The 1,150,885-nt window shown below is 40.6% G+C and overlaps 34 protein-coding genes, 1 long non-coding RNA gene, 1 other non-coding gene and 4 pseudogenes across 54 annotated transcripts; 22 read left to right on the forward strand and 18 right to left on the reverse strand.

The window, feature by feature from the left end:
• Nucleotides 1-13,925: 13,925 nt before the first annotated feature.
• Nucleotides 13,926-14,861, reverse strand: LOC101523878 (olfactory receptor 8U3-like). The gene has a single exon (XM_004593848.2). The coding sequence runs from the start codon at nucleotides 14,859-14,861 to the stop codon at nucleotides 13,926-13,928; it is 936 nt and encodes a 311-aa protein (XP_004593905.2).
• Nucleotides 14,862-28,474: 13,613 nt separating this feature from the next.
• On the reverse strand, nucleotides 28,475-29,428 carry LOC101524120 (olfactory receptor 10K1-like). The gene has a single exon (XM_012929393.2). The coding sequence runs from the start codon at nucleotides 29,426-29,428 to the stop codon at nucleotides 28,475-28,477; it is 954 nt and encodes a 317-aa protein (XP_012784847.2).
• Nucleotides 29,429-48,500: 19,072 nt separating this feature from the next.
• LOC101534654 (olfactory receptor 5P76) lies at nucleotides 48,501-49,445 on the forward strand. Its single transcript, XM_004593818.3, has one exon. The coding sequence runs from the start codon at nucleotides 48,501-48,503 to the stop codon at nucleotides 49,443-49,445; it is 945 nt and encodes a 314-aa protein (XP_004593875.2).
• Nucleotides 49,446-53,115: 3,670 nt separating this feature from the next.
• On the forward strand, nucleotides 53,116-57,923 carry LOC101524352 (protein FAM98A-like; annotated as a pseudogene).
• An 8,546-nt stretch (nucleotides 57,924-66,469) lies between these two features.
• Nucleotides 66,470-67,408, forward strand: LOC101534897 (olfactory receptor 5P1-like). The gene has a single exon (XM_004593819.4). The coding sequence runs from the start codon at nucleotides 66,476-66,478 to the stop codon at nucleotides 67,406-67,408; it is 933 nt and encodes a 310-aa protein (XP_004593876.2). The 5' UTR covers nucleotides 66,470-66,475.
• A 14,193-nt stretch (nucleotides 67,409-81,601) lies between these two features.
• Nucleotides 81,602-82,546, reverse strand: LOC101535139 (olfactory receptor 5P4). The gene has a single exon (XM_004593820.3). The coding sequence runs from the start codon at nucleotides 82,538-82,540 to the stop codon at nucleotides 81,602-81,604; it is 939 nt and encodes a 312-aa protein (XP_004593877.2). The 5' UTR covers nucleotides 82,541-82,546.
• Nucleotides 82,547-88,566: 6,020 nt separating this feature from the next.
• Nucleotides 88,567-89,505, forward strand: LOC101535393 (olfactory receptor 5P80-like). The gene has a single exon (XM_004593821.2). The coding sequence runs from the start codon at nucleotides 88,567-88,569 to the stop codon at nucleotides 89,503-89,505; it is 939 nt and encodes a 312-aa protein (XP_004593878.2).
• A 2,442-nt stretch (nucleotides 89,506-91,947) lies between these two features.
• Nucleotides 91,948-92,933, reverse strand: LOC105942273 (olfactory receptor 10K1-like). Its single transcript, XM_058662285.1, is given in 2 exon segments — nucleotides 91,948-92,135; nucleotides 92,138-92,933. Coding segments are annotated over 2 exon segments (984 nt in total).
• A 5,919-nt stretch (nucleotides 92,934-98,852) lies between these two features.
• Nucleotides 98,853-99,795, forward strand: LOC131480195 (olfactory receptor 5P6-like; annotated as a pseudogene).
• Nucleotides 99,796-111,353: 11,558 nt separating this feature from the next.
• Nucleotides 111,354-112,292, forward strand: LOC131480197 (olfactory receptor 5P76-like). The gene has a single exon (XM_058663439.1). It carries the CDS (start codon nucleotides 111,360-111,362, stop codon nucleotides 112,290-112,292), a length of 933 nt encoding a protein of 310 aa, XP_058519422.1. The 5' UTR covers nucleotides 111,354-111,359.
• A 14,093-nt stretch (nucleotides 112,293-126,385) lies between these two features.
• LOC131479989 (olfactory receptor 5P6) lies at nucleotides 126,386-127,333 on the forward strand. The gene has a single exon (XM_058662286.1). The coding sequence runs from the start codon at nucleotides 126,386-126,388 to the stop codon at nucleotides 127,331-127,333; it is 948 nt and encodes a 315-aa protein (XP_058518269.1).
• A 7,487-nt stretch (nucleotides 127,334-134,820) lies between these two features.
• LOC131480198 (olfactory receptor 5P6-like) lies at nucleotides 134,821-135,759 on the forward strand. The gene has a single exon (XM_058663440.1). It carries the CDS (start codon nucleotides 134,827-134,829, stop codon nucleotides 135,757-135,759), a length of 933 nt encoding a protein of 310 aa, XP_058519423.1. The 5' UTR covers nucleotides 134,821-134,826.
• Nucleotides 135,760-166,283: 30,524 nt separating this feature from the next.
• LOC131480196 (olfactory receptor 5P1-like) lies at nucleotides 166,284-167,216 on the forward strand. Its single transcript, XM_058663437.1, has one exon. The coding sequence runs from the start codon at nucleotides 166,284-166,286 to the stop codon at nucleotides 167,214-167,216; it is 933 nt and encodes a 310-aa protein (XP_058519420.1).
• An 11,997-nt stretch (nucleotides 167,217-179,213) lies between these two features.
• On the reverse strand, nucleotides 179,214-180,152 carry LOC101533753 (olfactory receptor 5P4-like). The gene has a single exon (XM_004590121.1). The coding sequence runs from the start codon at nucleotides 180,150-180,152 to the stop codon at nucleotides 179,214-179,216; it is 939 nt and encodes a 312-aa protein (XP_004590178.1).
• Nucleotides 180,153-191,446: 11,294 nt separating this feature from the next.
• On the forward strand, nucleotides 191,447-208,823 carry OVCH2 (ovochymase 2). 2 transcript variants are annotated; one of them, XM_004590120.2, is made up of 16 exons: nucleotides 191,447-191,602; nucleotides 193,626-193,735; nucleotides 195,435-195,526; nucleotides 195,783-195,955; nucleotides 196,319-196,414; nucleotides 197,277-197,428; nucleotides 198,479-198,668; nucleotides 199,775-199,798; nucleotides 201,438-201,528; nucleotides 201,647-201,771; nucleotides 202,508-202,648; nucleotides 203,008-203,138; nucleotides 206,091-206,184; nucleotides 206,739-206,870; nucleotides 208,307-208,387; nucleotides 208,622-208,823. In XM_004590120.2, the coding sequence occupies exons 1-16, from the start codon at nucleotides 191,515-191,517 to the stop codon at nucleotides 208,648-208,650; spliced, it is 1,749 nt and encodes a 582-aa protein (XP_004590177.2). In that variant the 5' UTR covers nucleotides 191,447-191,514; the 3' UTR covers nucleotides 208,651-208,823. The 2 variants fall into 2 exon arrangements, with proteins under 2 accessions (XP_004590177.2, XP_058519419.1); XM_058663436.1 differs by lacking the exon at nucleotides 202,508-202,648.
• Nucleotides 208,824-230,269: 21,446 nt separating this feature from the next.
• On the forward strand, nucleotides 230,270-238,663 carry LOC101519944 (NADH-cytochrome b5 reductase 2). 3 transcript variants are annotated; one of them, XM_004590013.3, is made up of 9 exons: nucleotides 230,270-230,496; nucleotides 231,387-231,530; nucleotides 231,763-231,835; nucleotides 234,586-234,692; nucleotides 234,966-235,095; nucleotides 235,646-235,729; nucleotides 236,354-236,439; nucleotides 237,505-237,604; nucleotides 238,234-238,663. In XM_004590013.3, exons 1-9 carry the CDS (start codon nucleotides 230,476-230,478, stop codon nucleotides 238,404-238,406), a joined length of 918 nt encoding a protein of 305 aa, XP_004590070.3. In that variant the 5' UTR covers nucleotides 230,270-230,475; the 3' UTR covers nucleotides 238,407-238,663. The 3 variants fall into 3 exon arrangements, with proteins under 3 accessions (XP_004590070.3, XP_012783790.2, XP_058519421.1); XM_012928336.2 differs by having other exon boundaries at nucleotides 230,271-230,496; nucleotides 237,505-237,600; nucleotides 238,234-238,371; XM_058663438.1 differs by lacking the exon at nucleotides 230,270-230,496 and adding an exon at nucleotides 230,711-230,853.
• A 1,534-nt stretch (nucleotides 238,664-240,197) lies between these two features.
• Nucleotides 240,198-404,200, reverse strand: PPFIBP2 (PPFIA binding protein 2). 9 transcript variants are annotated; one of them, XM_058663441.1, is made up of 28 exons: nucleotides 403,873-404,200; nucleotides 367,207-367,293; nucleotides 338,592-338,806; nucleotides 306,836-306,922; nucleotides 302,573-302,686; nucleotides 292,209-292,340; nucleotides 281,563-281,745; nucleotides 278,592-278,684; nucleotides 273,460-273,571; nucleotides 270,644-270,705; nucleotides 269,498-269,573; nucleotides 268,321-268,424; nucleotides 266,684-266,751; nucleotides 265,185-265,242; nucleotides 264,254-264,295; nucleotides 259,989-260,127; nucleotides 258,844-258,876; nucleotides 258,294-258,435; nucleotides 257,618-257,746; nucleotides 249,814-249,964; nucleotides 249,417-249,528; nucleotides 249,082-249,170; nucleotides 248,605-248,727; nucleotides 247,024-247,149; nucleotides 246,192-246,380; nucleotides 244,474-244,650; nucleotides 242,440-242,505; nucleotides 240,198-241,404 (listed from the first exon to the last, which is right to left on the reverse strand). In XM_058663441.1, exons 2-28 carry the CDS (start codon nucleotides 367,268-367,270, stop codon nucleotides 241,333-241,335), a joined length of 2,958 nt encoding a protein of 985 aa, XP_058519424.1. In that variant the 5' UTR covers nucleotides 367,271-367,293; nucleotides 403,873-404,200; the 3' UTR covers nucleotides 240,198-241,332. The 9 variants fall into 9 exon arrangements, with proteins under 9 accessions (XP_058519424.1, XP_058519426.1, XP_058519430.1 ...); XM_058663443.1 differs by lacking the exon at nucleotides 367,207-367,293 and having other exon boundaries at nucleotides 240,199-241,404; nucleotides 403,873-404,199; XM_058663447.1 differs by lacking the exon at nucleotides 338,592-338,806 and having other exon boundaries at nucleotides 240,200-241,404; nucleotides 403,873-404,199.
• On the forward strand, nucleotides 325,042-332,978 carry LOC131480200 (uncharacterized). Its single transcript, XR_009245326.1, has 3 exons — nucleotides 325,042-325,157; nucleotides 328,933-329,125; nucleotides 332,933-332,978. It is a non-coding gene; the product is annotated as an uncharacterized LOC131480200 (long non-coding RNA).
• A 1,191-nt stretch (nucleotides 404,201-405,391) lies between the features above and the next one.
• On the reverse strand, nucleotides 405,392-438,846 carry OLFML1 (olfactomedin like 1). Of its 3 annotated transcripts, XM_004590119.3 has the most exons (5): nucleotides 438,698-438,846; nucleotides 437,235-437,312; nucleotides 433,419-433,741; nucleotides 430,268-430,556; nucleotides 405,392-408,345 (listed from the first exon to the last, which is right to left on the reverse strand). In XM_004590119.3, exons 3-5 carry the CDS (start codon nucleotides 433,539-433,541, stop codon nucleotides 407,555-407,557), a joined length of 1,203 nt encoding a protein of 400 aa, XP_004590176.2. In that variant the 5' UTR covers nucleotides 433,542-433,741; nucleotides 437,235-437,312; nucleotides 438,698-438,846; the 3' UTR covers nucleotides 405,392-407,554. The 3 variants fall into 3 exon arrangements, with proteins under 3 accessions (XP_004590176.2, XP_058519433.1, XP_058519434.1); XM_058663450.1 differs by lacking the exons at nucleotides 430,268-430,556; nucleotides 437,235-437,312; nucleotides 438,698-438,846 and having other exon boundaries at nucleotides 433,419-434,083; XM_058663451.1 differs by lacking the exons at nucleotides 430,268-430,556; nucleotides 433,419-433,741; nucleotides 437,235-437,312; nucleotides 438,698-438,846 and adding an exon at nucleotides 425,072-425,179.
• A 12,305-nt stretch (nucleotides 438,847-451,151) lies between these two features.
• Nucleotides 451,152-779,131, reverse strand: SYT9 (synaptotagmin 9). 3 transcript variants are annotated; one of them, XM_058663453.1, is made up of 8 exons: nucleotides 778,999-779,131; nucleotides 775,550-775,691; nucleotides 570,397-570,748; nucleotides 555,691-556,237; nucleotides 490,525-490,645; nucleotides 488,355-488,526; nucleotides 486,163-486,292; nucleotides 451,152-451,593 (listed from the first exon to the last, which is right to left on the reverse strand). In XM_058663453.1, the coding sequence occupies exons 2-8, from the start codon at nucleotides 775,689-775,691 to the stop codon at nucleotides 451,585-451,587; spliced, it is 1,473 nt and encodes a 490-aa protein (XP_058519436.1). In that variant the 5' UTR covers nucleotides 778,999-779,131; the 3' UTR covers nucleotides 451,152-451,584. The 3 variants fall into 3 exon arrangements, 2 of the variants coding, with proteins under 2 accessions (XP_058519436.1, XP_058519435.1); XR_009245327.1 differs by lacking the exons at nucleotides 775,550-775,691; nucleotides 778,999-779,131 and adding an exon at nucleotides 624,401-624,748 and having other exon boundaries at nucleotides 486,163-486,287; XM_058663452.1 differs by lacking the exons at nucleotides 775,550-775,691; nucleotides 778,999-779,131 and adding an exon at nucleotides 624,401-624,748.
• LOC101532786 (syntenin-1-like) lies at nucleotides 754,995-755,610 on the reverse strand (annotated as a pseudogene).
• Nucleotides 779,132-788,124: 8,993 nt separating the features above from the next.
• On the reverse strand, nucleotides 788,125-789,535 carry RBMXL2 (RBMX like 2). The gene has a single exon (XM_058663458.1). The coding sequence runs from the start codon at nucleotides 789,427-789,429 to the stop codon at nucleotides 788,248-788,250; it is 1,182 nt and encodes a 393-aa protein (XP_058519441.1). The 5' UTR covers nucleotides 789,430-789,535; the 3' UTR covers nucleotides 788,125-788,247.
• A 6,997-nt stretch (nucleotides 789,536-796,532) lies between these two features.
• On the reverse strand, nucleotides 796,533-851,100 carry NLRP14 (NLR family pyrin domain containing 14). 4 transcript variants are annotated; one of them, XM_058663454.1, is made up of 16 exons: nucleotides 850,592-851,100; nucleotides 848,940-849,025; nucleotides 848,042-848,174; nucleotides 845,410-846,261; nucleotides 841,510-842,361; nucleotides 824,667-825,011; nucleotides 823,814-823,885; nucleotides 820,061-821,654; nucleotides 819,473-819,643; nucleotides 811,532-811,699; nucleotides 806,498-806,668; nucleotides 805,632-805,802; nucleotides 804,608-804,778; nucleotides 800,465-800,635; nucleotides 797,843-798,013; nucleotides 796,533-796,817 (listed from the first exon to the last, which is right to left on the reverse strand). In XM_058663454.1, exons 1-16 carry the CDS (start codon nucleotides 850,968-850,970, stop codon nucleotides 796,661-796,663), a joined length of 5,664 nt encoding a protein of 1,887 aa, XP_058519437.1. In that variant the 5' UTR covers nucleotides 850,971-851,100; the 3' UTR covers nucleotides 796,533-796,660. The 4 variants fall into 4 exon arrangements, with proteins under 4 accessions (XP_058519437.1, XP_058519438.1, XP_058519439.1 ...); XM_058663455.1 differs by lacking the exon at nucleotides 848,940-849,025 and having other exon boundaries at nucleotides 850,592-850,729; XM_058663456.1 differs by lacking the exons at nucleotides 841,510-842,361; nucleotides 845,410-846,261; nucleotides 848,042-848,174; nucleotides 848,940-849,025; nucleotides 850,592-851,100 and adding an exon at nucleotides 833,069-833,349.
• LOC118759624 (U11 spliceosomal RNA) lies at nucleotides 833,862-833,997 on the reverse strand. The gene has a single exon (XR_004996314.1). It is a non-coding gene; the product is annotated as a U11 spliceosomal RNA (small nuclear RNA).
• Nucleotides 851,101-855,554: 4,454 nt separating the features above from the next.
• LOC101532064 (olfactory receptor 2D2) lies at nucleotides 855,555-856,496 on the reverse strand. Its single transcript, XM_004590115.2, has one exon. It carries the CDS (start codon nucleotides 856,494-856,496, stop codon nucleotides 855,555-855,557), a length of 942 nt encoding a protein of 313 aa, XP_004590172.2.
• Nucleotides 856,497-865,387: 8,891 nt separating this feature from the next.
• Nucleotides 865,388-866,327, reverse strand: LOC101531825 (olfactory receptor 2D3). Its single transcript, XM_012928318.2, is given in 2 exon segments — nucleotides 865,388-865,510; nucleotides 865,512-866,327. Coding segments are annotated over 2 exon segments (939 nt in total).
• A 14,084-nt stretch (nucleotides 866,328-880,411) lies between these two features.
• Nucleotides 880,412-881,359, forward strand: LOC101531598 (olfactory receptor 2D2-like). Its single transcript, XM_004590114.2, has one exon. The coding sequence runs from the start codon at nucleotides 880,412-880,414 to the stop codon at nucleotides 881,357-881,359; it is 948 nt and encodes a 315-aa protein (XP_004590171.2).
• Nucleotides 881,360-885,410: 4,051 nt separating this feature from the next.
• LOC101519138 (olfactory receptor 10A4) lies at nucleotides 885,411-886,405 on the reverse strand. Its single transcript, XM_004590009.2, has one exon. The coding sequence runs from the start codon at nucleotides 886,380-886,382 to the stop codon at nucleotides 885,435-885,437; it is 948 nt and encodes a 315-aa protein (XP_004590066.1). The 5' UTR covers nucleotides 886,383-886,405; the 3' UTR covers nucleotides 885,411-885,434.
• Nucleotides 886,406-892,606: 6,201 nt separating this feature from the next.
• LOC101518882 (olfactory receptor 10A2) lies at nucleotides 892,607-893,623 on the reverse strand. The gene has a single exon (XM_004590008.2). The coding sequence runs from the start codon at nucleotides 893,614-893,616 to the stop codon at nucleotides 892,654-892,656; it is 963 nt and encodes a 320-aa protein (XP_004590065.2). The 5' UTR covers nucleotides 893,617-893,623; the 3' UTR covers nucleotides 892,607-892,653.
• A 32,156-nt stretch (nucleotides 893,624-925,779) lies between these two features.
• On the forward strand, nucleotides 925,780-926,760 carry LOC101531363 (olfactory receptor 226). The gene has a single exon (XM_004590113.2). The coding sequence runs from the start codon at nucleotides 925,780-925,782 to the stop codon at nucleotides 926,758-926,760; it is 981 nt and encodes a 326-aa protein (XP_004590170.1).
• Nucleotides 926,761-934,603: 7,843 nt separating this feature from the next.
• Nucleotides 934,604-935,585, forward strand: LOC101531111 (olfactory receptor 6B9-like). The gene has a single exon (XM_012928349.2). The coding sequence runs from the start codon at nucleotides 934,650-934,652 to the stop codon at nucleotides 935,583-935,585; it is 936 nt and encodes a 311-aa protein (XP_012783803.2). The 5' UTR covers nucleotides 934,604-934,649.
• Nucleotides 935,586-942,968: 7,383 nt separating this feature from the next.
• LOC101530867 (olfactory receptor 6B9-like) lies at nucleotides 942,969-943,904 on the forward strand. The gene has a single exon (XM_012928316.2). The coding sequence runs from the start codon at nucleotides 942,969-942,971 to the stop codon at nucleotides 943,902-943,904; it is 936 nt and encodes a 311-aa protein (XP_012783770.2).
• Nucleotides 943,905-958,819: 14,915 nt separating this feature from the next.
• On the forward strand, nucleotides 958,820-959,773 carry LOC101530630 (olfactory receptor 6B9). The gene has a single exon (XM_004590111.2). The coding sequence runs from the start codon at nucleotides 958,820-958,822 to the stop codon at nucleotides 959,771-959,773; it is 954 nt and encodes a 317-aa protein (XP_004590168.2).
• Nucleotides 959,774-970,159: 10,386 nt separating this feature from the next.
• LOC101518642 (olfactory receptor 2D3-like) lies at nucleotides 970,160-971,083 on the forward strand. The gene has a single exon (XM_004590007.2). The coding sequence runs from the start codon at nucleotides 970,160-970,162 to the stop codon at nucleotides 971,081-971,083; it is 924 nt and encodes a 307-aa protein (XP_004590064.2).
• A 9,558-nt stretch (nucleotides 971,084-980,641) lies between these two features.
• On the forward strand, nucleotides 980,642-981,565 carry LOC131480077 (olfactory receptor 2D3-like). The gene has a single exon (XM_058662490.1). It carries the CDS (start codon nucleotides 980,642-980,644, stop codon nucleotides 981,563-981,565), a length of 924 nt encoding a protein of 307 aa, XP_058518473.1.
• Nucleotides 981,566-1,025,333: 43,768 nt separating this feature from the next.
• LOC131480078 (olfactory receptor 2D3-like) lies at nucleotides 1,025,334-1,026,257 on the forward strand. The gene has a single exon (XM_058662491.1). It carries the CDS (start codon nucleotides 1,025,334-1,025,336, stop codon nucleotides 1,026,255-1,026,257), a length of 924 nt encoding a protein of 307 aa, XP_058518474.1.
• Nucleotides 1,026,258-1,029,482: 3,225 nt separating this feature from the next.
• LOC131479990 (olfactory receptor 2AG1-like) lies at nucleotides 1,029,483-1,030,415 on the reverse strand. Its single transcript, XM_058662287.1, has one exon. It carries the CDS (start codon nucleotides 1,030,413-1,030,415, stop codon nucleotides 1,029,483-1,029,485), a length of 933 nt encoding a protein of 310 aa, XP_058518270.1.
• Nucleotides 1,030,416-1,045,452: 15,037 nt separating this feature from the next.
• On the forward strand, nucleotides 1,045,453-1,046,403 carry LOC101518399 (olfactory receptor 2AG2). Its single transcript, XM_004590006.2, has one exon. It carries the CDS (start codon nucleotides 1,045,453-1,045,455, stop codon nucleotides 1,046,401-1,046,403), a length of 951 nt encoding a protein of 316 aa, XP_004590063.2.
• An 8,993-nt stretch (nucleotides 1,046,404-1,055,396) lies between these two features.
• LOC101530129 (olfactory receptor 2D3-like) lies at nucleotides 1,055,397-1,056,336 on the reverse strand (annotated as a pseudogene).
• A 63,685-nt stretch (nucleotides 1,056,337-1,120,021) lies between these two features.
• Nucleotides 1,120,022-1,127,316, forward strand: LOC101517914 (interferon-induced very large GTPase 1-like). The gene has a single exon (XM_004590004.2). It carries the CDS (start codon nucleotides 1,120,022-1,120,024, stop codon nucleotides 1,127,306-1,127,308), a length of 7,287 nt encoding a protein of 2,428 aa, XP_004590061.2. The 3' UTR covers nucleotides 1,127,309-1,127,316.
• The last annotated feature ends 23,569 nt before the right edge of the window (nucleotides 1,127,317-1,150,885 follow it).

The raw sequence follows: 1,150,885 nt of genomic DNA on the forward strand, positions 1-1,150,885 counted from the left end.
TGGACTGTCTGGCATTGCCTGTACCAGCAATGTCAGGATACACTCAAATGGCCGAATGATGGGCTTATGACTGGTTATGAAGGATAATAATGTTGTAATAATATGGGGAAAGTCAGTCAGGGGAGGGAATTTGGGGAGACCATACCCTATGGAATTGTACCATAAAATAAAAAATAAAATTCCAAGTGTATACGCACTATGGCCCCATGATTCTACTTTCAGAATGCTTTACTGCAGAAGCATTCCTTATCTAACTATTTTTACAATGAAAATATTGTATTTGCAATGAAAATATTGTCCTTCACTAAGGATATGATTAAATAAATTGTGTTATTTCTGTGCTATGTCTAACACTTGACACTAGTTATCACCTTCCTTCTTTGTGAGAAAATATTTCTTCACTTCCCCCACCTCCCAGTGACATGGGGGATTGGGGACGGCACCAAATTAGCTGGTTGGTGAGACCAGCAGAAGACCCCGCTCGTCCTTTATTTGTCCCCTGCTCGGGCCCTCTGTGGGAAGTCCTGGAGAGGAAGTTCTTCAGCTCTAGGAACACCTGTGGAGGTTTTTCTGACAATAAATTCAGTTGGGCTTCCCTAGTCAAGCCTTATAGGTAGGTAGATCTAAATGTAAACGAAAAAATCAGATACTTATATAAAATACATGGAGAATATTTCACAAAATTAAAGGCAAATGTAATTTGGAATTTATATATAAATCATACATTTTGGAGTAAGCCATTACCTTGTATGTATATGTGTGCTTATATACATTCTTATTGATCATATCATATCTCAAATAGTTAAGATTACATTTGCATGGCGTATGTACAAAACGCACCAGAGCAGGGCAGGTGCCGCAGTGTGCCAAGTAAAGATGTCACCTGCAATGCTGGCATTCCAGGTGGGTGTTGGTTCGAGTCCCAGCTGCTCTACTTTTGATCTGGGAAAGCAGCTGAAGGTGACCCAACCACTGGGTGCCCACACTCACGTGGGAGACCTGGATGGAGCTCCTGGCTCCTGGTCTCAGCCACAACAAGGGCAACCATCTGGGGCGTGATGGTTGCCAAGTAAATTTCAAATAAATTAAAAAATGCATAAGAGTCTTGCAAGTGTTTCAAATGGGAACAGTAGTGAGAGTAGGAAGGGTTTTTGCTTTTTTTTTTTTTTTACCTCAGTGTGTTAGCATATTTTATCTTTTAATAAAGATATTTACTTAGTTGAAAGTCAGGATTATACTTAGAAAAGGAAAGACACTTCGATATGCTGCTTTACTCCCCCAGATGACTGCAACAGCCCAGGCTGGGCCAGGTGGGAGCCAGGAGCCAGGAACCTCATCTGAGTCTCCCAAGTGAGTTGCAGGGTCCCAAGCACTTAGGTCATCTGCTGATTTCTCCCAGAGCATGATCAGGAAGTTGGATCAGAAATCAAGCAGCTGGAGCTTGAACCAGTGTTCCCAGGGATGGCTGCTTTCAGGTGTCAGCTTTGCTTGCTACTCTAAATTGCCAGACCCAGAGTAATTCAGTTTTCATAATATAGTTATTGCAGTAATTTGAAAAGATAGAATATGGGGTGAGAGAGCTCCCATCTGCTGGCTCATTCCCCAAATGGCCACTATGGTCAGAGCTGGGCTGGCCTGAAGCTGGGAGCCAAGAGCTTCTTGAGTGTTTCCCCAGTGTGTGCAGGGACACAAGGTCCTGAGCCATCCTCTGCTGCCTTCCCAGGCCATCACCAAGGAGCCAGAGCAGAATGCAGCCACCAGGGCTGGAACTGGCACCACAACGGATGCTGATGCTCTCTGAATCTCTCCCTCTCTTTCTCTAACTCTGACTTTCAAGCAGAATAAATAATCTTTTAAAAATAAATATTTTAATTTTTATAATTATAACTAGCAAGGCAAGACCGTTGTTTTACAATATTGAGTGAATAATGCAGATTCCTATGACAATGCACTTAAATTTCATGTATTTTTCTAGAGATAATGTATTTTAGTTTCATGTATTTTCCTTCCTTGATTGACTCTCAGTGCCTACCATATGCTTTACTGCTCAGTCTGTCATTGCGTCTTGAAATTCCAACTTTGTGGGCCCAGTGTGGTAGCCTAGCAGTTAAAGTCCTCGCCTTGCACGCGCCAGGACCCCATATGGGTGTCCACCCGCTTCCCATCCAGCTCCCTGCTTGTGGCCTGGGAAAGCAGTCGAGGATGGACCAAAGCCTTGGAACCCTGTACCCGCGTGGGAGACCTGGAGGAAGTTCCTGGCTCCTGGCTTTGGATGGCTCAGATCCAGCCATTGCGGCTGCTTGGGGAGTGAACCATCAGACGGAAGATCTTCCTCTCTGTCTCTCCTCCTCTCTGTATATCTGACTTTCCAATAAAATAAAATCTTAAAAAAATTTCAACTCTGTCTTTTGTGAGACTTTCTGGAGATTTTTGTGTTAACTGAATCTAGACCAAAGAGTTAGCCCTTAGAATTATTTGTATATGATTTTCCTGTTTTCTAACTATTTTCCTCTTAACAAATTCCTATTTTATGTATTCTATTCTTCTGATTTGAGTTAAATAGATAATTGTTTATATTTCTTATAATAATAAATACGTAAAATAATCATTGTATTAAGAATTGCTTTGGGGGGGCTTTTATCAGAGGTAACCGCTATTTGCAATTTATCTCCACAGCATGGCTTTAATTCTTCCCAGTAGGGGGCAGGAATGAGTTCAGACATGACTTCGCTGACTTTCATTTCCTGGTAAAATTATTTTAAATATTGCTTTTTAAGGAGATTTTCCTAATTGGAATTTTATTTGCCAATCTTATTTAAAGATTTATTTATTTTTACTTGGAACTATAGAGAGAGGGTAATAGGGAGAGAGAGAGAGATTCCATTTACCGGCTCACTCCCCAAACGGCCACCATTGTCAGAGCTGGGCTTGTCTGAAGATGAAAGCCAGAAGCTTCTTCCAGATTTCCCAAATAGGAGCAGAGGCCCAAGGCCTTGGGTCATTCCTTGCTGCCTTCCCAGGACACTAGTTGGAGCTGGCTCAGAAGTGGAGCAGCAGGAGATAGAACTGGCATCCATAGAGGATGCTGGCGGCATAGGCTGAGGATTAACCGGCTTTGCCATCATGCTCGCCCCTATACCCATTTTATGTTTTAGAATAGTGTCTTTCTGCTCAGAAAGATTTTACACTGCCGACCCCATTTATGTATGCTCTGTTTAAATTTTAGTTTCTTCATACTGTACTGATAAATTCTCTGATAAGGCCTATACAATTTTGTCATTTCAGTATGCCTATGCCCAGAGCACCTTAAATTCACTGTGGCTACCACCATTTTGATTACACCCCACTAACCTCATTTCTCACTCAGTTGTGCTGAGTTTTCAGAGGAAATCAGGAGTGGAGGACGGTAATCAGCAGGACCCACAGAGCACTGCACCAGATTCAGAGTGGACAAACGCGGCTTCTCTATTGGCTGGTACAGATCCTGGTAAGACCAGCAAAGACACAATTAACATAAAGGCTGGAAAAACATCTTATATTCTCAAAAGTTCAGAGCACATGTTAATGAGACAATACATAAAAGAAAAATTTCAATGGAGAGATGAAAGTGGAAATTAAATGTCTGGTAGACAGCAGAAGAAAAGGGAAAGCCTTCTAAAAAAATAAACTTTATTTTGCATACAGGAAAACAAGGCAAGTGTATCACATAGGATTGAACTGATAATCCTGGATACAAGTACGTATTCTTACCACGGAAAGGTTTATATAGATACACAGTCGATAGAGTATGTTAACAAAGCTAACATCTAGTTTCAACAATCATCAATTCAGTAACTATGATCACATGTGGACCAAAAAGGTATAGAATCAAACTATTCAAAGCAAAACATTAGCAAATAGAGATAATATTAGAAATCAGATTTGTCTTGGAAGATCTTTGTATTTTTAAATTTTTGACTTGCAAATTTGGCAAATCAAAGGCATAAGTATTTTTGAATAACTTGATTTACTCTTTCAATACTGCTATAAAAATGTCATTCAAATATATAATATTGCTTAAATTTTTTTCTGAGAATTGGCAATGTAACAGACATACAGAGTATTTAATTACAAGAAGTGTGATGTGTGGCACATTATTTGACACTAATTTCAATAAAGCTGGATAGTTTCAAAACAATTTAGATACTCAAAATTGATAACAACATCTTATGATTTATTCTTCAGTCATAATGGAAATGAAATTCCCAGTAATGTATTTTCAATTTACCATGAGTGATAAAAATATAAATAAAAGCTCAAAGTCTAAGGCCAAATATATATTCAGAAGCAAAGTTTGTAACCATAGTTTATGCATTTTGGGTCTTGCTGCATCTAAATCTTTTTCCAATTCTTTGGGAATTCCAGGCTCTGACTTGTAGTGGGAGGAACAGAAGAAAGAAGAAACCAGTTCCTATTCTAGGAGGAGGATTCACTCGGGGCTACTGACAGCAAAATCAAGCAACGAAACAAGACATCTGAGGGAACAATTTCATCTGAAGACAGACACACAATTCCTTGTATACCCTGCTTCATCTCTTCTTTTAGCATTAGGACTCCTCTTAAACTGGGTCATAATTTCAATAGGCCCGCTATGACTAGGCACCTGGCTTCCCCAAATGAGCTAGATCACAAGAAATGAGGCAGACAGCATTGGAAATTGAAGGTTGATTGATGAGAAGGAGAAGTCATGTGATATCCTAGCCTTCAATTCTCATGACAATAATATGATGAAGGTGAGACAGAAGTCAAGAAACGATAGGTAAACAAAGTAGATGGGAAATGAATGCATTGGGAATGCCAGGAGATGGAGTGGGTATAAATGTACTGAATAACTGAGTTATGCTGATTGCACCCACACATCTATAAAAGAATCAATCATTTGTTATCCCATTAGAATAAAAATTGTACACATTACACATAATACTCAATAAATGCTCATTAATAAATTGTATGAAATTAAAGTCACCGCAAGATATTATTTTTCTTCCCTTTACACAGGCAGTTCATTATCACCCTCACATCCACATTTGTAAAATGTCTGTGGGCAAGTCAGTTAGCTCCCAGGTAAAATATTGAAAGAATTTTAATTATAGAGATATATTTAAAGCTTTTTTCTTTTGAACAACATTTTTATTAATACAAAGACAACATATTTCACGCACTTCATAGATACAGTTTTAAGAAGATAATCAGACTTCCCTCCCCCGTTCATTTTATTAAGTTGTTTTGTTAAGACATAATTTTTAATCAGCTCCATAAACACAGGTTTAATTAATCACTAACCATGATATTCAATAAGTAAAAAGTAGAAAGATCACAGTTCTACAGAAATATAAAAATGGCTAAAAATAAGAATCTATCTCAAAGTATTTTCCCTTTGATATTTAAGGGTTCAATAGAGAGAAAGGATCAGGTTTGTATAAATCACGGCAAGGCAAGGCTTATCAACTCAAAGCATCACACACACTGGGCCAAACAGCACCTCGGTGCTTCACTCGGACGGGTGGAGAAACAGAACCATTAACACCTTGACAGGGAATTCTGAGAGAGTGGACAAGAGTAAGAGCTGTGAGGGAATCTTTGCGGGGAAAGGGAGGTAGCAAGAACAGATCTACGAGGATACTGCTGTAGTCACAACATAAGCATGAGGTTAATGAAAAGGAACAATTAGGGAAAAAAAGCCCATTCTTGGAAACTAATAACAGGAAAGAAAACTTCCATACAAATCACACCCACAAATACAAGAATGATTTACAGTTTCAAACAATTTTTCATATAGAAAGCCTTGTTTAGGAACAAATTCATAACACAAGTAAAACTTCTAAGTTTACAGATGGAGAAAAACCTCTAAATACAACTCCTCAAAAGAACAAGTTGTCAGAACAGAATACTGTCTGTTAGATCATCATAGAACAATGCTTCTGCATTTCTAAGGGAAAAAGATTTTCTATCTAAACTTGTATTTTTCCACAGAATGAACCTTAATTTGTCTAAGGACATGCAAGAACTCTGGAGAACTAAATTCTCATTATGTTCAACAGAGTGGCTAGACGTGCTACAGCAAAATGATGAAGAACAACAGGAAAGTAGCTTGCTCAATCAGTGAGTGCAGATACAGTGTGTGGGGAGTTCTGCCGGGATGTAGCACTAAATGGTAGAGGTTTTAGTGTCTTCGCGTACCCATTCTCCAAATCAGGTTTGGGAGGGATCCACAGTCCTTGGCTCCCTGTATACCGGGTGATGTACAGATGGCATCGCGAGTCTGTGCCTCTGCCAACCTTCCCATATCTGCCCACATGTTCTCCTTCTAAATGACACACAGTGTCTGAAGTACAAAGCAACCCGTGGGTTGTTCTGCAAGGATCAAGGCCACGGTATGTGAATGGAGGATGAATCGAACAACAAAAATGAGAATCTGAGCATCTAGAGATGACAAGGATACATTACTCATCCCATCCTCAAGGACCTGCAAGAGCAGTGAGAGTGGCAGTGAAAAAGGCCCATGGAAGAGGGATGGGCCATTTCTTTTCTGTCTGATCTAATTTCCCCTTATGCACTTTTTCTGCGGGATTTTTAGTTTTAGCTGAACGTTGCTTTTACAGCTGATCAAGGGTAACTAAAACTGAGGTCAGAAATGACACACACATCACGCAGGGTTCACAAACGCTAGAAAGACTGGCCTGCCTGGTGATCGCAGGGGGCACAGATGCTGTAACTTTCCTAAACATATCTTCATAATTTTCTCAATAACAGGATTAAGTATTAAATCCCAGGGGAAAGTTCCAAGAACCCATTTTCTCAAGTTATTTAAAACTCAGACTCAAAAATTGCCCCCATTTATACCACAGTGCTGACCTGGGAACGCAACCTTAACAACAGTAAGGATATCCAGGTAAGTGCTTCCAGCTCTTGTGCCTCAGCTGCTTTTGTGAAAGTCAGCCTAAAATTGTAATTCACACTTGCTGTATTTGATGTAAGGAGTGTGTAATGAATATATGACAGTTTAATTCAACTCAACCCCTAGTTAATATTTTAAATCAGCATTTTTATCACGATATGTTTGAATTCTGCACCGCTTTCAAAGGAATCAATACCTTGGAATGCTTTTTAAGAAGACTTTTTTTTTTTTAGAAAATGCTGTAAGGGCTGTTAAAGAAAACGGTTCCTCTTAGTTTACAAGTGTATGGGTTATTTGCTGCTGCTTTCCTAATCAAGCAAAAGTACGTAAACCTACAGAGGCTGTTCTTTTATTTTTTTATGCTTATTCCGGAATTCAAACAATTATTAGGTCCTCACAGATCACATCTCAAAAACTGGTTTCCACTACATAATCGAGAGGTTCAGATGGGATTTAAACTGTCAAAAAAATTGGGTCCACTCTGCTGCTTTTTGAATCATGACAGTAATTTGATCTGTCAATGTAGGAACATAGAGAATATGGAAGTGGGGCTCAGACATCTTGGATGTGAGTTACATAGCAGCCTCTCATGTGGAACCCTGATGTGTGCTCTCTGTGTGTACCTAAAGCAGTAGGAAACCAGCAGGTGTGCTCTGTTCATTTCGTTCCTTGGCATACATATCTCTGTGTCTGGGCACACACTGAACAAAAGCAAAGTGGGTTTCTGGTGCAGGTAGCAGAATGAGTGTGAAAAGCTCTCATGCTGCGGGAATTGCTATGAACAGAAAGATGGCCAGGCCATCCTTCTTGGTGAAAACAGCATGGACAGGGACGACAGGCTACAAGTCCACCACTCTGTGGGAGAGGAGCATTTTGAACCCTAAACCAGGCTTCATTGTTCAGACACACCATGAATCAGTAGGCTTTTGCACCCTATTCGGACCCCTCTCCAATAACATGCCGCCAGGTCACTACATTTCCAATTTAACATTACTTTAATTCCATAGTTAAGATTTTAATTAAAATTGTATTAAATAATATATTTAATATTGATTTGGAGATATAAAATATAATATTTAATATTCCTATAGTATACAGAGAACAATTACGGGGAAATAGAAAAATAGAAATAGAAATAGAAATAGAAAATAGAAAATAGAAAATAGAAATAAAAAATCTGAGAATGACCTCAGATCTTGAAGCAGTGTTTGCTGCTCTGTAAGGAAAGGTAGATGACTAATCCCCAGCCGATCTCTCCTCAGGCATGAATCTATTTGAACTGTGTATAATTCAAAGTATGTCATATAACTTCTCTAAGTTCCACTCTGCTCGCCTGTGTTATCGTTATTTTTACTGGCTTCTGCAGTTGTGATGATGAAGTGAGATATATCCACATGTGCGAACTGCTTAGTATAGTGTCCAGAGAGTCGTGAGAACCCAACGTGCTTTAAGGGCAGGTGTCAGACCCCTCACAGAGGCACAGCTCTTTTGATGATCTCCTGGGGTACTTGGACAGGCTTCCTTGTCCAAGATTTGATAAGCAAACTAAACATGTCAGTGGCAAGCCCAGATAGGAAGGGTGGAGATTTGTATGTTCCAAGGCACCAGCTGTATTCTGAAAATCAGCCAAATAGGAACAGCAGTCAGCTCTTTTGTTTTGAGGCCAGAAGTCAGGGAGACCTTTGAGAAGTGTCATTTAAGTCTGTGTGAAACAAGGGTACTCCTAGAAAGAGGCAAAGAGAGGTGAAGGGAAGGGAACAAGAGAACTTTCGTGTCCCACATTGATGTCCTCTTTATTGTACCAAACTGCTACTAGTAAGAGACTCCTTGGACCTGCAGGAAATCTGTTGGATAGAGTGTGAATACAATTGAACACTGTCAGGAGCATCTGGGACACCCTGTGAATGGTGTCTATGGTCAAGGCTTTTGATTTGGGTGTTTCAAGAGCCATCATCTTTCTGCTAAATCATTCCTCGTTTTGGCTAATGGCCTTCCAGTCTGACAAGTCTGAAGGTCCAGTATTGTCTTACTCTTCCTTGTCTTCCCACTAGCATTGTTCACTCACTGGACTGTGGTAGAATCTCCAACTTAGTTCCATCTCTAGGCCTGGTACTGGGTACTAGCGCAATTATCACAGGGTAGAATCTTGATTCTATTATTTTTTGAAAGGGATTACTTTCTTAGTTTTGTTTATTTCTACCCAGAGACTTCAGTAAAAAGTCACTACAAGAGATACATGTATCTCTATATATTTCACATATGTAAGTAAAAAATGTTATATGCATAATATGAAATCATTTATATATATCTCACAACTGTTGTCATGAAAATAAATAAACCTATATCATTTTAATCTATATATACTACTGAAATAATGTTTTGATTTAATCAACCCTTTATTTACATAATGTTTCTGATTTTATTTTGCTGTTACAGGTCCTGTTATTACAAAAAAAATCACCAAATATACAGATCATTGTGAATTGGTTGGAGTATTTTCATGCAGAAAATTCTTGCAAGAGAACAGGTTGTTGAATTTTAAGGCTTTGGCCAATATCATCAAGTTGCTGTGAGGAAAGTTTAGAGCAACTTACAATCCCCAAAGCAGCCTGTAAATGGGCCTCTTCTTTCCCTACACTGTCATTCTGGTTATTAATATTTTCAAGCATCTTTATCAAGCTGAAAGGTGAAAAAATGTCCTCCTTATTGTATGTTTCCTCAATGACCAGTGAGACTGGGCTCCTTTTTCTCATATTTTAGCTCATCTACATCTCTCATTTTTGTGAGTTGTCTGCTCCTGTACCATGTTTACCCTTTAATGGTTTATCTTCTGATTTGCCTATATTAGTTTTGCCATATAAGCTGAAATACTTTACACCCTAATGGCTATTTATCAACTATTGTAATGCAAATATAAAATTTTGATCTCATCTAATTTTTATGATTTTATTTCTAATTTTTGGCTTTCATTCTTAGCAAAGATCTTATATCAAGAGTAGCAAATATTCACATATTTTATTCAAATGTTTTAAAGATTTCAGGTTACATTAAGACTTGACAGGTCTTGATTTTATTTTGATATCATTTGATTATGCTTATAAAGATGCATAATTATAGCTTGGTGTTTGTTTTCTAGTTATGATAGAATTGATTGATAATTCCTTCCTTTCCACCACTGATTGGAATTCCTAATATTATCGAATACTCTATGCCTATGGATATGACTCCACTGAGGATGTATGAGGATGTTAGAAACAGAAACATCAGGGAGAATCAGCCGCAAAGTAATGATAAAGGAAGTAATAGGAATGGAACGGAAGAAGGCAAGGCAAGATGTTAAACAAATCTGAGATATTATTTTGTTCATTTTCCAGAAGAAAAAACTAATGCTTTGATGTATCCAGCTACTTGATATCATGATTCAGAGTAGGCCTAGGACTCAAGTCAGACTTTGAGAGAGAGAGAGAGAGAGAGAGAGAGAGAGAGAGAGAGAGAGAGAGTTATAGAAACTCCCATCTTGCTGGTTCATTCTCCAAATGCAATGTTCCATGGTCAGGACTCAAGCTGGGTAGCTAAGAACACACTCTGTTTCCCATATAGGTGGAAAGAATCCAAATACTTGAGCCACCATCCCTGCCTCCCAGTGTCTGCACTGGCAGAAAGTCGGGTCAACAGGAGCCAGAGCCTGGAATAGAATACAGGCACTAACTGCTAGGCTACATGCCTGCTCCCAGCCCAGGTCTCCCTTTAGGCCCAGCGTGATTAACTATGCTTGCTTGGTGTGTAGCTGTTTATTACAATATTCATCAAACACTTTTTGAATGTGGACTTGTGGACATTTTTAGTAGTTAGAGACTTAATGAAGTGATCACATAGGGACAAAAAATGAACAATATTTAGGAAAATATGAATAGGAAAGCTTAATAGACAGTGTTTTAACACCAGATTAAGACAGCGTAGAGAACTATACTCAAGACTAAAGTGGATAAGAGTTGTAATTTTGCACCTATATCCATTTTGGGACCCTACTGTCTTTGTGGCAAATATTTGAACAGAAGAAAAGATAGTTCAACATATTTAAAAGGTGTTTCAATTTTTTCATAAAAATCAATACCTTATCAATACAAATTACTTTGATTAGTGTCCTTTCAATTTGCATCTTTATTATAACTGACTTTAAGCTCTGCATCTGAAAGGTTTCTAAGAAAAGCTAGTAGATGAAACTGGAGACAAACAGGATAGAAAACAGGCCGGAAGTAGTTATTTCTAAGAAAGGCAATCAAAACGGAACGAAAAGTTTTTCCAGGAAACCAGAAAGGGACCTAGATGCTCTCCCTACTCTTACCTAAACCTTAAAAATTTGTAGTCACTCGGCATCCCTCACTGGGCGTGAACCACGGCTGGCCTGGGGAGTCTTTGGGGGAAGGGCGACCCTTGTTCTCCTTATCCCATGGCCAAGGTGATCAATGGATAGGTTCTCTGTGTGTAGTGGCAGCAGAGGCTGCACTATGGCCAGGCACCGCTGATAAGGCTAAGGACTTCCCAATGGAAAAGGAAAAAGAGAAAAAACAGTTCAAAACATAGTTGCTCACACTGCCTGATTCTTTGCTTTTCAAGTCTTCAGGAAATTTAGTATAATATGACTTTAAGTTTCCCACAGTTTAGAAATCCTACGCAATCTTCTCATTTTTCTGCTTTGTTTTACAGGAGAATCAAGGACTCATGTTGACCAAAGTGAATAAATTCAGCTGGAAGGCATTATGGAGAGGTTCCATGATATATTTTCTTCAGTTCAGTATGAAAAGAACTGAAGCACTGATGAAAATTTTATGTCAAATATACCTTTGGAAACATGAATATAATTATTTTACTAAAGGTATGCATTAAAACAAAGTATTGGTATTTTTTCCTTTTTAAATGAAAGTATCATAGAAATAGTTTGAGAAAAAAAAGAGATGTGGCTTTTATGGAAAAAAGCAATTTTCCATCTCAGTGTTGGTACCTTCTCATCTTTCTCTTAGTAGCTGTCTCTAAAGCAATGGCTCCTTGCCTGCTAGAGTCCACGAACAGTTTCAGTTACCAGCTCCTTTCCAAGGATTACCCTACCAAAGGCATCTACTTCTTTCTCAATTAGGTTGTTTCCTTTTTATGTCTTCTTGCGTAGCTACAGATGTTAGCTGCATTGAGGAGATACGGAAAAAATCTTCCTTCCATAAAAACCTCCCACACTTCCTTCTTTTTGTTGTTTGCTAATTACAGGGCCATTACTGCGAACCATGACCACCCATCTATTGGATGGAACAAACACAGAAGAGTTCAATTCAGTTCAGCAGACAGTTGTGATGCATCTGTTCTGTGCCTGGAACTGTGTGGTAGGTGCTAGGGTGCAAGTAAAGAAGATAAGGGGCTTAGTGTCAAGGAGCTGGTCCAGTCCCAGGTTCAATTATCCCTCGGGATTACCCCAGCCACTACACTCAGTGCGCTCACACTCATTACCTGTGCAACTCTTGCCTCCCTACCTTGCTTCCCACCTTTTCTTACCCTGTTTCTTTACCCTGCTAGTGTCTTCCTAAACATTGCCATTACTCTAGTCCCAAGGATTTCTAACTCAACTCTCCAGAAAAGCTTTTTGAAAGAAGCAGGTTAAATTGTAAACATTTGATTTGTATCTAAATCACACAATTAAACAAGTTTATTTGGGGAAAGCAGGGACTCTGTTCTTTAAATTAAATTTAAATTTACTCGCGATTATTTTATGACATTTTTCTTAGCCATCTGAAAAATCTAACAGCAATGACCTTTAAGAGTCCCATGCTCTACCAACTGAGCTAGCCGGGCAGTTAGCAATGACCTTTAAAAAACAGTTTGGGCGGGGAATCTAATGGTTTGTAGCATTTGTGTGTCTTAAAAATTATGTGCAAAGAAGTCTTGCTAATGAGGTTTAGAAAAACCAAAGCACTATTCTTGCCAAAATAAAATTAAAGAGATTTTGTTCCCCAGCTATCCCATGAACAGCTAGATTTATATAGATTTATTTCCTAGACACTAGAATAACAGAGCTATAAATGCAGAAATAAAAAAGTAGAAAATATTGTGAAATTACTGTTTTTTTCTAAATCATTCAAAATAATAAGATATTAATTTCATTTCTCAGAAACATGACTAACTTGGCCTAGTTACCTCCAGAAGCTAACTCCCATTTCCTTTCTTTTCTGCCTAATTCTTTCTAAACTCTGAAAGAAGAAATAATCACTGTAGCCGTACTTTGCCGAGACTACACAAATTAAACCCTGTTAAATAACTGACTACTCTACACAGCTCAGAAAGTACCCAAAGCCCTTTATCTCTTCTAATTAACCTTTCATTTCTAAACAAGCTCCAAAGAACTAAAATCAGTTTTATTTACTTACATTCAACCTTGAAACATTTAACTAGGCAACTATTCAACTATACTAGTTACAAAACTATTTTTCAATGTTTACCTAAAGTGTTTTTAGTACATTGAGACTAAGCTTTCTGTGAACTGTGAACACCATCTATAACATTGTGTTGTAAAGAAATACATCCTAAGATTAACAAATGACTTGTTATGGTACATCTGTCTTAAGCTGGAGAATGTTTCTAATAACATATTTTTAGGTGTGGATTTTGTATCCAGCTTCACTAACTGGCAGTTTTACTCGGAATGCTGCTTTTTAGAACATTTAAAAATATTTTATAGCTCATTTAATTATCTAATTGGTAGTGAATTATTGCATTTCCACATATGAAAGGCATAGTTACTGACACTGTAGCTTATAAAGAAATTCTGGTTGGTTCATGATAACTGCTTTTCTCAATATTGCAATGTCAAGCAAGCATCCAAGTACTTTTGACCATTAAAAACTGGAAATGGAGTGACTGCTTCTTGATTGGATAAGGGTCAGTGTGCATTTCAACCTGATTGCTTATCTTGTGGCAGTAGAACTGCACTGTGGTAACTCACTCATTAGGATTCTTTGCCCTCTAATATTTTTTTCAGAGTGTCCTTTACCTCCGTGTTCCTCAGGCTATAGATCAGAGGGTTAAGCATGGGAATTACAAGACTATAAAAGACAGAGGCCACTTTGTTGTATTTCCGTGAATGCCCTGTTTTGGGTTGCTGCAGGTACATGAAAAACAGTGTTCCATAGAAGATGATGACCACAGTGAGGTGGGAGGCACAGGTGGAAAAGGCCTTACACTTGCCCTCGGAAGACTGAATTTTTATAATAGAAAAGAGGATGCAGATATAGGAGAAGAGGACTGTCAGGAGGGACCCAGTGAGATTCACGGCCGAGAAAATCAGAAGCTGTTTCTCTTTGTTGTGGGTATCAGAGCAGGAGAGGGCGAGGAGAGGTGGGTCAGCACAGTAGAAGTGGTGGATGACATTGGAGTCACAGAAAGACAGTTGGAAAGTCAGAACGGTTTGTATCACAGAATTGAGGAAGCCGTAGGTGTAGACCCCGACCACCAACTCTTTGCAGACCCTCTGTGTCATGATGGCTGCATAAATCAGGGGGTTGCAGATAGCCATGTAGCGGTCATAGGCCATCGTAGCCAAGAGGAAGCACTCAGTAGTGGCAAAAGCACTGGAGAAATACAGCTGAGTGAAACAGCCTGCAAAAGAGATGGTTTTTTTCTTCACCAATAAATTATGCAGCATCTTAGGCCCGATGGAAGATGAGTAACAAAGATCAATGAATGCCAGGTGACTGAGGAAATAATACATGGGGGTGTGCAGCCGTGAATTGGCCTTGATGAGCAGGATCATACCGAGGTTTCCCACCAGGGTGATGAGATACATTACCAGGAACACCAAAAAGAGGGGCAGTTGAAGCTCAGGATACTCTGTGAATCCCATGAGGACAAATTCTGTCACTGTGGTACGATTGCTTCTGGTCATTTTGTTCTCTGGAGTCTTGCAGAAGGAAGAAATACGGCTTATTCAATGATGAGATGTTCAGGAACAAAAGTTTCTCACACCACTGCGTTATAATACTACATGACAAAAACAGAGCTTTATAATCACATTAAGTGAAATAAGCCAGTCTCAAAAACAAAAAACAAAACCAAAAAAAATCTTCCACCACCCCACTCAAAAACCCACAAATGTTTGGCAGTCAACGTAGAATATAAAAATATATAGGAATGAAATGGACATCTTGTGATGATTGCCATTTTTAGGCCTGGATTATACAACTGCTATGGAACTGTGATCTTCCAACCTTTTATTTACTGAATATTATGGTTAGTGGTGAATTACACCTGTGGAGTATAGAGAGGATTTAAAACAAAATAGGCTAACTTTAGTCATGGGGCCTTATTCTGCTAAAACAGATGGAGAAATCATGGGCTCTCTTCTTTTTAAAAATCAGAACAACAAAATTTTTCCTAGGATAGAGCTTATTTTCATGCTAACAGTGAAAGTTTTCAGTTCAACTGAACCAGTAATTACTTTTGGGTCCTGCTTGACTCCAGCTGGTATGTGTGATGTTGGAAGGAGAAGGATACTGTCCTCAGAGGGCCTAGTGGAAGAGTTCACAATGCATTTACTCTACAAGGGGCAGTGAGCTGAGTATGATGAAAGCGGCACACAGCACTTTGGGTTCATAATGCCAGTACAGTATTTTTCTCTTTCTGCTTTACAATAAGTTTTATATGGTTTGAAAGAAAATCATTTCCTGTTGAATTCTGATCCTTGTGACATGGTTAGATAAACATTTCTCAATTTAAAATGATTAAAAATATCTTTTTATTCTAGGGCATTACTGGATTCATTTTTACACTGCAAGCTTTGATCCACCTGGAATTTAATTTTAACATATGAAATTTCTGCAAAGGGCTATCCTGGTGTCTTAATGCAACTTACTGGTAAAATCAAGTTTCCTGAAGAGTTTGTTGATTTAAAACTCCAGTCTTATAATACATTCTCTTTTTCTTTCTAATTCTTTGAGAGGCACAGATGGAGAAAGAGACAAAGAACTCCTGTCTACTGGCTTCCTGCCCAAATGCCAGCAATGGCAAAGCATTGCAGCTGAAGTCAGCGGCTGGGAACTCAAACCACGTCTCCCTCTTGGATGTCAAGAACCCAGCGACTAGAGCCATTACTGCCGCTTTTAAGGGTCTGCTGCTGCAAGAAGCTGAAGTTTGGATTTGGAGCTTGGTATTGAATCTAGCTATTTTGAAATGGGATACAGACACTTTAACTGCTGTCTCAATAGTTAGGCTAAACACATGCTTATTGGGTCAATTTCTGATTTCTTTCTTTCTTTCTTTCTTTTTTTTTTTGTTTTTTGGCAATTTCTTCTAGAACCAAGACCAAATATCTAAGTACAACAGTTATATCATTCATAGTAATGTTGGATAGCAAGCTTTCTGATTATTCTAACATAATTTTGGGAGAAATGACATTGTTAACAAAGTATATGCTTCATTTGCTAAAGACTTCCTTAGAGAGTTTTGATGCTTAAGTTTTACAGATATACATGCTGTGCATATCTTTAAAGTATACTCACAATATTTTACTGTTTGGTTATTAGTATAAATGAAACCTATATTTTAAAATTTTTGTGACCTATTCAACCATTATTTACATATGGAATAATTACTGATTTTTGTAAATTAATTTTACTAGCAGATTCTTTACCATAGTTGCCTATGATTTGAAGACAACTTTTTAAAATTGTTTTTCTTGTTTCTTTTTCAAGTGCACGTTTATAAGGTATGTGACTATGTTCCCCATTTTTACATAGTATCTCTCATTTCTTTCTTTTCTCCACTTGTACTGGTTAGAACTTCTAGAACAATGCTTAAATCGACAGCAACAAGGGTGGCAAGTTTTACTTTTCATCTCCTGGAAGGTACTTCAGAAGCACAAAGAGACTCTTAGGATGAAAGCCAGAGAGAAAGGCCTGTGCAAAACTCCTGGCGTTTCAGAAGGTCTAGGTTCCAAAGAGCTGCAAATAGGTAGAGTGATTACAAAGTAGGCCTCCTAGAAGCAGGCCTGCTTTTGGCACTGGCAGAGCCCAGGGCAAGACGAAAGACAGAAGCCCACAGGCATGTCTATTGATGCCTAAATCTTAAGTTTAAATTCAGTAACAACAAATTTTAAAAGACATGCTCAACAACTGTGTCTTTAAAACAACCTGGAAGGCAGAATTCTTGATATTATGCAACGATATTAGGAGAACCTGTCTCCAGTTCCCACACATGGCTGCAAATACATGGCCATGGCAGCTGACAAATAAAATATCTGTTGATATTCCCACTAACAGCCAATTCTTGGCCACTCTAAAATCATCAGTGTGAGACCATCAACACTGTAGTTCACCTTACAAGGTGGAAAAGAGGCTCTTGTAGATTCTGAGTGGAAATTGGGAGTTGCTTGGGCAAGGAATTTTAAGATTGCATTACCTGGAAGATGGTCTAGAAGGGGCTGTGAGTGGGCACATTCTTTTGGCCTGATAGATCCCTTGCCCTCTGGGGGTATGATGCTGTAGGAAAAGTCCCCAAATAGCCCAATACTTTGTGAGGGGTTGAGAGCTTTGAATGCCAGGGAGATGCAGTAACTAATTCAGTACTAAATAAGGAGGATCCAGTAACAGTTAAGCAGTAGAATGACTTGACTAGTACTCAACTTCCAGGGCTTTAACCTGCCAGTATGTGTGTAGATGGACCGAAAGAATGGAGGGACCAGCAAACTTGGCAGCTGGGACATTTTCTACATAACAGAAACAAGGATTTGAATGAGGCAGTGATGACTGGAATAAAGAGAGGAGACAGTCAGAAGAGATATCCACAAAACACAGACTATGTCACTTGGCATTTGATTGGGACGTTTAGTATCCAAGTCTAGGAGATCAAGATAAGAATAGTAATACAAATAGTTTAATTTATAAGTTTACTTTTTGTTCTTCAGGGTGACCCAATACAATTTTAACAATGCACATGTACAAAATTTCTCATCAAAGAACTCAAAAGTAGATAATACAAGGAGGGAATAAATATCACTGCATTTACTTGATTGAATAATGGCTGTGTGGTAGTAGTGATTTTGCTAGAAACACGAAGATTGGGTTCGGAGTGGATTTGGAGGGAGAAGCATTGAGTTCAGTTTGAAGGAATAACAGATGTCATTGTGCAGTCAGGGAAAGTGACTGCCTTGAGTCATTGACATCCATGTGATGGTGATGGTGGAAGAAAGATGAAGGCAAAGGCTTAAGGACTGAAGTTTGGGGAAATCTATCTTTAAAGAGCTAGTGTGAGGAGTCAGCAGGGGAAAATTGGTGACCGATTTTGTCCAGGCTACCTTATGTCAGGAAAAACTAATAAAAATTTTTAAAAGATTTATTTATCTTTATTGCAAAGTCAGATACACAGAGAAGAGGAGAGAGACAGAGAGGAAGATCTTCTCTCCCCAAGCGGTCGAAATAGCTGAAGCTGCACCTATCCTAAGCCAGGAGCCTAGAGCCTCTTTCGGGTCTTCCAGGTGGGTGCAGGGTCCCAAGGCGTTGGGCCATCCTCGACTGCTTTCCCAGGCTACAAGCAGGGAGCTGGATTAGAACCAGTGCCCATATGGGATCCTGGCATGTGCAAGGTGAGGACGCTAGCCTATTGCACCGGGCCCTAAGAAGTTTTTAAATAGGAGGCATTTCTGGCACTCTTGGCTTACGGTAGATGTAATCTTTTTTGTTTGTTTGTTTTGTTTAAAACTCCCTCAACAGTAGTTTAAAATGAAACAAAGCCCAAGAACTCAGTCGTTTGTGCTTAAGTTTATTTCGTAACATTTCTGCTTGCCAAATATTTCTTGTTGAGAATTTTGTGCCATCTAAAGGTAAAAAACAAAAGCAACAACAACAAAAAATAAAAAACAAAACACCATTCTTGTGTAATCATTTCTAGACTTAAGACTTCCCATAACCATGAGGGCAGGAATATTTCCTACTTCAAGCTGAGACCTGCAAAGGATTAGTACCTTTTAGAAGAGCATGCCACTGTGCGGATTCTGGCTGGCTTTAATGACAGAAGATATTTACTATGTTAGCTGTCATTCAAAGGATTTCACCTTTGTCTATAAAGCTTCTGAGAAATGGTTAATGTATTATAATTCAGAAGTTTAAAAAAATTTCTATGCTGTTAGTTAAATATTCCTTCATAATTTATCATTTTGCCTGAATTACAAAGAACTTTCAGTTGAATTCATTTCAACATTTGAGGATTACTAAAAATATAAATGTTTTGTCTTTAAGTTCTTAGAATATAACTAGGGATAAGTGCTGTGGCTCAATAGGCTCCTCATCTGCCTTCAAACACCAGCATCCCATGTGGGCACTGGTTCATGTCCTGGATGCTCCACTTTGATCCTGCTCCCTGCTTACAGCCTGGAAAAGTAGTGGGAGATGGCTCAAGACCTTAGGACCCTGGAAGGTGGAAGACCTGGAAGAAGACCTGGAAGAAGATCCTGGCTCCTGGCTTCAGATCGGCTCAGCTCCGGCCATTGTGGTCACTTAGGCAGTGAACCTGTGGACAGATTTTTCTCTTTGTATCTCCTTCTCTCTGTAAATCTGCTTTTCCAATAAAAATAAATAAATCTTTCAAAAAAGAGAATCTAACTAGACCTGATGAGTTTTTAGAAAAAACAAAACAATAAATCTCTAATAATGCTTAGTTGACTTCTAATTTTTGACCTTAGTGGAAATTATGGTCCCTTAAGAGAAAAATGGATGGTTCCTTTTAAAAAGAAAATGCCAATTAGTGAGATTAAATTACTGTCACACTAAATGACAATAAGAAGCCATTATCTGAATACTTCCAACGTGTCAAAATTTACTCTACTTTAGACATATAATTTCATTTAATACATAATCTGTCTTGAAGGAAACAGACATGGAAATGTTTAGTATTCCATCAAAAATGTAAGTCAGGATAGCAAACCAGGCAGCTTGATGTCAATCCTTGGCCTAAAGTATCTCTTCAGTTTTGGTTTCTCAGTGCTTTTTAAAAATGATTTTATTTGTTTCATTTTATCTTGAAAATTTACATGCCAGAAGAAAATTTCAGGAATATTGACATGAACTCAATGATGATATTTCCTCCTAATCTATTCAGGTGCATTTAACCACATGGGTGCACTCCCAAAATACTTTGTGGAAAATGGAATGAAAAGGTAAGCTTATTTTAGCGCAAAAACCTTTTGAGAAATCTATGCAAGGATTTTTTCATATTATATATTTCCACAAACTCCTAGAAGACCATTCATATATTGTCATGTTTAATCAATTTATTAAAATATTTTATAGTTTTGAGTGTTACTTTGTTCCTTACTATTATTCATTGTGTGGACAATGCAAATGACTTCTTAAACCTTGCAAAGACAGGAGCATGTGAACCACTTTGAGAGTCTAATGAAAACTAGTATCAGTTTCTAGTCATGTTGCTACTATGGTTTGCAAATAGAGTGCTGCACTGATAAAATTCCTAGTCTTGTCAGTGGTGTCTTTACCGGCTATTCATCCCCCTGCAGATGCTGGCACCCCATGTGGGCCCTGGTTCACAATTTAGCTCCCTGTTTATTGCCTGAAAAAGTAGTGGAGCATGGTTCAAGTCCATGTGCCCCTGTACCCATGTTGGGAGATCCAGAGGAGACTACCAGATCTTGGCTTTACATTGGCTCAGGTTTGGCTGTTGTAGTCACTTAGAGTGTGAACCAGCAGATGGAAGATCTTTCTCTCTATCTGTCCTTTTCTCTGTAAATCTGACCTGCCTTTCCAATAAAAATAAATAAATCTTTTTAAAAATTCCTGGTCTTGCAAGTAAAAGTCAATTCCTCCTCCCCAATTCCATCTCTGACAGAGCACATGTTTCCCAAAGTCCTGTCCTTTTCCCAGTCCCAGAACTGAAACTCTACTCTAGGTTGTCTTGTGTTTTTGCTGTGATAGCCTTAGAAGCAAATGTGACTTACCAAGTGCTTATTGCTCAGTTAGTCAGAACTCCCAATGTCCTGAAAACCTCCTCCTAGTGCATTTCCAACCCAGGCTTCTTCATTTCTAACTGGAACGCTTGGCTTCTGTGTTCCACACAAGCCTGTATTTATAATGTCCAAGTTTAATGAGTCTCTTATCTCTTGCTACCACCATTGCCTGAGGGAACAGTTTACACAGTTTCTGTAATATATCTTATATTTGATTTAAATCACTCTTGGGGATTAGAATCTCTGAGTCATCTTGGTAACTCGTGATGACTTATGTTGTAAGGCTTGCTGCCTGTTCTCTGGATGACTCCTAAATCCAGAACATGGCACAGGATGCTAGGGTCACCTATCTTGCCCTTGTCTGCCAGGGTAGCTTTAAACTTGCAGTTTAGGTGAATTTTGGGGGGAAGATCAGGAAAGATAATGCAAAGATTCCATGAATAGGATGTGCACACAGAACATTTTTGCTTGCAAACAAAAGGTGATCTGGGCTAGGATATTTTTTAATATATTTTTATTACGAATTTTGAATTGTGTCGTACAATTTTGTGTAGGCTTGGATTCCTCCCCAAACTCCCACCCCCGTCAGATTTTTCCCATTTTGTTACAATAGTGTAGTCCTTCATAAGGAATTATAATTCTATCAGTCTCTTATTTAAGTGTACCCCGATATTGTTGGTACAGACAATGTCAGACAGTCCAGTATCCCATTGTCTACACATGTCCAACAGTTTCATTGGGAATCCATCCTTCGTTTGGATGCAGGGATGCATGTTCCATTATACCTCCATATCTGTATATGATAGACCCCAGTACTCCATCACTATACATTACCATAAGTGAGAAGCCATGAAACAAGGTCAACAACTGGTATGAGTTAGAACAACCACAACCACCACCACAACAACATCAACAACAAATTACAGCACCATGAAAAAAAAACATGCGCCACTGAGTAACCAACACATGAGTGACAAAAAGGAAACACAGAAGTCTCTTGGGAAAGATGATGCCATCGTATAATTCATGAGCCCATGATGAATTCGACTAGAGAAGAGATTATCTGGAATGAACCAAACTGAAATAAAAAACATCAAAACACATGGGATACAGCCAAAAAGGCAAACAAACAATTAAAAAAACAGTATGGATTGGACTATTGGAGTTACATTTTCCATGTTGGTTTCCTTATATAAGAGAGAATATATGGTATTTATTCTTTTGTGATTGACTCATTTCACTGAGCATAATAGTCTCTAGTTGGAACCACCAGGTTGTAAATAGAATAATTTCATTTGGGCTAGGATATTTGTCACAACAGATAGTGTAAGAGAAATGTAGTCAGTACTTTTCTATTGTTTTGGATTTCCCAAAGAATCAAATTAAGGAATAAAACATAAAACCAGGTCAGATGGCAAATATTCTTAATAGTCCCAAAGGTCTCCTTCCTTTTCTTTGCCTAACTACTCCCAGCCCGTTGAAACTGAGCAGTCAGAACCTCCCAGTTTGATCAGCATCAGATTCTAAAGACATTTAGTTTTTCCTCTTGGCCACCCAGGGGAAAGTTTTATTAGATTATTGCAGTGATTTAGCACAAAGAACAGAATCCTTTATATCAGAATTTAAAGCAATAGTGAAAGGTGAAAGCTTCTCACTGGGCTATGATATTTAGTTCTAGTTTATAGGAAGGACTTGCATTAGCGAAAGGTGCTCCTGTGACTCACACATTTAACTGGGGATTCACTTTGAGAAAAACATTCCATAACTTGTAAGCAACTTGGGAATTTTAGTTGGTTACAGTTGAAGCATTTTATTATAATATACTAATATAACACAGTGAAATATTCTGAATCTTCTTTGGTCAGCTTTTTATTTTTTTATGTGAGATTAAAAATTCCTTGTTTAGACTAATTCATTTGCTTCCAGTTTCAATCTTTGCAAATCAGACTCTATTTGCTTGTAACCCATATCTCCACCATTCCTGGAATCTTTCTGACATCTCACTTGGTCAATGTGCACAGGTTTTCTCAGAGGAATGTGACTGATCTAATCAATTTCAAGCTTGTTGCTGTTTCTTGAATAAAACTGGCCAGACAGTCTTGCCCAGTGGTGAGGTTAGCTGCAGATTGAGATGATATTTACCAAAAAGTAGTTAACAGATTTTAGAAATGTGTTTAAATTACCAAGTTTCCTTAATTTCTCCAAGACTCATATAGTTTCAGGCCCAAGGAGCAAGGCAGAGGTAGATCTTACTACTTTGTAATTGGTGTTTAAATATATATGGAGGGACTGATTGTCCCTCCAACATCACACTACATCTGTGGATACAACTAATGGTGGATTTGGTGGTATTTAGCGGAAAAAAATTTGCATTTATTTGTAACATATACAGACTTTTCTTATCTTTATTTCCTAAAGGATATAGTACAACTACTTATTTGGCATTTCCATTGCATTTGGTATTATAAGCAGCCCAGAGAAGATTCAAAGTATATGAGAGGAAGTGCATAGATTATAAGGGGATCCCACACACTCAAGCACCTGAGGATTGTAGTATACTGGAACCAATCTCCTACAGTTGCTGAGAAAAGGCTGCATGTAAAAGGTAGAGAAGTAATGACTTTCCTTGTTGCTCTAAAGTGCCCATTATTGGGGGATGTGCTACGAGTCAGAGAGGTATCAGCCAGAGTTGCTAGGAAAACAGGGGGAGAGCAGAGATGCTGCTTCACTTAGTGTGCTCTGCAGCTTTGTGCTCATCTCTGGACCTTATTTTCAGTTCAAACACATGAGATGTGAATCCCTGGATTAATCCTCAGACACAATGTGATCTCTAAAACTGACTGAGCTCATGCTGCCTTGTCCCCTGAGGAGTCATTAAACTCTCCACTTGGAGTCAAATAATCCAAACCCAAATACTAGCTTCAAGGTAAACAACTTCCAGATCAAAAGGAATGAGTATATTAGTGAGACTAAAAGTGCATTTGCTGACAACTGCAGGAACACAAACTAACTCTGGTTTCAGACTGGAGCTAGCATGTCAGTAAGATTGCATAATCATGACAATAAAATGAGGAACAGTCGTAGCAGGCATAGTAGGCAGGAGTAGCATCTCAAATTAATTTTAGTTTTTTGATTGGAAGTGAAAACTCTGGAGATACACCTTAAGATTGTAATCCAGGCTCTTCCACTTTTTACTATATAACATCTGGCAGGCTACCTCTCTAGGCTTCTATTTCCTCATGTGTCAAGTGAGGATAATAACAATATTTCACAACGGGTTACTGAAAATAGTTTATTAGCTAAAACACTAAAATATTACTTCTGGTATTACTGTTTTCATACTAATGGTGTCTGGTACATTGAGTATGTGCTACATGCTAGACATTATTTCAAGCTCCTTACATATATCATCTGACTTCATCGCCAACACTTATGTTCATTATACAGATGAGAAATTTGAGTATTTCCAGTAACTTGAAAAAGGTCAAAAAGGGATAAGCAGGCAGATGAACTGAGATTTGAAATGGGCAGTCTAAGCTCAAAGCGAAGATCATTCTTCTCGATGCATCTCTGTCTCATGCCAAAGATGAAATGCTTTTAAAATGTCATTTACACTATATCCAGTTATCCTGTAATGTTTAAACATTGAACAACCTAACTCCTTATATAATGGTGCTATCGAAAGGAATAAGGGGCATCCAAATAAAAACTCAATTATTGATTTAATTCCAGTTAACACTATTGCTACTATTATGCATACACTACTTATATTACTAACAGTGTGTGTATATGAATTGTCAGGAGTCTTCAGTGATAAGTAACTAAAACTTTTTTTTAAACAGAATTAGTCATAAGGCTATGCCCTCAAACTACTGAGGAACTAATCAAGTAAAGACACCACTAGAGGTGGTGCTGGAAACTCAGGGATCCAATCTGCCCTTCACCACCATCATTGCTGCTCACTGGAGACTAAGGGCATTAACACAGCACCTGCTGCCCAGAGCTGCCAGAGACATGCTGCCAGAGACTTACGCCACAGCTCTGAAGGATGTATTTATCTCTTACTGTCCTGAAGAAAGCAATATTCCTTTGATTTACCGTATTGGTTGGGATGAGTAGATCCTGCAGTCTCCACTTGGATCTTTCAATATAATAGCTCTGTTCCATTGTTTTAGTAGCCAGCACATAGTTTTTGATGAAGCCCATTTCAATTACAAATCCAGGTATTCATGGGTCCACAATATGCTGCAATTGTTCCTATAAGCTTCTCTGTTGGACTGCAATCAAGTTCTGGACCTTTGACAAGTAGCATTGCATGGAGTCAGTGTATACTAACCCATGCAATGTCTAGGATTTTACATTTAGCATTGATAATTATCTTTATTTTATTTTATTTTATTTTAAGATGTTCAGTATTTTTAATTTCTATGAAGAATTTTTTTCAAGGACAGATTTCTTTTCATTTCTTTTTTTATTAATTACGTTGCATTATGTGACTCAGTTTCATAGGCTCTGGGATTCCCCAACCCCTCCCTGTGCCCTCCCCCCATGATGAATTCCTCCACCTTGTTGCTGTATTACAGTTCAAATTCAGTCAAGATTCTTTCTTTGCATACATATACCAAGCATAGAGTCCAGCATCTTATTGTCCAGATTCAATGATTTCTTGGGGAGACCATCTCTGGCAGAATATCATCCCAATCAATTAAAAGCCCCAACACAACATCAACAACAATTTACAACATTATGGAATTAATTGACATGGTGTTTAGTGACCAATATGTTAAAAAATGCAAGTTTTAACCACATCCTGTGACTACTTCATTGACATTTCAATTTTAGCTTATATACAGAACCAGCTGCTACACAACTTAAAATGGCTATAGGGTACTATTCAGTTGTCTCGTGTCTATTTTCATTTTAGTATTTAGCTGTTTATTGTGTTGAAGCATAATTTTGCTGAAAGTGGCAGATTTTAGGATAGCCTAAATTGGCTTATAACTCTAACAAGGCATGTCAACAGTTGAGGTGCAGAACAGTTTTACAATGGGTGTGCAGAGAAATCTTCAATATTCTAGGGAGGAGTAACTAATCTTTGTGTCCTACCTAGTAAGGTATATGTGGATCCACACTGACTGCTTCCTGTCTGGTTCTAAGCTTTCCTTATTGTTCTCTGTCTATCTACTCTAATTTTTTTTGGGTGGGGGACTCCGGATGGACCCTGATGGTCATTGCAAGAGAGGGTGGGGATCCAAAGTTGGAACTAAGTAAGGACCAGAGAAAACTCCTCTCCTTCCTAGTCCCAAATGAAGTTTACTGTTCTTCTGTTTTGGCGGACCACTCAGGGATCCTGGCTGTTGTTCCGATGACCTTGGATCCTGCGAGGAAGGATTTGGGCTTCTTCCATCCCATGTGGGAGATCCAAACCAGAGTGGGTGACCTCAGAGTTCTTGGTCTCCGAAGGCACTCCAGTTCTCCTTGGCAGTTGGGATGTAGTCCTCGGTGCTCGTACTGATAGTCCTTGGTGAGGATCTGGGAGTCTTCAGAGTTGGGATACAAGCCTCCTCCTGTCCTTCAGCTCCGCTCTGGGGTACCCCCCACTCTGTGCATAATTATCTTTAAATTGCATGAAATCCACTCAGAGTAGATAAGGAATGAAAATCATATAATATATATGTGATATTATTCAAAGGGTATTCTCTCAAGATATAAAGTCTTTAGTCTAAGGGACTCTGGATTTTGAATCAATCCAGATGCTGGAATTTTGTGAAGACCTTGCCCTATATTTCATGGCAGGTCAGATAAATCTCCTGCTCTTGAACCCCAGACATGTCAAGTATGATATATATATCATACATGTCAAGTATAGCCTTACTGGAATTCCCATGCACATTTCCAAGGATACCATGTTTAAGATGGCTACCTCTGGGTCAGTCTTTCTTTGATACTACACTGTGAATAGACTATCAACCTTGACATGTACTTTCAATATATACATAATCTCTGTCACTTAAAAGTTAACTTTGTCCATTGAAATTAAATCCTATTTAAGAATCAGTATCTCCTACCTACATCTCAAGTCTGCAGAAAATGACTATAGCACTTCTTCTTTTTTTTTTTTAAAGATTTATTTATTTTATTACAAAGTCAGATATAGAGAGGAGGAGAGACAGAGAGAAAGATCTTCTGTCCGATGATTCACTCCCCAAGTCAGCCGCAACGGCCGGTGCTGCGCCGATTCTGAAGCAGGGAACTAGGAACCTCTTCCAGGTCTCCCACGTGGGTACAGGGTCCCAATGCATTGGGCCATCCTCGACTGTTTTCCCAGGCCACAAGCAGGGAACTGGATGGGAAGTGGAGCTGCCGGGATTAGAACCGGCTCCCCTATGGGGTCCTCATGCGTTCAAGGCTAATACTTTAGGCGTTAGGCCACGCTGCCGGGCCCGACTATAGCACTTCTTAAAAGTGGTTATGTTCCTTCACTGGTGAATTTCTCAGCTCTACATAATAACAGATGCTTTGACTCTCCTTGGAGAATGCACACATGCGTAAATATGTGAAATACATCTGATACTTGTAGCTCCACATTCTATATCTATCTTAACTTTTGATGGCCTCATCTGAACACAAGTAGAATTTATCCCTAAATTCTAATTTACACGTTCAGGCAACTTCTCAGTCTAGCATTTTATCAATGAATTAAATAACTAAATTATGTCCATGATTTGTGGCTTCCTGCTATAGATGATTACTTGTGTTCCCCCATATTCACATATCAAACATTTAATTACCATTGTGAGGGTATGATGTAGTGGATTGTTGGGGATGTGATTGTATTGTGAATGTGAAACCCTCCCAAATGGGATTAGAGATATTATAAAAGAGCTCAAAGTGCTGCCATCTTCCTTCTACTTCAGGGGAAACAGAAGTGTATGACATAACTTTTCAGTTCTGCCATATTTTACAGGAAAAAAAGCAATGATTCTCCAAATAGTCTAGAAAGCAAGAAAAAAGAAACTACCAATTCATTCTATGAAGCCAGTGTTACCCTTATACAAAATTCAAAAAGAGATAAACAAAACACTACAGGCCAATTTCTCTGAAGAACATAGATGCAAAAATTCTAAAAAAAATAATACTAGGATGAGTCCATCACCATTTTAAAAAGGTGATCCATAATCAGTAAGCTGCAATTGTTCCAGGAATGTGGGAGTATTTAATTCAGACCAATTAATAAAGATGACACATTGTATCAATAAAAAGAAAATATTATATCAGACAAGAAAAACCATTCATAAAATTCAACTTCCATTCATGATGAATATCCTAGACAAATTAGATAATAGAAGGTTTATCCTTAACATTATGAAGGTTATACATGGACCCTGAATGGCAAGAAACTAGGAAACTAGTTGATATTAAGTAGAAAAAATGGTGAAATAAGGATATCTGTCAGACAACTTAGATAACATTTTGAATGCTTCATACACAAGTTATGATTTTACTAGCTTTATTTATCAAAATCTTAACATTTCTTTCAAAATTTCTCATCTCTTATTTGCCATCTGAAAGATAAACCTACTGCAATTGTCTAGAACTTTCTTTAGAGCGATTCGCATTTCTTGATTCCTTAGACTATAAACGATGGGGTTAAGCAGTGGTGTTAGCACCGTATATGTCACAGCCATCAGCATGTCTTCACGAAATGTGTCACTGCCCTTGGACCTCAGATAGACAAAGCAAGCAAATCCATAGTGTATGGACACCACAATGAGGTGGGAGGAACAAGTTGAAAAGGCCTTATACCTTCCTGTTGTAGACGACATCTTCATAACTATGGATGCTATGAAGACATAGGAAACCATAATTAAAACCAAGCTACCGACCAGTACAAAGGCAGAGAGCACAAAAATAATCATTTCATGATGGAAAGCATAATCACAGGCAAGGTGGACCACAGGTGAGATGTCACAGAAGAAATGCTGGATGATGTAAGAGTCACAAAAAGACAAGTTGAATACAATGGTGATGATGCACAGAGAAATTAGGAACCCAGTAATACAAGAGGCCACTATGAGCTGAAAGCAGATCTGATGGGTCATCAGGATGGGATAGTGCAGTGGGTTGTGGATGGCTGTGTAGCGGTCATAGGACATGGCAGCCAAGATGAAGCAGTTGTTGCCTCCCAAGCCAAAGAAGAACAACATCTGTGTGGCACACTCGGGAAGAGATATGGTCTTGCTGTCTGATAATAAATCTACTAACATGCGGGGGATGATCACCAGGGTGGTACAAGTTTCTGAAAAGGACAGGCCAAAGAGGAGGAAGTACATGGGGGTGTGAAGGTTGGGACTGAGCCTGATGGCCACCATGATGGCCGCATTTGCAGCCAGGATGGTCACATGGGAGAAGAAGATCACCATAAAGAGTAGACTCTGCAGGTGTGGGAAACTGGAAAATCCCCACAGAAGGAATGTGTGCACTGTGGTGTGATTGCCCATTCTCCCAAGGCAGATGGATTTTTTCACACAGGTTTACACGTGCTTAAAGGGCAAGATCCTGAAATGATTGTAAAAAGCTTGTGCACTGGTGTCAGCTGGACAGAGTCTCTGGACACATGTAAAGCAATTCTTCGTGAAAAAGTCTGAGGACTGGGAGAAAATGCACCTGGCAGAAGTCAAGGTCAGGAGTCTGAATGAAGAGAATGACTCTAGTATGACAAATTATGTAAATGCCATAAGATGAATCCTGGACTCTGCCAGAGCTAACTGCAGTTTATTTCTCCTTTTGTCAATATCTGCAATGAACAGAGAACAGATAAAATAAGATTTGTTTTTTTCTCATTTATTTAAAAAAAATCTATTTACTTAAGGGCAGAGTGAGAGACAGACAGAGAAAGAGACAGAGAGAGAGAGGGATATGGAGGTAAGAGGGGGGAGGGAGGCAGAGAGAGAGAGAGAGAGAGAGAGAGAGAGAGAGAGAGACAGATGGAGATGAGATGAAGGGATTTTTCTCACCAGTTGTACACCCACCAAATGGCCACAATGGCCAGGGCTGGACAAGACCAGAGTCAGGAGCATAAATATCCATCTAGATGTTCCAATGGGTTCATGGTCTTAAGCATGGTCTTTGCTGAGCACATCACAGGGACTTGGTTCTGAAGTGAAACAGCTCGGACTTGAATTGGCCAGTGTTTTAGGCGGCAAATTAACCTGGTCTCACCAAATGGATCTGGATCTTTCGTGCTACATTTTTGAAATGCTTTCTGTAATGAGATGGTACCCTGACATTCAGGAATGCTTACTAAATGCTAGCAGAATGAATGAAATATGGAAGTAAATCATTACAATAATGTGAATGAGTACAATAATATTTTACAGCAAGTACTGAAAATTTTCAAAAGGACTGACATTTTTTTCAGTGCTTCTCTCTTTATGTCAGAGCTCTCCAAGGTAGAGTGATGGAAATTGAAGTGGCAGGGAGTAACAGAAAGGCTGGCTGACAATTACTATGTCAGATTCACAAACATTAAAGAAAAAGAAGATGAACAAGATTGTACTGCAGAGATTAATAGCAGAAGAGATGCTGCTTTTAAAATTTATATTTTAGTTTTGGGCATAAAATATAACCATTAGTCCAGGTAAACAGCACTTATCACCGATAATGTGCCTGATCGTATACTGCAATTAAGATAGCAGTATCTTACATAATACTCACACAAGTATGTGGTAGTAACTTCCATTAAGATTTTGCAAAAGATGCAAGCAAGGTACATCATGATTAACTGAAGACAGATCATGAATTCATCCAACATGTGTTGACTGAATAGCCATGATTTGCCAGACAATTCCCTGCATGGGAAACAGACCATTGCACCAGACACACAAGATCTCAGCAGTAGCAGCACATGTCTGATACTTACACAATCGGGAGCTTTGTCTGAGGACTTAAACACAGAAGGACAATATGTAAAATGAGGACTTAAACACAAAAGGACAATATGTAAAATGACTGTATAGATGCATTCCTCATTCTTGTTTGTTCAATACACATACACTAAACAAATAAGAAAAACAAGGAAAGAAAACTTGTCAAAATTCTAGTGCTTACCTAGGGCCTTAACAGATAACTAGAACCTACAAGGGAAAAAAAACTGTTTTCATTTATACACTACTCATTTGCTGTAGTGTTACATCAAATTTTCCCCACATAAGTGGTCTTTTAGTAAGGCACATACACAAATTGCCAAAATTTTGTCTACAGCATCTCTGTCTACAGTCACCACAAGCCTCTTCAAGGAGAGAAGAGAAATCTTCAGGACACAGGATATGTAGAGTTTTATTAGTGATTTTGATGATGAATTTGAATTTTATATGTTCCCATATATGCTGACGATAAGCTCTTTCCTCATATCACTCAATTACAGAAACTATAGTGAAAATGTACAACCTAGCACTATTTCCATTCTCTCAAGCAATTCTGGCAGTCACTTCAGAATAGGATGCCTTTAGCCCTGTGCCAATCTTTCTGCTTGTTTGGTTCAAGCCTTTTCTTCCTTTGAAACCTGGCTTTCGCCTTGAGTTTGTTATCCTATGCTGGGCTTTCAAAGCTTCAACACTTTCCCATGTAGTGTTTGGGGTTTCCTCTCTCCCAGCAAAGGCACTAACAACATTTCTAATTCCCAGCTTATCTCTGCACATAGTTTCTTCAGTCTCTTTGAAAAGCTATAAGAATGCACAGGTACTTGATTATTAGAAGACAAAATGATGTTCATTTTAAAGAGTGAGAAAACCTGAATATTTCTGTCTTCTAACCAGGAAGGAAAGTACACATTTATACTTGCCTTTCCCATTAGAGTTTCCTCTAACTCTGGATCCTCACTCAATCTTCCTACTAATGCAGTCCATGGGAGCCAACCATTATGGGTCAAGTGTTAGGTTTCTGCCTGCTTTTGGGTAGGTCTGGATTACTTTCCAGGCTTCCAGCTTAGGCTCTGGACCCATCCTGGCCATTCCAGGCATTTCAATGTCTGAGGAGTCCTCTTTGAAATTAGAGTCTCTTATAACCTCTATGTCTTCATTCGTTCAGGGTAGAACTCAAAAGCATCAAGACTTTAATTAGAGTCCTGGGGCCAAGGTGGTGATTACCTTGAGACCTTTGCTTTAGGTACTAGAAGCCTTGTGCATTTGGATCTTTGCTTTAACCTGATGTCCACAAAAATGCGTTTAAAATCTTATCAATAGGTTTAACATTATTCATTGGAATAACAATGGAAATGACTGCAATATATTTCTTTTTTTTTTTTTTTTTTAATTATTTATTATTTAACTTCAGTAATTACATTGTATTATGTGACACAGTTACATAGATACTTGGGTTCTCCCCACCCCTCCCCAAACCCTCCCACCATGGTGGATTCCTCCACCTTATTGCATAACCACAGCTCAAGTTCAGCTGAGATTTCCCCATTGCAAGCGTATACCAAACATAGAGTCCAGCATCTTATTGTCCCGTCAAGTTCAACGGTTTCTTAGGTATACCCTCTCTGGTCTGATGACAGAGCCAGCAGAGTATCATCCCAGTCAATTGAAAGCTCCAACATACCATCAGCAAAAATTTACATCATTATGGAATTAATTGACATAGTAATGAGTAACCAATATGTTAAAAGTAAATGCGGGTTCCCAGCCACCTTCTGTGACCACCTCACCTATACTTCAATTTTAGTTTATACACAACATATAACATTCAAAACATAACATGTTATACATAACATCATATCATCTTAAATTAAGGCAAACATGTGGTATTTAACCTTTTGGGATTGGCTCATTTCCCTTAGCATTATGGTTTCCAGTTTGGCCCATTTGGCCACAAAGAACTGCATTTTGTTTTTTTTAATAGCTGAGTAGTATTCCATGGAGTAGATGAACCATAGCTTTCTTATCCAATCCTCTTTTGATGGGCATTTTGGTTGTTTCCATGTTTTTGCAATTACTGATTGTGCTGCTATGAACATAGGAGTACATGTTGGTTTCTCATAGAACAAGTGTTCTGGATATATTCCTAGGAGTGCTATTGCTGGATCATACGGTATGTTGAATTTGAGTTGTTTGAATATTCTCCATACTGATTTCCATAGAGGCTGTACCAGCCTGCAGCCCCACCAGCAGTGGAGTAGGGTTCCCTTTTCCCCGCAACCTCGCCAACAAGTGTCGTTGGTGCTTTTATTCATGTGGGCCAGTCTTACTGGCGTTAGGTGGTACCTCATTGATGTTTTAATTTGGATTTCCCTTATTGCCAGGGAACTTGAGCATTTTTTCATATGTTTATTTGCCATTTGGGTTTGTTCCTTTGTGAAGTGTCTGCCCATTTCCCGTGCCCATTTCTTGAGTGGGTTGTTTGTTTTGACATTTTGGTTGTTTTGTAGCTCTTTGTATATTCTGGATATTAGCCCTCTATCACCTATGTCGTGTGCGAAGATCTTCTCCCATTCTGTGGGTTGCCTTTTTACTTTGTTGATTGTTTCTCTAGCTGTACAGAAGCTTCTTAGTTTGATGAGGTCCCAATTGTTTATTTTGGTCTTGATTTCTACTGCATCTGGAGTCTTTTTTAGGAAGTGAGGGCCTACCCCTAAGTGTTCCAGTGTGTTTCCAACATTTTCTTCCAAAAGTTTGAAGGTTTCTGGATGTAGGTTTAGATCTGTTATCCATTTAGATCTGATCTTAGTGTATGGTGAGAGATGTGGATCTATTTTTTTGTTTCTGCAGGCTATCAACCAGTTGTCCCAGCAGCATTTATTGAACAGACCTTCCCATTTGCCTGGGTTGTCGTTTGTCTTTTTGTCAAAGATTATTTGGCTGTATCTGTGTGGGTTTCCTTCTGGCGTTTCTATTCTGCTCCATTGATCTTCCTCTCTATCTTTGTGCCAGTACCAGGCTGTTTGGATAACCACTGCCCTATAGTATGTCCAGAGGTCCGGAACTGTGATTCCCCCTGCTAACTTTCTGTTCTTCAGGATGGTTCTAGCTATCCGTGGTTTTTTGTGTTTCCAGATGAACCTTTGGATCATTGTTTCCAGTTCCATGAAGAATGTTTTGGGCAATTTGATTGGGATTGCGTTGAATGTATATATTGCTTTTGGCAGTATAGACATTTTAATGATATTGATTTTACCTATCCAGGAGCATGGGATGTTACTCCATCTTTTGAGGTCTTGTTCAATTTCTTTTTTAAGTAGTTTGTAGTTTTCTTCAAATAAGTCTCCTACATTTTTGGTTAGATTTATTCCCAGATACTTCATACTTTTCTCTGTTATTTTGAATGGTATCTTGCTGGTTAAGTCTTTTTCCATCTTGGGGCTGTTCGCATACACTATGGCTGTTGATTTTTGTTCATTAATTTTGTACCCTGCCACTCTACCAAACTCTCGTACAAGTTCTAGCAGTCTCTGTATTGAGTCTCTTGGCTCTTCTACATAAAGAATCATATCATCTGCGTATAGTGAGAGCTTGACTTCTTCGTTTCCCATTTGGATTCCTCTGATTTCTTTTTCTTGTCTTATGGCCTCAGCGAGTACCTCTAGGACTATGTTGAATAGTAGTGGAGAAAGTGGACATCCCTGTCTTGTTCCAGATCTCAGTGGGAAGGGTTCCAGCTTTTCTCCATTCAGTATGATGCTGGCGTTGGGTTTTTCATATATTGCTTTAATTATGTTGTGGATTTTTCCATCTATGCCTACCTTGGTTAGGGTTTTTAGTAGGAAGTGATGTTGGATTTTGTCGAAAGCTTTTTCCGCATCTATTGATACTATCATGTGATTCTTGTTTTTCAGTTTTTGGATGTGGTGTATCACATTTATAGATTTTCGAATGTTGAACCATCCCTGCATTCCAGGGATGAATCCTACTTGATCTGGATGAATGATCTGTCTGATGTGTTTTTGAATTCTGTTGGCTAGGATTTTGTTGAGAATCTTAGCATCAATGTTCATCAAAGAGATAGGTCTGTAGTTTTCCTTCTCTGTTAGTTCTCTGTCTGGTTTTGGGATTAAGGTAATGTTGGCTTCATAGAATGAGTTCGGAAGGGTTGCCTCTTTTTCTATTGTTTTGAAGAGTTTGTAGAGGATTGGGGTCAGTTCTTTTTGGAATGTTTTGTAGAATTCTGGAGTGAAGCCGTCTGGGCCTGGGCTTTTCTTTGTTGGGAGGTCTTTAATCACTGATTCAATCTCTACTTCAGTTATGGGTTTGTTCAGGTCGTTTGTTGCCTCTGGGCTAAGTTTTGGCAGGTGGTAGAAGTCTAAGAACTTTTCCATTTCTTGGTGATCTTCTGATTTGTTGGAGTACAGTGCTTTGTAGTAATTTCTGATTATGGCCTTAATGGATGCGGTGTCTGTTGTTATGTTGCCTTTTTCATCTTTGATGCTGTTAGTTCTTGTCTTCTCTTGTTTTTTCTTTGTCAGTCGGGCCAGTGGAGTGTCTATCTTGTTTATCTTCTCAAAAAACCAGCTTTTTGATTCATTGATTTTGTGTATGGTTTTTTTTATTTCTATCTGGTTGATTTCCTCCCTTGTTTTGATGATTTCTTGTTTCCTATTGTGTGTGGGGCTCTTCTGCTGTTGTTTTTCCAGTTCCTGGAGGTGTGTGTTTAGTTCCTGTATTTGGCGCCTCTCTTGGGCCTTGACATGAGCTCCAATTGCGATGAGTTTACCCCGTAGCACTGCTTTGGCAGTGTCCCACAAATTTTGGAATGTTGTGTCAGAGTTTTCATTGGTTTCCATAAATTTTTTGATCTCATCTTTAATTTCTTCTCTGATCCATTGTTCGTTTAGTAGCATATTGTTCAGCCTCCAAGAGTTTCTGTATTTCCTGGGGCATTTTGAATTGCTGATTTCCAGCTTCATTCCATGGTGGTCTGAGAGGGTACATGGTATGATTCCTATCTTTTTGAAGTTATTTAGGTTTGCTTTGTGTCCTATCATGTGGTCGATCCTGGAGAAGGTGCCATGCACTGCTGAAAAAAATGTATAATCTGTGGCCTTAGGGTAAAAAATTCTATAAATGTCAACCAAGTCCAGTTGTTCTATTGTTTGTATGAGTTCTGTTGTTTCTTTGTTGAGTTTTTGTTTTGTTGATCTGTCTATAGTTGTTAGTGGGGTGTTAAGATCACCCACTATTATTGTGTGCATATCTATGTCTCCCCTTAAGTCCGTGAGTAATTGCTTCACGTAGCTAGGTGCGTTTGAATTTGGTGCATATATGTTCACAATGGTAATTACTTCCTGATGGATCAGTCCCTTCACCAATATATAATGTCCTTCCCTGTCCTTTTTGATGTGTGTCAGATTGAAGTCCACATCATCTGAAATTAAGACAGCTACCCCAGCCTTTTTTTCTCGTCCATTGGCATGAAATATCTGTTTCCAACCTTTCACTTTCAGCTTCTTTGAATCTCTTCTGGTTAGATGTGTCTCTTGTAGGCAACAGATAGTTGGGTGCTGTTTGATAATCCATTCTGTTAATCTATGCCTTTTGATTGGTGAGTTCAGGCCATTTGTGTTGAGAGTTAAAATTGAGAGGTTGTGATTTTGCCCTGCCATACTTGTTTTTGTGGGTGTTGATATCTGTGTTATTGCCCTTCCTTGTGTGGACTTTAGTGGGGAGACCTTCCTGTTTGCCATCTTTGCTTATGATTCACCTCCTTTTTTTCTGGAATTAGTGCATTTCTAAGGAGATTTTGTAGAGCTGGTTTTGTGCTGGCATATTCTTCTAATTTCTCTTTGCTGTGGAAGTATTTGATTTCGTTCTCAAATACGAATGAGATCTTTGCTGGGTACAATAGTCTTGGTTGACAGTTGTTCTGATTCAGGATTTGGAAGATCTTTGTCCATTCTCTTCTTGCTTGTAAGGTCTCTTCAGAGAAGTCAGCAGTGATCCTGATTGGTTTTCCCCGGTATGTGATCTTTTCTCTGCTTCGTACTTGTCTCAGGATTCTTTCTTTGTCTTCGTTGGAGTGGAACTTGAGCACCATATGTCTGGGTGAAGATCGCTTTGGGTCATATCTGCTGGGAGTCCTCTGACCGTCCTGGATTTGAGCTGGATTCATGTTCCAAGTGTTTTGAAAGTTTTCCTGTATAATTTCGTCGAGCACCATTTGCATTCCTGATTCTTTTTCCGCTCCTTCAGGAAGGCCAATAATCCTAATATTTGATTTTCTGAGGTTGTCTTTCATTTCTTGTATGGTCTTATTGGCTTTGTTCAGACTTGTCTCCAGCTGTTTCATGAACTGGGTGTGTTCGTTTTGTGTGTCTTCCGTTTCAGAGATCCTCTCTTCTGCTGTATTTGTTCTGTTGGTTAGGCTCTCAATTTTGTGCTCTAAGTCAAGGATTTTACTTTTCATTTGTTGTATTTCTGAGGCTATGTGGTTCTTGAATTCCTTGAAGTCCTCCCAATTCTTCTCATTGTCTCTGACATATTTTAACATTATTTTTTTGAATTCCTTGTCTGGTAGATCTTCTATGTCTTCATCTCGCATCTCCGAAATAGACATTGGCTTTCGATCCTTTATTGGTAGGGTGTTGGCACTCTCATCTGGATCATTACCTTTTCTGGTATTTCTTCCCATTGTGTTAGTGTTTCTTTTTTGAGAGACCTAGGCACCAGTGTGCTGAGGGGTCTCCAAGCACTATCCTGTAGAGATCGGAGTCTGCAGGCGTGGAGTAGCAGGGTGTGGGAATTTTCAAGGCACTTTTGGTGCGTCTCCAGAACACTGGACCTCAGGGCGCCTCTTCCAGGGCCCAGAGGATTCAAAGCGCACTCTCAGCTCGTCCCCTACAGGTATGCTACCACAGGGCGTGGGGGAGTGAAGGCACTCTCTGTGCGCGCACCCTGTTTACTGGATCACAGGGCTCGGAGCAAGGGACTATAGGGCGTGTTCCAGGTGCTCTCTGGAAATGCCTCCTGCGCAGGTCCGCCCACCCCAGCACTTGCAGGGGACCGACTGCCCCTGCACTAGCAGGGAACTGCCCAGCCCAGAGGCGTGCTTGGGTTCCTGTGGGATAGCACCGCCCAGCTGAGTGCCACACCGCAAAGGCACAGGGGAGTATCCAGTGTGCCTTTTGCCTTTCTCCCAGACACAGTTTTGGCAGTCTCAAGGCACTCGCCCTGTGTCTCTAGAGGCTGGAGCTCAAACCTCAGGTTCTTGCAGTCTGCCTCTTCCTCTGGTGGGAATCCTGGCCGCCAGTGCGTCTCCCGACTGCTGCGTCCTTGGCTGGTCTCCGCGCGGGTCGCGATGGAGCCTGGAGGCTGCGGCTGGTGCAGGTCCCGGGGGTTGGCGACCAGGGTGGGCAGATGCCGGCGGGTCCCGGTGATTCAGGGTCCTGGTGTCCGCAGCGGGGCAGGTCCTGGCGAGTCCTGGTGACCAGGGTGAGCAGATGCCAGCGGGTCCCAATCACCTCCGGTCCTCACGGCCACAGCGTCTTCAGGTCGGTCTTTGGGTGGGTTCGGCGGCTTTCAGCGTCTGCACTCAGAGGTGACTCAGCAGGTCAGGAGCGGAAAGTCGTCTTCCCTGTCCTTTGCTTTGTTTTTCCCTGGTTGCTCTTCCGAGTTGTGTGGATTTTTTTGGCTCCACACTGTCCAGGGAACTTCACGTTCTTCTCCCTGTAGTTCTATGCTGCTCCACTTACGCTTTTGTCGCGTTCTAGCCCTCTCTGTCTGTGAGCTCTCTCACAGTCTTCCTCCTATGTCGGCCATCTTGCGAGTCTCCTGCAATATATTTCTTTAAAGTATTACGTAGGAGTGTAAAGGATTCCCTTGGATGGTTTAGTTCTTCATAATACAATGTATCATTCTGACAGTTTGCTAAGGGTTTTACATTCCTTCTACCCTGTTTGTAGAACTGGGGATTATAGTGTCAGGAGAGCTGTTGCCCAGGGCACGGGGAGGGGTTGGGGGAATCCCAGAGCCTAAGAAACCGTGTCACATAATGCAATGTAATTAATAAAAGGAAAAAAGAAAATATGGTAAAAGAGCATTCTACATAAACTTGGAGAAATGAGTATGTGATATTTATGGAGATTAGATTCATTAGAAACAATAAATATTCCTTCAGATGCAAAAAAAAAAAAAAAAAGAAATGGGCAGGACGAAGAAAACAAATCTGCAGGATGACCACTGTGACAGCTTCCTCATAGGAGAGAATACATTGTACAGAATCTTACTGAAAAAGGAAAATAGCACTTTTATCCAAATGCCCAGTGACTGCACTGACATGCCTGATACACACAAATGGTTCCTTACAGTCCCTCACAGAATCCTGTCAAATTCTTTACCATCTGAACTATCTTCTGCAAAATGAATGATCAAATTCACCTCTATTATTTGCTCTTATAACTTTAATTTTTATGGACAACTGCTCACTATCCTATCTATTGATTAAATTCTGAACTTCAGTATACTATATTATGTTTTGTTTTCAGTCTGAAAAGCCCTTGGGTTGACTTAATCCATCTAAAATCTTGTCTGTATTTCAAAGTTCAGTGCATATGCAATCTCGCCAAAGTCTCTGCTTGCTTAAAATATGACCAAAGCAGAAATTACAGCCATTAACAATTATGATTCTCTATGTATGTAAATATGTATAAGAAAAAACTATATTTCAAAATTAACAAACTATAGAAAAAGAAAAAAGTCTACTAGGGGAAGCATTTATTTAGAAAACTCAGGGTAGTTAGCAGAATATCAATGTTAACATATGTGGTGCAGCAGTCTAGGTAGTTGTATACAATGATAAATTAGGATTTTAAACATTTTTAATTTTTTAATATTGTTAGCCTAGTTGAGAGTGATGCATACCAATGGGAGTCTAGCATGGAGAGGAGGGTCATACTATATTCTCATGTGGGGATTACTCCTTATGGATGCCAATGTCAGGAAGAGTGTTATGAGGTTGTTACTTGAATGGTTCTAATGGTTCTGAGACGACATTGTCTTCAACACATCAGGGTTGAGAAACTTTTTCCAAGATTTATTGGCTGACCAGCTCCAGCTTAATATATTCCAAGGCCCAGAAACATGTTGCAAAACTTGGCCAAGAGAGTTGTTCAACCTGTTCTGTGTTCTAATCCTCTAAAAAGGCAGCTTACATCCTGTGTGGGCCTAGATGAGCTGGCTGTCCAGGCATGCTGTCTGCTGCACAGGCATCACAACTGAGGAGGCCCAGTCCTGTTATATGCACTCTAAGGCTGTGCCAACTATCTTGTGGTTTTCCCTGTGGCTGGAATTTGAGTCCAGTCATCTAGTTGAGAGATGCCCAACAAACCTCACCTGGCTGACCACAGGCTTTATTGTTGTGTGCCCAGCCAGTAAAGAGTCATGGTTCTGTGTATCACTTGCACCAGCCCATGCACATAGTGGTGGATGCAGTTGCCTGGATCTGCACCCAACCTCATCTCTCATATTAACTAATGGGTACTGTGGCCTAGCTCAGGCCAGTCCACCAAAGATCCAGTATTCCTGCACACCAGTGAGTGCTTCAGCCAAATCAAGGTGACCCTCAATAACCAACACCACGCTAACACCATTCCCAGTTCACACATGTACTGGCATGTGTTGTGGCCTTGTCTTGCCTGTCCTATGTGCTATCTGGCTCTCATGCATACGCATGTGTGCTGCAGCCTGGCTTAGTCCACCCTACTCCTAGACCTGGTCCTCACGTGTGCTGATGGGTGCTGCCTTAACCACCCTGGCCTGCCCTGAGTCCTGGATCTTGTACCTGCCAGGGGATGTTGTGGGCCAACATTACTGATCCCTACTCAGTCCTGGTACTTGCCAGTATGTGCTGTGGCCCAGCCAGGCTGGCTCACACCCACCTGGCTCTTGTGCATGCCAGTCTGTGTGGCAGCCTAACACAGGCTGTCCTGCTTCCAGACATGCCTGCCTCTACTCCCAGTTCTCACACTTATCAGTGGAAGCAGTGGCCCAGCAGGGGAGTTCTTGAAGTTTCCCTTTCAGACCCACTCTAAGGAGCTGCAGCCTAGAAGGGGAATTCCCCATTACCCCATCAGTCCTGCTCTCAGTAACAGGTATAGCATGTGTCAGTTGGTATTCACTGACACTCACGGGCAGGTACTGAAGTCTAGAAACCTGTCTGGCCTGCATCCATCTCAGCTTTCACTAGCTGGTGCTAAAGCCTAACCCAGCTGGCCTATCCCAGACCTGGCTCTCATTTTATCCAGCGGGTGTTATAGCCTAGCCAGCATATCTACACAAGTTCTGGCTCTCAGAAGTGCCAGCAGGTGCTGGGGCCTAGCCCAGTATGGCTGTCCCACATCCAACCCACTCACATACAGATGGGTGCTTCAGCTTTGCCTAGCTTGGTCTGCAGCCACATCTGGCTCACACCTTGACCAATGAATGCTGCAGCCTAGTAGAGGTGTCTCCTGTGATTTCCTACCAGTCCTGTTAATCATCCCTGTTCTTGAGTGGGCTGGTGGGTGCTTCAACACAGCCTGGCATGGCCCACTCAGCTTTTGATGGAGGGTGTTGCAACCTGGTCAAGCCAGACACAGCGCACACCCTGACCTGGCTCTCATGTATGGTGGGTACAGTATGTATGGTGCAGTCTTGCCTAGCTGGCCCTCTCACAGCCCCAGCTCTTGTGCTCCCCAAGGACAGCTGTGGACTAGGAGTGGAGTTCCCCATGTTCCCTACCAGGCCCACTTCCAGCCCTGGATCTCATGTGTGCTGGCAGGTGCTGTGACCCTGCTTGGCATGGTCTGCCCTTTTTAGTGGCCTCTGCATATGCTGGTGGTTGCTGTAGCCTGGTCCATCCCAGCCTCCTCTCAGTTTCTGTTCCTGTGAATGTCAGATGAATTGCTTTCTGACAGGTTAGTTGCACTGTTTAGCCAGGAGAGGCTCATTACTACCCCAGGTGTCCATGAAAACCAGCAGGGACTTTATTCTCACAGAAGTGACCCCACAGGTTGCCCACAGAATCTGCCCCCATTCTGTTTTCCCATATTCTGGTGGGTGCTGTGTCCCTGTCTGATGTGTACCACCTCTTGTTGTGACATTCACTGGCAGGGACTGCAGCCTAGTCACCCAAGACATGTCCTCCAGCTTCAGCTTTTTCATGTGCCAGCAGGCAGCAGGTAATGCATGATAACATAGTCTCAAGCACTTGAACTATCTTCTGCTGTTTTCCAGACACATTAGCAGTGAACTCGATCAGAAACAGAGTGGCCGGCACTTAAACACACTCCACTCTGGGGTGCTGGTGTTGCAGGTGCCTGAAGCTAATGCACGCAATGCCAGACTGAACAAATGGAGATTTATGCATCAGGAAAATGCAATGTGAAATCTGTATGTTTTGATCTCTTTTCTGGTTCCTTTACTTTTTAATCAATGATAAAGTAAGTTTTATTAACAATCTCCTCAACTTGACAGCTTACCTGTGATATAACTGTCAGGCAAAAGCATATGTTTTTACAACTTGATGGGTCTAAGCTTACAAAAAATTGCACAGAATAAAAAGAGTAATTGGAAAACTGCTCAACAAATGTATTCATGAGCTAAAATGCATGTAGAGAAAGGAACATGTGAGAAAAGAAGAGACTGATCTATGCTGCAAAAGTGAGTTCTGGAAGGTAAGGCGTTACGATTTCAGGATCAGAAAGTACAGAACTCAAATCCCCCGTTTTCTAAGAATGCCAATGTGCAGGATTTAAACTTCATAGTATCGACTCCTACCTCAGATGGCTCCACTGCTTGCTTAACCCTAAATGAATAAACAAAAACTTGGAGACATAGGGAAAAATTCATACATAACATTCCCTTTTCTGTGGCTTCTTTAGACTTGGGATTGCTACTAAGAAAGTCCTGAAGAAAATTTAAACAGAATGCTGTCACTTTGCTGAATCCAGTCCCTGATTTAATACTTTGAAAATATCTACTGTTTCTCTTAATAAGAGTCTTGATGATGCGTACTATAGAGATACTGCCGAAGAAACCTGTATGTCTCAAAGCCAGTGTTAAGTCATTCTTAGGGTTGAGAAAGAAAAAAATGGGGCATTATCATCACATAAATCACACACAAGAATTTTTGTCTTTCTGGGCTTCCCTTTGGATTTGTCATTATAAACGTTTCTATCATTGATACACTTGCATGCTATTTTCTTTCTTTTTTTTCAATTTTTCTTTTTTTTTGGAAAGTAAGATGTACAAAGAGAAGGAGATAACAGAAAAGATCTTCTGTTTCCTGGGTCACTCCCAAAGTGGCTGCAATGGTAAGTGCTGAGCTGACCTGAAGCCTGGAGTCAGGAACTTCTACTGAGTTTCCCACGCGTGACCAGAGTGCTAAGGCTTTGGGTCATCCTATACTGCTTCCCTAGGCCACAAACAGGGAGCTGGATGTGAACTGGAGCAGTTGGGATATGATTCATGTTAGGTGCATGTGAGGTGAGGATTTAGTATATATGCTATTGTGTTGTATTGTCTTTTGTTCTTTTTAATATTTTCATTTCGAAGACAGAATTTTACAGAGCTAATCTGAAACAAGAAGTCAGGAGATTCTTTCAGGTCTCCCACATGGATGCAGCATCCCAATGCGCCATCCTCTACTGCTTTCCCAGGCCAGATGCTGAGAATTGTAAGTGGAGCAGCTGGGACAGTCACCAGTGTTCATATGGGATGCCAGTGCCACAGGCTGGAGAATTAGCTTGCTGTGTCATTACCTTGGCCCTTGACTTTGTGGTCTGACACACAGAGATCATCCAAATTTTACATTAGGGTTCCAAGAGAAATCAGTTATCCTAGCAGTAGGATCACTATGAAGAAATAACTCACCATCACAATTAAAAGAGAAAGGTCACTTAAGAAGTGTATCTGTAACAAGTGTCTTGACTTAAAAATAGCATTTAAGATAGAATCCAGAATGATAAGTTTTGCTCATCACCAACTGATCCAGAGATTCATGGATCAGATTCTGCAAAACAAATACTATTGCTATATGCCCTGTGCAGATGGTGTTCAAATCTACTACTTTTCCATTCTTTGGAACAGCATTGATGTCACACAGGAAGATAGTATGGTTGCTGGAAGTACAACAAAAAATGCCTTCTGAAATCTGGGTTTCAAGAAAGCCCATTGGTCTCAGGGGTCCAACTCAGTATGTCCCCACCGCTACTAAGGGGATGACACAACAGAGTTCCTCAGGAAGAATCACCAGAGACAGTGTGATCGAGCATGTCTATTTGTTGTAATGCAAACACAATCTTATAGTCCAAGGAAAGGGGAGGGCAGAATGGAATCGCCTGAGAATCATCCCACCGCAACATGGCACTGTAATTGGCAAGAAGACATCTCTATCTCTCTGGACTCTACAATCCTGCTGCAGGTCATAAACATCATGTATGGCTCTAGGTATGCTGCAGGTCATGTAACGATGTATGGCTGTCAGGTAACAGGGGACTGCAGGGACTTCTCAGAGTTTCTTCTCAAAAAAAATCCCAGCACAGTTTGTCCAAGGATAGAGAAGGAAGATGGGGGCACAGCCCACTACTCACTTGTATAAGCAGTGATCAGATCTGGTTGAGGTCTCAGTGTGCCAAGTGCATTGCCAGGGTGGTCCTCAGAGGACCCAGCATTCCATGTCATTATGACTTTCCACCTAGGCTGTGTAGGCAGAGATACAGGGGTGATCTCCCACACATGGGCTTCTATCTGATGTTCACAAAGACACAAGTCTGGGAGGCATGCTCCATAAAGATCTGGCTTAGGAGGAGGTTTTGAATAGTCAAAAGCAAGAATGATGTAATGATGCAAAGGTGTGGGCTACTTAAAGGTCCTGCTTACTTCTCCTTCAAAGTTCATTTCTATTTATTTTTCCATTAATTAAATCAAAGCCTTTTTTCACTGATGTAGTGTGACGCATGAAAGTCAGTATCATCTTGACAGACTTATACTCTGGCTATCAGAAGGTAGTTTTATTCATCAGATGCATATGTACCCAAGATAAATTGGTGAATAGATCATACCTTCTTCCTCTGCACTGGCAGAGGTTGCTTTTTTGTGTTGGGCATAGTAGGCAGGTCAGAGTGTGGGGTGGGGATGCTGCAGGCATTCACTCCATTCATGCAGCCTCTACTGCCAGTTTTCTGGTACTCCTTTCTTTTTTAACAGATTTATATATTTTTACTGGAAAGGCAGATCAGATTTACTGAGAGGAGAGACAGAGAGAAAGATCTTCCATCCACTGGTTCACCTCCCAAAGGCTGCAATGGCCAGGGCTGAGCCGATCCCAAGCCAGGAGGAGCAAGAAGCTTCTTCTGAGTCTCCAACAAGGGTGCAGGGTCCCAAGTGATTCATTCCCTCAAGCTTAGCAATTTTTCCTGAGATCAGTCCTTCACTATACATCACTCATACAAGAGTTTGTAAGACCTTGATGTTGGTGAGCTTATCACAATACAAAGTGAACACACAGAATAAGGATATTGAGAATTAAAAATAAAATAAAGAAGAGTATGAACATCAAGTTCTGAATGCTGGCCAACAGTCCTTCCCCTGGGAGAAACAGTTATAACCTTTAACCACCATGTCCAGTCATAAAATCATATAGACTGAATTCCTTTTTTGTTGGAGTTAAATTTTAATTTATGACTTGAAGGAAAACAAATGAAAATATAACAAGCTAGTTTTTATGTCATATATAATTCAGACATACGATTAGATGAAGTGACAATTTTATGACTGTTCAGATGATAGGAGCCATTCAAACAAATTTCCCTCTGTGCTACAGGCTGAATTTCTACCTGCATGCCCTCAGCACTTGCTGTTGTGATCACGTGATATACTTAACGGCATGTGGTACAGATGTTGATTCAAATTATACTTCAGTAAGTTCACAATGACTAGATTTGTTGCTGTGTATTTTTTAGGAATCCCAAAGCAAGCTTAGAAGCAGCGTTTATCTGTATTATAATTTATTATGTCACCTCTTTATTGATGGTTAAACAGATGTTCTGGACTTTGAATGAAGACCTAGATATATAAAGAATAAATTAGCCACTGGGGATCTGACGGATTCTTGAAAGATTAGTTGTGTGTGAGTGAACTAAATTGCTAAATATCTGCTCCAGAAAATAATGACACTCCATGGTGCTTCTGCCTTCCAAATTGATTCTCTAGTCCTCTGACATTTGTCCTCAAAGGAGAATAAACCTGAAAGATAGCTGTATAACCTCTAGGACTTTGATTTGTCACTGAAACATGAATGAGTTCTCATTCCAAGAGGTAAGGCTTGCCAACACATTCTAAGATGTACTGGTTTTACACTCACTATTTGGTGATAGTTTATGCCTTTGTGTGGTCATTTTTATTCACAGGTCGTTGTTCCCACAATGCAGATGTAATCAAGCAATCAGGTACTAAGCATCTTTGGTTGAATAGATTTGTTTCCACCATCAGTTTTATGGTAGAAACTAACATCTCCAGTGAAGCCACGAGTAAGATAGAAACTCCTTGTCTTTAAACACCATTCAAAGTTGGCACTTGGTGAAGATGCCAGCTTAGAAATGCTCTGGGACATAATTAATATTTAAACATTTATTTTGCAAATTTGGAAAGTAAAGCTTGAACTGTTGCCTAGTGGCTAATGTCCTTGCCTTGCATGTGCCGGGATGCCATAAAGATGCCAGTTCATGTCCTGGTGGCACCGTTTCCCATCCAGCTCCCTGCTTGTTGTGTGGGAGGCAGTTGAGGACCCTGTGCCCACGTGGGAGACCTGGAAGAAGCTCCTGGCTCTTGGTTTCACATGGCCGCTGCTCTGGCTGCTGTGGCCACTTGGAGAGGTAATCTGTAGACGGAAAATCTTTTCCTCTGTCCTTCTCCCTGTATAATAACTGCCTTTCCAATAAAAATAAATCTTAAAAATTTAAAAAGTAAAGACATGATATATTTTCAGAAATGTTTGCTGAGTTATGGGTCTGAATGCCCTACAACCAAGAAAATCATGCATCAGCAAAAGATTGGTACACAAACTTTAATAAACATGGAGATGAACATCAGCTGGCAACCAGCACACTGATGTTTTGTGAATTTAAATGATGTACTTTTCAGCCACATATGTTAGACATGCTCACATACCATTCTGTCCACTTCTAAACAGAAAACAGCATCACAGTGGAAAGTGAATAATTTTGTTTAAATTAACCTCTTTAAACTATGTGCTGAGTATTAATTATGCTTTTTCAGAGTATTTACGCTGCTATTTCTGTCATTTGGTAAAATATTATAATTTAAAATCAGTAGCTTAGTTAATTCATAATCGTAGTCTGACATTTCTATCTAGTTATAATACCAGGAACAGTATTGTTTTTCTCTGAAAAACGTTTGTAGTCAACTGATAGATATGGTTAAACACATAACAACTTAGGTGACTCTTACATACATTAGTTGTCAAAGGGTTAAAATGTTTCTGTCATTCACTCACTTCCAGGTGTACTGAGTTGTCTATGGTTACTAAAGTGTCTATAATCTGAATCTGTTTGCTGAGAGCAATAAAAGTAATATTATTTTCCAGAATATTTAATGTACTACAACATACTTATGCATAATCATATAATGATATGAGAGCATGTTTAATATTTTAAATTGAAAATATTACTTAACCAAGTAGCTTGAGATAGCAATGAATCACTGTGAAAAAGAATGATACATAATTATATACATATATTACATACTAGTCTTATATAGTTGCTTATCATTTAGGCAACATGTAAAATGTTAGCTATTACTGAAGATTTCATTAAAAGATTTTATGAATATGTTTTTTGCTAGTTTCATTTGCCATATGTATATATACATACATAATTCATTTCATTTTCAATACGTATATAAAACACTATCCTTTTTTGCCAACACAAAGTTCTTTTCATTCTATTCTGCAGTTTATATATAAATACATGTTTCAAAAATATACATATTTCTAAAATACATATATATTAGAGACTTTTTTATTTGAAATGCTGAGTTAGAGAGTGATTCAGAAACATAGAGAGATATCTTTCATCCACAGGTTCACTCCATACAAGGCTATAATGACTAGATCTGGGTTAGTCTGAAACCAGGGTTCGGGAGCTTCTTCTACATCTGCCACATGCGTAGCAGGAGCCCAAGCAATTCTGCCATCTTCTGCTGATTTCTCTGGTGCATTTTCAGGTAGCTATTGAAAACCGGCGCTCACACAGGAGGCTGGTACCACAGGCAGTGATACTATACTATGGTATTGGCCCCTGACATACAGTTTTTATTCTCTGGCCTCAGAGCACCTCAAGTGAATGTGTCAAAGCAGTATACTACAGAAAGAAAAGGAAATATTACATGAAGGAATTTTTTTTTCTAGGGTGTCTGGTAAAAATCAAATTTAAACTAGAGATAGAATCATTCTTAAATGGATTGGTGCTTGAATATCTATGTAATGACATGTATGTATTGATGAAAATGAGGGCATCATATTTGTAAATTTAAAATGCACTTTTAAAAAATCACAGATTCATTCTGTTAGTAGCTACACTGTCCCATGGATTTTCTGGTGGATGGGAACCTCACTACAGTGTCAGAGTTCATCCTGCTGGGCTTAACAGACGACCCCATCCTACGAGTCATCCTCTTCATGCTCTTCCTATGCATCTACCTCGTGACCATATCTGGAAATCTCAGCACCATCATTCTTATCAGAATCTCTTCTCAGCTCCATCATCCCATGTACTTCTTTCTGAGCCACTTGGCTTTTGCTGACATGGGCTATTCATCTTCGGTTACACCCAACATGCTTGTGAACTTCCTGGTGGACAGAAACACAATCTCCTATGCTGGATGTGCCGTCCAGCTTGGCTCAGCAGTTTTCTTTGGGACAGCAGAGTGCTTCCTTCTGGCTGCCATGGCATATGATCGATTTGTGGCCATCTGCAACCCACTGATTTATTCAACCAGAATGTCCACACAAGTCTGTGTCCAGCTCTTTGTAGTAGCTTATACAGGTGGGCTTTTTAATGCTTCTAGTTTCACATTTTCTTTCCTTTCTTTACTCTTCTGTGGGCCCAACAAAGTCAACCACTTTTTCTGTGATTTTGCCCCTTTGGTTGAACTCTCCTGTTCTGATGTCAGTGTCCCTGCACTTGTCCCCTCATTTACTGCTGGCTCCATCATTGTGGTCACAGTGTTTGTCATAGCTGTCTCCTACATCTACATCCTCATCACCATCCTGAAGATGCGCTCCACTGAGGGACGTCATAAGGCCTTCTCTACCTGCACCTCCCACCTCACAGCAGTCACTCTGTTCTTTGGGACCATTACCTTCATTTATGTGATGCCCAAGTCCAGCTACTCAACTGACCAGAACAAAGTGGTATCTGTATTCTACATGGTGGTGATCCCCATGTTGAACCCCCTCATTTATAGCCTCAGAAATAATGAGATTAAAGGGGCCTTTAAGAAAGAGATCAGGAGGAAAATATTTTCTTAAAGACCCTTGCAATTTTTGTAGCTTTTGCTATAGTAATGATCCATAAGCATGTTGGATGAAATTGAGTGATTGTAATTGGAATGCATCTATTTCTATATCATTAGTCAGTACTGAAGTTTCCAGTAAATGAAGGAGTTACATTTTTAGAGAAAAAAGTAAATCAGAGACACTTAGTGAGTTATTTTGATAAACTCAAGTTAAATTTATAATTGAGAATATAAATTATTCACAAGAAAAATTTGCTCTTAACACTTTAAAAACTATATTTATATCTTTAAAAGTTGTTTTTTTCTGGGCCTGGCAGCATGGCCCAACAGCTAAAGTCCTCGCCTTGAACGCCCTGGGATCCCATACGGGTGCCGGTTCTAATCCCAGCAGCTCCACTTCCCATGCAGCTCCCTGCTTCTGGCTTGGGAAAGCAGTTGAGGACGGCCCAATGCTTTGGGACCCTGCACCCGCGTGGGAGACCCGGAAGAGGTTCCTGGTTCCCGGCTTCAGATCAGCGCAGCACCAGCCAATGCACTCACTTGGGGAGAAGATCTTCCTCTCTGTCTCTCCTTCTCTCTGTATATCTGTCTTTGTAATAAAATAAATAAATCTTTTTTAAAAAGTTGTTTTTTCATCTATATTTAGGCTACTATCCTTCAATCCTTTGGACTGTGTCCATTTCAACATCTGCTAATTCTGAGAGAACTACTGTTGTGACTGAGTACATGTGAGAAGAAATGAGAAATTTGAGCCAAATAGGAAGCTTATTGAAATCATACTTGTGGAGAGATGATTTTCTCAAGAAGAACATAGTCTATGTTCTTAGTTTTTGCCTCCTGATGGGTTACTGAGCAAACAGGGGTCAGGGAATACTTAAAATCCCCAGACCTTTGTGAAAATCGTTTGGTATCTCTCCCTCTCCCCTTTCCAGAGGCAGCCCCCCTGCAGTCCCTCTCCTGACAGGAGTTTTTCCTTTCCCTCTTCTTTTTATGTTTACTTGGTTACTTTCCAAACCAGACTTCTCTGTCTAAAACAGATTTCCAGGTTTTATTTCTTACACTATGCTGAGGAAAAAAAAACCTATCAAGCTTTTATAGTAACATCAATGTTCAGCATGTTGAAGAAATAGGAAAGTACCAAAGATTTGAGAGGAATAGATCTTGTATGGTTTATATGTGATATAATTGGCTACAGTTCTTAAGGTACTGATACAGCATTGTCTAAAAGATTTAGCATTCATAACCAATGTATACCAACACAGAATTGGAATCTGATCCTCTGTTAAAGAAAGAAGGTTTTGAAATACACATATATCAATATGCTGGTATACAGCTGAACCAGTTAATGTCTAATTTTGAATCTGTTTTGAAAACCTGGAGCATTTCATTAATGGTTTTTGTTAATTGGAAACTCTGTGTCAATTTTCTAGCAACCCCCAGTAAGCCCTTACATGATCCCTGATTCCTTCTCTGTTCGACCGATTCTAGTTGTGAGAAGTTTTTATGTGTTAATTCTTTTGTCAAAAGTTTTTATATCCTTTTAGGTGTCTGACTAATGAAACGTACATCTTGTGTTTTCAAGTTAACCACTTCGGTTACATTATCTTTGCTCAGTTTTTATGGATTGGAAAGAACTGAGGTTTAAAACAGTTAAGGATTTTTTCGGATATGTACTTGCTTTGAAATATTTGAGAGATCACTTCTTTAACTGTCTAACTGGTTAAATCACCCTGACCACAAGGGTAGACATTACTTTGTGATGATGAGGGATCTCATTTGGATGAGATATTTTAAGGCCTCTTGGCATATCTGATAGGTTTAATTCTTCTGGCTTTGGGATTTCCAGATGGGCCTCTGGGAGTCTCAAAGTCAAAGGCTGTATATTCCTTCTGATCAAAGTGGTAACTAATTTGGCTGTTTGAGTGTATGAGAAGCATTGTTAAGATGTGAAATTATGCTAACATTGTTATGTCAATATTAAAGTGCTATTGATATAATTATCCTGGAAACTGTGTGAAAGGTTAAAAAGTCTAATGGTTTTGTTGCATTGTTATCAGTCCTGATGGTCATTTGGATAAAGTGATGGCTCCAAGGACTAAAGGAGACAAATGTAGATTGACATTTTATCTTGGAGAGTTTGTAAATCTGAGATGCCATAGCTACATGAATAGTTAATTGTGATATACTTCCTTTCAGCATGCAAACCCACTCATTATTTTCAAGATATAAAATTGATTTGTTACATTTTGTTGATTTTGATGTGTATCTTTTTCTACTTGAGCTTTTTGTCTATGGCCTGTCAGAATTATACAAAAGTGCAATTCCCAGTAAGACAGTATTGGCCTGGAAGTTTCAGATGAGGACTCATGCTGCAGAATAGAAAAAGCTAGGTTTGGCAATAATTATCAGGTAAAGTTAGTATCAGTACAATTTCTGAATACTTCTTTTGAAAAAGATTTATTTATTCTTTTTAATTGGAAAGTCAGATATACAGAGAGGAGGAGAGACAGAGAGGAAGATCTTTTGACTCACTCCCCAAGTGCCCACAATGGCCTGAGCTGCGCTAATCTCAATCCAGGAGCCTGGATCCCCTGTGGGTCTCACATGCAGGTGCAGAGTCCTAAGGGTTTGTGCCCTCCAAGACTGTTTTCCCAGGCCACAAGAAGGGAGGTGGATGGGAAGTTGGGCTGCCAGGATTAGAACCGGCACCCATATGGGGTCCTGGCAGATGCAAGGCGAGGACTTTAGCTGCTAGGCTACTGTGCTGGGTTCCTGAATACTTTTTATGTATGGGAATAGAAACCTACAAGATGCAACATGAGTATCCAAACTGAGCATTAGGTCATACTGCAGACAAGGAGATTGAGATGTGCGCTCTCCCAATACACTGGTCCGCATCAGAGGACACAATATCTTGATGCTCAGACCTGGGCCATTTATCTCTCAAAGGAGAGCCCTGGCTAGTCCACTAACTGCCTCAGTGGTTATGCTCCCTTGTTAGAAACCTCTTAACACGATGCATTCAGCCTAGAATTAAGTCAGTCAAATTACAGTTAGTGCTACAAGAATATAAAAAATACCACCGCATAAAATTAAATAATTTCTAAGGTAATAAAATTAAATGTATTTAAAAAAAAAAACAACTCAGGATCACAATGCCCAAAAGCTAACCACTGTGTTTTTGCTTTTGTATTCTTGTTTGCTTGTTGCCTTTCCCCACTCCTCCAGGGCTAAAAATAGCCTCCTGTAACTTCTCTACAAAATCTCCAGAAAATGGGAGCTGGCACAATGGCTCAATTGGCTAACCCTCCACCTAAAGTGCCAGCATCCCATGTGCACACTAGTCTGTGTCTCAGCCATCTCCTGCTGATGGCCTGGGAAAGGAACGGAGTATGGCTCAAAGCCCTGGTGCCCTGTACTTATGTGGGAGACCTGGAAGAAAATCCTGGCTTTGAATCAGCTCAGCTCTGGGAAAAAATATTATTAAAAAAAACTTCCAGAAAATGGACCCTAAGAGGCTCAGTCATTGTGGAATGATCCAGGCTGGTGCTCTCTGTACTAAATAAAGGTTACTTCCTTTCCACAAGTGGCTATCATGTCTCTGGTGGTAAATTTCTATAACAGTGTGAGTCTCATTTTCCATTAACATACACTTAATTTTCTTTGAGGTTTCTATTCTAACAATGGTCAATTTCGTCATTGTAATTAATCTTATTGTGAGCACATCTAAAAGGAATGGTAAGATATCAAACATCTCTGAGATATCAAATCGTGTTTATATGATAAAAGGAGGCTTAGTGATCAGGAAGTTTGAGGACACAGGGAAGGAGACATAATAGTCAAATATTATTTTGTCATGACATAATCTCCTAAGACAGTAGAAAGTGTTGTCACATTTTTACTTATGTAAAAATAATCTAATACATAACATAAGTAAAAATTTAAAAACATGATCTGGTGAGGAGTGATATGCCAGACACATACCACAAGATGAAGGGAAATGTGGAGTAACCGGTGCTCACAAAGATCTGTAGCCCTTCTGCCCTTCTCGTTGACTCCAGAGAAAGGATGACACATAAAGATGCACATGAAAAGAGAGACGAGCAAGTCTATACTGGAAATCTTCATTTTATAAGAAAAAAATCACAATAGAAATCACAAATGATAAGAACAATCCAATGTCTAAGAACTTATGTGGAGGTAAAACTGCTTTCTAGGGGAATCCACATCTTTCAGTTAAACTTCAATTGAAATTTCTATCCATTTCAAAGAGAGTATTGTAATAAAAACTCAGGCTATAGAAGGAAATAATTACAAAATGAATAACAAATTAAGGCAATGAGGAAAGATAATAGCCAAGTATTTCTTTTTCTTATGCTGAGTTTCATTGATCTTACTATGAAAAAAAATAAGGAAGATACAAACAATAATTATAATGAAGGTGAAGGGTATAGCAACCAATATTTTAAGACCTTGCATAGGACTATAGAATTAACTATAAACAACTCTGTAAAATTTTTGATAACTGAAATAAACTGAAGAACTACTAGAATAAAATACAAACATAAATTATAAAACATCAAAATTAAACACAATTTTAGAATCATTTAATATTTAAGGAAATTTAATTAGTAGGTATTCCTACAAGGAAAAAAAAGCAAAAAAAAGGCCACACTGAAGCTTTAGCAAATATTAAAGATACTCAAGGACATAATTCTAAGTAATTTACATTTTAAGTAACTGAGTGAGGACTTCGAATGGCCACTTTGTTAACTGAGTGCTGTCTGCTCTCTTCTCCTCTTTTGCTTTCTTCCTTTGATTTGTTGAATTTACATAGCGATATGCATTGATTTTTTTCTCTTTATGTTTTGTGTATATACTAGAGGTATTTTTTCCCTGTGGTAACTAGGAGGCTTACATAAAACACCTTACAGTATTCAATTTAACATAACTTGATTTTGGAATATCACAGAAGCACGGAGTGTGACCTCCCGGAGACTGACATGTTAGAGGAAGAACAGGGTTATGGGGGCCCATTGTTGGATGATGGCCCTCTGTCTCAGGCAGTCTCTGCTGGAGCCAGTTTACATGAGTTAACCCAACTCTTTGTGTGGCTGGTGTCCGAATTACAAGTGCTCTATAAACTAGAGGAAAACATATAGACAACTAGCAGTCCATGTGAAGCTGAAGAATTCCAGCTTACGGTGAGTGGGCACCAGGGGATATGAGCTGCCCATATCTTTCACTGACATCTAGGGATGTGACCAAGTGCCCTCTCATGCAACATTGCCTCTTGTTCACATAGCTCATCTCAGAACTAGAAGCTACCAGAATTCTCTATGTGAATGCTGTTACCCCTCCTCTCGTAAAAAAAAAAAAAAAAAAAAAACTCAAGAAGGAGACAATAGTGGGGTCTTTCAAGAGTGGAAAGGTACATCTATAGTTTTGGGAATGTCCAAACCCCCAGCCAATGTAACTATGTTTCAATTCTTCAGATAGACGGGAAAAAATTAAAGGAAACATTAGCAAAATGTTCCACCCAATCACATGACAACTTAGCAAAAGTTCTACGTAACCACATAGGAAAGCTTTTACTGAAGCAGTCAGTGGGACCACACCACTGGGAAAAAACGGATGCAGTAAATGACGCCACAGCCAGTGAACATGAAGTTTGGAGACAGCTGCTGATCAATAGATGCAGAAAAAGCTTTCGACAAAATCCAACACCACTTCCTACTAAAAACCCTAACCAAGGTAGGCATAGATGGAAAAATCCACAACATAATTAAAGCCATATATGAAAAACCCAACGCCAGCATCATACTGAATGGAGAAAAGCTGGAACCCTTCCCACTGAGATCTGGAACAAGACAGGGATGTCCACTTTCTCCACTACTATTCAACATAGTCCTAGAGGTACTCGCTGAGGCCATAAGACAAGAAAAAGAAATCAGAGGAATCCAAATGGGAAACGAAGAAGTCAAACTCTCACTATATGCAGATGATATGATTCTTTATGTAGAAGAGCCAAGAGACTCAATACAGAGACTGCTAGAACTTGTACGAGAGTTTGGTAGAGTGGCAGGGTACAAAATTAATGAACAAAAATCTACAGCCATAGTGTATGCGAACAGCCCCAAGATGGAAAAAGACTTAACCAGCAAGATACCATTCAAAATAACAGAGAAAAGTATGAAATATCTGGGAATAAATCTAACCAAAAATGTAGGAGACTTATTTGAAGAAAACTACAAACTACTTAAAAAAGAAATTGAACAAGACCTCAAAAGATGGAGTAACATCCCATGCTCCTGGATAGGTAAAATCAATATCATTAAAATGTCTATACTGCCAAAAGCAATATATACATTCAACGCAATCCCAATCAAATTGCCCAAAACATTCTTCATGGAACTGGAAACAATGATCCAAAAGTTCATCTGGAAGCACAAAAAACCACAGATAGCTAGAACCATCCTGAAGAACAGGAAGTTAGCAGGGGGAATCACAGTTCCGGACCTCTGGACATACTATAGGGCAGTGGTTATCCAAACAGCCTGGTACTGGCACAAAGATAGAGAGGAAGATCAATGGAGCAGAATAGAAACACCAGAAGGAAACCCACACAGATACAGCCAAATAATCTTTGACAAAAAGACAAACGACAATCCAGGCAAATGGGAAGGTCTGTTCAATAAATGCTGTTGGGACAACTGGTTAATAGCCTGCAGAAACAAAAAAATAGATCCACATCTCTCACCATATACTAAGATCAGATCTAAATGGATAACAGATCTAAACCTACATCCAGAAACCTTCAAACTTTTGGAAGAAAATGTTGGAAACACACTGGAACACTTAGGGGTAGGCCCTCACTTCCTAAAAAAGACTCCAAATGCAGTAGAAATCGAGACCAAAATAAACAATTGGGACCTCATCAAACTAAGAAGCTTCTGTACAGCTAGAGAAACAATCAACAAAGTAAAAAGGCAACCCACAGAATGGGAGAAGATCTTTGCACACGACATAGGTGATAGAGGGCTGATCTCCAGAATATACAAAGAGCTACAAAAACAACCAAAATGTCAAAACAAACAAGCCACTCAAGAAATGGGCACGGGAAATGGGCAAACACTTCACAAAGGAACAAACCCAAATGGCAAGTAAACATATGAAAAAATGCTCAAGTTCCCTGGCAATAAGGGAAATCCAAATGAAAACATCAATGAGGTACCACCTAACGCCAGTAAGACTGGCCCACATGAATAAAAGCACCAACAACACTTGTTGGCGAGGTTGCGGGGAAAAGGGATCCCTACTCCACTGCTGGTGGGGCTGCAGGCTGGTACAGCCTCTATGGAAATCAGTATGGAGAATATTCAAACAACTCAAATTCAACATACCGTATGATCCAGCAATAGCACTCCTAGGAATATATCCAGAACACTTGTTTTATGAGAAACCAACATGCACTCCTATGTTCATAGCAGCACAATCAGTAATTGCAAAAACATGGAAGCAACCAAAATGCCCATCAACAGAGGATTGGATAAGAAAGCTATGGTTCATCTACTCCATGGAATACTACTCAGCTATTAAAAAAAACAAAATGCAGTTCTTTGTGGCCAAATGGGCCAAACTGGAAACCATAATGCTAAGGGAAATGAGCCAATCACAAAAGGTTAAATACCACATGTTTGCCTTAATTTAAGATGATATGATGTTATGTATAACATGTTATGTTTTGAATGTTATATGTTGTGTATAAACTAAATTGAAGTATAGGTGAGGTGGTCACAGAAGGTGACTGGGAACTCGCATTTACTTTCAACATGTTGGTTACTCATTACTATGTCAATTAATTCCATAATGATGTAAATTTTTGCTGATGGTATGATGGAGCTTTCAATTGACTGGGATAATACTCTGCTAGCTCTGTCTTCAGACCAGAGAGGGTATACCTAAGAAGACGTTGAACTTGACTGGACAATAAGATGCTGGACTCTATGTTTGGTGTATGCTTGCAATGGGGGAATCTCAACTGAACTTGAGCTGTGGTTATGCAACAAGGTGGAGGAATCCACCATGGTGGGAGGATTTGGGGAAGGGTGGGGAGAACCCAAGTACCTATGAAACTGTGTCACATAATACAATGTAATTAATGAAGTTAAATAATAAAAAATAAATAAATAAATAAAAAATAAAGAGGAAAAAAAAAAAACCTTTGGATGTTACCATTTCGTCCTTTGGCTGGTCTCACAGTGCTAAGAATCAGACAGAAAAACTAGACATGGTTTTTCTTATCCCTTGGTCCAGTCTTATCCCTTGAATGTATGATTTCTGTTGCACATATTTTGGCCGCAAGACAAGGTTTGTTCCAGATGTTATAAGGACAAGTTCTATGAAAGAAAAGACTGCCTGTGCCATCAATAAGGTTCTGAAGGACAGAGGAGATGGGTCCAAGGAAATTGAGCTTCCACCCCTTAGATAAACAATTAAGGCCAAAAAGCCATGGACAACATCAAACTAAAAGCTTCTGTGTAGTAAAAGAATCAACAAAGTGAAGAAGCAATCATCAAAATGGGAGAAAATATCAATATCAATAGCCCTTTCAATACTGTTTTTGCTATAATTCACAGGTTTGATATTTTTATTTATATTTTCTTTCATTCAAAAAAGTTTTGTTATTCCTATTAATTTCCTGGTTCATAGGTCACATAATAGCATCGTTTGCTTCAAGAAAGTGTTTGATTTTCTTTTTTATTTCTTCAATGACACATTGATGATTCAGTGGTATGTTATGTAACTTCATGTTGTAAATTTTTTCATTTTTGTCTCTATTGTAGAGTTTTTTACGGCTTTTCATTTAAGGGGATATATAATAACTGTGTAGTAGAGACTATCACATACAGATGTGAATATACAATGAAGTGTGAATCTGTACTTACAAATCAAAGACAAACTCTCAATGAAACTGTTGAATACATCTTGATAATAGCATGCTGAACTTCTGCCATTGTCCATGCCAATAATATAAGTATACATTTAAATAGCAAAATGTTAAAAGTTATGACTGACTGTGAAGAACTATACTACTGTAATGCTTTGGGGAAAATTAGTGAGATTAGGGAGAGTGGAGACTTGTAGAGTGAGAAAGGGAAATCCAACAGCCTATGGAATAACAATAAAAATAAATAAATTCTTTAAAAGTATTTATAAATTAAAAAAAGAGACGATTTCAATTGCATATAAAATTTTACACTTGCTTCTCTTATGCCCACATTTTATGCTACTGATGTCACACTTCACATCTTTCTTTATTATACATTCAATTAGAACTCATCTGTGTTTTCATACTCTTTTTTTTAAGACTTATTTATTTTTATTGGAAAGGTGGATATACAGAGAGGAGGAGAGACAGAGAGGAAGATCTTCCATCTGATGATTTACTCCCCAAGCAGCCGCAATGGCTGGAGCTGTGCCAATCCTAAGCCAGGAGCCAGGAGCTTCCTCCAGATCTCCCACGCAGGTGCAGGGTCTCAAAGCTTTGGTCCATCCTCCACTGCTTTCCCAGGCCACACGCAGGGAGCTGGATGGGAAGTTGGGCTGCTGGGATTAGAACCGGCACCCATATGGGATCCCGGCATGTTCAAGGTAAAGACTTTAACCACTACAGTATCATGCCGGGCCCATACTTCTGTCTTTTAAAAGTCAAGATTTATAAAGCACCATTAATGTACTATCCTGAATTTCACTTTATATTTACCTTTACCCATGCATTTCATTCATTAGTATGTTTTCATGTATTACTTAGTGTGTTTTAATTGTACTCAAAGAACTCCCCTTAGAATTTCTTGTGGATCTGCATCATGATCTGGAGATGTAGAATTCCTCCACGTCAGTGGAATTCTCTGGGCTGGATTACTACCCAGGGCACTGAGTTGCATGTAGTACTGCTGCAGTTTATGTTTAGAGGAGGGAAACTGAGTCACAGAGGTATTTCCTGGCCACAGCTGAGACTAAGGCCTGCAGGTCCACCAGTGGGATCATGGAGGGAACCATTTCATATTGAGTTCTTGAACCTACTCTTGGACTATAATTTTAAGGAACTGGAGGTGACTTTAAAGACCTTCTTAATAATAACATCTAGTTTAGTGGTTTGCTAGCAGAAGCTGAAAAATACTTAGATGGTTTTCCATAGAAGGAATATATTCCCATGTAGGGCATGGAAGAAATACATGGTATAAGAAGTAAAGGAGTTTGGCTCCGAACAGAACTTGAAGGTACACATTAATAGCTGCATATAGCAAAACTAACCATTTTGGAATGCTGCTGTCAACTGCAATATTTTAAAAGAGTCATAGGATGATGGATCTCAATGCTTAAGACATCTAAAGAAAAGTGAGGTATTTGGGCTATGAAATGCGTCAACCATCTATTTACTTGGTGTGATATCTCAAAGGCATACAGATACTCAGATACCTCAGAGGAGCTTCTTAAACTGTTATGCTGAGGGATGGAAAGAAGAGTCCTAAGACACATAAAATGGACAATATAGTATATACAGAATTCCTGAAAGAATTGTCTGCATTTCTTTGTGCAGCAAAATAGTCCCTAAATCAAAATAAAACTCTCCTTCCTTAATCTTCCTTTTATCTACTTCAATGCTATTTTTCACTTTGAATCATAGAATATTGGAATTGGAAGTTATCCTGACATCATCACACTAAGTCTAACCAATCAGGTAAGTTATTTGTTCTGAATATCAGATATGCTTCAGGAATCCCTTCAGTTTCATTTATAAAGGGAAAAAGAATGTTCCTTTTGGGAGGACCAGCCAAGATTAACAAGTCACCTGGTTCAACAAATTATTTCTGCACTAAAACCCAAGGACCTTTTTCTCAAAGGGGAAGAAACAATGCCTTAGGGGATTTTGAATGTTCTGTTAGGGCCTTATTTTCTCCCCATTACACATACAAACACACTTTGCTTGTTCACACAGCATGTAACTCTGTTTCTTGACTGATGGATATATCAGTAACTCATATTGTGGAAAGTTTGGTCCCAAATAACTATACAAGTAAGTACACTTACTTTGTCAGGTTCTCTTTGGAATTTAACATCAATAATTATGCTTCTAAAAGGTGAGTGAAAGGTCCATGGACTTTGTGAAAATGACTCAAATTCTATTTGTTTTAATAAGAAATTCAAAACTGTTTTAATTTTATCTTTTGACACCTTTGAAATTGTGCCTACATAATGGTCATTCTTGGCACATACAGAGCGGATTTCTCAGGAGATGTCAGGCAAATACTGATGGTCGGCAAAAGCCCTTGCAAAACTCAAGTAACAGAATGGAAAACAGCCTGATTCTCAGGTTAGAGGAAGCTCATAGTCTCATATTCTCTTAAACCGTCTTACGACATCATTCAAAATGGCCAATGTGTTGATGTAATGTATATTAACATAGTCAGAGTCCCTAGTCCAGGTGGACAGGCATTAGTAAGCTGTCAAAACAGAGAGCTCAAGAAACAACCCTGGGTGGTCACTGGAGAGGAAGATGAAAACTAGAATGTAGCTGAATGGCATAATGCAGAACTAACAAAGCATCAGATGCTGTACTTTCTGTCTCATTTTGGATTTGTGGTGAAAGCATCCTGCCTGGGGTTGAAAGGAAAATCACATTACTCATAAAAAAAAACAATTAATTTTTAGCAAACCTACTCATACTTGATTTTCACTTTAGTTTTAAAGGTCACATAATGCTGATGTACGACTGTTTCTGGCGACTTTACATATATCATTTGAAAAATCATAACAAATTTACACTATAGGGATAATTTTCCTATTTTATAGGGTGAAAATAGAATCAGTTTATGTGCAGGTTCATACAGAGGACCAATGGAGGGCCAACAGTCTGAATTTTCTGACTTCAGTTTCCATGACAGTGCTTTCAGCACAGGTTGAAGCTTATACAAAGTCACAAGGAAAGCAGGATTGTCTCACAAAACTCCAATCGAATCAGAAGCTGAAGAACGCAAATATTACTTAGTGTTTTGCTTTATTCCCTAAGCCAGGGCATTGAAACATACCTTAAAACAGCCTTGAAACAGGCTGATAGAGAACTATGAGATACTTGAAAAGTGTATTATATCCAGAATGGTCAAAGGAACTATGGATACTGAATTCTGGAAATGGAAGACAGCGGACATGCAATAGCTGTAGTAAGATGGTTCAAGAGGTTTACATAGAATAGATAATGTTTGCTGTTAAAATAATGGTGAAATAATTATTAAGATTAAAAACATTTTTTTCTTTTTATTATTTTTAATTCATTAATTACATTGTATTATGTGACACAGTTTCATAGGTACTTGGGTTCTCCCCACCCTTCCCCAAATCCTCCCACCATGGTGGATTCCTCCACCTTGTTGCATAACCACAGTTCAAGTTCAGTTGAGATTCCCCCATTGCAAGCATATACCAAACATAGAGTCCAGCATTTTACCGTCCAGTCAAGTTCAACGTCTTCTTAGGTATACCCTCTCTGGTCTGAAGACAGAGCCAGCAGAGTATCATCCCGATCAATTAAAAGCTCCAACATACCATCAGCAAAAATTGACATCATTATGGAATTAATTGACAGAGTAACGAGTAATCAATATGTTAAAAGTAAATTAAAAACATTTTAACAGATGCAATTAATGCCAGAGCTGTAAGCTACCTGTCAGTAGAGTAGTTTACATATACTTAATGAAGATCAACTAAAGAAGAGACAGGATACATTCTTAATTATTGGTTCATTATGTCTTATAATTCAATCAAAGAAATCAGTCATACCACTGGAGAAAGAAACTAAATGATACTTATTATAAAAAATCTCTAAAACTTTTAATTAGATATTTTAAAAATATTTTAACACTGAGACTAATCATTTCTGAAAAATATATAAAACTCAAAGTTAGCAATGTAAGTAGAAAATTGATCTCTGAAAATTATAATTAACCTTGGGTAGATATTACAGTCATGCCAGCATGACTCATGAAAAGTATGGAAACTGTAAGGAAGCATATGTAATAAATAGATAAATTAAGAAAAATTATTGATGGTTTATGAAGCTCTATAAAAATATGCTAAGGAGTTTGATGGATATTTCATATAGTATTTCAGCCATGAAGGTTATTCAGAAAATGGGAAACCTTTAACTGATAAAAACAAAAATTTCAATAACAAAAGGCAAAATGATTGCAAGTAAATCCTATCATCATATAACTCAAATTCGATATATTTATAAGTCAAAATGGATTATGATGCATTTAAGTTAGAAATTATAGGAGCCCACTTGTTCAAGAACATAAATATTGTGCCAAAAGATTTTGCAAATCTGTATACCTCCTCTAAAAGAATTTTTATTAAGCTGATATTAATAGAAAGCAATAGTACACATGTGTGAAATTTTCAGGTCATGAAATATTCTAGGTGTTTTATTTTACAGTATTTTGTAGAATGTAAAATAAATTCTATATCTTGATTTTCTGATTTTAATAAGTATAAATTTCTTTTATAATTGTGACTGAATCCCTACTATAGCTGTTGTAAATTCTGTATCTTTGTTAGTTGTTAATTTTGCGTTTTCAAGACTGCTTCAAATGAAGGATTTTGCTTTTGTCCCTTCACAATGGAAAGACATGGAAAAGGCACTTTGTAATCAAAATGCAACTAAAGTTTCAATAGATAAAACAATAGGGAACACTTTGGTTTAGAATTTTTGCAAAAAAATTATCTTGGAGCACAGATCATACTTATTTTGAACTTTTGCCTTCAAGAAAACAACTAACATTGAAATTATTAAAGTTGTCTTATTTTTTCACTTTATCCTGTTGATGCCAGATTGCATTGTGGGGTCATTAGTTCTGATAATAAAAAAGTGGTAAAGAGCTAAATGCTCAAAAGAATAGTGATTAATTAAATTCAGTCCTATTCACTCAGTGCATTATCATGAAGATCTCAAAAATTGTGTTTGTGTGCAAGTAAAACTGACAGAATTCTTATATTGAAATGTAAAGTAAAATATCAATATTATAAATTATAATATATTAAAAGGCATATCAATATATATCCAGAGGAGAAAAGCTTATAGTAAAAATGTACAAAATTTTTAAATTTTATTTATTTGACAGGCAAAAAGCAGAGCAGAGAAGAGACAGAGGGAGGGAGGTAGAATGAGGAAGTGAGTCAGGGAGAAGGGAGGAGGGGAGAGTGAGGGGGAGAGGGGAGAGAACAGGGTAAGGCAGAGACAGGGAAAGAGGATGAGAGTGAAGGAAAAAGGGAGGGAAACGGAGAGTGAGGGGAAGAGAAACAGCGAGGCGGGGAGCAGAGAGAGAATCTTGGATTTGTTGTTCATCTGTGAAATTTCACTAACATTTAAGACTATGTTAGATTAAAGCCAGGAGCCTGGAACTCAGTCTCAGTCTCCCACTTGCGTGGCACTGACCCAGGGACACCATCTGCTTCCTACAGGGATGCACATTAGTACGAAGCAGGCATGAGCAGAGCAGGTAGAGAAAGCCAGACACTCCAATATGGGAAATGTAGGTTTCCCAAGTCATGTCTTAATTGCCCCAAGTCTCTAAGCATTGACTTGTATGACAGCAGCCACATTTGAGGATTTTGTTTCCTTGGAAATTCCAAATGTTTTTAACCAATACACTTAATATAATCTTAACTTAAAAACTATTGAAACATTACTTAACATTACTTCTCAGTACTTTCCATGAATAAAAAGGCTTTCTTTAGCTCTTCTGTGAAACTTTTTTGGGGGGGAAAGGCAATATAAATTTCACATGGGTACCTGTTTGTATCCCAGCTGCTCCACTTCTGATTCAGATGCTAGTTAATGGGCTGGGAAAGCAGAGAATGGCCTAAGGACTTGGGGGCATTACACCCAAATGGGAACCTCAGTTGAAGCTCCTGACTGCTGGCCCAGCTCTGGCTATTGCAGCCATCCGGGGAGTGGCCCAGAGGATGGAAGGACGGAAGATTCATTCTCTCTCTGTGTGTGTCTTTATGTGAGTCTCTCTATCCCTGTCTCTGTAAACTCTGACTTTCAAGTAAGATTAATTCTTAAGAAAAAGGAATGAATGGGGGTTACTGAGACCTATGACAGTGGCAAATGAGAGCCATCCATACAGGAGAAAAGTGGAACAAAGAAAAAACTAGAATTCATGGAGAAGAATTCTATGAAGATTGAATGAGTGCTCGTGGTGGATACAAACATCATGAGAGACTCACAAATCACACACAGGAGGTATACCTGAAAACACACTATTCACTGTGCTAATGAAATGAGATTTTGTCATGAAAGCTTGACAGAATTGGTAGAATTAAGGGAATCATTTTAGGATCTTATCCCTTTTGGTTTAGAAAGAGGTAACTCTGGCATAAGATTGTGACTTAGTCTTGGGCGTTTCCTGACCAGCAGCAGGTGATGGCATTTCTCAACAGCAAGACTCCTGGAGACAGTCTGATCGAGCATGTCCATTTATTGCAACATAAGCACAAACTTAAATACACTAAGAAAGGGGGAAGCCAGAGGGGTGTCTCCCAACAGTCCTCCCACCCATCCAACAATGACACTGTAATTGGCTGTAAGGCATGTCTGTCTATATGGATCTTTCAATCATTTAACAGGTCCCATGCACCATGCATGGCTGGCAGGTATGCCTCAGGTCACGTTCACCACATGTGGCTGAGGGTTACCATGTAGATAAGAAGGACCACACCTGACTTCTCAGAGTTGTTTATCAAGAAGTCCCAGCACAGCTCACCCAAGGACAGAAAAGGGAAATTGGGGTGAGGCCCACTGCTCTAGGCTATGCAGCCAGTGATCAGGCCATGTTGAGGTTGCAGTGTGCCAAGACCATTGTCAGAGTGTTACTCCAGGGACATGATATTCTGCATCATTATGACCTTCCCCATTCCCCATAGGCCAAGTAGGCAGAGATGCTGGGACAATCTCAGACAAATAAATCTCTCTCACACACACACAAAAAGATTTATTTATTTTTAATGAAAAAGCAGATCAGATTTATAGAAAGTAGGAGAGACCGAGAGAAAGATTTTCTGCCTGCTGGTTCACTCTCCAAATGGCTATGACAGCTGGGTTAAGAAGTTCTGAAGGCAGGACCCAGGAGCTTCTTCTGGGTCTCCCACATGGGTGCAGGTTCCCAAAGTTTTGGGCCATCCTCTACTGCTTTCCCAGGCCACAAACAGAGAGCCGGATGGGAAGTGGAGCAGCTGGGACATGAATCAGCACACATTTGGGATCCTGGTGTTTGAAGGTGAGGATTTAGCCACTGAGCTGGGCCTTTTCTCTCTTTTTACCCTTCTTCCTTTTTAAAAAAGATTTATCAGAAATGTTTGAGTTATAAGGGAACAAGAATGAAAGTAGAGTGGTACACAGGCAACTAAACTAAAGAGAAAAAATTATCAAGGGATCTGGGACTGGAAAAGGGGAAATAAAGAGAAAAATTGGGAGCTAATTAGAGACAGATCCATTTGAATTTTATTGGATGGGGTATCTTGAGAAGAAGATAGCTTAGAACTCTCAGGTCAAAACAAGACTGGGAGGATGGCGGTGTCTTTCCTCAGACACAAAATTTAGCTGTTATTATAAGAAGCTGTGAGTTTGGTATGGAGCAGCCTGAATTTGAGTTAATTTTGGGATTTTCAACTGGAGAATCCCAGTAGATATTGAAACCATATGTCCGGACCTAAGGAAAGATTTAGGTGGGGTTAAGTTTAAGATACATTTTATACAGAAAAGAATATAGAAAGTGAGGCTCAATCACATTTGTTTCATGAAAAAGAAAGGGACAAAGCTCCAAACCTTTGGAATATGGGTACTTACAGGTTAGGTAAAGGAAGTGGTCACTATGAAAAGTATGAAAAAAAAAAAAACCCAATGAACCAGGAATGTTGGAATAAAAGCATAAAGCAAATAACTGTTTCAATTTCCTTCAACAGGAACAATTCATAGAGGATATGGAGGTTGGAAACCACAGCACTGTGACAGAATTCATCATTGTGGGACTAACACGGGATCCTACACTCTGTGTCGTCTTGTTTGTGATGTTTCTAGGTGTATATGCTGCCACTTTAGTAGGTAATGTCAGCATAATCACTTTAATAAGAACCTGTTCCCACCTTCACACCCCCATGTACCTCTTCCTCAGCCACCTGGCTTTTGTGGACATCGGACTTTCCACATCAGTCACACCTACAATGCTTGTGGGATTCCTTGGTCATGGAACAGCCCTTCCTGTCGCTGGCTGTGAGGCCCAGCTCTATGCAATGGTAATGTCTGGAACAGCTGAGTGCTTCCTGCTGGCTGCCATGGCCTATGATCGCTACGTGGCCATCTGTTACCCCCTGCTCTACTCCACCCGCATGGCCCATGGAGTCTGTAGCCTTTTAGTGGGAGCTTCCTACCTGGGTGGCTTCGTGAATGCTTCAACATTTATTAGTTCTTTATTGAATATATACTTCTGTGGACCAAATCAGATAGATCACTTTTTTTGTGATTTCTCCCCTTTGCTGAAACTTTCCTGCTCTGATATCACCATCATTGGAAGTCTCCCTTCCATCTCTTCTGGCTCCATCATTGTGGTCACAGTGTCTGTCATAGCTGTCTCCTACACTTACATTCTCATCACCATCTTGAAGATGCGCTCCACTGAGGGACGCCATAAGGCCTTCTCCACCTGCACATCTCATCTCTCTGCAGTCACTCTGTACTATGGAACAATTACCTTCATTTATGTGATGCCCAAATCAAACTACTCAAATGACCAAAACAAGGTGGTGTCTGTGTTCTACACCGTAGTGATCCCCATGTTGAACCCCCTCATTTACAGTCTCAGGAACAAAGACGTAAAGGAGGCCTTGCGAAAAACATTGTCAAAATATGTATCTTAGGATCCGCTCTGAATTTAAGATGAACTATAAGATTTATCCACATCACACTTAGTAGCTACTACATGCTACTGAACTGACTGCTTATATCTTAACCATATTTCTTTGTGCTAAGTCACCTCAATAAATTTTTATTTCAATCAGAATACACCCTAGCAACAGTAATAAAGACACCAATAATTAAAACTACTGTTGAAATCCTAAGCATGCAAATATTTTTCCCTAATTTTATTTAGCAAATAATAAACTGTACTTACTATGTGCCAGACCCCATTCTAAATGCATTACACAATAAACTCATTTTTTCCTCACAACATCCCAAAGAGGTGACCATTATTTATGTCTTAAAAATAAATTATCTCTGGCCCGATGCCGTGGCCTAGCGGCTAAAGTCCTCGCCTTGAAAGCCCCAGGATCCCATATGGGCACCGGTTCTAATCCCGGCAGCTCCACTTCCCATACAGCTCCCTGCTTGTGGCCTGGGAAAGCAGTCGAGGACGGCCCAATGCTTTGGGACACTGCACCCGCGTAGGAGACCTGGAAGAGGTTCCTGGTTCCCGGCTTCGGATCGGCGCGCATCGGCCCGTTGTGGCTCACTTGGGGAGTGAATCATCGGATTGAAGATCTTCCTCTCTGTCTCTCCTCTTCTCTGTATATCTGACTGTAATAAAAATAAATAAATCTTAAAAAAAAATAAATTATCTCAGCATGGAAACATTAGCTACAGTTCCCAGGCATGCAGATGTGGGATCAATCTTTGAATATATGAAGTCTGGTTCTAAAATCACTATGATTACTCCATTTAATTTTTATACTAATTCTATGACATAGCTATTATTAATTCCCCTTCATTAACAGATGAAAAACTTGGGTCTTACAGAGATCAAACACCTTTTCAAGATAGGTATAAAATTTATTCATCTTTCTATGGTCCACATATGCAATCTATACTTCTATAATCTGTCCAATTATGTCAGCAATGCTAATGCTGAAAAGAACTTCAGTAGAGTTCTCTAGTCCAAATTGGTACATTGTATCAATTTTTAAACCAACTTTATGAAAAAAGAGTTTAGGTACTGCAGACTCCAGGACAAAATAAGAATGGAAACACAATTGATTTCCATCTTTAGGAAATCAGGCCAGACACCATGATCACATGATTTTTATTGGAATTTCACCCATATTTAAATGCTTACATTAAACAAACAGTCCTAATTGGCATAGTTTAGTCTTTACTTATGGCTCTAAAAAGAGATTTTAAAAACCTAAGTATTATAATCAATGTGTTAAAAATAATTACGATTCAATGAATCTGGATCTACAAAGAAATCAGAATCTGTTTTTTAAAAGGCATAATTTTGTTAAAGATCATAGTACTTTTTTCTTATGGTAATAATCTATTTTCATATACAAAAACATGAAAGGAAATACTGAGTTTTTTTTAATCTGAAAGAGATTCAGAATTCAATTGTCATCACTTGAGTATAATGAGAGATGTGATGTATGTATATGTTTTAAAAGCTCTACTAAAACAAAAAATATTTAAATATTAAGTAAAACTATTCAGTGTAAGTTTTTTAATAGAAAGTACAAAGTAAGGACTGAAAGATAAAGAGAATAAATTAAAAGATAAAAAATGGTGGATCAAAAGGTACTCTTAATACACAGCACATGGTATTGTAAACCTGGTCCAGTCATTAAAGAAAACAAGGTAGTGATTCCTCAGAAATCTTCAAATAGTTCAACCACATAACCCAACCATCCCACTCCTGAATAAACCTAAATGAAATGAAAACACCAGCATATGTACCCTCATATATATAGCAACTCAATTCAAAATAGTTAAGATATGGAATCAACCAAGATGTTCATCAACTGATGAATCATTAAAGAAAATGTGCTATACAAACATGATGGAATCCTACTCAGCCATAAAAAGGAATCAAATCCTGTCTTTTGCAATAAAATGGATGAAGATGAAAACCATTATGCTTAGTGAAATAAGGCAGACCCAAAAAGACAAATATCATAAGCTTTTTTTCTGATTTGTGGTAATCTATAGTGAAATAAAAAGAATATGAGTGAAATTGACATCACTGGATTTGATTATTGTTTATAGCCCTTGTTTATATTCCTGTGAAAAAGTGGGTCTTTCTACTTTTTACTTGGTGAGATCTTTATATTGTGGAGCATTAAGCCTGTTATCATAAAAAAATCAAAGTGTGTTATTGCAAAAATTAAAAGAAAAAAGGAAGGAAGGAGGCAAGGTGGGAGAGAAATATTATATTCTTAGAACTGTATCAATCAAATATATGAAACCTCTATGTTAACATAAAAGTATAAAAAGGAAAATGTGAAATAATATAATAATATAAATAATATTCATATAACATATAATACATAAATATAAATAACTTTTATATAATATTATAAATTATATAATATTATTATATTACATAATAATATAAAGTACTGTGGGTACTTTATATTTTCAATATGTTCTTTTTCCATAGATTTTACAATAAAGAAACATTAAAATACAGAAATTTTGGCAATACATGCAAGCAGTTGATAAATATTACGTACTCACAACAATGCAGCTGTCCTGAAATCAGGCAGAACAGATGTCTAAATGTTCCCTTTGTATCCTGAGAGAACACAGTCCACTTTCTATTTACAGTCAGCAGAGTTCTAGCCACATAGTAAAACTGTATGATTTTTCCAAGCCCCTTTTCTCCTTTGATCACATATCTTGTATTTAGAGCAATACAAATCCCAGGAGAATGTTCTTTTAATTTTGTTGAATATAGTTCAGTTCACCATAATGATTTTTTTGAGTATTTATTTGGCAGGCATTGTGCTGGCACATAAAACACATAAACCACTGTCTGACTTCTCAATACTTGATGTATTATATAAAACTCACGCATTTGTACAACCATTTTAAAGTGTATAGCAGCCAGTTGTGTATAAACTAAAACTGAAATGTCTGATGGACTAAGCTAGGTATGACCAAGGAGCCTGCCATCAATCACAGGTAAAGGAACCCGCAACAGTCTGGACTGGTCAAGGCAGCAGCACCCAAATGTGCATCCTGAATAGGGTGTGGGGTGGGCCAGGCTGCAACATTCACCAGCTCATACAAGGCCAAATGGAAGGCCAGACTGCGCTGGGCACTGGCCTAAAAACCAATGGCATGTATAAGAACTGGGTCTGGGAGTGGGTCAAGTGGAGGAACTTGGGAAACTCATAGCTCCCGCTGGTGAACATGTGGTCCAGACATGGGGGTCCGACAAGCTGGGCAAAGTCCTCCAACGGCTGGCCAATGTGTGAACTGGTAATGGAATGGGATGTACTGGGTAGCACTGAGCAAACCTTAGCCTACAAGTGAAACTAGAAGCCAGGATGGAGCACAGGTCATGCTGAGCTAGGCTCTTGCACCTACTGGTCTGCGTGAGCCAAGGATGCTAAGCCACAGTGTCTAAGGCAGGGGTCGGGACAGGTGAGGGGCTGAGCCAAGCTGAGTCAGAGCAACCACTGAAATGCATGTGATCTATGGTTTGGAACAGGCCCAGTTGGGGAGCTAAGGGGACACCCTAACTGGGTTGAGGTTCCCACCAAGGGGTGTGTGGGCTGGAATGGGGGCGTGTTCTGATCAGGATACAGTTATAGTCTCCCTTGGCACAAGTGTGGACTGGGACTGGAGGCACCATGCCGGGTCAGACTCCAACACCTCTGCTGTTCTGGAGGACCAGGGTAGATGTGGGATGGACTAGGCTAGGTGTCAACCCCTACTGAGCCATGTGTGAGCTGTATGTGGGTATGGATGAGCCATGGCTGGGCTGAAACATCCAACAACAAGAACCAGAATGGGGTGAAGACCAGCAAGGAAAAGCCACTGTTCCCGCTAGGACAAGAGGTGAATTGAGTAGGGCTGGCTCATGGACTCCCTGGTATGCGCAAAATCTGGCATTGGGAGAGGTTCTGATGGAGGAGCCTGGGCAACTCCTCTGGCAGGACACAGACCTGGCAGGTAAGTGCAAGAAGCACGATAGGAAACAGCCCAGGACAGGCCATGGAAAGTTACCCACTGGCATACATTTGGCATGGGTCGGGGGCAGACCAGGCTGAATCAGTTCACATCATCCACTGGCGAATCTGAGCACCAGAACAGAGTGTGGGTTGAGCCGGGTTTGGTCGTGACAAAAACCAGTACACATTATGGAATGCCAGGGCGTGGTTGCCTGTACTGGATTTGACTGCAGCACCCAACAGCACACGTGAGAATCAGGAAGGGAGAGGGCAGAACTGTCAGGGGGAATATGGGGGGTGGGTTCCCTTGCTGGACAGCTACTCCCACTGGAGAGTGTGTGCTGGGATTGGGGCGGACCAAACTAGGCAGGGTTACAACACCTGTGGGCCTCATGTGGACTAGATCAGGGAAAAGCCAGGCTGGGCTGATTGTTCCTACTGGTGCAATCTACAATTAGAGTGGGTGAGGGTTGATTGGGCTTAGCCACAGCATCAGCTGGCAGAAGCTGGCACTGGGGGCTAATTCTGTCAAGTTAAACCACAGAATCACCTGGAGAGTGCATAATCTGGGAGTGGGAGTGGCCTGGGAGGGAAATAGTGGGCTCCTCCCTATTGGGTTACCACTCCCACAGGAGGGCATGAAAACTAGGACAGGGGCTGGGGTGGCTAGACAGAGAGGCACCCAACAACATCCATGAGGGCTGGATAGTTGAGCTGGTTATATGGAACTAGGCTTTAATACCCATTGACATGTATGAGAGTTGAATGGGATGTGGGACAGTCTGAACTAGTCTGCTACACATACTGGCAAACCAGGGTAGGGGGCGTGCCTGGGGGGGGGGGGTTTGGTGGGTTGCTCTGACTAGGCTGCAGCTCACACTGGTTTATGTGAGGGCCGAGTGTGTGCTGGGTGGAACCTGGCTGGACAGCAACACCCATTGGTTCCAATGGAAGACATGGCTGGAAGCAGAGCCAACCCAGCAATTGCAACCACCAGCTGATTGGGGAGATGGACTGTGCCGGGCCCTGTACTTGCTAGTACATTCAAGAATCTGGTCTGGGAACACCTCAGACAAAGTTTCTTTGGGGATCCCCCAATCGAACTGCTGGACTCAGAACCCTAACCATGAAAAGACAGAGGACAGAACAAGTCAATCAACCACCTCAGCTATATGTTAGCAGTGAAAAACTGGACAAACAGAGACTCTATGAAGGACTATGTCAATCAGTGGATTCTTCAACAACCTCATTGCGCTTGGATTGGAGAGATTGGCAGCGATTCATAACTGGTGAACTGTTAAAACCACTTGAGCAAGTATCTCAGAGCATGCCCCACATCAGGGACCTGGGGTGGGTGGGTAGGAAACTGGTTGGGGCTTCTCCCTTAAAATCCCCCTTTACCTCAGATATATGAAGGAAACAATATAGAAATAATAGTCTTACCCATTTTCCTGTAACCCTTGAACCTTTTTACCCTAATTAACTATGTAAAGATTGTCAAAAATATAATAAAAAATAGAAAAAGTTTTTAAAAAAAGAAATGTCAATGATGTAGTCACAGGATGTGGTTAAGAGCTTGCATTTTCTAACGTACTGGTCACTTAAAATCATGTCAGTTAACTTTATGATGTTGTAAATTGTTGAAGCTGTATAGTGGCCTTGCATAGGAAAGGATGATATTCTGCCAGCTCTACTTTCTGACCAGGGATGGTCTCCAAATGAAACTGTTGAATTTATCTGGACAAAAGATGCTGGACTCTCTGCGTGGTCCATGCCCGCAATGGAGGAATCATGACTGGATAAGAACTGTACTACTGTAATAATATGGAGGAATTCAATATAGGGGACAGGGCTTTTTGGAAGGGTTGGGGGAATCCCAGAGCCTATGAAACTGTGTCATAAAATGAAATAAACAACAACAATAACAAAGCAAAGTAATTAGACACATGTAATATGGTAACTGTAATAAAGAGTAATATTCTTAAGGTGGAACAGGAGTGGCCTTGGCACTTTTCCAAGACAAGATTATAGAATATCAGTTTCTGGAGAATAAAGCACTAAGACTTAGTTCTAGAACTTGATAAAACAAGGTAACAGGATCGAAAAAGTGTTAGATATAAGAGGTTACATTACAGGCATGTGAGAATGAAAGGATAGCATATTTGGGGAATTACAAGTCTGCACATTTATGAATTTTGAAAAATGCTGAGAGATGTTGTTAAACAGAAGCGATTCATTAAGAGAAATAAATTTCATTTTAAGGAGTGTTTTATCCAAAGAACTATCCATACAAACCTTATGCAGGGAAGTAAAATGGTTAGATGTATCCACATCCTTAACAATAAAACGAAGTTTATCTCTAAGGAAAACTGATTCACAGAAAATCCTCCAGGGCACAGAGGATAAATATTTTAACCAGTTTGACAGAAAACAAGGAGAGAACAGCTTTGATGACAATTAGGAGCGAGGTTTGGCAGAAACTGTTAGTTATAAATTGTGGGATATTAGAGAGAAGTAATATTCCACAGTGACTCCTGTGGTTCAAATTTAGGTTTATTTAGGTCAGTAGGTGCTGTTACTGGCAGCAATCACCAGTCTGAAATACCAAGGTGAGTAGGAAAGAAAGACAAAGATATTTGTAAAATCTGTTGTCACTCACATTACACTCACTGCTATCATTAGAGTAGACACTAAGACTCAAAGCCCAGCTCACGGAGGAAAATTCCTTAAATTCACATAGACTATTCAAATGTTCATTCGATCCTACATTTCTTAGTCTCTTGCCCCTTATCATTCTGCTTCATTGTAACAGGCATTCACAAGTAAGAATTTTTTACCTTTGTCTCCAGAGGTCCTGGTCCTGATTCTTATCTTTTGGTGAGCATCACCTATTATCTGCTAAAAATTTTAGGTGTACCCCAACTTCCATGAAATCTTGGATCTTCAGTTAGGTGAACTTTTCAGGCCTAGATATAAAGACCTTGTGAACACATTAGACCCCTATCTTGGAGGTCAAAAAGTTCAAGGATCTCCTGAATTTTAATTCAGGTAATTAATTTTTTGAAGACTTATTTACTTTTATTGGAAAGACAGGACTACAGAGAGAGAGGAGAGACAGAAAGAGAAAAATTCCATCTACTGGTTTACTCCACAAATGGCTGCAATGGCTGGAGTTGGGGCAGTCTGAATACAGCAGTCAGCACTTCCTTCTGCATCTTTCAATGCGGTTTCAGTGACCCAAGGATGTGGACCATACTCCACCGCCTTCCCAGGCCATAAGCAGGGGGCTGAGTCAGAAGTGGAGCAGCTGGAACCCAAACTGGCATCGATGTGGGATATTGGCACCACAGCCCCACAGGAGGCTTAGCATACTACACCACTATACCAGGCCTCAAGTATTGGTATTGATAGTAAATTAACTCAAGCCCAGCACTAGCAACAAGCATTAAGTAGTAAGAATAGTATATCATTTTTGCCACGTTTATTAATAATTCAGGCAGAAAAGAAGTGGGGCGTAAGCCCATGTTATACTTGAGTAGCTTCCTTGTATATTTCCTACTCATTGTAGGTTGAAAGTTTAAAGATACCTTTTTACTTTATACCATCCATAGCTCCTGTAAACATGCTATATAATTTCTTCAAAATTATGAGCGTCATCAGTGACATTTTTACACTATTAAATATAGTAGTAACCTACGACCTAGAAATTTCATTCCCAGATATATTCCCAAGATAAATAAAAACATGTGAAAATTTGTATATGGGGACCAGCATTGTGGCACAAAGGGTGCCACCTGCAGTGTTGGCATCCCATATGGGAGCCACCACTTCAGATCCAGCTTCCTGTTAATGTTTCTGAGTTGGAAACAACATAGGAAGGATCAAATTCTTGGGCCCCTGCCATGTGGAACACCCAAAACAAGCTCCTGATTCCTGTCTTTGGATCAGCTTAGCTCTCTGTCCTTTGTGGCCAACTGGAGAGTCAAGCAGTGGATGACAGATCTTTTCTGCCTCTCCTTTCTGTAGCACCTAAAAATCTTTTTTTTTTCTTTAGAAAAAATCACAGAATAATCACAAAAAATACAAAAGAAATTTAAAATATCCAGAGAAAGATACTATTTCCTTCAAAAAAGAAAAGATCGATAAGTGATCTTTGTAAAGAAATATTATAAGAGAACATTGAAATATTACAATTGTACAAAGATTTTTAACTCATAACCTAGAATTTTATTCCCACCCCAAAAAAGCCAAAAATGAATGTAGAAGAGCAGATATTTGACATAGCAGGTTAAGTAACTGCTTGAGACACACACATCCCAGACTGCCACTTTGAGTTCCAGCTATTCCACTTCTGATCCAGATTCCTGCTAATGTACATGGAAAATAGCAAATGATGCTAAAATGCTTGGGTCCCAGTCACCTATATGGAAGATCCTGGCCCTGGCTTAGGCTAGGGCCAGCCCTTGCTGTTGCAGCAATTTGGAAAGTAAACCAGCAGGTGGAAAGAGCCTCTCTTTCTCTTTCTTTCTCTCTTCTCTTTATCTTTCTTCTCCCCTTCCTTCCTTCCCTCCCTGCCTCCCCATTACCCTGCCTTCCAGAAAACTTTAAAAAGTAAAATCTGACACAACACTAGTAAATTCAGTGATAATTATGTTTCTCCTTTTAATGCAAGTATAATGGTGATGAATCTTTTTTGTCAAACAGACCCTTTTTGTTGTACCTTTACTTTTGAGAGCTATTTTATTTTTGGTAGAATTCTAAGTTACCAGTTAAATAAATCTTCAGGTAGTTCAAGATTCCATTGCTTTCTTACATCTTTTTATTGATTTGAAAAGCCAAATTACAGAGAGGAGATACACACATAGAAACACAGAGACACAGAAAGGCATTTTTTCATATGCTGGCTCACGCCCCTAAAGGTGTCAATGGCCAGGTCTGAGCTAAGTAGAAGCCTGGAACTCCATCCAATCCCCTACATGTGTGACAGGGGTCAAGTACATGGGCCATCTTCTGTTACCTTCCCTGCAACAGCAGGGAGCTGAATTGGAAGTAAAGTGCTGTCAGGACTCATACTTGCACTGGATGGCAAGCTGGTGTCACAGACAATGCTTTAACTCCTGTACTATAATATGGGCCCTGGTTATTACTAATACTTATAATATTATCCTCACTGAATTATACCATCTTAATAATATACATCTCTTTCCTCATTTATGATCATTTTCATGAGCCTCCTAACATGTATTAAGAACCTCATAAAATCCCTGTTTTCAAGAAAATAGTATGTATACATGTATATCTCTATGTAATAAGTAAATTTGGTTAAATAATAAAAACAGTTAATTTCCAAAAAGTAAATATAATTTAAAATGCTAAGATAAATAATGAAAAGGAAAAATAATAGCCTCTTTTTCCAAAAGGAAAATCAATGCAGAATGCAGATGTAAGCATAGTTTTAATGAAAAGAATAATACCGCAAATCAGGATAAATCTGCAGGAAACTTGAGAGATACAACAAACTGGAAGGCAACAATTCTGAGAAACAGTAGCACTGGATTACACAGGTAGGTAGGCCATATTCAGAAAGATGATAATCACTTCTGCCAATAGCCTTAGTTTTAAAAGTGGAAACATTTCACCCCTGTTAGGATGTATATCATTCCAAAATAAAAAAAATTACAAACGTTAGCAATGATGAGAGAAAAATAAAACAGTGCACCTTAGTACACTGTTAGTGGGAGTGTAAACTAGTACAAACATTATGGAAGACAATAAGCAGATTCCCCAGAAATCTGAAAATAGATCTACCATATGACTAACTCATTCCATTCCTGGAAATTAACCCAAAGGAAATGAAATAATCATATGAAAGAGTAATCTGTAGCCAAATATTGATATAAATTCAACTCATCCTCTTATTTTTGTATCATAGTGTCAAATAGCAGTAAAATAAACATGTTAAGATCCTTAATCTACTGCTATGTTTCACTGTAAAATTTACCTTTGTTAAAATTTGCTTCTGTTCAAATTTGTTGAGATCGCACGTAAAAGTATCCTAATATTACTTTGGCTGGTATTTTCTAATTACTGTATAATATTTTGGGAATGCAAATTTTATTTGAATGTCAACTACAGTTAAGCATGTGCCGTTTGTTTTTCTTGCTCAGGTTTTGTAATTTGATGGAATGTTTTTATTATAGTTTAATAAATGTTTGCTTTATTTAAAAAAAATAAAAAATAAATAAAAAAAATAAATTCAACTCATAACAGCTAAGGTATGGAATCAACACATATGCTCAACAACTGATGACTGGATAAAGAAAATGTGGTCTATATGCTGTAAGGAAAGCTACTCAGACATAAAGAAAAATGAAATCCTATCCTCTGCAACAAAATGGATGCAAGTGGAAACCATTACACTTAGTAAAATAAGCTAATCCAAAAAGACAAATATCATGTTTTCCATGATTTGCAGTTACTAATAATATGGAATACAAAAAAAGCATATTTCATATTTTGAGATTTGATTAGTTTATGGCCCTTGTCCATACTCTTGAGTACAAGTGCTTTTTATACTTACTATGTTGAATTCTTTGTTTAGTGGTTATTACATTGAAAGTATGTCATTGTGAAATTAAAAGAAAAAATGAAAAAAAGAATGGAAGAGAAGGAAGGAAGGAGACAGGGAAGATAGGATGGAACTATCATTATGATCTTAAAACTGTATATATAAAATACATAAATTTTTCCCTTTTATAAATAAAGTTAAATAAATGAGAAAAATAAAAGGGAGAGCAAAGAATTTTCTTGCAGAATCCTTTTAGAAGTAATTTTATTGATGTTTACATTTACAAAATTTAAATACATACAGGTTGATGATTTATGACACCTGTTTAACTACCAGCCAATCACCACATGCAATGATTTTATTACCCCTAAGAAGTTACCTTTTACTCCTTTAATTGACAATATTTTGTGAAAGAAAGTATTTCACAGAATCTTAAGAAGTATTTAGGACTCAGAAAGTCACAATGTATTTCAGAAGAGGAAGGGTTCCATAAATTTTATTTAGACTAAGAACCTCTTAATTGCTTTTAACAGGACAAAATCTTAAAAATACTTCTAGAAGCCTGGCACAATGGCCTAGTGGCTAAAGTCCTCCACTTGCATGCACTGGGATCGCATATGGGCATCAGGTCATGTCCTGGCTGCTCCACTTTCCATGCAGCTCTTTGTCTGTGGCCTGGGAAAGCAGTATAGGATGGCCTGAAAACCTTGGGACCCTGCACCCAGAAGAATGCGGCAGATCCAGAAGAATTTCCTGGCTTCAGATCAGCTCAGTTTTGGCCACTGCAGCCACTTTTGGGAGTGAATCACTGGATGGAGGACCTTTCTCTCCAATCTCTCCTTCTCCCTGTAAATCTTTCTTTATGATAATAATAAACAAATCTTTAAAAAAATACTCAGTTCAAATCCCTGCTTTTGAAGTATAATCTGCAATCCATAGTAAATAGACTTGAAAACAAACTTATTAAAGGAGTTATTTATTGTATCCAATATAGGTATTATTATTATCAGTAATCTTGATATACTGATTCTTTTTCTGGAATATGCTTTTCACAATTCTTGATGTTTTTCCCCTCTCTTGGAGAGTCATCGACTAGCGTAACACACATCTGGGTTTTTTCCGTCTTTACTCTTCCCTCCTCTTTGAAGGAGTACTTAGGAGTTTGGAGGAGAAAACTAGTTATACAGCTTTATTAGTTTGCCATGACCACAAACTGGTGGATTAAACAAAAATGGATTATATCTCAGTCCTGGAAACTAGAATTCCAAGATTGGCATTTTGACAGTGTTGTTTCCTTCTGAGGTCTATGGACTTGTTCCACATCTCTCATCTCATTTCTGGAGGTATTTTGGCAGTCCTTGGCACTCGTCAGCATGTTTAATTGTGTTCCACATGTTGTTTTCATCTTTACATGACATTCTTGTGTGCTGTCCAAAATTTCCCCTTTTAATTGGACACCATCCACACTAGAATGAGGAAACACTCTAGTGGTACTTGATTTCAAGAAATCACATCTGCAATTAACCTATTCCAAAAATTGGTAACATTCAATGGTACTGGGAATTAAATTATTTAATAGATTAATTTGGTGGACACAATTTACTCCACCCAAAAGCATCCCAGTCTTCTCCATCCTACTGTTTCTTATAAATAAAACTTCTCTTGATGCCCTTGACTGTCCTTGGGCATACTGTAAACTGTACTGTGAAGGCATAGTATTGCCAATGACAGAAAAGCAAAAAAAAAATGTCATATTCTGGGATTTAGAACATGAAAACATATTTGTCCCCAATTATATACTGAATTTTCCCAGATATTTAATTTCTACAGATATTTTGCTTTTCTGTGTGCCTTCTTTTATTGTTTTCCAGTTGACTGAGAATTTGGGAGAAAAAAATGAATCTTAACATATATCCTACCCAAGAATGCATTTTACATCAGCTATAACCACACCCCATACAAATGTTTGAATTCCTTTGAATTGAAATACGCAGGATGAATCTTTGCCTGGACATATCATAATAAATGAGGGATCATTTAAGGCTGTATTCAAAAGGAACTTAGATGAGAATGAAGTCAGTTTGTGAGGTACCTTCCTTTTACAATAAAGTAAGAAAAAAGATCAAGCATTTACATGGTGTACAGTGAAGGCCATTTCAACTCTGAGAATGAGACTTCACAAAGAGATACATTTATTTCAAAAGAAGACAGAGCAGAGGGACTTCTGGGGAAATCTGACAGATTCGGTTAGAGGACAAATTAGTTCAAGAGTCTTAGGGGAAAGTCTAGTTAAGGTGTCATCTGTCTTTCAAGGAAAATTCTATCTGGAGATAGGAAAATTTCTCAACACACATGTGGTAGCTGCCTTCACCAGAGACAATGAAGCCATCCCAGGTGGCTGTGTAGAGGCAAGGAGGAGGACAGAGCGCTAAGGGTGAATCCTGAGGAAGAGTGATACTTGCGGGGCAAGAGGAAGAGGAGTACCGGAAGTAGTCAATGAGAACCTTGAATTAATTTAGAGGCAACAGCAATAACTATGCTGGATAACTGGTGCCTACACACAGAACAGAGGAAAAGGCAGTTATGATAGAACCCTCCTTGAGAGACATTACAAAAACGTGTAACACATCTTGGCCTGAGCTTTGATTTCCTACTGTTCCAGCCTCCTAACTCAAAGAAATATCTGCTTCCAAAAATCTTACTCTAAGACTTCAGTGTTGAGAACAGGCAGTTAAGACTTATTCAGAATTTCTTCTGTGCGATCTGGGTTGGGAATCTTACTGGCCAAGCAGAAGAATCAGAAATCTGCTTTCATTTAAATAAAATCACAACAGACAGAAGTTTTTCTGAGATACTAACATTGCCATTTCCAAACATTTAATTATCTGTTGATTACTAAAGGTCAGCATCTTTAAAAAAAAAATGACCCAAATTGACATGTCAACATTCCCAGTTATCATAAACCTATTGAAAATTTATTTCCTGAATATTATTTTACCAGAGAATATTTAAAGAAATTTGATTTTTGATCAAAGTATGTCTCTATTTAGCTTTTTATTTGAAATGTAGAAAGAGAGAGAAACCAGATCTTGGTCTTCCACTCACTGGTTTATTCTGCAAATAACAGCAATGGCCGAGGCTGAGTTGAGCTGGAACAAAGAGCTCAATCTAGGTCTAGCATGGGGGTGGGAGGCATCCAAGCACTGCAGGCACCACCTGCTGCTTCCCAAAGTGTATATACATAGAATATGAAGTAACAGCAGAGTTGGAACTGAACCCCAGGACTCTGATGACAGTTGGGAGCATTCCAAGTGCTATCCTAATCACTGAGTCAAATTATCTATTAAGTACTTGCTGAGTAAGGAAAATTAGAAACTATCTTCTGAAGTATTCATATCTTTAAAATTAGTATTTCATTTGAATCTAGCATATCTATGTAAATGAACATGACTTTAAAACACAAGCCAACCTTGGATTTATTATAGCAGCATTTAACAATATATGTGACAAAATTAACAATACATACCATTAGAATATCAAACACATTGTTCCTAAAATCATTGATTTTGCTATTATGGATTTATACCTGACTGAATTCAGGAAAACCACTGTGTTCTAGCTATCAACTTTTTCAATGCTTCTTTTACCTCCTTGTTCCTCAGACTGTAGATGAGAGGATTCAACATGGGAATCACCACCGTGTAAATCACAGATGCCACTTTGACCTGATTGGCTGAGTAGCTTGACTTGGGCATCACATAGACGAACAAGACTGTCCCATAAAACAAAGTGACTGCAGTGAGGTGGGAAGTGCAGGTAGAGAAAGCTTTGTTCCTCCCCTCAGTAGAGCGCATCTTCATAATCGCGTGGAGAATATAGATGTAGGACACAATGATGGTAGACAATGTGCTTATAAGCACTGATGCTGAAGAGATGGCAGGAGATATTTCAGCAATATAAAGGTGACCACAGGAAAGCTTCAAGAGTGGGAAGAGGTCACAGAAAAAATGGTTGATTTTATTTGGACCACAGAAAGACAGGTTCATCAGACAGCCTGTAAATGATGATGCATTCATGCATCCACCGAGGTAGGAAGCCCCCAGTAGGAGGAAACAGACTGTTGAGGACATGTTAGTGGAGTAGAGCAGGGGTGAGCAAATGGCCACATAGCGGTCATAGGCCATGGTGGCCAGCAAGAAGCACTCTGTAGTGCCAAAAGTGACGTCAGAGCCAAGCTGGGCTATACAGCCTATGACAGGGATAGTAGTTTTTTCTTGTAAGAAACCAATGAGCATGATTGGTGTGACGGATGTGGAATACCCAATGTCCACAAAGGCCAAATGGCTGAGGAAAAGATACATTGGCGTGTGAAGCTGTGGACTGCTTTGGATTAACAGGATTATGCTGATATTTCCAACTATTGTGACCACATAAACTAGTAGGAAAACCACAAAGAAGATGGCACATAGTGTAGGATTATCTGTTAATCCTAAAATAATGAATTCTGTCACTGTTGTGTCATTTTCAGTCTCCATCTATCCATTTAACAGTGCCTATTAAAATCAGAATCAGAGAAGATTAAATCGGCAGAAATCACCCCACAATCAACGCATATATGTAAACATAATATCATAATTACGTATTCAAAATTATGGCTTTTCCTTCCTTCTAGAACACTCCATGCACACAAACTTTCTTTTGATAAAGTATTAAAATTGAAGGTTCAGTTACCTTAGGACCCAGATATTATGCTCCTATTTATTGCCATGGAGCAAGTTCAATCCCTATGTGCACAAGAAGTATAAATAGGAGGTTATTTACAACAACATTGTCTATAATAAGATTAAACATAACTGAAACATCCCTAGGAAGGTCAGTTTCTGATTTCTCAATCCCATTCCGAATATGTTGCTTTCCCAAGATTCTCTCAGTAAATGTCGTTTTGATTTAAACAGCTGATTGGAATAAAAAGTAGATACATTACTGACATTATGCATGTACTCTCCTGAATAAAAAAATCACATCCCTAGTGATGATATTAATACCAAACGCTTTACAACCTCTATCTGTAAGTAGATGGCAAATAGAATTTTCAGTTTTAAAAACAAGCAGCCTAGTATTTTGCAAATATCCTAGGATTTATCTTCCATATCACACTTATTGGTACATATGGAATAGTGTGAAGTAATAATAATGCAAACTGGAATTAAATGAGCCACAGAGCAATGGGGTCTTCCATTAGGTAAGATTCAGCTTCACTAGTTATAGCGTGCATCTGTAAGGATATATGAATTGGGAGAGCTGGCACAGGCAGAGAGGCTTAGGAGGTCAGAATGGAAATAGCCAGCTCGGAAAGCCAAGAAATTACATTAAAAAGATTAATGCATATTTCAGAATAATGATCCCTTTCTTCAAAATACACATGATCGTAGACAGGGAGACAATATTACTCACACTCATCCTTTCCCACAGCTCTAAATAACATACTCTTCAGAAATAATAACCTGTTCCTTTAAGATACTTTGAAGAACCATTATCAGCAACTTTGCTCTTTTTCACCATTCTACCAAATCATGTTCACAGTAACATGCGAGTCATGACAATGATATGCCATGGTTTGAATAGTACAAGAGTGCATGTCAGAATTTTCCAAGGTCCAAGACAGAAATTAGTTTAATTTTGTATTTTGAAAGAGAACACATGTATGAAAGGCACAAATGCTTTCAAAGTTAAATGTGGTTGTGGACACTGAGGGCCAAGTGGTATGCAGAAATACCATGAACCTTGCAGCCATGCAAAACCCTGCCTCTCACTGTCTATGGAACCACAGGCAATGCACAAAACCTCTCTAATCTTTCATTTTCTTTCCTCTAAAAAGGAGAGGATGATGATACATACCTCAATTCTTGTATTAATTTATGTGATGTAGATGAAAATACCAAACATTATTTATGTCAAAATACTTTCTCAATTTCTAAAAGCTTTCTCAAAATAATCAATTTATTACTTCTAGCAAATATAGGAGTAGTTTTGTAACCTTTAAAATAAGCACATACTAGTGATATATCTAACCAAACACTGGAGATAGGCACCAAGGAATTGTTACTGCACTGCAAAGACATATTTAAGTGAAGTTTTGGTCATTTGGGATATATCCCCAAATTACTAACTTCACTTGAAAATATAAATTGCTTATTTTGAAAAATTACACTGATGATCCATTGGGACAGAGAAATTACAAGTAAACATCTATTGGGACAGAAGCAGAATGTGCACATGATTATGTAAAAGGTGCATGAATGAAATTTCCCTAAAGAGTCAAAGGCTCCATTTACCATGCAATTGAATTATTTGAAAAAAGAAATTACAACATTTTTCTCTCATTGAAACTGATTTCTAGGTCAAAATGACCTGTGTGGCCAAACAAACTGTAGCATATCTGGAATGCGGCTGTTTGTAGTGGCCCAGTTTTCATGTCACCTGTGTTTAGAGACAGTTTGAGTTTTCTGGCAGAGTTTGTTTGTTATTTATTGTTTACGTTAAAATTTTCAATGCAATAATAATTATGCATTCATGTCATATAGTGTGAAATCTCAGTATATGTGTAAAATGCACACTGATAAGATGAGGGTAATTAGTATCTCCAATACTCCATTCTTTTTGCTTGGGGCCTCTGAGCTTCTCTCTGTGGTTTTTGTCAAAGAAATTTAGTTTCAAATCATGAACCCAATAGTACAACATTAATTTCAACATAAGTGATACATGCACTTTTCATACACTTGAACAAATTAGGAAACAGATTTGCTGTTTCCAACTGCCCTAAAAGGCTGCACTCACTTAGGTTGTGAAAAAGTAAATCTGCAGCTGGGAACGGTACAGATAGGTGGCCATTGATTTCACAAAAGCATTGTAGATTGTATCTGAGAGAATTTAATTCCTCTCACCCTATCTTCCCAACACAACATTTTGTTCAAGCCACTTGATTAATACTCACCATGGTGAAAGATCTTTCTCTTTCACCAGTGCAAAGGTTTAATGTCTATGATTATTTTGGACAAACATTTCATGGTGCAGTATTATAAACACATGAGGTGCTAAAATATACTTACTGAAGCACTAAATTTAATTGAGTAAAAACAAATCTTTTATGAAATAGTCATTGAACTACAGCCAAAAGATATCATAAAGCTTCATATCTCTATCTTTATTCAGCTACAAACATTTTATGATTATGTGTATCATTGCTACTCTTCTGATGGAAATGCAATTCTTAGCTATTGGACTCTTAGGTCTCAGAGATAAATCTGCTCTGCAACTGCAGGTTTTCTTGAAAGTCTGGAGTAATTCATACTGTGCTGTTGAATAGTGTCAGAAAGTATATTCAATACTTACTGAAATATATTTTACTCTTACTGAAATAGATTTTATACTTATACACTTTAAATAATAAATACAAGGAGAAATAACTGTCTAAAGTCTTTCCTATAATCTTACAACTACACAAGGGATGGGTTTCAGCTGCCTACTTCAAGTCTAGTCTTAGAATATTTTACAGAATGTTGGGCATATAATAGGATCAAATGAATGTACACTTTCAAAAAATTATTGTTTTTTATAGTACACAACATACGATCTAATTTACTTGCAAAACTTTTAAGTGTATAATGACCTGGTATCACCAAATTACTAGAGGAAAACATTGGGGAAATGACGCATGACATTGGAATAGGCAAGACTTTTTAAAAAGACCCCCAGTAGCACAGGCAATAAAAGCAAAAATAAACAAATTGGGCTAACTCACGCCAAGAAGCTTCTGCACTGCAAAGAAAATGTTCTACAAAATGAGCATGAATCCAACACCTTGGGAGAAAAATCTGCACTCTACTTATGACATAGGATTAATATCCAGGGTCTATAAAGAACTCAAGAAGCTCAACAACAACAAAGCAGATAATTCAGTTAAGAAATGAACAAAGAACATGAACAGGCCATTTCCCAAGGATGGAATACAAATAGCAAAGACACATGGAAAAATTCTCAAGTTCATTCACTAGCTATCAGAGAAATGCAAATAAAACCTTCAAGGAGATTTTACCTCACCCCAGTTAGAATGGCCATAATCCAAAAATCAGAACATAACAAATGCTGATGAGAATATGGGGTAAAGGTACCTATTCCATTGTCTGTGGGAATGTAACATCTGTTATAATGGCCATCACCCCAAAATCAAAAGACAATAAATGCTGGCAAGGATGCGGGGGTAGGGGAAAGTACCCTAAAACACTATTGGTGGGAACATAAACTAATATAACCATTATGCAGGACAGTAAATGGAGTGTGTGTGTGTGTGTGTGTGTGTGTGTGTGTGTGTGTGTGTGTCCCAGCCATCCCGTCCTGGGAATTTATTCAAACAAAAAGAAATAAGCAAATGAAAGAGTTAATCTGTAATCCTATGTGTACAGCAGTTCAATTCATGATAGCTAATATATGGAATCAACTCAGATGTCCATCAACTGATGACTGGATAAAGAAAACATGATATATGTGTACTATGGAATATTATTCATGAAAGAGTGAAATCCTGGTTTTTTTTTGGGGGGGGGGAAGAGGACAAATGGATACAACTGGAAACCATTATGTTTAATGAAATAAGCCAGTCTTGAAAATAGAAATACCACTGTTTTCCCTAATATGTGGCAGTTAAGATAAAATACAAAAATCGTTGGTCAATGATAGGGTAATTTGGAATACAATTGTTATGGAATTGGAGCCTTCCTACTATGTTTTTTTTTTTTTTTTGAGTCTTCCTTCTTTTTACCTGTTTAAGGTTATGGTTTATAGTGAATGAAGTCTATAAATATAGTGATTTAAAATTATGTCTTAGCAAATCTGATTAAGAATGTGGAGAGCGATAGGGGGCTTGTGTGGAGCAGGGGAGTGATGCAAGTGGTATTGTCTTCTTGTAGCTATACCTATTGAAATGAGTAAAATCTGTTCTCTTTATGGTAACAAAAATCTAAATAAATGATGCAAGAAAAAAACAGAGAAAGGCGGAATGCCTTCATAATTCTAAATATAAACATCTCATAAATTGTATCCAGAGGATTAAGCATAAAAGTGGCACCAACCACTGGTGCCAATGTATAGTAAGCTAAGCCTCTATCTGCAGCGGGGGTGTCCCATATGAACACCAGTTCCTGCCCCAGCTGAATCCAGTTGATTCAGCTCCCTGCCTGTGGCCTGGGAAAGCAGCAGAAAATACCTCAGGTTCTTAGGCCCTTTCACCCTCATGGGAGACCCAGGGAAAATTCCTTGCTCTTGGTTTCAGATGAGCTCAGCTCTGACCCTGGGGCCATTTGGGGAGCAAACCAGTGGATGGAAGATTTCTATGTCTCTCTTTCTCTCTGTAAACCTGCCTTTCAAAAATACTTTAAAAACCTCATTATACACACAAAAGTAAATTTAGAGATGTTATGAGACAATACATATTATTTGAGCATGCATACTCATAGTTTTTTATTGCCCTAATGGATTTTTAGTTACTTTGTAAACAAGTCATGCACTCTAGAGGCTATATCCCAACAGACCATATGTCTCATAAATGCAGCCTTGCCTTACAGTAGTGACAATTCTTTGGCATTTCTTGAGAGTGCTGAAGTTCATACACTTACAGGTAATAATCTTCCTCTCACATTGATCCAAGAATGTTCCTCATGTTTATATTGAAGTTACTTTAAGGTATTAATCATTTATTCCACATGCTATATCAGCTTCTGATATTAACCTGTACATCATCTGATTTAAACAGGATCCTGTCAGGTTTTGTTTTTAAAAGAACAAACAGTTTTTGTTAACTGTCTAAAATGTTACAGATCACCAGTGACAAAGCTAGTGTCTCACCTCAGCCCTATACAGCTCTGAAGCTCATGGAATTTTTGTCTGGCATGTTGGCTCCATAACATAATGACACTTGGTATCCAATCTGATTTTGTGTCATGTATTTATATTTTTCTTTTTAGGTTCAATTTTCAGTGAGTCTGGAGTGCATGCCTATTTATAATGTTCCCTCTTCTGTATCATACAAAGACACAAGGAAGCCAGGACATCTGGAATTCTGACAGCGTAACTGGTGTTTATATTACAGCATGTCATTATTCAGTTACTTCACATAACATTATCTAAGCATGCCTTTTAAGAATTAAAATGTATCAATCTGTTACATCTGAGTACACGGCTGTCAGTGTGTATGTTAAGTGTATCTGACACTGAATTCTTGTAAGAAAAGAAAATTGTTCTCATGATTTATATTTTCTCTCTTCATTATGAAGCACCTCACTAAGAACACAATTCAAACCTGAGTTCCATCAAGGAACATCTAATAGCATGAAGTTCTTACATAAAGTATTGTAGAAAAGTATTTTCCCTTAAATTTGCAAATGAATGTCTGTTTCTGTGATTTTTATTTTATACCTATTATAAAAATAAGTAGGCAAATAATGCTGCCTTATTAGATTTTTAACACCACTCATTTTGCTTTCAGTGAGCCTGATTCTCAGTGTAGATGGGGACTAGAAACTACACAACTTTGAGTGAGTTCATCATTTTGGGGTTAACAGAGGATGCCACAGTTTGTGCAGTTTTATTTATTGTGTTTTTGGGGATCTATGCGGTCACCTTAATGGGCAACGTCAGTATAATGCTGTTAATCCGAAGCAGCCCTCAACTTCATACTCCAATGTACCTTTTCCTCTGCCATCTGGCCTTTGTAGATATTGGGTACTCGTCGTCAGTCACCCCGCTCATGCTGATGGGTTTCCTCAGGAAAGGAACTTCAATCCCAGCTGCTGGCTGTGTGGCCCAGCTCTGCTCTGTGGTGACATTTGGGACAGCTGAATGCTTCCTGCTGGCTGCCATGGCCTATGATCGCTATGTGGCCATCTGCTCACCCCTTCTCTACTCCACACACATGTCCCCGAGCATCTGCATTTTCTTAGTGGGCATGTCCTACCTGGGTGGCTGCGTGAATGCTTGGACATTCACTGGATGCCTGTTGAGTCTGTCCTTTTGTGGGCCAAATAAAGTCAATCACTTTTTCTGTGACTATTCCCCACTTCTGAAACTGTCTTGTTCTCATAGCTTCATTTCTGAAGTACTTCCAGCCATCTCATCTGGCTCCATCATTGTGGTCACGGTGTTTGCCATTGGTCTCTCATATGTCTACATTCTCTTTTCAATCCTAAAGATGCGCTCTTCAGAGTGGAGGCACAAAGCCTTCTCTACCTGCACCTCCCACCTCACAGCAGTCACTCTGTTCTATGGGACCATTACCTTCATTTATGTGATGCCCAAGTCCAGTTACTCAACTGACCAGAACAAGGTAGTGTCTGTGTTCTACACCGTAGTGATCCCCATGTTGAACCCCCTCATCTACAGTCTTAGAAACAAAGAAGTTAAAGAGGCGGTGAGGAAACTGATGGCTCGGACTCACTGGTGGTCTTAAGAAATCTGACTTTTTCCTCTGGAATTGTATCATAAAATAAAAATTTAAAAAGAAATCTGACTTTAGTAATATTAGTAATACATATCACATAAAGTTCTCTCATGAAAACTTAAGGACAATATACTAAGTTTCAGTTAATATCCTAGACTCATAAATTTCAATGTCTTATTAGAATTTTGTTAAGTAATAAACATGTATTCACTAAGGTAGGAACATCTTGCAAAAAATAAACTCACATGGTTTTCATCCATCCTCCACCCACAATTTCTTGCATATTTAAGCAAAAGTCATTTCAGTTAAGTTCTGTGCTCTTTGAATGCAGTTCTTGCAATTGAACAAGTGATGAAGTATTTCAAATTCCCCAAGTGGGAAATAAAGAGTAGTGCTGCTATCCAAGACATATTCAATTGACATGGATGGTCTCTATAAGCTACGGTGATCTAAAGGTTTGAACTAGTGTTGCAGGTGGTTGAAAGCTTCTATCATCCTGTAATCCGAGCCTGACCAACACAATTTGCCTTGCAATGTCTCTGCAGATGAACCTGAGGTAGCATAATTAGAAGACAGAGAAATCCTTTAGCTACAGCTCTTCCCTTTTTTGGAATCTATTCCATCAAATACCTGTAAATGACAGCTTCCTGGGGGCTAAGTAGGATGACTTGGCCCTGGGGCAAAGTTTACTGTTTCTCATAAAGGTTGCTCCAGTTTCAGAATTGTATGCTACACTCTGTGATATTTGTTGAACCACTTTTTCTTATGTATTCCTATTGCCTAATACTGAACATTCTTTGTCTTATGCATAGTCTCATTGGAAGTGTTGTAATAGTCCTACAGATGCACTTTTTGTATCAGATCAATTTTCACTTTTAGAATTTAAGATTATTTGCATTATTATAGATTCCCTCTGTGTTTGTTCACCTTGCCATTTCTACGTGAATATATTTTAAAATAAAAGTATAACACTTTAGGAATCTCACTTTTTAAGTAAAAACTTAAATTCAAGCTCAATCTTAACATGTGTTACATACTATCTATCTATATCTACATCTATAGATAGATAGATTCTTTGCTGGGGTACTTGATCAATTTGTTCTGTCCTCCATCCTCTGTTGTGGTACCAGGCATCCTCTGCAGACTCCAGTGTACTGCCATATCCTCCATGTGCACCTAGATATGCTGTCCACTGCTCCGTCTAAACCACTGAGGAGGCCCAGCTTTGACACATGCATTCCAGGTCAGACCATGGGACCTGCAATTTCTTCATGGTTGGAGTTCTGAGTCCAGTGATTCACTTGAGGGGATTCCCAAAGAAATTTCATCTGAGATGATCCCAGATCTGATTTTTGCATATGCATGCCAATACAGGGTCCGACACATTCTGTCACCCAAATCATCCTACACGCACGCTAGCAGTTGCGATTGTTGGGTCAGTTATCTCCAGCCCTGTCTTCTACTCAAACTAATGGGTGTTGCAGTCCAGCCTGATCCTGCCCACCACACACTCAGTCCTCATGCAAACCAGTAGGAGCTGAAGCCCAGTCGGAGCAACCTGCAATAACCCCCACCAGGCCCAATTCCTGCCTTGTTCCTGTGCTTGTCAGTATGTGCAGCAGGCTGGTCCATGATCTTTTGAAGAATTTTCATATAAGTGTAATAACATTTTAAAATATCTTACAATCACATCAAGTATTTTTGTAGGAAAAGACTAAGATCAGGCTATACAAGCAACAAAATTCTCGGGGCTTCCTAACCAACAGGCTATGAGACCACCGAGGGGTGAGGCTATGATGTTCTTCAGCCCCAGAACCACCAGAGACAAAAATGGTGAAGGATGTCCTTTTACTGGGAAGAACTTACAAGCTTATATACAGTAGAAAAGGCAGAGGTGGAAGGGTGGTCCCGACCTTACTCCCACCTAACAACGACATTGTAACTGGCTAATAGGCATGTCTATCTCTGTGGACCCTCCAATCAAGTCACTGATCATGTTCTGCATGCAGGACTGGAAGCTGTGTCTCAGGCTGCAGGTTGATAGGCCAAGATAAGCTAGCACCTGGGTTGAAAGCTATGTCTTTGGGCAGGTTCATTACATGTGGCTGCTAAACAGGATGAGGGTTACATTTAACTTCTTAGAGTTGTTTATCAGAGAAGTCCTAGCACAGTTCATCCAAGGCCAGAGAAGAGTGACTGGGATGCAGCCCATGGCTGTATGTCCAATGAACAGGCCAGGTTGGAACCTCAGTTATCCAAGGCTACTGTCAGGGAGTTTCCCTGGAGACATAGTGAGCCATGTGCCTAGACCTCCCATATGGGCTAAGCAGGCAGAGATCCAGGAGTGATCTTCCACACAGAATGACACTTTCATTGGTTCTACACTATATAGTAAGTATTATGCATTCATAATAATAATAATTATTTCCAGAAAATTACACTTCTACTTTATCAACCCTTGGCAAAATTTTTTTCAATGTCTTGGCCTCTTTCATTTACCACCCGGGAAGTAAACTTTTGGATACTCTCTAGAACTTTCCTCAGGGCTATCTGCATTTCCTTATTCCTTAGACTGTAAACAATGGGGTTAAGTAGTGATGTTAGCACTGTGTATATCACAGCCATCAGCATGTTTTCAAGAAGGTATCACTGTACTTGGGCTTCAAGTAGACAAAGCAAGCAAATCCATAGTATATAAACACAACTGTGACATGAGAAGAAAAGATTGAGAAGGTTTTATACCTCCCTATTACAGAAGACATTTTCATAATTATGGACACAATGAAGACATAGGAAATTATAATTAAAACCAAGTTACTGGGCAGTACAAAGTCAGAGAGCATAAAAATAATCATTTCATGATGGAAAACATAATCACAAGCAAGGTGGACTACAGGTGAGATGTCACAGAAGAAATGCTGGATGATGTAAGAGTCACAAAAAGTCAAGTTGAATACAATGGTAATGATGCACAGAGAAATTAGGAACCCAATAATACAAGAGGCCACCATGAGCTGAAAGCAGATTTTTCTTATTATAAAGGTGTGACAGTGCAGTTGGTTGTGGATGGTTGTGCAGTGGTCATAGGACATGGCAGCCAAGATGAAGCAGTTGTTGGATGACAAGCCAAAGAAGAACAACATCTGTGTGGCACACTCGGGAAGAGATATGGTCTTGCTGTCTGATAACAAATCCACTAATATGCGGGGGATGATCACCAGGGTGGTACAAGTTTCTGAAAAGGACAGGCCAAAGAGGAGGAAGTGTATGGAGGTATGAAGGTTGGGACTGAGCCTGATGGCCACCATGATGGCCGCATTTGCAGCCAGGATGGTCACATGGGAGAAGAAGATCACCACAAAGAGTAGACTCTGCAGGTGTGGGAAACTGGAAAATCCCCACAGAAGGAATGTGTGCACTGTGGTGTGATTGCCCATTGGAGTCTGCATGGCCACTTTCTACCAATACTGTAGAGGCCACAAGATAACTTCTAAAAGCTCCATATGAACTTCTTTCATTTGGGTTTTAATGCCGGAACTTTGAGCAAGCATAAGTGTACTTATAGATAAGAGTTAAATGTACCTGGTAGAAGTCACAGGTCAGGAGTCCAAGAGATGAGGAGAATGATTCCAATATGAACTTGTGGATGATTCCATAGAGTAAATCCAAATGTTTTCTTGAAGTCTACTCACAGAACTAATCTTTTGTCTTTTCTCCATTCTATATCTGTAAGGAAAAGAAAAAAAAATGAATAAAAACTTCACCTAATATTTTGAGGTTCCACATTTTCAAGTGTCTTATGTAATGTAATGGTATTCTGGCTTATATGAGAGCTCAATGAACTGTTGATTGAAGAAACAAAATAATTTAGTTATTTAACTTATTTGTAATTAATATTTTAAAATTTTGGAGATACTGGTAAAAATTTCCAAAAGACTTTTCACATTTCTTTCAATACAATCCTATCTTCATCAGTGCTCTCTGTGACACAGTAACTCCAAGGATCATATTTTGTGACAATTATTAGGCCAAATAAATGAATTCAGAATGGTATAATCTGTGGGCTTCTATCTTTGATAACAATTGAAGCCTGATCTGTGTTTATACATACAAATATTACTAACTGTTGTTAAAATAATATTTCTTAAGGCATAGCATCAATTCTGAAGTTCTTGAGGGTCTTATCACTGAAGCTTTTTTCTTAATATTTTGGACTAACCTGAAATTGAAGTTGGTTCCTTGATCCAGAATACTACTTTCTTTTTATAATATAAGATAAATTTCTGAGATTTATTTTTAGCTGAATGTTCAAAATAGTTTATAACTGGTAAACTTAGGTGGTTTGCTTTGTAGTACAGACCTTAAGAGAATCAAATTAAGTTCCTTGGATCGATGCTGTTTGCATATTTGTATTTTAATTGTTCATTAAACATAAAATCCATGAGAAAATGATGGCAGAATAATCATTTGCAGAAGTTACATAGACCCCACAGAGTATCCATTTCAATCTTAGTAAATATTACATACGAGGGGAAAACAAAACAAACAGAAGAAAGTATGGCAAATTAAGGGCTGTGAGAGGGAAACATTGGTCAAAAATTCTTAAGGAGGTTTTATGAAATTTAAAAATAATAAAGAAATTACATAGTTAATTGAAGAGTTGCTGTATTCTCTTTGCACTACATTTGTATACAAATAATGCAAGACCAGCATGTATTCAATATACCAGCCAAATGCTACTGTGTTGCAACACTCTCTTATACAATCACAAATGAATATATGTGAAGAATTTCCTCTTGGAACGTACAAAACATGAATGTAGGAGGTCAGCATTCTGGTACAATAGATGGAATGCTAGCATCCTAAATCAGTACTTGTTGAGTCCAGGCTGCTCCACTTTCCATGCAGCTCCTTGCTATGCACCTGGTAAAAATGTTGAAGACAAGCCAAGTGCTTGGGCCTGTGCACACATATGGGAAAGATGGATGGAGTAGCTGGCTCCTTGTTCCACCTAGTCCAACCCCAGCACTGCAGTCATTTAAGAGAGTAAATTAGCAGATGGCATCTCTCTTTCTCTTCTGACTCTGCCTTTCAAATCAATAAATCAATCTTTTTAAAAAAAATCAGAGAAAAATGGAAGGATTTATTCTAAAAATTTGAAAAAAAAAACATGAAAACAAGGTAAGGAGCAGTTATGTGACTATCAGATCATGAACTCAGACATCCTACTTTGACTCACTGCTCATGATGTGCCAGGAATTCTATTCATGGGAAGCATTACGTAGAATCAGACATGGCAACTCTGTGACAAGAGTGGATGTCTAGTACTATTTATTTAGTCAGAGAAATCCTCTCTGATGAGAGGAGGCACTTAAATGTAGAAAAGAATGACTCTGTGCCACCAACAATTAGAAGACAGAATATCACAATTAGAACAAGATCTTAAGTTAGGAAATAAATCTACTTAAGCTATCTTCAGCGAAGATCAATAGGGTTTATCTTTCAATCCAACCCCACAAATTTACCTCTAGAGGAAAACATTTTTCATATTTATTGTTTCAGCTACCAATGCTTTTAAATGACTCTCCAATTCTAGACTCCCTATTTACCAAAAGCACTCTTCATTTTCTTTTAAACATACCTAGCGCAGCATATTTATAGCAAACTATCAACTGTTTGTAAAAACACTTATTGGCACAATTAATAATAAGATCTGCTGAAGTACAAGTGCCCCATGTCGGTTGTCTGCAATTGCTAAGGCTGGGCCAGGCCAAAGTCAGTAGCTAGGAACTCAATCTGCATTTCCCAAAGGTTTGGCAGAAATCCAAATATCTGAGTCATTACCTGCTGTCTCCTAGGGTTTGCTTTAGCAGAAAGCTGGAACTGGGAGCACAGCTGAGATCCCAACCCAGGCACTCTGTCCTAGGACGTGAATGCCCTAAGAGATACCTTAACCAGTAGGCAAAAAAAGCCCTGAGAATTTAAAATAAGCTTAATTGCTTAGTATACAAGATAGAGACTACTGTAAAAACTGTATCCTCCAACTTCCAGCGTAAGCTAAGTGGATGAGGTTTTTTAGTAAGAGTAGTTCAATGGCTATAGAAAAGAATGGAGCCAGGGCTTTGGGTCATTCTCCACTCTTCCCAGGCAATAAGCAGGGAGCAGCTGGATGGGAAGTGAGCTGTCGGACATGAACCAGCACCCATATAGGATCCTGGTCCTTAAAAGGGGAGGATTAGGCAGTTGAGCCACCATGCGGTGCACATGTCCCACCCCAAATTTCCTAATGTATACAATGAAATATCTTACATTTATGACTATAATATACTGAAAATGAACATGTTAAATGACTAAAGTGGAAATTGCCACTTTAAATTTACAGATTAGTATTCCTTAGTCTGAAATAGGAAAATAAACTTAAAAACTAATATTTGTCTGAAATAATTTATTATAATATATTCTTGAAGATTATTCAGAAAAAAGAGTGTCAACAATGTAAAATGGGAAACTGATCACCTGAGAACTGACAGGACCCTTGAAGGTCATGTTTTCGTGAATTTAATTGAACTATTGAACCACTGAATATGTACTCCAGAATATGATAATGATCACTGGTGCCTTAGAATTCACACTTGAATTTCTAGAATCCTCAGAGATTTGTCCCCAAGTGAAAACTATAATAGAACATAGCCAGGCTGTATTATAATAATGACTTCAGAATTCCTTACTCCATGAAGAGAGCAAAGTCTTCTATCAAGAGGTAATATTAGGCCTCTGTGAGTCTATTTTGTTTACTGACTTCATTAATATCTGATTATACCTTTTTCTTTCAAGTTGCATCTGTACTCACTGGCCATAGCTCAAAATCAGGGCAAATGTAATCAGAGTTGGCATATAACTTTGCCTGCATTAACTTAATTTTCTACCATCAAAATTACTGTGAATAGACAAGACAATTCAGTTGACCAAGATTTCTCATATATTTACTCATAAGATAAGCACTATGGCCTTGAGTACTATCTAAAGTAAGCGTTCAGCTGTCATTTAATGTATATATGAGATGTAAAATGATTTTGTTAGTAAATATACACATTGCTAAATGTCTTGTAGAAGACCTAGTTTGTGTATGTGTAGCATCACAGTAACAGATCTTGATTTGAACAAAGACAAGCATATAAAGCAATTAAACTCTGGACACTAATATCAACCTGGTAATTAGCTGAGGGGTCCTGGGGAAACAATGTTTTAAGCTGAAATTGTATTCAACCTTATGTTTACAATAATGTTTCATTCTGCAATACTGAAATCATAAAACACTAATATTTGATATATGTCAAGAAACATTCTTCAACTATGATTAAATTTCAATCAACTGCTTGGTATGTGATTATACTGATATTTTAAATAAAGAAATACTTTCAAAGAAAATTCTAAAAATAAACTGACAACATGCAACTTCATTTATAATCTTAATTTCCTTTCTAATGTCCTGTTGTATTAAGACAATTGCTTTTTCTCTTTTCAAAATGAACAGACTTGGTTGACTGACACACCAAAAACTACATATCTAAACAGGATCCTTGTGATATATCACCACACAGGAAAGATGAAAAACTAAAGCTTCTGTCCCCCATTTTATTTTTTTTAATCTATTTTATTGTATTGTTGTTGACAATCTTTACATAGTTAATTACAGTTAAAGGAAAAAGAAGAAAAAAAAAGAAAAAGGCTCAGGGGGATACGGAAGTGGGTAATGCTATTATGTCCATTTTGTTTCCATCATGTATCTGAGGTAAAGGGGGATATTGAGGGAGAAGCCCCACCCAGTTTCCCGCCCACCCCAAGTCCTGGATGTGGGGCATGCTCTGAGATATGTGCTCAAGTGGTTTTAATAGTTCTCCAGTTATGAATTGCTGCCAGTTTCGCTCGATGAGGTCGTCCACTGATTGATATGGTCCATCATAAAGTCTCCGTTTGCCCCATATTCGCTGCCAACATATAGCTGAGATGAATGATTTTCCTGTTCTGTCTTCTGTCTTTTCTTGGTTAGAGTTCTGAGTCCAGCAGTTCGATTGGGGAGATCTCCAAAGATACTTTGAGGTATTCCCAGATTAGTTTCTTGTATGTTCTAGCAAGCCAGGGCCCGGCACAGTCCATCACCACGATCAGCTGGTAGTTGCAATTGCTGTGTTGGTTCTGTTTTCAGTCCCGAGTTGCACTGGAACCAATGGGTGTTGCAGTCCAGTCTAGTTCGGCCCTTACATCAACCACTGGGAGCTGCAGCCTAGTCGGGGTGACCCACAATAACCCCCATCAGGCCCACCCCCTACCCTGGTTTGTCAGTATGTGTAGCAGAAGACCAGTCTGTCCCCCATCCCATTTGGCTCTTGTACTTGTCAATGGGTATTAAAGCTTAGTTCTATCTAACCAACTCAACCATCCAGCCCTCACCTGTCCCCCATTTTATACATGTACAGCTTAGTTACTGAAGAAATAGGCTGAACTGAGCTTGCTTGACTGTGATTCCTATTCTGATACTACTACTTCCCATGTAACCTCAGGCAAGCTACTTAGTATTTTTAAATTCATTTCCTCATCTTATAAAATGATAATGTTATTTTAGGAAAAGTTAAAATGGAACAACTATTTTATATATTTATAGGGTTTTTTTCCATCTAAGATGCACAAAGTCAGAGATATAGAAAGGAAATGCCCATCTGCAATCTGTTGGTTCCCTTGCTGCAGTAAGTGAAACTCAATCCGGATCTCCCATACGACGACAGGAACCACACTACTTGAGCCATTACTACTGCCCTTCAGGATCTGCACTACAGAGAACCTGGAATTGCAGCTGGAGCTGGGAACTGAATGAAAGCATCTGACATGAGACCCAAACATCCTAATTATCACATAACTACCAGACCGAAATTTTGAACCTATATTATTCTCAATCAGGATCCTAACTGAATAACTATTCAATAAATGTTCATCTCCATTACATACTCTGATATTTGGACATCTTAATTCTTTTTGTTATAGTCACTATTCCTTTCATTTTCATTTCATCAATCTCAAGTGACAGAAATCTATAACTTTAAGGTCACTTAGTTATTTCTTATAAATAGGTATAACAATATATATTTATGCTGTAATGTCCTTTAAATATAGAAAGGCTTATTATACATAAATATGAACATATAGATTCCAGAACTCCAAATTAAAAATGCAACTTCAAGGTTCAAATTTTTGCTTTCACAATCCATTTTTTCCAGGACTCACATATATTTATGTGCTTACAAATCCTTCAGCATTATCTTTTCTTCATAGGTTAATTTTGTCAGCATCCTTATAGTGCCATGGATTCCCGGGTGGATGGGAACCTCACTACAGTGTCAGAGTTCATCCTACTGGGCTTAACAGACGACCCCATCCTACGAGTCATCCTCTTCATGCTCTTCCTATGCATCTACCTCGTGACCATATCTGGAAATCTCAGCACCATCATTCTTATCAGAATCTCTTCTCAGCTCCATCATCCCATGTACTTCTTTCTGAGCCACTTGGCTTTTGCTGACATAGGCTATTCATCTTCTGTTACACCCAACATGCTTGTGAACTTCCTGGTGGACAGAAACACAATCTCCTACGCTGGATGTGCCGTCCAGCTTGGCTCAGCAGTTTTCTTTGGGACAGCAGAGTGCTTCCTTCTGGCTGCCATGGCATGATCGATTTGTGGCCATCTGCAACCCACTGATTTATTCAACCAGAATGTCCACACAAGTCTGTGTCCAGCTAATTACAGTTGTTTATATAGGTGGTTTTCTCAATACCTGGTCTTATACTATATGCTTCTATTCTTTACTCTTCTGTGGACCCAACAAAGTCAACCACTTTTTCTGTGATTTTGCCCCTTTGGTTGAACTCTCCTGTTCTGATGTCAGTGTCCCTGCAGTTGTCCCCTCATTTACTGCTGGCTCCATCATTGTGGTCACAGTGTTTGTCATAGCTGTCTCCTACATCTACATCCTCATCACCATCCTGAAGATGCGCTCCCCTGAGGGACGTCATAAGGCCTTCTCTACCTGCACCTCCCACCTCACAGCAGTCACTCTGTTCTATGGGACCATTACCTTCATTTATGTGATGCCCAAATCCATCTACTCAACTGACCAGAACAAGGTGGTGTCTGTGTTCTACCTAGTGGTGATCCCCATGTTGAACCCCCTCATTTATAGCCTCAGAAATAATGAGATTAAAGGGGCCGTTAAGAAAGAGATCAGGAGAAAAATATTTTCATAATGACTGCTGTTTTTTGTGTGTGAAATTTGTTATAGCTGCATTCCACTGAATATTATAGTAAAATAAGAGTGTCTGTCGTTGAAGAATAAGGGTACTTTAAAACCGTTAAGGCAATTTAATTAAACAATAATTTAGTTGTGCAAAAATAATTTGAAATCCACACATAGTATTTTTATATGAATCTTCCATTAATTGCTTGAAGACCTTCCATTCACACTAATTTAAAAAATTTTCTTTGCTTCCTTTATTTTTTTCTAAAGGAATCAGAGTGGCACAAACTCAACCAACCAGCTTTCTTCTGTATTTCGATTGAGTATGATTTATTCTGAATACACAAAACATGGACAAAACAAAAATCTTGGAAAATGCAATACTTCTTTTTTTTAAAGACTTATTTATGCTTATTGGAAAGGTGGAGATACAGATAGGAAGAGAGCCAGAGAGGAAGATCTTCCATCCAGTGGTTCACTCTCGATGTGGCTGCAACGGCTGGAGCTGAGGCAATCCAAAGCCAGGAACCAGGAGCTTCCTCTGGGTCTCCCACACAGGTGCAGGGTCCCAAAGCTTTGGGCTGTCCTTGACTGCTTTCCCAGGCCACAGGCAGGGAGCTGGATGGAAAGTGGGGCTGCCGCAATTAGAACCAGTGCCCGTATGGGATCCCCGCACGTTCAAGGCAAGGACATATCCGCTATGTTATCACGCCAGGCCTGGCAATAATCCTTAATAAATGCTTTGAATCTCTATATTTGGCTCAAATTTCTTTCCTGTCTCTTAAGAATTTTTCCTCTTGGTTGGTCCTCTTCCAAATTGTTAGACCTATCTATATAGTTTAGCCCCTGCATCAGGACTTTCCCATATGCAGTACTTCTAGCTGAAATACACTTTTTTTCCTTCGACTATGTATCAGCTAGTTATGCTGCAGGCAGGAACTAAGCATTGTCTCCCAATCTCTGGGAAACACTTCCAAAAACTGCAGAACAAAATAAGAAATGCTGTTATTACAGATGTTGTATATTTTCTTTAAAATACTCTTTGTAATTGCAATTATATACTCAGTGTCTATTTCTGCTGTAACACTAGATTTTTCACAGACATTGGTATAACAGCTCCCTATTTCATAGAGTTCCTGCAACACAGTGAACATACATGCACACTCAAATAAATGAATGAAAAATCCGTTTATTAACAAATGGTGTAATGAAACTTTTGTTCTTGCTTGAATCACTGATTTTGCTCTCTTTGAATCCTGAACATGGATGTGTAAAGTGCTTCTTTGTGATGCATCACGCCGCATGTTACAGATAGAATCTGTCACAACTGTGACAGGTCTTAAGAGCCATCAAACTCACCACATCTACACCACTGTGTTGAACTCTGCTATAACCTGATTTTGCAAATAACATTCCAGACTACTTTATTAAAGTACTTGTAATCACACTATTGACCAATTTCTCTGCTGTCTCTCTGCTAGCTGGAGAATCAGATGTAGAAATCTGATGTTTATTATAGCAATAGTAGAGAAATACATATATTAACAACAGTGACTGACAATACCAGATTGTTGACTCCAGTTCAAACTGTGCAATTTGTGATTTATAAGTGTCAAAGTCTCTGAGTAACCTTATGCACTTTTTTGTTTTTTAATTCTTACTTCACACAGGATATAACTGAGACACAAAAAATTAATATAAAAAACTTAGTATTCTGATTTCTTTTAAGGATTCTAATCTCTGGAGGAGCAGAGGCAGGGGCTATTTGAGAACATTTTACTACTAGGGATTTTGACAGCTTTTGCAAAAAACCCTTTCTGTTCAAACAAGAATGGAGACATTCCTATGTGAGAACAGCATCTTAATTTGTATCAGACCAGCTTACTGAAACACACTAGGATTTTAGATACATGTTATATATGTTTGAAGGCAAAGTTGTGTTTTCATTGAGGCTGAAGCAAAAAAGGGATGCAAATTTTGCAAGATGCAAAAGAAAATGTTTGCTTATGCTCTGCAAAGGGCAAGTTAGAACCTCCAGTAAACATTCACATTCACAGACAGAATTTCTAAGGAAATTGTTATTATAATAAACATTAGAAATCTGTGGTGGGGGAAGGAAACCTGTGGAGAGAGAGGAGAAAGCACAGAGCCTTTGGAACTCTATCACAGAGACAAGATGGCACTATAGGATGAGGACAGGTTTAAACCGATAAAGGATCATTAGGCAGGGGAAACACAGAGTGCTGACTCCAGTAAATACAATACAGGCCAACAGCAGAGAGGTACCTGGAGACCCATGGATACGGGAAAGCAACAGGAGCGGTGTTGTAGTGACCAGATACCCTATCAGTGATCAGCAATTTGTGATTGGTAATCAGAGCTCCACTGGTGGCCAGAACTCTACTGGCAGCCAGGTGGGAAGGGGCTCAGGAGGTGAACACAGACATAAAAATGCCCATCCTGCTGATTGTTTGATATGACCAAGAGAAGAGACAGAATAGCAGACCTCAAGTAGTGGTGAAGGAACAAGGTGGATTTTATTGCCCAGACCCCCACAACTGGCATCTAGGATGCCATTTTTTTTTAGAGATTCATTTATTTTCTGTTGGAAAGGCAGATATACAGAGAGGAGGAGAGACAGAGATGAAGATCTTTCATCTAATGGCTCATTTCCCAAGTAGCCACAATGGCTGGAGCCATTTTGAAGTCAGGAGCATGGAGCCTCCTCTGGATCTCCTACGTGAGTGCAGGGTCCCAAGGTTTTGGGCCATTCTCAACTGCTTTCCCAGGTCACAAGCAGGGAGCTGATTGGGAAGCAGGGCTGCTGGGATTAGAATTGGCACCCATACGGGATGCCAGCACATTCAAGGTGAGGACTTTCAGGCCTCAGGAAGCCTTTTTTTTTTTTTTTTTTTGGACTGAGGCAAAGGCTGTGGGACTGGAGGGATAACAGCAAGTTGTGCATTTGTTAAGCTGGGAGCAAACTTACTTCTGGCTTAGTGCATTGCACTGGTCCCACAGAGAAAACAGTACTGACTTGGTAACCATCAGGTTCCACACAAAATAGGTCGAGGTGGCTCTCAGACCTAGCTGTCACCAGATCTGGCAAGACCAACACCCAGTGATTTAGGAGAGGTGGTAATTCCATAATCCCAGGCATTTCTGGAGCTGGGAGTGAGAAAAAAACCTGTGTAGGCAACGTTGTGGCCAAAGCACAGGATCACAGTGGGTGAAAATGGTAAGCCTGAAGATGGGCCTACAGAGCCCATGGTAGAATTAGCAGAAGAGCCTAAGACTTTAACTCGCTGGAAGGAGTGGCACAAGTGACAGCAAACAAAGAACCAGGTACCGGTCACAATAAGTAAAATGAAGGTTGTATATTAGATGCTAAGAATTGTACCATAAATAAATTCAAAAATGCAAAAAAATATAACTCACACCTGTACTCCTGAATAAAGCCAGGCCCCCAATGAAACTTTTAAATACATCTTAACAGCAAAATACCAGACTTCCTACCACTGCTTCTACATGCAATGTCATTACACATATAAAGAGCAGAATGCTGGAGTCAAGACTACAACTAAAGGACTATATTGCTGTGAAACATAGGGGATATGGGGGGGTGGTTGGATGAGGAAGGAAAGGAGTGTAAATGGGGGGAAGCCCTAGATCTACAAAAGTGTAATATGAAAATAATAATATTGAAAAAAGTGAATATCAAAAAAAAAACAAACTTAGAAAAAGGTGGTATTAATAGAACAGAAAAACTTCTGGTTATATCTGCCCAACTTCAAACATTTTCAGATGAAAAAATATAGTACTCTTCTACTGTGCCACACTTCTCTGGGTCATTCAGGGAGCTAGCTAATCACCAGCCCTCTCTGTTCCAATTGTCCTGTCTGGCTTATTGTCAGTGGGGCCCAAACTTTCCAGTGGGAAAGTTGCCCACTGTCATCAGGCAACAAGACTTAATGAGATGGTATGAAGTGAAACTAAACTGGTACTCTCTCCTCTGTGAATGAGGGTTCAGTAGGGAGCAGAATTTGTAATCCCACCTACAACAACAAAGCAGTGTGAATAACTCTCCACTTTTACTCTGGTAGTATCAGTGAAGCGTAACAGTAAGCAGAATTTACTCAGAGCAAAGGAGAGATGCAAAATTCAGTGACCCACTTCAAACTCATCGATATTAACAGGGAAGAGAAAGAGCTGAAGGACCACATCAACCACCTGTAGGTTAGCACTCGCATCTTGGTAAATGGATGAAACCTTAATGTAAACTCCTGTTACAGCTTTGTCAAAGCATGAGCATTGTCTGCTAATTAAAGGGTGGACATGATCCAGAACCTCATAATCTTATCTAAAAATCTCTTACACAATGAAAAATTGCCTGTCATATGAAGAACCAGTTACAATACACGACAACACTACATCAACCGGATATTGATACCTAATATTTACATAGCCATCAAAATGTTTCAACAAGCAATGATTAAATCATTTAAGGAAACTGAATATGAAGCTTTGAAATCAAAAAAGAAGTTGGGCCCAGAGCCGTGGCCTAGTGCCTAAAGTCCTCGCCTTGAACATGCCGGGATCCCATATGGGCACTGGTTCTAATCCTGGCAGCCCCACTTCCCATCCTGCTCCCTGCTTGTGGCCTGGGAAAGCATTTAAGGATGGTCTAATGCCTTGGGACCCTGCACCCATGTGGGAGATCTGGAAGAGGATTATCTGGGCTCCTGGCTTTGGATTGGCACAGCACCGGCTGTTGCGGTCACTTGGGGAGTGAATCATCAGATGGAAGATATTTCTCTCTGTCTCTCCTCCTCTCTGTATATCTGACTTTGTAATAAAAATAAATAAATCTTTTAAAAAAAGAAGTTATAGTAAGGAATCAAGCAGAATTCATTAAACTGATACATACAATCAATGAAATTAAACAGGCACATGAGCTTGCCAGATGGGCTCAATAGTATGTAACAGATGCAAAGGCTGAAATAAAAGAGTAGAAATATTGGGAACTTGATTAAGTGTGTATGGAATATGTCTAATCTGAACAAGGAAGAAAACAGATTGGAAATTACAAATAGAGCTACCTATACCCATGTGACAACAGAAAGTAAGAGTATTCCTATTTTGCTTGTTTGTTTTAGGAGGAAAGAAGAATGAAAGGAAACTACAAATATTTGATGAAACACTGGCTTAAGATTGCTCAACACTGATGATACAGTCACAAATTCAGGATGCTGACCTAAACTCAAATAGCAAAGTATCAACGATATCCATACCAAGACACTTCCTAATTCAACTTTTAAAAAGTAAAGACAGGGTCCAGTAGGATGACCCAGTAGCTAAATCCTCACCTTGCACACACTGCTGGGGGCACCAGTTTGTGTCCCAGCTGCTCCACTTCCCATCCAGCTAGCTGCATGAGGCCTGGATAAGCAGAAGACAATGGTCCAAAGCCTTAGCACCCTGCCTTCTCATGGGAGACCTAGAAGAAGATCCTGGCTCCTGGCTTCAAAATCAGCTCAGCTCTGGCTGTTGTGGCCATTTGGGGAGTGGAAAGGTCCTGGCTCCTGGCTTCAAGATCAGCTCAGCTCTGGCTGTTGTGGCCATTTGGGGAGTGAAACAGTAGATGGAAGATTTTTCTTTCTCTCCTCTCTGTAGATCAGCCCTTACAATAAAAATAAGTAAAACTTAAAAAAAATTAAAGGCGAAACAATTTTAAAATGAGCAAGGGGGAAAGTACTCATCACTTCAAGGGTAAACAAAGTTTGAAAGAATGAATTTCTCACTAGAAATAGTGAAAGCAGAAGCCAATGTCTACCTAAATTCTAAATAATTTTTTTTACAAGTATTCTGGATGAGAAGCATGAATGGTTGATGATAAGCATGTATATAATCAAATGTTTGACAGTCAAGTCGAATGAACCAATTTATCATCCTCCACTCCTGTGTGTGTGTGTGTATATATATATATATATATAATATGCATATATTAACATATATACATGCAGGTGTTAAGAAGGAGTAACATCAACTTTATTGGCACGTTTCTAGTATATGACATACTAGTGTCCCGGCAGTACATTAGATTTATAGTTTACTCATTTTATGAAACTGTAACTTCATAAAATTTGACACATATCCCATTCTCTTACCCTCTGCTCCTAGTAACCACCAGGCTGTCATTTCTAAATATTCAATGCTTTAAAGATTCTACTTGTAAGTGAATTCATGCAATAACTTTCCTCAAATTAATGTCCTCAAATTGTGTCCATGCTGTTACAATAATCTGTCTCTCTTTTTCTTTCCCTCCCTCCCTTACTCCCTCCCTCCTTTCCATGTATGTTTGCCTTTGGCCAACCTTGTCATGAAAAAATGTCTATTCAGGCTCTTTGCTCTTTTAAATATATTTGTTTGTGAGACAGAAACAGAGAGATCCCTTATACTAATTCGCTCTCCAAATGCCTGCAATGACTAGACTAGGTGTGCCAGTGTGGGGACCTAACCCTGATCTCCTGCAGGGACAGCATGAACTCAACTGAGCCAGCACCACCACCCAGGGTAAACAGCAGCAGCAGAGAGGTGGACTCAGGGGCCAGAGCCTATGTCAAAACCAGCCACCCAGAAACGGGATGCTGAAGATCCAACCAACTAAGCCGAGTGCCTGTCTCTGGAAGGTTTTTCCTTCTTCTTTATCTTCTCCTTTTTCTTCGACTGTTGACCTGTGTGTGGTCCTTACATTGGTTCCTTATCAGAAAATTACATACAAATATCTTCCCAAGTCTATATGCTATCTTTCCATTTCAATTGATTTTTTCCTGATTTTATACTCTGCCTAGATCATGTGCAGATTTTCCTAAAAATAGATTTTGAAAAGGAACCTCGCCTTAAAAGGAAACTGGTAGAGGAACTTGAGAAAGAAGACATAAATGGAAATAAAGCATGAAAAGATGCAATTTTAGATAAAATTCTAGTTCTTCAATGGACATTATTCATAAGTCATAATGCTATAAACATTTACCTTCATAACTTATAATTAGAGTTTAAACAAGTTAATGATAATTGGAGAATGTAGTATGAAGGTATGTGTAGAGGAAACTCAAGAAAAAGAATAATTATACAGAATAGACATTCCCCACAGTTAAGCCAATTAAATGTGAGAAGTATTACTTGAAACTTGAAGTTTAAGAGTATAAAGCTAAAATACAATTGCATTTTAAAAAGGGGGGGAGGAATTCACAAACTGTGTTTACTTAGAATGCAGAATTGTACAGAAACTAGGAGCTACCTTTCTATTATGACAAAGTCAGTGCAAAGAATAATTACGTTTATCATATGAAGGGACATACAAGAAAATTCATTAGAACAGTAACTGCTATGAGATGATAAATGGATAGAGTGTATATGGGATTTTAGGATGAACAATCGCAGCATTGACTCTGATGAGTACATGAAAGGAAATCAGGATCCTGACCATTAGACTGGGGCTCAGGACCAGGCTGTAGACTGAATTTAGAGATATGCATGGTGTTGAGGGAGATGTCCACACATTAAGGGACTCCTCGCCATGGATGCACTTAAGCCTTGGTGCCATTAGTTGTGCCTGATGCACATTCTAACATTCAGTCTGTCCTGAATATTAAACTTAAGATGAAATTTCACTAGAAAAGTACAATTATGCAACTAAATTGAACTAAGCCTAGACTAACTCATCTGCAAAACACCAAACATTGCATGTATTAAATGATGGAGTGTGTGTCAGCAGAGTGCCTGGCAAAGTAGAAGCCCTTAATGAAAGTCAGCACTCCCCATAGTAAAACACACCAAGGGAGTATTAAAAGGGTGAGACAGGACCATGTAAATTTAAGATAACCAAGAAAATTAGAATGACTCTTCCAGTAGAAGTTCATTGTTTCTACTACCAGCCATCTTCTCATGTAAATTATTAATGGAAGTAATTATTTCAAGGTATAAGAAACCAAGGCTTACATGGAAATCATTCACATCTGGCGTTACTTTGAAGGATTCTATCTAATCAACTTTAAAAAGATTTAGTTGCAGGACCAGCACAATAGCTCAATTGGATACTCCTCCACCTTGTAGTGCCAGCATCCCAAAGGGTGGCAGTTCATGTCCAGGATACTGCTTCACTTCCACCCAGCTCACTGCTTATGGCCTGGGAAAGCAACGGAGGGTGGTCAAGGGCCTTGGGATTCTGTCCCCATGAGAAAGACCTGGAAGACACTCATGGTTTGTGTTCTGGCCATGTGGCCATTTGGGGAGTGAACCATGAGACAGAAGATCTTTCTGTTTCTTTCTCTCTGTAAATTGTCTTCCCAATAAAATTAAAGAAACCTTACAAAATCTCTATTTAAAAGGCATTTGGTTTGTATATTTTGATACAAAAAGTTACACATATATCTTAAATAACTATACTATTTAAAATACTCAAGGACCTTTGGCATCGAACGACTAAATCCCCAAGAAATTGAACAGCATGTTTTACATTTATTACCATCAAAAATTGGAATAGATGAATCCAGGAGTGCCACTTATGGTTGCAATTTGGCATGCTTTAATTTGAAATATCAAAGTCAACCAAAGAACAATATTTACATTTGAGATAATTTATTATATTATACTCAATAATTATGAAATGAAAATCTACAACATACAAATTAAAAATACATGCTCCCTTGGGGATTGACAGGACCCTTGAAGTTCAGCTGTATTTGTCTGAACTAAACTGCTCATATGCACTGGAGGATGTGAGGATGATCCCTGGTGCTTTAGAATTCACATCTGAATTTCCAGAATCTTCAGAGACTCGTCGTCAAGAGAAAACAACAAAAAAGCATGGCTGCTATATAATACATGACTCTGAATTAATTACTAGCAAAATGAATGAATTCTTAGTTCAGAGGTAAGATTTTGGTATTTGTGAGTTTACTGGTTTCTATTCACCATTTAAGAACATATTTTATTAGTAGTATTGTCTTTATTCTTGAGGAACAGTTTCTTTTAAATTTAGTTCTGAGTTGCTACTTCTTGAAATCTTTACATAGCATTGTGTGTTAAACCTGTGATTTGAAGTAAAAGTATGTCATTGAAAATATTTTTAAAAGAAAAAATCCAAGAGGAGGAAGATGGCTGGGGAGCAATTGCAGGAGAAAAGAGAAGGTGGGAAGAGTCATTACACTCCTAAATCTGCATTGTGGAAAATATGAAATGTATTCACGTCTTTAAAAAAATGATAAACATCTAAAGTTGCACCTGCATTGACAAAGTAGCTGAGAAACACAAATGGTTACCAAATAATTCATGTGAATTGGTTTCCATTTTCAAGTTACTGTTGAATACAGATGTAATGCAGATTAAAAGATTTATCATTTATTCTCACCCATAATTTAAGAACCTCAAATAGATTTTTGCCCAACTAAAAATCAGTATCCAATTATAATAATATGTTCATGGGATTTGAATTGTTTTTATACATTGTTAGTAAATGTTTCTTCTTTTTAAATACTGGTCTGAATCCATTACACCATACTCTCCAAATGATCTGAACAAAGATAAGGAGATAAATGTGAACAAGGCCACATTAGACTCAAATCACTGAGGTAACTGCAGTTTTTTGTTTGTTTATTTTTTGTTAAAACTTTTTATTTGGAAGGCAGAGATACAGAGGAAGATGGAGACAACAAGAGGGAGAGCATCTTAGTTCACTCCCCAAAAGGCTGCTGAAACCAGGAGCCAGGAACATCATCTGAGTTTCTCATGTGTGTGTAAGGGACCCACTCCAGCTTTCTTTCCTAAGAACATGAACAAGGAAATGGATCAGAAGTGGAATAGCCAGGACTTGAACTGGTGCTCTTACAGAATACCAGACCATTGCACATAACTGCTTAACCTGTTATACCACAACAATGGCTGCTGAGTAAACTATGTTGATGGTAATATTATTTCATTTTATACTGTTCCAGTTAGAAAAGACTGCTATGACAAAAAAATTATTTAAACAATGATTCAATTATGCTCTAGATGTACAATTGCAAAAAGATTTTCAAGTGATTCTTTTGTGATTTGAAACATGTTCAAACTATTTTCACAGGAAGTATTAAAAACAGTTACTAACTTTACGATAACCTCATTCATAACTTTAATTTCCAATTCATTTCTGATTCTTATATTTCTCCTTTAAAAGGTGGTCTTGGGGTAGGCACATAGCCTAGCATTTCAAGGTAGCACCCCACACCAGAGTGCCTGGATGACATTTCCTGTCTCCAACTTGCTTCTAATGCACACCCTGTTGGACAGTGGTAATAGCTCAAGCATTTGGGTTCCTATCAACCAGATGGAAGACCTGCATTAAGTCCCAGTGTCCTAGCTTCAGCCCAGACCACTGCATGGATTTCAGAGCAAACTAGTCAACAGAAGCATGCACTTCCCATCTCTCTGCCTCTCAATACAAATTATTGCAATTTTGAACTATGCAACTAGGCATCTCTGTTATGCATTGGGTGTCACAAAACTGAATGGCCTACAGCTATTATCCCCAAATTAAATGTATACAAGGCTATGGCATAATTAGCATGTAATTTCATTGAAATTATGGCTATTAAGGGCAAGGACTGACTGCAGTTCATAGTATAAGTCTACTATTTCCTGTGCAATTTTAGGTAACTTAGTTAATGTTTTAATATTCAAATTCTCTACCTATACAATGGAAATAAAAGCATTAAATATTATATCACAGCCTTTAAAAATGAACTCGCTCTGAAACTTTGAATCTTGTGCCGTAACTTAGAAATCATTTAATAAATGTGAGATATTGCTCAAATCTCCATTTCATAGAATGATTTTACCCGTTTCACATTTAACTCCTTTGTTTCATTCCTTTTGTTATTGTCCTATAGCTCAACATTTTGAAGCTCTAGATTAAAATCCATTTAGAAATATTGTATAAATTTAAATGAAACGGCGTTTGGTGCAGTACTTAGGTGTTCCGTGGGGTACTGTACCCCATTGTATAGTGGTTATGGTGTGAGCTCTGCCTCCTCATCAGGTTCCAGTTTTCTATAATGAGCATGCAGGGAGGCAGTAGGCGATGGCTCAAGGACCTGGCTCCCAGCTCCCCATCAGGGACATCCACACTGAAATCCTGACTCATGGTCTCAATCAGGACCAACCCCAGCTATTACTGGCACCTTAGGAACAAATCACTGCATGAAACATACTGCTGTCTCCTCTCTCATTCAAATAAAAATAAATTAAATCATACATACAGACAAATATACACAGTATTAAAGCCATTTTCTGGTATTTCTAATATCAACAGTTTTTAAAATACAGGAAAGCTCAATACAATAAATAAGAATATATAAACCCTGGCACTCCAGAATAAAAGAAAATACTAATGCAAAATAAATACACGTGATTCATCTGTTTACAATAACTTCCAAGCACATGCTAATAGAAATGAAACCTTGATGTCTCTACATCCATTGATACATTATTTTCACAGGTTGATTTCATCAGCACCTCTACTATCTCAGATTCGTGATGGATGAGAACCTCACTACAGTGTCAGAGTTCATCCTGCTGGGCTTAACAGATGATCCAATCCTACAAGTCATCCTCTTCATGCTCTTCCTATGCATCTACCTGGTGACTGTGTCTGGAAATCTCAGCACCATCATTCTTATCAGAATCTCTTCTCAGCTCCATCAGCCCATGTACTTCTTACTGAGCCACTTGGCTTTTGTTGACATGGGCATTTCATCTTCTGTTACACCCAACATGCTTGTAAACTTCTTGAGGAAGAGAAGCACAATATCTTACCATGGATGTGTCACACAGCTTGGCTCAGGAGCTTTCTTTGGAACATCTGATGCCAGCTTCTTAGCTACCATGGCATATGACCGCTTTGTGGCAATTTGTCACCCACTGCTCTATTCAACCAAAATGTCCACACAAGTTTGTGTCCAGTTACTTGTAATGGCTTATGTAGTTGGGTTTCTGAATGCCTCTACTTTCATATTTTCTTTCTTCTCTTTACTCTTCTGTGGACCCAACAGAGTCAATCACTTTTTCTGTGATTTTGCCCCTTTGGTTGAACTCTCCTGTTCTGATGTCAGTGTCCCAGCAGTTGTCCCCTCATTTACTGCTGGCCCCACCATTATAATTACAGTGTTTGTCATAGCTGTCTCCTACATCTACATCCTCATCACCATCCTGAAGATGCGCTCCCCTGAGGGACGTCGTAAGGCCTTCTCCACATGCACCTCCCACCTCACAGCAGTCACTCTGTTCTATGGGACCATTACCTTCATTTATGTGATGCCCAGGTCCAGCTACTCAACTGACCAGAACAAGGTAGTGTCTGTGTTCTACATGGTGGTGATCCCCATGTTGAATCCCCTCATTTATAGCCTCAGAAATAATGAGATTAAAGGAGCTCTGAAGAGACATCTTGGTAAGAAAGTATTGTCTTAGTGACGGTGGTGGATTCTGTAGATTTTGATGTAATAACATTACATGAATAGAGTTAAAGGAAGTTGAGTGGCTATACTTGGAATAAATGTGTACATATAAAATTACATAAAGTTGAATAAATTGAAGCAGACTTTCAGATATTGAATACTAAACTGTGTACCCACAGTGATATTATTAATAAGCTTAATTTATACTTCAGAGAAGAACGTTTTAAATGGCACATTGAAAATTATGTAAACCTTTTGTTATTTCAAATAAAATTTTCTATCCTATGTTTGCATTTGCATGCTTACAATCTTTATTTTCAACAGCATCTTCTTTTAATCAAGGATAATAGCTATGGTTAGTATGACTGTGCATTCTGAGATGAAATGAAAAGTACAACATAAAATAAATTTGCTAGGGATATATTCCATCAAATGGGGTTCTGGGCATGATGAGTTTTTTTGGATCCTTACCATTTTTTTCTTAAAAAGATTTATTTATGTTCAATGGAATGTCAGATATACAAAGGGGCAGAAACACAGAGAGGAAGAGCTGCCATTCGTTCAGTCACTCCGTAGTAGTTACAGCAGCTGGCGCTTTGCAAATCCAAAGCCAGGCTCACAGAGCCTCTTTGGGGTATCACATGTGGATGCAGATTCCAAGTTCTTTCATCGTCCTTGACTGCTTTCCCTGGCCACAAGCAGGGAACTGGATGGGAAGCAGGGATGTCGGGATATGAACTGGTGCCCATATGAGATCCAGGGTGTGCAAGGCAAGGACTTCAGCCACTTAGCTACTGTACCCGGCCGAAATCCTTAATATGTTTGTGTGTGTGCCTGGACTTTAAATCCAACTGGGAGATAGGGGGATCCTCAGAATAGGATAAGATGTACCTGACTAACCTGGGAATTCCTATATCAGATAGGAATAAAGACGTGATATCCTCTGAAGAAATGATCAAGTTTCCTGACATGGCACAAAACAAGTAGAAGAAATCTCTCGAGTGAATTCTTTGTGGTCAGACTCACCTCTAGCTGAGGAAACTGAGGGATGCAGACAGTGCTGCTGCTGACAATCTTAGCATGTATTGTGCTGTGCAGATAACATACCAACATTCTGACAACCAGAGAATTTGTATTTCCCTATCTCTTTTCTTTACCCAACTTCTCCCCATCCCTGTCCCTGTACTAGGTACTATCATTGGCTCAATTTGTGGATTCACAGCCTGAGCACTATTTATTTCTGTTCCCCACCTACAGTGTAACATTTAGATCAGTCTTGTAAATTCTAAGTTCAACAGTTGGCTATCACTTGTTGGCACCTTCTTTATAACACTCATTTTAAGTTTTCCCTTTTGCATTTTGATTTAAAGGCATCCTTGTGATAATTGACTTTATGTATCAGCTTGAATAGGGTACAATGTTTTGTTGATTGGTTCTGCAAGGGTCCAAATATTATTCTGATGTTGTTTTGTAGATGTGATTAATATGTATGTCAGCAGATATTAACTAAAGCAGATTATCCACCACAATGTGTGGCTTGTCTAATCACCCGAGGACCTTTAAAGACTGGGGTGCTCTTAAAAGTTAGGAGTCTACCTTCAGAGAAGTTTTGGACTTCAGTTTTGCAACATCATCTGTAGCTGGTATTTTTTAAGCTTACCTGCCCCATTACTTTTGGACTTGTCATCCCCCAAAATGCCCAGAACAAGGTCTTTTAAATTTCTCTCAAGCATGCTCTCTTTCTAAAGACATGGACACACACATGCTCATAACCATACACATGAAGGGAGTGTATATATGTGATGTTTATCTGAAGAACCTTGAGTAATGAAACCTAATCAGCTTTCCTTTCCTCATACAATATATCATTACATTCTCCATATACCAATGATAGCCATAAAGCTATAAATATTTGATAATTTTCTACAGATTTTAGAATGAAAGCAACAACTCTTTTTTTAAAGATTTATTTATTTTTATTGTAAAGGCATATTTACAGAGAGATGGAAAGACAGAGAGGAAGATCTTCCATTCACTGCTTCACTCCCCAAATGCTGCGATGGTGATAGCTGAGCCAATCCAAAGCCAGGAGACAAGAGCCAGAGTTTTCTCTGAGTCTCCAACACTGGTGCAGGGTCCCAAGACCTTGGGCCATTTAGTATCATGTTCCCAGGCCATAAGCAAAGAGCTAGATGGGAAGCGGAGCAGCCAGGACACAAACTGGTACCAGGTGCTTCCAAGGCAGGGGATGGGCCAATTTAGCCATTAAGCCAGTTCAAAGCAAAAATTCTTTTTTTTAAAATACATTTTATTATTGTTATTATTATTTTATAATATAGTTTCATATTCCCTTATCCCCTTCCCAGTTCCCTCCCCCCCCTCCAGTTTCTCTATATCATTACTAACATATAGTTATTCACACTCAGTCTTATGTCCTTCATTGTGGGTATAGACAATGGCAGAGTGTCCAGAATCCTATTGTCAAAATATAGTAAACAGTTACATTGTAAATCCATCTTTGTCTGGAAGCAGAAATGCATACCACACTACATCCTCACATCTGGATGTTAGTCTCCATTTCGCAGCTACTGTACATCTCCTTAAATGAAAAGTCATGATTCAAAATCAACAATAGAAAGAAAAGAAGAAATTTACAATGCCATGAAGTTAAATGACATGTTACTAGATATGACAGTCTCCATTACACAACTACTGTACATCCCCTAAAATGAAAAGTCATAATACAAAATCAACAATAAAAAGAAAAATAGAAATTTACAATGCCTGATGTTAAATAACATGTTACTAGATATGGCAGTCTCTATTACACAGCTACTATACATCCCCTTAAATGAAGAGCCACAAAACAAAATCAACATCCGGGAGAAGAAAGAAATTAACATCAAGAAGTTAAATAACATGCTATTAAATGACTAATGTGTAGCTGAAGAAATGAAAATCAAGAACCTTCTTGAAGAAAATGATGCCACTGCATGATCTACGAGTCTACATATAACAGGAATGCCAATTAAGCTCACAGGAGACCTCTCACAGGAAACTCTACAGGCAAGAAGAGAATGGAGTGACATATTCCAGATTCTAAAAGAAAAAAATTGTCGGCCTAGGATAACATACCCAGCAAAACTTTCTTTTGTCTTTGAAAATGAAATAAAATTCTTCCACAGTCAGGAAAAGCTAAAAGAATTTGCCTCTTCCAAACCTGCCCTACAAATGATACTTCAAGAAGTTTTCTTGACAGAAAAGAGGAATAGCACCCACCAAAACCAAAGGCAATCGGGAAGAACATCCCAGTAAAATGACAACAGAAGACTAAATCAGTGAACAAAGCAAAAATTCTTAGAAGTATCCTAAACCTTGCCAAATATGGCCATTTTCTTCACATCTCTCAGTTTTTTCTTCAAAGCACCAAAGTTATAACCAATCAATGGATCTTTGAAAACAGTAAACAGGCACACTCTGATTATCACTTCATCACTGCGGTATTACACTGCATGGTAACACCTCTTATGCTACAGATTCCAAAATAAGTGTTTCTTTTCTCATCCTCCTAGAAACCTTCTTCAAGCTCCAGACCAATTCAGAGATACCTTTATCCCTTTATAATGTTGTAGATATGTTCTTTAAACCCTCAGTGAAACTAAGTTCACATAATCAGTGTTTGTCCCCACCACAATTCTGGAACCTTCATTGTAGATAGGTACAAGAACTTCAAATTTCTCATTTTCACACAGTTCCTACATCATCATGAGTAGAAATGTGCATCTGATATGAATAACAAAATGATGATGACTAGTGAAAACTTTCCCTCCTGCTTGTATCACCATTTACACTGACTTTGGATCCTGACCATTGATCAGGTGCACACCTACCATTTGTTATTTAATATTTTGTCAGGTCATGCTACAAATATAACCAAGGTTTTTAAAAAACCATACATATTTTCACTTCAACTCCATTGGCCCTAAGGAAATTTAAGCATTTTAGAAGAGATATTCATTTACATGAAGACAGTAACATTTCATATATATATTATATATATGTGTGTATATATATATACTATATATATATACACACAGAGAGAGAGAGAGAGCACAGTAGTACTCACAAACTCGTTTCATCTGCTGGTTTATTTCTCAAGTGTCTGCAATAACCAGGTTTGGGCCAGGCCCAAGTCAGGAGGCATAAATCCTGTTGAGGTCTTTTAAAATGGTGCCAGTACTTGGTACTTGGGTCACATTCTGCTGCTTGTGCAGTAAAGGGGAACATTAGCACATCAGCATTAACTGGGACTGGAAGTGCACTTTACAAACCAGCCCTTAGTTATGTAGTTTTGGGGTCACACAAAGTGGCTCAATTGACACTCCACAATGTTATCCTCCATCTCAAAGTATTGTATAAGTATTATATTCTTAGAATATAGTCTATGAACTACATTCAATCTGTTCTGCTTGTAATAATACCACATGAATCTGAGGATTGTTGAGAAATGTTTTTAATGATTCAGATTAGCATAAAGTATAACTGCCTATCTTAAATTGTGTTTTAACTTATCTTTATCTCTGTGCTATGGTAAAGGTTAAGCATTCCCCTGCAGCATCAGCACCCTATTTATGGAGCAGTTCAAGTCCTGGCTATTCCCCCGCTCATCCACCTCCCTACTAATACATCTGGGAAAGGAACGGAAGATGGCCCTACTGCTTGAGCCCTTGCAGAAGACACAGAGGAAAATCTGGGTTCCTGACTTCATCCTAGCAAAGCCCTAGCCTTTGCAGCCACCTGGGGAATGAATCCGTGGATTTTAAACTCCTTTATTAAAAAGTAATTTATTTATTTGATTCACAGATTTATTTTGGTATATTTTAGAGAAAAACACTAGTTTATAATACAAAAACAGAAAGACAACAGAAAAGGTGAGAAAGAGAAAGAAATGAAGAATGTTACAGAGAGAAGGAAAGACAGAGAGATCTTTCATCTACTGGTTCACTATCCAAATAGCCACAATGTGGAAGTCTAGTCCACGCTGATTCCAGGAGCCTGAAAGTTATCCAGCTCTCCCATGCAGGCGTAGAGGCCTAAACACTTAGACCATCCTAGCCTGGAGCTCGAACAGAAGAGGGACCACTGATCCATGAACTGGTACCATATGGGATGTCAGTTTTGCTACAACACAACACTGGCCCCTGTTCCTACCTACTTTATTTAAATATCTGCCATCATGCGCAATCAAATAACTTGCTCCTTTGTGTTCAAAAAATGTGCAACTGCAAGCTAAAGTCAAGGTTAGCAGCAATAGAACAGTAGAAACAATGGTAAAGCTTTAAGTGTGTTATAAACAACTGCTAGTGAGACTCCTGACTGCTTTCTGAGCACTATTCACACTGATTCACAAGAATTTTAAAATTCTGGACCTGGTGCAATAGCCTGCTGGTTAAATCAAAGCTTTGCATGCACCAGGATGCCATACGAAAGTCAGTTTGTGTCCCAGCTGATCCATTTCTCTTCCAGCTCCCTGTTTGTGGCCTGGGAAAGAAGTCGAGGATGGTTCAAAGCCTTAGCACCCTGCACCCATGTGGGAAACCTGGCGATTGTGGGAGAGAACCAGCAAATGGAAGATCTTTCTCTCTGTATCTTTCTCTTTGTATATTTACCTTTCTAATTAAAATCAGTAAATCTTTGAAGAGGGAATTAATTCAATACATTATTAAAATACTCCAATAATGTTTTTCCTCAGCTATTACTTTATAAAGGATGCAACTGAGGCACATGACAGTTACTCTAGAAGCCAAAGTCACTGTATCTGATCATCATTGTGACTTCATTTAAGTCATGTACTTGGTGAAGAGTTGTAGTGAGAACTACCGAAGAATACTTCAAAACCAGGGGATTCAACCATGAAGACTCCCAGACCTTCACCACAAACTATTAATACGAGCAACAAGGACTATACCCCAACTGCCAAGGAGGCCACAGGGAATTGGATGCCCTCGGAGGCTGAGTACTCTGAGGTCACCCACCCCCAACCGGAGCTTCTGCAGGGGATGGAAGAAGTCCAAACACTACCGCGCAGAAACCAACGTCATCGGAAAGACAACCAGAAGCCCTGAGCGGTCAGCAGACACAGAAGAACAATTAATGTCCTTCGGGACCAGGGAGGAGAGCTTTCTCTGGTCCGAGCCTGGCTCCACCTCTGGACCACCGCCCTCCCTCGCAGTGACCATCGGGATCGCTTCGAAAACCCCTCACAGCAAACAATCATACAAACTAAAAAAAAAAAAAAAAAAAAAAAAAAAAAAAAAAAAACCTAAAATAAATAGACAAACAACAGAAAGTAGAACTTGAAATCTGACAGGAAAGAGCTGGCATGGATTGGCTCATGCCTTGCTGGGTGGGACACAAAGATGAGTCACTCCTCACCATGGTGTTGAGGATTTTCCTGCACCCCCCCCCAAAAAAAAATGTTCTGCACATTAAATGTCGACAAATATCTTGTTAGAGTTACAAGCCAGTCTAGATTATCCCAAAATCTGCCAAGATCAACAAAATTATACTTCAACACAACAAATGGCTAAATACTAAAATGAAATAGATATGAGACAGCTGAATGGTACCCTATAGCCTTTTCAAGGTATATAGCAGCCGGTCCGGTCCTGTATATAAACTAAAATTGAGATGTCAATGAGCTAATCATAGGTTGTGGTTAGGACTTGTTTTTTGTTATTTTGTTCTTTTTTTTTTTTTTAACATACTGGTTACTCAAAACTATGTCAATTCCATAATGTTGCAAATTGCTGTTGATGTTATATTGGGACTCTTAATTGACTGTGATGATATTATACCAGCTCTGACTTCGGACCAGAAATGGTCTCCCCAAGAAACTGTTCAACCCATCTGGACAATAAGTAGCTGGACTCCATGCTTAATATATGTTTGCATGGAGGAATCTTGATTGAATTTGAACTGTAATGCTGCATCAAGGTGGAGGAATCCACCAGGGGGGAGGGAAGGGGGAGGGGGAGGGGGATTCCAAAAACCTAAGAAACTGTCACATAATGCTAAATATTAATTTTAAAAAAATCAACAAGGAAAAAAAACAAAAACAAAAACAAAAACCCAGGGGATTTTATCTCTGCTATATTTATTTCTAGTAGACCCTTTCTATTCAATGTATATGGATATCCACATGTGAAACTGGTACTTAAATCTGTCTTCAATGAGTCAGTTCAAGTAAAATAAATAAGCAGCTCGATACTTTTTTTAAAAAAATGTTTGAAAGCATGTCTTTCTAGATCCATAGAGAGGAGGTAACACCACCCATCATAAAACTTCCCTCATACAACTCCTACCCACGGAAATAACCCTGAATGTACACAGCTACCAATGGGATAAACACTTTGAGTGAAGAAAGGAAGGTACACAGTTCTGGGACTTAGGACATGAGGAACAACAGACTACAGGGGACAACATTGTGCTGTGCAGGCTCACAGCTTGGTGGAATCTCCCAAGCTCAGGGCATTGCATGGTCCCACAGGGAAAATAATTATGACTATTGCATTCTATGGGTCAAAATAGGTCTGAGTAGCCCTGAGATTTAATGGCCAACAGGTTCTGGCAGGATCAGCACCAACAACAACGTAGCTAGACAGAACACCTAATATCTCACTAATCTTGGGACCTGCTCCAACCTGAAGTGGAAGAAAGGTTGTACAGGCAATGGTACAGCCTCAGCGTGGTATCACAGGAGGTGGAGACTGGTGAGCCAGGAGCTGGGGCTACGCTGACCATTGGTGGAAATCTAACATAAAATCATGGCCTGGAACTTGCTGGAGGTTTTTGCACCTCTGACTTCAAACAAAGAGCCATGTGTCAATTGCAATAAGTAAAATCAAACTATAGATCTGTGGGTGAAACAGCTTAGAAACCTGTCCCAAGGAGAAGAATCTGATAACCAGAAGTACAACAAATAAGAGCAAGAGAAGAAACAGAGGCACAATCAATACTGTTGAACACTCCCCTGCAAAGGAGCAAAGCCCTTTGCCAAGCTCAGAGTTAACTGAGAAAGACATCAATAAAATGGGGGATACAGAATTCAAAACACTGGTTATAAACCTTCCTGTCAACGAGAAGCATGTAAAGCAGGAGTTCAAGGATCCAACCAATATCTCACACCGGAAATGAATCAAATGAAAGCTGATATATCAGAAAGAAAGAATACAGGGGAGCATATTAAAAGTACAGTGGAGAGTCTCCAAAATAGAATGAAGGAGGCAGAAGAATCTCAAAATTAGAAGATAATTCCCCTTACTAGGAGAAACAAACAAAAAGCTGGAAGCAGAGCTGCGTCAAGCTAAAAAAAAGTATTCAAGAATTGAAGGACACTATTACGAAGGCCAAATAGAAGAGTTATAGGAGTCCCAGAAGGTGCAGAAAGAGAAACTGGGATTAAAGGTGTATTCAATGAAATAATAAGGAAAAATGTCTCTAACCTAGAGAAAGAATTGGGAAACAACATCCAGGAGGGGCACACAACTCCCAACAGGCTTGACCAAAAGCAATCCTCACCACAACACATGGTCATCAAGTATTCTTCAATCAAACATAAGGAAAAGATCCTCCAATGGGCACATGGAAAGAATTAACTGACATATAAAGGAATGCAAATTACACTCACAAGAGAACTCTCACAGGAAACTCTACAGGCCAGAAGAGAATTGGAGCGACACATTCCAGATTCTAAAAGCAAAAAAATTATCAGCCCAGGATAACATATCCAGCAAAGCTTCCTTTGTCTTTGAAAATGAAATAAAATTCTTCCACAGTCAGGAAAAGCTAAAAGAATTTGCCTCTTTCAAACCTGCCCTACCAATGCTACTTAAAGATGTTCTCCTGACAGAGAAAAGGAATAGTGTCCACCAAAACCAAAGGCAAATGGGCAGAACATTCCAGTAAAATGACAACAGAAGACTAAATCAATGAACAACCCATTGCTAAAAGGACATGACCAAATTACCACCCATACATATTAACCTTGAATGTAAATGGCTTAACTGAATCAAATGTCATAGATTAGTAGACTGGATTAAAAAACAAATCCTATCTATCTGTTGCCTACAGGAGACACATTTCACCAACAAAAATCAGTGGAAACTATATCATATGGATTTTGATTTTTTTCATTGTTAGTTTCATCTCTTCAAAAACACTTTCTTCTGATTAAATTCTTTCATGATTCATAGATCATACAGTAGCATCATTTTCTTCAAGAAGGTTCTTAATTTTCTTTTACATTTCTTCAAGAACACATTATTCATTCAGTAGCATGAAATTTAACTTCATGGTGTTGTAAATTTCTAGTTTTCTTCCTACTGTTGATTTTGTATTGTACTTTTCATTTAAGAGGATGGATAGTAACTGTGAAATGGAGACTAACATATACAGATGTGAGGTATCAATGCAGTATGCATCTGCACTTTCAGACTAAAGGTGGACTCCCAATTAAACTGTTTAGTGTATGACAATAGGATGCTGGACTCTCTTCCATTGTCCATGCCCACAAAAATGGACATATGACTCTGTATGAAGAACTATACTTTAGGAATGATATAGAGGAACTCAGTGAGGGTGGAAATTGGGGAGGGGAAATGGGAAATCCCAGGGGCCTATGGAACTGTATCAAAAAATGATAATAATAATAAATATAAATAAAAGATTAGAAATTAAAAAGGAAATAAAGAAAAACAAAAATACATCCTATGATATTCAGTAGAAATCTTATGAAAAATTATCCACAGTACAGTCAGAGATGGAAATCAAAGAACCCAACTATATTGAAGGGAAAGAAATAAGACTGAAAACTCAAGTTCCCAACTACCCATTACAGTTCTTTCAGGAACTGACTCTAAAGTCAATTTTATTTTACATTTTCTAAAATGTTTGTAATGAATATATATCACTTTTATAATGGAGAAACACAATAAAAATCATTGACTGTTGACTGATTATCTTATTATTTTAACTCTACCCATAATTAATTCACATTACAACTAGAAACAACAATAAATCAAAGTGCTAAAGAATGAACCTAATGGACATAGCTTGGTATTCTAGATCTTGCTTCACTGGATTCAATTTACTTCCCAATCCAAACTTTATCTTTCTCTTTCTGTCTCTCTCTATCTATCTATCTGTATCTCCCCCCGCCCCCTTTCCAGTCCAAAAGGCCTGACCTGGTTTACTTTCACCATACCTGGTCTATCCATTGATATTTCCCAGTCTCCCTTTCTTTTTTCATATCAGACTTCTCAGATTTCCTAGGTCAAAAAGCTCAAGTGAAACATCTCATACCTTCCTGAGTGGTCTTAGACAAACTATTTCACTTCTCAGGGTTCCATTTTCCACAGTTCTATTAAATAAAATTAATCATCTCCAAAAAAATAAAGATTTGAATATTTTATTGGAATGGATGATCTATAGAGAGAAGGAGAAACACAGAGAAATATCTTCCAACTATTGGCTCACTCTCCAAGGGACCACAATGACCAGAGTTAGCTAATCTGAAACCAGGAGCCAGGAGCTTCCCCAAAGTGTCTCATGGAGGTACTGGGTCCCAAAAGCTTGAGACATTCTCTGCTGCTTTCCCAGGCTAAAAGCAAGGAGCTGGATGGAAAGTGCAGCAGCTAGGACATGAAATGGCACCCATATGGGATGCCAGCACATATAGCTAGAAATTTGGCCAAGGAACCACTTTGTTGGCCCCCAGATTTCTTTAACAATGAAAAAGACACTCCAATACAAGCCTGACATTCCTAGGAAAAAACACTGAGAAAAGGGTGGTATGAACAGAAGAGGAAACTTTTGACAATACCCATCCAATGTCACACAAATGACAAGGGAAAATGGTAACCACTTCTGCTCCACCTTCAGTGTAGCCAGTCAAGGAGTTGATCATAACTCCACTATTCCTCCCACTATCCTACCTACTGTTAGTGGGGTTCACCACAGAAATGAATCTCCCTGTTGTCTGGAAACAACAAGATATAATGAGATGCTGTTAGATGGGACTAGATTGCTGCTCCCTTCCCTTGGGCACAGAGGACAGCTGAGCTCATGCCTTCATTACAAGAACCTTCCAACCATTCCTTCCCTCTTGTAATGGTGGTAGAATCCACCAGTGAACAACGTTAAGCCAGAAGCAAGGAGACATATACTAGCATGTAGTCAACATGGCAGGGTGGTGGTGAGCCTCTACTTCATCTGGAAAGCAGGAGTTGTTCATCACTCCACTCTGACAGATTGGAGTCAGTACACCCAGTAGGAAGCAGAATATACTCACACCTTTTGCAAGCATCGTGAAGGACAGAAACAGGAGGACTGCCCACTAATAAGAGATGGGAAATGATCCAGAGATTTGTGATATGATCAACAAAATGTTCATAATAAAATGAAAATTTTTTGTTATATTCTGAAATCCAAGAAGATCACAACTCAGATGAGAAAAGACAACAAATACCAATGCACAAATGAGTCAGATGCGGGAAATACGTAATGTGATTTTGAAGCAGTCATCAAATATGCTGCATAAGGAAGCACCACTTTTCTTTTATGAAATTAAGAAAGTGGAACATTAGAGCAAATTAACTAGATTTACAAAAACAATCAGTGGGATTCAGACCAAATTCAAAACTGGATATACTAGCTGGGCTCCAAACTAGCTGCTTTGGATGGATTCCATAGCAGAGGACAGAGACGGGGGAGAGAATGATAGACTGTTGTCAAACAGGACTTGAATGTACAGAATTTACTTGATCTGAATAATTAAAAAAAAAACAGGTTGGAAAAGAGAAAACCTGAACAAACCTGTACAATAAAAACACAGCTAACTAACACAATTTCATTGCTCCATGGGACCAAAAAAATGGGTTAGGCTGAATAGATGGATGAGAATGGGCCTAAATTGAAAAATGTATAGAGTTGTACAAACAACAGTTTAGTGTTTAGTGATCTTTAGTCTGAAATACCTATGTGAACAAAAACTAATATTTGCTTGAAACAATTTATTATAATATATTCTTAATGACTATGCAGTGAAAATGTGTCAACAATGTAAAACAGGAAACTGATCACTTGAGAATTGACAGGACCCTTGAAGGTCGTGTTTTTGTGAACTTAACTGAACCATTGAATGTGTCCTCCAGAATATGATAATGATCACTGGTGCTTTAGAATTCACATTTGAATTTCTAGAATCCTCAGAGATTTGTCCCCAAAGGAAAACTATAATAGAACATAGCCGGGCTGTATTATAATAATGACTTCAGAATTCCTTACTCCATGAAGAGAGCAATCTCTTCTATTAAGAGGTAATATTAGGCCTCTGTGAGTCTATTTTGTTTACTGACTTCATTAATCATCCGATTATACCTTTTTCTTTCAAGTTGTATCTGTATTCACCAGCCATAGATCAGAATCAGGGCAAATATTATCAGAGATTAGTTGGCAAGTGACCTTACCTGCTTTAACTTAATTTTCTACCATAAAAGTTACCGTGAATAAACAGACACAATTCAATTGACCAAGATTTCTCATATGTCTACGCAGAAGAACAGAACGATGGCCTGTACTATCTAAAGTAAGTATTCAGCTGTCATGCTAATATATTCGTAAGATGTGAAATGATTTTGTTAGTAACCTAACTATTGTAATTATCTTCTGGGAGACCTACTTTTTGTATGTGCTTAGCATTACAGTCATAAAGACAAGAATATAAAGCAATTAAACTCTGGATATAAATATCAACCTGGTCATAAACTAAAAGGTCCTGGGGAAACAATGTGTTAGGCTGAAATTGTATTCAGCCTTATGTTTAAAATAATGTTTCATTCCTTAATACTGAAATAATAAAATACTAATATCTGATATATGTCAAGAAAATTTGTCAACTATGAATAAATGCCAGTCACATGTTTGGCATGTGGTTATACTGATATTTTAAATAAAGAAATATTTTCATAGAAAATGCTAAAAATAATCAATTGATAGCAAGCAATTTCATTTATAACCCTAATCCCTTTCTAATGTCTTGTTTTATGACAACTGATACTTCTCTTTTTAAAGTTAGCTGACTTGGTTAGTTAACTACATAACCAAATGGGAACCTTGTAATATTTCACCACACAGAAAAATGAAAGGCCAAACCAGCTATCTCCCATTTGCAAGAACATGCAGCCTCTCTGTAACTATTCCTTATATTTCATGTACAGCACAGTTACTGAATAAATGGGCTGAATTGTGCCTACTTGACTGTGATTCTTCTTCTAATACTACCAATTACTGTGTAATCTTAGATAAGTTACTTAAAGAACAATGTTATTTTAAGAAAAGTCAAAATGGATCATAGCTATATTTATATGTATTATTTTCCATTCATGGGGGGGAAAGAGACAGAAAAAGGGAGTAATCAACTGCAATCTGCTGGTTCCTTGCTGCAGTAAGTGAAACTCAATCCAGATCTCCCATAGGATAATAGGAACCACACTGCTTGAACCTTTACAGCTGCTGCTCAGGGTCTGCACGAGAGAGAACCTGGAATTGCAGCTGGAGCGGGGAACTGAATTCAGGCATTTCAATGAGCAATCCACATATTCTTATCATCACCTTAACGACCAAGCCAAAAACTTGCACCAATATGATTTTCAATCTTATGATTCTAATTTAATAATCATCCAATGCATGTTCATCTCCATTACATACTGATATGTAGACACTCTTTTTTGTTATAGGTACTACTCAGTTTTCATTTTCATACACCTCAAATGTATAAATCTCTAGCTTCAAGCCCACTTAGTTACATCTTAGAAATATTTATCATAATACACATTTCTGCTGTAAACATCCTTAAAAATAAAGGAAGACATGTTACACGTTTGCGAGAATATAAGCTTCTGGACTCCAGAATAAAGGTATAAGTTAAAAGTTCAAATTTTGCTTGAATAACACATTTGCCCATAACTCCCATTATTTATATGTTTAAAAATCCTTCAGCATTATCTTTTCTTCATAGGTTAATTTTGCCAGCATTCTTATAGTTCCATGGATTCCCGGGTGGATGGGAACCTCACTACAGTGTCAGAGTTCATCCTGCTGGGCTTAACAGACGACCCCATCCTACGAGTCATCCTCTTCATGCTCTTCCTATGCATTTACCTCGTGACCATATCTGGAAATCTCAGCACCATCATTCTTATCAGAATCTCTTCTCAGCTCCATCATCCCATGTACTTCTTTCTGAGCCACTTGGCTTTTGCTGACATAGGCTATTCATCTTCTGTTACACCCAACATGCTTGTGAACTTCCTGGTGGACAGAAACACAATCTCCTACGCTGGATGTGCCGTCCAGCTTGGCTCAGTTGTTTTTTTTGGGTCAAGTGAGTGCTTCCTTCTGGCTGCCATGGCATATGATCGATTTGTGGCCATCTGCAACCCACTGATTTATTCAACCAGAATGTCCACACAAGTCTGTGTCCAGCTAATTACAGTTGCTTACATAGGTGGTTTTCTCAACACTTGGTCTTTTACTATATGCTTCTATTCTTTACTCTTCTGTGGACCCAACAAAGTCAACCACTTTTTCTGTGATTTTGCCCCTTTGGTTGAACTCTCCTGTTCTGATGTCAGTGTCCCTGCAGTTGTCCCCTCATTTACTGCTGGCTCCATCATTGTGGTCACAGTGTTTGTCATAGCTGTCTCCTACATCTACATCCTCATCACCATCCTGAAGATGCGCTCCACTGAGGGACGTCATAAGGCCTTCTCTACCTGCACCTCCCACCTCACAGCAGTCACTCTGTTCTATGGGACCATTACCTTCATTTATGTGATGCCCAAATCCAGCTACTCAACTGACCAGAATAAGGTAGTATCTGTGTTCTACATGGTGGTGATCCCCATGTTGAACCCCCTCATTTATAGCCTCAGAAATAATGAGATTAAAGGGGCCTTTAAGAAAGAGATCAGCAGGAAAGTATTTTCTTTGTGATTCCTGCTTTTGTTGTGTGTGTGTGATATTTGATATAATGGCATTGCATGAATATAATACTGAAAGAAAACTGAGTGTGGTTAAAAAACAGAGATAATTTAAAACCTTCATGGCAGAAGAATTAAGAGGTCATTTATCTGTGTAGAAATAATTTGAATCCACACTTAGTATCTCATATGAATTTCCCATGAATTATTTGAATATTCATATGCGTTAATTTAAAATTTTTCTTTGCTTTCATTTTTTAATTTCTAATGAAATCATAGTAACACAAACCCTACCTAAATAGCTTTTTTCTTCCATCTTTTAATCACAATTCTTCGACATAAGCAAATTATTGGAATAAAGACAACAATTCTTAATATACACTTCTATTTCTGAATATGGCCCAGATTTCTTTCCTGACTTTCAATAATTTTTCCTCTTGACTGGTTTTCTTTCAAAACTTAAACCTATTTATAGTTTAGCCCCTGCATCAAGACTGTTTCCTATGCAGTACTTCTAGTTAAAATATACTTCCTTCCTTTAACTACGTAATTGATAGTTCTGCCACAGGTATGAACCTAAGTATTGTCTCCAAACCTCTGGGAAACACAAAAACTGCAGAGCAAAATAAGGATACCATTATATTTTCTGTTACAATTATATACTCAGTGTCTATTTCTGCTACAACACTAGATTTCCCAGACATTGGTATAACAGCTCCCTATTTGCAGATGCCTATTTCATACAGCTCCTGGAACACAGTGAATATACATGCACGTTCAAATACATGTATGAAAAATCCGTTTATTTTTTTATTTTTTTTTTAATTATTTATTATTTAACTTCAGTAATTACATTGTATTATGTGACACAGTTACATAGATACTTGGGTTCTCCCCACCCCTCCCCAAACCCTCCCACCATGGTGGATTCCTCCACCTTGCTGCATAACCACAGCTCAAGTTCAGTTGAGATTTCCCCATTGCAAGCGTATACCAAACATAGAGTCCAGCATCTTATTGTCCCGTCAAGTTCAACGGCTTCTTAGGTATACCCTCTCTGGTCTGAAGACAGAGCCAGCAGAGTATCATCCCAGTCAATTGAAAGCTCCAACATACCATCAGCAAAAATTTACATCATTATGGAATTAATTGACATAGTAATGAGTAACCAATATGTTAAAAGTAAATGCGGGTTCCCAGCCACCTTCTGTGACCACCTCACCTATACTTCAATTTTAGTTTATACACAACATATAACATTCAAAACATAACATGTTATACATAACATCATATCATCTTAAATTAAGGCAAACATGTGGTATTTAACCTTTTGTGATTGGCTCATTTCCCTTAGCATTATGGTTTCCAGTTTGGCCCATTTGGCCACAAAGAACTGCATTTTGTTTTTTTTAATAGCTGAGTAGTATTCCATGGAGTAGATGAACCATAGCTTTCTTATCCAATCCTCTGTTGATGGGCATTTTGGTTGTTTCCATGTTTTTGCAATTACTGATTGTGCTGCTATGAGCATAGGAGTGCTTGTTGGTTTCTCATAAAACAAGTGTTCTGGATATATTCCTAGGAGTGCAATTGCTGGATCATATGGTATGTTGAATTTGAGTTGTTTGAAAAATCCGTTTATTAACAAATGACGTAATGAAACTTTTGTTCTTGCTTGAATCACTGATTTTGCTCTCTTTGAATCCTGAACATGGGTGTGTAAAGTGCTTCTTTGTGATGCATCACGCTGCATGTTACAAATAGAATCTGTCACAACTGTGACAGGTCTTAAGAGCCATCAAACTCACCACATCTACACCACTGTGTTGAACTCTGCTATAACCTGATTTTGCAAATAACATTCCAGTCTACTTTATTAAAGTACTTGTAATCACATAATTGACCAATTTCTCTGCTGTCTCTCTGCTAGCTGGAGAATCAGATGTAGAAATCTGATGTTTATTATAGCAATAGTAGAGAAATACATATATTAACAACGGTGACTGACAATACCAGATTGTTGACTCCAGTTCAAACTGTGCAATTTGTGATTTATAAGTGTCAAAGTCTCTGAGTAACCTTATGCACTTTTTTGTTTTTTAATTCTTACTTCATACAGGATATATCTGGGACACAAAAAAATTAATATAAAAAACTTAGTATTTTGATTTCTTTTAAGGTGCCTACTCTGTGGAGTAGAGGCAGGGGCTATTTGAGAACATTTTACTACTAGGGATTTTGACAGCTTTTGCAGAAAACCCTTTCTGTTCAAACAAGTATGGAGACATTCCTATGTGAGAACAGCATCTTAATTTGTATCAGACCAGCTTACTGAAACACACTAGGATTTTAGATACATGTTATATATGTTTGAAGGCATAGTTGTGTTTCCATCAAGCTGAAGCAAATAGGCCTGAAAAATTTTGAAAGATGCAAAGAAAGAGGACTGCTTGTTGTTTCAGGATTAGAAGAAAAGAGAGCAGTCTGTTGGGTCTCCTGAATGCTTCCTTATACCCTGGAAAGTGCAACACAGAACCTCTGGTATAACCATTCACAATCACAAATATAAAGCTTTCAGAAAACTGTATTATTGTAATAAATACAGGAAATCAGTGGGGGTGGGTAGAACCCGGATTAGAGGCAGGAGAAATCACAGAGCTTTGGCACCTTTTCAGAGGGGCAAGAAGGTAGTACAGGATGAGGACACATTTAAACTGATGAAGAATCATCAGCCAGGTTGAAACAGAAAGTGCAGATGCCAGTAAAAAGCAGAGGACAGGCCAACAGCAGGGAGGCACCTGGAGATCTGTGGACACAGGGAAGCAAGTATCTGAGTATCTATGTTTACTTAGATTGCAAAGTTGTACAGAAAGTAAGAGCTACCTTCCTATACTAACAAAGTCAGTGAAAGGAATAATTATGTTTATTATCATATGGAGGGTATTGTATATACAAGAAAATCCACTAGGACAACTGCAATGTGAGATGATTTGAAGTAGAGTATATAGGAATTTAGGATGAACAATCGCAGCATTGACTCTGATGAGCACATGAAAGGAAATCAGGACCCTGACCATTAGACTGGGCCTCAGAAACAGACTGTAGACTGAATTTAGAGATATGCATGGTGTTGAGGGAGATGTCCACACATTAAGGGACTCCTCGCCATGGATGCACTTAAGCCTTGGTGCCATTAGTTGTGCCTGATGCACATTCTAACATTCAGTCTGTCCTGAATATTAAACTTAAGATGAAATTTCACTAGAAAAGTACAATTATGCAACTAAATTGAACTAAGCCTAGACTAACTCATCTGCAAAATACCAAACATTGCATGAATTTAATGAGAGAATTTGTGGAAAGCACGGTGCTTGGCAAAAACAGAAGCCCTTAATGAAAGTCAGTACTACCAGGAGTAAAACACACACACACACACACACACACACACACAAGGAGTGTTACATGGGTGAGACAGGATTTTGTAAATTTGGATTACCAAGATAATTAGAAAGACTCTCTAAGCAGAAGTTCATTGTATCTACTACCACCTATCTTCTGATATAAGCTAGTAATGGAAGTCATTATTTCAATGTACATAGTAAAAGAGACCAAGTCTTACCTGGAAGTCATTCAAACCTGTCTTTACTTTGAAGGATTCTATCTAATTGACATTAAGAATACTTACTTGATGGACCAGCACAATGGCTCAATTGGATACTCCTCCACCTTGTAGTGCCAGCCTCTCAAGTGGGTGGCAGTTCAAGTCCAGGCTATTGCTTCACCTGCACCCAGCTCACTGCTTTTGGCTTGGGAAAGCAAGGGAGGATGGCTGAGGCCTTGGGATTCTGCACCCATGAAAAAGACCTAGAAATCACTCCTGATTTTGGTTCTGGCCTTTAGACCATTTGGGAAGTGAACCAGCAAATGCAATATTTTTCTGTATTTCTCTCTATAAAACTTTCAAATAAAACTAAACAAACCTTATAAAATCACTATAAAAGGTAATTGGTTTGAATATTTTGATATGAAGAGTATATATATATATATATATATTAAATAAGTGTAGTATTTAAAATACTCAAATTAACATGGCACTGAACCCCTAAATCACCAAGAAATTGAATAGAATGTCCTACATATATTAATATTAAAAATTAGAATAGATAAAGCCATGAGTGCCATTTATGGTTGCATTTAACATCCTTTAAACTGAAATATCAAAGTCAACCAAAGAACAATATTTACATTTGAGATAATTTATTATATTATACTCAATAATTATGAAATGAAAATCTACAACATGCAAATTAAAAATACATACTCCCTTGGGGAGTGACAGGACCCTTGAAGTTCAGCTGTATTTGTCTGAACTAAACTGCTCATATGCACTGGAGGATGTGAGGATGATCCCTGGTGCTTTAGAATTCACATCTGAATTTCCAGAATCTTCAGAGACTCGACTTCAAGAGAAAACAACAAAAAAGCATGGCTGCTATATAATACATGACTCTGAATTAATTACTAGTAAGATGAATGAATTCTTAGTTCAGAGGTAAGATTTTTGTTTTTGAGTTTACCAATTTTTGAGTTTACTGATTTCAATAGAGAATTTAAAGCATGTTTTTATTAGTTTATTGTGTATATTCTTAAGGAACAGGTTTTTCTTTTTTATATAATTTAATTCCTAGCTGCTAGCTGTTGAAATCTTTATGGAACATTGGGGTAATGAGCCAATGGTTGTGAAGTGAAAGTGTATCATTTTAAAAAATGAAGGGGACTGGCGCAATAGCATAGTGTCTAAAGTCCTCGCCTTGAATGCGCCAGGATTCCATATGGGCACCGGTCCTAATCCCAGCGGCCCCACTTCCCATCCAGCTCCCTGCTTGTGGCCTGGGAAAGCAGTCAAGGACAGCCCAAAGCCTTGGGACCCTGCACCCGTATGTAAGACCCTGAAGAAAATCCTGGTTGATGATTTGGATTTTCTCAGCTCCAGCCACTGTGGCTGTTTGCAGGGTGAGCCATCAGAAGGAAGATCTTCCTCTCTATTACTCTTGCTCCCTGCATATCTGCCTTTCCAATAAAAATAAATGAAATTTAAATTTTTTCTTCAAAAAAAAAGGAAATCATAGAGTAGGAAGATGGTTGAGGAACAAGGGCGGGTTGGAAGGGAGGGTGAGAAGTATCACAATGCTCCTAAATCTGCATTGCAGAAGATAAAAAATTTGTTCATTAAAAAGAAAAGACAGATTATCTAAAGTTGCATCTGCATTGATAAAGTAGCTGAACACACGGCAAATACAATTTGATAACTGGTTAGCATTTAATTCGTGTGAATTAGGTTTCCACATTCAAATTACTGTTGATTAGACAAATGTTGTACAGCTTATCAAGATTTCTTATTTATTCATATCCATAAGATCAGTCCTTCAAATGGTCTTTGATATTATTAAAACTCAGTAGTCATTTATAATCACATATTCATGAGATTTGGAATATTTTTGTTATACATTCTTTGTAAATAGTTTTGCAAATAGCCTCTTTCAACAAATGATCTGAATCCTTTATACAATATTCTCCAAATACTCTGGACAAAGATAAGGAGACAAATGCTGAGTCTCAAATCACTGAGGTAACTGCATTTTTTTCTTTGTTTATTTTTTGTTAAAACTTTTTATTTGAAAGGCAGAGATACAGAGGAAGATGGAGACAACAAGAGGGAGAGCATCTTAGTTCACTCCCCAAAAGGCTGCTGAAACCAGGAGCCAGGAGCTTCATCTGAGTTTCTCATGTGTGTGTAAGGGACCCACTTCAGTTTTCTTTGCCAACAACATGAACAAGGAAATGGATCAGAAGTGGAATAGCCAGGACTTGAACTGGTGCTCTTACAGAATACCAGACCATTGCACATAACTGCTTAACCTGTTATACCACAACAATGGCTGCTGAGTAAACTATGTTGATGGTAACATTATTTCATTTTATACTATTCCAGTTAGAAAAGACTGCTATGACAAAAAAATTATTTCAAGTGATTCTTTTGTGATTTGAAACATGTTCAAACTATTTTCACAGGAAGTATTAAAAACAGTTACTAACTTTACGATAACCTCATTCATAACTTTAATTTCCAATTCATTTCTGATTCTTATATTTCTCCTTTAAAAGGTGGTCTTGGGGTAGGCACATAGCCTAGCATTTCAAGGTAGCACCCCACACCAGAGTGCCTGGATGACATTTCCTGTCTCCAACTTGCTTCTAATGCACACCCTGTTGGGCAGTGGTAATAGCTCAAGCATTTGGGTTCCTATCAACCAGTTCCATTAAGTCCCAGTGTCCTAGCTTCAGCCCAGACCACTGCATGGATTTCAGAGCAAACTAGTCAACAGAAGCATGCACTTCCCATCTCTCTGCCTCTCAATACAAATTATTGCAATTTTGAACTATGCAACTAGGCATCTCTGTTATGCACTGGGTGTCACAAAACTGAATGGCCTACAGCTATTATCCCCAAATTAAACGTATACAATACTATGGCATAATTAGCATGTAATTTCATTGAAAGTATAGCTATTAAGGGCAAGGACTGACTGCAGTTCATAGTATAAGCCTACTATTTCCTGTGCAATTTTAGGTAACTTAGTTAATGTTTTAATATTCAAATTCTCTACCTATACAATGGAAATAAAAGCATTAAATATGATATCATAGCCTTTAAAAATGAACTCGCTCTGAAACTTTGAATCTTGTGCCGTAACTTAGAAATCATTTAATAAATGTGAGATATTGCTCAAATCTCCATTTCATAGAATGATTTTACCCGTTTCACATTTAACTCCTTTGTTTCATTCCTTTTGTTATTGTCCTATAGCTCAACATTTTGAAGCTCTAGATTAAAATCCATTTAGAAATATTGTATAAATTTAAATGAAACGGCGTTTGGTGCAGTACTTAGGTGTTCCGTGGGGTACTGTACCCCATTGTAGAGTGGTTATGGTGTGAGCTCTGCCTCCTCATCAGGTTCCAGTTTTCTATAATGAGCATGCAGGGAGGCAGTAGGCGATGGCTCAAGGACCTGGCTCCCAGCTCCCCATCAGGGACATCCACACTGAAATCCTGAATCATGGTCTCAACTAGGACCAACCCCAGCTATTACTGGCACCTTAGGAACAAATCACTGCATGAAACATACTACTGTCTCCTCTCTCATTCAAATAAAAATAAATTAAATCACACAAATATACACAGTATTAAAGCCATTTTCTGGTGTTTCTACTATCAACAGTTTTTAAAATACAGAAAAGCTCAATACAATAAATAAGAATATATAAACCCTGGCACTCCAGAATAAAAGAAAATACTAATGCAAAATAAATACACGTGATTCATCTGTTGACAATAACTTCCAAGCACATACTAATAGAAATGAAACCTTGATGTTTCTACATCCATTGATACATCATTTTCACAGGTTGATTTCATCAGCACCTCTACTATCTCAGATTCGTGATGGATGAGAACCTCACTACAGTGTCAGAGTTCATCCTGCTGGGCTTAACAGATGATCCAATCCTACAAGTCATCCTCTTCATGCTCTTCCTATGCATCTACCTCGTGACCATATCTGGAAATCTCAGCACCATCATTCTTATCAGAATCTCTTCTCAGCTCCATCAGCCCATGTACTTCTTACTGAGCCAACTGGCTTTTGTTGACACGGGCATTTCATCTTCCGTTATACCCAACATGCTTGTGAACTTTTTGAGGAAGAGAAGCACAATATCTTACCATGGATGTGTCACACAGCTTGGCTCAGCTGCTTTCTTTGGAACATCTGATGCCAGCTTCTTAGCTACCATGGCATATGACCGCTTTGTGGCAATTTGTCACCCACTGCTCTATTCAACCAAAATGTCCACACAAGTTTGTGTCCAATTACTTGTAATGGCTTATGTAAGTGGGTTTCTGAATGCTTCTACTTTCACATTTTTTTTCTTTTCTTTACTCTTCTGTGGACCCAACAAAGTCAACCACTTTTTCTGTGATTTTGCCCCTTTGGTTGAACTCTCCTGTTCTGATGTCAGTGTCCCTGCAGTTGTCCCCTCATTTACTGCTGGCTCCATCATTGTGGTCACAGTGTTTGTCATAGCTGTCTCCTACATCTACATCCTCATCACCATCCTGAAGATGCGCTCCACTGAGGGACGTCGTAAGGCCTTCTCCACATGCACCTCCCACCTCACAGCAGTCACTCTGTTCTTTGGGACCTCTACTTTCATTTATGTGATGCCCAAATCCAGCTACTCAACTGACCAGAACAAGGTAGTGTCTGTGTTCTACATGGTGGTGATCCCCATGTTGAATCCCCTCATTTATAGCCTCAGAAATAATGAGATTAAAGGAGCTCTGAAGAGACATCTTGGTAAGAAAGTATCGTCTTAGTGACGGTGGTGGATTCTGTAGATTTTGGTATAATAGCATTACATGAGGAGAATAAAAGGAAGTTGAGTGACTATACTTGGAATAAATATATTCCTATAAAACTACCCAATGTGGAGATTCTCTGTAAGCTCTAGGTGTCTAGTTTTGGATATTGAATATTAACCTGGATTCTTTAATATATTTTACTTATTCTTCAGAAAAATATTGTTTTAAATAGCACACTGAAAATTAGGTCTACCTTTAGTTATTACAAAAGCAGTTTTCTGTGCTATATTTACATTCCTATATTCAAATCTTTATTTTCAACAGCATCTTGTTCTAAGCAAGAAATGATAGTATGAGTATGAAATCTAAGAGGAAATGAGAAGTACAACATAACATAAATTTGCTAAGGATGTTTTCCATTGAGTGGTGTTGTGTGGGAATGATTTGTTTTGGAACGTTACTATCCTTGTGTATCTTCCTGAAGTTGCAGATATGGGGATTCTCAGAAAAGGACAATATGTCCCTGACTAACCTGTTAATTTTTCTATCAGATATAAAGGGGTGGTAACCTCTGAAGAAATGATCAGGTTTCCTGACATGGCACAAAACAAGTAGAAGAAATTTGAGTGACTTCTTTGCAGTCTGACTCACCTCTAGCTGAGAAAATGTTACTTTTGATAATGTTAACATTGCTTCTGCTGTACAGATAACATACTAATTTTCTGATAACTAAAGAATTTGTCTTTCCCTATCTCTTTTCTACATCCAACTTGGTTCTCCCCAACCCTCCCAGACTATTAGGTCCTATGATTGATTCAATGTGTGGATTTATATCCTGAGAGTAATTTATTTCTTTTCTGCTGCTTGGCTCTACAAAGTTCCAAACATTATTCTGATAGTTTTGTAGATGTGATTAATATGTATGTCAGCAGGTATTAACTAAAGCAGATGATCTGTCACAATGTGCTTTTCCTAAGAGCCGTTAATGTTTGAAGTCCTAAAAAAGGAACGACTCTATCTTCAGATTAATTTGGGACTTTAAATTTCAACATCATGTTTTTTTTTTTATTTTCAATTTACCTGCCCCATTATTTTTGAACTTGTCATCCCCCAAAATGCCCTGAACAAGGTCTTAAATTTCTCTCAAGCATGCTCTCTTTCTCAATAGACATAGACACATGAATGCTCTTAACCATACACACGTAGGGAGTATATATATGTGATGTTTATCTGAAGAACCTTGAGTCAATTTTTCCTTTCCTCATACAATATTCCATTTCATTCTCCATACACCAATGATAGCCATAATGTTATAGATATTTGATAATCTACAGATTTTAGAATGAAAGCAACAACTCTTTTTTTTAAAGATTTATTTATTTTTATTGGAAAGGCATATTTACAGAGAGATGGAGAGACAGAGAGGAAGATCTTCCATTCACTGCTTTATTCCCCAAATGCTGCAATGGCGAGAGCTGAGCCAATCCAAAGCCAGGAGATAAGAGCCAGGAGTTTCTCTGAGTCTCCAACACTGGTGCAGGGTCCCAAGGCCTTGGACTACCTACTACTGCAACTATGTTCCCAGGCCATAAGCAAAGAGCTAGATGGGAAGTGGAGCAGCCAGGACACAAACTGGTGCCAGGTGCTTCCAAGGCAGGGGATGGGCCAATTTAGCCATTAAGCTAGGCCAAAACAAAAATTCTTAAAAGTATCTTAAAACTTGCCAAATATAGCCATTTTCTTCACATCTATATTTTTTCTTCAAAGCACCACAATTATAACAAATCAATGGATCTTTGAAAACTGTAAACAGGCACATTCTGATTATCACCTCAAGACTCTGTAGTACTGTGCCGACGTGGTAGCTTAGCAGCTAAAGTTCTAGCCTCACTGCCAGGATTCCATATGGCTGCCAGTTCTAATCCTGGCAGCCCCACTTCCCATCCAGCTTCTTGCTTGTGGACTTGGAAAGCAGTAGAGGATGGCCCAAAGTATTGGGAGCCCGTACCCACATGGAAGACCCAGGAGAGGCTCCAGGCTTCTGGCTTCAGATTGGCTCAGCTCCAGCCATTTCAGCTGTTTGGAGTGTTAATCAGCATATGGGAGATCCTTCTCTGTGTCTCTCCTCTCCGTATATGTGACTTTCAATTTTTTTTACGTCTTTTTTAAAAAGACTGTACAGTAATTACACTGCATGTTAACACCTTGTGTACACTACAGATTCCAAAGTAAGCCACATTCTCTTTTTTGTAAGATTTATTTTATTTTTATTGGAAAAGCAGATATACAGAGAGGAGGAGAGACAGGGAGGAAGATCATCCAAATGATGATTCACTCCCCAAGTGACTGCAACAGCCAGAGCTGCGCCAATCCGAAGCTAGGGGCCAGGAGCTTCTTCCAGGTCTCCTGTGTGGGTGCAGGGTTCTAAAGCTTTGGGCTATCCTAGACTGCTTTCCCAGGCCACAAGCAGGGAGCTGGAATGGAAGTGGAGCTGCTGGGATTAGAACCGGCGCCTATATGGGATCCTGGTGCATTCAAAGCGAGGACTTTAGCTGCTAGGTCACTGTGCTGGGCACCATAGGCACATTCCTTAAACCCTCAGTGAAACAGTGTTCACACATTCAGTGTTTGTCTCCACCACAATTCTGGAACCTTCATTACAGATACGTACAAGAACTTCAAGTTTCTCATTTTCACACAGTTCCTACATCATCATGAGTAGAAATGTACATCTGATATGAATAACAAAATAATGATGACTAATGAAAACTTTCCCTCCTGCTTGTATCAGATTTTGGATCCTGACCACCGATGAACTAGACACTTACCATTTCAGTTATTTAATATTATGTCAGATCATGCTACAAATATCAAATTTTTAACAGATAGATATTTCTACAGTTATAAATATATATATATATATATATATATATATATATATATATATATATATATATATATTTGTAGCATGATCTACCCCATTGGCTCAAAAGAAATTTAAGCATTTTGGAAAATATATATTCATTTATGTGAAAACACATTGACATTTCATATATGGATGTTGTATACACACAGAGAAAGGGAAAAAAAGAGATAGAGAGGGGTAGAGAGAGAGAATGCTAGCACTTACAAACTTTTTTCCTCTGCTTATTTCCCAAGTGGCTACAATAACCAGGTTTGTGCCAGGCCAAAGCCAGGAGTCAGGAACCCTATAGAAATTCTTCAAGCGGGTGGCAGGATCTCTTGTACTTGGGCCACATTCTGCTGCACATTCAGCCAGGAATATTAGCATTAAGTGAAACTTGAAGTGCAACAGCCATTCCCAACCAAGTTTTTGGATATGCGAATTGGGGTCACAAGAAGTGGCTAAATTGTTGCTTTATAATGTCACTCTCCATCACAAAGTTTTTACAACTATTCTTAGAATTCAGTCTATAAACTACATTCAATCTATTCTGTTTGTAATAATATGACATTAATCTGAAGACTGATTAGAAATGTTTTATGATTCAGATTAGCAAATAGTATTCCTGCCCATTTTAAGCTTTTTAAAACTTACACTGGGGTTTGGTGCTGTGGTATATCAGATTAAGCTTCCACCTGCAGCAGCAGCACCCTATTTGGGGAACAGTTCAAGTCCTGGCTATTCCACCTTCAATGCAGCTCCCTACTAACATACTTTGGGAAAGGAGCCAAAGGTGGCCAAAATCGGGGCTCCTGGCTTAAGCCTAGCAAAGCACAGGCTGTTCTAGCCATCTGGGGCGTGAATCAGTGGACAGAAGATCTCTCCCTCTGTCTCTCCTTCTCTGCTTCTAACTCTGCCTTTCAAATAAACAATTCCTCCAATTTTTCTGCCTAATATTAGTGGGGTTCATCAGGGAAGTCTAATGGGACTATTTTGTTGTTCCCTTCCCTTGTGGCTTGGGCACTGAGGACAGCTGAGCTCATGCCTCCATTACAAAAAGAAACTGGTCTAAAACAGCTCTTTATTTCCCTCTTTTAATGGTGAAGCAAAGGCTTTTTATTTCCCTCTTTCGACCAGTGAGCAACGTTAAGCCAGAAGCAAGGAGACATATACTAGCATGTAGTCAACATGGCAGGGTGGTGGTGAGTCTCTACTTCATCTGGAAAGCAGGAGTTGTTCATCACTCCACTCTGACAGATTGGAGTCAGTACACCCAGTAGGAAGCAGAATATACCTCGCGCCTTTTGCAGGCATCGTGAAGGACAGAAATAGGAGGACTGCCCACTAATAAGAGATGGAAAATGATCCAGAGATTTGTGATATGATCAACAAAATGTTCATAATAAAATGAAAATTTTTTGTTATATTCTGAAACCCAAGAAGATCACAACTCAGATGAGAAAAGACAACAAATACCAATGCACAAGTGTGTCAGATGCGGGAAATATGTAATGTGATTTTGAAGCAGCCATCAAATATGCTGCATAAGGAAGCACCACTTTTCTTTTATGAAATTTAGAAAGTGGAACATTAGAGTAAATTAGCTAGATTTACAAAAACTATCAGGGGGATTTGGACTAAACTTCAAAACCGGACAAACTAGCTGGATGGACTTAATAGTGGAGAGCGAGATGGAGGAGAGAATGACAGAGTTTCGTCAAACAGGACTTGAATGTACAGAATTTACTTGATCTGAACAATTTAAAAAAAAGGTTAGGAAAGAGAAAAACTGAACAAAGCTGTACAATAAAAACACAGCTAACTATCACACTTTGATTGTTCCAGGAGAGGATAAAAAGCTGTTATAGGCTGAACATGTACTCAAAGAATTAATGGATGAGAATGGGCCTAAACTGAAAAATGCATAGAGTTGTACAAACAGCAAGCTGAAGCAATCTCACAAATGAAGAACCAAGGAAAATCCACAAGACACGTTTTAATTAAGTCTGTGAGGCTGAGGGAAAAAAAAGTCTTGAATTCAAGAAGGGGCAAAATAATTTGAAAGACAATTTCTCACCTGATATCATGAAACCTATAGGATACAAAACCATTCTTTGCTTTTTCTTTTAGATTTTATAAGATATATACCTTTAAAGTAAAAAACATGATGCTTTGATATAGTTGCATTTTTACCATAATCAAGCAAAACAACATTCATAACTCACCACAGACTGCTATTGTTTGTGGTAGTAGAGGCTAAAATTTATTCTCTTAGCAAACTGCCAGCATTTATCATTACTAAGCATGGTTCTGGCTGTTCATTGATCACTAGACATTCATTTTTCATAAATGTAGTTCTGTATTCATTGTCCTCCACCTTCCATTCTCCTCTCTCCCACCCTAGTCACTACTAATCTCTTCTCTATTTCTACATGTTTGATATTATTAAAAAGCCACATATGAATAAAATCATGTAGTGTTTTTCCCTTTGTATTTTACTTGTCTCATTTTTGGGGAATGTTTAAAATTGTATCCATGTTGATACGAATGGCAGGATCCACCTCGAACACACACATTTTCAGGCTTCATAGTATTCCTTTGCACCTATATACATACAATCATTTCTCCATTTATGTGGCAATCAAACTTCAGCTGTTTCCATTTCCTGGATACTATGAGTAATGCTGAAACGAGCCCAGATAATTTCCATGAGGTAATGATTTCATTTGCTTGAGGCTCTACACAGAAAGAGGATGTTTGCTCATAGTTCTATTGAAGAATATACAAGAAAATGACTCCATTAATAATATTCCCAAGAACAATGTATTACTTAGCTTCAGATTCGTTATTTTTGTCCATTTTATAACATCTACCCACCCAGTTACGAGGTGCTATGCCCTTATGATAATAATATTCATTTCACTGATGATGAGTGATATTCATTAGTGCCTTACAATATGCCTGTTGGTGATTTGCATATCTAATAAATCTAAAATCATAAAATCAAAAAGTAATGAATGTTGGGAAGGATGTACAGAAAAAGATACTCTAGTAGACTACTAGTGGGAATGCAAACTTGTGCAATCATTATTGAAGACAGTATGGAGATTCCCTAGAAAACTAAAAATGTCTCACTTTTGAGCCACTATGCTTCTTCTGAGAATATATCCAGAGAAAATAAAATCAGCACAGGAAACATTCATTTGTACTCCTATGTCTACAGCACCTCAATTCACAATAGCGTACATAAAGATGCAATCCAGATGTCCAAAAACTAGTGACTGGATAAAGAAAATGTGGTATACACATGATGGAATATTAGTCAGCCATAAAAAAGAATGAATCCTGACACTTGCTACAAAATGGCTACAACTAAATATTGTAACACTTAGTGAAATGTCAGATGAAAAATGATACATTTTTTCTGATTTGTGGTAGTCAAAATACACAGAAAATTGTATATAAGTTAAACTGACAGTTTTTATCTGATTGCTGTTTATAGTCCTATCTATATATTTTTTTTGAACAACTGTATTTTTACTTGTTTTACTCTATTTGTGGAGCATTAAGTTTTTGCAGATAAAATAAGAAACTTACCGCAAAAACTTTAAAAATGAAAAAGAAACTAAGGATGGAAAAACAAGAAACATCACCATATTCTTTGAATTGCATTTATTAACTGCATTAAACCTGTTTTTTAAAAAAAATAATAAAACTAAATAAATTATTAGTATAAAATTGGGAGTTAGCTATACCAGATAGGCTGCCAGGTCATACACATGCAAGGGTATGTGCCCCTGCGCACCAGACTAGGGACAGACCAGAAAAGGGGTCATTTTGAGATGTATAAAATGATTACAAAGGACTTCAACAGACCAGGTATCCACATGCAAACAAGAGAGCTGGGATATGGTGGTTCAAATACAAGGACTTAGAGGGGCTTAAAAGGCCAGGGTCATAACACACAAGAACAGGATCAGGAGGCCAGTCTGGTCTCCTTTCCAGGCCACTACACCCAACAATGGGCATAGGAACCAAGGCTAGGGGCAGGGTGGGATAGGCTGCTACACTCGCCAAAACACAGCAGGTTGTGGGGCAAGGCAGTTGATCAGACTTAAGAGGATTTCCTGGGCCAGGCAATTAAAAGTATTAAGAAAATTGTTATGACATGGATGAGAAATTATGCCACGAGGTACAGTTATTAAGCAAAAATTAAACTGAGATGTTAGAAATGAAGTGATGATGCAAAAGAAAGATCATACAAGCTAGAAGACAATTCTTTGGAAATAGATTTTTTTTAAAGTGGAAGAAAATAAACTAAGAAACAATGTTGGATTTATGGTGTACTAACAATCAATCAATGATGTTTAGGGGTTCTTGAAGGAATGAAAAACAGAATGGTTAGAGAACACATTAAATGAAGTACCAGAAAATTTCTGTATTTTGGAGAAAAATGAGGACATTCTAGCACAAGAAGCACATAGGATCCTAAATTGGCACAATCAGAAGAGTTTTAACATGGTACATTACAGTGAAATTTTCAGTAGTATGTATAAAGATGCTAAAATGTACAAGAGAATTGCCAGATTATCTTTAAAAGATTTCCAGTTAGACTGACAGAAGATTTCTAGTCCAAATCCTACATGCTTGTGGAGAATGGGGATAGACAGTGTAAGTCCAAAGACAGAAAAAGCTGTCAATTCAGAATGTAGTACCCAGCAAAGCTGTCATTTATAAATGAAAGTGAAATAAACTTTTCCAAGCATACAAAAATTGGATGAATTTGTTACAACCCACTCAGCCATATGATACTTAATGTTACACACACAGAAACAGGAAAAAAATAACAGTTATCATGAAAGAATGTAGAGGCAGAAACATCCAGTAAGAATACGAAGGAGATCCAAAACAAACAACAGGAATATTTATGATAACGTCAGGACCACGTCATTTACTCATGAACAATAATCCTGACAGTAAATAAAAATTTAAATTCTCCAATTAAAAGACTCATACTGTATACAGAGAACTATAATCAATGCTTATCTAATGCAGAAGCCTATTCTTTTCCAAAAGGAAATCATATTGCTGTGCTAAATTGTTTCCTAAAACATGTATTGTCAATTAGTCTAATTGTGTCTTGAAAGGATTTTACATGGATAGTTTAAAAATGAAAAACAGTACAAAATTGCAAGTTACAAATTAATGTACACAAATAACCAGAGAAAAAATACATTATACTCACATTTTTATACTACTACACATTAATTAGAAAGATTAAAATAAAAACAATGGAAAAAATAAAGTGTAGGCAGTAACAACTGACACTTTCTTAAAGGGTGGGAGAGTTGACATAATCACTTTAGAAAACCACTTAGCAAGCCGGGTGTGGTGACCCAGTGGCTAAATCCTTGCCTTGCATGCTCTGGGATCCCATGTGGGTGCCGGTTCATGTACCTGTTGCTTCATTTCCCATCCAGTTCTCTGCCTGTGGCCTGGGAAAGCAGTAGAGGATGGAACAAAAAAGCCTCTGGACCCTTCACCAGTGTGGCAGACCCAGAAGAGGCTCCTGGCTCCAGGCTTCAAATGAGTTCAGCTCTGGCCACTGGGGCCACTTTGGGAGTGAACCAGTGGATGGAAGATCTTTCAGTATCTCATTCTTTCTCTATATCTGCTTTTCCAATAAAAATGATCTTTTAAAAATGAAGTAAATAGGAGACTCGCAAGATGGCCGACATAGGAGGAAGACTGTGAGAGAGCTCACAGACAGAGAGGGCTAGAACGCGACAAAAGCATAAGTGGAGCAGCATAGAACTACAGGGAGAAGAACGTGAAGTTCCCTGGACAGTGTGGAACCAAAAAATTCCACACAACTCGGAAGAGCAATCAGGGAAAAACAAAACGAAGGGCAGGGAAGACGACTTTCCGCTCCTGACCTACTGAGTCACCTTTGAATGCAGACGCTGAAAGCCGCTGACCGACCAGCACACGCTGTGGCCGTGAGGACCGGCGGTGATCGGGACCTGCTGGCATCTGCTCACCCTGGTCACCAGGACCCGCCAGGACCTGCGCCCGCTGTGGACACCAGGACCCTGAGTCACCGGGACCCGCCGGCATCCGCCCACCCTGGTCGCCAAGCCCCACCGGGAACGCCGCAGCCTCCAGGTTCCACCCGCCTGCACCCGCCGGGACCAGCAACGGACGCAGTAGCCGGGAGACGCACCCGCGGCGAGGGTTCCCACCAGAGGAAGAGGCAGACTGCAAGAACCTGAGGTTTGAGTGAGTTGGGTGGGGACAGTGGTGGGTTGGAGGCTTCGGGAGTTGACCCCCCAGGGGCATGCACAGAGCCTGAACACAATTGGTGCTCGTCTCCCCGCCCCTCCCCGAGACTCCAACGTCTAGAGACACCAGGAGAGTGCCTTGAAACTGCCAAAACTGTGTCTGGGAGAAAGGCAAAAGGCACACTGAATACTGAATACTCCCCCGTGCCTTTGCGGTCTTGCACTCAGCTGGGCGGTGCTATCCCACAGGAACCCAAGCACGCCTCTGGGCTGGGCAGTCCTGTGCTAGCGCTGGGGCGGTCGGTCCCCTGCAAGCGCTGGGATGGGCGGGCCTGTTCAGGAGGCGCTTCCAGAGAGCACCTGGAACACCCCAAGCCCTATAGTCCTGTGCTTGGGAGACGAACCAGGAGAGCACTGCGGACCTGCGTACAGGAGGCATTCCCAGAGAGCACCTGGAACCTCCACGCCCTGCAGTCCCTGGCACTGGGGACACACCGAGAAAGCACCTAGAATCCTCCGAGCCCTGTGATCCCGCGCACAGGGGGCGCGCACAGAGAGTGCCTTCACTCCCCCACACCCTGTGGTAGCATACCTGTAGGGGATGAGCTGAGAGTGCGCTTTGAATCCGCTGGGCCCTGGAAGTGGCGGTCTGAGGTCCAGTGTTCTGGAGACGCACCAAAAGTGCCTTGAAAATTCCCACACCCTGCTACTCCACGCCTGCAGACTCCGATCTCTACAGGATAGTGCTTGGAGACCCCTCAGCACACTGGTGCCTAGGTCTCTCAAAAAAGAAACACTAACACAATGGGAAGAAATACCAGAAAAGGTAATGATCCAGATGAGAGTGCCAACACCCTACCAATAAAGGATCAAAAGCCAATGTCTATTTCGGAGATGCGAGATGAAGACATAGAAGATCTACCAGACAAGGAATTCAAAAAAATAATGTTAAAATATGTCAGAGACAATTAGAAGAACTGGGAGGACTTCAAGGAATTCAAGAACCACATAGCCTCAGAAATACAACAAATGAAAAGTAAAATCCTTGACTTAGAGCACAAAATTGAGAGCCTAACCAACAGAACAAATACAGCAGAAGAGAGGATCTCTGAAACGGAAGACACACAAAACGAACATACCCAGTTCATTAAACAGCTGGAGACAAGTCTGAACAAAGCCAATAAGACCATACAAGAAATGAAAGACAACCTCAGAAAATTAAATATTAGGATTATTGGCCTTCCTGAAGGAACGGAAAAAGACTCAGGAATGCAAATGGTGCTCGACGAAATTATACAGGAAAACTCCCAAAACACTTGGAACATGAACCCAGCCCAAATCCAGGACAGTCAGAGGACTCCCAGCAGATATGACCCAAAGCGATCTTCACCCAGACATATGGTGCTCAAGTTCCACTCCAATGAAGACAAAGAAAGAATCCTGAGACAAGTACGAAGCAGAGAAAAGATCACATACTGGGGAAAACCAATCAGGATCACTGCTGACTTCTCTGAAGAGACTTTACAAGCAAGAAGAGAATGGACAAAGATATTCCAAATCCTGAATCAGAACAACTGTCAACCAAGAATATTGTACCCAGCAAAGATCTCATTCGTATTTGAGAACGAAATCAAATACTTTCACAGCAAAGAGAAATTAGAAGAACATGCCAGCACAAAACCAGCTCTACAAAATCTCCTTAGAAATGCACTAAATCCAGAAAAAAAGGAGGTGAATCATAAGCAAAGATGGCAAACAGGAAGATCTCCCCACTAATGTCCACACAAGGAAGGGCAATTACACAGATATCAACACCCACAAAAACAAGTATGGCAGGGCAAAATCACAACCTCTCAATTTTAACTCTTAACACAAATGGCCTGAACGCACCAATCAAAAGGCATAGATTAACAGAATGGATTATCAAACAGCACCCAACTATCTGTTGCCTACAAGAGACACATCTAACCAGAAGAGATTCGAAGAAGCTGAAAGTGAAAGGTTGGAAACAGATATTTCATGCCAATGGACGAGAAAAAAAGGCCGGGGTAGCTGTCTTAATTTCAGATGATGTGGACTTCAATCTGACACACATCAAAAAGGACAGGGAAGGACATTATATATTGGTGAAGGGACTGATCCATCAGGAAGTAATTACCATTGTGAACATATATGCACCAAATTCAAATGCACCTAGCTACGTGAAGCAATTACTCACGGACTTAAGGGGAGACATAGATATGCACACAATAATAGTGGGTGATCTTAACACCCAACTAGCAACTATAGACAGATCAACAAAAGAAAAACTCAACAAAGAAACAACAGAGCTCATACAAACAATAGAACAACTGGACTTGGTTGACATTTATAGAATTTTTTACCCTAAGACCACAGATTATACATTTTTTCAGCAGTGCATGGCACCTTCTCCAGGATCGACCACATGATAGGACACAAAGCAAACCTAAATAACTTCAAAAAGATAGGAATCACACCATGTACCCTCTCAGACCACCACGGAATGAAGCTGGAAATCAGCAATTCAAAATGCCCCAGGAAATACAGAAACTCTTGGAGGCTGAACAATATGCTATTAAACGAACAATGGGTCAGAGAAGAAATTAAAGATGAGATCAAAAAATTTATGGAAACCAATGAAAACTCTGACACAACATTCCAAAATTTGTGGGACACTGCCAAAGCAGTGCTACGGGGTAAACTCATCGCAATTGGAGCTCATGTCAAGGCCCAAGAGAGGCGCCAAATACAAGAACTAAACACACACCTCCAGGAATTGGAAAAACAACAGCAGAAGAGCCCCACACACAATAGGAAACAAGAAATCATCAAAACAAGGGAGGAAATCAACCAGATAGAAATAAAAAAAAACCATACACAAAATCAATTAATCAAAAAGCTGGTTTTTTGAGAAGATAAACAAGATAGACACCCCACTGGCCCGACTGACAAAGAAAAAACAAGAGAAGGCAAGAATTAACAGCATCAAAGATGAAAAGGGCAACATAACAACAGACACCACATCCATTAAGGCCATAATTAGAAATTACTACAAAGCACTGTACTCCAACAAATCAGAAGATCACCAAGAAATGGAAAAGTTCTTAGACTTCTACCACCTGCCAAAACTTAGCCCAGAGGCAACAAACGACCTGAACAAACCCATAACTGAAGTAGAGATTGAATCAGTGATTAAAGACCTCCCAACAAAGAAAAGCCCAGGCCCAGACGGCTTCACTACAGAATTCTACAAAACATTCCAAAAAGAACTGACCCCAATCCTCTACAAACTCTTCAAAACAATAGAAAAAGAGGCAACCCTTCCAAACTCATTCTATGAAGCCAACATTACCTTAATCCCAAAACCAGACAGAGAACTAACAGAGAAGGAAAACTACAGACCTATCTCTTTGATGAACATTGATGCTAAGATTCTCAACAAAATCCTAGCCAACAGAATTCAAAAACACATCAGACAGATCGTTCATCCAGATCAAGTAGGATTCATCCCTGGAATGCAGGGATGGTTCAACATTCGGAAATCCATAAATGTGATACACTACATCCAAAAACTGAAAAACAAGAATCACATGATAGTATCAATAGAGGCAGAAAAAGCTTTCGACAAAATCCAACACCACTTCCTACTAAAAACCCTAACCGAGGTAGGCATAGATGGAAAAATCCATAACATAATTAAAGCCATATATGAAAAACCCAACGCCAGCATCATACTGAATGGAGAAAAGCTGGAACCCTTCCCACTGAGATCTGGAACAAGACAGGGATGTCCACTTTCTCCACTACTATTCAACATAGTCCTAGAGGTACTCGCGGAGGCCATAAGACAAGAAAAAGAAATCAGAGGAATCCAAATGGGAAACGAAGAAGTCAAACTCTCACTATATGCAGATGATATGATTCTTTATGTAGAAGAGCCAAGAGACTCAATACAGAGACTGCTAGAACTTGTACGAGAGTTTGGTAGAGTGGCAGGGTACAAAATTAATGAACAAAAATCCACAGCCATAGTGTATGCGAACAGCCCCAAGATGGAAAAAGACTTAACCAGCAAGATACCATTCAAAATAACAGAGAAAAGTATGAAATATCTGGGAATAAATCTAACCAAAAATGTAGGAGACTTATTTGAAGAAAACTACAAACTACTTAAAAAAGAAATTGAACAAGACCTCAAAAGATGGAGTAACATCCCATGCTCCTGGATAGGTAAAATCAATATCATTAAAATGTCTATACTGCCAAAAGCAATATATACATTCAACGCAATCCCAATCAAATTGCCCAAAACATTCTTCATGGAACTGGAAACAATGATTCAAAGGTTCATCTGGAAGCACAAAAAACCACAGATAGCTAGAACCATCCTGAAGAACAGGAAGTTAGCAGGGGGAATCACAGTTCCGGACCTCTGGACATACTATAGGGCAGTGGTTATCCAAACAGCCTGGTACTGGCACAAAGATAGAGAGGAAGATCAATGGAGCAGAATAGAAACACCAGAAGGAAACCCACACAGATACAGCCAAATAATCTTTGACAAAAAGACAAACGACAATCCAGGCAAATGGGAAGGTCTGTTCAATAAATGCTGTTGGGACAACTGGTTAATAGCCTGCAGAAACAAAAATTTAGATCCACATCTCTCACCATACACTAAGATCAGATCTAAATGGATAACAGATCTAAACCTACATCCAGAAACCTTCAAACTTTTGGAAGAAAATGTTGGAAACACACTGCAACACTTAGGGGTAGGCCCTCACTTCCTAAAAAAGACTCCAAATGCAGTAGAAATCAAGACCAAAATAGACAATTGGGACCTCATCAAACTAAGAAGCTTCTGTACAGCTAGAGAAACAATCAACAAAGTAAAAAAGCAACCCACAGAATGGGAGAAGATCTTTGCACACGACATAGGTGATAGAGGGCTGATCTCCAGAATATACAAAGAGCTACAAAACAACCAAAATGTCAAAACAAACAAGCCACTCAAGAAATGGGCACGGGAAATGGGCAAACACTTCACAAAGGAACAAACCCAAATGGCAAATAAACATATGAAAAAATGCTCAAGTTCCCTGGCAATAAGGGAAATCCAAATTAAAACATCAATGAGGTACCACCTAACACCAGTAAGACTGGCCCACATGAATAAAAGCACCAACAACACTTGTTGGCGAGGTTGCGGGGAAAAGGGATCCCTACTCCACTGCTGGTGGGGCTGCAGGCTAGTACAGCCTCTATGGAAATCAGTATGGAGAATATTCAAACAACTCAAATTCAACATACCGTATGATCCAGCAATAGCACTCCTAGGAATATATCCAGAACACTTGTTTTATGAGAAACCAACATGCACTCCTATGCTCATAGCAGCACAATCAGTAATTGCAAAAACATGGAAGCAGCCAAAATGCCCATCAACAGAGGATTGGATAAGAAAGCTATGGTACATCTACTCCATGGAATACTACTCAGCTATTAAAAAAAACAAAATGCAGTTCTTTGTGGCCAAATGGGCCAAACTGGAAACCATAATGCTAAGGGAAATGAGCCAATCACAAAAGGTTAAATACCACATGTTTGCCTTAATTTAAGATGATATGATGTTATGTATAACATGTTATGTTTTGAATGTTATATGTTGTGTATAAACTAAAATTGAAGTATAGGTGAGGTGGTCACAGAAGGTGGCTGGGAACTCGCATTTACTTTTAACATATTGGTTACTCATTACTATGTCAATTAATTCCATAATGATGTAAATTTTTGCTGATGGTATGTTGGAGCTTTCAATTGACTGGGATGATACTCTGCTGGCTCTGTCTTCAGACCAGAGAGGGTATACCTAAGAAGCCGTTGAACTTGACTGGACAATAAGATGCTGGACTCTATGTTTGGTATACGCTTGCAATGGGGGAATCTCAACTGAACTTGAGCTGTGGTTATGCAACAAGGTGGAGGAATCCACCATGGTGGGAGGGTTTGGGGAGGGGTGGGAGAACCCAAGTATCTATGTAACTGTGTCACATAATACAATGTAATTAATGAAGTTAAATAATAAATAATTTAAAAAAATGAAGTAAATAAAAATTTTTTAAATATAACAAAGACATTTGGTAGTATGTAGTAAAACTGAATGTTAACATACATTGACAATGCCATCCCTATGTATGTAACTAATAAAGGAAGTATACAAGTTCACAAACCATATTCCACACACTGATAGCAGTATTATTTATTATAGTCTCAAATTGAGATCTATTTAAATCCTTGTCAATAATAAAACATAAAGTAAATTTCGGTATGTTCACACAATGGACAACAATGAAAAAGAGCACCCTACATCTACAAAAATAAATTATATATATCTTAACACAATGGAATATGCAAGATACTAAATACAAAATAATATACTTCTAAGCTATTTCATTTATATAAGATTCAAAGCAAGCAAAATTGTTCTATGCATTTGGAAATCATAAGCATGACTAGGGTAGAATTATTAGTGACTAGAATTGGGGGAAAGAAAAATTCTGGAGTGTTTTACAATATTGTTTCTTGACTTGAGAACTAGTTGCACATATTTGTTTATTTTCTGAAAATACATCATGCTTTATACTTATAATGTAATTTACATGTACATCAACATTCTTCATCCAATTTTTCAAAAAATTTTTATGACATTTACACTGATCAGGATGGGAAGGATCAAGGGTTAGGGAAAAGTGGTGTTATCATTGTTTCTGAATTTTCTATTTCTTCTTCCTGTTTCTGGGGGAAGGGAGGAGATAAGAGGAGAAGCCATACCCAGCCTCCCAACTGTCCCACTACCAGCAGATGGGAATTGACTACCCAATATCAACCCACTAAAATATCTTTTAATACAAAAGAAGGTGCAAAGAAAAGGATATATTTAGTCCCTCCAGCCCATTAATTCAAGTTAACTGTCATTAATAGATTAAATGACAATATATTAAAAATATAGACTGACTCGAATGTATGAAAAAATATTTCCTACAAGAAACATACCTCATCAACAAAGATACAAAGACAGAATGTGAAACAACAAAGATGTTTCTTGCAAATGGAAATAATAAATGAGCAGTAGTCATCCTAATATCAGACAAAACAGTCCAGCAGATCAAAACTGTTATGAGACAAATAGGGAATTATGTGATGATTAAGGAATCAGCTGAACAGGAACATGTGATTATATTATAACTATATGCTTGCGATGCTAGGGCACACAGCTACTTAAAACTAATATTACGGGCCTGGTGCCGTGGCCTAGCGGCTAAAGTTCTCATCTTGAATGCATCAGCATCCCATAGAAGCACCAGTTCTAATCCTGGCAGCCCCGCTTCCCATCCAGCTCCCTGCTTGTGGCGTGGGAAAGTAGACGAGGACGGCCCAATGCCTTGGGAACCTGCACCTGCATGGGAGACCTGGAAGTGCTCCTGGTGCCTGTCTCCAGATTGGCCCAGCACCAGCCGTTGCTGGTCACTTGGGGAGTGAACTATCAGATGGAAGATATTTCTGTCTCTCCTCCTGCTCTCTCTCTATATATATATCTGACTTTGCAATAAAAATAAATAAATATTTTTTAAAAACAAATATTAATGGGCATAAAGGGAGACATTTTCCAATAAAATAATAATAGGACTTCATCAATCTACTTTTATCCACTGACAGGCCAACTAGGTAAAATCAACAAAGAAAAGACAAAATTAATCTACACTACCAACCAAATGGACTTGAGATCTATAGAACATTTCATCCAACATATGCAGAATATATAGTGCATGGAATATTCTCTAGAGTAGACCACATGAGTAGCCATAAAATGCCTTCTATATTTGAACAGTTTCAGAAGAAAGTGTACTGTTTCCATATATTTGTCTTACGCCTAGTCCTACCACACACAGTTTCCTCAACAACTTGCGTTAATGTAGTATATTTGCTGAAAATGATGAGTAAATTTTGGCATATTAATTGAATTTCATACTTTTGTATTAAATTTCATTCTTTATGTTGGGCTTTCTGCAGTTTTGACAAATGCTTAAAGACATGTGTCCAATATAAGACAACTTCATAAAGTTCAAGGAAAAAGTGGCCATTAGCCAGAATTTAAGGCCACATTCTCTAAATTGGAGTATTTGGGTAAAATAATCAATTCTACCTTCTGACTCCAGCCTCTTGCTAATCGGACCATTAGGAGACAGCAGTTTTGGCTCAAGTAATGCAGCTCCTGATTTAAAAAAAAATGGCAGACTTCAATCAAATTTCTGGTTTCAGCCCACGTTGGCCCCAGCTGTTGCTGCCATCTACAGAGTAAATTGGTAGGTGGGTGCCTACCCACTCCTTCTGTGCCTCTCAAACAGCTTTCAAACAAAAAAGTATTTCTGTGCAAAAACAAAAAATCTATGTATACTTGTCTCGTAACATATTTCTATAAACTTTTTGAAGACCCCCACTTATAATACACCATAGTTTCAATATTGCAAAATCTCTTTAACTTAGTCCTCCTTATTTTCTTGTTATCCTGTAGAAATCCTGGTGTTTTTTAAAATATCAATGACATTGACTTTTTCCGGGTATTATACTTGGAATCTACAATGTGTAGCTCTTTAGATGAACTCAAACATAATAGTATGCTTTGTTTGTTTTCATTTCTTTTTTTGTTTTTTTTTAATTACAAAGTCAGATATACTGAGAGGAGGAGAGATAGAGAGGAAGTGGAGCTGCCGGGATTAGAACCAGCAGCCATATGGGATCAAGGCGAGGACCTTAGCCACTAGGCCACGCTGCCCAGCCCTGTTTTCATTTCTTTTTTGTTGAATAATATTTCACTATTGGGGTACTACCATTTGTAAATTCTACTGGATGATATATTGCTTCTAAGCTTTGCGATTAAAAATAAACCAGCTATAAGCAACAACCCAAAAAATTATATGGTCATCTCAACAGATGCAGAGAAAGCAACTGATAAAGTACAACATCTTTTCATGATTAAAAAAAACCTTAAGCAAATTGGTTATAGAAGGAACATAGTTCAACACAATTAAGGCAATACACAAATAACACAGCTAAGCATCAATCTGAATGGGAAAAGCTAGAAGCATTTCTACTAAGATCTACAACCAAACAAGATTGCCCACTCTATTACTATTCAATATAGTTCTGGAAGATTTAGCTAGAGAATTTAACTAGAGAAAGAAACAAAAAGAGGTGCAAATTCAAAAGAAGGAAGTTAAATTGTCCCTGTATGCAAATGACATGATCTCACACATAGGGAAACCTGAAGACTCAATTAAGAAACAATAGGAATTCACATAAGAATCTGGCAATGTAGCAGGTTATAAAATATATAAGAATCAACAACATTCGTATATACAGATAATGCCATGACTAAGAAGGAACTTGTAATACCAGTTCCATTCACAATAGCTACAAAAATTTCAATATGTTGAAATAAAGATGTGAAAGATCTCTAGAGTAACAATTACAAGGAAAGAAGGCAGCATGCAAAAATGGAAAAGATCTCCCACATCTTCAAATTAATAATATAAATGAATGGGTAACCTAAACTCCTGGCTTCAGATTAGCTCAGTTTTGGTTACTGTTGTTATTTGGGGGAGTGAACCAGTAGGTGGAAGATATTTCTCTCGGTCTCTCCTTCTCACTGCAAAATTTGCCTTTCTAAAAAAAACAAATATTTAAAAAAATCACAGTGAAGTACAATCTCATTCCAGTTAGAATGGCTATCAGCAAAAAGATTGAAAACAACAACAAATGGTGAGAATGTGGAGAAAAAGGGAATACAAATGTAGGTATATATAGATAGATAGAGAGAGAGAGAGAGAGAGAGAGAGAGAGAGAGAAAGAGAAAGAGAGAGACACTGACAGGATCCAAACACGGAGTGAAGGTGATGAGCTACAGATGCTGAGTTCCTTGACTGATCCGTGCAGGCTGCATGCATGTGTTGAAATACTGAACTGTGTGTCCCATTCCAACTGCAGACATGTAAATCGGTTCCTAGGTCTTTGTACTGTATACTAGCACAGTGGTGTAATTTGACCAATCTAAGTGTAAAAGCTAAGCCAATTTACCCAGAATACAAGTCTAATCCTGCCCAGTCTTCAGATTGCTCTTCTGACCGACAACTGTTATCACCGGAACCTCCAGTAGGGTTCGTCTATCTGCTAACCTCCACCCCTGACACAGGTGGCCATTATCAGAAAATGCAGAGAAGGCTTCTGCCCGCCCCCACTGGAAGCCTGCCCTCAAACCCTGCTCTCCTCCCAGATGGGAACTGCTAGGCTTCCTTCACATAAAATCCCCTCAATGTCACCTACAGCTCCCAACTCTCAATTAGAGCAAAGACTTATGACGAAAGACAAACCACAAGAATGAAGGGCTCCAAGTCCCAGTCCAGGCATTGAATTGACAGGCCGGTCCTACTCACCATGAGGGGAAGGGGTGTCCCTTCACTTCAGAAGGGGTGCGGTAAACCCACCACTTGATGTAGATACTCCACCTCAGGGCCTAGGCCCCTGGCCTCTGGGGCTCTTTGAAAGTTCTGTGTCTGGAGGAAGGAGGCTCTAGGCAGCGAAAGCAAAAGGAACTCTGAGGGGTCTGCCCCACAGATTGGCTTCTTGTTCCACTTTCCTGTCACACAGGGCTCCGCAGAACCTCCCCTCCCTGCAACCAGCACCAGGTCACCAAGCCCACGAAGGTTTTGATGATTCCTCACCGACAGTAATGGGACAACGGGGAGGACGGACTCCTTCCGGGCTTTAGCACGCATGCGCAAGGGACAGGCCTAGGTCAGAGAAGCGAAAACAATTTCCTCACCAGAAGGAAATTTGCTTGTGTTCCTCTTAACAGTCAGTCACTCCCACCAGGTCGAAGTTTTGGCAGCCTCTAATTTGGAACCGTAATGTTGTCCTTCTGAGAATCCTACGGAAGTTGAACCTTCAGATACTGACTTTTCTAGTGTTGTAGAAAAACCTTGAGACCCACCCAGTAATATCAATAGGTTGTTCCTCGTTTGACTCATTAGTATTCCATCATGTAGATATACCTTGACTTAATTATTACAATATTGTCTTAATCTGTCCCAGCTGCTCTAAGACAGGCAGGTTAAAAAAGTCACTTCTCTTGGGCCCGGCGGCGTGGCCTAGCGGCTAAAGTCCTCACCTTGAATGCACCGGGATCCCATATGGACGCCGGTTCTAGTCCCGGCAGCTCCACTTCCCATCCAGCTCCCTGCTTGTGGCCTGGGAAAGCAGTTGAGGATGGCCCAAAGCCTTGGGACCCTGCATGGGAGACCTGGAGGAGGCTCTGGCTCCTGGCTTCAGATTGGCTCAGCTCTGGCCATTGTGGTCGCTTGGGGAGTGAATCAAGGGATGGAAGATCTTCCTCTCTGTCTCTCCTCCTCTCTGTACATCTGCCTTTCCAATAAAATAAATAAATCTTTTTAAAGATTATATACAAGGAATTCTTACAAATCAATGAGAGAAGACTCAACTTTTTAAAATAGGCAACATATCTGAATAGACACTACATCAGAGACATGCTTGGCAAATAAGTACTTGAACTGATATAACCAGTCATTAAGCAAATATAAGCAAAAAGGAGGTAATGCTACCTACATATTACAATTTCTATTTTTTAAAAAAATTGATAATACCAGGTGTTAGGAGAGACACAGGGAAAAAAGAACTTAAGTACAATATTAATGGGAATGCAACATTGTCCTAACATATTGAAAACCTGGTCTGCTACTTATTATAAATTTTGAACATACACCAATCATAACAACCAGCAATCCCAACACTGTCTTTAATCAAGAGAAGTAAATACATTATCCATCCAATAACCTGTATGCAGATGCTTATAGAATAGTTTACTTAATAATTGTGAAAACCCAGAATGAACCCAGATGTCCATCAAGTAAATAAAAAAATCTTATTGTATCAATAAAATAAATACATGTTGCAGGACAATAACACAAACTAGACTCTTAAATCTATCCTTCACAATACACATGATATCATTCCAAATTGCTATCATAGGAGGAAAAAAGAGAAATAAGACACAAATTCAAGATAATGTGCTGGAAAGTAACTTACAAATCAATCAGCTTCAATATACATTGTTCAATTCAAGAAACATTAGAAAAAAAATATATTACAAGAGTGTAAGAAATAAGAGAGGGACTAGCACTATAACACGGTGCATTAAGCCACTGCTTGCAATGCTAGCATTCCATATGGCACCAGTTAAATTTCCAGCTGCTCCACTTCGGAAGCAGCTTCATGAGGACAGCCCAACTGTTTGAGCCTTTGCACTCATGTGGCAGACCTGGAGTCTTCTGGCTCCTGACTTTGGTCTGGCCCAGTTCCAGCTGTTGTAGCCATAGGAGGAGTTAAACAGAAGATGGAAGATTCTCTATCTCTCTCTCTCTCTCTCTCTCTCTCTCTCTCTCTCTGATGCTTGGCCTTTCACACCAACAAACAAAAACATTTTAAAAATATAAATGTATAATTTAGGTGGCCTTTGTGTTGCAGAAAATAAGACAGTACTTGGGACGTCCACATCCCATGTAAGAGTGTCTTCCAGATCAGCGTCTAAGAGGCAGCTAATGATAATTTGAATGTCTGTGTCTTTGCTACCCTCATGGGAGACCTGGACTGAGCTATGGGTACCTGGTCTCAGCCCGGCCCAGGCACAACTGTTTGCATGCATTTGGAAACCAAAATAACAGACAGATGATTTCTACCTCTCTCTCAAATAAAAATATTTAAAATTATGAAAAGCTTTATACTGAAAAATTGATGAACAATAACAAAATTTTTTCAGAAACACATATTGTTGGAACTGAAAAACACTGCAGTCATACATAAGACTGGAAAGACAAAGTCACCAAGATCATCATCATGATTCCATTGCTGAGTATATACTGCTCTCTTACTAATAATGCACCCAGGTTTGATGATCTATTCCCCCATGTTTCATGACAGGGTCCACTCCCTGCTTCTCCTAACCTCCCTTAAGTTATATGTGCTGCTGAAGTGAACACCTCCTAATCTCGCTTCAAAATTAGCAGTCTGTCCAAGACCATACTCGTGTCATTTATCTCCTTTTCAGAATCCTTCAGTAGAACCCCAAGTTTCCAATCAGTATGTGTGTCCTCTTCATTGTAGAAAGCTCCCTCTCTATATTGAACCAATAACTTGATTCTCTTTGACTACAGGTTTGTTTTTGTTGGTCTTCAACTGATTAGGCTTCACAATCATAAGCTTACTGATATTTGAGTGAGGAACACAACTGGCAACTGGTGAAATGTATGGTATGAACATCATAGAATAGATTCAAAGGTAGAATATAGATGAACAGAAGTTCTTAGGGAAGTAAAACAAATGTGAGATTAAATTGTTAGTTGAGCCATTTAGGTTTTGAAGTGGCTATAAAGAAGAAATTTGTGATGTGGGTACATGGGTCCAAAGTGAGTGAAAATAAATGGGTCAGAGAGGAGGTGTTATGGTTGCAACATCATATATCTCAAGGAATGATGCATTTGGGACTGAGAATGAAATAGAAAAATTTACAAAATGTAATAGGGCAAAAAAAAAAAAAATGTAATAGGGCTCTTCCTAACTCTGATGACTACCACTCATCAGAGGCAACACACTCATAAGAAATTGTGTTCTGTTTGTCTTATATGTTCAAGATACATACAAAATATCCTATACATCTCAGACATGCTATCCTATTTAAACCTTATGACCAGCTTCTGAGATATAAGGTATCAAAGTGACTTTACAGATCATGCAATTAAGTTTCAAAAAACCTGAACAATATTACTGAGATCATCTGCCTCAACTGAATTTAGGAATTGTATTTTTTCCACTTTTTCCAATCATCAATAACCTTTAGAAAGGAGATAAAATCTGAATTGAATCCGTTACAATGTTAATGATGGGTTTGTGTGTAAAATCTCATGGCCTTCAAGCACTGATCATGGGCACCATCCATAAAAAAATCAATAATGTGACTTAGAGTTGAAAAAGGATTGAGCAGAGGCAGCTCTACTGACACATGCAGTTCTGGGGACATGGTAACTTCTGTTTGGATGTTGCAATTCGTACCACTTCTTGATATTTTACGTACTTTTGAATAAGAATGGTGAAGTAAGGAGGCTGATATATTACAAATAAATGTTTTGATGGCTTTGAGTTGACAGACATTCCGAAGTAAGATCAGACAATCCTAGAAGAAGAACAGGAGTAAATGTATGGTGCAAATAGAAAGGAGATTGTCCTAGAGAACATGAAGGTGCATATGGCTTGAAAGAGTACAATAAATCACTCTGAGGCGTCTCTGATTCCTGGGATCTGTCTATAACGATCTATAGGAGTGTTGGAAGAATGTTGTGATAGTCCTTATGACAAATAAACACAGAGTAGGTACTTGGGGTGTGAATTCAGTCAAATATCTAGTATATTTGGCTTATTATCTGCTTCCTCAATTGAGTATGGGAACGTGTGTGCCACACATTTTCTTGAATTGTTCTGTTGAGTGGTGGGAAGAGAGAATTATTGGAATTTAAGGAAGAGACAATCCTGAGTGTACATATTTTTAAAAAAACTTTTTTTGTATTTGTCCTGCAACTAAATGATCATAAACTCAGAAACAAATTTATTCATTTTATTCCTTCATTTAAATATTTTCAACTTGGATCAAAGATTATTTAGATTGGAATCTACCCTTACATCATCATAAAAACTCCAGTGCAGCAGAAAATTGTTTTGAATATTGGATAAGTGTCTGAAAAACCAAAAACCAAAAACACTCTCCATTGTGATCATGAGACAAGGGAACATATACCCTGGCATATTGATGCTCCTTAAGGAAGGGCCAGCCAGGACTATAATTAGTCATCTAAGTCATTTCTGTAAAACCTAAGGACCTTTCTCTCAAAGGAACAAGCAACAACAGCCCTAGGGACTTTGCCACGTTCTATCAGAGGCTGCATTTCTGACTGACGAGAGACATACAAAGGCATCCACCTTTATCCTCACAGCACGTACATAAATGCAATCCTGTTCAAAGATGAACATTCAGGATCTTATGGTGATTATTCAGCCCTTCAACACCCACAAAACTAAGTGGAAAACACATTCTTTTATAAAGTTCCTTTTGGAATGCAGCATCAGTAAATCTGACTCTGAAGGTGAGTGCAAAAATCAAAAATCAATTTTCTAAAATAATTTCAAGATTTCCTTTCTCAATAAGAAATTGAAAGAAAATAACTACTCTGCACCTGAGCTCCTAACTCTCATAGAAAATGTAAGGTTTCCACAAAATGGACAGAGTTTGCCCTTGGTTTGCAGGGAAGGTGTGGACAGTCTGTAGCAGCCAAAGCTGTTACAAAGCTTTGTTAGTGAAAATATGAAAAGATTGGGGCCAGTGTTGTGGTATAGTAGACTAAGCCAATGCCAGCAGCACAGCTGCTCCACTTCTGATCCCTCTCCCTGGTAATGGCTTGGGAAGGCTGCAGGGGATAGCCAGCTCCTTGGCCCTGCACCTACATGGGGGATCCAGAGGAAGCTCCTGGCTCATAGCTTCACTCTGGCCCAGATCTGGCCATTGCAGCAATTTCAGGAGTGGACCAGTCGATAGAGGACATTTCTCTCTCTCTTCTTCCCTCTTTGTAAATAATCTGCCTTTCCAATAAAATAAATCAATCTTATTTTTAGAAAAAAAAATAAAACATGGTAAAGAAAGCAGAAACAGACATGTATGTTGGATAAAACTCACATTTTTATGCCCTCTATTAGTCACTAAAGACCAATGCATTGAAAGAATGAATATTTAAACAGCCAAAATCTCTTATGTGCTTGGAGAAGCAGAAAAGGGATGTCAAAATGCACAAGTCTACAATGGACTGTGGGTGTCTAAAAGACAGGAAAGGAAGGAGGAGAGTCAGGTGACATACGACATACGACAATGGCATAATCCAGAAGCAAGAAGGAATTACATGCTGTGCTTCTTGGTTTATTTTGAATTTTGGTAAAATCCCTTGACACTTATTGAAAGAAAAAGCATACTTCTCATAAAAAATGTATAAATGAAATCATACCAATAAATCATTATGATTCATTGATGTTAGTTACTAAACTCAGAGACATGATTAAACACTTCAGCAAACTTTATACATATTTCTTTTAATATCAAAGTTGAATAATAGAGAAAAATATCCTCATTTTTCTATTGCAAAAAATTGAGAAGTGATATACAGCTTAATATAGGTAGGAATATGGGAATATGGGATTGTCCAATTCAGGTCTCCTTGACTCTGCTGCCACCACAGATATGATGTCAAAAGGAAAGAAATGTTGGCCCATTGAAATCTGCTTGAGTCAGAAGGCAAAACAGACAAACGCTGGACACTTTTTGGCCTTATTCCTCAATCAGAGTGAGTTCAGACCCATTAAAGAGAACTGAGAGGAGGTGAAAAGTATGTCACAAGAGACATGGCTAATGGAACCATGAATGCTTACTTTTAGAAAAGGGGTAGGCAATGGATTCATGACAGCTGTATTACAATGTTTTAACATTTGTATATGGAAAGTAGATGGATTATGCCATTAAATACATAGCATACTAATAGATGAGATTTGAAGGGATTTTATTTATTTTAAAGGCAGGGTGCAAGGGAGAGTGAGAAGCACAAAGAAATTTTCAATCTTCTTGTTCACTACCCAAATGCCCTTAACATCCAGCGCCAGGCCAGGCCAAAACCAGAAACCAGGAACTCTATGTGGAACTCCTGCGTGGAGCCTAAACAGCTGAACACTCATTATAATCCACTGTTTCAGGTATATTATCAGGGAGCTTAATAGGAACTATAGAATGGCCAGGCCTTGAGCCAGGCACTTCAAGATGGGGTGTAGGTACCCCAAGAGGAGGCTTAACTGGCTGTGCCACAAGACCCATACCTAAACACCCGATTTTTAAAACACAATGGAGCTAACACCAAAGGTAGTAAGTTGCCTGCCATTTGTGTAAGTTAAGCATATACAATGAAGATCATTCAAAGAAGAGAGAATATATTTTTAATGAGCTGCAGGGTCCCAACTGGTGGACCATTATGCTTTACAATTCATACAAACAGCTCAATCTCACCATGGGAGAAAATAAATGTCTACCTATTTTGAAGAAATTTAAAACTTTTTGGAACTGGGCCCGGCGGCATGGCCTATCAGCTAAAGTCCTCGCCTTGAAAGCCCCGGGATCCCATATGGGCGCCGGTTCTAATCCCGGCAGCTCCACTTCCCATGCAGCTCCCTGCTTGTGGCCTGGGAAAGCAGTTGAGGACGGCCCAATGCATTGGGACACTGCACCCGTGTGGGAGACCCGGAAGAGGTTCCAGGTTCCCAGCTTCGGATCGGCGCGCATCGGCCCGTTGTGGCTCACTTGGGGAGTGAAATATCGGAGGGAAGATCTTCCTCTCTGTCTCTCCTTTGTGTATATCTGGCTGTAATAAAATGAATAAATCTTTAAAAGAAAAAACTTTTTTGAACTAATTCAGACAAATAAAAGATCTAATTATTGTTATTAATCATTCATGGTAGGCCTGGCGAAGCTGAGGTCACATTAGTGTCCTGGCTGCTCCTCCTCTGAGTCAGCTCCCTACTTATGGCCTAGGAGAACAGTGGAGAATGGCCCAAAGCCTTGGGACCCTGTGCCCACGTTGGAGGAAGTTGCTTAGCAATGTACACTGCAGCCATTTGGGGAGTGAATCAACAGATGGAGGTTCTTTCTGTTTCTCCTTCTCCATTTAAATCTGCCTTTAACAACAACAAAAAAAATTACTTATTGCAAATATACAATACATTAACATAACAAATATATTGTTACTAGAAAATAGTGTTTCCAGGAAAAGTTAGGACAAACAAGACTTGCTAGTAAATCTCTTGTCAGTGCATATGATGTTTGAAAAATAGAAAATTTGCAAAGGAAGAATATAAACAGAAATATTGAAAAAGTGATTAAAGATGGACGCTGGAGTTACCTGATAGCATTCTGAGTTTTATGTGTTTTGATTTTGAAGATGACTCCAAAAAAAAATTTTAATGACAATACTAAGTATAAATAGAAATTTCAAATACATATATCTCAAAACTAAAAGAAATTTTTATCTACATAACAAGAAAACATTAGAGAAAATGCATAAAAAAGAAAACAATCGAATTTATCTAGAAAATTATAGGTACTTAAAGCTAAAAGAAATAATCATTAAAAAAAAACCACGTAGGCCTTGTGTAAAGTTCAATGGCTAAATCCTCATTTTGCATAAGCTGGGATCCCCTATAGGTGCCAATCTGTTCCCAGCTGCTCCAATTCCCATCCAGCTCCCAGCTTGTGGCCTGGAAAAGCAGTAGAGAAAGGCCCAAATTAGCCTCAGATCGGCTCAGCTCTGATTGTTGTGTGTACTTGGGGAGTGAGCCAGAGGACGGAAGTTCTTTCTGTCTCTCCTTTTCTCCATAAATCTGATTTGCCTTTCCAATAAGAATAAAATGTTTTTAAAAAGTGAATATATAAAATTCTGAGGTCTCTAAAATAAATCTAACTTTACATTTTTAAATTTTATCTTTGACAGGAATATTTTAAATTTTTCAAAAAATGCACTTTCTCATTCCAATACATACAATTTCATTTTCTGTTTTTCACCTTATTTGTAGCATGCCCTGAAATTGCTATCTTCCCTTAACAGTAATTAATTCTGCTTTTCAAAGACTGCATTTGAACACAACAGCTTTGACTTTGTCACAGCACAATGGCAGAAAAAGCAGAGGTATGCAACTCTTAAATGGAAATCTGTTCAAGAATTCAGCAGTGATCAGTAGGGAGTACTTAGGGTTAGTATTTTCGCTATTGTAAATCATGGAGATATGTTTACCTTGGAATAAAGAAATATATCTTTAATGCATTAAAAATAAGTAGTGATGAGATTATCTTTTAGAAATCTAACATTTTGAATGCTACTCAGCTAGTGCTTGATCTGATTTGTGGAAAATATTAATCTTTCCTATTTTTTGGAATTCAGTGTGAGCAAAACTAATTTTGGTGATTAGCTACATGCACTTTATTTCAGATACAGACTTTTGCAACTACCAACACAATTATTACGCAGAAAATTGCAAACACCCCAAAACTCCTTTGACCTATCCCTCCAAAGATCCATCTCTGTCCACCTCAAGCTTCTGTAAACCACTCACTTATTCTCCAAAATTATAGTTCTCTTTTCAAGAATATAATATTAACCGAATCACATGGTATGTAATTTTGACTTATTTTTTATCTTATATATAACTTGGAAATTCATCTAAATGATATTTTCTTGATTGTCATTTTTACCAGATAGCATCCTACTGTATTGATTTAGTATGGTTTACTAGCCATTTTCTACAATGTTATAAAAGGCGTATAAAATATATTCAGAATTATATTCAAAGGAGTTGTTCTAAATTTGCACCAATAGGCATGAACCAGAATATTTTCTTTGAATATGTGAGTAACATTTCAGGCAACATACTTAAACAATTCTTTTTCTTTAAGATTTATTTATTTTTATTGGAAATGCAGATATACAGAGAGGAGGAGAGACAGAGAGGAAGATCTTTCATCTGACAGTTGTCTCCCTAAGTGACCACAACGGCCAGTGCTATGCCAATCTGAAGCAGGGAACCAGGAACCTCTTTCGGGTCTCCCATGTGGGTGCAGGGTCCCAAAGCTTTGGGCCATCCTCGACTATTTTCCCAGGCCACAAGCAGGGAGCTAGATGAGAAGTGGAGCTGTCGGGATTAGAACCGGTGCCCATATGGGATCCCCACACGTTCAAGGCGAGGACTTTGGCCACTAGGCCCGGCGCCGGGCCCAACAATTCTTATTTAGATATTAAAAAAGCTATTTCTCTACTCATTTTATTATTACAGCCCTTTCTGTGAACTAATAATATTATCATTATTTCTCTTCTCCATAAGACCTGTTTTCTCTGAACATGCAAATGAAATTTCTGCATCTGGTTCCCCAGAATCTATTAATTATAATATTCATGCACTCAATATATAATATGCTTCTCCTCAGTGTGTTTTACGTCCAGACACTGAGTGTTTGTGATAGAAGATACAGTGCAGCTATTAAGAACAGCATGTAATAATGGAGAGGAGTTAAACATACACAAGCATCTATAAATCCCATAACCCAATATAACAATGGCAATTTAGACACCTGCAAAATTGATGTCTACACACAATGAAGATTACCCGACTCAAACTGAAGAGTCAGAGAGGTCTTTAGGGAGAAATCAATCTAGAAGAATGACTGGGAGACACTTTGGGGAAATGACAGTAGGAAACAGGAGTCATCTAAAGGAACAGAAATGGAGCATTGGCCAGAGATATTCAGATTGAGAATACTCTAAATACTTCAGGAAAGTCAAGGGTAAGAAGTGCATGGGAGCATGTGACAAACATGTCATACACAGGTGATGTAGCAAAAAGAATATATGTATTGTGTCCATGAAATTTGGCTTCACCAAAAAGACTTGAGAAAGCAGTGAAGGCGTTTCAAAAATCCACCTGATATGTTAGCAAGAACTCACTCAAATGAGTTACAAGGGAACAAAAATGAAGGCAAGGAAATGAACAGGTGAATAGAAGAAAGAGGAAAAACTATCCAGACCTTGACTTAAAAAAGGACACTGAGAACGCAAAGAAGACATAAAGACACAATACTGGGAGTTAAACTGTAGGTAAAATCAGCATTATTGTATTAAATGTAGAACAACTAGGGGAAGAAAGCTCAAAGTAACACCATGTGTCAGACATGGAAGACTAGGTGGGTGATGGCGTCATTTCTGACGTAGAGAGGAGCTGTCAAAGAAAAAGCATGAAGCTGATAAGAATGAGCCTGGGTCTGAGGCATTGCTAGACTTTCCAACTGGAAAGTCTTCACTGAGATTGTGATGGAGAAAATCACCTAGAATCATGATTTGGCAACAATTCTTTACATAAAAAGTATCAGATAATGAAAAATATTTAGTTGATATCCCAGAGAATGAACTGGAATTATATGCATTGTATACAAATAGGAATGAACAAAAAAAAAATCATAAACAAAAAGCTAAAACAAACTTCTTATTAACCACCTTTATTTACAGATGGGCAGAAGATGCAGTAACAGCAAATGAGTGTCAATAATTTGCATCTTCCTCAACAAGGACAATTCAAAGATGGGGGTTGGAAACCACAGCACTGTGACAGAATTCATCATTGTAGGACTAACACGGGATCCTACACTCTGTGTTGTCTTGTTTGTGATGTTTCTAGGCATATATGCTGCCACTATAGTAGGTAATGTCAGCATAATCACTTTAATAAGAACCTGTTCCCACCTTCACACCCCCATGTACCTCTTCCTCAGCCACCTGGCTTTTGTGGACATGGGAATTTCCACTACCATCACACCTATAATGCTTGTGGGATTCCTTGGTCATGGAATAGCCCTTCCTGTCGCTGGCTGTGAAGCCCAGCTCTATTCTACAGTGATGTTTGGGACTGTCGAGTGCTTCCTGCTAGCTGCCATGGCCTATGATCGCTACATGGCCATCTGTTACCCCCTGCTCTACTCCACTAACATGTCTTCTGGAGCCTGCAGCCTTTTAGTGGGAGTTTCCTACCTGGGTGGCTTCGTGAATGCTTCAACATTTATTAGTTCTTTATTGAATATATACTTCTGTGGACCAAATCAGATAGATCACTTTTTTTGTGATTTCTCCCCTTTGCTGAAACTTTCCTGCTCTGATATCACCATCATTGGAAGTCTCCCTTCCATCTCTTCTGGCTCCATCATTGTGGTCACAGTGTCTGTCATAGCTGTCTCCTACACTTACATCCTCATCACCATCTTGAAGATGCGCTCCACTGAGGGACGCCATAAGGCCTTCTCCACCTGCACATCTCATCTCTCTGCAGTCACTCTGTACTATGGAACAATTACCTTCATTTATGTGATGCCCAGGTCAAACTACTCAAATGACCAGAACAAGGTGGTTTCTGTGTTCTACACCGTAGTGATCCCCATGTTGAACCCCCTCATTTACAGTCTCAGGAACAAAGACGTAAAGGAGGCCTTCAGAAAACTAGCTGTTAGAACATATTCTTAGGATCCAATGTCCACATATTAAAATACCATGAAATTTTCACTTAACCTGTATAATAGGACTAAACACACACTGCATAACTAATTGCTTAGTAAAATCATATTTTCTTACAGCAAATTCTACTTTGCAATCAATTGAGAAGCATCTTTCTAACAGTAACCATATGAATAGGTATCACTATCATTGAATGCCTGCACCGACCACACTATTTCTTCATTTTTCAAGCTAACAATATTATGTTCCAGACTCCACTCCATGTGTGATATACGCTCTAACTCATTTATACATAAGTTATAATATTAAGTCTTTAACACAACAGCATTATGAGCATCTGCATAGTGAAGAAGCATGCTGGAATTTGCTCAATCTGTCTTTTATGTCTTGCAAATGTGTATGTGTATACATATATATATGTATACACACACACATATATATATTTTTAAAATTCTAACTATGGCAAGTAATGTTTTAACAAAAATCGCATTTCTATAGGTTGAAATATATAAATAGAATTCTGTAAACAAAACAAAAAATAGAAATGTCAGAAAATACACTAAAGGAATTTTTCATTAAAATTAGAAAGGGACAAAAGAGATCTGACTTGAGTTCAGGAACTCCCAACTCATAGCAAATACTAAGACAACTGTTTATGGCACCTGGAAGTCAGTGCCCAACTGTCCTTTACTTAAGTACAATTAAGTGAGAGAACAGAAAATTGGAGATAACACATTTGTACAATAGGAAAATATTTATTATACATTACTAAGTGAAAATCAGGAAAGGCCATAATGCTCTATTTTAGGTGGAAAAATATATAAAATTACTAAATAACAAATATAAACACATTAAATTATTTTAAAATGGGGGTTTTAGGTATTCCTTTTGTTTCACTTATTTTAATAAATTACATAATCAAAAAATTGAAAATCAAGTTTATAATATATGTAAAGGACTTCACACCAAGTAGGCACTCAAAACCATTCAGCGGCCTTGACAAGACACTAAAAATATGTCTCCTCTGTTCTTCAGAACAAATATTAGAAGAATTCAGGTGGTTGGCATTGTGGTACAACGAGTTAAACCACCGCTTTCAATGCCAGCATTCCATGAGCACCTGTCCGAGTCCTAGCTGCTCTACTTCATTGCAGCTCCCTGGGAAGGCAGAGAAGAATGGCCCAAGTGTTGCACCCCTGCATCCCTGTGAGAGGATGTAGAGTTCTGGGCTCGTTGGCTTTGGCTTGGCCCAGTCTCAGATGTTGCAGCCATTTAGAAGCAAACCAGTGGAGCGAAGATCTATTTCGCTCTCTGTCTTTCCCTGTATCTACAACTCTGTATTTCAAACAAATAAATAAATCTTTTTAAAAATAAAGGAAATATGCACAAGCCAAATAACTGTTCTCCTAGGTAATTCTAGCTACTTCAGTTGAATATAATGGTTTGCTGAGCATCTAAGTAGCATGCTTTATACTGATCTAAATAAACCACTGTCTGATCTCTAAATTGTTAAATATCAGATAAAACCTATGTATTTATATTATACTATTTTCAAAATTAATTGGAATTGTTGAGTACTTAATTGTAATGGAGAATAACTGTAGCTACTTCAGTTGAATAGAATAGTTTGCTGAGCATGTAAGAGTCATGCTTTAGGGAGCTGCATTGTAAGGGGAGCAGTCAGGATCCCAACCAAGGCTAAATGAGATGCTGGCAGATCAATGTTCTGAAATCACAACACTGGCCACAGGCCCGTTGACTCTCTAAATGGGTATGTAGGTGTGAGCTCCTTCCTATAACCATCCAAGGGCATCCCAAGAAGGCATTTTCTTTAGAAGAGCTGATAATGCTTCAATTTCTTCCTGCTATCTTAAGGACAGTTTCGCATGATATTGTTTTCTCTCCTGACTTGACTTAGCCATCCATTCCTGGGTCAGTTCAGCCCTGCTGTCTTCTGGTCCTCCAGGGTTCCTGGTGGTAAATCTGATAGTGAATGTAGGGTACATGAACACAGAAGATTGTTTCGTCTCAGCTCTGTAGAGGAGAAAATGTCCCTGATGGGGTCTTGGTAAACAGGACGTGGCATTGCTAGTCTATGACGCCAGAGGAGTTGTGCCATGACTTGAGACTCATCATTCAGAGGTTCAAGAAATGTGTATTTTGAGTGTAGTTAAGAAATCTTCATAAACCTGTAGTTACTGGCCCTGGTCAAACCAGAAATAAAAAGGCTTTTGAAGCCCAAGACAGGTTTTAATTTCTATAATAATAAATTTCAGTTGTGACCATCTGCCTAATTTTAGCTTCCAGGCACAGCCTGGCTGTACTGTGCAGAGCACCTGAATTCCTGGGCTGTAGGGAGGATCAGAGTGAGCCTGGTCTACCCACAGTTGAGTCCTTGTCACCTCAGGGCCACCAGGAGTCTGAGCCTAAGTTCTTTGGTGCTGGTACTATGCATGCCACTCCCCTGCCTGGCCAGGAGCAGCAGGAGGGGCCGGCCGCCCAGTTTCAGCCCAGCCTGGGAGCCAGTGCCCGTGGCCTTCCCATGCACACTCAGTGTCAGGCGCATCCAGGAAGCAGAAGGGCAGGCAGGAGCCCCAGCAGCTGTTTCCAAGGAGCCTGGGGGCTCAGCAGTTGCCTCCGTCCTGAGCCAGGACCAGCAAGGGCTGGGCAGAACTGTCCTGACGATCATTAGGTTCCTGTGGCGAGCCTGCTGGAGGCGCTGGCCCCAGACACCCGGCCTGGCCTCCATAGGACACTTGGGGGACTCCTGCAAGCCAAGAGCAGGGATCCCCTAAGAAGAGCTGCCTGAGAATTCCTTGAGTCTTATTTGGATTCTCATTAATAAAAATCATAACTATGTGTAATAAATAAATCAGTAGGCAGATAAATAAAAACAAATTTTTCATGAACTTCTCCAATTAGAAATATATTTGTCCTTTGTTTTGATTTTCTCTCTAAGTAGAAATGTAATGTATTATTAGTTCTGATTATCTACATTATTCATGTTCTAAAAATCCTAGACATCTGAAAAGTATGCTTGTTTCAGTGGGCATGCTTGCATGTGTATTTCTAAAAAAGGGATTATATAATAATTCCATTCTGTAACTAAAAAAAAACAGTCATGCTTTATATTGATATAAAGTATGATCTCTAAATTGCTAGACATCAGATAAAACCTATGCAATTACATGAAGGTACTTCCACACTTACAATATGTTGTGTGATAAGGAGCTGTATGCCCAAAGAGGGCTATTTTTACATAATTAAGAGTGTAGAATAACAATTTCTGGATAAGAAAACACTAAAGTTTACTCTCATAACATGCCTATATAATGCAAGGTAAGAGCAATGGAAATGGTATTCCAGGTATAAAAAGTTGTAGTAGCAATGATACATAAGAATTAAATAGAAAGATGTCTAAAAATATCAGAGTCCTTCTATATGTCTGAAGTACTGAGTAGGAGGTAAAGATGAGGATTTATAGAGTATCAACTAGAAACAGTTTACAAAGTTTTATGATAAATACTCTATTCAAATATGAATGACTGAAGTGATTTATTCAAGGTAGAAAATTGCTGGGTGCATTTTTAGATCACTGACAACAGAAGCACACCTTTGAGGTTTCCCAGTCAGGAGACAACTGAAAATATCCCAGGAGAAGGTGGATAGTGATACGGCTCAGGAAGACAGAAAATAGGAGAATAACTTTTAAAAAACACATTTACAAAAATGGAAAGAAACTGTTGATTGTTGGACGAGGTTGGGGGGTTAGTTGCAATCTATGTTATGACCTAGCTTTAGGAGACCCAGTTTTTCTCCCACAGATGAAAACAAGACACGAAACCAGTCAAGATTCAAGGGTAGATAAATTCGATTATATCTTCCAATAAGAAAAGTAGCATCCCAGGCATTTCAAATCTACTGCAACCTCTCTGGTAACAATTATTTATATATTTCTGGCATGCTCTCACATAGTTCCATAAAATGTCATGTCATTACAGAATTGGTTACATCATTTTGGAACCCAAAGAAAGACCAGGCAAGATGAGGGTCTTTGGGCAAATGTTAAATACAACCCACACAAAATAAGCAGATAACTCATCTTCCCCTGGCAAGCCTATGCAGAAGAAGACAACACTGACATAGGGGTAGAAAAACTGTGCTAACATTCTCAGTCACAAAAGTCATAAAAGGAATACAAATCACACAGCTACAGTGCTTCATAGCATTCCGAAATCTAAGACTTTAGTTGCCATTTCCTGGTTAGTTTCCTGTTTGCTGTGAACAAGTTTATGGTCTCTTAATCTTGCCTTCTGGTCTTTGTTTCATCCTTTGATTTATCCTTCATTTTCCAAAGTTGCCTATGTTACACCTGAGTAGTTGCCCAGGCCTACTTCCTAACCACAGTAGGTGTCATATTTGCAACATATGCAGAGATGTTCTTCTTGCTTCTAGACTAACATTGAGTTTATAACTTCACCTTTAACATTACAAAAGTTCTCCAGGACCAAATTTAAGTAATTTAGGGTTGGAGAAGAAGATGAAAATCTATTGCAGCCATTTCATTGTTACAAAATATTCCAAAGTAGCATTTTATAACCATAATTTCATTTCAATTAGGCCACTTAAAATGCCTGTATTAACATCCGTGACATATCATCCCTTTTTCCCTGAACACTTAACATACAATTATTCCCCACAAAACACTGCAAAAAATTCGCTGAGAATTAAGTATCAGGAAAAAAAGATGTAATTAATTCACAAATGCAAATCATTTCAAATGTTTGTCAGGTTGTGTGAGAAAATACATGATATACTGGGGTATAACTTGGATTCTTTCATTACTCACATCCAGGAATTTCTGTCACTTCAGGAGTCTGTCCCAATGGCTCCTAGACTTTAGAACAAGACACTGGCTGTGACTTGAAATAAATTTCTTGACTCTTCAAGCCTTCGTTTGTTCCTTAAATGAAAAATGTATATTGTCATTACATCAGTCTCATAGGGTTGTGACAACTGTATAAAGGCAACCATACTTTGGACACATGCCATATCTAGCATTTATCAAATATTTCTAACCATAGTGTTCATACATTTTGTATTACCTATTAAGATTCAATTATCATGGCCTGGCGCAATAGTGTAGTGGTTGAAGTCCTCACCCTGAACACACCGGGATCCCATATGGGTGCCGGTTCTAATCCTGATAGCCTTGCTTACCATCCAGCTCCCTGCTGTGGCCTGGGAAAGCAGTCGAGGACGGTCCAAAGCCTTGGGACCCTCCACCCATGTGGGAGACCCGGAAGAGCTCCTGGCTCCTGGCTTCGGATTGGCTCAGCTCCAGCCACTGCGACCACTTGGGGAGTGAACCATCAGATGGAAGATCTTCCTCTCTGTCTCTCCTCCTCTCTGTATATCTGCCTTTCCAATAAAATTAATAAAATCTTTTTAAAAAGGATTCAATTATCATATGATCCAGAAATTCTATTCTCCTAGAAAAACCATCCTCTCTGTGCTTAAGAAGATATGGGCAAAGATGCTTATAAGAGTATTGAAAGTTTATCAAAGACAAGCCTTGAGTTTGATATTTTTCATGTCCAATTCTGTCGCGCTCCTATCTGCACTTTTGTCCTCAGTCTTATCAAATACAATCTCAATTCACCTGTTCAGGCAAGAGTCATTCTTAAAAAAATTAACTTATTTTATTTGAAAGAAGTAGTTGTAGAGTAGGGGAGTGGAGTGGGGTTGAGTTGAGGGGAGAGAGAAAAAGAGGGAAGGCAGAAAGGAGAAGGGGAGGGAGAGACAAGGAGGGAGGGAGGGAGGGAGGGAGGGAGAGAGAGGGAGAGAGAGGGAGAGACCTTCCAACCTTTTATCTGTTGATTCTATCTGCTGATTCACTCCCCAGATGGCTGCAATGACCAGGGCTGGGCCAGGCTAAAGTCCAGAGCCAGGAGCTTCTTCCACACCTCCCATGTAAGTACAGCAGGCAAGCACTTGGGCCATATTGTGCTGCTTTCCCAGGCACATTAACAGGGAGCTGTTTTAGAAGTGGAGCAGCTTGGACTCAAACTGGTAACTATACAGGATTCTAGCATCACAGGCAGCAGCTTTACCAGCTAAGCCACAACAGTGACCCCCCAGAGTTATTCTTTTTCTTTTTAAGGATTTATTTATTTTCATTGGAAAGGCAGATATACAGATAGGAGGAGAGGCAAAGGAAGATCTTTCATCTGATGATCCACTCCCCAAGAGGCTACAATGGCCGACAGAGTCATTCTTGATAGCTTTTGTTTCACACTCTATGTTTTCTGGGGCAAATGATCACCTCCTATTTAAAATAATATTAATATTCATTCACCCTCTCTTTCTCTCCCCCCACCCCACCTCCACTCTAACTTTCAAATCAATTAAATAAACTTTTTTAAAACGCAAGGGCAATTGGCACAGAAGTTAAGACAGCATTTGGGACTCCTGTATCTAGCATCATATTGCCTTCCTTTGAACCCTGCTTCTGCTCCTGACTCCAGTTTCCTGCAAAATGGGAGGCAGCAAGTGATGGCTGAAACAGTGAGTTCCTGCCAGCGAGGTAGGAGACTAGATTGAGTTCTTGCCACCAGCTTCTGCCTGGTCTAGCCATGGATGCTACAGACATTTGGGGAGTGAAATGATATAAGATTTTTTTCTTCTGCCTTTCAAATAAACAAAATAAATAAAAATTTCAAAATAGGGCCTGGCACCATGGCTCAGTAGCTGAATCTTCACCTTGCATGCGGGATCTGTTATGAGCACTGGTTCATGTCCTGACTGCTCCACTACCCGTCAGACTCCCTGCTAATGGCTTGCGAAAGTAGTAGAGAATAGCCCAAAGGCTTGGGGCCCTGTACCCAGAAGAAGCTCCTGGCTTAAGATCAGCTCAGCTCCAGCCATTGTAGCTACTTGGGGAGTGAACCAGAGGATGAAAGAGCTTTCTCTCTGCCTCTCCTTCTCTTTCTTTATAAATAAATAAATCTTTTAAAAATAAAACATTTGATCTTGAGGGTTTTCCAGTTAATATGTAGAATGGAAATGAACAATTGGAAATGATATATCTTTATCCAACAAGTTGCATATCCAAGAATTTGCATATTTGCAAATATTTCCCAATATTCATATGCAGTCATTCGTGTACACATACACACTCTTTCCTTCCTGAACGGCTCATACAATAAGAAACCAGTTATTACTTTTAGGGATGAAGACTTAATTAGGCATGAACTGAGCAACTGAGAATACAAAAGGTTGAACAACTACTAATAGTAAATTAGGAAATGGATTACTTTTTTAAAAAATGTATTATTTTCAACGATATATTTTTCACTTTTTAAAACTATTATTATTATTTTATCATACAGTTCCACAGGCTCTGGGATTTCCTGTCCAGGAAATAAATTTTAATAATTGTTCAGCATTACAGAAATGCTCCCTTGGCTGTGAGTTACATGATGTAGCAGAGATAAAGATGTTTCATTCAGTCATTCTTCTAATTACTTCTAACCTGAAATAGAGGAATTCTTTTTTTTTTTTTTTTTTTTTTTTTTTTTAAAGATTTATTCATTTTATTACAGCCAGATATACACAGAGGAGGAGAGACAGAGAGGAAGATCTTCCGTCCGATGATTCACTCCCCAAGTGAGCCGCAACGGGCCGATGCGCGCCGATCCGATGCCGGGAACCTGGAACCTCTTCCAGGTCTCCCACGCGGGTGCAGTGTCCCAAAGCATTGGGCCATCCTCAACTGCTTTCCCAGGCCACAAGCAGGGAGCTGGATGGGAAGTGGAGCTGCCGGGATTAGAACCGGCGCCCATATGGGATCCCGGGGCTTTCAAGGCGAGGACTTTAGCCGCTAGACCACGCCGCCGGGCCCGAAATAGAGGAATTCTTTAGAGTGTTTTTTCTTTAAGAATATAAATCTGTAGAGAACTGTACATGCCATAATCAGAACCATGTACACTAACTCAATCCATCATCACATTTTAGTGCTTAAAGGCATAAATCACTGATTTGCATATAAACTATCTCAATAGATGATCATGGCCCCAATTTTACAGAATTGACTTTGAATTCTCATATTCTGACTTTGTCACAGGTACAAAACAGGGATAAGGATTTTATTGTGTAGACATTAACACAAATTAACTTCATATTTCAAAGATTATTAAAAAACAAGTAAAAGTGAGACACAGCACAGATATAGTACATGAAGGTAGAGTGTATATATGTGGGCAGTAGAAAAGCTTCCAACTCTGCCACTTACTTATATAACTTACTTAAGAGCATTACATTAAACTCTTGGATCTTTAGTTCCAGTAGTTGAAAAAGGGAATATGCTGTCTACTTCACAACAGCCTTGATTTAAAGTGTTATAAACATAAACACCAAACCATTTATGTAACATGGAAATGTTTATTCATTTAGAATGTCCTTGACATAAATGGTTCATATTTCAGTATAAATATTTTTCTTTTCAAACAGTATTGTTTTTAAAGTCAGAATTACAGAGAGAGATTATTCATCCATTGGTTCATTCACCAGATAGCCGCAGCAGCCAGCATTAGCTGAGACCAAAACCAGAAGCTTCTTCTTGGTTTGCTACAAGTGTGGCAATGATACAGACGTTTAGGCCACCCTCCATGGCTTTTCCCAGACCATTAGCAGGGAGCTGGAGCAGCAAGGGAGCAGTAAACGGTGTCACAGACGGCAGCTTCACCTGCTACGTGACAATACCAGTCCTAGAAATATTTCTATGTTGGTAAAGTAGGACAAGTATCATCTACTAAGACATACTTCAATAGTACAAGATCTAGGTAATTTTCACTAAGAGGGAAAATTATACCTCACTGAGGTTTGAGCTCATTTGGGAAATATCAATTCATTCCCTTAATATACAATTGGTTTTACTAAATTACACTGACAATTATTTTTTATTTGTTTGTTTGTTTTGATTGGAAAGGAGGCAAACTACTGGAGAGGAGAGACAGAGAGAAAGATATTCATCCACTCTTCATTCCCCAAGTGGCTACAATGGATGGGGCTGAGCTGATTTGAAGCAGGGGCACAGGAGTTTCTTCCAGGTCACCAACACAGATGTATGAGTCCCAAGACTTTGGGCCATCCTACATGCTCTCTCAGGCCATAAACAGGAAGGTGGATGGGAACTGGAGCAGCCAGGACAGGAACCAGCACCCATATGAGATCCTTGCACTGGCAAGAGGAGGATTAGCCAATGGAGCCATTGCACAGGATCCCATTTGTAAATTCTTATGAACTAGAAGTTACATAAACACATAATTGAGCATAGGTATGTGTCTGAAATACTCTTTATATGCTTAGTTCCATCTATTTTTTTTTCTGATTTCAAAAGGGAAGGAATCATTACTTGTGACTCTCATCGTGACTCCCAAAATATAATTTAGTTGATGTGCAGCTTAGATGTAAAGGAACTTTCCAGATTCCATCAGCATGTTACACCTTTACTTGACCAGCACCTAAAATTTTTTAATTTTTATTTATTTTTTTCAAAAAGAATGAAAGAATGCATCATTATCTGGCTCACTCCCAAATTCTAAGAAGGGCTAAGGCTGTGCCAAAGCCAAAGCCAAGAGGACAATATAAGTGACATACTTAAAAAACACCATAGGTTAAAATACCATTGTTGTTTTAAAAAAAAAAACGCATGTACCCACTTTGATCTTTAAAAACACCAAAATGCATGCCTTGCTATATAAAGTCATAGTTTTAATGTTTATTATCTCTGACTAGTTCTTTTTCATGTCTACCTGCTCTTGTATTATCACATCTATTTTTGGTTTATAAATACAAGATTATCTCCAACCTCTTCAAGGATTTTAATTACACATGCTATATATGATTATATTTTCTAACAGATTTACTGTGAAGTGTAAGTTCTATCTGTTCTTTCATGAACTGTTGTTCAAGTGTTCTATCATTTGTAAGCTAATCTTGAGCCTTGATATTCTCTATTTTGCTGCTGATGGCCTCCACTCACATGGAAATATTCCTTATACATTTCGGCTACAGTGGAGAACAGGGAGCAGTTAGGAATCAGAGTTGGGAAAGGTGCTATCATCTGGTCTTCTGCTCTTGACTTCAGGCCCCTAGAGATCTGCTCAGGCTCAGAGAACATAAACCTAATGTTGGTGCTGGGTTATTAGGAGGCGATAGCACAGATGAGCTTGCTAAACATGTCTACTTATTTTCACTGAAGCACCACATTTGGTATTGGGCCAGTTCTTTTCTGATATTCTTCTTACACTGGCAGCCATACACTAATGCTATCACCAGAAGAAGTACCGACAATTCCAGAGCATGGAAAATCATAAGGATACGAATCTTTTCTGTCCTTAAGGTATTTAAAAATCCAAGAGTTTCAAAAGGCGAAAAGTTAAAGAAGTTAAAAGGCAGCAACTAAGAAGCTAGATAGACACTGAGATATTTAGACAGTTTTATACAATTGAGGGTTCAACAGTTGTATTTCAGAGTTTGCCATAAAATTGTTTCTCAGATTTTTGCGTAATATCAAGTGAAGAGTCTGCTACAAAGAAGAACTGGCAAAAAAATTAAGTATTTAACACATACTAAAAACAAATGAATGAAAAAAGTACAATCTGGGGATAGAGGTGACAAAAGATCTAAGAAGACATCACACAAAGTGTGTGTGTGTGTGTACACACAAAGTTACACACACACACACACATATATACACACACATATATATTACATACATACATAGATAAGTTCAATGAAAGTGGCCAAAGAGAGAGTAAGAGAGAAGGAACACAGTACCTGGTTACTGCTACAACTAAATTCTGCAGCATTATCATTTAAAAAAACTGAGGACACATAATTTCATCCAGTAGAGTGCTGAATATCTAGGACTTTATTAACTTGGTTCCTTCCTAAAGTTGTCTTTGCATCCCTTTTTGCAAAGAATTATCCTTTCAGGAACTAACTTACTTGTCATCCATTTTTAATTGGAGTGAATTGGGGTTTATTCCTGCTCCAGGGTACAATTTAGGCTGCTTTTGCAACAGCTAGGAAGCCACAATTTGATTTTTTTAAGTGTGCAAGCATACATTATTACTCAGGAGGTTCTAGAAATAGGGAGACAATTCAGGAGGCTAAAAACTTCCTGGATACAAGGATAAAGCAACTGCAATGGAACAGTGATAGAAGTGGAACAATGAACACTTTCCTGAGATTTACCAAAAGGAAAGATCGTGTGTCTGTCTGGACACTTTTGAGCCTGGAAATAATACTACCTGGCTTGCCTGGAAAGAAAAGCTCCCTGATGACAGTGCCCTATCCTCATCCATCACCATGCCTCAGTAGTTTATCCTACCATTCAGCGGCTTCCCTGCTGAGCCTTCACAGTTCCTTTCTGTGTTACTGTGATTGAGTCTTTTGTGATACAACTATAAAGCGAATTCTTTCAGTCTAGCTTCAATTAGATGGAAATAAATCTAAGACTCCATCATGACTGTTTCCAAGATTATGACAATTCTAGGCTAAAGCAAAAGTCTTCTAAGAGAATGTGACTAGCTCTGTCAACACCATGATCTATTGTGTTATCATTGTGAACATGATGTTTTGCAAGTTGCTAATCTAAAGAAATGTTTAAGGATATGTTACTATTATTTAGTTGGAGAGAAAAACATTCTAATCATAGAGTCACTAAATAATAGAAAGAAAAGAGAAAAAGTAATTCTGTATTTTCCAAGTAACTTAACCCTGAAATAAACATATTTAAGTTGAACTGAGAAGATTTTTTATAAAAATGGTATATGCTGTGATTCTACAAAGTTATGAAGTTGGCATCAATCATCATACTGGCATTGTAAATTTAAGATATTTCACCATATAAAATGCAACTAATGGACAAAATAAACATGGTACATGTGTTATCAAAACACATGTTATCAAAACACAATTTCTGAATTCACATTTTTTTCAAAATGAGGAATGCTGTCTTGCTATCAGTCTTCTCATGGCTTCTTTTACTTCCTTGTTTCTCAGACTGTAGATAAGGGGGTTTAACATGGGGATAACCACTGTGTAGAACACGGACACTACTTTAATATGATCAGGTGAGTGGCTTGACTTTGGTAGAACATAAACAAATGTAACTGTGCCATAAAACAAAGTGACTGCAGTGAGGTGAGAGGTACAGGTAGAGAAAGCCTTGTGTCTTCCCTCCGTAGAGGGCATCTTCAGGATTGAGTGGAGGATGTATAAATAGGAAACAATGATGGTAAACAGTGTGACTACAATGATCGAGCCAGCTGAGATGGCAGGTGATATTTCAGAAACATAAATATGGGTACAAGAAAGCTTCACTAGGGGTGGGAGGTCACAGAAGAAATGGTTAATTTCGTTCGGGCCACAGAATGTCAGGCTCAATAAACAGCTGGTAAATGATGAAGCATTCAGGCCCCCACCCAGATAGGAAGTAACCAACAGCATGAGGCAGACCCTGGGGGACATGTGTGTGGAGTAGAGAAGTGGAGAGCAGATGGCCACATAGCGGTCATAAGCCATGGAAGCCAGCAGGAAGCACTCAGCTGTTCCAAAGGTGACATCAGAGCCAAGCTGGGCTATGCATCCAGTAACAGAGATGACTGTTCTCTCCCTTAGGAAACTCAGAATCATGACAGGTGTGACTGATGTGGAATAGCCAATGTCCACAAAGGCCAAATGGCTGAGGAAGAGGTACATTGGGGTGTGAAGCTGAGGGCTGCTTCGGATTAACATGATGATGCTGGTATTGCCGAATACAGTAACAACATAGATTGCTAGAAAAACCACAAAGAAGATAGAACACAGTGTAGGATCCTCTGTTAACCCCAAAATAATGAATTCTGTCACTCTTGTGTGGTTTCCAGTCTCCATTTATTTTTGAATGGTACCTATTAAAATAAAAACATGTGGATATTAGAATCAATTGAATGATCTGATGAGTAATAACTACACAATCAGCCTATTAATAAAAACAAATGTAGATCTTTTTGTTTAATGTTTACACTTTAACAAACATTTTCACACATGCTACGTTATGTATGACTTGATCATATTAAAATCCACATCTTTAAACCCCAGATATTCACAAATTGACCAATGACTCATATCAGAATATCTTCACACTCATTTTGCATCATTTCATCAACTGGATTATTGAATGAACATTTGTAGCAATAATATTTTGGTGTACCTAATGAGAACCAGGAAGTGAAAGTGATAGATCTAGAGCTAGAGTCTGGCAATATCTAAGCTGCCTCAACTTCATCACAGTGGAGGCCAGACATTTCAGTCCCTTTACTGTTAGGTGACACTATGAGCTCAATCCAGTGGGATGTTAGAGAAAACACATGTTTCTTCAGGACCAAATTAAATTAACCAAAGGCAACTCTTTTCTTCTTCCAGAGTGATGCATTTTACATAGTACAACTATAATAATCTCTCGCATCAGCCTGGGTTTTAAAAGAATGTGGGGAGGAAAGAATATACTGAAAGATGCAGGAAATGAGAAATAAATCTATAATGTGCTATACACTGGATTTCCAAGGCTAACAGAAGCATAATAACACTTAACTTAGTTAAAATAATTACAGAGTATCACTAAATGGAAACCACATGGAAAATTAAATCCTGAGGAGTAGATCCACTATGTGTTGCTATTTTAGCATTAGTAACTGCAGAAACATAACAAAAGAATATGATTCAGGGCCACATCCAACACATACATGCAGTCAAAACTAATGCACAAGAAACTGAACACCATAAATAAGAATTAGCATGGATAATGAATGAACAATTAAGCTCTTAGATTCCAGATGGCAAGACTATCTAAACTAGAACATAAAGCATTTATGTTTGGAGAAATAAAATATATTAAAATAAGAGGAAGGATCAAGATCCTACATTCCAGAAAGTCAATATTATTTTGTAGATGAAAGAGAACTACCAGAAATTTAAAAATCTATTTTCATTTAAAACTCAATGAATTGCTTAAGTAGAAGAATAAAAAGAGTGTAAAATAAAGTAATCCATATTTGGAAATAAGTATGAAGATGCTGAAGCAAACAAAATCAAAATAAACAAACATAAAAGAGACATAAAGATAGAATATTGAAAGAGGATCCATTGTTACATGCTTCATGAGTTGTGGAAGTAAAAACATACAAAGAATGAAGAAAGGGTACTTAGAAAAATACATAATGATAGAGAACTTTTGAGAACAATTTTTTAAAATGAACCCTTATAATCAGCAAGCACAAATGACAGTAAGTAGAGTAAATGAAAAGATGTCCTCCTATAATAACACTGAAAAGTATCAAAGGCAAAGAAAAAAACTAGTCAATAAATGATAAGTACCTATGAAAATATCACAATTAGATTAACAAACTTTCCTTAAGTAGTACTGACAGTGTAGAAAACACTAAAGTAATGATTTCAAAGGCTTGAGGGGAGAAATAAAGGTCTTATAAAAATTATCAAGATAAGCTGATGAAGAAACACAGTGATCCAGATATCTGTCAATGTTTCTTTAATTACCCAGACATTACATGAGGATAACAAACAACAGATTACAAAATTTACTACAAATACACATGACCTTTTCGAGGCTTAATTTCTTACTTTAAACATTAAGAAAACAATTTCTATCTCACATGGTGACTGTCTTAAATAAGATAATGTGGAAACATCTAGCCATGAATTGCAACTAACTAGTAATTCATAAATGAAAATCTACTTCAAATAAGTAATTATCTGTTCCACAACAAAGAATAAATGTTACCTGCTGGTCAAATATTAGTACAGACTAGGGAATCATCTCCGTAGAGCATACATAAGTATGAAGGATTTAGGACCATTTATACCATGTGTACCTCGGCATCAAGTTATGTATAGGTTTTTCAGCATCTTTTTTTTCTTTATCAGCATTTTAATGCAAATCCAGTGGGAGAAAATCCAGTGAGACTGACAAAACTTATGTATTCATACACTTGCACTGACTGAGACACTATAACAAATCCCAGGGGCTTTGGTTATTTTCTTCATTATTATGTACTATTATGATCGTGTAAATATAGTTAGTTGCTAAGTTTTCTTTGGATTAATGCAATTAACATGGACAATGGTGTCATTATTTGTGCCATTTCTGAGAAGTGGCCACAAGCGTTTGGAATTATGACCACTGTACCATCGTTTACGTCTAGTCACAGTGATTTAGGGAGCTGCAAGATCACTATTGTTCTCTGTGTCAAAGTGACTCATATTTTATTTCAGTTTTGGCATTTCCCACTTATCATATAGATGTTTCTTCCCAAATCCTGAACTCTTCATATACAAAGAGGCCATGTTACGGATAGACTTCTTCCTTTCTCAGCTTCAGTGAACTTTTTCCCAGCGCTGTCCTTTGGAAAGCAGAGAATCTCTTCCTTGTTTCTAATTTCTGTGGTTGTTTTTGTTTGTTTGCTTGTTTTTTGCTTTTGCAGTGATGTTCCTACTTGTATTTTTTTGAAATTGCTTTTTTACCTCAGAAATATTTTTAGATAATTTCCTGCCAAGTACATATTAATTTACTTTGTAATAAAGTTCAGAATCATGACTCCAAAGCATTAATTTAGCATATGTTTTTAAATAATACCATTACTGATGTTTCATTATACCAGTATTTATCTTCAATGTACATGAAAATCAAAGCAAAAGACTTAGTACTTCAACAAAGTTTAGCAAACAAATAACAAAAATACTTTAGTGGGGGTAGTGGGGGCTCAGCATGGTAGCCTAGCGGCTAAAGTCCTCACCTTGAAGGTGCCAGGATTAAATATTGGCACCAGTTCAAATCCTTGCGGCCCTGCTTCCATTCCAGCTCCCCGCTTATGGCCTGGGAAAGCAGTCGAGGACGGCCCAGAGCCTCGGGACCCTGCACCCAGGTGGGAGACCAAGAAGAGGCTCCTGACTGCTGGCTTTGGATTGGCTCAGCTCTGGCCATTGCAGCCGCTTGGGGAGTGAACCATCAGATGGAAGATCTTCCTCCCTGTCTTTCCTCCCCTCTGTATATTTGACTTCCCAATGAAATAAAAATAAAAGTATATATATAAATACTTTAGTGGGAATACAGACAAAAGCTTTTTTTTTTCTTTTTTAGTTTTCATTTGAAAGGCAGAACTACAGATTTACAGAGAGAAAGAGAAAAAGATCTTCCATCCACTGGTTCAAATTACCACAACAACTAGAGCTCAGTTGATCCAAAGCCAGGAGGCAGTACCTTCTTTCAGGTCTTCCATGTGGGTACAAGGGCCCAAGGATTTGAGTCACATCTGCTGCTTTCCCATGCTATAAGCAAGGAGTTGGATTGGAAGTGAAGCAGCTAGGACATGAACCAGTGCCCGTGTAGGATGCTGGCAAAATTAGCCTGTTGAGCCACCACACTGGCCCTTTAGCATAACATTGACAAAGGTACAAAACAAAATTTACAAAATTGGATTTGATCTGCTCCTCTGCTTCTCACCCAGCTCCCTGTTGATGTGTCTGGGAGAGCAGCAGCAGCTGGACCAAGTGCTTGAATCTCTGCCACCAACACTGGAGATAAAGACAAAGCTCCTGACTTCTGGCTTTGGCCTGATTTAGCCACAATCATTTTGGCCATTTGGAAAGTGAATCAGGAGATAGATGGAAGATCTATTTCTCTCTGCTTTCCTTCTCTCTGTGTGACTCTGATCTAAAAATGAAGCCGCAAAATTTCTGAATCCTACTATAATACGAAAACAACTTATTGAACCTCACCCCTCAACATACACACCACTTGAACCATGTATTATTTGGGTATGAAAGTCTATGTACATGATTTTCTCCACCTCACAACTTAGCAGACCTGCACCCTTCTCTCTCAGCATCCTGCACCATTGAATTATCTGAGGCTAATATGCTATTTCTGTATATACAATAGCTGTTTATGGAAACTTTCAGAATTTTCCCTACAATCCTTGTTTTTGGAAATTATACTATAGGATCTTTTGAGTACTGTTTTCTGGTCATTCCTATTTGATGCCAAAGACTCTCTCCCTCAAATTCTCTGTCTCTGGTCAGTACTGCAATCTTTTCTTTAATTGTGTCATTCAGTATTACTTCTTTCATTCTCACTTGGAGGACTCCTGACAGGTACATGTGGAAGCTTTGTGATCTGTCATCTTCACTTCTTTTTCATTCTTCTCAGCTCTTACACCTTTCAGGTTGTTTCTGGGGGCAGATTCTGCCACTTTGCTTATGAGTTCATTAACAGAGTCGTCCCTGTGCCCATTCTGATGTCCAACCCCTTTCTTAAAAGTTTATTTCTTTAATTCAACATAAGTTTTTACTGCCCAGTGTTTGTGGTTGGTTTATTTGTGCAACATTTTCTCTTACAGTTCTGAGTACATTAATTATACTTGCTGTACAGAGTTTATTCTGATTACTCTGCACTTCTGCATCTTCGGGAACTGGATCTCCTGCTGGGTACATTTGGTATCTCTCCTATGCTGTTTCGCAAGGATTAACTGTTTCACCTTTGCTCAGCTTTGTACTTCTGATGATCTATTAGTCTTTTCTGAATGCCATAAACATTTACCACAGCCACCTCCAGTGTCCCAGAGAAAGGAACAGGATGTAATGGCAGGCAGAGTGTCCCAGGAGCTGGACGCTCCCAGACTTATGTGCCTCTCAATGTTCCCGGATGTTTTCAACCACCTGGAAGGTTGCCTTGCCTCTAGACCCCAAATTTCCCCCTCATCTGCTCCCCCTGGGAAAACTATTCTTGTCTGGTATAAATTGAAGTGGGAAGGAAAAATGCTTGTTGTTACTGAAATACCCAGAATAATGACACCATTAATTGTTCTGCAGATTTCTTCCACTGACTTTTGTTCTTCCTTCCAAAGTTCTGCCACTCTGGAACTTTCCCAGCTGCTTTTTTTCTGAATGGGTAAGCTGGGCTATGCTTCTTTTTTCTAATTTATATCTTGCTTTTACCTTTCTAAGGATATTCATACTTTCAAGCCACTAAAAATAATCTACATCTTTTTGGCTTTCCAAAACTGCTATGAATCACTTATTTCCTAGTTTTTTATTAACATGAATTTGAAGCAGGAGCAGAAGGCTATGTTCTCAGGATACCAATTTAATCAAGCCCCAGGTGGGAGCCACTAACACCTCCTTCATGAACATTTTGTTTATTCCTATTGCAACAAGAGATGAGGCAGCTTAAATTAAAGGCAAATAAAACAGATTGCCAATTGAATTGCAAGATAATTAAGGTAACCAAGGCCTGCCTTCAGGGAAATAATAATGATGAAAATAATGCTAAAAATTTTTTTTAAAGATTTAAAAAAGAAAGATGCAGCCTGTAACAGTCAGGTAATTGGTAAAGAAGGAGCAATTCCCCCTGCACCCACATGACGATTCTCAGAATAGGAATGGGAAGATTTCAGGAGGAGAAATTTCAGTGAGCTGGTCATGAATTAGAGGAGCAGGGCAATGATGTCAAGATTCACATAAGTCAGAACTCTGGAAAGCTAACATGTCATGCACAGCAATGGAAACAATGAAGGAAAGGCAATTGGAAATGGGGTGTCTGAAGAGACCCTCTGTGTGAGGTTCCATCCTCTGCAGCTTCTTGCTGAGAGGCCTAGATGAAGACTAAACCATGGGGCAACGGCTCAGCTGGAGATGCAGCTGAGGAAGAAAGCCAGAAAAACCATCAATGAATAATGAGAAAATACTCTAACAAACATAAAACAGGGGAATGGGTTGTATCAACTACACAGAAGCTAGTTGAGGACAGGAATTACAAAGTTGTAATCCCTTCTTTAGTGCTAATTTAAAAGCTAGTGACAAGTAAGACCCCTCAGAAAAGAAAAAAAAAAGGTAGACCAAATCTCATTGGGTTCCCAGAGAGAAAAAAGGCACACAAAGAAATGCATAAGGACTTAGTGAATATAATAATGTTCTAGAAAAGATTCAGGATCAGAAATGAAAAAAAAAACATAAATTGAAAACCAGCCCTAACATGAATTATTATGTAATCTTGGGCATGCTCTTAAAGATATTTAATTCTTTTATTCCACATTTGTAAAATATGAAGAGAGGCAGAATAAAACATTATTGAAAATCTAGTAGAATGATATCTTTGAGAAGTGTTTAATCATAGTACTAGAAAAATTAACCTGCTTTGGAAGTTACTGGAGAACAAACTCATCATTCTTCAGAACGATTAATAAAGAAAATGAATCAAGCATTTATCTTAACTTTCCCATTTGAAATATAATGTGGGACTCTTACCTGATGAAAGGAAAATTTTATAAAATAATTTTGACTGGTAAATGCAGTAGAAATAATAAAAATTTCAATATAAAATGTAAACGCATGAAGTAAAGGATCTAGGGCAAAACAACCATGACACAAAAATATGAAGAAGTGAATACTTGATAAATCAGACTGGCAACCTGAAAACTACTAATTTTGAAGTTATAGAAAGAACAATTAGACATTATGTACTTCATGATGTTATACAACAGGAAGTATATAACTCTGGGCCCAGCGTGATCGCTCAGTGGCTAAATCCTCACCTTGTATGTGCTAGGACAGCCTATGGGCACCAGTTTATATCCTGACTGCTCCACTTCCCTTCCAGCTCCCTGCTTATGACCTGGAAAACAGTAAAGGTAGCCCAAAGCCTTGGGTTCCTGCATTCTTGTGGGATACCCAGAAGATGTTCCTGGCTCCTGGCTTCAAATCAGCTCAGCTCTGGCCTTTGTGACCATGTGAGGAATGAACCAGCAAATGGAAGATCATTCCCTCTAACTACCTTTCTCTCAATAAATCTGCATTTCCAATAAAAATAAATAAATATTAAAAATAAAAGTATACAAATTCATTATAACATTTCTTGCCAAAACTGTAACCTGAATTTGATCAAGATTCCATCTACATCTGCTCATCAGCTTTACAGGTTATACCAGCGTGCAGGAATAAATTAAAAAGCTACAGCCCTGCACTTAACAAAATAGAGAATTACAAAAATCTAAAAGATTAAATAAACAGTTCCTTCAACAAAAATAGCTGCACAAATACAAAGAGAAGGAAGCCACAGCTTAAGAGGTATTATGAGATAAAACAACAACTAAATATAACAGGTATCTTGCTCATATTTTAATACAAGTCAGTTAAAAAATTGTGAGTCAATTGGAGAATTCAAATATTGAATATCTGATATTAAATAATCACTAATTTTCATTGAACAACGCTGTTGTGATTATTTTAAAAAGTATTCATCTTGGCTGCACTAGACAAGAATCAGCTCTTTGGTCACCACAAAGTGAGGTTTCTTCAGGCAATCCCCAACTGGACCGCTGGGCTCAAAACCTGGGAAGATCATAGGATTTGTGGTCAGACCTTGGAATGCATGTATTGGGACTGGGACCCTCAACTGCTGATGACTGTGCAATGGATAGCCTGCCCAGGTGCATAAGGGGAACATGACAGCCAACTCATTTGGTCCTCCGGAGGATGTCTGAGTGCCATGCCAGAAGACAGAGCAGAACAGGTTGGACAACTCTCCTGGCCAAACTTTGGCAGCAAGAGTCTGGGTGAGTGGCTGCATTAGGAAGGACTCTTGGAACCTTGGAAAGGGTTTTCTTAACCTTGGAGCATCAAAAACAACAGCATCTCAGAACTGTAAAAACCACTGAAGCAATAGCCTTGAAACATTTTTCTCCACACTGAAGTTTTTAGATGATATTAAATGGTCATCCCTATCCCCGGGTACAGATGTAGTTTGGCAGCTGGGAGCAGCGCCTCCCTCCTTCATCCCTCTTCCCATATAGGATAAAAGGGGAAAAAAATAAAAACTGGAAGCATTTGTCCCACCCACCTGCCCCCCATATACCTTGATCCTCCTCACCCTATTCAGTGAATCACATGGGCCTGCATTCTTGTCATCCATGTAAATAATATCAAAAATAGAATAAAGATTTTTAAAGAGAACATTCATTTTAAAGGATACATTCTAAATTGCTTATAGATGAAATAATGTAATACCTAAGATTTGCTTCAAATAAATAGTTGTGGTGGAAAATGCTGCAGAAGAAATAAAATGGCCAAGTATGAGTAACTGCTGAAGTAAAGTGATGGGTAAATGAAAGTCTATTGTACTAGTCTCTATTCTTTTTTAAAAGATTTATTTATTTTTATTGGAAAGTCAGAGATACAGAGAGGAGGAAAGAGAGGAAGATCTTCCGTCCGATGATTCACTCCCCAAGTGACCGCAACGGCCGGTGCTGCGCCAATCTGAAGCCAGGAGCCTGGAAATTCCTCCAGGTCTCCCACGTGGGTGAAGGAACCCAAGGCTTTAGTCCGTCCTCGACTGCTTTCCCAGGCCACAAGCAGGGAACTGGATGGGAAGTGGAGCTGCCGGGATTAGAACCAGCACCCATATGGGATCCCGGCGTGTTCAAGGTGAGGACTTTAGCCGCTAGGCCATGCCGCCGGGCCCTATTCTCTACACTTTTAAGACCCTATATGGATTTTAAATCAGTCGTTATGTTTTATAATATTGTTTATCCTTCCTTCCTTCTAGATTTCTTACTTTGTCATTCCTATTGACTTTGATTGGACTGTCTCATCCCATGCTGCACATCTCATACTTTTTCCATCCTGTGGTCCCCAAATCCCATCTTCATCTCTCCCTGACATTCAGAAGATTTCTAAGATTCAGATCTATCTTCCAGTTTATTCATTCTCTTATCAGTTTAATCTATGTTTTTCTGAGCATATTTTTAATTTCGGTAATGTCTCCACATTTTGGACATTTGTGCATTTTTAAACTTCTTTTTGAGTCTTTTATCCTCTTGTTTTTAAAGAAGTACTTATAAATATAATGTCTATTAAATCATTACATTATATGGAGGTCTTAATGATAGTAGTCTGCTGCCGGATATATGACATACTCTTGGTTTGGCTTTTGTTGTTACTGGGTTTTGTCTTTTGTTACTTTGTAAATTTAAATTATGAACACATCATTCTTCAGTGGAGGCTTATCTGTGTTACTCTGTTCTGCCTGGATTGAGAGCATGCCCTTCCAAGCAGGTTCTGCTCTTAAATTGATAGGAATTATATAGTACTATAAATTAAATTAAGTGGTTTAAAAATTTACTAGTGGAGTTGAACATTTTTAATTTGATTATTTATAGCCCTTGCCAATGTTTTGTTGGATTATATTTTTAACTTTGCACTTGTTGAAATATTTAGTAGAGTCACTAAGCCTTTCATTAGATGTAAATTCTAAAATATTATCTAAAAATACAAATAAAACATTAACTCAGAAAAAAACAAATAAATTTTGATCTTGATTTTCGTTATATCACTGGTTCAGGATAAATTTTGATGATCATTTCTCAATTTGGAGATGTTCAGACAGCATAATTTTAACCCTAAATCCATATTAGGTGTAAATTCTGATCCAAAATTCCTAAGAGAGTTTTTCCCACACCAGAAGTTTAACAGTTAATTAATTTTAAAAATGAAGTTTGCATTACCATGCCATGCAAGACTTTAATATATTGCTTTTGCAAGCAACTACAACAATGTTGTTATTTTACAACCCCTAGAATTCTGGCTTGGGTAGCTGACACTATGGTAACTTAGTATCTCAGAACCCAATGCACTCTCCATGAAGATGAGACTCTTAACAAGGACCAAAGTTTGCCCCCTCGGGAGAAGAGAATATCAAACTCTCAATGAACAGTTTTATTTTGTGATCAGCTGTGTTGATGTATGCATTGACAGTTGTGCTCAGCTATATAGTAAGTAGGTTCATACAAGAGCTTGAAGACATGATAGAATTTTTCTGTATAAAGTAAGATTTCACTTTCAAATGACACTATTAAACCAATAGATCAAAAGCTGAAAGAGCTCTGAGCAATAAATCAGTTTCTATATGTACTCAACCCTGGATCATCCCAGACTTGTACAAATCTTTCTGAACATATCACATTAGCAGCATGCAACATGTATCAAGGAAATAGTGAACCTGGAATCCAGAAGGACACACTCCTAGTTAAATTGCTCTGAAAAGTGACAAACTAAAACATACTTTTCAAGAAACATTTGTATCAATGATAGACTGAAAATTTCATTATAGCTTATATGTAGATTATGCCTTGATACTAATTATTACTTACATTCCAGCAGCCAAATATTTTTAACTCAAGATAAAGGTACTTATAGATAAAGCTTGCAGAGTTCTCCTTCCCATAAGACGGTCTCAATAAGTGGTTCCTAAACTCAGGTGTTTACAACTTTTTGGTTTATATTTGTATTATCTGTATATGGTATTTTCATAGATCTATCTTATACCAGGGTTAAAGTAAACATTACCAAAAGGAAGTTAGGGGTTTCTGGTTTGACATTTTTTGTTTCAAGCAGGTAATTCATAACTGCTGACAAAGAATTCCTATGTGGTAATGGATGACACCGCCCAACCCACAAGTATTAAAAACACACTGACCATGTGCCAGTAACTCATTCGGGAAAGAGAAAGGTTTGAAGACAAGCATACACATTTTCCTTCACCTATACATTCACCAAGTATAGAAGTGAAATAAACTGAGTGTTCACCATCTATTTAAAAAAATGGTGGGATATTGCAGATTCACAAAATAGCTCAATGTACTGTGTCCTAATAATTATTTAGTAGCAAGACTGAGTGTGCTACAGAATTATCTTTCTTCTTCTTTTCTAACAAATGTGCAAAGTTAACTATCTAGCTACATTTGAAAAACAGGAGAAAAAATATTTTAGATGAATGTGATGAGTTGTTTGGGAATGTGTAGAGAAGTCCATCCTTACAATTAAGCGCAATTTTGACATTTAATAACCTTGTAAAACTAGTAGCCTGTGCCCAAGAGGCGTTCTTGCAAATGAAAAGCTTAAACACTACCTACTTGGGTAGCAAACTATATTCCAAAGGAAGTAACGAAGTGATGGAGGAAGTCTAATAGGGCATGTAATACTGCTTGACCAAGGCTGCTTCTGTGGTTAAATCTCCACATCTTGCAAAAGATCTTGGCAAGAAACCACACTCACAACCATCATAATAAGTACACGGTTGAATGCCTCAAGTCTTGGTTAATGAATAAACTTATTTTAAATTGGCTTGTTTTTGGTCTCCCAAGGTTCTCTATTTTTGTTCCTTTTAGCCTAACAACTAAGTCTGAAAATGCCTGTAAGTATGAACAAGCTGGTTTTAGTGCTAGGAGTGATCTATTTGGACCAAGCTGAATTTGCTACTCTTTCTCTCCCCCAAGGTAAGTTCCAGATGAACTGTACTAATTCCTTTGTCTGAAAGAATAACCTTTGCTAGCAATAGGCATTACAACCACACTCCAAATTCTTTTGGAGAAACTGGAGGGAAAATACATTTTGGAAATCAATTCTTCTTTTTCCAAGTAATTACTTAGGACTTCCTTCCCACATTCCATATTTGAAATTGGGTAAAACATTCATGGACTGGTTCTAACACTTTTACATTTAGTTTCACTACGGCAAATGGAATTACAAAAAATATCCCATCTTCTTTCATGGGCCTGGTTCTGGAAATTAGCATGGATTTGGAAGCAATTGTAATCCTTTAAAAAATTACCATGCTGGGAAATATAAAACATGGTCATTGCAGTGTATTACAAATAGGCATTCCCCCTTGATCATCATCAGCTGGAAACGGTTTTTGGCCAGCTTCTCCACAGTCAGGCTTGTGCCAGACCTAAGCATCAACATGCTTTCTGTCTTTGCTTCAGTGACTTCAGGAAACAGTAAATTGTGTGTCTGAGGGATTTATGACTCATTCAAGTCAAACAGTTAGAAAACAAGCCTTTGATCCAATATTAATCCTGCACGGGGTTTAGAACTAAAAAAAAAAAAGAAAGAAAAAGACAACTTACTGTTACATTCATGCTCTGCCACTAATTGCCTGTAAGTCTCTTAGTCTTCTCAGCTGTAATGCGCAGGATAATGTGTTTCATTCACAGGAATAGAATGGGGATTAAATAAGATGTAATTTTAAGGAGTGTTGCATATTTCACTCTTAAGGATATATTATCAAGAAAAATGTTCATCAATCTAACTTTTCAAGAATAACTTACAGGAAAGCTCAATTGCTATCCTGTCTGCTGTCGAAATTTTTATTCTAGCCTATCTCTCAGGTAGGTAGTAAAAAAAAAAAAAAACAGTTGAGGTAAAGTACGCACATGTAAATTTTTTCAGGGAGAAAATTTTTTTCATAAAAAGAATTCTCTCTTCCATTATCTGACAATCCACTGTCCTATCACTGGATGCTTTTTCTCTTCTTTCCCCTTCCTGAACAATGTGTGACTACCCCCTCAGAGAATTAAATCCTAGCAGATTTATTGCTGTCTGAATTTCAGCCATCACAGACTGTGGTTTCAGGCTCAGTTTCACAGATAGAGTAGAAAAAATACGCAGAAAATCGCAATAAAAGCAAAGTATAAGCTGAGCGACTTTTATGAATCAGGAATTGTGCTAGATATTGTGGATTTACATATTTCAGAGGTTAACTTCCTACCTTTGAGAAGTTCAGTCTTACTGTGTTGGAAATAGCCAAAATTGGGGCTGGCACCATGGCATACAGGCTAATCCTCCACCTGTGCTGCCAGCATCCCATAGTGTTCCACTTCCTTACCCAGCTCCCTGCTTATGCCCTGGGAAAGTAGCACAGGATGGCCCAAGTGACTGTGCCCCTGTACCCATGTGGGAGACCTGGAAGAAGTATCTGACACCCAGCTTCAAACCAGTTCAGTTCTGGAAGTTGCAGCCATTTGGGGAGTGGGCCAACAAACAAAAGATCTCTCTCTTTGTGCATGTCTCTCTTACCTTCTCTCTCTAGAATACTGCCCTTCAAACAAAACTAAATCTTTTTTTAAAAAAAGAAACAAAGAGAAGAAATACGCAGAATAACACGTGATCAATGTCATAGGGTGACTACAGTGCTGTGAGGAGCGTTTCAGGTGCCAGGGAGCTAAGAATCAAAATGGGGCTTCATTCAGCATACCTCAGCAGAGATCTGCCCACGAAGCCCTTCATCTTCATCTCAGAAAAGTATATCTCTTTATGATGTATTTGTTTCTCATGACAAGAACAAAGCAACTGTAAATTGCTTGTATTTCAAACCATGGCAAATCATGATAACTGGCTGATTTTCTACATGCTCCGTGTCCTACTTTTTTGTTTGTTTTCTTGTTCAGAAGTGTTTTCTGCACCCCTCAGACCTAGAAACCATTTAATCACACAATGCTTGTCCTATCTTTTTTGCAGCTCCCAACTGTGGGCAGCGTCAAGTTAGGACACGATTCTGGAATAACTTTAACATTTTCAGTCGCATAGTCGGGGGAAGCCAAGTGGAAAAGGGTTCCTATCCCTGGCAGGTGAGTATCCCTGAGTGACATTCTCTGCTGGGTGGCTACAAGATATCTCAGGATCAGATCTCTAGAATCACATGCTACTAGTTAGTGCTCCCTTCTGCCTACCTCTGCACCATAGCAGAAACCTCATGAGTTTCTGCAAAGATCCAAGCCCTGCACGATGTACATCAGCTGAGTTCCAGAATAGGTGTATTCACTGTAGTTTCATGCACTACTGACTCACTTCAGAAAACTGAATATTCCATCCCAAACTTTAAGCCGCTACCACAAACATCATACTTCAGAATTCTAAAAATAAAAATTTTGAATTTACAATTTAAAAAATAATTGATATCTAATACAGTTATTAAAGATATAATTTATATTGTTATAGTTAAAGAAGACCACAGGGGACTGGCATTGCAGTACAGGGCTTAAGTTACTGCTGGTGACAACCACACCCTATACTCTGCTGGAGTCCCAGCTGCTCCACTTCTGATCCAGCTTCCTGTTCACACACCTTGAAAATCACCCGGAAAGGCAGCAGAAAATGGCTCAAGTTCTTGGTCTCCTATCACTCATGTGGGATATCTGGATGGAGTTCCTGGTTCCTCGCTTTGACCTGGCTTAAGTAACTACTTGGAGAATGTATCAAAATATAGAAGATAACTGATCTATCTATCTATCTCCCCCTGTATATATGTATCCCCCATAACACTCTTTCAAATAAACAAACAGATTTTTTTTTTAAAGATTTACTTTATTTTTATTACAAAGTCAGATATACTGAGAGGAGGAGAGATAGAGAGGAAGTGGAGCTGCCGGGATTAGAACCAGCAGCCATATGGGATCAAGGCAAGGACCTTAGCCACCAGGCCACGCCACCAAGCCCAAACAAACAGATCTTAAAAATAATTTGTAGAGGGCCCGGCGGCATGGCCTAGCGGCTAAAGTCCTCGCCTTGAACGCCCCGGGATCCCATATGGGCACCGGTTCTAATCCCGGCAGTTCCACTTCCCATCCAGCTCCCTGCTTGTGGCCTGGGAAAGCAGTCAGGGACGGCCCAAAGCTTTGGGCCCTGCACCCACATGGGAGACCCGGAAGAGGTTCCTGGTCCCGGCATCGGATTGGCACGCATTGGCCCGTTGCGGCTCACTTGGGGAGTGAATCATTGGATGGAAGATCTTCCTCTCTGTCTCTTCTCCTCTCTATATATCCGGCTTGCCAATAATAATAAAATCTTTAAAAAAAATAATTTGTAGAGTTCCAATAGTTATGAATATGAGAATGGTTGGTGCAAGATTCTTCCCTCAGTGGCTTGAAGGGAGCAGAACATGTTGAAAGTCTCCCTAGCCCTCACCTTCCCTGTTTCCAAACTTCTTCAACTGGACTCTATCTTACAATCCTTTATCTTCATTCATAAATATTTTTTTCATATTCATATTGTTAGAGCCACAGATCTGGGCCAACAGTTTTATCCCCATGCCAATACTTGTATTAAATTATCTACAGTTAACTACTGCTCATCTGGACCAGGGTTGAGAATATATTGGTGCTAGCCCTTTTTTCTGTATGAGCTGTAAAGACTGAGTTTTGCCCCTGCATAGTCCATGATTCCTAATATTTATGAATAAGGTGTCTGTTTTTCAGAATATGTCCTGTCACCAGGTTTGGAGGAATCCCAGGGCATTAACCTGTTCCCATTTAAGGTCTTGTTATTCAGGTGTCTCTGAAACAAGGGCAGAAGCACATCTGCGGAGGAACCATCATCTCCTCTCAGTGGGTGATCACAGCAGCTCACTGTATTACAAGCAGGTAGGGAAAGCCTAGTCCCTGGAGAAAGAACCCTCAGTAATGACACTGTTAAATCATGGGCCTGTCAGGAGTATTGCTTTAGGTGGAAGTACCCTGCTCAAGACACAGATGGGGTGGCATTGTGAGATGATACTCAGTCTGCCTCCTTCGTCTGCTCAGCAGCTTTATAGCATTTTGAAGAGGGCCTTTTCTCTATCGTTAACATGGTACCAAGAGCTCCCATGAAACCATTCCTTGTATGGCTTCTTCTTCACAGAAACATTGGGGCAAACTTGAATGTTACTGCTGGAGAGCATGACTTGAGCCAGAAAGAGCCAGAAGAGCAAACCTTCAGGATCAAAACTGTCATTATACACCCACATTTCTCCACTGGGAAACCAATGGACTATGATATTGCTCTTTTGAAGATGGCTGGAACCTTCCAGTTTGGTAAACAGTAGAGACTCACCCTGCATTGCCCATCCCATATTCTAAGTAACCTCAAACTCATGGTACTTCCCTGCAGTATTATGCACACCTCATAGGCTCATTTGTTAGGTCATGAGGCTTGAAACATAGATTTAACTGGAGGGTGGCCCACCTCAAGCTTTTTTCGGCTTGTGGTTCTGGGTATGGTATCGGGTAGAGTCAGAAAAGGATCCTTTTCTGAGACATGATCGCAGGAGGTATCACAAAGAAATATGACAATTCTGACATGGTCTTTGGGGGACCACCTGGATTTCAACTGGTGAGTGTCTAATGGTATGCTCTCCTTGAGAAGTGGACAATCCCTGCTTTTATTTTTTTCTTCAGGCCAGTTTGTGGGGCCCCTGTGTCTTCCAAAACCAGGGAAGAGATTTGAAACTGGACTTGTTTGTACAACTGCAGGTTGGGGCCGCTTGACTGAAGGTAAGAACTTCTCTAACATTTCCTTTAATGAAAGGTTAAAACTTTCTGATGAGTAATCGGCAAAACAATTTTTAAAAAGATCTATTTATTTTTATTGGAAAGTCAGATATACATAGAGACAGAGAGGAAGATCTTTTGTCCACTGATTCACTTCCCAAGTGGCCACAGTGCCTGGAGCTGAGTCAATCAGAAGCCAGGAGCCTAGAGGCTCTTTCGGGTCTCCCAGGCAGGTGCAGGATCCCAAGGCTTTGGGCCATCCTTGACAGCTTTCCCAGGCCACAAGCAGGGAGCTGGAATGGAAGTGGGACCGCCAGGACATAAATCAGCACCTGGCTTGTGCAAGGTGAGGGCTTTAGCCAATAGACTATTGCACCGGGCCCAGAAAATAAAAATTTTAATCATTTAAAAAAACAATTCAACAAAGTATTTCTAAAGCTAGAAAATGTCATGTTTCAGTTAGGAACTCAATCTTGGGGTAGACATTTGGGCCAGCACTTGAAATGCTGCTTAAAATACCTGTTTCCCACACTGAAACGCCACAATTCAACACCTAGCTCTGGCTCTTGACTTTAGTTTCTTGCTAGTGTAGACTCTGGGAGTTATCAAGTAATGGCTCCAGTAGGTCTCCACTACCCTCCTGGGAGACCTAGACTGAGTTTCCAGCTCCCAGTTCCATCCTGACCTAGCTGCACTTCTGGGTATCTGGGGAGTAAACCAATAGATGGGGGCCCTCTCTGTCTCTCAAATAAATAAGCAAATAAATACTAAAAAGAAATTCAGATCCTTCGCAAAGACATCAACTTCAATGGGGTAACTTTGACTCAGAAAGGTTCACCTTGCTAGGTTTTTGTCTTTTTTCCAGATGGTGTCTTCTCGCAAGTCTTGCAGGAAGTGAAACTGCCAATTTTGAGCCAAGAGAAGTGTGTGGCAGCTCTGCTAACCCTAAAGAGGCCCTTTAGTGGGAAGACCTTTCTCTGCACAGGCTTCCCTGAAGGGGGGAGAGATGCATGCCAGGTAGGTGGAAACATCAGAGCTGGTGGGCCACAGGTTGGACTTCCCTTGACTTGGACATTAGGTGAAGGAGTAAAAAAGCTGCTTCAACTGGAAATATACCTGCCTAATGACCCAGCAGTCCTACTACTGGGTGTGTACCCAAGAGACTTAAGCAATATGTATCAGAGATACCTGTACAACCATGTCTAATCTATAGCAGCTTTGCTCTCTATAGCCACAATTTGGAATCAATCACGATGTCCACTAACAGATGAATGCATTAAGAAGACAAAGAACATACACAGTGGATTTTAATCATCTATAAAAAAGAATGAAATTCTACCATTTGCAGCAAAATTCTCTGTTTGAAGTAACTGGAGGACACTGTGTTGAACGAAATAAGCCAGACCCAGAAAGACAAATGTTCTCCCTTATTTGTGTGAGCTAAAACGTATTTTTTTAAATTTAGAGAAAAATGAAAAAAAAAGAAGGCTTCTTCCAACTATTACAGGAATCTGGAGAGAAGGGTCAGATATAAGATGTCACATCAAAAGAAAGGGGCAGTTTCAATAGTCTATTTTTAGCAATGAGTGTGAATACAAAGTGGGTCTTCTGGTTTTTCCAACAGAACAGGCAGGTAACAAAGATAATTCCAAGAAGCAGCAAGAATAAGCTCCGGGTTCTACCATCCCAATGATAGGTGGCTATTACCTATTTAGACATTTCTGTGTTGCGACTGTTGGGAACTTTACTTTTCCTCCATTTTTCCTGCTGACTAGGACCTGACGTCAATATAATTGTGGGGTACAATTTATCTGACTTTGTGGCTATAGCATGAGAAAGGGAAAGGAAACAAGTCTGCTGCTTCAACCTAGACCTAGAATGGAGTTAGAATGGGTAAAACTGATGCTCTTCTATGGTATTCAAGAGTCATATTGAAATTGCATTTGGCTTAGATTACTGACAGTGAGGAAACGCCACTCTCATCCAGTGTCCTTATGGGGAAAGAGTAAGCACTCTGGGGCACAGAAACTCACACGCATGGTAACAGAGGTTTTTCCCTCCCTGCAGGGAGATTCAGGGGGTTCACTCATGTGCCAGAGTAACAGAGGCATCTGGACTATGGCTGGTGTGACTTCCTGGGGATTGGGCTGTGGTCGAGGCTGGAGAAACAATGCACTGGAAAATAAGCAAGGATCCCCTGGGATCTTCACAGATCTCAGTAAAGTGCTTCCCTGGATCTATGAACACATCCGAACTGGTAATGAACTGGCATTCAATAAAGAACCTGCCATTTTGGCTGGGCTAAGAGAGGGCACCGGCAGTGTAGGCAAGTCAGGCCAGAGAGCAGACACACTCCACTCATTTGTTCTTGGAGTAGCACATGGGGACTTGAAAACAACAGTGAACTAGGGTATATACTACATGCAAACAGTCAATGAAAAAAAATTTAATCTATCCATTCTATTTGGTCAAATCAGCCTTTAATTGAAACTATCCTTGAGGATGATATGTTTTTACCACGCATCACTCTGTTCTGGCAAGAATAATCAGGCTATAGTAGGCCATTATCAACCAGGGACTGTTCTGCCATATAGGGAACAGCATCACCACCAGGATTAGGGGTCCATTGGCATCCACTAGAGAAGGGCCACTGATACTTCCAAGCATCTTATAATGCACATGACAGTCCAGCACACAAAGAATGAGTCCATCCACATTTTCAATAGTACCATGGCTGAGATGCCCCAGCATTAATTCGAGCACAATGAGTCAGAACGGGCCAGGATCTTCATACATCTGTCTACTAGATTGCCTAGCCAGCTGAACACAATTTCAGTTCTGCATCCAAACTCAGTTTAATTTTTCTAACTGGTGGTTTCCAGATTCAACAAAGGATTCTGTCCATTCCCAAAACATGAAACTAATTCAAGTTAGTTCAGTAAGAACTTGAGTTTATTTCTAAGTGTATGGTCCTGTGACAGGTATCTGAGCCCTCAGTTCAAGTTGTAGCTATGAACAAAATGGTCTTGTGGTTGTGGGCAAGTTATTTCCATCTTTAGCCTTTATTCCATGTAGACCAACCTTTTTATTTCTGTGTAACTTCCAAGTTAATCACCATTTATTGATTAGTTTTATTAATTTGTTTGCAGATCAGTAAAGAGAATCATGCCATCTCCTTAAAACACCAGGACTCCATTTCTGCATCATCAGTTTATCCCTTCTGTTCACTGTATAGGTTAGATTTTCATTGGTTGTATATTAACCTAAAAGTCTCAGGAGTTAGGACAAAGACATGCTAACTACTTGAAATACTGCTTAAAAGATCACAAGCATTGAATCACATCTTTCGTTTTTTTCCCCCAGGAAATAAGAAAAAGAGCACCAAAGGTGGGTATTCCTTGCAACCTGTTGCACCAGGCTCATGAATTGACATCCATCATTTATGAATGTCAGGTCCTTTCAAAATCAGCAATCTTCCTCCTCTGCAAGAGTTCTTCATGCTTACCATGAGTAAAACTATCATTTGGAGCACCCACAGACCTCACTAACTGGGCAATTCCATTCTCAGCAAGAGACATGGAGTGCCTCCTCCCCCATCCCTTATTTCATTTCCCATTAGTCCAAAGTCACATCTCAAATCAGCAAAGATGTGTTAAACCCCTTCTCTAAATTAGACACTTGAAGGAAAAGGGGAAGTTTACAAGCCATATATCTTGCCTTAAACTTATACAAGGAACTCACCCTCAGTGTTATGTTGCAGCTCTACAATAAATTCACCCTGTTATATCCTATCTCTGGATCTTAGTTTCCTAATCTGTAAAGAAAAAAGTTTGAAAAAAAAAGTTTGTAATAGATGGTCTCTTAGATGTCTTCAGTCCAAATCTTCAGTTGTTCTTTGAGCCTACAAAATCCTCCCCAAAGAACAATAAATGAAAGTAGTACTCTGAGAGCTCAGAGGAGGGGTGGCTGCTTCCAAGCTGAAAAGAAACATCAGTAAATCAGTAAGAGTTTTGGAGCATATACATCTTTTAAGCTGAGCTTTGAAGGAAGAAAATTTTGCCCAACAGAAATGGTTGATGGGCTAAAAAAATTCCTATCCAAGAAGTCATCCTCACCGAAGAATACATATTAACAGATGGAGACAGGCAAATCTGGAATGAAACGGAGACAAGTTAGGCAAACCAGCTGAGGCACAGAGGTGTAATGCAATCTACTGAGGGAAAAGCAGCAAAAGATAACTTGAGATAAAATTATTAAAACTTCAAGAGTCACTTCAAAAGTTTGGATTTTGAAGAATAGAAAGTTAATTAATTAGATAATAGATTAAAGCTGGACTTTAAAAATCACATTACATATTAGTATATACCAAACATAGGTAAGTATACATATATATTAATTCAAGAAATAAGAAACAAAGGGCTGAACCAACATTTTGCCCAAAGAATGAAACAGAAGAAACTAGAAAGAAGAAAAATTAAGACTTGGTAGCCAATTCAATGAATATTGTAAGTGGTGGTGGTGGTGGGCCCAAGCATAGTACAGATGTTTTGAACATGAGAAACCAAGAAGTAATAAAATCAGAAATGGAAACAGTTTTGCTGACCCAGAAAATGTTTTGTGAAACATGCTAAGTTTCAGGGAAGAGAGCTAGAAAAACATTGTAAAACAATGTTTGAATCAGGGAAGTAGAGAAAATGAGTATGAATGAAACTAATCAGGGGGCTCATGTAGAGAGGGAAGATGAGGATTAAAGACAGAACCTAGGAAGTGTCTGTATTACAGAACATTATGGGATCAGAGAAAGATGAGTTAAGAAGAAAACATATATAGATTATCAAGTTTAAGGGTAAGGGGGCTTTTAAAGGAACAAAGAAGCATACTGCATTGCAGAGGCTAAGAGAGGAGAAAATGTCATGAAGAACAGTAGACTACAATCTGGAAAGAACTAGAAGGTGGAAGCACCTGCACAGCTTTTAGAAGGAAGGCTCACGGTTGTGAGCCATCACTGTTATCCCTTCCTTCCCAGCCCAGTGCAGTGAGCAGCATGGCGTAGTCAGTGGCTCTGAAGGCGAACTGCACTTCCCAGAAAGCCTCCTCCTGTATTATGAAAGCAAACAGTGAGTAGCCCCCTCTGACACCCTTATGCCCACCTCCAGGCTGGCTGTACCTATTAACTGGATTGGCATCATTAATTTCTACCTAGAAATGACATCCTTTCAATGTGTTTTCCTGCAGACTGTGTGTCTGGACCCTGTTGGTACCACAGGCAATGCATGTGTTGCTCAATTTTTCCCGCCTGGATGTAGAGTCTTGTGAGCATAATTACCTGTCAATATATTCTTTAGAAGACAGACTCATAGGTGAGTGGATTTTCACACTGTCCAATGGAAGCTAGTGCTACGTGGCTTAATGAGAGCCAGCTGCAATATGTCTGGCACTGAGGCATCCCTAAACCACTCACCGGCTGATTTCAACTTTGAGATCCAGAATAGGGAGAGAGAAGGAACTCAGTCTGAGCCTGTGGATGGCTGAAAGGCCACAGAACATTTCATTTGCTGCAACTGCTTCCCATCAAACCCAGTTTCCAAACCCACTTGCCGGAGTAGGAATTAAGCTAGGAGTAAAATCCACATGCATTTCAGAGCCTGCTGGCCACTGCTAGTACCCCCAATTCCAAATGCTGCTTTCCAAGGCATAGAAATGACTTTTACATGCTTCATCAAGCTCAGAAGAGAAGTAGATAAACCATGAGGTGACAAAAATTACTTAAACAAGATATGTTGTAGCATTTCTGTGATCCTCCACTGGAGGCGCTTTTGCCTCCAGGGGACAACTGGCAATATTTTCTAAGCACTTTAGGTTTTCATGACTGGGGCTGGGATTGGGAGGGACAATGTTGCTGGAATCAAAGTTGGCTGTCACAACTAGAAGGAGTGTTTGTGGTAGAGGTCAGCAGTGCTACTAAACACCCAACTTAAGGCACAGGGCAGAACGAACACAAAGAATGTTCTGTTCCAAAATATCAATAGTGGCAAGGTTGAGAAACTAATGGGTAATGCTTTCTAAATGCTGAACAACACTCTCTCTGTGTTGCAGGCAAACTCTGTGGAGAAAGACTTGCTTCATCCATTCTTGTGGGTTCCAATTCCATGAGGCTGGAGTTTATCTCTGATGCCACCGATTATGCTGCCGGGTTTAACATAACCTACAAAGCGCTGAAACCAAACTACATTCCTGGTAAAATCATTGACTTTTATCACACGGTATCCAGGTCTTAGGTAGAAGTTTAGGGTCCACAGGAAGCAGGTGAGGCGCAAGGGAGCTTGCTCCGAAGCCTGGGAAACTCTACAGTAGAAAGGAAATCATGAGGGACAGCCAGCGAGCAGGCGCAGTCTCTCCTTCCACAGTCCTAACACTCATCATCCAAAGGAGTTAAGAGGACCTAAAGAGTTCCTGAAAAGGAGTGCTCAAATTTCTTCCTTCTTGGCTCTGTCTAAATATTCAGTTCATGAGTTATTTGTAGGAGACAGGGGAGAAAAGTGAGAATTCTTTATTGTGGTGGTACCAGATGTCTGCCCTTTATCCTTGTATTTCAGATTCAGGTTGCAATTCCTTAACTGTTCTCTTTGAAGAGGGTATCATACAGAGTCTTCACTATCCAGAAAACTACAGTGACATGGCTGACTGTAACTGGATTTTCCAAGCTCCCCAACATCATCTAATTAAGGTACTGACTCTGATTACCCTTACTTAGTCATAAGATGTCTACAGAACAGCTAACACAAGCATCATATGGCAGGCTTTTAAAATCATATTTTTGATACCTAGTACCTAGGACATGAGGCTCTCAATAAATATTTGAAAAATGACCTGGCTTATTTTCCCATGAAATTGTCAAATATGACCACTAGATGGTACTTGGTACTTGAACTCTACACTTCTTGTTGTGGTTGAGCGGGGGGGTGGGGGGGATGGGGGGGGAGAGGGGGAGAGCATAAAAAGCAACAACAGAACCAAAAAAGTGTTGCCCTAATCTTTGTACCTGATGATTTTGATCAGGCTCTACTTCCACCTATAAACAGGAATTTCTCCCTTCTTCATTAAACTACTAATAGAATATTATGGCATAAGCAATGGCTGGCAAAACTCAATAGTAACCACGGCAAAAATCATTAAACCTACAAAGAAAAGAGCCAGTGGGCCTGGTGTGATAACATAGCGGTTAAAATCCTCGCTTTGAGTGCGCTGGGATCCCATAAGGGCGCCAGTTCTAATCCTGGCAGCCCCGTTTCCCATTCAGCTCCCTGCGTGTGGCCTGGGAAAGCAGTCAAGGATGGTCCAAACCTTGGGACCCTGCACCCGCGTGGGAGACCCGGAAGAGCTCCTAGCTCCTGGCTTTGGATTGGCATAGCTCCAGCCATTGCGGTTGCTTGGGGAGTGAACCATCAGACGGAAGATCTTCCTGTCTGTCCTCCTCTCTGTATATCCACCTTTCCAATAAAAATAAATAAGTCTTTAACGACAACAACAAAAAAAGAGCCAGTAATGAAGAGGAAGTAATGCAAAGCAAGGGGAAATGCTGGATAACCAGAGCCAGAGGCATCTTGGGGTAGGGATAATGGGAAGTGAGGCTGACGTCAAATTTTGAAAGCTTTGAATATCAATGTAGGGGGAGCGGTTATTCCATATTGGATTGCAAGAATTAGTAGCCATTTGTCCATTAATTGGAAATGTAGAGTGGTTGAGTACCATCATCTTGGCAGTTGAACATAAGACTGCAATCGAAGTATGATTGGACTTAGGCAACTACTTATAAGTCTTTTTGCTTAATTAATCATTGAAAGTCAGATGGTCTAGGAAGAAGAGAAAGCAACATAGAAAATAAAGCAGCAGGGCAAGGGGAGAGGTGGAAAGGATTTAAGGAAAGTAAAATCTCAAAGCTCTTATACATTTGAAGCAGATGAGATTTGGGATGTAAGAGAAACAAATCGATATGGGTCTTAGCCCTGAGAATGGAGCTTTTAATTTAAAATGTACAATAAAATTAAAAAGTTGCAACTGACAATTTGGATTTATCATAAATTTTTAAAACTATTTTAAATAAATCATTAAGTCCTAATTCTAGCACTCAATAAAACAAACCGAGAAACAGAATAATTAGACTGGATAACTGAGATCAGCTGGGATTGCTGCTGCCTGAAGTATTGCATTGGACCAGAATCTCGATACAGGAACAATATCACATAAATTTATGCACAAGTGGGAGAAACCAACAGAGTAAAGCATAGATAGCTTCTAAAATTTCTGAAACCCAGAGACAAAGCAAAACAAGATGAAGATTAGTGCTGGAGGATAAAAACTTAGGAATGAGCCTATTTCTGGGAGCAGGAAAAGGAAATGTTCAGGTGAAATCTGAAAGTGCCACACCATCCTCTTGCAGGGCCTACCTGGTAATTTTGAAGCTGGTGTTACAAGTCATACCAATATACATACCATTTTGACTTGCAGAGAAAAGGAGCCATTTCCAGCAAATATCCCAGTAAGGGATTAACATAACTAACAAATGGTATCTCCAACATCTGCTTTCTCTTTCCATACCATTAAAGATCATTTGCCTCAGTGTTGTCCTATTCACAAAGTCCTCTGTCCCTTGCTGGGGGGCCAGGCTCCTCAAATTCCCCTCCATCTTCGTCCCAACTCCAATCTCTCTGGCTTTTTCTCCTACCTATTCTGATTTAACACTCTCTTGACCTGTGCTGCCACTGTGCTTAAACATCATTTTATTTGCTCCTCCTCTATTCTGCTCCCCATGTACAAACACCTGACAAAAACAAGTCTCCTATACAGAAAATAATATGAGAAGGGAAGAAATAAACACATTCTCAAGATGAGGAAAAGGTGAAACTCTCAGGCATAAATTGGGCTATTATGCTACACTGAATATCATGATTATAGAAATGATGGAAATAGGTTTCTCATGATTTATTCATTTTTGAACCCAGGTTGATGTAAAATGGTCACATTTCTTTTCCAGAGTTTTATTTTTCATATATTTCATAATCTACTAAAGAATTTTGCTGAGATTTACATTTAACCTTAGTATTCAAAATCAGCTTCCTGTAAACCATACCGGGATTTCCATTTTCATGCACATTCATGAATTCTCAAAGTTCACCGCACTGACTCTGAGCTCACTTTCCAAGTGCTCTGGGCAGCTCAGATGATACTCATTTTACATTTGATCAGAAACAATATGTATCCTGCCAGGTAGAATAAGACATTCTAAATATGTACGCTTTCAGTTTTGACTCAGGAGAATTAGGGTTCAAGATGAAATATCAGGAACCAGGGTACAACACAAAGATGTCCAGAGAAGCATGCCTATATCACTAGCCAGGCAGCATCATCCAAAGCCTAGTCATTTTTAACGAGAAAAGTTTCCATGGGGGTGGCTCTCCTTGTCTGTTATGGCTGTGAGAGAAGTCAGATAACTACACATTCAACCCATATTTTAATAATTTATATGTTTTAGAAGGTTTGAGCCTGTGACAAAGCATCTCTACCTAACTACTAAATATGCCACTAACAAGGTGTCATTCCAGAACAAGTTGACCAAGCCCTATTTCACTTCTCTAAGTCAGATATTGTTTATTCTGGATGTAACTTTGAGTCTTCTCAGCTTTCATTTCAGAGCCTGGAGATAGAAGAAAATGGAGATTGCACTTCTGACTATGTGACAGTACACAAAGATGTAGAAGGGAAGGAGGAAATAGGTTTGTGTTCCCTTGGAGCCCTAGCTTCCACTGGTTTGCATCTAAACCTAGTCTTGAGAATTCAAAACAGCTTGCTCAATTTTTTTACCTTCCTGTGTACCCTCCTCATCCTTCAAAGGGTTTTGTTACCACTCCCTGTTCTATGAGGGGTTTCAAAAGCTAGTGAAAATTGAACTAAAAGATGATGTGCATTTTCCATGAATTTTTTGAATTCCCCTTATGGTTTGGGCAGGAACACAGAAAATGAATATCAAAGAACCATTTGAATGAGAAGGAACACCATGAATCAGAAGTCAGAAGGGGAAAGTTCCACTGACATAAGTTGGAATCAGTTCTGTTATAGGTGTTTCCATTTGGGATGTTTAGGAGACAAAATAACTAAATTATTAAATGCATATTTAAAAGAAGCAGGCTACCTTTCTATTTTGAAAAAGAATTATGACATTCATCAGGAAAGCTTATTTCTCAACAATTACTCAAGGACACATTTTTCTTTTTCTATCTACTGTTATTGGGTTCTTGCTGACATCTCACCTGGCCTGGGCTTGAACCAGCTCGGATGTGTGGCTATGATGTGCCCAGCCCTGTGCTGAGTTCCTCTGGAGTCATGCTCATCAGCTTCCAATCAGACGAACATGGCACCTCCAAAGGCTTTCAGGCTACGGTCTCCTTCCTTCCTGCAGCAGGTAAGCAGAGGAACTGACTCTGCAGTTGCTATTTCCAACCTTCAAAATGTGGTAACAAAGGGCAGCCTTTAGGGCCCTATATGGACACATTTGATTCTCATTATTTGCAGTAACTGTATCCTACAAGGTTGTCACTGAATAAGATGCCAGTGCTCCTATGTTCCCACAGACCTCTTGGAAACTGCCGTCAATTGATCAACACATAACCTAATTTTATATGTGATTCTATTTAAAGATACTTTATTTAATATATAGAATTGATTCACTAACATAAAGTCATAGCAAATAACAATACAGCTCACATCTGAATGCTTATCTAACATGTATATTATATTTCATTTAAAAATCACTTAAAATGTATATTATTAGTCAACACACAATAATTATGGATATTCATTTTGAGCAATGTGACATTGCAATGCATGTATACAATGTGTTATGATCTGATCAGGGCAATCACTTCTCGGCCTGTTGACTAAGATCAAGTGTAGTATGATCTGATCAGGGTAGTTGATATATCCATCAGTGAAACATGTGTTATTTCATTGTGCCTGGAATATTCAAAAGTCTCCTTACCAGCTAGTTTAAAATATACAGTTAGTTGTTGCTAATCATAACGATCCTACTATGATGCATGTACTTCCTCTGTGAGATCCATCCCAGCCTTCCTGTCCTTAGGAACACTGGATGGCAGTTCAGTGCTTTGCTTGGAGGTCATTTTAAGCAAATTATCCCCAACAAAATGCACAAAAATGCAAAACATATGGTAGTAAACAGACCATAAAAAGGACACTTGCTGATGTAATAAGAGAACTAAAATGAGAAAGCACAATGTTGTCTTGCCCCATCTCTGCTGGGAAAATGCATCTGTGCAATTTAACTTTATCACTCTGCAATATCTGTAAACTGCCATAAAAGCACCATCAGTGTTGCTTTTGGAGTTTAAAAGAAATATTAGTAAATAAAGAAACAGTTACTGAATCTATTGGGAGTGAAGACTATGTCTGAATTTTTGCCTATCTCCACTAGACAGGTTATCTTAAGACGCAATCATCCAAAATTCATTTAAGAATGCAGTGGGGATCAATCAGATAACATAAACTTGGCAATAAGCAAGTGTGTAATACATAGCAGACATTCTGTACATGCAATGCCTTCACTAATCCCCATACTCTGTACATGACCTAGCTAGCTTCTTTCCAAGCTCCCACTCTTATGGTCCCTTTGTCCAAATCCCCAATTCCACAACACCACTTATCATCTTGTCAAGTTATTCATCTTTTTAGGTGTGAAGCAGCTGCAGGTAGTAGAGCCAGGTACTAAATAACCCATAAAGTCCAGTTGGCTAAAATATCTCTGGATTACAGCAGTCGTAATTTAGTGATGTGACTGTGATAAATTCTTAAGCTGAACAATTTAATTGTGCTTATACCCAGATGTAAACATCTCCACATCAGAGGATGATTCACAGTCCCCGGAGGCGTGGAAAGTGCCACCTGGAGAAATCGATGCTCCTGGTAAACTGCTTTAGGGAATGTGACCAAACAATACTGTTAGGGTACATTCCAGGGAGTACCTGGGCCCAGAAAACAAGTGTGACGGGTTAAAATACATCGTCCACCAATAATATGTGGGAGCCCTAACCTGAAATGCCTCAGAACATGACTTTAGTTGGATACAAGGTCTTTACAGAGTGATCAGGTTAAAATGAGGACAATATGATCAGTGTTTTTTTTTTTTTAAATGAAAAGGGGAAACTTGGATGCAGAGAGACACCTAGACACAAAGAAACAGCATGTAGAGATGACCCATGCAGACACGGAGGCAACCCACAGGTAGATGAGAGGCCTGGGACAATTCTCCATCGCATCCCCCAGCAAGAACCCTGCTGGCACCGTGTATTTGGATTTCTAGCCTCTAGAACTGCAAGATAATAAATTCCTGTTGGTCTAAGCTACTCAGTCTGTGGCATTTTGTGATAGCAGCAGATGAATACACCGGAATTGGCTTACACAGCTGTAGAAGGTTGACTTAGTAAACTCACAACGCAGTCAGAAAGGGAAAATCACAGTACTACAGGTATGGTTAAAGTCGTTCTCTAGCGGAATTTGTTGTCCCTCTTGAGAAGCTGCAGTCCCTGTTATAGGGCCTTCCAGCTAACACAGTCAGGCCACTCAGACTATCCAGGATGATCTCCATACCTAAAGTCCACTGCTGAGGTCCTTTAAGCACATCTGCAAAATCCCTTCGCAGCAGCACTTGGATTTGCGGTTCATTAAATAACTGCAGGCAGCAGCTTAGCCATGCTAGCACATCAAAAAAGCCATTGCACAGAGCTGTATGGCCTGTGGTCATCATCTATCTTTGCTCAAAGCAACACTAAAATATTTCTAGCAAAATTTCCATATCAAGTGACTCTTTTGATGGAAATAGCCTGTATGCCTAATTGTGGTCTGGCTCACAAGATCCCCTTACTGTAAAATGGTAGGTTTTTTAAAAAGCCTCTAAAACTACCAGGTTTTAAGGTTAATGACCTTAGCAAGGCTGAGCTCTCCCTTGTCCTTTTCTTCTCCGTAATACCCACTAGCAAAAAAAAAAAATTAAAAATACCCCTGGCATATGTAACACGCTTACAATGACATCCTGAGCCCCAGGGAAAAACACAGCAATGAGGGCAGCAAGAAGAGGGTATTTGTATTGCTTGCTATTTTGATAGTTTGTTAAAAGTCAAACACCTTATTTTTACTTTTATTTTTATTTGACATGTATAATACAAAGTGGGGAGAATGAATATTCCTTTTAACAGCATTATTTAACAAGAAGAGCTAGATGTGGTCTGAGTTTCTTTGTTCTGGCTTTTTTGACGACAACATCAAGATGCAACAAAGCCCCAGGTAGAAAATCTCTCCTGAAGTTGACTGAAGTGGTACTTTCTCATGACCACCACAGGAAGCACTCAGAAAAGCCATTTTTATCAGCCTAAGCCAGGACTAATATTTTCCAAGGTGTCTCATTATAACACCCAGCAAGACATTTACCTTTTTATTTCCAGCAGCTACTGCAATGCTCAGAACAAAGCAGGTGCCAAAATAAAAATGTGGTGAACAAAATTAAAGAATCTACAAAATATTGTCCAAGGTATAAGTTTAAATAGAGACTTTCCTGATTCTCTATCATTGACTTAATACTTATTTAGGATCTAATCTTAGAAAAAAACATTATAAAAACAAAAATAAAACAGTTTCTATGTGCCATATATTAAGTACCAAGCCTACTTAGATTGCTTAACTATTTCAATTAAGCATTTTCTTCCTCACTTTTTATTTTGAAATTCTATAGAAAATGTCAAAAAAATCATGCATGATTACCTATATATCATTCCTATACACTCATTTGTTGAAATCCTACCATAATTGCTTTAATAAGCAGGTGGTATTTTCTGTATGAATTTTCACACAGAGGCTTAGGGCTTGAGGGAGGAGATATAAAGATAAACAAAAAACTTATGTTCTAATGAGAATTGGAACTGTGAAAATAAACAGTAGATATTCCATTAGTTCCATCTATTAAATAATTAAATTAAGTAATTAAAGTCATTCAAAACTATTACACGATGTTAAAGGTCATGTCAGCTGTTAACCTTTGGGTGGACACTGACTAAAGGCATTCAGAATGGGTCACTTCTTATTGTTATTTGCTTTTAGATCTAGGTCCTGGGTTTACTTTCTGAAAATTCCCTGGGCTACAAAATTATTACTCAAAAGCTTTTCTAAATTTATGTTACACTTGGATAAAATTCACAACAGAAAAGTACATAGTAAAGAAATAATAGAAAAAATTCTAGATGAGATGATTAGGAAACTAGCAAAGGGTTAGTAGGACATCAACATTATTCTACACATAGAGACCTTGGATATCATCAAAACAGCACTCTTAGATGGTAAAGTGGGAAATGTGAGGAAAGTGGGTAAAGATTAACCACAGGAAAAGTACATTGGGTGAGCAACATGGAGGACCCAAACCCTCAAGACCAACTTATAACAGAATGCCTACTACTTTGGTAGGAGATAAGTTACAGGATATACTATGGATCCTGGATCTAAAGTTTTTGGAAATCGAGTGATTTGGAACAAAAGAGAAGTCAAAGGACAAGCCAGGTATTTTATCCCTGTGACACATCCACTACCAATAATGTGTGTATTAGAATATGTATTTATTTGAAGGGAAGAATAACAAGAAAAGAGGAGAGACAAAGAAGAGAAAAGAGACAAATGACAGGTGGTAGTAGTGGTGGTAGTATAGGGGTGGGGGAAACGGAGAATGGATATCTTCCTTATACACAGGCCATCACCTTCTGACTACCCGGCACGTTACCAGAAAGCTGGATCAAAAGGAGCACCCAGAACTTTAAATCAGCATCCAGATATGAGGTACAGGCATCTCTATGCTACAACATTGGCCCCATGCGTCCATTTGTAATCTCTCTAGAATACAGCACTTCTCATGATTCCCAGGTGTTTATTAAAGTGCCATACATAAGGGAGCTACGTTGCGATTATTTTCTAGGCCTGATGGTGAACAGGATCCACAGATAACAAAGATGCATCTCTCTGTAGTGGGAGAGGTAAAAGCCCATAGCCGAGAGGCGAGCCGAGGGCTGCGGGAGAGGACGTCTAGCTCGGATCCCGAACCCAGTCCGCCATGTGCCCATGGCTCATGGCGGGCTGGGCCCGGACATGCCTGGGTGCGGGGCCTGCTTCCTTCTGGGGTGAGTACGCCGAGAGGGGAGGCCTCCGTGACTGGGTATGTCCGGGGCCCACCTGCCACCCTCATTGGGTGGTGAACAGGATTGGGGAGGGGCGCAACCTCGGGCCTGCAGGATTACACCTCCGGCTGCCAGAGGCGAGCCGAGGGCTGCGGGAGAGGACGTCTAGCTCGGATCCCGAACCCAGTCCGCCATGTGCCCATGGCTCATGGCGGGCTGGGCCCGGGCGGCCAGTGTGCCATTTGGCGCCAGGCTGAGCCTGCTGGCCGCCCGGCCGGGGAGCTCTGGGGTATTGGACGTCTGAATCGCTGCTGAGATAGCTCTAGAGTGACCCCACTGTTTCTGGGATCTGAGTCAATCCTAAAGATTCCCAATACCAGCAACTCTTCCTTTGAAGAACTTCCAATCCCTTAATAATGCTGAGCTTTGAACACCTATCAAGTAAAAGATAAGCTCCGGCTTGTCTAGCAGGCTGGCACCTAATGGTCCTTGGAGCAACCACGTGCAGGTGCGTGATTTACAGCTAGGAACGGTCCCAATCTGGGATGCCACAGCTGGGATGAGGTTCCCACCAAGGGGTGTATGTGCTGGAATGGGGGCTGCGTTCTATCTAGAAAACAGTTGCAGTCACCCGAGGCACTAGTGTGGGCTGGGATTGGATGCACCAGGCCGGTTCAGATCCCAGCACCATCTGGTGTTATGGAGAAACAGGGTAGATGTGGGACTGACTAGGCTGGGTCTCAATCCCCTTCTGAGCCATGTGTGAGCTGTATGTGGGTATGGACGAGCCATGGCTGGGCTGAAACATCCAACAACAAGAGTCAGAATGGGGTGAAAGCCAGCAGGAAAAGCCACTGTTCCTGCTAGGACAGGAGGTGAACTGAGTAGGGTTGGCTCAAGAACCCCCTGGCAAGCGCAAAATCTGGCATTGGGAGGGGTTCTGATGGAGGAGCCTGGGCAACTCCTCTGGCAGGACACAGTCCCTGCAGGTAAGCGCGAGAAGCATGATTGGAAACAGCCCAGAATAGGCCATGGAAAGTTTCCCACTGGCATGCATTCGGCATGGGTCAGGAGCAGACCAGGCTGAATCAGTTCATGTCATCCTCTGGCAAATCCGATCACCAGAACAGAGTATGGAATGGGCCGGGTTCGGTTGTGACAAAACCAGTACACATTATGGAACGCCAGGGCGTGGTTGCCTGTACTGGATATGAATGCAGCACCCATCCAGCACACGTGAGATCCAGGAAGAGAGGGGCAAAGCTGGCGGGGGGGTTAAGGGGCTGGCCCCCTCGCTGGACAGCCACTCCCACTGGAGAGCGTGGGCTGGGATAGAGACAGACACGACTAAGCAAGGCTACAATACCTGTGCGCTGCATGTGGACTAGATCAGGGCCACAGCTTCAGCTGGCAGAAGCTGGCACTGGGGACTAATTCTGTCGAGTCAAATCACAGGACCACCTAAAGAGTGCATAAACCGGGACAGAGAGACCTGGGAGGGAAAAAGTGGGTTCCCCCTTCTTGGGTCACTATTCCCGTGGGAGGGCATGAAAACTAGGACGGGGGCTGGGATGGCTAGATAGAGAGGTACTCAACAATATCTGTGAGGGCTGGATGGTTGAGTTGGTTAGATAAAACTAAGCTTTAATACCCATTGACAAGTACCAGAGCCAAATGGGATGGGGGACAGATTGGTCTTCTGCTACACATACTGGCAAACCAGGATAGGGGGCGGTCTGGTGGGGGTTATTGTGGGGCGCCCCAACTAGGCTGCAGCTCCCACTGGTTGATGTAAGGGCCGAACCAGACTGGACTGCAACACCCATTGGTTCCAGTGCAACTCGGGACTGAAAACAGAACCAACACAGCAATTGCAACCACCAGCTGATCAGGGTGATGGACTGTTGCGGGCCCTGTGCTTGCTAGAACACACAAGAAACTAATCTGGGAATACCTCAAAGTATCTTTGGAGATCTCCCCACTTGAACTGCTGGACTCAGAATTCTAACCAAGAAAAGACAGAAGACAGAATAGGACAATCATTCATCTCAGCTACATGTTGGCAGCGAAATATGGGACAAATGGAGACTTCATGATGGACCATATCAATCAGTGGACCACCTCATCGAGCGAAACTGGCAGTGACTCATAACTGGAGAACTATTAACTCCACTTGAGCACATATCTCAGAGCATGCCCCACATCCGGGACTTGGGGTGGGCGGGAAACCAGGTGGGGCTTCTCCCTCAATATCCCCCTTTACCTCAGATACATGATGGAAACAATATGGACATAATAGCATTGCCCACCTCCCTATCCCCCTGAACCTTTTTTTTTCTTTTTCTTGTTTTTCCTTCAACTATAGTTAACTATGTAAAGATTGTCAACAACAATACAATAAAATGGATAAAAAAAAAAAAAAAAAGCCCATAGCCAGGTCCTGGCTACTGCAGGTGAACCTGCAGACTGCCACTAAGTGCCTAGGTACCCACCACTGCTCACTATTTTATCATTAAATACAGTACTCTCAGTTACACATGGCCAACTATGGTCAAAATATTACATAGAAAATTCCAGAGGCAAGCAATGTAAGTTTTGAGTTGTGCACCATTTTGAGGAAGTTACAAAATCTGGCACCTTCTTATCTTGCCTCACTCAATGCTTGAAGCATCCCTTTATCCAGTCATCTGCCTAATCACTTTGTAACCAGCTTGGTTATCAGATCAACTGTTGTGGTACCATAGTGCTTGTGTTTAAATAATCCTTTCCTAGCAGCTTAAAGCTATGCCAAAATGACTAGATTATTCTCCTTGCTTCATCTAATCATTTAGGCATTGCATCATCTCATTTTATTGCATTACTGTGCTGTACTATTAGGTACAATACAGTAACATATTCTGAAAGGTAGGGAGACTACATGCCTCGCTGGGTGGGACACAAAGATTAGTCACTCCTCACCATGGTGTTGAGGATTTTCCTGCACACCCCCCCAAAAAAAATGTTCTGCACCTTAATTGTCGACAAATGTCTAGTTAGAGTTACAAGCCAGTCTAGATTATCCTAAAATCTGCCAAGATCAACAAAATTATACTTCAACACAACAAATGGCTAAATACTAAAATGAAATAAACACGAGACAGCTGAATGGTACCTTATAGCCATTTTAAGGTATATAGCAGCCGGTCCTGTATATAAATTGAAATGTCAATGAGCTAATCATAGGTTGTGGTTAAGAGCTTGCTTTTTTTTTTTTTTTTTTACATACTGGTTACTCAAAACCATGTCAATTCCATAATGTTGCAAATTGGTGTTGATGTTATATTGGGACTCTTTAATTGACTGGGATGATATTCTACCAGCTCTAACTTCGGACCAGAAATGGTCTCCCCAAGAAACTGTTCAACCCATCTGGACAATAAGTAGCTGGACTCTATGCTTGGTATACGTTTGCAAGGAAAGAATCTTGATTGAATTTGAACTGTAATACTGCATCAAGGTGGAGGAATCCACCAGGGGGGAGGGGCGTGGGGAGGGGTGGGGGGATTCCCAGAGCCTATGAAACTGTCACATAATGCAAAATAATTAATAAAAAAATAAAAATAAAAAAAGAAAGGTAGGGAGACTATATTCTCACAGCTTTTATTACACTATATTGTTAAAATTGTTCTGTTTGTTAGTAGTTGCTTTTAATCTCTTAGTGGACCTACTTTATAAGTTAAATCTGTGTCATATGTATGTCTGAGGAGCCTCAAAATAGTTTATGGAAAAATGCTTATTATATTTTCATTTCATTTGCATGAGCTTTTTAAAGTTTTTCTGCATGTGCACAAAAAAAGTAGTTTATATGGAGTGTCATACTTTCCACAGATGCATCCACTATGCATTTTAGAACACGCTCCTCTAGGACAAAGGAAACCTACCATAAGTCTGAAAAATGAAATATTGGTTAACTTCCATTTGTCAGTTACCACCACTGATTTCTACCAGGGTCTCTCCTATTCATCACTCTCCTGAGTAAGGATGAGTTCTCTTAGAGCCTAAAATATCTGCCCTGTCGCACTGTGCTTCTAGAACATTCTCATGAAGCAGGGCCTTACTGTTGAGATACAGTTAACATAGCTCCCTATCTAGGATATTTAAAATAAGAAATAGTGAATCTTGAGAAATACTTCTGGCATCTATTGAAATTCAAGAAATGCTGTTTCTTGACTTACTAATATATTAGAACAATATTAATTAGCTTTCCTAATAGTCTCACATTCCTGAAATGAATGGAAACTGGACTGACATGGAATATTTATCTTTGCCTGAATAGCTGAGTTCTATTTATTCACATTTAATTCAATTTTCAAATTAATATTCATATTTGAAACAGACTTTGAACAGAGGTACTCAGTGGCCTGAAATCCCTTGGGGATTTTCCTTTTTTATCTGATTCTTTCAACAGTAAACAGTGTCTGCCACAGGCTATATAACATGTGAAATCTCAACAGACTAAATGCAATAGAATAGCAGATAGTAAAATCCACCTGTTTTACATTTAACTAGACAGTAAAGAGTTGCATAAAAATGTGAAATAATGCCAGATTTATTAAAATTGTTTTAGATGGGACTACTGCCACGCATAGTATACTAAGCCTCTATCTGTTGTGCCAGCAAGCCATATGGCAACAGTTCCTGTCCCAACTGTCCCACTTCTAATCTGTCTCCGTGCTTGTGGCCTGAGAAAGCCAAGAAGGATGGCTCAAGGTCTTGGAACCTTGCACTCAAGTGGGAGATCCTGAAGAGGCTTTAGGTCCCTGGCTTTGAACGGGCTCAGCTCCAGCTACTGCAGCCGTTTGGGGAGTGAACCAGCAGATAGACCTCTCTCTGTAACTCTGCCTTTCAAATAAAAAAAAAAATCCACTTTAGAAAATGCCATTATTTGGGCCTTGCATGATGACTCAACAAGCTAGTCCTCCACTTCCAAGCACTGGCATCCCATGTGGGAGTTGGTTCACGTCCTGGCTGTTCCATTTCCCATCCAACTCCCTGTTTATTGCCTGGGAAAGCAGTAAAAAATAACACAAAGCCTTGGAACTCTGTACCCAAATGGGAGATCCAGAGGAAAAGTCTGGCTCCTGGCTTTGAATTGGTTCAGCTCTGGCTGTTGTGGCCATTTGGGGAGTGAACCATGGATGGAAGATCTTCCTGTCTTTCTCTCAGTAAATTGGTCTTTCCAATAAAAAATAATCTTTTTAAAAAGAAAATGCTATTACTTGCATAAAAATATCACTTATGTTTATATTATACAATGTATATTATATACACATTATGTTATATAATGTATATTATATATACATTGCATATTACATTATATATTATATATTTTATGTATTACATATTATATTACTTATGTTTATAATAGCTAACACTTTATTATATACCTTAAATAAACAAATAGGTTTTAAAATTTCTGCTTTAATTCCTAATATGGTAAGCGGTGATAAATATAATTTATATTAGACAAGTAACATATTCTCTTATTTGAGGAAGTTAAGAAATAGAGCATATATTCTCTAATAGGCAGGGAATATATAGAGAATATATGTGTGGATGTCAAGTCATTTTGTCCACATTACTTCGCTGTAATCTGTGCTAATATCAGAAGGAATCTTGAAGACTTGGTTGTACTCCCATTAGAGTTACGCTTTGTGTAATACAGGTAGACTACTTCGCATTTCTTTTTAACATCTTTACACACAAAAGAGACAGAACATTCTCTAGCTTTACTGGGCTGTTCTTTCATTATAATGGTCAAGTGGGCACCATGGGAGCAGGGTGCAATGGTTCAGTGGCTGAATCATCATCTTACACATCCCAGGATCCCAGATGGGCACCTGTTTGTGTTGTGGCTGCTCCACTTCCCAACCAGCTCTCTGCTTGTGGTCTGGGAAAACAGTAGAGGATGGCCCAAAGCCTTAGGATCCTGTATCCATGTGGGAGACCCAGAGAAAGCTCCTGATTCCTGGCTTCGGACCAGCTCAGCTCTGGCCGTTGAGGTCGCTTGGGGAGTGAATCAGTGGATGGAAGAGCTTTCTCTCTTTATCTCCTTTTCTGCCTTTTCAATAAAAAATAAATCAATCTTAAGTAAATATGTAAATAGAAAGAGGGCAGCCTGGTTTTCCCTCTGACCCCAGGATTTGGTCTCCCTTACATATCTATTCGTTTATTTGTTTGTTTTAGAGGTGGAGAGACAGAGCGGAAGATCCTCCGTCTACCTATTACCTCAAGTGTCCATGAATCAACTCAGCTCCTTGACATTTTTTTAAAAGATTTATTTTATTTTTATTGGAAAGTCAGATATACAGATAGGAGGAGAGACAGAAAGGAAGATCTTCGGTCCACTGATTTATTCCTCAAGTGGTCGCAACAGCTGGAGCTGAGCTGATCCAAAACCAGGAGCCAGGAGCTTCTTCCAGGTCTCCTATGCAAATATAGTGTCCCAAGGCATTGGGCCATCCTCGACTGCTTTCCCAGGCCACACGCAGGGAGCTGGATGGAAACTAGGGCCGCTGGGATTAGAACCGGTGCCCATATGGGATCTCTGCGTGTGCAATGCAAGAACTTTATTCACTAGGCTACCATGCCAAGCCCCCTGACATATTTTAACCAGGCTATGTGAGAAGTTCCTTTTCCTCTTGCTTTCTAGGTAGCAGCATGGAGCTGCCTGTAAGTGAATCCTGGCACCCATGATTAGGCTAAGGGCTCTCCTTAGCTAAGAGGCCTTGGTGCCTCCCGTCTGTCCAGGCAGCCTTAGCCATAAGCATTTCCTGGTGTCTGAACAGTAATTCCAGTGCTGACCACAGTTGAGGCACACATGTTTCTGGCATGTAGAACAGAATTTAGACTGAATTTCCTTCCCCTTTAAATAAGTAGAGAAATAGGAGAGGATTTAAGAGCCAATTCCAAGTTAGTCAGTTGTCTGTGCTTCACACAGGGGATTCTTCTAGAACCCTAGCACTGAACACTTACTTATAGGCCAGCACTTCCTAGTTTCCAGTCCCAACAGGGCCACAGAACTAGCAACAGTTACTAAGCAAGCCCTCACAGAGGCCCACCCTCTGCCAGCTGCTGCACAATGCAAGACTTCTGCAACAAAAGGCTGAGTCAGATGCCAGCACCAGGTACAGGCACTTCAAATTGCTTCCTGTGCTAGAAAAATACAGGTACCATGAGCTGCACGCATGAATATATCCACATGCTTCAGTTGATATATTCAGTGCTCCCACTGTCTTATCAGATAAGGTCTATTGGCACGGAATAATCCACCTGCTGACTTGGCACCAATGCGGCTGGTTGATTAGATCAGCTCGATCAGCATGCCCGTCCAGCTGTCTGCCTGAGAGGTCAAGTGCTCATGTGTGGTCACAGGGTGGGGGTTATTAGCCCTCCCACGGGTGTCCTTAGTATTGTATGTCTACAACACTGACTTCTATGTCTTGGCATGTTTTGTTTAGTCCCTCTCACAGTGCCCTGTGGTGTGAAAAAGTGAAATACTTATCTTCACTTTTTAAAGGAAAGAGAAAAGGGAAGAGGAGGGAAGAAGAGGGGAAAGGAGGGGAGAAGAGGCAAAGGAAGGCAGAGGAGATGAGGGGTAAGGAGAGAAGAGGAGCAGAGGGGAGAGAAGAGAAGGACAGGGGAGGGGAGGGGAGGAGAGGAGGGGAGAGGAGGGGAGAGGAGGGGAGAGGAGAGGAGAGGGGAGAGGAGAGGAGGGGAGAGGAGAGGAGAGGAGGGGAGGGGAGAGGAGAGGAGGGGAGAGGAGAGGAGAGGAGGGGAGAGGAGAGGAGAGGAGAGGAGGGGAGAGGAGAGGAGGGGAGAGGAGAGGAGAGGAGGGGAGGGGAGGGGAGAAGAGAGGAAGGGAGAGGAGAGGAGAGGGGAGAGGAGGGGAAGGGAGAGGAGAGGAGGGGAGAGGAGAGGAGGGGAGGGGAGAGGAGGGGAGAGGAGGGGAGAGGAGGGGAGAGGAGGGAAGAGGAGGGAAGAGGAGGGGAGAGGAGGGGAGAGGAGGGGAGAGGAAGGGAGAGGAAGGGAGAGGAAGGGAGAGGAGAAAGGAAGGAAAGGAAGTTATGTGCAAATCTTCACTGTGTACCATCCTCCTGCAAGGCTCCATTAGACTCCGGCGACACAAAAGTAAATTAACCCCAATCTTTGATTCTACTGTCAGACTGAGGAACTGAGAACAGTTGTCCCAGATGAATGATGAACACAAGTATTGAACGCAGAAAAAAGTGACCCCTAAGTGATAACACCTCATATAGGAGCAGGCACAGGTGGATCTTAAAAAGAATCCTTTTTTTTTTTTTTTTCCTAGCTAAGCAGAGAAGGAAGGGTATTTTAGGCAGTGAAACTGGCCTGAGCTAAGGATCAGAAAGGCTCAACTAAGAGGTACTCAGGATACAGGAAATCATCCCATGTCTCTGGTAATTTAACAAGGGAACTTAAAAAGAAATTATTTTAAAATAAAGGCTGGGGCTCAGTTGCGAAGAGCATTACTTTGGTGTTAAAGAGGTTGAACTCTACCTTGTAGTCCAGTGTTGGTAAGTGCTACCAACACTGAAAAATAAATAGAAAAGGGGCCTGGCGGCGTGGCTCAGCGCCTAAAGTCCTCGCCTTGAACGCCCCAGGATCCCATATGGGCGCCGGTTCTGATCCCGGCGGCTCCACTTCCCATCCAGCTCCCTGCTTGTGGCCTGGGAAAGCAGTCGAGGACGGCCCAATGCATTGGGATCCTGCACCCGCGTGGGAGACCCAGAGGAGGTTCCAGGTTCCCGGCTTCGGAGGCTTCGGATCGGCGCGCACCGGCCCGTTGCGGCTCACTTGGGGAGTGAATCATCGGACAGAAGATCTTCCTCTCTGTCTCTTCTACTCTCTGTATATCTGACTTTGTAATAAACTGAATAAATCTTAAAAAAAAATAAATAGAAAAAAAAATAGAAAGAAAAAATAAATCTGTTCTGAAGAAGAAATGATCAGGCAGCGGTCAAAAGGGAGGGTGGCTAGACAGAGAGGATACAGGCAGGGAGAAGAGGAGATGAGCAGATGAAGGAGTCCAGAAGCCATTTGATGAGGACTGCATGAGTGACAATGAAGAAAAAGCAGGTCCAAGAAACATTATTTTCACTGCATCAACAAGACTTGGCAATCAATTATATTTTAAAAATGGAGAAAAGAAAAACAAACAAGAAAGTATTTCCCAGGTATTTAAAACACATGATTGTATAGATAAAGCTAATAGTTTACATTTATTACTTACACTGGGCCAGGTCACTTCTGTGCATTGTCTCATATCATCCTGTCAGTAAGCCTGGGAAATATATACAAAAATCTCACCTTTCCCCCCAGGGATACAGTCCAAGAACCTTAGTGAAAATATTATTAAAAAAAATTTTAAAACTGCTTGTATGCCTTGGAGAACAGCGTAAGATGGCCTAGTGCTTGGGCCCTTGTACTCACATGAGAGACGTGCATGATGCCCAGCTCCTGGCTTTGCCCTGGAATGAAACAGTGGCTGAAGATGTTCCAAATAAATAAAGTATTAAATAAACTTTAAGAAAAAATAAAGAACCTTAATGATGCTTGAAAGCATGGATAGTATCAACCCTGTAACACTGCTTTGTTTTCTTTTTTTTTTTTTTTTTTTGGAAAGAATCTATTTTTATTGGAAAGGCAGATCAGATTTCACAGAAAGAAGGAAAAACAGAAAGATCTTCCATCCACTGGTTCACTACCCAAATGGCCGCAACCACCAGAGTTGAGCCATCTAGTCTGAAGTTTCCTCCGGGTCTCCCACAGGGGTGCAGAGTCACAAGTCTTTGGGCCACCCTTTATTGCTTTCCCAGGCCATAATGAGAAACCTGGATGGGAAATGGTGCAGCCAGGACACAAACTGGCACCGATATGGGATACCATCACTTACGAGGTAAAGATTCAGCCACTGAACCATCACAATGAGCTCCTCTTTTAAGAAGTCTTATCCTGGGCCTGCTGCAGTGGCCTAGCAGCTAAAAGTCCTCACCTTGAATGTGCCATGATCCCATATTGGCACCGGTTCTAATCCCGGCAGCCCTGCTTCCCATCCAACTCCCTGCGTATGGCCTGGGAAAGCAGTCGAGGATGGCCCAAAGCCTTGGAACCCTGCACCTACATGGGAGACCCGGAAGAGGCTTCGGGCTCCTCCTTCAGATTGGCTCAGCTCTAGCCACTGTGGCTGCTGGCCTCTTGGGGAGTGAATCATTGCACGAAAGATCTTCCTCTCTGTCTCTCCTCCTCTCTGTATATCTGACTTTGCAATAAAAATAAATAAATCTTAAAAAAAAAAAAGGAAATCTTACCCTAAAGAAGAATATGAGAATGGATTAGCACCTAATAGGGAAAATAAATGGAAGTTGAGAGAAAGTCTTTTGGTATTAAAAAAATGTTTTTGTTGTTTTACTTGAAAGTCTGAGTTAGAGAGACAGAAAGATTGATCTTCCATTTGCTGGTTCACAATGGCCAGAGCTGAGCCAGTCCAAAGCTGGGAGCCAGGAGCTTCTACCAGGTCTTCCACATGGGTGTAGGTACCCAAGGCCTAGGGCCATCCTCTGTTGCTTCCCAGGCCATCCAAGGAAGCTGTATTGGAAGTGAAGCAGCCAGGACTAGAACTGCTGCACAAACAGAATGCCACTTCCTCGGGTAGAGGATTAGCCTGTTAAGCCACTGCAGCAGCCCCTGGGTATTTTTAACATGGCAGAAATTACAGCACATATGCATGACAATAAGAATTAGCAAGTAGAAGAAAGGAACTGACTGTGAAGGAGGAAGAAGGGAGAACTGCTGGAACAATGATCTTAAGCAGGTAAGAAGGAAAGAAGGTGCTTAAGAAGGGACACTGGGTTAGAACATTATGCAGCAAATGACAGACAGTTAACACAAGAGAAGGCAGAGGAAAGGAGTGTCTCCAATTTTCCTATATTTTCTCAATTCCCTTCTACCACAGAAGAAATTTACACTTATTTTTACTCAAACTTCAGGCTGTACAACGCTGCCACCTCAGTACAAATGAACCAGTCATGCACCTTGCTCCAAAAGCATCATATAACATTTCTGGGCTTTGGCTTTGTCAGCTGAAAAAATGGGGAGCTTCTTTCAAGCTGAAATCTGAATTTCAGAATGCACATGCATTTACTGCTCCTAGGTTGCTGTGGTGCAGGGAAAGCACACTGAGCTGATTCAGAACCATGGGTTTGTTTCGACAGTCTTTGCTATTTTCAAGCTGTGTGATCCTACAGAAGGTATGGGATCTCCTGAGATTATTTAGGCTAACAAGATTGTAAAAAGACTAACAATTTCAGAGAAGTATGTTTCATTGTGGAAAATGCTTTGTAAACTGCATAGCTCTCTAAAAATGAAGATTGTATAAGTACCATCATAATTTAGATTATTTTTTTAAAGTTGGCTTTATCTTCATTCGTTCTTTTCTGAAAAAAAAAAAAGTATAGTGTTGTCCCTATAAAGTGCCCCTCTATATCCTGCTTTCCTTCCTATGAGAGTCATAAAAGCAAAGCTGGGGTAGAGAATCAAGATGGCAGAATAGGGTAAGGACACGTTTATACAGATGGAAAAACATTCAATCAGGATGAAGCAGAGAGGACATATTTCAGGTTGTAGGAAAGGACAGAACAACAGCAGAGGGGTACCTGGAGACTGACCGACACAGGAAAGCAGTGGACACAATGGTGTGGTGTTGTAAAGACTGATATTCCAGCACGGCGATCTGAACTCCACAGCAGCCGAAACTCCACCACCAACCAGGTGGGAAGGGACTTTCACTGGGAGCTTGGGAGGTGAACCCAGACAAAGAACTGTCCGTTCTGCTGGTCCATTTGATTTGACCAGGAGCACAGACAGAGCAGCAGATCTCAGACGGGCAGTATGAGAACAGAGTGGATTTCACAGCCCAGTCAGCCCCCTAGAGCTGAATTGGGTGCCATTTTGTGTAAAGAGGAAAGGGCAAGGGAAAGGACTGAGCATACGCTGAGCTGGGAATGAACTCATTTCTGTCTCAGTGAACTGCATCAACGTGGCATTCTATGGGTTCCACCCAGGGCAGGTCTGGATAGTAAATCAAGAACCTTAGTGGTTATACATCAGGAGCCATTTTGGGCACTGTGGCAATAGCTTTGGGACTGCAGGGAACAATAGTGAACTGCGCATGTGCTGATCTCACGAGAACTTGCTGAGGTCCGTGATTGCACTGGTCGCACAGGAAAATAATACTGACTGTGGCATAGTACCGGCCAAAATAGGTCCATGTGGCACCCAGACCTAACGTCCAACAGGTTCCGGCAAGATCAGCGCCACCAACAACCTAATTATATAGGACACTTGGTGTCTCTCTAATCCTGGGACCTGCTCCAACCAGAAGTGGGAAAAGGTTGCAGAGACAATGGTGCAGCCTCAGCACGGTATCACAGGAGGTGGAGAGTGGTGAGCCAAGAGCTGGGGCTGTGGAGACCACGGTGGAAATCTAACGTAAGAACCCAAACCTGGAACTCGCTGGAGGTTGTAGCACAAGTGGCTGCAAGCAAAAAGGTGTGTACCAACTGCAATAAGTAAAATCGCATTGTAGACCTGTGGGTGACACAGCTTAGAAACCTGCCCCAAGGAATTCAAGACTCTGCTAACCAGAAGCACAATGATCAAGAGCAAAAGAAGAGACAAAAGCACAATGAATATTCCCAAAAACTCCCCTGCAAGGGAGCAAAACCCTATGCCAACCTCAGAGTTAACTGAGGAAGACATCGAGAAAATGGGGCACACAGAATCCATAAGACTCATTTTAAAGATTCTGATTAACAATGAGAAGCTCATGCAAGAGTTCAAAGAATTTAAGGAAGCAATAAAGCAAATCAAGGCTGGTATATCAGAAATCAAGAACACAGTGGAGAGTCTCCAAAACAGAATGAAGCAAGCAGAAGAAAGAATCTCAGAATTGGAAGGTATTTCTGTCATCAGGGGGAAGCAAATAAAAAGCTGGAAGCAGAGCTGGATCAGGCCAAAAAAATTATTCAAGAATTGAAAGACACTATTAAGAGGCCAAATGTAAGAGTTATGGGAGTCCCAGAAGGTGCAGAAAGAGAAGCTGAGTTTGCAAATGTATTTAATGAAATAATAAAGGAAAATTTCCCTAATCTAGAGGAAGAATTGGGAAACAAGTTCTAGGAGGGACACAGAACTCCCAACAGGCTTGATCAAAAACGATCTTCACCACGACACATGATCTTCAAGCTCTCTTCAATTGAACATAAGGAAAAAATCCTTAAATGTGCACGTGAAAAAAATCAATTGACATATACAGGAAAGCCAATTAAGCTCACAGGAGATCTCTCACAGGAAACTCTACAGGCAAGAAGAGAATGGAGTGACATATTCCAGATTCTAAAAGAAAAAAATTTTTGGCCCAGGATAACATATCCAGCAAAGCTTTCTTTCGTCTTTGAAAATGAAATAAAATTCTTTCACAGTAAAGAAAAGCTAAAGGAATTTGCCTCTTCCAAACCTGCCCTACAAGGGATACTTAAAGATGTTATCTTCACAGAGAAGAGGAATAGCACCTACCCAAACCAAAGGCAAACAGGAAGAACATCCCACTAAAATGACAACAGAAGACTAAACCAATGAACAACCCATTCCTAAAATGACAGGACCAAAGTACCACCCATATATATTAAACTCTGAATGTAAATGGCTTAAGCTCAATCAAACGCCATAGATTAGTACACTGGATTAAAAATCAAAACCCATCTTTTTATTGTCTGGAGGAGACTCACTTCAACAAAGATCAGCAGAAACTATATCACATGGGTTTTGTTGTTTTCTGTCAGCTTCATCTCTTCAAAACCCTTCTGATTAAATCATTCAATGACTCAGAGATCATGCAGTGGCATCATTTCTTCAAGAAGGTTCTTGATTTTCATTTCTTCAGCTACGTGTTAGTCATTTAATAACATGTTATTTAACTTCTTGATGTTGTTAATTTCTTTTTTCTCCCAGATGCTGATTTTGTCTTGTGGTTCTTCATTTAAGGGGATGTATAGTAGCTGTGTAATGGAGACTGTCATATCTAGTAACATGTCATTTAACTACAGGCATTGTAAATTTCTATTTTTCTTTTCATTGTTGATCTTGTATCACGACTTTTCATTTAAGGGGATGTATGATAGCTGTGAAATGGAGACTAACATTCAGATGTGAGGCTGTAGTGTGGCATGCATTTCTACTTTCAGACAAAGATGGACTTACAATGAAACTGTTTACTGTATCTTGACAATAGGATTCTGGACTCTGCCCTTGTCCGTGCCCACAATGATGGACATATGACTGAGTATGAAGAACTTTATGTTAGTAATGATATAGCAGAACTGGGGGGGGGAGGGAACTGGGGAGGGGATAAGGGAATATGAAACTGTATTATAAAATAATAATAATAATAAATGTATTTAAAAAAAAAAGTAAACTGGCATAACATCCAGAACCTGCCCTTGAAAGCAAAGCTTGGGACTTGAAACGCTGACTTCTTCCAGAACCCTGTGTCCTTGAGTGTAGATTGTTGCTTTTGGTCCAAATGCAAAGTGCATCATTTCCAAAGCAACTTTGTACGAAGTGCAAGCTAAATCCTTCTCACCGAATATTACTAAGAATGCAGTTTATCTCCTTACCAGTCGTATAAGATGCCTGTGCGTCTTAGGCATGTGTATGTCTGTGTGTGTATGCATACTTGTGGATACACACAGTAATCCCTTTGTATCTTATCCTCAGGTATGGAAGTCCCATATATAAAATGACAAATATTTGCCTATTAAAAAAAAAAAAGCTGGGGTAGGTTCATGGCCGAGCAATCCTGGCTGTGCCGAAGTGGGAATCCAGGATGTGTCCCCTTCCTCTCTGCTCTTCTGGATGTTTTACCCTTCTCCTACTATGGCTTTGAGGCTGGCAGTCACTCTCGGTTCAGGAGAGCAAAACTCTCCCCCTGGACACTGCATTGGCTTCCTCTTTCATATCCTGGTGTCCACAGCTCAAGCTGTGAACTCACAGTTGGTGTCTTCCGGAGGCTCAAATCAGCCACTATCACAACAGACACTGTTTGGGAAAAGTGGAAGCAACTTCTGTAAATACTGGTGGGAAATCTGACAAGCATCTACATACACAGCTGCACAGGGAGGATCTCCCTGGGTGTGGGAGGGGTGACACAAACAGGATTCTGCAAGCTGTTCTTTGACTCTTTGCAACCAGACCATTTCTAGAAAACACGGTTCACTATAGGCGCTCGAGTCTGTTGCTTTTACATAGCCTCAACTCATCAGACCCAAGTCCATCCCCTAAGGCCAGTAAACGGCAAGGCTTTCCAAAGCTGTATTTCTCCAGTACAAGTCGAAGCTGAAGACATTCCAAAAACAAGCTATTGCTTACTATGTCACTCTGCTTTTCAGATAAATAAAAACGAATAGTCATTTTTAAATAAAAAATAAAGTTAAAGGATTGGTTTCTTCCAAAGGTGCTGAGGCAGAATCCACTTGCTACCCCTTTTCAGCTACCATTGGCTTCCTATGCGTCTTAGTCTGCAGTCCCTTCCTCCATCTTCCAAGCTCATCTGTCTGGTCTCCACTTCTGTCACTGCTTCCTTTGCCTCTGGCTGTCCTTCCCTGGTTCTCTCTCACAAGGACATTGTGGTCATGTCAGGTCCACTCAGAAAACCAGGGGAGTTTTCCTGACTCAAAATCTTTAACTTAATCACAGTTTGAGATATAGGGGGGAAAAAAACAAGCAGTTTTTCCATACTCTTACGCAACAATCAATTCTCCTGGGACCTCCAGAAATGTGGGGATTTCTTCTCTCACACAAAGCAAACAATTTTCTGGTCTACCCTAGTTGATGTCTTTCCTCTACTTCAATTCAGATCCAACTGTATACCTGGAGGTGGTGTCAGATTCCAAAGGTTAAGGGCTGTGTTCCCAACACTGCCTTCGCTTCAGACGCCAGCCGCAAGTTCAGGGTTCTAGAACTCCACACTGACTAGCTATAAAATGGTATTTCAACGATCACATCCTCAGATTCAATGAATTTGCTCCAGCAGCTCACAGAACTCAGAGGAATATGATACTTACATTTGGTGGTTTATCATAAAGGATATTGATGAGGGGAAGAACTTTTGAAAACAGACTCGGGGCACTCATTAAGGGAATAGGACTTGCGGGTCTCAAGCTGCTGCCTAAAAAGTGAACTTTGGGTCACTTTCACACTTTGACTGCAGGTATATAGAACAACTACATCATCACAATGTGTGCAGAAACTTCAGAATGATGCTAGAAGGTTATTGGACTCTTTATTTTATGGACACTTCTATGTGGTTTGTATACTGTTTACTTCAGCTTCCACTGGTCACCCAGGGCCTTTCACTGTGCCTTTGCTTCTTCTCGACTCAAACGGGAGCTTCCCACAAAAGAATTTTTGTTCCCTTGCAATAAATCAGCACAGCTTGCCTACACAAGCTCCTGCTTTCCCTTTCTCCTTCAAGATACTCATGCAGAGCTTTCTGAATTTGAGACTTCCACAGTACAATTGCTGAATTCCCCCCCCAAAAGTTCGCTTAGTTTCCAAGTTTCAAACAATCTACCAAAAACACAGACTGTCTTTAAGAGCTGAAGTGGGAAGAGGTATGTGACCAAAGACACTAAACACAAAAGTAAAAATTTTAACTATATTGTAACTATAAGCTTCTGCAAGAGAGAGGAGTGGGGGAAGAAAAAAAAAGAAAGGGAGACTAAGTTATAAATTGGGAGAAAATATGTGTACCTCACATGACCAGCAAAGCGGTGGTATCTAAAATAATGTAAAATATCCTTTAAAAGAGTTAGAAAAAGATAATAGAGAAATAGGCAAAAATCATGAGAAGACTTTTTTTTTCTGAAAGGAAACACCACTGGAAATAAACACAAGAAAGATGTTCCACTTCACTAGCAATTATTAGGTTACACAAAACATCACTTACAAAATGATTGTCAAAAATGAAGATACCAGAGACAGGTATGTGGCACAAGGGATAAGACTCCATGTGAAACATCTGTATCACTCATCAGGCTGCCCAGATTACAGTCTGTGCTCTGCTTCCAATTCCAACATCCTGCTTCTATACAACTGTGGGAGGCACCAGCTGCATCCCTGCCACACGTAAGGGCCAGATGGAGTTCTGACCTACTCCCAGCTGTTGTGGGCATTTGGGGAGTGAATCAATAAATGGATCTTTCTCTGTAGGTCTCTCTCTCTGCATTTTTGCCTTTCAAAAAAAAAAAAAAAAGGAAATTTACAGAGTTAATATATCTGACAATATCCTAGCACCTACAGGTGCGGGGGGAGGCAAGCACATGTGTTGGTGGTCTTGGGAGTGAGGTTAGCATGGTGTTCTGAGTTATTTTCCCTCTAAATTCCCATGTTGATGTTCTAACCATCAGTACCAGCAGATGTGACCTTATTTGGAGCTGGGGGTCCATCAAGGTGGCCCCTAACTCAGTATGACCAATGTCTAAAAGGGAGAAATCTGGATACAGGTACACATGAGGGCGAGGATGTGAAGTGGCAGGCAGAGAAAGATAGAACCATGGGACAGATTCTTCCCGACCACAGACGGTTTTAGACACTCAGCCTGTCTTGGCCCACACTGTCTGTTGCTTCCACATAATATCTGACACGGGGCAATTTACAAAGCAAAGAAGATGGTTTGTGGCTCCCTATTTTCGAAGTTCAAGGACATGACGGTAAGTGGGCAAAGAGGGGGAACCAGTGCAGCGGACCAAACACAAGAGGTCTGGCTGCTTTAGAACAGCAGTAGGATGGTTCTGTGTGATAAAGAATGCCTTCCCACCAGACATAGGTACTCTGCCCCCAAACACCTCCCATAAGGCCCCATCTCCCAACAATGTGGAATTAAGTCTCAGTGTGAGTTTCGAGGTGGACAAATCATTTCTAAACCATTTCAAACTGTAACATATGCCTGGGGATGTTGAGGCAATACAGATAGCCTAGTCAACTAAGAGCAGATGGGGGTCCCGTTCTTGGGTTTCATTCTCACTTAGGCCCAGGACGCAGGAGTTAATTCTTGCCAGCGGAATTAAAAAAAAAAAAAAAAAAAAAAGACAGGACAGCGGAGAAAAATAATTAAACTTACTGAGAAAAGCCCAGTAGCCATGTTTCCCATGAAGCCAGTACTACATAAGGCCAAGTCGCTGTCCAACTGGTGAGAGAATGCAGGCACAAGTACTGGTGTGAATGTCTGCAATTATACCATCCACCTGCACTTGGTCCCCACCTGGCAAACACGTAGAAGGAGCTCGAAGCGCGCTCAGGGAACGGGCCCCAGCACCTGAGCCCTTAGCCAGCACCCCTTCCTTCAGCTTGGCCTAAGCTTAAACACACCTCGGGGGCAGGGGTCTCACTCAGCTCCAGCTGCCTGAGGCCCCGAGGGAGCGCGCGGAGAGGGAAGGAAGAGGTCACCAAGAACTGGGAGGCCCGCGACTCACCGCGCTGTGGGGAGGCTCGGTACTGCGCGCGGCCCCGGGGGCAGGGCTGGACGCCAGCCTGCGTCTCGCGCCAGAAAGAACCTTCGGACCCGGCCCCTCAGGGAGAGTCAGCCGCCTGGGCCGAGCCGCCGCCGCCGCCACCGCCCGCCTCAGCCGGCGCCGGGCGCTTCTCTCGGCTTCAGCTCCACTCGTCGTCCTCCAGGCGGCGCTGTCCGCGTCCAGGCCTTCCGGCCCGCCGTAACTCCACAACATGTTGGGCATCTCCCTTCGGGTGGGTTTCTTCAGGGCGGTGCTGGAATCGGTCGGGCCGGGCGGGAAGACGCCGGACACACAGGGAGGCCGGCAGGGACTGGGAAAAGTCCGACGGGCCCCCGGGAGTCGGAGCGGAGCGGAGTGGGGGGTGGGCGAGGGCGAGGGCGAGGACTGCGTTGGCCGCGGGCGGTAGCGGGGCGCGCGCCAGGCGGCGGATTCCAGGGAGGCGTGGTCCGGGCCACGGGCGCTCGCACCCGGGCTACCTCGCCCGAATTGGGTCAGGTCCGATTGGGTCGGGAAATGAACTGGAAGACCTGGAGGGGTGCGTTGGCAGAGTTGGGGTCGGACGCAGGAGGCTAGCTGAGCTCTATAGCAGGTGAGCGCCCACGCGGCCCTCCACCCCCTACCAGGCCGGCTGGGGAGGAGCCCCAGGACCTAGGCTCACCAAACACTTGCTGGTCTGTGCTGTCCATCCTCTCCTCAACCCCTCCCTAGCCCGACTGGAACTGGGCTGGGCTGATGGGAGAGGCGAGTCCTGTGGCTAGCTCTGCTGTCAACCGCAAGTACCCTGGGAGGGCACAGCACCCTCTCCTGTATCTAGATTTGATTTTGAGGGACTAGGGCCGTCATTCCAGATTGGGAGTCGTCTACCTCAACAAAGGGAGGTTTGTATTCTTGGCTGTATAGGCAGGAGGGGTCTGGTGACATTGGCTCTTCTGGGCCTGTCTGACCCACAGCTGACCTCCCCCTCCGCTCTGCACCCCAGGCTCAGCTTACCTTCTGCATTACTACCTGCCGCTCTGCCTGTTTCATTCCTGCACAGCCCAGCTTATGTGTGTCTGGCCTGGGAAGGGTGTGCTGCCCCCACAGCAGGTGAGGCTTGAAGATCCCTGCTTACTTTCTCTGCAGGACCCGACACTGCTGCTAGCCATCACCGTCCTTGGGGTCACCGTGCTGCTGTTGGCCTTAAAGACCATGAGCTCCAGGAAGAAAGATCTTATCACCTTAGAGGACCCTAATGCCAAGTACCCGCTGCCCTTGATTGAGAAAGAGGTAACGGCCAGCCTGCCCCCTCCCCTGGGTGGGAGGAGCAGAGGATGGGGAATGCTGCCCTGCCCGTGGAGGATGGTGGGCAGTCAGAGTGTCTATGGCCTCCAGTTGCCCCCTGCTGCCCTTGTTGTTGGTTCTAGATGAGCTGCAGCTGGAGTGCCAGCCCCAGGGGTCTGAGCTGCCCACCTGAGCTGGCTTTTGGACAGCTGAGCGAGTCCCCGTTTCCTTTCCTTAGCATGTCAACCACAACACCCGGAGGTTCCGCTTTGGACTGCCCTCACCCGAGCATGTCTTAGGCCTTCCTGTAGGTGAGCAGGCTTTGGCCACTCCTGGGACTGGGGTTTTGGGGGGCTTGGCTGCTCAGGTGCTCTCGAAACACAGGTTTCCAGGTTCTTGAGGTACTCAGAAACATGGAACATTGAAATTCTGCTACTGTTCGCAGCTATAGCAGTTGCTTTCATGGGATGTCTTACCTAGCTCCTGGGCCTGGAACAGTGCTTTCCCTTTGGGCTGAGGTAAATGTGGTTTATCAGTGGGCATGGAAAACAAATGAACTTGTAGTGTAAAGCTGGAAGAATTCAGCCAAGGTCCCTTGCTGGGGAACCATATGCAGGTCCCTCAGCCTCTCTGAGCCCCAGTCTCTAAAATGGAACTGCCCAGGCCTGCCAGCCTGTATCAGTTGGGTTATGGTGAGGGTCAAGTTGCTGATAGATGGGAAACTGCTATGCACAAGAGAGGAGAAAGGCCCAGAATGGATGGGGAAGCAGGAGAGAGTCATGCGCCCAGTGACTGCTATCACGTGATTTTTCTGCACTGGTTTTGATCCACACAGGAGGGGCCCACCAGGAAGACCAGCTCCAGCGGTGTCAGGGCTCTGACTTACCCCGTCTGCTCTGTCACACCACTAGACAGCTGAGTCAGTCTTGTGACGCAGAAAGCCTCTGTGAGGCCCAGGGTGTAGCGGGACCCACAGCAGTTCTGAACAGATGCTAATGCTGCCTGCTAACACTGCCTCCTGCCCACAGCATACCTGCCTTAGACAGGGGTCCTCAAAATATAAGGGAGATCTTATATCTGCTGGTTTACTCCCAAGTGCTGCAACAGCGAGGGCTGGGCCAGGCTGAAGCCAGGGGCCGGGAACTCCATCAGTCTTCCAAGTGGGCGGCAGGGACTCAAGCACATCCTCCACCTCCTTCCCATGCACATTAGGGGATCGGAAGAACAGCTGAGACTGAGCCTGTGCCTGTATGGGATGCTGACATTGCAGGCTTGCAGCTTAATTCCCTGGGTCACAATGTTGGTGCAGTTGAGCTGTTTTCTATATTAATTTACCTACTTAAAAGGCAGAGTAACAGAGCAAGAGATTGAGGGTTTAAATTCCATCTTATGGTTCACCCTCCAAATGGTTACAACAAGCAGGACTGGGCCAAGGCAAAGCCCCAAGCCCTGAACTCCATCTGGGTCTCCCATGTAGGTGGCAGGAGCTCCAAGCACATGGCCCATCACCTGCAGCCACCCGGTATTGCATCAGCAGAAAGCTGGATCAGAAATGACAGTCCAAGTGAGATGTGGATACTGCCTCCACCCACAACCTTTTAATTCCATTTTTCACAGATGTTTCAAGTGCCTTCATACATAGGAAAAAATGTTGATATTAACTCTGAGTGGTGAAATTGTACCCCTAAGCCTCCCTGCTGCTCCCTCTCCATGCACAGGAACTCAGTGTCAGTTTGCTTTCCAGCCCTCTATCTTGCCTCCCAGGTCAGTCCTTCTGGCAGGAAGCCTAAAAGATGAAAAACCTGCGGTGGGCACTTAGCACACTGGTAAGATCCTACTTAGGATGCCTACATTCCCATATTGGAGGGTCTGGGTTTGAGTTCCAGGCCCCACTCCCAATTCCTGCTAATACATACCCACACGGGTGGGAGTACAGCAAAGACTGCTAAACATCAACTGCCATCTGATGCCCCCACCCATGTGAGACCCAAATTGAGTTCCTGGCTTCTGACTTTGACCTGGTCCAGACCCAGCTGTTGTAGGCATTTGCGGAGTAGCCTAGCAGATGGGAAATCTGTCTGCCTTTCAAAATAAACATATGCATTTCTAATTAAAAGGAAAAACATGAAAAATGTTTAGAAAGTTTCTTAGAATCTGTGGTTCTCTCCTTAGGCCAGGGCGGGCAGTGCAAGCCAAGTTGGTGGGATAAGGCCATCTGGAGGCTTCTGAGAGAGGGATGTGAGGGCTCAGGTTGTCTCCCCCCCACCCCCTTGACTGAAGTCAAGCTAGTTAGATGGGGCCTGAGACACCTGCAGGGATAGCCCCCTTTTGCTATTGTTTTTATTCAACATTACCACACAGGGGGACCACTGGGCCTGATCCTAGCTGGCTGAATCTAAAAGAGCTTTCCAGGCTGCTGGTTTCAGGATAATTGTCAGAAGAGTTGCCTCAGGGATTAACTCCTGTGTGCTTGGAGCCAGGGTTTGTACCTCAGGCTTCTGACCACCTCAGACTACAGCTGTGCTCCTGCAGCAAATCCGGAGACCACCTCCATGTTCCACTCTACCGCCTTTGCTCTCTCTCTTCTTCTTCCTGACTTAACTCTCCTTTGTGTCTGCATGTCTGTTGCATCTTCCTTGTCTGCTAACTTCCTGTTCTTACAGCTTCTACTTCCTCAGACACTGGTGTAGAGCCTTCTCTGGCCCCTCTTGCTTGCAGCTTCCACCCTCACCACTTTTTTGGGGTCATTTTTAATATCTCTGACATTAATTTACTTTTTCTTCTGCATAAGTTACCCATACCATGATCACATTTGAATAAGTATATAAACTCCGTTTTACAAAAGCCGAGCCCAAAACCCAGAGAGGTGAAGTGAAGTGACTTGCCCAGGGTAGCACATGGGAAGTTGAGGGCCGGTCTATAATCCAGACCTCCTGAATTCAGGTCCCTTCCCTCTTGCCCGGCCATGTCCCCCACTGTCTGTGCCCCTCACTGAAGCCCAGTCCTGTATGGGATCCCCAAGTGTCTTAGCCATGTTTAACATCTGATGCCTTTTCTGTAGGTAACTATGTCCACCTCTTGGCCAAAATTGATGATGATTTGGTGGTCAGGGCTTACACACCTGTCTCCAGTGATGATGACCAAGGCTTTGTGGACTTAATTATAAAGGTACACGATGCCCAGCATGTCCAGCTGCCACAAGCTCGTAAACCTGTTGAGGGTGGCAGGGGGAGGGAGTGCTTTTCCCTGGGCGTGGGAGGGATATACACCCTGCTCCTGGCTTTCCAGCAGTGTTGTTTCACAGTGAAGCACAGTGAATCTGCTGGTGTCTCCCAGGAATGCTTACACTGCGGGACCTCCTATGCAAATGCATCTCCCAGCGTGCAAGTCAGATGTGGCTGTTGCTGTAGGGTGTGAGAAATGCACTGTCATATTTTTCAGATCTACTTCAAAAATGTACACCCTCATTACCCTGAAGGGGGCAAAATGACTCAGTACTTGGAGAATCTGAAAATCGGGGACACCATTCTTTTTCGAGGGCCCAATGGGCGCCTGTTCTACAATGGGCCAGGTACTGAAGGGAGGAGGGGTTGCATGCTGGACCACCAGTTGTCGTTGGCAGGGGTAAGGGGAGAGAAGATTCCTGAAGTGGTTCCATTGTTCCAGAACACTCCTCAGGTCTGAGTCACACAGGCTTGTCCTTCGAGTCTTCATACAGCCATTCACACCTAAACTCATTTACAACCACACCTGTCACTCATCTGCACATCCACACAAAGGGTAGAAGCTAACTGTGAACAAGGAAGGGATGGATGAGAGGAGCTTTACTCATGTATCCATTTACTCATGTATACGTCACCCACTCATTCACTGCTGCGGGAAAATAATGTTCTGTGAGGTTCCACACTGGCCTGTTTGCCACTGTTTCCCCAGTGCACCACTTGTGCAACTGTGCACTGGGGCTGTCGAAGGAGCCTCTGTGGCCTGCTCCTCCAGCCTCAAACAGTGCAGCTGACCCCTGTGGTGGACGTCCCTCTTGGGAGACCCACGGCAAGTCAGTAACCTATGGCAGGCTCTCAGGTCAGAGTTGCACAAGTCAGAAGCCTCCTGTGTGTCTCCAGGGAATGTCGGAATCAAACCATACAAAACCAGTGAGCCTGAAACGAAACTGGTGCGTCACCTGGGAATGATTGCTGGTGGTACAGGTAAGAGGCTCCCGAGTTCTCAGCCAGAGGGGGAGTTGGCTTGGCAACCCTTTCATCCTGGAAGGGATCACATGAGAGCCACCTTCCCTGACTCTGGCAGCAAAACTTGGAGGCGATGACAGGTCTTGAAACTGACTGGGTGTGCTCTGGGGACTGCCCAGGAGCCAGGAGCAGCCTTAAGTCAGGCTGGGAGTGGGAAAAGGGTGCACAGGTTCTCCTGAGGCCTCCCAAGGACCCTTGGCTCCAATTCAAGCCAGATTCTCCTGTGTCTCAGAAGGAAGGCCTAGAAAGAGGGACTCAGCCTTTCAGGGGACATCACGTGTTGGACATGTCCCAGGCCCTGGTGAAATGATCACCTGTACTTGCCATTAATTCTGTCAAATGCAGAGAACACAGCATTCAGAACGCTTATTCACCTCACTGTGTGAAAAATGAGAAAGCACTTGTGACTTAGGTTCCTGTTAGGAAAGCCAAAATAAGGGGCCAGGAAGGGGGAGCCATCTGCGCTGGGAACAGAAGTGAGAGGCATGGTTGGGACCAGGGAAAACGTTGAAGCTTCCCCAGGCCAGGGCATGTGGCGTCAGTGCAGGGAGAAAGCTGGCCTACCCATTCACTGTGTTGTAGGCATTACACCCATGCTGCAGCTCATCCGCCACATCACCAAGAACCCCAAGGACAGGACCAAGATGTCTCTCATCTTTGCCAACCAGGTCAGTTCTGCCGAGTCAGCCCTGAGCTTGCAGTGGGCAGATGGAATGTTCGCTGAGCTGGGCTCCACATTCAGTCCTCCTCCCCCACTGAGTTCACCAAGCTGCTGCTTGGGTGCCTGCCCCAGTGGGAGGCCTCTGGGCCTCACCCAGACCTTCTGGCAGCTGAGGACGCTTTGTGCAGGCCCATTGTTCTGCTTGTTTCTGTTTAACCCTGCTGCCTCCCCAGCCAACCCTTACCATGTGCTTCTGTGTCCCTCTGAGCATAAATACAGAAGAACATTTATATTTTACTTAACTCTTTGTCTTTTTTCTGTATGTGTGTTTGCATAGGTATATATGCATTTACACTTCTATCAATAGATGTTTTAGTGTTTTATTCAACATTACCACACATGCTTTTCCTCATTAAAATACTCTAAATATTTCCATAATTATCTCTATCAAGTTGCAATATAATTGACCACATTTCCTCCTGAAGTTCTCACAGATATAAATTAGGCTGTAATGAGTACCCATACCTAGCCTTGATTACTGCTAGATTTTCTGACCCAGAATCCCAGGAAGGAATGATCAGGACCAGAATCCTGAAGAGCTGTGAGGCTCAGGGCCTGTGTGCACCAGCTCTGAGCCTGTGACGAGTTGCTTTAGCTTTGGTCCCCTTTTCTTCACATGCTCTTCCCTCCTGTAAGTCTCTGGTATTCTACCCTAGACTTCCTACCCCCTCACATGTCTGGCAGAGGATCCAAGGCCTGCACCTGTTCATGTTGGGTTTACCATGCCTGCTATTCGGTGTGATGTGGGAGGTGGGCTCAGGCCATCAGAGTGAAGTCAGCCCCACGTGTGCCATCACAGGACTCCCCTGCTCTTGGTGACTCCAGCCACAAGTGAGGGTTGGACCTGCACAGCAGCTGCCTGAACCCTTGTTTCTCTGGAGTCTGGGAGCAGCACTCAGGCCAAGGTGGCAGTACTATAGGCAGGACGCAGCAACCCTCGTCACATGCTCATCCTGGGGAATAGACAGGCATTCCCAGAGGAGCTTTTCTAATGAGCCTTTTTCTCCCCTAGACAGAGGAGGATATCTTGGTGAGAAAGGAGCTTGAAGAAATTTCCAGAACTCATCTAGACCAGTTCAGCCTGTGGTACACCCTGGACAGGCCTCCTGTTGGTATTGTGACCCCTACTGCCCTCACTGTCTTGTCTCAGCTCTGGCCCTTGATCCACCTTGAGGCCTGGGTTCTATGGTTTGGTTCTGTTTGTTCTTGAGCATGGGGCATGGGAGTGTCACACTGGGTTCATATGGGAGATTTAAAGGTTTGGGATGATCATCTGGAAGGGCAGTCAAGGCCACCACACGGCTCAGCAAGCACTGCCATGGACAGCAGACCTTCCTGCTAAGCTCTGGACAGCTGCTGTGCCCTCTGTCAGTGTCCAACCACCACAGCGCACCTTGCGCCCTTCACCTCCCTCACTAGATCATACAACTTACTGCCCAGCAGAGGGCGCAAACAGACTGAGTGGTTCCACAGCAGGACACAGGCCCCAAATTCTCAGCATCTAGTGGTTCTACCTCAGTGAGGGGTTCACCATCCTTGGCAGCACTTACAGCAGGCAGGCCTATCAGCAGTGAGCCTGGGACTGGGTAATCACTGCAGACAGGACTAAGAAACAGCAATGCAAAGACTCAAGTCTGTAAACCAACAGTGACTCCCTTCTGGGAGCTAGGATAAGGGGGTAAGAGGTTGTAGTCAGGGACGTGACCACCAGGCCCCACAGCCTTTTCCTGCTTCATTTCAGGCTGGAAGTACAGCTCTGGCTTTGTAACCACCGACATGATCAAGGAGCACCTCCCGCCTCCTGGGAAGTACACGCTCATCCTGGTGTGTGGTCCTCCACCCATGATCCAGACAGCCGCTCAGCCCAACCTGGAGAAGCTGGGTTACACCAAAGACATGATTTTTACCTACTAACATCTCCCATGTGCGCAGCGAGCCTGGCTTCACCATGTTAAACTGGGCTGTTTGCAAAAATGCCTCATCAGTCCCCTTCCTTGGCCACACACACTTGGGTCTCCTCTCTTGAGTGTAAGACCAAGAAGGGTTCAAAAGGCTGGAAGCAAAATGTCATCTGAGGCCTCCTGGCTTGGAGGCTAGGAAGAGCTCCATGCCTGTGTCTTTCTCCGTGGTTTCATGAAATAAACTCCAGTACACAGCAGGTAGCCTGTGAAGCCCTGGTTCTCCTGGAGTCCACTTTGCGCACCTAGACAGGGTGGTGTCAGAACTCACAGCTTCTACAGCAAATTCCAGAAGGATCCAAGTGGGGCTCCACAAGGTGCTCTGCTATTAAAGTTGGCCACAGTAGAGGGGTCAGACAGGAAAGTGCGCACTGTGCTTTCCTGGTGGGAGGCCCTTGGGACAGGAATGAGTTTAGACACACACACCTGGGCAGTAAATGCATAGGGTGAGTGGGCTTCAGGATCCATTCCAGCAAACGTCCTGTAAGTACAGGCTTGGTTCTGCCATGAAGGGCCAGGGTAGAGAGAGGAGCAGTTACACATGGAAGGGTTAGGTCCCTAAACCTGAGCCACAAATCCTTCTTATTCCAAACTCAAATGATAAAATGATAGAGGTCTGCCATCTACTGCCAGCACCTGTGAGTGGACAGGGCCAATTATGTACTACTTAGAATCTTCCTGACAAGCCACATTCTGTAGGGACTTGTTCCTTCAGCCAGCAGGTGGCAAAGCAGGCTTAAGCCTGGGTCAGCTTCATTCCAGGTCATTTGCCTGTTCACAAAAATTGGATTTCCTACCCAGTCTACATATATATATGAGGCAGGAGAGAGCTGTAGGGAGCTCCACAGTATGAACATGTCTTGCCCACCTGTGGTCTCAGGCTGCGGGAGGGCAAGGGCAGCCAGTGTTCACCTATGCCCGTCCAGTGTATCCTCTGCTGGGACTTCACAGTAAGACCCTGCCCTCAGCTATTTTCCTTTAGATGCAAATCTGACCGTAGTTGTCAGTCACTCAAACTCTTGCTGCTTTCTATCTAGTCCCAACCCCAGCCACCCAGGCCCCAGGACACATCCCAGGGGCCAGCTTACAAGGTCTTTTTTGGCCTAACCCCTGTTCATCTCACCAGATTTTCCTTATCACTAACCCTCATGCAACCCCAATCGCTAGCCAAGTAGTTCTCACATGGGGGTAGTTTTGTCTCTCCAGGGAATATCTGACAAAAACTGGAGGCATTCTGGCCTTTAGGTCCATTAGCGGATTGCTCCTGGCATCTAGACAGTGAAGACCAATGCTGCATAATCATAGAGCAGCCTCCTTCACAGAGTAACCCAACCCCAGTGACAGCAGCCACTGCTTTGGTCTTACTAATGGCTGGCCACTGCTAGGGTGTGCAGGCTGTTCCAAATCCATCTATCTAAATGCCCCCAGCCCCGGCACACCTTGGTAAACAGGATCCAACACTCCACACACTCCATGGACTGAAAGCACCTGGGCCAGGAATTTCAGCCCTCACATCTGTAACTACAGCCTCTCCCCAGCCCATGCAGGTACTTAACACCACTGGAAAGAGGAGAAAGAGGACTTAGGAGCACAGACCACCAACCCCCAAGCACCTTGAGGACCTGGGTTGGGCCAGCTCACAGCAGGGACTCTATGCCTTTATGTTGAGGGTGGGTAAGAAAGACCACACCTAATTTCAAGGTGACCGAGAATGTGTTCAGGCTCAAGGGCAGACACAGTTGGCCTTCAACTGGAACTTGAGTATAGACTGCCCCAAAGAGGTAGACTCTACCCTGGACCTTGACAGACAGGAAATACCTGTGGATGCTAAGACTGTACAGTGGGTTTGGTAAGGCTGCTGAGGGTGAAGGACCTTGGACTCTAGCTCTGTTTAGTCTGTACCTGTGAAATGAAACAGTGCTGTGGGAAGGTCACCCTGGTGGGAATGCCTGGAGCGGACCAGCTAGAAGGTGGAGGACCATGAAGGAGACCAGCTCAGCAAGCAGGTGAAAGAGGACACTGGAACTACATCTGTCATAGGGGCTCAGGGAGAAGAAGGGGAGAGAACACTGAGGGCGTGGCAGTGCCTCTCAGGTAGGAGACCCAGAGAAGAAACACGTTTGTGAAGAGGCTGAGTTGCTATGCCAATGTGTTGAGGTTGGGTTTCCCCTTAAGGCTTAGGTTTTCCACTAGGGGGAACTGTTTAACCAGATGCTACACCAGCAGCTAGCTATGAAGGGCAGGCCTGGGAAACTGCGTGTGCTGTGTGTGTTTGTCAGCTGTGTGCATCTGTGTGGTGGGGTGCTAGGGGGCCCTGCACATATGTACTGCAGATGAGGGAAGCCAGGGCAGCATGCAAGGAACTGTACCGCGCCTTGCCTGCTCTCACCCTAAATACCCTGAGGGTGCCAAGCTTTGTGAATGGAAACAGCCTGGCACGAGGCAGCCCCGGAGAGCTCCGTCATTTGCCCCAGCGCAGTCACTGCAGCACGTCAGAACGTTAATTTCCAACAGAGACTTTATGAACTCACACTTCCTCCCCTCTGGGCTAAGAGCCTCCTGGCTGTCTCTGGGAAGGGAAGAAGCCACTGAGTCTGTGCTGCCAGCTCCTTGTCCTTCCTGCAAACACGGGCCACGCTCTACATATAAAAGTACAAAAAGTATAAAAGCCACAGGAGGAGCGCTGCGCAGTTGCAAACACAGGGCCACCGGGCCACCTCCTGGACACCTGCAGCTCTGCTTCACCCTGAGAGGGGCATCTCATCTGAGAGCTCTGGCCAGCCCCAGTCCAGGCTCTTAGGGTGGCTGCATGCCAGCTCCCCAAGGAAGCCAAGTTGCAGGGCCCTGCACGTGCCTCTCTGGGCGCTCAGCCACGAGGGAAGTCATCTCCACTCATCAGCGTCCACAGCAGCCAGGCGAGAGTCGTTGAGCAGCTGGTCCTGGCTCAGCAGGGTCTGAAAGGGCCAAAGGGGGCAGTTTAACAGGGTCTTGGTCGTGGCTGCTGTGAGGCAGCCACATGGCACTTTAATACTGAGGACGATCCCTGTCAGGTCGGGGGGGTCTCAGGAATCCTGGCATTAGGTCAGAGCAGATACTACTACGAAGATAAACAGCTTCTCTTAGAGGTGAAATTGCTGCTTTGAGGTCATCAATGACCCGTTAGAAGCCATACAGGCACATTTCAGTGTGTGAGCAAAAAATAAAAAGAGGAATTCAATCCTCCTGCTCCTTCAGGGACACTGCCCCAAGGGCCTTAGAGACAGGCTAATGCTCCTCAGTAGAGCAGCAAGTTAAGTACGGGGCTTCCCTGTGCACAGACAACATAGCTGAGGGGCAGAGCTCAGAGTACCCAGGAACAGAAGGGCCCTGTGAACTTGAAGACCTCCAAAACAAACCACAGCCAGCTTGAGTTTACCCTTATGCATGCATTACAAGGAGGATAGTATTTTCCCATCTTCTAGGAAACCAAGCCACAGCTCAGAAAGACACACACAAGGCGAGGTCCAAGAGCCTGGTCCTTTACGACCAGGGCAGGGGCTGGAATCAGGTCTGCTCTCCTCCAACATACTGCTCCTCCTCAGACCAAGCTGCCTCCCTGTGGCATGGGCTGTACTCTCGCACGAGCCAGGAGGCACTTGTGGTGCCTGTGATCTCAATGAAGTCAAAGCATGCACGTTTCATGGGAGTCAGGAAGGGCAGTGACCACCAGGTCAGATCGCAGGCCTGCCTTTGGTCAGACACGTGATGCCAAGCTGCAGTGGCAGGGGCAGGACCTGGACCCAGCATGCTTAGCCAGCCCCAGGAGCCTTCCTGATGGCCAGGAGCAGGCCAGCAGACTCCTGCCTCAGGGCTAGCTCAGGCCTGGGGCTTTGGTCCCAGCATGTAGCCCCATCCTTTTGCTTTTCCCCCTGCCATGGCACTGCCACATCAACCTCACTGCCCACTCCCCCAGACACCAATCCTTCTTCAGGGAGGGCCAAAGGTCCTACCGTAAGACGGTGAATGTCTTGGGAGAGAAGCCCTATCTGCGTCACAGTGCCTTCCGATGGTGCCATCTGTAAAATGGGCACAGCCTGGTCAGCACAGTTGTCAGCTGGTCATTCGCAGAGATGGCATGCAAGTCCAGTCCTGTTGGGGACTGGTTTCTCCACGACACACTTCCCAGGAGGGATAGGCAAGAAGCATGAGCATGCCAGACCCTGAGGAATAGTGGGTAACTGGAGCACATGCTGCACCCTGCATGCGCACTCTTTCCCTGGACACCCCCATTACTGGCACTTGATACTTGGAGGCAGGGCATAGGCCTGCTAATATTCAGTGCTGCCACCATCTCCAGGAGCAGAGAGTGGTGGCATGATGGCATTCAGAATGCTGAATAGACTGCCAGTTTCCAGGTACCAATAGGACTCTAAATATCAATGCCCTGGCATAGGTGGGCATCCTTAGGAAGGGGGCAAGCCCTCTACCCAGGAGGTCTCTTGCCTCCTTCCACTCTCAAACCACATTTGCATGGAGATCTGGAAGCATCCACTATAGATTTTGAAGGCAGCAAGTAGAATCCCTTGTCTGTCTTATAGGTGGGAAAACTGAGGTCATAAAAGAAATGGGACATGCTTGAGACTTGAGGCTGCACAGAGAATTAGTGGTCCAACAATCCCATGCAGTATTTACAAAGAAGAGCATGCAGACTCTCTCGCCAGGATACGAAAAGAAATAAGGGACAAAGCCCACCCCAGCTGGCTCTTTACCTGCAATGGCCTGGAGGTACACCTGTCTCTCAGTGGCCCTGGTTACCAGGACCAGACCCCAGAGATGTCAGCTGCTGAGCCTGGGCCCACCTCTCTGCAGCTGCACTTCCAGGGAGGTGGTGGCCTGAGGGACCAGACTGGGCCTTAGGGACCAGGCTGGGCCTAAGGCCAGAGTGAGGTCACCAGGCCCTGTCTGGGTTATGGTGCTGTCATTCTTCCACAGATGAGGCCCAGGGGAACTGGTGAAGCCAAAAGCTACTCGCAGGCGAACTGGAATCTCATGAATAGGAGCCCAGACTGGCACGGTGTTGTCTGTCCATTACCCCGAGCCAGACAGGGCCCATCTGGAGGACCCATTATCAGCTAGTCAGCCTCTAAATCAAGAGGAAAGATCAGGCCCAGCTAGCACAGTCCAAGCCCTGTGGCAGTTACAAAAAGCTGACAGAACCCAGGCAAGGTCAACATCCAGTCCAGCACCCTGACTATCTCCCCACCACCCCTGGCCCAGGCAGCTCATGCTGCTCAAACCAAACAACTTTAGAGTCACGTGACACATGTGATCTGCAGCTGGTGTGTGTGTGTGTAGAAGGAGGAGACACAACACTCTCCTCGCTCTATCCTCACCCCCTCCCCCAGCAAAACCTGAGGATGTGCCTGGCCGAGGACTAGGCTCAGTGTGGTGGGCTCTCAAATCATGTGATCAGCACGAATCTGTCTCCAGCCATGCCCAGCTCTCTTCCCCCTACCTGAGGAAGGATGTGTTGCATTCTTTGCTTTCTAACATAAATACTGTTTTTATTAACAGAAGGAAGCAACAACCACCTCTGTAGTAAGGCACAAAACAATTACATTGTCACCATGGCAGAAATCCCTGCTGCTTGTTCCTTTGACCTTGGCCAAGACCCAGAAGGCAGCAGGCCTAAGGCACTTGAGCTTTTACCTCAGCCAAAGCACGGGGAGGTGCCTGAGGTCTGAGCTTCCTGGGTACCTGCTAAAAAATGTATCTATAAGCATCTTTAGGAGCCTTTCCTCCTGTATCCACCTTTGACAATGGTCCCAATAGCCTGGCCCCTTGGCAGAAGTTCACCTCCATATCCTGGCCACCCTCAGGGCTAGAAGAGAGTCTTACCCAGGGGTACACCATTGCTGGAATGTTCTGAGTCATGCACATGTGCAAGGGGTGAGGTGCAGTAACATGGTGACACACGCAGTGTTACTGTGAGCTCGTGGGGTGCACAGAGGGCAGGTGATAGGGCATCAGCTAATCTGTCCCACCTGGTCCAGCCCATCCAGCTCAGGGGAATCAAGGGGGCTGAGGCCCCGGTAGCCTCCGTAGACTCTGTGACTGTCACCGACACCATCGCTGGGCTCCATTGGGCAAATGTAGTCTGTTGATTCATCAAACTTCTTCTTTCTTATGTTTCCAAAATGTGAAAATCCTAGTTTCTTTGGCTGCAACACAGCAAATGCAAGCTTATGAGAAGGAGGTTACCAAGATGATGTGCAGAGATGATTGATGATGTTATTTTAAAAGTGCTCCCATAAAGAAAGGAATAAGCTAAACTGTTTCTAGAAAAACTGAACAAAGCAGAGCTCCCATATGCATATGTCCCTCCAGGACGTCACTGTCTGCACTCATGGTGAACAGGAGGACTTGCCTTACCACAGCTGCTGGCACCACCATACCCTGAGGAGCCAAGCTGGAATGCCCCAGCTTGGCTTCTCTCTCTTGGCCCGAGCTGGCTTTGTGCTCTTTGGCTTTACTTCCCAATCACTTGCTGTCCTACTTCCCTAGGAAGGAGGTCTGTGTGAGGCATGGCTAGACCTGTGCTGCCAACATGCCACTGGATGCAGACTCAGCCTGGCCTCCGGAGACAGTGTCTGTGGGATTGTAGACAGGGAAGGACATGGTCTAAACACAGGGTGGGCCAGATAGGTGTCTGAGGTTTGTGAAACTTGGAGAGAGAGCCCTGGCAGTACCTGCACAATCTTAAGACATCTGCACAGCTGTACAGTGGCTGTGTCATACTAAGAGCCCCCAGCTCTGGGCATACTGACGTCATCTTGCAAACTGAACATGGTCCATGTTCAGTTTGCAAGATGAGTTCCAGCAACACTGGGTTGAAGGATGAGCTGCCAGCTGCCCTGGAATCAGTGCTTCCTAACATCGTCTCTGCAGAAGGAAGTCAACGCCCTCTGCCTTTGATATAAAGAAAATAGACAGCAGGACCAAACTTCTGCAGCAGAAGCTGAAGGTGCCTCTTTCTCCAGGCCGTACATGTTGGGGTAGCTCCTGATGCTGGGCCAGCAGCTGTGCCATATGAGGGACAGGAGGCATGGCTGCTCAGAACGGGACTTAAAACTCACCCGGCGGGTGGGGCTTCTCCCTCAATACCCCCTTTTACCTCAGATACAGGATGGAAACAATATGGACATAATAGCATTGCCCACCTCCCTATCCCCCTGAACCTTTTTTTTTTTTTTCCTTCTCTTTCTTGATTTTCCTTCAACTATAGTTAACTATGTAAAGATTGTCAACAACAATACAATAAAATGGATTATATAAAAAAAAAAAAAAAAAAAGAACTCTAACCAAGAAAAGACAGAAGACAGAGCAGATCAATCATTCATCTCAGCTATATGCTGGCAGTGAAATATGGGGCAAACGGAGACTTTATGATGGACCATATCAATCAGTGGACGACCTCATCGAGCGAAACCGGCAGCGATTCATAACTGGAGAACTATTAACACCACTTGAGCACATATCTCAGAGCATGCCCCACATCCGGGCCTTGGGGTGGGCGGGAAACCGGGTGGGGCTTCTCCCTCAATATCCCCCTTTACCTCAGATACATGATGGAAACAATATGGACATAATAGTATTACCCACTTCCCTATCCCCCTGAACTTTTTTTTCTTTTTCATTCTTTAACTGCAATTAACAACAACACAATAAAATAGATTTAAAAAAAAAAAAAAAAAAAACTCACCCGGACTTTGGCTGTGGTGGTCAGTGGTGTGTAAGCTGGAGAGGACATTTTCTCTCGTTTTTCCTGTTCAGCCTCAGGACCAATCAGGGCATTGAATTTGGTGGTCAGGTGGCGCCTAAGAAGCGTCTTTTGTGGCGGGATATTGAGAAGCATAGCCAGAGTGTCTCCCGTGAAACGTGGCTCCAGGATCTAAAAGGAACAATCCAAAGATCCAGCCAGTAGCAAACACAGATGGCCCAAGTGGGTGATAGTGGGGAATCCGGGAATCCTCTGGGAATTCCCAGAGCAGGAGTTAGAGCTCTTGCACTTCCTCCCCATCTCTGCTCTCCACCAGCACACATGCTGACTGGCCAACTTGTGTTCCCATGCCAGCAGAGAATGGGGCCCTCTTTGATAAATCTTATCACCCACAGTCTTCTTGAAAAGACATCCAAGCCACCTTTATTTCCTCTGCTGGTAACAGATCATTTCATGGCAAACAGGAAGTTATTTTCGGATGGTCTAACCCTTATTTCCATATCCACCATGTGCCTCTGGGAGCAAGTGTGGCTGTCTTGGTAAAGGGTTCATCCTTATGCAACCCTATTTCTATGAAATCTAGGTCTCACTTCAGATATCTATCCAGAAGCCATCTTGTTGCCATGAGGTATATTAATTCTCAATTAATACATAGATTATTAATTCACAGATTATCAAAACACCTTCTCTGAGACTTTGGATATGCAAGAGTTTTAGATAACCTGTCTGAAACTTGTATCTGAGCATTAAGAACTGAGTTTCCAAACACCTTGTGAACGAGGGCAGACAGATATGCCCAAACACAAACACTCACAATGAGACCGCCATGGACGCCACTCCCTCGAAGGTTGGGGGCATACTCTGCCAGGTCCACTGATCGCAACCACTCCATCACCCTGTGGTTGGACCACTGTACAACTTCTGAAGGAGAGAGGTTACTCTGTGAGGGGAATAAAGAGAAGACAAGTCAGGCTTACTAATTCTCACCAGTGTCTTTCTTGGAATCAGTCCCAAATGCCTCACCAAAAAAAAGACCCCTATGCCTGAGGACCCAGGCCAGCCAGCCCAACAGCCTGAGAGCATTCCCTGGGTCCAAGAAGCAGAGTTCACACTGAATCCTGTGAGATCCTCCTTACTGACATGTCTGAATTCAGAACCTTGCTTCACTCTCAATTTCCAGTTGCTCTGGAACACATCGAGGAGGGCACAAATTTATTCATTTGGAAGGTGATATTCATTCTAAACGTGACTGTCAGTTATGAACTGAAAAGATCTGGTGTGGTCAAATGCGGTAGGTGACACATTAAGATACCCAAGTGCCCTCATAGGGCACCAGTTGTCAAAATGCACAGCCCTGTGTCTGACACACAGAAGGAATGCGACACAGATTTGTTGACTAGGGAGAAACAGGAGATGGTGGGCAGAGACAGGGATTTTACACCCTGACGAAGCTCAGTTAGACTCAGTTCCCAGCAACAGAGCAGACAGGATATGACTGCTAATCCTTCAGCTTCAGGGCTTGCCAAGGACTCTGACCTTCATGGCACTTAATCCAGTACTTCACTAGGATTTGGGTTGCTCTGCTCACATACACTATTTCTTCTCAGATAAGACCTTCCCACAAAGCACCTGTGTGCCTGGCTGCAGGTCATTTACTGTCACATCTACAGATAGGGAGACCTATTGGGGATCATCCGGCTCCTTACTGATCCCTCTTCCTTCAATATATTTTTTTTAAAGAGTCATCTATTTTTATTGGAAAGGCAGATATACAGACAAAAAGAGACATATAGAGAAAGATCTTTCGTTCACTTGTTCACTCCCCAAGTGGCTGCAACAGCCAGAGCTGAGCTGATCCAAAGCCAGGAGCTTTCTCTGGGTCTCCCACAGGGGTATGGGGTCCCAAGGCTTTGGGTCATCTATTGCCTTCCCAGGCAACAAGCAGGGAGTTACATGGGAAGCAGAGCAGAGAGGACACAAACCAACAGCCATATGGGATCCCAGGCATACAAGATAAGGATTTAGCCACTAGGCTAGCGCACCAAGTCCCTCAATCTATTTTGGATCTACCTCAACACTTGACTTTCCTCTTCTTGGCATCATCCCTGACTCCTTTAGCAATCATGCTGATTCTGACAGGCTTGTTGCCACTGCCAACTAGCCCATAGTGTATGTCTCCCAAAGGAACTAGGGGATCCAGGAGGTCTAGAAGCTGCCAGGGGACACATAGATCAGGCAACAGGGAGTCTTTGGCATCATGAGGCATTAGCAAAGGAAAGAACGCCAAGTGCTGTGGTCCAGCATGAAGCTATTTCATGATGCCATCCCTGCTTCCACATGCCTTGTGCTGCTGTCCTGACTCAGGGCCACTGGATAGATGGCACCCTACCCTCACCTCATCTGCTGGCCGCCGGTGCAGGCAGTGGGGGTTGAACTTGTTGACATGCAGCACATGAATGGCACATTTTATGCTGAGATGATGCAGTTGGCTAGTGACTTTTAGGAAGAGTAGATCATTCTGGAAGAGAAAAATTTGGTGGTGGGTGAATTTTCTGATGGAAAAATCTTTCCCAAACCAAGCATAAGCAAGTCTGAATCCAAAATTGTGTTCCTTTCTCATTTTCTGGCTAACGTTAAGTGGAACAAATGAGAGTATACAGATATTCATTCAGGAAAGTATATATGGGTGCACTAACCACTTGTCTTATCACAACAATTTATACTGTGTTACTGGGGATCTCTTACATGACATTTTCAAGGCCATAATACAAGGAAGAATGTGAAACTGAGTTTAAAATAACACTGCATATTTGGTACAACTAAGCTGAACACTCACAGAAACAACTGAAATATTTACAGGAAAAATCTTTACCACAGTTAGATATTGCAGCATCCGTCCATCAACTCTGGATTCATGAAACTGGTCTTTGTACTGGGGCAAGCCTATGTCATCAAGCCATCCTGCAAAATCAGAGCTCATAAGAATAGGATGTGGATACCTTGCACTCACCCACCTACACACCCCATCACTAAACAAATAAACAAACCTAGCCTGCTGTCACTTTGAGGTTTACTTCTATTTATCAAAGTTTTGTACTCCAGCTGCTTTTTGTACCGAGAAAGCTGGATTGAATACAGTCAACAGTGAAATGCTTTACACATTCAGGAACTTCTAGAAACATTTAACATACATATGGCTGTCCTTACGTGTCACCCAGATGTGGTCCAGCAGGGCAGAATTCTCCTCCTGCTTGGTGTTGATGGCTTTCACCGCCAGTATCAGTTTCTTCCTGTGAAGTGGGTGTTTAATTCCCAGCTCCTGAGATGAGAAGAGGAGGGTCACAGGTAGAACTCTAGCAAGTAAGCTGGTAACCTGGTCCTGAGAGGACGCTGTATCACCTGGGGAGGTGGGGTTGGGCAGAGCACACTCTGGAAGGGGAACAGCGCTTCTCTGCATAGAGTCGCAGGCTGTCAGCCCTCGGTCCTGCGCTCCCTCAGCCTTCCCTAGGTCTTCCTAAGCTTCTGGGTGTGGAGATGGACACTCACCTCCCCACGCACTGGTTTGGGATGAGTGGGAACCTCCTAGCCTGAGCTCAGCCCTTACCTTTTCCATGTCCTGAGGCGTAGCTGTCAGCAGGGTGTGGCCAGAAGTCACCCACTGCCTGGCAAAGATCACATACTGTGCCAGGCCAAAGTCCTCCAGCCATGCACACACTCGCTCCGTGCTCCACTGGGCAAAGGGGGCGTTGGCATCACTGGGAAGCAGAAAAACAGCATGTTCCTATCAGCAGGAAAGCCTAAGCTTCTGAATGTGGCAAAGCCTCACAAGAAAGGGACTGTATTCTAATAAATAACCCGACTGCAGGATTTACATGAACAAAATTCTAGTACAATTCACCATGTGAGCTACACAGACTATAGGATTTCTTTGCCAGACCATGGTCTCAATTTCACATCTCCTCCTCCCTAGAGAATGGACAATCCAGATAATCAGGAGTTGCATTTCCATTCCACAAGTCCACATACTCCACACAAGCCACAGGTTTCAATACATCACACATAGCACAGGTATGTGAATGCTGGAGAAGGAAGACCCACAACTGAATAATCTTTCACCACAGACCAGTACTATTTTCAGGAAAACATACAGAAAACTAGGAACATTTCTCTAAGATTCAAAACTAAACTAAACTAAAACAATAAAATCAGGGCCAGCGTTGTGGCATAGCACATTAAGCCACTGCTTGTGATGCCAGCAACCCACATGAGTGCTGGTTTTGAGTTCTAGCTGCTCCATTTGTAATCTGGTTCCCTGTTAATGCACTGGGAAAGCAGCAGGAGAAGGCCTAAATCCTTGGCCTCCTACACTCACATGGGAGATTCAAACGGAATTTCAGGCTCCTGGTTCAGTCTGGCAGTTGTAGCCTTTTGGGGAAGGAACTAGTGAGTGAAAGACACCCCCACCTTGCCACCTCCCCACCTGCAGTCAATCTGCCTTTCAAATAAATAAAATAAAACTTAGAAAATCAAAATCAAAGTCCAAACATCCTCAATCAATCGTCAATGCTATTAACATTAGTTTGAGAGTTACAGATAGAATAAAAGATACAATGAAAATAATATAGAGAGCTCTTACAAAGGTAGAAATAAATCTTTCTTATTTAGATGACAGATTGCCTACCTAGAAAAGCCAAGAGAGCTCAGTTTGATGGCTAGTAATAAGACATATACATAGCATGTATATCATACAAAAACAATTTTCAACATAGCATCAATGTACAGATACCAACAGTTTTGTTAAGACACATTTGAAATCCAGCCCGTAGCAAACAAAATTATAAAATGTCTAAGAATTCCCCAAAAAAGGACTGTGTGGGCCTGTATGACTGTGTATTGGGACTGGGGCAGGGTGTCACAGGAGCAAGATGATGTAACTACAACACCCAACTGAGCAACCTAAAAAAGACATGAGTAAGTGAAGCGCTAGATCATGCTACTGGACAACAATGACTTAGGTATTAAAAGTCATCCATTATTAAAGACAACTATTTTTTCATTTAAAGTGTGACTTTGATAGCACAGTGAAAATCCCTCCAAAGTCTCAGTCTCTCTCTCTCTAAGATGTATTTATGTATTTACTTGGAAGGCAGAGCTAGAGAGAGAGAGAATTTCCACCCATTGGTTCACTCCCCAAATACCCATAAGCTGGGTTAGTCTAAAGCCAGGGGCCAGAAGCTAGGAGCCTCCTCCAGGTCTCCCATGCAAGTGCAGGAGCCCAAGCACCTGGACCACCTTCTGCTGTTTTCTCTAGATCAGTAGTAGGGAGTTGAATTACAAATGGAGAAGCCACAGGTGGTAGTTTAATCCACTATACCAGGGCACTGGTCACCCTGCAGAGTATTTCTAAGTGAGCGAGACTGATAGAACAGCTTTATATTTTTTAAGTGAATGGAGAATTATGAAAGGTTAGATATTCATAAAGATCCCTTCTAGAAAGTATGGAGGGTTGGCTCCAGGACACCCCATTTTACCCAACTAGACACCAAAACTCACAGGTGCTCAAATCCCATCTACAAGATGGTTTATTGTTTGAATATAACTGATACACATCTTCCTATACACTTTTAAATCATCTCTAGATTATATGTATACCTAATAAAACTTCTAGGAAACTTATTGTTATATTATTTTTGAAAAAAATGCCTTGAAGTGCTTAGTACAGACACAATCATTACAACTGTAGGCTGAGCTATATTTTGACCCCTGACTAGTTGAATTTGCACATGTAGAACCCACAGCTATTTTGAATTAACAAGCTGTATTTATAAAAAAAAAATAAGGCTTGACTACTATTCTTTTTTTTCTTTTTTTTTTAAAAGATTTATTATTTTTATTACAAAGTCAGATATACAGAGAGGAGGAGAGACAGAGAGGAAGATCTTCTGTCCGATGATTCACTCCCCAAGTGACAGCAATGGCCGGTGCCGAAGCCGGGAACCTGGAACCTCCTCCGGGTCTCCCACGCAGGCGCAGGGTCTCAAAGCATTGGGCTGTCCTCAACTGCTTTCCCAGGCCACAAGCAGGGAGCTGGATGGGAAGTGGAGCTGCCGGGATTAGAACCGGTGCCCATATGGGATCGCGGGGCGTTCAAGGCGAGGACTTTAGGCGCTAGGCCACTGTGCCGGGCCCCTGACTACGATTCTTAATGTGAGGGTATTTTTCAAGAAATCAAAAATAACAAGAGAGCCCATTCTAGAACCAATGATAGAGATAATGACTACCCTGGGGCAGATGCTCATCAGGCATATCCTAGAGCCTGGGCATTCATGGGCAATAAATAGGTTGTAATCAAGTTTTATGAGATCTGGAACTTACAGAATATGGGCTATTTTCTTTAAGAAGGGCGTAACATTTTAATGTAAAATTAGAAACCAAGCAAATGTTCATTTATAATGAGAAAACAAATCCTTTTTAAAAAAAAAAATCACAAACTGAAAAACACAACTCTATACTATTCTCTATTGGGAAAAAAAGGTTGATTCTGCATTTCCTCTGGCATGACTCACTGATATTTTTATTATGATAAAATAAAAAAGGTTCAGCTTCACAATTTACAACTGGTATTGTCATTTAGAATCCTTTAAATTCTAGAAAATATCAAGCGTCTTTTCTATGTAGTGGTAAAACAACACAGTATTCAAGTTTTCTTATGCTGTAGCTAATCTTAAGTACACTCTGAATTGATCATGTCCTTTAACTAGCATGTTGACAACATCCTTATGGCATTAGCATGAATTTTAACTTATTCTGGTCGTTGAAAAAATAATAACAATAGCAGCAGCAACAAGAACAAATAATTCAACCACGAAAACAGTGTTTTTTGAAGGTGTTAATCTGATTCACTTTATATTTTATATAAATAACGGGCCAGAACCATGGCACAATTGACTAAGCCTCTACCAATATCCCATAAGGCACTGGTTGGTGTCCTGGCTGCTTCACTTCTGATTCTGCTTCCTGCTTATGACCTGAGAAAGCAACAGAGAATGATGGTTCAAGTCCTTGCACCTACTGAGAGACCTATAAGAAGCTCCAGGAATCATTCTGGGAGTCCTTTGTACACTGAGACAGCCAGTTGATTAAAGTCCAATAAAGTGAACATGAACAACTGCAAACCACATACATATGTTTCACTGAACCCAAACTAGATAGATCTTCAACTTAACTTTCCCTTAGCAGTCTGACTGGAGACCTGTCATGAAGGGCAACTCACTTAATGGATTAGTTCAGAAAACCCTCCTCCAGCTGTATGGCCCTGGAACCTGCTAGCCTAGACATATAATATGCAACTGAAGCTTTCTTGAAAATAAATAAATAAAACAACTCTTGTATTAAAGTCACAAACTAAACTAGATCTTCCAACAGAGTATTTAAACATGGTTTTTATAAATCATGGAAAAAATTGAACACCAAATGAGGAAAGAAATCACAAAGGAAAGGAAAAGTTAATGAGCCTCATAATATATGAAACATAACAAGTTCATATATCAAAGCATCACAAGCAGAAGTAAAACTGCCATAAGCCTAAAACATTATGTCACAGCAATTGAGAATACTTAATACCTTAGTCTACAGAGCTTCTAGCTCCTGGCTTCACATCAGCTCAACTCTCAAAGTATTTTCCTTCAAGAATATTTGTGACAACATTCAAAAAAGGTTACACCTAGACACTTACAAATACCAGAGGTCACTAACAGAAATTTCCCTTAAGGGTAATAAGATTTTCTTTTTCCACGAGCAAATTCATTTTTGTTACAACACTGAATTGTTATGAGAAAGACAACAATCTCATTAAGACTTGTTCATTCAAATTCCCTTTATCATCCACTGTCAAGGATAACAAAGCACAAAGACTTTAAAACAAAGTGGCTCTGGAACTGGAACTGCAATTTTTTTCCCTTTGGCAATGTTCCTAACATTGGTCACCCCAACTTCAGACTGACTGGCAGATGACAAACAGGCTCTCTATCCATGGAGTTGAACCCCAGGACAAAGGCCTAAGGAGCCTAAAAAAATTCTCCCCTGACCCAGTGTTACCCATCTAGAATTAGGACTTACAGAAAAAGCCAGAAGTAAAACAAAGACAAACCATTCAAGCTTATTGGAACTTGATTTTTTTCAAGAACAAAGAAAACTGAAACAGAAAAATCAGAAACAAAAAAAAAAAACCTAAATTTAAAATTTGCTAACGAAAACATCTCACCATGACATATGTGTATGCCTGTGTGTTTATATATACATATACACATACACATATATGTACATACATATACACACACATACACAAAATTATGGAAACTGTGAGTAAGCTTTTTTTGATTCATTTTCTACCGGCTGATTTGGTCTCAAATTTCCCACATCGTGTATTTACAGTCTCTGGGTATGGGGCCTGGCACGGTAACCTAGTGGTTAGAATTCTTGCATTCCACAAGCCAGGATCACATATGGGCACTGGTTCATGTCTCAGAGGCCCTGCTTCCCATCCAGCTCCCTGCTTGTGGCCTGGGAAAGCAGTAGAGGATGGCCCAAAGCCTTGAGACCTGCACCCATATGGGAGACTTGGAGTAGGTTCCAGGCTCCTGGCTTCAGATAGAGCTCAGCTCTGGCCGTTGCAGCCACTTGGAAAGTGAAACAGTTGACAGAAGATCTTCCTCTCTCTTTCTCCTCCTCTGTATATATCTTTCTGATAAAAATAAATAAATAAATCTTAAAAAAAAATAGAGTCTCTGTGCTCCAAAACATTCACTGAGCATTACCATAGGTGACTAGCATAGGAGCCCCACATTTTCACCCTCTTTTCTAAGGCACCAGGAATATGATAGATCAGGGGATAGTCAGCAAAACATACATGGATCTGGGAAGGTTGTAGCTTCACACACTGGGAGGACATGGCAGAGTCTGGAAACTAGAGCCTGGTGAGCCCATTTGGAGAATATCACATCGAAGTATAAAACAAACTGAAGCTCCCTTCCACAGGGAATGCTGGTCTGTGAATACCATGCTGCATTCAGAGAAATATTCTTTGCATTTCACTGGAACCTAGACTGCATCGCCTCTGAAAACTGGTATTTAAGTTGTGTGTACTTTACCTTGACTTTGCATTGGTGGATGGCAATCTTGAGGTGATTAACTTAAGAATGCAATCCTACTTTTCACCTTTTTGGTTAGATTTAAAATCCTCCAATCTAGTCCTGCAGAAGGTCCTCTGAAATACTGGTCCTGGCTGAATAAGTCAAAGGCAAGGAACTATTCTGCCGGGGATGATGTTGAGTAGGGACTGCATGTTGGGAGGAAAGGATATGTAAAGGGGCTTCGCAAACATACTCCTCCAAGCAGGGAGCCAAAGAAAGAGGCATGAGGGTAGTAAGTGAAAGAGTGTCTACCAGGGATACTTCAGGTAAAACTTAATGTTGATTTTTATACAGTTGTGTGGTGTATAAACCACTTTAATTCCAGCCCCACATATCCTCTTACACCCACTTTAAGGTAATCATTGCCAGTAGTCTGGCACAGTATGGCGATGAAGGCTGAGGGTGAGGAGTCTGCTCTGCCAAGGCCCTTCAGAAGAGCCTGTACAGAAGGAAGGGGCTGGTCAGAAGGCCCCCAAAATGACTAGAGGATGTTGGCCCTCAAATGGCACACAGTTTATATCAACATCAGAAGAATTCTGAGGAAATACACACACACACACACACACACACACACACACACACACACACACTTGGCTTAGGAATCACAGCTTACAGAAGACTGGTCAGAAATTTCAACCCAGGCTTGGGATTTCAGAACCTATACTGCTATGATTATGATTATTAATTTTGGAAATACAGAGAAAGACACGCAGAAACAGAAACTGTACATGAGTTCCTATCCACTGGCTCACTCTCCAAAACCCTAATGTGCTTGCAGTTGGTCAAGGCCAGAAATTTAGTTTATGTCTCTAATGTGGGTGGCAGAAATCCAATTACTTGAGTCAAAGCTGCCTCCCAGGGTCTGCATGAGTAGGAATCTGGAATTAGAAACCAGATTTAGGAACTAAACCAAGATAATCCTTTTTATTTGGAAGGCAGAGTTAGTTACAGACAGAAGGAGAGAGAAAGAGATCTTCCATCTGTGGGTTCACTCCCCAAATAACTACAATGGCCAGAGATGCGCCAATCTGAAGCCAGCGGCCTGAGGCTTCCTCCAAGTCTTCCACATAGGTTAGCAGCCAAAGCATTTGAGCATTCCTCTGCTGCTCTCCCAGGCCATAAAAGCAGAAAGCTGGCTCAGAAGTGGAACAGTCAGAACTTGAACTGGCACCCATATGGGACCAGGGTGCCAAAGGCAGAAGCTTAGCCAAGTATGCTATAGCACTGGCTCCAGGATGTGAATTTCTTACCCAATGTCTAAACTGCTGCCCTAAACAAGGCACCCATTAACCTGCGCTGATGAGAGCTGTACTAGAGCTTCTCAATCCAGTGTCCCAAGGCACAGCTGAGGATGAGCTATAAACATGCAGAACTATTGTTAGGAGCCAAAAGACTAGCACTGTGACATGGTGAAAGACCTTGGAACAAACTCAGATCAAGATTCTTGATTTTCCTTTGTCTGTCTTCTTCACAGCACAGGGAGAGGTTTTCTGTGAAGTTCATCATCTGTCCAAAATTTGGGCCCAAAAAGAAGACAACTCCCTCTGGGATCTCTTTCCTGAGCTTTCACAAACTAAACATATCACAAGAAAAGAAAAATGAGTGTCAACACACCTGGCAGACTTTTGTCACACACTATTGTCCTCTATTTTCACCCCATAGGAAATGATTCTGAAGCCATCATTCATTCTGTGGGCCCAAAGGCTTTGTCCCAGGACCATTGTATGTTCTCCAAACCTTTAAAAATTATTTGCTGACATTCCCTATTTTCCCACGCCTACAGTGAAAGGGGTATACAAACTTCTGAATAATGAGCCTGAGCTAGCAGGTAACTACAACCCTGTAATTTTATGTTATGACCCCCACCCCTTAGTGTAAATAAAGCTGTACACCTTTTCTCCTACTTGATTCTTATCCATTTATTCCAGTGAACCTTCAGCGCTAGGGGGGAGTTTCCTTTGTGCCTACAGTGCTGAGGTGCTCAGGGAGGCTCAAGGCTCCAGAAACCTCCGACTGAAGGGAGCCTTTTACCTTCACCTCTGTGTATTACAAACACAAGCAACACCCAGGGTGTCAAAGGGGCAAGCTGAGCAGCTCTCTGCTCAGGACTTCTGCCTGCCCTCTCTGAAGCTGGCAGAACATCCAGACCTCCTTCCTCACTCCACTTCGGCCAGGGTTTCCTAACAGCTCTTTGCAGATGGACTGGAAGGGCCTTACCTTTTTTGTCCCTTGGAGTCTCTGGTCCTAGACAGCCTCGGCCCCGCAGTTGCTCGAAGCCCACCTCGTCGAAACTCTGCCACCCCTGGTGCATCGGTGTTGAAATTTCCTGATTGAGTTCTTCGGATTCTGCATGGAGAGGAATCCAGAGAGACTGTGAGGAGATGGTGGCAGTGCACCCCTTCCTCTGAGGCAGGCCAGACCTTGTGCTCTAGAAGTCATTGCCTCCCACTCCTTCTCTACAGCTCAAGGATTAGAACCTGTGATAGTCCCTTCATCAGGCTGAAGCCTCAATTCCACTCCTGGGTGAGCAAGTGCTCAGCCTTCTGTCTTAAAACACTTAAGACACAGAATGACCCTTAAGAGCGAATTCAGATTCACCCTCATCTGTGTGTCTCAAGTCCATGTAATATAAACAACAGGTGATATGCTGAGTGCATGAGGTAGGTTGATGCCTGTACTGATCGACATGTAAGACAACTGGCTACAGGTAGTGGGCATCTTTCATACTTCATGGACTCCGAAAAAATAGCTCAAAACATTCTCTTTAAACATGACTGCTTTTTTTTCCTATTGTTGCCATATATGGTGAACTAGGGCTTCCAAAAACTGTTTTTCCCTGTCAAAAAGAAAAGTAATTCCAAACATGTAATTAAGATTATCATCAACAACTTACTTTCCCCAGAATTTCTTGATGCCTTTGGGGCTCCGTTTACCATCAGGTGTCAAGGGAGACTGGGGTCCTGACTCAGTACCCGATGATGTAGATGAGAGGTCATTGGCCATGGCAGTGTCATCCCAACCACTTTCTGTGTCTCCTACGGTTGAAAGGATGCAACATATGTGAAAGAGAATACAGGACATGACCTTAGTGTCCCTTCTCCCCCACGCCAGGGACATCCGTTATGGAAGTCTAGAAGAATCTACCCAGCTGTACCTTTAAGGCACAACTCCACACCAAGTTCCCACAGACAGACCACAGGGACTCAAGCACACTCCAAGTTTTCTCTCGAGGAGTTAGTGAGCTCAGTGTTTTAAATCTGGGTAGATAGTGTGTTCAAATTCTAAGAGCTTGGAGTTCAAATACTTGTAGATGATTCCAAGAAGGAGCTCACTCTCTTTCCTCAGAGAGAGATTCAGGAATGCAGGCAGGAAGGGACCAAGGAATTAAGGTAGGGGAACAAAGGCATTCTCACTCTCCACCTCACCTGGAACAGGTACAGTACCTAATACGGGGGCACTGGCACTCCTGCCACGATCTCCAGCCAACCAAGAAGCAGGGAAGCCACATGAAGAAACAAGAGAAGCCAAAGTCCAGCCCAACACAGTTATGGGGGAAGCAAAGAAATAAACAAGAGAGAATCATCCAGCAAGAGAAAAAAACTCAAACAGAAAGAAAAATAATCCCATGGAGAAGGATAGGTAAGCGTTCACTGAGCTTGGGCCACAGGCTCAAGTGACAGGAGGCATCACTGGAAGGGATCAAGTGCTCCTGGTATCACTTTCTGGGAGGCTGAGGTTTCTCTGTACAGGACCAGGGAGGGAAAAGAGGTGAATATAGTGGGCTTTATGCACTTCTTGTGCAGGTGCCAGGTCTCACTCAGCTCAGACTAGAATGAACCAGAGCTGCCATAAGTCTAGTCCACGTGTCACTAGACACACTAGTTCAACATCTTATCTGCAGCTTCTGTAGCCAAAGGCACAGCACAGGGCTGGCTCAGGCAGTGGCTGAGGTTGAGCAGTCAGGACAGGGAGAGCTCTACTCAGGCCAGAACATTCCCTTTCTGTGCCCCACTAAATTTGCTGCTGCTGGTAAAAAAATAATCCCTTTTGGATGAAAAGTTGTAAAGACTTCCATGGTTTTAGGGCCCCATCACTAAAAGGATACCTGTGGACTGGCATCCTTGTTTACTGGCCACTGACTCCATCTGCCTAAGGAAATGCTCTCACTTGGAAGAGCACATACTATCATCCTACTGGGGATAGGAAGGCTGTAGACAAGAAGACAGAGAAAGAAGAGAGAAGATCAGAATGACAGAGGAAGGAGGAGTGAGTCACAGGAGGGTAGGCAGGGGTTCAAGAGAGGTAGAATAGAAGAAGGCAATGAGAGTGGAGTAACTGCAGCTACAAACACAGGATATGCTTGCAGCATGGTTTTCTGGGATGCTGAAGTGTTTACCTTAGAAAATAGCTTTCCCAGAAACACAGCCTCTAAAAGCAGGACCACCCTGAAGTATAACTTGATTCAGCTCCTATCCCCTCCACTCTCCAGCTATGCATTGTAATAGTAGGTACTAGGATTTCAAATAATTAAAAATATCAATCTGGGCTGCTGCTCCAGAGGCCCTCGGCCCAGCAGTTGGACACTCACTCAACCTCAGCAGGGTGCTCCCGGTGGCATCAGGCTGGGAGGCAGTAGGATTAGACTTGGTGGCCTCTCCATTGGTGGTGGCTCCTGAATGCTTCCCAGGTAACGTTGGATACTTGTGGTCTGACACAAGAGGGTTGTCCTAGTGGGAGGGAAGAGACAGAGAGAGGGGGACAAGTGCTGAATTAACCCTCAGTCTTAAACCCAAACCTAGTTAAATCTTTGGATACAGGAACAATTTCTTGGTTCTACTGCAATCATCTGAAGTCGGGTTGATCAAAAGATCTTTTGAAGATCATTTAGGATAAGAAAGTGGACCAGAGTTCTGAGAAGGGAAGAGATTTGCCCAAGACCACATTGTGAGACAAGCACAGAGCCCAAGCCCAGAGCTGACTACACTTGTCTCTAAGCAAGAAGTGGAGGTGTCTTGCAAAGAGGTATTTGAAAAAATTTACAGAAAATACATATTATGAAAAAACTATGCAAGAGCTTCAAAAAGTGCACCAAATAACTATGCCTTAATTCCATTTCCATGAAATTTCTGAAACACCCTCATATGTATGTGTGCAGACACACATGCACAATACCATGAGAGAAGACTAAGGTCATTATGGAGTCAGTCTCCCTCTTTTCCAGTCTGAAGCTTTCACTAAGCAGTGAGGCCTCTTATTGTGACTAGGGAGGGCAGTTGTCAGCAGAACTTGAGCCAACTGTACAAACTGTTATTGGTCTAGCCCAGGAAAGGGTTATGCTACATCAAGGGGATTAGTGTATACATTTGAAGCTACAGAGAAAACATCTGTATTGTGTTAACAGTTATTTTAGAAAACATCATGTTAAAGCAAAGCAAGAAGGTACACACTCAGGAAAGATAACAGGAAGTAGATGACAGAGTTCATGCCAAAGAGAGTGTTAAGGAATCTAGAATCTTTGTCTGCATGAGGCACAGCCTAAATGCAATGGGATCTTGTATGTGGACCCTGGGCATAAAAAGGGTCCTAAATGGACAAACTGATTGAAAAAGTAATAAAACGTATTTGATCAAGAAGCATATGGTCCCTGAATCTGCAAACCTGAGGAGAAAATGCTGTGAGAGTGAGAATAAAAGCAAAGAGAGTAAAAGAGAGAAGAAGGGAGGGAAGGTGAAAGGGAGAGAGAGAGATTTGAAGCAATTGTCACCAAAGGGATCAACTATGTATAGATGACTTGATTGGGCTCTTCAGCAGGAAGACTAAACAGATTTCAGAACTGGCAAACAGAAATGGGACATTTGACATGACCAAGACAGTTTTGGGAATTTCATTTAGAACAAAGGTGCAAAGCACTTCTGAATTCAGCTTAGCCTATAAGTATATGTCTTAGAAATCAAAATCCAGCTCATTCATTGAATATTAAATATAACTCCACATAAATAAGCTCTTAAAGAGATATCACAAGAAGAGGTAAAATCACTAAAAAAAAAAAATCCTGAAATACTGACCAGTGATACAGAACTAATTAATATCTTTTAAGGATGAAGACTATGAGATTTTTCAAGTTCATAATGACCCATGAGGTAGATGCTGAACATGATCAGACATGTGATCAAAACCAATAGTTTCCAAATGCTAGATCCTATGCCTGCTGCTTCATATTTGCCTTAGGCACTTGCAGAAAGCAATACTAATTATAGGTTCCTTTCCAGCTGCATGAATCAGCCCCTCCATATGTACATCTCAGGAGTCTGGATTTTTTTTAAGCTTTATTTTTTCATTCACTCATTTGGAAGGCAGATTGACAGAGTGGGAGAGGGGAAGGTGGGATAGCAAGATCTTAAAACTGCTGGTTCTCTCCACAAAGGCCTACAACAGCCAGGGCTGAGCAAGTACCAACCTTGGAGCCCACAGCTCCGGCTAAGTCTCCCATGTTGGTGGTGAGGATTCAAGTGCTTGAGGTATCATCTGCTGCCCTTCCAGGCACAGCAGCCAGAGGCTGAAGAAGTGGAAAAACCAGCATTCTGATATGGGATGTGACATCTTAACTGGTGGCTTAATTGTAGTGTGACACAATGCCCACCCCAAGCAGTCTACAGTTTTAGTAAGCATCTCAGATTAGTATGATATGCAGATACTGGAATGGTTGGTCATGGGAAGACTACACCAAAAAGTTTGGAGAATAGCAAGCCTATTACACAGGAAGTGCCCAAAGGGGAAGGGCTGTCATAAATAGGTTTCTAGTTGTGTCATCACAAAGCTCTCCCAAAACAGGACAGAGAGACTATACAAGTTTGGTGTGGAACACGTAGGAAGCTCCCTGAGGAACTGAGATGTACAAAGAACATGCACCTGACATGAGGATGGGGTTCAGACCTATAAGAAAGACACTGAAAGGACTCTATTGTGTTCTATTGAAAGGATTCTCTGTGCTCTTTTTAGGCCAAGGAGAAAAGCTGTTAAGAATAACTCACTATTTGGAAAGCTAGTGTGATGTCAAGACATGATAAGGAGGAAACAGGAATCATCAAATCCAGCCTTGTTCCTCTTGTGTCCATGAAGAATAATTCTGGTTATGGGGGAATGACAACATAGCCAAGGCAGCTGCTGAACAGAAAGCAGTTTGCCAGAGGCAAACAAATCCCAGGTGGAGTCAGACTGACACAGGCAATACCTGGTGGACTCTCAGAACCTTTGGTTTATCATTTTTACATAGGGAAGCACAATTCCTGCACCAGGATTGTTGTGAAGCCTAGCACACAGAAAATATCACCTTTTGGGACCCAGAGTTACAGCAATCTGGAAGAGCACTCCCTAGATCAAGGAAGGTACAAGTTACACTACATCTTGATAGTCACACTCAAGTTTGGTACAGAGTATAACCTAAAGAATGTATTGAGAAGTTGGTACTGATCCCAAGCTGACTGAACAGAGCTCTAAATACCGTAACCCATGCACATTAAGCAAAGTGCAGCCCAGAACACAACACTCAAAGGGGCCCAAGGGAATTTAAGTTTCTTCAGGACTAGAGGAAATTGATTTATTCCATAGGGAGAGCCAGACTCAGTGGACATACACTTTAGAAAGCCCAGAAGATGTGTCTAATAAAACTGGAAAAGAATGCAAGGAGTGTCTTATAAGCTCTGGTTTACAGAAGGCAAGAGCCAAACACCAATTTGAAGGATGTTGCAGATAAATTCTTGTACCTGTGAGACCTGGGGAGGACATTAGTGGATGTTCATATGAGGAGAGTGGTGGGCATATTCTATGAATTGAGGTTGCACAGATCAATGTGAGACTAATGGGGGACGAGGGACTGCTGGATGAAGGATGTAACGGAGATCCCTCCATAGGAATGAAGCCTTTCAATTCACCAAGGAACCTTTAAGTTTAACTTCAGACTCAAGGGAATGTGTGTTGGAGCAACTGGAAGACTGCAGAAGTAGCCAGAAGACTTTTGCACTATAATTCAGATGACTCAAGCAATGGCGGCCCAAATGAAACACCAACTGCTAGAAACATAGAAGCACAGAAAAACCTCTTACATAGGTATGGCATGCAGAAGGACTTTCCTCTTAAACAGATTTGAACAGGTAGAGATGCCCCAGTCTATCATATTGATATGAAAATATAAAAGGACTTTCTTGGGCAAATTTCCACTCACAAAGTGATCCCATGTCTCATATGCATAGCAGAGGATGGAGAATGGACATGCCATTGGCCCATTAAACATTTTCTATAGAAAGCTATAAATGGTAGTTGGGTGTGAATGAAATTCTGTTAATTATGTAAAACATTAGTTCATTGCAATTTTAACATTTGTATACCAGCATGGAAACTTAGTTCTTTTTCACAGTAGGTTTCCTGGATTGTTCTAATGGATTTTTTTACAACATGACTTATTCAGTAGAGGGAGACTAAGTGTACTCTGTGTTTTGAAAGCATCAGATATTAACACAGAAAGGATGAGAGCTTTCACAACCTAACTGTCTGCTGAGGTCATGACATCCTTTCCAGTAATTAAATGTAGACTGCTTTGTTAAAGAGTAATTTCTTTGCACCTACAAAATAGAGGTAATTGTAACAAATCCTATTTCACATGTAATGGTGGTGAAAGCACATTATACAGCTAGGTAGATAAAAAAAACTAGATATGAAATTGTATGCTTCTTCTTGCCTTTTAACCCTTGTGTTTAACATATTCCAAAAGTTACAAAAGCTGCATATTGCTAAATCAAAACACTGTGGAAAATTGTGCTACCACAAATAGGTGGTGAGGACATGCAATTAACATACCTTGGATCCTGACACCGGGGAGAGCTGGTTCCCATTGACACTCTAATGACAAGAAAGGTTCCAATGATGTGGAGACAAAGAGACCTGTGTTAGTCACAAACAACAACCCCAGAATGCCAGCCTCCTCAAATCCTTATCTTCATGTCAGATAATCCCCATTCATGCCAGGAAACACAGGTTCTTGTCCAACCCCAGAGACAGATGTCCTGGATAGTTGCCAGCAATGTGACCAGGGGGAGCAGGAGGCACATGATCTTGGGAACAAAGCCACTGAATGAGTCTGTGGCTCCTGCTGACTCCTGCCTGGCACACTGCTGGAGACCAGGGAAGAGTAGGCAGCACAGCCTCACTTAAGGGTTTCTATTGGGGAGGATTCCATGCTGTCTCATGACTAAGCTCAAGAGCTCTGACCCTCCCTTTCTGCATGGGGTCTACCCACTTGGTCAAGGGTTACCCTAATACAAGCAGCCACAGAGCCCTCTGTCTCTACACTCTTACACAATTCCCCAACCAACTTTTTAAAGACCTTACTCTTGGGTCATCTTCTTTATCTATATTACTTCCTCATTCCAAACCTCCCAAATGCTCCCAAGGACTCTGGACAAGTAGGACCAGTATTCAAAGACTCTTCTGTGATGCACGGCTCTGATTTTGTCTCTTGATCCCCATCATTTTCTCAAACCTGTCTACATCCCTGGACTTATCCACCACTTGGCCCCTTCTTAACTTCTTTCATTAACTCTAGGCAGCTCTGTCTCTACAGTATCTTGAGCCACAACTGCCTGGCTTTCTCAAAATGTTCATGTGATTTCTTTTGCCCCAGTAACCCTGCAAAAGTCTCACAAATAAGAACCAGGACATTGCTTGCAATCCCATTATTATGCTGGACCTAAGAAAGTAACTCAGTCATCTCGGTGACTGACACACGGACCTTATCCACAGATTCACTTCTCAAGTCTTCTAGGCTACAGGAGAGTTTCTTCTGAGACCTGAAGAAACCCAAAAGAAAATGAACACAGAAAGAGTTACTAGAGAAAGAGTCACATGGGGCAACTAATGTTTAACTGATGGTTTTTCTAGGGTTTAGAGACAAAGCCATTAAAAAATGCCTCTCATAATAGCCATACTACACGAGATGAGTAAAGTCTGACAGTGTATTGGCAAGGGCATGTGAACATCACTTAAATATGAATAACATGTCCTTGACATTGCTTTAAAAGCTAGAATACACTCAATCCTGTTGGATCATTGGAAGTTGATTATTACACAATCATAAAGACTAACATCTTCAGAGTCAAAAACAAAGCAAAGCAATGATACTGGCTTGTGTGTGAGTCTAAGAATTATCCACTTGGTCTTAGAATGGAGATGAGCATATCAGCAACCACTGCTCTGGAGCAGCACCTGCTGGGATTACACAGTCCTCTGTTCTGGTCTCATATACTCAGAAGAATTTTGCTAACACAGGGGCTGTCTTGCAGAGAAGGGCATCCAATGGGGGATAAAGAAGGGATGATACTACCAACTAGTCACAAGGGTCATCTTGTGACCAGTGTCCCTGGCAGTCATACTTCTCAGTTTATAATGAATAAATACACTTATGTCTATACATTGTTCTCTTGGATCTGGTTGGTCTGAGTTCCACAGTTGACTTCACCTAAGTGAACTAATAAAATTTCTTACTGTGAAAAACTAAGGAATGACCAATCACTCTTTGACACTGCCACTGTTCCATGAGGAACAACCACTCTGTGGAAAGTGGGCTGTGAGTGTCAGTACCACTTTGGGAAGACCTCTGCCGTGCTTGTGAGCATCTTCTCCTGACACCTTGGCTGAAAGAGCCTGCTGCTGGAGAAACTGCCACAGCTTCCTTACACAGGTCTCATCTTGAGAGCATATTCTAAGGAGCTGATATAGGGAACTGCAAATGGGCTTATTTCAGAGGGAACCTGACACGTGGCATCCAAGTGATCCCATATACCAGTCCATTAAGTGTCGTATTTTGTGAAGAATCCTCAAAGTTACTGGACTGACTTCTCTGGGAGAAGTCGTAATTCTCCCAAGAGAGACTGAGTGGGAAATGTCTAGTGGTAAGGACAGTCTAAAGGGGCTGATGACAAAGTTGACATATTACAGGATGTTCTCAACTCCACAGAGCAACAGGGGGACAGGGATGGATTATAGCCTCCTCTGCTCTATGGCTCTAACCCCTGGCCAGTCTTTTCTCAGTGGTAATGATCCAGACTCCCATTTTGTGGGAAAATAAGGACTTCTGCAATCAAGAGAGAGAAACCTGGTAGTTGACTACGAAAGGGCAGGTTAGAAGCAGGCACCTGTGCTCACCTTGCATGACCAGATATTTATTAACTTCAGGAGTCCCCAGCAGGAGCCTGAGAACACAGACTCCAGAGAAACGCACAGACCTCCTACCTGGTTTCCAGTGATTTCTGTGGAAGTGGAGGCGGCCCCACTGTGGGAGAGCTACATCTTGGCGAGATCTGCATCAGAAACAGAAAAGATATCACAGAGGCCAGTTACTGTTTGGAAAGCATCCATCACCCTTTGCTGTTATTTGGAAAATTCCTTTGGGGAGTTATGCTGTAGGGGGTGGATGCAACAATATGAGTACCTTGCTCTTTCCAGATGCCAAGGGGGTAGGCATATCATCCTAGCTAATTTTGTTAAGCCAACTTGTCTCTTCTTTCTGGGCTCCAGACCTTAGACAGAGTTCATATCCTGCCAATACAGTCCTGAGATATGGGCTCCTGGGCTTTTGCTGATCCTTTGCTTTCTAAATACAGCTGTTCTAAATATAGCTTTTCCTTTTATTTAGTGAGCCACTGTATGCTCTCTTAAAAATATTCCCTTCTGGCTTAGGGTACCCAGAGTCAGTATCTGTTGCTTACACTGAGAGAATCCTATCTGATAATGGCACTCAATAAACATCAGCAACATCTACTGCCTATCAGGCCCTACAATAGTTGAGAAGCAAACACTCTCCTCTGTTGGAAGGCAGATAAACAAACTGGGATAGACCAAACAATACATCATGGTTTTATGGCACTAACATTTTTAATGTAATTATGGGAATAGAGGGAAGACGTTTCCTCTCATTCATGGAAGGTTGAGGCAGTCATCAGAGGGGGAACACTTGAGATCAATTTTGAGAAATGAGAATGGGCTCACCAACAAGGCAAGAAAGAAAGAGCAGTCTTGGTAGAGCCAGGATAATAAATGGTGGTTCAAAAAATACAGTGCTATGTGTTCAGTGTTCTTCTGATCACGAAGACTGCCTCCTCCCCCATCCACAGCATGTTTTTAGTCTACCATAGAAAGAACTTTCACATTAAAATCTAGCTGTTAAAAGCCTAGACTTGGGGCCTGGCGGCGTGGCCTAGCGGCTAAAGTTCTCGCCTTGAAAGCCCCAGGATCCCATATGGGTGCCGGTTCTAATCCTGTAAGCTCCACTTCCCATCCAGCTCCCTGCTTGTGGCCTGGGAAAGCAGTTGAGGACGGCCCAATGCATTGGGATCCTGCACCCGCGTGGGAGACCCGGAAGAGGTTCCAGGTTCCCAGCTTCGGATCGGCGCACACCGGCCCGTTGCGGCTCACTTGGGGAGTGAATCATTGGATGGAAGATCTTCCTCTCTGTCTCTCCTCCTCTCTGTATATCTGACTTTGTAATAAAAATAAATCTTTAAAAAAAAAGTCAATATTTGTTGAATCTTAGTGAGGATAAGGCATTATTGCAGACCCTAGAGAAATGGTGGTAAATAAGACAAATACTACCTGTGAGACAGGCATACTTTCCAGAGTAAAGACAAAAATAAACAAAGAATCTGATCAAAAAAAAAAAAAATTGCAGTTCTGGACCATCATTTATCATGCTTCCCCCAAGCAGAATACAGGCCTGAGTCTTGGTCCCTACCCTCACTTCTTTCCCCAAGATGAGGACCCCTCCCTGAATTGAATTATTCACTGGTCATGACGTGCACCAGATCATCCTCCCAGCTCCAGACAAGCTCTGAAGGCTGCTGAAACCCAACAGAATGAATGGAAACCGGTACCTCATGTTTAAATAATTCTTCAGGGTCTCTATTTGTGGTGTTCCACTTTCTGAAACTGCCTTCCATATCTTCTTCATTGATGGACAGAGTTCTCTCTGAGGGCCCTGGAAGCAGAAGAGGTGTATCACTATCGTGTGAACTGCTTACAAACCTATAGTTGTGTCACAAAGTACTAATATGGGTTCTCGTTCATTAAGAAAGACCAAGAAATACACAGAGAAAAATCAAGAGCATGATTCATTAGATGCTTGAGGGCATAAGAGCAAAGGCTATTAATAGGGTCATTTCAAGGTCAAAGCTCCTCTTTGCAACTGAAAATGGGGGCTCTTGGCACAGGCCATCAGGTCCTAACATTAACATTGACCTGAACCAGAATGCCAAAGGATTACAGAAAAGCAGGCTGGGATGTGTATGTGTGGGCAGCTGGCAGAAATCCCAGGCAAGAGACCAGTCAACCACAACCCTACAGAGGTTTGGCTTCTTCCCAAGCACAGGCAGGAGCTCCATCAGAATCAGAAGCTCCTGGATACCCTGCAAAGCAGCCCTCTTCTGTGAAATAGTTGCTTGCACAGGATCTGTTTTGGAACCCCAGGTAAAGGGCACAACCACCAAGGTGTACAGCTTGATGCATTCACCATAGTGTCACAAGAACAGAGATGATGCCTGCATATTGCATTCAGTCTGGGAAGCAAATAGAAAACACAACAGCTGTCCCTGCCTGATGACTTCCCTGTAGAAACCTAGATATCTAGAAACTTAAGTAAGGGGGTCCAAGAATGTCCTGAGCTACTGGAACTGTACTCTAGCAAGAGTACAAATTCTATTCCTTAGTGGGGGTTCTGAGTAGATTTCTGATCCAGGTTTTGATTCTACATGCTACCTCTAAGAATTCTCCTGATGGATACAATGGTGACCCCAGAGGGTAAAACAGAGTAAGAGTTCTGGCTTCTGAATGATATGGATAAGCCCTGGAAGTTCTGAGCTATCACTTGACAAAATTTCTGGAAATCATTAGTTATCAATTTCCCACCATCCAAGTATAGGGACAGTGTATGCAGGCTCTAGCAGGGAATCTTCTGCAAATGGAGGTGAAGCATTTTTCTCACAGAATGCCTAGATGTAACACAGTGGATGGAATCTGTTTAGGAGAAAACGGTAGGACCATCTTCTGTCTTACCTTGAGTCGCCATCACAATCTCCTTCACCCTTCGGTACTGGTTCAAAAGCCCAGTGAGTTCTTCTATCCGACGATCCTGTCACAGTGAGAGGGGAGATTCAGATTAATATAATCACTCATAATTTTGATGTTCAGGGCCAGGCACACTGAGAAGAAACCCCATATGGACTCTAAAGAGTATCTCAAAGGAAGAGTTTCCAGGGCTACCCAATGAGCTGAAGTTGTAGTGCTCTGCCTCAGGGCAGCTATAGGAGCTCATGACTACCTGAAGGTTATAAGTCAACAATCATTGTTTAAGATGTCCTTGGTGGGCTTAGACATTTTCAGAAGCATGAAACACATTGTCTCCTTACCCTTCTGAAACTGTTATGGTTGCCTCTGAGTCCCTTGTTACCTTCTGAATCTTCCCTTTCCTCCTCTACCACCACATAGAAAGACTAAAATCAAGTTTTCAATTTTACTTTAATATACCCACCTAGTCTTCAGAAATCTGAGATACCTTACATAAAACAGATCTTAGCATTAGACAAGTGTGGATAAGATTCCTGATTCTGCTAACTACTAATTTTTATAACCTTGGGAGAAATTACTCAAGCACTCTGAGTCTCTTTCCCCATTTAAAATGCAGAATTGCAGTCCTTAGAGATGTTATTTATATCAGATAAGTGCTCTATACTTAGAGATTCATACTTTATTATTACACAGGAATAAATAAGCTGGGAAGAATATAAGGTGGTGGGGTAAACTGAGGCACTGCATGCTTCAAGTGTCTCTACCATGGTTTTACATTAATCTGTGCATATTGGATATTGGTGGCCTATTTCTGAATTTTGCTAAGACTCTTAGCAGGAACTTTAATACTGGCAATAATCAGAGGGGTAACTTTTCCCAACACAAGTATAAATAGGCACACATCTAATCTGAATTTGAAATATTCAAATTAGGTAGAGTTCCCAAGCATCAAACTTCAAAACAAGTGAGTGAGGCCAAGTCTCTCTTAGGTACAAGTCATTCTCCTGATACATCCTAATGTCAATGTTTTGATGAGTAGGGCCTTCTTACTCAGAGTATCAGGGACCAGTGAGGAACAAAAGGAGCCAGGATGGCAGCAGGAAAAAAGGACAGAGCTGCTCAGTGCCCATTTACCTTATCTTCATTAGCAACAAGCAAAGTTTCCATCCCCATTTTCAGTCGCTGAATTTCTTGGTCTAAAGGAATTAAAGAAAGAATTACTTGTATAAATGTAAACCACTGTCTACGAAAGCTAAAATGTTACTTCAATTTGCACTTGAAGACCTTCAACATTGAAGACCTCCTTCTTTCTTTAAGGAGCTTACAGTGATGTCTGACACAGAGGCAGTCTTACTAATGTATTCACTGACTACTGAATGAAAGAACCTAGTATTTTGTGTACTGCTTACAGACATTTACCAGTAAAATCAAAATGGCATTTACTCATGGTTGACATAGAAAAGCCCAGCAATCATTCACAACCAACATTTCCCAAGAAGACAGAAAATATATTGTCTTACATAGCATAAGAAGACAGTTTTTATCTTTTACAACTTGATTAGCCATGAACTTTGACTGACTGACAGATTTGGAAGAAATAGCATACAGGTCAAGAGATTATGAGCAAAGAAGAATTTAAAAGTCAGAAAAATCTACAACTGAATGGAGACTTGGAAAAAATAAAAATAATTGGCAGTTGGCTTAATACAAAGCAGTTTGGGGTCTGGCACAATGACTCAGTGGTTAAATCCTTGCCTTGCACGCCCTGGGATCCCATATAGACACTGCTTCATGTCCCAAATGTTCCACTTTCCATCCAGCTCCCTGTTTGTGGCCTAGGAAAGCAGAACCTTGGGCCCATGCACCTGCATGAGAGCCAGAAGCTCCTGGCTTCAGATAGGATCAGCTCTGGTCATTGCGGTCACTTGAGGAGTGAACCAATGGATGGAAGATCTTTCCCTCTGTTTCTCCTTCTCTCTTAAATCTGCCTTCCTAATAAAAACAAATAAATACTTTTAAAATATATAGGCAGTTTATATGGTCAGAATTGAATAACAAATTTTAGATGCACTGATAAGCTTGTTAAATTAAACAGTAATGAACAAGCATGCTGGAGCTCTCCAAAAATAAATAAAACAAACACTATGACTAAGGGAAAACAATTTTATTTAGTCATAAACCTACAGAACTTCTCTTTGGGCTAAAAGATCTCTGTGAGTATATGGTGGAAAACTCATGGCTTTTCCTTACTTTGGATCTAACACCTTGACTTTTCAGGCTGGTCTAGAGAACCATGTTTAAGGCCAATGCCTAAAAGAGCAAGAGCTCATATTACTGGTTTACAAATTGGCACAAAGCTTAATTTTTTTCAGAGAAGGAACAATATTTACCCTTAAAATGAGTATCGCAAAAGGAACATGATTGTCCATATGAGCATAAGCAAAGTACAGGATACAAGAAACTAAAGTCTAGGTATCAATTTGCTTTGTGGATGCTTGTTACATCTCAAAAGGATAGCAAATGACCTATAGACTTGGTCTACCTAGTTGTAGGCATTCTTTTTCAGCTTGTTGGTTAAGGCTCCAGGCAGCTACCATCAGTTTCTGTAGTCCAGTTTGCAGTGAGAAGAATGATAGGCTCTAGATGAAGATGGGCAAACCTCAATTCACTGGTCAGAACCCAAACTAAGCAGCAAATAACTAAAGGACTAGCTCTAAGAGCTCTAAGATGATGGGATAGGGTACAGCATAGACAGTTTGAAATGTAGAGAAGCATGAGGAAGAATGAGGATGCCAGGGAAGGCTGCCTGGCCTAGAAGTCATGGCATGGGGAGCTATCTGCCAATATATGGCATTTCAGATAGCGTAGGATACCCTTGTAGGATTCAACCTCCACAGGTAGCTAGGTGAGATCCCCCCATTGGCTTAAGATGACAGTAAGAAAGTCTGAGAAGGATCAGCATCTTAGTAACTAAATTCCTTCTCCAGCATAAGCCGTGATTGCATGGCTCCCACACTCCAGGTGGGGATCTAAGCCAAGCAGTGCTAAGGTCAAGAAGAGACTGTCATGGTACCAATTCATGGGACTGCATGGTCCCCTCCAGCACTATTCTGCATTCGGGTGGGAAGAGGAGAAGTTGAAAGATATATGATACCTCTGCATGCACAAAAAAGCCATAAATGTAAGAACTTATGTTAATAAGCAAGACTTGAACTTCTCAGAGAGCATTCATCATTTTCTCATTCATTCAATAAATATTTCTTAGGAGTCTATCGTTGTCCAAATACTGCATGATAAATACAGTTCCTATTGCCAAAATAATAATGACAATCTACAGTGTAAGATCTCACAAAAGCAATCATGAAAAGTTAAGATAAGTGCTAACAAGGAAAAAAGGAAGATACTAAGTTAGAGCATAATAAGACACGGAATCTACTGAAGGTAGAGTGGCTAAAAAGGATCGGCTGAGGGATAACACTGGAGTTGAGCTCTAAAGCATGACAAAGAACTGATGTTTGTGTGTGTGTATGATATATTTATAACTGACTTTATAAAAATTATATATATATATATTATATATATGGGGCTTTGTACAAAATTCAGCAGCCATTAAAGGGTTTTTGATCAAATAAAAGCCACATATTGCCTCCATTCTTATTAAAAGCTCCAGAGGTGGTTACACAGTTAACACACTTCGGTGAACAAGCCTTAGAGGCTGCTTTCTGGGCAAGGTAGGGTCTGTGACCCTGACTCCACTACAGAGCTAGCTTTGTAAGTTCACACACATGAGTATACACAGTCACTTATACGTGCGCATGTACACACATGGATATATGCAACAGCATGCCTACCCATTCAAGCATACATACACTCATTAACAGACACACATGCCCACTTATAAAAAAAGAGGACCCAGGACAACTGTATTTGGTCAGAGTCAAACTGCTCACCTCTCTCTGCATGTTCACCATGGAGAGCTGCAGCACGGGAGAGCTGGCTATGCAAACGTTCAATTTCTGCATCCTTAAGGGCCACCTGTTCTTGCAGCTGTGCTACCTCGGCCTGCAAGAGCAACAAAAGATCCATATCAGGTCAGGGGGGAGTGGCCAACCATGAAGAAGTGATTTACGTGAGGATCCATGATTGTTTATATACATACCCTAGGACACATCAGGGATCAGGAGTAGAAGGAAACAGTTAGATGGGGTATGCCAGTCCTTTTCAACCATCCTGGTCCTGCCTATAGCCTTGAACATCAACCAGATCCTTCCAGTACAACCTGCTACCTAATACCAGTGAGGCGAAGGGCTGAGGCTGTGTGCTGGGGGGGGGGGGGGGGTGTGCAGGGTGTCCTTGGTGCATAGATGGATATATTCTTTGCAAATGTGATTTTATGCCAGCTAAGATAATTCATACAATAGCATTTATGTATATCACTGTGACAAGTATGTGAAGGTTTCATCTTTCTACTCCATACAGGTATTATAATAGAAATCAAATCATTACTGGTAAACAAAGGGTGAGTCAAGTGTGCTTCCTTCAATACTCTCCCACATTTTGTGCAGTAATTGCTTCTGCTCAATCTCAGACACACGTGCACCCTCATTCAGATACATTTGCAAAACTAACAGATAAGTGCAGCACAGAAAGGTGCACACATATTCTAAATGCACTCATACACATGAGAAGCTGCAGCAAATGGTTCTCATGTCTCCATTAAATATGGCAGGTATCATTTTGCACACAATGTTAGCTGTGGTTGTACATGCTTTTCTATGTTCATTAAAGATCAGAATGAAAAAGGTATCATCTTAAGAGGCACCTTGCTTGTGGTATCAAGCAAACCTATATTCTCCCATTTGCTAGCAGGGTGACCATGGGTAAGCAGGGTAACCTTTTGAGTCTCAGGTGATTTGTAAAATGAAGAAAAGAACACCTACTTCATGAGACTGCAGAGAGTATTAATAGTTAGAATGAAAATGTAGTCTAATACGAAATGTAGTCTAATACTAAATACATGCCAAGCGTTCAGCAAACATTATCACTATTGTTCCTCAGGACAATGGCACACACTACAAGGGCACCTATACAGGCCACATCTCCCTGTGTGGTAACCTAATCACAACTCACCTTTAGTTCTCAAGGTTATAATATGGGTTGTCCTTTCCTACAGAGGCTCATGCTAAACTCTGAATCTCTTCAAGGTATCAAATGAGCACTGGTCCTATTGATGGCTCTTTTGCCAAAGGGGCATTGTATTGTTTTTGCACACTAAGGATCAGTGCTCTCTACTTTTGTACGTCCATTCTTCTTGTATCCTCCCAAGAAACTATGGGAGGAAGCAACAGTCTACAAGTCACTGGGGAGAATGCAGGACTTGTGCAGCATTCACTGTCAAAGTGACAGAGATTCACATGACCAGGTCAGGATGTATAGCCTTGGCCAGCCAGTCTGCCTGCCTCACAATGCAAGGGTTTTACTAATTCCACTAATCCCACATTTGATAAGACATAAGAAGACAATTCTTATAAGGTTTGGAATCCTTGAGTCCATTTTTCTAACATTCTCCAAGAGATGAGAATATAAAAGAAAAAGAAGTTTTATGGGGATAGTTAGATTTGCGTACTTACCTATTTACAAGGGAGCCCTGCCCCTCTGACCTGGTCTCCATGCTATGAGGTAGAGCCAGGTCCTAGTGCCAAACTTCCTGCTGAGACATGCAGCCTTGGAGCAACCTTTTGTAGTTCACTCAAGGCCTTAGTGCCCATGATTTAAAACTAACAGCGGCAGTGGCTTCTGAAAACCTTAACCTTGGGAATCTCAACCCAAGTGCCTCATTGCTATGAGGGTCAGACTATTCTTGGAAGATAATAAATCGTTTTGTTTCTCTGTATGCCATTTTCTCCTTTATTTGCAGACTATGTGGGTGCTGGTCTTTGTTAGGAATTTGCATGTCTGATACTTGCTCCTGGTACCAGTTAGACTTAGAAGATGTCAGGGCTTACTGATACTGCTCTGGCAGATGAACAACCATTAAAGACTGAGAAATCATCAGCAAAAACTTAACAACTTCCAAAAAGCATAGGATTTGACTGTGGGAAATAAGGATGTTACAGGTGAGAGCATGAAAATACAGGAATGGCATAGAGCAGATCTGAATCTGCCCTTGGCCACCCTGAGCCTCTGTTTCATTGCTGGTAAAATGAGAATCATAAAATATACCTACTGAGTTATTTTATGGATTAAATGCTAAAACATTCACAAAGGGTTTGCTATTTCCTGGTACATGGCAAGTACTCCACAACTGCTAGTTATTAAATAATTCTTTTCTAACAAAGATTATATATATATATAACTTCAAAGGCTTCACCAAGACTGGCACCATGGCATAACAGGTTAACCTTCCACCCACAGCTTCAGCATCCCATGCAGGTGACCTTCAAGCCCGACCTTCACTTACAATCCAGCTTCCTGCTTTGGCTTGGAAAAGCAGTAGAGGATGGCCCTAGGCCTTGGGGCCATGCACCCATGTAGGAGATCCAGAAGAAGCTTTTGGATCATCGCTTTGGATTAGTTCAGATATGGTCATTGCATCATGTCCATTTGGGAAATGAACCGGTGGATGAAGGACCTTTCTCTATCTCTGTCTCTTTCTCTCTCTCGTCATCCCTCCAGTCCTCCCTCCCTCCTTCCCTTTATAAGTTGACTTTCCAATAAAAATAATTAAAAAAAAAAGTCACACATGACAGAACTCATTTGGCTGGAATACCATGGTAGGAGGTTTTGAGCTAGACAAAGCAATGCATTCAGAATTTGTGGTTGTGAAGTATAGCACATACAAAAAAAATTCCTAGAAAGTGGCTGATACTGTGGCACAGTAGATAAAGTTGGGTGGCATCACACATGAAACTGGTTTGTGTTCCAGCTACTTCACTTTAAATTCACCTCCCTACTAAGGATCTGGGAAAATCAGCAGAAGATGGCCCAAGTCCTTGGGCCCCTTATACCCCTGTGGCAGACCTGGAAAAACTTCGTGGCTCCTGGCTTTGGCCTGGCTCACACTTGGCTGTTGTGGTCATATGGGGAGTGAACCAGAGGATAAATGATTCCTCTCTCTCTTTCTCCTTCCATCTGTAACTCTCTCAACTAAATAAATATTAAAAAAAAAAAAAAAAAGTTCTAGCAGAGCCAGCACCATGGCAAAGTAGCCATTTTAGGGAATATAAATCATAGTATGAAAGATTTCTCCATCTCGCCTCTCTGTAACTCTGCCTTTCAAATAAAAATAAATCTTAAAAAATTTTTCAGGGCCTGGTGTTATGGCCCAGTGGCTATGTCCTTGCCTTGGATCCCATTCTAGGATCCCATATGGGTACTGGTTCATGTCCTGGCTGCCCCACTTTCTATCTGGCTCCTTGCTTATGGCCTAGCAAAGCAGTAGAGGATGGCCCAAGGCCTTGGGACTCTGCACCCATGTGGTAGATCTGGAAGAAGCTTCTGGCTTTGGACTTCAGATCAGCTCAGCTCTGGCCATTACATGCACTTGGGGAGTGAACTAACAGATGGAAAATCTTTCTGTATCTCCTCTCTCTGTAAATCTGTCTTTCCCAGAAAAATAAATAAATCTTTTCAAAAAAATTTTTTCTAGCAAAACTGGTTTTAAAAATAAGCCTATTTGGTACAGAAAAACCAAAATTATATATAGAGAAGGTTTTTGAAAAGTCTGTGCAAAGTTATAAAAAAAACTGCATGAAATTCAAATATTTTTGCACTGCAATAGGCTTATTTTTAAATTGAATTTTCTGCAAAAAATTTACAGATATGGATTCCTCTAAATAAAAAGCTATATTCAGGGCCCAGCACAGTAGCCTAGTGGCTAAAATCCTTGCCTTGAATGCACCAGGATCCCAAATGAGTGCCAGTTCTAATTTTGGCAGCCCACTTCCCATCCAGCCCTCTGCTTGTGGCCTGGGAAAGCAGTTAAGGATGGCCCAAAAGCCTTGGGACCCTGCACCCATGTGGGAGACACAGAAGATCTGGGCTCCTGGCTTTGGATCGGCTCTGCTCTGGCCGATTGGGGAGAGGCTGCTTGGGGAGTCAACTTTCAGAGAGAAGATCTTCCTCTCTGTCTCTCCTCCTATCTGTATATCTGACTTTCCAATAAAAATAAATAAATCTTACCCAAAAAAAAGCTACATTCAAGTAAAAATAGGAGACAGATCAATCTGGTATGTACTTACTAGCTGTTAAGTTCTTAAGAAAATTAATCTCTGTATCTCAGTTTTATCATCCAAAAAATAGTCTTGCAAATTATTTTACATTTGCATACTTGAATGTTACATAGATACTAACAACATGATTAGTGTTTTAGTAATATGAGAAGTAAAAAAATGTAAATGAAAAAAAGCATGGCATATTCTCTCATATAATTGGAGAATACCAGAAATTAAGAGAGAAAAAGAGACCCAGAAAGAAAGAGAAAAATACACAGAAAATAGTAACAGCAATAACTGACAGATGGTAAGAGTGGTGTTTTTTTGTGGGGGTTTGGCTCCTGGTGTTCTGTTTGCTCACTCAGCCTCTCTGGATCCCCTTTAGTCAGGTGTTAGGTTTTAGCAAGCAGAGGCTGTTACTACACTTCAGCAGCTCAAAATCATATGGGCTTTCCCCATGAGGAGTTTTTGTCGAATTTAGGTGCCTATTTATTGCAAAGGCAGTTACTGAGAGGAGAGATAGAGAAAGAACTTCTACCCACTGGCTCACCTCTTAAATGGCTGAGACAGCTGGGGTTGGACCAAGGCAAAACCATAAGCCTGGAACTCCATTTAGGTCTCCCAAGTGGGTTGGTTGCAGGTGCCCAGAACTTTTGCCATTTTCTGTTGCTTTCCCAGGTTAAAACTAGCAGGGAGCTGAACTGAAGTGGAGTGACTAGGACTTGTACCAGTGCTCTGATACTGGATGCCTGCATCACAGGCTTACCTCATTGTGCCACAATGTCAACCTGGACATCCTGAGTCTGAGCCTAAACCCTCCTCCCAGAAGTATTTGTGTCTTCCCCATAAGTATCAGCTCTGTCTTTTACCTTAGTGGCCTTTAGCTTCCACTCATATTGATTCCGTTCGTTCTCCAACTCTTCTACCTTGATTTTGAGGTGTCGGAGTTCTTGCAGTAACTCCTAGAGGAATCAGGGAGAAAGGCAAAGTTCTTATGGTTAAAGGTAATTGCTGGGTCTTTAGGCCTAATAAGTTCATGCACAGAAGGCTCTGAGGCAGCAGCGACCTCATCAAGTTCCATAGTTTAGAGCTTTAATCTCGATGTTTTGTTAGTATTTCAGAACCTGTCGGATCACTGAAAAACGCTAGAGTTCCAGACATAAGAGAAAACAGTTCTTTTCAAAGTCTGTTGTGCCTGTCCCTTCCTCTGACATCTGTATCTTCCATGGGATATGTCTACATCACGCACAGATATGCTGGGAGCCAGGAAATAGGAAGACGAGAAGTCTGGCCAAAAGGGGACAGCTTCTTCTCTTAAGCAGACAAGGTTTGGGAAAGCAGGTTCATGGGAAGTAGTGTTCTCTCTGTCTCTGCCTCTCTGATAAGGAGTTGGAACCTAGAAGAGCATGGTGATCCTGGTAGGCTTTATACAGGAACTGAAAGCCAGCAGGATAGAAGTTAAACAATAAAAGAACAAATGCTAGGTGCCAAATGTAGACATGAATATAGGTGGGTGAGGGTATATAGGGAGGGGTAACAGCAGGAGGAAGCACAGGAGAAGATCTGATGATATCAGCACAAAGTGGAAGATGAGGCTGGGAGCCTAAGTGGGGACTCAATTGATAAGGCTCTTAGATGTGAATATGGATTCCGATGCTATTCTCTGAACAACAGGGAGCCACTGAAGGTTGCTGGGTAGGGAAATGTTTGGGTAACGAAACAACTTTTGCCATGCTACTATAGCTGGTAAATGGAGGAGCCAGAATTCAAGTCCATCTGACTCCCAAGTCTTTGCTTTTAAAACTACCCCTTCAATAAAGAAGATGCCATTATGCACATGGCCATGAACCAAGATTTCCTTAATCACTAACTGCTCCTACTGACTAGTGCCTACCAGAATTGGCATAGCAGTAATTATTGCTTCTGAACTCTCAACTCACATACAGTTGACTTCCTACTCAACATCTCCATATGGATGTTGCCCAGCCATCTTAGAACTGTCAGGTCCCAAATGGAACTCTCAATTTCCAAATCACCCATCTTACTAAATGACATTTTTTGTCCATTTCATTGCCTAGGCCGAAACCTGAGTTGCCTCTGTAGCCTCTCTCTCTCCCCCCTTGTATGCAATTCATCACTAAGCTTTATCAATTCTACCTCCAAGCATATAACCCACATGTCTCCTTTCCCTCTATTTCTACCACCCCTACTTTGTTCTAGTAATTATTGTTGGTAGCCTAGGCAGTAACTTCAAATCCACTGACTCCAACAACTTCCAGGGGAATAACATAATTTAAAAAGCATCAGATCCTGGCATGTTAAACTTTAACACATGCCCATTACAATCTGGCCTGATTCAGCTTCCTGTTTGCCTCTTTATCATTATTTCTTCCCAGTTATACCCCTGACACATCGAAAGTTTTTAGTACTCTTTCCAACTTGGGTTTTCTGTCTAGAGCTGTTGATCAGGCTAACTCTGCCCATCCTTCAGCTCTTCCTGAGTAAAGCTTCCTAACTTCTACAATATGTCGTCTCTGCAGACATTTCTTTTCTGTAACCTGTCAATCTCTTACACAGTCTGCAATCAAACTTTTATGTGTATGAGTGCTTATGGCTAGTTCTCTCCCTGTCAGTTCCTCTGGTCACCAGCATGCCTGACATATAACAGGTACACATTAAGCATAAATGAATGATCACCTGAAACTCAAGTCATTATTTAACTTGTCTAGAGCTAGGAACATTGTGAGAAAATTCACCATGAAGTGACAGTGCTGACACCTGGATTTTGCAAGGCAATTTACTGAGACTGCATTATTGTTTAGGTGAGCATTTGCTAATGTCTGTTTATCAAAATGTCCTCCAAGCTAAGGTTAACACATCCATGATCTGTATCACTGGACATCAAGGCTTTGGTCACCTATTTTGGTTATCAGTGAATTTTCTAGGAACTGCCTGAGGAGCTCCAACATCTAGAAGCAGAGGATTTCTCTGTCCATGCTTGAATCCTTCAGGCTGGGACTGAATTGGCATGTCAAAGGTGCAGATCCAAGTGTGTGGGTTATCATGTCTGAGGACTGCCATTGTGGGAACACAGACTATGTCGTCTCAGTTCTTGTGCCTTGTTGATGCATGCTGTAGAGATTATGAAATCTCCCTTATTCGATTACGTAGGGGAACTTTTTCCTTGAAATTCATAGGATGGCTTAATTGTTCACTGTTAAGGGCAACTTTTTTCCTATTTTTCTCACAGGGTTTGAATCTTGCTAGGCATAAACTTGATTTTTTTTTTCATGACTTTTTGGTGGCCATAATTTTATTTGATTATCACAATAGTCTAGTGACATGTATGCAACTTTTAATTTTTTTGGTAATTCAATTTCTATTGTTAAAATGTATCTGCTTATATAAAGGGAACAGATTTCATGTGTTTTATATTGTGATGATTTCTTACATAAAATAGGGATGATGTGAAATAAAAGTGAATTTTGTCTACCACCCAGGAGGAAGAATGGGTATCTGCATCTCACAATTGGGAAGGAGAATACTGTGACTTCCTTTGCATAACTGCCCCATCACTCAGAGCATCTGACATACCTCAGTCCCGGTCCTAAGGGAGGTAAGTCCTGCATAGCACTTGGCCTCACCTGCCCAGACCCTGTTCAGTAAGGGTCCCAGAGTCCACCTCACATCCCCAGAGGGATGAGTCCAAGCTCTGCCTGTAGGCAACAGATCCATGCTAAAACACCACACTCTGTTCTGGTTAGGAAGAACCCCAGTCCCTCCCCCAGGGAAAGACCAAACACACACGCATGCTCTGATATACTTAAGTGTGCTTCCTACAGGTGACCCCTCCTGAGGGGCACAGTCCTGGCTGCACGGCTGGGGTTCAGCTGCACTGTCACCAGCCGCTGCCTTCTCTGAGTTATCCCTACTGAGTAACAGGCGCTCTTGAATCTGCCTGTGGATGTCCAGCTGTAGCCTACACATCTGCTCCTGCAGCTCACTGATCACATTCAGAATGGACTGTAGGAAGGAAAAGAAAGGAGAGAAAAGCACTGAAGGTCAGCCAACTCTCAAACATACCAGGGTTAAGAGAAAGCATGGAAGGAAGAAATGAAGTGTGTAGAAGCTGGGCTGCTGGCAGCTCCTAGGAGTCACTTACAATGGCCAGCTTCTTCCCTCACAGAAACCAAAACACACAGTGTTTTCCCTGAGGGTGTCCCCTCCATGGCCTGCCCTAGAGTTTGGACAAACCCCCACCACATCCCTTATGCCATCCCGGGCGAGCAGCCTTGCAGGATGACAACTGAAACATAGAGTCTAGAAGAAACTCTTTATCCAAGCACAAGCAATAGTTGATATGGGGATATGGGTGCACAACATGCACACACTGTTACATCTCCACACATGTGACCATATACATATGCTAACTCCCCATCCAAATATGTGTAAATATGACATACATGGCATACACATTCACATATGATAATATATACTCAGCTCTAAAGTTATTCAGTACCAACATGCCATATATTCCCCCCTACATTTTCCTATCTTATCCACAACACTACACTAGGCAATGTTACTGATCCACCTCACTGAAGTATGGTTTTACCTGGTCTATCATTATAGAAATGCGGATTTCTGTTATTGGCCAAACGAAGGTCAGTCTGACACGTCTCACTCTTGGTGGGTGTGGATCCCTACTTTATTCACTAGCTTCAGGCAAATCAGCACAAGGTCAACCTCAAACTTAACAGTCTATATTTTACAGAATCTACTTGTTTTTGCATTTTAGAAATCGAGGAAAACGTTCATTTCCAGTTGTTCAACAACTCATTTAATTTTTTTGACTCTTTAAAATGTACTTATAACAACCATTTTGGGGACTAACAATCCAAGTTCTTTGTATCTGTCCAAGGCAGTGAATAATCAAGTCTGTTCCCCCTTTTTCCAACCTTATAAAGAGATCTCATTTAAATGGCTTTCTACTGTACCTAGCATTATATGCTTTTTCAGGGTTTTCCCTGCCCTATACTGACCATACAGTGCACGTTGAGTGTCCTTGATACACGTCCTTTTTGTCCTTTTTACAAGTTCCTTTAAAAACTAGTTACTCTCGGGCCCAGCGGCGTGGCTCAGCGGCTAAAGTCCTCGCCTTGAAAGCCCCGGGATCCCATATGGGCGCCGGTTCTAATCCCGGCAGCTCCACTTCCCATCCAGCTCCCTGCTTGTGGCCTGGGAGGGCAGTTGAGGACGGCCCAAGGCTTTGGGACCCTGCACCCGCGTGGGAGACCCGGAAGAGGTTCCTGATTCCTGGCACCAGATCGGCGTGCACCGGCCCGTTGCGACTCACTTGGGGAGTGAAACATCGGATGGAAGATCTTCCTCTCTGTCTCTCCTCCTCTCTGAATATACGGCTTTCCAATAACAATAAATCTTTAAAAAAAAAAAAAACAAAAAACAAACAAAAAAAAACTAGTTACTCATGACACTGCTAAGTTCTTCCTTCTTACTGGCATTATTTGTGATATGGCACAGTCAGGATTATATCAATTTTAAGCAGCTCAGTATTCTTGACTTTTCTCTTTCTAACTTTCTACATTATGATTTACCAAAGCCTACAGTGCATGTCTATGTGTAGTTTTCCACTTGTTCATTTTCATGAAACATCACATAACAATGGCCACTGTGTCTCAATGTTCCTATCATTTTACTACATAAACTAACTTCTTTCCTCTGTCAATTTTTTTAAAAAGATTTATTTGTTCATGTTAAAGGCAGACTTACAAAGATAAGGATTGACAGAAAGACAGAGGTATCTTCTACCCACTGGTTCGCTTCCCAAATCACAACAGCCAAGTCTCGGCCAGGCAGAAGCCAGCTGTCTGGAACTCCATCCAGGTCTGCCATGCAGGTATCAGGAGTACAAGTATTCGGGGACACTTTCTGCTGCTTTCCTAGGTGCATTAGCAGGAAGCTGAATTCTAACTGTAGCAGCTGGCTCCAAACCAGCACCCAAAAGGGAAGTTACTGTCACAGGTAACAACTTAATCCACTGTGCCACACATAACACTGGCCCCTGGTACAATATGAGAGCCAAAATAGCAGTTTTCCCAGTTTTGATTTCTGCCTTCTGAATAAACTATAAGCAAGTGAGAAAAATCTTTCAAGTAAGTCTATCTTTATCTAGGATTTTTAGGAATCATGTAGCTGCTGCTCCCCTCCTTCCGTCACTACCCTTGGTCCATATTGGTCTGGGATCTATCGTTGCACATTCAAGTTCCTCCTTTGCTCAGTGAGACCATGTGCTGCACCCCAAAACTGCTGGGCCACTCTACCTTAATCCTTCCTAACCACATGTTATTATTTTTCAGTAGGAGTCAATTGTCATGCTCAGTATTTCACTTAGCTTTATAATTTAGAATTTATAATCCAGACCTAATTACCTTGTCAAACATAGGCCCTTTTATAATTTCATTACATTTTTGGGCTCCACATCATGAAGCCCAGAGAATACATATCAGTTTAGAACTGTTGCTCTGTGTTGCTATCTTCAACATGGTTTGCTTTCAAACCATTCATGGACTTTTTGAGGATTCTATATGAAGCACCTGGGCACCTCCTATCATTTTAGTCTTTCTTACCCCTTCCTATCTGTTAACTTTTTCATATTTTTACTCAGTTATTTTTCCTTCCTTCACGCTCAATTTAATTCCCTCTTGCCATCTTTTAATTTTGTTTTGTTTTCATTTATCTTACAGAGAAACAGAGAGAAAATTTCCATTCGCTAGTTCACTCACTTAAATACTCGCAACAACTGAGGTTGGACCAAATACCAAAAGCCAAGAACTTAATCTGGGTTGCCCATGTGGATGTGAGGGATGCAACTACTTGAGCCCATTACCTGTTGCCTCTCAAGGTACACATTAGGAGGAGGTTAGAATTGAGAATTAAACCATAACTCAAACTCATACATTGACATTCTGTACACTGTACTGCTGTTGGGAAAATACTCTCTAGACATTATAAAGGGAAGTCTGGAAATATCAAAATTTCAAGTACAGGTATCCCTTGCTGCATTGATTGCACTCCAATACTGTCACAAAAATGCATGATTATTCATTACAAGAGACAAAGGGCAGGGAGGAGAGGAGAGGAGAGGAGAGGAGAGGAGAGAAGAGGAGAGAGGAGAAGAAAGAGGAGAGGAGAGAGGAGAGAGGAGAGGAGAGGAGAGGAGAGGAGAGGAGACTAGAGAGGAGAGAGGAGAGGAGAGAGGAGAGGAGACGAGAGAGGAGAGAGGAGAGGAGAGAGGAGAGGAGAGAGGAGAGGAGAGAGGAGAGGAGAGAGGAGAGGAGAGAGACGAGAGAGGAGAATGGCAAGAGCAAGTGTTCCCATCCACTGCTTCACACAAAATGACTGCAAATGGTCAGGGATGGGCTGAGGCTGAAGACAGGAGCTAGGACTGCAATCAGTTCTCTAATACATCTAACAGGAAACCAATCATCTGAGTCATCACTGCTGCCCTTCAGATTCAACATCATCAAAAAGCTTGAACTGGGAGCCATAGGCACATATTACACCCAGACATTCTGATATAGATATGGACATCTGAACCACCAACCTAACTGCTCCAAACATCTGCTCCTAACATTATTTGCAGTGCCAAAAACTTGGAAATAACCTAAAGCACCTTGAAGGAAAACTGCTTAAGCAGTTTAGTCAGGTAATGGAATGTATGCAGACATAAATGAATGAAGAGGTTTCTTTTTTACTGTACTTGGTATGAAAAGAACTCCAAGAGTGCTGCTAAATTTAAAAGGAAAAGTTGAGAATAATAAAATGTACTTGCACAAAAATAGTGTATGAGACAGAGAGTGAGAGAATATATGTGTATATCCACATGAATTTGCTTATCTAGTCCTAAGATAACTATGGGAGTATGTATGTAAACAAGCACTGGTCCCTGAATCTTGACCTGAAGGACAGAGACAGATAAAAATTTTTGCTATTTGTACTTCTGAGCTATTCATTTTTAAAATGTGGATTTTTTATTTTTATTATTTTCATTTACTTAAAATGCAAGGTATGTGGTGAGAGAGAGAGAGAGAGAGAGAGAGGTCTTCCATTCATTGGTTTCCTTCTAAAATGTCCACACAGCCACAAAGCCAAGAGGCAGCAATATCCAGGTCTCCCATTTGGGTGGCAGAGGCCAAGCACTTGGCAATCATTTTCTTTGGCCCAGGATGCAATAGCAGAATATAGGGCTCAAACTGGCACTCCAATATGAAGTGAGGGCATCCCAAGCAGTGGCTTACCCTGATGCACCTAACCCTTGCCTCTTCATCTTTGAATTGCAGGAATGTATTTACCATAATAACCATAAGCAAACAAAATTAAAACAAGAATAATAAAACTGCCTGTCAAGTCAATTCCACTCTGAACAAACAACTTCGTAGCCTTCGTTCTGCATTACACACCTATTGTGTTGGCTGTCCCAGTTCAGGAACTTCCTTCCAAGTTCGTGGCCATGGGAAGAAAGAAGGGGTAGTGGTAGCACCATTTAGTGGGATGAAATTCCAATTTCTCCCAGGAAGTATTTAAGTTTCCTTCTAGATCTCTTCCTGCTCGTGTGTATACCTGATTAACTGGGACAACTTCATTCCCAGCACATCCTCGATTCCTGCTCTGGAAAATTGTAGGGAGCACTGCACGAGTGCCCTGCCCTAAAATAATGACTGGTTCAAGGCCAGGAGGCAGCAGGAAGACAGGAGGTCACAGGTGAGGCGGATGTGCCTCCTTTCCAGGGCCTGGCCAGTCAGGTAGCACCCAGTGGACCCACGGGAATGCAAGTGATGGGAGTGAGAGCTGAAATTGCTATGGCAATAAGTATAGTTATTGTTATTTTATAGGCTAGCCTGTTTTTGCAATTTTTTGGAGCATAGAAAATGTAGCTGTTTTAGCCACTTTTATAATTTTTAGCTAGAGGAATTAAGGATGCTTTTATTAAAGAAAAATGTTTTTGATTATTGTTTTATTTATGGGGTTGCAGGGTCTATAGTTGTAGAGGGATTTAATATTTGTAATTTTTGTTTTTAGAATTATATTTTTTCCCCTTGTAAACTATTTTCCCATTGAATAATGAACAAATTGTAGAAATGGAAATGTGGTAGGAACGTACTACTGATTAGCAGGTAATCGCATGTGCCTTGGCCTTGGAGTCCTGGCTGCTGCTCCATGGCTACTGTTGAAGAATGAATAATGGCTTGCTTTGAAGAATATGAATACAGTGTTTTAAAGAATTATCTCTGGGGACACCTGCTTAGCCTTGAAGTGCAGACAGAGTGACCAAATGTCTGTACATGCCCCCTTAGTCTTGAAGTAAAAATAAAATAATTAGTTGCTTGTGCAGAAGCTTGTGAGGTTTTGAGCAAATAAAAAGGACAGCTTTTTCTTGGGCTGTTGTGAGAACGCTCCAAGTGTCAGTGTCTGTGTCTTTCTTCATCGCCGACTCCATGCACCCTTTCCGAGCTCCGAACTCTCGGCTGGAGGTAGACTCCGGCAGAAAATGAATGCAGAAACTTCCAACTCCACTACAGGATCCAGCTCTAGAGCCCCGAACTCCCAGTGGGCAGGAGCCCCATATCCCCTTCCTTGAGGAAAAGGCTTCTGATTAATGTGCCTTTGATCTGGTGTGCCACACAGATATTTTCCTTGGCTTCGGCATCTTTCATATTCCATCATCTTAATTCTGGTATTTATTTTCCACATCAATTGCTCTTCTGCAACGTTACTTCTTAGGAATACACACAGTGATTTGAGCATTTTATGAGCCAGAAACTTTGCTGCCAGCTGACAGGAAAAGGTAAAATAAACATGAAATGTACTGTTTACCAGTATCTCACACAGGCCACTCACTGACTCCTGCACACAGCCAGACATCAAGAAATCTGTGTCTCCAAGTCCTCAGGTCTTTCAGCCACACCAGGACTTACCCTTCTCTACAACGTGACTGATGTAGGGTGATCTTTATCCGAGCAGAAAGAGCAGTCTGTGATGCTGTAGTGAATAGCATCCTCCTTTGTCATTGAAACATGAAATGGAATTTAAGAAAAGCCTGAAGTACACTAAGGAAGAAGAAAGAAAAGAAAAGAAAAGAAAAGAAAAGAAAAGAAAAGAAAAGAAAAGAAAAGAAAAGAAAAGAAAAGAAAGAAAGAAAGAAAGAAAGAAGGAAGGAAGGAAGTAAAGAAAGAAAGAAAGAAAGAAAGAAAAGAAAGAAAGAAAGAAAAAGAAAAGAAAGGAAAGAAAGAAAGAAAGAAAGAAAAGAAAAGAAAAGAAAAGAAAAGAAAAGAAAAGAAAAGAAAAGGAAAGAAAAGAAAAGAAAAGAAAAGAAAAGAAAAGGAAAGGAAAGGAAAGAAAAGAAAGAAGCCCTGCTTTTTCCAAACCACAGGCAATCAGCCCTTAGGCTAAACACACTCACTAGAAAAACAGCAGCAATGTACAAAGGGAGGCAGCATTCCCCTTATTCTTGCAATTGCAACCCCTGGTGACCTTAGCTAGCAAAATGTCACCTGAAGCAAACATCTCCATTGCAGTACCACGTGGTTGCACTCCCTGCTGCTCCTGACAGCCACAGAGGCAGAGATCTGGACCTATCAGTGAAGACTATGCTCAATTACAAGAATGAGAAACTTGTTTTAGGTCACTGACTGCTCACTGATTATCACAGGTTTGAACAGCCTGCAAAATTCCTGCACTTGGAAACCTAATATTTGTACTAGCAACTGGTAAGGGCTGTTATCTCTAAGGGCTGTTATCTCTTAGCCTCTGTTATCCAGAGGCTCAGGAACTATGTTGTCTTATGCAAGGGAAAACAAAAAAAAAAATTAGCTTTAAAAACAACCTTCAGAAAGAACGGAAGCAAAAAGTAAAACGACTGCTTTAGTGGTATTTGTCCCATAGGAGCTCCCCTTCTTTCCAGACTCCCCCGTAAAGGCCTCAGTTGTCCCCGTGTGGTACTACCTCCGCAGTCTTGCACAGAGGGATCGACTCGCACATGCGCCACAGAGTGTCATATGTGATTCTTGTAGCAACTAGTGCAAAGGGAGCCATGTGATCTAAACTGGCCCAATGAGATATAATATTGGCACTTTTCCTGGAAGCTTTGAAAACAACATCTCTCTTTCTATGGGAGTTGCCAAGTCTGGAGCCACATGGCTACCTCTGTCACCACAGGGAGACAATCTTCCTGAGAGGAAGGCTAAATCAGAGCCAAGAAATACAAGACTTGCTCTAGTGACACGGAGTAATTGTTGGGACTCCCGGTGGACATTTTAAACTCTGGATTTTTAAGTTGTGTGATCTAACAACTCTCCTCTCTTTTTAAAAGTGGTTTTGAGTTCATTCTCTGCCTTCTCACAGTTTATTGAATTCTGCGCCCAAAGTTCACATGTAATCACATTTTCTTGAAACACTGGAAAACAACTCAAAGCCAGGAGAAAATTCAGTTCAGTCTTTTTGACTGTTTTAGAAGCAGAATCCATTCAATATCTCACACAGATCAATTTTTAGTACGTGTGATTTTTTGGCAGTATATAAACTCTGTATAAGTCTGCATTTCCATTTCTACTATGCTTAACACCATTATCAGTAAGTGATCAATATAACCTGACCACTGCCACATGTCGAGCACTATGCCAAGGGCTGCACATCCTCTGCAGAATAATCAAAGAAAGATGAAGTACTGCTAAATCCATCTCACAAAAGAAAAAACAGTGAAATTAAAAAATTTTCCCAGGATCACAACGCTAATGAATAGCTCAGTTGGATTAAAGTAGGAGATCTCATACATTCGCCTGCACTTTTTCTTTTCTTTTTTCATTGTTTTAAGATTTATTTATCTTTATGGAAAGGCATTATTACAGAGAGGAGAGACAGAAATATCTTGCGTCCACTGTTTCACACTGGCCTCAACAGGTACGGCTAAGCTAAACCAGAACAAGGAGCCAGGAGCCAGGAGCCTCCTCTGGGTCTCCTACACAGGTGCAAGGTCCCAAAGCCTTGGGCCATATTCTACTGCTTTCTCAGGCCACAAACAGGGAGCTGGGTGGGAAATGGAGCAGCTGAGACATGAACAGTGGCTCATATGGGATCCTGGCATGTTCAAGGCAAGGATTTAGCCACCAGGCTATCATGCCAGGCCCTAGCTTGCACTTTTTCAAGAGAAGCTATTATCTTCAGCTCACTGTAGACTATCTGCTTTAGGCAACCATACTTCTTACTAATGAACATGCTCTCAAAACCAACATAAGAACTGGGCCTCACACATTAGAAGTGTCCTAATCACAAGGGTTTCCACAGACAACAGAAAAATATAGCAGGTATCAGTGAACAATAACATTGGCATTTATCAGAAAGGAACAATGTCCCCTTATAGATTTTGGAGATGTCTAAACAGAGCAAGGAGACAACAAAGCACCTACAAAATACCAACTGTTATACTGATATCTAACTTTTTATTTAGACTTTACCGCAGAGTAATCCAAATAAAGAAGCTGAGGTTCAAAGTGATTAAGTAGTTAACTTGTTGAGGTTCACAAAGCTGTGAAATTAGATCAGAATATCAGTCATGGCATCAGCTGGCAGGGGCTGGCACTGGAGGCTATATCTGTCAAGTCAAATTCCAGAACCACCAGAGAGTGCATGATCCAGGAGAGGGAGTGGCCTACAAGGGAAACAGGGGCTCCTCCCTCTTGAGCAAGAAAACCAGGACAGAGGCAGGCATGGCTAGACAGAAAAGCACCCAACAGCATGTGTATGGACTGAATAGTGGAGCTGGTTAGGTTGAACTAGGCTTCAATGCCCATTGACATGTATGAGAGCTGAATGGGATGTGGGACAGACTGGACTAGTCTGCTGCACATACTGGCAAGCACAGGAACCTGGTGGGGGTTATTGTGGGTCGCTCCAACTAGGCTGCAGCTCCCACTGGTTTATGTGAGGGCCGAGTGTGTGCTGGGCAGAATCAGGCTGGACTGCAACACCCATTGGTTCCAGTGAAAGACAGGGCTGGAAACAGAACCGACCCAGCAATTGCAACCACCATCTGCTTGGGGCGAGGACTGTACTGGGCCATGCACTTGCAAGTACACACAAGAATCTGGTTTGGTTTCACCTCAAAGTTTCTTTTGGGACCTCCCCAAATGAACTGCCATGGAATGCAAGTGCCAGAGTAGAGCCTCCTCAGAGGCTCAGATGGAGCAGTGGAGAGCATAACTAGCTGCACATGGAGGATATGGCAGTCCATCGGAACCTGCAGAGGATACCTGGCATCACAACAGAAGACAGAACAAATCAATCAACTACCCCAACCATATGTTGACCGTGAAAAACTGGGCAAACGGAGATTCTAAGGTGGACTATGTCAATCAGTGGATTCTGAAGAGATTTCATCATGCTTGGAATGGCGAGTTTGGCAGCAATTCATAACTGTTGAACTATCAAAGCCACTTGAGCAAGACCCTCAGAGCATGCCCCATATCAGGGACCTGGGGTGGGTGGGAGACTGGATGGGGCTTCTCCCTTTATCTCCCCCTTTACCCCAGATACAGGAAAAAAACAATGTGGAAAGAATAGTCTTATCCACTTTCCTGTAACCCTTGAACCTTTTTGCCCTAATTAACTATATAGATTGTAAAAAAAAATTATCAAAAATTAAAAAAAAAGAATAAACTTCTAGAACAGGAAAAAAAGAAAAAAGAGTATCAGCCATGGGGTTCCAAACATAAAACATAGCTCCTTTATATCTCACATTACCAGGAGTGACTATAAGGATGTGAACGGAGAAACAAAGGAAGATGGTGATCTAGACTTAAACAGGCTGCTTTCTCAAATAAATGAGCCTACAAATTTGCTAAATACATATTCAAAAAGAGTTCTGGCATACTCCAACCTATAGCATGTGGAGTCTGAAAGACAAAATGCAAAACCTCTACAAGGTTTGTGTCCCGGTTCACCCTTATGACCCATCATAAGAAAAGAAGCCAATCCCCTGGGACTAGCATGTGGGTCAGTAAAGTGCACATTGAAAGAAAAAGTCTCCAGTGTCCTTGGATATTGTGACAATAGCCCACTGAGGGGCTAATCAGCTGGTTCTCACAGAAGACATCCTGTGTCCCCCAGGTTTGCCCTGGTCCTTCCCTTGCCACTGCTTCCCTTTCCATCCTTGTCAGCAGTTTGAGGGAGGATAGAGCCTGAAAGCCAGAACTTAGTGGTTTGGGTATTGCTGAAAAATTTGCAGCTACAGCAAAATGCGATAACTTGGTATTAACAAAACATTCTTCCTCTAGTGCATAGATACTTGTGGCACCCAAGGGCTGCCAGGTTTGAGGTTGACCAGATGGCCTAAGTCCATATTAGGATAATTTCCCCAGATCTAAGTTTATGATAATACAAGATTCCCCTAGGATTCGGCATATCACACCCACCTCTGCTTTTCTTTGTTTCTCCTCTTGCTCTCTCTGCTCCTTCTCCATGCCAACCAGCTTGAGCTTCAGCTCAGAAACTTCGGTCATCAAATCGAGCTTCTGGGTCTCAAGAGATGTGCGACTTAGCAGCTCCTGCAAGTAAAAACAAGCTTCAAATCACCAATCACCATGGCAACAAAGACAGCTCTAGCTCTGAATATAAAGCACTGTCTAAGCCATATGTTGGACATCACAGAATTGAGACTGTTGCTTATGTGCCACAGACCCATTAGAGTCTCTGGGTCTGCAATCACACTGGATCACTCAGAGATAGCCTAGCCCCTGATATCACCCACTGTGTTCTGAAAGACAACGTGAGTGGTATCTCTCATTTGCTCACAAAAACCATTATTCAATATTTGCAAGTACAGAGAAATGGATATGTACACTCAATAAAAAAAAATTTCTCCTCTATTTTTAAGACAAAGCAGCAGGTCCTTTCTGCCAAAACAAATAAACTCGTGTCAACAACGTATTTTTTAAAAACTAAAATTTCTGTATCTTCTCTTGCCACGCATTGTTAGGTGCTTTAACATACATTGCCAGGATAAACTTTCTCAGATATTTGGCAGTAAAAATATCTTGATTTTACAGATGAGGGGATAAGTTCAAAAGGCTAAATAAGTACAGAAAGGGCTCTGACTGGCGTAGTGTAAGAGCAAGCTACAACTCTACCTGTGGTGCGGACATCCCATATGAGTGGCACAGCTCTGGTCCTCACAACCATTTGAGGAGTGAACCAGCAGAAGGAAGAGCATTTTAAAAACTAAGTGCAGAAAAGCTACATAAATATTTGGCTGAGGTCACATGCCAATAAGCAGCAGAGCTAGTTTTCAAAACAAGGTCTAGTTAATTCCAGAACTCATTTCTGCCTAATGTGTCATACTGCTTGCCAAACAGCAAAGAGTTTAAATATTTTTTTTCAATATAGAGAAAAAAGGCCATCAGCAAATTTTCACTGAGCCCAGGAAACATCCACTCAAGATGATAAGGTTTAACAAGTAAGTGGTATCTACAAAGGCCTTAGTGCCTAAAGCTACACAGGCCATGAAGGGCCACAAGCCATTCTTCTCTGGGTGCACACAGGAATGATTGCTTCTCTGAGTCCTGAAGAGCTGAACATGCCACTTACTCTCCCAACTCCCCTTCCTTATCTGCTTCTTTTTCTCTATCACCTCATTCTCTGTCAATCTCACCAGCCTTACTTCTACCTGTCTTGTACTAAGTATTATTTAAATCAGTTGGCAAAAATAGATATTACAAATAAAAAGATAAAAATCATAAAAGTCAAAGCATACAGGAAAAGAAGTTGAAGCCAGAGTTACAGCTGGTAGAGAAACCTACCACAACGTTCTATAAGCAGTTAGACTTGGGTTATAATTTATATGTGAGCTTTTCAGCTGCTAATGCAAAGGGGGGAAAGGAACAACCACAAATATGAAGGCACATAAGATAATAACCATTATTCTATAAAATCGAGATTCTAACAATAACAAAAATTCTTCATGAGATTTTATTTACTCAATAAATAAGTTTTTAAATACTTACCACAGCCAACATCCACAGAAGAAAATTAAAACAAAGCCCTGTTGTATCTTAACACCACATTCACACAGTTCTATCTATGGACTAACACTCAGCATTTATTTGAGAGATTCAAAAAGCCCTCAGAATATTTCTCTCCCAAAAGCTAAGAGTTTATTCTACTTCCAATATTTCTTAAATCCCTCTAGCTACTTTAATAACTGAGTTATAATTGGCCATGTCAGTGTCCCAGCCGATGAAGATAATATTTTAATTGATTCCAATTAGCCATTTCAATTGGTCACATCAACATTCCAAGTGGCAATCAAGTTGTATACACTAGTGTTTTAATTAGAAACCTAAGCTAAGTTAATTTTATATAGCTAACTATTAATAAACTGCATACTTCAAGCCTCCTAACATATGCATTAGCACGAGCTTCTACCTTTCAAGATCATCTCCCCTTGTCCTTGTCATTAGTAATTATTATTCTAGTTCCTGGTCTCAAAAGTAACCTCAACAAAGTTTTATCCCAACTCAGCTTGACTTTCCCATCTTCATCCCAGCAAGGCCTTTTTAACCACTTACGTACGGTAATTAAACATGTGTCTCAGTGGGAATTCAGCATATAGCCTCCTTCTACTTTCAACATTAACTTTGCTTCGGTACATTACATTGTATTCTTCCCGGCCACTTCAAGTGGATAGCACTCTGATCCCACCACCCCAAATTCTAATTTCCAGAACAACTTTCTCTGTATTTCAAGACTGCTTCCATCAATATTTGTTCCCTCCATTGGTCCACAACATCCACCCCATCCAAGGTAGTCCCACCAATCATAACATACTATCCACAAATATCCAGTAACAAAACAGTCTCTTACTTTTCTTGATGCTTTTGTTTTTTGATCAACAGCTTTTCTACCTACTGCAGGTGCATTCTGTCTCCTCAGCAGTCTCAACATCCTAGTTAATGTCTCTTCAACTCAGTGTCCACTGTGGCTTCACATGGATCTCAGTTCCAATGCTTTGCTTCCAATTCCTCTCAGCTTTTCAGCAGCATTGGCTGCAATGTGGCCCTTATCTTTACTAAGAATGTTTGCTCTGCTTCTAAAATTTCAGCTATGAAATTCTCTCTCTCCTCTAGATACAATCTACTGACCTTTCAACTGTGCCACTTGCTACTGAGGTCTTTAATTTCTTCTTGTGTAACTCCCATTTTCCTGGTTTATCAACTTCCTTTGATATATTTGTTTCCTTATCCACTGTATACCTTAAAAATTAGTCATTTTAACTGTACTCAAATCTATACCAGAAAAGTCTTCACCCAACTCATCCTTCCACCAAGGTCAATGTGTGTTTGTTTACCATTCCCCATGGCCTGAGAATAGATGGTGAAAGTCAATGAAAGATACCAACTGCCTTCAATATAAATTTATAAGATTTAATTATACTTTATTTTTCAATATTTCCTGGAAAATTTTGTGTTTATCTCTGGATGATTCCCTTCGGGGATTATTCAAAATCTTTTCTATTGTCCTTGAGCCCTAAACTCTAGTCTACCATCACCTTCTTCTCAATCTTCTCTATTTACTGAAAAGATAAAATTCATCTCGTCATTCACTGAATTTCAGTTCCATTTCAAAGTTTCCCAGAATAATCTCTTATTCATTTCAAATTTCTTGGAGAAAACTAGCAGATAACTCCTTTCTAAGATGGATCTGGCCTAACTGTACATTGACATCTTTGCTGTCAGGTTCTTTGACCTTACAGAATTGCTCCCTGGATCAGTAAGCTTTCCAAGTCACACATCAAAAGACATTATGTTTCCAGAAGTTGTTCTTATCTACCATGTGACTGACCTTCCTGCTTTGGGACATTTTTCAGTCTCCAGGTTAAGCTCTCCAGGTTAACTCTTATCCCTGCTGTCTTATCTTTCCATCACTTCTCAGCAAGACATCTGCCTGCCAGAACCTGGTTTATGCCTTTACCAAGTACAGCGCAGAAATAACATCAGTTGTGGTGACCAATCTCCAGGCTCTCAGATACAACTTCTACTCCTCAGCTCTTAACTAACTCACATTCCATCCACTACATGCAAGCTGATTCTTGCCACTTCATATCATTTGTTTCAGAATTTCTTCATCTTCTTGTCTTTCTCCATTTCCATGACTGGTTCCTTTTAATCTGTCTACCCTTTAAGGAGAACATTTTTGGGTGCTTTAGGCCTCAGCACCAAGACCCATCAGCTTGGGATCCAACCTATAAGCACCCTTGTGGCAAGCTTGCCCCAGTATAGACAACTTACCCTCCAGGGTTGGATCTTCTGGGATCTCTCATAGTCACACAGCCTGGGGATCAAAAGTGAGGGAGGCAGAGGGCTAGGGGAAGGGACCAAGGCTTCATAAACAACTTTCTGCTTCTGTCTCAAAGTTTCTGGTCTAAAGGGATTTGAAAAGGCTCATGGAAAATGGAATTACAAGGGGGAAAGATAAATTTGAAATCCACACATAGGTTTTTTAATAATATACATTTTCTGTGGACTTTTTGAAGACTCATCACATAAATGAGAGAACAGAGGAACTAGGAGGCTGTTTTGCTTAACTCATTGCAAAGGACCATGAAATTGGGTAATAAAGCTTAAGAAAAAAAAATAAAGAAAAATCATCACTCACCCCCCCCTTGCTTCATCACTATCACTAACCACTTCCAGAAGGCCAAGTACCTCTCCTTTCTCAGAGATGAAAGTAAGTTTACATCTCACAAAAACCCATCATTTCCTCCTTCCAAAGCACAGGTTCTGACTAGAGCTGATAAAAATAATTTGCCTTTTAACTTATCCTCTCCTTAGTGGACCACATGTTGAAGCAATTACCTCCATCTTTGACTGTGGAATATGACCCAGGGAATTACTGACCAATGACAGACGACTGTAGCCAGATTGGCAATCTGAAACCAGAATAAAAGAACAGGCCATGGAAAGACATGAAAGGAAAAATATGTCCCTTTGCCCTTTGAAGTAAAAGGTCCAGGCCTGGCTGGAAAGCTGTTTTCATGCAAAACACCCTGCAGACAAGAGGGGCTTGTTGTTAACTTAAGTTGGAGTCTAGTCTCAGCCCCACAAATTAAATCATCTCTCTGAACCTCATGTCTGCTCCACACTGTGATCCCTAAATCCAATATCAAATGAAGTAAACTTATAGAAACTGGTTATTCAGTCTCAGAAATCTTCCAGAGGGAATTTTAGGAACAACTTGGAAAATTGATGTTTCATTTGCAACTCAGTGCTTTACCTCCTCAAACAGATATATGCTTCCACAAGGTCATGTCCACAACTGCTTAATATTCTCTTTGAGACAGAAACACCTTAAAGGTTCTGAGAAATTCATCAGCCAAGTACCAGGCCTGTGCTTAGCCCTTATAACCCCTGCTCTGTATCTGACTCACACTGGCCGTTGAGTGATGGTTCATTTCTTAACAAGTAAGAAAACAGGCTCACTGGCTTTCCCAGACCAACAACATATGGCCAGTTTACAGAAGCTCACATCCACTACTCCCATGCCACTACAAATGTCTCCTTCAATATTCATCTCAAAGGCAATCAAAACAGTTAAGCTGCCTAAACCCTGAAGTTTTGGGTTGGAGGAAAAGCAGGGGTTAGCATCCCAGGAGCAGGCTATGTCCTCATCACTGTGCTCCTTTACAATGACTTCCTTCTGACAATGACATCATTTCTGTTCTTTTAAACACTTACTTATTTGAAAGGGAGGGTGACAGAGACAGCCATATGTGTGCACATATGAGCATACACACACATCCCTTCTGCCCACTGGTTTACTTCCCAGATGACTGCAACGACAAACTAAAGTCTTGAGCTCCACCTGGGTTTCCCATATGCATGGTTTCCACTGCTTTCCTAGACTCATTGCCAGGGAGCTAGGTCAGAAGTGGAGCAGCCAGAATTTAAACCAGTGCCCACATGGAACGCCAACATTATAGGTGGAAGCTTAACCCACTATGCAACAGTGCCAGTCCACTATGTCTGTTCTTGACACTGATTACATCTGCAAATATCCCATCTCTAACACATGCTCCAATTGACTACCAGCTGTGTGAAAAGCCTTCTATCCAACAAATAGTGTCAGCTTCTTCCCTAAGATCATCAATCTCAGGACCCAAGTGTTCACAGAGACCACTTTAGAAGACACTACCAGGAACCTCAAATACTCCAATGTGGAGGGCACTCTCTGTAATACTGGTCTGAACCAGTCACAAGAAGATCACAAGTCCATGCCTGAACTCCTGAAGTGTGATTCTGGCCCTGGTCTCTCATGGCTTCAGTGTGTCATGATGGGCAATGTCTTGACCTTGCTTAATGACCAGAGAGGTACCATCCAGTGGTGTGAGCTTGGGAACCCAGCCTCAGACTGTCTAGAGAAGTACAAACTTACTCAGGCTGTGCCTCCTTCAAGATCCACTTTTACATTTCCTGAAGAATGCTTTTACTGGTGAAGTTTTTCTGGGAGAAGCATGCCCAGTGCAACTCAGAGCGCTGCCTTAGGCAGTCCTACAAGAGGCTTGTAGCTGCTTCTCCTTACTCCACATCCTGCAGAGAACTGCAGACAAGAAGTATGAACTCATCTGCGAATGTATTCACAATTTGTGTGCTGCTCATGTAGAACTCTGCTAATTCTCCTTGTTCTAGGTTTGCCTATCTAACCCCAAGAAAGGTTTCCACATTCTCTCCTTCTGGAGGCTGGATGAGTTCATATGCAAAAGAAGGTATCTGGGAGCTGGTGCAGCACTGAGCAGGAACTGGGCCTGGTTCAGCCACGCTGAGGAGTGTGAGGTTCTTGACTTGGGTGAGGATTAATTTCCTTAGCTTAGGCTGTTGAAGAGAACTGGCATTGGTCAGGGGACAGCACTGGAGAGGGATAACTTGATGAGCTTTGTAGACCCTATCCATGCATAGGGTTTGAGTTTCCTCAGATCCCCCTGGTGCTATTCAGCCACTGTGGCCATGAGGAATCTCTAGAAAATCTAGAGCAAAGGTAACCAATCAGAGGTCTACAGGCCAGGTGAAACCTATAGATGTGTATTATGTGATCCACACAATTTTTCTTTTTTAAATTAGTTGCCAATGTTTTTAAAATGGAACAAAATGTTTATATCTGGAGTGCTAGTTCTTATGAAAAGCAGGAATATCTAGCATTTGAGTGCTGTCAGCTAGAAAGAGAATAGTAGCCGCCACCATTAGAGAGGATGCATTCAGTACGCATGGTTATCATAAGCAGCCCACTCCAGGGAAGCACAGTGCCAGTGGGCAGTGGGATGGTCTCAGGCTGAGCTCCTTAAGCAGCAGGCTAGGTGTGGCTTGGCAGGAATGGACTCAGGCTGCAGAAGGAGGTGTTTGCCTCCATTCTCTGCCTCTAGGCCATGAGTCATTCTGGATCTTACCATTAGAAGCTAACAGTCCTGCAGCTGAGGACATCTTAGCCTAAAAGGATAAGACATTGCCTGTCCTCCTTTCAGAGGACCCATATACACTCCAAGCTGTGCAGAGGTGTAAGAATCACATATTTATACAAACAGTATCAAGCTAATTTCAGGAAAGCAATAGTATCACATGTAGCTGAATGTTCAACCTGGAACTTACATCTGGGAACTCAATGATCTCAAGCTCTGGCATCATTAAGTCCAGCAAATGCATGAGAGAAAGCTGAGGCTCAAATGCGTTCTAGAACTTGAACTCAACAATTTCTATATCACATGCCTCTTTTTCTTGGAAATAATGAGAATATACTGAAAACGTGGGAGTGGCAAACAACCCAGAAAAGGCAAATAAAACAGTACCATACTCCAAATAGACCAGGTCAAGACGTCCATCTCTGTGGCACATGGTACTGGCAAACCACAGGCCTGATATGACCTCATTCATGGGACACAAAAAAGGAGGATTTCAGAAAAATTAATGCATGAGATTTAAGATGTAACTAGGTAGGAGAGAAAGTTCTGGTGTTCATATACACAGTAAGGTGACAAAGGTAATTTTAAAAAGGTAGAAGAAAAAGTTATGTACATTTTCACTATAAATAAATAATAAATGATTGCACAGATATGTATGCCCTAATTTGAACATATAGTCTATGCACATGGGAAATCATCATTTGGTAACTACATAAACATATACAATTTTACACATAAGTTAAAAATAATAGAAAAATTTGAGGAAAAAAAGGAAAGAGGGCTTAGAATAAACAGGATATCGAAAGTGATTGTGCTTTTAAACTTTCACAAAGTTTAAAATGTAATTGCTTAGATGGATAACACTTAGAGGGACAAGACAGCCTGTTCCTAGGTGGTGCTAGACACCAACATCAGATTTCTTGTTACAGACACTCTTGACAATGGAGTAGAAATGCTGTCAGGGAGAGACTGCACAGCGTTCCGGAAGAGAAGCCAGGGCAGGCAGACAGATAACTCACGACAGTACAATGCAGCTATTCTCCGATCTCCTCCTATTATGTGGCTACCTTCCAGGTCTTACCTGAAGGATAAAACCAGCCCCCTGACATTTTCAGCTCCTGAAACATCAGTACCCTGACATTTTTAGCCCCTGAAACATCAGCACCCTGATATTTTCATATCTTCCAGGCTCCATTCAATTTTTCTTGGTCTCTTTCTAGACTGTTTACAACTCTCCATAACCACCTTCCGTTATCCTTCCTATTGCAAAACCAAACTTTGTACAGACCAGGAGACCAATTTTCTTTCTTGGGCCTTCAAAATATCCTATTTTGAAAAAAGAAAATTCAATTCCTTTGACTACTCAGACTTTTGGTATAATTATCAGCAAGAGAAATGCATATAATCTAGAAAAAAACAAATGCAGCCAAACATTTGGTAACTTATTAATCAACAATGAAGATAATGAACAGCTTCTTAGCTGTTAGAATTAGTTTTTTATGAAGACAGATTCATAACAAGACTGACTTGTCCTTTTTTTAAAGTTGCTCATGCCATCAAGAATTCTAGCACACACCAGAAGCAAGACAGTTATTTCCAGACCAAATGCAGAATGTAAAGCCTGTCTTCATCATTTTGCTGTTAAGAAAGATTTTATTTTTACGCTGATCACAGCAATAAAAAAAAAATAAGTGTTTGGGGAGAAAGACTATAAGCAATCCTTTAACTGCATCCATTCATTTTAACAGACTGACTTTTGTTCTTTAAATCACTAATGAGCATCTTCCGTGCCAGGTATTATATCAGGAGCTACAAAGCATACGCTTCAATCACAGTTTGACTTTCAAAAAAAGAGCAAATGCAAGAATGATTTAAGTTAAGGAAACCTATTAGTTATATGTTACAGTAATTTATTTCATTTAAAAATCTAATTAACTTTTCAACATATTTTGAAAAGGCTTTTGACAAAAATTCAACATTCCCAAAAAGTGCAGCTCATTATCTATGAGAATAAAACTATTTATAAAAGAATAGTTACCTCAATTATGACATTTTTACTAAAAAATAAACAAAAACCCATTGTAAATGATAGTAAAGATGACTATACAAGGATAACTACTTAGCCTCCAATTAGAACACCTATGTCTCACATGAAGTATCTAGGTTCAATACTTTGCTCTGGCTTCTGACACCAGCTTCCTGCAAGGCAGCATGAGTGATGGTACAAGTAGCTAGATTCCTGAAGTAAGCTAGTTCCAGGTTTCTGGTTCTGGCCCAGCCTGCAGGATTTTCGGGGAACAAACAGATGGAGAGGAGCCTTCTTTCGATATATAAATAAAAAGAAAAGAGAGAACTTAACAAAAGACAACTAAATGGAGCCAGCACTGTGGTGTGGTTTGCTAATCCTCAGCCTGAGGAGCTTGCAGCCTGGGCAGCTGTTCTGGTCTTGGCTGCTACAACTCTCTGCTAAGCTAATGGCCTGGGAAAGCAGTGGAGGATGGCCCTACGCTTTGGGCCCCTGCACCTGTATGGGAGACATGGAAGAAGCTGCTGGCTCTTGGCTTTGGACTGACCCAGCTCCAGCCATTGCAGTCACTTGGAGAGTAAACAAGCAGACAGAAGATCTTTCTGTCTCTCCCTGTCTCTGAAAGTCTTTCATGTTTAAAAAAAAATTAGTAAAAGAAACTACACAGCAAAATTTAAATCTGGAAAAAAGTAACTACGATATCAAAGATATAAGACATTAGAACTAAATTGCATCTTTGCTTTGACTACAACTTCATGAATTCTACATGCACGTAACAACTAACAAAACAAGAATACAGTATTTGAATGTTAGAGGAGCAGCTATCTTTTCATATTTATTTCCATTAAATTATAACAAAACATCATTTATATTAAAAATTATCAAAAAAAATTACAGAATGGGAGGAGGTAGAACAAGACTGGAAATGTGGGCACCAAATAAACAGAGGAATTGATTGAATTCCACATGCCACCAGCTGTCAAATCATAGTTCCTGTGATAAGACAAGGGTGCTGCTGGTCCATCCTGAGCCACTCACTATACCAGGCCAGGAGAAAGTGCCACCTGGGAACCGTCAAACCAGCTCAACAAGTTTTTTCTCTCAGGCCAGCCCCTCCCTGCCCTACCCCCTTCAGCACTCAACATTCAGACCTGGTTTCACCTGCTGTATAAACACTGCACACTGAGCCACCATTCCCATGTTTAAACAGGCTGAGAAAGCAAGCGAGAGCTGTTGCACGGGTACAGAAAGGGATTTTAACACATTAAGCCACTTCAAACCCGACAGCCTTCAGCCCCACCTGCTCTTACCTGTTGAAGCATTTCTTCAGCAGCATTGAGTTTCACCTGATGTCCTTCCAGACACACTTCCAGGTCCCGAATCTTCTCTCCTTGGGCTTCCACTTGGTCTGTGAGGACGCTCACCTGTTCCAGGAAACAGAGCAATGGTGGAGGAGCAGGGACTCTGAATGGGGCAGGACAGGTGAGCTGTGAAACCACACCAGTGACTTGCATGCCAGGAATAGCCGTGCTTTTTGGTGACCAGCAGGTAGGGGAAGGGTCCTGGAAGAAGGCAACTCCAGATGGATTCTTACCTTACCAAGCGGTCTCAGGTGCTGCCTGAATGACGGTCACATTTCCTGTTCCTGACAGACTCAACAGTAAAACAGTCAACAGCCACAAGAGCTGCCTCTGGGCTGGACTCCTGCTCCTTATTCCTCTTATAGGGCAGCCGACCTCAAGGCATATCTCCACTGGCTTGCCAGGGCTTCTGCCACCTCACGTGGAAGTGCAATCCAATGATCTTACCTCTTTCATAAGGGTACAAGGACTGCTCACCTATCAGGTAAGTGTTTTGAAGCAATTAAGGAATGTGGGACGTAAAGGGCATGTATTAGCACTGTCAAAACTTGGCTCCAGAAAAGCTTTTGTGCTTCACAGGCCAAAACATGACTCTAAGTCATAAATACACAGAAGCCACATTGCACATATAGTGGCAGAAAAAAAAAATTCCTTGTGAAGAATCCTGACAAGTTCCACTGAAATATAAATAAAACACTTACAAAGTTATTTCAATCACATCCTAAGCAGACACTAAGAGAGTTTATAGATCCTTCACATTAGCAAACTTCCTCTGAGGTTCTTTTTATTTTTTAAGAGATAATTTAGAAGTGGGCATTGTGACAAAGCGGGTTAAGCCACTGCTTGGGATGCCTATCATCCCATATTGGAGCATCAGTTCATGTCCTAGCACCTTCACTTCCAACCTAATTTCCTGCTAATGTGCCTGGAAAGTCAAACGATAAAGTTCCTGTTAAAACAGAGACTAAATTCACATTGGAAATTAAGTTTTTCATTCTCCTGTTCCCAAGTCACAAATGTACTATTGAAGCATATTCCTAGAGTTGATGCAGTATGTATTAACTTTTTAACTGTAATCCAAAAATGGGCTCCTTCTAGGCCCTGATCCATAGGATCCAGTTTCTGTCTGAGAGGGATGTTTTATAAGGACACTTTCATGGTCTGCACCATACTTTGAGGCCATATGTTGGTGCAAGCAAGGGAGTGGGATGTGGACTCAGCTTTCTATAGAGTCCAGTTCAACTATGCATACCCACAGGGCTGTAGAGACCTCAAGAACTTTAACACTGACCTCCATGGCTGGGAATGGAGGGGGTAGAAAATTGAGACAAAACATACACAGATGATAGAATGTGACCTCCAGTCAACATTTTTTGAGGTCTTATTGCTAACAATATTCTTAGGTACTGAATAAAACAGACATTTAAAAAAAATAAATAAAAAGCATGAGATTTCTTGCTTTAAGGAGCCATAATCAAAAACTTTGATTTCATTTTTAACTAATCTTGGAAACAAAGTATTTTATTATGGGTGATGTGCTTTGTGCTTTCCCACATAGACCCAGGGAAACATTCCAGACCAAAAGCTCCTATTAATTCAGCTTGGTAGAGCTGCTGTGAGAGTTAAGCAAGACTCAGCCAATCCTGCTGAGGGTTTGTCTAACCACCTCCTGGGGGCCACTCTGGGATGGGCATGATCACAGAACAACCTTGAGAGTATTCCCCCCAGGAACATAAACCACAAGGGACCACCTCTGACTTCTTTACTGGTAGGATTGTGTTGGGATTATTTAAATAGGAATCATTCAAGACTTCAAAATTTTACAAAGCCATGCAAAATAAAAGTTTTATGACATGGGACTATTTTTTTATTACATTATAATCCTTCCTGCATAGGATCCTGCTTCAAAAGCTGGTCATTTCATACTGTTTGCTGCAAAATTCTCAATTTGCAGTTTATTTCATTAACATGTCATCAGAATCAGGCTTCAAATAATACACCCTTCAAAACATCTGGGATAAATGTGCCCTGCCTCTTGTCTGCAGGCAGTTCAGGCACCATCTCTTCTCGGGCTCCCTGTCACAACAGACCCCCAGCTGTTCTCCCCACACATCAACCACACTCTTCCTCAGTGTGTGGGTAGAACTGTTCACCTCCCCAGCCTGGAATGCACTTTTGGGTGGCTTCTGCCCTAGTTTCCTCTTCCTGGCAGGGAGTTCTCCCCTGATTACACAATTTTTATTCTGCTTTTTCTCCATCATACTTATCACTGCCTCAAATATATATATAGGTTTGTTGACTATTCACTCACACACACACACATGAATGGAAGTTCAACAAGAACAAGGACTATTGTGTTCATTGCTGCAATCATTAGAATCTAAAACCAGAACCTGACAAGTCATGGACACTCATTACTTTATAATTAACAAATCAATAAAGGTGAGGGAGGAGAAGGATGTAAAATTGTGTATTTGCTATGAATGTAATTGTTCAATAACAAAAGCAGCACAGAAAAATGTTGAGAAAATGGCCACCATGCTAACTTGTTTCCTTAAATTCTCTTAGTATTTCCAACGTTTATAAAATAATTACTATTATGTTCATGAAATAGAATTAAAAAAAAAGAAGAAAAGAGAAAACCACCAATAACATAATGAAACACACTCACTGCTGTCTCACAATCCTAACATTGTAAGCCCACAGCTTGGGAAGGGTGCATGAGCCCCACCTCCATTCCACCACAGTCTTTCTCGCTGCCCTTTAAGCTGTTAAAAAGCTGAAATTTGGATATTAATATTTATGCTATCCAAATAGCTAATTAACATCTGATGTGCACCAGACTGAGTAAATGCTTGCTCAATCAATTTACATATTTGAGAGCTAACACATCAAAGAACTGCTACTTCACTAACGGGCTTCCTGTAAGAATGTCCAACTTTATATTCTACCAAGGAACAAGAGATTTCAGAAGTAGTGATTTGTTCCCTTACCTTTCTCCACAGAAGCTGTGGAGCTTCTCTCTTCAAAACAAGAAAGCCAAAGCAACTTGGTTAGCCCAGCTCACCAGCTCCAGGTGGTCTGCCATTCAAGTGATCAGTATAGTTCGGCTTCTTTTGATTAGACCTAATTTCTTTAGCAAATCCCCACCACACCCCACTCCATCCCACAGGAATATATAACACTGTAACCCTTTTTATTAGTGATGTGAGGATGTATTTTATTTCCCTCTTAAGCTCCCAGGGGATGCTGTTCATTCTTAGCAGATAGCAAACAGCCTGGTCACAGGTCTTCTAATGTGGAGAGGCAGGTGCCTGGTAGTGGATGGTAGATAAACGAATGAATTCACAGTTCCCAAAGTCAATCCAGAGCTAAATAGTGCCTCCACTCACCTGCTTCTTCTTTTTATGAAAAGTCTATCTTGAAAACATACACTTTGGAGGGCTGGTGTGATGGCTCAATGGCTAAATCCTCACCTTGCAATCACTGGAATCCCATATGGGAATTGGTTTATGTCCCATCTGCTCTACTTCCCATTCAGCTCCCTGCTTGTGGCCTGGGAAAGCAGTGCAGGACGGCCCAAAGTCTTGGGATCCTGCACCCACAATGGAGACCTGGAAAAAGCTCGCTCCTGGCTCCTGGCTTCAGACTGGCTCAGCTCTGGCCACTGTGGCCATTTGGGGAGTGAACCACAGGCTGGAAGATCTTTTGCTCTCTCTGTACATCTGATGTTTCAATAACAAATAAATAAATATAATTTTTTTAAAAAAGAAATAAAACATATACTTTGGGAACAGAGGTACTGAGATAATCCCTTGTGTTTCTCTCCCACTTATGGGAAATAACAGAGCTGTAAATAAGAAAATAAGATGGGGGCTGGGGTTGTGGCACAGTGGGTAAAGGGGTCACCTGTGATGTTGACTTCCCATATATGTGCCGATTCAAGTCCCAACTGCCCCACTTTCAATGTAGTTCCCTGATAATGACTTAGAAAAAGCAGTAGAAGATGGTGCATCCACATGGGAGACCTGGCAGAAGCTCCTGGCTTTAGCTTAGACCAGTCCTGGCCATCGTGACCAACTGGGGAGTGAATCAGAAAACGGAAGATCTCTGCCTTTCCTTCCATCTTCTTCTCTATAACTGATTTTCAAATAAATAAATCTAAATTTTAAAAAGGAGAGAATAAAATTATTCTCACCAAGAATGACTTACCTGTAATATGAGGGACTCCTTATCTCCCTCTAGACGTGCCAAGCGCTCCTGGTAAGTTTCATTACTAGCAGCACTGTGATGATTCACCTGGGGATAAAGGCCAGGAGAAAAGAACACACTTAAGTTGAAAAAACATCTTACCAACTTCCAAATGGACTCTGCAATGTATGCAATTTGTGAGAACAGTTTCACTGATTATATGTATAAAACCATCCACCATAACAGGAAACCACAAGACTTCAAAACCACCACAAGGAAGACCAGACCTGCATGCCACTGCAAGGTGTGTCTTGGAAATTGGCATAGCCACCTCTCACATGATCTCACCCTTGGCTAGAAGGGTCTTGATGGAGCTTCAGATCCAGCAATGTTTGTCCTGACTGGACATGCCAGGTCTGGCTTAGCTGGAGGCACAGGAAAACAAAAATGAGGGTCTCCTTTTAGAGGTGACTAATGAGTCGGTACCATTCTCCAAGAAACCTTGTGTGAACAACTCCTACGGAGGCACTATCTCCAAACTCTCACACCAGGATTCTCCATTCTCCACAGCCAAGGCACATTTTGCAGAATGGAAACACATGAACATGGAGAATATAACACAGTAAGTACAAGGTTCTTCATCTGATCACACACTTCTTCCTATCCCAATCCTATCTCTGACAAGGGCTGGGCAGCCAGCCTGGCAGGTCATGTTTCAATGGCATGAGAGCTGAAAGATGCAAACTAAGATTAAACATTTTGAGAAGAATCTAAATCTCAAAGGATAAGCAGATGGCAAACACAGGAAATGCAAAGTAGCCAGAAACTAGAGAAAACAGGAAGGCTGGAGGATGTGAAATGACATGGGAGAAAATGCCCTGAGCTAGAAAGGGGAGTTATCACTTTCTAGCTATGTCTGACCTGGCTGTAGATAGTGATGTACAAGATAGGAAGTCAGAGAAGCTTAGAGATGACCCACCTTTATCTTGAGCCCATTTCTTTTCATTACAGCTTTTATCATGGGTTTTCCAACCTCCCACCATGACAAATGGCAATTCCTTTCTTTAGCTAGCCCCCTTTCCAATACAACACCCTGGATAAGAGCAGGTGACAAAGCCAGGCCCAGTTCTAGAGCAGAAATGAGAACTAAACACCCTGCTTTCAAGCCTTGGGGTTTCACTGGTGACAGAAATGTTGGCTGTTTGTTGAAGACACTGTGGGAGGACACATCCAGGGTCCAAGTCCTGTGGCAGTGTGGCAGGTAATCTGGATGGCACCAGATACCACTGCTACACCACTGTATGTTAATCCAGCCTCTCTCAAGGCTATGTACTGGTTATCATTATGGAAGCTCTTTCTTGTCACAAACGGCCTAAGTAAACATCACAAAAAATTTCTTTGCTAACAGTACTTTATTACTATTACAGCAATTTGTATTCTAGTTTTCACAGGATCAAACCCAATGACCAGCAAGAATACATTATAATGTACATTTTCCTACAATCTGATTTAAAAAATTAAATAAGAAGGGCTCTGCGCCATGGCCTAGCAGCTAAAAGTCCTTGCCTTGAACGTGCCAGGATCCCATATGGGCACCAGTTTGTATCCCAGCAGCTCCACTTCCCATCCAGCTCCCTGCTTGTGGCCTGGGAAAGCAGTTGAGGATGGCCCAAAGCATCGGGGATCCTACACTCACATGGGAGACCCGAAAGGGCTCCTGGCTCCTGGCTTCGGATCAGTACAGCACCAGCCATTGTGGCCATTTGGAGAGTGAATCATCGGATGGAAGATCTTCCTCTCTGTATATCTGACTTTGCAATAAAAATAAATCTTTAAGAAAAAAAAGATAAGAAAATAAGTCTTAATACTAGGTCAGGTTTTTCTCTGTTAAAGATGGTGATTTTTCAGCTGTCAGAGAGAACAGGAAAAGTGATTCTCTGCATGTCGGAACCCAGCGCCTGAGTCGATGTGTACATGAGACTGGCCACCATTGGAAGTGCTGTCTCTCCAGTAGGGAGTGAAGTAACCAACAGCAAAGGGTCTATCTTTCCACAAGCCTCCAGCAAGCCACTCCCATCAACTGTACTTTATTCCTGGTATACAGTAAGTAAGCCTCTTACTTTAATATAAAGTCTACCCACACAATCATCCAGAAGGGCAAATATTTTTACTAGCTGACAAAACACAGAAAGTGAGTAGGAATTTTAAGTTAAATTAGAACACAAAGTGTATGCTACAGAGCCCATAAAAAATCTTGATCTATTCTTGTGGCCGATGGAAAAAGCATGATTAGTTAAAAGACTCAAAGATCAACATGAAACACCGCACTGCCTGCTTAGAAGAAGCATAACTCTTCACAAGCAAGGAAGGCAAGAGAATGTAAAGAAGAATTCGGCCCTGTTAAGGATGCTTGTTCCACAGATGACGATAAATGAGTGTTGTTTTTTTTTTTAAGTCATTCAGGATGTTAATCCTCAGGTAGACCTCTAGTACAATACACAACTGATTTTGGGAGCTTTTTACAGATCTGATCAATTATTTTCCTCTTCAATTTGACAATTATTTCTACAAAAGTCACAGAGGGAAAACCAATTTTCTCTCTTAAACTTAATTCCATGGAAAGAACTCTTCCTGATACCATATGTCAGTCTAGTTATCTAAAAATATTATGGAAGCAATGTGATCTGTGTATCTATGAAGATAAAACACTGATTACAAACTGCTATTTCCATATCCTCTGGCACTTTGGTTGAAGAAAATCATTGTAAAATACCTACCTCTCTTGTGTTGCAGAGCTGAATGAGGACAAGAAGTTCTCCTTGAACGTATATTACCAAGAACTTAGATAAACTAGCCATGATTATTGAAGCTATACCACTTCTGTTTCCATCAAATTTGGCTTTCAAAGGCCTGGAAACATCCAAGATACCAGGAATCCATGCACTAAAACCAAGATTCTTAGAGGCAAATATAAAATGTGAACCAGAATTATCCAATCAAGGTCATTCTTGGGCCTTGAGAATGATGTTCCAGAGTGCCCTCAGGAGCAGCGACAACACTCTCAGTCATTTCTGGATTATATGTATATACATACATATATTCCTGAAATTTATAACAGCCTAAGGTGGGGCTATTTTCTAAGCCACCCCTAAGAAAGAGAGGCTTTAAGAAAATGAAGCAATTGTACAGGAGTTGTATTCCCAAGGCTGGCGATCTTTTAGTTGATCATACCAGTTAATCATCTTCAGCAATTAGGAAAGCAAAGGGTAGAGAAAACGCTTTGTGTGGCCTGGAGGAATAGGACTGACTGGCAACATTTCAGCTAGTCTCTACAGAAACACCAGTTCAGGCTTTACACCAACAGGAACGTAATTTAAACAGAATCCTATCCCACTTCTCCCCTGGGTCAGTGAGTTTACTCTTTATAAATTCCATAGGCACAGACAGCTGAATACTGCAGACTCAAGAAATAAAGTAGATTTCTGAATCTTGGGGGACACTGTATTTTAGTGAGGGATGACAATGTCAGGGATATTTAAGCCCCAAAGAAGAAACTTCATGAATTGTGGAGAACTCCAGACTAGCTGATTTACCTTATTCTCTTGCTAAGGGAAAGGAATGGCAGAGCACTGTCCTGACCAGTACTTTAATGAAACCCATTGTTTGTACAGAGTGGGCTGGATCATCACTTTAACTGTATGTAACATTATTACATAAATGAGGGATGCCACCTTCTTATAGAAGCCTCATCTCCCAGCCATCTGGTCCAAGCTTAGCTGGCTGGAATCTTTCTTCTGAATTATCAAACTTAGGAACACAACTAGATAACTGTAGTACTAGAAGACTCTGTGGTTATCAGTGGCCAAGTACTCTTCCCCATGAGAGAAGCTGATTTGCAGCAAGTGTCAGGTATGAAGACAACATGTATTGAAAAGCAAACAAACCAAGGAATTCAAAGACTGATTGCATTTTTCAAATCTGGTCCACATTGTCTAAAGGCTGAGTTTATATCCTGGTCCTTTCTGTTGGTCGCCTACAACCCTGTTTCTATTATTTGCAACCAAAAGTCCTGGCTCATTCGCTTGTCTCAAAATGTGATCAGCTGTCTAAAACTTTTTTCTTTGGAAGCAAATATAAGTAAAAATTACTATTTGGAAATAGAATCAAATTACAAATAAATTCTACATACCACTGTTTGATTGCTTGGACTATCAATTCTAAGGCAACTAAAGCTAAAACCAGAATTATTTTTCAAGGTTATTTTGTGCTGCAGGGTGTGTCTGTGGGATGCAGTGGGACAATAAGGACACCCAGGCTCCTATCTGTGTGGAATGCATGGCTTTCTGTTCACCAGCTGTTAATATCTATTCTTATTTCCAACAGAGAGCAAGAACTCTAAGACAGGAAATGAATACAAGATGTGACAGACCCATGGTGCCACCTAGGTGGTAGTAGTGGTGGTGAAGAGATGTGGGATAAGGAAAATTAAGTTTAAACAAGAAACACATATAGGATCTAAACTCTAAAAGACATAAGGCAGAAAAGGAAAAAAAAATGAGGGGTAAATTAGAGCACAGACATAGCCTAACAGCTGTTTTATGAATTATGTGTTACACACAGTGGTTTAAATGGCATGTCTGGGTGCTGGAAGGCTGAGAGTGCCATGTTTTCTGTTCCCTACTCAGTGTCTAGCTGGGGTTCAAGGCAGAGGATTCATGGAGATTTTGCTGGGGAGCTTCCATTACCATTTACAGAATTCCCACAGCATTTCCTCCCCAGAGCAAGGCCTTCTCTGCAGCAAGAGAATGAGTAGAAGCCTGGGGCTGAGGCTGCTCCATGAGACCTCTGGTAGGTTCCCTGTCTTCAGGCTTCCCATCCTTTTGGCTGAGCAAAGCTATACCTCACAGAGCAAAAAGGTCAACACCTCAGTCAGGTCAACATATGCGAAAAGTACAGAATGCTCCTTGTAGCAGGATGCTGCAATGATCCCTCTTTGTAATCTAAACAGCCTTGGAAGGATCACCGGAATGTGGGGATCACTGAAATGGCTTTGTTTAATCTAAAAGACCGAGTCTGGTTAGGACTAGCTCAATGTTTCCAGAACAAATTTCCTTTAAGGCTTCTCCCCCACTCTTCTTTAAAATATTTATTTTGTTTATTTGAAAAGGCAGAGTCAGAGAGACAGAGGAAGAGAGATGAAAAGAGAAAGTGAATCATCTTCCATATAGTTACAACAGCTAGGAACCAGGAACTCCATCCCGGTCTCCTTCCAGGTGGAAGGAGCCCAAATACTGAGAACATCCGTGGCTTTCACAGATAGATGGGAATAGAACTGGATTGGAAATAAAGAAGCCAGGTCTTGAATCAATCAGCACTCTGATATGTGATGCTGGTATCAACCTGCTACACAATGCCAATCTCTGAAAGTTTAAATTAACTCATCAATTTTGCTCAAGAGAACAAAGGAAGCAGTACTTCTAGTCAGGACACCTTAGAAATACCTACAAAAATCTGTAAAACAATCTAAGGGAACAAAACCAAATTACTTTCAGACTGGAAAATAATAATAATCCCAGATGTAGGCAATTGCTTAGGCTTCTTGTACCTAGGCAATTGTTACACTGCTGGGAAAAAGCATCCAATAGCTGAAGGGCATTCTGGACCAGGTTAATGCCAATTTTATAATAACCATACCAGTGTGCCAGCACAGCAGCTTAATTTTATAAACATATATATATATATATATATATATTTATTTTAAGATAGGTGGAGAAGGCATGAAATGTTGGGCTAGGACATGCTACCCTAAGCTCCCAGGTAAGGGAGAGGGGTGTGGGAGGTGACTGCAGACTGTCAGAGTAAAGCGATCTGGGGACATGTTGGAGTGGGAGTGACTGAGGATACTCTTTTTTTTTTTTTTTTTTTTTGGAAAGTCAGACATACAGAGAGGAAGAGAGACAGAGAGGAAGATCTTCCATCCCATGGCTCACTCCCCAAGGGGCCGCAACGGCTGGAGTTGAGCCAATCTGAAGCGAGAAGTCAGGAACTTCCTCCAGGTCTCTCACGTGGGTGCAGGGTCCCAAGGCCTTAGACCGTCCTCTACTGCTTTCCCAGGCCACAAGCAGGGAGCTGGATGGGAAGCAGGGCTGCTGGGATTAGAACCAGTGGCCATATGGGATCTCGACACGTTCAAGGCGAGGACTTTAGCTGTTAGGCTATCACACCAGACCCAGAGGGCACTTTCTTTTTTCTTTTTTTAAGATTCTATTTCTTCTTATTGGAAAGGCAGATTTTACAGAGAAAAGGAGATACAGAAAAAAAGATCTTCCATTCACTGTTTCACTCCCAAGCTGAGGCTCTCTGAAGCCAGGAGCCAGGAGTTTCTTCCAGGTCTCCCATGAAAGTGCAGGGACAGGGTAACAAGGCTTTGGGCTATCATCTACTGCTTTCCCAGGCCACAAGTAGGGAGCTGGATGGGAAGTGGAGCAGCTGGGACACAAACTGGCATCCATATGGGATCCCAGTGCATGCAAAATGAGGATTTAGCCACTAGGCCATCACGCTGAGCCCAAGGGCGTATTTGATAAGGGAGGAATGATTTCTAGGGTCTTTCACAAACCAGGCCACAGCCCTTGCAAATTAGGGAAGGGAGCTGAAAGGAGTGGTTTGGAGAGGGGAAACCAGAGGTCATGTCTAGGTCAAGCCAGAGCACCCACCCACCTGGGAAGACCTGGCCTGAACTAAATAGCATCACCTGCTGTCTACAAAAATGGGCTGGAAGCATGCCTAGCTGGACTAGGCCACAGAACACACTGTGATATCAGAGGAGGGCGTGAGCCACATCATACTAGGCTGTAGCATCCACGAAAATGCCAGGGAACCGGACCTGGAGGTAGATTCTGTAGGGGAATTGTGGGTTTGCTTCTGTGGTACTGCAGCGCTTGGTGGTTTTTATGGAGAAATGGGGGTGGTGATGGGCTGAGCCATGCTGCACCATTGAACTTACCTGACAGGAAACCACATGACACGGGAACTGGGATTGGAAGCAGGGCGGCCAGCATCAAGCTGTAACACCCACAGGCACATTCAAGGGCCAGAACTGAGGGCAAACCATGCTAGGCAGGGCACTGTCTCCTGGCACACATGAGATCCTGTGCTGGGAGCAGGCCTGGTAGGGGAACTTGGAAAACTCCCTTACCAACCCACAACTCCCGCTGAGGAGCAAGAGTGGGAATGGGAGTGTGCCAACCAGGCAAGTCTGCAGCACTTATTCGCATTTGTGTGGCCAGGCTGGGCCAGGCCTTGGGACCCCCTGGCACACATGAAACTCAAGACTGGGTATGGGCCACACCCTGCTATGCTGGGCTGCAATATCCACCAGCAAGAGTTGAAACTCCAGGTGGGCCATGCTAGGGTAAAAGCACCAGGCAATGTAAGCAAAACTTGGAGCAGGGTCAGGCCTGGTATAGGAACTCTGGGGATTCCCCTGCTAGGCTATAGCTCCCTTTGGTAAATACAAGAGCCAAGGCTGTGAGTGGACCAGGTTGGTCAAGGTTGCAGCACCTGTCAGTATGTGTGGGGCCTGGATCTGGGGGGTGGATCAGACCAGGCTGGGTTCCAACACCTGCTGGTGATCACAAGAGTCACCAACAAGTGTGGGACAGACCAAGTTGGGCTGTAATACCCACCAATTCACATGAGGCAGGTCTGGGGGTGGGTCATGCTGCTGCGCCCACTGGTGTGCATGAGAGTCAGAATGGGTACCGGCCAGCCAAGCTAGGCAAGTAGCTGGCAAATGCCAGAACCACAGCACTCCCTGTCAGGTTCAGGATCCAGGGCTGGGAACATGCCTAGCAGGAGAGCTATAGGCATTCTCCTGCTAGGCTGTATCTATTGCTGGTGAACACAAGGACTGGGGATGTGGGTGGGTCTGGCTGGACAAAATGATGTTGGCATATGTAAAGGACAAGTCTGGGGGCATGTCAGGCTGAGCTAAGCTATAGTATCCATGGATGTGCATGACAGCTGAGTGGGACATAATTGGGCCAGGATAGGCAACAGTAGAGATTGGTACATGCAAAAACTAGGGATAGGTGTGGGCCTGGTGAAAGTTACTGGGGGTTGCACGAACTAGGCCACAGCATCCACTGGCATGCCTAAGGATAAGGTCTGTGACAAACTGGCAGGGCTGGGTCATAGCACCTATTGGTTTTTGTGAGATATGAGCCAGAGTGGAACTGACCAGGCAGCTGTATCCACTATTATGTGTGTTGCTACAGGTGACAAACCAAATCTAACCCTGCACTGGCTGGCACACACAAGAGTCAAGTCCAAGGTCACCCCAGGCAAGGAATTGCCCAATTGGACCACTGACTTAAACCCTGGCCACAAAGAAAAAATCACAGGATGTGTGGTCCAACCTTGGAATTCATGTATCAGGGACTGGGCCTCCTCAGTTGTTGATGCCTGTGCAGTAGACAGCAAGTCCAGATGCACATGGGGGACATGAGAGTTAGTTCATCTAGGCCAGTAGGGGACATCGGCTACCTCATCACAGGGTGGAAAGCAGGACAAGTTGGACAATTTCCCTAGCCAAGCTTTGCAGGATCTTCCTAGGTCTGTGGAAGCACTGTGAACTTTGTCAACCAATAGACCTTGGAAAAATTTGCTCAACCCTGGAGCAATGAAAACAACTTCTTAGAATCATCAAAACTACCTAGGCCTGGCACAATAGCCTAGTGGCTAAATCCTTGTTTTACATGCAACGGGATCCCATATGGGCACCAGTTCATATCCTGGCTACTCCACTTCCCATCTAGCATTCTGTTTGTGGCCTGGGAAATCAGGGGAGGATGTTCAAAAGCTTTGAGACCCTGCACCCACATGGGAGAACTGGAAAAAGCTCCTGGCTCCTGGCTTTGGATTGGCTTAGCTCCAACCATTGCAGCCATTTGGGGAGTGAACCAGCAGACAAACAGCCCTCTCTGTCTCTCCTTCTCTCTGTAGATCTGCCTTTGCAATAAAAATAAATATATCTTTTAAAAAAAAAAACACTCTTGGAGCACTCTTCCCACATTGGGGTTTCTAGAGCTTCATCAAATGACTGTTCTCCATCCCCAGGTGCTAACATACTTTGATAGCAAGGAGTAGGCCCCCTTGCCTCCCTCCCCTATGAATACAGGAGAAGCAAAACTGAAACATTTGTTTCACCCAGCTTTCTCCCTACCTGAACCTCCCTACCCCTAATCAGAGGCCCACATGGGTGTGCCGCCCTCTCAACTATATAATCATTAGAAAATAAAAAATCAAAACAAAAAATAAAGTAGGATATAATAAGTCTATCAAGGGATTTGCACACATACCACTGGCACAGGGCATTTTACCTTCAAAAGAAAGTAGAGACTTTGTGGTCCAAGTTCCACTTGAATGACTTGAGTCTTAAAGCTATAAAGAAATTCCCCCAGGAGAATGGGAGAACAGCACCTTTGGAAATCCTCTTCCCCATAAAGACAGGCCATCTACAAAGCCCTGGAAATCACTACCCTTCAGATAGGCAGGTGTACCAGAACCAAAAAAAAGGATACCTTGAAGACAGGCTGCACAGAAACTCTACAACCAAGGGGTATTTTGAGCTTGTTACTTACTATCTTTCCAGAAAGCAAGATTTGAAGTGAGAAAAACACATTTGACTTACCAAGGTTTTTTCCCTCAAAATTAGATTGTTGGCTAAGCTTCATCACAGCTAAACTCTCTTTATCACATAATTAAATACATACAGAGCTTAATGCACCAGGCTGTAGAAGTGGTGTATGTGTTGCTATCCTGTGACAGGACGCTATTAAAGCTCGAAGGAGAGAACAAAGACGAGACTCTGAAGACTTTCTTTACCTTGCCAACTCTAATAGACACACTGACTCATTATTACTAAAGACACTCTCAGAGACAGAGTGGCAGCATCTCGTGCTAGAACTGGAGGTGGCGTGGGCACTATGACTATTTCAGCTCACCCAGAGGCATCTGAGCTAATCACCTGGTGCCTCTTAGACTGCCTGTACCTTCCACATAAGCAGCCAGAAATCGGACAGTCAAGAAAGATTTGTGCTGGAGAAGACAGAATTAGACAAGGATCAAAGTGAGGAGCTACTGCTTTGGTCACAAAAATGTCAGTAACCTTACAAGATTCCCAAATGGGAATGGATTCAAGGGAAAATGGAATGGGAAGAATTGCTTGGGACGTAAGATAACAGTAAACAGCAAATGAGGAATTTCAAAGATGAATGCAGAGACAAGAACAGAGGGCAGTGGGGTTGGAGAGTGATCAGGAAGGACTAGACATGGTGAATTTTTAGACTCTACCTTCAAGAATGGTGAAAGGGAGATAAACTAGAGGCAGCACAAAGAGGAAAACACAAAACCAAAAACAGTTTTGATCTTCCTCACCCTTAGAAGTCAATAAAAACATTTTCTTACAAGGGCAAGAGACAAGTAGGCAAAATAGAGTTAAGATAAAAACAAAAGAATGGGGGAGTTGAACAAAATTAAGTCAGGAGGACAGGATGTTGGGATATTCTCCACCAACAGTAGGGAGTCTTGGCTGGTGAAACAGAAGGAAGTTGAAAAATTATACTGGAAACAGTTACATTTTGAGGTGAAGGAGAGGGAAGATGAGAGAATCATCTCAGTTTGGCTATTATTCTTTTCTTTGGTGAGGCAGGGAGTCACACCAATTGGGAAGGTAATATAAGGAGACAAATGGAAAAGCCTGAAAGGAGGTATTAGGCACTGGGGGAAGGAGAAATGCAGGGGTGAGTCAAATGATGCCTAGTCATTTGATCAAATGATGCAATTGTGCCAGCTCATACAACTGCCCATGGCTGTCCTGCTCTGAGGTATCCAACAATTACTCAGCAAATGACCCCTCACACATGATGTCACTTCATTAAATGTCACTGAATAAAGAAACTTAATGACCTCTCTTCAAGGAGCTTGTATATAAGTATCACAGGTCAGAAATGGCAGACTCACAGCTCCTAAATTATATTGGGGAAAATGACAGAGAGGCACATTATGTGTGTTGGCTAGAAATGGAAAATGCCCACAAGGGAAACAACAACTACAGAAGGCTCATGAGTAACCAATCCCATTTTTGCCTCCCTACAGGCTTAAAAACCCTCTCCACTCAAAATCAAAGTTGTGGGCCTGAATTTTATAATCATCAGTTATGACTAATGTCATCAGCCCTCCCCAACCAATAATTGTAGTCAAGAAAATTAAATATCTGGAAGGTTAAATACATTGTTCAAAGTCACACAAAGATGAGAAATGGACCCAAGGAGTTTAGATTTAGGATCTGTGCTCTTAACCAGCAGGAGAAGCTCTCACAAAAGCTACAGTCTATTTCTCCAATATGACTGCAATGTAATTCAATGTCTACAGTGAGGATGTTTGTGTTTCGATTTGTCTTCTCACCCAAGTGGCCACAACCAGATGACAAAGAATAAAGTCTCACACTAGTAGCTTGAGTTCACTCCACATTCTACTGCAGAACCCAAGCTAACTATAGAGTGGACCCATGGTGAATCCATTTTCTACGTGACTAGGTTTGAATTTAGCTTGGCAAAGGAAAAAAAAAGATGGAAGCCAGAGAGCAATAGAGAAGATACAGACAGTGCTGGGTTTCTGTTCTTGTGGCAATGAGCTCCTGCTTAGAAGGCAGTGGACTGGTCCTAGAGACCCTGCAGGGTGCTATTTTTAGAGGCTCTTTCATAGTTGTGTGAAATGGATCCACTGAACTCAAGGTAGGACAGGTGGGAGCAGTTTGTTAGTCAATCAGAAAGCAAACAGTCAAGGAAACCAAGGCCCTTGGGGTGTAGGTGGCAGGGATAATCTTGCCAGAGGCTTTATCTGCTAGGGGAATAAAATGAAGGATGGACTAGAGGCGGCCTTACCAAATAACCACAACCAAGCTGTCCAGAGTCAGCAAGCAGCCAGTGAGGCCTCTCACTGCCCACCAGAAGGCCAGGCTGCAGCCAACTCTTCTAGGTCTTCAACATACTTGGTTTTGGGCCTCAAATTGGAAATAAGGCAAAGGACTAAAAGATCTAGCAGGGACTGTTAGGAGAGAATCAACCACCCCTGCCTTTCGGTCTTTCAATTCCCTCTTCCTGGAGACAGCCAACAGCAAACACATTACCAGATGCTTTCTATATGTACACACACTAAGCATTCTATATGCATTATCTTAATTCTAACAAAATCTGTAAGAATCCAGCTTTTTGAAGTAACCTATCTGAGACTACCTTACTGGTAAATTTGCCAAAGTTAGGATTTTAATGTTGGCATGACTCCACTTTTGTGTGATCTTATCTGTAACAGTACACACTATCCCATCCCTCTAAAGGCTCAACAATGCAGTCAATGTGGTACTTTGGTTTTGGTTCCTGAGCTAATATTTCTCCTCAAGCTCTGTGCCACCCTAAGTATAGGTATATTTCTCATGGTTCTACAGAGTAGAAGCCCTTGCCCTTTGACCAGTATCCTAGTGATACAGCCTGGGAATCTTAGAACAACCAAAGAGGCCCTTGCCACCCTGTCAGACCTCATCCAACCATCTCTTCTCCTGAAAAGCAGAATGAAGAAGCCAGTGTTTTCACTTTAAAAAGTCTAAGTCCCAGAGAAAACTGTTCTCACTAATGAAGAACATGAGACAGGGTAGGGGAATCAGACAGACAGGAAGTGCTGCAGATCTGGTCTGGAGGAACCTTACGGAGGGATAAACCCAAAAAAGAGGAATATGCTTGGGACCACAAGCAAGTCAAGCACAAAAGATAAAATTAAAAAGTCAATTTGAGCCTGGGTTACAAAGGGTCTTAAAGGCTCAACAAGCTTACCTCTTTCAGACTAAGAACAGGTTCTACGGACTCATGATAATGGTTACAGGATGAAAGGGGATCTCTCCTTCCCTCCCTCCTGCCCTTCTTTCCTTCCTTTGCAATTTTAATAGTGTAAGGAATAAGGAAAAAAAAAAACAGAAGAAAAAAAAACCCTAATCATACAACTTGCAGAGTAATTTTTTATGAATACTTTTTAAAACTGTAAAAGATCTGGGCTGTTAAGAGGCTCTCATTGGGCTTGGCACGGTAGCCTAGTGGCTAAAGTCCTTGCCTTGCATGCGCTGGTATCCCATGTAGGTGCCAGTTTGTGTCCTGGCTGCTCCATTTCCCATACTGCTCCCTGCTTGTTGCCTGTGGAGAATGGCCCAAAGCCTTGGGATCCTATACCCATATGGGAGACCAAGAAGAAGCTGCTGGCTCCTGGTTTCCAGTCAGCTCAGCTCCAGCCATTGTGGCCACTTGAGGAGTGAACCGATGGATGGAGGATCTTTCTCTCTCTCTCCTCTGACTTTCCAACAAAAAATACATTATTTAAAAAAAAAAAAAGTTCTCATTCCACTTTTCATCACTGGGTTCAATACCAGGCTCCTCTCCTAAGTCCACCTTTGGCCTAAAACAGACTCTGGGGGGCAGCAGTGATAGCTCACATAATTGGGTTTCTTTCTTCCCCACAGAGACCTGGATTGTATTTCAGAACCCTGGCTTCAGCTTCCAGTCTGGGTCGCTGTGGGTATTTGGGGCATGAACCAAGCTGGGATGACTCCTCTCGCTTTCCCTCTCTCTGTGCCTCTTCAATAAATATTTTTTAAAGATTTGATTATTTTTATTGAAGTCAGATACACAGAGAGGAGGAAAGACAGAGAGGAAGATCTTCCATCTAATAATTCACTCCCCAAGTGGCTGCAACAGCTGGAGCTCAGCCAATCTGAAGCTAGGAGTCCAGAGCCTCTTCCCAGTCTCCCACGTGCGTACAGGGTTCCAAGGCTTTGGACCAACCTCAACTGCTTTCCCAGGCACAAGCAGGGAGCCGGATGGGAAATAGGGCCACTGGGACAAGAACTGGTGCCCATATAGGATCCCAGCGCATACAAGGGGAGGCTTTCAGCCGCATGGCTACCTACTGCACCAGGCCACTTCAATAAATAATTTTTTTTATCATAAAACTGGAATAATTTTTTTTTTTTTTTTTTACTATTAGTCATCCCAGAGCATGTGCTAACATTCCTACAGTTTCCTTCCTTAGAACTTCTCTCGCAAGCTTCTTACTGTACATAGGAGCCAGAGCTCAGGCCCTGGGTCTCCGGACAAAGGAGTCCTTCTTACATTGTATCACGTGTACGGTTGATTTCTTCGCAGACAGCACTTCTCCTCGATAAGTTATACAGCTATACCACCTGTCCCAGGGGCTGGGACACGGCTTCAACACTCCCAGGCACATTGTGACTGAAAAGACCTCTTAGTTAATACCCTTCTTTTTTTTCAGATATGGAGATAAAGACTAAATGATGGTATACACACTTCTTACACATTTCTCCCCAACTCCCTTGGGACTCTTAAAAGCTGAAAATGGGGCCCAGCACCGTGGCCTAGCGCCTAAAGTCCTCGCCTTGAACGCCCTGGGATCCCATATGGGCGCCGGTTCTAATTCCAGCAGCCCCGCTTCCCATCCAGCTCCCTGCTTGTGGCCTGGGAAAGCAGTTGAGGATGGCCCAAAGTCTTGGGACCCTGCACCTGCGTGGGAGACCCGGAAGAGGTTCCTGGTTGCCAGCTTTGGATTGGCGCAGCACTGGCCATTGTGGCCACTTGGGGAGTGAATTATCGGATGGAAGATCTTCCTCTCTGTATATCTGACTTTGTAATAAAAAATAAATAAATCTTTAAAAAAATAAAATAAAACCTGAAGATGATATAGACCTTTGCCAAAATGGCTGGTGATCTTTAGGATGCTTTCTGGTGGTTGTGATGGCTCCACCCCTAGCCAAGCAGGGCTGAGTGCACAGACAGGGTTGCTGCTGATTTCCAAACCAAAAATTTGCTATGCATTTGGCAGAAGACACGAAGAAAGAGAGAAAACAGGGTTCAAGGCCAGGCTGCACCACTAATGGCTATGATGCTAATAGCAACAAGACTCTGAGCCTCTCTTGGGCTGGGCTAAATGAGAGGTTTATACTGGCTGGTCCCTACAGGTCCTGCAGCTCTCTAATTGTGTTCACTTGACTCCCTTTTCCTAACATAGCTCACCACATACCACAGCATTACCAGAATAGTCTTCTTAAAATACAAATTGCACCCCTCAATGTTTTCCAAGTTACTTCCCTGTTACAAGTCCCCCATCATCCAAGTCACATCCCCCACAACCCTTGCTGTGGCTGCCACTGTCCTTCAAGACCTGCCATCTGTGGCCTCCACCCATCATTGCTGAGCTGAGCCATGGTGGCTTTCTCCTGCATCTGACACCTGCTGGACTCCCTTTCGCCCCAGAACATCTGCACATACCATCCCCTCTGCCTGGAATGTTCTTCACCTTGTTTTTCACTGACTTGTTCCTCCTGCTCCTTTGGGTTGCAGTGGGTTGCTATTTTCCCAAGTTTCCCTGACCTTCCTTCTCAATCACCAACAGCTCTTCCTCTGCACTTCTGAGTTTGTGATCTGAGGGTTTTTTCATGGGACAGTCTAACTCTCATCTCCTGCAGTCAGTGGAAGATCCTGAAGAGGATGCTTCTACTCTGCCCACTGCTCTAAATCCAAGGGCCCAGAATTCAGTACTTCCAGAAGGAGTGTTGCAAAGAACACAAACACCACCCTGCCTGGTGTCTGGAAGCTGGGGTCTGGGATCTGCACATCTCTCCTGAGCCAGATCTGTCTCTGGCTGTCCTTCTGTCCTTCTGTAGTTACCGGGTCAAATCTCTAGTGCTATTCACCATGCTGTCTTTTCCTGCCTCTGAAAAACAGTCTAAAACTCTTCCTTGTTAAAATAAATGCAACTCTACCTTAGCCAATCTAACAGAAGCCAGCAAAAAGGGGAACCTAAGTCATCTGGAAGTGATGCCTCTCAACCTATTCCACATTTATGCTCAGCCCCCAAATGAGGCCACGGATAACTTGCTGCTCAAACCCTCAGCTTCAGAACTCTGAAAAGAGATCTAACTGCCCTACAGCCTTCTTCCAGAAACACAGATGCTCCTCTGGCTGATAGCAGATGTCTCCTTCACGCCAGAAAGCACCAGAGCTGAGAACGAGTTAAACAACTTCCAAATTCTGTGCATTTTGAAAGACAGCAGCTTCCTCTCTGGGTCCTTAAACAGAAAAACAGCGGACACACTTATCTGGTCACCGTGTTTGGCAAGTCCGACTGCTTCAGTGGCAGCATTAAAACAACTAACTTTCCTCACTTCATTCTTGTCTTTCCCAACAGAGTGCTCATTCACCAAAATGTCAGAGGAGAAACAAAGACAGCTGGCTGTTTTCTCCCCTGGTGCCTATAATTAGATTCCCATGAAGAACTTGGCCATTGCAGGGCTTTGCTGGACAAATACCTACCTACCTAGCTACACACACACACACACACACACACACACACACAAGTACACCATACACACACACCCAACCCTCCCACCACCACCTCCCAGAGCCTCTCTCCCCTCTGTCATCTCCATGGAGACCCAGACAAAGCCGCCAGTCACTTACCCTCTTCAGCCAGGAGAAATGCTTGTAAACATCAATGTCTCCATCCATGCTGGGCACCCATGTCAGCAGTTAGATGCCGTGGTGGAAAAGGCCCTTGTTCTGGCTGGAGACCAAGTTCTCTCCTCTTCCTTGCCGCTACCCCCTCCCCCCTCAGGAACGCGAGGCTGTGTTCAAGTTTCCCCACTTCCCTGGCCTGTGTCCTTCAGCCTTTCCCTAAACAGTTTCACATACACAAGGGCTCAGACAGCCGGAGCCGCTCTGCTGTCCTCCCCCACCGCCCCCACAGGCACGCGCGTACACACACACACCCAGGGACTGGGATTCAGAGTCCCGTGGAACAATCAGATCTAAGAAGGCAGAGGGAGAAACTTGTATGTGTACACACACACACAACACACACACACACACAAATGTTTCCCTCTGTGATAATACCAGAGCCTGCCAGAAGGAAAGAGTCCTGAAGAAAATTCCTTGTCTGGCTTCGCCCTGCCGGAGTGGCTGGAACTCATTACTGAGAGCCCCGATTTCCTGTCTCGGCTTCACTCTGCGCTTACCCACCGGCTCCCAGCTGCTCTCCGTTTATTTGGGACTGGGGAGAAGACTAAAAATAAGTGCTGCTCTTGGAGGAGCTTGCTGGTTCCCACACACAGCCTGACCCCCCGCCTGAGGCGCACGCCTACCCCTTTTCCAGGCAGCAATAGGCTGTGCCCTGAGGAAAGCCTTTCCCTTCCCAAAAGGAAGAACTGGACCCAGCTCCAGTCGCAGTTCTTGGCCCTGTGGTGTGCCAGGTTCCTGACAGGAGTTTGCTGTCCCCGGCCCTGCTGCCACTCTCCTCCAGGAGCTGGGCCTGACCTGGGTCTAAGCTGGGTCTCCAGCTCAGGAGCTGGCTCTGAGCTGGCCTCAGCCACCGCCATCCAGCTCTGCTGGCCACACCTGCACCCTGAGGTACTGCTTCTGGCTGTTCTCAATCTACACAATCTGCTCTGAACAGCCAGGAGATGTGTCTCATGAGACTCGGGGCAATTCTGGGGAAGACGGAGCTGCAGAAGGGGTGGGGGTGGGTCACAGAGCTGTGTCTGTTTTCCTAGGTAGCAGGTCACATGCTCATTTTGCAGGGTGCTCCTCCCCAACACTTACCAAATACCACCCTCCCATACCCTGAGAGCTCCCCTAAAAACGGCTTTTCCCCTTGGCCTGGCCCTTAATATGCAGCCCCTGGCAAGAACTGATTATGAAAGTGATCTTTGATGTGGGTACAGCAAGAACTGTGGTTACATGCAAAGGCCTTGTGCTCTGCTATGGTAAATGGCTTGCAGACGTACATCTTGTGACTGCGTGGGCGATCAGGGGATTTCCTGGAAGTCACAACCTGAAATGGCCACTGTCAATGTGTCCCTTGGCATGACGTCACTGTTTACTACTGGAACAGGGAGCAGAGATTGGGCCAACACAATGCCCTGCCCAGCAGCAGCACAGTCCAAGGGGGCTGTTCTGGAACCCTAGTGATCTGAGGCACCAGAAGGGGAGCTCTGGCCAGCAACTGGCATGAGAGGAGGAGCAAATTCCTGCAGGCACACCCAGTTCAGAGGCTAGAAGGGGAGGGAAAAACAGGCTGAGCTGCCCAGGGTCTGGGCTGCAAAACCTCTTCTCCTCTGGCCTGCTTCCAGGGCCCTACCAGAACTCACCCAGCCGGCTTTCCTACCCAGACCACAGAGAGGATGTGCCAACAACAAGAACATCTGTAAGGGTGAAGGGGAAGGCAGGTATGTTTTGCTACTATTTTTTTTCCTGCCTAGAAGCCTGGGAAAATCAAATGAAGTAATTCATTCAGTCTATACATGTTAGCCCAGCATCTAAGGTAAATGAAAGAATTAAGAATTGTGTAAATAAATAATTACCACATGGTATGTGATAAAGGTGTACCTGGAGTTCCAGGGAAGCAGGTTCAGAGCTGATATGGGGGCTGGACGGAGAGGGACAGGACAGTCTCTGTTCTGCAGGGTAGGAGAAAGTTGCTCTCCTTGGAGTTGTTCAGTGGTGTTCTTTAGGTTGTGGCACGAGAAGGGAGTGAGGTGTGGTGGTGCCAGGGTAGGAGGCAGACACAGCTGCTTGTGTTGAGCCCTGCTACCTCCTCCTGCCCTACAGGTGGCTCAGGTACTGCTCCTGCAGTAAGCTTTCCCAACAGACCCTTCTCTACCCCCTCCTGAGTTCCCACTGTCCTCCTTGCTGTACCTCTTACCCTGATGTTAATCCATGGCTAATGGTTGAAGCATGTGGATGCTGCAAGTATGTCTGGTTTCTGACTCACTTCTCTAGCTTCCACGCCTAGCACAATTCTTGTTACTTAAGCATTTATTTAATGAACGAATAAAGTTCAAATTTTAGTTGGCATTGTGAAAACATGAAAATTTTGCTTGGAGAAAACAGAACCCTGCAGGTCTAGTAACCTGGGGGAAGGATGCTTGATTCCAAGAGAAGAAGGGCCAATTTCACCTCTTTAGCTCAATTCCTGTGTGAAGAACAAAGGGTGGAGGCACAGGATGGAGGGGGAAGCAGAGGGTGGAAAGGAATTCTTCACATATTTTTATGGTATCCTCAAGTAGAAATTCTTACTTCAGCCCTTTTTTTAAACACCAAAGCACATTTATATTATAATTCAACTCAACAATACACAAAATAACAAAATAAAAGTTCTAGGGGCAAAGCACCATTCCTTCGCATGGCTGCAAGCAGGGAGAAGGCTGGAGGGAACACAGGACCCAGTGCACATGAGAATCCAAGGCACCTGAGAGCCACAGGGACCCTCTGAGGCACCTGGAACCAGTCTTGCTTGCCCATCGAGCTGTGAGAACAACTCACAGCCACACCATGCCCACCTGCAAAGCTGCCCTGGCCCCGTGATCCATAACTGCGCTTCAGGGGGAAATCTCTGCAGATGTTGACAAGACATACACAAAGTGTGCTACCTGTGTGTACTAATCTGTTTCTGGGAAAACAGTTTTCATCGGGTTGTCAAAATGACCCAAAATTACCATGAATTAAAAATCTCGGTTTATATCTGAGCTAAGCAGTTGTTCCCAAAGTTTAAGACTGCCTCTGCTATTACAGGGAGGAGAGACAGTAGGCTTCAGCTTCCATTACCCTATTCTTGTTGGTGGGGGTGGGTCTGAGAGCGCTATCTCTGGAGAGAAATATCCTTAGGTACCACAAAGGATACATAAAGAGGGTACAGTCACATGACTTTAATATTCACCTATCTGTACCCAGACTCCACTGAATACTATCTAGAACAAAAAGCGGCCAGCTGAGGGCAAAGGGCACTAGTCTGAGACCATGTCCAGGAAGTACCAACACAATCTAGAGGCCACAGTGGTCAGGCTTGAACAGAGGCACTCGATGTGACCTGTCCCCACTCCACCCTGGGTCTAGAAGAGAACCCACGAGTGTCACCTACCTGATCATAATCTTAGGTGATTGTGGGAATGGCTGAGGAGTCCCTGCACTTTTCTTCCTGCTACATGTTATTAGGCAAAACCGTCGACTGTGTCGTGTAGGTCACATGCCATTCTGCTAACCTATCACATACACTATGCTCCACTCAGCTTTGAGCCTTGGCCTCTGGGCCATGGTGACAGCTCCCAGTGCACCTCCCTCTAAGTCAGACACAGGCCTGTGTCCTGCAGCAGATGTACTGCCCAATGGGCCTGTGTTAGTGAGAGGAGAGGGAGAAGAGGCAAGAGCCCAGTGAATGAAGCCCTGACCAAAAATTCACACCCTGGTAGCCACAGCGCTCAGGCATGGAGAACACACCTCCAAAATGGGTTAGAACAAAGCTCAACAGGCTTTTCCCCTGCAGGGCCATATGTTAAACAGTTCAGGCTCAGAGGATCATGTAATCGCTGCCATATCTAAGTCTGCTATTTATAGCACAAAAACTGCCAGAGGCAACAGCTACATGTACAGGTGTAGCTGTATTCCAGTAGAATTTTATTTTTTGACATTGGAATTTGGAATTTTGTAACATTTTTCACACCACAAGAGATTCTTTTTTTTTCCCCCCAATAATTAAAAAGGTAAACATCAGGCCCAGCGCAGTAGCCTAATGTCTAAAGACCTCGCCTTGTATTCACTGGATCCCATATGGGCCAGGTCCATGTCCCAGCAGCTCCACTTCCCATCCACCTCCCTACTTGTGGCCCTAGAAAGCAGTGGAGGACAGCCCAAAGCCTTGGGACCCTGCACCCATTTGGGAGACCCAGAAGAAGCTCCTGGCTCCCAGCTTCAGATCGGCTAAACTGTGGCCATTGCAACCACTTGGGGAGTGAATCAGCGGATGGAAGATCATCTTCTTTGTATTTTTGATGTCCCAATTAAAAAATAAAAATCATCTGTGGCTGATGGCATGTAAGACACAGGTAGCCAACAACAGGCAGGCCATAATTTGGCAAACCCTGAGCCAGGGCATGTATAATGAACTGCCTGGGCTGAAGGGGATTCTAATACAAAAAGCGGGTTCTGATCCAATAGGTTGGGAATGGGAATTCAAATTCGGCACTATTACCAAGCGCCCAGGTAATGGTTCTACTGCTAGAGTAGTAAAAAGGTAGGCAACTGCTCTCAAGTGTGCCTTGGAATATGGGGTAGGTACTGAACAAGTCTGCCCAAAAGCATGACCTCTCCAGAGCCCACCTCCCTGCCCACCTAATAGGAGGGCATGAAAGGGCAGAGGCTGTGGGTGGTGTGGTTAAGTGAGTGTCTACATGCTCAGACCTCAAGTTACGCTAACCTGGCAACATTACCCATCAGGTCCCTTGGGCCTAAAGTAGGAAATTAGTGGGAAGGACTTATTTACTCTTCCACGAATGTTTGCACATTCTCAGCCATTTATAAATATTGATTCTTACAGGCTGAAGTAGTCTCTTCAGGTCAGCTCTGAGAGGATCCAGATTACTAGAGTTTAGTAGGTCACATTTGGGAGGAAAAAAATCAAAATCAGGAAAATTGAAATTGCTAAACTTGCAGTTGAAGAGCCTTCAATCTGTGCTGCTAAAAAAAAGGCGGGGGGGGGAGGGAAACCTGCCCTGAAAATCCACCAAGGCACAGGGAGTTTTTACAGGGCAGTGCCTGCCAGATACCTTGGGCCAGGAAGTGACTTCCTAGCAGGGACAGCACCTTCTCGCTGGCACCCAGGGAAAGACACAGCGCTTGGGACTCTGAAGAGGTTTTCTAGCCATGGACAATGAAGAGGTCAGGTCTGTGCCTACCAGAAATCAGTCCTCAGCCTACCCTGTCTCTTCTCCCAACTCCAAACAGTACAGGCCTCCCATGCCTGCATTCTGCCCTTTGGTTTCCAAGGAGAATGGAAAGAACTCTTTCCCAGTTGACACAGGTGCACTGTTCAGCAGCTTCACCAAAGACAGGTGTTTATGTCATCTTTCTCAAATGAAAAAGTGAAACGGGGGAAGGAGGGGCGGGGAGGGACCGTGTGATGGCTCAACAGGCTAATCTGTCACCTGCAGATGTTGGTATCTCATATAGGTGTCCTGACTGCTCTACTTCCCTTCCAACTCCCTGCTTATGGCCTGGGAAAGCAGCAGAGGATGACTGAGTCCTCAGGACCCTGCACTCACGTGGAAGACTCATAGACGCTCTGAGCTCTGCTCAGGCCATTACAGCCATTTGGGGAAGGAACCAGCAGACGAAGGTTTTTCTCTCCATTTCTCCTCTCTCTGTAAATATGCTTTTCCAATAAAAAGTAAATTAATTTTAAGAATTTAAAAAATGAAACTATTTTCTCCTATAAATGCCTTTCTTTACTACTTGAGATTTACTTTCCAGCGTTTGTCCCTGACTCCCACCTAGTGGCTTCTCTCAGTACTGCACACGGACAAAGCGCTGTCGGGGTTTCTGCCTTGCTAGCAAAGAAAGCACTGGGAGGAAGGAAACACTGGACACTCACTCACTCAGGCTCTTCTTTTCATTTTCTTGAAAATGAGCACCACATCTCATTGTCTCTTTTAAGACAAGGAGGAAAGATGTTCCTATAAAACTCCTGCATGCAGTTTTTGGAAATTAAAATGTTCAACAGGCTTATACTTTTTTGTTCCCCACTACCCTAGGTGAAGTAATGAGAGGTTCATAAATGAATCACATGACAAGAAAAAAAAAGCAATCACATGACAAGAAAAATAAATTTAAAAAATTTATAATTCATAAAACAGCATTTTCCCCACTGCCTTTTATTTCCAACTCCTCTGGCTTTTCAATGCGGTAAACAGATTTGTCTCCTTGGCAAGAATGAAAGAGTGTGAACTGACTCTGGCAGGAACCCAGTGAGCTTTGTTAGAGCAGCTTGGAGCTGAAGAAGCCACCATCTGTGACAGGTGGTTTGGAGCAGGAGTGGGGTGGCCACATCCCCTCCTTTCACTCTTTGTCCCTTGACTTAGTTAAAGGCAAGTAAGGGGGCTGGAGTTGAACGATGGATGTGAGAAGTACACATTTTAGATGGGGACCTCATCTCCCACCCAGCAAAGCCTAAAGGAAGTTGCCCATTGAGACAGGCCTCTTTATTGCTCTTGAAGTAGGAACCTCAGCTAAGCCCTAATGTGGGACAACTGCATCTAGAGAGGCTCCCTAACCTGTTTCCACTCTGGAAACCAGTAAGTCTGAACTGAGAGGCAGAGGCTGGTGCCTACATAGAGGCCTCTGTGCAAAGCCCCTGGAGCACACTGCAGATTTCAACACCTGGCCAGATCTCACAGACTCTGGCAAACTCAGCTGCCATCTCTAACAGGGAGACTGTGTCCCAGAGGGCAGAAGTCCCCTCAAAGCAGCTCACAAGTGGGTGGACAAACCAGGGTAATGCCCTGGTCTTTTAACTTTCAGGCTGCCTCACCCTGCTTGGTTTGCTCCACCTGTCTGACCATACTGGCCAGAACACCTGCAGCCTTGCAACAGGAAAGTTTGGTTTCCTGCTGGGTGGCTTAGCTTTCTCTATATATCTTGGCTCCAAAAAGGAACCCCAACCACTATATCTCTGGAGGTCTACCGAGCTACTACCACCACCTATCTAGTTACATCCTATTTTGTCCTTACTCTGCTGTTGATGAATTTGCCTGCCCCTTCTTGGACTCCACCTTGGACCTTCACCAAGGATCCTATTGGCCCATATCCAAAATGTATTAAAACAGCCAGACAAGTCACTTGGGAGACATGGGGTGTATATACCAGACTATTAGCAAAGCATCTCTAGCTGGCTCCATCTAGACACTCAGATAGCTCTGGTGTCTTTTTGGGCATCATGCAAAGATTTGACACTAAGTACTAGGCTAGATCTATCCCTTCCGAGCAGGTGCTCATCTCTGGCCATGTACAGCTCATAGGAATGTGGCTTGCTAACCTCTCTGCGCGTTAGTCCTTCACCTCCTAACTAACTTAAACCCAGTCAAGCCAAGCAAGTGTAGAGGAGTAGAGCCAACCCTTCCAGAATGTGGGAAAGCCATACTCATGGCACAGCCAAAATGCTGTTAGAGTCTGCAATGACACCGGCTCCCTCTTGGCTGTGGGAACATGTCGGAGCCTTTGGTGAGCACCTCTCTGGTCCTCAGGAACTTCTGGTGTAATTCAGAGGTTCTTGACCTGAAACAGCTGCACTCTTCTGGGGGTGTCATACTGCACTTGGCTACAATCAACACAGGTGAGGCAAGATGCGGGGTAGAAGGAGGCTGCTCCTTTCTGGAACTTGACTCCATTCCCATCACAACAACGTCACCTCAAGCTCCTACCCAGAGCCTTAGCTTCACCACCTGTAAACAATGATGCTCAGTTGGGCCACACTGCCTACACGAAAGAGCGCCTTCCCACCTCCTGAGAATAACACTGTGGCTGCATGACAAGATAGGACAGCCTCACCAATGTCTGTGTGGAGGGTGGGATCCAGATAACCTTAGACTTCCTTTAAAGAGCTGCCCTGCCACTTCCCAGGGAGGACACAGGCATTCTAGGAGCACTTGCTTGTTCCTAGACCAAGGGAATATGCAGTCTTTGTTCTTTGCCTCATTAAACTCCAGATGGCATCTTCAGCTCAGACAGCCTAACACATACCCTTCCAGATGTGGAGGTGACTTTTTCCTACTCTGTCTGTATCTGTGGGTTCTGCATCTGTGACTTCATCAAACCATGGAGTAAAAATATTCAGGAGGCACCAGTGTGGTGGCACAGCAAGCTAACCCTCCACCCTATGACACTGGCATCCCATATGGACACCAATTCATGTCCCTGCTACTCCTCTGCAATCCAGCTCCCTGTTTGTGGCTTGGGAAAGCAGAGGGCAATGAGCCTAGTCCTTGGGCTCCTGCACCCATGTGAAGACCCAGAAGAAGCTCCTGGCTCCCATATTCGGATCAGCTCAGTTCTGGCTATTGCAGTCATTTGTGAGTGAACCAGCAGATGGAAGACCGTCTCTCTCTCTCTCCTTCTCTCTCTGTAAAATCTGCCTTTCACATAAAAATAAGTGAGTATTTTAAAAAATACTCAGGAAAAAAATTTCACCTGAATAGGTAGAATTTAGTGTAATCACTCCCTACATATTACTATACTACACCTATTTACAGAGCATTTCTACTACTATTAGGAACTGTGAACAATTTAACATGATTCTAAGTAGATACCAAGGGACAACTTTGCTTATTCCCATCAGGCAGGGTGCTTGCTTAGGCTCCAGAGTGCTGAGAACTCAGTTCTACTGAATCTGGGCAAATCTTCTCTATTGAGCCTTTAAATTATTAAAAAAAAAAAAATTCTTACTTTAAAGACACAGTTAGAGAAAGAGATCTTCTATCAGCTGGTTTACTCCCAAAATAGCCACAATTGCTAGGGTTGGGCCAAGCCAGAACAAGGAGCCAAAAACTCCATTCAGATCTCCCATGTGAATGAAAGGATTCAAATATTTGGACCATCTTCTGCTGCCTTCTGGAAGCGAACAACAAGGAGTTGAACTGGTACTCCAATATGGGATGCAGAGCATTCCAAGCAGTGACTTAAACCACTGTGCCACAACAGCAGCCTCTCTTCTGGGTCTTTAGATGAGCCTGACCTGTTTACAATAGTTTCCAGATAGTGAATCCTGGCCAACAGGTTCCTGTTTAGCCTTGCCAGGAACCAGCAGAGAAGGAACCTGAACTACACAGAAACACAGCTACCTTCTCTGATGTACTAAGGCCAGGAGTGCCCTCTCCACTGATGACACAGAGAGGGCCTGGCCTAGTCCTCTGTTTGTCCTACTAATCAGCAGCTCCTCTCCCATGCATGCTGCTACCTCCTTAGCAGCCTATTTTTTTCATGGTCCACCCATACCTAGAGCCTGAAGGCCCACATTCCCTGACGAACAACAGGAGACCACATTTCCTACCACATGATCCTTCCCCACTGGCCGCATCAATGGGGCTTTGAGTAAGTGACCCAATCCTTGTAGGGCAGATAATGCATAGTTGTGGTAAATAAAATAAAAATATTTAAATCTGATTTCTTTTGCACTTAGCATTTTCTCATCAACCTGGATGACTTCATTTAAAAACTACGAGTTAGGCCAATCAAGTTGTTTCCTTTAGAAATTTGAAGTTAGGTTCAACATAATGGTTCAACTGGCTCATCTTATACCTCCAAGCACCACAAACCCAGATGAGCACTGGTTTGTGTCCCGGCTGCTCTACTTCCCATCTAGTTCCCTACTTTTGTCCTGGAGAGGCAGCAGAGAATGGCCCAAAACCTTGAGACACTACACGTGGAAGAAGACTCAATTAAACACGGATCCACTAGATCCACTAGACATGGAAGATCCACTAGACGTGGAAGAAGATCCTGACGCCTGACCTTGGATTGGCTCAGCTCCAGTCACTGCAGCCTTTTGGGGAGTAAAATAATGGCTGGAAGATCTTTCTCTCTCTCTCTCTCCTTCTCTTTGTAAATCTGCCTTTCAAATAAAAATAAATAAATCTTTTTTAAAAAAATCTGAGGTTTTGTTTTTTAGTACAAATGGAGGAAATTTGGACAAAATTGGTCAATCAACAAGAACAAAAGGCTGAAACACTATGGAGGTAGCTACTCTAGCCATCTTCCTAAGGGGCCTTCATTTTCCTGCACCTTCTCCTGCTACAGCAAATGAATGTGCCAACATCTGTTTTCTCCAACCTCCTGTGCAGCTAGAGTATGCACTTGTGAACAAAGTTTGTCACTGGAACTAATGAAAGTCTGCTGGGCAGTTTTGGAGGAAGAGTCCCCTTTTGATTTAAAAAGCAGAAGAAAAAAAAGATGGGCCAGTGCAGTGATGCAGCAGCTTAATCTTCTGCCCTGTGGTGTCAGCAGCCCATGTGGGTGCCAGTTCCTGTCCTAGCCGCTTACTTCCGACCAGCTCCCTGCTTGTGGCCTAGGAAAGCAGGGGAGGATGCCTCAGGTCCTTGGGCACTGCACTCACATGGGAAGCCTGGAAAAAGCTCCTGGCTCCCAGCTTCAGATCAGCTCATCTCTGGCCACTGTGGACATCTGGGGATTAAACCAGCAGGTGAAAGACCTCTCTCTCTCTCTCTCTCTCTCTCTCTCTCTCTCTCTCTCTCTCTCTCTCTTCCCCTGCTCCCCCCCCCTTGCTCCTTTGTAAAATCTAACAAATAAAAATAAAGAAGCCTTTTAAAAAAAAAAGATATAATAAAGATACTACTCCCCACCTCTAGACAAAATTGCATAGTTGTGTCTGTGTTGAAACATGTTGCTTGGAGCTCCAGTAGCCATCTTGCAATTGTAGGGAATTCCCTAAGTAAAAGCTGATTTCTAAGGATGGTGGGGCAGAAAGACGGGAAGAACCAGAGACCTTAAGGTCAGCCAGAGCCATTAATTTAATCCTGGGACCACCCAGCCTGTGGACATCTTGTAGTGATGTGTAAACTTCCTCCTGTTTATACTACTTTTTTGGAGAAGGTATTTAATTGGTAGAGATGTCAGAGGCAGAGCTGGACCATACAGGCAGTGTAACGAGGGATTAACTCTGAGACATAGGTCAGTGTGTCTGCAGAGAAAAATGCAACAGACATGTAAGAGGGGCACAGAAATCGTGAAAGAGTTGGACAATTCTGACCAATCCCTCAAGCTACCTCACTATTTCCAAACTGAATCCTAACCTACAAGATTTAAAAAAAAAAAAAAAGTCCAAGTGAGTCACTGAGATTCAAAGCAGTTCTTAAACTTCAATAATGTGCATATGAATTATCCAGAGGTATGGGATGGGGATTTACATTCTGCATTTTTTCACAGGATACCATGTGCTACCAAAGTTCCTGGGCCATAGACCAAAGTCTGAGTAGCCTGAATTTCTAACTGAAAGTAACAATATGAAATACTAGCTTAGTTTTCTCACTGCTCTGAATTGTTTCCCAAGATAAGACCTTGTATTAAATGCATACACAGCCACAGCAGAAAATAACTTCAGGTCTAGAAAACCTAAAATACAGACAAGACATTTCTGCTAAGAATCAAAACCTTAACATTAGCTTTCCTATCTTGGAATGTTTATATGAACTTCTGACCCCCTAAAAGTGCACCATTCATAGGTTGCTGATGGCCATAATTACTCTAAAAGATTTATGAATGTGGTAATTATCAGGGAAGTCCTCTCCCAAAAGGAAACCATCCTCAAGTCATTGTAAATAACCCATATAACAGATCTGCAGATCTAAACAGGCTTACAAATCTAAACACAAGCTGTTTTCTAGAAACCATATTGGCTGCCTTTGGCTCAAAAATAGTTTAAAATTTTGCAAAGACTGTTTCAAAATTTGATCTTTTCACACAACACACTAGAAATATTGTTGATGAATTAGCATTAACTGTATGACAAAAATAAACCATAGTCTACTGGAGGAAGATACTGATGAATAGTGGTTTGAGCTGAGCTTGGCTTTTGCAGGACTAAAAGGGAAAACTGAAACAGGAAAGACCGATAGAATTAATCCCAGTCTGAAAATTCTATGCTTCAAAAAGCGACATAAACAGCTTTCTAAAACAAAGTGAGAAAAATGCATGCCACAAAAATATCAAAGGACTATGTAGGGTCATTCAAATATGTAAGAAATTATCCTCCTAAATCTGTATTAGAAATATTTGAAATGTGCTCATTTTATGTAAGAAAAAAATTAGTTAAAATTTAAAAAAAACAAACAAAAAAACACCTGAAACCCTAATAGAGAAAAGAACCCAGGATCTGAACAGACTAGTGTGGGGTAGGGTAGGCCACATAAGGGGATCAGAGATAATCTCTTGGGCTATGGCAGAAGAAAATACTGGAATAATTATTTACCTATCCTTTAAAAATCTTCCATGTTCGTATATTTTAATATCTTATATTAGGAAAACACTGTACATGTGAACAAGAAAATATGGAAAGTTACTTTGTACAAGACAAAGTATGATATTAAAAGTTTAGAGACCATAGAGAGGAATACTAAGAAACAAAAACAGATTTATTTAGCCTTCTGATTAAAAAAGAAATGCAGGCACAAAAAGAAAACAGTTTGTCCTATGAAATTAGTAACACTATTTTTACATTTTGATGACTGTTGTTATCAGGATGAGTGTGACAGACTTACCTCGCACTCTGCCAACCAAAATGTAAATGAATAAAATCTCTCTGAGAAGCGGAAAATCTGACAAAAGCCTTAGAGATATTAACACTTTGGGATTAGAGTTGCCAGACTCAGCACAGTGTGTAGGAGGCATGCACTATGCACCACGGTGCCAGGGGTTAAGCTGCTGCCTGTGATCTGGAAGCTGGTTCATGTCCAACTGTTCTACTTCTGATCCAGTTCCCTGCTAATGGCTGGGAAAGCAGTAGGTTTTCCTGCTGCATTGTAACACAGTAAAGGCTTATCACACTTTAGGATACAGCAACTGCACTATGTCAGGTCTCTGTCCTTCTGTAAAGCCAGTAATGGGGACAGGGCATTACAGAGTGAGTGAGGCCACTGCTTATAATGCCAATATCACATATGGGCATCAGTTCATGTCCCAGCAGCCCCAATTCCTATCCAGCTCCTTGTTGGTAGCCTAAGGAAGGCAGCACAAGATACTCCAAGTACCAGGGCCCCTGTCACTCATGTGGAAGACCTGATGAAGCTCCTGGCTTTTGCCTAGCTTAGCCTTGGTCACTGTGGCCATCTGGAGAGTGATGAGTGGATGGAAGATATCTCTTTCTGTTATTCTTTCAAATAAATCAATAAATCTTTGAAAAAAATTTGTAGTTTATCTAAAATCATATTTAACTGGAAATCCTGTATTTTAGTTAAAACTCTATTTGTTGCCATGGGATGCTTGGGAAAAACAAAACAAAACAAAAAAAAAACATTCTATTTGGACTCTGTACTAAAGAAAAACAGTTCTAGATAAAATTTTCACTGCAACAATGCCAGATACTAGCAAAAGATTAAAAGCAATCTGTCGACATTAACAAACGGCCATGGAAATTAAGGCACATCGCCATAGCAAAATACAGTGAGAGACAGATATGTGTTTGCCATACTACAGTTAATTAGGGTTTTTGCTTGAAAAGACACTTCTTCAATCTCTTGATAAGTTCCTGAGCAGAACTGAGAGGGCGAGAATAAGAGGTCCCAGGAAATATTACTGGAGGCTCTTACAAGGACCCTTATGATTAGGTTTGGCACACCTGGATAATGCAGGATGTTCACCCATACTAAGGTGAGCTAGTTTATAACCTGGATTCTATCCACAATCATCCAGTTTGTGTAAACAGACATCTTATTCTACACACCATGCTGGCATAGGCATATTACACAGAACAGCAGACAGACACCCATCTAATGAAAATATTAAATAACATGTATAATGGATATGATGAAGTATTGCTCAGTGTTCATAGGCAGCAGGGCGATGAGACATTCTTGACAGAAGCCACCAGAACAGAAAGTAGGGTGGAACATCTGGAACATAGCCTGTCTAATCAAAAATGACAAGGCCTCCTTATGAAAGGTCTTTAGCATCAGCCCTCCCTCCCACCTGAATGCTCCTGTTCCTGCCCTCCCACCTCTATTTACTCTTTCCAGTTTTGAATCAGTCTGAATCCCAATCTTCATCCACAAACTCAGTTTAGGCAATCACACATTTCCTTTCTCTGGTTTCCCAGATCACCTCCTCCATGGGTTAGTCCCCCACCTTACCCATTCCCAGATATGACTAGTATCTTAAGCTTGATCTGCTTGTCTTCACAGAGAAACAGATAACGTCACCAAAGCACACCATGGTTATAGCTCTGCTTATTCATCTACTTCCCGTAATGCCAAACAGGTTTATGGGCCTGAGCTAAAGAGAGCAGGAGAGGAAAACTCAGCAAGCCTACTCTAGGGACAGAGCATAGTCCTAGGGCAAGGAATAGGAGCGCAAATGAAGAAATGAAACAAGTAAACTAGCTCTATTTGTGGCAAGAAACAAGGGGAAATGGAGTTCAATTGAGGGTAGAAACTCCAGGCAGGGATTACAAGCCAGTAAGCAATTCATATTACTGAAGAAGAGATGGTTATGTGTCTGTTGGGTTGGGGGAGGTGTCTTTCAGATTTACCCTTCTTTGTTTTTTTAACATTCACTTCATTTTAAATGTAGAGCTACAGAGAGAAAGAGAGAGAGAGAGAGAATACCTTTCATCCACGAGTTCACTCCCTAAATGGCTATAATGTACAGGGGTGGGTCAGGCAGAAGGCAGGAGCTTGTTCTGGGTCTCCTATGTGGGCTCAGGGGCTCAAGCACTTGGGCTGTCCTCCATTGCTTTCCTATGTGCATGTATGAGCATTTGGATCTGGATCATAAATTTAGCAGCCTGAACTCAAACTGGTGCCAATATCAGTTGGTGGTACTGCGGACGGTGTCTTAACTCCCATGTCACAATCCCTGCCTCCCAGGTTTACCCTTATTTAGTTCTAGCTTCTTCCCAGGAGGTAATGACTACAGACCACAGGAACAGAGAGTTCAGCTTAAGCTGGCTGACTGGGGTCTACACTCCTGCTGGGAAGGATCATTTAGAAGGGTCTGACCAAAACTGGATGAGAAACAAGAAAAGGCTGGACGTCTTAACAGCCCTGATCATGATACCATTTCTTGCATTCCATGATTGTGTTCCCCAGTCAGGCCATGGGCTTACTCACCAAGCTCCCCTCAAACCACTCCTTTATGTAGGCAACTGTTGGGCCAGGGATCTGGCTCAAGAGGGCTGATTTCTCCTGAGGAAGCTCCAGCATCTCCAGGGCCAGCCTCAAGTCCTCAACGAGATGAAGCACTGGGAAGGGGTTCATGTAGGAGGCTGGAGAAGACAATCCAGGATCACAGGTACCATCACTGATATCTGCACCTGTTTTAGCGCCTGAAATAAGAAAGAGAGGTGGGAACCTCAGTGAGCAGAGACGTTTCCATGGACAAAGAAATGATGAAGAGCAAAGGCAGTAAACAGAAAGGGGAAGGAGGACCAGATGAAAAGCCAAGAGGACCACTTCTGTCTTGGCAGAATAACTCACAATGCAATCTTTGCAGAAATCACCTTTATTTAAACTGGGCTAAGCATAGTCAGGGATAGGGGACTATGCCTACTGAGACTCATATACGAAGCACACACTTAGACAACACAGCCAGCCCTTGACAATGACCACAAATGTGCTACTCGAGACAATAAGATCCTACTCTTTAGATTTTAGATAAACATTATTTGTTTTGAGCTAATGTGGCAGATTGCATAAATGGCCACAAAAATATCCCTCCCACTTGTATACGTCTATAACACTCCTCTCATGAAGAAGTGAATCTTGACTCTGGTATGGTCCAGTGACTTGCTCTGGTCACTAGACTGCAGTATATGTGATTGCGCCATGTTTGGGCCCAGCCCTTCAAAGGCCTACAGTTTCTACCTTTCTTCTCTTTGACCTAGACTACTGGTAACAAACTCCAGCTATCCTGATAGAAAGGCAGCTCCAACTGCTCCAGCCACACCAGTTGCAATGATAGACATATAAACAAAGCCATTTTTGGCCCCTCCAGTCTCAGATGAGCCTCTCCAGCTGACATCCTGTGGAACAGGAAGGAGCTGTCTCTGCTAAACTGTACCCAAGTCACAGAATCCTAAAGAAATAAAGGGAGATGGTTGTTTCAAGCCTCTGTGGGTTAGTTCATTACATGGCAATAGACAACAATTACTATATTTACATTAGTGAGTGTTTAGTGAATTAGAATCTTTGTGGATATTCTGGATTAAGAGATTTTTATATCCCCTGACCTACTCATGAGTTTTAAACCGGCATGAAATATTACTTACGAACCATATATCATCTTATTCTAAGGGCTATGAAGCCTCTGAGAGCAGAGTACATGTCCTATTCAGTTGAGTTCCAATCATCATGCCCTCTATCCTCCAGATGTGGATATGGAATCTGACCCAAACGGTTGAACATAAACTTGAATGACAGCTAAACAGAGAAAACATTTGGCTTTCCTCAGAGATTTGGGATACTCGGTCAGTTGTTCTCATTTGATATGCCCCAAACAGTACCGTTTTCCCCTTTCTAAATTCCATAACTTAATAATGACAACCAAGAAGTCTTCTTTCTATTAAGTATAGTATACAGTTTTCAAACCCAAACTGGGGCAACACAAACAAAGGTTTTCCCTGCTTTGGTATTTTTCAACAATAAAAAAAAAAAAAATCAGAAAATAGATGAAGGCATTCCTAGGGCACTTGGATTGTTTCTAAGGTTAACATGGTAAATTTTTTGAAATCAGGACTCGGAAAATGTGGTAAGAGCACCACATTGATGGGTATACTATGAACCTGACAACCAATCTCAGGTCACTTTTCTAGGAGCCAACCTACCACATACCAGGCAATTTGGGAGACAGAAATCCACACAGAAGGAAACAGTTGCTACAGTATTTGATTACTAGTTGGCTTTCTAAAAATGAAGGATGAAGGGAATCATAGATCACAACCCACAAACAAGACAGTTGCTCTGGGGATCTGGGGACCTGTCCAATTTACCCTCATTCTGAAGTATGATCAGCACTTTCTGGCTCCTACAAACACAATTTGGATTGGACTGGGAAGAATCACAGCCAAACTTCAGGGAAGAAAACAGACACAAGCAGAGCAAGGCCTTCACTCTCCAGGCAATCACTGAGGAATCCCCTCTCCATTCAGGACACACATTCATTTCAAACAACATACATACAGATGTGTACTACATATAAACACACACACACTTCATGCATGTAGGATGTATCAGGCTAAAGGATATACCGAAAGACATTAAAACATTCAGAAACATATATTTGAAAGGCAGACAGAGAAACAAAGAGAGACGGGAGATCACTCATATGCTGGTTTAGTTCTTAAATGCCCTCAACAGCTGGGGTAGAAACCAGGAACTCAACATGTGTCTCTTTGGTTTTAGGGACCCATGTACTGTACTTGAGCTATCACCTGCTACTTGCCAGGAGCATTAGTAGGAAGCTAGAATTAGAAGTGATGCCCAGGGGCTGGCCCCACAGCATAGTAGGCCAAGCCTCTGTCTGCAGCATTGGCATTTCATAAAGGCCCTGGTCCATGTTCAGGCTATTCCATTTCTGATTCAGTTCCTTGCTAATAGACTAGGAAAGCAGTAGCAAATGGCTCAAGTCCTTGAGCCCCTGCACCCATGTGGGAGACTTGGAAGAAGCTTCTGGCTTTAGATCACCTCAGTTCTGGTCACTACAACCATCTGGGGAGTAAACCAGTAGATGGAAGACCTCTCTCCCTGTCTCTGCTTCTCTCTGAAACTCTATCAGATAAAAATAATTATTTTTCTAAGCCAGGATTCAAAGCCAGGCACTCTCACATGTGATGTGAGGTCTCTAGTGGTCTCTTAAACACTATACCAAATGTCCACCCCCTCACTGACATTTTATCACTGGGTACGCTTGAATAAGTCTCTTCCTTTCTTTGATCCTAAGCTCTGGGCTTCTTCCCCACTACTTCAAGAGTATGCATTGCATTTATATGCACACATAATCATGTTTATCATTACAGGTATATATGTGTATGCATAAAATAATTTTTATTTTTGCCTCTTATTCCTTTTACTACTCTATCAAAATCAACAACTATTAAGTGCTCAATGAGGAGACAAAAATAGCAATATGTAAATTGTTCCCTAGTTACTTGCAATGGAGTGACAACAGGGCCCCAGAGTCAAATATGATCATAGATTACAGAATCAAACAAGCTTTCCAATGCTATCCTTGGACTTTAGGCTGTGAATGACAAAATGATATGGAAGAGAGAGGTATTATATAAAGAGAAATACAATGATTCTAAATTTCTTCTCCTAGACTAAGAATATGATAACCAGCTGCCAAGGAATCTCTTAATATCCATACTTCCTTTTTTAAATTCCTTACAGTTTTAATTATTTTTTATTTTTATTGGAAAGTCAGATATACAGAGAGGAGGAAAGACAGAAAGGAAGATCTTCCGTCCGATGACTCACTCCCCAAGTGACCACAACGGCCAGAGCTGAGCCAATCTGAAGCCAGGAGCCAGGAGCTTTTTCCGGGTCTCCCACACAAGTGCAGGGTCCCAAGACTTGGGGCCATCCTCAACTGCTTTCCCAGGCCACAAGCAGGGAAATGGATGGGAAGTGGGGCCACCGGGATATGAATCGATGTCCATTTGGGATCCTGGTGCATTCAAGGCAAGGACTTTAGCCACTAGGCTAAAGCCACTGGGCCCATTAATATCCATACTTCTTATGTAGTTCCTTCCCATATTATATCAAAGCTGCTTTGTGTGGCCAGTGGATATGGCAGAAGTGATGCAATGTCACTTCCAAAGATAGATCATAAACAGACAGTAATTTCTGCCTTGTTTTCTCTTACATCTCTTGTACAGGAGGCCAGTTGCTCTGCTACAGGGACACTCAATTATCCTTATGGTAAAGTATACTTGATGAAGAACTATGGCTACCTGCCAATAGTTATCAAGCTGAGTCCTTCCACAGTCATGTAAATTAACTGGCCTGGAAACAAATTGGCCAACTCCACCTGAGCCTCCAGCTGACTGTAGCTCCAGCTGATATCTTTCCACCTTTCCTTTCTTCCTTTCTTCCATTCTCCTCTATTCTCTCTCTCTCTCTGTCTCTTTGAAAGAGAGAGAAAGACACACACAGATAGACAGGAGATCTGCCATCCACCTGTTTATTGTCCAGTGCACACAACAACCGAGGCTAGGCCAGGCTGAAGTCATTAGTCAGACCTTATTCCTGGTCTCCCATATGGGTGGAAGAGATCAAAACACTTGAGCCACCACCTAAGGTATACAAGAACAGGAAACTCGAATCATAAGCAGAGTTATGACCTGGGCCCAGACATTCAGATGTGGGATGACACTGCCCCAAAGCAGTGCTCTAACTGCTATGCCAAACACCTCCCCACCCAAGCCCCATCCTCAACTGATGTCTTAAACATAACCTCCTGAAAGATCCTAAATCAGAACCACCAAGGTAAATCATTTATGAGTTTTGATCACAGAACTAAGACATGATAGATGTTCACTAAGATGCTATGTTTTACAGTAGTTTATAACCCAGTAAAACAAACAACATAAATAGTTAAAGACAACCTGAGAAGTATAATCCTGGGAACTTGCCCATAGACTATGAAAATATGTTGCTGGAATTCCTTAGAGAAAAATGAAGACATTGTATTTAATTATAAGAACAAAATTTAGAAATACAAAGATCAAAATTGGAATAGAGAACACTGCTAGACCCAAGAGTAACTGAGCATTCCATAACAGATCATTAAGTAGAACTACATAAAAGCAACTTTTGGATATTACCAAAAAAAAAAAAAAAAAAAAAGGCAGACAAAGTACAGCCAGCAAAGCCTAGTTGTAACAATGACAACAAAGGATCAGTACATCGGCAGTGTAAAAAGAAACTTCACACACGACTAAGAAAAAGTTCCAATCCACTTCCTACACACAAAATAGGAATCAAATTTAGAAAACACAAAATCTTTACCCTATAATAAATAAGTAGGATATCTGACATGATACTCAGTTTTTCACCTACAAAATTTTTACAGTTGAAAATGCAATAATAGTCAATGTTGGCAAATATGTAGGGAGACAGACACCTCCCATGCTGTTAAGAAACATACAAATCTATCCACTATTTTTGAAAAGCAATTAGTCAAGATACAGTAAAAATATTCATGCCTTTTGCCCTAGCAATTGCACTTCTAGAAATCTAATGAAAGGAATATAATCATTCATGGAGTCAAAGACTAATATTTAAGAATGATCTCAGCAGTGTTTTAATTATGAAACAGTAGGGGAAATGTCCCCAAATAGATGAGTAAATAATTTCAGGATCATTCAAAGAATACAATGCATATAGCTAAGTAGAAAATAACAACTGAAGACTCCGTAACATTAGGAAACATTAGCCTTACACCATTCAGTACAAAGAAAAGTATGATTAAAACATATGCGAGCACATATATAAACAAGCACACATATAAAAAATGCAAAGTGTTGGCACAGATCAATGTTCATTACTTTCATAACCTTCCTTTTAAACTTTCAAATTCCTTTTAAATCTGCAGAACAAGAAAAACAGTGAGAAAGTCAAGTGTGGCATTTTAATTTGCATAGCTATTCTAGGTTTCACTGAAATCTATAGGATACTAGGCCATCTGAGAGAATTCAAGCCCTTCTTTGGGCATGAAGTGAGTGAGTCAATACTGGCATTCTTGTGTCCTTGATTGCGGGGGTCCCTGTGGTGGATGTGGAAGACAGGAAGGTGTGAGGAGCATTGTTCTATTGCACGCAGGGCCGCAATGAACTCCCCGCTGGGCAGGGCTCCGGCAGATGTAGCTTTGACCACCTGGACGCAGCCACGCTTCCCTTTGCATGGACACCGGACTATCCCACTGAGATTTCTGTAATTTATTTAGGCATTGTCTGCCTCTGCGGAGTTAACAGTTGATGTACGGTATCTGTGCCAGCTTGGAAGCTGATGTTGCTGATGTTGCTTTTAGCAGTGAGGTTTCTCACTACTGCTGCCACGGCTCCCCCCTTTGATCCTATGCTAATCAAAGGCATAGCAGTTACCTTTGTTTAGAATCCTCTTCCATTGACCTTATGCTAATCAAGGGTGCTAGTCTCCAGGTATAGGGGAAACCCATTCTTTCCCTCTTTCTTTGATCTTTGGGTCCTGCCTCCTGTGTTACATTTCCTCCCTTAGCTGATTCAAGACCAGTTGTAGAATGAGGATTGTAGTAGGAATGTGTTACTGATTGATAGGCGCCAGCATGGATAACATCCTGCCTTAGTTGAAACAAACAGCAGAATTGGCCTTAGCAACACCCATTTGATCATGACGTAGAAAGTCTGAGCCAGAGTTTGACTGATTCTGTATAAATAAAGCGGACTGCTTTATTGCATGGTCCACAATCATCATGGAATCCTAGTGGTCCGTCTCTTTCTTTCTCTCTTTACGCCGACTCCACGCACACTTCACAAGTTCCGAACCCCGGGCCGGAGCTGGACTCCGACACTTAATAAGCTTGCATAGGTAGAAGAGAGAAAATGACACTGATAATATCATCATGGAACAATCATTTCAGAAAACCTCAAACCAGGCCACATGATACGCTAGAAAAAGAATTTAGTGTTTAAGGGGGAGACTTCTGGCAACAGGACAGATCCAGCTGCCAAGTGTTCCCTTCACCACAATAAACAAACAGAAAAACTGAAAAGGATAGGGCCTTTTTTTTTTAGTGGCGGGGGGAGGGGTGGACGGACATGGGGAGGGGAAGCCTCGGGTGCCAAAAGAAAAAAAAAAAAAAGCAATCTCAAGGTCTCAAGGTAAAGTAAGTTCAGGTTGACTCTGGAGCAAAAATGGAGAAAAAGGAAGGACCCTGAATTGGAGCTGGGGCTTCGGGTTATAAAAGTCCAGCCAATCTGTATTTAAGGAGAAATACAACAGAAGTGCAGTGGAGACTGACATGTCCAGATGTGGAAACATAATATAGCATGTCTCTCTGAATCCAGACCAAAGATGGACTCCCAGTAAAACTGCTGAGCATATCCCGACAGTAGGATGCTGGACTCCCTGACACTGTCCATTCCCACAATGTCAGGAAACATTTCAATAGTGGAATGATGGACTTATGACTGTTCATGGAGGACTACCCATTGTAATACTAGAAGGGAAATCAGCAGTGAGGAGGAGGGGATTTTGGGAGGGAGTGTAGAGGACATTATGACACTGGAAGGTCAGAGAGCATAGGATTACAATTGATTGGATAATATTTGTATAACAAACAGGTACCTTTTTCATAACTGGTTGGATATATCATTTGTATGAGAACAGCTGAGTGGACAGCATGTGAATGAGAACACTTGGTGGAATATACAAAACAAAAGGAGTTCCAAACAAACATATAGAAACAGCTGATGGGTTTTGTTGATAAGCTCAATACCTCCTCCCTTATCCCATATGACCCTCAGTGTATAAAGTCTGAAGTCACTAATAAACTTTGGCTTTCCACCATCAGAGTCCACGCATGTTTTATCGGCTCCATGCACCAAGTCCATCGCTGTAGGACAGCGACAAGGGAAATGGGAAATCCAAGAATCTATAGAAGTGTATCATAAAAAAAAAAAAAAGCCCAGCCAAAGCAATAAACTTAAAGCAAGACCCCTATGGAAAGATAGCAGTATAAGTGGGCACAAGTATCTTTCATCAAGAATGGCCTTAAAAAAATCCACCCTACAGCAAGGAAGCACACAGTGTGCTGGGAGCCACCTGCATATTTATAAAAGCACACATCCATGTACATATACCTTCTAAGAGATCAAAACTACAGGTCTGCATGCCACAGATGCAGTGTCAAGTTTTGGCCACCCAGTTACTATTAAATCCCAAATTAGTGTACACACAAATTAGTGTGTACACACCCACACACACATACGTGTGTGAAAATTTAAAATCACAGGTGAAAATTACCACCACAGAAGGAGACAAAACAAACACAAAGAGCAGGCACTGGGCCAATACAGTGGTATAACAGGCTAATCCTCAGCTATAGCACTGGGATCCCACATGGGCCAGTTCGTGTCCCAGCTGCCCCATTTCTTTTATTTTTTTTTTAAAGATTTATTTATTTTTATTGCAAAGTCAGATATACAGAGAAGAGAAGAGGAGAGACAGAGGAAGACCTTCAATCCGATGATTCATTCCCCAAGTGACCACAATGGCTGGAGTTGCACGGATCCAAAGACAGGAGCCTGGAGTCTCTTTCTGGTCTCCCATATGGGTGCAGGGTCCCAAGGCTTTGGACCGTCCTCGACTGCTTTCCCAGACCACAAGCAGGGAGCTGGATGGGAAGTGGAGCTGCCGGGATTAGAACCAGCGCCCATATAGGATCCTGTTGCATGTTCAAAGTGAGGACTTTAGCCTCTAGGCCACCACACCAGGCACCCAGCTGCACCATTTCTAATCCAGCTTCCTGCTTATCACCTGCAAAGACAGTGGAGGAAGGCTTAAATCCCTAGGCCCCCCCCCGCGCCCCCCCCCCCCCCCGGCCCAGCGCCATGGCAAGGCGCCTAAAGTCCTCGCCTTGAAAGCCCTGGGATCCCATATGGGCGCCGGTTCTAATCCCGGCAGCTCCACTTTCCATGCAGCTCCCTGCTTGTGGCCTGGGAAAGTAGTTGAGGACGGCCCAATGCATTGGGATCCTGCACCCACGTGGGAGACCCGGAGGAGGTTCCAGGTTCCCGGCTTCGGATCGGCGCGCATCGGCCCGTTGTGGCTCACTTGGGGAGTGAATCATTGGACGGAAGATCTTCCTCTCTGTCTCTCCTCCTCTGTGTATATCTGGCTGTAATAAAATGAATAAATCTTTAAAAAAAAAAATCCCTAGGCCCCTGCACATGGGGAGGCCTAAGAAATTCCTGGCTCCTGATTTCGGATTGGCTCCATTCTGGCCACTGTAGTCATTTGAGGAATGAATCAGTGGATAGAAACCCTCTCACTCTGACTCTCCTCTCTCTGTAAAATCTGCCATTCATATACAAAATAAATAAAAATTTTAAAAAGAGGTGGGTGTTCTAGTGTAGAAGGTTAAGCTGCCAGATGGAAGGCCCATATCTCATACTGCAGTGCCAGCTTCCTTCAAATGTGTCTGGAAGGCAGCAGCCCATGATCCAAGTTCTTGAGTTCCTACAGGGAAGACCTGGATAGAATTCCTGACTCCTGGCTTCAGTCCGGCCCAGGCCTGGCTGTTGCTTGCATTTGGTGAGTGAAACAACAGATGGAAGATCTCTCTCTCTCTCCCTCCTTCCTTCCCTTCTTCCCTCAACTCTCCTCTTCTCTGTCCCTCTGCCTTTAAAATAAACAACTCAAATAGCAACATACACTATGCAACAAATAAGCAAATGTGTGCCCTAATACCTAGGATTAACAGAACAATGTAAAAGAAAAATTAACACTGGACATGCTTAGATAGGGCAGGAAATGAAGGTTAGGGCCTCAGCAAGAAGAGAGATTGAAGAAGACCTCTGCATAAAATCAGGATGCAGAAGGACCAGTCTCACCAGTCTCAGTAAATCAACTAGAAAAACATCCACTTCAAAGAAAGCAACTTGACTTTGGATCTGGAATTAAATGACCCACAGATAAGTTAGTGTTTCAAAACAATACAAGAAAGCAAAGTATAGAACAAAACAAGAAACAATCACATAGCTGGAGAATATTCACATAAATGAGCAAGAACATATGCCTGGGATTAAATGAATCAATTAAAAGACAGAACATCAGCAAATTTATTAAAAACTAAAAGTTGGCCAGGGTTTTCTCATACTCACAGGGACACTGGTTTGGGCGCGAGATTTTTCCATTTCCCATATAGTGCTAATGACTAGGGAAAAACAATGGAATATGGCCAAGTGCTTGGGTCCATGTCACCCATTCAGGAGACCCAGATGAAGCTCCTGGCTCATGGCTTTGGCCTGGTCCAGTGCTGGTCATTGAGGCCACCCGGGTAGCTAAAGAATAGACAGAAGTACATGCTCTCTCTCTTTCTCTCTCTGCCTCCCTTCCTCTCCCTCTCTCTATAACTCTGCTTTCAAATAAACAAAATAAACCCTCTTTTTTTTTTCTCCTGGAACAGTTTGTTTTCCCATGTAATTAACATATATTATTGATGTAATTACAAATATACTATTTGATTTTTACAATTATAGAACATTTATATAAGTTTTCAATAATAAACTCTTTTTATTTTTGTTGATTTTCACATAGTTGAGAGTGATATGGATCACCAATTAGGGTGGGGAGGATCAAGGAATGGGGAAAACTGAATAGAGAAGCGGGTAGAGCTGTTCACAGCAGCCCAACTGCATCGGTACCTGATGTCATCCCAGGTCCCAGATGTGGAGCATGCCCTGAGGGTACTAATTAAGTAGTTTTGACAGTTTTGAAATGCTGATTATTTCATTGCTCCAAGACTGAGGAAATCCTATGGTCCACTGACTGACATAGTCCACCTTAGAGTTTCCACTTGCCCAGATACTCTGTGTCAAAGCCAGGACAGTTGCCTAATTTGTTCTGCCTTCCATGACACTAGATGTACTCTACAGGCCTCAATGAACTGGCTGTCTTGTCCCCCATGTACATTGCACAGGCTCAAACAACAGTTAAGACCCAGTTCTGACCATGGATCCTAAGATTTTCACTGTGGTTGGAGTTCTGAGTCCAGTGATCTAGAAACTTTAAAACAGATGACCGCAGACCTGAGTCCTGTGTGTGCCAGCCAGTGCAGGGTCCAGTTCAGCCAATCACTCACATCATCCTATACACACACTGGTAGTTGCAGTCACCTGGTCAGTTCTGTCCCTAACCCCATCTCATTTATAAACCAATGATGCTGCGGCCCAGCCTAACCCTGCCCACCACACACTTGACCCTTATAGACACCAGCGGAACCTGCAACCTAGCCAAGGTGACCCCCAATAGTGCCCACTAGCTGCCCTCAGCCCCAGTCTTGTGCATACCAGTATATGCAGCAGACTTGTCCAGCCTATCACTCATCCCATTCAGCTCTCGTACACATCCACAGGCTTTGGAGCCTAGCTCAGCCCAACCAACCCCACTATCCAGCCCACACTCATGCTGGTGGGTGCCACAGCCTGTCCTGGTTCTCATGCTCACCAGTGAGAGCTACAGCCCATTGGAGAGGTGCTCACATTTTCCCTACAAGGCCCACTCCCAGCCCTGGATCTTGCACTTTTCAGGTGGTTCTGCAGTCTAGCCTGACAGGATTTGCCCCCAGTTCCAGCACCTGCTAGCTGATGCTCCAGCTAAACCCAAACAGCCTGCACTTGCTCTAGCTGATGCACGTACCAGTGGATACAGTTACTTAGCCCAGCCTGGCTCTCCCCCTAACTTGGCTCACATGTAAGTCAATGGGTGCTGTAGCCCTGTCCAGCCCGATCTGCCCCTAGTCCCAGCTTTCATGCTCACCAGTGGGAGTAGTTGCCCGCAGAGGAGCCCTTCCCAGCCCCTCTCCTGGGCTCACCCCCATCCTGGGTCTTACATGGTGGTAGCTGTAACCAAGCCTGGCATGGCTCACCTCGCCTCAGCATCCAGCAGTGGGTGCTGCAGCCTGGCTCAGCCCAGCCTGCCGCCAGTTTCAGCTCATACTGGTGGGTGCTGCAGCTCATCCCATCTCAGTTAGCCCCTAGTCCTGGACCTAATGTGAACTGGTTGGTGTTGTAACCAAACCTAGCCTACCCTGCATTCCATTCTGGTCCTCACATTTGCCAGTGGGTGTTATGAACTGGCCTAGCCTGGCCCGCCCCCAGACAAGACCCCACACGTATGCCAGTGGGTGCCTAACCTGGCCTGGTCTGCGTTATTCTCAGCCTTGGTTCTTGTGCTCACCTGAGGGACTATATCCTCACAAAGGAATTCCACAAACTCCTCTATCAGGTCACTTCTAAGTCACAGGTCTCATGCACACTGGTGGGTTCTTGGCCCAGCCTGATTTGGCCCACCTCCTGTCCTGGCAGATACGTGGCCTTGTTTAACCAGCCCACACCCATTCTGGCTCTTATTGTTCAGTGTTAACAGCTCAGCTATGCCTTGTCCACCCCCAGACTCAGTTCTCACGTGGCTCAGGGGGTGCAGAGACCCAGTCCAGTCTATCTTACACAAACTCTGGCTCTTGTGGGCACTAGTGGGTGCTAGAGCCTAGCCCAGTCTGGCACACCCTAGACCCAGTCCACACCCTTGCTGAGGGATACTGCAGCCATGTCCAACCCAGTTTGCCATCCCTGCTCTGGCTCTTGTGTTCAACATCGGGAACCGTAGCAGTGCAGGGGTGTTCCCTTCGCTCCCCAACCACACTTGCACCCAATCACAGATCTTGTACATGCTGGTGGTTGCTCCAACCCAGTCCAACATAACCTATCACCTGGCTTGGGCTTTACCATCAGATACTACAGCCTGGCATGGCCCCACCTGCACCCAGTCCCAACTCTCACTGATGGATGTGGCAGTCAAGCCCTGCCCAGTCTGTCCCCATCTCTGGTTTTCATGAAAACCAACAGGTGTGAAAGCCTAGCCAAACTCAACAGGGCCTGCACCCCAGCCTGGCTCCTGTACATGCCAGTGCACTAGGCTTGGCCTGGTCCTGCCCAGCCTATACCACCATAGCTAACCACACACCTGCCGACAAGTAAAACAGCTCGGCCTGGCCTGACCAACTCCCAACCCTGACTCATCTGCTCACCAGCAGAAATTTCAGCCCACCAGGGGAGATACCAAGTTCCCCCACCAGGTCCACTCCCAGACTCAGATCTCACATATGCCAGTGGGTGCTAAGCCTTTACCCTGCACAGTATGCTCCCCAGTCTCAGCCTTTGTGTGTACTAGCAGATATTGTGTCCTGGCCCACGGCACACTCAATTCTTGGGTGATACAGCTTAGACCAGACCAGCCTATTCCCAATCCCAGTAACCATGAGTTTCGGTGAGTTACATGGTCATGACTAGCTCAGCCCATCACCACCCCGAGCCCTAGAGCAAATCAGCTGGTATGGCAGTCCCACAGGAGTGAATTCGTGATCTCCCACAGAATATGCTCCCAGACCTAGCTCTCTTGCATGCTGGTGTTATGGCCCAGTCTAACATGGTTCACACCCTGCCCTGACACTCACTGGCAGGTACTGTAGCCAAGCCCTGCCATGTAGGACTTTTGTGTGGGCTGGTTGGTAGTGGTTATTAGCAGCAATCCCAGTTCAGGTCTCCCACACGGGCAGGAATATTGGTTTGGCTGCAAAAGGTTTCCTTCCTCTAAACCATCCAGTCTCAGCCCCCTCATTTACCTGCTAGAGTAGTAGTCCAGGTGGTACAAGTCCCCCAGAAATCACTCCTCATCTCTCATGTTCTTCCTCAGCAGTCCTCCCTCCCACACATCTCCAGACCAATTTCTCTAAGCAATGCACAGCCTTCCCCTCCATGCCTGCAAGCATGCAAATCTCCAAGCCTAGTCCTTTGATGGTGTACTATGCCAACCTGGGGTCCTGCCTCCCTACCTAGGGCCCAAGCATACTCACAAACAGGTATCCAGACCCTGTATGCTGGCATGCCAGCATCTACCCCAACAAATCTTTATTTTTTTTTTTTGCTTTCTTTTTTTTTAATTGCATTTCCTTTTTTTTTTTCCTAAAAAAAACTAATTACATTGCATTATGTGATGCATTTTTTTATGCATTGGGATCCCCACCCCACCCCTCCCCATACCCTCCCCCCACGGTGAATTGCTCCACCTTGTTGCATTTCCATAGTTCAAATTCAGTTGACATTCTTTCATTGGAGGTATTTACCAAGCATAAAGTCCAGCATCTTATTGTCCTGGTAAGTTCAATGGTTTCTTGGTGAGACCATCTCTGGTCTGAAGGTAGAGCCGGCAGAGTATCATTCCAATCAATTAAAAGTCCCAACATAATATTTCCAACCATTTACAACATTATGGCATTAATTTACATGGTATTGATTAATCAATATGTTAATAGGAAAATGCAGGTTCTCAACCACAACCTGTGACTTCTTCATAGACATTTCAATTTTGGTTTACATTCAGCCGTATTCTATACACCTTAAAATGGCTTAGATTGCTATTCAGCTGTCTCATGCCTATTTTAATTTTAGTCTTTAGCAGTTTATAGCATTGAAGCATGATTTCGCTGAACCTGTTTTTCGGGTGGTCTAACTCTATGATTCTAACAGGATGTATGTCAACAATTTAGGAGAGCATGTTTAGGAGGGGTGTGCAGAGAAATCTTCCATACCCCAGTGAGGAGTAACTAATCTTTGTGTCCCACCCAGTGAGGTATAAGTGCATCCCCGCCGACCATTTCCTGTCTGGTTCTAAGCTTTCCTTGTTGTTCTCTATCTATTCTCGTTTTGTTTGTTTGTTTGTTTTGAGGGGTTTCTGGAGCACTCCTGATGGTTATTACGAGAGGGGGTGGGGACCCAAAGTTGGAACCAAGCAAGGACCAGAGAAAGCTCCTCTCCCTAGTCCTGAAGGAAGTTTACTGTTCTGTTTCTGTGGACCGCTCAAGGATCCTGGTTGTTGTTCCAATGACCTTGGAACCTGCAAAGCAGGATTTGGGCTTCTTCCATCCCATATGGTAGACCCAAATGGGGGTGGTTGACCTCAGAGTTCTCCCAACAAATCTTCAAAAAAATACAATAGGCAACTATGCTGGCACACTGGTATGGTTAACACGTATTTGGCATTAACCCGGCCCAGGATGCCTGCCAGCTATTAGCTGGTTTTCTCCCAGTTGTGTAACACTTGCCTAGGTACAATGCAACCTAGGCAGTTGCCTATAGCTGGGGACAAAATAGACCCCCCAAAAAAGTGTGTGGGGGGGAGCTAACACAAAGGCTCAATTGGCTAATCCTTCACTTGTAAGCACCAGGATCCCACATGGGAAGCGATTAGTGTCCTGGCTGCTCTACTTCCCATCCAGCACCCTGCTTATGGCCTGGGAAAGCAGCAGATGACAGTTCAAAGCCTTGGATCCTGCATCTGGGGATGAAACCCAGAAGAAGCTCTTGGCTCCTAACTTTAGATCAGCTCAGCTCCAACAGTTGTAACCACTTGGGAAGTGAACAAGCAGATGGAAGATCTTTCTGTCTATCCTTCTCTCTGTAAATCTGCCTTTCAAATAAAAAGAAATAAGTCTTTAAAAAAAATCCTGGGCCCGGCGGCATGGCCTAGCGGCTAAAAAGTCCTCGCCTTGAAAGTCCCGGGATCCCATATGGGCGCCTGTTCTAATCCTGGCAGCTCCACTTCCCATCCAAGCTCCCTGCTTGTGGCCTGGGAAAGCAGTTGAGGACGGCCCAAAGCTTTGGGACCCTGCACCCACGTGGGAAACCCGGAAGAGGTTCCTGGTCCCGACATCGGATTGGCGCGTACTGGCCCGTTGCGGCTCACTTGGGGAGTGAAACATCGGATGGAAGATCTTCCTCTCCATTTCTCCTCCTCTCTGTATATCCGGCTTTCCAATAATAATAATAATAAATCTTTAAAAAAAAATCCTAAAATTAAATTTTCATCCCATTGGCAAAAAATATACCTAAAACAAAGTACACAGAAAAGAATAGGTAATGATAATATCAAGAAAAAACTAAGCAAAAGAAAGCTGTAACAAATTCATTAACATTGGGCACGATGCTCCTGAAGGCAAAAAGCATTACTAGAGATGAAGAATGATGATGAAAGACAATTCCACGCTCAATAAAGATATCATTCTAAAGATATACTCATGATAAAAGTACAGCTCCAAATATATAAGGCAAAATATCCATAATTATTACAACAAAGTATTTACCACCTAACACTACAATTTTAGTAAACTTTTCTCAGAAACTAAAAAGATCAAGCAAACAAGAAAGTATTTACCACCTAACACTACAATTTTAGTAAACTTTTCTCAAAGCTAATAGATCAAGCAAACAGAAAAAGTAAGAAAAGACTCAAACAAATTAATAAATAAATTGAGTATAATGGGCAAATAGAGAAAATTACTTAACACCTAGAAAACCAGACTCCTCCAAGCACACATGGAATCTCAATGAAAAATCATGGCAATATTCCAGTCTATGTCATAAAGTATCAATAAATCTCAAAGAATAAATATAGAGCCCATTTGGACCATAATATAATTAAGCTAGAAGTCAATTTAAAATATATATTATTCTTTACTTTTCAAAGGTTTTGAAAGAGACCAGATTAAACCAACAAAGTAAACAGCAAATGGTGAATATAAAAATGAAACATTTCTATATATACATAATAGAGCTATATATAGATAGATCTTATATAAAGCTGTCTGTTAGAATCCACGGGAATTGATTCTAGGATCTACCGCAGATATTGAAACCTGAAGATGCTCAAGTTCTCACATGCAACAATATTTGCACATAACATATGCATATCCTATATGCTTTTTTTTTTTTTAATTGGAGAGTAGGAGTGCTTCTATCCACTGATTCATACCCCAAAGCCTGCAAAGTCAGAGCTATAGCAAGAGAGAGAAGAAGACAGAAAAACAGAGATCTTCCATTCATGGGATCACTCCCCAAATGGCGACAACAACCAAAGCTGGACCTGTCTGAAGCCAGGAGCCAGGAGCTTCTTCTGAGTTTCCCACATGGGTATAAGGGCCCAAGGACTTGGGCCCTGCTTCGCTGTTTTCTCAAGCCATTATCAGGAAGCTGGATCAGAAGTGGATCAGCCAGGACTCAAGCTAGCATCTAAGTGGGATGTTAGCATCACAGCTAGAAGGTCAGTCTGCTATGTCACCATGCTGCACCCCCCTTCACATTTTCAATCTGCAGTTGTTTGAAGTCATAAATGCAGAACCCATGGAGATAGATGGTTATCTCTCATGAGTATATGTGTGGGTGTGTGTGTATATATATATAAACACAATGAATATTAAAAGAATGCTAAATTCTTTGTAAATAATGAAAGAAGATAATCTCTGGCAAAATTAATCCAAAATAGAGAGAAAGAGCACATAAGAAAATTTTTAGTAAAACATAACTTTCCAAGATTCAAATAATATGAAATTAAAGCCTAAAAACGAAAGAAAATCAGGCCCGGCAGCGTGGCCTAGCAGCTAAAGTCCTCGCCTTGAACATGCCAGGATCTCATATGGGCGCCGGTTCTAATCCCGGCAGCTCCACTTCCCATCCAGCTCCCTGCTTGTGGCCTGGGAAAGCAGTTGAGGACGGCCCAAAATCTTGGGACCCTGCACCCGCATGGGAGACCTGGAAGAGGTTCCTGGTTCCCAGCTTCGGATTGGCGCAGCACTGGCCGTTGTGGTCACTTGGGGAATGAATCATCAGACGGAAGATCTTCCTCTCTGTCTCTCCTCCTCTTGTATATCTGACTTTGTAATGAAAATAAATAAATCTTAAAAAAAAAAAGAAAGAAAGAAAATCCTCCAACAAGAAAAACACTAAGTCCACATTGCTTTGGAGTTCAGCTCCTCAAACCGCAGCAAGTTTTTGTTTGCCTGTTTGTTTGTTTTAAGATTTATTTTCATTGGAAAGGGAGATTTACAGAGAGGAGAAACAGAGAGAAAAACCTTCTGTCTGTTGGTTCACTCCCCAAGTGGCCGCAATAGCCAGAGCTGAGCTGATTCAAAGCCAGGCACTTCCTCTGGGTCTTCCACAAGGGTACAGGGTCCCACGGCTTTGGGCCATCCTCCACTGCTTTCCCAGGCCACAAGCAGGGAGTGGGTAAGAAGTAGAGCAGCTGGGGTATAAACCAGAACCCATAATGGATCTCAGCATGTACAAAGTGACGATTTAGCCCCTGGGCCATCGCACCAAGTTCTATAGCAAGTTTTGAAGAACAGATTAAAGTATAATCCAAAGTCTCAGTTAACAGAATGAGGATACACTCCCTAAGAGGAATGGGCTGTGGGCTTCATAACAAGAAAGAAAGCTACTGAAAGCAATTTGCCAAGTGGCCATTCTGACATCTTTATACAAAAGATGGTCTTTGACATTTCACTTTCCTGGACATCTTGAATTCCTACTACAACTCCCTCCTGAACAAAATCATGGTGGGGCTCTGGCAACCTAAATCTGTGTAACAGGCAAGTTTAAGTTCCACAAGTCTATTACTGATATCTGCTCTGTGCTGATCCCCCTCAGTGAGCAGAGAACAAGATCAACCAAGGACCATTGAAAGCATAGATTCATCATCAGTCTTCCACCCCACAACTGACATCATTCATGAGCAATATGAATCACCTCTACTTGATCAGAACTTTCTCTACCCTCATAGTCTTCCCCTCCGCCAACACACACACTTTTAACCAACCCAGAGTATAATCAGAGTTGGCAGAGAGATCCAGCAGACAGGGCAATCTCCCCTTGGACTGTCATAAAACAGACTCCTCTTGACTATGCTCATCAATGAGTACAAGCTTGTAGATAGTTGCATGAATAACACCTGTCACAGCAGGGCAGAATAAGTGGCTCTCTGTTCTACATGGCTCTGGACCTCCATCAGAGTGGTTGGATAGATTAGACACTGAACCTGTTAATCTACAAATTAAACAATATGCAAAACTAGCATTTATGGCAGTTGCTCTGGATCATCCACATAGATGTCATTAAGCTATATATAGGTCAATTTCGACCGTAGATATTGTAATTTAATTAGAGTGTTATTTGCAGGCAGAATCGCAGGCACAAATCAGGAAGAAGATTAGATCAAAGGTTAACATACTGCCGGAAGCTGCAATAATGGCCTTTTGTATTAGAAACAAATCATTGTTGACAGATGTTCTAAGTGGAGTTGTCATTAGTCATGTCCTTTGAATTTTCTTTCCCAACATTTTGGGGGTTCCAATCAAACTCAGGTGCACCTGGGATACACCCATTCATTTGCAAGGATTCATTACAGTAAAGAGTTCTGTTTCTTGCTTACAAGGCATTTATTTTTGCATTTATAAGAACCAGTATCTATCACACCTCCAAAATCGCTGACCAACTTGAGATGAAGGCCATCGAACTATATTTGCAGGACAGTACATTAGGATGTCTTCTCAGAGCATTTCTGGTCTGTTTACAGGAGTGACATTAACCTGAACTCTTTGTGTTGACTAGGGAAGACAGACAACTTGTTTTGCTTTAAAGACCAACTATAAAAACATTGATAATCACATATCCAATGTGCGCCTTTTTTGGAAAGGTACTGCATACTTCAGAATAATTTAAAAAGCAAAATATCTTGTTACGTAGTGCTATGACTATAAACAATCATCAAAGGAATTTTGCCCATTTTAGTAGGATTCTATGTTTACTTATCACTAATTACTATTTGTATAGGGAACCCACAAAAATGTCTTCCATGGAAATATATGTTTTCAAAAAGCAAAAGAAACATAGTCATTGCGTTCATGTTTAAGTCTTTCAACAGATGCAAAAGCAGCTGTGTTTTGCTAGTAGTCATTCCATTACACCGCTTAATCTCAAGCAAATATGAAAATAGAGGCAGACTTAAATACTCACGAAGAAATGTCATTTCTGTACATCTGTGGCATCACAGTATTAAATCATGAGTTTCAAGCTTACTTTTTGCGGTGTCACCCTTGCTTAGAACAGAAATGGGATTTAGAGCTAAGGAAGAGTAAATAACAAAACAGTATTCTTTCCTCCTCCCATTGAATTTTTTTTCCCAGATATGATAGCCACATACACTAAAATAAAAGCAACCCAACAGTGTCTGAGTTCACTTCCCACTTCTATTTTCAATTTAGTTTTCTAATACACATTCTGGGAGGCAGCATATGATGGTTCAAGAACTTGGATCACTACCACCCACATGGAAAACTGAGATTGGGTTTCAGTCTCCAGACTGAAACCGATCCAGCCATGATAGTTGTGAACATTTAGGAAATTAATCAGTGGATAAAAGATCTATCTGCTCCTGTCTCTTTGCTTTGCTTGCTTTCTTTTTGTTGATGTTCTTGTTTTTCAATTTTGAAAGGTAGATTTACAGAGAGGAAAGACAGAAAGAGCTTTGATCTACAGGTTCACTCTCTAAATGGCCACAAAAGCTGAAGCTAAGTTGATCTTAAACCAGGAGTCTCGTCTGGGTCTCCCACAAAAGTGCAGGATCCCAAAGCTCTACGGCATCCTCCACTGCTTTTGAAAGCCATAATTAGAGAACTGGATGGAAACTGGAGTGGCTGGTACACAAAATGGCACCCATATGGATGTCAAAGCTTGCAGGCTGAGCATTAACCAATTGAGCCACTTTGCTAGCCCTCTCTGCTTTTCTAAAAATAATATTAAGTATTCATCTGAAAGGAAACAAGCCAATTTTTCAACTGCTGATTTACTCGCCAAATGGTTATAACAGCCGTGGCTGGGTTAAGCCAAAGCCAGGAAACAGGAGCTCCATCATAAGTGGTCTCCCACCCATGGAGAAATCCAGGGGCCAAACATTTGGGTCATATTACTCTGCCTTCATAGACACATTAACAGAAAGCTGGATTTGAAGTAGGGCAATGAGACTCACATGGGCTCTTCACATTGGGATTCTGGCATCAAGGGTGGTTACTTAAGCTGTTGTGCTATAATGCTAACCCTTTTGCCTTTCAAATAAGTAAAAACTACTAAAATACATACACACATTCATACATATTCAGGAAAGTATGAAGAAACTCTGATGATCTTAGTGCTGCCATCTTTGAGCACTATGACTGGGTTGTAAAAATTTTAATACTAGCATCATTTGAACATAACACTAGTAATATTTAATAAAAATATCAATACTGGCATCATCTGAATAAACAACAACTTGTACCAACTGAGCCCTTTTTCAAATAGGCACTAAGTCTTTTAAAAATATATACGTGTGTGTGTGTGTGTGTGTGTGTGTGTATAAGAGAGAAGGAGAGACAAGAAGAGACGAGCGAGAGCGAGAGCAAGAGATCTTTCATCTGCTTTTTATTTCATAAATGGCCTCAATGGCAGGGACTGGACCAGGTCAAAGTCAGGAGTTGGCAACTCTTCCATATGTCCCTACGAGTAAAGGGGTCCAAGTATTTAGGCCATTTCCTTCTTCTTTCTCAGGTACATTAGCAGAGAGCTGTATAGAAAGTAAAGGATCTGGGACTTGGGCCCGGCAGCAGTGGCCTAGCAGCTAAAGTCCTCGCCTTGAACATGCCAGGATCCCATATGGGCGCTGGTTCTAATCCTGGCAACTCCACTTCCCATCCAGCTCCCTGCTTGTGGCCTGGGAAGGTGGTGGAGGACGGCCCAAAGCCTTGGGATCCTGCACACATGTGGGAGACCCGGAATAGGTTCCTGGTTCCCAGCTTCGAATTGGCGCAGCACTGGCCATTGCGGCTCACTTGGGGAGTGAATCATTGGACAGAAGATCTTCCTCTCTGTCTCTCCTCTTCTCTGTATACCTGACTTTGAAATAAAAATGAATAAATCTGAAAAAAAAAAAAAAGAATCTGGGACTTGAACTGGCACTTAGATGGGATTTCAGCCCATGGTTTAATTTGCTATGCCACAATACTGGCTCCAAGACAGGCACCATTCTATGTACATTACCTGTGTTAATACTGACAGTAGTATGAAATGGTAAATGTTGAGACCATTATTCTGGGGCCAGTGCTGTGCCACAATGGACTAAACTACCACCTGAGTGCTGGTATCCCATATGAGTACCACTTTGAGTCTTGGCTGCTCTGCTTTTGATTCAGCTCCCTGTTAATGATCTGAGAAAACAACGGAGGATGCATCAAGTGCTTTGGTCCCTTCCACTCATGAAACTTCCAGGGATGAAACTCCTGGCTCTGGATTCAGCCTGGTCCAGCCCTGGACATTGTAGCCATTTCGGGAGTGAACCAGAGGATGGCAAACTTCTTCCTTCCCCCACTACCTTCTCTTTCCCTCTCCCTGTCTCTAACTCTGCCTTTCAAATAAATAAACAAATATTTTTTTAAAAAAACGAGGGCAGGCAGTAACTATAATCCTTTTAATGAATAATAGCTAAGCAAATTAGTTATGTTATTCCAAAAAGAAAAACTCACAGAAACACACAGAGAAAATAATAAATGAGGTCCAGTGTGTGGCCAGATAGAGGATACACACAGAAATCAGTAACAGCCTCTTAACTAATGACAAAGAGAAACTATTCTGAAAGTAAATAAAGTACACACGGAGTCTTTAGAAAGCTTACGGCAAATGCATATTATGAGAAAGTTTTCCAATGATTACGTTATTTTTGTACCAAAACAAACCTTTTCTCACATTTCCTTTTCCATGAATTCTTTTGAAGCACCTCTGTACATGTGACAAATACTGACCAGTGGCAGCACTGTAGGTACAGCAACAGAGCCTCTGTCCTTTTGGCACTTGTATCCTGGTACAGCAGGCAGACAATAAATAGAGACAAACATGAATGCTATAGGCCAGAGGGTGATAAATACCATGAAGAAACATAACAGGATACGAACATAAAGTAAGGTGGGGATGCTATATTAGCCGGACAGAGCCAGGGAAAGCCTTCTGACACACAGAAATCAGAGCAGAAACCTGGGCACATCTGGAAGGGAGCATTCCAGGAGAGGGCCAGCAAGCACCAGGGCCAGTGCAGAAGACCAAAGTGAGACAAGACCAGGGAAAGTGAAAGACTTGCAGCCACAAAAGGCAGCCAAGGCCAGATGACATCACGAATTGCTCTATATGATGAGGACTTTAGATTTTATCCTAAGACAGAAAGCTACGGAAGAGTTTTGTTATTAGTAACACGATTTAATTAACATTTGGGAGATTGCTCTGATGCTCCATGGAAGTGAGTCTGTATGTAAGAAGGCAAGAACAGAAACAGGGCAATCAGCAGACTTTGTATCAATCTGCTAGAGGTCTGATAAATCCAGAAATGAATGCACACAAATGAAGACCAAAAAACTCAGATTGAGACACATAAGCCTGAATGAGAACTTTATGTCCTCTGAAAAGACTCAATGTTGAGTTTTTTCCCCTTATTTTGTCCCTCATTAAGAGCTGACATTTCATAGTGCTTACTATGTGCCAGATATTACTCTAAGCATCTTACACGTGTTAACATAAGAAACCCTCTCAAGTGGGTACTATTATTTTTCCCACTTAAGTAAGACTAAACTGAAGCACAGAGCTGGAATCTGAATTAAATTTGGCTGCAGTATTCCTCCCTACAAATCAGCAAAGGACATGTCGCTTAACTGTCTCAGACTTTATTTTTTTTTAAATTTTGTTTTATGACACAGTTTCATAGGCTCTGTGATTCCCCCAACCCCTCCCCATGCCCTCCCCTCCATATTGCTACAGTAGTACAGTTCATGTCCAGTCATGATTCCTTCACTGTGGGCATGGACCATGCAGACAGTCCAGCATCTTATTGTCCAGATAAATTCAACAGTTTCATTGGGAGACCATCCCTGACCTGAAAGTAGAGCTGGCAGAATATCATCCCCGCCAATAAAAAGTCACTACACAACTTCAGCAACAATTTACAACATCATGAAATTAACTGACATGGTACTGAGTGTCCAATATGTTAGAAAATGCAAGTTCTTTACCACTTTCTGTGACTACCTCATTGACATTTCAATTTTAGTTTATACACAACTGGCTGCTATACACCTTAAAATGTATTGTTATAGGGTCCTATTCAGCTGTCTTGTGTCTATTTTCATTTTTATATTCAGCAGCTTATACTATTCAAGTATGATTTTTACTGAACTTCACGAATTTTAGGATAGTCCAAACAGGCTTCTAACTCAAACATGCCATATGTTAACAATTGAGGAGCAGAACAGTTTTAGGCGGGGTGTGCAGAGAAATCTTCAATACCTTAGTGAGGAGTAACTAATCTTTATGTCCTACCTAGTAAGGTATATGTGAGTCTAAGCTGTTTCCTGTCTGTTCTAAGCTTTCCTTATTGGTCTCTGTCTATCTGATCTAATTTTTTTTGGAGGGGGGGGTACTCCCGAGTGACCCTAATGGTCATTGCAAGAGAGGGTGGGGATCCAAAGTTGGAACTAAGTAAGGACCAGAGAAAGCTCCTCTCCCGAGTCCCGAAGGGAGGAAGGATCTGGGCTTCTTCCATCCCATGTGGTAGATTCAAGCGGGAATGGATGACCTCAGAGTTCTTGGCCTATGAGGGCACTCCAATTCCCCATGGTCTCCTTGGCAGTTGGGATGTAGTCCTTGGTGCCCATACTGATAGTCTTTGGTGAGGATCTGGGAGTCTCCAGGGTTGGGATACAAGCCTCCTCCTGTCCTCCTGCTCCACTTTGGGGTCCCCTCCTGCTCTGTGCATATGACCTCCTGTTAAGAGGCTGTCAGGATTGCTCTTGGATCCCACTGTATGTTTTTGTAGTTTTTGCTAATGTCTAATGCAGATCCAAGTCTGCTGTCTGTAAGTTACCTGTTACAATCTTGATAGGTTATACTCAACATCTTCCTCACACACTCTAAGAAGGTGGAAGATTTCTCTGCTCTCCTGACCCATTATGGAGTAACATAGGGTTTTAAAAGCATATTAGGCTTTTCAGTTATTTGATATAGATCATAAGTAGTCTGACTTTCATTGATTGTTGGTTCCCTGGTTACATCTCAATATCTTATTGCATGTGATACAGGCTGTTTGAGGTTGTAATGGAAAGCCAGATATACATAGAGGAGGAGAGAGAAAGAGGAAAATCTTCTGTCTGATGATTTGAAGCTGAGCTGATCAAAAGCCAGGAGCCTCCTCCAGGTCTCCCACCCAAGTACAGGGTCCCAAAGTTATGGGCCATCCTCTACCACTTTCCCAGGCCACAGGCAGGGATCTGGATGGGATGTAGGGTCACTAGGAAATGAACTGGTGCCATATGGAATGAGTGCAAGCAAGGACTTTAGTCACTAGGCTACTGTACCAGGCTCTCAAATGTCTTAGAATTTCTTTCTTTCTTTTATTTTTATTAGAAAGTTAGATATACAGAGAGGAGTAGAGAAAGAGAGAGATCTTCTATCCACTGATTCACTCCCTAAGAGTCTGCAAAGGCTGGTGCTGAGCCGATCCAAAGCCAGGAGCCTGGAGCTTCTTCCGAGTCTCCCACATGGGTGCAGGGTCCCAAGGCTTTGGGCCATTCTCAACTGCTTTCCCAGGGTACAAACAGGGAGCTGGATGGGAAGCGGGGCTGCTGGGATTAGAACCAATGCCCATATGGGATCCTGGTACATGCAAGCTGAGGATTTTAGATGCTAGGCTACAGAGCCAAGCCCTAGACTTTCTATGAAACTTTCATGTTTATTTTAGAAAGAGAAGTCCAGGGAGCCCTTCCAGATGGAAGCTTCCAGGATGGAGGACTAAAAACATGGAAGGTAGCTGGTGGTATGATGTAGTGGGTTAAGCTGTCACCTCTAACACTGGAATCCCAGATCAGAGTGCCTATGTAAATCCCCACTCACCCAACTCCCTATTAATGCATTTGGGAAGGCTGTGAAGGATGGACCAGGTACTTGGATCTCTGTCATACACTTGGGAAACCGGGATAGAGTTCCTGACTCCTGGCTTAAGCCTGGCTCAAGCTTGGTTGTTGCAGCCATTTGTGGAGTAAACCAGCAGATGGAAGATATTTCTGCCATTCTGCCTTTCAAATAAACAAATAAATCTTTTTAAAATGAGGCAAGAAAGAAGTAAGAAGCACTTTGTGTTGGGAGATCAGTAGATTAGGGATCCTCGAATTCAACCAACTTATAGCTAAGGTCCCTTCAACATCATAACGATCTTAGATCCTGAACTGCTAATCCTGCGCCCAGGCAAGGCCTCAAGGATGCAGTTATATAACCTGCTTTCAGAGACACAGAGGATTGTGGTAGACGCTCTACCATTTTAGGGATTTCTATGTGGAGAACTAAGAGGCAAAAAGAGGCACTGACCCTAACAAGGGTAACTTCTTCCAGAAATGTCTCACTCACCCATTAATGATTCAAAATTGTCAAGATGTCAGTTTTTCTCAACATGGTCTATAGATTGAATGTAATCTCAGTTCAAAATCCAGTGAGTTATTTTTTAGATATCAACAAACTGATTCTGAAGATTATACGGAGAGGTAAAAGACCCAAGCTAACCCACACAAGAAGAAACGAAAGTTGGAAGACTAACATCATTTGGTCATTTTCTTTGTTTTTCTTAAATTTTTGTTTAACTTTTTTTTTTATTTTTAAAAGTGTTTTATTTATTTGGAAGGAAAAGAGAGAAACACAGAAAAAGCTCCCAATCACTTGTTTATTCCGCAAATGTCCATGACTTCTAGGCTGGACCAGGTCAGAGCCATGAGCCAGGTACTTTGTCTAGCTCTCTCATTTAGATGGTAGGGACCCAAGTACTTAAGCCATTACCTACCACTTCCAAGGTGCATATTAACAGGGAGCTGGATAACATGATATGGTTTTTTTAAAAGATTTTATTTATTATTATTATTGCAAAGTCAGATATAGAGAGAGGAGCAGAGACAGAAAGATCTTCTGTCCACTAAATCATTCCTCAAGTAATCGCAACAGATAGAACTGAGTCAATCCAAAGCCAGGAGCCAGGAACCTCCTCCAGGTCTCCCACATAGTACAGGAAGCCAAGGCTTTGGGCCGTACTTGACTGCTTTCCCAAAGAGGGAGCTGGTTGGGAAGTGGGGCTGCTGGGATTAAAACCAGCACCTATATGGGATCCTGGTGCGTTCAAGGTGAGGACTTTAGCTACTAGGCCACTGTGTGAGGCCCAACATGGTCCGATTTCAAAACTTACTATAAAGCAACAATAATAGTGTGGTATTAGCAGAAGAATTACAGAAGAGATCAGTGGAACAGAAAACAGAGCCCAGAAATAGACACACATAAACATAGCTGTATGATCTTTGACAAAGGAGAAAATGCAATATGAGGAAAGATTACTTCTCATTAAGCCCTCGCCAGCATCCAAAAGCTCTACTAGAGTCTCACTCAGTCTCCTCTCCTACCCTAGCTGGGGGCTCAGAAGTGCTAACCTTAGCCTACCTATATATGGCTTTCACCTCAATGGACATGAGTCCCTCGGAGCATCCATCTTAGCCTCTCAAATGAGCACCAGGAAACACCCTCCTGACTTTCTTCTCAATAACTCACCACAGACTGTCATCTAGAACAGGATATCCCAATCTGTGGAACCTCTGGAAAGCAGGACAACAGTCTGGCCTCTCAAGGGTTCTTTTGTATACTGAAAACTTGAAACCCTGACAGATGACAGCTAGAACATATTACAGTGGAAGAAAGAGCATGAAGAAGCTATAGGACAGAGACAACCTCTCCAGCCGATGCCCAGGTTCAAATACCCAGAACCTTCTGTGAGTCAGATATACCACTGCAGAGAGATCAAATACCCAGAATGTACTATGAGTCAGATGTACCACTACAGTGAGAGCTAGGGTATTACTAGAGTCTAACCACACTAACCTCATATCTTCCTCCCCTGGTTCCTCCAGCCAAGCCTTACACAGCAAAGAGCAAAGTCTCAAAGCAGCACATCCTTTGCAAATAAGGCTGCTAAACTGTGCTAGTTAAGTACAGATCTGGAGCCTTTTGGAAGGATTTTCTTTAAATTTTTTTTTTAATTTTTTATTTGAAAGACAGATCTACAGAGAGGAGAGACAGAGAGAGACAGAGAGATCTTCTAATCCACTGGTTCACTCCCCAAATGGCTGCAATGGCCAGAGCAAAGCAGATCCAAAGCCAGGAGTCAGGAACATCTTTCAGGATTTCTTAAGTGGGTATAAGAGCCCAAGGACTTGAGCCATCCTTTGCTGCCTTCCCAGGTCATAAGCAGGGAGCTGGATCAGAAGTGAAGTGGTTGGGACATGAACCGATGCCTTGGAAGAATTTTCAACAACAAGTTTGTTATCATCAATGTAGGCTTCAGCTGCCAGCGTTGGGGAGATTAATCAGTCTGAGCAACCCACTGACGATTCTTTCCAATTAACCACAGTGTTGCTGGATCTTTTCTACCAAAGTTCCCTACTGGTGAAGGCAAACACTAAAAAAGCAAACAGTGGAGTTGGAAGCTTTTAAAATACAACAGCAACCACAACAAAATGCATAGCATAGCAAACATTGTAATCATTACATGATTCAATACAAAATTACCTCCCACTTCTAAAACACACTGGAAATTAGCTGGAGAAGGGAGCTAACACCTGCCTTAGTTGGCAAAGTCTGCTAGATTTTGAGTTTCAGCTCGGCTGTAATTAGCCAAGATGTGCTGTGAAACATTTACAACAGAATCAATATCACTGCACACAAACTGTCTCGCAGCCAGGATCTAAACTGTGACAGTGACAAGCATGCATGTGTCTCAGCAGAGAAACATCCAAACCATCACACCAAACAGCACAGCTCTACAAGTCCTTAAAGACATACATAGAGAGAGAGAGAGAGACAGAGAGAGAGGGCCGGGGAGGGAGGAGAGAGAGAGGGACAGAGAACACGAGCATGTACAACAAAACTATTTAAAAATAAATTTAACCAGGAGCTTCTTTCTATTCCAGAACATGAAAATAGGATGAGAGAAAGTTTCTGGCATGTGGTATGAAACATTAGCCGTTGAGCTTCCCTTGGCACACCTGCAATGATCCCGTCCATCTGCTCCAGGGCAGCTTCCAGCGCATGACTAGCATCAGAAGCCATGATTCCTTTGTCTCCTCTTCTTACTGGAAATTCAAATACAGAACAAAGGAAAATTACAGCGAGTTCATTATACACACAAGGCAGAAAACCCTCTCCATCATCATACAATGAATGTACTTTCATAAGGAATCCTACTAAAGGGACTGGCGCAGTAGGCCAGCGGCCAAAGTCCTTGCCTTACAAGCACCAGGATCCATATGGGTGCCAGTTCTTGTCCCACTGGCCCCACTTCCCATCCAGCTTCCTTCTGGTAGCCTGGGAAAGGAGTTTGGGACAGCCCAAAACCTTTGGAACTGGCACTCGCATGGGAGACCCAGAAGAGGCTCCTGGCTCCTGATTTCAGATTGGTTCAACTCCGGCCATTGTGGCCACTGGAGAATGAATCAAAGGATGGAAGATCTTTCTCTGTCTCTGCTCCTCTCTGTATATCTGACTTTTTAATAAAAATAAATACATCTTTTTAAAAAAATTTTAAAAATAATCCTACTAGAGGCAAAAGTGTAGTTTCCTATGTATCTGTGGTGTCACCCTTATGGCTTGGGGTTTTTTTTTCTTCTTGAATCTTCAGCACATGATCTAATTCACTTTTGTAATGAAAAGCCAGCAGAGCTCCCTGCAACAGCAGCCAGTGATTTCTACACTCCCCCAGGAGGCACAGGCCCAGGCTCGAGGGCCCAAACCAACCACTGGGCAAGGCTCTGCTGTCCGATCACTGCATCTGCTGCAAGCTGCCTGCTTTCCTTGGTAGCTGAGGTACAGGCCGTGAGGTCTGAACTATAACTTTCACTCCTCCAAGTGCGTCAGTGATGTGAGAAGACACTGTCCTACAGGCACTGTATCTTACCACCTCATTTAAATATATATATTATTTATTTGAAACAGAGATGCACAAACAACTCTCATCTGCTGGTTCACTCCTCTAAATGCCCCTCAACAGTCATCTCTGGGCCAAGTTAAAGTCACGAGCTCAGAACCCAGAGTTTCCCAAGGGATACCAGTACTTGAATCACTGCCTGTTGTATCCCAGAGTACACATTAGCAGGAAACAAAAATCAGAAGCAGAGCAGAAATACAAGGTCAAGCACTCTGAGATGAGATAGGACTGTCCCAAGCACGATCTTAATCACAGGACCAGCACCCATCCAAGTATTTAATCATCTTAGATCCATTCCAGGTTCACAGAGTCCCATTCTCTCAGGGTCAAAGAGCATCTCCCAAGACACACAGCCCTTCCACTCTCCAAATGCTGAGTCTCACCTAAAAGCCCTATCAAAATTGGAACTGGCCACACTTCCCCAGCAGCAACTATCTCCATTTCTAACAACTCAGCTGCTCAGGAAGGTCTGAACTCATAGGAAGTTAAACTGTCTTCCTGCAGCCTCCACCTGGGTAGCAAGAGGGGCATCTGTAACCCTAAGGAGAGATTCAGCTCACGTCTGTAAACTGAGAGCAGGACTTCTTTGCTTGCTCTCAGTCAAACCTGTGTTTGTGCCTACTGGGCACAAGTGCTACAGATGACACAGGCATCGCTTCCACACCAAAGCATGATTCAGGCCAAGAAACAAATGGTCCTAGGGTTCCTGCTTATTTTCCCTGTGAAGAGTGAAGGGAGGAAAGTGGGAATGACATGGGAGTGGTTTGGGGATGGATAGATAAAGGATCTCAGGACCACAAGAACCATACTAGACTGTCACAGGCAGCACCAGTTATTCCTCCAGGATCTTCAGTCAGACAGCCTGAGTTCAAACCAGTTTACTATGTCACCTATGAGCCTCAGTTTCCTCATATGTAAAATGGGAATAAGAGGACTGGGGTCATTACTGAGGGGTAGATCTTTCATAGGGAGGATTAACTCCATTCTTGTGAGATAAATGAAGATGTAACAGACTTTTTGCCCCTTCTCTTTTTAAGAGAGATTACCTGAGGACACATTTCTGCATGGACAGTTTACCAGATGAGACTTTAAGCTAAAATGAGATAGTCTCCAGGAACAGAAACCCAGTGAAGCTCAAGGTGCTTGCTCATTTGGAGGTGAGTATGGCACAGGAGGAAAGTAACTCTGCGTGTGGAGATGGAGAGTGCAGAGGGTCACAGCTGGAAAGGCCAAGACAGGTTCAGAAATGAGCATTCTGCCTCAGGGGCTGAGTACCACTGCACAGCTTAGAGAACGCCATGAGTTGGGTGGGGGTGCTGGGGCCTCATGGCTATCACAGGTCCCTTAGCAAGAGCCAGAAGGCTGCCACAAGGACCAGAACAGCTCCAGGGTAAGAAGAGCAGCCCAGACTGCTCCACAACACAGAGTATGGAAATCTTAGAGTCTGAACGGAAGCAAACTTGGGTCATGATAAAAGAGGCAGCAGGAAAAAGGAAGGTAGTGGAAGTAAGGCAAAAGGCTAGCAAATTTTCACCGGTTCATCCATAAGGAGTGCTGAAAAATATACTATCTTTCCCCAAAATTAGTCACTGTTCTTGGATCCTTAAACTCCGACTGACAAAAGAGGTGCTGTGGGCCCGGCGGCGTGACCTAGCGGCTAAAGTCCTCGCCTTGAATGCCCCGGGATCCCATATGGGCGCCGGTTCTAATCCCGGCAGCTCCACTTCCCATCCAGCTCCCTGCTTGTGGCCTGGGAAAGCAGTCGAGGACGGCCCAATGCATTGGGACCCTGCACACATGTGGGAGACCCGGAAGAGGTTCCAGGTTCCCAGCTTCGGATCGGCGCGCACCGGCCCGTTGCGGCTCACTTGGGGAGTGAATCATCGGAAGGAAGATCTTCCTCTCTCTCTCCTCCTCTCTGTATATCTGACTTTGTAATAAAATAAATAAATCTTCAAAAAAAAAAAAAAAAAGGTGCTGCAGGCTCTAGCTGGCCAGCCTCACATGCTTTCCCTGGGGCTCCCTTCCTCGGCAGCACAGATCCTGTCTGCTCCCCAAAACTCCAAAATCAATTCCTCTTTTGCAGTTCTATGCCAGACAACCCTTGTGCCCTGAGCTCACTCTGGCTTATTCTCACCCTTCAGGTCTCAGATCCAAAGCACCTTTTCAGATAGGCCTTCCAGGCACACTCAGCCATCTAAAGCAGCCCCTTCAAAGCACAGCGATTTCAAAGTATCTGATCAATAAATTTGTCTCCTTGGTAACTGACCATCTTCTCTATGGAAAGGGGGACTCTGCCTGCTTTGTTCACTCCTGTTTTCCCAGTTCCTAACGGAGGGCCTGGCACAAATAAGTTCATGAGTAAAGCCCCGTAAATTTATGGATGGATCCATGTAGCCAACATCCCCTGAAACTCTGATGTACTGACGTTTGGCTGCAGGGGTAGGGAGTGGGGAGCCTGGTTAATCAGACCTAGTCTCCGACGTGGTTTTAGGGGAGAAGGCAGAATTATGAAGAAATACGACACATGTGAGGTGTGCCAGTAGGGGCAGGAATGCAGTTTCCCAGGAGCTTCCTCAGAAACTGAGAAGGAAAATGCTATTCAACCCAGAAGGGGTGGGAAGTGAAAGCAGGCGAGCATGTAAAGGCAGGATACAGTTGGCAAAGGTCATTGTAGTTGATGAGATTATACTGAGATAGCCAGCAGCTCAACGTGAGTCAAAACCTTCTGTGGGACTCACACAAACGGGACAAGCGCAATTAATGAGAGGAGCCTGGGAATTACACCCACTACTCCAGGGTTCTGGCTGCTGATGCAGAGCAAAATAGCATGCCTCAGTTGGAAATCTCACAGAGATTTTTAAAAGGAAGTTCTTACTCATGTCAGCAGACTGGGGCCATTGATGAGCTGTGTACCTGGCCCTGCATCTGGGCCTGAGTCCCAGAGTGAAAGGTGGGTGGGCTGTTAGTTACAGGGTGCTAAGCCCGGAGAGCTCAGGCTGCACCCTCTATAACAGAAGAACTATAAGCGACCATGGGCCCTCTGCCCGGTGATGAGCTTATACTTGGCAAACTGCAAGCTGGGTGGACCTGTGGGAGCTGCTATGATGTAAAATAAAACATGAGTCAAAGGTGTGCCCGAGTCACAACCCAGGAGCTAAGTCAACAAGATTGGAAGCTCAATCCTGGGAGCTTCTTTGGGCAGAGCTAAGGAGCCCAATTATAGATCTGCTGGGTCTGAGGTGACAGCAGGATACCTAGGTAAGAACAAGTTCCCTGCCAGCTCAGCTGCAGGGTGGCTGTGAGGTATCAGAAATGTCAGATGTGAATGGCTGGCTATGTTAGGCCTCCTGCCCCTATCTGTGAACTTAATCAACCTTCCTCCTTAAAAATAAAACAAGTAAGACTGCTTCTCCTCACCAGCAAATGTACATGGCAAGCCCCACTCCCTACCCCAGGAAACAATTCTCTGCTTCTTTGAGGACTTCAGTGGAATGTGTTACAACTCAATTCCATTAATTTCCAACACTATCTACCTGGAGTGTTAGATCCCATAGGCTGAGGGCTCAGTCTCCCAGAGCCCTCAAAAGGCATGCTTCAAAAGGCAATGGCAAGTCCAGGCCACCCTCATGACTATGAGGGTTCTAAACTGAACATTCCCACACCCACTCACTCTGGTATGATATTTGCCAGAAGAACTCATAGAACCCAGGGAAACACTCATGTTTACCAACGTATTATTAAGGATACAACTCAAGAACAGCCAAATGGGAGAAAAACACAGGGCAAGAAATCAGGGGGATGGGGATACATAGTTTGTGTGCCTTTACAGCAGAGACATCCCTTACAAGCCCTGAGGGCCTCCAAGTCACCCTGTTTTGGGTTTTAAAATAGAGCTTCTATGATACAGCCATGATTGATAAAGCACTGGTGACTAAGCCCCATCTCTAGCCCCTCTCCTCTTCCTAGAGGTATGACAGTAGAGGGTTGGAGGGTGGCAGGGAGCCATATGGTCTCAATTAGTTTCTCTGGTAACCAGTTCCCACTCTCCAGTGGTCACTTGATCAGCAGAGACACAGCTATGGATGAAGAGTTTACCACAAATTTTTTTTAAGAAAAATATTCTAACACTGCCCATGAGTTTTAGGAACAACACAATAGGTAGATAGATAAAATCTTACTAGCAAATGTTATCTGAAACACACACACACACACACACACACACACCCCATGTTTGATATCTTCCACGTCTGTTCTTCCCCAGAGGGATGTAGCATTTTCCCTGGGAGCATGAATTTATCAGAAAAGTGGGGCTTAGTAATGAACCTCTAGAGGCAAAATGACTGGAGCCCTTCTGGACAGAAGTAAGGTGAAGAAGCCAGAGAGCATCCTGAAGACAACAACTTGGAGCGCAACAAAGTGAACCAGAAACCAGGTCAAAATTCAAGGGAACAATTCGAGAGGATGATCTCTGAATAGTACAAGGAAGTAGAACTTAGGTCATTTTCCCTACCAACGAGAGGGCAGCTATACCAGACATATGGGGACCTGGTGCAGTATTCAAACAAAGGAATGGGGGTCAGTGCCACGGTATAGTAGGCTCAGCCTCTGACTGTGTCTGTGGTGCCAGCATCCCATACGGGCACCGGTTTGTGTCCCAGCAGCCCCTCTTCTGACCCAGCTCCCTGCTAATGGTCTGAGAAGGCAGCAGAAGAGGCCCAAGTCTTTGGGCCTTGGCACACATGGGGGAGACTCAAAGGAAATTCCCAGCTCCTGGTTTCAGACTAGCCCAGCTCAGGCCATTGAGGCCATTTGGAGTGTCATAGGTGAATGGAAGATGCCTCTGTCTTTTCTCTCTCTGTAACTCTGCCTTTCAAATAAAAATAAAATAGACTTTAAACAAACAAAAACAGGGCCTGAGATGATGGCTCAATGGTTAAATCTTCACCTTGCAAGCACTAGGATTCCACATGTACGCCAGTTTGTGTCCTGGCTGCTCCACTTCCCATCCAGTGCTCTGCTTGTGGCCCAAAGCCTTGGGACACTGCACTCACATAGGAGACCTGAAAGAAGCTCCTGGCTCCTGGGTTTGGATCAGTTCAGTTCTGGCAAATGTGACCATTTGGGGAGTGAATCAGCAGATGGAAGATCTTTTTCTCTGTCTTTCATTCTCTCTGTAACTCTGCTTTGCCTTTGCAATAAAAATTAAAATCATAAAAAGCAAAACAACACAAAAGAATGAACTGTACAGCTGTAAAAACAGCCAAAAATGAAGGAACAGACACATATTAGAATGGCAGTGTGTGGTGATGGATGTCACAGCATCTGAGCTACACCACACACAGGCCAACTCAGCATCTTGAAGTGGTTAGCATAAGGAATCTTCATGTAGCAGGTGAATCACAATTGGCCATCCATCATCTGGCATGCTCCTATGCAACCAGTGACTCAGATACTGTATTACCTGCTTTCACATTCAGCCAAAGACAACTAGGACTAGGCAGGAATCACCAAACAATATATGCCATCACCAAACAATATACGCCTATGGCAAGTATACCTCACTTAGCCCACCCACTGAATTTAAAGGCTTTCTTTTCTTTGCTTTTTAAAGGTTTATTTTATCTATTTTTAAAAGCAGAGCTACAGAGAGAGGACAATGAGAGATCTTCCATCCACTAGTTCAGTCCCAAATGGCCCCTGGGGCTGGACCAAGGTGAAGCCAAGAGCCTGAAAGTCCATCTGGGATTGCCCCACACTGGCGGTAGGAGCCCAAGAACTTGGATGATCTTCTGCTGCTTACTCAGGCACATTACCAAGGAGCTGCATCAGAAGCGGAGCAGCCAGGACTCAAACCTGCTCATACGTGAAGTAGTTTAACCACTGAGCCACAATGACAGCCCCATATTCTAAGCCATGTTTCTCTCAATAAAAATTGTTAGGGTTGTGATTACTGTTGTAGACACACAGTCCCAGATGAAGGAATGAATGAATGGGAACCTGACCTAGGAGTTCTGACTGCCTTGGTTGTTCTAGCTCCTGTACTTTGAAAACAGCTGCTGGGCCCTGACTCCTCAGCACAGCACCCAGACAGCAGTCAGCATTCCCATGTACAAGGATGGGGAAAGGTACCCACAGCCCAGAACCTCACCTCCACCACAGAACACAATTCATCACATGCCTCTCCGTTCCCCAAGCAGGCAATAGGTAATAATGAAATGTCACCACATCACAAGAAACTGAAGTCTCCTTTATGCATAAGCCTCCCATCAACCATAGCTACTCTTTTTTTTTTTAAGATTTACTTTTTATTTTTATTGGTAAGCCAGATATAAAGAGTAAAGGAGAGATAGAGAAGATCTTCCATCCATTGTGTCACACCCCTAGTGACCACAATGGCTAGAGTTGCACAGATCCAAAGCCAGGAGCCTGGAGCCTCTTCCGAGTCTCCCACATGGGTGTGAGGGTCCTAAGGCTTTAGGCCATCCTCAACTTCTTTCCCAGGCCACAAGCAGGGAGCTGGATGGGAAGCAGGGCTACTGGGATATGAACCAGCACCCATATAGGATCCCAGTGCATGCAAGGCAAGGACTTTTGCTACTAGGCTACTGCGCCAGGATCAATCATAGCTATCTTAAAAGGTTATTCTAAGAAACAAATTTTGCTATCCCTAATCATGGGAGTTAACTTTTAAAATGAACACAAAAGACTATTTCTTTGGGACAGTAAGAGCAAGAAACTATTTTGCAGTATCAAAAGAAGGAAGAAGTGGTGGAAGAAGAGGAAAAAGGATGCGAAGACAGAGGAAAGGAAATTAATGAGTTTCTAAATTCTCAATCACATTCTACATCAACCACGATCAACTTCCTCCTTTTCATTCAAGATGTTACGGCCAAAGACAGACATTTATTTGGCTTATATGTGAAATGGAGAGACAAATGCCCACAATAACTTGAAATGAAGCAAACTGCAAGTAGAAGACAGGAACCCAATCTGGGTTCCTCACATGGGTGGGAGGGACCTAAAGATCTGAACCATCATCTGCTTCTTCCCAGCAAACACATCAGCAAGAAGCTGAAATTGGGGGCAGAGCTGGGACTCAAATCCAGATATTCCAATAAGGATGCAGGCATCCCAAGCAGCCTCTTCACCTCTATACCAATTCTTTTTAAGAACAAAGAGAGAAAGAAAAAAAAAAAAAAAGAACAAAGAGAAAGAACATAGGCTTATCACCAGACAAATGGGAATCAAATACTGGACTCTGCTACAGAATGGTCATCGATCTGCACTTTACTTAGCCTCTCTGAGCCATAACTGTGTCATGCATAAAACCAATCTTATTGTGGGCAAAAATAAACAAGACAGACCTGAGGTAAACATGGATTCAAACACTTAATTTAGCTATCCACCAAAATAACAATACAGGAATCTACACTGAAAAACAAAAACCCACAAGTAAATGGGGAATGTTATAAGATGCCTGGGTGACAGCCATGTAGTAAGCCCACAAGGGCAGCCAGTTCAAAAGATCTGGGAGAGATTTCTTCCCTAATACAAAATGGAAGAAATATCTGATGCATCTAAACATCTTAAGAAACTTAAGTAATTAGTTTAGAATTGCTTGGCTCAATGATAAGAAAACAGAACAGCAAGCAAATGACAGAAAAACTCCATGGAACCACCAAGTAGGAAGAATCATGATTCTTACAATGAAATAACACATACTGATCTCACCAAAATTGCATGGGCAGAATGTAGTGGTTAGAAAAGTGCTTTGGGTAATGAAGGTTGGACTGAAAAGAGAGCTGAATCCCAACTCCAACGAGTTCTAGAAAACACATGTCACTAGACAGTGCTTTAAAAAAGGGGTGGGGGGAGTGGCGCCATGGCCTAGCAGCTCAAGTCCTCACCTTGAACACGCCAGAATCCCATATGGGCACTGGTTCTAATCCCAGCAGCCCCACTTCCCATCCAGCTCCCTGCCTGTGGCCTGGGAAAGCAGACGAGGATGGTCCAAAGCCTTGGGACCCTGAACCCGCATGGGAGACCTCGAGGAAGTTCCTGGCTCCTGGTTCGGATCAGCACAGCACTGGCATTGCAGTCATTTAGGGGCGTGAATCATCGGACGGAAGATCTTCCTCTCTGTCTCTCCTCCTCTCTGTATATCTGCCTTTCCAATAAAAATAAATAAATGTATGCTTTAGCAAATCATGCGCAATTATTTGACTTAAACTGTGTGGATATTTAGTAATGATAAATATTAAAATGTTCATATTTGGTGCAATAGGTGAAGTGCTTGCTTGGGAAGTAACTGGGACCAAGTCTCACCTCTACCTCTAATCCAGCTCCTGCTAATGTATACTCTGGGAGACAGTAGATAATGGTTCAAGTACTTGAGTCCCTGTCACCTACAAGGGAGACCTGGAGGGAATTTCCTGCTCCTGATTTTGGCTTGGCCTGACCCGACCCCGACTCTTGTGGGCATTTAGGGAATGAACCAATGGATAAAAGATCTCTCTGTCTTTACTGCTTTCAAATAAAGATGAAAATAAATACATTTTAAAAATTAAAACAATAAAAATGAGTTTAAAAGATGTGATGTGCCTGGTAGAGTGCCAAGGTTCTATTAATACATACTCATGTCTCCTCTTTAGCTACCACACTCATAAATTGCGCAGGTATATGTTAACTACATGCAAGGTTTAGCCAGCGTTATTTCACTCAATCATCATACACTATTTAGGATTTAAGCTTCTTATCTAGCAACACATTAGGAAACTGGCCTAAAGAAGCATACCCTTCCTCCCTTTCCCCAGGACAGGAACCCATTAGATGACTCTGAGCATAGACTGACATGTTTTGACTTACCCTTTCTAAAGATTTATTTATTTTTATTGGAAAGGCAGATATACAGAGAGGAGGAAAGACAGAGAGGAAGATCTTCTGTCCAATGGTTCACTCCCCAAGTGGCCACAATGGCTGGAGCTGAGCTGATCTGAAGCCAGGAGCCAGGAACTTCCTCGAGGTCTCCCACACGGCTGCAGGGTCCCAAGGCTTTGAGCCGTCCTAGACTGCATTCCCAGGCCACAGGCAGGGAGCTGGATGGGAAGCGGACTCCCAGGATTAGAACCAGTTCCCATATGGGATCCTGGTACATTCAAGGTGAGGGTTTTAACCTCTACGCTATCGCACCGGGTCCTTGACTTACCCTTTCTAAAAGGGTCACTCTAGAAGGCTTGGAAAACACAACAACAAACATAGGAAAATAAAGCAGGAAATAAGGATAGACAAGGCAGTATGCATCTCTACTTCTAGACCAAAGATGGACTCCCAATGAAACTGTTTACTATATCTTGACAATAGGATGCTGGACTCTGTCTTTGTTCATGCCTGCAATGATAGACTTAACTGTTTATTAAGAACTATACTATAGTAATAATATAGGGGAACCCAGTGAGGGGGGGAGTTGAGGAAAATCCCAAGGCCTATAAAACTGTATTATAAAATGATAATAATAATAAGAGGAAAAAGAAGTAAAATTTTAAAAAGAATATGGTTACTACAATGAAATACTTGAGACAAGCCATTTATTAAGGAAAGATGTCTATTTTAGCTCATGGTGCTCAAGACTCACAATATAAGATCACACAGTCTTGCTGATTTGTCATATGATTAGATCAAATGGCAGCTGTGGAGAGCTTGTTGAGGAAGGCTTAGGTGATGATAAGCCAGAAAGGAGATTGGATGAGCCCAACTCTCATGCTTTTATAACCAATCCTATAGCATGAACTACTTTCCAATGGCACATCAACAACCTAAGAACACCAGACCGATCTCCCTCCTAAAAGACATATTTGGATTAAGTTTCCCAACTTCTTGGTCCCACCAACCTATGTTCTTGGGGTTAAAAGTTTTGTGATTTTGACAGTCAAATCTTGGTCAAACCACATCAGTAAAAATATTGTAATTGGTGGCATAGATTGAGGGCAAAGTCAGTAAGATTTGCTGATAAATTAGACATGAGTATGACAGAGGAGTTAAGGATGACAACGGCTTTTTCCTGAGCCTCTAAGAGCAAGGAGAGACCTGCAGGAGCAATAATGAGAATGACATCAGGAGACTAGTTTTGGAAATGTTCCATTTAAGACGACTAGGCTACCTGGGAAGATACATTGAGTGGCCACTGGGAAACACAAACCTGATGTTCAAAAAGAACTCTGAATTTAAAACAACTGCATGAAGTAACTTGAGATACAGCGCGACTAGGGCAGTGTTACGGCATGGTGGGTAAAGCTGCCATCTGAAATGCTATCATCCCATATAGATACTGGTTCATGTCCTACCTGCTCCACTTCACATTCAGATACTTACTAATCATTTGGGAAATGCAGCAGAAGATGGCCCAAGTTTTGGGGACCCTTTCATTGATATGAGAGACCCAAATGAACCTCCTAGTTCCTGATTCTGACTTGGTCCAGCTCTAGTCATTGCAGCCAACTGAGAAGTTAATCAGCAGATTAATGATTTCTATCTCTCCTCATCCCTCTCTATATCTTTGACTTCAAGTAAATACAAATCTTAAAAAAAGAGAGGGAGAGTGGGGGAAGGAAGGAAAAGAGGGAGAGGGAAGGAAAAGGGAGAAGAAAGGGAGAGGGAGGGGGAGAAAGCAAAAGGGAAACATGGAGAAGAGGAAGGGGAAAGAGAGAGGGAGAGAGATGGAAGAGAGAGGAAATGGGGAAAGAGGAAGAGGGAGGTGGGGAAGGGGAAGAGGAAGGGAACCAGAGGGAGAGGAAGAAAGAGTCCCTAGGATCCTCTGGAGTATTCTACATACAAACACCAAATACGAGAGAAACCACCAAAAGACATCGAGTAAAAGCAACCAAGGGAAGTGAACTTGGTGCCCAAAGCCAAAGGAAGGGCTTAGGATAAAGGATGCAACCAGGTGTGCCCAATGCTGCTGAGTAAGACCTGAGAATACCTCTCCAGATGCTGGTGGTGAGCTCATCTACTGCTGTTGCCTCACTTGTCCTGGCATTACCTCATCTCAGAGGACTGCAATCACTGCCAGGCTGTTGGCTCTGCTTCCAAACAGCCCTCTCCATTCACCCTGCACTGAAGACAGACTACACCATCTGACTTCAGTAGCCTTTCTACTTCAATGCTTATCAGAATCACCTAGAGTGTTCATTAAGCACTAAGATCCAGCCTCACAGACAACAATAATGATAAAATCTGGCTGAAAGCCTCACATGACTCTAATCCTTCACAGTTAGAGCACTCCAAAGGATGCACCCACAGCCCTGCATCAGACATTCTTATGTTTAGGAAATTGCAGAGGCTTGCCACCAGCCACAGGGTCGAGTTCAGGCCTTTTATAATGTGGACTCAACTGACGTTGCAGTGATAACTTTCCTCATACCCCTCAGCCGACTTCTTCCCCATCCCAACCAAATGCCTGATCATTAATGGGCTGATCCTGTTTCATCTGGCTGCCCTACTTGCCTTCCAGCTTTTATGTTCACTACAGCAGCTTTCCCAGTTAAATTCTCATCTTCCCAACAAGCCAATTCTTCCAGAAAATCGTGTTGTATCCTGTTCACTTACATGTGATCTCCCCATCTCCTCCATCCTTTAAGAAACTGTGTACCTCTCCTGCAGCCCTGCTGTGTGCTGGGGCTCTGGCAGATACTCCATTCTGAAAGCCCTGGAGAAATGTATCAAGATGTGCTGATATAAACTGGTTATCATCCCTGGGAAGCTAGCATCTGAGAGATAGTGGAGGCTGGAGGGAATGACAGCTACTCAAACTCCCACTGCTGCCTCCCACACCTGATAACTCCCTTTCCCCATCCTCACACTTGGTGGGCACCAGGGTCATGCCACACAGTCACAAAGCTTGAAACCTGGGTGGCATTCCTGGGTCTCCTCCTCTCTCACTCATATCCAGTAGGTCCTCAGATTCTTTGCCCTTTCTCAGATCTGTCCCCTCATCTGTGACTGCCCTGCTGCCATCTCCCATTGGAACGAATGTACTGACTTCTAAGTGAAAAGTGTGAAGTTCCGCAGTCAGACCCACTTTCAGTTCCAGGTTCTTCCTTCAAGAGCTGTTCCCTTGCCAAGTCCTTAAAATTACTAACATTCATTTTGCCTGTTTATAAAATCCGTGTAAAAATACACAGGTTGTGGAATAGCAGGAATTCAAAACTGCATGGGAATTGACACTGACAGCAGTTAGAATTCCAGCCTTATGCGGCTCTGAGCAACAGTCAGGCTATTGCCAGCTATTGCTCTTCAGCTTCCCTCAGTATGGGTAACCACAAGATATTTATCCTACCTGCTCAACTTCCAGTCTCCTTGAGATGTCCAATCATCTAGCATCATCTCTTTTTTTAATTTACCTTATTTGAAAGAGTTACAAAGAAAAGGGAGGGAGAGACAGAGATCCTCCATCAGCTGATTTATTTCCCAAATTGGCCAGAGCTGGTTAGTCCAAAGTTGGAAATCAGGAACTTCCTCTGGATCTTTCACATGATGCAGGGGGCCCAAAGCTTTGGTCCACTCTCTGCTGCCCTCCCAGGGTGTCAGCAGAGCTGGATCAGAAGTGGAGGAGCCGGGACCCCAACTGGTTACCATATAGGGTGTCAGTGTCACAGGCAAAGGATTAAAGGATTATGCCACTACACCACCATGCCAAGGAGTCCCTCCCCACCATCCCTCTCCTCCAGGCTCTGCAGCATCATTTCTTTTCTGACCCTTGAATGTTCCCAATTCAGTCCCCTTTCCAGGCTCACAGCAATCTTGTAGCACATAAACTTTTGCAAAACACTGGCCACATTATATGTGAGACTCCTTTGTCTTAGCAATAACCCTTACTGGCAGGCCACATCTCTTGCATGTCTCAGTTCATGTATGTTGAAGGAATGAACATATGAAACATCTGCCTAAAGCAGGCAGTTGGAGGCTGACCAGGAACAAAATTCTTCTCCATCTGTGGATCCAAGAGACAAGTTACCTGCTTCCAAAACACAAGGATGAAACAGTTGTAGGATGCACACTGCCGTTCTATAAGGGAGAATATATGGGAGTAAAGCAGTCACTGATGGCACACTTGAAAGGACCCCAGGCCGGCACAGCGCAGGCCAATCCTCAGCCTGTGGCACCAGTATCCCACACAGGCACCAATTCCTGTCTGGCTGCTCCACTTCCTATCCAGCTTCCTGCTTATGACCTGAGAAAGTGGTGGAGACTGGTCCAAATCCTTGGGTCCCTGCATCCACAGGGAATACCTGGAGGAAGCGCTTGTCTTCTGGCTTTGGATCAGCTCAGCTCCAGTCATTGTGGTCATTTGGGGAGTGAACCAGGAATGGAAGATCTCTTTCTATCATTGTTTCTCCTCTCTATAAATCTGCTATTCAAATTAAAAGAAGAGAGAGTGGGCCTGGCATGGTGGCCTAGCAACTAAAGTCGCACACACCGGGATCCCATATGGGTGCCGGCTCTAATCCTAGTAGCTCTGCTTCCCAAACAGCTCTCTGCCTGTGGCCTGGGAAGGTGGTTGAGGACAGCCCAAAGCCTTGGGACCCTGTCAGCGTGGGAGATGTGGAGGAGGTTCCCGGCTCCTGGCTTCGGACTGGCGGTGCACCAGCCATTATGGTCACTTGGGGAGTGAATCGTCGGACAGAAGACCTTCCTCTCTGTATATCTAACTTTCCAATAAAAATAAAACACATCTTTTTTTTTTAAAGAGAGAGATGAAAAGAAAGGAAAGAAATGAAAAAGGAAAACAGAAAAAGGCTCTGAGCTGACAGTCAGTAGCCTCTTCACCTTCTGCTAGAGGCCACAGACTAGTCCTGGGACCCTGAGGCTGATATCACACATGAACTTGAGGTCAAGTTCCCATGAACTTAGGCCAGAGTCTCAAGAGGAGTAGCAGTACAACTAGTCCAAGACAGCCCTCAGAGCAATGGCACTGGCACAGATATTGACATTATATCTTGATCCAAAGACATCAGGACAGACGAGGCAGACACAACCAGACACGTTGTTGTGACAAGGAGTCACAGCAGGACAGAGGGACCCAGGAGCTAAGAATATTGATCTCAGGGATGCAGAATGCCCATGGTGGGTGCCAGAGCCTAACAAAGGGCAAGGGGCAGAGCTTTGGCTTCTTCTGTCAGGGCATAGTGCTTACATAGCCTAAGAAAAGCTCACTGAAGGTGAGCAAGCATGCTTATCTCATTCTCATGTAATTATGGTGTCATCAATTCCCAAGAGCAAAGGTTTGTTTAAAGTCCTACATTGTCAAAACTGTGACATTTAAGGTTTCTCAGTCCCAACTACCCATAGTCCAACTATGATTAGTTAGCTAAGCTGAGGCGGTAAGATCAAGACCCATCAGAATTGCTGAAAGGGCCATAAACCTGGGCGCAGGCTGGCAGTTTTGGGTGGTTACAGGACACTAAGGCACAATTTCTTGTTTAGCGTCTTTTTCTCGCTGGACCAGGTTACTGAGCTGAACGCACCGGAAATTTCCAGCCACTCCCTGTTGAGTGAGTTCCAAAAGATCCCTAAGAATGTTTGTTCAAGAGCGCAGCTCAACTGAACCTGCTAGAACAATCCCTTTTGCTTGCTGGATCTTCTACTTACAACTCAGCCCAATTCCCATCACATGTCCCTGCTACACCACCAGCCTTCTTTAGCACAGCCAAGCCCACATGCTTTCACTTAAGTATTTACCCAACACGCTTAAGACCTATGCACCAAACCACAGCCTTTAACCAAAGCTCCATAATCCGCAAAGGCAGGGGGTTCAGTCACAAAGTTCAACACCCTCCTCTAAAGAATGCAAAGGACGGTACCAGGCTCTGAGACCTCATCTCCAGGGGGCACGAGGCCAGTTGTCCTCTCAGTCTCACAGTCCCACAGTCTCAGGAATGGGAGTGACATCCTCTGTCCTATTGAAACAGCAAACCTCTAAAGAGAAACACCACACCAAAGACATGAGCATGAGACACTGAGCAGAGCTCAGCCCACAAGGAGGAGCACAGAGTCTGGCCAGGAAACGGGTGTCCTTGAGGTTTTGATGGCTCACACCCACATGGCACATGGATGTGGGCTAGAGGAACACTGAGGAGCTGATTTCAAGTTTCCTTCTTTGTCTTTGCGGAGTATTTGTAAACATTTGCTTCATCTCCCTCTGACAGTTCTCACCTCACATTTCTGCTCCTGACATTCCGGTTTCTTCACCAAGCTGATCTTTTCCCCCAGTTCAAGGGCTAATTGTGGTAAATGACCAACAATAATCTCAGCAACTGTAGGCACTACTCCCAAGGCCCACTGGTAAATAATATGGAGAGACCTCAGAGGACTGACAATGGAGGTGCTGCAAGAAACAAAAAGACTTGGGGGACTGGGGGAGAGTGAAGGAAGCTGTGCAGGAATCAATGCCTTTGGAAAGGGTGAGGCAGGGCTCCAACACTGTCCAGTAAGCAGACCCATCAGTTTGACCTGAAGTGCTGGAGGACAAGCACACATGTGTTCTCATGGGGCTGGGATTCAAAGAAGGTCCCTTGGGCAATCTGGGATGAGTTTCTTTCCTTTTGCATCTCAGGAAGAACAAATCCAAGAAGTAGTAAACAAAAATGAGTATTTACCATTTGAGGCTGAGATGTGAAGGACCAGGATTAACAACTCACAAACTCCAAGATCCAGGTATATGGCCCTAGCCTTATGGTTGTTAATTATACATCAGAGTGATGGCAGGGGCAAGTATTACGGCACAGCAGTTAAGTCAATGCTTGTGCCCCCTACCTGCATCTCATATGGACTACCAGTCCATGGAGATCCAGTCTCACTTCTGCTTCTGACTCATTTCCTGGCACTGTGTCTGAGAGGCAGCAGATCATGGCTTACATACTTAGCTTCCCATCACCCACATGGGAATGCTAGTTGGAGGACTGCCCTGGCTGTTACAGGCATCTGGGGAGTGAACCAGTGGATAGAGGACTTCTTTGTCTCTGCCTCTCTCTTCGTCACTTTCCTCTCAAATAAATTCACAGACAAATCTTTGAAAACAATGGCAAACTACCTAGGACCTGGGCAATTTCCACCTGTCAGTAAAAGTGGCCTGCTCTGGAAGTTCACAGTGTGCTTCCTGTGTCCTACAAGAAAAGTGGCCTCTGAAAACGACTTCATTCTCACTATCTCATAATGTATCACAATCTCCATAACAGTTCTGTGAGGATATAGTCTGCCTTCCATCCTCTGCAGTTGTAAATTCAACCTACTGTGGCTTGAGAATACTCAAAAAAAAGTGTTTATCCCAAGCATGTACAGATTTCTTGTCATTGTTCCCTAAATAATACACTACAACTATTTACATAACATTTACATTGTATTAGAAGTACTCTATTTGCTCTTAAATATACAAGAGAGCATGCATAAGTTATATAAATACTATACGATGTTACGTGTGGGACTTAAGTATCCAATTTCCTGGGAATATTGAGGGATGACTGTGTAATAATCTTTAGAACCACTGTAAAAAGATGTGGCTCTGTAGCCAGAGAACAGGGAGAGACTGACAGCAAAGGAAGCTGGGACCAGGCTCACCTCTTCACATCCTTAGAACCTGGCCTATCTTCTTCAGGCAACAGGCACCAAGGAGGCTACCTGGGAGCCACCTACTTTTCCCAGGAAGAATAGAGCAGAACTTAAGGATCTGATGGAGCAGCCTTCTCAGGGAAACACAACTCCGAATTCTTCCTCCAAGTGTGACCAGGCATAGCAGCCTATTCCCTCCAACTGCCTACCTCAAGTCTCTGTCTGAATCTTCCCCACATGTCCCTTTGACTCTAGGTTCCCTGTCACTGCTCCATTACTTTGGACAATGTGAGGCTTCTCTACCCGTGGCTGCAGCTGCCCTGCCTCATGTCAGCTGTCAGCTGTCAGCATGTGGTGACCTCTGCTTTCTCCACCACCTCCCAACTCATTATCTGCTCCTCAGTGCATTCTGCCTCTCTGGTCTCAACTTGCCCTCCCTTTCCCCTCCATCTAGGAACTGAGTTCAGACATCTCTTCCTTCTATTCCCAGGATGCTACACCTCAGGCACTAGTATGCCTAGGATTTTCTTTTCTTTTCAAGATTTTATTTATTTGTATTGGAAAAGCAGATATACAGAGAGGAAAATCTTCCGTCCGATGATTCACTCCTCAAGCAACTGCAACGGCTGGAGTTGTGCCAATCTGAAGCCAGAAGCTAGCAGCCTGTTCCAGGTCTCCCACATGGGTGCAGGGTCCCAAGGCTTTGGACCGTCCTCAACTGCTTTCCCAGGCCACAAGCAGGGAGCTGGATGGGAAGCGGAGCTGCGGGGACTAGAACTGACGCCCATATGGGATCCTGGTGCGTTCAAGGCGAGGACTTTAACTGCTAGGCCATGCCGCTGGGCCTCTCTCATCTGTTTTTCTGCCTTGTAACTTAGGAAGAGAAAAGAGGGCCCAGCGTGGCCTAGTGGCTAAAGTCCTCACCTTGAATGTGCCGGGATCCCATGTGTGTGCCAGTCTAATTCTGGTGGCCCCGCTTCCCATTCACCTCCCTGCTTGTGGCCTGTTAAAGCAGTTGAGGACGGCCCAAAGCTTTGGGACCCTGCACCCACGTAGCAGACCCGGAAGAGGTTCCTGGTTCCCGGCATCGGATCGGAGCAGTACCGGCCATTGCACTCACTTGGGGAGTGAATCATTGGGCGGAAGATCTTCCTCTCTGTCTCTGCTCCTCTCTGTATATCTGACTTTGTAATAAAAATAAATAAAATCTTCAAAAAAAAAAAAAAAAACAGATGAGAGAGCTCCTAATTTTCTGGCTCACTCTCCCAAACGTCTCCAATGGCAGATCTGGACCTAAGCTAACGCCAAGAGCCAGGAAATCAATCTGGGTGTCCCATGTAGGTAGCAGAAACCCAGTTACTCAAGCCATTACTAGGTCTGTATCTGGAAGTTACACACACAGAAGCTGGAGTAGAAAGCTGGAGTCAGAAACCAGAACCAAGAATGGAACCCACATACTCTGATGTGGGACACATCTTTACTTCTAGACTAAATGCCCCAGCCTCTGCCCCATTCAAGTTCTATTTTTTAAACTAAGATCTTTAATTTCATGTTTACTTCCTTAAGACTCAGCAAATCAACATGTGATTTTTTTATGAGAAACAGAACTCCTCTATTCCCTTTCTCAGTACTTCAATCTTCCATCCTGTGAAGGAGCTGCCCCCCTCCTTTGCACTGCTTAATTCAGTGTCCAACATCTTAACCATTCACCTGTGGGCTTAATCTGCACCTCTTCTGCTTCTTTCTCTCAATTCACACAGTTATCAAAATACCTCAAAAATTTTGCGGAAAATGAAATTATGAGAAAGGTTCTTTTACTGCCAAAAAAATTTTGAAATTCTATGTAGTTTTTTTCATAATATGCACTTCTCATATGTGTATATTTCAAATTGTGTACCAAAATAAACTTCTCTTTTAAATTTCTGACTCCACTTTTCCAAGAACTCTTTGAAGTACATTCATATAAAAGTCTCCACTATCCTCAAACACTTCTGGGACCCTAGTAACCCTAACCAGTTACTATTTTAAGCTTTTCCTCGGTTTCAAAGCTGGATGGTTCACCTTCCATTTTGATGTCACTGCAGAGAGCACACTTGTGTGTCTACGTATGTGTTTTCATCAATATAGCTGCTGGTGTTCTTATTCCATTTTTTTAAAGATTTATTTTTTTTTTTTTTTGGGCCCGGCAGCATGGCCTCGTGGCTAAAGTCCTCGCCTTGAACGCCCCGGGATCCCATATGGGCGTCAGTTCTAGTCCCGGCAGCTCCACTTCCCATCCAGCTCCCTGCTTGTGGCCTGGGAGGGCAGTCAAGGACGGCCCAATGCATTGGGACCCTGCACCCGCGTGGGAGACCTGGAAGAGATTCCTGGTTCCCGGCTTCGGGTCGGCGCGCACCGGCCCGTTGCGGCTCACTTGGGGCGTGAATCATCGGATGGAAGATCTTCCTCTCTGTCTCTCCTCCTCTGTGTATATCTGGCTGTAATAAAATAAATAAATCTTTCAAAAAAAAGATTTATTTATTTTTTTCAAAAGACAGAGTGACAGAGAAGGACAGCAAGAACAAAACAGATCTTCCATCCACTGGTTCATTCTCCAAATGCCTTCAACATCTGGGGAGGGCCAGGCAGAAGCCAGCAGCCAAGAACTTGAATCAGGAATTTCATGAGGGGCTTAAGCATCCTCTATTGCCTTCCTGGTACATTACCAGGGAAACAGAACAGAAGTGGATCAGCCAGAACTTCAACCAGCACCCTGATGTGGGATGCTGGTGGTGGCTTAACTTGCTACACCACATGCCAGCCCACTACTTACTTCCTTGAGAGGCAATCTGGGTTAGGGTTTAAGTGCAAGTTGGAGTTGGGTGAGAATTTTGATTCTGACACTCCATGTCTATGTGTCTTAAGGCAAGAGACTTAATCTCCATGTACAGTTTCCTCCCAAAACGATAAAAGCACCCATGTAAAGGGTGGTTGTGACGGCTAAATGAGTTAATGAAATAACGCATTCAGACCAGTAATCAGGCAGCTTCCGCTGGGAGTGTCTACCTTGCCATGTCATCTGTGAGATATTCTTCTCCTTTGGTATTGGAACAAAGCACTCTGGATTCTTCCTGGAACTGTACACCCTACATTCACCTATGACCCTTCCCCTGGCAACTCTCACCTTCAAACAGTGTCCTGATCTCTATGAATCTCTCTTTGCAAGGATACTCTGCCTATTCTCCCACTTTACAGCCTAGGTTCAAATACTCATACCATGGCTCTAGAGGGTTTTCTCTCCTGAGCAATAACTGGTTCCTTCTGCAGTGGTCCAAATTTGAGCTGGTACCCAAGGTATTTCTCAGCTGACCCAAACTGTCCTGGACTCCTGGTAGTAATACTAACGATCTATTAAGTAGCTTCCACTGAGATAAAAATTTATACCTATTTCATATCTCAGTATCTGCAACCTTTCATTCAGATTTTACAGATAAGGAAACTAAAGTTTTAAGAGGTTATGCAACTGGGCTAAGTCACACAGCCAGGAAGCAGCAGAGATAGGATTGAATCCAGGTAATCTGACTTTAAGGTCATGTTCCTAACCACTGTGTAGCACCTGACTACCTTGTACCATACTCTTCTGAGTCCGTGAAATTTTAGCCACAGAATACACTGTGTCACCATGCCCTTTTCCATGCTGTCACCTCAATCTAAAGGCCTTTTCCCCAATCCCTGCCCCAATAAATCTAAATGCTCAGCAGCCAATTCTACATTCTCTATCATAGTATCTCCATTAGGATCTGTCCAAATAAACTACTGCCTTCCTACCACACAGACCCATACAGTTTGTTTCCTGTTGCCATAGAGATACCTAATGGATAGATACTGACATCCTCTTTCCAAGACTTCCTCCCCAAGGAACAGCTAAGTGAGGAGAGAAGAAACAGAGTATGTGCAATAGAGGCAGGTAGGTGAATTCAGCAAAGGAATATACTGGGAACCCTATGGGCCACATTTTGTAAATCCTCATTAACCAAAAAGCTGCTATCTTGGTCTCAGAAGACTCTGGGTTTAATTTTGCAATTGATGAAAACGCAGATGATATTCAAGTAATATGCACAATTACTATATACCAAGCCAGGCCACAACCAGTGAAGGTCAAAGCAACAGTGCCCAGAGCAGGACTTGGCAGTGCTGGTCTGTATAGCACACTGACTTGAGCACTGTCACTAGCCAGGAGACCCATTCATAGCCTGGGTGACACACCTACAGTCAACACAGTGCCCTCTATTGGGAGCTTGACTCCCCAGCTACAGCAGGTGATACTGTAATTCATTTTTCCACATAGGCCAAAGTCAAGCATGTGGTTTGGGAGGGCAAACATTCGCATTACTGCCATTGAACAATGCCTGTCAAAATAAATGAGTCCATTGGTGTCTGGTTTATAAACCAGCATTGTCATGTTAGCCAATGTAAGTCAAGCCCTGGGGGGTAAAAAGCACCCTCCAATGAATGAATGACAGGGAATGCAATCCTACAAACTGCTCTCCCAGTCGTCCCTACCTCCATCCTCTCCCCTGTCCACATCTTACCTTCCCCTACAGCAGAAGAACCTTACGTCACTGTCACAGGGCACAATCTTCAAAGAAAGTGACCCCCGCATTTGCCTTCTCTCAGCAGAGAACACATATACACACAAACACTATTTTACCTGCAGGACAGAGCCAGGCGACATAAAGTCATTTCACTGTCCCAACCTAAGCCTGGTGGATTCAGAGAAAGGCTTCAAATGCAACTGAACACTTTCCCAAAGCTTCATCTCACAAACCATCCTATAAAAAGATCATACAAGCAAGGAGGTGGGTGATGGGTGAGAGGATTCATTATATTATTTTTGCAACTTCAGTGCATATTTCAACTTTTTAATAATAAAAGCTTAAAAGAAAACAAAATATCACCACCCATAGGAATCTGTACTTTTTGGACAGTCCAGCAGAAAGAGATTTCAATCTAAATTCCTGATGACTCATGGTGCTCTTTCTACAGTCATTCAGACTCCTAAGTCCTAATATCCATCCAAACTCTCCCATCTCTCATCTCACCATGGCTTAGATCCCGATCCCCTCTCACCTGCACGGCAAAAGCTGACTCCTCGAGGCCTCTTACCCACCGCCAACTCCCCCTCAAGCTATCTTTCCCAGTACCTGTAGGACATGTTCTATGGAGTTCCTGATGTATTCCTCTGCTCCCAAATGCTCCATGGCCCCCCAATGTTTGAGGATAAAAGCTGTATTTTGTAGCTCAGTCAGAATGCTATGATACAGGCTACCTTCTAGCTGTACTTTTTTCCAGGCTCCGATTCCAGTCACACTGGGCCGTACTGGACCACAGCATACAGAAGAGTTTTCCAGTGTCGGTTTTTCTCTATTTTTGCTATTTAGAAAGTTTTTCTCTATCCTTACTTTCAAACCCACCCACTCTAAGGCATTATCCAAATGCACTGCCTAGGAAGTCTTTCCTGACACTACTATATCCAGTCCCTGAAGAGGCTGGATGCCTCCACTCTGCACCCATCATACTATCACCTGAGCTATCATGAAGACAATAATTCACATTATTTCTTTATGTGTCTGTCCCCTGTTCTAAATTTAGCTGAGTTCCAGAAGTATGTTTTATTTACTTCACTATGCTCAGAGTCCAGCAAAACAAACAAACAAAACAAAACAAAACAAAACAAAAACTCTCTAATAGGTGAACCAAAAAAGATTATGTAATGCTTGGGTACCTCAGTGGAGGGAAAAAGGGACATGTGACTTTAGCTGGTTTTCTGAAATAAGGGTTATGGCTGTCTGAGAGCCTTTCCTATCTAAATCTCTCCTAACCTCAGGCTCCATTCTCCTGGAGACTGGTATTCAGAGGTAAGGTGGTTCCACCATTAGGGAAACTTAACCTGGCATGAGCATAAATGACAGATAGAATTATACTCCTTAATGATAGCAAAAGAGGATGAAACTTTCCTTTGACAGATAATAAAACCAGGCATTCCTCCTCATTCCTTTATTTAGGATTGCTAAGCAACAAGGAAAAAGAAAAACAGACCTGAATTGGCAAGTTTCCTTATATTATCTGGAGTATTCAAGGACCCATACATAACTTTAGCCTACTGTCATTAAATCCTACAAGCACCCCTAGCTTCCCACAAGGGGACAAGCCCCCAAATTTGGCAGGTTCTAGGTAAAAACAAATTTAATTCATTAAGATTTATTCCATATTTAGAACTTTTGACAGTTCAATTCTGACTCATGAAATAGCTCCTCTTTTGCATTACAAAAAATTAAACCAGTAGGAGATCAAACAATTCCTCTAAAGACTGGCCTGTATACATTATCAACAACTGTGTGGTTCTTGCCTGGGTCAAGGAAATGGGGCCTTCCCCTGCTGCCCCGGATATTCGAGGATATTAGCAGATGTCTTCACTGGAGGGCAGAGGGCCACATAAGAGCCAGACGAAGGCCCTACACAGAAAGCCAAACTACAAATAAACAGCTTGGCCAGAGCTTTTCTGGTCTGAGCCCTTGGACCAGGCTGGCCAAACATCCTCCTCTAGCTGGGCTGGGTCCACCTTACTGTCCTGGCAACCTTGGCAAGAGCAGCACTGAGTGCCTCTCTACATCCACAATACTGAACCTTGTTCAGTAAGGATACTGGAAACAACTTACGAGGGGCTGAATGGCAATTCCTACCTTCCAAAATCATACGTTGAAGGCTTACGCCCAACAACTTCAGAATCGCATCATATTTAGAAATACAACCTTGGTCCTGCAGTGATGGCTTAACTGGCTAATCTTCTCCTTTCGAGCACCAGGATCCCATGTGGGTGCTAGTTCATGTTCTGGTTGCTCCACTTCCCACCCAGCCGCATACTTGTAGCGTACAAAAGGAGTTGAGGATGTCCCAAAGCCTTGGGATCCTGCACCTGTGTGGGAAACCTAGAAGCACCTCCGACTCCTAACTTGGGACCAGCTCAGGTCCAGCCGTTGCAGCCATTTGAAGAGTGAACCAGTAGCTGAAAGATCTTTGTCTCTCCTCTCTGTAAATCTGCCTTTCCAATAAATAAATCTTCATTAAAAAAAAAAAAACGCAGGCCCAGCGTGGCCTAGCGGCTAAAGTCCTCGCCTTGAAAGCCCCGGGATCCCATATGGGCGCCAGCTCTAATCCTGGAAGCTCCACTTCCCATCCAGCTCCCTGCTTGTGGCCTGGGAAAGCAGCTGAGGACGGCCCAATGCATTGGGACACTGCACCCGTGTGGGAGACCCGGAAGAGGTTCCAGGTTTCCGGCTTCGGATCGGCGCGCATCGGCCCGTTGCGGCTCACTTGGGGAGTGAATCATCGGACGGACGATCTTCCTCTCTGTCTCTCCTCCTCTGTGTATATCTGGCTGTAATAAAATGAATAAATCTTTAAAAAAATAAAAACGCAGTCTTCAGAAGAGTTAATTATGTTAACCTGAAATCATTAGGGTGGGCCTTAATCCAAAATGACTGGTGCTCTACTAAGAAGAGACTAGGATACAGACAGGATCAAGGGAAGACCACGGGAAGAATGAAGCAGGGAGAAGAGTGCCATCTGCAAACCATGCAGAGAGGCCTCAGAGGAAACCAACTTTGCAGACACTCTGACCTTAGACCTCTGGCTTCCATAACAGGGAAAAAGCAAATCTTTTTGTTTAACCCAGTCTGTGGTACTTTGGTCATCCACGCCCTCATCTGATCATGGACAGAACTAGGCAAGTGCATGAGCTGCAGGTGTGCCCAGACATACTGGTATTCCCCTTCCCTCAGTCCAAGGTTCATCTTTAGACCTTAACTAGCATCCAGGTAAGGGCAATTCCAAATATTACCAATCACTTGGGAGTAAATCATGCTTGGTGACTAAGACCAATTAGTAAGTCCAAACTTTAGAACACTACAAGGGGAAAACTCTAAGAACCAGCAGCCTGGCCAAATGTTCAACTGCATTTGAGGATCCAAGAGCCCTCTTTTCTTTCAACCACAATTCAACAGCTCAGGCCTATTAAATGAGCAGGCAAGGAAGGGCAACTGGGTCCCTAACCTAAGTCACAAGACACGTGTCTTTCAGATCACTTTCCTTCTCTGGCCAGAGGGTAGTTTAGGGACTTTTCCATGAGAAGTGTTCTATTTGCTTCTGCAGTTGCAGAACAAAGACAGGCCTGCAGGGGAACTATACTGTACCAGCTATCCTCTCCCAGGTTAGAAGGTGGACCCCAAATCAGTGGAGGTCCTCCTTGATCTTTCTCACTTCTTCTTTTACATACAATAAGACCTTTACTCCCCCATAGAAGATACTCCAACTGTTTCTCACACTCAAAGAAAGAAGTGAAAGGTGCATTGGTCCACATGACTCAAAAGAGCCACAATCCTGACACTCTTCTTTTGTCAAATAAGTTGTATGGATGTCACAGAGGAGCTCCACAGCTGCTCTTGTTGAACATCACACGCTTAGCAGACACCCGCAGCTAGACAGGCAATTGTGCCAGGAGTTACTTAGGTAAGCACTCCATACACAATGTGCAACAGTTACAAAGCAGCATACATTTCTCAAGTGAATGCGACCTGATGCGATCAATGCTTCTGGTGAACCTCATCCCTCATTCAACTGTCACTCGGCTAATTTAAAATGCTCTCTTAAATATACACAACTGTGGATCTGTGACACTGGAGCTGCTTGACAGTTCCCAAAGTGCTCCCATCAGGTGGTAGGACCCAGAGGTAATGCTGTTAACCATGAGGTTCCAGGCTATTACAGCCCAGATAGGACCTTATTTTTTCTGAGCATCTGCACCGTTTCCTCAGTGGCTTTTACTTCCTCAAGTATTCTTCTTAATCTTTCTCTCCCTCATGTGGCAAAGCTGTCCTTCAGGAGAGAAAGCCTGAAGGACATGTTTCCACCTGAAAGCTTCCAGCAGGAGGTAAAGCTGGACAGAAGACTGGCACTGGGCAGGCCTGCTCAGCTGTAAGGACAGCCTAACCCTATAGGATACACAGTAAGCCATAACTTTCGTTTGAGCAGGCAGAGCCAACCAACACCCACCTGCTCAGGGCCAGAACATGCCCTCTGTGGAAACAATGCTCTCTTTTCACACAGGTGTCCAGTGCCCACTCCACATCCCTTCATAGACACAGCTAAGCAAAAGCTTCTTGAACTAACAGCCCGCTCCCTCCACCCCCACAGCCCTGTTTGGACTACTGCCTAGATTTCTCACACTTCGATGCCTCACCACATCCTTCCAAGCAATTTGGAGTGTCACTCTTGCTATGTGTCCTTCAGGGCCCACACCTGGGATTCTAAATAGGTGAGGCCAGTGGTAAATAATGCATTGCCAACAATGAAGTTACTAAAGCAGAGAGACTTTTCTTATTAATTTGTGATCAGGGTTGCCTTGCCCCATTCTAATACATTTTGAATGAAAGAGAAAATAGAAGAACCCTGTGAGGAATTTGCAAAGTGCCTATATAGTCAGGGATTGGCAGTTTCTGTGATACTCTGAATAACTGCATCAGAGCTTTACATCCTAAACACATGTGAATACTCATATGGGTTCCGAAGCCAGCATGTGGGGCATGACCATCCAGTCAGGCCCAAAAGTGCCTGCCTCCCAAAGGCTAAAAGTGGTCTGGTACATGTTAACATTTTCCTGTCTCATCAAGAAAAAGTATCTGGACTCTAAATGTGGTAACAAGATAGAGGGGAAAGAGCATGAGTTTGAGTCAGGGAAACAGGGTTTGGATCTTATTTCATTCATTTACCACCCAGGGAGCTTTGAGAAAGTCACACATGATCTTAGGGCCCGTTTCCTCCCCAAGAAGAGTATTAGGGCTGCTGGGAGGCTGAAGAGAGCACAGACTCAATGCTCAATGCATAGTAGGTACCCAATAAACGCTAACCTTCAATCTCTGGTACCCTGTGTAGCCTCATCTCAGTTTTGGCCGAACCAATGCACCACTTGTTTCCCACACATATGCCCTTTAACTTACAATCCCTGTGCCTTTGTGAACCACTGTTCCCTCTTCCAGGAATTCCATATGCCCCTGTAGAAGGGTATCTCTGGTCCCTGTCATTCCTTTTGACACACCCTGACAGCCAGCCAGGTACCCCATCCTCTTGTTTCTCTGAATACTCATGATATTTTCTCAGTGGTTAGTACTGTGATTTTTGAGTAAGAGGCACATTCCTTAAGTCCCATTCAGGAGGAGGACATGCCCTATTTGTCTATGTTCCCACCATCCCAGTTTTCTGGAGAGGATGGTTCATTATTATTGAAATAATAAATGAGATCATGAACCTACTGACTCCAGAGTAGCTAAGAATAATATTTCAGCACTGCTCCAAAAAAGCTGGGAGTGGGCCTGGTGCAATAGCCTAGTGGCTAAAGTTCTCACCTTGATAGCACCAGGATCCCATATGGGCGCCAGTTCTAACCCTGGCAGCTCTACTTCCCATCCAGCTCCCTGCTTGTGGCCTGGGAAAGCAGTCAAGGACGGCCCAAAGCCTTGGGACCCTGTACCCCTGTGGAGATCTGGAAGAGCTCCTGGCTCCTGGCTCCTGGCTTTGGATCAGCACAGCTCCGGCCATTGCAGTCACTTGGGGAATGAATTATCCAACAGAAGATCTTCCTCTTTGTCTCTCCTCTCTTCTCTCTATATACCTGACTTTGCAAATTAAAAAAAAAAAAAAAGCCGGGAGTTTCCTCAGACACAGTGGACTAGTTCTGACTTTAGAGTTTCCATGGCCTCCCTACCATCACGCCAAAGTAGAACGGCCTCTGCTTTAATCCCCTCTACTATCATTACGTTGAAACCTCACTGCCCTCTGAGCAAACAGAACATGGTAGCTCCCTTGCCCCCCACACCCCTATACAGAACAGTCAGGACTTTCCAAATTTACAAATCAAGGACTCCGGCCTTCCTGTCTTGTATCTGGAGTCTCTGATTCACCTGTCTCCAAAGAGAAAGTGAGTGAGTGTGTGTGTGAGAGAGAGGGAGAGTGTGAGTGTGTGTGTGTAGTGAGATCAGGGCATCACATTCTTAGCCAATGCAGGACAAAAACAGCTTGCCAAGGTTTAAATCCAAGACTTATATTAACGCCAATTTCTTTGAGCCTTTCCACATGGACAAGTAGGACACAAACAAATTGATTTTGGGAGCTGAAGGCAGGACTTTGCACTTACTGCCACACCTCATTGAGTTGGTTGAGCTCTGAGCTAAAGTGTGTGTGCTGCCCTTGTCCTGTACAGAGTTCAGTCATCTGACACCAGGCCATTCCCTCCCCTGCTGTGCACTTTTCCCCCCATGGACTTTCTGCTCACCTCGACCAGGCAGGACGACCTTTTCTGCATCACACCAAGACCAGAGAATGCTACCTCCCTCATGAAACTTAGGACAAGCCCTTCCCATGACGTCAATCGCTGCTCTTAGTACTTTCTCAGACTTCCTAAGAAAGCAATGATAATAAAATCATATACTGACTGCTAAGATGTGCCACGTACTGTAGTCACCACCTTAGCATCTCGTTCAGTCTTCACAAGAACCAAATGAAGTAGGCCTGTTATTGTTTCCCTCACCCCCAAACAAAAAAATAAAAACAGATGGGAACTTAAAACTCAGCAAGGTCAACAGACTTACTCCAATTAGCAACAGCAAACCTCTGTAGAGCTGGGACTAAAACAGAAGAGTATCTGCTTTAAAATCATACTCCAGGGCTACTGGAGTCTTCAAGGGGCAGAGAGGTCGAATTTTTAATAGAGAGAAAACCTGTGGCCTGCGTGCAGGAATGAGAGGACGGGGTGGGCAAGAGGAATCAATTTCCTCATCTCCAGCAACATGACAATAATCCCTGCCTGAGGCACTGTGCAGCTCCAGTGAGCCAGAACAGTGAAAACCTAGACAGACCCAGGGCTGTTGTTGCTGTTACCAGGTAAGCAACACTGCATTGAAGAACCAGATGTCTTGGCTGGTCACAGGCAGGGCTTATGTAATAAAACTTTTTCATGACATCCAGTCAGGTGCCAGAGCCAAGAAATATTTCATTGTTTTGGTAGACTGCTGAATTAGATCAATCTTCCATTCCCACCCCAAATTATTCTAAGCCTCTTCCCTCTCCTCATGCCAATATACTTTTCCCCGCCCTCCAACTACCTGCCTCTGTTGCTCACAGAATTTGGAGCTTTGAACAATGGGCCTGATACCACACACCTCAGTGTGCCTGAGTGCCCTATCATCCCACGATCCTTAGAGTTTAACTTTCAGCCACCCCGCTTGACTCTCAAAAGCATCCAATTTGGACAAGTAAATATGATGTTCCAGAAACTTCAAAAACTTCTCTTCTCTGGCACTTGTTTTCCTCCCACAAAATGGGAATAACATACCTCCTGCCACAAGAAGCAGGTCCTTTGTCAAACCCACCAAGTCTGGAAGTTCTGCTCTATCCTTTCCTGTGGCAGCAGCATTCTGTAGGGCCAATCTGGGCCTCCGTTGCTTCCACAAAGCAATGCTGAGCTCACCAAAAAACTCTGAGATTCAGGAAAACAAGGCCTTGCATTGGAGGAAGAAAATTACTGCCTCTGAAGAGAGAGGAGTTGCCACCAACACAGGCAAGAACAAATGTCACCCATTTTTGGTCTTTCTAGTTAAATCTGTGGCTCAGTTCTTTTTTTTCCTTTCATCCCTACAACAGACATCTTGACTCCTACCCCACACTCTCCGCCCCTCTCTCACAGGTGCACACACAGAGTTGTCAACCAACTCAAGGCCATGCTCCCAGGAGTAGGCTAGTTAAGCTTTCTTGAAATACTAACAGCAATCAAAAGAGTGGACCTCTAGGTCAGCGAGGTCCCTCTGCTCAGTGTGAGAGGCCCAGACACACAAGTCTGATCCATTCTAGCCATGCACACAGTGACTGTGGATTACACCTCTACTCCGCTGAGTCAGGACAGGAGCTGTGACTATGCCCACCATGCACCCTCCTGGTGATCTGCAAACCTTGGCTATGCATCAGTATGCAAAAAGGATCACCTCTTTCTCTATACTTGTTCTCATGTCAGGAGGAAACAGATTCAACACAGTACCACCTGGGAATGCCACAGCAGCTATGGGCATGGGGGACATTTTTTTTTTTACACCTGACCTCACCTGGGTCAATTAAGCACTTTCTGGAGATTTACTCATGTGCTCTCCACCAACCTAACTCTGCAATCTCAAGTCTGAAATCCATGGCTGGCCCTGAGACTTCATTATGAATAAGCAGGCTTATGCTCATATTTTGGTTTCAGAAGGGAGAAAGCAAAACAAGACAAAACCCTCAAAACAGCATGAGGTAGAAACTGTCATGACAAATACACTGCTCAAAATGTATATATTTTGACAAACTTTCCCTTGAGGTTGAATCATGGTATTTTGTCTTTATTTGGCAACAATCATATTGCAGACAGTAATCTCAATGTTTCACGTATATTCACCAAGCTCTGCCTTAGCAAACTGAAGGAACCTTTGTGCCAGGGTACATGACAAAAGCAAGACTCCATTTGGAGAAGCTGGAGGCTGACAGACTGGCTAGGGAGAGGTGTGGAGACTAGTGAGGAGGACGCGAGAGTAATGCCATCTAAGAGCACAGCAGATTTTAAATTAGGCACTCCCTGCTGATCTGACATACGCATTGCTCATCCAATCATCTGGATGCCTGACCTTGGACCCACACAGGTCCCTGCTTAAAGCAGGACATATGGCTAGTTGCCTTCCCCAGCTACCTATTCCTTCATCCCAGTTCCCTTTCCCGATTCTATCACCATGCAGACAACTTCACATGTACTGGCTGTGACCATAAAGCAGGGGGAAAATGGGACTTAGGCCTTGGAATACAACTTTCCACAAGGATGATAAATTGGCTGGGGGTTGCACTGCCAGAAAAACCCATGTCATACACACGTACCTATCAAAATCATGACAAATATAAGAGTGCTGTTGCCATACAAGTATTCCCCACCTCAAAAGTCCCATATAGAGCTAGACCACAGGACCCCAAAATGTTCTTTTAAGCCTTCAGGTCCCCATTGGCACTGGCCACTAGCAGACACTTTCTCCAAGTCCTTAACCTATAGGACTCTAGCCTTGAATGTTCTGCAGACTGAATTCACCCAAACATGGGTTCATTCCTGTTTTTCACTGTCTAATAGGATTTCCATCTGGACCTTCTGGCAGCTCTCCTCTGGCAAAATTCACTGTGCTAGAGGGGATAGAGTTTTGCCACCAAGAGCTGACCCTGGCAACCCTGAATAAGCTTCTTTAGATTTCGTCATTCTCAGAAGTAAAAAAAAAAAAAAAAAAAAAAAAAAAAATTATATATCTATATATAAAGGGCAAACAGAAAACCATCCAAAGTTTCCTTCTGATTCCAAAAGGAATCACCCACCCTCACTCCCCTTTCCAAGAAGTTCCTCCATGCTCTCATGCCACTAACAATCCTCATTCTTCCTCCAGAAAACTAGCATAAAATGTTGTTGTGGGCTAAGGAGTTGATTAGCACTCGTTAGGATGAGCTCTAGAGGAAATGGGCTTGTGGCTAAAAACACCTGGTCTAATCAGACTCATTGGCATCCTATTGTTCTATTAAAGGGCGTGGGCGAAAGAGTATATAAGGAGTAATAAAGGGAGGCTTGAGAGAGACTTCCACCATCCCTGGTCTCCGCATCGGTTCATCCCCAGACCTTGTGTCCACGTTACTGGTTCAGCCGGCTGGAACAAAATGTCAATGTCCAATTTGATTCCTTTCTCTCAAATCCAATCAGTTACCAAATCCTGCTGGATTTCTTGGCAAGGTCACTGGCATGTTGTCTCCTTTCCATCCTTTGGTTATTGCCTTGATTTAGGTCCTCAGCTACCTCAATAAATTATTCCAGCAGCCTGTTCTCAACAGCAGTTCCCTCCTGTCCTTCTAAACTGCTCTGTTCCCTGCAGAATCCTCCTGAAAAAAAAATAGCCTCTTCCCTGTAGAATCCTCCTGAAAAAAAAAAAAAAAAAGGCTTCACAATTTAAAATCTTTAGTCCAATTTTCAAGGCCTTTCAATACTTCTCTCTAGTTTGAAGCTCCAACCTTCACTCCGGTGTTCCCCGACAAATCCAAGACTTTCGTCTCCTGGATCCAGTCCTGCTGAGTCTGTCCTTCCTCCCAGTCTTTCAGCTTCTGCTCCTTTTCCTTCTCTCATCTCCACACAAAATAGCCCTCCCCTTCCTCTCTATACTGAGACATACGTTGCAAAGCCAACCAGCTTACTGTCCTGTCAACCACAACTTTTCCTGGACATCTGCTAAAAGTGTGGGGCGGCACAGTGAACAGATGCAACCCTATAGTAATTCAGAGATATGCAAATAAAGTGATGAAGTCTGTAGCAGAGATCTGTATCTGACGCAAGATGAATGCAATATTAGAAGAAGCAAAATTACTTGGGGGGATTCAACAGTTTGATGTGCATCCTGAGAGACTGGAGTTGATCCAGAGCAGAGATGTAAAGGTCTTTCCCAGAAGAGGCGGCACAAAAGAATGGAACTTTTTGAGCTCCTCTCAGTTTGACCAACAGTGGAAACGCAGCTGATAGTTAAATTAAAGCCAGCTCCTACAGAGCCTTGAATGCCACAAAGACGTTGCACTTCATGCTACCAAGGAGGCAACCCTCCCTATTCCATCTGTGTCCAGACCTCTCATCCGCAGCTGGACAGATGTGCTACAGAGCCCAAGCTCACTATATAATTTTAAATAAGTGACTAAAAGCATCATGTACTTAACTCTGGGTGTGTATAAATGTGTCCGTCTGTGTGCAGAGACAGAGAGGAAATGAAAATGAAAGAATTACCAAGGAGCAGCAGAGAAACTAGAAATTTATTGAAGGCTCAGAGTCAGCAAAGCAGTCCCTGGAACTCAAAAGGCCTGAAGAGATCTGGGCCTAAGGCTAAACAGATTGGTCTAGGGCAGCATCTCTCCTCTAAGATTATTTATCAGATGTGTGAGCTGAGAACAGATGGTGTGAAGATCCACAGCCCCAAATAAGACCTGGCTTTACAGGCGATGCTGTCTACTTTTCTTAGACTGCATGTTAATTCTGTTAGGAGACAGGCATCTTCAAGCACTGAAACCAAGAATGATGCTAGGAAACATAAAGGTGAAGGAAAAGACGAATTCTCCTAAGGAAGAGGAAGCAGGGAAACAGTGACTCAGAACTAAGCAAAGCTGCCAGGAGTTTTCACCCAGCTGTGCCACACCAAGTGGTGACTCTCACATCTTGAAAAGGGGCACACAATCTGTGGCACTTGATGTTTGAACACCTCACCAGTTGTTGATATTAGCTACTTCCTTTTACATTTTGTATTAGAGGATGTTTCAGAGGATTTTAAGCAGGAGACCATCATGAAGAGATTTGTGTTTTTAAAAACAACAGCAACACAATCTTATGGACAAATGAAAAATCAACTTCCAACTTTTACTTTAAACATCATGACCTGCAAGGCACTTTATCTCTCATTGTTCCTCCTCTCTGTAACATTCTCATCCTGTTCAATCAACCCAGACACAGACACTTCCCACTCTCAAGCTCCCTGTCCACAACTTCTCTCTCCCACAAGTACCATATTCACTATCCTCTCAGGCCGCAAGTCCTCCTTGCTTCTGTTCTGAATTGGCCCTCTGGTCTCCCAACTGGTCTCCTTTATCCCAGTGTTCTTTGCATTGGTCACTGCTTCCCACATCATTGACAGGGATCACTACAACAATCCCATCTTCCGAATCACCAGGGGGAAATAGAAACAACATCCCAGACCTACTGTTTGGTTTACAAAGCTCTCCAGGCAATTCTGAAGCATAGCTGTATTTGTAAACCAAGGCTCTAAACTCTTGCTACAAACAATGAAATGAACAGCCCCTCCTGGGAACCTGTAAGAAATGCAGAATAGCAGGTCCTTTAAATGAGATTCCTCAGATGATTATCAAGCTTGTTAAAGTGTAAGAAGCACTGATCTAAAGCACTGCCTTTCACAAATATTTACCAGATTTTCTCCCTATCAGGCCGGAGGCTAGAAGGGTCAAGAGCCAAGCACTGACTTTGAGAGGATCACTGAACCATCAATTTCCCTACTTAAAACTAGTTGTTGGAACTGGCACTATGGTTCTACAGGCCAATCCTTCATCCTGTGGTGCCAGGATCCCATGTGGGCTCCAGTTCCCTGCCCCAGCCGCTCTGCTTCCTACCCAGCTTGTTGCTTAGGGCCTGGCAGGGCAGCGGAGGATGGCCTAAAGCCTTGGGACCCTGCACCCAGGTGGGAAACTCCTTCAGCTTGGCTCACCTTTGGCTTTTGTGACCTTGTAGGGAATGAACCAGCAGATAGAAGATCTTTCTCTGTCTCACCTTCTCTTTGTAAATCTGCCTTTCCAATAAAAGTAAATAAATCTTCAAACACACACACACACACACACACACACACACACAAACTAATCATTAATTCCCACGGTCTGCAAGCACAATAGTCCCCCCCTTGTTACCAGCTTAAGTATCCACCACTTGGCCACAGGAAGCAAACTAGACCCCTGGCCACATCCCAAGGCTAGTCCAAGTTTACCCACCTACACAATTTTCAGTTCAGGCCATGCTTTTGCCCATCTCTGCCTAGAGAAACCCAGCAGCAATCCTTTGACTTCTATCAAACACAATCCCCTCTTAAAACTGCACCAGATTTTCCCCTGTCCAGATGAAACCTAAGAGTTTTATAACTGTTTCTACCGTTAACTTACACCACAGTCTTAAAATCATAGCACATCTGCCTTAAATACTCCATTAAAGACCACAATACTCAGCGTCTCTCCAATAGTGAGAGGTGAATAACTGGCCCATCACTATATCTCAAAACAATATTACTAATTAAAATATAGTAGAGAACCATGGATAAATGTAGTAAGTGAAAAAATCTGCCAATCTCATATTACTATATTTCAGAGCAATATTATTAATTAAAATACAGTAAGAAAATCACAGGTGAATTCAGTAAACTTGTCAATCTCCATCATCTCCCAGTTCAAAGTCATTTAAACATGAATTTAAACCGTGGGCTTTCTCTCAAACTGAAGAGGAATAATTTCTAAAGGAGACAGTAATTAGCACGTTCCATATGCTAATAATAATCAAAGACAGAACATGCTGAAGATGAATTATGAATATGGCCAACTACTTTACTGTAGCTGAGCATCTAACTTTACAAAATACATCATAAAATTTGGAAACACTTTGGATTTGCACTATAATCAATTACAGAAGCATGGAGCAAGGAGAATGATAAAGGCATAAAGTAAGCCAAAATACAGAAAGGGAGATGGAGCTACACCAAACAGTTGCTATAAAATTAAAAATATAATTAGATTTTTAAGAGGATTAAACTGCGCTGTTTCAATCCTACGCAAACACTGAAGTTCTGGTATTTGAGAATATAATCTTATTTTCATCTGAGGGAACACTATGGGCCGGGGGCTGGGACGTCCCGAGGGGATTTTTCAGTAGGGCCATCGCATCTTGCAGCCCACTTTTGGCTCGGTGTCTGCAGCTTCTGAAAAGCATGTAAAATACGTGTATACTGCAATTACAGTATAGAATTGGCCTCAGCCGGAGCACAGCAACCGACCCATGCCCCGTGGAACAGCGCTTTGCCTGGGCTCACAGTCCTACTACGCTAAGGAGGGCTCCCCGCTTTTGGCCAACGCTCACCGGCTCCAGCGGGGCCGGGACACACCCGCACCAACCGCGGCGCATCTCCCCGGTCGTCCTGGCACCTGTAGGAGCTCGGACCGCCTGCGGAGCCCGGGCAGCGTGAGGCAGGATTCCCCTCAGATCCACGCCAGTTACACCCTCCTCCCATTCTTCTCGTCAGAGAAAAGTTCCCGTGCTCGCGCCTGGGACATTCTCCCCGGGCCCCAAAAGGTTCTGTCCTCCACGTCCCCTGCGGTTCTTGGGGCTTAGGGGTTTTCTAGCTCCTCCCCGAAAGCAATGTCCCCGTTCCTACCGCGCGGCAAGCCGGGGGCGTGAGGGCACTCCACTGACCTGAGTGCGGGGCCGCGGCTCCTCTCCGTGCGCCTCAGGTGTGTGGGCGGCTCGCGTGTCCCTCCCACCTCGGAACATGAGAGCGGAGAACCGAGCCACAGGCCACTGGCCCCTTGACCAACTAACCACCGGACCAACCAGCGAACCGAGCGGCAGCGGCCCGGCCGGCGCCCACGTGACGGAGGCGGGCAGCCGCGGAGGCTCGTCCCGGAGCGCCCGCTCCCCCACCCCGGGGACCTCTGCTGGGGACCGCCCCGTGCCACGCCCCCGACCTCACGGGCTCCGCCGCAGCCCGCGGGAGCCCGTGCACCGCCGTTCCGGTTCCCGGCGGCCGGGCCCACCCCACTCCCCGTGGGCGAGGCCAGGCCCAAGCCCCGCCTCCCGCGGCAGGCCACGCCCCTCGCCGGAGCCCCGCCCCCTCGCTGTCCCGTCTCCGCTCGCTCTCTCGCTTTTCGCCGCAGGGAGGCTCCGGGCGGCTCCTTAGCGTTCCTTCTCCTCATCTCCTGGCCTCCTCCAGCCCTTGGGCGCTGCTCCCGGCGGGGACTAAGGGCAGGAAAGCGAGGAAGCCCGAAGGAGGTTTGTGTTGAGAATTGCGAAGAGAGAAGCGTCAGAGGCACCCCCGCCCCGGGCAGCGATCCTTCCAGGCCCAAGTGCAGTCCCATGGACAAGCCTCATTCCTTGTCTCTCAGGTTCCCCCGTCCCGGAGGTTGGAAGACTCGAAGTCACCCTAGGACCCGTAGTGCCTGAACCCCACAACCTGGTGCGGAGGTCCCTCTAGTGGTTGGTGCCGTCCGGTGAACAGCCAAAGACCACCAGCACCAAATCGGGTATTGCGGTCCTGAGAGACTAGAGGACATTTCACTGTTGGGATGGATTCTGAAGCCCGGGAGGGCAGCGCCCTGAAGCCCCGGTCCGCACCTACCCCTCTATGTGACCTGAATCCCTTTTGGTAGCCGTCCGAGGGGGATATCCTGCGGGGGGTGAGAGGTGGAGAGCTCCAGGGTCCAGCTACTCAATTCAGCTGGTTCAGATTCCTGTGGGTCTCGGGTGGCAGCGACACCAAGAACTTTGGCACAGCCCCAGGCTCTGGCAAAGTCACCACAGCACCGGCTCCCAGTTCTCTGTCCCAGCTGGAGTGTTGACAAACTCCACCGCATATCTCTGTGGTTTTTTTGTTTGTTTGTTTGTTTGTTTTCCCTTCAAACCAAACTTTCCCTCCTGATCTGAAATGGCCCGTGTCCAGATGACTTTTTTTCCATGTGAACACAACTTGAGCCACCCTGGCAAATGGGAGACACGTGGCCACTGCCGCTGCTGGCCAAGCAGAGGGCTGGGGCCCACAAGAGTTGTGTTACAACAGGACGTTCTTCAGTTCTCACTTCCTTAAAATAGCAGCCCAGAGGCTCTTGTAGACCAGCCTGCCACGGTTCACACAAGTTCATGGCTGTTTCTAGATGTTCGTGTATTGTCCCAGCCCCCAGAAAATGCAAGCCTTTCTTAGAGCTACGCAGTTATTTTATGGAAGTTTTGTTAACTCGTGGACTCAAGCTTATTTGCACTTGAGAAGGCTTGAAAAAAATTACTAGATCCCACTGCCAGAGGTCCTGATTTAATGATTTAGGGGTGTGGTCTGGGCATGAACAGGATCAGGTGATTCTTATTTTAAGAATTGGTGCAGGTGGCAAAGGTGTCAATTCTTAAATACAACAGGAGACATCAAAGCTGAAAGTTCACTTGAAAGAGACCCAGCAGGTGCCCTCAAGCCTGCAATGCTGACCTGTCCCACTCCCCAGGAGTGAGTGGCACATTAGCAAGGGCTTCCTGGAGGAGATGCTGTAACCTAGAAAGTTCTAGCTGTAGGGATTTACAGTACCAGGGTGAATTGTCAGGGGCAGGTATGCCCTGCAGAACTGTCAAATCAAAGCCTGTCACAGACAGAAGCCAGACAGTACATGACAGGCATTCTCTGTGCCTCTCAAGGAAGGACTTACCCAGTTGATAACGCCACTCCATCTCCCTTACCCAATCAGGCCACATTCCTGGCACCCACACAAATGATAATGTTGTTTTACCTAGGGAGTAGGTAATGTCTCTGAACCTAAGATGCAGGTGCCAGCTCATTCATTTATTCATGTGTGCCTCATTCCACAAAGGACTTGGGCGTTCTGTGCCACTGTACTAAGAACTGTAGGTAATTATGTATATCCATAAGTTGAGCGATTCCATTCTTCCCACCAGGCTGCTACAAACAAAACTGAACTTTTCTTCCTTTCCCCTGTCCCAGCCTGGGCTTGGCAAAGAAGGGAAAACAGCTGCAAGCACACAAAGCAAATCCTCTCTCATGTGACCAACCTGGAAAGACAGAGGCCTCTGCCAAAGACACACACACGCACCGCGGTCTGCACTTGTGACCTGCACTCAGCGGAAACAGACACACACGTGGGAAACACTTTGAAGAAGCCCCTCTGGAGAGGCATACTGCCCTCTGTGCCACGCGGCACACCTGCCGTGGCAGCCACTGGCCTGGGATCTGGCCCTCCTCCAGATTTCATAATATTTACCAAAGGCCTTGGTGTGGGGGTACTGTTCACTGGAGAGGCAACGCAGGCAGTGCTCGCTGAAAGTTTTTATGCTGAGGGTATGGACACAAATATAACCTGATGAGGTTATTGGCTTATTGCCATTTTGATTGCATTTAAAGCTAGAAAAGAGAAGCAGGGGATAGGCAGTAAGACAGGATGAGGCTAGAGGTGAGATCTTAACCCTTACACAGGTTTTCTGGGGGAAGTGGCTTTTCAAAGGCCTATTGGCAGGTTGAATGCAGACATGAAAACTGACTAGAGAGACAGCCTGTTATTTTTAGGCTGAACTGATGAACACATTGATTATGAAAGGCTGGGTGAACATACATACATATTTGATGCTTCCTTGGGCAATGGAAAGACTGTGAATCGGGAAATATTTTCTGGTTTTTTTTTTTTTTCATCTCGTAGTTGTGTTACTTTGAATAACTCACCTAAATGCTCCTCATCGTTAAATGGCAATTATAAAGATTTGCTGTGCATGTCTTACAAGGGTGAGATGAAAATTAAATGATGTGCAAACACTTAGTAACTGCAAAATGGTATTCAAATGTTAATGTTTTTACCATGTTATTATATCCACCTAGCTTGGCAGAAGGACAGGGCTAGGGAAAATAGAGATTAATCATCCATAAGAAGCAGTACTTTAGTGGAGCAGTAAAAAGGGGAGAATATCAACAGGCATTGGACACATGGGAATGAGCCTGAGCAACGGCCAAAGGAGAGAGATGCCAGTGAACATTATAGGGTGGCAAACAGTCATCAATGTGGCAGGAAGGAGGGCAGCGTCAGAGGGAATGCTGGCGACCAAGAAACGCTAGAAGGAAATTGCATCAGACTGTGGAAATCCATGAAAGGCAGGAGGCTTGGATGAGTAATGGATGTTGCTGAAAAATTCCAAGTGATAGAATCTTATCTAAGCTCTTGGAAGACACCAACGGCAGTGACATCTGGGAAAGGATGGATATGTATTCCGACTTTCAGACCCTGGTTCTGTGTAGCACTAGGGAGATACTACATCGTGTAGGGGCTGTGGCCTCAGTGTCCTACACAGCAGCTGCCAAGCTGAGCACGCTGCCCTGCCAGGCTGTGATGATGCGTTACTCCAGAGGCAGCTTTCTCTTCGTCTGTAGTTTGTAAATGATCTGGTTCCCTTCGTTCCAGGCATACAGCTGCTTATCTCTGGGGTTGTAATGGATCATAGAGTGACTTCTTGGCCGCCTGGGGAAGAACAAGTTGGGCAGGTCCTCTTCACTGATAGTGCCTAGCGGATCATAGACACAGGTGATGCGATGAGGGCCCTGGCCCCCAGGACTGTAGACCACATAGAGAACCCCACACAGGAGGAACGAGGCTTCAGCATCCTGGCTTTTGCATGGAGTGTCCCATGAGTATTCCACTCCCATTGGTCCAGAGTCAATTTTTGTGAGAACCAAATGGCCCTGGGTGCCTGGCCCTGTGTGGATGGCCCAGAGCCCGTGCTCATCCACAGCCAAGTCAATGTAAACGGAGGGGTTGTGCTGGTATGCTGGTGCTCTGCCAGCCCCTCCTGGGAGCAGCATTCGATCTTCCACAGTCCTCTTCTGCAGGTTGTATTTGACAATCTCATTAGTAGTTCCGGAGTTATGGAAAAAAAGAAAACCTTTGTAGACCACTTGGCCTGATCCTTGCCAGGCAAGTGTTAGGATTAGCTTTCGAGGGGCTGGCTTGATGCTGTCTTCCATAAATGCACGCATGTTTGCAAATTCCCAAACAGTGCTGTTTCTGGATCCAATTAAGAAATATATCTTTGCAGAGTCACCAACAGTGTCTTTCATCCAGGCGCCTTCTGCGTTCACAGTCTTCTTGACTATTTTCAGAGACTTGATTCCCATCAGCATGTTGTTGCAGCCTGGCCAGACAGGAGAAAAGGGAGGGAGTTTATTTTATGAACATGAGATGTCTGCTTTTTTGGAGGGCTCACTATGTCTAATCAATTCTTTTTCCTTCAAGCTCTTAAACTGGTAGTGAATATTCACAATTTTATTGTGAAATGATGATCCATAAAGAAGAGTTTACCTCTGAAAATTCTGGAGTAAGAATGCAACTTATGCATGCATTTTGTCTTTTTGAGATTAAAAAAAAATCAATAAGCCAACTCATTCTTGTACTTCCTTTCCCCACAGTTTTCTTCCCTAGTGTCTTAAATAAATTTATTATACACTGATCAATCATAATTTGTGACATAACACACACTGAATCAAAGAATGGGTCTCAAGAGAGTGGTGATGCAGTTCTGTAAGTCAACACATCATTCACTTCAGGTCGTGAACAGCTGTTTGCTGTGACAGAGACCCTATTCATTCTACAGATTTTGGGAATGATTCAATTCCACTTACTAAGATTCAATATGATTCTCTTCCATGTACTTAAGTTTTTGAGGCCCCTGGAACAGTACTGAGTTTCAAAGATTTGAAAAATACAGCATTAACCCTAAGCCTTAAGAAGGTAATCTTCCAGTAAAGGATTTCTGCTCTTAACACTACACTAGAATGTGGAAGAGGTCTACTCATTCATTCATGATTGAACGCATTTAGTTAGCAGACATTGGATACTCACTAAGGATAAAATCTTGGGCTAGGTGTCTTACCTGGGGAGGAGGGTGAGATAGGGTGCAATGGGAGGGAAACATTGATATATTAAGCATAGTTCTTTCTTATTAGATGCCGGAGTCCAGCTCCAGCCCGGGTTCGGAACTCACGAAGGGTGCATGGAAGAGACGTAGAAAGAATAAAGAAAGAGACGACCACTAGGATTCCTTGATCGTAATGGACAATGCGGGAAAGCTGTCCGCTTTATTTATACAGAAACAGTCAAACTCTGGCTCAGACTTTTACATCATGGTCAAGTGGGTGTTTCTAAGGACAACCCTGCCATCTGCTTTACCCAAAACAATAGAAGTTCCTGCTACAATTCTTATTCTATAACTTAATCTTGCATCACAAAGAAAAGGAGATCCTAAAGATTAAGGAAAGAATGAAACCCTAAATACAGGTCCCTTGATTAGCATAAGGTCAACGGGGACAGCCAAGACAGTACTAGTAATAGAAGGCCCTTTTGTAAGACATTATTATTGACATTAACCTCCAAGCTCACATTGTGTAAAAAGCCAGTCACACAGTAGCAAAAATGCCTGGACGGATTAGAATTCTTCCACAGGGTGGTCCGGTATCCATGCAAAGGAAGATGGAGCTGCATCCAGGTGGCTGTAGATATCCGCCGGGGCCCTGCCTCAGCGGGAAGTTCCCTGTGGCCCTGCCTACAATGCAACAATGTCTTCACACCCTCGTGTCCCCCACATCCACTGCACGGACCCCAACAATTAGACACATAACTAGTCTGTAAAATTCAAGTGGAATTTCCATAAATGAAGGACAGAGAATGGAAATGTCATTTGAAGCAGGGAGCGATCTACATTAGAATTAGTCCTTAAAGAACAAATGGAGCTGAATATTCTAGATGAGTGGCCAGAACATTCCAGTCAATTAAGAAAACCATTTTCAGGAGAACTCTCTAAGTAGTCTAAAATTTAAGCAAATACAAGCTAAATATTTGATAGTGCCTGAAAATAGATGCAAACAAAACAAAACAAAGGAATAGATTGAAGCCACCTCTATTCCTGGAATCTTCAAGGTAAGATTGAGGAATCTGGATTTTAGTCTATAGACAGGTAAGGAACTACTAAAGATTTAGGCAGGAATGAAAGTTGGCAAGACTGTTTTGTAAGGTTAAGCTGGTAGTCCTCTGCATATAAGGGGAGAAAGATCAAAGTCAGGTGAAACAGAAAGTTATTTTTGTAATCCAAATAGGGTTTAATCAGAGCCAGTATAGTGACATAGTGAGTAAGGCCACTGCCTGTGATGCAAATATCCCAGCTTCTCTACTTCTGATCCAGCTTCCTGCTAAAGACCTTGGAAAGGCAGTGGAAGATGACACAAATGTTTAGCCCTTGCTACCCACGTGGGAGATACAGATGAAGCTCCTGGCTTCTGGCATCATTCTGACCCAGTGCTGCCTGCTGTGGCCATTTGGGAAATGAACCAGTAGATGGAAGATCTCTCTGTCTCTCTCCCTGTCTCTAACTCCGACTTTAAAAATAAATTTAGGGCCCGGCGACATGGCCTAGTGGCTAAAGTCCTCGCCTTGAAAGCCCCGGGATCCCATATGGGCACCGGTTCTAATCCCGGCAGCTCCACTTCCCATCCAGCTCCCTGCTTGTGACCTGGGAAAGCAGTCGAGGACGGCCCAATGCATTGGGACACTGCACCCGTGTGGGAGACCCGGAAGAGGTTCCAGGTTCCCAGCTTCGGATCGGCGCACATCGGCCCGTTGTGGCTCACTTGGGGAGTGAATCATCGGACGGAAGATCTTCCTCTCTGTCTCTCCTCCTCTGTGTATATCTGGCTGTAATAAAATGAATAAATCTTTAAAAATAAATAAATAAATAAATTTTAAAAACCTTTAAAAAATGTTTGTGGGGGTATCTAGAGAGAGGAAGTAAAAAGAGGCTTAGATTTTTCTAGTTACGCATTGACTTTAGACACTGACTTCCACCTTCATGCAATTTTTTACCCTGTATCTCAGGCTCTGTGTCTTATTCTATCACCTCCTCCTAGTCTAAATCGCTGTTTTTCTCCAAAACACTACCCCATATGTGTGAGGGCATTTCTACCTTTATAGCTCCTTGGAAACTTATATTCAAAGCACTTTAACAATCCCCTCCAAAGGCCATATTCTCAACTCTCCATATCCTGATCTGTTCCATATCAGAAATCTACAAAGTCAGCATTACTCTTTGTAACAGTATCTTTCTCTTACATATTTCACCTCTTTTTTTCTATCACCTTCCTGCTTCCATTCCCTCATGCCCTCCAGTCCTTGGCCTCAACTTTATTCCAGGCTACCAGCCCTCTTCTGACTTTACTGCCTTTCCTATCAGCCTTAGACCACTAGAATAGCTCTTTCACTGACATCCTCAGCCCTTCAACATCTAGTTAAGTCACAATATACACCCAAAAAAACTCTCTGGTGTGCTCACTCCCTTCAAACATCTATCTCTGTTCTGGAGAGCTGAGTAAAGAAATCCCTCAATAATACACACGCTGGTGCTACCACACACAAGGAGCATCAACCACTGCAGAACCTTGACTGTCACATTCCTCTCCATAGTGATGCCCCATTTTCTACATGGTAGCTATTTTATATCCTTCCTTCCCCAAATTTCTCAAAACTCCTTTGGAAAATAAATGCTGTTCGAGAGATAGACTCTCTCCACTTCCTGTGTCTCATTTATAACCTTTTCTTCAGTTGTTTCTGCCACTGTTGTCCTCCCACACATTTAAGAAGCTGTGCCACTTCTCTTGGCCAAGATTAATATATTCATTTTTCCTCTGATAGTCTGGTTTCTAGAATTCCTCAATAGCTTATCCTCTTTTTATTGTCTTTGTCTCTCTTCCATTACTATCTCTTTCTTCTTCTTTTTTAAATATTTATTTATTTTTATTGGAAAGTCAAATATACAGAGAGGAGGACAGAGAGGAAGATCTTCAATTCATTGATTCACTTCCCAAGTGACTGCAATGACTGGAGCTGAGCTGATCTGAAGCCAGGAGCCTCTTCCAGGTCTCCCACAAGGGTGCAGGATCCCAAGGCTTTGGGCTATCCTTGACTGCTTTCCCAGGCCACAAGCAGGGAACTGGATGGGAAGCGGGGCGACCGGGATTAGAACTGGTATCATATGGGATCCTGGCACATACAAGGTGAGACCTTTATAGCCGCTAGAATATCATGCTGGCCCCTATCTCCTTATTCTTAATTTGTGTCTTAACTATTTTAGGGGCAAAATTTCCCCTTCAGTCTGGCCACCTGTTATTATTTCTATTTATTTCCATCACTTTATAGTTAGTTTCTACAGTTTACACTCTCTGAATCTACTTATTTTCATTCTTTTTTTTTTAAGATTTATTTATTTTTATTACAAAATCAGATATACAGAGAGGAGGAGAGACAGAGAGAGGAAGATCTTCCGTCCGATGATTCACTCCCTAAGTGACTGCAACGGCCAGTGCTATGCCTATCTGAAGCCGGGAACCAGGAACCTCTTCTGGGTCTCCCACATGGGTGCAGGGTCCCAAAGCTTTGGGCCATCCTCAACTGCTTTCCCAGGCCACAAGCAGGGAGCTGGATGGGAAACAGTGCTGCCGGGATTAGAACCAGCGCCCATATGGGATCCTGGCATGTTCAAGGTGAGGACTTTAGCCACTAGGCCATGTCACCGGGCCCTACTTATTCTCATTCTTTTACTTTAGTTTTAACTCCACAAGACTACTCTTCATTATATTACCAAGAACTTCCTAGCTGAAAATTCAGATAAGCCTGATATCCATATTTTATCTGTTCTTTCTGCATCATGACAATATTGATTACTTCCATTTTTTTTTTCCTTGCCCTTTGAGTCACCACTATCTGCCTGGACCTTCTATCTGTTTCTCCTCTGATTAGGGTAAAGATACTCTGTTCTTAATCAAAACCTAGTTTCATTTTTTTTTTTTTTACTTATTCATAAAATTACATTTTACCAGTTTTACATTGTATTTATGCATGTATATTCTGCTCTATAGAATGGGGAGACACATGAAAGCCAATTCTCCTGGTCCTTAGAATCTTGAAATTTTATTTAACGATATATTTATTTTTACTGGAAAGGCAGATTTATGAGAGGAGAGACACAGAGAAAAATCTTCCATCTGCTGGTTCACTCCCTAAGTGACTACAACAGCTGGAGCTGAGCTGATCTGAAGTCAGGAGCTTCTTCTGGGTCTGCCATCTGGGTATAAGGTCCCAAGGTATTGAACCATCCTCCATTGCTTTCCCAGGCTACAAATAGGGATGAGAAGCTGAAAAGTCAGAGCACAAATTGGTACCAATATGGGATCCTCACACTTCTCAAGGGAAGATTAGCCAATTGAGCCATTGTGCTGGATCCAGAATCTTGGATTTTTTTTTTTTATTATTATTTTAATTGCAAGGTCAGATCTACAGAGAGAAGCAGAAATGGAGAGGAAGATCTTCAATCCATTGATTCACTCCCCAAGTGACTGCAACAGCCAGAGTTGTACTGATCCAAAGCCGGGAGCCAGGAGGCTCTTCCAGGTCTCCCATGCGGGTGCAGGGTCCCAAGGCTTTGGGCTGTCCTTGACTGCTTTCCCAGGCCACAAGCAGGGAGCTGGATGGGAAGCGGGGTGGCTGGGATTAGAACCGGTGCCCATATGGGATCCTGGCATGTACAAGATAAGGACTTTACATGCTAGGCTAGTCTGACTGGGAATGCTGGAATTCTTATGCTGACCAAATTCAAGAGGGAAAAAAAGACCAAGATGAGCTCATTTCTCCTTGTCATTTCAGGAAAGGAGTGCTTTTGGATTTCCTGTTAGGACTGCTTTATCACACCATCTGTTTTGGGATGAGCAATGTCATCGGGGAGGGAGCAGCAGCACTCTTTCTTGCTTCCACGACATCCCTCTAATATTTTCCTTCCTGTCATTATGGATTCCCCCAGACCCCTTTAGAATCTACTTCTGGTTTCTTCTCATCTTCTCTCTACTCTACCCTTTGGCCCCTCAAGTTTTTCCACTACAATCACTTTCTAAGACACCTCATTGTAACACATGGTTCTGAATACCATGCCAATTCTAAACAATGATGATTCCAAGTGTGTTTTTTCAGGCCCTACCTGAATGCCTAGTTAGTTCTAAACTCATTTTTCCAACTGCCTATTCAATATCCCTTCTTGGATGTTTTCAAATTTAACCTGTACTCTTACTCCTGAAACTTTTTATTCCAACTTTTCCCATTTGAAATCAAAACCATCAAAGAATATTTTTTACTATACATTATCCTTGATTTCTTTCCTCCATCTCTTCAACTCAGCAAATTCTAATAGCAAAATGTACTTTTACATTATGTTATACTTTAATTAACACATACAAATAGTTACCTTACTATTTTCCCTTCCTCTTTCTTCACATTCTGTGCATTATCACTTCTGCCTATACCACCACAATAGTCTCTAATTTGTCTCATTTTTATTCTCACATTTATTCTTGCTTACCTGCATTTGGTATTTCTCAAATCAGAGGGATATGTTTAAAAGCATTAATCATATAACTGTCATGCTAAAACCTTTCTATGCTGCATTTGGAATAAACCCCAGTCCCTTTTCTTGGCTACAGAACCTTCATGATATGGCTTCTATCCATCTCTGAGACTTCATTCTCTACCCTCCTCCTCAATGATCACAGTGTTACGATTCTATTGACTTTATTTCTTCCTGTCGAGTGAGCATGCCAAGTCTGTGTCTGCCTCAGGGCTGCTGTGCCTGCACTTCTTCTGCCTGGAGTACTCTTTTCCTGGATCTCACAGTGGGCCCCCACTCACCCTTTGAGTCTCATTTTTAGTGACATATTAAGGACTTTTTCATGACCACACTATGAAAATACATCCACCCTAAAATTATGAATTATAGCACCTTTTTTTCCTTAAGACCACTTAGTATACTCTCAGATAAAGTATATCTGTTTTATATTATCTCATTGTCCATATACTTGGCCACATTCCCCAGGAACAGAGCGTCTTTATGGTTAGCTTTGTGCCCTAAAGCCTAAACCAGTGTCTTGAGGGTTCCAAAAATGTCTGTTGAGTGAATGAAGAAAATAGGTTCATCTAAATAGATACTTTTCAAGGGTAAAAATTGTGCTATACACCCAGAGTTCTGACTGTGGGCCCTTCTCACTAATAATTCGTAAAGTAGTTTAAAGCTTTTAAGATACTTTCAAATCCACTACTTCATGAAAACAATCTGACCTAAGGTTGTCATGAATGGAACACACAACAGAAGTGAGGGTGGGGAGCAAACTTAGTTTGCATGTACAGAGTTCCAGTCAGCTCTCGCATTAGTCCTTTCACCTTGCCAGGCCCACACTGGCCAGGTCCAGACTTTGGGTGAGCTGCAGAGGACTCTCAGTCATCAGATACCACCATGTACCCTACTAACATACTCTGGCAGTCCAAGAGTTTCCTCTGGACCAACATTATCCTGGCTGGCTGGCCTTCTAAGAAGCCACAGCCATGGGAAGGTGGAGAAGCCCAAGCCAGTCAGGTGATATCTTACACATTGCAGGAGTAGTCAACCCGTTCCCACATGAGCTCTTAGGGCACTACAGCCATGGGTGGGGAGACAGGGAATGGCCTGCCTTCTTTACAAGATCCTATTTCTGCTTGAGCCCACGAGGTCCTCTCTGTTTCACAAGCTGAATGTGTCTCATGTGAGGCCTCTGCTTCATTCTATGCTGACCACAGATCAATGAGAGACTAAGTCTATAAATGTTCATATAGGACTTTGGGGGGAGGAGGGAACTTTAGGCCATCAGACAAGCCCAGAAGGAACAAGAACAAGATCTAGAGAAGATAATCAATGCCTGACAAATACATATAATTGGTGCTGTGGCAGGCACTTTACTTATGCTAACTTATGTAATTCTTGTCCTAGAATAATTGAGCTGGTAGATATTTTAATCTTCATTTTTCAAGTGAGAACAATTAAGGCTTGGATAAGTGTCTTGGAGGCTATAAAGTGGTAGGAATGGGGTCTTCTGAGCTCAGTGTAAACTGGGAGGCAAGTCCAGCCAGTATACAAAGATACAGTGATAGGAGCATGTGTATGATAGGTTGAAGAGCAGGTGCAACCCTGTGTATTTAGAGAAGGATGGATACGGGTGATGGACTTTCTATGACATAATTACAGGGTGATGGGACATCAGTTTTGCCAAGGTAGCCCCCAGACTGACAGCCCCTGATGTACTGGATGAAAAACAGCAGGCTCATACTGTAATTATGGAGGCATATTGACTTTAAGACAACATGGGCTTAAAATACAGCAGAAATGAATATGCCCATTCTCCCTTCTTCTATTTTTCCTTTCTCATGTGGAATATGGAAAATAGCAAGCATAGATATATTGTTTTGATCAAGGAAACAGTGGAGGATTAAAAAAAAACAAACCAATTTTCCCCATGTCCTCATCTGCCTCTCCTCTCCATTCCTCTACAGACGAAACCTGGCCTTGGTAGTCAGAGATCTGAGGCCAAAATATGATCTCTGGTTCTCTTTGTGTTCCCCAGTGCATCCTTTGGTCAATCTGACCTTGGGTTTCTCAGCTGTAAACAGGGGATCTAGGATGGATGATGTGTATACTCTTCAAGGCAGAAAGTCTGGGAATGATTTAATTTCTCTTTTTTGAAGTCCACAGATAATATATTTCCAGTATTGGAGTAAAAGGATATATTGAAACTCTTTGCTGTGTTTCTTTTAAGTCATTAGTAGGAGCTGGCACGTTGGCTCAACTAGCTAATTCTCTACCTACAAGTGACAGCATCCCAGATGGACACCAGTTCATGTCCTAGCTGCTCCACTTCCCATCCAGCTCCCTGCTTGTGGCCTGGGAAAGTGGCACATGATGCTTTCGGACCCTGAACCTATGTGAGAGACTGTGGCTTTGGATGGGCTCAGCTCTGGCTGTTGTGGCAATTTAGAGAGTGAATCAGCAGATGGAAGGTCTTATTCTTTGTCTCACCAACTCTCTGTATATCTGCTTCTCCAAATTAAAACATATTTAAAAGAAGAAAATAGGTCACTAGTAAGAGGAAAAGACTGAGGAAGCATCCACAATCATAAATTTACAACCTTTCAGGTAAGCTAAGATACAAATAATTCAACTGAGACAATAGCATGCAAGGCTCTCTCTGTACTTCAGAGCATGAAAGTCTATGTTTCTCCCTCAAGCAGACCTGCAGGTAAGTAATTAGAATAGAACTTGGCCCCAGGCTTCACAGTGAATTTATATACAAATTTCATCTATTTGAATCTTTTGAATACTTTTTTCCCTTATTTAACAGTAACACTCTACAGACCTGGTGAAACTTATCCCTCTCTGTGGATGTGACTCATCTGAGTTATATATTAGAAATGTTGGTTGGCTGTGTGTGCACCAGAAACCCAGGTAGTAGGCTTGGAAGTGTAATCCCTGTTTGCTATCCCAAGTTGTATTATGTTCATGAAAGCAATATTGCACCTGAAAACATTAGCATGTATTCAGGAACAGTTACAGAGAAGACAGGTCTTACTGATTGATTAGACTGAGGCAGGCAGGTGACACCAGACTAGAGCCAAGGATGGGGTGGAAGGATGTAAGTGAAGGCAACAGAGAGGGGAAGAATGATGAATTCATTTAAAAGGAAAGAATTCTCCTAAAGATCTTGAGTATTTTGACTGCTTCTTGAAATTCTGTCATAAAACTTTCAACCACCTGCATTGTATTCATGCTAAACATTTGTCAACACCTATCAAGTGTTACGTAGCATGTTAAATACTGAGATGACAAGCATGACAGCCCTCAGACTGCTAGTCAATTACACAATTTTACACTGTTACAATAAAATGTGTCAGTGCAGATACAATTATTGTAGAAATTAGGGCTATTTCATGCTTTTTTTTCTGCAAAATAAATGTTAGCATACAAGGTTCTTCATCTGACTTTCTCTCATTACTTTCCCAGCACAACAACAGACTGGCTACTGGTTGCCAAATTTAACAAGGTCTCTCATAAGTTTTAGACTTGGCCCACACTTTTTGCTGGACCATTTTTGCTGACTTGATATACATGCTCATCCTTTGAAACAAAGTTCTCTGATCCCATTAGAGTGTCACTTGCTCCTTCCAATGTGCCCAAAGCGTTCTGTGCAACCCTCTTCCCAGGCAGTTAACCGCACTGTATTGGGATTGCAGATTCCTTGGTTCCTTTGCAAACATGTTAGACAGGGACTGTGTTTTAATTGCCTTTTTTGTTCTTAATGCCTGTGACACAAAATATATGTTCTTCAATGTTCAAACTCTTACTGCTTATTCTGCAAACCTGGTAACCAACTGGACTCTGTCACAGAAGCATTTCTCAGTGTCCATACCATTATCTCTACTCCTACTGTGCTTTCAAGTTAGACTGGCAAGTGCCATTTTGTCATCTGGGTGTTTCAGTGGATGGACAGAAAGAAAACAGGAAACCAGTATGATACATACTTTTTGTTTTTTATCCATGTTTCTGACTCTCTTCAAAAAGCAGGACATTAGAAACTAATTTCTCTTCTCTGGGAAGATCGCAGAAAATTTGCATCTTTCCTGCCTTTCTGCCTTAGAAAGAAATCTTCTGAACACCCTAGAATGATAGTAGCTGACTAGACCCTCCTCATCCCAGAGGGGTCCTGATTCATGCCCTGGAGGGAGGACTCTGCAGAGAAAGTCCAAGAAGCACATAGGCCTTGCTGGACGTCTCCACTTTGTCTTTAGCATTAAACTATGCCTTTTTTGTCCAATGGCACTTTGGTATTGTAGTCCATACATCAATGATGCGAATCTAATTAGGGTTCCAGAAAAATCCAAAAGGACAGGGTTTGGAGAGCTTCTAAATAGCTGAATACATGGAGGTTGTGAAGGGTAACACCCCAGAGAGGGCTTGGAAGCTCTGCACACCTCCCCAGCTCATTCTCTGCATCTCTTCATCTGTATCCTTTGTAATATCCTTTATGATACAGCAGTAAATACAGATAAAATATACTCTTGATTTCTGTGAAGTGCTCAAGCAAAATAGTAGAAGGTAAGGAGTGGGTTGTAAGAACCCTCATTTCTAGCCAGCCAGCCAGAGGAAGCACAGATGAGACTGCAGCTTGCAACTGGCATCTAAAGTGAAGGGGTAGTGGGGCATGAGGATTGAGATCTTCACCTGTAGAATCTAATATCCAGGGAGATTGTATCAGAACTGAAATTGAACTGCATCAGACACCAGCTGATGTCCATGGTAGAACTAATTGCCTGCTTTGTGTATGGGAGGAAAATCCCTACATCTGGTGTCAGAAGTGATCTGTGTTGTGAGAATATAGGAAATACTAGTTCGAATTTTAGTTTGCTTTCTCTTTTATAGCTTTGCACAGCTGGTTTGCATGAGATGGAGCCACAGAACAATTTGGCACTGCAGAAGGACTAAGGATCTAGGATTGAAGCTTAAACAGGGTTTTGCGTAAAATAAGTGTTCCATGGGTTGGTTTTGGTGAGTCACAGAGAAACCTGAGAAATCCACATCAGAGATTTCTCCATGTTCCCAGCACAAATTCAGAGTATCCCAAGATCCCCAGTACTAAATCCTAACAGCTTTATGAGTCATTAACTCTGGACTATGAGAAAGAAAACAAACTTGGTGCTTAGGCTTTACTCACATGGCTGTGTTGATCAACAATGAGTCAAGCTCTTCAGAGGAATGTCTGGAAGTTGGGGAAATACGTAACGTATGAGGTCAGTCAGCTCACTTCCACTTGGGGTCCCAACATCTTCCTGCAGCACCTCTGGGAAGAGGCCAGTTTTCCATAATCCCTTGCCTTACCTAAGTTTGTTTTACTCTGGAATTTATTTATATTCTATCTGATACCTTTATATATATATATATATCTAAAGACTTATTTATTTATTTAAAAAGATATCTAGGGGCCGGGGCAGTGTGCAACAAGCTATTCCTCTGTCCTGTGGCTCTAACATCCCACATGTGGAGGCCGATTTGTATCCTAGCTGTTCCACTTCCCATCCTTATGGCCTGGGAAAGCAGCAGAGGATGGCCAAAGTCCTTGAGACCCTGTACTCATGTGAGAAACCCAAAAGAAGCTTATGACTTCTGGCTTCAGATTAGCTCAGCTCCTGACAATGTGGCCATTGGAAGAGTGACCCAGATGATGGAAGACCATCTAACTCTGTCTCTTCTCTCTGTGTAAATTTGCCTTTTAAAAAATCTTCAAACGAAAATAGAAATAGAGCTCCACTGAGAGTGAAGACTCAGAAAGAGGTCACCCATCTACTGGCTCTTTGTCCAGATGGGTGTATAGCTGGGTCTGAGCCAGACAAAAGCCAAGAGCTCCCCTCCCAGTCTCCCACATGGATATTAGCAGCCCAAACACTTGAACTATCCTTTATTGCCTGTCCCAGCCAATAGCAGGGAACTGTTTCAGAAGTAGAACAGCCAGGACCCAAACTAGGGCCCATTTGGGATGTTAGCATTGCAGGCAGCAGCTCTATCTGCCATACCACAATGCGAGCCTCATGTCTGATACCATACAAACTTACCTGTTGACATACTTTCGTTTGACTCCCCTTGACAGAGGAGAGAAAGATCAGAAAGAATTATTCTCTGCTATATATCCTTTCCAAGAGGAGTAACTGCTATGTTATAATTTCTATTTCTATTATTAATATGATAAATATCAATATATATAAGTAACCTTTACAAAACCTCTGGGGCTGGCATTGTGGCATAGCACGCTTAGCCTCTGTAATGCAGGCAGCCTGTATGGGATCAGGTTTGAGTTCTCTTCTTCCAGCTCATTCAGACTGCCAACATTCAGAAGTGAACCATGGAAATGAGCTGTCCTCGGGGAATTTCTAATTAAGTAGCCTTTATTGTGAATCAATTATTTGTTGCAACATCCTAAGCATCCTATGGTTATAAACTTCTTGTTTTTATTAATTCTTATTTAAAGGCTGAGCTAAGGTTTTTGTTTTAATTATTATTTTGAGGTTTTCTTAGTATAAGCTTTTTATTGTTATTTTTCTGTGATACTCTTACCACACTAAAAAATATGGCATAATAGGCAAAACCTTCACCTGTGGTGTTAGTATCTCATATGGGTGCTGGTTCATGTTCCAACTGCTCCACTTCTGGTCCACCTCCTTGATTACGGCCTGGGAAAGCAGCGGAAGATGACTTGAGTGCTTGGGCTCCTGAACCCATGTGGGAGATCTGGAAGCTCCTGGCTCCTGGCTTCAGATAGGCTCAGTTCAGACTGTTGCAGCCATTTCTGGAGTGTCCCAGTGCCTGGAAGGTCCCTCTCTTCTGTGTTAACTAAGCCTTTTCAAAGAAAAATAAATAAAATCTTTTTCTAAAAAACTGAGTGAACTAGGTACCTCGTGTGCTTCTGCTCCCTCTCTGAGACACCTGCCTCCTGAAGGATCAGAGGCCACGTGGAGAAGCTGGCCTTCATCAACAAGCCAACCCTCGACAATGTGCCAGTGGCTGTAGCTTTTCCAGTGCTCTAAGTCTGACCTTGAGCTACAGAACTGCCTGGCCACACTGAACACTCCTGAGAAATAATAAATATTGTTGCTTTAACCTCTCATGCTTTGGAAAAGTTTGTTTTGCAGTATTATTTTTGGCAACACATAACTGATAGAGGGTGGGAGGATGGTGGGAAGACATGAATGCAGAGAAGGTTCTGGCAGTCTTCAGTAGCACATAGTCCTGGATGAAGCAGAAATGTGGGGGCAAGAGGAGACTGTGTGAAACTCTCTGAGCCACACTTCCTCTGGAGAATTGTAATAGGAGCTACCTAGCAGGCTTGTGGCAAACATTGGATAAGTTAACAGATAGAAGGGGTTAATCCAATCCTTGGAAATGGTTGCCTCCACTTCCTGATAAACTGTTCTCTTGGGTCAGAAAACACTGGTTTTCTGCTCTCTCCCAGGACTGTGCTCGCCTTGGGGAACAAAGCATGAACATGCAGCCATGCATAAGTGTATTTTAGGTATTTGGTATAGAAGGTCAAAAATAAGAGATGGAGCATCAATTGAATGTGGAGAAGTAGTGGCACAAGAGGAAGATGAGGAATATTAAAAATTGTTATGTCTGGGCCCGGCGCCATGGCCTAGCGGATAAAGTCCTCACCTTGAAAGCCCCGGGATCCCATATGGGCGCCGGTTCTAATCCTGGCAGCTCCACTTCCCATCCAGCTCCCTGCTTGTGGCCTGGGAAAGCAGCTGAGGACAGCCCAATGCATTGGGACACTGCACCCGTGTGGGAGACCCGGAAGAAGTTCCAGGTTCCCAGCTTCGGGTCGGCGCACATCGGCCCGTTGTGGCTCACTTGGGGAGTGAATCATCGGACGGAAGATCTTCCTCTCTGTCTCTCCTCCTCTGTGTATATCTGGCTGTAATAAAATGAATAAATCTTTAAAAAAAATTGTTATGTCCAATTATTGCTTCCTTCTCTACTCTTACAATAAAACTAAATATAATTAATACAGTACAAATAATGCAAGGAGTCTCCAAAATTTAGAAATTTTGTATTCTGAAAAAGTAGGCATTATACATAGATTTCAATTTTTTTTGCACCAAAATAAACATCTTTATATTTCATATCCACCAACTATATTTACATTTATAGTTTTATTTAATTAGCAGGTATTGCTTTCATCAAGGAAAATTCATTTTTAAAATAAAGCTTGACTGAGGTCAGACATTTTAAAATTTATTATTTTTTAAAGATTTTATTTTTGCTGAAAAACCAGATATTCATAGAGGAGGAGAGACAGAGAGGAAGATCTTCTGTTCATTGATTCACTCCCCAAGTGGCCACAACAGCCAGAGCTGAGCTAATCTGAAGCCAGAAGCCTGGAGCCTGTTCCAGGTCTCCCATGTGGGTACAGGGTCCCAAGGCTTTGGGCCATCCTTGACTGCTTTCCCAGGCCATAAGTAGGGAGCTGGATGGGGAGTGGGGCTGCTGGAATTAGAACTAGCACCCATATGAGATCCCTGTGTGTGCAAGGCAAGGACTTTTGCTGCTAGGCCATGGCGCCGGGCCTTAGGTCAAACTGTAAGGACTTCCCTTAAATGACAATTTATGGGATTTTCTTTATCTTATAGTTTTCAGTTGCCATAGAAAATAATAAAGTGAATTATGTGATAAACAAGACTGACTTTGCAGGCAATGTAGAATGAAGGCCCTGGATAGGACGCAGGATAATCAGTTTGGAGGCTCTTGCAGTAATTACACCATTGATAATGAGAGAGTGGTGCAGATGCAGAAAATATATAAAGAGGTATTCAGAAGAAAAACTGCTAGACTTGGTGATAGGTGAGCAAGGGCCAAAGGGATGATACTGAGGTTTCTAGCACAGGGAAGTGTGTGTGGACCTATTCTGTTAAAGGAGCAATGATTGGGAAGTAGAAGTTTCGTTACCTAAAAAATAAATGAAGAAGAGGCAAACAATTTAAAAGAATAAAAGGAAAAAATAGGACTCATCAAACCATAAAGCGACATGGCCTTCATGCTGTGACCCACAGCGAGATCAGAAACGGTGATGTTCTAGGCCGGGATACCTACTCTGAAACCAAAGGACCCTACCCTTGTACCACTGTGACAACTTTAGAAATGGGCTCTCTAGTTTCAGCTGCTCTCTCCTTTATCCCCTTAATTTCTCCTGTTGCTACTCTGTTTTGTAACCAGGGCTGTAATGGTCTTTCTAAAAGTCCCATCCCATTGCTGGGACTCCCATATCCATCCTTCCTCAGCAGAATAGCACTGTGGCAGAGGTTAGTGCACATGGGAACTGTCCTTGGGAAAATGACATAGCATTTCAGCATCTTGGTTTCATCATTTATAAAGAGAAAGGTGTTGGCTTTGTGATTTAGCGGGTAAAGCCTTAGCCTGCAATGATAGCATCCCATATGGGTTCTAGTTCAAATCCTAGCTGTTCCACTTCTGATTCAGCTCCTTACCAATGGCCTGGGAAGACAGTGGGAGATGGCCTAAATATTTGAGTCCCTGTCACCCACACTGGACACTCAGATAAAGCGCCTGACTTCAGCCTTCCCAGTGCTGGCCATTGTGTCCACTTGGGGGAGTGATTCGGATGATGTAAAATCTCTCTCTCTCTCTCTCTGTAACTTTGACTTTCAAATAAACAAATTAAAAAAAATGACAACAAAATCCAGGGGATAGTTATAATGCCCATCTCATAGTGTTGCCATCATCATTATAGGATGGAGTCCAAAAAGTAATACAAAATGCTTAATTATCTGGTCCATAGAAATCACTCAGTATTAGCTTCTGTGATTCACGCTATTGTCACTCCCTGTAACTCCTGTGTCTACTAGCTTAGCCTCAAGGAGCCTAGTTCCTTTCTGATTCTTTTATCTCTTCTCCTTCCCCCTTTATTTTACCTCTATTGAACAACTTGCTCTACAACACAGAGTCCAATTATGCCTTTTATGTCAACCCCATGCTGTTCCATTTGCTTGAAATGCCCTTGACTCTGTTCTCCATTTAATTAGCTCTTTTTCCATGATGAAAACTCAGCTTGAGGGTTACTTTCCAGATTCCACAGTCTCTTCCCTATCTCCATGGTAACCCTGACTCTCCACTTTATGCCTGCCCCTTGTGCTTCCGTGCCTCTGTGACAGACGGTGTATCTCCACCAGAGCAGTCATCACTCTGGGCGCTTATCCCAAGCTTGTTTTTTTCCTTTGGGCTGTAAGCTTTTTGAGGGCAAAAATGTTATCTTAACTAATATTTCATCTCTAACACCAGGCATAATGCCAACATGTATCTAGGACTCAGTTTGACATTTGTTAAGCAGATGAGTTACAGAGAATTAATGAATGAGTACTCATACCCCCTTGGAGCCAAAAGCTACCAGATAATATAACTTTGGTACCTTCCGTTAGTATCTGTGGTTGCTGGGACTGGTTGGGCGAAAGCACAGGATCAGGTGCGTTGGCCCTACGCATTCAGCAACGTCTGGATATATGGATCCACACTCACACATTATCACACAAGCATCCCTTGTGCTCTCCTGCACTTACATCTGCATGCATATCTTCAATCCCCTCTTGGTGGAAAATACATCTGTTACAGATTAGAGGGACTGTTCTTAATGTTTTGTTCTTTTCATGAACCCACTGGACCTTAGGAGGTGCTTCAGAGACATGCTTCATTTGATTTTCCGTGGGATTTTGTTTGTGTAGTTGTTTTGTTTTGAATGGTTTTGAATGCACATTGAACACACATTTACACAATCTGAATGAATCTCAGAGGCATTTAAATATGCAGACTTTCTTCTTGGAAACATGATCTAACAAAAGATAGGAGTTATTTAATTCAGCAGGGTGAGGGTTACTTGAGGCTGTGTGCACTTTTGTAATAAAAGGAGCTGTACTGAAGCAGGAAATAAAATCTGCAATCGTGGCTTGTTTTGACTGCCTTGAGAATTTTCCTTCACAAGCGATTTACAAGTTAAAAAGAGGTTAATACTCTTATCTGGCCAAGAATGTGGCCTGTGGAATCTTCCAAATATTTTTCTGGATCTAATCTCAAGCTGGGCGTCTGAAGCAATAATGTTTTTCTATAAATTTCCAGGTACAACGTAAAATTTTATTTTAGTAATAACAGTTCTAGTACCAGACTTGGAATGATCTTGAAATATAAGGTAGACTGCATTCTAGTAAATTTCACCCACCTGTCTTCTAAATTACATATGTATGTGAAAGAGAAGGGTGAAAGAAAATAATCAGAGATTGGATTCCAGGAGGTTTTTCTTTCTTTTTCTTCCTTTTTTTTGGAAGACAGATAGAGAGCTCTCTCACTCACTGGTTTACTCTCAAAAGCCTGCAACAAGAAAAAGCTGGGCCATGCTGAAGCCAGGAGCCAGAAACTCAATCTGGGTCTCCCATGAGTGGGGCATGAATCTTACCAGATGAGGCATCACTTACTTCTTCCAAAGGCAATGATTCCATCTAAAAATTTTATCTAACCTCAAAACATTGCTTGAAACTGAGATTCTCATGTGGACATTACTGGGGATCATCTTTAAATTAAGGCCAAACAGAAAAAGTTTATAGGGAATGACTTCATTTTAGACCAGCTCTATCATTTTTATTATTCCCAGTATTTGGCCCTTAGTAGTTATCCAAGATGTTTTCTTAGAATAAATGAAAACCATTCAGACTAATACTGCCACACACCACATAATGATGCTTTAGTCAATGCATATGTGACATGGTAGTGCCATAATACTGTATCATTTAGTAACTTAGGTTTTAGTTTGTGTTCACTCCATGATGTGTGCACAATGGCAAAAATTGGCTGAAAATGCCTTTCTTAGAGTTTCCTTTATTAAGCACCCCGTGAACGTATTAGAATTTCCTGGAAGTCTCTTGAGACACAAGGTTGAATTTTCCAAAGAAATTGCACCAACACTAGAATTTTCCCAAAGCATAAGATACCTGTGATCTGACTTTTGGTGACCCCTCTCTACCTCGTAAACCTGAGATGTTTGCCCACAGAAGAGTTCTGACTTAAGTCTTGAGGAACTCTGTGAAAGTCCTCTAACTGGCATGGTTTTCACACAGAAAGATTAGAAAAAAAGGAAGACATCTATTTTCCAAAAAGAACTTGGAGAAGTAATTACTAGCTAGGGTTAGACTAAGGTACTGTGATAGGCAAAATTCTAAAATGATTCCCAAGATTTGCTCACCTTAATGTATAAACCTTAAATGATTCACTTTCCTGGAGCATGGGCAGGACTTGCACATTTGCGAGAAGGCAATTTAGTCACAATGCTAACCTAAGACAAAAGTGAACGGGTTTTGCAGCTCTAAATGAGTGGCCCAAAAAGCTGTGTGTTACTCAAAAAGAATATTGTTACGGAAAGGCATCTTAAAAGAAGGACTAAGTACTAAGTAATTGCTGTTACTTTGAAGCAACAACAACCATGCTGTGAATTACCCAGGGAACCAGAAGACCTCAGTGCTGCAACTACAAAAGAGGACTCAGCTAAGCTCCTGATCTACCAAAGCTCTGAGATCATAAATATACATGGATTTAAGCTGCAAAGTCTGTGGTAATTTGTTGCACAGCACTAGAAAACTGGTATAGGCCTCAAATGTACTCACAGAAATGGCAAAAGAAAAAAAAGCAGGGGCTATATAGTAGGTAAAATACAAAACAGGGCCAAGTAGGGGAATAAGTTGGCAAGCCAAAAGCCTATCCTTGGATAAAGAACCTTTGTAAACAATAGTTCAAGAAAGCACCAATGACATAGCTGTTCACAGGTTTGTGTTTCCCCAAGCTTGGTGGGACTTCTGCCATCAGTATTTTCTAGAAACAATTCCTATGGCCTTCTCCCTGGGAGCCCCTGATCCCGACTCTGAGATGGCGGAAGGGATGATATCAATTCTTCTTGGTCTGGTTGAACAGTCCAATACACACAGACATGGAAGGCTGAATGTTCACTTATATACATGTGAAAATGCTAAAATTGACACTGCATGAGGGTCTGGAGAAGCAGCAGCTGGAGACTAGTTCAAGCCACTTTGTGAATGGCCTTCCCTATGTAAAAGGTAAGGGGACTTAACTGATCTTTGTTACTGACAATTGGTCCTGAACAAGAACAAAATCATTCTATACCAGGGAGCAAAAGGATCCATGTTGGGTTGTGGGAAGATCTCCATGACAACAGACTGATGCCAGGAGTCCAAGGCTGTAGTAGAGAGGCAGTTAGGATCCAGGCCTGTCTCATCCACGTCTCTGTCTCTACGGTGCAGCAAGGTTGAAGCCAACAGTGGAGGCCAGGGAGTGTCTGCTAAATCATGAAGTGACAACTTCAGAGGCAGCAGGCATGAAAGCACCAAGATGTGAGAGGTTGAGAGAGGTTATCATGCACCAGGAAGTTGGGAGACGGAATACTGTAGCCTCCAAGGTCTCAGGAATATGACAGCAGAGGGGGGATCCAATTGAATTGAGCATTTTTCCCAAAAGCTCATTCTCACGTTTGTGGTATTTATAGATGCAGCCTTTGGGTGGCAATTAGGATTAGATAGTCATGTGGGCATAGTCCTATTAGCTTTAAAGGAAGAAGAAAGACTTGATCTAGCATCCTTGCTCTGTGTCACAGTGTGATAAGCCTGAGAATGCAATAAGAAGATTCTGCCAGACACCAAGCAGATGCCAACACTATGCTCTTGGCCTATACAGCCCCTGGAACTGTGAAGTAAGTAAATCTCTATTCTAAATAAATCATTCAGTCCATGCTATTCAGTTACAGCAACAGAAAACATGTAGCAACATATGTGCTCTGAAAAAAATTTGTACAGTAGTAAGTGCTCTCCAAATCCTCTCAGGTCTCTCTCTCAACATATTTCATACTAAACATTCAATAATCTAAGTCTAAAACCTGGGAATTATCCTGGACTAATCCTTCACTTAATACCAGTTACCAAAACATGCCGAGTCCAACTTTTAGTAGCTCTCAAATCCATCTGAACTTCTCCCTTCCCAGTCCTTGATATTGACCATGTAACTAGTGGCTAAATGCATTACAGGATTGCCCTAACTAGTTTCCTCCCTCTTGTCTGCCCTGTTTCTTCATATTATGCTCCTGCTTAAAAAAAAAAATCACCATGGTGCAAGGGGAAGCAGGGGGAAGTGTTCTGTACTATGGCACATCAGGGTACTTCTCTCTGTGGCACTGGCATCCCACATGGGCACCAGTTCATGTCCCACCTGCTCCACTTTCCATCTAGTTCCCTGGTTATGACCTGGTAAAGCAGTGGTGATGGCCCAAGTTCTTGGGATCCTGTATCCAAGTAGGAGACCCAGAAGAAGCTTCTGGCTCCTCGCTTCATATCAGCTCAGCTTCGGCCATTGTGGCCATTTGGGGAGTGAATCAGCAAATGGAAAACCTTCTCTTTTTTCTCTCCTCTCTCTGCAAAATCTACCTTTTAAATAAATATAAAATAAATCTTTAAAAGTCATCCTGGTTCTCATCAATGTCTCCAGTTAAGTTCAACTCCCTTAGTTGAACATGCAAGACTTCATTACGTGGGGTCTGGTGATCTCTTCAATCTTTCCTTTACACTCATATGCTCTGTACAGCCATTTGTTCAGCCTGTATTTGCCAATCTACATGTCAAAATGTATAGCCTTGATCCATTGTGTTTTGATATCATACCCTTTGTATATTTTGCCCTCACCTAGAAATACCTTCTGCTCTAACTTCTTTGTTTAAAACCCATATCAAATGTCACCTCACTTAGGAAGAGCCTCCTAGTTAAAGCTCATGGAGTTTTTATAAGGATTACATTGAGATGTGTGAAGCTCATGGCACAATGATGGTACTCAGCTTATGTCTTGCTTCCCTAATGGAGTTCCTTGAATCTGGGCCAGATACAATTAGCATATGAATAGAATTTTCTTGTATGCTATGAAGTCATTTCAGAATATAGACTCCAAGGAGGTGGGAGATCTGTCTCCCTCACTATTATAATGAAATAGATTCATGCACAGGAAAATTCTCATCTCACTTATGTGTTTATTGCTTGGTACTTTTTATTATAATTTGAGCTTCTAAACATCATTCTTAATGGCCTCAAAGTGATTCTGAAGATAGGAGACAAATCCCCTGGATACCACCTCTCTCAGTGTACACATAATAATTCAATGCAGTCCCCAGCCATGAGGACAATTTTCAATTCCTATTACCAGTTTCAGACTGTTGCTTGACAAATTTGTAGCTATTCTCTATTCCTAGGGCATTGGGTATAGAATTCACCAACCTGATACTCCCTGGAAGGATTAAAGCCTGCACACCCCCTAAAAAATGAGGGACTCTCTGAAGGTGGCCTTGCTGGGTGATTTCTGACACTGTACCCCTGACCTTCTATGAGCTCTTTAGAAACTCCCCATGGAAGGAAAACCTGCCTTCTGAGTTATCTGTTCCCTGTACAGATTTCTCTGCCAGCTCATACACACAAAAACATACATGCAGTTCTCCTTATTATTCCTTCAAACCCGCTCTCGCTCTTTCTGACACTGACAGTCTTAGGAGGGGAAATATAAGATGCAGCTCTCTTACTTGCATTCAGTAAGGTTTGGATCTTTTTCTCCTCTTCAGCTTCTTGAAGTACCTTCTCTGCCAGTGTCTTGTCCTCTGATTCGACGCACACGTCAGCCTCTCGAAGGTATTCTAGGTAGTCGATCTCCCGTTGGGCACGCTCCACTCTCAGTGCCAGGTTATTGACTTCACTCTTGTACTCACTTGTGTAGGTCTGACACTTGCCCAGCATAATGCTTATGTTCTTGGAAAATTCTCGGAACTCTTGAACGTATGCCCTTGTAAGTTGGGTGCATTTTTCCAGCCTTTGCTTCAGTCAAAAAATAAATTCCCAAGTTACTGCTGGTTACTTAAATGACTCAAATAATAAAATAGCTATCATTCATAGAAAAATATTTCATAAATAATAAAGGGGAAAAACAAATAACCTCAAAAGCTTTTCTATATATGAAATGATACTCATATTTGAAAAATATTACTTTACTATATTTTGTGTAACATATCATTAACTTATTTATGTACTGTGAATATAACTTATTACCAATTAATATATACCTAAGCCATGTTTTTCTTTCTTGTGATGATAGTGTCTTTTAATCGATGGAAAAAAATTTTATATATATATATAGTGTACATATTTTGACAAACGTAGATATAAATTTTGTGGTGAGAACATGTAAAATCTCTTATTTTCTTATATTATGAGCTATAGTGACCATGATGTAAAATACTGTTTATTATTAGATTTATTTATTTTTATTGGAAAGGCAGATTACAGAGAGAAGAGACAGAGAGAAAGCTCTTCCATCTACTGGTTCACTCTTCCAAATGGCTGCAATGGCACAACTGAGCTGATCCAAAGCCAGGAGCCACGAGATTCTTCAGGGTCTCCCATTAAGCGCAGGGTCGCAAGGCTTTTGGGACATCATCCACTGATTTCCTAGGCCATAAGCAAGCACCTGGATGGGAAACAGAGCAGCCAGGACAAGACCCACTGCCCATATGGGATGCTGGTGCAGGATTAGTCAATTGGGCCATTGTCCTGGTCCCTAGATATTTTTGAACTTATTCTCACTGAAATTTTGTGCCCTTAGTCCAACACCTCCCCAGTGTCCCCATTACTTAGCCTCTGATAATTACCATTGTATTCTATTCCTATGAGATTAATTTGTTAGATTTCACACATACAGATTATACAATATTTGTCTTCCTGTACCTGGCTTATTTCAATTAGCACAAACACTTCAGGTTCATCTATGATATTGCAAATAGTACATTTCCTCTTTTATAAGGCCAATAGTATTCCATTCATATATATATATATATATGCATATGCATATATATACTACATGTATACACAGTTATCTGCTTATAATTTTAATGACGTAGTACTTTATTGAATTGATCTCCCATTATTTACTCTGTTAGACCTTAGTCGAAATGCGGAGTAACAAAAAGAGAGACAGAGACAAAGTGATTTTAAGGATGAGATAGAGACACACATACACACAGAGATTGATTTTCCATTTACTGGTTCACTCTCCAAATGTCTGCCACATTCAGGACTGGGCCAGGCTGAACGAAAAGCCACCAAACCCAACCTGAGTTTCCCCATAGGTGGCAGGGATGTAAGTAGTTGAGTCATCAGGCCTCCCAGTGTACTCACGAGCCAAGAGGCTGTAATCAGCCGCGGGAGTTGAGTCTTGATCTTGGGCACTCTGATACGGGTTTCCCAAACAGTGGCTTAAAAAAACAGACCCTGTGACAAAGGATCTGAACTTACCCTGTGTATTACACTCTAATCTGCACTTTAGGTATTGAAGGACTATTGTTAAGGATTTGGCTGTTTGTATTCTAGGACTAGTTAGTGCTAAATGCTGAATGTAATTCTTGCAGATTTACAGAGATGAGACTGGGGAGGAGATTTTGGGAATTAGCAAGAAAAGCAGCAGCAAGAGGGACCAGCATTGAGGCAGTTTGAGTGTTCGTTTCAGACCTGGCTGCTCCACTGCTAATTCAGCTTCCTTCTAATGCACCTGACGAAGCAGCAGAGGATGGATGGCTCAAGTGCATCTAATTTGGGAGACCACTCTGGGCTCCTGGCTGTGACCTTGCACAGCCCAGCTATGAACTAGCAGATGGAGGATCTCTGTCTCTCCCCCTTTCTACCTTTGTCTTCCAAATAAACAAAAATAAATCTTTAAAAAAGGCAGCAGTAAGAGACCACTGGTCTGGGAACAGTTAGCTCATCCATAGCCTCCAAACCAGTCTGTGTAGCTGGTCAGTGTTGGGTAATGTCTTCAGCCTGTTTTGCTGAGTTATTTTACCCTGATGCTAATTAGATGACCAGATAATTTGAATTTAGAGATTTTTCAAGAAAATATAGAAAGTGTTGAAGATAAAAATGTCTTTAAAAGAAGATACACGATCTATCACTTTAACTTGTACAGAAGCAAATCATCAAGTAGGAAGTAGCTGATGACAATGCTAGGGTGTGGCAAAGACTAGCATGGAGGGTGAAACTTGTCCTTGGAAGTCTGTCCAGGCTGTAGAAATGTTGGACTTTGCACATTTTAGTGAGGTGGCAGCCCAGATGCTTTCTCTCTATTAATGTTACTAAAATATGCTTATTTCTAAGTCAAATTTCTATTTGGCAAGAGCAGTGAAGACTTAGCTTCTTGATCCATGGCTATAGGTACTTCTCACAGCAACCTAATTATTTATCTCAGAAATATACTGCTAAAAGTCCTTGTTATCCTGATACAGTGAAACATGAATTAAAAATGACTCAGATTTTTCATTTTCACACTTAACTAAAAGAACTATTGAATTTTGGATGTCTAACATTTTGGATATTTACCACCATTCCAAAATTCCAAGTATGAAATGATTTATTAAGTCCCCAGAATAGCCTGAGGAGGCAAATTACATTTTTATAAACCATTTTACATATGAGGAAAATTTCCTGATTACAGCACACAGCAAGGCTATGCTCAAGGCCTAGGGGTAGAGCAGCCAGGACTGTGGAGTTGGTGCTGGACTATGAGCACTTGTAAGCATAATTTTAGCAATACAGTTGTCATTTCCTCCTTGGGAAACACACATCCCAGTATACAGGGAAGTTTGGGTAAACTAAAGGGACTTCTGGGAGGTGTGCAGAGATGCCACCTACCTCTAAGACTCGAAAGCGCTGGTAGATGTAATGCACCATGGCAGGGTCCTGGGCGCACTGCGGTGGAGGCAGACATGCTGCAAGCAACAGAAGCAGGAGGGCAGGAACTCGCTGAAGGACCATTATGCTGTAAACTTTCAGCAGCAAAATCCCTTACACGTAGTTCTGGAAGAAGACTCAAGGGTCCAGGTGGTCGTGTCCAGCTTTGTAGCCACAGCTGAGGCAAATCCTCAAAAACAACTTCTTGCACAGCCGCAGAGCAAAGTTCGCTTGTTATTCCACCCCATGCATGATCTCATTTGCGAGATGGTGATGAAGTCCAGCTGTTGGTAAACCAGTTCCCGGAGGCCCTGTTGGCCAACTTGGTGCAGTTCCCTGGGTCCTGCATCTATTTCCCTTCCCCTGGGCATGCAGGGAACCTCCCCTGCTAGTGACTGAAGACTGCTTCCAGGCCTGGGTGTACGTATGCCTTTGGGGTGGAAGTGGGGAACGTCTTCCATCTCCTACTCCCCTTTTCCACTTTTTTATTTTTGCTTTCTGCCTCCTTAGTAGATTCTGCAGTCCAATCACAGGCCTGATCCAAGATAAACCACCCCCCACCTTCTTGCAGTAGGAATCAAATGTGCAGCTTCTGGCAAAAATCCCTAGGATCCTTTTCCCAGAACTTCCACTGGGAGACCCCACCTCTCTTCCTTTGCATTCCTGCAGCTCTTAAAGGCACAGCAAAGAAACGAACACAGATCTTTCCCTATCTCCAACTCCTAGTGTACAACACCACATGGCTCCTCAGACAATGAGTTATAAACCTGACTTCCCTGGGTTGACAGCTGCAAACTGCAGCTTTGAGCTCAGAAGAATTTTGTTAAGAGAAATAAGAATGATGGAAACATTAAGGCTTCTGGAGCAACACTATCAGGAAATGAAACTCCTTTGTAAGGAAATCCTGGAGTTCTCTTAATTACTAATGTCACAATTCCCTTCAGAGAAATGCAGATCAAAAAGCTTGTTTAACTCCTATTTGAAGGCCCTAAACCAACTAAGATAAATCATACCCAAAAGACAAAGTGGCAAAAAGCTTCTATTCTTGCCTTTGCTGTCCAAGTCCTTGGTTTTCTAACCCCCCTCTTCCTGAGTGTCTAGGACTCCCCATGGCTCCTTTTCAATTGCCTACTAATGTGTGGGGATTGTGGGGCATTATGGAATAGAGAAAAGGTGCTGACTAGAACTCAGAATAACCAGGAAGTTTCTCACAGTCCTCCTTTGAGTATTTTTGTCCCAGTAGCTGTTTCTTCCCACCTCTCATTTGTGTGATACAAGCCCTTTACTACTCCTCTCCACTCTTTTGGTAAAACCCCAAACAGTAGCTCTTCATCTTTGAAAAACAACTGCTCTTTATGAGACTCATCTTCAAACTATCCTCTAAATTGGTGAGCTGATCCCTCCTACATATATATTAAGAATTCACCCAGATTCAGACTACTTTTTGGGAGTGAGAAGGTTTTCTTCAAAACTTCTGTGCTTGGCATTTGGGAATATAGACATTAAACCTGCTTTGAGCTGATTTTCTTCCATGAACATCTCCAGTGCCAACTTTGAGATTCTGAAAGGGTAAGGTGGATAAGGGCCAGTGGGGGGAAAACCATGTGTTACATTTACCTGTTGGGCAGTATCAGTGTAGATACTCCTTCCTTTGGTCTTCTCCAGGATGCCTACATCATTTCCACAACATGCATTCAAGATTAAGGATGTCTGAAGGATTACCAGAGTGTGGGTGAGGACGGAGAGAATGCAGTGACACACTTTAGTCACAGTCCTCAGCTGCTGTGGGGATGACTACTGCTGCTCCCTTCTCTCTGGGCTGGGCTCTGAAGAGCTCCAGCCTTGGCAGGTACCATGTCTCTGGTCACTTGTGACTTTCACCCCCACAGCACCCTCTCTGCAGTCACCAATTTTAGAGGCCAAGCTTTGCCCCCATGATGACTGACCACACCTGGTCTCTGTGAATGCGCTTTATTCCTTGCTGTCCCAAGTAGAGGTGGCAAACTTCACAGCTGATACCCCTAACTCATTAGAAATCATTAACTATGGGGTAGAGCCAGAGCAGGCTCATATTCTTGCAACCAAGGTTTTCATAAAGAAAAGCAGGCTCACTTCAGAGATGGTCACAGTTGTTACTGATGCACAGTAGCCAGCTATTATGGCCCTCGTTATTTACTAAGAAGGTGCTGGGTTGGTGAGGATGAAAATGATGTGCACACTAAGCTGCAGCTGAGATAGATTCATTCGCTTTGCTCCTGTCTTGCTTGCCTTTGAGCTCTGCCCTTCACCACTGCTTTAAACTCACTAGTGAGGTGAGTGATTAAACACAAAGACCTCTCTTTTCTCCTCTGCAAGTTTCTAATCCTCTACTTTCCTACCTCAGTATCCCCAGAGGGAAGACCCAAGCCCTTTGATATTTACTGTTACATCCTGTGGATAGCTCCAAGTCAACAACTCTTGTTCTGTAGACCCAGTCCTGAGTTGAATGGTTTCCCCAAATGGCCAACTTAGATAGCCTATTGAGGCCGACCTCCACCAGGTCTCCCATACCTCTCCTAGTTCGTGGCCATGTTCACCACAGGTGGCTCCCTTTGCTAATGTGACTCCGTAGTAACTGACACTTGAGTTTTCTGGAGCCTTCCCTGCTCCCAGAGTGCCTCCATCCAACTTTGCTGAAAGGGGCCAGTAGTTCTGGGAGTCTTTAAGGAGGCAAAGCCCAACACAACAGCATCCCTTTTGGAATACCGGAACTCATCCTTTAAGTATGAACAGAACATCTCTTTTTCCTTCTCTTTTCTGTTCACCTCTATTTCCTTCTTTGTTTATTCGCTAAGCCTGCCTCCCACCCTCACCCAACAGCTGTTTGCCTTAATGCCATCCTCAAATCTCTCAGTCTTGTATATCTCCAGTAATTGCATTGCTTCCTGCATGAGTGACTGTAGCAGTCTTTAATTCCCCATCTTCATGTCTTTAGATAAAGCATTGGTTGATTTTATGCCAAAGTGAAAGCTTTTATAATGTGATCTCAGCCAGCTTTTCTTGCTTGTTTTTGTCATTGCCACATTCAGTCTTCACAAGAGCCACATATAATGGCCTCCAACTCTCCATTAAATTTATTACTGTGGCATATTTCCTTGTGAGGGTCTTTCAGCCTAAACTATTTCTCTCTTTGGTAACTAATGAACTCTCACTCACCTTTCAAATTCCTACCACATCCTCACCCTTATCCCAGGAATAATAACCTCTCCTTTCATCTGTTTCTGATTTCTGAGACATTTGGAAGTCCGAATCCTGGAAATTCAAAGGGAAGGCCAAGCTACACATTAGAGGGATGGTAGAGACAAGTGGGCTGTTGGTCACTGAGAACATCTTCCAGGATAAATGATCAGAAAACAGTTTTATTTTTCCCTGGAAAATGCCAAAACTCTCTTTTTAACCCTTATTCTTAGTGGAAACTTTTCCAGGTATATCTCAAAAATGTACTAAAAAATAATGATGTAAAGTGATCATTGTGAAGATTGGCTATTGGATCATGTATAGAGAACTCTCAGATTATTAAGATTTGTAGAGAGGTTTCCCCTGGTACATATTGGGGAAAAATTTAGTTTCTGGCTCTGTTTTTTGCACTTTCTTTATATCCCTTTTCTTCTTTGCCTCTGTGCAACTTTTTTTTTTAAGGTGCTCATTCTGATGTCGATAGCACCATAACATGTGAAAAGTCCCTTGTGGGACTGACTGGCTTTTGGATTATTTGAGGCTGTACTCCGTTTTGCTTACTTGGGTCTATTGTGTCTCCCTCTCCTGGGATCATGGCCTGTTCCGATGGCTCTTCCTGGCTCTCCTCTGGAACAGGACCTGTAATGGAATTTGAGCTCATAATTCTGATGCACTTCAACCTTCTTCAAGATCATTACTGTTGTGTATCCTCTAGGCTCACAGCCGATAGCAGTAAATAGAGGGTACCCAGCTCCTGTGATCCCTAGATCCTTTGGATTATCCTCCCTCAACCCTCTCTTCGTTGAAATCTCTTTGCTTTCTTTGTCTCTAAGTCTGTCCCAACATTGTCTTCATACCCCACCAGATTCCACCACACAGTTGCCCCCAAGAAAAGAATAGAATTTTTTTGGAAAAGATTATTTATTTTGAAAGTTAGAGAGAGAGAGAAAGAGAAAGGGAGAGTGAAGGAGACGAGAGAGAGAGAGAGAGAGAGAGAGAGAATGAAGGAGACACACAGAGAAAGAGAGCGAGATATTCCATGCTCTGGTTGCAACAGTCAGCACTGGGTCAGCTGAAGTTAGGAGCCAGGAGCTTCATCTGGGTCTCCCACCTGGGCAGCAGGGGCCTGAGCCCTTAGGCAGTCTTTTGCTGCTTTTCCTAGGTCATCAGCAGGCAGCCTGATCAGAGGCGGACCAGTTCATATACCAACTGGTGCCCATTTGAGATGCAGGCATTTCAGGCAGCAGCTTTACTTGCTAGCCACAATACCAGGCCCAACATTAGAATGTTGACCAGAAGGTTAGGAAGGATTTTTTAGGGCTTGAGGTCACCTTGTTTCCTTTTCAGCTGTAAAGAATCCCTCTTTCTTGAATGTTGAGTATATCTGAATCCACATGAAATCCTGGAGACTCACATTTCAACAGGGAAAGCAGCTTCCTTTCTGCCTCTTTGCCCACCAAAAGAGACAGTAAAATAATAACCTGAGGGGTACACATTTGACCTAGTGGTAAAGATGCCATCTGGAACTTCTGCATTCCCGATTGGATTACAGTGTATGAGTCCTGGCTGCACTACCAACTCCAGCTTCCAGCTAATGCATATACAGGGAAGCAGCTGAATGAGGGCTCAAGATAATGAGGCCTGAATACCCCAAGTGGGAGATCTAGATTGGGTTCTACCTCTTGGTTTTTGTTTTGATCCAGTCCTGGCCAGTGCAGGAATGTTGTGGAGTGAACCAGCAGATGGGAGATCTCTGTCTCACTGTCTCTGAAACAAACAAAAATAAAGATAAAATAAACTTTCCTGCTTCTAAGATGACTTTCTAGAGAGCATACTGCAAGATCTGACTTCACAAATACAGACCTATTGGGACGAAAGGTGGGGTACTGCCATACCAAATTGCTAAAATTTTCACAGCCAGCACCTTTCAGTGAACAGGAAAATAAGAGGCAGGATTCTTAGGAGACTGGTTTTAGTGATAGGAAAAAGGAAGGAAGGTTTATAAGTGTGCCCATTAGGCCTACCTGTCTTCACTGAAGCCTCCAGCCAGTGTACTCCATCAGTAGGACAGGGCTCTGCAATCAACAGCTTGCAGTTCGTTAGCACACATACACAGAGGAGACAGGAGAGAATCCTGTTGTGAGGGTCTGGGTTGTTTGTACAGTGAGCTTGAAACAACCACCTTTCTTAAGTACAGTCATGTTTCCCTGAATGTGTCAATTGCTTATTTATCTGCTGTTTGCATGAGATGGAGATAAAAGTGAAGGATTAGAAAGTGGCCTGTGATTATTACTGTATAATATTTGGGGAATGCAAATTTTATTTGAATGTCAACTACAGTTAAGCATGTGCTGTTTGTTTTTCTTACTCAGGTTTTGTAATTTGATGGAATTTTTTTTTTTTTTATAATCCATTTTATTGTATTGTTGTTGACAATCTTTACATAGTTAACTATAGTTGAAGGAAAATCAAGAAAGAGAAGAAGAAAAAAAAAAAAAGGTTCAGGGGTATAGGGAGGTGGGCAATGCTATTATGTCCATATTGTTTCCATCATGTATCTGAGGTAAAAGGGGATATTGAGGGAGAAGCCCCACCCGGTTTCCCGCCCACCCCAAGTCCCGGATGTGGGGCATGCTCTGAGATATGTGCTCAAGTGGAGTTAATAGTTCTCCAGTTATGAGTCACTGCCAGTTTCGCTCGATGAGGTGGTCCACTGATTGATATGGTCCATCATGAAGTCTCCATTTGTCCCATATTTCGCTGCCAACATGTAGCTGAGATGAATGATTGTCCTATTCTGTCTTCTGTCTTTTCTTGGTTAGAATTCTGAGTCCAGCAGTTCAAGTGGGGAGATCTCCAAAGATACTTTGAGGTATTCCCAGACCAGATTCTTGTATGTTCTAGCAAGCACAGGGCCCGGCACAGTCCATCACCCTGATCAGCTGGTGGTTGCAATTGCTGTGTTGGTTCTGTTTTCAGTTCCGAGTTGCACTGGAACCAATGGGTGTTGCAGTCCAGTCTGGTTCGGCCCTTACATCAACCAGTGGGAGCTGTAGCCTAGTTGGGGCGACCCACAATAACCCCCACCAGACCGCCCCCTACCCTGGTTTGCCAGTATGTGTAGCAGAAGACCAATCTGTCCCCCATCCCATTTGGCTCTGGTACTTGTCAATGGGTATTAAAGCTTGGTTTTATCTAACCAACTCAACCATCCAGCCCTCACAGATATTGTTAAGTCCTCTCTATCTAGCCATCCCAGCCCCCATCCTAGTTTTCATGCCCTCCCACGGGAATAGTGACCCAAGAAGGGGGAACCCACTTTTTCCCTCCCAGGTCTCTCTGTCCCGGTTTGTGCACTCTTTAGGTGGTCCTGTGATTTGACTCGACAGAATTAGTCCCCAGTGCCAGCTTCTGCCAGCTGATGCTGTGGCCCTGATCTTGTCCACATGCAGCGCACAGGTGTTGTAGCCTTGCTTAGTCGTGTCTGTCTCTATCCCAGCCAACACTCTCCAGTGGGAGTGGTTGTCCAGCGAGGGGACCAGCTTAACCCCCCCGCCAGCTCTGCCCCTCCCTTCCTGGATCTCACGTGTGCTGGATGGGTGCTGCATTCATATCCAGTACAGGCAACCACGCCCTGGCGTTCCATAATGTGTACTGGTTTTGTCGCAACCAAACCCGGCCCATTCCACACTCTGTTCTGGTGATCGGATTTGCCAGAGGATAACATGAACTGATTCAGCCTGGTCTGCTCCTGACCCATGCCGAATGCATGCCAGTGGGAAACTTTCCATGGCCTATTCTGGGCTGTTTCCAATCATGCTTCTCGCGCTTACCTGCAGGGACTGTGTCCTGCCAGAGGAGTTGCCCAGGCTCCTCCATCAGAACCCCTCCCAATGCCAGATTTTGCGCTTGCCAGGGGGTTCTTGAGCCAACCCTACTCAGTTCACCTCCTGTGCTAGCAGGAACAGTGGCTTTTCCTGGCTGGCTTTCACCCCATTCTGACTCTTGTTGTTGGATGTTTCAGCCCAGCCATGGCTCGTCCATACCCACATACAGCTCACACATGGCTCAGAAGGGGATTGAGACCCAGCCTAGTCAGTCCCACATCTACCCTGTTTCTCCATAACACCAGATGGTGCTGGGATCTGAACCGGCCTGGTGCATCCAATCCCAGTCCACACTAGTGCCTCGGGTGACTGCAACTGTTTCCTAGATAGAACGCAGCCCCCATTCCAGCACATACACCCCTTGGTGGGAACCTCATCCCAGCTGTGGCATCCCAGATTGGGACCGTTCCTAGCCGTAAATCACGCACCTGCACGTGGTTGCTCCGAGGACCATTAGGTGCCAGCCTGCTACACAAGCCAGAGCTTATCTTTTACTTGATAGGTGTTCAAAGCTCAGCATTATTAAGGGATTGGAAGTTCTTCAAAGGAAGAGTTGCTGGTATTGGGAATCTTTAGGATTGACTCAGATCCCAGAAACAGTGGGGTCACTCTAGAGCTATCTCAGCAGCGATTCAGACGTCCAATACCCCAGAGCTCCCCGGCCGGGCGGCCAGCAGGCTCAGCCTGGCGCCAAATGGCACACTGGCCGCCCGGGCCCAGCCCGCCATGAGCCATGGGCACATGGCGGACTGGGTTCGGGATCCGAGCTAGACGTCCTCTCCCGCAGCCCTCGGCTCGCCTCTGGCAGCCGGAGGTGTAATCCTGCAGGCCCGAGGTTGCGCCCCTCCCCAATCCCGTTCACCACCCAATGAGGGTGGCGGGTGGGCCCCGGACATGCCCAGTCACGGAGGCCTCCCCCCTCGGCGTACTCACCCCAGAAGGAAGCAGGCCGCACCCAGGCATGCCCGGGCCCAGCCCGCCATGAGCCATGGGCACATGGCGGACTGGGTTCGGGATCCGAGCTAGACGTCCTCTCCCGCAGCCCTCCGATGGAATTTTTTTATCACAATTTAATAAATGTTTGCATTATTTAACAAAAAAAAAAAAGAAAGTGGCCTGTGGAATTACATATGCACTAAATGCTGTTTCGGAGTGGAAGAAAGGAAATTGATACATTGCAAAGGGATTCAAGTTAGATGTTAAGAAGACATTTGTAACTTAGAATTTGAGGATGAGTTTGTTGAAATGCTTGATACTTTTCTACTACATAATGCTATATTTGGGAAATCATTTAAAAATCTTAACAGATTTGTGTCAGTACAGAAAGTCAGGAAAGAATCCTCTAGAAGACCTTATAAAAAGATAGTCATTAGTTACTGCTTGGGATATTTCCAGTCATTGCCAGATATATTTTTAGGTACCTACTTTGTACCAACTCTCTTGGTCTTTTTGGGCTGCTGTAACCAAATACCATGGACTGTGTGCTTAACTACAAATAGTGTTCCTCACATTCTGAAGGCAGAGAAGCCCAAGATCAAGGAGCCAGCAGATGGGCTGTCTGGTGAAGACCTGTGTTTCAGTGTGTAGGTGGCTGTCTTCTTACTGTGTTCTCACATGGGAGGGACAGGGGCTCTGGTCTCTTCCTCTTCTCTTAAGGGTACTGATGTCATCTGGGGCCCCATCCTCACGACCTCTTCCAAACCTAATTAGTGCCAAGAGTTTCTGGCTCCAAAGGCCATCACATTGGGTATTAGGGCTTCGATATATGCATATGAAAGCTCATAAAACCAGCTTTCCAGTTTCCAGTAATTAATGAGAATTTCCCAAGATGCTGCATTTACTGTTTTTTTTTTTAACTCTCCCCACTTTTTGTATGAACAGAACCCAGAAAAAAAGCCTTCTTAGTTCTAGAAGTTCCCCTGGCTTACTGGAAGCCCCTTCTGGACAGAATCCTCTTGAAAGTATTTGGTCACACGGCTGTTTCCTGCTGACATGGAGAGCCTGGCTCTGCCTTCTTACTGTCCCAGGATGGATCCTCTGGCTGCCCAGGATTTAGTTGAAAAGCCTCATTCTGCTCTTTGAACTGAAACCTGTGAACATCATAGTCTCCTGGTTATCTCCTTATGATCCTCCTGTTTTGGCTTTGGAAACTCTCCTGGGCAGTTTCCTATGAACTGGTTCTCTCTGGAAGCATGAGTCAAAGGCTGGGTCCACCAAGTATGGCTGCTTGAGCTGAGGTGGCTCACTCTGTATCTGTTCCCTTAGCTTCCGGTAAGCAGATCACCATCAAGACTTCTGAAATCATATGGCTTCCAAGCTCTGAAGGGCAGGTCATGGCAGGACTTGGGAGTAGAGCGTGACCAGAAGCTGATTAGTAAAAGCTGGGTATAGGACCTGGGGCATGGGTTGGGTTAGTGACTTCGGATAGATGGGGTAAGTATGGCTGTGTTGGAGAAGATTCTCTTAAAAGACATGACTTCCTGTTGCTGATTGCCTCCTGCACAGAGCTCCCTTCTATGCAGGGCCCAGAAATCCTCACCTCAGTCTGATTCACCCAGGGGCCTGGTGGGAGGGCAGTGCTGACTTGTGTGAGCTGTGCTATTTGTTCAAGGGAGGCACTTGTTTGGAATACTCATGCCACATCTGTGTGAATGTCATCAGCAGCACAGAGCTGAGTGGTGGGCTGTACACAAATCCACCAGCTTCCTGGGATAAAGGCTTCTCTTTCAGCCTGAGGCAGGGGATTACACGCCGCTACTTAAAGAAGTAGGTCAGGGAGAGAGGCTGTTGAGCATCCCTTGCTTTCATCCCCCTGACTCCAAACCATCCACTCACACTGTCTTCCCGTTTTCTGTCACCCAGTAACTACTCTTTGTCAAGCAGCATCACTTCCAAGGAGCCCTCTTTGCTGCTGCCTTCTTCCTTCCTGCAGCTTATTTGAAAGCCTGGGACGAGCTCTTCGGGTATACTGAAAGAACCTGTTAGAGGGCATTTAATTCAAAATGAAATTTCCTCGCTTTCCAAGTGGCAGTCCCAGTTCTGTGAGCCACACTAGACAGCGCTAGTTATTAAAAAGGCATTCAGGACCTTCTCAAACTCCTCAGATCACTTGAGGAAAATGAAAACCTGCTGAAGAGGGAACAGACAATGGAGGAAGTGGGGGAAGACAGCTGAAATCCTGTGGAAGTCACAGAGGCCTCCCGGGAGGCTGGCCTGCACTGGGACTTCTGGGCAGGCTGCATTTAAGACTAGACAGGCCCCACTCTGGCTACCTTGCTTTCCCAGTGACAAGAACAGGTAGTTTCCTAGACACACACACACCAGAGGTAAAAGATGATAGAATATAGTGGGTCAGCTACTCCTCCTGTGAGGAGAAACTGGGACCCAGCAGGGCGGCCTCAGCATCCAAGGCAGGGCACTGCTTCTCAGTGCTTGCTTAGCGTTCTGCAGGCAAGCATTCCAGCTGCCAGCACTACATGTGAATGCCAAGTGACCCTTTCAACAAGCATGATATCCCTGAACCAATACACACGTAGTCTGTAACACGATCCTTTCTTGAATTCACATGTGGTGACTCTGGCGGGACAAGGTCATCTCTAGAGACACTTTTTTGGCTGTAGAGCAGATTGTAGAGGTGTCATTCAAAATTCTGGTGCCAGGCAGACAGGGTACATACATGAAGTCTTGCCTTAGCTGTGCCATTCCCATGCAACACTTTCCAACTTTTAAAATGAATTATGGGGGCCAGTTTGTGATGTAGTAGATAAAGCCATTGCCATTAATGCTAGCATGTCAAGGCAAGGTCTAAGTATTTTGTTCCCTGAACACAGGTGGGAAGACCTGCATAGAATTCAAGGCTCCAGGAATTGGTGTAGCCTAGCCTTGGGCATTGTAGCCATTTGGGGAGTGAGCAGTAGATGTAAGATCTCTCTGTATAACTCTGCCTTTCAACTACATTTTTTTAAAAAAAATAATTGACTTTATTTGAAAGGGGTGATAGTGGAGACAGAGCAAGAGAGAGAAGGACAATATTCCACCTGCCCATGCTGTGATTTTGTAAGACTAAGGGAATGTCATGCGGCAAAGTGAAGCTCATGACCCCCAGCTGTGATGAGATCCTGTTTCAGAGGGACATGACACCTGATAGCAGACTCGGGGAGATGCTCCTTCCCAGAACAGCACTTATGCTTCTGTGTATGCATGTGTGCAGTGACCTGGGGATACCAAGCACTGTGTGTTAAGGGCTGGTCAAGACAGGAAATTCTAGGCAGGGGCTTCCCACAGCCATGTTTCTTGCGGATTTGAGTCCTTTGAAGACTGCTTTAGTCCCTTTAAGTCCATGAGAGTGGCAATCAAGGAGAGCCATGTGTGTGGTACCATTTCTCCCTGAGGTATGTTGGGGGATTGGTTGCATTAAGGGCTGACCAGGGACCCCTGATGGCTGGGAGCCTATGAAAGTGAGGTCTAGAGCCTGAGGGCTGATCACTGGTGGAGTGAGTCCTCAGTGTCACCACAGTGATGGACTGTCTCCAACCTGCAGGCTGCTGGGAGCTAACACCTTTGAGGTCCTTTTATACTTTCCAGGCGCTAGCTGGTCTCTACCTCTACTTCAGGCTGCCAAAACAGGGCAAACATTTTAGGGACAGAACATAAAACGGTGACATCAGGCTCCAAAATGAGTTATAGTGGGAGGTGAAAGTTTAATAATCCTCTTTCTCAGTCTTTAATCCTATATAATTTTAGCTTCAAGCCTGAAATTTACCTTTCCCAAACTAGTGATTTTACTTTGTACCCTGGAGTCCAGGAAGGACATGAGTTGAAAGTAAGAGAGGGAATCTTTCCTTGTTTATAGAAAACATCTTCATCTCCTGAAAACATCAGAAGAAAAAAGGAGAGTTGGCTTCCTGAGTCTAAGTAGGTCCCCCTGAGGTTTTATGTATGGTAACAGTTTTTTAGAAAGGCAAACAGCTAACAGCTACCTATTAATAAAGGTGTATTTTATTTATTTGTAAGGCAGAATTAGAGTGAGACAGAGAGAGACTAAGAGTCTGAGATTGAGAGAGATCTTCCATATGTGTTTTCACTCCCAAATGCCTGCAACAGCCAGGGATGGGCAAAGCTGAAGACAGTAGTTCAGAATTTAATTCTGGTCTTTCATATGGGTGGCAGGGATCCAAGTACTTGAGCTATTACCTGCTGTGTGCCACTATGCAAGTCTAAAGGAAGCTGGAATCAGAAGTTGAGTTGGGACTCTACTCTGGGTACTACTAACGTGAGACACAGGCATTCCAAGCAATGTTTTAACCACCATGCCAACAGTTGATCTAACCAGTATAATAAACATTCAAATAATTTACTAAACTTTTCTGGGACTCTTTTATAAAAAGTAACAGATAAATTCTTTGAATTCTTGTTGAGTTGTTTATGTTTATTAAAATCTTACCTTTGCTGGAAATCTCAAGATCAATAAAATTTAAAACAAGCAAAAGAAGTTAGGAATACTGCATTTAGTCTGACTTAAGGTGGTGTTTCCATTTTCTACCCTGCATACACACAAGTTAAACACTCAACAAAGAAAACCACTGCCATAAATAGCATGTTTTAAAAGAAAAGCAGATGTACTCTCTTCTCTCCCTATTTGGTGACTGGGGCACAATTATTTGCTTGGTTGTGATCTTAGAGGGCAGGGAGCAGGAAGAGCATCTTCAAGAGTCAGGGGACTATAAAAGCCTATGGATAGTCACTGCCAGGATGACATTATCTTTTTTTAAAAGATTTATTTATTTATATTGGAAAGTCAGATATACATAGAGGAGGAGAGACAGAAGATTCACTCCCCAAGTGACTGCAACAGCTGGTGTTGTGCCGATCCGAAGCCAGGAGGTGGGAACCTCTTCCAGGTCTCCCACGCGGGTACAGGATCCCAAGGCTTTGGGCTGTCTTTGACTGCTTTCCCAGGCCACAAGCAGGGAGCTGGATGGGAAGTGGAGCTGCGGGGATTATAACTGGTGCCCATATGGGATCCCGGGTGCGTTCAGGATGAGGACTTTAGCCACTAGGCCACTGCAACAGGCCCAGGATGACATTATCTTGACCTAGAACTCCCAGGATTGCTATTGCAATCCAGGAGTCACAGTGAAGGACCAGTACTCCTGAAGGCCATGGAATACAATGCAGCATACCAGGTGGGTAATTTCTTCTCGTCAGTCCTCTTGGACCAACTGTACCTCACATGTGGATTTCAAATGTGAGAAAAAAAATAGATGGCACAATTGGATGTCTTTTTGCTCCTTTTACACAAGCAAGTACACTTCCTTCAAACAAGCAGTACAGTTCAGCATAGGACATTAATTTTGTTTAGAATGTGTACTTTAGAATACCTTTGGTTGAAATGCTTTTAATGTTGAGTTCAAAAGTTGAAAGAGCCAAATCATCTCCTTTTCCCTGGGAACTTTGGCATGGGGTTGCCCAGGGCCTTCATTTCAACAAAACATTCTTTTCTCACTCTTTCCATCAAGAAAGCAACATCATGAAGTATTAACCATCATGCCTGGCCATCATGGAAAGTCACCACCAAGTGAAGGCCCACAAGCCGTGTTAGGGCTGGAAGGGCCTTCTGGCCCCCTGTAGCATTCTAGTTTGAGCTGTGGACACAGGTAGGGAAAGTGCATTTGTACTCTTTTTAGTAAAAATGCACTATTTTTGGCAATACTTTCTTGAACTCTTGTCTTGCTTGTGTTTTCTAGTGTGCTTATAAAGCATGAGGATTTAGGGCTTGGGAAAGGCAGACTGGGCCAGGGGAAACATTGCATCTGCCATAAGGATACCCAAGGCAGGGCCAAGGCACCGCAGAGAGCTTCTTACCTCAATAACCGGGCTTACATTGAGGACCAGGCCTCACTTTCTGCAGTTTCATGTCCGCCAACCCTCTATTTCCTACTTAGAGTTGCTCTGTGGGTACTCTCTGGGATAGTCAACTGGCAGGACAATTTTTCTGATCATTTTGTTTTCTCCAACTTTTGTTTATTTTCTTCATTTGTTTACAAAGCCTAGTTTGCAGTGTCTTTACATAGAAAGTGGAAGAATGAATGCTGCTCTGGAAATATCAGTCAATGGTTTTTATGGGATAAGAAGATCCCAAAGTGGTACCTGGATGGCAAGCATCTGTGTGTGTAGGGGAATGGTGAAGAGAGAGGTGAAGGCCCCACTTCTTTTAGGGTGTGGGAGACAAGTGGAGCCAGATGAGTCTAGAATCCCAGTGGCCATTCAGTCTCAGGATGTGCTCCATGCTAGCAGTCAACACCGGAGTATTATGTGACAGAGATACTTTTCACAGGGATGTGGAAGGAGACAGTAAAGACAAGCAAGCCATTCTTTCTGGGTCGAATATGGGTGGCAACACCAGAAGCTGGGAGTCCCTGGGATGGATACCCTCAGTAGTTCTAGGTGGTCTTCAGTGAGGTTGGTAGCCATGGGCAGCTACATGGCCTGCAGCATCCTCAGGACTCGTATTCAGGTTGCAGACATCCAAATGTATGTCCTTTTCTTGGTTTGTTACATCACTTTGTATAACCTTGTTTTGAAACTTCCAGCAAGGTAGTTGAATCAGGTGTAGGTCAAGACTAGACCCTGACTTTTCCATTTGGCAGGCTGACACATGAGAGCGTGGAGCAGTCTGGAGCAGGCTCCAATGGCAACTCCAGTGATGCAGGGACTTTCTGCAAGGGGGTAGCTGGCAGAGAATCAGGCTCATTCAGATTTGTTTGGAGAGACTCCTTCTCTCCTCATTACTCATGATCCTTGTTTCTGGAGTCTTTGGAAAAGAGACAGATGAACTCTACTTAGAATTTTTAATTCTAACCAGATTCCCGACCATAGGAATGTCCTGTTTGCACCTTTACTCTGGATCAGAGGTAAGGGGACAAGAAAAGTATCCAACTGAAACTTCAGCATTATTAATACAATGTCAATAATCATATTTTTCCTGCATGTTTCTTGTGATGTTGTAAGCACTGTATTGGTCATAATTAGTTGTTTTTCTTTAATTGCTGTATAGTTTAGCTGTCCATGGCTTGCTTTTCATCTCTACTCTCCATTAATTATTTTTCCATTCTTCATGCTTATTAAGCATTTCACATGCTTTTAAAGTGACAGCTATCTAGGAATTCCTTTGACAATACAACTTCCCACTCCCTAGTATCTCCAAAGATGGCTGAAATGGGTCACACCTTCTGTTATCCAATTCTTGTGTAAGCATTCTGGGCTGGCCCTGTGACCTTTAGGTAGCATACTGATGTTTAATCTTGTTTCCATGTTTTTTCCTAGAACTCAGGTCTTGAGCAAAAAGTACTACCACTTGACTGAAGCCCATTTAGTTATCACCAAAGAACATGACTGAACTGATTACATAATCAAGCAAGGCCATCAGTGCTGTGAATCAATACGCTGATTACCTACCTACTTCCAAAACTTTTTAAAACCCCTTATCCCTAATCCTTTGGGGAATCTGAAAATGAAGTCATGATCATCCAGCTTCATTCCTGATACTTTGCAAATAAATGTTGACTTTCAAGACCTTGACACCAGTTAAACTGACTTGTTGCCCAGATGGACCCAGGTGTTGGGTTTTATAATAGTATATGACCACACATTTCCATTTATTTTTTGGTCATTTTTACATGCCCCCCCACCACAAAGTGTTACAGTTTCCTTCTCTATCTGGGAAAATACAGTGGAGTCCTCCTTCCCTCCCCCAAGTTTAATGAGACAGGTTGGAATTTTTCAAAAGGAACATTTACTAGGAAACTAAAGGGAAACAAAACAGAATACAAGAGAACAGAGGCAGAGTTGCAAATGAGGAAATTTAAAGGTATGACCAGTATCTGGCCACAGCTATACTGGTTAGCAAAGCTTGTTAGATACAAATTCATTTTTCTGCCTACCCTACAAAATCACCATCTCTTTCTTATCAACAAGCCAATAGCATACGCGTTAGTACTCCAGGACTGCCAACTCCCTGGACAGGAAGGTATCGAGGTGGGGAATAACAGGCATAGCTGCCTTCAGATCTCCTACCCAGAACCCCACGACCGAGCACATGTCAAAGTCCTCATATCTACTGAAATCATTCTGGGTTCTCTGGGGTCATTCTGGATTCATCTGCCTAGCTCCAGAGACAATTGTTCTACTTGCTATCTTGTTGGCATTAGCTTTTCTGGCTTTGGTTCCAAATCCTGAAATGGCAGAAGATGCCTGATGGGTGGGCAGAGAACTTTGGGCAAAGAAAGTTGAATTTTCTCATGTCATCAGATAGAATCAAATCTTGGATTCCCTTTGAGTTCTAGTGATTGGAAGCCAATCCTAGATGAAAATGCATCAAGCAGGCTGGGGAACATGTGAAACTTGAGTGTAACAACACTGCCTCACACAACAAAAGGCCTCCTTATGTTTTAGATCTGATCTCAGGCTAGAGTTTCATATTAAGCAGCTATGGCTGAAGAAAGACAGGCAACACTCCTGCTTCCCTCCCATTAATACCATGTTGAAATACTAATTGAAATGAAGACAATTAACTTTCCAAGCATATAAACTATAATCCAACTCTTGCTTTTGCTGCAAAGAGACTGTATGAAAAGGAACATGTTATCTTAGAGTAATGGTGCAAATATGTGGATGTGGTGCCTTACACCCATAATTGGAGAAAGACGACAGTTAGGTAACAGCCCCTGGTCTTCCCAGGGCACTCTGAGGCCTTTGGTTTAATTTCTGTGGAGGCAGAAGCAATAACAATTAGGCAGTGGATTGGCAAACTTAGTCACAGAGGAAGCCGAGTCATGAATGAGATGCCCGGGGAGAGCCCTTGAACTTCACTCTTGCAAGTATTTCCGTTCCCCAAGTGCTGTGAAAGTGATATATGTGCTTGCAGTGAGAAGGAAAACTGTCTGTGGCTGCCCTAGCTAAGATCTGGGCTGTCGCATATTGAAATACCCCAGAAGGCACTCGGGCCAAGAAAGCCCCAAAGCTGTGTCTTCCCTTAAGGGATGGCTGAGTGGTGTCTCCTTGATCTCATCTAACACAGTGCCACAGCTGTTCCCTCAGTCCAAGGCTGTACCCTCAGTCCACATGCGTACCTTGGAAAGGATATTCCAGAATGCTTATGTCATTGAGATATGCTCCTCTCTAAAAGGCATGAAAGTTTATGTTCACACTAACAACACCATTAGTTGAAAGGAAGTGACTGCTGGCTACCAGAAAATTAGTGCTGGGGTTTCTTACTCCTTGAAATCTCATTCTATCAGAAAAGAGGACTATGATCACCTGATCCTCTCTGCCATGTGCATGGAAGGGGGCAGTGAATTTGCTGTGAACAATCCCTCCTTGCACTAGATGTTCTCCAGAAGGAATGGCCTAATGGTCCTACTATTCTCCTGGAGCTATTCCTTGCTAAGCTGGAGCATTTCTTGGGGTGAAATGTTTTCTGGAGACAGTCATTAGCTCAAAGGTAGTCAAGTGTGAATTGAGATCTGCTGCCTATTTAGCACCTGGATGTGTGTATATATATATATATATATATATATATATATATATATATATATATATATATATATATTTAAAATATTCTGTCCTTCCAGGGCTTGCAAGCAAATAAGATCTTGTCAGAGTGACTACTGCCAAGGCAGGTGCTATGTCCCCATCAGCAAGGACCTTAATCATTAAGAGTCCTGGTACTCTTGGTACTCTCACTGTATCACTTAGTTTCTTTCATAGTCCAGTCTTGGTTCTTGGCTGTGAGAGATGTGTGCTTCCTGTGCAGCACACCACCTTGGGCCACCAGAAGCAGGTGGTTGGACCATTCAGGTTCACCAAACCCAATTTTGAAAGAGGGCCAGTTATTGCTGTAGTTACAGCTGAGCATTTGGTCACTGGAGTCGTCTAGGTGTTGCTGGATGGGAAAAGTTACTTAAGATCTTTGTAAGATGGTGATCCTACTGTGTCCTCTGCACAAGCAGTCCTCTTATCCATAGTCATCGTTTCTGTAGGGAGAAGAAACACAAACAGCAGTTCGGTTTTCAATCAGGTATTTTTAATGTTTACCAAACAAGTGTCAGGCACTGGAATAGTTGCTAGAGCATAAAAACCATGAAGAAGACCTTTTTCTGTTTTCAAAGGGCGCATAGAGAGGAAGGCTGAATAATAAAGGTGTGCATAAAATGTACATACAAAAAGAAAGGAGTCACTTCAAAAGGATTGATGGACTCTACTGAGCAGATCTTGAAGGGTAAGTCTTGAGCGGGACTATTTAGGTTTTGGAGAGAGGAAAGGGCGTGAACAAAGGCACAGAGCCAGGAAAGGGCATGGTGCATCAGAGGAATCACCAGTACTTGGCATGACTGGATTGTAATGTGAGGAGTGCAGATGCATCAAGGAAATCCAGGATGGACAAGGTGGTCCGAGTAGTGCCACATCCATTCTTTATTTTCAAGTTGTGAAGGATGGGGTCTCTTGATGGGACCCAATACACAGAATGGTAGTATCTCCTTTGTTTCCCACTCAATCCAGCATTCAACTTAAAACTCAGGGCATATTCAGCTGTAGGGTATTAACAATGTAAACACAGAAAGAACACTGAAGTCACCTGCATGGATACGGTAATAACAAGAAGGTTACACATCAACTAGGAGAGAGCAGCAAACATTCTCAAACAGAAATACATGGACTGTGTTTCAGAGACCAGAGATTCACATGTAAGGCTGCAACTTAAAGATTGTAATAAAAGCCAGCATACACTGTAGCACGAAAGCCAACACTGACAGCAACTGCTGGCTTCAAAGAGTGTGCACATGTGTGGGGACGCAGGCAAGCACACACATGTGTGTACACATACACATCCCTGAGAAAGCAGATTTAGTTTCTGACTCTAGCAGGTAAGAATGAAAGGATGTTTTTCTTAATACTGTGATCCAAATATGAATTGCTACTCTGGAGTGTCTCTCCAAATGGCTCTACCATCCATCCCCCCACTCACATCAGGTCCTGGGCTCCAGGGCCCTTCTCTGTGAGACTCACACTTAAAAGCCCAGTTTGCTAGTGCCTTAGGCCTTCTTTAGGAAGGCAAACTGTCAGTAGACTCTGACCCACCAATTAGTGTGGTCCCAAACTGTTGTACTGCATTAGCCAATAGATTATGTGCTACATTCTGGCATTTTTGAATAACAATTGTGTGCCATGTATATGACATGTACTTTAAAAATCCACAGAAGAGCCCTATGAGGTCCAGTGTTTTAATTTACTGCAACTTGGCTTTTAAAAAAAATTATCTATTTGAGAGGTCAAAGGGGAAACAGAGAAGGAAAGAGAATAAAGGTGAGGGTGCTCCCATTTACTCCTCAAATGCCTTGAGAGCTGAGAGCCTTCACATGTGTGGCAGGAACCCAGATCACCTGGGCCGTCATTGCTGCCTCCCAGGGTCTGCATTAGCAGGAAGCTGGGGTCAGGAGTCACAGCCAGAAAGTGAACCCAGGCACTCTGATGAGGGACATGGCATTTTCATTGGCATCTTAACCAATAGGTTGACTGTCCTTTATGAGGCTCCTTATTAGAGAACACACAGTTGTTAAAAGGTTTATACAAAGCCAGACTCCAACTAAGTGTCATAGCTTGGACTTAAACCCAAGATTTTTAATTTTCAAGCTCTAGCAATTACATTATTCTTCATTTCACCTAGTAGGCCAGGTCCACATACCTGATGTACTGAAATATCTATATTTTGTGGGTTTCTAAACACTAAATGTAGTCAGATGACTGGCCTTTAGGAAACCTAGTCTGAGACAGTAGCATGCAACAGGCACCATGTCCTACTTACGGCTTCCTAGCTTCTTATTTTGTGTTTCTGGATATTGACCTGATTGTATATCTCATGTGAATCCTCAGTCATATATACAAAATCATTACTCCCTGTTACGAGCTTATGTTTCACTATTCCATGTGAGCAATACCTTCAGATTGCTTTGGGTATAGCTCTCTCAAACTGCCAGCCTTAGGGACCACTCCTATACTTGGTTTGTTATGAATTTGAAGTTTGGTTAGAGGGCTGGGTTATGATCTCAACTGAATTTTTAAAGTAAATGTGATCCCCAGCTATAGGCAACTGCCTAGGTTGTCTTGTACCTAGGTAAGTGTTAACACTGCTGGGAGAAAGGCAATCAATATCTAATGTGAATTCTGGGCCTGGTTAAGCCAAATTTGTGTTAACTATACCAGTATGTCAGCATAGTTGCTTTATTTTTTTTCTTCCTTTTTCAAAAAAGATAAGTGGGAAAGGCAAGGAACTCTGGGCTGGGACATGCCACCCTGGACCCCAGTTTGGGAAGCTGCAGATTGCCCAGGGATGGGCTCTTGGGACACATTTGAGTGGGAGCAGCTGAGGGTATATTTGACAGGGAAGGAATGATTTCTGAGATCTTCCACAGACTGGGCCACGGCACTCACAAGCAGTCAAGGGAGCTGACACGGATTGATTTAGAGGGCGGAAACCAGAGGGCATTTCTGGGTTAGGTCAAAGCAAATGCTTCAGATACTTGGGCTGGGCTAAAAAGCATCACCACTGTCTGCTGGTACTTGCAAAAGCTTGGGCTGGGGGGAATACCTGGATGGGCTAGGTGGCAGTAACCACCTGTGAGTGTTGGAGCAGGGGATGGATCACCCCAGGCTGGGGCGAAGCACCCAGCATAACGTGAGAGAACTGGATCTAGGGGCAGATTCTTTAGGGAACTTGTGGGCTTGTCTCTGTGGTCTACAGCACCGACCAGTTTACGTGGAAAGCCAGAAGCAGTGACGGGCCATGTCAGGCTAGACCATGGAACTCACCTGACAGGAGCCCACGTGACACAGGGGCTGGGCAAAGGCAGGGTGGGGCCAGACCTTAGCACCCACTGACACGCATGAGAGCCAGGACAGGGTGTAAGCCACTCCTGGCTGAGCCAGGCTGCAATACCTGCCAGTGAGAACTGAGACTATGGGTGGGCCATGCCAGGTTAAGCTGAAGCATCCAGGGCTGGGAATGGTACTGGTATGGGAACTCTGTGGACTCCCCTGCTGGGCTGCAATTCCTACTGATGAGTTTGAGCCAGACCTGTGTGTGGGTGGTCCAGGCTGGGCAATGCTGTAGCACCACTGGCATACATGTGAGCTGGGTTGGGGATGGGCCAAATTGGGCTAGACTTCAGAACCTCCTGGCACTTGTGATAGTCAGAATGGGTGTGGGACAGGCCAGGCTAGATCACGGCACCCATCAAGTTACATGAGAGCTGGATCTGGGGGTGAGCTAGGGTGGGCTAGGCTGGAGCACCCATTGGTGAGAACCATAATGGGTGAAGGTGAGTTGGGCCAGGCTACAGTACCCACCAGTGAGTGCAAGGACTATGGGCTGGCGATGTCAGTCTGGTTAGCAGCATTCAATGGCACATGTAGGATCTGGGGCTGGGAGCAGGCCTGGTAGGGAAAATTGGGGGACTCCCTTGTTAGATACAGTTCCCACTGGTAAGCACATAAGCTGGGGCTGGAAGCAGGCTAGACCAGGCTGGGTTGTAGCACCTTGCAGGCTTACATGTGAACCAGGTCTGGGGGCGGGCTGGGCAGGGACAGTCCACGGCATACACTGACACCAATGAGAGCCAGGACTCTGTGAAACCTATGTAAACAATACTAAAAATTGAAAAAGTAAATAAATAATAAAGATTAATTTATTAATTTAAAAACAGAATTATATACATACACATGGGGATTGAAAGAGTGCTGCTTCTCAAATGAGATTTTTATAAAATGAAGAATGAAGATTTTTCTATAGTTTAGAAAAGGGCTAACCCAATAGGATTTTATTGGGAGAAGGAATAGAATTTTTTTTTTTATAGTTACAGAAAAACAATGCAGTAGGATATTTTTCTGGGGATGGGATGATGGATGCCATGGCGTCAACACCAGAGAATGCAAGGGTGCTAACCACTATGGCAGTCATGTTGGCCTAGATGGTTTGGTGCTGAAGTCAGGCCCATTTCAGTGGCAGCACAGCAGTCCCGGTTATCACTCAGTTGGCAGTGGTCTCTAAGGCAGTACTATGCCTTTATAAGGTCAGGAGAAACTTCAGTAACATCAACAGGAAGTAGTGGTTACAATCCTATCTCAACAGAGGGGATTTTAAGTGAATTCAATTGTCCTGAGAAAAAGGATCTGATCTCAGTTAAATTGAATTGAAACCAAGGATGAGAACTGTCCTAATGAAAACTATAATGTGAAGTGACATTTCTATTAAAAAAAATACGACAGCTGATGGGAGACAGGCCATTGAAATTGAACCCAAATTAAGACATGAAAAGACTGAATGGAACATTAGATAATATCGCCCTCTGAATCTGAAAATGCGTTTTAATTGCAGGAAGTACTTGAAGTATCTTTTTGAACAAAGAAGCTTGTTAAAATTTGAAGTGATTCTTATTACATGATTCAATCTTAAACGTACATAATATTGCATTTAAAAAAACACCCAAATCAAGGAATTTTGTTGACTATTGCTTAACACAACTTTGTAAGTATATATGGTAAGAAACATCAATCTTTGCCTACATAGAATCTGATTAGGGTCATTCTTTCCCCTAAGAGGGCATTGCACATTTACAGCGAGAAGGAGAGACAGAAAGATCTGCCATTGCCGTTTCCCTCCCCAATGGCCTCAATGGCTGGAACTGAGCTGATCCAAAGCCAGGAGCCAGGAGCCCCCTCTGGGTCTTCCACACAAGTACAGCATCCCAATGCTTTGATTCATCCTCCACGGCTTTCCCAGGTCACAGGCAGGGGGTTGAATTAGAAGTGGAGCAGCCGGGGCATGAACTGCTGTCTATATGGGATGCTAGTGTTTGCAGACAGCAGATTAACCAATTGAGCCATTGTACTGGTCAAGAGGAATTTTCACTTCCTCTTTCCCCTTTAGAATCAGTATTTAAAGAAATATAGCACTGTGAAAATAACTATATTACCAGTCAATAGTAAGGAAGACCAAAGAGTTCATTTGAGCAATTACTTTTTTATTGAACACTCTCCAGCACCTGGATCTATCTGAACAGATTTACATACCCTACCTCATTTTTTAACTTCAACAGTCATTTTCACAGATGTTATAATCAAGTCTGAGAAAGGGTAAGTCATAGAGTTAACCAGAATCCTCTAGTATGCCTTCATGGAATCAAATGCCCGCTCCTAAATACTATATCCAAGACAGCAAGTAAGTGTGCTTGGAATGCCAATCCCATTTCAGCTCCTTTCTACAAAGGATTCCCAGGCCAGAGAATTCTGAACATTGCAGACTTCAAAAGAAAGCATGCTAAGATTTGTCATTAAGTTGTCCTTGAGGGTAAAGTGGCAGGTGGTGGTGTGTGTGACACGTAGATTGTTACTTGGAGAGGTTCATTTAGCAGTGATCGAGAAGCAACGGCCAGTGAAAGCACTAGTCTGAAGGCAGGAAGGGGGATTACTTGAAGGGAAAATTCCTCCACCTGATGAAGTTAAGGGGAAGCTATTGGGAATTTGTTACTATTAATTCAATAAATATTTATTGAGCACTAGACATTGTGGTTAGCACTAGAGACATAGAGATGAACAATTAAAACTATTCTTGAAGAGTTTACAGAGATCAACAGATGACTGCAGTGTCAAGAATAATGAAAAAGAAGATGAAATGTCAGCAGGAAGCTCTGTTTGTAACTGCTATGTGTAGGTGTGCATAATCCCATCTAGGAAAATCAGAGAATAAAAAGGAAAACACATATGACCAAAAAAAAAAAAAAAAAAAGCAGAGTAGGGCAAAAGTTGAAAGATTCCCAGGATGAGATGCTATGCGCCAGTCAGGAAATTGACAGTATAGCAAGCGAGAGCCAACTAGGCCAATTACAACTTGGCCTTCTTCATGGTAAATTTCCCCTGGGAGGTAACCATGTCCTGCCCCATATTGGTGTAGTTTCCGCTAATTTGGCACTCACATAACTGAGTGTTAGCCATTAGCTTGTAAGGGTTCCCATCACAAAGATTCACATACTGGTTGGCTTAAAACAACAGCACTCAGTTTTGCAAGCTGATGTCTGGGAAAAAGGCACCCGCAGGCCCTTCCTCTGAAGGCTCTAGGAGAGAATTGTTCCTTGCCTCATTTCGAGGTTCTACCTGCTGGCAAAGCTTGGTTTTTAGGAGCAGCTGACTTACTTCAATTCCTGCCCCCACCCTTGCATGACATTCCCTCTGTCTATCTGCATCTACATTATCAGAATTAAGGCCTACCCTAATCCAGGTTCATTTTATACTAAATAAATCTATCTGCAATGATTTAATTTCCAAATATGATCACATTCTGAGGTTCTGTGTATGTATTTTTTGGGGGAAGACATTATTCAACTCATTATCACATGATCACCAATATTCAGCACATCGATAAACTTAATGTTGGTTCTCAATCCTATTTTTGTTATTTTTTCCTCCTAGAAACAATTTTTTTGTCTTGCTTTCTATGATACTGCATATCCTTGGTGTTTTTACTGAATGCCACTGGCTTTCTCTTTCTCAGTCTCTTTTAGTTTCTCTTTGTATTCCTGCCTTTAAATGCTGGATGTTCTACTTAGTCCTTGGATATTTTCTCTTCTTTTACAATTCAACCAGCTTTACAACTAAGGTTGATCTTTCTTTGGAATGATAGCTTCCTGCTTCTGACAGGATGTTTTCCTATAGATACCTAAATATATGCTTCAAATTTAGATGGTTCAACTCTTGACAGCTCCCACAGGGGTACACTCTCCCTCAGCTCACTTCATGGCAACTCCATCCTCCTAGCTACTCAGGTAGAAAACCCTGAAATCATCTTTTAGTTACATCTCTCATATGCTAAGTATGTATCTTAAAAACAGATCCAAAATGTAGCCACTTCTCCCCAGTTCCTTGCTTCTACCAGCTGGATGACAGTGATAGACTCCTAATGGATATTCGTGTTTCCACTTTGCCCCTATTCAGAGGGACCCGTTGTAGGCTTAGATCACGTCATACCTCTCAAACTTTTCTGAAAGACCCCTTTTCATCTCAGAGAATGAGATGAAGTACTAATTAAGATTTTTCAGGTTCTGTGTAACCTGGGAGCTGCCTAGTTGGTACTTTTCTGATCTCTCCTCCTCCGGTTTATCTCTTTCTCTTTCCTTACTGTTCTTTGTACAACTTTCTTAAGGCCTTTGCATGGACTGTTCTCTCAGCCTGATACCAATATAGCCATATGGCTTTCTTTCTCAACTCTTTCAAGTGTTTGTTCAAATCTTTCAATTCTCTCTAAGCCCTATCATTACCTTCACTAAAATTAACTCCCTTTAAACAAACAAATCAGACTATACTTGATACTCTTTACTTGCTTTCATTTCTTTCATACTACTTATTACTTTCAATACCATACAACATGCCCATCTGCAATGTTTGCCTTCTGCATCTCTCACTAGAATGTAAACACTACTCAGGAAAACATTCTTTGCTTTCCCTTCACAGATATATCTTCAGTAGTCATGGTGGTATTTAATCAATATTGGCTGAGAAAATAGTTTAAATCCCCCATATCCTTTTGCAAAGGCATTGTTTGAAAGGAAATGTGCCTAACCCTAATTTGAGCAGAATTACACAATATAGTAAACGATGCAATGCACAGAGGCATCTGGGAAGACTGCGAGAGAAGCTGGCAGTGTGGCAACCAACATGGTGATAGCAAACATGCATGGATCCTGAGCCTTCTAGAGCCAACAGTCAAGAGGCTCCCTACATACCTTTTAAATAAAGATGAGCTTCTTAGGGGAAGCGTTCAAGCCTTTGCGTGGCTGTGAATTTCATCTGAAATGATGACTGGGGCTTTGACTGCCATTCTTAACTTTTATGGGTGTTGACTAGTTATTAGGCCACCATATACCAAAAGGAAGGCAGGGTTCCTTCAGTCCCCCAAAAAAGAGAACTTCTTTATCTTGTTAGAGCTCATGCTCACCTTATTTTATGTATTCTTAGAACCACTGTGCTTGAAAATTTGAAAAATTTACATGCAGAGTCTAAGAAATCAGTAATCATTTTACAAGTTGAAATAGAGAAAAAAATGGAATTTTGGTCAACATGAATTTATTCAGTGCTGACTTTGTGCTGGGCATTTTGCCAGGTACTAGTTACACAATGATGAATAACAGTTTCCATCTTCAAGGAGCAGCTGGATGTGCTGGAGGTGACACATGCACAGATAATATCAAGCAGCACCAAGTGCTATGCTACGGAAAGGCACAGGGTGCCAGAAGACAGCACAGACAAGAAGCATTTAGCTCAGAGTAGAAGATATTCAGCATGACTCCTGAAAAAGATGACAGCTGATTAGATCCTTAAAAGGTAAGCTGGATCTACCTATATAAAGCGGGGTGATAGTGTAGAAAGGCCAACAGAAGTTAAGGTTGGGGTAATGGCATGAAGATCAATAAGCATCATGTGAACTAATAGCAGCTGGGCCTGAAATCAACATACAGCACCAGGAGGAGACGGAGGAAAGACCACAGAGGACCTTGCAAGCCCAGGTAGGGAACTCAACTTTGATCATGATTGGGACAAAGGGCAGTTATTGAAAGAGTTTAATAAAACAAGAATGTTACATTTGTATTTTAGGACCAGGACCTTAGAAGCAGTATAGAGATGATGAGCACATGGGAAAACAAGGAAATCACTATTGAGTGGTTCCATGGCAACAGCAGGGGCTTCCCTCTTGCTTACTCTGGCCCTGCGGAAGTGCTGGTGAGTGTGGATGGGGAGGAGGTAGTTGGCTTTAGCACCTGAAAGCCCTATGTGTCTGGGTGTAGAACAAAACCAGAGTGTTTAAGTATTTCCTAAACACTCTGAGAAAATAACAGTCAAAATAGAAATACTGATTGAAGAGTTCCTATATCTACCCCCACCATTCAACCCTCCATTGACTGTGAACTTCAATGCATAATAAAATGGACATTTGGTCTGTTCTTCTGCGATTTTACCTGCGTAATGATCACCACTATTAATTATACATTGTGGGCATTTTCTGGCTAGTGAGCAAGACCCTAAGGTTCTCCAGCTCTCAATCACCGGACAAGAAGATGACAATGGAAGAAGGTGTACCCAATTTACTGCAAATGTGGGTGCCTTGTAGATTTTTCTGGGTGTTTAGACCCTCTGTGAACAGACTGCATCTTGTCATAATGTTCCCTTGGGCACTCTCACAATGATCAGTTCTCTCCTTCCTGTTGGCTAACAAGTAGCCAAAAGTCCTACATGAAGCTGAGAAAAGGCTAAGCCACTGTGGAAGGAAGCGCAATTCAAGACCTCAAGGGGTTCACAATTAAGAGAGAAGAGGTGAACTATACTGTAAAACAAAAACCAGAGGTGGCAAGTGGGCTCTGAGTCACAATTAATGCACAATGGGAAGACTGCTTTAAGAGGGCTGTGGCTCATTGCAAAGTTGGAAAAAGAAGTGGGGCTTAAACTAAACCTTGAGGACTATGGAGGATTTACACAGTGAAAAAGTACAGGAAAAGTGCTCTAGGCTAAGAAAGCATAGGGAGAAAATGTACAAAGTAGCAAACTGATTTTGGCAAGTAATGAAAGCTTGTGAAAAGCAAAGGTATGGCCAAATTTGAATTCTTCATAAGAAGAGTGGCTTACAGTAAGGGAAAAGACTGAGGGGTTGTTGTGATCACTTCTGAAGACTACCTAAAGAAGACATGGTGGGTACTGGGTGACTTCCTTCATGGGTACTACAGGGATTAGCCTCATCAGACTGGGTGGTGATACTTGCTTCAGCAGACATGACCCAGGGGATGTTTATTCTTGCCCAGAATTTACGTACGGCAAAGGAGAGCAGTTTACAGAGTACGGCCAATGACAGCAGCTGCAGCTTTGCTGCCTATTATGATACTCCAGGGCACAAATACCAACCATGTGAAGGCCGGAAGCAATGGCTTGTACACACGCAACCACCCCATAAAGCATGGAATGCTCCCTTTTCCTTTTGTAGGTGTGATTTTTTTTCTCAATTTGGGCAGAGATCTCAGAATTAGCTTTTACATTGGAATGTGGTATATAGAGTAAACATATTTGATAGGTTAAACAGAATTTCATTTTGAAAAGTCAATTTAGTACTTATTCATGTTGGACTCATTTAAATCAAAGCCAAGACATTAGATAATTTCATTTATTAGTATGCTCAGTGCATCTCTAATAGAAAGACTTTAAAATACATAATCACAAACTATTATTGCCTCTAGCAAAATCGATGATAATTTCTGATGATCATCTAATTTGAGTTCAAATTGCCCAACTGTCTCAAAACTATCTTTTAATAGTTTGGGTTGGACACTGACTGTGCCTAATATATCTCTTCTCTCTTACCTTTCAGAATTTTCTAGTTTCTGGAAAACTTTCATAACACTTGCTCCATAAATCTCCCGTGTTCATAGTCTGGCTGCATTCTTACACTATGGTTAAGTCCAGCTCCTTAGCTGGGGGTGGGGAGGCTAAGTTGGCTGGGGTTTCACTCTACTGTAGGGACGAGTTCTCTTTTATAGGACTGTGGGTAAGGTAAGTGCCATGGTTTGAAGGTCTTCTCCAAAACTCACATTGATACTTATCCTACCAAAATGTATATGTAACAACACATGACAATAACATAGTTGATCAAAACAATCTATGTAACATAAACATACACAGCTAAAACCTATATGTAATATATATGACTATATTTCAATTATATCTGACACATGGGACTTTTAGGAGGTGATTGGACGCTAAGAATGCTACTCTCATGAACAAATTAATCCATCCATGGTTCATCAATTAATAAGTTACCGTGAGAGTGGCTCGGTTATAAAAGTGCTCCCCACTTTCCTGATCTGTCTACCATGTGACACCCTGTGCCGTCTTGGAAGTCTGCAGAGTCTTCACAAGCAAGAAGACTCTACACAGATCAACTCCTCTATCTTCAACATTTGGACTCTAAGACATAAATTTCTTTGTAAGTCTCCCAATATGTAGTGTTCAGTTATGAAACAGAAACTGGACTAAGAAAGCAAGCACTCCACTCTGGGGAGTGAAAGGCTTAGAGCTATTTAAGTGGATATGCCGGGACTAATATGAAAGAGGCTCCAAGGAGGTCACTGTGACTATGGAAGCCACACTTTCCCAACAACGAGAGCTTCCTGAGAATGGCCTCTGAAGGTACAATATAACATGGCAGGATCCTCTCCCAAACTGGCCCAACCTGTGGGAAAGAAGCAGGGAGTGGAGGTGGGGATCAGCTCTGGAGCTGAGCAAACCTACAGGGAGTGGAAGCAGGAGTGGAAAGGCCTTCAGTCCGAAGGTGGACAGTCCATGGGGTGACTCCATAGAATCTCTGCCCACAAGAAAGGCTAATCTTATTTGAGACCCTGATTTCAACACAGCCACAGGCAGCAGTACTGGCAGATAGATTTTCTAGTCATAAATTACTTAAAGCCATTGTACAGTTGGATTTAGTTCATATTTGGGTTTCTTATTATAGTTTCTTAAATATTTTTGTTTTGGAATCTGTAATGCTGTTAGGGTTTTTACACTTAGTGATATGTAGTGATCCCTGATATCTCAAGCACATTTTGAAATTCAGAACTAGCCATGTTGTATGTCTTTTTTTCTTTCTTTCTGGTTTTGTTTTGCCACAATGAATCAAACAATCAATCTCTCTCTCTCTCTCTCTCTCTCCCTCTCCCTCTCTCTCTCTCTTTCTCTCCAGAGCTGGAATTCTGATCAGGAACTGTGTCACATTTGTTGCTGGTGGTCATGGAATGCATACCAGTCTTTTGCAAGAGACAGCTTCAGGCACTGTGGAGTCCAAACATCCAATGACAGGAAGACTTGTGACCACATCCTCTCCCTCTGAGTTTGTTTTCTTTTGTTTTGCTCCATTCTGGGGTAGGTTCTACTGCTGGGATGGCAAAATAGCAGCTAGAAATTCCGCATTTGCACCTTCCAACTCTAAGTCCAATGGCATGACTGATCCTCATAGATACAGTGAAAAGTCCTGGGCTTGAACTGGGTCACAGCCCACTCTGAATTGAACCCTGACTACCTGGGGAAACACAGAGGCATGCCTAGAGATGAGGGTGTGGTTCCCTGTGCGTAAGCCGTGGGCACAGAGCCCAGGAGGCGCGAAGCAGCACTCAAGGAAAATGGGGTTCTTTTGTGAGAAGAGGACAGAAGGAATGCTGCATCAGCAAGCGCATACACTTCCACCTCAGGGATTTCCAAACTAAGATAAGCCCAGAAAATCACATTCTGTTGCTGAGAAATCGAAATTTTGGTACTGCAAAGTTTAGTCTTATCGGAATACAACATTTGTGGCAAAACTCACAGAACATAACCACTAAAATGAAAAAAAAAACAAGAATATTCCATTAGCTTTTAGAGTTTCGAAAACAAAGGGCTTTTAGTTAATTTTACAGCACATTGATCACTGCATGTCCTAAGGGGTTTGGAAATTGTGGTTATACAGATGAAGATGGTCAGGAGAGGAAGTGACAGCAGAAGCAAAACAACTAAAAGTCATTTAGTGAAGACTCATAGTGCAAGTTAGGAGGGACAGGCAATGGTGCCAGCAGAAGGGAAAAGCAGGCTTCCCTGAAAACTCCTAGGTGCTGTTTTAGTTTTACTTGTTGAATATACTGTGTAACTACACAGAAGACAAAAATCTTTTAGAACCCATGGAGCTGAATGATTCCTCAGTCAATCAAGTAAGAAGCCAGTTGTGCTCTGATGGTCATGGCTGTGTCTCCTTTAGATGTTGCCCAGAACTGAGAGGTTTACTGAGATGGGTAGGCAGGTATGAAAAGTTCAGGGAAGGAAAAGACATACAATCAGAACATCTAAAGGCAGTGGGATTCCTCTTGAGGATAAAGGGAGAGTGAGAGAGCTTTTCTGAAGGGGTGGTGAGAATAATACATCTGGATTCCATCTGAATCAGCTTAGTAGCCATGCCCTGGAAGTGCTAGAGTGATAGAACAGTGTGAACCTGAGCTTAAAAAGCACTGTACGGGGTCAGAGAGACTATGGTTCAAATCTGCGTTGGTCAACTTTTGCTACAATAACAAGCAACTCCCAAATCTTCCTTACTTCCAACAATAAACACCGACTTCTTGCTCATGGTTTGTGGGTTGGTTGTAGTTCAGCTAGACCAGCAGAAGTCTGCTTCCTTATCTTCTGGTTGAGGACGTGGCGTGCTATTCCCATGAAAAATGCCTAAAGCTCGAGGGGGTGAGTAGAAACATGTGAAGCTTCTACTCATTTGGTACTGGCTCACTGCCAAGCCACCCATGCCTGACTGGGTTGAGGCAAAGTTACTGGAGCGCAAAACTGTGACAAGAGTATGATGAGCCATATACCAGCAAGTAAATAATACAACTGACTCCATATATTAGCTCTACCACTTAGTATCTCATGATGTTGTTAAATGGCGGAGACAGGACTGTTTACATCAGAGTATGAAGGATATTTTAGATCATTTGTAGAGAGCACTCATTGCACTGTCCTGGACACAGCAGGTGTCTGATGTCAGAAGGCAATGTTATTATGAATCAGAGGTATTGCACGACAGGAAAGGCATGCCTGTTTCTCAGGGGCCAATAGCCAGCCCTGGGGAAGGCCAGATGGGAATATATAGGTTAGATGGCCGCAGGTGGTCAGGCAAGCAGGCAAGGTGGTGGGAAGACCAGGGACACAGTGGACCCAATGCTCAAATACATTGGGAAACAGGCAAACAATTGAATTCATGGGGAGGGATGCCACAAGTGCTGTCCCAAACAATAGGGACAGTTGGTCAGAGGGTGACTGTGGCTTTATCTTCCTAGTCCCAGAGCAGAGCAGTCTGGGGTCACCTTGGTTCCTAGAGGTGAGATAGATTTTGCCTCTGGAGCTCAAACCTGCCAGGCCTCACTCACTTGGTTCCTGCACCCACCCACCCCCATTTCCTGCAGCTTCTGTTCCCCTCACCCTCCTTTCTACTTTCCTTTCTCCAGCCCAGCCTCCTTTACCAACTACCTCCAGCCTCCCTCCTCTGAGGCCTTCAATCCCTCATCATGTGCCTTCCCTACAACCTTAGGCTTTTATTAAACTCTTCTGTCCACATCCTCACCTTCACTGAATTCTTTGGTTCTTCCTTGAGGTCACAACTCTGCATTTCGTGCTGCCCAAGGTGTGGGATGGGGCTGCTCTGCTTCTCCACCTTCTCATAAAACCTCTACGGGACCCTGTACTTCTCCTCCCTACAGCACTGTCACCTGGTCAAAGTGACACACTCATGGTGGACACCTTCTTTCTTCGGACAGGAAGTGCTGTGTGCTGTGCCCCTGTTCTTCAGCCCTGTGTTATCTGCAGCAGGGACCCAGAGGCCTAAGTGGAGCAGACCTGATCTGTATGTCCGCTGTCTGAATACACTGCTCACTTAGCAGCAGCCATCAAAGGCAATGATGTTCTTCTCCAAACCTCAAGCCAGATCTCTCTGCATCCGACTAGGACTCCTACCTCCACAAAGGCTGATGCATAAAGGAATGGCTGCTAGGGAAACACAGATGGTTCCAATGCCCTCTGACCTCCTCTCTTACCATCTCTTACTTTTTTGGTCTCACAGACTGAGTCACTAAGTTATCTTGAAGTGTGAAGCCCGACAGTCTTTCTGTCTTTGAGGGCCTTAAAAGTTTTTCTTAAAATTCCTCCAGAGAGGGAGGTTGCTTAAAGTTAAGCAAAGCACAGAATGCGACTGGGGGAGGTTTCTCCAGACAGCTTTTCGGTGCATAGAAGTTTAAACATGCTGTCTTCTGAACCATGGGATGGCAGCCAGCAAGGGTTCTTGACCTGAGCCAGTAAAAAGGAAGCTGGGTCCTTCTTCCCTCCTTTTTCTCATTCAGCTTACAACAAGCACACACCCATGTGTGGGGGCTTACACAACGGTTTCAGCACTCATAAATGAATGATCAACCACCCCTGCTCCCTGGGAGCTCACTGTCTACTCAAAAAGCAAACAAAAATCACAAACAGTGCGATGGGAGCCATTACACAGGCACATCTTCAGTGGGTATGGGTTTGGGGGTGGTTATGGCTTGCTGGAATCCTAAAGTAGTAGATGTATGGCAGCCCCAGGAAGGAATGAGGAAGCCCAGACAGAAGCAGCAGCAGCAGCAGCCCAGAGCCTAATGTTGCCAGGGTCCTAAAAGTGGCTCGTGTGGTAGGGCTGGGGCATAAAATGTCAAGAGGCAGAAATGGCTCAGGACCTAGGAGAAGGAGGGACTGGGCTGTGAGGAGCTTGATGAACACCCTAGGGAATCTGAGTTCTAACCTAAAACTGGAAGCCAGGAGCTGGGAAGAAGGGCACATACGATGAGTTTGTGATCAAGGGCTCCTGGAAGAGCCATCTTGACAGAGGTGGGTCTGAGAGAGCAATGGCTTTGATGTCCAAGGCTGAACAGCATAGTCCGGACAGAGCTCACATGGCAATACCAGCTTACAGCTCCATGGATTCTTGATGACCTGGGCTACATTTTTGGACACTTCAATTCTCCCTTCTGCTTTTCTCCTTCTTGTGGACCTACTTGTATGCTAAACAACTCTGAGATTTAAAATTGACTATCAGCCACTAAGTGTCAGCTATGTTACATTTTACCTTCTCCTTGAGGCTTTGTAATAGTTGTTTGGTGGGATCTAGGATTGTGTTGTTCAAGAACTGAATGAGGGTGTGGTGCAATGGCTCAGCAGCTAAATCCTCACCTTGCAAGTGCTGGTATTCTCTGTGGGTACCAGTTTGTGTCCTGGTTGCTTCACTTCTCTTCCAGCCCCCTCTTTGTGGCCTGAGAAGTAGTGGAGTATAACCAAAAGCCTTGGGATCCTGTACCCATGTGGGAGACCCAGAAGAAGCTCCTGGCTCCTGGATCGGCTCAGTTCTGGCTGCTGCAGCCATTTGGGGAGTGAACCAGCAGATGGAAGATCTTTGTCTCTCCTTCTCTCCATAAATCTGATCTGCCTTTCCAATAAGAATAAATATATTTTTAAAAAAAGCTGAAAGATTTGAAGTTTAGAGCAACTTGTGAACTTGTTCAAGGACACACAACTCTAGTCACCAAACTGGAACCCAATGATCTGCCCAGGGGCCTGTGCTTCCAAATAGCACCCCTTCTCTTGGGTTCCTGAAGGAGAAAGGCCTCCTATCTGGCACTGAGTTAGTAGGCAGGAGTCCCAGGGTCTTGCAGAATCCCCACAGCAGAGGACCCTTTTAGGCATTTCTGGGCAAAACAAGCCACCCTCTCTAGGCTGCCTGCAGACACTGAGCCACTGACCACTAAATCTCAGTGCTAATCCTGCCATGGGGAACACTGACCTCCATAGAAGATCAAAGACAAAGTATGGGCTCCTGCCTGCCAACTCATTTCCGTTTGGCCCTTCCCCCTGTGGCATAGGTTTCCAGGGAAGAAGTGACCACAAGAGAGGGGATGCTCTGCCTTCATAGGGAAATCACACACATGGGCCTCTGCTGGTTATGGAAATTGGGCAATTTTTCACTTAAAACCATCTGAAAACAAACTTCAATGCCTCCAAAATTACATATTCACAAAACATTTCCAGTCTCTGGAATAGGATTAGATGGTAATGATTTAATTGATGGTTAAGTGTGCAGATAAAATGAATGTGCTGAATCCTTTCCGTAATTATCTCTCCAAGGAGCCCCAGCAGCTGTAATTACTGACTGGGGCCAAAATTACAAACCAGCTGCAGTTTTAAGCACAAGTGCTGCAGCCCCTGCTGGATCTCTGAGAGAAGTTGGTCACTAGCAGCTCAGAGGCTGACTGGGACCCGCGAAAGAAAGAGCACAACCTCCAACGCAGCTCATTTCGCAAACCTCAGGGAATACATTCTCACAGTATTTGAGATATATGCATTTACATCCCCTCTTGAAGTCACCATACTGTCATACTGTCACCACACACTGCACCTGCCTTCTTCCCTTGCTACGGGAAGTTCTCCTTGCTCTTTCTGTTTCAGTAAGATTTCTCAAGCTATTCAGTTCACATGGATCCTTTACCCTAGAGTAGGCTGAATGAAGAAGGGCCTTCTAACCCTTCAGCTCAGGGCTGACAGTGGACCCCTAATTGTTCTGGTGGAGGCAGTATCTCCACAATTGAGAGGCTATATTCTATTGGTGGCAATGAAGTCAAATAAAGTCCACATCTACTTCTGGATATGGTTAGCTGGGATTATGGCTGCCTCCACTGATCCAAAGAGCCCAGATTCCTTGATCATGACCAGAATCTATGACCAGATTTCTTGTAGAAGCTAATCTCCTGCATGTGTTCATTCAAGACACCTTACAGAATTGGGGACTTCTTTCTGTGCGCCAGGTCTTACGGTAAAGACTAGGCTTTCTTGGATAACTGGCAGATTGGTTCTTGTAGTCCTGGACAGTGGCTCTTTATCTGCCCTTGACTTGGAGTTCCCCAGCAGTCCTGTCTGAGACTTCAGGATCAGAGTGGGGAGTTGTAGTTGGGCAGAGGGTGGGGTTTCAGGATGAAGTGGACATGCTGCAGGGGAGGAGCATGCGTACAGACAGGCGACTTCAGCCACACTGGCTGGTGACACTGGCTTTGATTCCAGGGACCTTCTTTGCTCTGCAGTCTTTCATGCATTCATGTGGCCTATCATGTGCATATACAGGCTCTCTGTGCTTCATTCCTTCTACCTCTTACAACAGGGATCTCACAGCCCTATCCTTGTGTACAGAACTCTTTCTGAATATGTATAAGATAAGACAGCAGTGGTAGCACTTCACCTAACTGTTACTAAACTAATTGTTTATTCAGGTCTTTCTCTGTACCATGGGAAGGAGTACCCATCCTTTCCCTTTTGTATGTCCAGTGACTGGCTGAAGGCTTGGAACCTGCTCAGTTGTTTGGTCTCCAAATACAAACAAGTCCTCAACCCACTAGGGAAGAGGAAGCCAGGTGTGGACTACCATACTTCATTGGCTAGAAGGAGGACAAAGAGCTCCAACTCTGCCCTTGAACGGGAAGGAGTATTCAGTTCCAAGACTGTTTTTCTGGTGAAGATGTTAGGCAGTGCAGTCTGTAGAATGATGAACAAATCTAGGCTTCCACGGAGGAGGAAGGTACATTAGAATTTGTCCATTTCCGTTCTTATTCCTATTCGTTCCTCCTTCCTCTCTATCCTTACTTGAATGTGTCCTCCCAAAAGGCAAACACTTTTTAATCTTTGAACCCTCAGTGTCTGAAAGCCTCAGTGTGGCACTGAGGGGCTCTAGGGTTGTCAAGGGATATGTTGTCAAGGGATCAGTGAACTCTTGAAGAGCCAGAAGTTTAGTTGTGGTGACATCAATGGCCAGCGGAGGGCAGCAAAGGGAAGCAGAGCTGAGGAAGGGGGCCCTAGGAAAGTGCTGTTTGCTGTTTGGGAGATAGAAAGTTGGCACTGGGGCAAGGACCCCACCATCCAAGAGAGTATTCTGGAGCATCAAGAAGATTGCAGCTGGAACAAAATGGGCTACAGGAGCCCAATGATGCCCAGTGTTGTAAAGGAGGGAGACCAATTGAAGAGGGGGAGTGGGAGACATGGGTGCTCAGTATAGAGGATAGAATGTTATGGAAAAGGGGGTTGAAAGCCAGGGTACCACATGAGGTGATCCAGAGGCACGGCATGGGCAGCACAAGTATCTTGGACCAAACATCCCTGGAAGTGACAAACACACCCACCCCTGGGTCTCTGACTCTTGGGTTCCTGGAGTGACAAGTTTCTAAGCATAGAAAGCAGGAGGAGGGGGATAAGTACAATCTAGAGAGGTAGATGGGGTTACTGTCCATTGTATTTGTGGAAAGTGGAAAGGTGTGGGGTCTTTAGAAGAACATTTTTTTTACTCCAGTCATTTTTTTTTTTTCCTGAAGAATACAGCATCTACAGCAGGTGCGGTGGTGTGACAGGTGGTGGTGGGGAGGAGGCTGTCATAGGCCTGCCAAGATCATCTTTTACCTGGAAAGTTTCTCAGTGGGAGCTGCTAGTTGGACAAGCTTTGAGATACAGACTTGATTTGTTGTCCTGCGGTGCCTGCATTGGCTGCAGCCCTTCAAAATTGGCTAGGAAATGATTTGTTTCCAGGATGTCGAATAGTGAAGCCCAGAGTTATGGCGGCAAAATGTTTGGTGGGTGGGGCCAGAATCACAACTGAAAGGTTGGGGTGGTGTTGCCAGGGGAGAAGGAATGGTGTCTCAGAGCAAAGGGGATCACATTTGGTGTTGGACTTGTTTGGCCAACATAATCCCTTTCCTTCAGCTTGAGGAATGTTTTCCTTGCTCCTGATCTCTCGTTTGCTCTAGTTTGACCTTTAACTTCCATGTCTCTGTGCCCAGCTTCTCCAATCTTCAACCCAGCCAGTGTTTGGACTTTGTGTTGCATGACTGTCATTTCTGTGACTTGGACTTGGGGGGGTGCAGTGTGTGGAAGACCTCCCTGAGAACCTGGGTATGGGTCCCTGTTCCTGAGCCCTGGTTGCCCCCTTGGCCCTGACCTACATTACATGTGATGTGGCACGCTTGTCTTTTCCATCAGTTCATTTTGGCTTTCACATCGACTCGTCAGCCTCCTTTTCCTTGTTTCCTGGAGCAGAGAATGTTTCTGGTTTCCCAGAATGCTTAAATTCATATTCCAAGTGAAGGTCTCATCCATCACTAAACTGCATGGCTTTAGTGACTTCCTCCTGGCTTTCTTTATTGTGTGCACATCTCTAGGCCCCTGATATTTTGTATAAGTCCAGTTTGTATCATTTCTTCCACTTTTCCCCTGAAACTTTGTCCTATTAAACTAGATTTTTTTTTTAAGCAACATCTTTATACTGCTTCATCCCTTTGAATGTCTTGTGTTTGTCTGAAGGCAAAAGGGCACAGTGAGTATTTTTGAGTCAGGAGAGGTAGCTTCTTGCGTCAACATTGGGGCCTTTAGAATTTTAGAATAAATGCTCAAAGCTGGCTCACAGCTGGATTTGCTGGAAGTGAATGGAGGTGGGGGGCTACAGATTAGACCTGGGAGGAGAGGAATCAGCAGGAAGAAGTTTTCATGTCAAGGGCCAATGCACAATCAGAGATGAAGTCTGAATAGAAGCATGATACCTAGGAGTTTGGGGCGGAGCATGGCAGGTGTGAGCGATGACAGAGGGTGGGGTTCTGCATTGAGAGAGGCTGTTTCAAGGTGCAGAGCCAGGGCACAAGGGAGAGGCTGGGTCATTCCAGAGAATCTGATAGAAGTTGATGGAGGAGGTCCTTTAAAGGCCTTTTAAGGCCCTTTTAAGCTAGGTTGGAAGAGGCAGCACTGCTTCCAGAATACCAGAGTGTGTATTAAGGATGCAGAGAAATCCTGGATGCCAGGAGACTTTGGAGAGAGGAAGCAGGTAATTGGCTGGGCCTTGGTTCCAGTAGGTGGGGGAGGTGACAGGGCATTGCATAGGTACTGGGGCCTCTGCCCTTGTTTTGAGAGCAGCATGGGTACATGCCTTGATCTTGCTTGTGGAGTAACACGTGCTTCCATATGCCATAGAGGTGAGATGGTACCACACTGGGCCCACTATAGGAGACAAAGGGCTTGTACCCTTGGTAAGAGGAGCTGCATTGTGTGCCTCCAGGTCAGAGCCTATGCACAGATTATTCTCACTCTCTCATGTATCTTTATTCCTTCTCATTGGCCTTTTCTTTAAGTTGTTAAAAATTTTCACCTTTTTTGCTTCTGAAAACAAAAATTGCTTTCCTATAATCCTTTCCTGATATTTTGCCTTTCCCTGTCACTTCATAGAGTGATTCATGCTCACAGCCTCTCATTTCTCACTCTCTAATTCCTGGATCTGTTTTTCTTTTTTTTTTAAGATTTATTTTATTTTTTTTTTTTATTACAAAGTCAGATATACATAGAGAAGGAGAGACAGAGAGGAAGGTATTCTGTGATGATTCAAACACCAAGTGACCACAACGGCCGGTGCTATGCCTATCCGAAGCCAGGAGCCAGGCACTTTCTCCAGGTCTCCCACAAGGGTGCAGGGTCCCAAGGCTTTGGGCCATCCTCGACTGCTTTCCCAGGCCACAAGCAGGGAGCTGGATGGGAAGTGGAGCCGCTGGGATTAGAACTGGTGCCCATATGGGATCTCAGTGCATTCAAGGCAAGGACTTTAGCCACTAGACCACGGCGCCAGGCCCCTGTCCTCTTTCTAATCAGGGTGCCACCAGCTCTCATCACCCTACTGAGAATGCTCTCCCCAAGGGGACAGGGCCACACACAAACTAGGGGCAGTCAGCCCAAATGCAGTGCACAGGGAGGAAGCACAGTGTTGAGGAGGGATTTTAAAATATCATGAAGTTTAATTTCAGCTAGAGGTGGCCAGGTTTTGCTAAGGTTCCAGTTTGTTGTAGCCTGTTCAGGGGGATGTCTGGTGGTGCCTGCCATGTCCTCGTTCTCAGGACACCCTCATCTGTTCTCTTCTCTCATGGGTAGTTGCTCCAGCCTGGCAGGGCTCAGAGGCAAAGAATCCAGCCATGTGGATAGAGGCCTGGTCTGGAGTTCTTTCATACTGACACGTGGGCCATGTGGGAAAGCCACCACCTCCCTTGATTCAGGAATGGTTTCATCAATAAGGCTCTGTGCTTCCTGACAAGCTGCTCCTCATGGGATCTAGAACTAAAGTTCAGGTTAATTAGTCTTGTGTCATAAATGAGGAACACAGGTCCAGAAGTCAACTGGACTGGCTGTCAGCTAAGGAAAGAGTTGGACATGAGCTGTGTGTGTGTGTGTGTGTGTGTGTAGGGAGGGCCAGGGGAGGGGGAGAGAGAGGGGGAGGAGGGTACCTGAAGTAATGATTAAAATCTAAGTAATTCAGTCACAAAAAATCTAAGTGAACTCAGTATGTGTTAAAGAGCACTTTAAAAAAGTAATGAGTAATATACATATATTATATACATATAATATACATAGATTATAAAATCCCATAGCTCTTGGGGCATACTGAATCCCACTCTTTCTATCAACCCTCAACACTAAGCATAAACCCTGTCCCTTAGCTACCATTATGTAGCCCAGCATACAGCAGGACCATCCATCTGGTCAACACAGAGTTCTGGCTGTCATCCCAACTCCTCCCTCTTTTTGACTGCTTGCCTGATTTTTTTAGTTCATAAACCTTGGCCATTCTCTCCAGTCCATCCCCTCTGCTTCTGCCCCCTTTCAGTGCACCTCTACCACTGCAGCTGTCTGTACCTCCAGCCGACCCCTCTGCTCACTCTATCCACTCTCTTCCAGATGGTCAAAATAGTCCTTTTATTTAAACATCGATTTGAACAGGCTGCAGATCTTGACCGCAATGCAAGTGTCCCCTACCCCCTCCTCCTAGCCGAGCCCAAATTCCTCATCAGGGCTCAACAAGACCCATACTTCCTTTCGGTCTCACTGCTACCTCATAGTAACCCTGTGTTTTGGTCATCTGAGTTCCTTGGTGTCCCAGGTACTGGACCTCCTCCTTTACGTTGGAAAACATTGATTTTTCTTCTCAATAGTCCCTTTCCTCCATGTTCAGCAGAAGGATGCTTGCTCAGTGCTAAAAGCCTGCTGAAGGAGGGCCAATGTGTATCTCTGCGCATCAACCCCTCCTCTCGGGGGCTTTGGGAACTCTCTCACTAATGCTCCCATACACATTTTTAATTTACCATAAGATACCAGGACGATTCGCTGCTAGTGTCTCCCGTCAGACCTCCTGAAGGTAGATGCTTTGTCCTTACGCTGTATCAGCAAGATACACTTTGTGGCACTTGCCTCCCCACCCCAATCTCCACCCCTAGAGAACAGTGCAGCTGTCACCTGAGGGAACTCTTACATAGTGCCACACACCCTCATCTGTGGCTTCACACACACTCTGCTTCAACTATAAACACACAGTTGGTGTGTCTGTGTTGCTTAGCATAGAAAGGCTAATAAGTACAGTGGCAAACCAGAAGGTTAAATATTTAGAGTGAAAATAAATGATATGTGTTCAAGCAAATGTAGCAACACAAACTTCAGCATGTAGCCTCCCATGCAGAAAAGCCAGCGCCAAGGGGTGGTGTTGTTGCCTGGTGAACATGTGTGATAAGAAGCCGAGAAGTCTGGTGTCTCAGAGAAAGCATTGTGGGCATGGGTGTTGCAATACAGTGAGTAAGGCTGCCAGTTGGATTTCTTATATCCCACATCAAAAACTGGTCTGAGTCCTGGCTATGCTGCTTCCATTCTAGCTTCCTGCTAATGTGCCTGGGAAGCAACAGGTGATAGCTGGAGTACTTGAATTTCCAGCCAATTATGTGGAAGACCAATACGGTTTCTCTGGCTTTTGTCTTTAGCTTGGGCCAGCCGTGGTTATTGTGAACTTTTGGGGGAACAAATCAGCAAATGGTGTGTGTGTGTGCGCGCGCGCGTGTGTGTGTGTGTCTAACTCTGTGTTTTGAACAAAGGAACCTACCATTTACAGAAGGTTTGAGAGACCATTCTGGATGGTTCTAAAAATGTGTGCATCACTTATGATTCCAAGTCTCTCTCTAAACACTCCCATACTGGATCAGAATGACCTTGGACTCTCTGAAAGCGTGCATTACTTGTTTTCTCACATGGTGGGCAGTGATTTATGTCATGATGTGAAATCTGTTTACTCCTGGCGAAATCACTGCCTAGGATATTTGAGGCATGTTGCTTGACTGCATGTACAAACTGGGAACTTTCTGCAATACAGTGCTACACTTTACAGTCTTCAAGTCTCTGTGAAGCATGCAGCATTCTAAAAGCCAGAGACATGAGAAACCTGTACTGGCCCAGGAAGGTTGTCTTGACTGAGCATTCCATGGCACCATCACAAATCAGCTACTATAAAAGCATGGGGGAGTTAGGTTTTTTCAAGATTTTAACTGGCTAAAAAAAGGAGTTACTGAGCATCTTTCCCTGTCAATTCATACACAAGAGGCTTTCAGATTCTATATTACTGAATCAGTGCAACAAGTGTTCGAAACTGTCCATTTCATGCAGGAAAAGAACTGCCCAAATAGAGAAGTTCAGAGTGGCAAAGCTGGCATTCCATTAGATATCAGCACAACAGCACAGCTGGGATAGTCGGCCAGGAAGTTTAAGCAGGACACACCTCCTTGTCTGAATTAATGGCTTTGCTCTCCTCCACTATCATGTTTCAATCATACTAGCTCCTGCAGTTATCTGTTTCATACAATTTCCAAATCAGCCTTGACTTCTGAAAAGAGTTCAGCAAAAACCCTAGACAATCACTGAATTCAGCTATTAACTTAAGCCCTTATATGCATGATTAAATTGGCTTGAATGAACATCAAATTGTACATATGCCGTATATAGACAGATCAGAAATGATCTTTGGTCATGTAGAACCTTTGTAGACCCTCTAGTCTTGGCACTAGACTCAGGAAATTCTCCCTTTACAATCCAAAGACAAACCATTTCAACCCTACTGAAGATTTTGTAACTTTCCTCCCAACCTTGCCCCCCAGTGCCACTGAATCCCTTTCCTGTGACTGGCTGCTGCTCCAACACTTCTCTCTTCCAAACCTGCTTTCTTTAGCTTCTTCAGCTACATGAAAGGAGCTGAATATAACAACCTCCCATCTCACCCCACTCAATAGCTATTCAGTAAGCATGTTCCGCTCAGCGGCACAGTCTTAAAAACAGAGGCCACCTGATGTTCTCTGAGTTCAGAGAGGCAGATGGTGGGGGAGGGCATCAGTCCTTCACTTGGTTGCTTCCTCCCTGTGTAGGATGGGGAATGGTGAAGCTCTGAGTCGGAACCAGTTGTACTTTCATAGTCCCGCTTCCCCCCGACTACTGCCCAGCTCCGAGTTCTCTTCTGGTTTTTGCAGAGTGATCACGGAGCTGTATCAGTCTCTGCCTACAGTTGCTCTGGGGCTTCTGTATGCTCAGAGACTGTCTCCACACACAACACTGGGCTCAGCACCACATCCCTAGGGTTATTGCTATTATTAATTCTTGTCCCTATTTCCTGCCACTGAAGAAGTCCATACTCAGCACGGCTGCCTCCTGGGTTCCAGTGAGCTCACACACTACCTGCAAAAACACTGAGGGAAGGCATATCTGTGCTTGGGGGCTTTGGAGAGCTCCTGGGTTGGAGTAGGGAGAGGGACCCTCTCCTGGGCTGAGGAGTCCTTGAAGACTCCCATGGGATTCAACAGTCCTTTTCTTCCCTGTTATTTCTTCTCTGGCTTTCAAGCACCTTCTCTGGTAGCAGCAACTGAAGCTATAAGTGATTTCTCCTTAATAACAACAACAACAAAAAAAACAAAGCCAGCTTTCTCAAGGCCTTTGGTATTAACCGATTCCTTCCCACAGATATGTGGGAGAAGCTGATGTGCTGGCACCGATGGTGTACCATGTTGATGGCTTAGATTCTGCCTGGGCTAAAATACCATGCCTAAAGGCAACAGCCCTGAGATGTCCTTCTTATCCAGAAAGTGTAGGGTTTTTCTCAATCTGGATTCTTGTTCCTAACATAAGATTAAGTTCTAGGAAAACCCAGTTACATGCTAGTTTGGTTTCATATTTGAAGGGCAAAGGAAATGTTGCATTACTCGCAGTAGTATAAGAGCCATTTTGTCTTAATCCTGGGAGTAGCTATATACTACATGTGTATAAAAGGAATACAAAATTAGGTCCTGGCACGGTAGCCTAATGGCTAAAGCCCTTGCCTTGCACACACCGGGATCCCATACAGGCTCTAGTTCTAATCCTAGCTGCTCTACTTCCCATCCAGCTCCCTGCTGTGGCCTGGGAAAGCACGAAAGCCCAAAAGCCTTGGGACCTGTACCCATGTGGGAGACCTGAAAAAAGCTTCTGGCTCCTGACTTCAGATCAGCTCAGCTCTGGCCATGGTGGCCACTTAGGGAACGAACCAGCAGATGGAAGATCTTTCTCTCTGTATCTCCTTCCATCTGTATGTTTGCCTTTCCAATAAAAATGAATAAATCTTACACAAATAAATAAATCTTCTTTAAAAAGAAATACAAAATTAAAAACACAAGCAAAAAATTTTGATTCTATCTCCTCAACTATTTTTCTGTGAATCCAAAGTTGACATCACTCCACAGGCTCCAGGTAGAAAGGCAAACAGGAAAGTCCGGGAGCTCTCCTGGGTGTGGTGGCCCTACTATGCACAGAAGTCCTTGATTCCACCTGCCACAGCCAATGTTCAGGACCTGTATGCAAAAGTGAATCCAACTCCCACACCTTTTAACATCACCATCAGGTTGATCCAGGCTACCAGACTACCTTGATTCTTAATGTTTTCAAAGACAGACTCTCCTATTATCTTCCTTAAAGCCAGAAGTGCAAGCCAATTAGCTGGACAATAATCATCTGTTTCATTAGGAAAGCTTTGCTAAGAATGTACCATGTACTGTTAGGTACTAGATATATTGTAGTGGTCAAGACAGAAGAGTGACTCTCCTGGCAGCTTTGGGAATGGTTCTCATCACAGCAAGACTATCACATGGAGCAGGGTAAGTATTTGCTGTGTTGCAAGATGATGTTTCCTATTTCAAGTGACAGAAATCCCATCTAATAACTGTTTAAGCAATACGGTGCATATATATGCTTAAATACTCATAAAGGCCAGAGCTAACACCATATTCTAGAGAGGCTTGATCCATTAGTCCAACTGTATGATTAGAGATCTGATTCTTTTTTCTTTTTTAACTTTCTCTAGAATTGGTCTAACCCTAAGCCTGGTACCTCCAAAGAAGCCATAGCTAGATCTAGAGTGTATACATTTGGTTTCCATCCAACAACACACCCATCAGGCATTTGCACCAAATGTTCTATGTACACATTGCAGCACTGGTTTAGTTTGGAACTAGGTCATGTGTACTATCAGTGGAGCCAGGGATGAGTCCAGGTCCCTAGCACCGTGAATCAGTAATCAAGGCCATCAGCAAGGAGGGTTGACTCTGGAGAGGCATCCCATGAATGTTCAGGTTAATGGTATGTACGTATCAACAGAGTGAAGTAGCAGCCTTAGTGGGCTCTCCTGTTTTTTTGTTTTAAGGATGTGGGAACTAAAACCACCTTCTCCAACACAATTTATCGACAGAATAGATATACATTATCTTGATTCTACTGCTCTATTATCTTCATTAACATGTCTTTAGTATTCCTGGAGACATTCACATGAAAGAAAAAAGTTGCAAATAATATTTTTGTGCATTCAAGGGATTTCCAAAAGCATAAAGCCCATCAACTACTTCTTAAAAAAAAAATAACAACTTTATATCACAGGCTCAGAATCCTAACCCTGCAATGATCATTCTAAACTGTTATATCACGATTCTTTCCCAATCCCAACCAAGCTCCCCACTTTCCCACCTCATCCACCTTAAACCACACTTCATGCCTCAAAATCTCAGTAGATCAGACCTCGCCTTGCCCTTGCATTACCAACAAAAGCAACAAATTGAGCTTTGTCTTGTTCTGGTCATCTCTAGGAGGCAGCATTTGACAGAAGCATCTCCTCAAAGATGTATTTCCAGATTGCCTTCCTGGATGTCCTTCCTCAGGATGTTCTACTGTGTTCCAAGCCTCTTGTAGCAGGTAAGAGATATCTCTCATGTCCCCAGACTATCAGGAGAGGATGTGGTTCTTTCAGAGTGTGGTAGAAAGCATTTTTGGTTCTTTTCATTTCTAGGGAAAGATTCAGCCTATTATGTTAATAGTCACCTCCAAATACTATTCCTGGAGATACACAGAACTGAAGGCTCAAGCCAATTGTCATCCACTTTCCTATTTAATAGCCAGTCAAGTATACAGCATGGACACTCCATGGCAGACACTGTGGGAGCAAGGTCATTTGTGAATGAGAGGAGAGTTAAGATGCTGTTGACTTTCCGTTCAGGCAGAAATGTTATTTTCCACTACATCATTATCTTCTTATACCCCTAGTATTTACCCTGAGTGCTCCCGTGTTTTACGTGATTAATTTCTCTGTAGACCGCCGGAAAGCTTACTGGTTTTATAACCCAGCTAAAGATGAGAAAATATTAGAAAAAATTCCCTTTTTCTTTGGGGTACAGATGATTCAGTATAAGAAAGAGGACTAGCTGGGAAGTGACTGTTTTTGGCGTTCTTTGCTGGCCACACTCCCTACCAGCTGGAAGCACTTTGCCCCATTACTTCTAGCCTTGCCTGTTCATTTGCATGGAATTCCAGCCACCTATATCAACTGGAATACATTCTAATGGATTTGTTAATAAGCTTTTAAGATCCCAAATATGTCACACATTTTTTTACATTTGGCAGTCCTGCTGATGTTTATGGGTTTTGGCATACTAAATTAACCATTTAGAATAGCAGGTAAAAATAAGACCTGAAAATTAAGTAGTTCATGTTGTTTAAAAAATCCTTTCCAACTATTTTCCTCTTCCTGATCTTTGCAAATCATTACTCTTCATAAAACTACTGCTAAAATGTTTTCTGGGTTGAAAGCATTGTGGGCTAATGTCTTTGTTACCTCCTCGTCAGTTTTCACATGGGATACAACAGTCTGTCTCCCACCATTAGGACTGCCATGTCCTTCCTTTCTTCTTTTTAACATTTATTTGTTTTTCTTGAAAAGGCAGGTTTAAAGAGAGAAGAAAAGACAGAAATACCTTCCACCTGCTGGCTCTCTCCCCAGATGGCCACAACTGCCAGAGCTGAGCTCTGGCAGGAACCAGAGTTTCTTCCAGGTCTCCCATGTGGGTTCAGGGACCCATCCTCCACTACTTTCCTAGGCCATAAGCAGGGAGCTTGATGGGATGCCCATATGGGATGTTGGTGATGGCAGATTGAAGATTAGCCAGTTGAGCCATTGTGCTAGTTGTGTCCTTCCTTTCTGTAATAAAAAAGAGACTAAAACATTCCAAGATTTGCCATTCATATTAGCTAGAGTGGGGGGCAAGGAAAGGACTTCTTTATGTTTCATGAAGGAGATTCAGTTGTTTTAAAGATTTCTCAATTATGCTCAAAATGTAAAGCCATTGTCAGCAGCAGCTGGCAGTTCATAGGAAAAAAGGGAAGCTATGACCTCTTTTATGTCATTTTCCTAAAGGGAGAAAAGGCAGTCAATGCTGGGACTTAATAAGGGCTATTTCCATTTAAACAACATCCTGCAAATTTATTCTCAATATCTTTTACCCCTGGCCCCAAACTGAATTTTATTTTGGATTCTACTTGAAAGGGACCTGAGTTGTCTCTTAACATGTCTCTTTCATTCACCAGACACTTATTTAGTACCTATGTTAGCAGGGTTAGCATTTTCATTGTCTATAGCATGTTGTCCCACCCTGTGAATCAATGCCTTATATTTTTGCCAGCTGAGGACAGAAAATCTGAGGTTGACCAATGATCAGCCAATCTTCTACATGAAAGGAATCTTAAGGCCAGACCTCGATGAGAGAAAAGAACAATTTTGCATTCTGAATACTTCCTGTACATGTTGACTGCAAATCTTGAAGATCTGAACAAAAGTCCTAGGTGGCGAGGAATCATACAAATAAAATGATACAAATAAATACAAATAAAGTTTCCATCAGATGAGAAGAAACAGAGAATGTATGGCAGAGCAGACAGGGTGTGAGAAGGAGGAAAGTTTGCAATTTCACCTCTCAGATTTGAAATATCCAAGTTCAGATGGATTTAGAGGGAGCAGCTGGAGGTAAATGTGGCCCTGGGTCAGTAAAAGCTGCAAGAACAAGGAAGACATGACCATGTAAGTCCACAGGCAAGAAGAGAGCAGGGTATCTGTAACGGCCTCAAGTCTCCTGCAGCTCCCACAAGTCCTGGATAATAACTGCCATTTCCTAACCTGTGTGAATACTACCTGTCCAGAGTGCTAAAGTTTCTTTTTTTTTCATTATCTCCTGGAAAGCAACTGTGCTTATTTTATTTCCCTGTCCTGCCAGGACTCTTTTAAGGAGTCTAATTTCAACAGTCCTGCTGGAGTGGACACCAAGTCACATTTCTACGACCTTGGACCTAAGGAAATTGGACAGGAGTGCATATGTAACCCCACCTGTGCAATCAGATGCTTTCTCTTGGGAATCTGCAGACCTCAGAGACTCCAGGTTGGTTCTTCTGGGAACTTACTAGATAAAACCTAGAGATGTGTTAAGGGAGTTGTTGGTGTAATTCCAAAGTAAGTCAGGGAAACTGGTATTTGCTTTAGTCTTAAAAGTTTGATATCTATGCTCTTATGGAGGCTGAGGTGAATAAATAAGGACTCTACTCAGGCCAGGGTGCCTGGTACCATAACTCTTGCTTAGTTATGCTGTGGACTGTATACTCCTGAATGGAAATGGGACAGCAAATTCAGCAGCAGAAATCCTGGGAAATAACTGTATTAGCATTCAATACACAGATTTACAAAAGCTGAGCTAGGAGAAAGAAGACTTATCCACAATTAAACACCTTGGTGTAGAGATTCTGGGATTAAAATCTTGCACTTTGATCCATCAGGACAAGGTTATCGATCCTTAGTATACACTCTAATTGAATTCTGTTCTGTTTAGACAAGTGAGATTTGATTCAACCAAATGAAGTCTGTATCTGGTCTTTGCTCCAAACCAAGTTTGCTACTTGTCAACACAAAAGCTATGTGGACACTCTCCAAAGGGGAGTGGAGGAATCCTGACATTATATTCCATTTTTCTTCCCAGGTTCATGATGCAAGTGGACATTCAGGAAGCTAGGAAAGAAACCACTATATGGCCAAGCCAACACCATCATCTTCTGGAAATCTGCGGACGGTGGGAAACTGTGGTAGGGGAGTCTGTGGAGCTCTGTCATCTCCTAAGGGCCCACAGCAGGCATCCTCTTATTCCCAGTCCCAGCAGCGTGATCTGGGTGAGACTGCACAGCTTTGCAAGTCTTTGACACCATGGAGAGTAAAGGGAGCTGTATTGGCTGACCTTTGAGTGTGCGGTGAAGCCATCTAGCATCCCTGAGAGAGAAATGGATTTCTGAACTCATTGGCTTTGAAGACTCCATCTGCCACCTGCCCTGGCAAGGTCAGGGTTTACTGGATGCAGCCCCAAGCAAGCTGCCAGATCTCTGCAGGGCTCAAGGTTTAGTCCTTACCTGGTCCCTCAATCCCCAGCAGTGAAACACTTCTGCCAAGCCAGATTCCCTTCTCACTGAATCCCAGCTCCGTCATACTCATTATTTCCCCATGTTTCTCTCTCTCTTTCTCTCTCTCTCACACACACACACACACACACATACACACACTCACACACACACATCGTGTACCCAGGAGTTAACTGCTGTTTTTGCTTTCAAACAGAAATTTGAAAGGTTCTTGGAGAATGTGAGAGCAGCTTATCTTCATGGCAAGAGAGAGAGAGAGAGCGCGAGCGCGAGCGAGCATATTTAACTATGGCATGCATCCATGTACAGCAGAGCATGGAATGACCCCTCCCCTGAATGCGATTCCCCAAATCTGAAACAATGGTTTATTGGGGCATGAAGGTGTAGGCTTCCTGGCCTTCCTTCTACATTCCATGACAAACGTTACGGATGATATTTCTTTATGGAACACACTTCAGACATGAGATGTGGATAACAGTAATTGCCACTGATACCTTTACTGAGCATTTATGTGTCAGTAACTCGGCACATGGGCTGAATCCCACACAGACTATATGGTTCAACCTTCACAATCACTATTGGGATATAGGTCTGTTATGACCTCTTGAATGATGGAAAACTAAAGGGAAAAAACAAAAGCAGCAGAGAGAAGCAGCATAGCAGTTTGAATCTAGGTCCCTCCAACTCCAGTGTGAATGCCTCCAAGCACACTGCCCACTACCTCCTCCATCCTTATAGCACCAGGACCACATGGCTAACCTCTCCAATCTTGCAATTCATCTTTTCTGGTACTACTGCCCCTATGGGCCAGGTACAGGTTTTAAAAGGACAAGCATCACTTTCACTGTGGGGTGACTCTAAAGCACTGGACACATGCTTCAAAGAGATGTAAAGTAACAGGGAAGCCATGACCTTCCTTAGTTTGCCCTTCACACAGAGGGCACAGGAGTTTCATTTCTTAGTTTAGTTGCATCAGTTGAGAAATGATCATTATGTTAGGTAAAGTCATTTTACCTGTTGGGCAAACGGCTCCCAAGTTTCAGTGGTGTAACCCTAAAGACACTTCTCACTGTCTGAACTGCTGATCACAGTTTTGTAAAAAGTTGAGATCTCAGAATTTAAGGAGTAGCTCCTTGGTGATACAGATAGTCACATAGTACTTTATTTTCACCAGAGAAAGAAAAATCCAAGGCCTGCTTTCTACACTTTCCTTTTGGCTTTTAAATTGACACATACTAATTACACATATTAATAAGGACAATATGATATTGCAATATATATACACAAGGTTTCTGTACTCTGTTCTGTGCAACACTTGCACACATGGCTTCGGAAGGGATAAGGGTCATTCCTTTGCCTAGGTTACTGGGAAGGAGCGGCTTATGTGTGAACCAGGATTCATTTCTCAGTCCAATACTGCCCATCACATTTTTAAACCTCTGTCCCATTTTCGGCTTCATGAGAAGCACAGAGCTCTGACACCTTTTGACACTATGGGTTAAAAATAAGAATTAAAGTTACATGGGTGCAAAAAGTCGACTGCGACTGCTCTTACTGCCATTGCTAGTGGCAGGCGTAGAAAGTTTAATGAGCCTCAGCCCCCCAGCTACTTCTCAGTATCTCATGAGTACAGTGAGCCTCCCTGAGGGATTAATTTTGAGTCCAGGAAAGAGTCTTAGTTCTATGGCCAGGAGCAGACATCACCTTAGTGACCTTAAAACTGGGAGATCCTGGGCTCTCCTTAAATGTACTCAGAGGCTGTAATGTTTAGCATCCTCCTCCTGCACCATCTCCAACAAAGGAGATGTCCCCCTTATCCCTCTGTCCCTGTATTTACGACAATCAGACAGAGGTGGCACCTGATGCCAGTAGAACCCCGATACTGGGCAAGGTATTCTGGTCTTGGCCTTTCAGAATGTAGCTATCAGGAAACAGAGCTCCATTCGCTGGGTAAGAGAAGAATGTTTTCTGCCAGGAACCCACAGACCTGCATTCAGTAAGTGCTGCCCCTTACCTGACACGCCACTCAGTCCTCTGTGCTCACTGTGGCCAGGAGGCAGCAACGCTTCCTCCTCCCCTCCCCACCCTCCAACCCAGATAAGCTCTTCTAAGTACAGCATTTTCTTGGTCAGGCTCTTTGAGCTCTCTGTCTGGATGATAGTGTTTACGGCTGTGCACTTAGTGACTGGTGTCTATGCCAACTTCTGTTTCATGTCCTATGCTGTACAAGAAAGCAGGGATGCGTTCATATTTATTTAAATTTTTGTACCTATTATGACATTCAACACTCAGAAATGTTTCCTAGTGAGAGTAAATTATTCTTCAGAGAATGAGTTAGAAAACAAGAGAGTAAGCTAATGAACAGAGATGAGTGGGAAAAGAATGAATAATTAAGGGATGGCAAGCGAGAAAATGAATAATAGGGTAAGTGACCAGTTGTCTCCATGTATCCATTTTCTTTTCTTGCAAACAGAACCTTCTGGCTATTTTTTTTTCTTTTTAAGTTTGACAACCAGTAACCTAACAAAATAACACATTTCTCCTCCTCTCCTGAAACTAGAAATATCCACGTGATTAAATTCTGTGAGTAAATTTAAGTAGCAGTGTTGCCAGAGACTTCTAAAAGAATCTTTAAAAAGAAGATTTTTTTTTTATTCTTGATATTTCTGCCTTTTTCAGGGCCTGAAAGATATGTGATGGCTGGAGCTTAGCAGCCATATTGCACATGAGGTGATTCAAGGGGGAAACACACACACAAACACACACTAGCACACAGTGAAGCAGAAAGACAGAAATTTAGGTCTCTGTTGATCACATAGCTACTGTACTACCCTACATTGCCTTTTGGGGATCTTTTGTAAATGAGAGCAAGATACACTCTAATTTCATGTGCTGCTAGTTTGGGTTTGTTATTTATATTATATGCAGTTAAACCTGACTGCTGTCACACCCCACAGCCAGCCTTAGGTTGTCTCCAAAACAGATTCATGTCATTCTATGATGACCTGAAACTCTGTACTCCCCGATGCTGCAAATACACACCAAATGTCAACTCAAAACCATAACATGCACTGAGAGAATACTGATCATTTATGAAGACAATCAGAGTGAGGGATGGTCCTTGATCAACACTCAAAATCTGCCAGTTTGGTGGGGATCACAGATGCAACTTCAGAGTAAATGGAAGCCCATCAACCCCAGGAAATGCAACCAGGGAACCCCATCTATGACCACACATCCTGGTGTCCTCACACTTAATATGGCACCTGCATTTCATCAGCAAATCATTTCCTCGTTGTAAGGTGGGGGTAGGGTCTTACCTCCATGAGGGAATGCCAGTGTGCAATGGGCTTCCGAGGATAAGACAGCATTTCACTCCAGTGGTCCCTGCCCAGCCTCTCAGCTTCGTTGCCTACTTGACACACGCCGATGATCTCATTGTGACCTACACTGTGAAAATGGTCCACAATAGTTTTTTTCTTAAAATTTTGGTACTTGACAGCAATAGCGTCTCAGTTAAAATGACCACAGAACTGGGGGAAGTGGTGTTTTAAACTTCTTAATCGAAATTTATATGTCCAGCCTAGCAGCCAATAAGATTTGGGGTCCAATATTACGCTCCAGCTTTCTTAACACTGACATGGGCTAATTTGTTCTCAAGAAACAGTCCTATGTTTGAAGAATTCCCTGATGAATGCTTAACATTCTACGTCTGGGTCTGGAACAAGGTTGATTTTTCAAATCCATGTAATGAGAAGGGAACCCTGTGAGGGGCATTTTTGTCATAGAGGCTCCTCCAATTCCCACAAAAGCCAACCAAGCAAGGGTGAGGGAAGAGCACTGTGACTGGCAGTCTTGGGTCTCCTCTGTCCCACAAAAGGGGGAGAGGTGGGGAGTTTCCCAGGTCTTTTGACTTTCAGTTCCATTAAAGAACACTGCTGTCCTTTCTTCTTCTTTCCTCTCTCCTTCCATGGCCAGCATCACTTCTGTGACCCGATTTGATTTCCCAAGCGGAGTGAGATAGATAATTCCTTTAACCTTAACGCAATTAGCCTTTCCAAAGCTTTCCCTGGATAGGCCCTCACATTAGGGTATTTTTTTTTAAGCTGCCCAGTTTTGTTATAAATCCTTTGCATATGATGGAGCTAAAGCCTGGGAATGATACATCCCATTTGTGAACTCTTTGGGATTCAAATACACTTTTTCTTTTTTCTTCCCAAGAAAATACATGGTTTTTCCTATATTTGTATGTGGGGAGTAATGGGGAAGTGAGAGAGGGGGTAGTGAGAAGGATATCTAAGTCTATGCTCATTAGACTCAAATGCATGTGGAAGCTCGAGGACTCTGCCGTGTTTTTTTCCAGGGCAGATTCATGAGTTTACTGAGAATTAAATTGAGGCAGAGCTCACATAATCAGATTTGTTAATGCAGGAAACTTGGCAATAGTTTGGAAAATGGTGGCGTAGCTACCACAGTTGGTGGGCAATATCCCCTCATGGGGTCTGACATTATTGGTGCTGTATGTTTGCTCAGAGATGGGACAAGGTCTACTGCTCAGCATGGGCTGTCACAGCCATGGGCAGCCAGGCTGGACAATGGTCATGCTTCACGCAGACATCTGCTGGAAAGAATGTTCAGGTCAGTGAGGCTGCCTACTGACATTTCAGAGCTATGTGGGAAAATGTTTGGCTATAAATAATATTTGTAAGATTATATTAAGAATTATAGTTTTTTTTATATTCATGCCTAGACCACGTGGGAGGTTTCCAATTAAAAAGAGGCTTTGGATTTCAGTCTAATGACTGGTTTAACATGTATAATTCCCTGTTGGTATTTCCTTTGCATATTAAAATAACTATTTTTCTAATCCATCGTTTAAATACACAATTGGCTACAATGAAGCTATAAATATCTCTGCAGCGCTGTATTAATTAAAAAGTTGAGCGCCTTATACATTTTAATGTATGCTGTCACCCACACCAGCTCTAGCATTTTCAAGAGAACATTTTTGTGTTTGCTTTCAGACTTAAGTAGATGGAAATGATCTTTATTAAATATGTTGTGAGAAGGAAAAATAAAGATTGAAGTTATGCATTTAGGAGGGCTGATAGTCTGACTAAAGTAATCATTGTGCTATTTGCAGTGGAATTGTTCCCCTGAAGAGCAGATAGCATTGCCTCACAACAGATAAGGCACGTGAGGCCACCATTCTCTAAACCAGGATTCCAGAAAGTATGCAGAGAGGGAAGAAGTGGTGATGGAAGACAGAAGGCAGAAAGAAACCAGAAAGGGAAGCATGGAGGAAAGAACAGGAAAGCTGAGAGGCAGCAGGGTAACCTGGCTTTATGGCCTGGTTTGGAACATGGTGACCACTTGACCATCTGCTGTCCACATGCCGCTGGTTCACTCACTGCCTATGGGACACCAGTCAAGAATCTACAGCCATTCCCACTAGTCCTCCCTGCCCAGGCACAGGAGCCTCACACTGAGAATGAACTCCAAAGTATCTCACCGGTCATAGTCCATGACTGCTATGGACAAGTGGATTTGGTCAATATTCTCAGGAGGGACATCAAAGACTATGGCTTCGTTGTAAACTGGATTCAGTGTGTTCCTTTTTGTGGATGTTTTCCTCTTCTTCAACCGTCTGCCATCACACATCAGTGAGACCTTCACATATGGATCTGTTTAGATAATAAGAACCAGGGTGATTGTGAGGCTCAGTGGGGATTTAGGAAGCAATGATGTCACTATGGGCATTCATGGACTGTGGGATGCAGGACACCTTTACCTGCCTTGGAGCTGGAATTCAAGGATTTCAACTAAAAGGATATTCAGCAAATAACTGGTATTGGGGATAATTAAGTTGTTCATTCAATTAAAGTCCAGAAACTGTCTCCTCAGAAATGCATGATGCTTAAAAATAGTGTGAAAACATCTGTTGCCATATTAGAAAACATTGCTGCTAGAATTAAAGATTTGCCTTACTATGATAGCAGGAAAGTGGAAAGACATTTATTTCCAAGGCATGGGAAACCTTGCCTGAGTCACTTCAGGGAATCTTCGTAAAGATCAGCTCTTTCGGTGCCCAGCACCATGGCATATCATATTAAGCCTCAGTCTGCCATGCTGGCACCCCATATGGACATCTATTGAAGTCCTGGCTGTTCCACTTCCCATCCAGCTCCCTGCTTATTGCCTGGGAAAGCAGCAGAGGATGGGAGACCTGGAAGAAGCTCCTGGATCCTGGCTTCAGGCTTCAGGACCCAGCTCCAACTCAACTCTGGCCATTGCAGCCAGTTGGGAAGTGAACCAGCAGATGGAATCTCTGTTTCTCCTTTCCTTGCTCTCTAAAGTCTGCCTTTCAAATGAAAATAAATCTTTAGAAAAAAGATGACCAGCCCTTTAAGCAAATAAAATTTTACATTTCTAGAATGTCTACATTCCTAGGGAAAATGTCTGGCTGGGGTAGATTTCTCAAAGTACAACGACCTCTAGCCCCCAGACTAACCTGCAGTTAGGTTGCAAAGGGAGAAGTGGTGCTGCACATCAAGGAGAGAAAGAACACAGGCTGGCCAGAATGTGGACACAGTGATGACTGATGGACTAGGCTCTCCTGGGCCCCAGAACCTCACCAGGCTTCTCTCATGGCAGAGTTTTCTTTATTTCCAAGACCATGCATTGCCCTGACTGCTATACAGTCAAGAAGGGACTCAGAGGCCTGCAATGGGAAGGACTGGCAGGGCTGAGAGGAAGGACATAGACCTTTTTTTTTCTGCTTAGAAAAACACTGGAGCCTACGATACAGATTATATTGTCTGTGATGCTGTTTGGTTTCAGTGGCTGTCAGTTATTGTGTCCTGGTTGTTTTTGGGCCACATTTGAGGAGCTTGTGCAGAGGCTGTTTGTGAATTTGTATGATAGAAACTGCCTATTATGGTATTTAGGGGCTTCAGCTGGCATTCAAGTGTGCATGTTAAATTCACTGGAAAACCCAAACTGTATTAGGAGACAGAGTTGTCTTCAATCTTCAATGAGCCTGGATGGCTGTATCTGAAGAAAGACCCAATTAGATATGCCATATCAGCAGGTACAAACTGTCAGGGTCATTTCACTCTTATGAAGACCCAAAAGAGAATAATAAAACACTAACAGTACCGAGTATTTAAAAAATATCAGATCCTGTTACTGTGGTTTTACAAATGCTAGTGCACCTATTCTTACAACAACCCAGTAAGTCAGATATTATTACTACCTTCATTTTATACAGATAGACTCTGGAATCCAGAGAAGCAGAATGACTTGCCAAAAGTCACGTAGCTATTACGTGGATTAGATCAAGGCAATTGGATCCCAGAGCCAATTACTATGTTAAAAACCCGTTAAGGTACAACATTAGCAATGGATAGTGAAGGCTGGATACACACACACACACACACACATACACACACATATACTTTCTAACTTTTATTTTCCATGATACAGTTCCATAGGTTTAGGATTTTCTCTTCCCACCCTCTCAATTCCCCTCCAACACCTGTTTTCCCCTCTATTATTACAATAATATAATCCTTCAATTACAGTCACAAGTCCACCATTCTGCTATTTAAGTGTATCATGACACTGAAGGCATAGAAAATGCTAGGAAGTCCAGAAGAAGGATGGATTTGAGATTGTCCTACCTGATGCTCCAGTGATGTCCATTGCCTTTAAATTCCGTGCTTTTATAATGGTGATGGTCAGCCTGCCAGCAGTGGGAAGATAGCAAAGGGAGAACATCAGTTCTCCAAGATCCACATTGTCCTGTGGAGAAATCACAGACAGGATTAGAAAGGGTCTTAGTCCCAAGGGCGGGAGGCTAAGCTGTACCATGAAGCGCCACCCCACAAGTCTGGCTCCGCTAAAGAACTCCTAGTATCTCCTCCCTCAGCAGTCATGTAGAGAATATACTTGTCATTCCAAGGGAGCTGCTTCCTCTTGCTAAAGAAGCACACATAGCCCTTCTGCAAGTGTCAAAGTCCAAAGGCCTCCTGCGCCTCTGTCACTGTCATAGCAGCCTCACATGGCCTCACACAGTCCCTGCAGCCTGTAACATGGGCCCAAGAGAAGCTGCCTTTCAAAGCCTTTGCAGCTCCCCACGTGGTTCTACTCACATTCTCCCGCCACCCTAGAAGGGCCCCCAGGACTAAGCTATTGCACCAAGGTGCCTTGCGGTGAAGCTTGGCGGTGCACAGCCCATGGCCTCAGCTGCCATCATGCCCTGAATCAAGCAGGTACCCACGGTGCCTTGTGCACTTGTCTATCTTGTGCCCCCACCTCAAGTTAGTCCCAGCAGTTCCAGCAACTCCTGAGCATCCCAGAGCACTACACATAGAACTCACACAGATAAGTACATGGCTTCCTATGACTCTGGAAGCATCTGGAACCTCCCATAGCTCCTGCCAGGAACACTGCCAGATCCGTAGGACAAACTCTCTCCCCAAACACCAGTAGCAATAAACACACCCAGATAATCATACACAGGCTTCAAGAAGGCAGACAAGAGGAGAGGTACAGAACCTGGCATCCCTGCTCTCTGCCCCAGGAGCCCCACTTGGTGCATCTCTCTCCTTCTTGGACTCCCTAAGGAGCCAGCACTGCCCTCTGTGGGAGCAGGTATCTCCCTGGGCACTGTGCAGCCACTGGAATAGGTCAGATGACACAGTTTCTCCCTCTCTCATCTCTCTCTCTTTCCATTTAGCCCAGGGAGAATGTTACCAGAAAGAAGAAGAAGAAAAAAGAGCCAGTTGATTTAATTTCAATTTCTGAGGGATACCTGAGGTTAGCAAGTTGCAGCCAGGGTTCAATTAATACAGTGTCATCCCGATAATGTTCTGGGGAGTCAGGTTCCCACCCTCTACATTCACAGCCTCCTGTACCCTCTTTGGCTCTCCAAGGATGCTTCTATTTTTAGATGCACAGAGTCGCTTCGAGAAGGTCACCTCGACCAACCTCCCTGCCTTCATTGCTTTCATGAGAGGACCAGAGGAAGGGCTCTATTTGCTAACGAAAGCAGATGGATTGTGCTGTATCTTTGTGCATTGCTTGCCACCTGTAAATAAACAACTTCATCTTACAGACCAGGCTTTCCCTGTTGCTGGGGCCCTGAGTCTCAAGTGACTGTGCCCTTCCCTCTGGAGTAGGGGGATCAAGGGTAGGAGAAGCTGACTAACAGGAGTGGAGGTCTCTCTCTCTCTCCCTCTCTCTCTCTCTCTCTCTCTCTCTCTCTCTCTCTCTCTCTCACACACACACACACACACACACACACACAGCAGGAGCAGGTTTGGGACTGCTCTGTGGTGTTCATTTCTCTAGACGGAAGCAGCCACCACTGTCACTGAACAGGGAGGATCTGATCCCAGTTGGTGCTGGTGGCAAAGGGCAAGGAGAGAAGCAACAGCTGGCCCACAGCCCATTCATTTGCTTCCTCCTACCTCCCTCACTTGCTGACTTCTGTTCTCTCCCTAGTTGGCTTCTCACTGGACCTCACTCCTTCCTTTCACCTCATCCTCCCACAATATCTTGGTTGAACAAACTTATTAGAGAAGGAACCCAAATCATGCCCACAAAACCTCCTAATCAATTCTTTCAATGAGTATTTTCTGAGGGCTACACCCTGCATGTGTTTACTAAGGTTGGGATGTGGAATCCTGTGCTGAGCAGTCACTGTCCTCAAGGCTGATGCACATAATTAAATGAAACCTGTCAGAGTACTCATGTGCTAACTACATTGATTTTCTTCCCCCAGTTCACAAACATTTATATTAATATAGCTCTTAGCTCATGAGTTGAAACAAAATCAAACCTTGGATTTAGCAATGTATTCAGAACATGAACTGAGTCTGCACCTACACTTTCAAAATTAGCAAAGCAAAGAAATTGTTCTCAAAGAGAAAAACACTTGGTTTTATTTTCAGGTGCTTTAAAAACAAATCTTTTAAAAACTATTTTCTGTATATAAAAGTAAAATGGAAATAAAACTCAAATACAGAAATTTTTAGGTCCAACAATAAAATACTCCCTTTACTTGTACACATATCCATTTATGGCATTCTCTTATTCTCAGTAGTACAATGAGCTATTGCCCAGACTTTGTTTTATTCATCCATTCATTCACCCATCCATTTATTCATTCATTCATGCATTCCTCTAACATTTGCTGTGACTATTGGAGTTGAACACTGTTTTTTCCAGAGGCTGGGAACTGAATCTGCAGTGAACAAGACACCATCCGTTGAGGGGGATGGGTATATTAGGTTATGCAACAGGAATTCATTGGCATGGATGTGAACACTGCTTTCCCCTATCAGCTGATGCTAACTTAAATATTCCTTTAAACCAGCTGTCCCAACCAGGAGCAATCTGGCTCCCTCAGGGGGCATCTGATGGTATCTGGATACATTTTTGATTGTCACAAATAGGGATAGAAGGTGTGCAACTGATATCTAGTGGGGAGAGACCTGAGATGTTGCAAAACATCCACAATTCAAAGGGGGGGAGTGCTCACTACAAATGATTATCTGGTCCAAAATGTCAACAGGTGCCAAAGCAGAGAAAGTCTGCTTAGGTAAAAGCGTTCAGATTCTCAATCAATGTTTTTCTAGATGAAGACGAAAGTAAAATACAAACAGGTGGTGGCATATTTGGTTTCTCTTTCAGCTTGACAGGAATCAGACAGGCAGAAGTGTCACTGCAGGATGAGTGCCCTGGAGGGTACAAGAGGAAGGAAAATGCCACACAAAGACATGCTTCGTTTGCTTCTGCTTTGTATGGCTGAATTCAGCATTGTTGGCAAGATGTACTGGGAGTTTATAGCAAACGTGTGAATTCTCTACCTGTAAACTCTGCAATCTGTCAGCAGTGGTCTGCAACAACTATGGCCTCTTGTTTAACCAGTACACTTTCGCATTCCTCTTCTTGTGTTATCTGGTAAACTCCTTACCAAACCCAGTTGGTTCTGGAAAGGCTGCTGCAGGAATTCGGGCTGCGAATAAACCATTCATGGCCCTATCAGTGTTGTCAGAGATGGGTAAGAAATCCAAGCAGGAGGCTGAGTGTACCCCATGAGATAGAAAATTCAATTGAAATTTTCATTTTACGAGAGTTATTCCCTGGGAATATGTAAGGCAAAAATTGTTACAAGGTTCCACAAATGTATGTAGTACAAGTGGCATGATACCATCACTACAAAGTTAGCTTAGGCAAGTTAAACATGTATGCTATATATTTAAAATAAATAAATAATTCAATAAATAGCAATAGCAAGTAAGACAAGATAGGAAACAAACTGAGTGCTGAAAAATATCCACTTAATCCAAAAGAATACAGGTAAATACCAAAAAGAGAACAAGATTAAGAGAGGTAAATCTGATGAAAATCGAAAGCAAATACTTGTAGGTAGATGACACACTTAAACTATACTGTTCCAAGAGATTAAATTATATAAATCTTCAAATAATGGCAAAGTTATCTGACTCAATAAATAACACTCAAGAATATGCTGTTCATGGGCCCGGCGGCGTGGCCTAGCGGCTAAAGTCCTCTCCTTGAACGCCCCGGGATCCCATATGGGCACCGGTTCTAATCCTGGCAGCTCCACTTCTCATCCAGCTCCCTGCTTGTGGCCTGGGAAAGCAGTTGAGGACGGCCCAAAGCTTTGGGACCCTGCACTCGTGTGGGAGACCCGGAAGAGGTTCCAGGTTCCCGGCTTCGGATCGACGCGCACCGGCCCGTTGTGGCTCACTTGGGGAGTGAAACATCGGATGGAAAATCTTCCTCTCTGTCTCTCTTCCTCTCTGTATATCTGACTTTCCAACATATATATATAAAATATGCTGTTCATAAGAAACTTAAGAATATAGATATAAATATATTAAACACAAAAAAACAACACTAATAGAAATCTGGAGTGGTTTTATTAGTATCAGACAAAGCATAATACAAAGATGGGCAATTCATCCAGAGTACATACAACTTGTAAGTGTTTATGTATCTGATCCCTGGTACCATAAACTCGCCAAATGTATGAAGCAAAACCTGATAGAACTGTAAGGATACACAGACAAGTTTGCATAAGATATGGAATCAATCTAGTATCCATGATGGATGAATGGATAAAGCCAATGTTGTACTTATACTCAATGCAGTGTTATTCAGCCATAATCAAGTATGCAATCCTGACATCTGCAGTGAAATGGAATGAACTGGCAATCATTATATTAAGTGAAAGAAGCCGCACACAGAAAGACAAATCCTTCATATTGTCTCATATTTTTTTAAACTCCATATGAAGTTAGGATAGTGATTATTAGAGGCTGGGAAGGGTGGTGGGAGTATGAAAAGGTTGGATAAAGGGTGCTAAAATGCAGTGAGACAGAAGTCATAGATTCTAGTGTTTCACAGCTCAGTTCATTTTATGTTATAAACTGTACAAACACTGGATTAAAGAGCTGACAGTCTCTAACCATGTAGGAAGGGTGGAGAAGCAGAAACGCTGGTTGCCTGGTTTGGTCTGCTTACATTGTGTGCTTATTTAAAATAATGCACTGTGCCCTATCAAAATGTAAAGAAACATAGATCTGTAACTAATCCTAGCCAAAAATTTAAATATTTGAGCAAAACTAAATGAACTTGGTCTAATAGTATTTTAAAAATACTCTACCCAACAACAGAATACATATTCTGTTCAGGCACTCTGAACACTAAACAAGATAGGTCGTATCTGCATCACTAACCCAGTTTTGTTTAGATATAAGAATATTCAAGTAATATAAAATGCATTTTCTTACCATAATGAAAATGAATTACAAATAAATAGCAGATATTTAGAAAATTTCCCAATATTTGGAAACAAGTAACATACATCTAAATAATCTATCAAAGAAACCTAAAGAAAAATAGAAAAATAGAAAGCATTTTTAAAGCAAAAATGAAAACACAACATATTAAAATTTGTGGGATGAAGCTAGAGCAACACTTACAGGGAAATCTATACCACTAAAATGTTTAGATAGAGAAGAAACTATCAAACCAAACACCTTGTTTTCTGCTCTCAGACAGCAGAAATATAACAACAAATTTAATCTAAAGGAAGATATTAGATAAAATAAAGGCGAAATTTCAAAATGCTAGGATAATCATTGAAGAAAGCTAAACAAAACAGAATCATGAAAAATGTTTGGGACTGGTGCTGGGACATAGTTTAAGTTGCTGCCCATTGACAGTTGCATCCCCTATGGGCAATGATTTGAGTACAGGCTGCTCTACTTCTGATCCACCTCCCTGGGAAAGCAGCAGAGGATGGCATGGAAGACCTGGAAGAAGCTCCTGGCTTTGGTTTGGCCCCATCGGGGTCATTGTGGCTATATGGGGAGGAACAGTAGATGGAAGATCTCTCTCTCTCTCTTTCTCTTGCTACTTCTGTGTCTCTCTCCCTCCTTTCTTTGCAATACTGTCAAAGACACAAATAAAAACATATTTTTATATGTTCAATCCAAAAAGTAGGAACAGTCAGAAAAGCACAGATGGTACAAATAGAAAGGACAGATTTAAATATCCTTATACTGATAATTAAGTGTATATACCTAACACCTTCAATTAAAAGGATAGAAAGTGTCGGGCTAGGTAACAGAGCAAGACTGAATTAAATATGCTGACAGGAAGAAACCCACTTAGAACAGCATCCCATAGATCTATTTGAAAAGGATGAAAAAAATTAGACCTAAACACTAATCAAAAGAAAGCCAGAATGGCTATATTAACATCAAAGATGCTTCCAGGCCAGGTTAGTCTGTTGCTAGCAATGTCAACACCCTGTGTCACAGTTGGAGTCCTGGCTGCTCTGCTTCCAATCCGGTTCCATCCTAATATGCCTGAGGAAGCAGCAAAGAAGAGCCAATACATGTTGGAGACCTGGACGGAGCTCCTGGTTCCTGACTTCAGATTGGCCTAGGATAGGAGGAGGGACAGAATCGGCAGATGTAAGCATTTCCTCTCTGCCTTTCAAATAGATAAATCTTTTTAAAAAGCAACACAAAAGGGAAAGATTTATTTCCAGGGAAGAATTGATATTATCATTGATAAAGGGTCAAATCACCAAGATGGCCTAACAATTGTAAATACATCTAATAATGCATTTTCAAAACATATTAAAAAGTTATGTAGAAACTAAAAGAAGAAAAAAGCAAAAGTCACGTAGAACTATAGATTTAAATACTGTTCTACCAATAATACAGAGCAAAGCTGTAAATATTTGAACATAATGAATCAACTAACTGATATTTACTCCACCTCTCAATACTGTACAACAGAAAAATTTTTGTCTTTTTTTTAACAAGAGCTTATTGAACACTCACCAGGATAAACCATATTCTGGGCATTCAAAAAACTGATTAAATTCATGCACACTGAAATCAAAACAAAGTATGTTCTTTGACAAGAATGAAATTGCACCAGAATTTAATCATAGAAATCTTGAAAATTCCCAACATTAAGAACTCTAAAATTTTCTTAAATTCCCAAAGGTCAAGTTGAAAGATGCAACTGCCATTAATGCCCATTTCTAAAGATATGGGAGAAGGAATTGGGTCTTATGAGAGACCAATAATTCAGTTTTTCACATATTAAATATGAGATGCCTATTAAGACATCCAAATGGTGTTCTTCAGTAGTTAATTAGATATGGAAGCTATCTTTTAGGGGAAAGATCCAGATTGGAGATGCAAATTACCAGCTCTTAGGAGGAAAAGTAAGAGAATGCAATCACAGAGAATAACATAACAGTTCAGCCATAAATTAAGTTAGCAAAATGATATTAGCATGCCTAATGATCTTCACAAAAGTATAACTATTCTCAGAAATGGGAGAAGAAAGTACATTGTGACGTATGTGCACATATGGGTGTGCACATATATAAAATGAAGTAGAAATCTAAAAAAAATTCAAACCAAGCATTTTATTTTAAACATTAATGCATATTTTATCTTTAAAGATTCATGAAAATGTTTTTAAAGATTCTGTTTAAATTTACTTGAAAGGCAGTTACAGAGAGAGGAAGAGAGATAAAGAGAGAAAATCTTGCATCTGCTGGTTCACCTCCCAAATAGCTGCATTGACTGGAGCTGGGTCAGCAGCTAGGAGCCAAAAGATTCTTCTGGGTCGCCCGCATGGTGAACAGAACAGAACAGTTGGGCCATCTCTTATTGCATGCCTAGGTCATAGCAGGGAGTTGAATTGGAAGTGGAAGGGACAGAGCATGAATTGGCACTCACAGGGGACGCTGGCATCTCAGGTTTTACCTGCCCTGTCATAATGCCTATTCCATATGGGATGTTTTCAAACAAATATTTATTGGGTAATGGACAACCAGGATTAATATATTTATATCTTCAAACACCTAACATTTCTTTATGGTGAAAACATTCAAAATCCTCTGTTCTAGTTTTATTTTAAATATAGAAATAGATACTACATTATTTATAGTTACCCTGCTGTGTAGTAGATTGGCTAATGGGTACTAAGTTACAGTTGGATAGGAACAAGAAATTCTGGAGGCCTATCTTTAAAAGAAACAGTTAAAGTAGTTGAAAGTTCTTTTCAAAAACGGGAAATAAGGCTAGGAATATAAACATAAAAATGATCTCATTTATAGCTAAAGCACATGAAGATCAAACATCTACTGCAACTGAATGAAGTGGATTCAAGTTTGGTTTCTGCTTTATGCAATCTCAACCTTTGATAAGCTAATTTTTCAGTTCCTCAGTTCTTTGTTCATGTTTTTTATTTAGAAAACGGTATTCACAGCTAAAGGATAGCATTGACAAAAAGGAAATTAAATAAAACTTATCTATATAATAATTATTGAATATGAGGGATCTATTATTACTATTGCATTGGACTATGTTTGTCTTTCTTGTCATTGTTGGGGTTCAGAAAACCATTGCCCAAAGAATGGCACCTTGGGAGGCGGGGTACCTTGAACTGAGGGATATGGGATGGGCCTCGGAAGAAAGTCTCTTTCTGGACTCCTGCTTATTTTTCTCTTGCTCCCCTTCCTGCTCCAAGGCAGGCTGGACTAGAATGGCTTCTCTTCATGGTGTCACAGGAGCCATGTAAAGAACCTTCCTCTGTTTTTGTGTGTAAGAGCAAGTCAGAAAGAAATTCTCTGGGTTAATGCATCTGATAGTGGGCCACAGCACCCTCATTCCAGAGGAGTTCTGCCAGGCACGCAGGAGAAAGGAATGCCATGCAGAAAAAGCAAGAACTAAGCACAGACAGGCCTTGGTGAGTTTCCCTGTTCAGTGTATTACTATGAGATTACTCTGTTTTACCCAGTCACATTTCCACATGGTTATCTGTTCTGATAGCACCTCAATATAAAAACAGACATTGTCCTTTGAGTTTTTGGATCTTCATTTCTGAAGGCTCTGATGCGATATAAAACTTTGATTAAGTCAGTTTATAATGTTTTACCTATTAATCCTGTCTTTGTCGATTTTTATTTGAGACTTAGCCAGGAACCCTAAGAGGTATAAGCTTCATACACTGGGGCATACATTTGGCTCAGCAGTTAAGCTGCCACTTGGGGATGCCCATATCCCATACTGGAGTGCATGGGTTTGAGTCCTGGCTACACTCCTACTAATGTGCACCCTTTGAAGCCACAGGAGAGGGTTCAAGCACTCAGGTCCCTGCTACCTATATGGGAGACCCAGATGGAGTTCTCAGCTCTTAGCTTTGACTTGGCCCAACCCCAACAAGGGCTCTTGAATATATTCTGTCTCCTCAGTAGACTCACTTCCTGAGACCCTCAGAACAATGTCCAGTGACCCAGTGAGTCAGAGAACATAGGATATCTGGTGTTTCATTCCCACTCCTGCCACCATATTCACCAGCTCTATTGTCTCAGTAAGCAATCCTGTTTTTACAGAGCTCCTTTTATAATAAAAACCCTTAGCGCAGCAAAAAATTACTCACTTAGTATTTGGGAAAGAAATTGTAATTCCAATATTTTTCTTTTTCCCTATTCTTTACCTGTAACAATCACACTAATGGTTGAGACTTGGTTCACCTGTAAGATGGAAGCTCTTAATGATCTGATCCTTCTATTTTCTCAGAAACTCCATGTGTAATCTTTATACTTCATCCAGACATGACAAAACTGACAAAACATCCTTTTTCAGTCACAGATCCCACCAATAATTAGCATGCACTGTTAAAGTAACTGTTGGTTGCACTTTATTTATAGATATTAACATGATTAATTGCATTGGAAAAATGCCTGGGGGATGACACTTTCTGAGCTGGTGCTGAAGCATGCGTGAGCCCCACAGGCCCCACAAGCTAGTGGGGATGAGGTGTGGGACTAGACTTCTTCTTGTCTCTTTATTTCTCCCTCAAAGGAGTCTAGGTTTAAATCCCACTTCGGAAGTAGTTTCTTTTAACTAGTGATGTATTCATCTAGAAATGCACAAGATAATAACCACCTATGTGTAAAAGTCTTCATGGCTAACAAGACATTCACATAACTTCACCAGTTTCTTTTTTTAAGGATTTTTATTACTTATTTGAAAGGCAGAGATACAGAAAGAGGAGGAGAGACATAGAGAGAGGGAAGCTTCCGTCCACTAGTTCGCTCCTCAATGGCCTCAACAGCCGGGGCCAGGACAGGCCAGGCCAAAGCCAGCAACTTGGAGCTTCTTCCAGTTTTCCCAATTTGGTGTAGGGGCCCAAGCACTCAGGCCATCTTCTGCTGCTTTTTTAGACACATTAACAAAGAGTACAATGGGGAGTGGAGTAGCCAGGTCTTAAACTGACACCCATATGGAATGCTGACATTGCAGGAAGAGACTTAACCAGCTATGTCACAATGCTGGCATTACTTTCTTACCTGATCCTCTCCAATTCTTTGGTATAATAGGCCATTTATGTTGGGATGACTCCAATATTTATATATGTACCCTAGCCTCTTCTCTGTGTTAGACAACCAAGTGTCTTCTGTAGATTTCTATTTAGTAGTAGGAATCTCAATCTTATTTTAAAAAAATTGGAGTTGATTTTCCGCCCCTGTCCTCAGCTTTTATCATCACTCATCCTTTCACTCAGTTTGGTAAAAAGAACCGTCCCAGAGCTGAAGCTAAACTTCTGTCAGTCATCACATCTACCTACTCATCTTTTCTCACTCTCTCATATCTGCAAGTCATTAATTTCTTCCTCCAAAAACATCGAGGGTCTGTACAGTTTTCTCCTTCTCTATAGTGCTACGTTATTTCAAGATACCATCTTTCACATGTACTACCGCAGGACAGTGGAATCAAAAAAGAGATGTGAGCCTAGGGGGCAGGCTGACTGCTATGATATGCTCCTATGATAGGGCTCTACTTTCCACAACGGGCTCACAGCTGCTCAAGGCACAAGGAAGCCTTGGCTGTCTGTTGCCTTATCTTCATGACTGCTCTGCAAAGTGACCCTGATTGTGGGGTTCCAAGTCTTGTCAGATACACTGGGGAGCAATGAGCCAAGCTTCAGGAAAGGCTTATTGCAGTTCCTCACCACCCCACACCACTCCAAGGGCTTTACCCCTCCAAGGCTGACTACTAGAGGAGCCCCGTGGCTAGAGGGCTATTATATCTTTGCCATCCAGGGAGCTGGCTGTGTTATAGCACTGCGCTGGCATTTAGTTTGACAATGGTAACACAAAGAAAAATTTAATGATAATAATGATGCTAATTGTTTAATCTGTGCAATCTCTTGGCTTCCTATAAAAAGAGGTAGCTCTGGCTTGTCCTGAATGATGCGATATCTGATTTTGCTCAGCTGGAATTTGAATCTTTCATTTTTCAAGACATCCCCAAACCAGGGAGAATGTGATAAATTTGATAAACATTGTCCTCTGTGAAATTCTTAGCCAACAATATCTCACTGAGGCTTACCAGACACCTACCCTCCCCAGCGCTGCAGTGCACTGGCCATTGCTCTGTGGAAACCCACTCTTTAGGATCGCAGAGCAGAACTTCATGATAGGGCAATGGTCAGGGCCCTCACTTGGCACAGATGGAACTCACATACCCAAGAGTTAACAGTAGCACCCTTTTCCTGGGAAAGTAAGGTTGGCAAGGCGTCTGAGGCATGTTGCTAGGACTATTAAAACGCAGGACTTCTGGGGCAGACCAATAAAGATGGCTGGTGGGATGCCTGAGTTTGAGTTCTGGCCCTGTTCCTGATTCCAGTTTCTGGCTAAGGAGTACCCCGGAAGGCGCCGGATGCTGGCTCAAGTACTTGGGTCCCTGTTACCCATCTGGGAAAACAAGATTGGCTTCTGGGCTCCTGGGAAAGCATGACCTAATACTGGCTTTGTGGGTATTTGAGGAATGAACCAAACGGATATAAAATCTGTCTTTGCCTGTATCTCCCTGATTTTCAAATAAATCAGTTAAGAAATAATATACACACATATTTAATATGGTATGGTACTTGAGCTCTTAAAAAATTCAGTGAGACAAAAGGAGTTCACTGATAATGGGTAACGCCTTTCTGGTATTACTTTTGTTTTGACTTGGGCTAGTGAATTCTCCTGTTAGGGAGCTTTGGTAGGTCAATAAATGTGGCCCTTAACACAGCCTATCATAAGCTCTCTAATTATATCCTCATAATCTATATAACAGTTTAGGCCAGGATTAGAACTGGCACCCATATGGGAACCTGGTGAGGACTTTAGCCACTAGGCTACTGTGCCAGGCCCAAGTTGAAATACTTGAAAGAGTCACAAAGAGAAGGAGAGAGAAAGAAATAGAAAGAATTCTTCCAGCCATGATTTCACTCCCCAAATGGACACAACAGCCAGAGCTGAGCTGATCTGAAGCCAGGAGCCAGAAGCTTCTTGAGGGCCATACACGTGGATGCATTGGCCAAAGGTTTTAGGCCATCCTCCACTGGTTTCCTAGACCATAAGCAGGGATCAGAGCAGGAAGGACATGAATTGGTACCCATATGGGTGCTGGGCCTACAGGCTGAAGATTAGCCTGGTAGGCCACCATGCTTGTCCTTATGGTTTAATTTTAATTGACATACAATATAGCTTCTATAAAATAACTTCACTTTAGGCTGTAAAAATAGAGGTGCATTTATTGAAAGAGAAAGGTGTCATAGAACATCTGAAACAATGAATCTATTCTGTGTATTTCAGAGATATATAAGGAGTTGGAAACCGGGGACTATCACTGTGATGCAGTGGTTTAAGCTACTGCCTGTAATGCTGGCACCCCATATGAGCATTTTTTTCAAGTCCTAATGTTCCAGTTGTGATTCAGCTCCTGTTAATGTACTTGGAAATGCAGTAGATAATAGTCCAAGTATAGTAGCCTTCCATCTATGTGGAAGACCGGGATGGGTAGGGTGGGAATTATATGAGGAACTAAACCTTAATGTTCCAAGAATTAGCATTAGAACCAATGAATGGAAACAAGAAGACTAAGAATATTATTTACAACCCTAAACTACAGTTGTCTGCCTGTTAGGCAGCATATCTCTGTTCAGTACATTCTTGTGCTTTAGAGAAGATTTGAATATTAGGTACGTGGGTAGGACAGATGGAAAGACTTTTTCAAACCTCATTTCCTATAATTCCTTTTCCTGGACATTAGATAGTAGGTAGGGACAGAAGAAACTCTGGTGCAGGACATTGGGATGAAGGAAGGAAGGTGTATGCACCTGTACTTCAGGGGAAGATCCAGAGAACAAGGCCAGAAAACAGTGAGGGATGCTGGCTAAGCATGTTAGATTCAGCATCATAGGAATGTGGAAACTTTAATGGATGACAAGCTAAAGAGAAGGTAGATTCCAAGTCTTAGAATACCTGGCATATGAATTCAGGATATTGAAACCTTCAATTTTTTTTTTTCCTCAAAGAGCTTCCCTGATAGGTAGATTGAGATTCACATATGATTAAAAAAATTTCCTTGTATTTGCCCTGGGAGCTAATCTAATCAAAGAAAGTCCTTGATTGAAACATAAATAGTTTTTAAAAATTAAAAGGCTATAGAAAAGGCTTTAGTGTTTAATTTGAAGGTTCAATATCTATTCTGAAAAGACTTTTTAACAAAGCCATCAATTCTCAGTAGAAAAAAAAAAAGTTCTTGGAGACAAGAATTTGTTCTTCTTTAGTGGCTGTGAGAATATCAGAGCGTTCACAGGCTCGAGCCCTGTGTACTAGCTCTACAGGCTAACTGTGTCCCACTGGCTTTTGAAGAAAAGAAAACATTAAGATGAGTTGGAAATAAATTTAAATTCATACTGCATTCTCAGCATCCCTGTCATCCTGAAAATTTCCATCAAGACTAAGAATTCATGCAGTTTATAGGAGATGGGAGGATGGGATGCTCCAGTAAAGATGCCCTCAACAGAGAAGGTCAGTAAGTAAATTCAATCCACATGCTCAGAGGTATGAACAATCAGCAAGAAAAAGACAGTGTTTTAATTCTACCATGGATGGGAAGTGGCCCAAAGATTCTCACAGAACACAGGGTGTTTTATTTTTTAAAAACCTATTATGGGAGACAGACACCACAACCTTTGCTACTCCTCTTTCATCTTCAATCTCCCTCCATGTCATTATCATGTAACTCCTATTGCTTAGTGCCTGGGTCCCCTTGTTGGGTTCATGCTGCATTCAAAATGTGTTTTGATTGCAGTTCTTCCTCTTCATTTCTAATGTACCAGTTTCTGAAAGATTACTTGGGAGCAATTTACATCTCCCAATTTATCCTCCTCGTAGACATGGATCTCATAATTTCATACCTTGCTTAAATTCCTTAGTGGATCTTAGTACTCTTAGGGTAAAATTCAAACCTTTAGCATATCCTATAAATTATGTCTTCTCCAGCTGTTCACCTGTCATCTTCCCTAACATACCCAACTCTCCAATCAGTCTGAACTATTCTTAACTTGCATCACACACCTTTTCTTTCATTCCTGTGTGTACTGTCTCTCCCTTCTGCATGACTCCTGCTAGTTCTTCTGTTAGCAGAATTTTCTTTTGTGTCTTTAACGACCCAGCTTGTCAGTTCATTGCCTCTGTGCAACCCTCAGGGTCTCTCTCAGCCTTTGTGCTCTGCCCTGGAAGCTCTTTGCCTAAATTCCTATTACTGCATGAAATTAGAGATGTTTGTGGCTCAGAGATGCTGCAGGCATTTTATAGAGAAATCTCAGAGTCGGAGAAATAAGCTAGTCTGAGGTTATAGAGCTAGTTATTGTTGGAACCTTTCCCCAAAGAGGCAAGATCATTACTGGGCCTGTCTCCCCTCAGGGGAAAGTCCCTGTGCGTCAAGGCGAAGGCTGATACACTCCCCTTTCTTACGTGGTGGAGACTTGAGGGTACCTGGAAGAGCTTGACTAGGGGCTGCAAGTCTTTCTATCCTTCCCTTTATTTCACAGTGTTTCCACACATAGGGTTCAGCTTCTCTCTTCAGCAAGAACTTGTTTTACTTTTGTAGCTAGCAGGGACACGAGACACAGAGAAGTTACCCTAACTGAATCTTATTTGAGAACTATGCCAAATAGTACTTTAGTGAAAGAGGAGCTGTCTTCCCTCCAACACAAGCATATTACCTCCCTCTGAGCCCACTGCAATCGTATAACACTCTTCAGGGAAATAAGAGATTCTGTTACAACAAAAGGTAGTGGGTAGATATAATCAGGGTTCATCTCAGAAGAGCTTAAAATAGGGACAACAGTAACAACCTCTCTCCAATTAGATGAACTAACATATTAGAATTTCAGGACAAACCTCCCATTTCAACTTCCAGGATGCAGCAGTGGGCCTGAACATTTCTCCACCCATTGTTCTACTGAAGATTCAGCATTTAAGCACAATGCCTGGGATATATGTAACCCATTTGCTGTGTTATCCTCACACCTCTATGCCTTGCACAGAGATAGTCTCAACCCCAAGCATTATAAATGAAAAACAGTAGTCTGTAAGGAAAGAAAAGACAAGACTCATTAGAAACAGCTGACAGTAGGAGTGTGTTCCATCTACATACAAACATATCTGTATCTTCGTCTACAAGCTGGATGAAGAGATACAAAAGTGTCAGAGGAATTTTCTAGGTTGTAGGGAGAGTACAGGTGGGGGGGGGAGGGTGGAATCAAGATAGATATGTATGGAGATTTGCTAATTGTGGAGTTTAGCCCCCTGAACCAGACCACCAAATGTCCATGAGATCAAAAATCTCAGTCCTAAGCCAACTCAAAGTTATGCAGAAAGCAGACTTTGTGCTGAGATTGCGGGCCACCTTGTTGACAAAGCATGCCTGGACAGGTGTGAGGCATCTTCACTATCATTTCCTTCTTTTGGTGATTGTGGCCTAAACATATCTGAGTACAAAGTTTTGTCCGATTCCTTTTCTAATCAGATCTGTTTGTTTACCAGTATTGGTTCCTGTAACTCATATTCTTATCCTGTTGCCTAAGGCCTGGTGACTGTTTTCCAAATCCATTCTAATTTATTATTAGAGTAGCTTGTATGCTGTTGTTTAACTAGTAACTTTTATCCGCCTGCTTGCTCTGCCAAAATCATGGTATAAGTTGCCCAGTAAACGTCAATAAAGTGTGCATTGCTTCACCTTGCCTTTGCATCCCGTGTCCCAGTTTCTTCTCGGTACGGACGTCACACCTGGAGTCCCTGTCCCCTTTAGAGGGGTCCCTGAAACATACGCTTTTTAAGTGGTCTGGTTCTGTGAGCTGCAAGGGATCACCAGATACCATGAGAAAGGTGAACTGATTTACCCATGACCATATAGCTGACCAGTGCCGACAAAGGATCTGGGAGGTATTTTATATCACCCCTTGGATTTTTTTTTTTTTAATGTATCAGACATTCCTATAAATTTTCAGAACAAATCTCAACTGTAACCCTCAAGATGCTGTAGAGTCTACAGTCTTCTCCATTGAAAGCACCAGCATTATGGTGTAGTGAGTTTAGCCACTGTCTGAGATGCTAACCTGAGAGCAAACCTGGCTCCTCCATTTCCTATCCAGCTCCCTGCTGATGTTTCAGGGAAAGCAGGGGAAGATGGCCCAAGGGTTTGGGCTACTGCATCTCACGCTGGCACGGCCCTGACCACTGAGGCCACCTAGCGAGTGAACCATAAGATGAAATGTCTTGCTCACTCTGATCTTCTAACTCTGCCTTTCAAGTTAATAAAAATAATTCTTTAAAAATATTATAGTTAAATTTCAAAGTAACCATTTTCTTTATGCACCAGAATGAAAAAGGTACATTTAAGAAATGAAAAATAGGGGTGGGTGTTTTGCATAGTGGGTTATCAGAACACCAGTTCAAGTTCCTATTCCATTTCTAATCCTGCTTCCTCTTAATGTACCTAGAAAGGCAACAGCTGATGGTTTAAATACTTGGGTCTCTGCCAAATACGTGAGTGGCCTAAATGGGGGCCTGGGCTGCTGGCTTTGATCTGTTTAGCCCCAGCTGTTACAGTCATGTGGGGGAGTAAACCAGAGAGGAAGATCTCCTCATCTCTCTGTCATTGTGCCTTTCAAATAAAACAAAATATATCTTTGAAATAATAAAAAAAATCCCATTTTCAATAGATGGAAAAACTAAACAAAAAATAAAATATTGGTAAAGAAATCTTGTAAATATTCTAAAAATGATTTAAAAAATGAAACAAATGGAGATTTCTACGATCATGAATAAAAATGTTTTATATTAAAATGTCAATTTGTCAAAATTTTATGAGTGAACATCAAAGAAATATGACCACTCTTTTTTTTTTGCTGAATAATTTAGCATATTTTAATTTCTTTATGTTTCTATTTGGGCATTTAGGGGATATATTAATAACACTAAAAGGGCTTGTCTTGTACTTCTTAAATACAGCTGTACGTCACAATCTCCTGGAAAAATCATTCTTTTTTTCTTTCCATGTTTTTCTTTTTTAACTCGACCAAATCTATTTCCTTCCTCACCCCGCCCCCCTGCCCCTAGGTTAACACTCCATTAGGTAAAGTTATCAACACATGGCAGGTCGAAATAATAACACACACACACACAAAAAAACCCACAAGCAAACAAAAACCCACTTTTCCTTAGGAGTATAAACAAAGGCTGAAAACGACACTCAAATCCCCGAGTGTCACTCTTGCAACACAGCTCATTTTTGAACATCCTTCTTTAATGACTTAAAGATTTATATGATTAAATGAACAAAATGATAATATATTTATCTTTTATAAGATAGGGGAATTATCATCTCCAATAGTCAAATGTACCTATTAAGAATTTATAATTATTCTACCATTTTGCTACCAGAAAAACGATTATCAGTGGAAAAATACATAAAGTATAAAAATAGACCATGTAGGGCCCAGCGCCGTGGCCTAGCAGCTAAAGTCCTCGCCTTGCACATGCTGGGATCCCATATGGGTGTTGGTTCTAATCCTGGCGGCTCCTTTCCCACCCAGCTCCCTGCTTGTGGTCTGGGAAAGCAGTCGAGGACGGCCCAAAGCCTTGGGACCCTGCACCCGCATGGGAGACCCAGAAGAGGTTCCAGATTCCTGGCTTGGGATTGGCTCAGTTCCAGCCGTTGCAGTCACTTGGGGAGTGAATCAACAGACAGATCTTCCTCTCTGTCTCTCCTCCTCTCTGAATATCTGACTTTCCGATAAAAATAAAAATATAAACCAAAATATACAGGCAGTCTGCCACTTTGGCACAAATTGTGAGAACACAGAATATAAATAAATAAAAACCACAAAAATACCCCACCAAACTTAGATATTACAAAGAGGACTCTATTTGTAAGGAACTAAATAGTCTACTAAACCCCCAATCACACAGTCCGTTAGCATAATTTTAGACGAGATCGGACTTGTTCAGGGTTGTATGGGCCGTAGACCGTTAGCATAATTTTAAACAATGTGCTCTCAACACTTTAATTCACAGAGGAAATCATAATCAACAGGCTTATTGTAAGGCAGCATCTGTATCAGGACAACAATGAACAGCTCTCAATTGCTCGTTTCCCATATTTATCTCAATTTCATTGCAGTTTCTGAACTTACACTTTGAGTAGTACCAGCACTTTAAAATTTTCCATCCTCCTGCAAACCCTTTTTTAGGTGAAGTACAGGATTTTAAAAATTGATTTATTAACACATAATTTACATATAATAAAATCCACCTGTTTTACATAGAAAACCCAATGAATTTTAGCCCTCCTGCTTGGGGTCTGCTGTTCTGTCCATTTGTGGTTGGATCAAACAAATCAGCAGGATTCTTTGCCTGCGCTCACGCCCTAAGCTCCTGATGAACTCCCCTTCCCACCTGGCTGCCAGTGGAGCTTGGATTCCTGCTTTCTGATTACTGCTGAAGTATCTGGTCACTGTAACACTGCTATGCTGTTTGCACTGCTTCCCTATGCTCATACATCTCCAGTTGCCCCTCTGCTATTGGCCTGTCCTCTCCTATTTCCTGGAATCTGCCCTCTCTGCTTACCCCTGGCTAATGATTCTCTGCCTTTGACCACAAATTTCTACACCTAGCACTTTACATTGAGAAAACACTTCTGCAGGATAAAAACTGTAATTAGGAGAATTTGCATTATTATATAACCAAAAATTACTAGCAACTAAAATAATAATCAACAGAAGATAGTCAAAAACTATTATGGTTCATCCACACATGCACTGACATATCACCAATAATCACCAGAAGGAAAATTATTGACGATGATGATGTGGATGTGTATTAATTGATATGGAAAGAATTTGCACTAAGAAAAAAACACCAAAGAGTGAAAGAGTATGCATGAATTAACTGAATTGTGTATGTTTAGGTATTTAAAGAAATCCTAAAGTAGATAGAGCACCATATTAGCAGACGATTAGGATAACACCAATTAGATAGGGAGTAGCAAGGACCTGGGAATCCAGTGTGGCGGAAAAAAAGCCTGACAGGAAAGTGATCCTTTTGCAGGTGAAATCTTAAGCCCAGGTGTAAGAGCTTGGAGGCTGCTGGCTATCAATGGACCAAGATGAGAAAATAGCATATCCCCCTGACTTTGTAGAGTAAGCAATCATTGGGGCTGGGCTTGGAGAGTCACATGGTTCATTGAGCAGCTCCATTTTGGTCTCTTGAAGGGTAACAGACTGAGGCAAGCAGAACTTTCAAAGGAGATGACAAGGCTTATAGAGCACATCAACAGAACATGCTTTAGTTAGAATCCACGCCCTTGGGCCACCAGTGTAATACAGCACTGCTCCTGCACAATGCAGATGTAAACGGAGCAGAAGCCTGGCTTTTATCAGCAGCTGATGTTACCACTATGACTTCCGACCCTGCTCACATAGCTTGACAGTTTAAGCCACCATGGTAAGCACAACAGCCATAAACTACTAGAAGCCTAAAGAATTAAAAACAATTTTGAGACCCCCTAAAAATATCCTAAAGAAAAGCAAGAAGTACTGAGGGCAGTGAGAACTGTTGGTGGGAATACTTTGAAAGGAAGTTCATCGGCTTAAAGAAAGTGCCATCCCCCATGTCGTGGGATGAATATGAGGTGCCAGGAAGTGGGTGAGCAAAGGAGAGCAGCACCATCTCCTGATCCTGCAGAGCTCTGGTCCACGTTTCTCCGAGGCACAGAGCCAGCATCAACCATGTTCATGTAGACATAAGGCACATATTATCAGAATGGGATACACTACCAAGTCTCAAAATATCTTACAAGAACAGAAAATGAAAAATTGGAATTTTTCTTATTTTCAGCTGAGAAAATACAATACTCCTGTTTCACTGGGAGGAGGATAAAAGATGGGGCTATTCAGCTGGAGTGTTTATTTTCTTGATAAATTATCAGTTTGCTTTTCCCTAGCCTATCTTGAGGGTCTGTAAGCAATGCTGTTAGCTTTTTCCTTCTGTTTAGTTTTTTTTTTTTTAAAAAGATTTATTCATTTTATTGCAGCCAGATATACACAAAGGAGGAGAGACAGAGAGGAAGATCTTCTGTCCGATGATTCACTCCCCAAGTGAGCCGCAACGGGCCGATGCTGCGCCAATCCGAAGCCGGGAACCTGGAACTTCCTCCAGGTCTCCCATGCGGGTGCAGTGTCCCAATGCATTGGGCCGTCCTCAACTGCCCTCCCAGGCCACAAGCAGGGAGCTGGATGGGAAGTGGAGCTGCCGGGACTAGAACCGGTGCCCATATGGGATCCCGGGGCTTTCAAGGCGAGGACTTTAGCCGCTAGGCCACGCCGCCAGGCCCCCTTCTGTTTAGTTTTGTTTTGCCTCAGTCATGAAGACAAACATGCTTACACGCCATTATCACAGCTTTCCATTTCATAAGCCTTCGGGTGACTGAGGGTTTTGCTGTTCAGGGAATGAGGAAGGGGATGAAAATGGGATGGGTCTGCAGGAAGAGCATCTGGTTACCATGGAGCACCTTGTTCACACCTGCAGGGACACCTGCACTCCATAAAATCTGTCTGGGGGAGAGTCTTTGCTGCCTGGGTGGAAGGTTCAGCTTAGGACAAATCCTTTTTTCTTTCCTTTCTCCCTTCAGCACTTGCTCCCTCATCCATCTGTCACAGCTGCAGAGTTCCCCAGCCATGAAGGAATCTGACCCCAAATTCTATTTTAGTCCTAGTCATGCCTTGCGTTTATCAGAAATAAATGCAACCATGGAAGACAACCAACTCAGCTTGGGCAGGTTAGTTTCTTCAACTGGGTCATGACAGGATCTTCACTCTCCTCATGAGCTACACAGAAAGGTCACTGAAGTGATAGCAGAGAATCAGTTAAAAAAAAAAAAAACAGGGGGAGATCATTTCTGCCTTTGTCATACTCCTTTCATTTGGCAAATTAGTGTTTTTTAAATTCCAATGGATTCGGGGATCACTCCCAGTTCTGCCACCTCATGGCATCCATCCCAGCTGTATGGATTTACACAAATCATTGAACATTTATTTCCATATTTGTAAAGTGACAGTAATAACATTTACTGTGGTGTATTTGGTGGGTATGAGAAACAACATGTCCTCGAAGCAAGAAATTCAATAATCTGTAGCTATTATTTACTGATGGATTACTTTTCTATTCTCTTTCCAAATATCTGATCTTTAACCTCTATTTATCGGAGCAGGTCTTTGCTTCTTAGTTCATGGAGGAAGCACAAGTTATAGAGGAATTCTCTCGAGTTTCTGCCATTCCCATTTTGGGGGAATTCTGCATCTCTGCCCTCCTTCCAGTATTGGAAGATGTACTCCCACCCTTGCTGAGAAGAAGAAATATCCCAGTGTTTAAACATATTCTGTACATTTAAAAAGAAACATCCTTTGAAAACACAGTCCTCCCCTAGCTTCTACCTGCCAGTTTGTTGTCTGGAGAAACTTCTCTAAACACAAGTTTAAGCAAAAGCAATTTTGATTCTTTATCTCTTACTCCACCCTCAGCCCACACCCCAAGAGCAGGATTCAAAGTGCTGCCATCCAGGCAGCCTCCTCAGATACCTCTCTATCCTCATCTTGGCTTCTCACTCACTGTGAAAAATACTTCTGGATTCCACACTGTTATTCTCTTATTCTCTTCCATGTTTTTGACTCTATCTTCACAGTATCCTTGGAGAAGCTTTTGTTCCATTGGATCTTTAAATGTAAAGTCTCTCTAGGGTTTGATCCTAGGCACTGCTCCCTCTACACTCTAGATCATCTAAGATGAGGCTTCCCATGCCTTCCATATGCTCAGGATGGTTCTATTTATCCTAACCCATATGGATGCCCCCCAGATAGCTCATATTCACCATAAACAAAACTGGATTCATGAGCTTCCACTGTAAATGTGATTCATTTCTAGCATCCTGCATTGCAGTATGGGTATCATCATTCACAGAGAAGCTAATGTAAGAAACCTGAATAGTGTCATTTTCTTTATGAGCTCTTAGGGTTAAGAGTACTCCATTTGGGGTAGACATTATGGTGCAGTGGGTTAAATCGCCATTTGTTGGAAAATAAGAAAGTCCAGGTAAACAGAGAATTTAATGTATAGTAAGTTGTATACTATTATCTGTGTTTCTATAGCAGCTAATTAGGCCTAGTAGCAAATACATTATTGGCTACTTGGCATGCCCAGAAAAGCTGATACATTTTTCTGCTAGCTAACGACTTGGCTAGGGGCCACTATTGTGGAAACTCCCTATAAAGGCCAAATAATAAATGGGTGGTTGGGCTATTACTATTGTTGCTGCTGCCCTGCTGGTTGCATAAAGGATGTCCTATCTATCTCTAACTCCATGAGTGTCCTTCCAGCTCTCAACCACAGGCTGGGACAACAACCGCCCCACATCATAGTGCTGACTTCAGTTCTGGCTACTCTACTTCTCACCCAGGTCCCTGCTAATGTGCCTGGGAAGGCAGTGGATGATGGCCCAGGTAATTTAGTTTCTGATAATCACATGGATACCCACAGAGTGTTTTTGGTTCCTGGGTCTAGCCTTGCCCAGACCCTGCAGTTGCGGCGATCTGGGGTAAACAGTAGACAAAAAGCCTTTTAGTCTGCCTTTCAAATCAGCAAATCAATATTTGAAAAATTCAATGGATTGGAATATGCCTGGACCTCCAGCAAAAATATTGGCTAGTAGTAGTTTCCCACTAATTTCTTTTTCTTTTAAATCTTTTTTTTTATTAATTATTTTTATTTATTTATTTATTTATTGTTTTTAATTCATTAATTACATTGTATTATGTGACACAGTTTCATAGGTACTTGGATTCTCCCCACCCCTCCCCAAACCCTCCCACCATGGTGGATTCCTCCACCTTGTTGCATAACCACAGCTCAAGTTCAGTTGAGATTCCCCCATTGCAAGCATATACCAAACATAGAGTCCAGCATCTTATTGTCCAGTCAAGTTCAACGGCTTCTTAGGTATACCCTCTCTGGTCTGAAGACAGAGCCAGCAGAGTATCATCCCAGTCAATTAAAAGCTCCAACATACCATCAGCAAAAATTTACATCATTATGGAATTAATTGACATAGTAATGAGTAACCAATATGTTAAAAGTAAATGCGAGTTCTTAACCACCTTCTGTGACCACCTCATTGACATTTCAATTTTAGTTTATACACAACATATAACATACGTAACATGTTATACATAACATCATATCATCTTAAATTAAGGCAAACATGTGGTATTTAACCTTTTGGGATTGGCTCATTTCCCTTAGCATTATGGTTTCCAGTTTGGCCCATTTGGCCACAAAGAACTGCATTTTGTTTTTTTTTAACAGCTGAGTAGTATTCCATGGAGTAGATGAACCATAGCTTTCTTATCCAATCCTCTGTTGATGGGCATTTTGGCTGCTTCCATGTTTTTGCAATTACTGATTGTGCTGCTATGAACATAGGAGTGCATGTTGGTTTCTCATAAAACAAGTGTTCTGGATATATTCCTAGAAGTGCTATTGCTGGATCATACGGTATGTTGATTTTGAGTTGTTTGAATATTCTCCATACTGATTTCCATAGAGGCTGTACCAGCCTGCAGCCCCACCAGCAGTGGAGTAGGGTTCCCTTTTCCCCGCAACTTCGCCAACAAGTGTTGTTGGTGCTTTTATTCATGTGGGCCAGTCTTACTGGCATTAGGTGGTACCTCATTGATGTTTTAATTTGGATTTCCCTTATTGCCAGGGAACTTGAGCATTTTTTCATATGTTTATTTGCCATTTGGGTTTGTTCCTTTGTGAAGTGTTTGCCCATTTCCCGTGCCCATTTCTTGAGTGGCTTGTTTGTTTTGGTGTTTTGGCTGTTTTGTAGTTCTTTGTATATTCTGGAGATTAGCCCTCTATCACCTATGTCGTGTGCGAAGATCTTCTCCCATTCTGTGGGTTGCCTTTTTACTTTATTGTTTCCTTTGCTGTACAGAAGCTTCTTAGTTTGATGAGGTCCCATTTGTTTATTCTGGTCTTGATTTCTATTGCTTTTGGAGTCCTTTTTAGGAAGTGAGGACCTACCCCTAGATCTTGCAGAGTATTTCCAACATTTTCTTCCAAAAGTTTGAAGGTTTCTGGATGTAGGTTTAGATCTGTTATCCATTTAGATTTGATCTTGGTGTATGGTGAGAGATGTGGGTCTATCTTTTTGTTTCTACAGACTATCAACCAGTTGTCCCAACAGCATTTATTGAACAGACCTTCCCGTTTGCCAGGATTATCGTTTGTCCTTTTGTCAAAGATTATTTGGCTGTATCTGTGTGAGCTCCCTTCTGGTGTTTCTATTCTGCTCCATTGATTTTCCCCTCTATCTTTGTGCCAGTACCAGGCTGTTTTGATAACCACTGCCCTATAGTATGTCCAGAGGTCTGGAACTGTGATTCCCCCTGCTAACTTCCTGTTCTTCAGGATGGTTCTGGATGTTCATGGTTTTTTGTGTTTCCAGATGAACCTTTGGATCATTGTTTCCAGTTCCGTGAAGAATGTTGAATTGCGTTGAATGTCTATATTGCCAGGAACCTCTAGAACCTCCTACTCCTGCAGTTACTCAACAACGCCCCCTTTCAGCTCGAAGAAGCTAGAGCGGTCATTTTCCCTTTATCCCTGTTCACTCCTCTGTTTGGAAATATGAGGAGTTAGATAGGATGATAGGTAGTCAGGGTCTCTGGTTCCTGGTGAAGCTACCCTGTCGATGCTTACCATTCAGGAGTAATGAAGAATTAAGTACAAGAAGTCCTGGCTAAGAGAAAATGAACTCAAGCCACCTTTTCAATAATAACTCTTAATAACACTTCCCTCCATTCCCATCCACTTAAATGTAAAATTTTTTAATCAAACCATTAACTAGTTTCTTCTGCAGGACTAGAAGCGTCCCTCCATCTCCCATTCCTTCCGCCAGGCTGCAACCACTGACAAGAAAAAACAGCTCCTAGAAGCCATAGAGAACAATGCCCTTCTTCCTTTATATATAACAAAAGGGAGGAATGTAAGGAGTTATTCCAATATCCCTCCCTGAACCCGGCGCCATTCCTTCTTCCTCACAGCTCAATGGAATATGCCTGGACCTCCAGCAAAAATATTGGCTAGTAGTAGTTTCCCACTAATTTCCTTTTTTTTTAAATCTTTTTTTTATTAATTATTTTGCATTATGTTACAGCTTCATAGGCTCTGGGGTTCCCCCCCAACCCCTCCCCATGCCCCTCCTCCACGGTCCCACTAATTTCTAAAGCAAATCCAGTAAAGTCATTCAGAAACAGCAGCAAAAATGAACCCTAGGAGGCTAATTAGAAGATTATACCAAAAAAATTACTTTTATTGGAAAGGCAGATCTACAGGGAGAAGGAGAGACAGAGAGAAAGATCTTCTGTCCTTGGTTCACTCACTAAGTGGCCAAAATGGCCAGACTTGAGCTGATCCAAAGCCAGGAGCCAGGAGCTTCTTCCAGGTCTCCTGCATGGGTGCAGCGCCCCAAGGCTTTGGGCCATCCTCTATTGCTTTCACAGGCCACAGCAGGGAGGTAGATGCGAAGTGGAGCAGCTGGGACACAAACTAGCGCCCATATGGGATCCAGTGCTGGCAAGGAGAGGATTTAGCCATGGAGCCATATGCCGGGCCCTTATTATCTGTTTTTTTTTTTTTTTTTTTTTAAATGAAAGTCACAGTTGAAACAGTGCTGTAGCATAGCTGGTAAGAGTTGCTGTCTGATTCAGAACTGTTTTTTAAAAAGTTGCTGTCTGCACACTGAGAACCCACACAAGCACTAATTTGAGTCCCAGATGCTCCCCTTCCAAACCAGTTCCCTGCTAATGGCTTACAGAAAAATAGAAGATGGCCCAAGGGCCTCAGCCACACTCATATGGGAGTCCTGGAAGAAGCTCCTGGCCTATTGCTTTAGCCTGGCCTATCCCTAGCTATTGCAGCCCTTAAGGAGGGACAATCAGCAGCTACATCACTCTCTCTGTAACTCTTTCAAACAAACAAATTCTGAAAACAAAAAGTAAGAATAATAGAAAGAGGAAGAGGGCCTGGCGGCATGGCCTAGCGCCTAAAGTCCTCGCCTTGAACGTGTCGGGATCCCATATGGGGACCGGTTCTAATCCCGGCAGCTTCACTTCCCATCCAGCTCCCTGCTTGTGGCCTGGGAAAGCAGTCGAGGACGGCCCAAGGCTTTGGGACCCTGCACCCGTGTGGGAGACCTGGAAAAGGTTCCAGGTTCCTGGCATCGGATCGGCGCGCATTGGCCCGTTGCGGTCACTTGGGGAGCAAATCATTGGACAAAAGATCTTCCTCTCTGTCTTGCCTCCTCTCCGTATATCTGACTTTGTAACAAAAATAAATAAATCTTTAACAAAAAAAAAAAAAAAAAGAGGAAGAATGAGAGAGGTCTTTCATCTGCTGCTTATACCTGAGGTAGCCACAACAGCCAGTTCTCTGGACCAAGTAAAGCCAGGAGCCAGCATCCCTATCTGGGTTTCCTATGTCAGAAGCTCAGAGAGAATCAAGATGGCAGAATAGGGTAAGGACACGTTTAAACGGACCGAAAAACATTTAATCAGGATGAAGCAGAGAGGACATAGTCCAGGAAATAGGAGAGGACAGAACAACAGCAGAGGGGTACCTGGAGACTGACAGACACAGGAAAGCAGCGGACACAACAGTGTGGTGTTGCAGTGACTGATATTTCAGCGGCATTCAGCTAACACCAATCTGAACTCCACCAGGGGAAGGGACTTTCACTGGGAGCTTGGGAGGTGAGCCCAAAGAACTGTCTGTCCTGGTGGTTTGTTTGATTTGATCAGGAGCAGAGACAGAGCAGCAGATCCCAGACAGACAGTGCGAGAACAGAGTGGATTTCATAGCCCAGTCAGCCACCTAGAGCCGAATTGGGTGCCATTTTGTGTAAGGAGGCAAAGGCAAGGGAAAGAACTGAGCATACACTGAGCTGGGAGTGAAGTCATTTCTGACTTAGTGAACTGCATCAATTTGGCATTCTACAGGTTCCACCAAAGACAGGTATGGGTAGCCCTCAGACCTGACGGCCAGCAGATCAAGAACTCTAGTGGTGGTATGTCAGGTGCCATTTTGTACACTGTGGCAAACGCTTTAGGACTGCAGGGGACAACAGTGAACTGTGCATGTGCTGAGCTCCTGAGAACTCGCTGTGTTCTGTGGATTGCACTGGTCCCGCAGGAAAACAATACTGACTGTGGCATTGTACGGGTCAAAATAGGTCCGTGTGGCACCCAGACCTAACGTCCAACAGGTTCCGGCAAGATCAGCATCACCAACAACCTAACTATATAGGACACCTGGTGTCTCTCTAATCCTGGGACCTGCTCCAACCGAAAGTGGGAGAAAGGTTGCAGAGACAACGGTGTAGCCTCAGCACGGTATCACAGGAGGTGGAGAGTGGTGAGCCAAGAGCTGGGGCCGTGGAGACCATGGTGCAAATCCTACATAAGAACCCAGTCCTGGAACTTGCTGGAGTTGTGGCACAAGTGGCTGCAAGAAAAAAGTTGTGTATCAACTGCAATAAGTAAAATCACATTGTAGACCTGTGGGTGAAACCTGCCCCAAGGAGAAGACTCTGCTAACCAGAAGTACAATGATCAAGAGCAAAATAAGAGACAAAGGCACAATGAATATTACCGAAAACTCCCCTGCAAAAGAGTAAAACCCTATGCCAACCTCAGAGTTAACTGAGGAAGACATCGAGAAAATGGGGCACACAGAATTCGGAAAACTCATTTTAAAGCTTCTGATCAACAATGAGAAGCTCATGCAAGAGTTCAAAGAATTTAAGGAAGCAATAAAGCAAATCAAGGCTGGTGTATCAGAAATTAAGAACACAGTAGAGCAAATTAAAAGTACACTGGAGAGTCTTCAAAATAGAATGAAGCAAGCAGAAAAAGAATCTCAGAATTGGAAGGTATTTCCTGTCATCAAGGGGAAGCAAACAAAAAGCTGGAAGCAGAGCTGGGTCAGGCCAAAAACAGTATTCAAGAATTGAAAGACACTATTAAGAGGCCAAATCTAAGAGTAATGGGAGTCCCAGAAGGTGCAGAAAGAGAAGCTGAGTTTACAAATGCATTTAATGAAATAATAAAGAAAAATTTCCCTAATCTAGAGAAAAAATTGGGAAACAAGATCCAGGAGGGGCACAGAACTCCCAACAGGCTTGATCAAAAGTGATCTTCACCAAGACACATGACCATCAAGCTCTCTTCACTTGAACATAAGGAAAAGATCCTTAAATGTGTATAGGAAAAAAATCAATTGACATACACAGGAATGCCAATTAAACTCATAGATCTCTCACAGGAAACTCCACAGGCAAGAAGAGAATGGAGTGACATATTCCAGATTCTAAAAGAAAAAAATTGTTGGCCTAGGATAACATATCCAGCAAAGCTTTCCTTTGTCTTTGAAAATGAAATAAAATTCTTCCACAGTCAAGAAAAGTTAAAAGAATTTGCCTCTTCCAAACCTGCCCTACAAAGGATACTTGAAGATGTTGACAGAGAAGAAGAATAGCACCTACCAAAACCAAAGGCAAATGGGAAGAACATCCCACTAAAATGACAACAGAAGATTAAACCAATGGACAACCCGTTCCTAAAATGACAGGACCAAAGTACCACCCATACATATTAACCCTGAATGTAAATGGCTTAAACTAAATCAAATGTCATAGATTAGTAGACTGGATTAAAAAACAAAACCCATCTATTTATTGTCTAGAAGAGACACACTTCACCAACAAAAATCAGTGGAAACCATATCGCATAGGTTTTGTTTTCTGTTGGTTTCATCGCTTCAAAACACTTTCTTCGGATTAAATCATTCAATGACTCGTAGATCATACAGTAGCATCATTTTCTTCAAGAAGGTCCTTGATTTTCATTTCTTCAGCTACACATTAGTCATTCAGTAGCATGTTATTTAACTTCGTGGTGTTGTTAATTTCTTTTTTCTCCCGGATGCTGATTTTGTTTTGTGGCTTTTTATTTAAGGGGATGTATAGTAGCTGTGTAATGGAAACTATCATATCTAGTTACATGTCATTTAACTTCATGGCGCTGTAAATTTCTATTTTTCTTTCTATTGTTGATTTTGTATTATGACTTTTCATTTGAGGGGATGTACAGTAGCTGTGAAATGGAGACTAACATCCAGATGTGAGGATACAATGTAGTATGCATTTCTACTTCCAGACAAAGATGGACTCCCAATGAAACTGTTCACTGTATCTTGACAATAGGATGCTGGACTCTCTGCCATTGTCCATGCCCGCAATGACGGACATACGACTGTGTATGAAGAACCATATGTTACTAATGATGTAGAGCAACTAGGTGGGGGGGTAGGGAATCGGGGAGGGGATGTGGGAAATGCCAAGAGCCTATGGAATTATCATAAAATGATAATGATGATAATAATAATAATAAAATATAAAACAAAAAAGCTCAGATATTTGAGCCCTATTCTACTGCCTTTTCCAGGGCAGCAGTATGGAGTTGGATTGGAAGTGGGGCAAATGTAGACAGGACTGGAATCAGTGCTCCTATGGGATGCCAACATCCCAGGCAGTGGCCTAACCCACTATGCCACGAACTTTACCCTTCCTACCATTTCTTATGTGTAATGAAGAGTTAATGCTGGAGGTGGAGAAGTCATTCAGTGACTAAAAATTTGAAAGTAAAATTGTGAGAATGGAATGGAATGATAAATAAGGGGATTCTGGGCCCTTGAAAACTCCTTTAAAAGCATGACCAAGCCTGAACTGCCATTATTGGATTTCCTATTTGTTGAGAAAGAACTCACTAAGTCATTCTAATTTTCCAAAACATGCAGCTGATCTCATTTCTAGTAGACATAATGATACTTGATAAAAATTTTCCAGCAAGATACCTTGACCCTAAATAAGCACAAATGCACCAGAAAAAGAAATCAACAAATTCATAATTATAGTTGCAAATTATCATACTTTTTAAGTTAATGATAAACCAAATAACAAACTCGACCTAGGGGACACTATATATAGAAAACCCTGAATTTAGCAGAAGGAGAAAAACACATTGTTTTTAGAGAATTGTGAAGAGTTACAAAAGCTGGCCACCTCCAAGGTTATTAAACCTCAGTAAATCTAAAAACTGACCTTTCTCAGACAGACAATATTTTGTGACCAAAATTCAGTAAAAGATAAGAAATCAAGTAAGTCTATAAATGTTGAATTTCAAAAACACACTTCTAAATAATCATCCAAGAAAGTGATTATGATAGAAATTGGAAGCTCTTTAGAACTGATACTCATAGGATTCAATGGAAGATCACATAAAAAAGTTAGAAAAAAATACTAACCTGTGTCAAAAACCGAAGAAAATTAGGAGTGGAGATATCAAAAATACAAAAAAGATGAATAATACCAAAAGCTAGTTCTTTGAAAAACAACTACAAATCAGTGAAAAATCCTTGATAAAACTGATGAAGAAAAAACGGAATGTGGGTAAAACTAACAAGGTTGCAAATGAAAAAGAGACCATAATATTGCCCAAGTTACAACTTTATATATATTAGTAAATACTATGACTGGAGTGTTGGGCCAGGTTAAGTGGCTACCTGTGATGCCAGCATTGCACGTGAGCACTGATCTGAGTTCTAGCTACTCTGCTGCTGATCCAGCTCCCTGCCAATGCACCTCTGAAAGCAGCGGAACACTGCCCACTGTTTGGTCATCTGCCACTCACGTAGGAGACCAAGATGGAATTCCTGCCTTCTAGCTTTTCCGTGGCCCAGTTCTGGTTATTGGGGCCATTTGGGAGTGAAATGATGGGTGGAAGATTGGTCTCTTTCTGCAACTCAGCCTTTCAAATAATGAAATAAATCTTCATAACAAATAAGTAAAAACACTATGACCAAATTCATGGTAGGAAATTTGAAAACTTAAAGAAATGGAAAAAAATAGAACTACCAATATCAGAACAGATAGCTTAATAAATATAACAACTTAATTAGATCAGTTAAATTCACCTCAAAAAGTCCTCCAAGACCATTTTTTTAAAATATAAATATCACCAAATCTTCAAGGAACAAACACTCCCTAATATACTTCTAGAGAATAGATGTTCAAAAAAGTTTTTCTCCAATTCATTTTATGAAGTAAAGTATAACCTTAATGTCTTAACTAGACAAGGACAACACAAGAGAGGAAAATTATAGGCCAATCGCTTTTATGAACATAGTTGTGGAAACTGTAAAGCTATCTTAAGCAGGCATGATAATCCACAGAGACTCTCTACTTTAGTAACCAAATATAAAAGTTTAGTATAGAAGAAAACTTCTATACTAGTATAAAACTATATTAAGTTATAAGTCCACAAAATTATTTAAAAATTTTGAGAACATTATTAAATGACATAAAAAGAACCGTACAAAAAACAGTATTCAATTATTACTTTTAACCCTTCTTTTTAAACCTAAAGCAATCTTCACCATGACATATGTTAACCAAGCTCTCTTCAATTGAGCATAAGGAAAAGATCCATCAAATGTCATAGATTAGTATACTGGATTAAAAAACAAAACCCATCTATTTGTTACTTTTAGGAGACATATCTCACCAACAAAGATCAGGTGAAACTATATATCATGGATTTTGATTTTTTGTTAGTTTCATCTCTTCAAAACACTTTCTCATTAAATTCTTCAATGACTCATAGATCTACAGTAGCATTTTTCTTCAAGAAGGTTCTTGATTTTCATTTCTTCAGCAACACATTAGTCATTCAGTAGCATGTTATTTAACTTCATGGCATTTTTTATTTCTTTTTTTTCTTCCTGTTTTTGATTTTGTTTTGTAGCTTTCCATTTAAGGGGATGTACAGTAACTGTGTAATGGAGACTATCATATGCAGCTGCATGCTATTTAAGTTTATGGCATTGTAAATTTCTACTTTTATTTCTGTTGTTGATTTTGTTCAATTTTAAGGGGTTTATCATTTAAGGGGATGTATAGTAACTGTGTAGTGGAGACTATCATATCCAGATGAGAGGATACAATGCAGTATGCATCTCTACTTCCAGATCAAAGATGAATTCCCAGTGAAACTGTTAACTGAATCTTTACAATAGGAGGCTGTACTCTCTGCCATTATCCATGCCCACAATGATGGACATATGACTGTTTATGAAGAAGTATGCTACAGTAATAATATAGAGGAACTCATTGGGGAGGGGAGGGATTTATGGAAGGGTAAGAGAAATTGCAGGAAGTATTGAACTGTATCACAAAATAATAATAATGATAAGAAGCAGAAGAAAAGAATATTAAAAGGAAAAAGAGCATGTTCCTGTGAGACGTGCAAATTATGATGATACTTACAAAAATGTTTATATGATGTAACATTAATCATAGTATATAACTATAGGTAGTAAAATTGTAAATGTGCACAAGAAGGGCATACACCAACTTCAGGGTTATCTTCAAGGGTTGAGAAGGTGTTCATTATGTATGTATATACTATTTTCTTCCTTTATAAACAGACTGGAGTCAGAAAGGACATCATTTCCTATCTGTCTCCCTCCTAGCTGAAACACTGTGAAGGCAGAGAACATAGGACATAACAGCACAGTGACCTTTCAATACACAATTGTGGAATGCATGAGCTACAAGAAAGTATTCTCCAAATAACAGAACAAGTGGACTTACATCACTGAGTAGTACCACTTTTTTTTAATTGCACCTATTGCAAATGCGACCATCATCAGAGGTGAAAGCAATGAAACCAAATGGGGCATTAACAGAGATAATTCAAAGGAGGGACAACGTGTGGCAGGTCATCTCTGCCACTTCTTCCCTTTCCAGGGGTCTTGCACCACAGGGAACAAAGGCAGGGTCTGGAGGCAAAGGAGATCAAGTGCAGCAGTGACAGACTCTAAGACTGAACAAAGGTTATCAAGGCTGTATCCTTGATGAAACTGCTCCTATTGTAGAGCTCTGATACAAAGAAGAAGCCATTTTACTCACCCAACAGACTATCTGGATGCTGAATATCAGATTTCAAAAAAAGACATAAAAATTAAATTTGAAGAACCTGTAAATGGACTCAACCTTGAAAATACAAATGGAAGATTCGTCAGTTCTCCTTTCTGAGCTAAAACCCAAATCAGGATCCAGGTGATCAGTCTACTGGAACTGCTTCCTTTCTCCTTTGTAGGGTTAATGATCACTTGTTGACCTAACAACTACAGAGCCTAATCTCAGTTCCTGGACAAATACATTCTTGGTATCTTAGCCTAGATCCGAAACAGCTGATGAGTGGGAAAATATTCACTATCCTACCTGTGGGATGATTTAGGTGTGATTCCAAAAGAACAACAAAGTAAAAACTTGAGTGTAACCAATCAATCAGGTTGACCTAAGAAACATTTCATGAGCTCCCACTATGTGCAAGGCTCTGGGCCTGGCTCTGTGGCACACACAAATCAACCAGGGAAAGACCGTGCCCGCAAGCAGCTTCTGGCAGAAATGAAAAATGTTAACACAGGTTTCAAAAAGCCAGCAGCATCATTGTGGACGAGTTACAAGAATCGGAGTTCTAATCCTATCTCTAAATAATGCTGGAGAAGCTTCTCTTCACTTCACTTAATGTCATTTGGTCACATGATGCATAAAGTTAGTCCCAACATTTCCACTGACCTCTTTCCATGCTTCAATCCAGCAACAGTGTGTGTCATGTCCCAAGGCAGGGGCTGAATATCCATCTGATTGTACAATTAATATATCAGACACCAATTGTGACAGAAACACAGGGGTAGTTAGTAGACTACACAAATGCTTCAGTTTCTTCTGGCTGAGAAAGGTGGGAAGGAATGGAGGAGAAAGTGAGATTTGAGTTGGGGATCAGAAAGAACAATGAAAGAGATGGGAGAAGAAGAGTAACGGGGAGTTCTAATCCAGTGCTACCCTATCTAGTGCACTGGGGTAAACCAGCTAGCAGAGGAGGGGAGGCTGGAGTTGAAGGGAGCCCATAAGGGCTTTCAGAAAGCTCAGGGGAAATTGGTGGCTTAGGACACCTGTGGGCCATCTGGAGCACAGCTATACTCTGCAACTGACACACCTGTGCCAGCAGGGACTCTCAGACCCAGGAGCCTGATGGCAGGAACAAGTAAAACTGTCTCTCAGTTTTTAGGCAATCAGATGGGGAATGCATGGCAAGAGTAGCAGGCAGAAGCCTTCCAGTAATTTATTTTTATCCTGTCTGGGGACCTTGTAAAAAATATGGTTAATGTTTGTTGACTACTACTTTATCTATTACAAGTGCTAGTGCAAGCACTGATTATTTTTTTTTTACATCAATCCATTGGCAGATAGAGGCATTAATGAAAAAACTGAAGTACAGAACAAAATGGTGAGCACAGCCTGAGAATTTATCAGAGACAGTGTTGTCAATATGGGCAGCAAAGTTGAAGTGCCATGTGAGATGACAGATATATTTTAACTGTCTCTGCATTCCAAAGGTTGGCACCTCCATTTCTGGGGCAAAAAAAATCACATCCCAGTGGGTCAGTCTGTGCACATAAGCAGCTTCTTGCCAAAGTACAAGGGAGCATTATGTTGAAGATCAATCATCAGTCAGCCAAGGGCACGGGAAAGGGCCTCTGGCTGTTCGACTGAAAAGCATCTCAGAGCTGCAGAAGAGGCCATGTGTCAGGTCCAAGTCCCAGGCCCTGAGTTTCAATGGGAGCAGCTCTGATGCAAGACCTTTCAATGTGTGTCCCCCACCTCATGCATGCTTGTGGAGTAAAGGAGGCTAGGTAAGTAACTGTGGAGCAAGACACTCGTTAGTTCTGCTAGAGTTTGTGCCAGCAGATTCTGCATAGCCTAAGGACATGCATGTTTGCATGCTTCTGGCTCAGAATGGTCCACGGGTAAGTCTTGTAGTTTGCAAGTGAGAAAGAGGCATAATGTGTTTATAGCAAGAGAGTGGCATGTTTTTCACACGGATGACTACAGCTGCAGTAGAGGAAATAAACTGGAGAAGAGACTCACAGGCGACTTAGATCAGGGACATCCCAAGAGACACCAAAGGCCAGAGAGATGGGCAACATGGTCCTTTGGAGTAGGGTAAAGACATAAAATAATTTTTCTTTACTTTTCATTTTACTCTTACTTAGACATAGGCACTCCTACACAACTCCGATCAAATCATTATTCAAAATACAGATTGCTTTTTTTTAAAAGATCAAGTATTTTCCTTCAGTACATTGCATACAGGCACATTTTTAAAATAGTGCAGGTGAATGCTGTGGCGTACCTGGTTAAGCCATGGTCTGTGAAGCTGGAACCCTATAGAGTGGTGGTTCAAATCCTGCCTGCTCCACTTCTAATCTAGCTTCCTGATAATGTGTAAGCAAAGGCTGATGGCTCAACTACCTTGATCTGGTCATCAACATGGGAAATCCAGATGGAATTTCAGGCCCCTAGCTTCGGCCTTGTTCAAACCCAGACGTTTGGTGAGTGAACTAGATTCCTTTCTGCCTCTCCCACTCCGCCTGTCTTTTAAGGAATAAAAAACCTAATCTTCAAAAAAAAATTAGCGTGGGCACCACTGAGGTTCTTGTGAGTTTTCCATAGGAAGTGAGGGGAAAGAGTTGGCTTACCTGATAACATTACCGGATTTTGGTAACAGAGGGAGTAGATCAGCTTGGATGCTCATAATCACAGGGTAGCAGGAGGCCCCGCAAGCCAGGACTCCATTCCCATGGACTACTAGGCTACCTTCTGGACTGTACTCCCAGGCCCACAAAATGTAGATATTTATTTACTTATTGTTCATGATTAACCACATTTGGTTTATATTGTTACTTGAGATATTTGATAAAGATAATATAAGCCCATTATAATACATAGTACAGTTAAAATGAAATAATTCAAATACAAAATCTTTTACTTTTGTCTCATGAAAAATTTTTCATGTTTTAATATGCTGATGAAAATTAATAAAACAGTATACAAATATAATTGGTAAGCAGGAAAATATAAATATTTAGGCAGTGTATATTCAAAACATTTTTTATAAACAGCAGTGCGTTGAGTCAGTTCAGGCTCTTTTGGAAAAGAGAAACTCTTTAGAAACTCAGGCAGGGAACATTTAATATAAAGAATGACTACGTGTAACAGGATTGATGTAATCATGGATTGGCTAGCAAGAAGCAAAAGAGAATTCTCTAGTTCTGATCCAGCTCCCTGCTGATGCACCTAGAAAATCAACAAAAGATAGCCTGGGTACTAGGACCCCTGCATCCATGTGGGAAACAGCCTCCTGGCTTTGTTATGGGGCCTAGGCCTTGCTGTTGTAATCATATGAGGAGTTGACCAGTGCATGGAAGATCTCTCTCCATCTTTCCCTCTAACTCTGTCTTTCAAATATAAAAATATACTTTAAAAAACTATAAGAACTGAGGATATGTAGAGTAGCTGTTTTCCCTTGGGCTGGAGTGAGGTTCCCACACAAACAATGCTTCCTGCCCTAAAGGCTGAGAATCACACTGTGATGGGGGCCACAGCCATCATTCATTGAACAGCAGAGAAGTCACTGCATGCTATGCCAGAAAAATTTACAGGAAACTTGTCCCCTTCACACTAGCCAGAAATCTGCCACCCAGGTGCCAGGAAAGTTGTTCATAGGAAGGTGTCTCATCAGAGGCACTCATCTCCAAAACTACTAAAAGGGTGCCAAGGGAAACTGCTGACCACTCTGGGTGCTGCTAACTGCTGTGCACTGAAGGGGCTGAGCCTGGCACTATTCACACTGTAGGAGCCAGGCAATGGGTCTTAGAGAAGCTGTTTTTACAATGCTCAAAATATGGAATCAACTGACAAGTCCATCAGCTGATGAACATATAAACAAAATGTGGTACATATGCATGCATGATGGAATACTACGCAGTCGTAAAAAAGTGAGATACTGCTTTTGCAACAAAATGGATGGAGCTGGAAGATGCTAAGTGAAACAAGCAAGAAATACACACACAAAAATAAATGCCACATGTTCTCACTTATAAAATGCTCATCTCCAAGGGAATGGACCCCTAAGGGCAGGGGGCAGTGAGAATAAAAAGTGGTTGGATAATGGGTACAAGAATATAGTTAGGAGAGTAACACAGAGGGTGAATACAATTTACAGCTTATGATATATATTTTATGAAGAACTAGGAGAAATGAGTTCAAAGACCCTAAACACAAAGAATTATTGAGGAGATGGAAATGTTAATTATTCTGATTTGCTCACGACACACTATGTATTTGTATTGAATTATTACATTGCACACCATTTATACGTAAAATTGTTAAGGGCTAATTTAAAAGAAAAAAAGCACATGCACATTTATTTACTTGTACAGATTTTTTACATACATTCACCTGCATATACAGACTTTAATCGATTTTGTATATAATAAACATATACTAACAAAGAAATAAAGATGAAGAACTATAAATAGAAATGCTAATATTTTAAACTCCACTGCACATCCCCCCAACACCACTTTGGAGATCATTCTACACAGTCATAGTCTTCAGAGACCAGCATCAAACAACTTCCTCCACAGTGTCTTTATCAACTTCGTAGCTCACAGCAGTGTCTGCATGTTTTATGTATTTGTAGGCACCTTGTTCTGTATAGCTATTTCATTATCTCATAGTCAAGTCTCATCTTCACTAACTACAGGGAGCACAGGTCATGGTATTTTACACTACTTCCTATAGAACTTGGCAAACATTACACAGTCTAGGGCTGGCATTGTGGTGTAGCAGGTAGCCGACATCCCAGAGGGCGGCATTGGCTCATGTCTTGCTTGCTCTACTTCCGACCCAATTCCTTGCTAATATCTTGGGAAAATCAAAAGAGGATAGCCCAGGTGTCTGGTCCTCTACCACCTATGTGAGAGACCTAGAAAAAGTTCCCAACTCCTGGTTTTGGCATGGCATTGTGGTCCTGGACATTGTGGCTATCTGGTGAGTAAATCCACAGGTCAAAGATATCTCTCTCTCTCCCTTCTCTCTGTAACAATGATTTTAAATGAATAAAATCTTTAATTTTTTTCAATCACAGCCATCACAGACCATTTGATTCACTAATTATTCTCAAATTACATCACTATCTACCTCAACACTTTTTCAGCTCAGAATCAGCTGGAAGTATCATATGTCCCAAACTTTATAGATCTCTGGGTCTTACAAGGATGCTGCTATACAAGGTGAGTATTTAATAGAGTTCATTCATTGATGTCAGTACTAAACATCTGATGCACAAGTCTACACAAATCCTCTGTGAGTTCCAGTGCATAGAAGCAGGACAGCTGCCCAAACCTTCTGCCTTACTAGAGAGACATTAAGCTCTTTACCTCTCAGGTGCCCAGATCACAGTGATACAGAGATTCTACACTTGTGCGTCTTCAGGAAGGAAAAAAGCCCTTTCCTCTGAAATCACTGATGGCAGAAGAGTCGGTCTGCGGCAGAGGCTGCTTTACTGTGGGAGAAAATCTCACAGGACTTCACAAACACAGACACTTTCAAAGCCCTGAGGCATGGTCACTCGTCTGTTGAGCCATTTGGGTTTTGCCAAGAAGCCACACAACTGTTCACCATCTGGGCCCTCCTCAGGCTGATGAGAGACCCAGATCTGCAACGAAGAGCAAGGTGTTCCCTGTGCGCCTCACATTACTTTCTTGTTCCCAGTCTCCTATGGGGTTTCTTTCCTGGAAACCACCTGCAAGCTACCCAACATCAGCTCACCCTTGCAGCAGACTCTGGAGTGGAGTAGCTGCTTATTACTCCTCAGTTTTTCCTCCCTTTCCCGTGATGATATTTACAAAACAGAATCCTCCCAGCTATAGGTATTCAAATCCCAGCCTGTCTTTCAAGTAAGCCCACCATTTCTCTGAGAATGCTCTGCCTACCAGAGCAGTGGAATGTTGATAAAACATAGCCAAGCTTCAGCTCAAGTTTCAATTTCCATCTTCAGAATCGATGAGGATTCTGGAAAGTGCATCATTAATCCCATTACATCATCTTATTGAAGACACTGGGATGGTGTTTACAAAAGGAAATGCTTTCTTTCCCCATAAAATCAATGATGACAGGGTAAGGCTCTGGGCAGGGAACGAGCTGTCTGCAGCTCCAGCCGGACACACGAAGATCCCATAACTCAGCCACTCTCAAAAGTAGGCCAGCCTCATTTTGCGTCTTACATTAGGTGGCTGCCAACAGACAGGCTGCCCAATTATTTAGGACCCTCATGCACTTGGTGTGGGAGCTTTACCTTGGCTGATCGCACCCACTCCTCTCCCCAGGCTATGATAATCAGCACTGATGGTAGACCCCTGAAAATCTAACCAGTACCCCAAACAAAATGCAGGTAATACTTTCCTTACACAAAAATACTGGGAACTACTGAGACTTTAGTTTTCTTCTCTACCAAAGTTTACAATATTTGACTTTTAAAAAACAGCAATACATTCTAATTTATTGTTTTCAGGGAGGCAAAAAAAAAGTATTTAAAACACTTTAAAAACCCTCAGTATTTATAGAAATAGGACATTTTAGTGATCATTTTGATCTGCATATTTTTAAACCAAAAGCATCACATCATGGTTATTAGTTCTAAGATAATGCCTGCGGCATGCCTCATGTAATCCCATAAGTGACTGCCATTTCCAAATATGGTGGAAGTCAGTATGAGGTCAGGGTTGGGAATATGTAATATATTATTTAGAAAAAAAATTTAAAAGCAAATGTTTATCTTCCTGTTTTTATTTTCTCTGTTTTGCCCTATCTCATGTCTCCTGGGAAAATGATCCTTTCTGATGCAAAGTTGATGGTGATAGCCACACACCGCCAATCATGAAAGAAGGATCTATGGTGGTAAATACTGAGGGGAACAAGGATCGGGCCTGCAAGAAGACAGAGCAAGACAGAGCAGAAGCCTTGAAATGTGAAAGAGGAAGGACAGCTAGCCAGATCACAGCATCGTATTTTAGAGACATCCACGCTGAAACAGGAGGACACAGGGGAGAAGGAAAAAGGACTAGCATTCTGCAGGACTGACCAAGGTGTGTGTGTGGTTGTCCTTCCAATTGAAATGATTTCAGTGCCTGTTCAGTGCTTGCTGGAAGAGAAGCTGACTGCTCCAGTGGGCAAAGAGGGTTGGTGAAGCACTAGTCCTTTTTTTTCCCCCTCAAACCATTCAAATAGCTCAGTCCTAAAGCTTGCAGTAGATTGGACTTACTCCTTCAGCTGATACACTACTGAGCATGGATTGCAACCAAAGCTGTTTGGAAATGTCACTTGTTTCCCAAGTGGCCTATTAAAGTATTATTTCCAACAGGAGATAACCTTTTCCTGGAAAGAAACTGTGATTAATAGTTTCCTCCACCTCGATGTTTTAGTCCGCTTTATCAATGAGGTCTCTGGAAATATGTCTAGACAGCCTGCTCCTTGTTTAGACTCTGATGTATCATCGGTCCAGCAAGATCTATAACGGGCTCAGAGCTTTGTGGGTGGGTCCCACAGGAAGTATGAACGCACACAGGGGAGTGTGAGGAAAACTGCAGTGGCTCTCATGAACAGGCTGCCTTCAAATCATCATACAAACTCATTTTTACTCTAGCAGTGTTCCAGGCATATTTTTTCATATCAGGAAAGATGGTTTCAAGTGTGGTATAATGGAGAAAAAGCCCAACAGGTTTTAAAACGTAAAAGTTGAATAGACTTACATTCAAACTTTGTCTCATCTCTTATTCTACATAACCTTAAACAAGTGATGATTCTTTTATGCCTCATTCCCTCTTTTCTACAATGGGAGTAATACCTGTTTCACATCTGTAGACTTTCACCTAAAAATGCTAAAAGCACTGACACTGGGGTATCCTGGGAAGTCTGACCTCTTCTTGACTCTTTCCTCCTTCACACCCGGCTGGGAACCCAACCAAGCACACAGTCTGAAGGTTCCAGCAATGTACAACTGCTCTTAGGCTACTTCAGTGGTTTACAGGGAAAGAATTAACTTTTTAAAAATACATATTATTTTTTAGTTTTTCCAATGAGTATACTCAGTGCCCAGTAGAGAACTTTATATAAGGATGGTGAAAAGTTAGAATTAAAGGAAAAGAAGGAAACAAAATGGGTGGATTGTGTTAGGACACTGGCTGACTCTGGGAGGTGAGTCTGCTAAGGATCTCATTCCCTAGGCCCAGCCCAAGGCAGGGGCAGCTCTGTGCCTCTGTGGGCTCTGCTGTGCTGGCCTCAAGTCTTTCACATCCCACAAGTGGGCTGTATTTTCTCTTGTGTTTAGCATATTTTTGGTTGTGGTAAGATACATGGAACACAAAATTTACTGTCTGAACCATCTGTAAGCATACAATTTCAGCGACTTTTAAATATATTCATCCCATTATCCACCTTCAAAACTTGTGCATCATCCCAAGAAGACATTCAACATTCTCTGAGCAACCTGTGTCACTCCAGCCTCGGTCACTTTGGTGCAAGCTTTTAACATCCCATAATGTGAGTGAGTGATCACAGCAGTGGGCAAGGACCTACTTGAAATTTCCTATTCTAAAACCAGTTTTCAATTTTCCCTTTCTAAAAGGGGAGCTTAAAAGGGTATTAGGGTGTGTGGCCCATCTGCCAGAGCCCAGCAGTAGCTCGGGCCCAGCTGTGGCCACGCTATTCTCCCAGCTTGTGGAATTTAGCGGTCCTTGCCTTCTCTAAAATCAAACTAGTCTCAGCTACTTCTCTGACTGCTGGAATTGAGGAACACACAGATCAGAGCATGAGGTTCATGTGGGTATAAAACATAAGAGACAGTAAGAGAAAAATCCATTTTGAAAGGATCAAGTCATTTTTTAAAAATCACCCATCCCCAATGTGAAACTACAGAAGGATTTTCTTCTCTGTGTGTGTTTTTAAGGGAGGCCTGATGGCTCTGATACCTGGGAGGGATTAAATGCTAAAAATAGCTCAAGGCATTGAGAATGCTAAGGGAGTGCACAGTTCCTGAGGCCGAGGGCAGTAAAATCTGGTATGAAACGCTAACAAGAGAAGAATTCTGAGGAAATGTCTGGGGTCCATGAGCCACTGGGACCTTCTTCCATTGACTGGAAAGCTATGTTCTTGATGGCAGCAGGGCTGGGCATCTCATGGTCCAGCCCAATGTGTTGAGAAAGTGCTACATGTCCAGTAAAGGGGACTAAACTTATGGAAATAAAGGACATGAACTATGGATTGGATTCTCTGATGCCTCCCTGTTTTGGGTGAAGCCATACTGACGGCCAGGTGACATTTGTAGGACCATCTGGTGACATTTCTTTTTGGAAGAGATTAGAAGAGAATAGGGAGGTGGTAGAGTTGCTACAGGGTCCAACACAAGACTCACAGGTGGCTTCCTGGAGCTGTGTACATCTTTAAATGGAGGCTGGGGAGAGAGGGGTTCCCTATTTGCTTTTTTTTCCCCTTCGCAAAATAAGGTCAAAGTCTAATTATTAAGCATTACATCACCAGGAGGGGGACTCCTACGTACTCTTTAGTCAGAAAACATGAATTGCTGTGAAGCCCAGGTATTAAGCAGAGTTTCTTCTTATCTCCTCTCATGTCTCTAAGGAAGAGGGGAAATCAGTGCAGCTGGATCTGAGTTGTTTCTTTATGGAATCGCTTCCTGCTCTGATACTACACACTTGGCCTCCTGCCAGCCTGTAGTTTCCTCCTTCAGTGTTTCTATGGGCAGCCAAGGTACTAGCATCAAGCCTGGCTGTGGAAAGAGCAGGTGCTTCCCTGGGCCTTGGACCACTCCCTCGTGCTCTGCCTCACCGGTGCTCCACTCCCACTCTGAACGGCAGGATTGCACAATTCCCTGTTTTGCTTTTAGCCCCTCATCAAGCTGCTGGCCACATGCTTTTGTGAAGGAACAGGACCCTTCTCTCTTAGCGCGTGTGGAGGCATTTATCTGCAGATCTCCTTACTTTGCAGAGCATATACAACATTCTTTCTTGCAGAAGTGTGGACTCCAAGGTACCTGAAGGAACAGGACCCCTTCCCCATCAGCCCATATGCAGGGCTTCTCTGCTCAGGCGACTGCTAGTTTCCAACCCTGACAGGCACTAACCTCATTTGATAGGAATATTCTGAGGGAAACTGTTTGAAAGCAGTTTTATTTAACTGCTCAGCAGCAGTATGATCACAATGACTGTTACACTTAGGCTCCTCAGAGAGAAGCAGCCAGAACTTTCTCCCATGCAAGTACTAACCAGGCCTGACCTTGCTTAGCTACCCAGATCAGACAAGATCAAAACCAGAATTTTCTCTGAAGGCTGTGTTAGATTTTGCTTACTCAGGGTCACCCGGCTAGCAGAGAGGTCCTGATCCCAGTAAACACACACACACACACACACACGAGCTGGACCCCCACCTGTGGTGAAGGTCCTCTGAGATGCACAATTACATGTTCTGCTTTGTTTTCTTCAACAAATTAAATCAAAGAAACAGGAAAGAGGTGAGTTTTCTGGCATAGTAGGATAACCTACTTCTTGGGATATCTGCATCCCAAATTATAGTGTATGGGATCAATTTTCACCTCTGCTTCTGATCCATCTTCCTGCAAGTACGCCTACTGAGAGGCAGCTGAAGATGGCGCAAATACTTTGCCAGCCAATGTATTTCAGAGATTGTTAAGCACACTGCTTCCCTGTTCTCACTTATTTGCTCTCCAGTCTACTGTGCTGCCTTTAGTCCTTATTTCCTAACATCCAGAATCATGAGCCAAATTCAACTTTTTTTTCTTTTTTTAATTACTCAGTCTCAGGTATTGCTCAGGAATACAAAATGAACTAAGGTATTACTGTATACAGAGTTGCCTTAGGAGGGCCACCAATAAATTTCATCTCAAATATGTGGAGAAGACCCAACTGCTTGAGCCACCACCTGCTGCCTCTTTCGGTGCATTAGCAGAAGCTGGATCATAAATGGAGTGTTGACTCTAACCCAAGCACCCAGGTAAGGGGTTTGTGCACACCCCCTCCCAGCAACGTCTTAACCACTGTGCCAAACATCTGCCCCTCAAATTATAAAGCATCTAGTAGAAAACGGGGGAAAAATCCTACTGTATAAAACTAGATTAGGCAAAGATTTCTTTGACATGTCAGTAAAATGTAATCAGCAAAACTAAGAATGTTCCCGTCTAAAAGAGAATGCTAAGATAATGGAAATACAAACCAAAGCTTGGGAAAACTTATTTGCAATCATATATTTGTAAAAGGACTGGCATCCAGAATACACAAAGAATATTCACAGCTAAATAATAAGAAAACAAAAACAGAAACAACCCATAATTAGAAACAGAAGATACTTGAGAAGCCATTTTAGCAAAAAAGCTACAGATATTGGCAAAAAAGCACATGAAAGTATGCCCGCCACCATAAGTCAATGGGAAATGCAAAACTGCAATAATATTCCATTTCATATCTGTTAGAACATCCAAATTTAAAGATCAGCTTTATCATGCACTGGTAAAATGTAGAGCAACTAGAGCTTTCATTACCTGCTAGTGTTCATACAAAATAGTGAGACTACTGTGGTAAATGGTTTGGTAAGTCTTTAAGAAAGCAAACCTGTACTGCTACATGATCAAACCACTCTATTCCTAGATAACCATGCAAGAGAAAGGACAGCATATGTCCATACAAAGCACTTGAATGCGCATGGCAGTTGTTTGTGGTATTTCAAGCTGAACCCAAACGCTCATCAACAAAGGTCCTCCTGCACAGTGTCAGTCACTTGTTAAGTCATTATTTGTACAGTTTTTTTTGTCTACCATTTGCCTTTGTTTGTTTGTTTATTCCCATCTTCCAAGATCAGAAGCACTGAGGTAGTAAAGCTCAGCATTCAGGGAGTAATCAAAAATCTTTGCTTAATAGACACAGGATTAGAACTCACTTCTTCCCCGAAAAACCACCCTGAGTTCCAGGTTTGACTTTTTCAATCTACTCAGTGTTAAAAACCAAAACAAAACAAAAAAAATTCTACTGTATCTGATGGCTAGCTGTTCTTTTCATATGGTTATTTAGGACTCAAACTGGTGAGCTCTGAGAAAAGGTAATGGAGAATCTTGAAGTACTAAATGCTTTAAGAGCAAAACTGATAAATAAAAGATTAACGAGGTTAATACAGCTGAGTTCATAGACCGACTGGAGAGGATGTTTTAAAGAGACAGTTTCACTCATTATTTTAATGACACATTCATTCTGCAAGTTCACCCTAAGCCAGTTAACAAAGGTGATAACTCGAGGGATAGGAGAGATAGGCAGGCTCTTATTGGCGGTGAAGCCCAAGTGACCTGTGAGCTAGCACAAAGCAGTGGCCTAGATTCTCCATGCAGTGGGGCATGTGGGGCTGGGAAGATAAAGATTGCAAACATGGCCGCTTTCCAAAGCAGCTTCCGAAGAAACAGCTTACCTTCCCCTCCCTCTCACTCCCCCACTATGTCTATTTAGATTCCCCTTAATTAGAGCATTTCAGCATGGAAGCATAATCCAATGTGAAAGAAAATTTCCCTGGAGAGCCATCTGTCAGAATTAGACTACACTTAGCCACTGGACAGGTCGGCTGTATTCTAAATACCACAGACTGCTTTGATTTGCAAAAAGCTCAAAACTCATTTTCCCAGCAAGCAAATGGCAGTCCATGGGACAAGGCTTTCGGTCAGGAAACTGGCTGGCTATTTTGGACAGTAATGTTTCCACAGGTAGAAGATCATTAAAAGTAGTCCCAAGGGACCATTCTACCTGACTAGTCTCACTTTTCTTCAGAGATGAAATTGCTGTTTTTGACAACTCTATTAAGTTCTCCTTCAGTTGTTTCAGGTCTGTAGAAGATATTTTTTTTTTCAGCTAGTTCAGTTCTCCCCATGTACAATGGCACTTCAGAAAGTTTGTGGAGAATGGAAGAAAAGTAAATTGTGTGCAAAATATCCTTTTTTCAAAAAAAATCCATGCATGTGAAGGGTCCATAAAACGCTCATGGAAAACATACATGGCAAAAAAACTTTTTTGCACCAAAATAATAATTCAATTTCATTTTTTCAGGAGCCTTTTGAAATGCCCTCATTTTAAGCTGCCGAATAATTGAACTGTGTAAGGGGACCCAAGTGGAGCCCACTTCAGCAGCAGACAAAGCCAGCCTCCCTCTCAAGAGGATACAGCTTGCCTTGCAGACATCTGCCTTTGATAGCCAGGCCTAAGAAAGGAGAGTTTAGAGTGGGAGTGGAAGGGAGAAACACCCCTTCTCCTCCATCATTTATCCCCAAATCAGAAGCTACGTGACTTAAGGTTCCTCTTATGTACCTGTAGCCCCTTTTGTTTGCTCTGTTACCTCATACTGTATTAGACTCCCGTGTGCCCTGCCTCTCTCCCTGGATGAGGTTGGTGACCTATTCATTAGCTACTTTGTTAGCTGCTGTTAGTTCATGACCACACCCTTTTTGGGGAACTTTCCCCTCAGATGATTGGGAAATACCTGACAAATGGTTGGGGTTGTATATGCTGTCCCCATATACAAGAGAGGCGTACAGCAAATGACCCACAAAAACAGGTTGAAATGAAAGCTCCATTATCTCTGAGTGGAATGCGAAGTGATCATGCCTGAGACCCCTGTGGGATCAAGCTCAGGATAAACCTCAGCTGCCCCACCAACAACTCCCCCAATATTTGCCTCACTCTTTCCCCTCACCTACTCTTTCCCCTCACCCACATACTTCCCTTACTTCCTTACAAGTTTCATGGGAGAGCAATCTCTTTGTAAGTCAAGTGCACCAAAATCCCCTTTATCCTCTGCTCCCAAGAATTCCAACCTAAGATATTTTTGTTTTATTTATTCATTCATCTTCTCAGAAAATATTATTTTTCAGATTATGTACTAAGGATATAGTTGCACAGGTTGTCCTTAACCAATATGGTAACTGCAGGATAATCCAAGAGTGCTCAGGAGCATTTAACCTGTTGTGGGTGGATGGAGCAAGGACTTTCATCACGATCTTAGGTCCAATCATACGATTTCTAAGAGGAATAACCTCACTTATTTAATTAACTTCTTAAACAGAGAAGAGAATTGGAGAAAATAAGGTCACTGAAGACAGAGAATAGTACATGTACAGAACAAACATGAGCTTACATTTAGTTCATAAACTCAGAAGGGAACTGGTTGTCCAAAACTCAGATAGACATTCCTGGTTTTCTAATTTGCTGATCCTTAAATAAATCTTTTATTCATTTATCTATTTATTTTTTAATCTTTGTATTTACTTATTTTACTAGAACGAAAGATTTACAGAGAGAAGAAGATACAAAGACAAAGACCTTCTATGCACTAGTTCACTCCCTAAGAGGCTGCCTTGGCCATAGCTGAGCCAATGTGAATCAGGCACCAGGAGCCAGAAGCTTCTTCTGGGTATCCCATACAGGTATAGGGGGCTAGGGTCTCAAGACATTGGGTCATCCTTTACTGCTTTTCCAGGCCACAAGCAGGGAGCTGGATGGGACGTGGAGCAGCTGTGACACAAAGTGGTACCCATACGGGATCCCGGCGGAAGCAAGGTTAGGATTTAGCCACCAGACCCCTAAAAAAGTCTTTTAAAATCTTTCTAACACAGTCCACTAGTCATCCACCACCTGTTGATCACATTGGGTCTATTGTGCAAAAAATCTTTGCCATGCCACATGCACATGTTTTATATATTTTAACTACCATCTCCAAATCTATATTTGTCCCCATCCTTTTCTGAAAACCAAGAGTTTGGAGGCCAAAAGCTTGAAGTGTTAAGAAAAAATTAATTTACCATGTAAGACTGTACAACAATGCTTTTACTCAGTGCTAAATATGAAATGCTGATATTTCCAGAAAAATAAAAATGAAAGGATAGAAATAAATCCAAATATAATAATCATGATGACTTTGATGGCCTAACCTAACTTGTTAAGTCAATGACAGATAGTTGCAAGGACAAGCTCTACTAAACTTTTAGGGAGACATTATTTCAAATTTATATACAACTATTAAGATGAAGGATTTGTATCTTTGATAGTAAAACTAGATGAAGAGAAGGTGTAAAATCACAGACCATTTCTCTCAAGCATTTAGTTGCCAATATCTGTTAGCACAATATTAACAAAGCTGAGCAGAAATACACACAAAGACACATATTCAGGTATATCCATATATATCAAAAACAGCACATTATACACAAGTTGGATTTATCCCATGAATGCAAGTTTTTACCAACATTAGAAAATAGCTATAAGCTTATCATATTAAAAGATAAAAGGAGGGCCCGGCGGCGTGGCCTAGCGGCTAAAGTCCTCGCCTTGAAAGCCCCGGGATCCCATATGGGCGCCGGTTCTAATCCCGGCAGCTCCACTTCCCATCCAGCTCCCTGCTTGTGGCCTGGGAAAGCAGTTGAGGACGGCCCAATGCATTGGGACACTGCACCCGCGTGGGAGACCCGGAAGAGGTTCCAGGTTCCCGGCTTCGGATTGGCGCGCATCGGCCTGTTGCAGCTCACTTGGGGAGTGAATCATCGGACGGAAGATCTTCCTCTCTGTCTCTCCTCTGTATATATCTGGCTGTAATAAAATGAATAAATCTTAAAAAAAAAAAAAGATAAAAGGAGCAAAACATGATTATCTCAATAAATTCAATCCCTGATTACTCCACTTTACAATAAGTATATCTTAAACAAAAATGAAATGGTCAAAGCATTCTTTTTAAGCTCAGGAACAGGGACTGGTAATGTACTGTAGTAAGTTAGGTCTTCACCTGCAATACTGACATCCCATACTGGCACCAGTTCATGTCCCAGTCACTGCACTTTAAACTCAGCTCCCTGTTAATCTGCAGTGGAGGATGGTAGAAGCGCTTGGGCCTCTGCACCCTCATGGGAGACCCAGAAGAAGCTCTGGCCTGGCCCAACTCTGGCCTTTGTGGCAACTTGGGAAGTGAACCAGTAGATGCAAGTCAGTCTCTTTCTCTCTCTACCTCTCTTTCTTTTCTCTTCCTCCTATCTCTGTAAATAAAGAAAAAATAAATCTTAGGGGAAAAAAAGAGGACCATCGGCCAGCACTACAGTATGGTAGGCTAAGTCTCTGCCTGAGGTGCTGGCATTGCATAGAAGCCGTGACTTGTGTTCCATGTACCTCACTTCCTTGCTTATGGCCTGGAACAGCAACAGAGGATAGCTCAAGAGCCTGCGCCCCTGCACTCATGTCAGGGACTCAGAGGAAGACCCTGGCTCCTGGCTTCAAATCAGGTCAGCTCTAGCTGTTGTGCCATTTGGGGAGTGAATCAGCAGAAGAAAGATCTCTTCCTCTGTCTCTGCTCTTTTTGTAATTCTGTCTTTCACATAATAAATAAATCTTTCACAAAATACCAAGATTAAACCAAGATCACTCTATTGGTCTCTTTACTGGTGACTATGGTAAATGGAATAAAACAATCAATAACAAAAATAAGAAGAAAATAAAAAAGAAGTCAAAAGAACTAAAAGAGGGAAAACTGCTTGTTTGTGTATAATATAGTTGTTAATACACAAAACACAAAAGATAGTGGAGTTCGTAGTAATACAAAGCATTTGAGAGAGTATAGACTAAGATGGGCTCATATATTGCTGAAGAGACTGTAAATCAGTTAGCTCAGTTAAAGGTATATTTTCTTTAACCTAGAAACACTATTTCTAAGTATAGATCCTAGTGGAATTCTTATATATATTAGGAGACATGCGCAGAAAGTTTAGTGGCAAAATTTTATGAAAAAGGAAAAAAAATCAATTTAATTCCATTGACATTAGAATAAATGAATACATTATGATTTGTCATAACATGCTATAGCAATACTGAAGAATTTGTCACATACATGAGCATAAATAATTCCTAATACACAAAATATTGAACCTAGCAATTTATAAAGGAGTACATATTGTAATTCCTTCTGCATAAGTTTAGAAATATGCAAAACTGAACTACTTACTCTCATGTGTAGAAATTTTAGTAGAGAAGGGAATTATAGATATGCAAGTCAGCATATTGATTACTTTTGGGGAGTGTTTTACAAGTAGAGGAGGGGCACTAAGGAAGGGAGTTTCATAGAGCTGGATAATATTCTCTTAGCTCAGCTACATTCTTAATTGATTGATGCTCATTTTGTTGTTCCTTTTAGGTATTTTAAAGTATCTGCTAATTTAGCAGACACACACACACACACAGAAAGAGAAGGAGAGAGTGTTCTACTCATGGGTTCATTCCTCAAATGTCTGCAATGGCCAAAGTTGGGAGGAAGGAGTTCAGTCAGGTCCCATGTCAGTGGCAGAGACCCATTACTTAAGTCTTTACACCTGCTACTCAGGGTATGTATTAGCAGGAAGCTGGAATCAGGTATCAAACCCAGATATTCTAATAGGAGACACTGACATCTTAGCTAGTGTACTAAATACCCATTCCTGTTATTTTTATAAAATACATGTATATTATACATGCTTTTATATGTGTCTTATATTTGATCTAAAAAACTGAGTGCTTTATCCTAGTTCCCACACTAATATAGAGGTTATCAGATTCTCTTTGTCAGAAACCTCCTGCCCCAACCATCCCTTGCTTCAGGTCCGCTGTCCTGTCCCTTTCAGTCCCTTGAGCAATCCAGATGGCAGGGGCATAAACTGTCTGAGAGACCATGATGGGGAAAATGACAGGGTAAACTCAATGTGCCCTCATGACAACAGTTCAGTAGATCCTGGTGATGCCCAGATTCCACCCACATCTGCATTAGAAAAGGAACTGGACTTTCCTCTTAGCAACTAGAAATCTAGGCTTTCAGGGGTTTCCCACATTGCTAGTTCTTTAATGATATTGATTTTACCTATCCAGGAGTATGGGATGTTACTCCATCTTTCTAGATCTTGTTCAATTTCTTTTTTAAGTAGTTTGTAGTTTTCCTCAAATAGGTCTCCTACATTTTTGGTTAGGTTAATTCCCAGATACTTCATGCTTTCCTTTGTTACTTGGAATGGTATCTTGCTGGTTAGATCTTTTTCCAACTTGGGGCTGTTAGCATACACTATGGCTGTTGATTTTTGTTCATTAATTTTGTACCCTGCCACTCTACCGAACTCTTGTATAACTTCTAGTAGTCTCTGTGTTGAGCCTTTTCGCTCTTCCATATAAAGAATCATGTCATCTGCATATAGTGAAAGCTTGACTTCTTCATTTCCCATTTGGATTCCTTTGATTTCTTTTTCTTGTCTTATGGCCTCAGCGAGTACCTCTAGAACTATGTTGAATAGCAGCGGAGAAAGCGGACATCCCTGTCTTGTTCCAGATCTCAGTGGGAAGGGTTCCAGTTTTTCTCCATTCAGTATGATGCTGGCATTGGGTTTTTCATATATTGCTTTGATTATGTTGTGGATTTTTCCATCTATGCCTACCTTGGTTAGGGTCTTTAGCAGGAAGTTGTGCTGGATTTTGTTGAAAGCTTTTTCTGCATCTATTGATAATATCATGTGATTCTTGTTTTTCAGTTTTTGGATGTGGTGTATCACATTTATGGATTTCCGAATGTTGAACCATCCCTGCATTCAACACAATCCCAATCAAATTGCCCAAAACATTCTTCACAGATCTGGAAACAATGATTCAAAGGTTCATCTGGAAACACAAAAAACCACGAATAGCTAGAACCATTCTGAAGAACAGGAAGTTAGCAGGGGGAATCACAGTCCCAGATCTGGACATACTATAGGGCAGTGGTTATCAAAACAGCCTGATACTGGCACAAAGATAGAGAAGAAGATCAATGGAGCAGAATAGAAACACCAGATGGGAACCCACACAAATACAGCCAAATAATCTTTGACAAAAAGACAAACGACAACCCAGGCAAATGGGAAGGTCTTTTCAATAAATGCTGTTGGGACAACTGGTTGATAGCCTGCAGAAACAAAAAAATAGATCCACATCTCTCACCATACACGAAGATCAGATCTAAATGGATAAAAGATCTAAACCTACATCCAGAAACCTTCAAACTTTTGGAAGAAAATGTTGGAAACACACTGGAACACTTAGGGGTAGGCCCTCACTTCCTAAAAAAGACTCCAAATGCAGTAGAAATCAAGACCAAAATAAACAATTGGGACCTCATCAAACTAAGAAGCTTCTGTACAGCTAGAGAAACAATCAACAAAGTAAAAAGGCAACCCACAGAATGGGAGAAGATCTTTGCACACGACTTAGGTGATAGAGGGCTGATCTCCAGAATATACAAAGAGCTACAAAACAACCAAAATGTCAAAACAAACAAGCCACTCAAGAAATGGGCACGGGAAATGAGCAAACACTTCACAAAGGAACAAACCCAAATGGCAAATAAACATATGAAAAAGTGCTCAAGTTCCCTGGCAATAAGGGAAATCCAAATTAAAACATCAATGAGGTACCACCTAATGCCAGTAAGACTGGCCCACATGAATAAAAGCACCAACAACACTTGTTGGCGAGGTTGCGGGGAAAAGGGAACCCTACTCCACTGCTGGTGGGGCTGCAGGCTGGTACAGCCTCTATGGAAATCAGTATGGAGAATATTCAAACAACTCAAATACAACATACCGTATGACCCGGCAATAGCACTCCTAGGAATATATCCAGAACACTTGTTTTATGAGAAACCAACATGCACTCCTATGTTCATAGCAGCACAATCAGTAATTGCAAGAACATGGAAGCAGCCAAAATGCCCATCAACAGAGGATTGGATAAGAAAGCTATGGTTCATCTACTCCATGGAATACTACTCAGCTGTTAAAAAAAAACAAAATGCAGTTCTTTGTGGCCAAATGGGCCAAACTGGAAACCATAATGCTAAGGGAAATGAGCCAATCCCAAAAGGTTAAATACCACATGTTTGCCTTAATTTAAGATGACACGATGTTATGTATAACAAGTTATGTTATGAATGTTATATGTTGTGTATAAACCAAAATTGAAATGTCAATGAGGTGGTCACAGAAGGTGGATAAGAAATCGCATTTACTTTTAACATATTGGTTACTCATTACTATGTCAATTAATTCCATGGTGATGTAAATTTTTGCTGATGGTATGTTGGAGCTTTTAATTGACTGGGATGATACTCTGCTGGCTCTGTCTTCAGACCAGAGAGGGTATACCTAAGAAGCTGTTGAACTTGACTAGACAATAAGATGCTGGACTCTATGTTTGGTATATGCTTGCAATGGGGGAATCTCAACTGAACTTGAACTGTGGTTATGCAACAAGGTGGAGGAATCCACCATGGTGGGAGGGTTTGGGGAGGGGTGGGGAGAATCCCAGTACCTATGAAACTGTGTCACATAATACAATGTAATTAATGAATTTTAAAAAAAAAGTTAAAAAAAAAAAAGAATTAGCCAACCAACCTTCAGTGTTTTTAGTACGACATGCAGTGGTGAGCTAGAGCTGGGTCTTATATGGTCTGGCACCAGCTTGGACATCTGATTATGAGCATCTTTACTCACTCTGATGCCACACTGGCAACTTGAAATCAACCCCAATGGGAGTATTTGATCTATGGAAATTAGCAAATGCTACAAAGCAGGTCTCCCTTCCCACTTCTTACTCACCCCTCAGCCGGTTATTAGCTATCTGTTAGACACCACTGAATGTGACACAGTCACAAAATCATACAATTGTAGCTTATGATTTATGGTACAACATAATGAAATAGGATTCACATGAATAAACTGCTTCTGTCACAGAGCCTGCCTGGCACATCTGTATTCAACTGTGAGGAGCAAGTGTCCTGGAATTCCTTGAATACATAGCTTTCCCCTTGAGAGGTCCCAGACACCCACTTCCCTCAGATCTGGGACTGGTCCCAAGGCCACAGGAGACATGAAAGGGAAATTCCCAAATCAATGACTGCAAAATACTGCTCCAGGTACTGATAGAAACACAAGGCTTTGTAAATTTCTAACATTGTAAAGTCTGTTCTTGTAAACTGTACCCTTAATAATAAAAACCTTAATAAAATAAAATAAAAACCTTCATAAATTTTCTGAGCTGAAATCCATTTTGTCACAGAAGACCTCATAATGTCTACTGTCACATGAGAACTCAGCCATTGCCTGCAAATCAGAGATTGAGATGTTCACAGTTTCAAACAAAGTCTCTGAATAATTTTCCAAGCTTACATCCAACAAAGATATTCTTGAGGTGCTTAATGTCTATTTGTCAGGGAGCCAGTGGTGAATGGGGCACACTAAAAATACCCAGTAGGGGCCTGGCAGCCAACATTCACTAGACCATTACACTCACACTCTCCAAAACTGTGATCTTGCTCCACATGTTACCTTTTCCTCTGCTGACTAATAAAATCCCTATAAGGGTGCATTCTTGACTGATATGGCTTCAACAGTTGACAGGCTTAATTAAACTATTTTTAATATTCAATAACTGACACTTTTTTCCTTTGCAGAAAGTCTGAAGATCAATTTTTATTTGAATGTTAACATGTATAAAGCTCATATTCTCTTTGGAGAAACAAAAATAATTTAAGATTATCTTGGGATCTAAGAGTTGAGTAGTGGTTAGCCAGGTAGAGAGAGCAAACAACTCAGCAAATATGAAATTCTAAGCCATCTATATTGTGAACAAACTGAACTGGCTACTGAAAAGCTTAGTTTTAATTCCCAGTTGGCCATCATTCAGCTGTGTAATCTTGGTAGATCCTTCCTTTCACGTTCTTTTGCTAAACAGATCCCCTAAAGTTCTATTCAATTGCAAGGGACACATGAAATACATATATCACTATAAATTAGTGTAAATAGAAGCAACTCTATTGAACAAGCTTTAACAACACAGTAGAGTATTTTCAGCAACAGGGTGGATATTCACAGAAACTCATCCGGGGAAAAAAAAATCCTACATGGCAAAAACCTTTTAATGTGTAACAGATTTGATGAGACATAAATGAAGTTTTTCAGTGGCAAGAAACAATAAAAAAATAATGGATACAGAAATCGGTAAGCTCTAGAGCTGAAGCTTGAATGGGGCAAAATGCAAACCAATGCTGGCCTAGCACCCAGTGTCTAGAGGACATGAGGAGAATTTTGCAGAAAGCTGGAGTTCCAAAACCTGAAGGTCACATCCTAAGGGAATAAACAAAACAACTGTTCTGCATAGTAACATATGGGAGACATACTTACATACTCACCTTCGATTTGCTATAGTAAAAGAGAAGCAAAATACCCTCTCACCAGTTTCTAAGCATTAATGCAAACATGCAATTACATATTTGTATCCTATATGCACCCTACTTGTTATTTAAAACTCTTCAGTTCAAAATTTAGTTTATTTCATTCCATGTCAGTAGTTCACCCAGGCACCTGATATGAAATATTACAAATCGTCTCTGAAGTAATGCACTTTAAACACAGGCTTTGAAAATTTCTCCTTTCAAAATTCCAAGCCAGATAAATTCACAGCAACAAGGCATCAAATAGAGAAGACAACAAGGCATGATGAGTTACAATCAATGGAAATGCCAAACAAGAATCAGAGCTGCAGAGATTATAACCTGGGTAGTCAGGAGGGACAGAACACAAAAATAATTACCCACAGAATGGTTAAAATTATGTGAATGAAAAACAAGTTGAAGGAAAAAAGGCACTTTCAAACATGTTAGGAAAACTGACAACATACCATTTTAATACTTCTACAAATGGAAAGAAGTGGATGTGTTTTCCAGAATTGCTCAAATGAAAAAAAACCTGGATTCAGAAAGCCAAATGCATCCCAATCGAGGTAAATTAAAATAAATGTCCAGTTAATGATATTACAGTTAAGCTAATTAGAACACCAAAAATTAGAAGCTGACATTGTGACTCAGCAGGTCAAACAGCCACTTGCAATGCCAGCATCCCACATAAGCACTGGTTTGAGTTCTGGCTGCTCCACTTCTGATCCAGTTTCCTGGTAATGCACCTAAGAAAGTAGTGGAAGATGTCTTAAGTGTTTGGGTACCTGCCATGAAGAAAAAGCAAAAAGCTCCTAACTTCAGCCTGGCCCAGCCTGGCTAATATTGCCATCTGGGGAATGAACCAGTACATGAAGATCCTTCCCTCTCTGTCTCTCTTCATTTCTGTAACTTCATCTTTCAAATAAATAATCAAATCTTTTCCTTTTTTAAAGAAATTAGGTAAAGAAGGGACATACCTCAAAATTACAAATGCTATTATATGACAAAATCAAGCCAATATCACACTGAATGGGAAAACATAAAACAATTTCCCCTTTCATTTTGTACAAGGGGAAGATGTACATTTTCTCCACTCTTGTTCAACATAGTTTTGGAAGCATAGCAAGGAAGAAGTCAAATACTTATATTTTTACACAACATGATTTTATATACAATGAAAAACCTAATTAATTCATCAAGCTGTTGGAATTGTTAACCAATTCAGTAAAGTCAAAGGACACAAATCAACATACTAAAAAGTAGCATTTGAAATAAATAATGATTTTGTTGAAGGAGAGATCAATAGAAGAGTCCATTTACAACAGCTACAAAAAATACAGCAGCCAGTTCTGTATATAAACTAAAATTGAAATGTCAATGAAGGAGTCACAGGATGTGGCTAAGAACTTGCATTTTTTTAACATATTGGTTACTCAATATCACATCAATTAATTCCATAACGTTATAAATTGTTGTTGATGTTATGTTGGGGCTTTTAATTGATCGGGATGATACTCTGCCAGCTCTACCTTCAGACCAGAGATGGTCTCCCCAAGAAACCATTGAATTTATCTGGACAGTAAGATGCTGGACTCTATGCTTGGTATATGCTTGCAATGAAAGAATCCTGACTGAATTTTAACTGTAATACTGCAACAAGGTGGAGGAATCCACCATGGCTGGAGGGTACGGAAGAGGTTGGTGGAATCCCAGAGCCTATGGAACTGTGTCACATAATGCAACGTAATTAATAAAAATATTTTAGTAATAATAAAATATTATAAAAATTTATTAATATATTTAACCAAAGAAGTGAAAGATCTCTATTACAAAAAATATAGAACACGAATGAAAGAAATCATGAAGAACACACACAAAAATATGGAAAAAAACATTATTTGTCCATGCATTGGAAGAATTATCACCATTAAAGTGTCAATACCACCTAAAAAATCTATAGCTGCAATGAAATCCCTACCAAAATTCCAAGGACATCCTCTACAGATTAGAAGAACCAATCCTAGGATTCATATGGAACCACACAAGATCCAAAATGGCTAAAGTAATACTGATCAAAGGAACAACACTGAAACTAGAGGCATCACAATACCTAATTGTAAAGCATAATGCAATGCTCAGCATACTTTGAAAACTGATGTAAGTCAATGCAACATAGTTAATCCATGAAAATACATAAGCCAACTGATTCCTGACAGAAATACAAGATCATACATTAGGAAAATGATTGCCTTTTCCAAAAATGGTGCTGGCAAAACTGAATGTACCTAAGTAGGAGAATGAAATTAGATCCCTATCTCACACTGTTTCACAAAAATCAACTCAAGATGGACCAAAGACCTAAATGTAAGAACTGAAACTTCTGAAATTGCTAGAATGAAAAACAAAGGAAATACTTTAACATACTGGTATAGGAAATGATTTTTTTTTGGTGAGATTCCAAAAGTTCAGATAACAAAATCAAAATTAGACAAATGGGATTAATCAGATTCAGAAGCTTCTGCACAAGAAAAAAAGCAATCAAGACTGAAGAGGCATTCAATAGAACCAGAGAAAATACTTCCAAGTATTTACTCAACAAAAGAGTGAAATCCAGAGTAAGTCATAAACTAAAAAATGTAAACCACTACAACAACAAAATAAGGAATTTAATTTAAAAGTGGGCAAACGGGGACCAGCACTGTGGTGCAGCAGGTTAAGATAGCACATGCTTTCTATACAGCTGCTAACATGTCTGGGAAAGCAGCAGAGGATGACCTGAGTGTTTGGGCCCCTGCTGCCCATTCGAATACTCCAACACTCTGGACTTGCGGCTTTGGCCTGGACTGGCTCTGATCAGTGCAGCTATTTGGGCAATGAACCAGCAGATGAAGGATATTTCTCTTGCTGTTCCCCTCTGTCTTTCCCTTTCTCTGTGTCACTCTGCCTTTCAAATACACAAATAATTTTTAAAAAATTCATAAATAATCAACAAATGGCCATATACTAATATGAGCCACCTAAGAAATGCAAATCAAATCTCAATGAAATATCACCTCATACTCACAGAATAACAATCATACAAAAGACCAAGTAACAGATGCTGGAAGTACAGGAATGTGAACTCTTACTTACTGTTAGTGGGAATGTAAATGACTGTAGTCAGTAAGGAAAACAATACAGGGATTTCTTCACACTCTTCAAAATTCAGCTAGAACTGTCATGTGATACAACAATGCCATTACTGTGTATGTACATATACTAGGAAATCACCATATCAAAGAAACATCTGCTCTTCCATGTATATAGCAGCACTGTTCATCACAAACTAGATACAGAATCAACAAAGACATCAAAACATGGATAAAGACAACATGGTACGTCTGTGTGTGTATATATATGTATACATATGTACATACACACACAAACACACACAAATTTAACAACATCCAACCATGCAAAAATTCCTGTCACCTGCCAAAAAAGTAATGCATATAGAAGACATCATGTTAAGAAAAATAAACAGGGCCCAACAGGATAGTGTAGCAATTACAGTCCCCGCTTTGAAGGCACTGAGATCCCATAAGGACGCCGGTTCTAATCCTGGCAGCTCTTCTTCCCATTCAGCTCCCTGCCTGTGGCCTGGGAAAAATAGTCAAGGATGGCCCAAAGCCTTGGGACCCTGCACCCTTGTGGGAGACCTGGAGGAAGCTTCTGGCTTTGGATCGGCTCAGCTCCAGCCGTTGCAGCCGCTTGGGGAGTGAACCATCGGACAGAAGATCTTCCTCTCTGTGTCTCCTCCTCTCTGTATATATCTGCCTTTCCAATAAAAATAAATATTTAAAAAAAATAAACAAAATAAAGAAATAAAAACAAGTACCACATATTCTCCTAGTATGTTTGAACTCAAAAAACCAAAACCCAAACAACAAATCAAAAAATCAAAACATATAATGGTTATCACTATAGATTGGAAGGGGTGGAACACATGGGAAGCTGGGTGTTCATTAACTGTGACAAATATATCATATTAATATGTTATTAATAGGGTAAACTGGGCATGAGGCATATGGGAACTCATTGTACTACTTCATAATTTTTATTTGGTTATTCTCAAATAAAAGTTTATTTGCAATATTTTTAAAATTCAGGAACAAAACAAAACAGGCATAATTCACAGATGAGTGAGTATTTACAAAAAATTCACAATTATAAGACTTAATAAGAGCTTGGGCCCAGCACAGTAGCCTAGCAGCTGTAAGTCCTCTCCTTGCACGTGCTGGGATCCCATATCTACCATGGATTGTATCCTGGCGGCCTAGCTTTCCATCCAGCTCCCTGCTTGTGGTTTCGGAAAGCAGTAGAGAACAGCCCAAAGTCTTGGGACCCTGCACCCACATGGGAGACCTGGAAGAGGCTCCGGGCTCCTGGTTTCAGATCGGTGCAGCTCTAGCTGTCTTGGCCACTTGGAGAGTTATTAAAAGCAGGAAGAATCTTCCTTTCTGTCTCTCCCCCTCCTTGTATATCTGACTTTCCAATAAAAGTAATTAAATCTTTAAAAAGAAGAATAAACAAGAGCTTTATAACTGTGTTAAATAGAAAATAAAATTTTATCTACATGTCAGAAATAGTCAGAAAATGCAATTTTTAGAAGACATTTCATTTAAAATAGCAAAAAAAAAAAATTCGGTGCTTAATAATCTGAGAAATACAAAATTGTCTTGGGGAAAATGATAACCCTTGAAGGGTGGACATTTTGTATGTCAATTAAGACACTGCTTGGAATATCCACTTCCTAAATCCCATTGCAGATTCCTGCAAATGTGAACTCCAAGTGCATCAGCAGGTGATGACTCAAGAGGCTGAGTCCCTGCTACCACACAAGGCCTGCACTGAATTCCTGGCTCCCAGCTTTGGTCTGGCTTAGCCCCAGGCATTACAGGCAGTTGGGAAATGAAGCCAAGACATGGAAACTCTGCATCTCCACGTCTCTCAAATGAGTACAAATAAGTACAAATTAAAAGAAATTACAGATGATAAAGAATTAAGTAAATGGAGAGATATTATACTCACAAATATAAAGACCCAATATTACAAAAATGTAAAATTTCCCTGAATTTATAAACTTCATACAGGTTTAAACACACAACAGAATTTTTCTTTACCTCAATAATATAACTTTAAATTTATGATAAATGTAAAGTATCAGCATAAAGTGAACTACAGAAAAAGCCTAGATGATCTGCTGACTAGCACAGGATTCTTTCTTTTTATTTTTTTTATTAAATTTATTCATTAATTACATTGTGTTGTAATTACATAGAATCTGGGATTCTCCCCACACCTTCCCCCCATGGTGGGTTCCTCCACCTTGTTGCATAACCATAGTTCAAGTTCAGTTGAAATTCCCTCTTTGCAAGTATATGCCAAGCATAGAGTCCAACATCTTATAGTCCAGTCAAGTCCAAGTCCAACTATTTATTGGGTAGACCCTCTCTGCTCTGAGGGCAGAGACAGCAGAGTATCATCCCAGTCAAATAAAAGCACTAACATACCATCTGCAACAATTAACATCGTTATGGAATTAACTGACATGGTATTGAGCAGTCAACATGTTAAAAATAAATGCGATTTCTTAACCACTTTCTGTAGCACAGGATTCTTAAATTACACTACATAAAACATTCCATTCTAGATAGAGTAAAATCATAATTAAAAAAGCTAAACCTTTAAAATGTATAATTGAAAATGCAGGAGACATAAATTTAAGAAGTCTTCTTAAATGAAACACAGGGTACAAATGTTAAGGGTTTTTAAAAAGTTTGTGGAAAATAAAAAGTAAGCTTATCTTGATGCAAAACTTTGAATTTCATGAATTGTTTTTCTATAATGCATATTTCACATGAATTCCCATATGTATGGACTTCAGTTATTTTACAAATTTATTCATTTTATTTATTTAAAATTGGAATGAGAAAAAAGGGATTTTTTTTTTTACTTAAAGATTTATTTATTTTTACTCGAAAGCCAAAATTACAGAGACAGAGGAGTAACAGAGATCTCCCATTTGCTGGTTCACTCCCCAAACAGCTGTCATGACCAGAGTTCGGCCAATTGGAAGCTGGGGGCCAGAAGCTTCTTCCAGGTCTTCATGTGAGTACAGAGGCCCAAGGTATTGGTCCACTCTCCACTGCTTTCCCAGGCCATTAACAGGTAGCTGGATTGGAAGTGGAGCAGCTGGGACATGAACTGCCACCCATATAAGATGCCAGTGCTACAGCACTGAAAAATGGATTCTCAGTGCACTGGTTTACTCCTCAAATGGCCTAAACTGCTGGCTGTCCAGACTGAAGCCGGGACTCAGAAAGTACATCCAACTCTCCCACATGGCTGGCAAGGACTCAAGCCCTGTTTCCTCTCGGGCATCTTAGAAGAAATTCCTAGAACAGAAGACATTAAGTGGAATCCGATCCGAGGACTCTAACATGAAATGTGGGTTCCAAACAGCAGCTTAACCTACTCAAGCAATACTTGCCTTTTGACTACATTTTCCATTAGAATACTTTTTGAAGTGTTATAACATAATGGAAAATACTGAAGTGTTATTACATTAAACCTGTATGTATCACAAGACACCATATTGTGAATACAAAGACAGTCTTATACAGAAGATGCTTGCAAGATCAAAAAAGCCCATACTTTTGTACAGACTGTAAAGAGTATATATGAATAAGTAAGGAAAAGAAAACAGCACAAAATAATGAATAAAGGGGCTGAGGAGACACCAGGAGTTAAGCTACCACCTGCAGTGCTGGTATTCCATATGAGCACTGGTTACAGTCCCATTGCTTCACTTGAGAGACCTGAATGAAGTTGCAGGGTCCGTGCTTCCATCAGACTAAATCCTGCCAATTGTATTTGAGGAGTGAGTCAGTGGACGGAAGCTCTGTGTCACTCGACTCACTCTCTGTTTCCCTTTCTGCCTCTCACCTTCTTTTTGCAACTCCTTCTTTCAAATAAATAAATAAATAAATTCTTTAAAAGGCGCTGGATAAGCATTTCACAAGAAAGAAAACATGTACAACCAATAAACATATTAACATTTATCCACCCTGACAACTGAGAAACTGCCAACAATATTTCATTTTACATGCATGTCACACAAACATACACACACACACACACACATTAATTGGTACAACAAGTACAAGAGTTGGTGAGAAAGTACAGCATCAGAAGCTGTCACTCTCACCATAGGAGGATCAATTAGTACAGCCACTGGAGAAAAGACCTTGTTATTATCTTGAAAAGTTGAACATGTGTACTCCTTTCCTCTGTTAGGAATATGTCCAAGAGAAATTATTTCATCAAGTGATGTATCTGAAAATCTTCTACCATATTACTCACAATCACAACACTAACAACACCCCCAGAGTCACCAATAAAAGAATGCGAACTTGTCATATTAATATATTAATAGAAGCAATAGAAATACATGAACCTCTGCTGTTCCATTCAACCATCAGTGTTTACCAAAAAAGCCAGTCAAAGGAGAGTTATGCAAGGAGAAACAAAGCCATAACCTATACTGCCTTACATATGAGTATAGTTTACAATGTAAATAAACTTTGGGACTGTGGTTTTCTCTTGGCAGAACTGGACTGAGGAAGCATGTGGGATGGTGGACAATGTAATGGTCAGTAAAAACACTCGTAATGTCCTATATACTCCTCAGACATCAGGTTCATGCCTGTTCATCTAACTATACCTTCATTAGTCTGTTTGTGACTTGTGCACATTCTATATTATAACCACACTATTATACTAAAACAGACTCTTGGTAAACTAATGCCTTTTCTAAAAATATTTTTTAAAGATGTATTTATTTATTTCAAAGAGTTACTGAGATAGGGAGAGATAAACAGACAGAGATCTTCTATCCATTGCTTCATTATCCAAATAGCCACTATGGCTGGAGCTGGGAGACCTGGATGAAGCTCCTGGCTTCAGGTTTTGGTTGGCTCAGCTCGGCTTGGCTTAGTTCTGCATGTTGCCACCATGTAGGAAGCAAATTCATGAATGGAAGACCTTTCTCTTCTTTGTCTCACCCTCTCTGTAACCGTACTTATCTTTTTTTTTTAAGATTTTTTTTTTTATTGGAAAAGCAGATACACAGAGAGAAGCAGCAGCAGAGAGGATCCTCTGTCCGCTGACTGACTCCCCATGTGGCCACAAAGGCCACAGCTAAGCTGATCCGAAGCCAGGAGCTTGTTCTAGGTCTCCCACAGGATCCCAAGGCTTTGGGACATGCTTCACTGTTTTCCAGGCCACAAGCAGGGAGCTGGATGGGAAGTGGGGCCACCAGGATTCGAACTGGCAACCATATGGCAACGACTTTAGAACCAGACATCACAAGGAAAGGACTTCTGCCACTAGACTAATGCACTGGGCCTCGTAAATCTAATTTTCAAACAAATAAATCTTTAAAGAACAAACCAGCTGACAGAGATTTTGTACATCTTCCTCCCAAGCACAGTGACAGTTTTTCATTCTACAGGCTCCAAACTCAAACTGACTCGGTAGGTGCGCTGAATGTGGCTGGTGGTGCTTGGCCCTCTCGACACCAAGGCAGAGAAAGAGAGCTATGCTGGCTTGGGAAGGCATGTGCTTAAGGAGACAGTGATGGCAGGGGGTTTAGATACATGAGAGAAACCGGTGGTTTTAAAAAGTTGCCCGGGAGAGCCCCAATTCCCTTTATTTCCAGAGTTGTAATATGCTGTTATAGGATAAAACAAAAGGACGCAAATGGGGGGAAATTATCACTTCTGAAACCTTATGTCTGAGTAAGTACTGATGTATGCTACCACCACACAAAGCCTTGCCTTCTCTCCTGAGATCTAAACTGGACTGATCTTGTCTAGATCAGTTACTATTATGTGTAGTTCTTTTCAGGATGTCTTCTTTATGGCTTGGATTCTGTTGGGTCCCACGTTTTAAACTGTGGTGACCACTCCTGTGAACCACCTTCACTTCTAGGGTTAAAGTTGAGCATCTGATCAAAGAAATACTCCTGAAACAACTTGAGAACATAGGCAAGAACTCAGTGCTCTTGGAAATAGGCAATGATCTGTGGCTGCAGACAATGGTTCATAAATGCCAGGATCCATTGAACATAAACAACTTAAGAAAACTCTATAGAAAATGTGGTAAGAAGGACAAGTCGTTTCTGTTATCTGTTAGAGAACAGCTACTCCATCAGAAGATAGAGAATAATAGTTCCTCTGCACCATTTTCATGAGTAATTCTTAGAATCTAAGAATCTGGTTTTGGAAAGATACAATGAAGCTCCAAAATAATAACTACATGTGAATTGATATATATTTAGCACCTTATCCTATCAGTAAAATAATGCATAAATTCTGTTTCCAAGCCCACCCCACCCCACCCCACCCCACCCCACCCCAAATGAAGAAATGTTGGACTCACATTGGTGACATATTCGATATCCTTCCACAGGATGCACTCCCTGGGGAAATCAGCCAAGTCTAAGAAGTGATCCACCACCACCTGGCCAATTAAGTCGTGGCGCGAGAACCTGTCAAAGTCGTACACAGAGAAGTGAAGCTTCCGTCCTTCAAGATCGTTGTAGGGAACTGGAAATAAAAACACTTCATCGAACACAGGGTTCAGGGTCTTTCTGTGAACCTTAGTCTGGTGTTTGGTTTTCCGATCGGGAAGCAAATAGATCTTGACATAAGGATCTGAAGTCCCAGAAAAGTCCTTGGCCGGCAAATTAACAGCTTTATGAATCTTCACTATGAGCTGCTCTAAGTCACAGTCATATTTTAAAATAAAGTTCAGTTTTCCACAAGCTTTGCTGTTACTCCTTCTCCCGTCATCATTATCCAATGACCTCTGCTTATATAACTCCGGTTTAATTCTACCAATTCCAGTCAACTGCTCCTGCTTTTGAAGCTGCTGGATGTTGAAGTCTGGGTTTGACAGGTTGAGTTGTCTTCGGATTGAATTATGCCTTGAATGAAGAGCAAGAAAGAGCCAAGTTATAACCTCATTAGCTATGGGTCTTTTAGAAACTCGTGCTCGCAATGTGGGTAGACTGTTGTGTTCTAGAGCGAGCTTATTTCTGTGGACTTTTTTTTTCCCCTTTTCTGGCCTAAATTCAAAACGTTCATCAATGTGAATAAGTTGCTCCCTGTGGCCTGAAGCTCAAAACTGAGGCCTGGTATCAGGAAATGAACTTACTAACATGTGACCTGGGAGCTTTAAAGGTTTGATGCACTTGTTAACTGTCTAATGTAACATTAAAGAAGCTTATCTGGCTGGTGGAATGCAAAGGTTTATACAAATTGCTTTAAAAATAAAATTATCACTTGTATATAATATTCTGATACTTAAATAGTTGGCTAAATGTTGTCTTCAGAAAGATGTTTCTTTAAATTACACAGAAAGTCCTGTCACTGACTTACAGCTTTATAATGGTGTGAATTCTTAATTCAGTTTTAAATCAAAGTGTTTCCTCCCAAGAAGGGTTTTTGCTCAAGTGAAGTTATGTGTGACTAGATGTGCCTGCTTATACTGGATTGTTTTTGGCTCTGACTGGTACAAGCTCTGGAATTGTGTTTTTGTGGGATTATGTGGGTTATCAATTATCAGGAAGTTTTATTTTTGAAATAAACATTAATGATACAAATATTATATTAAAGGTGGGCTATCATAAATGACTACAGGGATTCAGTTAAAGAAGTTTGGGAAGAGTTTTTGCAAATTATATGTCTGCTAACAGAATGTAACAGGGTATACAGAGTATAAGCCTCACCCTACGCATCTATTGGTTTCGATTATAAAGTTCCTGACAGATAGATTTTTAAAAATCTCTTTTGGAGACTCGCAAGATGGCCGACATAGGAGGAAGACTGTGAGAGAGCTCACAGACAGAGAGGGCTAGAACGCGACAAAAGCGTAAGTGGAGCAGCATAGAACTACAGGGAGAAGAACATGAAGTCCCCTGGACAGTGTGGAACCAAAAAAATCCACACAACTCAGAAGAGCAACCAAGGAAAAACAAAACAAACGGCAGGGAAGACGACTTTCCGCTCCTGACCTGCTGAGTCACCTTTGAGTGCAGACGCTGAAAGCCGCTGACCGACCAGCACACTCTGTGGCCGTGAGGACCAGCGGTGATTGGGACCCGCTGGCATCTGCTCACCCTGGTCACCAGGACCCGCCAGGACCTGCGCCCGCTGCGGACACCAGGACCCTGAGTCACCGGGACCCGCCGGCATCCGCCCACCCTGGTCGCCAAGCCCCGCCGGGACCTGCACCAGCCTCCAGGTTCCACCCACCTACACCCGCCGGGACCAGCAACAGACGCAGTAGCCGGGAGACGCACCCGTGGCGAGGGTTCCCACCAGAGGAAGAGGCAGACTGAAAGAACCTGAGGTTTGAGTGAGTTGGGTGGGGACAGTGGTGGGTTGGAGGCTTCGGGAGTTGGCCCCCAGGGGCATGCACAGAGCCTGAACACAATTGGTGCTCGTCTCCCCGCCCCTCCCCCCCCCCAGACTCCAGCATCTAGAGACAAGAGGCGAGCGCCTTGAAACTGCCAAAACTGTGTCTGGGAGAAAGGCAAAAGGCACACTGAATACTCCCCCGTGCCTTTGCGGTCTGGCACTCAGCTGGGCGGTGCTATCCCACAGGAACCCAAGCACGCCTCTGGGCTGGGCAGTCCCGTGCTAGCGCTGGGGCGGTCAGTCCCCTGCAAGCGCTGGGGTGGGCGGGCCTGCGCAGGAGGCGCTTCCAGAGAGCACCTGGAACACCCCAAGCCCTATAGTCCCGTGCTTGGGAGACGAACAAGGAGAGCACTGCGGACCCGCGTGCAGGAGGCGTTCCCAGAGAGCACCTGGAACCTCCACGTCCTGCAGTCCCTGGCACTGGGGACACACCGAGAAAGCACCTAGAATCCTCCGAGCCCTGTGATCCCGCACACAGGGGGCGTGCACAGAGAGTGCCTTCACTCCCCCACGCCCTGTGGTAGCATACCTGTAGGGGACGAGCTGAGAGTGCACTTTGAATCCGCTGGACCCTGGAAGTGGCGCCCTGAGGTCCAGTGTTCTGGAGACGCACCAAAAGTGCCTTGAAAATTCCCACACCCTGCTACTCCACGCCTGCAGACTCCGATCTCTACAGGATAGTGCTTGGAGACCCCTCAGCACACTGGTGCCTAGGTCTCTCAAAAAAGAAACACTAACACAATGGGAAGAAATACCAGAAAAGGTAATGATCCAGATGAGAGTGCCAACACCCTACCAATAAAGGATCAAAAGCCAATGTCTATTTCGGAGATGCAAGATGAAGACATAGAAGATCTACCAGACAAGGAATTCAAAAAAATAATGTTAAAATATGTCAGAGACAATGAGAAGAATTGGGAGGACTTCAAGGAATTCAAGAACCACATAGCCTCAGAAATACAACAAATGAAAAGTAAAATCCTTGACTTAGAGCACAAAATTGAGAGCCTAACCAACAGAACAAATACAGCAGAACAGAGGATCTCTGAAACGGAAGACACACAAAACGAACATACCCAGTTCATGAAACAGCTGGAGACAAGTCTGAACAAAGCCAATAAGACCATACAAGAAATGAAAGACAACCTCAGAAAATCGAATATTAGGATTATTGGCCTTCCTGAAGGAGCGGAAAAAGAGTCAGGAATGCAAATGGTGCTCGACGAAATTATACAGGAAAACTTCCAAAACACTTGGAACATGAACCCAGCCCAAATCCAGGACGGTCAGAGGACTCCCAGCAGATATGACCCAAAGCGATCTTCACCCAGACATATGGTGCTCAAATTCCACTCCAACGAAGACAAAGAAAGAATCCTAAGACAAGTACGAAGCAGAGAAAAGATCACATACAGGGGAAAACCAATCAGGATCACTGCTGACTTCTCTGAAGAGACTTTACAAGCAAGAAGAGAATGGACAAAGATCTTCCAAATCCTGAATCAGAACAACTGTCAACCAAGAATATTGTACCCAGCAAAGATCTCATTCGTATTTGAGAACGAAATCAAATACTTTCACAGCAAAGAGAAATTAGAAGAATATGCCAGCACAAAACCAGCTCTACAAAATCTCCTTACAAATGCACTAAATCCAGAAAAAAAGGAGGTGAATCATAAGCAAAGATGGCAAACAGGAAGATCTCCCCACTAAAGTCCACACAAGGAAGGGCAATTACACAGATATCAACACCCACAAAAACAAGTATGGCAGGGCAAAATCACAACCTCTCAATTTTAACTCTTAACACAAATGGCCTGAACTCACCAATCAAAAGACATAGATTAACAGAATGGATTATCAAACAGCACCCAACTATCTGTTGCCTACAAGAGACACATCTAACCAGAAGAGATTCGAAGAAGCTGAAAGTGAAAGGTTGGAAACAGATATTTCATGCCAATGGACGAGAAAAAAAGGCTGGGGTAGCTGTCTTAATTTCAGATGATGTGAACTTCAATCTGACACACATCAAAAAGGACAGGGAAAGACATTATATATTGGTGAAGGGACTGATCCATCAGGAAGTAATTACCATTGTGAACATATATGCACCAAATTCAAACGCACCTAGCTACGTGAAGCAATTACTCACGGACTTAAGGGGAGACATAGATATGCACACAATAATAGTGGGTGATCTTAACACCCCACTAACAATAGACAGATCAACAAAACAAAAACTCAACAAAGAAACAACAGAGCTCATACAAACAATAGAACAACTGGACTTGGTTGACATTTATAGAATTTTTTACCCTAAGGCCACAGATTATACATTTTTTTCAGCAGTGCATGGCACCTTCTCCAGGATCGACCACATGATAGGACACAAAGCAAACCTAAATAACTTCAAAAAGATAGGAATCATACCATGTACCCTCTCAGACCACCACGGAATGAAGTTGGAAATCAGCAATTCAAAATGCCCCAGGAAATACAGAAACTCTTGGAGGCTGAACAATATGCTATTAAACGAACAATGGGTCAGAGAAGAAATTAAAGATGAGATCAAAAAATTTATGGAAACCAATGAAAACTCTGACACAACATTCCAAAATTTGTGGGACACTGCCAAAGCAGTGCTACGGGGTAAACTCATCGCAATTGGAGCTCATGTCAAGGCCCAAGAGAGGCGCCAAATACAAGAACTAAACACACACCTCCAGGAATTGGAAAAATAACAGCAGAAGAGCCCCACACACAATAGGAAACAAGAAATCATCAAAACAAGGGAGGAAATCAACCAGATAGAAATAAAAAAAACCATACACAAAATCAATGAATCAAAAAGCTGGTTTTTTGAGAAGATAAACAAGATAGACACCCCACTGGCCCGACTGACAAAGAAAAAACAAGAGAAGGCAAGAATTAACAGCATCAAAGATGAAAAAGGCAACATAACAACAGACACCGCATCCATTAAGGCCATAATTAGAAATTACTACAAAGCACTGTACTCCAACAAATCAGAAGATCACCAAGAAATGGAAAAGTTCTTAGACTTCTACCACCTGCCAAAACTTAGCCCAGAGGCAACACATGACCTGAACAAACCCATAACTGAAGTAGAGATTGAATCAGTGATTAAAGACCTCCCAACAAAGAAAAGCCTAGGCCCAGACGGCTTCACTCCAGAATTCTACAAAACATTCCGAACAGAACTGACCCCAATCCTCTACAAACTCTTCAAAACAATAGAAAAAGAGGCAACCCTTCCAAACTCATTCTATGAAGCCAACATTACCTTAATCCCAAAACCAGACAGAGAACTAACAGAGAAGGAAAACTACAGACCTATCTCTTTGATGAACATTGATGCTAAGATTCTCAACAAAATCCTAGCCAACAGAATTCAAAAACACATCAGACAGATCGTTCATCCAGATCAAGTAGGATTCATCCCTGGAATGCAGGGATGGTTCAACATTCGGAAATCCATAAATGTGATACACCACATCCAAAAACTGAAAAACAAGAATCACATGATAGTATCAATAGATGCAGAAAAAGCTTTCGACAAAATCCAACACCACTTCCTACTAAAAACCCTAACCAAGGTAGGCATAGATGGAAAAATCCACAACATAATTAAAGCCATATATGAAAAACCCAACACCAGCATCATACTGAATGGAGAAAAGCTGGAACCCTTCCCACTGAGATCTGGAACAAGACAGGGGTGTCCACTTTCTCCACTACTATTCAACATAGTCCTTGAGGTACTTGCTGAGGCCATAAGACAAGAAAAAGAAATCAGAGGAATCCAAATGGGAAACGAAGAAGTCAAACTCACTATATGCAGATGATATGATTCTTTATGTAGAAGAGCCAAGAGACTCAATACAGAGACTGCTAGAACTTGTACGAGAGTTTGGTAGAGTGGCAGGGTACAAAATTAATGAACAAAAATCTACAGCCATAGTGTATGCGAACAGCCCCAAGATGGAAAAAGACTTAACCAGCAAGATACCATTCAAAATAACAGAGAAAAGTATGAAATATCTGGGAATAAATCTAACCAAAAATGTAGGAGACTTATTTGAAGAAAACTACAAACTACTTAAAAAAGAAATTGAACAAGACCTCAAAAGATGGAGTAACATCCCATGCTCCTGGATAGGTAAAATCAATATCATTAAAATGTCTATACTGCCAAAAGCAATATATACATTCAACGCAATCCCAATCAAATTGCCCAAAACATTCTTCATGGAACTGGAAACAATGATCCAAAGGTTCATCTGGAAGCACAAAAAACCACAGATAGCTAGAACCATCCTGAAGAACAGGAAGTTAGCAGGGGGAATCACAGTTCCGGACCTCCGGACATACTATAGGGCAGTGGTTATCAAAACAGCGTGGTACTGGCACAAAGATAGAGAGGAAGAGCAATGGAGCAGAATAGAAACACCAGAAGGAAACCCACACAAATACAGCCAAATAATCTTTGACAAAAAGACAAACGACAATCCAGGCAAATGGGAAGGTCTGTTCAATAAATGCTGTTGGGACAACTGGTTAATAGCCTGCAGAAACAAAAAAATAGATCCACATCTCTCACCATACACGAAGATCAGATCTAAATGGATAAAAGATCTAAACCTACATCCAGAAACCTTCAAACTTTTGGAAGAAAATGTTGGAAACACACTGGAACACTTAGGGGTAGGCCCTCACTTCCTAAAAAAGACTCCAAATGCAGTAGAAATCAAGACCAAAATAAACAATTGGGACCTCATCAAACTAAGAAGCTTCTGTACAGCTAGAGAAACAATCAACAAAGTAAAAAGGCAACCCACAGAATGGGAGAAGATCTTCGCACACGACTTAGGTGATAGAGGGCTGATCTCCAGAATATACAAAGAGCTACAAAACAACCAAAATGTCAAAACAAACAAGCCACTCAAGAAATGGGCACAGGAAATGGGCAAACACTTCACAAAGGAACAAACCCAAATGGCAAATAAACATATGAAAAAATGCTCAAGTTCCCTGGCAATAAGGGAAATCCAAATTAAAACATCAATGAGGTACCACCTAATGCCAGTAAGACTGGCCCACATGAATAAAAGCACCAACAACACTTGTTGGCGAAGTTGCGGGGAAAAGGGATCCCTACTCCACTGCTGGTGGGGCTGCAGGCTGGTACAGCCTCTATGGAAATCAGTATGGAGAATATTCAAACAACTCAAATTCAACATACCGTATGATCCAGCAATAGCACTCCTAGGAATATATCCAGAACAATTGTTTTATGAGAAACCAACATGCACTCCTATGCTCATAGCAGCACAATCAGTAATTGCAAAAACATGGAAGCAGCCAAAATGCCCATCAACAGAGGATTGGATAAGAAAGCTATGGTTCATCTACTCCATGGAATACTACTCAGCCAATAAAAAAAACAAAATGCAATTCTTTGTGGCCAAATGGGCCAAACTGGAAACCATAATGCTAAGGGAAATGAGCCAATCCCAAAAGGTTAAATACCACATGTTTGCCTTAATTTAAGATGATATGATGTTATGTATAACATGTTATGTTTTGAATGTTATATGTTGTGTATAAACTAAAATTGAAGTATAGGTGAGGTGGTCACAGAAGGTGGCTGGGAACTCGCATTTACTTTTAACATATTGGTTACTCATTACTATGTCAATTAATTCCATAATGATGTAAATTTTTGCTGATGGTATGTTGGAGCTTTCAATTGACTGGGATGATACTCTGTTGGCTCTGTCTTCAGACCAGAGAGGGTATACCTAAGAAGCCGTTGAACTTGACTAGACAATAAGATGCTGGACTCTATGTTTGGTATATGCTTGCAATGGGGGAATCTCAACTGAACTTGAGCTGTGGTTATGCAACAAGGTGGAGGAATCCACCATGGTGGGAGGGTTTGGGGAGGGGTGGGGAGAACCCAAGTATCTATGTAACTGTGTCACATAATACAATGTAATTAAAGAAGTCAAATAATAAATAATTAAAAAAAAATCTCTTTTAAAACTTGTCTTGTTTGTGTGGGTCCTTACAAGTTGAGAGACTTATTCATTATATACAATGTTATTTTTAATGTTATTTTCGTTTTTTTTCAGCTCAGAGCTCATAGTCACTATATTGTGTTACATACAGTTGTTCAATAACTTTAATTAAACAGCATCTCCACCAGAAGGTGACACGGAACAGCCAGGCTGCCTCTGAGGGGCTGATAAACAGACAGAGTGAATATCTGAATTGGTCTTCCCTTCTTAAGACTATGGCCTGAAATAAAAATGTAAAGATGGGATTAATACATCCCAAGCATGCATAAAACTGTTCCCTCTTGTCATCACAGAAGCTTATAGGCTAAACTGTCTTCTTAGGCCTAAAATACCCTCGTGGTCACTAATCACTCATGTGGTACAACAAAGGGTGGTGTCCCAGAGCTGTCACTGCTACCCATCAAACCCAATACTCCACAGTTACATATCTCCTTCTGCTCTAATTTAATTTTTTTAATCTTACAATTTCTGGGGGAAAAATAGGAGACACTGTTAGATACTTAAAAGTGGTGATTATGCTAACACATCCAGACAGTCCCATGCCCAGATGTGGGGCTGCTGTGGTGCTGAAACAAGCTTTCTTCTCTCTATTGGACTCTGGGCAGAGGTCGCCAAGTATCCTGTCCAAGCAGATGTCAGGACTACTACAGGTTCTGTTTCCCTCTGCTATTGATTTTTCCTTGCAGAACAGATTCTAAGTTTCAGAATTTGGACCTAGTCAACTCCTCATATTCTGACAGGCACCGGTTAGTGAGACTAACTAGTGACGATTAGCCTGGGTCACCGTGGGTGCCGTCCAATTGGTGGTGTTTTTTTCACAACAGAAGTGCCCTCCTTAAGACCCCCAAAAATTCCTTCTCAGGACTGGAGTCCAAGGTAGGGCAGTAACTCTGTGTCTACAGCCAGGCCCAAGCACTGACCCTCCCCTGTCACTTCTCTCCCCAGGGCATTGTTGAGCAAACTTTTTTTGAATACTGTGTCTTTACTCTTGTCCCATGTAACTTTAAATTTTAACCTTAGCAATGGAACACATTCTGTTTTACATGTACATTTTCTTAGACATGAGATCTGAAGAGAAATTAGCTCTACATGCTCAGCTGCTGCTAGCCTGGATTGATTGCCAGGGGGTGAGTGGGAAGGGCATTATGGAGAGATTTATACTTCAAAGACTAAAACAAGATCCCATTCCTTGGGAACCATTTGCACAGGAAGCCCTATACTAAAAAAACCCAAGCCAACCAAAGTATCTTCTTAAAAAAGTCAATCACTAAAAATGGTTATCTACATGATTAATTCCATTCCAATCCTCTCCACCCTCATTCAGACTCACACTTCCTACTGGGAAAACAGTTCAATCTAACTGTGAGGTAGTGGGGTGACTGCAGATAACAAAGCCTAGGCCAGACAACATTATTTCCTGGGGTTCCTTCCAGGAGGGAACTATTTGCTCATTGGAGTTAGGGAAATGGACAGAACAGTGAACTCAGAACAGAGAACCAGGGTGTCTCTTGACCTCCCTGTAAAGCCTCTGCAGCTCTTGGCAGTGGTGGGGGCTGCGACCAGAGAAGTGCAAATGAGAAAGCAGAGGTGGGAAGCTGCCCCAGGAACATGAAGAAGGGCAAATCAAGCAAATAAACAATCAATAGTCCACCGTTCTTTCAGGCTACTCAAATGGAAGCAGGAGGAAGGAGAGATAGAACAGAGTGTTATGACTTGAACTCTCCATACCCTGGATGAGGTGGCTGTACATGGTCAATGGAAGTGGTGCCTAAGTATTGCAAATGAGTTCTGCAAGGCAAGGGTCTAGAATTCTAATGTCACTAAGTGACAGTGATTATTATGTTGAGCGAGTGCTGCAAGGATGGATTTGTACATGACACAGACAGCTCTCAGAGTAGCATTATGTATTTTGGTATTTTGGTATCCTAGGGACTTAAAGTGCATAATAGAAAAAAACTTAAAAGTGAGCACTGTGATGCAGTGGAATAAGCTGCTGCTTGGTACATCCACATCCCATAACACAATATCAGTTTGAATTCTGGCTCCTCCACTTCCAATCCAGACACCTGTTACTGTGCCAGCGAAGCAGTGCATGATGCTTGGGTTCCTGCTTTCCATGTGGGAGATGTGGATGGAAATCCTAATTCCTGGAACCAGCCTCAGCAGTTACTGTTGCAGACATCTGGAGAATAAACTAGAGGATGAGATAGTCTCTCTCTGTCTGTATGTGTGTGTGTGTGTATGTGTGTGTGAGAGAGACAGACAGAGAGAGAGACAGAGAAAGAGACTGACTCTATCCTTCAAGTAAATAAATATATTTTGCCTCCTCCCTTGGACCACTCCATCTCAGAGGTAACACCCAATGTATCCTTTTAACCTGGGTCTGAGACGCTATTGTTGACTGTGCTTTAGGTCCGAAGGAAAGAAAAGTTGCTTGTGGCTTCAGAACTCTCCTTGATATTTTGTCTGTGCTTAACTTAGAGCAGGGAATTATACAAACAGCGAGACAGGATCTTCTTTTCCTTTCTGGGAACACCTAGTGATGGAGAAGAAAGAATTCAATTTTCCAGACCTACAGAGACACAAGGAGAAGTCCTGCATAGGGAATGATGCAATTATCATAGCACAAGGACAGGAAGAAGTAGAGATCAAAGGCTTCCTTGGGCTAGCATAGAACAACCGAGACAATGAAGATGAATGCATCGGGCCTTGGCACCAGCAGAGGTATGTGATCTAGTGCAGATGTATACACTGAAGCATGACCTGCTTTCTTCCACACTCTCCCACATTAAAACAGGTTTGCAACCTTAGGGTCACTTTCCGACACCTTATCTTTATAACCAAGAAGAGACTTTGTTTATCAACAGCCTTCCTAAAGCATCTCACATCCCATGTCTCTCTCCATTCCACTGCATTCAATTGATGCCCTTAATATTTCCGACATAAACTAACTTCCTGCATCTGGACTTTCACGCTATGTATCTAATACATTCTTTTCAGATTAATCTTCTAATGAATAATATAAGCACTTCAATGTCTACTTATTGCTCATCTACTAACAACTAATACAGAATATCACACATAATAGATGTGTAAAGTGTGTGTCTAAACACAGGAATGCTAGAGACATAATAGTTTTTGATAACCAAAATGTGAATTGAGAAAATGGTTAAATTTATTTTCAAGGCCTCATGTAAGTTGAGTCATATCTAAACAACTGTCATTATTTAAGCTGCCAGCTTATTAGAAGCTCAAGAAATAGTGATTTAAAAGTTACATGTTTCAGATGTTTACATCTCTCAATGTTCAATACACAAAATTATGGCTTATTAGAAATGTCAGGGCTGAGTATTGTGGTGTGGTAGGTTAAGGCAGAGTCTGTAACACTGGCACCCAAACGGGCATAGGTTTGAGCCTAGGCTTCTCTCCTTCTGATCCAGCTCTCTGCTAACAAGCCTGGAAGAGCAGTGGAAGATGCCACAAGTGATTGGGCCCAAATCAGAGACTTGGAACAATTTCAGGCTCATGGACCCAGCCCAGCCCAGCCTCAGTTACTGTGGCCATTTAGGGAGTAAACCAGCAGATGGAAGAATCTCACTCATATTCATTCTCTCTCTCTCTCTTCTCTCTCTCTTTGCAGCCCCTCCCTCCTTCCCTTCCTCTCCTTATTAAAAAAAAAAATCCCTCCCCTCTTTTTTAAAGAAAGAAATGTGCTATGAACAGAGTAAGTACAACATGAAATCTTTGTGCATTACTTATTGGAATTGTGGCCAATAAGGGAGCTTAAATTTGAAAGGTGATAATTATCTACCTCTTCTAATTTTGTCGGTGTATTTTTGTGAGTCTACGGATTGTTTAATTCAAAGAATATGTCAAAAGTCTACATGAGAGGTGCTTAATGGATGTGAGTCCCAGGTCAAATGGGGAAGGCTGTAGTGGCCTCAATGCAACAAGCTTTATTCCAGTAAAACCTCTGAGTCTATGCTAACAGTGTCTTTTGGGTTGTGTGACGTGGTAACCCTGGCCAGGAAACAAGGATGAGATGATCAAACTGCCAGTATCATGCAGGGCCCCCACAGGCCTGTAAAGGAGTTTGGGGTGTGATGATTGAGATTTTCAAGAAACCAAAACATTGCATAGGAACTTTCAGGAGGCTTAAGTAAACAAGATGATATTATCTTGGAGCATAAATCAGAAATTGGATTACATGATTTTTTAAGGCTCATTCTATTTTTGAGAATCCAGGAATTTTCATAGATTTGAAAGAGAATTTTATGAAGTTTTTGAAAACATTTTTTAAGAGTGTAATGCCAGCTCTACTTTCAGACCAAGGATGGCCTCCCAATGAAACTATTGAATTTATCTGGACAATAAAGATGCTGGACTCTCCGCATGGTCCATGCCTGCAATAAAGGAATCATGACTGGTTATAAACTGCACTACTATAACAATATGCAAGGATTCAATATGGGGAGAGGATTTGGGGAAGGGCTGGGGGAATCCCAGAGCCTTTGAAACTGTGTCATAAAATGATATTAAATACATAAATAAATAAATAAATAAATAAAAGTATAATATCCACATTCTCAGCACAGTAGGCCATTAAACAGGTGGGATTTGATTCTAATAGAAAAGAATTAACAGGAATTTACGATAGTTCTAACAGTAACTAAACACAAGCTTGACCTTGGAAGAACAACAGAAAGTCATCCTAACCAGAAACATCCTTAGAACATAAAAAAAAGCTCATTTTCAAGATGTTTTAAAAATACATTGATGTGAACCAAACAGAACAAAGCTGAGGATCCAGGTAAGGCTGAGAGGTGGTCAGGATGCCTTTAAATGGGAATCTTAGTTTTATGTGCACTGAGCTGAGAAGGTGTTCCAAGAACCCTGGGACTAGTGCTCATGGATGGGGGATGAGACAGAAGAAATAACAGCTGGGAGAACAGGTTACTTCTCACCAACTCATCAAAGAGGACCTTCCCCTCCCCAAATGGGGAATCAAAAATATCACTTAAAGGAAAATGTTAAAAATGTACATGAAGGAAATTTCATGCAATTCTTCCATTTGAGTTTTCTTATGCAACAGTCTTTATATACACAACTTACCACAGTGTTCTAGAGAAACCCAGAAAAACTGCATGCAGAATAGAACCAAATAGGAGACAATTTCAGTGGCAGCTCCAGTTGAAAGAATCCAGTGATTGAAGTACTGAAAGGATTTTATTATGAGTCGGCACCACCCCCATGAACTCACAACAGCATCAAGCAGAGCTCTAGGTATATTTAAGTCATAAATCTAAAGAGAAATTCTAGTGATAAAGTCTGAGGATTTCTTCTAAATCAAATGGCAAACAACCACCCATTTCCTCACAGGAATATTTTAAGCTGAGTTCTTTGATTCAGAATTAGAAATGATGCAAAAATAGGTTTCTGGAAAAAAAAAAAACAGTAAACTGTCATATTCCATCCCACTTAATGTGAATGAACAGTGCCTCTAGGATAAACTTTATTAACATAAAAAGGGTAAGATATTATTTTTGCTTCAAGAGAAGAAAAAGAAATCTTGGAAAAAAAAAACCCTCCAAACTGTGCTTACACTTTCTAGATAATAGCACATGCAATTCCCCTGGCTATTGTGTAAGTAAATATTTTCATTTTAAAGAAAGCTGCTTCCTGTGTCTCTTTTTCTGAAACTTTATTATAAAATAGCTTTTATATCTAGTGATTGAGAACAGGTGATTTAGCCTCAAATTCACCTTTCTTGCAACATTTAAGTCTCGGAAGAGTCCTGTATCAATGATAATGATGCTGACGATAGTAATAGCAACGCAAAATGAAGTTCACATTTTGAGGCACTTACTCGGGGTGAACTGGTCCATAGCACAAGTCATCACTTCATTCCTAAACCACCTCTAAGTCAGTATTATTATTATTGTTCTTTTACAAAAGAGGCAACAGACACAAGTGAAGGGTCAGTAAATTTGATCGATTCCAAAAAGTGTTACAGCCACTCCTTTTGAACTCAGAGCTCTCACTTTTTATCACTGCATTTATGTTACTTGTCCACTTCTTAAGAACACAAAGCATCTGAAAATGTGAAGAGAGTGACCCTAAGCGTGGCTGCTGCTATACAGCTTCACAAAGACTTGGAATGGACAAAGACTTGCAGACACATTGTGAAGCCCAAAGAGCCCATTGTGGCCACAGTTTAGGTCACTGTTTTAAGTTTATCCTACTGTTTTAAATGTGAAAATTGTATCCATCCCCTATAGCTATAGGCGTCAGTGAAATATATAAACTTCTTAAAGAGTATTCAACATACAGAAGGTTTTAATATCAAATATTGTTTTTGTCATGAAGGAGGACTACAGAACTCAGGAAACTAACTTCAGCAGAAGTCCAAGAGTTTTTCCATATTCATGCCTGTGATACCAAACAGACATTCAAATCATTATAGGCTACTTGGGTGACCAACATCACTGCTGCCAGAAAGGGATTTGAACAGGGCAATGGTCCTAACCCTTGCATTCAGAAAGGAAAAAGGTGTTACTGACCGAGCCGAAGAGGTTGGCTCTGTAACTTGGCGTTGCACACGGATGCCATGGGCACAGTTCTCTTGGACCCCTGGTTGGGTGGAGAGGGGGATGTCAGGGGAGGTGTGGCTGATCTTCATGGAGGAGTCAGGGCAGGGCGTAGGAGGGTCTAGGAAGTCCTCACTGTTCTCCTGCTCATTGGTTTCTGTGTCCGTGTTGTTAAGAGGCTCTTGGTTGTTGTCTTTGCTACTAGAGAGCAGGCCTCGTTCTCGCCACGGAACCCAGCAGAGTTTCCAAGACACGAAGAGAGACACACCGAAGAGGGCGAGACCACAGGCAGTGACTACAAGGGTCAGCAGGCTCACTGAGATATCTGCAAAGAAGCAAAGATCAAGAGTCAGTGTGATCACCCCTCCCATGTCCACACGTTTCACAGGACAAGCAGAACAATCCTCTGAGCATCTCTCAGGAGTCCACTGTGGAAGAGGGGCTGGATGCTGCTGCTGGTCACCTGTTTCTGGGGTAATGATAATGTGGGTTCAGATATACCAGAAGACCAGTGAAAAAAATCACAGAGGAGGTGGTATATCATGCCGTCAATGTTTAGAAACAACAAACAACCTGCGTAGCAAAAAGTGGTATATTCGGGGGAACTGAGAATACACTGCAAATCAGACAAAACCCTGTCCTACAAGAAGACTTTTTGTTTCTTTTGAGCAGGGCGGATTAAGTTGTTTTTAAAAATGTGGTATCAGGGCCTGACATGGTAGACTGGTGGCTAAAGTCCTCACCTTGCATACAACGGAATCCCATATGGGCACTGGTTCATGTCCTGACTGCTCCACTTCCCTTCCAACTCCCTGTTTCTGGTCTGGGAAAGTGGTGGAGGATGGCCCAGCAACATGACAGACTACATACCTTCACAGATTCAGGATTTGGTGAAGCGGAAAATGAAAAATTAGTTATTTAGACCTCATAGTTTTGACTATCCACAGCAGAGGCAACATTTGTTGGGCTACAATAAGGCATGCTTATGCCTCTATACACACACATGGATATATGTATAGATAGATAGATATAGATACACATACACACACACAAACACACACATATATACAAAGAGAGAGAGAGAACACAAAGTACCTTCCTTTCTTCTTTCTGCTGGAATAAAGAGCCTCTCCTAGGTCTTCCACTTCCAGGGCTGTAGTTCATTGCTTTTCCTAGGCTGTTAGTATGGAGCTGGACCAGAGGTGGAGCAGCTAGACTCGAACAGTAACTCACAGTATGCCAGCTTGTGCCTTAGCCTACAATGTGACAACATTGGCACTTCTGGAATTGTTTTAAAGCAAAAGCCAACCAATAAAGGATATTTAACATAGGTAGATGAAGGGGCACTGGGTGAAGACACAAATTAAGAATTTCCAGTGCAGGGGCTGGCATCAGGCACAGTGGCGAAGATACTGCTTGGAATACCTAAATCCTATGTCAGAATCCCTGGGTTTAAGTCCTAGCTCCACATCCAATCTCAGTTTCCTGATAAGGTGTACCCTGGGATGTAATGGTGATGGCTTAAATACTTGGCTCTGTGCAATCCATGTAGGAGACCTTAATTGACTTCCAGGTTCCTGACTTTGGCCTAGGCCAGTCTGGCTGCTGGGGGAATTTTGGGGTTGGAGGTGGTAAACTAGAGAACAGAAGGTCCCTCTCTGTCTTTGTGCCTTTCAAACAAGCCTAACATTTTTTGTTTCAGTCTGAGGTACAGAGTCATGAGGGCAGAGATGAGGCATAAGGAGTGGAACAGGAGGTCAAAGTAAAAGGTGCTAAAGTCACATCTCAGAGAGTCCCAACGGAGCTGGGGGAGAGCGTAGCTTCACCCCAGACTCTACCTGGTTCTGACAGTTCACATAAAGGAGTGGAACATTTGTGTAGTCATCTACGTTAGGTAGTAGTGTCAGGGGCATAGCAGAAGAGGCAACTCTGCTAGTTTTCAAGCTGCCACAGAAAATATGAACCCCCACCCCCTCCAACTGGATTGGAAAAAATAAAACACGCTCCACATAGCAGCAAAATCCCTTAATACACTCAGTAATCCATGTGGAGACAAAATTCCCTCCTGTGTTCTGTTAGCCATTTCCAGTCTATTCTGACAGACATCACAACACAGATGTCACCAGCACAGGCTGGAGGAGCAAAGCAATGGGGAGACACTAACGTTTCAGGTGTGTGATGTGATAGTTGCACATTGTTCACTTACTATTCATTGTCTGCACTACAGACAGTGCACTGCCTGCACCTTGAAGAAAGAAGCACAAATCCCAATCTGCCAATGGTGGTCTTGTGATTTGATCTATCCAAAGGAAAATGAGTGTAATATGTCCCAAATCAACTCAGAAGATGTGAGCTCTCACCTTCTGTACAAGAAGATGAGCCCTGAGCCAAACGATTATCTTCTCATTCATGTCACAAAGAGAAGACTTGCAGCTTAGGTCTAAAGTCTAAGTGAGAAATAAACTTATACCTGACCCACAATCTGGGGCAGAGCTATAGGTGACACATATGTCTGCGAGCTTGGTGTTTTAAGTAGATTTTGAAGCAATCTGTTCATATGGCAAAAAGAAAAGCATTGATATACATGACCATATAATTTACCATCTAAAGTTGAACACTTGGGAGAGGGAAAGGGCTCATATGGATGAATGCATGGGGATGAGGTATCTTTTTTAAAAAAAAATTTATTTTTCATGATATAGTTCCATAGACTCAGGGATCTCCCCTTTCACTCTCCCCATTCCCCTTAACCCCTCCACCCTACCACTGTTTAGGATACGGTATCGAACCCAGGATTGTCTGGGGTAAACTAGGATACAGGGTCACCCTGCACTTAAGAATGCCACCTGAGCTCTGAACTCATTGGCTTAGTCTTGGGGCTTATCTCGGCATAGCAACAAAATGCTACCTAAATTGAAGCCTTAACCAGGGACCCCAAACGAGGTCACAAATAATTTCAGCTTGTCAGTTGACTTCTAGTTTAGGCATTCAAAACTCAGCTTGTTCACTGGTCCAATCATGGGGCTCTATGAGAATAGACTGTGTCCATTTCAACCCCTCACAGATAATCAATAATGAGGCCTGTCTGAGGAGCCCCATTTGAGGTGATCTTCCTAACCGCATCTAACCCCTAGGCTAAATATCTACCCCAAGACTGTCTTTTAATTCCATTTCCCACAAATTTTTTTGAAGTACCCTCATATTATTGGATTATGGATGAAAAGTTTCGCACATATGTGTAGTGAAGAACAGTAGTTGCCTCCCTAAATTCAGAAAGGCCAGGAAGAACACACACACAGACAATGAAAGAGAAGTCATGGAACAGGGCACATCAGCAACTCCAGAGAAGTTATCTAAACCTAGCATCATAATAAATGACCCCTGACCTGAAACTAGTTAGCTCATGAAGCAAGGTAATTTGTACACTGAGATTTATAAGACAACAGCAAAGAGAAAGACGTATGGCTGGAGCAAATACCAGAGACACCCTTGAGATCTTATTTCATCTAGGAGTGAAATGACATGAGTGCTACAACAAAAGAAAATTCCATAGAAATCTAGGAAATTTTACTGAATGTGAATCAAACATGCTCACACACAAACATACCCACAACAAACAAGCAACTAACCAAAGACAGAAAACTAAAGAAAAAGATAGGAGATTGTGCAGTATTCACTTAGGAAGTCTAACTTAAGTTTTCCAGAAGATTAAGACAGAGAAAATGAAGGTTAAAAACAATCAAAATACATATATTAAAATTCCTAACTGAAAGACAAATTAATAGATACCCATTAAGTATCATACTGGGGTCAGGCAAGATGGCTTAATTGGCTAAACCTCTCCTCACAAGCATCAGGATCCCATGTGGGTGGCCAAATCCTGTCCCAGCTGCTCCACCTCTCATCCAGCTCCCAGCTTGTGGCCTGGAAAAGCAGCAGAGAATGGCCCAAAGCTTTGAGATCATGTGCCTGCATGGGAGACCTAGAAGAAGTTCCTGGCTACTGGTTTCGGAACAGCTCAGCTCCAGCCTCTGCGGTTATTTGGGGAGTGAACAAGTGGTTGGAAAATCTTTCTCTCTGTAAATCTGCCTTTCCAACTTAAAAAAAAAAGTATAATCCTACCTTAGGTACATTAATGCAAACTTTCAAACACAGATTAGGGAAATAATAAAACTTAGACACACACAAAAAAACCCAGTAAGGACAGAAAAAAACTACAGCCATACTAACGTTATACTTCTCTGAAATAGGAGATACTGAAATAATGTCTACAAACTTCTGAGAAAAATCACATTCAACATAGACCATCATGCCAAAACTTGCTATCATTTTCAGATCTTGCTATCATTATCATAATCAGAAAGATTACTTTCCAGGTAGCTATCAAAGGAAATTTCCTGAAGATACTTACAGCAAGTGAAGATAAGACGGAAGATAACACCGAGCAAGGAAAAAACTGTACTCAACTCAGAAGACCAGTGAAGGATGCTACAGCCTGGGACCAAAGCAGCAGGCTCAAACAGAAACCAGCTGCATGGCTAAGTATCTAATATGCTGTATAGTTAAGAAACATTAATGAGACCAGGAAAATCTGAACTGGAAATTGAAATACATTAGAGATTACTATTAAATAATTTGTAGGCATGAGAGATGGTTATGTTTCATAGGTACATATGAAAGTATTTAATTGATGTCACTGCTTCAAATTACAGATGAAAGGACATGGATCAGGAATTGAAAATTGCTGGGGGGCAACATGATGCCTCAGTGGCTAAATCCTAGCCTTTGCATGTTCTAGGATCCTAAATGGGCTGGTTTATTTCTCACCCAGCTCCCTGCCTGTGGCCTGGGAAAGCAGTGAAGGACTGCCCAAAGCCTTTGGCTCATGAACCTGCGTGGGAGACCTGGAAGAAGCTCCTGGCTCCTGGCTTCGGATTGGCTCAGCTCTGGCTGTTGCAGTAACTTGAGGAGTTAACCAGCAGATTTATCTCCTTCTCTCTGTACATCTTAAAGAAATCTTAAAAAAAAATTGTTTAAACTGAGCTTTGAGTATGTGGAGTCTGTTGCATTATTCCCCTTAATTTTGAACAGAATTCTGCAATTTCTTAATATAAAATAAAATAAAACAGGAATAGGTAGGGCAAAAACATTGATGCCTGACTTCAACCTTTGACATTCTTATGTAACACTTCTTGGGTAGGGTCCAGAATCTCCATTTTTAACAAGCATTATGAGCCTCAGATTAATTTGATGCAGGTGGTCTATAGATACCACTGAACAAATTTGATCAAGTACACACACACACACAAGCACATGGCAGACACATAGGTTCAGAATTCAAGATGTTTTTCTAATTCTCAGACAATTGAAGACCTAATAAAGAAAACTGGGAAATTTAGTTAGGAAATCAGGCCATGGAGAAGTTGAGGATATTACATGGTGCCTTGCAGGGAAATGGTGATGTAATTAATGACAAGGCACAGGCAGGAAGAGGCAGCTCTGATGACAAGATATTAAGTGTTTGAGGAAATTGTTAGTTAAGAAATACTGTCCTATGTCCTGGCACAGTGGCCTAGCGGCTAAAGTCCTTTCCTTGCATGTGCTGAGATCCCATATGGGAGCCAGTTCATGTCCTATGGCCCCACTTCCCTTCCAGCTCCCTGCTTGTGGCCTGGGAAAGCAGTCCAGGATGGCCCAAAGCCTTGGGACTCCTTCTCTCTGTATATCTGACTTTCCGATAAAAATAAATAAATCTTTAAGGAAAAGAAGAAATACTGTCCTAGAAGAAACTTTAGGGATCAACCCAAACAGTTCATGCCACAATTTTCTTATCACCACCCCCCTCCTGCACCTATAAAGTCTTCCTTACATACTTCATTTTCTGTATTCTTCAAACTTCATAATATGAACATGTTTTAACTTTGAAACCTGTTTGGGAACGGCTAGCAAATTGTTAGATGCACACCCCACTGATGTTACAACTCCATGCAGCTGTCAACCCTACAGATATACTTCCAGAAACACACGAAGATTTACTAGTCTTTGGTAGTAGCAAAGATGTATAACATAAGGGTTTATGGTTTGTGGTACTGGCTAAATAATGACAGATTATCTATTCCATGTATTAAAAAGTATGTGGTTCCAATGAATGGGTTCAACTGGTTACATGCTCAAATGCAAAATCTCTAAACTTCAGAAATAGTCAAGTACATGCCAGTGCAAATGTTATAATGTTATTTACATAGAATGTGTTGATGCCACATGCCTCTGAGGAGAAAAAAGGTTTGTGGAAATGGAGATCTTCACTTTCTACCTTACATTCTTTCATACTATTTGAACTCTTTATTATGCATACTTTATGCAAAAAATTTATTTCAAAACTACAGTAGCCTTTAAGGTGTATTATTTGTCCTCTAAACCATCATTAAAAGGAATACAACTTTTTATTCCAAAATAGTTTTAAATTTATAAAACAAAATGACAGTACACAAAGTTCCCATTTATACAATACCTAACTACCTCCATCGTTAGCATCTTATAATATATATTTGCCACAATCTATGAACCATACCCAGGTTTCCCAATTATATTTTATAGTAGCATGTTTTTCAAAATCAATGTGTCACATTCAGCTTCCTCTCTCTCTCTCTCAATCCAGACTTCCTCCATAATTCCCATTCCCACCAACCTCTAGTAATTAACATTTTTAAACTTTTGAAATTTAAAAAGTACTGCTGGGGCTGGCACTGTGGTATAATAGATAGAGCTGCTGACTGCAGCACTGGCATCCCATATGGGCACTGGTTCAAATCCTGGCTGTTCTACTTCTGATCCAGTTTCCTGCTATTGTGCCTGAGAAAGCAGCAGAAAATGTCCCAGTGCTTGGGCTCCTGCACCCACCTGGGAGACCTGGAAGGAGTTCCTAGCTCCTGGCTTTGAATTAGTCCAGCTCTGGACAATGTGACAATTTTGAGAATGAACCAGGAATCAGCAGATGCAAGCACTCTCTGTCTCTGTAATTTTGCCTTTCAAATATACAAACACATCTTTTAAAACAAGTATTGATTCAGACCTGACCCTGCTCTAAAATCAAGGTCTATTACAATAAGACAAGGAGGAGGAGGAAAAAGGAAGAATAGGAAGAAGGAAAATGCTGAGTCCAATCAACACAATATTCTGGAGTTCCCAGAGAAGGGGGACTTTACCTCATACATACCTCAGTAGGCCAGAGGTCGGCTTCTGAATGGCGACATTGAGGTATTTCGGATCACAAACATATAATAGATTTTAGGTGCAAAGCAGATGCTTAGGTACTTAAATGATTACATTTAAATTGTATGAGACATGCAATTTTGCACAGACATTGCTATTTAATCACACCATAGCCACCAAAGCATAGCAATACATGCACAGGCTCTAGAATCACTCAGCCAAGGTCTGCATCACAACATTAACTGTACAACCTTAGATGAATCTCTCCACATTTGTTTTGTCATAGTAACATTGGGATAAAAATAGCATCCACCTCTTGGGGTTGAAGCGAGCTCTTAGAAAGGTACTGGTGTTCAATAAATTTATTATTTTTTTCAAGAGGTGTCTCAGGATTTGGCTGCTCTGTATCCAGACTTATTCTTACTGCCAGTATGTGATCACCTTGGTTACCAAACAGTGAAGTTCCCCACAGGTTTATGAAACGCGCTGGTATCAAGAAAATATCAGTTGCTCAATAGTTCCTTATTGAACTGAATTACTAAGGACAGAGAAGGAGTTCTTATTGAGTGGCTGATATTTGCTGAGAACTAAACTCAGGGTGAAGATAAAAGTAGTCCTTGCCCTTAAGAAACTATTGGTTAAGCAACTTTAATATTTCAATTCATAACTCATGGAGTACTACTAGGGCCCAGAATGTGAGGGCATGTCACCCAATCTTGTATTCAGAAAAAGCTTCCTATAAGGGATAAAATACTGACACCAAGGAGCAGGGGTGGTGCTGGAACACAGACCTCAAACTGTAGAGGGAACTTGGAACTGGGCAGAACCTAGAGGACTGTTAAGATACACACCTGAAAGAGTCTTTGCTGTGGAGAATGGACTGCGAAGGACAATTTCGGTGAGGGCTCAGAAACAAAACAGAAAAGCTACAGAGAAAAAGCCTCAGCCTTATTAAAGAACACTTAAGTAGTCACAAACACATTGCTGCAAGAAGTGTGTATGGTAAAGAGTATTCTGATGGCATCTAAGATGGAAATTAGGAAGACATTGTTAGAAACTGGGGGAAGGATCAGCCTTCTCGTAAAATAGCAAAGAACTTGACTGATGTTTGTATTTTAATGCTTTGTGGAAGGTAAAACTTAAGAGTGACCAAACTGGATATTCACGGGCCAGCATTATGGCGCCACACGTGATGGTAGCTTCTCATGATGAGCAATGATTCAAACTCTGGTTGCTGTGCTTCTCATCCAACTCTCTGCTAATGCACCCTGGAAAGCAGCAAATATGGACCAAATGCTTGGGCCACTGACATTCACACATGGGAAACTCAGATGGGGCCTTAGACTGTTGGCTTCAGCCTGGCCCTGTCCCAGCAGCTGCAGCTGTTTGGGAAGCAAACAAAAGGATGCAAGATCAGTCTGACTCTGCCTTTTAAATAAACAGATCACTTTTTAAACATATGGGTATTTAGCTATTGCTAGGTCTAAACAAAGTGTTTATGGTGTGGCTTGATTTCTCCTGATTGATTATAATAAAAGTAGAGATGAGACAAATTACTTAAAGGCAAAATTGTTAAACAAAAAGGAACCACTGCTTAAAGGTTTTGGTAAAGTCCCTGTCCATCCATACTGCAAAGAATGATACAGCGTTTTCAGATGACAGCAGTAGAGTGTGGCCAAGAGATTGTCTGATAAGGAGATTAATATGGCTATGAAACACAGACGTAATCAGTCACCCCAGGAGGAAAGCTGCCAGTCTGAACTGCAGAGGAAGGAAATGGGAAGAAGGGGTTCAGGTACGAACATAAACTATGCTCCAAGAGAAAGAAAAAACAGAGCTGAAGAAAATTAAGCGATTAATAGGTTTGCCTCATAGGTTTCAAAGGCGGTGAAGGAAACAGCTATGCTTTCAATGGGCCAGATGGTCTCTATCCATCAGTGGTGTAGGAGCACGTGGCAGAAACCTGGGGGTGAAACTCATGCTTGGTAAAACTTTGGAATCAGGGATAAGTTCTACAGGGTGGGACCACTGCCCCAGTGGGTCCAGAAGATCAGATCTCAGCCCCAGTGGACTAGAGGTCATAGCACTGGGCCAAAAAAACCAACAACGATTTCTGAGTGTAAGACCTCATGGAGTTCCCCTGGTAGCTTAAACTTACTCAGAACCAGTTACCATGTTCCTCTTCACTATTTTTCTCTGTTGGAATGGAAGTATCTATTGACTGCTGTATATTGAAGTGCATAACTTGTTTGATTTCATAAGTTCACAGCTGGAAAAGCAATTTGCTTCAGAATGAATCACACCTTTAGTATCACCCAAATCTGATTTAGCTGATATTTAGATGAAACTGCATTTTAAACTTCAGAGTTAATACTGGGACAAGTTAAAATTTGGGAAGCTTTAGCAATGTAATGAGTGTGTTTTGCAAATAAGAACACGGATTTGGGAGGTTAGAAGTGGAGTTTGTTATGGGCTCCAAATTTTGTATGCTAAAACATTTATTTCCAAGGAGATGGAACTGGAAGGTAAAGCCTTTGGAAGGTGATTAAGATGTGAAGACGCATGAATGGGATTAGTGCCCTTATAAAAGAGATTTCAAAGCTCTCTTTACCCTTCCAAATGGGAATATACAGAAATGACAACTTTATGAACTAGGAAGCATGCCCACACAAGACAGCAGATCATGGGGCAACTCTTTCATCAGCTTCCCAGCATCTAGTACCATCAGAAGGGCTGGTGCTGAAGCACAGAGTGTAAAGTTGTGGCCTGTGGAGCTAGTATGCCATAGAGGCGCTGGTTCAAATTCTGGCTGCTCCACTCCCAATCCAGTCCCCTGCTAATGTGCCTAGGAAAGCAGTGGAAAATGGCTGAAGTGCTTGGATTTTTGCACCCATGTGTGAGACCAGGAAGAAGTCTCTGGCTCCTAGCTTCAGACTGGCTTCATTCTAACCACTGCAGTCCTTTGAGGAGTGAACCAGTGGTGGAATATCTTTTTGTCTCTCCTTCTCTAACTCTTTTAAGTGAATAAATAAAATAAAAAGCAAAACAAAACAAAAGACAGAAAAGAACCACGAGAATTTTCTGTTCTTTCAAATCCAACTAGACTATGGCATTGGTATAGTAGCCTGAGTATATTGAGACACCATAGATGAACACTAAGTGAAGTCCTACTTGTAATTACTTTCCACACATAGAGATCAGACACAGGGAGGTCATCTGGTCATGTAGTCAAATGACATTATCAGGACAAGGGAAAGTAGGGTGCCTATGGTTACACACATTGCATAGTTTACAATTCACATGGTAGGCTATAGAATAGCTTGCATACTTGGCAGGGGAAGAGACTGTCTGGCTAATAAAAATGTCTGGTCTGGGCCTTCCAAGGCAACTGTAGGCAGGATTCAAAACTGAATAATTTTATAGCAAACTGACTTTCAAGTTGATAATTGTGTATGGCTCATGAAAGATGTCATAAACATCTACATGACATTTGACAAAAGAAAGGTTCCTCAGCCCTCAGGAACCTGTGATCAGTTTAGTCTCCATTTATATTTTGTGACTTCAGGCAAGTTGTTCCTCTACAATCTTCCTCATCTGTTGTAAAGGGCCCAAACATGATTTTTACATTTGTGATTCTGTGAAACTGTCAAATGACCTTGGCTTCATGCCAATGCTTGTATCTACGACTGGAGGCCATTACAAAATAATTCTCACCACAGGTCAATGAAAACTATCCAACTGGAGGCTACAATTTAGGGCCATTCTTGCTTTTTATTTTTTGTAGCAGACATGAAGTTCTCTTAGTAATGGCTGATGGTGAAAATTGCAAGGATTAAGGGGTATTAACTTGGGGCTGCAGGGGCCATGCTATTATTTAGGTACTGAGCCAGATAAACAGAACACACGATTGTCTTCATTCTAAGAAACCCAAGGGCTACTAATATGAATTTGAACATGGAAATTGGCAAATGGCATCAACTGCATTTTTCTGTGATTGAGAAGACAAGGAACATCTACAATAATAGTACTCCGGCCCTCAGAACCTGTTCTCAGAGGGCTGCCAGCATGATTCTGCCTGTATAAACTAAGCATCTGGCCTAAAATTAGCATTGAGAGAACACTTTCTGTTGCACCTTCTATTTGCAAAGTGCTGTCTTAGTGTGACCAGCTCTTCTTCACCCTGGCATCACCACCTCTGTCTCAGCCAGATGTTGCAGGGGCTCCTGAGGCTATACAGAAGCTAAAACCATAAACACTGAGAGCTGGGTTTTACTTCTTATCCCTGGCTGCCAAATCCTGCTGCTCCCGGGCCCCTGCTAGCTACATAATCAGAGGGTTCAGAAATTATTATCATGTTTTATTATGTGTTTCCACTCTCATTTAACTTCATCTCTCCAGAAATTATTTAATTGGCGGAAAACTACATTAAAAGTGTGTTACCACCAACTTAATTAAAGGTGCTTACAAAATCTACAATGTTTCCTGCATCAGGGGATTCAGGCTCGTGTAGGTTAAATGCAAACACTCAGGTGTGCTAGAAATCTTGTGTAAGAATGAAAAGTATAGTGTGCAAGGTTTTGGATAATGGGGACTTTTTTTTCAGGAAAGGAACACTGTGAAGCAAAACGCCAACAACATGATGGGATAGGAGGTAGGCCAAAAAGGTCAACACTTTTTTTTTCCTTATAAAAATATTTATTGGGATGAAGAGCTAGGGAGAGGTTGGTTAATAAATAAATTTCACAGCTCATAGAGTGTATGTTCACAGGAAATGCAGGCTTGTCAAGTGCCCTGGTGAGGCCCCAAGGAGATGAGAGTGGACCACAGCAGCTCTCTTAGCTGCTGTGATAAAGGGGTGTCTGCAACCTCTCCTGGGGCCAGTTCTCACTTTAACAGTGGGGAGAGGAAGTCTGCTTGTTTGCATTTGCATCTTTATGAGGGTCTTTTTCAGGACTTTCATATTGTTGCTCTACATTCCTTGTGTGCGTGTGTGTGTGTGTGTGTGTGTAAAATTAACTATTTATTAATTTTCAAAGGCTGAATGACAAAGAGAAAGGAAGAGATGGGGGGGCATTGGAAGAGGGGAGACAGGGAAACAGAGTGATGAGAGATATTTTCCATCCACTAGTTCACTCCCCTAAATGGCTGTAACAACTAGGCCTGGACCAGGTTGAAACTAGTATCTAGGAACTCCATCTGCTCTTCCATGCAGGTGTCAGGGACGCAAGTTATTTGAGCAATCATCCACTGCATTTATAGGTGCATTCACAGGAAGCTGGATTGGAAAGAAGGTAGCTGGGCCTTAAACCTGCATTTCATCACAGGATGAAGGTTATCCAAGCATTGGCTTATTTTCCCAGGCCACAACAGCCACTCCTTGATTTTGCTTTTTAAGCCTGGTACTGCTGTGTTGGTCAAACAATCCACACCTGCCACAGAACCCTTCCTAGACTGTATATGGTTTTATTTTTGTTGAATTTATGTTTAAGCCTCTCAGATACTTTGCTATATAAGATCAAAAGTTTGCTGACAGTCACCTTTCAGAACCAACATTGAGAAAAATCTCATAAAGGGCCAGTTTTGTGGCATATTGAATAAAGCTGCCACCTGCAATGCCAGCATCCCATACAGGGTGTTCTAGCTGTTCAACCTCTGATCCAGCTCCCTGTTAATGTTCTGGGAAAAGCAGAGATGGCTCAAATGATTGAGTACCTGACACCCACCTGAAGACTCCAAGGAAGCTCCTGGCTACTGGCTTTGGTTTGGTTCAGGGCTGGCTGTTGCAACTATCGAGACTGGACCAATGATAGAAGATTTTTCTCTGTTTCTTTGTCTCTCTCACTGCTTCTCAGACCCCAACCCAGGCCCCTCTCTGTAACTGACTCTCTGACTTTAAATAAATAAATAAATAAATAAATAAATATTTTAAAAGGCAAATACATAAATATTTTTAAAAGGCTTCTATATGGAGTGACTTTTAGGTCTATGCTCTTGGTCGTTTCTCTCATCCCTTACTTCTCCAAAAGAACAATGAGTTACCTGAATACAACCAGCCTCTCCCTTCTATTTGCACCAGCTGCTTGAGTCAGGTGTGATGTGGTAATGGAAAGTCTGTTGTCATGCTAAGCCCCAGAAGTAGACAGACCTTTCCTCCTGATCCCTTCTCAGGCACAGCTAGATCTCTTCAGGTAGGCCTTGATTCTTGGATATATGGCCTGGCTGAGAGCAGACTGCACACCCAAGCTCTGCTAGCTGTGCCTGTGCTGCCATGAGCAGAGCCTCTGTAGATTTCTATTGGCATGAAGAGAGTCACATACAGAGTGGGGGAAGAATATTTATTTTTCAGCATACAACAACTGAGCAGGGATGGAATATATAAGGAAATAACCTGGATACAGCCTGCAGATTTGTTTTTAAACACACCTGAGACTCTCTAGAGGCTTGCAATATTTCTTGAAAGGTAGAGAAGAGCTCCTGCTGAGTCCTGGCACGCCACTGGAAACAATGGGCCAACAAGTATGTGTGCAAGGATCTGAACACTGTTCAGATCTGGGCCATTCAGTCTGTGATTGTGAAGCAACATTTTTTCCTTCAAACAGATCTGTGGTCAAGTAACAGTATTTGTAAATGATGCCTCTTATGGTCAAAGGTCTTCTCCTGCAATCTGACAAATGTGAAGCTATGTCCTAACATTTGCAGTTAAAGTCTTCCAGTAGGAAATTACAGAAGTGTCAGCTACCATTCCAAATACAGTCTTGTCACTCTGTTCTTCAGTCATGCACAGTGGACCCATAGAGACTGCATCTAAGAGTTCCCCTGCCTCTGACTTCTGCAGAGTTCAGTCACTTAAGAGACCCCAGCAGAGAACTGCATGGTTCCCTGGTGTGCCCCCAGCTCTCCTCCTGCTACATTAGTTACTACGCTGGACTTGTCTCTCCTGAAAACCACAGCTGCTTTTCTGGGTTCTTCCAGGCAGATAGGCGGCTCTCTATAAGGATCAGCCCTCAAGCACTACACAGCCTTCACAGATTTCCTTGTGCCCTGATCAGACCTTCTGAGAAACATTTTGTCCTAAACTCTCAAATTATCTGATCTGCCCATGTCACCTGTTTTCACATGGACCAAGACTGATTCAAAATGCCTAGGTTATTTTCCATTTTGGGCCTTAGTTCTAGTTACCTGTGCGAACATTTACTCATAACTGAACACAAGATGCCTTACATACAAAAGAGATGTAAAGAGATGATAGGGTCATCTGGATCTCTGCTCTCTAAACTGAGTGAGAGGTTCTATGGTTAATGTATATTCTATAGAATAGCATCAGGTCTGGTGCTGGTAGCCCATGCTTGGTGAATTGTAAGATTACAAACTCCATTATCAATCGCTTTTCACAGCCACTCCTTATTCCACAAACACAATGTGCTTCAGGAAGAGGAGCTGCCAAAGAAGCCATGTGTTAAAGTTTATGTAGAGTAAGCATCAGAAGGCTTACTCACCATGGCTGAAGATGATACAATATTTCATGCCTTCCTGAACATTGAAAACTCCATGGGGGCAGTGTAGAATAGCAGAATGAGCATGGGCTCCAGAGACAGGCATCATTTATTAAGCTGGATTCACAACACATTGTGCTAAGCTGCCTCTCCTGGAGATTTTACATAACTGAGGGTAGAGGTGACCTATCCAGAGAGTCACAGGGAAATGAAATCTTTAGAAGATTTGAGAGCGAGCTGATGTCTCCAGATAGTCTTGTTATCCTGGGAAGAATGTTATCCTGGCAATGTTATCCTGGGAAGAATCTCCCCTGTGAAACACTTCTGAGCCATAAGGCTGCTGAAAGTTAGGATAAATTCTCTTTTCTCTTCTGTCCGACTTTGCCTCTGATCTGAGGCTAAAAGCAGATGTTGTTTGAAGTACTTCAGAAGTTCATGGAAAATGGAATTTAAAGACAAGTCTATTTTGGTGAAAGCAAGTTTTGAAATTCATGTATTTCGGGCATCTTCAAAAAATTAGTGGAAATATATATTATGAAAATAAGTCCATAGATATCAAGAATTTTTTACACTGAAACAAGAGAGTCACAGGGAAATGAAATCTTTAGAAGATTTGAGAGCGAGCTGATGTCTCCAGATAGTCTTGTTATCCTGGGAAGAATGTTATCCTAGGCAATGTTATCCTGGGAAGAATCTCCCCTGTGAAACACTTCTGAGCCATAAGGCTGCTGAAAGTTAGGATAAATTCTCTTTTCTCTTCTGTCCGACTTTGCCTCTGATCTGAGGCTAAAAGCAGATGTTGTTTGAAGTACTTCAGAAGTTCATGGAAAATGGAATTTAAAGACAAGTCTATTTTGGTGAAAGCAAGTTTTGAAATTCATGTATTTCGGGCATCTTCAAAAAATTAGTGGAAATATATATTATGAAAATAAGTCCATAGATATCAAGAATTTTTTACACTGAAACAAATGTATTTTTGAATTTCATTTTCTGTGTACTTTTTAAAGTATGCTTGTTTAGCCTCTTAACAGCTTGGGCTATTATATCGAAGACCCAAATGTATGCTATGCCCAGGTCATGAACCTACTTGTGCTAAAAGCCTATCAGGCATTTAGTCTAGCTGTCAACATGTTTGTTAGGATGCTCAAGTCACACATGTGAAGACTGGGATTTAGTACTGGTTCCAGCTCTTGGTTAGTTTCCTGTTAATGTGGATTTTGGAAGACAGCAGTAATGGCCTGAGTGGTTTGGCTATTGATCCTCTTATGGAAAACCTGGACTGAGTTCTCAGCTCCCAGCTTCTGCCTGACTCAGTCCTGGCCGTGGAGAGCATGTGAGAAGTAAGATAGCAGATAGGAGCTCCTTCTTGCTGTATCTTTCTCTGATTTTCTGTGTCTCAAATAAATTTGTAATAAAACATGATCAAGCTTACACTATTTGCAATTGGTTAAAAACAAGAACTCTGTGTCTTCTAAAACAAGGACTTGATTTAAAGTCAATTTCTTTTGAACAAATATTCTATGCTATCAAAATGACAGTGCTTTTTAAAAATTACTTATTTTCCTCAGTAGTCACACATAGAAAATGACATGTACATATTATCAGAATGATCAATAATACTTGCATTTGACCAAAAATATAGTAATTGTTCAAATAAGCACAATGAAGAAACACATACAACCTAGGATTTCAGTACGAATTACTCTAACTGGAAGACATAAAGAATACCAATTCTTCTCCAACTTCTACCCTTGAAGTCTACCCCTCCTTCGTGAGTTACACAACTCTCCCATTACAGGCAGTGGATGGAGTTGTAACTTTGAGCAGGCAATGAGCATTGTTCTTCAATCTTCTGTAGGACATTCTTGCAATCTTGGCTGATGTTTCAAATAATATTTTAAATGTTAAAAAGTAGCAGATAAACAACACAGAACTTTCCACTTACCCTTCAGTGGTGGCATTAAGTACACCATCACCACTATCCACCTCCAGTACTTCTCTACCATCCCATAGTCTAACTCTGTACCCATTCCTTTCTCCTCCTAGCCTTTGTTAATCATTGTCCCTAGGACAACTCAGTGACGTGTTACATTTTAATGAAATTTGGACACCAGATAGGAGCTCCACTTTGCAGAAGCACAGCGAAGAACTAGAGCCAGGGAGCCCAGGCAGGTAGCTTCACACACTCTGAGTCTGGGGCATGTGATGGTGTCTGGAGGCTGAGGTGGGAAAGCGGCTAAGCCAAGGAACTTCACCAATATTCTTCAAATCCTATGATCCTGCTGAAAATGTGTGCTCTGGAGGATGCACAAAACCTTTCACATCCTTCTGAGCATCTCTCAGCATCCTGTATCACTAGGGTTCAAAGTAATACTGACATAGACATTATGTGCTGGATAATTTGGATATAGTTTTTCCTTAAATATTAGAAATACACAGGGGAATGAATAACTAAAACTCCAACAATGGCAGAAGAGGACGAAGCTTTCACAGCTAAGGGATTAGACGAACTCATAGCTGTATCAGTAGTGCTAGAACAGGCAGCAGCCTAAGTCCAGAGCAAAGACTGTGAGCCATGATGCTGACCAAGGAGCAGTATTTGCGATGAGAAAGACCAAGGACAAGAATGGCCAAGAGAGGCTGACCAAAGCAGCGGATTCAGTTGAAAAACAGCAAAACCAGAAGTGCCTCATTCATGTAAGATAGTAGTCTACTGTTCCCTCCATGAAGGACTCAGAGGGAAACACAAGAGGTCCTCACCCTCAACGGGTAAAAGCTGAGACTCTGGGGCTGGTGCAGTGGCATACCAAGCTAATCTGCCCTGTCGCTCTGGCATCCCATATGGGTGTCAGTTTATGTCCCAGCTGCTCCACTTCTAATCCAACTCCCTGTTACAGCCTGAGAAAGCAGCGGAAGATAGCCCTTGGGCCTCTGTGCCCACGTGGGAGACCTGGAAGAAGCTCCTGATTCCTGGCTTTGGATAAGCTCAACTCTGTCAGTTATGGTCATTTAGGCGGTGAATCAGTGGACAGAGACCTTCTACCTCTCCCTCTCCTTCTCTCTGTAAAATCCATGTTTCAACCGAAAGTAAAAAAAAAAATCTTTAAAAAAGGTGAGGGCCCAGCCAGTACTAAACAATACTGATAAATACTAAATACTAAATTACTATACAAATACTAAATACAAATACTAAATTAGTACTAACAATACTAAATTAGTATTAAGTACTAATTAGTACTAACAAATACCAAAGCGGCCTCACGTAGGCCCATAAAGATCTCAAAGATCACTGCATTAGAGAACAACAAATCGAAAAGCACATGAAGTCATTATTATAAAAATAGAAGAATCAACTAAGGGAAATTGATACAGAATTAGATTTCTGGGTACGTTAACCTATGTAACTCCACAGTTTAACTGAATACCATAATATCCGGGCACATAATCCTACTTAAACATTTCAGCCAACACACTCCTAAGTGAGCAACATCTTCATCCAAATTCCCAGTGTGTAGGGTTTGTTCCAGGAGTTTCCAGACCCCTGTCAGACATTTACTTATTTGCTACTATTGTGATACTGGGTGTCCATGTCATAAGACACTTGAACGAGCAATCAAAATTCAATGCAGACCACCTATTTCTGCCAGGTGTATGAACTCATGTTTCTGTATACCAAAAGTGTACAGATTACTCTGTTATTTGAAAAATATGATGTCAAAGCCTAAACAATGCCATTTCTCTCAGATAACTTTCAAAATATATAAAGAGGAATGGGATAAAGTGTTTATAACTTGCATATTATCTTGCAAATTTTGATAATTTTACTGTACCTCCACTTAACTGTCTCAAGATAAGAAAAAATACATCGATATCAGGTCAATATCACATCAATCACATTATGTACAAAATTGAATTATAAATTGTCTCAGGGAAGACAACTGGATTACAAATTGTCCCAGGTTGTTAATAAGGAAGCTGAACATGAGAGAAAACCAGTCCCCTCTTCTAAGGCAGTGAGTGACTAAATTTCCATTTTGGTATTAAACGGTTATAGAGATCACAGCCACCAGTGAGATTAGAAAGTAGTGTGGATAGTGACATTTAATGATCAATTTCACATTATCTTAAGAGGAGACTGATGCTGAATATGCCTTCTGACTGAGGTTGGTCAAAGGTTTGAACCTATCACTTACCCACTGTTTAAAAATACATATATTGATTTAATACAGGCATGGAGGGAAAAGTGAATCCCACCTTAAGCTTCCCAATTCCTCTGAAATAGTGTTAAGGGATGACTTGATCTGGGGATGTGACAATAAAGCTTGGTAGTCTGAGAAAATTCACACTGAGTTGTCCCTTCCTGTTTCAATACAAAAATTCCATTGGTCAGTGAGAAAGAGGATGTGGAAGAGTCACAGAAGGGAGAGAAGTATGGAGGAAAGCAGGGTAAGAGAACAGGAGAGTCACTCCTCTTGGTTTTCTGAGGTAAATGTTTGCCTTCCAAGACACTGAGTATATACAGCTAAGGATAAAAAGCAACAGGGAATCTATGAAACACAGAGGATTGACACAGGAGGTCCTTCAAAGAGAAAATGGAGACAAGAAGAGTTATCCCAAAAATATTTCTCAGTGTGAAACAAAGACATGTTTGTTTTTTAAAATGTATGTCATACAAACGCTGGGTAAGATGAATGTAGAAGCACACATACCCAGACACATTGTCTTGTGGAATTTCAAAACCTCAAAATATGAGAGAAAGGAGCAATCTAGACCTAGAAGCAGACTGTCTTCAGATTTCCCTTCAACAATTCTAAAATGCTAGAAGATCATGAAAGAAAAATACATTTATAATCCTAAAAGATAACCTGGATGCAATAGCCTAGTGGCTAAATCTTCACCTTGTATGTGCCAGGATCCAATATGGGCACCTGATCATCTCCCAGCTACTATACTTCCCATTCAGCTCCCTGTTTGTGGCCTGGGAAAGCAGTAGAGGATGGACCAAAGCCTTGGGATCCTGCAGCCACGTGCGAGAGCCAGAAGTTCCTGGCTCCTGGCTTAAATCAGCTCAGCTCTGACTGCTGTGGCCACTTGGAAAGTAAATCAGTGGACAGAAGATTCTTCTGTCTCTTTCTCTTTGTAAATCTGCCTTTCCAATAAAAAAAAATCTTTAAAGACAATAACAAAATTATTTTCATTGTGGTATTAATGCTCAGTTAATCCATTAATTAAAATGACTATGGATGTTGGGCCTGGTGGTTAAGATAGTAGCAATGCCTACATGCCCAGGTTTGATCTACAGCTGCAGCTCCCGATCCATCCTCCTTCTGGGCAGCATGGCATGATGGTGTAAGTGTCTGATATCCTGACTACCATGTGGGAGAACTAGATGAGTTTCCATTTCCCAGTTTTGGCTGTCCAACCACCGAAGGCATTTCTAGGGTGAAGTGGCAAATAGGACCTCTCCCTTCCTGCTATCTGCCTCTAAAACAAATATAAAAACTAAGAAAAAATCAGGGCAAAATAAGTTTTAGAAATGTAGAGAAATGAATATTTATATCCCAAGTTCTGCTTCTGAAAAATCTACATAAATGTACATTACAGTTAAACGAAGAAAGGAATTCTGAGAAGAAAGAGGAAGGAAAGTAATAACTAGTTATTTAGCAATGAAGTACCAGTGACATTAGATTTCAGAACTCAGATCTACACACACAGAGGAGACTTGGAAAAGAATACTGTCAATATAAAGTGGGTCCCAATATGAAATGTACAATCAGGACATTGGATACATTAAAAATACAGTGAAGAAGTATGTTTCTCTTATTTGAAAAATATTTTAGGGAGGAATATAAAATAGTATCAAAAATATAAAGTGCCTAAAAAAAGTAGTAGTGAAATATCAAATCAATTAAAACATGATAAGATCTTCAACAATTACTGGAATGTAACTGAAGGCTTTGGCTACAATAAACTGAATATTTATGGAGCACAAGATACACAGAAAGCTGTGCTTTTTTCTGGAGGGTCCCATCACACTTCACAGTTCAGTAGTTAATATTTTTTCTATAGAATTATGATATCATAATAGAGATAACAGTAGCTCTACATTTGAATACCTAACAACTTCCAACGCAGTGACTGTTGTAACGAAGAATTCATCAACAATGAACTTCAGGTTAACACAATCTAACTGCTAAACAAACCTAAGCTCCCAAAGGTGAAATAATTTGCTGATAGCTACTCTTCTATTTATTGGTAGTGACTTCTTTTTTTTTTTTTAAGATTTATTTATTTTTTATTGGAAAGGCAGATTTACAAAAAGAAGGAGATAGAGAAAGCTATTCCATCTGCTGTTTCGCTCCCCAAGTAATCGCCATGGTCAGAGCTGTGCCAATCGAAAGCCAGGAGCCAGAAGCTTCTTCTGGGTCTCCCAAAAGGAGACCTTCTTTCAAAAGACTGGTGAATTTATGTTTGAAGTTGAAATAGTTTCGCATTAAAATAAGGTGTTGAGTACTGTTTTAACCAATTTTCTCATTTAGCTGCTACCAATCATATTAGCCAAAAGGGCCTTCTGGCGTTAGTGTACAGTGATTAAAGGTAGCTATCAAAGGCCCAGCAAATGGCCTAGTGAGTAAATCTTTGCGTAACAACCACCGGGATCCCATATGGGCACTGGTTCATGACCTGGCTGTCCACTTCCCATCAAGCTCCCTGCTTATGGCCAGGGAAAGCAGTAGAGGATGGCTCAAAGCCTTGGGACCCTGCAATCATGTGGGAGACCTGGAAGAAGCTCCTGGCTCCTGGCTTTGCATTGGCTCAGTTCTGGCCATTGTGGCCATTTGAGGAATGAACCAGCAGATGGAAGATCTTTCCCTCTGTCTCTCCTTCTCTCTATAAATCTGCCTTTTCAGTAAAAATAAACAGGCCCGGTGCAGTAGCCTAGTGGCTAAAGTCCTCGCCTTAAATGCTCCAGGATTCCATATGGGCACCAGTTCTAACCCCCGCAACCCCGTTTCCCATCCAGCTCTGGCCATTGCGGCTACTTAGGGAGTGAATCAACAGATGGAAGATCTTCCTCTCTGTATAACTGACTTTGCAATACAAATAAATAAATCTTTAAAATAAATAAATAAATACAAACAAATCTTTTAAAAAATGAATGATTGTCTTTTAGCATTATGTACCTATGACCTGAGTATATATAATTAAAAATTAAGTTAAACATAGAGATGTTCAGCGTAAACTAAAGCAAATATTCCATAAGTTGGGAAGCAGAAACAATCTGCTTGCTGGCTCAGGAGAATCCTTAAGGAACCAGGAGTGGTCAAGCTCAAGGGAAGCAGCTGCCAGAAGGTCTGGGGGAGAGGGTGGAGAGTTGGGGGGAGCCCCTCTGAAGTTCCTGTCCCGATGGCTTTCCACAGCACTGCCTATAGGTTATCCCATGGAAGAGCGTGCAGCTGTTGCCTGCGCAGTGCCTCCCAGGCGGCACACCTGAGGATCCAACATCAGGCATGACCAGTCACGGGGCACATATGGAGCCAGGGTGCCTACCATCTGCCACCTGCTTGCTCCTCAAGATTCACACTTTCATACTCACTCGTTGCTGGATATTTTACAGAAGCCCTTGCTCATGGTTCTCTAATTTTGTCCCGGCGCAGAACCACAAAACCAGCTGCACACACACCCACAGGTCCTGCACACATCACGGACTTTGCGGAAAACAGAAAGATGGCATCCATGCTCAGAAACAGGCTCTGCGTCTCCCTCTAGCTAAAGGGCTGTTTAGTTTTACTTTACTTATTTTTCTTTCACAACATGAAAAACAACATTGCTTTTACATTTTAGAAGTGTAAAATTGTATTAAGTGTTAGCAGGGATGTTTCTTTACCCAATTAAGAATCAGTGGACTCTGAGGCAGTTTTTACTTGTGGTAGTGTTGAGGGTGTGTAGGAGATCTCCCGCGGCTGAAGTCTAGTCAAGTTGCTGGGACAAAGCCAATGTCCACAGCAGGAAAGAACAATTAGCAAGTTCAAACAATTTTGTGTTTATATTTATTTTGCCAGCAAAATTCTGCTTCAGTAGGCCCCTGTACTATAATTACGAGGGTCAGTACAGAAAATACTAATAGAGGCCAAGTACCTCCAGTGGGAGATTCAAACATACTCAGGATATGTTCTGAGGGAGCAGAATGGAATTATTTAGCAGTTTGCTTGTAAGCACAGCCATGCGAAAAGCGGCAGAAAGAATCTCATGGTGAACCAGAGGCACACTACTTGCTCTATGACCATACAAAAATCCTATCAAGAAACAACACTCCACAGTATCAGCTGTTTTTAACAAGAAATTTCCATAGGGTGAGGCTTAAATCCTTTCTCAGCATGTGGGCGAAAGCCTTGGGCTTTTAGCTCCCAAAACTTAAAAACCTTAAATTCTACATCTGGCTTCAAGCGAATGACTCCAGAAATCTACTCTTGTGGCCTAATAAAAGCTTAACAAATGTTAAGTACAAACTGAATGTCCTTGTATACGACAGGTGAAAAGAAAGAAGAGAGAGACGGAAAGAGCAACAAACAACATTGTATTCAGAAGTTTCTGGAGAATGACAAGGAATCAGGAACTGTATTTTCTGAAATCAGCACGACAGGGCCAGCAGAGCGGACACCTTTGCATCTCAACACTTACTGATGCAAAAATGGAGTTGGCAAAAAGCATGAATCATGAATGGTAAAAAAAAAAAAGTAATTTTCTTTGATGGTTTAATCATATTATGTCCCATTAATAGGAGTATTTTCTTTTTTAAAAATGATGTGTTCAAATTGTATGAAAGGCCCTTTCTTTGATGATGATGGTCATGGTTTTTATTTGCCAATTTGTTATGATAATATTTCTGTTGATTAGATAGGTATTAGAAGATGAACTAACCTTCCATTTAAGGGATATAAAATATATTGTCTTGATGTATTATCATTTTAAGTTTTGCCAGGCAAGACTTAACAACATTTTGTCAGGAATCTTTCTATCTTCTTTCTCCTTTGTATCGGCCCTTTCCCGTTAGGTCGCTTGACTTTTTTTGCGGGAAATGCCAAATGCCGACTAGATGACTGAAATAAAGACGAGCTCCTGCGTCCTCGCACCACAAAAAAAAAAAAAAAAAAAAAAAGAATCTTTCTATCTTTATTTATGTGTTAAACTGCTTTATAATTTTACTTTGTATGTTGCTTCTATCATGTTTGGTATTTGAGGTATAATAATAAAATATGTTAAATTTAAAAAAGAGAGCATGAATCATTAATAGTTTCCCTGACATGACAGGTGAAGCCAGTTCTAGTTCTGACTTCCTCTGTTTGGGAATTCCTCTCTACTCTGTTGTTCATTGGTGGGACACATTTGTCAGGCCTGGTGCTGTCATGCTCTGGTTTAAAAGAGCTGCATTTGTAATTCAAATATGAAAATGTGTCTAAGTATTTTATCTGTGTTTTGTCACGCAAACAAAGCCATACCCTGGTATGTGTCTGTGAGTTCTGAAAACTTGCCCTTATTCATTAGTGAGATAGGGCCAGTGCACAGAAGCTTGTAAGAACCAATAAATTTTCAGAACTGGTTAATTATACATAGCTGTTATCTTAACAATTAAACACACAACTAAATTATATTGAAAATGAAGGTAATAAAAATTCATTTTACTGCATTTTACTATGCTCCTGGACTATTTATATCTATCCGGGTAATGGAAGTATTATTTGATAATGAAATGTTACTTTATGTCTCTTCCTAACTCTGTGTTTAACAATTCCAGGGTGGTAGGTTGCAAAAAGCTGAGCTGGCATCATTTACAACCCAGAAAATCCAAGCACAAATCAGGGACTGATTATTTTCTTGATACTTAAAAAAGTGATGCTTTATGAAAAATATTATGGAAATGATGGAGAAAATGTTAAAAGCATAAATGAAAAATGGGTCACATCTACACCTATTACATTGTAAATAGCACTAAAAATTGAGGATGTACTCCTTTTGCATTCAAGAGCTATCATGTGATTCAGTGAAAAGTTACTCATCTTATTGACAAATAAGAGAAATTCTGCCATGTATCACTATTGTTTCATCTTACCTGCTTAGATTAAATGAAACTATCAACTAACACACTTTTTGGACCTACACTCGTTCGTCTTAAGTTACAATCAGTGGTTGCTATGGATATAGAAGACTGACAAAAATCAAGGAGTGCACATTGATAATCAACTGTTAATGTAGTCAATGAAATGCAGTGTGTATTATGAATTGTGTGCTGTGCACACTTCACGTAACAGCTAAAGTGCCATTAAGAGTGTACAGTTATGCAAACATTTTTCTTATTCCAGAGAGCTGGCTGTTGTAAGTGTTCCAATACAGCAATGGTCCCAATCAAGGTATCCAGTAGATTAAATTTCCCAAGAAATTGTGCAGAACTAAGTTTTTTTTTAATATGTCTTTTACCCTTTATCTGAGGCCTTTAGTTTATGCCATTGTAGCACTCCAAATCTTGTCTTCATCATCCCAGCTTCTAAAGCATAAATGATGATCACCAGATGGCAACAGGGTTACACTTTACCCTGGGCAATTAGATACAGACGGAGATCAGAAATTTCTGGGTTATGATGTCTTAAAGAAAAAACAGGGCACCTATATACAAGACAACCAAAGAACTTGTACATTTTTGTAACTGGTAGCTGTTTTCACAGCAAAGTTCTTATCTTTGAATGAACAGGTCTGAAATGATGCCTGACAATTGTCTGGGAAGCTTGTTTAAAAATAGATATTACTGGAATTGGTGTTGTGCCACAGCAGGTTAAAGTGCTACTTGGGATGCCAATATCCAATATGAGTACCAGTTCTGGTCCCAGACTCTCCAGTTCTGATCCAGCTTACTGCTAATATGCCTGGGAAAGCAAAGGAAGATGGCCCAAAAGCTTGGGACCTTGTCACATATTTGGCAGACCTGGAAGGCATTCCTGGCTCATAGTTTTGACCAGCCCCAGTCTCAGCTGTTGTTGCTATTTGGAAAATGAACCAGCAGATGGAAAATTTTCTCTCTCTCTCTCTAACTCTCCCTCTATCTCTGCCTCTCACTCTTCCTTTCCCTTTCTCCATCTTCCCCTCTTTCTGTAACTCTGCCATTCAAATAAATAAGTATTTTTTTTAAAAAGTATGTATTTCTAAGCTATGCTTCTACAGATCCCTGATTCCAGGGACCACTTTTAATAAACACCCTCAAGTAACTCTAAAGGCAGGAGTGGTTCACAGATCATAGTTTGAGAAACACAGGGTAGTAAAATATCTGAACACACATGGGGTAGCTTATCTATACTTTCCTCAGCTTTCTGCAGCTAATTCTAACTGGCTGCATCAAGCTGGTTACATGGAGAGGAAATCTTCCTGACTCTCTGGCTTTGCTTTCCAACCACATGAGCCTCTCTCCATCCACTCTCTCTCCCTATCATTTTTTTGTTGTTGTTCCCAGTGAAAATTGTTGGTCATCACAAACAGCTTCATGAAAAAATCTTGGTCAACTCAAGAGTTATTCTCCCAGTGAAAGAAACACATTAAGTTTACTATGACTTCTTTTTAAAAAACTAATTATGGAACAACTTTTCTAAGGCTGCATACGCCATCTGCTAAATTGGCTTAGGATTGTGCCAAAGATGGACACCAAGCTCAGTTCTTGAATTTCTAGATTCTGTGTATCCTCTGCTGTGAGAACTGGGCCACCTGCCCAACTCTATCTGCTGGCATTGCTCCTGACTCTATCGGCTGTCTCCAGGCATCTGTTAGCATCACTCCCTCTCCCCAGGCAGGAAGACGTCTTCCCTTTGGGTTCTAACATAAAGTAAAATAATAAGTTTTGAATTATTTTTTGGATGTTTCTAAAACATTTTGTATTTCTGAAAATATCTTTATACGATGCACTTTCTTAAGTTCCCAGATGTATATTTGACTGACCTCTTCCTTGCGTGCCCTTCCAATCTGTGTGCCTCCTCACTCGTTTTGGAGAATAGTACGATCTTTTCCGTCAGTACAATTAGAATGCAAAACTAAAAAAGACGCATGTTTTTCATTCCTCGAGCTATTTAGAATCTTACTATATGAAGTTTTATATCTCTTTATTCACTTACAACTTTTCCCATTTTATAGAATACAAATCTAGCCATATCTAGTCCAATCAAGTAATTTATAGTATCACATAAATATGACAAAGAACCATATTTATATACCAATACTGGAGCTGGTGCTCTACTTGTAGTAGGTATGAGGTAAAGCTTTAATTTCAACCCTTAAATCCACCCACAGGTTGCTCTAAAACAATACTATAAAAGTCCCAGATTTTGTAACAGTTTCAAAATTACTATACAGATTCAAAACATTACGGGGCTGAATCTTTCTGCCACTTAAGTAATGTGCAGCATTCCCAGCTTCTTACAAGCCTACAGCAATACTGGCATACTGCCTTTCTTACTGAATCTTTACATGCCATGATTATTGAATCATTCAACTGAAAATATTCCAGGCATGATTTTCAACAAGTTGATCATAAAGTTCTGCAACAGAAGCATTTGTTTTCATATTGCAAACTCAAATCCAGCATGTACTTTAGGGGCAAGAGAATTAACTTTCAACTAAGCATACTTTAATCATTACAAAATTATCCTCCAGGCTATACTGTCCATATGTCTAACATAATTCATATTATAACAACACAATTACTTTACTACTGCAAAACTGCCCTTTTATTCTTAGGTAAGCCCTTCAGATTCATTTTTTAAAATATTTATTGTTATTGGAAAGACAGATTAGATTTATGCGGAGAAGGAAAGACAGAAAGATCTCCCATCTGCTGGTTCACTTTCAAAATGGCTGCCACAATCGGAGCTGAGCCAATCTGAACCAAGATGCCAGGAGCTTCTTCTGGGTCTCCCACGTGGGTTACAGAGTCCCAAGACTTTGGGTCATCCATCCTCCCTGCTTTCACAGGCCACAAGCAGGGAGCTGGATAGGAAGTGGATTAGCTGGGACACAAACTGGTGTCCATAAGGGTGCTTGGAGGTAGAGGATTATCCTATTGAGCCATTGTGCTTACAACAACAACAAATCAACGAGTGTGTGAGTGTTTGATTTCCTCTGCTCCTTTTATCCTTTCCTTTCCCTTTTATCTATAATTTGACTTTTAGTCTTAATAAGATAACAAGTAAGGTAATACCTGGGCACTTTCTGATAATTTTATAGCACAGATCACATCATAAATTTCACATTTTAAAGATTACACTAATGTTCTTCAGGCTTTAAAAATGTAAACTCAGTAATAACGTGACAACAGTACCCATACTGACAGATTTCAGCTTCCTTTCATCTGTTCACACATCCATTAAGTGCCTGCTAAGCTTCAGTCCCTGAGTTAGATGAGTGGAATCAAAGGTTGACTGTCTCAGTGAGTTCCCAGTCTAAGAAGGAGGCAGGTATTTTAGTATTTTCAGTGTCGGTATAGTGATGTGGAAAAGTAGTATGCCTAGTAGTGGAGAGACAACAAACAAGTGAAAAAACCCACACCAGACTTAGAAATATACGATGTGAGGCTGATATAGTATAGCTGGCTGATTCTCTGTCTTCAGCAATGACATTCCAAATGGCTATGGATTCATGTCCCAGCTACACCAATTCTGATGGGCTGGGAAAGTAGTAGAGGACGGCTCAAATCCTTAGGCCCCTGTACCCTTGAGGAAGGCCCAGAAAAGCTCCTCGCTCCTGGTTGTGGATCAACTTAGCTCTGGCCATTGTGGCCATTTGGGCAGTGATACAGCAGATGGAAGTTCTCTCTCTCTCTCCCCTTCTCTGTAAATTCACCTTTCACATAAAAATAAATCTTTTAAAAAAAAATGAAATACGAAGAAAAATAAAAGCAGGAGAAATAGGGCATACAGGAGGACCCCCAAAAATTCTTTTTTAAAAAGCTATATTTAGATTTGAAGGCATTTTTGCATCAAAATAAGGTTATCTTATACTTTCTCTTTGTTCCTCATAAGCACCTTTCAGAGAAGGTGCTGGTTGAGAAGAGGGGCCAGATGAAGTGAGGGTGTGTCACTCAAGCACCTGTGAGAAGAATACTCCAGGCAGGAGAGTGTAATGGGTTTGGACACTGGGTTTGGACACATTAAATCTGGGGGTCACTTCCATGAGGTGGTTGCACACTCAGCAGAGTCTTGACTGGTCAGCAGGCTGGTAGTCAACTCTGGGGTTAGAGAGGATACTTGGGACAAATGTTTAATCCAGAGAAACAGCTTGTTAAGCTTAGTAACACAAGAAATGTAGAAGAAAATAGACCCACAAGGGAAAGTAAGAAGAATGGGGTTTGGAGTTTCAAGGAAACAGGCAATAGTGATCACTATTTCAAATGCAATAGCATGTTAGGAAGTGAAAGGTCCCCAGTGGGAGTAGCAATTAGCAGGTCACTTCTGACTGCAGTTAGTGCAGCCTCAGAGGACTGGCAAACATGGGGATTGGACTCCAGCAGCTTGGAGAACGTGGGATAAGAATCATAGGTAGAGTAAGTCACATTAGGAGCTCTACATTCACAAGAAGAGGCCACCTGGACAGGTGATGGGCAACACATAGGACAAATCCATTGGCAAGGTATAAGGTCTACAAAGTCAGGGAGAACCAGCAATAGTGCTGTCTGGCAAGGGAACTGCATGGAACTGGAGCCGAGACCATGCTTGCTCTGCCAGCCAACTGTGTGTAACCATGGTTCCCAGGCACTAATTCCAAACAATGATCTTAACTTCAGAGGGCCTGGATGGAAATACAGATCATTTGACATTGCTTATATTGCTGGGTTATGAGAGCTTTAAGAAAACTCAAAATTCGGGCCCGGCGGCGTGGTCTAGCGGCTAAAGTCCTCGCCTTGAAAGCCCCGGGATCCCATATGGGCGCCGGTTCTAATCCCGGCAGCTCCACTTCCCATCCAGCGCCCTGCCTGTGGCCTGGGAAAGCAGTTGAGGACGGCCCAATGCATTGGGACACTGCACCCGCGTGGGAGACCCGGAAGAGGTTCCAGGTTCCCGGCTTCGGATTGGCGCGCATCGGCCCGTTGCGGCTCACTTGGGGAGTGAAACATCGGACGGAAGATCTTCCTCTCTGTCTCTCCTCTGTATATATCTGGCTGTAATAAAATGAATAAATCTTTAAAAAAAAAAAAAAAAAAAAGAAAACTCAAAATTTGTGTAAGGAAACTGGTGTGAGAGCATATATGCTAGTCAAAACAAATAATGTTTGTCATTGGAGGAATGTGACCATGAGGAAGGGATTGGGTATTCACCGCTAGGTGAAAAAGCTCAAAGGTTAGCTCATCATATATGAGAAATAAAGGAAATAAAAATCTGAGTAATGACAGAGATGAGAGCCCAACTCTACAGGAGAAACTAAACAAACATGACAAAAAGTAGAATATCTCAGAGGTCTGAGCACAGATTTTACAATCATGACTGACTACAGAAATATAGTTGCAGTCAGCAAATCTTAAAATATAAGCATTAGGGGGAATCACTGGAAGCAAGAGAATTCAGGTTCCGACAAATGCCAAGTTACTTCTACTTATCCCAGCAGGGAACAAGCTTATCATCAGAACATATCTCATATGGCATTCAAGATGGAAGTAAAAATAGACTCTACACTTTTTTAGACAAATCCAGGAAGCACAAAACCATAGTTGCTTGTAAAATGGAATTAGCTTATTTTTAAAAAAATCTCAAACCATGGAGGTTGAGTTTAGGTAGACTGAGATCTTCCTTACCACTCTTCTCCAAGCCTCATTTACACTTGTGAATGTCACACAGGTACTACAGAGAATAACACTTCTGCTTCTTGGGAAGATAACCCTCCAGGTTCCCACAGATGACTCTCCCAATATCCAGAGGCTAAACACTCCCCATTTCATTATGATTTCCTTGATAGGAAATGCACACTCGATTACCTAACTTTGCCAACCACAATGTAAGGACTAGAAAAACAGAAACGTTTTTTTTTTTTTTTAAGTAGGAGCTAACAATGTAGTCACTATCATAACTTCAAAATAATAATTGAAACTTTTTTTTTGGTTTCAGACTGATATTTACAACAACTAAAACTCAATTCTATCTCTTTGCTTCTAGCTCTGTATTCTGTTAAATCCCACTTTCTACATTAGAAATCTCAGACTTCCTACGCACTTCTCTCCTACTTGATATCTATGGATATTACAAAAATATCACTAATATTATTAAGATAAAGTTTAAATGCTTATCATGACCCACAAAACTACGACTTACATCTCTGACTATTGTTCAACATAAAAACAACCCCTTTCTAACACCAAATTCAGCTACACCACCATAAAGTAATTCAGCTTCCCTAAACTCAGAGACAACTTCAAGCATTCAAACCTTTGCACACACTGTCTTTCCTAGAAATCCCCTGAACATTAAGTTTCATATCATTTCAAGGTTCATTTATTCTTTCTTTAGGAAAGACTTTTCTGACATCACCCCTTCTAAGTTCAGGTTAGGTGTCTCTCCTCTGTGATCCCATAACACATTATCATTCCTCTTGTTGCACTAATGTCACTGTCGATATCCTGCATGAAAAGTAATCTTTACATGGATAAAAGTCAACTCTGTCATTCACAGTGACTCCAGCACCAAGGACAGTGCCTGGCAGTTGGTAGGTTCCTCTGAAACTTGATAAAGAGCTAAATTACGATCCTACTTTTACAACAAACAGCTAGTAGCAAGTTTGGAGGAAAAATGAAGCAAAAAGCAGTAAGATGAAGAAAGAGGAAAACAAAATATTAATTGAGAAGGGTCCAGAAGGTGGGTGGTAAAAACGAAAAGGGTCAAAAAAGAAATAGAAAGAAAAAATAATGGATAAGGAAAGAATCAGTTGTACAGGTTTTTGTGAAGCATAAGAGTCAATATCAATGGAATAGATAAAGAAATCAACATTAATTTATCTCTAAATATTAGGCTCTGTCTGAAATATGTAACCTTACTGGCACTTATTAATCTCTCTATAAACATTAGTATCCTCATTTTGCAGATAGAAAAATTGAGACAGCAGGAAATTGGGTATTCTCTCCAAATTAGACAACCATTAAGTGGTAAAACAGTCTTTTAACCCAGTTTACATGGACTGCCCAGGATATGTCTGCTTCTTGGAAGTACTCATGCAGAACGTATTTAAATGTAGAGTAAAGGCAGATTTATGGTTTTTTTTTTTTAAGTTCTAAGTATCTAATCTTATGAACTAAGCTGTGACTTACCTCCTTAAAACTTGGCTTCTGAATCCTTTTTATTTTTAATATTTATTTGTTTTTATTGGAAACTCAGATTTACAGAGAAGAGGACAGAGAGATCTTCCATTCACTGGCTCACTCCCCAACTGGCTGCAACAGTCAGCGCTGAGCCGATTTAAGCCAGGAGCCAGGAGCCTCTTCCTGGTCTCCCATGCGGGTGCAGGGTCCCAAGGCTTTGAGCCATCCTCTACTGCTTTCCCAGGCCACAAGCAGGGAGCTGGATGGGAAGTGGGGCAGCTGGCATATGAACCAGCACCCATATGGGATCCTGGGGCATGCAAGGCGAGGTCTTTAGCCACTAGGCTACTGCACTGGGCCCAGCTTCTGCATCTTTTCCCTCTAGATTTCCTACAGATCCTTTAAGAACAAGCTGAATATCCCGAAGTCAATGATAGCCAAAATCCCATGTGGAACTCCTATCAGGAACATCATTCCTCCCAGTCCCTACCGGGGGAAGGCCTGGCCTTCATGACTGGGCCAGGAGATAGGGACACCTGTCTGTGCAACAGCTTGCTCCTGTGCACCCTTTGCTATAGATCTGTAAGACAATCAGAGTCCTTTTACAGCAACAACCAGAAGGCAATGCTACAAAGTCTATCACTGGCTTTCTATCTTACAGCAACAACCCCCAAAATGTTAATTTCTAGGGTACAGGGTATGCAGTAGATAAACAGGGCCCTCAGTTAAAGCACCTATCGAGACTCACATAAAATGCTGCCTACATTTCATTTAACATGAGCTGAGGATCCATCACCATGACGCAGCAGGTGAAGCCATCGCTGTGCTATCTGCATCCCCTGTAAGAGCTGCTTTGAGTCTTGGTGCCTGTACTTCTGATTCAGCCACCTATTCATATTCCTGGGAAAGTAGAGGAAGATGATCCAACTGTATGGGTCACTGCTACTCATGTGGGAGACTCTGGCAGAGTCACAGGCTCCTGGCTTCAGCCTGGTCCAACCCTGGCCACTGCAGAGATTTGGGAAGTAAATCAGCAGATCGAAGCATTCTAGGACTCTGTTTCCTTTCCTCTCTCTCTCTCCAACCCTCTAGGTAACTCCACCTTACAAATACACAAATTTTCTAGAAAAAACAAGCTAAAATTTAGACTGCAGTATTTTACACTGTGCAGAACTGTGTTCTGTTTTCTGAAGTTCCATAACAACAAAACAGCTTTGTCATGAAGGAGTTTGCAAATTTGAGGAAAGGAAGGTTACTCCTCCAGCTGAGCCAAGGCTCACACAGTGTCTGTTGTGCCTCAGGTTGCTTGGTTTACCTAAGTCTTTTCTGACTAAGTAGAAACAGAGTCCTAAAAGGGAGAGCTCTTCGTAGCCCTTTTCCTTCTTTCCACTTTTCGAATTTACTAGGCTTTGCATATTTTTATCTGCATATAGTCTTCATATTTGATGACTCTCTACTCTCCTGTATGTGTATGTGTGTATTTATACACATATAAACATCAAAGCTAGCACCTTTTCATGGAAGCATATTTTCATGAGGAATTAATTTTAACTGAATCAATTCATCATCTAACATCAGTTACCAAGGATACCAAATAGCCGAAATTACTTGGCTCCAACTTGCTTGTTAAATCAGAAGATATTATCAGAAAGCTGTGAAAAAATGTTGTTGTCTAAGTAATCTGGCCAGCAACAGTGCCCTTTCCCAGCGTCTCAGAGTCCTGAACTTAGAAACATTTCAATCTATTTTAACTACTAAAAAACATGAAAAGATGTTTCAGGATTTGAATTTCAGTGATTAGTATTTAGAAAAATGACCACTAATGGTTTCACTTTAATTCATTTCCTGATGAAGCACTGAACTGAGAATGGCTACTGATTTGATCTTCTTATCAAGCTGAAGGCAGACAATTCTCACCATGGGAGTTAATTGAGCATTTAGGTAATCTAGCTGAATTGGTCCTAAATCAAACAACTCATCACCACACAATTATTAATACAGGGTAGCATTTAACAGACGAACCTGCAATGTGTCCTCAAGGGCAGAGAAGTAAAAGGAAAATGCCTGAAACAAACAAACAAAAAAGGCCTGCATAGTTAAAAAAAAAAAAAAAAAACGTGGAAGACCAAGCACTGTTTGTAATACAGTACACTTATAAAGGAGACAAAGAACTGATGCTCTCTTCCAAAAGCATAGGCAATCAAATTTATTATTAATATTTACATTTCTGCACACTTTGAGGATGTTAATTCTGTCATTCTGTTGCTATAAGTTTGTCCCATTTTATGGCTATGTCTTAATTTTGCTTATGATCGTCTATTGCAAAAAGAAAAACATGTTTCTGTTGCTGTGTTTGTCAAAAATCTGTCAGTCTTCTGCAGTTGTTGCCTGCTGGGTCATGCCAAGAAGGTATTCATCTACCTCAAATATGACAGAAATTGGTAGTTAACACCAAATATCTGTCTTTCCCTTTTTCAAAAGTAACAGAACTTGGATTTGGAGTAACAATATATGAGGATATCAGGTACAAGGCTACACTTCTCAACCTTCCTTGTTGGTAGGGGTGGATATAGGACTAAATGTTAATCCATGAAATGAAGGCACTGTATTGAGCAAGACAATAGTCATAATATTTAAAGTACAAACTCAGGTTGGAGGTAGGATTTTGTTTCGTTTTTCCCAGTGCTGCAAATAAGAATGCTGGATTTCAGCATCCACATTAGCTATGAGGTTACTTTGTGTTAGAAGCTATGCACAAATGAGCAAAAAAATAAGAAAACAGAAAGAATCTATGGCTTACAACCACCTGAAGTCTCCCAAACACAGGCAGCCTACTTCTAGATCTCTCCAGGTAAAAGAACTTGAAAATTTTATCTGCTTTTATTACTGTTTGCTGTCATAGGAGAAAATTCTGGTAATAAAATTATTACCATATAATTTAATTTAGAATTTAAAGTCTTTCATTTTTTCAAATTTAAACTACCTGAAAAATCTGACAGCAAGAATTTGAGGGTACCTCAAAAAGTTCACTGAAAACCAGAATTAAAAGGTAAATTCAGGGGCTAGCCTTGTGGCGTAAAGTTGTTACCTACAACACCCACATCCTATATGGGTGCCAGTGGTATCCTAGTTGCTCCACTTTCTACCCAGCTCTTTATTGATGGCCCAAGTGCTTGGGCCCCTGCACCATGAGGGACACCAGGATGAAGTTCTTGGCTTAGGCCTGGCCCCGTGCTGACCATTACATATATTTGGCTAGTGAACCAGTGGATAGAAGCACCTGTGCTCACTCCATCTCTCTCTCTCTCCCCCTCCCTCAATCCTCCTTTCTCTTTCTCTGTCTCCTTCTCTTCATAACTTACTTTCAAATAATTTTTTTTAAAAAAAGACATATTCATTTTGGTGTTAAAGTTTTGAAACCCATTCAGTTTTCATAATATGTGTTTCCCATGAACTTTAAGTCACCCAATTCAAAATAGCCAATTGTCTCAATACAATTACTCATTATCTCCCCCACTGACTTGAAATGACACTTTCATCAAACAATTTTCAATCACCTTACTTTGCTTTTTTTTTTTGTAGAGTCCTTATTTTCTCTGAGAAATGGTAAGTACTGCTATTAAATGAAAGTCAACAGTAGAAGCAGAGCTTCCAGTGAGTGGGAAAGGGGTAGGGAAGAGGTCAAGTGACAATAAAGAACCATAAAGCATCCCTGGTGGCCAAGGCAACAAGAGAATCTCCACAGCACACCCCTTAGGCTAACAAGGTGGGATCTGCATCCAGAGAGACTGGGTTCAACTCCAGCTCTAATAATTTACTAATGAAATCAGATCGCCCATGCACTGGATTCCTCCTCTATAAAGTGGTACTAACACCAGAACCTACCACTAGATTGCTACGTTGAATGAATTGTTACACAAAACCAAATTCTATAGTGTCATTATTGTCAGTAATAACAGTTGTGACTGTCATCCTTATGATATATAGGCAGATGTGTTTCTGTTTATTAAGGTTTTATCAAGAGTAATACTGAGAGGCCGGCACCATGGCATAGTGGGTAAAGCTGCCTCCTCTGGTACCAGTATCTCATATGAGGTCCGGTTCAAGTTCAGGCTGCTCCACTTCCATCCAGCTCCCTGCTATTGTGCCTGTGAAAGCAGCAGAGAATGGTCCAAGTGCTTGGACTCTTGCCTCCACATGGAAGACCTGGAAGAAGCTCCAGGCTCCTGGCTTCAGACTACCTCGCCTCTGGCCTTGGCAACTCTCTGAGGAATGAACCAATGATTGAAGACCTTCTTTCCTCTTTCTAAGTCTGGCTTCAAGTAAATAAGTAAATCTATAACAAAAGTGTAATATTAAATTGGATTATATGCCTTGAAGGTACCACTTGAAATGATTATTTTTGTTTCTCCCAAAACTTATAGTGTTAATGAGATACTGTCAAACCAAGTGGATGGCTCTAATAAGAACAACAAAAAAGACAAATAATGAAAAATGTGGGCAAGGATTTGAAGAATGGGAACCCTATACAGAATTGGTAAGAATGCAAAATACTGTAATTTTTTTTTAAATTGGTCTTCATCATAATATTAAACAAAGTTAGCAAAGACATCCCAGTTCTAGATATATACCTAAAAGACATGAAAGCACAGTAGCATATTCACATAACTTGTACCTGAATGTTCTTAGCAGAATTTTTAATAATAGCCACAAGTTCAATATACAGTAAATGTACATCAGCTGGCAGGTGGATAAATAAAATGTGGTACATTCATATACTGGGGCACTATTACTTCATAGAAAAGAACAATACATGTTACAACATGGCTAGATCTCTAACACATTCTACTAAGTGAAATACCCCAGTCTCAGAAAAAGGCACAGTCGTAGAAAAAAGTAGAGTAGTAGTCTTGTGAGATAGGCATTAGCAGTGATTAGACATGAAGGATCTATTGGGTGATGGAAATGTTTTAAAACTGATTTGTATAATACAATGTAATTAATGAATTAAAAATAATAAATAAATTTAAAAAAAAACTGATTTGTAGCAATGCTGGTGCACTCTGCAAATTTACTAGAAAACAAAAAACTGCATTGAGGCCAGGGTGGTAATGTAGGATGTGATGTGTATAACTGATACTGATGGCAAGCTTTTCATACTTTCTCTTCATCAGATTTGCTATCTAGATGATTTTTAAAGTGTATGAATTCTTTTTTTATTTTATTTTAATTTTATAGCCTTCATTATTATTATCATTTTATGATACAGTTCCATAGGCCCTGGGATTTCCCACATCCCCTCCCCAGTTCCCTAGCCCCTCACTGAGTTCCCCTACATTACTATACTATACTATGCTATAGTTCTTCATAAACAGTCATATGTCCATCATTGTGGGCATGGACAATGGCAGAGTCCAGCTTCCTACTGTCAAGATAAAAAAACAGTTTCTCTATGTTTGGTATATGCTTGCAATGAGGGAATCTCAACTGAACTTGAACTGTGGTTATGCAACAAGGTGGAGGAATCCACCATGGGGGGAGGGTTTGGGGAGGGGTGGGGAGAATCCCAGTACCTATGAAACTGTGTCACATAATACAATGTAATTAATATAAATAAATAAATAAAAACAGTTTCATTGTGAGTCCATCTTTGGTCTGGAAGTAGGGATGCATACTGAATTGTATCCTCACATCTGGATATGACAGTCTCCATTTCACAGCTACTGTACATCCCCTTAAATGAAAAATCACAATACAAAATCAGCAACAGGAAGAAAAATAGAAATTTACAATGCCATGAAGTTAAATAACATGCTACTAGATATGACAGTCTCCATTACACAGTTACTACACATCCCCTTAAATGAAGAGCCACAAAACAAAATCAACATCCGAGAGAAAAAAGAAATTAACAATGCCATGAAGTTAAACAACATGCTACTCAATGACTAATGTGTTGCTGAAGAAATGAAAAAGAACCTTCTCGAAGAAAATGATGCTACCGTATGACCTACATTGCATTAAATATGTTTAACATAGGAATGTCAATTATTTTGCCAAGGCCTGAGGCTCTAGAAAAAGCAAAATGACAATATGAAAGTCACAGAAAATATTTTGCCCTCATTATTTTTATATATTTAGTGAAAATGTGTGTTGAGCTTTTTTTTTTCCCAATTTGATGGTGAGAAAATAAAGCAAACCCAAAAAATTGAGGAAGAGGAATATGGAAAGGGAATAAGAAACAGAAAAGACCAAATGCTTCCAAATGCCTGCAGTGGCTACAGTGACCGAAGCCCCAAGAGCTAGGAACCCAGTCCTGGTCTCCCACATTAGTAAAAGTGACTCAGTAAAAGGCAGTCACCACTGCCTGACTTCTAGGGTCCACATTAACAGGGAGCTGAAATTGGGAGTGGAATTAGGCACTGATTCCAGGCACTTCAATAGGGGATACGGCCATCTCAACCTGGGCCTTAATCACTGCACCAAATGCCTACCCTGATTTTTTTAAAGATTTATTTATTATTTGAAATCCAGAGCTATAGAATGTGGGCAGAGAAAAAAAGAGGGGTGGGGGGAGGAAGGGAGACAGAGAAAGAGAAAAGAGAGACAGGATTTTCCATCCATTGGTTTATTCCCCAGATGGCTACAACAGCTAGTGATGGGATGATCCAGGCCAAAGCCAGGGAACAGGAATTCCATTTGGCTGTAGTGGGTTTGGAAGTGGAGCAGTCACAGCATGAAGCAGTGCCCTTATGAGGCGCCGATGTTGCAGGCAGCTTTACTCGCCATACCATAATGTCAGTCCTTGCCCTGATTTCCTGAATGGAACTAAGTGACAATTCTTCCTCCTTTAAGCTGCATTCTCAGGGTCACTATTGACTACTCTCCTGGAATTTCCCTGACTCAACTCTGATGGCTTTCTGTTTCACTACAGGATGTGAGGTAAACCCTAGGACATCACCTTTTACTAGAAAGGCATTTACTGGTCCTTTTGCTTTGTGAACCTTCCCAATTTCACTCCCTAATTCCCACACAAACTGAGGCACTGAAAGACAACTGAAATTGAATCGCTGAAGCATAACCTCATATAAAAATTAAAAGATGAAACCCAAAACAAATTTAGTGAAAAAAAAGCTGCAATTTTTAATCTTGATCAGCTTGCAGAATGGATCCTCTAAAATTGAACCTGTAGGGATTAGATCCTCCCCCGAGCAGCCTGCAGTAATCCACACATAAATGGCCTCTAAAGCAGTGTGGAGTTAGAATCAATGGATGCTGCTACCAACAGCATATGGAAGGAAAAAAAGAAAATGCTTTGGGGGATTTTCTAGTTTTTGTAGACTTCCTCTGAAATAGATTCTATAAGATGATGAATTTTAGCTCTTTGAAAATTAAAGTAATACACACAAAGCATTTTAAAAGCCCCAGAAGAAGGATGACCTATAAATTCGGGATATTACAGTGACATTAAATCTGAAATAACAGTCACAGTGGAACAGATTAAAGAACAGCAAGCAGCACAGTCTTCTTGTTCTCTCTAAAATAATTTGGGAATCCTTCAGAGGCAACTCAGTTATACCAACAATTGACACCCATATTACTTGAAAAAATAACTGAAAACATGCTTAACCAGTTTTTTTTTACAAAGTACTAAAAGCAGTTCTAATGTGGTTTCTTCATTCATGCGGAGCTTTCTTTTTTGTTTCCCTGTTTTCCTAACAAGTGAGCATATAGGCATGGGTGATTTATAGCCTGCAGAAAAACATAGCCACATTTATCTGTTACCTGATGGCCTAGTTAAGAGTTTTTATGAAGTTTATTTACCATATGGTTGTCCTAAATTAGGAAAAATGATGATCATGTTATATGTCCAGCAATAAGGAAAATCATGATTTTACTTAGTGTTAGGATACTATAGTTTCATTCTATGGCTAAAATTTGTACAGAATTTATTGTTAGCAGCCATAAAAATATAATATAAATAATAATTATAATATAATATAAAATATTATAGAATATAATATAAATAATAATTATTTTCCAATAGCAGCTGTACTTACTGATGACTTTCACTCCCTTTGTAGCTACAAAAAATATACATTTTTTGTGTTAAGATTTCCTCACTTAATGTTTTATAAAAGTTTTGCAACAAGAGTTTGAGTATTTATTTTGACAGTGAAACTGCAATTGATAAAGATCATGAAAACTATAACTGCAAGTTATTAAGGAACCTGGGCATGCAGCATCATGTGTGGGGATGCCTTACCATCACTCCTGAAGACTAAGAAATCTCCCTATTAATTGTGATGCACACTAGGAACAAAGACCCACTCTCCAAGAGCCTTCAAGTTAGAAGTGGCCTTAGAATTCAAGCATTCCTTACTCCACTTGATTTCCATTAACTTCTTCACAAAGGCTTGGCAACAGCCCTAAACACCTGCACCAGATGTAATGCATATCCTCAAACTTAAATCAGTTTTAAAAAAGATTTCGTTTTTTACTTGAAAGTCAAAGTTATATAATGAGAGAGAGACAGAGGAAGCAAGGGAGAGAGTGAAAGAAGGAGAAAAAAAATCCTCCATCCCCGTTTCACGCCCTAAATGGCCACAGTGGCCAAACTGCACTGGTCCAAAGCTGGGAGACAGCAGATTCCATTGGGTCTCCCACACGGGTGCAGGGTTCCAACGCCTTAGACCATCCTCGACTGTCTTCCCAGACCATTAACTGCGAGCTAGATTGTAAGTGGGGCAGCCAGAACACAAATCAGCACCAATATGGGATGTTGGCACTTTAGGTGGAAGATTAGTCTGCTAGGACACTAGGCCAGCCCAATCACACTTAAATTGTTAAAAAGTGATCTCTATTTCTCACCACCAAAAAAAAAAAAAATGCTGAGCTTCTGGTGGTAGACCTAAAAAATCATATGACCTTCCTCCAAGGCACATATGCTAGAACTTTGTGAAACAGAAATCTCTATTTCATATTACTATATTATTTTATCTCTTAAATATATGTTAAGCTATCTTTCATCTTGAAACATTCTTTTAACACTAACACTTAGGCAAAAATTTAATAGTCCACCTGCTGCTATTTTTCCTAGAATTCATGGGCTCTGATTCTCACATTGCCTGATTGTACCTCCACATCCCAAGTTTCCATCCTTGTTGCAATCGTTGATTATTCCCAATTGTGTCTCCCTATTTCTGACATTTGCTGGTTTATTGTCACTTTATCCAATACTGCTTTTGTCATAATTCTTGCTTAATCAGTATCCAAATAGAAAACTTTTATCCATGTAAGATCAAAATCTTGATCCATCAGTTCTTTCCATGCCTTTCTCTTTATAGTTTGTCCTCTAACCTACCTTAGAGCCTCACTCTACAGATCATGCCCTGGACCTGGTCATACCAACAATTGCTGCTACTTCCTCATCTTGATTTCAAACATTCCACTCTCTGGCCTTCTGTTCCGCACTGTATTCCCAATAATATTCTCGCCATCCCCTGCCTCAGGACCTACAACCCACTAACCCTACCACGTTACTCTCCTTAATCCTCTTCCATGTCTAAAACATCTCGTTATTCCCATAACATTTCACTGACCTTTTAGAAGTCAGTCACTCCATCCTCATACCCTTGATTCTTCTGCTACCACTACAGTGCTACACATAAATAAAACTCTAGTTTAAACAGAGTCCTCTTGGGGGCTGACCTTATGGTGCAATGGGTTAAGCCACTTCCTATGACATGATCACTTAGAATAAATGCTGGTTCATATTCCAGCTGCTCTGCTTCTGATCCAGCTCCCTGATAACACACTTAGGAAGGCAGAAGATAGTCCAAATGCTTGGACCCTGCCAGCCACATGCGAGGTTAAGTGCCTGGTTTCAGGATAACTCAGCCACAGACATTGGAACCATTTAGAATAAACCATCAGATATATAAATCTCTCTCTCTCACCATCACCCTTACCCCTGCCCTTCTTCCTTTTCTCTCTCCCTCTCCTTTTCTCTGTAACTCTTCTTTTCAAATAAACAATCAAAAAATCCTTTTAAAAAACACGCAAAATTTCCCTCTCCCTTCCAGGTCTACACACAGTTCAATGTAGGAGGAGAAAAACGCCCACCAGCACAGATATATGACTTTGAAATCCAAATCAACAACTTTAAGAGAGCCTTTAACACTGCCCAACCATCATCATCCAGTTTCCAAATCTGTTCAGTCTCTTGTTTCCACACCCCTAATGAGGTTCTTGCTCCCAGCTCTTAAATGCAAATATGATTGCTTTCCTTCTTGCCGCCCAGACTTAATACCACTGACCCCTGACTAATACCTAAATATAACTGGCATAATTCTGCCTCAAGACTTATACCTGCTGATAGCTTGCCTGGAACGTCCCTCTTTCTGATATGCACATTTCCTGACTTTATTACACATATACCAACTTCTCAGTGATGACATTCTAGCCTCCATGTCTTATGCTTTTTCCAAGCTTCATTTTTCACCTTGGTACATTTTACCATTTAGCACGCTACACAATTAACTTGTACATTATCATTTTCCTCTAACCAACATGTAGGCTACATGATAAGCTTTTTATTTCCTGTTCATTCAACACTATTGCATGAACTACTACTGTTTATATGCATAATACTACATATCTAAGCCTCTAGGAATTAAATATATAGTCATGTGTCCCACAACAATATTTTCGTCAGCAGTACACTGCAAACACAGCAGTGATCCTGGAAGATTACAATGGAGGTGAAAAACTATGCATATTTTAATGTCGTAGTGCATGTGTTACTTGTTTCTAGTGATGATGACAGTGTAAACAAACCTCCTGAGCTGTTGTATAAAATGAAAGCCCAGATATCATACACAATACTTGATGATAAACAACTGTGTTTTTGATTTATGCATTTACTAAACATTAGGAATTATTTTACAGAATATGCCTACTTAACAGGAAAAGATCTTAACTGCAAAACAATGTGTCCTATTACAGTAGTAGCAGCAGCCTTATATCTCATGTTTAGTGCATCTCCTGATTATGCCAAGGGGCCACATAGAGTGACTGACCTGTATTATCTACGTTTATGTATTTGTACACTACGGTGTTCATGCAGCAACCAAATTGCCTAACCATGCGCTTCTCCAAAGGTATCCCTGTGATTAAGCAATTCATGACTGCACCTACAGCAAAACCCAGCACATAGGAGATGCTCAATAAGCATGGAATGAACAAAGGAATGATAGCCCCAATTATAACTTCTCCAATCAACTTCAGTCTCTAGAATTACAAAGTTAAATCTGCTCACTTCAATTTTCAACTTAAAGCCCTTCAACGATTCTGCAGTGCTATCACTGATAAAAAGTCACATGCTCAGTAGCCAGGTACATCCCATGATGAACAAGTTTCATGTGTGTAGGGTTGGCAGGGGGATCTGATTCTACTATGAAAGGCAAACAGTGTGTGACCAACCTAAGGGTACGAACTCCTTTATTTTAAAGAACCATGCCTGTTACTTGGCAGTCCCATAGACAGAATAAAAAACCATTTCCACAGCATGGTTTGGTGGGCCCTTGGCAGGCCTGCCATGCTTACTTCCTTCTGGGTCCTATAACATCAGAAAAAACAAACTATGAATATCCACAGAGCAGACAATTGTAATGCAACTGAACACATTGTTTTTTCATTATTAAATAAGCATGCAAGGAAGCAAGATGTCATTGTTGGCATAGTCAGAAATTATGTCTGGAACCCAGGTGTTTGAACCAGATGACTACATTTGCTAAAGGCAGTTTTCAAAACGTTCTGAGGACACTGCACTTGAGTCTCAGGCATACTTGGCTGTGGGTTCAGATAGGCAGTCTTCCTTTCAGTGGTTCTAACACCTGACCTTGGATGGGAAGAATATCACCTCCAACTGAAGCCCACTTCCCAGGAAGAGCTGAGAAGCTGCACTCACAAAATTTTTGCCCTCCTAAAAAGCCCTGCTGCACTTTGCTGAGAATGAATTGTTTGAGTTTACTGTAAGTTGTACTTATTTTCAAGATTTCTGTGTCACATTGCTCCAGGCTAGTCCGCAGTGGAACTTCAACATTCAGAAACTCCCCTGGTCTGACTAGTGTTTACGAGAGCAGACTCTCCTCCCAATGTCCTTCACTCCTGAGTTCCCATTATGAAGCATCCACTCTTTCCTGTCTTACCACCTCTGTCAATTCCTAGAATGCCCTTCCTACAAGCAGTTTCCAGGCAAGCTGTTCCACCCAAGGAGAGACTTCTCTGGGAAGGAAGACAAGGCAGATCCCCTCAAGTGAGAAAATTACTTTATTCCTCTCTTTCCCTGCACTGTATCCAGTACTTTCCTCTATTAATTGTAATGATTGTTTTATCTCAATTCCATAGAGGCAGCAAGCATGTCTAATGTATTTCTGAATTGCTGATGCTTAATCTAGTACATGGCACTTGGAAGGCCTCAATGACTATCTGCATGAATTTAATTCAATTATAATTGTAAAAGATTGATCAGATCAATGAAGACAGAGTAAAGGCTATGTGAGGGCAGGGCAGGATGGGAAAGAAAACTTAAGGACATATCTCATATAAATTAAGACAATATTTTGCATTGAGAAATAATGCTACAATGATTCCATTTATTGACTTCCCTTGAGAATTTATGTGACTGTCCAGTATAACAGACTGATTATAGGCATATAGCCCAAGTTCATCCACTATACAGTCCTCTTGCTATGAGCATACTAAGGGAAATTGAGAAAGACATGAATATAATTAAAAATAGCACAAGATAGAGAATAAACAGAGAAGACATGTAAGAGGAATTGTAAGTAGGTATAAAATAGTGTTTTACACTGTGATCCTATGAAAGTCTTCTGCCTATGCTAACTGATCTTCCCATGCCTACTCCTCTGTGCTTTTATCCAGTGTTGCCCACTTAATATGCCTTCTGGAGTTAAAACACTGGTTAGGATGCAATGTAATCTATCTCAGTGCCCTGATTCAATACCTGACTCTAGCTTCCTGCTGATGCAGCTTCTTTCTAAAGCAGATACTCAAAGGCAATAACGATGGCTCAAGTAATTTGGCTCCTGCCATCCACAAGAGACTTCAGTTAAGCTCCCAGCTTCTGGATTCAACCTGCCCCAGCCCTGGTAATGGTGGATATTTAAGGACTGAATGCGAATATACAGCTCTGTCTGCCGCTCAACTGAAAAAAAAAAAAAAAGAGGGGAGTTCTTTAGTCCATAATTTTAGGACCTTTTCCAAGTTCTTCTGTTTGTAAGATTATTTCCCCATTTCTCCATGATTGTGCCTTTCTTGATGTCTTCCTATTCTTTAACAATGGAATTCATCTGGTACTCACATTTGACATTGGTTAAAAAGTATTAGCATAGTGGTCAGCACTGTGGCCTATTAGGTTAAGCAACCACATATATGTGCTGGCATCCCATACAAATGCGAGTTTCAGTCTTGCCTATCTGCTTCCAATCCAGATCCCTGCTTATGGTCTGGGAAAGCAGAGGAAGATGGCCCACACACTCACCTAGGGAACCTAGAAAAAGCTCCTGAATTTGGACCAACCCAGCTCCAGTTGTTATGGCCATCTAGAAAGTGACCCAGCAGATGAAGATCTCTCTTTCTGTCTCTCCTTCTCTGTTGATAAATCTGCCTTTTAAATAAAAATAAATCCTTTTAATAAATATTAACAGTTTCTAGTGTTCTATATATCATATAATTACATGTTATAGGTTAATTGAGGATTGGAACAATTATATTTAGCTCTATAAATCTAGGTATAACACAAAATTGCATAAATTATGGGTATTAATGAAAATTGATAAAGTATATGAAAAAGTACATTTCTAACAACAAAAAAAGACAATATGAACCAATTCAGTACTTAAACTCTGTCGAGTTAACAACCTGTTTTTACATTATACCATGTAATGTTAGTGAATTTACTGTTAACATATAAAAGGGTTAGCTGGTAAGATCAGCTGGAGAACAATTTCAGCTCATGACTGACCATGTACCATTAAAAATTATCAGAAAGAAGGGGAAAAAACAGATATATGATTTATTCTTTTTTTAAAGGTTTATTTATTTTTATTGGAAAGGCAGATATACAGAGAAGGAGAGACAAAGAGGAAGATCTTCCATCTGATGAATCACTCCTCAAGTAGCTGTAATAGCCGAAGCTGCACCAATTCAAAGCCAGGAGCCAGGAGCTCTCCTGGTCTTCCACACGGGTATAGGGTCCCAAGGACCTGGGCAGTCCTCTACTTCTTTCCCAGGCCACAAGCAGGGAGTCGGAAGGGAAGTGGGGCTGCTGGGGTTAGAACCAGTGCCCATATGCGATCCCAGCACATTTAAGGAGAGGACTTTTAGCTGCAATGCTATTGCGCCGGGCCCAGATACAATTTATTCTAATGAAAAATTGATACTAGTTTGCCCCTCTGCCCAAAATTGTTATGGGACCACCTGTGTGACACAGTTAAGTTGCTAACTGCCATGGCAGCACCCCTTATCACAGTGCCTGTTTATTCTTGCTATTGTTTCCAATCTAGCTCCTTGCTAATGCGCCTGCAAAGGCAGAGGATGGTTTAAGTGCTTGGGCTCCTGCCACCCATTGGGAGACCAGGATGGAGTCACAAACTGTTGGATTCATCCTGTCCCAGCCCTGGCTGTTGTGGTCATTTGGGATGTCAATCAGTGGACGGAAGATCTCCATCTTCACCTCTTTCTATCATTCTGCCTTTCCAATAAGCAAATTAATTAACCTTTGCAAAAAAAAAAAAAAAGTTAAGTTAAAAAAAAGTATACCTATTCTTTAGAATATATATAGTCATTACAATAACAATTTCATATTTGTCAATTATGCTTATTTATTAAGTATTTATTGTTCTTTAAGAGATTTATTTTATTTATTTGAAAGACAGAGAGAGAGAGACAGGAGAGAGAGGTCTTACAACTGGCTGGTTCATTCTTCAAATGGCTGCAATGGCCAGGGCTGGGCCACATCAAAGCCAGGAGCTAGCAACCTCCTCCAGGTCTCCCACATGGGTGCAGAGGCTCATGTACTTGAGCCATACTCCACTGCTCTCCTAGGTGCATGAGCAGGGAGTTGGATCAGAAATGGAGCAGCACCCATATGGGGTACTATCACCATAGGCTGAGGTTTAACCCGCTATACCATAGGCTGGCCTCAGACATTTACTATTATTGTACTACTAGTTCATCCATACACATTACAACATAGATACTAGTATAGGGTCACTAGTTATAGCATATAAAAATGCAGGATGCTCAGTATGGCTTGAATTTTAGGTAACAACAAATCATTGTCTGACATAAATATAACCTCCATGCAATATCATCCACTGATTACTTGAAATTCAATTTGGAACTGGCTTCCTCTTCCTATATTTTATCTGGATACTAGTAACCCAGAGACTATAATTTATTTTACTGATGAGAAAACAAGGACACACATGTTAAGTAATGTGACCAGGAACACACAGTTAATAAATGTGGTAACATGTTAAGTTTTAAAAAAAAGAAAGGAGAGAAATTCTGAATACAGATGCTTACAAATAATAAAATCATATGCAAATCTGCATGTCATAGGGGCAGGGGATACTCCCAGCAATGACATCTGTGTATTCGGCACTTTCTTGAGCATTAACTCAGGGCCCTGTGCCACAACAACCCTACTTTAAAACTACCATTTTAAAGGTGAAGGAAATAAAAAATGAACTACTTTGCTGCAGGTGATTAAGTTGTAATTGCAGGATCAGATTCTGACTCCAAAGCTCTTCCTTATTGTCATCTAGATTTCCTGGGGGATTTTGTTTTTTATTTCAGGTGCACTTCTGTCATTGTTGATCTAAAAGTTTGTGTGTGATAAAGTACATGCACAAGGACACATGAATATTTCAAGGAGCTCTGCAAAGCCTAGTCTTTAGGGTTTGCCCTGGGCTAAAGCCAACACTACAGCCAACCAAACAAAACCCTTCCCTTGAAAGGAACAGTTGTGATGCACATTTATGGCTGCCAAGAGGATCAATTAGCACAGTAAGAACTTCTCCTCAGCTCAAAGTGCGACTTCATTTGGAAAGTAATAACACAAACTCCCAACTTACCCTTAGGAAAGCAACACTAAGCCTCCTTTCCCAACTCACACGTTTCTCCTCTTTGTCTACATCCACCTTGCCCTGTAAACTTAGGATTTTTTTTTAAACCATATGGAAAGGCAGACATGCACACACAAATACAAAAGTGCCAGGGTGCTTATCAGTGAAAGCAAATTCTATGCTCCATATGTCACGGGGAATTTCTGGGTGACTTCCCCAGCAGTGTCAGCTTAAGAGATTTTAGCCAACATCAAAGTTTGTGCTTTTGATCGGTTATTCTGAAAGAGGCAGCTAACCACGGGACTGCTTGTGATTCCTTTACCATGCTTTGCCTTTGTTTTTCCCCCTCTTGGTGATTGCTTCATGCCCAAACCACTCACTGGTCCATGTAGAGGAATCCCACAGAGATGAAAACACACTTGTTTAAATAAAATATTTATGAAGAAGCCCTAAAATGTCACTGAAGTAAATGCAAATTAATTCACATACTGCACATTCAATATGCTACTCAGTCCTTAGAAAACTATTTCCTGATTGCAATTAACATTAATTTTTAAAAATTAATCTCATTGTATATAATCATGCCAAAGTCTATTCACAAAAATCCAGTATTTGAAGAGTGATTCTCCTTTGACTGCGTTAGAAAGTCTGATGGTTACTTTGGAGATTTTTCCTTAGAAAACATAACTAATAATTGTTTTACAAGTATATCTTCTAATAAGTCATTTCACTATAATTCAATACAAAGTGACATTAGTAAAGGTCCCACATTTTGGCCTTTTATTGAAATATTAATAGAACATATTTTATTGGATTTTTCTCTCTTCTTCCAAGTATCAGGTTTTATAATTTTTTTAAGAGTTCTAAAGATAAATCATTGGGATAATACTGTCCAAAGAAAGCTAAAAATCAGCTGATATGGCTTCTAATTGTACAAGAGTTAACAGGTTCCAGGTTTTTTATATCACCTTTCCTGATTTTTCAAGAAAGAAACGTGAGATGAACAAGGTGAGGTAGAATGACCTTCCATCTGATGTTCTTCAAAGTCTTCCTCTACCTGGCTGTGCATCAGAGCCAACTGAGGCACCTAAAAATATACTGATACCAGCTACACACCTAGAGATTCTGATGGAGTTGGTCCAGAGCACAGCCCCATCATTGATAGCTTTTCATTTGTTTCATTTTGTTAGAGCTCTCTCTAGTATATCTAAGGAGCACTCAAAAGGAAAAGCCAGTGGTCTAAGAAAGCTTTGTTGGCTACAGTCAAATTATTTTGTTGGCTACAGTCAAATTATTTGGACAGTGCAGTCACTAATGTTGAGTCCTAAGGCTCTGCGTCACACCCTGACATGCGTACAGACACTGAGAGTATGCAGACATTTCTGAATATGAAGTTGGAACATGAATAGAAAAGCTGCTACCCAGGATAAGGGAATTCATAGCCAAAATACCAAGGTGAATCTCTATAAAATTTAACCTATGTGGGGGATTAAACTGTATTACATAAGCACAGAATAGAAAAGGTAGGTTTAAGGGTAGCTCTTATGAACAATACCTAGGAAATGTTCATTGCCAATGACTCCTAAATTCTGCTATGATAATCTAAAAAGACACTTTGACATAACTCTTTTTAAAAAATGGAATCCATAGCCTTGGGCTAGTTGGCTTTTCTGTACTTTGGTTTACTCATACATATCCATTACACTTTGGTGTGTTTCTCAAGTACTAATGTACCTATGATTCGCCCATGGTTTGGAATATGCAGGCTCACATGCAGTAACTCTGGGTTGGGCCTTAGAACCTGCACGCCTAGCAACCTCTCGGAGGCTGCTGCTATCACTGGTCTAGAGACGAGTGCTTTGAGAAGCAAGGTATTAGGAGGCTGTTATGAGGTCTGAGTGAAATGACCTACATAGAATGCTTGGCACAGACATGCTTGGCACTCCACTGAAGAAATGTACAAGGAAAATGATAAAGCATGCTTAAAATCTAGAAGTTCAGTAATCCAATCCTCCCTTCTTTTACAGCTGTGGAAACGGTGGGCCCAGAGAAGTTGAAAGAGTTATCTCCTATTAGCCGAGGTTGCATAACGGAAATGGGGATAAGACTAATTCTTTTTGACTGCAAAAAGTATAATCAAGATAAATGAGTAGTAGTTTAAGAGAGCTTTTAATCCCCCACAAGGGAAAAGCCTTCCAAAAATAAGTGCTGTTCTACAGCCAATTAGCTCTCTTGACAGTTAAATATCCAATTACAAAAGATGAGTTAAACCAATTGATGATGTTAAGGAAGATATTCAGGGGTGGAAGTTGGATCTGGGATTAAGATTCTGAATGGGATTCCTACATCCCATACCAGAGTGCCTCAGCTCTGCTCTGATTCCAGCTTCCTGGTAACCTGAACCCTGGGAGGCAGCAGTGATGGTTCAAGTCCCACCCACAGAGGAGACCTGAATTGAGTTTCTAGCTTCCAGTTCTGGCTGTTGCAGACATCTGACAGTGAACCAATGGACAGGGGAATCTCTCTCTCTCTCTCTCCTCTCTGTTTCCCTTTTAAATGATAAAGAATATGTTCATGTCTCAGGCCACCCACTGTTCAATGCATCTTGACTATCTAACGCAGTGCCACACACACAGCATGTACAAAAATGACAAATAAAACAATTATCCCTCGCTACTCTGATCTCCTTCCTGAAATCTTCCTCTGCTCAGCAAATGGAATTGCTTAGGTCCAAACTCCTTGGAATTATCCTCAACTCATCCTCCCTCAGACTCCATGACCCTCTATCAATAAATATGAGTGGTTGCACCTTCAGATTCCACAGATAAACCAATTACTTCTTACCACCTCCATTACAATAGCTCTGGGTAAAAGCTACAATCACTTCTTTCTTGATTTTTAAAATATCTTTCTACCTGATTTTTCTGTCTTCACCTTTTCTACAATTATTTTCTCAACATATCAAAGTGTTGTTATTTAGGGGCTCAGTATTTTACAATGACTGCATCTCTTGTTCATTGTAAAACTAAAAATCCTTATATTTATTTACAAATCCCTGCATGATCTGCCCTCTCTGCCCTTGACCATATTCTTTGTCACTCCACAGCTCTGTCACTGTGTCCAGCATCCCTTGAAGTCAGGATCTTGAATCATATAAATATGCACTGACCTCAGGACCTTTGCACCTTCTCTTTAACAGTTTTTCTGTGAGATCTGCAAGTTTATGTCCCAGGTATGAAATAACATGAAACCACTCAACAGAGCATTGTAACTACTCTCTATAGACAATAGCTCACATGCAGTTGACTTTCTACAGTTTAGGAGGGATGACAGACCAACATTCAGTTTTGATTACAACTCAAGTTTCCTGTAAGAAATCACACTTAGTCAACTTCTCTGTTAACACCAAGTCAGGGAAAGCTTGATGTTACATTATTTCCTTCAGGGAACTTCAGCTACTTGGGTTAATAATAATCCTTCCGATGGACCAGGCCCAATGATGTGTGATCCAGCCTTCCCTGACTCCTGAAAACAATGAGCAAACATCCTTGATGCAGTGACAGTCTGCTGTCCACAGGAATTATATCTGTTCTCCTTTTATGCCCAATGTCCTTAATGGATCTTGAGAAAACCTAGCTATCACTGGGTGGCCCTGGAATGGAGAAGAGAGAGGGAAAGTTGCAATGTGTCATGCAGATAGACTCCTTCATAGAAAGGAAAGTCTCTTGCTGGGAGACAGGTTCTGGAGCTGCTGCACCTGCATGCTCTGCTTTGCACTACACCACAGCCACTCTTCCCACAGCGTAGTGCCATGCAGCTTCTCCAGCCACCGGGCTCTTAGGGCCCAGAGGTTGAACACCAGCCTCAGCCACCAGTTTCCGAGGGACAGGGACAATGCATTTGATTACTGTGAGCAAGGCAAAGTAGACATTCACTTGAGCTGGAGTGCCCTGCAGGGGAGGCTGGACTTCAGATGTCATCATCAACCCCATTTCCTCTCACCTTGCACAGGGCAGCTCTCCACGCCTGTCTCAAGCAGGCTACCTTCCCACACACACCAAATGGCCAGAAGGCTACCTCAATACCTCAGAATCCCATGCCCTCGTTTGAAAACACACACTCTCTCTCTGCTGTGTTCAGGAACTTAAGGAGCAGCCAGGCAGTCCCATTGATTACTATTTGCTTCCCAACTCTCCCTCAAGGCTTAGCTGGGCAGAAGTTGAGCAGAACCCGAGTCCAGCCCCTGGACTAAAAGGGGCCCAAAGGACGCTAAATGTGAACCACACAATTCGGGGCTGGGCCTCATCTTTCTCTTCTGGTAAAGCAAAAGATGAAGATAACAGTTCATGTGAGGCACTAAGGTGCACTCCTAGCACAGTCTCAGGCAGAGCTCCCCCACAGGAGAGGCTCCAATTCCCATCTGGGGTCTACACACACAGTTTGGGCAGGCAAGGAAACCCCTAACACATTAATGATTATTTAATAACCCTAATTAGCATAACCACATGCAATGGGGAGCAATCTTTTCTTCAGTCGTGGGGTAGGGGGGGAATACTCCAAGTAAGGAAAATCTGATAGGAACTTTCAACAAATGACCTAACTCCACACACCTATTTCGAATATCCTAAGTCAGACTGTGTGAATTCCTTTCCGAAGCAAATTATTCTCTAATTTTCCCTGGGGTAAGTAGATTTCTTTTTTTATGTAACAAGACTAGATAAAATGTAGTTAATTGTAGCTGGATAATTTGCTCTGCAATAACTCTAGGAATACCGCGGGAAAGGCCATTTCTCAGGCCCGCTTTCACAGTCTCTTCACTACATGCTTCCCTTTAAAAGTACTTAGTTGAGAGGATCCCGAAGAAAAGCATTTCTCCAGGTGAGATGCATCTCGGAGTTCACATGGGAAAGGAACCTGGACCTCTTCCAGTAACCGGTGAGGGATGAGAAGGCAGGAGAACCAGGGCCCTTGGGAAGAAGAGTTAATGGCTCCACTACAACCCTCTCCTGCAGCCTTGATTGGCCCAATGCCAAAACAAGCGAACTTTATAAAGTTAGGAGCTCCGCGGCTCTCACTAGGGATAGCTGCGGGTACACCAGAAGCGGCCAGCATCCTCGGCGGCGACCACCGGTCCTGCGGACGCCCAGGCCCAGGCCGCCTTGGCTCCTTGGAGACCCACAGAGAACAACTTCAGGCCCGGCGGCCCAGGACCCGTGGCTCCCTTACTCTGTCCAGCGACAGGTCTCGTCACGCTCTTTTCACCTCAGACCAAGAAAAGGAACTTGTTGAGGACAGAGGATGAGCAGTGCCCGTTGGGATTCAGACACAGCCGGGAAGCATCCCCAACTCCTAACTTCCCGGAGTTTCCCCAATCCCCCGGCCTCGTCCCCATTTCCCCGAGCTCAGGAGGCCGCCGCGGCCTCCCTCACGCAGGGTGCGGAGCCACGGAAATACAGCTCCGTAGCTTGGGAGCCGGGGGAGCCGCCTCCAGGAGCCCCTGCGACCGGAGCGCAGGTGACGGGCGTGGTCCCTCCAGCCCGGCCCCAGCCCACCCGACGGACTCAGCCTCCTGCACCAGCCTCCGCCCGGGTCCCCGCCCGGTTCCAGCATCAGGCCCTGGCGCGCTGGTTCTGGATTTCTCTTCAGCTCGCTGGCTGCTACTCCACTCCCACCTCCCCCCAACTCCCGACTACCTTTCCCGTCCTCTCCCAGTCCACGTCGCTCTCCTCCTGCCTTAGGCCCCAGAACGGCCCCAAGTCCCAGCCCAGCGATGTTGAGACGCGCTAGGCGGCGGCACTCACCTGGGTCGCGGAGCCGGGGTCTGGAACGGTCCCGCAGGTGGTAGATGAAATCCTGGCAACTGTCGTGCTCCAGAGCCCCACGGGCACAGAGCTCGGCCAGCAGCTGCAGCGCCTGGTGACAGAGCGCGTCCCTGGCCCCGGGCATCGCCCCCCCGCATCCTCGGACCGCGCCGGGCTGGCGGGCGCAGGAGACAGCCCTCCGCCTGCCAGCTCAGAGCCGCTGCCTCCCGGCCGTCCGCGCTCGCCGCCGGGGACCCGCTGAGGAGCGGCTGGAGCCCCAGCCCCAACCCGCCGGGCCTCCCACCGGTTGCATGCAGCTCTTGGCCAGCCGGTCAGTCGGGCTTTCTCTCTCTCTCTCTCTCTCTCTCTCTCTCTCTCCCTCTCTCTCTCCCGCCCGGCGCGGCTGTCCCTCCCCCGACTCGCCGAAGAGGCGGCGCAGCACAGCCCCGCGCGCTCCGCCCGCCACTCCCGGCCGCCGGGGGGCGGGGCCGGGTCAGAGGTGCGCGCCGAGGGGGGGGGGATCCTGGCCGGTCCGGGACCAGGTTCACTCACGAGCTCCTGACGGAGCACGCGACTCTGCTTGGGACCTTGTGCCGAGAGCGGCCGCACCCAGGCGGCGAGCGTGCGGAGCGGGGGCGCGCTCCGGGCGCTCTCGCCACCCCTGCCCTGCGCCCTCAAGCAAGCCTAGCACTCCCGCCCACCGCCTCTCACAGTGTGTGTCCGAGACGTGGTCTCTGGTGAGTGGCGCGAAGGCGGCAGTCTGGACCACACCCGCCAGATGCGGCGAACCCAGACCCTGCCCCGAACTTGGAAAGCGCCACCTGGATGTAAACCGTGGGCCTCGAGGTGCCAGATGCCCAAAAGGAGGGATTGGGACCACGATTCTCCTGACCTCTGCGATGTTTTGGAGAAGGTGGAGGCACTGAGATCACAACTAAGGTCAAATAACAAATGCTTCCTGGAAAAAAGGGAGAGGCTTCCCTTACCTGGAGCTCCATGGGTCCAGGCTGATGATCTCAACTGATTGGAAACCAGGGAATTTGCAAACACATCTCCAGCACCCCAAGAAGAGGATCACAGCAGGGCAGCTCTCATTTCCCCATCTTTCAACCTAGTAGGCAACCAGCCCAGAATAACCACGAAGTGCTGAATTCTTTCTTGTGTATGAGTTTGCTGAACACTGTGTCTCAAGCCTCTTAGTCCAGCACGGTCTGGATAACTATTATTTTTCTAAGGCGAACTGAGAGATTGTTGTCATTTTTTTGCAACTCTGCAGGTGGTATGGGAGGAAATTTGGTTTTTCTTTTCATTTTTGCCTTTAGCAATACATAGTAGTGCTCGGGCCCTAGTCTGGAACAATCAGAGTTGAATCTCCCCGACCACAGTCTATTTCTCCTAGCCATCAGTGGGTGCTGCCTCTAGGGGCATCTGATAGCCAGTTAGATTGTGCAGGAAGGTATCCTGGGATCTCATTGAGTGCTCATGCCACAGGCTGGGAAATCCTGCAGCAAATGGTGTTAGGCCTTCAAAGGGCTTTTATGATAACAGCAGAAAAAATACCAAATTGTAAAGGTCAGGGTAGTCCCAAAGTGTGATGAGGACAGGTAGGAAGTCTGCTGAGGAAAACTGGGAGATAAAACCATCAGGGGGGAACCTGGGGAGGAGGTTGACCAGATGGTGGTGCTTGCAAGATGGGAACAATTGGACAGGCAGAAAAAGGTCATTTAATGGTGGAGGAGGCACCAGCAAGAGAGTGTGGTGCTAAGGCTAGCATCATAATGGCAGTGCTAAAGGGTGAAGAAATGCAGGGCTATGCTACTCTAACACTGAAAGGAACTGAACATGCTGAGTTCAGTTAAGAAATCACCAGCTAACATCTGATTACCACAGACATCCAACTTTGGAAAACTTTTCAAATATTGACTATGGGACTTACGTTGCAGTGCTGGGGATTAAGCCCACGTTGGAGTATTGGCTTGAATCCAGTCGCACTGCTTCTGACCCCGCTTCCTGCTAATGCCAGCAAGGCAGCAGAGAGTATCTTATGTATTTGGGCCCCTGAACCCATGTGGGAAGCCAGGATGGAGTTTCTGGTTCAGCCTGGCTGTTGCAACTATTTGAGGGAGTGAACCAGCAGATGTAAGATTCCCCCCACCCCTTACTCTCCCTCACCCCCTTACTCTGCTTTTCAAAAAAAAGGAGTGGGGAGTGAGGGGAAGAACTAATTAGCTAGATTACAACCAACAGAATGAAGAAGAAAAGAAATTTCACATTACCTGGGTCATATATGGTGAGACCTTGGTAATAATTAGAAATACAAGGCCAGAGTCTAGGAGTGAGGGGAGACTGTTAATCTCAATGGAAGGATAGGAAACGAGTTGCGGCAGTGAATAAATTGAAGAAGAAATGGGAACATAGTTTGACATTTGAAATGTGGTTTAACAAGTTGGAGATTGCAAAGAGGCCATCAGAGAAGGAACAATGAACAGAGGAAAGCCATGGCCTTAAAGGGAGGAGTAAATTATCAGAAACACCTTAAAAACAGTTTTAATGAAAAAAAATAGCAAATGTCCTTTGGATATAGCAGACTAATCACTGAAGATTTGAAGAGATTAGTTACTATGCAAACAACGCTACACAAATTAACACTTTTGTGTATAGGGTTTCTTGTCATATGACACTAATATTGCATTGGATTGCTATAAACATGAGGTAAAGTGATGCTTTTAAATGACTTAGAATAGCACTGTCACAAAGTATTAGGCCAACTGGTATGTCTTTTATTACTGATATTACATATCTACTACAATGTGGTAGATTCTAAACACATTTTGAATAATATGTCTGTTTGAATGGCAGAGAGAGAGAGAGAAAATCGATCTTTCATCCAGTTCATCCCCCAGATTCTTACAACAGGTGTGAATGGGCCAGACCAAACCCAAAGGCCAGAATGCAATCCAGATGTCCATGGGGACCCAACTACTTGGTTCATCACCTGCTGCCTCCTCAGGTGTACATTAGCAGGAAGCTGGAGTCAGGAGTGGGGCCAGGTCTTAAACCAGGCACTGTTAGAGGGGATGAGAAAGTCCAACCAGCTTCTTCACCTCTAAAAAAATGAGTTCCTAAACACGCTCTCTTAATATTAGTCACAGCATCTCACAGGAGGTAGACATCATTATTTCCTATTTACATATGGAGAAATGAAGTCAGGTGGTAGATGTTTTAACACAAAGATGATCACAGCTGTTTCTCCCTTTCCATACCTCCTTTTGCAATGTGAGTTTACCACACCTTGCACCAAGAAGTTCTGTCTAGATCCCTGCTCCTTGAATCTAGACTAGTCGGTGACTCAATATAATCAACAGAATGTGTGGAAGTGATACTGTGAGCTGAATCTAAACTGAGCCCTGAAACTTTTACAGGATATCCTACTAAAACAGGACCTAAAGAATGAGAGCCGATATGGGGAGAATTATCATATCCAAGGGAACCAAGATACCATTGTGCCCTAAATTGTGTCCCCTCAAATTCTTATGTTGAAGCCCTTATCTTCTAACGTGACTTCAGAGATAGGACATATAAGATGGTAATAAAAGCTAAAAGGAGTAATAACAATGCAGGCCCAATCCAAGATGATTAGTGGCTTTATTTTAAAAAATCACCAGAGGGGCCAGTGTTGGATCAGAGTTAGGGGTTGAGTCCCAGCAGCTCAATTTAGCTCTTTGCTCATCTGCCATGGAAGTCAGCTGATGATAGCTGAAGTGTTGGGTGTCTGCCACCTTTGTGGGAGACCAGGTGGGAGTGAGTTCCTGGCTCCTGGCTTCAGCCTGTTCCAGGGTCAGCCAATATGCTCATGTGGGGAGTGACCCAGCAGATAGAAGATTGCTATCTCTTTCTGTCGCTCTGCATTTCAAATAAATAAATAAATAAATCTTTAAAAAATAATCACCAGAGAGTTATTTTCTCTCTGATATGTCAAGACAGAGTTGCCTTGTTATGACAGCCTGAGCTGATCAGTACAGACATATCAGCCTGTACTGAATGGCACACATGCCATTGAGGCCTTGGACCTTCCAATCGATAACTGAGTCCAACTAACCAGAGTTGAGTGGAGATGAACCATCCCCACTGAGTCCTGACCAAATTTCTGGCCCATAGAATCGTGAACAATAAAATGGTGGTTTGTGAGCAATTTTCAATGTAACAATACACACTGGAAACAGACACCATGTCTACATGACTGATGCTTCTGCTTTTGTGTAGGTATAGTAGAGAGATGAACATAGAATTAGATAAACAAAGATTAAACAGTAATAGGAAATTGCAGAGATAGAGTTGCCTTACATATGCTGCTCACAAGGATTTACTGTTATTTTTTTAACTAAACAAATACGAGGTCTCCCTTGTGATTCAGAAAACACAAGGCCCTTGGTGTACATAAACAAATAAACAATGATTTCTGTGATCTAACTCAGTACTTCTCAGATTTGAACCTGTCATAACAGAGTCAGAAGATGAACTTCTTCTTGTACACAGGGCTAAGACAGAAGGCTGCTGGTGGCCAGGAGGGCCTGAGACTAAGGCATCAAGATCTCAGCCCAGAATAAACCATTTGTGGCACACCACACCTCCTTGGTAGACTGGTTAGGAAACCTCACTGCTTCAAAGCTTGGCTTTGAAGGAAGGACAGAGAAGGCGGTATCTAAAAGAAGATGTACAGAAGGAAACCTGGGTAAGAATAGGAGAGACTTAGGATTATTTATAGCAACATTTCTGCAAGCCAGGTTCATTGGGCCTCTGCTCCAGAACTGCCCAAGTTTCTCACTGAAATACTGGTTTCTGGGATTCACCCAGACTTGCACAATCATTTCCTAAAAGGAATTCTGGGTTCTAGGTCTTGAATGCTTACCCACTGTAGCTCATGTTGAGATTTAATTGCCATCATAACAGTACTAAGAGGTGGGGCCAACAAGAAGCAATTATGCTGCTTTTGTGTAGGTATAGTAGAGAGATGAACATAGAATTAGGCCTCTGTCCTCCTGGGTGTTTTTTTACTGTCACTAAATAAGCACAATTTGGGCTTCCTTTTTGTCTCTTTGCCCTCCCACTTTACACCATATGATGATGCACCAAGCAAAACCTAGTCAGATACCAAAGACTTATTCTTGGACTGCCCAGCCTCTGAAGCATGAGAAAATAAATTTCTGTTGTTTACAAATTACCAAGTCTTAGGTATTATGTTTTAACAGCACAAATGGAGTGAAATGCCATGTAATGCTCTGAGTTTGAGAACTTGCACTTTTACGCTACAGGAAAACAGCCTTTGGAAGACATGGGAAGTCAACCATTATATCCCTGAGTTATAACATTAATGCTTGTAACTGATAGTCAAAGAGCATTTGTTATATACCATGCACTTTAGATTCATTATTAATCTTGACCACCTAACAAGATACATATTATGACTCCATTTTACAGATGAGGAAACAATCTTAAGGGGGGCGGTGAGTCACTTCCCTAAGGCCCTGTAGCTAATTAGTGACAGCCAGGATTCAAATTTGAGTGTATCTGGCTGAAGAGCCCAGGTTTTCTTTGCTAGTCTGCTACACTCACCTCCAGGGTAAGAATGATCAATGTGTTTACCTATTTCTTGTTTGATGCTGCTCAAGTCCTCTCTATCCTGCCCACTGTCTTCTACAATGTGCTCCAGCTGGCCAACATTCCTTCTTAAACATGGCCCAGCACCCCCAGGGTGGTCGTTCGGCATTTAGCGTTCAGTGCTTTCTGCTCCCTGTGCGCTTCAGGCTTCTGAGTTACAGCAGCTTCACACAGTGGGTGGAATCCCATAAGTCTTTCAAACCACGTTTTTTTTCACTCCCTCTCTCAAGACCCAGATTCTGCCCTTGGGAAACTGAGAGTCCTCACAGCAAAATGTTCTATTAATTGCCATTTTGTTTGACTCAGTTCCTTGCCAGGTAGTTTCCAGATTCCATGGGCATGACTGGCTCTCGGTGGTGTCCACCCCCTTTCCAGTAATTAGCACTCCCATTGGCTGCACAGAAATCCCTGTTAAATGGCATCAAATAGGTATTAATCCCTCACACGTGTTTTGCAGCTGGCCGGCCCAGGAGACCAGAGCTGACTTGGAGCTTGTGTGCTGACAATGACCTTCATCTTGGTCATCAATTGGCTTTTGAATCTGAGCTTCCTCCTTTTCCGGGTGACAAATGAAGTGGAAGCAGAGTAGTTCCATTTGGCCTGTGTGTGTGTTTTACCGCACCATGTAGCCTAGCAGCAGCAAGTTCTGGAAGATACAAAACTCATCCTGTCCCTTCCTGGGCTGTGTGAGTGGCTTCATGGTTTTATGATTGGCAGATGTAAAAATCTTAGCTCCCTTTTCTTTCACTTTAAAGAATGAATATATTTGTTACTCTAGCATTTAAAAGGCACTCACACAAGGATTATACTGAAAGGAGCAAAAGGCAGGGTTCCGGGTCAGAGAGCCTGACATCCTTCTGCTGTGTCTTCTTAGTACCCACTCATGGTTCTACATTTGGTCATCTCTTCAGAACAAGGTCAACAGAGAGCCCAGAGTTGAGGTTTCTGAGGACTGAACCTCAGAAAAATTTGAACCCCAGCATCCTCCATTGCCAAATGATTTTTAAAATATATTGTTTGATGAGATGATCACAGAAGATGGTTAAGAAATTGCAATTGTTTTTAACATACTGGTTACTCAATACTATAACTATTAGTTACACAACGAAGTTAATTGTTGCTGAGGGTATGTTGGAGCCTTTAATTGATCGGGTTGATAATCTGATGGTTCTGCCCTCGGACCAGACAGGGTCTCCCCAGGAAGCTGAGGAACTAGATTGGACTATAAGATGTTGGACTCTATGTTTAGTTTATGCTTGCAAAGAGGGACTCTCAACTGTACTTGATCAGTGGATATGCAACAAGGTGGAACATTCCACATGGGGGGAGGGCGGGAGGAGGGGTGGGGTGATTCCCAGCTCCAACGAAACTATCACATAATACAATGTAATCAATGAATTTAAAAAAAAATAATTCATTCCTTTTTGTAACTAAAAAAAAGTAATAAAATAAAATATATTGTTTGCATCTCTGGAATTGTCATTCAAAGTGGCTAATAACCCTCAGCCTAGGCAGGATAACTGCTGTGGTCACTCCACAGAGGGAAAGGATTGATAAAAGTTAAACTGGCTAGACTGCGTCACAACAGCCGTAGAACACTCAACTAGCCAAGGAGATGCCTAAAGAAACACTTCCAAAACCAACATTTTGCTTCTCTTCCACAGCAGGCTTTCCTCCTGAATCTGGCAGGTCAATCCAAACTCAGATATCTGTTTATTAAGGGAAGAGGTCAAAGTGCATGTTTATGGTTTAATATTATGGCATTAAGCACGTAAAGAGTTTCAACAATTTCCTGAGTTTTTGCTTAGTAACAAATAGCTTTGATAAAAATTTAACTGTACACAGAGCAGGGAAAATGAGTAAGGAAAAGGAATAGGGAGGAACAGAGTTTTTTTCTCCAAAACAGTTATCTTTTATTTATTTAAAGCTTTTTTGCATTTATTCTAATTTTTAGTTAGCTTTTAAAAGATTTCATGTGATTTGTGAATACAATTCTTTTAAAAACTTATTTTATTTGAGAGGCCGATTTTTATAGAAATTGGAGAGACAGGGATTTTCCATACTTTGGTTCACTCCCCAAATGGCAACAATGGCCAGAATTGATATCTAGTCTGAAGCTGGGTGCCAAGAGCTTCTTCTGGGTTTCCCCATGGGCTCAGGTTCCCAAAGCTTTGGGCCATTCTTCTCTGCTTTCCCAGGCCATTAGCAGGGAGCTAGATTGGAAATGGAGCATCCAGAACATGAACCTGTGTTCAAATAGGATGCAGGCAGAGTATTAGCTTGTTAAGCCATGGTGTTAGCTGCTTATAAGTGTAATTCTAACAACAGAATAATATCCACTTCCTCTCTCTTTCATACCCTCCTAGTCTCTTTTTTTTCCAAATTTTTAGTTTTTAAGATAACATACTTTAAATTTACATTATAATACAAAGGCTTGATACTTCATTAAGAAATTTAACAAGTAAAATTAAAAAGACTTGAGTTTAACAGAAATACAGACAATGGCTGTAAACAATTGAATGAATAAAATGACCATTTCACTCACAGTAAATTTTAAAGTGCTCACTGATTATTAAAACTATAGTAATATGACATTCTTAACCAGTGGTTTGTCAAAGGTATAACATCAAGTTTCACAAAACTGTATTTGCAGAAATACTGATACACACAAGCATTTCTTTTTACTTTTCTTTTGCTATGTATTATAAAATATTAGCTCACACATATAGAGGAAAACATGTGGTGTTTGTTTTTCTGGGTTTGGATTATTTCACTCAACGCAGTGTCTTCTGGTTGAGTTTATTTTGCTGCACATGGCAGAATTTCATTCTTTTTTGTGTCTGCAAAATATTCCATTGTATATGTGTGTGTATTCTCATCTGATTATGGACACATTGGTTGATTCCAAATTGTGGCTATTGTGAACAGTCCTGCTAGAACATGGTAGTGTAGGTATCTCTTTAGTTCATTGTGCACACATAAAAGTTTTTTAACTTCTAGATTAGATCTTAAGTTCCATATTTAAGATTTCTTCACCTTTTTATGCCTTACACTAATTTAGTATAACTACAAAATAACTGTTTTATCACATAAATATATGTGATAACAATATATCTATTTTCACCAAATATTTTTCACAAATACTATTCAAACTGTATCCTCTTAGAATTGGTTATACTTTGAATAATTACTTTTGCAAAGTTTTTTGACTTTTTTTCCCACTTCTAACCTAGTTGTTCATAAATTTCTTCTCTGTCCTTTTATCTCCATATATTCATTCAGCAAAGCTCTTATCAATAAGTAAAGTTAAAAACTGGAAATTTTGAGGTATATTTTTGAACTTACTATAATTACTATGTTGAAAGTATTTTCAATCTAGGTTTTTGGATTCATGCTATATGCCAGACACTCTAAAAATGTTCTAGAGATTTTACTCATACAATGCTCATAGCAAGCCCATGAAGAAGGTATTGTTATTAGTTATTCTGACATTTCAAGTGAGAAAACATTAGCACAGAAGTTAAATAACCTGCCCAAGTTCACACAACTAGTCATGTTGTGCCCAGATTTTGAGATCCCCAGAAAATCATCACAGCCATCACCCCAGCCCAGCAAGACTGGGGGAGGGGCGACACCTGAATCAGCAACAGCAAGGACAGAAGAAGAGAGGCGAGGTTGAACAGCACAGGGTTTTTATACATTTCAGGACAATTCCACACAATTATGCAAGTCATGATTTGTCAGTTTAACTGCTAACTTTTTAAAAGAGCAAGTTGGTAGGCTTCTATTGTTGGGTTTGAAGCAGGCAACTTTCAAAAAGTACAGACTGGTGGGCTATTGGGCAGTGAGGAGTCTTACCTAACACCAGTCTTATCTAACATCATCCTGAGGAGTGTCAAGTAGGCTGTCAGGCCTGGAGTCACACAGCCCCCAGCCAAGCAAGTAAGGCAGAAATCACAAAAGCAGAAAACACTTAGGTTCTTCAGTCAGTAGGGGAGAACAGCTGTGGACCCCTGTGTCTGCTGTTGGCTACCCCTTCCTCTGCAGGGTGGGTCCTAATCCTAGGCTGAACAGGCTCAGATGGTCAGGAAGAATGGAGCTGGCCTCATGCCTTCACCAGACCTGTTGGAAGCTGTGGGATCTGTGCCATGCTGTGAGGACGGACAGGGTCTGACCAAAGTAAATGTGCATCCAGTGTGATCTTTCAGGTTTGACTGTCCATCCATTTAGAGTTGCCATTTATTGTATAATGGCTATATAAGCTATACTTAATGTGTCTTTGTTACCACAAAAAATGAAGAGTATTATCTTCTTAGAACTATACCTATGAAATACATGAAATCTGTTCTTACGTTAAAAATTTTAAAAATGAAAAATGCATCGTTACATTCCTATTTATAAGTGGGAACAATAATAACTGATGATTGCCCTATAACGGAGGAGTGAGGAGCTTGCTTCAAGCCTGGCCCCAGGCTGCAATCCCAAAAGGATGGCAGAATTTTGGTGGGCCCTGAGGCAGTGAAATCACCTCTCCACCAACCGGAGGAGGACCCTGCTTCACCCCTTTGCACCTCTCTTCCAGGCTCTTCTTCTTCCTCTGTAGCCCTCTCCTTCATGTCTGTCTTTCTGCTATTGGGGAAGCGAAGCCCGTGACCTGCAATTTCTTGGAATAAAGGGCATCTGAATTCTTTTTATATATTTGGCTGAGGTATTCTTTTCCTGCTGATCAGCAAATCTTACAATAATAACAAAATAAATAAATGGATGCTTGTGTCTTCTGTCCAAGGTCACAGATAGTAAGCAATGGCATGAAGATTCAAACTCACATCAGTGAGACTACAGAGACCAAACTTTAACCACCACACATGTCTTCCCATAAATCTCAGATCAAATTTGCCTAGCAGAAATGTTCCAATTCTATACACACTCTTGTTGATTTTTATGCTTCCCCTGGATAACCGAGAGGAAACGAAAATGCTGAAGAACCCACTGAAAGTCAAGTGGTGGGCCCGGCGGCATGGCCTAGAGGCTAAAGTCCTCGCCTTCAACACGCCAGGATCCCATATGGGCACCGGTTCTAGTCCCGGTAGCTCCACTTCCCATCCAGCTCCCTGCTTGTGGCCTCGGAAAGCAGTCGAGGACAGCCCAAAGCCTTGGGACTCTGCACCTGTGTGGGAGACCTGGAAGAAGTTCCTGGCTCCTGGCTTCAGATCAGCATAGCATCAGCTGTTGCGCTCACTTGGGGAGTGAATCATCAGACAGAAGATCTTCCTCTCTGTCTCTCCTCCTCTCTGTATATCTGACTTTCCAATAAAAATAAATAAATCTTAAAAAAACAAAAAAAACGAAAGTCAAGTGGTGATACTACAAACTACAGGCATGCACTGTGCTGCTAGAGTTTTGCTGATTGAAACCACCCTGAGTAAGAAGTCACGGCTCCTCCTGTGGACTGCCCACTTTCCCTGGCTCCCCTTATGGACAGCCTGCCCTCCCTGACTCCCCCTGTGGACTGCCCGCCCTCCCAGACTCCCGCTGTGGACTGCCCGCCCTCCCTGACTCCCCCTGTGGACTGCCCGCCCTCCCTGACTCCCCCTGTGGACTGCCCGCCCTCCCTGACTCCCCCTGTGGACTGCCCGCCCTCCCTGACTCCCCCTGTGGACTGCCCGCCCTCCCTGACTCCCCCTGTGGACAGCCCGCCCTCCCTGACTCCCCCTGTGGACTGCCCGCCCTCCCTGACTCCCCCTGTGGACTGCCCGCCCTCCCTGACTCCCCCTGTGGACTGCCCGCCCTCCCTGACTCCCCCTGTGGACTGCCCGCCCTCCCTGACTCCCCCTGTGGACAGCCCGCCCTCCCTGACTCCCCCTGTGGACTGCCCACCCTCCCTGGCTGCTCCTGTGGACTCTGCTCTCCTTGGTTACCCCTGTGTTTCCGCCTCTCCTCCAAAGGCTTCATTTTCTCTATCTGCAACTTATCAAAGTTCAGATTTTTGCATAAAGGTTTTCCACTAACAGACCTCTTCCATTCAGCTGGAAAATAAACACTGCTGTTAGGATACTTTCCTTTCCACCTGGGCACAACTTTGCTGTAATGGGGTGCAGCCAGTGATAGCCAGCACCCATTGACAGTGGGCAAATGAAATTTGGCTGTGTTCTCTACCCTCTGTCTTGAAGGTGGGTCTGAACAGCAATGGAATGTTAATTCCATCGTCAACCACCCCCCTACAACCTAAATTAGCCAGGATATTGGAAGTCCAATTAGTCTAGGTGTTTTTAGCTACAAGCCCAGTTCCTGTTCCTGCCCATCCCAAACAGCACTAATCAACCCGTTAGCCCACAACACAAGGTATTCACTCCTGCCCACCTGTGACTCACCTATTAACTGAAAAGAGACGGTATTACATTGTTGTAACCACTCCCCTCACAAGCCCCTTTAAAAGGCCTGTGAAGCAGGGGCTCGCTCTCTTTCTGGCTAGGTGCTTCCGTTACTCTGGCACCCTGACTCTTGGCTGACCCAGGATGGGTAATCCCATGAGCATGGTCCCTGTGTACTGCTGAGATGGGACAATGGATATAGTAATGTTGTTTCTGGTTTGTGTACTGTCAGGAGTTCCAGGAGAGGTGAGGCCAAGCTGTAGTGGAATGTGGGCAGACAAGCCAGGGAAAAGTGAATGTCTGCAGCTTTGTAAGTGTGTCCAGGTTACACACTGCGTGTCTCTTAGGATAACTTATATTGTTGGGGAAGCTGGGACATAGGTCTTCAGCTTAATGGATGGACTTAAGGATAATGACCATTTATTCCTTTTGGGATTATTATTCATTGGATTATGATTGGGTGGATTGCTGTATGGACTTGTGATTTGCTACTGTGCTCTATTATCACCAAGCTTGATTAATAAAGACTCCTTAATAAACCTTAGACGTGTCTGGTGTGATCTCGCTCACATCCCGCAACATTGCTAAATTCTCTTTTTCACCTTGTTTTCTTAGGGATCTCTAAATATGTGCTTTGTGTGGGATCTAAATTATCTCAGCTTTCTTATTGTGCAAACAGCAACTCTTTCCTGAGTTTGGAAGCAATGGGCTTTATCAGGTACAATATAGAATAGATCCTGGATGCATGTAGACATAGTAAATAAGCTCCCCCTGTCCCTTTAAACCATGTTATTCCTGTGGAAGAACATTTGTTTCTCAGAGCTCAGTTTAATTAGTGCCCAGCAGTGAGACAAGCTAAGGGCTTATCTGGATCTCTCTAAGGAGATCCTGTGTTTTTAGACCTTTTTTTGTGAGTACTGTGTATTGAAAAGAAGGGAAACTCATCAAGTTCAGATAATGAAGGTTTTATGCAAAATGTGAACTTTAATGAACTTTAAAGGCTGCCTGTCTCTGAAGATTAAATTAGAAGAGGTGTGCCTTTTGAACTAAAACTTTAACCCCTATTGATTTAAATAAAAATACATGTCTTAATTTTTCTTTTAGATCTAAGAAAATGCACCATTATGTATCAACTGCCCTATTTGAAACAGTTGTATTTAGAGCAATATTTATGTTATTTGTGAACTGATTTCAAAGAATAACCTGAACAATGTTAAGAGATCGCTTTGTTAACTGTTTCAAAATGTTTGGAGCACTAAGACACATTCAAAACTGTGTGTGTGTGTGTGTACGAATGTGATCCTTTTGATGTGACATTTATGTGGAAAATGTCTTGTAAATATTATCCAAGAAAGAAGATAGACATGTTTTTAAGAAAGTATTGGGATTTTTTTCAATTGTGTTCCTCTTTTCCTCTAATATACAGCAATTTCTTTTTGTCTCAATTGGCAGAAACTTTGAATACCAAATACCAGTTGAACTGCAGAAAATGGTTGTTGCCTTCAATACCCATTTGCAGGGGTGTAGTGGGGTGGGAAAACTAGGAGGAGGGCGTCTGGGAAGCTGCAGGAGAACTAACTGTTTGAACCATTTCAGTGGCTTTTGAGATCTGCCTGCCTTTTTTTTTTTTTTCTTTTTCCTCTTTCATTCTCTTTTCTTGGCTTCTCTTTTACCTGACCTCTAGCTGCTGGAATGCCCCAGAACTTGCTACTCTTCCCTGAGGGATTTGGTTCAGTACCTCTTCTGATGACTCAGGTTTGTGTCATCAACCATGATCTCCCTGTAAGCTCCAAACTCAAATATTAAACTGCCTACGTGGCCACCATCTAAATGTGCAATTTCTTCTCGACCTGTTTCTTCCCAATCTTTCTCAGTTAAGTAAAATGTTCATTTAACCTGCTTAGGAGGACTCCCAGGTGTAAGGCACTTTTCCCCCGCACCCCGCTAAGGGCCATTTAGATATTTATTAACACCATTCATGAGCTATACAAAATGGTCAACTTAAAAATTACCCTTGTGTAGATTTATTGGAATTTGAGACCGGCCCGTAGATGCTTTGACTGGGCTAGACCAAATGTTTCCACAGGCTGGACCTGTGGACTGGGCAGTCCTCATCATGCATTATTCTCCATATTCATTTCCATTCCCTCTCTCATATAATCCAGTTTACCAGGAAATAGTTACCCAGTAAAGCCCCTAATATAGTTTCATGTAGCCACTTTACTCGACCTAGCCAGGTATCTTAAGAAAATCTGGATCCTTCTCAGGTTCTGGAAGTAGAATCAACTAGATAAAGGAAATGAAATAGAACAATTTCATCCCCTATGTGAATAATTGCTTTAGGAAAGAACAGATGATTAAACTTTGGCTAAAAGAGTACAAAGGAAAGTCTATAGAGAGGCTCCTCACTCTCAGACATGGACACAAGGAATATAGATCCTCAATTTTCCTCTACACATTGTCATATATAATCTGATCCTGTACTTGGGATTGCCACAGTTAAACCATAGCCAGCCAGAGACAAAGACACAAATGCTCAGAGAAGGGCAAGCCCTGGGTGCTCTAAGGAAGTGGAACCAAGTGTTACCAGCATACCTGTACCTCCTTGCTCTCTGCTCATGGGAGTGAGCTGATTTCCCTGTTAACCTTAGCCACTTGGAAGCAGTGCTTTCTGTTACTTGCTTTCAGAGGCTTCTAATTCAGTCTGAGCTCAAACTTGCAAACAACAGAGTCTATTAGATCCTTTGAGAAAAATACATGCAATAATGGAATGTACTGGAGTAAGTCAGGCTTGCAGGCCAGGCAGCCAGGAACAATATGCATATTCATCAGCTGATAGCTTCACTTTACCATCTCCACACTGCTGGGAGGGGTGGTGGGGCACAACTTCACCTGTGCAGAGGCTGGGTCCCAGATTTACCAGTAGAAACTTGACTATCTTCGAATTGCCTCATCTGAAGGCTACATGGGGGCTGCTTTAAAGACTGCAGACTGGTGTTGGGGAGCCTCAGTTCATGTTATATCATCACTTCTATTGTGCTAAACTAGTTATGAAAAGTAAGGCTTGGTATAACGTGGAAGAAGAAATGCTATGAGATAGGGATTGTAGAGTCTATCTTGGAGGCTGACTACTACAGTGAGAAATTCTTCAAACATAAGAGTGAATTAAAGAAAAAAACAGTTTGATGGCCAGAAAGCATGGACAATGTTTATTACAGTCATGCTTCCTGATATTTTCTCACATTTTGGCAGACATGGAAAAGGATGCTCATTATTCAGCATCCTCAGGCTACAGGATGAATGTCCACATGGACAGACCTGCCTTCAGCTTTGGCCAACCCAGGCCTCTCCTGTCACACCAAGGACAGAGGCGAACAATATCATTTACACCTGTAACCTGGTTGTGACCAAAGCATCCTTACGGATGCACTTTCATCTTCCTATCTTGCTTTTACAACCATTCTTTCTCAGAGCATTCATAGTGATCTTCTAATTCATGACTTAAGTCACACAGATTACTGCTTAAGCCTCAAATCTCTTCCAATTGTATTGGAAATTAAATGCAAACTCCTCTCTTTATCTGTAGTGTGGAGCATAACTGAGCTCTCCTTTGCCTTTTCTGATATCACTACTCTTCCCCTTGCTCAGTGTTCCTCAGTCATATTTCTCTCCCCAAACGCAATTATCTTGTAGTTATTTAACTGATATTTCACTTGCTCAACTTAGGAGCACCTACTCAGTTAATCTTTCCTTTTTTAAAAAAATAATATAAAGAAAAACAGATTTTATGTGTTTCATACTAGCCTAGTATTACCTTCTCAAAGACCCTTTCATTTCAACCTTGCCTTACTGCTACATTTCACATCAGTCTATTTCCTTTATGTGGCTTATCATTATCAGAAACTATCTTGCACATTTCTAAATACTTTGGATCTGGATATAGGCAGGACCAGGAATAGAAGTGAAGAACCAGCAGTAGGGTTTGGAGATTTTGTCCATGCAAGCAAAGTTGAGCTTCCCTCCATTACAATTATTTTTTTTTAACTGTCAATCTTTTTTTTTTTTTTTGCTATTCTTTACTTTTTCTTTTCTTTCTTTCTCTCTTTCTCTTTCTTTCTTTCTTTTTTTTCTCCTTTCTTCCTTCCTTCCTCCCTCCCTCCCTCCCTTCCTTCATTCCTTCTGCAGGGCTGATCTGAAGTTCAGAACCCAGTGCTTCTTCCAGGTCTCACACATGCATGCAGGGTCCCAAGGATCCTCTACTGCTTTCCCAGCCCATAAACAGGAAGTTGGACTGGAAGTGGGAGCAGCCGAGAGTCAAACGGGTACTCATATGGGATGCCAGTGCCTCAGAGGAGGATTCACCTCCTATGCCACCATAGCAGCCCCTTTACTATTATTCTTACCAATACAGATCAAAGTTAGCAATGACAACCACAATGTTTGTTTTTTGCAGGGACACAAACTGGCGCCCATATGGGATCCCTAGGCATGCAAGGTGAGGATTTATTTACTAGGTCATTGTGCCGGACCCTTCATAGGATTTAATAGTGCTTTTCTCCATCCTCAAATTCATGTCCATTTGCAACCTCAAATTGTGATCATATTTGTAAGCAGAGCCTTTGCAGATGTACTTAGTTAATGATCTAGAGATGAAGTATCTAAGATTTAGAGTGAGGTTAGATTCAAACACTGGTGTTTTTAGAGATAGAGGAGAGGGCACAGAGACAGGCCCAGAGAAAGCAGAGGTAGAGATTCGAAGAACGCAGCTGCAAGTCATGCAAGCCAGGGAATACTAAAGAATTGCCGGGGCCACAAAAAACTTAACAACCCATAACAGTTTTTTTAAAATTTTTTGAAGATCTGTTTATTCATTTGAAAGGCAAAGTTACAGAGAGATGGGGCGATAAAGAGAACTCTCGTTTGTTGTTTCACTCTCTAAACAGCTGCAACAGCCAGGGCTGGGCCAGGCTGAAATCAGGAGCCTGACACTCCACCCAGGTATCCCACATAGAAAGTGGAGGTCCTGTACTTGGGCCATCTTGTGCAGAGAGCTGGACTGGAAGTGTGGTACTCACTCGGATGCCATGGTGCAACAATGCTGGACCCAGGAAGGAGACCTTCTAGAGGTTTCAGAAGAAGTATGTCCCTGCTGACACCACAATTTCTGACTGCTAGACTCCAGAACTACATGATAACAAATCCTATTTTCCTAAGCTGCCACATTTGTGGGAACTGGTTACAGAAGCCCTAGGAAATAATATAACTACACTGTATTTTTCCTGGGCAAAAGCAATTTTTCAATAATTTAACCAGTCAAGTTAGTAGCCAAGAACTTGTCCAGCATTTAGCAAGCAGTTAAATATGTCAATGATGCTTATTGAAATAAATGTTTGATGATTGATTTGGTATAGGCTTTTTTTATTGTCAAAATTTGTCAAAAAAAACTTGAGATACTTCTGTCTGTGACTATGAGGAGTCAAAAGCACCTGAGGAATCTGATCTTGCTGGCTAAAAAAAAATGCATTCCTATCATATGTAAAATGATACAAGAAAGAGGTGAAAATGGAAAAGAAAGCAAAACAAAAGGACTTGGGAACAAGCTTGAAACATCCTACTCTCAATTTGTATGCACAACTTAACTGTTTTTCTTTTTTTGTTTTTGTTTTTTAAGATTTATATTTTATTGGGAAAGTCAGAGCTACAGAGAGATAGGGAGAGATACAGAGAGATCTTCCATCTGTTGGCTCATTCCCCAAATGGCTGCAATGGCTAGAGCTGGGCTTGTCCAAAGCAGGGAGTCAGGAGCTTCTTTCAGATCTCCCATGTGGGTTAGGGTTCCAAAGACCTGATCCCTCCTCTGCTGCTTTCCTAGTCCATTAGCAGAGAGCTGGAATTGGAAGTGCAATGGCTAGGCCTGCTATGACATTTCACCAGCCCAAAATTTATTTTCTATTTCGTGTGTTACCTGATGTAACAAATACATCTCTGAATCAAGAGCAAGTTTACTGACTGTTGTATCTGCTCCTTTCAGATCATCTTAGCTGATGAACTAGTACTTCCTGGCCATAATCTCATCAGTCATTGTGGGCACTATGACCGTGTTCATCGGACTCTCAGGCAAGGAACTTTATAATCCTAGAGAAGGGATAAATGGTGTGACCACTTGTTAAAACCCTGGATGACGTTAGATTTTTTTATGAAGTAATAAAACATCGCAAAGTTATGTGCAGAATAAGTCTGAAGAACTGGGTCTATTAGCTGATTGTGTGGTCATAAGCAAGTTATTTCAGAGTTCTGGATATTAGTATCTCATCTCAAAATGAATATGTTTGATAGGATGAGTCTTTTGGAAGTCAACAGTACACCACTGATCGTGGGTTAGTCTGTTTCACATGCATTGATCTCATCTCCGCTACTGGATTCTCAAGGGGTAAGAATGATATCTCAATCACCTCCCTACTCAATGCCCAGAGCAACGTTTGACCTGTAGGAAGCATCAACTGAGTGCATGTTGATTGGTTGACTGAAATCCTTGTTGTTCTTTTCTAATACTTCAGAATTAAGTAGAATGAATCACCCCAAATGGATAAGCTTCACAGAACTGAATTTAAAAAATAAATATTAAACGCCTGCAAGAAGCTGTTCTCGGCCAAATCCTGCTGAAAGGCTTGAGTAGGGCTCTGTGCCTCAATTTTTCTTTGATAGTGGTGATGGCTACCACGGTAACCGGAGAGGGGCGGAGTTTGCCTCCAACCAGACCCTGAGTGGATGGCAGAATTCTGGTGGGTCCCTAGTTGCACCAATCAGGGGCACAGACCCATATCCCCTCACCAATAAGGGCCGAGGCTACTCTGTCTCGGCTTCCTTGTTAACAAGAGTTTAAAAAGATCCCTTTCCCGTCTCGTTTGTGCTCTTCTTCCTCTGCACCCCACTCCTTCACATCTGTCTGTCTTTCTGCTGCATGGGGAAGGGAAGCCCGTGACCGTGGTTCCCTGAAATAAAGGCCACCTAAATTTTTTTTCATATATTCGGCTGAGTTATTCTTTCCCTGGTGGTCAGTGAATCTAACATTTTGGCGAGTGGCGAATATAACAAATGGTCCATCAGATAGCTACCTTTTCTGGACTGCTGTAAATTCCTCACCCTTCTGTGATCTTTTAACACCCCCTATATGTGAGCATTGTGAGTCTATTTTGTGTGTATATCTTTAAGAAGTGTTTAAATGTGAGGGGTGTGTGGGCAAGGTTTCTTTTTTTTTTTTTTAAAGATTTATTTATTTTATTACAAAGTCAGATATACAGAGAGGAGGAGAGACAGAGAGGAAGATCTTCCGTCCATTGATTCACTCCCCATGTGAGCAGCAATGGCTGGTGCTGTGCTGATCTGAGGCTGGGAACCTGGAACCTCTTCCGGGTCTCCCACGTGGGTGCAGGGTCCCAAGGCATTGGGCCGTCCTCAACTGCTTTCCGAGGCCACAAGCAGGGAGCTGGATGGGAAGTGGAGCTGTCAGGATTAGAACCGGCGCCCATATGGGCTCCCAGCGTGTTCAAGGAGAGGACTTTAGCCACTAGGCCATGACGCCGGGCCCTGGGCAAGGTTTCTAAAGGAGACTTAGTGTTTGCTTGAGTGTGTGTTGTTTAGTCCAGTGAACTGAAAGGGGATTCCTTATGCTTTGTGGAATTCGTGGGCCAATCTCTGAAATCAGAGGCATCCTTCCACTTATTACAGAGTTTATCTCAGAGAAAAAGTAAAAGCATGATCTCTGTGCCTCTTGCTTTCCCCCTCAGTGGGCATCCATTCCCTATACCCAAAGAATGAGTTTCTTGACTGTGAAGATTCAGAAAGATTGCTGTGAAAAAGGTATCAGTGCCAGTGTTGCTCTTTGGGGCACTAAAACCTTGGATTTCTCTCTCATCAATAGATGTTTTATCTGTCAGAATGACTGTTGTCTGAAAAGTTTTTATTTATTTATTTTTGGAAGATACTTGTTCAAAGCTAGTGACTTGTTCTATTCCCAAGAGGGCAAGAAAACCAATAATTTGTTTTTTGAAAGAAAACACAGACCCTAAACTCATAAAATGAAAAATCATGGAGTGACCCCATAAGTGACTTTACTGTCCCACCCACCCAGTTTAAGTCATACTTACTTAACTGAATATGTATGATTTAAGACTTCATAAGTCCAGATATGGGTCTCCAGAGACTATCCCACAAGTATTAATATGAATCTGGGATTTACAGAAACACAAAAGAGCCTAATGTCACATCGCTAACACCATTTCTAGGTCAGGATGACTCCTGAGGCAAAGGGACTTCTCTGCACTGGGAATGCTTAAGGTTTCTTTTCCTGTCCGTCATCACCCTCTTGCAGTACTGGCTGTTCTATTTCAGAGCTAAGGGCACAGAGCTAAGGGAATCCCATTTCTGGAGTTGTTGCTGTTTTAAGCACTTTACAAGCATTAACTCATTGATGCCTTACAATAATGACATAGGTGGGTACCATCTATTTTTCTAGGAAAGAAACAGAAGCCTGGCAAATACTGAATCACTTGCACATGGTGACACAGCTTGTAAGTAGGAGAGCTGGGGTTTGAATCCATGTAGTCTGTCTAGAGAATGCCTTATCACCTGTAATACCTCATTATCTGATTGGCATGCAGTTTCTGGAAAAAACACTTGAAAAGTCAATATTCACTGAAATCATATTCTAAATAGAACAGAGTTTTGCTAATTGTTTATTTGGAGGTTGATCAATTTTAAGTACTATAACAAGGCAAATACAAGGATGGAAAATAGCCCAAGACCATGATAAAAATCATACTGATAAGAGCAAGGAGAGTTCAATGTTTTCTCTGACTCTACTCCTTTATCTTATCAACTTGCTATTTCCGGATACAAGGCTTAACCATCTGTCAATACCCATCTCAGCTATGTTGACTCCTAGGACTCACATTCCTTAAAAGCATACAGCAGGACTGGTGTGGTAGCCTAGTGCCCAGAGTCTTTGCCTTGCATGCCCAAGATCCCATACAGGTGGCAGTTAATACCCTGGCTGTTCCACTTCCCACCCAACTCCCTGATTGTGGCCTGGGAAAGCAGTAGAGGACATCCCAAAACGTTGGGATCCTAAGCCCATGTGGGAGACCCAGAACAGACTCCTGGCTTTGGATCGACTCAGCTCTGGCCGTTGTGATCACTTGGGGAGTAAAGCAGTGGATGGAAGAACTTTATCTGATTCTCCCTTTTTCTGTAATTCTGATTTTTCATTAAAAAAATAAAAATAAATCTTTAAAAAGCATACAGCAAGAGACTTCTTAATGAGTAGACCTGTGAGAGGTGTGTGTGTGTGTGTGTGTGTGTGTGTGTGAGAGAGAGAGAGACAGAGAGAGAGAGAGAGAGAGAGAGAGAGAGAGAGAGAGAGAGAGAAGGAGCCAGGTGTGTTTCCTCTGCATCCTTTGGGATGTGAAGGTCTGAACCTCTTAACTTCCTCCTCACCTAGGCTCATCTACATTTGTGGTTCACTTGGGATCTACCTGATTTTTAAACTATAATTATGCAGCTTTGTGTTTTCATTGTTGGCTAGCAAAAAAAGACAAATCAGAATTGTATAGAAAGTTCCATTTGAGACTTTGTGCTGTTTCCTCTAAAATGTATTTGCCTATGCATCCTAACAATGAAAGCAGCTGTTCGGTTTAAAGGTAAGCTGCAGGTTGAGATGCCATGTTCCCTATCAGAGTGCCTGGGTTTGATATGTGCTGTTAGCTTCTGCATTAAGTTTTTTGCTTATTCACACTCTGGAAAGCAGCAGTGACAGTCCAATATTTGTGTTTCTGCCACCCACATAAGACATAACTTGAGTTCGCAGCTCCACAGTTGAGTCCTGACAAAGACAGTTTCACTGCATGTACTTCGGGCAAGTCAGCAAATGTAACACTCTCCATGTCCCTCCCTGCCTCCCTTTTTCACCCTGCCATTTATGTTTCTTAAATAAATGTTCTTTATAAAATATTTTAAAGACAGAGAATGAAGCAGAGTTATCAAAATGGATATTTTGGTATAATACTCTGTGTCAAGTTATTTTATAACATGAAAGATTCTTGTGCTTTCTACACTCAGACATTTTATTTATTAAGAATCCCAACCAGGGTCTCTGAACAAAAACTCACAAGTTACCTGTGATGTAACACTTGACTGAGTTAATTATCTATGTTGCATGATTAACAGTTTCAAAGCAATATTTACTTATAGTATCTGTAGGTTAGAAACCAGGTGTGGCTTACTGTGGTATCCCTGGTGCAGATTTTCTCTTAAAGTTGTAATAAGACTCTAAGTTAGGGCTGCACTTACTCTTATGATGACTGTGATGTTTGTTAACAGGTGTCTTCCAAAAGTTTGGAGAAAATGTAAAATAACTGTAGTCAATAAAAGAGGCATCCTCAAATTTAATAGAAAACATCATTGCTTCTGGAAACGCATGGCAGGAATACTTCTAGAATGTATTGCCAGTGGCCAGTGTTGTGGTATAGTAGATAAAACCACCACTTGCAATGTTGGTGTCTCATGTTGGGGCAAGTTCATGTGCTGGTTCCCCTGTTTCCAATCCAGCTCCCTCCTAATAGCTTGTGAAAACCACAGATTATGTCCCAAGTCTTTGGGCCCCTCATCCATGCGGGAGACCCAAAAGAAACCGACTCTTGGCTTGGGCCTGGGCCAGGCCTGATTTCTGTGACCTTCTGGGAAGTGAACCAGCAAATAGAAGATTTCTCTCACACTATCTCTCCTTATTCTGTAACTATGACTTTCAAATTAAATACCTATCACAAAAGACAATGTATATTGGGGCTCGGCGGCGTGGCCTAGTGGCTAAGGTCCTCGCCTTGATCCCATATGGCTGCTGGTTCTAATCCCAGCAGCTCCACTTCCTCTCTGTCTCTCCTCCTCTCAGTATATCTGACTTTGTAATAAAAATAAAATAAATCTTAAAAAAAAAAAAAAAAAAAAAGAAAATGAATGTGTGTAAAAAAAAAAAAAAAAGACAATGTATTACCAGTAAGCAAAGATCTATGCTACTATGGGACTTCAATTCCAGTTATATTGCTTGATGGATCACTGAGATGGTGATCACATTTAAAAAGAAAAGAGGGATGCCTGGTAAGGGAAATCCAGAAGCTAGGAAAGCAATGGTCTTAGGACATGTTTCAAATGGTATGTTAGAGGTAGATATAAAAAAACAAATTATATTACATATGAAAATATTCCCAGAATACTAGGCAGATTTTACTTTCAGAAAATAAGATTTTCAAGTGGAGCACGATGGTGGCTAAAATGATTCATCCCCTTAAATCACCAATCAGAACAGCTATTCACAACAAAACTACCTTGACAAGGGCTCCGGGTGAGAGGTCACAGGGCCTTGTTTTAGCATAATAAGAAGAAAAGATGCATGGTAGAAGGCAGAAATAAAACAGTCAATCGTTCCAACTCTTCCCCCAACTTTGTTCATCACAGTATGGAGCAAGAAGCCTTATACTTGGGGAAGGGAGAGAAAATGTAGTTTAGATCTTAAAATCCAGTATCAAGCCTACTAGAGTAAAACTTAACCAAGTGCTAATACTCCTGTCCCAGCCAGTGCCTGTTCAGTGAGCCTCTGGACCCTCCTTATCCAGACATCCAGGAAACTGCCTCCATCTCATGCTCATCCTCACCCCTATGCCCTAGGGCAGATGATAGAGAAAGATTCCAATCCCTGGGGAGTAGGGAGGACGGTGAACACAGGGCTTTGTCTTGCTGATGCAATGAACCAGCACCAGTGGAGATTCAGGACTGAGATGAGATCCAGGTCAGGAAAGTACTCAAAATGCCACCTCTAATCCCAGCCAGTATCAGGCAAAGACCTGGACCCTGGTGGGTTGTACTCATGTTCCAAACTACATCATTTTCAGCTCTTCATAGTCCTGAGTCCACTCCCCAAACTGCATAGGGCCCTGGAGCTGGGAGACTCAGGAATACCTTAGCTTAGTGTCAACCTGAGAAGCCAAGAAACTGCCTTTACCACCTCTTACCCAACAGCGGGAAGAGAGTGTAAAGCAAGATTCCAGTCACTCAAGAACAAAAGAGTAAGTAAGCACAGGATAGTGTCTTAGAACTCAGTGTGAGGCTGGTAAAAACCCAATACTCTGAAGACTATAATAATTCTTCATCCAGGATCAGGTGGAGACCTGTGGTCCAAGTCACTGAGACCTGAATTTCTGCCAGTGCAACCAACCATCAGTGGTTCTTCGGTTGTGAGTTCAGCTCAGAAACAGGCATCCCCTAACAATATGGTCACTGGTCCTACAGCTGTGTTGTTCTGGTCCATGGTTTAGTTGTAGACTATGGGCTCGGAATATGATTAAAGATAGCACTATGGTGCTGGGGACCAAAGGGCAACTTGTTCCATTCCTCTCCCAGTCTCCAGCAGCACAACTTCAGGAAAGAAAAGGAGCTAGACAAGCAGTCCTTGTGTAGGAGTTTGGGGCTGGTGACTCCATGGTGACACTCAGAGCCAGTTACAATTCTGTGGTGCTTGACCACGAGTTGATGATCGTGGATGAGGCATCTGAGCCTACCCTAACTAGGGAGGGGCTTTCAATGCTATCCTTTTTACCCCCCTGTTCATGCTGAACAATGTAACAATTGGGCTTGGGGCACCCTCTAGTGCTGAAACATTGACAATACACCAACAACAGATTTGAGACAAACTTGGATTTAGGGCATCATCTAATGCTGCAAAAGCAGAAATCTTCATAGGATCTGAGAAGAAGTAGATCACTTAGAATTCCTGGAGAGAAAGGCACAAATAAAGTCAGATTACAGAGTCTGTAATAAATCCCTAGTCTTTGAATGACCGATGACACAATCAAGAACTCTACATGTGTTATGTGTGTTGGTGAGGGATAGGTGTTAGGGACAAAATGGGACATCCACACACCATATCAAAGTACCTGTGTTCTAGTATTGGATACTTCACTTTTGACCTATCTTTCTGGTAACCCATACTCTGAAAAGCAGCATATGATGGCCCAAGTGCTTGGGTCCCTGTCACCTATCTCAGCCTTTCAAAGAAATTGAAAATGAATAGAATAAAAAAAAATAATTCTTCAGGGAATCATGACCTCACTTACAGGGTAAGGTGTTAGAAATCAACCAGATAGCAACTGATATCTAAAGACTTTTGCATGGAGACTTCAAAGCAGCTATTTTAAGAAAACTAAACGTGTTTCAAGAAAACATTGCATCTTATTGTCCAGTTAAGTTCAACGGCTTCTTAGGTATACCCTCTCTGGTCTGAAGACAGAGCCAGCAGAGTATCATCCCAGTCAATTAAAAGCTCCAACATACCATCAGCAAAAATTTACATCATTATGGAATTAATTGACATAGTAATGAGTAACCAATATGTTAAAAGTAAATGTGAGTTCTTAACCACCTTCTGTGACCACCTCATTGACATTTCAATTTTAGTTTATACACAACATATAACATACATAACATAACATGTTATACATAACATCATATCATCTTAAATTAAGGCAAATGTTTGGTATATGCTTGCAATGGGGGAATCTCAACTGAACTTGAACTGTGGTTATGCAACAAGGTAGAGGAATCCACCATGGTGGGAGGGTTTGGGGAGGGGTGGGGAGAACCCAGTACCTATGAAACTGTGTCACATAATACAATGTAATTAATGAATTAAAATAATAAATAATTAAAAAATAAATAAATAAAAAGAAAAAAAAGAAGACATTGCAATAATTCAAAACTCTAACATGGAAATTTAACAGGGAGATCCTTGATCTTAAGTATATACTAAGTGAAACTGAAAGCATGATAAAAGTCATCTGTAGCAGAAAAGGTCAAACAAAAGAACTTGAATAACTTAATGAACTTGAAGATGAGTTATTTGAAAATAATAAGAGGACAAAAGAAAAAAAAAAAAGAATCCAGAGAAATGAAGAAAGCAGATGAAAGTTTTGAGACATCACTGAAAGAGTAACTATCCAAATTATCAGTTTTCAAAAGGGAATGTCAAAAGGATAGAAAGCTTATTTGAAAATATGATAATATAACTTACCAAAGACAGAGAAAGATAAATTTATCTATTACAGGAAAATTAAAAATCACCAATCATATTCAACTAAACCAAGTCTGCCCCAAGACATATTACCATCAAGTTGTCCAGGGCTAAAGATAAAGACAGCGTTTTTAAAGCTTCAAAAGAATAGAAACAAATACATGAGTTGGGTCCCAATTCACTTGACTACAGACTCTTAGTAAAAATTTTACAGGTCAGGAGAGAGGATCAGATTTTCATAATGTTGAAGGGAAATAAAAGATGAACAACATTACTGCTTCCAGAAAAGTGATCCTTTAGAAATGAAGGCAGGATGGCACAGTAGCCTACTGGCTAAAGTCCTCACCTTGGACGTGCTAGGATCCCATACGGGTGCTGGTCTGTGTCCTGGTGGCCCTGCTTTCCATCCAGCTCCCTGTTTGTGGCCTGGGAAAGCAGTTGAGGACGACCCAAAAGCCTTGGGACTCCATCCACATGGGAGACTTGGAGAAGGCTCCTGGCTTCAGATCAGCTCAGTTCTGGCCACTTGGGTGGAAGACCTTTCTGTCTGTCTCTCTGTATATCTGACTTTGCAATAAAAATAAGCAAATCTTAATAGAAAATAAAGAAATGAAGGAAAGATAAAAGTTATTTCCAAACAAAAGCTGAAATAATTTATCAGCACAATACCTGTCCTACAGGCAGTGACAGCAGAGATGTTTACCTGGTGGCTACAGTGTCTGTCCTCCTCCTACTATATCAGAGTGATCAGAGCATTGGGATCTGATACCCTGGCTTTCGGCGAATGCAGCTCTTGGCAGGCAGCAGTAATTCAGGTAACTGGGGCCCCACCACTTCCATGGCAGGCCTGTATCAAGTTCCTAGTTTCCACTGTTGGCCATATCTAGGGGCCGTTTTTGGCATTTGGGGAGTGAACCAGTGGATGTGAACTTTTATCTTTCTCTGTCTTATAAATTATAAAAAAGGAACTGCCAAATGGAGTTATTAAAACAGAAAGAAAAACTTATGAGTGAGATGAAATATCAAAAGATTAAAAAAATTATCAATGGTAAGAGTAACTACACAAAATCAGGATTCCCTAATATTGCAAACACAGTACATAAATCATTCATGTCTTTGGTATGAAGACTAATAAAATATTTGAATAATTTGTTAATTACTATATTCTGAGTATATCAAAATGCATACTAATATAGAATCCTTGATACTGTATGACGATATGGACTGGAAGTTCTTGAAGAACTGTTCTCAGGACCCTAATAATCTGAAAATTTACTAAAAAGCCAAAATAAAATGCATGTTTCTTTCTTTATTAGGGCTATATCTTGTTATTTTCTGAATTTGAAATAAAAATGCAGAAGAAATTAAAAAAAAATTTAAATTCACTTCAAGAATAACATGTTAACATAACAGTTTGGAGAAGTACCTATTTTTCTAAAACTATTTTTGAGAAAAGTTGTATTGCTTCACATTTTTTGGAAATATATATTGAAAATTTACATATCTGGACTCATAGGTTTTGAGTATCATGTAGTTGGGAGAAGCTTTTTCTAATTACTATTTATGAAAAGTAGTTTCACATAACTGCATATTTATCTTCATATTATACCATCACTAAGGCTATTTACAAAGTGGAGTCTGAAAAAATTAGCATCACTAATACGTTAAAATGCTGGCAAAACAGAGCTATATGATTGAAAGTTCAAAATGTATATAGTTACAGGATATAAAATTGCACAAAATCAGAAGCATTGCTATACAGAAATAATGAATTATGAAAAAAGTAATCAAGAAGGCAACCTTACTTCCAATAGCTACCAAAGACACCTAGAAATTAAGTCAATCAAAGCTGTGACCAATCCCTACAATAAAATTATAAACATTGATTTGAAAAATTGAAGAAAAAACAAAGAAATGGAAAGGCAACCCATGCTCATGAATTGTAAGAATTAGTACTAGTGAAGAATGTCAATATCATTCAAAGTGACCTACAGATTCAAGGCAGTACCTATAAAAATACTAATGGTATTTATCAAAAGACTAGAAAAAATAATCCTAAATTTTTTTGTGGAATCATAAATGACTTTGAATAACTAAAGTAATCATGAAGAAAAAGAACAAAGCTGGCTGGAGGCATTATACTATCTAACTTTAAGATACACTGCAAAGAAAGAGCTAGTGAAACAGTATGGTAGTGGCATACAAAAACAGAATAACAGAACAAAATAGAGACCTTTTAAGTTACTCTTCAAATTTATAGCCTAACGGATCTTTGATAAAGGTTCTAAAAATGCTGATTGGGCAAAGGATAGATTTTACCCTCTCTTCTCCTTTTTATTATTATTATCATTTTGTGATACAGTCCCATAGGCCCTGGGATTTTCTCTAACCCCCACTGAGTTCTCCCATATCATTATTACAGCACAGTTCTTCATAGACGTAAGTCCAGCATTGCAGGCATGGACGATGGCAGAGTCGAGCATCCCATTGTCAAGACATATCCAACAGTTTCACTGAGAGTCCATCCTTGATCCAGAAGCAGAGATGCACATTGCATCATATCCTCACATCTGGTCAAGTCAGTCTCCACTACACAGTTACTATAAATCCTCTCAAGTGAAAAGCCACAAAACAGAACCAACAACAGGAAGAAAAACAAAAATTTACAATGCCATGAAGTTAAACAAAATGCCACTGGATATGATGGTCTCTATTACACAGTTACTCTACCTCCCCTTAAATGAAAAGCCACAGAACAAAATCAACAACAGGAAGAAAAAAAATAGAAACTTACAGTGCCATAAAGTTGTACAACATGCTACTGAATGACTAATGTGTCACTGAAGAAATGACAAAGGAAATCAAGAACCTTCTTGAAGTAGGATAGATTTTTAAATAAGTGGTGCTGAGAAAATTGGGAACTCCCTATGCACAAGACACCAGGAGCCAGCATCTGTGCAGTGGTTAAGCTGCCCCTTGGTATATCCACAAGCCAATTCAGCCTCAGGACAGACTTTGCTCTGCAGTCTAGCTTCTTACTAACATGCAACCTGGGAAGTAGCAGGTAATGGCTCTAGTCGGGTCCTTACCCCTCATGTGGAAGACTCAAATGGACTTCCTAGCTCCTAGTTTTGGTCTGGCCCAGCCCCAGCAGTTGGGAACATTTGGGGAATTAGCCAGCAGTTAGAAGATCTCTCTCTGACTTTCTGTTTTCCAAATAAGGATAAATAAATAAACTTTTTGAAAAACAAAATGAAACTAAGCCCTGTTACCATATACAAAAATTAACTAAAAAATGGGTTCAACATCAAAGTATGACATGAGACTAATTAAAAATAGAGAGAAAAATAATAACAGGAAATTTCAATGGGTAAAGATTTTTTTGGATCAGATTCCAAAAGCATAGCAAACAAAAGAAAAAAAAGGCATGTGGGATTTCATCAAAGTAACAAGCTTTTGTATAGCAAACAAAACAATCATCAGAGTGAAGAGATAACGGAAGCACAGAAAAGGAGAATATACTTGTAAAACATATATGTGTTACAGTGTTAATAATCAGACTGTATAAGAAACTCAATTTTATAGCAAATAAAAGTAATTTAATTTTTAAAATGAGCAGTAGAGTAAAATAGATGTTTATTTTTAAAAGAAGATAGCTGGGGGTGGCTGGCTCATGGAGGCCTAGGGTGTAGGCTTGTAGGGGCTAGGGGGATGATGCTGGTGGGGGTGTGTGGGCACCTGGGGGCTCACATCCAGGCAGGTGGAGCTGGCCTGGGGATTTCCCCAGGTGCTTGGTCCCATGGGGTGGGGTTAGAGGAGGGGAAAGTCACGGAATAGCATGCTGGAAGGACTTCTAAGGGAGTATGCTGCAGGTGAGGAATGACTTCTGAGGGACTCCAACAACAAGGCCACTGTACTTGCAGGTAAGCGAGGGGGCTGAGACCAACCAATTTGGAGGGGTGAGTCTGGAGGACCTTCACAGGTCAGACTAATATACTAGCCCATGTGGGAGATCTGAGCGGGGCTAGTTAGCAGGGAATACCACCAACCACCATGTACTGGCCCACACTAAAGCTAGAGATGGGGGCCTGCCTTGTAAGTGCTAGACCACAGTACCTGCCAGTGAGTGTCCTAACAGGGAATAGGTAATGTTAGGCTGGGCCATGACACTAACCAGAACACAAGTGGTAGGCACAGCAAGGTAGCTCCACCTGTTGGCAAGTGTGTGGGTTGGTTCTGGAGGTGGGATGGACTAGGCAGAGTTGGGCCAACCTTAGTTCACTGGCATGTGCAGGAGCCATGTTGGAGTGCGGGTCATACTGGGCTAGACTATCAAACCTTCGATTTTGCATGAGCCAGGGATGGGAGCAGACTGAGTAGGGCCAGGTTGCAGCACCTGCCAGTGAATTGGGACTGCGTTGCAGGCTGGGACAATTCAGGCTGTAGCATCTGATGGCAAAGGCCAACATGGGCGATGGGCTATGCCAAGCTGGGCCAGAGCAACCACTGGCACACACAAGATCTGTGGCTGGAAACAGGCTTGGTTGGGAGAACTAAGAGGATGGCTCGTCTGGGTAGTGGATCTAAGTGGTAAGCGTGAGAGCCAGAATGGGGGTGGCGATCTGGGCGGGATATGGCTGCAGAATGGGTGTGGACTGGACCTGGGGTGTGCCAGACTAGGACAGACCCAGTACCTGCTGCAGGTGAGAGCCAGCGTGGGTGTAGGACAGGTTGGGCTAGGTCTCTGTCCCTGCTGAACCACGTGAGAGCTGTGTCTGGATGTGAACCAGTTGTGGCTGGGCTGTAACACCCTACAGTATGAAAGAGAATGGGTATGGGCTGGTTGGGCAATGGCACTGTTTCTACTAGGATATCAAGTGGACTAAGGCTGGACCAAGGACCCACTGGTGTGCGTGAGATTTGCCACTGGGAGGAGACCTGATAGAGGAGCCTGGGGAATTCCTCTGTCAGGACATAGTTCCTGCATGAGAGCAAAGGAACCAAAGCTGGGGGAACCCAGCCCATGCCAGGTTTCTGTACCTGCCGGCATATTTGTGGGTTAGGTTTGGGGGTAGGCCAGGTTGGGCCAGTTCATAGCACCCATTGGGAGATCCAAGAACCTGCATGGAGTGCCGGACAGGCTGGGTAAGGCCACAACACCAGCCAGTTCACACTGAGATGGACTGAGGCCTGGTTGAGCTGGGCTAGGCTGTAACACCCACCAGCATAAGCTAGAAATGAGGATAGTACAGGCTAGCCCAGGCTATGGCACCCACCATCATAAGCTGAGGTGAGGCGGGTCATGCCAGATTGGGATGCAGCACCCACCAGTGCAAGCCTGGAAGGGGGGATGCATGGGGATGCCCCTACTGGGCCAACATTCCCACTGGCGAGCATGAGAGCTGTTACTGAAGGCAGACCAGGCCAACAGGGCTACAAAACATGTTGGCCTGCATGTGAGCTGGGTTAGGAGGAGAGCCCAGGCTGGGCTATTTGACCATATCCACTGGTGCATGTGTAAGCCAGAGTGGATGCAGGGTGGTTGGGCTTTTCTGCAGTATCAGTTGGCAAATGCTGGGAGTGGGGGCAAATCTTCTTAAGCAAGATTGCAGAACTACCTGGAGAGTGCAAGATCTGGGACTGGAGGTGGGTCTAGTAGGGAAACTGTCAGCACCTCTCTCATGGGTTACATCTCCCATTGGTGAGTGTGAGAACCAGGTCTAGGGGCAGGATTGGCTCAGCAGGTGATGGCACCCACTGGCATTGATGTGTACAAGAACTGAATAGGATGTGGAACAGACTAGACCAGTGTGCTGCACATAATGGCAAGCACAGGAACCAGGGTTGAGGGCTGGCCTAGTAGGGGTTATTGAGAGTTGCTCTAACTAGGCTGCTGTTCCAACTGGTGTATATGAGGGCCAAGAGTGTGCTGGGTGGGGTTGGGCTGGGCCACAGCACCCATTGGTTTGTATCAGACACGGGGTTGGAGACAGAGCTGACCCAACAAGTGCAATTAAGTGTGTGTATAGAGTGACGTGGGTGATGGACAGAGCCAGATCTGTACTGGCAAGCACACACGAGAGTCAGGTCTGAGATCACTTTAGGTGAGGTTTCTTTGGGGATTCCCCCAACTGAACCACTGGACTCAGAAATCCTACCATGGGGAGAATCACAGGATCTGCAGTCTGACTATAGACTGCATGTGTTAGAACCAGGCCTCCTCATATAACCAGGCTTATATGGAGCAGTGGATGGCATACCATGATGCGTATAGAGGATATGGAAGTCTATTGGAGCCATTGATGGTACATTCATTAATATTGTTAATTAAGAACAAGTGGTTAGTTTGAAATTTAATATTCCCGTGTCCCCTATAGGAGGAGTGGGATTATTCCTAGTTCCAGCTCCTAACTCCAGCTTACCACCAATGCAGACCCTGAGCAGCAGGGTATAATATAATTCCAATGAAAATTTTATGAAAAAATTTATTCTCTAATTTTTTTCATGAAAAGATAATAATGCAGCTGATTTTTGAAATGTGTATGGTTTGAACTTCTGAAAAAATTTTAAACAGATAACCTATGTATTGAATAAATAAACATAAAATAAGTTGAGAAGAGTAATAAAGAGAGATTTGTCTTGTAAGATAATGAAACCAGAGGCATGCTCTGTGGCTTAGTGAGTAAAGCCTTTGCCTGCAAGTACCAGCATCCCACGTAGGTACTGGTTTGAGTCCCAGTTGCTTTGCTTTCCCTGCACCTGCATGGAAGACTCTGAAGCTCCTGGCTCCTAGCTTTGAACTGGCCTTGCTCCTGCCATTGCAGCCGTTTGGGGAGTGAACCAGCAGATGGAAAACCTTTCTCTTTACCTCTTTCTCTCTGTATTTCTGCCTTCTGAATAAATAAATAATGTCTTAAAACAGATAGCAAAACTTAAATAATAAAGGTATAGCTATCAAAATACTATGACAAGAGTTGACATATTGATAAATGGAATAAAATGAGCATTTTAGAAACTGATATTCATATATGTAAAAATTTAAATTTTATCACAATGCAATATCTAAAGGAAGAAGTAGTCAATAGATGATGTTGGAACAATTGGTTTGATATTTGAGAAAAATAAAATGAAATCTAAATAACGTAATGCCTTCAAGTTAGGATAAAGCAAAATTAAATCCAAAGTAAACCATTCTACTAACTAAAGTGGAACAAATTCTGAGACTCAAAGAATGGGACATTTTTTTACAAGAATTAAAGATATAGAAGAAATCACAAGGCCAAACAAAACAAAAAAAGGACAATGGATTACTTAAAAATATAAAAGTTAATTCTCAGGTTATGAAAAATGAAGTTAAATAAAGTTGACAGATTGGGAAATTATTTATAGATAGGTGGTGAACCTTAAAATATTTTTTAATTGATGCCAAATTTAAGAAGCATACTAGTTTTTAAAAATTCATTTTTTTTAATTGGAAATGCATTTCAGATTTATGGAGAGAAGGGGAAACAGCGAAAAAGATTTTCCATCTGCTGGTTTACCCCGCCCCCCAAAGTGGCTACAATGGCAAGAGCTAAGCCAATCCAAAGCCAGGAGCCAGAAGCCTTGTTCAGATCTCCCAAACGGGTGCAGGATCCCAAGGCTTTGGACCATCCTCCACTGCTTTCCCAGGCTATAAGCAGGGAGCTGCATTTGGAAGTGGAGTAGCCAGGAGATGAACTGGGGCCCATAAGGTGAGGATTCAGCCATTCAGCCATTGCACTGGGCCCAGAAGCACACTATTAACCTTAACAACAACAACAACAACAACAACAACAACAAACAACAGAAAAACAACACATATAAATCATCAAAGGAAAAGTATAAGAAGCTACAATAAAAAAATTGACCTTCCTAGTCAAGAAAAACATGGATTAAAGTAACAATGAAGTAATGTTTTCTTGAGTCCAAATGTGAAAATAAAGTAAAACTACAATATTCATGTTAGTGAGAGTTATCTTAACTCTAGGCACAACGCTATTCCTTAAAAATCATTTTCGAAAAGTATGCCAAAGTAGTCAGCTATTAATATCCAATGATTATGTAACCTCTTCATTTTAAAAATAGTAGCTATCATCATCTATTGAATATGGATTAAATTATCACACTGCACTCCATAAATATGGGCAATTAAAGCTAAAAATAGCAATATTTGAGAATAGTTTAATTATGTAACAATAGGGAAGAATGGTTAAATATTTATGGGTTAATGATACTGCATTTTTTTAAAAATTTTTTTATTGTTAATTATTTTGCATTATGTGACAGTTTCATAGGCTCTGGGAATCCCCCCATCCCTCCCCCTCCCCTCCCCCCGGTGGATTCCTCCACCTTGATGCAGTATTACAGTTCAAATTCAATCAAGATTCTTTCATTGCAAACATATACCAAGCATAGAGTCCAGCTACTTATTGTCCAGATGGGTTGAACAGTTTCTTAGGGAGACCTTTTCTGGTCTGAAGTTTGAGCTGGCAGAATAAATGATACTGCATTTTAACAGTAATTACAAATATTCTCAAGGAAATTATTTAATAATATTGAAAAATATTTGCCACTTAAAAAATATTCAAATGGAAATGTGCTCATACATCATAAATTCACATGTAAGAACACATATAAATGAAACAGTTTAATTATATCTTTGAGTAGATTATGTATGAATTTTATTTTGTTCTTTTGATTAATTTGTAATTTTGGAAATGCTGAAAACATTACATTTTCATAATAATTACAAAGCTGTTGAAGAGGGATGAAGGGGATACTTCTGGGATCTGGCAGATATTTGTTTATGTACTCATTCAATAAATGTCTGCTGAGCATCTATTAATGCAGGTACTATGTTAGGCCCTTAATATACTGGGGGAGGGGGACAAAACAGGTGTGATTTTTTTTTCCCTAATGAGTTTGCCATCCTTCTGCTTCTCAAAATTTGTGTTTCTGGTTTTCAACTTCTCTGTCTAATATTATTTCAGAATAAATAAGGTCAATTTATCTGATAATCAGGAAAAAAAGTAGCTTGCTTTCCTGTAAAGAAAACCCAGCAATTATTTTCTTAACTTCCTATCCTTTATCTCTAATAGGCAGCTCTCCCCTGGAGCTAACTTTTTTCGTGAAAGTCGATTGCATCATCAGTAGTGGCAAATTGCCAAATGATACCTTCCTGTCTTTCTGATGTGTTACCAGCCCAGGAGCTCAGTTTAGCAGAAACTTAACTGAAGCCTAACGGGGAAAAATGTTTCTTTTAAACAAGCTCCAGTAAGCCAGTTTCTCCCGTCAAGATTTCACATTGTTTCTATAATAATGAATTTGTGCAGGGAGCCTAAGTATACAAATGCTGTAGGCTTACTGTATACATGCTCAAGAGTTCTCCAATAGAGCTTTGCAGTTCATGGAAAATATACTTATTAAATGAGTTCCAAATCAGACTTCCATATTGGTATTGTTCCTCTAATGGTTAAATACCAGGTGAGAATTTTAAAGCATAATTTTTCCTGCAGTAGAAACAGTCTCTGTCAGCCAACCATGCACCATTCAGCGTTTCCCTTGTAAGTGACAGTAATGATCCTGGTGACCGGGAATATTGAGATGGATGAGACACAGACCTTACCCTCAATGCCCTTACTGGCTTGAGCAGAGGTGTGGAGAATGCTATGATTTTGTGCACTGAGGATTGTGTACAAGAAGCTTGAGATCATGGAATAATATTTTAAAATATGCTGTTTGTGTTAAATTTGCAAAGAAACACAGAAGTTTCAAAGGCAGCAAAGAAGTGCAGGTAAAAAGTAAAGGAGCCCTGGATGAATACGGTATTGTTTTTGCTGCTATATAAAAAAAACTGGAAGGAATGTGAGTTCTTTCTGTTATTCCTCACTATATTTTCCTTCCTCCACATTCTAACAAGTTACCAATTACTGCTTTGAATCCTTTTTATAGCAATTAATTCAGTATATCCCCATGGTAGTGCTCTGCACTTCAAACTATTATTATCTCTGAATTACAGACAAAGAAACTGAAGCACAGAGAAACAATAACTTGTTGGTTATTCACAAACCAGAATCCCAACAGACTGGATCAAAGCTTCAATGCTCTAACAACCACCTAAAGAAAAGATTCACACAGAGAATGTATAAATACCCCCACAAGTCAATATGAGAAACATTCAAAAAAGTCATAAGGTGGAATGTTCGTAGAAGTAACCCAGGCAATAAACTGAAAAAGGGTGCCAACCTTATCCGGACTCTGTGAAATGCAAAATGAAACAACACAATGCCTTTTTCTCTCATCAAATAAGCAAATATTGAAAAGGATGACAATGTCAATTACTAGACAGGCTTGGGGGGGGGGAAACAGAATTCTCATACATTCCTATTAGCACTATAAATTGATATAACTGTTAGAAATTGGTAGCAGCTAGAAAAATTACAACTACACAAACTTTATGACTCAGCAGAATATCTGTAGATGGGAAAACTGGCAAAAATTCTCACACGTGTGTACCACCTGAGTAATCGAAGTAATTAATCTACTGTTTGTGATGCCATAAAGCTGATAGCATGTCTATTTCAGAAGGGATTAATTCAGCTTACAATTGCTTTGTAGTTATAGCATGCAATGCTCACCAGTGAGTAAAAACTTTAAACTGTATGTAGTTTACACATGTCTGTACAGAATTAGCCATCATCAGTTGTGGGTGGTGAGAGAATAGGTATTTCTCATATGGCTGTTTTTTCCTATCTTAAAATTTCTTAGAAAGAAGAACGTATAACTCCCACAAAATAACCTCCAAATTGCAGATGCTAATTGTGTATTTACCATTTTTTGATCACTTTTTGGCCTTTATAGAGGCTCCTACCCCCCTCTGTAGTGCGAGATCATCATTTCTGGGGCTCAGAGACGGCTTCTTTTTATCAGCCATATGCTATTTTATTTGTGCTATTTCAAAATTTTCAGATCATCTTGAACTAAAGCTTATTTTTTAAAAAGCAAAATGTTTATGGTGAGCACAAGTCCCCTGAAACCCCAACACATTATGAGACTCAAAGAACCAGCTACTTCACACTGCTTGAGTCAAGAACATCAAGTTCCCAACAATGGGGCCTCCCTATTCCCATCTGTACTAGTTCCGTAATTACTAGTCAGCCACTGTGACCCTCCACCCGGTTTTACTTTGGTATTAGCTAAAATGCTTTAGTTTGAAAATAACAGAACTCCAAGTCAAAGTATGTTAAACTAAAAATGTAATACAGCAGTTCATATGTCTAGAAAATCTGGGGGTTAATTGTTTCTTTTGGGCCTGGTTTGATCTGGAGGCTTAAATAATTCTTCCTCCTTCTTCTCTTTGCCGCCTCTGTCTGCTAGCTCTTCCCCTTTCTGCTACTCTCTGTTGGCCTCATTTCTTTTTTGCTTTTTGATTTTTTTAGTTGTTTCATTTTATGACACAGTTCTATAGGCTCTGGGATTCCCCCAACACGTCCCCAAGCCCTCCCACATATTGAATTCCTCCATATTGTTACATAGTACAGTTCATACTCAGTCATGATTCCTTCACTGTGGGCATGAACCATGCAGAGTCCAGCATCTTATTGTCAGATAATTTCAACAGTTTCACTGGGAGACCATCCTTGGTCTGTATGCAGAGCTGGCAGAATATCATCCCCTCCAATGAAAAGCCACTATACAACATTTCAAAGATGAACTTTTTTTCATGTAGTTAGAGAAAATGGTTGCTAGGGGCTCGAGGCTTATGTTGTGTGAAGTAAGTAGCTCCACTGGAAGGAGTAGACCTTTTTTCCCCTTCAGTGTCCACAAATCAGTCCCAAGGAAGGATTCTGATTGCCCTGTTTGGTTTATGCATGTAGCATTTGGAGGGTGGAAATGGACTGTGATGACACCTACGGGATATAATGGGATGAGAATGAGCGCTGCCACTGTCAGACAATGAGGAGATGCTGGGAAGCAACACTGATTGATACTACAGCCTTCAAACATTGCACTTAGTTATCAATATATATTGGTTACATAAAACTTCCTGCCATTGGTAGTTCTCCAGAGAATTATGATGTGACTTTGTGGAGCAGCCTCTAAGCTCAACAGTTAAGGTGGCCATGGTCCATAGCAGAGCAGCAAGGTTCAGTTCCTGGCTTTAGAAACATTTCTTTCAATCTCTATTGTAAGAACGAAAGTTTTCCTTTTTTTTTTGTTAAAAAGTTCAATTTAAACAATAATCATAATATTAATTAATTAATTAGTTAATTAAAAGGCAGAGCGACAGAGTAAGAGGGAAAAATGGAGGGAAGGATGGAGGGAGAGAGAAAGAAATATAATTGCTGGTTCAGTCTCCAAATGGCTGCAACAGTTGGCCCTAGGCTGGGAACCAGGAACTCCATCCAGGTCTCTTATATGAAAAGCAGGGACCAAAGAACTTTTGCCATTATCTGCTGCCTGTCCAGGCACATTAACAGGAATTTCCATTGGAAGCAGAGTAGGTGGAACTTGAACTGGCACTTTAGTGGAACAAGCACAACAAGTGGAGGCATAATCTCTTCACTGTACTGCCAGGCTTGTCCCCACCATCTCCACAATTTAATTTGGAGCTCTGTCATACCCATAGGCAATCCACATTTCCCGGATTCAGCTTCAATTCCAATATCTCTTTGGGGAACACCAAGGTACAGCTTCCTCCTATTACCTGGTGACTTCATAGCTCTTTAGTCAAATGGAAGCATGATCGCTCTTTTTCATTCTCCCAGGAGAAACATCTGCCTGCCCCAAATGTGGCCATGCTGGGAAAAGGTATTGCAGAGTACTGCTCCACAGCCTGCTTCTCCAGTAGCATATCACCAGGCAAAATGTCAGCAGCTGGCGCTCATCAGTTCAGCCTCTGTGATTTCAGAGATCAATTAGGGTTGTGAACCCTTAATTGCCTCATTTCTAGCCACATTTAAAAGTAATTAATAAGTAATTGAGTAATGTGCTAATAACAACCTTAATCATGTTTCTGATGATTAGTTCCTGCATATAGTCATCTTTATGACCTATGGGAAGCATTGCATTTCAGGTCACATCTTGTTAAAAGCCCCTAAGCTGTAAATCAATCATTTCTTACCAGGGCAATTTGCTTTCCTCTCTCAAATCAGATCCTACATCCAAAAAGCAAAGTAGAAGAAACAAACAATACAACCCCACAACATCCAAACTGAAGTGTGTCAGATCTCTGCTTTCCTTTTTTTTTTTTTTAACTTCTGTTTGTGTATTCCTGGCCCTTCCTCTCACACTACTGGAATTCAGAAGAGGGTTTCAACACTCAAGAGGGATTTTTAACTACAGTGAAGTTTTATTTCATGGTAGCTCCTGAGCACACACTTCCCTCACTTACAAGAACACTTACCTGGACTCCTAGCTTCTTTCCATGTATTTAAATCTTGTATTTAACTATTAGATATAAAGGAACTAACGCTTTTTAAAGGGAGGAGGATCTTGATTTAAAGGGAAGAATGGTCACTGGAAAAACTGCAGCCCATCAAGCAAGATATGCAGAGTCACAGATCTCCAAAGTAGGGTTGAAATCTACTTTCATGATAATCTCCAACAACTGAGACCCAGGGAGATGAAGGCATTTATAAACAAACCAGTACAACATTCACCGTGCCTGGCATGATGGCTCAGTGACTAAATCCCTGCCTTGCAAGCACCAGGATCCCATATGGGCACCAGTTTGTGTCCCCGCTGCTCCACTTCCCACCCAGCTCCCTATTTGTGGCCTGGGAAAGCAACAGAGGATGGCACAAAGTCTTTGATGTCTGTCCCAGCTGTGAGACCTGGAAGAAGCGCTGGGCTCCTCACTTCAGCTCAGCTTAGCTCTGGCCATTGTGGCCACTTGGAGAGTGAACCAGCAGATGGAAGATCTTTCTGTCTCTCTTCTCTGTAAAATCTGCCATTACAATGAAAACAATTCAATCTTTTCTTTAAAAAAATCATCCACAATCTCTAAAAATTCTCATTGAAGTTAGATCTTAGGAGTTTGGGAGTATAAAGTCTAAGAGACTACTTTAATGAGAGTGAAGAAGAGATTGTTGAAAAATAATTTACACAGTTGATATTTATAGGCTCTTTTCATGAAAAGTTTTTTAAAATTGTTTTCCACAATACCTTTTGTTAGTTTAGAGGTTTGTTCCATTACCTTCTCCCCAACCCATTTTCCCTCTCACCATTTTTTCTTCCATAATATCACAATAGTACAACTCCTTAGCACAAGTTTAACTTTGACATTTAAACATATCATGACATGCTAAGTATATGACAATTTTTAAAATTAATTATTTCTTCTTGTTTTTTGATTCATAAATTGTCACTGTTATTTTTCATTTGGAATATAATTATATTAAATCATCTCCTTTCTCTCTCTTTCTCTGTGTCTCTCTCTCTCTCACACACACACATATACACACCAACTTCTTCCTATCCCCGTCTGCTTTTCCTCTGGGATCTACCTTGCATCATCAACAGGCCTTTTACATACAGCGATTTCTCAGGATGGGTCTATCCCAATGTGCAAAAAGTCTGCTTGTGTTTAGAATAGTGTTTCTTAAGGGGCAGGTGGGATGAGTATGGGTTAAGAATTTCAGGAAAAAAAGAATCCAGGGTGGACACAGGTGAACATAGCCATACTACATATTCTCCACATGTCTAACTCCTGCTCCTAGTTAGAACTACTGGTTTAGAATTAAGTAATTTAAAAACAAGACTTATTTTGTTTTTCTTTGAAAGGTAGAGTAACAGAGGAGAAACAGGAAGAGAGAGAGAGAGAGAGAGAGAGAGAGAAAGAGAGACACCTTGCATTTGCTGGTTTAATCTCCAAACAGCTTTAATAGCTAGAGCTGAGCCAATCTGCAGTCAAAAGAAGGGAGCTTCCTCTGGGTCTCCCAAGAGGGTTCAGGTGCCCAAGCACTTGGGACACCCTTTGCTGGTTTCCCAGCAGGGAGCTGGACCAGAAATGAAGCAGCTGGGACTCAAACTGGCACTCATATGGGATGCTGGTATTGCAGATGAAAGGATAGTTTATAATGCCATGGATCTTACTATAAAATTAAGTAATATTGACTTCTCATTTTGGAGTCTTTTGATCAGGCCTCCAAATCATGATATCAAAAACAGTATTCATATTTAGAATCAAATTTGGGAGACATAAAACTGATTACAATATACATGAGGTACTTCAAAATGTCTATGAAATAGGAATTGTAAAAGATAAGCCTATTTTGATACAAATAACTTGAAATCCATGCATATTTTTTCAAAATATGCATTTTCCATGAATATTTGAAGTACCTTTATATATTCATTATCTTAAGTCGAATTCCGAAGAAATACTCTACCACCAAAATTATATGTGGGAGGTTTACTGAAGACAATTCCTGGGAACGATGCCTATAAAGATAAAAGGGAAACTATTTTGCTGAGGGCAGAAGGAGGTCAAGGTCAAATGTATCAGCACTGAGGTTTCAGCCACTGTCATCCTATTTCTGGAGCTCAGATGACACTTGGGAGATGTCCTGAATTATAACACAGAGGCTAGGTCCAGATAGCAATGTCTTGACTACTCATTGAATGAATCCCTACTGAATGGAAATGGAGGCTAACTCAACAAAGAACATTTTTAGAGAGGAACTTAATCATGAGCAACTGATATTCAGCCTTTCTGGTAGCTGGAAAGAGTGCTGGAAAGATGAGTGCCATGCTCCTTGGAAGAACTTAGAATGACATGCCATAGCATCCCATGCATTCATCAAGCCTGTTATGGTACCTTGGGCTGTCTCACCCTTCTTATGCATAGGTGTGGTGGATCTTCATAACACTGAAGTGCCTTTGAGTGTGCATCTCCAGCTCTGTGGCAGCAGGGCTTACAAAGTCTTTTCCTTCCCTTTCCAGGAATTTTGTTGTATTCACTTCTAACAATAACCAGCCACATATTTTTTCCCAAGTGACTTTCTTCTATTTCTCTAAGCTTTGTTCAAAAAGTGACTAACCAAAGTCAAATGCAATTGCAAGGAACAGATGGGAATTCCTCCACATCCTTTGTTTTTCCCTTTAATTAGAATATCAATGACTCATTTACTGATCAAATCCAGTCCTCAAATCCTGTGACATCACTAGAATGTGACTTTATTCTACACTTCACAACTACTTTTACTCCTTCCCATGTTTTTTAACTATTTGTGTTAACATTTTCTTCATATTCTGTTTACCTGTCTGGCTTTTGTCCCTGAGATTCAGGATTCCTCTTTTTTGTCTAACCCTAAAACACCAATACAGAATCTAGACCATAATACTAATCTCCAAATTGTATTTAGTATCATGACTGGTTCTTTCCATATTGATCATATGCTGTTAATGTTCACATCAATAGATCTAGGTCTTAAGTTCCTACTGAACTATTTTGCTATGTAAGAATGATATGTGGGTGTGCATATTGGACATATTTAGACATTGTCACTCAAGTGTCTTAGATAAATTACAGGTAATATGTCTTCTTTATTCCCTCAACCTTGTTTTCCTCCTATATTCTCTGCCTTAGGTGACAGCATTACCAGACTTACCCACCACCAAGTCATTCTAGGCTATAACTTCTCTTCCTCATCCCATGTGTAATTAGGTACCAAGTCTGTTTATTCTACTTGATAAGTAGCTTTGAAATATCTCCACTATTTTCCACATTGGTGTTGACTCTAGTAGAAGTTTCATAAATTCTTGCCTAACCTTTTTAACAGCCTAATAGGCTTCCTCACCTCACATTTTGCCCTCCTCCAATTCATTTCCCACTTTGCTACCAGAATGATCTGCCTAAAAGTGTCTAATCTTATTTCTTCTTTCTTAAAAGCTTTCAATTTCTGATTGCCTTCTGGATAATGTTCAAATTTCTTTATAGCATTGGAAAAACCCCATTATCTGGCTACTGCCCAACTCTTGAGCTTAAGCTCTTTTCACACTCCTTTACAGACACACTAAGTATTTTGTGATGACCAGAATCCATCATGTTTATCATACCATTTCTTGCTGCTGCTGATCTATTTGGAACATACTTTCCTGTATATGGAGACTGTTCTCAAAACTGAATTATGTCTTTATAGATTTTTTTCATCTGATCATATTGTCCAGCAGTGAGGCTCAATTGGTAAGCTTAAATGATCTTTTTTGTGGGGAGTGGGGTGCTATATGATTGAGAAGACAGAGATAAATGGAAGCTATGGTCAATTATATGAGACAAAGAAATGTTCTTCCATTACTTCCAAATGTAAGTTAGAAAAGGCTATAACTCTTTAGAAGAAAAGACAGAACTCTAATTTCAAATTGCTATGATAATGCAACAAATGAAGGGAAATCATATGCAAATTAGTATCAGAGGAATCTATAAAGGGATCAAACAAAGTTCATCAGAAGATGTTATTAGAAGCGAGGATTAAGGAATAGACACGCTTCTGCTGTCCGCCATTCGTTGTTGAAGGCAGGTAAAGTTGGCCAAATGGCAGCCCTCCTGGCTTACTCAAGTCTATGCAACCTATCTGTAGGCATCCTTCTTTTCTGTAAGTAGGGAAAAACTCAGAGCTAAAATTTCCTGCATCTGTTTGCCTTGATCAAAGAAAGATTTTTTTGGGGGGAGGTCATATTTCTGGCCCTCCCTCTCCGATATCCTGCCAAGGAGTTTACATGTCCATTGAATGGTTTTCCCCAGATACTTTTATCATCTGAGGGTGTCTTGAGTTACCTATCTCTCAAAAGCCCACCTGAAGCTCTCTGCACCTGTCTGCCATGCGTGGGAGGGTCTCCCCCATCTCTTACCTATGACCTTTCAGAGAATGAATCTATCCGTGGTTTCAATAGGCTTAAGATGCCAGATTTAAAGCACTCCATCCCAATGCAACAAGCAAAATCTATTTAGCTCTCCAAGTGTGTGTGTGTGTGTGTGGGAGTACACAAAGAAAATAAAATAATTAAGCACTTTAAAAGAGTATTAAACTGAGAAATAAGAGAAATTATACCAATTTTTTGAAGAAGTAATATAAGAAATATGGAGGGGTATGAAAGGATTCTAAATCTTGTTCTGTGATATATTGAGATTTTGTGTTGATAAGATATGGCTGACAAAAAAACAGTAAGATAGTGCTTATCAATGTGAAATCCATATTTGTAAAAATAAAAAATTCAATGAGGAAATGGCCAGAAGAATTCATGTTACAAAAATTAAAGAATTTACGTACTAAAACTTACAAAATTCTCGATGCTACAGAGCAAGAAAATAAAGAGATATTATGAGATAGCTTATGAGGGACAAGCAAATAGTGAGAAGACTGAACAGGTAAGAAAAGAGCTGACTGAACCAAAATAGCAATAAAAATTTAAATAGAAGAATATTCCTCCAAGCTAAGAGGCAAGATGTTTGTAACACAGCTACATACACTTATGGGTCTCCTAGTGACATTTTGAAATCAAAAGTTAAAATACATAAATGTTCCACATACGAAAGAGCAAATGCTTTAGAAAAAGAAGAATTAATATTGTCACTTAAGTAACTGGAAATGCAGTATCAGTGGAGTAGTTTCTGAATAAAACAGGAAAAGAGGATATCATATCAAGTTTTGTTCATTTGTAACAGCACAAAATTAACATTTTTCAGACATGCAAGCATTCAGAAAGTATCACACCCATATTTTTTCTGGTGAAGAAAATGGAAAACTCCAGCAAATTATTCTAGCCAAATGAAAATTACATTAGCATAATGATCTCAAGATGGCTGGAATTTAATATAGTAGACACAGTAGCAATCAATGAGACTAGTGATAATTTAATTTAAATAGCAGGTTTACAGTTCTGAAATAATGTGGGGATTATTAAATGTGATTGAAAAAGAAAGGGTACAATTCAAGAAAAATTAATAACAATCTAAACAAATTACAAGTGCAAGTTCTCCAAGTTAACTACTACATTTATCACTTCTTTTTTGCTTCCTTGGTGTTATGGCTAAGGGCAGATTAGCTTGTTGTGCCTGGGTTTTCTCCTTGGTACAAGACTGATAATAACATTAGATTCACAGGGTTGTTCTGAAGAACAAATGAATTAACACATGGGAGGGGCTTTATAATTTACAAGTATGTAAGAAACATCATCTATTTTCATTATCATTGCGATTACTGTAAGTTTAGGGTTGAGAGGATCAACACATTATTCTTAATACCACCAGGAAACAAAAGTTCAAAATTTTCATCCCAATTAAGTAAACCAGTATAAAACTTAAAGTAGGTCAATGAACCTTGACATCAATGGAAGAAAAGAATAAAGAACTTGGTTAATCCAGCTAACTAAGTAACATGAAAGCAGTTCAAAATGTTTGTGGAAAATGGGATTAAAAGGTAAGATTATTTTGGTGCACAATTTATTTATTTATTTATTTAGATTGAAAGGCAGATTTCCAGAAATAGAGACAGAGAGAAAGATCTGCCACCCACTAGGTCACTTCCAAAACGGCTGCTGAGACCATCCAGGTCTGCTGAGGTCTTGGCCACACCTTCAGGTGGGCTGCACCAGCACAGCCCACCCATTTCCTAACTGATTAAGACACCACCAATGGGGAACCTCTTACCTGTAGCTTCCCACCCAACAAGAAGGGGTCAGGGAGTGCTTAAAATCCTAAGACCCTTCCTCAAACCTTTGGTGTTTCCCTCCCCTTTCGAGAGGCACCCCACATCCCAGCTTTCTCTCCGGAGGTGCTTCCCCTTCCTTCTCTATTCTCTGCTCACTGGTCCCGTCACAAATAAACTTTTCTGTCTGCAACAGATTCCGGGCTTTTTATTTCTATATAAAGCTGAGGAAAGAACCCACCGGGCATTTCTGGTAACAGTTGCAATGGCCGACCTGAAGCCAGGAGCATGGGTCTCCAACATGGGTTCAGGGTCCCAAGACTTTGGGCCATCTTTCCCTGTTTTCCCAGGCCATGAGCAGGGAGCTGGATGGGAAATGGAGCAGTCAGGATATGAATTGGCGCCCAAATGCGATCCTGGAGTGTGCAGGGGATGGTTTTCCAATTTAGATATCACCCTGGGTCAGTTGCACAACTTGTTTTTTCTTTTGAAATCTATGTGTATTTTTTTCATAATACGCATTTCATGAACACTTTGAAGACCACCCATGCAGTACAGCTTGTTTGGGGAACGACTACAAACTCAGTTTTAGACACACTGAATTTGAGGGGCTTCTTCAACAGTTATGTTGATAAAAGGGACTCAGCCTGAGAGATTCAGATTAGGTGATATATTTTAGAAAATGTAATTCACAGACTCAGAGCACAGAGGACCCCAGGAAGGATGATTAGAATGATGTGTGCAGAAGACTGGTAAAACCGCTTGATTGGCCTTGAGGAGAATATGGGTAACGGTGAGAAACAGCCCGATTCTGACAGACTGATGGGCTGTGGCCCTGGCAGGACAGGGACTCAGATGGCCACTCTGAATGCTCCTTCCTGGGTTGCACTATGTTAGGGGGAGCATACACCTGTTTCTGCGAGAAGGCGGGAACTCACACAGGCAATGGCCAGGGGGCAGAGGCAGTCATTCTTTCTTCATTCTATGTGTATCTACTGAGTAACAGCATGCAGAATGCTTTTTCCAGACTGATATGCAGTGGTGAATAGAAGACAATTTCTCTTCCCTTTAGTATTACAGTGTATTGAAGCCTATAATCATAAGAAAATGAAAACTCTAACCTACAAGAGAAGAGGTTTCCTTTCAGACATTTAATTAGCAAGAGAAGTGCTTAGGTAAGACTCCTCAACTTCTTTATTTATATTGTCAGAGAACTGCTTTATTTTGTTTTGTTTCTTTAATTAGCATCCAGTACATATTGGGATATAGGAGTATTAACAGTATTAAAGTCTGAATCCTAGTATCCTCTGTATCTCTAGGGATTTCCTTTTACCAGCGAGGTGGACTACCCATTTCCCATTCATTCTCCTTAGATAAACAGGTTGCAGGGTGTCTAAGCAGGACAGTCTGTTAAATTTCTTTGAATATCCTTCCCCTTTCCTCTACCCCATATGCCTCATTTACCTTAGTCAGGAGGCTGGGCTATGGATAACTTTTCTAGCAGTCCCTGTGACTATTCCACCATAGATAGGGACTCCATCACTGATAATTGTGTGACAGCAATTTTCTGCCTGTGTGATTTGGCATTCTCTTATGATTGTAGTGCATTTCCTATTGTAGGAATAATAGCATAGTGAGCACAGCACATCCCTTGCCTTAAGTGAAAGACAATTCACTCAAAAGCCTGACTATTCAGAATTTGGGGTACCAATTCTGAAGGATAACACAACTAGCAATTGGAGCAGGAAAATCAAAGTGGAATCTTTTTTTTTTTTTTTTTTTTTTTTTTTTGAGAAATAAACTTATTTAATTCAAGCCTATAGCTCGTGTGGCACAGCAGCTGGGAGCCACCATGCCCTGTACTACCCGGCTGCCAACAGACCCTCACACCAGGCAGAGCCGGCCGGGGCCACAGGCCGTGGCCTGTTTATTAAAATTACAGTGAAAACATAGGTGTCTCTGGGGTGGGTGGAGTCTGCGCTCGGGGCACTCAGGCTTTCACCTTCTTCTTCTTGGCCCCAAACTGGAACAGGAGGGGGCCCCTGGTGGCCAATGACATCCTGGCCTTCTTCCGTGGCAGGGGCGACAGGGGAGACTTGCCTGAGATTCTCTTCTTGGGAAGGGGCTTCAGATGTGGCTTCTCAGCTACAGGCTCTGCTGGGGAGATGGGGATGGCTTCGCTGACCTGGGCTGGTTTTGGGGCTTGCTGCTTTTGCTGTTTCGGGGTCTTGGCAGGGCTGTCACTGGGGACTGGACTCTTGGCAGGAGGTGTGCCATTGACCTGGGCCTGGGCTGGGAGCTTGGCCTTCATCTTCTTCCTCTTCTTGCCTGTACTGGGGGGCGGGTCTGCGGCAGTGGCTGCAGGTGAGGGTGCCTCCTGGGCCATGTCCTCAGCCTTGCGTTTCTTACGCTTCTTGGTCTCCGGCAGGAATCCCTTTTTCTTCTGCTTCATGCTGATGGGACTCTGGGGGATGCTGGGGACTTTCTTGGTGTCCTCCTTCTCCAGCTTGGGGCGCTGAGCTCCCAGGTACTTCATGGCCTGCCAGTACAGGTCTTGGAGACGGCTGGAGGTGTTTGCGTGCTCCCCCCAAAGTGGAATCTTAAGAACCTGATCTCATAGCAGTTAAGAATTAGATGGTGGTTGTTACAGGCTGGTAAGAGTAGGTGGAGAGAGGGGTCGTTGACTGCATGTAATGAAAATAAATTGTGTATTTTTCTAGCAAAAAAAGCTACAAGAAAAATTTTCAATGTTTTTTAATCATATGCTTGAGAAAATATATTTTCCCTGACTAGACACCACATAGTATACTCATGCATTAAAACATAACATGGCCCCAACTGTAGGCAACTGCCTAGGTTGCCTTGTACCTGGGCAAGTATTACACTGCTGGGAGAAAAGCAGCCAAGGCTGGCAGGCATTCTGGGCCTGGTTAATGTCAAAATTGCGTTAAATATGCCAGTATGCCAGCACAGTTGCCTATTCTATTTTATTATATTTTAAATACATGTGGGGAAATGAGGCACTTTAGGCTGGGACATGCCACCCTGGCCCCCAGGCAGCGGGGAGGTGCAGATTCCACTGGAAATGAGATCTGAGGGCATGCTGGAGTGGGAGTGGCTGAGGGCATGTTTGACAGGGGAAGAACGACTTCTGGGGGCTTTGATGGACCTGACAACTACACTCACAGTTGGAGCAGTTTGGAGAGGGTAAACCAGAGGGCATATCTGGGTCAGGCCAGGGTACCTGCCCATGTACGAGACCTGAGCTGAGCTAAATAGCATCACCTGCTGCCTACTGGCACACCCAAAAGCTGGTGTTAGGGGGCATGCCTGGCTGGGCTAGGTACCTGTGAGTGTCAGAACAGGGGGTGAGCCATGTCAGGCTGGGCTACAGTACTCACTAGAACATGAGAGAGTAAGATCTGGGACAGATTCTGTAAGACACCTGTGGCCTTGCCTCTGTGGGACAATGGCACCCACTGGTTTGCAGAGAGCTGGTGGTAGTGATGGACCAAGCCAGTCTGGACCACAGAACTCACCTGACAGGAACCCATTGACTTTCATAGGAGCTGGGACTGGCAGGAGGCTGTGTTGGGCCGGGCTGTTACACCTGCCAGCACATGGAAAGGCCAGGACTGAGGAAAGACCGTCCGAAACAGGGCTGTAGCACCCATAGGCACATGTGAAATCCTGGGCCTGGTAGTGGAACTTGGGGAACTCCTGTGCTAGGCCACAACTTCAGCTGGGGAACACAATGGCTTGAGCTGAGGGCAAGCTAGACCATATACCAGGCAAGTCTGCAGTACTTGTCACCATTTGTGTAGGTCAGGGTGTGGGAGCAGGCTAGTTGGGCCAGGCGGTAGCACTTGCTGGCATGCATGAGAGCCAGGATAGGACATGGGCGGGCCATGTTTAGCTAGCTGGGCTGCAACAGCTGCCAGCAAGAGTTGAAGCTACAGTGGGGCCAGGTTAGGCTGGATCAAAGCACCGACCAGCACATGCCAAGATCTAGGGCTGGGACAGGGTGTGGGACAGGCTAGGCTATGCCATGGAACCCACTGGTTCACATGAGAGCTGGATCGGGGTGGGCCAGCCTGGGCTAGGCTGTAACACCCAATGGCAAGAGCCAGAATGGGTGCAGAACAGCTGGGTTAGGCTACTCTACCTGCTGGTGAGTGCCAGGACTTGGAGCCAGCCATGTCAGGATAGACTGCAACACCTATGGGCACATGTGAGATCAGGGGCTGGGAGCAGGCCTGGAAAGGAAATGTGGGGAACTCCTGTGCTAGGCCACAGATCCTGCTAATGAATCTGAGATACAGGGATGGTGGCAGATCAGTCCAGGTTGGGCTGCAGCACCTGTTGGCATATGTGTGAGCTGGAGCTGAGGTGGGCTGGGCTGGGACAGTTCATAACACATGTTGGTATGAACAAGAGCCAGGTTGCAGGGCAGGTCAGGCCGGGCTGGATCATAATACCTGTGAGTTCATATGAGGGTGGGGGTGGACCAGGCTGGGACTGGTAGTGTGTCAGGCTGAGCCAGGCTGTAGCACCTGTTGGTGAATGCCGAGACTGACGGCATTCACTAGGGGTGGGCCTAGTGGGGCCTAGTGGGGTTATTGGGCTTTATCCTGACTAGGCTGTAGCACCTGCTGGTGTGAGTGAAGACGAAGTCTGGCAGCTAGACTGGGTTAGACTGCAGCAATCATCAGTTTGTGTGTGAGATGGGGCTGGGGTGTGAAACTGACCAGGCAGCTGCATCTACTAGTATGTGTGTTGGCTGGTGCAGGTGATGGACTGAATCTGAACCCCTGCATTAGCAGGTACAAACACGAGTCAAATTGGAGGTCACCCCAGGTAAGGTTTCTAGGGATTCCTCAACTGGATGACTAGACTCAAACCCCAGCCACAGGGAAATCAAAGATGTGTGGTCTGACTTTGGAATTGCTGGGACTGGGCCTCCTCAGTTGCTGATGCCTGTGTTGCAGTCAGCATGCCCAGATGCATGTGGGGAACACAATGGCCACCTCATCTGGGCCAACAGAGGATACTGTGTGCTTCATAAGAGGATGGAAATCAGAACAGGTTGGACCATTCTCCTTGCCAAGCTTTGCAGCATGTTACTGTGTCTATGGATGCACACTGAGGTGGATTGATGGAGCAATAGATTTTCTCAACCCTGGTGCAATGAAACTGAGGCCATCTCAGAACTATCAAAACCAATCAAGTAACACTCTCCAAATGCTCTGGGTCTGTGAGGGGTCATCAAATGACTGTCCCCCTTCACCCAGGTGCAGCTGTAGTTTGAGAGCAAGAAGCGGCAACCTTCCCTTGCCTCCCTACAGACACAGGAGAAAATAAATGGAAACATTTGTCCTACACAACTTCCTCCATACCTCCACCTTCCCCACCCTCACTGGGGGTACATCCCTCTCAACTATGTAAATAATGTTAAAAGCGAAAATTAAAATAAATGAAATAAAAAGGAAAAATTACATGGTACCTCATAAATATAATCTAGTGGTATAAACATAGTGTATTAAATTCTGGGTCTAATTTTATAATGTATAAAATACAACTTTTATGTGTCAATTTTTAAAAATATTTTAAATGTTAAAGACATGGGAGTGGGTACTGAAACCAAAGGCAAACACAGAGCTCAGAGAGACATGAACTCAGAGAAGCACAAAGAGCTGTTCTAATATTGTTTAAGCCCAGTGAGACCAGTACTGGGTAATGAATTTGGGTTATGTGAATAGAAGCAATACAAGGAAAGATGAAAGCTAAAGAACTGTGTGTATCAAATTGCCTTTATAACACTGCTTATAGTTTAATCTGGATAAGATTAACATATTTTCTGAGATGTACTGAAATTGCAAGTGACTTAATGAGAATCAAATGATCTTCTTGAATCATAAAGTCAGAAGAATTATGTGTGGATTATAGAAAAATTGGGAACATAAATTTATGTTATCTGCAATATGTATCCCTTATAATTAGTTTGTTATACTTTCTTCAAAAGTTACTCTTAATGACTATAGGATGGATGAATTATCATGAAAGTAACCATCCTTTTATTACTGAAAATTTATTTTCACTAATATTTTGCTACTACTCACATCTTTGTACATGTAGTCACATTTCTATTAAATATTATTGTTATGCTTTTAAGGTAGATATAGCTATAGATATTTAAAAGGGAATGTAACCTATTAGATATCTTACAAAGACGGTTTCAATGAAAAGGAAAATAGAATTTGAAATAAGGAGACAAAACAGGACACTTTTAGCAGTAACACAGGTAATATGATTATTGAACTAAGCAACTGACAAGGGCCAATGAAAGGAAGATCTGACAGATGTAGTGGAAAGAAGGAATTTGAATAATTCCTTGGTGTCTAGGAGAATCTATGGAATTTAAGCTCTCTCTGAGATACCTCAAGAGTCATACTGAGTGGCTAGATGAGATGCACAGTTCAAGAACATAGGAGATTTTGAAACAGAAGACACAGGTGTTATCTGCATAGAGGTGATAATGGAAACATCATCTGCATAGATATGAGTATTCTGGAATATCCGACAGATCAAAGAAGTGAAGAAAAGCTGTATTTCTGGAAACTCTGAAACAGTACAGGTGACACAGGAAGAAGAGCCTATGAACCTTTGGAGTAGGGGGTTAGTGATCTAGCAGAACCAAATAAGGTATATTTGAAAAAAAACAAGTGGGAGAGCTTCAAAAGCTACACAACAATATTTCCTGTTGCTAATAAGAATCCCAATGAATAAGGATTAGAAAATAAATGACATTAAAATGTCTTCTGACTCCAGACTGCTTCAGTTGTTATTGTTCCCAAATGGACAGATTTAGATTGTTAATGAAATATGGGGAAAAAAAGAGTATACTTACAAATGATGCCTAGCCTATCACTAAAATTCATGAAATCATATAGATTTAGTCATTCTATAATCATTCTATTGAATTATGTGTATGCTACATAACATGTTTTTGTTTTGGAGATGATATAAAAATCTAATTTTGTTTTTTACCTGGGATTTGTCTTTTATACTATAAAGTATGTCTTTTACTATAAAGCATAAAAGACAACACTTTGTTTATTGTCACTTTTTACTAAATATTTATTGAGTTTATTTAACAGAATCTATAATGTAAATTCAAAGGACTTAATGAATGATTAGTAAATGAATAAATTAGTGAATTGATGAGTCTAAATTATTGCTCCAAAGAAATAAACATCTTCTTGCGCTACTTTTTAAAAAACATGTTAATGTTATGCTATATGTCCTGGGAGCTTTGTGATAGCCAGTAACTATGTAGTATGAGGAAGGACGTTGTGGTTTAACAGATTAAACTGCTGCCTGAGATGTCAGCATCCCATATAGATACTGGTTCAAGTTTCAGCTGCTCCACTTCTGATCCATTTGTCTGCTAAGGTGCCTGGGAAGGCAGTGGGAGATGGACCAAGTCCTTGGGCCCCTGTATGCATTTGGGAAACCCAGATGAATTTCCTGTCTCTGGTCTGGCCCAACCAGATCCATTATAGCCACTGAGGGAGTAAACCAGCAAATGGTCAAGTTCTATGTCTCTCTCTCTCTCTCTGTCATTAATTTTGTTTTTCAAACAAAATGATGCAATGCTGTCATCTACACAACTAGTTGTTTCAATGTGTACAGAATGATACATGGGCTGTTATACTGTATAAATGGACTGGCATGCTGCATATATGTGAACATACTTCAGGCTGATACACTATGTAGTGGACCACTACGGTGCATGTAGGTAAGCACGATGATCGGTTTTAATGTCAACTAGTTGTTGTGGTGTGAGCAGGTTAGCACAATCTGCAGTTGCAGTGTTTAGAGGTTGCTAATATGCAGGCAACTAACATAGTCTGGACAAGCAAATTTCCTATTTCACATCCCAGTAACATGCTTCCACCTGCTCTACTAAAAACAATAGAAATAGTAACAAACATGTGTCTAGTTTGAGGCAAGCTACAAGGCACATACTTAACAGTGCCTCCCATTAAAAGAAAGTACACTAAGCAGTGAACAGTAACATTTCTTTCTTCATTATGTATGGGAAATATCTTGGGTTTTCATTTCTCCTCTAGTTACTTGATTTAAATATATTCCATTTATCCAGGCAGAAGGCAATGAACATACTGTGTTTTCCCTAACAGTTAATTTGGTTTCTGACACAGTGTATACTGTATTCATAACAATATATCACAATATGTATCTTTCACTTCTGAAGGCTAAATTTATCTATAATATTAAAAAATGATTGATCTAATTGTCAAAATTAAATTTAATTGTCAAAATAAGATAATATAGAATTTAGATATGCAAATTTTTTTTAATTAAAGTTTTTTTTTTCAAGATTTATTTTATTTTTATTACAAAGTCAGATATACTGAGAGGAGGAGAGATAGAGAGGAAGTGGAGCTGCCGGGATAAGAACCAGCGGCCATATGGGATCAAGGCGAGGACCTTAGCCACTAGGCCACACTGCCGAGCCCTAGATATGCAAATTTGAAGATACAGACTAAATATTAGAAAGTGTGGAATAATGTAATGTCATTTGACCTGCTTGACAAATAGCAGTTTAGATAAGAAACAAATTAATATTATGGAACAAGCAATACAAGTTATGATATTACATTTGTTAGGAATTCTGATTGCCTCATTTTGTGTCAGCACGTCACAAAATGGATGTACTGAATTGTGCTTATGGCATTTGTGTCTCCATTTTGGTGGTAAAATTTGAGTTTTAAGGGGCCTGGCGTGGTGGCCTACCAGCGAAAGTTCTAGCCTTGCACGTGCTGGGTTCCCAGACTGGGCACCGGTTTTAGTCCTGGCAGCCCCAATTCCCTTCCAGCTCCCTGCTTGTGGCCTGGGAAAGCAGTGGAGGATAGCCCAAAGCCTTGGCATCCTGCTCCCACGTGGGAGACCCAGAGGAGACTCCTGGCTCCTGGCTTCAGATTGGCTCTGCTCAAGCCGATGCAGCCACTTAGGGAGTGGATCAGTGGATGGAAGATTTTCGTCTCTGTCATTCCTCCGCTCTGTATTTCTGACCTTCCAAAAAAAAATCTTAAAAAAATAAGCACAATTGGTCAAATTGGATATTAATTAGTAGAAAAATGAAATAGACCCTTATCTCTCACTATATATAAAAATCTGACTAAATACATAAATGTAAGACCTGAAGTTATGAATATAATGTGTGAAAACTTCGGTAGTTCTGAAGCTCCATCTGTGAAAATCGAATGTAAACATTTATAACGGCAAAGGTTTTCTGGATGAGACCCTTCCACGTCTCCCTTAACAGACACCGAAAATCAGAATTAGAAAAATGGAATTTCATCAAACTAAGAAGCTTCTGTGCAGCAAAAGTAACAACCTACAGAGTGAAACACAATCTATAAAGTGTATTGAAAGCATTTACAAACTACTTATTCAACGGGAAATTATTATTCAGAACATATGGAGAACTCAGAAAGCTCAACAGCATGAAAATCCTAAATGATCCAACTAAAAATAAGCAATGTGAATACACATTTTCTCATTAGTTATACAAATAGCCCACAAATAAATGAAGAAAAGTGCTCATTACCATTAACTGTCACGGAAATACAAGAAGAAACCACCTTCAGACACCATCTCATCTAAAGATGTCTATCAAATATAAAGAAATACTGGTTAGGGGCCAGTACAGGAGCTCATCTAGCTAATTCTCCACCTCCAAGTGCTGGCATCCCATATAGACACCAATTCATGTTCCAGATATTCCACTTTCCATTTCACATCCTGCTTGTGGCCTGGGAAAGCAGTGCAGGATGGCCTAAAGCCTTGGGACCCTGTACCTGTATGGGAGACCAGGAAGAGGCTCCTGACTTCTGGCTTCAGATCCACTCAACTGTAGCTGTTGCGACCACTTGGGGAGTGAACCAGCGGACGGAAGATCTTTCTGTCTCTCCTGTCTGCAAATCTGCATTTCCAATAAAAATAAATATGTTTTTAAAAGAAAATACTGGTTAAAGATGGACTTCTCCTAGTAGGGATGTGAATTAATGTGATCATTATAGAAAAAAATTTGAGTGGGACCAGTGCAGTTGCATAGCACATTAACCCTCAGCCATTGCCACTGGCATTCCATATAGGTGCAGGTTCGTGTCTTGGCTTCTCCATTTCTGAGTCAGTTCCCTGTTTATGGGCCAGGAGATCAGTGTCTTGAGATGTTTCAAGTCCTTTGGCCCTTGCACCCATAAGGGAGACCTGGAAGAATCTCCAACTTCCTGATTTCTTATCAGCTCAGCTCCAGCTGTTAAAGACATTTGGGGAGTGAACCACCAGATGGAAAATCTTTCTCTATCTCTGCTTCTATCTGTAAATCTTCCTTTCAACTATAAATAAGAAAATCTTAGAAAACAATATAGGTATTCAATAGACCAATAAGGAGTTTCTTCAAAAAACAATTTCACTTCACCTGGTCCAGTAATTCTATGACTGCATATATGAAAGAAGGAAAGAAAATCAATATTGGAAGAGATACCAGCACATTCACATTTGTTTACTGCAGTACTATTTGCAACCCAAGATAAGTGACCAACCATGATTCTATCAATGGATGGATAGATTAGAAAAATGTGCCATATATGCATACAGAATAGAACTTAGCCATCACAAACAGGGCAGTCATGTCATTTACAGCAATATGGATGAGGCTTGAAGACTTAATAAATTAAATAAATCAGGCACAGTAAGACATCTACTACCTGTATTTACTTTTGTGTAGTAGATAAAAAGGTTGATCTGATAGTAGATAATACTATAGTGGCTAGCAGATATTGGGAAAGGTGATAAGAAAGGAGAGAATGGAGAAATAATAGTTAATGAATTTCTAATGCTCTTTAACACCAAAGAGGAATTATGATTGACAACCATTCGTTGTCTATTTTAAAATAGCTAATGAGGTGATGAGCATGCTCATTTCCCTGATTTGATCATTCCACATTGTGTACATGTGTAGAAATAATACGCCATATTAGGGTCTCAGATTCCTTCTGCCTAATTACCCCACCTTCTTTCAGGGCTCCGTCTTCATTATTTAAGTCAGAAGATAGAAAGGTAATGGGTGGATGTGGTGGTCAAAATCAGCCAGGCATCCAAAAATTCAACTCAATTCTGACATTAATTACCTGGGTTAGAGTAGATTCCACAGGTGCAGAGCCAAGTCTCACAAGATGCTCCCACCTGCTCGAGCTATACATTAAAAGTCATCACAGACCCTTTCTCAGGTTTGATAATTCACTGGAATGGTTCACAGAACTCAGTAAAGTGCTGTATTTATTATGACCACTTCATAACTCAGGATCAGTTAAATGGAAGAGATGCGTAGATGTAGGGAAGAATACACAGGGAGGAGAGCATGGAGCTTCCATACCCTGTCTGGCCACATCACCATCCAGTAACTAGATGCAATTACTAAACCAGAATGACTCTTGACCCTGTCTTTCAGGGTTTTACATTAGTCCATTAGTCCATTTCCATAGGAAAAATATGTGAAGCTGAATATTGGCAAAGAAAAAAGGTTTAATTCGCTCAGTAGAGGTTGGAAGTCCAAGGTTGGGCTGGTCCCTCTTTTTAGCCTCTGGTGACCTTTTGACTGTGTCACATCATAGCACATGGCATTATAGTAACAGTGTGTGTGTGATAGGACAGATTACATGGTAAGACAGGAAGCCGAAAAGAGAAAAATATTTTGGCCTGACACTGGAGAGAGAGAGAGAGAGAAAAAGAGAGATTGGTCCTGTTTGACTTTACTTGCAATAGCCTACTCTTGACGGAGTTCATCAGAGTTCCATGAGCACTATATTAGTCTCTTCCCATCAAAACACTCCTAATGACCTCCTCCTAGGCCCCATCTTAAAGGTTCCACCACCTCTTAACATTGCCTCACTAAAGGCCAGCCTTCCAATACAAGGGCCCTTAAAGGGGTGACTCAGACTATGTCCAAATTACAGCAAGTTTTTATGGAATCTTCATTACAAATCAGGACCAACTGGATAACTGATTATTGATGAGTAATTCAATTTTCATAGGTCAATGAGGTGAGACTGAAAGTTTCAACCATTTAACCATAGCTTATTCCATCTTGCCATCAAATCTCTTCCCTAAACAGTGTATATCCTTTCCAGTTCAGCCATCTAATTAGCACACGAAAGGTACAACAAATGAGAAGATTCCAAGGTCTTAGCTCCTGTATGCTAATAACCCAACATAAAAACCAAGTACATATTTTCTTTTATACCACATCTGAGAATACTTGTCTGGTACTTAACCATTTAATACTGAAAATGACATACATGATTTAAGCTCACATTTCCTATGTGGTCATGTGGTCAAGTAGTGAGGGCTCACATTTCCTATGTGGTCAAGTCATGTGGGCAATACAGAGCAGGTATGTGCACAGACCACATAGAAAATAGGTTGGGAGAACAAGTTAGAAGTCTCTGTCATAGTGCTGGGACATATTCTTAAGCATTAAGGTTACCCCAAAATACTGACTGATCAAATCTGTTTCCTATCTCCTGATCATAACAAAAGTACTAAATAGAGACAACAAACTGTGACATAAATGATTCTTTATTTTAGAATGGAATAATTAAAACAGCGTTGATGTTATGGGAGGGAAAACTCAAGGAGAGCAACTCCAAACTCTTTAGTAAATTCAAGAATCCATACACTGGATCCCTAGGCATGCTATATTACAGTTTTGCAAGATCTGCACTTCATCTACATGAAACATGACCCCTAGAGTTAAGCAGTACATAGTTTGTGCAGCAATAGATTGCAAAACTCTTCTCATTCTAGATCAGTAACTAACAGAAAGAACATGGGAGAGATATCTAAAAACCACAAAATAGAAAACCTTAAAGGGCTGGTTTCATATGGTGTAGGAGGCTAGAGTGCCGCTTGTGATGCTGGCATCCCGTATCACTGCTCTGTTGCTGATCTAGCTCCCTACTAACACAGCAGCAAGGGAGCAGAAGATGGCCAAGTTCTTGAATCCCTGCCACCCATGTAGGAGAGCAAGACAGAATTTTGATTTCCAGCTTCTGCCTGGTCCACATCTGGTTGTGGCAGACATTTAGTGAGTGAGTGAACCAATGGAGGGAAAAATTCTCTTTCTCTCGGCCCCACCCCACACCCTGACCCCCACTCTGCGTTTCAAACAGATAAATATATAAACAAACAAATATTAAAGGCAGAAAAGAAAAGCTTCAAATGCTAGCCTTCTCTATACTCTCAGAGAAACTTTAAGACATAAACAATTTGAACAAAAACATCACTAACCAGATTAAAAGATCTAATTGAACCTAAACAAAAAAATAAGGAGATAGATCATGACATAGAAGAAACATTGCTTTGCAAGTCAATTTGACATTTTTTGAAGGCACAAATTTGCAATTATAGTTGAGAAGTTGTTTTAAAGAAGAAAAACAAGAGGAGACTCGCATAGAAGATGTAGAATTTGTCATAAAAAATTTTTAAAAAGCTCCAGTGTAAACATGAAGAAATAAATCAAGGGGATAGCCAAAAGTCCAGAAACAGACTCAAGCATAGATATTATTTCACTATTCCAGCAGTGACATTTAAAGTCTCTGAGAAAATGACTGACTATTTGAGAAAAAATGGTTTTTGTGTTTTTGGCTCTCTGTCTGGGAGAAGATGAAGGTAAATCTCTATAGCACATAAAAATTTCATATGATTTGAAAATCTAAAAAGAATGAGCATAAAATTGTGCAAAATATCAAAGAGCAATAATTCATTTTGAAAAATGTCATGACAGGAACAAATAACATATATTCTCCCTTATATAAGGAAACCAACATGGAAAATTTAACTCCAATAGTCCAATCCATACTGGTTTTTTTTTATTGATTGTTTGCTTTTTTGGCTGTATCCCATGTGTTTTTATGTTTTTTATTTCAGTTTAGTTCATTCCAAATAATCTCTTTTCTCTAGTCAAATTCTTCATGAGCTCATTAGTACTCAGTGGTGCATTTTTTTTCATGGTACTGTAATTTGGTTTTGATGTTGTTGTTGTGACTATTCTAACTCATACCAGTTGTAGACCTTGTTTCATGGCTTCTCACTTATGGTAATGTATAGTGATGGAGTACTGGGGTCTATCATATGCAGATGTGGGGGCATAATGGAACATGCACCCTACATCCAGATGAAAGATGGAATACCAGTGAAACTGTTGGACATGTGTAGACAATGGGATGCTGGACTGTCTGACATTGTCTGTACCAACAATGTTGGGGTACACTTACACAAGAGACTGATAGAATTATAATTCCTTATGAAGGACTACACTATTGTAACAAAATGGGAAAAATCTGATGGGGATGGGAATTTGGGGGGAATCCTAGCCTACACAAAATTGTACCACACAATTCAAAATTCAAAATAAAAATATATATAAAAAAAGAAAAATGGCATGACAGAAAAATCATGCAGATTGGCTAAAATAACTAAAGTTTTCTCAACTGCCTAAAAAAAATCACACAAAATTACAAGATAAATAGCAAATGTGGAAATAATACACATTTTTGCATGACCAATAGTGGCTAGATGTTTTATTGCAACACTTCTCACAATTAAAGTCCCCATTGTGAAGAAAATTATCTATACGTCATAGTTGTAAAAGCTGATTATTTTGTGGGGGCTAAATGACTTTCCAAAGGCTTCTAGAGTCAACAATAGAAGTGAGACTTATAGCCAAACATTTGTCCCAAAACATTTTTTAAAATCCATACACGTGTAGTTTTAAACATTTGTTTATTTTACTTGAAAGTCAGACTTACTGAGAGAGGGAGAAAAAAAGAGAAACAAAGTTCTTTTACCTGTGGTTCACTTCCCAAATGGCCACAATGGCCAGCACTGTGTTGGTCCAAGGCTAGAAGCCAGGCGCTTCCTCTGGTCTCCCACATGGGTGCAATCCTCTGTAATTAGCACCTATACCATAATCAGCACCTATTCAGGATGCTGAATCAGAATTGGAACAGCCAGGACAAAAGAGGTGCCTGTAGGGATTTCTAGCACTATAGGTGGAGGATTAGCCTGCTAATGCCCCACACCAGTTCCCAAAACTTATTCTTTTAACTTCTATACTACATCACCTTCTTAATATACAGAAAATTGATATTTCCATTGTAAAATATTTAATGCTATATATATATATATATATATATATATATATATATATATATACACACACACACACAAATGTCCACAGAACTCCTAAATTTAACTTAGAGGCAACTAATTAAATGGAAAAGTGAACAGAAGAAATAAAAAAGAGCAAAATTAACAAATTAATAAATAAAACTTACCAATGACAGATTTTAAGAAGAAACCTTGCAAAAAGCAAATCAATGCAAAAGAGATAAAAATGAAAATCAGATTTTTTTCCTTAAAAGTCTTTTCATTTAACTGAAAGTCAGAGTTACCTAACAAGAAAGAGAGGGGCAGGGGGAGAGAGAGAGAGACAGACAGAGAGACAGACTGACTGCTGGTTCAATCCCCAAATGGCCCAGGGCTAGCAGCCGAAAGTCAGGAACTTCCCTCAGGCCTCCCACATAGGTACAGGGGCCAGGGTATTTGGACTATCTTCTGCTGTTTCCCCCAGGTCTCCTACAGGAACGTCAGCTTTGGGCCATAACTGCTGCTGCTCACAGTGCACATGAGCAGGAATCCGGAAGCAACAGCAGAAACAGGATTAAAACCTCAACACTTTTTATTTTATTTTATTTTAATTTTTTAAAAAGATTTATTCATTTTATTACAGCCAGATATACACAGAGGAGGAGAGACAGAGAGGAAGATCTTCCATCCGATGATTTACTCCCCAAGTGAGCCGCATCGGGCCGATGCGCGCCGATCCGAAGCCAGGAACCTGGAACCTCTTCCAGGTCTCCCACGCGGGTGCAGTGTCCCAATGCATTGGGCCGTCCTCAACTGCTTTCCCAGGCCACAAGCAGGGAGCTGGATGGGAAGTGGAGCTGCCGGGATTAGAACCGGCGCCCATATGGGATCCCGGGGCGTTCAAGGCGAGGACCCCAGCCGCTAGGCCACGCTGCCGGGCCCAACACATTTTTTTTTTAAAAGATTTATTTATTTTATTACAAAGTCAGATACACAGAGAAGAGGAGAGACAGAGAGGAAGATCTTCTGTCTGATGATTCACTCCCCAAGCAGCCACAATGGCCGGAGCTGTGCCAATCTGGAGCCAGGTCTCGTAGCCTCTTCCAGGTCTCCCACACAGATGAAGGGTTCCAAGGCTTTGGGCAGTCCTTGACTGCTTTTCCAGCCACAGGCAGGGAGCTGGATGGGAAGCGGGGCTGCCTGGATTAAAACCAGTGCCTATATGGGATCCTGGCTCGTGCAAGGTGAGGACTCTAGCCACTAGGCTACCATGTTGGGCCCACAAATCCCATTATTTTAGAGTCATCATGATTCCCATTCACGGTAGCACTGTACATAACAACTCCAAACAATTTGGAAATTAATTCCTAACTTATCAAAGTAAAAGGAACAAATATGTGAGATACTGGCATGCATTAGAAAAATAAATAACAATGAGAATAAACTATGACTCTAAACAGCAATGTGGATGCAAATCATCAAAAGGAAGCAGACACAAAATTATGCACACTTTATTGTTGCTGAGGTTATGATTATAGTTACTTAAAATACAAACTAGCTAAGCTAATCACTGCTGTTGGAAATCAGCATAATAAAAGCAGTGATTGGAAGGTAGCATAAGAAAGTCTTCTAGGGTGCTGGTGATGTCCTGAGTTTTTTATTTCTTTTTACGCACTGGTTGTCCAAGTGTACTTAATTAGTCAAAACTCATTGAGACGGATAATTGTGGTATGTGCACTTTTACATATGCAATCTGTGTTTACATAAACTTTTAAAACGTTTTGGAAAAGCATTTATTTATATTAATGCATCTCTCTATGCAACTACATTAGTATGAAGGTAGACGTGGATCGCAAGGACTCCAGGTTAGAAATAAGGAATTGTTACGGCTAGTTTTGTGGCACAATGGGTTAAGCCTGTGACACCAGCATCCCATATGGGCACCATTTCAAGTCTTGGCTGCTCCAATTCTGATCCAGTTCTCAGCTAAGGCACCTGGGAAAGAAGCAGAAGATGGACCAAGTGCCCCTGACACCCATGTGAGAGATCCAGATGGATTTCTAGGCTTCTAGCTTTACTCTGCTCTCTTTCTTTCTCTCCCTAACACTGTCCTCTTTCAAATAAACAAACAGATAAATCAAATGAAATAAAATTGCTAACATGATTTATTTGTTAGTCAAGTGTTACAGGGATGCAATGGGAAAATGAGAAAAGCAATTTGATCTTTTACTTTCTTTTTTTTTTTTATAATCCATTTTATTGTATTGTTGTTGACAATCTTTACATAGTTAACTATAGTTGAAGGAAAAACAAGAAAGAGAAAAAAAAAAAGGTTCAGGGGGATAGGGAGGTGGGCAATGCTATTATGTCCATATTGTTTCCATCATGTATCTGAGGTAAAAGGGGATATTGAGGGAGAAGCCCCACCCGGTTTCCCGCCCACCCCAAGTCCCGGATGTGGGGCATGCTCTGAGATATGTGCTCAAGTGGAGTTAATAGTTCTCCAGTTATGAGTCACTGCCAGTTTCGCTCGATGAGGTGGTCCACTGATTGATATGGTCCATCATGAAGTCTCCATTTGTCCCATATTTCGCTGCCAACATGTAGCTGAGATGAATGATTGTCCTATTCTGTCTTCTGTCTTTTCTTGGTTAGAATTCTGAGTCCAGCAGTTCAAGTGGGGAGATCTCCAAAGATACTTTGAGGTATTCCCAGATTAGTTGCTTGTATGTTCTAGCAAGCACAGGGCCCGGCACAGTCCATCACCCTAATCAGCTGGTGGTTGCAATTGCTGTGTTGGTTCTGTTTTCAGTCCCGAGTTGCACTGGAACCAATGGGTGTTGCAGTCCAGTCTGGTTCGGCCCTTACATCAACCAGTGGGAGCTGCAGCCTAGTTGGGGCGACCCACAATAACCCCCACCAGACCGCCCCCTACCCTGGTTTGCCAGTATGTGTAGCAGAAGACCAATCTGTCCCCCATCCCATTTGGCTCTGGTACTTGTCAATGGGTATTGAAGCTTAGTTTTATCTAACCAACTCAACCATCCAGCCCTCACAGATATTGTTGAGTACCTCTCTATCTAGCCATCCCAGCCCCCGTCCTAGTTTTCATGCCCTCCCACGGGAATAGTGACCCAAGAAGGGGGAACCCACTTTTTCCCTCCCAGGTCTCTCTGTCCCGGTTTATGCACTCTTTAGGTGGTCCTGTCATTTGACTCGACAGAATTAGTCCCCAGTGCCAGCTTCTGCCAGCTGATGCTGTGGCCCTGATCTAGTCCACATGCAGCGCACAGGTGTTGTAGCCTTGCTTAGTCGTGTCTGTCTCTATCCCAGCCAACACTCTCCAGTGGGAGTGGTTGTCCAGCGAGGGGACCAGCCCCTTAACCCCCCCGCCAGCTCTGCCCCTCCCTTCCTGGATCTCACGTGTGCTGGATGGGTACTGCATTCATATCCAGTACAGGCAACCACGCCCTGGCGTTCCATAATGTGTACTGGTTTTGTCGCAACCAAACCCGGCCCATTCCACACTCTGTTCTGGTGATCGGGTTTGCCAGAGGATGACATGAACTGATTCAGCCTGGTCTGCTCCTGACCCATGCCGAATGCATGCCAGTGGGAAACTTTCCATGGCCTATTCTGGGCTGTTTCCAATCATGCTTCTCGCGCTTACCTGCAGGGACTGTGTCCTGCCAGAGGAGTTGCCCAGGCTCCTCCATCAGAACCCCTCCCAATGCCAGATTTTGCGCTTGCCAGGGGGTTCTTGAGCCAACCCTACTCAGTTCCCCTCCTGTCCTAGCAGGAACAGTGGCTTTTCCTGGCTGGCTTTCACCCCATTCTGACTCTTGTTGTTGGATGTTTCAGCCCAGCCATGGCTCGTCCATACCCTCATATAGCTCACACATGGCTCAGAAGGGGATTGAGACCTAGCCTAGTCAGTCCCACATCTACCCTGTTTCTCCATAACACCAGATGGTGCTGGGATCTGAACCGGCCTGGTGCATCCAATCCCAGTCCACACTAGTGCCTCGGGTGACTGCAACTGTTTCCTAGATAGAACGCAGCCCCCATTCCAGCACATACACCCCTTGGTGGGAACCTCATCCCAGCTGTGGCATCCCAGATTGGGACCGTTCCTAGCCGTAAATCATGCACCTGCACGTGGTTGCTCCGAGGACCATTAGGTGCCAGCCTGCTACACAAGCCGGAGCTTATCTTTTACTTGATAGGTGTTCAAAGCTCAGCATTATTAAGGGATTGGAAGTTCTTCAAAGGAAGAGTTACTGGCATTGGGAATCTTTAGGATTGACTCAGATCCCAGAAACAGTGGGGTCACTCTAGAGCTATCTCAGCAGCGATTCAGATGTCCAATACCCCAGAGCTCCCCGGCCGGGGGGCCAGCAGGCACAGCCTGGCGCCAAATGGCGCACTGGCCGCCCGGGCCCAGCCCGCCATGAGCCATGGGCACATGGCGGACTGGGTTCGGGATCCGAGCTAGACGTCCTCTCCCGCAGCCCTCGGCTCGCCTCTGGCAGCCGGAGGTTAAATCCCGCAGGCCCAAGGTTGCGCCCCTCCCCAATCCCGTTCACCCACCACCCAATGAGGGTGGTGGGTGGGTCTCGGACATGCCCAGTCACGGAGGCCTCCCCCCTCGGCGTACTCACCCCAGAAGGAAGCAGGCCTCGCACCCAGGCATGTCCGGGCCCAGCCCGCCATGAGCCATGGGCACATGGCGGACTGGGTTCGGGATCCGAGCTAGACGTCCTTTCCCGCAGCCCTCGGCTCGCCTCTGGCAGCCGGAGGTTAAATCCCGCAGGCCCAAGGTTGCGCCCCTCCCCAATCCCGTTCACCCACCACCCAGTGAGGGTGGTGGGTGGGTCCCGGACATGCCTAGTCACGGAGGCCTCCCCCCTCGGCGTACTCACCCCAGAAGGAAGCAGGCCTCACACCCAGGCATGTCCGGGCCCAGCCCGCCATGAGCCATGGGCACATGGCGGACTGGGTTCGGGATCCGAGCTAGACGTCCTCTCCCGCAGCCCTCTAATGATCTTTTACTTTCTACATTTCTGTACATTTGGGTTTTTCTTAAATGGTGAAACAAATTTTTCTTTTTATTACTCTTCTTTGGAGAAAAGAAGGTGGGAATTCTTGCAAGCAACCCTCTATTTACAAGTAGGCATAAAACCTATCATTAGTATTTTATGCAGCGTATATTTTCAAACCTTTATTTTTCATTCTACAAGGTATTCAATAAATAAAATCTGTGTTTAAGAGCTGTATGAGATTTCTGCATTATAATTTTCTTTGCCAGTCCCTTATTGACAGACATTAAGGCTGATTCACATTTTCAGTGTTGTAAATAGGGAGTCATGTGCATACGCCTCCTTAGGATAAAGTTGCAGAAGTATGCTGCACAACCAAGCAGTTTATATTTTAAAAATTGTGCTGTATTACTTTCTTAAACTGACGTGGCTGCTTCAGACTCACAACAATACTGTACATGAGGACTTACTGCCTCTTACAACTGAAAATCTAGATTTATCAATAATTATAATCTGTGCCAATCTAATAATGTAGGGAAAGACTTCACATTTTCCTAGCAGTTCCTTCATTATTCATGAGACTGAACATTTTTCACGTCTTTGTGTTTCTTTGGTATCTTACCTCAGAGTTTTTGGCCTATTTTTCCATTAAAACATTCAACATTTTCCCTATGATTTTAAGGGTGCTCCTAGCTGAGATATTGATTCTTTCTCTTCATTTTACTGTGAATTATTTTTCAATTTGCCTTATGCCTTTAAGCCTTTTTGGTGTTTATTTTAACATGTCAGTTCTATCAATCTTCCCATTAGGTTTTTTTGATACTCAAGACAAACTTAGAAAAGTCTCCTTTAATTCAAGTGTATTGTTAGTATTTTACATTTTCAGTAAGAATCTATTTTGGAATGGTAATTGACATAGGAATCTAAGCAACTTGTTAACTTGCTTAATTTTCATTACTAAAATTCTCCCCAATTATTTTTAAAAAGCGACCTTTATTACACATAAACTCCCTATGTAGACACTTTTAAGTCTGGAGTTGTATTCCTTTTGAAATTCTTTGTTTGGCATCAAAAACACGTATTAATTGTTCTTAGAATGCATTTCAATATTTGTTAAAGCAAGCAACTTCATTTGTCTTTTTCAGAATTTTTGATTCTTTTTCCTGTATTTTTTCATAATTTTTAAAAATTTCATTCATAGTGCCAAAACTTTTAAAAGTTATTTTTATTATTTTCCATGATACATTTTTGTAGGTATAGGGGTTCACCCCACTCTCTCTTATTTCCTCTCCCTATTTTCCCCTCCCAATATTCCCCCCTATATGTTTATAGTAGAATACTCTTTAGTAACAGTTACAAGTTTCACATTCTATTATTCAAGTACATCACAAGATTGTAGGTATAGAAAAAGAGAATCTAATATCATATTATTAAAGTGTATTTAACTATTTCACTGGGAGTATTTCTTTTATTATGGTGTAGAGATGTCTTTTGGGACACATCTGCTAGTCTCTATTATGAATGCTAGTCTTCATTATGTAGTTCATATATAAGAATATATGTGTATATACTTGTTCATTTATGTATCTATTTGTTGCATATTTTGCATGAATGTTGCCTCATATCAGAGAGAACATATACTTGTCCTTTGGGATTGGCTTATTTCACTTGGCATAATGGTCTCTATTTGGGACCATTTTGTTGCAAATGGTAGGATCATTGCTGAAAAGATTCTTTTGGAATTCATTAGGATCATAAGGAGTATGTGAGCAGATGTAAAATACATCTGCTTTATTTTACAAAGTATTTCTATCTTAAACAATATGGGCCTGGTTATTTGTGATCTTTGGTAAAGTTTAATAATTTTATTGATTTCCTTATTCATTTAGTCATCATTATGTAAATACTTTTTTTTAGTTGTATTCCTTTTCATTTTAAATTTTCCATTTGGTTCTTATTGATACATGTAAGCCCAACTGACATGGGTACATAAATTCTGTAATCAGTTACAGAATTTAATAAATACTGTTATTTTTGGGAGGCTCTAGGTATATATTTCCACATATCTTATTTCACTATCTTGTTCAATATTACCTAACAATTGCATTATGTTAACATATAATGAAAAAGAATACGATCCCAGGAAGCAGGCATCCATATCTTATTCCTAATTTTAATGAAAATGTTCCAGTGTTAACATTAAGACTGGTATTTAGATTAAATTAAGATACATGTGAAGATGCATATGCTCAAATGAGAATGTATCTTTGTTAATTCTATGGGAACTAATAACTGCAGACGTAGGTGCACATCTTGTTAATATCAAGGCAAGGAAGACATTATTGAATTTGGCATGGCAGCAGAGGACAGTTTATGCATGAGCTCAGCAATAAGTATTTCCTGTCATTAAGGGGGACTGGTTACTATCACTGTTAGTTGATTAGTCTGCCAACAACAAAATGTAGTGTTGGGACCAAACAGCACATTCTTTGGAGTTCCCCCGAAATTATCTGAAAGCAAGATGACAAGATGATCACTATGGTTTCTTTCACCAGGGAGAGGTCACAGGCTTAAATTCTGGGCCCAAATTTATTTTCGCTGCCCTAAATTCCTTATCACTACTATTGTGAACTTCAGAATGTCTTATTCATGGCCATATTATCTGGAGCAACATCACATACAAACAAGGAATACATTCATGGCAAAGGATTTGTAGCAATGGGCTGTAGCCCTAGAATTCTCTAATCTTACTGCATTCCCCAGCACCTATAAACAGATAGTCTGGTAGTCTAGAGTCTGTAAAGATTCAACATGCATGATAGTTGAGGACAATATTCTAAGAAGTATGATACAATTCATGAATTCATCATAAACATATATATTTGTGTGTATGCATATCCTTCCTCTTACCACTGGGGAACACATGGTACTGAGAACTAAGATGCCAAAGTATAAGGTCTTTAAGCTTTATACCTTTTAATCCACTTAATTAATTATTGTTTTTGATTCATTTTCTGTCCTCAGAGCCTAGGTGTCAAAGCTTCCTGCTGCTGCTGCTGCTAGTGCCTGGTGTTCACATCTCTTATCGATTTCTTTCATGAGACTCTCCAGAGTAAAAACCTTTTGAGTTATGCCATCTGTTGACTGGCGGGGCCCAGCTGTTGCAATCTCCTCTCTGCCTGGAGTAGTGCTTCATGTACCTCTCTACTTTCAGGATTAATTTTAGCAGTTGCAGTTTCGTACAATGCCTCACTTCATTCCCTACCATGGAAGTTCTACAATTAAAAATTGTCTAGTAATAATATTTCTGAATCTCTGCTTCAGTTTATTTTAATCAGGATTTTCCCTAGTTAACTGAAAGGAGGTCTTTCTGCTGGATAATACAAGCATTATTAAATCAAGAGTGATCAGAGGAAGACAACTCTACAATTGGGATTAAGATGGAAGAGCCCGGATTCTGCCTAAAGATGACTCTTCAAGTTGGCCATGGTTTTGTTTTACCCTTTGGGTAAGGATTTAACTTGTTACCATCTGACCAGTCAATATTCTATTCTGTGGAGAATGAATTGAGTTTCAAATGCAGGGTATAAAATCAATCAATATCTGTCCTGAGGTTTTATCTGCTTGATTAAACTCTAGATGTCTGTTTGCAAATATTAAATAAAAAATTCAGATCTTCAATTACTATAGCCACATTACAAGTATTAGATAATTACACATAGCTTGTGGCTATTATATTGAGAAGCACAAACTCAAAATGTTTATAATCACAGAGAGACCAATTGGACAGCACTTCTCTGAATTATTTAAATGTTTACACAATTATAACCAATTAAATGTGCAAGGTTGTTCATTGAAACATAATTGCTAAAAGATTATGGATTGTAAAAATTTCTGTCTGAAAAGGAGTGAGTAATTAAGTCAATTACAGAGATTTTTATGATGTGATTAGCAGTTATTAAGAATTATATGGGTCTCCTATTCACAATATCTATAATCTAAATATCTTAACATAAATTTAACCAATGATATGAAAATTCCAAAAGTCAAAGTTACAAAATTATAAGGACTGAAATATAAGAAGACACACAAAAAACTTCAATGTTCACAGATTTGGATTGGAAGAATTAACATTGCTAAACTGTCCATAACTGCCAAAATAATTTACAGGTCCATTGTCATCTCCATGAAAAGGTCCAGAACATTTTTTCAGAGAACCAGAAAACAATCCCAGAGTATACAGGGGAACAGAAAAGACTCTGATTAGCAAAAGCAATCTTAGAGTAATAAAAACAAAGCCAGAGGCATCACAATATCAGTTTTAAGGTATACTACAGGAATTCTATAATCAAAACAGCTTGGAAATGCAAAGAAAGAGCCACATAGATCAAGAAAACTGAATAGACACCAGAAATAAACCCACCTAGCCGCAGTCCAATAATCTTAAAGAAGCCTGCTGACATCTTCCTTGGAGAAAGAACACTCTCTTCAACAAATGCTGAGAAAACTGAATTCCCTCAAGTAGAAGTTTGAAAAAAGATCCTTACTTTATGCCATATACAAAAATTAACTCAAAATGGATAAAGAATGTAAGGTTCAGATGCAAAAGTATTAAATTACTAGAGGAAAACAGGAAGAGAATCACTCCATGACACTGATCTAACAAAGTCTTTTGGGTAAGACTCCAAAAGTATAGGCAATAAAAAGCAAAAACAGACTTTTTGGGGGATCATATCAAGCGAAGAAGCTTCTGCACAAAAAAGAAAAAATAACAGTGAGAAGACAACAGACATAATCAGAGAAAATATTTACAAACTATGTATGCATCAGATAAAAGATTAATATTCAAAATATAAAAATAAGACAAAATCGGCAACTCATTTAAGAAATGGGAAAACTATACAAATAGATATTTGCAGAAGAGAAAATACAAGTGTCCAACAAACAGATGAAAAATATTCAGGATACTTGCCATCAGGGAAATGCAAATAACAACCACAATGAGTCACTCCAGTTAGAATGACTATTAACCCAAAATCAAAAAAGAACAAACTCTGGTGAGACTGCAGAGAAAAGAGTACCGTAGTATATTATTAGTGGGGATGCAAATAAATAAAATAATATGGGAAAAAGTACTGCTGATTTTTCAAAAAACTAAAATTGGATCTACTATATTAGTCAGATATCCCATTGTGGGAAGGCATCTGACGGAAGTAAAATCAGCATATGGCAGACACTTGAATTTCCATGCTCATAGCAGCCCAAATCACAACAAAGAAATGGAATGAACCTAGCTGTCTATTCAAACGATGACTGGATAAAGAATATATATGCATAATGGAAATATTATAACAGAAAATATATATTTTGAGAATTAAAACATTTTTTAATTTCCATGTATTATATGCAGCATAATTTTGTCTTATACTCAAAACCACTTCTATCCTTTTATTCTAGGCAGGGAGTTCATCCTAAACTCATTCAATTTGTATTAAACCAGACAGATAAAAACACCTAAACAAATATACAGCAGGGTGGGCTTCAGGATGGGGTGTCCTGCTCGGATCCCGAATCCAGACACCATGTGCACGTGGTGAGCTGTCCCCGGGCCTGCCTGGAATCGGGGGCTGCTTCCTTTAGGGTGAGTACACCAAGGGGGGAAGTCTTTGTGACTGGATAGGTCCAGGGCCCACCCACCACCCTCACTGGGCGGTGAATGGGATTGAGGAGGGGCACGACCTTGGGCCTGGGGATTTAAACTTCCAGCAGCCAGGAGGCTGCTGGTGGTCTTCAGGATGGGGCGTCCTGCTCGGATCCCAGAAGCCAGCCACCATGGGCACGTGGTGAGCTGTCCCTGGGCGGCCAGTGTGTCATTTGGTGCCAGGCTCTGCCTGCTGGCCACCCAGCCGGTGAGCTCCGGGGTTTTGGTTGTCTGAATCGCTGCTTAGGTAGCTCCAGGTTGATCCCACTGTGCTTCTGGGATCTGAGTCAATCCTAAAGATTCCTAGTGGCAGTAACTCTTCCTTTGAAGAACTTGTAATCACTGAACAATGCTGAGCAGTGAACACCAGTTCATGCTAAAGCTAAGGCTCAGGGCTTGTCCAGCAGGATATCCTTTTACCTGACATGATGATGGATCAGGAGACTGGTCACATTAGGCAGGGCCATAACATTAACTAGCACTCGAGAACCATATCTGGGGGTAGATTCTGTCTGGGATGTGTGGGCCAAACCCTGTGGAAATTCTAGTCCCACTGGTAAGCCCAAGAGTTTAGGTGGTGATGTACTAAGCTAGGTATGACCAAGGAGCCTGCCATCAATCAAGGTAAAGGAATCCACAACAGTCTGGATTGGTCAAGGCAACAGCACCCGAATGTGCATCCTGAATAGGGTGTGGGGTGGGTCGGGCTGCAACATTCACCAGCTCATACAAGGCCAAATAGAAGGCCAGACTGCGCCAGGCACTGGCCTAAAACCCATTGGCATGTATGAGAACTGGGTCTGGGAGTGGATTAAGAGGAGGAACTTGGGAAACTCCCCTTGGCGAGTCATTAGCTCCCACTGGTGAACATGTGGTTCAGACCTGGGGGTCGGACAAGCTAGGCAAAGTAGCTTCAACAGTTGGCTAATGTGTCAATTGGTAATGGAACAGGATGTACTGGGCAGGACTAAGCAAACCTTAGCCTACAAGTGAAACTAGAAGCCAGGATGGAGCACAGGTCCTGCTGAGCTAGGCTCTTGCACCTACTGGTCTGCGTCAGTCAAGCATGCTAAGCCACAGTGTCTAAGGCAGAGGCCAGGACAAGTGAGGGGCTGAGCCAAGCTGAGTTAGAGCAACCACTGGTAGGCTCGTGATCTATGGCCGGAACAGGCCCGGTTGGGGAGCTAAAGGGACACCCTAACTGGGTTGAGGTTACCACCAAGGGGCACGTGTGCTGGAATGGGGGCTGCGTTCTAACGAGGAAACAGTTGTAGTCTCCTGTGGCACTAGTGTGGACTGGGATTGGATGCACCAGGCCAGGCCAGACCCCAACACCGTCTGGTGTCCTGGAGAACCAGGTAGATGTGGGACTGACTAGGCTAGGTCTCAACCCCTACTGAACCATGTGTGAGCTATATGTGGGTATGGACGAGCCATGGCTGGGCTGAAACACCCAATAGCAAGGACCAGAATGGGTTGAAAGCCAGCCAAGAAAAGCCACTGTTCCTGCTAGGACAGGAGGGGAACTGAGTAGGGCTGGCTCATGGACCCCCTGGTATGCTCGAAATCTGGTATTGGGAGGGATTCTGATGGAGGAGCCTGGGCAACTCCTCTGGCAGGACACAGTCCCTGCAGGTAAGCGCAAGAAGCATGATAGAAAACAGCCCAGAACAGGCCATGGAAAGTTTCCCACTGGCATACATTTGGCATGGGTCGGGGACAGACCAGGCTGAATCAGTTCATGTCATCCACTGGCAAATCCGAACACCAGAACAGAGTGTGGGTCAAGCCAGGTTTAGTCGCTACAAAAACCAGTGCACAATATGGAATGGCAGTGTCAGGTAGCCTGTAATGGATGTGACTTCAGTGTCCAACCAACATGAATGAGAACCAGGAACGGAGGTAGCAGAGCCGGCAGGGGGATTAATGGGCTGGTCCCCTCGCCGGACAGCTACTCCCACTGGAGAGTGTGGGCTGGGATGGGGGTAGACCAGACTAAGCAGGGCTACAACACCTGTGCACCTCATGTGGACTAGATCAGGGAAAAGCCAGGCTGGGCGGACTATTCCTGCTGGTGCAAGCACAAATTAGAGTGGGTGAGGGTTGTTTGGGCTTAGCCACAGCATCAGCTAGCAGAAGCTGGCACTGGGGGCTAATTCTGCCAAGTCAAACCACAGAACCACCCAAAGAGTGCATAAACCAGGATTGAGAGAGACCCGGGAGGGAAATAGTGGGCTCCTCCCTCTTGGGCTACTACTCGCATGGGAGGGCATGAAAACTAGGACGGGGGCTGGGGTGGCTAGACAGAGAGGCACTCAACAACATCCATGAGGGCTGCACAGTGGAGCTGGTTAGATGGAACTAAGCTTTAGTACCTATTGACATGTACGAGAGCCAAATGGGATGTGGGACAGACTGGACTAGTCTGCTACACATACTGGCCAACCAGGGTAGGGTACGGGCCTGGTGGGGGTTATTGTGGGTTGCTCCAACTAGGCTGCAGCTCCCACTTGTTTATGCGAGGGCCGAGTATGAGCTGGGCAGAACCAGGCTGGACTGCAACACCCATTGGTTCCAGTGGAAGTCGGGAATGAAAACAGAACCAACCTTGCAATTGCAACCACCAGCTGATTGTGGAGATGGACTGTGCCAGACCCTGTGCTTGCTAGAACATACAAGAATCTGGTCTGGGAATAACTCAAAGTTTCTTTGGGGATCGAACTGATGGACTCAGAACCCTAACCAAGAAGAGACAGAAGACAGAACAGGTCAATCAACCACCTCAGCTATATATTGGCAGCAAAATGCTGGGAAAACGGAGATTCTATGATGGACTATGTCAATCAGTGGATTCTTCAATGACCTCATAGTGCTTGGAGTGGCGAAACTGGCAGCGATTCATAACTGGTGAACTATTAAAACCACTTGAGCAAGTATCTCAGAGCATGCCCCACATCGGGGACTTGGGGTGGGTGGGAAACTGGGTGGGGATTCTCCCTCAATATCCCCCTTTACCTCAGATACAAGAAGGAAACAATATGGACATTATAGTATTACCCACTTCCCTATAGCCCCTGAACCTTTTTACCATAATTAACTATGTAAAGATTGTCAAATATAATAAAAAAGATGTATATATATATAAATAGAGCAATGTGCAATAATGTTGAATGCCCACAATGTTTAAGTGAATGGTAACTGATAGCATTTTACATTTTATTTTGTAATTTCACTCATCAGTGCTTTCATCAAAATATGGCATAATAATGTGAAGATGCTCCTTGATTGAAGATGCAGTTACTTCCCATAAAACTACCATAATATAAAAATAATGTTACATTGAAAAAACACTTAATATATGCAAGTAACTGATCAGCATAGGTTTGCCTTGTCTACTGTGCTCCCCAGGCCTTCCACAGGACTTAAGTACTTAAGCTATTCCCAACATAAGCATTAGCAGGAAGCTGCAATGGAAGTGCAAGAGCCGGGACCAGAAGCAGAAACTACAAAATGGGAGGCAGGTATCTCAAGTGGAAACCTAACCATTGTATCAGATTCCCACCCCTTGTTGCACCCCAGCCCCTTATTTTTGAAAGAACTATATACTAACCCATCAGTACTTTTCATTTGTAAAATTATGCCAATTGATTACAAGTAATTCACAGCCCCTCTTTAAGAAAAAGGGTGCCAAATTAAAATACAGAAGTTCTTTAAAAACCAGTATTTACCTAGGATGAGAAAAGTCACAAATTAGAAATCTTTTTTTTTTTAAAGATTTATTCAGTTTATTACAAAGTCAGATATACAGAGAGGAGAGACAGAGAGGACGATCTTCCGTCCAATGATTCACTCCCCAAGTGAGCCACAACGGCTGGTGCGCACTGATCCGAAGCCGGGAACCAAGAACCTCTTCCAGGTCTCCCACATGGGTGAAAGGTCCCAATGCATTGGGCCGTCCTCAACTGCTTTCCCAGGCCACAAGCAGGGAGCTGGATGGGAAGTGGAGCAGCCGGGATTAGAACCGGCGTCCATATGGGATCCCGGGGCATTCAAGGCAAGGACTTTAGTCACTAGGCCACGCTGCCGGGCCCACAAATTAGAAATATTAAAAACCAGCAATTACCACAAATGTTATAATTACCAGAAAAAATAATCTGTTGTTATCAGCCTGACACTCAAATATTTTTGCTACACATTTTCAGCATATCCTTTTATCATTTATTCAGATGAAAATGATTTTCATGACCATATTGTTCAGTGTTTAATAAGCTTATCAAAGTTTATTGTTATTAATTATAGCTCATGATTTTAACATTTTGGAGTTTCTGTCAAATTACATGTTTTTGATTTCTTTTAGAATACTTCCTTCTTATTTATAATTATCATTTATTCTGAACAAGGATTCAAAATTATTCTACAACTGAGAAATGCACAAGACTAATTCAAGTTATTTCTAAGTGAATGTTGTGTTAAGCTACCAAGTTTGTATTTCAAATTATTTTTTAAGAGTAGTCCGATTGACTTGTTGATGAATATGTGTAGGAGTTTAACCATGTTTCTTCATGCCATTTCATATGTTGCCAGCAACTGTGTGTGCTATTTTATCTGAATGTGTCAGGTATCAATATCTGTCAGAGGTACTGAGATAAAATTGGGCACATTGGGAAAGTAAACAAAACTTCTTGTACAGTTCTATCCATTATGTCTGATGCTACTCCAGGTCTGTGCCTTACAACAGAATAAATCAATAAATTTTGTTTAACAAAGTTTTGAGTTAAAAAAAAATTCAGTGTGACTGTTAGGGGTATAGAGACTGGGAGAAATCAAAAGCATTCATATTGATCAGAAATAACAAAAAGAGAACCCCAGGAGATGCTTCTGGAGAGTGGGAGGAGAGGTGGTCCAAGCACAGTCACCTTCTTCAGATAGCTGACACTTCTCGAAGCCTGCACAACGTCTTTATCCTACCCGATCAACTTAACAGCTTGTTTTGTCTACCCCAAAACCCTTCTCCTTCTTGCCCCACTTCATTCTGGAGAAGTTGTGAATACCATCTGAGAATCCACAAAGATATGGACACATGGGGGAAATATTCAACTTGCCTCTCCACCAATACAGGCTTTTAAGTCTGAAACAAAATGCAACTGGGGAATGGGAAAAGTTTTATACTTAATAGGAGCTTATTAATGATTATAACGTAGAGAATTGGGGATTTTATGTGCCAAAAAGGTGAAAAATTTTTATAGTGACCAAAAATTATGTGAACACATACAAATTTCATCCAGGGATGGGACAGAGCATGCTGGAACACAGCTTTAAAGGTGCAGTGGTGTGGGCTCGGCAGCGTGGCCTAGTGGCTAAGGTCCTCGCCTTGATCCCATATGGCCGCTGGTTCTAATCCCGGCAGCTCCACTTCCTCTCTGTCTCTCCTCCTCTCAGTATATCTGACTTTGTAATGAAAATAAAATAAATCTTTAAAAAAAAAAAAAAGGTGCGGTGGTGCAACAATTGCCATCTGTTTGTACACTGTAGGGGTCCATTCATGCAATACAACCTGTGATGTTTTATCCACTGGGAAACTAAATCTTAATACAGTAATTAAGTCAGCAGTATTCTTTTTATTTGCTGCTTTGTGCCACATTAAGAATGTGTTAGTGCCTATGTTAGAGCCAAAAACTCATGCAGCTCAGTTTTCTGTATGGTTAGGCACCTGTTACAACTTCATATTTTTCATTACCCACCATTTACCCTAGATTCATAATGCTCTTTATGCAACAGATTTTCTATACCTGCTTGGATTTGTTTCTGAACTTTTCATTCTGATCTTGTTAAAATTATCAAATGTACTCATTTATTAGATTTCTAATTATAAGTTTTATAGATAATCTTGAAGCATATATATATATATATATATATATATATATATCCTCATAAAGCAATAGACAAATTCTGTTGGCCATCTCAAAAACCTTAAAACATCATTTCTAGCAAAAATGACACGTATGATAAGTTAACATCACTATAACAAAAGGGAATGTAAAAGTCTCATACATAATAAAGAAAAATTTACTACAAATAGAAACTTAACTCCACATGTCTGGGTCAACTAATCAGAAATTAATAAAAATTCTGTAATCCCAAATGTTCTCAGGTAATAATATATCTTTGTTGAGGTCTGAAGGGTAATTAGACTTTAGGTATATAGGAAAGCAATAAAATCTTGAACTTCATCTTGAAGGCAACTGTGTTAGGAAATTAGCATAATGGGGTAAGGCACAGTGAGTTAAGTCACCACAGGGAATCCCATCTCCCATATAGATGTGTCAGTTAAAGTAGTGGCTACTCCACTCCATATCCAACACCCTTCTAATGGGTCTGGGAAGCAGTGGATGAAGCCTCAAGTACTTGAATCCTTGCCACCTGCAGGGGAGATTTTGAGTTTCTGACTCCTGGCTTCAGTCTGGCCATATCCAGTTATAGGGATCATCTAGAGTGTTCCGGGGGTTGGAAGATACTCTCTATCATCCCAATTTTCCCTACATATATTTATTTTCATTTTAAATTCAGAGTTACAGAAGGAGAAGGGGAGACACACACACACACACACACACACACACACACACACAGAGATGTTCCATCCATGATTCATGGCTACAACAGCTGGAGCTGGGCTAGCTGAAGCCAGGAGCTTCTTCTGGGTCTGCCGCATGGGTGTAGAGACCCAAGGACCTGAGCCATCCTTCACTGCTTTCCCAGGCCAGTAATAGCGAATTGAATCAGAAGTAGAGAAACCGAGACAAAAATCGGTGTCCATATAGATGCTGTTACCAGAAATGGAGGTTTAGCTTACTATGCCATTGTACTGGTCCCATTTCACTTTTCAAATAAACAAATATTTTCAAAAAAGAAATCATTATTAGATTCCTATCTTTGTCAATACCTTAAGTTTTTAAATTAGTTTTATTTGATTAGTATAACATTGTTTACATGTATTGAAATATCACACAGTATCCCATTAATAAATACATTAGTCATACTTTTAAATTGTTAAAGAATATGGTAAATAGAACATTTCAAAAATAAATCACTTTAAACATTACATTATTTGTATTAGAAATGCAAACCAAAATCTCAGTGATAACTGTTTTATATACATAAAGAAGGTTATTATCAAAAAGATAGGAGATAGTAAATGTGTTTGAAGGTGTGGAAAAACGCAACCCTTTCACATTGTCTGTGTGAAAGCAATCTGGCAAAGTCATTAGAGAAAGTAGCACGCGTTTACTCAATACATTACAAACAGAACTACCACATGACCCAGAAATTTCCCTGCATTACTATTTACTGCAGCGTTATTCACAGTGGCCTAGACATGGAGGCGGTCTAAATACCCATCAACAGAAGAACAGATAGGGAAAATGTCGTATGCATGCACTCAACCATACAATCGGATGCTATTCAACCTTTAAGAAGAAAATCCCCAATTTACAATAATATGGATGTAGCTGGAGCGCAGACACATAAAGAAAAGTACCGTAAATCTCAGGTACATGTGGACTAAAAAAATGCTGAATATGTAGAAACAGAAGAAAGGCAATTCCAGGGTATGGAGTCAGTGGCACAGTAATGGGAAATGTAGGCCAAAAAACCCCATGTTTCAGGTACATAGGATAACTAAGTCTGGGGATGTACAGTACAGCATGAGGACAACAGTAACTAATTGTGCACTGTATATTAGAAATAAGACAAAGGACATTTCAGGTGCTGTTATCTTCCTCCAGAAGTGGCAGCTGCATGCTATATTTGATATGTTAATTAGACAGACTATAATGATCACATCATTGTGTGTATGTATATATACACATCATGTTAAATGCTTTATATATATATATATATATAACTTTAAAATTTTGATACAAACACATTGTCCTCAGTTTCTCTGATAGATATCTTATTCATTTTATAATGACTATTCTGTGTGTGCATTTTGGTGGTTTTTGGACACTTTAGAGTGTTCAAGTGGCTTTGATATAGTCAAAGGAATCCTAATTAAAGATTTAGGAGTGTTTACAACTAATATTTAATGTTTTGGGAAATTTAACCTGGCTAATGCATAAATTTCATTTATGTACATCATGTGTAGATATTAAGTGGAATGTTTTAATATTTAAACGTGTAGATTTATTTGATAAATGCATTGGAAAATAAACTAATTATAAATAACTGCTTATTTTTCCTCTTACAGAAATTGTTTGGGTGGGGAGAATCCCAGTACCTATGAAACTGTGTCACATAGTACAATGTAATTAATGAATAAATTGAAAAAAAAGAAATTATTTGGAGGTAAATTAATCTTACAATGATTGTAAGTAATCTCTTTTTCCTAATTGTTTTGTCCAAAATGGCTTGTCTATTTTTGCATCTTATATCCTCTATCAGAATGGCTAAAGCATGAATAGTTACAGGGGTTAATAGACAGAAGAGGCCTGTGTGTATATAAGGAGCCAAGGGTTGTATGAAACCCAACATAAGCTGATTAGATAAAAGACAAAAGAGTAATAGTTAGGGAGGGTAATATATCCTATACCCCTTGGTAGCCATGTGAAAAACTAGGTTCTGGCACCAGTGTGAGAACATATCCCAAGCATGTAGCAAGTGATCATGTAGGCATGACCTGCTTTAAGTCATCAGGTCAACAGTATTTCTCAATTATCACATCTTCCAAGTGGTCAACATGGTAACATTTGTTAACTGATCAACAACCATGACTACCATTCAAGAGACATTAAAAAAAAGAGCTTATTTTTACTATGTATATGAATTCAACAGTTGATATACATTCCCTATATAAGCTCCCCAAACCCTAACCTGGATGGATCCCTTCCTTGATGACCCTGCCTGGCAAGCAACAGCTTATTTTTCAATAAAATCTATTTTCATTTGCTTTGTCCAACCCTCCATACTGTCCACATCAAAATTCTTCATCATTGTGAGACAAAGAACACACCCCAAATCCCTGTAATAGTGCCCAGTAATTACTTTAAAATTGCACTGAATTGATACATTCATTTGGAACGAGTTTTTCTCTTTATGAGAGCATACAATATTTCTTTATCAAAAGGAAATTTTTGTGTGTTCTTCCCAGTTAGGACGATATTTTCTCGCATTCAGTGAGGCTACTGCAAAATTCAATGCAAATTTCATTCTAATTCAGTGGCATATGATCCAGAAAATAGACACTTATCAGACCTTCAGTTCGCAAATATTTCTCCCATCTGTAGGTTTTCTTTTTTTAATTATTTTTATTGTTTTCCATGCTGTATTTTTGTAGGTATAGATTCCTTCCTTTGCCTCCCCTTTCTCCCTCCCTAAAATTCCCTCCACCATTTCCCCTTATATTATTACACTAGTGTAGAGCTTTAGTAACAGTTACAAGATTAACATTCTGTTAAGTCAATCATAGCATTCACTGTAGGAATAGACACAGGTAGAAAACTTAGTGTCATACTACTGACAAAGCACATTTGATTATTTTCTTCATTCTGTTACTCAAAATGCAAAATTCTTAAGTTTAAGGAAACTCAACCTAATTTAACTATATATATATATATATTTTTTTTTTTTTTTTTTGGTCGCTTGTGCTTTTGGTGTCCTAAGGAGACATTACCAAAATCACAAAGATTTATTGCTATGCTTTCTTCTAAGAGCTTTATACTTTCAGTTGTTATATATTGGTCTCCAAATGATTTTGAAGGTTTCTGATAGGATGGAAGAGTCCATGTTTATTCTTTTGGATGTCGCTACTCATTTCCCTAAGTTCCATTTTTTTTTGAAAAGGCATTTTTCCCCTTCCTATAGATGGTCTTGGCAGCCTTGCTTTAAAAACTGATCATAAATGTCTTTATTTCTGACTCAATTCTATTCCATTGATACACATCTGTATCCAAAGCTTGTACTAGTTTTGCAAAATTATGTAGCTTTCAGTGTAAAACACTTAACAATTCCTTAACTTATCCCTATTTGTTATTTGTGGTTATGATTTAATTTATTCATTTTAGTAATTAAAGATGAAGTCTTCAGGGCCCGGCGCTGTGGCCTAGTGGCTAAGGTCCTCGCCTTGAGCTTGCCAAGATCCCATGTGGGCACCGGTTCTAATCACGGCAGCCCCACTTCCCATCCAACTCCCTACTTGTGGCCTCGGAAAGCAATCAAGGACGGCCCAAAGCCTTGGGACCCTGCACCTGTGTGGAGACCTAGAGGAAGTTCTTGGCTCCTGGCTTCGGATCGGCGCAGCATCAGCTGTTGTGATCACTTGGGGAGTGAATCATCAGACAGAGGATATTCCTCTTTATCTCTCCTCCTCTCTGTACATCTGACTTTCCAATAAAAAACAAAATAAATCTTTTAAAAAAAGATGAAGTCTTTACATTTCTAAATTTTCATTTCTGATACAATATCTGTAGATATAACAAAAAAACAAGGTCTTTAAGTCTTCAACAGCTTTTTTTTCTTTTTAAAAAGATTTATTTATTTTTATTGGGCATAATTTACAGAGAAGAGAAAGAGGAAGATCTTTCATCCACTGGTTCATTCCCCAAAAGGCTACAGTGGATGGAGCTGAGCCAATCTGAAGCCAGGAGCCAGAAACTTCTGGGCCTCCCACAGGGAATACAGCATCCCAAGGCTTTGGGCCATCCTTTACTGCTTTTTCAGGCCACAAGCAGGAAGTTGGTTAGGAAGTGGAGCAAGCAGGACACAAACCAGCACCCATATGGGATGCTGGCACTTACAGGTATAGGATTAACCAGCTGAGCCATCTCACTGGCTCCCCAACAATTCTTAAAAGACAGGAGAGTGAGCCAAGATGGCTGAATGGGGTATAGCCACACTAATCTAGACTGCAATAAGAAAAGAAAAAAGGAATGGTTGCATTTCCAGAAGTCTGACTGACAGAAATTATCAGTCAAGAAGTAAAAAGAAGATAACCAAGCACTGTGGGACAAGAGAGAGTTCAGAGACGCTGCTGGTCCTGCATGGCTGTGAGCTGCCATCTTTCCACCAGTCCTAGCCAAGAGGGAATTTCAGTCACCCAAACTTTTCCTCTACCATGGAGAGGTAACTGGATATGGAATGGGAAAGCTGCTTTCCTACCCCATTCCCAACTTTCCCATCCATGGAGAGCATCAAAAAGCTACATAGCACACCTCTGTGCTGTTCCTATTAGCACTGTGATCACTGCATTGTATGGGGGCAAAGAACACATCTGCATTTTGCATCTGTGGGAATTTTGGGGCATTAACCCCATGGCTACACACTCACATAGTCTACATAAGTAAGAGGATTAATACTAACACCAGAGGTAGTCCATAAAAAAAGATTCATTCTCACCCTGCAAGATCTGGGTAGCACCCTCACTACACTCTGCAACGCCAGGGTTGTAACAATTCATTCTGCACTTTTCACTGCCATTTGTCTGGCAGACATAGGGAAGAACCCACCTGGATGCCATTTCTCTAGGCTCATATCCTACAGACTAAAATCTCCCGTATCTCTTCTAGTCACTCTGTAGGACTTGCACAGGGTTCACTTTGAGTCTAGCCATGGGACTGAGTCTGCTGGTGAATAGGACATGGCACCAGTAAGACTCTCCCAGCAGGAACTGAGTGTCCATTCATACTACATGATCCTAGGGCCACAAAAGCTTCTGCCTCAGAACCCAACATCACTAAGGCTTGCTTGTGGGAAAGGGGGGCACTGTTATCTCAGCACCAAGAACATTCCCCAGAGAGACTGACAATGAACTCTCAACTCTGTGGGCTGGGACAGGATACATACTGGGGGGCTCCTTGTCGCAGTGGCTGGAGCCAGGGCCCCAAGCATGGAATCTGACCTGGCCCAGGACCTCCCAGCAGCCTACAGGCTGCTGAAAGCTTGATTTAAATCTTGAAATGAATATTGCACACGAAAATATCTGAACAATTTCCATGTATTATTTAATTTCATTAAATGCTTTTCTAGAATTCATTTTGGCAAGAAAATAAATATGGCATGTTTTTACTGAAATTAGTACATTCTCAGATTCTTATCCAGGTACTGCATTGAGTGGTCTTTACTTTTCAACTCTTCTGTGACAGTGACTACCTTACTGTGCAATTTTTATAATTCTTTGCTGTTCAGTATTCCCTTCAATCTATGGTAGACTCAGTGGACAAGCATTTTAATATTGACGATGAGCCAACACTTGGCAGAATGGATCCTTGTACTGCTTTGTAAGCTCTGTGACTTTGTAGCTGCTCAAGTGTTATACTGCTTTCAAAGATAAAAGCTTGTTGGAGTGTTCATCAGAATTGTATTCAATTTCAAAATCAACTATAACAAATTTTTTGAATATAACATTTGCAATTCCTGTGGATGTGGCCTTTGACTCATTATGAAAAAGATTTGAACCAATATTTATGGCTAATGTTTCAGTCTCTAGCTTACTCTCCATGCATTACTTCCGTCCTCTTACACTCCAATCCTTCATTATTGAAATTCTCTTCAGGGCAGACTTTTGTTTCATTGTATTTCTCCTTCTACTGTTGTCCTTTTGGTTACTGGTCACATACTTGTGACAATTTCTTTGGCTCCAGTCTATGTTCCTTGGGATGTATTCTCTTTTTTAATTCTTACTGCTATTACTATTTTGATTCTACTTAGACTGTTTTGCTAGCCTCTCCTGTTTCTCTTCGAGGTATAGATCCTACAAATCCAGTCAGAATTAGCAGATGTCCAGCCTCCCATTTATGAATGTAGCCTGCTATATTTGTCAGTTTTATATTTACTTATTAATCTTTATTTTTATTTTTGAAATGGTTATATTTTACCCAAGACCTTTATGTGTTTCATATTGAAGGAAGACTTTCCCTATTTAGATTTTAATGTATTATAAATGAACTAGAATATTATTGATTTGCTTGTTTTATCTTAAAATGGACATTTTCTTTATTAAAATCAAGGTTATTAATTCTTACCAATTCTTTGAGATTTTAATTATATGGATATTATCCATAGTCAATAAAATTTGAATCCAGTATTTATTGCCTTCATTGACGTAGGATTGGGAGTGTAGCATCAATGGCCAGATGTCACTACCGCAAGTGCCACTAACTATGACAAAGCACCTTTGTTATCACAATATGGGATACAGGGGTAGGTACAATCCATTGGCCCATTTGACTAGTTGACACATACATGTGGAATATTCCCTGGATACATTCAGAAACAAAGGGGAATTTACCTATCGAATAGTAGAAAAAAAGACCACAGATAGAGAATACAGTTGATTACTAGTGATATAGCACTGGGCCTCTGTAGTGTGGGTACTATTAACTGAAAATATACAGGAACCAATGAACTTAGTGAAAATGAAAAAATAAAGAATTTTAGTGTTCCTGAAAATATCAGAGAAGGCAATAAAAAATCTAGTCATCAAAATATTAAATATTACTCTTAGAAAAATAATTGATTACAACAAGCACAGATACTAAGAGTCTATATACTTTTAAATTTCTTAATTTGTTGTTTTACTTCCTTTTTAAAAAATCTAAGGCCTAACAGTGTAAATTTACCACACCAGGGTATATTTAGAATAACCAGTCAGAACCAGTGACATCACAAGAATAGAAGTCAATCGCACACAAGTCAAACATGTGACTAAAAAACATCACAGATATAAATCTAGCCTGTGCAGAATTGTGTTATCAAAAGATATGTAAAAAATTAAAATATATCATGATTATGAAACTAACCCAAAACAATTTTCCTGACTTGATAAAAGGCAATAATTCCCAAGTCTGAGACAGTTTTAACACGTCTTACGTCAATGACATCAAAGGAAAAACAGTTACCTATATTTACTTGATTTCTCAAATTACATATTCAAAGAACCTGAAGTACAAGAGCAGTGACCTAATAATTCAGAAGTAGAAAAAAAATTCTTCACTTTCATAACTTAAAGATGAGAGGACTAAAGGGCCTGGGAAAAATACTAACAGAGCTCTTGTGGGATATTGCTCGCCACAGATCAACAGTCAGGCTAACAACGATCTGTTGTCTTTGAAGGAAGAAGAAAAACATTTCCCAAAGCACAGTTACAGACAATCCCATGCCCTCCAGTGAAGGGACTGAGACTTTCACAGAGAGGAGCAAAGTTTTACGGTAAGTGACTGACATTTTAGCATGTATGGGAAGTCTAGCTATAAAAAGACTGTAAAGTTGAAAAGTTTCTTCAATAAAAATAGGGTCTCCAAGAAATAGCTATAGATATTTTTAATACTATGTCAGAAAATTACAAGGAAGATTGGAGGCAGGTGGACAGGACAGGAAAAAAAGCCAAAGAGTAAAACAAAACATAAAAGGAAACTTCAGTTCTCCAGAGAGTCATTTAAATACCTTAAAACATTTTTTTGAATAAAACATTTATATGGTTAACACTGCTCATGAGTATTTTTACTTTTGTCATATTATTATGAGAAAAAATACCATGGATTTTAGACTCCATAAAGGTTTACTGAGCTTTTTATAGTTAATTCCTTGCATAACACAACACAATTAAATTTTGTAATACTTAAATTAGCATCCAATGTCAAGATATTTTTCCAATCACATTATTTTAAGATAGATATTTGATGTTATAGGTACTTAAAATAATTTTAGTTCATAATAGTTTCAAGTTTACAAAACAAAAATGTGAGATAGTTCATATCCAAGTTCTCCTATTATTAACATCTCATATTAGCCTTTGTTACAACTGAATGAACTACACATCCAGATTAGACTGCTATGTTATTTTTCTATCCAAATTTCTAGCCTCTAGTAAACAAAATTGTATACTCAGATTGAGATGATTTTTTAAAAAATTTTTGCTCCCACACATAAGGCAGAATTTGAGGTATTTGCCTATTTGGGTTTGTTATTTCACCCAATGTGTTATGCTCCAGTTCCATCCATTTTGTAGCAAATGACAGGATGTGTTTTCTTTTCTTTTTTTTTTTTTTTTTAAGCTAAATAGGATCTCATTGTATTTATGCACCACCTTGTTTAATCCATTCATCTAATTATGGACATCTTGCTTAATTCTATATTTTAGCAATTATGAACAGTGCTGGAACTTTCTGGCTCTAAAATGAAGTAGATTTTTGTTTCCTTTCACTTTCATCCAATGCAAAAAAACAACTGACTGCAACACTTTCATGCTCACAAAGTTCCCAGTTAACATTGTGGTATCTCATTCTGAATAAGAATGGACAGTAAAGAATCACCAGATCCTTGAAGAAAGCTCTTAAGAATATACAAAAAGAATCCTGATGAAATAAAGAAATTGCAGAGCCCAAAATAATTTTAAGTGGTAACGAATATCTTCTATATTTAAGAGAATATATTCTAGTGAGGAAATAAGAAAAGAGGGTATACAACTATAGATTTTCAATTGTTTAGAGAAAAGATTCCTTGGGAAATATGTTGTAACAGTTTCAGAAAAATCAAAACAAAGAAAATGGAGGGAAATAAATTATCAAGGAATTAATTCAAGAAAGTTTCTATAAACTGAAAGACGAATTTCTGAATGAAAGATGACAGTAGATGAAAGATCCAAATAAGGAGCATCATTGTAAGAAGTCTGGTATTGATGACTAAGAGAACACACTGGAACCTTCTGAAAGGAAAGAAAGGTTCATTGTAAGAAGTCTGGTATTGATGACTAAGAGAACACACTGGAACCTTCTGAAAGGAAAGAAAGGTTCATTGTAAGAAGTCTGGTATTGATGACTAAGAGAACACACTGGAACCTTCTGAAAGGAAAGAAAGGTTCATTGTAAGAAGTCTGGTATTGATGACTAAGAGAACACACTGGAACCTTCTGAAAGGAAAGAAAGGTTCATTGTAAGAAGTCTGGTATTGATGACTAAGAGAACACACTGGAACCTTCTGAAAGGAAAGAAAGGTTCATTGTAAGAAGTCTGGTATTGATGACTAAGAGAACACACTGGAACCTTCTGAAAGGAAAGAAAGGCGGTTCCCTACAGAGTATCAGGAATCAGATTTTGAACAACTGATGCAACAGATATGACAGAAGTTCAACAAAATTATGTCTAAATGCCTTAAGGTTTTACATATTAAAAGGCGGCTATCATGTTTAAGTATCTCTTTTCAATAATGGATTGGCAGGATTCCCTGGGGCTCATCAGTGCTTAGTTACTCACGGTCTTTCTTCTTGGCCTCCATCTCAAGGTTCACTGTCGACACATACTAGATGAGCTGGCTTTGCAAAGCAAGACCTTGGAGTTGCCAATACAACCAAGGTGAAGGGGATTTCCCTTTGCTTCTCTTTCCAGACCTAAGGAGTGAGAGGGTGCAGGCCATGCTCCCAGCATAGGACAAGATAGTCATTTGAATACACTCATCCAAGACACTTCTCTATCAGCCTTGACACCTGAGTTCCTCTATGCCCTTCCCTATACTCATGATTATAAGAAAGAAAAAAAAAAAGAAGAACACTTAAAAAGCCCAATCCATTTCCCCTAAAGCCAGTATCCAGTCAGACACTTCACTTTCCTACTTCTTCTTGGGGCACTGCTTTACTATAGCTTTGCTTTGAGTAAAGATTCTGCTCTGCTTGCACTGGTTTCCTGGCTTTATATTTCTATACTAAGTTGAGGAAAGAACCTGACAAGCTTCACTAGTAAAAACAAACATTTATCTCCTCTCCACCTAAGGAACTAATGAAATAACAGTAAATGAATAAAGAAGCTTTAACCTTTACGCTTCTCAAACTTATCCTTTTTTTTTTAAACATCATTGCTGGCAATGTTGGTTCCATTCCTTGGTACTTCTAAACTCATTTTACATCTCTTTAAACCTATTTTAATATAGGTAATGCTTATTTAAATGCCTTCTAGCTTTTCCAGCTGCTTATTTATAGTTTTAAAGTCTGTTTCCATTCTATTAAAGTCTATAAAGCCTTAAGTTGTTCTTTTTTAAACAATAAAAATAGTTTTCCAATGTATTTTAAATCTGCTTTCTAGGGGTTAATTCTTTGCATGTAATCCTGCATGTAATGCTACTTATTTATTTGTAACCAGTTTTAGATAGATTCCACTTTTTTTTTTTTTTTTTTTTTTTTTTTGCTTTAGAGGGATATCTTCGCTGTTCATACCTACTGTTCTGTCTGAAAAATGTCCTCTTCCCTTTTTCCTAAGCTCTGCCTTCAAACCTTAAACAGGAATAGCAGGCACTTTCTTGTTAGTAAGTTTCCTGGCTTTGTAAAGAAAGAAAGGGAGCTGTCATTGTGAACAGCTTTTTTTGAAGTCTTTAGTTTGTGTTCTGATTTCCATGAAAAGGCACCTCAGTTCTGTTCTCATAGCCTATTTTCCGATTGACTGTACCACCTAGTGATTCCAGTGCTTGATGAGATGAAATTCTGAGTTACGAGAATTCCACTACACATAGAAATGGTAATATAAAGCCAGGTGTGGGGAATATTTTTAATTCCAAGGGTCACTGGGATATTTATAACATCCTTTGGAGGCCATAAAAATTATCAGCTTAAAATTAACCTGCTTGCAGGGTGGCATAAAAAGCTGATTCCCTGCTTGCTGGTGCTGGCCTACCATACAGGTACTGGTTTGAGTCCCCAGTGCTTCCTAATCTAGTTGCCTGCTTATGGTCAGGAAAGGTACAGAGAATGGCCTAAGTCCTTGGGCCTCTGAATTCACATGGGAAAGATGGAAGAAGCTTTTGGATCCCAGCTTAGGATCCGCTCAACTCTGGCTGTTACAGCCACTTGGGGAGTGAACCAGCAGATGAAAAATCTTTCTTTCCCTTTCTGTAACTCTAATTCTCCAAACAAAATAAATAAACCTTTTAAAAAAAGTTGCCTGCTACAGATTTGTTGGATTTCAAGTCCCATCTGTAGTTACTTTGATAGTACCAGACCAAAAGGTTTGGGGGCCTCATATGTCCTACTGGCTAGACATTCCTCACCTCTGGAACTCTTAGAAACTGAGTGGGATTAACGCTTGGTTGGTAGTATGCCAATTTGGTTGGTGAGCCTGACGTTTCCCAGAGTTGTGCAAGAAAAATTTCAGGCACTGAATGAAGCAATTATTCCCACTGACAGTCAAATGTTAGATAAGTCCACCAGCTATAGTAACTTTGTTCATCTATTCACTTAGATATTTATGTATTGGGCCATCGTATATTGTGTGTCTCTTGATAACAGGCACTGAGGTAGACCTCGGACATAATGGCAACTGAAATAACATCACTGTCTCTCTGTGGTTTACCTGTCTTTGGGACAGCAATCATGTATACTACTATTTGAAATGCAATATTGTAAGAGCTATAACTGAAGGAAGTACAGAAGAAAGAAATCTTTTGGAAATGGTGACACTGAGATGGATCTCAAAATGAAATGCAAGACTTTATAAAGTTGGCAAGGTTCTGATCAAAAGATTATCTTTAGTAAAGTCTTAGCTTTAAGAATTATCACACATAGTCTGTAATGCCTACAAATCACAAAGTATCCAGTGGAGAAAGAGGCAAGTGTGGCAAGATATTAATGGAAAATACTTCAATGAATTTTATATGGCAAGGCAAGTTTGGTATATTGACCATAGATAATGAAGATGCCAGAAGGACTTTTTTTAAAAAATAAAAGATACCAGGTAAGCCAATGTCCATCTATCTCTTTGAAAGATAGAAGCCTAAAACAATCATTGTTCAAAAGAGGCCAACTAAAATCTTGATCTGCATTCTCTAAAAGCTCAGTTTTGATAAGATTTTGGTAGCTTATCAAATATGTATTCAGTCTACTTCTTTGACAATTGGTATATTGACAAAGACCTTCTCCTTGAGCAATCTCAACTGGCTCCTCTGAGCATCTTCCTCCATAAGACCCTGATCTTGGCCCCACCCTACTCAGCCTAAATAGCCAATTTAGAAAGAATTCTGTTAACCCAATTTACTGGGAATTCCATCTTTAATATCTAATCATTTTGTTAAGTCAGTTGAGCAAGAATCTCTCTAACTTTGATGTCTCTGCAGTAATTTTGCATCTACTGATCCTCTTACCACTTGTTGGTTGTAAATTCCTAGGTCTTTGTTGTATCTAAAACTGAGTCCAGGTCTATTTTGATGTCTTTATTCCCTACTGCAATAGTTCTGAATAAAATATTTCTTACAGCTTAACAACTGTCTAGCTTGGTTTCATTCTGACAGTTACACCCAAGAGTTCATTTGTACACTGTAAAAAAAGAGACAAGTACCACTTTATTTTTAATAGTACCACTGCCTATGCCAGCCACTTTTGGATTTATAGTTGCTGTTAAAATGCTTTCTCTTGTGGGCATACAAATAAGCAGACAACAAGTATCTCAATGTACTGTGAGGCAAGGCTTTCAGACAACAAAAAACTGAAGTTGAAAGGAGGAAGAAGAATCAACCATCTATTTTAATAACCTAAGAAATAAATAATAACAATCCGAACTTAGCTTTGCAAGTTATTTAACAAAAAATTGATAATAATAATTGTGCAGCTAAGAAGTAGGGGGAAACTAGGCTGATTTCTACATTTTTATTATCTCTACTAGATAGATAATTATGTTATGAGTTGGGAATATAAACCAAGAAACAAACAAGGTGTGATTTGGGACATGTTTCCTTGAAAATATCTGTGATAGATTACTGTGACAAAATGTCAAATAAACAAATTTAAACATATATTGATGTCAGGAAAGACATCAAGACTAAAGACTTATCTTAGAAATGATGGGAGTGGGCCCAGCGGCGTGGCCTAGCGGCTAAAGTCCTCGCCTTGAAAGCCCCGGGATCCCATATGGGCGCCGGTTCTAGTCCCGGCAGCTCCACTTCCCATCCAGCTCCCTGCTTGTGGCCTGGGAAAGCAGTTGAGGACGGCCCAATGCATTGGGACACTGCACCCGCGTGGGAGACCCGGGGCAGGTTCCAGGTTCCCAGCTTCAGATCAGCGCAGTACCGGCCTTTGCGGCTCACTTGGGGAGTGAATCATTGAACGGAGGATCTTCCTCTCTGTCTCTCCTCCTCTCTGTATATCTGACTTTGTGATAGAATAAATAAATCTTTAAAAAAAAAAAAGAAATGATGGGTTATTATGTAATAATTAAAGAAAGCCATGTACATGAATGAGATCATTCAAGATATGTACTTCGAATAAAAATGAATCTAAAAGCACGATGTTATTTAAAATAAAAATACAACTGCATGAAAAAGTAGGAGCTAGCAAGGAACAAGTGTAAGAGAAAAAATATAAAGTGGTTTCAGGAAGACAGCAGAGTATTGCAAGGTTAAAGGTTTTCTGTACTAGTGTGAAAAGAGTTAAAATTGCTTTATGGAATTTTGCCATTCAATGGTGGTTTGTAAAATATCAATCATCATTTTAATGGAATTAAAAACTATGGGTAACAGACTTGTAATTTGTATCATGAATGGGAGATGAGGAGGAAGGTAGAAGCAGATTACAACTTTAAGAAATTTAGTTATGAAGCAAAACAATCCAAAACAAAACTACGCAAGGAAATGAGAGATAGAGTAAAATCGTATTTAAAGTGGGAAACAACTAAGCATGATAAAAACTATGTGGAGAGATACAGTTTCAACACATTGATAATTATACAAGTGTCACTATATAATTTAAGAAGGGGCTGGTAATGTGGCTTAGCAATTAAGCTGTTTCTTCTGACACCTGCATCTCATATAAGAGCTATTCTGTTTCCAATCTAGCTCCCTGCTAATTCAGCTGGGAAAAAAGTAAAAGATCCTCCAATTGCTTGGGTTTGTGCCACCCACAAAGAAGACCCAGAATGAATTCTGGCTCCAGTTTTCAGAGTGGCTTAGCCATTTGGGGCTTGAGAGTCTAGACAAAGAGTTTGTCCTTGAATCTGAAAGGAAAATGTTTTATTAAACAAAAAAAAATTCCATGACACTTATTCTAATAGTAAGATTACAATAAACATGGAAGTGTATTTCTTGGATAAAATGTTTTAACTTCTTTTGGAAATATAGTGGGATTTGTGGATCATATGGTAGATCTATTTTTAGCTTATAAAGGAATCTCCATGCTATTTTCCATAATAATTTGCATTCCTACCAGCAGTGTGTAAGTGTTCCTCTTTCTTGCATTCTCTGCAGGAAATTTTTCTTTTTGGTCATTTTGCTAATAGCCATTCTAACTTGGGTGAAGTGATTTGTTATTGTGGTTTTGATTTGCATATAACTGATGATAATCAGTGATTCTGAGATTTTTTCATACGCCTGTGACAGGCATTTCCATAATGCTATTTAAAAATAATAAAGATAAAATAAAGAGCAATTTCTAGATATCTTATCTTACTCACTAGTGGTACAGTGCATTTTTGCTTTTGTGCAATTAATCATATAATAATTTCAATGCTATATTAGTGATATATTAATTTATTAAATTAAGGGTGATATTACCCTCTTAAAAACCCAAAGTGTTTCATATTTTGTAATACATTGATCAATGGCTTGATTCTAAGTTCCATGAATTTTGAGTCTGAATTCTGTTACAGGTGAACATGGATAAAACTGTATCCCACAATAATGCAGAGATCCCAATGCTATACCTTTTTTAAAGGAAATAGGTTTCACTGGCTTCACTTATTAAACCATGAACATAAACTTTCAGTCCTCTCTACCATCCATTAGAGGCTTTCTTATAAATCTAGAAGGAAAATATTCTTGGCTGATCTTGGACATGAATGAAAAAAACCTGCATTTATATATTTTAAACAGCAGAGTTTAAAACTGAAATAATTTATGTTTGTTAAAAACTGTCTACATTTAAGGCATGCAAATTTTTATGAGTGTTTTATGGGTGATATATCACATTTCATAACATAAAGACATAATAGGAATGTTACCAAAAAATCATTTTCAAAAATGTTCACTCAATATGTTGAAATTATTTCATTAATAAAACATCATCTCGTGCTTGACGAAGAAATTGAATGAGTTCAGTTTTTCAAGAGTATCTGCTAAGTAGCATACTAATTTCACCCACTTGTCATTGTAGGAAAGGTCAGTAAATGTGGAATGTTTGTATTTTAAAGAGGAAACTATGTAGTTTGGCTTTGGCTTTGAGAATTTTTAATAATCTTTGTCATGAAATAATATGAGGAACTTAAGATTTTTTTCTCATGTCTATTTCATCAATGAATATCACAGTTGTTCTACTAATAAAAACATTCCACTTAAGTAGGTTTATAAATGGTTATACATCACAAATATCTGAAAGCCAAGGGAAAATGTGAGGGAAACTAACAAACATCACCACTCTGTTTTTGGGTGTGACTTAGGCCATACTGTATTTTTTGACTAGTATTAGCTCATTCTTAGTCTACATAGCATATGTCAAACAAGAAAAACAGTGAAGTTGAAAACATAAGAACTGGAAAGTAAATGGACCCTTTAAGTTATTGTTGTGTTCTGAATTAACCAAGCCTGGGATCATCTACACATTTTTATTGTGTGACAATAGTGAGCCTCTGTTTTTAAAGCCATTTAGCACTGGGCTTTCTGTTCACTTACAGGCCAATACATCATAGTCTATCTTTGTATCCTTGCCTTTTCTGTTCTTTCTGATTATAATTCTTTTTTCACTCAGAGCTTCACGTAACTGAGTTGTTTTTAATGATTCAGATCTCCGTTTAAATGCCACCCACCTTCCACCTGAGCTAACTGTTCATACTTTATTCATAACCAAGTTATTATATATCATATTAGGCCATATAATTTTCCTCAATAATATTTTTATTTTCAATCCTCCTTATGAGGAGGGACATTATCATATCATGCTAACTGTACCCTAGTGCCAAAAACACTGCCTGCAACATGAGACCACTCAATATTCATTTACTAAATTTTCAACACTAGCTAATCAAACTTCTCCACCTAACACAATGTTTCATCATAATGAATTTTTAGTACTTTGCATAATACAATCTATTTTTCTTGATTTTGTGCCCTCGAATTTTCTATTATTTCTACTTGATTTTTTTTACTTAATTTCTAAAATTTATTCACTTGTATGTCAGATACTGGGCTAGATATTTGAAACACAAAGTTAAATAAAATAAGTTTCCTGCCAGAATGATTACCACTCACTACTGGCATGGTTATAATCAAAAGACGAATGACAACAAATGTGGCAAAGATCTGGAGAAACTGAAACCTTTAAACAGTTCGTCAAAATGTAAAAGATGCAACATTTCAGAACCATTATGACAGTTCCTTGAATGGTTAGGCATTGAATTTCCAAATGATTCAGCTGTTCCATCAACAGATATGAAGGGTCTTCAAAAAGTTCATGGAAATACATAATGTGAAAAATATGCATAGATCTTAAAATAAACTCACCCTGTTATTAAATCTCCATGAACATTCTGAAGTACCCTAGAGAACAGAAAGCATACATCCATATAAAAACTCACACATAGCTCACAGTAGCTTTCTTCATAATAGCTAAAGAGTAGAAATAACTCATATGTCCACTGAATTATAAATAGATCCATTAAATACAGTATATTTATACAATAGAAGGTAAGGGTTGACTTGAAACTTGTATATTTTTCAGTAATAAAATATAATGCAATACTAATACATGGTGAGTTATGGATCAGTCTTGAAAATACGATAAGTGAAAGAAGCCAATCACAATTACCACATACATCATTCTATGTGAAATGCTCAGTATATACACATACACACACAAATGAGAGAGAGAGAGAAGAAGATTAGTGGTTGTCTTGGGCCATAAGTGGTATGGGAATAGAGTGATGGCTAAATGATATGCAGTTGCTTTTTGGAATAATTAAGTATTAAAAGATTTGATTCGGAGGAAAGATGGCCGAGGATTCGGAGGAAAGATGGCCGACCGCAGAGAGCTGGTGTAGGGTGGAGTAGGGAAAGAGGGGAACCGATCCAGCAGAGAAACAGGCCAAGAAGCACAAAATTGTAGGGAGAAGAGCGGTAAGGTCACTGGAGTTCACTAAAGCAAGAAGATCTACACAGCGTGAAGGAACAGCCGCAAAAAGGGGGAAAAGAAAATACAGCACGCTGCGAGAAACTTGGTGAGTCACGATCCCAGGCAGGGGGAAGGCGGCAGAGTCTCAACTGTCCCAGGGAAAACAGAGGCAGCTGGAAGGATAGGCGCCCACACCGACAGGGGCACCAGTCCACTTGAGGGCAGGAGCCCCGAGAGGAGGCTACTGGACTGATCATAGGGGGCATCATCCCCTGCAGAAGTGGAGGACAAGCAGGGGAGATTTCCCAGAAGCTTGCCTCCCAACTGCTCAGCAGCTTTGAGAGAGTGCAGAGGGAACTGGAGCGGCGCTGTGGGACTGGGGCTCAGAAATCCCCATATCAGCTCTGAACAGTGGACTGGCTGCTAGAGAATCCAGTGGATCCTACTGCTGGGCTCAGCCTGAGCTCCAGAGGCTGGGCAACACTCGGCAGAACCTCACGACCTGGGCAGAAGAGCAAACTAGTAGGGGCAATACTGCGTGCCCCTCACAGCTCTGTGCCTCTCAGGGCTCCGCTTCCACTGTTGAGAAAGTGCAACTGAGAAAGTAGCTTCTCTCAGGCAGAATCCCCTGCTGGGCTCAGCTGGAGAGGCCAAACCAGAGCCGGCTCAGCCTCAGCGGAATCAGCCAGACAGGTTCTCCCAGCAGGAGCCCGCTCAGAAAAACCAGCCTGCCCTGTGGCGGTGGCGGAATGCGGTGTTGCGCATCTCAGCGGAGCAGCACTTCTGAGTGGGAATTCCGGAGAGCAGAGTTCGGTGCTGAGGCCTGCAGAAATTTCCAACCCAGCCCGGGGTTGGGGATGTCAAGCTTCGAGCAGCAGAGGCCCTTGAGGTGCTAACCTCAAGCCCTGAAGGAGTGTATCGGCTCGGCACTGAGGCGGAAGTCCTCAGTGGGGCAACGCCTTTGAGAGGGTGCCGCAGGGGAAGGGGCCTGGCACTAGGGCTGGCCCACAAAGCCTCCTGACCCAGCTCAGGGCTGTTGATTACAAACTCTGAGCAGCAAGCAGCTGGTGACTCAGGCAGCACCCCCTGCTCTACTCAGCTGGAGCCTCAGAGGTGGTGGCGCACGTAGGACAACTCCTAACCAACTAGCTGCAACGGAGCCAGGTGGCAGAAATATAAACCCAGGCACAAACGAAGCAACCCAACAACAACCCCACCATCACCTGCTGTCCCCAATAGAGTAAGAAATATAACGCTTATGCCAGCACCCCATACAGCAGCAGCTAGATCACACCTCCTACAGATTACAGCACTGAGGGCAACGGCTGTGGACAAAAAAGTCAGATGCTAAAATCCCAGAACAAGAAGCAAAAACACAATGAGGAGAAGTATCAGAAAAAGCAATGATCCAGAAGAAAGATCAAGCACTCCCTCCCAATACAACCAAAAACTAATCTCAATATCTGAGATGCAAGATGAAGACATAGAGGAAATACCAGATAAGGACTTTAAGAAACTAGTGATGAAATGCATCAGAGACAGTGAGAAGCGCTGGGAAGAGTCCAAGGTATTCGAAAACCATGTCACTGCAGAAATAAATCAAGTCAAAAAAGGAATCCTTGATATAGAGCACAAAATTGAAACCCTAACCAACAGAATGAACACAGCAGAGGACAGAATATCAGAATTGGAAGACAATCAGAATGAAAGGCAGCAGCTCATCAAACAGTTGGAGACAAATCTAGAGAAAGCCAATAGGTCCATACAGGAAATGAAAGACAACCTCAAAAAAAATCAAATATTAGAATAATAGGCCTTCCCGAAGGAGTGGAAAAGGAGACAGGCTTGCAACGGGTGCTCAATGAGATAATACAGGAGAACTTCCAGAACATTGGAAATATAAATCCAGCACAAATCCAGGAAGGAGAAAGAACCCCCAGCAGATTCGATACAAACAGATCCTCACCCAGACATGTGGTCCTCAAGCTACCTTCAAGTGAATACAAGGAAACTATTCTAAGACAAGTAAGAAAAAAGGATAAGATTACTTTCAGGGGAAGGGAAATCAGAATCACAGCGGACCTATCAGAAGAAACGCTCCAAGCAAGGAGAGAATGGGGTAAAACCTATCAAATCCTGAAACAAAACAACTGCCAACCAAGAATAATGTACCCAGCAAAGCTCTCATTTGTATCTGAGAATGAAATCAAATACTTCAACAGTAAAGAGAAACTCGAAGAATACATCAACACGAAACCAGCTCTGGAAAATCTCCTCAGGAAGGTGCTAAACCCAGAAAGAAAAAATGAAAAACAAAATCAAAGATGGCAAATGGGAAGACCTCCCCACTAAAATCCATACAAGGAAAGTCAACCAATCAGAAACTCTAATAGTCGCAAATACACACTTGCACATTTACACACACCCATGGAAGCCCAAAATCACACCCTCTCAATATTGTCTCTAAACACAAATGGACTAAACTCACCAATCAAAAGGCATAGATTAACAGAATGGATCATCAAACAGCACCTAACTATATGTGCAAAGCCAAAGGTATGCTAAAATCCCTTGATTTGTACATGTTAACTGGGTAAAATATGCTCCTTGGAGGTAATACTTCCCAAGTGCCTCTACAACATACAACAGATGCTTCAGTAAAGGCTGGGTGAAAGAATGATGTGAAGAAGTAATTTGATTAAAAACATTTTAAAGGGAAGGGCTTTGTTTTGTTTTAGAATATGGAAAAACCGCAAAACTTTAAAACTTTTGGTGGGACAAATACACAGAGAGGGTACAAAAATAAGAAATTAAGTTCTCTAAATGTTAGCAGTCTGAAGGGTAACATGTGGGCCAAAACTGCTAGATGGTAGGGTCCATTTTACTGCCCTATTCAATGACTCCTGGATAAAGCTGAAAATTATTGTTTGTACGTTCTCAGGAGAGTTCATGGAAAGGATAACAAAAAGCCAGCTGCAAATATCCCAAGAAAAGTGGAACAGTGATAGGCATGAGAAGATAATACAAATAGATAAGCACGGCCTTTATGATGCTGCTGGCATTTCACGGGAAATGAGAATGTTAACTAAACAAGTTTCATAGCTGTCTTAGAGTGTGTACCAAACTGTCCATAGTTCCTTCTAGGTTCTTTCAAACAATTTTCATTCTGCGGCTGTTTACTTTAGCCTTAAAATGTCAAAAATTTATAGCCATTTCTACCGATAATTACCTTCAGTTGCCTTGTTCATTACATCAAATGAACCCTCATAAACTTTGCATTTAACTACTAGTATGAAAATTTGGAAGGTTTGTGGCACTATAAGCGCTTTGTGGCATATCTATTAATAACCATAAAGGGTCAAAATAAACACAAAGTACTAATGGCAGAAAGAAATATCATAAAGCAGCAAAGACCAAGTTAGTGACAAGCATTTCAACTGCAAGAATAAAACATAGCACACCAAAAGAGTATGGGAATACCTGAAAAATGTTATGGATAATGCCTACTATGAAATAACTATGCATGGCTTTCCAATATATTTTGTACACACTAAACATTTTTACAAAATTTATTTAGTTTCTATTTAGGATAGATTCAGAGAGGAGAGGCACACAGAGAAAGAGATCTTTCATTCATTGATTCTCTCCCTAAATGGTTTTCATGGCCAGAGTTGGGCCTGTCTGAAGCCAGGAGCCTGGAGCTTCCTCTGGGTATTCCACATGGCTGCAGAGGCCCAAAGACTTGAGCCATCCCCTGCTTTCTCAAGCATAACATATTTATTTGTTTGCAGGGGTTGGAGGAAGAGAGAAGCTTATATATTCACTGGTTTGCTTGTCAAATACCCATCACACCTGGGGCTGGTTGAGACTGATGCCACTCAACTCAGGTCTTCCACAAAGGTGGCAGTGACTGAAACACTTTATTATCTATTGCTCTCTAGGATGTGCATTAGCAAGAATATAGATTTCAGGCACTCTGATGTGGGTTGTGATTATCCCAATTAGTGACTTAACCTGCTGTGCCATGACACCTGGTCCCAAATTTATCTTTGAATTCCATTTTCCAGGAACTTGTACAGTCATAAGAATAGTGAGGTATTATAAATAACAGTTATAGAAGACTGTCTACCTGACCTGTCTTCTATATTTAAGCACTTTACAAGTATTAACTCTAATCCTCAAAACAACTCCTATCAGGGAACGGCTAGTTCCCTTATCTTCAACTTTACAGTGAAGAAAATGTGCACAGTGGCTAAGAAACATCAAGGCAGTCTGATTCAAGAGCCCATATTCTGACAAAATTATTATAGGGCTTCCTAATAGCTATGTATTCTACTGGGTGATTGGAATAGGAAAGATATTTTGAATTATCTTTGCAAAATTCATTATATACAAATACACACACATATATAATATGAATACTATGTCATTTATGACAAAGTACTATTAAGTAATTACTGATACTCTATAGGGATATGCTGGCGTGTAAGTGCATTATTAAATAAGCACAGTAAATGATGAGCTGGAAATGACAGTTGAAACTCAGTAGTCTACTTCTTGTTCCCTGAACACTATTATCCTCAACACCTTTGTGCTTCTACAGTCATTTTCAATGCTCAGATTGACATTTATCTCCAAATTGCTTACTGAATAATAATTATTTCTCATCATTTAAGATATATAATCTTATCACTTCCTCCATGGAAACTTCTCCAACTCGCCCATGCAGAATGAGTCACACAGTTGGCTAGATGATGATTATTCTGTTTACACACATTTTATGCTGTCTATAAATTTCAGGCAGGAATCAAAACTCCCTCTATGTGCTTTAAAACAGGAGATTTAATACAGGGAATTAGATATTTCCTTCACAAAACTGTTGTAAGTATTCTAGGATGAAATAACTCTTCTAGCACTAATAAGCTGATGTTGGTACAAGAGTACAGTCCACAGTCGGGTCTCCAAGGATCAGAATGGAGCACTGAAAAGTCACTGATACTTCAGCTGAACTTGTTTCTTCACATCCACAAACGGGATGCTACAGCAAAATAACTGTAATTCCTAAGGTCTTACTCACCAGAAAAAAAAAAAAAAAGCAAAACAAAACACAGCGAAAGTGACAGGAATTTATCCTTCAAAATCATGTGTAAGCACACCCAGCTGGTAAAAACTAACTGACATTCAAAAGTATAGCTGAAAAGATGTGTAGGAAACTTAGATGATAGCGTTTTTGGCCCTTGCCATCAGCTAGGCTCACCAGGAAGAAGGAAGCTGAAGCTGAGCAAGCCAATTCGTATCATTCACCATTGCATCTGCTTTCATTAGTGATTTGTAAGGGAGCAACAATGTCCACTCCTACAGGCTTAGCTCAGATGAGGGATCAGGAGATGTTTGTGGAATGAAGAATAATTCTTTGTGGGGTCCTATTTTTATCTCAATTTTTTTGGTTACTATGCTCAAAGAGAATGTGCGGAACTCTTGTACCTACAATCGACTGGATATGTTCCATACTTACTGAGTGGTTAGAGGGTGAAACTAAAAAGCTGGACTGTGAACTTGGAGAACAGTCAGAAAATACCTCTATTATAGCTAATCCAGGAATTTGTCAAGTGAAAACCAGGTGTGCTAACAAACTACCTTCTATATTAGAATATGTTCAAACTTTAGGACTACAGAGTTCAGAATTGTTCTAAACAAAATTTGATCACAAAAATTCAGGAAAATAGTTACAATGGTATCTAAAAATTTTTTATGAGATTTGGGAGTAAAATTTCGGTGTTGTTACCAGACAGAATTTTTTGATTGGGTTTTATTTTTGTTCTTAGAATTAACAATTTTTAACATTTTGCAATGTTTGTTTCATAAATAAATATTGTATATGTGTATATAATATACATACTCTTATTAAAATGGGTGGATATATTAATATCACATTGTATAGAATTTATAACAAAGGTTATAGATTGAGGGAAAAATGGCATTTTTAAAGAAATAGTACGGGTTAGTAGTTATGAAAAGTATTCAGTGTCTCCCATTTCCACAAAATAAAATTAAAATTTCACATCATTCAGACAGTCAGCAATTTGGGGTGAATTCAACAGGGATAGTTCATCTTTCTTTGACATGGTCTGCCTGGCTAACTGATATGTGAAGATGATTGGGAAGGCTGGGCTTCCTTGTTTTCACATGTCCTCTTATCCTCAACATGGTAGATGTTGGCTTGCTTTCATAATTGAAATGTCCCAAGAGAATGGAAGAAGATACTTCAGAAAGTCATTTCTATCACATTCTATTGGGAAATCATACCGCACAAAAGACCAATCAGATGCAAGAGTCCAGGGAATAGCCTTTGTCTTTTGATGAACGAAGTTGCAAAGAATCCATGACTGTTTATAATCTATCAATCCATTATATTCTACATATTTATTATCTGTCTTTGCAACTTTTTTTTTAAAAAGATTTATTTTCATTACAAAGTCAGATATACAGAGAGGAGGAGAGACAGAGAGGAAGATCTTCTGTCCAATGATTCACTCCACAAGTGAGCCGCAACGGGCCGGTGTGCGCCAATCCGAAGCTGGGAACCAGGAACCTCTTCCGGGTCTCCCACGCGGGTGCAGGGTCCCAATGCATTGGGCCGTCCTCAACTGCTTTCCCAGGCCACAAGCAGGGAGCTGGATGGGAAGTGGAGCAGCCGGGATTAGAACTGGCGCCCATATGGGATCCCGGGGCGTTCAAGGCGAGGACATTTTAGCCACTAGGCCACAGCGCCGGGCCCTGTCTTTGCAACTTGATAGAGAAATCCTAATGAGTCTTTTCTTGATATAGTTGTTATAATGTACTAATGAACATTAGTAAAACATAAAATGCTCAATTGGAAGTTGAGTAAATATAAGATTATATGTTAGGCAGTGCTTGGAATACAAAGATATGTGATATCAAGGACACAATCTGTTTACGAGAATCCCATAGTCCCTGTCATCATCTGTCAGGAAAGGAAAATGATGTGGCAACTTCATAGAATGTTTTCAAACGATATAAATAGTACCAAGACAACAGGAAAATGTTATAGTAATTATCACATAAGAAGGACACACATTGAACATGATATTTGGGGAAATTAAGATTTGCACTGTTTCGAAGACAGAAAATAGGCAACATTGGTGGATGGAAACATAAAAAATATCCTAGGGCTAGCCAAGTCAAACTGAGGAGCAGATATTTGGACTGACAATTAAGACTTTGTTTGGGTTTGATTCCCATCTCCAGCTCCCAGACAGATTCCAATTTTCTGCATTGGCTGTAGTAACGATAGCTCTAATAACTGGGTTCCTATCTCCTACAAGGGTGGCTCCTGGTTCTGATCCAGGCCCAGACTCACCCATTGTGGGCATTTGGAGATTTGTGAAGCAATGGAATGAGAACTATTTCTCTCTCTTTCTCTCTCTCTCAAACACAATTTCAAAATAATAATAAAAAAGAAAGTAAACTCCAAGTTAAAAAAAAGTAGTGATGGGGGCTAGTGTTAAAGTGTAATGGGGGAAACTGCCACCTGTGTTGCTGATATCCATGTCAGCACTGGTTCAAGTTCTGCCTGTCTCACTTCTAACCCAGTTCCAGCTAGTGTGCCTGGAAACATAGCAGAAGATGGGCCATGGAATTATCCTGGCCTAGTTCTGGCTGTTACGGCCATGTGGGGAGTTAAACAGTAGATGGAAGATTTCTGCCTCCCCTTCTGTCTGTAATTCTGCCTTCTAAAAAAGTAAATAACCTTTAAAAACAGACTTTTTAAAAAGTAGTGGTGGCTAATTTTTTTTCTGGAGCAAGAAGTGGTGTCATGGCACATGAGAAGATTGAAGAAATACTTGGTATAAGGCTGCCTGGATTTTATCTTGTTGATGATAGTTTAAAGCATAAGAACACATGAATAAGTACTGTATTTTGTGCAGAAAATCATGGAAGCCTGCATGGAATCAACAAAAGTGAGAAAAAACAGATAAAAACCAGAAAGAAGCAAGTATGATGGGGGCTTAACCTTCACAGCAATTAAGAACGTATCCATAGAAAAAACAAGAGAAAATGGTAACTAGGGAGTTCTACCGATCATTAAGACACTCTGCTTATTTCATCTATTCAATCCTGCCACATATATGTCAAAATCACCTTTCATAGAAGAGAACAGTAAACTTGCAACAATTTAGGTAACTAGCCCAAGGCCAATACTAATTAATAGAACTTATTCTTTTCACTTTACAAGTTGCATTCTGTTTTTCTCAGGATATAAAAATATTACCAACTTACAGGAGATACTGATGGACTTCAAATACCAGTCTGTACTTTGTTTGGCTTCATATCAGTTGTTAAACTTCATCAAGGCTGTACTTTTCATCTATAAAATGGAAATTATAAAAACACCTTCCTCCTCTTTCTCCTGACTTCCAAATTAATTGAGGAATGGATAGGTACCAAAGGGAAATGAATGCCTTTCATCTCATAAATCTGGATTGGAAAATGTCTTAAACTTGCACTGAAAATCAACTTCTTAACAAGTTGATTTGCTCTCAAACTCACATATTGGGCTATGCAGGTAAAGAAAGTTGAAGCGTCTGAGAAAGCACTCATCATGCAACACTGAAGCCTGCTCCCTCCATGTAACCGCCCTCTCTCCCACCCTGTTCCAGCCAAGAGTCCTGTTATTGAGAGTGTGGTTGATAGACCAGCAGCTTCAGCATTCCTAGGGAGCTTAACAGAAACAGTGATCTCAGACTCCAGCTATGACTTTCTGGGTCAGAGTCTTCACATAAACAAAGGTCCTCCAGCTGCTTCCTGTGCATATTAAAATGTGACCAGTGCTTTCAGAAAGCACTAGAAAGACTGGGCTAGTACAGAGACTGTCTCCCCTTGGCCTATTAAATTTATCAACTCATTTTTCATGGTAAGGAGACTGTGAGAGACTGTGAAGGTAGGACCTCCTTCCTGGAGCTAGCAGGAATTCCAACACACAAATATTGGAGTGGGAAAGCAATATAATCCCACACATTGGTGCTAGTGACTCACCACAACATTCCCTAAGATTTGCAAATCAGAGGATAAGGAGCAAACTTGAAAAGTAAGAGAATTTGTGGTTTGTCATTTCACTTGTTATGTTAGTCTCAGATCCACCCAGAATTCCTTGTAAGTCCCTTCTCAGATGACATCTAATAAGCTGGTCCCCGAGTACCCAAATAGATTCCTACCACGGCTACCACTATCTGCAATGCTCAGGTCTCCCTGATCCTCTTTTCTGCTCAAGTACCTCCTTCCCTCTCCTCTAGAATGTACATTCCAGAAGAAGCTATATTTGTTCTTTATTGTTCTCCTGGTGCTTTGAATAAAGGAGTACTGGAGAGACATATGAGATACTTATTAACTATTTGTTAAATATATGACTATGAATTTGTGGTCTCATGGGTTATCAGTTGGAGTTCTCTGGTAATATTTGTGTGTGTGTATATATACATACACATACATATATATGTTTGAAAGTGAAACAGAAATCTGGGTTTGAGGTAAAGATTAGGAGTCAGCTGCTGATGCACACTGAAGCTGAATGAGATCATTTAGAGAAAATTTTGTATTTACAGGAAAGATTATCTGCTTATTTTGTTGAGGTGACCAGGGAATCTAGAAGAAAAGGTGGCAACATTCCATCTAGGGCTGGCCACAGAGCATAAGGAGATCACCATGAACTCCAATAAATGTAGCCAGTATTTTCTTTGAAAAGGTCTAGCAATTTCTTGGAAGGTTTTATGATGTCACAAGTGGTAATAAACAGCCAACAACAGCATTTATGATTTATGGAAAAACACTTTAATAATTCACTGCTTCAATTAACATTTGCTGTTAATCAAGATTTCATGTCTGAAAGCTTCATACCCAAACTCAGCAGGTTGCTTTAGAATCAAGCTCCATCTGTCTGTCAGGGAGCCCACAAAGAGACAAATGCCAAGCCTACTTAAAGCTGGGAATGGGGGCTACCTTCAGAAGAAGGCATCTCCTGGGAGCCAGGCACCCCATGAAGCTAAGCAAAGCAAACTGCTGCTTCCAAAGGGGGCCTAGACTTCCAAAAGAATACAGCAGATTGCTTTCCCTAGTAGGAAAAAGATTTCAAACTTGCGAATAAATGATTATGCCACTCCTTCACTTGTTCTTTTCCCATAAGCTGAAAGGGAATTGTGAATTAGTATCTATATATTTTATGGAGTAGAAAGAGCCTTGTTTGTATATCTGATCATTTGTAATATGGTCATTTGCTGGATAACTGTTAGGACAAAAATGAACAGAAAGGAGAAACACTGCTTTTTATCATTTGTGTTTTTGTCATTGTCCCAATGTAAGAAATACTACCTAGAAGTATAAATGTAGCAAATATAATCTTCTGGAATGAAACAGTATTAAAAGTCTATTATACACAGTATCACATCAAGATTCTGGCCTTTTGGTTCCTTAGTTTCTCTAAGCTTCATCTTTTTCATCTATAAAACGGAAACTATTTAATATACAACTCAACAGGCTGTTGTATTAAGGAAAACGGGCTGGTGCAATGGCACAACAGGCTGATCCTCTGCCTTGTGGTGCCAGCATCCTATTGGCACACCAGTTCCTGTCCCCACTGCTCCACTTCTGATCCAGCTCCCTGCTTGTAGCTTGGGAAACCAAAGGATAATGGCCTAAGTCCTTGGGCCCCTGCAACCCATGGAAGTCCCAGAGGAAGCTCCTGGCCCCTAGCTTCAGCTCATCTCAGCTCTGGCCATTGAGGCCATTTGGGGAGTAACCAGTTGATGGAAGACACTTCTATTTTTCCTTCTCTCTCTTTAAAATCTGCCTTTCAAACAAAAATAAATAAATCTAAAAATAATATTAAGGAAAACAGATGAAAAACATTTTGCACATTTGTTGTCTCCTTGAAAACACTAAAACATTTTCTAACTAAGTGCAACAGGTGAGATGTATTTGATGAACTTAAGAAATAAATGTGGACCATCTCCATTACTTTTTCAAATATTCACTCAGCACTCTTGTTCACTCAACACTTATCAAGTGGTTTCTGTGTGCTAGGATTGTTCCAGGAAATGAGAGGCTATTCAAAGACCTTGATCCATGGAACTTACAGTCTCATTCTGGGATGAAAAATAAGTTAGTGAATGGATTGATTCAATTATTCATTTACATACCACTCTTCCTCCACCCTCCACACTAGACCACAAATAAGTAGGTAAGTTAGAAAGATAATCAACAGATAGGTACATGGGGAGTGAATTAGCAGACAGAAGATCTTCCTCTGTCTCTCCTCCCCTCTGTATATCTGACTTTTCAATAAAAATAAATAAATCTTTTTTTTAAAAGCCTATGACTTAAAAAAATAACTAGAAAATATTAGTGGTGCAATAGTTTTTCTATCTGTGAGGCATTTGTTTTATGATTTCTAGTGTATGCTTGAGACCTTGAATGGCATCAAGCCCCATGTACTATGTTTTTGCCTATGTGTACATATCTTCGGTAATTTTTACTCATAAATTAAGCACAGTAATAGATTAACAACAACTAATAATACAAGAGAACAATCACAGCAGTTAGTAAGAAAGCTACCAGCATAACTATCCTCCTGAATTATTAAGCAAAATAAGGCTTCTTAGAACACAAGCACTGTGAGGCTTCCACAGCTGGCTTGGATAACCAAGATAGCAATACAGTGACAAACATGGAGGTAGCATACACAAGGTAGATACTTGGATAAAGCAATGATTAACAACCCAGATTGGTGTTGGACAAGGTTTTTCACACTACTCGGGATGGTGGGTGCTTCAAAACCTATGAATTGTTTCTTTCTACAGTCTTCCAAGTAGGATTTTGGGCCTACAGGTTACTGTGGGTAAGTGAAATTGTAGAGTGTAGAGAAGGGAGGAGGAGTATGGCAGCAAGAGCCAACCTGACCTTACCAGCATGATCAGAGTGGGGCTGAAAAACCTCCCTGTGCCAGAGGAGACCCAATACAAGCAGAAGGAAGAGTTACTTCAGAGCTTGGTGATGAAATTTCCTCTTTGACCAAAAACAGGTCCCTAGCTGGGGTGCAGAGGGCAAGAGGAGAGTGATGACAGAAGCAGGAGAGAGGCTCAGGACTTCTAGGGCCTTGCAGGCCAGTGCAGAGATGTTTAATTTCATTATAAGATGTTTGATTTCACTATAAGTTGTTAGACTACTAGAGTGCTTAAGCAAGTAAGTAGAAAGTTTGATTTACATTAAAAAAAGAAATTAACTCTGGATTTTTGGGGGAAGGGGCTGGGCTGGTTATTTGGTGACAGGCTTTTAATGCTGCCCAGGGCAGCACCATCCTCTCTCTAACCTGTGCTTGGGCAGCTGGCTCTTTGGTTATGGTCAGCATAATCTGTGAACTGTCTTCTTGCCAGAAGGACTGAATGTGGAGGTTACTACCTCTTCCCATCAGTCCCCAAACTAATGTCGGTACCAAGATTGGATGGAAAAGTTCCTCACCTCTTCCCTTTCTAATCCCTTAGTGTCCTGAAGGCCCAGTCAGGTGTTATCAGTATCCCTGACACTGACCAAGATTGAGAGAACTGGAGGAATGATACAAAGAGCACAGCCCTTTCTGTCTCCTTCATAGGTGTGAGTACAGTGCCTAACTTAATGGGTTGTTACTGTGATGTAATGCTTGTCTGGGTGGTGGTGATAATCTCTGTAACAAGCCTCCACTGCCAGTACAATGTCTCATCTTTGGATTCATGCCTGTGACTCTCTCAGTGTAGACTTTCTTCCCAAGCTTCATACCTACATGGGTGTGGAGCCTGCTATGCTGACCAATCACAGTCACATGTTGAAGATCAGTCTCCTGACACTGCTCTCAAGACTCCATTCTTACATTCTGAGCTGTGGCCTAGACTTAGGGGCTTCATGAGTCATTTCCAGCTCTGAGCATTATGCTCACCATTTAGTTGTAATCCAGGAGGATTTCCTGTAATCAAATCGCATTATACAAACCATTTTATGTCCGTTTATAAGTTCAGCATACCCCCGAGGATAAGACCATGATGATTAGTTGTTGCTTACACAGAGAGGTAAACACCTTTTTAAACCTAGTTTCAGGGCAAGTAGGCCTACTGGTCACACATTTAAAATGCATAAACCAAGTCATTCTAATGTTTCACTCAAGAGGATCCTCTCCCCCAAATGCTACAGTAAGCAGATATAAAAGACTGCCAGAAAGTCAAGCTTTTAATCTAAAAAGCTACCTACTTGAACTTGTATTTCTCTTTCAACCTAAAAAATGTGTGTGTGTGTGTGTGTGTGTGTGTAAGTTTATTCTTTAAAAGACAAATAGTAGATGAGCCATAGCAAATATGGAGCCTGAGAATTCTCTAGGATGGTAATTTATCTTGTTGGCAGGTGGGGATCATGCCATTTTGAGGTAAAATGAACTCACTGTCATAATAATTGGAACAGGCAGCATCCATCCTGCACAGCAAGGGAAGGGCCTTTGATAGCCAGTGAGGCACCTTTGGTAGAGCATGCTAGGCTAAGAAAAAATCATGTGTTCCTTCACACAGTAATAGTGAAGTTTACTGTTGAGGATGGACAGGACCCAGAATGGAACTAGCACACATATTTTTCTCTTAGCATATATTAAATTGCATATATTAAGTATCTTGATGAAATGTGTTTAGAACCTAAGGTTAAATTGTTGGCAGGCGTGGGGGGCAGTACAAACAAAATTAAAGTCTCATTCCAATTACACCCCTTCCTCCCACTCTAGCAATAAGCTGAGAAGAGAGGGATTGTAAGGAGCACATAGGAGAAACCTGAGATGCTGCTGAGTTTGCAAGATGCAAAGGATGAAATGATTAATCCTAAGCAATGAAGCGAGTTTCCTGAGTGAGGAGGAAGGGCAAAGAGTTGCCTCTAAAGGTTGGTGAGGGATAGTTTCAGGACCAAGGGGTAAGCTAACATAAAGTGAGAGTTAAGTCAGTTGGAGGTAATGCCCACTAGGCCACCATCCTGAGAGGCCAAAGTGTGCTTTTCATGGCAACGATTAGGCTGAATTCTATGCTTATTCCTCCCACATCCTGCTTCTCTGCGAGATGAGCTCATCCTTCCATTCTACTCCCATAGAGCTGCCTGCTATTTTTTTGTTTGTTCTAATGGAGAGACTCTTGGAAAGAGTGGTCTTGGTTCTATCACAGTGTTCTAATGTAGACATTTAAAAAGTCTGAGCCATGTGCGTCAACCAGTCACAACTGGTTATCAGCAGGGACTATACCAGTTCTCCAGAAATCACCTCTACCAATTATTAGAGACTCATTTTCCCTTCACAGGATAGAACTTGGAAAGACTGGCCCTGCCATGCCATACACTGATTATGGTATAAAGTCAGTGGTTCCACTGATATGGTGGTCACATGTGTATTGCCTGATCTCCTTTTTGATTTTATTTATTGTGGATGGGAAAAAATGAGAAAAGCTTAAAAAGTTGGTGAAAATCGAAATAAAGACAAGTTTACTTCAGTGCTAAAATTTTTGATAATCATGCATATAAAGGATATAAAAAAAGGGCACTTAAAATCTATATTAGGAAGAAAAGTATATGCAAATGCCAAACTTTTTGCACTAATATTAAGTTATTTTAGTTCCATTTCCAGACTCTCAAAGCATATTTGCATATGATCTATTAAACTTGGTTTTATAGATAATTTATGTAAATTGAACATATTTACTTCTATTATCAATAAGCTTCAAGAGTGTCAAATATTCAAATATTTATCATATTTCTGATTCATGAATTCTACTTACAACACACACATTCTTAAAAATGTGAGGTCAAATATTTTAGCACACACCTGTCCTTTAGCATCATTGGTGAAAGAAGAGGAAAATTACAGTAAGTCTATCAGTGGGACACAACTACTCTCATTAACCTGATGCTCATGAAAAGTTTTAAGGAACGTGGTTGTGAATATTCCTTTTAAATGAAAATGTAAAGGTACTAATGTACACAAACTATGTAGAATTTCATTATGAAAGATCTGGAAAGGAATATATAAAATGCTATTTTAAAATAATAGGCTGTTTTATACTTCTTCACACTATTATGCTATTTCTACACGTTTTCAGAGAATATTCTTTTATAATTAGAAAATTTAGCAAAAACCGGTAATACAGAGTCACAGAGAAAGAACTCAAACATGTTGGAAAAATGGCTGAATTCAAATTTGGAGTCTGGCATTCGAGAACCATACTCGGGGTAGAATGTGTGAGGCCTGCGTGGACCAATCCCCTGGAAACTCTGACCCCATTGGACGGTTTAGAAGGGCCGGTGGAGTCTATGCAGGAGGCATGACAGTCTATGGGGCGCGCTGGGCTGACCCAGAGCAACCTCTGGCATACTTAACACTGGCTGGCAACAGGCCTGGTTGGGGAGCGTCGGGGAGGCCTTGGCTGCGTGGAGCCTACCACCAAGGGGCGCAGGAATTGGAAGGGGGCTGAGTTCTGGTCGGGTCACAGTTGTAATCCCTTGGCACAAATATCGATTCAGACTTGATGCACCATGCCTGATTAGACCGCAGCACAGTTTGGTGCTCCAGAGGGCCAGGATAGATGTGGGTGGCTCAGCTAGGCCTCAACCCCAACTGAGCCTTGTATGAGATATACGTGGGTATGGACGAGCCGTGGCTGGGCTGAAACTCTTAACAGCAGGAACCAGAATGGATTGAAGAGCGGAGCTGGCCGAAGGACCTGCTGGTATGCGTGAAGCCCGACACCAGGAAGGAGTCGGAAGGAGGAATCTGAACAGTTCCTCTGACAGGTCACTGACCCTACAAATAAACGCAGGAAGCATGGAGGTAAACAACCCAGAAGGGGCTTTGGAATGTGACCCACAGGCATACACTTGGCTCGGGTTGGGGCAGAGCAGGCTGAGTCAGTTCACGTCATCCACTGGCAAGCCCAAGCGCTGAAACTGTGTGGGGGCCTGGCCGGGTTTGGTTGCGATAAAAAAAAAAAAAACAAAAAAACAGTACAAAACACAAAATGCCAAGGTGAAATGGCCTGTGCCAGTAGGGAATGCAACACCCGACCAGTACACCTCCCACTGGTTTAGGTGAGGGACGAGAGTGTGATGGGCAGAGCCGGGGAGAGCTGCAATACTCATTGGTTCCAATGGAGGTCGGGGCTCAGAATAGATCCAACCCAGGGGGTAAAACCACCAGCTGATCGGAGTGATGGACTGTGGCGGGCACTGTGCTTACTAGTAGTGCATGTAGGAGCCTGGACTGGGAATGCCTCAAAGTTTTTTTAGGGGATTCCCCTGAATAAAATGGAGAAATCAAAGCATTAACCAAGAAAAGATGGAAAATGGAGTAGATCAATCAACCACCTCAGCTATATGCTTCCAGCGGAAAAACTGGACAAGGGGAAACTCTAAGATGGACTATGTCAATCAGTGGACTCTGCACCAGCCTCATCATACCTGGACTGTTGCTGATGGTATGTTGGAGCTTCTAATTGATCGAGGTGACACTCTGCTGGCTCTGCCTTCAAACCTGAGAGGGCCTCCCTAAGAGGCTGTTGAACTTGAACTGGACAAGTGGGATGCCGGACTCTGTATGGTGTGAACTTTTAATTAGGGAATCTCAACGGAACTTGAGCCGTGGTTATGCATCAAGGTGAAGGAATTCACCATGGGGGAAGGGTTTGGGGTGAAGGGGGTGGGGGGAATCCCAGTACCTATGAAATTGTGTCATATAATACAATGTAACTAATGAATAAATGAATATATAAAAAAAATCAAATTTGGAGTATGAAATTTCTTCTTCTTTTTTTAAAGATTTAATTATTTTTCTTGGTCGCACGCTTCCATCACTCTGGCACTCCGACTCTTGGCCTCCCCAGTTCCCGCATGTTCTCTGGATTCCAGCAGACAGACTCCAAGTACAGGTAGCCCCTACACATGGCCCCTGCTTGTATTCCTCAGCCTCTGTTCATTGCTTGGGCGAGTCAGTAAAGATGCAAATGCTAATATGCTTTAAATTTCTAATTTATGTTCTTTCAAGAGTTCCAGGAGAGATGAGGCTTAACAGTAACAGATGTTGACAGAGAAGCCTGGAGAAGGTGAATGCAGCTTTGTAAATGTGTTCAGATTGTACACTGCATGTCTCTTAGGACATTTTAAATCACTGGGGAAGCTGGAACATAGATCTTCAGTTTAACAGGCAGACTTCACAGAAATGAACATTTGTTTCTCTCAGGGTTTTAATTCAGAGTGTATTGCCACAGTGAGTTTCACTTGCTAATTGCTAGTGGGCACTGCCATCCCCAAGCTCGGCTAATAAAAAAAATATATAATAAATGTAATATAATATAAATATATAATCTATATAAATATGCCAGAAATAAATGGCATATCTACAGAAAGAAGGAGAGACAGAAAAATTTTCCATATGCTAGTTCAATGGCTGGAGCTGAGCTGATAAGAAGCCAGTAGTTTCAGTCTCCCACACAGGTGCAGGGTCCAAGGTTTTGGGCACCCTCGTTGCTTTCCCAGGTCCTAAGCACAAAGCTGGTGGGGAAGTGAAGCAGCCAGGACACAAACTGGTGCCTAAATGGGATTCTGGAGCTTGAAGGGGGAGAATTTCCCAACTGAGCCATGTGTCACACCCTGGGAGTATGAAGTTTCTAATACCTGGAATATTTTACTTGTACTTCAGAGTAAGGGCACCTTAAAGATACTGGGTGGGTTATGCTAAAAGAAAAATCACTGTTGTGACAACTGGATATCAATTTGCAGAAATAAGAAACAAGACCATCGTTTTTCACCTTATGCAAAAATCAGCTCTAAATGGAACAATCTGCACCCAGAAACCACCAAACTATTAGAGGAAGACATAGGAAGTAGTCTACAAGATACAACCATCGGTAGATTTCTTAGAAAAGTCAACAAAAGCACAGGCAGTCAAAGCTAAAATAAATAGGACTACATCAAACTAAGATGTTTCTGCAGAGCAAAGGAAACAATCAATAAAGCAAACAGACAACCAGTAGGTTGGGAGAAAAATCTTTGCACACTACACAACTGATTAGAGAACTAATATCCAGGATTTACAAAGAGCTTCAGAAACTCAGCAACAGCAAAACTAAAAGCCTATTAAGAAATGGATGAAGGAAATGAGCAGGCACTTTTTCAAAAGTACAAATTCAAGTGGCTAACAGACATGAAAAAAATGTTTAGGCTCCCAAGCTATTCAGGAAATTCAAATAAAAAACACACCGAGTTTCCACTAATTCTAGTGAGAATGGCCTACATTCAGAAATCTACCAACACCACCTGCTGGCATGGATGTGGGAAAAATGTGCCCTACTTTACTGCTGGGGGGAGTGTAGACTAGCACAGCCACTATGAAATTCAGTATGGAGAGTGCTAAGATAAGTAAAAATTGATCTACTGTATGACTCAGCTATTCCACACCTGTGTATATATCCTGATAAGGTAAAATCTGCATATGAGAAAGCAACTTGCAACCCTATATTTATAGTAGCACAATCCATGATAGTAAAGACATGGAAACAACCCAAGATGCCCATTAAAAGAGGGATGGGTAAAGAAAACGTGGTACATCTATTATATGGAATACTACACATGCACTAAAAAGAATGAAATCCTACCATTTGCAACAAAATGGTCCCAACCGTGGACCATTATGCTCAGTGAAATAAGCCAATCCCGAAAGGACAAATACCATATGTTCTCTCTGATATAAGGAAGTCTTTACACAAATTATATAACAAACATATATAGGTGAACAAGTATATACATATTTCTCATCTAATGGAGACTAGCATTCCAGGAAGTGCAGATATGTCACGCTAGGCATCTCTATGCCCTAATAAAAGGAGGACTCTGAATGTAACAGTTAATTATACCTTGACAAAATTGTAGCACAATTTTTTCAATCTTTGTCAAAACTATACTCCCCTGAAGTACTTGAATAGCAGAATGCTAAACTGGTAACTGTTACCAAAGGTATACACTATTATAACAATATGCAGGCAAATGGTGGGAGGGGAAAATGGGAAAAGAAAAAAAGGAGAGCAAGAAAGAAATTCCCGTACCTACAAAAATATATCATGGAAAATAATAAAAATAATTTTTTTAAAGACTTTATTATTATTGGAAAGCCAGATATATAGAGAGGAGGAGAGACAGAGAGGAAGATCTTCTGTCCAATGATTCACTCCCCAAGTAAGCTGCAACGGGCCGGTGCGCCAATCCGAAGCTGGGAACCAGGAACCTCTTCCAGGTCTCCCACATGGGTGCAGGGTCCCAAAGCATTGGGCCGTCCTTGACTGCTTTCCCAGGCCACAACCAGGGAGCTGGATGGGAAGTGGAGTTGCCGGGATTAGAACCGGCACCCATATGGGATCCTGGGGCGTTCAAGGCGAGGACATTTTAGCCGCTAGGCCACGCCACCGGGCCCCTAAAAATAACTTTTTAAAAAATGAATACAGAAACGAACTGGAAGGAATTCTTGTAGGCTGATATGAGAAAATTCAAATACCAAAAAGGAAATAAATATCTATAAATCAGTGAATTTTTTTTAAATTTTGAGTTAGAAATCGTCATTTTTAATATTGCTAAAGAACTGACTTATTTCTTGAAAAGCTGGAAAGTAAGAGAAAGAATCAAGAACTTATTCAGATTGTTCTCTACATAAAATAGTTAGAATCAGTGCTTCTCCAAGTGTGGTTCCTATACCAACAAGCATCATTTGAGAACATTTTTGAAATGAAAATTTTTAGATTTCCCAATATACCTATTGAATCAAAACACTGGAGATGAATTTGAACCTGAAAGAATTAAGAATAGGCTCTCTAATCTGCATTCCACTAATAGTGTTTTAGAGTACCATTTTCTCCACAACCTCATTTGTTATGTTTTGATTTCTGGATAACAGCCATTCGAACTGGAGAAAGATGATACCTCACTGTGGTTTTTATTTGCACTTCCCTAACGACAATATGGAGATTCCTCAAAAATCTAAATACTTATATCTATTCTGGTAATAAACTCAAAGGGAATGAAATCAGCACAGGAAAGAAACTGCAGCACTCTCATGTTTATAGCAGTCCAAGACACAATAACAACAATGACTGGAATCCACCTAGATGCCCATTAACGGACAACTGAATAAAGAAAACCTGATATCCACTGATTATTATATGATCATAAAAATGGAATCTAGACACAACAAAATGGATGGAACTGGAGATCATTATGCTAAGTATTCTTTTTTTAAAGATTTATTTTATTTTTATTGAAAAGTCAGATATACAGAGAGGAGGAGAGACAGAGAGGAAAATCTTCTGTCTATTGATTCACTCCCCAAGTGGTGACAATGGCTGGAACTGCGCTAATCCAAAGCCAGGAACCAGGAGCCTCTTCTGGGACCCATGTGGGTGCAGGATCCCAAGACCTCGTGCCATGCTTGATTACTTTCCCAGGCCACAAGCAGGAGCTGGATGGGAAGCAGGCTGGCTGCCAGAATCCTGGCGCATGCAAGGCAAGGACTTTAGCCGCTAGGCTACTGCACTGGGCCCACATATTTTTCTCATATATGGAAGCTACAAAGCATGTAAAAATTGTCATTGCCATATCTGTTGTATGGTTATAAGTGTGTTCTTCACTGAATCATACAATATATATATGACAATATAACACTTTCCCCACCTTAAATATTATCTTTACTGCATTATATGATTCATAACAAAATAAACCTTTTTTTCTCACCTTATGATCAATTTCGTGAATCACATTTTGTGATAGTAATATTCATCTTAAAAACAGCATAATTGTTCAGGGACATAATACTTACATATAAAGTGAACATGGCAAGATGTTAAAATTGCTGAATCCTAAGACTGAAAAATTAAATAAGCAAGGAAACCAAAATAGGCTCTGTAAGCTTTGGATCAAATTCTAACTCTTCTGGGTTTTGTTGTATTTTTTTGCACCAGCTAGAAGTCTCTGATGATACTTGTATTAAAGGAATATAAAATCCAAGTCTCATGTGTGAGCTTGAAAGGGTCCAGCAGCTTTTCAGGGTGACTTTTGCAAAGACAGACAGGGCCGCCTGGCCTAGGTGAGGGTTTTCCAAGTGACTGCATTGGAGTTGACGGTCTAAGTTCTGACTTGTATGCCATTGCCTTGGTGCATATTTATCTCCTCCCCAAATATTAACACTATACAGTTTCACAGGTCATGTCTTCCCAATCAGTAAGTAAATCCCAATTCATTTTAAACTCCTCAAGAGTTTAGAGAAAAATTATAAAGCTGACATAGCACAGACCTAAAAATCTAATAAAAACAGCACTAACCTTGCATATGAATAATGATTCTGCATGCACATGGGAGTCCCAGAAGAACCTCCTGGTTCATGGCTTTGGATTGGTTCAGCTCTGGCCATTTGGGGATGGCTTTCTTTCTGTCTTTCCTTCTCTATGTAAATCTGCCTTTATAAGAAAAACAAAAATTTTTAAGACATCCAGTTTTTGGATGACACCCTGTTTTGAATAGCAGAAACATCTTCTACTTAGATACATTGGCTTAGTTACAATACTATCTTGTGAGCAAACTCAAATAGTATCAAATGTTACCTGTGGTATGCCGGGAAATCTGACCTGTGCCCTATATATAGTCGAATTCTACCTAGGACATAGAAGTTTAAATGAAAAATGGACCCAACAGATACCTATAAGTTTCTAGAACAGAAATTTCAAAGATTATAAAATGGACCTGTACTTCCACTATGCAGGGGGCTGGGAATGCAAGTGTGGTTTGGTGTCTTCCTTTAATTGATATCTTTAGTGTTAGGCAAGGTTTTAAACACCTGTGTGTTCGGGTTCATCAGCTTTTTGTTACTACAGTGAAACATTTAAGGCAACTTTTTAAAAAAAGATGCATTTATTTTTATTGGAAAGGCAGATACACAGAAAGGTGGTGAGACAGAGAGGAAGCTCTTCCATCAAGTGATTCACTCCCCAAGAGGCCACAATGGCCAGAGTTGAGCCAATCCGAAGCAAGGAGCATGGATACAAGGCTTTGGGCCTTCCTCAACTGCTTTTCCAGGCCACAGACAGGGACCTCAAAGGGAAGCAGGGCCGCCAGGATTACAACTGGTGCCCATATGGGATCCTGACACACACAAGGTGAGGACTTAAGCCACTAGGCTACCATGCTGGGCCCCTGCAACTAACTTTTTTAAAGACAAAAGATTTATGTGACACAGTTTTAAAGGTCCAAACCCAAGATCAGGTGGCCTTACTTGGTTTCTGGTGAGAGCAGTGGATGGCAACAGCAGAGCAGAAGCAAAAGTATTAGTTGGTAAACACAGAAGCACGTGGCAAGGGTGAAGGCAACCTTTGGATTTTATAGTAAACCCTTCCTAGAGCACTACTTTCCAAGCATCTGATCTCAGTGACCCTAAGAACCTCCCACATGGCCCCACTCCCTAAAGGAACCATCATCTTCCAAGAGCACCATCCTGGGGAACAAGTCTTTAACATATGGGATTTGAGATGGCATTTCAATTCACATGACAACAGTATGTGTTTAATAATACACAGTGTTGAATATATGTGTTTAATTAATTGCTTTTCTTGACTGCCTTTTCTGGATAAAAAATAATTGAGGTCTTACCACATAATTTCTCTTGGTAATTGGGCACATTAACACATGAGCATCATCACAGCTGACTGAGTTAATCTTTCCAGACCCTTTACCTTCTTAAATCTGACATTCAGGACAAAAAAAAAGCAAAACAAAACAACCTTTGTTTCTTATCATCTCCTCTTAACCAAATTCCAATTTTCATCTCTTGTACTAAAAATAAATTAGAACAGGTGTGAATTCTTCCACTTGGCCATTTTTCAGATGATTGGTTACTCTGGGAAAATGTTCTCATACAGGAACACTCAGAGAAAGATTAAAAAAAAGTTGAAAGAGAAGAACCGACCAATGAAGATCTAAGGTTCCTACGACTATTAATGGTCTAATTGGTTCCTTGAGAAGACAGCAGATGAATCAGACATTAGCTCCCTAAACTACCTGTCATTGTGTTGGTCCACAGAGGCTTCAATGCAGGGAACTTCCTTCAAATAATCCCAGTAGTCAGTGTGAGGGTAATTCACTTTCATTGCTCTATCTGGTGCAGGCTGTATTTATTCTTGGTCAGCTTGCTTAATCCTCTTCTGTGAGCCATCCACATGTGTAAAGACCTCCGGTCTATTATCAGAGTGTAATCTTTCCACTTTTCAAAATAGCTTCTCTCTGGAGCCAGAAAGCATAAATAGGGCACAGAGTGCTAATCAGCTCCTGTTCATGTGTGGGAATGGCAAGGTCTGTATAACAAGCAAAACAGAAGCAAAATTGGAATCATTCAGTTTGACTCAGGGATGCAGTAAAGCCAGCCTCTGCTCCGACTCCAAAGACATTGGCCAGGTATCTGATAATGTAAAAGAGGAACAGCAGTGATAAAGTGGGCGATGTGCTTTTCAATGGTGGAAAAGCCTAGTAAGTATCAGCTTATAGTTTCTTTTGTAGCCATTAAATGACTGGTCAAATAAATTAGAGGTTTCTGAACTAAATTTCCTACCATGGCATGGAGAAACAAAGTTTGAAATATCTATTATTTTTTTTACTTGATTTGAAAATATGAGTTCATTTTCTTGGAACATTATCCTCAGAATTTATAGGCCAACTTTTGTTTTTCTAAACAACTTATACCCTTTACATTGATTTGTAGTAAAAACAAATAAATGCTACACACAGTTAAACTCTCTTTTAGACTGATAAACGATCTCAGGATACAACAGAAGTCATTTCAGCCAGATTTCTTTTTAATTTGTGGAAGGAAAAAACCCTCAATCTCCTCCAGAAGGCTAGAGCAAGCTTCACTAATGAGACCAAGGCCAGAGTTGGGAAGGAAGGTTCTCAATGGAGTTAAGTGCTAAGCGTCTGGGAGGAGGTAATGCTGAATGGCTAGAGCTGCAGATATTCCATCTCCACATTCCTCACCATCCCATTCAACAGGAAAACCTTTCTGTAATTCCTACAAAATAATTTGAGAATTAGTTCAATTCTGTCTGCCTATACCACTACATCCTAACCCGAGACACCATTCACTCTTTCCCAAGAAATTGATAGACAACTATTATTCCTTTTAGTCCTCATTCTCACCAAGCGTATTCTCTGTATAACAATTACAAGTTGTGCCTTTAAAATGTGATAGCACTTCCTTGCTTCAGATATTTCCAAGGCTCCCAGTTTTAAAGCAGTTTTTCCCCCCAGTGATTAGAAGGTCCTATATTCTATGCTCCCCTTGCCTTCACTACCATTGTGACCTGTTATCATTCTTTCATTGCTAAGTCTGCTCCATCATTGTTGTGGTGTATCACTCTATTGAGATCTTCTCATTGGATACTAATTCTCAATTTCTCTTCTTGTGCAGTCTTTCCTGGTTTAATATGTAACTCCAATATTCCCTGCAACTCTCACCCTGTTTTCTTTTACTTCCCACAGCTATTTTATACCACATGTGTGTTTGCTTAAGTTTCACCTCTACCACCATAACCAAAACAAGAAAGGAAGTTCCATTTGGGCAAGGGATTTGTTGAATCTACTGGTATATCCCCAGTATCTGGAACAAATTCTGGCACATAATGGACATTCAATCAAAATTTGTTGAAGAAACAAATGAATGAAAGTCATTTTCAGTCTTAGAAAGAACAGAATGATAGCAAAGAAACAGTAGATTCCAGGTTACAGCAACAGAAAAATTAGTATCTAGAACATAATCTAAGCAAGTGAGTCCATGGTTGAAAAGCCTGAATCTTTCACTGCCCACTAACTGCTTGATGTGGGGTGCATCAAGACGGTTGGAAGGTAGAATCAAGAAGCTGGCAGGCTGAGGAATTGTGCTTTATCTCCCTTAGAATGTCAGGCTGTTTCCTCAACCATTCTGTAGCACTTCTCAGAGGGATTGCCTCATATTGCCTGCATTTCATATTCTCAGGCCCTGACTGCTTGTCAGAAGCAGGTCACTGGCTTGCTAAGTGACTGAAATGACTGAACTGCAAATCTGTCAGAAATTTCCTGTGCCACCTCTTAGCAGGTGGACTACAAGCCCTAGGTCTGGGAGGGGCTTGGGATCCTGATGGTCCCCCCTCCCATGCTGTACTCTTTCCAGTGCCCCTGCTAATCATTTTTAGTCCATATTATACCTTGAAAAACAGAATGAAATGAGCATCGGGACATCTACCTTAGCTCCCTAAGTGTCTCCATCCACATCTACTTCAAGCCGGGCCTGCTCTTAGTTTTGTCTGTGACCAAAGCCAAAGCATCTCCATGCATTTGTCCCCTCTGCCCCAAATGGAAGTGAAGGCAGGAAAAGCCTGCTCCAGCTCAACCAGTTAGGTGGGAGGAGTTCCCCTTTACCCAGCCTGTTTTATTGATGTCTTCAGTTGATAGGATGACATCTCTCTTTGCATTAGCTTACTTGAATGTAACTTTTCGGGACACAGTTCTTGTATGCCTTACATTTCAGATTTATTCATTCAAATGTTTGTCAAGCTACTTCTAAATAAATAATGCATCCTCCAAGGCAGTCTTTGGTTTTGGGCTCTTCTTTCATCTTCAAATTGTCCTTTAGTATCAGAACTGATCAAACAGCTCCCTCTGCAGTTTCGTCGGCATCTTCATGTGCTGCTTTCTGAATTTTTGAATGTAAAGCCAATAAAGACTTACAGCCAATTTTCTATTTAAAGTCTCATGTTGCAGAACTGCAATCATCTTTCATCTTATCTCTAGAATATCTAACACATATTAAATTATTATTTTCAAATTTAGTATGGTCTTTTCACCTTTTCTCAATTTTTGCATCAGCTACAAATTTCACAGGTAAGCACGTGTGAGTGTGTGTGTGTGTGTGTGTGTGTGTGTGTGTGTGTGTATAGACACCTATTGAAATGAATTGGCTCACTTAGGGCTGGGAAAGTTAGTTGGCTGCATACCCAGAAGAGATAGTGGTATAAGCTATAGTTTAAAAGCTTGCAGACTTGAGATCCAAAACAACTTCTGCTGAGTTAGAAAAAAAAAGCCTCATATCCATGCTCAAGCAGGCAGATGAAGAGAGTTCCCTCTTAGCCTTTTTGCTTCGTTCACATTTTCAACAGAAGGCTTGAAACCTACTCATATTAGGAAGGCAATCTTTATTCACAACACCAAGTCAAATGTTAATTCCACCCAGAAACGCCCTCTCAGACACATCCAACATAATGTCTGGCCAAATATATGGGCACCCAGTGGGCCAGTCAACTTAACAAAACAATATATCATCACTAGCTCTTAGTAGTCAGATCTAGTTTTCACTTTTATGTTCATTATACTTTATCTACATGTTGCTATTTTGGATTTCTTTGTCATTGAGTGCTCACATGCATACACCTTTTTATTGGGGGTCTCAATATTGTACAAATGAAGGGGACAGATGAACATTTTAAAGTTGTATCTACTGTTTACTAATATCCTACATATAAAAAGTCATGTCATATGTGAACAGAACCATTAATTCAGAAACTTAAAAATTCCAAACCACAGCTATTATTTTATAAGTTTAGGTGAAACAATTACTCAGAGCTAGTTCAGGAACTTGGATGACTACGAAGAGTTTCTTTTCCAGAACTACCTTTCTTTGAGATTTTGGGGAGGAGAGATCCTCTTGTTCAAAGAATTGTACTTTCTCTTCTGTGGTCAACAGCTTCTTAAGATACAGTAATTCATGAACAAGTATTTATGGCTCAGCAGGACTGGGCTTGGAGACACTTCGAGAGAGGAAAATGGAGTCTTCCCCTACCGCCATACTAACTTTCTCTGCCAGACTTGACAGCAGATTGCTTCTTTCAGGCCTATTTTTTCTTTGCTATATTAAGTAAGGTCAGGACCTGACTTCAAGCTTATACCAGCAGATGATTCCCAACTGAATACCACTGTTTCATACTGGTCAGGAAAAGACCATTCCTTCAGATGATGAAGATTCCCTTAAAATACCTGTAATTGGGACATTGCAGAAGATTTGGAGAGAATGAAATAATTTCATGGACAGAGGGCAATGACCCCATTGACAAGGTCAGATGAAAAGTCAATAAAGGAAAAAGTGACACAAAGATCTCTTAGAAAAGAACACAAAATATCAGTAGCCTACTTTAGATCTTTAAGAGAAAAATGTCATGTACCGAAGGAATAAAGTAACAATGCAACATCAAAAATCTCCTGTTCAATATAGCTTATTGAACACATTCTGCTTTTTATTAGTCCCAAGTCTCATTAAAATGAAGGTAAATTAGCACTTTAAACCATAAACAAAACAGTAGCTGGAACAATGGGAGGGAACATATAAGGATGCAGTCTAAGCACACTGGAGTTCCAATTTTTTTTTCCATTTTGGAAAGTTAGATACACAGACAGGAGTAGAGACAGAGAGAAAAATCTTCTGTTGATTCACTCCCCAAGTGTCAGCAATGGCTAGAGCTGAGCCAATCCAAAGCCAGTAGCCTGGAGCCTCTTCCAGGTATCCCACGTGGGTGCAGGGTCCCGAGGCTTTTTGCTGTCCTCTACTGCTTTCCCAGGCCACAAACAGGGAGCTGGATGAGAAGTGGAGCTTCCGGGATTAGAAGTGGCAGCCCATATTGGACCCTGCGCGTGCAAGGTGAAGACTTTAGCTACTAGGCTACTGCGCCAGTCCCTAATGCTTTTCTTGAAATAGAAAGCATGGAAATGTGCTAACAGACTTTTTAAAAATTAAGGAGGTCATAGCTTGAATACAATGGCAAGGTACTGTCACCACTGGTGGGTGGCTTGCCTTGATTCCTTTTCAGCAATAAAGTAACTAATGTATTATAGTTCCCAGAGCTGAGAACAGGGATAGCCTGAAGGCAACATCATGGCATAGTAGGCTAAGCTGCTACTTGTGGCACCAGCAGCCCATATGAGTGCCAGTTCGTGTCCTAGTTACACAAAAGATGAGATCACTATAAGTAAATGTAAAGTATGGAGCCACATGATTCATCAGGAAACAGAATTTAAGAACAAAACAGAAGAAACAAACTGTTAAATAACCTAACAGTTTATTATCCTTGGATGAATTTTAAAGGCAGAAAAAGGAAGACTGGGTCAATAGAAAATAAGAATTGGATTTTGAAATTAACACTGCGGGCCTGGTGCAGTGGCCTAGTGGCTAAAGTCCTCGCCTTGAAAACACCGGGATCCCATATGGGCACTGGTTCTAATCCCAGAGGCCCCGTTTCCCATCCAGTTCCCTGACTGTGGCATGGGAAAGCGGTTGAGGATGGCCCAAAGCCTTGGGACCCTGTACCTTTTTGAGAGACCTGGAAAAAATTCCTGGCTCCTGGCTTCGGATCCGCGTAGCACCGGCCGTTGTGGTCACTTGGGGAATGACTCACTGGATGGAAGATCTTCCTCTCTGTCTCTCCTCCTCTCTGTATATCTGACTTGTGATAAAAATAAATAAATCTAAAAAAAAAGAAACTAACACTGCATTAAGTGTAGACGTGTGCAGAATACTTTTCTATTCCAGGATAACCTGGGGATTAGGACATTTTCAATCCACTCACAGGTGGTAGCTAGAGAAACTGACTTAAACTCTGTATTGTCATTTAGAACAGAATGTTGAGGTACTGTATTTATTAGCTCTTGTGGCTAGTACCTACATCTGAGAGTATTTTCTTAAGACCCTTCCTGGAGGGCTTTAATAACTGCAATTGCAATTGTTATTTATTTCATTAGAAGTGCTTCTCATTAGAGTGTGCAAACATACTTGCTCCATCTCTAAACTGGTAAACATTTGCAGCATAATGAAGAGTTAAACATTGAGGATACCTTTTATCTTTTTATATTGAATCAGACTTCTTTCTGAATGAATATTATTTCAATTACTTCAAAGTTTCTATAATTCTTTGTACAGATTCTAAGAACTGATGTGTATGAAACATGACATTAGATCCTACAGATATAACAATGTGAAGGCCAAGGAATTGACAATGTAAGGAATAACTATGCAATTTCAATATCTAATGAGAAATCCCTATAACAGGAGTACAATTAATTACAAGAATATATAGATGTTTCTAATGAAATCTTTGGAAGTACATAGTCAAGAAAGTCTTTCCACCTCCCGCTCAAGTCTCTCATCCAATACAATGTTTGCTTGGTTTTGCTTGTTATATGTCTCTAGGTTTTGCAAACTTCATTTTCATCAGTCAGGCCAAGTCATAATCACAAATTGCCTGAACTATTTCAATAGCTTACTTCCACAGTATCATAATTATACGATATTCTCCAGGAATCCACATTTGTTGCTTTGCAATCTATTTTCCACATATCAGCTATCACACTGTTTTGAGAATATTTAATTTATCAATGCTGTGAATTAGAAATTGTTTGAAGGTGTCCCTGGGAGGTCCATGTGCTGCAAACTTGGTCCTCAATGCGGCAGAGCCCCTTTAAGGAAAGTATCTCAAGGTTGGGGTAGGAGAAATACCAATCTTCCAAAGGATTATGCTCTTCCTACACAATGAGTTATTTTACAAGGAAATAGGTTGTCATAAAATGAAATCACCATATATGCTTGGCCCATTTTGCATGCAACTGGCTTCTTTTTAGGAAGCTTGAATTTAATGCTTGAGTCAGCAGTTGCCCTGTGGGCATGGTTTATCATATTTTAAGTAATTTAAAATTTTGACCATTATTTTACTTTTGGAACAGAAATGAACATATAGTCATCAAACTATTCATGAGCTTAGTAAGTTGTTGTTGAATAACTAAAAGGAGAAAATGTGAATTTTCTTCCTAAACAAGAAAATATAAATTCTCTTCCAAACTGAAAAGGATTTCAACTAAATAGGAAACCTGGTACCAGAACAGAGGACAGAACAAATTGATCAACTACCCCAGCAAAGTGTTGGCAGTGAAAAGCTCAGCAAGTGGAAATGCTAAGGGGGATTACGTCAACCAATGGATTCTGAAATTTCATCATGCCTGAAATGGCAAGACTGGCAGTAATTCAGAATAGTTGGACTACTGAAACCACTTGAGCAGTGTCCTCGGAGTATGCCCCACATCAGGGACACTCGGATGGTTGGGAGGGTGGGCATGGCTTCTCCCTTTGTCTCTCCCCTTCCCCTAGATACAGGAAGGAAAAAAAGAGAATGTGGAAACAATGGTCTTACCCACTTTCCTGTAGCCCTTGACCCTTTGAGTCCTAAACATTATGTAACGGTCATCAAAATTAAAACAAAACAAAACAGGACAAGGGCGCACAAATGAAGCTTTGCCAACTAAAAAAAAAAAAAAACTCCTATTCTTTTGTAATAAGAACCTTAATGGCCAATATTGCCTGGAAGGAAATATTGGAGAAAATGTAAACACATTTATGTAACCCTCCAGACAGACTGGAACCCACCAGACCACCTCAAATGCCCTAAAGATCAAGGCATCGCTGGCCAATCAGGAAAATGAAAGAATCAACTGTCACCTGGTCTCTGCAGTTAAATAATGTTTCTAATTTTAACAGGTGATTAAAAGGAAATACAGTAAGATTCCCTCACAAATCTAAAAAGGCTTCAGTTTGAGTTTTAAACTTCTTTAAATGATGGTTTGCATTAGAGATACCTGAAGTCACATAACAGATCTAGAATAAACTCTGAGCAAGAATGAACAAAACTCTACTGCATATATTTACATATAGGGTAAACCATGATCATTTTAAGACATTTAATCAGTAAAGATTTAGAAGAGGGAAAATAAAACGTCAGTAGTATTGCATTTAATGGTCAGAAGGTACGGGATCCTGGCCTACTGTGACAGAGCAACCATGTCACACATGGCAGCTGTGACTCTGTAGTGGAGATATACTTAACAATTTCCAGAGTTCTGTGAAACCAGACCTTACAATTTCTAACAATTTTTCCCAGTTACAAATTCACTAAGCACCCTTCTATTCATGATTAAGGTTTTTCAATTTCATTGACATATGGAGAAAGCACTTACATTATTGCTTATCTGAGTTTCTTGTTTTGAATTAATGTTTTGTTGGCCACTTGCTTCCATAAGCGTATTCAACATGAGTCCTCTTTGGGAATGAGATCTAGTTCTCATCATGCTGAAAATCCTGCCTCCAAGCTGCCGATCAAAGATTTATACACAGGCCTGCAATGAATTTTCCAGGGAAATGCTCACCTGAAGGGATCTGTGTGGATGGTCATACAACATACCAAGGGAATATTAGACATTTTTCCCAAGTATATTTTGCATTAAAGCAGCCCCAATTCATGTAGGGAGCCTAGACTTTTTTCCATGCCTGACACTTAAAAACTGTCTCTGTTCCTAATTCCTAGAAAATATAGGAAAGAATCAGAAAATCTAAAGTAAGAATCAGTAAGAATAATCTAATTGGAGCAATACAGAAATACATTAAATCATCATCATTAACAACAACAACAAGTCCTAGAGAGTGTGATTAAAAAAAATTTTTTTATTTGTCATCAGAGTCCCAGGAAGAGAGGAGAAAGAGGAACTTATGCTCCTGGATAGGTAAAATCAATATCATTAAAATGTCTATACTGCCAAAGGCAATATATACATTCAACGCAATCCCAATCAAATTGCCCAAAACATTCTTCACAGATCTGGAAACAATGATTCAAAGGTTCATCTGGAAACACAAAAAACCACGAATAGCTAGAACCATTCTCAAGAACAGGAAGTTAGCAGGGGGAATCACAGTCCCAGACCTCTGGACATACTATAGGGCAGTGGTTATCAAAACAGCCTGGTACTGGCAAAAAAATAGAGAAGAAGATCAATGGAGAATAGAAACACCAGATGGGAACCCACACAAATACAGCCAAATAATCTTTGACAAGACAAACGACAACCCAGGCAAATGGGAAGGTCTGTTCAATAAATGCTGTTGGGACAACTGGTTGATAGCCTGCAGAAACAAAAAGATAGACCCACATCTCTCACCATATACTAAGATCAAATCCAAATGGATAAAAGATTTAAACCTACATCCAGAAACCTTCAAACTTTTGGAAGAAAATGTTGGAAACACACTGGAACACTTAGGGGTAGGCCCTCACTTCCTAAAAAAGACTCCAAATGCAGTAGAAATCAAGACCAAAATAAACAATTGGGACCTCATCAAACTAAGAAGCTTCTGTACAGCTAGAGAAACAATCAACAAAGTAAAAAGGCAACCCACAGAATGGGAGAAGATCTTCGCACACGACTTAGGTGATAGAGGGCTGATCTCCAGAATATACAAAGAGCTACAAAACAACCAAAATGTCAAAACAAACAAGCCACTCAAGAAATGGGCACGGGAAATGGGCAAACACTTCACAAAGGAACAAACCCAAATGGCAAATAAACATATGAAAAAATGCTCAAGTTCCCTGGCAATAAGGGAAATCCAAATTAAAACATCAATGAGGTACCACCTAACGCCAGTAAGACTGGCCCACATGAATAAAAGCACCAACAACACTTGTTGGCGAGGTTGCGGGGAAAAGGGAACCCTACTCCATTGCTGGTGGGGCTGCAGGCTGGTACAGCCTCTATGGAAATCAGTATGGAAAACATTCAAACAACTCAAAATCAACATACCGTATGATCCAGCAATAGCACTCCTAGGAATATATCCAGAACACTTGTTTTATGAGAAACCAACATGCACTCCTATGTTCATAGCAGCACAATCAGTAATTGCAAAAACATGGAAGCAGCCAAAATGCCCATCAACAGAGGATTGGATAAGAAAGCTATGCTTCATCTACTCCATGGAATACTACTCAGCTATTAAAAAAAACAAAATGCAGTTCTTTGTGGCCAAATGGGCCAAACTGGAAACCATAATGCTAAGGGAAATGAGCCAATCCCAAAAGGTTAAATACCACATGTTTGCCTTAATTTAAGATGATGTTATGTATAACAAGTTATGTTATGAATGTTATATGTTGTGTATAAACCAAAATTGAAATGTCAATGAGGTGGTCACAGAAGGTGGATAAGAAATCGCATTTACTTTTACCATATTGGTTACTCATTACTATGTCAATTAATTCCATAATGATGTAAATTTTTGCTGATGGTATGTTGGAGCTTTTAATTGATCGGGATGATACTCTGCTGGCTCTGTCTTCAGACCAGAGAGGGTATACCTAAGAAGCCGTTGAACTTGACTAGACAATAACATGCTGGACTCTATGTTTGGTATATGCTTGCAATGGGGGAATCTCAACTGAACTTGAACTGTGGTTATGCAACAAGGTGGAGGAATCCACCATGGTGGGAGGGTTTGGGGAGGGGTGGGGAGAATCCCAGTACCTATGAAACTGTGTCACATAATACAATGTAATTAATGAATTTAAAATAAAATTAAAAAAAAAAAACAAATTCCTCAATAAATTCATTACATTTGTTTTTTAAAGATAAAAAAAAAAAAGAACAATCAAACAAATACCAGATTAAATATTCCAAAGTTGGGAATGATGCTTTAATCTATAGGTGCAATAATCTTTATTCATCTCAAAAAGGATAAACCCAAAGATATTCCTCCAAACTTAATGAAATAATTTTATAAAAACTAATGATTAGGATGAATTTGTGAAAATAACCAGATGAAAATAATACTTTACCAATATACCAGGAATATCAATCTGGTTTTTTCCTACTGCTTTCCCAAGCCACAATGATACTGGTTTTCTCACCAGATACCAGTGAGGTCAGAATAAAGTAGTACAATACTTTTTAAGTACTAAGAGTATTCTCAACCTGGAATCCTATTCCCTATGTACATATTCTTTAAAAATGAAGGGGAAATGAGCTGTAAAAAGGAAAGATATCCTACTCTTTCCAACAAAATGGTACCAACTGGAAACCATTATGCTAAGTAAGCCAGTCCCAAAAGGAAAAATATAACAGGTTCTCTCTGATATGACAGTTTTTATGCAAAATATAGAATAAAGGCTTTTATGTAAACAAATACATACGTATATTTTCATAAATGAACTGTACAATGGAGAAGTAAAGATATTCTGCAATGCACATCTCTACTCCTGAATAACTGTAGGACTCCTAAGGAAACATTTAAATATACCTTCATAGTAAAATACTAGATTTTTCTACCTTTGCCTGTACCTACCATGTAACAACACACATAAATAGCAGAAAGTTAGACTTCTAAATGTTACTAAGGAATTATACTACTGTAATAATATAAGGAAAATGACAGGAGTAGTAAATGGGGAGAGAGGAAAAGGAAGAGGTTGGAATGGATCTGTATCTGCTAAAGTGTACTGTGGAAAATAATTTTAAAAATCAAGTGTAATCCAACAATTAAAAAAAGAATGAATGGGGGAAATCTAAGCATTCTCAGTTGGAAGAAAACAAAAAAATTATTACCAACAGACCTACTTATGATAATGACTGATACTGTTGTAAATGTACATTGAGGAACTGTTCAAGTCACTTACATGGAGGATGGTAAAGGGATATAATGAAAGACAAGTATTCTATACTTCATTCAAACTGACAAAAGAACATCAGTAGGCTTTCATCAGTCTTATTGTCATAGACCGTTTCTGGCTACAGAACTATCTTCAACTATGCACGTTATTTTCACATTCTTAAGATGAAGCCAATGTGCCCAGTACTATCCCCATGCATGATAATCGTTCATTCAAAAGGCCTGTCACAAATGGTCATCTTCTCTCCAAAAGCTTGCTTGAGTCCCTTGTGAACTTGATCAGAGTTTCAGGTTGCAGTTTTCACCACTGATTTTAAGTACCTGATCGCCAAACCTCAAACCAATCAAAGAGGCTGGAGAATTTGTCTGGACTAACTGAACAAAATATACCATTATCTACTGATCTAAGCCTAAGTCCAATTTTTCTAACTTGATCCTTATATAAAACGACTTCACAAATCCCTCGCTTAATTTTCTACTCTGTGAATCCCAACATCATTTCCAGTTACAGGAGCCACCACATAGTTCATACTGCTACCAACTGGTCTGAACTGGTGCTCCAGGGACCACTACATATTTTCATGGATTTCCTCTTCATTTAAACTGAGGACCACCCATGTATTGAAAAAATTCCAGATGTAGTTTCGGATAGATTTCCATCTTAAGAGATGGAAGCAGAAGCTTTGAACAAAATTGTTGGGTTGGCAGAGTTTGCAGATAGTTATTTAAGGCTGAATTATTTTTTTTTTTTTGTCTGCCTTAAAGTCTTCAAGAGATAGATATACACTTCTTGCAGATACATCTGGACAGATGCACTGCCACCTCAGTCACTACTTAATCTCTTCTAGAAAACAGAAGTTGAGAGTTCATTTCTCAATTTATTTTTTTCCAAGATTTACTTATATTTCAAAGGCAGAGTTACAGAGAGAAGACACACAGATACACATAAACACACACACACACAAATTTTCCCATCCACTGGTTCACTCCTCAAATGGCTGCAATGGCTGGAGCATAGCCAGTTTGGAGCCATCAGCCAGGAGCCTCCTTCAGATTGTCCACTTAAATGCAGGGATCCAATGACTTGAGCCATCCTCTGTTACTTCTCCAGGTCATAAAGCAGTAAGCTGCATTGGAAGTGGAGCAGCCAGGACACAAACCTTTGTACAGATGGGATGCTAGCACTGCAGGCAGAAGCTTCATGTATAAATCATACTGCCAGATCCAATTTATCTTTTAAAAATGTATTTATTTATTTAAAGGGCAGAAGTTAAGAGAAAGAGAAATACACACATACACAGTGAGAGAGAGACAGAGAGAGAGAGAGAGAGAGAGAGAGAGAGAGAATCTTTCATCTGCTGATACACTTCCCTAAATGGTCACAATGGCTGGGGAACTACACTAGGCCAAAACCAAGAGGCCAGAACTACATCCCGATCTTCCAAGTTCATGGCACATTTGCTACTCTCCCAAGTGTAGAGGAGTTGTGACTTGAACTGGCACTCCAAGACAAGATTAACAGGAAGGCTGGATCAGAAGGACAGCAGCTAGGACTTGAACAGAACGCCAATGTTGCAAGTAGCAATTTAATCTGATGAACCACAATACGTTTTATGATTCCAATATTACCGTAAGACAATGTATTTTGAAAAGAATATAAAGAACAATCATATTGCTAGAATATGCAAAAGCCTGGATGATTTCTAAGAAAGTTGATTTTTTAAAAAGTCTAATCCTAATAACCCCCACCAGACCTAACCCCCTGTATGTACCACAGACTTGTTCAGTCTGTCCTACATCCCATTTAACTCTCGTACATGTCAATGGGGAGTCACCCCAACTAGGCTACAGCTCCCACTGGTTTGCGTGAGGGCCTAGTATGAAGTGGGCAGGATTGGGCTGGACTGTAACACCCACTGGTTCATGCGGAAGACAGGACAGGAAATAGAACTGACCCAGCAATTGCAACCACCAGTATGTGCATAAACTGATTGGGAAGACAGACTGTGCCGGAACCTGTACTGGCAAGCACACACAAGAATCAGGTCTGGGATCACCTCAGACGAAGTTTCTCTGGGGATCCCTCCAACTGAACTGCTGATCTCAGAACCCCAACCATGAAGAGACTATGTCAGCCAGTGGATTCTGAAGAGATTTCAACATGCTTGGAATGGTGAGATTGGCAGCAATTCAGAACTGTTGAACTATCAAAACTGCATAAGCAGTGCCCTTGGAGCATGTCCCACATCGGGGACCTGGGATGGTTGGGAGGCTGGGTAGGTTTTTCCTTTTGTCTCTCCCCTTACCCTGGATACAGAGAAAAAATATTAATGTAGAAACAATGATTTTACCCACTTTCCTGTAGTCCTTGAGACTTTGTGCCCTAATCAACTATGTAAAGATTATCAAAATAAAATTACAATAAATGAGTAGATACTATATGATTCAATTTATATAACATTCTTATTATTAAATTCTAAAATTAACAATTATAAATATTACTGGACCACAAAATGACATTTCAAGACATACAGGTATACTGATAAAATCAGGATAATCATTATTTCCCCTTCTTTGACATAAACTTACAATTGGAGGTTTCGAGCTCCTTTGTTCTCTTTGATAATAAAACAGATATTAGGTTATTGTGAATCGCAGTCTTTGTACTATTCTGTGTGACATTAGGGATCTACTTCTATCTGACTGTAATTTGACTTCCATTATCCAAACTCCCTCCACATCACATTCCCTCCAAGTTCTAATAATGATTATTTGTTATTTAGATCAAAATTGTTTTCAGCTTTCACATATGAAGGATGCGGCGTTTGTCTTCTGAGCTTGGCTTATTTCACTTGATATACAATCTTCTACTTCCATCATGGTTACTCTAAATAACTGGTTATTATTATCATTTGTTTTATTTATGAAAAGGAAACAAATACCATGTGTTCCACATATGCAGTTTTAAAATCATAATGACACATTCTATCCTATCTTCTCCACCCTACATTTCTATCTTCTTTCTTATACTTTTAATTTTCTTTATACTCACAAGCTTAATCCTCCACTATATAAATTCAACAAATATAATGAATAATATTGTATTGTGTATGTATATCACATTTTCTTTATCAAGTCTTCTGAAAATTTACATCTTGGTTAATTCTACAGTTTGGTTATTATGTATAGTGTTGCAGTGATCATGCTGAAATGGATGTATCTTTGACATAATGATTTTGGATAAATGCTGGATATACCTGTTCTTGATTGCTTAATCATTCGGAAGTCCTACTTCTAAAGGAATCTTCAGGGTCTAGGGCTGTGGCATAGTGGGTAAAACTGCTGCTTGTAGCACTGACATAAGGACACCTGTCCTAGCTACCACATTTATGATCCAGTTTCATGTTAAAATGGCTGGGGAAAGCAGCAGAAGAGAGCCTCTTTACCTATGTGGGAGCACCAGCTTCTGGCTTCAAACCAGTCTGGCTCAGGATATTGTGGTCATTTGGGAATTGAATCAGGAAATGGAAGATCTCTCTCTCTCTCTTTCTCACTCACTGCCTCCATCTTTCTCTCTTGCTGTAACTGACTTTCAAATAAAAAATAAAATCTTAAAAAAGTAGAATGAATCTCCATACTGCTTCCATAGAGGCTTTTTCTATTTATATACCCACCAATAGTATGTATGGAGAACAATGAGAATTATCAGAAGTAATAAAAAGTGTGCCCCAAACTGAATAAATTCAGTAAAGCTACTCTACAATGGGCTCTCTTATTTCATACAACTGCATACACATTATTTAAAAATAAGAAATAAAAACCAAAAAATTGCAAGAATATAAATAGACTTCAAATAAGAGAAGATGTTCCATTCAATTTTATTTTGTTGCCTTAAGCTTCTGATCAGAATAAAAACAATAAATATTTAGTGAAGACATATGCTGAACTTCTGAATACTAGTTCATGTGATACTCACAAGATACTTTGAGGTAACTAATAACATCCTGATCTTTCATTTGAGATTTCTAAAGCTTGGAGAGATTATATAACTTACCCAAGACCACATAATTATCAAGTTAGAAAGTTAAGACTCACGTGCTGTCATGTCAGGCTTTTAAACTAGATCTTGAAAGGCATAAAATCCTTCCAAGATAAGTCTATGTCTAGTATCACTTGGGTAGGTCTTTGTTTTAGACTGAGAGTTAGGAGCATTGGATTTTAATTGTGGTTTTCTCTCTTCCAGTTGTTTCCTTGTATTTCTTCCCTACACTGCTCCTCTTGCTCTGGTGCAGATACATTTCTTGTATTCCAGAAGCATCACAGGCAAGCTTAGTTTTTTTCTGCTTCACTGAATGACCTGATAAAATCCAATACTTCTTAAAATAAATTTCTAAATAGCTAATGGAAACATTGTCAGGTATCACCTGCAGTGTCCAGGGTTTGTTCTGTACTTCTGAATCTCAGTAAAAATAGCTGCCTCACTTGTCCTCCATCCTCGCTATTATCTGACGATCATGGCCAGTGGTAGTAGTGGTTCTCATGTTAACAAAACTCAATTGCTTTTATATTTAATCAAAATTTTCATACAAACGTGATTTTTCATTCTGCCAAATAAAAACTCCTACATTTTCATAGCTTGGGATACGAAATAATATTGCATGGGCATGGCAGGCTTTTTCGGGACTGTCAGCCGCTCAGGGCTCTACAGAATTCAGTAAACAAAATGCTTTTCTTTAGCACTAACCCCTCTCAATAGGTCCTCGAAAATTTCGTTATTTACTATGTGCTGGGCATGGTGCTCATTGCTTCAAATGTGTTATATGGCTTAATCCTGCCTAAACAGAAATGAAATAAGCATTTTTATCAAAATCCTTTTACAGATGAGAAAATAAACATGGTGAACTTAAATGAGTTATCCCCAAATCACACATGAACTGGACTTTGAACTCAGGCAGTTTAAACTCAAGAGCCCCAAAGTTCTTATTCTCCTACTATGTAATTTAGTCACTTAGTTTCTGTATTTTGAAAATTCACTTCTGTATGAGTTGGGGGTTCATTAGAAGGTAAGCCAAATTAGGCAATGCAACTTATGTTTTATAAAAGCAGAGAAACACTATTTCCTTAAAACACAAAATTTTTGGAATAAGTTTGAAGTTACAGAAGTGCTGCAAGGATAATAAAAAGAACTTCAATATTCAAGATTCCCCAGTTGTTAACATTTCACACAAAATTATTTGCCTCCTTTCCTGTCCCTATCCCCCCCACACTACTTTCCTCCAAACCAACTGTGAATAAATTGCAGGTGTGAGGGTCTATTATTCCTATTTTGTAAAGGGCACTCATATAAAGTTGAGAGAAATCAATATTTTGTTTTAAATCACAGAATAAATTTGAAATTTAATACAAATTTCACAAATGATTCACAAAATGTGCTTTATAGCAAGAAAGTTTTCTGGACCATGATACATATGAAATTCAATATTATATTTCATTGTCATTTCTTTTTATTCTTTCTCAATCTGAAATAGTTCTTTGGTCTTTCCTCGCTTACATTGTTGACCTTTTTGAAAAGCACAAGCTAGCTGTTTTATAGAATTCCCTTCAGTTGGAGTTTATTTATGTTTCCTCAATATCAGATTCAGGTTATGTATGTTTGGCAGCAATCCCCAGCAACGATTCTGTGGTTTTCTTAGCAGACCACACAAAGATTAATACAATGTTGATTTATACCATTCCAAATGATACTAATTTTCATTAAGGGTTAAGATGGGTTAAGTGGTGTCCCTTTGTAAATAATACATGTCTTGTAGAGTGCCGCCTAAATTTTTATTTATTTTGAATTATTTGTAAAAGCTGAGCGAGATACAGAAAGGGAAATTTCATCTGCTGGTTCTAACATTCCCCAAATCCCCAAATGCCCAGTCAGGACAGGGGCAAGCTGAAACCAGGAGCGCAGATTCCAAGTCTCACACACAGGTGGCAGGAACTCAACTACTTGAGCCATTATCTGCTGCCTCCCAAGGTGTGCATTAATAAGCAGCATGAGTTGGGAGTGTGGATGAAACCCAAACCCAGGAACTCTAACATGGAATGCTGGTATCCCAAGCGGCCAGTTCCTACCACTGAAGAAATTCTGCGACTACAAATTCCTCACCAAAGTCCACCTGCCTTTTGTTGACTAAATAATTACCATTTTTGATAATGATGGCTTCCTAACTTTCTATCATTTTTCCAGGCTTTATCAGCTGACATTTCCTTTCCATTTATTTCAATATAGATTTACTGATCTTTATTTTAATAAATAATTATAGTCCATTACCATCATTATTTTGGTGCTTAAACTATCCCAATTATTTTTCAACCTGGTTACTGTATCCTTTTGACATGTTAATACCACTTCCTTACTTTATGAACTTTATGAGACATTCTGAACTCATTTTGTATTTTCAATGCCCCAGTTCAAGAATTGTAGTCTCTGTAATTAGTGAAATGCATTTATGGGTCCCCACCCTCTCTGGCAATGACCATCAGTACTGCTCCAGAAACCCCTCAAAACAAACAAAAACTCTAGAATAGATACAGAACAACAAGGAAAGCTTAGAATCAGACAGGAAACGGTCAGCGTGGATTCACGTATGCCGTACTAGGTGGGACACAAAATTAGTTATTCCTCACTAGCCTACTGAAGATTTCTCTGCACACCCCTCCCAAAACTATTCTGCACCTACACTGTTGACATATGTCTTATTAGAGTTATAAGCCAGTCTAGACTACCCAAATAAAAAGCCAAGTTCAGCAAAACTGTGCTTCAATACTATAAAATGCTAAATACTATAATGAAAATAGACACGAGACAGCTGAATAGTAATCTATACCCATTTTAAGGTGTATAGAACCCGGTTGTATATAAACTAAAATTGAAATGTCAATGAAGGGGTCACAGGATGTGGTTGAAACTTGCATTTTTTTTTTAACATGTTGGTTACTCAATACTATGTGAATTAATTCCATTAACGTTATAAAGTGTTGTGGATGTTATGTTGGAGCTTTTAATTGATCGGGATGATACTCTGCCGGCTCTACTTTCAGACCAGAGATGGTCTCCCCAACAAGCTGCTGAACTTATCTGCACAATAAGATGTTGGACTCTATGCTTGGTATATGCTTGCAACAAAAGAATCTCATGTGCACCAAGGGGGGAGGTCTCCATGACTGGAGAGGTCTGGGGCCCACCCACTGGCCTAGTTGGGCGGTGAATGGCATTAGGGAGGGGCACGGCCTTGGGACTGGGAGTTTAAACTTCCAGCAGCCAGGAGGCTGCTGGTGGGTCTCAGGACAGGGCATCTCATGCCTGGATCCCAGAAGCCAGCCACCACATGCACGTGGTTAGCTGTCCCCAGGCCTGCCTGGGCTCCAGGGGGTGCTAACTTTGGGGTGAGTACACCAAGGGGGGAGGTCTCCATGACTGGGCAGGTCCAGGGCCCACTCAACATCCTCATTGGGCCGTGAATGAGATTGGGGAGGGGCGCGACCTTGGGCCTAGGAATTTGAACTTCCAGCAGCCAGGAGGCCGCTGGTGGGCTTTAGGACGGGGCATCTCATGCCTGGATCCCAGAAGCCAGCCACCAGGTGCACGTGGTGAGCTGTCCCCGTCCGGCCAGTTTGCCATTTGGCGCCAGGCTCTGCCTGCTGGCCACCCAGCCTGGACCTCTGGGGTTTTGGTTCTTTGAATTGCTGCTTAGACAACTCCAGGTTGAACCCACTGAGCTTCTAGGACGTGAATCAATCCTAAAGATTCCCAATGACAGTAGCTCTTCCTTTGAAGAACTTGTAATCACTGAACAATGCTGACCACCAAATACCAGTCCATGCAAAAGCTATGGCTCGGGGCTTGTCCAGCAGAATCATATCCTTTTACCTGACATGATGATGGATCAGGAGAAGGGTCACATTAAGCAGGGCTATTACCTTAACTAGCACTCGAGAACCATCTCCAGGGGTAGATCTGCTTATGGAGGATGTGTGGGCCAAACCCTGTGGAAATTCTAGTCCCACTGGTAAGCTCAACAGCTGAGGTGGTGATGGACTAAGCTAGGTGTGACCAAGGAGCCTGCCATCAATCACAGGTAAAAGAACCCACAACAGTCTGGATTGGTCAAGGCAACAGCACCCAAATGGGTATCCTGAATAGGGTGTGGGGTGGGCCGGGCTGCAACATTCACCAGCTCATACAATGTCAAATAGAAGGCCAGACTGCACCAGGCACTGGCCTAAACCCAATGGAATGTATGAGAACTGGGTCTGGGAGTGGATTAAGTGGAAAAACTTGGGAAACTCCCCTCGTGAGTCATTAGCTCCCACTGGTGAACACGTGGTCCAGACCTGGGGGTCGGACAAGCTAGGCAAAGTAGCTTCAACAGTTGGCTAATGTGTCAATTGGTAATGGAACAGGGTGGACCAGGCAGGACTGAGCAAACCTTAGCCTACAAGTGAAACTAGAAGCCAGGATGGAGCACAGGTCCTGCTGAGCTAGGCTCTTCACCTACTGGTCTGCGTCAGTCAAGGACGCTAAGCCACAGTGTCTAAGGCAGAGGCCAGGACAAGTGAGAGGCTGAGCCAAGTCGAGTCAGAGCAACCACTGGCATGCATGTGATCTACAGCTGGGAACAGGCCCGGTTGGGGAGCCAAGAGGACACCCTAGCTGGGTTGAGGTTACCACCAAGGGGCCTCGTGGGCTGGAATGGGGGCTGCATTCTGATGGGAAAACAGTTGTAGTCTCCCTTGACACAAGTGTGGACTGGGATTGGATGCACCAGGCCAGGCCAGACTCCAATACCCTCTGGTGTCCTGGAGGACCAGGGTAGATGTGGGACTAGGCAAGGTCTCAATCCCTACTGAGCCATGTGTGAGCCATATGTGGGTATGGACAAGCCATGGCTGGGCTGAAACACCCAATAGCAAGGACCAGTTTGGGCTAAAGACCAGTCAGGAAAAGCCACTGTTCCTGCTACGACAGGAGGGGAACTGAGTAGGGCTGGCTCATGGACCCCCTGGTATGCTCGAAATCTGGTATTGGGAGGGATTCTGATGGAGGAGCCTGGGCAACTCCTCTGTTAGGACATAGTCCCTGCAGGTAAGCGCAAGAAACATTATAACATTTTATAACATTATAACATTTTAGTTAAGCATGTGTTGCTTACTCAGTGGCACATTATTTTATCAGGGTGCTACAATCTGTTGTTGATATTGCTGTTATTCTTGCTGTGATCAATGTGGCTGATATGAAATGATGTCAATCCGAAAAATAGTAAAAAAAAAAAAAGTAATTTTCTTTGATGGTTTAATCATATTATGTCCCGTTAATAGGAGTATTTTCTTTTTTAAAAATGATGTGTTCAAATTGTATGAAAGGCCCTTTCTTTGATGATGATGGTCATGGTTTTTGTTTGCCAATTTGTTATGATAATATTTCTGTTGATTAGATAGGTATTAGAAGATGAACTAACCTTCCATTTAAGGGATATAAAATATATTGTCTTGATGTATTATCATTTTAAGTTTTGCCAGGCAAGACTTAACAACATTTTGTCAAGAATCTTTCTATCTTTATTTATGTGTTAAGCTGCTTTATAATTTTACTTTGTATGTTGCTTCTATCATTTTTGGTATTTGAGGTATAATAATAAAATATGTTAAATAAAAATTAAAAAAAAAAAAAAAACAAAAAAACGAAACAGCCCAGAACAGGCCATGGAAAGTTTCCCACTGGCATACATTTGGCATGGGTCGGGGGCAGACCAGGCTGAATCACTTCACGTCATCCACTGGCAAATCTGAGCACCAGAACAGAGTATGGGTAGAGCCAGGTTTGATCGCAACAAAAACTAGTGCACAATATGGTATGCCAGTGTGAGGTTACCTGTACTGGATATGACTGCAACGCCCAACCAACATGAATGAGAACCAGGAAGGGAGGAGGCAGAGCCGGCAGGGGGAACATGGGGTGGTTCCCTTGCTGGATAGCTACTCCCACTGGAGAGCGTGGGCTGGGATGGGGGTAGACCAGAATCGGCAGGGCTACAACACCTGTGCGCCTCATGTGGACTAGATCAGGGAAAAGCCAGGCTGGGCTGATTGTTCCTGCTGGTGCAAACAAAATTAGAGTGGGTGAGGGTTGTTTGGGCTTAGCCACAGCATCAGCTGGCAGAAGCTGGTACTGGGGGCTAATTCTGCCAAGTCAAACCACAGAACCACCCGAAGAGTGCATAATCCAGGAGTGGGAGAGGCCTGGGAGGGAAATAGTGGGCTCCTCCCTCTTGGGTTACCACTCCCACGGGAGGGCATGAAAACTAGGACGGGGGCTGGGGTGGCTAGACAGATACCCAACAGCATCTGTGTGGGCTGCACAGTGGAGCTGGTCAGATGGAACAAAGCTTTAATACCCATTGACATGTACGAGAGCCAAATGGGATGTGGGACAGACTGGACTAGTCTGCTACACATACTGGCCAACCAGGGTAGGGTACGGGCTTGGTGGGGGTTATTGTGGGTTGCTCCAACTAGGCTGCAGCTCCCACTTGTTTATGTGAGGGCCGAGTATGTGCTGGGCAGAACCAGGCTGGACTGTAACACCCATTGGTTCCAGTGGAAGTCGGGACTGAAAACAGAACCAACCCAGCCATTGCAACCACCAGCTGATTGTGGAGATGGACTGTGCTGGGCCCTGTACTTGCTAGTACATACAAGAATCTGGTCTGAGAACTCCTCAGACAAAGTTTCTTTGGAGATCTCCCCAATCGAACTGATGGACTCAGAACCCTAAGAAAAGACAGAAGACAGAACAGGTCAATCAACCACCTCAGCTATATGTTGGCAGCGAAATGCTAGGCAAACGGAGATTCTATGATGGACTATGTCAATCAGTGGATTCTTCAATGACCTCATAGTGCTTGGAGTGGCATGATCGGCAGCGATTCATAACTGGTGATCTATCAAAACCACTTGAGCAAGAACCTCGGAGCATACCCTACATCCTGGACCTGGGGTGGGTGGGAAATTGGGTGGGGCCTTCTCCCTTAATACCCCCCTTTAAACATGAAGGAAACAATATGGAAATAATAGTCTTACCCACTTCCCTATAGCCCCTGAACCTTTTTACCATAATTAACTATGTAAAGATTGTCAAAAATATTTTTAAAAAATACAGAAAAAAAAAGAATCTCATGTGAACTTGAACTGTGACAAAGCAACAAGGTGGAGGAATCCATCATGGGAGGAGGGTTTGGGGAGGGGTGGGGGAATCCTAGTACCTATAAAACTGTGTCACATAATGCAATGTAATTAATTCCAAAAATAAAGTCCATCATCCTGATACCTCCAATTCCCATCTAATACCACTATCACTCTTCCAATGTTCTAATATCCTTTTGCTGTCAGGCAGAAACCTGACTCTCATTACTCTTGATACATTTATTTATTTATGCTCCCTTTTCATAGTCTCCTTAGGCCCAGGCTTATAGGAAACATTATTCCATGGAGTCTTTTGGCCCTGAATGCCTTCTCAGCACAGGCCCGGCAGTACTCATAAAACAGTTTTGTTTCAACAAAGCATTAAAAGAGTAAGCAAAATAATGCAAATACACTAGGGTCTTAGAATCACATGTTGGTAGAATCAGTGACAAATGGTCCAGGATTATATAAGGTTTCCATACACACAAAACAGTGAGATTGAGAAAAATGTATAAAATGAAAAATGATTAGCCCTGGCTAATTATATTAGCCCTGCCTGGCATGTTATATCTGGCAGAAAGGAAAGATACAAGTGGGTAGCTGGAGTATAGGGCATGAGAAAATATTTTTTTCCTCTGAGAAATTCCAAGCAGAGACAATCTCCAAAGAGAGCGGCAATAAGATATAAATCTGAACAGGGCTCTCTTTCTCAGTAAATTTTTCTTTCAAATAAAAAATAAATACATATTTTTAAATCTCCCTTATAAACAACATCTTGATGTTCAGCATTTTTTGAGGGGTTTCTTTTCCAGGAATTCCAGATAGCAAGCAAAAGAAAACAAAACTACCTTCTGTATATATTCTGTAGAAGGGCTGTAGTCCACTTTGAAATTATCAAAATTTCAAGAACATGAAATTACCAACCACTCAAAGGAATGCCATGTACACTGCAGACTAGCTAGAGACTCGGATATGAGCTCAATGTCACACTCAACTCCAATCTATAAAAACCTTCACTTCTAACTCCTCAGAGGACCTGAGAGTTAAGTGGTATATTCCTGGCTCTTTGCTCAGGGTTTGCAATAAATACCCACTTTCTTTCAAAATCTCACTGTCAGTAATTGGCTTGCTGAATGTTAGGCAAGTGGACCCAGTGTGAGGGGTTCTACACCAATTCTTGGGGAACATTTTCTGAAAATCTTGAGCTCTTGGTGATTTAGCCAGATTGAGAATAAATCTTGAGAGTCACCAGTGTATCAGTGATAGTGGAATCCACAGGAATAGATTAGAGGAAGGTACTACAAATGGTTGGCAGGGCATACATATTATAAAAATTATAAGTATATTTGAAAATTATCTTGCACAAAAACACTTATTTTTAAATTCTGTTTTCCATGAGTTTTTTAAAGTACCTTTACAAAAACTAAAAAGGTTTGTTCTGTGAAAAGAAAGATGATCAAGGACACACTGGGAAATAAAAATATGTAAGAGATGCTTAGCACTAATAAGATTTGCAAAACAGTCTATGAAGGAATGACTGGAGAATGAAGCTTATAGGCAAGCAGTCTTAAAAACCCAGCAGACGTAAAGCATGTTACTTCTGGGTACTTTCCCATTAAACAGTTTCTCCAACTAAAATTTCTCAACAAAAAGCAGAGAAAAATCAATATTCAGTACCAAAAGCTGAAAAGTAAAATGAATAGTTAATCAGAATATTTTAGGATTCTTCAACAACTTCACTCCTTAAATACTTCCCAGGTTTTGTTTCCTATCACCAGGGCTTGGAAGGTCTGAGTGGCAACTAATAAGCAATTCACAACCAGCTCAACTACTCACAACTACTTCATGATTACCCTTTTCCAGGTAGATTTTTTGGATATCATATGCATCTCCCAAAACCTCAGAAATTTCTCTAAAACAGGAAAGAAAATTTGTTGTCAAATTTCTCCTTTTGGGCCCAGCGGCGTGGCCTAGTGGCTAAAGTCCTCACCTTGAATGCCCCGGGATCCCATATGGGCGCCGGTTCTAATCCCGGCAGCTCCACTTCCCATCCAGCTCCCTGCTTGTGGCCTGGGAAAGCAGTCGAGGATGGCCCAAAGCTTTGGGTCCCTGCACCCGTGTGGGAGACCAGGAAGAGGTTCCAGGTTTCCCGGCATCGGATTGGCGCGCACCGGCCCGTTGTGGCTCACTTGGGGAGTGAAACATCGGATGGAAGATCTTCCTCTCTGTCTCTCCTCCTCTCTGTATATCCGGCTTTCCAATAATAATAAAATCTTAAAAAAAAATTCTCCTTTTTATAGCACTTTCTGAGGTTCAATCTCAAAAATCTCAATAATCTAAAATAGTGAATCAGGATTATGGAGATTATATCTTACATACTGAAAATCAGGACACCGGCATGACATGACAACCCAGACTATCTAAAATGTGACTTCCTTAGAAAATGTTATAACCCTGGTTTGCAACGTGAAAATTTAATAAGGGTTGCATTCCATTTGTGATATTATCAATACATTCTTTTAAAAGTTATTAATATTTTTAAACTTTGGTATTCTTATCACCAAATAGGCACATTCCAAGGGTGACTATGAATATCAATTCACAATTTCCATGTAATGTGAGATTCTAGAAGCAGTTCTCCCATCCTTTACAAATTGTATTGTACTAAATTGTCACAGCAATATAAACATGTACTCATTTTTACTAAAACTTCACAGATAAGAAAACAGACAGGAAAACAGGCAGGAAGGTTTAATAACTTGTCCATGGTCATCAGAGAGTAAATTACAGAGCTGATTTTAACTCACACCATCTGACTCCAGATCCTACAAATGTAACCAATACATTATTAAATTTCAAGAAAAGCATAAGACAGTATTCTTCTGGGGATTTATGCGAAGGGCCATTAGTTTTGAGTATGCTAAGTACTGGAATTTTGAGTGCATAGCCTACATTCAGCTTAACTTTGTGTCATTCTACAACCTTGTTCAGGTCGTGTGTTTCATATTGCTCAGCACAGAGAAGCAAAATAAGAACACAAGAACCCTATTATAAGTAACAAGTTTGGAGTGGAGAAATGAGGTCTTTAGTAGCTAAAAGAATCATTACAGGCAAAGATTTTTATTTGAGGACTAAATAACCAAGATTTCCCAGCAAATTATTCAATTCAATCTTGGCATTAAAGTCACAGACAGAATTCACCTATCTTAAAATCCTTGGTAAGATTAGATTTCAAACTAAAGAAACCTAGAGTTCATTCTAATTATCCCTTAAAAGCATATAGCCAATTATCTTAAAATGTTTCTCCTTGGCCTTATTCTGTCTTACTATTCTAGAAAAAAAAAATGGATTATGATGTGAAGAAATTCACACTATCTAAAAATATCCAAGGTTAATATAATTCAAAAGCAACAAAGAGTGTCCTGTCATCAAATTTTGTCTCGGGCCTGTACAGCATGATATGTCTCCACAAGAACAATGCATAGCACCAACACAGTGGTATTTCTCCTAAGATTAAATGTATCATCATTCTGTCAGATACCTGAGCACTCTATTGTGGTATGGTGACATTTATTCTATTCATATTTTTTTTTACAGTAGGGAAAGGAAGAATGGAAAGTTGCAACTAACCAATCAATGGGACAGTCACTGTGATAAAGTGGGCTAAGTCACCACTCTAGCATCCATATCCCATATGGGTACAGGTTGGAGTTCCCAAAGCTCCACTTCCAATCCAGCTCATTGCCAATGAGCTGGGGAAAATAGCAGAGGATGGCCCAGGGAATAGGGCCTCTGTGCCCATGAAGATCTGGGAGAAGATCCTGGCTACTGGCTCCAGGTTTCAGCTAGACCCAACCCTGGTCACTGTGGTCTTCTGGGGAGTGAACCAGTAGATGGATTTCTCTCTCCTTGCCTGGCTCTCCCTCTCTGTAACTATTTCAAACAAATCTTTTTAAAAGTAACCAGTCAACGAATATAATAAACTTTTATAACATGAATTACATTTTAGAGCAAATATACAGATTCCAATAAATCCAAAGCCAATAAGGACATTTACATAAGAACTTCTTAAACTCCATATAGGGAATAAAAAATAGTTATGAGATTTAGAAATACCTCTCTTCGTGGTAAGTGTTCTCCTCTGGAAATTTGTTTTCTGCTTCCAGAATTATCTGTTTTCTACAGGATGAGTTTTTCAGTATAACTAGCTTAGTTATGTCTGCAGGCAATCCTTAAATATCTCATGACTCATAGTTACCTATTTGCATTTAAGAGATTAAGACTGACTAGAAATTTCGTATATAGGCATTAACTTCCTCAACACTCACTTAGTGACTTAATTTTATAAATGATATTGTAAGTAATCTAAAATTGGGAGATGAAATAAAAATTATATTTGACTCTTTTAAAAAAAGGAATAAAGAATATGTTAAAATACTAGAACCACAAACACAAATGCCAGTTGGGCAAGAGTTAGTGCTTGCTGTGCCTGCAGCCCATTTTCTGCGTGTGTTTATGTGTGACCTATCTAGTTCTGACAATACAATTTAATATATCAACCTGGGAGTGGGCAGGTAGGAAACTGAACTTTATGCTGGAGAATCTCTACATGCTAGGAAGACAAGAACTTCAAGCACCATCACAGTCTAATCACACTTGCCTCTGTAAAGATAACTCATTTTTTCCTTTTTCTCTTTTTTATCTATTAAAAAATAAACCCCAAGTGTAAGGAATTGGTTATTTTCTACAGATATCAGTATGTTCAAGGTATTTACCTCATTGTAACTTATTCCATTATTTTTTTTATTAATTTCCTGCCTACCCTATTTCAGTTTCTCCATCTGGTCACCCAGATAAATATGTTGCATGGGTCTTAAGTATTACATATTCATGAAAAATTAAAAATATCTTACTTTGCTTAAAGTATATTTTATTAAAGATCTTCAATTTTTTTAACTTTAAAGTTATTCATGTTTCTCTATATACAATGTATTCATTACTTCTGATAAGTAGGAGGGTGAATATACTGATGACACATGTTTGCAACACAATCATGATTTTAAGATTTGTTTTAAGCTCCTTAGTATAGTTGTGAAGGTATGCAAAATGAGGTCAAACAGAGTTGAGTTTTGCCAGGAGAAAATGCCTGATCAGAGGGAGGTATGGTAGTAAAGGGTGTGATCAAGTGTTTGAACATGGAATCTCAACTGGGTACAAAGAAAGTAAAAACACGAAGGACATTAGGTTTTAAGAGAAACAGTAAGGGGCGGGGTCAAAGGTTTGACTGAATAATCCTCCACCTCCAGTTGCTGTCATTCCATTTGGGCACAAGTTTGTGTACTGGCTGCTCCACTTCCAATCCAGCTCGCTGCTTGTGGCCTAAGAAAGAAGTGGCCTAAGTCCTTGGGAACCTGTACCTGCATAGGAGATTCGGAAGAAGCTCCTGGCTCCAGGCTTTAGATTGGCTCAGCTCCAGCTATTGAGGCCATTTGGGGAGTGAACCAGAAGTTAAAAGATCTTCTCTTTGTCTCTTCTCCCTCTAAATCTTACCTGACTTTTCAACGAAGTAACTAAATCTTTAAGAAAGAGAGAAATAGTAAGGTTAAATATATTTCTGGTTGCAATGAAGAGCCAAGAGGTAGGGACTGAGTGTGTTGAAGGAGTGCTTGGCAAGATTCAAGGTGAAATGATGTATTTACAATTTCATCCACAGAGGACTATCAAATTCTCTCTACGCTGCAGAAATTAATTATTTGTCCATCAACCTTATAATCTAACTTAACTTAGATTATAAGGTTGGTCCTTGTATGTTGGTCATTGCTTATCTGGTCTTAAATTTACTTTTATTAATGAAAAAAGAGAGTGATGTGATTTTGTTTTTCTCAACAGAATCAAGCAGCTTATCAAAAACATGTAATGAACAATGCTTTCCTTTACTGCTGCTTTAAATGAGGGTTACATTTGTGAAGTTACAAAACATATCTAATATTGGACTTTCTACTCCGTGCCATTTTCCCTTTGTCTTACCTCTACATAATCACATAATAGGTTTCAAAGTCTGGTAGGGTAAGCTTTCTCTTCTTCTGCTATTTTTTTCTTTTTTAAATAAAGATTTATTTATGTTTACTAGAGAGACATATCAGATTTACAGAGAAGGAGAGACAGAGAGGAAGATCTTCCATCTTCTGGTTCTTTTCCCAAATGGCCCCAATAACCAGAGCTGAACCAATTCGAAGCCAGAAGTCAGGAGCTTCTTTCGGGTCTCCCATGCAGATACAGCATCCCCAGGACTTGGGTCATCTTCTACTGCTTTCCCAGGCCACAAGCAGAGAGCTGGATGGAAAGTGGAGCAGTCGGGATGCAAACCAGCACCCATATGGGATCCTGACACTTGCAAATTGAAGATTTAGCTATTGAACCATCACACTGAGCCTTCTTGATATTTTCTTCAAAAATGTCTCAGCTACTTGTATATCTGTACTAACCCAAATTTATTTATTATCTCACATTTTATAACAGGATAAAGTGCAGGAGAATATTTTTGACACTGAAGTGGGAAAATAATTTGTAAATCAGACGAAAACAATGCTTTTTATTATTTTTTACTCAAGGATGTCAAAAAAGGAAACAGATAAATTATCATCTGAAAGTATTTACATCATCTAAAACTTCAGAAGATTTTAGTATGTCTAGATTATATACTGTGCTTTTCTCAAAAATTTGCTATAATTTATATGTTAGCTTGAAAAGAATTTGAACCTCACATAATGTTAGTCTTCCTTTAAGCATAGCATGTGGAATTTTCTTTATATTCCATAAATCTATTTATGGAATTTAATTTCCATTAATCTTACTGAATTCTCTTACACTGTTAAGATTTTGTCTGTTCAATCACCTTTGAAGTATTATAGGACAATCATGATATCATCTGCAATTAATGCATAAGCTTAAACTATAGTAGCTTTATGCTACAGTCTATACAGGCTAATATTGATGGCTGCACTAGAAAACAAAAACATAAGCACAAATTATAGCCTAGTCTCACCTGTGTACATGGATTAACAATTACAAGTTAATATTAGAAAACAGAATTCAGTGGCACATTAGAAATAATACATCATGTCTCATCAGGTGTCAGAAGATACTTCTACATTATCAAATTAAAGGAAAACATATGAAGTAATTGACAAAGACCCCATTAGCAGTTGTTAATGTTCCACAATAATTCCTGCTAGTTAAACACACAAAATTTCCACCATTTTTAGCAAGTAGTAAAGTAAAATTTTAGCAAGTAGTAAAATATATTCCACAGCTAATATTATGTCTTAAATATTAGAAGAAATCCCATTAAACAGTTGCAACACATTTCTCATTAATAATGGTACTGGTAAAACTGTATGAGTTTTACTGATTTCAGAAGAAAAATAGATACAACTACTAGAAAAAAGTAGACAACATATGCCATTTTACGAAATAAGCCAGAAAGTTTGCTATTTTACAAAAGAAGTTAATTTCTGGGCCTGGCGTGATAGCGTAGTGGTTAAAGTCCTAGCCTTGCACTCTCCGGGATCCCATATGATCTCCGGTTCTAATCCCAGCAGCCCCACTTCCCATCCAGCTCCCTGCTTGTGGCTTGGGAAAGCAGTCAAGGATGGCCCAAAGCCTTGGGACCCTGCACCCGTGTGGGAGACCAGGAAGAGCTCCTGGCTCCTGGCTTCGGACTGGCTCAGCTATAGCCATTGCGGCCGCTTGGGGAGTGAACCATCGGACAGAAGATCTTCCTCTCTGTCTTGCCTCCTCTCTGTATATATCTGCCTTTCCAATAAAAATAAATAAATCTTTAAAAAAAAGAGGTAATTTCTTAGAATACACAACAAAATCAACCTAAAATTATGACTGCTGAGTAAGCTATTTTGTATGAAATATATGAAGAACAACAATCTCCAATATGATTAGAAAAGACTGAGAGAAAAATATTCGTTACAGGAGAGAAAACTATTTAAAGACCTAAAAATAAACCTCACATGAATTATTCAAAATTTATATAAACAAGCAACTGCTTTGGCTACAGAAAAACCTGACTGAATAGAGAAAAAATTATATTCTTAGATAAGAAAAATCAGTATTTCAAATACCAGTTTACGCAAAATATATCTCTCATTTTGGTGTATTCTTAATGAAGACTGAAAGCAAGTTTTAAAGGACATGACACACTGATTTTCCATTGTATAAAACAGATGAAAGTCCAGCGGAAATCAGGAATAAGGAAACCAAGCTGATTGTGAAGGGGCAGTCACAGGGTGATAGCTGGACAGTGTCTGCAGGTCACAAGGTTTTGTTTTTAGTGTTTTAAGAGACAGGAAGAAGTAACTGAAAAAAATATTAACATAATTTTTCCCAATGAACTGAAGGCAATGCTACATTATAAAGTAAAGTTATAGCAAAATGAACACCTACTGAACAACACTGTTCAAAGGATTTACTGAGAGGAAAAAGTGGTTGGAAATAAGTGGAAAGCAATGATAAAGTAACTCCTAATTTAAAAAACTAATTCCTTAGTCATCTGCACTATATATATAATGCCGGAGGGAGAGCAGGCTGGGGCATTTGTAGGAAAATAAGCCAATTTAAATCCTACTGAAACTGAAGGGAAAACGAAATGTTCCAAAAAAAATAGTGTAGGATTAAAATCATTTGAACTGACCCAATTTACTCTTAGAGACATTTGAAAATCCAAATTTTGCATAAAATATGTAACAGAACTAAGTCCTCTTAAATAAACCAAGATAGTAAGAAATTATCATGTCCTCAGGAAAGTGAAAGAACTGCTGCTGCTAAGCATCTGACAAATCCTTGGAACCTTACCAGCAGTTCTCAAGGCTTGAAATGGCTTCAGAGACAGAAAATCCAGGTTCATTTAGGTAAGGATTTAAAAATGAGTCTTTCACAAGAGGTGCTCCCTCGGTGTAGGCACCAGACAGACATAACCTGTCACCTGACACACCAGGTTACTGATTTGACAATAAGCTTAGCACTTACCAAATTGCCTAGTAAATTAATATATGATGACACCAAGAGTTAGAAAGACGAAATAACAGATATTCACATTTAGGTGAAGTATATACAAGCCACAAAATTTGGAAAGCTGTTTTGTATTATTTAGAAATCACTCTAGGTACAGATACCAGGGTTTTGAGAATGGAATTGTTCAAAACTGCCCAAACAGGAAACGATGCTGATATGCACATCTATAAAATAGGTGAATAGATTCTAATTTACCTATACATCAGGATACCACACAGGACCAAAGACACATTAATTCAATCAAAAACTTGCATAAATACCACAAATTCTAACAAAAGTGTCAGGTATTGCAGTGTGGCAGGGGAAGCTAGCACTTGGGACATCAGGATTGCACAATGGAGTACCTGTATGTTCTGCCTCCTTCTGATACAGCTTCCTTCTGATGATGACGGGCATAGCTGGGTTCCTGTCACCCACCTGCAAGCCTCTGATGGAGTTCTGGACTGCAGGCTTCAGCCTCACCAAAACCATGGGCAGTATGGGCATCTGGGGAGTGAAACAGTTGATGGGAAGATCTCTCTTTACTAATATTAATGATAGTAATAGGAAAGGAACATAATTTTATAAAAATCAGGAAAATTACAAGCTTCAGGAAAGAAATAATGCATTTCAGGAATGCTAACGGGAAACTTATGTTGCTACTACCTTAATCTAGTTAGTGGTTATTTATTCAATTTAAATTGTATTTAAATTGAAATTTAAATTGTAATTTCACATCTGTGTATTATACATTTCTGATAAAAACTAAGAAGGAACTTAATTTCATTTATTTTAGCACTATTAAGAGGTAAAGAGAGAGCAGAATGACAATGGAAGAGAAGGAAAAAAACACGAGGCACAGACCTTCTGAGAAGTGTCACAATGAACACACAAATCTAACTTTTGAGCAGTAAGACAATGCTCCCTGCTTTGCCTGCTCCTAGTCTGTAGCTGTAATTTTTCTTACAGGTTCTGGATTTCTAAAATGGCAATGTAATAATATCGAGCAATATGTGAAATGTCTCCTTCTACTTGTCAGAATTTCAAGTATTTGAAAGGAACCAAACGTCCCTGACAAAACCAAGTTGCCTACCTACTGGTAAGACAGACATCCTTCTGTAGACATATTATAAAAGAAAAATGTAATAGGACTACAAACGTATATAACAGAGGAAAACAGGGACCAAGCTGACAAATCTGAGTAACGGCCCTCTCAACGAACTTTCAACTCACTGACTCGCTGTACTAAAAGGAAAAATGATTTAAAAATCTGTAGCTCACACCCTCAGTAATATTTGGGATAGAAATTTATGAAGTAAAAAATTATGAGAAAAGCACAATATCGAATCAGTGAATATTTTTTTAATGTTCAAAAATCATCATTGTTGAATTTTTTTTCATTGGAGTTAGCAAAAATATTTGCTAGGAAGAACTGTTATAATGATCTGTTCGGTTCTGAAACTCCTGCATCCTCCCCCCTCACACACAAAAGACAAGTATGCCTGAAGAACTATTTGAATTTTTAGGGAAAGAGGTTTTACTTTCGTCATAAATTAATATAAATTTAATCATGGCATATATTCATAAAAGTTTAAGGCTTAACAATAAGTTCTGCCAATATTTGAGTAGAAACAAAATTAACTCTGAGGAAAAAATCGTTCCCTTGATCTTAGGCTTCTGCTGCATAACAAAAATGCAAGAAATCAATAGAGCATTGGCTAAAAAAAAAATCTTAAAAATGATGCAAAACAGTTTCCACTTGGTCAAACAATCATTCATCTTAGAAACAGCAGAATATCCACATCCACGTAAGAATTTTAAAAATCCACCAACCAAATTTCCATTGTTAAAAACTATAAGCTTTCCTTTAACTGAACACCAAATTTAAAAGATGATATTTTAAAAATGATAGTACCATCGGGATCGCTTCGAAAACCCCTCACGGCAAACAAACAATCATACAAACTAAAAAAAACCCTAAAATAAATAGACAAACAACAGAAAGTAGAGCTTGAAATCTGACAGGAAAGAGCTGGCGTGGATTGGCTCATGCCTTGCTGGGTGGGACACAAAGATTAGTCACTCCTCACCATGGTGTTGAGGATTTTCCTGCACACCCCCCCCCCAAAAAAAAATGTTCTGCACCTTAAATGTCGACAAATATCTTGTTAGAGTTACAAGCCAGTCTAGATTATCCCAAAATCTGCCAAGATCAACAAAATTATACTTCAACACAACAAATGGCTAAATACTAAAATGAAATAGACACGAGACAGCTGAATGGTACCTTATAGCCATTTTAAGGTATATAGCAGCCGGTCCGGTCCTGTATATAAACTAAAATTGAGATGTCAATGAGCTAATCATAGGTTGTGGTTAGGACTTGCTTTTTTTTTTTTTTTTTTAACATACTGGTTACTTAAAACCATGTCAATTCCATAATATTGCAAATTGCTGTTGATGTTATATTGGGACTCTTAATTGACTGTGATGATATTCTACCAGCTCTAACTTCAGACCAGAAATGGTCTCCCCAAGAAACTCTTCAACCCATCTGGACAATAAGTAGCTGGACTCTATGCTTGGTATATGTTTGCAAGGAAAGAATCTTGATTGAATTTGAACTGTAATGCTGCATCAAGGTGGAGGAATCCACCAGGGGGGAGGGGAGGGGGTGGGGTGGGAGGATTCCCAGAGCCTATGACACTGTCACATAATGCAAAATAATTAATAAAAATATATAAAAAATGATAGTATGTGCTGCAGGAATAGTACATATAATCCTAAAATAAATTAAATGGATTTATTCACAACTAAGTATTGTCATACTCTCAATAAAAACTACATTTTCGCTTCTTTGATTGCCTTTTTTTAGCTTGTTTTTTTCATGTTGAAATTATAGACTCATAATATTTTAGTTCTTACCGTACTTGGAAACAACTGTGCTTATAAAAAATTCTTTTGCAGGCTTTAAATTGCTTCTATACTTACTACTGTATGTATTCTGCTTATTCTTTAATCTATCAGGAAATCAAGTATAATTTTTTCTATTTTTGTATTAAAATATTTACTTTCCTGAAATCTGGGAAGAGGAATGCAAACACAGCTTGATAATTCAGTGAAGAGTACATGTAGGCAGGCCAGAGGACCAGAGAAAAGAGGCTGCACAAAATAGAACTTTAGGCATCTCTATTCAGCCAAGTCCTGATCCATGCATACGTGTGAGGAAACTCCCTGAGGCTGGGGGAAAAGCCATCCAAAATGACCAAGAGGAAATGAGAATGCTCTACCACAGTACCGAGTTAGTCCTAGACTTAGCACAGTTGCCCTGCTAGCCAGCAACTACACCCTTAAGGAACTGAGGCCTGATTAATTCTCTTTGGGTATAATTTTTGGCTGTGATCATGCTTGTTTAAAAATATGCATAAAATCAACTGAGTGTTCCAGTTAAGCACACTCTTCCCTTGAGGTTCATAAATCTAGCTTGCTAATCCCTCTCAAAACAAATGAAGCATGGATATTGAATCCAAATATATTAGTTATATGTGGCTTGTTTACTTCACTGGAAATAATAAAAACAAATAACACAGTGCTATTACTGAAGCCATAAAACCCATTTGGTAAAACTAATCTTATTTTGAAATTTTGTGTGTATCAAAATGTTAATAATATTTATGACTTTCTTACTCTAGATAAATGATGTTTCTTCAATGCTTTTAAAAAGCAATTTTTCTTACTGTTATGTTTTTGGAGTTCTATGTCAAAAATAGCTCAGTAAACATAAAAACATATAACATTTTTATTCAGATCTTACTTTTCTCCTTCTGTGTTCTTTTCTAGTCTCCAATTTTTCTTCTATTCCAAAGCAAAAGCTTATTTTCTGTTGCCAGAGTGAAATGTCTTCATTTGCACACTTTCACATGAGATGGACTGCAACTGCTATTTTGCATTTTTATTTCTTCTTGGACTGACAAATATTCAAAGGTAGAGATGATAATCAGAATCTCATGTTGCATTTCTATCATTCATAATCATGCACAATCAAGAGCATTACATAAATCTCTAATAAATGAGCCTATCTTTTTATTCTTCCTTTCTGGGCTGGGCACTATCTTTGACTCCACGGAGCAAAGAAAACTGGTATTGCATTTCCAGGCTGTCTCAGCATGCTCAGTGATCACTACCCCAACTGAGAAGTGCACACAAATGATTCACCTTTCAGGTCTCTGATTTTGGTGGAGATACTCATCACGATATTAATCATAGGTGGTTTGAAATCTTACCCAAAACGCAGAAAAAGTATGAAGGAAAAATGCTTATGAACATTTCCAGACTGAATGAAAGGTTAAGATCACAAATTGTATATCTGTGGCCTCAATAATAAGATAAAATACAAATAAAATTGAGTTAAGTATTGCATGAAGTTACAGGGAAACCAGGACATCTCCTAGTTTACAGTCTCACATCAGACAGGATTCGACGAGTGAAGGGCATACTTAACTAAAGAATGGAGACTGGGAAGGATTTGACTTCAAGTTACGTCCAGACAACTGCCACCAGAAGGCGGTCAATATAATGTTCTATGTCCTAGGATTCTAACAGGCCTCAGCTCAATTCTGGGGTTGCTACAAAAACAAGTAACATTTTTTTTTTTTTCCCAAATGAAGAATCTGTTCCAATTCAAGATTTATTGCGATATTTCTTTTTTCCAAACAGCTATAATGGTGAAAGGATAGATGCTAACTGTAAAGAAATTAACATTAAAATTAGTTATAGATGTAGCCAGCAGTGTGTGTCACAGCAGCTACCCAAGATATCTTTCTTTCCTACCCATGTATCGTGTCCACAGAAGTGCAAATTGTGAGTTACAAAAAGGTATTAACACTTGAGGTTTAAGTAGGTATTGTATGGGATTTATCTTTGTTAAGTACTATGAACTTTTAACATATTTTTCATATTCTCATTAAATGTTTCCTATAATTCCAGAAAATGAATGCTTATTTGATAGTGAATAATACTCTATTTAGAAATTTTTCTAAAATTTCAAAGTGAGAACTGTTAAGTATCATACAAGAGATCTGACTCTTAGATTATGGCTTTCCTAGCACAGGTGGCTTTCAGACAATATAATCTACTGAGTAAAACCTTGGGTTTTAAAGACCAGCTATAAATACTAAGATTATTATTATACCCTAGTGCTATCTCTTTAAACCTGAGCAATTACTTACCTTCTCTGGGCCTCAGTTTCTTCTTCTGTAAAGCAGGCATAAAAGTGACATTGCCTTTATACAATCATTGTGAAGATTCGGTGAGGCAAATCCTCTCATTGTTGGCTTAGAAGCATCATTCAAAAATACTAGTTGTTTATATTGCTATTATTAGAACCAGAAAAGAAAGTAGAAATTAGATAAATAAATATTATTTTAACCTTAACTTTTAAATTTTCAATTTGAGGAACATTAAAAGATCAATGATTGCATAATTTCTAACATTCTGATATTTACCCACGTATATAAGCCTTTTTTCACATGTAAAACCTCTTTAATAAGTTCCAGTGTGAATTTGTAACATTTATGAAAAAAACATTAAAAATTTTAAGCATTTTTATATATATATATTTCAAAGCCTGATATAATCTGTATTCTTAACCAATATTTCAACGAATCTTAAAACTCCTATCTTGTTTGCTCCATTTGATAAGCATATATGAAACAAAACCCTAATTAGATTACATTTATGCAAGAGTGATTATGTTGGTAGTATACAGTATCATACGGAATAATATAGCCTAGTACAGAATGCCATGCTATGTAAGTCTACACTTCAAAGTGGAGTGAGGGATTGTCTTGCTGGCTTTGAAAAAATAGGCTTCCAAGTTATGAAAGGGCCTGTGAGAGAACCACAGTGGCCAAGAATTTAAGAGTATCCCTTGGCTGGTAGCAAGGAAAAGGGGACCACAGTCCTATAAATTCATCAAGATGAATATGTGGTAAATATATGAGTGATAAGTTAATAAACTTTGAAGCTTATTTAGATATAAACATTACTTTGATCTTTTCGTAATCAGACATAACAATAATGCAATTTGGTACTTGGCCAATGGACTTCTTGAATTCAAGATTATATAAAAGACCATCTATATCTACTATACAGCTATTTGTTAATCTAGTTCTGTAAAACTATAAAACTATGAGTTTTATGGATGGATGTTGCTGATGATAGCATACCAATGTAAATGCACTTAATGTACACTCAGAAATGGTTAGGATAATAATTTTTTGTTACATGTATTTCACAATTTAAAGAATTAAAATTTGTCTAAAACTCATTTTGACACAATAAAAGATAATGTATTTGTACTTTGCTGTGTGTATATACCTATATATTTTTTTCTCAAAAGTTAGCTGATTAATTCAGCAACATTTATTGAATTATCCATTTTAAATAGTGCACATACTTGTCCAGGTGTCTCAAAACTATGCAAAATTCTCAGCAATTAATTAGATGATTTTCAGTTGACTTTGTTTGATTCTCATTTCATAATGAAGAGAAAGAGATAAGCACCACCAGTCATAAAGCTCAAAGCTCAAGTTCAAGCAAAAGGTAATCATATGAAAACACTTGAAACTCCAATCCTAGAGCTTCTGGCGACATCTAGTGGATCGTTTTCATAAGGCTACTTCTTTTCAGCTTCAGAAGCACAACTTAATTCCACCTAACCACCCTGCTCCTTAATCTGTGGAAACAATCTCAAATACCAAGAAATGTAATGTTCATAACATACTGGATGGTCCTCCAACATTTCTTTCGATTCATCTTTCAGATGCCAATGATTAAGTCAAATGCAGCACAGACCACTTCTGTCTTCAAAGAGTTCAAGGTCTTCTAACTGGCTATGGAATAAAGCACATGTAAAGCAGAGATGGGAAATAAAATTCCTAAAATTTACTGCAGACATGCTCTTATCAAAGCCTCAACTCCTTCAAATTCCAAACCATGGACAGGAGGGTTGGATCTGAGGTTCTGCCATGACACACTGATATTTTATTCTAATCAATCATTGTTCCTGGTAAGGGCTAGAATCTACTGTATTACCGCAATGAAAAGCCCCACAGCCCTGATGAAGAAATTCCTCTACTAGAACTTAGATAGCATTTCCTAAACCTCTGCGAAGCTCCACAGAACACATCTGCTCAACTAACAGCTGCTACTCCTGTCTCTGCATCTTCTCTAATACTCATCAATCTAGCAGTCAAGTATATGTGCTGCTTTGCTGTTTGTCTTGCTTGCATTTAAGTAGTGTTTGACATTTGTTAAGTCCCACATAAATATTTGATCAACATTAGAATCCAATGGTTAAACAAATGGCCAAACAATCTCATAAAGTCAGCATTTTGTCCCCATTTTATAGGTAAGAGAAACAAAGTGATTAAGCAATTGGACCAAAGTCTGTAGGGGAATGGAAGACACAGGATTTTAATTTAGGACCACTCGTTCCAAGGTGCCACACTTCATTGTAAACAAGGGTTTTCTCTTGGTACACCAAGTTTGGGTCAATTCTAAGTAATAATAATAAGAATAACCACATTTTCCAAAATCCAGACACTGTGCTAGGTACTTTATTGGGTGAATTATGCCAGATTTTGACGATTCTCAATGGAAACCAAGACTTTGGTAATAACATTTTGTCTCCTTCACTCCAGGCTGGTTAGGAATGGAGCACGGATCCTGCTAATGTAAGATTTTGGTCCCCCTAAACATCAAGAGATAAGAGAAGTCAGAGGCAGTAGAAATTAGAAACTATAAACAGTCAACAATGCCTCACAACTTGAATAAATACGAAAAAGCAAACATATTTTCAAAAACAAATTTGCAAGAAATTGAACTGATAAATTCCAAAGCTAAGTCTACGCTACTGCTTTGCCCTAAACATTGTGATACTATCATTTAAGGAACCCAACTGCATTCCAGCAACAATGCTGGGTGCCTTATATGTATCATCTTCTTAAAAATCTTCAGAGATTGTGGGGTGGGCTAAAAGTTAATGTCCACATCAGAGCACCTGTGTTCCATCTACAGTTAGCAGACACCAGGCAGAATAATGATTCAAGTAGCTGGGTTCCTGCCACCCACGTGGGAGACCTGGACTGAGTTCCAGACTCCCAATTTCAGTCCTATAAATGCTAAAGAACTTGGGTAGGGAACCAGCAGATGGGAATTCTTCAAAATTCCCACCTCTCAAAAAATTTTAAAAAAATCCATAAGCACTTTCAAAAAAATTTATAAAATATTGTCACTATTTTGCAGATGACAAAAGTTGAAAGCCAAAACTTTAAAAAAAAAATTGCCCAGGACACACAAATAATAGAAAAGAAAACTTCATACATAACCAAAAAGTCCCCTGCTATATAAAGAGCCCTTAAATGTTATAGGGAAACCTTCCAATTTCCTGGTTTCCCTAAAAATTTCACAAAACATTTCTAGATTTTTCACTTTCCTTAAGCATTTTTATTAAAAGCAATAGTGGGATGCATTCAATAGTGTATTCATTGCTCTCTGGTTGCTAGTTGTTACTTTGCGCTTGATAACCATGTTCAATGGCATCCACAAAATATTGACCATGGATCATTTCTAAATGAATCTTGGAAGTGTTACACTGTAAAAGAAATTAGCTTCAGAATCACCTTAATCACAAATAGAAAGTGCATATTCTCTGAAAGAAATTCCCACTACTACTAAATTCCATATATGTTCAATAAAATTAACAGTGTGATTCTGCTTGGCGAGTTCTTAAAAATGTCCCAAACAGGGAAATATTCATAACCATAGTAGCTATCTCCAAAATGAAACTTCTGTGGAGAAACAGGATAGTCACAGCACATTTATTTAAAGTAAGGTTAACAAGGAGGCATCACGGGAGCCACAAAGCCTAAAGGTTAAAAAATGGTCCACTTAGACTGGATACAGGAGGAAAAATCTTCCCCATCTCACCTGGCCTAAGGCAAGGGAAAAAGGAGCAACAACCCCCCAATTTCAGGAAAAAAAAAAAAAAAACAAACAAAACTCTACCTCCAGTTCTCTTCAAGATATTCACAGTAGGATCCAAGCTGTGATCAGAAACGAGATGGTCCGCTTTCACCTGGTAGGGAAATATTCAGTAATGCTGCCAGTTGCCCTATGAGGTTTGGAAGGTCCTGGAACCATTTGGACTGAAGAAAAGTGAAGGAGATGGGGTCTCAGGAGCAGGCTGAGAAAACTTCAAGATGGAAAACATGAAGGCTTTGGTTAAGATGCATATTGCTCAAATTTTACTCAGATAAGGCCTGACAAATACATGATAACGCCTTCTCTCTCATTATGAAAACAATTATAAACTGCTATCAATTGACTAATTTCCTGCATATTTTCCTACAAAGATAACTGTAATACATTAGTTCTCAGCAAATAAATGTTGAGGCTGCTGTATTATACGAACATGACAAACATACTTTGTATTCTACTCTCAAAATTACCTAAGCTGCAGATGTCTTTATTTCTAAATGTTTATAGATAATTTGTTCTTGTAAAGTTACTAATAGACTCAAGATTCAGGAAGTTACTATTCAGAGATTTTCTGTTAAATTGATGTTTATCATTATTAGGCTTCAAAATGAATGTAAAGGGGTTTTGTTCTCCATATACAAGTTCTACCCATGAGGTTAAGATGAGCTAGCTGTGAGCACAGTACAAATTGGAAGGCTCTGGAAATCAAGTCCAACAGAATGAGGCATCACCCATATTGACAAGAGAACAAAGCAGGAAGGATGGCTGTTCAGAGTGTTGCAAATTTCAGATTATTGATAGTTAACATTTTCTCTGTAGTTAATACATGATGGAAGCAATAATAAACTATACATTTTATATCAAAATCTGTATTATGAAGTATTTGAAGTTATGGGATAGTTAAGAAATGCCAAAATCCAAATCGTAGAAACTTAAGAACTTGGCATTTTTTATTGAAGGTCTGTTGTTTTCTAAGAACTAGAACATTAAATTCAGCTGAAGCCCATTCTTTATTCATTCATTTCCTCTGTAGACCAAACGTTGTTTCCTTTTTATGTATCCGATCAGATTTTTAAAATTATACCTGTATGTACGTAATTTGCATTTTCCATCGAATAATCTGATATTTACTCATTCTGATGTATATGGATCTGGTGGATTCATATTAGCCCCCACATTGAATCCCATTATAAAGACTTAGGTGTTCAATTGCAGTAGGCTGTTTCTGTCATTTTGTTTGTTTTTACATTCAAAGCTTGTTGTTAAGGACCAATCTCGTCCTTTGTTGTGCACATATACAACTTGCTTTAGGTCCTTCCCTTGAAATAGTTTCTGGATCAGAAGATATGCACCCTTCAACTTTACTACATATTGTCAAAATTACTTCCAAAGTGATTATGTCAATTTAAACATCTACCAGAAAGGCGTAAGTTTTTTGGCCCGTTTTTTTCCTGGTTTGTTGTTTTGGTTTTTACTGATATTTCTTAGCACTCTTTTGGGTGGTTATTTCAACATAAACAGATCCTTCCAATATATTACTTGATATTTCACTGTTAACGCTTTTTACCACAAAAAAAATCTGAAATATGTGAAAAATGTTATCAATATTTTCCTTGTTTGTGCCTTTTATGCCTTGAAAAGGAATTTTGTTCCCCATGTGGTAAATGCATTTCTTCTGTATTTTCAAGTGTTTAAAAACTTTCCTTTTCACAATTGTCTTCAAACCATTTAAAACATGCTTTTGTTTATCTGATTCTACCTTTTGCAGAGACAATTTAAAAAACTCATCCTGTCAGCAATGACATTTAAAGCTATCTCCTCCAAAGACTTCACATTCAAGTGGAACTACTTCTAGACTTGCACTTTTGGTCTACAGGCCTATCACTTATCTGTTGGCACCAAACAGCCGAAGTCATTAGTGCCTTGTATCTAAGTCTCAGTATCAGCTAGGGTGAGTCCTACCTAATTTTATTTTTTTCTAATTGTTTTGGCTCCTCTTGCTATTTATTTCATGTGAACATTAATATTAGCTACATCTTCTATTATTATCTTTAAAAAAAAAATACCCCTTCCTTAATCTGTTGAGAGCCAAAGCTACTGAGATCTTTGCTTTGTGGTTGGCTTGATAAGTTTTTTATTCAGTTTTCCACTGTTGATCACAAAAATAAGTGGTTATTAGGAAAACAGGGGAGAAGAGTTGTATGAAATTGCTGATTTGTAGTTATCTTGTTTTTCCAAAATAACTTGCCGAGGCTCAGAGTAGTTATAATATAAAGTCTTCCTAAACAAGAGCATTATGAATTTCCACTCAACCATTTTATGTTAATAAAGATGAATAAATTTTCCAGTAAAGGTCTTACATTTTTCTGCCAATTCATTTTCATTTTTAAAAACTATTTCTTGCATATTCTTCTGAGCCACTGCTGTGTCCTGTCCTTTAATTTTCCTAGGCTGGGCCTGGTGTGGTAGCCTAGCGGCTCAAGTCCTCACCTTAAATGGGCTAGAATCCTATATATGTGCCGGTTCTAATCCCCAGCAGCTCCGCTTTCCATCCAGCTCCCTGCTTGAAGCCTGGGAAAGCAGTTGAGGTCAGCCCAAAGCCTTGGGACCCTGCACCCGCGTGGGAGACCACGCTCCTGGCTTCTGATCAGCTCAGCTCCTGCCACTGCAGCCGCTTGGGGAATGAACCGCCAGATAGAAGATCTTCCTGTCTCTCCTCCTCTCTGTATATCTGCCTTTCCAATAAAAATAAATAAATCTTTATTCTGTGTAGGTTAAAAAATGTTGTGTATGTGGGTGTGTTGCACTCAGGTTTCATATTCTTTTGTTCTTCAGGTGATAATCTGTTTCCCCAAGAAATTACTACATTGAACTGGGGACTATAGCTTTTTTGATATAATCAGGACAAATGGAATGGAAATGGTATTTTCTTGCTCTTTGTTCGGGTGAACAGAGATCACTATGCCCTGCAGAAGCATCCTGGAAGCAGGCTCTGAGTTGGAACTTTGTCTGCTCAAGCCTTTCCCATGATTTCAGAGCACACAACACTGAGACCATCCCCTGGCTTTTTGTGCAGTTAGACCCAACACTTTCACACCAGATTCATAGATGCTGAATGTTAATTCTTTGACCTCTGCTCAAGATTTGCTTTCTCCACCCTTAGGAGCCAGTAGAGACATCTACATCCACAGGGAGGTAGCTTGGAGTTAAGCATGAGAGCCATGTGATCCCCAAGTCCATCAAGAGCACACTTCTCCACTTGCAGGTGGTAACAGTGAATGCTATCTACAGGCTTTGCTTCTGGAGCTTTGTGGTTGGTTGGCCAAATCCGTGTCATTCCATCATTGCTCAAAACATTGGAATATTTTTGAGAAGTCAGGGTACACAAGATTGTGCACAGTCCCAAACAAAAAGCCAACATTATCCATTTGCTTTTTTAGGCTTATGGAATGAACCTTCTTTACATAAACACCAAGTCTATGTGTTTTTGCTGTTGTTGGATTAATACTGGGAATAATGAATTGTACCTTAAAAATTGTATACAACAATCCCTCCCCATTCTCCCTCCAAAAATCTAGTTGCTTTGAAATGGGCAGCGTGATCCATTTTTTCCGTTTTAGTTGGGCAGAGAGATTTGTAAAAGAGCTTAATACTGTTTGTCTTGTTCATCAGGCACACTTATAGAAGAATGCTAGCCTTTAAAAACAATTTCTACTTTTAAATATAAAAAGACTAGTACGCAGGTTCAAGTTATACTTTTAACATGAGCTTGTTGAAAGAAACTTTAACAATTCCAAAATGCAAACGAATTTAACTTTTTTTTCCTCCCAAAAAGCATGAAAATTAATGGAGAGGCAGTCAACAGGACATTAAAAGGCAAAAATAATACTACTAATAATACTCATAATAATAATAATCATAACTCTTCCTCGTACTAGTCCTTGGGTAGTCTATCACACAACAGGTGGTTCTTCTCTTCGGCTTCTTTCAAAACACAGTTTTGTCCCAAGTCCTTACGTACTCAGTACCTGCTCCGGCCTTCCCCTCTCTCGCTGCCTAGGCGGCCTCCGCCCCTGGGGGCCCTACGGCCAGAGCGGCTGTAGGAGTCGCGTGGAGGAGGGCACCCTCTCTCCATGGACGGCGGCAGCCCGCGATCCGGGCGGCCCACCCGCTCTCGGCCTCGCGAGTAGCGGTCGCTGCGGCTACTGCCGTAGCTGTCGCGGCCTCCGCCATAGGCGTCAGGAGAGCAGCCCCGGTACTCGTCGTAGCGGCCTCCACCGCCGTAAGAGGGCGGCGGGCCCCGGGCCGGGGCGGCACCGCGCGGATCCCCGTAGCTCTCGAAGGGATCTCGGTAGGAGCCTCCGCTCGGATGATCCGCGTAGTCACGGTCGCGTCCCCCGTAGCCGTCTCGGTCGCCATACCCTCTCGATGGACAGTCGTCGCGGACACTGGAGTGGCCGTAGTCGCGGTAAGTGTACTCTCTGGGCGAGGGAGCGAAATCTCGGGGGTCGCGGGCGCTCGGGTAGTCGCGGCCGGAGTAGCTGTCGCGCGGCGAGTAGCCCTCCTCCCGGGGCCCCAGGTAGGGGTCGCGGCGCGGGGCCGGCGGCTCCCGGCGCGGAGGGCCCCCATAGCCATCGCGCCCACGCGCGGCCGGGGCGCGCCCGCGCATTCCGCCGCCACCGCTGCGAGCCAGGCCCGACGGCGCGGCCCGCTTGGGCGGCGGCCCGGCCCTGCGCGGCGGAGGCGGCCCCCGCTTCATCGGCATCGGGGCCCTGGAGGGTCGCAGGTCGAAATCCCCCGCGTAGCCGCCGCCGTCGTCGGCGGGCCCACCCCGGGAGGGAGGACGCCGCGGGCCGCCGCCGCCGCCCCGGGTCCCGCGCAGGCCCCTCGGGCGACCGCGGCTGCGGGGCAGCGGCGGGCCCCGCCGGCTGCTGTCATAAGCCGGCTTGGTGGCCTGGGCCACCTTGATGGCCTTACCATCCAGGGACTTGCCATTCATATCTCTGGCTGCGGCCTTGGCGTCCGCCGGGCTCTCGAAGGTGACGAACGCGAAGCCCCTGGATTTGTTGGTTTCTCGGTCTTTCATGAGGAGCACCTCGATGATGCGGCCATATTTGCCAAACGCAGCCTCGAGGGCTTTCTCATCGGTTTCGGGGTTGAGACCACCGATGAAAAGCTTCCCCGGGCGGTCGGCCTCGACCATGTTTTCGCGTCGAGGGCTGGGCAGCGTCTGGAGGCCCGGAAGGTGCGCCCGTCGCGTCGTGCGAACCCTGCGCAGGCGGCTCCTACCGGTCGGCTGGCGCTTCGTCGCCCGGAGCCCCGGAACCGCGGCCAGACCCCCCGCGGCGCAGGCGGAACGCTCCGGTTTGAGCCCCTTGGATCTGGTTCCCGCTGCCCGGCCTGCGTCCTGCTGGTTGTGATTGGCCGGCCGTCTCCGGAAGGCCTTCCCGCCGTCGGGGAGGTCGGCAGTTTCCTGGTTCCTTGGCGGTCTTTCCCTTGGATAACTCCCATTAGGCTGACCCCTGGTTTAACGTGAATTCTGTTCGGACGGCTCTGCTGCTTAAACGAAAAAGCCGTTAAATGGAAAAAAATAATTTGTTCCATCGTTCGTAGGGAGAGTATAAGGTGTTCTGACCCGAGTTACCTAAACCGCTTTCCAAACATGGAAAGTAACTTGAAAGTTGAAAATGCAGCTTGTATGTGAAATTTAATAAAAACAAGAATTTTTCCTTTGAGCTGGCTTTGTTAGTGGGATGGTGGCCACGAATGGTGGACTAGGAAGGAGGGGAATCACTCTTCTGATAGACCGTTTTTTTCCCTCCCCTTCATCGTTTTCTTCAGGATTTTCAGCTTTCAAAATTAGCACTAGATTAATGTAAGAAACTGAAGCTTTCCTCTAGAAAGATATGGCGCACACAACAGCAAAACAGCTTCATTTTCCGCCCATGGAGAAAAAAAACGTATAACCCACTCATAAGTTCCTTAATAGTATTGGTGGAAATAAGTGTGGAAGGTACAATCAGTATCTGCTTGAAATAGTAACTCTGAAATGGAATTTTTTTAGTATATTTTGGAGCCGTTTAAGAAATGGTAGTTTCCCAAAAACTGTTGTGAAATGCTCATTTCTTCCTAAGAAATCACTAAGCATGTTTGTACATAGCTTCATGAGGCCTCCAAACATTTCATGGAAAATGTGTATTATGAAAAATCTTGGCATGGATTTCAAACAGTTTTTTAACCAAATTATTTTTATTCCATCTTTCCACAAGCTTGTTGAAGTAACTCATGTGAATATGCATGTGTTAAGTTGATTAAATGCAACAGCTCCACATAGTTAAGGAAAGCAAATTTTTATGTTTCAAACTTGAATGGGAACATTTATGGTTTTTAAGACATTTATGGGTAAAATTAAATATATCAGTTCCTATGATGAAATAAATTTTTAATCAGTTACAATTTCAATATTTTAATATTAAAACATTACCATACTTTGAAGGTAAATCCACCTGCTAGGAAAATATTTTCTAAAAATCTTTAAATACTTCACTTGGAAATGTATTTCTGAGCATAAAATGTATTCTATTTATCTGTACATATTTTCACCCGTCATGAGCCCTAACAGACCAGCTGGGGTGGCGTTTTGAGTATATTTTAGCTAAACAATCATTTTCAGTCCTTGATTTAAAAACAATTTTTTGTAAGGTATACTTTCCTAAGAAGATATCAGATTTTAATTTCCAAATTTTTTTGTGTAGCTCCACGCCCCCCCCCCCCCCTGTTTTTTTCAAGGTTTGTCTTAAAGAGAGGTGACAAAGTCTTCTCCAGGCAAGGTTGCTTGAGGACTTGCTGCCTCCCAGGGAGGCACGTTAGCAAGAAGCTGGAATCAGAACTGGAGCCAGGAGGCAAGGCCAGGCACCCTGTGAGAGATGTGAGCACAAGTGCTATCTTAACAGCTGTGCCACCTGGTTGCTCTTTTTGTGACCAGTTTTGCTAATTTATTCCTTTTTCTTTAAAAAAACAAAGAACAAGTTTTAGCCTCGCCTATTCTGTTTTGACATTACTGTATTTTTTTATATTGTCAAATTAGACATTACTTTATTACTATGTTAAAAATTTTAGGGAAATGATTAAGGTTGAAATTTATTCTCTGCCAAGTAATTGTGTCCTGAGCTGTAATACATGCTATTTTCATTGTTGTTCAATTGCAAATATTTTCTAATTTTCATGGTTCCTACTTGGCACATGAAGTTTTCAAACATTTGAGTGTTTGGATTATTTAACATGTTCTTAATGATATTCCTTTTTTGTTGTGATTTGCTTTGTGACCAATTATTTTCCTGTGTGTATGTATTTAATGTTCCTCATATGTTGAGAAAAAGGTATTCTTTAAATGTTGGAGAATTCTTTTTGTATATTGTGATGTTCAGATTATCCCTGCCCTTTTTGACAAAGTGTCATTGAGAATTGTTTAAAATTTCCCAATGACTGTGTATTTGTCAATTTTTAATGTCCATTTTAGCTTTAAGTAACTTATGGTTATATTGTGAGACATGTAAAAATTGGGAAATTGCTATGTATTTCTGGTAAATGTCTTTTATTATGTAATGATTGTCTATTACCAAAATTTTTTTTTCTATTTAAGGCTGATGCCTAGTATCTTTCAGATTTTTTGCTTATTGTATTTTCTGTTGATCATGCCTTCCCTCCCATTTGTTTTTATTCCTTTTCTTTCTGCTGTTGCATAAGAAAATAGTTATGATTTGTATTTCTTTTATGTGAATATTTTTAAATTAGGGAGGGTTTACTAATTATAAAAGCTTATGTTTATGTGATTAATTTTACTTAGATCTACACTACATCCCTGTAACCATGACCCAAATAAAATCTATAACAATTCCATCATCCTAGAAGGTTCCTTGGAGCTTCTTTGTAAACAACACCTTCCTACCACAGGCAGGCACTTGGTCTCGCCTACATCAAGTTCCAATCATCACCAGATAGTAATATTGTCAGATTGCAGACTGCAGACAGAGGTTTTGTGGCTTTCTGAAATACCCAGTCGTCACATCCAAGTCTAGTTCAGGATCTAAGCTACATCTGACTCTCAGCACCATAAAACTGTCAAGGAAAAACAGCACCAATTTGTTAAAATGTAAGATATTAAACAAAACTTAAATACAGCAACTGAGTCAACTCCAGTCAGCAAGCCTCTTTGCTGCTCCTCCCCATTAAACTAACAGGAATTTGAACAGGAGAATTACCATTTGGGATTATTAGCTCACTTTCGGACATGAACTGAAGTTGTGCATGTCTAAAGGACATAAAATAGTTTTACCACTTCACACCAGTTAGAATGGTTCGTGTCTGTGTGTGTGTCTGTGTTGGCAATGATAGAGAAAATTGGAAGGGGAAGAGGATGTATAATAGTGCAGCTGTTGTGGAAAATAGTTTGGTAGTTCAGAAGATATAATTGCCACATGATCCAACAACTCCATTTTCAAACATATGACCAAATGTATTGAAAGGAGTCTCAGACATTTGGGCATCTATGTTCATGGTAGAAATACAACGGCCAAGAAATGGAAGCAGCTCAAGTGCCCACCAACAGATGGACACTTTTTGAAATATATACGCACACACCAACAATGAAATGTTATGCAGCCTTAAGAAGGAAGAGCAGTGTGATCAACACGCTAAAATGCAGTTGAACACTGAGGATGTTATGCTAAGTCAGCAAGTCAGTCAGAGAAACACAAAGGTTCACAGAATACTCAAATGTTTTTAGATCTCCAGAGATTGAGTTTCCTGATCCAGCTGTCCAGACACATGGCATGATGTTATGGCTCAAGACTCTGGTCAAGTTTCTTGACAGTGGAGAAGGAACTTCCTGTCAGTTCACAGCTTGGGAACCTGCTAATGTTCTGTATAATTTATTTCAACCTAACTTAATCCTTAAAAATGTAAAATATACATAAAATTTACCATCTATCTTTTAATGTTTAGTTCAGTGGCATAACATATTTGTACTGTTGTGCATTCAAGCTGCAGAACTCCATCTTGCAAAACTCTGCTCTATAAACAACTTTCATTCTTTCCTGCCCTGATACTGCCATCCTATTTTCTACTTTTTACACATTTTTAAATTAGTATTCAACATTCAAAGTGATTCATACATAACAACCCTAAGAACACAGTGAAATTTTGTTCCTCTTCCCCCTTCCTTCCTCTCATCCTCTTATATTCCTGAGTTTGCCTTTTGCTGTTATTTTGAGATAGCATTTTAAATTTACATTACAGTAAAAAGGCTTAACACTTCACAAAAATCAAAACACACCTTAGTAGGTAATGGCAATAAACAATAATTGAATAGAAAAACGAAAATGATCATTTCACTTATTTAACTTGTAATCATATAACACTATAGTAGTATAAATTTGACTACCGGGCACCACCTCCTAGGAAAGAAAAGATTCTCTTCCGTATTTTCCCTAATTCAGACGTACTTGTTATTTCAGTCAGTAACACACATCCACCTTTGGGGAATCCACTTCTGTCTGTCTAAGAGAGTGGCTGTACAGATTGCAACCGCAGTTTTTCTTGAGTGGTGGAAGTGCCCCTGCCTGGCAAACGACTTAAGTTCCCCACCTCCAAGCCCTGTCCAAGGTCCTGCTTTCTCGGGGTGAGAGACCAGGCTCTGCACTTTCATTTCTAGCGGCTTTCTAGGTCCTCTCCAGCGTGGGAAGCCAGGTGCTCTGCGAGTGCTCAGCGAGGCACGCAAGCCCTCTGTGCCCACGAGGGGCCCTGCCAGCAACCACTGTGCAGAAGAACCAAGGATCAGGGCTGCCAGCCTTCCCACACCCCGAAAACCATGCCAGCAGCCAGCATAGTACTCTGTGGGCTCCCATGGCTGAGCTCCCTCTCTATCCTTCAGGATCAGATCTGCAAACACCAGCATTTCACTCCCGACCCCAGCTCCCTTCAGAGACTTGCCCAAAGACCACAGCTTGTAACAGGAGCACTCACTTCGAATTGCTAGGCAGCTGGTTAGTTATTCCAGAGTACTGTATTTGTGCTTCCATTTATTTGTTCCTTATTTAATGGGAGCCCAAAATCTAGAAGACTCTGTGTTGTAGCGTGAAAATGCAAATAATGTAAGCACCCCTGTGAACTTATACTGTGATAAATGAGACAGAGGACAGGAAATAATTAGATCTCTGTGACAGTAGGAGAAAAGAGTAAAAGAAAGTGGGATACCATAATGCCTTGTTAGGAACAGGAGGTGATGCTGGAATATAAAACCTACTGCTTTAACCTCTGCAGGGAGAAGTATGGTATTTAAGCTGTATTATTTTTAAAAAAATTATTTTTATTGCAAAGTCAGATATACAGAGAAGAGGAGAGACAGAGAGGAAGATGTTTCATCCAATGATTCACTCCCCAAGTGGCCATAATGGCCGGTGCTGTGTCAGTCTGAAGCCAGGAGCCAGGAATTTCCTCCAGGTCTCCCACACAGGTACATGGTACCAAGGCTTTGGGTTGTCCTCAATTGTATTCCTAGGCCACAACCAAGAAACTGGATAGGAAGTGGGGCCGCTGGGATTAGAACTGGCGCCCTTATGGGATCCTGGTGCATTCAAGGCGAGGACTTTAGCTGCTAGGCTACCAAACCTCGGGCCAAGCTGCATTATTTTTAAAAGGGAAAGTGAAAACGCTGCTTTAGGAGCGGGGACAGTGTGTGCAGAGAAGCCATACAAATGTCAGAGTCCTAGATTTAAGAAGTGAGAGGGGACAGTGACATTGCAAAGAGCTACCTTACTTAGCTTTTTGAGTAAAAAGAACTTGGTTTAACTGTAATGTCATGCACCTAAGTTTCATTATTCAGCATTTTCCTGACTGGCAATGGGCCATCCTAGCCAAAACTTAACCCTAGGCGGTAGTCATGGGAATCCCGATTTCTGGTGGGTTGGACAGCAGCACAAGTCACACAGGACAGGTACCTGGAGTCAGGGCAGTCCTGTGGGACCAGATGTCCTCCAGTAGACAGCATCACAAGTCAACTGGATTACAGGACACTAGGACACCTATCTAATGCTGAAAAATTGCATGCAGGAAAATTTTCAGCTTAGAAGTGGATTCCCATTTCTGATGGCCTGGAAGCATTCAGTGTTGACTACATGAGACACAAAATGTGTATGTTTCCCTTTAGAACTAGTTGAAAGGCTTCTTTGTTTCCTGTAGACTGGGAGAGAAAAATTGATAGTGTGTAGTGGACTAAAGCAGGCCACACATTTTTAATATTGCTGCCATCAGGAACTGGCCTTGAACTTGGGCTGACCTAGAATATTTTTGCTCATGGACAATGACAGAATTGACTTCATGCCGATTCAGGTGTAGCTTTCTAGCCAACCAGCAATTTCCACCTGACCCTTTCAATCCCTGAGCTTCCCACCACAGAAGTCCATGTTTCCTGCTGAAGAGGCCAAATGGAGAGGCCTTAAGGTTGAGGGGGAAGGGAACGGCTGCACAGAGCCTTTCAGCCATCCTTGCCAGGTGGCACTTCCTCGGTAGCCGGGCTGCCAGCTGAGCATCAAGGAATCCCCGAGAGATACTGTGTGATGTTTAAGGAACATTCAGCCAAATTCTTTCAATTCTAAAAACACCAAACCACTAAATGTGGGATGGTTACACAACAATGAATAAGCAAAAGCAGTCTTTCACAAGATTTATTGTGCTATGATTTTATCAAATGGAAGAATCTGTGTTTAGCTCTAACCCCCAATAGCCCTTAAATTTAATCCTTTTTTTTTTTTTACCACAAGAGAGACTACAAAAAATTTTCAACTTAGAATTAGGTTCCCATTTCTAATAACACTACTAATTCTCAAATATTAATGCACCTGAACAATTATCAAGGACATCAAAAATACTAGATCCTAAAGACCCTCACCTACATGTTTGGCTTCATTATATCTTGTATACTAAGTAATCTACATTTTAATACAGACAGCCAGGCTATTTTGACACTGACCATCACAATATCACACATGAAGAAGCATTCTTATAAAATGAGCCAGAGATAGCAAGGCTGGAAACTAAGCTAAGGCGTGGGAATGGAGCAGAAAACAAGGCACTCCCAACCTGAAGCCTCATTTCTAGGCTCTTAGCTGAGTCCTGAAGCTCTGTATTAAATTAAAAATGTTTCACTTTTCAGAGAGCTTCGTGTTTTTCAATTTATTCTAGCCTCCCCACCTGTGTGTGAAGTAGAGCTGACTTTTACAGAGGAATCATTAACATGTATAACACAGAGCCACTTGGCAGGCCCACTTTGGGCCTGGGGTATCTAAAGCTAAGACCCCAAGGATCCTTTTACTCTGAAGCTTTTCTCATTATTTTTTAAAATGAATGCCAGGTTGTTCTCATGAGAAACACTGCTTCTAGGACCCATCTTCTCCACTGGGATCACTGCACCGCCACCAGGACACATCTGCATCGTGATCCTTACAGTTTGGCTGAATGACTAAGCGTGGATTTCTAAGTGTCACAGCTTCCAGCAGCTTCTGAGTCTCCTCATCAAAGACCTCTTTGCACAACCTGGGAAGACAAAGGAACGTCTATTTTCTTGCACTCAGTTTTTCCAAAGCCCTCTACCTCCTTTTAAAATGTTGTCGGAAGGCAAACAAAAAATCATTCTGTGAAAGAAAAGAGCATTAACATGCTTAAGGAGTTGCAAACAGAGACACAGTGACCAGATAGGACAGCTGAAAGAATAAATTAGGACAGCTGAAGGAAATTTAAAAAGGAGAGAAAAATGATGTGAAAAAATTCACATGAAGAAGCATTCTTCTTCAGGAGTATTTTTGCACCTGTGTGTACACACACACCAGCAAAACACTGAAACATGGTAACAGCTAACACATTCCATGTTTTTATTACTATGCTAGATTCTAAGTACTTGTCCTATGTTGACTGAATGATTGTCACAACAGTCCTGCATATAGATATTTTCATTTTTTGTATCTTACAGAAAAAAAAAAACAAATCACAGAAATTAGGAAGCTAGCCTAAATTCAACATTTAGGGAGCAGGTGTGGTGGTACAATAGGTTGAGCTACTGCTTGGGATGCCTGCATCCGAAAGTGTAGTGCCTGGGATTGTGTCCTGCCTTATTTGTGATCCAGCTTCTTGCTAAAGCATCCAAGAGGCAGCAGGTGATGGTTCAAGCAGTTGGATTCCTGTCACTCGTGGGGGACACCTGGATGGAGGTCCTGGTTTCTGCCTGACTCAGGCTTCACTGTTGCAGGCATCTGAGGGGTGAACTGGTAAATGAAGGATCTCTAACTTTCAAATAAATAAAAATAAGTAAATTCTAAAAACATACAATTTGCTAAGACCACACATGCTTCTGTAGTGCCAGAATTCAAAAACTCAGATAATGTGGCACCAGAATGTTTAACTCATAAAATTATATCATCTCTCTCAAAATTCAGCATATTATGCGAGAAAAACAAGTGCCAGGAAATACTAAACAATACATAATCTGGTTGGTTCTGTGGCCTGTAATAAATGAGTGGCTCCTAACAGGAAATTTTCCCTTTCAGAAGCTAAAGAAAACTTACCCAAGAACTTGTAGTTTACATATTGCAGACCTCAGGACTTCACTTAACTTCTTAATCCCTTCATACCCTAAAGCATTCTGAGTCAGATTCATTATTTTCAGCTTCTGGTTGCCAATGAGAGTAGAGACAAGAGCGTCACAAGACAGAGCGGTCAAACTACAGCACTCCAACCTATGGGGAACAGACAAGCGAGAACTCCGATTCTGCTGCATTACAGAGAACAAGCACGCTGCTGGAATGGAGGCTAATATCAGACATTCAGAAAATGAGCATCGTTAGGATAAATTTGAGACTGCAAGTATGCATAATATTCAGTGTCACTAGATATTTACAGACAGAACATCTCCTTCCCCAAATAATGAATGAATTACAAGTTGATACTGGTTCAAAGAATAAATAAATGTACAAGCACACTACAATATGCTGTAAAGCAGCTGAATTCTGTAACAAAGTGTAACTAGTAGATTAAAAATTTTTACAATAAATTTTGGGTGTGGATAAACAGTATTGTAGAAAAAGACTGATTCATTCTAAATAAATCCCTATAGAAACAAAAACACACAACGCACACATATACACGTGTAGCCTCTGGAACAATCTCAGTATCTAATTGAAAACAGCTGGATGGAGTTATGGTCTTTTTGGAATGAATCTAAGCAAGGCAATAAGGAATTTCGCGTTTCAATCTTTAAAAAAAAAAGACACAAGCTATACAAATATTGTCCAAAATTAGGATTCACAGAAGACAGTCATGAGGAATGTATCGAAACATGTAAAATTTCAGTCATTAATAGTCTCAAATACAGAAAACAAAAACTAAATTACCAGACAGAACTCTAGAAGTATAATATTTAACATTTTTTCACAGTAATTATTTTGCAAAATTACCTCTAACATATAATTTGACAAAAAACTTAACAGCCAACTGAAATAGAATATTGCCACCAACAACTTTTCATGTTCAAGTACACTGTGGAACTTACGCAAATATGGGGCCATTAAGCAAATGTCATCAAATTTCAAAGACTAAAATCACACACAGTATGTTCTCAGGCATAAAGCTAGAAATTAAATATTCCAAAAAACAAGAATGCCCTCTTAGTTTTAGAATTAAGAGGTAATTTTTTTTAAAAGATCTACTTATATTTATTGTAAAGTCAGATATACAGAGAAGAGGGAGGACAGATAGGAATATTTTCTGTCCGATGATTCACTCCCCAAGTGGCCGCAACGGCTGGAGCTGAGCCGATCCAAAGCCAAGAGCCAGGAGCTTCCTCCAGGTCTCCTATGCATGGGTGCAGGGTCCCCAGACTTTGGGCCATTCTCTACTGCTTTCCCAGGCCACAAGCAGGAAGGCTGGATGGGAAGCAGGGCTACCAGGGTTGGAACCTGCACTCATATGGGATCCTGGCACATACAAGGCTAGGACTTTATCCGCTAGGCTACTGTGCCCGGCCCAAAGGATAAATCATAAAATGACCCAGGGAAATGGGAATTAAGAAAATTAAGGAAAGTAGCAGGAATTAAGGAAAGAGATTCTTAAAGTATTTTAGACTGAAAATAAAATGCATAAATAGTAAAACTTGTACAATGTGGATTTGGAGGGAATTGAGAGTAACTATGTTGGGAAAGAATGGAGATAGATATGATCTAAGCATTGAAAAAGATTTCATAAAAACTGTCAAAACAAACCTAAGGGGCCTGGAGCGGCAGCCTAGCAGCAAAAGTCCTTGCCTTGCATGCAGTGGGATCCCATACAAGCACTGTTTCTATTCCCGGTGGCCCCACTTCCCATTCAGCTCCCTGCTTGTGGCCTGGGAAAGGAGTCAAGGACAGCCCAAAGCTTTGGGATCCTGCATCCACATGGGACACCTGGAGGAGGCTCCTAGCCCCTGGCTTCAAACCAGCTCAGTTCCGGCTGTTGCGGTCACTTGGGGAGTGAATCATCGGACAGAAGATCTTCCTCTCTGTGTCTCCTCCCTGTGTATCTGACTTTCCAATAAAAACAAAATCTTCAAAAAAATCCCTAAGTACAAGAAATAAATTCAGAAAAATTTTATAATCTACATAGATGATTAATGTCATGTTCCTTGAGGAAAAAAAAAAAGATCCACATTGCCAACATCAAGAAGGAGAAATGAAACATCACTACAAATGATTCAACAGGTAAGCAGATAATAAAATATTAGGCCTTTGGCAATATGTTCTAGTTATATGAACAGATAAAATATTACTTACCAAAACTACCCAATATGAGAAAACCTAAAGTTAATTTTTAAAAAACTTAACAGATTTTACAAATCTTAATGAAGAAATAGTTTTAGGAAACAAACAAACAAAAAACAACCCACCCCTCATTTTGTGAAAACAATTTTGGTACAAAAATTTGTATATATACAAGGAAATGAAGTCTTTATTATTAACAAGGATGACTATGTATTCATATAATGTATCGAAAAGTAAATCAATTAATGTATATGAAATATGACAGTGTCAGCCCCAAAACAAGACTGATATAAGTCAATATTATTTACTATTTAATTTTATTCTGTCTCTGTACAATACTTTAGATATACTATCCATCAATAGCTACCATTTTCCAAATGGAAAATATGAACTCACCCAAGCTTCTGAATGTTACACTTTCGATGTCTTAAAGCGACACACAGAATTTTCACTCCGCTATCCTGTAAGTCGTTGTAACCAAGTTCCAGGCTCCCAACGTTCGGGTTGTTTGAAATTGCAGAAGCCAGATCCAGACAACAAGCACTGGTGAGACGACAGGCCGTCAACCTACAGGACACACAGAGAAACGTTAAGTCCATCAAGTCACGGGCATCAGCTTCCTCTCGCAAGATGCCCAGGTGGTTCAACTCTTTTCTGACTCAGTAAATCCACCATTCAGTACACACCTGGGCAGATATAACATTACCACTAGAAACAAATGAGACTTTTTTTTTTTTTTTTTTTTTTAAACTAAGCAGAGAGGGACACAGACTACCCTCTCTTAGCTGATTCATGGCCAGATGCCTACAGAGATTGGAACTGGGTTAGACTAGAGCTGGGATCTGGGAATTTAATCCATGTCTTCTACAATTTGAGCCATTACTGCTACTTCTTTAGGTCCACGTTAGCAGGAAGCTGGCTGTGGGTTGAAGCCCGGAGTCAGACTTAAGCACTCTGATAGGAGTTTCAGATCTTGTAACCATTAACCAAGATGCCTATCCTAGATGGACATTTTATTTCCAATTTCAGAAATTTACTATTATTTATACAGTTAAGGAATAGGTCATACACATTTATATTAGAAGCTAATATATCTAATAAAAAAGATTTTAATTCAATGGATGTCACTACTGCCAAGGAAACCTTAGCCCCTGTCTGTCTTAAAACAATTATTGTCATGTTAATCACTGCTTTCTATTAATTCCTCAAATAACTTAGATGGTCACGTTTTCCAGTTAATACTCTCCAAACTTTTATTTTTGTTTATGTATCTGAAAGATATCAATCAAGGGGCCAGTAGACAGAGATCCACCATCCATCAGCTGGTTCATGCCCCATGCAGCAGTCAGGGCTGTACCAGACAGAAGCCAAAGCTTCGTCCATGTCTGCCATGTGGGTGCAAGGCCAAAAGACTTGGGCCATGTTCCACTGCTTTCCCAGGTACATTGGAAAGCTGGACAGGACATGGATGAGCAAGGACTAGAAATGGTACCCATATGGGATGCCAGTATCATAGGCATAAACTTTACCTACTATGCCACATTGCCAGCCTCTTGAGAGAAGTTTAAGGTCCCTATTTATTATGTGAGATGAGAAACTTCACAAGGATGCCAGTTCAAGTCCTGGCTGTTCCAGTTCTGATCCTGGTTCCTGATAATGAACTGATAATGAATTGAGAAAGCAGTAGAGGATGAACAAAACATTCGAGCACCTGCATCCACACTGAAGACTAAGATGAAGCTCCTGGCTTTGGCCTAGCGCTGCTCTGGCTGGTGCAGCTATTTGGGGAGTGAACCAGCAGATGAAAGATCTCTCTGTAGCTCTGACTTTTGAATAAATATACATTTTCAAAAATGAATATGAAGTTTATGCAGGACTCCATAGATACCTATTCTTTCCGTTTTTACAACAGTTCTGAAATAAAAAAAGAAACAAAAAAAAAAATAAACCACCCTAGGCATCGGGCTCAGAGTCTTTCAGATGATTTTTCTTCCAGGTGGGCATTCAAGGCATATTTACAATGCTGCCTCAATCTTGCTCTTTCCATACATTGTCTTCACCATAGTCTTTTTACCACTCACATGATTTCTCTCCAACTACAACTCATCTGCCGCTTTGCTCCTTCTAGTGTTTGTTCGTTCATCCTCATCATCCTTCAAACATGAAGTACTTCAGTCTCTTTTATGCAACCCCACTCTTTGGAATTTTTCCCATATCCTTATAATATAGGGAATATACTGTAATTGGCTGCATATTTATTTTCTCTCGACCGACAACATGTGTTTTAGAAAATCTGTAGACTTAACATTCGTGCCATCTAGTGTCTTCAGTATCTACCTTGTATTATGCTTGAAAAAATGGTAAAATTGCACAGAAGCTATGAAGGTAGCTAAGAAAGCACAATTTTTTCTTAATGTTTACAGCAATGCTAAAGAAAGAAGGTGAGCTGAGCAAAGACCTTGAGTATTTAGGTCACTTAGAAATTTTACTTTTTATCATGTAGCTAAATAATTCCCATGGGAGAAATAAAAGGGAAATCAAAACATTCCTGAACGTGACGAGGATGACAGCCCAACATATCAAAACTTACATGTGTCCCCTTGATCTTCTATAACTCAGAGTACAAAAACGTTATGTGTTAGTGAAATCAACATTTTGGATTTGATTTTTGCTTATAGCCTATGTCTGTATACTCTTGAGGAACAATGATTTCTTCTACTTGCTATTAGTTGAATTCTTTAAATGGAGAGTTTAGTCTATGATTATGAAGTTAACTGAAAGTATGTCATTGTAGAAATTTTAAGAAGACAAATGAGGAAGAAGGGTGGGAACACAAGAAGGATAATAGGGTGCCCCTAGATCTGTATAACAAAATATATAGCATTTTTCATTTATATAGATAAAATAATAAAAAAGAAATTTTATCTCTGAGTTGAAATGGAGGCTCTGGATTTAGTAATGTCCTTTAAGTAAAACTTAGTCTTCCAGATGGGGAACAATCAAGGAAATTGCATAGAATCAGAACTTCACATCATACACATTTCCATAACGAACATAGCTGCTTATTGGCCTTGAGGGTTCGGTCACCTTAGTGTTTGCATATGTCACAATAAACTGCTAAACTTGTTTGGTCTTGTGGTTAGTAGGAGTCAGTTCAAAGAAAACACTTCTGGGTATACTAAGTAATTTAACTATTGTTAAAAAAATCCGGGGGGTCAGAAGCTTACTAATTCATTCAAGGCCTTCGTCTTATGGGGGCCCTGATGGCAAGTAAGCTGAGACTACTGCAACATGTTTGTCTAACTTCATGCTAGCAACAATACTATCATTAAAATGCCCAATAAGATAGCTCAAAATAAGTTCAAATGTGTTTCTGAATAACCACTGAAAAGGAAACCCTAAAGCCACAACTATACAATTACATATATACAATGAGGGAACATAATAGGAATAAGAGGTTGCTATTTAGGCAGGGGCAGTGGCACATAAAGCTGCTGCCTTTGATGTTGGTATCTCTCATGGGGTATGGTTCATGTTCCAGCTGCTGCACTTCAACCCAGCTCCCTGCTAATGGTCAGGAAAAAGCAGAAGATAGCCCAAGTGCTGGGCCTCTACCATTCATAATGGAAAACCAGATGAACCACCTGTCTTTGATCTGTTCAGGCCTAACTGTTTTGGCCATTGGGGAGTGAAACAGCAGATGGAGGATCTGGCTTTCAAATAAATCTTTTTTAAAAAAATGGATTTCATGATATTTGTAAAAGCCTACTTGCTTTTTGAGATTTGGCCTAATTACAGTAAATCTAAACGTGAAAGATAAGCCAGTAGAGTGTAATCCCAGCTTCGTGGATGTTAAAGCATAGGGTCGATTCACCATGGATAATAACCACAATTCAGCTTGATACCTCTGTCCTCCTTCCCCAAGGGAAGTTGACTATAATGGATATAATAATGCTTTTAATTGCTGATTGAAAAAAATTATGGGAGGGGACAGAATGAAAGACAGAGATATATAGATTCAGGGAAGAAAGGAGGGAGGGAGAGAGGGAGACAGGGAAAGAGGTAGAGGGAATGAATGAATAAAACAAAATGAACTCTACTGTCTTCTGTTTCACTTTCAAAATGCCCACAATAACTAGGGCTGGGCCAGGACTAAGCATGAACGAAGAATTCATTCTGAATTTCCCACACAGATGACAAGGACTCAAGTATTTAAGTTATCAACTGCTGCTTCCCCAGGTACACATTAGTATAACATTGGTATGCAAAGTGGAGCTGGGATTCAAACCCAGGCACTGCAGCACAGGATGGTGCCAGAAGCAGTGGTTTAACAACTGTGCTTTCCCCATACAGTATTTCTTCAAACCTGAGTAAAAAACGTCACCAGTTTGTCTCGGGCAGAATGAGAAAGAGTATATGGAAGATAAATATTCCTTTCTCAGACAGATACTTATTTCTCAGTCTGTCTTTTCATATCTCCCCTATCCCCACGAACACTATAGCTGGAGTCCCAGAAAAGTCAAGGCAAAGGAAACCTACCCCACGGCCTGAAGATTGCAGCTTGGACGTCGAAAGACATCACACAGAAGCTTTGCTCCTTCATCTTGCAGGTTGTTTAATCCCAGGTCCAGATGTCTCAGGCTCTTGTTGTGCATAAGCGAAGCAGAGAGATATCCGCTGCTAGCTGAAGTGAAATGACACTGGTTGAGCCTATAAGGGAGACAATGTCAGGAGATGGAGTCATTGCTCTACCACCCAGAGACCTCTACATGTAAAAAGGTTTCAGATTCTCACTTCCTATCTACCTAACATCCCACCTCAGACCACGCACCATCACCGCTTGTCTCTTACTTGGGAAGCAGGCTTACCCCACTTTGGGCTATAAGAGGAATTCATGTTCTTCATAAAATGTTACTTTTTTACATTGCACAAAAACAGCAGAATCTTTTGGATGTAGCTGCATGGAACAGCTAAGGAGACAGATGGAGCACAACAGCTATAATCCTAATAAATCATGCAGTCTCTTCATGAAAATGGCATTTTTAATCAGTAAGGAAAATAAATATCAGTAATTTTTTATATAGCAGATCTTAAATAAGGGAAGGAAGAAGTTCAAGCCTTACAACTACATTTGGAAAATCTGACATGTAAATATTAAAATTAAACCAAATGGAGTATAAGATGATGTACTTTTTATAAATAAAAATGTTTAATTATCTTAAAACAGTTAATCAATTTAACTAGGTTTCTAAAATGCAGGACCTTTAACTGCTGGGAATATAAATAACTTATTATGGAAGGTAATTTAACCACATCTGACAAAAATTTTGGTTTGTATTTAAGAAATCATCTGATAAAAATGAACATATTGATTCCACTGAGATCCAGCCATTTAATGGAAGCCATATTTGTGTTTGAATGGTTGTTACTAGTATCATTTTCTTCATTATCATTGATGGTGATAGCAGGGAAGAAGCAAGTGACAGAATATGTTCCTAACATGTTCTCACTTTAAATACACTTCCACAACATACCAGAAAAATGAAAACTAGTCATCACTTACACAAGGCTCTGTAGAGTACACTGTGGGTGTGCCAAGGCATCACTCATAAATTTTACTCCACCATCTCCTAACATATTATCTGCCAAACATAGATGTGTCAGGCTTTGATTGCCGACAATAGCCAAAGAAAGATCCTCACAACCAACTTCCGTGAGGCCACAGCTTTCTAAACTAAAAGAGAAACACATGTGAGGGATCTGTCAATTCCCTTAACAACTTAGTCTCTTTTTCCTGGAGACATTAGTTGGTGCCCAAGCCTTATATAATATACCTATAAATAATATAATAAAATAATATACCTATAAATAAACCAATACTAAGGAGCCAACCTCAGCAGATTTACTTGCTTTACATAAATTTCATGGCCACTGTAGACAAGGTCTAAAACACAGAAGAGAGATGCCTACACAAGATGTCTTTCAGTTGAGTCCATTTAGCTGCAAATTGTAGAATTTCTTATTTTAGCAGAATCAAATTTTATTGTGTAGATATACACAATAAAACATTTTCTCAGCACATTCATCTTCTGAGAGGTACATTGGTTGATTACAAACTTTGGTTACTGTGAACAGTGCTGCTATAAGCATGGTGGTGCAGGTATCTTTAATTCATTCAATTATTTATAGCCATTGTCTGCATTCCCATTAAGTTAGTTTTAATTTAAAAGCAAAAAACAACAACAACAAAGTTTAAGCCTCTTACTGCAATGTAAATTACGAAAGCCAAGTAAAAGAGGAAGGGAAATGAAGGGAGACCAGAGGCATACATTTGGAAGTCACACAGAATTAGAGCGCATGCCAGTCAAGACCCAGGCAGTCTTCCCCAGTTCCTAAGTAAGCTATACAGAACTGAACAAAACAACTTACGACAGTCTCTCTAGACGACACTTTGGATGGCTTAAGGCCTCACACAAAAGCTTTACTCCGTCATCTAACAAATTATTGGTTGACAGATTCAGAATGATCAGATTCTGGTTACTGATGAGAGCCTTGGATATATTCAGGCAACAAACTGCAGTTAGGTCACAACATTCTAACCTGGGAAAAACAATGTACAGAAATGATCATTCCTCAGAAAAGAACAACCACCACGCAGTCACTGGAGCTTCCTGAAAAACCAGCTGATCTATGTAGGGAAGGGAGGGAAGGAAGGAGGGAAGTGGGGGAAAGAGAGGGAGAAAGAGAGAAAGAGAGAAAGAGAAAGACATATTCATTCATATTCTATCTGCTGACTCAATCCCCAAAGAGCCAGAGTGGGCTGGTCCAGAGCCAGGAATTTCTTTTGGGTTTCCCACTTGGGTTTAGGAGCCCAAGCAATTGAGCCACTTTTAGCTACGTTCCCAGGTGCATTAGAAGGATGCTGAATCAGATGTGGACCAGCCACGACTTGAACCAGTGCCAGGAGGGGATACTGGTGCCACAGAAGATGACTATACCTGCCATGCTACAGCACCAGTCCTATCCCAATTTCTTAGTATTACAGATATATTGAAAAGACATTTGTCAATTCTGAAAGACTAATGGCACTGTGACATTAAAAAAAAAAGATGTAAGTCCTATTTTCCATTCTTTTGGAGTTTGGAGGTTTTGTCTCATATAATATAGAACATTAGTCACTGGTTATTAAACCAATAAGGCAGGTGAGAGCTGAGGATTATGGCTCCAAAATATGAGCCATCAATAGACAGACACATTAGTTTATATGTTACATTTAGGTCCTTCTGGGAAACTTATGCAATTCTTCTCAAAAATGTCTTAAAATTAGGCCCTTGGCTGGAAATCCCTGAAGTCTCTTAAAAAGTACATAAACTGTTATTCCTATTGTTGCCCATACGGATTCCTGGCTGTGACTCTAACCAGCCATCGTTGTGTGTAAGTCCTTATGATGGTCCTACACATGCAGCCAACTCAGAGGACGGCACTCTCACTGGATCTACCAAGAATAAGTTCTTGGTTTGAGAAGAGGTCTAGAGTAGAACCTTATCTAATGTAAGATGCTAGAGCTTTGTTTATGAGCTGAGTTCCAATGGGGTAAGTTCTCGTGTGCTGCCAGCTAAGTTCAGGTAACTGCCATCACCTGAGCAAACTGATATTCCTCCATGAGGAGGAACTGCTGAGGAGGGGTGAGCTTGCCAGTGGCTCAGAACAGCAAAGCAAATGGAATTTTCTCTTCTGAAAATGCCTGCTGTGAAATTTCCAGATGGTCCAATAATTTCACAATTTATTTTGAGCATTGGATTATTTTTCCAGCACGAGCTAGAAATTGAGAGAAATGTCTGAAGCACTATGGTTGCAGAAGCTGTCTTGCTGCCTAACATTCAGTGTGAATGCACCATAGGTGATAAAGCAATAGTTTGTTAAAGAGCCTCTGCATTAGGACAGCCTTCCTGGGCTGGCTGGGTTGTAAATCAAGCAGACTCATTAGAGAAATAATTTCTGTAATAATGTGAGATTGAAAACATAGCTGCATGCCTTCTCGATTTTACCACAGAAAAAACAAAAAGACAGATTTTTGGATCACATAGGCCCTGTTTTCTCTAACAAGAATGAATGAATGAAAGTATTTCTGAATCTTTTGAACTTCTCTGGATAGGTTACATGATTATTGCTTTTATTAATATTTCAAAGCATATAAATGTAGAGATGGATATATAATTACAATGAGCCAACTAAATTTAGACCAGCATCTTTACTTTTTGGAATTTGGAGTTTTTTTAATGTATTTATTTGTACTGGAAAGGAAGATATACAGAGAGATGGACCCAGAGAAAGATCTTCCATCCACTGGTTCCCTCCCCAAGTGGTTGCAATGTCTGGAGCTGAGCCTATCCGAAGCCAGGGGCTTCTTCTGGGTGTCTCATGTGGGTGTAGGAACCCAAGACTTTAGGCCATCCTCTACTGCTTTCCCATGCCACAAGCGGGGAGCTGGATGGGAAGTGGAACAGCGGGGATCCCCAGCATGCAAGGAGAGGTTTTAGCCACTAGGCTATCATGCTGGGCCCTGGAAACTTCACATCTTACAACAAGTGAATACTACAAATTTTCATACAATCTGAATCCAATTTTGAGATACCATTGTTTTGCTGCAAACAGTGGTTATGCTATCCTTGATAACTTAAATAGTTTCCAAATTTATTGATTTTTAACCTTGGAGTAATGTAATTTTTAAAAATTAGCTGGAAATCTGTATCTTAAAGATTTCCAGAGAAGTTAGTTATCAAACAAAACAAATTACATTATTACTGATAAATTTGTTAGTAATTTGCTTTATTCTAATTGATAATAGGGGGCTGGCATGGTGGCTCACAGGCCAATACTCCTGACTTCATTGCCAGCATCCCATACGGTTGCCAGTTCTAGTTCTGACTGCTTCACTTCAGATCCAGCTCCGTGCTTATGAACTGGGAAAGCAGCAGAGGATGGCCTAACTGCTTGGGCTTCTGCATCCATGTGAGATCCAGAAGAAGCTCCTGATTCAGAATAGCTCAGCTCTTGTTGTTATGGCCACTTGGGGAGTAAACCAGCAGATGGAAGGTCTTTCTTTTTCCTGGTCTCTGTAAGTCTACCTTTCAAATAAACATAAACATATCTAATTAAGATAGTAAAATCAATGCAGGTGAGTATTGCTTATAAAAAATGCTTCTGAATGGAAATGTTTCTCATTTTGGACTTTCTCGGTTTCTAGAATATTTGCATATAGATAATGTAATATCTTGGGGAAGGAACCAATTCTAAGCAAGACATTCATTTACTTTTCATACATACTTTATACACTTCGCCTAAAGGTGACTTTAAATATTTAGCTGTGAAGTTCTGACTTATCACATGAGGTAGATGCAAAATTTTCTTCTTGTGGTATCATGTCAGCACTTCAAAAGTTTCACATTTTAGAACATTTGGAATTTTCAGATTAGGGCTTTTCATATTATGTCCTATATTATTTTTGTCCATAAAGCTATGCAGATACATATTTTAAGGTTTATCAGTGGACACAAGAATTCTTTTCAGTTGGAGATGACTGGTGGTTAGCTTTCTATTCAAACGGGCCTCTGCTGAATGCTGCCTTGTACGTTTGAAGTGGTTACTTCTCCAAAAGGTCTGTTCACATTTATCTTTGCTAATTATATACTTCATGATTATAAACAACTGTAATAATTGACAAGAGTTCTTTACTCTTGGAGAATCAAACATTTCTGCTGTCTCCCTACTGTATAATATTGCACTCTTGGGTATAACAAGTTAGGGCTCTGCCATTCCATATGGCACTGATTCAAGTCTCAGGTGTTCCACTTCCATTGTAGCTCCCTGCTTGTGTCTGAGAGTGCAGTTAAGGATGGCTCACCCATTTGGGAGACCCAGATGAAGGTCCTAGATCCCGTCTCCTGGCTTCAGATCAGCTCAGCTCCAGCTGCTGTGGCCATCCGAGGGGTGGACCAGCAGAGGGAAAAATCTCTCTCTGCCTCTAACTCTTCCAAAAGAAAATCTAATATACATATCTCTAATATACAAAAGAAAACCTAATACAGTAAAAAAAACTAATATTTACTGTAATTAATAATGTTGCAAAAGCTATGATAGAAACAGCTCTACTAATTGATCTAGACAGTTGGTTTTTTACTATAGTCTGTAACCAAATGGGTAGCTGTGTAATTCTCCATTGCTCCACTTCTGATCCAGCTCCCTGTTAATACATCCAGGTAATGCAGCAGCAGATGACCCAAGTGCTTAAGCCCCTACCACCCACACGGGAGATGAAAAGATTCTCCTTTAGTCTGGCCCAGTCTTGTCTGTCTGTGGAGTGAACCAATGACTGGAAGCTCTTGCCTGTCTCCTTGTAACTGCTTTTCAAAGAATTTTTCTTTTACACATCTCTTTCTTTACTCCCTACTTATCAGCTGTTTTTCACTGAAATATTTCAGTTATAGGAACCAGTGATGTACTTCTACCCTAGGATTCAGACCAAAGGTGAAGGTTCCAGTGTCCTAAAACATCTGATTCCACCTGGCCTGCTGATTCCTGCATTCAATCCATGTTCCAGAATTATCTTACTTTCTAAACCTAGTATAAACAAGGGAATTCAAACTTATAAAAGCTGGTTAGACTTAAACAATTGTCAACAGTAACAGAATTCATGTTTTCAAAAAAAGAACTTCTTTCGGATTTCACTTGTTTTTCCTAAAATTAGTCATAATCTGATTCTATAAAATGCTTCCCTAAAATTGGCCCTTCATATCAATGTAAATAATGGATCCCCTGAATAGAATCTGGGAATTAGAAAAAAAATTTAAGGTAAAACCTACAATCATTGTTTTTGTTTTCAGGCACACCTGCATATCATTTGCAAATAAGGTATGTCATAAAAGCTGTCTAAATGTGAAAATGAAATATTGCTAATCTCAGAATCAGCTGGAAGCACAACACTAAAATCAGTAGTATGTGATAGCTAGCCATGATGCCAACAATTGACAGAAGTCATGTTACTCTCAACCTCCTTGGCTGATTATATTTGTTATCAAAATTCAAACAAAACTGAATTTGCTCCAGTACTACCTTAGTTACCATTAGTGCATTCTTTTCTGTGAGAGCTCAAAAATATAATGAAGTATTTCTACAGTTAAGTATAAAAAATGATACACTGTCTGTAAATTCCAGGTCTGCTTTCATCCCCCTCTTCCCCACTGCTGTAGAAACTGGAGACTCAGTTTTCCACAGTGAAGTCTTCAGTGAGGGTATGGAAGGAATGAGAAGGCCTCTCAGAAGCATATTATCTTTATTCTGCTCATTTGGGATATGTCCCAAAAGCGGGTGTAAGCTAGCCCATTGAACACCAAGTTCAGGATGTTAGAATATGGACAAAAACAAACAAACAAAACCCCAAAACCAAAAAACCTGAAGACTTACCTCAGATTCTGTACTTTACAATTTGGGTGTTTCAAAGCTTCACATAGGGACTTCATTCCATTATCCCCTAAATCACTGCCTGTCAAATCCAGATGTGTCAGATTCTGACTTTGAGTCAGAAATTTTGAGATACCCCGACAACCATCAGGGAAGGAGACGAATTTCAACCTTCAACAGAAAAATATGCAGGAGGGATTACAAGATCGTTTCTGTCTCTGGTTAAAATAACTCCTTTATTCTGTATCTAATGCTGCATATTATATTTCATTATTTTACTTATCTTACTCTGGGTTTCTCATATTGGAAGTCAAGTCTTAAGTCTGAGTGTCAGGATACTACTTACATAAACAATTGGGTTTCATCTCTGACCTTCCATTTATAGACTGACAACTGAACGTCCAATTTATTTTGAGCTAAATGGGGAAAAAAGTTGCTAACAAAGGAGCCTTAGGCTCTTAATCCCAGCAGAGGGTAGTCATAGTTACCAGGTCCATTCCAGGTACTGAGACTGTATCATTAAATCACAACATTTAGACAATTTAGATAACCTGAAGAAAAATTTACAGCATCAACTAGCAAAACACTGTTTCATAATATGCCACATCATTTTCTAGAATTTGTTAGGTTATAGAAGCAGTCCAAAACAGATTCTGAAGTTAAATCAATATTTCATCCTATCCTCTATTTTCTAACTCAGTTGATATTTGAGATAACCTAATTCCCCCATAGTATTTGATAGCTCTCTACTGCCAGTTCATATTGTTCACTGTTCAAACTTCTCTTTAGCACATGCCCTATCCTTATTCCAGCGTGCCACTGTCAAGCACAAAGAATAAAATCAATCTTATCTATTGAGAGCACCAACTGTCCTCCTCTAGTAAGTGTACCAATGACATTCAGTAAAATGAGCAATCTCATTGCTAAGGAAAAGGGACTTGAACAAATAAGGCCACAGCACAGTATGGTGGCACACACTAACAACCTAATTTTAAAAAAGAGGAAGCTGCTTAATCCAAAAGGAGACACTGGTATTGTTAGGATTCAGTTTAATGACGCTAAGTGAAGGAATAATAGGTACGACATCTAAGGATGCGTATTTAATACATTCCAAGGAACTCTTCAACATTGCATATAATCCCAACTACCTTACTGCATCTATCTAAGAGACTAGAGCTGTTTTAGTTACTTGAAATATAAGGTCAATACTCATTAAAAATTCTTTCTTTGGAACTTTCTGTCCCTTCAAAAGCCCATCTATTTTCTGTGCCTTGGAAACAAGGATCTATCATTTGTTCAGTTCTGTTCATAATATTAAGCATCAACTGGATATTGGAAATATTGATGGGCACTCATTGCAATGGAAATCAGAGTCAGTTCCAGCTCTGCAAAGAGCCCGGGTACAAGGAAATGATACAGAAACAAGCAATTTTAAAAAGTAATAGAGTATCTGGAATCAAAGTAAAAGTAAAGACTGAACAGCAAATGTTAGGAAAGATGAGGAGTTAGGACTTAAACATGTTGCTGAGAGAACTATGAAAGTAAACAACCACTTAAAAAAGTTGCAAAATATTTCTACAAAGAATATACATCTATTAACCACCAATTATATGCCCAAGAGACAAAGACATATTATAAACGTAAAGACTTATCTGTTAGTACTACCATGAACGTAAATGGATTAACTTTTCAAGTCAAAATATTTAGATTGATTGGATGGATTAAAAAAAGAACAAAGACTTAACAATCAGCTGCCTGTAAGAAACTCACTTCACAAATAAAGACACTGAATAAATACTGAAGATGAAGAGCTAGAGATAGATACACCAGGAAAATGGAAACCAAAAATTAACAGGAGTACCTAGATACAGTCAGATGAAACAGATGTTAGCTAATACACTGTAAAAGAAAAAAAAGAGACAAGAATATTAGTATGTTGATGAAAGAACAGATTCATCAAGAAGATATAATAACCATAAACATACATGCATACAATTCAAGAACACCATATACATACATACATATAGCAAATATTATTAGAATTCAAAGAGAAACATTGCAATACAGTTCAGTCATCCAGACAGAATGTCAAAACATATGTCACAGTTGAACCACATTAACAAGCAAATGGACCCAAGACACATTTACAAAACATTTAGCCCAACTGCTACAGAACTGTCTCTGGAACAATCTAGGATTAATCATATACTGGGAGGCAAATCAATTAGCCCCTAAAAAAGTGAATTATAATATATATTCTCAGGCAAGAACAATAATAGGACTTTTGTAAGTCCATGGAAATTAAAACATGCTACTGAATAAGCAATGTGTCACTGAAGAAATTAAGAAATAGAAAATTTTCTTGAAATAAATGGAGACATAGTAAAACTTGTGGGATAGAGCAAAAGCACCAGTTGGAGGAACACTGAAAGTATTAAGTGCTTATATTTTTCTTAAAAGTATCAAATAAATTACCTAGGGATGCATCTTTAGGACTTAAGAAAACAAGAACAAACCAAAGAAAACCAAACCAGATTCAGCAGCAAATAATAAAAAGGATCAAAGCAGAAAGAAATGAAATTAAATGAAAACTACAGAACAAAATGGAAAACTATTTTTTGACGAGATAGACAAAATAGACAAACTTTTGGCCAGTGTAACAAAGCAATAAAGGAAAAAAAACCCCTCAAAAAATAGTAGATATGAAAAATGAGACATTACAACCAACACTAGTTATAAGACAACTATGAAGAACAGGCTAACAAAATAAAAAAACTTCAAAGAAATAGAAAAATCCCTAAAGGAATTTTGAGATTAAATCAAGAAGATAGAGGTATGTTTACATTTTCTCTAACAAAGACTGAAATAGTAATTAAAAATCGTCCATTGATGAGAAGTCTGGGATTTGGTGGGTTTATTACTGAAAATTCTACAAAATGTTTAAAGAGAAGCTAACTCTAGTATAACACAAAAACAGAAGGCCTGTGTGTATATGCATAGCTACAAAGATAGCTTTGTCAAATACTTTTTATATCTTTGTCAAACCAATGGTTAAGAATATTATACTACCATGTATGATTATTTAAAAGTTACAGGAATGCCCTGGCACGGTAACCTAGTGGCTAAAGTCCTTGCCCTGCATGCACTGGGATCCCATATGGGCACCAGTTCTAATCCCAGCAGCCCCACTTCCCATCCAGCTCCCTACTTGTGACCTGGGAAAGCAGTGGAGGATGGCCCAAAGCCTTGGGACTATGCACCCATGAGGGAGACCCAGAAAAAGCTCCTGACTTTGGCTCTGGCCATTGCAGGTCAGCAGTGAATCAGCAGACAGATCTCTGTTTTTCCTCCTCTCTATATATCTGACTTTCCAATAAAAAATAAATAAAAAATTATGGGGATGAAAGAATCGATCTGAATTATTTCTATGGATTAGAAAGTGATTCCACTGCATTGGATGGAGTGACAGGACTGAACAGAGAGGAATATGAAAGGAACTTATTGGAGGGAATGGAAACATTATTTGTCTTATTTAGGAGGGTGACATAAGTGTTTACCTTTGTTCAGAAGTGAGAAAGTGAATATTTAACGTTTCTATTTTACTGAATGTAATTATTTCATAAAATTAAAAGTTACTGAATATTCCACTGAAATCTGTTAATTTGCCTGCAATGTCAGCTCTGTGTTCTTGCTCATGTTTAAAAAATCTCTAAGTGGTCATGGCACAGTAACCTAGCAGCTAAAGTCCTTGCCCTGTGTCCACCAGGATCCGATATGGGCATGGGTTCGTGTCTACCCGGTGGCCCTGCTTCCCACCCAGCTCCCTGCTTGTGGCCTGGGAAAGCAGTCAGGCATGACCTTGGGACCTTGCACCTGTGTGGGAGACCCAGAACCTCCTGGCTTCTGGCTTCAGATCAGCTCAGCTCCAGCTGTTGTGACCACTTGGGGAGTGAATCAGTGGACTGAAGATCTTCCTCTCTGTATCTGAGTTTCCAATAAAAATAAGTAAAATCCTAAAAAATCTCAATAGAGCATCAAAATTCATGTCATCAGCTACAATGCAATCTTACGCCAAACAAGTCAGTTATGTTCCCATGTCTTTTCTATTGTTCATGTCTTTACAGTGTTTTGTGCAACATAACTGATTCCAAATAGTCATATGCTGTTTAAGGACGACATACACTCTTAGAACTGTATTGTTCAATTCTTTAATTGTTGAGCAAACATCTGGGTTACTTACACAAACTAAAGCAGCTGCAAAGTCATTAAATGATACAATCTTATGGACCATCATTATAAATGTAATCCAGGGAGAGGACAAGATGGCCAATCAGGGAAGGCAGGTGTAGCTGAGAGTACAGAGATCTCTGAGACAAAAACAGGTGGAGCAAAGAGACGGAAAAGGAGAATCACTGGGAAAGGTGACTGAAGCTCCCTGGAGTCCACTGGAGGGAAGCAGGAACCACACAGACAAGGAAAAACTACTAAACAAGGTTGTAGCTGGCAGATCAAGAAGGTGAGTGCAGGTGAGCTATGGGGAGGCACTGCAAACCACAGACAAAAGCCTAGTGAATTTTGAACCAGTACAAGAGGAACAGGCAGAGGTAGATTCCTAGCAAGTTTCCTCGAAGACACAGTGGAAAACAAAAAAGCCACAGGAGAAAATACGAGTGAAGGAAGGTGAAGCTGAGAAGAAATCCACAGGAGCTGATTGAATACCATATCCCACCCCACTACCAAGGCAGGTATGCCATTGGGAAACAAGGTATTGGTGAAAGAGAGTTTGGGTAGTGAACTATCTGAGGAAGAGACACACGGAACAAGGACTGAATCTACCCATACCTGAAGGGTCTGTGCCCTACTCCTCCTCCTGTCCCCCCACTACCCCGCAGAACAAATGCCAGGACCACCTAAGAGGGAGAAACAGGATAACTAGGGAGAAGAGAGAGTCTGGATCAGGAGCAACTGCATAAATCCCAATGTGAACTGCAGGGAAACCCCAGATGCAGTTATGTTGGCCAGTGCTAGGACCCAGACACCAAATGATATAGGAAGATGAGGACCCGCATATCTGCAGCTGCAAGTGCCTGGAGGCATACACAGCTGATCTACCAAGGTGGCTGAGAGGCTGTAGACAAGGCAAATTAGAGAGGAACTCTTCCCCAAGTGCTAGACACGTTCACAGCTGCAATGCCTGGGGCCACACACACCTGATGTGCCAATGTGACCAAGAGGCTGCAGACAAGAGTCAGAGAGGATCTCTCCCCAAGCAGGCACACAATGTGTGTCCTTATACCTCAACAGTCTCACTGATCGCAGACATCTCAGAAGACACCAGCAAAACACCAGAAACTGAAGGCCCACAGGGTGAAGCATAATACCATCAGGAACAAGAAAGCCCACAGATCCTAAGGCCATGGGGAAGGGTAACAGAAAAACAGGAAGCAATTCAAATGAGGAAACTAAGGCTTCCCTCAAAAATGAATAAAAATCATATCAACCTTAAAGCTGCAGGATAAAGAATGAGCATCTCCCAGACAGGGAATGAAAAGAAAAAAAATCATTATAAAAGTTTTCAGAGACAGTGAGAAATGATGGCAAGAATTTGAGAAATTTAAGGAATGTGTCACCAAAGAGATAGAATCTGTAACAGGTCCAAACTGAAATACTTGAGTTAAAGAATACAATAGAAAGTCTCAACAATAGAAAGAATGATGTAGAAGAAAATGTCAGAATCGAAAGATAACCAATTCGAGAACACACAATTAGACATATGGGAGAGAACCTGAATAAAGCCAAGAAATGTATCCAAGAACTGAATGACACTATCAAAAAATTGAGTATTAGATTTATAGGAATTACTGAAGGCATAGTAAGAGGCAGATTTGCAGGAAATAGTCAATGAAATTAAGAAACTTCCCAAACATTGGGAACAGAAGGGGAAGCCAAAAACAGGAAGGGCAGAGAACCCCAAACAGATTTGATCCAAAAATTTCCTCACCCAGACACTTCATTTTTAAGCTCTCCTCAACAAAACAAAGAATATTGAACTAAGCATGAAAAAGGGATAACATACAGGGAAAAGTTAGATTCATTGCTAACTTCACAGAAGCGACCCTTTAAGCAAGAAGAGAATGGAGTAACATTTTCTAGATCCTAAAACAGAAAATCTGTCAACCCAGAATAATATATCCAGCAAAGTTCTCAATTGTGTTTCAAAATAAAATATTTCCATAGTAAAAAGAAGTTAGAAGAATAATCCAATACTAAGTCAGTCCTAGAAATGCTACTGAAAAACACGCTGAATACAGGAAAAAAGGAATTGAACCACAAGCAACAATGGAAAAAGAGGAAATTCATCCCATTAAAGTAGTAATCAGAGTTCCCAAAACAAGAATGACAGGACCAAATTGCAATCTAACAGTATTAACTCTGAACACAAATGGCCTACACTTATCAAAAGACAAATTAACAGAAGAATCAAAAAGCAGGACTCATCTATTGCCTACAAGAGACACATCTAATCAATAAAGATACACAGAAGCTGAAAAGTGAAAGGATAGAAAACCTTCCATACCAATGTAAAGAAAAAAGAGCCCACGTAGCTATTCTATCAGACAAGACACATTCACCATGAAAAACACTGAAAGAGCTAAAGAGGGACACTATATAATGATAAGGGAGCCAGTCACCAAGAGGAAATAATAATAAATGAATATACACCAAATGCAAGAGCACCTAGGTATATGAAACAATTGACACACCTAAGGGGAGAGATAGATGCCATTACAATATTGGTGAAACCCTCCCCATTAATGTCAATAAACAAATTGATGAGACAGAAATTCAGTAAAGAAGCAACAGATCTCACACAGACAATAGAGCAAATGGAATAGACATATACACAACCTTGCATCCCACAGACACTGATTATACATTTTTTTCCAGCTGTATATGGAACCTTCTCTAAGATCGACCATATTATAGGTCACAAAACAAGCCTCAACAATTTGAGAACATTAAAATCATACCATGCATTTTCTCAGACCAAATGGAGTGACGCTAGAGATCAATAAATCAAAAATGCTCCCAGGAAACATGAAAATTCTGGTAAGCTAAATGACATGCTACTGAACAAATGCACAATGGGTTAAAAAAGAAATCAGAATTTAAAAAATTCCTTGAGACCAATAAAAAACACACCATTACAAAACCTGTCAGATGTTGCCAAGGTAGTGTTAAGAGGTAAATTGGTTGCAATAGGCACATACATTAGGAAACAAGAAAGACACCAGGTAAATAAGCTAACTATACACCTGAAGGAACTAGAAAAACAGCAAAAATAATCCTGACAGAAAAAAGAAATGATCAAAATAAATAAACCAGAGACCAAAAGAACAATACACAAAAATCAATTGAGTTGTTTCTTCAAGAAAATGAAACAATAGACAGCCCACTGGCCCAACTGACCAAAAAAAAAAAAAAAAAAAAAAAAAAAAAAAGAAAAAGCATAAGACAAGAATAGTATCAGAGATGAAAAGGGGACCATAACAGACACCTCAACCACACAGAGAACAATCAGAAATTACCACAAGCAATTATATGCCAACAAATCAGAAGACTTCCAAGAAATAGGTAGATTCCTGCACTCATACAATCTATCAAAGCTAAGTCATAAGGCAACAGAAAAGCAAAATAAACCTATAAACAAGACAGATTGAATCAATAATTAAATCCCTTCCAACAAAGAAAAGCCCAGGTCCAGAAGGCTTCACTGCTGAATTCTACAAAGCATTCCAATTTATATGCAGTCTGTTAATGATGGAAACATGATGTGACATGCAACTGTATTTACATACTACTGATTTCCCCTAGCAAGTATGAGTTGCACGTATAACAAAGAATCTGGATTAAATGCATAGTATTTTATCATGCCAGACTTACAGCAGCGTTTGCGGTTTACAGTTTGGGTGCCTAAGTCCTTGATAAAAAGTCTTCATTGCTAGTTTATCAAGTTTGCTTTTGCACAGGCTCAATTCTTTCAAGTGTTCATTTGTATGAAGCACAGAACAGAGATCTTCCCAGCAATGAGTAATGATTTCACCATCACTTTGCCTAAATATAGAAAGAAAAGATCAATGGGTGTGTTTCAGCTTAGATAACTCTGAGAATATTAAGTTGGATAAAACTGAGTGCATTTTGGAAATGGCAAGAGCATCCAGTGTACCCATAATGAATCTAAGTTTGCCTTATGCCACATTTCTCCTTAAGGACTGAAGCACTCATTTCCTCACTTGTGGGCAGTTTTGACAACTCACAACTCTGGGTCCACACCCCTGCTTTGTGTTGCCCTCAGGCCAAAAAAGCTATCTCAGACAAGTTTCTGGCCACCTCATTCAGGAGTTTAAATGTCCACCCTTATTGCCTCCAAGTGGGACAACTTGGAAGTTTTATCCCACTCTGACAGCTCAGCTAACTCTATTCTTCACTCCCCTACACGGCACTTCTGAGGAAATGACCAAACACACTCACCTTATTTCAGGTAGCCAACTTGAGCTTGACATCTTCTCAAATATCATAGAAACAGAGAATTTAATGGTTTGCAAATCTCGGCAGTGCTTGAGGCAAAACGAAGTCACAAACAAATGGATTTTTGCACAAATATTAACATCAATCTTTGGGAAATAGCTCATTGCCTGACATACAAATGCTTCATCTTGAGTCTCATATAGGTAGTGAAACAATTCCAGAAATCCGAGCTCTGATGGAGAATAATCACTCTTTCCTAATACTTCCATTGTCTGCAGTAACTCTTGTCTTACATCTAATGACAATTTACAATTTAAAGCTTTCTCCAGTTGTTTTATTCGTTCTTCATTCAAAAGGCCAAACAGAAAGCATTTCATCTGCATCAAATGTGAGTCCTTATCATTTTTGCTTTCAAACACCGACTTCAAATTTTCAAAAGAGTCAGCAGGATTATCCCTAGTTTCCCAACTATCCTTCAACATATAGAACATAGCTGCAAAAAACTCTTGAACATGCAGATGGGTGAACACATAGCAATTTTCAAGCTCTCTGTCCCTTTGAAGAATATTCATGTCCAGAAACATTGAGACATCATATTTGGTTAACCCATACTTTCTGAAATTTTCCCTGTAAAACACATATGTCATAGTCCATATTCCTTTAGCAGCCAAGTAGCACAGCCTCCCCAGTTGGTCCTGGTTGGGTAGATTAAACGAGCATCCATCTACTGATGTGAATAAGCCAGAGATGTAGCAGGTAAAAAGATCTGTGGGTGTTCGGCAGGTCATTGTGATATCGCCATCTTTTTTCATGATCTGTTTCAGACAGGTACAAGCAATCCAGCACACAAGGGGGGCTTGACACATGCTAAAAAGCATCTCATTGCTTCTTAGCAAATGGAATGCTTTCATACCCGAATTCTTGTCTTCAAAAAATCGACAAATATACTCCTTTCTTGCAAGCTCAGGCATTCCTGGCACCTCTACATAATGCTCATTCTTTAGCAAATGCTTTAGTTTTTTGGCATTTGTGAGTCTCAGTGTCAGCAATAAAGATGACTCAGGAAGCATCACTTTCCTTAGCAAACTACTCAGGAGGAACGACACTGGGTGCACCTGGCTCCAGTCATTACACAGAGCAAACTCAGGTTCCTCGAAGGCAAAGTTCAGTTCATCAAAACTATCAATAATAAAAAGGAGACTATTTGGCTGGGACAAGATCTTTTCAATGGGGTATTTTGTGCTGGGCCAGTCCTTTGATATCAGCTCAGCAAAGCTGCTTTCATTCAGCTGGTTCATCTCTCTCGCGTTGAGATAAAATACATAGGCAAACCTCTGCTGATAGAGATTGCCCTCAGCCCAATCCAACATTGCCTGTCTTGCCAACTGTGTTTTCCCAACTCCAGCAGCTCCATGAAGCACCACCGTCTTTGGCTGTTCACCAGTTTTGATATCCACATCAAACAAATGCTCCAACAATTTTTTTTCTTCTTGAGCAATTCTATAATGCAGAATTCCAAGATCCCCAAGAAAGGGGCTGTTATCCCATAGGAGGCTAAATTTTTCCTTGATTTGACTTCTGTATTCTGTTCTACTATCTAGGTTAGAAAACAGCAGGGAACAAAAACAGGCAATAAAAAACATGATCGAAACAAATTCTGTGAGTTCTAATGTTAAAAATATTAGATGCGGGGTTAGGAAGAAGTAACAATTAAGGTCAAATTCAAAGCTGGTTTAGATTTTAAAAGTTACACAAAGATTCCTACATGTTTAAAACTTGTATTAGAATCTAGAAAAAACCCAGAATTGGTAATGTATAAAATTAATTTGTGATGGAAAATAGGTTAGCCTTTATTTACCAGAAATACTTTCTCCAAGCACTTTTCTTTTTTTTTTTTTTTTTTTTAAAGATTTATTTTTTTATTTTTATTACAAAGTCAGATATACTGAGAGGAGGAGAGACAGAGAGGAAGTGGAGCTGCCGGGATTAGAACCAGCAGCCATATGGGATCAAGGCGAGGACCTTAGCCACTAGGCCACGTCGCTGAGCCCTCAAAAGCACTTTTCTTCTAAAACTAAAGGTATACGTGGAGAATAGTTAATATCCAGATTAAAAAAATAGATGCAAGAATTAATCACATTAACCAGGGAGGATCCCAAGATTATGCCTAAACTTAGATTAAGATAATCCACGCAAGTAAAAATGTAATAAAAGAGAACAAAAGCCCAGTGTCCATGTACAATGAAAACATAATTTCATTTTTATATGGCTAAACATGATTGCACATTAAGATTTCTACTTAGATGACGTTATGGAACCATCTTTTCATGTTGCTGTTAGCCCATATCAGAGTGCCTGCCTTTGAGCCTGGCTCTGTTCCCTTTTCCAGCTTCCTGCCCTCGGAGTCAGTAGGTGATGGCTCAAGCAGTTGGGTCCCTGCCACTCATGTAGGAGACCTGGACTGAGTTCCCATGTACTGGCTTACTGGTTTTTTCCTGGTTCACATTGGAATGTGATAGACATTTGACGAGTGAACAAGAAATCTTCCATTTACTGTCTCTTTGCTTTTCAAGCAAATATTAAGCATATAAATAATAAGCATATAAATGGTACTATCTCAGGGAAACCTCCTCAGAACCCCAATGTGACAAGAGTTCTCCCTCTGAAGTACAAATAATACACAGTATATTTTTCATTCACAGGATATATCACAACCTGTAATCACTTTACATATTTACTATTGAAAGAAATGTATTTGGAGGGGTGTATCAGTATTTCCTCATATGACAGGAGACAGAAATGGAGCACTGTTTCATAAAACTGAAGTCTGTCTTCAAAGAGCAGCAGTCAACACACTGTGGTGTTGGTTCACACAGGAAGAGGAGAATTAATCATTTCTGTACTTAGTTTATTATTTTATCCTTATAATATTTTACAAAGTATTAGAAATTATTTTTTTCACAAACTACCCAGAGCAAAGAAATAATTAGCTACATTAATGTAAATATCTATGCCTGGGGAAATAGCCATTAGATCTGAGAAAAAAATAAAACTTAATTACACCTCACTCTGCAAAAATTGTTACATTTAGTCATAAGGTCACAGTGAAGAAATTATTCTCAAGGTCATTCAAGACAGTAAATAATTTTAATTTATTGCTGGTTGGAATGAAATGCAGTCTTAGTCATTTGTTGAATGAGATCGTTTGAATCCAGTATAGCTAAGTTAAAAGCTATATCTGGAAACAGTTTTTCTTCTACTAACTAGAACTCAACAATGTAAAATTGAAAACAAAGTACAGAAAATGGCAATGTATTGAACTAAAAATGAAATGGCCTGGTTTTAGAAATTGGATTTTATTTGGACTGACTGGTCTGAACTCCTGAACTTTTATTACGGCACTGTCTCTAAAAGAAAAGAACAGATTAAACAAATCCAGAGGTTCCTAAAAATCCAGAAACTCTTTAGTCCACAAGATACAAATGTGCACACTGCTTTGTGTCCATCAGACTAACAGCTTTTGACTATGTATTTCCAAATATTCTCCCTTGAGGCCCTGAGTTATAAGGGCTTCGATTCTGCTTCTGGCCAGACAGTCTTGTTGACTCTTTCTGAATGAAACTGAAAGGAAAAGGTGGGGTATTAGAAGAATTTTTCAGTTGCTTCTCAGCCTTTTGACTAAAATCAAGTGTAGAAGAATTCTTCAAAAATCCATCCTCCTCCCAAATCTGGAGGAAAAAAAGCCTATCTACTCACCCAGCACCAGGTCCTGATCACTGTGTATCTCTTTATCCTCAACATCTTCCGGTTCCATAGTCTTCGCTGAACCTGCAAGAGAAGCACAAGCCTTACTAACTTTGGTGACGGTCCTAACAGGGTCCAGCATTCTCCTCAGTGGTCCAATTCCATAACTACCTTGGTTTAGGAAAGCTCGCCCCAGCAGCACCTCAGACTCCATCAGCTAAGCTGAAGGAAGTGATGTGCTATTAGTAGTGCTTACACAGGAGATTGCTTATTGTGCCCCTTACCCATGTTTAATGTAAGCCTGTTTCCTTGTCTATGCCAACTTCTCAGTAATATGGTGAAGCTCAAAGGAGACAAGCGATATACACTATTTATAGTTATAAGGCTTTGGATAGCAGTAAGGAATTTCACATGTCTACAATATTTCATACCTCAGAATGAAATATTAGATTGATCTATGTCCTTTTATGAAGTGTAGCCCATAATCTGAAACAGCCATAATACATAAAAATATTTAACATTTTAAGATATGTTGAGTAATATTTGTGAGTCTTCAAATTAGCTCTAACTTGTTTAGGCAAAGGTATACTAAATGAGGCAATTCTTATTGATCAGTCTTCATCATAATTTTGGTTGGTGCAAGATAGATAAATTACCTCCAATTAAGGAACCAGAATAGGTAACAGTGCAAACTCTATCCTTTCAACAACCCTCAAATGACTCAAAAAGAACCACTATGTACATGACCACAGAACTAGTGTCTTTCACAATAGTTCAAGCCCCTAATTTCTGATAACCTCTTTCCATGGGTTCCAGGAAACATTCCCCTCTCCCTAGTAACAGATATGTACCCAGAATCACTTACAGTTGATCTCTGCTTTTGCCCTCTCACACAAACCCTTCAGGTTCATCTTGCCAAATATTTGGAGAGTCACATTCCAAGCCTGTTCTCTTGGATAATATTTATTCATCAGGTTAGCCAGATCTTCACGCTTGGCGTTCTTCACTGCAGACCAGGGTATTAGGGCATCTGTTCTTTGCTTGAGGAGTAACTTGAAATTATTGAATTCCTCTTTGTTTAGCTCCTCAAAATACAACAGCAGTCCAAAATCAGAAAAGTAAGAAGATGAAGAATCTGCCATCATGTCCATGAATTGATAATCAGCCTCCAGTGGAGAAAAATGATCAAAATCAATGAAATACATAGGACCTATAGAAAACTAAGAGTAGAAAGTGAAATACATTTAATAAATGTTTATTGAATCTAGCTGTATTTTAAAGACAGCTACATGAGGTTTAGCATTGGCCCAGGATCCTCTAGTACATTTTCTATAATAAAACTTTCTTCTAATATAGATGCCATATATTTTTTCCACCTTACCTTCCTAGCTGCACCACATGTGAACTATTAAAAAAAAGACAATTTATCTGATTCAGTTTTGACTCCTGCAAAGAGGGCATATCAAAACCAACTCAGAAGACTGTAGCATGGATCAATTGAGGTAGTGGTCCATCTATTACCCAGCACATTATACATTCCTACTGAGTGGTGGTAATTTTCTTCATCCCACTTTCCCCTAACAACATCTCAGTCTATAAAACCATGCCAGCACAATTCACGAAGCATTTGCAATTGGAATGTGCTGCTATCTACCTCTCATTAAATTGTTCCTCGTGATGAATGCCTATGTAATCACTGGGGGGTCTGTTCCTAGCTTGCAAACTTTACATCCATTCCCCAGCACTACAGTTATTGTTGATGAATTCAGTATTAAAGCTTATCCAAAACAGCCTTCTGTCATATCCTTGCCATCAACTTTGGCATTTTGCTATAATGCTCTCACCCAGAACTGATCACAAATTACTCAAATCATAAATTGTAAACTCCAATAATTCATTTCTACTAGTATCTACCATGTAACAGGGCAGTTTAATTCCCTCATTCCCAGTTTGACACTTGAAAATCATTAAATCCTAATTTTCTTTAATAATTTTTTTTGGAAGTCTTATTTTTACAGAGAGGAGAGACACAGAGAAAGGTCTTCCCATCTCCTGGGTCACTTCCTGAGTGGCCACAATAGCTGGACTCAGCCAATCTGGAGCCAAGAGCTTCTTCAGAATCTCTCACCTGGTGCAGTGTCCCAAAGCATTGGGCTTTCCCAGGCCACAAGCAGGGAACTGGATGGGAAGTGGAGCAGCCACGATACAAACTGGTGCCCATATGGGAACCCGGTGCATGCAAGGCAAGGATTTTTGCTATTAGGCTATCAGGCCAGGCCCAAATCCTAATTTTCTAAGTCCTAGATTTCCCCTTTAAAATCATCCATTTTAAAAGCCTTATCTTGCTCATGGGAAGACCAATTAATCATTTAAGCACCCCCCAGTGCCTACAAGTTTCTCATCTGCTCTTCAGCAATTTGCCTGGAAGGACAGTAAGTGGTACAGCTCTTTCCCTAACAGCCTACCCTTTCCAGTTTTCTATAATTACCCCATTTATTTTTGTTAATGGGATTGGAAAAGATATGGGAAAACTTACAGAACAGAGAGCTTACTAAAGAGCAGCTGAATTATCTGAAGAGTTACATAGGAAATCTATACTGTGTTAAACCTGTGAGTACAATGATTACCAGACTAACAGTTGTTTTAGGATTGTTTTTAAAAAGCACTGAAATAATATGCTAGGTTAGATAGACTGTATAAAATAGTTCTATGATTTTTTTCCCCAAAAGAAGCAAAACAGAATAGATTTGAGGAGATTTTAAGGGAACACTGATTTTTTTTCCAGAACATACAACATATGGTAGTAAGAGCAAGTACATCATAGAACACAATACTCTCAACCTCCTGTCTAGAAAAGGACAGATATTCCTGCATGTGGACGTTTTTCTTTCCCTCTTTATCTAAAATAAAGGGAGGGAGCTCCCTCTACTTTTATACAGCTAGTCCCTCCAACCAAGATCTGAATCTCATCTGCAGCCATTTCCAAATATGTAACCCATTAGTAACCTCTTCTATACCTTTTCCCTGTACTCCAAGTTATTCCCACAAGCACAGAAGCATACATAAATCTAGTCTTTCACAACTCTCCCTTTCCGCCACATCCCCTCATCATCATGATCAAACTCTTGATTGTTCTATACTTTATTTCACTTCTTTAATCCACTGGACTCTATCAGTTGCCACAATTTCACTGAGATGATACAGATTAGAACTCTGGTCCAAAACTTGTCATTTTAGGATAAGTTTTCGTATCTGTAAGTAGGAAGCTTCTTTTCAAGGATTAAGGAAACTAATACCTAATTTACAAAGTTCCGTTTTAACCATGGCTTTGATATTCTGTCCTTCCTTGGTTCTCAAAATCCAACTTGCTTCATTTTCTTCCCACTTTTTGAGGGTGTCTACGACTGAAGACCAGTCTGAAAACCATTTCATTTCTACGAGAAGAGATCTACTGCTCTAACAAATTACAACATACTTTAGTCTCCTGCCTAAAGGTTTTATGCTATTCTCAGAGGAATTTGGGAGGGGCTTCTTCCTTACACTTCTAGCATATAGAGGAAAAACATTTGGTGCTGTTTCTCTTGCATGACTGCATCAGCTCATCTTAAAATTTTCTGAACTAAAATGAGAATCCAGTCTTAAGATAATTTCAATTCACAAATTTATTTTTGTGACTTTTTTTAGCTACTATAATAAAGTCTAGTTGTGAGGACTGTGTAAGATCTCTGTGGAAAAACTTCCCAATTTTTAAAAATAGTCTCTACCCTCCCAATTTGGTTTTCTGCATCATTTAGAGATACAGAAAATTGGAATTCAAGTTGACCATGTTACAGAGTTGATGAATGACTCAAACAACAAAGATCATTCTCTTTCTGCCACGTGGTGCTGCCTCTTATTTTAACTTCATTCTCCTTGGCAGCAGGAATTCAGTGTTACAGAAATCTCTATACCAGAATTTATGTGGTACCTAATGAAGACCTCAACCTAGGATATAGGAGGATGCATATCTATATAGATAATGACAATTTTCTAAGATACAATAGTTATATGAGCATACAAAGGAAGGAAGGAATTTTTACTATGGAGGACAGACAAGCAAAAGTTTTAGTGAAGTAACTTTTAACCTAGCAAGCAAGGTATTCCTACTCTTTCATTTAGTCCTGTCTGATTTCCCTTCTTAATCTAATGGAATCTCTTATTGCAGTTTCTCAACCCAACATGACTAACACTTTCTGCTAAATACTTTTTGTTTACAGACATTGTGTTACATGATTCTTAGCAGCATTCCTGACTTCTACTCACTCCATTTCCTTAGAGCCCTGGATCTTCAGCTGTAACAAAAATGTCTTCAGACATTGACAAATATCCCAAAGGCTGCAAACTACTACTGACTGAAACTACTCCCAAAAATCTTGCCCTCAATAAGTCTCATCAATAGACTACATAGCCTGGAAGATGACATTCTAGTAAGATTTTAAAATATAGCAGAAGAGATATCATAATCTGGAAGGGAAATAGTCAATGCAGTCTATTAGGACATCTTGTAAATCATTTAAATAAACCTTAACAGTACCCTCATATAATCAATCCCAGATATAGTGAATTCATAAATGATTAAACTTTCAACCAGAGCGGGGTGGAGGGATAGCATACAAATGCATCAGGCTTTAAGAAAGGAACTGATTGGCCTGGGATCATCTCAGACGAAGTTTCTTTGGAGATCCCTCCAACTGAACTGCTGATCTTAGAACCCCAACCATGAAGAGACTGTCAGCCAGTAGACTATGAATAGGTTTCATTGCGATTGGAACTGAGAGATTGGCAGCAATCCAGAACTGATGGACTATCAAAACTGTTTGAGCAGGACCCTCGGAGCACACCTCCCATTGGGGATCTGGGATGGGTGGGAGGTTGGGTGGGGCTTTTCCCTTTGTTTCTCCCCTGACCCCAGATACAGGGAAAAATGATAATATTTTAGTGTGGAAACAATGGTATTGCTCACTTTCACCCTTTAGCCCTTGACCCTTTGTACCCTAATCAACTAAGTAAGATTAAAAAATAATTTAAAAAAAAAGAAAGGAACTGATTAGTTTGAGCACAATAAGAGACACGACCACAAATCAGAATACCTATCAAGAGACTGATTTTTTTTAACCCCAGTGAAATTAAAGCCTCTTATTAATAAAAATTAAAACCCAAAAGACAAACCTAAAACATCAGAAATGTCTACAGGTAATACTGTAAAAAAGTGGAAATAACACCATTTTAAAACTGTCATAATTAACCATTAAACTTGGAGATAAGCACCCAGATCCAAATCTTGGTCTCCAACTCTGAATAAAAGGTACAGGACTCTTCAGACAAAATTGCCAAATGTAAAGCTGTTTTGGAGAATATGGCTAAGACAATTGTATCTTGTGTTACAAAACAAGGGCACAGACACAGAATCCAATGGGATAGCACTCTCATTCGTTTAAACAGATAATACAGAATTGGATAACACACCGAAGTATATATTTATGTATATATCCATAAGTTCAAACTCAATGTAAATGAGTGAATAGGGGAAGAGACAAATCTCCCTTACAAAAAACAAATTCTTTATGCAGATACTCTTCCTCCAAACAATGGAATCTGCCACCCCGCAAAATATATCCTGTGCTCAGTGATTTGCTTCTAGAGTAGTTAGGTGAAGGTATAGAAGTGGGGGGATAGAGTACTTTACAATAAGACAAATGACAACAACTGCCTCTGTCCAATACTCAAAGTTACTATACTGTCAATCATAAGGTATTGTTGGCAGTTCGTATCATCAATATCATGAGATGAAAACAGCATGCTGCTACTCCTTTCCAAAAGCTATGAACCCAGTGTTAGTATGATGAAAACACTGGACAAACCCAAATTAGAGGAAGAACTACAAAATACCCGATTAGAATGTCTTAAAACCATCCAGCTCATCAAAAATTAGCTGTCAAAGACCTTGACAGACTAAATAAATAAATTTAATATGGTTTGATAGGGTCCAAGCAATAGAAAAAAGAACCCCCCCAAAGTAGTGAAATCCAAATTAAATGCAATTTATTCTAGGCAACCAATAATCTTCATTGTGACAAGCATCACAATAATGTTAGAGTAAGCAAAATCAAATGATGGAGATCCAAGATTCCTTTCTGAAATGCTATGAAAGGGAACTATTCAAAAATAAAATATATTTTTAAAAAATTTGTTAATGTCCCCCCCTAAAAAAACCTAGCATCAATGTACATGCAGGTGTACCAGGAGATATCAGGCATAACTACAGCAGCTAGTGTTGTAATTCCTAATAACCAGACCAAAAAATAAATAAATAAAATAAAAAACATGAGTCCATCAATAAATAAAATATGGAGGGACTGGCACGTGGTATGCAAAGTTAAGCTACTGCTTGCCTGTAATGCTGTCATCCCAAATAAGCACCAATTCAAGATCCAGCTGTTCCACTTTCCATCCAGGTCCCTGCTAATGTTCCATTAGTGGCAGCTGAGAGTGGCCCAAGTTCATGAGCTCCTGTCATGCATATGGGATTTCTGAATGGAGTTAGAGGCTCATGACTTCAACAAGCCCAGCTCTAGATGCTATGGCCATTTGGGGAGTGAAGCAGAACACTGATGATCTGTTGGTCCATCCCTCTACTATATCACTGCTATTCAAATGAAAATTTTATGAAAATAAAATGTGGAATCAGTGAATAATGTGTAATTGTTATATACAATGAAGTCCTATAGGTAATGAATACATCTGTAACTACATGTTACTAAAATGAATTTTACAAGTAATCAGTAAAAGAAGTCAAAACCAGTTTAATGTGTCATAATTTCTTTTCAGAAAGAAAAAAAAAAGAGTGGGCATTTGGTATAGTGGTTAAAATCCTGTATCCTGAATTGAAGGAGTGCCTGGGTTCCAGTCCTGGCTCAACTCCAGATTCATTTCCAGCTAATAGGCACCCTGGCAGGCAGCAGGTGATGGCTCAAAAAGTTAGGTTCCTGCCATGCACACAGCAGACAGGCATTCAGTTCCTCACTCCGCTCAGCTCTGGTTGTTGTGGACATTCAGGGTAGGAATCAGTAGGCTAGTTATGTTCCTGCCTCCCAAATCAAGATCAATGCATCGAAAATTAAATTACTCTTATGGATGTATACATTTTTAAAATGAGCTAAGGATAAGGAAGTTGCTATACAGTGCGGTTTAGTGTTATTTCTGTGGGAAGTTGGGGCGGACAAGCAATGATCAGAGCAGGTGGCTGCCCCTGCAGTTCGTAGGTGATGGGAATGTTCTATTCTTTGTTCCAGTGCTATAACCCTTTTTCATAAGTTATACTTAACACTTCTTTGGCTTTAAGAAGGTTCACTCACTAGAAAGACATGAAATAGGGATCAGAACACTAAAGCAGATTTACTTACAACTATTCTTGTAATGGAGACCAAAAGCAAGAGGCTAACAAGTATTTCGGAAAGGATTCAAACTTAAGCATACCAGGAAATACAACTTAAGACTGATCAAAGTAGCACACACACACAAAAAAAACTTTAAAAAGCAGTATCTGTTGATAAGTAAAGCAAATATGACCCATATACACATTAATTACTACTTAATTTACTTCTTGAAAACTGCATGTCCACAAATATGAAGAACATTAAACCCACACACGGCTTCAATCAGTACCTTCTTCCCTGGGAAATTACCGAAAGGAGAGAATCCTAAGTGTGGAAAGAAAGCTTTGTGACTACTTCAGACAACAAAATGCCAATTCACATATGTTCAGTGTCATTAAAATGGCCCAATCATGCCTTCCTATCCACTTTGCGGTAAATTAAAAGCACATGTTAGAAACACAAGAATTATAATTGAGAAAGTAAAATCCCGCAAGGAACCCACCCCACTAATCAAGATAGGGTGTTTTGGGGTTTAGGACAAATTGCCACAGCTTCCTTTAAGAACATGTTCCTTAAATACAAACAGCAAGACTGTAAAAACAAGAATATCCATCTCCAAATTCCAAAGAAATAAAGCAATTCCTGCCATTCGCCCTTGAATTTGACAGATGGGCCATCAGTAATAATCACAGGGCAGTTTTAGGTCCCTGTTGGGGCAGAAGGGAGTGACAATGATAAAGCTTTACCACTGCCACTATGGGGGTAAAAGGTGACCCCATGAAGGGAGCAAGCTTGGGCTGTTATTTCTACCAGCGTGCCAGCAACGGGAGAAAGGCTAGGTACAGGGGAGAAAAGAGAGTACAGGGGTTAGGCAGTTTCGATTTCAATATGGAACAGGGCTACAAGGAGGCATAGAGGAGGAAAACCAGCAGAGCACAGGTGTGGGAATTAAATGACAAACACCTGCTCCTGCGGGAGGCTGAGAGGGGGTGTCGCGGGGGGTGGGAGGCTGCTGAATTCATCACAGCTGTTCAAAGTGGAGTTTCTCACACTTTTCATTGCAAATATTTGCAATTCAGCATTAGAGGGGAAGACAGAGGGATTTGGACAAAGGGGCCAGGGTTAGGCCAGGAGCCTCATCTGAGTCTCCCTTGCTGCTGGCAGGTACCCAAGCACTTGGGTCATCTTCACTGCTCTTCCCAAGCACAGATCTGAAGTGGAGCAGCCAGGAGCCTGGCCTGTGCACATTTTGGGCTGTGGCATGTCAGGCGGTGGCCTCATGCTCTAGGCCACTACGCCTGCTCCTCTCTCACTTACTTTTACCTCAGCAAAGCTAAGCAGCATTGCACCGGAGAATTGTAGGCCATACTGAGTTTTTAATCAAGGGCTACTCATTACCCTGTGTGAGCTCCGGCTTTTGCCTCCCGCCGGCCTGCCTCAACATGCTGGCAGACAATCCTCTCTCTCCTCCCTCCCTTCTCACAGCCCTCCAAAGGATTCACATGGAGTCCAGAGCAGGCAAAAACACAGGGCAAGTGGAGGGTTACGCCGTACCTTGGGTTTCAGTGGCCTTTGGCGTCGAGGGGTAAATCCCAGCGCTGAAAGTCTCACTTCAAATGAGGTAAGGAAAGGAAAGCCGCCACAGGCACTTGCTGTTTGAGAAGCAGCAGCGCTAACCATGGGTTTATAACCCCTCCCCTCCGCACTCTCCCATGAGGCAGGGCTGCGCGGGCACCCCGCAGCGGGCAGCCAGTCTCCTTCCCATTGGCTGGCCGGGCGGGAAGCCGCGCCCACTCATTTCCTGAGGGAGAAGCTACATTATTTGCCCTGGAATATCCTGTGCTCAACATACCTTGTAGGCCCTTCCGTTCCTGAGGAGCAGTCATGGGTGGAGAATTAGACTGTCTGCAAGTTTTACTTTGACTTGGGATGATCTTTTCTTAGATTGGCTGACTCCCAACAAACAGAATCTTCTTATTCATCCATCCATGCAGTAATCCATGTAACTAATTGAAATTATGGAACACCAACTCCACGCCTGGCAGATGTGTGAGTCCTTTCCGGCAGTAAATAAATATCCAGTTTCCTTCAGCTATACTTCCACCCCAAGGAAGCTTACCTTCTGCTGCTGCAGCGAGATAATGAATTGTGAGCGTCAGGTGGTAATTATCACTAAGATGAAAAACAGGCCTGAGTGATTTAGTGCTGGGGTGGAGGGGCAAGGGATAATGGCAGAGGCCCTCAGGCTAGGGTCGGCTTGATGTATTTAAGGGAAACTCAAGTGAATTCAACCAAGATGGTCATAACACTGTGTGTGGATTAATGGATAATGCAATTTCATCCAAATGCCACATAGTTGGCAATGCTGTTGTTAAGGCCTAGTCCCCCTGAAGCCAGATCTAACAACCCTGTGAATTTGAGTTCTCTAACTTTCAGCCTCAGAAGTAATCCGTGTGTGTGTGTGTGTGTGTGTGTGTGTTAATAATTTAGTAATTTGGGGGTCTGCATTGTAGCAAAGTGGGTAGAGCTGCCCCCTGCAATCATGGCATCTCATATGAGTACTGGTTTGTGTCTCTATTACTCTAATTCTTCTTCTTTTTAAGGAAATAGTAAAAGGAACTTTATCAGCTCTGACTTAGAACAGTAAAGGCGCTAGGACCAATGATCACCAGCTGCCCAAAATTCAAAAAAATTATGCTTCGTAACTCTCTTGATGTTGATTCCGCACGCAGAGCAAACAGAGCCGCTCTACGTGTGCCACTCACGACAGAAGCCCCCTTTTTAACTGCTCTACTTCTAATCCAGCAGCCTGCTAATAGTTTAGGAAAAGCAGAAAAGAGGATACAAGTGCTTGGGCCCTGCTATCCATGTGGGATACTTAAAAGAAGCTCCAGGCTCCCGGCCCCTGCCACCTGCCACCTGCCTCCTGTCTTTGACTTAGCCTAGCCCTGGAAGTTGAGACCATCTGTGGAGCAAGCCAACAGATGGAAAGTAAGTGTGTGTGTGTGTGTGTGTGTGTGTGTGTGTGTGTGTGTGTGTACGCGCGCGAATGTGTGCTAAGGGTGTCTTACCCCTTCCCCCTTTTCTCTCTGTAACTGACTTCAAAAACAAGTAAATCTTAAAGAATTTAGTAATTTTGTGTGTGCAAAGATGCCAGTCAATAGAGAAGATAAATGTTACTTCAAAAAGTAAGTGGGAAGGAAAAAGAATCTTTAAATTCTGTCATTTATCACATCAAAACACATTTCTGATAAACACTAAAAATTTTAGTATACTTGAAGCTATAAAGATAATTGAGGGAAATTAGGGTAATTAAGTATTAGATTTGGGGATAAAGAAGCAATTTCAGAGCTACTTCAGGCAAAAACAAATACACACAAAAAAGACTATAAGTGTTTCTACACATACTAAGAGCGTACATGAAAGTATAAGATTTTGCCTTTTTGCAAACTTAAACCTTAAAATGCAGATGAATACAGGAGAAATATATGCAGCATATAATCGTAGCTAGGATCAAATGCAAAGAAAAATTTAGCAGGAAACAAGGTAATATAAGCCAAAGGACTTCATTAAAGAAGGAATGCAGACAGTCAACGTAATGTTTAATAAAGTCAATTTACTGAAGGGATGCAAACCAAGGAAAACAAATTTTAAATAATACTAAATGATGGCAAAGGTTCATTTCAGCAAGATAGAATCTTTCATCAAATGGTTTTAGAGTTTAAGTTCATGTAATATTTCTATAAAAGAATTTAGGTTTTTTAGAAGCCTAAAACATGTTTATATCATTTAACTCTTCTATTTCTAGGACTGTTTAAAGACAAAAAGATGCATACTTAATAAATTATACATATATTAGGAGATGGATAGCTAATACTTAAAACTTGTCAGTAAAGAAAAAATTTAAGTATAGCATTTAGTAATTAGGATGTAAATACAAAGTAGCCAACTCAAAAGGGTTGAAACTGAATTCTTTAACTGAATTGGTGATACCTGTATAAAAGTGTGTGTGTGTATATATATATACATATATATATACACACACACAATGCATACATATATATGCAATTGTATATATGTATGTATATACATACATACGTATATGATGGGTCAGGTCTCATAAGTAGCCACATGAAGAAGGAAATAAATTAATTGTAAAAACTGAAAAAACTCTATGTTCACTTTCTTTTAGTTTCTTGGCATAAGATTTTTCTGAGCAGGGGTATAATTCTGTGCTCCAGGATTATTTACCACGCTGTCATCAAAATCTAAGGTATTTGAGTACCCTAATAATATAGGTTACACATTTATATTTTTTAATTAATTGTAAAACAAAAACAAAAAAGCGTATTTGGGGTTGAGGCACTGCCATAACCTCAGCCTCTGCTTGTGACACAAGGATCTCATATGAGTGCCCATAGAGAACAGTACTGACTGCTCTACTTTTGACCCAGCTCCCTACTAATGTGCCTCAGAAAGAAGTGGAAGAAGGCCCTGGACTCATATGGGAGACTCAGAGGAAACTCCAGGCTCCTGGCTTCTACCTGGCTTAGCCCTGGCCATTGCAGCCATTTAGGGAGTGAATTAGAAGATTCTGTCTTTCCTTCCTTTCTGTAACCCTGGCTTTCAAATAAGATTTTTTTTTAATTGTATACTTTTAATAACGTATTCATATCAATTTCTTTTTTGATGGATTTAAGTATATTCAAAGTCTATAAACATGTATACTAAGTATAAAAAATTTTCTAGCTCCTTCAGCAAAAATCCTTTTCTTAAAAAAGACACAAGTATTAATATAATCAACATTTTTCTGCAAAGGTTTAATCAGACCAATATAGGTTGAGTATAATATGTGGAGTTAAACCATTGCTTCCTTAAAGAGGGTGCAAAAAATCGTGCCATTTGTTTCCTTTATAAGTAACTTGTGAAATTATATTACTTACTTGATGGTCAGAAAACCATGTAAGCACAGGTCTTCCATCTACTGGATCAATTCCAAATGCCTGCAAAAGCTGGTGCCGAGTCAGACTGAAATTAGGATGTAGGAACCCAATTCATATGTCCCACATCAGGGCAGAGATCCATGTACTTGACTATACTGCAGCCTCATAGGGTGGGTTTTAATAGAAAACTGGATCTGGATGCAGAGCCAGGACCTGAAGTCCAACAATCTGATATGGGATATAAGGATCCCAAGTGGTGTCATAAGTACTGTGCCAAATGCCTGCCTTTGAGATTAGCTTCCACTGATATACAGCTGTTTGGTACTCCTTAGAGTCTTTGAACTTTATTTCCATTTAATGTACAGATTATTAGAGAGGAATTTAGAAAACCACAAGGAATCTGATTCATATTAGTTTATGAACATATTTTCCCCAAAGAAAAAAACATGCATATAATGAATTTTACAAGTACTTTAATTATGGCATGATGGGTAGCTGCCACTTATAACACCGGCCTCCCCTATGCATGCAGTTTGTGTCCCAGATGTTCCATTTCTGGATTAGCTCCCTGTTGTTTGGAAAATAGCAACAAAAGTTACCACCAGTATGTGGGCTGCTGCCACCCAGATGAGGCTGATGGCTCCAGGTTTCAACCTAGCTCAGCACTGGCTTTTGTAGCTATCCAGGGAGTGAACCGGAAATGGAAGAGCTGTGTGTGTGTGTGTGTGTGTGTGTGTGTGTGTGGTGTGTTCCTTTTTATAGCTTTTTTCAGAATACAGGCTACATCTTTTAAATTGTATTGTAAATTTGATTTCAAAACTTGCTTGATACATGGAGTTTCTTTTTAAGAGGACTCCATACATGTGAGCCATTCAGAGAGAACTTACAATATATTTCACAATTAGTAGATGAATTGTACAATTCAAAATTCAAAATAATTCCATAAAATCCAGAAAATAAGAGGAAAGGTTTTAGTTTTATCTTAGGACATTTTAAGTATAGAGGGACATGCATGGGAAATGTACTTTATAAATCCAAGGATTTATGGGAATGTATAAAATAAATATTATTTAAAATTACATAATTCAGAGAAGAGAATGCAAAGAATATGGAAGTCTTCCAGTGCTAGCACAAACATACTAAGAGAATTCATACTGAGAAGAAGCCTTATATCTGTAATATGTGTGAAAATCCACTCAACTTTAATTGCTACCCAATTACACATGAAAGAACCTGAGAAACATTGTAAATGCAATAGTTGTAGGAAAACATGCAGTTTTATTTCTTATCCTACTCAGTCTCAGTTAATTCTATTCACATTTTGAGGAAATCTTATCACTATAAGGAATATGGAAAGATTTTCAAAAATAACTTGAATTACATCAAGAAATTCATATTGGAGATCAAATGAGTATAAAGAAGGTGGAAAATCCAATTCAAGGCAAAACTCAATAAACATCAGGCAACTTACAGAAGAAAGAAACTCTTTGAATGATACAAGCATTGATAATTTTCTCAGATTCCAAATCTTATTATCTGATAAAGAGTCATAATATGGGAACACTGTGAAGGTAAGAAATGTGGGGAAGCCTTGGTTAGATATATAGCATATCTTGTATATCAGAGAGTCCATACAGGAAAAAATTTCTCAGAATATGAGAAAGTATCCCAAGAAATCATGCGTATAATTATCTGTAAGAACATTTGAGATTTTGCATGTCAGTATGCAAAGGATGTGGGGCAAACTTAAAAAACACACCTCATTAGACATCAGAGAATTCATAGTGGAGGGTATATTATGAATATAAGGAAAGTGGAAAAGCCTTTTCTCAGAGTTTTATTCTCAGCATCAGAGAATTTCTATTACCAACAGGAGAAATAGAGCTCATCAATGAGGGAAAGCCTACAATACAAGTGTAAACCTAATCAAGCATATGAGTATAAAAATATGGGAATAAAAAATGTGGGGAAAATTCTAACTCCATTATAAATCAAATAAAACCATGTAGAATACAAACAGGTAAGAAAACCTGTAAGTGTGGGAATATCTTGAAGTGCAGATCTAAATATCAGAGAACTCACATAGAAATAAAGCTTTAAAATGTACTCAGTGTGGAAAAACTTTCAATAATACATACTTTACTAACTACCAGAGTTCATACTGGAGAATGAATGCAAAGAGGGGGTATATGAAGCATTGGTTGAAAATTAAGAATGTATCGAATCAATACTCTATATATTTTTCATAAAAAAAGAATGAGAACCAAATCAAGCAGAAAAATGTAATGGAAAGCAAATATCAATGCCCTTAAAAAGAACAGAAATAACTAATGAAAAAAATAAACCACTGGACAGAATTACTAACACAAAACTGAAGGCGAAGACTAAGAATCCTAAAGGTATTTAATGAAAATAAAACAACATTGAGAAATATCTTGTCCATAGAAAATACTATGGTTATAGATTGTATAACCTGGATTAACAAAATTCTTAGAAACAAACTCTCCAGGCTTAAGAAGAATCTATATAGTGTTGCATCTTTTTTTTAATTAAAAAAATTTATTTTTGTTGGAAATGTAGATCAAATTTATGGAGAGAAGGAGCGACAGAGATAAAGATCTTCCATCAGCTGTTTCACTCCCCAAATGTCTCCAATGGCCATGGCTGAGCCAATCAAAAACCAGGAACCAGGAGCTTCTTCCAAGTATCCCACACAAATGCAGGGTTCCAAGGTTTTGGGCCATCCTCTACTGCTTTACCAGGCCACAAGAATGGAGCTGGATATGAAATGGAACAGCTGGGACATGAACTTGCATCCATATGGGATTCCAGCGTTGCAAGGTGAGGATTTGACCATTGAGCCACTGCGCTGTGCCTAGTATATGTTTTTTAAAAATATATTTTACAGGTAAAAACTTGAGCGTGGAAACTGAATGCACAGATAACTTTACTAGAGAATTATATCAAATATTCTTCAAGAAATACTAGATTTATAGAAACTTCTCCAGAAAATGTACGAGGAAGAATAGCTTTAAATGTATCACTGCAGAATGGAGAGTACAAAGTGGATCTGGATAGGATAATACAATTGGTTCAGGATCCAAAATGATCCAATAGGGAATTTGAACTGCACCTCAGTCCTTCTGCATGACCTATATCCTTGGGTGTCCTACTTGCCTCTTTGTATCCTATTAGGTTATCTACAGAATAAATGTAAATTATTTTTAAAGTTAGTGAGTTGATTTCACTTGGTGATACTTGGTTTCTTTGCTTTGTAGTGTTAGTGATTCCCAAAATATGATATTTCATAGGAGCAGCATTAGCATATCTTAGCATTTGTTAGAAATAAAATTTCTTGGGCTCTCTTCCAGGCACAATAAGGCAAAACATTTGGGAGAGGCACAGCATTTTTTTAATTCTAATAAGCACTTTAATTCTGATGCATATTTTTGATCCCTTGATCTCCTCTAACACCTTGGCCTCACAGCTTTCATTATCTATAACATTGGCCTTACTGCACAGGGGTTGTGGCACCGTTGGAGTACCAGCTATTCTGCTTCCAGTCCAGATTCCTGCTATTGCATCCTGGAAAGCAGCTGATGATGGCCCAGCTGAGACTCTCACTGACATAGGAGACCTGGATGGACTTCTAGGTCTAGCCCACACATGTTATGGGAATTTAGAGCACTCCTTGCTCCTAGGAAAAAAAAATATATGTTTAACAGAGTTAGAAACCTCAGTAGTTTTATTAGCAAGAGCTTGGAGAATCAGGAGTGGGAATATATTTCAATGATAGACCAAATATATAAATTACTATTACTGAATTCACAGTCACAAGTGCAAACATTTGAGAACTGGGATTTAAGTATTGTCATGGAACCTCACAAAAATAGCTTTTTCTGTAAAGTTAGCTCATTAAATCCTCAATACCAACTTCTTCATTTAAGCCAGGAGTATCCTCTTGGTCTTCTATGTGGGTGGCAGGGATACAAATATTTGGATCACCTTCTACTGCTTTTCCTAGGCCACTAGTGGAAAGTTGGATCATAAGATTATCAGTAGGAATTTGAACTGCTTCCCATTTGGAAGGCTGGCATCAGAGGCAGTAGATGGACCTGCTATGCCACAATGATAGCCCCAAAAGATAATTCAAAAGATGGAAACAAGACTTTTATTTTGTGACTTCATAGTATTTTAAAAACAACAGCTTATAAAAAGAATTAGGTTTAAAATATCAAAAAAATCAGAATCCATTTTACTTTATGTATCAATAAGCATTTTGATAAATTAAGAATTTTTATCAGAGTTTTTCTCATTGGGATCCTAAAAAGTTACCTTATATTTCTATGAATTTCAATATAAAATTATGTGTGGGGTTTTGTCCTAATACAGTATGACATAAAGAACAAACAAATAAGACTTACTTTATATACTTATCAAATCTTAATGGAGGTCCAATCCAGTGTGAATTTTTTGTTTTTGAATAGGCTATAATATTTGAATAAATGTCACCATTAGCACTTGTTGGGAATTTGTCTAGCATGAATTTTCCTGGGTGGATTGGCACATGTTATTTGGCTCAAGGAAACCCATGAGATTCAGGAGTCACTTTAGTAGGCAATTTTGGTCCATAATGCATAAGGACACTTTATTGAATCCATAATGTCTCAGATATTCAACACCCTTAAGGTTATGGATTTCTATCCACTTGGATCCCCCAAAACACTTTAAACAAAACAGATTATAACAATACATATCCATTAACAACATCTCCACCTCTCACGGTAGTTGATAACTCCTTCCATATTGTAGCCCAATTCAGCACCAGGAAAGTCAGAGATGTCAGGGATGGATGAAACTGGCCATCAGTGTAGTCTTTGCCATTAATTCAGACTTTTCAGTCCATTAGAATTCTTTTCTCATTCTCATAAACTCATGGTTTCTTGAGACCTTTTAATGTTCACTAAGTTTTATAAAACATCAAACCGACAGCTATAATGTTGATATTCAAAAAATTAGGTAAATACAGTATGAGAAGATCCCTACAATAAACTAGAAAAATGTGAGAGTAACAGATATCAAAACAAGTTAAACAAAGACTTGTGAAATTATGGGTAAGAAAAAATTCTGTGGTTTCATTTGAAAGCCCAAAAAAGCTCCCTCAAAAGATACATAAAAACAAACTTGTCTCCAATATTAATTCACTTACAATAACAAAATAAAATCTAAAAATTATTTTCTTATTAATACTATATTCATGTGATACCCTACAACAAAAATTCACAAATGCTCAATGAATTCGGCACTCTGACAGACGGTGATCCCATATTTCTTCTGTTTCAGGGTTTACCTTGAGTGTGACGTTTCTGATGTTTACGAAGATTCGAATGGCTGTGGAAGGTTTTCTTACATTCCTGACAGGTGAACGGCTTCTCTCCTGTATGAATCAATTGGTGTCGAATAAGGAAGGAGCTGTACTTGAAGCATTTTCCACAGTCCACACATTCATACCGATTACCTCCAGAACAGAGTCCTGCATTTCCATGATGATCTACACTCTTTTCAAAGGCTTTCCCGCATTTCTTGCTTTGGCAAACCTTTGCTGCAGAGTGAATTTTTTGATGCTTAGAAAGGTTTGCACGTTGACTGAAGAACTTGCCACACTCACTACATTCATAGGGTTTCTCTCCTGTGTGAATGAGCTGATGTCGATTACGGGATGAACTCTGGCTAAAGGCTTTTCCACATTGGTAACAATAGTAAGAATTCACTGCGTTATGACTCTTATTATGCCAATGAAGAGTAGTTGCACATGGACTCAAGTTATTTCCACTGTTATTATGCTCTGAATACTGCCTATCTCCTGAAGCTAAGTTAAACTTCAAGTTAGTTTTAACCTTTACTTCCTTTGGGCATCTATTTCTTACAGGAATTCCCTCTTGGATTTCACAGATAGAGTTAGCTGACTTAACACTAAAGCTTTCCTTATTTTCATCACAATCAGATTTACAGATGAAAGGTTCTTGTGGCAAATTTACATCCTGTTTGTTCGGGTTCCAATGTAATGAATCCTCATTGCTCCAAATAACCAAGGAAGGCTGTGCAGGCTTGGTAAGCTTTGTCACATTTAGTCCAGGTGACTCTTCTCCAGAAACTCTCTGATTTGGAACCAAATGTTCATCTTCTGGAACAGCCTCCATGTCTAGAAAGAAATGAAAATCTACATGAACTATGAGAAACAGCTTAATTAGGAAATGGAGGCTAAGTAATGTAAGGTTATATACACTTATCACGGGTCTTAAAGTACAGAATGGAAATGTGAGGCAAGGTTTGAAAGGAGACATAAGTAAATGGCATCAAAGTGTTAAAGCAGGTTAGAAAATCATAAAGCTCAGTAAGAACCATTTAGAAACATTAAGGAGATCAAGAAGGGCTCTGAGTAAAACATCAATGTATGTTCAGGAATGGAGAGTGTTGTGGTTCAAGATATCACCAGTTTGTGGCCAGTGTTGTAGTGTAGTGGGTAAAGCGGCATCCCAAACTGGTGCTGGTTGGAATCTTAATTGTTGCACTTCTTGTTAAGCTGCCTGCTAATGTAATTTGGAGGGCATTGGGGGGCGTGCCTGCATGCATGTGACAGACCTGGAGGAAGCTTCTGGCTCCTGACTTTGGATGGCCCAATTCTGGCCACTACAGCCAATTTGTCTCTCAAAACTCTTTCCCTTCAAATAAATAAATATTGAAACATAGTTATCATCAGTTTATCACTGGTCTGTGAAAGTTATATTTATCATTCTTTCTATGGCATCTTGATCTTTTCTCCCGTAGACTATTTATGAATAAGAAACTTCCCTTTCTGAAATAGTCAATAATCCTAAATTTAAGAAATTTCTATTTTTCCTTGCATCATAAGTTAATCTGCTAAAAGCAAACTTTGTATCTTGGTGCCCCTAATTTTACAACAGCAATTACTTCCTTATTTTGAAATACAGGAAGAACTGTAATAGAAGGAAACTTGAATACTCTCTCTGAGCTAAAAATAACTCTTAATTCTAACATAATTACTTTTTATGCTATTTTTTCAGCTTACTTCTTAGAACTATAAAATATTTTGTATTTTGATTCAGGCTGGGTTCTCCTCTATTCTAATGTCTTAGATGTCCCTGTTATACTTAATAATGTTATTTCCCTTCTCAAAATTCCATTGTCTTATATATACTAACATTTTTTTAAAATTTAAATTTTATTGACCTCTCTCTATTCTTTTCCATTCAACTTTAAGCATTCCTAATGATTTTATCCTCTGTACTTTACTGGTAGGCAAATGACATCTTCAGGTTGGCACTCATGTATTACTGCCCTTTATTTAGGCTAGTTTCTACAACATGTCCACTTGGTTATCTTACTTTATTCCAACTTAATAGGAAATAAATTATCATCTATTTTGTCTTCATTTTTGTTCAATGAAACACTGTTCCTCTGATATTTATAATAAAGTCCATGAAGAAATCTTAAATAACTTGCGTACCTTATATCTCCTTAACTAGTGCTTAGGTAACATTATTTCATGAAATTTCTTTTATCTCAAACCAGCTCCAATGTTAACTCAAGCTTTGTTGAATATAGATCAGTTCATTCTGGGTTTGTCTAATTTCTTGCAAAGATTATCATTTTGTACCATATTTCTCTAACTGGGAGCTCAAATACTAAATCAGAATTTCCTGGGCAAAGTCTATGAATATGTCAGTTTAACAGAGGTATAAAGTTTCCCTGACTCAGGATATGTATAACAGGTGTTTGGGTAGATAACCTTGTCGCTTTAATTCACTGGTCAAGAGGAGAAGTGAGAGGAAAGGGAAACTTTTTCTAAACCTGGTACTTACTTCAGATACCAAGAGCCTGGAATTCAACCTTGCTTATACCATGAGATGAAACTTTTGCACTGTTAGAGAACATTAAGTTCTCAGATGTTATACAAGGGCAAGAGCACAGATAATCTGTGTTTAGTGGATATACTATACCTGTAGATTCTTTGTGACTATTTCCAGACAGAAGTATTTTTCTTTCCCTTGAAACTAGGCTAAACTTCTAACTACCTAGTCAACAGAACAGGGGAGAAAGACACAATACCACTTTTGAGGCTGTATAATGACAATTTCAGTTTCCTCTCAGGATGTTTCTTTTTAGGATCTGGCTACCATGGTATGGGAAGCCTAAGCCTTAAGGGAGTGCCACATATAAATGCTCTGACCAACAGGACCAGGTTAATTTCCCAGGGGCAGCTAGCATCATCTTCCAGCTAAGCAATTTACCATTTCGGGCCTTGTGTCTCATTCAAGCCCCTGAAACACTGCATTCTGGTCAACATCACATGGAGCATAACATGCCTATTTGAGCACTGATGAATAATCATGCTTTTCAGTAACTCTATTTAAGAGAAATTTGTCAGAAGCAATAACTTAAACAGTAATTGCTTGAGGACTGTTTATTCAACAGCAAACTTCCTAACTGCTATTTCCTACCTAGATTTTGTCGTTCTTATGTTTGTACAGTTTTATGTGATTTTCTCATCCTTGGTTTTAAGATCACTTTCAGGTTTTTTTTAATGTGTTTATCTGTTTTTCTTGAAAGAGTTGCACAGAGAGACAGAGAGTAATCTTCCATCTGCTGCTTTGCTCCATAATGTCTGCAACAGGCAAAGTTGGGCTGCTCCAAAACTGGGAACCAAGAGCTTCTTCTGGGTCTCCCAACTTTTGCAACCACCCAAGGTCTTGAGCCATCTTCCCCTGAAACACAGATCTTATCACTTCCCCCATTCCCACCGGCCATTCACTGTAATCAGAGGCCTACACGAGTCTGCAAATTCCTAACCATTGTAATAAACATTTTAAAAACTCAAAAAAAATTAAAAATGAGTGAATAATTCAACAATAATATGCAGTGTTTGCTGGGGTGATATTAAAATTATTAAGAGCATTAATTGCCTACATAATCTTATATTTCAAGACGGGTAAATATATTTACATGCTTTGATATGCAAGTTCTTCTAATTATAGGTATATCTGAAGAAAATGATCAGACACGTGTCAATTACTAGCACATTCTGGACACCCACAGTGGCAAGATACATTTATATGATACATCTACGAGGGAATGCTACATGTGATGTAGAAACTATAATTTCCCTGAACATTTACTGAAACAGATAATAAACAACGTGATCCCATATTTCTTCTGTTTCAGGGTTTACCTTGAGTGTGACGTTTCTGATGTTTACGAAGATTCGAATGGCTGTGGAAGGTTTTCTTACATTCCTGACAGGTGAACGGCTTCTCTCCTGTATGAATCAATTGGTGTCGAATAAGGAAGGAGCTGTACTTGAAGCATTTTCCACAGTCCACACATTCATACCGATTACCTCCAGAACAGAGTCCTGCATTTCCATGATGATCTACACTCTTTTCAAAGGCTTTCCCGCATTTCTTGCTTTGGCAAACCTTTGCTGCAGAGTGAATTTTTTGATGCTTAGAAAGGTTTGCACGTTGACTGAAGAACTTGCCACACTCACTACATTCATAGGGTTTCTCTCCTGTGTGAATGAGCTGATGTCGATTACGGGATGAACTCTGGCTAAAGGCTTTTCCACATTGGTAACAATAGTAAGAATTCACTGCGTTAAGACTCTTATTATGCCAATGAAGAGTAGTTGCACATGGACTCAAGTTATTTCCACTGTTATTATGCTCTGAATACTGCCTATCTCCTGAAGCTAAGTTAAACTTCAAGTTAGTTTTAACCTTTACTTCCTTTGGGCATCTATTTCTTACAGGAATTCCCTCTTGGATTTCACAGATAGAGTTAGCTGACTTAACACTAAAGCTTTCCTTATTTTCATCACAATCAGATTTACAGATGAAAGGTTCTTGTGGCAAATTTACATCCTGTTTGTTCGGGTTCCAATGTAATGAATCCTCATTGCTCCAAATAACCAAGGAAGGCTGTGCAGGCTTGGTAAGCTTTGTCACATTTAGTCCAGGTGACTCTTCTCCAGAAACTCTCTGATTTGGAACCAAATGTTCATCTTCTGGAACAGCCTCCATGTCTAGAAAGAAATGAAAATCTACATGAACTATGAGAAACAGCTTAATTAGGAAATGGAGGCTAAGTAATGTAAGGTTATATACACTTATCACGGGTCTTAAAGTACAGAATGGAAATGTGAGGCAAGGTTTGAAAGGAGACATAAGTAAATGGCATCAAAGTGTTAAAGCAGGTTAGAAAATCATAAAGCTCAGTAAGAACCATTTAGAAACATTAAGGAGATCAAGACGGGCTCTGAGTAAAACATCAATGTGTGTTCAGGAATGGAGAGTGTTGTGGTTCAAGATATCACCAGTTTGTGGCCAGTGTTGTAGTGTAGTGGGTAAAGCAGCATCCCAAACTGGTGCTGGTTGGAATCTTAATTGTTGCATTTCTTATCAAGCTGCCTGTTAATGTAATTTGGAGGGCAATGGTGGGGGGGGTCCCTGCATGCATGTGACAGACCTGGAGGAAGCTTCTGGCTCCTGACTTTGGATGGCCCAATTCTGGCCACTACAGCCAATTGAGTAGTGAACTAGAAGGTGGGAGAGCTCTCTCTTTCCCTGTCTTTCAAAACTCTTTCCCTTCAAAAAAATAAATATTGAAACATTTATTACTGATAAGTTATATACTGTGAGTTATATACTGCGAGTTATATATCTGTGAGTTATATACTTGCCAAAAACTAAGCACTATGTTTCAGAGTATATTTTAGAAGCAATAACTAAAACAGTAATTGCTTGAGTACTGATCTCCTTTTTTTTTTTAAGATTTGTTTTTTTATTACAAAGTCAGATATAAAGAGAGGAGTAGAGATAGAGAGGAAGATCTTCCGTCTGATGATTTACTCCCGAAGTGAGCGCAATAGCCGGTGATGTGCCGATCCAAAGCCAGGAGCCAAGAACTTCCTCCTGGTCTCCCACACGGGTTCAGGATCCCAAGGCTTTGGACTGTCCTCGACTGCTTTCCTAGGCCACAAGCAGGGAGCTGGATGGGAAGTGGAGCTGCCGGAATTAGAACCAGCACCCATATGGGATCCTGGCGTGTTCAAGGCAAGGACTTTGGCCCCTTAACCACGCTGCCAGGCCCTGATTACTGATTTTCAACAGCAAAATATCCTAACTGCTTTTTTCTGCCTAAATTTTATTGTTCTCATATTTGTAAAACTCAGTTTTGTGATTTTCACATCCATTATTTTATAATTTCTGTCTCTGCTTTTCTCAATGAATCAGATCTATCTTTCCAATATACGTATATAAACCTTGTCTCTTATTATCTGAAGATTTTTTTTTTATTTTTAGTGAAAGGCAGATTTTACAAATAAAAGGTAATACAGAGTGACAGAACTGTCTGCAGGTTCACTACTGCAGGGGCTGCAGTGACCACAGCTGAGCTGATTTGAAGGCAAAGGCAGGAGCTTCTTCTTGGTCTGGCATACAGTTGTGGGTCACAAGGCTTTGGGCCATTCTCTGTTGCTTTTCCAGGCTATAAGTAGGGAACTGGATGGGAATTGGAGCAGCCAGAACATGAACCAGTGCGCTTGTGGGATCCTGTGTGTATAAGGCATGGGTTTAGCCAGTAGGCCATCAAGCTGAGCCCTAAATCTTCTTTTTCTTTTTTACAAATAAAATGATTTTAACATTTCAGGTACAGACACCAGGAAAATCTGCTACAGTCATCATAGGATATGTGAAAACCAAAACCTCCCCTCAAGTGAACACAATCATTCACCAGTCCTATAGATCCGAACAGTAGAGGAAGAAGCTACCAAAATACAGTTTCAGTGAATCTATAGATACTACCTTTATGCAGTGAATTTAGGTTCCTGTAATTTTCCAGCATCACGTCCCTGTACAAGTTCTTTCCAGCAGAGTCTAGCTGCTTCCATTCTTCCTTGCTGAATTCCACAACCACATCTTTGAATGTCAATGGCTCCTAAAACATAAGGTCACTCCCAAACACATTACCACATGAGGGATGGTTTTATAAAGAATAAGATAGGAGTCAGAATCTACAAGAAACTGATTAGACAGTGTTTATGGTTCTCAGTAATGAAGAGCAAGTTGTATTAAGGTCCAATCAACTTGGTACTACAGCCACACAACACAGAAACATACATGTTTTGAGAGCTGCAAAGGGTAAATTAAATAAGACTTTATTCTATATTAGCACACACTTTGAGGAGAAAAGAATGGTTTGCAATATCTGTATACTTTAGAGTGCAAAGAATTTACATGTAAGTTATTCAGAATAGAAAGAGTATTAGGCAGATTAAAGGGATATTTGTAATAAATATATAGTATTGGAAGAAGAGGTAGAGTAGAAGATGGCTTTTGGTGATTTCTGCTATTATTCAGATCTCTTATTTCATTGTTAATATGTCAAGGAAGCTTGATGGCCTCATTTTTCAAAGCAGCCTTCCTTTCTAATTAGTCCTTAGCGCGTTATGTTTCTTTTATTGTAGTAATTATTATTATCTGTAATTATCTTATTTCAATGCATACCTCTACTGGAATGTAGTAAATGGGAAGTGGGGATTTTAATTATGAATAATATTCTCAGCCCTCAGAAGTGCCTAGTGCATGAGGCATTGTAAAGTATCTGTTATTAAGTAACAGTTCAAATACAGAAAAGGGAAAAGCAGGTCATGTTTAAAAGGAGCATATGTGTCCATCCAAGAGTAGGATCATCCTAATTCACCTGGGGCTCGCCTGTGAGCGAGTCAGCTTCCATGTTGTCTTTCTCGATGATCCCCTTCTGGAGGACAGAGTCCTTGCTAGGAATCTCTGAAGAAGGTGAGGAAAAATATCAGGGAGAAGCTTTACCGGAAACTAACTTTTAACCATCATAATTTAACATGTCATTCAGAGAAATCATCTGTAGAATGCTGAAAAAAATGATACCAGCATCACAGGTTGCAACCTAACCCTCTATACCACAGTGCTGACCATTTATTTTACATTTAGATAAGGACTAAATCTTACCACAATCCCAATACAATCGCTGTTTTCAATAATTCCTTGCCAAAATATCAATTGTTTGGTGTAGTAAAAGTCCATATATTTACATGATAGTCTGACAGTTTCTCTTCATCTTTAAATCCTGCTGCCATCCTCCTCCCTGCTCCCTTAGACATTAGACTGTCATGAAGTTTCCCACAGTTGGATTTTATTAATGGTAAAATTATGATGTAGTTTAGCATGTTCCTTTATCTTTTATATGAGTATGTCCTATAACTAGCAGTGAGATTTAGATCTTAAATATTGGTAGTTCTTAAGGACCTACTTCTGTTTACACTTCAATGTTCTCTTTCTGAATGCTAAAACCACACTTAACTTTTACAAATTGTTAACTACCATCACCCCCTCCCCCCACACACGGTTCCTTCACTGTGGATGTGCCAAAGGGACCTCAAATTCAACAAGTAATGTATGTGATTTATTATTTTTCCCATACCACCCAGTCAAGCAAAATTTGCTACTTTTGTTCCATTCATGTAAGCCAGAATATGTGAATTTACTTCAACCTTTATTCTGTAAACATCTTATATTTGTATGTGGTAATTCCTTTATGTTCAAACTTCTATTTTCTCAATGTTCCCTTATTCTTAAAGCTGTCTTATTTGTAATTTTATTACTAGTCTATTAATAATGTCAAACTTGGTTATCTTTTCCTGTAAAGGATCAGACAGTAAATATATTAGGTTTTGCAGACAGTATAGTCTGTGCTATAATTACTCAACTCTGGGGACCTCACATGGAGGCCACCATAGAGAAAATGGAGACAAACAGATTTGGTTGTGTAGGTCATAGTCTGCCAATCCCTGCAGCAAGTTGATGCCACTTTGTTATTTTGAAAAGACAAATTAGAGGCCAGTGTGATGCCTCATCAAGCTAATTCTCTGCCTGCTAGCATGGCATCCTCCAGCTGTTCCACTTTCAATCTGGCTCCCTACTTATAGACAGGGAAAACAGCACAGGATGGCCCAAGTCCTTGGGCCCCTGAACCCAGGTGGGAAGCCCAGAAAACATTCCTGGCTCCTGGATTCGAACCAGCTTAGCTCTGGACCTTGTGACCAATTGGAAGTGAACCAGCAAATGGAAGACCTCTCTGTCTCTCCTTCTCTCTCTGTAAAATCTGCCTTTCAAATAAAAATAAATAAACTTTCTTAAAAGGCAAATGAAAATGGGTTACTCTATCTACTCTATTTCCATTATCTATAAAATAAACTTCAAGCTTCCTAAAAGAGATGCAGTCTTTCAAAGTCTGGCACTAGACATTCTTAACACTCAACAAAGATAACTTCTCTGCATGTGTGAAGGCTCAGCTATCCGAATATTCTACATTCTTACCTTCATTTTTTAGTATTTCTGTCACATCTTCAATGAGGGTAAGCACATCTTTACTGTTCTTTGGGTGCTGTACATTGACCCAAGTCCTAACCTCTTCAGGAACAATCGTTAGGAACTGCTCTACCACCAACAGTTTCAGAATCTGCTCCTTGGTATGAATCTCTGGTCGCAGCCACTGAAGACAGAGCTTCCAGAGTTGACTCAGGGTTTCATGGGGTTCACACACCTCCAAATACTGGAAATTCCTGAACTTCTGTCGGGATGCCTCAGAGTCATGAGTTGTTGTGACAGAGATAGTTTCCCATTGCCAAAGCACTTCTGCTGTTGGGGTCTCACTCTGTTCCTGAAGAGCGAGGCTCTGCAGCTCGGCGGTAGCCATCAACTGGTTCAGAAGCTGTACTTTCCTAAAGAAAACTTCCACCGCAGTACAAATCCATCTTAGTAGAGGATTCCTATACTTCCCAGGCCTGCCCTGAGCATGCAAACAGAACAGTATTGCTAGATACCCAACAAACTGAAAAAAAAAATCAAATAAACATGTATTAGCATAGTGTTAAAAGATAAAATAGCATAAATAATATTTCTAGATTTCCTAAGAAAAATGTATAGATTCGCTTTCAATTTAAGAAAAAAGATTTGTTTATTTATTTAGAGACTTATAGGGCCCAACGTGATAGCCTAGTGGCTAAACCCTCGTCTTAAATCGGCTGTGATTTCGTTGGGCACCAGTTCATTTCCTGGCTGCTCCACTTCCCATCTAGCTTCCTGCTTGTGGCCTGGAAAAGCAGTCAAGGACGGCCCAAAGCCTTCAGACCATTTTCATGCATAGTAGATCCAGAAGAAACTCCTGGCTCCTGGATCTGGATCGGCTCAGCTTTGGTAGTTGTGGCCACTTGGGGAATGAACCAGCAGATGGAAGATCTTTTTCTCTGTATCTAATTCTCTCTGTACATCTACCTTTCCAATAAAAACGAATTAATCTTTTTTAAAAAGTTTGAAAAAAAAGCTTACAGCAGGGAGGAAAGGGAAAAAAGGAGGGAGAGAAAGAAGAGGGAGAAGGGGAAGAATGGAAGAGAGGGGGAGATGGAGAAAGGGAGAGAGAAAGAGAATGAGAGACGGAGAAAACAATCTCCCATCTGCTAATTCGCTCCACAAATGACCACAATGACTGGGGCTTGCTACATGAGGCCAGGATACTGGACTCCATCTGGATCTCCCCCATGCCTGGCAAAGGCTCACGTACTCAGGTCCCTTTCCATTGCCTTCCCAAGCTCATTAGCAAGCCATATCATTAGCAGCCATATCTTGAACTGGCATTCAAACAGGATGCTGGCATTGCAAGTGGTGACTTAATTCACTGTGCCATAAGGTGGCTCCTGACTTTCCATTTGTGTTTTCCTTTCTTAGAAAAAAATGTGCTTTTCTTTCTCCAAATAATCTTTCCCCATAAAACACCAGAGAAACTAAAAACCAGATATCCAAAAACAAGTATTAAAGGAAACAGCCTTTTGATTAAAAAAAACCTCATGATTTAACTGCAATTAGATTTCACATGTGCCAAGTAACCATTTTGCTTTACAACTAAGCAAAACAAATATTTTAGCAGACTACCCAGATTATTAACACTTCATATTGCACATGCATGAAAAATTTCTTTCCAAGTTCTCATTAAAGCACCCATAAAATGATATAAATTAAATAAACTGACAATATTATCAGAAATGACCAAAAATATAAAGCTATATTAAAGATACATGAACTTTTTCATCATTGCAGATCAATGACAAAGTATATTCCCAGGCCACTAAAGTTGTCATTTGGCAGGGTTTTAGGCTCAACTACACACTCAGAGTCACAAATGATTGTGCGTCAAATCTGGCACCAATTTACTCAGAAGCATGGTAGAACAGTAACAGGCATTTTAATTGAGTGGGAGTCTTAATAAGAGTTGAGACCCACAGGGAAGAACCCTGACGGAAAAGCCTGCCCACAGGAGCTAGTATCCATGGGAAACTCCCTCAGCACAGTGCTCAGGGTAGCCCAACGAGTAGAACAGAGACATTACATTCAAAGAGATGCAGGCAATGCTTTCTGTTTAGTTCTCCCAAAGCAAATGCAGCTTACCTTTGGAGTAATTTTTATCACAAGCCTTAAAGGACAACAGTTTCCAGTCAGGGAATATTTTTTCCCATAGGAAAATTTGGAAATGTCTGGAGGCAATGTTGCCAGTCACTGCCATCTACTGGCACATATAATTTAGACTTTTGTACTTCATCTACGATTTCGAAGGAACAATTCTGATAGGCGATCCAAGGTATGGCTTTGATGGAGTCACTTAAATGGCCTGTGACTGAACACAGAAATTAAACTAAGCCAAGAACCTTTCAATTTACCCTAAGGTGCTGGTGCTGAACACGGGGTAGTTAAGGCAGTGGGATTGCAAGGGCGAGACCAGAACCACATAGGTGAAAGGAACAGATTAATTCATCTAAACACACGCCACACTTCCAATTGACTTTCAGGCCTTAAGAAAGCTGAGCAGTTGCAAATGGTGGGGGAAAGGCAGTGTTAGTGGAGAGGGTTGTTTTAAATCAAACAGGTCACAAGGTAGAAAAGTCTAGAGAGATTACCTCAGCTACAAATGAGTGTCTAAAGCAAGTTATCTGTTGTAGGAGGGTAGCTGGGAAGGAGTTAACTGAAGGAACCTCCACTTTCTTTCTCAGTTGACTGGGCCAGTCACCCTGGCAAACCCCCAACCATCTGACAGTAGTCCGGAACAGAAAACACAGAGCATCCAGGGAAATCCGCGGTGAGCAACACTCAGTCCGGAACCGGCCACCTTGTACCCGCGGCTCTGCGCCCTGCCTGAGGTCCTGGGCACACGCTGCCCAGGGCAGGGCTGGCACTGGGAGGACCTCAAACGCGCTGAGAAAGGCGACGCTGCGTGGACGGCCTCAGCGCGGGTCCCAACTCCACCGCAGGGTAACCTCGGTCCTCTCCCAGTCCAGAGGTACTTGCCGGTAACGCTCGCATCAACTCAAAACTCTGAGCCAGTCCCGGAGGTTCAAAGGAGGTGGCGTTGGTAACCGTCAGGAAATGGGTCAGCGCGTGGACCTTAAACGCAGGAGCCCGGCTTTGGCCACAGGGCACGCGCCTCAACCGCTCAAGTCCCTGAGGGTGGAGCTGTGCAGTGGGTGGGGGCCTTTCAAGTCCAGCCCCCACCGCTCGCCCCGCCTATCCATGGATTTGCCACCCGTAGGGGCCAGGCTCACAGGGGACCTCAAACCCTGGATCCACCATGAAACCCAACAGGAAAATCGGACAAAATCTTCTTTTCAGGCCCCATTCCTCAAATACTTGGAAGCAAAAACATTGATATAATTTCGACAAGATACATAATCTTGTGGATTACAGGGTCTATGTTCCTTTGTGGATTTACAAAGTCAGAACGTGAGCTCGTAGTTGCCTTATTGAGTAGGATACTTTGATATCTAAGAAGCATCACCAGGCATTTAAATGTATTCTTTGGAGCTGAGAAAAGTCTGGGGAGGGTCTGGCCTGTGGGGTTTGCATTCCTTAGGGGCACTGGTTCAATCCCTGCTGCTCCACTTCTTATGCAGATCCTTGCTTATGGCCTGGGAAAGCAGCAGAAGATGGCACAAAGCCTGGCACCTTGCACCCACATGGGAGAGCCCTGGAAGAGACTCCTGGCTTCAGATCCGCTCAGCTCAACCACTGTAGTTATTTTGGGGAGTGAACCAAAGGATGCAAGATCTTTCTCTCTTTCTCCTTCTGTCTGTAACTTTGTCAAATACAGATAATTAAATCACTTTTTAAAAAAGAAGTATTTGGTGTTAGGCATGTAAAATTTGTGGCAATTAGTGGGTAGATGGAATTGATACTGTAACATTTACTCTAAGGTAACTTTTGAAAACATCTTTATTGAAATAGTTGTCACACTATGAGATTCATCTACTTGAAGTTTGCAATTCAATATATTTAGTATCCTCACAGTATTGTACAACCAAACCACAGCCTGTACCTAAGTTATTTTTCTCACCCCAAGTCCAAGGAAAGCTTTATTTCTTTCCACCAGACAACTTAGCGCTAAAAAGTTTATTCTGCTCATTTCCCTTTCTTTGCCTTTGTACTTTATTTGCCAAAAGCTAATTTCTGCCCTATTACTTCCCTAAAATAGATCTTTCTTTAACAGCTTCAAATGGGTGTTTAATCTTAATTTGGTACTCTCTGACATAGCCCTTGCGTCATTCATACATCTGTTTTGAAAATTACATTCATTTCCTGTGTATCACTTTGTCATGTGTTTCCTGCTCTCTCAGCATAGTCTTCAAAGAGTTGCCGCATAACTGTTCTATCTTTAAGCAATCATTGCTTTTTTCCCAGAACCTGTATTTATCTTTATGAAAGTGTATCCTTATAAATATGGTCCATATATTTTATAACAGCATGTGAGAAGGATATTAGAGCTCATATATTATGCTTTATTGTAGCCTTGCTCTTCACTATCCAATTCAAATACACATATAGGTACACATGCACTCACGAACATGTTTGTTTGTATTTATTATTTATTAATGAACATGCAAAGGTTTACTATTTGGTTATGTAAAAACAAGCAGAACTATCAAAACAAAGTACACGAAGGAGGATTTAAATAGATAACACATAACATGAATAAAAAGACTGTATAAAATTTATAAAATATAAATGTTGCACACAGCATTTTCTAGCTCTTAGATAATAAAGGATGATGAGAAAGAAATTAATACTTCCCAATTGGCCATGTATTTCTTTTCTTCTACACAAGCAGAACTGGATAAAGGATAGAGGGTGGGTAAATGGAGAAGGCCAAAAATAAAAATCTTATCATATTTAAGTTTCACAGAGAGAATGATTGGCCAGAGAGTCATAAAGAGGAAGCCAAGAAGGTCTCAGATGGTTTTCAGATTCCAGGCCTGCACGGAAAATTTTTTGGGGCTACTTTCCTCAGAGCTCCCTTCACATCCTTGTTTCTCAGGCTGTAGATGAGGGGGTTTAGCATGGGGGTCACCACTGCATAGAACACAGACACCTGCTTCTCTTGCTCTTTGGAAGATTTGGGTGTCATGTAGGTGACAATTGCTGATCCATAAAAAAGGAGGACCACCAGCAGGTGGGAACCACAGGTGGAAAACGCCTTGAGCCTTCCTGTGGCTGACTTCATCTTCACCACAGTCAGGATGATGCGGCTGTAGGATACCAGGATTAGGGAAACAGGGATGAGCAGAATCACCACCCCCATCAGGAAAATGGCCAGCTCGGAAGTGTGTGTGTCTGTGGATGCCAAGACCAGCAGTGCAGGGGCCTCACAAAAGAAATGTGCGATAGTGTTGCTGCCTCGGTAGGGCAACCTCAGCGTGAATGTGGTGTCCACCACGGACACCACAATGCCACTGCTCCACGATCCCACGGCCAGCTGTGCACACATGCGCCAGGTCATGATGCTAGGGTAAAGCAAAGGGTTACAGATGGCCACATAGCGGTCATAGGACATCACAGCCAGAAGGGCACACTGTGTGCACCCAAAGATGAGAAAAAAGACAAGTTGGGCTGCACAGCGTGTGAATGAGATGATCTTCCTCCTGGAAAGCAGGTGGACCAGGGCCTGAGGCACTATGTTGGTAGAGAAGCAGAGGTCAGCCAGAGATAGGTTGCAGAGAAAGAAATACATAGGTGTGTGAAGCCGGGAGTCAACCTGAACAAGGGACATGAGAAGTAGATTTCCAAGCACGGTGACCAGATAGACACCCAGAAACAAGATGAAGAGCAGCTGCTGCGTGTGTGGATCCTCAGAGAGTCCCAGGAGGAGAAATTCCATCACCTGTGTCTGATTTGTCTGCCTCATCATCTGCCTCCCTTCGCAGTAAGAAGTCACTTTCTGCTAAACACAGGCATACACAACATGTTAATTCTCTAATTCAGGGTTGGAGGACTTGAGTATTTCCGCACTCACTATCAGTCATTTCAAAGTCTGTCTCATGAAATAATTTGAAAATTATGTGTCTTTAGTTTTAGTATTATCAGCTTCAGTAAATATATGTGATAATATGCACTGATTTTGATGTCATCTTGCAAATGTAAGAACAGATCAAAATAATCAACTCCCTTGTTCTAAATGTTGCACTTCTAATAATACAATAATGATAATACTTGGATTCATTTGTAAAGTTATGCCATTTAATTTCAGTTTATTACTGTGCAACTCCTTTCATCTTCTGCTTGGTCACTTTCTATCCCTCTTACATTTGTATAGATTTTGAAAAATTGATTTGGGCATGCAACTGTTCCTGTTGTCCCTCCCTTAAAAGGAGTAAGGTTTTATAATGAGGCAAAGTACAGATATAATTCGATTGCAGAGTTAAGCTTTGTTGTTTGGAAGACCTGCCAGCATCTCTTGAGATTTGAAAGCATTTGGAAACCATAATGAAATTTCATGAAGCTGTTCCAAATAGAAGGGAATGAAATTTGCCAACATAATAAAAGTCCTTGTGCAACAGTTAGGCTATAAACTTTATATATATATATATTTTTGGAGAAGGGTGAAAATAGGTTGTATTTTTTGAAAGTCAGTTATATTGAAATAAATATACCTACATGATTTTAGAAAATACACAAATAATAATATATGTGCTTAATTCTTAACAACTACAGTGTATTACGAATGTACTTTTCTTTTCTATTGTTGACAAAGGCAAAGATACTGCTGATACTGGTATGGGTTTCTTCCCTCTATTCACACCAGAGAAAAATGTCAAGTTTAAGTTAGAGGATAGTAAAAGTGAAGAAACAGTTATTCACGTCCAGATTGAATAACATTTTGGATTCTAGGTTAAGAACTGTTAGGCAACACGAATTCTCAAGAATTATAAAATAAAGACAAAGAAAAATTATACCCCATGTAATTTATTAATAAAATGTATCGGGTCTGATGTGGTAGCATAGAGCCTAATCCTCTGCCTACAAGCACAGGCATCCCATATGAGCACTGGCTCCTGTCTTAGCTGCTCCACTTCTAATCCAGTTCCCTGCTAATGACCTGGAAAAGCAGTGGAGGATAACTCAATTTCTTGAGCCCCTGTACCTATGTGGGAGCACTTGAAGAAGCTTCTGGCTTCAGATGGGCTCAGCTCTGGTTCTGCCATTTGGGTAGTGAAGCAGCAGATGGAAAATCTCTTTCTTTGTCTCTCCTCCTCTCTGTAAAAATCTGCCTTTAAATAAAAAGAAAATACATCTTTAATAAAATAGAAAAAAAAAAGAAATTTAACATGTAGATGGAACTTCATCTGCATAACAAAAGAGCCCCATTTAAACCTTTACTTTGGTTGCCTTTGGTTTCATATAGATTCCCATTTTCTGCCCTCAGTTCCTAAGATTTCTACACAATAGCCTTTCCCATTCCTAACACACACAGACATTGACACACCAACTGCGTATTTTCATAAACACTTTGTCCATCTATACAAAAGTGAACTGCAAAGTCAGATACCGGGTAAGTACCTCTCTCGTAGTTTTTAATAAATTCCACTGAAATGACTTGTTTATCCCTGGACTCTAAGCTAATCAAAGTCAGATACCGGGTAAGTACCTCCCTCGTAGTTTTTAATAAATTCCATTGAAATGACTTGTTTATCCCTGGGACTCTAAGCTAATCAAAGGCAGAAGCTACATTTGAATCATCTTTATTTGCAGCAAATAATATAAATCATGGCACACAATGAGTGTCCGAAATAAGTTCTTACACTGATTTGATTTGTGACAAAATAGCAGCAGATAAGGGAGTGAGGGAGAGGCATTAGGTGAGTGTGACTGGTGACTTGTCAGATGAGAGGTGCTCACGCTGGGCCTGGGATTTCAGAGTGAGGAGACAACACTCCTAGCCTCTTTCAATTTGTCTTAAAAAAGTGTCATTCACCCCTGGAACCATGGAGGAGAAAATGTCCCCCTGGTGACTGTCAATCTGCTCCCAGGGTCAAAAGCTTCTCCAAAAAATCATGTCTACTGTCACACATTCTGCCATTCGACTCCAACTTCCCTCCAGATTTAACAGGGACAATTGAGTTCAATTATGTAAAAAATAAAATGTGTCACTGGGTGTGGGAGGGCATGATAGGGTCACAGAAGCATTGTCTAAACTGACAGATATTTTAGGGAGAGAAGACAGAAAAGCCACAGGGGAAAGATACTAAACCAAGAGAAAAATGCTAAATTTCTCCTCTGAATCCAAGATACTTTATGCTTCAAATAAGTTATTCTGTATTCTCCACATCCACTTTCCATCTTCCAGACCCAGCTCAACAGGGGCATAGCAACTCCCAAACAAAGGTCCAGTATTGACTGCATGGAACATTTCCCTTTGTCTCCATAAGCAGAGGACCAGGGTGTGTCTGTGTGTGTGTGTGTGTGTGTGTGTGTGTGTGTGTGTGTGTGTTCCCCATAGATATTTTCACATTGCGATTGTGGTTTGACAAGTTAGAACTGTCACAGGAGAAGACGTGGCAGGATTTATTGCAGAAGACTGAGTTCTAAGAAGAAGATTATTTAGGCAAGATCGGCTCAATTTCAAAAATCAAATCCATGAAAATACTGAAACCAGTTCACTCCCCATATAGACAATTTCCCTCTTCTTCGCATTACTTGTTAACTTCTCTTTCTCTTCCCTTCAACACTCTTACCAGCGTTTTTTCTGATGAAGAAAAATGATCAGACTAGCACGTCCTCAGTAGTAAAAAAGACACTGAACAGTGGAGGGAGAAAGTGCTGCAGGCGGGGTGGTTACAGCACAAGCAGAGTGGAGACAGCATTTTGTCATAAAGGCAAAGAACTTCAGAAAACTTCTCAAATCAAGGATAAGGCTTTCTGCCTTAATCTTCACTTCTCCCACATTCTCTTGCTTTATTCCAAAGGTTTTATTATTGACAACAGGGCATGTTGTATGACAATAGTTCTGCTTGAGTGAGGTACACAGTGGGGCAACGGTTATAAGGAGCTGTCTCTGGAGTGGTGGAAGTGCTCAGGAGAATTTCAGATCATTAATACAGATTTTGAGCTGTGTTTTCGCACAGAAAGTTCCCAGATGGCTATAAGGAAGAGAGTAAACAACACAGAGTTAGCACTCATATCTTCATGTACAGGCTCCAGCACCAGTTGTTTCTGTGTATTCACTTTTGGGGAAGTATTGCTGTATTTAAGTAGTGTATTTGGCTTAGGGAGGTATAGTTGAGATCTGGTAATACTCTGAATGATTTTAAAAAGGCTCATCGTTAACAGAATGTCACTATATTATGCCTTAGAGAGTAACTAGATGATGTGAAGAATGCCTGTGCATGGTAAGAGTTCAATAAATACCATTTCTAATTATTACAGTAGGGCTAGTGGATTGCAATTATGCAGCCATATCTGAGTTACGGCAAATATCACATGTCTGACATGGTTCTGGACATCTATTGTACATTTTCAGAATCCTAAATTGTCAGTGTGAGAACCTGAAAAGCCAAACAGATTGTCTGCCCAGAAATAGAACACTATGCATAATTCTTGAAGCTGGGTTGGGTACGGGTTAAGGGAGTAGAGACTGGGCTCTGTAGAGAACCCTCTGGCACATACCTGACTCTCATTTGCAGTTCCTGTAAGACCCCCTCCCAGAGAAAGAGCCAAGCAAACTTGAAGCAGCTCTCATAAGACCTAATTAGATATAAGATTGTTAGATTAAGCTAGTTAATTCTATGTTTATCAGCAAACTTTTTCTTTGTTTATGGAAATGGCAGTGGATGCAACTGTATCTAGTTTCTAGGCTCAGCAGCCACCAGCTCTAGCACTTGTATTGATGGTATTGGCCACATCAATTGGACCATTCTGGTGCTAAATGGTAGTCATGCCCTCATCGGGCAAGTTCTGTTATAGGATTTCAATCTGCGTTTATGGTTCCAGGGTTCGAATTCCTGTCATTTCAATATTTCTTAATTTTATCTTCAGCCATATATAGTCAGCTTCTGTTACCCACAACTAAATATCCTGGCTGATAAATCAACTACCATGATTTATGCATGGGTATAATGAACTTTTTGCATTAAAAATATTTTGGACCTTCATTCTTCTTCTCTCTTCATTGTATGAAAGGTACCAGATATGAGCAGGCAGCTTTTTACTGTAATGTGAAAAAGTTGCATTGTCATCTGCTTTGGTGGCATGAATAACAGGATAATCTTCTCAGTATTTCCACAACAGATAATTTCAAAACTTAGTTCCTGATAACAAAAGCCATTTTATTTTGCTCAGAATTCTGTGGGTCTGACATTTGAACCACATAGATGGCAGTTCTCAATAGTGACATATTGAACAAAAGACCATAGATTTAAATGACTCAGATCATTGGGGGAAGTGAGGGACAGAGAATCTGACAACAAAGAATATTGGAATATTGCAACTCAATAATTGAGAAGTGTAATAGGAATAGTTGTTTGAGAGAGTGGCAGTGAAGCAGTAGCTAAAATCCTCAATGAAAAGAATAATTCAAGAACCTAAAATAAAATAAATTATAACATCTGCAATCCACCTGTCCCAACAATACTCTATGTATTTTGTTCATTGTATTACTTTTCCAGAGTTTTACTCTTTATTTCCATTTTCTCATCTTTCCACTGTACTAGTCCATTTTTCATTACTTTAACAAAATACTCAAGGCAAGGTAACTTTAAGAAATCTATTTACCCTATTTTTGAGGGTTACAAAGTTCAAACCTCATGGGGCAGGCTCTGGTGAGGGTCCCCATAGTATGTATCACATTGTGGCTGTCCTGACTGGAATATGTTTTTCTGCTTCTGTAACTGTTCCTTCCTCTTTATGATTCCACCAGGGCTAAATCATTGGGTTAACAGAATAACTCACCTAACATAATCAGCTTTCCAAAGATTCTGCTCTCTTAGTTTCTCACAATGGTTGTTAATTTCAATGTGTGAAGCCTTGGGGAATTCTTAAACTATGTCCAACCTCAGCTCCATCCCTTTACTATAATAAATCTCAGCCACTTCATAGCTAGCAGTCAAACTCACTGAATTTGATAATTATCTGTCGTTATTTACATCACTTCAATTAGCACACTGAGTGAAGATTTTCATTGGTATCTAAGATTGATATCTAAGATAGGAATTTGCCAAATGTGCTACAGTTCCACTAATTTTATTTTTCTTACTTTTATTCCTAAGTAGATTATCATTTTTAAAAGATGATTTATTTATTTACTCAAGAATGAAAGCAAAGAAGAAACAAAAGAAGAGCAAACAGAAAAGGAAGGAGAAAGAGAGAGACAGACAGAGAGAGACCATCTGTCTGCTGGTTTATTTCCCATATGTCAGAACTGGGCCAGCCAGAATCCAGGAATTCCATCCAGGTTTCCCATGTGGGTGGCAGGAACTCCAGCACTTTGCCCATCATCAGCTGCTTTCCCAGGTGCGTTATCGGGAAGCTGGATCTGATATGGGATTCCAGGATCACAAACAGTGGCTCAGCCTGCCGTGATACTACACTCGCTCCTACCATCTCCCATTGTATATGAGAAAACAATACATTCTAACTTAGAAAAAAAATCTGGAGCCGCTTTGTGGCTCTTTTTATGGTGTTCTTCCCCATGTGGGGTTGCAGGTTGCACATATGTGTGTTTTAAAAACCCCTTGAGAAATAACGGCCGCAGTGGCCCTGCAGCAGCCCCAGGAAACCACCATGGCGTCCGGCAGCAGGCCGTGGGGACAGCCTGCTGGCCGCTGGGCGGAGCTGGCCTTGGGCTCGCGTGTGTCAACGTGGGCCAGCGGCGCTGTGCTGTCCGTGGGCAGCACCATCCTTCCCTGTTGTGGACTTATTCAACCCAGTGGAGCCCATGCCAGCCCCGGCCACGGGCCACCGGCCGCCTGCGCGGCTCTTGGCTGTTTCGTAGGCGCCGTCAGTGTGCCTCATGGACCACTTTCCTCCCTAATTTAAAAAAAAAAAAGAAGAGAAGTTTGTCAGCTTTAGTCCTTCTGTTAAGTTCACGTTTTTATAAATCTTGAGCATCAAGAATGTTCTATCTAAATTTATACAGTGTGATTTTTTTAGAATAAATATTTTATAAAAGGGGAAAAAAACTTAGACAAAAATTACACATACTGTACTCTATGTGATGGCTTTGTATATATCTTTATAATGTGTAATATTCAATCTTGGTAAATAGATTTCTATGTTCAAACAATTAATACTTTTTAATGGCAGAAACATTCAAAGTCATGCCCTCTAGTTGGTTTGTTTTTATGGATAAAATATGCAGTATATTACCATTACCTATAGTCAGCCTGCTGCAGGATGGAAACTTGGAACTTCTTACTCTGTGAAATCACCTTCTTGGTAAAATTCCACCTGAGTGAGATCAAGTGATTCTTATCTTCCTGGGCATGGCCAGTTCCAAACCTCCAGTGTCATCCATGTTGCCAAGGAAATGATTTAATCCTTTTTATAGCTGAGTAATATTCCATTGTGTATTATATTTTATTGTCTTTTACATTATATACAAAGCAGAAATTGCATGTAGTTCATAGATATTACATCCCTTTATCCTCCTTCCTTCCCTTTTCCCTTTATTTGTTTGCAATAAAACATTTTTTAAAAAGATTTCATTTACTTATTCGAAACACAGAGTTACTGAGACAGAGAGGAGAAATAAAAAGAGATCTTCCATTCACTGGTTTATTCCCTAGATGCTGAAATGGCTGAGTCTGGGCCTGACTAAAGTCATAAGCCAGGAGCTTCAGCTGGGTCTCCCATGAGAACGGCAGGGGCCCAAGCACTTGGACCAGCTTCTGCTATTTTTTCCAGGACATTAGCAAGCAGCTGAATAGGAACTACAGCAGCCACGGCTTGAATTGGCTCCCAAATGGGAAGCTGGTGTTTCGGATGGCTGCTGTACTTGCTACACCGCAATCTAGATCTCAAGATAAAATATGTTAAATATTATTTTACAGTAACAGGTATATTTCTCCATTAAGCAAAGAGTTTAACAAATAAGCAGTATAAAAACTAGGGTACTGGGCCTGGTGTGATAATCTGGTGGCTAAATCCTCACCTGACATGTGCCAGGATCCCATGTGGGTCCCGGTTTGTCTCCCAGCTGCTCCACTTCCCATCTAGTTCCTTGTTTGTGGCCTGGGAAAGCAGTAGAGGAGGGCTCACAGCTTTGGGCTCCTGCACCTGCGTGGGAGACCTGGACGAGGCTCTTGGCTTCAGATCAGCTTAGCACCGTCTGTTGTGGCCACTTTGGGAGTGAAGCAGAGGACGGAAGATCTCTCTGTCTCTCTGTCTTCGGGTACAATTTCTTTCACTCAGCCTAATGCTCTCCAGTTTCATCATTTTCATCATGTGAAAAGCACAGTGCTGCTGCTGCTTCTTTTTTTTTGAAGTGTCTGAATTGTATTTTTAGATAATTTTTCACTGAAATAATAGGGCTCATTCAAGTGCAAATGATGAGGATAAATGCAGAATAACGAAGGGTGTTAGATAAAGAAATTTTAAAGTTTCTTTTTTAAAATATAAGATTTATTTAATTTTATCTGAAGGGCAGATTTTACAGAGAGAGGAGAGGCAGAGAGAGATCTTCCATCTGCTGGTTCATTCCCTAAATGGCTGCAATGTCCAGAACTGAGCTGATTGAAGTTCAGAGCCATGACCTTCTTCTGGATTTCCCATGAGGAGAGAGACCTGGAGGATCTCAAGGACTCGAGGGATCCTCTGCTGCTTACCCAGGCCATAAGCAGGGAGCAGAATCAAAAGTTGAGCCTCTAGCCATGAACTTGTGACCATGTGGAATTCTAGCATCACAAGGAGGTTTACGTGGCGACACCAACACACTGGCACCAAATAAAGAAGTTTTAAAGAGAAGAAAATAAGCTAGTTTCCATGAAAACTGAGTTTAAGCAGATATGAACTGTGGGATAAAGCAATAATTAGAATTGTTTTAGGAGTAAAACTAGGGAAACTGGGTTGAAGATTTACTGGAACAAATTTTGCTTTACTATGAGCGAAGTCTTTCTAATAACAAAAAAACCATCTATGTATGCAAGGGTACAACTCAGAAAATAGGAAGCTGCATCATTCCTGGGAGTCAAACGCTGGGAAGTTCTTAGGTATGTGGAACAGCTTGTTTCTCAAAATATAGTAGAATTAGATGACTGTTGAATTCCCTTATTACTTTGGTAACCTCAGAGTATATAAACTTTAAATTGCTTAAATTTGTTTTCTGATTGTTTTCTATTGCTTAAATTTGTTTTCCGGGGTTTTGGAGAGGAAAGAATGAGCTAGGGAGTATTATTTCCTCTGTTAGCTTTCACAGACAGAAATGTCCTGGGCCCAAATCGTACCGCACTAAAGGCTCTTCTGGATGTTTAATCAAAGTTTACCAAGTTTTGTATAAGTAGGAGATATAAGTTAACATCACCTTTGATGCTGGAATCATGCATGTTATTGTGGGGATAATACAGTTTACACTTCCTAGGTTCAAATGTGATCATTCCGAAAACATATTCATAGCAGCGGAATTCATTGCATGACCCACAAAACAGCACCTGTCACCTTTTCGAAGCAGGCCGTTACTGAGCCTGTCACCCCTTTATTTATTTCCTGTGTTCTAGTTTAAATTGCCACCTTCAGTTTCTTGAACATGACGTTCATCTTCATGTCTCTTGTTTAAATCACCTAGTTCCTGTCAGATTCTGGCTTCTCCTAGATCCTCAGCATCTCTAAGTACAAAGCTTTCTTCCAGCAAGTTTCTTGAAAGCGCATCTTGTTCCTCAGACTATAGATTATGGGGTTTAACATTGGTGTCACCACTGTGTAGAACACAGATCTCATCACGCTCATTTATGGTCTTGGAATTCGGCCGCATGTAGGTAAATATTCCAGATCCATAGAAGAGAACAGCAACAATGAGATGGGAGCCACATGTGGAAAAAGCCTTGAGCCTCCCCTCCCCAGACTGCATCCGGATCACAGTGGAGATGATGCTCCAGTAGGAGACTAGGGTGAGGGAGACAGGAGCTAGGAGGATCACCACACCCATTGCAAAGATGGCCATTTCTGTGCTGTAGGTGTCTGCAGAAGCCAGCTTTAGAAGGGCAGGAGGCTCACAGAAGTAGTGATTGATTATGTTCTGTCCCTGATAAAGAAGGCGGAAAGTAAATGCACTGTCTACTAGAGACACTAGGGCCCCACTAGCCCAGGACCCTAAGGCCAACTGCAAACACACCTGTTGGGTCATGACGGTGGACTAGTGCAGGGACTTGCAAACAGCCACATACCGGTCATACGACATCACTGCCAACAGTGCACATTCGGTACATCCAACCAGAAGGAAGACAATTACCTGTGTCTTACACCCCCAAAAGGAAATAGTTTTCATTTTTACCAGGAAATGGGCCAACACTTGAGGGACAATGCTGGTAGAGAAGCAGAGATCCGCAAAGGAAAGGTTTCTTAGAAAGAAGTACATGTGGGTATGGAGTTGAGATTCCTTGAAGATGAGAAGGATAATAAGCAGGTTTCCAAGGACTGTCAGCAGATAAATGATGAGGAAGACAATAAACAGCGCAATCTGGGTCTGTACGTCCTGTGAAAGTCCCAGGAAGACAATTTCACCCACAAAGCTTTGGTTTCTTTCTCCCATTGAGATTTATGCCAATTCACCTGTTTGATACAGACAAGAAGAAATGTTTGGCTGTATTAACTCCTGTTGAAGTGGCTTATGTTAAAATTGATACCTGATTGGATATTCCTAGCTTTTTGCTAAAAATTTGCTCTTGTTGCTAATACATTAATGTTTTCATTTATATTCACTAGTTATAATTTATATCAATTTAACTCCCCCCCCCCCAACTCCCTCTCTGAGGCCACTTTTAAATAGAATAGAATGTTTCTAAAGCTTTCTTGGTTAGTTCTGATATCTGGATGTTAGGGTTCACGTGGATTTTACTAACTAGCTATATATGTATTGCCAGGAATTACTAAGTATTATGTTAGAGCTATTCCTATGTAGAAAACTGTACAATTAGCTGTTCAAAATTCATCTTGTGTAATTAGGACATACATTTGAAGAACATGAAACAATTTTTAAGCATGGACCCGAATTTAATCTTTTTATTTTTGTTTTAAACACAGCATGGCATACACTAAAGATCATTACATTTGTGTTAAAGATTCAAATATTGAAGATGACACAAGCTGGCAGCTGAGTAAGATGTTCCAGTAAGATGAACCAGTAAGATGGTTCCCCATAGAGACACCATCTGAACAGTTCTTCAGACACCAATCGCCTTCCTAAAAGCTGTGGATCTGGGTAAGACACCACCGTACCGGTTTAGGGTAATGAAAAGTCATATTGAAAAAAAGCATGACTCCTTATGAAGGACTATACTATTGTAGCAAAGTGGGGAAAACCTGTCGGGGATGGGAGTTTGAGGGAGTGGGGAATCACAAATAAAATAAATAAATAAAAAGTAGTAGGGAGGAGTTGCCCGCATCTCCCTCCGCCCCACCAGCTCCATGGGGCACAAGATGAGCTTGTTTTGCCTTGTGTCACTGCCAGCCCTACGACGGCCTGGCACGTACTGCAAAGTTACACAGGATCTGATGAAGGTGAGGCCCAGGAATGATCCCTTTTGTGCCTGTCTGGGTGCCCGAAGGAACTCTCTCATCTCTCCTTCAGCCTTGGCAGACGGCAAAGAGCCAGGGGACTGTTCTGATCAATGAGACGATCCTAACGGCTGCTTGTTCCCAGATCGCTGCCTTCAAACAGCCTTTGGACCTGCTTCAGTACCAGATGGAATTCTGTGGCCTCTGCAAGCATCACCAGTGGCTGTTGAGAATGATATCAGGGAGAGAGTCCAGCTCAGGAGCACACAGGCCTTAACAGGGCTGGCTTTGTCCCAACCCCCAGTTTATACCGGTCTTGGTAGGCAGTAAGCTCCATGTGTGGACTAGCTCTCATCATTGTTGGGCCACAGAACTAAGTATATGGATGGGCTTATTCCAGACACCGAAAGAGCTGTTGGGAGTGTATTTTTAAATTCTTTACAGATACTCTCATAATTCTGAAGTAATCATTCTGGAAAACTCATCAATTCTGATTTTGGTGTCAAACATAATGCCTTGTAGAATTTTTTAAAAGCACTGAGAACACTAACAGCCGATCTGATGCAAACATTGATTCGGTGCACCATCTAGTGGTCAAGTAGCAGAAGTGTTCACAGACTGGGAGAATTTCTCATAACTAATGCTTCAATGCATAGGTGATGTAAGACCTCACCAGCATCAAGAATTTTCAGGATGCTAAGGTGTTTGGCATAGTGGATAAGGTGTCATTTGTTATGTTCAAATCCCATGTCAGGATACCTGAGCTTGTATCCTTGCTCTCTTCCCAATTCTAATTTGTGCTAATGCACACGTCATTGGATCTCTGCCACCTGAATAAAAGACATGCGCTGAGTGTCTACCTGCATTCCAGATCAGCTCCAGCCATTATTTGCATTTGGGGAATGAATCAGTGGATGGGGAATTTTGCTAACTCATTGCCTGTCAAATAAAGAAAACAAGTAAATAAAAGAATGAATGAACTTTCAGGGAAATATTATTTCACCCAGTGTATTGCTTCTAAGGAATAACCACCTAGGAACTGACATTTTCAAATGCTTGGAGAAAGAAATCAAAATAATTGTTTTGAGAGAACTCAACACACTTTCAAAGAACACAGAGAAATAATATTATGCACCAACAAAGAGACTTGGCAGAAAGGTGGAAATGACTAAAGTTAATCAAACAACATTCTTCAACTGAAAAGCACACTCAGCAAAATTAAGGATGTAACAGGAGACGTCATAGCAGAATAGATCAAAGGGGGAAGGAATCAGTGAGCACAAGGGCAGGGTATATGGAAACACATAGTGGAGGAGAAAAAAAAGAGAGAAGGAATGTTAAAAGCTTACAAGAAATTTGGGAAAGACGGCAAAGAGCGAGTATTTAAATTACGAGGGTTCCAGAGAAACTTGAGAATGCCAAGGGTTAGAAACCATATTCAAGGAGATAAAAGCAAAAAATGTCCCAAATGTAGAGGATGTCACAATTGTCCAGACCCAGAAAAGCAAAATATTGTCAATCAAATTCTATGCAACCAAGTCTCCTCCAAGATATATTATAATATAGCTCTCCAATATTAAAACTTTTTTGTTAAAAATTTTAATTTTTATTGGAAAGGCAGATTTACAGAGAGAAGGGAGAGACAGAAAGATCTTCCGTCCACTGTTTCACTCCCCAAGTGGCTGCAATGATTGGAGCTGAGCCCATCCAAAGGCAGGATCCGGGAGTTTCCTGTAGGTCTCCCATACAGGTGCAGGTCCCAAGGCTTTAGGCCATCCTTTATTTCTTTCCCATGCCACATACATGGACCTGGGTGGGAAGTGGAGCAACTGGGACATGAAGCAGTGCACATATGAGATCCTGGCATGTGCAAGGTGAGGATTTAGCCACTGAACCCTTGTACTGGATCCTCTGTTATTAAAGTTTACCAGAGGATTCTGAAAGCTGCACAGTACAAGAAACAAGTAATGCACTATGGATCATTCACTCATCTGACTGCAAATTTTACAGAAGAAATCTTACAAATCAGGAGGGAGTAGGCTGGGAATTGAATGTGTTGAAGGATGAAATTCGCTAAGCAAGAACACTGTACTCAGCAAAACTATCCTTCCTTGTTAGGGAATTTAAGACCTGTCCAGATAAACAGAAGCTGAGAGGACTTCTCAGTGCCAGACCTTTCTTAACACCAAGTGTTAAAGGTGTTAACTTTAACTGAAGGCCTGGCGTGCTAGCGTAGCAGTTAAAGTCCTTGCCTTGAAGACGTCAGAATCCCATATGGGCACTGGTTCTAATCCCAGCAGCTTTGCTTCCTATCCAGCTCCCTGCTTGTGGCCTGGGAAAGCAGTCGAGGACGGCGCAAAGCTTTGGGACCCTGCACCCGCATGAGAGACATAGAAGAGGCTCCTGGTTCCTGGCTTTGGATTGGCTCAGCTCCAGCTGTTGTGGCTGCTTGGGGAGTGAACCATCGTATGGAAGATCTTCCTCTCTGTCCTTCCTCTTCTCTGTATATCTGCCTTTCCAATAAAAATAAATAAATCTTAAAGAAAGGTAGTCACTGAAACTTAGAAAACACATGAAGTCAGAGATGAGAAGGAAAACCTTAAGACTGACACCACAGAGATGTAAAGAACTGTTAGAGATCACGGTGAACAATTAATGATACGACAACAATCTTGATAGATTAAAAAGATGGAAAAAAATCTTGAGCACACATTACCAAGATTGTATTATGAAGAATTAGAATTAAACAGACCAATAGTGATTGGTGAGATTGGGTCAGTAATAAGTTTCCTATAAAGACCAGGACCAGATGACTTCTTTGCTAGATTCTACCAATTATTTAAAGAATCAACACCAACACTACTTTGAACATTCCAAAAAAAAACAGAAGAAGGAATTCTTTCAAGCTCAAATGAAGCAGATTATCTTGATAGTAACCCCCCCCCCAAGAGGAGAAATTTATGACATTAAGAACCATAAAACAATTATCTTTGTTAAAAATGATGCAGAAATACTCAGCAAGTGTTAGCAAATTGAATCCAACAGCACTTGAACACATTTTTCAACATGAACAAGTGTGCTACATCTTGGGATGCAGGAATGATTCAATGTATACTAATCAACTAAAGTAACACCTTCCATGATTCGACTGAAGGGGAAACAATCACAGGATCACCTCAACAGATTCAGAAAGGGCATTGGATGAAAAGTGAACATCTAGGGTGGACTTGGAGCAGAGCAGGTTAAACTGCTCTCTGTGCTGCCAGAATATCATACAAACATGGGTTTGAATCACAGCTGCAGTTATGGTTCAACTTCCTGCTGGTGCACTTGGAGAAGCTGAGAAAGATGACCCGAGTGCTTTATCCCTGCATGCACACGGTTTTCAGGCTAATACTCTGGGGAAGAGTCGAAATAGGGTTGTTGTTTCCAGAAGTACAACAAGAAGATTCTGTTGTGTAAGAAAGCAAGTGACAGTCTTTTTTTAACCCCACTTCACGTCACCTCCAATTCCCCAGCCAATATTAAAAAGAATTCTGTTGAATGGAACCTGCTGGTGGTTTCCTCTCTCTCACCTCAGGGTTGGGATAGGGCAGGGACAGCTCCTTGCAGGCATCCGTGAAAGAAGGAGGGTCTAGCGGGACAGAGGGAGATTTCCAAGTTTGCATATCTGTATTTGCTAAGCTATTTCTAGGTTGGCACCTGCAGCAACCCCCATATTTCCACCCAAAGCCTATACAGGTTCTTCCTTTGAATTTGCCTTCAGCCCAAGCTTTCTGATTTAGCTAACTGTACATATAGGCTAATCCTCCCAGGTCCCATTTCTGAAGAGTATTTTCCTTGGAGGAAATGCTTAAAGGTGAGGTCCTGAGAGTCATGTTAAACAGGGCGTTCCTGGAGCCTGGAGAGTCCTCAACTTTATTACCCAGCTAGCCTCTGAGAAACCCTAGGGTACTCTGTGCTGCATTTGAAGCTACAAAGGCTTGCAAATTAAACCCACTTTAAAAAATCAGAATGAATATAATTTAAAATGACATTAGAGAGTAAACTCCTAAGGATTCACACTTTATCGGACTTTTCTTTTTTGGTAATTACATGGAAATGAAAATGAGCAAATACAGGATCATTTGGGGTCAACTTTCCAATTGAATAGTGTGTATTGATTTTAGAGATTGCATTTTCACTTTTGTTTGTGATTGTTCTGGTGTCATGTGACCTTAAATTGTGAAGTACTGTCATATTGACAATATGGCAATGGGAACTTGGAATAGTCAGTCATATTAAACTTGGATACTTTTCCCAAACAAAAGTCAAAGCTTTTCTTGTGGAAATAGTTTGTAGTGGAAGGACATTTTTGTACAATGAAATCTTAATTTAAAAAATTTTTAATTCATCTTGTTGATTTGATCTCTTGAAGATGGAACTATTCCTACAATTCACTCAAACTAATTAAAAATTCAAAACAAAGGCCAAGTTTTACATCTGAATGATACATTCATGTTATGGAAAGACCAAAAGATATAGGAAAAATGGTGGGATATTTGGATTGTCAGGTGGTAGGATACCATGAGGGATTCCGACATGCTCTAAAGTTGTTGGTTCCTCATATTCCAAATGGCTGTCTAGTTTCAAAAAATTACATTCAAATAAATGTTATTAATTTATACATGATTGCTTTATTGGGTATGGCTTAGTTTATGGAGTATTTGTAGTTTAATTATGGATTTATTACACATAAAATCTAACTCATTAAAATGACTGTTATGGGCCTGGTGCGGTAGCCTAGCAGTTTAAGTCCTCACCTTACACATGCCAAGATCCTATATGGGCGCTGGTTCTAATCCTGGTGGCTCCACTTCCCATCTAGCTCCTTGTTTGTGGCCTGGGAATATAGTCGAGGTTGGTCCAAAGTCTTGGGACCCTGCACCCGCATGGGAGACCTGGAAGAAGCTCCTGGCTCCTGTCTTCGGATTGGTTCAGCTCCAGCCATTGAGGTCACTTGGGGAGTGAATCAGCAGATGGAAGATCTTCCTCTCTGTCTCTTCTCCTCTCTATATATCCAGTAAAAAATAAATAAATCTTTTAAAAAAATAAAATAACTATATGCTCTACAGAGTGGCTGTACCATCAAAGCATTCCACTGCCCTATGATACTGCAACTTATTTTTTCTCTTGCCTAAGAAAATGCATATTGTCTCAGTTAGGACTATTATAGATAAAGCTGTTTTAAACATCCTGGTTCATATTTTTTGGTGGAAATAAGCATTGATCTCTAATGTTTATACCCTTAAAGTCCTAGCTTATAGTGATTGCATTTGGTTAGTTTATTATTCAAAAATTTTCAGCCCAGCGCGGTGGTCTAGCAGTTAAAGTCCTTGTCTTGCAAGTGCTGGGATCCCATACGGGTACAGGTTTGAGTCCCAGCCACCTCGCTTTCCATCCAGCTCCCTGCTTGTGGCCTGGGAAAGCAGTTGAGGACGACCCCACACCCACGTGAGAGACAGGAACAAGCTTCTGGCTCCTGGCTTTGGATCGGCTCAGTTCCGGCTGTTGAGGCTACTTGGGCAGAGAATCAATGGATGGAAGATCTTCCTCTCTGTCTCTCCTCTTCTCTGTATATCTGACTTCCCAATAAAAATTAATATCTTTATAAAAATTTTGTTTAAATGTGCCTTTTGTTGACAATACTAATCCATGTTTCTATAAGGAATGTAAATTGCTCCATAGCCTCAGTCATTTTATTTGTTTTTGTGATGATACATGGCATTTCATTAGGTTTCTAGTTTAAACATGTGGTGACTATGTTGTGCACCTTCCGATGTGCTTTGTAGCTACCTGTGCTTTTTATATGGAAAGTGATCACTTGAGTTTTCTGTAGATTTTAAAATCTGGCATTTCAGGATTTGCTTATTAGTTTTCTAGGAGCTCTTTATATGTTACAGACATGATGCCCATATTCACTATTAAGCCATCAAAATCATATGTGTATAAAAGGGCACATTATAAAGAAAATGTGATAAAATACTAGTAATTGGAGAATTTCAGTAATGGAGTTTGAGAGTTGTACAACTTTGATTTCTTTGAAAATTTAATATTCTTTCAAGATGCAAAATTATCAAATGGAAGTTTATTAAGCAAAAGGTTTCCATTAGTATTTTGATAACTTTTATAACACATTGGCAGAAAATTTATTAAACAGAGAGAGAATTTTAACTACAGAATTAACAAACTTGACTTCATAGAATATTCTACCCACATCAAGTCTTGTGAAAGCTGAACCAATTTCTTGGCTCTTTTCTTTTAAAAATATTTATTTATTTATTGAAAAGTCAGATTTACAGAAAGAAAGATCTTCTGTTTGCTGGTTCACTCCCCAAGTGGCTACAATGGCCGGAGCTAAGTTGATCTGAAGTTAGGAGCCAGGAGCTTCTTCCAGGTCGGCCACACAGGTGCAGAATCCCAAGGATCTGGGCTGTCCTGGACTGCTTTTCCAGGCCATAGGCAGGGAGCTGGAAGGGAAGAGGAGCCACGAGGAAAGAAACCAGCGCCCGCATGGGATCTCAGAACCTGCAAGGTGAGGATTTTAGCCACTAGACCACCGTGCAGGGCCCCTTGACTCTTTTCTGAAGGAGATCAATCAGGATTTTCTAATGAGAGTTGGGTTCTTGTCAGAGTCATGGTCTTTGAGACCACGATCTCTACTCTCAGCCACACCTAATCCAGCTTCCAAAGATGCTGCCTAGCTTTCTTTGCCAGCAGCTGATGTATGCTTGTTTTCTGAGCTTCTCCATCTGGGCACGTTAGGACTAGGCAAATTTATAGTGGTTTTTGAAAACAATGTCAAACATGTAGTGTCTGCCAAAATTCAGGTACTATTGTAATATTATCATCTCCAAGCTCCGATCATAATAATTAGGTATGTTACTAATTGAACTTTTAGCTTGTGTATATGTTATGCTTATCATATTCAGACAATTATTATATCTGAGGTACTTTGTGTTCTCTAATTATGAGACTTATCAAAATCACATGAAGACATAAAGGAATAACGAGGTGGAGCCCATGCATGGAGGCATGAGCACTAGCTGTCTCTATCCTCTGACCTGCTGCTATGCACAGGGTCCCTCTGAGAGCATGCATGCTAATGAGTCAGAATTCTCCTGAGCGCTCCAGCTGCTTCAGGGGTGACTCTGACTGCTCTGAAACTCCTTTTTCCTCATTAAAGTGGAACTATCATGTGCAATACTCCCTTGGAAACAATGATAAGCATTTTTTTGTGGAACAGGAGGCTAAGGAAGACATTCAAATCTTTCTCACTTTGCCTTTGGCCTTGTCTTTGGAGAATTTGATAAGTTCATTGCCTTTAGGACAAGATGCTACTGTCTTCACTCTGCTTTCCTGTGGCCAAGGTGTCTGTAGCACTTTCTGCTTCAGCAACCCAGTGTTTTCCCTGGATGTGGCATGCCAATTGGATCTTCTCTCTTTATCAGATCAGAAAGTATTGGTAAGATTAATAGGGATAGGTGGAAGAAAGGCACAAGTCAAACAAAAAGAGGACTAATTGGGAATATAACGAGGGAAAATTGATTTCAATTTTTTGCTGATATTTGTGTTTAAAATTACAATACTTCCATTTGAATAGCTGTTTCTTAGGGTTAAATGTTTTGCAATGGATCTTGTCAAGGTCTCGTTCACAGTGGATCCACCATATCAGCCCACCACTACACTGTGAAATAGCCTTTGAAGTAGAACTCTGGTCCTCTCCTCATGGGGAGAAGCTCCCTGGACTCAGTGTTGGTTGTTTGGTTGGGGATTATCATGCCCCGTTGATCTAGATTTTCAAGGTAGAAAGTGGATATGGAGGATACAGTACAGCAACGTAAGTAAGCATGAAGGATCTTGGACTCAGTAGAGAAATCTAGTATTCTTTCAGTTCCCGGTGTGCTTCCTCAGCCTGCTCTTCTAAAACACACATCAGATTAGACAAGCATGGTTCTGTGACCTGTCATCCTACCTTAGCCACCTACATATTTTTAGAACAATGAACTCTAAAATTCCTGTTGTATTTTGAGAAAAGATAAAATAAACTGACAGAAAGGCTGGCAGTAAATCATGCTTTTCTTAGTGAAACTTCTTGACCCTGAGGCAGATTCACAGCCTCCTCAGGGAACAGTTTAACCTTCATATTTGTGTGGAGAATATTTTTAAAACACAGAAAGAGGGAAACAAACAGAGAGGTAGGTTGGGGGGCTGTCTTTCAGTACTGCAATCCTAGAGTCAGTGAGAGCCTGATGCATCTGACAAATCACTCATTTATAATTCACACTCACCTCTCTGCCTATTGCTACTTTGGTTTACAAAAATTAGTCCGAGCAATATGCTTTGGACACTTATACACCATATTTAAAATTATTTGGTGTGAATAGTGAAGGCTCAGGTATTGTTTCTGTTCTTGAATGTCTTACAATAATAGAAACAAATTATTACAACACAACTTGTTAAGAGCCATAACGGAGCTGAGTACCTGATGCTGCACTGCATTTGTGCCTCTAAGATGACTAGGTGTTTATGAATGTGTGCATTTTTGTGTATCCACATACACATGTGAAGGTTGAACATGCGGAAAGAAGCAATACCAGCAAATAAGAAATGAAGCAGGGATCCTACATATAATTAGTAACAGGTAAGGTTGTTAAGGTTATAACTTGGCCTTTGTCATATAGGTGATATATAATTGGGATAAGCCATTTTCTTAAGAGGATCTATCTAACCATGAGGGGAGGGCATGGGGAGGGAATGGGGAATCCCAGAACCTGTGAAACTGTGACACATAATGCAACGTAATTAATAAAAAAAAAAAAGAGGATCTATTTAAAATGTGAACAAAAAGTAATGCTAAAAAGCTGAAGGCATCAAAGAGTTAAATAAAAGTACAGTGGGATTTTCTTCTCAGTGCCACATTCAGCTTTAGTGCTGAGACCAAATGATGTGAAATCTATCATGATCTTGACTTGAAGACCCATTCTGACTCTAGGATCATAGTTCAGATTAGATGGGGTGTGCTATTTTAACTTCTTTAAAAAAATTACTCCTTGGAATTTCTGTAGCCCAGTAGTTCCTAACTTGGAATTCAGAGTGTTCTTCAGTTTTGGTGTGGAATAGCCCTTATTTTTACGTTATTCTAACTTAGATTTTACATTTGCTTCTCATTTGAGTAAATGCGACCATTCTATGTGAGTAATAGAAGTATTTAGGATGATTTCAGGAATAGAAATCAAATGTACTTTATGCCACTTTACATGTATTTAATATACTTCCAAATATGTAAGTCATATTATTTTGAAATGAATGTGGCTGTTTGACTTACAACTATATTTTAAAACATTAAGATCTTAATAAAGATATATTTCATTTAATGTGTACAAATAAAGCCATAATGTTTTATTTTTTACAAATTCAACTTTTTTTATTTTTCAAAATCATTTTTCTATTTATTTGAGAGATGGAGCAAGAAATTACCTTTTGGTTCACACTCCAAATGCTTACAATAGAACCTGGAACACAATTCAGATTTCCCAAGTGGGTGACAGAGATCCAGCTACCTGAGCCATAATTTACAATTTCCCATGGTGTGCATCAACAGGAAGGTGGAATTGATAGCTAAGAAGGGACTGAAACCCAAGCACTTAGACAGGGGATGTGGGTGTCCACATAGCATCTTAATCAATATGGCAGATACTTTTCTACAGCACATTGCTGTTTACATTTTTGTTTTCTAAGACTTATTTGCCCATTGTATTTTTATTTTACTGCTTTCTATGGCAACCTCAGACATTCTATTTGATACATCTTATATATGGATTCTCAAGAGTCCTAAAAAATAGGCATAGGATTGCTAGCCTAGCCCTGGAACAGGACCTTACCTTACCTTTAAAGTAAAAATTTATTGCTTTCCTTTTTTAAAAAAGATTTATTTTATTTTATTTAAATTGCAAAGTCAGATATACACAGAGGAGGAGAGACAGAGAGGAAGATCTTTCGTCTGATGATTCACTCCCCAAGTGAGCTGATCCGAAGCCAGGAGCCAGGAGCCAGGAGCTTCTTCCTGGTCTCCCGCATGGGTGTGGGGTCCCAAGATTTTGGGCCATCCTTGACTGCTTTCCCAGGCCACAGCAGGGAGCTGGATGGGAAGTGGAGCTGCTGGGATTAGAACTGGCACGCATATGGGATCCTGGCTCATTCAAGGCGAGGACTTAAACTGCTAGGCCACCATGCGGTCCCTGCCTTTCTTTTCTTCTTCTTCTTTTTTTAATTCCTTACATTGCATTATGTGACACAGTTTTATAGGCACTGGGATTCCCCTCCTCCCCAAACCGCCCCCCCCCGGTGAATTCCTCCACCTTGTTGCATTACCACAATTCAAATTCAGTTGAGATTCTTTCATTGCAAGCATCTACCAAGCATAAAGTCCAGCATCTTATTGTCCAAATAAGTTCAATGATTTCTGGTGAGACCATCTCTGGTCTGAAGGTAGAGCTCGCAGAGTATCATCCCGTTCAATTAAAAGCCCTGACATAACATCAGCAACAATTTATAACGTTATGGAATTAGTTGACATGGTATTGAGTAGCCAATATGTTAAAAGAGAAAAAGGAAAAAAAAAAAAAGAATGTAAGTTCTGAACCACATCCTGTGACTTCTACGTTGACATTTCAATTATTAGTTTATATACAACCAGGTTCTATACACCTTAAAATGGCTATAGGTTACTATTCAGCTGTCTCATGTCTATTTTAATTTTAGTATTTAGCAGTTTATAGCGTTGAAGCATGATTTTGCTGAACCTGGCTGTTTTTGGGTAGTCTAACTCTATAACTCTAACAAGACATATGTCAACAGTTTAGGTGAACAGTTTTAGGAGGGGTGTGCGAGAAATCTTCAATATCCCAGTAAGGAGGAACTAATCTTTGAGTCCCATCCAGTGAATTATAAGTGCATCCCTGCTGTTTCCTGTCTGTTTCTGAGCTTTCCTTGTTGTTCTCTCTCTATCCTAGTTTTTTTGTTTATTTGTTTGTTTCCTCAAAACTCCTCAGGTTTCTGGAGCGATCCTGATGGTCATTACAAGAGAGGGTGGGGACCCAAAGTCGGAACCGGGAAGGACCAGAGAAAGCTCCTCTCCCTAGTCCCGAGGAAAGTTTATTGCTCTTCTGTTTCTGCAGGCTCTCAGTGCTCCTGGTTGTCGTTCTGATGACCTTGGATCCTGCAAGGCAGGATTTGGGCTTCTTCCATCCCATGTGGTAGATCCAAGCGGGAGTGGATGACCTCAGAGTTCTTGGCCTCTGAAGGCACTCCAATTCCCCGTGGTCTCTTTGGTAGTTAGGATGTAGTCCTCAGTGCTTCTACTGATAGTCCTTGGTGAGGATCTGGGAGTCTTCAGGGTTGGGACACAAGCCTCCTCCTGTCCACCTGCTCCACTCTAGGGTCCCCCCCTGCTCTGTGCATATGACCTCCTGTTAAGAGGTTGTTAGGATCGCTCCTGATTCCCCCCATATGCCTTTGTAGTTTTACTATTGTCTAATGCTGATTTGAGTCTGTTGTCTATGAGTTTCCAGTTATGATCCTGATAGGCTATCCTTCCCATCTTCCTCACACCTTCTAGGGTGATGTAAGATTTCTCATAAATAGTTCCATGAAGTTTTACAATTTACTTTCAAATCCTCACTAATCTCCCTGGAGATATTGGCAATCCTTCCAAACGATTTTGCTTGCCTATGTGATTAAATATTTTTTATTTACTTTAATTAGTGTTTGTTTATTGTATGAAGCTGGGTATAATTAATACAAAGGGCATAAAGATGCAAGGAAACAGCCAGTTTTCCCAGGGGTTTTTGATCTTGGGAAACAATAGAGCGACAATGTGAGGCTGCAAGAGATGTGCTAGAGGAAGGGATATTAGTGCTGTTTGGGTGGAGCAGGAAAATAGCTAAGATGGTAGCTTGATTATGTAGGGCTGAGATGATGCTTACTAAATGTACAAAATGGATTGATGAGATTAGCCAGTTAAATCTTTTCACCAGTAAGGCACTCAACAGCCCATGAGATATTTATTAAAAATGTCAAGTAAATCCTCTTATTTTTGTATCATAGTGTCAAATAGCAGTAAAATAAACATGTTAAGATCCTTAATCTACTGCTATGTTTCACTGTAAAATTTACCTTTGTTAAAATTTGCTTCTGTTCAAATTTGTTGAGATCGCATGTAAAAGTATCCTAATATTACTTTGGCTGGTATTTTCTAATTACTGTATAATATTTTGGGAATGCAAGTTTTATTTGAATGTCAACTACAGTTAAGCATGTGCCGTTTGTTTTTCTTGCTCAGGTTTTGTAATTTGATGGAATGTTTTTATTACAGTTTAATAAATGTTTGCTTTATTTAAAAAAAATAATAAAATTAAAAAAAAAAAAGATGGTAGCTTGACATCCAAATCCTGTAGTGATGGTGTGTTTGCCATTTTGGAAATCAGTTTCTAGTTGAGATAGATAATATAGAGGTCCAACGAAGCTACTGACAAGATTGTGAGGGGGTATTTTGAGCTGCTACTTGGTGTCTCAGCTCTTCAAAGACAGATTTCTTTAAAAAACGCTCAAGTGTACAGGGTATCTTTTACTCCATTTGAATGCTTATACTTTTATGATTGTTCTTTCAGGAAAGAAATAATGCATATCACTTCTTGTCTGAATCGTTTTTGAAAACTGACTAAGTACCCCGGTGTAGGAAATGCAAAAAGTAGTATTAGACTTAGGGAACTGAGGTGATAATCAAGTGAAATTAATTGGAACAACTTACAAATGAATTCAGTCTGTCCATTATTTTATTATGGGTGACATTCAGAATAAGGAAGGAGAGTCCTTTGATGTACTGTGCACTTGCCAGATGACATCGACAATGGACACACCATTATATAAGTATGATTTTAAAGCACTGACAATATTTTACTTTAAGTAGCACAATCACCTTCCAGATATTTTAATGAGACTTTGAAATTACAGGATTAACACGTTGTGTATGCCTGTGTTTAGCAGAAAGTGACTTCTTACTGCGAAGGGAGGCAAATGATGAGGCAGACAAATCAGACACAGGTGATGGAATTTCTCCTCCTGGGACTCTCTGAGGATCCACACACGCAGCAGCTGCTCTTCATCTTGTTTCTGGGTGTCTATCTGGTCACCGTGCTTGGAAATCTACTTCTCATGTCCCTTGTTCAGGTTGACTCCCGGCTTCACACACCTATGTATTTCTTTCTCTGCAACCTATCTCTGGCTGACCTCTGCTTCTCTACTAACATAGTGCCTCAGGCCCTGGTCCACCTGCTTTCCAGGAGGAAGATCATCTCATTCACACACTGTGCAGCCCAGCTTGTCTTTTTTCTCATCTTTGGGTGCACACAGTGTGCCCTTCTGGCTGTGATGTCCTATGACCGCTATGTGGCCATCTGTAACCCTTTGCTTTACCCTAGCATCATGACCTGGCGCGTGTGTGCACAGCTGGCCGTGGGATCGTGGAGCAGTGGCATTGTGGTGTCCGTGGTGGACACCACATTCACGCTGAGGTTGCCCTACCGAGGCAGCAACACTATCGCACATTTCTTTTGTGAGGCCCCTGCACTGCTGGTCTTGGCATCCACAGACACACACACTTCCGAGCTGGCCATTTTCCTGATGGGGGTGGTGATTCTGCTCATCCCTGTTTCCCTAATCCTGGTATCCTACAGCCGCATCATCCTGACTGTGGTGAAGATGAAGTCAGCCACAGGAAGGCTCAAGGCGTTTTCCACCTGTGGTTCCCACCTGCTGGTGGTCCTCCTTTTTTATGGATCAGGAATCGTCACCTACATGACACCCAAGTCTTCCAAAGAGCAAAAGAAGCAGGTGTCTGTGTTCTATGCAGTGGTGACCCCCATGCTAAACCCCCTCATCTACAGCCTGAGGAACAAGGATGTGAAGGGAGCTCTGAGGAAAGTAGCTCCAAGAAATTTCTCATGCACACCTGGAATCTCCTTTTGACAATTAATAGTGAATATGAAGACTCTGTTGTATTCCTATGTGTGTGAATTGCATGGTAATCTCATTGCTTTAGAATGTAAGAATGTGAAGGATTTTATTTTTAAGACTTTGTTTTATTTTGAGACTTTGTTTATGGACCTATATTGAATCATCTTTGTATTTGTGAAGAGGAGAGGAAAACAATTTATAAAGTAACGAGGAGAAACATTTTTTTCCTTTGTGTTTCTCTATTTGAATGTAACACTCAGAAGATCCCCGGAGAAACTTTTATATTTCAAGCAACTTGTAACATATGACTCATTGGACATTATCATTGTCATATATGTCAGGCTATTCCTCAAGTTCTTTCCAATTTGATGTTTTTGAATGTCTTATTATCAACATATAATAAATATTAAAAAGCCATTACTTAACTTGCAATGTCCTCAGTATTAGGTGATGGTGCATGGATGTGCACCTGTATGCATGAGTGGTGTACTGAAGAGTGTGTGTACAATAAAGCAGAGTGAAAGTGAACTAATCTCTTATGTGCTTTTTAGAATCTGTGGATCATGTCTACTGGGATGTACTTTCAAAACTCCATATGTAGATTTAGGCAGCCAACAAGAATTGGAAATTATGCTATGGCTAACAGATAGCAACAATCTGTGATTCACCCTAGACCTGGAGGAATAAGAAGAGATCTAGGACCTTGAGAGGGAAACTGTGTGTAAAAGGTTCAGAGAAGAGATGAAACTTGAGGTTACATAGGGGAAGAAAACATTGGGAAAAATCAGTATTTCCAGTTCATTCCCCATCTGCCTTTCTAAGCCTCTGCTATTTTATCCCCATTTTTGAAGCTGAGAACAAGGGAAACTGTAGCATCTATACAGAACACAAACATCCTTGAGCACAAGAACTATCTGAGACAATGCACAATGAAAAATATCTCTTGCCATCAGCAGTGACTTTTTATTCCAGCAGTCATTAGTTCATGTTACTAATACAGACAGAACGTAAGATTCCTTTAAAAACCTTATCGTAGCAGTATGGCACCAAGCAAGTCACACTTGTATTTGGTGTACAGAATAGTTCCAACCAGCATTATTTAGGTAGGATATGGGAAGATAAATGACAAGATAAAGTGCCGATAGCAGAAAACAGCTGCTCACAGTCCTGATCCTGGTCACCACATGTAAATTAATGATTTTTGTTTTGTATTTTGCCACCCATTTGTGGGTTTATATCTTAGCTTCAGCTTACTGGTTTTTTTAAAAATGTGTTATGGCAACCTAAAGTTTTGCACCCTGATGGTCTCTGTTTTTTTTGTTTTTTTTTTTTAAGATTTTTTATTATTATTATTATTGGAAAGCCGGATATACAGAGAGGAGGAGAGACAGAGAGGAAGATCTTCCATCCGATGTTTCACTCCCCAAGTGAGCCTCAACGGGCTGGTACGCGCCAATCCGATGCCGGGACCAGGAACCTCTTCCGGGTCTCCCACGCGGGTGCAGGGTCCCAAAGCTTTGGGCCGTCCTCTCCTGCTTTCCCAGGCCACAAGCAGGGAGCTGGACAGGAAGTGGAGCTGCCGGGATTAGAACTGGCACCCATATGGGATTCTGGGGCTTTCAAGGCGAGGACATTAGCCGCTAGGCCACACCACCGGGCCCCCTGATGGTCTCTTTTTAAATGGTTTTCTGCAGTTTCTCCTTTACTAGAGCTGTTGTTCAGGGGAGGGTGATATGACAGAATAGTGAATCCTCTGGCTGCTGAATCCAGGCTTCTATGAGTCATTACATCAGCAATCCGTTTTATGTTAGCAAATTGGATCAGCCAGTCCAGTCAACACGGCAACTTCCTTTGTTCGTCTACTGGGTCCAATACTAAGCGAACCCGATGCCAGTGAACAGTCTTTGCTTCTAATTTAACAATGATGTGCCTTAGTAATTGCCTTATGTGTTGTGTGCTTAGGGTATGCTGAAGGGTATGAGTATAGAGTTTTAATTGAATTTTGTGAATTTTTAATAATTATTTCCTTGATTTTTTTTTCTCTCTTCCTCCTTTAGTTACTTCATGTTAGGTGGCTTGTCCTCATCCTAGGGACAAATGATGTGTTTCTCTTTTTTTTTTTCCCTTTGTCTCTTCTTGGATAATTCCATAGCCATTCTATAAAAACCATTACTCTTAGTTCTGCAATACGTAATCTATTCTAAATCTCAAGCAACATAATTTTCTTCTGAAATATTACAATTGTCATCTTTAGAAGTTTAATTTGGATATTCTTATAGCCTCTTTGTCTTTTCTTAACGTTTTGAAAGTATTAAAGCATGGCTTCCTTAATTATTCACTTATTGAGCTCACCTCTTGTGTTATCCATCTCTCAGCGACCACTTTGTCGCTGTGCATCTCAAAGACCACCGTTGTTTCTTGTATTTTGTATCTTCTTTATTCAGATTTATTTTTTTTATTTTTACTGGAAAGACATACAGAGAGGAGGAGAGACAGAAAGGAAGATCTTCCATCCACTGGTTCACTCTCCAAGCAGCTGCAAGGGCTGGAGCTGAACCAATCCGAAGCCAGGAGCCAGGAGCCTCTTCCGGGTCTCCCATGTAGGTGCAGGGTCCCAAGGCATTGGGCCTTCCTCAACTACTGTTCCAGGCTACAGGCAGGGAGCTGAATGGGGAGTGGGGTTGCTGGGCGGCCACATGGGATCTTGGCTCGTGCAAGACGAGGACTTGAACTGCTAGGCTACAATGCTGGGCCTTATCTTGTGTTCTATTTCGTTGATTTAGGTGAGAAGGCAGCTCTAGTCCTGGTTACTCTATTTTGATTGGAAGTAGGATTACTTAATATCATTGTGAGGAGTAGTTTTTCTACTTACGGAAATTTATAAGACATTATTTTCCTTAGGTAATTTTTAAAATTTTATTTTTGATGATTTTTATGTAATTTATTAGCATAGGGAGGGTCAAGGGTTAGGGGAAGGTGGGTGAGTTCACTTTTCCACATTTTCTTTTTTCTTCTTCCTGTATCTGATGGAACAGGAAAGATAAGGGAAGAAGCTGCACCCATCCTCCCAACTGCCTCAGTATCTGGGGATAGGGAATGGTCACTTGATGTCATTCCAGGGTCCCTGATGTGGAGCATGCTCCAAAGGTCCTGCTCAAGTGGTTTCCATAGTTCAATAGTTCTGAAATGCTGTCAATCTTGTTGCACCAGGATGAGAAAATTCTTCCAAGGTCCATTGTTAGATGTAGTCTACCATCTGCCCAGATATGTGCTGCCAACGCTTGGATGGGGTAGTTGAGCAACTTGTTCTGCACTCTTTCCTCTGCTATTGTACCAGGTGTCCTTTGCAGGCTCTAATGGACTGCTATATCCTCTATGTGCATCTGGGTATGCCATCCACTGCTCTGTCTAAGCCACTGAGGAGGCCAGCTCTCACATATGTACTCCATGGTCAGACCAAAGAACCTGCAAGTACAGTGACCTTGTCATTAGGATTCACTCAGAAGTCATTCCTCATATCCAGGCCTGCATGAGCTGGCTGCCCTCGCCACGTTGGTGTGGGAATGACTGCGGCCCCTTAGTCAATTTATAGATTATTCCATGGCTTTATGCCTTTCATTAATTTTAGTTTCAGGTTCAGAATTTTTTTAAAAAGTGAGTGAAATAATGAAATAAGATTGTTGTTTATTTTCATCACAATCATTATAATTAAAATTGTAAACAAAGACATGCTAGAAATATGCAGATAGTAGTTTTGGATAAATAGGAGGAAGTAGGGCAGAAGATAACAAAATAAAATGGATTGAAAATTTCAAGGAAAGAACAAGTAATTAATGTTAGATGGTAACAAAGTTATTGAATTTCAAAGAATCATAATTTATGTAAACTAGCATCAGTCCCAAAGATATTGGTTCCATAGTCCATAGAATACTGAATTTAGCAATTTTTTTCTTTTCATCACTTATGTTCTACCATTCAGGAATGAATCCTAGGAGAAAATTCAAAGTCCCCTTCAAACTTTACATGAGGAACTTACTAGCCTTCTCTTTTTCTTACATCGAACCCCTTCAGTGTCCATCTAAGTCAGTCACAGTTTCTGATGTCTGAGAGTCCTGCGGATAACCCGCTTCAGTGCAGCCTTCACTTCATTATTCCTTAAGCTGTAGATGATTGGGTTCAACATGGGCGTCACCACTGTGTAGGAGAGTGACAGTATCTTCTTGTTCTCAGGAGAGGTGTTAGACCGTGGTCGGAAGTATGTGAGGATGGCAGTGCTGTAGAAGAGGGAGACAACAAGCAGGTGCGAGGAGCAGGTGGAGAAGGCTTTGCGTTTCCCCTCAGCAGAGGGCATCCTGAAGATAGTGGAGAGGATACGAACATAGGACCCCAAGATCAGCAAGAAAGGGAAGAGGATAAACAAGACAGTGGCTGTCAGAGCCTCTAGTTCAAACAAAGAGGTGTCAGCACAGACCAATGCAATGACGGGAGGGCTGTCACAGAAGAAGTGGTTCACTTTGTTGGGGCCACAAAAAGGGAAACTAAAAATCCATGTGGTTTGTACTGTGGCCACTGGAAACCCTGAGAACCAGGAGGCAGCTGCCAGCTGGGCACAAGACTTGTGCCCCATGATGACTGGGTAATGCAAGGGATCACAAATGGCTACAAAGCGGTCATATGCCATGGTGGCTAGGAGGCAGCACTCAGCAGCCCCAAAGAAGAAGAAGAAATACATCTGGGTGGCACAGCCAAGGAAGGTGATGGCTGTGTCTTGCAGGATCAGGGTCCCTAGCATTTTGGGCACAATAACCAAGTTGAAACCTATCTCAAGAAAAGACAAGTTTCTGAGGAAGAAGTACATAGGACTTCGTAGGGCGGAGTCAACAGTTGTGACCAGGATGATGAGAACATTCCCCATCAGGGTCACCAGATAAATGGTCAAGAAGAGGAGAAACAATAAAGCTTGTAGCTCAGCAGACAGGGTTGAGAAGCTCACAAGAACAAATTCACTGACTAGGGTCCAGTTTCCCCACATCATCCTTCTCCCTGGGATTTCACTGGACTTTAAAACCCCAGCAAGGTCAAAACCGTCACGTGTCATTCACCTTTAAAGGGGGCTTCCTTGTGTCTTCACCTTGCAATATTTGGGGAAGATCAAGTGTGTGTCCTCTTCAAATTGACAAAAATAATCACGATTAGGTTCACAGTTGTTTTTGGAAGGCTTCCATGAGACATGCTATAAATATCAACACATGTTCTGACTTCACTCTATAGAAGAAGGCTGATGATACTGCTTCATGTTTGTGCTCCTACTGGTCTTGAACAGTCAGTATTGCTACAATAGTTGGTCCCAGTGTTTCTGGAGAGAGGGTCTTGACATAGAATGAAAGGTGGTGAGATCAGACAGCTATCCTGCTGCACTATCAAAGGATGAGAAGGAGAAAATCATGGAGCATGAATCACAATTACCAAAAAACTCCTGAGGAGGAGTTTAAATATCATCAAACTGATGAAGATTTTATTCTTTTGGAGGAACCTCCAGTTCTAAATCCAGAAAAATTGCAGTTTAAAGAGGAAGACACGATATGGAAACTGTGATGTGTGTTCATCCCAAGACTAAATATCCTTCACGAGACTGTATGCAATCAGACAAAAGGAAGACCATCTCAGGCTTGTGTGCAGATGATAAACCTAGCCCATTTCATCAGCTTCTTTCGGTTGGCTTGTGCCTTGACTCCCAAGGCGCTTGAGGCTCATGTTTAACAACACAAAGATATGGGTATTAAGATTAAGATAAGACCCTTTAGCAAAGTAACAGAAGAATTTATCCTTGTATCAAGAACTAAGTTTCAAAATTGGGAGCCTAAAATATTTTCTGGTGAATGTCAACTAAAATGAAGAGGCGTATCTAAGGCCCTTGGCATGTTATCTGTTACATAGATGCTCAATAAATCCTAACCATTATAATTATTATGGTTTAATATGACTTTCTAACTGTTTTTTCTTGCTTAATTCACTCTCAAAATGTTCTGTAGTTATTCAATCTTCAAGATAAAGAATAACTTATTAAAAATGCCTAGTGAGGCAGTGGTATGATATTGAAGATGATATGTCAGTAAATAGACCAAGGAAAAATATCTTTTCTAATAGGACTTGTTCTATCATGGGAAGACAGATTATAAGAAAATTATATTACTAAAATGTATAGTACAGTAGATGATAATAAAAGCATGAAATATAGTAGTAAGTTAGGAAATGGGCATTTGGGGTGTGGAAAGTGTTAAGAAAAGCTTTCCCAAGAAGATAATTGAATGAAGCCCAGAGTAGGCACAAGAGGTGAAGTCAAGGGGTTGAGAGAAGCAGGAAAGTAAAGAGAAAAATTAGCAGGGAAATCTAGTAAGTCTTTTTGCAGATCCATTCATTTTTGAACTTGTGTTTATAACTTATATTTTCATGCATTTATTATATAGAGTTTTAAGAACATAAAATATACTTCCCACACTATCCTCTTTCCCTCCCTCCTTCGCTGCCACTCTCTTCTTCTTCCTTTACTATTATTTTTAAAATTGTGAAATGACATGCTTTCAGTTTTCTTTATGATCACAAACTTAGCTCCCCACTAAATAAAGGATTCAGCAAACAGAAGAATAAAACACTGTTACTCAGAGGTACAAAGGACTATAAACAATAATCAAACTTTAAATTGTCCGTTTTCCACATATATGTAAAAACTCAATCACAGCATGGAAATTTCCTCATATATTTTCCTCAGCTAGTTTCATGGTAAAGATTAGCATAACTCCTGGAAATTAGTCAATGTGTTTCAGTCACATTATCTTTTTAGATTCTCATCACAACCAGAAGATAAAAATACTATACTATTTTTAGGTAGACTTTACAAGCAAATACTTTAAAATACAGAGGAGTCTAGTAAGTTTTCCAAGGGAAGGCACATTTCTGTTGTGGGGAGCAGCGTGACTCCAAGTCACAGGTTTAATAATCAGGTGACACTTTCATTGACTCCTTCAGAAGTCTAAGTCCGCAGATGGGGACAGGCTGGAGTGTCTGGCATAGCATCTTAGTAAGAGAGAAAGGCAAGACATCTTATTTAAGTTGAGCAGATGGGGCTGGCACTATGGCATCTCAGGTACACATTTTCTGTTTGTGGTACCAGCATCTTATATGGGTGCTGGTTTGAGTGCTGGTTGCTTCATTTCCATTCTAACTATATGTGAATGTGCCTGAGAAAGCAGTGGAGGATGGCCCAAGGACTTGGGCTCTTGGACCCATGTGGGAGACTCAGAGGACATATTTGGCTTTTGACTTTAGACCAGCCAAACTTCAAGCATTGTGGTCATCTAAGGAGTGAACCAGTGGATGGAAGAACCCTCCCACTCTTTCTGTAAATATGCTTTTCAAATGAACAAATAAAACTTTAAAAAGAGAGAAACAGAAAGCTTTTGTCTATCAGAAACTATGGAAACAGGAATGACATTTTTGTAGATTTTTTTGGAATTATTTTTAAATGTATGTTTTGTCTCATATTCTAGATGATGTGCTCCTCAAGAGTAGGAGCTGGGTTATCTAAATTTTTCTCAAATTCCTAGAAAAGTGGGTTTTAGTAAATAGTTACTGATTGAATCAATGGATCATGAAAAAAATGTGAGATATAACCAGGATAGCATCCATCATGATAAAAGGTATGATGATTGTCATCCATAAGCAATTCACACATAACAACAAAATGTCACCAGCCTCAGACAACATGTGTTTAAAGAGTCTTAAGAGAAATAGATTATAGCTTTCATCTTCTTCCAGCCAGAATCTGGTCCTTCTAGCTATTCTGTTTTATTAAATGGTATTATTTGCAAGTACAAATCAAGAACCAGAATACAATAATCCCTGAGTTTATCCCCACCGCTAATTATGCGTGATCAGACTGATTCTAAACTACCTCCTGCATCTCCAACACTGAATGTAAGTCTGGCTTTGGTCTTCCCTGGAATCATTTATTTTATACGAGGAAGTAATAAATTTCACATCTTAATGTCATTATAGGAAAAATAATGAACTCACTGAACATTTCACAACCATTGTTTGCTTCTTCCCACATATTGATAACAGCACATGGGACTATAGTATACTCCTTTAATCAACCAGGTCTGCACTATTATCAGGTATCCTTTGATTTTTACTATGATTTATAAATATGACATAAATCTGCCTTATTTTAAGTTGACTTGATGTATGAACACATTCTGAAAGAAAAAAAATCTAAAACCTAATGAAGGCTTGCAAGTCAGCTGATTCAGACTACTTCTGGGCTTATTCCCTTTGACTTTTGAAGAAACAGATTCTTCAAATAGGCTGCAATTATTTCAGTTGACAGAAACCACCAAGTTATGTTTGAGGATACTTCAGAAAGTTCAAGGAATCAGAACACAAGTTTAGCGCTATTGTGAGGGCTCTATTGGGGTTCAGTCTCTGCTTGTTGACTTCATTCAGCTTCCTGCTAAGGCACCTGGAATGTAGTGGAAGATTACTCACATACATGACTCTTGTGTTATAACAGTATGGAGTTTCCAGCTACTGGCCTGAGCCTGAGTCAGAGCTCACTATTGAGGCTGCTTGGGTATGAGCCAGCGAATAGATTTCTTTCTCTCTTTCCCTCCCTCCCTGATATAACTCGCTCTTTGTCTTTCCCTTTTGGTGTTATTTTACCTTTCAAATAAACATCATTTTTAAAAGATGAACTTATTTTGGTGCAATGAATTGCAAATCTGGACAGATATTTTCACAGTATACACTTTTAATGAGGTCTCTGAACATTCTGTTGTATTGTCATCCAGAATATATCACTAATGTGGCATTAAGGATCTCATGAAAAATCTCATTAAATGCCTTGTTGAACTGCAGTTGAAACTATGCTAACATTCATTCTTCACTGGATCTAACACCAATTTCTTTGAAGAGCAATTTTTTACCATACAAAAGTTCCAGCTAGATATAGTCAATTAACCTTTCCCTGTGTTTACCCTAACATCTAAAAACACTTTGATGATAACAGTGGCTTTATACTGTCACCCCCTATACAACGATGTTTTCTCCAGCTTATGTACTCCATGAAGACCCAAGGTAAGGCATGTCCATAGCTACAATTTATTATAAGGATTTGTGCCTATAAAGAAGTAATAAATATTTGTTAAATTATGCTTATTTTACTGACAATTAATCAGCCTAACATACTAATATTATATTTAAGAGCTAATCAATTTATTTTTCATTACATTACCAGCAAATCTATGATGAATTAAAGTAACAAATATTTTCATATGCTCACAAAATACATTTTAACAATGTTAGAAATCATGTGTAAGAGGTATGGAAATAAATATGGAATTATAGCACACTTTACAAACTTCACTAGAAGTCATATTGTTATTGATAAATGTATGTTTGTAATACGATTATTAATCATCAGAGTTATTATTATTTTTCTGCTGTGAAGAACTGAGTTACTGCTATAAACTTTATGAGTTATACTTCTCTCAACCGCAAAAGCAAAGTTATACTAAAAGGTCCTGTGTACTTGACACAGGGAGTTATGAGAATTATATTACATAATACAAATGAAATGTCCTACTAGTAAATTTTTATATTATCGCTATTTCATGGATTTGCTCAAGTTCCCTAATTTGTCAATTGCAGTAAAACTCCAAGTCTTTACATAAGATTCCTGACCTCCTTTCTTGTGTTTCAGAAGACAAATGTGTCAAAGATGACACACTTTTGGTGGTGAGTCTTTGTTTTCCTTACAAAAGATTTCACATCTGTGTCCCAGCCTGTCACCCTTTACTCACCTCCTAGAAGTGACATCTGTCTAACTTCCAGAGAAGCCTTGGTCTGTGTCACTCACTCCAGAGAAGGCACCAGAGGAAGTCCTAAATGATGACATTTTCTGTGCCAGCCACTGCAGGGGAACCCTGAGCAGTGTTTGTATCTGTTGAAATGAAGCTACTGTGGGCTGAGTTCAGCTCAGTGCATATTGGTGGTGAGCTGGGGTTGTGTCTCTAGCGCATTCTCTGTGAAGCTTTGTGCCAGAGGTCCAAGGCAAAGCCTGCACTGTGGCTGGGTCATTCTCTGTAAAGAAGCTGTGAGCTGGGTGGAAATCTTTACTCCAGAGAAGCTCTGGGCTGGGCCTGCACCAATCACTCTAGAGGGTTCCAGGCTGCATCTCAGGACTATTTCATTCTCTGGTGTTTACCACAGGGAAGAGATTCCCCCCCGTGCAGCTTCTTCCTCAGCTGAAGTTATGTATCCACTTTTTGACAGGGGTGAGATTTGCGGAATTCCCAGGAGGGGCAAAGATGTGTGAAAATTCTACAGTCCTATCATTGGAGGCATAGCTTTCCTGTGCATGCAAGTTTCCCTACATCTGTGAGGCTAACAAGAGTAAGGGCACAGAACTCAGTGGTCTACCTGTTGTGCAAGGTATGGATTTGGGAAAATCAGAGTAGAGAACAAGCATTCTTTGACATTTGGGACATTTACAGGTTTGTCCTCAGGAGAGTTTGTAAACTGGACTCCAGAGAAGTTTTCAGGCATGGGGAAGAGAATCCAGTAATCACGATGAATCCAAGTGGAGAATGTTAGTAAAAACTATGACTGAAGTCAGGAATATAGTTGTGGAAGCTTGGGTAAATTTTTGTAAAAAAAGAAAAAACTAAGGTGGAAGGGAATGATTGCTGGGGCTAAAACAGCATAGGTACGAGGTTGGATTGATCCACTTGGGTAAATTACCCCTGACTACCAGTAAGCTTACATGACCTAGCACCACCTCAAGGACAAGAGCTGAGATGAGACAGAGAGGAAAGCTCTGCATGGGGAGTGATAATAGGACTTCCTATTTGATTCATGGGGAATTGTATTTACTCAAATGAGAGACAGTGACAAGGTGATTTTTGATGGGTTTGTCATCATTTAATGTGTCAGTCTATCATGTTAAAATTGTTATCAGTTCCATATTATTCAAAACACATCTCAAAGACAATGCCCATATCTGGAAGTACTTGTTCATAGAAGTGTTGAAGTACCAAATGAATTTATAGGAAAAAGAAGAAAATCTGAATGGACAGTGGAGAACATTGTGTAGGTGTTAGTGATAGGTGTGACCCACGTTTCTTTTTGTCTCCATGGAGCTTTGTAAAAGTCATTTTAACCATTGTGTTTCATCCCAGTGGAAATGTAAGACAGGTTGAGAGGAATCTCATATATGAGACTGAATATTCTCTACTGGATAAAGTCGAGTCCTACTTCTTACTGACTAGTGGACATGGTTTTTGAAGGACCTTGTAGAAGGTCCTGCCAAGGGCATTCTTCACCTCTTTATTTCTCAGGCTGTAGATGATAGGGTTCAACATGGGAGTCACAACAGTGTAGGACAGTGACAGAAGCTTCTTACTCTCAGGGGAATTATTTGACTTAGGCCGGAAATAGGTGAGGCTCAAAGACACGTAGAACAGGGAGACAACAAGGAGGTGGGAGGAACAGGTAGAGAAAGCCTTCTGCTTGCCCTTAGCTGATGGAATCTTGAGGATGGCAGCTGTGATATGAGTATAGGAACATAAGATGAGCAAGCAAGGTATCATGACCACCAGAATGGTTCCCACAATGGCATAGACCTCAAATGGTGCGGTGTCTGCACACACCAGCCTCAGCACAGGTGGGCTGTCACAGAAGAAGTGGTTCACCTTGTTGGTGCCACAGAATGGGAAGCTGAAAAGCCATGCAGTCTGCACAGTGGCTACAGGAAAGCCTGGGAACCAGGAGGCAGCTGCAAGTTTGGCACATGTTCTTTGGTTCATAATGACTGGGTACTGCAAGGGACTGCAGATGGCTACATAGCGGTCATATGCCATGGTGGCCAGGAGGAAGCACTCAGCCACCCCGAAGAAGAAGAAGAAATACATCTGAATGGCACAGCCAAGGAAGGAGATGGTTGTTTCCTTGTCAAGCAGAGTCCCCAGCATTTTAGGCACAACGACTAGGTTGAAGCCGATCTCCATGAAAGACAAGTTCCTGAGGAAGAAGTACATGGGACTGTGCAGCATGGGGTCTGCCACAGTAAGCAGGATGATAAGGCTGTTTCCCATCAGTGTGATCAGGTAGATGATCAGAAATGTGAGGAAGAGCAATGACTGGATTTCAGTGGGCAGGGATGAGAAGCTGATGAGGATGAACTGAGTTACTCTTGTCCAGTTTCCAGGAGCCATAGGAGTAGAAATCAATCCGTACTGTGGTCTTAGAGAGGTTCTTGATTGGAAGGGTCTGATTGTGAGTTTGTGTTTTTTTTCTTGACTCCTCTTTAATGTCAGGATGGAGGAAATCAGGGTTTCAGATATAAAAGAAAGGGTTTTCTTTTTCTGAGAAGAAAGATATCTGGAAGCACTTAGAGTTTAAGCTCTGAGCTGTGCAATAATCCATTCTGTGCTGTACATTTTCATAATCCATGTTCACATTGGCAGCATATTTCCTATATTGTAATATTTGGAAAATCAGTCTAGGTGTGGGAATTTAGCTGGGGGAAATTCTAAACTCATTGAAATTGTTGCATAAATTTCAAAATAAATTAAAAAATTAACACACACTCTCTGTGTATTATATACCTACTTTCATAATGGAGTTAAGTGAGAGGGCTTCTTAGAGAATGTGGTGAATTCATTTGAAAAAAAAATAAACTGGCATTTTTTCTTTATCTTATGTCTAAGAATTATTCTTTTCGTCTCTTCGCATGATCAAAACTAAATCTTATATTTCTGTTTGTATGTATGAAGTATACTTTAAACATAGCATGATATATCATACATAGTGGAAAGCAACCTATTGTGGTAGTACTTGTTTTTGAGATGATACAAAATAGAAAAGATCGCATGAATTCTTGCAGAACGTATGGCCATTTTAATGAACCTCCCCTGAACCAACGTGGAAATGTAGACTACTTCATATCACACAATAAATAATTTTTATATAATCAAATTTCAGTGAGCAAGCCTGGCAATGTCTTCTTCAGATCAGCAATGACATATTTGAAAAATAAATATCAGCACCTGCATAAACCATGTCTTCACAAGTCCTACTTGAGAACTGTATCATACTACAACAAAAAGAAATTTGATTAAAATTCCTTAATATGTTCCAAAGTCAGTCCTTTTCAATGGGTATTATTAAATTCATATGCTTCTTTACATCAAAGAAACAATCAGTACAGCAGAGAAACATTCAAAAATACTGGAAAAAATATTTGTTTTCTGCTTATCTGAGACAGGATCAATGTCCAGAATATATCAGCAACTGGAAAAACTCAGGAACAACAACAAATACCAGCAAAACAACTCTGGAGCTGGCCCACTGTTATGGCTTAGCAGGTAAAGTTAGTGCTTACAATTTTGCATCCCATGTGGGAGGTGGTACCTAACCGAACTGCTCCACCTTTTATGCAGTTCCCTGTTAATGGCCTGGGAAAAGCAGTAACAATTGCCAAATTGTTTGGATCCCTGCCACACATGTGAGAGACCCAAATGAAACTCCTGGCTCCTGTCTTTTGCCTGTCCCAGCCCTGGCTATTGCAACCTCTGGGCAGTGAAAAAGTAGATTAGAGATCTGTCTCTCCTTCTGTTTTTGTAACTCATTCAAAAATATAATTTACATTATACAAGTAAGTTGAAATTAAATGGGCAAAAGATTGCAAAGACATTTTCAAAAGAAATGCAAATATTTAACCTAGTGATGATAGACCAGTCAACGTCTTAAGCCTTCAGAGAAATGAACATCAAAACCATTGTGAGGTATTACCTACCTCACCCTAGTGCAAGTGTTTGTTAGCCAAACACAGAGAGTAGCAGATGCTGGGTAGGATGTGCAAAATGAGGAACTCATACACTTGATGGGAATATAAATCAGTTCAACCATGTGGAAAACTGTATGAATGCTTGTTAAAAATGTAAAAATAACTGCCATGTGGTCCAACAACCTAAAAGACATGAGCACATCCTATTAGAGAAACCTGCACCACCATGCTTATAACTATTGTTCTTCACAGTGGCCATAATATGGAATCAACTGATGAGTATCCATTACTCATCAATTGCAAGACAAATGCACAGGAGTGATACAAATGATATTTATGGTCACATGTTAGTAACATCTTCTGAATATGTGATACAATTATGCTTTCTATTTTACTTTTTTATGTTCTTCACATAATCACTGTCTAATATATATCCACATTATCTACTCCCTATTGCTGATGGAAAAAACTGAAGTTTAGAGAGACTAAGGTACATTTGGTAAAGAATGAGCCTGCACTCAAATTCATAATCAGAAAATGTGAACTGAAAGCAAAACTTGGATTTTCGGCAAATCATACACTAGGAATATTGCATAGTCTTTTATTTTTTTTTTAACCATGCCATCCAGGTACCTTCATCTCCAGTAACACTGAGCTTCTGACCATTTATTGATCAAATCCCTTCCTTTCATGGTTGTATACAAGAGGTTGGCAAAGTCTGTTAAAAGGCAGATACAAAATATTTTAGGTTGTTGGGGCAATAGTTACTCATAATTAAAACACACATAGGATTAATATATATTTATAATATGATAGAGACATTAACAATCACTATACACATCCATACAGTACCTAAGAAAAGAAACATGACTGAATTTCAATAGGACTTTACTAATAGGCTTCAAAATTTCACATCTAAATAAATTTAACTTCTAAGTACAATGAACTTTCACCCTATTGTTTTTTTTAATAATGTGAAAATATTAAAGCACTTTTTAAGCGAATGAACCATATAAAAAATTTGGTTGGCCAAATTATATCTGTGAGTTTTAGTTTGCTATTCTCTGGCCTTGTCATTGCTTATAATGTTACCTCTTGCTACATAACTCCATCCCACCTGACTCATTTCCTCATTTTCAACTTTAAAATTCGAATGTCTCCCTGCAATGTTTCCAGAATTATCCCTGCATTCTCTTAGAGATACTCTAGTTATTCAGTTATATTGTAACTATTCACTAACATTTGAATGTCTCAGTGCAGACTAGTAACTGCCTATTTTATTTCTAGAAATAGGCCACCTATCACCTGATTAGGCTATGCGTGTGTGCACATGTGCATAAATGAGCCTAAAAATGAACACATGGGGTATACATTTGGTGCAATAGTAAAGAGACTGCCTTGGAATAGAATGCTCACAACCCTTTAACGAATGTCTGAGTTTCAGTCCTGCCTCCACTGAATTTCAGTTTTCTGCTATTGTACACCCTGGAAGGCAGCAGGAGATGGCTTAAGTAGGCAAGGTCCTCCTACCCATGTGCAAAGCCTTTGATGAATTCCAGGCTCACGAGGTTGGCTGGTCCTAGCCCTGTTTCTAATGGAGTTTTGGGGAGTGAACCACTGATTGGAAATCATGTCTCCCTCTCTTTCCCGTTCAAAGAAACATATCAATTTCAGAAAATTCATTATTTCTTAGATTTTGTATCTGTTTACCTACTTTTTTTTTTTTTTTTTTTTTTTTTTTTTTGCTTACCTACTTCCATGAACACCATTTTAACTAGCATCCAGTCCTATTTCATGACATACATACAGTGAATGATGCTAGTGGACAGGACTGAGGAGAAGAGAAGACAGAAGGGACTGTTCTGCTTTGCAAGGAACCTCTGGAAACAAGTGGCTCTGGTCCACTGCGGAGATGCTCTTTGCTGGACTTTGGAGTGCCGCAGGAAGTGGAGCCTGGTCATCTGAGCTTTTTGCAGCCACAGAGTTGTCTTAAAGAAACAGTGTTCCCTGGTATCTTCCGCCTCTAGAGTGTTCCACCAAGATAAGTCTTTCTCGAATTATTCAGTGGAAAACCAGCATCTGAAATGTGTGTATATCCTATTTAATCTCCAAATACTGGAAGTGTCCTGATTCAGAAAAAATTTAGAGACGAGAATTGAAAAACCTTGGATAATTTAATTGTTGTGTCCTATGACCTCAGTTTTCATCTGACACAGAAAGGGAAGCTGAGGTCTAAAGAAGAAAGGAGTCAGTAGGATTCTCCCCAATTTGAAGTTAGAATTAGGTGTTCTATCAACACCTGTCCAAATCTTGTCCAAATGAGTAACTGAACCTAATGAGGTACCCCTTGTTTCTTGGTCAGGAGCCTTACCTGGGTCCACGAGGATCATGTATGGGAGCATTGGAGGAGTTCTGGTTCTGCCTCACAAGAGTCAGAGAAGACACCCAGGAAGTCTGTGTGTAGAATGACTAATGGCTGTAGTTGTTTCTGCCATTGTGTCCTCTATGAAATAAGAGTGAATGCAGTATATGGGTTGACCAGGCCCTCAGTGCTCACTCTAGGGGAGCTATTCCCAGCTGTACCAACTCGGTCCTCCAGGGCCAGCTGAAGGGCTGACACCTGTATTTTTCCCCCAGGTATCTCTGAGCTCACCTAAGTGCTTCATCCTTCCCTTTCTACGGGGACTTGACCTTTCTTATATCTGCTGTCCTTTGGGACCCTAAAAATGCTGAATGGCAAAAAGATAGTTTTTAACAAAGAAAACCTTGCTATAAATAAATTAGGTTGTATGGAGAAAAGCATAAAGGTTTTGGATTCTAAGCTATTAGTATTTAAAGCCAATTCTGAAAGTAACTTGTGACTTTTAGTATCTGTTAAAATCTGAATTTCAGTCTTTATATTGCTAAAACAAAGGTAACACAGCTTATTTTACAAGACTGATATGATGTGATAGGCTATATCAACATTGATATTATATTAAAGCCTATGTAATACTTAATGTTAATTATGTAATTACATTTCATAAATCTAATACTTATTCATTCAATAAATGTTTTAAGTCATTACTACATAGCTAATATTGTTCTAGATGCTGATATACAAATAAACAAAACAAAGTCTTGTGCTCATAAAGCCTGATATCTGCCAAAAAAGGACAGCTTATTAGACAAGAGCAAGTAATTATGTAAATAAATTTCAGGAGGAGGAGAGGAAGGGGAAATGGCTGAAAGGATTTGGTCAAGGAAACTCCCTTTAACCACAATTTTTTTTTGTCATTTTGTTTTTGGCTAATATTAAGCAGCTCATTCGTAGGGAAGATGTGTAAACATAAAATATAATCCCTTGTCCTGGGCCTGGAGTGGTAGCCTAGAGGCTGAAGGCCTTGTCTTGCACTCACTGGGATCCCAAATGGGCACCGGTTCTAATCCCAGTGGTCCCGCTTCCCATCCAGCTTCCTGCTTGTGGCCTGGGAAAGCAGTCAAAGCATGGCCCAAGCCTTGGGCTCCTGCAACTGTGTGGGAAACCTGGAAGGGGCTCTTGGCTCCGGGCTTCAGATCGGCACAGCTCTGGCTGTTGTGGCTGCTTGGGAGTCAATCAACTGATGAAATATTTTCCTCTCTGTCTCTCCTCAGTGAATATCTGACTTTCCAATAATAATAGTAATAAAAAAGTATAATCCCTTGTTCCATGGCTGATGGACTGAATTGTGGCACTTAGATTTTGAAACGGCTAGTAAAATGACAAACTAGAGATAGTGATGCAGGCTTGGTGTGATATAACGTAAGAGATAGACTATTATGAATTTTTCATTGTACTACAATGTTAATCGCAAAAGAATGAGAAATTATTTTCAGGAAAAGGGCATTGATTAAAACTTACAGATTTTTTCCATTGGAATTCTGTGTAAATGTGAATAAATCATATTAAAAAGAAATAAGCTCTCATAAATGTTTGTATGAAAAATCAATATATGTACATCACATATGTATCCTGCAGATTGTATATATTTAAAGAAATGAACAGTAAACAGAAATACATACAAAGTATGAAGATAGAAAATTTCTGCAAAGGTGCAGAAGACATTGTTAATGACCATTGCCTTTGGGTAAAAAAGCGAACTATCAAAGGAATCAATGTTGAAAGTTTGCTGTTTGAAATGTGTTATCTTGTGCTTATTTTTATTATGTATCTTTTTTTTTTTTACAAAAATGAGACATACAGCAAATTCTGGTTCTTCCCTCACTAACTTCTAGCTTTACTATACAGATAAAAATATGAAAATTAACTCATGTTCCTCTCCATGCTGTGAGAAGGAACTAAGATAAAGCTCCAAGCCCTGAAAAATGCCATTGTGCCACCAACTTGGGATTTCAAGCTGCCCTCACAGAAGAGGAATAATCCATTTGGGTATATAAAATGATAACAACCACATCTTTTTTTTTTCTTTTACTATATTGGCTTAGGCCATATTGGCATTTTCCCATTCTTATAAAAGTAGAAAATTCTTCCTTGTATTAGAGTCAACCCATTTAATTTTTAAAGTTTTACTTAAACTTGTCCCAAGTTAATTTCTAGTATATTTTCTGTTGGCACACTCTCAGAGGAACTTTCCTAACCCTCTTGTATTAGAACTGTGAAAAGTTCTTTCTCAAAGAATATAATTCCTTTCTTTTATGGCAATGATAACAACACTCAAGTACATGTTTATTTGTGAATTATTTATTTCTCTTTTTATTAGACTGCAATGTGTCAAGGCAGAGACTTCTTCGTTTCCTCACTAAGTTCAGCTTTTAGCAGTGTGTGTAAAAGAAGGTTGGCTAGTGAAGCAGAGAATTTGTGAGAATAGTGAAAAGTCTCACTACTTTTTGGGAAACATATCTGGTGGGGTTTTAGTTTTTTTTTTTTTTAAGAAAAGTAATTATCAGAATAAAATAGCATTTTTAGTTGCATATTGCTTACCAATTTCAACCATATTTGCTGTGTCTGTGTCACTCTTACAGGGAGGAACCAATTATCCTTCATACAGTTGATTCATGCATTAGTATTTGGCAGTGCTGTTTTATCAGAACTGTCTTGGAGGCAGTTAGATAGGCATTTACTGCAGAGATAATGATCTGTGAATTAATCACTTATTTAAATGTTTATTGAGTGCCAGGCAACAGGAGTGCGAACATAAATGAGAGGTTGTCCTTTCACTCAGGTGATAGGTATGCAAAATATAATTACACTGTGTAAGTGGCTTAGCAGTAGTAAACCCAGGAGAAACACAAGGGAATTGGACTTTGTCTAGAGGAATCACAGTTTTCAAAAGGTAAAAACTTGTGAAGAGGGAGTGTGGCACAGTGGTTAAGTTAAGCTGCCTTTGGGTCACCTGAAGCCTCGTTTGAGTCTGGATACTCTTGGCTCAGCTTCCTGAGCCTAGGAGGCAGCAGATGATGACTCAAGGGATGCTGCCATTCAGGTGGAGTGCTGGATAGAGTTCTGGGCTCCTGGCTTTGGCAATGCACGCTATGCACTGACTGTTGCAGACATTTGGGAGGTAAGCCAGCAGATGGAAGATTGCACCGGTTCACATACTTATCCATTTCCCTACTTGTGGCCTGGAAAGGCAACAGAGAATGCCACAAGTCCTTGAATGCCTGTATCCATGTGAAAGACCCTGCGGAAGCTCCTGGCTTCTGGCTTGAAGACTGGCCTAGCTCCAGCCATTGTGGAAGATCCCTTTCTATCTCTGTAGCGCTCTCTCTATCTCCTTGTCTCTGCAAATATGCCTTTCAAATAATTTTTTTTTAAAGAATGAAGATATTAAGCCCAGACCAAAATACATAAATGTCTTTATTGTCCTGGAAATAGGACATGAGATCAAAATCAAACATACAAATAATGATGGACGACATCATTATTTATGCGTGGGATGAGATCAAAGGTCTTATAAAGACAGGGGATATGCAGATGACCAGAGAGTATGCCGCCTTGTAGAAAAGATATTTGAAACTTAGTGTTGCAAGAGGTGTTGAACTTGAAAAAATTGGGATCTGGCTGAGGTCTGGGCAGCCACAATAAGAGCTTCTATACATTACTACCCTAGTAATGATCATGACTATGATCTGGAGGCACCACGTTTCAGGACACTCAACCAGATTATCAAGGACATCAGGAAAAAGCAGCGTGCAGTGAATGGAAAAATAGTATAATGAATAATACTATGGGTAAAGGTACATTTGAACCATTTGGAAGTGGTGTTAGGCCTATCCTGAATCACAGGAATGCCAGTTTTCATATGCCGCTCGTATGTCATATACATCCAGAGTTGCCGGGAATAGCCAATAACCAAGACATCATGACTATGAAAAGTAATTGCTGGAACCCTGGGAGACTCTTTAAAGTGTGGCCTGTGTAAAATGCTCTCATGCTTTTTCTGTTTTAAAAGATCTATGTTTTATTTTTCATTTTAGAGATAAATTTACAGAGAGGACAGAAAGAGAGATAGAGCTAAAGAGAGAGATACTAACCATTCAGTGGTTCATTCTTCAAATGGCCATAATGGCTAGTGCTGAGCTGTCCTGAAGCCATTAACCAGGGGCTTGTTTCAGGTCTCCTACTTGGGAGCAGGGTCCCAAGGATTTGAGCCATTGTCTGTTGCTTTCCAAGGTCGTAAGCAGGAAGCTGGATAAGAAGTAGAGCAGCCAGAACTTAAACCAGCAACCATATAATGCTGGTACCACAGGTGGAGGATTCGTCTACTACTATACCACTGTTGCAGTCATATATATATATAATGATTTATATATATGTATATATATGTATATATATATATATATATAAAATGATTTATTTATTTGAAAGGCTGAGTTACTCAGAGAGAGGAAAAGACAGACAGATCTTCTATCTACTAATTCACTTGCCAAATGGCTGCAATGACCCAGGCTGGGACAGGCTGAAGCCAGGATTTTGGAGTTTCCTCCAGGTCTTCCATATGGGTTCAGAGGCCTAAGCACTTGGGCCATCTTCCACTGCTTTCTCGGGCACATTCGTAGGGAGCCCAGTTGAAAGTAGAGCAGCCAGAATTCAAATCTCTAGTGTTGCAGATAGTGGCTTTGCTTGCTGTGTTATCTCTTGCAATAATTTCTTATACTATATATGCTATTTGAGCACTTATTGCACTTTTATTTATTGCTAACTGGCGAAACAATGTCCGCTACTAGTTTCCTTTTTCATTTTTGATTGGTAAAAAGAATGATTTGTTTTATGACAACACAGTTAAATTGCTCAAGTCTTTTATTGAATGGGGACACTCTTAAAGTAGCAGAATTTATTTTTAGCATTAAAAAGTTGGGCATCATTCAATGACCCTGTAGATAGTTCATGTGTGAGTTACTCACAATATCAGTTTGTAGTCTTTGAGTTTGTCTTCTGGATACATTTTGTAATATTAACATAAGGTTAAATGGGAGATGTTCTTTTGTCTTAAACTAAGATATCTGCTAGTTAAATCAATGGTTACAAAAAAGAACCACAACAAAAACAAATACAAAACCCAACACAGGGCTCGGCAGCGTGGCCTAGTGGCTAAGGTCCTCGCCTTGATCCCATATGGCCGCTGGTTCTAATCCCTGTGGCTCCACTTCCTCTCTGTCTCTCCTCCTCTCAGTATATCTGGCTTTGTAATAAAAATAAAATAAATCTTTAAAAAAAAAAAAACCCAACACAAGCCTGATCAATGATACTAGCAGTGTCTGAATATCTGTGACTACAGAAATGGCTGATTTCTTTACTGAGTGACTGTCACCATGATGTCTCCAAGGAATAAATCATATTAAAGTATTATTTTACTACAAAAACCAGATTCTTTATTAGCATTATAAAATAGACATATATGTGTGTGTATATATATATATATATATATATATATATATATATATATATAACATATATACATATAAGCCATAGTTATAAAAAGAGATGAGAAAGAAACTTCTTCTGTCTGCTGGTTCACTCCCCAGATGGCCGTATAGGCAGGCCTGGCCCAGGTTGAAGCCAGGATCCAGAAGCATCATCTGTGCATCTGACGTGGGTGGTATGGGCCCAAACACGTCATATTCTGCTGCTTTTCCCAAGCCATTAGCAGACAGCTGGATCAGAAGTAGCACAGCTCAGACACCAACTGGCACCTATATTGGATGCCAGCATTGCAGGTAGTAGTTTTACGCACCACCCCCACCACCACCCCATACCACCTCCAGTGAGTAATTTCAATGATTTAAAAGAATTCATTCTTTTAAGACTTACTTGTTTTTATTGGAAAGGCAGAATTACAGAGAGAAGAAGAGACAGAGGGAAAGATCTTTAATCCACTGGTTCTCTCCCCAAGTGGCTGCAACAGCTGGAGAACTAAAGCCAGGAGCCAGGAACTTTTTCCAGGTTTCCCATGTGAATGCAGGGTCCCAAGATTTTGGAACATCCTCAACTACTTTTCTGGGCCACAAGTAGGGCGCTGGATGAGAGGTGGAGCAGCCAGAACATGAACCAGCACCCATGTGGAATCCCGGCATATGAAAGGCAAGCATTTAGCTACTGGGCTATTGTGCCAGGTCCAGGAGCTAATTCTTTATAAAATAGAGCAGATAATTTCCAGTTAAGTAGGTCTTACCCACCATTTTGTTTTGTTTCTTCCTAATGCTGTTCTAAGGATCTTTAAATTTCCATGTTAGACTTCACTCTATCCTCCCCCCTCCTTAGCGTATCTTCTGATTCTCCTCCTATAGTTTAGACAAAGAATGCTCAGTAATTTAAATGTACATGATGTTGGGGCCAGAGTGGCGATATGTCAGGCTAATCCTCTGTCTATGGCATTGACATTCCATATGGATGCCAGTTTGAGCCCCAGCTACGCCACTTCCAATCCCACTCTCTGCTTATGGCCTGGGAAAGCGGCAGAGGATAGCCCAAGTCTTTATGACTCTACACGCATGATGGAGACCTGAAAGAAGTTTCTGGCTCCCAGCTTTAGATCACTCAGCTCCAGCCATTGTGGCCACTTGGGAAGTGAACCAACAGATGGAAGACCTTCTCTCTGCATCTCTTTTTCTCTCTCCATAAAGTATCTGCCTTTCAAATAAAAACAAACCAATCTCAAATAAATAAATAAATAAATAAATAAATGTACATGATATTTTGACTTCTGACAAATTTTAAAATCTCATCTCTGGCAACTAAATAGTGTGACTGTTAAGTATCTTATTTTACAAATTGGTTTATAATTTTGAGCATTAATTGAAGCTTTATACAAAGATATGTAACTCATGTTTATCTTTGAATGAGTATTAATTATTTAATTTACCCTACTTCCTAGGGGACAATGGTACTTATCTAGATTATTCATGTTATAATTACTGAAAATATTCTTGAAAATTTTACATAATTAAATTCCCATTTCAAATTGCAGGAAATACTAAAGTATGGAAAGGATCATGCAGAGTCATAGTGAAATTTGTTGGCTTTTATTATTCTATTTCAATATATGGGAAAGGGTCATTCCAAAATTAATGTATAAAAGTCAAATCAAACGTATGGCTTTGGGATGTGTTTTTGTTGCATTAGGTAGAAGGTCATTAGATACTTGTTCCTGTGTTAGTGCCTGGGTTACATTTTGCATACTGTCTCTATTTCTCATTATAGTTTCTGCCTAATACACACCCTGGGAAGTGACAGGTGATGGCTTAAACTTGGGTCTCTGAAGACTCAGATAAAACTTTTGATATTTGACGTCAGCCTGGCCTAGCCCAACTGGGAATTCAATGAGAGATCTCTATTTTCCTGTCTGTCTGTCTTCTTTGCCTTCCAAGCAGATAAAATACCTAAATGAAAAAAAAAAAACATAAAGAGATAAGTTATTTAGTGTGAAAAATTTAAATCTGTGAATAGTTTTTACAGTATATGTTTTCACAAACTTTTTGGTGACCCTCTCATAAACATGATTGAAAAAATTTTCCCTAGCATAAACTTATAATATTTTCCATGATTCCTACTTAATGAGACTTAATTAATTAATTAGGGGAGCGCAGATTTACAGGAAAAGAGAGATCTTGTGTCTATTGTTTCACTGTCCAGAAGCTCACAATGGCCAGATTAGCTGGGTCCAAAGCTACAGGCTAGGAAAACAATCCAGGTCTCCCATATGGGCTGTAGGGACTCAACAGCTTTAGCTGTCAATTCTACCTTCTCATGGCATGTTCCTTGCCATTCAAGGGAAGCTGGTGCCAGTAGCCAGATCTGGGAATTGAAACCAGGTGCTCTAATGTGGGGGGTAGTTTGAACTTCCACGATAAATACTTGCTCCTGTACAAACCTTTTGAAATGCTCTCATATTATTACCTGTGAAATATTGAATGTATATATGTACATATACATAATTATGGTACAGTCCAAGAACAAATTAGGAAACTGGTAGAAATGCATAATACTTCGTTGGCATTTGAATAACTTGTAAGTAGAAGACCTAGAATTTGGACCCAGATCTTTTAGACTATAAATTATTGGTGGAAATTATGTGAGTTTGTGTTTGTGATGTGCACTGTATAAAGAAAAAGCAAAATTCAGTAAGGAAGAAGGAGGGTGTGGATAATAGAGAGAATGGAAAGTATTATTATGCACCTAAATCTGTATTATGAAATTTATTGTTTATTTAAATAAATACATATTTTCAATTACCTTCAGGGAAACTAAAACAAGGCACAGGATGCAAAGACAAAGAAAATAGCTCCGCATAATGCTGAAGGAATCAGTAAATGGTGAGTATTGAAAATGGAAAGATGGCACTTGACTAAGAACATTTGGTTATATTCTCAATGTGGGTGAATCATCAGGCTTTCAGACATGGTAATGACAGATCATCATATGTGTGCCTGGAAACACCCCTGAAGAGGTTGAGGTGAATGGATGGAAATGAGGTGTAAAGGTAAGTCTGCAGTGTGATGGAGACAGAGCCCAATTAGCAGGCTCCAGCAATTATCCTGATGGGAGTTGTAAGTGAATGTCCAAGTTTCATCTCCAAGCACTGATGGATTGAAACCCTGGGAATGGATGGGGCTATTCGGAGGAGAAACAGGGAGGAAAGGATAGAAGGCCAATGATTTAACTTCCCCAAAGAATAGTTTAAAAGGACTTGGAAAATAAGATGAAGGATCTTTCCTTGGATATGCAGAGAGGATCAAAAATCATTACCTAAAATCTGTAATTCTAAAACGTGGGATGATCAGAAGTCTCAAGAACATCGTTTCCTTTACACGGGCATCCAGGAACACTTGAAGAGCATCTTGTCAATGATTTCTCTAGATTAAGAGCCAGGCCAAGCCCAGGGCAGGTTGGCTCTGTTATCACTTCCTCCCACCTAGGCTCGGTCCCTCCAGATCTCTAGCTCCAGAATTCTAGTCTCTGATAACTCACATAGACTCTGGAAACAAAACAGAAAAAGCCTAGGAATCTGGCAAGTTTTTTCCTCCTTCCTGTGCAGTGACACTTGGCTGAGCTCTATTATCACTGTCTTCAGGCTTCCTCACCCCTGGGGTTGCTGATTAATCTGTCTATTAATGAGCTGTCACTGGCATGACCTTGTTCAAAAGTTGTTAATGAGGCCCTCTGCTGTTCAGGGAGCATAGCGGACTCTGGGTCCCAGTGGCTTATCCAGGGCCTAGAGGGACAGCTGGGGTGAAAAGACAGAATCAGACCTGGTGAGAGGTTTAATGACTTAGCAGAAGACCCAACCCTCCTAATGAACTCATTTTGGCAAGCAGCCATGCATGATGTCTAACTCCCTGCTGACCTAAGGTTTTACCAGAATGGGTATGGCCTAGAACAGTAGTGATTTTCTTCTGAGTGGCTGACTGCCTGTTCTCCTGAAACACTGTGATATTTCAAATTCTCAAATGAAGAGATGGTTTTGTATTGTCCACAATTGTTGCCTCAAAAGCAATTGTACAAGCTTTGTGATTGGTCTTTGACCCACAAGCTCTGCCCTCTTACCACCCAGTCTCCAAACTGCTGCCAATGTGAGCTTTCAAAGACATATCGGTTATTTCATGCTTATGATCTTCTAGTGGTAACAGCTGTTTACCTTAACTGTTCTTTCACCATCTTCATTATCATCACCATCATTAACATTTCTATAACACTTCCTAAGCATTCCTCAGTGTATCTACACCTCTGGACAATGCAGCAAAGTAATGTGTTGTGTTGATCTCCGTTGTAAAGATAGCTTGAGCCAAGATATACCATGTAACTTTCCCAATGTCTTAGCCATTTTCAGAAACACTACTGCAGGATTATGACTTGGGATTTGTCCTTGGAGTTTTGTTCTTTCCTTTATGGAGAGAAGCAAGATGATTTTGGCCTTTGCACTTTTTGTACTTTCTTATTTGTCTTAGAATGCTTGTCTCCTATACAACTTCGAACCTTGACTCCCATTCATTCTTATACTTATTGATTCGCTATTACTTTAAATCATTTTGACTTAGGTATTCACAGCTTTGTTTAGATGTGTGTCTCCTTACTTCACTAACAGCTCTTATACATCAGGTTTTAGCTGGATTCAAGAACTTTTATTTTGTGGCTACCTAATATATATATATATATGTTGGGGAAATCAATATTTGACCTCTGTTTTGCTGCCAGGACTCTATTGCCATGTATTTCATCTTCCATATTTTTCTTACTTCAACAAAAAGAAACTCTGGAAACCTGATTGATGTGAGACTATTACTGGTGTCATTTGATACCTACTAAATATTAAATCATTAACAACTATCATGTGGTGAATTATTGTGGTCTCCTGCATTCTTTTTATACTCTTGCCATCGGCTCAGCTCCAGCCATTGGGTTCATTTGGGGAGTGAACCATTGGATGCAAGATCTTCCGCTCCATCTCTCCTCCTCTTCGTATATTTGCCTTTCCAATGAAAATAATAAATAAATCTTTAAAATATTTATTTATCTATTTGAAAGGCAGAGTCACAGAGAGAGAAGGAGGGATGGAGAGAGGTCCTCCATCCATTGGTTTATCCTCCAAATAACTGTAATGGCCAGAGGTATGCTGATCCAAAGCTGGGAGCCAGGAGCTCCTTCCTGGCCACGTACATGGGTGCAGAAGCCCAAGGCTTGGGCCATCCTCCACTGTTTTCCCAGACTGTAAGCAGAGAGCTGGGTCAAAAGTGCAATGGCTGGGACACCAACTGGTGCCCAGATGGGATACTGGTGCTTGAAGGTCAAGATTTAACTAACTGCAACACTGTGCTGGCCATAATTCAACACTTTTATAAATGTTAAACTGCTTTCTCTCATTATAAGACTATTTTTTGTTTAGAGTGATTTTGTTTGCTTTAAATACAGATATTCCAGCTTTTTTTGCATCATATATATATTATATATAATATATGTACTATGTGTATTTTATATATGTATATATATACATACTATTATATAAAACCTCTTATTTCCTTTTTAAAAGACATTTATTTGAAAGGTAAGATTACAGAGATTCAGCATCCAAATGACTGAAGCAACCAGGGTTGGGCCAGACAGAAGCTGAAAGCTAGGACTTTCACCACAGTCTTTCATGCGGGCCGAGGGACCAAAGTAATTGTGCCATTTTCTGCTACTTTCACAAATACATCAGCTGGAAGCTGGATCATAAGTGGAACAGCTGGGTCTCCAACTTGCATCCAAAAAGGGTGTCACATTACAAGCAGCTGCTTTACACACTATACTTCAACACTGGTTCCTACCCTTTTACTTTCAGCTGATTTTCATTTTTGAATCTGACACATTTCTCTTCTAAATAACATATAGTGGCTTCACACTCATTTAATGAATATTTTCAATTTTTCAGTTTTCGTTATAATGCCTAGTATATTTATGGCCAATGTTTTATTGAAATACTAGAATTTATGTCTACTATTTCAACTTTTTTTGATTTCTATAACGTTATCTCTCTTTGTTCCTGTACTTCTCCATTACTAACTGAGTCTGGTTAGATAATTCCTGGTATACAATTTAAATTTCTTTATTGCTTTTTTATTCCAATTTTAATTCATTTATATTAATTTTCCTTGAGTTTACAAACAGCAACTTCTAGAAACTTTTAAGAATTGCCCCTTTCTGGAAGTGGAGTGCCTTCGGAGGCCAAGAACTCTGAGGTCACCCATTCCTGTTTGGATCTACCACATGGGATGGACGAAGCTCAAATCCTTCCTCACAGGATCCAAGGTCATCAGAACAACAGCCAGGAGCCCTGAGTGGTCTGCAGACAGAAGAGCAGTAAACTTTCCTCAGGACTAGAGAGAGGAGCTTTCTCTGGTCCTTGCTCAGTTCCAACTTTGGATCTCCACCCTCTCTTGCAATGACCATCAGGGTCGCTCCAGAGACCCCCCCCCCCCAACAAACAAACAACAACAAAAACAACGAATTAGAATAGATAGAGAACAACAAGGAAAGCTTAGAATCAGACAGGAAATGATCAGCATGGATCCACATTTACCTTACTAGGTAGGACACAAAGATTAGTTACTCCTCACTAGGGTATTGAAGATTTCTCTGCATACCCCTCCTAAAACTGTTCTGCACCTCAACTGTTGACAAATGCCTTGTTAGAGTTATAAGCCAGTTTAGACCATCCTAAAATCTGCCAAGTTCAGCAAAATTATGCTTCAACACTATAAACCGCTAAATACTAAAATGAAAATAGACATGAGACAGCTGAATAGTGCCCTATAGCCATTTTAAGGTGTGTAGCAGCTGGTTCTGTATATAAACTAAAATTGAAACGTCAATGAAGTAGTCACAGGATGTGGTTAAAACTTGCATTTTTTTTTTGACATATTGGTTACTCAATACCATGTCAATTAATTCCATAATATTGTAAATTGTTGCTGATGTTGTGTTGGGGCTTTCAGTTGATGTGGATGATACTCTGCCAGCTCTACTTTCAGACCAGAGATGGTCTCCCCAAGAAACCGTTGAATTTATCTGGACAATAAGATGCTGGACTTTATGCTTGGTATATGTTTGCAAAGAAAGAATCTTGACTGAATTTGAACTGTAATACTGCAACAAGGTGGAGGAATCCACCATGGGGGGAGGGCATGGAGAGGGGTTGGGGGAATCCCAGAGCCTATGAAATTGTGTCACATAATGCAACATAATTAATAATAATAATAAAAAAGAATTATCCCTTTCAAAATGGCAAAGAAACTTAAATATCTTGGTATAAACCTAATCAAAGATGTGGGAGATCTCTAGGATAAAAATTATAAAACATTAAAAAAAGAAATAAAAGATGATATTGAAAGGAGAACTTTCCCATGTTTCTGTGTCAGTAAAATCAACATCAACAGCATGTTCATATTAATGTACAGATTCGATTCAATTCCAATCAAAATCCCAACAGTTTGCTCATATCTGGAAAAGATGATGCAAAAAATCCTTCTGAAAAACAAGAGACCACCAATAGCTAAAGCTATCTTGTAGAATAAAAACAAAGCTGGAGGAATCACAATTTCAGATTACACAGCATAAAACACAGAAGTGGTAATCAAAACAGACTGATACTGGTACAGAAACAGAGAAGAAGATAAGCAGAACAGAATGGAAATCCCAGAAGTGAGTCCAGACATGAGCAGCCAACTAATCTTTGACAAGAGAACTAAAAATAACCCAGGGAAAAGGTTTGATCTCTTTAACAAATACTATTGTGACAATTGGATATCAGCCTATAGACATAAGAAGCAAGACCCTCACTCCTACCTTGTACAAAAATCAGTCTACATTTAGAAATCTATTAACACATGCTGGTGTGGATCTGGGGAAAAGATACACTATTCCACTGTTGATGGGAGTGTAGACTAGTACAACAACTATGGAAGTTATTATGAGGAATATTCAGACAACTCAAAATTAATCCGTTACATGCTATCCCACTATTGGTAATATACACAAATGAAGTGAAAACTTCATATGATAAGATGACCTGCAATCCTATATGTATAGCAGCACAATCCACAGTGGCAAAGATACAGAAACGTCATTAATGCTGATGGAAAGAGGACTGGATAAAGAAACAACAGTACATCTACTCTATGAAGTACTACTGAGCTATTAAAAAGAACGAAATTCTACCTTTGCAACAAAATGGTCCCAGCTGGAGACCATTGTGCTCACTGAAATAAGCCAATCCCCAAAGGGTAAATATCTGTCTGTTCTGATTCAAGGCAACATTCATGTAAAATACACAGCAAATAGATATAAAGATGAACAAATAAATACATATGTTCTCATATATAAACTGTATAACGGAGACAAGCACATTGGGTAGTTAAGATATGCTGCAGTAGCCACCTCTTCTGAATAAAAACAAGATTCCCAGTGAAACAGTTAAACAAGCCTTGACAATATGGTACTAATATTTCTACCTTTGCCTATACCTACTGTGCCATCATACATTTAAATAGCAGAATGTTAAACTTATAACTATTACTAAATGATTATGCTACTGTAATAATATAGGGGAAATTGGTTGGAGGCAGAAACAAAGGAAAGGGTATACTCCCTATATTTACAAAACTGCATCATGAAAATAATATAAACAATTAGAAAGGCAAAACATAAAGAGGAAGCAAAACAACAAAAAACAAATGACAACTTTTTACAATCTATTTTAGATTAATGCAAACATTTTCAAAATTTAAAGTTTGTGTTCTTCTATTAATCCATTCTCTCCCTCTTTTTGCTACTACCATAATACAAGTAGCATTTTGTACATCACATGCATATCGCATGTGTATCAGTATACAATTATTGCTATATGCACTTGTCTTTTTTAAAAGAAAAATACAGATAAAATACATTAATATATATTTTCATATACACCTATGCAGGTAAATGATACTGTTTATGTCTCTCAGTGAATTTGAGCGAATCTATGCCTGATAGGCAAAAAAAAAAAAAAAAAAAAAAAAAACTAGCTTGGTTTGCTACAGAGGATTATCTTATCTTCTTTGGTTTATTGGTTTGCTCATAACAAATAAAGATGCTGAATGAAATGTCTGGAGATCATTAATAATAGAATCATAGCACAGATTTCTGGAATTTTGAAGCAAATCTATGCCCTTTTTGTGCAATTCAGATCTTTAGCGAACAGTCTTTTTGTTGCTAATATGCTTTAGTTTAGTTTGCAATCCGAATCATGGAATATAAATTGACAAAATAAACTGAACTCTCCATTGTTAATTGAATATTGTTTGAAACATCTTGCCATACGATTGAACATGTATACCAGGAATCAGTGACCAAAAAGAAATGTATAGAAAACACAAAGCTTGAGTATGTCCAGAAAGTGCAAATGAGTTTTATAACAAAGGGGCTCGGACTCATATTGTCTTTCATCCTCAATGTCTATGGCATCCTTTAGCATTCCTTATAATGAAATTTGTGAGGAACAAAATTTGGAATCTGGTTTAGATATGAATTTGTTTGAGGTACTGATGCCGTTAAAAGTTAATTCTTACAGGACTTCAGCCGCACTTGTGGTTGACTTTGAAGGAGGTGAAGAAGCTGAGTAGTGAGTAGAACTTCAAGTGGCATATTTGAATGTCTGTTATGTCAGAAGTGAAAACATGTTCAGAAGAATAGATTTATACTGATTTGTGAGCAGATGCTGATGGTTGGATAGATGGTCTGGGATTTATAAAGGACAGGACTTGTAAATGAGTGATGAAGCATCTGGGGAATTGGAGTATGGATGAACTGTTCTGGATGGGCACAAAGTGTGAAGATATTTGTGGTCTACCGAAAGGAATCCATGCAAAGGAGTTGGATGGCTAAACAATGTAAGCTGTAGAGGTCAACTACTCTCATTTCTCAATTACGCTAGACATTGTTGAAAGTTATCATACTCCTGGGAAATCAGTGGTGGATGGCTCAATTCCTTAGGACCCTGCAACTACATGGGGGATCTGAAGGAGGCTCCTGGTCCCAAGTTTCCTATTAGTTAAGCTCCAGTTATTGAAACCACTTGCGGAGTGTACCAGTGGATGGAGGACCTCTCCTCAACCTGTCTTTACTTGTTTCTCTGTAATGCTGCCTTTCAAGTAAAATAATTAGATGCTAAAAAAATTATTTCTAGAAGAATAAAAGTTTTATTATTCTAGGTACTGGGGAGGTACCTTTGAATAAAAGTAGAACTTTCTCCCTTCTAAAGAAGTGTAGGAAGGGGAAGGGAGGAAGTGAGGAAGGGAATAGCAATATATTTCTAGAATTTCATATATGAGCCATATGAAAGCTGTTAAAAACAGGGAGATAGAGGAAGAGAGATGTCTTTGATTCACTGGCTCACTCCCCAAATGTCCAAGGCTAGACCAAACTGAAGTCAAGAGCCTGGAACTGAAACCAGAACTCAGCTGAGTGGCAAGACCCCAACTCCTTGAACCATCACTTGCTGCTACCTAGAGGTGCACCAGCATGAGTGGAACAGAAGTGAAGCTCAGGCTTCAACAACCTAGGGACTATGACAAGAGATGCTTTAAAGTTTCATTATTTTGCATTTATTTCTCCTGATATGACATGATGTTACAGTAATAATTCTTACTTTCTGAATGTGTATTTGTTAAATTTTATTATGATCTCTACCAAATCAAGATCACATTTTTGCTTACTTGATCCAAATAACTAGAATTACATATATTATATATCCAATTTCAGCAGATAAATATTCTTTAAATATACATGCTATATAAATTCTGTGGCACTACTAATTTTCTTTCACAACAATATTCTGTTTTAGTTTTTAACAATATGATTCGTGTTTCCTTAAAGATTAATTTAGCAGAAAGACATAGTTACAGAGACAAAGGAGATAGACAGGGAGAAAGATGTCTACAACTTGGGAGTTCACTCCCTAAATGGCTACAAAGGCTAGGATCAGGCACTTAGCACGCCTGTCAGGTTTCCCACCTAGGTGGCAAGGGTCCAAGCACTAAGGCCATTGTCTGTTACTTTGCCAGATACAACATCAGAAGCTGTATCAGAAACAGAATCCAGGACTCCAATATGGAATGCTGGCCTTGCAGGTAGTCACTTAAAGCAGTGTGCCACAATTGTTGGCCTTGGGATGGAATTTTTGATCTGCTGGCATGGACCTGCCTCAGTGAGATCCAGAGTCAGACAGAATTCCATATGGCTTCATCGTAGACTAAAGACTACGCATGATATATCTGAATTTATCTTGGTTTACAGGGTGAAGTCACTTTTCCAGTTTATTCTTTTTTGTATAAATTTTATTTTTACATATTTGATTAGGGTGTGAAGGTTCAAGGGCTAGAGGAAAGTGTGTGAGACCATTGTTTTGACATTCTCTTTTTTCCTTCGTGTATCTGGTGGGAGGGGAGAGATAAAGGGAGAAGCCACATGCAGCCTCCCAACCATTCCAGTGTCCTGATGTGGGACATGCTATGAAGGTCCTGATGAAATGGTTTTAAAAGTTTAAACATTCTGTATTGCTGCCAATCTTGCCACTCCAATCATGATGAAATCTCTTCAGACTCCACTGGATGATATAGTCCACCTTAGAATCTCCATTTGCCCAGGTATTTACTGCCAACTTTTTGCTGGGGTAGTTGATCTATTTGTTCTGTCCTCTATCCTCTGTTATGGTAACCAGGTGTCCTCTACAGGCTCCAGTGTACTGCCATATCCTCCATGTGCATCTGGATATGCTGTCCACTGCTCCATCGAAGCCACTGAGGAGCCCAGCTCTTACACATGCATTCCATGGTCAGACCATGGAACCTGCAATTTCCTCCATGTTTGGAGTTCTGAGTCCAGTGGTTCAGTTGGGGGGATTCCAAAGGAAACTTCATCTGAGATGATCCCAGATTCTTGTGTGTGCATGCCAATATAAGTTCATTGTCCAAATTGGCCTATGCGCACACTGTTAGTTGCAATTGCTAGGTCAGTTGTCTCTAGTCTTGTCTTCTACACAAACCAATGGGTGTTGCAGTACAGCCGATCATGCCCACCACACACTTGGCCCCTAAACAAACCAGTGGGAGTTGTATCCTAGTCAGAGCGACCCATAATAACCCCCACCAGACCTGGCCCCTGCCCTGGTGGCTGTGCTTACCAATATGTACAGCAGGCTGGTCCTGTCTGTTCCACATCCTATTCAGCTCTCACACACGTCAATGGGCATTGAAACCTAGTTTAAACCAACCAACTCCACTATCCAGACCACACATGTGCTGGTGGATGCCACTTTTTGTCTAGCCATTCCTGTCCCAGTCCTGGTTCTCATTCTAACCAGTCGGAGTGGCAACCCAAGTGGGAGGTGCCCACTCTTTCCCTTCTGGATCCACTCCCACTTCCAGATCTTTCATTCTCCAGGTGGTACTGCAGTTTAGCTCACAGAGTTTTCCCTCCATGTCAGCATCTGCTAGCTAATGCTGCAGCAAAGCCCAACCAACCCTCACCCCTTCTAGCATATGCATTTACCAGTAAGTACAACCCATCCAGCCTGGCGTGTCCCCAATATAGCTGACATGCAGGCCAACAGGTGTTGTATCCCTGCACAGCCTGGTCTCCTCCAAATCCCAGCTCTTACACTCACTAGTGGGAATACTGGTCCAGCAGGGGAGCTCTCTGCAGCCCCCCTACTAAGTCCACCCATTCTCCCTCAGGTCTCATGTGTGCTGGTTGGGTACTGTGGCTCAGTCTGGTATGGCCCGCCTCACCTTGGCACTTGCCAGTGGGTGCTGCAACCTGGCCTGGAACTCCACCAGTTCCCAGCTCACACTGGTGGGGACTACAGCATAGCCATCCCTGTCAGCACCCAGTCCAGGCCCTAGTGTAAACTGTCTGGTATTGCAGTCTGACTTGGCATAACCCACACATCATTTTGATGCTCGGATTCGCCAGTGAATAAGAACTGGCCCAGCCTGGCTTGCCCCAGACTTCAGACAAAGGTAATCCTGTGGGTACTGTAACCTGGCCTGGTCTGGGCTGCTCCCTGTCTTCATTTTTGTGCTCACCTGCAGGGACTGTGCCCCAACATAGGAATTGCCAAGCTCAGAAACTCTCCCAATACCAGATCTTGAGTACACCAATGGGTTCATGGGCCAGCCCTATTTAGTCCACCTCCTGTCCTAGCTAGAATGGTGGCCTTATTTGACCAGCCCTCATCCATTTTGGTTCTTACTGTTGGGTAAGAACAGTACAGGGCAGCCAAGCCTGGTCCATACCCAGACACAGCTCATGCATGGTTCAGCAGGGAAAGAGACCTAGCCCAGCCTATCCTACACCCATCCTGGTTCTCAATAGCTCCAGTGGGTGCTGGAGTCTAGCCCAGTCTTGCATGGACTGGATCAGTCCACACCCATGCCAAGCATGCCAAGGGAGACTGCATCCATGTCCAGATCAGACCACTCTGGCCCTCACGCTCACCAGTGGGGTCTACAACCCAGTCAGGGCATCCTCTTAACTCCCCAATCAGGCCTGATTTCAGCCACAGATCTCACTCACATGTGCCAGTGGTTGTTCTGACCAAGATTGGTATAGGCCCTCCTCTGTCTTGGTCTTGGCCAAGCTGCATCCTGGCTTGTCCCAGCCAGCCCCCAGTCCTAACTCTCATTGGTGCTTGCTGCAACTTGGCCCTGCTCAGTCGGCTCTCATTCCTTGCTCATGCAAACCAGTAGGTGTGATACCCTAGCCTGGCATGACCTGCATTCCATTCTGGTTTCTGCACTTGACAGGGGGCTATGGTTTGCTCAGCCCTGCCTGGTCTGTCCCCTTCCAAAACCAACTCACACACTTGCCGATGAATGAAGCTATCCTGCCCAGCTTGCCCAATACCCAGGCCTTTATCACGTGTTCATCGTCTGGAGCTATGACCCACTAGGGGAGTTTCCCAGCTTCCCCCACTTGGGCCACTCCCAGACCCAGATCTCATGCATGCCAGCAAGTGCATACCCAACATGGCCTGCCCCATCTGTCCTGGCCTTTGTATGAGCTAGTGCAGCCTAGCCTGTTTTAGGGTGCTCATGTGGGTGTTACAGCCTGGAACTGCCCTGCTTGCTCCCAGCCCCAGTAGTGGTGAGCATCAGTGAATTCCATGGTTATGTCTAGCTCAGCCCATCACCATCCCAACTTTCTTTCTTTTTTTTTTTTAAGATTTATTCATTTTTATTGGAAAGCCGGATATACACACAGAGAGAGGAGGAGAAACAGAGAGGAAGATCTTCCGTCCGATGATTCACTCCCCAAGTGAGCCGCAACGGGCTGATGCGCGCCGATCCGAAGCCGGGAACCTGGAACCTCTTCCGGGTCTCCCACGCGGGTGCTGTGTCCCAAAGCTTTGGGCCGTCCTCGACTGCTTTCCCAGGCCACAAGCAGGGAGCTGGATGGGAAGTGGAGCTGCTGGGATTAGAACTGGCGCCCATATGGGATCCTGGGGCTTTCCAGGCAAGGACTTTAGCCGCTAGGTCACGCTGCCGGGCCCCACCATCCCAACTTTCAAGCTAACCAGTGGGACTTGTAGTTCCACAGGGTTGGGTCCACATACCCCACAGAATCCACCCCCAGACCTGGCTCTATTGCATGCTGGTTGGTGTCATGGCCCAGTCTAATGTGATCCATCCCCTGATCCGACACTCACTGTCAGGTACTGGGATCTAGCCTTGCCAGACAGCCTCCCAACCACAGCTTGTGTGTACATTGGCATGCGGTGGTCAGCCATGTTCCATGCTGACAAGCCCAATCCAGGACTCCGGTGTGGGCTGGTGCATCAGTCTGACCCATAAAGATCTTCATTCCTCACCTATACTTACAGTGGCCTTATCAATGGATACCCCTAGGCAGTAATTCCATACCCTAATAGCCCCAGAACTAGCCACCTACAAATCCAGGACCCTCCCCATGCCTAGCAGCAGGGGATGGTGAGCTAGGCTCCCCAGTAGGCTGCTTGGGCTGGCAAGGGTACCCTCAACCACTGCCACGTGGCTGGGGGATCCAGACACCAGTGCTGTTGCTCGGACTTACCTGGACTCCACCCACCAACGTGGTGGCAGTGGGCAGAGCCGTGATCCTGGGCATGCCCAGAGCTGTCTGGGACGGTCCCCAGCATAATCGCCGTGGATGGAAGAAATTCTTGGACTTTGGGCTTGGACAAGCCTAGGAACCTCCCTGAGCCTAGCAACGGTGGCTGGGGAGCTAGTATCCCCAGCATGAAGTCTGATCTGGCACGGATACCCTAAGCCACAGCCACGTGACTGGGGGACCCAGACACTGTCCCGCTGCTCAGATTTACCTGAACTGTCCAGTTTATTCTTAATGTCACACAATTTGCAAAATGGGACAAACCTGGAGTAGAGGTGCCCTCCAGTGCTGAATTGACATTAACACACCACCAGCAGGTTCATGGCAAACCCTGAAGGAGGCGTCATCTAGTGCTAAAAGAAGTGTTCACAGAAAAGTTAAAACAAGCAGATGGCTTAGAATTTCTAGAAGTCAGATAAAAAAAAAATAAGCCAGAATACAGAGATTGAAAAAAAATCCTAAATCTTAATGCATATGCCATCATATGACATAGCGTGGCAGTAGACATCAAGACATTTTTTGGAATCATGAACTGTTTTAATGAACAGCATTGCTAAGTGTCAGATAGCCACTTATTCAATTTTTCAGAAACAGAATTTAAAATAGCTGTTATAGGGAAACTTAGCGTCAGGGGGACAGAAAATGTTTCAATTATCTAACAATCATTTAACAGAGACATTGTGGTAACTAAATTGCACAGAATGCATTGAGTTGAAAGTTACACTAATTGAAATAAAAACGATAGCAACCACCACTAAAAGAACAAATAGAATACAAGAAAGGATAATGTTGTTGAGCACATGTTGTTTGAAAATATATGGAAGAGAATAAAATTGAAGAAGAACGAATAAAGTTTGTAGAAGTTTGAGGAAGGCATTGGAAGAGCAATTGTCTCAGTTATTAGTCTTTAAGACGAAATTGCGAAGGCCAACAGATTATAAGGCAAATGCAAAGAAAATTTCCTGAACCTAGAGAAAGAGACAACTCCCTGTATCAGATGGCTTCAGGAGAAAATAAGCAAATTGTACTTAAGATGCTTCAATTCACGTGACTGCAGGCTTCTTGGCACGAACATCACAGAACAGGAAAGAGTGGGGTGAGTTCTCATGGTACTGGAGGAAAAAACTGTCCACCAGAAATACTGTACTCAGGAGACCTCTCCTTTAAGTATTAAGGGGAAACGGGAATATTCTTAAAATCAGAGACTATTACCAAAAGCCCTGTCCTACAAGATACTCCAAAGGGATTTCTTCAAGCTTAAAAAACAAGATACTATTGGGTAAAGAAAAAAATATCAAAATGTAGAAAACTCACATCCAGAGTCTAAACATAAACCCACGTGTATTTAGCCAACTGACCTTTTCCCCCCCAAATATTTATTTTGTTTATGTGAAAAATAGAGTTAATTAGAGAAAGAGGAAGAGACAGAAATAGAAAAAGATCTTGCATCCACCTGTTCACTCCAGGAACTCCATCCAAGTATCTCATGTAGGGATAGGATCCCAAACATTTGGACCATATTTTGTTGCTTTTTCAGGCTGGACTTGAACTGGCACTCGTATTGGATACTGGCATGCAGGTAGTGGCTTTACCTGCCGCATTACAATGTCAGCCCCCCAAATTGACCTGTGACAAAAGTGCAAGGAACAGAAAAGTTGGATGGCTCCAAACAAAAGAAAAAAAATCTACATCTATATCTTTCACTGTATATAAAAATCAACTAAAAGTGATTAATGATCTAAATGTAAGACTGTAACCATGAAATGATTCAAATAAAATAGAAATGATGCTTCAGGACATTGGAATGGGCAAAAATGTTTTGGATAAGACCTCAAAAGCACAGGAAATCAAAGCAAAACTAGAGACAGATACTTAGCACGGTTGTTACACAGTTTCTTGTGATGGCTTCTTCCTAAGGCAAAGTCCCTGGGTTTGGATTTATGTCTCAGCTCTGCTCCTGATTCTAGCTTCTTGCTAATGCACACCCTGATGCCAGCAGGTTATGACTTGAGCAGTCGGGTCTCTCTCACCTACATGTGAAACTAGATTGAGTTCTAATTGTTTGTCTTTGGACTGGTCCCGTCTTGTCTGTTGTGAGCATTTGTGGAGCCTGAGTTGTTGAGCAGCAAGTTAAGCCATCTATACTTTCAACATCTTATAGTTGAGTGTTGGCTCAAGTTCCTTTTGCTCAGATTCTGAGTTCAAATCCCTGGTACTCAGTGGGAGAACAGGATGGAGTTTCAGGTTCCAGCCCCAGGTGTTGTGGCTGTTTGGTGAATCAATGGATGGAATATCTCTCTTTCTTTTCTTTTTTTAAAAGATGTATTTATTTTTATTAGAAAGGCAGATAGCTATGCAGAGAGAAGGAGACACAGAAAAAGCTCTTTTGTCCACTTATTCATTCCTCAAGTGGATGCCATGCCCAGAGTTAAGCTGATCTGAAACCAGGAGCCAGGAACCTCTGGGTGCCCTGCATGGTAGCAGGGTCTCAAGGCTTTAGGCCATCCTCTATTGCTTTCCCACGTTGCAAGTGTTGAACTGGATGGAAACTGGAGCAGCCGGGCTCATGAACCAGCACTCATATGGAATTGTGGTGCATGCAAGGCAAAGATTTAGTCACAAGGCTACTGTGCCGGGCCTTTTCTCCCTTCCTACTTCTTTCCTTCCTTCCTTCCTTCCTTCCTTCCTTCCTTCCTTCCTTCCTTCCTTCCTTCTTTCCTTCCTTCCTCCCTCCCTCTCTCCCACCCTCCCTCCCTCCCTCTCTCCCTCCTTTCTTTCTTTCAAAATATTTATTTATTATTGTTGGAAAAGTAAATCAGATTTATAGAGAAGGAGACACAGAGAGAAAGAGCTTCCATCTGCTGCTTCACTCCCCAAGTGACCATAATGGCTGGAGCTAAGTCTACCTGAAGCCAGGAGCCAGGAGCTTTTTCTGAGTCTCCCACATGGGTTAAGGGCCAAAGGACAAGGGCCATCCTACACTGCTTTCCTAGACCACAATCTAGGATCTGGATGGGTAGAAGAACAGCTGGAACATGAACTGGCGCCCATATGGGACCCTGGTGCCTATGGGGCAAGAATTTAGCCACTGAGCCATTGCTCTGTGCCTAGTTCCCTTTATTTCTTACTACTCTACAGAAGTTTTTGGTTTAGCATCTTTCCCATATGCATGATCATATTATATTCAAATAATTCTGTTGCATATAAATCATTATCTATTTCTCATTATGTTTCTTAAATAATAGCTAACATTTACAGGTGTTATTAAGAAACATTCATCATATATTAATTTATTTCAATCTCAAAACAAATCTTTGAGATATATATATCTTAATACATAATATAAGATATACATTCAAATAGTTGTATCTTTTTATACCTAGCTATATAAATATCTATCTATATATTAAGTTGGTCCCGTTTTGCAGAAGAAAAGGAGATGCACAGAATGTTTAAATAATGTTTTTCAAGGTTATATGTTGATCACAAGCAATGTGACTACAGAGTCCATATTGTTAGCTTTTTATGTTACACTGTTTACTATGGGTTCAATAATTTGCCAAATATTTTCAATTTTTTGCCTTTTTCATCCTGAAAATTCTTACAATGTAGATGAACACTTTATGAAAAATAAATTTATATAAAAATAAAAAAACAACTGCCAAATGAAGTTAAAAATCAGGAAGTGTGAGGCTGATATTGTAGTACAGCAAGTTAAGCCACTGATTGTCATTTCATATTGGAGCGTTAGTTTGAGTTTTGGCTGTTCTTCTAATCCTGTTTCCTGCTAACACACCTGGGAGGGCAGTAGAGGATAGTCCATGTGCTTGAGTGCCTGACCTCAGCTTGTTCAAGACCACACAGTAGTAGCCATTTGGAGAGTGAACCAGCAGATGAAAGATTTTTTTCTCTGTCTCTGACTCTCTTTTTCTGCTTTTTCTCTCTTTCTCTATAAAGTAAATAGAAAAATGCTTTCAAAAAAGCTTACAAAAATATTTCAGATACAACAGCTCCCAGTTTGCTGCTTCTATGACACCATGGCATTAAGAAATGTTTCCCAAATGGTGCCAGTAGCTAAAAGAAGAAATAGTCTGAGCTTAGAGCCCCTAACAAGTTTTACGTATCATTTAATAATTACTCCTCTCAATAACTTTGAAAGACTTTTTAATCTGATTAAATAGATTAGGAATCTAAGGTTTGCCAAAGAAAGTAAATGGCCCAAGATTACTTTATAAAAGTCCCCCCCCCCCACCAAAGCCTGTGAAATCAGATGGCGAGGGCTAGGACTATGAGGTTGTAGGGAAATTGTGACTGTTTTTCCTTCATGTAACATTTATCACAAACTCCTCTTTCCTAAGTTTCTGAAACATGCTGTTTCCCAGTCTTCTGTCCCATTTTTTCCCTCTTGCATCTCTGTTGGTCTCTTGGGCTTTTGAATCAGAGTCACTACAAAACAGCATCAGGAGGTACAAGATAAATGACTCTTTTCTGGCTTGGCAGGGTTCTTTGAATATTCATTTGATGCTACACCCTTTTTATATATATTCTCTCAGCATAGCCAAGCTGGCTGGCTAAGCAGGATATCTAATACATCAATGACTTGTGAATAAAGTGAGTAGATGTCTCTTTAAGTGACTGTTTCTGTCATGTCTTCTTTATGTCTGTCCAATACATTCATCTTCCTATTCATCTCTACACCTAACAAAGGAGCAAATACTTAACAATAGTTAATGCATCATGGCCATTCTGTTGATATATAGACCAGTATCACTTCAACTTTTATACCTATAACTTGTCTTTTACTGATACTCTGCTTGCCACTCAAAGTTTTCCCGATCTTCCATTCCTAATCTATACTATTTGTATGTTAGTTGTCTTCACTCAATCTCTCATTGTATCTATTCACTATTTTATTCTATATGGATCCCATAATTTTATATAGAGAAGACTCAATCTTCATACCCTTATCTAACTCCTTCAAATATTATGTGGTCTATAACCAATCTAGTCAGATCTGTCAATTTTTAGTAGTGCACATATTATTTTATTTTTGTTAATTTCCACCCAAATCCTTTATAATTCTTCCTTCTCTATAGACCAGTCAGATAGGTCAAGTAGGATAGAGTTATGCCCACAGATATTGCAGTATGAACAAAATTATGAAGTAACAAATGTGTTGTGTGTGGTATCATAAGAGTGTAAGATAAAATTTTAGTGGATGCATTGTAGATCATGAAGTAACTGTAGGCATTGTGAAACTGTTTCAATATAATTCCATAGACAGTGGGACACTATGGATTAGTTTTAAGCACAGGAATAAAATAGTGAGATTTGAGCCTCTGCAGTAGACAGACTGAAAGGGCAGTTTGGCGTTCAAGCTTGGGAGGCTAAGTTCTTTTCGTTTGCAGAGAATGAAATGTGACAATAGAAAAGCTTGAAATTCTGAGGCCAAAAGAGTAAAAGTGTGATGAAGGACAATAAGGCACATATTGAGGAGAAAGAATCAAGGGTAGATAAGGTCTTGAAGGACAGTTGTAGATCTGAGGTTCTTATTTATCAAATGGGCAGTGTATGTATGGGTAGTGATAGTCATGGTAAGTTAAATTTCAAGTCTTGGAAGGTGAGTGTTTTTTAATGTTTTATGTATGACATCTTAGTCTGTGATCTGCAGCAAAGTTGAGCCCCTTGTATTTTGAAATTAAACAGAATTATGCCATGGATGGTAAGAATGGAGGAGCCAGGGAATTCAAGCCAGGGATGTAGGCATTTTCTATTTGCATTATAGCAATGTAGCCAGAGAGAAAGGCAACAGCTCCAGTGCTGAGTAATACTTGAGTACTGGTGGCAGAGCATGAAGAGGAATCAGATAGGGGTTATTAGCTGGTTGAAGTTTGACTGATGAGCACATTTGCTTCTACTAACCTCAGATAAACATGGCTAAAAGTAAAAGTAAGGTATCAGCAAGAATTATTTTAATTTTTAGTTGCATCCACATTTGGTTTATGTTTTCTTTAATCATTCACTAGCTTCAATTTGCACAAGTTCTGTGAAATTATGGAAGTAAACCTTGAATTCTAAATATATGGTATAACTGCTTATAAAATATCATTTAGTAGCCTTTCAAACAAATTTCGCTAAAAATAATAATAAAAAGCACATTTCACCCAATAATGGGCAATTATGTCAACATATTTTATTAAATAAAAATTAAAAAAAACCCATAGCAAGCCAAAAACATAAGCTGACTTCTGAGAAAAAGTAGCATCCAGGTGTTCAGCTGGTTCCATTCCGTCCCACTCCACTTTCCCATCTCTGTATTTCCTCCCAATGCTGTGACCATACAGGAACACAGGGTAAAAATAATCCTTTCTTTACAATTGCTATATTGAAATGGCAACTTTCATTCCACATAAGAAGCAGACAGGGTTTAAAGGATCAGACAGAGAAGTCCTCTAAACGCATATGTGAACACTGGTGTTGATGCTAAAGGGGGAGCTGAACTCCCACTCCAAGCAACCCCCAGTTTCAGTCATCCTGCCATCCACTGTCCACTGCCCAGCCCTCCTTTCAGGTGCTGGGCTGGTTGGGACTTGAATCTACAGTTGCTATCAGCTTTTTGGGTCCTGCCTTGTTCTTGCTTCTTTATAAATGTGAACTTTTCCAGATGGCCCAAGATTCCCTGTTATGTGTTTACATGTGGCGAAAGTCATAAAGAGTTTTTTCATGTTAGTCAGAGATTTTGGAATTCCTGAGCTTCTGGTTTTCTGCATCTTTTATAACTTACAGGACCAAGAACAAATCATTTATGTATAGAGAACAAATTTCTGCACACACACACACAGACACACACACACACGCAATAGACCTAAAGTGGACCTATTAATAGTACTAACTTAAAGGACTGTTCTGAAGCACAAGTGAGCTGATACTGAAAGCATTTTAGGATAGTGTCTCTAATAATACTGCACAGTTGATACTCTGTTGTGTTATACATTGTTGTTGTTTCTATACTATGTAAATCCTTTCCCCCAAGTAGAATCATAGGCCAAATGATAGACAAACTTACACTTTAGGGTACACTTGATAGTATAAGTTTTTACACAATGAAATTTATTAGTATTGTATTTTAACCATTAAGATTGATGATTTTGATCTTTCCTTATTGCCTTCTAGTAGGAGAAAAAGAGATATTGGAACCAACAAGTGTCACTTCTGTTTTGTATTTTTCAATTCATGCTTCTCCAGGAACCACACTAAACTCCTTTCCAGTCTCTAATACAAAGACGTTTGTTTTTATGCATGTTTGTCTCTGCTGATTTCATGATTAAAAAATGACCTCAGCCCAGTGATCCACTACACACACTGTATTCTATTGCCAAGAGACAGGCTAAGTTCTTGTCACTTTCTCCAGACAACTCCATTGTCATCATCTGAAGAGCAGTGGCAGCAGACACCATGGAGCGGCGGAACCACAGTGGGAGGGTGAATGAGTTTGTGCTGCTGGGCTTCCCAGCTCCCGCACCACTGAGAGCCCTGATGTTTGCTCTGTCTCTGCTGGCTTATGTGCTGGTACTGACCGAGAACATGCTTATCATTATGACAATCAGGAGCCACCCAACCCTCCATAAACCCATGTATTTTTTTCTGGCTAATATGTCCTTCCTGGAGATCTGGTATGTCACTGTCACTATTCCCAAAATGCTTGCTGGTTTTATTGGGTTCAAAGATCACAGGCAGCTCATCTCCTTTGAAGGCTGTATGACACAGCTCTACTTTTTCCTGGGCTTGGGCTGCACTGAGTGTGTTCTCCTTGCTGTTATGGCCTATGATCGTTATGTGGCCATCTGTCATCCTCTCCAGTATCCTGTCATTGTCAGTGACCGGCTATGTGTGCAGCTGGCAGCTGGGTCCTGGGCTGGGGGTTTTGGCATTTCAATGGTCAAAGTTTTTCTCATTTCTCGGCTCTCTTACTGTGGTCCCAATATCATCAACCACTTTTTCTGTGATGTGTCTCCATTGCTCAACCTCTCCTGCACTGACATGTCCACGGCAGAGCTTACAGACTTTGTTCTGGCCATTTTTATCCTACTGGGACCACTTTCTGTCACTGGAGCCTCCTACATGGCCATCACCGGTGCTGTGTTGCGCATCCCCTCAGCTGCTGGACGCTATAAAGCCTTTTCCACCTGTGCCTCTCACCTCACTGTTGTAATCATCTTCTATGCAGCCAGTATCTTCATCTATGCCAGGCCAAAAGCACTCTCAGCTTTTGACACCAACAAGTTGGTTTCTGTACTCTATGCTGTCATTGTCCCATTGCTCAACCCTATCATTTACTGCTTGCGCAACCAGGAAGTCAAGAAAGCCTTGCGCCATACTTTGCACTTATACCAAGGCCAGGATGTTAACCCCAGGAAAACTGGTAGAGACAGGTAGAGAGGAGGTGGGATGTCTAACAAAATGCTCTTGAACTGCCAGGCTAAATGTCTTCTGAAAGTCCAGTGCAGTCTGTAGGGCCTAAATTAAGGAATAGCTTTAAGTACATCATCAAGAAACGGAATTCTTCCTTGTAAAAAGTCCAGGAGGAAGGATGGAGTGGGAGCAATAAGCTGAGTTTCTTCAGGAGAAGGTCATGAAATACAGGTTAGAGACTAGCTCCATAATAGCTACCCTACTGTAATGTACACATGACCAATCTCATTCAAGGAAGCACAGACTTCATTATAGGAAAGCAACAGAAACTTTCATGGTAAGGTCTCTTGTTGTCTCAGACCACCAGCTGCAGATTTAGAAGACGACAGGCTCAGAAGGTGATCATTCTAGTGTGATACAAGGCAGGAAGATAAGCTAGCATCAGGTGTTGCTTTGATGATGTATCAGCTCCTGAATAACATGAAGTATCAGGCTTCCTTTCCTGATTTACCATGATTGGTGTTTATATTGAATTATTGGCTGAGCAAAGTTGTTTCTTTGATCCTATATTTCCCTAATTAGAATATAAGCTATTTGGAGACAGGATCACAACTGCTTGTGCATCATTTTGTGATCATAATCATTATAGTATTTAGTACATGATGGTTATGAATAAATATATAATAAATAAATATAATTTGGAGCCATGTAGGAAAGGCATCTTTTACGTGCCCATCGATGGGATTGGCAGGTGTAGCAAATAAATCTCTAAAACTTCACTAGGATACAAGAAGATAAAAATAGACTTAACCTTTTAGGAAGGAAATGTGGACATGTGTACTACAAACCCTAAAAATATTGTGATCATTTTGACTCAGGGAATCATGTGTATGCAGACATTTTAACTTGTGATGGCAAAATAGTAAATATGCTTAATTTTCATGAGTGAAATTCATTAGGGGCCAGCATTAAGGTATGGTGGATAAAGCTGCAGTTTGTGATACTGTCATCCCATATCAGAATGCCAGTTTGAATCCTGTTTGCTCTGCTTGCAATCCAGCTTCCTGGATATACACCTGGGACTAGTAGAGCACAGTCCAATATTTTGACCCTTTCTACCCATGTAGAATTTCTTTATCCAATCTTTGGCCAGGACCAGATCTCTCTGTTGTGGCCATTTAGGGCAGCAAACCATAAGATGGGAGTCTCTCCTTCTCTCCATCTCTGTCCTTCTGTCTTTCAAATAAATAAAATTAATAAGAAATCAACAAAAACATTAGCTTATATAACAGTATCAAAAGAATCTCTATTATTTGCACGTTGTGGCTTAACACTGTTAACAATACGCTTATTTAAATAAACATTTAGCAAAAGAAAAAAACACAAGTTTATTCATCTGGTAAAAGAAAAGATTAAAAGTTATTTCAACATAATTTTTGAACACTTATTTCCCTACTATATCCCAAGACCAGAATCCTGAATCACGCAATGAAATTTTCATCTCCAGGTGGAATAGTTAACTGTATTTCTTTCTTTCTTTCTTCCTTCCTCTTTCTTTCTTTCTCTCTCTCTCTTTCTTTCTTTCTTTCTCTCTTTCTCTCTTTCTCTCTTTCTCTCTTTCTTTCATCTTTAACAACATTTGGTAATGCTACTAGCAAGGATACGATATTATTTAATATTTGGTGGATATTATTTGGTAGATTACACTTATGAAAATGTTATTATCATGTATTTGTGTGTACATACATGTAAATATGAAAACATTATAACTATATATTTGTATATAGATACATACATCAAAAATTATATAGCCTTATATGGATTTGCTTATAATAATTTTGCATGTGTATTTTTATTGTTTTCTAGGATACATTTTGTAGGTATAATTTTTTTTAAAATGACCGCATATAAAGCATATAATAAGTCTACTTTTCAACTGTTTCATAGAATAAGTTTTAGCAATGGGGTGGTTATATAAGCTGGGACTGTCCTCTGTGTAATGCTATGAAATATAAATTTCCCTTACCAGCTACCTTTAGTTAACAGTAATTAAAAACATGATGTTGAATTTATTCATTGTGCTTTACTTTACTTCTCAAGTTTTTTTTGTTATAATAAAATGTGCTGTTTCTTCAAATAAAAAAAAAAACCCACCTCTTCTGAATTTAAAATTTCAAATGAAATTTTCAGTACCTGAAAGCACCTGACATGGTGTCTTACACATAATTTATTCTTCAAAAAACAACAGATATGAAAACTCTGGTGAGACTGCTATATCCTTTGTAATAGTTTTAGGTTACTCACTGCTGATGAGGAATTTGAAATTTCACAACATTGTCTTAAGTTTCTGTTATGTCTTTATTATAATCTCTTGGACACATAATACACTGTACAGAAAAATTTTTTTGTGAATAAAAAGTGTTTTTACTTGAAATTATTTATCTAGTGTTGTCTACTATTTGCTCACCTTTCCAATTAAATGAGAAAACTAAACCTTTCTTAACAAAGATTATTTCTAAAATAGTTGTTCAGAGATCTATAAAGTTCATTTTATCTTGTTAGTAAACAGCTACGGTTATGAAATACAGTCATACTAAGACATTTCAGTTCAAAGGAGACTAAAGAGGAAAGACGCTAATAATGGTAGGGTTGAACTGACTCAAGGAATAAAAACATGATTTTAATGGAAAAATTAAAATATGAGTAAAGTAGTAGAATATGAATAGTTATTAGTGAAATCAATTTTGGTTTATTTGTTTTGACAAAGTGTGCATAACAATGAAAGAATTTTATTAGAGGAAACTGAATCTGGGTGAGAAGTATGTGAGAACTCTTAATTGTTGAAATTTTCCTGTAAATATAATTACTTAAAGATTAAATCTTATTAGCCTATAAAATTGTACAGATAGAAGAAAGCAGCTTTTAAGATCTAATCATAAAGTAATATCAAAGAAGGGAAATACTGATTATACTGATTTGGGCAGAACACATTCTATATAAATACTGGAATGTCATGTTCCCTAAATATGTACAATGACTGCTAATAACAATGTGTGATGTTACATAGCTAGAGTAGTAAAATATTTGAAAGTTAGCATGCCTGTTGGGGTATGATGATCCTAAGACACTGATATCAGGCAGTAGATTTAAAATCCTTGCATTTGATGACTTAGATGAAGGTGCTAAAATGATTGTAAAGCTCTTTGAAGTAGTGACTTTAGCCAGCCAAGCCCATGTGGGTGTAAAATTTCCAATATTAATTTGATTTAAGAATGCAAGAAATGGGGCCCGGCGGCGTGGCCTAGCGGCTAAAGTCCTCGCCTTGAACGCCCCGGGATCCCATATGGGCACCGGTTCTAATCCCGGCCTCCCTACTTCCCATCCAGCTCCCTGCTTGTGGCCTGGGAAAGCAGTCGAGGACGGCCCAAGGCTTTGGGACCCTGCACCCGCGTGGGAGACCAGGAAGAGGTTCCTGGTTCCCGGCATCGGATCGGCGCGCATCAGCCTGTTGCGGCTCACTTGGGGAGTGAATCATCGGACAGAAGATCTTCCTCTCTGTCTCTCCTCCTCTCTGTATATCTGGCTGTAATAAAATATAATAGGGTCTAGGTTAGGAACCAGATCCTAAGGCTGTTGAACCAAAATTCTTTTCCATCATGCTAATCCTAAACTGTTTTTAATCACATGAATCTTCTCTTGAATGACATTGTTTAATAAAATATTTTCAGTTGTCCTAAATTACAAGTGTCTGTCTCCCCTTACAGTTTCCAGAGCATTTTGTGTTTGCTTGATGTGTCTCAGGGGACATTTTATGGTCATTATAGTGTATTGTTTGGCTTACAGTATTACAAGTTCCCAAAGACCAAACACCATGACTTACAGATTTTAAGTCTGAAGAAATTGTGTTACAGTATCCTATATATAATGAAATTGTTAAATATATCTTGACAGTAGGATGCTGGAGTTTTGTTGTTCATGCCTACAATATCAGGATTCACTTAAGTAGCAGAATGATGGACTTGTGATGAAGGTTTTCCTTATTAACTCACTTGTATTTCTTATCTTGGTTTTTAAATGACTTTGCATCACAATATCCTGTATTAAAAAAAAATAAAAAGAAAGCACCTTTCTATGCCCACAGGTAAAGATAGACAAGGTCCAGGTATAAACAGGAATTGATGGGTAGCTAGAGGGAGCTTCAGCTTCCCTGTCCAGATCCCCTGGACATAGGCTTGGCAGTACACACAGTTTCCTTGAACCCAGGAGAGAATAAATGTAAGTGAGCCCCCCTGGGGAAAAGACAGGGCAGGGCAGGTGAGTGCTGAATATATCCTGCCTGAGCTTCTATCTTCCTGCTTCAGCATTGTAGCACCTACAACGACGTCTCAGCAAACGCAAGCCACAGACATTCTGGGAATGTAAAAATCTGCAAGACTCTTTTCTCATTTTCAGTTCAAATGTCTAAAGAACTTTTCATTCTCACAGAGAGGACACATGGACATTGGTAAGAAGTCACAAATATCAGGTGAGATTGATTTTTCAATAAATATCCAAGGAATGTAGAGAGGAATTGGGAAGATGTCATCTGGTACTGTTCCTGAGCAGAAGGGTAACACTGGGGAGGTGGGGGTGGGGAAGGAACAGGGAAATTAAGGTTCATTGCAACTTTATTCAAGTTAAGTGCAATTTGGACACATGTGGGATCTTTGGGAGTTGTTTAAGGAAACAAAGGATATGTTCCTTGTTCTAGAAGAAATACATTGTTGTTTCTTAAGAACAAGCTCATATAGGATTGGAAAAATCTATGCTGTATAGTGACATGATTTCTTTTCTTGAGTAACAGAGATTCCCAGGTCTTAGAAGTTTTAGTTCTGAGAGCAAGGATAGTAAGGAGAATTATAAATATATCCATGTTTCAACATGGACCCTGATAAGATGTGTTCATGGCAAAAAGGGTGGAGAGGAATTGAAACAATGAGGAGCATGCTTGACTACATGAAAGCAATAATTTAGAGAGATGAGGATAATGGTGACCTCAATCTAGAACTGTTTAAAGATTCTAGTTGTTTTCCAGCAAATTTGGTTTACCTAAACCTCTAGAAGGTAAGTACAAGTGAGTCAAAGATAACAAATACTGCACATGTGAACATGTGTTTGATCATATGTGAATACTAATACATGTGCTTGAGTGAGCATGATCCAATGAACTGGGATATTTACTGACAGCTACACATTATAAAGAACAATAAAGAACAGTCATGGATCAAGTCTTATGAGGTTTCTGTGTATTATTACATTTAATTATCATGGCAGATCAGTCACTTTAGTTATACAGAAGAACATACTGAAGTATACTATTGTTAAGAAATCTGTTAGGGTGGCTGCTAGTTCTGCTGTCACTCTAAAACACAGGCTGTTACATTCTATAGAGAAGAATGTGTGCTGACCAGGATGTAGAATGTAATGCATGTTGCTTTACAAAGGAGGGCCTCTAAGGCTAGAACATGGGGAAAACCACTATTGTGCTTTCAGAACTAGTTGCTTTTCCCAGGAAAAGTGGTCTAAGACATTGTGTGAGTAGGTCAGGATCTACCGCAGAAGTTGGAGTTGAAGGTATAACTGGAGGCTGTGTACAGAGACAATAGCTATAGGGAGTAATTTAGTGCTGTGTTCCAGATAGGAGCACTGCTATGGAAACAGAAAGTGGCGTCAATAACACGTATTCTAGTATCTGATCCTTCAGCATCTTTCCGTAAAAACAAGTCTGGCTGATATACTACCTTCTTGGTACAACATGAAAAAGCACTTGGGGGTCAGAATGTACAATTTGTGAGGGAAGGACCTGAATTCAAGCCTTATGACAAAGTGATATTCATAATGTTCCAAAAATGACCCTGTGGTAAAATAATTCCACAAAATAAGGCTGAAATAGTATGTCTAGGATCCTCTCTTCCTCTCTCTCTGTCTCTCTCTCTCTGTCTCTCTCTCACACACACACGCGCGCACACACATACGTATCCTTGTATCCTTGTACTACACTCAGTGCTGTCAGCCTTTCTTCACCCTTCTCTGGAAGATGCTAAACAGTGATTGGTATTGGTATTTAGGAAAATGGATGATCTGAGACCAGGACCTAGGTCTCATGTTCTCAGATGTTGTGGTCATGAAAGTATCTTCCAGATTGGGTGTTAGCATAGGGATTTCTGTTACTTTTTGTTAAATGCCACATCCCATGTTGAAGTGCCTGGTTTGAATTCTGGTGACTTCACTTCCAACCCAGCTTCCTGCTAGTGTACAGCTTTGGAGGCTGCAGAAAAAAATGTAGGTGCTTGGGGCACTGCTACTCTCATGGAAAAACTGGAATTCTAGGATCTTGACTTTGAACTGGCCCAGTCCCGAGTGTTGCAGACAATTGGACAATGAATGGAAAGCCTTTCTGAAAAAAAATTTAAAATAAAAGTATAAGCTCCAGATGTGTCAAACGCGTGCAGCATGATATGTCTGTGCCTCCTTCAGGGAGACCCAGAGATCTCTTTCATCCAGCTATAATCAACTTCCTATGGATTCCAAAACTAAAAATAATTCATTACTTCACTTGTCAGTCCAGTATCTCTGTTTGCTAGTCAATGTCATAGGCATTTCATTCACAGTTGTGAAGGAAAATATTTTGGGTTTTGGAGAATTGCTTTGGGAAGTGATTGCAGATGAGGCACTTCATCTAGTTTTTGTAGCTATCTCCTAGATGAAGTCAGTACTACTGATTCCTTAGAAACAATTTTTTGGGAATGTGTAAAAGAAGCAGAGGAAAGTGTATGGAAAACCCAAAAAGACCATGTCAATTAATGCCATAATGTTGTAATTGGTTGTAAATATTATGTTGCAGTTTTTGATTGGGATGATACTCTGCTGTCTCCACCTTCAGACGAGAGGTGGTCTCACCAAGAAACTATTGAACTTACCAGAACAATAAGATGCTGGACTATATGCTTGGTAAATACCTCCAATGAAAGAATCTCAACTGAATTTGAACTATGGAAATGCAATAAGGTGGAGCAATCCACGGGGGTGGGAAGGGTTTGGGGAGGGGTGGGGGGAATCCCAGTGCATATAAAAATGTACCACATAATGCAATGTAATTAATAAAAAAATAAATTAAAAAACTGTAGGATCACCAAGGAGATGATTATAGGAAAATGTAAGAAAGCTGAAAAATAAAAACAAATTTCAACATATTTTATGATTTTATTTTGGGGCAAGCTAGACATTTCAAATCTATTAATGTGAATAAATAACTTTAAGATCATTTTTTGGAAAAAAAGAGAGATTATGTGTGCATAGGGAACACAATGTAATTGAATATGTCTGGCACATCAATGACATTTAGATGGTCAAAACAGATGAATGAGTTGGGAAAAAGGGATTAAGAAATTAAATTATTTTTATCTGTAATAACTAAAGTGTTTGCATTACAAGAAAAATTTCTTCTACACCATACTATGTTTCATTTCAGGCAGGAATATATGTTTGTGTAGGGTGTCTTAATCAAAAGGAGAACTTGAACCAATGTAAAAGACAGGAACACACACACACACACACAGAGAATGAGTTGATGTATATTTGAAAAGGAGCTGTGAGTAGTAACCTAGGGATGTTGAAATAATTATTAGTGAGTGAAATTAGAAATAGTAGAATGCTTTAATTCTAAGAAATTGCCATTTTGAAATGATAGAAACATGTTTTATGTTAGAAATAGAGTTCCTGTAAACAGAACTTATTTTATTAGGTATTTTATTTTTAAAGAAGATTGAATGAAGTTACTTTGGTCTCTCCTTTTATGTCACAGGCATCTTCATTGTTCAGGGTGTTGCCATAGAAGACTTCAGTGTCTCTCAGAGCTTTCCGTTGCCCTGGGGATGAACATCACCTTGGTCAGTGAGTTCATCCTGGTGGGCTTCCCCACCGCCCCGTGGCTGCAGACGTTGCTTTTTTTCCTCTTCCTTGTGGTCTACCTGTTAGTGATAGTAGAGAATCTCACCATCATGTTCACTGTTTGGATCACTGGCTCCCTCCACAAGCCCATGTACTATTTCCTGAGTAGCATGTCCTTTCTAGAGGTGTGGTATGTCTCTGTGACTGTCCCAAAGATGCTGGATGGGTTCCTCCTGCAGAGACGGAACATCTCCTTCACAGGTTGTATGACCCAGCTCTACTTTTTCATCTCACTGGCCTGCACAGAGTGCGTGCTGCTGGCAGCCATGGCCTATGACCGCTATGTGGCCATCTGCCACCCTCTTCGATACCCAGTCATCATGACATCGGGTTATTGTGTACAGTTAATAGCCTTTTCCTACATGACTGGTTTCATGATTACTGTCATCAAAGTATATTTTATTTCACATGTCACCTTTTGTGGCTCTAATGTCATGAATCACTTTTTCTGTGATATCTCACCAATCCTCAAACTGGCATGCAAAGACATGTCCACAGCTGAGCTAGTGGACTTTGCTTTGGCTATTGTCATTCTTATCTTCCCTCTCACTACCACTATCCTCTCCTATATCTATATTGTCTCTACTATTCTGCATATACCCTCCACTCAGGGAAGAAAGAAGGCGTTTTCTACCTGTGCGTCTCATCTCACGGTGGTCATAATTTATTATACAGCTATGATTTTCATGTACGTCCGGCCCAGAGCTATTGCATCATTTAATTCCAACAAGCTGATATCAGCTGTGTATGCAGTTCTCACACCCATGCTGAACCCATTTATCTACTGTCTAAGGAACCAGGAAGTCAAGAATGCTATCAAGAAGACCCTGGGTGGTGGCCAGTGCGTCTTGCTCAACTGAGACCAACTGCTTTAAGTAACCGACTGTATATCATTTAGAATGCCATTCCCATGTGAAATTATCCTTCTGTTTATTATCATCACTGCCCCTCAGACCTGCATTCTGATAGAAATTGCAAAACAGGAGAAGTAAAAACAAAATGTAAGGTATAAAGAATATACCATATCAATAAGCACAACTTTAACCACAGATATTTAAGTGCTATAAAATGAATATATAAAAATACATATTTAATATGTTTTAGATAAATATTTGAATTCCCATATTTATAATAAATTTGAAGTACCCTCCTCTCTTCAAGATATGTTTTAGATATGCAAAGTTTGTTTCAATTTTAGAATATGTGCTGCCGAAGCAAGCACAATATGCAAAGTTTGAAAAATAAAATTCAAAAATTTGGTGTTAAATCTATATGCTGGTTTGCAACCAAGTCTGAATAGATGCCATGTTCTTTACATTACTTGTCTAAATTATGGTCACATATATCTCTTTTGTCTTTATTTTCATAACTTGCCTATCATTAATTGGATGAATACATCAATAATCTTTCTCAAATTTAAATTAATACAAAATCTTTTATTATTTGCTAATATTCCACATTAAGGAATCAGAAAACAACCCTAAAACTTTTCTAGGCAATTAATGTATTTTACAAAGAATAGTTAATCTTTAGCTCTGAAATCCCTATTCACTTAAAGTTTCTATAATTAAATAGTAAAGGAAAAACTGCAAAACTATCCTATGAAACAAAGAAAATGTAGTAATTGAAAAGCATATCATATTGTGGAAAGTATCATGGAATAGAATAAATGATAGTAAGGGGAAAGCCTGCAAATTCCTGAACAAAAACTCTTAAAATGAATTGTTTAGTGGAAAAATCCTGAAATTTTAGATTGTTGGTCTTAAGTTTATATGATACTGTGTGATGATAATGTTAAAGAAAATAAAAACTCTTGATAATACGAGAACTATTTTTTAACATCTTTCAAAATTTCTACAAATATAAATTTATTTTCAGAAGCATACTTTAAAGAAAAAGGTATGGAAATTCGGTTCAGTGCTTAAAGATCTTGGTTGGGACACTCGTATTGCATATCATAGTACCTAGATTAAGTCCTGCTTTTGCTTCCCATTTTATCTTCCTACTAATGCATAACCTGGGAGTCAAAAGATGATGGCTTATGGACTTGGATCCTCGCCAGCTCTGTTGAAACCTGAGTTGAATTCCAGGCCCCTGGTTTCAGCCTCGTCCAGCTCTGGCTTTGCAGGCATTTGTGGAGTAAACAGGTAGATGAAAGATCTGCTTCTACTGGTCAAATGAAATTGAAATAAATAAACACAGTAATATATCACACAATTAAATGAAATTGTACTGATTCAAAGCTTTGAGTGTTAATAAAGGTGTTCTACCCAGTCCTTGTTTTTTCTTACAGTGATGTACATAGCAAATACCTGTTTTTAACTGAAAAATTCTTCCAGTTTATACTTATATTAATTCTTATGAAATTCATGAATTGATGCTTTTTTCATTTAACCAACAGAGTTAAAACAAAGAACAATTGATATGTAGTTATTTCATGTACATTTAAAGTTAATAATATATCAGTTCTTTAGAAATCACCATTTGCTACTGGTAAGCCTGAACAGACAGTTCCATCAGTAATAAATAAAGATGATCCTGTATGGCTTGTGCCTTTATTTTGTCTTAAAATCATTTCCTGTAGAATAAGTTCCTTGTAGCTACCTTTGCTCATTGAGGTACAAGAGTGTCTTCTGGGGTTTATTCTTGCAGTTGGTTTTAAATTTCATAGTTATTGTCACCCAATTGGTAGCAAATCCCCAAATACTGGAAAACTTGAAAAAGGGCCATCAGTTCACCCTGTTCTCAGCACATGGTGAATGCCTCCCAAGTCCTCATTCAGTGCCCACATGTTTCCTCTGGTCCTTGGCATGAGTGAGATCAGGCCATTAGATACTTCATTACTCTGTCTTCTCATTATTAGCTATCATTTTTGTGTGTTTTCCACACTAATTTTTCCAAGAGCAGTTTCATCTCCTAAGGATGATATCTTGGCTTCGTCTTACATTCCAGCATGGGTATAATTTTTCCTTGTATATAGTTTCATAAAGCAGTTTTAGATAGGCTTTTCAGATTTTTTTCATATTTATTCACAAATGAAATTTTCCATAGCTATGTCTTTTTCCTCCAAATTTCCTTGAGATGTGACTGGCAAAACCAGTCTTTGCATGTACAATGTAATATTCTGATGTAAGAGGATGTTATGAAATTAATCAAAATCAAGCCAGTTAACGTATTTGTCACCTTAAGTTGCAATCCTTTTGGGAGAACAGTTGAGACCAACTCACATAGTACATTTCCAATATTTAAAGGAAAAAAGTATATAGAGAATGATATAAAAATAAGCATGGATTTCAATTTTTTGCAACGCAATAAACTCATCTTCTAACTCCTTTTCATTTTTATTGAAAGCATGGATGGAGATCTTAATATCATATGAAATTCATGACAAAAACATAAAGAAGAAAGAGCATATTATTATGTAGGGTACATAGTTCAGTGAATGCGACATTCATAACTGTTTATATTTACAGCCTTTTTTATTTTGTTCACGTATTAACTTCCAAATGAGAGAAAACATGGTTTTCTTCTTTCTGTGTCTGATTTTACTTAGAATAATGAATTCCAGTTTCATGTGTTTTGTTACAAATGTCAAAACTTTTTTAGGGCTTAGTAATATTTTACTGTGAATAATTACCACATTTTTAATGCAATCATTCATTGAGGGACATTTCAGGTGAGTCCATATCTTGTGCATCGAGGTTCAAGAAACATAAATGTGCTGGCATCACTTTCACAAGCTCACTTCATTCATTTGAATGTAAAGCTTGAAGTGATAGCTGGGTCCTATGGTAAATATATTTGTTGGGTTTTGATGATTTCCCATACTGTTTTCCATGATGTCTCTACTAATCACGCAGTAAGTTCCTCCTTTTTCTGAAACTTCACTAGTGAATGTTGTTTTATGATTTTTGGATAATAACCATTCTAACTAGAGATGACGTGCCCCTAACAGTAAATATTAGATGCGCAGATATCAACTACTTTTTACTTATTTTAAATGTTTATTTTATTATTCGTATTGGAAAGGTAGATTTACAAAGAGAAGGAGAGACATAGTAAGATCTTCCATCCTCTAGTTTATTCCCCAAGTGGCTGTAATGACTGGAGCTAAGCCTAACCGAAGTCAGGAGTCGGGATGTTCTTCTGGGTCTCCCACATGGGCGCAGGGTCCCAAGACTTTGGACCATCCCTGGCTGCTTTCTCAGGTCGTAAACATGGAGGTGGATGGGAAGTGGAGCATCTCAGACACAAACTGGTGACCGTATGGGATCCTGGCACTTTGAAATGGAAGACTAGTCACTTGAGCCATCACACTAGGTTCCTAGATATTATTATTTGTTATAATTTTTTTAAAAAAATATTAGCTCTCATTCTACATGATCATACATAAGCCTCAGTAAAGTTGACTACACATTTATCTTAACTATGGATTTTTGTATGTTTTTATGTAATTGAAACATGCAGTTTTGATGGGAGTTTAAGGAACTCTATTTCATATTCCTTGTAAAGCATTCTAATAGTGATTAACTCCCTCATTTCATTTGTAATGGAAACTTCAAAATTTCACCATATATAAAGTGTAGCTTTACTGTGTAAAGCATTACTGATTGGGAAATTGCATTTTCTTTCTTCATTTTCAATATATCATCTCAACCTCTCCTGGAGGTTGTCATGGACTTTCAAGGTAACGATTTCCTATTCTACTGTCTTGTTGATGTCACTCCTGATGTATAGATAATATTTTATTCTAACAATATCAGGATATTGATAAGAAAAGACAGGATATTGTTACCAAAGTTTGTCGAAGAATAAATTGAAGCATAAAGATAAATTTCTGGGTCCAATTGTTGAAAATTACTAAAACCGACATTAGAAGCAGTCTTTTAATTGGTGGCCAACATTTTTTTAGCATGCTGCAACTTCAAAATATTTATTCCATGAGTCTGGAAAGACACCCCTTCTATGAAATATTCCAAAAATAGTTTTTTAAATTCTCAGTAAGAAAGTACCTCTCCTTCCTCAGAATTTTCAGAGCACTTTGTTCTGTTTCTAAGTAATTTGATGTTACATTATCTTACATATAGGAGTAAGTGAAAAATACTATACCATGTTCATAGCTATGGGTAAACAGAATCCAGGATTAAGCCAAAATGGACAGAGGTGAATGAAAATGCAGCTTCCTAGGGTCCTACGTCATAGCAGTACACATAAAATTTCCCTAGAGTCCAAACAAACAGAAGTAAGTTATTCCCTTGGGAAGAGGCAGAAGATAAATGTTACAAGGACTAGCTTTATTAAACTTTCCCTGCTCCCCTCTTCTAGTTTTAGAGTTACAATTTCTACCATCTATACTAAGGAAGGGCCATGCATAGTTCTCTTAAGAGTAGAAAAATCTGCAAACAAATTTTCTTTCCTGTGATCAATGTGATTATCTGAAGAATTTTTCTATTCATAGAGCAAGGTGGGCGATGGTGAGTGTTAGAGATATTAAGATGTGTTGGTGAGTTCCTAAAATGATAAGAAAAGGTTTGAGAAAAATATCTAGACATATAATTCAGAACAGTAGAGGCAGTATTTGAGGGAAATAAAACCAAAAAGGAAGCTCTTGTATATCCTTGCTCAAGATTTGGGAAACAGTGAAAATAATTCATTGAAGATTAAATTAGGAAGAAGGCCCGATTGATCAAGCATTTCATGACTACTTAAACTATTTTCCCCAGGAATTTTTTTTAAAATTCACCATAATATAGCAGGAAAAATGAGAGCAAGAAAGGAAATGACTGTTTGTTTATGAGTACGTTTGAGTGCAAACATTGAGCATATGTAATTGGATATAATCACAGTTAATGCTTGTAGGGGAGAACTGCAATGTGAGTTCTATATTCAACATCATCTCTGTAATCACATTTAATTATCACAGGACTACAGGAGAAAGGTAAGCCTTGTATTTTTCCCCAGTTCATATGGGAGGGCATGAAAACAGTAATGGTTCATTCTGTCATTCTGCTAAGAATGACAAAGGTAACAGGTGATGCAAGCAAGAAGGAATCCTGGCTCTGACTCTTACCCAGTTCACTGAAGTGTATTGTTATTATTTTTTATTTATCAGTTGAAAGAGAACAGATTTCAGAAATTTCAAATTCTATAATGAAGTGATTAAGGAAAATTGTATGGCTGATGATGGTCTTGTGTGTTGTTACACATGTCCTGAAGAGTTTTACATTGGTACTGGCTTTTGCTAAGTAATAAGTAAAACTGCCCACTGTGGTCCCATACAATTTATTCTACACATTCAAAGGACTTGGTCAAAATCAGCAAGAATTCCTTACTAGTTAAACTTCCACAAAGATAAAAGTGTAGATTGGAGGCTAAGAGAGCTACCCAGTAGAGTACTGATTTCTACTAAGCTGTGCAGTTCAGCAGTGCTTATATTATACATGCCAACCCCTCACCTTTCAATCTCTTACTGTGAACTATGGACAGAATGCCTGTTTCAAAGGATATTGGAATAGATTTACCAGTCTGTCACTTTCTCCATGTTAAATACCTATCTTTGAGCTGGGACCTGATACAATAGCTGTTATTTAGTTACACTTGTTTACACAGTAAACTGAGATTGGGGCACATGTTTGATTTTCTTAAAATTTGTGGATATGTTTATCAAGAATATATCCAAAGTATGCAAGCTATGGTTGTGTCAAAGATGAATCCGTATACCTACAAAAATGTAAGTGGAAAACAAAAATGGTTAAAAAACAAGATGTGCAGCTAGATGGACATATGTATCATATCAACAAAGATATAAAGATCTATTCCTTCTACTGATAGCCTATTTCTTACGGATCTCAGAGGTACAAATGACTCATGAATCAATTTGCTAATTTACATTTCATTAATATTCTTGTGTTTGCCAGTCAACATCCTAGGCATCTGTGGTCAGAATATGACGGATAACGTCTTGAGTTTGAAAGAGTGCACTGTACGTGGGGGACTCTCAATGCATGAAAGTGCTATGCCCAGAAAGAAAATGCTCAAGAGTCACTTAATCAAGATTTAATAGATGTCTCCTAAAGCCAAATCCACTCTTGAGTCATCAGATAGCTTAGAGAAAGAGTATGAAATGAAGAAACAATATTGTATACCCAGTCATGAAAGAGGTTATAGCTTTCTGGAAGAGCAAAACTTAAGCAATTTTGAGTATATCAGAAATTTTGCATACTGTTTGGAGGGTCAAAAGAAATGAAAACTGAAATACAAGTACAGGTCAAATTGTGAAGTGATTTCTGTCAGTGAAAAATATTATGTTTGCTTTTATATGTGAAGTGAATGTAGCACTCATGAAGGAATTTTTTTCTTTTTTCCTTTTTAAAAGATTTATTTATCTTTATTGGAAAGGCAGATTTACACAGAGAAGGAGACACAAAAAGAAAGATCTTCCATCCTCTAGTTCACTCCCCAAGTGGCAGCAATGGTCAGAAATCAGCAAATCTGAAGCCAGGACTAGGTGCTTCTTTCAGGTCTTCCGTGAGGGTGCAGAGTTCCAAGGCTTTGGGCCATCCTAGACTCTTTTCCCAGGCCACAAGCAGGAACGTGGGTGGGAAGTGGAACAGCTGGGATACAAACCGGCACCCATAATGGGCCCCTGTGGAAAAAGCAAGGACTAGAGTCACTAATCTACCATGTTAGGTCCACAAAAGAATTTTCTAATAATTATTAGCATATAAAAATTTCCTCAGATTCTGATTTGAAGAAATTGGGTTGGGTCAAATGAACACAGCCTGGAAACCACTCACATATTTTGACTTTTGGAAAAATTTCAGCCTGTGTTATCACCTATATTTCCTTTCAGGAAGTCCAGTGACTCCCCATTTACACAGAGAACTGAAAAAAAGCATGGAAGAGACATAGGGTTTTACACTCTTTTTCAGAGGAGCCAAGAATTACATAATTGTTGGCATTAACTTCATTGTCATTAGGTGAGTAAGAACTTGGACAGAAATGGTTTGATTCTGGGAGGCTTTCATTTTAAGAAAATAAAAATTTGATGAGAATACAAATTCTTATTCACATTTGAAGAATTTCTTAGATTTAACAGAAACTACGTTGTGAGTCTAATTTCCCAGAAATACTGACTTGCTAACATATTTTGGTCTCTTCTGTGTTGCCATACACATCTCTGACTCTCATGGCATTGCCATAGAAGACTTGAGTGTCTCTCAGAGCTTTCCGTTGCCCTGGGGATGAACGTAACCCTGGTCAGTGAGTTCATCCTGGTGGGCTTCCCCAGTGCCCCGTGGCTGCAGACGTTGCTTTTTTTCCTCTTCCTTGTGGTCTACCTGTTAGTGATAGTAGAGAATCTCACCATCATGTTCACTGTTTGGATCACTGGCTCCCTCCACAAGCCCATGTACTATTTCCTGAGTAGCATGTCCTTTCTAGAGGTGTGGTATGTCTCTGTGACTGTCCCAAAGATGCTGGATGGGTTCCTCCTGCAGAGACGGAACATCTCCTTCACAGGTTGTATGACCCAGCTCTACTTTTTCATCTCACTGGCCTGCACAGAGTGCGTGCTGCTGGCAGCCATGGCCTATGACCGCTATGTGGCCATCTGCCACCCTCTTCGATACCCAGTCATCATGACATCAGGTTATTGTGTACAGTTAGTAATCTTCTCCTACACGAGTGGTTTTACAGTCTCTGTCATCAAAGTGTATTTTATTTCACATGTCACCTTTTGTGGCTCTAATGTCATGAATCACTTTTTCTGTGATATCTCACCAATCCTCAAACTGGCATGCAAAGACATGTCCACAGCTGAGCTAGTGGACTTTGCTTTGGCTATTGTCATCCTTGTCCTTCCTCTCATCACTACTATCCTCTCCTATATCTATATTGTCTCTACTATTCTGCATATACCCTCCACTCAGGGAAGAAAGAAGGCGTTTTCTACCTGTGCGTCTCATCTCACGGTGGTCATAATTTATTACACAGCTATGATTTTCATGTATGTCCGTCCCAGAGCTATTGCATCATTTAATTCCAACAAGTTGATATCAGCTGTGTATGCAGTTCTCACGCCCATGCTGAACCCATTTATCTACTGTCTAAGGAACCAGGAAGTCAAGAATGCTATCAAGAAGACCCTGGGTGGTGGCCAGTGTCTCCTCTTCAGCTGATTATCGTTGTCTTGCAGCATAGACCATGTCCTTTGGGAATGTCATTCTCGTGACATTTATCAGAGCTCTGTTTGGTATAAATGGGGTTTCAGACTTGGATTTCTGGAGATGTTATATTATGGAAAAAGTATAAATATACATTGAAGAAAAATAAGACACAGTTATTGCTGTAACAATTAGCTACTACTAATGTTTTTAATAATTTACATCTATGTTCATCACATATCTATATCTATATCTGCATCTGTAGCTGTATCTACATCTATATCATTTGCTTTTTTATTATGTCTTAGTCTGGTTTTCAAGTGAAGGTATTGTTGGACTACTACAATAAATTTCAAAGGTTACCTTTATTTTCATTGTTTTGGTTGCTTTGAAAAGAATAACTGTTTTAAGTTCTTCATTACAGGTTTGGTAGAGTAGTGATTTCATCTGCACTGGGTTTTTCCTTTCTGGGGAGATTTGTAAATTGTTCATTCAATCTCATTATTCTTTGGCCTATTCTAGATTTTTTGCATCCTATAGTTCATCTTTAGTAAATTGTATGTACCCATAGATTTATTCATTTCTTCAAGTTTTTCCAAAATGCTTGGAAATAGTTTTTAATAATGGCTCCTAAAGATGTCTTATATTCTGTAGTATCAGTGCGATATCTCTTTTTAACTCTGATCTTATTTGATTCTTTTTTCTTATTCTTAACATTTTATCAATGTTTTGTCATTTCAATGTATTAGCTATTTATTTCATTGGTCTTTTATATTTGTATTAACTTGGGGTCCTATTTTGATTCCTCAGAATTATTCAACACATTGTAATCAATCTTCTTTTATGTAGATTTTATGATTTTACTATACTGTGTAAAACATCTCAGGATGATTGCTTGTTGCAATAGTTGATTCTGCTTGGAACAGTACATTTTGAAATGTTGTGTTTGGGTTTAAATCACAGCTCTACTTTTGATTATGGCTTCTTACTAATGCATACTATGTAAAGTGGCAATTGATGACCCAAGAATCCAATCTCTGCCACCCATGTGGGAGACGTGGACTTAGTTCTTGGCTCCTTGCTTCACTCTGATGCAGCACCAGATGACGCAGGCATTTGAAGAATGAACCAGAGGATGGAGAATTCTCTGTTTACAGTTGTTTCTCTGGTTTTCAAATAAAATGAACTTAAGTAATAAATGATTTAAAAGAATTTCCAACTTGAACATAGGATCTACCCATTCTATTTATTATTGTTATTATTATGGAATTATTCTAATATTCATGAACCTCAGTACTGCTTACTTTCATCCATAGCTTCAATATAGAATATACATTCTAATGATGTTATTCATTTAATGTACTCAATGATTCAGAAAACTAATTGTTGTCTTGCTTGTCACTCATTTATTATTTCTTGTGCTCCCATTTCAGACAGACAATATCAAAGCTAATGAGTATATAATGATGAATAAAATAAAAGAGTTACAAACCTTTCCTTTAGAACTTTAAATATGTATCAGATTCTGTGTTTGATATATGTACTATGTTGAATTCGTCTAGAGTAGGAGTTAAATCTATTTGCTTCATTTTGAAAATATTTATTTACTTATTTGAAAGGCAGAGTGAACTAGATTGAGGGAGACACAGAGAGATAAATAGTTCTCCATCTATTTGCTCACCTCCCAAATGGTTACAATTACTGGGACTGAGCTAACCAAAAGCCAAGATCCAGAAATTTGATCCAGATGCCCTGTGTGAGTGGCAGGGGCACAAGTACTTCAGCCATGTTCTGGCATTTTCCCAGGTTCATTAACATGGAGCTAGATTGGAAGCAGAGCAGCCAGGTTTAGAGCTAGTACTACCATGTGTGATTCTGGCATTGCACGTAACACCACTGCAATGCTGGCTCCCCACTGTTTGTCTTTGCATCTAAAATAAGAGCCTCAGTAACTAGTGTCATATGAACGTGGTTGGCTGTTCTCAATTCAAGTATTCTGTTCTGCATTGTCCTTTATCTCTTAGCACACCATATCGCCAAAGAGGCGAGAAGAATTGGTCTTGTGGACTGAGTCACCCTGCTGCTGTTGGCCATTGGTTCCAATCTGATGCAGTGGGAAGCAGCAGTAGGAGATGAGGGAGGGAAAGAGAGGACAAAAGGCCTTTTGATAACTAAGTGAGATCCTGATAATTTCTAGGGTTTCTACAACACAGACAACCCTTCCAAGGCTGTGGCTATCACTAAGTTATTGTGATGCTCATCCGCATGTGGTTCAGCCTGCCTTGCTGGATATCTGCACCCTTAACCAGTGTCCCTGTATGGTCATGATGTTTAATTCTCCTTAAAATTTCAAACTTTTTTTCTGTTTCTTGGATCCTGGCTGATAGACCATTTGATAAAATTCAAATTGAAGGAGGTAGTAGTTGGAATATCTGGAATAAATGACTTCAAAAGCTCACATGTGCTGGGGCCAACATTATGACACAGATTTAATTATATTCTAATAAATATCTTGATTTTAAAGTTACCTTGTTAGGAAACTAATAAGTGGGAAATTTATTGGACAATGGATAATATCAGAGGCAAGTATTTAGCTTAATACTTGAATTTCATGTTGCTAATATTGTGTTTTTTAATAGGTCATTAGAAATCCAAAGTAGGCATGAATATATGAAAGCGAATATACTGAAGCCCACCTGGCAGTGTTTGACACAGTGCTCTAAATGACCCAGAAGGAAAGTGGGATTAATCTTAGTGTCATTAAAAAGCACCTCAAATGGGTATTTCTTCCTTCCTGGGTTTTATTTACTTTTTGTATTCTAGCTTCCAGTACGAGGGAGAATATGTGTGTTAGTGTTTCTATGCCTGGCTTGTTAGACTCGGCATCATGTTCTCCAATCTCAACCATGCTGTTGCGAATGATACATTTCAATAAATAAATGAATAAATCTTAAACATTTCATCTAAAAATGCATACTTAAAATAAATGGCTCAAGTCCCCAAACCTTTGTGATGTTCTCCTTTATTTGCTTTTTTAGCTCCCAGCTTGTGTTGATTTATTCTCATTTCTAGGGAGAATAAGTGATCTCTAGCTGTACTTCACTTTGTCCTTGTGGCTGTATCTTGATTAGACGATTGTTCTATGCTCTGCTTTATTCTTATACAACTTATTGACATTAGTTCCAATCTTCTGTAAAAAGGTTCCTCTCACATATTCATGAATATCTATAAGCCTTTACCCATGATAATCCTCACATGTGTAAAACACACACTATGTTGGATATTTGAATGAGCAGAGTGGTCTTGAGGTAAAGAAAAGGAATTATACCTTATAGTAATTTAAAGCTTCCTGACTAAAACTATTGGATGGATGGTTTTGGCAAACTTTGAAGTATCTGAAATACCCTAGATTTGCAATGCTTCAGCTATTAGTCAGCAAATTAACTAAATCAACAAACCCTAATAATGTGAGAAGCACAGTTCTTTATAAGCACACAAAGAAGAACACTTTATGGACCCTTAGATTAGGTAATAATAATTGATGTCTTTTTCTGACTTTTAAAAAAGATTATTTTTATTGGAAAGTCAGATATACAGAGGGCAGGAGAGACAGAGAGAAAGATTTTCTGTCTGATGGAACTCCCCAAGTGACTGCAACAGCTGGTGCTGCACCAATCTGAAGCCAGGAGCCAGGAGCTCCCACACGGGTGCAGGGTCCCAAAGCTTTGGGCCGTCCTCGACTGCCTTCCCAGGCCACAAGCAGGAAGCTAAATGGGAAGTGGAGCTGCCTGGATTAGAACCAGCATCCATATGGGATCCCGGTGCGTTCAAGGTGAGGACTGTAGCTGCTAGGCCACTGCGCTGGGCCCAGTTTTTTTTCTACTTTTAATTTGATGTTTTCATAGTTGAGAAGGATGCATACCGATGTGGACCACCGATTAGGGTGGGAAGGGTTAAGCATTAGGGGAAAGTAGATGAGATCATTGTTTACAAGTTTTTTTTTTTTTTTAATTCTTCCTGTATCTTGGAGAAACAGGGAGAGAAGTCTCCAGTGGACTGCCATATTCTCCACGCGCATTTCAGCATGATGTCCACTGCTCTAAGCGAATGAGGAGGCTCAGTTCTGACACATGTACTCCACTGTCAGACTATAGATCTTTGGATTCTCCCCATGGTTGGAGTTGGGGTATCCTTAAAGAAACTTCATCTGAGGTGATCCAGACCTGACTCTTTGCTAGGCAGTATGGGATCTGCCTTAGTTCATCACCCACATAAGCCTATGTACACACTGGTGGTTGCAGTTGCTGGGTCAGTTCTGTCTCCAGCCCTATCTTTTACACAAACCAATGGGATTTTTGCACCCCAGCCTAACCCTGCCCAGGATACACTTGGTGCTGATATACACCAACAGGAACTGCATCCTAGTCTCAGCAACCCCCAATAACCCTTACTAGGCCTACCCCTAGCCCAGGTTCCTGTGTGTGCTCTTATGTGCAGCAAACTGGTCCAGCCTGTCATGCATTCTGTTCATCTCTAGTACACATCAATGGGCACTGGAGCCTGACTTAACTCAACTGACCCCATTATCCAGCCGACACTCATGCCTGCGAGTGCCACTGCCAGACCAACCAGGCGCACTGACAGTCCTCGTTCTCATCTAACCAATGAGAGCTGTAGCCTAACAGAGAGGAGGCCGCAGTTTTCCTACTGGGCCCACTCCCAGTGCCAGATCTTGTACTCTCCAGGTGGCTCTGTAGTCTAGCATAACAGGGCTTGCCTCAAGCCCAACACTTGCCAGCTGATGCTGTAGCAAAATCCAGCCAGCTTGCACTTACTCTGGCTCATGTGTGCACCAGTGGATACGGTTGCTTAGCCCAGCCTGGCTCTCCCCCTAACCTAGTTCACATGTAGGCCAACAGATGTTGTAGCCCTTCCTGGTCTACTCCGACCCTGGTCCCAGTTCTCAAGCTCACCAGCAGGAGCAGTGGCCCACCAGGTGAGCCCATGCTGCCCCCCTACTAGGCTCACAATACCCGTCCCCCCAACATCCTGGGTCTCACGTATGGGTCTCTCTTGGGTGGGTGCTGTGGCCCAGTCTGGCATGGTCTGCCTCAGCTCAGCATTGCTGGCAGGTGCGGTAGCCTAACCTAGCCCAGCCAACTCCCAGTGAACTGGTTGGTATTGTGGCCCAACCCAGCCTCTCCTGCACCCTATCGTGGTTCTCAGATCCTCCAGTGGGTGTTATGAACTGGTTCAGCGTGGCCTGCTCCCAGATTTGACCCAGACATATGCAGGCAGGTACTGTAACCTGGCCTGGTCTGGGCTGCTCCTTGCCTTAGTTCTTGTATTCATCTGCAGGGATTGTGTCCTGACAGAGGAGTTCCCCAAGCTTTTCTATCAAATCTCCTCCCAGTGAATCCTTGGCCCTGTCTGACTTAGTCCACCTTCTGTCCTGGCAGGAACAGTGGCCTTACCCAGCTGGGCTACATCCATTCTGGTTCTTACTGTTGGGCGCCACAGCCCAGTCACAGCTAGTCTGATTAAAAAGACACGAATTGATAAAAAGATTGAAATTTGTATATTCAAGGTTTTGAGAAAGTATAAATAGAATGCAAATGTTTATTAACATTTTAATTACATTTTCCTATGAACTTTGTGAAATACGTTATAAAACAAACAAAAAATTCCCCATATTTATTCATTTGTGTGCTGATTTTAAAATGGAATTTAACAGAAATCTGAGGAAAAAAAATCACCAACTATTGTGCTATATCTTTTAGCTGCTGTCCCCTAAAATGCTATTTTCAATCATATGTAAATAGGGGATGCTGTAGACTTTGCTATGGGTTTGTTTGTTTGTTTATTTATTTATTTATTTATTTATTTATTTATATATATTTGAAAGGCAGAGTCAGAGATAGAGAAGGGGAGAGAGAGAGAGAGAAAGAGAGAGATCTACCAGCTGCTGGTTCACTCTACAATGGCTGGAGATGAGCTGATCTGAAGCCAGGAGCCAGGAGCTTCTTCTGGGTCTGCCATGCGAAGGCAGAGTCCCAAGACTTTGGGAAGCTCTAATTCTTCCCAGGCCACAAGCGGGGAACTGGAAGGGAAGTGGAGCAGCTGGGAAACAGACCTGTGTGCATATGGATGCTGGCACCCAGGCGGAAGCTTAGCCTACTATGCCACAGAATGGTATGTTTTGGCACAGATCTATGTCTTCAATTCTTAAATCTGCAGGGTTTTCCCCACAGATTCCTCTAGTACCCCGTTGCCAGAGGGGGTGAGCCTGCTCTCTGCTACCCAGCTTCCCGGCCCGCGAGAGACAGACAGGGGTACTGTCTAAGCAGTTTCGATTTATTGGGGAAATTCAGATTCTTGTATAGGGTAAGGGATAGCCTCAGGCCAGGAATTTCAGGAATTCCAGGAGGGGAGAAGCTAGGAGCCAATTACTAGGAGCATGATTGCAGAAGCCACCTCCCATAGGCCAGGGACAGGTGAACAAAATGGCCCTGGCCAATCAATCTTTCTTTGAAACAAAGTGACCCCTGGCCTGGTTCACACCCAGGGCTCTGTCCTTGGCTGCCCTCTGGCTCACTACACGGAACCCAGTGACCTTGACTGTTGGTCGCCATCTTATTGAGTTAGTGACCTCTTTGTCCTTGAGTCCCACATCAATCCAGGATACAAGGTCATTTCCTGTCCAGCTGCCTAATTCCTAGCCTGCGCCACCTTCCTGTACTTTTCCTTGGATCCACAGTCTGATCATGGTCCTCAGGTGTTTTCATTCTGATTATAAGAGGAAAGAAAGAAAGAGGAAGTCAGGGGATAGAGCATGTCAGACCTAGTTTAGAGCAGAAATGTGTAACTTGTCTATTTCACATGTTTGTTTGTTGGTTTTTTTCTCTTGTCTCTTACTCTGCTTTAAGCCTCTCTTGTTACTGTCAATGGCCGTTCACTGCAAAGAGGACAATGTAAAACAACTCAGAAGGAAACCCCAGGTAAGAGTAATCCTCCTTAAATGTAAGAAAGAAATTGGGCTGCACAGAAAACAGAATCTTCAAATTAGCTTTGCCCACCAATTCCCTAAACTACGCATGGTTCTGGGCTTTAGTGCTTGTGTGCAAGGAGTAGAGAAAAGTTGCATTTTTTTGAGCATATTATATTCACTGTTAACAGTATTAAATAGCTCTTTTTTACACTTAGATCTTCCTCATCAGATTGCCATAAAAATACTATTTAAGTCTTAAAGAAAACGTCATGTGCAGTAGTTATTTCCCCTAGGGTGAAGGAAAGTCCAGGCTGATTTGTCACCAACTTGTTGCTATGCTTCCCTGTGTCCGCACCTGATAATCATCTAGCATTTTCTCTGTTGACCTATAGCAATCACTAGGGAAATTTCTCTAACTTCTATGCCATTATTGCTCTTGAAAAGTCCTCTAGCCTTTGTGAATCAGGTCCCCAAGGATGTGTCTTTAAACAGCAATGATTTTTGTTGAGCCATGGATTCATTGCTCTGGACTTGTCCGATTTTGAGTTTTTGTCTGAGTGAGCTGGTAAAAGTCACCATTCAAAGGCAGAGCAAAAGAGCAAGAACCACAGTGAGCAAATTCAGAAAGAAAATATACTCAAGGAGAAAATTCTCTTGCGTCTTGGGCTGTTGGCATCCAGATGTAACCTGTGAATTTTGGGCTTGCAACATGTGAGAATTGAGATGATGTTGCATTTTTTAAGCTAATAGCAGAATAATATTTTTGTGCCTCTATCAACCATCTTGACTACAGATCTTCTAGTGGGAAGAAGTACATGATCATGGAACTCTTCGGCTCCACAGAAAAACAATTTCTCAGGATTTAGTTTGGGTTATTCCAAAGCCTTCCTTTAATGTATCCATTTTCTTCCTGCCATCTTTCTGAAACTCTTTTTAGTTGGAAAGACTAAGACGAAGATATATGTCTCAGTTCTCAGGAACATCTTTCCACATAGCTCAGTACTGGATAACAGATCCAAAATCTCCCAGCTGGAATCAATCAAGATGATCTGAGATCCAGGTCCCTAAGGATAAAATCTTGGAATGCTGTGTGGTGAGACATCTGACTTATGTAAATACCACAAATAATTCATTTACTGACAAATATGTATCAGGAACTGTGCTAGATCCTAAAGATAAAAAGATATAAAAATGAGACAAATTTGACATTTTCAAGGAATTCATAAATCTAAAAACAACAAGGTAACAAAATAATATTTTTATCTCGTGATGATAGTATAAGGTCCAAAATGTTAGAAAAGTAGAGATTATTTTAAGAAGTATCTGGGAGTGATGGATAGGAGGTAAGTAATGGGAATGGGTGGTTAGGGATAATTTTAAGGAGAATAAAACCTACATGAACATTTGCCTGGTGGTAAGAGTTACCAAAAAATTCAGGTAGAGTATAAATTGTGCACAACTGTTTAGAGTACTGAAGGGAATGTTGCACTGAAAACTGAAAATTCTGTAACGTAGCTTGTACTTGGAGTGAGTACGTGACAAAGACAGAAGGCTAGAGTTTAGGAGAACATGGAGGTCATATCGTGAGGGACCCATGCTACAATGTGAACAGAACAGCCACTGAAGGATTTGACTAGAATATCTTATGCTCATATTTACATTTAATCAAGGTTCCTCAATCCAGGGATAGGAATTCTACTTAGCATTAGTTAAGTTATATATTAAGTGGACATTAGGCTTTTTATAGCTTCTGCCTCAGCTTGGACCCTTTTTTAGAGTATACTCACCATTTCTCTACTAATTTAAACTTTTGGGTTTCTTTTAAACTATTTTTCACTGGCACATAAAAAAATCTACATATTTATGGGGAACCCTGTGATATTTTGATTCATGTATTCATTGTATGATATTCAAATCAATGTAAATAAGTCTATGTGCTCATTTATTATTTCTTTATGGTGGAAAATCTGAATTCTTTTCTCCTTGCCTTTTAAGATAAATATGTAGTTTTCTGTGGTCACCTTATTGCCCAGTGGAACACCTGAGCTACTTATTCAATTTAACCATTTACTTGTTACCACCATAATTAGGGAAGCCCTTTCCCTTTATTTACAGTATTCCTTTGGTTTGATCTACTTCCCTTTTCTTAAGAAAACTCTATTGATCCATGTATAGCATCTTATCAGTAATCCACATCAACTCTATCACTCTAACTCAGAAGGTGAGCTCAAGCTTGGAAAAGGTGAACCACGTTTGCCCAGTAAACATATCAGAAATCAATGTACAGTTAGGGATGTGATAATTTAAATTTAGGTTTTAAACACACACACACACACACACACACACACACACACACATCATTCGTCTGCTGGTTTACTCTCCAGTGATCAGCCAGGACTGCATGAGGCTGAAGCCAGGTCTCCCAAGAGTGGCAAGGACCCAACCCAAGTACTTGAATCCTTACTTGCTGTCTCCTAAAGTGCACATTAGACTCAAGCTGAAACAGAGAGCAGGGCTGGAATTCAAATCCAGGCACTTCAATCAGCAATGCAGGCATCCCTAGTGGCGGCTTTACTGCTGCACAAAACTCCTACATCCTTTGTCATTTTTCATTAGTGCGAATTCATCAAACTGTTTACCTTGTTATTTATAATGGGGGAATGTAATATCTACTCTAATTAGGTTATGGTGAGATTTAAGTGTTAAAATATCTGGAAAGGTCCTAGTACAAAGCATGCAACATGATACATAACGTGTATAAGACCAATGTTATCCTTATTGGGGAAAGCAAAGTCAGAGATAAAGCATGGTGATGATGAAGGGCGGGTAGGAAAGCCGAGTGGGCATTCAGCAGGGGAAAATGCACCAGAGAGTAGTCTTCTTTGGCTTTCACTAAATGTACCTGGAACAGTAGTAGGCAGGTTCACATTGTGTTTGAAACAACACAGTCTTATCCATTTACTCACAATTTAAAGAGTAGACAACTATGATTTTAATAATCTGTGATTACTTTAAAATTTACTTTACATGTGTGAAATGGTCATTTTCCAGTTGTTATTTATAACTTTTGTCTATATTCCTATCAAACTAGGATCATTTTGTTTTTCTATGTGTTAGAGCAGTATGCCTTTTTAGTGTAGGGCAAATTTAGGTATGCTGTCTCAAAAACTAAAAAAGAGAAATAAAGGATGAGGGATGAAGAGTGGGAGGGAGAGAGAAAGACAGGGTGGAAGAGAGTATCATTGTATTCTTAGAATTGTATCTACAAACAATATTGAATATGTTAAAATACTAAAAATTTAAAAATATTAAAAAATAAGATAAAGAAAACCTTAAAAGTTGAAGAAGTTGAGACTAATGTGAGAGAACATGTAAATTTGAAACATCTCATTTTCTAGGTGTGGCCCATCTGTCAGCTGTTCCCTGATCAGTGTGCTGGAAATGAGGAGAACTGGTAGAAGGCTGTAGAAAATTCTGTAAAGTGAGAAAACAAGTTACATGAAGTCTCATCCTCTAACCTTATCTCTTGATATTTCTCTTTCCCACACCATCAACTCTAATCAAAACGTGACTGATTCCATTATTAACTTGTCATCTCTTCATGCCTTGGTATTATGACTTTTCTTTCTTTTCCATTTTCTCACCTTGATATCCTTCCCAAAATGCTACAGTGCTTTAACTAGTTATACTTGCAGCTTCTTGGTGAATTCTTTTTGGGATAATAAGACAGACAAAATTAGTATCTACCTTGGATTCCCGAAGCATTATTGTTATATTGTAGTGCTTATTGCAATATATTGTAATTCTGTTTCCTTGCCTGTCTCCTTTGCAAAAACAGTTCCAGTGTTTCTGTTTTGGTGTCTTCAGTTCTAGGTTCATGGTAAGTTTACAGGATATGGTGACAGTAAAAATCAGGTCATGAGAAATCAAGTAGTTCAAAATTAGAAACATCTGGATATTGCCAGAGAGAAGTATCAGCAATAGGATGCAGAAAGTGGAAACAAAAAAAGAGATTTAATTAATGCTGCAATATTCTGAAGCGCATAAAACATAATAAAATGACCAAGGTATCATATTGTGTTGTGGCAAATGAGACAACTGCTTGGATACTCACATTCCCTGTTGGAGTACCATATTCAGTCTGTTTCTGATCCAGCTTACTGCTAATGTGCCTTGGAAGGAAGCAGAAGATGAACCAAGTACTTGGGTCTCTGCACACTTAGTGGGAGACCTGGATGGAGTTCCTGGCTCCTGGCTGTTGCAGTCTTTTTGGAAGTGAGCCAGTGATTGATATATATTCCTGTTTCTGTATCTGTCTGTCTTTCTGCTTCCAATTCTGCTAATTTGCCATTCAAATAAATAAGTAAATATTTAGGAATGTTCGCAATAATAATGTGCTTATTATTTAAAAAAATAGTTATTTGATTATCTATAAAAGTTATAGGAAATCATTTAGGTGAGTTTGTAAAATATTGGTAAGTTGTTTGAACTCTTAAAAATATTGAAGCCTTTCAAAGTCACCCCAATCCACTCAGAATATAGACAGTGTGACTACAACTCCTTAGAAAGGCCATAATGACCAGCTTGTCACATCTCCTCCCCTTAGTTCTAATGGCTTCACTTGTTACCTCTGCTCATTCTACGTCAATCACTTCGGTTTCCTTGATATTCTTCACTTTGTGCCTCACTGAAGGGTCTTTGAAACCCATGTCTATTTTGTCTGGGAAGCTCTTTCTGTGTAGACCTAGATGGCTCATGCTTTCCTTCTTCAGGACTCTACTCACTGAGGCCTATCCCTACCATTCGAACCAAAATATCAACTTCCTCATTCCTTGTACTCTAGGTTTTTCTTACCTTAGGTTATTCTCTTCATGGAAGTTGTCTATCGATTCCTACATTTATATCCTTGTTGTATTTATTGAATATTGCCTATATACCTGCATTAGGGGCTACTTAAAAGCTTTTTTTGTTAACTGAGCTTTTCTGAACATATCAAATAGTACTTTTGTATATTATTGTGAAAATAATATATATTTTAAAATTTCAATCATTCATTTAGTAAAGAGGAAAACAGTGGAAGAAATAGCCTATCCACTAGTCTACTTCCAATGGCTGCAAAAACAGGGGCTGACCTGGGATCTCCTATACAGGTGGTAGGGGCCCAAGCACTCTCAAAATCTTCTGCTGCTTTCCCAGGTACATGAACAGTGAGTTGGATCACAAGCTAAACAGACGGAGCTTGGACTCTATTCCTCATATGGAATACAAACATCTCACATCTCAAATATCAGCTTAACTCACTGTAACACAATGCCAGTCCCAGGAATGAATTCAATATGTAAAAATAGACAAACCATCTTGCTATATGAATTTGCAGAGAAACAGGGATGATGGAGGTTGCTTTTAGGAAGAAATAAAGAAAGAATAAATGGAGATGCAAGAAGGTGAATGTAAAACATTTGATATTAAGAGTTGCATAAATTTCCTTCTCGTAGCCTCCTTTGTCTTATAAGAAGGAGAATTTATCTCTTGTAATTCTCTGCTGAGAGTTGGGAGAAAAGAGAGAATGGAAGAACGGAAATCAGAAAACAACGAGTATAATGACTAAAAAGACATTACAGGATAAATGGTTGCTGTCTGAGCCTAGCTGAGCTCTCCGATCATTAGTTTATGACAGAAATATTTATCCCCTTGTGTTGTTTTTTTTTTTTCCAGTAGGACTCAGGTGAGGTGCAGATAAGAAGAAAAAACGATTTCTTTCCTTAAAGGCAACCGCTGCAGCAGTGCTAAGTCCTTTTTCCAAAAGACTGTCTAAGCACATATCCTTCTTGTAACTATAAAACATTGGCATTTAGTGATTTATCCCTTTCTATAAAATGCAAAAATGTCTATTTTACTCATATAAAGTGAACTTCTCACATATCATTAAGATTAGTTTACTCATTCCTAACAATTTGTTTGACAAAGATTATTATGTTTATAATTCAACAGACTTCAGATATTTACATGATCTTTAGTATAACCATTAATATTGCTATACATTTTAATAGTCATAATTTGCTGAATTTTAGGTATCATAGTATGTCTATTGTTAACTCAACAGTGAAGTTCAGACAAGTTGAAGTTTGCTGCTGATCATAAAAACTGTGCTAGAATTAAGGCCTTGCAGTTATTTGTTGCATTGGTGTGTAGTTTTCTTTTTCTAAGATTTATTCATTTATTTGAAAGGCAATGTCAGAGAGAATGTGGAAGAGAGGGAAGGGAAAAGTGAGAGAGAGAGGAAGAAAAAGAGAGAAACGAGAGAGAGAGAGAGAGAGAGAGAGAGAGAGAGAGAGAGAGAGAGAGAGAGAGAATCTTCCCTTTGTTTAATCTTTCCTCAAATGGCTGCAATAATTTAGGCTGGATCAGGATAAAGCCAAGAGACTGTAACTTCATCTGAGGCTCTTACATGGTTGATGGGTGACCAAGTACTGGGACCATCTTCTGCTACTTTCCAAGGCACATTAACAGTGGCTGAATTTGAAGCAGAGCTATTGGGACTCCAGATAGTTTTCATATGGAAGAACTATGTTGCAGCTGGTGGTTTAACCCAATGCACTACAGTTCTAGCGTATGGTGCATAACTTTCTTAATGTTTTGCTGTGTTTTTGAAAATAAGGGCTCCTACTGGTCTCATGTTATGCTTGTGTTTTCTGTGATTGCTATTAAATCAGATATTACAGAGTGTACCTTCACATACAAACATTCCTTCACAAACTTGATTTTTAATTATGTGATTTAGATTACTTACCTCATTATTGGCTTATACCTCTTGGACAAAATGATCTCCCTTTGAGAATTGTTAAAATTAATTAAGAAACAATTCTTAGTGGAGAAATAAGTCAAAATTTATGTTTCATTATCATCATTCTCTCAAAAATATAACCAACTAATTTGTATTTATTAGCAGTCTGGAGGTTTTAGCTAAAAAAACACAATTATTATAGATGCATATGTATATTATTTAAATTAATATGAGGCATTTAAAATGTAAAAATGTATTTACTTGGAAAAGGTTGATATTTCCTCACCCTATTGTTAAATTCCAGGCCCCAAACACAGGCTGAAAATAATTATTAAAATTGTATTTATTTATTTGTGCTGCTGGAGGTCTGGAGAAGACTGCTCCCATCTGCTGCTTTACTTCCTGGTTGTCTGCAGCAGGCTGAGCTGGACGAGGCTAACGCTGTGAGCTAGGAACTCAATCCAGGTCTCCTACCTAGGTGGAGGAAAGTTATGAGTCCCAGCGTATGTACTGACAGAACATTGAAGGCAGGAGCTGGAGCCAGGAATTGACCCAAGTTACTCTAACGTGTAATACAGATTTCTCAGCTGACATGCTAAATACCTGTTCCCAGGCTAGACAATGTCAACTATTAATCCCAGAGTCTTCAAAAATAACTGATGTAGATGGGGAGCAGGTTGGGGTCAGCAGTTCTCCTGACAAGCAGAATTATTCCCTGTTGAAATACTGCTTTTATTTTTTCTAGGCTTTGGACTTCTCCTATTCCCTACTCTATATGCTAAACCATCCTTAGAAGCTATTTAATCACCAGGATTACCTGCCTGAAAGTTTCCTTTGGAATCTGGAAATATGCTGACAAGAGAAGGATTTATTCCCAATACTACCAAAAGATCTCTTTCTGATTCTGATCCAAGGACCTGGACTCTGAATTAGACTGAACCATTCTACACTGTATCTGTGGATCCTGTCCCAATCTTTGATTTTCTGGCGAGGATCTTTGACTCCCCTGGGATTTCTGAACCATATGAAGGGCTAGGTGATAACAGCAGGGTGAATGTTAATGGGAAAGTACTTGTAGCCGGAGGTCTGCTCTGCTCATGTGGATAGTCCATTCCTTTTGTATTTTCAGACAACCCTTTGTCCATTAGTGTCCTAACTATGTGGGAGGGAAATATCACTGGTATTACTGAATTCATCCTGGTGGGTTTCCCTACTGTCCCTTGGCTGCAGATTCTTCTTTTCCTTCTCTTCCTCATCACCTATCTGCTTGTGCTTTTGGAGAATTTTGTCATCATCCTCACTGTATGGGTAACTGGGTGCCTGCACAAGCCAATGTATTATTTTCTGGGCACTATGTCCTTTCTGGAGGCCTGGTATATATCTGTCACTGTCCCCAAAATGCTAGCTGGATTCCTATTTCATCCCAATACAATCTCCTTCCTGGGATGCATGGTCCAGCTGTATTTGTTCATGTCCCTTGCCTGTACTGAATGTGTGCTTTTGGCTGCCATGGCCTATGACAGGTATGTGGCCATTTGTTGGCCTCTTCGCTATCCTGTTATGATGACCACAGAGTTTTGTGTTCAGCTAACTATCAGTTCCTGGGTGAGTGGCTTCACCATCTCCATGGCAAAGGTATATTTTATCTCCAGAGTAGGCTTCTGTGGCAATAATGTGCTGAACCATTTTTTCTGCGATGTTTCACCTATCCTAAAACTTGCCTGCTTGAATTTATCAATGGCTGAGACGGTGGATTTTGTGCTAGCCATTGTGATTTTAGTGTTTCCTCTCTCAGCAACTGTCCTTTCCTATGCTTTCATTGTCTCTACCATCCTGCACATACCCTCGGCCAGGGGGCAACGGAAGGCATTCTCCACCTGTGCATCCCACCTTACCGTGGTGGTCATCTTCTATACTGCTGTGATTTTCATGTATGTCCGGCCTCGGGCCATTGCTTCATTCAATTCTAACAAATTGATCTCAGCCATATATGCTGTCTTTACTCCCATGCTTAACCCTATTATCTACTGCTTAAGGAATGAAGAGGTCAAGAATGGCATCAGAAAAACCATAGCAAGGGGCCAAGCCCTTTTCTCAAAAGGCTCTTGTTGAAGCGACCCAGCCATTCTTTTATCACACAGCTTAAACTCAAGAAACACCTGCATTAGTAAAAAGTCTGAAATTGTAACCACACTGACTTGGCACAATGCTTTAGTATATGGAGCCAAAGGCAAAATAAAATGCCCTTTCTCCAAGCCTTAGTTAAATATTCAATTTTATAAGGTAGTGGATGAAATAACAAGAACTCAGGCTACATTTGTGAAATAATTATAAAATTAATTCATTTTTATAAACATAAGAAATAGCTGCCTGGATTTTAGAGTTTTGTTCGTAAAGTGTTCTATTTGACTTATTTCTGTATTATGTATCTCATGAGTTTGCACAGAAGTTCTTCTGTAGACCATGTCAGGGTGATGATTTGGGTTTGTTGTTTCCAAGGTGGTTGGGGGACTAGATCCTTTTATAATCATAGACCTTGATGATAGGTCATTTTATCTTTAAAATTCAACATACTTAGAGATCAACTTCCATCAGGCTCTGACTTCTACTTAAGGCAGTAGAAACATGAATTACTTGTTGAGCGGGAGAAAATTTTGTATAAATGCACACATATGTACGTTTGTGTATATTTAAACACATATTTGTATATAAAATTTCATGCTTTAAGTTACTTCCAGTGTTGGAATTTATACAGGTGAATTTTCAACATAGCCCATTCCTTTTCAAATGAAGTCACTGGCAGTGAAAAAAGGCCAGTATCTCTTGGTTATTGGCTCCTGAATGCAAAGATTTTTTGGGCTCTCCAGAACATCTTTTTTTTCTGGTTCATTTTTTCTTTTAATATTGGACAGGTAGATGCAAGATTCTGAGGAGTGGTATGTATTTTGTCATTAAAACAGTGGAATGAAATGGGTTCTGTCTGGCTTACCAGTGATAGAGGATGAATGAGTTGACAAAACACGATCTGCTGAGAATGGAAGAATGATAAGTGTATTATTTCCTGTCATCACTTTGGAACCCACATTTCATAATTTTAATTAGGACATTCATTTATACACTATGTATTATTTGTTCCTACTTTATAATTATATGTTCTCCATGTTTTGCAATTTGTAATAGAATGCTAGATGGACTTGTTTTATTTCTTTTTGTTTTATTTGAAATAGATTTGGAAGCTTTACAAATTGTGACAACTCAACAATTTATATTAATATGTTAGATTTTCCTGGCCTTCATTACTTTTAGCCTAAACACTGTAGCCTTAATAATGCATATACCATTTTTCTTTAATAAATAAAGTATTAGAAGGTATGCTCCTCATACAGAACTAAGTAAGAATTATAAGAAGTTTTTCCTTGAATTACATAATTTTAAACTTTGATCCTAGAGTTTTCTATTTTTTTTAATTGCAGGATATATAATGTGTGTGTGTGTGTGTGTGTGTGTGTGTGTGTGTGTATTTCTGGTTAAAGACAATAGCCTTGGAGACACATTTGGCACGTGATAAACATGCTGATTGAAAGTTATATACCAGGCTGCTTGAGTTCAAGTCCCGTCTTTGTTTATGGTTCTATCTTCTGGCTAGTGTACTCCAGTGGCATCAAGACATGGTTCAAGCCATTGGGTATTTGCCACATACACAGTAGATCCAATTGGGTCTCTGGATTCAGTATATCCAAGCCCTGGTTGTTGTAAGTATTTGAAGAGTTAATCAGAAGATGGGAGCTCTCTGTCTACCTTTTTTGCTTTTCAAAGAAAACAAAATAAATCTGAAACCTTTGTTAAATCACTAATTGAATATTATCATTTCTAAGACTTACAAGATTATTTTTTATCATGTTCTTCACACACACAAATTAAGTAGGTATGGTGAATGTGTTATTAACCTGATTATATCATTTCACAATGCAAACAAATAGCAAAACGTCACATTGTATTTTTTAAGTATATTTTGTTTTTCAATGAAAATGTATTTCCTAATTTTGGTCAGTCATCCCTGGGCTTATTAATTTTTTTAATTTAAGTATTATCTATGCTTGCAGGTCAATATTTATTTTCTGATATAGACTTTCTGATTTTAATGTTTTATGTATTATCAGAGAGAATAAAGAAATGTGAAGTGCTGTTTTTCAAGGGAGTATGTTGTGATAGTTATGAAAGAATAAGTTCTAAAGATCTTCTGTACTTGGAGCATTTACAGGAAATGATAAGATAGTGTGCACTTCAAGGGTTTCAGAGGGTACAGCTCATGATAAGTGTTCCCACAAATACACACACATAAAAAACTCCAAAAGTGAGAAAGAAACTTTTGGAGATTATGATTTGTTTGCTTGTGATGATAACACATTGAGAGTATATATATTATACATGTACATATTATACACATATCTGAACCCACTAATTGTATGCATTCACTTTATGCAATTTTTTCATCCCCATTATATTTCAATAAAATTGTGGAAGATAAATAAGTAAACAAATAAGCTAATATTTTTATAGTGCAATTAGACATTATTTTAAAACATTTTTGTCTTTTTTCTTCTATTTAATTGACAAGTTAGATTTCAAGCGAGTTAGCTTTCTGCCTGTATAAAAGTATATTTCCTGCTCTTTTCATTGTTATGTTTTCTTTTTGTTGTTTTCACTTTAATATGTAATATATTATGTTTTCAAATGTTTAAATATACAAAAAAGCATAGAATAAATGCTGAGAATTTTGTTCACAGGCACTAGGGTTTCCCTTCCCCAAGTTCCCTCCTCCTCCTACTGATTTCCCCTCCAGTTTTACAATGGGTGTCTTTTGTGAAGTTTCACCAGTTCATCCTGCTGCCATTGAGGTGCTTCCAAACAATGCAGGCGTGGACAGTGTCAGAGTCCAACATCTAACCTTCAGGTCATTACCAGCCGCCTTGCTGCGAGCCATCTTTGTACTCTATGCACAGAGACATGCTTCTCTCTGTCTCCACGTATGAAAATATCAATTTAACCTAATCTTTACCTCAGAACAAATTTTCTAATATCCAACAGAGGTTAAATTATGTAATAATTGTTCCTCCCTCCATGATAGGTGAATTTCATTTAGCATAAGATCCCCCACGATCATTTAGGTTGAATTTATAACCATCTTAATGCTGAATTATGTTTCATTGTTTTAACATATAACATTTTATTTGTCCATCAATCTGCCAATAAACATTTTAGTCCAATGGTCCAGTTGAAGGGGTTACCTCAAGAAACCCAGATCTGACTCCTGTGTGTGGCAGCCAGCGTGGGGTCTGGCTCATCCTTTCACCAGCATCAGCCTACACACACACACACTGGTGGTTGTAGTCATCTGGTTCATTCTATGCCCAATCTCATCTCTTATGCAAACAAACAGATGTTGCGGCCCAGCCTAAACCTACCCATCATACACTCAGCCCTTGTGTACACTAGCTAGTAGTATTTGGTTGAATTTATAAGCCCCAGTAACCCACACTGCCCCCTGCCCCCAGTCGTGGTTCCTGTGCACGCAAATATATGCAGCAAACTGGTCCAGTCCATCCTGCATCTCATCTGGCTCTCATACACCCATTTTGGCTCTTACCAGTGGTTTGCTACAGCCCACCCCTGCCAGGTTTTTCCCCAGATCCAGCTTTCATGTGGTTCAGTGTGTGCTATGACATAGCCCAGCCTTGCTATACCTGCTCTAGCTCTCACAAGTGCCAGCCCAATATGGAACACCCCCTAACCCAGCTTACACTCATGCTGAGGGATGCTGCAATCATGTCCAGCCCATTTTGCCACTCTCATTCAGGCTCTTACACACCAGTGGGAACTGTACTTCAGCAGGGATGTCCCCTTAGCTCCCCTACCAGGCCCACTTCCAGCCACAGATGTTGCTTGTACCTTGTATCTTGCTCTAATCCAACCCAGCATGACCCAGCCCCTGTGTTGACATTTGCCATGGAATGCTGCAGCCTGGCCTAGTCTAGCCCACCCCAAGTCCCAACTTTCACAGGTGAGTGTTGCAGCATATCCTTGCCCAACCTGCCATCATTCCTGGCTCTCATACAAAACGGAAGGTACAAAAGCCTAGTCCAGCATGGTCCACACTCTGTCCTGGTTCCCATGCATGCCAGTGTGTGCTACTGCCCTGGCCTTGCCTGGTCCCCCCCTTAGCCAGCCCATACACCTACCAACAAGTGGAATAGTCCTGCCTGGTCTGGCCCACACCCAGCCTCAGCTCTCATGCTCAACAGCAATATATATAGCCTAGTAGAGGAATTCCCCAACTCCCCCCACCAGACCTGCTCCCATACCCAGATCTCACACATATCAGCATAATCTTGGGCCCTATCCAAAATATTTCACCCCACAGTGAAGTGCTTGTGGATACTATACCCTGGCCTGTTTCCACACACAACTCTAGGGTATGCCTGCAGGTGTTGCAGTCTGAGTCATCCTGGCCTACTAAGAACCCCAGTACACATGACCGCTGATAAGTTCCATGGTGATGGCCAGTTTGACCCATAACCACCGTTGGCTTTTGTGTAGTTCTAAAGGGATGAGCCCACAAATTCCCCATAGAATCTGCCCGCAGACCTAGTATTCTTGCTTGCCTATTAGTGCTATGACCTAGCCTAACATGGCCCACTCCCTGCTCCGACACTAGCAGTTGCTGCGGCTTAGACCTGCCAAGCAAGTCCCCAATCCCAGTTTTTGTATATGCCAGTGGGCTGTGATTGATGCCAGCTAGCCCAGCCCAGGACGCCTATGTGGGCAGGTATCCTAGTCTGACCAAGACATGTCCTCCAGCTTCGCCCCTGTAAACCACCCTTGTTTATCTGCGATTGCAGTGGCCCAGTCTATGGAGGTCAGTCTTAATGTTCATCTTTGCCATCTTGTAGAGAAAAACAGACTTTGTGGGAGTGAAATTGTTGTTCTTATCCATTTCAATGCAAATATCTTTTTTTTTATGCCAACTTGGCATTGCAGCCTCCTACCTCAATTCTGGACCCCTCATAAAGACATTTGGATCTATATAGCTATGACTGGGAGGAAGCCAGATCTAGGATTTCTTGGTTCCCCATCTTGTTGATGTCACTTTCCTAGTTACACAATCCTAGTGGTATTTATAATTGTCTTTCCCACTATCAATTCTATATTGTATCTATTCTCATGTAGTCATGATTCTTCACTTGGTGGGGTGAGCCAAACTTCGATTTTTGGAAGGAGATAGACTACTTACTATTTTTGTGTGTAATGAATTAATGCATATTTGCTCCCCAATTCATGTACTAAAAGTCTAACATAAAAGATAATAACAGGAGGTGGATGTTTTGGTAGTTGATTAGACTGTGAAGTCAAAATTCTCACAATTAGGATCTGTGCTTTAATTAAACAGACCCTAGAGAACTCACCATCCATTCCACCATCTGAAGTCACATTAGGGAGATTTGTCTGTGAACCCCAAAGCAAGCCCTCATCAGACACTAAGTTTTAATTTTGGAATTCTTAGCTGCCATAACTATTAGAAAAGAACGTTGTTTGTATGCTACTCAGTTTATGTTATTGGTTAGCAGTTGCAAAGGACTGGGATGGAAAATTGGTTCTGATAAAGTAGGTTGTTACTTTAACAGATGTAGGTTTGAATACGGTAACTGCTACAAACTAGGAGAGTTTTGAGGTGCATGCTGGAAAAATTTATTGCACTGAGTAGACCCTAAAAGATGATTCTTATCAGAATTCAGAAGGAGAATTCAGAAGGAGAGATAGCTATAGGAATGGACTCACTCCTTAGATTATACCTAAGTTGTTGTAAACATATGTTGGTAGAGTTTTAGATGTTAAGATCCTTATGAAGAGATCCTTTATGGAAATGAGGAATATTTATTGGAAAATGAAAGGAATGGCATTTTGTTGTAAACTGGCAACAGATTTGGATAAATTATATCTGTTTTCTAGTATTTTATGGAATATAGAACTTACAATTAATCAAATAGAATACTTAGCACCCCAAAATGAAATACATACATTTAAATAATCAATGCATGCATCATTCAAAAATTAAAAAATGTTATAAGAAATCTATAAACAAAGTAAATGTAAATGAGTGATTTCTGGTGTCCTTCTGAGGCTAACAGCATACATTTTTTGTTTCTTTAGAGAGGCTAGAAATTAGAAGATATTCAAGATTCCAATCCACAACTATAAATAAGCATAGTGTCCCAAGGCATCTCATTGTGTGGCTAGGTAATCAAGTGAGCTGCTCCCAAAGGGAACCCTAGAGAATATCTTGTTTGCATCACCTTTCAGGACCTCAATTCTTTATGAATTCCTCATAGAAAAAAGATTCAGTTCAATAACAGAGCTTGAAAATGACAGTCTGCCTCTAAGTCAACAACACAGCAAAAGAATTGGATGAAGTGTTATGCAAAGTTCAGCTAATCATCGCCTATCAGAAGATTTGATTTGGGAGTCCTGGAGGCCTAATACCTAACTTCAAAAATGCAGCATAGATCTCTGGATCTCATTCTACCTTAGTGGGAGGTTCCCTCACCCAGAGTTTCCTATCTCAGAACAGGTTTGTCTCAGATTTCCAAGTGAGGAGGAAGCTGCAGAAGTAGCTAATGTCCTTCTGAACTAGAAATTACTAGTCTATGCAAGGAGCAGGTCAGCTCCATAGTTTATAGCTCATAGTCTGTTTGGGAGATGGGATCTGTTTTTCCTTCCCTTCTAGAATTCTCAGTCTTACAAATCTTCCTACAGAGCTCTTAAAAGAGGTAAGAACAGTTTAGATTCTGAAACCAGGAGGATGAGAGTTGCTCAGACTACTCCACTTCAGCTTCCAAAATCTCTGTTTCCTCCAGTCATTCAGTCCTTTCACCTCTGGCCTTTTCTTCCTCGTTCACTTTTTTCAGTCTGTCTCCTCATGCTGAAACACACTGGATTCACAGGATATTGTCTCAGATGCCAGATAGCACCTGTTGTCTCAGAAGTGTCAAGGAGTCAGGCCATGGTGAGTACTAATGTTGGAGCAGCACTGTGGTCCTCAGAGGCATTGATAACACTTTCTTTCTGGAATGAGAATACCAGGACTTTCAGGTGAATTTGTTCCTGTATCTGCTGGAAGGGGAGTACATGCCAATGATGCCCTCTTGTTGGCATGAATAGTACAGGTGATGTTTGTTTCCTGTGTTTCTGCTTGTTAAGGGTTTCTGCTTTCTGAGGGGATCGGTGTCAGCTCTGCCTCCCAAATCTGATGTTGTGACTACATGATGAATTGTGAGTACCAATACGAGTGCATAAGTGTGATGATACATGTGTGAAGTGCTGTCAGTTCATTCCTAGATGTTTTCAGTCAGCGAGAGAACATTTATTGAAAATTTAGTGCATTCCAGGAATTATACATATATGTAGTAAAACAAGATCATTACTTCCTGGCCCTGCACCCCAAAAACTTTTAAAAAAAGAGAGAGCTCTAACATCTCAGCTATCTGTGGAGGCAGCAGCTCATGGCTCAGGTGGTCGGACTTCTGTCACCCCTGTGGGAGACCTGGATTGAGTTTCTAGCTTCTGGCTATTAAAGGCAGTAATTTGTTAGAAAATTGGTCTCTATTTTTCAGTTAAGTGAGTAATTAAATAAGTAATCAAAAAGAGGCTTGTAAACAAATATTCAAATATAATCATTATGTACTTTAAAAAATAAAGTTATTTGCACATACCTAAGTTTACAATATTGTACACATAAAAATATAATTTCATTATTAATTTAACAGAGGCTGAAAAATTAGTGCTTTATGTATCATATGTTCTCTCTGATACAGACAGTCTTTATGCAAAATATGAAATAAGTAGATATACGTTTGTTCTCGTAGATGCACTATATAATGGAGACCAGCATACCAAGAAATGTAGATGCATTGCAGTAGGTGTCTCTACTCCTGGATAAAAGGAGCATTACCAATGAAACAGTTAGGCATACATTGGCAGCAATACACAAGTGTTCTACCTTTGTCTATATCTACAATGCCATGAAATACTTAAAAAGAAAGTCAAATTTCAACTGTTATTAAAATACTATACTGGCAGGAAAGGAAAATGGCAACTTGTCCTACAGTGTTCTTAAAAACATTTAACTTGTAGCAGTATTCTTTCTAAAGTTTTCATGAAGAACCTTAATAAGAAATAGAGTTTACATTATATAGTATGCACACACACACACAACTCATGGATACGATAACATTTTCTTAAATTGAATTGTGCTTATGTTTTTGCAAAATACTATTTTATTTTTTCTTCAATTTTAGTAAACACTGGAATAACCCATAAGTTCTATTTTTTTACTCAAAGACACAGCTTCAAAAGCACTGACAACATAGCTTCAGTTGTCGATGTTGTGAACAATACAATGAATCTTCTTGTGTCATCACTTTACTCTGAAGCTGAAGGGAAGAACTTGCTCATTTGACTTCACTAGTCTCTCAAAGCCTTTCCAAACTTTTTGGGCTGTCAAGGACAATGGGGCAAGTTCAAATCCAATAAAAGCTCACTGTCACTCTATGGTTTTAACATCAAGTCAATATTGGCCAGTTCTTGTGCCGCTAGTCCAGTCACAACAGTTCTGTTGTTATTTCTACACTACTTCCAGCTGAATTATGGTCCAATTGAGAAGACAAATCTTTACATGTTTGCAGTCACTGGCTTTTCTTTATCTTAAGACAGGAATGCTGAGTTTTTACACTTCATTTTTTAAAAATCTGTCATCTATCTATCCATACTATCTTCTATTTATTTGAAATTCGGTGTTACATTGATAAAGGAAGAGACAGACAGATTTTTTCTCCATTGACTCACTCTCCAAATGACTTCAACAGCTGATGCTGGTTCAGGCTAGAGCCAGCAACCAGGAGTTTCTTCTAGGTCTCCCACATGTTTTTCAGGAGCCCAAGAACTTGGATCATCATCTGCTGCTTTTCCCAGTCTATGAGCCAGGAGCCAGGTTGGAAATGGAACAGCCAGAATTTACATTGAGGCCTGTGGTGGATACCAAGGTCACAGGTGGTGGCTTTAGCAGGTATGCCACAATGTCGGCCCCTATACTTCATTTTGATGGACAATTCTAGGAAAACTATTTTAATCCTTCTTAGGGAGTGTGTACTGTATCTGTGTACCCAAGTCATGTGTGCATTCCCTTACTCTTTCTCATACACTTATGCGTCAGGTTGGATCTAGACATCCCATTATTTCTTATGTAGGTACAGCAAAGTATAAACTTAGAATAGAAGTTTGTGACTGGCTTTAGAGCATTGGACCAGTGTCTAATTTATTATCAATGCATTCATCAGCTGGTTGGACTACACATAAAACTACAGCACAAAGGAGATCAAACACTGTTATGCCAGATGAAACTTGCAACTAGGCAGACAGCTATTGTGGCTTCACTTGCCCTCAGTTAAGGGCCTGTACATTGTGGTGTTGATTAGGGCCAGCCACTTTTTAACCTGTTTCAGCACCATGACATAAGGTCTCTTTTTGCTTTACTACATCATCCAGGCTATTTTTCTAATGAAGAATTTAGGAAAGAACCAGAACTAAGAATTATAACATGATTGAAAACAGCATCTTAAAATTCTCTTTTTGGGCCCAGGGCTATGGGTTAGCAGGTTTAACCTCTGCCTGAAGTGTGTGCACCCCATATGGACACTAGTACAAATCCCAGTTGCTCTGCTTCTGATCCATGTACCTGCTAATGAACCCAGGAAAACCGTGAAAGATGGCCCAAGTCCTTAGGCTTCTATGATAATGTAAGCAATCTGGAAGAAACTCCGGGATCCTGGCTTCAAACTAGCCCACTTCTGGCCATTATGGCCATTTGGAGTAAACCAACAGATTGAAGATCTTTGTATCTGTCCTCTGTCTGCAAGTCTGCCTTTCAAATAAAAATAAATAAAAAAATAATCCTCATTGCTTAGGGAGCATGATAGAGAATCCCTAGGAGAAAAATGGATGAGCTAAAAATTGACCTGTGCTGCTTAATGAAATTAAAGCTGAAATATGCCGATTGATGAGTGAACAATTAAACTAAAACACAACCTGAGATTTCCATGAAAAGGAGAATCCATGTAACTTATCTGCATTCAATTTGTTTGATTCAGACAAAAAGCATATCATTTTTATGAAGATATTTCTGAACATTTTCCACATGATGATTCAACAATGACTCTGTGGATGATAGGGCTCTTCCAGTGTACTCAGAATGAAGGTGGAGTTCCAGTTTGGCTGAGAAGAAATATAGGAAGAAAAATTAGTAAATCAATTATGTTAAATGTTTACAAGAATTCAAATATGAAACTGTTTTTTCAGTGAGAAACTGGATTTATGGATTTGGTGCTCCATCATAGTCACCTTTTGATTGATTGATTTATGTTGGTCTGGAAACAGAAATAATCATCAATGAGCAAAGAGAACCAAACTCACCTGACTGAATTCATCTTAGTGGGCCTTTCTTCCAATCATCAGACCCAGATCCTGCTCTTTGTGGTTTTTCTCATTATCTACCTGCTGACCGTGTCTGGGAATCTGCTGATTATATTTCTAATTTATGTTGACTCTCGACTTCATACACCAATGTACTTCTTCCTTAAAAATCTGTCATTTACGGACCTCTGTTTCTCCACAACTATCGTTCCCCAGATGCTACTTCATTTTCTGGTCATAAGAAAGGCCATTTCCTTTATTGGGTGTTCCATTCAGATGTTTTTTTTCCTAATAATGGGATGTACAGAGAGCTCGCTTCTAGCAGTGATGTCCTATGACCGCTACATAGCTGTGTGCAAGCCCCTACACTACTCCACCATCATGACCCACAGGGTTTGCATTCTGCTAGTCATGGGGTCCTGGGCTAGTGGGGTAATTGTGTCTTTAGTAGACACCACATTCACTTTAGATCTTTCATATCAGGGGCTGAATGTAATTAATCATTATTTTTGTGAGCCTCCTGCACTCTTGAAACTGGCTTCAGAAGAAACATACAAAGCTGAGATGGCCATCTTTGCAATGGGTGTAATAATCCTCCTAGGCCCTGTCTCTTTGATCCTTTTTTCCTACTGGAATATTATCTCCACTGTGATTCAAATACAGTCAGGAGAGGGAAGGCTCAAAGTATTCTCTACCTGTGGTTCCCATTTCATTGTTGTTGTCTTCTTCTATGGGTCAACAATATTTACCTACATGCAGCCAAATGCAAGGAAAATGAATGAAGGGGACAAGGTAATCTCAGTGTTTTACTCAGTCATAACATCCATGATGAACCCATTTATTTACAGCCTAAGGAACAAAGATGTGAAGGCGGCATGTAGGAAACTTTTTAGAAGATAGATCCTCCCAGAGAGTGTTATCTTTTAAAATATTTTTATCCTAGTTGTTATTTATTTAAATATTTTATTTATTCAGAAGGCAGAGCCTCAGAGAGAGAGAGAGAGAGAGAGAGAAACAGAGGTAGAAACAGATCCTCCTTTCACTAGTTTACTCTCCAAATGTCACATCAGCTGTGGCTGGGCCAGGCTGAAACCCGGAACTTCAAGCTTCATACAGGCCTCCCATGTGTATGCAGGGACCCAAGGACTTGGAATTCGTCCACTGCTTTCCAAATTGCATTAGCAGGGAACTGGAATCTATTTGGAGCAGTTGGAATTGAAACCGGAGTTCATACGGGATGCTGGAATCACAGGTGGATGTGTAAATGTTATGCTGCAATGTCAGCCCCAACAGTGATCTTTATAATAGTGAGTTATCAGGAAGATTGTCGCCATTTGTTAGGAAAGGTTGACTGTGAAGCAGCTTTGGGATGAGCATGATTGCATAAAAGGGTCTCAACACAGAGTATTTCCAAAATAATTATTATGTATTAAAGGACTTCAAATAAACAATAGGAAAGTTGTATCACATAAAAGAAATTATCAACTAAAACATGGCCATGAATCACCTTGAGTTCATAAGAACTGTATAACTACCAACAGGAAACTGAAGAAGTCAACAGAGCAAGTGAAAATGTCAATTGCTATCGAGACACAGACCCTCACTGACTGTGTGGTGACTATGTGTCAGCTAAACCAATAGGCAGCACACAAGAAACCAGGAGGTTAATGAAGTCCATATGTTCTGGGAACTGTTTTTAGAGTAACCCTTTTTCCCTAAAATAATAAAAGATAATAAAACTTCTTTCATTTATCTAACACGTTATATGACGATTGTTTCTATAATTAATTATACCATATGCTATTGATTTCAATGACATGATTTATTTTAGTTCTTTTATTCACTGGCTACCTACTGGTTGTATGTATTAATTATGTGTTTATTGAGTACTTCTCTAGGAACTGAATGCATAGCAATGGAAGATGTTCACAGTTTGCATCCTCTTTAACTTAGGCTTTTCAAAATGGTCTTAATAATAAGTAAAACAAGAAGAGTAGGTTGTGATTTTAACATATTGCCAGGAAAGGAAATCTCATCTCATAGTTAAAGGACACATTATGTATCAGAATAATTGAGAATTGTGCTTTGGTTAAATGTTAGGAAGAATTAACACAAAGTAATTTGCGGGGAGAGGGTTCAGGCAGAGAGATTAGGGTGTTCATTGGCTTGAGTGGGAATGTGATGTTTGCAGTCAGGACAGAGAAGAAAGGTGTGTCTGGAGTGGCAGGTGTCATTGAAAGAGGCAGAGGCCAAAGTAGGGCCTTCACATTGATGGTTTTGGGGCTCCTGTAACAACTCGTTCCAAATTTTTGTAGCTTAAAACAACGGAAATTTATTTTCTCACCATTCTAAGGGCCAAATGTCCAAAATCCTGCATCTGCAGACCACACTCCCTGCAAAGGCTCTGTAGAAGCTGACGTACCTCCTCCTCAAGCTTCTGGATGCTTCTAGGGCTCCTTGGCTCTGGCACCATCACTCTAGTCTCTGCTGTTGTCTGGCTTAGGGGTCATCTCTCTCTGTATATATATACACACCTTTCTTCTAATGTGAATATATATCATTGAGAGCCCACCGTATTGCAGGATGATCTTGTTATGAAATTTTCCTTCATTACATCTGCAGAGACATTAATTCCAAAGTTGCTCACAATCAGAGAAAACAGATGGATTATCTTTTTAGGTGACACAATTCCACTCATCGGTCTTAAAGGTTCTGAAAGGTCAGTTTTATTTACATTCACTATAACATCATCCTTCATATGCTGTTTTGAAAGGTTGTGTTGAATGTTGTGTAAAAAAATAGATTGTAAAGAGACAAGCATGAAAGCAAGAAAAGAATCAGTAAGATTGTGCCATATGAAGAAGATTTAGACTGCAGTCATAGTGATGGAGAGATAGGAGTGGTGAAATAACAGCTGGCTAAATAGGCCATGCAATTTGAAAGGCATAAAGGAATATAATATTGTTGCTGTCTCTGGCCTGGCAACAGTGTGGCTGATGAGGAAGACTCAAACTGGAGAAGCATGGTGGGAGGAACAAGAACTTGTTGATCTGACTGTACATTATGTGCTGATTTTTGACGTCAGTCTGCTGTATTTCAGCAGCTACGGGAAGGCTCTCATGTAGATGGGAAAGGTGTTTGGGAATACGCCAAGAAGCTCCACCGCACATCTTCTCCTAATAGAAGACAATGGGAAAAATTCAAACACAGATTAGGGTTTTAAATCGTTTGGTCGATTATAGGTTGGAAGGCAGCATAAAATGAAGAAGAACGTGTAACTGGCCCTTGATACCCTCAGGTTCTGCATGTGTAGATTTATCCAATTGCTGCTTGAAAATATTTCTCTAGAGCCTGGTGTGGTAGCTTAGCAGCTAAAATCCTCACCTTGCATGTGTCAGGATCCCCTATGGATGCTGGTTCTAATCCCAGTAGCCCCATTTCCCATCCAGCTCCCTGGTTGTGGCCTGGGAAAGCAGCCAAGGGTGGCCCAAAGCTTTGAGACCCTGCACCAGGATTAACCCATTTCTGGCCAATGCAGTCACTTGAGGTGTGAATCATCGGACAGAAGATCTTCCTCTCTGTCTCTCCTCCTCTCTGTGTATCTATCTTTTCAATAAAAATAAAAAATAAATCTTAAAAAAATATTTCTTTAATTGTATTTATTTTTTAATGGAGACATAATGACTTGTAAAGGTATTCAAAATAATCTAGAAATTAAAGTGCATAGGAAGATGGCACAGTAGTTATAAAAAATACTATCCTAGGGCCCGGCAGCGTGGCCTAGCGGCTAAAGTCCTCGCCTTGAAAGCCCCGGGATCCCATGTGGGCGCTGGTTCTAATCCCGGCAGCTCCATTTCCCATCCAGCTCCCTGCTTGTGGCCTGGGAAAGCAGTTGAGAATGGCCCAAAGCTTTGGGACCCTGCACCCGCGTGGGAGACCCGGAAGAGTTTCCTGGTTCCCGGCTTCGGATCGGCGCACACCGGCCCGTTGCGGCTCACTTGGGGAGTGAAAACATTGGATGGAAGATCTTCCTCTCTGTCTCTCCTCCTCTCTGTATATCCGGCTTTCCAATAATAATAATAAAAAAATCTTTAAAAAAATACTATCCTAGTTCTTTTGTTTTAATTTAATTTTATTTATTTTATTGGAAAGTCAGATATACAGAGAGGTGGACAGACAGAGAGGAAGATCTTCCATCCAATGATTCACTTCCCAAGCAGCCGCAACTGCTGGAGCTGAGCCTATCCGAAGCCAGGAGCCAGGAACCTCCTCTGGGTCTCCCACATGGTTGCAGGGTCCCAAGGCTTTGGGCCGTCCTTGACTGCTTTCCCAGGTCACAAGCAGGGAGCTGGATGGGAAGCGGGGTCTCTGGGATTAGAACCAGCACCCATATGGGATCCTGGGAGTGCAAGGCGAGGACTTAGCCACTATGTTATCACTCCAGGTCCTATCCCAGTTCTAAAAAAAACAAAACAAAGCAAAACAAAACAAAACAACAAAAAAAAATATCCCCAAACCCACATTTATTTATTTTTATTTGAAATACAGATTTTATGGAGTAAGAAGGAGACAAAGAGAAGGTCTTCCATCCACTGGTTCACTCCCAAAACAGTTGCAATGGCCAGAACTGAGCCTATCTGAAGCTGGGAGCCGAGAGCTTCTTTTGGTTTTCCACGTGGGCATAGGGTTCCAAGGACTTGAGTCGTCCTCTGTTGCTTTCCTCGGCCATAAGCACTAATTGGGAGTGGAGCAGTTGGTACACAAATAGACACTAATATGAAATGTTGGCGCCACAGGGCAAAGGATTAGATTACCATGCCACCGCACCAGGTTACCATGCCAACTACCATTGTAGTTTTTATATATGAGGTGAATATCCATGAATTTTGGTATTCCTGGGGGTCCTGGAACCAATACCCTATGGATATTAAGGAATGACAATATTTATTTCATCTCCATTTTATATTATCATCATTATGAAATCTTCACTTTAAAAATTCTGACAAAAACTTGATAGCATAAAAGTCCACATGGTGCTGGGGAAACATTGGTGAAGGACTTGATACCACATGAGGATCCGGTCTTTCAGTTTCAGAGTATAATTTAAAAATTCCCCAGGGTATCTGTTACTATATATACAAGTTAACAGTGTGGGTTTCTCCAGGGAATAGCTTGATTATAGCAACTTTTAGGAACTAAACTTCAAAAGATTTCTTTCAGGAAAATCCTCCGTGCTGGTTTCCAGCTGAATTTAGAACTGCATTTTCTAACAAGAGTTTGTTCTTCTGGATGGGATAGAATAAGGCTCAGGTTAGATCATGCCCCAACGTCATCAAATTGGACAAACTGCAGTGGAGGTTGCCTCATTGGATTGGGAATAGCTGATGGCAGAAATGATTAGCTTCTTTATCCATTACTTATCTCTTCAGCACTGCACTCACTCTCCCAAGCCAGTCTCATGCCAGTCCCTAACCTCAGAGTGGGTAGGATGCTTAGGGGAAGGCATCCTTTAAGAAGTCTGAAATGTTGTTTCTGTTCATGGGGTAGGATGACTTAGTCTACTGCAACCCTCTCTTTCCATCAGGCTACAATACAGATGCTCTTCCTAAGTCCTGTTTTGCATTGCTCAGGGAAGGGTTAACTCCTTGTCAGGGATACCAGAGTGACTCCAAGGGCTGTGGACTCTAACTGCACCTTAGTCTTTCATGCTCCTGCTTCAAGATCTCCTTCTTTCTGTTTAGCCACTGCAGATTGGGTGTTGGGAGCAGAATATAGCCCTGAGCCTGCTGCTCAGAGGTATAGACAGGAACTGTTTGTGGTTAGACACACGTGGATGTCCACACAGACTGTATGAAGATGCTCATTAGCTTGGAAAGCCGTGAGACATTTCTTACAGTGAATTCATGAGTTGACGATCAGTCCTGGGAGCTTTAAGTCGAGATTTGGTCATCCTTACATCAGTGTTTAAGGTCTCATTAGCCCATCCAGCCCCACCCTCATATGCTACTCCTGCGGGAAATAACATCATAGAGTGGAGTGTCAGCATTAGTGTGTTTATTAACCCATTAAACTTTTATTAAACCCCTGCCACATGTAAAGTAAAAACTAAAATTCAGTGATAGCAATGTGTGACATATGTTACACCACCTTGAAACAGCAAACAAGTGCAGGAAAACAAACCTGTAAATAAATAACTACAAGATAACAGCAGCTGCTTGAAAAGAAGTTGAAATCTTTATTTGTTCATAGTGCAAAGTCAAACCTTCCTTAAGAGTGAGTACAAACTCTACAAGTATTTTATTATTTTTTTATTCTTGGTGATGAATTGATGGTGAACGTTAAAAGGACTACATATACCTGTGAATTATTGTGAACTTTAGGAAGAATTGGAGAGCATTTTTTGACTGAAGTTCAGTATAAAAGGTGAGAACTTTGATATTATCATGGCAAAATTATTTAAAAAGTATATTGTCAGAAGAGAGAAAACTCACAGAATTGCAAAGGTTTTTTTTCTTTCTCTTTTTTTGAACAGCATAAAGCTGGGGTTCTGTTGTTGAAGTACACAATATTTTAATAAGGCAAGATAAGTATGTGCTTGAAATCTAGGTTGCATCATGATAACTACAGTTAACAATGTAGTTAAAACCTGCTAATAGCATTAATCTTAAATTTCACAGCAAGGAGAGAAAAGGAAATGGTTACTGTGTGAAAGTGATGAATATACTGAACTGGCTTAATTTTAGTGCTCATTTCATCATGTTTATGTATCAAAACACCAAAAGTATGCTATTAGTATGTATAATATTTGTATATTAAGTAACCTCAATAAAATTGCTTAAAAGAAGAAAAAGCTGAGATAAGGATACATGTTGGCATATTTATAATAGCATAACTTGCTTGTTTCTGATTTGTTTTCCATATGGAATATACATAATCACAAGAAGAAGTTTCAACTAGGGGATAAAGTTTAGAAAATTTGATTAGAATCCTGTAGAATATAAGGATAAAAGCGATGAGATGTATCACCCTATAATCTCATAAGGGAGAAGTTTTAAGAAACATTTATAGCTAAATGAAGCCAAATGTTTTAGAGATTTATTGAAAAGTATATGGGATAAAAAAGAGTGTTTTGATAAAAATCGTAGAGATAAAAATGAAACAGAATGAATCTGAAGAGTTAGTGGTAGAAATGTAGACGAGAAGCAATGAATACTGAATACTTGATAAATTTATTAATAAAATTCTAAACAGAAATGAGATAATAGAAGCTATGGATAATAAATCATAGAGATTGTACCATTTTTAATTACTCTTTTTCAAAATTTAACTTTAAGCAAATTATGGGAATAAAAAATACGATTATCTCTTTACCATTTCTACACACGCAGTCCAGTAGACTGAACACACCTTATTGTAATGGTTCTCTAGAAAGTTCTTGTCATGTGATACTAAAAGTCTATATCCATGAAACAATAACTATTTCTCCCCTGAGTAACTGGAAAACAAGATTTAATGTTGTTTCCATGATTTGGACCATTTTTGTGTGTGTGTGACTTACTTCTTTCGGTTGCTATGTCATTCTCAGGATTCACCCTTGTGGAATGACAGAATTTCGCTTTTAAATGCCCAGTGATACTCCTTTGCTCACACATACCAAACTTGGTTTAACTTTTCATCATTGAAAAATACTTGGGTTGTTTCTTTCTCTAATTTAGTGTAGCTTGTGCTTTTTTTGTTTTAAATTTAGAATATTGAAAACAGTGGAATGTCAAAATAAAAGCAAATTCAAGAAAAATAAGACAAAGCAAAAAAATTTAAGAAAGGCACTTAGTATGTGTAAGTCAACAGTAAAGTGGAAGTCTCTTGATTTATTCTTTCTCTTTTCCTCCCACTAATATTTTCAATATTGTTAGTTTTTCAGAAGGCTACAGTCTCTGTAATGGTTAAGTGAATGGGACTTGAATCCAGGGATGTGGACACCAATCCTAAGGATTGGATTCTGGAAACTGATTAACTTAGATCTCGGCTTCAATGTCCACATAAAATGGATAGATGATATCACTCCAACCTAAGATCGTTTTGAAGACTGATGAGATAATATCTTCACAGAGTTTAATGCAATTCCTCTTAATGAATAGCAGCTTTGCAATATTCTGGAACATAAAGAGGAGAGAAAATTGAAGATACGAGGGTAAACAAGTGAGCAGGGTTCAAGGTAGTAGAAAAAATTTTTATTCCCATCTTGTGACTGATCATGTACAGACTATAAAAATCACAAAAGGTTGAAAACAGAAAGTGCCCTGTAATTCTACCACTCAGAAAACACAGACATGTAAATTTTGGAGAAACAAATTTTAAGATGAGACTTAAATTGTGAGATTACTTTTTAGAAAGCTGTATTTATTTAGTTTAAAGTCAGAGTTAATGAGAGAGATAGATAGATAGAGAGAGAGAGAGAGAGAGAGAGAGAGAGAGAGATCTTGATTCCAGTGGTTCTTCTCCAGATGGTTTACAATGCCCAGGGCTCCCAGTGCTGATGCCGGGAGACAAGCTCTTCATCTGGATCTCCTGCGTACATGAAAAGTCCCAAGCTCTTGGATCGTCTTCCACTGCTTTTACAAGGCCATTAGTAGCAAAGAGTTTTCTAGAGGAATTTTGTAATTAAAAGAAATTATGCTAGTTTTAGAAAAATCTTACCATCTTACCTGAAATTTGTTTAAAATTATTATCTATGCGCAAACACATCCTGAATCTCTCTAAAATATATTGTGAAATATAGTGTATGAATGATATGGAAAACCTTCATTTTTTGTCCACTTGCTACCTGACTGCATTAATATGCACAGTTTATTGATTAATGGAAATGCTGCTTTTAGCATTTAACTAATTTTTAGGCCATTTTAATGATTCTGATTTCTTTTTTAACCTAATGGATATCACTATTTTTATATTATTCTACTTTGATTTTATTGTCACTCTATATATTGTCTATTATGTTTAAGTATTTATTTTATTTTTTAACTTAAAAAATGCATGTTCAACTTTAAAAATCATTATTCCTTACAGACAGGCAACAAAATGTCTCTCAGTCATTAGCCATGCTCTCACTAGAATATTATTTCCCATGGGTAATCAGTATCACTAGATTATTTTTACTGGATTGACTAAGGGTGTATATAAACTGCCCTGTGGCACTATTTCACATTCCCCCAAATTTTTGTATATGGCTAGTTTAATTAAAAAATTAACTTTGGGGCCTGGCATGGTAGCCTAATGGCTAAAGTCCTCATAGCCATACTTTGTTCTTAACAAAGTTTTTTCTAATGTTGCAGTTGCTTCTAGAGCCTGTTTGCATTACTGTAATGAGATGTTAAACAATATGAAGTAGACTTGCTTGCTGTACTAATCTTATCAAATAACTTACTTTTATCTAATCTTCACATAAATACTATCATAGATATATTATTTTCATTGCCAATTTACAATTGAAGAATCCATACACAATAATGTGTTCTTGGTTGGACATCAACCAAGGAAGTCAATACTGCAATCCAGCAGGACAGATCCAGAGCTCCTGGCAACAGTCCAAGATAAATGCACTTCTCCTGCAGAGAAACGCTTTCAGATAAGAGAAATATAAACAAAAGCACTCATCCATTCACGCTCCACTGAAAACACTAAAATGACATATTGCAATCATTAATAGCTTTCATTTGTTAAGAGTTTAATTTTTTTCCAGGATGTCTGAGGATTAAAAAGCTTTGGGCCATCCTCGACTGCTTTCCCAGGCCACAAGCAGGGAGCTGAATGGGAAGTGGAGCTGCCGGGATTAGAACCAGCGCCCATATGGGATCCCAATGCTTTGGGACACTGCACCCGCGTGGGAGACCCGGAAGAGGTTCCAGGTTCCGTGCTTCGGATCGGCGCGCATCGGCCTGTTGCAGCTCACTTGGGGAGTGAATCATCGGACGGAAGATCTTCCTCTCTGTCTCTCCTCCTCTGTGTATATCTGGCTGTAATAAAATGAATAAATCTTTAAAAAAAAAAAAAAGAGAGAGAGATGCCATTAGAGAGTACATGGGAAAGGAACAGTTCTACTGTAAAAAAAAAATTAATTCTTTACTTTCCAAGCCTACACAAAGGAACAAACAACAGGTCTGGCAGTTGTAGACTCTAAGTTATCGGATGGCCAATGAAAAACTTGGTGGATGGCACGCTCAGCATGATTTCTCTCATCCTAGACCTACGAAGAACGAGAACAGCAGAAGTAGTTTTAATCCTCAGACATCCTGGAAAAAAATTAAACTCTTAACAAATGAAAGCTATTAATATACAAAAATCAACAAAATTTAGGGTTCTTATCAATGATAATATAAAGAATAAGATACTCAGATTTTTATGTAACTGATCAATGTGTTTCTTTTATTGTCTCTGTCTGATAGAAAGGAATAAACATCCATGGGAGAAGAGAACCAATCCTCTGTGACTGAGTTTGTCCTCCTGGGCCTGTCCCAGGACCCGAAGACACAAGTGCTCCTCTTCTTCCTCTTCCTGGTCATCTACCTGCTCACTGTGCTGGGAAACCTGCTCATCATCGTGCTCATTCACGCAGACTCCAGACTCCACACACCCATGTACTTTTTCCTTAGGAACTTGTCCTTTGCTGATCTCTGCTTTTCCACCACTACAGTGCCCCAGGTGCTTGTCCACCTGCTGGTAAAGAGGAAAACCATTTCCTTTGCTGGCTGCTCAACACAGATAGTTGTTTTGCTTCTGGTTGGGTGTACAGAGTGTGCACTGCTGGCAGTGATGTCATATGACCGGTATGTGGCTGTCTGCAAGCCCCTGCACTACTCCACCATCATGACACATGGGGTGTGTGTGTGGCTGGCTGTAGGGTCCTGGGTCAGTGGAGCTTTTGTGTCTCTGGTGGACACCACATTCACACTGCGCCTGCCCTACCGAGGAAAAAACATTATTAATCATTTTTTCTGTGAGCCTCCTGCCCTTCTAAAGCTGGCTTCCGCAGACACCTACAGCACAGAAATGGCCATCTTTGCAATGGGTGTGGTGATCCTCCTAGCTCCTGTCTCCCTCATCCTCACCTCTTACTGGAACATCATCTCCACTGTGATTCGGATGCAGTCTGGGGAGGGGAGGCTCAAGGCTTTTTCAACTTGCGGTTCTCATCTTATTGTTGTTCTTCTTTTCTATGGCTCAGCAATATTTGCTTATATGAGGCCAAACTCCAAGGTAATGAGTGAAAGGGATAAAACAATCTCTGTGTTCTATTCAGCAGTGACCCCCATGCTGAACCCCATCATTTACAGTCTGAGGAACAAGGATGTCAAAGGCGCCCTCTGGAGAGTAACTGCAAAATAGCACTTTGGGAGGTGGTGATCTCTGTGATGACCCAACAGGGGTGAAGAGCAAAATGACTTTTTGTTTGCAAATTGTTCCCATTTTTTCTATCCCTTCACTTTTTCTTCATTCTTTTTCCTATATTCTTCTCAGATCAGTTTATCAAGTTGCCTTTTCATAACCAGGTACTCAGTAAAGAGAGGAAAAAGACTTTATTTAAGTAAAAATAGAAGGAAGAGAATTAAATAAAAGAAAGGGAAGATAGATAGTATAAATGGAGGAATGGGTGCAGGGACAGCAGGCGAGGTGAAGGAAGGAATTGGGATGGAAGGATGAGAGACAGAGACAGAGAGGAAGGATTGAAGGCAAATATGGAGGAATTGGATGAGGAATGAAGCCGAGAGGGAAGGGAGGCAGAAAATCCACACAGTCAGCAGTTTAAAATAAGCAGGCATTTAATTTTACGTCAGAAAGAAAGAGAAAAATATACAACAAAATTATCGCAAATTTAAAAACCTATTTTGGCAAAATGAGTAATTTCCTTTATTCTTATTGTATTTGCTAAGTATCTTTTGAATACTTACATCCCTGAAACATTTACACATTTTGGAACAGCTTCACAAAGATAAAGTCTTTGTAAATATTTACTTATTTTTGTAGAAAGGGAAGATTTACACAGAAAAGGAGAAACAAAGAAAGATCTTTCATACAATGACTAATTCCGTAAATGGCCACAATGGCTGCTACTGAGGTGATCCGAAGCCAGGAGCCTAGAGCTTCTTCTAGGTCTCCCACATGGTTGCAGGGATCCAATGCTTTGGGTCATCCTCTACTGCTTTTCTAGGCCATAAGTTAGGAGTTGGTGGAAAGTGGAACAGCCAGTACCCATAATGTATGTCAATGCATATAGGCAGAGGATTGGCTTGTTGAGCCATCACACCATACAATATTACTTTTTAAAATGATACTTATTTATTTATTTAAAAGGCAGATTAGCATGGAGAAGGAGTGAAGAGAGGGAGGAAGATTTACCATCCTGATTCACTCCCAAGTTGTTCTCACAAGTCAGAGTAACAGTAAGCCAAAATCTGGAGTCAGAAACTTCATCCAGATTCCCCTACAAGTGGCATGGGCCCGAGGATTTCATCCATCGTTTACTGTCTTTCCAGGCACATTAGCTGTGATCTGGGTCAGAAGTAGAGCAGCCAGGACTAGAAGTGACCCTTATATGGAGTACTGTCATCTCAGGGAGTGATTCAACCTGGTGAGTCCCAACACCTACTCTTTTAATAAGGCCTTCAATTCTAAATTTAGCAATTACTGACACTGAGATGAGTACATTTAAAGAATAATATATTTGTTTTTTCTATGACTACGTGCAGGTTAGGAAAATATAAATAAGGCTGACAAGACAAAGTGTCTAGACTGGAAATACTCAACCCTGGAACAACAACTCAAGAAGGAAGATCCCAGTCACTGGGAAAAGGGACAGGAAAGATAGCAAAGAACTAGTGGTTGCAAAGCAAAGAAATCCACAACAGCTTTAACCAGATGGGAACCAAGCGAGCACATACCTTATGCCTCCCATCTCATGAGATCAAATCTAATTTAGGTTATCCAACTATTATATTTCCCTAGATAGAAATATCAACCCATGCTGCACTCTCCCCTATGCAGGTTCTGGCTGTATGGAGTTGTCTCAAGACTTCACATGCCCAGCATTCCCGAGATAGCTTTGTAAGTTAGGCAGAAGACCTTGCATTGCCCATTCTTTTATGACCCAACAACAATCTTGTGTCACACCCTGAGTGACTCAGCCTGTTGAGGCCTCTTGCCAAATGTTAGCTGACCTGTAGTCAAATTGCCAGATTCTCTACATGAAACTTCATAAGTATGATTTTATTTTCAATATTTATACATAATTTTTGGTGTTCTGTGCCCCACCAGCATCATCCATAATTCTGTTTACAGCACTCTGGGTTTTATGGAGTCTGATTCTGCATATTCTTGCAACATTTTACAGTAAGTCAATTGAAAAGGCTCTTCCATATCTTCAGATATAGGTATGTAGCAATGACAGTACTTCTACATGCTGATTTTCTGTGTTGAAATATCTAAAGCAGCCATCTTCATAGAGATCACAGTTATGAATGTTAATTCCAAGACTGAATGGCTCCGTTGGTTAGGTCTTTGTGAGCATGTATATAGCAGTGGTGAGCACTTTAAGGAGGAAGGATTATATGGTCAGCTTAGAGGCAGAGATAGTTGGGCCCAACTCCAGTTTTTATCAAAGACTTCTAGTATGAGAACTTCCAAGGATACCCCCTCAATGGACCAAGGATCTACTGTCTTCTAAAACTTCCACCACCTTCCAATAGTTCCACCCTGAAGGCAAAACCTTAAGTAAATGGTTCTTTAGTAAACATTCAACATCCAAAGTAATATCAAAGCGATAGCAATACGCATTGCTCCAACTAAGAGGATGGAAACTATGACTCAAACATGTTGCATTTCTTTGCACTGTATATGAATGGTTGAATTTGAACACCAGACTAAAGCTGTTACTACCAGTTCTTCTACTAAGCAAGTCGAAAGAACTCATGTTATTATCAAGTATAAGTTCCACTGAATAAAAAAAAACATATAATGGCAACTACAACAAAATAAAATATGTGATGATGTCTTGATTCATGAGCACATAAGAGACTGGAAACTTCTTTGAAGTGTTAGCATTTAAGTTGATACATACATAACGAGAAATAGTGTGCTATGCGTATTTGACAAACAAATGTCACAGGCTATGAGAGCATCTACTAATTGGCCTTAAGGCAAGAACTGTTAGACTGTGTGAAAGACAGCAAGGAGGGAAATGGTATGAGATTAGAGTGAGTATAACATGTAGACTGGAAGGAAGAAACATGTCTCCATGTAAAAACATAGTCTAATTTGTATTTAGGAAATTTAATTTGTACAGTGAGGAGAAAACAGATAATACAGACAAGCATAAAAAGAGAAAGATCTGTTAGCAATCTATTGTCAACCAACAAGAAGCAGGTTATAAAGACTTGAGCTGAGATACTTGTAGGGAAGATCAAGCTAAATGCACATACGTGGAATCAGTTTTATAGGTGAAGTCAATAGGATTTATTTACCAAACAGTAAGGAGAAAACGATGCTATAGGATTTGAGTTCAGTCTGTTATGTGGATGGACATGGAAAAATGAGGGAATGATGCATTAACAGGAAAATGAGGCGAGTATTAGAATTGGGAATCCCTATCATTATTGGGAAGTAGGCAATTTTACATATGTATTATGTTGTTATTCGAATCTCTTGATATTAAAGACACTATATTTAAGCTTTGTGCAGATGAAAATATGAGGGAAGATATTCTCAGGTAAGAAAACAGCTGAGGTTTGATTACTTCCATGGCGACTTTCAAATTAAAGAAGAAAAAGACCTCTAAAAAGATAGAGGGAATTACCGAAGAGAGGAGGTATATCTGGAGGCTGTGGCGTCTGAAGTGGGTTAAGGTGTGACCAGGAGAATATCATAGGAAACAATAGGAACGTTCTTTTTATAAAAAAAAACCCTAAAATAATAGAAGTGACAGTAATTGAAAGGTATTGGAACCACAGACAAGGCTTCTTTAGCCACAGAAATTATTAGATGTATTTGTATTTGAATGGATATGATCCAGAAAGTGGAATGAAGTCACTCTGGAGGATTATAGAATATTGCAGATCTCAGTGAGGCTCAGACTCCAGGAGCCAGTGGAGGTTGGCCTTTGTCAGTGAAATGATGGAACATTTGGGGTGTGTGAAGATGCAGGTGTGCAGGAAATTTGAAAAAGAGAACTCCAGGTACTTTGTGGATGAATTTCCTATTGTAGTGAAAAAAATGACACAAAGGTGACCGAATCTGAAGATATGAAATGGCTGTTCAGAAAGAGAACAGAGGCTAAGCGTGCAAATCATTATAGCATAATAGAAGATAAGAATGAGTACAACTCATAAATTATAAGTTTAAACATAGTTGATCTAATTTCTAGTTAGCTCTTAAGATATGGACTATAGAATCAAATCTTCAGTAAGAAGAAAATATCAGTAGGTATAAAACAATTTCCTAACTATTCAGACAGGTTCAATGTGCTCTGATACAGTAAACATGATGCATAACACTTGATTATTAAGAACAAATCAAAGCAATTAAATGAAGAACAACTAAACATGCTAAAAAATAGGTGATAAAAATGTGAAATAGACTTAAAATGTAAATTGTGAAGTAGAAAGTATGGAAAGTACAAGGGTGAAGATTTTTATTAATGTGTCATCTCTTTTTGATATTTTTTATGTATTTATGGACAATGTTAAATTGCTCTCATTTCAACTAACATTTTATTATCAAAAAGAATTTTTGTGAGCCTTATGGCAAGTGCCAAACAAAAAACTATAATTGTCATACTAAATAAGCCCCTCCCCCAAAGAAAAGTCAAAGCCAGAAATGAAAAATGAGACTCCTCAATAAAAATTTCAGGAATACAGAAGATCATAAAGAAACCAGTACAGCTATATAACAACAAACTGCATTGCATAGAAGAAATGGACAAGTTTCTGAACACACAAACCTTCCCCAAATTAAAGTATGGATAATTAAGAAATATGTGCCAAGCAGTAATAAGATTGAATTAATAAATACAAATCTCCCATCAAGGACCAAAATACTTCATTATTTTGTGTTGACAAATATTAAAGAACAATACAAATTCTCAAAACAATTACAAACATGTAATAGCAGAATTATTCCAAAGAAAGCATTAACAGCAAAAAAACAAACAAAAAAAGCTACAGGATAATATCCATGACTTCCCTAGATGCAAACATTCTTGACCAAATATTAATGATTTAATCTAACATCCCATTAAAAGGATTATTCAAAATGAGTGTGATTCATTTTGTGAATACAAGAATGGCAAAATATGCATAAATCATAAATGTGGTTCACATATCATAAATTGTATCGGTATAGCATCTATGTTATACATAACATTTAAGTTATACATGCTACATAACAGAATAATGGTATGTAGCATAAATACAAAGAATAATGGAATGTAGCATAAACGTTATACCAACAGAATGAAGGATGAATGCTGTGAGATCATCTTAATGCATGCAGAAAAGGCATTTGATAAATTTAATGTCACTTTGTGACAAAAAAGGATCAATGAATTGGGTATGACTGGAAATATATTTTAATATAATAAACATCATGTATGTTGGCCTGTAGCTAACATCACACTGTACAATGAAATGCTGGAAGTTTCTCCTTTAAGTTGAGGAACAAGTCAGTGAATACTACTCTTGCAACTTCTATTCAGAATAGTTATAGAAATTCTGATTAAAGTTGAGCATAGTGGCTCAACTGGCTAATCTTCTGCTTGTGTCAGCATCCCCTATGGTATGTGTCTTAGCTGCTCCATATTCTGTCCAGCTCCCTGCTAATACACCTGGGAAAGCAGTGGAGGATGGCCCAAAGCCGTGGGACCCTGTACCTGTGTGGGAGACATGGAGAAGTCTCCTGTCTCCCAGCTTTGGATCAGCTCAGCTCTTGCCATGACAGCCAAGTGGGGAGTGAAACAGCAGATGGAAGATCTTTCTGCCTGTCCTCCTTCTCTCTATAAAATCTGCCTTTCCAATAAAAATAAGTAAATCTTAGAAAAAAAGAAATCATAATGGAAGCAACTAGGGAAAAGTTAAAATGAAAAAAATCCATTTGCGGAAGAAAAATGTTAAATTATTTGTTTCAAGATGAAATGATCATATACACTGAAATCTTCCCCAATTACAAAGTTAATACAGATTCAGGAAACAAAATCAGCATGAAAAGAAGTTATCTGTGTTACTATACTATATACTAACAATGAACTATTCACAAGCTAATGTGTTAAACATAGGATAATCAAAAATATTCCAGAATAAATTATACCAAGAAAATTAAAATATATACACTGAGAAATGTATTATTAAGAAGACATAAATAAAGGAATAATGTTCCCAGTCAATGGATTGAAAAAGTCAATATTGCTAAAATTGCTATACTTTGCAAATGTCCTCAAGTGCAATGTGATTTCCATCAAATTTACAATCCTATTTTCATACACATAGAAAAAATGATACCTAAATTCATATTAAATCATAAAGACCCCAAAGAACTAAAATTTTAAAGAAAGGCAAAGTTAAAGGCATCACGTCTCGTGATTTCATATTACTTAACAAAGTAATAGAAACAATATGGCCCCATAGTAAAAACAGATTTAGATCAATAGAACAAAATAGAGAGCCATGGAATTAATGTTTTCATATAGGACAACACAGGTTGTGACAGGGTGCCAAGAACATATCATGGAAAAATATTTTAAAGTGAATGGTGTTAGGAAAATTGGATATCTTCCTGTGAATGAATGAAATTAGACCCTTTCCTTAGCTATACACAAAAGTTATCTTAGAGTTATTTAGTTTCAAATGTAAGATTTGAACCATAAAACTGCTAGGAGAAAAGATCAGGTTAAAACTCCCTGATATTGGTCTTGGCAATTTTTTTTTCCTTTTTCTGGATGTGATAATAAAAGTATAGGCAGCAACTGTAAAAACAGGTGGCATCCTAACTACCACAAGAGATGCCCACTCCAATATTGTACTTCTCTCCTGGATAGTACCATCCTGTGATCATAAATTGTGTCAGCCTAACTGGTCTGAGATAACTCGTAAAACATTAATTCTGGGTGTGTCCATAAGATTTTTTTTCTGGAGGACATTTACATGTGAGACAGCAGGTGGACGAAAGAAGATCCAACCTCACCAGTGTGGACAATTCCCATCTACTCTGGAGAGGGCTCATGCAGAACAACAAGGTTGAAAAACTGGTGAATCACCCTCACCAACCCACCAACACTTCTCGGGTCTCTGGCCTCCATCTGCAGTTAAGCCATCAGCTCCCCTGGTTCTCCGGTCTTCAGACACATCTAGAATCAGACTAATGGCTTTCCTGCTTCTTCAGGTTTCAGATAGCAGGTGAGACCTCCCAGCCTTCATAACGATGTAAGTACATTTCTGTTATAACTCTTTGCTTGATTCTTTTGATCCTACAGAATAATAATATAGAACCCATGGTAATGTTTTAGAACTGCATAGAGTCATTTTGTTTGCTATATAGTTTAAAATTAGGGGCAATACTGACTTTTAACAAGAAAAGGCCAGGGATATTTAGTATGAGCCAATGTTCATAAAAATTTTGAACATTTTTGCAATTCAAAATGAGATGACTGTGAACATATCACAGAACACTTAAGCAGATAGGAAACCTGTTTATAATCATATGGATCTACAACCTGTCAAATGTCCTGCAGAGCCTAAGGCAAAAGTTTAAAACTAGACTTTTGGCACGTATAATTCAAGAGAAACAACATCATTGGAAAAGAAAGTGAGCACAAGAGAACATTTTAAAAAATTAGTATAAAAATAATTGGTTTTAATGAAGTTGACCTGAATCTCATTAACACTTGTTTCTCTTGTTCTCAACATGTTTTGTGAAAGATTTGTTAATGAAGTCTTAATAGTCTGTCTTAAATAATGGAAGAAGAATATATTGGCTAGCTTCAACCCATCATAAATTTGCTTCATATAAGGACAACTCAATCTTTGACAGCAATAGTAAGCCTACAGCTTTGGGAAGAGAGACACACAAATTGTGTGCAAAATTAGTGCTGTGTGTTACTGATGGATATGAATGGATTGGTTCAAAAAATCCTAAAACAGAATATCTTCTCCTATTATTTTGACCAGAGTCAAGGCAAAGTAACCCGGTTTTCTGTTGTGCATGATTTTTATGTACGCTCTAATTGTATATGAATATAAAATGATTTGCATCATTTTGAAAAAGATTTATTCATTTTTATTGGAAAGTCAAATACAGAGGGGAGGAGAGACAGAAAGATCTTCCGTCCAATGATTCAATCCCCAAGTGAGCGCAACAGCTGATGCTGCACCCATCCGAAGCCAGGAGCCAGGAGCTTTTCCAGGTCTCCCATGCGGGTGCAGTGTCCCAAGGGTTTGGCCCACCCTCGACTACTTTCCCAAGCTACAAGCAGGGAGCTGGATGGGAAGAGGAGCTGCCGGGATTAGAACCGGCGCCCATATGAGATCCTGGCGCGTTCAAGGTGAGGATTTTAGCCGCTAGGCCACGCCGCCAGGCCCAGATTTGCAACATTTTAATATACATTGATAAGAAAGTATTTATGATACAAATTGAAGAAAGTTATTTGTTTTCTTCAGAACAATAAAAATAATTGTTAATCATTTAAAACATTGCACCCCACACAAGAAAGTCAACTTAGGAATTCTGAATTGCCATTAACATGCATCTCTGCATGAAGTTGTGTTTATAGGCGTCCATTCATAGTGATTTTGTGCACAGATGAAGCCAAGTGACAATAATTAGTTTTCCGTAACAATAAATTTCAATATTTACTTACTAAATATATTTTACCTTACTTTGCTTATTTATGCGATGAACTTATTTTAGCAATTATGAAATTTATTATGTGAATAAAGTACAGGTGTGATTTGCTGAGAACAAGTGCCCTGTGTTTTCTTTGTAGGTGATTTTGTTTATTTCTAAGGCTTTTGGTGCCCTCTATGGCTAATCATTCAAAAATTTACATTTTCATTCCAGAGTGTTCTTTGAAATCCAAAGCAGTGTAGCCATTACTAATAACATGAGGGCCATTCATAGGAGTCATCTATATTTACCTAAAACTCAGTTTATTATTTAGGAAAATGCTTAAATATGTATAAGATGTGCATATATAATTATGATAGTTTGTGTCTGTGTATGTATGTGTATGTGTAGAACATCTTAATGTTACATAAGTAGTATATTCCATTGTTCTATCAAGTGAGATACTTTTAGATGATTGCACATATTTAGCATTGGTGAATTCAATAGATATGGGCTTATTTCCCTTTTTGTCATAAAATGTATATACTGTTTGTAAGAGATGTATAGGGTACAATGGTTATGGATGTATCTAATACACACACACACACACACACACACACACACACACACACACATATATATATAATGGTATTAGTGCAAGTGATTATATCATTGAAGAATCTGTGTACGGACAAAATCTTGCCAACTCCACACTGAAAGAATCTGATATATTTATTGACATTTAGGAGATTTGATGATTTCTTTGGGTAATGTTGCCCAACGAAGAGTCCAATATTCACTTCTTCTGACAGCAGGTTGACTACTTAGGTTGTGGGGAGGAAATATTCATTGTTGATCCTATACATAGCCTTCATGACTGCCTCCGGAGCCAGGATGATAAAGAGCATATCTGCACATTCAATCAATAAGACCTGCCTTTGGTGGGTGACCCTTGTCAGCCTTTATGTGTGATAGGGTTATTTTCAACCCTTTTTCCATTCTGATAGGCTAACCCATATAAGTTATCCCTCAAATCCTTGTCGACAGTATAACAATTGTGTTCTGTGTAGCCCCCCAACTACTGAAGAACCACATTTGACAGTGTTTATTTTAGGAAATAAAGGTCTACCCCATAGGGGATCTTTTAATCTCAAGATATAAACTGCTTGTATTGCATTAAATTGGACCCAGTGGGAGGATTTCTCTTCATCCTTACTTTTGAAGGCAACCCTGAATGCTTATTATGGAGCGTTGTCCACTTCATGTTGGTGTTAGTATACGACATGGATTAAGTTTTGTTTATCTTTGTTTCTTAAGCATAAAGAACTCTTCATGAGGCCATAGATGCATGTAAAGGAAAGTGAAAATGAAATGTAAGAAAGGAGTATTTTGGGAGAATAAACCATTTGATTACGAAATTTATTTGTGTGCTTCAGATCTCTTTTTTGGCTTCTTGTGGCAGACAGTATTTTTTTAAAAAATTAACTCTTGTTTTCTGTCCCTTTGGTTTGCATAACTGCCGTATGATGAGTAATTGGCTTTCTAACCAGAGTTTAATTCTCAAAAGATCATCGTTGTAATATCTAATGCTTATTGAGAATTCGGTGTGTGTCAGGGATGATTCCTAGTGCTTCATATTTAATAATCTGTATAATTACGTTAAACAAAATTATTAATTTAATATAATGACTATCGTATTGTAGATATAATGAAACTAATGCACATGAATGTGATGCAAATTACCCAAGGGGTTTACACAACTTGGATACAAAAAATGAAAACCTAAAGTTTAAGTCGTATTGTCTGATTGTAGAACTCAGGTTATACCAATGCATATCATCAGTACAATTCTATCTTCAATATGAATTTTTATGAGAAATGTTTAAAGAATCACTGTACTTAGGTATGAGAAAAGAATATCCTTGACTAGTCAGTGGGATGCATTCCAGCATAAATGGTACATATGAACAAATCAAAGGAAGTAAATGAGAGCCAAACTGCTCATTCTTATATAATATAAATATGTATGCCAATATAACATGTTGGGTAAATTGCCCTCCGGAGTCACACCTGTTTTTTTATCTCAGGTGTATTAGAAGTTTGCTCATTAATCCTCAATATGACAGACTGAGACAATGTCAAAAGTGGTTCCTACAGGAAATGATAACCAATGTATAACACAGTTGAAATCATGGGAATGAGAAAAATGGGCTGTTCACTTTGGGCTGGTGATGCTGCCACTCTCTTGCAAGTGTAATGTCCCAGATTCATGCATTTATTTGAGTTGTGTCTGGCAAATGACACCATATCAGATATTTCTGTTGTGCCTCAGAACAGGAGCTAGTCATTATCTCCTTTGTCTGAATACTATGAATTTTGAAGAGGGAATAAATTTCCCTGTGATTCAGAAGATAAGCACACGTGCATCAGAAGCTAGCAGCACTTGGTGTCCTAATGTGAACTGAAATATAACAGAAAGAGATGATCGAATTTTATCCTAAGTTTGTTTTACAAAAGAATAGTTTCAAGCATGGTTCAAATTTGTGTTTCCAGTAGAAAATGAAACAGATACAGAGTCCACCATAGGATACAGTCACTGAAATTTAAATACCTGTTCCAATCTCAGAAAGTAACAAAAATAATGGAAATATGGAGCCAATGAAGTGGAAAAGTAGAAAAAAAATATTTACTTTAAAGGAGAAGTTTGCTGGTGACCCAGGAGAAAGACAATACTGATATTACCAGAGAGGAATGACAAGTTCTTGTTGACACAATATTTTGTAGTATTTTAGTAGGTGGGAAGAGTCATTCGAATCTATCCTCCAAGTGATATGAAAACACAAAGATTTTTTTGAGGAACATTCATGTCCCATGTAGAAATTAAGCCTGCTAGACTGCAGTACTCACCAATGAGTGCTAAGACTGGGGACTGGCTATCACAGTCTGGACAGCAGCACTCACCAACACATGTGAGATCTGTTGCTGGGGAAGTTGGACAGGTAGGAGAACTTAAAGAAGTACCCTGCTAGGCATAGCTCCCACTGGTGGACATAAGAGCTCGGACTAGGAGGAGGATATACCAGGCTGGGTTACAACAGCGTTGACATATGTGTGAATGAGTCTGGGGGCATGCACAGAAGGGTCAGCCCACAGCACATACTGGCATTAATGGGAACCAGGACAGGGTGCAGCCCAAGCTGGGCTGAATTGCAACACCCAACAGTTCACATGAGAGCTGGGTGTGGACCAGCCTGGGCTAGGTGGCTGCATCCATTGGCAGCAGCTGGGAGTGGAGGAAGCCTGGACTGAGCCAGGCATAGCATCTTATGGCAAATGCCAAGATTGGGAGCAGGACATTTCAGACTGGACTGCAGCACCTGCTGGTATGAACAAGAGCCAGGCTGGGAGCATCTCTGGTAGGGGAGCTTCAGGGACTCCCTTGGTGGGGTGCTGCTTCCACTGGTAAGTATGAGAGCTGGGACATGGGGTGGGCCAGGATAGGGGTGGGCCAGGCTGGGCTAGGGCACACCAAATGGCGAGTGAAAGAATTGAGTGTAAATCATGAAAGGTTGGACTATAGTACCTACTGGCAGGTGTAAGATCCAGCACTGGGAACATGCATGGTTGCAGATGTACAGAAAGGAGGAAGGACAGATGTACAGAAACGAGGAGGGACAGAGAGGAGAGATAGAGGAGGGACAAAGAGGATGATCTTCCTTCGGATGATTCAGTCCCCAAGTGGCCTCAAAGACTGAAACTGAGCCAATCTGAAGCCAGGAGTCTGGAGCTTCCTCTGGGTCTCCCATATGGGTGCAGGGTCCCAAGGCTTTGTGCCATCCTCGACTGCTTTCCCAGGTCACAGGCAGGAAGCTGGATGGGAAGCAGGGCCAACAGAATATGAGCTAGCACCCATATGGGATCCCAGTAAGTGTAAGATGAGGATTTAAGCCGCTAGGCATCAGCACTGGGCCCTTTTTCTTCTACTTTTAAGGGCTATGTGTTTATACTGGTTCTGCTAGGATCATCCAGGATAACTTTCCTAAGTAAAATCAGAAGATGAATGAACTTAATTCTGTTTGAGACTTCAATTTCCCTTTACTAAGGTAGCATATTCATATAACCCAAGAATTAGGAAATAGGCATCTTCAGAGGGACATTACTCAGCCCAATACAATACCATAATGCTGTGGTTGATTTTTCTATGTATGTATTTGCCTTCATAAGTGTTCCTCTTTGCAGAGAGAAATTAGTTGTATCTTAATGAATAACTGTAAATATCAGGTAGATAAAAAAAGAAAACAAATATGTCCAAAGGAAAATTGGTTTAAGAAATAATACACATTCCTGGTTCCATTTTCCATCTCTTATTTCTTTCTTTATATCCTACTAAGTTACTCTGTACTCTGTTTTATTGTCTGTTTTTCCCAGATATTGCTCTCCAGACATTGATCTATTAATAAACAAATAACAAGGCATGGCTGCCATGAAATTCTTGGACATGGATGCCAACACCTGAGAGGAATTAACAGACACCCCTACAATGGAGGAAATACTTACATTGTGCCAAGGTCAAAAAGAACAATTCATGTATAAACTCACAGATGTGTAGGTAAGTACATTTTGAGACATGCTCAACTTATCAGACATTACTTTTCCAAAACAACCTCACTAATTTTATATGGTGCAACATAATGTCGTGTTAAATAATTACATAAAAATTTGTATTAAAGTTCAACTGTAAACAATCCATTTTAAGATAATGATGGGGAGCTTATGCACTGCTATATACAAGCCAGGTATATTGCTCATTACTGGTAATTCAAATCTGTTGCATTAATGATGTGTTTCTACTGCATGGCACAGTGCCTTATCTGTTAACAAGTGACAAGTTTTGATGTGCCTTAAAATGAGTTGACATAGTGATAGAATGTATTTGTTTTCGCATGGGAAACATGTCTTTAAGAAAGGAATGGATAACATAGGAGGTATAAAACTATGTCGCAGCATTAGAAAACAGTGATATTAGTAAGATAATAACAGGTTAATGAGAAAATCAGAAATTTTGACTAATTGAATGTCGTGGCAGAAAAGGTAGGAGAGGAAGTTTTCATCCCGTCCTTTTGGATTGCTGGGACTGAAATGTCTTTTGTCTTGTAGGAAATACTCTCTACCTCTCAAAAAGTATTAGCTCAGAGTTTTGTTTATATAAAGTCACATTCAAGGGACGTATTATTTAAAATAACAACAACAAAAGAAATATGCAAAAGGAAACAAGGTCAATTTGAGGCAGGCTTCTCAAGAAACATATTTGTTGTTTAATGTTCCTGAAATTTATAAACAACAGCAACTTGCTTTTCATAATTGAGCAAATTTATTCAAGACTAAGTAAGCAATCATTATAAAGCCAGCTTATATTGTCCATGAGACAAAAACTCCTTTCTTATTCATTGAGAGGGGTAACAAAGGAGTCAACTAGAAGAATGCATGTTAGAAAACATACTAGGAGTAAAAATAAAGCAATCACAATACACACATAAATTAGACAGGTAGATGTAAGTAAGGCATGTGGTGGGCAGGTTTAAGATATTTAGCCACTGAAGACTTAAATTCCAAGCCAATCATCAAAGTTTGTTCCAACCAAATTCAAAAAGACAAATTAAAGTTTTACGATTGAGATTTACAAGTTTGGTAATAGTTCAGAAATCTGTAGTTGCAGTTAGGAAGAAAATAAAATTTGTTGAGCACTTTCTCTTCCAGAACCATTTTACTGTATTTCAGGTGCATATATCAAATATTGTTAACCAACCTCAGTGTCTTGAAATGAAGCAGAAGGTTCACAAAAATAATGCCCTCTCAAGAAGAGATCAACATATGAAGCAACTTTACAATGATCACTGAAAAATTAGAATTAAGTGATATTGTACTTTTTTCACTACCCTGGATCCCAATGCAACCTAGATCAAGTCATGAGAATGAGATAAATAGGTCATTTCCATAAGTGCTTAGATCCTGCCCATCCTTGGGAAAAATCATTGCGTGCATATGCAGTGTTGCTCAAAGTGTGAAAGTTTTATTAAATCTAGATTGCTACAAAATGGCAACATGCCCCATCTGTTAACAAGTGGCAAGTACTGGTATGCCTTAGAACCACCTGTTATGGTACTAAAATATAGATTCTCAACCCTACCCAGTGTGTGTGTGTGTGTGTGTGTGTGTGTGTATCTGGATGCTGGTGTCTGTATTTTTTAAATTAATACATTTGTGTTTATTATTTGATATTATAAAATCAGAAAGAAAGAGGAAGAAAACAGATAGACTTTTACACAGAGGTTTCCCTTCTGCTGGTCTACTCCCACAACGGCAGAGGTCAGGCCATACAGAATGGGGATCTGGGAACTTAATGTAAGTCTCCATGTGAGTGGCAGGAACCCACATACTTGATTCAATATCTGCTGCCTCCCATAGTGTGCTTGCATTAGAGGAAGTTAGAGTCAGGGGCAGAGCCGTGATTCAAACTCAGGCACTTCGATGTGGGAAGTGTTCATCCCAAGCAATAACTCCACCACTCTACCAAACACGAAAGCTCTTCTGTATTTTGGCCAGGCATATAGCAGGAAGCTGGATGGAAATTAGAGTAGCTGTGACTTGAACTGACCCTTCCATATGGAATACTAGTGTTTATTTTTATTTTTCATGATACAGTTTCATAGGCTCAAGGATTTTCCCTTCTACCCTCCCTTGTGTTGTCACAAGCAGTAAGCTTATTTTGCTGCACCACAACACCAGCCTCAATAACTCAGTTTCAGTGTTGTGTTCCCAACTGAATATATCCTCTCACATAAAGAAGCAACAATCCAATCACATTTATCAGACTGAAGGAAGTGGAGGTCTACAGGTAGGTCCTCAAGTATTCATCAAGAGAGAAAACCTAACAATGACAATGTTGATTTACGACATAGACTAAAAGCTAAGTGTCTTATACTTTTGAATGTAAGGTTTTGGTGTATTATATTTACATAGTATGTATTTAAATTGCAGGTCCTTTGTATGTTAGAAGACATCACTGCCATAGTCCTAACTGAAACCAAAGTCAGCCATTTGCCATGTTGGACAATAATTTCATGTCTAAATGCTGTGCTTCTCAATGGGGGAATAGCCTTAGACTCTTAAATTCAACTCCACAATATGATAATTTTTTCTGTTCATTTACTTTAATTCACTTTTTTCCAGTCCATAAAATTTCCAGAGTAATTTAAGTAAATATTTTTAAAAATTGACACATTGCAAACTGAGAGAAAGAATGCCAAGTAGAGCAAAAGGCAAAATTAAACAGGCAGGAGTTAATGATTATGGCAAATAACACAGAACTACCTTGTATCTCTGCATATTGTTCCCTTCTCACCTACTCTGAAGTTCTGCTTAATCTCCGTTTCCCTTTTTCTCTTATATGTCACACTTCTTTCTTACATGCACTCTAGTGAAGCTCATCTTTACAGTTTGGAAAGATATGTACCTAGAATAATCCTGACTGCTGGGATCAGATCACTGGTAAATGTTAAGGGACACAATCGACTTTGTATTTCCATACTATAAAGATTAAACATAAAAGCTGGTTTATTGGGACTGGAACAATGGTGTAACCATTAAGCCATTGCCTGTACCCCCAGCATCCCACATGGGTGCTGGTTTGAGATCCATCTGCTCTGTTTCCTATTCAGCTCCCTGCTGATGTTCCTGGAAAAGCAACAGAGGATAGCACAGGCAATTGGGATACTACACCCACGTGGGACACCTGGAAGAAGTTAGTGGCTGCTGACTTTGAATCTATATCTCTGCCCATATCTTTCTCTCTCTCTTTTACTCTGTTTTTCAAATACATAGATAAATACTGCTTTTTAAAAGATTTATTAACCAGAAAGAATTTGAAAAGACAATGCTTAGAAGAATCTTAAATTCCTTAAATTTGTGTTCTAATGATGCAAGATTTTAAAATCACTGTTTTCTGCAGAACTCTATCAGACTATCTTGATGAATTTTGATCTGTGTCCCAACTAATGCTTTGTCCCAAATAGGCAAAGGAAGCATTATGTAAGTTAGATATGTAACCAATATCTGTGATCATTATTTGATACAGTTCTAAGGAGTTGGGCCTTTAAGGGAGATATGAATAGCATGGAAATTTAATAGAGTTTCTTTGCAATGGAATTCAAAAGTATGTACAATCAATGGTAGTAGCAAACTGCAGGGAATGATTTGCAGACGTGGTGAAATAGATGGCAGAAAGCATTGGTCGTAGACCCTTAGGCTTCTTGAACTTTGAAAGAGCTCCTGGGTAGGACTGATTTGTAAATCGCATGTCCTATTTTGAAACAGAATGTACTCTAAATGATGGTTACTAGAAAACTGGATCCCATCTTTGTTTTCCAATATAAACTCATATTTTGAAGGAAATCTGTGTCATACTTTTGAAGAATAATTTATGTGTATTTTTATAATAGTTTTTCTGATCATTTTTTTGGTGTCAGAAGACTCAGTGTAGCTCAACAAAAACTTTCTCATAACTATAGGAAACATATTTATGAGGCATGAAGTAATTAAATATTGGCAATCTTACGTCCAATCGTACCTGTAGAAAGTCAATTTCTTTTGAGTTAGCATGATTGCTCACAGTGTTAGATATCTGAAAAACTTCAGAAAAGTATGGTAGCAAGTAAGACAGAAAAAACTATATGTTGTTGAGTTTACTACAGCTGCTAAAGGGATTTGCATCAAGCACAGTCTTATCAGAAAATTGAAACCATATTAAATTTGATATAAATTATTTAAAATTAGGTAATGACTGAGTACATAACTGCAAGTATAAAAAGAAAAAATATTACCAACAAACCTAGGCTAAGAAATTGAGGGCCATAAACATGGGTTGAAAGCCGTTCTCATCTCACATCAAGTTGAATGAATAATAAACATGGGACTTTCAACTCTGCTCATTTGTATGAGTGATTTACTCATTTGTTTCCAAGTGCCCTTCAGGCTGAAAGGCAACAAGCCTTCTACCAAGAGATAAAAGCTTTGGTGATGAAAAACTGAGATGTTTCTTTGCTAAAGAAAAAAAGAAACTCACTCTGATCTCAATACTTTTGAGGTTGAGTGCTGCTGTTGGCCTTTCTTCAAAATCCCCCAGAATACCGAGACACTTGTGGATCTCAGAGAAAACTAGAAAAAAATGCAGATGATCAACTCCACATTTTTTAATTAGTCAAAAATTAAAAAAGAATAGGAAGTAGCTGACAAACTACCACTTACAACACTCAGATTCAGGCAATTTGTTTTATGATTTACTTATTTTTATTTGAAAGGCAGAGCTATATAGAGAAAAGAGAAAGACAAAGAGACACAGAGAGAGACTCTTTCATCTGCTGGTTCACTCCTCAAATGCTTACAATAGCCAGAGGTGAACATATCTGAAGCCAGGAGCCAGGAAGTGTTGTCTGAGTCTCCTATGTGGGTTCAGGAGTCCAACCAAGGACCCAGGCCTGCATCCATCGCCTTCCCAGACCACTAGTAGAGAGCTGGATCAAAAATGGAGCTGCTGTGACTCAAATGGGCACATACAAGGGACATTATAGATGGAGGCCTAACCTGTACTGGCCCAAAAGATAGTAAAAACAAAACTGCCATGCCTGCCATTTTAGATTGCCTAAAAGTTTGTGGTTGCTATTAATTTTTTATTATTTTTATAATTTCCATGATAGAATTTTATACAAATAAGGAATCGTCCATCCTCCTCTTCTTCCCCATTTTCCCCTCCACCATGTTCCCTGATAGTATCACAATAGATTAATACTTTAGTAACAATTGCAAGTTTTAGATTCTGCTATTTAAGTGTTTAATTGTATTGTAGGTGTAAGCAAAGGTATAAAATCTAGTATTATACTGTCAAGGTATACTTAACTGTTTCCATAAATAATGAAATCCTAATATTTGCCACAAAATGATCCAATGGAGAGCATTACGCTCAGCGAAATAAGCCAGTTGTAAAAAGACAAAAATCATATATTCCTTTCGATGTAAGACAGCCTTTAAATAAAGAGATATACAGGTAATTGGATATTGCATATATTCTCATAGTTGAACTGTATAATGGAGTCTAGCTTACCAGAAGTTAAGGTACATTGTAGTATGCTTGTCTGATAGCCTTCTCCTACTATCAACCTGAGGGGTTTTCTTTAATATTTAGGAAAACAGAAGAACATATCTCTCCTAGCAACAAAGATCCAGTTACTTCTATCACCCTGAGGGTTGTAGGAGTATTATGAACAGATTTCTTACTACTAGTCACCTAAATGTCTTCATCCTAATATGACAAAATAATGAGCTTAACCAAAACAATTATTGAAAACCACATACCCAGTGTCCATTGCAAACCTGGTATACTTACAATTATGCTCTATCCTTGATGTTGAACACAGTCTCCTTTACAGCTGCAAAAAGAGGAGAACGTTAATTGCATGATGTAATGGAAACACTCTGGTTAGTTTCTGTTGCAGAACTTCCAAAATCATGATTCTGCTTGCCTTATGTGCATCAAGCCAATCATTGATACCAGAATGAAGAATGTAGATTGAAGTTATTTCTCACAGAACAAGAAGACATTTATTGCTTACTTTCCAAATGCCCAAAGGGATCAAGGGCGATAAATCTATAGACTAAAGTAGTAGTTTAGTACATAATTGGCTCATATGCAAGTTGCTGGTTGGTCCAAAATTTTTGGTTAGCAACCATCAAAGGCCAGCATTTTCCTTTGTGGTGACTAAGTGGCCTCCATTCTGTCTTGATCATACATGTAGACTGGGTATTACTTTGTTTTCTACCAGGGTCTGAGGTTCTTGTGAAGCTCTCAGACTCATGTCTGCCATTAGAATGTTAACTACAGAAGCAATTATTGAATTCTCAGTCTTTGTGATCTGGAGTCTGGTAAAGCTGGCCTGATTGTTGTGACACTCCTAGTGTTAGTGAGCCAGTCTTCACTTTGAAGAACTCACATCAATAATCATAGATTCACTTGACTCCTTTGGGAGGGGGACAAATCAAGGTATGATTGAGATGCTGGATATTGGTAGTAGTGTAAATATTCAGCATGAGTGTTTTCCATAATGCCTAGTGGCAAGCAGGGTTGAAGGGGAGAAACGGTGCACAATTAAGAAAGCAAAAAGGACTCAGAGACCAGATTAGCTTTAAAGTAGAGGGCTGGGAAACTCTCCTGGCTTGTTAAATGAGAGAACACTTCTGGGCTTTGTCTGGCAGCTTTTATTCTTTGGGAAAGTGTTGTCAGTATTAATACAACTGCAGTAAGTATCTAAAGTGTCCAGGGCCATTTGCCTTTGGTATTATGGCATTTTTTTCTTTTCCTTTCTTTCTCTCTTTCATGGCCAGTTTTATGTATCTCTGAATTTGTGGAGGTGTTGCATCTCATCCATGTGGGTGGTATCATAAATAAGCTGAAGTATGTCTTCCGTAAAGTGTTCAGGTACCAAAATTACTCATGGTCATTTATTAGCCCAGTGTCAGATTTCAGGTTCGTAGAATTAAGACTTTACAACTAGGTATATCCTAAGTCCTTCGAACAATAATTTAGTTTGTCCTTATTCAGCTATATTTGGAAAAAGTACTATTATAAAAGGAATCAAGTTTTACTATCGTATTTGTAGTATGGAATGATCAGATGTTTTTCTTTCCTCAAAAAAGTATATAGTCAGGCCTGGTTTTTTGGCTCAGTGGCTAAAATTCTCACTTTGCATGTGCTAGTATTCCATATGAGCAACAGTTCATGTCCCTGCTGTCCCACTTTCCATCCAGCTCCCTACTTGTTGGGAAAGCAACCAAAAATAACCCAAAGCCTCAGGACCTTGTACCCATATGGGAGACCCAGAAGAAGCTGCTGTCTTTTGGATTCAGATTGGTTCAACTCTGGCCATTGTGGGGAGTGAACCAGCAGATGGAAGAGCTTTCTGTCTCTCTTCTGTAAATCTGTCTTTCCAATAAAAATAAATAAATAAAGCATTCAATCAGATACCTGAAGCCCTGGGCAGTGCATAACCACTACTTTTTTTAGCTCCCATACCACCTTGATAAGCTTTAAAAACTCTTGAACACATTTTATTTCCTTACTGAAATCAACAATTTTGGCAATATTTGAGAAACAAAGAAATTTTAAGAAGAAGGTCTTAGGTTAGGCTTACCTGAAGTGTATTGTTAAATTTAACAATTTCTATTATGTATTGATAATTATCATCTCATTGAATCAGCAGTGAGTTAGAAGTTAGGTGCTGTATTTCTGTATCAAACTATCAGGTATCAGGCAAAAAGGAAAATGTGAAACAAAGCCCTCAAAATACCAAGTTTGCCTCTTAAAAACAATGAACAGAGTTACAAATGAGTAGTAGGTATTTCACAGTTTTGAGGTTGATTGTGTAGGTGTATCAAAAAAATTGATTTTTCAACTTTTTCTCAGAATTTAAAAACTATCAAAACTAAGAACACTAATCATGGCAGACTTCACAATTCTTAAAATTACAGTATCTAATTTTTTTTTATCTCTCAGGCCCTAATAAAAAGCAGTAATTTTATTTACTCAAGAGTGCTGCAGTGAACAGATACCACGATGGATCAGAGCTCCACTGAGACCAGGTGGGAAGGGGAGTTTCCTGAGGACTCAGGAGCTGAATCCAGCCATAGAACTTTGGGTCCTGCTGTCTTGTTCAATTTGACTACAAGCAGAAGCAAAGTGGCATAAACCAAGTGGTCAGGTGAGGGAACAGGGTGGATTTCATGGTCCAGAACTCCACCAGTGCCACATTGGGTGCTATTTTGAATTCTGTAGCAAAGACTCTGGGGAAAGACAGAAGCAAGCTTTGCAAGCACAAAGCCAGGAAAGAATTCACTTCCCATTCATCACATTGCATTGATCTCCCTGGGAACACAACAGCAACTTGGCATCCTCTAGGTTCCATCAAACAGATCTGGATTTTTCGCAGACCTAATTGCCAGCAGGTTCTGGCAAGAAGAGAAAAGGAAGAAAAAAAAATCCATAAGTGGGCACCACTCACAACATTGTGACCTAGATTAAAATGATAAATGATGTCTCCCTAATCTGTGATACCCTTGAAGTGGAAGAAATTTGAGCAGACAGTGTTGTGGCCACAACAGAGGATCACAGTGGATGGATAGTGCCAAACTGGAACCTGGGGTTGCAGAGATCATCATAGAAGTGCAACAGGGGAGCCAGGACAGAAATTTACTGGAGCAAATGAAGAACTGGGCACTTAACAGGATCAGTGAATTCGACTTGTAAAACTGTGGATAATACAACTTGAAAACCAGCCCCAAAGAGAAGAATCCACTAGTCAGAGTTGTGAGGGCCAAGAGCAAAAGAAGGTGCATAGGAATAATAAATGAGGTTACTGATATCTGTTCTGCAAAACAGCAAAACTGTCACCCTTCGAGTTAACTGAGGAAGACATTGAGGAACTGCTGGGTAATGACTTTAAAAATCGTTATAAAGCTCTTTAAAAACAGTGAGAAGGGACCCAGCTCAGTAGCTTAGTTGCTAAAATCCTCACCTTGCACTTGCCAGGATCTTTTATGGGCACCACCTCATATACTACCAGCCCTGCTTCCCATCCAGCTTCCTACGTGTGACCTGGGAAAGCAGTTGAGGATGTCCCAAACCCTTGGGACACTACACCTGTGTGGGAGACCTGGAAGAAGCTTTGGGTTCCTGGCTTCAGATCTTTGCAGCTATGGCCATTGTGGCCACTTGGGGAGTGAATCAGCAGACAAAGATCTTCCTCTCTGTCCCTTCTCCTCTCTGTATATCTGCCTTTCCAATAAAAAAATAAATCTTTACTAGAAAATGAGAAGCACATGTAAGAATATGTTACACAGGAAATGACAACATTAAAAATGGGTTAGAATTATTAGAAATGAAGTACACTCACTAGAAAACCTCATAACAGAATGTGTGAGGCAGAAGAAAGAATCAGAATTGGAATACATCTCCTGAAATAATGCTGAAATAGTTAAAAAAAAAAAACTAGAAGAGGAACTAAAGCAATATAGGAAGAGCACTCAAGGTTTAAAGGACGCCATTTAATGGCTAAACATAATAGTTATAGGAGTTCCTGAAGGTGCAGAAAGAGAAGGCGATTTAAAAGATGTAGTCAATGAAATAATAACTGAGAAAGTCCCTACCATGGGAAATGAATTGGGATGCAAAATACAGAAGGCACACAAAACTCTGAAGAGAGTTGACCAAAAGTGATCCTCACCATAACTGAGCTTTCATAATTGAGCTTTTCTTAGTTGAACATATAGAAAAAATCCTTAAATATATATTGAGAAAAGTCAATTTACTTATAGAGGAACCCCCAAAGAGACTTATAGCTGACTTCAAAGGAAACTCTACAGGCCAGAAGAGAATGGTGTGATATATTCCAGATCCAATACATACATAACAAATAAATAAATAAATAAATAAATAAATAATCAGTCCAGAAAAACAAACTAAACTTTCCTTTGTGTTTGAAGATGATAAAAAAATTTTCAAAGCAAGTAATAACTGAAAGACTTTATCTCTACTAGACTCGTCCTACAAATGTTGTTTAATGATGTGGTACAGACAGAGAAAAGGAATAACACTAACAAATCCAAATGCAAGCATGGAGAACATCCCAATAAATGTCAAAAGAAGCCTAATCAAGCAATGGGGAGCCCACTGGTAAAATGACAAGTCAAATCACTATCTGCTGAGACTAATCCTGAATATAAATGCCTTAAAATGATCAAATGACATAGATTACTGGACTAGATAAAAAAATTAAAACATTAGCCATCTATCTGTTGCCTACAGGAGGCTCATTTCACCAGAAAAAAGATATGCAGAAACTGAAAGTGAAAGGATGAAAAAGCACATTCCAGGCTAATGGAAAGGAAAAATCAGTTAATATGGACATGAACATGGAAATCATTAAAAGAGATGAGGGAGGACAAAACTTAATGATCAAAGGATCCATTCAGCAAGAAGGAATCACCATAATAAATATATATGCACAAAATGCCAGGGCACCTAGCTACATGAAACAAATATTAATGGAGTTAAAGGGAGAAATATACTCCAATGCAATAATAGTGTTGGACCTTAACACCCCAGTAACATCAATGAACACAGTATTGGAAGTCTTTACTAGAGCTCTAAAGTAAGAAAAAGAAATTAAAGAAATTCAAATAAAAATATGAGAATCAGAAGTTATCTCTGTAGATAACATGATTCTATCCATAGCAAAACCAGAAGACTCATAAAAGAAACTATTGGAATCCTTAGAAGAATTTGGCAGGATAGCAGAATACAAAATTAATGAACATGGGCGCAGAGCAGTAGTCTAGTGGCTAAAGTCCTCACCTTGTATGCACCAGGATCTCATATTGGCCCCAGTTCATGTCCCAGCTCTCTATGATTCCTCAAATGCTGTTTTCAGTGTATCGGAGGTTTAGTTATGTACTCCAGTTTTCAAAATGTGGCTTTGTGCCTATCCTTTCAAAACTTCTAAGCAGGATTCTAATTTTCTCTAAACTTCTGCTCATTTCTGCTCTCTTAATCTTAAGCGGATCCTCTGCTAGATTTGCCTTCCATTCATAGTTATCACTGTCTTGTCACTAGAGGGTGCTACTGTGCATGTTTCCCCCATGGACCAATGTCCATGTAGCTGTAGCCTGCTGTTGCTGCGTTGTACTCATGGTTGAGACTGATGCAGCCAGCCACAAGCAATATTGGTTAGAATATCATCCCATCTGAATGACCAGGGTTCACAACCGTCGTCATGGTCAGCTCAGAGCTCAATACTCAGATACTAGTTTGGAAGCAGAGGACATTACAATCTGCTGTTTTAGATTTCACTAGTTCAGCACTGATTTGCAATGAAGTCTTACATTTTCTTCCTTGTCCTGTTCCTGCAATAGATACAGTATTTTTCTGTACTGAGTGGCCCAAGGATAGTATAAAGGTGATAGAAATAATCCCTTATCTAACAACACCGATACACTCAAGTCTCACAGCTTCAGACACTTGGAGAATTTCAAGCATGCTCCTTAAGCCTGTGTGACAGCTGGCGGCAAAGCAGGCTGAAATGCCACTGGGGCACAGGATTTCTGCTGGTTCTGGAAAGCTCTGTGGGCCCTGTTGGATTCTGTCAGAGGTTGAGTTTCACTATTGTATGTATGGCACCAGATAATAAGGCAATTTCCTATGCTTATGTCAGTTTCCTTACATCTAGCAGATGGAATCCTTCTCACTGAGGTCTTCAAGGATGCAGAAACGCTAGCACTTCTATGGATGATAGGCTGGTATGGATCACAGGCACAGTTTGGGGCATTGGACTAGGTATAAAAGCCAAGAACTCCTCTTGGTACTGGGCTTCACCATAATGAAGTTTCTGAGTTCCATGTTTAATTCCTGTGCTGCAGTATCTTGTTTTAGCATAATGATAAGAAAAGCACACTGGACAAGACAGGAAGAGTTATTTGCATCATCCCTCCCCTGATCCAAGCAATACAGCATGGAGCAAGATTCCTCCTCCTTGTGTGAAGAAAGGGGAATGAAGTACGGGAATTGCTCATACAAAGGGAATTACTGTTCAAATTCAGGGGGAACGTGTTCTTTATGTCCAAATTCTATGGAAATTACTGGAGGGTCTTCCTCCGTTCCATCCTGATGTGAGCCTAAAGAAAAAGATCTTGGGGTTGTACAGAACACTGAGTCAATGAATCAATGTATTAAGATAACAGCTCTTGGAAGAAATTAAAATGTATCATACTAAAATCCGTGGAAAGCAGCAAAAGAAGTGCTCAGAGGGAACTTTACAGAAATGAATACCTGTGGAAGCTAAAATCTCAAAGTAGAAAATCTAAGTCTATATCTCAAAGTAATAGAAAAAGTACAAGTTCAAAGATAATTTCACAGAACAAAGGACATAACAAATACTGGCATAGAGATAACAAAGAGACAAAAAGAAACTATAGTTTAAAGGAGCAAAGCAAACTTGACAAAATTAACAACTCAGAACAAAATAATTTTAGTTCTGTGATGATGCTGAAGTCTTTTAAACATTTTTCTTGCCTAATTGATAATCAATCCTAATTGTGTAGGATTTCCAGTGTGATTTTGGATAGAATTGGCAAGAATTGACCTTCTTGTCTTGTTCTTTGATTTTCATAGTAAAGATTTTGGTTTTCACCATTGAGTGTGATGATGATTTCTAGCTCTGTTAGTGAAGTGAGATCATAGAACTGACCACCACAATCAGAAAGTCTATTAAAACCATTATCAAAGTAGCAAAATCTGAGGTGTAAATGTTGTAATATCATTGTGAACAAATTTGAACATTTAATATTCTAGAGGGATTCAGTCGTAGGGTGATTGATACTTTTGTGTTTTTTTTACTTCCAGGAGTCCTATGTAACCACACAGGCAAAGGTCACCAAGCTTCTGGAAAGGAAAGGACAAAACTGTTCATTTTGAATATACTGAAGTATTTTGCTATTAATCAGTTGTCACTCAGCATGAAATAGTTAAAATAAGAGTTTAGCTTTTTTGGGGTGTTATTAATAAATATCTAAGCATGGAGGGAAAGTAACTATTCAACTCCAATACATTCTAACCTTCTACACCCAACCCCTGCCTATTCTAATACATACTATCCACCCAGATGCTGAGTGAAGAGAGTGGACAATCCTTGTCAAATGCACAGTGCGTGGGCACAGACTCGTTTAAGTGCTAAGACATAATCACAGTAATACAAATTCCTCCCCCTTGTCAATATTTTATAATTGGAATGTTATGGGCCTGTGTACAGCAGTAATATTTCCTCAGTATATCATGTCTAATTTTAAGAAAATAGTATAATGAACATGAAAAACTTAACTTCAAGCACAATTTGAAGAAGTACAGCAAGTACAGACACAAACTGAGAAGGAATTTAGTATTATTAGTTTGCAAATTTTAAATAACTCAAATTAAGATCTGAAGGACTATAATATAAGGTAGACATCAATCAAGTTCAGATGTGCAGTGTGACAGCAACATAAAGAAACAAAAGGAAACGCCAGAGACAAAGGATTATCATAATAAGCACAGAGAATTTCTTTGCTAGGAATTATTAGTAAAATGGATACTGATGACAAAGGAATATCTGAGCTTGCATCTGGATCAATGGAGACATTAAAAACTGAAATTTCTACAGAACAGAAAGCTCAAAACCAAAATAGAATATTGTGAGATCACTACCAAAGGTCAACACACATTTATGAGAACTCCAGACAGAGCAGACGGAAAGTTAGAGAAATCTGGGAGGCAAGAATGAAAATATTCCCTAAATTAAGGAAAATTCAGAGAATACTAAATAGGATGAATACCAACAACAGTACATAGATGAGGCACATCATATTCATTTTAAAAAGATTTATTTATTTTTATTGGAAAGGCAGATTTACAGAGAGGAGACAGAGAGAAAGATCTTCTGTCCACTGGTTTGTTTTTCAAAAGGCTGCAATGGCCGGAGCTGAGTGATCCAAAGTCAAGAGCCAGGAGCTTCTTCCAAGTCTCCCTACAGTATGCAGGGTTCAAGGCCATCCTCTGCTGTTTTCCTAGGCCACCATCAAGGAGCTGAATGGGAAGTAAAGCAGCTAGAACACAAATCAACATCCTAATGGGATCCCGGCGAGTGCGAGGTGAGGTTTTAGTCGCTGAGCCCTGTATTAGGCCTTAGTACACCATTTTCAAATGGCAGAGACAAGAAAAATTCCTGAAACAAGCAGGATTCAGGTGGAAGATAAGAGAGGATGCCTTATTTACAGAGGAATGAAGATAGGAATTACATCTGAATTCTCAGAAACCCTGCAAGCAAGAAGAAAGTAAAGTGAAATATTCAAAATGTTGAAATTAAGAAACAAAACACCAGTGCTGACTTCAGCATCCCATATACTAACACATTGGAATGATTTGGGGAAGATTACATGGCCCTGTGCAAGGATGATACGCAAAACAAAACACAAGGCTCAGACTCAATATCCTCTCAATTTTTCTTCAAAACTATAATGGAAAGCTAGACAAAACTCAATAGAACTTTTTTGCCAGTATGGTTGCCTTTCAAGAAATGTTAAAAGTTATATGGACAGAGGGAAAATCCACTTCGAAAATGAATTAGAATCTAAGAATTTTTAGCATTTCCAATCCAATAGTAATACATCATAAAGAGTAATATAACAATACTAATGTATTAATTGGCAAAAGAAGAAAGTTAAATAGTATTTTCAACTGGTAGAGAAAAAGCATTTGACAGTCTACCTTGAAAAAGTGTTAATATTTCTCTTGCAATAGAAATTTTAAAAAGACTTAAATCACTAATATGAAAGTAAAATAGGACATAACAATAGATCTTGTAGCACTGAAAGAGAAAATAATTACCACTACAAACTCAACAACTTCATAGAAATGGTTCATTGTTAAAAAATTACAAACTGTTATGATTTTAAAAGATGTAGAAAATTTGAGTATAACAAATCTCTAACACAAGATAGCTTCACTGGATAATTCTACCAAATATCCTGAGAAAAAAATGGACTTTGCACATTTTCCTTTTTTTTTTTAAAGATTTATTCAGTTTATTACAAAGTCAGATATACAGAGAGGAGGAGAAACAGAGAGGAAGATCCTCCGTCCGATGATTCACTCCCCAAGTGAGCCGCAACTGGCCGATGCGCGCCGATCCGAAGCCGGGAACCTGGAACCTCTTCCGGGTCTCCCACAAGGGTGCAGTATCCCAATGCATTGGGCCGTCCTAGACTGCTTTCCCAGGCCACAAGCAGGGAGCTGGATGGGAAGTGGAGCTGCCCGGATTAGAACCGGTGCCCATATGGGATCCCGGGGCTTTCAAGGCCAGGACTTTAGCCGCTAGGCCACGTCGCTGGGCCCTACACATTGTCTTTTAGAAAATAGAAAATTTGGAAATATCTCTGACCTCATTTTATGAAGTTAAAGTGAGGCTATATTGAAAAGTTTATGGAAATTTTAACTAAAAGTATATTAAATTGAAGGCAAATTTCTTACAACTCCTGCATGATTTATTTAAAATATATATTAGCAATACTGTGAAAATGAAATCAGATATAGAAACATGTAAAAGGAAAACTCCAGACCGAATTTAAGTGATACAATGCATGATAAAATCAGTATTTTCTAACACTATTTTTGCTGTATCCTATTGTGATACCCTGTTGCTTTTGTCTAATTATTATAAACAAACTTATACTTTTTACATAATTCATTTGGCTTAATGTTATTTTTCATTTGATTAAGCTTCAAAAATAAAGAAAAAGATTCATTAATTGGTTTTCTATATTTGATACACAATGAGCATCCCATAAGACCCCTTTAAAAAAGGTTGCCTGGTCTTTGGCTTCTATCCTATCCCATAAGTTCATCTCAAACACATAGAAGCTCCTTTTTGCCCCCCTCCAAACAGGTATGTCATGACAAGTCTTTTAGAAATCTTTATCTTTCCACCATCAGGAGTATCGGTTGGCAAATTTCTTCACTATGTCAATAGCTTCTAGGCAGAAGTGGCTTCCTCTTTCTCTCATTTTTCTATGCCAATTTGTTATTCTTATTTCTCTGGAATATAGTATCAGGATTGATTCAGCATTTAGCATATCAGATTAAGTCAGAAGTTTTTTTTTCTTTAAAGACTATAAAAACAGTTTGTGTACCAATCTCTACAGGAAATTCGGAGAGCAAATAACTATTGAATTCTAGACAAGAAATTCCTAATCATTAGCACATAATTTGAAATAATTCCTACATATAGAAAGTTCAGAATTTAATTTTTGGTGAGTAATCTACAAATTCTTATAATTCTCTGTCTCTGTGCTCTTTCATATAAAATGCATTCACTTTAGATATATTATATAAGAAGGATCATGCAGTCTTTGTTTCTCTAGTTTATTTCACTTAATGTAATATCCATATTGTGACATATGACAGTGCTTTCCTTTGGATGGCTGAATGATATTCAGTTTTCTAGGTACAAATATACATGTATTTTGTTTTTTCATTTAACCACTGAGAGGCTTTTATGAAGCATTCAAATCATGGCTATTAGTGACTGATTGTACTTAAATGTGGAATCTGAAATAAATTCTTACAGCCAGAAAATAAAATGGTGGTTTCTGAGGAGAGAGGGAAATTAAAAGATGCTGTTTAATCATGAAAGATGAACAAGTTCTCCAGCGTGCAGGAGTGCAATGTTGGCCATATGATTAACAATGTTCTGTTCACATTTAAAAGTTTACCACAAAAGTAGGTAATGATAATAACTAATAAATAAACAAATAATTGTCTAGAGATTTTTTCTTCTATGTATGTTGAATCTATTCATGGGATGTGGGTTCACTTCCATTCCCCATGGACCATGGCTCTTATTACTTTCATCTGTTTCATATCTAGCCTGCTCTTCTTGTTTCATGATAATGGGAGTAAAACATTAATTTGAAACAAATTTTTGATCTGCATTATCTCATCTGGTTTTTAATTCACTGATAGGGTCAGCAGAATGGCTGAAAAGTATAAAGTGACACGAGAGCAACTGGCAGATTCGTTTCAAGAACTTGTAGATGATGAATTGAAGAAATTTAAAAGTAAACTCACCTATATCACAACGAAGAAAAAAATTAACAATATTCCCAGGGCAAAAGTAATGAAAGCTGACAATGAAGATCTTGCTGAAATGCTGGTCCAACACTATGGGTCAGATTACGCAGTGAAGGTTGTCTTAAAAGCCCTGAAAAAAATTAATAAAAGAAGCTTGGCCGAGATACTCCTCCATGAAATCAAGGGTGAGTCAAAACCTCAGGCCTCCAGGCAGTCTTGCTGTTGCCCATCATATGCTTCAAAACTCAATGGTAATTTTACCTACTCACCAACGTACTTTTTATATCTTGCTACATTCAGTGTTCTCATTTCCAGAAAACCTTTATAAATGCCTATTACAACAGGCCTTAACTTTTCTGTTATTATCATTCATTTTAGATCATGATAAGTTATCCCTAGGACTATGTCTGATTTTGGCAATGGTCAAATCATTTATGGTTGATTGTATCATTTCAAATGATTAATCTTTTAAGATTAATCAGCAAAAATTAAAGTGCATCTCTGTGAAAAGAACATATTGCATTTTCACACAAAAATATACATATGAAAATAATAAAACATATAGTCTGTGGACGTTTTATTGTACATCTACTGAAGCAACAGAAATGGAAATTGTGCAAATACCTAACAGCATCTGGAGACTAGATATATAACCTTAAAAGGCTAAGAAAAATTAAGGAATACTAGGAGACACAGTACCAATGTAAGGTCATTTTGATCTTCATTGTAACAGAAGTGAGGGACAAAATATTTTAGTTCCCAGTTAGAGTATTATTGTTCAACAAGGACTACAAAATAAAATGTTTTATAAATCCTAATTTTCAGAAAAAATAAAATCTATAATGCAAGAGGATGATGAAACAGCTGATGATGATGATGATGATGATGATGATGAATCAAGTGATGAAGAAACAAGCGATGAAGAATCAAATGATGATGAACCAAGTGATGATGATGACTGAAAAGAAAAATCTTTTCAACAAACATAAATCTAATTATTTCTTATGGGGTGTGGAGAGAAATATAACATTTGTGGTATTTGATTTCTATGCTCGATATAAGCTTTTTTTTCTTTCTGTTATTTCTGAACTGCCTGATAATATATGGGTAAAGCTTGGGATGGTAAGAGATTCTGTAGTCTTTACTTTTTACAGGTTGAATACTCTAAGTGTCAAACTAAGCCTGTTAATACAGAGTGGATTAAAATTATTTCTTTGTAAAAACTGATGAAGAGAAGGGAGGGAGGAAGGGATATTTGTGGGAAGCAGGGAAGTGAGAGAAGGGGTTGCTTACTTGGAACTGTACCAATGGACTGCATAAAATCTGTTCTCTTTATATTAATACAAATTAAAAAGAAAACAATAAAAAGACAAAAATGAAAGAGATTATTTTAAGGTTTTCATGCTTGTAGAAATGTAATTTTAGGTCATATGAGAACTGTCACCTTTTTGGATAATAATAAATTTATGTTGCATGTGATATGCATTATGGTACAGGGTATTAAGCCACAGCCTGTGATGTTTATGTCAGAGTGCTGGACAGAAGGGGCAAGCATGATTTGTGCTGGTACTCCTGTAGGATGTAGTGTTGTAGCAGGCAGCCTAATCCGGTGTGCTATGCCACTAGCACACATACTGATTTCTTTATTGAATAGTAATTTGACCATATCTTCCCCCACTCCCCGCAACATGCTGTTTTATTCTATACCCAGGCTGAAGATTGTCAAAATATTTGTGTCTGCTTCCCAATTAACTATAAATTATATTTTATTTTCACATTTTACTATATGCAACAAAGAGAAACAATATAACATGCTGCTCAGAGATTTCTTCTGTCAATTTCATCATTCCTAAATTCTTCCATCTTCAATGTGCTAGCACAGACACACTTCAGCCTTTTTAGAGCCTTTTCTTCAGTTCCCGATACATTGTTCCTCATTTTTTAACCATCAGAGCAGTCCTCACTTATCATTAGTAATCTCCTGGAAGATTAAGGGAGCTCTACGCCTCAAGAAAAATGTGTACTCCTCAAAGTTCAGCATGCATACTGCCCCATCTCGGGTAAAAGTCATCCATGTCTCATTCTCTTTTTTTAGATTTATTTATTTTTTATTTGATAAGCAGATATGCAAAGACAGAAGGTGGGAAAAAGAGAGAGATAAGAGAGACATTCCATATACTGGTTCATGCCCTAAAATCTGCAATGGCCAGAGATGAGATGATCCACTCTGAAACTGGGAGCCAGGAGTTTCTTCTGGATATGTACATCTAAGGGGTGCAGGGTCCCAAGGTTTTGGGCCATCCTTTACTGCTTTCCTAGGCCACAGGCAGGGAGCTAGATCGGAAGTAGAATAGCTGGGATATGAAGCAACAGCTATATGAGATGCTGGCACCATTACAGGGTGGAGGATTAGCTTGCTATGCCACTGCACTGGACTCTGTATTGTGAAATTACTATAGCAACTATATAGAGTCATTACATTTAATGTAAGAATTTTTAAAATGAGTTATTTCTATAAGTCTTTGTTTTGATTTTCAATAAATTTAAGGAGTTAATGCGTTTATTTTAAAGAATTAAAATGGCTTCAAACTACGGATCTTTTTTAGAAGCTGTCATATTTATTATAAATAACATTGGCTACTCTTAGGAATGGTGCTGGCTCTCTACAACAGGGCTGCCCTGAACACAAGCATCATCCAAGACGTTGGGAAGTGGCCCTCGTGGTACAGATTCTTGACCAGACTCTGCATGAGAAAGATGATGAAACAGTCTGTGAGTCAGAAATAATTACAATTAGCACAAAATATTTATGAGACAAAGAGAAACCTGAAGACTATATATTTGATAACTTTCATGAGTTGTTATGTTTTAAAAACTGCTTTTAAATTTTACCCTTAGCATGTATATATTACACATATCTGAGAGATGCTATTGGGGGCATTTCTGATTACTGTTAAGTTTTACAGGCGAAACGATGATTTTTGGTCTCATTCCAGCAAACCTATACATGGAAAACAACCCAAGTTTCTACTGAATGTCAATGGGTACACAAAATATCACACACACACACACACACACACACACACACACACACACACACACCATGGACCTACAGTTTCAGAAAGAAAATTCTGACATTTGCTTGAGAACATTATACCAGGTAGAACAAAATCTGTAACAAATGAAAAAAAAAAAAAGAAGAAGAAGAAATGGTGCTGGCAGGCCGGTGCAGTTCTTTGCCTTATAAGTGCCAGGATCCCACATCATGCCGTTTTCCCAGTGGTCTTCATGCTATCAGCTCCCTGCTTGTGGCTGAGAAGCCTTGGGAGCCTGCATCTGCATGGGAGACCCAGAAAAAGCACTGGGCTTCTGTCTTTAGATCACTCTGCTCCAGCTCTAACAGTCACTTGGGGGATGCATGAGCAGAGGGAAGATCTTCCTCTCTGTCTCTGCTCCTTTCTGTATATCTGACTCTGCAATAAAAATAAATGAATCTTTTAAAAAATCGTGTTGGCATACAGCTGGTTAAAGCTTACTTTTGGGGCCTGTATATGAGGGCTATATCCAAGAAATCATTCCCAGACCAAAAGCACAGGCAACAGAAGTCATAATAGATGTGAATGGCTTGGCACACTGGAGAAACCTACTGTTCTGGACATTTGAATCTATTAATGGAGTGCCAGTTGGAGTCCTGGCTATTACATTCTTCCAATCCAGCTTCCTGCTAACGTATCAGGAAGGCAGCAGCTGATGGCACAAGTGTTTAGTTCCTGGATGAGATTCCTGGCTCCTGGCTCCATATCAACCTACTCTATTTATTAGAGATATCTTAGTGAACCAGTGGCTGGAAGATCTTTCCCTCCCTCTGCTCTGATACTCAGCTTTTCAACTAGACAAAAAATATTTTACAAGAGACAAATGGGGTATATAAAAACCAAAAAGCTGTGGTGGGCCTCAGGATGGGGCATCTCATGCCTGGATCCCACACGTCAGCCACCATGTGCACGTGGTGAGCTGTTCCTAGGCCTGCCTGGGCTCCGGGGGCTGCTGCCTTTAGGGTGAGTACACCGAAGGGGGAAGTCTCCATGACTGCGTAGGTCCGGGGCCCACTCACTGCCGTCATTGGGAGGTGAATGGGATTGGGGAGGGGCGTGACCTTGGGCTTGGGGTTTTTAACTTAGCTCAAGAGTTGGGGTGATGATGAACTAAGCTAGGTGTGACCAAGGAGCCTGCCATCAATCACAGGTAAAGGAACCCACAACAGTCTGGACGGTCAAGGCAGCAGCACCCAAATGTGCATCCTGAATAGGGTGTGGGGTGGGCCTGGCTGCAACATTCACCAGCTCACACACAGCCAAATGGAAGGCCAGACTGAGCCGGGCACTGGTAAAACCCATTGGCATGTATGAGAACTGGGTCTGGGAGTGGATCAAGTGGAGGAACTTGGGAAACGCCCCTGGCGAGTCGTAGCTCCCACTGGTGAACATGCGGTCCAGACCTGGGGGTCGGACAAGCTGGGAAAAGTAGCTCCAACAGCTGGTCAATGTGTCAATTGGTAATGGAACAGGGTGGACCGGGCAGGACTGAGCAAACCTTAGCCTACAAGCAAAACTAGAAACCAGGATGGAGCACAGGTCATGCCGAGTTAGGCTGTTGCACCTACTGGTCTGCGTGAGCCAAGAACACTACGCCACAGTGTCTAAGGCAGAGGTCGAGACAGGTGAAGGGCTGAGCTAAGCTGAGTCAGAGCAACCACTGGCATGCGCGTGATCTATGGCTGAGAACAGGCCTGGCTGGGGAGCTAAGGGGACACCCTAACTGGGTTGAGGTTCCCACCAAGGGGTCTCGTGGGCTGGAATGGGGGCTGCGTCCTGATCAGGATACAGTTGTAATCTCCCTTGGCACAAGTGAGGACTGGGATTGAATGCACCAGGCCGGGTCAGACCCCAACACCGTCTGGTGTTCTGGAGGACCAGGGGAGATGTGGGACGGACTAGACTAGGTCTCAACCTCTACTGAGCCATGTGTGAGCTATATGTGGATGTGGACAAGCCATGGTTGGGCTGAAACATCCAACAGCAAGGGCCAGTTTATGTTGAAGGCCAGCCAAGAAAAGCCACTGTTCCTGCTAGGACAGGAGGTGAACTGAGTAGTGCTGACTCATGGACCCACTGGTATGCGCAAAATCTGGCATTGGGAGGGGTTCTGATGGAGGAGCCTGGTCAACTCCTCTGGCAGGACACAGTCCCTGCAGGTAAGCGCAAGAAGCATGATAGGAAACAGTCCAGAATAGGCCATGGAAAGTTTCCCAGTGGCATACATTTGGCATGGGTCAGGAGCAGACCAGGCTGAATCAGTTCATGTCATCCACTGGCAAATCCGAGCACCAGAACAGAGTGTGGGTTGAGCCAGGTTTGGTAGCGACAAAAACCAATGTACAATACGGAATGCCAAGGTGAGGTTGCCTGTACTGGATGTGACCGCAGCACCCAACCAGTACATGCGTAAGAACCAGGAAGAGAGGGGGCAGAGCCAGCAGGGGGAATGGGGGGGCGGGATCCACTCTCCGGACAGCTACTCCCACTGGAGAGCATGAGCTGAGATGTGGGCAGACCAGACTAAGCAGGGCTACAACACCTATGGTCCTCATGTGGACTAAATCAGGGAAAAGCCAGGCTGGGCTGATTGTTCCCACTGGTGCAAACTATCATTAGAGTGGGTGAGGGTTGTTGGGGCTTAGCCACAGCATCAGCTGGCAGAAGCTGGCACTGGGGGGCCAATTCTGTTGAGTCAAACCACAGAATCACCTGAAGAGTTCATAATCCGCGGGTGAGAGCAACCTGGGAGGGAAATAGTGGGCTCCTCCCTCTTGGGTTACCACTCCCACGGGAGGGCACGAAAACTAGGACAGGGGCTGGGGTGGCTTACAGACAGAGAGGCACTCAACAACAGCATCCATGAGGGCTGGATAGTTGAGCTGGTTGGATAGAACTAAGCTTCATTACCCATTGACATGTACAAGAGCCAACTGGGGTGTGGGACAGACTGGACTAGCCTGCTACACATACTGGCAAACCAGGGTAGGGGGCGGGCCTGGTGGGGTTATTGTGGGTCACTCCAACTAGGTTGCAGCTCCCACTGATTTACATCAAGGCCTAGTATGTGCTGGGCAGAACCAGGCTGGACTGCAACACCCATTGATTCCAGTGGAAGTTGGGGCTGAAAACAGAACCAACCCAGCAATTGCAACCGCCAGCTGATCATGGTGATGGACTGTGCCGGGCCCTGTGCTTGCTAGAACACACAAGAATCTGGTCTGGGAATACCTAAAAGTTTCTTTGGGGATCTCCCCAATCAAAATGACGGACTCAGAACCCTAGCCAAGAAAAGACAGAGGACAGAACAAGTCAATCAACCACCTCAGCTATATGTTGGCAGCGAAATACTGGGCAAATGGAGACTCTATGATGGACTATGGTGTCAATCAGTGGATTCTTCAATGACCTCATAGTGTTTGGAGTGTTGAGATCGGCAGCGATTCATAACTGGTGAACTGTCAAAACCACTTGAGCAAGTATCTCAGAGCATGCCCCACATCTGGGACTTGGAAAGGGTGGGAAACTGGGTGGGGCTTCTCCCTCAACATCCCCCTTTATCTCAGATACATGAAAGAAACAATATGGAAATAATAGTCTTACCCCTTCCCAAGCCTTTGAACCTTTTTACCTAATCAACTATGTAAAGTTTGTAAAAAATATAATAAAAAATCAAATTAGAAAAAAACAGCTTCTGTGCAGCTAAGCAGTGTGAAGAGACAACTTGAGGAATGAGGCTCAATACCCACAAACCACACACCTGTTAAGGCGCTATTATCCAAAACATAAGGAACTAAAACAACCACCAAGAAAAAAGATCAATTCACAGAGGCATTGAAGAGACATTTCTGAAAAGATGAATGGCCAACAGTTAGGCTATATGAACCACAAAAATCTAAATTATCACAAGAACTCATACCTACCACCACAATGTGATATTATTTAATAACTATTAGAACAGCTGATAGTAAAGATCTAAAAAAACCACTTCTGATTATATGTACAAAGCATATAAAATTATTGTTTTGAAAAGATATCAGAATTTCCAGATTCATTACAATTTGAGCCACAGTAGCCAACACATGAATTGAGGCTCTGTTCATTAATGAATGACAAATGGTAGTATGCAAACTCAAAAGAATGTTATTAAGACTTTAGAAAAATGAAATTCCTGTTTACAATAATATGAATGATATGAGAAATGTGCCATAATTAAAAGAAGACAGGTGTAGCAAGAATATATTGTGATTATGTAACATACATGTGGCATCAAAAATAATATATCTCATGAAGGCAGAAAATGATGATTATTAGAGGCTAGTGGTTTCAGGGAATTGCAAATGATTGTCACAAGGTACAAAGTTGCTAGGTAGGAGAAATGAATGACGTGCTTAAAGGTGTGGCTTTGTTACTTAGTTTGGTAAAATTTTACTGCACTGGATATATTTTCATAATTTCACTTTGTGTCCCATGATTATAACAACATGTAAAATAACAAGTCTATTAAAAATAATCAGAACAGATTGAGTTGGATTTTTGCATTAATTTTCATGGGTTACCAGAGAAAATCACTACAATCTTTGTTTTTAAATTAGCAGAAATTTACTCTGTTACAATTCTGGAGATGAGAAGTGCATAATAAGGTTATTAGCTGGTGAGGTTCTCTCAAAAAGCCCCTGGAGGAGGAGCCTGCCTTGTGTCTTCCAGCTTTGGTTGGTCACAGGTTTATCTTTGCTCTTTGGTGATATCACTCCAGGCTCTGACTCTGTATTTTATTTTAAGATGTATTTATCTCTTAAAAGGCAGAGTCATGGAAGTGGAGTGGGGTGGGACAGGGTGAGGAGAAACCTTCCATTCTCTGGTTCCACCCCCCAATCATTGTAATGACCTGGGTTGTGCCAGGCTGAAGCTGGAAGTCGAAAACTCTCCAGGTCTCACATGTGGGTATTGCGCACAAGCATTTAGGACTGTCTTCCAATGCTTTTCCATATGAATTTACCAAGGAGCTCTATCAGATGTTGAACAACCATGATGTGATTGGCACAAATATGGGATACTGATACTGCAGATGGCAGCTTAACCAGATATGCCTCATGCGGCCCCTTTGCCTCTGTCTAATGTGGATGTTTTCCCTCTGTCTCCATGTTTCTCTCTTAAAAAGACAGCAGCATTGGATTCAGAGCTCGGTTTAGCCCCAAAGGATCTCATCTCAATATTTTCCTTAATTGCAATTGCACAGACATTTATTACTGAATTGTTTGCACTGAGACTTTCCAGGTGGATGTGTTTATTATTACCCAACTCAACTCACTAAAGCCTTGTAATCTATTAAAAGATGATGAACCTTTTAAAATATTCTGTAGTAATCTGTTCTATACTATATTCGGAAAGTTCACTTTTAGTGCTGTTTGGATAATGGATTGCAAGAGAACAAACATGGAAGCAAAAACAATCATCAAAATTGAGCTTTATTTTGGCGATCCTGATAAGAAGCTGAACAGTGGCTATACAAATGGAGAAGCAGAGGAGATGGATGGAAAAAGACTTGAAAGGATAGTGCATGCAAGACAAAAAAAAGCAGAAAAGCAAACAAACAAGCAGAGAAAATATAGGAAGAAATATCCTTGTCAGAACATCGTGATGGATAATTGCAACACAAAAAAGGACTTGGTTTGTGGTATGGGGCTAACCCAGTTCTCACCCCCATCTATATTTCAAAAGCTTCAGCAAAGTCCCATATTTGACAGGCATAATCCCTTGGACTGCACCATACTCTCTAATATTTTGTGTGTTTTCTTGGATGAAGAAAATTGTTTTTTGGGTTGTACATAAATGCACACCAGAGTTCTGAAATCCCCTGGAGGATCATAATTGGGGAGCATGTCCATTAATGGAGAACATCCTTATGTCTTCTGTCTTTTATAGAGTGTTGTTATTGGAAACTGTATTCTGATAGTTGTGAAGGGGTAATTGGTGAATCCAGGGTAGTTTTAGGAACACTTTTGTTGCAGTTGACTTCACAGGAGATTTCAGGTATTTCAGACTGGGATTTTAGTTAAGAAGTGCCCCTGGGATGTCTCCGTCTCGAAAATTTAGAAAGCTTGGCAGTACTGAGTGCTCCAGGGAATACCCTGTTTACAACAACATTTAGAACCTCAGGTTTGAAGACTTCTTTCAGGACAATCTGCAGGCTGGTTCCATGGTGAATTTGTATTGGAACTTTTAATCAACTGGTGCTGCTTGGGATGCATAGAATAAAACTCACAGTTCAGATCATGCCTCAGTCTCCACATTTCTGGCAAACTGCAGTGGAGTTGCCTACTCTAATTTAACAGGCTGCAGAAATCGCACCTTTCTTCATCCATTACTAATCTCTTTGTTTCAGCACTGAATCTCCAGTGTTTATCTCATGCCAGCCCTCCAGGTGAGAGTGGATAGAATACTAAGGGGAAGTCTTCCCTTTGAGGACTTTGAAAATTTGGTTCTATTCAGAAGAAAGGAGTTTCCTTTTCTCTCTCCTGCACCTTTCCTCAATCCAGGAGGCTCCAAGGGAGAACAGATACTCTCCTTGAATCCGGTTCTGCAGTTACTTAAGAGAGTGGTCAGTATTGTCCAAGGCGTCAAGTGCTATAAACTCACACAGCCCTTCTTTGGACACTGTTCTGCCCCTTGCTGTCAATGCTCCCCCTTCAGGGAGTTTATTTATTTATTTATTTATTTATTTATTTATTTATTTATTTATTTTCTGTGCAGCTCCTTGGCTTTTGAGCTGGGACAAGGTATTGAGTTCAAGTATGCTGGTCTGCATGAATGGGCAGACCCTTCCTGTCCTAGTTTCCTGCCCCACCAAATTTAATCTTCCTTATGGATGGATGTTGCTTATTACAATCATATATATTCATATAATATGATATTTTGATACTTGTCAAATGTCCAATGCTCAGTGTAGCAAAGATCCAAAATTCTATTTTAGAATATATAGTCACTATTATTCCCAACTTCAGTTAATCTACTGTGCCATAGAACTCTATTTTCCAATATAATTGTATTTTTGAACAATTAACTCACTTTTGATCTTTTCTCCTTCCCTCCAAGTGGATGTTTTTATTATTACGATAGCTTCTAGTAAGCACTATTCTATTGTTCACTTCTTTTTTAAGATTTATTTATTTTTTATTACAAAGTCAGATATACGGAGAGGAGGAGAGACAGAGAGGAAGATCTTCTATCCGATGATTCCCTCCTCAAGTGAGCGCAACCACCGGTGCTGTGCCAATCCAGGAGCCAGGAGCCAGGAGCCAGGAACTTCCTCCAGGAATCCCACATGGGTGCAGGGTCCCAAGGCTTTGGGCTGTGCTCGACTGCCCTCCCAGGCCACAAGCAAGGAGCTGGATGGGAGGGAAGTGGAGCTGCCGGGATTAGAACCAGTGCCCATATGGGATCCCGGGCGTGTTCAAAGTGAGGAATTTAACTGCTAGGCCACCACGCCGGGCCCTATTGTTTACTTTTATGAGCTCAAATCCCTAAGCTTCAATATGTGTGAGAACAGGATGTATTTCTGTGTGCCTCGATTATTTTACTTCAGATAATATCTAAAAATTCCATTCATGTTGTCATCAAGAAAATATTTCATGCCTTCTGTGCGCGCACGCACACACAAACACACACACACACACACACGCATGCGCATCAAATTTTCTTTATCCATTTATCTACTGAGGGATATCTGGTTTGATTACATGTCTTGCTTATTCTGAATAGTACTGTAAAAACACTGCTGATTTTAAAAGATGTGTTTATTTGAAAGTCACAATTACAGAAAGTGAGGGAAAGACAGAGACAGAGAGATCTTCCATTGGCTAGTTGTCCCCTGCATCAGCCGGAAGCTGAAGCTGGACCAAGCTATAGCAAAGAGCTTCTTTTGAGTCTCTCACATGGATGTAGGTGTCTAAGCATTTGGGTCATCCTCCTCTGGTTTTCCAGGCATGTTAGCAAGTGGCTGGGTTGGAAGTGAAACAGCCAGGACTTTAACTGGCACCCATATGGCATACCTGCATTGAAGGCTACAGCTTAATCTACTATGTCACAGATCCCACAACTGATTTTTTTATACACTTCATTTTTACCATAACATGACTCACTTAAAAATATTTAGAAGAATTTTATTAAATTCCTTTACCCAAAGCCTTTGTGAAGTTAGTAAAGATTTTACTGAATTCATGGATTCATTTAAGAAAATGAATTTTAAAAACTGAGGATACCATGCTTCACAGTTTTATTCAAACACACTATGAATTCTTCTTAAGTATACCTTTTAAAGAAATTGCTCCTCTTGTGAAGAAATTTTTTTCCTGAAATATTTGTTTATTTTGGTACATGACAGAGGAATACTCAATTATTCATGTTACATCACATTTCTGCAGTGTTTAAAGGTTCAAATTATTTTTGATTTTTATGAGTCAAATTAGCAGCAAATACTGTTTGCTATATTTCTCAGTATTTGTTTTTCTATAATTATTCTATAATTCATTCCTTTACTTTTGAGTAAGGCATGTGCAGTGTTGAAAATAACTTTTCAAAGACTCCTGATTTCACCTGTGAAATCTGTTGTCACTGATTTTAGATGATTCACTCTGGAAAACTTAAAATGAAGGAGGATTGTGACTTTGTATACAAAGAGCACATGTAATTGTGTAAATATCTATACAGTGAATTTATGAGGATGAAAGTCTGATCTACTGGTGGTGAGTTTTCTTAGTTTTGGTTTGACCAAGATTATTTTTTTACATTTTGTTTCTCAAAAAATGGCTATATTGGATATAGTTTTCTTGGATGGCAATATTTCTTTTCAGCATTCTGAGTACATCATCCCATTTGCTGCTGGCCTGCAATATTTCCTTACAGAAATCAATTAGTTTAATGAAGATTCATTATATGACTTAGTGTTTTTTTCCTGCTAGTTTTAGGATTCTATTTGTCTTTGTTTTTTGAGAGACTGGTAGATTGGCCAATTAGGTGTCTAGGATATATTTTTGGGTAGGTGAGGTTTGAGCATCTTGAGCACCCTGGGGTTTGAGCACCCTGGGGTTTGAGTATGTGTTCCAAAACCACGAAAGTTTCAGCCATTATTTTGTATTTTCTTAAATATATTGTCTTACTTTTCCCACATCTTTTCTTATTCTCTCTCCCTCTCTATCTTTCACTCTCCTTTCCTCCCGCTCATTCCCTCTGGAACTCCGACAAAGTAAAATTTGGTGTGTTTAATGATGCCCCTGAGTCTTGCAGGCTCTCTTCATTTTCCCCACCTTTCCCCTGGCTGACTTCATGTAAACGCCGTTTTTCAGGTTCTGAAGCTCTTTCTGCTACTTAATCTATTCAGTTGTGATGACATTCATCAACAGTTGCAGAATTCCAAAACAGCTAGGAAGATTACCAATACCATTTCAGAGTGCTTATGATTTTTCATTTCATTAGATTTTATTGGGACAATGTTAAGTAGTTCTCAATAGTCTTATAGAGGATTGAAGGAAAAGGAAAATAAAAAGAAATGATTAATAATGTTGCCTGGCATCATAAAGGTACATAAAATATGATATAAATATCACTATTGCCAAAGGCTCCAATAAAGAGAAATTAAAGAGTGTAGAAGATAGGTTGAAGAATATTTGAAAGACACTGCTGCTATAATTAACAAAGGAGAGTTCTTTTTATTGATGTTTTTCTGGAACTCTGCATCTTAAACATGAATGACAGAAGAATATGTACAAGGTTCATGCTTCAGGCTCACAAACATTTTCCATTATTTTGATTTTCCATATCTAATAAAGAGTTTGTCGCTAGGATTATATATAAATGTAAGGAAGAAAAGACTAGTTGCCATAAATGCTTTTAAATCTATGTGGCATAAAGGTATAAAGAGTTTAAAGCAAGATGATTTTTTTGTTTGTTGTTTTCCACATAGAAGAAAAGTGCACTGAGGACAGAACCACAGTCTTCTCAGGACTGCAGGACATTTTTGGAAATTAAGTTGTAAATATATAATTATTTTTACATATATATGTGTCTGTGTGTGTAAAAAACCAAATTTCATGTATTTCTCAAAACAGATTCAGGGGGATAATTGATATTTTCCACCCGACCCAAAGTAGGCCATTCCAAGATTAGTCACATGGGTTAAACAAGATGACTTTTCTCAAATTGATCTTCTATAAAAAGATGGGAAAAAAATAAAAAAATAAAAACTGTTTTCAGATTGTCAGAATAGTCAAAAATTTTGGCAAAAATGATCTGCTATCATATGGAAGCTAGTAAGACACAGAAATCAATATCCCACATTGGATATTGATTAACAAAGGACATGAGCTATTTGTATTTTTGCAAATAATCAATTTGTGTGTTTCTTTTCTCATTGTCCATCTACAAAAAGGAATAAACATCCATGGGAGAAGAGAACCAATCCTCTGTGACTGAGTTTGTCCTCCTGGGCCTGTCCCAGGACCCGAAGACACAAGTGCTCCTCTTCTTCCTCTTCCTGGTCATCTACCTGCTCACTGTGCTGGGAAACCTGCTCATCATCGTGCTCATTCACGCAGACTCCAGACTCCACACACCCATGTACTTTTTCCTTAGGAACTTGTCCTTTGCTGATCTCTGCTTTTCCACCACTACAGTGCCCCAGGTGCTTGTCCACCTGCTGGTAAAGAGGAAAACCATTTCCTTTGCTGGCTGCTCAACACAGATAGTTGTTTTGCTTCTGGCTGGGTGTACAGAGTGTGCACTGCTGGCAGTGATGTCATATGACCGGTATGTGGCTGTCTGCAAGCCCCTGCACTACTCCACCATCATGACACATGGGGTGTGTGTGTGGCTGGCTGTAGGGTCCTGGGTCAGTGGAGCTTTTGTGTCTCTGGTGGACACCACATTCACACTGCGCCTGCCCTACCGAGGAAAAAACATTATTAATCATTTTTTCTGTGAGCCTCCTGCCCTTCTAAAGCTGGCTTCCGCAGACACCTACAGCACAGAAATGGCCATCTTTGCAATGGGTGTGGTGATCCTCCTAGCTCCTGTCTCCCTCATCCTCACCTCTTACTGGAACATCATCTCCACTGTGATTCGGATGCAGTCTGGGGAGGGGAGGCTCAAGGCTTTTTCCACTTGCGGTTCCCATCTCATTGTTGTTGGTCTTTTCTATGGCTCAGCAATATTTGCTTATATGAGGCCAAACTCCAAGGTGATGAATGAAAGGGATAAAATGATCTCTGTGTTCTATTCAGCAGTGACCCCCATGCTGAACCCCATCATTTACAGTCTGAGGAACAAGGATGTCAAAGGCGCCCTCTGGAGAGTAACTGCAAAATAGCACTTTGGGAGGTGGTGATCTCTGTGATGCCCCAACAGGGGTGAAGAGAGAAGTATTTTTCTAACTCATTAGCTTCAGTTACATTCTATTTCTTCCTTTTTTCTTTTATGTTTTCATATATTGTCTATATGTCCTGTATTTCTGTATAAGTTTGAGAAACTGCCCATTCAATATTATTTGCTTATAAATAATTTTATTTGTAATATTTATGTTAATTTATATATAAAATATATTTCTATTTAAATGTATTTAAAATTCCAAGAAGGATTGTTGACAGAAAGTAGAAAGAAGTACCATAAAATAAAAGAATGAGGGAAACAAAATGAAAGGAGGAAAGAAGAGAAAATGGAGGAAGAAGCAAGGAAAAGAAGGAGGAGAAGGAGGAGAAAGAGAAAGAAACACATTACTCTCTAACTCCTTACAAGATAATGAAATTAAAACATGAAGGCATATAACTGTGAGTTTATATTAGATACTCTGTTGACAATGGAAGTTAAAAGTAAGGTTCTCTTGACAGAAAATTTTGAAATCCACGTATAGAATTTTCAGAATGTGTACTATATTAAATGCCTTCATATATGTCAGAAGCAACCCAAGAACCAGATATGCAAAATTAACACACATGTGAGCACACAGGTTTTCCCAAAGAAATTCATTTTCTTGTACATGCATTTACTGGATATTATTGGGACATACTTTGTATTTCTCAGGTGTATTTCTAGGAGCTTGTTACACACACACAAACACACACACACTATTGTATTCTTGTGTAATACGAATCTTTATAACACTGTCTGCACTTTAAAAAATATCACACTACAGGATAAAAAATGGTAGAAGTTTTCTAAGAATAAGTGAATTTTTAAGAGGATCTTGAGATCCAAACTTGTAAGGAGAAGGGTTAGTTTGAAAAATGCCCGGTATTCTTAGAATTATATCTTTGAAATATGTGAACTATGTTGTCTTTCTTTTAAAAAAATACAAAACAAGGTAAAAAATAATCTTTCTAGGATATAATGCTGGAAAGAGTAATGACTGGTCAGTTTGTGGAACAGTGATGGAAAAGGACGAGAAAGGTATCAGAGACACTGTTTTATGCCTTGGGAGGAACTTCATACATAGGCCAGACTTTTGAATTATGTGACCAGCAATGACTTATGTTTGCTTAAAAAATCTAGACTGCATTTTCCTTTTATTCTTTCTGGGTTGAGGTAAGGTAGCTAAACTCGAGAAAGTCCATTTATAGTAGATCCCGGACGATTTTAAATACACTAAAAACTGTGTGGCACATTTTAAACAATAGGCTCACTTAAAGCACAAAAATTATACAGTTATTTGCTGAAATCAGCGTTCTCTATTAGATGACAAACTCTGTGTCAGTAAGGAATGTTATTGTTTTTGTTAAACTGTGCACTACCCCAGCAATAAAATGTTCCACCATTGTTGCTAAAAAACACATTCTCCTGAAGAAATGTTAAAAGCTAAAGATAAGAAAATAGACATGGGCTAGAACAGTGCTTTCAAATGTTAAGCACAAATAAAGCAAGTGGAGAATGCATGCCAAAAAAAAAAAGTTGAAAGGAATTAATGTAGAAAGGATGACAATTGGAAGTACATGGTATCTGGAAATCAAGAATACAAGAGTGGTCAGCTGGAAATTTGAATGAGGGAGATGTAGCAGGAACCACAATGATGACTGACAAACAGCAGATCCAAGAAGAGTGAAAACAGCTCAATTGTCTGAGGGATAAATGTCAACAGAGAATAAGTAGAGGAGGCTTTCAGTAGGAACACTTCTAAAGAGGAACTGAATGATTGTAACAGTAGCCAATGGGAAGTCTTTAGAGGCGAGTTGTCAGACATATTTGTACTGTGACTGCTTTGATCTAGAAAGTGGAATAAAATTGTTTCATATGAAAGGGATTCTGAGGAGCAAACTGCTGGGGGAGTTCACTGAGACTAGGTCCTGCAGAACCAGTGTAGGTTGGCTTTTGGCAATCAGTTGTAATGAGGAAAACACTAAAGGAACAGATACAGAGGGCATTTGAAGAGGGGCAGGTGCAGAGACTGTGCTTGGGATTATGCTCTATTCTATTGACATATGAGACAGTTTTGAAGATGTAAAAGAACCTTTTTAATGTTAGGTTACATTTGGGAGCTGTAGGAAGATATTATTGTAAGGAGGGTAAGACTGAGTATTGGAAGAACACCCAAATTAAATTTAAAGTGTAAATTGAACATGCTAAAGTCAAATTACCAATGACTATTTAAAGATGTGAATAAAATAATCATGCCTCTTCAGAAAAAGAAAGAAGAGAAAGAAACTGGACTGAAGAGATAGTTAAAATGAGCTTAATGGGACATAATGGGTGAAACAAAATATGAAGAAAATTAATTTAAAATGGAGACATTATATGAAATACTATCACTTAAAAATGCAAAGTGACACCATTTTTCACACTTACATTATAAACTTTTTGAAGTTCAATGTAAGGCTAAAATGAACAGAAAAAAATATAAATTACCTATATCATTATTTAAAGAGAGTATGGAAAGGTCACAGCCACCTTAAGTTTCTCTTTTATTCATTTATTCAATGTCTAAATTTTTAGTCATTAAAAAAATTCCTATTCCAAGCACAAATCTAAACACAGAAAGATACCAATTGGAGCATCCAGAGTGGCTGAAAAATGAAAATAGAAAGAAAATGATGCAAGTACATGCAAACTACCATTATCTGGTACAGTTTGAAGACTGTCTATATGATCTCTTAACAAAATTTGTCCATTTAAACTTTGCACACAACTTGAGAACTCATTTCCCATTGAAATTTGATTGAACAATGAACTTCAAACTTTTATTTCATTCAAAACTTTATTTGGTTTCATTTATTCACTATTTACTCCTTATGTCTACTTTGGAATTATGCCTCAAACTGGTGATACTGTCTATATCAGGTTAACTAAATATCACCTGGGAAAATATGCAATAATTTCTAAGAAGAATGAAGAGTAAGGTTAAACAGTATAAAATAAATCCTAGAAAATACCTCATGAAAAAAAAATTAAGACTACTTGATAAGCACAGTTACACTCTAATATTCTTACTTAGAAGATAAATTTATTTTTTACTGTGGAAATCTGATACACAGTAGGGATGTTCTGACTTTAAGAAAGAATGAAATTTAGAAGCTTCAAATGAGCATTTCCTAAAAGACAGAGTGTATCACAACCTATGTTTTCTCAGGACCCTTCTCAAGGCTCCCATAACCTCCTTATTCCTCAGGCTGTAGATAAGGGGGTTCAGGGCTGGAGTGACAATTGTGTAGAAAACAGAGATGATGTTGTCCTGTTTGGGGTTGTGGAAGGAACTGGGCAAAACATACATGAAAGTGGCAGCCCCATAGAACATTGCCACCACAGTCAAGTGGGAAGAGCAGGTGACAAGAGCTTTCCTCTTGCTCTCATTTGAGGGCATGTGGAGCACAGTGAATAGGATCAGTGTGTAGGAGAACAGGATGGCAGCAAGAGGTGGGATTAGGAAGGTCACACCCATCACATATACCATTAGCTCATATCTGGAGGTATCTGCACAAGCTAACTTCAACAAAGGTGGAATTTCACAGAGCAGATGACTGATTTTCCTGGCTTTGCAGAAGGGATAGTTCATTGTATATACAGTGTATCCTAGGGCACTGAATAATGCCAAGATCCAGGATGTGGCCACCATGAGCCAGCAAACTCTTGGTCTCATGTAGACCATATAGTTCAGAGGGTGACAAATGGCCACATACCTGTCATAGGCCATGAAGGCCAGGAGCAAGTCCTCTGCACCACCCAATGTCAGTGCCAGGAACATCTGCAGGGCACAACCTCCAAAGGAGATGGTGTAATCCCTGCGCAGAAAATCCACAAGAGCCTTGGGAGTGACAACAGATGTGAACAGGAGGTCCATAAGAGAGAGCTGCCCAAGCAGGTGGTACATGGGCACGTGCAGCCGAGTATCCACTGTGATGACCAGGAGCAGCAGGCTGTTGCTGATCAGGGCCAACATGTAGAGGGCTGTGATTGTAGCACAGAGCAGTTCAGGAAGTGCACAGTCATTCAGAATCCCCACCAAGATGAAGTCAGTGCCGACGGTGGAGTTCCATAGCTCCATTCTGTGTGGTCTTCAGTTGCCTGGGATGGATGGATTCTCAATCAATGTTTGCAAACATAGACACTGGTTCATAATATCAGAAGTCCCTCAGATTACAAACCTGATTCCCACTGATACCCTTTTCTGCTTCTTGAGGTCTGAATGTTTGCCTCTTTTAAATGTATCTGGATGAGTTTTCATCTAAGAAAATGAGTATTATAGCCATTGCAAAACACAAGAGTTCACCACTTGAAAATACCAATATTTATCAGGACACTAAAACTAAGCTTATATATCTTCAGAAGGATCACAACTTCTCCTGATAAACATTAAAGATCTATTCTCTGTATGGTCTCGTTTATTCACGTGTCAGCACTTCAGTATAATGTTTTACCAATGTCTTAAATATCCAGTTAGCTTTCTGCATCTGCCTAGTTTGTTTATTAATCTCCACAAATGTACAGGGATGTGGTTTTAAGAAAGAAAATATAGCTTTTCACTTGTTATTCCAGAAAGTGGAACTTAGCCTCTACTTTGTAAGCACCCATGTTCAAGCCTCCATTGGAAGAGCTAAAGTTTGTTCCAGTTTATTATGTGTCTTGGTCAGCACCACTTTATCTGTTACCTTATGGAAAAGAAATCTGGATTGTATGAAACTAGAAGATGTAATATGTGAGAGAGTTTTGCTTTTAGTAATAAATACTTTAGAGTTTATATATGTGTATAATAAAGATACATGTGCACCCAGTGGTAGGGAGAATCCAAAAATATGCTAATAGGTGAAGACTTTCCCTGAAAGGTCATGGTGTTACTGTTTGGGAGCAATGGTGAAAAGCAATGAAAGGTCCTTTGTTGTTTGTTCTAATCTTGTTCTCTCTAATGCCTTTAGTGTGTACTATAATTTTTGTAACCAGAAGGAGGTGCACAGAGATGAAAAGAATTACATTCACTTTGTGAAAACTGTTGCTGGTATGTAGTTCTAACATGATGAAAGCAAGCAAATACAGCCAACTGTACATGCAGTTAAAAATTGGTGAGTAAAGCAGCTTTCTATGAATATTTCCCAATATTATAAAAAACATACTTTAACATTTTGTTAGGTTCTACTGGCCTCTTTTGACATAATTAATACTCAAGCATTTATAGGATAGAAGAGTATGTGTCCGGCAAATCATCTGTCTTTCAAATGCCCATTTTGGTCAATCATCATTTGATGGGTAAAAAAATGCATCCTCAGAGGTCTATGTAGCCCATAGCCACTAAAGATTGGTATTGAGTCTTCCACCAGGAAGCAAACACCCAGGCCTGGGCTGTAGCCCAAATTCAATTAATATTCATATTTAGAAAACAAAGAATAGAGGGATTGTGGTAAACTATGCATCCTGAAGCACTAGGAAATTTGAAAGACAGAGATGTTGAATTTCTTGAGTTTGATTTCCTACTCTAGTTTTTGACCAAACAGATCTGGAAGTTACTTAGTTCCCTGCAAGGCAGACATAAGTCCTTACCTCAAGTGATGAGAAGCCCAGGTTCCTCCACACACTTTCCTGACTTTTTTTTTGAAGAGTGGGGCTATCCCAGTAGAAATGTGGAGGGAGGAGGTGCCCTACCTTTCCACTCATTTGCACATCTCTACAGATGTAATAGATACAGATCAACAGTCAATACAGTCTCCAGGTACAGTTTTGTGCAATGAGAAGATGACTTTCCCATTCTTCTACTTGTCAAGAGTGAGGAGAAACTGCTCCTGTCATGATGGTTAGGAAAAGAGCCCCTCTATTCTTGAGCTGTTGTCAGAATGAGTTGGTACATCCAGATTCTCAGGCTTCATTTGCTGCATGTGGGTGAAGATGAAAACTGCAGGATTCTGGAGGAAGTAGATATAGCAAGGGTTGCTCAAAGGAGGTGCCACTTTGGCCTGCCTCACTATCCCTGGAGCTAACAATGAGCCAGGGTGTTCTCCCTGGGGAGCTTCCCAGTCTTCTGACCTTGTGACTGCTCCCTTGTACTCTATTCTATTCCTAGTTCCAGAAGGACTTGTGCCCTCAGTTGGAATGACCTCCGCTGAAAATGCTGATCCAGAAAACACAGTGTTAATGACTCTTCTGGGGTGTGTTTTTTGCCCTGGATCCTTGCACTATTACTTCTCTCAATAAATGAGCTCTGGGATCCTAGGGAAACCCTGAAGGGCCATTTCTAAATTACTAACCAAATAGACCAGCCTACAAAAAATCCCTTGTGCAGCCACTCCTGTGCCCCTGATGATAAGGTAGAGCTCATAGGTTCTGTGGATAACTGCTTCCCTTGTTTGTGGTATTCTTGGCCTGGACTATCTCCAGGTCTGTATGACTACTTCCTGAAAATCTGTAAGTGTGAGATCTTCCCGTTAGTGACCTGTGGCAGTCCTGGACAGTTTATGTGTGGATGTGGGTGTTGGAGTTAAGTTGTTTGACTCCAGTTATGTGTGGATGTGGGTGTTGGAGTTAAGATGTTTGAAGTGAGCTAAAGTGAGCATGAAGTTAAAAACACACCCAAGCAGTACTGCAATTGTAGAGTGTCAGCATTCGTGAAAATCTAGTAAGTGCTTCCAGGGATAAAAGCAAATCACCCACTAACTAAAGGCAATGGGATGGTAGCGAGCAGTTAATGGCAACAGTAGGACCTTGGAGAAACATTTCAAAAAATCCTGAAGAAATATAAATGCACATCTAGGAGGATGAATTAAAAATCAAAGCAAAACAGCTTACCCCAAACACTCCCTGGAAAATCGTTTCACAAGAAGAAAATTAATGATGCCAAGGGACTTGATACAGCACACAGAACAATAGTGAGCTCAGATATTGATTCAATAACTGAACTGCCAAATTTATATCTTGAATAATAAGAAATACATTTGTAATTCTAGAAAGATTCTGAATAAAAACAACGCTAGAAGTAAAATGTTTATGCATACCTGAAGGCTTTAAAGCAGAATACTAGAAGTTTCACACACCTTTATATAAACTAATTTCCAATGGCTTCATTTTTTATTAAAACACAGTTTACATATAGTAATGCTTTGTTAGTACATAGTTCTACAAGTTTTGACAATCATTTTGATATGCAATTACAAAGATGGATACAGAAGATTCATTAACTTCAGAAATGCTCTAACACCTTTTGTAATTAATTTTCTTCTCACTCAAGGCTCTACCAAATGTCTGTTCTGCTTGTTGTCACTGATATGGATCAGCTAAAACAGACAAGAACAAAAGGACCAACCAGGATTTTTACAAAAGTGCCAGTTCAGGTGAGGCTTTTGGAAAGCCAAGAGCCTCTGACTTCTTTCATGTCGTTTGTTTGAAGGCATGTTGATCCTGGTAACTTTCACTTTGTCCATTTGAAATGTTACTGATTTTACAATTAAAAGCTTGTTACCAGTGACCATTGTGCTATTGTGCATGTAGCATAATATACTTTTTGTATATTAACTTTCTTTAACCACAAAAATTCTATTTTGCCTTCCCTTTGGCACACTATCTTGCGAGATAGTTGCCACCCTGCGCCATAATAAATGCATTTTCCTTGAAAGGTTGAAGACTCTGCTTTCTCTTTACAACAGTCACAATTATTTTACCCTATCCGGAAAGGCGAATAACTGGTCCCACTCATTCTAGGACTAGCTTCTTTCACTTTACATAAGGTTGAGATTCATCCCTGTTCCTGGGATTATTAGTTGTCCTTTTCTGTTTGTTGTAGTATAGTATTCAGATGTCCACTCATCAGCTGAGGAACAATTAGGTTGTTTCTAAGTATGTTGTCTATTTAAAAAGCCACTGTAAGCATTCATGTATGGGTTTTTACATGAACATAAATTACAAATCTACTTAAGTAGAGTCCATGCTAACATTTCTCAGTTGTATAGTAAGTGTAATCTGGTTTATGAAAAATCGTCAAGTGGTATTTCATATTAACTGAAATACTTTGCACTCCCAATTTTATTTTCATTTTGCATTCTAGTAAAATATAAAGTGTGGATTTTTTATAATTCTAGCTTAAAATAAATAAATAAAATATTTTTTTAAAGATTTACTTATTTTTATATGAAAGTCAGGTATATAGAGAGAGGAGAGACAGAGAGAAATATCTTCCATCTGATGTTTCACTTCCCAAGTGACAGCAACAGCCAGTCGCGCCAATCCGAAGCCAGGAGTCAGGAGCTTTTCTGGGTCTCCCACATGGGTGCAGTGTCTCAAAGCTTTGGGCCATCCTCGACTGCTTTCTCAGGCCACAGGCAGGGAGCTGGATGGGAAGTGGAGCTGCCAGGATACAAACTGGCGCCCATATGGGATCGCAGGCAAATTCAAGGTAAGGACTTTAGCCGCTAGGCCATGGCACCAGGCCCTGAAATAAATAAAATATTTCCTGAGGCATTGCATCTCAAGTCTTCCCAATTAGTATCCAAAGGAAAAAAATCAGAGTTTTGAGAAACTAATGGTCATTTATGTAAGCAGAGCAGGAGATAGAATTAACATTAGAAAGTTGTCTAGGGAAGGCTATCTAATCTCCCTCAGATTTAGAGACAAAATCAGTAATGACAGTTGAACCTCACCTAGACAATAACGTTAGAAATGTTTTTATAATCTTTTTCAAATTTTTTGAAATACATGAATTTTACAGATTTTATTTCCTGTGAGATATAGCTTTTAATTTCTAACCTCTTTTGTGATCATTGATCGTCCATAGATGAGATTAAAACACAAACTTGCTATTTTATAAATATATAAAATATTACTTTTTTGGTAAGATCATTGCATCATAAATCTCTGTGTAAACATATTTTTCAAAAACCTTTTAAAATATGGTGTACCTAAAGACAGAATGATGCTTTAATTGATTTCTTTGCACACCCCTCCTAAACATGCTCACCTAAACTGTTGACACATATCCTGTTAGAATTATAGAGTTAGTCACCCGAAAAACAGCCAGGTTCAGCAAGATCATGCTTCAATGCTATAAACTGCTAAAGACTAAAATTAAAATAGGCATGAGACAGCTGAACAGCAATCTAAGCCATTTTAAGGTGTATAGAACACGGTTGAATGTAAACCAAAATTGAAATGTCTATGAAGAAGTCACAGGTTGTGGTTGAGAACCTGCATTTTCCTATTAACATATTGATTAATCAATACCATGTCAATTAATGCTATAATGTTGTAAATGGTTGGAAATATTATGTTGGGACTTTTAATTGATTGGAATGATACTCTGCCGGCTCTACCTTCAGACCAGAGATGGTCTCACCAAGAAACCATTGAACTTACCAGGACAATAAGATGCTGGACTTTATGCTTGGTAAATACCTCCAATGAAAGAATGTCAACTGAATTTGAACTATGGAAATGCAACAAGGTGGAGCAATCCACCGTGGGGGGAGGGTTTTGGGAGGGGCGGGGGGAATCCCAGTGCATAAAAAATGTATCACATAATGCAATGTAATTAGTTTTAACAAAAAGGAAATGTAACAGAAATATATGTTTAAAAAAAAGTGAAAAAATAAATAAATAATTGTTATCCATGATGATGTAGGAATGGTGAAGCTGACTGAAAAGGCATTTGAATAACAGGTGCTATAAATCTTAACATGACAGATAGTCAAAAATGTTAGAATTGACTATTGGGTTTAAATACAAAATTGACTTAGATCCCAGATGACAACTGATTGCATTTCTTGTGGTTAATGGCTTACATTTTTCACCATTTAACTAAAACTGTGAATATAGATTGGATTAAGCTTCTGTCTGTGCAAATTCTGTTGAAGTGAAAGAAGTGAAGGAGAGGTGTTGCAAGATGACATAGAAGTGAGAGAATAAGTTGGGATTGTCTTCTTGAAACTGTACGTATGGGGGTTTCAGCATGATAGCCTAGTGGCTAAATCCTTGCCTTGCATCTGCCATGATCCTAAATGAGCACCACTTTGGATCCTGGTTACTCCATTTCCCATCCATCTCCCTGCTTGTGGTCTGGGAAAGCAGTAGATGGCCCAAAGCCTTGGGGTGCTGCACCTGTTGGGGGACCTTGAAGAAGCTTGTGGCTCCAGGCTTCAGTTTGGCTCGGCTCCCAGTATAACAGTCACTTGAGTGAACCAGCAGATGGAAGATATTTCTCTCTGTATCTCTTTCTCCCTGTAGATCTACCCTTCCCAATAAAAATAAATAAATCGTTCAATAAAAAAGAGAAGACACTATAACTATGGCACAGAAAATTCTGTTTTCTTTATATTAATTTAAAAAGAAATCATTTGCAGGTTTCCAAAGTGATGACAGACTCTCCCGTAATTTCATAGAGCCTGATCTATTAGTAAATAGTAACTGCCAAGGGCAAATAGGGTATCTTTCTCCTGGAGAGTTGCGTGATCCTCTCTGAGCCTATCAAATTATGTGGCAGACAAGTACATGTATTGTCCACGCCCTCCTTGTGGAATGACTAGCTTGCGTACAATCAGCAGATAGCTTCCTGCTCTTGGAACCTGTCTCAGCTGTATACAGCATTTCCCTAAGGCTTCACTCTTCTGGGGTAATCAGTATCCCACAAAATGCTAGCCAGCCCACCCTGGTGCAGCTCAGCTGGCTGTACTTACTACTCCAAAATTTTGTAATGAGATGGCAAATTTTGTGAATTCTGCATCAAATTTCTCCTTACCCTCTTCCCCAAACCCTTCATCCTTTCACAGTTGTTAGCTTTGATAAACTCACCAATATCTCCTAAGTCACACCTCAACATAATCTTAAGAAGAAGCAATCTGTAACAAACAGTATTTCTTAAGACATTTGAAGTCCCACTAGATGGGCATGCATTGAACCTCTCAGGAATTCCAACAGAGCCAACAATGGCAGAAAGAATGTGGAAGCTCAAGTACAGACACAACTTCAAGATGATTTTCTCTGAGCTGTGAATCCACAAGCAGAATGTGGTTTCAAGGGAAAGATTCTCTAAGATGAGTGATAGTAGATCATGTGTGCTATCTTTGCCAACGTGCCAAGAGGGAGATGAGGCAAAGGAGGAACAGGTTGTGCAATGCCAATTCCTCTGGTGTTCAAAGAACTTACTAGAAAAAGCATTGCTGAAAGATTTGGCCTTTGATACCCTCTAAAAAATCTGCTACCTCTTAACTGCTACCTGTGTATGATAAATTGGTAGTAGAAAATGAAGAAGCCCTACATTATTTCTGCTTATTCCCCAGTAATGTATGATGCAAGTTAACAGGTTCAGTGAAGGATAAAATGCCTTTTTTTTCAGAGTTACATGTGGCTGTTAGAGTCATGTAGTCAGATATCGTAGTCCTCATATAGAAGACTAAATACTGCAAAAAGTACAAGTTTCCAGAGTAATCAATGTAATCACAGTAATTGTAACAATTATTTTTTTACATTTACCAGATAACTAAAAATCTCATTGGAAAGCATTAATGGATGATAAAATCCAAGAAAAGTAAATGAAGGAAATGGAAAGAAGAGGTGTTAAATTAGGGATCTATCCCAGAAAAACACTATTACTATATTTATAAGAAATTGGTATTGAGTCATTGTAAAATATTATTAAAGGAAGAATTGTTTTAAATGGTAATGGTAGGAATATAGGAAGTCCATAAATATGGTAAATAATTAAAACCCAAAACACATAAGGAATTCAATAGCAAGACAACCCAATTCAAAAAAAGGCAAAGAAATGGAATAAACATTTCATGGAGGTCACAATAATGAAGAGCTGTTTATAGAAATGTTGGTCACAGGATACAAAACTCCAGTGAATTATGGGCAATAAATTTAACAGACTGATTTAGAACATGGTTACTGCCGTTAATCCACACTGCATTCTTTTTTACAGGATTTATTTTACTTACTTGAAAGAATTACAGAGGTTAAATGAGAGAGGAAAAGATAGAGGTCTTTTACCTGCTAGTTCACATCCCAAATGAATGGCAGAGCCTCGGCCAGGTTGCAGCCAGAAGCCAGAAGTTGGTACTGTCTTCCAGATTTCAAATGTGGGTACAGAGCCAAACTCTTGATCTGTCCTCCATTGCTTTCCCAGGTACATTAGCAGGGAGCTGGACTGGATGTGGAGCAGCTGGGATTTGAACTCATTGCTGTCCATATAGATGATGGCACTATAGGCAGTAACTTTACACACACTACACCACAATACTGACCAAATCACAATTCTTGAAATTAGCTGAGAGTAGATCTTAGTGTCCTTCTTGAGGAAAAACAAAACAAAACAAAAGAAAAACGTGAGTTAATTCAAATGCTATTAACTCAGTTAACCATTCTACTAGGTATACACATTTGAAAACATCCTGTAGTGTCCAATAAATACATAATTTTAAACAAAATTTTAGGAAAGCAGTTTATTGGCAAAAAATGTAAGTATTTAGATAGATAGTCTGAAAGGAAAGGATAACCTATGTATGACTTTTTCCAAATAGAGTAGTCTTGACCACAGTTGCAACTAAATCAGACAGCAGAATTTAGGTTGTAAGAATATGTAAATGATGGAGCAAAAAACAAGAAGTGATGATGAGAGAAAAATAACCTCAGTAAGCACTGAAGCTAACTAAGTTGTAGAAGAAGCACTCGTTCTTCTGAACTAAAAGGCCAGGGAGTCAGCCTAGTTCTTAGATAAGATGGAGAAGATGTGACAGTGTAGCTGATAGACTTCACTGCCTGTGATCCTTATTTTGCCTATGAAATGGAGAGTGTCCAAATCAGCTCTGGAGATACTTAGTGGATTATCAGCATAAATGCAGTAGAGAAAATGAAAGGCTGGACCTTGACAACATCCCTCATCTCTTTTGAAGATCAACAGCCCATCTCACTGCCTGCTTTCACTGTAAAAACCATTCTCCCAATTTTAAGTTCCTCCACTTTAATATAGTTCTATGAAAGCTATATGCATTCATAGAAATTTGTTTTCATTTGGCATTTATATGTTTTATTTTTAATTTTTTATTTATATAAGGTGAAAAAAATTTTATCTACTTCATATTTAGAGATTTAAGAGCATAATATTTCCCATCTCCTTCCTCCTTCCTCCCACTCCTTCCTCCCACTCATTTTGTTGTGAAAGACAGGATTTCATTAATTTTTACGGCTAAGTAATGTTTCATGGTGTGTGTGTGTGTATACAGTTATATATATTTACATATATCACATTAAAATGACTTATTTATTATTTATTTTTAAGGATTTTATTTATTCGTTTGGAAGGCTACATTTACAGAGAGAAGGATAGACAGAAAGATCTTTCATCTGCTGGTTCACTCCACAAGTGGCCGCATCGGCGGGAGGTAAGCCAATCCAAAGTCAGGAGCCAGGAGCTTCTTCCCAGTATTCCACTTGGGTGCAGAGTCCCAAGGCTTCGGGCTGTCCTCTACTGCTTTCTCAGGCCACAGGCAGAGAGCTGGATGGGAAGTGGAATAACCAGGAAAAACACTCATTTCGTGCCCATATGCTATCCTGGTGGACGCAGGCGAGGATTTAGCCACTGGGCTACAAAACTGGGCCTAAATGTTTTTATTCTAATTTTAATTCTAATTTTTAGCAGATTGTATGCGATTTGTAGCTGCAGTTTGAAGCACATAATGATATTTCTCCCTTCCTCCTACTCTTCTTCCTTCTCCCTTTTATTTATTCATTTTTGTTTTTGAAACATATATTAAATATAACATTACAGTAAAAAAGGTTTAATGTAATTTAAATTCATGTTAGAGTAACAGACTTAACACATCACTAAATAAAATTTTACAAGTAAAAAGTAAAAAATACATGGTTTAGTGATAATACACACAATGACTAAAAGCAATAATTGAATATATATATATATATATATATATATATATATATATATATTATATGTACGTATGTATTCAGTTGTGCCAGTTTTGTCAGCACTACTTGAAAGATTATCCTTGCTCCATTCTAGGGTCTGAGGACTTTTGCCTAAAACCAGTTGGCTGTACAGGAACCAATGGGCTCTCTATTCTGTTCCATTGATCTATATATTTTTTATACCAGTTTCGTGTTGCTATAATTACCATAGCTTTTTTAAAAAGAAGATTTATTGGAAAGTTAGATATACAAAGAGGAGGATAGATAGAGAAGATCTTCTGTCCGATGATTCACTCCCCAGGCGGCTGCAACAGCTGGAGCTGGGCCAATCCGAAGTCAGGAGCCAGGAGCTTTTTCTGTGTCTCCTGTGTGGTTGCAGGCAGCCAAGACCTTGGGCCATCCTTTGCTGATTCCCCATGCTGTGAACAGGGAGCTAGATTGAAAGTGCAGCACTTAGGACTCATAGATGGAGTAATAGCATAGCATGCTACCACAAGGACCCCTATATTTATTTTCAATTTGCAGTATTTTCAAATTATGTTTGATTTATTGGGATATAATCTCTATGGTAAGCAGAGAAAAATTTTAATTAGATTTGTGAGTTATTCTTTTTGTTGTATGACCTTCCATTGCATTTGCATCCTTTTGTGTGGATATTTATCCATTCTGTTGCTGGTGGTGTATGATGCTGGAGTTTTATTTTATATGCACTCAACATTTTTTTCCAGCAAAGTCCTTTACAATGATGTAAGTAACAGTATATTTTAAGTCTGTTTTAATTATGCAATGGTTTTCTTGGGTATGTTATTCTACAATCAAAACATAAAATCAATCTAGATTTTTTATGTTGGAGAAAGTAAATGAGGCAGCCATTTTCAGTATTTTCTTGTAAAATGACTGACAAGGGAGTGAATAAAAAATTGGGAGGATAAGGCAAAGAACTGATGAAATTAGTGGTACACAGAGGCACATGCTATGTCATCATCCTGGCACGCCACGCACCCAGGCACCACTGCTCACAGGAAACTTAGGTATAAACATAAGTACACACACACATGAAAGATCCGAAAAGGGAAAGCAGCTGAAAAATGTATAGAAAGGTGCAGTAAGTCATTATTTGATGCTAATTAAATGACAATGTAAGAATATCTGATATTTTTAAAAGCATGGCATCCTTCACTACCTCTCAGCCCCTACTCTACTGCATAGCTCTAGTGAAGGGCACAAAGAAGCAGTAGGGATTAGCAGTACTGACAGAACCTGTGTGATCCACTGTGCACTTTGGAAGGATGGATGCCCAGGAGCAGTGTGCCTTGGTGCAGTTAATGACATTGTCCCTTTAGTGAATGTCAACTTCAGCAAGAACATGTGAGGACACATGCCTCGGTGTTCGTGAATGAGTGAGTGAGTGGAACTTGCAGAAATGACAGGCCAGGAGACATACTCTAGAGGATTCATTAAAGTTTCATTTGCTGGAATAGCAGTTTCAGGGGAGGTCATGCCACTGGAGAGGGTGAGACCGTGAAGCCTCCCATAGGGACAGTGAGCCTGGGTACTTGCAGGCTCAAGGAGCAGCTTCTCATAATCCTCTTTCCTCAAATTCCTCTGTGCTCTTCTTTCCTCATAGACCCCAGCAGAGAAGAAATGTAATAAAATCTCAGCACCCAGACTCAAGGATTCAGCCAGGACCACTTTATAAGGACTTTCTCCAAAGAAGAAGAGAAACCTCCAGGGAGATTTGGTACCTGTCTCACCAGAATTCTGTCCTGTGCTCTTAGCTGGCTATCTGCATTCAACTCTTTTCACGCCAGTGATCAGAGGGGGCTTTGACCCCTGGACACACTCAGTCATACACACAGCTATATTCCACCAGGCAGGAACAATCACCTCTTCTTTAGCCTTCATAAACTCTTCAAGGGAAACCCAAAGCTGCTGTGTCCCACCCCAGTTGAGGTAAGAACTGTGTCTCTGTTTCAAGGCAATATGTGGAGTCTTATGATCATGATCTCAAACCATAGTGATTCTCAGATGTCTAATTCCTTGGACCTTATGCCTTAGCCACTCTAAGCTGTATTCTATGTGACTTTTATGTATACCCATCTTGAAACAATGGGTGAACCTGCAATCGTCCTTACTACTGCCCAGAGCTGAGTTACTGGAATTCCTGGTGCTGGCCTCCTGCTATAAGTCCCAGGACTTACTCTGGTGATAGCCCCCAAAGTCCTGATGTGAGTTTCCAAATAAACAGTACTCAAAAGGGGGCTATCTAATGTCACTTGAAGTGTTTACCCTTCCCCTGTGCTGAACATTAAGTCCAAATCCGGAGAAAGAATCTTATTTATTTATTTATTCATTTTTGCTGAACAAAGACAAGTAGAAAAAAAATTTTGTATGCTTCCAAAATTTTTGCTTCATCTTTTTTAAGTACAGTAATGTTCCTCTATTAATTTCAGTCTCCTCCCTATTCCAGCAAGTTACTCTTCCTCCATAGAAGAAGTATATATCCTCTGACCTTTCTCTTAAGATTGTCCTGCATTAAAGGACCAGTGTATGGAGAAAGAGGGAGAGCAGGACTCATGAATCAGAGAACAATGTCCAGCAGGTGTGATCCGGAGTGCTGATCACATCACTCAACCCGAGCTCTGTCTTTTCTTCTCTTTGAAATCCTGTTCAAACTCATGGTGCAGAAACCCGGAGGAATTGATCAGCTGTTTATTTTCCTCCTTTGTTTTTCCATTTACTTGTCTACTATTTAGAACCTACTAATTTACCTACGAATTATTGGCAAAAACAAAAACTGTATTCCAGTCAATATTTAGTAGGCTAAACCTATATTCTGGTTTTCAAATGAAAAGATTTTAGAACCCAAAGAAAAGTTAAAAATCATTTTAAATATTGCATTTTCTACAAGTCTTCTTTTGTCAGATTTGCTTGTAACAAAAGTACAGGGAGAATATTCTTGTTGTCTGTGTCAGTCTTGTCATTTGCATTGCCATCTATTATTATGTCTTCATCCTTTTCTATAAACAAACTCCTATTCATCCTTAGCTTGTTGAGTATATGTACCTATATTTCCTTTCCATAAGCGTCATCACCATCAGCTCTATTTAGGTAATTGCATAGACATGGAATTATAACACCTGGGCCCTCCTTAGTATTTGCTGAATTCATGAAAGGAGCTAAATCAGATAGACTTTCTGATGTCAGCTTTTTATAATCCTACCATTTGAAGATCTCAATTCCACTGGAAAAGTGAAATCATCAGTGGAGGACACAGGCTTAGGAAAGATGATACAAAGGAAAGATGAAGAATTTGTTCCTACTTTTACTCTTCCAGAGTACTTCCTAAATCTAACACTGAGTTGTGAAAGAGCAATTCAAAAAGAAGTAGATTAAGTGAGTGCTGTCCCACAAGTCCTAGCCTTCTCTACTGTTTAATCCCCTTCTTTCCCTACTATCATATAAATTCAGAGTCTAAGTAGGACCAGTATCTTTCCTTGTGTTAACAAGATTTGTGAGACAGAGGAATCACCTTTTCATGTTCAAACTATTGTGATTCCCAAGTAATGGTGGGCTATTGCAGCTTTCCTATACACATTTTTTTATCCTTTTTAGCTCATTCTCTTTTTTAGTATTTACTTATTTTTGTTGGTAAGACAGACAAGAATTTTGGAGAGGAGAGACAAAGAGAAAGATCTTCCATCTACTGGTTCATTCACCAAATGGATACAGCTGAGCTGATCTGAAGTCAGAAGATAAGACCTTCTTCTGAGTCTTCCATGTGAACACATGGTCCCAAGGTTTTGGGCCATCCTCTACTGCTTTCCCAGGCCACAAGCAGGGAGGTGGATGGGAAGTGGAGCAGCTGGAAAAAGCAAGGCACTCATATTGGATCCCAGCGCTTGCAAGATGAGGATTTAGCCATTGAACCATTGCACCTGGTCCTGTAGCTCTCTTTTCTTCTTTATAATAATGAATTTATTTTATTTTTGATTATGGTTACGTCATTAAGAAAGATGTATGCCCATGTGGACCACCAGTTAGTGTGAAAATGGTCAAGGAATGAGGGAAAGTAGATCAGATAACTTTTCAAATGTTCTTTCATCTTCCTGTATCCGGGGGAAAGAGGGAGAGACAGGGAGAGGGGCTTCTGCTAGCAGCCAAACCATATCATTAGCCTGGGATGGGCAATGACCCAGTGTCATCTAGGGTCCCTGATGTGGAGCATGTTCTAAGGGTATTGCTTGAGTGGTTCTGATAGTTCTGAGATGCTATAGCTCACTCTTAATCATATTCCACAAAATCAAAACACCCGCAACACCTCTATGAATCTCATCTGTTATCTTTTTTCTTGCCTCTCCCCATTAGAGATGAAGCACTTTAACCATTACCCCCCCCCCCAAAAGCACTCTATTCATAGAGATTTTCTCTTCAAAATCTGTACCAAATCAACATATCAATTGCCTGAGAATTCATTTTTTTTCCTCTAGAAAGGGCACATATGCTTGTGTAGAATGTCAGGATGCTTGAAGAATACAGGAGACCAACTGGTCTAAAATATCAGAGATTGCTATGTAGAGGAAATTGTTAACAATGGAGTGAAAAGCAAAGGCAGATGCTATGCCTACCTGAGAAGATAGAAAAAGAGGCTTTATAAATAGAACTTTAAATAGTACACTGGAAGCTAAAATTGACTTTAAACAAAATAGAAGCCAGATTTTACAGAAATGCCCGGAGCATTGGTTTATTAAGAGGAGAGAGATACTTTATCTCCAAAGATGATCTTTTCCTGGATTTATTCCAAAGGACATTTATTTGAACAAATCTCAAAATAATTGATACCAACATGCTAGAATATTTGCTCCTCATTTGGCTGATTGTATGCTATAACACAATAAAAACTAACCAGAATTTCAGAAACCAGAGGGAAATTTTAGCTAAAATAAGGAAAAAGCATTATTTCATTGAATTCCTACATATCACCAAAAAGATGTGCAGCAATTCAAAACTGCAGTAGACAACCTTGGAAAGGCTTTCATGATGGTTTTGCTTCAGCTATCAAGAAGCAGAAAAAGTTATCAGTGGGAATCAGGTTTGTAATCTGAGGGACTTCTGATATTATGAACCAGTGTCTATGTTTGCAAACATTGATTGAGAATCCATCCATTCCAGGCAACTGAAGACCACACAGAATGGAGCTATGGAACTCCACTGTCGGCACTGACTTCATCTTGGTGGGGATTCTGAATGACTGTGCACTTCCTGAACTGCTCTGTGCTACAATCACAGCCCTCTACATGTTGGCCCTGATCAGCAACAGCCTGCTGCTCCTGGTCATCACAGTGGATACTCGGCTGCACGTGCCCATGTACCACCTGCTTGGGCAGCTCTCTCTTATGGACCTCCTGTTCACATCTGTTGTCACTCCCAAGGCTCTTGTGGATTTTCTGCGCAGGGATTACACCATCTCCTTTGGAGGTTGTGCCCTGCAGATGTTCCTGGCACTGACACTGGGTGGTGCAGAGGACTTGCTCCTGGCCTTCATGGCCTATGACAGGTATGTGGCCATTTGTCACCCTCTGAACTATATGGTCTATATGAGACCAAGGGTTTGCTGGCTCATGGTGGCCACATCCTGGATCTTGGCATCTCTGAATGCTCTAGGACATACTGTGTATACCATGCACTTCTCTTTCTGCAGGTCTTGGGAAATCAAGCACCTGCTCTGTGAAATTCCACCTTTGTTGAAGTTAGCTTGTGCAGATACCTCCAGATACGAGCTAATGGTATATGTGACAGGTGTGACTTTTCTCTTGCTCCCCCTTTCTGCCATAGTTACATCCTACACACTGATCCTATTCACTGTGCTCCACATGCCTTCTAATGAAAGGAGAAAGAAAGCTCTTGTCACCTGCTCTTCCCACTTGACTGTGGTGGGGATGTTCTATGGAGCTGCTGCATTCATGTATGTTCTGCCCAGTTCCTTCCACAACCCCGAACAGGACAACACCATCTCTGTTTTTTACACCATTGTCACTCCAGCCCTGAACCCCCTTATCTACAGCCTGAGGAATAAAGATGTTATAGGGGCCTTGAAGAGGGTCCTGGGAAGAAGCATGCTGCTGGCACACTCAGCCCCCTAGGGAGTGCTTATGGCTTGCTTTTAATTATTCCTCTTGCAGTGAAAGTTATTACATTTGTCCATTTTCATTGCTAATATTTTTTAGAAAATTATTTGTGTTTATTTTCTATGGCACAGTTTTGTAGGTAAAGGGATTCCCCCACCTCCTTCCACCTTTCCCTTTCCAATTTCTCCTCCCACTGTTTTACACCACATCATTACAGTAAAGCAGTGTTTTAGTAATAGTTACAAGTAACACATTCTGCTACTTAAGTGCATCATGGCATTGTAGGTATAGACAAAGGTAGAAAATCCAGTATCACATTGTCAAGATATATTTAACTATTTCCCTGGGAGTCCTCCTTTTATTTGGGCATAGAGATGCCTACTGCAAGGCAACTTTACTTTCTGGTATGCTAGTCTCCATTATGGATATATGTATTCATCTATATAACTGTTTATTGTGTATTTTGCATGAAAGCTGTCTTGTATCAGCTAGGGTATGTGATATTTGTCCTTTTGGGATTGTCTTATTTTACAAAGCATAATGGTTTCCAGTTATAGAATTTATTATTTTTAATGGCTGAGTAGTATCCATGGAGAAGATAGATGTACCAGTTTTCTTTATTTATTACTCTTAAGATGGACATATGAGTTGTTTCAAGTCTCTGCTGTTGTAGATTGATTGTTCTGCTTTAAAACAGGGTTGTAAGGTGTTTTCTCAAACATAGTTTTCATTTTCTTCAGATATTCCCAGGAGTGGAATTGCATGTAGTAGATCAATTTTTAGTTGTCTTCCATAGTGACCTCCAAAATGACTGATATTGGCTGCACTAGTCTATACTCTCACCAGCTTGGAGTAGGGTACCTTTCTCTCCACATCCATGCCAACTGATAGTATTGGTAGATTTTTGAATATAGGCCAATCTCACTGGACTTGTGGTTTTTATTTGCATTTCCCTGATAGTGAGGGATCCTGAATATATTTTAAAATATGTATATTAGACATTTGAAATTGTTCTTTTGAAAAATGCCTGCAGATTTACTTCAGCCATTTCTTCACAGGGTTGTTTGTTTTGCTATCACTGAGTTTCTGAAGCTCCTTTTAAATCCTTGATTTTAGTCCCTATTTACTGCGTAGTGTGCAGATTATCTCCCGTTCTGCTGGTTGCCTCTTTGCTTTGTAATCATTTCCTTTGTTGTACAGAAGCTTTTTAGTTTGATTTAGTCCCATTTGTTCATTTTTGCTTGGACTCCCTATGCTTTTGGTGAGTTGTTAAGAGGTCTACACCAACGCTTTTATTTTGTAGAGTGCTTCCTATAGTTTGATAGTTTCTGGGTGCAGATTGAGGTCCTTGATCCATTTAGAGTTAATTTTTTTGTGTGTGAGGTGAAAGTTGGGAATCTTGCCTCTTTATTCTGCAAGTTGATATTCAATTGTCTCATCATATGCTAACCTCTGAGATGATACAAAACTTATGTTTCTGTACATACCTGCCTTGTATAAGGATCTTAAGCTGAACACACTTGGCTCTTATCACCCTGATCTTGGCAGAGCATACTATAAAAAGGAACTAAAAGCCAGCCATGATGGTGTCATTAGCTCATTCTGTGGTAGAGTATCAGTCTGAGAAACTACCAAGTAGACGTATTAGAAAATTAACTTTCCAGTTGAACACTATGTAGCAGTGAGAAACAGAGGAGTTTGGGCTCACAAAACTACAAGATCCTGCTAATATTAGAGGTCTATTCTTTTTTCAGTTACTCAGACTGTTGATAGAGAAAAGGATACAGAGGCTTTATAATAGTTGTTGGAGCAATTAGTTGTAGCAATTATGGAAGAATGTTAAATAAGTGGTTGCATGTGTGTTACAGATCAGAGAAGTTCTCACTGATTTCATAAAGACAAACATTTTATGTCCACCTAGTGGGAGAGGTCAGAGAAAGGAAACCTGAAATTTGTACATGGAAAATTTCTAAGATATGGGATAATTTTTCCATGTCTAGAATTAAAATGATGAAAAAATAATAGAAAATTATGAATAATAGGCTTAGATTAGGAAGAAGAGATATAATAAAATGGATTTATCTATAATGTGTATTATTCTATTTTAAAATGTCATCTTACATTCTACTCAATTTTTAAAATGTCATATACATGAGTTTGGAAACATCAAATAATTACAAGGCGTGCATATAGTTTTGAGATGATCCTGTGTATACACCTGTTTCCACACGCAAGGAAATACATAAATAGGTTTGACTTTCTAACCAGTCTGCATAGGTTTCATTCTTTTCAGTGTGGAGAGATTTGTGACAAAAACTGAGAACTGAAAATCACCATATACAGAAATTCAAAAATACTTTGTGTTTTACAACTATTGAGATTGATACTTCATGGAAAAAACACAATTGCCTTTTTCGATTGAGAAATAATCTAACATTATTTAAGGTATAAAGCTACTCTATAAAATTTAGCCAAGATCATTACAACAACTGAGAAAGTATGGAAATTTGGAAAGAAGAAAAAACCGACTATAACGTTTTCCTATGTTTGTTTTATAAATACCCATATTCTATTGAACTTACATGAACATGATAATGAATATCCTGACTTTCATTATTTTAAATTAAGTGAGTCTTGGGGGCCACTGGTATATTGCCAGAGAGTGTAAAAGTCACTGCTTCTGATGTAGGCAATGATGTGGGCATTCCAAATGACAGAGCTGGCTAAAATCACAGTTATTCGGCATCCTATCTAAATCCCTGTTAGTGTACCTGGAAGACAGTGAAGGATGCCCCAAGTGCTCAGGTTCCCACGAGGCTTTCTCTTCTCTGACTCCAGCTGTTGTGGCCATTTGGACAGTGAAATAACAAATAGAAGATTTCTCTCTCAGTTTGTCTCTTATTACCTCTCTGATATTTTACTTTTCAAATAAATGAATCCAATCAATAACTGAATAAATCTTTCTAAAATTCAGTAAATACTTTTTCCCTAATTTCAAAGTATTTTTAGAGTGATTATGTAGGGGAAGAAGACGGAACCCTGAGTTTGAATTCCCACCCACTTTTCTCGTCTGTCCCTCTTTAGACATGAAAGCGAATTCTCTGTATTCATTTTGGCTATCTCAAAATTGTATTCTAGATCTAATGGTATCATCTAGCAGATTGAATAAGATAATGAACGTCAAGCAGTTAGAACACAGCCTAATTAATTATGCTTAAAACATGTTGGCTGCTACATGGATGTAAATGAAAAGGGCTTCAAAATGCATAGTAGCTTTGTTTATTTTAGAAAGGTTCTGATGTGGACCTGGATATGGTCTGTGGGGCAGGCTTGACACGGGACCAATTACTTTCTGGGGCTACTGGCATTAGCCTTGTCGTGGTGTGAGTACTGAGACCAAGTGTTGCGAGATAGTCCTGAAGCATAGGTGTTCATGATGCAGATTTGCACTGGACATTAACAGTTTAATGTACTCCTTGAAGGGAGTTGGGGCAATGATGTTTATGATTTACTCCTTTAATGAGTTATTCGATGACCCATTCCTTTGCCATGTGTTGGAGCTAATACCTTCAGTGTGTGTGTACCAGAAAGGTAATGTATATTAAGAATAAGATTCTGAGCAGATGACAAAGAAAGAGAACCCAAGGAATTAAATGTGGCTGATTTAGACTCTGCATCCCTCTATCAGAAACACCATGGGCTGGACCTGAATTTTTTTTTAATCCAAAGATCACCAAAAATCCTCTTTCCAAACCCAACAATGTACATTATTTCTTAGTTTAAATTTATTAAATCCTCTTATTCCTACTTCTTTCTCTCCTATTTTGTTTTCTATGTAACTGCCTTTCAAATGAAAATAAAATAAATATATTTTTAAAAAGCAGAGCTTAATTTGATATAATTTATGTCCTTTTTTCCTTCTGGCTTTAATGTGAACCTAGTCTCATATTACACTAGCGTATTAACTCCCCAAGAGCAGGTACTAGGTCTGTTCAGTTCCGAATTATGTCTAAAGCTTCTTGCTTTGGGAATGGGTACTGAGTTGATGCATCATAAGTGCTTTCTGAATTAATAAACTCATGAAAGTATCCACCATGGCAGCTCTCAAATTCCAACTAGTATTCCTGAAAATACATTTTGGAAACTTGCTGTAGCAGTTGAACAACTGGTGGACACCTGCTTCCCCAGTCAGAGTACTTGAGTTACAGGGCTATCTCCTTTCTGGTGTCCAGCTTCCTTCTAATGTAGTTCCTAGGAGGCGATGTGTGATGGCTCAAGTAACGACTGATACCCACGTGGAAGACCTAAATCAAGTTCCTAGTGCTGGCTTTCCCCAAATGCTCCAGGCCATTGCAGGCATTTGCAGAATAAATTGGGAAATGAATATTTCTCCACCCCTTTCTCTTTCTCTCCGTCCCTCTCTGTGTGGTGTATGCTCTCTTCCATCACTTGCTCTCAAATAAAACATTTTATATAAAAGCAAATACAAACACATACAAACATACACAGAAACATACACATACACAAAACAACCAACCAAACAAATAGGCAAAACAAAACAAAACAAGAACAAAACCTACTGTTGCCACAATGGTATAACAGGCTAATCCTCTGCTTGCAGTGCCAGCATCCCATATAGGCTGTTGTTCATATCCAGGCTATTCCATTTCCAATCTAGCTCACTGCTTATGGCCTTGGAAAGCAGTGGAGGATGCTCAAACTTTGTGTCCCTGCAGCCATGTGGGAGACCTGGAGGAGGTTCCGGGCTCCTGAGTTTGGATTGGCTCAGCTCTGGCCTTTGGTGCACTTAAGGAATGAAAGATCTTTGTCTCTTTGTGTGGATCTTCCTGTCTCTGCTACTCTTGGTGAATCTTCTTTCAAATAAAAATCAGTAATTCTTAGGAAATAAAATGCTGGTTTCAAGAAAGTAAGCTAGGGTAAAGAAGAGATTAAGGGGCCAACACTGTGGTGCAGGCTAAATATTCAACAGCAGAGCTGGCATCTCATATCAAGGCTAGTCTGTCCTGGCTGCTCCACTTCTTATCCAGCTCCCTGTTTATGGGCCTGGAAAGCAGTAAAGCATGGCTGAAATACCTGGGCTTCTGTTCCCAAATGGGAGACCCAGAAGAATTTCCTGGCTCCTGGATTTGAATTGGCCTAGCTCTGGTAACTGTAACTATTTGAGGAGTGAAGCAGTAGATACAAGATAGCTTTGTTTCTGCTGCTCTCTAACTCTGCCTTTTGAGCAAAAAAAAAAAAAAGCAAAATAAATATTTTAAAATAAGAGGTTAAAGGGCAAATTAGGAAAAAATGCATCAATTCTACAGCTAAAATGTTACATTTAAAGCAGCACAATTTTAGATGCAAACTTGGAAGTATTGAAACTTTGATAAGGCTAAATGATTTTAGCCAGATACTATTTATATTTAATGTCAGAATGAAGAGATCCCCTATATCAGAAAACAGATCGGCCTTGTAATGAAGCTTAGTATTGTGATGTGCAAGACAAACCCTTCCCATAAGCGTCAGGGACTGACTTAGTGATACAGTTTATTTATTCACTGGCCTGTGGGATCCTCCATGCTGCCCAACACAGCAGAGGGAAGAAGCGCCTGCCTAAATTCTAATGTTTAAGATTTATTTATTTTTATTGGAAAGTCAGATGTATGGAAAAGAGGTGAGACATGGAGGAAGATCTTCTGTCTGCTGATTTACTCCCCAAGTGGCTACAACAGCCCAAGCTGATTCCATCCAAAGCCAGGAGCCAGAAGCCTCCTCTGGGTCCCCCAAGCAGGTGTGGGGTCCCGAGGCTTTGGGCGGTTCTCAACTGCCTTCCCAGGCCACAAGCAGGGTGCTGGATGGGAAGTAGAGCAGCTGAGACAGAAACCATTGCCTATGTGGGATCCTGGTATGTACAAGGGGAGGACTTTAGCCACTAGGCCACCACACAAGACTCCTCAAATAGGGTTTTTAAAGGAAAAAATCACAGTCTGGTTTTCTTATCTTGCAGTCTTAGCTAGCAAGCAGATTGTTAGGAGCCAAAGTAAGCATTTAGCTGAGCCAAACATGGTGGCTATTTTAGCTAGGGGTCTTTGAGAAAGAACTGTTACTTATTTACACAGACACCTATCTTCAATAGTCAATTCAAGAAGAAACAGTCTCCAAATTTATTCCTGGAGTTTATAATTGCATCCACCCTGCTGGGCTAGACAGGGACTAGAATGCAACCCTTAGCTACTCAAAGAACGTTTTCTCTTTCCTTTTTTAACAAGAGACTGAGACAACAAAGTGTTCAGGGAACAAAAGGGATTTAGGCTGAGACAGTGTGCATTTTAAGGCGATTTGCATCCAAGGGACAACAATTACAAACCAGTGTTTGTTAAATTGAGTTTCTTTAAAAAATCTCATCTTGCAAATATTTGAGTAAATTACATTTTCAGAAAACTGAAAAAAAAGGGAGAGAGAAAAGGAGTAAGCCCTATTTAATCTACAAAAATAGAAAGGGCAGGTGCAATAGCTCAATTGACTAATCCTCTGCTTAAGAGCTGGCATCCTAAATGGGCACCAGTTTGTTTCCAGGCTGCTCCACTTCCCATCCAGCTCCCTCTGTGTGGTCTGGCAAAGCAGCAGAGCATGGCCCAAAGCCTTGGGATCCTACACCCAGTGGGACATCTGGAAGAAGCTCCTGGCTCCTGTCTTTGGATTGATTCAGCTCTGGCTGCCACTTAGAGAATGAACCAAAAAGGATGGAAGAGCTTTCTCTCTGTCTTTCCTGTTTTCTGTAAATCTTCATTTCCACTAAAAAATAAGTAAATATTTTAACAATGAATAGAATGGGAAAAATCACCTACAGCCTAAAAATAAAACATTATTTGCAAAATGACTCCAAATTCTAAACTGAGGTGCTACAACTCTAGGGAGGTTGTATCTTGAGATGCATGATAGATTATTTACAATCATTACACATTCAGTTGTTCTAGGAAACAAAGTTTGAGGCTGATAGAGAGTGATACCTTGGTTATAACTATCAAGAAACTCATATTCTTCATTACACGAGAAAAGAGGTTGTCCCCTTTTACCTTAAGCAACAAAACCTTCAAAAGTCATATTGAGGAAAGTCAAGTGCAGCACCTGGAATTTACTGAATGTTAGGACGAGCATCTTTCCCATAGCTGTAGTATAAGCATATACTTCTGTGCTTTTGTTCCTGTTGTAGCTATTCCCTGCTGGAATGGAAGTTTGAATTGGGAGTCGGGCCAGAACTCAGACCTCAACACTGCAGGGTGTGATATAGGAAGTGGGCATTCCAAGTGAGGTCAAACATCTACCAACTGCCTCTTTATTTTTATATTACATCATCACCCACTGAAAATTCTTCTTCAACTGCACTAAAGAGCCTGTTCTTTTATGTTTTTCCACGTCTGATATAATTCTTTCTGCTCCCATCCTATCTAACATGTGCTAATTAATCAATTCTTTGGCAATGTCATCACTAGCTTCTCACTTACTATTAAGCAAGGTTGGCCAAACCATAATTAGTTCTATCAGTCACTCCTTCTAATATACTACTCACACTTAGTTATAATTTCAATTTATTATGTCTTAGTGCAAAATGTAATATCAACTATGTGAGTGACCTGTCAAACTAAACTTTTTATTTCCAGATCAAAGAGACTTCTAAATTACTTGAGATGTACAAATGTCAGTATTTGCAATGCTAACAATCGAAATAATAGACTTCACAAATATTTTAGAGCAATGGGTACAACAAGTGTGTTAATTGATAAAATTACAGAGAAAGAACAGCATATGTAGATAATCATGAGCAACCAGATTCCTTGAAACTGGAAACTGAAAGATAAATTTTTTTAGAAGCTGAACATCACAGATCTTATATCTTTAGTAGAACGTCTAGAGCATAAGCACTTTAAATAATTGTGACTCTGTGAGCACACAAACAGCCCAGAATAACATTTCGATTCAATAATTGTCTTTCGGAATGAAGCTCTAAAGTGAAATTCCAGATTATTCTTAAATCTGTCGATTGGAGAAAATGGGTTCATCCTGTATGTAAGACTGTCTGTAGAGTGTGGTACAGCTCATTAATTTATAAGCTTTGTTTCCTGCTGCATATCCCCTTCCTATTGATAGACCCTCCACGACCCCTTCTGTGTTTTTGTTCGTATTGTGGTGACATTCAGCGATCTGTGTTGCCCGTTGCTGCTTGTAAAAATGGTACATTAGACTAATAAAGCAATCCTTCCTCAATATAGTTATCCTCATGAAATGTTCAAAATCTTTTAAAAATTCCTTTTCATTTTAACCCCACAATAGTTTCCTTTATTTTATCTTAAAATACCACTCTATCAAATTCAAAAATAATTATCTGTACATTTGTGTTGTCCTGCTAGTTGATAGCCAATTTTTAAGATTTATTAATTTGTTTGTTTAAAAGGTAGAATGACAGAGGGTGAGAGAGAAGGAGGAGTGGAGAGAGAGAAAGAGAGAAAGAGGAGGGGGAAGGGGGAGAACAAGAAAAAGAGTGTGTTTCTAAGCGCTACTTCAGTTTCCAAATGACTGCATGGCCCAGGTCTGGGACAGGTAAAAGTCTCTGGATTTCCATCTGTGTCTCCCATATGTGTTGCAGGGCATCAAATACCTGTGCCATCTTCAACTGCTTTCTCAGTGAATTATTGGAAAGTTGGATCAGAGGCAGTGCAGCCAGGACTCCAAATCTGGCATCACAAATCACAGTTTAAGCTGCTGTGTCACTACATTGGCCATGAGGGTCAATTTGTTGTTGCTCGGTTTTGTTTTGTAGTGAAGGTACGAGTTTTACTTAGGGTGTGCATAGTGCTTGCAGAGAACAGTCATTTAATGAATGTAGAAGAAATCAAGCTGAGAAATACAGCAGAGAAAGGTAAGGATGAAGATGTTAAAGCTATATTATCAATCACAATATTCCAAATACTTTTCAAAATGTCAGGAATAATTGCTCCAAAGTCATACTATTTCCCAGCCAGCTTCTTCAGAGCCCCCTTCACGTCTTTGTTTCTCAGGCTGTAAATTGATTGGGTTCAACATGGAAGTCATAACAGAAGAACACGGAGATGACTTTATCCTTCTGACTCATTGTCTTGGAATTAGGTCTCATGTATGCAAATATTCCTGAGCCATAGTAGACAAACACAACTGTGAGGTGGGAGCCACAGGTGGAGAAGACCTTGAGTCTCCCCTCGCCAGACTGCATCCGGATCACAGTGGAGATGATGTTCCAGTAGGAGACTAGGATGAGGGAGACAGGAGCGAGGAGGATGATCACACCCATAGAAAAGAGCGCCAGCTCAGCGTGGTAGGTGTCGGCTGAAACAAGCTTTAAGAGAGCAGGTGGTTCACAGAAGTAGTGATTAATTGCATTCTGTCCCTGGAAGGGAAGACACAATGTAAATGCACTGTCTACTGCACACACAAACACCCCCACTGACCCAGGACACTATGGCCAACTGGATACAAACCTTGTGGGTCATGATTGTGGAATAGTGGAGGGGCTTGCATACTGCCGCATATCGGTCATAGGACATCACTGCCAGCAGCGCACACTCCGAACACCCTGCTAGGAGAGACAACTATCTGTATTGAGCAGCCAGCAAAGGAGATGCTTTTCTTTTTCACAAGAAAGTGGATCAACATCTGGGGTACAATGCTGGTAGAGAAACAGAGGTCAGCAAAGGACTAGTTTTTAAGGAAAAAATACATAAGTGTGTGAAGTTGAGAGCCAATTTGGATAAGGCTAATAATCAGCAGATTTCCGAATATAGATATAAGGTAAATAACTAGGAAAACATTGAACAATAAGATCTGGATCTTTGGATCTTGTGAAAGTCCCGATAAAATAAATTCAGCCACAGAAGTTTGATTTCCTTCTCCCATTGATGTTTATGCTTGTTTACCTGTCATCAGAAAGAGAACAGAAACATTTTTGAATCCTTGGTTCCACAACCATCATAAACAAATAGATATTAACAAGTGAATTTTGCTGGACTATTGGCTTCCCTCTGCTCCTCACTCAGTGCTGGTTAACATTAAGGTATGTATTGTTGTTTATGAAACTTGAGATAGCTTTTAAGCATGTTTTTCCTTGCTTGATCTTATCATTAGTCTGAATATCATGGCTTCTTGACTAATCCCCATGTAAACGTTGGTAAATTGTTCTGACAATATAATAATGTATTATTTTTGTTTCAATTTAATTATTTTCTCAAGAAATACTTTTAATTTACTACATGAACATCTGGAGATGAGACAAGCTGGTTTACTTAAGAAATAATGGATCTGCTTTCAGATTTCAAAATATGTGAGTTCACACTCACACACAACGCTCAATGCAAATTCGTCCTTAAGGCAGTAGGAGAGTCCTATATAATTTTGAAAATTGAATAGTTATATTGAATATATTAGCTCTTGCTGTTTTGTTAAAAAAAAAAAAAAAGCATCTTTTTATTGGCTCAGATCCTGCCATTGCGGCCATCGGGAGATGAATCAGCTAATAGATCTTCCTCTCTGTCCCTCCTCTTCTATGTATATCTAATTTTCCAATAAAAAATTTTAAAAAAATGAACTACCACTGAGTTTCAATTTAGAAAGTTAAAAATATGAGCTAGTGCAACAGTGAGTTGCTTTTATTCCCCACGTTTCATGCTTTTGTGCCTTGCTTCCTGTCAGGCTGTGCTTTCAGAGAGAAACTAGGAGGCAAAGACTAAATGCTTAAGCTGCATTCTTCAGTCATGCAATCTCAGCCCAGCTACTGATAGTGATCAAGTCCACTGAGTGCTCCCTGATATGTCTAACACTCTGGAGCAGCATTTCAGTACTGAGTTATAAACAAAGAGCTACACATAGTCCAAAGCGGGGAGGGAGGGAGAAAAGCAGGAGAAGCTCGCTCCTTATCAACCATGCAGAAACTGTTGCAGAACAGTGGCCCAGCTCAGAATTCCTGCTTTCACCTGCTGGAATGAGCGGAGGTGAGTGCAGAGGATAGCAGGGTTACTGGTGAGCAACATCAAGAACTGAGTGAAGGGTGGTGGATCTGCAGACTAAAAACTCAAATCCCATCAGGCATCACTGCATCTTTATTCCTGGGAACTCAGACTAATATTTTTTTTTCCATAGCACTTTGCCTACTGTTTGTTTCAAAGGCACAAACCTAAAATCTCCAGGACTTGAAGAGCAGATTTTCCTAAGAGGAAGTTAAAAATAAATGAAGTCCTGAGAGCTGATGTAAGCAGAGCATTCCCAGGAGTTCTCACCTCTTAACATATCCTGAAGCCTTTTATATTATGCTTATAAACATAACAAAATATTCAAGCTCTCCTCAAAAGAGAGAAAATTTAAATGGACACAGAATCAAAAAAATTACAAAGTTTGTTGTTAATGTGTCGGTTTTTCTAAATAATCAAAGCAGATTCAAGTTCTTTACTCTTTTCTAACCTCATAAGTAACATTCAACCCTCTTTGGCTTTTAAGGGAATTTAGATAATTATCTCAGTCATGTTGATTAATAGGGAGAATCTTAGCAATATTTCAAGGGACTAGATTATTGTGGCACAGCATATAAATCCACTGTGTGTCAGGCTGGCATTCCCTACGGGTGCTGGTTAGTGTCCCTGCATCTCTGCTTCTGTTCTAGTTCCCTGTTAATGGTCTGAGAAAGCAGAATATGACCCACCTGCTTGAGTCCCTGACATCAGATGAGAGAACAAGAAGGATCTCCTGGCTTTTGGCTTCAGCCTGACCCAAACCTAGCTGTTATCTTTCTCTCTCTTAAAACTATGACTTTCATAAATAAATAAATAAATAAATAAATAAATAAATAAATAAATAAATAAATACGTAAATCTTTAAAAACTCAAAGAGGGAGAACTGAAAAAAGTATTTCAATAAGTAAATCAATTGCAAAATTTGTGTTTTCATTGTTCAAAACACAAGGTGCCCACACATTCAATTTGCGGTAAGTTTAAAGATTGATTCCTTCTACTACACTTAGGGTAGCCAAACCTTCTAGTACCAAGTATAACTTTCTTTGATTACCAAAGTGTGTAACACATGTGTATCAGTCATTCATATTTACATTTACATTTTAAGTTGCATTTTGTCTATGTCATGGTCAATGAATATGGATAGCGTATCGTTTGGCCTTATAGACAAACCACACAAAAAACTGCATATGGGGTGGAACTAAGGCCCCCAGCTGACAGTCATCAATTGTCAGACCCATGAAGTGAGATTGTTACCATCTCTAGCCTTTGAAATGTCTTGGTTGGACAGCAAGTGGAACAGAAATAACTCCCAGTCCACACCCTCACTCCATGAACACACACTATCTGAGTCCTAACCAAACTGCAGATTTCGAAGTAACATTTTTTATGGAAAACTACATAATTTAAGGGTGATTTATCACACATAACTAGATTACTAAAGCGGAAAATTGGAGTCATAATAAGGTACCAGGCAGTAAAATGGCTAACATTATATGTAACTGACAATACCACATATTGACAAGGTCATAAAACAATTGAACTCTGCTACATGGTTAATTGAAATGCAAATAACTTTCATTTTTCAATAACTTTGAAAAACAGTTTATTAACTCATTATAATGTAAAGAATGCTATTCGACTTAGCAATACTCCCTTTAAGTACCCAAAGAAAAATAGTGTCCATACAAAGATGTGTGGTACAAATGTTCATATAAGTATTGGTTACAATATTCAAACACCTGAAAAAAGGCATAGATAGATGAACATATAAATAGACTGTGAAGGTTCCTAGTTCTGCATTCATTTAATGGAATACTATTAAGCAGAAAAAAACAATGAACTACTGGTAAGTGCAATAATATGCTTGGATCTTAACACATTATGCTAGCAAAAGAACCAGGCATAAAAGAGTTCATAAGTGTGATTACAATTGCGTGAAAATCTGAATCAGTAGGTACTTGGGAACCAGTATATGGGAACTGACAGAAAAAGATTTAAGGGAATTATTTATTGCAAGAGAAATGTGTTTGAACTATGAATCCAGTTATAAAGGTCTGTATATTTATCAAACTTTATTTAATTGGAGGCCTTAAATTTTTTATTTTATTATACTTAATAATATTTCTTTTTCAAATATTTTTATGTTTAATATCAATTTTAAAAAGAGAAATTCAGAAATAAAGCTGTGGTAGTATCAACTCATCAGAAACACATTTAATGAATTATTTATAATAAAATAATTAAAGCTAAGGTCATGAAGAAAGTATAGATTTCGGTAACACATAAAAATTTTTATAAGCAGAAAATATATAATGTGTTGTGGAGATTTTAAGATACCTAATATGTGATGTAAGACAACCTTAAACTATTGTGTAATCCAATAAGCTACAAGTGATTTGGTTTCAAAATATCAAAAACAAAAGTCTGAATAGAATCACTACTGTGTGTGTGATAGGTTGATGCCATTAAGATGGCTAAAACTAGCAAAATAATAATAGATGTAACATATTTATAAATATAAATAATAATATAGTTTTATTTTCTTCCTCCAAAAAATACCCAGATGATTATACTCTGTTTTTCATGTATCTTCGATGCCAATGCAGGCTAAGCCTTTCTATGACCTGCTCTGTCCTTTGGGAGATCCTCTCAGGGGGATGCATCACTGGGCACCTTAGTTGGCTAGCTTCCAATTTTATGTGGGCAGTGTAAAAATCCAGGAGGGTAAAGATCACTGAAGTAGCAGTGGAGGAAGAGTTTTGCTTCCCTCTTTACTCCCTGCCTTGACCCCATATTCTGATCATATCTGTGTAGTTGTGCATATACAACTCTTGCAGGACCCTCTCCAGACAGTATGTCTCTGAGAAGACAGCATGTCTCTGAGATGACAGCACGCATCATGACTTTTCTTTGCCCTTCACCTCATTTATCTTTGGATATCAATAACCTTTGGTAGTACTCCAAATTATGTCCTCTTATTTAAGTAGTCCTTTCATTAAAGTGTGATGAAACTGTGTTTTTTGCTGGATTGTTAGCTGGTATGATGTTTTAGCGTAGCTTTTAAAATAGAATGAATCTTCTAAATAGACTAATGGTAAGAGCAGATCAATTTTGAAGACAAATGCTTGTGGGGCCAGTGCAGTGGCTAAACAGTTTTACTCTCCACCTGCACATGCTAGTGTCCCTTATAGGCTCTGGTTTATGCCCCAGCTGCTCACTTCCAATCCCGCTTTCTGCTCAAGGCCTGGGAGAGCAATGAGGAAGGGTCCAAGTCCTAGGACCCTGCACCCATGTGGTGAACCTGGAAGAAATTCCTGGCTCCTGGGTTTGGATCAGCTCAGCCCCAGCCATTGCAACCATTCGAAGAGTGATTGAGGAGTGAACCAGTAAATGAATGATCTTTCTCTCTGTCTTTCCTTCTTTCTGTATATCTGCCTATGCAATAGAAATAAATAAATCTTCATAAAATTAAAAGAAAAGAAATTCATTCTGGACAACTTGGGAGTGAACTGGTGGATGGGAGATATTTGTCTCCTTCTATTTTTGGTAACTCTGTCTTTCAAATAAATAGAGCAAATCTCTCTCTCTCTCTCTCTCTTTTTTTTTTTTTTAAGGGCATGGTAGCTTAACAGGCTGATCTTCCACCTGCAGTATCAGCATCCTGTATGGGCACCACCTGCTTAACTTCTGATCCAGCTCTCTGCTTATAGCCTAGGAAAACAGTAGAAAATGATCAAGTCCTTGATTCCCTACACCCATGTGGGAGACCAGAGGAAGTTCCTGGCTCCTGGTTTCCAATTGGCTCAGCTCCAGTAATGGTAGCTGATTGGGGAGTGAACCAGCAGATGAAAGATCCTCTCTCTGACTCTCCTTCTGGATATAAATCTGTCTCTCAAACAACCAAGCAAATAAGTAAATTTAAGAAATTCAAACAAATAGCTGTGTTTACATATGATTTTACAACCAAAAATGATGCTTATTCTGTGTAAGCTTTTCCTATGTTCACATTAAAATTTCGAAATTTTCAAAATTATTTTCAAGCTCTCCACTGAAGATTGTCAGTGAATTTTACATCATTTTGTTTAAAACAAAGATTCCCAATAAGCCAAGAATCAACATAAATTTCAGTTGAAATGTCATCTTCTAAGACATAGAAATATAGAACAAATTGACTTTTAAAGGTTGAGATGGCAGTTATTATCAAGACGGGGCACAGGTAAGGAAGGGGGCTTGTGTCAAGCTGGAATCTTATTCTTGGACACATTATTGACTCATTTGAAGAATGCAATAAAATTTTCAGTTTTCTAGTCCTAAGATATTATTTAACTACCTTCAGAATAATCACAGAAAGTCCTCTTAGAAAGCTATTGCCATGATAGAAGTTTAAAACTACAGTGACATAGAATAGAATCAATAGGATTTGTGGTTGAATTCCTTCCAAATTTCACAATTATGAATGTTTAAATGCCTGTAGCTCAGTGGGCGGGGGCGGAAAGAGAGAGAAAAACAACTGCGTTGGGCAAGAGCAGAAGAAAGTCTGTCCTAGGTGAGAGAAAGGTTCCACTTTAGGGAACTTCAAAGATACCACCTGGATAAGCAATCAAGGGAATTTTGTTTCAATGCAACCCGCACCAGAAGTGATAGAAGTGATTGTTTTTGCACAAATCCAGCATGGCCCACTTGTTACTTGTATACAACATTGTCTCCTCAAAATCAGGCCTAACAAAGTGGCTTATAGTGCTGCAGAATGCATTTTCCTTTCTCTGTTCTTGATTAGGACCTATGACACAGAAAGAGCCATTCCAAAAAGCAAAGTGACACAGGTAATTCAGTAGCCTGACAAACATGTTTGAGACTGAGGCCTCTCTAGTCCTGCCAATTCCCAGTACTATGAACTTGGACAAATGGAAATTTTGTCAAGCTAGATCGCAGAGTAACCTGGAGAATGCCAGACCTGGGATTGAGAGCAGCCCTGTAGGGAAACTGTGTACATCTCACTGCTGGGCTACAACTCCCACTGTGAACATGAGAACTGTCTGGGAGCACACCAGACTAGACGCGTGGTGGCATTTACCAGCATGAATGTGAGCTGAATAATGGGGTCCTTTAGCTTGAGCTAGCCTGACCCTTGGATCAGTGAGATCGACAGCATTTCAAAACTATCGAAATCACTTGAGCAGAATCTATGGAGCATGCTCCACGCTGAGGACACTGGGATGACATCAGGTGGTCATTCCCCATCCCCAGATACTGGAGTGGTTGAGAAGTTGGGTGCAACTTCTCCCCTAACATTTCCCCTTCCACAGACACAGAAGGAAGAACGAGAAAATTTGGAAACAGGGGTCTCACTCATTTTTCCCTAGTCCTCGACCTTTCCCACCTGCTCAACTATGTAAACATCATCAAAAATTTTTTAAAAAATAGAATTTTGTTTAAAAAGAAAAGAAACATTGATTAACTTTATGCAGCAATTCATGGAACAAATAGCTCTGATTTCTGGAATGGTTAACAACAATGCAGTAACAACAATAAAGCCCACCAAATGTACTTTAGAAGGTAATTCCCCAAATAACTTGAATGAATTTTAGGCGGTACTTCAACCTTAGACTCTACAAACTTCTGATAATCATCTTCTTATTCTGAAACCATTACATTTCCCAGCCATGAACCAATCTATACACGCTGAGCAGCACAGAAGGCTACCTCTAAACAGCTTTTCCATCTGCTTTAGGGGGACTTGTCCTGCCATGTTTCCTTCATCCCATTTCAGTGCCTCTAGGCTTTCCCTACTGTCTAATGACTCCAAAAGCATTTGGCTTACCTAGAAAACACCGTACCTCCTTTATGCTCACATGTATCAAGGCACACTTAAATAGATTAAGAAATTGAACCCTGAGAAATCCATCAGAGTGCTGGAATTAAGTTCTGCATCTGGTTTCAACCTAGTTTCCTAATGTGTACTGCAGTATGTGGCAGGAAATAGCTCAAGTGCTTGGATCTCTGCCACCCACAGGGGAGGACCCCATTTGTTGTCTAACTCCCTGCTTTATCCTGGCCTAGTTCCAACTGTTGCAGGTATTTGGAGCATGAGCCAACAGGTTGAAGATATCTTTCTCTGTCTCTTTCTTTCTCTCCCCCTCCTTTCACCTCTCTGTCACTCTTTCCTAGTAAATAAATTTTTTTATAATTTTAAGCAAATAAAAATAAGCAAATTAAAAAGTGATTAAAATCAAATGATACTTATGCAACAGAACTGTTCAACTTCAGCTCACACAATTTTCTAATGCATTATTACAGTATTTTAAAAATTATCATTAACTTACCCTTGTTAATTCATATCTCTCCCATTCCATACTTGGGAAACTTATTTCTTTCTTCAAACATAAAAGCAAGTTTGCATGAGTGAGTGTTTGCATTCCATATTGTTGATGTCACAGCCTCTGATGGTATCTGGTCTCTTCTAAGTTCACTAGCCTTTCCACTTTTTCTTTAAATTTTAAGTAAAAAAGAGAGCAAAACAATAATATGGAACTCTGCAGGACAGGAATAAATAATACTAAGAGTGAGGATGTTTTTCTCAGATGACAAAATAATCCCTGGAAAAAGTAAGAGATTTTCTCTGTGAAATGATACTGTATTAAAGGAAGTAAGGAAAATTCAAAGGCTCACCTGAGGCCACAAGTAGTCCCACTATTGCATTTGGTTTGCTGGGACTTTAAAGATCTCAAAAGTGCATCTTTCATAAATTTTTAACATCTCAAAACTATGAAACACATGTGAAAAAAGTTATGAAGTTATCCAATCAACCATTAAGAACTGGGTTCACTCTGCAAAGACTAAGCTCAGGCTGAGAAAGATTAAGGTTCCTGGATGCCACTTCTTTTCAGTATGAAAGAAGAGGTGGTTGTTTGTTCATGTGAAACACCAAAACCCTCCCTGAATGCCTAAGGTGCCAAGATGTTGAAGCTCTTATTATCAGGATGACAATATTTCACAACCTTGCTTCCTTAGCAAGTTTTGGCAAGTGTAAAGGAACTTTCCTTGGAAATCACTGATGTCATGACAGCTGCAGCTGCCAGACCACTAAGTTGAGACAGCTCAAGCACACACACACACACACACACACACACACACACACACACACACACACACACTCCAGAGATACTGAGAAGTGGGTGGTAGCAGTGGAATGGGAATTGAGACAAGGAGTCATGTGTAGGGAAACCTGTAGGCTCTTGCTTTACTCATCAAAACCCTGTCTTCTGTTTTTGCTTGTTTATAAGAAATCTCTTCTTTCATATCTCACATAAAGGCATTTAGTGCAGGGAAAACTACATATATAAGGGTGAATAACCTTTATACTTTATCAAAATAAGCAATGATTGGTGATATAAGAAAGACAGGGCAATAATCTGATTGTGACAGTAACAATTCCCCTGATCAGTGATTTGTTCACTTATATCTGTATTAAATCACTAAGATTAATGCTTTATACTCAAGCATCAAATCTCAAAATGAAGACTGTTCAGATTTAACAAGTGTTGGAAGCTTGCTGAAAGGAAACACACTCCATCTGCTATTCCAAATATTACAAGACATTAACAGCTTAAGTTCACAGTTGATACCAAGAAAGAGTCTCAGAATTCCCTTGTATGTCATCTGTGAGATAGTAATAGATTCCACCTCGTAAGACTACCATGGGAGTAAAGTGTATTATCTATATAAAGTCCTTAGAACAGACTCTAACACATCAAAATTGTCAGAAAAAGTGGGTATGCCATTATTCTGTGTATTCTTTTTTAACAAAGTTGTTGAACTTACTTGAGATATCCAGCTACTAGAATACCAGTTCCCATTATCAATGCCTTACAGCATTCACATTTTCCCACACTGTGTTAGGACTGGAACAGCACGAATAAGAAAATATGGCAGGCGATGTGTGTGACTTCTGAGGCTAGGTATATAGGACCTCGACCTTTCACCCTGGAACTCTTATAAATCTTTGTCTTGATCTCTGAGATGCCTTGAAAACGTCCAATTGCCTTAAAGTTTTCATGCTAAGAAGCCTAAGCTAGCCAAAATTCAGAAACCTGATGGATGGAAACAGGGATGTCTGGTTGGCTCCTTCTGCTACAACTTACACTTCTCCCTAGCCATTCATTTCACAACTTATATGGCATTATTCTCATAAAGATTACAGATCAATGAACTGAATAAATGATTGTCATTATGGATTAGTTTTTTAGGTAGCAATAAATAGCTGAGGCATCATTTTCCCCTTTTATTTGTTCCCCCCTTTTCAACACTTGTAGTTAATATGGTCTTGCATTTAAAAAATATCTTTTGAGTTATCTTAAATTCTCTTCAGAGGAATCACAACATCTGTAGAACTGAAAACTGTAATAGATACACAAATATAAAAGATACTAAGGGTCTGGAATAAGGCTTTTAATACTCATCTTGACTGTACCACACATTGTCTCATCTCTAATCAGATGAATAATTCTGAAACCGCTTTAAGTCTGCAGTATCCTTTTGTCAAAACTATGGCCTTCATTTCCAGAGATCAAAAATGGATTAATTTATACGGATGATAAGTCTGATTATACTCACAGGAGCATGAGTCAAAAATTCTTAGTTTTGTTTTTTGTTTGCTTGTTTGTTTTGTGTTCTACATAGCATATAAGCTCTGAATTCAAACCTTAGGGCTGATTAGCTCAAAAAAACAATTTGCTCCTCTTCTCCTAGGTTTGTGCTAATGTTGTCACATTGTGCACAAAGCCAACACATTAGAAGAATTAATGGCTTGCTTATAGGTCCCACAGATTTCTGAAGACATTTAGCCCTGTGATTCTTTAAGAACATGTTGTGAGACGGAAGAAATATTTTCAGGGTTGTGAGATATGCACATGCCACAACCATTTCCCTTAAAGATCTTGTATCTATTAGGGAAAAAAAAACCCCACAATAGCAGGGTATCTATTTTCTCTTTTGTGAAACATCCACACCACTTTCATCTCTCTGTCTTCTCTCAGGATAAATCTTTCTTGGCCTTGGAAATATATTCCGTAGATCTTAAATATATTTGTGCCTGGGGAAACTGATATTCAAATTTGTAATAGAAGGCATTTTCTGTCCTATCTCATGCTCTTCCTGGGGTCACTATTCACAGATTCAACAGCATCTTTGAATGGAGTTTAAAAAAAAAAACATATAGGGAGGCAATACTAGAGAAAATAAGTTGGTATCTCAAATCATGTGCTTAGAGGGATGATGTCCAGTAAACTGGCCAGAACCCTTCCAATTAATGCCAATACATTTATATTTGGGGGCTTTCTGCCAGTAGTGACAAGTGCTGCTGAGAACTGAACATTTACTAGATTGGAGCAATGAGATTCTGAAACATACCAGGAAATAGAGGAACTCCGGAGGTCAAAGAACGGTTGAGTCTCCTAGGCCTCCAGGGAGATGGAGCAATGGCCAGGCCTGTGGCATCTTTTTGTTTGGCAGGAACAGGCAGGGACAGCTACTGGAACAGGGCCTGCTACTGAAACAGAGCCTTGTCATAGCTGGTGAGGGAGCCAATATGTCACCAGGTAGTTCGTTATCACGTCATACTAGCCCAAATCCAAAGGTTAAATGTATCGTGAGCAGCTATACAGTACAGTCACAATCCAGATTAGTTGGGCAAGGTCTATTTCCACCCTCAAGGACACAGACATGCCACCATTCTCCAAGGGATGAAACTGATTTCCCCTTTAAGTCCCTGAGTAAAGAAGGGAGATTTTCTTTGGCATGCTCACAGTCAGCATGACATATTTCCTCTCCTGATATCTTTCAGATTAAAGAGGCCAACAGCAACAATGCCAAAGCCAACTGTAGACATCTCTCTGCCTTGCTGAAATATTTAAGAAAACACATTTTCAACAACCCCTGGGGAATTATAAGAAAAATCATAGGTAAACTTTGCTCAAAATTGATTATAAGACAAGCATTGTTTTGAGATAACTGAATTATTTCATCCAATTTTTGAAGCAACCCTAGGAGTAGGTGAGTAGGCAGGAGATGGGAGTGCCTGTGGAGCTGGTATCACCACAGCCCTCATTATTCAGATACATCTTTCAGACACCAGACTAGTTTTTTTAGTTTGCAAGCTGGCTCCAGAAGGAAAGGTATATTTCTGTTCCCAAGAGCAACCTTCCACTCTCTGGTCTGAGTGAGCTGGAGGAAGACGCAGAATTCATCCTGGTGAGTGTCCCCTTCCCTCAGAGGCCCACAACAAAGTTAGCTTCCCTCTTCCTCAAGGAAAAAGGAACACATGTGCCTGAGAAAAGTCTGCACCCTAAGATATTTTTATCCTGTATTGGTCAAGAAAACATCTTTGTTCTCTGTTTCTACTTTCCTTCTTTGAAGCCGTCTCCCTGTGTTTATCTGTATCCGTCTGTATGTGTTTGTTGCTTACAGGTTATTGCTCTTTCTCTCTGATTTCTATCTCTACTTTCTTAGAATTTAGTAATGTCCTGAACCATAATTTATGGTTCTTTGGGGACCTGGGCTGGGAAATCCAAGGCTGAATCATCCCTGATCAAGCGAATGTTCTGCAGAGGACACACAGGGTGCAGCTTCCACTGGGACAGTGGGCAATATGGATCAGAGAAGAGGTCTCTGGATAGGCTCAGGGGTTGATCAGAGTCCTCGTTCCAATGTAAGTGTGCAACTCAGGCTGATTACATCTGGTCTCTTGTTCTCAGGCTTCTTATTGTAAAGCAACTTCTGGTCTAGACAATATCCTTAGTGTTATTTTCACCAAAGCCAGAATCTCACCTGCCTACAAACTCATTAGAACGTGGCCCCTTTTCACAGGGGCTGTTGTTGCCTCTGGATGAGCAAATGCTCCTGTTTTCATTGCATTCTACTGTGCCCCTTATCTACGTCTTTTTCCTAAAATGCATACAAGAGTCAAGCTCTATACCGGCATCTCGCACATGTACTGAGGACTTGAAGAAGGGAGTTCTGTCTTTGAATTCTCAACACACAGAATCTGGCAGAGGTTGGATGCTTAAAAACTGCTTTCTGAATCTTTTGAATTAATGAATTCAATAATGAATAACAGTAATTTTGCATCCTTGTGGTTGCTATACCTTTCTATAAAATAGTAGCTTAATCAAATTTTGTGTATAGACAGTTGTCATTTTTCATAAATCTATCAGGTTCAGCCCTCTTCCTGCTGTACAAATTCAAGGAATATCTAATTGGGCTTACCCCCTCACAAGTTAAACCTGTCTCTGATTTGCTTTCACAGGAATCAGTGGAAGAGACTCCTTCTATCTGTTAACCTACCAATGGCCTAGAGCTTTCTTTGGTCCTTCACTCTCAGGATACTTAACCTAAGCTCCTGCCTTATAGCTTGAGTTTGGTAGGAAAAGTGTTTTAAAAATAACCATCTTTGCTCCCAAATTCTCTGGTTGTCTTGGTCTTTTTAGTGGCTAACCCAGCTGTGTCTCATCATTTCCTTAGTGAGGCTTCAAACACCAAGAAGCCCAGATCCCTTTGACTCAGGCAGAGCACCATAGAATATATTCAGTAAATGCTTGTTGCATAAATTAACAGTACACAAATGAAGAAGATTCCTATTGGCACAATCCACCATTGCTCTCTGGAGCCTGAGAAGCTAAGCTAAGCTGATGGTGGGATTTAAAAGGATCAGAGAAAAAAAATCTACTCATTACAATATGAAAATACACCATGTTTTGATATCTAACAACTGAAAAGAGACAGAGAAAAAATTAGTCTTCTCCGGATTTCAAGCACCAGAAACTCCATAAGGACAGGCTTCGGGGATCTCAAATTTATCTCATTCCCCAACTCCTCCTGCCTGAAGTTTCTGTTTAGTTACTCTTCTGCATGTTGGTGTGTTACTTGCCAGCAGAACATTTCTTTCCTTCCATAATTTCATCTCAAATGACCTAACAGTCCGATACTTCAAATACTGATGTCCTATGCCTTGAATACTGGTGGCTGATCAACATCTTGAGATTAGACTCATCTCTGAATAATATGTCTTATTTAGTCATAATTTCTATCTCCACTAACCTGCCTATTCAGTTCTGTAAATTAAATATGACTCCCAATCTGCTCATCTGATAAACTTCACCATCTTTACATATGTCACCATATTTGTTTTCAATCAATGCTTAATAAATTAACAAATGTTTTAGCATTATTTTCTTGCTAAAAGCATGAATCAAGGTACTATCTTCTTTAGAACACCCCAAAAGTCTCTTAATTTAACCAGTGCCTCTTCCATGATAACCTCTATTCTCCTTTATCTTGTAAGAGTCAGAAGGATCTTCCCAAAGATCAATCCCACACATTGTTCCTGTTTTAAGTGTCCCAAATGCTTTTCATTACACATAGAAGTCAACATCTTTATCCTGACCCTAGAAGATGCTCAATGAATCATCATTTTATGACTTCTACCTTCTTCCCTTTTTCTATTACTCTCCATCCATACTGGTGAGAAAACACAAAACTAGATTATGTCTAGGAATTTTCACTGGCCCCTGCTTTTTTCTCAGGTATTCTCATACAAGATGTATTATCTTCTTCCATGTTTAATCATCTTCATTATATTTCTGTTTCAATAATATCCATCCTTCATTCATAATTTTCCCCTACATCACCACAATTATTTTAATAGGAGAAGAACATGTATTAATATTTCTATTGTCTTGCTGTTGTTTTTCTCATACTCCCTCCAACATTCTATCATGCCAGATAATGAAAATGCTTTGTGAAAAATTTTGTTTCTTATTTATGATTCATTGGATGGCTAGCACAGGGACCAATACACGGTGCACAGTTGAGTGAGTACTAAACAGTTTCTTGATGTGTTTAGGTTAAATAAATATGTAAAATAAATAAATACAATTTTAGGTAATATGGGGTAGACAAAATGAATGTGTTTTGATGATTAAACAAAGTGAAGAATATTTAGCCATGATGAATAAAATATTGTCCATTGTTGAACTGGAAAAAGGATGGCTTTTGGAATTGTAAACATTTGTGTTTGGACAGTTCTTCCAATTTACAAACTGTGTTACCTTGGAAATACTCTGCATAGTTTTTTTTTTTTTTGCTTTCTTACCTAAAAATAGGATAATAACTATTTTTGTTAAACAAAATAAGCACTAAGCACTGCTACTCTACCTGCCATAGTACTTGTGATGTCAGTGATACACCATGTATCATTTATCAGTTAATTAACAGTGTTTGCTACAGGAGAGGAAAATATTTGATGTACACAGAAAATTGTAACAAGACAAAGGAAACTGTCTTTGGAATTATGAGATTTGATGGTTAAGCAATATCATTTCATTGGTAAATTTCAAAAGATCTTAGAAAAGAAGCAATACTTTGTTGTTACTTTGAGAATAGGGTTTTGATGGAGAATTTTAGACAGACTGGGAGATGCAGTGGTCTTACTGATGAAAAAGTTGGTGGTTGATAACTACAGCATTAGTGTTAAATAGATATTCATCCAGAAAAGTTACTTCCCAACCAGAAAATGTAGAGGTGGATGGGAGTAGGAAGCATAAGAAAAGACTAAGGATCCTTTGGAAGAAGAAAACAAAGAAATCAAACCTGTCTGAATTGTTTCTCATATTTTTCATATGTAGATAAAAAAATCCTAAAATATTGGCATACCTTTTAACTACATAAAAATGTCTTCATTTTTCTGTTAAATTTTCATTCACTGTCAATTTCATGTCCATAACTTAGTTACTTTTTCTATCTGCTACAAAAGCAATGTTCATCCTTTTCTTTCCCTTTTTTTTTTCCGGCATAAGACAGCCTTACATAAGTCTGCACCCCATCCCATTCCCACAAAACGACGTGATCTTACAGGGAGCCTTGGAAGCCCTGGGCCAAATTGTGACAAATAGGGAGGTAAGATGGGTAGCTCTGAGTCTTCGGGAGTGTAACAGCACATTTTTGAGACTCAATTTTCCTTTGGAAAAAAAATCAGCAAGAGAGTCTGATCTGACCTTCATCTTGTGCTCTTTAAGAATGTGCTTGATGTTCAGTTTCCATCATTGTGAATATATCTAACCATCTTTCTGCTTCTAATTAGCAATTGCAGCCAATCAGTTTCTCAACATTTAACTGCACAACATGGAAGTCACACTGAAGTCATGCCTTCTTGACATCCTTGAGGACCTTATAGAGGATGAACTGACAAAGTTCAAGTTCCAGCTGACAGACATAGATCTTGATAAGAACTATAACCGTGTGCCAAAGAGCATTCTGTACCCTGCCAATGCCGTGAAACTTGCTGAGATATTGATCCAGTACTATGGAGAAGACTACTCCAAAGCAGTGACTCAGCAAGTTCTGAAAGCCATAAACCAACGCAGCCTGGCAGAGAAGTTCTGTCGATCGGTGGAAAAAAGTAAGTCTAGACCAAATACACTCCATTCTTAACTGTAGGTGCCTCAAGACTCTCTCTGAAATTCTCATACTTTAACTCCAGAGGGACATTTAATAAATCCAAAGACATCTTTCATGTGACTAAAAAAATAATTTATAAGGGGTCAATGTTGTGATGCAGCACATTAAATCACCATTTAGGATGTCTGCATCCATATGGGAATGCCAGTTTCAGTCCAAGGAGACTCCACTTTTCATCCAAACTACTGCCTAATATGCTGGGAAGGCAGTTGATAGTAGCTGACTCCCTGTCACCCACGTGGCAGACTCAGATGGAGTTCCTGGTTCCTGACTTTGGCCTGGCCCAGCCTGGTACTTACAGACTTCCAGAGAGTGAACCAGAGAATGGAAGATTCTCTGTTTCTCTCTGTCTCTCTCTATCTCTGTCGCTTTCTCCCTCTCTTTATGTAAGCTTGCTTTTCAAATACATAAACGATCTTTAAAATATGAAATCCTATGAAAAATAATTTAGTGAGCTTAAAATTGCAAAATATAAAGGTACAGTGTTTTGGCACAGTGGGTTAAGCCACTACTTTTGAAATGTTGGCATCTCATATTTGAGTACCAATTTGAGTACTAGCTACCTTGTTTGAAAATCACCTCCCTTTTAATGTGCTTGGGAAAGCAGCAGAAGATGGCTCAAGTGCTTGGAGCTCTGTCACCCACATAGGAGACCCAGATGGTGTTGTGTGCTTCTGGATTCAGCCTGGTCCAGTCCCAACTGTTACAGAGAGTGAAACAGAGATTGGACGATTCTCTCTGTCTCTGTCTCTCTCTATCCCTTTCAGAAGTAAATAAATGAATCTTTAAATAAAACAAAAGAATTCATTTTTAAAGGAAAATAGAGTAGTATTTACCATACCCACAATGCTGTGCAACTGCCACTTTTAATTCCTAAATGTTCTATCACACCAAAATTCCCATCATCAATTATTAAACAGCTTTTCCCATTTTCCACTCTGGCTAAACCCTGGAAACTACACATCTGTGTCTCCATCTGTATATTCTATGTTCCATCTAGCTCATCCGAATGAAATCATGTAAGAGTTCTTCTGTGTCCTTATCCATCCATCAGTCAGTGGACATTCAAGTTGATCCCTCCTCTTGACTCTTGAATAGTGCTGCAGTGAACATAAAAATGCAGTTATTTCTTTCACATGATGTTTCATTTTCTTATGAAGTGTGGTAGCTAATAGGTAGGTTCAATTTTTTAAATTTGTTTTTTGGGTAAGCATGTTTTTGGAATTTTTAAAGAACCTCTGTGCTATTTTTCTTTGGGGATATACTAGTTTGCCTTCCCACCAAAATCCAGCCTTTGTTATTTTTTGCTGTTTTGGTGATAGCCATACTGGCTGCAATATAATATCACATCATAGTGGGCTTGAGTTACTTTTCCCTGATAACTAGTGATGTTGAATTTTTTTCATGTATTTTCTTGGTCATTTTTATCTCTTCCTTTGAGAAATGTCTATTCAGATTATTTTTTTCCATTTTTAACTGGATTATTTGTTTTCTTTGTGGAATTATTAAAATAGCATATATTCTGGATATTAAACATTTCCAGTCTGTTAGTTGTCCATTTACTTCTTTGATTGTTTCCTATATTATTCAGAAGCCTCTGAGTTGGATGTAATTTCATTCGTCTGTTTTTGCTTGTGTTAATTGTGTTCTTGGGGTCCGTTCAGAATGTTGTTACCTATGCTGATGTCTTCAAGAGTTCCTTTCTGATTATTTCTGCTTCTGTATGCTGTTATGTTTTGCAATGTTGCATTTTCATCGGTTTCAAGCAGCTAAAAAATTTATTTTTATTTTATCAATGGTCTATTGTTCACTCAGGATCATATTATTCAGCCTCCATGTATGTGTCTAATTTTCAGTGTTAATAGTTTTGATGATTTCATTTTTATGTCATTATGATCAGATAAGATGCATGATATGGCTTTAATTTTTAAATTTTGTTAATAGTTACACTGTGGCTCAATTTATACTTCATTTTAGCAAATGTTCCATATATAGTTAAAATGTGTCTACTGTGATTGGTCAGAATGTTTTGCAAAGTCTATTATTAGCTCTACTTATTTTACAGTGTAGTTTAACTGTGATGATTTTCTTGCCTGAACGACCTATCCATTAATTAAATTTGTGAAGGCTCTAATTCTATTATATTAGAGTTTATAACTTCCTTTAGATCTAATAATGTTTGGTTTTAAAAATTGGATCTTCAGGCATAAGTGGCATATGAACTTTCAGTTGTTGTTATCTTCTCATTGATTCCTTGATAATTTTGTGCTGATTTTCATTTCACAATTTTTTTCTCAAAGTCTTTTATGTCTGATCTAAGATGTCATATGTATGTGTGCATGTTTATATACACACATTTTGTATATATATATACTACACCTATATGTGTGTATACATGCTTGTTCTTAGTTTCTATTTGAGTGGTATGTATTTTCCCATCCTTTGATTTTTAGCGTGTATGTATTTCTTTAGTGTTACATGAAATTTCTTGTAGGCAGTATGTTTTTGAGTCTTGGTGTTTTGACCCATAAAGTCAATCTCTAATTTTTAATTATTGAATTTAATCTACTTAAATTCAAATGTGTTATTGATAAATAACAGTAGACAACTACCATGTTTTTAAAAGACTCATCTCATTTTACTTGAGCATCAGAGTTAGAGAGAAAATAGAGAGAGAGAGACAGAGAGAGAATCTTCCATCTGCTGGCTCACAGCCCAAATAGCCACAATGACCAGGGCTGGGCCAATCTGAAGTAGAGAGCCAGGAGTCTCCTCTGGGTCTCTCACATGGATATAAAGGCTTAAGGTTTGTGCCATCTTCTGCTGCATTCCTGGGCCACCAGCAGGAAGCTGAATCAGAAGTGGAACATCTCATTCTCTCCTTCATTATCAGACCCCCACCCTCTTTTCTCTCTCTCTCTTCCTTCCTTCCTTCTTTCCTTCCTTCCTTCCCTTTGATCAAAATATTTCAAAAGAATGACTTTCAACTTTAGGTACATTTTCTTCATCTTGATCAAGCCTATTGTTGGGGTTTTCAAATATAATTTTGACTTACTTAGTTTTTCATTTTTAAGATTTCTAGTTCTTTTTAACTATTGCCTGCTGAATTCCCCTGGTATTTTGAAAAATGCTACATTCAATTTGTAGATCACTGTGGTAGTATGGATATTTAAACAACATGAATTATTACATTCCCAAAGTGAAGATTATTTCCATTTAGTTGTATCTCTTTTAGTTTCTTTCATTTGTGTTACAATTTTCATAGATTGATCTCTTTTTAGATGTGCTTTCCAACACACACACCCACACACACACACATCACATCACATCACATCACATCACATCACATCACATCACATCACATCACATAAGAACACAGAACAATTTCAGACAGAATAAGTACATTTAATACCTTGGAGGTATATTGATATCAGGGTGTATGCATATGTTCAAACTAATAAAGATGGATATAATTAAATTTGTGTAGCTTTTTTAGAGCAGTAATTCCACAATAAGTCTGAAAAGGAGGGAAAGAAGTTTTCAGCTTTAAATAAAACATAACAATTTGGATTTTAAATAGTACTAACTAGATTTTTTTTTGTTACGTTTTACTAGAAAAGCTATGAGGGCTACCTTAACAAGGAAGGGAGTTTACTAACTTTAAACAGCACATTGAAAGCAATCATGATAATAGAATCAAATATGTTTCAATAAATTATATGACCTTAAGGATCTTAAAAATAAACACATAATAAAAATTGTATCTATACACAATGTCTAAGTTATTGTCATTAGATTATTTTTCTTTTTGTTTCATTCTTATATTCCATATTTCATTTATTCCCTAATCATATTCATAACATAAAAAGGATTTATACTCATACATTCTTTGAGGTGCATGTAAGTAACAGACATAAATGTAAAATTTACTGTTGTCAAGTAAACTCATGATTGGCTGTAAGTGGGAGAAAGCTATCTTCATATTTTATTAATTGTGAGACTAATGAACATATTCTCCTTCCAAAGTTGGATCATCATCTGGAAAGTCTGCCAAAACCACAAACAAGCGGAAAGCAGAGACTGCAGCAGGACTGGATGAAAAGCAATGTAAACCAACCATATCAAAGGTTTGTCCTCAGTTCCAGGTCAGCTCTTTTGACCCTGGAATGGAGCAGGTGTCCAGGCTGCACGAATGTTCAGGTTCTGGAAGGTCTACCTACTCTTTTATCCCATAATGTACCATAGTCATTTCTTATTGGCACCAACATGGAGAAGTCCCAGAAAGTCTGTACACTTCTGTGTGGCCATGAGCTTATTTCTTTATTGTTAAGTGCCAGCTTCTCCAAGAAATAATGATGATCAATATAATCATAAAAATTGAGTATTACTAGAAATACTTTTTCCTTTCAGCTTCCTCACAAGTCACAATTTTGTCTCTGATGATATATGTGCAGAGTTAATTTGGGTTCCCTTGTTTGCTTATTATGCTAAATGTCATGCATCTTTACCTTGGCTTTTCTATTCTCTGTATTTAGGATGCTCCCTGCAATCGTCTATGTGAGAAAATCTTATTTATTCTATAATAAATATATAGCATTTAGCAAAGTGCCTACCTTCCTGTTTCATTTTAAGTTTTCTTTACTTCTCATCAACTTTTAAAGATCATTTGCTACATTAGTTAAGTATTTCCTCACATTCACACCTCAAAAAGGTATGATTCCTTCTTCAAATGTGTTTTATTACATTTTGAATTTGCTGTTATCATATTGTATAATTTCCATAATAATGTATCCTAGTTAACTACTTATTTAAAACTCTCAATTTAACATTTTATGCCAGTCAAGGTCATAGTCTGTGCTGTCCTTTTCTGTTGGGGTAAATTTTTTTAGCGGAAATTTTATTTCTTGAATAGTCCATTGCTGGGAATATGGAAGAAATATTTTTATTTTAGAAAAATGATTATATAAATGATTTTAACTTAGACCCTTTCTAGTATGTAGTAATTATAGCTATTATAATTGTTTCTATTCCTTTGCAGAAATTCAGGAGTATCTTTCCAAAGAAAAATGATAATGGAGCTACTCCTTATCCAAGAGATCTTCAACCAAGCAATGACAAAGAAGTACCAAATAAAAATCAAGTTTTCCATGAATTGCTCAAGCGGCTTAACATGAAGGATTATTATCCCAAGAAGATGACAAAAGTCAATTCCATTTTGATAAATAAGACCTCCTTGCTTGGCACCCAACCGAGAGATGAACAGGAGCTTCCGTATTGTTTTCTAGAGAAGCTTTTGATATTAGATTGTCATTTGAGGAACCTTGTTTACAGAGATAGTACAGATACACTTCCTGGTGTGTCACAGACACTGAAAACCTCAGAATCAGAACATAACCTCTCGACATTTGAAGATTTTTTCATTACCAAAGGAGCACAGTCAACCATTACACAAGCTTGCATTCAACCAATGGACACACAAATGGTGATTTTTCACTGTGCAGATGACTTTACGAGACAGTATATTTTTACCAAACTTTCCATTTGTCAATTTGCGCTCCCATTTTTGGTACCCAGTCCCTGCAATTCCCAAATTGAATTTCCTCTTTGGTCTCTCAAGCAACTCAGGAGAACCTGGAAAGAAGTGGAGAAAATAGGTTGGGAGAAAAAAATTAAGAACTATGATAACCAACTGATCAGTTGTCAGCCTGCACCCATTGTATCTTTCATAAGAATTGGAAAATTTGTCTCTACATCCAAGTCACAGATTCTGAATTCACTGCTGAGTAAAGGCAAACATGACCATTTTTTTCATCAACAATTTAGGGAAGGTAGCAATAGCTGTCAATTGTTGGAAGGTGTTGTAGAAATATGCTGGTTCTGTCCAGGTGGGAGAGCTCAGGACAGATTTGAAAACTGTATTGCCTTCACCAATCTCCATGGAAATGCTGAAACACATGAGAAACAAACTAGGTTCTTGCATGAGGTCTCCTCTGTCACTGTGCTCCTTTTGTCAACTTCTGAGATTGAAAAAATGAATAATTCCATTCTACGTGAATTCTGGGATTCACCCAAACCTCTCATTTGTTTGTTTGAAAATGTAGAAAATACTATGGATGAATCTGCTCACAAAGTGAGAATTGGTATCATGAATCTGAATGAAGTTGAATTAGCTGAAAAACTGACAGCTGCCTTAACACAGCTGCTGAAGCAGTCCAGCTCTCTTTGCAGTTTGAATAGTTGTGCTGATATTGCTAGGAAATATAATTTTATTATTGACGAGGAACAAAGAGAGTGCCAAGAAGCAGGAAGAAAAGCAAACTGCATTATTGACCTTTTGAAAAAAGTTAAGTTATCTCAGATAAAAGAAACATTACTACCCCTTCAGGGGCAGCTATGGCATGACTGGTGTAAGAAGGACAGAGAATCCTACCAACTGAGAGAAAAGGGAAGTAGGAGCATTGAGCAATACAAGAATGAGATTGAAAAAGAAAAGCAAAACATACGCTATAAACAATATCGCAATGTTATTACCCTTAATGACGTCATGAAGATTCTGATTGAAAACCTTCAGTCACACTCAGAGACCCATACAGAGCTCTACTTTCTGCATGATCTAAGTGTGTTAATAGACCAGCTCACAGTAAAGGACTTAGAAAAGCTTGACCAAAGATACAGTTTCCTTTTGGCTCAGGTGCAGGCAGAGAAGCACAATCAATCCAAAAGTGACTCTCCCAGACACTGGGAAGCTGACTTGGAAGCTATTTCCAAAGAGATCCATGACTCTGCCCTAGGAATTGAACATTTCCTAAGAGAGGTAGGTCAAATCTATGAAGCTCTGGAAGAAGCTTCCTCCCAAACAAATACATTATTTTTCTCCCTTCCCCAAATGGCTGCTGACCTCATGATAGCTGGGACTCCCATTGAGCTGATGGATGGGGATGCTTCATATGTGCCCTTGAAGTGGATATCAGCTGTCCTTGACAAGGTCTCTGAGAAACTTGGAGACAAACGTGTATATGTTCTTTCTGTCCTTGGACTGCAGAACTCAGGGAAGTCCACTCTATTGAGTACAATGTTTGGGCTGCAACTTAGTCTCACTGTTGGCAAGCATACCCGTGGGGCCTATATACAGCTCCTGAAGGTAGAAGAGATGCTTAGAGAACAGCTAGGGTTTGATTTTATGCTTGTTGTGGACACAGAGGGACTTAGGGCACAACAGTTTATTAACAAAACACAGGATGAGGAAAATCAGTTGGCAACTTTTGTCACTGGACTCGGAAACTTAATTTTAATCAATGTTTTTGAGAAGAACCTCTCAGAGATAGAAGATATTCTGCAGATAGTTCTCCACTCCTTTCTCAGGATGAAACAATTGAGGATCTCCCCAAGATGCTTGTTTGTTCATCAGAACATAGAAGAAATTACAGATACAAATCAAAGTATGGAAAGGCGAAAGTGGCTGCAGGAGAGACTGGATGAAATTGCACTTGATGCAGCCAGACATGAACAGTCTTCAAATATATGCCGTTTCAGTGATGTCATTAGGTTTGATGTCAAGACACATATCCATTACTTGGCTCACCTCTGGGAAGGTTATTCCCCAATGGCCCCTCCCAATCTCGACTATAGCCATGATGTTCAAAAATTGAAGAGCAGGATTATTAATCTTGCCAAAGAAGAATCCAGGGGAAGTATTCTGAAAATATCAGAACTTAAAGTCCGGATACGGGATTTATGGAAAGCCTTACTGACTGAGAACTTCATCTTCAGGTTCAAGAACACCCAAGAAATCACAGCAATGAGCAAACTGGAGAACATGTACAATGGATGGACCTGGGAGCTGAGACGCCATGTGCTATACTTGCAGAATCAGTTGATCAGCCAGATACGGAGTCAGGAAATGGAAGAGTTTCAGAGAAGCTCAGTTGAGAATCGAATTGTGGAAAAATATAAAATCATCAGCCAGGAAATTGAACGGTATTTTCGAGAAGACAAAGACAGAGACATGCTGGCTCAGTGGAAAAGGAAATTTGAAGATGATTTGAAGAATCTCAAAGAAGAGCTTATAGTAGAGACTTTCAGAAAATGTGAGGCTATAATTAGTGGGAAGAAGAGGCAAGCCCTTTTAAGAGAGCAAAAAGTAAAACTTGAACATAAATTAGTAGAAGACATCAGAATGATGGCTAAGTTATCTAATGGCAAAGAGTTGCATGATAATGAACTGAGAGGTATTTTCAACAAGATCTGGTCAGAGTATAGCTCCATTCTACTGCCTCCCGCAACCCCACTTGTTGAAGATCCTGATATTGAAATTGAGCTAGAGAACATTCTCTTAGAGTCTTTTAAGCAAATTCCCAATATTGTCAACAAAATAAGACATCGTGACACAAAGAAACCATTTACTATCAATTACTCTAAGCATGTCATCACGTCTCAGAAACGTCAAGTAAATGGACCTTCTGTGAAAGAATCTGAAATCATAAACAAGATGACAGATCAAATTATGGAAGAGGTTAAAGAAATTATACAGAAAAGAGAACAGCAGAATGAGGGGTACAGTTCTAGCTACTTCCATGAAATTCTATGGGTGATCCATACTGAGACAGAGGCTGCACATCAACGAGGCACGTTCATGTTGACAAACAGATACAAACTGGAACTTGCCCTAGAGTTATTCCAAAAGGCAGCAAATAGTTTTAAAAAAATGCACAGTACATTTAACAAGGCAAACAATCCTGTCTTAAATCTTGAAAGTGAAAAAGAGGAATTTTTTGCTAATTTTAAGCTGTTGTACAAAAACTGCCAAAACATTGATTGATTTTGACAATGCGAAGAATTTCTGCTGTTACAAATTAGAATAAACGTCCAAAAAGCTTGTAAGTTCCTCACGCACCTTTTCCATTCTCTTCCATTCCCTTCTGTGACGACATTTTTATAACCCATATGCAACCAGCCAATTGGGATGGGCATTTGACAAAGAAGTGAGACATTGCTTGCGAATCCTGGATACTGTGTCACTGAGCTCAAGTTTCAGCTCCACTTCAAATTACTGCGTCCTGCTGACAGATACCTTGAGAGAAACAGGTGGTTGTGGCTTGGATCTCTGCTACCCACATGGGAGAAACCTTTTTCTTTCACTCAAGTCAATAAATAATTTCAGAAAAAAAAATCACCAGTGAGTTAAACCCCTAGTAAATGATTCTGTAGGTAATCTCCTAACTTCTGTTTAGTCAAAGCTTAAATGAGTATTTGTAGAATAATGCAAAAACTTGTTAATTCACTTTTTTGATGAACCTAACATATAAAGCACTACAGAAACAGAGCTTATAGAGAAATAAAATGGCAACTAATGTATTGAATTTCTTTCTTCCGTTCATTTTCTTTGACACATTCTTTTATTCATTTGGTTAAGTGTCAGTTGGGTATCAGCAAAGGATTTCTGTATGTACTGGTATATAGCGCATTTATAGGACACAGCCACTAATTGTAATCAAATGGGCAAAACACAGTTTTTCTTATATTATCCTTAGGGTATTTGTAAAGTTCATGTGAGTTACAGCCATGTTGTGGTCATATATTTTAGCTTGCTCAGCCTGAGGTCCCTCAAACTTCCTACTCTGGAGTACTCATTGTGTTCAAGCTCAGCTGGAGAGAAAGACATACATGTTATTGCCTATAACAACTGACAAGAATGGAGTGATTTGCCATTCAGAGATTTGAAGACATAAGAGTAAAGCTTAGTTTGGACAAGCTTGGGAGAACTTTCAGGAAGTGCTTTTAAATTGAGAGAGATGAAATCTGAGCCAAATCTGGAAGAATGAGAAGTGTTAAATAGAAAAAAGTCTGAGGCAGAGGGAAGGATTTGAATCTGACATGTTTCAATCACAAGTTGTATGTGGGGTCTTGTAGGAAATAATATATATTATGTATAATATGTATACATATTTATATAATATATTAAACAACACATGCATATATATGCGCACACACACACACAGAATGGATTCTCATCAATTCCTCTGTGGCAAATGCACAAGGTGCCACCCTGATAATCTTCCAAGAAGGATTGTCCAGTCGAGAGAAATCAAGTCAGCGATCAATCTTTAGTTATCAGAACTGTCAAATCTACCACAACTGCAAGGAGCCTCTTTACTCAAGGTTGTGGTCTTCCTGGTGCAGCTTGCATATAGTGACTGACTGAGACAGAATGAAGGTTCCAGCCATTTTAGTGTGACCCAGTTTGCTAGAATGGGCTGCACTTACTCTAGAGTTCCCTACCACATTCGACAAAGTTTATGACACTACATCAAACTCGTTTCTTCCTCCCCCCAAAACCCACTCAGTTTCCTCTTTTCACAGATGTTGCTCTCTAAAAAATGTATTGAGTCCCATAAATTCTACATCTGCCTCTGGAGAACTCATTCTGCTCAAGATTTGGGAAAGATTGCAATAGCTAAATATATTTAAGCAAGGACGTTGTGTATAATAAGCAGCATAAAATAAAAAGAATTTGCCCATTCGCCTCTTCCTTGCTCCTGTAGGAAGACAGAGGTATGCTCAAGAGGAGAGAATATGCAAAAAAAAAAAAAATCCAGAGTGACCAGCACGCAGGAGAGCAAGCAGTGGTCATAGCCCTGTTAATAACAACTAGAGGAGCACAAGAGATTGCTGTTAGACAAAAAAATAAGTAAATAAATAAAACAAAGAAAAGCAAAGCAAAAAAACTAATTGACAAGCAGAAAACTGGTGAATGAAAGCAGACAGACCTACAACTGTTGGGCACAATGAAGGTAGATATTCCTTCCTGGTGGCTGTGCAGTAGGGAGTAGGTGATGCGGTGTCAGGGAGGGATGCCCAGGCCTTGCCAGTATTTTTCAGAGCAGAGTGCAATGTGGGTAGCAGTTAAGCTGCACCAATGCAAGCATCTCCACCTTGACCCATGGGTTCCTGGCTGCAATTATTGCTGCATAGCTCAAGTCTGTGTCATATTGTGTACTAGTGGAGCACCTCTGTGTGCAAGTAGAGAGTTCTGCCTTCCATATGCTAGCTTAAAATTACAAAATTTTCCCAAACCTTTTTTTGCCTCGCATCTAGTGTTTGAGTCTCTGGAGTCGAGGTAAGAGTAGAAAGTTTACAGTTACAGAATGGAAGCCTCAAAAGTGACTACTGGTGCCACTGATGTTATAGCAGAACATTGGAGCCATGAATTACCCTTCTTCTTCCCCTGCTTTTCTTTCTTGCTATAGCTAGCTTGCTTTGGGCTCTCAACTTGTTTTTTTTGCTTTTTTTCAAAGATTTATTTATTTTTATTGGAAAGGCAGATATAGAAAAAGGAGGAGAGACAGAGAGGAAGTTCTTCCATCAGATGATTCTCGCCACAAGTGACAGCAACAGCCAGAGCTGCACTAATCTGAAGCCAGGAGTCAGGAGCCAGGAGCTCTTCCGGGTCTCCCACGCGGGTACAGGGTCCTAAAGCTTTGGGCCGTCCTCTACTGCTTTCCCAGGACACAAGCAGGGAATTGGATGGGAAGCAGGGCCACCGGGATTAGAACCAGCACCCATATGGGATCCCGGCGTGTTCAAGGCAAGGACTTTAACCACTACACTATCGTGCCAGGGCCCTCTCAATTTTTTTTGATATATATTTTTATTATACTATTTATGTATCTGAGGTGAAGGGGGATATTGAGGGAGAATCCCCACCCAGTCTCCCACCAGCCCAAAGTCCCGAATGTGGGGCATGCTCTGAGATACTTGCTCAAGTGGTCTTAATAGTCCTCCAGTTATGGATCGCAGTCTCTCAATTTGTTTTTTTTTATTAATTATTTTGCATTATGTGACAGTTTCATAGGCTCTGGGAATCCCCCCCTCCCCCCTGGTGGATTCCTCCACCTTGATGCAGTATTACAGTTCAAATTCAATCAAGATTCTTTCCTTGAAAACATATACCAAGCATAGAGTCCAGCTACTTATTGTCCAGATGGGTTGAACAGTTTCTTGGGGAGACCATTTCTGGTCCGAAGTTAGAGCTGGCAGAATATCATCCCAGTCAATTAAGAGTCCCAATATAACATCAACAGCAATTTGCAATATTATGGAATTGACATGGTTTTGAGTAACCGGTATGTTAAAAAAAAAAAAAAGCAAGTCCTAACCACAACCTATGATTAGCTCATTGACATTTCAATTTTAGTTTGTATACAGGACCGGCTGCTATATACCTTAAAATGGCTATAAGGTACCATTCAGCTGTCTCGTGTCTATTTCATTTTCGTATTTAGCCATTTGTTGTGTTGAAGTACAATTTTGCTGATCTTGGCAGATTTTAGGATAATCTAGACTAGCTTGTAACTCTAACAAGATATTTGTCGACATTTAAGGTGCAGAACACATTTTTTTTGGGGGGTGTGCAGGAAAATCCTCAACACCATGGTGAGGAGTAACTAATCTTTGTGTCCCACCCAGCGAGCCATGAGCCTCTGGACCCCCGCCCTCCCTCGCAATGACCATCGGGATTGCTTCGAAAACCCCTCACAGCAAACAAACAATCATACAAACTAAAAAAAAAACCTAAAATAAATAGACAAACAACAGAAAGTAGAGCTTAAAATCTGACAGGAAAGAGCTGGCATGGATTGGCTCTCAATTTGTTTTTTTTGTTTTGTTTTGTTTTGTTTTGTTTTTACCATTTATAAGAAATGTTTATTTATTTGTTTGAAAACAGAAAGTGCAAAAGACAAGCAGAAATATCATTTTTTGCTGATTCAGTTATTCAAATATCCACAACAGTGAAAGGTAGTCCAGGCCAAAGACACCAGCGAGAAAATTCCAGCTAGGTCTTCCATATGGGCAATCCCAAATTCTTTGAAGGTTTTTGTGGTTGTTGATTAAAATGGAAAGCTTTTTTGTTTTGTTTAGAATGCAAAGTTTTTTTTAATCATTATTCAAGACCTTGCATAAATCATGCTAATATCTTCTGGCTTGTAAGGTTTCTGCACAGAAGCTGATTATTTCCTTAGTGGCTTTTTGAAAGATGTAACATTTTTTCTTTTGTTGTGTTTAGGAAGCCGTTGGTTTAGACACTTGATTCTAGCTGAAGCTGTATGTAAGTTGCAAGTCTTTCTCTCACCACTAGAGGATGGTAAGGAGCCGTCATAGAAAAAGATTCCTTGACTACAGTATTTTTAATATTTAGCATTAGATAATTCTGAATTGTTGGAAATTATCTTGTGAATTACAGCATATTTAGCAGTGTTTGCACTTGCCAGTTGCATACTAAATTCTAATAGTATTCTCACAGTAAATGATAACCAGAAATATCTCCCTGTATTGTCTAATGTCCCTGAAACATGTATGTTGCTCAGCTGAGAACAGTTATAAAATGAGACACTAAGATATTTTGGATGATGTAAAAAAGAGAATCACCTTTTAATGGGAATTTTGAAAATATTTTCTTTGTTCTAATAAAGTAATATTTTCACTAAGAAAATTTAAAATGTGGAAAAACAAAAAAATATTTTTGTCTTCTAGTTTTTAAGAGGCTCAATATAATTCATAGATACAATCCTAGCTATGTAACAACATTCTGTTTCCTCCTCCTTCTCTTCCTTCCTCTCCCTCCTATCCTCTCAACTATGAAAATAAAAGCAAATAAATAAATAAACCACAAACGTACCATTTAGATTAACTTCAGTGACCAGCCTTATAGACATGGATTTATAATTAAGCACTGTAAGTGCAATCTTACGTGCATGGCTGCAGTCTCTGGGACTGTCTGTTTCCACCAACTAAGGGAGGGTGAACAATATACGTTTTTTACAAAAACGAATGTTGCCTCATGACTAATATGAATACTTGTCCTTCTTTGCCTCGGGAGTTCTGTAGACCATGAGCTTTCAGTTTGATTAAAGAAGGATGGTTTGCTTCACTTCTCAGACTCTTGGTTGGATGAAAAATCTTACTGAGATCATGATCTCACCGTTCAAATAATATATATAGCATATATATAGTGATTGGTGATGAATTCACATTATTTTTTCTATTCATCATCAAAGTAATGCAACCCAATTAAATTTGACTACAAAAATATTTTCTAAAAACTATGCACTTCAACTTTTTCTCATAAAGAAATGCTTTTTTAGTTTTTGCATATCTTTTTAAAAATTATTGTTTTATACTTTTCCATAGACCCGTAGATTCCTTCCCTGCAAGTCCCCTCCATCTATTTCTTCTATATTATTATAATAATATAGTCCTTCATAAACAGTCTATTAGTCTATAATTCTAATTTTTTGAGCTTTCTTTTCCTCCTCACAGGGAGAACCTATGGAAGAGGGGGAGAGAATTATACACACATCAGTTCTGGGATTTCCATTTCCTCCCCAAATTCTCTCCATCCAACTGATTTTCCCGATATTATTACAATAGTATAGTCCTCCATAAGCTGTCATAAGTCCATCATTCTGCTATTTAAGTATGTCCTGACATTGCTGGTACAGACAATGGAAGACAGTCCAGCACCCTATTGTCAAGATATATGCAACAGTTTCATCATTCTACCTGACATTGCAGCTATGAAAAATGGCAGAGTCCAGCATCTTATTGTCAAGATATATATAATAGTCTCATTGGGAGTCCATATTTGATATTAGAAGTAGAGATGCATACTGCATTTTATCTTCACATTTGGATATGATAGTCTCTATTACACAGTTACTGTACATCCCTTTAAATGAAAAGTCATGAAACAAGAGCAAAAACAGGAAGGAAAAGAGAAAACTTACAACAACATGAAGTTATTTGGAGAAAGGAATAGACATATGCAGGTCATGTTCATTGAGAGTGAGACAGAAAGCAAACGTGTATTTGGAGATATTGCTACCTTTTGTCCCATGTAAGTCTACAGGAAGCAAGAGGGCAAGTGGGTATGGGGAAGGCCAAGAGAAGTGCAAGCAAGGAAACATGCAAGGAGGCAAGAAACCAAGATAAGCCCAACATGGGTTGTGGTGGGGGCTTGAGAGGGGAGTAGTTATGCAACAGTGCAGCACCAGCCCCACCCTGCCCTCAGATTCCAGATGAAGATATGGGAGTGTCCTTTGACTCACAGGTGAGCAGGAAAGATTATATAGGCAGTAGAGGTGAGGATTCCAAACTTATGACCCTAAAATAGCTGCCTAAGATTGTATCAAGACCATATGCCAAGATAAGATAAAAGATATCCTTTATATGTCACTTGAACTTTCACATCTTGTGATTAGCATCATAATTGTTGCATTGTCCGGTGATAGCTTTATTTATTGCTATCTTTCCCTCATAAACAGTTAATAAGTAATATAAGGGCCATATTTTGTAATTCTCTTTGTCTTAGTGAGATGGTATGTGGCGAACCCAAATGACTATTTGCTAGAAACCACACAGCAAATCCATAGTTGTGCAAAGATCTCACAGTAACAGGAAACAGAGGCTGCCATGTTCCTGGACTCCACATGGTATGAAGTTTAACTGTCATTTGATTTTCAGCTGAATTGCACTTCCAAGATAATTCATTAGCATCAAAATAAAATCATTCCCGCTTATGCCATAAAAGTTTACAACTCCTATATCAACCTGCATAAGAAACCATGTAAAGGTTAGAAAATGTGTGTCTTGCTACTTAAGGGATATTGCCAAGCCTTTTCCAGAAATAAGACAAATATGCCACCCAGATTCTGACATATATATATTAAACCTCACACATAATAAACTAAAACAACCCAAGGTACTGGTCTAAGGAGCAGATTGCCCTTTGCCATTTTGTCTAATAAAATGCTTATGTTTTCACTTTGAAATTACTGTTGATAACAATCTCACAAAGCCCAGAACGAATCTTAATCATTAGTGAACCATACTGGGTTCTCAGCCATTCAATATCATCAGCATCTGTGTAATGTACAGCAGAGGTGGGCAGGATATTTGAGTAAAATTTACTTGGAGAAAGTGCATTTCCTAATGCAATGTAGTTGTGATAATTGCAGCCTTTTTGCCCTTTATGAAAATTCACAGAATCATGGCTGATTATATAGGAAAGAATACATGTGCTATGAATTTGCTAGTTAAAAGGAGTGTCTTAGTCTTCTTTTGCTAGAGAAAAATGCCAACAGGTTGGATAATTTTTAGGATTCTTTTATTTTATTTATTTGAAAAAGGTACAGAGAGATGCTGTGTGTGATGAAAAGTTGGGTGGGTGGAGATATCTTCTATTTGCTAATTCATTTCCCAAATGGCAATAATGTCTAGACCAGGCCAGATTGAAGCCAGGAGCCCAGAGCTTCATCTAGATTTAGCCTGGTTGTGCAGGGAACAAGGATGTAGGCCATTTTCCACTGCTTTCCCAAGAACATCAGCAAGGAGTTGCATCAATAGGAAAGGTGAAGCAGATAAGATGCAAATCAGCATCCATAAACCACCCCAGTACTGCAAGCAGAAGCTTAGCTCAACCACAATTTTTGGCCCCAGGGTGGCTAATTTATAAACAAAACAAGCTTATGTTGACTGATGATACTGGAGGCTTCCATTTCCATAAGCAAAGCACTAACACCAGCTCAACTTCTTGTCAAGGCATTATAGTGCAAAACAATTTGTTGGGAAGTGAAGGAACAAGTGAGCACATGTGAAATTTGCAAAGAAAGCAAAGCTTTATATATAAAATCTTTACAAATATTGCTTTATTTCAATCCACTCTTTCAGTGACTGACACACTCCTCTAAGAAGTAATCCACCCCCATGTAAAAGGGATTAATCTCTCCTTTCCATTTGCTCTGTTTTTGTTTTGCTGACATAGCACACAGGGTGTAAGGTGTGTTTAGACCAACATTGGAGTTCCACCATTTAGAAGACATCCTCATGGGTAATAGCAGGCAACTTCAGTAGTGACAGCAGCAAACTGCTGCCCTCTGCTTTACAGCTTCATGACATGAAAATGATTTCAATTGTTCAGTGGATAATAGCAGATGTTAAGTATGGTTTCTCAGTTTCCAGTCCTCTAATAAAACAAATCTGAGTAAAATTGTATGGAGACTGAGAAACAATATGCAAGTTCTGCTATGTTGATGGACCTTTAAGATATCAATTAGAGCTTTAAGGTCTTACACAGATAGGACATAAGTGTCTTGCAAAATGTCCTTGTATCTACCAGGTAAACAGAATTAATATTGAAAATCCAGGTGGAATGCTCAGTTAAAAAATGAGAAGGTAAAAACTGATTGAGCATTCATGCGTTCATGCATTCCCATTTTTGGGGAAAAGAATGCAAAATGAATCTGGAGGCAGATGCAAATTTGGAGAGGAATGAAAAGGAAATTCATATCATGTCAACGTGGTTTCTGGATGCTAAACTGAGTGTGTGTGTATATATATATACATATATGTGTGTATATCTATATAGATGTATATAGATATATATAGGCTGGATGAGATCAAGGCTAGAAGCCTAGAAGCAGTAAAGCCAAGTAGGAGAGAGTTGCATAAGACAGACAGGAATAGGAATATTGCATTGAAGAAAAAGTTGATGTTAAACCAGTAAAAGATGTATCAGATGCCATAATAACTAGCTTTAGGGAAAGGGATATCTCTGAAAGACTTGTGATGAAATAGAAAGCAGAGAAAGGGGGTGATGACCAGAGCAGGGTAACATATGGTTTTAATTGGTAAAACCTGAGAGCAGGCAATTCTAGGTGGAATCAACATGCAATAGTACATTTATGGCAAAATATATGTTTGAGTTGCTGAATTTAGTTCTATTGGGTGTATGAAAATTGGAAAATGAGGAGGAGGGAAATGTTAGGCCACACAATTCAACTGTAAATCCTAAGCAAATGCCATTGTTATTGAGAACATTAGGCAAACTTCAAAAATTATCCGACTGAGGCAGAAGAGAATAAATTAATCTGAAGTTTAATGATCTGAACTTATTTAATTTGAATTTTATTTTTAAAATCTTTTAAAATTTATTATTACTATTATTATCATTTTATGCTACAGTTAAACAGGCTCCTGGGATTTCCCTTATACCCTCCCCAATTTCCCACCCTCCCAACTAGTTCCACTGTATCATTACTAAAGTATAGTTCTTCATACTCAGTCATATGTCCATCATTGTGGGCATGGACAATGGAAGAGAGTCCAGCATCCTGTTGTCAAGATATAGTGAACAGTTTCATTGTAAGTCCATCTTTGTCTGAAAGTAGAGATGCATATTACATTGTATCCTCACATCTCCATATGTTACTCTTGATTTCACATCTCTGTATATACCCTTAAATAAAAAGTCATGGTACAAAACCAACAATAGGAAGAAAAATAGAAATTTACAATGCCATGAAGTTAAATAGCATGTTACTAGATATGACAGTCTCCATTACACAGCTACTATACATCCCCTTAAATGAAAAGCTACAAAACAAAATCAACAACAGGAAGAAAAAGAAACTCACAACACCAGGAAGTTAAACAACATGCGACTGAATGACTAATGTGTTGCTGAAGAAATGAAAAAGAAAATCAAGAACCTTCTTGCAGAAAAATATGCTACTGTATGAGCTATAAGCCATTGAAGAATTTAACCAGAAAAAATTGCTTTGAAGAGATGAAACTAACAAAGACAAAAAAAAATCAAGATTCATGAGATGTAGTTTCCGCTGATTTTTGTTGGTGAGATGTGTCTCCTTTGGGCAACAAATAGATAGGTTTTGTTTTTTTAATCCAGTCTACTAATCTATGACATTTGATTGAGCTTAAGCCATTTACATTCAGGGTTAATACGTATGGGTGGTTATTTGGTCCTGTCATTTTAGGACTGGATTGTTCATTGATTTAGTCTTCTGTTGTCATTGTACTGGGATGTTCTTCACATTTGTCTTTGGTTTTATGTGGTGCTATTCCTCTTCACTATCAAGACAACATCTTAAAGTATCATTTGTTGAGTAGGATGGAAGAGGCAAATTCCTTTCACCTTTCTTTACTGTGGAAGAATTTTATTTCATTTTTAAAGATAAAAGAAAGCTTTGCTGGATATATTATCCTAGGCCGACAATTTTTTTCTTTTAGAATCTGGAATGTGTCACTCCATTTTCTTCTTGACTGTAGAGTTTCCTGTGAGAGGTCTCCTGTGAGTTTAATGGGCATTCAAGATCGCTTTTGATCAAGTCTGTTGGGAGTTCTATGTCCCTCCTGGATCTTGTTTCCCAATTCTTTCTCTAGATTAGGGAAATTTTCCCTTAGTATTTCATTAAATATATTTGTAAAACCAGTTTCTCTTTCTGCACCTTCTGGAACTCTCATAACTCTTATATTAGGCGTCTTCCAATTCTTGAGTACTTTTTTTGACCTGATCCAGCTCTGCTTCCAGCTTTTTGTTTGCTCCCCCCTGGTGAGAGAAAATATCTTCCAATCCTGGATTCTTTCTTCTGCTTGTTTCATTCTATTTTTTGGAGACTCTCCTTTGTACTTTTAATTTGTTCTACTTTGTTCTTAATTTTTGATGTATCAGCCTTGATTTGCGTTATTGCTGCTATTTCCTTTTTAACATATTCCTTAAATTTTTGAACTCTTGTATGTGCTTCTCATTGTTGATTAGAAGCTTTATAATGAGTTTTCTGAATCCTGTGTCCCCCATTTTCTCGATGTCTTCCTCAGTTAACTCTGAAGTTGACATTGGGTTTTGCTCCTTTACAGGGAAGTCTTCAGTAATATTCATTGTGCCTTTGTCTCTTCTTTTGCTCTTGGTCATTGCACTTCTAGTATTATATTCTTCTCCTTGTGTAAGGTTTCTAAGCTGTGTCACCCACAGGTCTACAGTTCTATTTTACTGATTGCAGTTGATACCCAGGTCTTTGCTTGCAGCCAATTGTGCCACTCTCTCCAGCATGTTCCAGGTCTGGGTTTTTATGTTAGATTTCTACCATGGTCTCCACAGCCCCAGCTCCTGGTTCATCAGTCTCCACCTCCTGTGATATCGTGCTGTGGTTGCCCTATTGTCTCTGCAACCTTTCTCCCACTTTCAGTTGGAGCAGGTCCCAAGATTAGAGAGATATCAGGCGTCCTATACAGCTAGGCTGTTGGTGGTGCTAATTTTGCCAGAACCTGTTGGTCATTAGGTCTGCCACATGGACCTATTTTGACCGGTACAATGACACAGTTGGTATTAATCCACTGACGTCAGCAAGTTCTCGTGAGCTCAGCAAGTGCGCAATTCAGTGTTGTTCCCTGCAGTTCTAAAGCTTTTGCCACATTGTACAAAATGGCACCTGATGTGCCAGTACTAGACGTCTTGATCTGCTAGCCATCAGGTCTGAGGGCTACCCAGATCTGTCTTGGGTGGAACCTGTAGAATGCCACGTTGCTGCAGTTCACTAAGTCAGAAATGAGTTCACTCCCAGCTTAGTGTATATTTAGTCCTTTTCCTTGCCTTTGCTTTCTTAAGCAAAATGGAACTCCACCCTGTTTTCACACTGCCTGTCTGGGATCTGCTGCTGTGTCTCTACTGGTCAATCAGACCAGCAGGACAAACAGTTCTTTGTCTGGGTTCATCTCCCTCGCTCCCAGTGAAAGTCCCTTCCCACCTGGTTGCTGGTGGAGTTCAGATCACCATTCGCTGAATGTTGCTGGAATATCAGTCATTGCAACACCACACCATTGTTTTCACTGCTTTCCTGTGTCTGTTAGTCTCCCAGTATCCCTCTGCTGTTGTTCTGTCCTCTCCTATTTCCTGGAATGTGTCTTCTCTGCTTCACCCTGATTAAAAGTTTCTCCATCTGTTTAAATGTGCCCTTATCCTATTCCACCATCTTGAATTTCTCTGTACTTAATCAATTTGAAATTTGAATGAATGAATGGTTCTCATGTGTACAACAGAATTAACTGCTAATCGTTTGTCATTTTCAGTAAATTATAGTACTGTGAAATGTATTGGTAAGGTTTTTCTACCTTGTGGGCCTCTAAAGTTTGTTCTGGAGCTCATGGCCTGAAAGAAAGCAATTAATGGCACCAGGAGTGAGATACATGTGTAAGTAAAAGAATGGGGAAATGCCTATGTTTGATGGCTGTTAGTACTTCTCAGTTGAACAAAGTGCATGTGAGTATATATATATATATATATATATATATACTCACATGCATATATATATATATACTCACATGCATATATATATACATACATGCATATGTAAGAATCTCCACACATATTACATTTATACATATAATTCCATTTTTATATAATTTCAAAATTTATGCTGTATGTCTCCTCAGCATGAAAAATCAGGCACCAGACTCAATGTATAAAATAAGACCAAATTATTTCTAGATGTCTTCTAAGGTTTTAGATTTTGCAAATAAAGGAAAAATGATACATCAAATTTTCTAAAGGCCATTTTTTTCCTTTTTCCTTTAAAGAATAAAAGAAAAAAATCTTTAAAGTTGGCAGATAACCAACTTTGATATGTTACTAGAATACAAACTGATAAGACAAATTCAGCACTGAGGTACTATTAAAAAAAAAAAGAAGAAGAAAGCAGAAATATTTCCAAAAGTTCAAAGGTAGGGCAAAAACCTCACATGTGTAAGCAATAATCACACCTTGACCTTTGAGTAAAGCACTTACAGATATGCAATAAAATACCAGCAATTCAAATGAAAAGATAAGCTCACTTTTTTCTGCCGTGGTTAAGATAACTTTCTCTTAATATTAAGTGATATAACTCAAATGTAGACATTTCACATGAATCAAATTACCCTCTATTTTCTCCAAAGAAAGTTTGGTCTCTGTGTGAAGGTTTAAATTCCTTGCTATTTAGACTGATTCATGCTTGCATTTTGAACAGTTTTTCCTGGAAGTTTTCATCTTTCTTCTCCAACTTGAAGTCGAAATATCAATAACTGAAATTTGTGTCAATCTCAGAATTGATTAAGATATATTCATTGTATTGAACCAGAACTCCGGAGATTGAGCAATCTCTGAAATAACAGGGTCTATCCAAGCATGAAAGACACTAGCTTCTCTGCATACTAAAAAAAAATCAGATCAGGTTTGGGTTACCACAAGTATGAGTCATAAGATTAAGTAGCAATTGTAAAATACCTGTTAGACTAAAGCTGAAAGTAATTTTATATATTTTCTTATTTTTATTTTTCATGATACAAGTCCATAGGCTCAGGCATTTCCTCTCCACCCTCCCGAAATACTCCCCTCCACTCTTTTCCCCTGTATTATTACAATAGTGTAGTCCTTCAGCGTCAGTCACAACTCAATCATTCTGCTATTTAATTGTATCATGACATTGCAGGTATAGACAATGGCAGAAAGCCCAGCATCCTATTGTCAAGATATATTTAACAGTTGGAAGTCCATCTTTTATTCCAGAATAGAGACAAATGCTGCACTGCATCTTCCTTCTTTATATGATAGTCTGCCTTATACAGTTCCTCTAGGTGGATATATGTATTTACATGTTTACCTATTGCTCTTGTATATTGATGACAGTTATCTTACATTAAAGAGAATTTCTGATAGTTCTCCTTTTGGGATTGGCTTATTTCACTGAATCTTCTGTCTTTGCGATGATTTTGTTGCAAATGGTAGAATTTCATCGTTTAAATGGCTGAATAGTATTCCATAAAGTAGATGTACCACAGTTTCTTTATCAAGTCCTATTTTGATGAGTACCTAGGATGTTTCCATGTCATTGCTATTGTAGATTGTGCTGCTGTAAATATAAGATTATTTTCACTTTCTCATACTCATATTTCACTTCCTTCGGATATATTCCAAGAACTGGGATAGCTGAATCATATGGTAGATCAATTTTCAGTTGTCTGAGCACTTCCCATACTGACTTCCATAGTGGCACTGCTAGCCTACATACCTACAAATTGTAGAGAATTTGGGGAATGAAATAATGTTTTCATTTAAACTTTTATTGGCTATAGAAAATAAGGTTTCAGATCAGACGGTTAGGCTTATGAAAAGACAAGAGAGTTTTCGAATAGGAGAAGTAATAGCTATTTCTGGATTCACTAGACTTAACAGTCAAGAAAGCTTGTATGTAGATGGAGTTGGTGGTTCTAGGGGTAAGCCATGTTGGAATTTAAATTAAGGTTTCACTCTACATAAATTTTGTTGGTCTCACTAGCAGCTATTGTTAATTGATTAACTTACACTCTCCTTACATAAATTTGGCTAATCACAGAACTTTTATTTAAGTCCGTTTCCACAAAGGAAAGGTCCTATTATGGTCTCTGGAAGATCACTTCACTCAGTAATAGTGTAATATTTATGTAGCACAGCTGAGTGAAATGCTCCAATGACCATCTCCATAGAGACACGAAGTTCAACAGCTATTTATTCACAAGTCACTGTCACAAGAGCTACCGAATGCAGGTAAGAGGTCACAGTTCTTGGCTTTAGCACAATAATGAGAAAAATTGTATTTAACAAACCTAAAGGAAAATGTTCCCATGTCATCCCTCCCATGACACTCAAGAAGCACTTTGTAAAGAGGGATGCCACATCTCCTGCTTAGAAAAGGAAGGAAAATTATAATAAGTTCTTAGATTTGGAGCCCAATGCCAGGCCCACTGCAATAAAATCTAGAGTCAGATGAGGCTCCTGATACCAAGACCAGCCAAGTGAGAGAAAAATACAAGTCAACATGCTTGAACATATATATAAAATTATATTATATATTATATTTATTAGAAATATATATTTTAAGTGAAATCAATTTGCATGGGAGACCACATCAACAAAAAGAAGGGAAACAATATATGTGTATAGCGATCTAAATAGATGTAGAAAAATCATCTGATGAAATCCAATACACCAGGGGCAGCAAGGTAGCCTAGCAACTAATGTCCACACATTGATGTGCCAGGATCCCATATCGGCACTGCTTAATATTCCAACTGCTACACTTCTCATCCAGCTCCCTGCTTGTGGCTGGAAAGGCAGATGAGAATGGCCCAGGGCCTTGGGACCCTGCGCCCCTGTAGGAGACCAGGAAGGAGCTTCTGGTTCCTGACTTTGGATCACCTAAGCTCCAGCTGCTACAGACACTTGGGTAGTGAACCAGATGGAAGATCCTTTCTCTCTGTCTCTCTTTCTCTCTCTAAATCTGACTATCAAAAAAAAAAAACATTTTAAAAATAAATAAAATTTAAAAATGACTAACTAAATAAATAAAAGAACTCTAATACATCTTCATATTAAAAACTATGAACAAGTTTGGGGAAAAACATATTTCAACATAGTAAAAAGCTGTATTTAAAGACAACGACTGACAAAAACCCAATTGGAAAAAGATAAGGACTTTGGCTGGCGTTTAGGTGTCTTCCTTCCATCAGTGCCTGAGCACCCTCAGGGGGACCTGGGGACTCACACTGGAGGCAATGGGGTAGCATGGACCTGGGAAATACCATGTATGTTTGGGTCTCAGGGGCAAGTAGAAAGTGAAAGATGTTAGGGCCCCAGGCTAGCATGATGGCAAGATGTGCTGGTGGACTGTGCTTGGGGACTTGTTAACATGCTTGAGTCCTGGTGGGTGGAGGAATAGGGGCCCAGGCCAGAACATGTGCTGGGAGACTGGTTCTATGGTCCGAAGTGGGTAGGCAGGGCTTCAGGCCAGCACACCACTCTGCCAGAAGACTGGGCTGGGGAAGCCATATGCATGTGAGCTATGAATTTATCAGGAAAGGAAGTACAGACTGTGTCAGGGGAGGGGCACTGAAGAGGGGGTACATTACAGGTAAGGAATGACTTCTGGGGGACTTCTGCTGACAAGGTCACTATACTTGCTGGTAAGCAAGGGGCTGAGACCCAAAGGTTTCAAGGAGGAAAATCGAAGGTTCTATCTGAGTCAGATCAATGCACCTGTGCACCTGGGAGATGTGAGTTGGGCTAGTTAGCACTGATCACTGCCAGGCAGTGCACACAAAAGTTAGGATTGGGGAGGGGCAACCTTGCAGGGCTGTATCATAGTATCAGCCAATGTCAGAGCAGGGAATGAATCATGTTAGGCTGGGCTATGACACTAATCAGCACATTGGAGAATAAGGTCGGGGATGGGTTCTTAGGGGAATATATGGAATCTCCCTGTGGGACTGCAGTCTCCACTGGTTTACTCAAGAGCTAGGGGTAGTGACAGACCAAACTAGGTATAAGCATGGAACTCTCCAACATTCATCAGTACTGGTATTTGTAACAAGCCAGGCTGGTCCAGGATGCAGCACCTACAGTCACATCCAACAACTGAGACTGGAGAAAGCCTGGGTTGCAACATACACCAACAAACACAAAGGCCAAGACTGGGAGTAGACTATGCCGGGTAAAGGCCTAGGACGCACTGGCACATATGAGATCTGGGTCTGGGAATGGGCCTGTTGGGGGAACTTGGGGGACTCTCCTGGTTGGTTATCACTCCTATTGATCATGTGAGTCAGGCCTGGGTATTGGCACAGCAGGGTAAGGCTGCTGCACTTGTTGGCAGGTGTGTGGGCTGGCTCTGGAGTGGCAGACCAGGCATGGCCAGGCTACAACAACCATTGGCCTGCATATGAGCTGGGTTGAGGGAGAGACAGACTGGCCTAAGTGACCATATTCACTGGTGCATGTAGGAGCCAGAATAAGTACAGGTCAGTCAGGATTGGCTGCAGCATCAGCTAGAAAGTGTTGGGATCAGGGGCAAATCTTGTCAAGCTAGACTGCAGAACCACCTGAAAAGTGCAAGATCTGGGGCTTGGAGTGGGCCTAGTAGGGAAACTGTGAGGCCTCCTCCAATTGGCGGCAGCTCCCACTGGTGAGCAAGAGAACCAGGATTGGTGGGTGGACCTGGTTGGACAGTGGAGAGCATCCACTAGCATAAGTATTAATTTGATGGTGGAATTGGTTGCGCTGAGCTATGTTGTAGCACCCACTGATGTGTACCAGAACCAAATGGGATGCAGGACTGACTAGACCAGTCTGTTGCACATACTGGTAAGCTCACAAAGCAAGGCTGGGAGTGGGTCTGGTAGAGTTTATGATTGTCACTCCTGGGCTACAGGTCCTGCTGCTGTGTATGAGGCCTGAGGATGCGGTGGGTGGAATTGGGATGTGTGGTAGGATCCGTTAGTTTGCATATGAGATGGGGCTAGAGATAGAATTAACCTTGCAACTGTAACCACCAATATATGGGTATAGGCTGAAGTGAGTGACAGACTGAGCTGGACCCCACACTCTCTGGAACACACAGGAGTCAGGTAGTGGTAAACTCAGACAAGGTTTCTTTGGGAATCCTCCCAATTGGACCTCTGGTCTCAAAACTCCAACCACAGAGAAAATCACAGAATCTCTTGTTTGACCATGGAGTGCATGTGTCAGAACTGGGCTTCCTCAGTTGCTGAAGAGAGTGTAGTTAGTGGACAGTAAGCCCAGATGCACATGGGAGATATAGAAGCTCATTGGAGCCTACAGAGGACATCAAGTACCATAGCAAGAATGTAGGGTAGAACAAATTTGACATTTCTCCCAGCCAAGCGTTGACAGCAAATATCTGGGTAAATCAAGACTCTAAGGTGAATTATGTCAGTCAAATGGACCTTGGAAGGATTCCTTCATCCTTGGAGCAACAAAATAAATGCAACCCAGAGCTATCAAATTCACTTGAGCAGTACCCTTGGAGCATGCCACATTTTGGGTACCCTGGGATGACATCAGGTGGCTGTCCCCCATCCCAGATACTGATGCAATTGGGATTCTGGCTGTGACTTTTCCCTTATTCTGCTCCTTCTCCCAGATACAGAAAGAAAAACATGGGAAACAATGACTAGTCCACCTTCCAGCATTCCTTGAATCCTCCCACCCTAATCAGTGATACACATGGGCATGCAACCTTCTCAACTATGTAATCATCACCAAAAACAAAATTTGAGAAAATGCACCAAGAAAATATTGAAACAACATTATGTGTTTATCCATGGTTGAATGGATAACAAAAATATGACATTTATGTACAAAATAATATGCTATGTATTTTGCTATTCAAAGAAAAACCTAAGTTGTATTTTTAATTTTTTCACAATAAAGGAATACTAAGCATTTGAAGAGAACTGAATGAGACACTTGCCTTTTCCCTGATTTGCCACAACAGAATGCTGAATTTTGAAAGTGACTGCTACTATAGATTTCTAGTACTACCACCAAATTGATTGAGGACATTGCTCAAGGGAAATGGCATTGAAGTGTTTGTAGGGACAGTTAAAAGCTATTTGGCTGGCATCCTGAACAGAGAGGACAGGAAATATGGCTACTTCATGATTTTTTTTCACAGATTACCTCTAAAATAATTAAGACTTTCGGCCAGAAAAATTAATCTTTTGGAAACAAAAGTATAACAATAACAAAAGCCATATTTCACACCTGGTACTAACAGTAAACATTCATAGTACAAAATTATCTGTTAAAATCAAATTCCTATATATTGAAAGTATTAATATCATCAAAATACCCATCATACTTAAAGCAATTTACAAGCTTATTGCAATCTCAAAATACCAAAGACATTTTTTTTCTCATATCTAGAACATTTTTTTAACTAGTTTTTCGGATTGACATTCTCTTACCCCTTTTAGTTGATTTCCAGGTTATATGATTTGCATTAACAATCAAACTACAAGGGTTGTTACCTTTTTAATTAGATTATTTTATGGATAACATGATTGCCATCAAACACTGAATGGACTGAGACTGGTGGTACTCGTAACCATGTGGAATTTTTTCTTGCCTGGACTTTGATTCATTTGATTTTGAATTCCTGGCAATGTACTTCAAGGACAATTTTTTTTTTATCAGGAATCAAGATATACAATTCAAGGTTCCTTTGAATTGCCTGCCTTAAAAAAAAAAAAAGCAGCAGCAGTAGTGGGAGGCAAAAGGAAAGTAAAAGTGAACTAATTTCTTCATTTCCTGCTTGCTCAGATAAATAGAGACCCCTTTCTTACATAAGGAACCAAGCCTGGGCAGGAGCCTGAGTCCGCAGCCTACCAACCTCAGGGAAGAAACCCACTCCATCAGATCTCTCTGCAGCAGCTTGATGACAGGAACTTGGCTTCAAGGAGACAAAAGGTAGGTAAAGAACAAAGTGGGAAATAGACAAAATGATCATAGGGAACTATCAGGGACACAGGGGGATTGAGATCTGCAAAGAACACAAACATAAATGTGGTATCTTTGTTTAAAAAAACACAAACCTGGGAGTAGAAGCAGTACATAATCAAAACAGATAGAACTGTCTGAAAGGCTGCATAACCAATTAAGTCAATTAGAACATGAGTAAAGAGAGACTGCTAAAACAATATTATTATAAACTGGGGAGGAGGTCTGTTGCAATAGAGAAAGCAACTCAAGCATAAAAGCTTCAAGGACTTCAAAGATACGGTAGAACAGATTTTTTTTTTTCCATTGAGGATGGGTCCAGAAGGCAGAAAAGAACTCAATAAGGAGAGAGTAGTTTAAGGGGGAACGCTTTATGGAGGTCAGCAGGCCCTTAAATGGAGTCATAAAATGGGGACAAGAGAAGAGTAAATCAGAGCTCAGAGCACTGAGAAAAGGAAAAATTTAATATTTGGCAAAGCTCATCAGCCCTTTATTTCTGTTATTCAATGGAGATAACAGCTCACCTAATCTTTTATTAGGCAAAGCATGGGAATTGAAAGGTTTCATAATTGACCTGACATAAGCTTAAAAGAGACAGTGGTTCTTTGCAGTAAGTATTGTTTCAGACAAGAAAAGGTCACAGCAAAGGCTCAGGTCAAGTTGAACATTGTCAGTTTGACTCAAGTGAGTAATAGGTGCTATTTCAAGTGCAGAAAAGAGGCCTACTAACAGGACCTGGAGGATTAATGGAAGGCTTCACAAATAAAAAGAAAGTTAACCTGGGTTAAGAGTGTATAGTCCGTATAGGGAAGGCAATGAAGGCTTCATGAAAAGTTATATGCGAAATAGATACAATTTTTTTGTTCAAAGATTTTTTATTATTATTGGAAAGCCAGATATACAGAGAGGGGGAGAAACAGAGAGGAAGATCTTCCATCCAATGTTTCACTCCCCAAGTGAACCGCAACGGGCCGGTGCACACCAATCCGATGCCGGGAACCTGGAGCCTCTTCCAGGTCTCCCACGCGGGTGCAGGGTCCCAAAGCTTTAGGCCGTCCTCGACTGCTTTCCCAGGCCACAAGCAGGGAGCTGGATGGGAAGTGGAGCTGCTGGGATTAGAACCGGCGCTCATATGGGATCCCCGGGCGTTCAAGGCAAGGACTTTAGCCGCTAGGCCATGCCGCCGGGCCCAAATAGATACAATTAAAGGGAATATGGCAGAGGTTGGATTCTTGCTTTAATATTTCTTTTTGAAAGGCAGTGTTACAGAGAGAGAGAAAGAGAAAGAGAGGGGGAGAGAAAGAAAGGAGAGAGACAGAATCCTCCATCCATTGGTTCACTTCCCAAATGATCATTACTGTATAAGGCTGTAGCCAGGATTCAGGAATCCTATCTGGATCTTAAAGTGGTGTTGGAAGAAGAGATTTCCCAATGATGCAGACAGCAGTTTAACTCCTGTTTCACAATACTGGCCACAGAGAGTGGCTTGTTAAGGATGAAAGTGAGCTACTTGGTGGGAAATGGAAAAAGAATGATTATACAGGGAATCTTACAGTTTGGGTGCGGCCAGAAAATGTGGAAACTTTGAGTGCCAGGGCTAAGTGATTCTGATTGTATCGTAAGACAATACAGAGTGTTAAATTAAGTGAAATAAGCCAGTCACAGAAAACAAATACTGTTTGTTCACCCTTATACATGAAAGTTAGGAAACATCTAGCCAAACATAGAATACTGAATACTAGAGGTGGAACATTAGATGATTGATACCACATCAGTTAGGTAGAAGGAATAAGTTCCTAGTGTTACCCAGTACAGTGAGCTAATGGTTCACAATAAATGATTATGTTTTCTGCCTAAATAGAGAGGAAGTTGTGTGCATGTGTCTGTCACTATATCCCTTAGTATATAATTTTTAATAAAGAAAAGTTTGGGTTTAAAGAGCTCGAACACCTAATTAACCTTATGTGCACTTCTTGCATTGCCTATAATTGTTGAATTATCACATGTAACCCATACTTGTTTACAATTAAAATGGAAATGAAAAGGAGTCATGGCTATATGTTATATGCTGTGGTATATAATATATGGCATAATGGTCATCATGCCACTTATGGTGCCTGTATCCTATATTGGAGAAACTAGATTAAATCTTGGTTCTATTGTCCATTCTAGCTTCTAGCAAAATCATGATTTGGAGGCAACTAATGATGGCTCAAATAGTTGGGTCCCTCCTGGGGGTCTTCTGTCCAGCAGGTCCTGAGACCACTAAGGGGTGAGGCAATGACACTCTGCAGCAGAAAGAAGTCACGAGCTTATATATGGTAAAAAAAGCGGGGGCAGGCTAATAGATATGTCTGTCTCTCTGGATCCTCCAATGAAGTTATAGGCCATGAAGCACAGAAAGCTATGTTTCAGGGTAAATTCATTGTAAGCTGAAAAACATGATGAATGTAACATTTGATTTCATAGAGTTGTTTACTAAGGAAGTCCTAGAACAGTTCATTAAAGAGACAGAGAAGAAGGACTGGGATGCAGCCCACTGCTCTTGCTGCATGCCCAGTGAACAGGTTAAGTTGGGATCTCAGTTAGCCAAGACTCTCATTAAGCGTTCCCCTGGGCACATGGTGTGCCATGTATATACAGCCTGCCATTTGGACTAGGCAGGCAGAGATCCAGGGGTGATTTCCTACAAGTCCCTGCCATTCGCATGGAATACCTAGATTGAGTGTCTGTCTCCTTTATGGTTTTTTTTTTTTTTTGGCCCAATTGCATTATTTGTATGCACTTGGACAATTAAAAATCAGATTCTCTCTCTCTCTCTCTCTCTCTCTCTCTCTCTCTCTCTCTCTCTCTCTCTCTCATACACACACACACATTTCACTTTCTCTTTTTCTCAGGTAATAAATATAAACTTTTAAATTTCCAAAAGAAAATTTGGCCAAATTACTAAACCTAGAAATTTAGGATGAGATATTCATTGAATAATACATTGACATAAGTGATCCAACATCCTTAAAGAGAAGCTTCAAATATGAAATAATAACAATAATAAATAGGCTAATGGCACAATGAAATTTGATAGAAATTAGAAAAGGCAACAAGTGCTGCAGCCTGGACCAGCCTGGTCCATTCCCAACCCCATGACTCCCCTCAATTCTTGAGCAAATCAGTGGCAGTCCCACAGGGTTGAGCCCACAAATCGCTCTCAGAACCTGCCCCCAGATCTGATTTTCCCGGGTGCTGGTTAGTGTCATGGCTCATTCTACTGTGACCTGTCCCCTGCTCTGACACTTACTGCTGGGTACTGTGATTTAGCCCTGCTGTGTAGGCCCCAGCATTAACTTTAGTGTGCACGGTGTGTGGTGATCGATAGTGGTTGATCCTAACTAGCCCAATTCTGGTCTACCATGTGGGTGGTTGCATTGGTCTGATCCAGAAAGGTCCTCTAGCTTCCCCTTCCAAACTGCTTGGCATCAGCTGCCTCACCTGCAAGCACATTGGCCTTGTTGGCAGAAGTCTTCCAGAAGTCATTCCTCACTTGTAATGTATTCTTTCAGTGATGCCCTCTGCCACACATCCTATATCCCCTTCCCTGATCAACCCACATCACCCGTGTCTTCAAGCACATTGATTCCCCAGCTTGGTCTTCTGGTGGTATGAAGCTCTGTGCATCCACTCAGGAGCCCTGATCCAGTCCTCCAGCACATGTATCAGACTGGGACACTACCCATCTGCCAAGACAGAACTCAAGCATATTAGTGAGTCAATAAGCCCAATCCACAAGCATATCATTCCAACATGCTAGTCTGAGGCCCTGGCATACCCTCCACCCTGCCTTAGACCCAAACATACATGGGAGTTTCCAGGCCCTCTCTGCTTCTCTGGCCCCAGAAAGTATGTTGTCTTATACAATATTAACCTCTAAACAGTAGTAAGTTTTGTAATCCATAAAGATATGGTGATATAACTTCACGGAATTACATTTCTACACACTAGCACTGACTAATCAAAGTAAGTGAAACCAAAAACATTGGCAACAAAATAAAAATGGTTGTTGCAAAACAAAAAATGCTTGTTCCTCAGAGCATATCATCAAGGAAACAAAAAATTAAGTGAATGGGAGAAATACTCACTATTTCATAGGGGTTCTCAATTTCTCTCAGCAACATTTTGTAGGTTTTACAGTATGTATCATGCAGCTCCTTCACAAAGCTTATACATAATCATTTTAGTCTTGTATGCTATTGTAAATTGTTTGATTCTTACTTTGATTAGTCATTGCTAGTGTGTAGAAATATAACTCTGAAGTTATATCATAAAATTTTGCTGAATTCATTATTATTAACAGTTGTGTGTTTCTGTGTGTAGTTCTCAGGATTGTCTATACATAAAATAAAATTATCTGCCAATAGTTGTGGTTTTACTTCTTCCCTTCTATTTTGGATGGGGTCCATCCGTCAACTTTTTCACACTTAATTGTTCTGGGCAAAATCAAAGCTACAATGTTAATGAAGTGGCAAACATTTGTGCACCTTATCCTAGTCTTGATCTTACAAAGAGGATTTTGAAACTTTCATCACTGAGTGCAAGTTTAGCTAAATTTTTTATTTTGCATACAATTTACTATACGTAAACAACCTGTATTTCTAATATTCCCATTATGAAATTATGAAAGTGTGTTAGATTTTGTCGTGCTTTTTCTTGCACTAATCGAGGTGATTATTCAAAATTTTTCTCTCTATTCCATTAGTGTTGTATATTACACTGATTGATTTGCATTTGTTTAACCAACTATGAATTCCTCTAGAGACATCCCATTTGATTTTAACACATGAAGGGCCTTCAAAAAAGTTCATAGAAAATGCCTATTCAGGAATAAAAAAAGACTTCTGTCTGCAGATTTGTTTGTACTCAAATCAACCCTTTAATTCCATGTTGCTATGAATTGTTAAGATGAATGATTTCCTTCTGTGCTTTGTTTTTTCTTCAAACATCTTTGCCTATATGTCAAGGCAAAGCTGTTCCCCAACAATGGGGCTAGGAAGTGTTTCCTTTTCCAGTTTTTGGAAGAGCTTACTGAAAATTGCTGTTAATCCTTATTTAAATTATTGGTATTCACCAGTAAAGATTTTTCTTTGTTGGAAGCTTTTAATTACTGTTTATATGTTATAAACAACTGAGTTTTTATTTTTCAGTCAATTTTTCTTAGAATTTAAAAAAAATGTTTATTTTAAAATCCACATATGGTTTTTTCCACAATACACATTTCATTAACTTAGACATGCAAATCATCTTTTAAGCAGCAAACTGTCAATAAATATGGGTGATATTATTGTATTCAGAGAAAATGCAACATAATCAAAACACAAATACAGGCTAACAAGAAGCTTAAGTAAGCTTACTAGATAGCAAGTTAATATATGTAATCAAGAGGATTGCTGTGTATCAGGAAAAAACAAGTTTAAAGGAAAAATACGTACTGTGAAATGATAATTCACTAGGGAAATAAAACAATGGTGGATTAAGCAATGTAATATCTTCAAAAATACTTTTTCCAAAAATACAGTAATGAGTAATTCATGTTATTTTGATAAAAATTTAAAACAAGGTTTAAACAAATACTCTATTTCCAGCACAACCAGTGCACCCAGACTTTTTCTTTTTAAATTTTATCTCCCCTATTTCAGAAAGAACACAAAAGTATTTGTCTTCCTGTGTCTGTGTCATATTATTCAACAATGGTATATACCACTTCGAAGCACTGTGATACAAATGACAGAATTCCATTTTTAATAGTTGAATAGTATCCCATTGAATATCTATATCAGTTATCTATTGATGGACATCCTGATAAATGCCATATTTTGTCTATTGTGAACAGTGCTGTTAACTGCATGATGAAGCAGGTCTTTCTTTGATAAAGTTAGTTCATGTGTGTGTACATGATTGCTAAATCATATCTTAAAGCCTATTTCTAGCTCTTAAAATAAATATCCACATTGTTATACACAGTGGCTGCACTCCCCGCAACAATGTAAGTGTTATAGTTACTGAGCGGGAGAGACAAGGTAAGACAGAGTATTTCCAGCCAGTGGTTCAATCCACAGATGGCTACAATATTCAGTACTGAGTCAAGACAAAACCAGGGATTTCATCTGTGTCTCCCACATAGCTGTCAGGGACCCAAACACTTGGATCACCGTCTGCTGCTTTTTTCATACCATCAACATGGAGCTGCATCAAAAGTTAAGCAGCTAGAACACAAATTGGTACCCATTTGGGATGCCAGCATTGCAGGAAACAGCTTTACCCACTATGCCACAATGCTGGCCCTTGTGAGTTTTCTGAGCTGCTGATATATTTTGGATATTAATCCTTTGTCAGGTTGGTGACTCACAAATATTTTTTCCCATTGTGTTGGAAGTGTCTTCACTTCATTGTTTCCTTTGCTGTGCAAAATGTAACCCCATTTGTCAAAATTTGCTTTTGTTGCCTTGCTTTGGAAATTTTAAGGAGTAGGCATATAACTTCATTCTTCTATATATATAAACCAGTTTTGATAGCACCATTTATTAAAGACATCATCCTTTCTCCAGTGTATGTTCTGTGCACTTTTGCCAAATATGAATTCATTGTTTGTACACAGATTGATTACTAAATTATGATTTTGTTCCATTTATATGTGTATAGGGTTTTTTTTTCATTTTCAGTGTTAAGGTTAATTTGAATATGATAGTTTTATAGTATGCTTTGAGATCAGTACTGTGATGCCTCCAACCTGATTCCCTTTCTCCCTCCCCCCCGCCAAAGATCATATCTATTCCAAGTCTTTGGTGATTCCATATGAATTTTAGGATTGTTTTTACGAATTCTGTAGGGAAAGTCATGGTATATCGATAGGGATTGCACTGAATTACAAATTACCACTGGTAACATGGAAATTTCAAATATATTAATTCTTCCAACCCATGAACAAATACTATTTTTCTATTTTTGGTATGTCCTCAATAATTTCTTTCATTAATGTTTTATAAATTTCATAGTAGAATTCTTTCACTTCTTTCATTAAAAGTATTGTTAGATATTTTATGTCCATGGCTATTGTAAAGGAGATTTCTCTATTTCACTTTCAGCATAGTCATTATTGTTGTTTTAAACAGCTGCTGTTTTGTATGCTGATTTTGTAAACTGTGACTGCTGAATGAATCTATTAGTTTTGATAGCTTTTTGGGGAGGGTTTGGATTTTGCTATTTGCAACATTGTGTCACCTGAAAACATGGTTATTTTGACTTCCTCCTTTCAATTTTTATGTCCTGTTTTATTCTTAATTGCTCAAATACATTCAGTGCTACCTTGAACAGAGAGGCAGTGAAAGTGGACATTCCAGTTCTTAGAGGAAATGTCTTCAGTTTTCACCATTTTGTATGGTATTTGGTCATAGTTTATCATGCACAGCCTTTCTGAAATGTGGTATATTCACTTTAGACCCAAGTTTAAAGATTTTTTTCATGAAAAAAATTAAATGTCATTAAATGCTTCTTCCACATCTACTGAAACAATCATATGTTTGTTCTTCACTATGCTGGTATGATTTATGGCATTTATGCATTTGTGTATGTTGAGCCACCCTGGCATCTTTGGGATCAATCCCACTTGATCACAAGGTATGGTTGTTTTGTTGAGAATTTTTTTGTCTTTCTTCATCAAGAATGTCTGCAGTTTCATTTTTGTATTCTGTCTTTGGTTTTGGCATAAGTGTTGCTGGCCTCATAAAAGGAGGTTTTGAATGTTTCAGTGTTTTGGAATTGTTTGAAATGTATTGGCGTTAGTTCCTCTTTATTTATTTTTTCAAGTTTTAATTTATTTTCTTTGAAAGGCAGATTTACAGAGAGAACGAGAAACAGATAGTAGGAATATTCCATCTGCTGGTTTACTCCTGAAACAACTGCCAACAGCCAGAGCTGAGCTAGGAGCCAGGAGTTTCTATGGTTCTCCCACATGGATGCAGGGTCCTGAGGTTTTGGGTCATCCTCTGTTGCTTTCCTAAGCCATAAGTAGAGATTTGGATCATCAATCACAACATGGACTGGCACCCATGTGGGATGTGGGATGTAAGCTCAGCATGACAGAGGATTAGCTATTTGCGCCATCCTGACAGCCCCAATGCTGGAGCTTTTACTCTGATCTCCCAACATTGTATGCTAGGAGGTACAGAAGAAGCATCCACAGTTTTGGTTCTTTTAATGTGTGATGGCAGGGAGGGCCAGTGCTATAGCATCCAGGTAAATCCGTTGCCTGCAGTGCCAGCATCTCGTATAGGCATTGATTCAAGTCCCAGACTCTACTTCCGACCCAGTTCCTTGTTGAAGCACCTGGGAAAGCAGCAAAGGATGGCATGTTTTGGAGCTCTGAATCCACATGCAATACCCACAAAATGCTCTGCAAATGTCCTATGTATGGCTCTAATTACTCCTGGCAGCACTGGGACGGCTCTTGTCATATAAGACAGAACTGAGCCAGCATCAGGTGAATCAGTGAACGGATCTGACACTTGGTCAGGGAGGGAGGCTATGTGGTTTCCCTGGTCAGAGCAATATAGTCACTCAAACCCCAGTCAGTTCCCTAGGCTGGACTTGAGGTCAGTGGAGACTGTGGAGTTCTCCCACAGCAGAGCTGCTGGTATTGAAACCACCACATGCTCTTCTTACCTTTTCCCGCTGAGGTGGCATTCCCAGTGGGGAGTCAGTTGAGCAGGTGTTCCTGGGGATGATGGGAGCAGCTGTATCTCTGTCTTTGCTAACAGAGACTCTGTTACTGTCATTTCCTAGAACTTTATCTCTGTCAGTTCCCTGAGAACACAGTCCTTCCTTTACCCAGTGCTCCTCTGTAGCTGACCTGAGTGTGGCTTCTCACTATTCGAACATCTTGAATCCCCTTGAGTCAATTTTTATAGTGTACTTTTTTTACTATAGACATCCATATTAGTGGTCTTCCTGTTTTCACAATAGTTATACAGAACAGTTTTGTGGGTTTTTTTTTTAACTGCAAGATTCATGATTTGGGTATTTTGAAGCTCCTGAATTTTTGGTTTTTTTGAAGCTTCTGAATTTTTGAAGTTTTGTTGTTCTTTTCATAAAGAAAAGTTTAACTTTAATTTACTTGATGGATTTTCTACTCCATATTTGGCTTATCTACATCTTAATATTTATAGTGTCCTTGCCTGTACAATCTTTGAGTTCACCTTGCTGGTTTGCTTCCATTTGTGAAAGAGTAATGGTAAGGGAGGGATGTGCTAACTTTCTTCCTTTTAAATTTAGAAATTTGAAGCATGAAATTCCATCTGTGAACTAATTCCAGAGAATTTCATAAATTTTGGCACATAGTGTTTTCAGTTTTCTTCATCTCAAACTTCATCTGCTTTGTGATTTCCACTGTGACATAGTAATAGCCTAAGAGTATGATTTTTAATTTCCACCTTGTGAATAATTCATCTTTCCTTTGGCTGTTTATTTCTAGTTTCATTCTCTTGTAGTCAGAAAAGATACTATTTCTTTAAATATGTCAATCCTTTAAATATATCCTGAGATTTGTTTTATGGCCTACCATGTAATATATACTGAAGAATGTTCCATATACCCTAAAGGACAATATATATTCCATTGTTACTATATGGAGTATTTTCTATTCTTTCAAATCTATCAGTTATAATGTTGTCCTGGATTATAATATTGTCCTGAATTCCTTTATATACTTTGGAGCTCCATAGTTAATTTATAATTGTTGGGTTCAGGCCTTGGGTTTGGGGGCAAGTGCCACTCCTCACAGCGTGGCGGCTGTAGGGGGTGCCCCTGCCGGGTCGGATCCAATGCTGGGGGCTCACACCAAAGACACTGCCGCAAGGCAGTGAACGAGTCCTCGGCCTCCCCCAGGACCCAAGAGAGCTCTTTCCTCAGGGTAAGTGCGAAATGAGGGAACTTGGGAACTGGGTTAAAATTCCTAGCTCCACCCAGCTGCTAATATCTTGTGGCTGGATGAGTTTGGGAGGGGTTCGGGCCTTGGGTTTGGGGGCAAGTGCCGCTCCTCACAGTCTGGAGGCTGTGAGGTATGCCCCTGCCAGGTCGGACCCAATGCTGGGGGCTCACGCCAAAGACACTGCCACAAGGCAGTAAACAAGTCCTCAGCCTCCCCCAGGGCAGCCAGTGCACCATGTGGTGCCAGGCTTTGCCTGCTGGCCGCCTGGTGGCAAACTCTGGGTTTTTTTTTAAATATTTTTACTGCCTGGGAACACCCATGACTAAGTCCAATTTTAGTGTAGGTGAGTAGTGAATCTTGGGTGATTCTCAGTGACAGGGTCATGGAAGTTTTAGGCATGCGTGGGGACTGAGACCTGGTGGTTTGGAGGGAAGTACGCAGGAGACAATTATGATTAGTCAGATACACCAACCCAATTCGGAATACAGAAATGGCCTGTTTGCCTAGAACATCACTGATCGTGACACACCAGCCCACACCAATGCTATGGATGGGGGCCTCTTTGGCAGTGATGGGTACCATTACCCAAGTGTTTGGTGGAGTGGTGGAGTGGTCACATTTGGCAGGGTCAAGACTCTATCCAGCACGCGAGAGAACTTGGTCTGGGGTAGACTCTATGGGGTTGTGTGGGCCCAACCCTATGGAAATACAAGTTCCCCTGGTTAGCTCACAAGCTGGGGTTGGGATGGACTAAGCTAGATGTGACCATGCCACCTGCCATCACACACGAGTGCAGGAACCCAAAACAGTCAGCACAGGTCAAGGCAGCAGCACCTGAAAGTGCATCCTTTAACAGGATGTGGGGTGGGCCATGCTGCCACTGGAAGGGGACAGAATGGGCAGGGCTGAACAAACCTTAACTCACAAGAAACAACAGAAATCAGGTTGGAGCACAGGTCATGCCAAGTAGGTCCTTGCACCTACTGATCTGCGTAAGACAGGGATGCTAAGCCACAGCAGCTAAGGGGATAGGATAAGAGAGGGGCTCTACCAAGTTGAATCAGAGCAACCACTGGCCTTCATGAGATCTAAGGCTAGGAATAGGCCCAGTTGGGCAGCTAAGGGGATACTCTAGCTGAGTTGAGTTTCCCACCAATGAGCGCATGGGCTGTAAATGGGGCTGCTTTCTGATCAGGATACGAGTGTAATCCCACTTGGCACAAGTGTGGACTGAAAATGGAAGCACCAAGCCGGGCCAGACTCCAACACCATCTGGTGCTCTGCAGGACCAGGGGAAATGTGTGACAGACTAAGCTAGGTCTCAGCCCTTACTGAACCATGTGTAAGCTGTATGGGGATATGGAAGAGCCATGGCTGGGTTGAAACATCCAAGAATAAGAACCAGATTGGGTTGAAGAACAGTCAGAAAACACCACTGTTCCTGCTAGAACAGGAGGTAAACTGAACAGGACTGGCTCATGGACCCACTGGGATGCGCGAAACCTGGCACTGGGAGAGTTTCTGATGGAGGAGCCTGGGCAACTCCTCTATCAGGACACAGTCCCTGCAGGTAAGCGCAAGAAGCACAATAGGAAACAGCCCAGAACGGGCTATGGAAATTATCCCACTGGTATACACATGGCATGGATTGGGGGCAGACCAGGCTGAACCTGTTCACATCACCCGCTGGTGAGTCCGAGCGCCAGAACAGAGTGTGGGTTGAGCCAGGTTCGGTTGCGGCACATACTAATACACAATAAGGAATGCCAAGGTGAGATGAGCTGTACCAGATGTGGTTGCAGCGCCCAAACAGCACATGTGATAATCAGGGGGAGGAGGCAAAGCTGACAGGGGAATGTGGGCTCCCCTGCTGGACAACTACTTCCATTGGAAAGCGTGAGTCGGGATGGGGGCAGATCAGACTAGGCAGGGCTGTTACACCTGTGGGCTGCATGTGGGCTAGATAAGGGAAGGGCCACAGTGGGCTGACTGTTCCGACTGGTGCAAGCAAAAACTAGAGTGAGTGAGAGTTGGTTGGGCTAGCCGCAGTACTAGCTGGCAGACGCTGGCACTTGGAGCTAATTCTGTCAAGTCAAATGCCAGAACTACCTGGAGAGTGCATAATCTGGGAGTGAGTGTAGCCTAGAAGGGAAATAGTGGGCACCTCCTTTGGGGCTACCAAAGGAGCAGGATAGGGGCAGGGGTGGCTGTATAGAAGGGCACCTGCCAATAGGTGTGTGGGCTGGATAGTAGGTTAGTTGGGTTGAGCTGGGCTTCAATGCCCATTGACACGTGTGAGAGCTAAACAGGATGTGGGACAGACTTGACAAGCCTGCGGTGCGTACTGGCAAGCATGGGAACCAGGATAGGGGGCAGAACTGGTGGGGATTATGGGGAGTCGCCCCAACCAGGCTGCAGCTCCAACTGGATTGCGTGAGGACCAAGTATGAAGTAGGCAGGATCGAACTGGACTACAACACCCATTGGTTCACGAGAAAGACAGGGCTGGAAACAGAACGAACCCAGCAATCCCAACGACCAGCATGAGCATAAGCTGATTGGTGTGACGGATGGTGTTGGAGTCTGTACTAGCAAACTCGCACAAGAATCAGGTTTGGGATCATCTCAGATGGAGTTTCTTTGGAGATCCCTCCAACTGAACTGCTGATCTTAGAACCCCAACCATGAAGAGACTGTCAGCCAGTGGACTCTGAATAGGATTCATTGCGATTGGAACTGAGAGATTGGCAGCAATCCAGAACTGATGAACTATTAAAAATGTATGAGCAGGACCCTCAGAGCGCGCCTCCCGTTGGGGATCTGGGATGGGTGGGAGGTAGGGCTGGGCTTTTCCCTTTTTTTTTTCCCTGACCCCAGATACAGGGTAAAATGATATTGATGTGGAAACAATGGTATTACCCACTTTCACCCTTTAGCCCTTGACCTTTTGTTCCCTAATCAACTAAGAAATATTATTAAAAAAATAATTTAAAAAAAAATAAAAAAAATTGTAATTGTTGGGGCTAGCAGAGGCATGGCAGGCTAATTCACCTCCTGCTTGCACTGACATCCCATGTAATTACTGATTCATGTCCCACAACTCCACTTCCAATTCAGCTATCTGTTTATTGCCTGGGAAAGTGACAGAAGATAGTCCAAGTCCTTGGGACTCTGTACCTACATGGGAGATCCAGAAGAAGCTCCCAGGTTCCTACTTCAAATCTTCAAATCAGCTCAGGTCTGGCAGTTGTGGACATTTGGGGAGTGAATCAACAGATGGTTTCTCTCTCTCTCTCCTTCTGTGTGAAATTTGCCTTTCACATAAAAAGAAATAATAGATATTTGTCTTAATAAAAATTTAGAATTACAATATAGCTTTAAAAATCATGTTTATTTATTGAAGAGGCAGAGATATATTGAAGAAATAAGCAGAAGCAGAAAGAAACCTTTCATTTAGCGGTTTATTCCCTAATGCCTAGAAAGATTGGAGGCCAAAGCTGAGAGTTAGAAAATCAACCCGGGTCTCTCACACAGGTTCATAAATACAACTACTGTTTGCCATCACTTGCTGCCTCCCAGGATCTTCACTAGCAGAGATCTGGAATCAGGAGTCAGAGCTCAGAACTGGATCCAAATAATCTGATGTGGAATGCATGCATCCTAACCAATGATTTAATAGTCAGGAAAAGCACTATCCCTATGGTTGTTATAGCTTACTGAAGCATTCACATTATTGTTAATGTTTAAGCTTTATCTCCTGTAAAAAAATTTTTTACTTATGATTCTGTTTCATCTGATGTTGGAATAGAACACAAAGTTCTCATTTGGCTACTGTTTGCCTCAAATAATCTTCTTCCAAGCTTTTACTTTTTAAAAATTTACTTAAACACTTATGAAATGGGATAGGGGAAGACATAAGGTTGGGCTGGGGCCAAAGTAAAGAGCCAGAAGCTCAGTCCCTGCAGGTCTCCCATGGGAGTGGCAAAAATGCTGTTATTGGAGCTGTGAGCACTTCTTCTAAGGGTCTACATGAGCATGATGCTAGCTAGCATCAGGAGCTGGAGCAGGATATTGAACCCAGGCACTTCAAAGCTCAATGTGGACATCTTAATAACTGCACTAATAGCTAGGCCCAATGCCTGCCTCATGCTTCTTCTTTTTATGTATTTGTGTCTTTTGATCTAAATTGTTCTTTCACAGGTACAATGGAGTTAAAAATCAGTATTTTTATTGATTTGGCCAATCTTTGCCTTTATGAGGCTGAAAAAATTTCCCCTGTTTTTCAAGTTTATCGTGATTGGATGGTGGACCCTATAAAATTCTTTTTCTGTGTTTACTGAAACTCATGAATTTTAAAAAAGATTTATTTATTTTTATTGCAAAGTCAGATATAAAGAGAGGAGGAAAGACAGAGAGGAAGATCTTCTGTCCAATGATTCACTCCCCAAGTGACCGCAATGGCTAAAGCTGCGTCAGTCTGAAGTCAGGAGCCAGGAATTTCCCCCAGGTCTCCCATGCAGGTGCAGGGTCCCAAGGTCTTGGGCTATCTTCGACTGCTTTCCCAGGCCAAAAGCAGGGAGCTGGATGGGAAGTGGAGCTGCCAGGATTAGAACTGGCACCCATATGGGATCCTGGCGAGTGCAAGGCAAGGACTTTAGCTGCTAGGCCACCGCACCAGGCCCAAAACACATGAATTTTTAAGTCAGTTTATATATCACATTCACTGATTTACAGTTATTGAAGTGGTTTTTGATAACTTGAAATAAATGCAATTTGATTATGGCACATAGTTATTTCATTCATTATTGGACTTAATTTGCTAATATGTTGTTCATGGCATATGATAGTTTATAATTTTTAAAATAACTTTGGTTTTGACCATAAGGTGATTTTGGCTTCTCAAAATCAGTAAGCAACTATTCACTGTCTTTCTATATAAAGCATAAAAGATTGATATAATTTCTTCTTAAATGTTGGCATATTTGGGGTTCAGTGTGGCACAGTGGCTTAAGCTGCTACCTGCTGCATCAGTATCCCATAAGGCAGCGCATTCAAGTCCCAGGTGCTTCCAATCCAGCTGCTTGCTAATGCAACTCTAAAAGCAGTGGAAGAAGGCCCAAATCCCTGCACCATCTGTGTAGGAGACCTAGAAGTTCCTGGCTCCTCATTTTAGACTAGCCCTTCCTTGATCACTGCTGCCATTTGTATAGTGAACAAGTGGATGGAAAATTTGTGTCTCAATAGCAAAACTACAAAGGCAAATGGGGGAATCAGGAGTAATCCTAACAACCTCTTAACAGGAGGTCATGCGCATAGAGCAGGGAGGGGTCCCTAGAGTGGAGCAGGTGGACAGGAGGAGGCTTTTATCCCAAACCTGAAGACTCCTAGATCCTCACCAAGGACTATCAGTATGAGCACCGAGGACTACATCCCTACTGCCAAGGAGACCACGGGGAAATGGAGTGCCTTCGGAGACCAAGAACTCTGAGGTCACCCACCCCCAATTGGATCTACCACATGGGATGGAAGAAGCCCAAATCCTGCCTTGCAGGATCCAGGGTCATTGGAACAACAACCAGGATCCCTGAGTGGTCCGCAGAAACAGAAGAACAGTAAACTTCCTTCAGGACTAGGGAGAGGAGCTTTCTCTGGTCCTTGTCTGCTTCCAATTTTGGGTCCCCATCCCCTCTCGTAATAACCATCAGGAGCGCTCCAGAAACCCCTCAAAACAAACAAACAAAACTAGAATAGATAGAGAACAAGGAAAGCTTAGAAACAGACAGGAAACGGTCAGCAGGGATACACTTATAACTCACTGGATGGGACACAAAGATTAGTTACTCCTCACTGGGGTATGGAAGATTTCTCTGCACACCCCTCCTAAACATGCTCACCTAAACTGTTGACATATATCCTGTTAGGATTATAGAGTTAGACCACCTGAAAAACGGCCAGGTTCAGCATACCCAGATGGCCGCAATATCCAGAAATGAACCAATTTGAATCCAGGAGCCAGGAACCTCTTCCAAATTTCCATACACATGGGTGCAGGGGATCTTGGTACTTGGCTATCCTCCGCTGCCCTCCCAGGTGCATTAACAGGGAACTGGATCTAAAAATAGAACAGCCACAATGGTTTCTGCATTAACTTTGTATCTTGCTGCTTCTTCAGTTTTACTTTTCTCTTCATGTCCTAAGATGGAAGAATATGTCATATATTTCAGATTTTTCCTCGTTTCTAATACATGCATTCAATGCAGCAAGTTTCCCTCTATCCATTGCTTTCTCTGAGTCCCACAAATTTCGAAGTTACTCACTCATTAGAATTTTATTCCCCTATAAAGTGGGGACAGTTATTATGGTACAAGGTTACGCTACTTCTTGAGATGACCCTGATGTACAGTGGAAGTGCCTTGTCATGAGTTAGATTGCATTTCTGGATTCCTGTTTACATGTACCCTCGAGGTAATAGACAACATGGGTTTCCCATGTTGGTGCACAGTCCCAAGGTTTTGAGCCCATCTTCCACTGCCTTCCCAGGCAATAAGCAGGAAGCTCAATGGAAAGTGGAGTATCAGGACAGGAACAAGAATGCATATGTAATACCAGTGCTCATGAGGCAGATTATCCAATTGAGCAATTGCATGGAGCTCCACGCCTCTCTTTCTTTTTTTTTTTTCAAGATTTATTTGTTTTTATTACAAAGTCAGATATACAGAGAGGAGAGACAGAGAGGAAGATCTTCCGTCCGATGATTCACTCCCCAAGTGAGCCGCAACGGCCGTTGCTATGCCGATCCGAAGCTGGGAACCTGAAACCTCTTCCCAGTCTCACACACAGGTGCAGGGTCCCAATGCATTGGGCCGTCCTCGACTGCTTTCCCAGGCCACAAGCAGGGAACTGGATGGGAAGTGGAGCTGCCGGGATTAGAACTGGCGCCCATACGGGATCCTGGCACGTTCAAGGCGAGGACTTTAGCCGCTAGGCCACGCCGCCGGGCCCAACCCATGTCTCTCTTTCTTTTCCCATCCCTGCTATCGCGTCTCTGTCTCTCTCTGCCTTTAAAATAAACAGCAACAAAACAAATAAATAAATAAATCTTATTTAAAGAACTTAATTCCAACTATAATGTTATCAATACATGTAGACTTTTGGAAATTCATTAAGAGGGCACCGTCCTCATGAATGTATCAGTGACTTATCAAAGGGCAGAGAGAATAGGCCAGGTCCTTTTTTGACCTCTCTGCATCCATCTGTCAAGTAAGGACACAAGTTTCCAGCAAAGACATGATCCTCATGAGACACTGAACATGCCAGCAGCATTATCTTGAACATCCCAGCCTCCAGAGTGTAAGAAATGAAGTTATACTACTCATCACCTTCCCAGACTGCTGGATTATGTTATAGCCACTCATATAGACTAAGACAGACAGAAGCATAATCAAGCATTGTATTATTACCTTTTCCTAATTATTTTATCAGTTTTACACTCATACTCTTCTAGTTAGAGGCTACATTCTAATTACGGAGAGAGGAAAGAGAGGGGGGCAGGCAAGAGACACTGTTCACTTGCTCAAATGATCACGATAGGCAGAACTTGCCACACCAAACCAGAAGTCAGACACTGCACCCCATTTCCCACATGAGTGGCAGGAACCCAATTATTTGGGCCATGTTCTGTTGCTTTCTCAGGTGCATCAGCAGGGAGCTAGATCAAAAGTGAAGCAACCAGGACTTAACCAGTGCTCAACACTGGATTCTGAGAGTATTATAAATTTGCTAAGTTAATCAGATATAACTTGAGAACAGTGAATCTCAAACACAACATTATTTGTTCACGTCTCTTTAACAACAGCATTTATGACTCTAACATGCTGATGTTTCAAAAAGAAACTCCATTTTAAAATTACTTTTATAAAAAGTAAAAGCCCTGTGTTCAGCTACAGATTAGTTCCTCTCAGATTGGATTATATTTCTTCTACTTTGATTCAGGAGGAAAATATCATTTCTACTGAAATGTTGTAACATTTAGGTATTTTAAAATTCCTGTGCAGAAATTTAGGAACTATAAATGAGAAATATATGAGTGAAATACATAACACTAATTACTTCCAAGCTATTTGCATTCTGTTTCTTCCATAGTTCATCCAAAAAAGCTTTTACATTGAATCTTCAAAAAAATAACCCTTAAATATATTTTCCAAAGCCAAGTAAGAGTTTTTGTTCGTACAGATTAGCTTCTGTATTTGGATTGGCCCAGTTGTAGCCACTGTGGTCATGAATCAAGTGAACCAATGGATGAAAGATCATTCTCTAGCATTCTGTCCCCGTCTCTCCCTCTCTACTACTCCATATGTAAAATAAACAAATCTCTCTTTAAAAAGTTTATTTTATTTTATTTTATTTTATTGGAAAATCAGATATGCAGAGAGGAGGAGAGACAGAGAGGAAGATCTTCCATCCCATGATTCACTCCCCTCCCCAAGCAGCCTCAATGACTTTAGCTGCATTGATCTGAAGCCAGAAGCCAGGAGCCTCTTCTGTGTCTCCCATGAGGGTGCAGGGTCCCAAGGCTTGGGCCATCCTCGAATGCTTTCCCAGGCCATAAGCAGAAAGCTGAAAAGTAGGGCCGCTTGAATAATAACTGGCACCCATATGGGATCTCTGCACATGCAAGGGGAGGACTCTGGCCACTAGGCTACCATGCCAGGCCCTAAAATAAACAAAACTTAAGAGAGAGGAAGTGGGGGAAACGAAAGGAAAAGAAAAAGAAAAAAGAAAAGAGAAAAGAAAGGAAAGGGGAAAAAGTAAAGAAAGGCAAAAGTACAATGTGGTAAGTTCATCTCTTAAGAAGAGGGCCTATGCCTCAAAAGGTGCAGAGTAGCAGGAGGCTGGCTTGAGATGGGAGTCAGGACTCAAATGAGGCCCAACAAGACAGGTTGGTGTCCACTCTCAACTGGTGACAGAATCGCTACTCTGTTTGCCTGTCCCAAGAGTTCAGTTTTGAATGTTATATCTGACTTCACAGAGTGAAGCATACCTTATTCCAGAGTCAGAATTTCCCCATTATTGTATTGTATTGTATTGTATTTCCTAGGTTGTATTTATCAATTGTTCAAGAGCACTGATGACTTAGCTTACTATAGCCAACCAATAAATTGAATTTCTTAATATAAAAAAGAGGGCATAGGAGTATATTAGTGCAATTCAATGGGACAGAAATCGCATGGGGAAAGGAAAACTGAATGACTGAAAGAGAAACTTATAAAATTGTATTTTACTTGTGATGCAAGGATATATTATTCAGAAAGTTGAAGGGGAAAGCATAACACTTGATGAGACATTGACTACTAGAGAAGATGAGAATCTAGCTAAAAATATGTATAAGACATCAATGAATAGTTTTTCATTAAAAAAATATGGAGGAAAAAGAAGTATAAGAAGTGCCCAGTTTGGCAATAAAAATCCAAGATATTTTGTGAACAGCCAAAGTGATGATTTGCCCTTTCAAATCATATTACTAAAAATTTATGCTGGATGGCCAGCACTGTAGCCTAGCAGCTAAAGTCCTTGCCTTGCAAGCACCGGCATCCCACGTGAGCACTGTTTATAACCTGGCAGTCCCACTTCCATTCAGCTCCATGTGTGCCCTGGGAAAGCAGTCTAGGACGGCCAAAAACCTTTTAACCCTGCACCCACATGGGAGACCCAGAAGAAGCTTTGGTCTCCTGGCTTAGAGTTAAACAGTGGACAGAAGATCTTCTCTCTCTCTCCTCCTCTCTGTATAAATCTGACTTTCCAATAAAAATAACAAATAATCTTTTTTAAAAAATTATGCTGGAACAATTAAAGGAAGTACTTACAAATTTTATATTCACCCCTTTGGTCATGAGGTTGATACTTCCTAGGTGAAGAAAAAGCCAGCCTAATTGAACTTATGCTTTTCATACAGCCATGGCCACAAGAAGACAACTGCTGAGAGATGAAAGAAAGCCAGATCTCCAAGAGAGGCTGAGAGCGGTGGGACTGGCTGCTGAGTACTGGTTACCAAAGCTAAAGGAGCATGTGGGTGTGACCTGTGCCCAGGCATTAAAACACCTTGATGAAGAGGACCTCCAGAAGCTGAAATCCCAGGCACAACATCCATGGGAGGAAAAGGCCCTGGAGAAGCTGCTGCGCCTGTCACAGTCAGGTCTTTCAGGGTCAAAGCAGACTCCTATGGAACTGATGAGCCAAAAGCTGATGCAAGCAAAATGCCTCCTGCAGAAGCTTAAGAACTTGTTGTCAGAAGGAAGGAAGCGACAAGAAGAGGCAGTGCAGAGAAAGGAAGAGGAGCTGAGGCAAGCAATGGAGATACCTGAGGAATACTGGCCACCTCCTGAAAAGCCCCTTTGGGAGGTCCTGGAAAACATGCTGACACAACTCAGGCTCACAGAGGGTACCCTGACCCCTAGGCAAAACCTCAAAGATACAGATCTGGTGAGATGGGCATCTGGAGGGCTGGCCCTGCAGGGCATTTACAAAACCAGCCAACAAAGTGACCTCCTGAAAAGGAGAGAGGAGTTACTCACTGTGCCCAAGGAACTTCCACTACTTGGACCTGAGCAAGGTACATGGATAAAAACAGTTGAATTTATCTCTCATCAAACAGAGTCCATATTCACTCAGAGTATAGAAAAGTTGGGATTCAGTTTAACTGCATCAGCTAATGTCGGAGGCTGGGAGTTTAGTCTAGAGGCTGGTGTGGGTCATAGCAAACTCAGAGAATGCAAGGAAACCAAACAGTCACATTTTGAGGACTCTTACTTTTGTTCAACCAAGTTCAGCTATGTTCCCCTGGCCTCCTGCCTCTTCTCCATGGATCAACTCCAGTTATCCAAGGCTGCTCTGCAGGAATTGAAGTGTATTGAAGAACTCCTGGATCAGACCTCAGGCTCAGATAAACTCCCCAGGCTGAGGCACAGGATTGAAAACTTCTTCCACAGGTTTGGTTCTCATGCTAACCAAGGCCCTCTGCACCTGGGAGGAATCTTCTGGTGGAAGGCCATTTCAGAGGGTTTCCAGAGTGAGCAACTGGAAGAAGTGAAACAGCAATCAGCCAAGGCCCTGGATATTTTCATCAGGGGCAGCTACAGTGGCTTTGGTGTGAATGTTGGTGCAGGTGGGAAGGTATCCAACACTCATTCAAAAGCAGACTGTCAGAGAAAAGCTTTCCAAAACCTCCAAACCAACATCCACTTGGCAATGTACCAGACAGGTGGCCCACCAGAAGCAGATGGATTTGTGCAATGGAAGGCTGGTCTTGTGGCTAGTAATCAAACGTGGTGTGTCATTGACCGGGGACACAAGCTGGTGCCAATTTGGGAGATCATCCTCTCTAATCACAAAAGTGATTTTAATAATGCTCTTCAGGTGGCTAAGTGCCTTAAAGACACCTATGCTACTGTGACAAGCCTCAATGCCCAGATCCAAGATGGGGAGGAAATACTGTTTGCTAGGAAGGAGGCTAGAGATTTCCTAGAGGGTTTGAAATCTTGGGAAGTATCAAATCCTGAAGAAAAGCTTCAAAAGTTAATAAACTTCATGCAAATGTTGAATCGAAAAGTGAAAACTTATGACATATGGATTAACACATGCCTCACAGATGAGTATCTGCAAAGCTTTATAGTAAATATTGTCAACTCTTGCAAAAAATCTTTCATTTATAATACAAATTTCATTAAATCTCAATTACGCAGTCTTTTGGATCCTCACATCTACAAAGTGACAAACTTTCCCGAGGCTCACTCCATCATAAACTGGATCTTCCAGTCAGAGAGAGATCCTGAGCCAGAGCAAACTAATATATCCCAATTTTCTGAATTAGTAAACATATTAAGAAAAACCTACAATGAACTCTTGGACTTGAAGGTCAATTCTAAGTCCCGAGACTCAATAGAAGAGGCTCAAAGAAAGGCCAATTACAAAATCAGCTTGGCACTCAGTTCCTTCTTCAATTACCTCCAAAAAGCAGGCCAGACAGACACATGCCTCCTGCTACTTTCCATTGCAGCTGGTGCAGGATATCAGGTGGCAAACAACACTTTTTGGGATCTAGGGAGTGATGAGCTAAACTTCCTACTGCATGAAATGCAGACTGCCCACAATAAATACCAGGAACTCAAAAATATTTCCATCTACAGGGCTCAGGCATTTCTGATACTCACAGGTCTGACAGCAACAGTTGGAGTCACAGCTGTTTCTCCAGAAGACAAAACACAACGCATGGAATTAATTAAACAACACATGGGGCAATCATGGTCTAAAGAGGTGGCCCATGTCCTCAGCAAACCTAGAACAAATCATGATTGGGATACTCTAGAGAAAGACCTGAGATTGCTCATTGATGGGCATTATGAAGCCACTACGTCTTCTTTGCAAATGGACAAAGTGTCAAAGCAATTGGCAAATCTCTTCCATGGAAATAAACAACCCCACAAAAGACAAGAAAATGAAAATAAAAAACAGGAGGTCATACACAATGGGCCCTTCCTAGACCTACTGAAACGCCTAGGCTTGGAACATTACTACCCCAAGAGGATGAGCAGAGCTAACTTCCATCTGATCTACCAGACTTCTGTGTACAACACCCAGCCACGTTCTGAACAGGAGCTTCCCTTTTATTTCCTACAGAAGTTACTAGTGTTGGATTATGGCCTAAGACACGTAGTCTTCAAAGATGATAGAGACACAGAACACAGAGTGGACTCAATAGCGTCCAATCAGGATAATAAGGATTTTGACCCATATGAAGACTTTGTTGAAGATGGTCCTAGTTGCGCTAAACCATCATCAACGAAGCTGTCCTCACCAACCAAACCCCACATTCACCCAATGGATATTCAGATGGCAATTTTTCATTGTGCAGATGATTTTGCCAGGCAGTATATTTTGGCCAAACTTGCCATTTGTCAATTTGCCCTCCCTCTTGTAGTGCCTAATCCTTGCAATTCTCAGATTGAGTTCTCCCTCTGGTCTTTCAGGCAAATCAGGAGAAGTTGGCAGCAAGGCAGGAAATCACCAGGTGGGAAGAATAATAGTTACAAGAATCAGCAGATGTGCTGTGTCTCTACACCCATTGTGTCCTTCATCAGAGTTGGGGATGGCCTCTCTGCTTCCAAATCTCAGATCATGAACAGTCTTCTTGGTAAAAGTAAAAACAATATGTTTTTTCACCGCCACTGCAGAGGAAGCACAAAAGACTGTCTCTTGATGGAAGGTGTGGTGGAAGTCAGCTGGTTTTGTCCTTGTGGTGATGATGGGGACAGATTTGACAACTGTGTGACCTTCACCAATCTACATGGAGATGTAAAGAAACATAAGCGGCAGCTCACCTTCCTGCAGGAAATCTCTTCTATCATTGTGGTCCTCATGTCAGTTTCTGATAACAACGAAGAAAACCGGAAAATTGTTCGTGACATATCTCAGTCACCAAAACCTTTGATCTTCTTGCTTGATGACAAAGAAAAAGGTATGGCCAATCATTCTGGTCAGAGAGTGAGAATTGGCATCAGGAATAGAAATGAGGCAGAATTAACAGAGGAGATCACAACTGCAATCCGACATTTGTTAGAGTCCTCTGACACTTCCCTCAGCCTGGAAGACTGTTCCCTGATTGCTCGCCAGCAAGGATTCCTTATTGATGAAGACCAGAGAGACTGCAAAGAAGCCAAAGAAAAGGCACAGACTCTAATGGCCCTCTTGTCAGAAACAGAGTTATCTCATGTGAAGGAAAAATTACTTCCCCTTCAGGGACAACTGTGGCACCTGTGGTGTAGCAAGGATAAAGAACTCTACCATCTGACTGAGAAAGGGAATCGGAGCATTGCACAACACAAGAGTGATATTGAGACAGAGAAACAAATGATACGGCAACAACAGTTGATCAAAGCCTTCCCTCTCAATGATTTAATGAGATCTGTTCTTGAAATTCTTCAAGGAAATTCAGAAACCCACACGAAACTCTGCTTTTTGCAATGGCTGAGTGTGTTTTTGGATATTCGGACTGCAGGACACTTAGAACAGTTACGTGAAAAGCAAAGATCATTGTGGCTACAAGTGCAAGCTAAGAAAAACACATCAAAGAGCACTTCTGTGAAGGACCGACAAAATAAGATGGAGGCCATCTCCTCAGAGATTAATAACTGTAGCCTTGGAGGTGAGCAGCTTCTCAGAGAAGTTGGCCAGATCTATGAAGCTCTGGAAGAAACATCCTCCAAAAAAGAGGCTCTCTTTCTTTCCCTTCCTGAAATTGCAGCAGAGCTGATGATATCTGGTGTTCCCATTGAGTTGATGGACGGGGATGCCTCATATGTTCCTGTAAAGTGGGTGTCAGCTGTTTTTGACAAGCTCACTGAGAAACTTGGAGACAAAAAGCTGTTTGTACTCTCTATCCTGGGCCTGCAGAGTTCAGGCAAGTCCACTTTGCTGAATACACTCTTTGGGCTACAGTTCATGGTCAGTGCAGGCAGGTGTACCCGGGGGGCCTATATGCAGCTCCTGAAGGTGGAGGAGACATTCACAGGAGAACTTGGCTTTGACTTTGTGCTGGTTGTGGATACCGAAGGTCTCCGAGCTCCAGAACTCAGCAATAAATCCCAGAATAGAGACAATGAGTTGGCAACCTTTGTCATTGGACTTGGGAACTTGACTCTCATCAATATTTTTGGGGAGAATCCATCAGAGATGCAGGATATCCTACAGATAGTTGTCCAGGCCTTTCTGAGGATGAAACAGGTGAAAATCTCACCAAGTTGCATCTTTGTCCATCAGAATGTGGGCGAAGTTACTGCTGAAGACCAAACAATGGAAGGACGTAGGAGACTAGAGCAGAGACTAGATGAAATGGCAGCAACAGCAGCAGAACAAGAACAGTGCTCAGACATCACCCGCTTCAGTGATGTCATTAAGTTTGATGCCAACACTCATGTCTACTACTTTGCTCATCTCTGGGATGGCAATCCCCCCATGGCCCCTCCCAATCCTCGCTACAGCCTCAATGTCCAGGAACTGAAAAGCAGAATTCTTAGGATTGCCAAACAGGAATCCAAGAGAAGCATCATGAAGATATCAGATGTAAAATATCGTGTTCAAGATTTGTGGAAAGCTCTCGTGAATGAGAACTTTATTTTCAGTTTCAGGAACACCCGAGAGGTCATGGCCATGAGCAAACTGGAAACCATGTACAACCAGTGGACCTGGGAACTGAGGAGTCATGTACTGGAACTGCAGAACCAGCTGACCAACCAGATTAAGAATGGGAAAATCCAGAGACTCAGCATAAGCACAGTTGAGGCTCCAGTTACAGAAAAATATGAAACTGTCAAGCAAGAATTTGAAAAATTTTTAAAAGAAGATAAAGATAGTGAAATACTGATTCAATGGAAAGCAAGTTTTGAGCATAAACTCCTCTTGCTTAAAGACACACTTATTTCAGATAGCAGAAGAAAAGCTGATGAACTTATTAGTTTTAAAAAAAGTCAAGAACGGCTGGATAAGAAAAAAACGGACTACGAAAAAGAATTGCTGGAAAGGAGCAGGAATCTTGCTTTATCTATAAAGGATAAAGAATTAAGTGAGGAAGAACTACGGGAAAAATTTAATCAACTTTGGACAAAATGGGTCTGTGATGTGTCCTCAAATATCCCTCAAGTTGAAGAGCCTAAAATTGAGCTGGATTCTGAACTCATCCTTTGGGAGTATTTCAAAAATGAGAGAAACATGGTGGAAACACTACATGAAAAGTCTGTAGAGAGTTTTCAAATAGATTACACCACACATGTTAAACTGAGTATGAAATATCACATTTTCACAAAGCAATTAGAGGTCCGTGATAAAGAATCAATTAGTGCTACCACTAAACACATCGATAGAAGATTTGAAGAAACTATAAAGCACATTCGTTTGCAGCAGCGTGATTATAATTCCAGTGATTTCCACAAAATCCTGAGAATAGTAGAAGAAGAAGTGAACTCTGTATCCACAGAAGAAAGATATTCATTTACAAAGAAATATAAGATTGACATATCTTCGCATTTATTTAAAAAGGCAACAAAAAGTTTTAAGGAAATGCACAGGGCATTCAGGAGAGCAAATGACCCTGTTGACTATTTGCAGTTTAAGAAAGAAGATTTCTTTCTGAGTTTTAAAATCTCCAGCCAAGGAGCAACTTCCATCAAAACATTTGTTGATTTTCTGTGGAACAAGCTCTCTCCAGCTATGTCCACCACTATAAAAGAAAAAACAGTCCCTCAAATTGCTGGGAATATGAGAAATACTTGCCCTGAATTCAATGGAAACAGAGCTAACTTGGAGAAGCACATTCTCATCTCTCTGGCAGAAGAAGAGAACTTTGAAAAGTACTGGCAATATATTCATAATCCAAAAGAATTTTTCAGGAGTTATATTGAAACCCAAGTTAGAAAGTACTGTTTCGGATCAGGAGCTGAAACAATACAGGCTTTTTTAAAACTAAATTTAGATGACATCAAGAATACCCTGCTCTCTGCCATTCAGGAAGCCACAGCAGAAGCTAAAGACAAAAGCAGCACTGCATCTGAGTGGCTGGATTTGTTCTGTGGTCACCTAGGGAGCAACCTCATCTTTCCACGAAGTGACTTGGTAAGCATTGAACACCAGGAAATTAAAGACATGGAGTTTCTCAAGGAAACTATGAGTGCAGCTCTGGATTCTGCAATGAAGACAGTTGAACAGAATTGCTTGAATAATCCTGGAGAAGAAATGGTTCCTGAAATTGAGAAAATACTCTCTGAACACCTGTGTGGCTGCTGGAAACAGTGTCCCCGTTGTAGAGTCATCTGCACAAACACAATTCCTGAACATGAAGGAGACCACAGCGTTCCCTTCCACCGTCCTCAGGCAGTCAGTGAAGGGAAATGGCATGAAACAGACCAATTTGTTATTGATTGTTGTACTAGTTTGGTAGCAAGTGATTGTGCAATGGTTTTCGATGATGGCCGGGAAGTCCCGTACAAAATCTATCGAGAGGCAGGAGGGGATTATGCCACGTGGAGCATCACTCCAGATTCATCCACCCAGCCATACTGGAAGTGGTTTGTTTCTCACTTCAGATCAAATTTAGAAGAGAAATATGCGTTGAAATTTGCAGGTAAAGGTCAGATTCCTGATGCCTGGGCCAGAATCACAAAGCAGGAAGTGCTTGATGACCTGAAAAAACAGTAGTACTATTGTGATCACAAGAGCCCCAGGCTCTAGCTGAACAAACCTGAAGCTCCTCCTCACAGAGAGAACCACACTCCTGACATTTTCAGAATAAAACTGTAAACTGTAAGTCATCCACCTGTTCTAGAATTAATGATTTCCTTTGAAAAGGATTTTGTTTTCTGTGACTCAACTCCTTCTGATTTAAACAGAAATCGAACAAACACACAAACACATGATAAGATCAAATATCATCCACCTAAGACATCTACATAACAGGGCTGGTGTAGTAGTGTATCAAGCTAATCCTGCATCATCTGCATCCCATATGTACACCAGTTTGTGTCTTGGCATCTCCTCTTCCAATTCAGTTCCCTGTTTATACCTGGGAAAGCAGCAGAGGATGGCTTGAGTTTTTGGGATGCTGCACCAACATAGTGGACCCAGAAGTAGCTCTTCTTTCTTGGCTTCAGATCAGCTCAGCTACAGGTTTGCAGCCATTTGAGGAGTGAACAAATGGATAGAAGATCTCTCTGTCTTCTCTGTGAATCTGTCTTCCAAATAAAAATAAATCCAAATTAAAAAAAAAATAAAACATGAAGAAAGCCTTCTTCATGTTTAAAATTCTTATTGCTAAATACTTTTTTATGTTAAAATGCGCAATTCTTATAGAAAATCATTTGGACAGAGTAATATCAAATTTATTGCAGGCTATTGAAAATTGTTATTGAACAAATTAATTTCTATGGACATTTCAAATAATATACAGTATTATCAAAGCTACAACTTGATTTCTATTTTTAAGTGTCTTTTTTTCACCTTATGAAATCATAGGAAAAAAGTCATCAACCCCTGAATAGAAAATCATTCTTGGAAAATTCATTTCTCAATTAGCCATATTCAGAAATATTTGGCTGCCAGGAAGAATAACCCAGAAGTTCACTCAGGATAAATTTTTTAGCATTTTATTAAATATGTTCAAGACAATATGAAAAATTAAAATAAAGTTTTCATTCAATTATTACCATTTTTCCCTGGTGTGTTGGCAATTCCCTGTTCCTGCTAATACATACATTATATACATATGTATCTTATGATGTGTATATCTCTCACCCTGTATGTGAGTGTGAGTGTGTGTGTGTGTATGTGTGTATGCTTCCAAGGCTGAACTATTTGACATACAGTACTAAGTATATTTCTGAGATGTTTATTAAATAAACAATGTGTCATTGTCTCCTGAAAAAAATATTTATCACAATGAAATGAAAACAGCCATTTCAGCAAATTCCATAGACAAGGCCAAATTTGCATAGCCCATGAAAGATTTTTCTTTAAGTTATTCCTTATGATAAGGCATTTTATGCCACAGCCAATGATGCTAGAATCCCATATAAACACTGATTTGAGTCCCAGCTGCTCCACTTCTAAGAAAGGAGTTCCTGGCTCCCAGCTCCTGGATTTGCCCTCCTTGGCCCAGCCCTGACTGCTTTGGCCATTTGGGGAGTGAAGAGGCATAAGGAAGATCTCTGTCTCCTCCCCCCTCTCTCTGTAACTCTGCATTTCAAATAAAAATAAAATAAATCTTTTTAAAAAGTTATTCTTTCCCCAGGTGTAGGCACTGCCTAGGTTTCCTTGTACCTAGCCAAGTGTTACATTGCTGGGGGAAAAGCCAATAGTAGGTGGCCACTCTGGGCCAGGTTAATGCTAAATTCTCTTAACTACACCAATGTGTCAGCATAGTTGACTATTCATGTTTTTAAAGATATGTAGGGAAGTAGGGAATACCAGTTACAGATATGCCACTCAGTTCAACAGGTGAGAGGGCAGAAAACTGCCCAGGGAAGGAGTCTGGGAACATATTGGACTGGCAGATCTGAGGGCTTGTTTGACAAGCAAGGAATGACTTCTGGGGGCTTCCACAGACATGCCACTGCACTCTCAGATCAGCAAGGGAGCTGAGACAGAGTAGCTTTGAAGGAAGGAAACTGGGGACATGTCTGGGTCAGGCCAAGACACCTACAAACACAGGAGACCTGGCTGGGTTAAATAGCATCACCCATCACCAGCCAGCTTACATAAAAGCTACGGCTGAGGGGCATGCCTGGTGGGGCTAGGCTGCGGTACTCACCTGCAAATGTTGGAGCAAGGATGCACCATTTCAGACTGTGCCACAGCATCCACCAGAATGCAAGAGAACTAGATCTAGGGGCAGATTCTATAGGTGACCTGCAACTTATCTCTGGAACTGTGGAGAGCTGGGGGTGGTGATGGTCTGAGCCAGGCTGGACCACAGAACTCATATGACATTTAGGAGAGCTGGGTCTGGGAAAGAGCTTGGCTGGGTCAGGCTGTAGATCCCAGCAGTACATGCAAAGGGCAGGACTAAGGGTAGATCATTCCAGACAGGGTCACAGCACCTGCTGGCATGCATATTTGGGGCTTGAAATGGAACTGGTATGCAATTTGGGAACTCCCCTGCTAGGCCATAGCTCCCATTGGGAAGCACAAGACCAAAGGATGGGGGAAGGGGGAAGACCAGGCCAGGCAGAGCTGAGCACTCCTTAGCATATGCATGAGCTGGGTCTGGGGACAGGGCACCTGGGCCAAGCCACAGCACCCAAAGGCATGCATAAGAGCAAGGACAGGTTATGTTCTGTGCCCAGCTGGCCTAGGCTGCAACATCTGCCAGCAAGAGCAGAGACTGTAGATGGGCCATGCCAGGCTCAACTGAAGCACCTACCAACTTGTACAAGATCCGGAACTAGGAATGAGTCTGGTAGGGTAACTCTGGCTGGGTTGGTGGGGGGATTCCCCTGCTAGGCTATAGTTTCCACTGGTGGGTGTGAGAGCAAGAGTTGGGCATGGGCTTGGCTGTTAAATGTAATAGCACCCATTGGCATATGTGTAGGCCAGGTCTGGATGCAGGTCAAGCTGAGCTAAGCCTCAGCACTCATGGGTATGAATGAGAGACAGATGGGATATAGGCCATGCCAGGCTATGCCACAACACGTGTGAAAACCAGGGCTGTTGGTAGGTCTGGTGGGTGTTATTAGGGGGTCACTCCAACTAGGCAGTGGCACCCATGGTATGTGTAATGACAGAACCTATGGTGGCATGGTTTGAGCTAGATTGTAGCACCCATCAGTTCATGTGAGAAAGGGGCTGGAGGTAGGGCTGAACAGACAGGTGCATTCACTGATATGTGCATTTGCTTGTGCAGGTGTCAGACTGAACCTGAACCTGCCTTGGCTGGTGTACACAAGAATCGAGTCTGAGGTTACCCCAGGTGATGGCCACAGGGAAAATCACAAGATGTGTAGTCTGACCCTGGATTACATGTATTGGGACTGGGTCATTCAAATGCTAATATCTGTGCAGTGGACATCATGCCCAGATCATATGAAGACATGACAGCCAGCTCATCTAGGTTAGCCGGGGACATTGACTGCCTTGTCAGAGGATGGAAATAATACGTTGAGAAAGTCTCTTGGCTAAGTTTTGCAGCTTCTGCATGGATGCACAATGTGGACTTTGTTAACCAAGACCTTGGAAGGGTTTTATCAGCCCTGGTAAAATGAAGCCAATGATGGCTTAGAACCATGAAAACAACTCCAATAATAGCCTCAGAACCTCATCCCCTACATTGGGATCTTTAAGGCATTACCAAATGTCTGTCTCTCATCTCCAGGTGCTGATGAAGTTTGACAGCATAAAGTGGCCCCTTTCTCTTCCCAACCCCATCATACACATTTTTAATACTCACTTTTGGCTCCCCAATGACTGTCTTATCCCCATCATCTCTCTGAATTACTTACCTATAAGGGCCTACAAACCTCCCCTCCATTACAAATTCTAACTCTTCAAATCTCTGGTGAAGGATCCCACACTAAACTTCCAGACTTGTCCACCCGTTTCACTTTGCTCCCTTTGCCATCCAGGCTAGCTACATCCATCTCATATTCATGAGAAATCCTTCCTCTAGTAACCCATACTCAGTTTACTGATGGATGCTCTCACCACCACTGATGTCATAACTGAGGCAAGACCCCTTCCATAAACTACAAACCAACAAGCTGAATTAATGCCTTAATCAGGGCTTTTCATGTAGTTCAGGGAAACCCTCAATGGCTACACAGATTCCACATATGCTTTTTATATTCTGCTCTCTCATTCAGCCACCTAGAAGGAAAGAGGGTTTCTTACCACACAAGGAACTCCAATTACCAATGATTCTTATATTTCTAACCTCATTCAAGCCTCCTTGCTTCCCCAAGTCATTGATATTATTCACTGTAAGGCTCACCAAATAGATTCCTCCCTGGTCTCAAAGGAAAATAACTTGGATGACCCAGCAGCCAGGGAGGCAGCTTAGAAAATGCCATCGTTTCCCACTTACTCATGCCTCATCCTTCTCCACCTCCCATCAGCCTTAAATTGTCAGCAACTAATTCTTTTTTTTTTTCTAAAGAAGTATTTATTTTTATTGGAAAGTCAGATATGCACAGAGAAGGGGAGACAGAGAGAAAGATCTTCCTCCACTGATTCACTCCCCAAGTGGCGCCCATGGCTGGTGTTGAGTCAATTCAAAGTCAGGAGCCAGGAACTTCTTCTGGGTGTCCCATGTGGGTGCAGGGTTCCTAGGCTATGGATTGTCCTCGACCGCTTTCCCAGGCCACAGCAGGGAGCTAGATAGGAAGTGGGACTGCCAGGACATGAACCAGTGCCTATGTGGGATCTCTGAGCATGGAAGGCAAAGACTTCAGCCACTAGGCTACTGTGCTGGGCCCAGCAACTAATTCTAATATGCCCACTGTTGTCAAACTCTCACATGCCTATGTGATCTCTTCCACCCCCACAGCTCTGTTCTAATCCACTGCATCTGAACCTTTTTGTCTCTCTTGCTAGTAGGACCTCTCCTTTCTTAAATATCTCTTGACAACTTGCCCCTCTTGTCAAAAGACCAATCCCACATGCAACCTCCACCCTCCCATCTTTCCTATGCATCAGAGCAAGGGACACATCTGTGTTTAAGTACCTCCTGGTGTTAGTTGACACCTTCTCAGGATGGGTAGAGGCTTTCCACACCACCAATAAGAGAGCACAGATGGTAGCTACTACCATAATGAAGGAAATTATACCTTGCTTCAGCCTGCCCTCCTCTATTCAGTCTGACAATGATCCTGAATTTACCTCCCAAGTAACTCAATTTATTTGCCACATGATGAATATCCCATGGTGCATTCATATACCGTATCACCTTAACTCCTCTGGAAACGTCAAGAGAACCAATAGAACTCTAAACTCTCCTTACCAAACTTACCCTGAAACTCCATCTAGACTGGGTTACTCTTCTCCTTTTTTTTAGTGACTGAGAACCTTAACTGCAAATTCATTACTTATATGCCCCTTTGAACTTATGTATTGCTGCCCAGTTTACCTTCCTCGCTAACTGCTAAACCTCCACCTACTGAACCCTCCCTCTTTACCTCCTTCCTAAATTTCCTAGAACACCTTCTCTTGATACTTCCAGACAAGCTTCTTGCTTCACCCCAGCCTCTTAATTCTTCTCTATAGGTTTTAAACCTAGTCCTTTACCGCTTCTTCTCAGCATCTCTTTTTGTCCCTTACACCCAAGTGGCAAGGCCCAGTTAAGGTCATGTGGATCACTCCCACAACTTCCAAGGTCAAAGGCTTGCCCTGTTAGATCCACAATTCTTATTTAAAACTTTTTATCCCACCCTCAAATTCACCCACAGATCTGCCTGTGATACCCTCTGAAAATGCTCTGGAAACCAAAGCTCTGCATCAAAATCAGCCCTCAGAGACTATCTGTTCCTGTGAGCCTTTGGAAGGACTTAAACTATTTGTTAAGAAATGCCTGATTAGTTACCCTTTCTTATGTCCCCCTTGCTTGATTTTATGCATTTTAACCTAGCCTTTCACAAGCTTTTTTACAGGGATAGCATCCTCCTCTGATCATCTATTTCTCCCCCAGCCACTTGAAATATCTTGTACCCCAGTCCAACTCGAAGAAGTTACAAAACACAATGTCCCCTCTTCCTTTATGAATAACAAGAGGGAGTAATGTGAAGAGTGATTCAAGCTCAGAGATTGTGAAGACTCTTGTCATTTCTGCTGGTTTCATTATGGCTTGCTTAGCCTAACACTCACCAATCGTCTTTGGATTCTGTATCCACCGATGCCCTGTTGGATTCTACATCTACCAATGCCCCATCACTCCTGCTCAGAGCCATACAACTGATGGCCCCATCTACCAATCCTCTGGGGCCATTACATCTATCAATACCAGTGGCCCTTTCCCTCAACACCTGCCCCCTTCCACCATAAAAACAAACAAACAAACAACAAAAACACATTTCTCTGATCATTCTCTCTCTCTCTACCTCCGCTTCTTTCATGTAACTGCTCTTTCCTGCATTGAATAAAAACCTCCTACAAGACTCCTTACATCTGTAACTGCTCTTTCCTGCATTGAATAAAAACCTCCTGCAAGACTCCTTACATCTTGAAAAAACTATTGAAAATTGCTAACAAGATTGGCACTTTGACTTTTTATTTTGTGTTGTGAGGAATTGTAGATGCTCACCGGAGCACAAACAAGTTTTAGCCGGCAGATCCCAATCACAAGGAATTAGCCTCTTTGATCTGCTAGGCATTATAAAATACCCTGAGTCAAAGGTCAATAGGGGGAATCAAGAGCGATCCTGACAACCTCTTAACAGGAGGTCATATGCACAGAGTAGGGGGGATCCCAGAGTGGAGCAGGTGGACAGGAGGAGGCTTGTATCCCAACCCGGGAGACTCCTGGATCCTCATCAAGGACTATCAGTATGGCCACCAAGGACTACATCCAAACTGCTAAGGAAACCACAGGGAATTGGAGTGGCTTCAGAGGCCGAGGACTCTGAGGTCATCCACTCCCATTTGAATCTCCCACATGGTATAGAAAAAGTCCAAATCCCTCCTTGCAGGGCCCAATGTCACCGGAACAAGAGACAGGAGCCCTGAGCAGTCCGCAGAAACCAAAGAACAATAAACTCCCTTTGGGACTAGGGAGAGGAGGTTTCTCTGGTCCTTATTTAGTTCCAACTTTGGATCCCCACCCTCTCTAGCAAAGATCGTCAGGGTCATCCCGGAGCTTTCCCCCAAAACAAAACAAAACAATCAACAAAAAATTAGAACAGAGAACAACAAGGAAAGCTTAGAACTAGACAGGAAACAGTCAGTGGGGACTCACACATACCTTACTAGGTAGGACATGAAAATAAGTTACTCCTAACTAGAATATTGAGGATTTCTCTGCACACCCCTCCTAACAGTGTTCTGTGCCTCAACTGGTGACATATGCCTCGTTAAAGCTATAAGCCAGTTTGGACTATCCTAAAATCTGCCAAGTTCAGTAAAAATTATGCTTCAATACAATAAACTGCTAAATAATAAAATGAAAATGGACACAAGACAGCTGAATAGTATCCTATAGCCATTTTAAGGTGGATAGAAGCCAGTTGTTACAAACTAAAACTGAAATGTTAATGAAGTGGTCACAGGATGTGGTTAAGAACTTGCATTCTCCAACATATCAGTCACTTAATACCATGTCAATTAACCCCATAATGTTGGAAACTGTTGTTGATGTAATGTTATGGCTTTTAATTGGTCAGAACAATATTCTGCCTGCTCTGCCTTTAGACCAGAGATGGTCTCCTCAAGAAACTGTTGAACTCAGCTGGACAATAAGATGCTGGACTCTATGCATGGCACATCCTTGCAATGAATGAAACAAGACTGGATTTGAACTGTAATACTGTAATAAGGTAGAGTAATCCACCATGGGGAGAGGGCACGCGGAGGGGTTGGGGGAACGTCAGAGCCTATGAAACGATGTTGTAAAATGAAATGCAATAAAAAGGTCAATTGCTTCCATAGTGACTTACAGCTGATTTAAATTATTTGATGGTTTAAAAAAATCATAATGGCAATAATGCCCTTCATTTGGAAACTGCCCAGCCGTAGGCCACTGCCTAGGTTGCCTTGTACTAGGGAAGGAAAGCAGCTAATAGCTAGTAGGCATTCTGGGCCTGGTGCTGGTTAATCTCAACTCTGTGTTAACTCTACCAGTGTGCCACACGATTGTCTAGTGTTTGTTTTAAAGATATGCAGGGATAGCCAGGCATGATTTTCTAGTGGCTAAAGTTTTCACCTTACATGTACCAGGATCGCATATGGGCACTGGTTTGTATCCCAGCTGCTCCACTTCCCTTCCAGCTCCCTGCTTGTGGCCTGGGAAATCAGTCAAGAACAGCCAATCCCTACACCCATGTATGAGACTGGGAAGAAGCTCCTGGTTCCTGGCTCAGTTCCAGCCATTGCTCCTACTTGGGAGTAAACCAACATATGGAAGATCTTTCTCTCTGTCTCTCCTCTCTGTAAATCTGAATTTCCAATAAAAATAAGTAAATCTAAAGATATGCAGGGAATGCTGCATGGCAAGAGTGGGGGAGTCTGGGATGGGACACATCACCCTGTCCTCCAGGTACAACTCAGGGCAACACATGGAGGAGGATTGCAAATTGCTGGGAAAGGAAGTCTGGGAACATGTTAGAATAGTGTCCACCAAAAGCATGTTTGACAGGTGTGAAGTGACTTCTGGGTGTTCACACAGACCAGTCCACTGTACTTGCAGGTAAGCAAGGGAGCTGAGACGTGATTTTTTTTTCATGCCTGGGCAGGCCAAGGGGCCTACCCATTTGGGAGACCTGGGTTGGGCTAAGTAGCATCACCCACCATCTACCAGCACACATGAAATCTGTGGAGTGAGAGCATGGCTGGCAGGTCTAGACCACAGTACCCACCCACAAGTTTCAGGGCAGAGGGTGGGCCATGTCAGGCTGGGCAACAGCATCCACCAGAATACAAGCTAATTGGATCTGGAGGAAGATTTTTTTTTAATGAGATTTGTGTGCTCGCTGCTGTAGGACTATAGGACAGGACTATAGGACTAAGAGCTGGGGGTGATGATAGATCAAGCCAGGATGGACTATAGAGCTCACCCACATTTGTGAGAACTAGGGCTTGGAGTAGGCCAGAGGGGAACTTCAGGCTGCTTCGACTGATGAATGTGAGTACAGAGTGTGTGTTGGCGGAGGGTGATGGAAGGAGGGAGGTTGAGCTGGGCACTGTCTGGGTATGGATCAAAATGGACGAGTCAACTCACCAGCTGTTGTACCTGAGAGCCAGAACAGTGGTGAGCTGGCTGAGCTAAGCCTCAGCACCCACTGGCAAGTTACACAATTGGGTGTGAGTCATTTCACTCTAGACCTTAATGCCCCGGGCAGGTATAAGATCTACTCTGGGAACAGGCTTAGTGGGGGAACTGTGGTCATTCTTCTGCTAGGCTATAATTCCTACTGGTGAGCAAGAAAGCCAGGGCCAGGGGAGGGCCAGATTGATCAAGGCATTAGTACCCAGAGGAATACAAGCCAACTGGATCTAGAGGTGGGTCAGGCTGAACTAAGCCACAGCACCCATGGGTGTGCACAAAAGTTGGATGGGATGTAGGACAGACTGAGGTAGGCCAAAGTCATGCTGTTACACACAAAAAACAGGGCTAGAGGTGATCCTGGTGACTAGGCTGCACCACCCAATGGCTAGGGTGGGCTAGATCACAGCATCTGTCAATTTGTATGAGAAATGAGACTGAGTAGCATAACTGACTAGGCAGTTGCAAGCACTAGTATGTACATTGGCTGGTGGAGGTAATAGACTAAACTTGACTGCAATGGCTGGCACACACAAGAGTTAAGTCTGAAGATTCCTAAGATGAAATTTATTCAGGACTCCCCAATTGGACCTCTGGACTCAAATCCTGGCCACAGAGAAAATCACAATATATGTGGTCAGACCTTAAAGGGCATGTGTCAGAACTGTACCTCCTCAGTTGCTGATGCCATTGAAGTGAACAACATGCCCAAAAAAACACAGGGTGCATAACAGTGCACCTATGCAAGCAGAAGACTTTGAGTGCCTTGATAGAGGATGAAAAGCAGAAAAGGTTGGACAACTTCTCCTGGCCAAAGTGGTTTTTTTTTCTTTTCCTTAAGTTTTGATGAGGTTAATATAATTTATCAGGGTGGGAAGGATCAAGGATTGGGTGTGACCATCGTTTCCAAATTTTCTATTTCTTCCAGTTTCTGCGGGATGGGGGACAATAAAGTGAGATGCCATACCCAGCCTCTCACAACTCCAGTACCAAAGGATATGGACTGGCCACCTGATATCAACCCAGGGTCCTTTAAATGTCCATTGGCTGACATAGCTGACCTTAGATTTGCTGTCATTGTTTGGCTGGGGTAGTTGTCCAATTTGTTCTGCCCTCCTTCCTCTGGCATGGTATAGATGTCCTCTGCAGATCTCAATGGGCTGCCATATCCTCCATGTGGATTTGGACCAGCCATTATTAATCCATCTTTTTCACTAAGTAGGGCCAGTTCCCACAAGTAGGTAAAGGACCTGGGCCAAACAACCCAGGCCCCACTGTCATCCCACTCCTGGGGCTCACAGACCTGGCACCTATTGTGCAGGTGGACTCAAGAACCTGGGGCAGGTGACCTGGACTCTGCCAGACCCTCTAATCCTGGGCCTCATGGTCTTGAAACCCATCATGCAGGCAGGCCCATGGACCTGGGCCAGGTGCCTCGGGCCCTGCTGAAACACCCACCCCACTCCACATCCTGTCCCCCTACTCCCAGGGTTCATAGACCCAGCACCCACTGCACAGGTGTGCCAAGGATCTGGGTCAAACCCTCCACCCCTGAAACTGATGGACCCAAAACCCACCAAAACAACAATCTCTGTGGACATGTTACAAGATCAATGGCTGAGAACAGATCTGCTGGGGAGCTACGGGGACACTCAGCTGGGTTGGGGTTCCCACTGGTGAGCGTAAGAGTCAGAATGAGGGCAACAGTATGGGCTGGACATGGGTGCAATGTCCCTCAGCATGGGCAAGGATGTGGAAATAATTGATGGCTTCCAGTAGACAGGCTTATGGGAACTCTCATAATCTCAAATCAACTCCCTCTTGTTAACATGTAAAATCCTTAAGGCCTCCTCCCTTATCCTATGTGACCCTCAGTCTATAAAAGCCTGATGCCACTACCAAGCTTCAGCTATTGACCATTATTCAGTAGTCCATGTGTATTATTATTGGCTCTATGTACCAAATCCATCACTGCCGAATAGCGAACACTAAAGTCCCTACCCACCTGTGCCATTCCTCAGACCCCTGTAGGCCCAGACCCCCAAGTCTCTAGAGCTTGTACACCTGTGGGTTCATGTCCAAGTGAGGAATGACTTCTGAGGGACTTCCATGGACATTGCCAGTGTACTAACAGGTAAGCAAGGGGGCTGGACACTGGTTCTAATCCCGGCAGCTCCACTTCCCATCCAGCTGCCTGCTTGTGGCCTGGAGCAGCAGTTGAGAACAGCACAAAGACTTGAGATCTTGCACCTACGTGGGAGACCCGGAGGAAATTTCTGGTGCCTGACTTCAGATGACTCAGCACCGGCTGTTGTACTCACTTGGGGAGTGAATCATCGGATGGAAGATCTTCCTCTCTGTCTCTCCTCCTCTCTGTATATCTGACTTTGCAATAAAAAAATAATAATAATTTAAAAAAAACAAGGGAGGAACTCTACAGCTCAAGTCATAAAATTATGTCAAAGAAGAGGTTGAGGATTATTCTGTTACATCATTACACATTGTGTACATGTATGGAAACATCACAATAGAGACCCCAAATAAGTACCATTGCTGCTAATATTTAAATTCAACCCAAAAGCTTCTAAAATTAAAAGATTAACTTTAAAAGGTCAAAAGCTACTAAATTGATATTTAAAAATCAACTAAACCTTTATAATCTAAGGACACTCAGATGCTTAAACTATAAAATATCACTGGTTAGCATTTCATTTATACGTTTACCCAGTATGTGACCTGGCAATAATAATAGATAGTAGGAGTTGGGAGCAAAGATTCTAACAGCAGTGTTAAGAATGAAGTCCAAGTCATAAGAGCACCTCAAATTGGAAAAGCTAAATTTGAGTTGTGACTTAAAAGCCAGTTCCCTCTGCCAAACAGCAGTGCCTTTGGTGAACAGCACAGTACTGTCCAATTAAAACTTTGTGAGGAGAGTAATACTTGTGCTAAGTGTTCTTAACAAATACATACTAAGAAAAGTAGAGATTAATAAGGAAGTTTTGGATGTAATGGGCTTGACTGTTACTTGTCTTGGGTGATGGTCTCATTGGGAATATGTATATACCCAGGTTCATCAAACTGAGCACATTAAATATGTGAAGGTTTTAAATACCAATTCAATCATGTCTCCATGAAGTAGAGAAGGAGGACAGGGCAGGAAACAGAACGTAACCTTCTACAACAGCACAGGTTGGGGAGAGTGCACCTCCTAGGATGGCAGATAGAGAAGAGTTTGATACCACTGGGAACATGAGTGGCAAGAAGTCTCTGCTCAGAGCTGAAATTCATGATTTACCACACGTGCAACTCCGATCCTAAATTACCTCCTTGGAAGGAAAGCAGACATTATTCATTGATAGAGAAAATGTTTCTATTCATGGGATACTTTGCAATTCTGACACAAGCAAACACAAAAGTTACTCTATTACAGCTGAGAGATCATAGAAATCTCAAATTAAACCTATGAAATAAAATAATCATGATAGTGAACACAGACTAAAAAGCATAATTCCAACCTCCATACTCAGTAACCATGACAACCAATTAAAAAACAAGACACTCATGTTGCAAATAATAAAACAATCTAAGCTGATGAAAACATGCTTAAGAATGTCAAAGATACAAGGAAAAACATTAACAGAAAAGCAACAGCAAACAGAGTAGAAGCAAAAGGAACTTAAAAGAAATAAATAAAAATGAAAACATGGATTCCATGCTGTAGTTAAACCGCTCTGTGCAGAGGAGACATCCCATATGAATGCTGACTTGAGTCCGGATTGTTCCACTTCCAAGCCAACATTTTACTCATGAGAAAAGAGCAAAAATGGCCCATGTCCTCTAGCCCTTGCTGCCACTTTTGAGACACAGAAGAAGCTCTTGCCTCTGGCTTAGTTCTGACTTGGCTCTGGCAGATGCAGTCATCTGGGGAGTGGATCGGCACATGGAGGATATCTCTCTCTCTCTCTCATCTTTTTTCATAGTGTGAGTGTGTCAGGAAGGAGATGACTCCCTCTCTGTCTGTAAATATTTCAAATAAGTCAATAAATCTTTTAAAGGAAGTGTGAAATACAACTATGCTCTTTATGGGTATAGCTGCTGGTATTATTCAAAACTGCTACTTCCAGCAAAGTAATGCTGGCCTAACACTTTCAGTTCACAGCCCACACCTGTAACACAGACAAAGCTAAGTTTGTGAATAAACATTAGCTGACATTAGTAAAAGTCCACTCCTTTCATTGTTGTTAAATGTCTTTTAGATTGTTTTGCCATAGGCTCCTTGTCAACAGATAAATCTCTCTTGAAATGGGAGTGGATTAAAAAGAATCAAATCCAACCTGATAATGAGGAACAAATGAATATGAACATCACTGAATAGCTTTGATTATGGAAATGAATCTTCATTGAAAGTAGGCAATACAAATCAAGATGGAGTGACTAGTATCAACCCTAATCCAAGGTATTTAAAGCTGAGATCTTATAAAGACCAAGTTCTTGTGTAATTGTTGATAGTAACTATCACAAAAGGCTCTGCCAAAACCATACCTTCTAGAGAGGGCCCCATTTCAAAGGAGTGATGAGGAAGCTCTTTGCTCTCTTTTACCTGAGGTGTATGATTTAGGGCCAAGTCAACTGACCCAAAATTCATAAAAATAAATAAATCTCAGTATAATATTTGGACATTGCCACCTAAGGGTGACAGATGGATCTGAAAAGAACCAATGGAACTGCTTCAGATGTACCACTACCACTTCTAAAGCAAAAGGCAAATGACTTGCTCACTTCTGGCTACCTGGGAGATAGTATATTAATTATTTAAGGAAATTATGTTGTCTTCACCCAGGAACCATGCCCGGAGTTTTCTGTCGGGGAAATCTGTGCATGACTGATTATAGAAAATTAAAGAGTCGTGTCCTAACAGGCTAGATCTGACTCAAGTTGAAAAACTATAGGGCCCAGCGTGATAGCATAGTGGTTTAAGTCATCACCATACACACCCGGGACCCACATGGGCACCGGATCTAATCCCGGCAGCTTCACTTCATATCCAGCTCCCTGCTTGTGGCCTGGTACAGCAGTCGAGGACGGCCCAAAGCCTTGGGACTGTGCACCTGCGTTGGAGACCTGGAAAAGGCTCCTGGCTTCAGATTGGCTCAGCTCCAGCTGTTCTGGATGCTTGGGGAGAGAATCATCAGATGGAAAATCTACCTATCTTTCCTCTTCTCTGTATATCTGACATTTCAATAAAAATTTTGAAATCTTAAAAAAAAAAAAAAGACTATAGATCTGAATCTTTCATGGATGTGCAGGGATCCATGGACCTTACAATTCAGGGTTGAAGATGCAGTGGATACCCCCTAAGTAACTTCAGAAGCAATAGTATTGCCACTCGATAGCTCAACTCAGACTGGGTATCTTAGCGTAGAAAGCTGCACTCAAAGTTCTCATCCATGGAGAATCATGATGGCAGAATAAGATATATTTCAGGAAATAGGAGAGGACAGAACAGCAGAGGGGTACCTGGAGACTGACAGACACAGGAAAGCAGCGGGCACAATGGTATGGTGTCGCAGTGACTGATACTCCAGTGGCATTCAGCTAATGGCAATCTGAACTCCACCAGCAGCCAGGTGGGAAGGAACATTTACTGGGAGCTTGGGAGGTGAACCCAAAGAACTGTCCGTCCTGCTGGTCTGTTTGATTTGACAAGGAGCAGACATAGAGCAGTAGATCCCAGATAGACAGTGCAAGAACAAGGTGGATTTCACAGCCCAGTCAGCCCCCTAGAGCTGAATTGGGCACCATTTTGCTTAAGGAGGCAATGGCAAGGGAAAGGGCTGAGCATACGCTGAACTGGGAATGAACTCATTTCTGACTCAGTGAACTGCAACGACATGGCATTTTACAGGTTCCACCCGGGGGCAGGTCTGGGTAGCCCTTGGATCTGACGGCCAGCAGATCAAGAACTGTAGTGGTGGTACATCAGGCGCCATTTTTTATACTGTGGCAATAGCTTTGGGACTGCAGAGGACAACAGTGAACTGCACATGTGCTGATCTCACGAGAACTCACTGAGTTCTGTGGATTGCATTGGGCCCACAGGAAAATAATAATAATAAGACTACGGCATCGTATGGGTCAAAATAGATCCGTGTGGCACCCAGACCTAACATCCAACAGGTTCTGGCAAGAGCAGCGCCACCAACAACCTAATTATATAGGACACCTGGTGGCTCCCTAATCCTGGGACCAGCTCCAACCAGAAGTGGGAGAGAAGTTGTACAGACAATGGTGCAGCCTCAGCACAGCAGCACAGGAGGTGGAGAGTGGTGAGCCAGGAGCTGGGGTTACAGAGTTCTTTGTGGAAATCTAACATAAGAACCCAGACCTGGAACTTGCTGGAGTTGACTGCATACAAAGAGTTGTGTATCAACTGCAATAAGTAAAATTGCATTGTAGACCTGTGGGTGACACAGCTTAGAAACCTGCCCCAAGAGGAAGACTCTGCTAACCAAAAATACAATGACCAAGAGCAAAAGAAGAGACAAAGGCACAATGAATATTACCGAAAACTCCCCTGCAAAGGAGCAAAACCCTATGCCAACCTCAGAGTTAACTGAGGAAGACATCGAGAAAATGGGGGACACAGAATCCATGAGACTCATTTTAAATCTTCTGATCAAAAATGAGAAGCAAATACATGAGTTCAAACAATTTAAGGAATATTTTACACAAGCAATAGCAGCAATAAAGCAAATCAAGGCTGATATATCAGAAATTTAAAACACAGTAGAGCAAATTAAAAGTAGAGTGGATAGTTTCCAAAATAGAATGAAGCAAGCAGAAGAAAGAATCTCAGAATTGGAAGATATTTCCTGTCATCGGGGGAAGCAAACAAAAAGCTGGAAGCAGAGCTGGATCAGGCCAAAAACAGTATTCAAGAATTGAATTGAAAGACACTAGTAAGAGGCCTAATATAAGAGTTATGGGAGTCCCAGAAGGTGCACAAAGAGAAACTGGTTTTACAGATATATTTAATGAAATACTAAGGGAAAATTTCCGTAATCTAGAGAAAGAATTGGGAAACAAGATCCAGGAGGGACATAGAACTCCCAACAGGCCTTATCAAAAGCGATCTTCGATAAGACATGTGATAATCAAGCTCTCTTCAATTGAACATAAGAAAAAGATCCTTAAATGTGCAAGTGAAAAAAATCAATTGACATAGAGAGGAATGCCAGCTAAATTCACAGGAGATCTCTCACAGGAAACTCTACAGGCCAGAAGAGAATGGAGTGACATAATCTACATTCTAAAAGAAAAAAATTGTCGGCCTAGGATAACATATCCAGCAAAGCTTTCTTTTGTCTTTGAAAATGAAATGAAATTCTTCCACAGTAAAGAAAAGTTAAAAGAATACACCTTATCTAGACCTGCTGTACTAATGATATTTAAAGATGTTCTCTTGAGAGAGAAGAGGAATAGCACCAAACAAAACCAAAGGCAAATGGGAAGAACATCCCAGTAAAATGACAACACAAGACTAAACCAATGAACAACCCATTTCTGAAATGACAGGACCAAAGTACCACCCATACATATTAAACTCTGAATGTAAATGGCTTAAGCCCAATCAAACATCATAGATTAGTACACTGGATTAAAAAACAAAACCCATCTCTTTGTTGTCTAGAAGAGACACATTTCACCAAGAAAGATCAGCAGAAACTGTATCGCATGGGTTTTGTTGTTTCCTGTTGGTTTCATCTCTTCAAAACACATTCTTCTGATTAAATCATTCAATGACCCATAGATCATGCAGTAGCATCATTTTCTTCAAGAAAATTCATGATTTTCATTTCTTCAGCTACATGTTAGTCATTTAATAACATGTTATTTAAATTCTTGGTGTTGTTAATTTCTTCTTTCGCCCGAATGTTGATTCTGTTTTGTGGCTCTTCATTTAAGGGGATGTATAGTAGCTGTGTAATGGAGACTGTCATATCTAGTAACATGTTATTTAATTTCATGGCATTGTAAATTTCTATTTTTCTTTCTATTGTTGATTTTGTATTATGACTTTTCATTTAAGGGGATATACAGTAGCTTTGAAATGGAGACTAACATATCTAGATGTGAGGATACAATGTAGTATGCATTTCTATTTCCAGACAAAGATGGACTTACAATGAAACTGTTCACTGTATCTTGACAACAGGATTCTGGACTCTCTTCCATTGTCCATGCCCGCAATGATGGATATATGACTGTGTATGAAGAACTATACTTGAATAATGATATAGAGGAACTGGGGGACGGCATTGGGGCTGGGATAAGGGAAATACCAGGAGCCTATGGAACTGTATCATAAAATGATATTAATAATAAGAATAAATGAAAAAAAGCAAAAACACATTTGCACCAGTGGGAGCACTTATACCACAGAGATTGGTAAAAACTGCAAATCACATACATAGGTTGTTGCCAACCACTGGTTCTCATAAAAAAATATCACTGATAAAAATAAGGCTTAAACATAAAATAGTATTTCCTTTTGGTAATGAGGGCTTAAGAGGTCTTTCTCTTGTTAGCATGAGTGAAAATTGCTACACATTCTGGAAACTACTTTAACTGGATAATAGTAGAAGCTTTTTATTAAAGTTTATCTTTTGTGGCTGGCACTGTAGTATAGCAGGTAAAGCCACCACCTGTGATACCAGTGTCCCATATGCACTTGGGTTCATGTGCCCACTCCTCCACTTCCCACCCAGCTGCTTTTAATGTGTCTGGGAAAGGAGTGGAATATAGCTCTAGTATTTGTGCCCTGTAACCATGTGGGAGACCTGGTAGAAGCTCCTAGCTCCTGGCTTCAACCTGACCCAGATCTGGCCTTTTACATGGACAAGAACATGAAAGAGCTCCATCTCTCCCTCTCTCTGTTACTTTCAAATAAATCTTTTTTTATGAAGAAAAAAAAGCTCTCATCCATGTCTTATGCCTTGAAAGAGATAAAAGGGTAAAAACACCCACACTGACTAAAAAAGGAAGAAATGGTGGTGACTTTGGCTTACAATGTGACAGAATAAAAAGATCTTCTTTTGCTATCCCTTACACTCAAGAAAGATGAAAAAGACACATATTTCTGACAACTTCCTAAACATTCTATATAGCTAGACCAAGCAGGTTGCTTGTAAGGTTACTATTCCTTCAGAAATGAGAAGTGACAAGACATGGAAGAACTAATAACAAACCACCAAAATGTAAATGAAAGAACCAGCCTCATGCTGTGTCCCAAAGCCCAAGAGAGGGATTGGATTATAAAAAGATAGGAAGGCTTTGGAATAGGAAGCCACACATAGAAGTAATTGCTGCTTGTGGATTTACTGGAACGAACACTCAAGAAGGCTTATATGTGAATAGGGCTGGTGGCTCTGGTTGGTGAGTCATGATGGAATTTAAGGTTTCACTATACATAAATAAGTCTTGTTCTTGGTCTCACTAACAGCTGTTGTTAACTGATTAACTTTCCTTTTCTTTTTCCTCCTCCATCCTTCAGCCCTTATTATTGAATTTGGCCACTCACAGAATTGCATTTTAACCAGTTTACACAGAGGAAAGGTCCCACTATGGTTTCTAGAAGATCACTTCATCCAGTCGTCATGTGGTATTTGTGTAGAATTTGAGGCTGGAAGCAGAACAAGACACAGCTGAGGGAGATGCTCTAGTGACCATCTCTCCACGGGACACCAGGTTCAACAGCTATGCACAAGTCACCCTCACAGGAGCTACAGAATGCAGGTGTGGGGTCATAGTGCCTGGTGTTTCTAACAAAGCAGAAAGGAAAGAGTTGCCCAGGTCACCACTCAGCCACGCCCAAGAAGCACATTGTCAAGAGAGATTGCCACAGCTTCTGCTTGCGAAAGGAAGAAAAATTACATTAAATTTTTCATCTCGTAGCCCAGTGCCAGGCCCACTCCAATAAAGTGCAGAGGGAGATGAGGCTCCTGATATGAAAGGAGAGAAAAATTAATGTCAACATGCTTGAATATAGATACAAAAAGAAACCTAAATGGAATTTCTTCCAGGGATGCAATGTGGTTGAACATACCTAAATCAATTTATGTGACAGACTTCATCAAAAGAATGAAGGAGGAAATGTTATAGTCATCTAAATAGATGCAGAAAATGTCATTTGATGGAAATTCAACACCCTTTCCTGGTAAAATCTCTGAATAAGTAGGGAAAAGAAACATGCTTCAACATAATCAAAATGCTATATTTAAAACCAACAGCTGACAAAAACTGAATAGGAAAAACATTAAGTATTCTGTCTCTAACATCTGGAATAAGAGAAGGATGCCTGCCATCTCCAGTTTTAAAAGCACTTCTCAAAGCAGAGACATACAGTCAACAGGAACATGAAACAATTCTTAACATCACAAATCAATAGGGGAATTTAAATCAAAATCATCATGAGATATCATCTTACTCCATTTTTATTGGATAATATCAAGAGACTAAACATAATCAATACTGGCAAGGATGAGGAGAAAATGGAAGAACCCCTGCATGCTGTTGGCAGAAATGCCAATTCGCACAATCATGGAAAACAAAATGGCCATGTTCACTGGGCCGTCATTTTACTGCCCCATGTTCCCACATACACTATGTGTCAGCAAACTTATCATTTGTTAATCACCCAATAATACCTTCAAGTGGGTAACACAGGCATGGTCAGACATTTCCCAATTGGTTAGAGACCAGCAATGGGAAAGGACGTTGGCAAGTCTATGCCCAGTGAAGAAGCAGTCCTGGAAACCTTAACAACTCAAGACATTTCTGGAAACCTCAGTGTCTCTCTCCTTTCAGGAGACACCCCATCTGCAAGATCTCTCCTGGGAGGCATGTGCCCCTTCTTTGCACATTCACTTGTTAACTTCACAAAAAAGAAAATAAATAAATGCTTCTGTCTGAAGCCAATTCCAAACTTTTTATTTCTGTACTAAAGAACTCACCAAACTTTGCAATAACAACTAGTGGGCATATATCCAAGATACATGAAATCCTTGTGTCAAAGACACATCTGCCCTGTCATTACAGTGCTATGCAAAAGAGGAAAGAACGTGGAAGCAACATGAAGTATCCCTCGATCGATGAATGAGCCGAAATGTGGTATGCATGAATGTCTCTGTTTGAAGGAAAGCCTCAATTGCATTTTTCAAAGTTTTCACCATAAGGAAAATGTTACGTATTTGAAGAGATAAAAACTTTTACCCTTTTGGACATTATACTTTGTGTATAAATCTAAAAAAAATCACAGGGTACTAAATAAATATGTACTATATATATATATATGTGTGTCAATTTAAAAAATAAATAGTATTTGCGCCTTGCTCATAAGTTAGAAAAAACAAACCTTAAATTTTTATTATAGTGTATTTATTTGAATGGGAGCATGACAGAGACAAGTTGGGAAATAAGATGATGACAGACAAGCTAATAGGTATTTAGCCTCAGGTCCCTGTAGGAATGAGAAAGGGGGTGAGTGGAATCTTTTTTTAAAAATATACAACTGGGGTGATAATCTACTACATTGTTGGGAGATTCCCCAGTGGAATCTTATTTTAAAAATACACTAGATTCTTTCTCCTGCCCAGAAACTTACTTTAAAAAGACAGCATGCCAACCCTACTCCTGAGTTTCTACTTTCATCATGAGACTAGCAAGGTGGCAGTGATCCCATCAATCTGAGTTTAGCTTAACATGGGAATAGAAATAAGAGATTAATAATTATGTCCTTTGGATGGCTTTTTCCTCCCTTTGGCTGTATCATGAACCAGATAGACAGGATTACTTATAGGTTTTTTCCCTTCTTTCTAGTTGATTGTTAGTTGTTATTCCTCTAACCAGATTATATTTGAAAGACTCCACTTCCACCATTTTCTTGGGTCTTCTTCTCTTAGAGCACTCCTCTGGACTGCTATGGTAGGAGGTTTCTATCTTTAACAAATTTTGCTAGCTCATTGATTTGTCCACATGGAAATTCTTTCATATGAAACAAGAACTGAGTGCGTGATGGCCCAGTGGCTAAATCTTCACCTTGCGTGTACCAGGATCCCACATGGGCACCGGTTCAAGCTCCGGCTGCTCTAGTTCTCTTCCAGCACCATACCTATGGCTTGGGAAGGCAGTGGAGGATGGACCAAAACCTTGGGACCCTGCACTCATGTGGGAGAGCCAGAAGAAGCTCCTGCATCCTGGCATGAGATTGGCCCAGCTCTGGCCCTTGCAGGTGTTTGAGGAATGAACCAGCGAAGGACAGAAGATCTTTCTCCCTGTCTCTTCTTCTCTCTTTAAATTTGCCTTTCCAACAAAAATTTGAAAATCATTTTTTATGGTCTTTTGATACAGTTTAGTTGGGTCTCCCTTCCCTCTGCCCATGTTTCTTCCCCTCCCCGTTGTTCTCCCCTCCAGACTTAAAATGGGTGTCTTTTGTGAATTTTCACAAGTCCATCATATTGCCACTGGGGTGTTTCCCAACAATGTAGGAGATTATCAGTCATTTTGTTGTGAGTCCATCCTTGTAGTAGATGTAAAAGGACTTATTTCTCTCAGTTTCTACCTATGAACATATTAATTTCCGTTACATTTCCATGTTGTATCCCCTTGAGTACAGTCCACCAAGGGTGGGGAGAGAAAAAGAAAAAAAGATGTTGAACCTTTATCCTTGCTCTTTTTCCCTGTAACAGGAAAGGCACACACACAACTTCCATCTGCTGGTTTACTCTTCAAATGATTTCAATGGCCAAACCTTTACTAGGTCAAAATGAGGATTTGGGGATGCCATCTGGGTTTCCCACATGTGTGGCAGGGTCCAAGTACTTGGACCATCATTTGCTGCCTTCCCAGGCACATAATGTGAAAAGTCAGAGGGCACAGTAGGCAGTTAGGGTCTCTGGTCCCTGATGAAGTTGCCTTTAAAATGTAAAATTGGTGCTTTCCCTTTTCCTGTGCCCTTCCTGGAGCGGGTTTTCCCTCGGGAAGAATGGTGGAGGTTGGGAGAGCAAAGGGACAGAATCAATGTGTCAATCCCCATCTCTCAGAGCTGCTGTCACTGAAAGGTTCTGGTTCATGTTCAGAACTACAAATCATCTTAAAACAAGATTTATTGGGCCTGGCGTGTTACCCTAGCAGCTGGAGTCCTTACTTTGCAGGTGCTGGGATCCCATATGGGCACCGGTTCTAATCCCAGGGACTCTGCTACCCATCCAGCTCCATGCTTGTAGCCTGGCAAGGCATGGAGAATGGCCCAAAGCCTTGGGACCTGCATCTACATGTGAGACCTGGAAAAGGCTCCTGGCTCCTGGCTTTGGATAGGCTAAATTACAGCCATTAGACTGCTTGGGGAGTAAATCAGTGGACAGAAGACCCTCCTCTCTGTATCTCCTCCTCTCTATGTATCTGACTTTCCAATAAAGGTGAAATAAATCTTTAAAAAAAAAAGCTTTATTATGAGTGCAGCCAGTTGAGGTTCACTGGTCTTGTACTGACAGTGGGCCAGAGAAGTCACACCAGAGTATAACACGGGTCTTTTTAATTAGGCGGCTGTAAAGGCAGGATTTGGGGGACAAAGGAATGAGCCTGATATGATGCTATAGAGTGCTTTAGAGTGCTATAGGTTCTTTTCAAGCTTGGTGAATCCAATTGTCACTGCTCTGCTTAAGAGGGGCTGTATTCTGCAGGTGCAGGCATATCAGCCACCTTTCTCAGCCACCTTTCTCAGCCTCCTCCTGGGCTGCCCCTCACATATCCCAGCTGGGCCTTACAGTCATAATTGTGAACAAGAAGACTGGCCCACACTAATCCCATCCCAGGGTCACTGTTCAAAGGAATGGCACCTTGGTTTTCAGTTTGTTGGAATGGGAGAAGGAAGGCACAAGTCTTACTCTTTTATTTCTGTGTGAGGTGTTAGACATTAGAGCCCATTGCGAATCATCTTTTTTTTTTCTTTCTGTCCTTGGGGTGACTCATGTGCACTCCCTCCTGAAGACGGTGCATAAAAGATACCAATTCCACCATTTCCTGGGGTCTTTCCTCCCTCGGAGACCCCTCCTGTCATTATAACAGCAGTCCTCTTTCTTCCTTTCCTAAATAAATCATGCTTTGCAAAGTAGAGTTTTCTGCATGAAAATTCTTCTTTCACGTGACACAAGAAAAGAGGTAGCTGCTATGTTTCATGTCAAGTTCCCTGCAACAATAACAGGAAGCCAAGACTGGAAGCAACATCCCAGAATAGCTGTGAACATAGCAAGTAGCCACTT

The sequence above is a fragment of the Ochotona princeps genome, chromosome 4 (genome assembly GCF_030435755.1).
Source record: "Ochotona princeps isolate mOchPri1 chromosome 4, mOchPri1.hap1, whole genome shotgun sequence".
Classification (NCBI taxonomy): domain Eukaryota; kingdom Metazoa; phylum Chordata; class Mammalia; order Lagomorpha; family Ochotonidae; genus Ochotona; species Ochotona princeps.

What these genes read in the sequence shown, in the direction of transcription:
- LOC101523878 (XM_004593848.2), bottom strand. Translation starts at nt 14,861, where the DNA reads ATGACCAGAAGCAATCGTACCACAGTGACAGAATTTGTCCTCATGGGA.
- LOC101524120 (XM_012929393.2), bottom strand. Translation starts at nt 29,428, where the DNA reads ATGGGCAATCACACCACAGTGCACACATTCCTTCTGTGGGGATTTTCC.
- LOC101534654 (XM_004593818.3), top strand. Translation starts at nt 48,501, where the DNA reads ATGGATTTTCTGGTGGATGGGAACCTCACTACAGTGTCAGAGTTCATC.
- LOC101534897 (XM_004593819.4), top strand. Translation starts at nt 66,476, where the DNA reads ATGGAGGTTGGAAACCACAGCACTGTGACAGAATTCATCATTGTGGGA.
- LOC101535139 (XM_004593820.3), bottom strand. Translation starts at nt 82,540, where the DNA reads ATGGAGACTGAAAATGACACAACAGTGACAGAATTCATTATTTTAGGA.
- LOC101535393 (XM_004593821.2), top strand. Translation starts at nt 88,567, where the DNA reads ATGGGGACTAGAAACTACACAACTTTGAGTGAGTTCATCATTTTGGGG.
- LOC131480197 (XM_058663439.1), top strand. Translation starts at nt 111,360, where the DNA reads ATGGATGAGAACCTCACTACAGTGTCAGAGTTCATCCTGCTGGGCTTA.
- LOC131479989 (XM_058662286.1), top strand. Translation starts at nt 126,386, where the DNA reads ATGGATTCCCGGGTGGATGGGAACCTCACTACAGTGTCAGAGTTCATC.
- LOC131480198 (XM_058663440.1), top strand. Translation starts at nt 134,827, where the DNA reads ATGGATGAGAACCTCACTACAGTGTCAGAGTTCATCCTGCTGGGCTTA.
- LOC131480196 (XM_058663437.1), top strand. Translation starts at nt 166,284, where the DNA reads ATGGGGGTTGGAAACCACAGCACTGTGACAGAATTCATCATTGTAGGA.
- LOC101533753 (XM_004590121.1), bottom strand. Translation starts at nt 180,152, where the DNA reads ATGGAGACTGGAAACCACACAAGAGTGACAGAATTCATTATTTTGGGG.
- OVCH2 (XM_004590120.2), top strand. Translation starts at nt 191,515, where the DNA reads ATGCCTGTAAGTATGAACAAGCTGGTTTTAGTGCTAGGAGTGATCTAT. An exon ending in TAAGAAAAAGAGCACCAAAG is followed by an intron (nt 199,799 to 201,437) that starts GTGGGTATTCCT and finishes CTTCCTTCCCAG; the next exon opens with CCCAGTGCAGTGAGCAGCAT. An exon ending in TTTAGAAGACAGACTCATAG is followed by an intron (nt 201,772 to 202,507) that starts GTGAGTGGATTT and finishes TCTGTGTTGCAG; the next exon opens with GCAAACTCTGTGGAGAAAGA.
- LOC101519944 (XM_004590013.3), top strand. Translation starts at nt 230,476, where the DNA reads ATGTTGGGCATCTCCCTTCGG. An exon ending in TGCCCTTGATTGAGAAAGAG is followed by an intron (nt 231,531 to 231,762) that starts GTAACGGCCAGC and finishes TCCTTTCCTTAG; the next exon opens with CATGTCAACCACAACACCCG. An exon ending in AATGATTGCTGGTGGTACAG is followed by an intron (nt 235,730 to 236,353) that starts GTAAGAGGCTCC and finishes ACTGTGTTGTAG; the next exon opens with GCATTACACCCATGCTGCAG.
- PPFIBP2 (XM_058663441.1), bottom strand. Translation starts at nt 367,270, where the DNA reads ATGGCTTCTGATGCTAGTCATGCGCTGGAAGCTGCCCTGGAGCAGATG. An exon ending in CGCCTCAGGACATGGAAAAG is followed by an intron (nt 249,529 to 249,813) that starts GTAAGGGCTGAG and finishes TTCTCATCTCAG; the next exon opens with GAGCTGGGAATTAAACACCC. An exon ending in TGCTGCAATATCTAACTGTG is followed by an intron (nt 248,728 to 249,081) that starts GTAAAGATTTTT and finishes TTTCTCTTCCAG; the next exon opens with AATGATCTACTCTTCCTAAA.
- OLFML1 (XM_004590119.3), bottom strand. Translation starts at nt 433,541, where the DNA reads ATGGTCCTTCAGCGAGTTCCTGCCCTCCTGCTTCTGTTGCTTGCAGCA. An exon ending in AGCGCTTTCGAGTCTTAGAG is followed by an intron (nt 430,557 to 433,418) that starts GTAGGTGGCATC and finishes TTTTGACTGAAG; the next exon opens with CAAAGGCTGGAAAAATGCAC. An exon ending in CCAAACCTTACTGAATGCAA is followed by an intron (nt 408,346 to 430,267) that starts GTAAGAGAGCTG and finishes CTGTCTGGCCAG; the next exon opens with GCTGCAACAACATGCTGATG.
- SYT9 (XM_058663452.1), bottom strand. Translation starts at nt 624,545, where the DNA reads ATGCCCGGGGCCAGGGACGCGCTCTGTCACCAGGCGCTGCAGCTGCTG. An exon ending in ACCCCGGCTCCGCGACCCAG is followed by an intron (nt 570,749 to 624,400) that starts GTGAGTGCCGCC and finishes GCTTCTTTGCAG; the next exon opens with ATATCTCAGTGAGCCTGCTG. An exon ending in GAGCCAACCTCTTCGGCTCG is followed by an intron (nt 556,238 to 570,396) that starts GTCAGTAACACC and finishes TCTTCATTCAAG; the next exon opens with GCATAATTCAATCCGAAGAC.
- RBMXL2 (XM_058663458.1), bottom strand. Translation starts at nt 789,429, where the DNA reads ATGGTCGAGGCCGACCGCCCGGGGAAGCTTTTCATCGGTGGTCTCAAC.
- NLRP14 (XM_058663454.1), bottom strand. Translation starts at nt 850,970, where the DNA reads ATGGCTACCGCCGAGCTGCAGAGCCTCGCTCTTCAGGAACAGAGTGAG. An exon ending in AGTTGGCTACCTGAAATAAG is followed by an intron (nt 819,644 to 820,060) that starts GTGAGTGTGTTT and finishes TTCTATATTTAG; the next exon opens with GCAAAGTGATGGTGAAATCA. An exon ending in TGTAAAGTACAGAATCTGAG is followed by an intron (nt 806,669 to 811,531) that starts GTAAGTCTTCAG and finishes TGTTTTTCCCAG; the next exon opens with GTTAGAATGTTGTGACCTAA.
- LOC101532064 (XM_004590115.2), bottom strand. Translation starts at nt 856,496, where the DNA reads ATGAGGCAGACAAATCAGACACAGGTGATGGAATTTCTCCTCCTGGGA.
- LOC101531598 (XM_004590114.2), top strand. Translation starts at nt 880,412, where the DNA reads ATGAGGCAGACAAATCAGACACAGGTGATGGAATTTCTCCTCCTGGGA.
- LOC101519138 (XM_004590009.2), bottom strand. Translation starts at nt 886,382, where the DNA reads ATGATGTGGGGAAACTGGACCCTAGTCAGTGAATTTGTTCTTGTGAGC.
- LOC101518882 (XM_004590008.2), bottom strand. Translation starts at nt 893,616, where the DNA reads ATGGCTCCTGGAAACTGGACAAGAGTAACTCAGTTCATCCTCATCAGC.
- LOC101531363 (XM_004590113.2), top strand. Translation starts at nt 925,780, where the DNA reads ATGGAGCGGCGGAACCACAGTGGGAGGGTGAATGAGTTTGTGCTGCTG.
- LOC101531111 (XM_012928349.2), top strand. Translation starts at nt 934,650, where the DNA reads ATGAACATCACCTTGGTCAGTGAGTTCATCCTGGTGGGCTTCCCCACC.
- LOC101530867 (XM_012928316.2), top strand. Translation starts at nt 942,969, where the DNA reads ATGAACGTAACCCTGGTCAGTGAGTTCATCCTGGTGGGCTTCCCCAGT.
- LOC101530630 (XM_004590111.2), top strand. Translation starts at nt 958,820, where the DNA reads ATGTGGGAGGGAAATATCACTGGTATTACTGAATTCATCCTGGTGGGT.
- LOC101518642 (XM_004590007.2), top strand. Translation starts at nt 970,160, where the DNA reads ATGAGCAAAGAGAACCAAACTCACCTGACTGAATTCATCTTAGTGGGC.
- LOC131480077 (XM_058662490.1), top strand. Translation starts at nt 980,642, where the DNA reads ATGGGAGAAGAGAACCAATCCTCTGTGACTGAGTTTGTCCTCCTGGGC.
- LOC131480078 (XM_058662491.1), top strand. Translation starts at nt 1,025,334, where the DNA reads ATGGGAGAAGAGAACCAATCCTCTGTGACTGAGTTTGTCCTCCTGGGC.
- LOC131479990 (XM_058662287.1), bottom strand. Translation starts at nt 1,030,415, where the DNA reads ATGGAGCTATGGAACTCCACCGTCGGCACTGACTTCATCTTGGTGGGG.
- LOC101518399 (XM_004590006.2), top strand. Translation starts at nt 1,045,453, where the DNA reads ATGGAGCTATGGAACTCCACTGTCGGCACTGACTTCATCTTGGTGGGG.
- LOC101517914 (XM_004590004.2), top strand. Translation starts at nt 1,120,022, where the DNA reads ATGGCCACAAGAAGACAACTGCTGAGAGATGAAAGAAAGCCAGATCTC.